General features: G+C 47.1%; 3 protein-coding genes and 1 long non-coding RNA gene across 12 annotated transcripts; 2 read left to right on the top strand and 2 right to left on the bottom strand.

The window, feature by feature from the left end:
* Window positions 1–81801: 81801 nt before the first annotated feature.
* EIF3D (eukaryotic translation initiation factor 3 subunit D) lies at window positions 81802–284274 on the bottom strand. 5 transcript variants are annotated; one of them, XM_069653084.1, is made up of 17 exons: window positions 283952–284031; window positions 260272–260350; window positions 259184–259317; window positions 258996–259041; window positions 258581–258717; window positions 258191–258276; window positions 221070–221142; window positions 192554–192666; window positions 192217–192349; window positions 185424–185571; window positions 185038–185168; window positions 184757–184842; window positions 158749–158878; window positions 158239–158381; window positions 136686–136878; window positions 82454–82544; window positions 81802–81946 (listed from the first exon to the last, which is right to left on the bottom strand). In XM_069653084.1, exons 3-17 carry the CDS (start codon window positions 259307–259309, stop codon window positions 81933–81935), a joined length of 1650 nt encoding a protein of 549 aa, XP_069509185.1. In that variant the 5' UTR covers window positions 259310–259317; window positions 260272–260350; window positions 283952–284031; the 3' UTR covers window positions 81802–81932. The 5 variants fall into 5 exon arrangements, with proteins under 5 accessions (XP_069509185.1, XP_069509187.1, XP_069509182.1 ...); XM_069653086.1 differs by lacking the exon at window positions 260272–260350 and having other exon boundaries at window positions 283952–284274; XM_069653081.1 differs by lacking the exon at window positions 260272–260350 and having other exon boundaries at window positions 192554–192669; window positions 283952–284083.
* Window positions 284275–306085: 21811 nt separating this feature from the next.
* LOC138447931 (uncharacterized) lies at window positions 306086–306601 on the top strand. Its single transcript, XM_069604459.1, has one exon. The coding sequence runs from the start codon at window positions 306086–306088 to the stop codon at window positions 306599–306601; it is 516 nt and encodes a 171-aa protein (XP_069460560.1).
* A 120048-nt stretch (window positions 306602–426649) lies between these two features.
* Window positions 426650–1099718, bottom strand: LOC138582108 (uncharacterized). Of its 5 annotated transcripts, none has more exons than XM_069653080.1 (9): window positions 1099652–1099718; window positions 894188–894339; window positions 874072–874149; window positions 872642–872720; window positions 773729–773796; window positions 627917–627987; window positions 569268–569330; window positions 448795–448860; window positions 426650–426914 (listed from the first exon to the last, which is right to left on the bottom strand). In XM_069653080.1, the coding sequence occupies exons 2-9, from the start codon at window positions 894300–894302 to the stop codon at window positions 426804–426806; spliced, it is 651 nt and encodes a 216-aa protein (XP_069509181.1). In that variant the 5' UTR covers window positions 894303–894339; window positions 1099652–1099718; the 3' UTR covers window positions 426650–426803. The 5 variants fall into 5 exon arrangements, with proteins under 5 accessions (XP_069509181.1, XP_069509178.1, XP_069509177.1 ...); XM_069653077.1 differs by lacking the exon at window positions 1099652–1099718 and adding an exon at window positions 998319–998865 and having other exon boundaries at window positions 773738–773796; XM_069653076.1 differs by lacking the exon at window positions 1099652–1099718 and adding an exon at window positions 998319–998522.
* A 36465-nt stretch (window positions 1099719–1136183) lies between these two features.
* LOC138581792 (uncharacterized) lies at window positions 1136184–1137668 on the top strand. Its single transcript, XR_011304788.1, has 4 exons — window positions 1136184–1136259; window positions 1136923–1137008; window positions 1137092–1137160; window positions 1137267–1137668. It is a non-coding gene; the product is annotated as an uncharacterized lncRNA (long non-coding RNA).
* The last annotated feature ends 15765 nt before the right edge of the window (window positions 1137669–1153433 follow it).

The raw sequence follows: 1153433 nt of genomic DNA, 5'->3' as shown, positions 1-1153433 counted from the left end.
TGAATGTATTTTTGTGTGTATGTTGAGATGCGGAGGTGGGGGGGGTGCGTCGGATGTGTATGAATGTTTGTATTTGAATGCATTTTGTGTGTATGTTGAGATGCGGGGGTGGGGGGTGTGTCGGATGTGTATGAATGTTTGTGTTTGAATGTATTTTGTGTGTATGTTGAGATGCGGGGGTGGGAGGGGGTGTCGGATGTGTATGAATGTTTGTGTTTGAATGTATTTTGTGTGTATTTTGAGATGGTGGGGTGGTGTGTCGGATGTGTATGAATGTTTGTGTTTGAATGTATTTTGTGTGTATTTTGAGATGCGGGGGTGGGGGTGTGTGTCGGATGTGTATGAATGTATTTGAATGTATTTTGTGTGTATGTTGAGATGTGGGGGGGTGTGTGAATGTTTGTATTTGAATGTATTTTGTTTGTATGTTGAAATGTGGGGGGGTGTGTGAATGTTTGTATTTTAATGTATTTTGTGTGTATGTTGAGATGTGGGGGGTGTGTGAATGTTTGTATTTGAATGTATTTTGTGTGTATGTTAAGATGCGGGGGTGGGGGGGTGTCGGATGTGTATGAATGTTTTGATTTGAATGTTTTTTGTGTGCTGAGTTGGGGGGTGGGGGGTTCAGGTCTGTATGGGTGCATGCTTGTGTGTATGCTGAGTTGGGGGGGTGGGGGTTTGGAGTTGGGGGGGTTCAGGTCTGTATGGGTGCATGTTTGTGTGTGCGCTGAGTTGGGGGGTGGGGTGTTCGGGTCTGTAGGGGTGCATGTTTGTGTGTGTGCTGAGTTGGGGGGTAGGGGTTCGGGTCTGTATTGGTGCATGTTTGTGTGTGCTGAGTTGGGGGGTTTGGTTGGGGGTGAGGGGGCCATGGGGCATAGTGTTTGGTTGGGGTGAGGGGGCCATGGGGCATAGTGTTTGGTTGGGGGTGAGGGGGCCATGGGGCATAGTGTTTGGTTGGGGGTGAGGGGGCCATGGGGCATAGTGTTTGGTTGGGGGTGAGGGGGCCATGGGGCATAGTGTTTGGTTGGGGGTGAGGGACATGGGGCATAGTGTTTGGTTGGGGGTGAGGGGGCCATGGGGCATAGTGTTTGGTTGGGGGTGAGGAGGCCATGGGGCAGTGTTTGGTTGGGGTGAGGCACATGGGGCATAGTGTTTGGTTGGGGGTGAGGGGGCCATGGGGCATACTGTTTGGTTGGGGGTGAGGGGGCCATGGGGCTTAGTGTTTGGTTGGGGGTGAGGGGGCCATGGGGAATAGTGTTTGGTTGGGGGTGAGGAGGCCATGGGGCATAGTGTTTGGTTGGGGGTGAGGAGGCCATGGGGCATAGTGTTTGGTTGGGGGTGAGGGGGCCATGGGGCATAGTGTTTGGTTGGGGGTGAGGGGGCCATGGGGCATAGTGTTTGGTTGGGGGTGAGGGGGCCATGGGGCATAGTGTTAGGTTGGGGGTGAGGGGGCCATGGGGCATAGTGTTTGATTGGGGGTGAGGAGGCCATGGGGCATAGTGTTTGGTTGGGGGTGAGGGACATGGGGCATAGTGTTTGGTTGGGGTGAGGGGGCCATGGGGCATAGTGTTTGGTTGGGGGTGAGGAGGCCATGGGGCATAGTGTTTGGTTGGGGGTGAGGGACATGGGGCATAGTGTTTGGTTGGGGTGAGGGGGCCATGGGGCATAGTGTATGGGGCATAGTGTATCTGGGGTCAATAAAATATATATAAGTTAATTAAACAGGCTCAAAAACATTCTTTTTCCATGTGTTTAGTACAAATTGGGGGTTTAAAAAGCCTCCTGCCACGCCCCGCCTACATTTACTTTTCGGCCCACTATAGCCCTCATGTAAGGTACTTTCGGCCCTCTGTCAAAATCAGTTGTGCACCCCTGATCTAAGCTAACATAACATTCTCGATAATGCATGCACTAAATAACACTTGTTCAAAGTCTTTCAGTAGGTTATGTCTCTATAAAAGTCACACATATATCTATACTAACAATTACCATTGGATTATACAGGCCCTAGGGTCTTGGCCACTATAATACACCGGTTGAAGTGTGGGTCTGTGCTCACAAGAATCTCCGGTATGTGGCATTTGTTATTGATAAGCAACGATATACTATCATTGATATAAAGGTGATATACTGTATATTGATATAAAGGCGGTTCACACCGGTGGATGCGCGCTGGCATGGGGGGCTGTCCGGGGCGCGAAAGGCCAAGGTGCCAAACTGCATGTACACTTCAAAAGGTGTCCCACGCCAAGGGGCCATCGGTCACATGGCCTCCTCAGACCCCGTGTCTCCAGGCAGGCCTCCCCTGAGGCAGGCCAACCCCCTAATACCACGACATACATACGTCATTCATTCACAAACCCCCCCCCCCCCCAGTTTCTAATACTTTAAAAACCACTCGATATGTCTCATGAGAACATCTTTGTGCTTTGCAAGTCAACTCTTGAACGTGCTACCTGGGAACCACTGAGATCTATGCTAATCTGCTTGTCGTCGTGCTATCCGTGAACTCTGTAACCGACCCTCCGAGCATACCCATCAGTGCGCTACCTGTGGCCATCCACCTATTCTCCCGCAACATACTGCTCTGCTTGCTGAACCCAACTGTTTGTAGGTCAAGGTAAGGCCATGTATCCTGGTTATATTTCGCAGATTTTTAAATTTCTATCTATTTTCCAGTACAGTACAAAATAGTGCTATGTTCATTGGTCTCATTGGTATTGACTTCAGTTTCCATTGCTATGCTATCAATAGATCTATTTATTTTTATCTGTGACTATTGTGATTGAATTGCATCCTTCGGGGGTCCAGTCAATAATGTTAGCATGTTTCCTTCTCGTGCAAGACAGAACATCCAAGGGACCAGTCACGTGTTCAGATTTCAGTCACATCAATTATACATTTCTGCAACTTATGCAAATACTAAGCAGCACATAATGAACTGGTATAGTTCCTGCGACCAAAACAAACCTTGCATTGATCATTGTATGATTCATTTACTTTTGTATCAAATCTTTACTCTTGAAGATTGTATAATAATGTCGATATTTACTTTTCAGATTCATCAACAATGCCTGCCTGTTCGATTAGCGGTTGCCCTTTGAAGACCCATGCGAAATCTGAAGGAAATACAATGCATGTATTCCCGAAAACTGTTGATCGAATAAGAGAATGGGTCAGACATTGCGGATATCCACTGGATGAGCTGGAGAGTAGAGTCCAACAAGTCTTAGAGGACAAGAGGGGTGATCGATACCGCATCTGCAGCCGGCACTTTTCCTTGGACATGTACACAACTTCTTGGGTAACAAAGAAGAATAAACAGCGAACGACACGGAAATTGCGCGAAAACGCTATTCCCACTCTATTCGTCCACATTCCGCCACTGGTGAGTCAAGTGTCCGGATTTAGCTTTAGGCCTTGCGGTAGTGTGTAGCCGAATGGATTAATAGATATTGTAGGTGTTCTATCCCTTGTAATAATTTCGATATTGATATGAGTGTATACTTTTTTGAATAATGACATTTATCAATATATTCTTTTTCGATTTCATAACCCACAAACGCAATGTATATATATATGGGGAGAGGGAACTGTGCTGTATTGAGCATTTTTCAAGTATTCTGTCGGCTTACATGGCTATTTTTAATATTGGCATTTCATTATCAATCATTAATTGACCTTAACAACTTCTTGACTATCCCTTGAATCTGAAGCAAGAACATTCTACATCCTTGACGTGGTCGCAGTTATCAACCACTTCTAGCGCGTATCAGGTAATCTTACTAGGCTAATCCGCTACAGACTTGTTTTATGCATGTCAAGTAATCGTTTTATTCTATCGTGTAATTATTTTACAGAATGTTTGGTTACTGCTTTCCAATTAATATACACCTTAGCCATCGTCCACTGGTGTTTGTTTTCAGTTATAATTAGTGTTATCCATACTAATGCAAGTACTGTCTTTCAGGGAGATGCTGAAGCGTCCGCCACATCTACAACGTTTCTAGATGTTCCTCACCAGCAGGAGGTATGGATACTGACAGCTCCATCGAGCGTCATCATCAGAGCTGGAATTCTTGTCGTTTGATTGTTCTACTCAATGTTTCATTCGTGGTTAGCTGTTGATATGTACCTGTGCTGTCGACCCCAGGTGTATTTTATGTTTTCGCAATTGTAATCCTCACTAATGCAAGTACTATGTTTCAGGCAGTTGATGGAGCGTCAACCCCTGCACTTGATGCAGAGCCTGACATTCAAGTATACGAATCGGCGCAACAGCTTTCGGAAGTGCGCACTACATTTGCAACATCCATAGATATTCTTCAGCAGCACGAGGTATGGCTACTGACAGCTCCATCGAGCGTCATCATCAGAGCTGGAATTCTTGTCGTTTGATTGTTCTACACAATGTTTCATTCGTGGTTAGCCGTTGATATGTACCTGTGCTGTCGACCCCAGGTGTATTTTATGTTTTCGCAATTGTAATCCTCACTAATGCAAGTACTATGTTTCAGGCAGTTGATGGAGCGTCAACCCCTGCACTTGATGCAGAGCCTGACATTCAAGTATACGAATCAGCGCAACAGCTTTCGGAAGTGCGCACTACATTTGCAACATCCATAGATATTCTTCAGCAGCACGAGGTATGGATAATGACAGCTCCATCATGCGTGATCATATAACGTGATTCCATTTGCTATACTTTCTTCCCTATTAACGCAAGTGCTGTGTTTCAGGGAGACGACGGAGCTTCCACCACAATCACATCATCTCATTTAGATGATGCAGATGTAAAGGAATCGTTGAAATAAGTCGATGAAATGTGATCATATTTGGATTTTCCTTCATTCTTTTGGACAATGCATCATTTGCGGTTATCTCTTTATATGTACCTGTGCCGTCGACCCCAAGTGTGTGTTGTGTTTCCAATATTGAAAAGCATACTAATGCAAGTACTGTGTTTCAGGGAGATGCGGATGCCTCCTCTCCAATACAACCATTCATGGAGGTCCATGCAGAGCCAGAGGTATGGATACTGACAGTTCCATCGAAATAGATCACTGGTCGAATACTTGTCCTTTGATTGTTGCACACAATGTTTAAATCGTATTTGGCTATTGAGATGTACCTGTGTGTTCGTCCTCACGTGTGTTTTATGCTAACAATATTTTGATACATAGTAATGAAAGTACTATGTTTCAGGGAGACGATGGAGCCTCATTCCGTGCTGTCTGTGCGGATACAGAAAATATAGTCCTTGCAGCGCAAGACGAAGGGAGGACATGCAGAAATGAATCAGAGCTACAGCGTGCAGATGTTGAAGGTCGAGTCAAAAAAGTTGCAAAGAAAAAAAAACAAAAAAAGGTTAGTTATAAACAGTTCATAACTTTAAAAAAATGTTTGTGGTGGGGACTATTTTGTTTTTTTCCAGTCAATTCTACTACACTCCATTTTGTGTTTAAACTGAACATCCCTTTTCCAATCTCTCCTCCAGTTACCCGTGGGCGTCAGAACTATACACACACAGACAGTGAAGCGAATGAGAGATGTGGCTTGCCAGACCGTGTACACTATGGAGGAACTATTAATTGAGGCGAGGCGTGTTCAGGCTCGTGATGTTCATGTCCAATGGCCAGAACATGAATTAACTGTGTTTGGAGACTACAGCAAAGTTGCATTGGACCATAGCTACAGTGCGACCGGACCACCACAAGAAGATGTTATTGAATGTATTGAAGATAGCTCTGAAGTAGTTGTAGATCAATTTACACAATCTACACCCGCCAAAAATTTGCCACCAAAAAACCTGTCCACATTGTTGTGTTCTCCCATCAATGTTGAAGTAATAGATGTCGAAATGACAGAGAATGAACCAGCTGCAGCATCCATAGACGCATCAGAACTTGATAGCAGCGATATTACTTTCCAATGTGTTCAAATCTCCACAACGTCACAGGCCGAAACAACGTTGACGCAGGATGACAGTCTAATGAAAGAGAGCAAATACATTGTATTCGACAGTTGTTTGATGGAAATTATAAGTATCCTGAAATGTGTGCATTCCATTAGAGGGAATGTATGTGGGAACCCATTGATTAATGTGACTCGTCAAATAAAAGGCAGTAACGTCAAAATAAATGCCGCCTGTAGATTAAATCATAGGTTCTCATGGTCTGCACAACCAATGCTGGGGAAAATGCCAGCAGGCAATCTCCTGTGTGCAGCTGCATCACTTTTTAGTGGCTCCAGTTTTAGAAAGTTAGAGGCTTTCTTTCAGTTTGTGGGACTCCATTTCATTTCTAAAGCGCTGTACTACACATACCAACATGATTATCTGTTTCCGGCCATTAGTGATGCTTGGAAAATTGAACAATTGTCTCTAGCAAGTACATTCGAAGGCAAACGATTCAGGCTAGCCGGCGATGGACAGTGCGATAGCCCTGGATTTTCTGCCAAGTACTGCACCTACCACTTTCAGGGCATGGATAGTAAGAAAATTGTGAGTTCGGAGGTCGTGCAGGTAACGCAATGTACATCCTCAGTGGCCATGGAGAAACTAGGATTTATAAAATCAGTGGAACATCTACAATCGAGGGGGATGCAAATCGACCTCATAGCCACGGATAGACACGTTTCAATTGCCAAGACAATGAGAGAGCAGTTCCCACATATTAAACATCAATTTGACATATGGCATCTTGCTAAATCAATCAATAAGAAAATCTCGGCTGCAGGAAAAAAAAAGGTTTTGAAAGTATTTTGCAGTGGTCACATTCTATCACCAACCATCTTTGGTGGAGCTCAAAAACTTGTGAGGGGTCAGTGGAAATACTACTTGAAAAATGGCGATCACTGATGCACCACTGTACCAACGTTCACCGCTGGACAGCAAATGAACATTTACACCAATGTGAACATGGCCCTTTGTCCCCAGAGGAGGCACGGAAGAAGAAGTGGTCGATTCCATCTTCACCGACACACAAAGCCATTGAGAAGATTGTTTTCGACAAAACTCTATCAAGAGATTTGAGAGGACTGACAGAATTCTGTCACACAGGAGATTTGGAGGTGTTCCACAATATGTGCCTAAAGTACAGGCCAAAGCGCTTGCATTTTAGCTTTCGGGACATGAAACATCGCACTCTACCAGCGGTCTTGGCCCATAACAGCAATGTCGGACGTGAACAATCTAGGACTAGGGGTAAAGTAAGGATGCCTCGCTACACTAAGGTGTTTTCAAAACGAAGTAAGCAAAGGGTGATCAAACCAGTCTATGATGAAATGCAGTTCGACTTTGTGAAAGGCCTTATTGTTGCTGTGTTAGAGAAGCACAGATATGGAATTTTGGACGTTTCTGTACAGAGCAATGATCCATTGCTACCAAACATTGCGACTGTGCCATGCCCACCCGATGCACAGCTGATTGTGAAGTACAAATCCCGGTTTAAATAATTGCAATACGATTGTCTTTTTGTAAATAAATGTTATTGTACAGTGTACCTGTAAACCTAACCCCTAACTTCACCATCATGGGTGGCGAACAAGCTGGGTGTCATCTTTGAATTCTCTCTATTCACCTCACATATGTGTATGTATATATTTTTCTCATGTCTGATCTCATGTAAATGTAAATGCTGCGCACTGTTAACGGAGGGGAGGCTTGCGTATTGCAAATAATAAAACAAACAAACAATAAATCTCACTTTTAACTCAACTCCTGTGGTAATTTATACTTTCCCTGACCTTCCGCCAATAATTAAATGTCTCAATTTGGGCTGCAAAGCTCGCAGACAACGGTGACAAAATTGGGGCACTTAGAACGCGCCAGCCAAGCGGGCCGTGGCATTTGGGAGAGAAGCCAGTTCCCATTTGCACATTGAGGCGCACTACATAGACGGATTCTAAACTTCAAGTTCTCATAGATGCCTATACTACGTGATGTTGCAAATAAAGAATGCGAAGGACAGCGCCCAGATGAGGCCCACAAGTCGCACTGGAAGTATAAGGGTCTATTGTTTTTTGACCTTGAGACAGGGACCATGCCAAAAGAACTACATTTGAAGGGAGTGCGCAATAACGTAAGAGACGATAAGGCAGAAAATTCAGAAACTAGACCGAGTTTCAGTTTTAGGTCAGTATACGAAAAATCATTGTTAAGAGCACGGTCCGTTTTACAGACTGCATTACGAAGAGACACAATGGAAATTTCAAATATAATGTAAGTAAATCTTTACACGCTTTTATACCGGAATGAAGATTTAATGAATGGATGCATGAATAAATGAATGAATGAAGAGCTAGGAAAAGCAAGTAAAACTGTTCGTAGTGGGCACATGGGCATGCAGGTCCACTGGTCTCACCGATCTCGCTCCATGGCCCAGCCACTTTTCCCTGCACTACGGGACTGTCTCTGTATCCTTCAGCCCCTTCTCCCGGCATTTACCTTGCACTTGCCACCAGCTGGCCCTATTATTTAATTTGTATTCAACTAACCTTGTACAGCCCATCCCCATGCGCGATCAGAAAGACACCTGGCCTAGTAGGATCGTTGTCTGTCTGCCCTTGTTCCCCACCTGCCTCGTCACGCCTAGTAACACTTGAGTATAGGCGCGTTACAAATGCCATATCATATCATTCCTCACGCATGTAGACTGTCCTTTATCATTGTGTGTTGGCCTCGATTTATCTCGTTACTTTTCGCATTGATTTTAGAGACGAACATACTCCATTGAACTACCCTTGCAAGCAAATAGTTTCTGATCGGCCGTAATAAATAAAATGAGTAATATTAATGAAGTTCGGCTAGCGAGACTAATTATCATTTTTTTGTTTTCATAACAGGTATTTGATCCCTTACTGCCATTGCCATCTGTTTGAGACACCTGCGGATGGATTCTTCAGCAGACACCTGCAGCTTCGTGTCAACAACTGGAGCACGATCACCATATTATGGGACGATCGCCAAGGGCCCACATGCCCTTACGCTGTACTAGTGGCTAGAAGCAACATAACCTTTAGGCTGGACTAGTGCCTATTTCATGGAACAGTCTTGCGGTTCACCGTGCTTCCAAAGTGATTCTTTTTACGAAAATGAACACCCTGTGTACCATAAAGGAATACCGCGTGACTCAAGATGAAACGGAACAGTTATTGCGGATACAGATAAAAGAAAATAAATGGCTTCCGGAGTTCATATGGCAATTGCTGAAAATTCTCTAAACATTTAATGTCAAATAAATGTACTTTACCAAATGTACCGTGTTGCTGTTTCATTGTAAAGTACAGTTTCATATTCCGAATTGTGGCGCGCTGTGTTGTGAGTTGATCTGTGTTGGTTTCCGGGTTCTGTGTGGAGTCGCGCAGAAGACGACTGGGCGCGTTTGCCTACGCAGCACAGTAACGTCACCGGGAGAGGCGGGGAATATGAATGTTTTGATAATGTCAGGCTCAGGGGCGGGGGAATTGATTTAGTGCCGCAAAAGCAGGTCCGCCAGGGCGATCGGGGAAAAGATAGGATTATCAGAAAATGGCGGCTCCATGGTGCTTGTTTTCGTGTGCGTTTAATGGACGAAAACTCGGGTAAGGTCCATAGGAAAGTTTTCTAAAATCGAGCCACTTAGGCTTAAAAAAAACATGGCCGACCCGTTGGGACAATTACATTTTTTACTAGACCATGCCTTTAAGCAAACAGGTTGCGTAGCACTGCTTGGCCGACCCTGGACTTCTCTCTGGAATCCCTGTTGATGCAGTAGAATCCCATGAAGGTGTGCATAGACCACCATATAGCAGCCCTGCAGATGTGCAGCAGGGGCACACCAGACAGGAATGCTGTCACAGCGATCACTCTCGTTGAATGGGCTCTCGGATGGCCAGGCAGCGGTCCGTTTGCCAACCCGTGACTAGTGATACTGCCGGAGAGCTACCTGGAGATGGAAGCCTTGGACAATGCCTTCCCATGGTTCACAGGACCAAAGTTCACAAAAAGCTGAGAAGTCTTCAAACTCTTTGTGCGAGCCACATAGAATTTAGAGCATGCACCACATTCAGCGAGTGAGATGGAATTCCGACGGAACCTTCAGCATGAAGGAGGGGTGTGTCCGCAGCACCACCCTCTTATCGTGGAAAGTCAGATAAGGCCACTTGCAGGACAGGACCTGGATTTCACCCACTGTCCTGGCAGTTGATAGCCACGAGGAAAGCCATCTTCCACAAAAGGTACTTACTTGTTTGTTTATTTTATTTATATCACACACCTGACCCGGAGGTAATTGGGCGCTCGAGGATAGTAATGGTTACAAGACATAGCATATACAGCTATGTATAAGAAGACAGTTTGCACATTCAGGAAAATTACAATGGTACATATATACATATTATACATAGGACATAGCAGTAGTACAGGATGGATAGCACATACTAGTTATACCGACCTCCTAACGGTCGGTGGTATCAAGAGCTGTCATTTTATGTTTTGTTGAGTATTCATGTGATAACATGGCTTCTGAATTTGTTGAAGGTTTGTATAGTCTGAATATTCTGAGGGAAAGTGTTCCAGAGCTGGGCGGCTAATACCGGGAAGCTGGAGCTTCCAGCTCTTTTTAGATTGTATCTGGGCACCGCCAGACATGGTATGTTTGATGATCTAGTGATTCTATTGGGAACCTTCCATGAAAATGTATCTGTGAGATAGGGGGGGGGGGGCTTGGTGGTTAAGCGCTTTATGAGTAAGACAGATAGTTTTTAGGTCAATTTTGTCACATATAGAGAGCCACCTGTAGTGCTTTCTGGTTTCTGATATGTGCTCTCTTTTGGGAATGTCTCCCCCCCCCCCCATATGAGCCTCGTCAGCACCAGGTTGAGTTCCCACAGCAGTGCGGTTGCCTTCACCAGCAGGAACAAGTCGAACAGTCCTTTAAGGAACTCCTTGAACAGGTGGTGTGACCAAAGCCAAGATCGTCCAGGAGACCTGGTGTAGCTGGAGATAGCCGCTAGATGCACCTTGATGGAGGAGTCAGCCAGCCCCACCCTGGCCAAAGACAATAAGTATGGAAGGACCTGCGGGCCGTAACCCTCAGAGTGTTGATCTTCTGTGTCTGGCACCATGTTGCAAAGCAATTCCACTTGTGCACATAGCACTTAAGAGTCGATGACGATCTGGCCCTGGCAAGGACCTCCCTGCAGTCTGCCAGAAGCTCGTACCCACCAAACTCTAATGCTGCAGGAGCCAAGCCTTCAGGTTCAGCGACCCTGGGTCGTGATGTAGGATTGCGCCTCCTCCTCTGGTGAGCAGATCCATGATCACTGGCAGCTTGACTGGCGGTGACATTGACAGGTTAAGAAGGTTCGGGTAACAAATCTGCCTCGGCCACGCCGGGGTGAGGAGGATCATCCTGGACCGGCACTGTTTGAGTCGATTGATGACTCGCAGGAGGGGCAACAGAAGAAACGCAACAGGAGCAGGCCTTCCCACAGGAAGGAGAACGAGTCCCCCATGCTCTTCGGCTGGTGACCTGCTGGCGAACCTCTGGCACTTGGAGTTTGTCGCTGTCGCAAACAGGTCAATCCGGGGCCTGCCCCACTTGAGGAAAAGACTTTCCACCACATCCTGCCGAAGCTCCCACTCTTGGCAAGAGCGTGGTACCCTGGTGAGGGAGTCTGCAATGGTGTTCTTGACTCCCACCAGGTGAAAAGAAGTGAGGAACATCCCCTGGGCGATGGCCCAGTCCCTCAAATCCTGCATCTCACTGGAGACTGCCGGGGACCTGGTTGTAGAACATTGTGGTGGTATTGTCCATAAAGACACTCACCAACTTGCCCTTGAGGGACAGGAAGAACGACTTGAGGTCCCAGGAACACTGCCTGCAGCTCCAGGACTTTTATGTGGAGGTCCTTCTCCTCCGGCAGCCACAGGTGTGGAGACGTCTGGTATGAGCTCCCCAGCTCTCCAGGGAAGTGTCTGTGGTGACTGTCTCCTGGTAAGGGGTTTCTGGAAATCCGTGCCCCCAACGATGTTGGAGCGTACGCCCCATCACCTTATCACTTGACGGAACTCCTCGTCGAGGACAATCTTGTCTGCAAACTTTCTGGACACAAGCGTCCAAAAACTCCTCAAGAGGTTGCAGCCGCAACCTGCAGAGTCTGATCAGGTAGATTTACAACTACATCATGCCGAGCAGCAACTGGATGGTTCTTACCGTGGCGATCTTCAGTGCTAACAGCAGTTGCACCTTGCCCAGGATGGACGCTATCCTATCTTCCGAGGGAGCCGCCAGGCAGCAGACCGTGTTGAGCCTGGACCCCAGGAACAGAGCGTCTTGCAATGAAATCGAGCAGGACTTCGGATAGTTCACAGAGAACCCCAGATCCGTCAGCAGCCAGACGGTCATCTCCGTGTGACTGACAGCGATCTTCCTTGACTTGGCACGGATGAGCCAGCCGTCAAGGTATGGGTACACATGTATTCCTTGCAGGCACAGATGGGACGCCACTGGTGCCAGGCAATTTGTAAAGACCCTGGGCGCTGACTTCAGTTCGAAGGAAGGGCCTTGGTGGTGCTTCCCTGTACAACAAAGAGCAGGAACTTACAATGTTTTTCATAAATGGGAACATGGAAGTACACTTCTTCTAGAACCAGCAATGACCAAGTCCACCTCCTTAAGCTGGCAGAGCATGTGCTGCAATGTGACCATCCTGAATTTTTGGGACTTGATCTACGACTCAACGAGTATGAGAATGGGCCTCCAGCCCCCTGTCTTCTTTGGAACCAGCTCTATCGCCCCCTTTTTTAACATGGCCCTCATCATATCAAGAATCGACTATGCAAACAGCCTCTACCTCGGAATACCAGAATACCTCCTGAAGAAACTACAACAAATCCAAAATACAGCAGCCAGAATACTCCTCAAACTATCCAGAAGAGACCACATCTCTCCTGCCTTAAAAATATTACACTGGCTCCCAGTAAAACATTGCATCACCTTCAAAACACTGTCGATAACGCACAGGGCAATCGGTGGACAAGGAGCAGAATTCCTACAAAAAAAACCCCAACAATCTAAAAGCCATAGAGATTCCTCAGGTCAAGCAACGAAATCCGCCTGCAACTAAAACCATACCTTAAGAAAAAACTTGGAGGCACCTCCTTCTACCACTTAGCCGCAAAAACCTGGAACATCCCAAAAGAAATCAGAAACACCAAAGATCCCCTAAAATTCAGGAAATTACTAAAAACCTGGCTCTTCAACACCACAGACAAACTGAAAACCAAAACAAAGGAAAAGAATGACTAAACTTAAGAGGACACTGACAACACCCACAACCGACTAAAACTCCCACCACAACTAGACAGGTAACGCCAAGTCAAATAGAACACAAGCGACACATTAAGACAGAATCAACAACCCCAGCCAACATCCTCACTCGCCCCATAAGTGCTACCATGTAACACACTGTTTTATAGTTTTCTTTATGTTAGCAATCGCCACACTCTAACTGAGCTGGGTACCTTAGCAGGTACACTGGTCGTATGAGTGGAAAAGGAAGACAGGTAAGGTTATGAAGGAAGTTGATGAAGTGGAGTACAGATGGGAAAGGGACTGAATTCCAGACAAGCACAGATCAGGACAGAGGCGAAGAAATTGCCCCACACCACTTCTGGGGAGATTACACTAACCCAGCGCCTCACTTCGAGACAGAAATGGCAACTAACCAATCCACTAACAATTTCCCCCTCTGCATAAACACCTCAAACTCCTAACCAAACACAACCACAAACCTACATCACAACAAACCGCACAAACGTGACCACAATGCAACAACAAAACAAAAACATATAGACTCACAACAGTACACAATGACTACCGGCCGCAAACACTCCAGGCCCAGCCAGCGGACCCACCAGGCTGAGGCTGCCAGCAGCACATCACTGCTTTATTGCACTTTTCCAGCTTTCTCCCACTAACCCACCCTCCCTTTCCCCTTTTTCAGAGCCGCCAGGGGACCACTTCAGTGGCGATAGTGCACGGTACAAACGTCCTTTAACATAAACATGGCTGTGTCCGTGGGCGAGAGCGTCCAGCACCCATCGATCGGTGGAGTTGTTTTTCCACACGCTGATGAAGTTCACCAGCCGGTCTGGGGGTGGGAGGTGTGCAACATCTTGGCCGGTTCAATCCTGCTTGGCGGTCTGCGCGCCGCCTTGGGAGCCTTGATGATGGCTATCTCCGAAGGCCTTGGAATGACCCCTGTAAGACTCTTGGGTCGTGGAATGGGAGGGCTCGTGTTACGAGGACGATCCTCCACCGAAACCCTTCGATGATCTGCCCAACTTTCCTCCTGAGGAACGGGACAGACATATGGTGCTGTTGCAGCGTGCCCAGTGTACGGGCCGTCTCAGTGTCAGTGTTGATGGCCTGCAGTGATTCATTGACGGTTTTTCCAAAGAGATTGTCCCCATCAAATGGCATGGCCAGGACCCTCGTTGGCAGAACCCTGTGTCCGCAATGTCCTGTGCCACGATGACGGCATGGTCCGACACCACCTCGCACTCCTGAAGGATCTCCAGCACCTCGACCAGTTTGTCCTAGGGGAGGAATTCCAGTAGCAGGGCCATCTTGTACCATAACGCCTGGTCGTACCTGGCCAGGATGGCTAAAGTATTAACCACCTTGACCGTCGTAGCCACCGAGTGGATGCCCTTTCTACCCACAGTGTCCAACTTCTTCCCCTCGCTGTCCGGGGGGAATAGAGGTTGAGGATCACAGGTTGGATGACTTCTTCCACGTATCCACTGGGTCCGGTGATGGCTGTGACTGCAGACACTTGGGGGCTGGCTCTGGAACCCTTCTCCAGCCGGTCTCTTTTTGCTGGGGCAGAGGGGGAGAGTTTCAGCAGCACCAGGCCCTCATCCCATACATCGTCCACGAGGGACACCACCAGAATGGTCATCCTTTTTCCTCCTGGCGTTGATAAAGAAAAAACTGTTTCTTCGTCTCCGGCGTAAGTTGGAAGAGTTCCGATGCACGGGCAACCATGGAGTGGAATGAACCCACTTTGTCTGGGGGAGAAGCCCTTGTCGGCGGACTGATGTCACTGTCTGTCTGCCATTACTGTATCCCTAGGGAGGGGCGGGGACATTTGTGACGGCTGGTGAAGAGACGTAAGGTGCTGCTTCCTTTTCTTCGGTGGTGGTGGGCCTTGTGTCAACAGTGCCGTCGGCATCCTCTTCAGTATCTCTATCACAAGCGTGTGGAGAGTCAAAAGAATGCCAATCTCTTGGAGGTGTCGGGGGAGCAGGCTTGCTGGGCCCAGCACCTACGTCATCGTCCCCGTCATCATCATCGCCCCACTTGGGGGCTTCCTCCTCAACGTGCCTGTCAATGTCCCAAACGTCCGCCGTGACTGTGTGGACGGAAACCAAGTTCTCTTCATAAGAATAAGAAATACCTGTGTCGTGGAGCGCTGCCTCCCTTTTTTGCATCTTGAGGGGGTCAGTCTCGGGCTTAGGGACGGCATCCTCTGCGTTTTTTTTCCCCACTGGTTTGCCCGAAGCCTCCCGCGTGGGAGTAAGCCACTCTGGCTGCTGCTTGGGCACCCTGGACTGGGTCAGCCCCGTTAGTCTTCCAAAGGGCAGCTGCCACTAACTCAATAGTGGGGGACGAGTTAGCCTGGATCACCCGGGCCTTCACAGGATTCTCACGCAGCTTCCTGGGGGTAGCTGACTTCCTCTTCGACAAAGAACTGGAGCAATGGCTGGAGACAGAGGCCGATGGAGAAGATGAACGCACCCTGCTCGTCGCAGGACCCACTTGCGTGGCGTCCCCAATGGAAACAGACTTGCAGTGCTTGGCCTGGTCTTGGGCCCCCACTGGTGGGGTGCCCTCAAAGGACTTAAAAGCCCACCCTGACTGGCTGGATCTGGGTGAGGCATGCCCCTGTGAACCACACGGGGTAGAGGCCTAAGCGTTGAGCCACACCACCAATCTGCTGTGCCGATCCTTGATGGTGCACTTGGTAAAGCCACAACAGATCTCTCAATCCTCCTCCTCGTGCGTCAGGTGAAGACAATAAATGCACTGGGAATACTTGTCCTCCACGAAAACATTCCTCAGATCGCAGCTGGTGCAGAGCTTGAAGAGGGGAAACCCCTGTGTTCCTCCTCCGACATCGCGCGGTGTATGCCCGAAGGCCTTCTGATATCTTCAAAGAGAAAACACTCAACGATTCTGCCCTTGAGGGGCGATGAAAGATGTAGACAAACGGATCTGTTAGTCAGATGAAGAAACGATTGAGCACACAGAACAAAAATTGGAATTTCCTAGCAAAAAAATCTTGAAAACGCAGAAAAGCTCCGAGAGCGAAACACAAAGACTCCCAAAACTTGGAAGTGCGGTAAAAATCTGAAGATGGCTGCCAGAGGCGGGGCTTAGGGAGAGGAAAATCATTGGCTGGGGGCAGTATGACCCAGAGCGCAGTGATCGGTTTATAGGAGAAAGACAGTTTGTAAAAGAAAAAAGTTTCACTTTCACTTACAGAGGATTCCCAGCCTGACTGGGATGAGCATGTGAATACATGCCAGACCCCATGCTGGAGAAATACTTGTTTGAACGGTCTCTGACTTTTGCTACTTCTGTGCCTATCCTGAACTGCCCGTTCGACACTAGAGACCTTGTGACCACCCTTTCTGCCACGGAGAACACTCGTGCTCCAAGAATAGGGAGAGACTTCTAAAGTTTGGGCCTTTTGCCTAGAAAACATTACAAGTGTTTAAAAGTGTACCTACTTGCGAAAGAGTTGGTTGGTAACTGTCAGAGTGAGCAGTTACAAAAGTTCTTACCTTGAATGTGTTTTGCCATTCTGAAAGAAAAAGAAAAAAAATACTCTGCACCCAGGTCCACCCGGTCCGGAGGGAGGGTAGCCCTGATCTTCCCCAAGTGGATTCCCACCTCTGTCATTCCTATGCTAACCTACTTCTCTTTCAAATGCCTTGTCTGCAGGCTCTCTCCTGGCCACTCACCGTGGCTACTATCCATTTGCCTCCTGGTCATATCACCCCCTTCCTCTGAGTGGGCGGACCTCTCCTCCTCCCTCCTGGCCTCGACCAGTCAACTCCTGGTGACCTCAACATCCATCTGGATGCTCCCTGTTCCTCCTGACGCTTGTGACCTCTGCGATTCTCTCTCCCCTTCTATTCACCCCTCAGGCCAGACTCCCTCTGCAGTGCACACGCTTGATGTTCTGATCTCCTCTGACCTCCCCCTCTCTATCCCTCTGACCACTCCCCTCCCCTGGAGCGATCACTCCATCCTTTCCTCCGATCTCTACCTCACAGGCCAAGCCAACCCAACACTGCCATCTAACTTCTCGGTCATCCAGCCCATGAAACGTGTGTCAGTGGAGGCTTTCGTCCCCCCTCCTTCTCCTCTTCTGGCTAACTCACATCCTGACACAGCCCTTTACATGCTCTACTCTTCTATTGCTGATACGCTGGATGCTCTTCCCCCGTCATGAGAATCCGCGTGAAGCCCAAAAACAAAGTGCAATTCTTGGTATGACTCTGACCTAGCTAGCCTTAAACGCAAGTGCAAGGTGGCTGAGAAGAAATGACAGGCTTCTTGTTCATCCTCCGACAAAATGGCCTGCCGCCTGCTGCAAAGGCAATACCGTCTCCTTGTCCGTACTAAGAGCCCACATCCAAGCCAGTGTCTCTGAAGCATCTAACAACTCGGCCAAACTCTAAAATCTGCAAGGAGCTGGCCAACCCTGCTGCTGTTTCTACCTCTTCTGTCACCTCCCAGGCCCTTTGGCGGCCCTTGCCTCACTTAATCACAAAAACCCAGGACATCCTGTCCACCCTCTCGTCTCATTGTCTGTCTGCTATCCAAGAGTGGTGTGCCGCCAATGATCTCTGCCTTAATGCCAGTAAGACAGATTCTCATCGGCAGACCTGCACCCTCCTTTCCTATCCCTCTCTGGCCGGCCTCCCTAGGCCCTCTTCCTACATCTTTGACTCCACACTTTCCTTTTCTGCCCACATCGCTGAAGTCTCCAAGAAGTCATACTTCCAACTGCACCTCCTCAGAGGTATTCTTCCTTTCCTCTCCTTCCCCCAGTAGCTTACTGTCTCTAGAGCCCTGGTTCTCTCTAGGCTGGATTATTGCAACAGCCTCTTTCATAATCTACCTGCCTCTACTCTCCACCCTTTGCAACTTATCTGGGACAGGACTGCAAAACTAGTCCTTGGCCTCAAGCCCTGGTATTACATCTCTCCAGCCCTGAAATCACTTTACTGGCTCCCAATGGCTGCAAGGATTAATGCAAGACCCTTTGCATTGTCCAGAAGGCTTTCTGGGGTCTGGGTCCAAAATACTGTCAACTCTCCCTCTGTAAATACATTTCCACTCAATCTCTTCGCTCCTCCATCGCCCTCGGGATTTGTCGTTTCTCCAAGCAATGAGTTGGGGCTGGAGTCTGCCACTGGAACAGCCTCCCTGCCACTCTGAAACTTGAGGAGAACCATCTCTGGTTCCGGAAGTACCTAAAGACCTTCCTCTTTGCTTCTGCCTTCTCACCTCCTCTGCCCTGCTGATCTTTTGCTTCGGCACCTTGCACCTGGTTATCCTGATTTTGGGCCCAGGTACATGCCCACCCTGCCACGCACCACCTCCTGGCAACCCTTGCACTTGGGTCTGTATCTGTAACACTACAGTCCTCTACCTGCACTTATCAGACACCCTCTGTCAGTGCCCCAAACCTAGCACTTGCCACCTTGCTGGCAGCACTACCACTTGTTTTTATCCTTTGCTCAGCACTTTCCATTTCTCCCCTCCCCCTGCAATTCCCCCGTTCCCTCTCCCCTGCACTTGAACGTTCTCAACGTCACTGGGCCTAGTAAAATCATTGTTTGTGCTCCCGTTCCCCTCCCTTGCCTCGTTGCGCTCTGAAACACTTCTGTATGAGCAAATATACAAATAAAATATATCATACATGGGTATTTTACTTACCTGTGAATTGGTTGTGTCCCTTCCCAAAGGTAATACTGTTGGCATCAATTTACTACTTCTTTCATGATATAAATGTATAGGTTTACCAACTAGATCTTGTTTACCCCCTAACATGTTGTTTAGCCTGTCTAGAATAAGTGTGCCTTCGGTTTTACATACATTGAATAGCTGTGTGCCATTCAAAAATAAGTTAAAGAGGTATTTCTTACCTTAGTCTGTGTTCGACTGATCTGGAAAGATACTGTAATAGTATATTAAACACTTAGCTATTTAGAGGCAGGTAAAACCTGAGTGCCATTCTTAAAAAGTCTCCAGTAGGTTTAGATGACCCTGGTCTGCCTGGTGCAATCCTAAATTAGTGTGGAAGGTTATTGCTTACCTTAGTCTGTTTGCCACTGACCTGAAAAGCAACTGTAATTGTATATTACACCATGAGGTCTTACTCACCTAGTATAACTGTGGGTTATTCTGAATGTAGTTTTAGGTTTATACTGTTCCTTGAATCTGTGTTCCACTATTGTGAAAAGTATCCTCATAATTGGGTTGGTTTACTAAGTGATTCCGTAACTGAGTGTCACTGCATGACTCACAGGGTCTACTACCATTGATTTAATGTAAAGTAATCTGAAAGTAATGTATGGTTTTACTCTCCATGAATAGGTGTGCCCTTTACTAAATGTGTTTGATAAGGTCTGACTTTCCCTAGCAATATTGTTAGTTTTCTGAAAAGGGTCTATGCTTTGGTCTGTGTACTTAAACACATTGGGTTGTGTTTTTATAATGTGTTTATGACTAGGACAAAATACTTAACCCAAGACTTGACCCAACTGTATTTATAATAAACCTTTATTTTTGATAATACTTCTGGTTGGAAGAGTTCCATTGAACCCTTGGTATACTACAAGTTCTCTGTACCTTCCTACAGCCCTCTCTCCCTGCTAAGATAAGCCTGGCTGTTCTGGCTATGCTACCAAATACTCAAGTGGTGCAGCCTTATACTAAGAGTGGAGTTTTGTACCGTCTCAGATGTATGGTTTCACCAAGCCCTTAGTTGAACTTCAGAGGATCTGTCCTAACACGGCTCACAAAATAACTAGAATTCACACCACAGACCCCAACTTTTTCAGATCTACAGAAACCTTGCTGCAAAGCAATGCTGCCCAGCCCTCTCCACTCGTACTAACTTGTACCCTACTCCACTATCACTATGCACCAAATAACCATGAAAACAGCAGATCTTGGGCTACAGAAAAAATAATTAAATAATATGTTGGCTAATACTATATAAACGGATTGCTCAATTCAGTAAATGGGTGGATCGACAAGGGCCTCCCCAATGCTAAACCTTCGACATAATGCCTTATGAGCCTAACTGGTGGTTAGTGGTTGCAAAGAGTGGCATGACAGTTTACTCAAAGGTCCAGCAAGCTCGGACTATGTGCATGAAATCAAGCAAAGCACTTCCATCTCCTCAGGAACTCCATTGTGCTTCAGCGGGACCATGCTGCCCAAGACAGCCACTTATTTAACTGTACTATACCGCAATACAGGTTAAATTATGGCCACTTCAAGTCAGGCTGTGTGTGAATTTGCTGCTGTTATTGCCAGATTGGCCTATGAATTAAATCACCTGCAGTTTGAAGGCGAACGAGCAGCGACCAGACTCCACTACCCCTCCCACCCCCTTCCAACCATTCATGCTACCACCTGCATTCAACCAATGTTTCAAAGTTCAAGGAGCTAGCTGCTATCCTGGTGCACAAGTGATTTTTATGTAAAACAATAGTACCTATTTAAAAGCAATGATATTTTATAACTGCCTAATTACATGGTCTTTACACCAAAGATTTTGCACACGTGAGTATCTTAAAACAGAATAGTATGAATTACAATGGTGTAGTTTGAGATATACGTTTTCGATATGTGCTCCTTTAAAAATGGTAAAGGGACTACAGTAAATGTATTTTTATCAGAATCCCCCCTCACTGACAGAGGAGACCAGTTGGAGAAGCCAACAAAATATAAGGTTATGGCAGGAAGCATAGGATAGTACAATGTTGTTTAGCCCATGCTCATCACAATGCACACACAATTAAGTAAACAGCCTTTTCCAGAGGTGCTTTTTACTGGAGGGTGCACTATGTAATGTCCAGACTCCAATCTTGAAATGCAACAGGCCAATCAGAAGTGGTGTGTGCTTTATAAGTCTGCTTAGGGATAGTGCATGTGAGATATGGACGCATTACATCTCAAACTAAGCTCTCTATGACAGACCTAAAAAATAAAAAAAAACAGTGGTGAGATCACTTAGCGATTTTAGGATTCTTTTTTTTCTTAAGTGGTTTGCTCCAACCACACTTCTGAGCTTGAATCCATTCAAGAACTAATCTGCCCATCCTCTTGCCAATAAATAAGCTTACCATTACATTGGATAATAGCAACACACTATTTACAATGCTACAAAATTGTGCAAGTGTTATATGACATGCATTACTCCTCGTAATCGTATTTCTGATGGTGCATATAGTCCGACATTTAGTGGTAATCTCTGAGTATTGCATCTTTTTTCAAAGATCGAAAAAAGGGGATGTCGGCATGGGCGTGACTAACACTATCCCTAATGTGACATGTAGTGTACCCAAGATCCCTCATGCGTCAAGGTCCCACTGGTTTTTCCTCTGCCGTGAGGGTGCCTTACAGAATGCGTGAGCAAGTATAGAAGTGAGTAGGTGAAAAATGTCCATGTTCCTTCTACTCCAAGGGGTAGGAAGGGTGGGCGCATGTGAATCTAAGCAGAAACAATCTTCAGAAATACGATAAAGGCGAGTAATGTATGTCTTCTACTGTTAGTAAATCTGCTTAGAATCACATGCTGTACATAGATTAGCAAGCAGTACCCAGAGATGATGGAAGGATGTGAGAAGGAACAGTAGCAAATCAGTGTCTTAGCGCTGCTTGCCCCACCTGAGAATCAGACAAGTGTGTGTCTAAGCAGTAACGTTGAAGTGTAAACAGAACTTCTGGCTGCTGCTTTGCAAATGGAATCTAGCGGATTATTTGCAATAAATGCTATGGTAGCCCCTATGCCTTGAATAGAGTGAGCTCTAGGCGTAAAGGGTAGATCTCTCTTGGCAAGAGTAACGGTGTGATGCAATTTACAATCCATTTAGAGACAGGGTCCCCTTCTCTACCAGCTGCCACATAGACAGAATTCATTACTCTTTCTCAGTGGCTTACGTTTTTTCAAGGTAGTATATTACTGCCCTCACGTCAAGTGTATTGAGGCTTATTTCTGCCAAATTAGTGCAGTTTTGAAAGAAAGTGGGACGTTCGATTGATTCACATGGAACTTTGAGATGAATTTAGGTGCAAAGCTTGGGTGTGTGCGCAAAACCACTGTTTTTGTGAATAGTTAGAAATGGGTCTTGAACTAAAAGACTGCAGTTCAACTCTATCGAGGTGATGGCCAGTAAGGTAGTCTTATAGGTGAGGGCCTTAAGGCTAGCTTTGTGCATGGGCTCAAAAGGTGGCCCCATTAATCTGGTAAGAACATTCAAGTCCCATCCGGTAGTTGGGTTAGAAATAGGGGGATGAAGTCTTTTCACCCATTCCATTAAGGCTTTAATGACCGGGATCTTACACCATGAAACCGTTCTTTGATGTGGTATACGCAGAGAGCGCAGCTAAATGTACCTTTAAGGAGCGAAAACCAAGTCCTGAGTCTAACAGGCGTGTTCGATAGAGGACATGATCTTTAGGGGAACAGTCAATAGGATTGACGTCATTAGTATTGCACCAAATAAAGCGCTTCCGCTTGTTGGAGTAGCAATGTCTAGTGTTGGGTTTATGTAGTATATGTCATGATCCATGCCCCTGACCCCCTCAGGTATAACAGCCCCCTGACAGCAGTGGGGCTAAAGCCCTTCACACTGCCCCCCAAGGGCCTTAAAACTCCAACAGAAACATACATGAGTCAGGCCTGGCACCTTTGGCGCCAGGATCATTATCAGGAATAAAGCAATACCAGTTTTGGGCATTAATCCAACATGGAGGCCTATTACACAGCTCAGTTCTTTAGAACCAAGCCATGCGGTCTAGTGTTTTGGGTGTGGCTGGGCCTGGAACTACTTTACCTGGGCTATTTAAACCACACCCAAACAGCAGAACAAGCTTCACGTTATTCTGCACTCCTGCAGCGTAACGCTCTCTGTGTCCAGCTCCTGCTCATCTGCTTCTCCGGCGGCCCGATCCTGAAGCCCTAGATCCCGATTCCATTAATGACCTGGAAGAACAAGAACAGCATTAGCGAGCAAGAAAACTTACCTGGTAAGTAACCGGCCTTGAATCCATCCTGCGCTTCGCTTACCTCGCCCATCTCCGGAGTTCGCCACAACCTGCAAAGGTAAAGAAACAAGGACAGCATTACTAACAATTCTTACCTTGGCAAGCAGCAAGTCCTGGCAGCACCCTGCGCTTCTCTTACCTCGCCCATCCCCGGGTTTCACTGCAACCTGCAAGGAAGAAGGAACAAGGTCAGCATTAACAAAGCACTTACCTGGGCAAGCAGCGCTTTGATCGCTTGTCGCGCCGGAGCATTACCGCAACCTGTACAAAGAGAAGAGAACCCAGGTTAGCAATTAAAACACCAACAAACAGCGCAGCGCTTCGCGCATCAATAACCGTGGTGTTCGCTATCGGCGCGGCAACTCCGAGATCGCAACCATCCCTGTGAAAACAAAGAGACATGGTTAGGGAACAACATGGTGGAGCAAGACGCTGAGAAGACAAAAAACTGAGGGAAAGAAAGACAGAATAAAGACGGAAAAGACATTCTAACTCACCTGCAAGACAGCAAGCAGAGTCATAGTCACAGCCGGTCTGGACCCGACATAAGGGCACACTGACCAGTGAAGCAACTAGGTCCACGGAACGCCCACACCAACCACGCGCCCCTGCACAGAGACGGAGGACGGAGAGTTCACTGCACAAAAACCTAAGGCGCTACCCAACGTTCTGGCACATAACTAAGCAGAGAGGGTTCCAGGATATCGCTTAGACCTCCATCCAGTATCGTGTAGTGTCCCTGTGGATACCAGGTGAGCGTTATGTCCATGCATCTCTGTCGGAGTTGAAGGTGCACAAACTAAGTCTTCAGGAGCCAGGCTGCTAAATTGAGTGTTGGGAGCAAAGGTACAGTGCCTGTCCCTGGTCTTCAGACAGCATGTTGTAAGGGAATGGCAGTTTCATCGGAGGGAAGACCGATATTTTCATGAGATGGGAGAACCAAGGTTGTCTGGCCCACATTGGTGCCACCAGAATCATTGTAGTTTGTTCCTGGTGCATTTTGTGCACTAGCCTGTTGAGCTTGGGAATTGGCAGGTGGGGGCGCTTGGGAGGGAGTGTAGACATTTCCCAGACCATGTTATCCAGAGACTGTTCCCCTTGGAGCATGTCTGGGTACCTGAAGGCGTAGTCTGGCCATTGGGCGTTTCCCAGAGTTGCGAACAGGACGATCTATGGGAAACCCCATTCTGTAAAGGCATTGAGTAGAATGTGCTCTAGCAACCGACACGCGTGCTCTATGGGTAAGGGGAAATCCCTGCTGAGCCTGTCTGCCAGAAGATGGAGTTCCCCTGGAACACGGTGAGGAGGAAGAATATGTGTTTGAGTGCCCACCTCCAGATGTAGCCCTAGAGAGTGGGTATCCCCATTTATGTAGGTAGTACATAGACATGGTGCTGTCTGAGAATCAGGACCGTCTTCCCATGTAGGTTTTTGAAGGCGTTCAGGGCTTTGAATACAGCAAGTAGTTCCAATAGATTTATGTGACTGGATGCTACCGTAGGGGACCATATGCTGTGCGCGGTTAGTTGAACACGGAGGGCACCCCCACCCTGACAGATGCATCCGTGGTAACAGTGGCTTCTACTGCTGGGGTGGTGATTGTTTTCCCCTGCAGAAGGTTTTCCATCAACCACCAGTGCAGAGATGGAACGAGGGCTGCAGAGACCACCACTAGATCGTCCCACTGGCCTGACACCATTGGCTCGAGTCACTCCATCATGGGGCGCATGCGCAAACCAGCGTGTGGAACTAGGAAGACGCAGGAAGCCATCATTCCCAACAGCCCCATGGCCTTGCGAACGGTAACCTGATGACTGGCTACAAAGTGAGGGAGCAGGAACATCATGTTTTGAACCCACTCGTTGGAGGAGAAGACGAGCCCGTCTTCTGTCTGAATCGCAGCTCCCAGAAATGGTTTGCCTTGGCTGGGGACCAGGCTTGATTTCTTCTCGTTGATCGAGAATCCTATGCTGGATAGGAGAAGAGTCATCTGGGTATTTGCTAGGCATGTTCCGAACAAGCCCCCCTTTATGAGCCAGTCGTGTAACGCTCACCTGGCTCCCACGGAGGCGCTGACCTGGTCTGGATTGCTGTGACCTCTTCAAGTGTGATGCGCAGGATTCGAAACACCGACTGAACTAGACCCTCAAATCTGGCTTGTCTGGCCTGTAGAAAAATCTTTCTGTAGGTGGAGAAAGGGGATTAACTGTCTGCAGAGTATTGTGATTGCTTCCCACCGCCCCCTTTGCTCTTCTCTGACCACCTCCGAAATCCCCAATCAAGGCTCACCTTAATGTTTGAATGGATGAGCTCTCCATCCTGCTTCTGGTGCAGGGGCGCGTATTTGACCAGTTACTTCACTGGTTTCGGAAAGCGAAATGCCGTAAGTATGCAGTTTAAAAAGTTCCAGAGTAGAGTCTTCTCTTAGTTTGCTTTTCTTAACCTGCGATCTGTCCTTATTTTCAGGTGCACAGTGGAAGTGATGCTGCGAGGGATATTGCCGGAGATAAACTCAGGTGAGTTTGTGATAAAATGATCCCTTTAAATGTCTTTGAATCCCTCTAGTAACGGCTTTCTTTTTTCCCCCTTAGGGGCTGGGGTGCGGTACCAGGCCAAGAAGTGGCGCCGACCCGAAATGAGGAGTGGTTCCGTCAAATATGGCCAGGTAAGTCTTGTGACGGAAAATCAGGCTTTCCTAATTTGTTCCTCCTGCTCACCTTTTGTCTCTTCTTCTCCCCTGCAGGTGCAGAGATGTGGCGGAATGCCCAGAAGGTCATGGTGGATAGTGAAGAGCCCATGAGGCAGGTGAGTGATGCGCGGCGCTGCAACAAGTAGCGCAATGCTTTTAAAGAATGTCTATCTTCAGGATCGCTGGCGTGATGGTTCCAGACACAGGTAGGAAGTTAGATTAAGTTCTTGGTTTTACCTTTTCTCTTCCCTTCCTTCCTTTCAGGTATCCCAAGATCAAGGCGGGCGTGGCTGGAGGCAAGATGCAGGAGCAGGCACGGTGAGCGTTCAGCTGCTAGATGCAGAGCAACGCGAAGCACGTGTGGCAGTCCAGGCGTGGTTTAAATAGCCTTAGAAGAAGTTCCAGGTAAGTATTCTTCCACGGTCCCCACCCAAGTAAAATAGTTCCTTTGATAAAATAGTCCCTCCTAAGCCTCATTTGGGTTGAGGCTTCATGCAGCATGGTCTGCGTCAGGTAAGTGCACCAAACACCCTCTTTTATGAGCCTGGCGCCAAAGGCGCCAGGACAAAGTCCAAAGAGCCCCTATTAGGGGCCGCTGGGCTTTTACCCAAGGGCATGATGCCTGCTCCCGGGGGTGCTGGGCCTGTCCTGGTGCTCCGAGGGTAGGCATCATGACAGCACTCCCCCCCCAAGGCCCCTCCCAAGGTCGTTCCCTCTGGAGGCTTCGGTTTGTTTGGGAAATCCCGATGGAACTTTTTTACCAGCCGAGGTGCATGTACGTGGTCGCTGGGTTCCCAAGACCTTTCCTGAGGCCTGTACCCTTTCCAATCAATTAGATAGAAAAGTTTTGACTTTGAAATTTTAGAATCCAAAACGTTCTTCACCTCGAATTCAGGCTCCCCATCTATCTGAATTGGTTCTGGTGGCTTTATTAATCTGGTTCCTGGTTGCACTGGTTTCAAAAGTGATACATGAAAAACGGGGTGAATCCGCAAGTTAGCTGGCAGATCGAGCTTGACTGCCACTGGATTAATGATAGCTTTGATCGAATAAGGGCCCAAATACCTTGGATTAAAAGTTCAAGGTCCCTTGAGCAATAAATGTTTGGTAGCCAACCATACTTGGTCTCCTATTTGGTATGAACGCGCCTCCTTCCGATGCAGATCTGCATTTTTCTTGTATTTCTCTTTCGCTTGTTGCAAATGGGCAGTTGCATTCTTGAATGCTTGAGTTATAGTGGAATGCAAATGGTCTACACTGCGGGCATTTCAAGGCTCAGAGGAGAGACCAAGTCTGAAGTACGAGGGTGATGTCCATATAGGGTGTAAAAGGGGCTTTGTCCAGTTCCAGAGTGCACCGAGTTATTGTATGCATATTCGACCACCCATAACAAATCCTTCCAATTACCCTCCGATTGGTGCAACATACACCATAGGTATTGTTCAAGGGTCTGGTTCATTCTCTCCGTCTGACCATCGATCTGTGGGTGATGGCTGGTTGAGAGTCTTACGTCGATTTGTGCCAGTTGACAACACCTTTTCCAAAAATGTGAAATAAACTGGCTTCCCCGGTCGGAGACTAATATGGACGGGAATCCATGCAAGCGGATGATATTTTCGAGGAATTCCTTAGCAAGGACAGAAGCTGAAGGTAATCCTTTCAACAGAATAAAATGAGCCATTTTAGAAAATAGATCCACCACAACCAGAATAGTATTGTATCCATTATAAGGGGGCAGGTTCCTGATAAAATCTAGTGACAAGGTGTGCCAAGGCGCTGGTGGAATGTCTAAAGGCTAAAGAAGACTGGCGGGTTTTGTCTTTTGGCCTTTGTTTTGGGCGCAAACTCCACAGGACATCACGAAAGATTTAATATCCTTTCGCCAGGAAGGCGACCAGAATTGTCTTTTAATCTTTTCCTCAGTTTTGGCAATGCCAGGATGTCCTTCCATCAGGGTATCATGATGACGGGAAATAACCAGTTCTTGTAATTCCTTTTCTGGCAGAAATAAGCGTCCTTGGAAGTAAGGTAGGCCATCGTTGACCGAAAAGTAAGACCCCCTTTGGATCCAATCCTGCAAGGCAGTAGAGTCCAGGAGTTGTTTTACTCGTGCTTGAATGTCTTCAAAGGTTTGTAAGGTGGTCAATCCCAAAATTCTTTGTTCGGGAATGATCGGCACAGGTTCTGAATTAGTGTCTATTTCTCCCATTCCTATTCTAGATAGTGCGTCTGCTTTGCCATTCTTACAGCCGGGACGGTAAGTGATTACAAAATCAAACTCAGCAAAGAACAAAGCCCATCGGAGCCTTGGCAGTCTTTAAATATTGTAAATTTCAGTGATCACGGTGATGGTGTGCCTGGCGCCAAGAAGATAATGCCGCCAAGTCTTGAAGGCGGACTTAATGGCTAATAATTCCTTATCGGTAATTGCATAATTTACCTCAGGCGGCGAGAACTTTCTGGACCAAAATGCTACAGGATGCAGTTGGTTGGTTTCAGGGTCTCTCTGAGACAGGACAGCTCCCATGGCTAAACTGGACTCGTCAGTTTCGACTATGTATGGGAGATCGGGACGCGGGTGCTTCAAAATAGGTGCAGACGTGAATTTAGCTTTCAATTCCTGAAAGGCCTGTTCGGCTTCCTTGGTCCATTCGAAACGTTTATTTTTCCGCAAGAGTGCAGTGATGGGTTGTACTACATGTGAAAATTCCGGAATAAATCTGCGATAAAAATTGGCAAAACCAAGCATGCTTTGGACCCCTTTTACCGAGCTAGGAGATGGCCATTTGAGGATGGCCTCCACTTTCCGTGAGTCCATTCGGACCCAATTAGGAGTCAGGATGAATCCAAGAAACTCCACCTCGGTGGTATGGAAAACACACTTTTCCAGCTTAGCGAACAGTTTGTGCTGGCGCAATTTCTCAAGGACGGCCCGGACATGCTTTCTGTGATCAGATTCCGAAGAGGAGTACACAAGAATGTCATCGATATATACAACAACACAAACATCGATAAGTTCCCGAAGGACATCGTTCATGAAGAATTGGAAGGCAGCAGGCGCGTTGCACAACCCAAAAGGCATCACCTGGTATTCGAATAAACCATATTTTGTACGGAAGGCCGTTTTCCATTCGTCGCCTTCTTTTACTCGCACCAGATGATAAGCCCCCCGGAGATATAACTTGGTGTATACGCAAGCGTCCTTCACCTGGTCAAGGAGTTCAGGGATCAAAGGCAGAGGGTAACGGTTTTTAACCGTTATCTGGTTCAATGCGCGGTAGTCGATACAAGTTCTAAGGTCGCCTTCTTTTTTGGGCACGAAGAACAAAGCTGAGGATGCTGGGGACTTTGACGGGCGAATGAAACCATTGGCTAGGTATTGATCTAAATATTGTCTCAAATGCGGGTTCTCAGGTTCAATAAGGGCATAAATCCTGCTACAAGGGGGTTGTGCACCGGGCACCAGATCGATTTGGCAATCGTACGATCTGTGGGGGGGGGGGTAACGTGTTGGCCTGTTCCTTTTGGAAGACGTCCTGAAAGTCTTGGTATTCCGGAGGTAGTTGCATGGAGACAGAGGTTACAGATGCTAGACTAATCTTCAGATTTTCTGGGTAGAAGGTTTGTGCACAATCCGGGAAGGTTATTCTCTTTGCTCGCCAATCAATTCGAGGATTATGTGTCTCTAACCAAGGAATAACCTGAAACTGTGGGGCCTTGATTACGTCAAACACAACTGCCTCCGGATGGCCGTCCGGACCAATAAGAGTCACCTGTCATGATGCCTGCCCCCGGGAAACCAGACCAGGCCCAGCAGCCCCAGAAGCAGGCATCATGCCATTTGGAGCATGCCCAAAAGCCCCAGTTAGGGGCTGTTTGGGTGCAGTCCTGGCGCCTTTGGCGCCAGGCTCATAAGAACAAGGTCAGTCCTGGCGCCATAGGTGCCAGGCTGATTTATGAGAACTTACCTAAAGCAGACCATGCTGCTTACTCACCTGATGCAGACCATGCTGCATGAAGACCTAAGCCAAATGAGGCTTAGGAGGGACTATTTTAATGCAGGGACTATTTTCTTACCTGGGTGGGGCAGTGGAAGAATACTTATCTGGGACTTCTTCCAAAGCTATTTAAGCCACGCCCGGACAGCCACACGTGCTTCGCGTTATTCTGCAGTAGCAGCGTAACGCTCACCGTGCCTGCAGCAGCTTCCAGTCTTCTGCCACACCCGTCTACACTCCGGAGCTCCTGAACCCTGCAAGGAAAACAGAAGGAAAGGTTAGAGCAAGAGTTTATTCATACTCACCTGAATCCTGCATCTTCCCGACTTGGACCTGGAAGAAAGAATCCATTAGTCGCTCTTGCCGCGCCTCCTGCAACGCCGCGCTGAACTCACCTGTTGCCATTTTCAGCATTCCATCACGCTCATCTTCAGTCCGCGGCCGCTCTTCATCACCTATGGACATGAAAACAATAAGGTGAGCAACAGAGAGTTATCTAAGGCAACAAAGGTAAATATTAAGACTTACTTGAGATCACCAGGGATACTCACCTAATCTCGGGTCGGCGTGACCTTTTCCGCATATCCGCCGCACCCCGACCCCTATGGGGAAACATTCTGCTACAGACTTACCCGGTTGCGGTAAACGCTTCAATCCACGGATCTTCCTCCGAATGGATGCCTGAAAAGGAAAAAGACCACAGATTAGAGCAAGCTTCCCTCTTTATTCCGAACAGCTTTAATAAACACTTACCTGCGCATCTCTGGTTGCCACGTGAACTCTTTCCAGATCCATAAGGGCAACCTAGGGGAATTGGACAGAGTGAATTCCAGACGTTTTGAACTCTTATAACTATTACCTCTACAGAGTCAACTCTGACTGCAACTCGCGAACTTCCCACACCAGTGAGGCAACTGGTCATCTACACGCCCCTGCACTTGAAGCAGGATGGAGAGTTCATCTTTCCAGATTATCAGGTGAGAATCTAAAGGAGTCCCAAAGTAATTCATGGGGAGAAGGTGGGGTTAAGCTTAAACCTCACAAGTGGTTAATTCCCCTTTCTGCATTACAGAAGAGTATTCATACGAGTCACACAGACCAAGCTGGGTGGCCCGGTCCACTCCGTCATCTCAGCGCTCCGAGTATCGCTGGAAGAAGTAACATCAGGCTGGTCCAGATCAACGCCCCCGTGGACACCAGGTGAGCGTAACAGAACGCAAAGCCTACCCACAACAAGCCACCTGGGCGTTATGGAGACCTCAGAGACGGATCAATTAGCCCAATTATTAGGGGAGCTAAGGGCTGAAGTGCATGCCGCCCGCCAGGAAACTAATGCCCTTAGTAGGGAGCTGATAGTTTCCAAAGAGCGAACGGATGATCTAGCCAGACAGTTATTGCAAAATCAAGCTGGGCAAACGCCACTGCCTGGCCTCGGGGCAGGTCCAGCTCCTGTGTCATCGAGCAACCCTGTTCAAATACACTTACCAGGGGCCGTTCCATTGGCTCCACCCGAACGTTTTACCGGAGACCCAAAAAGGTTTGCCGTATTCATGAATCAGTGCTGCTTACACTTCTTATGCAGACCTGCAGCCTTTCCGAATGATCAAGCCAAGGTAGCCTTTGTGCTGTCATACCTCAGCGGCAGCGCAGCAGACTGGTCCATTCCTCTAGTTAATCAAGATGACCCCATTCTTCGGGATTTCCAGGGATTTCAAACAAGCATGGAAAGACTATTTGCTCGACACTCCCAGGGTCAGGCCCCGGATAACGAGCTCTTATCCCTACGACAGGGGAATCAGGATCTTCTTTCCTACATTGCAACCTTTAACAGATTAATAGTGGAAACTGAATGGCCAGAAGTAAAAAGAATCACATTGTTCCATCGAGGGCTTCGAGGAGAACTCAAAGATGTCTTGGCCCAGATCGTGAACCCGCCTCAAGATTGTACCGAATATATAAATTTGGTGGTCCAACTTGATCATAGACTTCAAAATAGGAAGGCCGATAAAGCCAGGTTTGAAAACAGAGTCTTGGTCAGAACTCATACCAGCCCCAAAGGGGCAGAGACTTCAGAACCCATGCAAATCGGAGGGGTGAGAGGACCCTTAACTCAGAAAGAAAGAGATAGAAGGCGACAAATGCAGCTATGTCTATATTGCGAGAATTCAGGTCATTTTTTTGCTGAACTGCCCCATAAAATCGCCCAAAAAGGTGGTGGGGGCTGCGGGTAAAAACTCTGACTCGGGAAACGATCCCGCCCGACAAGCGTAGAGGTCCGCTTGCCGAGCTCGAAGAAGGACACTCAGACCTTGCATTTCACCATTCCAATGATCCTCGTAGATCCGGAACAGCCATCTCGGATGCACGCGGTAAAAGCGTACGTAGATAGCGGAGCCATAGGAAACTACGTGGACAGCGAACTGGCTTCCAGGATGAACCTGCCTCTCACCCAGAAACCCACTCTAGATGTCATTTCCACAGTTGATGGAACAGAAATTGCCTCAGGCCCCGTAACTCACTCCACCACAGAAATGATATTGCTGGTGCAGGATGGGCACCGAGAGACTTCGGTGTTTGATTTAATCAAGGCTCCGCAGTTTCAAGTAATACTGGGGATACCTTGGTTGGAAAAACAATCCTAGTATCGATTGGCGAGAGAGGAGAATTACCTTCCCAGAATGGGCGCACATCTGTTACCCAAGAAAAGCTCAGAACACGGTCCTGGCTTCAGTAACTCCAGCTACCATACAACTACCTACAGAGTATCTAGATTTTCAAGATGTCTTCCAAAAAGAACAGGCAAATACCTTGCCCCCACACAGATCATATGACTGTCAAATAGACCTCATACCAGGCGCACAACCTCCCTGCAGCAGGATTTATGCCCTTACGGAGCCCGAAAATCTTCATTTACGTCAATACCTGGACCAATACCTTGCTAACGGTTTTATTCGCCCATCTAAATCCCCAGCATCTTCTGCTTTGTTCTTCGTGCCAAAAAAGGAAGGCGACCTCAGAACGTGCATAGACTATCGCGCACTGAACCAAATAACCATTAAGAATCGGTATCCGTTGCCTTTAATTCCGGAATTACTTGACCAAGTAAAAGAAGCCCGCATATATACTAAACTAAACCTCCGGGGGGCGTATCATTTGGTACGTGTCAAAGAAGGCGACGAGTGGAAAACTGCTTTTCGCACGAAGTATGGATTATTTGAGTACCAAGTGATGCCTTTTGGATTATGCAACGCGCCGGCAGCCTTCCAGTTCTTCATGAACGATGTCCTTAGAGAACTTATTGATGTTTGTGTCGTCGTTTACATTGATGACATCTTAGTATACTCCTCATCAGAATCTGATCATATCAAGCACGTCCGAGCAGTGTTAGAAAAGCTACGCCAGTACAAACTATATGCCAAATTGGAGAAATGCGTTTTCCACACCACTGAAGTGGAATTTCTAGGATTCATTTTAACCCCGGGAGGAATCAGGATGAATACACGAAAAGTGGACGCAATTCTCAAATGGTCTTCGCCAAGCTCTGTCAAAGGGGTACAGAGCATGCTTGGTTTTGCCAACTTCTACCGCAGGTTTATTCCAGACTTTTCGCAGATTGTTTTTTCTCAAGAGTGCTGTGATGGGATGAACAAACGGTTTGTATGGACAGACGAAGCTGAAAGCACCTTTCAAGAATTAAAGGCCAAATTCACATCTGCACCGATCCTAAGACACCCACGTCCTGAACTCCCGTACATAGTGGAGACTGATGCATCCAGTTTAGCAATGGGAGCCGTCCTTTCTCAAAAAGATCCCGAAACAAACCAGATTCACCCAGTGGCCTTTTGGTCAAAAAAGTTCTCGGCTCCTGAATTAAACTATGCCATTACAGATAAGGAGCTATTAGCTATCAAGTCCGCCTTCAAAGCTTGGCGACACTATCTAGTCGGAGCCAGGCACACCATCAAGGTTATCACCGATCATCGAAATTTACAATATCTAAAAACAGCCAAAGCCCAGTCTTCATGTGAACTCCGTTGGGCATTGTTTTTTGCCGAATTTGATTTTGTAATAACTTATCGGCCCGGTTGTAAAAATGGGAAAGCGGACGCCTTATCCCGAATTGGAATGGGAGAGACTGAAGTGACCCTGGAACCTGTACCCATAATCCCTGATCAGAGAATTCTTGGTATAACCTCAGTACAGACACTGGAAGACATTCAAGGGATTGTCTGGCAGCTCTTTGATCCTCAAGCCCTACAAGATTGGGCCAAGAAAGGCCCAGATTTCAGCATCACCAATGAACTACCATATTACCGAGGACGTCTATTTCTGCCACAAAAAGAACTACAAGAACTAGTCATCTCCCATTATCACGATACGTTACTAGAGGGACACCCCGGTATTACAAAGACCGAAGCTAAAATCAAGAAACAATTCTGGTGGCCCACCTGGCGAAAAGATATTAAGTCATTTGTCCTATCTTGTGGCATCTGCGCCCAAAACAAAAGTCAAAGAAAACCAGCTGGGCTATTAGAGCCTATGGACATCCCACCGATTCCTTGGCACACCTTGTCATTAGACTTTATCATGGATCTACCCCCGTGTAATGGTTCCAATACTATCCTAGTAATAGTGGACCTTTTTTCTAAAATGGCCCACTTTATTCCCTTAAAAGGGATACCCTCAGCCTCAACCCTGGCCAAGGAATTCCTTGAAAACATCGTTCGTCTACACGGTTTTCCATCTGTGTTAATTACAGACCGAGGAAGTCAATTCATCTCGCATTTCTGGAAAAAATGCTGCCAACTGGCACAAATAGATGTCAGGCTTTCCACTAGCCACCACCCCCAGACCGACGGCCAAACAGAGAGAACTAATCAGACTCTCGAACAATATTTACGCTGTATGCTACATCAGTCTGAAGGCAATTGGAAGGACACCCTATGGATCGCTGAATATGCGTACAATAATTCAGTACACTCAGGAATTGGGCACAGTCCCTTTTTTACCATATACGGACATCATCCCCGAACCTCGGAGTTGGATTCACCCCAGCATTTAGAGATGCCCGCAGTAGATCATCTTCACACAGTCATTACTCAAACCTTTAAGGAAGCAACAGAACATTTACGAAAGGCCAAGGAAAAATACAAGAAAAACGCTGATCAGCTTAGAAGAGAAGCACCACACTACCAGATAGGGGACCAAGTATGGTTATCTACTAAGCACATTCCTCTCAAAGGAAAACGGACCTTTAATCCCAGGTACTTGGGGCCTTACTCCATCAAAGCCATTATTAACCCGGTGGCTGTCGAGTTGGAACTACCTGCTCATATGCGAATCCATCCCGTCTTCCACGTGTCTCTTTTGAAACCAGTGCAACCAGGAACTAGGCTAACGGACCCACCTGAACCTATCCTCATAGACGAAGAACCCGAATACGAAATCAAGAATATTTTGGACTCAAAAAGAGTGAGATCTAAACTCTTTTACCTAAATGACTGGAAAGGTTATGGTCCGCAGGAAAGGTCTTGGGAACCTAGTGACCACGTGCATGCACCTCGTTTGGTGAAGAGGTTCCACTGGGAATTTCCAGACAAACCACGGCCAAGAAGAGAGGGGCCTTGAGGGGGAGTGCTGTCATGATGCCTGCCCCCGGGAAACCAGACCAGGCCCAGCAGCCCCGGAAGCAGGCATCACGCCATTTGGAGCATGCCCAAAAGCCCCAGTTAGGGGCTGTTTGGGTGCAGTCCTGGCGCCTTTGGCGCCAGGCTCATAAGAACAAGGTCAGTCCTGGCGCCATAGGCGCCAGGCTCATTTATGAGAACTTACCTAAAGCAGACCATGCTGCTTACTCACCTGATGTAGACCATGCTGCATGAAGACCTAAGCAAAATGAGGCTTAGGAGGGACTATTTTAATGCAGGGACTATTTTCTTACCTGGGTGGGGCAGTGGAAGTATACTTACCTGGGACTTCCTCCAAAGCTATTTAAGCCACGCCCGGACAGTCACACGTGCTTTGCGTTTTTCTGCAGTAGCAGCGTAACGCTCACCGTGCCTGCAGCAGCTTCCAGTCTTCTGCCACACCCGTCTACACTCCGGAGCTCCTGAAGCCTGCAAGGAAAACAGAAGGAAAGGTTAGAGCAAGAGTTTATTCATACTCACCTGAATCCTGCATCTTCCCGACTTGGACCAGAATCCATTAGTCGCTCTTGCCGTGCCTCCTGCAACGCCGCGCTGAACTCACCTGTTGCCATTTTCAGCATTCCATCACGCTCATCTTCAGTACACGGCCGCTCTTCATCACCTATGGACATAAAAACAATAAAGGTGAGCAACAGAGAGTTATCTAAGGCAACAAAGGCAAATATTAAGACTTACTTGAGATCACCAGGGATACTCACCTAATCTCGGGTCGGCGCAACCATTTCCGCATATCCGCCGCACCCCGGCCCCTATGGGGAACCATTCCGCTACAGACTTACCCGGTTGCGGTAAACGCTTCAATCCACGGATCTTCCTCCGAATGGATGCCTGAAAAGGAAAAAGACCACAGATTAGAGCAAGCTTCCCTCTTTATTCCGAACAGCTTTAATAAACACTTACCTGCGCATCTCTGGTTGCCACGTGAACTCTTTCCAGATCCATAAGGGCAACCTAGGGGAATTGGACAGAGTGAATTCCAGACGTTTTGAACTCTTATAACCTATTACCTCTACGGAGTCAACTCTGTCTGCAACTCGCCAACTTCCCACACCAGTGAGGCTACTGGTCATCTACACGCCCCTGCACTTGAAGCAGGATGGAGAGTTCATCTTTCCAGATTATCAGGTGAGAATCTAAAAGGAGTCCCAAAGTAATTCATGGGGAGAAGGTGGGGTTAAGCTTAAACCTCACAGGTGGTTAATTCCCCTTTCTGCATTACAGAAGAGTATTCATACGAGTCACACAGACCAAGCTGGGTGGCCCGGTCCACTCCCGTCATCTCGGCGCTCCGAGTATCACTGGAAGAAGTAACATCAGGCCGGTCCAGTTCAACACCCCTGTGGACACCAGGTGAGCGTAACATCACCTTAGTAGTGGAATGTGTTACCGGTCCTGAGGCAATTTCAGTTCCATCGACTGTGGTGATGACATCTCTGCTGGTTTTTGGACGCAGAGGGAGGTTAATCCTAGAGACCAATTCACGATCCACATAGTTTCCTATAGCCCCACTATCGATGTATGCCTTTATTGCATGCAACCGCTTAGGCTGTGCCGGATCTACGAGAACCATTGGAACAATGAAATGCGAGGTCTGAGAGTTAGTTTTCAAGCTCGGCAAGCGGACCCCTAGGCTCGTCGGGCAGAGTCGTTTCCCGAAACAGTCTTCATGGTTTTTATCAGCGGCTCCTACCACCTTCTTGGGCGGTTTTGCCGGGCAATCTCGTAGAAAGTGTCCAGAGTTCCCACAATAAAGACATAATTTTAACTGCCGCCTCCTTTCATGTTCCTTTTGGGTTAAAGGTCCTCTAACGCCCTCCAATTTGCATAGGCTCGGAGACATCGGCACCCTTGGGAGTGACGTGGGTCTTGACCAACACCCGGGTTTCAAACTTGGACCGATCCGCTTTTCGGTTTTGGAGCCTGTGATCCAATTGGACCACTAAGTCTATATATTCTGTTCATTCTTGGGGCGGATTTAGAACTTGGGCCAAGACATCTTTAAGTTCTCCGCGTAGACCCCGATAGAATAATGTGATTCTTTTATCCTCTGGCCTCCCAGTTTCCACGATTAGTCTGTTAAAGTTTGCTATGTAGGAGAGGAGGTCTTGGTTGCCATGTCGCAGGGATAGAAGTTCATCATCCAGAGCTTATCCCTGAGAATGTCGAGCAAATAATCTCTTCATGCTTGCTTGAAATCCTTGGAAATCCCGGAGGATTGGGTCATCTTGAGTAACCAGTGGTACTGACCAATCGGCAGCACAGCCGCTAAGGTATGACAACACAAAAGCTACCTTGGTCTGGTCATTAGGGAAGGCCCCAGGTCTGCATAGGAAGTGCAAACGACATTGATTCATGAATACGGCGAACCGTTTGGGGTCCCCAGCAAAGCGTTCAGGAGGGGCCAGCGGCATATTTCCAGGTAGATTGATTTGCACAGGGTTACTTGAAGCCACAGGAACAGAATTCCCCCCGGAACCAGGTAGAGGGGTTTGCCCAGCTTGACCTTGCAATACCTGCCTAGCCAGGTCATCAGTTCGTTCCTTAGATACGATTATTTCCCTCCTGAGGGCATTAGTCTCTTGACGAGCGGCATGTACTTCGGCCCATAATTCCCCCAGTAATTGGGCCAACATATCAGTCTCAGAAGTTTCCATAGCGCCTGGGTGGGAATTTGTAGGAAGGCTTCGCGTTCTGTAACGCTCACCTGGCTCCCACGCAGGCGCTGACCTAGTCTGGATTGCTCTGACCTCTTCAAGCGTGATGCGCAGGATTCGAAACACCGACTGAACTGGACCCCCAAATCTGGCTGGTCTGGCCTGTAGAAAAATCTTTCTGTAGGTGGAGAAAGGGGATTAACTGTCTGCAGAGTATTGTGATTGCTTCCCACCTCCCCTTTGCTCTTCTCTGACCACCTCCGAAATCCCCAATCAAGGCTCACCTTAATGTTTGAATGGATGAGCTCTCCATCCTGCTTCTGGTGCAGGGGCGCGTATTTGACCAGTTACTTCACTGGTTTCAGAAGGCAAAATGCCGTAAGTATGCAGTTTAAAAAGTTCCAGAGTAGAGTCTTCTCTTTGTTTGCTTTTCTTAACCTGCGATCTGTCCTTATTTTCAGGTGCAGAGTGGAAGTGATGCTGCGAGGGATATTGCCGGAGATAAACTCAGGTGAGTTCGTGATAAAATGATCCCTTTAAATGTCTTTGAATCCCTCTAGTAATGTCTTTCTTTCTTCCCCTTAGGGGTTGGGGTGCGGTACCAGGCCAAGAAGTGGCGCCGACCTGAAACGAGGAGTGGGGCCGTCAAATATGGCCAGGTAAGTCTTGTGAGAGAAAATCAGGCTTTCATCATTTGTTCCTCCTGCTCACCTTTTGTCTTTTCTTCTCCCCTGCAGGTGATGTGGCGGAATGCCCAGAAGGTCGCGGTGGATAGTGAAGAGCCCACGAGGCAGGTGAGTGATGCGCGGCGCTGCAACAAGTAGCACAATGCTTTTAAAGAATGTCTATCTTCAGGATCGCTGGCGTGCTGGTTCCGGACACAGGTAGGAAGTTAGATTAAGTTCTTGGTTTTTACCTTTTCTCTTCCCTTCCTTCCTTTCAGGTATCCCAAGATCGAGGTGGGCATGGCTGGAGGCAAGATGCAGGAGCAGGCACGGTGAGCGTTCAGCTGCTAGATGCAGAGCAACGCGAAGCACGTGTGGCAGTCTGGGCCTGGTTTAAATAGCCTTGGAAGAAGTTCCAGGTAAGTATTCTTCCAGGGTCCCCACCCAAGTAAAATAGTTCCTTTGATAAAATAGGCCTTCCTAAGCCTCATTTGGCTTGAGGCTTCATGCAGCATGGTCTGCGTCAGATAAGTGCACGAAACACCCTCTTTTATGAGCCTGGCGCCTATGGCGCCAGGACTGATGTCCACCATGAGCCTGGCACCAAAGGCGCCAGGACAAAGTCCAAAGAGCCCTATTAGGGGCTGCTGGGCTTTTACCCGAGGGCATGATGCCTGCTCCCGGCGGTGCTGGGCCTGTCCTGGTGCTCCAGGGGTAGGCATCATGACAGTCGTCGAGGTAATCCACATGGGTGGACTGTCCGCGCAGGTGAGCTGCCACTACTGCCAGTGCCTTCGTGAAAGTATGCATCTTTCTTGTCCAGTGTTGCCATGTAATCCCCTTGCTGCAGCAGTGGGATTACTTCCTGAAGAGTTGTTATCCTGAATTTTGTGGCTTGGCATACTTGTTCACAGGACGCAGATCTAAAACCGGGCACATGGTTAGATGCTTTTTGGGTACAAGGAATAATTTCTGGGTACAATGAATTAATAACCTGGCTTACCAGGAGATGTGTGACTTTGATGGTGCCCTTTTCCAGCAGGATGTGCAGATGTTCTAATCAGTCATCTGGCTTTGAGTGGATGGTAGCGGGGTGGTAGGAGGAACGCTATGCAGTACCCTTGGGTGAGAGTCTTAAGAACCCACTGATCTGAAGTGAACCCCCTCCCATGCGTGGACAAATTATAGACAACCCCCGACCGGGGAAGATTGGGATGGGACCCGTATCACTGAGCCACTTGGAGGCAGAGGCTGGGGAGCCTCTGGATGCAGAGTTTCTACCTCTGCCCTTTCCATGATAGGGGGCAACGGAGGCCGAAGTTGGATTCATGGACTTCGGCATCAGAGCCGCGGAGTTCACCGAGTCCAGGGAGGGCTGCGATCAGAGGCACTTGGGTACCAACTCCAGCACCCAGTATTTCTTCTCCAGCCTGTCTTTCGCTGGGGAGGGATTCCTCATGAGCGCCAGGCTCTCATCCCAGATGTCGTCCAGGAGAGGCACTGCCAGGATGGTCTTCCTCTACTCCTCCCGGCGCTGGTAAAGGAAACCCTCCTTCTTGGTCTTCTCTGGCATCAGCTGGCGACCATGACGTGGAATGATCCCACTTTGTCCAGTGGAGCTCTCGGCAGCGGGGAGACGCTGCTGTCATCCGTTGTTGCTGTGTCCGTCCCAGTGTCCCTAGGGGGCCGGCATGCGAGGCAGTTGAGGCGTAGGATGCATTTTCCTCTTCTTCGCCGGGGCCGGCTGTGCAGTCAGCATCCACCTCTGAATCCCCGACACGAGCGTGTGGAGCGTTAATATGTTCAGCGACACGTCCCTAGGAGTTGGAGGGAGAGTAGGTTTGCTGGGCCCAGCGCCTACGTCGACTCCACCGTTGTCCCCGCTCAACAGTTTCTTGCATCCTGAGGTATCGGAGCAGGGCTCAGGGCTGGCATCCTTTTCTGCTGTTTTTGCCAACGGATTGGACGGAGCCTCCCGCCACTCTTGGTGTAGCAGGGGTCCCCTGGACACGGTCATCGCCTTTCGCCTTTGAAAGGGCGGCCGCCACCAGCTCAATTGTCGAGAACAACTTCTCCTGTACTACCTGGGCCTTTAGATGCAGGTCGGGCACCTTACCTGGAGCCTTGGCCTTCTCCGGGATCTGCCGCAGCTTCCCAGGATTAGCCGACTTCCTCTTCAAGGAGGAGCTGGAGCGATGGAGGCAGATGGTGACGAGGAGGGTGCCCCGATTGCCGCGGCGACCCCGACGGAAACAGACTTGCGGTGCTTGGCCTGGTCTTGGGCTCCCACGGATGGAGCACCCTCAAAGGATTTAGAACAACAAGTTACTTTCTTACCTGGTAACGTTCTTTCGATGGGATGGTCCGACGACGTATTCCATATCTATGACAGGTAATCACCACAGCTGTGCGCTTCGGAAACTTTTTTCGGCGTCTGCGTCCTGCGTCGATGACGTTGATGCACCATCGACGAGGACCACGTCCGACGTCATCCGATGTGATAAGTAGGACGCCTGTAGCCTCAGTTGTAGTTTTTTCCCCCCAGAACGTGTGACATTAGTCTACTGCCAGTCAGACACAAAGCCTTGCGGAACGTAAGCTGCAATCGCAAAAGAAATTCTGCAGCGGAGAAGGTAGGGAGGGAGCGATATGGAATACGTCGTCGGACCATCCCATCGAAAGACTGTTACCAGGTAAGAAAGTAACTTGTTATTCGAGGGGATTGGGTCCTCCGACGTATTCCATATCTATGACAGACTCCCAAAGCAGTACCAGAGCAAGGAGGAGGGAAAGAATTTAGAATCAAAATTTAGAATTGCCAATCAAATAGCAGAGTAAAGGACCGCCTTGCCAAAGGCCAGATCCTGTCCTCAGATGGAATCGAGGGAATAGTGACGTACAAATGTATGTACTGAAGCCCAGGTGGCTGCATCACAGATGTTGCGAATAGGAACACCCCTCTGCAGGGCAGTAGATACAGCCATACCCCTGGTAGAATGGGCCCGCAAGCCAGCCAGTGGGTCCTTACCCGCCAAGCGGTAACACTCGGAGATGGCCAAAATAATCCAGCGAGACAAAGTCTGTTTCGTCACAGCTTGTCCCAAACGCTTTCCAGCGTAACCAATAAAGAGTTGATCGTCCACTCTGACCCGGGACATGCGTGAAACATAAAAGCTTAAAGCTCTCCTAGGATAAAGCCTATGGAGCCTCTCCTCTTCCTTAGCAGGATGCAGAGGAGGATAGAATGCCGGAAGAACAACCTTCTGGGCCAAATGAAATTCCGTCACTACCTTCGGAAGAAAAGAAGGACGGACTCTAAGGACAACCCTGTCCTTATGGAAAACCGTGAAGGGAGGCTTAACTGAAAGTGCCTGTAACTCACTCTGCGAGCGGAAGTGACCGCAACTAAAAATACAGTTAAGAGTCAACAGTCTCAAAGGACAAGAGTGCAAAGGCTCAAAGGGAGCACCCGTTAGAAACCTGAGAACAAGGTTTAAATCCCAACCGGGCACCAGGAAAGGTGACGAAGGGAACACATTAGTGAGCCCTTTCAGAAACTGAAATTAAAGGGATTTTAAAGTAGGAACACTCTTCAGACGAGCGCTTAAAGATGGACAGCGCCGCCAGGTAATCTTTAATCGTACCCACTTGCAAGCCCCTGTGGGCCAAAGAAAGTAAAAAGGACAGAACCATGGGGATGTCACATGCAAAAGGATCCACATTCTGAACTCTGCACCAGTCGCAGAACTTACACCAACGGCAACGGTACAGAGACTTTGTTGCTGGCCGTCGGGCCGAGAGCAACACCTCCATCACGTCTTCAGGGAGGTCCCAATCCTTATACCTCAACCTTTCAGAAGCCAAGCGTGAAGGTTGAGGGATCCGACCTCTGGAGGGAGAACCTGACCCCCCCCCCTCCCGTGAGAGCAGATCATCTCGGTAGGGAAGACGACGTGGAGGACAGATGGACAAGTTGAGAAGGTCCGGGTACCACGTCCTCCGAGCCCACGCCGGAGCAATGAGGATCATCCGGGAACCGAACTTCCGTAACCTCCGCAGCACTTGCGGGATGACAGGGACTGGAGGAAACACGTACAGCAGTGGGAATGACCACTCCACCACAAACGCGTCTCCTAAGGCTCCTTTTGGAGGAAATTCCCGCGAGCAGAACCTCTCGCACTTCCGGTTGACACTGGAGGCGAAGAGATCCACTTGAGGGGTCCCCCAAAGGGCGAAGATCTCCAGGAGAATCTCCTGAGCCAACTCCCACTCATGAGAGATTGCGCTCTGCCTGCTCAGAGCATCCGCCGTCACGTTTTCGTCTCCAGCCAGATGAACTGCCGAGATCGAAACTTCCTGCTGGATGGCCCAGAACTCGAGCTGCATCGCCTCCCTGCACAGAGGAAGTGACCCTACCCCCCCCCTTTTTGTTGAGGTAGTGCATGGCCACTGTGTTGTCCGTCAGGATCAGGATATTCTTTCCTCGCACAGTCGGCAGAAAAGCCTTCAGGGCTAGCCTGACGGCCCTCAGCTCCAACAGATTGATATGGAGTCTGGACTCCGACGGAGACCAACGACTGCTGACTGTCAGCTCGTTGGCATGAGCTCCCCATCCCGTGAGGGATGCATCCGTCACGATCGTCACCTCCGGCCAGGGAAGCCACAACGGAGCCCCCTTCATCAAGTTGCCTTCAATGGCCCACCAAAGAAGGTCCTGGGTGACCGAGGGCGGCTCCTGAACCGGGTCCGACATCCTGCCGGAGGACTGCGACCATTGCATCTTGAGTGCCCATTGCAAAGATCTCAGCCGCAGGCGAGCCTCTGGCACCAGAAGAATGCAGGATGCCATGAGGCCGAGCAACCTCAAGAACTCGAACGCTGGGAGCGTCTGGGCATGCTGAATTTTGTGCACCATCTGCTGAATGTGAAGAGCCCTCACCTGGGGAGGAAAACACTGCCCCAGGGAAGTGTCGCGCACTGCTCCGATGTACTGGAGCCGCTGTGTTGGCGTCAAATGGGACTTCTTTAAATTGAGGGAGAAGCCCAGCCTGTGAAGGGAGTGGCAGGTGACTGACAATGATCCAGGACCTGCTCAGGAGAGCGCGCCCTGATCAACCAATCGTCCAGGTAGGGGTAGACGTGAATCCCCCCTGCCTGAGATGCGCTGCCACCACCACCATGAGCTTGGTGAAAACCCTCGGGGGGAGGTCAATCCGAACGGCAGGACCCGAAACTGAAAGTGCGAGTCGCCAACCACGAACCTCAGATACTTCTTGTGCTTGGGATGGATCGGCACATGGAAGTAAGCATCCTTGAGGTCGAGAGACACCAACCAGTCCTAAAGCTGAAGGGCCTGGAGGACTTGAGAGTAACCATCTTGAACTTGTCCTTCCTGAGGAGTTTGTTCAAACCGCGCAAGTCCATGATGGGTCTCAATCCCCCGTCTTTCTTCGAAATCAAAAAATAAGGGGAATACCATCCCTTGTTCCTCTCCGCTACAGGCACCAGTTCTATGGCGCCTTTCTCCAGCAGGGCTTGAATTTCCTGCGCAAGGAGCGGATCTGGACTCTTCAAAGAGCGGTTCCCTGGTGGATTGTCGTGAGGCCTCTGCCGAAAGGGAAGACAGTAGCCGTGGGTTATGATCTCCAGAACCCACACATCTGAAGTAATGGCACGCCACTCTACAAGATGCTGCGCCAGCCTTCCCCCAACCGGCGAACCATGGGACCTGGCCTCATGACTGAGTGGTAGCGGCTGCGGCGTTGCCTGAGGGCCAAGAGGCAACTGCCCGAGCGGCTGCGGCACCACGGGTACCCTGTCGTCCACCTCTGGTACCACTGCATTGGCCTCTTTGACTGCTAGCTCCTCTCGCTTTATTGAAGGACGAGTAATAGCGAAAGGAACCACCCCTCCATTGCTGTCCCCTAGGACGAAAAGGCGGAGGTTGGCGAACTGCAGCACCCAACGACTTCGCTGCAGCTTTGGAGGTCTGCAACCTCTCAAGGCTCTCGTCAGCCTTGCTGCCAAAAAGGTGTTCACCGTCAAAGGGCATGTTGAGGAGCCGGGACTGCACATCAGGGGCAAACCCCGACTTCCGCAACCACGCAAACCTGCGTATCACGGTGCTCGCCGCCATGGACCTGCTGACGCATTCAGCCATGTCCAAACCCGACTGAACAGACTCACACATGGCATCCTTACCATCCTGGACCATAGCAAGGAAACCATCCCGTTCGTCCCCTTCGGGAATATGTTCAGCCGCTAACGCAACACAGTTCCACAGAGTGTGTTTGAAACGAGACAAGGCACATATGGAGTTGGCCGCCTGAAGCGCCATACCACCCGAAGAAAACACTTTCTTCGCCCAGCCATCAAAACGTTTGTCGTCCCTATCAGGAGGGATGGTAGGGTACGACACCTGCTTTGCCGGGGCCGTGGCTGCCTGCACCACCAAATTCTCCGGAGTGGGGTGCCTGGTCAAGTAGCAGGGGTCGCTACTGGCTGGACGGTATTTTCGCGACAAGGACCTGCCCACCGCCGGGAGACTCTCCGGACCAGTCCAAGCCGCCGCCACCCTTCTCTGTAGAGCCATATGAAACGGCAGGACCGGGTCAGTTGGGGGAACAACATCAAGGATGTCCGTGAGATCATCCTGCACAAACTCCCCTGGGGGAGCAGACCATCCCAAGTACTTGGAGACCCTAGCCATAAGGGAATCGGCATGAGAGCCAGGCTCAGGCCTATAAAACTCCACCTCCGGAGAGGTGTCCAGTCCACTGGCATCATGCAGTGACTGCCCCAAATCGTCAAATTGGCTATGGCCCGAGACCATCTCATCTGGAACCTGACTAGGAACCAGGCCATCAGAATCCTCATCCACCTCCGAAATATATTCCAGGTTGTGAAAAGAAGGCACCCGAGAGTTCTTGCTCTTAACCAGAGCCTTTCTAGGGGGTTCCCCTGTGCCACGGGGTACCTCTGACACCCTGGCCTCAAAAGGCGTCGAGAACAGGAATCGGCGTTGAGCGGATCGGCGTCGAGCAAATCGGCGTCGACGTCAGATGCAGCGCCGCCAGCATCGACGGTGTCGACAGTCCTCGAAGCCGGAGCTCCGAGCGTGTCCTTCGACGACCTGAGCGTCGACAGCTTCGACGACTTCCTCTGAGCCGGAGCCTCGAGAAAGCCCGTCGACGCCCTCGACACCTCAGGCGTCGATGTCTTCCTCGAAGACATCACAGGTGCACACGGTCTCGAACGCGTCGAGGACCGGGACCTGGAACGGGTACGTCGAGAACGAGTCCTTGTCCGAACGGGACCTCTCCCGTGACTCGTGCCGACCACTCTTGCGAGCGGTGTCTCTCGACCTCTCACGGCCGACCCCACTCGGGGGCGCGGACGGCTTAGTACCCTGCGACTCGAGAATCGCCAGCATTTTCTTCCCGAAGGAAGCCCATTCCTCCGGCGTCGCACGGGTAGTGGGGTAAGCGACGTGCCGGGCAGAGTCCTCAGAAGAGGACCTGGAAGACGACCGCTGTCGGCGCTTCCGAGAATGCCTCAAAGAGGCCGGAGTGGCGAGACCGACTCCTAGAAGGAGACCCACAAGACTTCCGACGACGACACGGAGAGTCACCTCTCGAATCATCCGTCGAAAGCCCTGCAGAATTAGACTTCCGGGGCTTGGACACCCGACCTACCGACAACAACTTCTTACGTTCACGTAAGGCTTTGGACGTGAGCGACTGGCAGTCGATACAGTCATCTGTGTCGTGGGCCTCCCCGAGGCACCAGAGGCAGGCGTCGTGCGAGTCTGTCACCGACATCTTGGACCCACACTCCCCGCACTTCTTGAAGCCTGGACGCGGGGTCGAAGACGAAGTAGAAGACATCTTCTTACGAAGGATTTTCTCACAAAAACGAACAGGTTCGAAGAACCGAGAAGAACAGAACTCCAAAGAGTCGAGGCGTAACCGAGATTCACGAAGCAACACGTTCGCGGAAAAAAAGGAACTGAGGCTACAGGCGTTGTGCATCCTACTTACCACATCGGATTATGTTGGACGTCCTCGATGACGGTGCACCGATGTCATCGACGCAGGAGCTGAAAAAAGCTTCCGAAGCAGCACAGCTGTGGTGATTACCTGTCATAGATATGGAATACGTCGGAGGACCCAATCCCCTCGAAGCCTGCTCCTCCGACCGGCTGGGCCTGGGTGAGGCATGCCCCTTCTTGCTGCACGGGGTAGAGGCCTTGGCGTTGAGCCACACAGCCAATCTGCTGTTCCGATCCTTTATGGTGCATTTGGTGAATCCCAGGCAAATTCCGTAATCTGCCTCCTTGTGGTCCGAATGGAGACAGAGGCACTGGGAGTCTTTGTCCTCCACAAACACATTCCTCGATCCACAGCTGGAGCAGATCTTGACGAGAGAACCTCAGTCATTCTTCTCTCCGACATGGTCCAGTGTGCAGTCTAGGCCCGATGGCCTTCTGGAATCTTCCAAGAAAACTCAACAATTCTTGCCCTTGAGGGGTGATGAGACACTGAAACTGATTCCTGCTTGCAGGTCAAAGGAAGGTAAAAAGATGAAGATGGCTGTCAGAGGAGGGGTTTAGGGAGAGGGCAGTCATTGGCTACGGGCTGTATGACCCAGATCTCAGTGATTGGTTTATAGGAGAAAGAGTTTGTAAGTGAAAGTGAAACATTTCTTTTACCGAGGATTCCCGGCCTGACGGGGAATATTCATGAACATGTGAATCCATGCCAGACCCCATGCTGGAGAACAAGGGAATCTAGACGTGGTACCTGATGTAAAGCAAATCATAAGGGGCCAGACGGAACATCCTTTTCTACACAGGGATTAACAGCCCATGTGAGTGTAGGTGAGCGCAATGAGGGGGCCAGTTGCTTCTTGGAATTGAACAGAGGAATGGCCTAGCTGATTGGGGCCTTCTCCTTAAGAACATCCTCCACAAAGTCCCAATCAGGGGCGGCATCATGCGTAGTGGTTTTGAAGTGATCAGCTGCCTTTTTTTTCTTCTAAAGAGCGCTGAATGCCATTTGGTCATCCATAGGCGACGATTATCTAGGCTGGGAGACGGTCTGGGTATCCAAGAAAATGTTTCCGGTATCAGGGTCACGTGGTGGGGTGTGCCACATGCCCTGATCATCAACAGGGTTCCCGTCTGGGTAGTAGTTGGATGGGTAAATAACATCCTGATCAAGTTCATCAAGGTGATCCGCGAAAACATTGAATTGGGGGTCCAGATTGGATTCCTCCAAGGAGGAGACTGGGCACCCAGAGATATGATATGGCATTTGTAACGCGCCTATACACAAGTGTTTAAAGGCGCGACGAGGCAGGGAGGGGGGGGGGGAACAAGGGGAGACAGACAACGATCCTACTAGGCCAGGTGTCATTCAGATCGTGCAAGTGCATGGGTAGGGGGGACGGGAAAAGTGCAAGGGGGAAAGGGAGAGGGTAAGTGCAGTACAGGGTTAGTAATGAACAAGATAAATAATAAGGGCCAGTTGGTGGCAAGTGCAGGATAAGTGCAGACAAGTGCTGGGAAGGGGGGCTGTAGGGATACAGAGACAGTCCCGCAGTGCAGGGGTTGCCAGGAAGGCAGTGCAGGGGAGAGTGGCTGGGCCAAGGACTGAGATTGGTGAGTGGCCCAGTTGCTGATTCAGTACAGTTTCAGTGATTTAGCAAGGGAGAGGGAGAGAGAAAGCAGAAGCAAAGAGGAAGGTTTTAAGGTGCTTCCGGAATCAGAGATGGTTCTCCTCAAGTTTCAGAGAGGCAGGAAGGCTGTTCCAGAGGGAGGCCCCTGCTGCAGAGAGAGATCTCCCCCCAACTCGTTGCTTGGAGAAGCGGCTGAACCTGAGGGAGTTGGGGGCGGAAGAGCGAAGTGCTCGAGAAGGAAGATATTTAGGAAGGGAGAGTTGAAGGTAATTTGGACCCAGAAGGCCTTGTGGACAATGCAGAGGGTTTTGAACTTAATCCTCGCAGCCACAGGGGGCCAGTGTAGCGATTTCAGTCCTGGAGAGATGCGGTCCCTGGGCTTGAGGCCAAGGACAAGTCTCGCAGTCCTGTTCTGGATGAGTTGCAGAGGGCGGAGAGTAGAGGCAGGCAAATTTAGATAGAGGCTGTTACAGTAGGCACGCTTCGAGAGAACCAGGGCTCTGGAGACAGTGAGCTTCTGGGGGAAGGAGAGGAAAGGAAGGATACCTCTGAGGAGGTGCAGCTGGTAGTGTAACTTCTTAGAAACGTCAGAAATGTGAGGAGAGAAGGAGAGTGTGGAGTCGAAGATGACCCCAAGGTTTCTTGTCTTGTAGGTAGGAGCAGGAAGAGGGCCACGAGAGGCCGGCCAGAGAGCTGCAGGGAAGGAGGGAGTGGGTGTGCCGATGAGTAGAATCTCAGTCTTACTGGCATTAAGGCAGAGGTCGTTGGCGGCACACCATTCCTGGATAGCAGAAAGACAGTCAGAGATGAGGGAAGGAGAAGAGGAGGCCGAGGGTAGCCTGAAAATGAGATGGGTATCATCTGCATAGCACTGAAAGTTGGGGCAGAGAGCAGCGATGCGGTGGGCGAGAAGTGCCAGATACTGGTTGAACAGCCAGGGAGAGAGGTTAGAACCCTGGGGGACACCACAGGTAGAGAAAAAGATGTCAGACAGGAAAGACCCCAGTTGGACCTGGGAGGGTCGATTTGAGAGGAAAGAGGTCAGCCAAGCCAGAGCCTGACCAGTGATACCCAGGTTTTCACGGAGACGGTTGAGCAGGATGGTATGGTTGACGGTATCAAAGGCAGAAGAGAGATCAAGCAAAATGAGAACACATGGAATGTTAGAGTCAAGGTTCGAGAGCAGGTCCGCACGGATGTTCAGGAGAGCAGTTTCCGTGCTTCTGGCAGCTCTGAAGCCAGACTGATGGTCATGAAGGCTACCAACAGATTCAGCATGGAGATTAAGCTGGGAGATGGCAAGTTTCTCCAGGAGCTTGCCCAGGAAAGGAGTGATAGAGATAGGGCGATAGTTAGCTGGGCAGGACGGGTCGGAAGAGGGTTTCTTAAGAAGGGGTTGCACAAGGGAGTGCTTGAGAGGGGATGGGAAGACTCCAGAGGCGAAGGAGTGATTGCAGATGTCAGCAAGGGCAGGAGCCAAGGAGTCGATGTGGTCCTTAATAGTTTTGGAGGAGCAGGGGTGAACCTGTGTTGACGAGACTTTCATAGATCGGACTTGTCTCGAAACCTCATCAGCAGAAAAAATGGGAAAGGCAGAGAAGGAGAGAGGAGGGGTGGCTGCAGAAGGGCCAGAGGATGGGCAGGGAATAGAGGGGGGGAGGTGATAGGAGGAGAGTGAGGACAGGATGTCCTGAGTTTTTGAAATGAAGTGAGAGGCCAGTGCCGTACAGAGGGCCTGGGAGGGGACAGGAGAGGTAGAGACTGCAGCAGCGTTGGCCAGCTCCTTGCAGATTTTAAAGAGTTCAGCCGAATTGTTAGATGCCACAGTGGTGTGGGCTCAGGAGTTATATTTGGCTTTGGGCTTCAGACGGATTCTCATAACAGGGGCAAGGATATCAAGAGTATCAGATTTCGAGAGTGGGGAGGGCTTTGTCAGGGTGGGAGTCAGCCGAGGGGGGAAGAGGGGACAAGAAGGTGGCAGCGAAAGCCTCAACTGACACACGCTTCATGGGTCGGATGACTGAGAAGGAAGATGGCAGTGATGAGGGTGGATTTGCCTGTGGGGTAGGGAGGGTGAGGTGGGAGGAGAGGAAAAAGTGATCACTCCAGGAGAGAGGAGTGGAGAGAGGGACAGAGAGGGGAAGGTCAGAAGAGATCAGGGCATCAAGAGTGTGCCCAGCAGAATGGGTTGGCCCAGACGGGAGAATAGAGAGTGTGAGAGTCGCAGAGGTCGCGAAAGAGTCCAGAGGGGGGACAGGAGGCATCCAGGTGGATGTTGAAGTCTCCAAGAAAGAGGAGTTGAGTGGTTGAGGACAGGAGTGAGGAGGAGAGGTCCGCCCACTCGGAGATGAAGGAGGAAATTTGACCAGGTAGCCGATGGATAGTAGCCACGGTAAGGGAATGGCTAGGAGAGAGAGAGTCGGCAGACAAGACATTCAAAAGAGGAGTAGGTCTGCGTGGGAATAGCAGTGGCAGGAATCCACTCAGGGAAGATAAGGGCCACACACCCCCCAGCACAGTTGGGCCTGGGCACGGAGAGGATCTTGTACACGTCAGGTAGGAGTGTGTCAAAGCTGGTGACAGAGCTGGCCGTGAACCATGTCTCAGTGAGACCGAGTACGTCAAGGTCCAGTTCCTCAAGAAGGCGGCAGATATCAGAGGAATATTTGACAGCAGAGGGAGAGTAAAGAGTGGCAATGTGGAGAAGGTTACGAAAAAAGTGGACCAAGGCCGTGAGGCCAGCGGTGCGGGCTGCACTCCCAATAACCACAGAGTGGTATAACTGTTTTCAGTCGGTCAATCGGAGGTAATAATCATTCAAATACTCGGTTAATATTTATGAAGAAATAGAGTTTAATTTCCTTAGTGCTCTACAGTTATATATCACTGTTTTAGCAGATGCGTCACATGAGCCCAAATTGGCCTATGCATTTCGGAGTCAATATCCTTCCTCAGGGCCAGTTTATGTACTCTTCGATTTATCAGAAACCTATCATCGGTTTCAGTCTAAGTCCCACAATGTACATTATATATATATATGTCGGGCATGCATCATATAAATGGCATTCAGAATAGAAGTGCAGCATTAATTAATCATACAGAGAGTATTATGATGAACAGTAGTCACATTATGGGTAGAACAAAGGCATAAGTGGGCCGTGTGGTGCAATATCATCATGATTAACATTCCAAATAAGGCCAGTGAAAATTCACTGCGTCAGCATTTGATCATATCAGCCACCATCATCAAGTTAAAGTGTCACATGTGTAGGAATATAAAGCACATCATTTAGATTATGATTGTAATATAAAATCATGAAATATAGCCCATACATACGTGCCAAGTCGCAGAGGTATGAAAAAAAAGAAAAGAAGAATGAGAAAACATCGGATTTACTAAATTAACTGATTGTCCGCTAATGTGAAATGCTGTAAAACTACTATCAATAAACAAGAGGTACTGACCTTGGTGTGTATCCAGTGTCAGTACTTCTACTGTAGAGTAGCACGGAAAAACTGCTCAGTATGGCTGACTAGAGAGGACTGCAGTGCTAGAAAATGTATACAAATGCAAGTATCAAGTCTATGTACGTGCGGTGAGCACAGATTTGTAAGCGATTAACAGGTGCATTGAGATAGCATGTAAAATCAACGGACTGCTTACCTAGCAACCACAAGAGTGAATCCTTGAAGGACGCCTTGTAAGCGCGCGAGTCGTGTGCTCAATAACTAGATTCTCCAGCTTGTTTGGAAAGCGTAACCATGGAAACCGCCCACCGCTTCGTTACGGCGGCCATCTTGTAACATATAATTACTGTTGGGTCATGCTAAATGTAATCTTTCCCTGTGTTCCTAGGTCTAGTCTCTATTGCTTCCCCCCAGAGCCTAATGGGATGACTTCTGACTTGAAATGAAAAAATTGAGTAAATAAACGTAAAATTAAGAGAATAATAATGATTAAACTTTTTTTTTTAAATGCTGGCGGCATAGATGTGCTGGTATATTTAAATATATTTTAATTTCAATACCGTCTGGCTATACTGCTAAAGCGTGATCAATGGTAAGCAGTGATATGTGCTGGAATGTGTAGCAGGCGCTACCATCGTGAAGAAAAAGGCGGGGATGTATCCTGATGCGCACGTGTGGCATCTGTGAGTAGGCTAGCTACTGCCTGAAAACAAGTGCATCATGCTGTGCTGGACTCTAGGTCTGCCTGTTATGGTAAACGGGGGTATGCTGATCTGGTATTCTACTGCCTGATGGAAAGTTCATAATACTCGGTGAGGCTCAAAATCAACCTTGCGTGGTGCACAAAGACCTACAGTGTGTTACAAATATCTCCATATCTCCAACACATACACAGTCATAGTGTCATAGTATGAAAGAATCAAGATGATAGTAAAGGGGAGAAGGCAAGAAAAAACCTTTGCAGGCCACTGGCAAGACATATATGGACTTATGGGATGCAAATACGGTAAACCACCTTGCTACATTGCTAACCACTATATATTCAATTAAAGTGGGTATACATCAGAAGACAAAAGAAAAAGAATGCTAAAGGAAACAACTGAGGTCTAACTCTTCGTTCATCCCATTAGGTGATTGTGAGTCCAGTCTATCAATCCAATAGGCTTCCTTTTGTGCTCGCCATTTCTTAATATCACGGTTAGGACCTTTGGTGGATATCACCTCAAGTATCAAAAACCTTAATTGGGTGATTGAGTGTCCATTGTCATTGAAGTGTCTGGCAATTGCCGAAGTTCTGTTCTTGTTCCTAATGTTCGATTTGTGCTCATTCATCCTGATGCGAACTTTTTGTGATGTTTCTCCTACATAGTATTTACCACAAGGGCATTTGATCGCATAAATAGCATTTTCTGAGACACGTTGCGTGCTGTTTCAGTTTGATTTATTCTCCTGTTTGTGGGTGCGTGACTATGTTGCCTTTGATAATGTTGTTGCAATTCCCACAACTCATACATGGGTATGTTCCAGGGTGTTTGTCTGGTTTAATCGAGGATGCCCTACCTCTGGTGTTAACCAACATGTTGCGTAAATTGCTGCTTTTCTGATATACGAAAACCGGAGGAAGTGGGAATAGTTCTTTTGTTCTTTCGTCGCTGGTAAGCACATTCCATCTGTTGTGTATGATAGCTTTGATCTGCCTACTTTGTATGGAGAATTTTGTTACGAACACAAGTTCCGGACTGGCGCTTTCGTGTTTTTTGTCAAGTAATTCCTGTCGACTTTGGGTATCTGTTTTAACTCTGGCCGCAGTTAGATCTGTTTCAGGATAACCTCTCAGTTGCATTTTTTCTTGCAGTTTCTGAAGCTGAATTTGACAGGGCTTCTGGATCACTCACTACCCTTTTTATACGTAACATCTGTCCATAAGGCAGGTTGCGCAAGGTATTTGGAGGATGGAAGCTCATGCGGTGCAAAGAACTAGTTACTCTTACCTTGTAACGTTCTTTCGATGGGATGTTCCTCCGACGTATTCCTTATCTTAGATAGAAATCCTTCAGCTTTGCTGGCCTCGGAAAATTTTTTCGCCAGAGGGCGCTGCGCGTCGATGATCGCCGAGTCGATGACCCTCGACGGCCTCCGTGCCGACGTCGACGTCATCCTGCCTATAAAGGCCGCGCGCAGCGTCCGTTGCTCAGTTCCGTTTTGTAGTCCCCAGTAATGTTTTTGGATTAGACTAATCACCTTGAAGGAGCATAGGCTGCAAACCCACAGGAAGTCATACTGCGGGGATGGATGGGAGGGTCGATAAGGAATACGTCGGAGGAACATCCCATCGAAAGAACGTTACAAGGTAAGAGTAACTAGTTCTTCGAAGGGATTGTGTCCTCCGACGTATTCCTTATCTTAGATAGACTCCCATAGCAGTGGTATTGTGACTGGAGGCGGGAGTAATAAAAGTTATGTTACCCTTCCAGAATGGACAGAGTGTAACACAGCCTTGCCGAATCTAGTTTCTTGACTAGAGGAGGAATCCAGGCTATAGAATTTGGTAAATGTATGTGCGGACGACCATGTGGCAGCCGCACATATATCTCGAATTGGCACCCCTCTTTGAAGGGCTGAGGATGTTGCGATACCCCTGGTAGAATGAGCCCTTAGATTTTGAGGAGGCTCCTTTCCTGCCAATTTGTAGCACTCCAGAATGGCTAAAATAATCCATCTGGAGATGGTTTGTTTTGTTATTGGAAGGCCCAACTTATGTCCTGCATAACCTACAAAGAGTTGGTCTGCTTGTCTGATCTTAGCCAATCTGCTGATATAAAAGCTCAAGGCTCGCTTAGGGTCCAGCCTGTGCAGTCTCTCTTCCTCCTTCCCCGGATGAGGAGGAGGGTAGAAAGAAGGTAATATAATCTTCTGAGTGATGTGAAACTCCGAGACTACCTTCGGGAGGAAGTTAGGCTTCACCTGAAGAACAACTTTGTCCTTGTAAAAGATTGTATGTGGAGGTTTACACGATAAGGCTTGCAACTCGCTAACCCTTCTAGCAGATGTCAATGCTATTAGCAAAACAGTTTTGAGGGTGAGAAGCTTCAATGAACAAGAGTGTAGTGGTTCAAAAGGGGCACCCTTTAGGAAGTTTAAAATTAGGTTTAAATCCCATAAGGGAACTTGAAAAGGTTTCGGGGGATAAACATTAGTTAATCCTTTTAGGTATTGTATTACCAATGGAATTTTGAAGTATGAAGGCTCCTCTGCAGTGCGCTTAAAGATTGATAGCGCTGCGAGATAGCCCTTAATTGTGCCAACCTGTAGGCCTGAATTAGCCAGGTAAAGTAAGAATGACAACACCATAGGTGTACCACAAGAAAAGGGTTCAATATTCTTTTCTCTGCACCAGCTGCAAAATTTGTTCCAACGGCAGCGGTATAGAGTTTTAGTTGCCGGCCTTCTGGCCGAAAGCAACACCTCCATAACATCATCCGGAAGGTCCCAATCCTTGTACCTCAACCTTTCAGACACCAAGCGTGAAGGTTGAGGGTCTTGATGGCTGGATGGAGAACCTGACCTTCCTTCTGCGAGAGAAGATCCTCTCTGTATGGCAGTCGAATTGGAGGGCAGATGGACATGTCTAGAAGGTCCGGGTACCACGTTCTCCTGGCCCAATCCGGGGCAATTAGGATCATGGTCTTCCGAAACCTTCTCAACCTCCTGATCATTTGAGGAATGACAGGGACCGGAGGGAACGCGTACAGAAGTGGGAACTCCCAGTCCACTACGAACGCATCTCCTAGAGCTCCTCTCGGGGGAAATTCCCTTGAGCAAAATCTGTCGCACTTCCTGTTGATACTGGTGGCGAACAGATCCACTTGAGGGGTTCCCCAAAGGGCGAAGATCTCTTGAAGGACTTCCTGAGCTATCTCCCACTCGTGAGAGACTGTGCTCTGCCTGCTCAGAGCGTCCGCTGTCAAGTTCTTCTCTCCGGCTAGGTGAATTGCCGATAGAGAGATTCCTTCCTGAATTGCCCAAAACCAGAGCTGCATCGCCTCTCTGCACAGTGGTAGTGAGCCTACGCCTCCTCTTTTGTTGAGGTAGTGCATGGCCACTGTATTGTCCGTCATTATTAGGACGTTTCTTCCCCGTACAGACGGCAGAAAAGCCTTCAGCGCTAGTCTGATGGCTCTCAGCTCCAACAGGTTGATATGTAGTCTGGACTCCGATGGAGACCAACGACCGCTGATGGTCAAGTCGTTGGCGTGAGCTCCCCACCCCGTGAGTGAGGCATCCGTGACTACTGTTATCTCCGGCCATGGTTGCCAAAACATTTCTCCTTTCAGGATGTTCTCCCGACAGGCCCACCACTGAAGGTCTCGGGCTACTTTGACCGGGATCCGAAGGAGATCTGTCATCCTTCCTGAGAACTGTGACCACTGAGTTCTCAGTGCCCACTGGAGGGATCTCATTCTCAGGCGAGCCTCCGGCACGAGGAATATGCAGGATGCCATGAGGCCTAGCAACCTCAGAAAGTCGTAGGCTGGGAGATATTGGGCATTCTGAAATCTGATGACCATCTGCAGAATATCTCGAGCCCTCACCTCTGGTGGCAAGGCTCTTCCCAGGGAAGTGTCCAGGACTGCTCCAATGAATTGGAGTCTCTGTGATGGTATCATCTGTGACTTCTTTAAATTGAGGGAGAAGCCCAGCTTGTGAAGGAAGTGGCAAACATAATCTAGTTGTCTCTGAACCTGTTCCGAAGATACAGCTCTGATCAACCAATCGTCTAGGTAAGGGTAGACATGAATCCCTTCCCTCCTTAGACTTGCAGCCACAACCGACATTAGCTTGGTAAAGACCCTCGGGGCGGAGGTTAGCCCAAATGGCAGAACTCGAAATTGATAATGAGAGCTGCCAATTGCGAACCTCAGGTATCTCCTGTGCCTGGGATGGATCGGCACATGGAAATAAGCGTCCTGGAGGTCTAGAGATACCAACCAGTCCTGAAGCTGGAGGGCCTGAAGGATCTGAGAGAGAGTCACCATCTTGAACTTGTCCTTTCGGAGGAATTTGTTCAATTCCCGTAAGTCTAAGATGGGTCTCAGTCCTCCGTCCTTCTTCGGTATTATGAAGTAGGGGGAGTACCAACCCTTGTTCCTTTCCGCTACAGGTACCAGTTCTATGGCACCTTTCTCTAGCAGGTCTAAAACCTCCTGCAAGAGGAGCGGATCTGGAAGCTTCAAAGGGTTGTTCCCCGGTGGATGACTCTGAGGGATATGTAGGAAGGGCAGGCAGTAACCTTGGGCCACTGTCTCCAGAGCCCAAGCATCTGACGTAATAGCCTGCCATTCCGTCAGATGGTGAGTTAACCTGCCCCCTACTGGTGTTCTGTGAGGGGAGACCTCAGAGTGGTTTTGAAGCGGCTGATGCAGTTGCCGAAGGTAAAGTGGCTCCTGCTCCTGCGGGTGCGGCTTTCTTTCCCCTACCCCGTCCACCACGGGTAAATCTTCCTTGGCCTCTTTGAGCCGGTCGTCCTCTGCCCTTTCCATATGAGGAATAGTAACGAAAGGACCGTCCTCTCCACGATGATCCCGAAGGACGAAAGGTATTCTGACGGATAGCAGCTCCCAATGACTTGGCTGCTGCCTTGGACGTTTGCAGTTTCTCCAAACTGTCATCCGCCTTCTTTCCAAAGAGGGTAGAACCGTCAAAGGGCATATTCAAAAGCCTGGTCTGCACGTCAGAGGCAAAACCAGACTTCCTCAACCACGCATGCCTGCGGATTGTGGTACTTGCCGCCATGGCCCTGCTGATACTGTCAGCAGAATCTAGGCCAGTTTGTAGGGTCTCGCACATCGCATCTTTACCATCCCTGATGATGTTTAAAAATGCGTCCCTTTCCTCTCCTTCTTGGAGGCAGTCAGCCGCTGATGAAGCGCACTCCCAAAGGGTGTGGCTGAACCTAGCGAGCGTACAGGTCGCGTTAATAGACTTTAACGCCATGCTACAGGCAGAAAAAACCTTCTTAGCCATGGCATCATACTTTTTGTCATCCCTATCCTGCGGAGCAGTGGGGTATGCAGATGTGCTGCCTGATGAGGTTGCAGCCTGTACAACTAAGCTCTCAGGAGTAGGGTGTTTTGACAAATATTCAGGGTCAGAACTAGCCACCCTGTATTTTGTTGACAGTTTTTTATTTACTGCCGGGATAATTTCCGGCGTTTCCCAGTTTGTCAAAATCCTTCTCTGTAGAGCAGAGTGAAATGGAACCACAGGATCCTCCTGTGGGCCCTTGTCCAGTATGTCAGTGAGGTCATCCTGCTGAAAGGCAGGAGAAGGTGCAGACCAACCCATAAATTCTATGATTCTAGACATCAGAGCTCTATATGGAGTCTCCGCATGTTCTCCTGGGTCTGGTTTGATAAATTCTGCTTCAGGAGAAGTGTCCAAGCCACTAGCTTCCTGAAGTGCATCCTGAAGATTTTTTAATCCTCTTTCCTCAGAGGCGAAAGTCTCTGGCTCTGGTGATGTGGTCCTCTGTAAATCAATATCTTGGTCTGAATCCTCCCTTTCCTCAAAAATCGAGGTTAAAGGGGGATACTTTGGTTTTTGGAATGGTATAAACCCCATTTCCAATGCAGAAGGAGCCATCATCACAGGCCTTGAAAACGTCGATGTCGTCGACACCGACGTGAAAGTACTCGAAGGCGCCGTGAAAAGCGTCGAGAAATGTGTACTAGGCCTCGAGGAACTCGAAAGGATCGGAGTCCTGCTCGAGAACGACGTCGACGTTCTCGGCGTCGAGTCGGAGGTCTTTTGTCTAACCGTTGGCTGTGGAGTAGCCGTGGTTCTTTCCTTCACCGGCGTCGATATCGGCGTCGACGTCGGCGTCGACTCGATCGACTGATGCGCCGATGAATCCTTCGACAACGGCGTCGATGGCGCCGACCTCTGTTTCGAAGGAGTTTTCGACGATGGCGTCGATGATGCTTTATCTCCCGATGGCTCGAGGCGCTTTCGGGTTGACTTTTCCGCCGGGTACTGCGACTCGCGGCGTTTAGATTTTTTGGGTTTTTTACCCGGGGTATCACCCTCAGCTGTCTTCGAGGGGGACGAGGCCGCTTTCTCGAAGACGCTTAGCATCTTTTTCCTGAATTCCTCCCACTCAGCTTGCGAGCTGCGTTTTGTGGGGCAATGAACTCTCTCAGGAGAACTCGACGAAGATGACGAAGGGGATCTCCTACGTCTCTTCTTCGAGTGTCTCGATGTCGACGAGTGGTGGGAGCCACTTCGTGATCTAGAACGAGAGTGTTTTTTATGGTGAGGAGACGAACGTCTCGACTCTACCGAAGAAGCTTTCGAGGAAGTTAAAGTTGACCTACCTCTCTCGAGCTTCCCCCTACGCTCCTTCAAGGCTTTCGCCGTCATGGAAAGGCATTCCTCACACTCCGAACTCTGGTGCGTGATTCCCAGACACCACAAACAGACCCTGTGAGGGTCCGTCAACGACATTTTCTTCCCGCAGTCTCGGCACTTTTTGAAACCGGACCGAGGGGTCGTCGGGTCGGAGGAGGATGCCATCGATATCGAGGTTAGATATTATATCGAGAACTGAGCAACGGTGTTCCGAGGCACAACGAAGCGCGGAAAAACGGAACTGAGCAACGGACGCTGCGCGCGGCCTTTATAGGCAGGATGACGTCGACGTCGGCACGGAGGCCGTCGAGGGTCATCGACTCGGCGATCATCGACGCGCAGCGCCCTCTGGCGAAAAAATTTTCCGAGGCCAGCAAAGCTGAAGGATTTCTATCTAAGATAAGGAATACGTCGGAGGACACAATCCCTTCGAAAGGTTGTTTCGATCTGTCGGTTTGGTGTAGAGAGTAGTGTTTATCTTGTTGTCTTTGATAATGGTTTGAACATCTAGATAGTGGATATTGGGATCCCCTATCTCAAGTGTAAATTGAATACGATGGTCAATTCCATTTAAATATTCCAAAAACAGTTCATTCTGATTACCTGCCCATATGCCAAAAATATCGTCAATGTACCGAACCCATGTCTTAAGGTGACGTTTCCATCTTTGGTTATTGAGTACATGTGACGTTTCAAATTGGTACATAAAACAATTCGCATATGCCGGTGCCATTGTGGCTCCCATGGCCGTTCCTGATATTTGTGTATAGTATTTCCCATCATACGTGAAGTTTGAATTCTTAGAAATGAAATCAAGAAGAATCATTAGGAATTCCTTGTTGGCTCCAATCTCAATGTGGAGAAGGTTGCCATCTTTGAAGGACTTCAGGGGAGGGGTACAGATCAGAGGTACGCCCTGCGGAGGAGAAGGAGCGCGGGAGGGGGCAGGGAGGGAGGATAAAGGCAAGGTAGCCGAGGACAGAGGGGGGACAGCAGGAGAGGAAAGGAAGTTGATGAGGCGCGGGAAGCGTCTATCAAAGAGGTGAAGGTTGGCCTGAGGGCCTTGGACCAAGACGGTCTCATTAGCATAGACATTAATGATGGCCTTAGAGGAGTGGAAGGAGGCCAAGAGGACCTCCCAGCGGGTGCCACAATTAATGGGAGAAGAGGAGAAAGGAGAGAGCACAGAGACCATATGAAGGGTCCATAGGTCAGGTGAAGGCACGAAAAAGAGGATGTCAGTGAGAGTTTCCTTAGAGGAGGCACTGGTGCAGGTGTCAGCGATAGGGAGGCCTGGGTTGGAGACCAGGATGTCCTTTTTAAACTTTTTGCTACCAGATTTAGTGAGGAGAGCAGGATAGTCAATGGAGAAGCAGTTAGAAAAGATAGGTGAGATAGAGAGCACCATGGGATAGGAGGGAGTTTGGGGGGGGGGTAGGACAAGCATGAGCGGGCAGGAAGAGAGCAGTAAGCCCTACTTTACCACAAATTCAGAACACAGTGAACCATGTCTGGTTCACCCCAAGAGAGGACCCTTTGGGACTTAGAGAGGTAGACTCATGCCCCCCCCACATAAGTCCCTTTACAGGGTTATCAAACAGATCTACGAAGTTGATCTAATCTGCCTTTCTGTTCATACAGGTCTCAAACCTGCCCCAGGTCCATTCAGAGGAGTTTGAAGGATCTGGAGGTGGAAAGGGTGCTGGGCCCGGATGTAGGGCCTTCGGGGAAGGGCGGCAGCAGAAGAGCCTTCTGGTGAAGGGTCCTTTCTGGGGTCTTGGGCACTGCCGCGTCTTTCAGAGATTTAGAAGAGATGCCCGTTCTAGAAGTAGATTTCGCACCATGCGTAGATCGCGACTGCGGTAACTCAAGGGCGCTGAACTGTGAGGTTCTGAAGGCCAAGCCAAAAGTTGACAGGCCTGTGGGCGTAGAAACCTTCGAAAAAGCAGAGAAAAGTTTTGGGGTTGTGTGCTTTGAAATATGTGGTGTGTGTGTGTGTCCTTGTCGCTGGGATGTGATCTGCCCATGGCCCGGCCGGCGGCATGCATGATGGGGCCGGACACAAGGGAGAGCAAGGGCTTGACCGCAAGGTCTACTGCCTCCAAATCGGAGCTGCAGCTGCTGACCGATTCCTCGTTTGGGGTGGGGGATAGACTCAGCATGCAGGGCATAGGCCGCCCACCATCTCATACACCTGTCTTTCAAAGTTTTCGGTTGAAAGTTTACAGGCCTTGCACTAGCGCTCATCAATATCACGAGGAAGACACCAATTGCATCGGCGATGGGTGTCTACCCAAGGTAATGTCCTGTTGCTAGACGGGAAAAATGTAAAGAGAGTCCCCCTTCATAGCAGAGGGAAGCGGTAGCCAGACCAAAAGATAAGAGAAGGGGTAAAAGAAAGGCATTCTCAAAGGAGAAAGTATGAAAAGGGCACGACTCTCCCTACTGTGAATGCTGGGCCGAAATGCTGAGGCCATGCGGTAAACTGTCGCCGAGCAGCCCAGGATGGAACCTCGGCAGACAGGACCAGTCGTCGGTCATCGAGAATAAGCGAACCACCGAATATCAGTGAAATTATCGATATTCTCAGAACGCAATCTAAAACTCTTACGAGCTAGGTAGGTGGAAAAAAAACAATCTGGCAGGACCTTGACACGTGAGGGATCTTGGCTACACTACATGTCACAGAACGTGGAGTGGTGTACCTTGGTGCCCTGCTGGAGAACAAGTTAGTTACCAACTAGTAACGTTCTTTCGACTGGATGTTCCTCCAACGTATTCCTCATCTTAGATGTATTCGTCCAGCTTTAGCTGCTTCGGAAAAGTTTTCTCGGCAGGGGGTGCCGAAGTCCCTCAAAGGCCTCCATGGGGGCGACGTCATCGGGTATACAAGTAGCACACGTGGCGCCAGTTGGCCTCAGTTCTGTTGTTCCCCTCTTGCTCTGCTGTATAGATAGTGTAGGTATCCAGGTGTCAGCCTTGCGAGAGTTTAAGTGGTAATAATACCGGAAAATCTACAGAGGGGTAGGATGGGAGGGGGATGAGGAATATGTTGGAGGAACATCCAGTCGAAAGAACGTTACCAGTTGGTAAGTAACTTGTTCTTCGAATGGCTTGTGTCCACCAATGTATTCCTCATCTTAGATAGACTCCCAAAGCAGTGTAAAAGTTATTTGGAGGAGGGAGTAGATTTTTAATATTATATAGCTGAATACAGCACTGATTTACTAAAAGCAAGCTCTTTAGAGTGGAAAGCATTCAGATTATAGAATTTAGAAAAAGGGTGCAGCGAAGACCAAGTCGCTGCTTCACAAATAGATTTTATGAAGGGCTGTCGAAGAGGCTATGCCTCTGGTTGAATGGGGCCTCAAGCCTTCTGGTGGATCTTTGCCGGCCAATCTGTAGCCTTCTGAAATGCAAAGCACAATCCAACGTGATGGGGTTTGTTTTGACACCGATTGACCCAAATTCCTTCCGGTGTAGCCAATGATAAATTGATTATCCATTCTAAGCTTGGAGAGCCTAGAAATGTAAAAGCTTCTTCTCGGGTCCCCAGCCTGTGCAATCTTTCCTCCTCCTTGATGGGATGAGGTGGAGGATAGAATGCAGGCAGCATGATTTTATGATTTAAATGGAAATCGGACACAACTTTAGGTAAGAAAGAGTGTTTAACCCTCAATACAATGGTCGTTGTGGAACACAGTATAGGGTGGCCCAGAAGACCGTGCCTGCAACTCGCTCGCTCTTCGAGCAGATATTAAAGCAACCAAGAAAACGGTTTTCAACGTTAGTAATCTTAAAATGGCATGTGTGCAAAGGTTGAAAAGGGGCACCCATCAAAAACTTTAGAACCAGATTAAGGTCCCAAACTGGGACTTGGAAAGAAAAGGGAGGAAACACATTGGCGAGTCCCTTTAAGAATTGTACTATCAAAGGAATTTTAAAATGGGAACATTCTTCCGAAGAGCGCTTAAAGATGGAAAGCGCTGCAAGATAACCTTTAATGGTCCCAACATTGAGACCTCTATGTGCCAATGATAAGAGGAAGGATAATACTTCTGGAATAGGACACAGAAAAGGATAAACATTCTTTTCCCTTCACCAGTTGCAAAACCTCTTCCAGCGACAACGGTACAAAGATTTTGTTGCTGGCCTTCTCGCTGAAAGCAACACCTCCATGACGTCATCCGGAAGGTCCTAATCCTTGCATCGCAGCCTTTCAGATACCAAGCATGAAGGTTAGTCCTGACCTCTGGATAGAGAAACTTGCCCTCCTTTTGTGAGACGTAACAGGGGGCAGGTGGACATATCTAGAAGGTCTGGGTAACACGTTCTCCTGGCCTAATCCGGGGCAACTAGGATTATGTGGTTTTTGAACTGCCTTAATCTCCTGATGACTTGAGGAACGTCGGAGATCGGAGGGAACGCATATAGCAGTGGGAAGTTCCACTCCACCACGAACGCGTCCCCTTGGGCTCCTCTGGGGGGAAATTCCCTTGAGCAATACCTTTCGCACTTCCAGTTGAGTCGTAAACCGATCTACTTGAGGGGTTCCCCAAAGGGTGAAGATCTCCTGAAGGACTCCCTGAGCCAGTCCCCACTTGTGGGACACAGTACTCTGCCTGCTCAGAGCGTCCGCCGTCATATTCTTCTCCCCAGCTAGATGAACTGCCGATAATGAGATTCCTTCCTGAATTTCCCAATACCAGACCTGCATTGTGTCTCTGCACTTTAGGTAGTGACCCTACACCACCTCTTTTGTTTAGGTAATGCATGGCCACTGTGCTGTCCGTCATTTTGTCCCCTGACAGATGGCAGAAAACCCTCCAGCGCTAGTCTGATTGCTCTCAGCTCTAAAAGGTTGATGTGTAGTTTGGACTCCGATGGAGACCAACGACCGCTGATTGTCAGATCATTGGCATGAGCTCCTCACTCCATGAGTGAGGCATCCGTCACTACTGTAATCTCTGGCCATGGTTGCCAAAAATGTTTTTTTATGATGTTCTCTGAGCAAGTCCACCACAGAAGATCGTGCCGAACCTTGTTTGGAATTTGAAGGAGATCCGTCATTTGTCCTGAGAATTGGGACCATCGAGTCTTCAGTGTCCATTGAAGGGATCTCATCCTCAGGCGTGCTTCTGGCACTAGGAAAATTCAGGATGCCATGAGGCCAAGCAACCTAAAGAAGTCGTAGGCCTGGAGATTTTGGGCATTTTGGAATTTGGAAACCATCTGAAGAATTTCTTGAGCCTTCGACTTGGGAGGCAAGCTCTTCCCCAAGGATGTGTCTAATACAGCCCATATGTACTGGAGCTGTTGGGAAGGTGTCATTTGTGACTTCTTGAAATTGAGGGAGAAGCCCAGTCTGTGGAAGAAGTGGCAGGTTACTTTCAGATGATTCAGGGCTTGCTCGGCAGAATGCGCCCTGATCAACCAATCGTCCAGTTAGGGGTAGACGTGAACCCCCCCCCCCCTCTGCTGAGGTGCACTGCCACCACTGCCATCAACTTGGTGAAGACCCTCGGGGCAGAGGTCAACCCGAATGATAGGACTCGAAACTGAGTGGCCAACCTCATTTATTTTCTGTGCTTGAGATGGATTGGCACATGAAACTAAGCATCCTGAAGGTCAAATGACACCAACCAATCCTGAAATTGAAGGGCCTGAAGGATCTGATAAAGAATAACCATCTTGAACTTGTCCTTCCCGAGGAGCTTGTTCAAGCCTCTGAAGTCCAAGATGGATCTCGGTCCTCTGTCCTTTTTTGGGGGTGGGAGGGGATCATAAAATATGGGGAGTACCATCCCTTGTTCCTCTCCGCTACTGGTTCTATTGCACCTTTCTCCTGCAGGGTTAAAACTTTGTGCTGTAGGAGCGGGAATGGAAGCTTCAAAGAGTGTCTCCCCGGTGGATTGCTTTGAGGTTGCGTTACGAAAGGAAGGCAGTAAACTTGGGCTATTATTTCTAGAGCCCGAACATCTGAAGTAATGGTGTTCTGCTCACCTGGCTCCCACAGAGGCTTCGATCTGAACTGGACAGCTGCGGTCTCCACCAATGTGACGCATAGGGCCGAGATGACGGACTGGACTGGCCCAGCTAGTTTCGTTTGCCTGGCCCGTAGGAATATTCTTCTGCAAATGGCGAAAGGGAATTAACCACCCGTGGAGTTGAGCGTAAATTTCCTCCCCCCACCCCCCTCTTCACCCCACAGATCACCTTTGATGTCCCCTCTTATAGTCTCACCTGATGGTTTGAAAAGATGAGCTTTCCATCCTGCATTGAGCGCAGGAGTTCACATGTCTGACTTTCACTCTTGTCCGATTCCTTGCAGTTTGCAGCTTGACCCCAGCGAAGAGTTCCTCGTGGTAGCTGACGAAGTTCAGATAAGGATTTGGCTTATCCTACACAGTTCAATAAAATAAGGCCAGAATGTAACCTGTTGCTTGCTCCCTTATTCAGGTGTGGAGAGAAAATATGAAGTTCAGGGAATAATGCCTCCGGCGGTAAAATTAGGTAAGTCTATTGTGGTGAGAAGATTTCCCCTCGTTTGTCCCTTTATCTCACCTTGTTGTCCTTTTGTTCCCCTCAGGGGCCGGGGTACAGCGAGGATGCAATGGAGACTGCGCCGACCCGTGAAGAGCAATAGTACCCCCGGCAGTAGTTACTTTTGCCTCTGTTTATTCCCTTGGCTCACCTTTGCTGTTCTTGTGTTCCCCTTAGGTGCCAGAGTGTGGTAGGAACGTGCAGAAGGATGCAGTGGATCGTGAGGATGCTGCGAAGGCCGGTGAGTTCGGCGCGGCGCTGCTGCAGGCGAGGCGGTGCGCGTAAAATGCTTCTTTCTTCCAGCTCGAAGGCACGGTGGATCCGGAATTCAGGTAAGGATCGAAAGTTTTGCTCTTATTCTAACCTCTTCTCCTTCCGTTCCTCTCTTTTTCTTGGAGCTGCAGACTCGAAGCGGGCATGTCAGAAGACTGGATGCAGGCTTGCAGACCGTGAGCGTTAAGCTGCTGGATGCAAAATAACGCGAAGCGTGTGCTGCTCTTCGGGTGCGTTTTAAATAGCCTCCAAAGTAGTCCCAGGTAAGTATTCCTCCCCAGCCCCACCCGAGTAAAAAATAGTCCCTAGGTAAAATGGTCCCTTCCAAGCCTCATTTGGCTTGGAGCTCTGCAGCATGGTCTGCATCGGGTAAGCTTGCAGCATGGTCTGCATCAGGTAAGTTCTACTCTATGAGCCTGGCGCCTATGGCGCCAGGACTGACTCCATATGAGCCTGGCGCCATAGGCGCCAGGACCGCACCCAAACAGCCCCTAGCAGGGGTTTTTGGGCTTGCTCAAAGTAACCTGATGCCTGCTTCCGGGGTTGCTGGACCTGGTCTGGTTCCCCGGGGGTAGGCATCATGACAAATGGCTCGCCATTCTTGCAGATGCTGCAACAGCCTGCCTCCCACAGGTGTCTTGTAATGCAAGTCCTCAAAGTGGTTTTGTGGCAGTTGCTGCAGATGCTGATGGTAAAGAGGCTGCAGCTGGGGCTGGCTTAGCACGTTTTCCTAGTCCACCACAAGTGGTTTCTTTCTGGCCCCTTTGACTGGCCATTCCTCTTGCCTTAACATATGAGGAGTAATAACGATAGGATCATCCCCTCCAAGATTGTCCTGATGCACGAAAAGGCTGAGGTTGCCTAATAGCAGCTCCTAAAGATATGAGTGTTGCTTTCAAGGTCTGCAACTGCTCAAGGCTCTAGTCAGCCTTGTTGCCGAAAAGGTGAGACCCGTCAAAAGGCATGTTCAAAAGACAGTTTTACACGTCTGCTGTGAAACCAGACTTTTGCAAACACGCAAAGCTGCGTATCACTGTGCTAGTGGCCATGGACCTGCTCACGCTAACTGCAGTGTCCAATCCAGACTGAAGGGATTCCTGCATGGCTTCCTTTCCATCGCTAACGATTGCAATGCACTCCCACAGTGTAGGAAAATGTTGCCAAGGCACATGTGGAGTCGGTCAATTTTAATGCCATACTCCCAGCTGAAAATACCTTGCGTGCCCAACCATCCACACGCTTGTCGTCCCTATCTGGAGGGATGGAAGGGTACACCACCTTATTAGAAGCTGTGGCTGCCTGGACCACCAGACTCTCAGCAGTAGGGTGTTTAGACAGATGCCAGGGTCGCTACTGGAATCGTGGCATTATGAAGTGAGGGACTTATTCACAGGAGGAATCGAGTCCGGGGTCTCCCAATTTTTGGCCACTCTATTTTGAAAGGCTACAAGGAAGGGTAAAATCGGATCTTCGGTGGGGCCAGGAGCCAATATGTCAATCATGTCATCCTGGATGAACTGAGTTGGTGGTCTAGACCATCCAAAATAATCCACCACCTTTGTCATCAGTTGTCTGTATGAGGGACTGGCATGTTCCCCTGGTTCTGGTCTGCCAAATTCTGTCTCAGGTGATATGTCAACTCCACTTGCGTTATGTAGGGTTTCCATTAAATCCCTCATTCTGCTTTCCTCAGAAATTAGATATTCTGGGAAATTAGGGGTGCCATACTGTAGGCCAAAAGGATCATGCTCCTCAGACCTTTCTTGTTCTTCAAAAATTGAAGTCAAGGATTTAAAATATTCCTTCCTTGGTAGAGGTTTATACATTTTTTCTGGAGGAGCCGTTACAGTGGAGGCTGAAGGTTTTGTAGTCTTTGCAGCTTTCTTTTGCTGCTATTTTGTCAGTTTCTGGCTGAACTGTAGCCTTTGAAACTTTTGGCACCAAAGGCATCAACAAAATAGCAGACAATGGAGCTGGCTTTGAGGGAGTCAAGACTCTCTTTGAAGGCTCGTCCTTCGAGGTGTGTCGGGTTCCGGACGGCGATTACCTCGAACAGTCGACTCGAGCGATATTTATCACTCTGGGTCCTGAAAGGGTCCCGATCTTTCCTCCTTCGATCACCCGGGTTCGAGGGCACGCGAGTGTCGTAATGGTAACGCTCTTGGCCGGCTTCTGAGGAAGGCGCGGACCAAGGCTTAGCCTTTTCAAAAACCTCCATCATTTTAACTCTAAATGCTTCCCATTCTTCGGAGGAAGAATGTTTGGTGGAGCATTTCATTTTCTTGGGGGATTCATCAGAAGACTAGGTGGAAGGGATGTGGCGTCTCTTTTTAGACTTTTTCGTCGAAGACGAAGAGTGGTGGGAACCACTTCGGAACCTAGACCTATGTTTTCACCTTTCGCGTAGAGGAGATTTCTCCTCATGGGATCTCAACTCGACGCTTGAGGCTTTTTCGGTCAGGTTTTCAACCTACCTGTAGCTTTCCCTTGCTCTCTCGCAAGGCCTTGCCAGTCATTGCCTGACACTTCGTACAGGCATCCATGTTGTGGTTTTCGCTGAGGCACCACAGACATTCTTGGTGCGGATCAGTGATCAACATTTTGGAAGCGCAGGTTTTACATTTCTTGAACCCCAAACGCAGTGTAGTCAGGTTTGACGATGAGAACATTTCGAATATCTTCTCCACAATAACTGCATCACAGAACTATCGAGGCGCGCAGTCTCCGAAGCCATACGTACTGCGTAAAAACGGAAATGAGGCCAACGGGCGCCGCGCCTACTACTTGTATACCAGATGATGTCACCCCCGACAGAGGCCTTGGAGGGACTTCGACTCGATGACATCGACGCACGGCGCCCTCTGCCGAGAAAACATTTCCGAAGCAGCTAAAGCTGGACGAAAAACATCTAAGATGAGGAATACGTTGGAGGACACAATCCATTCGAAAGTCTGTTCTCCATTGCTGTTATTTCATAGGCGGAGTCTGTGTGCTTGCTCTGCGTTCAGCATAAAACTTTCACCGTGCGTGGCGCAGAGAATGGCCATGGAGTGTTTGACCGGGGTTGGCCACGGCCCCGCGGCACCCATAACCACAAAACCGTTTGAGTAAGACTGTGGAATGGGGGTCTACACGTTGACATGAGACCAACTTTGCCTTGCACAGTGACACGTGCAGGGAAACACGGACGTAGTACACTAATGGAAACCCCATTAATAAACACAGCAACTGGTGCTACCAAAGTAACTACAAGTTGATCAACAAAACCATAGAATATCATGGCACACCAGAGAATAGTGACGTGGTTCCAGGCACACCAGCACGGCCAAACTTACCCGGCTTGAAGACAATGGGTACCATATCCATGGAGGAAGATAAGGCTATATGCCCAAGTATTGACAATAATTTGCTTCTTAACCTATGTATGTACTTTAGAAGGAACTCATTGAGACAAGGAAGGATAATTGCCAACTCATCTACACTCCAAAATAACACTTGATTCTCATCAGTTCAATACCCTGGACTTGGATCAAATATTGTCTTGCTCATGTTCAGATGGATCTTTATTCAGGTTGGACATAGTTGAGGACACAGCTAGTGAAACCGCTACATCAGGTTTTTCCACTGCATGAAGCCCAATGAGGGAGGTAAATCCCCCCCCCACCTCCCCAGCGACCTCCCATTGAATGCTGTTTTCATCTTTAGAGGCACTCTTTGTGCTCTGCACTAACAGCAGCAGAGCAGTTGACGATCAAACATGCATTGAGCAAAGTTGAGGATGTGATTAATCACACAAGGGAAATTACAGAGGAACCCAGTACTTACATTGCCTAATACTGATATGGGTCCTGACCTCCCTACTGTGCTACCCATCATTGAACATACAACGCAACCCATGCCCATGAATCAAAAGGTAGAAAACCCTCACTATTGGAGAAGTCTTCTCAACTGCTTCACAAAATAGGTCATGCGTTATTGCCAATAATATGGAAACAACGATGACAATGGCAATACAAATCCTGGACACAAATCAATTAGAAGGCAAAAGAGTGGATGGAGGCACAGGATGGCTCGCCAAAAGTAAGATGCGACCCAAGACAAAGAAACCTCCTGAACCACAGACCAATCTGCTGACAATTACCCAAAAGAAGCTGCGCTAACTAGCGGTACAATGACATCAAGTGATTCAGTAAATAAAGCTCAGTGTGACAACTGGCCTCATAAGGATCACTTCTGCCCAAGAAGGATCACACAGAAAAGCAACCATCTGGTATACTCGACAGATTGCTGCAAGTCAATAGCCCTGCAAAAACAACTACAATGGCACCTAGCAACTCAATGAAAGTATTGAGCGCGAAAACTGGCCTCACAAGGTTTAGCTTTGCTCAAGAGGACGGCTCACCAGTGAAGTGCAATTAGACAGTTCCCTTGATAGTTGGCTGAAAGTTAATGGCCAAGCAAAAACAACTACATTGGAGTCACAAATAGTCAGGTCAAACAGGCCTGCCAAATATGCCATGCTTCCTTACCATACTGCTCAAAACATAGGAGTAGAACAATCAATAACTGAAGCAAACATTGTTGGAACAAGAGGGCGCGAGCCATATGACCCCAAGCCATCTGAATCGATCTGAGACACGCGCACCAACCCTCCCTATTGAAACAAGTAACTGTTAGCCAATGAATAGCATGCACAATATGAACATGCATGCCACTTTGCAAACCATGGCAAATCAGTGTGCTATATACCAGGCTACGTACACAAACTATCCCTATGAAAGACCAGTAACTGATTCTGATCCATATTGCCAGACGGAAGCACCAGAGGACAGGGCTATGATGAACCGCCATGCCTATGCAAATCTCCTCCTGGGTAAATGTCTACATTTAGAAGAAATAAACCCTAGTGCGCAAAGCCCTTTTATGATTCGTGGCTTCATCATGAATTTATTCCACAATATCCCAGCACTTCGAAATATCCAAAGTGAAGATATTGCGCATGTGGAAGTTCTGAAAATGTACAGCTCAACGAATTGGGTCGTAAAATAACTCATCTCTTCGGCTGCGACATCCCTATTGATCACTTGCCACTCAGCTCTTCAAAAAATTGGCTTTCAGCCAACTGTATGTAGGAAGCAGTCTATCTATGCAGGAAAAGATGAAACTATGTCGGATCTCAACACCGGTGCTCAATCAACTAAACTTAAAACGAACCAAGCAAATGAACGGTCCAGTTTTTTGGCCATCCACCTGACGAAAAAGGCCAAGGTGGACACATGTAAGGTCATCGGTAAATGGATCCCAGAGATGTAGCTGTGACCTGGCACTATTAAGAAGTTCAAATGGAACCCGTGGAACACCTGTGGATTGAACTCTTGTTTGACTAACCTGGTTTGATTATTTTTTTTGTTGCAAGGGACTTGGCTGCTGGACAGCTTTGTCATTGACTGCTATTATGTACTGTGCATGCCTGCTATAGGTGGTTTGAGGGGGCGCCCCCAAGGGAGGTCTAGCTATTGGTGCGAGATCTACATGCACACTAACCCCCTTCTTTACAGGTATCGCATCTTCCTATATACAGTCGATTAGCATACATGAGAGTGTGAGAACATAAGAATACTCATTATAAACATACATGATCCACCCGGGATAGAGATCACTCAATCACAGAGGAAGAAAATCAACACGATTTTGAACCACTTGTTGGAATTGCATGACCGTCACGCCATAGTTGCAGGGGAATTTAATGAGACCATTGAATATGATCCATATCATGAGGAACAAATTGTCCATGAGTTATATACAGTTAGTCAAAATAAAACAAAATGTGCTAAAGGCCATAAAACATCAGGCTGGGGCAATTGTCTGGAAGCCCACGATTTAATCTGTCTTACCACAAAGGGAAGGGGGGGGTGCCCCAACACAAGCAACTTGGACAAATGGGAAAGCTCACTCTTGCCTGGACTACGTGTTTATAAGTCATGGACGCTGCCACCCATGTCGTGAAATTACATCGGTCTCAGATACACGTAGTGATCATAAGCTTTTGAGCTGGACCTATAACCCGGGAACTGTTGCACAGGAAAAAGTGTATGTGCTGGGGAAACCCAGGTAAACAACCATGGTAAAAGACTTATGGTCCAATACTAATATGGATAGATTAGAGATGCATGTATTGTTGGGACATTAGTGGATGACTAACTTGCTGGCTTATTATAGCTGGGACGATGGCTTATTATAGCTGGGACATGAACAAATTAATGATGTTACTATTGGTCTCGGGAAACCCTGGTGCAGGATAATGCCTAAGAACCAGCTGCAAGACGCCCATTGATGTGGCCATTTTTGATAGAAAAAAAAAACAATTACATAGAGACCGGGCTGCAATAAACAGAAATCGAGATCTACATGAGAGAGCTGAAAGCCGCCATTTCTCTGCTCACTACTAAATATAAAAATGTTTTACGCCAGCATTTTGGGCACACTATCGAAGGGGCATGGCCGGCCATGCAACTGACTAATCAAATCCTATTGCAGAAACGACATGGCTGACTTGTATTAAATCCCTCTACAATGATAGATTGCAGAAAGAACCACTGATTAACCTGGCAGATGGCACACTGAAATCAATTTTGTACACACTGGATATAAAAGATAATCATCAAGCATATGCATTCATCTAAGAGCTCCAGGTCCAGATGGAGTCCCCAATACGGTTTATAAATCTAACCCTATTATTGGGTTAGACACCATACGCACTGGTACCCTGCCAAAATGCTGAACTAAATCCATCTTGATCCCCATCTATAAGAAAGGTCACCGTCTAGAGCCTTCAAATATCAGGTTGCTAGCGATGCTGGACTCTTGTTCAAAGATCTTCACATCTTAACTATTGAGTAAGCTTCATAGATGGGCCGAGACAAATGACCGGCTGAATAAATAGACTGGATTTATGAAATCCCATAGCACAGTACAACGCTTGTGTTTTGCCATATTTTGCTACAGCAACCGCTGTCACAAAGAGGAGTCTGCATCTGTGCTATGTAGATTTCTCTAGGGCATTTGATAATATCTCCTAGCCTTTACTTTGGAAAAACTAAGAAATTGAGGTCTTGACCCCTCTGTTATGGTTCATTATGGCATATCAGGACACTGGTGTGTCCATCTGATTAAACCAAGAGGGTGACCTCAGCTGAACTCAAAGTAAATATCGGACTCGAGCAGGGCTGTGGCCTGGCACCTTTATTGTATAATCTCTGCCTCTGATCTAGATGAAGCCCTGAGAGTGACGCGCAACTTTCCACCTAGAAGAACAAGTTACTTTCTTACCTGGTAACTTTCTTTCGATGGGATGGTCCGACGACGTATTCCATATCTATGACAGGTAATCACCACAGCTGTGCTGCTTCGGAAACTTTTCCGGCGTCTGCGTCCTGCGTCGATGACGTCGATGCGCCGACGTCCGACGTCATCCGATGTGAAAAGTAGGACGCACGACGCCTGTAGCCTCAGTTGTAGTTTTTTCCCCCAGAACGTGTGACATAAGTCAACTGCCAGTCAGACACAAAGCCTTGCGGAACGTAAGCTGCAATCGCAAAAGAAATTCTGCAGCGGGGAAGGCAGGGCGGGAGCGATATGGAATACGTCGTCGGACCATCCCATCGAAAGAACGTTACCAGGTAAGAAAGTAACTTGTTCTTCGAGGGGATTGGGTCCTCCGACGTATTCCATATCTATGACAGACTCCCAAAGCAGTACCAGAGCAAGGAGGAGGGAAAGAATTTATAAACAAAATTTATAATAGCCAATCAAACAGCAGAGCAAAGGACCGCCTTGCCAAAGGCCAGATCCTGCCCTCTGATGGAATCGAGGGAATAATGCCGTACAAATGTATGTACTGAAGCCCAGGTGGCTGCATCACAGATGTTGCGAATAGGAACACCCCTCTGCAGGGCAGTAGACGCAGCCATACCCCTGGTAGAATGGGCCCGCAAGCCAGCCGGTGGGTCCTTACCCGCCAAGCGGTAACACTCCGAGATGGCCAAAATAATCCAGCGGGACAAAGTCTGTTTCGTCACAGCTTGCCCCAAACGCTTACCAGCGTAACCAATAAAGAGTTGATCGTCCACTCTGACCCGGGACATGCGTGAAACATAAAAGCTTAAAGCTCTCCTAGGATCAAGCCTATGGAGCCTCTCCTCTTCCTTACCAGGATGCGGAGGAGGATAGAATGCCGGAAGAACAACCTTCTGGGCCAAATGAAATTCCGTCACTACCTTCGGAAGAAAAGAAGGACGAACACGAAGGACAACCCTATCCTTGTGGAAAACAGTGAAGGGTGGCTTAACTGAAAGTGCCTGTAACTCACTCACTCTGCGAGCGGAAGTAACCGCAACTAAAAACACAGTTTTCAGAGTTAACAGCCTCAAAGGGCAAGAATGTAAAGGCTCAAACGGAGCACCCATAAGAAACCTAAGAACAAGGTTTAAATCCCAACCAGGCACCAGGAAAGGTGACGGAGGGAACACATTAGTGAGCCCTTTCAGAAACTGTGAAATTAAAGGGATCTTAAAGTAAGAACACTCAGACGAGCGCTTAAAGATGGACAGCGCCGCCAGGTAACCTTTAATGGTACCCACTTGCAAGCCCCTGTGGGCCAAAGAAAGCAAAAAGGACAGAACCATGGGGATGTCACATGCAAAAGGATCCACATTCCGAACTCTGCACCAGTCGCAGAACTTACGCCAACGGCAACGGTACAGAGACTTAGTTGCTGGCCTTCGGGCCGAAAGCAACACCTCCATCACGTCTTCAGGGAGGTCCCAATCCCTATACCTCAACCTCTCAGAAGCCAAGCGTGAAGGTTGAGGGATCTGACCTCTGGATGGAGAACCAGACCCCCCTCCCGTGAGAGCAGATCGTCTCGGTAGGGAAGACGACGTGGAGGGCAGATGGACAAGTCGAGAAGGTCCGGGTACCACGTCCTCCGAGCCCACGCCGGAGCAATGAGGATCATCCGGGAACCGAACTTCCGTAACCTCCGCAGCACTTGCGGGATGACGGGGACTGGAGGAAACGCGTACAGCAGCGGGAACGACCACTCCACCACGAACGTGTCTCCTAAGGCTCCTTTTGGAGGAAATTCCCGCGAGCAAAACCTTTCGCACTTCCGGTTGACACTGGAGGCAAAGAGATCCACTTGAGGGGTCCCCCAAAGGGCGAAGATCTCCAGGAGAATCTCCTGAGCCAACTCCCACTCGTGAGAGATCGTGCTCTGCCTGCTCAGAGCGTCCGCCGTCACGTTTTCGACTCCGGCCAGATGAACTGCCGAGATCGAAACTTCCTGCTGGATGGCCCAGAACTCGAGCTGCATCGCCTCCCTGCACAGAGGAAGTGACCCTGCCCCCCCCTTTTTGTTGAGGTAGTGCATGGCCACTGTGTTGTCCGTCAGGATCAGGACATTCTTTCCTCGCACAGTCGGCAGAAAAGCCCTCAGGGCTAGCCTGACGGCCCTCAGCTCCAACAGATTGATATGGAGTCTGGACTCCGACGGAGACCAACGACCGCTGACTGTCAGCCCGTTGGCATGAGCTCCCCATCCCGTGAGGGATGCATCCGTCACGATCGTCACCTCCGGCCAGGGAAGCCAAAATGGAGCCCCCTTCATCAAGTTGCCTTCGACGGCCCACCACAGAAGGTCCCGGGCGACCGAGGGCGGCACCTGAATCGGGTCCGACATCCTGCCGGAGGACTGTGACCATTGCATCTTGAGTGCCCACTGCAAAGATCTCATTCGCAGGCGAGCCTCTGGCACCAGAAGAATGCAGGATGCCATGAGGCCGAGCAACCTCAAGAACTCGAACGCTGGGAGCGTCTGGGCATGCTGAAACTTGCGCACCATCTGCTGAATGTGAAGAGCCCTCACCTGGGGAGGAAAACACTGCCCCAGGGAAGTGTCGAGCACTGCTCCGATGTACTGGAGCCTCTGCGTTGGCGTCAAATGGGACTTCTTTAAATTGAGGGAGAAGCCCAGCCTGTGAAGGGAGTGGCAGGTGACGGACAGATGATCCAGGACTTGCTCGGGAGAGCTCCCCCTGATCAACCAATCGTCCAGGCAGGGGTAGACGTGAATCCCCCCTTGCCTGAGATGCGCTGCCACCACCACCATGAGCTTGGTGAAAACCCTCGGGGCGGAGGTCAATCCGAACGGCAGGACCCGAAACTGAAAGTGCGAGTCGCCAACCGCGAACCTCAGGTACTTCTTGTGCTTGGGATGGATCGGCACATGGAAGTAAGCATCCTTGAGGTCGAGTGACACCAACCAGTCCTGAAGCTGAAGGGCCTGGAGGACTTGAGAGAGAGTAACCATCTTGAACTTGTCCTTCCTGAGGAGTTTGTTCAAACCGCGCAAGTCCATGATGGGTCTCAATCCCCCGTCTTTCTCGGAAATCAAAAAATAAGGGGAATACCATCCCTTGTTCCTCTCCGCTACAGGCACCAGTTCTATAGCGCCTTTCTCCAGCAGGGCTTGAATTTCCTGCGCAAGGAGCGGATCCGGACACTTCAAAGAGAGGTTCCCCGGTGGATTGTCGCGAGGCCTGTGCCGAAAGGGAAGACAGTAGCCGTGGGCTATGATCTCCAGAACCCACACATCTGAAGTAATGGCTTGCCACTCTACAAGATGCAGCGTCAGCCTTCCCCCAACCGGCGAACCATGGGACATGGCCTCATGACTGAGTAGGAGTGGCTGCGGCGTTACCTGAGGGCAAAGAGGCAACTGCCCGAGCGGCCTTGGCACCACGGGTACCCTGTCGTCCACCTCTGGTACCCCTGCGCTGGCCTCTTTGACTGCCAGCCCCTCTCGCTTTACTGAAGGACGAGTAAAAGCGAAAGGAACCACCCCTCCACTGCTGTCCCCTAGGACGAAAAGGCGGAGGTTGGCGAACTGCAGCGCCCAACGACTTCGCTGCAGCTTTTGAGGTCTGCAACCTCTCAAGGCTCTCGTCAGCCTTGCTGCCAAAAAGGTGTTCACCGTCAAAGGGCATGTTGAGGAGCCGGGACTGCACATCAGGAGCAAACCCCGACTTCCGCAACCACGCAAACCTGCGTATCACGGTGCTCGCCGCCATGGACCTACTGACGCATTCAGCCAAGTCCAGACCCGACTGAACGGACTCACACATGGCATCCTTACCATCCTGGACCATAGCAAGGAAACCATCCCGTTCATCCCCTTCGGGAATATGTTCAGCCGCTAACGCAACACAGTTCCACAGAGTGTGCGTGAAACGTGACAAGGCACAAATGGAGTTGGCCGCCTGAAGCGCCATACCACCAGAAGAAAACACTTTCTTCGCCCAGCCATCAAAACGCTTGTCGTCCCTATCAGGAGGGATGGTAGGGTACGACGCCTGCTTTGCCGGGGCCGCCTGCACCACCAAACTTTCCGGAGTGGGGTGCCTGGTCAAGTAGCAGGGGTCGCTACTGGCTGGACGGTATTTACGCGACAAGGACTTGCCCACCGCCGGGAGACTCTCCGGAGCAGTCCAAGCCGCCGCCACCCTTCTCTGTAAAGCCATATGGAACGGCAGTACCGGGTCAGTTGGGGGACCAACATCCAGGATGTCCGTCAGGTCATCCTGCACAAACTCCCCTGGGGGAGCAGACCATCCCAGATACTCAGAAACCCTAGCCATAAGGCGCCGGTACGAGGAATCGGCATGGGAGCCAGGCTCAGGCCTACAAAATTCCACCTCCGGAGAGGTGTCCAGTCCACTGGCATCATGCAGAGACTGCCTCAAATCGTCAAACTGACTATGGCCCGAGACAATGTCATCTGGCACCTGACGAGGAACCAGGCCATCAGAATCCTCATCCGCCTCTGAAATATATTCCAGGTGGCGAAAAGAAGGCACCCGAGAGTGCCTGCTCTTAGCCAGAGCCTTCCTAGGGGGTACACCCGAGACACGGGGCACCTCCGACACGAAAGGCGTCGATGGCGTCGAGCGAATCGGCGCCGCCGTCGAGAAAACCGGCAACGGCGCCGAGAGGATCGGCGTTGACGTCGAGGAAATCGGCGTCGACGTCGAGGAAATCGGCGTCGACGTCAGATGCAGCGCCTCCAGTATCGGCGGCGTCGACACAGCCCTCGAACCCGGAGCCCCGAGCGTGTCCCTCGACGACCTGACCGTCGACGGCTTCGACTTCCTCGGAGCCGGAGCCTCGAGAAAACCTGTCGACGCCCTCGACGCCTCAGACGTCGATGTCTTCCTCGAAGACATCACAGGTGCACACGGTCTCGATCGCGTCGAGGACCGGGACCTGGAACGGGTACGGCGAGAACGAGCCTCCTTGTCCGAACGGGACCTCTCCCGTGACTCGTGCCGACCACTCTTGCGAGCGGTGGCTCTCGACCTCTCACGGCCGACCCCACTCGGGGGCGCGGACGGTTGAGTACCCTGCGACTCAAGAATCGCCAACATCTTCTTCCCGAAGGAAGCCCATTCCTCCGGCGTCGCACGGCTGGTGGGGTAACCGACGTGCCGGGCAGAGTCCTCTGAAGAGGACCTGGAAGGCGACCGGTGTCGGCGCTTCCGAGAATGCCTCGAAGAGGCTGAGGAGTGGCGAGACCGACTCCTAGAAGAAGACCGACGAGACTTCCAACGAAGACGCGGAGAGTCACCCCTCGAATCATCCGTCGAAAGCCCCGCCGACTTCGATATCCGGGGCTTGGACACCCGACCTACCGACAATTTCTTCTTACGCTCGCGTAAGGCCTTGGACGTGAGCGACTGGCAGTCGATAGTCATCCGTGTCGTGGGCCTCCCCGAGGCACCAGAGGCAGGCGTCGTGCGAGTCAGTCACCGACATCTTGGACCCACACTCCCCGCACTTCTTAAAGCCCGGACGCGGGGTTGAAGACGAAGTGGAAGACATCGCCGAAGGAAATTCACAAACGAACAGGTTCGAAGAACCAGAAAGAACAGAACTCCAAAGAGTCGAGGCTTAGAACCGAGAAACACGAAGCAACACGTTCGCGGAAAAAACGGAACTGAGGCTACAGGCGTCGTGCGTCCTACTTATCACATCGGATGACGTCGGAGGAGGTCCTCGACGTCGGCGCATCGACATCATCGACGCAGACGCCGGAAAAGTTTCCGAAGCAGCACAGCTGTGGTGATTACCTGTCATAGATATGGAATACGTCGGAGGACCCAATCCCCTCGAATTGGGATTACACCTGCAACGTGGTTGATGTATGCAGACGATACAGTCCTCACGGATAGTCTGAAGATTGGGCTACAAAGTTTCCTTGATGCCCTCCAAATCTAAGCAATGGCTAACAACCTTGTCAAACGCCACCAAGACCAAGGTAATGATACTGGGGCAAAGAAATAGAATGAATACGACTTGTCTGGAAGTTGGGCGACACCAGACTAGAAGTAGTTGAGAAATATACACACTTTGGCTTCCCCATATATACAGCCCCCACAAACAGCCTACAGGGATTATATTCAAGGGAAAGTCATGAGAAAATGGGCGGCAATCACAGATATTTAGCCACACATAGTGGGAACAACTACCAGCATAATCCTGGGGCTGATTTATGGCCTGGAACTCCTCGCTCAACACCATGCAGGATGGTTGGATAAACTGGAAGGGAAGATGCTAAGAATTATATTGGGAGTCCCTAGGTCCGTCCCGGTGGAGGCTCTCCGTTTAGAATTAGGTGTGCAGTAACAGAGCCAATTGGTGCGTTACTGGCCCTAGAAATGGTCTGATACTTGCAAGCCTCTTTGCAGGAAGGTTTCATGCCCCATTGAAAACAGTACATGATCACTTTGATATCAATTTAGAGATTGATACCAGCTCTAACCTGACTTCAAGCAAAATTGGTCCTGAAGTGTATAATAAACTGAAATCTAAAACACAAGTCTGAATAGGCCAGGTTCTACTGCCCAGATCAGCAGGAAAAAAAGATATGCCTAATATAGTAGACAGGGCTTTTTATATATTAAGCCCTGTAACTATATAACCAAGATCTGTAGCAAAGAACTACCCAGATTTGCAAGTTCCCTGCTTTAATATATTAACATCTGAATACACAGGGGCCTGGAGCGGAGTACCTAGCTACATGAGATTGTGAAGGCTATGTAAAACAGGCAGAATCAGCCAGACACATACTGACGCAGTGTTCCGACTGAGCAATATCATAAGGTTTACAATTAATTTGTGCAATGTATAGAGAATATACAGGGATATCAATTCTGGAACACGTTAACGAGGGCTGCCTCTCGGATGATAACTAGTGCAGCACATTGTGTGTGGAAAAAGACAACATAAGATAGTTTTATTGCTTGAATAATTATTGGCCATGATCAATTTACACAGAAATTACAAAATCATTAATTAGAGAACAGTATATTTTAACAGTGTATCCTCCATCTTAACTTTTAGATGAATGTTGGTTTTATTAAGGTTATTCTAATCGGCTGCATTTTATATTTTCCTATTCTTGATTAATAACTGTGCTTAAGGTTTTGTTTAACCAAATGCACAATAAAAAGAAATTCAAACACTACATGTCACATTAGGGATAGTATTACAGTCACACCCATGTCGACATCCCCTTTTCGATCTTCGAAAATAAGATGCAATAGTGTGCGATTACCACTAGATGTCGGACTATATGAACAGCATGTGATTCTAAGCAGATTCAAACATCAGAAAAATATGTTACCACACAAATTCCACAAAATCAAAGCCATGTATTGCATTTCTGTGTATCCCAAGAGACAGCAAAAAGAATCAGATTTTGTTTTAGATTTCAGTCGTAGCAGAAAACAAAGCAGTTCATACATCGACTAGTTTCATTGGGTGTTAACGTTTTTTATTCCCTTCTAGTGTGATGTTTAGAATGGGCTTTGTTAAGCAGTTAATTGAGGGTTAGAAAGCCCACCACCTAAGCAGAGGTTTGCTAAATCAGAGCAAAACATTGTCTAGACTGGCTTTAAAAAGTAATGGTGGAATTTTAAAAAAAAGTGTACCACAAGTTGAGGCAGGTTCGTCTGGGACATCATTTGGCTTTAACAGTTTACCACGAGTAAACAATCACCTACGCTGTATAATGCAGGACAACTATCTCTGCGCACAACGGCTAGAGAGACATTTTGCTCATCAGTACAGGAGTGTTGGAAAGGCTTCACATTTGTACTGGGCACTTCCCGAATGTAAAATCTTACCCATGTATTAAAGAGAAGTAAGTCTAGAAATCTCCAAAAGTGATGATCTGCACAGATAAACTCCAGAGCACTCAACTGCCAAGCCTGAATATCCAACCGGTCAAGAAAGAAATGCAGCACACTAGGAGTCCACTCAAATAATTTTTATTTCTGCAATAAGAAAAGTCATGATGGTTTCCTGTGGATGTTGTCAATGATGGAACTAAAGGTGGCCGTCCACATTCAGACCATCTGGAGGTTTGGGGGAGGGAGGGGGCGATCAGCTCTCCTCTTCTGAAAGAGATAAAAACAGTGTGAGAGGTTGAACAGGGAGCTCAGCTAAAATGGTCACAACGTGTGCTTGTATATTCAGTCCGGTACAAAGCAGAGAACCTCACCATTTAAATTGTTCAGTATGCTTAACCCCAAAAGGCTTTGTAGTATCAGATTCCCATCCTTGGCTCACACCCATCAGAACTGAATTTGCCCAACCACATCTAAACTAGCACTTCGTGTGTGGTTAAATTTACATCCTGTACACCGCTTTGCATGGCGGCCCCACCCAGGCATAGAACCAGCACATAACAATTCAGAGGGTGGCACAGTGTTCACTAAACAAACATTTATTACATGCGCGCACACAGTCATGGCATTTGTGGCAGGATGGGTTTGCTGGGTGTGCTCCAGACCATATTCTACTTTTACCTGTCGAAATATAATTTTTGTAAGCCTGGCCATATGTCTTATCGGACCAAGAATGTGAATGGCCAAATGTCACGGTTTACGCTTTATCATACATACCCTCTGCTTCTTCCTCCTCCTCATCATCATCATCATCATCCTCATCAGAGCTGAAAGTACCCTCAGGCAGGCTGTAGATACGGATCACTTGCTGAAAGGAAGAAAAGATCCATGAGAACCAGTGTCTTGTACCTGCATTCGAGTACACTCAGTATGCCAACAAAATAAAGAAAAGTAAATACTAATGACTTAGTAAAATTTCACCCCATAATATTTGTTACAGGATATATCAATGAAGGAACACGTTACTTACCTGGTTCGCCAGTAGGGGTCTGGCATGGATTCACATGCTCATGAATATTTCCCGTCAGGCCGCGAATCCTCGGTAAAAGAAAAAACAGTTTCACTCTTGTTTATAAACTGTCTTTCTCCTATAAACCAATCACTGAGCTCTGGGTCATACTGCCCTCAGCCAATGACTGCAGTCTCCCTAAGCCCCTCCTCTGGCAGCCATCTTCAGATTTGGTAGCACGTAAAGTGGCAGTATGACCAAGAGGGGCAGGAGGGAGGGTTCACATGTGAATCCATGTCAGACCCATGCTGGAGAACAACAGTTATAGGTAAGTAACTTGTTCCTTCGCCAGCATGGGTCTGGCATGGACTCGCATGCTCATGAATAGAAAATACACAGCAGTACATACACAACCATGGGAGGTGGCAAGGCTCAACAGAAGCAATTACTCTTACCTCCTCACCAGGCTCACCTTCAAGCGAACAGGTTGCAAAGCACTGCTTGGCAGACTCTGGACTATCTCTGGAATCCCTGTCAACGCAGTAGAATCTCGTGAAGGTGTGCGTATACCTCCACATAGCAGCCCTGCAGATGTCCAGGAGAGGCACATCAGACAGGAACGCCGTTGTTGCAGCTATCGCTCTGGCAGAATGGGCTCTCGGACGGCCAGGCAGCGGTCGGTTTGCCAACCAGTGACAATGAGTGATGCAGCCGGAGAGCCACCTGGAGATAGAAGCCTTGGACAAGGCCTTCTTATGGTTCGCAGGACCAAAGTTCACAAAAAGCGGATAAGATTTCCAGAAACTCTTTGTGCGGGCCACAACTTCAGCGCTCGAGCCACATCCAACGAGTGCAAAGTCCTTTCAGCCGGCGACAAAGGCGGCGGAAAAAGACTGGTAACACCAAGGGCTTGCTCAGATGAAATTCCGACAGAACCTTGGCCATGAAGGAATGGTGCCTCCGCAGCACCACCCTCGTCTCGTGGAAAGTCAAGTAAGGCTGCTTGCAGGACAGGGCCTGGATCTCACCCACTCTCCTGGCAGAGGTGATGGCCATGAGAAAAGCGGTCTTCCAAGACAGGAACCTGAGCAGCACTTGATGCATCGCCAACCCCCCCCCCCCCCCCATGAGCCTAGTCATCACAATGTTGAGTTCCCACGCCAGGGCAGGCGGCTTCACCGGTGGGAACTAACGTAACAGTCCTTTGATGAACTCCTTCACTAGACGGTGCAACCAAAAGAGAAGACCGCCCCGGAGACCTGGTGTAGCAGGAAATAGCCGCCAGATGCACCTTGACATGAATTCCATGTAGTCTCAGACGGCCCACCACGGGAGCCAGGCACTTCGTAAAGACTCCGGGCGCCAACTTGAGTCCAAAGGGGGAGAGCCTTGAACTGGTAGTGCTTTCCTTTTACGACGAAGCACAGGAACTGGCAATGTTTTACATGAATGGGGACATGGAAGTAAACGTCCTCTAGATCAAACGACGACCGAAGTCTCCCTGCTCCAGTTGGCCGAGCACGTGCTGCAACGTGACCATCCTGAACATCTGGGACTTGATGTACTTGAGTCGTCGTAGATAGAGAATGGGCCCCCGGTCGTCTTTCTTACCAGAAAGTATCTCGAGTAAACTCCAGAGCCCCAGAGTCGCTTCTGAACCAGCTATATTGCCCCTTTTCTTAACATGGCCCGAACCTCCAGCAGAAGCGGAGGGATGTGTTCCTGCCAGGCCACCGGTGGTATTCGCGGACACTTTTCGCTGAAATTCTGTGTCCGTGAGCAAGAGCGTCAAGCACCCATCGATCGATGGCGAGGGTTTTCCCCCACGTTGATGAATTTCGCCAGCCAGCCTCTGACCAGGGTCCAGCTGTGGGGGCCCGGCATCCCAGACAGTTCAGTCCTGCTTGGAGGCTGGCCTGCCACCCTGGGAGCCTTGACGACGGCGGCCACCGCCGAAGGTCTTGAAACGACACCAATAGGCTTCCTGGGTCGTGGAACAGGAGGGTTGGTGGTAAGAGGACGATCCACTTCCCAAACTCTTCGAAGATCAACCAGACTTCCCTCCTGAGGGACGAAAGGATGGACAGAGCTGTTGCAGCATGCCCAGGGCACGGGCTGTCTGTCTTGATGGCCTGAAGAAATTCATCAACAGCCTCACCGAAAAGATTGTCTCTGAACTGCATGTCCAGGACCCTCGTCTAAAGTTGGTGGCCTTCAGCCAGCCACGAGGACAGAGGCATACCCGGTTTCCCATCTGGCAGAACCCAGTGTCTGCAATGTCCAGGGCCACAGTGATGTCTGGTCTGACGCCACTTCACATTCCTGAAGGATCGCCATTGCCTCTACCCCGCTTGTCCTCTGGGAGGAAATACAGGATCGGAGCCATTTTGTACCATAGCTCCCAGTTGTACCTGGCCTTGATAGCCAAGGCGTTGGCCACCTTGACCGGCGTGGCCAGGTAAATGACCCTTCCTTCCTACGGCGTCCAATTTCTTCCCCTTGCCATCTGGGGGGGACAGAGGTTGATGACTGGTTGGACAACTTTTTCCTAGCCGCTGCCGAGACCACGGAGTCTGGTGATGGTTGTGACCACAGACATTTGGGTGCAGACTCGACACTTCCTTTTCCAGTCGGTCCCTCTTCACTGGGGCTGAAGCGGGGTTCTTCAGAAGCATCAGCCCCTCATTCTAGACGTCATCCAGGAGCGGTACCGAGAGAATGGTCTTCCTTTTCGCCTCCTGGTGCTGGTGCAGAAAGCCTTCCTTTTTCTTCCAGGGTGAGCTGGAAGAGTACTGATGCACTGGCGATCACCGAGTGGAAGGATCCCACTTTGTTCGGCGGAGAATCTCTTGGTGGCAGAGAAAGTCTGTCGTAGCCGTGTCTGTCCCTGTATCCCTAGCGGTGGGAGGGCAGTGACAGTTTGAGTGGAGGCATAGGGTGTCTCCACCTTTTCTTCGGTGGTGGGGGCCCTGGTGTCAACAGGGTCGTCACGGGTGGTTTCGCTGGTGGTGCTGTCAGCATCCTCTTCTGAAACTCCGACACCAGTGTATGGAGGGTCGAGATAAAATCCTGTGACAGATCTCAGGGAGGTGCCTGGGGAACAGGGTCACTGGCCCAGTGCCTATGTCGTTCCAACCTCCGGCGGGCAACTCCTCGACGTTCTCTGGGATGATGTGGACGCAAACTATGTCTTCCTCGTCAGATAAAGAAATATCCGTGCCCTGTGGCTCTTCCAGGCCCTCCGCCCCACCCCCTTCTTTGGGTCCTGAGCTGTTGGTTTCGGGCTGAGGTCCTGCATCCTCCTCTCCGGAGTCTTTTCCACTGTTTTGGCAAGACTCCCGCCTGGGAGGAAGGGCCACCCTGACCGCCACCGGGGTATCCTGAACCGGGTCAGCCCTTTTCACCTCCGAGAGGGCGGCAGCAACCAGCTAGATAGAAGAGGACATTTTGGTCTGGATCACCTGGGCCTTAACTGGCAGGATGGAGACCTTTTCCTGCTTGGCCTTCTCCGGTCTCATCGCAGCTTCCCCGGGGTAGTCGACTTTCTCTTCGACGAAGAGCTGGAGCGATGGCTGGAGATTGAGGCTGATGGAGATGAACGTGCCCTGACCGTTGCAGGGCCCACTTGCGCGGCAACCCCGACGGAAGCAGACTTGGGGTGCTTGGCCTCGTCTTGGGCCCCCACAGATGGAGCACCCTCAAAGGACTTAGAAGCCCACTCTGGCTGGATCCGGATGAGGCATGCCCCTGTGGACCACATGGGGTAGAGGCCCTGGCTTTGAGCCACACCACCAGTCGAACGTGCCGATCCTTCATTGTGCACTTGGAGAAGCTACGGCAGATCTCACAATCTTCTTCCTTGTGCATCGAGTGAAGACAATACAGGCACTGGGAATGGTCAACGTCCATGAAAACATTCTGCAAACCGCAGCTGGTGCAGAGCTTGAAGATGGAAGCCCAGTCCTCCTCTTCCGACATGATTCAGTGCGTGTAGGCCTGATCGCCTTCTGGAAATTTCCAATAAGAAAACACTCGACGATACTGCCCTTGAGGGGCCATGAAAGATGCCGAAAACAGATCCCTGTTAATCGGATGAATAAACAATGGAGCACACGGGCTGAACTGAACAAAAATAGGTTTTTCCTAGTCAATAAAAGCACGAAAAACGCAGAAAGCTCGAAGAGCGAAACACAAGGACACCCAACACTTGAACGTGTGGTAAAAATCTGAAGACTGCTGCCAGACGAGGGGCTTAGGGAGAGGGCAGTCATTGGTTTGGGGCAGTATGACCCAGAGCTCAGTGATTGGTTTATAGGAGAAGCCAGTTTATAAACTAAAGTGCAACTTTTTTATTTTACCAAGGATTCCGGGCCGGACGACGGGGAATATTCATGAGCATGTGAATCTATGCCATACACCATGCTGGAGAAGTACTGCAATGCACATTTTGTTTTATCCCTCAAGCCCAATGCACCGTGGATAAAGGGAAGGCAATATTGCACTACAGCAAGATTTTGGGAGTTTTGGGTGTGGCTGTGTAATTCAAACAGTCATTGGGGCTTTCCGAAGTAAATGCAATCCTCAGGCACAAATTTCTCGTTGGGTTGGCATGTAGAGAAAATGCAAACAACAAGGCCTGGTCTGCCGAATGTGAAAGAATTCTTTTAGCAAATTTCCCTCCATAGTTCTATGGACCCCCACATTTTTTGCTTTTGAGCCTCTGACTTTACAGGGAAGTGAGGCCTTCAGTTGCACTCCCCTGGCTTTTTGCTCATTTCGCTATGAGGCAATAGATCAATCTTTTTAACCTTTACCTTTTAAGTAACTTACCAGTGCACACAGCATCTTACAATGCAGTGCAGTCAGTGTTAGGGAGTTTTACTAAAGTCCACCTGTGGTAGTACTGTCCAAGACACTAGTGTACAGGGCTCCAATTCTTAGATTTAGGACTGAACTACCCAAAAGGTTTGGTACCTATGGCTGAGCAGCCAGGCCCATTTCTCTAAAGTCCACCCATAAGCTTTATAAAACTATACCTTAGGGGCAAGAGAGTAAACTCTTAATATAAAAGGCTGTATCATCTGATATTATGGTAGCAATGACAGAGCAGCCAGGCTTATTTTAGGCGGGAGAGTAGGCTGCAGTTTGGCACAAAGAACATGTAGCATACATATGTACCAAAAACAAAAAAAATATTACACTTTGGTATTGTAAACGGTTTATTGTAAGCCCTACATATGCCGTTTGGCGTTCGATGTTTTATGCATCGAGCCAATGCATGTTGAACACGCTGTAGCAAAAGGTTGGACCTGATATAATCTCCAACCACTAAAAAGGAAGCTTGGCCAGCTGCTGCTGATTCTATCATTTTGTTGTAGCTGCGTACAGTAGAGCATAAGATTGGAGGGCACCTGGGTTGCAGATTGAAGACGCAGTTGCCCTGGTTCTTTAGCCCCAAGGAAGACTTTTGTGGAGGTAAAACTAGGATGACTATTTAGGCCACTGTGGCCTGGTGAATCTATTATTACACTAGGTCCAGTATAAAACTGTTCTGCACTTGTAGGCACCTAGTTGGTCTCAGCATCAGTTTTTAAGATGCAATAATAGAATGTATCTATGATAGTGGTGTCTACTGTAATTTGGTTGTGGACTACGGGTTCAGGGGAATCTTACGATTACTACGATTTATGTTGACTGTGGGAATATTCACATTTTTAAACGCCTCTAAAACCAAAAAGAAGTTTTGGTATGCTGGGCCTAGTGTAGGATCGCAACTTGTAAGTGGTATATTATTTGAACCCTGCGTATAAAAACGTTTTTCATTGCTCTGTTTTTGCATTATTTTCCTGTTGCTTAGCTTATTGAGATGTTTCTTGCTCAAGATTTGTAAAGCGCATGGCAAACTAAATCGCTTCTAGACGTTTCCATTAAGAACTGACGAAGATGCAGAGCGAAGTAGGAAAAACAATACATTCGAATTTTTCAGAAGCATAGGGGACGAGCGAGGATCTGGGCTCCCAAGTAAGGGCATTCTAGATTCACAAGTTGTGATGAGAAACCTGGGTATAATTAAGATTTATGAACCCTGCCCTACGTCTGCAGAGGAGTTCTGAGCTCTGAAGACCGAGTTATAGGCTTGAGCATAGCCAGGGCATTGAACAAGCCCTAGGGGATCATACCTCCTGGTACTTTCCAAAAGCGGGCCCCGTCAAGCTATTATGGCCCTATTTAAATAAGGCAAGAATGGTGCAGTGCACTAAAGAATTGTGGCATTAGCAATGGTAGCTAAAGAGTGTGGGTATGAATTGCCTGCTAAATCCTCCACATGGAAGACTTGCTTGCATGGAGAGGAAGCATCATGGGGAGAAGCCGTGATGAGGTAGGAGGTGGATTTGGCAGAGAAGGGATTCCTTAGACTGAGAAGGCCAGACATGAGCCGGCATGGGCAAAGGACGCAGTGCAGACATAAAAGGGGGTAGACTAGCATTTTGGGGTAAATAGTGGTATGGGAGCACAGAGAGGGCTGCAGGAAAGTGGTGCAGCGCTCACTCCATTAAACAATATGCAGGTTCTATGAGATGTGTGAGCCATAATAGACCAGATAGAAATATTCCTGATGTTCCGACAGCTATAATTTGGGGTACATATAATATATTTCACTTTCCATTAGTAAAATAGTGGCAGAATAGAAAATTTGTGAAGGCTGATGAATGGTGTGTGTGTGTGTGTGTGTGTGTGTGTGTGTGTGTTTTGTTTTCTCTTCCTGCTGAAAAGCAAAGGCTAATGCATGTATAGCGCACTGGGCGTGTGGTCCCCCTCTCCCTGCCCACCCGCTTACTGGTTTCACTCTGCCCGCCTCCCAACACGCCCACTCACCCCACATCAAGGACACCCAAGGGCAGCCCTCTGCCCTGCGGTGAAGGACCCAGAGGCAAAGGATGGCCCCAAGATGTGTCTGCAGGTGTCAGCAGGGGAAGCCAGTGGCCAGCAGCCAACAACAAAAACTGAGTGTGGCATGGGTGGGGAGAAGAGCAATTACTCTACTCCAGAAAACCCCTGCCACTCTAACTTACCTCCCAATAACAGACTGCCATAGACTCACACCAGGTATACTCGGAAAGATTTGTGACCACTAGACAACCTATTCATGACAGGATTGAAGAAGTTGCCTTGCATCACATACTCATAATTGTCAAGGCCAACAAGCGCCGCACTTAGGTGAAACCTAAATGTTAGCATGTCCACACTTAGCTAGAACTGTGAATATTGGCCGGTGTTGCATCTAGATAGGACTTTGAATGTTAGCATGCCAGCACTTAGGTGAAACCTGAATGTTAGCATGCCCGCACTTAGGTGAAACCTGAATGTTAGCATGCCCGCACTTGGATGACATTGTGAATATTAGCCGGCACCGCATCTAGATAGGACTGAATTTTAGCATGCCCGCACCTAGGTGAAACCTAGAGACTGGCACACTGAGTTGTGAACATCGGCTTGTGTCACAACTAGATAGGATTTTAATTGAAGGGTAACATGCCTGCACTTAAATGAAACTTGAATGTTGGCATGTGGCACTCTTAAAATTGTGAACATTAGCCTGCGCTGCACCTAGATAGGATTGTGAAGGTCAACAAGTGCCACACTAAAACAAACTGAATGTTACCATATTAAAAGGTCAGGTAACCCACTAACCAACATAAGCACAAACTCTGCATACTTATCTCACTCAAAAAACACACAACCAGCTCTCGCACAAGCCGCACGCACTTCACAACACTGCAACACATAAACCGGAGCAACAGCACACGCGGACTGACTCCGATCCAATACCCGCACCAAAGCTCAGCACCCGGTGTATACCGAGTTGAAGCTGCCAACAGAACACCACTCCTCCCACTATCCTACTCCCTCTTCACCTTACTAACCCATCCCACCTTATAGTTTACAGATCCGCCAGAGCGCCTGGGGACCAATTCCGTTGGTGACTGTGCGCGGTACAAATACCTTTAACATTTAACATATTTGTTTGAACAGCACCCAAATATGTTCGTTTGACTTTTTATCCATGAATGTAAATGATCAGTATTAAACCCATGCAACGTCTGTTCTGGTGGTTTTAGGTTTGGTAATTTAATAAATTGTTCTGAATTCTGTTATACCACAAGTTTGTTTATCTGGGTGGGTCCAAGGGTAATTCCTCTGCCACATGTCGTTGAGGCAATACATTACTGATACACAGACAGTAATAAGTGCATGCAGAAGTGTTACAGGGTAACTTTATATACTGGCTAAGTCCAGGAGACCGTGTTTTATAGGTAATTTTTTTATATACACAGGCAATGAATTCTTTAGATAGGTAAGCCTGATTACACGTAGCACGCAACGTCCACACTCCCGAGCCCTTAAGAACCAAGGTTCGGAACCTGTGCAGCAAAGACCTCGCAGGACAAGGGCGCAGTGATGAACGTCGCAGGTATTTGGCGGCGATGGGGTAGCGGCGCAGATTGTGAGCGTGAATTACTTCACCCTCCTCCGTTCTGCAGCAGCAAGGTAAGAAGGTGCGGGTAGAGTTAGCACAGCTACACTCCATGCAACCCCCCCACGCCTCAATCCATGTGCCCCTTTAACCTCTTGCCCATGAGTTGCTGCCCCTGCAACTGGTTTTCGCTCCCTTCACAACTCAGGCCACGTGCACCCCTCACAACTCAAGCCACGCAACCTTTCGCCGACCTAGCGCACCGTTCTCAGCGCTGCTCCCCTGCATTCCCGACCTACCCCCTTCTCTCCTTCCACTCAGGATCCCGAGCTGCTTTCAATAACATTTTTCCCTACCCGTCTCTCGCATCACGCCCCTTCGTTCTCTGACCTGGTATGGTCATTCCATTGTGGTTTTTCCCCGGCCATTCCATTGTGTTGTATTCTCTACTGTATTGTCATTCCCTTGCATTGTCTGCATTTCCTTTACTTCTAGGTTTACTTGGAATACAAGTGGTTGTGCATATTGCTTTGTTGGGTTACTATTGTTGCTTGCATTGTCTCTCCACCCTCGTTAGGCCCGGTGTGCCCCCCGCCCCCTGTTGTGCCTCCCTCCTGTCTCCACCTAGCGTGTGAACTCCCTCCTGCTTGGGCTCCCCGCATCCTTCCCCCTACTTTTCCACCCTGCACCCTCTATGGTGGTCTCGGTCTCCCCCATCTTCTCTAATTGCTATTCTGTCGACTCTCTCTCACAAAGTCTGGCAGGAAGCAGCTCAAAAGGGACACCTTCACCTCCAACCTAGGCCTCCCCATCGCTAATACCTACACCAGTGCTTCTTCCAGACAGACCCTTACCGACATCCACATTGTCGTTCCCACTTCAGCCCTATGGATGGACCCCCCCCCCCCAAAATGGTATCCGTTCTCTTTCCTTCTCTCCATTAATGGTGGCAGCAGGCGGCAGGCCCTCCTGGCCCCATTCCACTCTAAGACTATCATTAAGGTCTACTTAAATGGTACCATCCTGGTCCAGGGTCCTCAGGCCAATCTCCTTTTTGATAAGACTCTTCCTGCGCCTTATCAACTTCCTTTCTTCTCCTGCTACTCCCATCTTCCCTCTCTGGCACCTCTGCCACCTTCATCCGTCACCACTCTGGCACCATCCACTGCTTCTTTGGCTGCCCTGTTGACTCCTTCCTCCACCACTTCTCTGGCTGCCCTGTTGACTCTTACTTTCGCCACCTCTCCAGCACTCTTCTTCCTCAGACTACCCTGCCATCTCTGCCTTCCTCCTCTGCCCATTCCTGGGCATCTAACACTTCTGCAGAGCGTACCTCAAACCCCTCCATGGAAGTCCTGCAAACCCCCCTGTATGCTACTAGCCCCTCTAAGGGACTAGTCCCATCTCTGCAACTCTCTCCATCTCTCTATTCTTCCCTCTGGCCCGACTCACTCTGCAGGGCACACCCTGGATGTTGTAATCTCTGCAGACCTCCCTCTCTCCAACCCCCTCACCACTCTCGTGACAACTTTCTTCTTTCCTCCCACCTTTTTCTCTCTACCCCCTCAGGTTAAGCCGACTCCAGCACTGCCACTCACCTTCTCGGTCATGCAGCCCATGAAGCGTTTGTCAGTGGAGGCTTTGCTGCTACCTTCTCTCCTCCTCCTACACTTTGGCTGACTCACACTCTGACACAACCCTCTCCAACGTTTAGCTCTTTATCTCGAACACTCTTGATGTCCTTGCCCCCGGCATGAGGATCTGTTTGAAGCCTGCATCCAAGTGCAACCCTTGGTACGATTCCGACCTCACCACCCTTAAATACATGCGTAGGGGGGCTGAGAGGAAGTAGAGGCCATGAAGCGCACCTTCTGACAAACTGGCCTGCCACCTGCTCCAAAAGGCATTACAGACTCGGTCCTCTCGACGAAGAGATCCTATATTCAAGCCCACGTCTCTGCAGCCTCCAACAACTAGGCCAAACTTTTCAACATCTGCAAGGAGTTGGCCAATCCTGCTGCAGTCTCCACCTCTCCTGTTCCCTCCCAAGCCCTTTGCACGGCACTGGCTTCTCACTTCACCACTAAAACTCAGGATATCTTGTCCACTCTCTCTTTCTCTACATTGCTCCCTCTACCACCCCATGCCCCACTTCGGCCGTTTCTCCTACTCCTTTCTCCTGTTCACCCCAGACTGTTTCTAGACAAGTCAGGTCTGTGAAAGTCTGTTCAAAGCAGGTGCTCCCCTGCTCTTCCAGAACCATCAAAGACCACATTGACACTTGCGCCAGCCTTGGCCGATTTCTGTGATCACTTCACTGGAACCTTCCCCTCCCCTTAAGCACTCCCTTCTTAAGAAGCCCTCTGTCGCTCCTTCCTCTCTGGCAAACTATCGACTGACCACCATCACTCCTTTCATGGGCAAACTCCTGGAAAAGCTGGCCATCTCCCAGCTTAATCTACACACCAAATCTGTTGGCTATCTCCACGACCACCAGTCTGACTTCAGTGCAGCCAGAAGCACGGAAACAGCTCTCCTGAACACCTGTGAAGATTTGCTCTCCAATCTTAACTCCAACCTTCCTCCGGTCCTAATTCTCCTCCGCTTTCGACACTTGTCAACCACGCCATCCTGCTCAATCATCTCCAGGACAACCTTGGTATCTCTGGTCAGGCCCTGGCCTGGTTGACGTCCTAGCTCACGGATCGGCGCTCCCTGGTCCAACTTGGGCCTTTCCTCTTCTCTCTTTCTTTCTACTTGTGGTGTTCCCCAGGAGTCTAACCGCTCTCCCTGGCTCTTCAGGCACCTCTCGCCATTGCAGATCTACATTCTGCTCTAACTTTGTTATACGGATGCCACCCAGCTCTTTCAGGCTCACCTCAGCCACTTCTGCTCCTTCTCCCATACCAGTAAACCTGTCCACAATTCAGAACGGCATGCCTCCAATCATCTTTGCCTTAATGCCAGCAACATTGAACATCATTGGACACCTGCTCCCTCCTTACCTCCCTCACTTGGCTGCCCACCCTGGGCCCTATATCGGCTCCTCCTTGGGAGGCTAAAAACCTTGGCGTCATCTTCGACTCTACCCTCCTCTCCTCATATTCCTGACATTTCTAAGAAGTCAAACTATTAGCTGCACCTTCTCAGAGGTATTCTTCCTTCCGCCAGAAGCTCACTGTCTCCAGAGCCCTGGTCCTCTCTGGGCTGGACTACTGCAACAGCCTCTTTGTAAATCCGCCTGCCTCTACTCTTAGTACTCAACAACTTATCCAGAACAAGACTCATCTTTGGCCTCAAGCTCAGGAATCGTATCTCCAGCTCTGAACTCTCTCCACTGGCTCCCTGTGCACCAATGTTCAAGTTCCTTTGCATCCCCCACAAGGCTTTCTGGGGCCAGAGGCCGCACGACCACCAACGTTCTCTTGCCAAGCCTCTTCTGGAGCCCTCCACTCATCCACCTCCAACTCTCTGAAGGTCAGCCGCTCCTCCAGGTAGAGAGTAGGTGGTCGATCTCTTTCCTCTGGTGGGGCATCCCTCTGGAACAGCCTCCCTGCCCCCCCTCAAACTTGAGCAGGACGACCTCCGGTTCCAGAAGCAACTCAAGACCTTCCTTTTCACTTTCCCTCTCCCTTGCCAATGTCCCCAACTGCTCTGCACACTGGTCACCCGGCCACGCAGGCTGCTGGATGTCCAGTTGCCCTTGTATTGCCTCTGGGCCTCCCAAGCACTTAAGGGTCTGTATCTGTAACCCTACAGGCCCGACTATGGCTGCCATTTACCAGCAGCATTTTATCGGACTCATTTATTCTCCAATAAGCCCCCCTCATACTTTTTTTTCTAATATGTGGCTTGCTTGTAAGGTCTTATCCTTTTGGCCCTTTTTCAACTGTCTTCCATGGGATTCTCCTGCGAACGCCCTGAGGCCTTCGGGTTAGTGGCGCAATAGAAAAAACTAGATAGATCGCACTATTGAGCTACATGCACTTTCCCTTCCCCTGGCACTTCTCCCCCTCCCACTGCACGTGCAATCTGAATGACATAAGGCATAGTAAGACCATAGTTTTGTCCCACCTAAAAACAGGTGCACAGGCACGTTAAAAGGAACAAGTTACTTATCTGTAACTATTGTTCTACAGCATTGGTTTGGCATGGATTCACATGTTCATGAAAATTCCCTGTTAGGCCCGGGAATCCTCAGTAAAAGAAAAAAATAGTTTCACTTACAAACTAAGTTTCATTTAAACCAATCACTGTCCTCTGGTCATACTGCCCCATCCAATGACAGTCCTCTCCCTAGGCCCATCCTCTGGCAGCCATCTTCAGATTTGGTAAGCACATAAAATGGCAGTATGACCAAGAGCAGCAGGGGTCAGAGGGAGGGTTTGCATGCAAATCATGCCAGACCCATGCAGGAGAACAATAGTTACAGGTAAGTAACAGGTAAGTAACTTGTTACTTCTCCAGCATGGTCTGGCATGGATTCACATGCTTATGAATAAATACATAGCAGTACCACACTACACAACCACAGGAGGTGGCAAGGCTCAACAGAAGCAATCAACACTTACGACGCAGCACTTTTTCTCCAGCCCATCCAGTTGGCCAGGCCGTGAAAGGGTTCTTCAAGAGGGCCAGGCCTCGTCCCACACATAGTCCAGAAGAGGTACTGCTATGGTGGTCTTCCTTTTGGGCTTGCGTCTCTGGCACAGGAAACCCTCTTTCTTGGTCTCCTCTGGCGATCCACCAGTCGCAGCGATATCGTCATTGTGTCGGTCCCCTTGTCTGTGTCCACCTGGGGGCGGGGGGTAAGGGGGGTGGTGCCACACAGATGAGGCTGAAACGGGGGTGTCAGATGGACTGGGACCTGCAGCACCCTTTTCTGGATTTCCCACACCAATGTGTGTAGGATTGAAAGGATGTCCAGGGATACATATCTCAACTGAGCTAGTGTTGGGGAGAATTTTCAGAAATTTGCCAATTCCCTTCTACCTTAGAGACCCCCACCTCTTTTTGCTGGACTTTAGGACTTTTAATTTCTAACCTGGAGAGAGCGAGACCTTTTTCCCCCACTCTCATGCATTGTTTGATTTGAGCTGCGTTTGTGGTTTTGGAGTCTGACAAACTCCATAGGCATCAATTTTTTACATTGTGACACACGGCACCTTCAGTGCAGAGGCACAGAGAAGTCTTTCAAATTTCCCAAAGGTTTAAATACCTACTCTTGGATAAACTACTGTTTCCAAGAGCAGTGAAGTGAAATGGACTTTACTTACATTTCTAACTTTCTAGACCCCAGCACATACCATCTTACAATAGGGTGCTCAAGGGGTTACTTAGTATCCCCTTGGTCTAGCTTCTCATGTAACATTTTTATGTTACCCTTTCTACAGTTAATGGCTGGTGGCAGTGGTTTACTTTTTCCTACCATTGTGTGTTTCTACCGCGGGCTGCAGTTGCAGCTGCAGTAAAGCACCCATGGGTGCCCATTTTGTCAAAAAGGAACCAGTCTTTTTTCGCCATTTCTTGCTGGAAAGGTCCTTCTTGAGATTTACTCTGTGCGCCAAACCAGGTTTGGTCCCTTTGCTCGCTTTGTCTTTGGCAGGGTTCACTGCTGATGCCCTTGACTGGCAGGGCAGGAAGTGAGGGAGGTACCTGAAACTCCCTGTGCTTAATCCCCTTGGTCACAGGAATGCACCCAAATGCGAGTGGCTGGCTGTCACAGCTAGGCTGCGAATGAATGGGAGAAACCTGCATAAAAAGGAGAGGTATTTTGCTTGGTGTTAAGCAAAGTTTGTAAGCAGTAGCCTTTGGGACCACCACACACAACTAGGACTACAGGTGCAAGCAAAACCAACCTTTGGTACAAGTCTGTACTACACAGTTTTGGTAGAGGAGCGGAGCAGCCAGGCTCATCTCAAGAAGGGAATGGGAGCAGTAATGATGTTACACAGAGGTCTACAATCACAAGTGTTCAAGTAAACTCTTACACTCAAGGTTTCTTTGATAAATACTTATTAATTTATATGTCAGTTATAAAACATTCATAAGAAGGAGGCAATATAATCACACACAAACATACTCAGACTATTTCAGAATACTTTTTAAGAGGAGTAAAAGGCAAAGATTATTAGAACATGAAAGGTTATAATTATTCTTAGACTAGGCCAAAGTCAATGGGCTAAAGTCTTGGATAAGATGAAGCGGTTCTGGTAAGTAAACGGTAAAGTCTCTGCACAAGTTCTTGGAAGTAGTTTGTAAAAAGAAGAATCTTGCGTTTGGTCACAAGCTGATTAGGCCTGCGAGTTGCGAAAGTTACAAGCACTTTCACCGTGAGAGCCAAGTACTCTCATTCTGATTTCACAGTACCTTACACATTAAGAAAAAGATGCAGCTGAAGATTTGTTCCTGCAGATCTCGCTGTTCCTGTGTTAATATGGATTTCTTTTTTTTTACAACTTTATTTATGCTTTCTCATATGAAAACAAGTCCAAAACTCAGTCAACCCAACAGTAGGACAAATAACATGCATCTTAACCTTGCCCTCCCGATTGCACCCCACCCACCCCCCACCACCACCACCACAGCTTAGTGTTCCAGCATTATATCAGACCACCCGGTAATGTTCGCCCTCAAAGCGTCACATGAATCATTTGTCCATTAGCGGCCAACCAACGGTTCAGCCTAGAGATGAGGCGGACGAAGGATCCCGTTTAGAGATCATCAGATAAGATACATAGGGACCCCTGATGTCCGGAGGACGTGCATCCAGGGGGAGCGTTTTAATAAACTCAGTCTCCACATCTTGGCAGTAAAGCACGTCTTTTTGCAATTTTGCGATAGAGGGGGAGGGTCCCCGACCCCATGCCATGGCCACCCTTCTACGCGCCAGAATCAGCAAAATATTGGCAAGTTTTCTAACTGCCGGTGATAGCCGATTTGTCAACCCCAGCAATGCGACGGCAGGACTGGGCGATATTTCCTCCCCGATTATTGCCTCAGTCTCTTAGATAACTTGCGCCCAGTATCTGGATAGTGCCAGGCTGCTCCAGGCCATGTGAAGAAAGTCTGCCGCGGGTTGCCCGCACCTTTCACATTTTGCCACAGAGTCTGGATTATATTTGCACCGCTTAGCAAGGGTATGTTAAGTTTGATGCAGGAAGTGAAAGTGAGTTTGAACCTCGAGTTTAGCGCCACCTTCTGAGTCAGATTGAGAATATAAACCCAGTCTTCGTCATGGATGGATGTCTGTAGAGCTTTTTCCCACCTTGCCTTCGAGTAAGTGGTTACCGGTGCCGTGTCAGTTAGAAGGGATCTATATATGGAGGAGACTAATCTACCTTCCCCTTGTGCTTGAATGGTGTTGTGAAGTAGTGACCACGTTGGAGGTTGCTGCGGGAAGGAAGGGAAGATGCTCTGGATGGCGTGTCGCAGCCTTAAGTACATAAATACATCAAGGGAGGAGGTGCCCCCTCTCTCCTTGGCCTGTTGGATGGATAGAAATGTTCCTTCTACAAAAAGGTTGCCTAATGATTGAGCTTGTATTTTGTCTAGCCATTGAAGGAACACCCTCTCATTTGTCAGATATCCCAGGAATGAATTTTATGGGCAACGCCGGGAGTATCCGACTATTACACCATATTTTTGAGCTATTTTTTCCAGATAGCATACGTTGTGAGCACCCCATTCAGTGTGGAGTATGGTACTGGTAGCGGACTAATTATCACTGCCCTTAACAGAATGGGTGATGCCAGAGCCCGTTCTATTTGTACGTGGGACCTAATGTACTGAGTAGCGTACCAAAAGCTGAGAAAGTGTGCCTGTGCGGACCAGTAGTATCGTTCCAGGTCGGGGAGTGCAAGACCGCCTCTAGATGTCGGCAATATGGGAGTCGAGTAAGCCACCCTTGCCGGTTTGCCGCCCCAAATCAGCTCAAGAATGAGGCTCTTCAGTCTTCCCAGGAAATGCTGAGGGAGTAGGAGTGGTATATTGGTAAAAATGTAGAGGAGTTTTGGGCAGAATCACCATCTTCACTAAAGAGACCCTACCCCAGAGCGACAGTGGGAGAGATTTCCATCTGGCCACCTTCACTTGAAGGGATTTAAACGTAGTTTCAGAATTGTCCTGAAAAATTTCCCTGCGAGTCAGTGATATGAGGATCCCGAGATAGTATATGTAGTATGCGTGGGATGTTGAGATTATGCACACATTGCACTAATTTTGAGATCTCTAGAGTTTGATGCTAATTGACAATGATGCAGTCCACGGTTTATCCTGGCGCCATCCTCTCCTCCCCACAGGATACGGGGTACTCCCATATTCGACACAAATCTGTAGCCGGACTCAGTGAAGCACTGCTATCCAGCTAACCTGTTTTTACTACCTGTTATCCGCTGCTGATGAGCCACGAGGTCGGTGGTTTTCCAAATAACATAAGTGATTTGATTGCGTTTAGTATCCTAAGACCCATGAGTGATTGAATTTTTTGTATTTTCTTGTTACTTTATAGAAATCAGAAGTGTGGGAAACCTGATAGAGTTGGAACAAATAGCAACCATAGCCCTGAGAATGGATTCTGTAGTAATCCGAAACGCGTTGGCAATTGTTTGAATTCAATGGTGCTGTTTGGAATCATTTAAATAGACGTTGCTGATTTACTCAAAACAATATTCTAGTGTGATTGTTGTGAACACTAGTCATTGCAAATTGGTTTGAAAATGTTCCTTCTTCCTATTTTCTGTTAGTAGCAACCATTACTCCAGAGCTACTCTGAGAATGTAATATAGGACTCTCTGTAACAAAGTGTGGGGTACTTGTTGGTTTACAATTGTACTCTTCTTTAATACTAGTGAATTGTTCATAAATATTTTACTTGTAAGAAACTTAACTGCTGGTAGTCGGTACTCCCCTATGGATCCCAGTGTTGGGATTACTGGGGAGACAGACCCGTGAGTAAAATTTGGGAAAACTGTTTCCATTTGGAGTGCATATGGGGCTACCGGGTGGTAACACGGTTCCGTTTTGATCCCGAGATAGCGCACATGCGCCCACTCCCATTTAAAATCAAATTCATCTGTGAATTTGCTGGTGCAGTGCGTCAGAGGGAACAAGTTACTTACCTGTAACTGCTGTTCTCCAGCATGGGTCTGGCAAGGTTTCACATGCTCATGAATATTCCCCGTCGTCAGGCTGGGAATCCTCGGTAAAGAAAAATCAGTATCAGTTTCGTTTCGGATCTGTCTCTTAGTAGTAACCAATCACTGGTCTCTGGGTCATACTGCCCCCAGCCAATGACTGCCATCTCCCTAAGCCCCGCCTCTGGCAGCCATCTTCAGATTTGGTAGCACGTAAAGTGGCAGTATGACCAAGTGAAGAGCCGCAGAGGGGTAGGAGGGAGGGTTTGCATGTGAATCCATGCCAGACCCATGCTGGAGAACAACAGTTACAGGTAAGTAACTTGCTCCTTCTCCAGCATGGGGTCTGGCATGGATTCACATGCTCATGAATATAAGAATACATAGCAGTACACACATGCACAACCACGGGAGGTGGCAAAAGGCTCAACGTTAAGCAATACAAAAACTCAACATTAAGCATCTCTTACCTCCTCACCAGGCTCACCTTAAGCGAACAGGTTGCGCTGCACTGCTTGGCCCACCCTGGACTCCTCCCTGGAATCCCGATCGACGCAGTAGAATCTCGTGAAGGTGTGCGTCGACCTCCACGTAGCAGCCCTGCAGATGTCCAGCAGGGGCACACCAGATAGGAACGCCGTAGTAGCAGCGATCGCTCTGGTCGAATGGGCTCGGACGGCCTGGCAGCGGTCGGTTAGCCAACCGGTGGCAGTGCATGATGCAGTCGGAGAGCCATCTGAAAATAGAAGACTTCGAAAGAGCCTTCCCTTGATTCACAGGTCCAAAGTTCACGAATAGCTGTGATGTCCTCCGAAAACTCTTCGTGCGGTCCACGTAGAACTTCAGCGCTCTAGCCACATCCAGCGAGTGCAAAGTCCTCTCGGCCGGCAACGAAGGAGACGGGAAGAAAACAGGTAACACCAGGGGCTCGTTAAGATGGAGGTCCGACAGCACCTTGGGCATAAAGGAGGGGTGCGTCCTAAGCACCACCCTCGAGGCATGGAAAGTCAAGTACAGTGCTTTGCAGGATAGGGCCTGGATCTCTCCCACTCGTCGTGCGGAGGTAATGGCCACTAGGAATGCAGTCTTCCACGACACAAACTTCATCGGTGCGATGGGGGCCCCATGAGCCTGGTCAGCACCACGTTAAGATCCCACGCCGGGGCCTTCACCGGCGGGAACGACCGGAACAGTCCTTTCATAAACTCTTACCAGTCGATGGGACCACAGGGACGGAAGAGTGTAACAGAGTGGTTCTGGTATATCTGGAGATCGCCGCCAGATGAATCTTAATGGAGGCATGGGCTAGCCCAGCCTTTGCCAGCGATAGCAGGTACGGCAGCACTTGAGGGGCCGTAATCCGTAGGGGGGGGGGGTCGATCTTCTGTGCTCGGCACCAGATAGAGAACCTCTTCCACTTGTGACCATAGCATTTGAGAGTCGAGGACGCCCTGGCCTTTGCAAGAACCTCTCTGCAGTCGGCCGGTATATTGTACCCTCCAAACTCTAGCGCTGCAGGAGCCAAGCCTGCAGATTCAGCGACGCCGGGTCGTGGTGGAAGATGGCGCCTCCTTCTCTGGAGAGAAGATCCGCGTCTGCCGACAGCTTGATGGGAGGGGACGTTGACAAGTCCAGAAGGTCCGGGAACCAGATCTGCCTCAGCCACGCCAGTGCGACGAGGATCATCCTGCATCGGGACCTCTTGAGCTGGTTGATGAGTCGAAGCAGCAACGGAGGGAACGCATACAGGTATAGGCCGTCCCAGGGGAACCAGAACGCATCGCCCATGCTTCTCGGCTGGGGAAACCTGCTGGCGAACCTCTGGCACTTCGAGTTCGTCGCTGTTGCGAACAGGTCGATTTGGGGTTTACCCCATCGTCGGAAGAGTTGATCCACCTGATCCTGGCGCAGTTCCCACTCATGACGCGAGCAGCTCCCTGCTGAGCGAGTCGGCGATGGTGTTTCTTTCTCCTGCCAGGCGGAAGGGAACCAGGAACATCCCCTGGGCGACCGCCCAGTGCCACAGATCCTGTGCCTCCTTGGATAGGGCTGGGGATCTGGTGCCCCCCTGCTTCCGTATGTAAAACATTGTTGTGGTGTTGTACGTGAAGATCCGCACCACCTTGCCCTTGAGCGACGGGAGGAACGATTTGAGAGCCCAGAACACGGCTTGGAGTTCCAGGATGTTGATGTGCAGGAGCTTCTCCTCCGGGAGCCAGAGGCCTCTTGCGTGGAGATCTCCGGTGTGGGCGCCCCAACCCTCCAGGGAGGCGTCTGTCGTCACCGTCTCCTGGTACGCCGGCGTCTGAAAGTCCTTGCCCACCGTGAGGTGCGCTCGAACGCCCCACCACTGAATCACCCGCCGGAACACCTCGTTGAGGGGGACCATGTCTCCGAAGGTGCCTGTCGCCTGCATCCAACAGGCGTTGAGAAATTCTTGAAGAGGGCGCATTCCTAGTCTGCAGAGGCGCACCAGGTAGATGCAAGAGGACATCATCCCCAGGAGGGACTTGATTGACCTCACCCTGGCCACATCTGTGGCTAGCAGGCGCTGCACTTTGCCTAGAATGGTCTTTGTCCGTTCTTCCGACGGTGCCGCCAGGCGCCTCACTGTATCGAGCTTTGCTCCCAGAAACAGGGCCACCTGCGACGGCACCAGGTGGGACTTTGGGTAATTTATGACGAATCCCAGGTTTGTGAGTAGCTGGACGGTCCTCGCAGTGTGTTCGACGGCGAGTTCCCTCGTCCTTGAGCGGATGAGCCAGTCGTCCAGGTAGGGGTAGACGTGAATCCCCTGCAGGCGCAGCCGCGCCGCCACAGGTGCTAGGCACTTGGTAAAGACCCTGGGGGCCGACTTCAATCCGAACGGCAGTGCTCTGAATTGGTAGTGGTGTCCCTGGACGACGAACCTGAGGAACTTTCAGTGACTTTTGAGGATGGGAACGTGGAAGTATGCATCCTCCAGGTCCAACGACAATAGAAAGTCGCCTTCCTCCAGCTGTCCCAGCACGTGCTGGAGGGTGACCATCCTGAACTTTTGTGGCCTGATGTATTTGTTCAAACGACGAAGGTCCAGGATGGGGCGCCAGCCGCCCGTCTTCTTCCCGACGAGGAAGTACCTTGAGTACACCCCGGAGCCTCTTCGGGACAAGCTCGATGGCGCCTTTCCTGAGCATCGCCCGTACTTCCAACAGCAGTTGCGGGACGTGATTTTCCTTCCTTGCCACAGGTGGAACGTGAGGGCACTTCTTCAGGAATTCGATAAGAGTGTCCTCTTGCCAGGGTATCCAGCACCCAACGGTCAGTGGAGATGGACTTCCACACGCCGACGAAATTCGTCAGCCGGCCTCCCACTGGGGTGCTTCGGTGGGGGCCCGAGGCCACGGCCGGTTCAGTCCTGCTTGGAGGTGGTGGCCTTGCCGCCCTGGCCACCTTGCCGACGGCGGCGAGGCGCTCCCTGCTTGCCGCGACCCCTGTAGGCCTCCTGAGACGAGCGTGCCGCCTGACGGTAGGACGACGAGCCACCACTGGATCCCTGGAGGCCCCCTGTCTGCCTCCGGAGCTCCGAAAGGGCCGTCGTTGCTGAAGGGCTCCTAGGGTGCGGGCCGTCTCCGTCTTTATGGCTTGGAGGGATTCGTCCACCGCCTTCCCGAACAAGTTGCTGCCGTCGAACGGCATGTCCAACACCTTGGTCTGGACGTCCTGATGGAAAGCGGTCGCCCGGAGCCAACCTCGTCGTCGTAGGCAAACTCCATTGCCCAGCTGGCGGAACCCGGTATCGGCAATATCGGTTGCCACCGTTATGGCGTGGTCTGACGCCACCTCGCCTTCTTGAAGTATTTCCAGGGCCTCGGACCTCTTGTCGTCCGGTAGGAAGTCCAATATGGGAGCCAGCTTAAACCAGAGCTCCCTGTCGTAACGGGCCACGATCGCCAGGGCGTTGGCCGCTTTGATCGTCGTCACCGCCGACGAAATGACCCGTCGCCCCATGGCGTCCAACTTCCTACTCTCGCCGTCCGGAGGGGAATTAGTCGTTGAGGCTCCTGACCCCGCCGCTTTCTTTTTCGCCGCCGCCGAGATGACCGAGTCTGGCGTTGGCTGGGCCCTGAGGAACAGGGGAGGGGTCTCTGGGACCTGGTATTTCTTCTCGTACCGGTCCCGTTTGGCTGGTGCCGTGGAGGGGTTCTTGAGTACCGACAGGCCCTCCTCCCAGATGTCATTGATTAGAGGCACCGCAATGACGGTCTTCCTCTGGGCCTCCTGGCGCTGATAGAGGAAACCTTCGTTTTTCTGCTCCTCCGGGCAGAGCTGGAACAAGTCGGACGCCCTGGTGATCATGGCGTGGAATGAGCCAATCTCGTCGGGCGGAGAGGCCCGTGCGACAGGAGACGGGAGACCAGTTCCGTCGTCGTCGCCCTCAGAACCCGTCGTCGAGCCCACCGCACCGTCATCTCCCGACTATTGGGAGAATGAGGAGGGAACTGTAGGCCTTACGGGGGCGAGTGGAGGAGAGGGTTGGGTCCTCCGTCGTTTGTTCTGAGGACTTCCCGACGGGCCAGGTTGCGGGTCCTCCGGCCTGGGCCATGGTAATCTCGTCCATCTCAGAGCATAAGGACCGGATCACAGACAAAATGGCCGCCAAGCTATCCTGAGGCCTAGGTTCCGGCTGCGCCGGAAGGGAAGGCTGCTCTTCCTCGCCATCCTCGTCTTCCTCGGTTATCTCCCGAGGATCTTCCTTACGGGATCGAACCTTCTCAAATTGGACTTCGAGATTCCTCACGGCCTCGGTCAGTTCCTCCTCCGAGGCCGACTCCGAGCTCGAGGAGGCTACCGTGCCCCCCCCTCGCTTCTTCCATCATGGTGGCCATAACGATGGGTTGAAAAGAGGATTCCCTCCTTGGCGGCAGGGAAACTCTAGTCCCGGAGGCAGTCTCCGCTGGCGGGGTCTCTGCCGGCTTGGCCAGAGTCGCCGCGATCGCCTCGATAGAGGCCTTTGCCTGCTGGGTAGGGGCCTTCACCACCTTAGGTGCGTCCCGGGCCTTCTCCTTAGGGGGAGGGGTGACGCCTCGCTCCCTTTCTCCCGAGATCGGACGGGGATTCTCCCGAAGCTTACCCGGGGTCTCGGACTTCCTCTTCTCCAAACCGGAGCGCTGGCTCGTGGTTGACGGTGCCGGGGAAGGTGCACCCTGCCTGGCGACCGAAGAGCCCGACCTTTCGGCGCTCCCGGAGCCAGCGGACTCGCAGCGCTTGGCCTGGTGTTGGGCCCCTGTTGCCGGAGCGCCCGCACAGGGCTTAGAAGCCCACTCGGACCCTTTCTTCTTCTCACCCGTTGAGCCCTTCTCCAACCAGCTGGCGAGATGGGAATCGACGGTCCCTCATGGTCCGCTCCGACAAGTTCTTGCAGAACTGGCAGTCCTTCTCTACATGAGTCTTGTCCCCATGAAGACAATAGAGGCATCGCAAATGCTCGTCCTCCTTAAACACATTCTGCAGCCCGCATCCAGGGCAGCTGCGAAACAGCTTGGGTCCGGGTGACGAACTCGCGTCCTGGGCCATCTCGAAGTAGGCTGCAAATCTTCTGGAATCCTCCAAAAGGTTGATTCGACTAAATCTTCACCCTTGAGGGGCGTAGGAAAATCCCGCAACGGGTACCCGTCAACGGGAGTAGAAACGGTGGAGGTTGAGGCTCGATTAATCGAAAAATGTGAAAAATTCACCAGAAAAAGCGCGAAAACGCAGCAAAAGCTTGAGAGCTAAGCACGAGGACTCCCAACACTTGAACGTGCTGTAAAAGTCTGAAGATGGCTGCCAGAGGCGGGGCTTCGGGGGATGGCAGTCATTGGCTGTGGTCAGTATGACGCAGAGATCAGTGATTGGTTACTACTACGAAAGACAGATCAGAAACTAAACTGATTTTTCTTTACCGAGGATTCCCAGCCTGACGACGGGGAATATTCATGAGCATGTGAATCCATGCCAGGCCCCATGCTGGAGAAGCATAGTGCTGCTGTGCGTGAGGCGCCAGTGACCCCCCCCCCCCAGGACAAGGTGCCCCTTTCCAACGGTGTATAAAATCTCAACTATTGGCGATCATCCTACTTTGTTGCAATGCCTCTGTGGGTTACGGTGGGTTTCTCGTTCCTGTCGAGGAAGTGCTCTGTCTCCACTCCAGGTTTTGCAACAGCGCTCATCGAGGAACGAGGCGGTCTCTTCAGGTGAGTTGAAAAAAAGTGTGTTTTGCCCCCAAACTGAATGCGAAGTCGCCGGGAAGAGCATTGAGTAAGAGATTTGATTCTCCCGCAACCTTTGTTTGACCACATTGAAGAATGTTCGTTGGCCTTGGACTGCTGGGGAGAAGTCGGGAAAGAGTTGAATTGCGTCTCCGTCATCTTGATGCTTCCCTTTCTCCCTTGCCAGCCTTAGGATAGTGTCTCGGTCCTTATAATTCAACAGTTTGGCTATAATCGGGCGCGGAGGTGCCACGGGGACCAGCCTGGAGCCCGGGATCTTGTGAGCCCTTTCAACCACAAATAGTTGCGAGAATGCCGCTCCGCCAAATAAGTCTCTACACATTTTCTCCACGAGGTCTTCCATCTTGCCAGGAGAAGGCTGTTCCCGCAAACCTATCACTCTAATGTTATTGCGGCATGAGCGCCCCTCTAAGTCTTTATTCTTAGCTAGGACAGTCTTCATTTGGTTTTCAAGAGAGGTTACCCTTGTGGTTAGCGAGGCACTGCTATCGTCCAGACTCGAGATCCTCTGTTCAGCATTATCCAGTCTGTCCTTGTGCTTATCCAGCTGATGCTGGAGAAGATCAACCTTGGAGGACAACGTGCCCATTTTGCTATCAAGATTCCCAATACCTGACTTGAGCTCCAGGAGGATCTCGCGGATGTCAATCTGCTGCTGCTCCTCCTCCTCCAGATCGCCATGGTTAGGCGGAGACTCCGGCCGATGTCGTGTAGGAGTTTTGGACGCAGGTTGAGCGCCAAAATTCAGTTTCCTCTGCGCTTTGTCTTGCTTGCCCATTGTGGTGTCTATTCCTCTGGACGCCAGTTGCAACTCACTCCCGAGGTGCAAGAGAACATATGGATGGTGCTGCTCGGTATGCGTAGATGCAAGGAGAACCTCTCCAAGAGCTGGACTTTGATGCGGCGCAGCCACATAGAGCTGAATAGTACTTGGTCTACTGCCGGGTCTCTCATAGGAGGGTGAGCACAGTTCCACAGCCTAACCCCCCTGGCATAAGGAGGAGCCTGTAAAGATTAGGTAATCCATTACTATGAGAAGGGAAGGGATGCCTCTGCTGAGCGTGTGAATATGCCCCATGGGAGTCCCGGTGAGTTGCACAATTTTTGGGGGCACCCTCTGATCTCGCGCTGGTCATCAGCCTTAGTGTGTCCCAGTTCAAGCCGGGCAGAGGCCCTCGGTGCCGCTGTCCTGTGCACAACTTGATCCAGGCCCAGGAGGAGTGGACCCCGTGCCCCCGACCCTCCGGGAGGGGCCGGGACCAAGAGACCTTGTGCAAGCAGGCACGTGGCGGTGTGCCGCGGGGAGGCGTCCACTCCCGGCCGGCACCCGCAAGACCACTGTGCACAGATGTCTAGCGCTGCACACCTCCCCCTCGCCTCGGGAGCCTCCAGGCCCTCTGCCGCCTTCCTCACCTGCAGCGAGCGGCTTTCGCCAGTGCTGGCAGACAACCACGCCAGCCGGCTCCTCCTCCTCAGCCACACCCCAGCAGTGCCTTCAGTCCCGGGTTGCCCTCAGGTCGCGATCCGCATTCCGCCCCGTATCCTCGGGCGTGGGTGTTCCTCATTGAGGACTGCGGGGCCGACAGCACCCGCCCGCCACGACTCGGCACAGCCCGCTCCTGCACCTCCCCGGCAGACGACCACGCCAGCCGGCCCCCCCTCCTACGCGGCCACACCGCAGCCGAGCCTCTGGTCCGGGGTTGCCTTCAGGTCTCGGGCCCGATCTGTGTCCCGCTCCGTATCCTCGGGTGTGGGTGCTCTGCTCTCAGGACTGCGGGGCCATCAATACCCTTCTGCCGCGATTCGGCACAGCCCGTTCCGCACCTTCACAGGCCCGATCAAGCACGGGTTGCGCCACCAGCCAGAACAGGGCACCTCAGGCAATGAGTCTCTGGCTCTCCTTGCCCACCGCATCGCCGCTCTCTGCCCTAATTTCCAGTGCTATGCGGACGATACCCAGCTCATTTTCAGGCTACCCTCAGCCTCCCCCTCTCCTTCCCTCATCTCCGACTGTCTGTCTGCTATCCAAGAATGGTGTGCCGCCAATGACCTCTGCCTTAATGCCAGTAAGACTGAGATTCTACTCATCGGTACTCCCACTCCCTCCTTCCCTGCAGCTCTCTGGCCTGCCTCCCTTGGCCCCCTCCCTGCTCCTACCTGCAAGGCAAAAAACCTTGGGGTCATCTTCGACTCCACACTCTCCTTCTCTCCTCATATTTCTGACGTCGCCAAGGGGTCACACTACCAGCTGCACCTCCTCAGAGGTATTCTTCCCTTCCTCTCCTTCCCCCAGAAGCTCACTGTCTCCCGAGCCCTGGTTCTCTCGAAGCTGGATTACTGTTACAGCCTCTATCTTAATCTGCCTGCCTCCACTCTCCGCCCTATGCAACTCATCCAGAACAGAACTGCGAGACTTGTCCTTGGCCTCAAGCCCAGGGACCGTATCTCTCCAGGACTGAAATCTCTACAGGATAAAGTTCAAAACCCTCTGCATTGTCCACAAGGCCTTCTGGGGCCTGGGTCCTAAATACCTTCAACTCTCTCTTCCCAAATATCTTCCTCCCCGAGCCCGTCGCTCATCCGCCTCCAACTCCCTCATGGTCAGCCGCTTCTCGAAGCAACGAGCTGGGGGTAGATCTCTCTCCGCGGCAGGCGCCTCCCTCTGGAACAGCCTTCCTGCCTCCCTGAAACTTGAGGAGAACCACCTCCGGTTCCGGAAGCACCTCAAAACCTTCCTCTTTGCTTCTGCTTTCTCTCTCCCTCTCCCTCTCCCCTGCTGAGAACAGCTAATTAATTCTTCACTAAACTGCACTGATCCTGCAACTGGACCACTCTAAACTGCCTTCGGTCCTGGTCCCAGTCACTGATCCCCTGGAACCCCTCTGCACTACGGGACTGTCTCTGTATCCCTACAGCCCCCCCCCCCCTCCCCAGCACTTGTTCTGCACTTGCCACTAGCTGGCCCTTTTTTATTTATTACTTACGCCACTTACCTTTACTGCACTTCCCCCTCCCCTTCCCCTTGCACTTTTCCCCCCTCCCCCACCCCTGCACTTGCGCGATCTGAATGACACCTGGCCTAGTAGGATCGTTTGTTTTGTCTCCCCTTGTTCCTCCCCTCCCTGCCTAGTTGCGCCTTGAAACACCTGTGTATAGGCGCGTTACAAATACCATATCATATATCATATATCATATCAAAGTACAAAACAACTCTCTGACCTTCACCGCCCATGGGGTTCCAGAAGTTGTAGGTGCTGGGTAGTCACTCCAGCGAGTCGAGATAGCTGCGGTTAGACAGGATTTATTCGGAGCCCATGAGGAGTTCACAGAGGAGCCGCCATACTGGGTGGTCCTCTAGCGCCCTTGTGTTAAGATGGATTTCTGAACTCAGACCTGGAGGGGCAGAGGTTCAGAAGGCCAGCCTAGTTTCTTGGAACAGGGTAACCTCTGGACAAGCCAGACCAATCAGGGTAGCTATGGCAGGCGGTCAAGACTAAGTCTCAGGAGGGGTGAGGGCGACTGAAGGACCCAAATGAGCACACAAAGCAAGGACACCTACAAATTACTCCAGACAGGTGTTCTATCAAAAATAGCTACATTTATTACACAGCCTTTGTAACAGACCATGGCAAAAGAATCACAGTAACACTAAGTAAACAAACACACCATTATCAATACAATGTATATACGAGACCATTGGGGTCTAAAGGGTTAAATGCACAAAATATGTCGACAACCTAGAGGGGAAGGAAACAGGCGGTGCAGATAGTCTTTAGGCCCCTTTCAACATCGACAATACACCTAACTAAGAGGCAGTACAAGCCTAAGAAGAGAGGAGCCTTGTGCTCAATAGTAAATGCACACGGTTGTTCAGATGAGCAAAATAGGGTCTCTTCAGGGGTCTCTAGCAGCTCAGGAAGGAGGATGAGGCGGTGCAGAACAAGTTCCCACTATTCAGGGAGTACCTCCACTTGAAGGCAGAGGCAGTCCCAGAGAGCAGGATGAGTCGCTAGTTTGCACTAGCAGTGGAAAGGAGAGGGGCCCCAGGGGCCACTCGTGCGTAAAAGGGGTCCTTGGCACCAGGGGCCACCAGTTAGTGTTGGAAGTACTCACCGGTCCCAGACGCACTCAGACCCAAACTTCACCCGTTCAGTCCACTCGGGTTGCAGGTTTGAACACAACAAAAAGGACATCTCTGCGGCTTTCAGTTCCTGAGATACAGCAATGATTCCCAAACAGGACAGTGGCAATTTGTCCGCTCCGGGTGGATGAATCGACCCAGTTTCACTACAGCAGGCTTCAGAGGGTCACAAATGCAGCGTACTTGCAAAAGACGTTGCCGCGGCAGGGCAACACGGTAACCGCGTTCACTGTGGTCCTGGCGCACTCGTCTCACTTCAGACCTGGGAATGCCAAGTGTACGAAATTCGGCGTGAGGGTGCCAGGGACACAGAGCTAGCAGTATGACAATGCATTACTTACCATAATAGCATTCCTGATGGTTGTATCTGCTTAGATTCACATGCTGTGCATAGTCCAACATCCAGTGGTCACTGCGGAGTATTGCATTTTGTTTTTCGTAGTCGAAAAGGGGACGTCGACAAGGCGTGTCTAACACTATCCCTATAGTGACGTGCAGTGTACCCACAACCCCTCACGCGTCGAGGTCCCTCTGTTTGTATTTTTTCTGCCCTGAGGGAGCCTTCTATACGTGAGTGAGTACAGAAAAGAGAGAGATGTAGAAAGATGTCTATGTTCATTCCATGCGTGCGGGGAGGAAGGGTGGGCGCATGTGAATCTAAGCAAATACAACCATCAGAAATGCTATTGCGGTAAGTAATGCATTGTCTTCTAATGTTTGTTAATCTGCTTAGAATCACATGCTGTGCATAGACTAGCGAGCAGTACCCGGAGTTGGAGGTGGGTTGTGAGAAGGAACAGTAGAGCAAAGATGTCTTAATACTGCTTGTCCCACCTGGGAATCAGATCTAGAGTGAGCATCTAGACAGTAGTGTTTTGTAAAGGTGTGTACAGAACTCCAGGTTGCCGCTTTGCAAATGGACTCAAGGGGAACGTTTGCAATGAATGCTATGGATGCCCCAGTGCCTCGAGTAGAGTGTGCTCTTGGCTTGAAGGGTAGTTCTCTCTTAGCAAGAGAGAAACAGAGTGATGCATTGAACAATCCATCTAGATATAGTGGACTTTGAGACTGCTTCTCCTTCTCTTCCTGCTGCCACCGAGACAAAGAACTGATTAGTCTTTCTCAGTAGCCTAGTTCTTTCCATATAAAACATGACAGCGCTGCGCAAAGAGTGTATGCAGGCTCTTTTCTCCCAAATTGGAAGGGTTTTGAAAGAACGTTGGTAGTTCTATTGACTGGTTGACATGGAATTTCGATATGAATTTCGGTGCAAACCTTGGGTGTGTGCGTAGAACCACCTTATCTTTGTGAACTGTTACGAAGGGGTCTAGAATAGAAAGTCTGTAGTTCACTTACTCTCCTAATGGAGGTGATAGCTATTAGGAAAGCAGTCTTAAGAGTGAGGCCCTTAAGAGTTGCCTTGTGCATGGGTCCATCATTCCCAGCAAGTGCATTGCTTTGCGTACCGTCACCTCTCGACCTGCCACATAATGGGGGATCTGAAACAGCATGTTTTGGACCCTCTCGTTGGAGGGGAAGACAAGGCCGTCCTTTGTTCGAATTAGAGCCCCTAGGAATTGTTTGATTTGGCTGATGGCGAAGCGCAGTTGGAAGAAAAGGTCTACAGTCTTTTGGGTATTGGAGACGCATGTTTCGTAAGAATCCCCTGTTATGAGCCAGTCGTCGAGGTAAGGGTATACCGGGATGGATAACCTGCGCAGGGGGGCCGCTGCCACTGCAGGTACTTTCGTGAATACCCTTGGTGCAGATGCTATCCCGAAGGGTAGTACTCTGAACTGGTAGTGTTTGTTCTCTATCTTGAACCTGAGGTATTTTCTGTGTGCTGGCAACATTAAAATATGAAAGTATGCATCTTTCATGTCTAGTGTTGTCATGTAATCCCCTTGTGATAACAGTGGGATTACTTCCTGCAAGGTCACCATACGAAACTTTTGGGGTTTGACAAACTTGTTCGCTGGGCGCAGATCTAATACAGGGTTAAGTCCTTTTTGGGTACAAGGAAGTACACTGAATAAATACCTTCTGTTACCTGAGATAGATGGACAGCCTCTATAGCTTCTTTTTTCAGTAGCTCTTCTACTTCTTGAAGAAGAATGGTGAGGTGTTCTGGTGTCATGCGTCGGTTCCGTGGGGGTCTGTACTTCGGGGAACCGTTGAATTTGATGCAGTATCCGTGGGCTATGGTGGATAATACCCAGCAGTCTGACGATATTCCCTCCCATGATGAAAGGAACGATGTTAACCGGCCCCCGACCGGTGATGCATGGGAGGGGACCCGAATCTTCGGGTCATTTGTTGGTATTGGGCGTGGAATCTTTGGGGCTGGAGCCGCGACCTCTTCCTCTGCCACAGCGTTGGCCTCTTTGACTGAACTGGGTGTTGTTACCCCGGTTAGAGGGCCAGTTGGTAGCAGAGTAAAATTGCTGTTGGTTTTGCTGCTGGCGTTGGCCACGAAAGGAGCGTCTATTGCCATAGCCGCGTCTGTTAGGGGGCCTAGAAATTTGGTCAAGAGTTTTGATGGTATCAAACTCTTTCTTCGCATGTTCTAGGGCCTCATCAACTGCTTTCCCAAACAGATGTGTTTGTTCTATGGGCTTATTTATCAGGGAAGCCTGGGTTTCCGGCTTAAATCCCAAATTGAGCAGCCAGACATGGCGTTTGAGAAGTATTCCCGGAACCAAGGAACGGCCAGCCGTCTCTGCGGCATCTAAGGAGTTCTTTACGATGCCCTGGTTTACAAGAGTTCCCTCTGAGATTGTAGCTAACAGGCGTGAACGCAGGGGTTGTGGTGCGTCCTCTGCTTCGCTGCGCAGCTTGCTCCACTGTGCATCTGCGTAGCTAGCTAGTAGGGAATTGTTATTTGCAATCCTAGTTGAAAAGGCGGCGGACGTCGTGATTCTCTTCCCAAGTGCATAGAGCTTTTTGCCCTCTTTGTCAGGTGGTGCCTCACTAGTGGATAGTGGTACCCCTGCTCTTTTCCTTGTATTAGTAACTACGAGGGAGTCCGGAATATAATGGCCTCTGATGTACAAAGGGTCAGAGGACGAAGGGCTGAAGAGCTTTTCTATCCGAGGGTTGACCCCTCTGACTAAGGCAGGATTGGAAAGGGAAGGAGTTATTCTTCTCTTTATAGAAGCCAGGAGCGGAATAGACTGACTAACAGGGGCTTTTTCTTTAATAACTTTATCTACAAAGTCTATGTCAGGAAGAGTCTCCCCTGTGTCTATTTCAAAATGCGCTGCTGACGTGCGCAATAGTGCATTAAGTGAAGGTTGGTCATCTATGGGAGAAGTGTTTCCAATAGGTGAATCCTTGGGAGGAGAAGGGTGAAAGACATCAGGGTCTGAGTGCACTGATGGGGATTGCCAAGGCTGCACTGATGGGGATTGCCAGGGCTGTGAGGTAGCTGTATCTTCTTCGAAAGCTCCTGCACTAGTGTAAGGATCTTCTTCAAACCCCTCTTCCTCATGTTCTTCCTCTCCACCCAAACACTCATCTTCCTGGAGGTATTGCTCCTCTTCAGTGAGGTCATATATGTCTGTAGAAGGGGGAACAGCCTAGGAATCTTGACCCTAGGGTCATCCTGGGGCCATTCTCTTGGTCATTTGGGTGTGGGTGGGTTTTGGTTTCCCAAAAACCTTTCCATTTTCTCCATACAAGAATGGAGTCTTTCAAGGGTCTCATGGGGGACCCCTGAATAGTCTAGAGGGGGGGAAATCAGTGTTTTCACCTTCAAAACGCTTAGAACGCTCCCACAACGTCGAAGAAAGGTTTTCGTCGCCCTCTGAAAAGCCCTCTGGTAGTTCAGAAGTGCCCTTAGATGAAGGGGACAGTTCCTGGCTACTCTTGTGCTTTTTCGGCATTTCCATAGCTTTTTGTCCGGTATTCGACGTTTGTTTCGTCGTCCGCTTACGTTTGTCTTCGGAAACAATTCTCGCCAGGCTCTCGACAACGAGGTTGTCAGTAGAGGACTCTGGTGTCGACGTTACCTGCGTTACGCGTTGTCCCTCGACGGCCGCTCTATGGAGCGTTACGTCGGATGATTTTTGGGGTAGCGCCCGTGTTTGATGAAAGCCCAATCGCTGGTCGTGACTGCGTTTGCGGGTGGGGCTGGAGACCCTTACGGTCCGAGGTAGACGCCGGAGTGCTCTGCGTCCCCTTCGGCGCTGATGGATCCTTCGTCTTCGACGAAGAAGAGCCGTGGGTTGTGCGCTTAGGCCTATGGGGTCTGTGTGCGTCCTTGTCGCCGGGGTGTTCATCCCCATGAGCAAGGCGTGAGCCGAGCCCGTCGGGGACGGACGTCGAGGAGCGCAAGCGCTCCTTCTGGGGGTTGATGACTTCCGTAACGGACGCCGAGTTATCACCCTCCTCGTCACTTTCTGTAAAAGCGGCGGCGGGTGAGGAAACTGACTTCGACATAGCGTAGTCCACCCACCTCTTAACTTTGCGTTCTTTAAGAGTTCTTGGTTTCAAGAGCTTACAGGCCGCGCAGCTGTCCTCCTTATGATCGAGGGGCAAGCAACGATTACAGAGCTTGTGTTTGTCCTTCCAAGTGTATTTGCCCCTACAGCGTGGGCAAAACTTAAAAGGTGTCCTCTCCATAGCCGAGGCAATAATAACTGGTGATAACAACCCCAAGGGAAAGATAGGGGAGAAAGAAAGACATTCTCAAAGAGAAGATAAAAGTTTGAACCCCCACTCTCCCTACTGTATGTTGGCCGGCGAGGCCAGGCCACGTGTTTGGCAGCGCCGAAGGATCTCCTCCATCTCTTCCCCTCCGTTGAAAACTTGCTCGGTGGAGAAACAGCTTCACAGCTAACGTCGAGGGGAGGGATCTTTAACAATATAATAAGAATAATTAAGGACCGAGGTCCGTAGTAAGTATTTGCAATGTCTCTCTAGGAGCTCCGCGTAAGGCGACCAAAAGCTGGGCGGAAAAAAACAATTTGAGGGACCTCGACACGTGAGGGGATTATGGGTACAACGCACGTCACTATAGGGATAGTGTTCCAGACACGCCTTGTCGACGTCCCCTTTTTCGACTACGAAAAACAAAATGCAATACTCCGCAGTGACCACTGGATGTCGGACCTATGCACAGCATGTGATTCTAAGCAGATTAACAAACATCAGAAGCTCATTTTTTAAATGTATCCCTACAAAAATCCTGACTAAGGTTTCATTTGTGGCCACAGGATATGTGGCCTGGCTCGGAGTTTAGAGATGTTCATATTATAAGCATATAATACAATGTCAGAAGAACTGTAAATGGAAGTGCTTGTCTTATATTTCCAAATCAAGGTATATGGTCTATGTTTGAATGCATTGTTCCTTTCACATTACTTGCTATCTTAATTCATTGAGCGCTTACTACTATCTTTTAGTGCAAAGTGTAGGTAAGCTCATTGATATTTTCCAGCTATGCACTTGTGGGTTTAAGTAGGTTGTGTGATGTACGCTTATTATTAGGGGTTACCGGCTGTTACGGGGAATTCTCAATAATTTGCTAATTCCCTTCACCTTAGAGACACCCTTAGAGAACCCCAGCAACTTTGCTGGATTTTGATGACTTGAATTTTTTTTTACCTGGAAAGAGTGAGCCTTTTTTCCCCACTCATGTGTTTTGATGTGTGCTTTACACTTGTGTTCTTTGATTATAGAGTTTGACAACTCCGTAGGCATCATCTTTTCATGTGCGTTACACAGCACCCTCAGTACAGGGATGCCTTTTTAGACTTCCCAAAGGTTTAAATACCTTCTCTGGGATAAACTACTGTTTCCCAGAGAATGTAAAGTGAAATTGAGTTTAGTCTTTCCAAATTCCTAGACCCAGCACACCCCATTTTACAATGGAGTGCTGGAGGTGTTTCATAGTATCCCCTCTGTTCGCAACTTTCCACTACACCCCCCTTCCATGCAGGAGCAGCACAACCTATACCCACTGCAGGGCCTGGGGTTCAATACCCAATAATATGCACACCAACATGTGCATGACCCGCGCTTCGAACGCTCTCCAAGGAGACCGCCATCCACCCAGCCTAGAGGCATGGAAATAACACCTTGCATGCTGCCTGAAGGCGAAAGCTGCCTCTGTGAGAAATGTGCGAGAAAAGCACAAAATCGAATCTGCCACCATTAAGAACCACAAGGGTTCTTACCATCTAAAGATGGCGGTCGCCATTCATCTGTAAATCCAGCCCCTCTACCCCTCTGCCGGCACACAACCCGCCCCACCAGCTGATTGGTCCGGCCACGGCCTCATCAGCCTATCGGGAGCCGCCGGAAGGCGAAGCCGGCCCGACAACAAAGACAAGGAAGGCATATTGCCTGTCCAAGCCTGTCCTTGCCAGTTCTTGCCTCTTGCAAGGAATGCTGCATCCCAGCGGTTTGGACCTCATTCCACAGTCGCCGCCTCTTTAAGGTTAATGTATTAATGTATTAATGTATTAATTTTGATGTTATTGCCACTCACCTTGCGACTATCTTTTATACACTTGCCCATTCTTTGGCTGCCGCTTTGTAATAAGGCTAACGGATCCATCTCCGATTACTGATTACGCCCTTCACCACCCTTGTGACCATCACCAGATAAACTATTTCCTCACCTTAATAAGGTGTCGAACTTACCATCCCATTGGCGCCGCCGAACCTCACGCCAGCATAATGTACCGTAATACTTGTCCTGCTGCCTGGCATTATGTGTGTCCTGAACTTGGCGTCCAGCCTCTGACTGCCACCACTTCTGTCTTTTTGTATCGGGGAAGTATTGTCATATTTGTACCTCTGATGCACTGCCTAGTCCAGCACCTTGTAGCCTTAAAGGCATAATTCATATGTAGATGAACCACCTTTTGGACATATGATAAGTATTCTGATCCGTGTTGCCTCATAACGCCACCTTGTCCGATGTATTTAACTTGCATTTTGGTCAGGGCTGCCTTATAGCGCCTCCTTGTCTGCACAGTCACTTTATGACCATACCTATATTAGGTATCTCAGGAACTTGCCAGTGCCTACCCAGCCACATGGTTTATAGCGCACCCCGGAAACAGTGGCCTAGCAGTCCCTTTGCTCACCTAGAACCACCCACTATCACCAGGATGCCCTGCCATAGCCTACCCAAATTCCTATCAGGTACTCTCCCTAAGATAGTTTGGTCAACGCTTTACATGGCCTCTGCCCTCCTACTAGCACTACAGTCCAATAGTCTGCCTGAAAAAACTAGTGACATGTGGCTCGCCCGTGCTGCTCCTCTCAGCACTCCCCTATGCCTTACATCTCTAGACACACAAAAGTCCAAAACAAGACAATACCAAGAAGATCCATCCACTCAGTTACCCTGTAGCACGATAGACAGAAACCTAAGATTGCGTGCCCGTCTCTCCAAATTATACGAACCACCGGTGAAAAAAATGGAACTAAACATTCTAAAAAAAACGCCTATCCCAGAAAGTAACCAATTAGCATATCTCGAGGCCCTCCAACTACCATAGACCTACTTTGAGCCATACTAAACAGAAGACTCAAGTTGGTCCTAGTACCGCCCTTACACCAGCTAGCCACCAACCTAAATTTAAAGGTGCCCTTATAAATGCCAGGTCTCTAGTTGCCCATGCAACTGAAACTTCCTGGCCATTTCAGAATCTTGGCTACATGATGCAGCAGGCCCTGCCATTTCGTTGGCAGTCCCCGAAAATGACACTATCCTTCGAGCAGATAGACACCTCCTGAGGTGGGGGAATAGCAATTATATCCAAGACCAACTTAGATTTGAGAATTGTGACAGTACCCACTATGAAATCCTGTGAATGCCCGTCGGTCAAAGTCGCCACAACCAATTCACAAAAGCTAAATATTTTCCTGATATATAGACCTCCTGGCCCCACTGGAACCTTCTCGGAAGACATCTCTACCGCCCTGTCTAACAACCAGAAAAATTCTACCCAAACACTAGTATTAGGTGATTTCAACCTAGGCTATAATGACACTAAGGACCCACACTCCACTGCCATTGCTATGACCTTGCAAGAGCCTGGCTTCGCCCAAAAAGTCTACTCACCTACGCATAACAAAGGTCAAATCCTTGATTGGATTGCAGAATATAACTGAGGTAAATATCACAGCTATCATTCCAGAAATCGGGACAGACCATCTCCTAATATTCTCACTAGATACCAACTTAGATAATGCCCAGAAATCGATTAACCCCCCCTCACGAGGAATAAAAAACTCATGACAGTCGAAAAACTACTGCCACAGATCTTACCTAAACTTAACTCTATACCGGACAATAGTGACCCTAACGTTCTAGTCACACGGTACAACGAAGTCATGAACTCAGTCCTTGATAATATCGCACTGCTGAAACTAAGGAACAGTAAACCAAAAAACACCTCAACTCGTGGTTTACCCCTAGTTTAAAAAATTTGAGACTACTCAAAAGAAAACTGGAAACTGCATGGAGACGCTCCCCAACAGTAGAAAACAAACTAAACCTCACTAAAGTCTCATCTCAATACAAGAAAGACATCCTTTCAGCCAAACGGGATACTTCCAATAATAGAATATCCCAATCCAAGTCCAGTATTAAAGAATTTTTCATTATCCTGAAACTGGAAACACCCATAGCACCACAAGAAAACTGTATTAAAGACAAAAAGTGGTGTTCCAGTATCCAACATGCCCTAACAAACAAAGTAGCCAACCGTACTACAAACTAAAATTGCCCCCAAGAAAGCTTCTCTAGTACCTCAAATGTCTCAGAGCATAGCTGCCACACCTCATCTCAAACAAGAAACTCGGTTCAGTTTCTCAAAAGTCTCGACCATTGAGGTGGCGAAGGTCATACTGGGACTTAAACCATCCAATTGCAAAGGAGACCAATGCCCGGCGCAACTGATCAAGGACGCCGCAAGAGAACTCTGTCCTTTCATAACTAAACTTATTAACTCGTCATTCACCACTGGTATTGCCCCCAACAATCTGAAAGAATCTTGGGTTCTGCCATTACTGAAAAAGCAAACCTTTGACCCTGCCATTCCTACGAACTTCAGACCCATTACGACCGTGCCATTTCTTCTAAAGATTTTAGATAAAGTGGCATATATCCAGATACAAAACTTCCTCGAAGCTAATCTACTAGGGTCTCGTCAATAGGGGTTCCGCCCTCAACATGGCACTGAAACGGCCTTAATTGACCTTAAGGCGCAAATAGATGAGTTTAGAGATAAAGGCCAAGCAGCACTACTCCTCCTTCTAGACCTCTCGGCTGCATTCAACCTAGTCGACCACAAAGTCCTTTGTAGTCACCTTGATTCCACAGCCCATTTCTCCAAGGAGGCCATAACCTGGATTGAGTCTTTTCTGAGTGACCGGACCATGAGTCTCTTCTCCCCATCGGCATGAGCAGACCCCATACCCATAACCTGCGGCGTTCCACAGGGATCCTGTGCGTCACCCACACTCTACAACGTATTCACCAAGCCCATCTTTGATGAAATGGACCATTTGGGTATCGTCTATACCAACTATGCAGACGATGCCCAAATCCTCCTTCCGCTTTCAGGAGATTACGTTGTCGACCTGGCTCTGGTGAATAGAATCTACAGTATCGTTCAGGCGTGGATGGCCACTCACGGTTTATGCCTGAACGACGACAAAACTGAGCTCATCATTCTAGGCACCCTGACTTTTAGCCAAATTTAGCCCAGATTATGCCAACTTCACTATTGATGGTAATAAAGTAGCAAAGGAAGCGAAGACCCTAGGCTTCTATCTAGCCGCCACTATGAATTTCACTAAACAAGTTAACTCCCTCGCATCGGCTACTGCATACACGTGCAAACTCAGAGCCAGTAAACAATTCCTTTCCACAGACAGTTGCCTCACGTTGGCTAGAGCCCTCATACTTTCCAAACTGGATTATTGTAATGCACTCTACATCGTAGCGAACAAACAAACGATCCACAAAATACAGGTCCTACAGAATAATGCCCTAAGAGCTGCATTGAAGATTAATAGAAGTGAACATATCTCATCCACTAGAAGAGAATACAAATGGTTATCTACTTTGGACAAAATCAAACTCAAGACTGCCTCCCTTGCCCACAAGTGCCTCAATAATAATGCACCACCTTACCTTAGAAACAGAATTTGCAAAAAAACATCCTCCAGACCAACGAGAATTGCTAACTCCAACTGCCTCCAAGTTCCTAGATTTAGACTATCCACCATTGGGGGACAGATTCCCAGTCAAGGCTGCACAACTATGGAACTCCCTTCCTTCAGACATTAGAGCCCCCCCAGTCATTTATCAAATTTAGACAGACCCTGATCAACTGGCTAAAAGATAACGACAAATAAAACTTAGTCCAACGCCTTCCCTATGTTCCGTCTTTATCCTATGTCACTTAACCTTGTAATGTACTGTATTTCATGCACCTGTAACCTCAGTGCACCCGCTTGCAACTATGTAATGTTACTTTGTACATATTGATGTGATTTTATATGCCGGCCTGTTGGCCATGTAACTAAGTTGAACATATACTTTTCTCCTGCGCCCTGCTGCACCTGGATCTGGTGCACATTACAAATATTAAACTAAACTTTTCCCCTACCCCATGCACTTGCGCTTTCTCAACGTCATTGGGCCTAGTAAGATCGTTTTGTTCTCCCCTGTTCCCCCTCCCTTGCTGTGCTCTGAAACACAAGCTCTGAAAACGGGAGCCATGTTTTTCAAGATGGCGCCTTAAGGCCAACTGGCGACCGATGAAGACGTGAGCCCGTAGAGCTCCCGAAGCCGCCAGCTACATCCTGCAATATCCTGCGAATTTGGGCTAATCCAGCCCCAAAAAAGGTTCCTACAGGGTGGCGGAACCCTAGTAGGAACGATATCTGCAACTGGAGCTGATTCCGAAGCGCCAATCCCGAGATATCGGCATTTAGAAGGAGAAGCAATCGGCGCCAAACGGAAATCAAAATGGCCGACAGAGACACAATCTAGACCCACAGGCGCTGCCTCTCGTGGAAATCGAAAGAAACTCGTCTGAAATTGGGAGGGGCCCATCCAGCAGACTCGACGCCAACCATCGCTGGGGGACTCAGCCGCCCAAGCTATCAGTGCTGACCCCCCCCACTCCCCGCGGTCCTTGCTGGGACGCCCATCTATCGGAATGACCCCCGGCTTCGCCGAGGCCTGCAACAACAACGGACTTTGCGGGACCAGCACGACAGACCAAGCAGAGCGGGCGCTCCGATCCTTCGACAGCAGCAACGGCCGCTGCGGTGCCGAACGAAGCCTGGTGAGCGGTATACGGCGGAGCCGGTAAGGAGGAAGGGGAGGAGGGGAGACGCGATCCTGAGACACCGAAACTTAGCAAACGGCACCCCGGGCTTACCGTCCGCCAGCCCGCCTACGCTTCCCCGACCTCTGCCAAGAATAACGGGGGGAAACACAAGAGCAGCACCCCCCCACACACCGGACATGGGCAAAGATAGGCTTAGAAGAACTGGAACCCAGAACACAATGGAACAATACACAACGCCTGCCCCGACATCTTCCACGGCCCAGAATAGAACCGATGAATCACCAGACCCTGAGGCCGACATATCCCTTAGGGACGTGATGAATGCTATCTCCAATTCTCGATCTGCCATGGAAGTCAAAATGGATAGCATCTGTACGGAGGTCTCTCTGCTGCGCCATGACCTGCAGAAATTATCATCTCGTACAGGGGAGGCGGAGGCGCGCATATCAGTGGCAGAAGACAATGTGAGAGGCATGGGCCAGCAAATGAATGCAGCACTAGGTCGCATTAAACTACTGGAGGAGAGGGTGGAAGAGGGAGAGGGCCGATCGAGAAGAAATAATATCCGCATCCTCGGCCTGCCAGAGAAAGAAGAAGGACCCAGCATGGAGCTGTTCCTCGAACAATGGCTCGCCGATTTATTCGCTCCTAAATCTCTCTCAAACTTCTTCTCAATTGAACGGGCACACCGGATACCAACTGGCAGACCAACTCCCGGAGCACCGCCACGAGCGATAATAGCCAAGATCCTAAATTACAGAGATCGCGACGCGATACTCCACATGGCAAGGACGAATGGAGCCATGACCTATAACGGCTCCAGGATAGCCTTCTTCCCCGACTTCACCAAAGAGGTACAAAGAGCAAGGCAATCCTTTGACACTCTCAAAAAGAGATTACAAGGGCTGAATGTGAAATATGGTCTGCTATTCCCAGCCCAGCTAAAAATCTTTCATAAGGGCACTACTGTGCATTTCACTGATCCAAGAGAGGCATGGAGCTGGGCAGAACGCAACCTAGAAGGTGAATGGGGCCCATGGAGAAGACAGGAAAACCGTAGAAATAGACCCCGACCAAACAGGCCACCAAATGAGCCGCCACAGCAACCGATGGAAGAAATAGCACAGAATGCCGACGCCTAAACACAACCGACAAACATACGGAGGCACGAGCAGGAAAGAACACTACTCAGAACGGCTGGCGGCTGCGTTAAGACACATCACGCAAGCCACCCCCCCGATTGCAATCGGTATAGAACAGACCCTGCAATCACCCGCCGTGGTACCACCAACCCACGGCGGCCTAAGCAAGTTACGGACTCTTCACTACGGCACCTCCACCGCCACAGTGACAAGAGATACCCCAAGTTCAACGGTTTGATTAAGTTTGGTTGTGTGGGCGACAGATGCTTCAGTTGGGGAAGGAGTATAGGGAGGGGGGTAAGTTGGGATTTGTTCACGTTCTATGCTGGCAACAAGGAAAGCACGGCTTAGACAAGCACGCTGAAATGGGAAGACAACAGGGCAGTCCAAACACCGATAGAGCAGGACTCCTCTCGTCTAAACTGCTACCAATGGCACAGACATACGAACAAGATAAGAAATGAGTGCGAAAGGGACAGACACCAAAAAACTTAACATCATGACATGGAATGTCAATGGCCTGGGAAGCAGTATCAAGAGAAGACTAGTAACACAATACCTGAATCGAAATAACCCGGACCTAATACTGCTTACTGAGACACATTTGGCCGGCACAAGATGCCAATTTTTCAAAAGAACCAAATACCGTACAGCAATACATGCAGGTTTCTCGATGGGCTCGAGAGGTGTGCTTATATTAATACACAAAAGAATCCCTATAGAGATATCCAACATAACCCAGGACACCGGAGGGAGATTTGTCCACATAAATGGAACGCTATGGAATCAAACCATTGCCATACTGGCGGTCTATGCTCCCCCGGCGCTCACAAATACCTTACTCGACGACATCACACCGATCATAGCCAACAACACCGCGGATATACTAGTTGTAGGTGGAGACTTCAATGATGTAATGGACATTAATCTAGATCGTACACATATCAGGGGGAGAAATCCGATGATACCGACGAAATTAGCCATCTTTGCCACAGCATTGGGACTGAAGGATGCATGGAGGGATCTGCACCAGATGGAGAAACAATACTCTTTCCATTCAGGCGCGCATGCATCGTTGTCTAGACTAGACTACTTCTTCCTCCCTGGTGTAGACATACATAAAGTAACGGAGGCAACACTCCAGCCCAGGGGGATCTCGGACCACTCACCGCTGAAGATCCTACTCGAAACAGAACGACCCAGGCCTCCACTGACTTGGCGCCTGAACTCGTATTATTTAGGGTTCAAAGAGTTAGTAGAAAAGATGCAGGAAGCCACTGTCTCATATTTCGAAACAAACCAGGACTCGATAGAGGACCTAGGAACCATATGGGAGGCGTACAAAGCAACCCTGAGAGGGGTAGTACTGAGCTGGACTGCTGCACACAAAAAAGCGCACAGGAAGGAGGTTGAAGACGCTGAAACAGAGGTCAGAAACGCTGAAGTGCGATATATAAACACAGGCGCATCAGATGACAACAGAGCCCTACAAGCGACACAAAAGAAGCTGCATGATGTCACACTTACCTGTGCGAAACAGGCACACAGGACAATGCGTACCAGGCTATACGAGACTGGAGACAAGGCCGGCAAAATGCTGGCGTGGCTGGAAAAAAGAGAGGAGGGTCAACACCAGATAAGATGTATCACTACCAGGAATGCAGAACAGACCTATACCGACTCAAGCATTGCTGAAACCTTTGCAGAGTACTATGAGGCATTGTACGCTCCCCCGACGACTGCACTGGATCCCAGCATCCTGGACACACTCACCATTCCACACCTAAGCGATACGCAAAGAGCGAGTTTGGAAACAGAGATTACAGAGGAAGAACTGTCGACAGCCCTATCCCAACTCCAAAATGGGAAAACCCCAGGGCCTAACGGCTTCCCAGTGGAAGCTTGGAAAAAGATCGGCAATGAGCACATAGTACCACAGATGCATAAAATGTTCCTATATGCCAAAGGTAAAGGAATTCTGCCCCCGGATCTGAGAAAGGCCACTATAGTGGTGATACATAAGGAAGGCAAACCAGCAAACATATGCAGCTCCTACAGGCCGATCTCACTTATAAACATAGAAGCTAAGATACTGGCCAAGACACTGGCTAACAGGCTCCAGACAGTCATACACACCCTTATCCATCCAGACCAATGTGGCTTTATGCCACGGAGATCCACACGAATGAATATCCACAGGCTACATGCCGCCATTGAGAAGTCTCCATCGCTGCGGGATGCACTAGCACTCCTCGCGATTGATTTCGAAAAAGCCTTCGATTCAGTCCACTGGGAGGCCTTGTGGAGCATTATGGGTAAAATGGGGTTGGGTGAGCAATTCATAGGCTGGGTCAAGCTGCTCTACAACACACCGACAGCTGAGATAAGGGTAAACGGGTGGACATCACGTAGTATTAACCTGGGTAAAGGGACCAGGCAGGGCTGTCCCCTTTCGGCAATGCTATTTGCACTGGCAATCGAGCCCCTGGCAATAATGCTGAGAGAATCACAGTTGTGGAAGGGGTTCCGGTGGGCCCGAGATTGGGAGGATAGGGTTTCCCTCTATGCCGACGATTTACTGATCTACATGAGTGATCCACTAGTATCATACCCCATCGTCACCCAAATACTAAATAGATACGGAGCATTTAGTGGTCTACGGGTAAACTATAACAAATCCATCCTTTTTCCGATCCAAGGAACTGATACGACAGCTCTACACAATTGCCCATATAGAGTAGAAACCGAGCATTTCAGATATCTTGGGGTACAGGTTGTGACGGACCTCACGCAATATGTTCCCCAAAATCTCCATCCAATCAGAGATAGATTCGCGAATGATGTGAAACACTGGATGACCCTACCCCTCACCCTGCTAGGAAGGGCGGCAATGTTTAAAATGCTCACTCTGCCACGATTCGTGTACATCCTCCAAAACGCCCCACTGTATGTACCCAAGATAGAATTCCTAAAAATAGATGAGACTCTCAGAAAGCTCCTCTGGGGTGGAGGGCATCCACGGATCGCGCTCAAAACCCTACAACGTTCCGCATGGGAAGGAGGTATAGGACTGCCCCACCTACAAACATATTATTGGGCAGCCCAGATGCCGGTGATAAATGATATCCTGCATAACAACCCTGAACTACCACATATTAAAGCGGATAGCCAGATGAGTGCCGGGCTCACCCCATTAGAGACCCTCTACAATAGTAGGGTACGCATGATCCCCAACACGATTAGAGCACATAGAACGCAAATATGGCTAGATGCACACAAGCACCTGGGATGGGATGGGAAACTCACGCTGGCACAGCCCCTATGGCGTAACAAACGTCTGCCGGAGCTAAGTAAAATCCCAAAATGGGCGACCTGGGAATCAGCTGGGATAACAAGGCTAGCAGACATAATACAAGATGGAGCAATAATACCATTCCAGACCCTGCAGGACAAATTCAACCTACCCCCCACAGAACACTTCCATTACAGACAAATACATCACGCACTTATCACATGTGAGATCGACCCACCGAACATTCCAGATTGCACACCAATTGAGAGAAACATCGTGGTAGATCGTATCGATAATAAAATAACCTCCACAATGTACAATGCAATAGCCTCTTTCGCCACAACGGAACTTACAGATCTGAAAGCAAAATGGGAAAGAGATGTGGGACCAATACAACCGGAAGAATGGATCAAAGCACTCATGTATCCGAGGGAAATTGCCATCTCGGCTAGAATCAGATTGATCCAACTCAAAATTCTACACAGGGTATACTATCCGAGAGAAGCTTTACATCAATGGGGGAGAGCAACTGATCCCAACTGTCTAAGGTGCCAACAGGCGAGGGGGACCTTTTTTCACATCTTGTGGGAATGCCCACGAATCCAAATTTTCTGGCAGAAATGTTGTGACAGGTTATCGGCAGTCATCGGCCGACGAATACCCATGGACCCCAAATTGCTATTACTAGGGATGGATGACGACCTAGACATCCTCCGATATGAGAAACTCATGCTGGCAACAACCACGGGACTCATAAAGAGGAATCTGGCCCAATTGTGGGGCTCACCCTTATCCCCTCAATGTGACCAATGGATAACAGACGTGGATATCTGTGTGCAAATGGAAATGAGAATATACACTACCAGAGGGTGCCCAGGGAAAGCACGCAAGATCTGGCAAAAATGGGAAGACACGTAGGGCTCTGCGAACTCATGAATAGACTTGACAGGGAAAGCACGCAAGATCTGGCAAAAATGGGAAGACACGTAGGGATCTGCGAACCCATGAATAGACTTGATAAACGTTTGGAGTCCTGCGAAGACTCATCTGCACAATGTATAATTTGGACGCCTAGTAACCCATTTCATGAAGGACCTAAAACTCTGAAACTTGCAATGTGCATGAAGAGCTATGCTTAGTGATTGCCTGTATGCCCGAGCGATGACTTGTTATTAACTTGTATGTATATGTTTACGTTTATAAAATAAATAAAATATGTTATTAAAAAAAAAAAAAGATGGCGCCTTAAGCCCCTTTGTTTAAACAGGTGCCAGTCTTTTTCGCCATTTCTTTTTGGAAAGGTCCTTCTAGTGTTTGTCTCTGCGCGCCAAACCAGGTTTGGTCCCTTTGTCCATATGCCTTTGGCAGGCTTCAGGGCTGAAGACTGACTCTGGTGTATGGGGTGGGCAGAAAGGGAGAGAGTTGCCCGAAACTCCCTGTGCTTAGTCTCCTAGGAGACGCACATGCACTCTCGTGTGATTGGCTGGCTGACTGTCCGGCAAGGACAGCCACCCAGCTGGCTGAGTGGCAGCTAGGCTGGAATGAAAGGGAGATAAATGTTTAAAAGGCAAGTCACTTGGACTGGACGCCAAGTCGACCACTGTGGGGCCCATTACCGAAAGAAATCTTTAATCCTACGCTTCACCAGCAATTAACATAATTTTGCTACTTAATTCTTAGACGATTCATACAGGATTAGCATTGGTATTTCTGTAACCCTACAGCAGCGTTGGATCTATTGCTACATAAGTGCATACTTTATGTGCAAACTTTGATTCTTACTAATGGTGCTGTGCGTGCCTTGCCGAATGCCACCATCTTGGATCAGCCATCCGCACCACTGATGGTGCCTGCAACCCTTTTTCGGCCCACCAGGTGACCGGTAGGTAGAAGCCGGCACCTTTCCCTAAGGCACCGCGTATAAGGCACCTGTCCAGAGGCCAGGGCCAAACTATGCCCAATATTCATTCCAAGGCATTGGTCCCCCCAACCAGACTTGAACTTCCTCACCCTAGCATCCAGCTCCTGCGCAGGGACCCGGTAAGAGCCTGTTTTCTCTGCCTATAAACTGGATTGTTACCTCAACCTGCCTGCAGCCGACCTCAGACGCCCAGCAAACTGTCATACCTATGAAATTACCTGTGCAGTATCTGTAGATTACTGCCTATTGTATGATTTTCACAAAGTATAATTACCTGTGCCCCTCTCTGATAAGTAAGGCAAGCGATATCTGGTCACAGTTTGCTTAGACCTCTGACCATACTTGCCATCCCCATTGTAGCTACAACTGAAATCTTTATCGCAGCATAGTCACCTCAGTCCATAACCTCTGCACCTTAGCATACTACTTATACTTAACCTACTAGTGCTTTGCTAGGGAATCCCCAAATGCGCCCCCCCTCCCACGCCACCTCCCCCGAGTCCCTTTAAGTTTGACTTGGATATATCGTCTGTCGTCATATCCATTACTACACAATCCACCTCAAGCTTATTCCCAAGCAATCCGTGTAACGGGTTCTAGAAATTCCAGACTCAGACCTAGATTAACGAAACCTTTTGAACCCCTTGCCAGATCTCTGCCCCTGGCCAACAAGAAAACCAACATCCCTATCAGCCAAAACGCTAGAAATGCTAACCCCATTCTCAATAGGCCATGTCCATATCACCACCAAGCACCATACTGCCTAAGAAAGTAGTTTCTACCACCACGTTCACCCCCGCCACAGCCCTCCTCTACCACCCTCTCAAAGGAGCATTAATAAACGCTAGGTCCCTGGTCGCTAATGCCACAAACATCGCCAACTTGGTGCTGGCAGAAAACCTTGACTTTCTCACCATTACAGAGTCATGGTTGCACAAAGAGGCAGGACCTATGCTCTCGTTAGCTGTCCCCAACGGCTACACAATAGACAGGACAGAGATACGGCACGAGGCAGAGGCATTGCCAACATCTCCAAATCCAGACTCACTCCAACCCAAGTTACTCAATCCTGTGAAGTCCTCAGAGCTAAACTTCCATTAGTCAACTCCCAGACACTTACTATTCACCTGATCTATAGAAGCCCCAACGGGACTTTTGAGGAGGACATCTATACATAATCTATAATCTTAAAACCACCTCACAATTACTACTTTTAGGAGACTTCAACTTGGGTTTCAATGGCCCACTAGATAAACATGCCACATCCGCTGCCAACATCCTGTCTGAACTTAGCCATACCCAAATAATCAGCGTACCTACTCATAACAAAGGGAGAACCCTTAACTGGGTGGCTGATTACAACTGCACTGCCAACATCACCTCCATCTCCCCCAAACTCTGGACGGACCACTTCCTCCTGTCTTTTGCACTTACGACTACAGACCACTCCACCCAGTTGCCCCCATAGCCCCACCTTGCCTAACGAGAACAAAATAAAATATTACGGTGCACAAACTTATCCCCGCTATTCTCCCTAACCTCAACTCGCCAAGACAATTTAGATCCAGAAACGCTTGTTAATGAGTACAACAAAATCATGCTAACTTCGCTTGATATTATTGCCCCAGTCAAACTTATACCAAGCAAGCCCAGATCCCACCTGAACAAGTGGTTCACCCCACAGTTAAAGAATCTGCGACAAAGGACTGCAAAATCTCCCGGAGATCACTCACTTCAGAAGCTATTAGAATCAAATTAACGGAAATCTCATCCCAGTCAAAAAAGGAAATTTGCATGGCCAAACGTAATTCCTACAACAAACGTATCTCTCACGCCAACTCTAGCATTAAGGAATTGTTCACAATCCTAAAGGAATTAGAGTCTCCTATTCCCATAACAGACATTTGTCCCAAAGACCAAATCTGGTGCTCAGACATCCACAGGAACTCTCCAATAAAGTAACTACCCTCCAAAATAAAATAGCCATAACAAGCATCCCTAAACTCTTATCACTGCCTAATACTACTCTTGACCCCCCCCCCTCCAAGGAAACAATATCTGACTCCTCCCCTGCCCGTTTCAAATTCACCAAAACCTCCATTCTTGAGGTAGTAAGTTATTTTCTCACTTAAGCCTTCTAATTGCCAGGGCGAACTCTGCCCAGCCCAGCGTATAAAGGATGCTGCAAGAGAACTTGCCCCTTTTATCTCCAACCTTATCAATGTCTCATTTGCATGCACCATCCCCACCAACCTCAAAACAATCAATCATGGGTGCTCCCACTGCTAAAAAAGCAAACCCTCGACCCACTTATACCAACCAACTACTGTCCTATTACGACAGTACCCTTTCTGTGAAAAATACTTGACATGGGTGCTTACCTTCAAATCCAAAAATATCTGCAACTTAACGGAGACTGCCCTTATCGACCTGAAGACCCAAGTCGATGAGTTGAGACAAGGGGAAAACAGCCCTCCTTCTCCTGCTTGACCTCTCGGCTGCATTTGACCTCGTGGACCACAAGGTCTTATGCAGCCACCTAGACTCAGCCACCCACTTCTCCAAAGAGGCCATAGTCTGGAACGAGCCTTTAAGTGACAAGACCATGAGGGTCTTCTCCCCCTTAGCAGCAGACGACCCCATCCACATCACCTGCGGGGTGCCCCAGGTTTCCCGTGTCTCCCCTACATTGTACAATATATTCACTAAGCCACTTTGACCCCCTGGAGCAACTTGGTATCACCTACACTAATTATGCATTGATACTCAGATTCTCCTGCCACTTTCTGGGGATTACGTTAAGGATTTGGCCTTGGTGAATAGAGTACCTCATCATCCAGGCATGGATGGCGACCCACGGTCTATGCCTGAATGATAAAACTGAGCTCATCGTCTTGGGTGCCGCCAACAACCTCAAACTAGGCCAAGATTACTCATCCTTCATAATCAATGGTAACCTCATTAAAGTGGCTAAGGGGGTAAAGACCCTTGGTTTCTACCTTGAGTCCACTCTCTCCTTTACCAAACAAGTGAACTCCATGGCCTCCACCTATTCCCCCCCCCCCCCCCCAGGCATCTCACGGATAGATTCTGCAGAAGAACATCCATCATACCCATGAGACTGGTGAACACAAACTGCCTCACCATACCCAGATTTAAGCTTTCAAAGGTTGGTCGCTATAGCTTCTCCGTCAAAGCGTCCCAACTCTGGAACTCCCTGCCACCTTCAATTAGAGAAGATCAATCCTATCTAACTTTAGACTTAACTACATCAACTGGCTCAAGTCTACCGATTATTAAGGCCTGCTTGCCCTCCTCCTGCTATACCGACGAGCCAACTTAGCCACGGCTAACACTCAGCCTGCCGGTTTTCGAATGCTCTTCAGTGCTTTCACTGATCTATACACTGTACCTGTATATGTTCTTCAGTGTATTTATTGACTTATACTTGTTTTGTGCCTGTACTATCTCTGCTCATGTGTAACTTCTTGTATTCTAAGCCTTGCATATCCTTGTAACTTTTGCGCGCCGGTGCGCAATACAAATTAATAAACACTGGAACGAAAGAACCAAAGAAGAGCTGGAAGAGGACGGCTGCTACAACTCCTGGGCCGTTGGCTTGCCCGGTGAAACCTTGTTGCAGGTCCGAATTGCCAAGTTCATCTCGACAGAGAAGCCCCTTTAAGGACTACTTCTTCCTTTGAGCTGGTGGGACTAATCAACTCGTAAGCCACCTGGATACCATTTTTAAGGCTGGTTAGGATTAACCAGGGAGAGGGACACCAGCTTGTGCGCTTGAAGCTACAGCTACTGGATCTGAGGTGAGTCCATCTTGTTTGCTTTTTTGTTCGATGATCCCATGCAGTGCAGGAGTCCCGACGTCCTCCCTCATGTCCCCACGACTGAGGTTCAGGAACAGTGAGATCTGCAGGAATTGCCAGGAACCAACATAGTCAGCTGCATTTTGTTCTTCATACTAAAGTACTGTGCCAACCCGATTGAGCGAACGCCACTCTCGCTGTGAAAGTTCGTAAAACTTTCCCAACTTGCAGGCCTAATCAGCTTGTGACCCAACATATGATTCTTTTTTGCCTAAACTACTTCTGAGAACTTTTGCAAAGACTTTACCGTTTGATACCAGAACTGTGCTTTCCTATCCAGAACACTTGACTTTGGCCTGGCCTATTGACTTGAATTGTTTATTTTATTTAGTATAGCGCTCCAGACCCAGGGGTAAATGGGCGCTTAAAGGAAAAGTTACAAGGTTACATTATACAAACAGTTAAACAATTGTGGCGGAAGTATGCCATATATGGTATGTACAGGCAGGTATTAGGAAACATTTCAGAATATGTACAATATATACAATAAGTACTAAGCTTAGTCTGAGGATTACCTTCTCCAGAAGCCAGCTAATAACTAGTTTTCTGAACAATTGGAAGGATTTGGCCAGTTTAATATTCAGTGGCAGGGTGTTCCAAAGTTGAGGGGCGAGGACAGTGAAGTTCGAGCCTCCTGCTCTTGGCAGTGAATCTGGGCACGATGAGGCTGAGGGTATTGGATGATCTGGTGACTCGTGTTGGGTTTAGGAGTGAGTTTGTTGGTCAGGTACTGGGGGGCTAGGTGGTTTAAGGCTTTGTAGGTGAGGCAAAGGGTTTTTAGGTCAATTTTTTGCTGAATGGATAACCATTTGCAAGATATTCTTGTGTCGGAGATGTGCTCTCTCTTGGGAATATTTAGTGCTGCTCTCAGCGCATTATTTTGGAGGATCTGAAGTTTAATTATAGCTTGGTTGGCACCAAGGTAAAGGCTATTACAGTAGTCAAGCTTTGATTGTATGAGGGCCCTCGCCAGAATGAGGCAACTGTTTGTAGATAGAAACGGTCTACAGGCCCTGATTAGTTTTCTCGTGTATGCGGTGGCTGAGGCAGTCATATTAACTTGTTTGGTGAGCTTAGTATTGGCGTCAAGGTAGAAGCCTAACGTTTTCACGTTTTTCACAACTGGGATGATGTTGCCATCTATGGTGAAGTTCGAATAATCGGGGCTGAGTTTCTGTAGATTATTAGGGGACCCGACTAGAAGCTCAGTCTTCTCATCATTCAGGCAGAGGTTGTGTGTGGCCATCCATGCCTGAATGATGGCGAAGATTTCGTTAATCCATGTGGCGTGAGTGTTGTAGTTGCCAGAGATGGTGAGGAGTATCTGGGTGTCATCTGCATAGTTGGTGTAGGTGACACCCAGATGGTCCAATTTATCGAAGAGGGGCTTCGTAAAGATGTTAGAGGGTAGGGGAGACGCAGGACCCTTGTGGGACACCACAGGTGATGGGGACGGAGTCAGCTGCAGCCACAGATGAAAAAACCCTCATGGTTCTGTTGGCTAGGAAGGATTGTATCCACATGACAGCAGGGGGGGGGGGGAGAAGTGGGCAGCAGAAGAAAAGTGGTTGCAGAGTATTTTGTGGTCAACCAGGTTGAAGGCTGCTGAAAGTTCTAGGAGGAGTAGGATAGCTGCTTTGTTTTTTACTTTATGTCATCAATCTGGCTTTTAAGATCAACAAGGGCAGTTTCCGTTCCATGTTGAGGGCGAAAGCCAGATTGACGCAGGCCTAGCAGTTGATTAGACTCCAAGTAATCCTGGATCTGCAGATAGGCAACTCTGTCGAGGATTTTTAGCAGGAAGGGGACCGTCGTGATAGGCCTGTAATTGTTGGGAATGGCTGGGTCGAGAGATTGTTTTATTTTAGGAGAGGAAGAACCCAAGACTGTTTTAGGTTGTTAGGTACAGAATTAGTTGAGAAGGATAGGTTTACTAGTTTGGATATTAATGGGGCGAGGTCTCACACCGCGTCTTTGATCATCTGTGCGGGGCAGCTGTCCCCTTTACAATTAGATGGTTTAAGGGATGCTATGATTTTTTTAATTTCGGGTATAGTAACCGGTTTGAATGTAAAGCCGGAGGTATTGCTAATAGGGGTGGGTGTGCTAGGTATGAAGGCGTTGCTGTTGGAGAGTTGTAATCTTTTGGATTCGATTCAAACTCTTCTGGTGAACTGACTATTTGCACTGTCTAATAAGTGTGTGTGATCTATTCTACCTACCTTATCCCTTTTACTCACTTCTAAGTAACTGAACTACCATTTGGCTCCCATTTCAGGGTAGCTCAAACGGTCTCAAAATCTTGAGTTTTGTATTGAAGTGTATTGGTATATAATATTAAGTTGCCTCCTTCTAGTGAAATGTTTTCTAAATGATACATTAATAAGTGTTTTACCAAGAAAAGTTGAGTATAAGTGTCTACTTGAACCACTGTGATTGAAAGTACTCTAATTACTTGTACTGCTCACATTCACTCTTGAGATAAGCCTGGCTGCTCCGCTCGCTACCAAAATGTGGTGGAGACGTATACCAAAGGTTGGTTTGGCCAACACCTGTAGTCCTAATTGTGTGTAGTGGCTCAAGAGGGTACTGCATGCAATTCTGCCTAACACCGGCTTTATTTATTCATCATTTATATAGCCCATATACACTTGAACAAGCGTTTCAAAGTGCTCTAAAGCAGGTAAGTGAGGTAAAAGTTGAAGGTAATTGACATTCTTAAAGGCATTGGAACATTCAGAATGAGTATCTGCTATGCATTTAGGGGTACAACATAATGCAATGGAATTGAAAATAATTTTACTTTTTTTTTTAAAAAAGATTGTACGCACCCAACCGTGGTTTCAATAATGAAGGAGCTCAACATACAGAAAGGAGAGGGGGTACGTGGGAGGGGAGGGTAAAGACAAGTAGAACAGCAAGACTAACATACATGCCTGACAGTGTTTGACAGTTGTCTGTCATACTAGGCCTGAAGGCGTTTCAGAAAGTGCAAGTGCTGCGACAAAAAGGGGAGGATGGAGGTGAGGGGGAAGGGACGGGCAGGATAGTAGGGGTAGTAAGGTGAATAAAGGCAAATAGATGCAGTGCAAGAGGAAGGTGCAGAGAAGTAAAACATCAAAATCAAATTGCACTATGATGGAATAGAGACCAGTGTAGGTCTGAGACCACCCGAGCATCAGCACAGTGAGGTACTGACGTGAACTGCAGTGAAATTAATAACTAGGATCCAGTGGGGGAGGGCAGGTCATCATGGAATGTAGGTGGGTAGAGAGGGATAACACGTGGTGCTTACCTTGTGCAGCATTGAGACAGTAAAAATGACTAGGTGTGCCTCAGAACAGTTTAAGGCTGCCAGATACGGTACAGAATCTATGTCTCAAAAATTAGTATATTTTAGCACTTTGGTATGAACTCCAACACTTGACCATTTATGGGTAATGTACTGTACTTGCACACCACCCCCATAAAATTTTAAGACTGCTCAGCTCACATTACAGTTTGGCTAGATCAGGTATCAATTACGGACTACGTAGTCTTCCCAGAACGCTCCCACAGGGTGGTTCTGAGCATCCCCCTTAAACAGCTGCAGTGAGGCGCATGACGACTAGCACATAATGGAAGGGGTTGCGCCCCCAATCCACAACTGCATTGATGCTCAGGAGGGCTCAGCTTAACACCCACAAGACTGGTCATTTATATTACCAATGCACCACAGAAGCGTCAAGAACTATCGAAGTCCCGGGCTATAAAGGTGGACCGTAAAAATAAATAAAATGGGCTCCTTGTGACCCTTTCCTCATCCCTTTCTCCCTTAAACACATGACCATAAAATCTTATGTTCCTCACAACAAAATTAAAACAAAACAATGCAACTATAAACTGCAAGATCAAAATCATTCGAGATTTGGAAATGGCACAAGTATGTCACAACATATTTGAATATAGACATAGTGAGGTGCTGGACACATTTGGAAATAAACAATCACAAACTAAACAGTTTACAAATCTTTCTCAACGCCAATATGAAAACATGTCCTACTATGTGTTTCTGGGAGAGGCCTTCTCGTTTTTCCAATTACACCTCAAGGTCATGTTCAGGCTCAGAACTGCCAGGCTTGCACATTGAAAGTTCCCAACCAAGATAAAGACTTACACCTTTGTGAAAAGGGATCCAGGTGTACTGTAAACTTGATCAAGGGGTACCCCAGAAAAACGAGGTAACTGTCTTGTCGGGATTACTGTTACACTGCAAGCATTTAGTCTTCATATTACCATGAATGAAATGAAAATCAGTAATTTCAGCAAGATGCCAATTGCCCAAACCGCCCCCTCCCCCCCCTGCAACCCTTTTCAGCTATCCAGTTAGGAAAACCTACATAACAGGCACCTGCGTCTCTGTACAATGAAGCCCACAACCACTTTGTTGAGTTACCTTATTGGGGTCCTTCAGTATCAGGTATTTGCCTTCGTCTAGCTTCATGCAGACATCAATGACGCAGCGCAGAATACCCCAGGTGTTCTCCACACACAGGTTAATCTGGCTGGCAAACTCATTCGGTTTGAATTGCTGTGTGCCCAGGACGACGTGGCGTGAGGAATCCTTTGTATGATAGCGCGATACATAGCTGTAATAACGAAAGAAGTTATAAAATGTTTTGTGAGTGCAAGTGTGGTAGAGAGGAGAGGGAATATCTACAGGACAAACAGCAGGGGAATATGAATTGCATGACAAGCGATGGTTTCAGGTCACATGACAAAATTGGGGACGTGAGGTTTTTATTCACATCTGGTGAAGGGTTTGAAACCATTCATCTTAAAAACAAACAGGGTTCCAACCAAATAACCCAGACTTTCTAAACTGGTAGCGGTTAATAGATGGTTGTAAAAATAATGCCATGAGGATCTACAACCACTGACCTTATGGGGTGCCAACCCACCTGACAGGAAAGGGAAGCTAAACCTTATGTAATGTGGACAGAGCGACAAGGCTTACCTCCCAGGTAGTTAATGTTAAAGGTATTTATATAGAGCACCGTCACCAACGGAGTTGGTCTCCAGGCGCTCAGGCGGATCTGTAAACAAAGGGGTGGGTTAGTGGGTGAAGAGGGCCTAGGAAAGTGAGAGGTGGTGTCCTGTTGGCAGCTTCAGTTCGGTTTTCACTGTGCGCTGAGCTTGGGTGCGAATACCGGATCGAAGAGAGTCCTCGTGTGCTGTTACGATTTATAGGTTGATTGCGTGTTGGTGTGGTGAAATGCATGCGGTTTGCTGAGAGAGAAGTGGTTGTGTGGATTTTTGTGTGAAGTACAGAGAAATTAGAGGTTATGGTTAGTGGGTTATCAGTCTAATCCTTGCCGTTTCATTTTATGTATCTGGTTATCATATTGGGTAGGTAGGGGTAACAGGCTGACAAAATGTACAATTAGTCAACACTTCCCTATAAAATACACCACACTGGCAAAAAAGAGTTACACATATGGAGCTCCATCAGGTCAAAAAAGTACTTGAGGAAAGATGTGATCTTTTGCACCTTTCTCTTCATGGATTTGAATGGCACACTCTTCTTTTTGCCGATTATTTAACTTGTACTGACTTTATAGACAGTTTTTCTGAAGTTCAACAATTAGTAGAACCATTCAACTGAAGCAGTGCAAGACTCCACTCTTAGTATAAGGCTGTACCACCCGAGTTCAGGGTAGCATAGACAGAGCAGCCAGGCATATCTTAGGAGGGAGAGAGGGCTGTACAATCAGTACAATGAAATTGTAATATACATATGGCAGTGTGTTGCAGTGTTTGGTGAACGCACTGTATACTGCGAGGGCTGAGACCCCTGCAATAGACCGGAGTCTGCCAGGGAGGAGGCAGATTATCATAAAGCAACCATGCCCCGCAGAGCCTCTGTGGAGTGTTGCAGAGTGATTGTGCTTCTGTGTCTTCACTCGACGTCAGACATCACGAGTGACGCTGCTACTGGCCTCATTACACAGTAAGAACCCACCCCACCCGTAAAAAAAAAAAAAAAAAAAAAAAATCTGCCACATGTTAGGGAGAATTCTCTAAATATGTTAATTTCTTCCCCCTCTGAGACCCACAGCAACTTTGCTGGATTTTGAGGACTTGATTTTTTACCTGGAGAGAGGGAGACCCTTTTTCTTCCCACTCTCTCATGTATTTTAATGTGATTTCTGAACTTTGTGTTTCTTTTGGTTATGGAGCCTGACAAACTCCATAGGCATCTTTTACATGGTTTCACACAGCACCTTCAGTGCAGTGGCACAAGGAAGTCTTTCAGATTTCCCAAAGTTTAAATACCTTCTCTGGGATAAACGGTTTCCCAGAGCAGTAAAGTGAAATTGACTTTACTTACATTTTTTTTAGCTTTCTAGACCCAGCACATACCATCTTACAATAGGGTGCTGGCGGGGTTACCTAGTATCCCCTTTGTCTAGCTTCTCATGTAACATTTTTAATGTCACCCTTTCCTCACTGAATGGCTGGGAGTTGCTTACCTTCAACTACCGTGGTGTGCATTTACCGTGGGCCGCTTTCGCAGCTGCAGTAAAGCACCCAAGGGTGCCATTTTTTGTCAAAATGGCCCTGGTCATCTTTTTTCGCCATTTCTTCGTGGAAAGGTCCTTCTTGAGATTTGCTATGCGCGCCAAACTAGGTTTGGTCCCCGTGTTCACTTTGCCTTTGGCGGAATTCATGAGTGAAGCCCGCCTCTGGCTGCAGGGTGTCTGGGAAGGGCAGGCAGTGAGGGAGGGGCCTGAAACTCCCCGTGTTTAGTCTCCCAGGAGACCCAAATACACTCTGTATTGATTGGCCAGCTGACTGTCCGGCAAGGACAGCCACCCTGCTGGGTGATTGACAGCTAGGCTGGAATGAATGGGAGAGAACTGAATAAAAGGCAAGGCTTTTGGCTTGGAAGAGAGTCGACCACTGAACAAAGGAACCGAAGAAGAAATTGAAGAGGACGCCTGCTGCAACTCCTGGAGCGTTAGTTTGCCCGGTGAAGCCCAGCTGCTGTGATGAAACTCCATTCTTATCGACAGAGAAGCCCCTGCAAGGACGACTTCTTCTCTTGAGTTGGTGGGACCAATCAACTCCAAAGTAAGCCAGATGGACATTCTCTCAGAGCTGGTTGACTTTCCATAGAGTTGCTGCTGGAAACCGAAACGCCAATGAGAGGAACACCAGATTGTGTTCATTGCTCTTAAGGTGACCAAGAGCTCCAGGAAGATCCTCCGGACTCCCAGGAAGCAGGACTGACCGAGCCTGGGCCCCCTCGACAGAGTGCGGGACCCCAGAAGCAAGGAAAGCCAATCTCGACAGCCAGGAACCGCAGTGTTGCTATTGTCGGTAGACGCGAGGAGCTGAAACGCAGCCACAAAAAGTGAAGTTTGCCAGTTGCAAGTTTTGGCCATCCCAGTACAGTAGTCAAACCCAACCCCCCCCCCCCCCACTGCTGACGTCCTCCCTCTTTTCCCCACGACTGAGGCCCAGGAATAGTGAGCTCTGCAGAACTGTACAGGAACAGGAGTCATCTGCTGCATCTTTTCTTCATTTTAAAGGTAGTGTACAAAGTCTAAGAGAACTTACCTCTTGCTGTAGAGTTGCTTGCATCTTCTACTAGTCACAAGTCTAATAGCTTGTGGCCCTTCATTGATTCATCTTTTTCTTCAACAACTTCTAAAACCTTGTGCAAAGACTTTTCTACTTACCTTAAAAAAAGAAGTGCTTCAGCCCATCTAGTCTCTTGCTTATTGACTTTTGCTTTGCCTGTTTTAACTGAATTACTCTTATTGGGGGATCTGAACGTATTTGCCTGCTTAAGAAATATTTGTGGTGTCTTGTTTGCTCTAATCATATTTTCCCTTTTTTACTTGCTCTTAACTAATTCTGAATGCCAACAGGAATACATTAATGTCAACAGCACCGTAGCAATTGAAGTCACCTGTGGGTGTAGGTCTCTGCTGTATGCCACCCCAAATGGGCATTTACTGATTCTGAACTAAGAGATTGTGTAATTTTTAAGTATTTGTGTGGTGTTTTACAATGCTCCCTTCTGAAGGCGGCTTACATTAACTGACTGGTAAATAAATTAACAATGGTTTTATCAAGAAACCCTGTGTGCAAGTGTTTGCTTTAATACTTGTCACTGTGTACCTCTAACTCCCCTACAGCTCACATTGACACTTCTCTTGAGATAAGCCTGGCTACTCGTCCACACTACCAACCTGTGTAGTACAGATTTATAGCAAAGGTTGGGTTACTACTGCCAGGAGGTCAGAGTTGTTGCAGTGCACCCTATGGGTACTGCATACAATCTTGCCTAACAGACCTCAGCTCGCAGTGGATGGCTGAACTAACAGCGCCGTGTTTGGGAACCAAATTAAATGAAAATGTAACTGTGGCACTATTAGGGACCACTGTACCCCAGCACTATTAGGGACCACTGTCCCCCAGCCGAAGCCAAATACCACACATGCCAACATCATACTGGGTGTATCTACCACTACTGACACTTGAGAAAGCTACACAGACTATGAGATAAAAGAAGTGGGCATTCATCCTTCACCACACTTGGACATCCTTACTGATATGCCACGAGAAGCGGTTACCAAATCATGTCCTTTGCTGGAAGTGGTAGTCACTGGCAACAAGTGGAGATTCACGCAGATATTCACCCTACCATGGCTATGCAGGATCTATCAACAAACATGACTGATCCTTTTCCAGCTTTATTTTACAAACCTGGGCCACATCAAGATGATTTCCTCATCGCTTCCCCTAACCTCTCATTAACGAGCCAACCACGTGGCATGCCTAGGACTAGCAGCCTTAATTCTGCTGCCATGTTGGACTGACTTATGAAGCTGCTCACTACTTTACTTACTAACACCAAACAAATCTTGACCCGCTCAACACAAGGGTTAAAATTCACTACTCTAACACAAGCAGTAAAGTCCTTGGTACTGCTACATCAGGCGCAAGTATAGTTAACAAAATAGTGGTCAATGTAAACCAACTGCAGACATTACAGCTACCCCCCCACAGAGGTTTTTCACCACCACAGGTCACCCTTGTTACTACCACAGTTGTGCCAGTTGAACCCATTAATTAAGTGTGCCTGTGGTTTATCATATACAGCAAGGAGAATCATCAGGCAAGCCAAGAAATATGGAAAGAACGGTCAAAAACAAAACCCCACTGCATGTCTGATCCAGTCACTGGAGCAGGAGTGGGGTGTTCTATGTCGTTCATGGATTAAACACAGAACAAAAGTCGGTGGATTAATGAACCAGTAATTACATGCGTGCCACCTCCTAGTGTGGTCACGGGACAAGTACACTTGGAAGACTCGGTTCCACAGAAGTGGCTGATCAAGACGTTTCCAGTTTAAACCAAGAGGTCTTTATGTCTAATGGAGAGGAGAAACAAACAAGGAAAACAATCTCCAATTGTGCATGGCAAACCTCTTACTCCTACGTCCCGTCCTCTCCATACTTGTGGGGCATTCCGTCCTTCGGGACGGGATTGTAATAAAATGTTAGTCCTCTTTTTACATGAGGTACCGCACAAGGCCGTAACCCCTCCCTCCTGAGCACCACCCTTCAGTCCTTTTCTCCACGCGGTCGGGGCTGGACGCACTTGCATCACCGGGAAGATTTTTTTCGTGTTCCCGTTGTCCTCTTCTCCGGTCGCTTAGTCCTCAGTCTATGCCGGAGCGTCTGGGAATTATGTCCTGTTCTTCATGGAAACATCGCTTCGCTAGGGTCATAATGCTCTCTGCTTGGAGTGTCTCGGGGCAGACCACCAATGGTGTCCGTGCTTCTACTGAGATTCCCTTTCCGTCCAGGCACTCAATGCTGTCTTCTTCGGTGGGAGGACGTCTTTCAGCATGTTCCTCCACCTCATCTTCAGCTTTTCATCGATGAAAAGAAGAGATGCGCAGTAAGTTCCTTACTTTTTAGGGTCCCCCGGCCAGGGAACTCCAGAAGGGGCTCGAGCAGCTCTAATAGAAGGATTTCTCCTGGAGGTGCCTCGCAAGCCTAATAGGCGTACCAGATTTTTCTCTGAGGGTTCCCACGACAGACCTGCCAAGTCCAGAACACGTTTCAAGGTTCACCCGTCAGGTGCTAAATGTCAGCCCAGTTCATATGTGGCTTTGGACACCGGGGTTCGCTCCGAGGGCTCCGTTTCTGGAGCTTTCTGTACCAAGCCACGGCTTGAGGCCCCTCACACGGGAGCTACACATACCGGGACGAAACCAGAGGCTCCTCTTTGAGGCCAAGGTCTGTACTGACAAAACCGATTGACCTGTTCCTAAGGTCTTGTCTGTAAAGTTGATTCCTCAGCTTTCCCACGCTCATGGTGATACCGGTTCTGTCGAGGGGGCAAAGAGGGCAGTCATGCACCGAAACTTCTGTTACCAGCTCTGCCGAGGTTCCTCCCCTGAAGGCTATTGTTGGGGCCACCTCCAGGATTTCAAGTAAACATCCGAGACCCCCAGTACCGGGCTCTGCCAAGGATCCTTGTGTCAAGGCAAAGATGTTATTTAAGTCCCCTGACCAGAGACGATTGCCTCATCTACGCATGTGACGGAGTTCTCTTCAGGCATCGACAAATGGTGGCCCAACCCTCATGGTCCACGGCAGTCATTTTGTACTCTTCCCCTACACCTACGTTCTCGACGGCGGGTGCTGGGAATGTTAATTTTGGGGCCGAGCAGCCTTTTTCACCTCAGGTGGAAAGTAAAAATCTGTTCCGCCCTTCTTAGAACTAGCAGGCTCTGATGCCGCTGCCACATACTGTCTCGCTTCCGCCTACTTCTGCCCTGCTGGTCTATGCAGACCCGATTGGTGGTGGACCTTCCTAGCAACCATCCTCATTGCGTTCGTGGGGGTATGCCCCATATGATGGGGGTATGCCCCATATGAGGCCTCTGCCTACTCCAGCGCCCGCCTAAACCTTCAGAGGATGAATTTTTCGGTCAAATTTTAGAGGTTCATGCATTCTGATCCGACAAAAGAGTACTTTAAGGGTGGTTTTTTTCCAAGGAAATCTACCCGGAAACTCCGGCTCCACCTTCCACCCCGGCGGCTTCAGCAGCTCCTGCACCTCTTCCTATCAATCCGCCTCCAGCGATACCTCCCCTACCCCCGCTGTTTTCCATAGAGAAGACACCAGTGGAGCGGGATAGCACTTTAAAACCTGCGACGGGCCAGCCGCCTGCTCCAGATGACCCCCAAGCAGATCACGATAGCGATGAGCAGCTCCGCTCTGTCAGAGCATTCCATGACCGTGTTCTGTATACGATGGCCCTCTGACATTCCAGTAGCCGAGGCCCCCGCTCCGCAGGAAGGGGTGCATTCGAGAGCGTTCACCTTGTCACCACAAAAGCGTACAGGCCTGTTCCTCCAGAAGGACGTTTTGGCTGAGGCCCATAAGGTCTGGGACAAGCCCCCACACCGGGCTGCATATCAATAAGAGAATTGACGCCCGTTACAAGCTTCACACCTCTGAGGAGATACCTTGGAGTCTTGTCCGCTCCCTTCACGACAGCGATAGCTGAGGCCACGCTAATCCAAGCTGGCCTCTGCGACCTCTACGGCTGCGGCCCAGATTCTCTCAAAGGAAGACAAAATTCTGGACTCCTTGGGCAAGAAAGTCTTTGCCAACGCAGCACTGCAACTTCGCCAAGCAAATACCGTGCACATCCTGGAGGCAACTAATATGAAGCTGTGGAAGGAGTTGGCCGATTACCAGGCGTGCATTCCTGCGGATAGGCTAGACAACTTCAAGGCCGGTTTGTTGGATGCCAGGGTGTTGGCACAAAGTCTCCAGGAAGCTGCGGCACACCATATGGATACCTCGGCTCGAGGCTTGGTGGTGGGAATTGACACCTCCCGCCAAGCGTGGCTCCATGTGACAAGTTTTCGAAGGAGGTGCAAGATAAAGTTCTGGACCTTCCCTTAGATGGCAAGGAAATGTTTCCATTCCTCTACGGATGACGAACTTACAAAGACTAAGGCGAGCACCCAAACCGCCAAATCTTTGTCGGTCCAGGCAAAGGTCCCAGATAAGGCTCTTTATACGCAGAGGTCAGGGTCTCAGTCTCGATCCTTCTCTGGCTACAGAGGGTTTCAGGACTGCCGGGCGCGCAGAACTGAACCTCCGGTTGGCAGCACCCATCTAAAACAACAACTTGGTCGGTTTTTCTCTCGGCCATCAGCCTCCTCTCCAGGAGCAGGTAGCCTCCCTGCCGACAAATCTGCGAAACGATATTTTTTGTCGGTCGCATGAGACTCCGGTGTGAGGATGAATCTAGTCTCATCTGGAGGCATGGCAGACCATCACCAAAAACCAGTGGGTTTTGTCCATCATTCAGGTGGGCTTTTGCTTGCCCCTACCCCACCATTCAACCCTCCCTTCCAACAGATCGGGACACCCTCCCTCAGAGGCGAGGTGCAGAAGCTTCTAGACCTCAGGGAGGTGGAACCTGATCACCCTCGAGGAGCAAGGGGAGGGCTTCTACTCTCGACTGTTCACGGTGCCCAAACCCAACCAGGCTGGCCTGCGCACCATCCTAAACCTTTCCCAGCTCAACCTCTCTCTTCCCCCAAGAGAAATTCAAGATGATCACACCCTGCCAAATAAAGTCCTCTTCGAAAAAAAGCGACTGGCTCAGTGTAGTGGACCTTCAGGACGCGTATATGCAAATCCTGATATGAAGACCTCATCGAAAGTATCTGTGGTTCTTGCTGGGAAGGGAACACTTCCAGTTCCGTGTGCTCCCTGTTTGGCCTCAGCTCAGCACGTCTTTACGAAAATGTCAGTCATTGCAGCTTTCCTTCAGCTACAGGGTGTTCATGTATATCCCTACTTGGACGATTGGCTCCTGCACAGCCCTTGTCCTCTGATGGCTTTGAGCAATCTCCAGTCTCTCCTCCAGCTCCTGTTCCATCTTGGGCTGTTGGTGAATTGGCGGACATCTTGCATGACTGTCTCCCAAGACCTGATCTTCCTGGGTTTCTGTTGGAACACAATCGACTCCAGGGTGCGTTTGACAGCGGACAGGATAACGGATCTATTCGCCACGTATCAACTCCTCATCCAGTCAGAGCACATGACGGCTTGGTGGTTCGAGACTTCTGGGCTTCATGGCCTTGTACGTGCTTGCTCTTCCGCATCTCAAAATGAGGCGTACGCATATAGTTCTTCAGAGCTCTTGGCATCAGGCTTTGGAATCTGATTCCAAGATGATTCCAGTTCCATACTGCATGATGGCGGACCTAATATGGTGGTCCTCGGCCAACAATCTTACAGTTGGGGCCTCCTTTCAGGAGCTCTGCCCACAAGTGACGATTACCAAGGAATAATTCTTTCTGGGGTGGGGAGCAACTCTGGATCATCTCCAGGTTTTCTATCTATGGACGCCACAGGACAGGCAGTTTCATATACATTTTTTGGAACTCCTGGCTGTTTTTCTGGCGCTGAAAGCTTTCCAACCATCCATCACGAACCGGGTGGTCCGTGTCCACATGGACAACTCGCTATGTTTTATAGCAACAAGCAGGGTGGTACCAAGTCACCACCCCTTGTGGACCTTGCCGTTCAGGTTTGGGAATGGGCCATCCAGCAGAGCATTTGGCTACTGACAATACACATTCCGGGGCAACTCAATGTGACTGCAGACTCACTCAGCCGACAGACAGCGGCCAGCTACGAGTGGGAACTGAATATGGAAGTCCTCTCCAATATCTTTCGCCAATGGGGCACTCCAGAAGTGGCCCTTTTTGCGACTGCCACAAACAGGAAACTTCCTCTTTATGCATCAAGGAACGATCTCAGTGACTCCTCTCTGGGGGATGCTCTCGAGATTCCGTGGCACAACATGAAGGCATATGCCTTCCCGCCTCTTCCTCCGATTCATCAGTCACTCTGCAAGCTCAGGAATGCATCAAATTGCACTCTCCTGTTCATAGCTCGTTGGTGGCCAGCCAGATTCTGGTTTTCGGAGCTTCAGCATCTGTCGATTAGTCCTCTGATCAGACTGCCATTGATTCCCAACCTGCTTTGCAAGTGAAATCAGCAGATGTGGCACCCCTGCCCACAATCATTCAGATTGGCTGCCTGAATTCAAATCCCTAGCGCAGTTTAACCTGTGAGGACAATATGGGCATTATCCAGCGGCCAGGAAGCCTTCTACGAGGTCTCAGTATAGGAGCAACTGGTTCCCGTTTTGTCACTCATGTTTAGCCAAGCAACTAGACCCCAGACATGCTAGGATTGACACTGTCCTTTTGTTAATTTCTCATCTGGCTGCTTTGGGACAAGTTACTTACGTTCTCCAGAATGCGTCTGGCATGGATTCACATGCTCATGAATATTCCCAGTCAGGCCAGGAATCCTCGGTAAAGAAAAACAGTTTCACTTTCAAACTGTCTTTCTCCTATAAACCAATCACTGAGCTCTGTCTCATACCGCCCCCAGTCAATGACTGCCCTCTCTCCAAGCCCTTCCTGTGGCAGCCATCTCCAGATTTGGTAGCATGTAATGTGGCAGTATGACCAAGAAGAGTCGCAGAGGGGCAGGAGGGAGGGTTTGCCTGCGATTCCATGCCAGACCCATAGTCAGGCATGGAATCGCAGGCAAACCCTACCTCACAGGTAAGTAACTTGTTCCTTCTCCAGCATGGGGTCTGGCATGGATTCACATGCTCATGAATAAAGAATACATAGCAGTACATGCATACACAACCACGGGAGGTGGCAAGGCTCAACAGAAGCAATTACTCTTGCCTCCGGACCAGGCTCACCTTCAAGCGAAAAGGTTACATAGGACTTCTTGGCGACCCTTGATTCCTCTCTGGAGTCCCCGTCGATGCAGTAGAATCTTGTGAAGGTGTGCGTAGACCTCCGCGTAACAGCCCTACAGATGTCCAGCAAGGGCACACCAGACCGGAACACCTGTCGCAGCGATCGCTTTAGTGGAATGTGCTCTCGGATGGCCAGGCAGCAGTCGATTTGCAAACCGGTGACAAGGTGCGATACAGCTGGAGAGCCACCTGGAAAAGGAAGCCTTGGACAAAGCTTTCCCATGGTTCACAGGACCAAAGTTCACGAACAGTTGCGACGTCTTCCTGAAACTCTGTGCGTGCCACATAGAACTGCAGAGCATGCGCCACATCCAGCAAGTGCAAAGTCCTTTCAGCTGGCAACGATGGCGCCGGAAAACCAGGCAACACCAAAGGCTCGTTGACATGGAATTCAGACTGGACCTTTGGTATAAGGGAGGGGTGCATCCGCAGCACCACCCTCTTCTCGTGGAAAGTCAGCTAAACCCACTTGCAGGACAGTGTGTAGATCTCACCTACTCTCCTGGCAGAGGTGATTGACACGAGAAAAGCTGTCTTCTACTAAAAGGAACAAGAGGAGCTTGATGCATAGGCTCAAATGGACCCCCAGAGCTCCACCCCCCTCACCCCGCCCCCCCACCCCCGAGCCTTGTCGTCAGTACCACATTGAGCTCCCATGCCGGACGCAGGCGCCTTCAACGCCAGCCAAGACAGTCCTTTGAGGGACTGCTCGACAAAAAAACTGACCAAAAGAGAAGGCCGTCCCAAAGACCTGGTGTAGCAGGAGATGGCCACCAGATACACGATGGAGGCGTGTGCCAGCCCCGCCTAAGCCAACAAGTACGTAAGGATCTGGGGGGCCGTGGCCCTCAGGGGGTTGATCTTGTGCGACCGGCACCAAGTCGCAAAACGCTTCCACTTCTGCCCGTAGCATTTAAGAGTCGACAATGCTCTGGCCCTGGCAAGGACCTCCCTGACGTCCGCCGGCCGCTCATACCCACTGAACTCTAAGGTCGCAGGAGCCAGGCCTTCAGGTTTAGTGATCCTGCGTTGTGGTGTAGAATTGCGCCACCTTCTCTGGCGAGCAAATCCGCAACCACTGGCAGCTTGATTGGAGGGGACATTGACAGGCTGAGAAGGTCCAGGTACCAAATCTGCCGCGGCCACGCTGGAACGACAAGGATCATGCGGCACCTGCATCGTTTGAGTTGACCGATGACTCTTAGCAGTAGAGATTCAACGCCAGGACCAGGCCTTCCCACAGGAAGGCGAATGCATCCCCCCCCCCATGCTCCCTGGCTGGGGGAACCTGATGGCAGATTTCTGGCATTTGCCAACAGATCGATACCGGGCCTTCTCCCACTCATAGCAAGAGCGCAGCTCCCCGCTGAGGGAGTCGGCAACAGTGTTCTGGACTCCTGTTAGGTGAAAAGGAATGAGAAACTTCCCATGGGCGACAGCCCAGTGCCACAAGTCCTATGCCTCTCAGTAGAGTGCTGGAGATCTGGTGTACCCCTGCTTCCGGATGTCAAAGATTGTGGTGGTATTGTCCGTAAAGACCATCACCACTTTGCCCTTGAGGGATGGAAGGAACGACTTGAGGCACAGAACACTGCTCGCCATTCCAAGACATTGATGTGGAGGTCCCTCTCCTCCTGCAGCCACAGGCTTCTGGCATGGAGACGTCCGGTGGGGGCTCCCGAGCCCCCCAGGAAACAGTCTGTGGTGACCATCTCCTGGCACAGGGGGACTCTGGAAATCCAGGCCCCCAGAGATGTTCCACGCCCCACCACCTTATGGCTCGAACTCCTCGTCGAGAGTAATCTTGTCTGCAAAGCTTTCAGACACCTGGATTCACAGAGCATCCAGAAATTCCTGAAGGGGACACATCCGCAACCTGCAGAGACAGGTGCACAACGGCATCGCCGCCACCTCCCACTGGCCCCTTACACCTCTGGCTGATTCACATCCTGACAGCCCTGTATGCTCTACTCCATTTCTGACACTCTTGATACGCTTGCCCCTGTCATGAGGATCTGTTTGAAGCCTAAAGCCCAAAGTCATAACCCCATCGCACTGGAACGCACTACCCATTAGTATAAAAAATGAGGACTCCCTACTAAAATTCAAAAAAGCACTGAAAACTTGGTTATTTTTTAACAAATATTGACCTCAACTAGTCCTACTCCACCTTAGTAAGAATGCCTCTGGTTTACCACCTTTCTTTGAATCCAAACAGTAAATGTAGTCCCTACGGCTTGCATGTACCTCTAGATCTGCAACTAGTGTTTTTAAACAAAATGTGACCTGCTACCGCGACCATTTGTAACTGAGTATAAGAAATATGATCACATGATTTATTTGGAATTCAGTATAAAATATGTACTATGTGATGGTAACTGTAACCATGTATAAAAATGCTACAATTTATTGAAATCTTCGCCGTGATACCCGCGGGTCTGGGTGAGTAACAAATGTAATAAATAAAATAAAGCCAAGTGCATTTTTTGGTATGACCTAGCTACACTTAAACGTAGGTGTAATGTGGCTGAGAGGAAATGGAGGGCTTCTTGTTCATCCTCTGACAAACTGGTCTGTCGCCTGCTCCAAAGACAATACAGACTTTCTGTCCACACTAAGATACGATGGGGGGGTAAGTACAGCCCTTGCCTCTCACTTCATCTCTAAAACCCAGGCTATCCTGTCCACCCTCTCGTCCCCTCCTCCTTTGGACTCTGGCCATCCTACAGACACCCCCCCCCCACCCACCCACCCTCTTACTGGTCCTTTCCCCTTTTCTCCCCTGACTAGGTCTCTAGACAAGTCCCATCTAAGTCCCGTCAAAACAGGTTCCTCCTTGTTCTTCTAAAACAAGGATCACATTGACAACCTCGCTTCTGCCCTGGCTGATTTCTGCAACTTCGACTCAGGAGCCTTCCTCTCCCCCTCTGAAGCACTCTTGTGCACCCCCTTCTCAAGAAACCCAAAGACGACCCTTCTTGCTCGGTTAACTGTCGCCCAAGCTCCATCACTCCTTTTCTGGGCAAACTCCTGGAAAAGCTGGCCATCTCACAGCTTAACCTTCACTCCGATTCTGTTGGTTGTCTCCATGCCCATCAATCTGGCTTTAGAGCGGTCAGAAGCACGGAAACTGCTCCCCTGAACATCCGTGAAGATCTGCTCTCCAACCTCAACTCTAACATCCCTTTTGTCCTCCTCCTACTTGATTTCTTTTCTGCCTTTGACACGTCAACCAGACCATCCTGCTCAACTGTCTGACAACCTGGGTATCACCAATCGGGCTATGGCCTGGCTAACCTCTTTCCTCTCTGATCGACCCTCCCAAGTCCAAGTGGAGTCCTTCCTTTCATCCATCCATCCATCTCCCTTTCTACCTGGGGTCTAACCTCTCACCCTGGCTCTTCAACCAATACCTGACAACTCTTGCTGACCGCATTGCCATTTTCTGCTTCAAGTTTCAGTGCTATGTTGACTACAACTCATTTTCAGGCTTCCCTCAGCCACCTCCTCATATCAGATTGCCCATCTGCCATTCAGGATTGGTGTGCCGCCAACAATCTCTGCTTGCTTTACATGAAGACTGAGATCCTCCTCATCAGCACACCTTCACCCACCTTTCCTCTCAATCTGGCCGGCCTCCCTTGGCCGTCCTCCTACCCCCCCCCCCCCCCACCTGCGAGGCTAAGAACCTCAGGGTCATCTTTGACTCACGCTTTCCTTCTCTGCCCACAACTCTGATGTCTCTAAAAAGTCAAACTTCCTACTTCACCTCCACAGAGGTATTCTGCCTTGCCTATCCTTCCCCCAGAAGCTCACTGTCTCGAGCCCTGGTTCTCTCTAGGTTGGACTACTGTAACAGCCCCTTTCTAAATCTACCTGCTTTTACTCTCCGCCCTTTGCAACTTATCCAGAACAGGACTGCAAACATTTGGCCTGAAGCCATTGGAGCTTATCTCTCCAGGCCTGAAATCTCTCCACGGGCTCCCAGTGGCTGCAAGGATTAAATTCAAAACCCTTTGCATTATCCACAAGGCTTTCTGGGGCCTTAGCCCAAAATACCTTCCCTCTCAAGCTCTTCGCTCCTCTACCTCCAACTCCCTCAGGGTCAGTTGTTTTTCAAAGCAACAAGCTGTGGGGGGGGGGGGGGTAGATCTGTCTTCAGCTGGGGCCTCCCTCTGGAACAGCCTCACTGCCACTCTGAAACTTGAGAACCATCTCCCCTGCTGATCTGCTCTCTCTCTGCACCGTGCACCTGGTCTACCCTCTGATTTCCGGGCCCAGGTACCTGCTCAGCCTGCCACCCACCCGCAATGCCTCCTGGCAAATCCCTTGCACTGGGGTCTGTATCTTGAACCATACAGCCCCCCACACTTTCCTGCACTTACCAGACACTTACTGCCTGTTGCCTTAAACCTAGCACTTGCTGACTGCACTACTACTGTTTCTTGCTTTTTTATTTCTTATTTATCTGTATTCCTTGCTCAGCACTTTCCACTCCTCCCCTTCCATGCACTTTTCCCCCTTTCCCTCTCCCATGCACTTCCATGTTCTCAAAGTCACTGGGCCTAGTAAGAGCGTTTTGATATCCTTGTCCCACCCACCCCTTACAAGTGTTTGAGCGCAATACAAATAAAATATCATGAAGCAGCGACTGGATGGTCCGCACCATGGTGGTCTTCAGTGCCAACACCCGTTGCACCTTGCCCAGCAGGGCTGCTATGGTTTCCTCCGAGGGAGCGGCTAGGCAGGAGATCCTGTTGAGCCGGGCCCCCAGGAACAGCGTGTTCCTGCGATGTATCAATCCGGACTTTGGATAGTTGAAGAACCCCAAATCAGTCAGCAGCGTGTTCGAAATCTACTTTTCTTGACTTGGCCCGGATGAGCCAGTCGTTGAGGTACGGGTACAGGTGTATCCCCTATAGACGCAGATGGGATGGGCCGCTACTGGTGCCAGGCACTTCATAAACACCCTGGGTGCTGAATTCAGTCAGAAGGGGAGGGCCTTGAATTGGTGGTGCCTTCCCTGTACTACAAAGCGCAGAACTTTGATGCATCTCGTGAATGGGGACGTGGAAGTGTCCGTCCTCCAGATCCAGCGACGTCAAGACATCTCCTTCCTCCACCTGGCTGAGCATGTGCTACAACATGACCATCCTGAATTTTTGGGACTAGAGGCATTTGTTGAGAAGCTGCAGGTCTTTACAAAGAATTATCTGGAGTAGACTGGTGCCCTGGAGTCACTTTGGAAGCAGATCTATCGCCCCTTTTCTTATCATGGCCCGTACTTCCTGCAGGAGCTGAGGGATGTGCTGCTCCTGCCGGCCTACTGCAGGTATCCGCTGACACTTCTGCTGGAACTTAGTGCGAGTCTGTGGGCAAGAGCGCCCAGCACTCAGTCGGTGGAGATCTTCCACTCGCTGACGAAGCCCGCCAGCCGGCCTCTGACCAGGGTACATGGGTGAGGGCCCGACATCCTGGGCGTTTCCATCTTGCTTCGTGTCCTGCGGGCCGTCTTGGGAGCAATGTCGTCAGCCACCTCCACTGAAAGCCTTGGAACAGCCTCTAGGCTCCTGGGTCGTGGACCGGGAGGCTTGACGGTATGAAGAGGACCCTCCATTGAAACTCTTAGACAATTGCCAGACTTCCCGCCATAGGCACGAAAGGATGGGCGGTGTTGAAGAGTGCCCACAGAATGGGCTGTCTCAGTGTCAGTCTTGATGGCCTGCAACAACTAGTCGACGGCCTTCCCAAAGAGGTAGTCCCCGTAAGGGCATGTCCAGGAGCATTGTCTGGACTCCGACGAAAGGTGGTGGCTTTCAGCCAGCCAGCCACGGTAACAGAGGCAGACACTGTTCGCCATCTGTCGGAAACCCAGTGTCCACGACTTCCAGGACCACCATGATGGCATGGTATAATGCCACCTGGAAAGTGCCTTGACCCGCTTGTTGTCGGGTAGGAACTCCAGCAGTTGGGCCATCTTATACCACAGCGCCCCATCGTATCTGGCCAGGATTCCAAGGGCGTTGGCAGCATCACTGTTCACGCTGTTGAGTAGATTACTTTTCTTCCCATGGCATCGAACGTCTTCCCCCTCGCTGTCCGGATGAACGGAGGATGAAGACGAGGGGTAAGACGACCACTTCCTTGTTGCTGCCGAGACCACGGAGTCCGGGGAAGGCTGTCGAAGTACGTACTTGGGTGCAGACTCGGGCACCTATTTTTTTTATCCAGCCGATCCCTCTTGGCCGGGTTTCTCATCAAAGCCAAGCCTTCATCCCAAACATCGTCCAGGAGAAGCACTGCCAAGATGGTCCTCATCTTGGCATTGCGTCATTGATATAGGAAACCTTCCTTCCTGGTCTCCTCTGGTGTCAGTTCGAAGAGTTCCGATGCTCTGGCGACCATGGCATGGAGCAACCACCACCTCGCCCGGGGGAGAAGCCCTAGGCTGCGGCGGACCGCCCGCCTGCCGTGGCCATGTCATCCGTGTCCTGCCGTGGCCATGTCATCCGTGTCCGTAGTCTTGGGAAAGGCACATGGGACGGTTGATGCAGCGGCTTAGGGTGTTGCTTACTCTTGTTGCCAGAGGTTGGTCCAGGGCCACTGGGGCTCGTCTGAGGAAGAAATATCGGTGCCCTGGAGAACGGTTGAGGGCTCCTCCGCCCCCTTTTGCATCCCAGGGATTTGGGTTCGGGCTCAGGGATGGCATCCTCTTCCCTGGTGTCCTCTCCACTGGCTTGGCCGATGCCTCCCATCTCTGGGGCAGGGATACTCTGGGCACTGCCAGGGCTACCTTGACTGGGTCAGCCCCCCTTGCCTTTGAGTGGGTCATTGGCACCAACTCGATTGTAGACTACTTCATCTGGGCCTTCTGGGACAGGTCGGTTGTCTTTTCCTGCGCCTTAGTCTGCTCAGGCTTTTCCTGCAGCTTCACTGGGTTAGCCAATTTCCTCTTCGAGAAGGAGCTGGAGCGATGGAGGCAGACAGTGAACATGAGTGCGCCCTTCCAGTCATGGGAACCGCTTGCACAGCGCCCCCAACAGAAACAGACTTGCGCCGGTTGGCCTGGTCTTGGGCCCCCATGGATGGAGCGCCTTCAAAGGACTAGAAGCCCACTCTACGGACCAGCCGGTCCTGGGTGAGGCATGCCCCCGCTTTCCACACGGGTCAGAGGACTTGGCGCCGAGCTACGCCGCCAGCCTACTGTGACGATCAGATTTCGCAATCCGCTTTTCTGTGATCCAGATTGAGGCACTGGAGAGGTTTGTCCTCTACAAACACATTCCGCAGCTGGAGCAGAGCTTGAAAAGGGATATTCCCCTTCTGACATGCTCCGGAGTGCGACGACGGGTGTTGAGAAGGTTTCTCAGAAATGTGCCAATTCCTCTCTACCTTAGAGACCCCAGCAACTTTGATGGATTTTGAGTACTTGAATTTTTAACCTGGAGAGAGTGAGACCCTTTTTCCCCACTCATGTATTTTTATATGATTTTGAACTCTGTTTCTTTTGGTTGTGGAGTGGAGACAAACTCCATAGGCATCTTTTACATTGTGGAACACAGCACCTTCAGTGCAGTGGCACAGGGTAGTCTTTCAGATTTCCCAAGGTTTAAATACCTTCTCTTGGATAAACTACTTTTTCCAATAGCATTAAAGTGAAATTGACTTTACATACATTTGTGACTTTCTAGACCCAGCACACACCATCTTACAGCAGGGTGCTGGAGGGGTTACCTAGTATCCCCTTTGTCTAGCTTCTCATGTAACATTTTTATGTTACCCTTTCCACGATGAATGGCTGGTGGCTTTTAACTACCATGGTGTGCATTTACCACGAGCTGCATTCACAGCTGCAGTAAAGCACCCAAGGGTGCCATTTTGTCAAATTGACCCAGTCTTTTTTCGCCATTTCTTTGTGGCAAGGTCCTTCTTGAGATTTACTATGCGCGCCAATCCAGGTTTGGTCCCTATGTTCGTTTTGTCTTTGGTGGGATTCACGAGTGAAGCCCGCCTCTGGCTCCAGGGTGTCTGGCAGGGGCAGGAAGTGAGGCAGGTGCATGAAACTCCCTGCTTAGTCTCCTAGGAGACAGGAATGCATTCTTAGGTGATTGGCCAGCTGGTTGTCCGGCAAGGACAGCCACTCTGCTGGGTGACTGACAGCTAGGCTGGAATGAATGGGAGAAACCTGCCTAAAAAGGCAAGGCTTTTTGGCTTGGAAGGCAGAGTCGACCACTGGGCGAAGGAATCCGAAGAAGAAATTGAAGAGGATTTCTGCTGCAACTCCTGGACCGTTGGTTTGCCCCGTGAAGCCCTGCTGCTGTGCTAAAACTCCAAATTTGTATCGACGGAAGCCCCTGCAAGGACTTCTCCCTTTGAGTTGGTGGGACCAAATCAACTCCAAGTTAAGCCACCTGGACATCCACTGAGCTGATTGAAATTCCACTGCAGTTGCTACTGGAGCCGAATAGCCAGGCAGAGGAACACCAGATTGTGTGCGTTGCTTTTAAGCTGGCCAAGAGCTCCAGGAAGATCCTTTGGACTCCCAGGAAGCAGGACCAAATGAGCCCGAGCCACCTCAGAGTGCTGGACCCCAGATGCAAGGAAAGCCCATCTCGACAGCAAGGAACCGCTGTGTTGCTATTTGCGGTAGACGCGAGGAGCTGAAACACCGAAGTGCCACTTGTTTCAAGATTGCTGGTTGCGGTTGGTGTCTGTCCCATTGCAGTGCAGGAGTCTCCAGACTTCCTCCCTCTTGTCCCCACGACTGAGGCACAGGAACAGCAGGATCTGCAGAGCTGCACAGGAACAGGGGCCATCTGCTGCACTTTTCTTCAACCTAAAGGTACTGTACGGTCTATGAATTTACCTCTCGTCGTGTAACCTCACTTGTCCTCGTTGGAGACTTGTCTTCGTTGCATCTGTAAAGTTGCTAACAGCTTCTTTACCTCACAAGCTTAATCAGCTTGTGGCCCTACTTAGATGTCTTTGTAGAATAAGAAGAAATCAAAAACATTGTGCAAGACTTTCTTACCTGCAAGAAGTGCTTCAGTCCAACTTGACTTTTGCTAACTTAACATTGGCTGGCCCGACTCCCTAAATGACTTCTCTCCTCTGCTAATTTGTTGTGTCTTCCTTCCAGGAAGGGATTAACTAACTTTGCATTGGGGGTTACCAAAAGTACTTACCTGCTTCAGAATATGTGTGTGATCTCTTGTTCTGTTCTAATAACCTTTTCCTTTGACCTACTAAGTCTGATTCTAAATGCAACAGTGATATATTAATGTTCCCAGCACCCTAACTATTGAAGTCACCTGAGGGTGTAGGTAGTGTGTGGGCCATCCCAAAGGGTACTTACTGATTTATAAGACTAAGTGTATTTTTGGAGTGCATTTGTGTGTGGCTTTATATTACTCCCTTCTGAAGAAAGCTTACTCTGACTGTTAAATTAATAATTGTTTAATCAAGAAACCTTGTGTGCAAGAGTTTATTTGAATACTTGTCATGAATCTCTGTGTAACTCCCCTACAGCTCACATTAACCCCTCTTGAGATAAGCCTGGCTGCTCAACACCCTACCAACCTGTATAGTACAGACTTATACCAAAGGTTGGGTTCATATTGCCAAGAGGTCAGGGTTGTTGTAAGACTGGAGAGTCAGGAGACCAATACCTTGGGATCGAAAAATCAGTTCTGCAGCAGTGGTTTGACGGCTTCCCGATTCTGTCACTAAGCACATTGTTTGGAAAGTTTTCCACGTCTGCTATGGTCACAGGATTCAGCTTGTTTGATGCGGTCAGGATGGAGAGAACCAGAGGAAGGATGAATATTGAAAGATTGAAGAACTCACCAGACAGCCATGGAAGAAGGGGCAGGAGGTAAGTTTGCTGGTGCGGTTGCAGGAAAGAGATAGCGCAGGCCCTTCAAGCTTTTCCAGTTCTGGGAGATGTAAGTAGGGCACTTTCCTAATGTCCTGTGATGAAGATTCTCTGGTTGATTCAGCACATACTTCAGAATGCTGGCAAGGAATAGGCACCCAATTCACGACCCAGCGATGCAGCACAGTAGCGAGCTTCAGTGAGACTAGGTTTTCGAGCAGGAGCCGTCATCCAGGGATAGTTATCCAACCCTCTTACATCTTCCAGTCAAAGACAGACAACCTCCATTTTGATGAATGAAGGTGGTGTGTAAGCGGACCCAACTACTGGAACCACTTTGCACATTTCAAAAAGCTACCATCAGCCTAGCAACATGTCTTAACAGATAGGGTACTCTCAATGAGACAGCAAGGGGTCCTTTTGGTGGACTTGTGCCTTGGGAGTCATGCAGAACGGAAAGACCGAGCCACATTAATTCAGGCTATGGATTAAGCCTGGCTCTGAGAAAGTAAAAAATACAGGGGGCTACAACAAGTGGTTACAAAGTGGCCTTTGACAGGAACCACTACTGAGGGTGGAGAGCTGTGCTCAGAGTGAGTACATGATTGCACGGCTGCCATTTTAAGCCTGCCTCAGTTCCCCGAAAGAAAGTAAAGGAACAAAATAATAAATGGCCACTTGTTACTTCAACGACTAACATTCTGGTATATTGGGATAGTCATGCGTTAACTCCTGGAGCCAACATTAAATTACAGCTGCCACACCAGCCTATTACATAACAGAGTGGGGGCTATTAACACCATAGGGCCAACATGGGATGCCTAAAAAGCACATTTGTGCCAGGAATCATACAGGCTACCATAGGACAGCACATCAAAAAGTGTTGCAGTGCCAGGGTGGACCTACCTCTACTGTTCCTCGAAACCTAAAAAATAAGCAAACCTTTGAGGGGGTTGTTCGCATAAAATGGGACAGCACAACCACTAAAAATCAAATAATTCCCCAAGAGTCAATGACACCAACAGGATTACTACAACACGGGTGGGGTGGATAATAAAACATAAGAGATGAACTGGAACCAATATATCATCCCTATGCCAAAGCTTTAAAACGTATTAAACCTACACACATGCTGACAGTGTAAGACTTCCTCCCACCCTAGAAACACTTGTGCACAGGCATGTTATAAATGACTTATTTTCAGGTAATCAAAAGCTCTTGAAACCTTACCCGAGTTTCAGATACTCCGATCCAGCCAAGAGGGCACAGCAAGTCCACCGAGCCAATTTATAGCTATTATTTTTCAGCTCAGTGGCAATCACAGCTCCCCTTTGAGAGTCCAGCTTCTGACGCCAATCCACTCCATTGCAGTGCTGTAAAGGACCCACAAGAGGCAACTCATTAAGTGAACGATAAGATAAGTAACTATCAAACTAGGTGCAAGGCAATGGGCCATCAAAACGACAAAGAATGTGCATGTGTGCAGAGAGACAGGAAAAATGTTGGCTAGCACCAACAACCAAGTCTGTTGGTGTACCCTCTGCGCTTTATCCCTAGCCCACATACACAAGAGACATTGCACGCAGGGCTTTCCAGTTAATGCCACCCCCTCAAGACTGCTTTCTCCTGTCCAGATTTCCCCCAGGCACAACTTTGGATTAAGCCCATATGTGGCGTGCTTTTGTATATTGCGTTTCAGCCCTGCGGTCTGTGCTCATCTCCCACAAGTGATCAACGTACCCTTGAATCCCACTCATTCAGGGTCTTGATGTTGATAAAAGACACTTCCCCATTTGCGCCAGTCATCACGCCATCATGCTCACATCGGACAATCAGGTCAATGTCATCACCAAGCTTCCAGCGTCGGTACCTGAGTAAAAGAAGATTAATGTAATTTGCCCATACAGCACCAATCTTCATGAGATGCACAACGCAAGTTTACAATCTTGTTAGGAACGATTTCACTTTGCTGCTTTCCCTCCGTAAAACAGACTATTATTTTATAACTGACTTTTTAGGTGAAGCCCTTTTGCTCCACTTACCTTGCTAAACTCATCTGTTTTGGGTGCACTGATCAGTCCCTATAGCTATCCGTGCAGGAGACCTCAATTCTCCATTGAGAGGTAAATGCGGTCAGGACCCTGTGTCGCTGTAGCATTGTTTTTGGATACTTGTAGGATGTGTCCAGGATGAACTGGTTGTAACAGATATGAATACAGTGGTTTCTTTGTCGTAGTCTGATAAGACAGTTTTTCCGAAGTCGAACTAAGGGCTTCACAAAACCATACATCTGAGACAATGCAAAACTCAGTACAAGGCTGTTCCTCCCGAGTATTTGGTAGCGTACACTGAGCAGCCAGGCTCATTTTAGGAGGGAGTGAGGGCTGTGGCAAAGTACAAAGAAACTGTAGCATACAAATGGTTCAATAGAAACACTTACACCCAGAGGTATTATAAAAAATAAAAGGTTTATTATAAATACAAGCAGGACAAGGTACATCTTGGGGTAAGTACTTTTGTCAGAGTCATTAACACAATATGAAACCACCACAAGGCTTAAGCTACAAAAGCATAAACCATATTTAGAATACCAAACAGTAATTCTAGGTATGTCCGACCTTCTACACATTTCTAATATATAAAACACCTGTTCAGGGGGAGCAAAATCACAAGTTACTTTTAGATAAAGTACAGTAATTCAAGGGTAGTAGCCCCAGTCAGTCATGCAGTGACGCTCAGCTAGGAAATCACTTTGTAAACCAACCCTGTTACCAGGATACCTTTCTGGATAGTGGAACACAAATTCATGGAACCGCATAAATCTATAACTACATTCAGGATAACACTCAGTTATATCAGGTGAATAAGACCTAATGTTCAAACTATTACAGTGGCTTTTCAGATCAGTGGAACACAGACTAAGGTAAGCAATCACTATTTACACTATTTTAGGATTGCTCAAAGCAGACCAAGGTCAGCTAAACCCAAAGCACGTTTATTAAGCATGGCACACAGCTATTCAAGGTAGGTAAAACCCAAGCCAGACTTATTCTAGACAGGCTATACAGCAGGTCAGGGGGGGAAGCATAACCCAGTTGGTGAACTTATACATTCATTTCCTAACAGAAACAGTAAAGCGAAGCCAACAGCATTACTTCTGGTAAGGGGAGCCTCCAATTCCCAGGCAAGTAAATAACCCTCTATACTTTTAGGAATGGCAAAACACATTCTAAGGCATGTAACTGCTCATATTTCAGAGGGAGCGTTACCTATACAACGTTCACAAGCAAGTAACTTAACACTTTTATTCAAGGCAAAAGGCCCAAACCTTATAAGTCTGCTATTCTTGAAGCATTAATGTTCAGTGGCAGGAGGGGGTCAATAGTGCTATAATGGTGAACTGACAGTCCAGGATAGGCAGAGATGTAGGAAAAGGTCCTGAGGAAGAAAGCTTTTGAGTTGCAGAAAGGTTCCAGGGACTTCAGAGAAGACACCCTGCCTAAAGGGAGTGCATCCTTGGGCCTGGGCGAACTGGATGAGGGTACTCCCAATCACATGAAACGCCACCAAAGCTTCACAGGAATCACATAAGGCTTAAAACAAGTAATACCCCAGCCATCACAGTACCTCAGGAAAGAAGGAGTTTGCAGCTGGACGTCTTCAGATTCTGCAGCCAACAACGGAGTCGTTGAATTCCATGTTGTGATGACTGAAAACAGGACACTAGAAGGGTATTTGCAGCAGCGATCAACGGGGAAGACTTCAGGAAAGAGTTACTTTGTGGCTGGTTGCCGGTGTGGTTTTGGTGCCCTTTTCAGAAGCCAGGTCAAGACTGAATATCGCTGGTTGGATTCTCATCGCTAATCTGGTCCAGCACTCTGGTGAGGGGATTTCCAAGAATTCAAATCAAGTCTCACCCATTGGACATGTATAGGTTTGTCTTGCAACAGAGGCAGTGAGAAAGGTGACTGTCGGAAGCGGCTGCTCTGTGTTGACAGCTGGGAGCTGTGCGGCTTGACGCCTCCCGACACCTCTTGCTCCTTTCCTCTAATCTGCTGTGCTGGCTGTGAGCGAGCACAAAGAGTGCGGTCTGCATTATCGGTGCTGCTGGAAGGGGTGCTGGGGGGGGGGTTTGGACGTGCGGATAGTGGCCCAAGACGTAATCAGGACACAGCCGACACAAATAACCCAGTGGTGAGACTCAGTTCCCTTGTACTGAGCGGCGGCAGTGAGTGCAATCCTCACTCCACTGCATGCCCCGCTGTGGGCTGCTCCATGGTACCCTAGCCTTCAGCAGACAAGTTTACCTGGAAGTTAAAGGTCTGTCGATCCCCTTTTCATTGTCCCCTTGTTTTTAACACTTCTCGGTGATCTGCGCCCTTTGAATCAAGTTCTGTTCATCTGCTGATGTATAGAGGCTCCTTTCTGAGCGACTCAAGCCTTTTTTGTATTTGCATTTTGAATCCTTCTCTTCAGCACAAGGTGCTGGTAGGACTGTTGCCGTCAACATGTGGAGCTCTTCATCTCTAGATTGGGTGAGTGCGGGGCTGTTACTGTCAACTCTTTGAGCCCATTTCCACACTGGGTGTCTGCAGAGCTGTCGGTCAGCTCCTTGTGCCTACCTCCTTACAGGGCGACTCTGGTACGGTTATCTATTACTTCAAACTATGAACCTGAGATATGGCCGTGGAAGTCAAACAAACGGTGCAGAGCCAACTTATCCCCCGGTCATTTCGAAAAATCCACCCACCATGGATATTTTTCCTGACCCACCGAAGCTGGGCATTGAAAAGAAATTTCATAACGAAGCAGACATTTTTGCAACCCCAAGGTAAAACCTCAGGGTTACAAAAACAAACATGGATGCTCTAACAGTGTTACACCCAACCGGAATTTTTTTTTAAAAAGTGCCAAAGTAAAATCTCATCAAGAAAATAGGCCCTCCAATTCCTATGTCTCCCAAGGCGGGTCAGTGTATAATGGATTACTTTCCCAAACTTGCAGGGACAAGCACCAAAGTTAAATACGTTCAGCCTATTGGAATGTCTGTCATTTTAGATCACATACTGTTGAATGTGGTAACGGACTTGAGCATAATTGAATATGCAGATTCAGTTCTACTCCTGACCGATTGCGAGACCACAGAAGGTGTCCTCCAACAGACTTGCAATGCCACTAGAATTGGAACACTGTTAGGCAGATGTCATGATCACTGCTTCCAAGGAGCTAGGACCAGCCCAACGTCCTTGGAAGCAGGCCCCTAACCTTCATCCTAGGCACCAGCCGGTCCCCACTGGGACCTTTTGGACCTCTTCCTGGCGCCGGTGGCACCAGGCTCATCAAAGTCACTGGTCCCGGAACTGGAAGCGCCGGGCTCATAATTTGTATGAAGATGCTTGGGTGGACTTACCTGCAGCAGACCATGCTGCTTACTTACCAGCCACATAGGAATCCTCTGTGAGCCGGGACTACTTTCTTACCTGGGTGGGGCAAGCTCCACTCCCTGGATACAACACTGGAACTCTTCTGGAACAGGAACTCTTTTCTTACCTAGGCGAGGCCGTGGAGGAAGACGCCTCATCACTCCAAGGCTATTTAAACCACACCCGATTGATGAAACGTGCTTCGCTTTATTCTGCATCTGCAGCAGAACGCTCACCGTGTCTGTTCCAGTTTTCTTCTTTCCGATCCTGAACCTGCAAGAACAAACGCTTACCATTCCTGTATCCAGCCTTCAGTAGCACCTGCAAAGACAAGAAACAACAGGTTAGCACGGCAACCTTCACGCGCTGCGCTTGACTCACCTGATCCATCGGCAGCTACCATCTCTTCACGGTGCTTCTCTGCCTGTGAAGACAAAGGCATAGTTATTCCTGTGTGGAATTACTTACCGGCACTCCGGGAATTCCGGTTTTCTTCAAAGCTGCAATCCTGCACCTGAAAAACAAAAGAAGAGACATTAGACAGGTATTTTACTTACGCGCCATCGCGCCCGCCACAATAGGGCGCCTGCAAATACTCCGGCGTTTCCAGCGTCTCTTCAACACCCGAACTCACAACTGCAAGGGAAAAGAGACAGTTCGAGAGCTTTTGAAAAGCAGGCAACCGGCATTTACTTACGCATTTCCAAGCGCGTCATTCCAAGACTCTGGCTCGAACTTCGGCTTTCTTCACACCATCTTCTACCTCAAGAGCCCTGCAAGACAAATAGAAAAAGCATTATACAGAGCACTGTTCGACATTAACATCCCCACGCACCTAAAGACTGTGGACTTAAAAGGTGTCCGGAAACTCACCGTTCGTGCAGTTAACGACGGTAGCAATCCTCTGATGTCAAGAGGCCTACGTTTCACCCAGTGAAGGAACTGGCAACGGCACCCTGCACCAGACGCAGATGGAGAGTCCAGCATTCACCTATCTAAGGTGAGCACGTTGACCTTCGGGCTCCACGGAAAAGCGAGGAAGGGAAAGGGAGAAAGATACCCGACAACCCCAGATCATTAACCCCATATTCTTTCACCTGCAGATATCTCACTCTTCGAGTTAGACACACAGTGCGAAGAGGCTCAGCCCCGGAAGCCAATCGAGTCCTGCACTTCACTTTGAGTCACAGACACCATCCTGCCAAGACCGGCGCCTCCGTGGGAATCAGGTGAGCGTTACAGCAGAATTGCAGGCGGTACCCTCTGGGACCACTACACACAATTAGGACTACAGGCGTTAGCCAACCAAGCTTTGGTATAGGTCTGTACCACAGTTTTTGGTAGCAAGCCGAGCAGCCAGGCTTATCTCAAGAGTGAACATGAGGAGTACACGTAGTTACACAGAGGACTTTCAATAGCAGTGGTTCAAGTTTCTTGGTATGTTAATGTTAAAAGACATTTGTACCGCGCACTATCACCACCAGAGTGGTCCCCTGGCGGCACTGAAAGAGGAAGGGAGGGGAGTTAGAGGGAAGAAGCTGGAAATATGCAAGAGAGCAGTGATGTGCTGTTGGCGGCCTCAGCCCGGTGGGTCCGTTGGCTGGGCCTGGGGTGTTTGCGGCCGGTAGTCATGTACTGTTGTTGGAGTCTATGTGTGTATGCTTTGTTGTTGCAATGTAGTGAAGTTTGTACGGTTTGTTGTGCTGTAGGTTTGTGGTTGGTTTGGAGTTTGAGAGGTGTATGCAGAGGGGAAAATTGTTAGTGCAATTGGTTAGTTGGCATCTTTATCCTGAATTGAGGCGATGGGCTTCTGTAATCTCCCCAGGTGGGGTTCGGGAGCACCCATGCGCCTCTGTCCTGATCTGGGTCCGTCCGGCCTTCAAGGCCCCTTCACATTTGGCCCCCTCGTGCCCCAGTCTCACTCGCAGCGCTACCCGTCTTCTCTTCCGACTCATAAGGTTCGTACACCTGCCAATGTCCACAGTTCAGATAATATGGTGAATGACAATATCCCGATAATTCCACCACACTGTGGTACCTGGTGGCAACTAAGGGGCGAGTGCGGGTGTTGGGTGGGATTAGGGTGGGTTGTTGACTGTTTCTGTGGGTGTCGCCTGTGTTCCACTCTAACTGGCGTCCTTCGTCCAGGTGCTGTGGGAGCTTCTTCACTTAGGGAGTTGTCCACAGTCGGTACTAGGAGTTGTCCGTGTCCACTCCAGTTTACTTTAGTCATCCTTTTTCATTTCTGTTTTCAGTTTGAGTCTCGTGTTGAAGAGCCAAGTGTATAGTAATTTCTTAAATTTTAGGTTATTTTTGGTGTTTCTTATTTCTTTTTGGATGTTGTTCCAGGTTTTTGCGGCTAAGTGGTAGAAGGAGGCGCCTCCAAGTTTCTTCTTGAGGTATGGTTTTGATTCCAGGCGGGTTTCGTTGCTTGACCTGAAGAGTCTTGTTGGCTTGTAGATTGTCATTTTATTTTGTAGGAATTCTGCTTCTTGTCCATTGATTGCCCTGTGCGTTATGCACATTGTTTTGAAGGTGATGCAATGTTTTACTGGGAGCCAGTGTAGTGTTTTTAGGGCAGGGTGATGTGTTCCCTTCTTGATAGTTTGAGTAGTCCGGCTGCTGCATTTTGGATCCGTTGTAGTTTCTTCAAGAGGTATTCTGAGGTAGAGGCCGTTTGCATAGTCGATTGACATGAGGGCGACGATAGTGAGTGTTTTGTGCGTGAAGGAGAGGAAAGGTAGGATTCTGCTTGCCGTGTGGAGGAGGAAAAAACATTTGACTGTTGCATTTACTTGTGGTTCTAAGGTTAGGGTGTTGTCGATCAGGATTCCCGGATTTTTTACTACCTTAGATGGTGATGGTGCGGTTCCCATTTCCGTTGGCCATGGGATGGCGGTTTCGTGCTCTTGTTCTTTGGATATGATCAGGATTTCTGTCTTTCCGGGGTTGATTTTCAGGTTGTTGGCAGTCATCCAGTTGAAGACTTCTTTTAGACACTCGATTAGGGTTGCATGATCAGCTTGGGCGTCTGATTTTGTAGATGATTTGGGCATCATCGGCGTAGTTGTAGCATGTAATGTTATACTTTCTGAAGATTCTGATAACCGGAGTCTGGTAGATGTTGAAGTACAGTGGTGATGGTGAGGATCCTTGCAGCTCTCCACAGTCGTTAACTCTTGGAGTGGATTTGAAGGGTTTAATTCATACGGTTTCTGTTCTGTCTGCTAGGAATGATTTAGTCCAGAGTAGTGCTGTGTCTGTTATGCCTATGTCTTCTAGTCTTTTGGTTAGGGTGTCATGACCAACTGTCGAAGGCTGCGGAGAGATTAAGTAGAATGAGGGCTGAGGTTGTGTTCGAGTCCGCGTTAGTTTTTAGGTCGTCCCAGATGGAGGGATAGTGCTGTTTCCGTTGCTCTTGCAGATCTCAAACCGACTTGAGCTTGGTCTAGGAGGAGGTGTTTTTCTACGTATTCTTGGAAACCTACATATATAAACTAGCCCAAGAGTTTTGCCGGGGTAGGGAATGTTTGAAATCGGCCTGTAGTTGGAGGTCTTCTACGTCACCACTTGTGTTTTTCAGAAGTGGTTTGATATATGCCGATTTGAAGGTCTTTGGTACAGTTCCTGTTGCCAGTGAAAGGTTCAGAAGGTTTCTGTAGTATTCTGCTGGCGTTCCTTGTACGAGGATTGATTTGTAGATGTCCGGGGGACAGGGATCCATGGGTGATCGATCTTTCTTGCTGTGCTTTACCAGCATTGCAAATGCCTCTGCTGATATTTCAAGAAAGTATTTGAGTTTGTGCTGATGTTCTGTGGTAAAAACACTTAGTAATTCATTACACAATCTATTAGAAAACATTTCACTAGAAGACAATTATATACCCATACACTTCAATACAAAACTAAGCTTTTGAGACAGTTTGAGCTCCCCTGAAATAGGAGCCAAATAGCAGTGAGCACAAAGGACAAAAGTAAGTAGACTAGATCACATATACTTTCTAGACAGTGCAAATAATTTCAGTTCACCAGAGGAGCAGTTCCGGTATCAAACGGTAAAGTCTTTGCAAAAGTTCTCAGAAGTAGTTTAGACGAAAAAGGATCATTTGTCGGGTCACAAGCTGATTAGGCCGGCAAGTTGGGAAAGTTTCAAACTTTCACCGCAAGAGTGGCGTTCTCTCCATCGGGTTGGCACAGTACCTTTGTATGAACAAACAAATGTTGCTGAAGTCTTGGTTCCTGGCAGGTCCTGCAGATCTCGCTGTCCCGGAGCCTCAGTCGTGGGGACAAGAGGGAGGACGTTGGGGGACTCCTGCACTGCACAGGATCGTTGAAGAAAGCAAACAAGATGGAGTCACTTCAGTTCCAGTAGCTGTTGATTCAAGAACACAAACTGGTGTCCCTCTCCCTGGTTAATCCTAACCGGTCTTGAGAATGGTATCCAGGTGTTTTATGAGTGGATTGGCCCCACCAACTCAAGGAAGAAGCTGTCCTTGAAGGGGCTTCTCGGTCAAATGGAGTTTGGCAGTTCAGACCTGCAGCAGGGCTTCACCGGGCAAACCAACGGTCCAGGAGTTGCAGCAGCTGTCCTCTTCCAGCTCTTATTCAGTTCTTTTGTTCCAGTGGTCGACTGCTTTCCAGTCCAAGAGACTCGCCTTTTAAACAGTTTTCTCCCTTTCATTACAGCCTAGCGGTCACTCACCCAGCATGGTGGCTGGCTTTACTGGGCAGTCAGCCAGCCAATCACGCCAGAGTGCATTTGGGTGTCCCAGGAGACTAAGCACAGGGAGTTTCGGCCACCTCCCTCCCTCCCTGCCCACCCCAGACACTGAGGCGGTCTTCAATCCTGAAGCCCGCCAAAAGGCACACGAACAAAGGGAACAAACAAGGTTTGGCGCACAGAGACAAACACTAGAAGGACCTTTCCAAAAAGAAACGGCGAAAAAAGACGACCAGGACCAGTTTAAACAAAGGGGTTTAAGGTGGCATCATGGCTCCCGTAATTTTTAACTACCGGTGTTCGCGGTCGGGAAAGATCATGGTAGTTTGTTGTAAAAACAAAGCCACCCGCCTTTTCAATAGAAAAGGGTAGCATTTGACTGCTACATGAGTATTTAGACACAGGGGATACTATCTAACCCCTCCAGCACTCCATTTTAAGATGGTGTGTGCTGGCTCTATGAATTTGAAAAGACTAGTAAAGTCAATTTCACTTTACATTCTCTGGGAAACAGTAGTTTATCCCAGAGAAGGTATTTAAACCTTTGGGAAGTCTAAAAAGACATCCCTGTGTCACTGCAATGAAGGTGCTGGGTAACACGTGAAAAGGTGATGCCTATGGAGTTAGCTAAAACTCCATAATCAAATAACACAAATGTAAAACACATAAAAATACATGAGAGTGGGGAAAAATGGCTCACACTCTTTCCAGGTAAAACATCAAGTCCTCAAAATCCAGCAAAGTTGCTGGGGGTCTCGAAGGTGAACGGAATTAGCACTTTATGAGAATTCTCCCCAACAATCACCAACAGAACTGACTAGCTATCTCAAGTGAATGATGAGCAGCCAATTTCCTCCCTAGATTATTCCACTCAAACTAGTGAGGGTGTAATCCATCACACTTTACGAGAGGCTGATTTTGTTAAGCTTTCTTCCCCCAGCCTCTTGGCACTCAATATGGTATTAAGCTGGTTTGTCGAACTATAAGATAACATCTGAGAAGAGGTTAAGGTACACATGACAAGTGGTATTAACACGAAGGTTGAAGATTTGCAAGTTTGTGTAGGGGACTTCGCATCAAGGACCTTGGTCCCGCCAGCTGGAAAGTTATGCCATGGTAATGTGGAATCTGCCAGTAACGAGCCAATTACAATAGATGACTGTTGTGGAGGTACACTCTTCATTTAACATTGCCTCCACATCAGTTGCATCCCTCCCAGATCCCGACATTGCCAAACAGCTCTCCAAACAGAAGCCACGGTCCATACACAGGGTGCCAATGTCCCAGACATCCCAAGAGGTCGAACCAAAAAAACTAAATCAGAAACGGCTTGTTAAAAATAGTTTTTCTGAAGGCCAACTAAGGGCTTAGTAAAACCATTCAACTGAAGCAGTACAAGACTGTACCATCCGAGTTCATGGTACCGTAGACAGAGCAGCCAGGCTTAAAGGAGGGAGAGAGGGCTGTAGCATCAGTACAAATGAAATTGTAATACCAATGATACAAAGAAACACTATGTATATAAAAATAAAGGATTTACATACAAGTGGACCCAGATAAATCTAGGGGTAATAAAGTACTATCACACATTATATGTAATCACAATCATAAAAACACAACACTATGCTTGCAGGTACACAGACCAAAGCATAAACCTTATTTGGAATACACACAACAGTAGTTCTAAGGAAGTCAAGCCTTTAAATACACATTCAGTATAGGTCACACCTATTCTTGGGGAGTAAAAAGCAATGGTTACTTTCAGATTACTAAGTAATTCCAGGGCAGTAGACCCTACCAGTTGTACAGTGACGCTCAGTAACAAATAAAATAGTCAGTCAACTGGACAGTATACGTTTTGTGAATGGTGGAACACTTATTCCAGGTAGTGTAAAAACCCAACTACGTTCGCGATAAACAGTTTTACTAGGTGAGTAAAACATAGGGATGTAAGATTCAATTACAGGTGCTTTTGAGATCAGTGAAACACAAGATTGAGATAAGCAGTAACTCTTGTAACTTATTTTTGGCTGGCACACAGCTAACCCAAGGTAAGTAAACCCCATAAACTTTTGCAATCTCCCAATGAAGTCCAGGTTATAATACAAGTTAAACTTATGTACCACTTACGAGGCACAGTTGGAACCAGAGACTGTCTACAACAGCACAGGGAAAGCAAAACCCAATGTTACACTTTACTGAATGACTCAGTTATTCTAGGTAGGTAAGATCTAATGTAGACTTCTTCTGGACAGGATAGCAGCAAGTCAGGGGAAGCAAGACCCAGTTGGGGGACACTCATACAATTATCCTAACAGGAATAATCTGGTGCCACCAACACATTACTTTTGGGAAGAGGCACAACCTAACCACAGGTGAGTAATATACCCTCATATCTACTTGGTATTAGAACGGCAAAATGGTTTCTAAGGAAAGAAAAAGGGAGTAGTTTCTTACCTGTAACTCTATTTCTCCAGCGCTAGTGTCTTTCATGGATTCACATGCAGCGACTATTTCCTGTTGTCTGGCTGGGAAAACCTTGGTAACGTTAACATACCATTTCCCTATGGAAAATGTCATCCTATCAACGTCTTTGGGTGCTTTATACCGCACCAATAGGAAGTGTAGTATAAATAGCCCCACCACTGTGGCTTCCCTTCATATTTTAACCCCCCCAAAGTAGAGCAAACGGAACAAGGTTGGCCTGCAGGGGCGGCCGGTGGGTGCGTGAGAATCCATGAAAGATACCAATGCTGGAGAAATGGAGTTCCAGGTAAGAAACTACTCCCTTCTCGAGCATGGATCTTTCATGGATTCACATGCTGTGAATAGATTACATAGCAGTATGAGACGCCGGTGGTGCACGACAGGCAACCAACACCCCATGCCCTGGGACATCGTAATCCACACACAAACCATCCAACAGGCATAATGAACAAACACCATTAGAAAAAAAAACAAAAAAAAAAAAACAGAAGCTGCGGGGCCTACCTTATTGGAACAGGCGCTGGAGGACTTCATGTCCCACCTGCACATCCTCCACATGTTGCCCCAGGCAGTAGTGTCTGTGAGCGATGCCACATACCTTCACCAATGCTGCTTAGCAATTGTCAGAGCTGTATACACACCCACAGCTCCTCCGACGACGCTGTGGATCTTGTAGCATGGGCCTTAGGAGTGGCCTGCAAAGCTTGCCAGCCTTCCTGTGGCAAAATGAAATCTTAGAGGAGACCCAATGGGAAATTCCTTGCTTAGAAATTGACTGGCCCCTGTTGGAGGGCCCAAAAGCCACAAACAGCTGCCTCGACTTCCTGAAGAAGTGAGTTTGGTCGAGAGAAAACTTCAACGCCATTTTGACGTCCAAAGAATGCAGGGCTTTTTCAGGAGTGGTAGCCTTAGCGAAAAATGTGGGCAGGGCTATTGTAGCGTTCTTGTGAAACTCTGACAGCACTTTAGGGATAAAGTGAGGATCAGTAGACAGGAGAACCTTGTCCCTCATGAATCGTAGATATGGCGGGTCAATGACCAAAGCCTGACGTTCAGAAATCCACCTGCCAGGTGTAATAGCCACTAAAAAAGCAACCTTCGACGTGAGGAACTTCGGCGTCGACATAGGTTCAAATGGCGGCTTCATGAGAGCTGTGTACCACATTGAGACTGCATACCGGAGCAAATCTCTTCTGTCCTGTAAAGGCCCTTGAGGAACTGTTTGACCAACCTGTCACTGAACCGAGAGAGGGAGACAGAGGGAGACAGAACACAAGGTTATCCCAACAGTTTGGAGACAGTCAAAAGGGAAGCCGCTGGGGCCATTTATACTACATGTCCTATTGGTGCGGTACTCTATAGAAAAAGCTATGTTAAAGATACTGAGGTTTTCCCAGCCTGATGTGAATCCATGAAAGATCAAATGCTGAAGAATGTTAACCATACTTTTAAAGTAGTGCATCACACATCCATGGGAAGTAAGAACTTTTGTAACTGTTCACTCAAAAGTCTTTCCCTTATTCTTGGAGCACGAGTGTCCTCTGTGGCAGAAGGGAGGTCACTAGGATCTTGTGTCCAACAGACAGTGTCAGAATAGGTTCTTAAGCAGCAAAAGTCAGAGTTCATCGGGAAGACTGGGCAAACAGGTGAGTATTTTACTTTAGTGTTAGAACAGGGTCCAGGGGCTTCACAGAAGACACCCTAGCAGGAGTCTACCATTGGACGAGAGGCCTCCCAATCACAGAAAACACCACACAGCTACACAGGAATCCCAAGAGATTTAAGGGAAGTACATATCCAAGTAAACACAGTACCTCAGCATTGAAGAAGATTTTGTCGCAATGACTGAAAACAAGACCTCAGAAGGAACTTTGCAGAAGGGAATCAATGGAGAAGGCTCTAGGCAAGGTTTTCCTCGTGGCTGGATGCAGTTCTGTGGATTTCACGTCTTTTCAAGGAGCACAGAAAGACAGAAAATAGTGGTTGATTTCTCGTCGTTACAAAGGTCCAGCACTCTGGTGAGGGGACTTTGGAATGGATTCATGTCTCTGGAGATACACTAGGATGCCCACGAAGTTTCAGCGAGATTCGGAAGACTGCACCGCACAATGGCTCGAGGTCCCAGGGTATTGGGGTATTGCATCCCTGCAAGGTTGCAGCAATGCGTGAGATGGCTCAACATGTAGGTCTTCTTGAGTCTAGTGGGTCTCACCAGGGTCAGGGTCATCGTTTGAGTGCCAAGGTCAATTGGAAGGAAGGGCTACAGCAGGCTCCGTTTACACAGCAGGCTCTCTGGAAATCGTTTCAGCTGCTTTTCCTTCATCCTCTTCGGTTTTGGTTCCAGTGGTCAACTTATCTTCAGCTTCCAGGTTTGCTGTATTTAACAGGAACTACAGCACAACTTCTGTATTCTCTTCCTGCTTTTTACAACAAGGGGCGGTCTGGTTGTCCAATCAGGACAGCCAATAGCCCACCCCCCTCCCCCACTGGGATTTGACCCCATTCAGGCAAGGAGGAAGACAAAGTGCTGTCGAGTTGTGGACTCCTCTCTCGCTGCCCGTCTTCACAGACGGGCTGGAGCCTGGGCAGGGAGTCCAGGGGACTCCCGCCGAAGATAAAAATCACACAAAGGAATTTCCTGCCCTGGATGTCAGGAGAAGGATGGACAAGGAACACTAAGGGGCCATTGTGGAGCACCTTTAGGTGCCTTTACTGCAGCTGTGAACACAGTCCGCGGTAAAGGTGCTCCAAATTACTAAAGGCTATCACTGCCACCAGCCAATGAAGGTAAGCTTGTCTCGGCAACATAATTGTTGGTTTTAGTGTGAGGGGATACATTGCATCTCCCCAGCACTCCACATAAGGTGGGGTGTGCTGGTTTCATAAAATAAAATGTTAGGGATCCAACATTCCTTTCTACCCTCGGACTGTAGTTGCCTCAAGGTTAGCCAGATAAAGTTAAAATGGGAGCCCTAGAGCAACCCAGCAACAGGCACTTATTGCGAAAAAGTTGATAAAGAGGATAACTTTAAAAAGACTATGGAGAGTCAAAAAAAAAAAAAATGACACCCATAAAAAGAGTAAAAGATTCTGTGGGTGCGGAAAACTGTTCCCACACATAGGTATTAAGGAAAAATAATCCACCAGTAAAGCAAAAAAGTTCTGGAGTTGGCCCAGGTCAGGAAGATTTACCATTTCTATGAAAATCTTACCCAACACCTATCAGTTGAACCGTGACGCTCAGCAAGAAATCGGTCATAACTGGTGTTAGGGAGAATTCTCCTTTCTGTGCTAATTCCCTTCAACCTTAGAGACCCCCCCCCCCCCATCTGTTTTGCTGGATTTACTTTTTAATATTAACCCTGGAGTGAGTGAGCCTTTTTCCCCACTCTCGTGTTTTGACCAGACTAGGATTATGCATTTCCCTTTTTTTTTTTAATTTATTTTTAAGTCTGACAAACTCCATAGGCATCTACTTTTTGTATGGGGACCCCCCCACAGCACCTTGAGTGCATTGACAGAGAAATCCTTTAGATTTTTCATAAGGTTCAAATACCTTTTCTTGTGTGAGCTACTGTTCCCAAGAATAATAAAGTTAAATTGACTGTTCTTACCTTTTCTCTTTGTAGGTCCAGCACAAACCATGTTATGTGGAGTGCTGGGGTGGGTGTTGTGTGGGGGGACGGGGTGGGGAGGAGATACCCATTAGACCCTTATCCTACCTACTCCGGTAAAATGGTGTACCCTCACTACTTTAAATGGCTGGTGGCAGGCAAAACCAACAGTCCAGGAGTTGTAGCAGCCGTCCTCTTCAAGCTCGTCTTCAGTTCTTTCGTTCCTTCCAGTGGTCGACTCTGCCTTCCAAGCCAAGAGACTCTTTTATTCAGTGCTCTCCCATTCATTCCAGCCTAGCTGTCACTCACCCAGCAGAGTGGCTGTCCTTACCAGACAGTCAGCCAGCCAATCACTCCACAGCTCATTTGGGTCTCCTAGGAGATGAAGCACGGAGTTTCGGGCACCTCCCTCACTTCCTGCCCACCCCAGCCACTCGGGTACCAGAGGCAGTCTTCAATCCTGAAGCCCGCCAAAGGTGTAGGAACAAAGGGACCAAGCCTAGTTTGGTGCAGAGAAACTCTAGAAGGACCTTGCCAAAAAGAACTGGAGAAAAAAGACAACCGGGCCCTGTTTAAACAAAGGGGGCTCAGACGCCATCTTGAAAAACATAGCTCATGATTTTTAACTACCAGTGATCTTGGTCGGGAAACATCATGGTAGTTCGTTGTAAAACCACTGCCACCAGCCATTTCGATAGGAAAGGCTAACATTTGACTGCTACACGAGTTTCTAGACATAGGGGATACTAGGTAACCCATCCAGCACTCTATAGGAAGATAGTGTGTGCTGGGTCTAGGAATTTAAAAAGACTAGTAAAGTCAATTTAACTTAACATTCTCTGGGAAACAGTAGTTTATCCCAGAGAAGGTATTTAAACCTTCTGACAGCCTAGAAAGGCTTTGCACCAAGGGTGCTGTGTAACATGAAAAGATGATGCCTATGGAGTGGTCTTAAAACACCATAATCAAAAGAACACGAGTAAAACACATCAACATACATGAGAGAGTGGGAAAAGAGGCTCACACTCTCCAGGAAAAAGAAAAAGTCCTCAAAATCCAGTACAGTTGCTGGGGGTCTCGAAGGTGAAGTGAAATGGCACAATTATGAGAATTCTCCCCAACACTCGTCCCACCCAGACTAAGGGACAGGAGTATTTAATCCACCCCTGGATTAATCTCCTTACTCCAGTCGGTCATACATTCTGGAGAGACCATCAGCATTTTGGTGATTACACCCCGACCTGTGTTCAAGGGTAAAATCAAACCCCTGTAGACTGATTGACCATCTTAACAATTTAGGATTGTCCCCTTTCATCTGCATTAACCATGTCAAGGGTTGGTGGTCCGTCTGAATCACAAAAGTAGATCCATACAAGTATGGTGTAAACTTCTTCAGAGACCACACAATGGCAAAACACTTGATCTATGGTTGGCCAGCTCATCTCAGGTTCCTTCAGCTTCCTGCTGATGAGGCAGATTGGGTGTTTCCTACCCTTCTCATCCAGCTGACTCGGAACTGCACCTATACCTGTATTTGAAGCATCTGTTTACACAATGAAAGTTTGGCTGTAGTGAGGAGCTCTTAAGACTGGAGCTTGACAAAGGACTTTAAGTCCTTCAAATGCCTTGGTGCACTCATTCCACCTGACCTTTTTGGGGAATTCAAGGGAGAAGCTATGGGCCCATAGTTCTCTATGAATAATAACCAGTGAGACCTAAGAAGGCCCTCACTTGGGTTTGAGTAGTAGTTTGAGTAGTAGGGGTGACCCATTCTTGTACAGCTTGTACTTTGCTAGGCAATGGCCTTAGTTCATCTCCTCCAACCTCATGTCCAAGGTAGACCACTTTGCTCTGTCCAATTTGACATTTACTTGCCGTTATGGTCAGATTGGCCTGCTCAAGAGCCTGCAAAAAATATCCTAAGTGGTCAACATGTTCTTTCCAAGTAGGGCGGAACACTGCAATGTCATCCAAGTATGCCATGCAGACGTCCTTCATCCGATTCAGAACTTGGTTGACCATCCTTTGGAATGTAGCATTTTTTAATCGAAAAGGCATTACCATTAACTGGTAGAGGCCTGCTGGGGTTGGAAATGCAGTTTTCTCTTTGGCATGGTCCGTCAGAGCTATTTGCCAATAGCCTGATGTTAGGTCAAATGTACCGAGGTACTTGGCTGAACCAAGTTTGTCCACAAGCTCATCTGTCCTAGGTAAAGCATGGGCATCAGTCTTTTTGACTGCATTCAGAGCTCTATAGTCCACACAGAATCTCAACTCCTTGGATGCTGCCTATGGGCACTAGTACAACAGGACTAGACCATGGACTGGTAGAAGGCCCCATTACCCAGAGATCAAGCATTTTGTTGACCTCCTTTATGTGGGTTCTTACATGATCTGACATCCTGTAACCGTGAGAATATCATGCTGGCCCCAAGGGGGTCAAGCCTGGTGACAGTGAAAACAGGGAGGCAAACTGATTTAACGAACTAGCACTCCTCCTGTTGTTCCAGTGTCAGATTAGAAGAGATTAACTCCTATCTTCTCATCTAAAGGTTGTCCTCTGTGGAGATCAGGTAGAGGTTCAATCTCCTCCTCCTGAGCTGAAGCTAGAAGCAAAGCTCCCAATTGTGGTCTAGAGACATAGGCTTTTAGATGGTTGGTGTGAAAGAGCCTGTGGGGTCTCCTAAGGATTGCCCAAGTCCACCAGATAATTGACCTCTCCAACTTTTCCCACAACCTCGAAGGGTCCAATCCATTTGTCCTGCAAGGCCCTCTGCTTTGTAGGTACCATAACTAGAACTTTCGGGTCTTGAGGAAACTCGACCATGTTGGCCTTCTGGTCATGCCAAAGCTTCACCAGAGCCTCACCCGCTTTCAAGTTATCAGAAGCTTATGTCATCATGTGCGTCATTCTCCTCCGGAGACCAAGCACATAGTCAGTGACTCTCCAACCCCTCCTTAATCAGGGCCAAGGGTCCTCTAACTGGATGACTGTTAGGGAGAATTCTCTGTTTAGGCTGAATTTCCTAACCTAATGAGTCCCCAGCAGCTTTGCTGGATTTTTGGGGTTTATTTTTTTCTCCTGCCAAGAGTGAGACTTTTACCCTCACTCTTGGGCATGATTTGAGTGTGTTTCTTTGAATCTAGATGTGTTTAATGGGCTATGGGGTCTTTTACTCCATAGGGCTTCATGTGTTTTTGTGATGTGTGTTACACAGCACCCTCAGTGCAGTGACACAGGGGTGTCAGTGACCCCCCAGTATAGACTCCATACCCTGGGACTGACTACCGTCTCCCAGGGCATGTAAAGTCACCATTGACTTTACTAGTCTTCAATTCTGAACAGAACCAGTACAAACCATCATATTGTGGACGTACTGGCTGGGGCAATTCAATTGCCCCAGGGTGTGTTAGTCGAGGGGGCACGTCTCCGTCCCCCCTAATCGAGTTTTGGCTGGTGGCAGTGGATACTACTTTTTATATTCAACCGCAAATATTTTCCTATGGGATTTCCGATTGTTCTAGGCTACTACCTTTATTTAATTATTTACGGTAGCCTCGAACATACCGCTGGTTTATTTAATTAATATTAATTCTCCGGTTGGTATTTTTTGCCAAAACTTGATTCTAAAATGGCGTTTGTGTTCTCTTCTGTGACTCCAACCCAAGTCGAGCCCTTTGTTCCACTTTTTGGCAGGCTTCTCCAGAGAAGCCCTCCAAAGTGGCGCCACTCTGTCTGGGGTACTTAGGAGGGGTGGAGGGGAATTGCCTAGGCAACTCAAGTCGCACTCCGTCCTGATTGGACCAAGTGGTGAGCCGGCCGGCTCACCACTTAGCATGTTTGAGTGACAGCTAGGCTGAGTGAATGGGGGTTTTCTGCATAAAAGCAGGGCTTTGGGGACTGGAACTTCAGAAGTCGCCACAGGACCTAAGAATCCGACGAGGGAGAAGCTGAGCCGACCTGCCATGACACCACCCCCGATGGAGCCCTGCTGGACCGTCTCGCCACTTTTCCCAACGACAGAGGAGATCTCCCGCCGGAGAGTCTTCTTCCTTTGACTGGTGGGGATAACCAGTTTCACTGTCTTTTCGCCTTCCCCGACGTACCTCGTGGCCGCCTTGCCTGTGCCAAGCACCCCGGCAACTGGGATACCATGTTTTACCACGACCGCGAACAAAGGTACCACCTTTAACCGGAAAACTCTGCGGCTGGTTTCTTCCCTGGTAGTGCAACGACCTTCATCTTTCCTCCAAGTTGAGATATTCTCTTCCCCTGGCCGACGACGCGACTTGCACCCACTGCCAGGAACAACTGCCACCGCTGGAGGATCCTTCCCACTTAAGGTACAGTGTCCCGCCCGGCTTCCCTTGCTACCGACTGTACGGGGTAGATTTAGCCCCCGGCTTTCGAACCTGGGTTAGCCTGGGACACCCTGGCTAAACTTTCCTAAAGCCTCTCTAAACTCTTTTTGAACCCTCTGCAAGACTTTCAAAGCCTAGTGTAACTGATCTTGGGCGCATTTGTGCTCTGCTCTCCAAGAGTGGGCCCAGCCTATGGACTTTGGCTCACCAGTGACTTTTGCTCTTCTGCCTTGCTAACAGTGTTCCTGAATCTTAGAGTGGTGTACCTTTCCATATTCTGTCTTTTTCCCTCCCTTTCTCACAAACTTATTGGAGTGCCATCTAGTTAACCGCTCACCTCTGTATGAAAATAAGTGGTGTTTTACAGTGACTTATCTGATAAGGAAAAAGGGGTGTATATATTACAATAGTAACTGTGTTTAGAATGTTTTACAATAAGAGTGCTGGAGTGTTTCAAACAGTGCGTTTTTAAATAAATAATTATATACTTTGATACCAAAGCTCTGGTCAGTGTTTGCTTGTGTTAGTGTGTCTGAGTGCCTATTGTGTATACTTTACATACTGCCTAACTCTTCTTGAGGGAAGTCTGACTGCTCAGCCACAGCTACCAGGTAAATCTGGGTGGTACAGACTGCTACCAAGTGGGTTTACTGCCAACACCTGTAGTCTTAAATCTTTTGCAGTGTTCCCTAAGGGAACTGCACAGGTGTCTGCCTAACAATGACCATAGAGAAGCTCAAAGGGACTAAAACCAATTTCATAAGCAAATAGAAGGCATGCAAGTACAAGGTCCCACTTTCTTCTAAGGGGTTCCTCTAAAGCGCCTATAGTTCTATTAAACCTCTCTACCAACCCAATTCCTCTGGGGATGGTAGGTAGTTGAGAAATTGTAAGTCACGCCACAGTTTTCCACATGGCCTGCATGTAGTGGGTTATAACATTTGATCCCCTGTGAGAGAGGACTTCCTTAGGAAAACCTACACTGGTAAAAATAACAAGTAGGGCCTTCGCAACAGCCTGAGCTGTAACAGTCCTGATAGGTATGGCTTCAGGATACCTAGTAGCATGGCCTACTGCAACCAATATAAATCGGTTGCCAAAAGAGTTGAGGGTCTAAGGGACCAACAATGTCAATTCCTACCCTCTCGAAAGGGACTCCCCACCACTGGGAGAGGCACCAAGGGTGCCACATTCTTGGCTCCACTCTTGCCAGATGACTGACAAGTGTGACAGCTCCTACAGAATGCATCTACATCAGACCCCAACTTAGGCCAGTACAAATATAAATAAAGCCTTTCCTTGGTCTTCTTGAAACTCAAGTGACCAGCCAACAGAATCTCATGGGCCAACTGTAGGAACTGTTGTCTGATCTCTAGAGGCACTACAAGTCTCCTGTAGTCCCCTGGGATAGACTAGGTTGGTTCACTGTAGAAGAGGCCATCTTCCCAGTACAACCTATGCTTCCCTGGCTCTTGCCCGTCCAGCTGGGAAGCTGCCTGTTGTCAAAGTCCTTCAAGAGTAGGACACACATTGACCTCTGCTGTAGTATGCCCTACAGGGGCCACCTTTTGCCAGTAAAGACTGCAGCTCCGGATGGTCTTTAGGATCCAGATCACCAACAGGGGGGGAGGGAGGTCTTCTTCCAGCTCTGAACCTTCAGCAGCTGATTCAACCTTTCCTGGTTGTTCCTCGCACTCAGCCTCAGCTGGTGGAGTAGTCACAGGTGTGACTTTGGACAGTTATCTCGAGGATGTCCTTGTTGAAAGCACAGGAGTGCTCTCTTGCTTTTTGTTTGCGGCTTTGGATTTCCCCTTGGTCTCCTTCATCCTAGAAATAGCAGTTAGTAGTTCCTGTGGGCTTGGTGTTATAGATTCTTCTGTAACATCCTCTGGAGTCCCAGTTAAGGTACTCTCTCTGGCCTTCCTCGTTTGCTCCGGTTTCCTTTTGCTGGGAGGGCTGGGGGCGCTTGATACAAAAGAGTTTAAGTTATTCCCCAACAGGACTCTCCCAGGCACCTCACTCTACACACAGGTATCTTGACAGTCATGTTGTTGTACTGGGTGAGAGCTGGTAATCTTTGAAGCATTTGAACAGGGCCTCCAGCAGGTTCAATGAGGCCTTTGGGTGCCTTAGAAACATCCTCTGGTTTGAAAAAAGATTCATCCACCACTGTAATGCTGTCCCCAGTGTCTCTAATGGCAGGGGTCTCCTGACCATTTACAAGTAAACTGTCCTAATATTCTTGTGTTATCTGGAATTGAATTATAAACATCTAAATTCTGCGGTTCCCACAGACCCAGGGACACTAAAGCAACACTGGCAGAGACTCCAATGGGGTCTTCAGCCAGTAACTGAAAGTTTCCACTTACTATTTGTACTTCTCCCTCTGGGGAAAAGGCTAAGGAGACAGTGTGGACCCCTGAAGGTGTGCCCTTCATCTGGTAACCCCTTTCACGTGGTCAGTAGACCCACAGGCATAACATTTTCCAAATGTTTTGACAAATGGGGGTTTCTGCGGACCTCCCTCTGGGTTAGCACCAGAGGTTTCACTAGTCTGATTTGGTTTCCCTTGTGGATTACCCTTTTTCTGTTTGGGGCCCCTCTTCTGGATTGGAGGTATTCAAATTCTCTTTGCCATCTTTCTTTTACAGCTTTCCCATCATCCTTCTTTTGAGTTGCCCAGAATCCTTGCGAGTAGCCCTGTTGGCAACCCACAAGTTAGCAGCCTTTGCTAACTTCTTTGGATCAATTTCCTTAGAGTCAGCCAAGTGCTGTCTCAGCTCAGGAGAGCAGGCATCAAAAATAGATTCCAACAAAAAAAGATTTCTCATTCCTTCAAAAGTGTTAACTCTGTAACCCTTTACCCAACCATCTAAATTCTTCAAACATTCACACACCCAGGTAGCCCAAGGTGCACCATCATGCTTTCCGAGGGCCTCAACCTCTTAAGGTACTGGGAAGGGGTTTTCCCACATCTAGCTATCAAGGCTGGCTTCACATTCTCATACTCCAATCTTCCAAGTTCCCCCGCCTCCATTACAGCATCAGTTGCAACCTAGGGAAGCCTAGACAAAAGGCAAGGAATCAACAGATTCCCTGTGAAACCTTGAATCCAATTGTTCTAGTCAAAAGGCAGCCAACCAATCCAAAATATCAAGTTTCACCTCATGCATACGAACAGCTTCCTTAGGCATGCAAGGTCTCTTAGGACTGGAAGACCTAGACGACTCTGGGAGAGAACCATTTTCAAGAGACTATTTCTTCATTTCAAGAGCATGATACATTTCCATTTCTCTGAGTTTGATTTCTTGAGGTTTACTTTCAGTTTGCATTTGGAGCCTTTTAAACTCTAACTCAGACAAATTCTGGACTCAGTACTGGACCTGGTAGGGTCCCTATGGCTAAAGGTTGAGGCACAAGAGCAGGTAGAGGGGCAGTGGGGCTCACATCGTGAGACTCCTGACTCATCTGGCTCCTCAATAACATTAGAGTTCGACTCTACATCATCATTTTCCTCATCAATATTATACACATTTGAGAGATTAGGGGTTACAGCCCAATTTCTCAGTCTTTGATGTTCCAACAATTCTTCAAGCAATTAATTCTTTCCTTTAACAGGAGGTTCCGATATTTACATATTTCCTTCTGTTGATCTACTGTTAAAATGATCAGGGTTTCCTGTTAGTAGTTATCCATAATAGGCATGATAACATTGCTCTTCTAGTGGTGCTTAGCCTTGTGAAGGTTACTATCTGAACAAAAGTAAAGCATAACGCTCAATGTAACAACTATACAATTTATCCTCACTGCCTGCCACCAGTGTTAGGCAATGTTTGTATGCAGTACCCTCTGGGACCACGACACACACACACACACACACACACACACAACTAGGACTACAGGTGTAAGCAAAACCAACCTTTGGTATAAGTCTGTACCACACAGTTTTTGGTAGCGAGCTGAGCAGCCAGGCTTATCACAAGAGGGAAAGTGAGCTTCTAAGGGTGTTACACAAAGGTCTACAATAGCAAGTATTCAGAGACACTTATACTCAAGGTTTCTTTGTAGAACAATTTATTACACAATCATTTAGAAAGCATTCACTAAAGGAGGCAACCAATCGCACATGATTTTACTACAATACCGATTACTAAGCAGTTGAGCTCCCTTGAAGTCAGAGCAAAATAGCATTGAAATAGGAGCAAAAAGGCCTACGTTTATAAAACGATTATTACAGTTACTCTAAAACAGTGCAAATAGTGGAGTTCACCAGAGGAGTTGATTCAATGCAATAGATTAGTCCATTGACTTTGGCCTAGTGTCTTGTACAAGTAAAAACGGTTCTGGTATTTCAAACGGAAAAGTCTTTACCACGGTTCTTAGAAGTAGCTCATGGAAGAAAGGTTTGTATCTTGGGTCACAAGCTGACTAGGCCTGGAAGTTGCCTAAGTTCCACAAACGTTCGCGGTGAGAGGTAAGTTCTCCGTCAGGTTTTCACAGTACCTTATATTGAAGAAAAAGATGCAGCTGAAGACTTCTGTTCCTGGCAAATCTCGCTGTTCCCGAGCCTCAGTCGTGGGGACAAGAGGGAGGACGTCGGGAGACTCCTGCACTGCACGGGGAAGGATCACAAAGCTGGCAAATCTTCGATTCCGGTTGCTGTTCTTTTCCCTGGTTAAGCCTAACCAGCTTCAAGAATGGTATCCAGGTGGCTTACGCGTGGATTGGTCCCACCAACTCAAAGGAAGAGGTTGTCCTTGAAGGGGCTTCTCTGTCGAGGTGAACTTGGCGATTCAGACCTGCAGCAGGGCTCCACCGGGCAAACCAACGGTCCAGTAGTTGCAGCAGCCGTCCTCTTTCAGCTCGTCTTCGGTTCTTTCGTTCCAGTGGTCGACTGCCTTTCAGTCCAAGAGACTCTCCTTTTAAACAGTTTTCTCCAGTTCATTTCAGCCTAGCTGCCAATCACCCATCAGGGTGGCTGTCCTTGCCAGACAGTCAGCCAGCCAATCATGCCAGAGTGCATTTGGGTCTCCTAGGAGACTAAGCACAGGGAGTTTCCGGCCCCTCCCTCACTTCCTGCCCACCCCAGACACTCGGGCGCCAGAGGCAGTTTTCAGTCCTGAAGCCGCCAAAGGCGTAGGAACAAAGGGACCAAACCTAATTTGGCGTGCAGACAAACTCTAGACAGACCTTTCCAGAAAGAAATGGCGAAAAAAGAAGACCGGGACCCGTTTAAATAAAGGGGGCTCAGACCCCATCTTGAAAAACATGGCTCCCATGATTTTTAGCTACTGGTGTTCGTGGTCGGGAAAAATCATGGTAGTTCGTTGCAAAACCACTGCCACCAGCCATTCTGAGAGGAAAGGGTAGCATTTGACTGCTACATATGAGTATCTAGACACAGGGAATACTAATGGGTCTAGGAATTTAAAAGACTATTAAAGTCAATTTCACTTTACTTACTCTGGGAAACAGTTGTTTATCTGAGAGAAGGTATTTAAACCTTGGGAAAGCCTGAACAGCTTCCCTGTGCCACTGCACTGAGGGTGCTGTGTGACCACATGAAATGATTATGCCTATGGAGTAGGTTAGACTCCATAACCAAATAAAACCGAGGTAAAACATATCTAAATACATTAGAGAGTGGGAAAAAAGGGTCAGACTCTCTCCAGGTACAAAAAAAAAAAATCAAGTCCTCAAAATCCAGCAAAGTTGCTGGGGGTCTCTAAGGTGAAGTGAATTAGCACATTTAAGAGAATTCTCCCTAACAAGCGGCACTTCGCGGTTTCAGCTTCTCGCAAATAGCACCGCTGCGGTTCTCCAATAACTTAATGACTTTCCTCGCATCTTGGGTCCAGCACTCTGGTGAGGTGGCTCAGGTTTCATCAGTCCTGCTTCATGGCAGTCCGGAGGATCTTCCTGGAGCTCAGGTCCGACTTAAAGACACACTCGATTCTGGTGTTCCTCTCCCTGGCAATCGGTTCCTGCAGCAGCAATGGAAGCACAGCCAGCTCCGAGATGATTTCCAGATGAGTGCTTCTTGGGGGTCGATTGGTCCCACTAACTCAAGAGAAGTCGTCCTTTGCAGGGCTTCTCTAGTCGAAGCGAATTCGGAGAGTCAGCAATGCAAGAGGGCTTCACCGGGCAAACCAGCAAGCGTCTCTTTCAAGTTCTTCTTCTGACTCCTTCGTCCATTGGTCGGCTCTGCCTTCCAAGCAAACAACCTTGCCTTTTATGCAGGTTTCTCCCATTCATTTGCAGCATAGCCGTCACAAAGCAGGGTGGCTGTCCTCCAAGGACAGCCAGCCAGCCAATCACCTTTGGGTGCATTCCTGTAACCAAGGAGATTAAGCACAGGGATTTTCGGGCACCTCCCTCACTTTATGCACTTGCCAGACACGCTGGAGCCAGAGGCGGGCTTCACTGGTGAATCCAGCCAACGACAAAACTAACAAATTGACTAAACCTGGTTTGGTGCGCAGAGTCCATCTCAAGAAGGACCCTACCAACAAGAAATGGTGAAGAGAGAAGACTAGGCGATTATGACAAAATGGGCACCCATGGGCGCTTAACTGCAGCTGCAATTGCAGCACGCGGTACAAACACAACGGTAGTAAAAAGTAAACCACTGCCATCAGCCATTAATTGTAGAAAGGTTAACAAACATGTTACATGAGAAACTAGACAAAGTGGATACTAAGTAACCCCCCCCCTCCAGCATCCCATCACAAGATAGTTTGTGCTGGGTCTAGAAAGTTACAATTGTAAGTAAAGTCAATTTCACTTCACTTCTCTTGGAAACAGTAGTTTAACCAAGAGAAGGCATTTAAACCTTTGGGAAATCTGGAAAACTTCCCTGTGTCACTGCACTGAAGGTGCTGTGAGACAATGTAAAAAGATGAGGCCTATTGACAGAAAAATACGAGTGTGAGAAAAAGGTCTCACTCTCTCCAGGATAAAAATGAAAAGCCCTAAAGTCCAGCAAAATAGCTGGGTGTCCCGAAGGTAGAAGGGCATTAGCACATTTATGAGAATTCTCCCCAACAGGTAGCTAGTTGAGGCCTTTTCACAACTTAAGTACCACACACCCTTCAAAAAGAAGCAGGCAACTGTGAGATACACAGAAGTTCAACATATCATACCTGTAGGCCACAGAGGCTACTTCATTCTGGTCTACATCATCCTCTATGAAGGGATTTGGGTTTGGAAACTTGTACTTGTCTTTACTCTGCCAATGAAACAAAAACAAAATGTTCAGACGGACTCATTGGCAGCTCAGTTCTCAGACAGGCAGGAGCTAATCGGCAACCCTTTCAAGAGTATTATTTGTTTGCTGCAGTGTTCGTTACACCTTTCGCCAGTCTACCCACTTTCAGTAAATGTACCTCCTCCCTTCACTAGGTAGCGTTGCTTCTGAGCTCACCATGCGCAGACACTGCTGAGAGAAGTTGTGGTTGATGTAAGTGGCCTCCATGGCCAGGTTCCTGGGTGAATTGAAGGAGTTTACCTCATCCTGGGGAGGCTCATTGGCAGTTTCACTCACAGTGAGGAGGTCTACAAGAAGCAATGAAGGGAGGGGGGTGGGGGATGACAAAGCAAAAGTATAAGTTGACAAAACTCCAGCACAGCTAATGAGTATCAATTTCCTAGATAACAGTCCCTCAGCTTCTCCTTCCACCATTAGAATCTCCACCTTTGTTGCCAACACTAGAGCCTGAGACACCAACCCACAGCACGTTCAAGCAACCACACCATGGCATCACAACCACACATTCCATCATTCATTATATGCATGCACAACATACTCACCAAAGTCAGAGTTGTCTCTCTTGTCGAAAAAGACTTTGGAACCAACTCTCTGCACGACAATATCCCAGGAGTTGACAGATCGAGTGCAGCACATGAGGGTGGCTAAAATGGCATCAGTGGCAAAAACATTGCCCTGTGTCTTCGCCAACTGAAGCAAGAGACAGTTATTATTAACATACCAGCAGAAAGAGGGAACATGGGTTGGCTCATTGGGGAGAAAACTTGAGAAATGTTATGTCCTTCACTGCCATCAACTTCCTCGTAAGAATAAAACTGTGTTCTCTTTTTAAAGAAGGAACTTCAGTGACACTTAGCACTGTGGCATAGTAATCAACAGGAAGGCGTCTACAGAACTGGAGAAGATGCTTTAAAAAATAAAAGTAGCAGCATGTACCCAATACCAGTCTCAAAATTAGTTTACAGGCAATGTATTTTCCTGGACTTGGCTTCAGAAAACTTGCTTCATGATGGAGGCAACATTGTGAAAATGATAAGACATGCATTACTTACCGTAAAAGCATTTCTGATGATTGTATCTGCTTAGATTCACATGCTGTGCATATAGGTCTGACATCCAGTGGTAACCGCAGAGTATTGCATCTTGTTTTTCGGGGACCGAAAGGGGACGTCGGCACTATCCCCCCCATCGTGACGTGTGTAGTACCCAAAATCCCTCACGCGCCAAGGTCCCTCCGATTGTATTTTTTCTGCCATGAGGGAGCCCAAGGCTATAGTGAGTGAGTACATAAAGAGAGAAAGTAGTAAGAAGTCTACGCTTCTTCCACCCCGAGGGGGAATGCAGGGAGGGCGCATGTGAATCTAAGCAGATACAATCATCAGAAATGCTTTTACGGTAAGTAATGCATGTCTTCTGATGCTTGTTAATCTGTTTAGAATCACATGCTGTGCATAGACTAGCGAGCAGTACCCGGAGTTGGAGGTGGGTTGTGAGAAGGAACAGTAGAGAAAAGATGTCTTAGTACTGCTTGTCCCACCTGAGAATCAGACCTAGAATGAGTGTCTAGGCAATATTGTTTTGTAAGGGTGTGTACAGACCTCCCGGTTGCCGCATTGCAAATGGACTCTAGGGGAACATTTGCAATGAATGCTATGGATGCCCCAGTGCCTCGAGTAGATTGTGCTCTAGGCTTGAAGGGCAGTTCTCTTTTTGCAAGAGTGTAACAGTGTGATGCATTTCACAATCCACCTTGAGATTGCTGATTTAGAGACAGGATCCCCTTCTCTACCAGCTGCCACTGAAACAAAGAATTGTTTAGTCTTCCCGAGTGGTTTAGTTCTTTCCATGTAAAACATGACTGCCCTGCGCACGTCTAGTGTGTGAAGGCTTCTTTCGGCATGTTAGGTTTCTGGAAGAACGTGGGTAGTCCGATTGGTTCACATGGAACTTTGAAATAAATTTAGGGAATTGAAGACTAACCCAGTGTCCAACAGATGGGTTAGCTACAACACAATGTGTGAGGGTGAGCAATCGATGGGATTGACGCCCTTGGAATTGCACCAGATGACAAACCGTTTCCATTTGCTGGCATAGCAATAACGTGCATTAGGCTTTCTCGCTTCCCTGAGTAAGTCCATGCATCTGAGGGAGTTGTAGGTGTCCAAACTAGGATCTCAGGGGCCAGGCTGCTAAGTTCAGAGTTTGTGGGCATGGGTGGAGGGTCTCTCCTCTGTCCTGAGACAACATGTTGTACGGGCAGGGCAGTTTGACTGGTGGGGAGAGGGACATCTCCATCAGGTGAGCGAACCAGGGTTGGCGGGCCCACATGGGGGACACCAGTATCATGGCAACTGGTTCCTGGTGCACTATCTTGTTGGGAAGGGGGGAGGGGAAGGGGGGAGGGGATGGGAAGGGGGGAGGGGATGGCAGGGGGGGAGGGGGGGGGGGTTGGGGGGGGGCGTAGACACATTTCCACAACCAAATTATCCAGAGACCGTTCTCCTTGGATCGGTTCTGGGGGTACCTGGAGGCGTAGTCTTGCCATTGGGCGTTCTGAGTAGCGAACAGGTCGATCTCTGGGAAACCCCATTCTGCGAAGACGTTGGACACAATGTCTTCGTGCAGCTGGCATTCGTATTCTTCTGGCATAGGAAAATCTCTGCCGAGTACGTCTGCCAGAAGATCGAGTCCCCCTGGAACATGTTGGGACAACAAAAACATCTTGTGTTTGAGAGCCCATATCCAAATGTTCTGGGACAGCTTGGATAGCCCAGGAGAGCGAGTGCCCCCCTGTCTGTTCAGGTAGTGCATTGCTGCAGTGCTGTCGGTTAGGATCAGCACTGTCTTCCCTTGCAGTTGCCTCTGAAATGTTTTCAATGCTTTGAACACCGCGAGTAGCTCCAGTTAGTTTATATGATTGGACGCTACCCGAGGGGACCACACTCTGTGTGCTGTCGGCTGTAGCAGGTGAGGCCACCCCCCCTCCCCCCACCCCGTGAGAGATGCGTCTGTCGTGAGAGTAGCTTCCACTGCAGGGGTGGTGAAGGTCTTCCCTTTCAAGAGGTTTTCTCTTGACCACCACTGCAGAGAGAGAACAAAGGCTGGCGAGACAACTAACAGATCTTCCCATTGTCCGCTGGCCTGACACCACTGGCTGTTGAGCCACTCTTGCATGGGACACATGCGCAGCCGCGTGTGGGGAACCAAGTGTATATACATGACGCCATCATCCCTAGCAAAGGCATCGCTTTGCGTACCGTCACCTCCGACTGGCTATATATTGAGGAACTTGAGAGCATGTTCTGAACCCTCTGGCTGGAGGGGAAGACGAGGCCGTCTTCTGTCCGAATTAGCGCTCCCAGAATTTGTTTTACTTGGCTGGGGACTAAGCTGGATTTCTTTTCGTTGATTGAAAAACCCAGGCTGAAGGAGATCTACTGTTTTTTTGGGTGTTCGAAAAACAAGCGTCGAACAAGTCTCCCGTAATGAGCCAGTCGTCGAGGTAAGGGTAAACTGGGACTGATAGTCTGCGCAGGTGTGCTGCTGCCACTGCCAGGACTTTGGTAAACACCCTTTGGCGCCGAGGCGATGCCGAAGGGAGTACTTTGAACTGGTAGTGTTTGTCCTGAATCATGAACCTTCAGTATTTTCTGTGCGCTGGCAACATTGAAATATGAAAGTATGCATCTTTCATATCCAATGTTGCCATGAAGTCCCCCCGTTTCAGCAATGGGATCACCTCCTGTAGTGTTACCATGCAAAACTTCTGGGGCTTTATGAACTTTTTCGTTGGGCGCAGGTCTAGAATAGGACGCATGGTGAGATCCTTTTTGGGTACAAGGATGTACACTGAATAGATACCCTAGTTTACCTGAAGAATCGGGACGGCTTCTATAGCGTCCTTTCCCAGCAGAACTTCCACCTCTTGGATGAGGATCTGCAGATAGTCCGGTGAAAGGTGCCGTGATCGCGGCGGTCTGAACTGTGGAGGTCGGACGAATTCCACGCAATAACCGTGGGCGACCGTCTTTAAGACCCACTGGTCTGAAGTTATCCCCTCCCATGCCTTGAGGAAAGATGTTATATCGCCCCCTGACCAGGGAGACATGGGAGGGGACCTGGACTTGGTGGTCATTTCTGACCCGAGGCTGAGACTCCTCTGGGATTGGGGCCTCTGCCTCTACCTTTGCCGCATTTCTGATCCCTTGGGGGGGGTAATAGGTAGGGCTTCCGGATGCTTGATTCGTGTTGAAGTTACCGGTGCCGTAGTTGTTCTGACCGGCATGGGCTTGTCCTCGAAAGGACCGCTGAGAATTATTACCCCTCTGGGAGGAGGGTTTCTGTGTAATTTGGTGCAAAGACCTAATAGTCTTGTGTTCCTTCTTGGCCGTCTCCAACGCTTCATCCACTGCTTTCCCGAAGAGGTTAGTCTCTTCAATGGGTTTGTTAATGAGAGAGGCCTGGGTCTCAGGTCTGAAGCCAGACGTGCGCAGCCATGCGTGTCTTTTTAGAAGAGTACCTTGTGCAAGAGACCTGCTTGCTGTTTCTGCAGTGTCCAGGGTGTTCTTTACCACATTCCGATTAACCAGTTTTCCCTCCGAAACAATTGCGAGAAGCTTTGTTCTGGCTGGTTTAGGAACCTCCTGGAGCCCTTCTTGGAGCAAGTTCCATTGGGCATCAGCATAGCTTGCTAATAGTGTAGTATTATTAGCAACCTGAGTGGTGTATGCAGCTGCTGACGTGACACGTTTGCCCAGGGCATACAACCTTTTAACACCTTGTCCGGTGGCGATTCTCCCGTGGCAAGGGGTACCCCTGTCCTCTTTCGAGTGGTAGTCATGACCAGTGAGTTCGGGATGGCGTACCCTTTGATATACGGTGAGTCGGTAGGAGAAGGCCGAAATAATTTTTCGACTCTTGGGTTCACTGCCCGTGTCTGAGCAGGTGTAACCAAAGATGGAGCTTTCCGTCTCCGAACAGAGTTAAGGAGGGGGATGGATTGACTCGCTGGAGGTTTTTCTTTAATAATATTCTCCACGAAATCCTGCTCTGTTACCGCCTCTTGAGTGGCAATTTTGAAGAATTCTGCCGCTTTTTTCAAGATGGAGTTGAAAGCCATTTGGCCATCCACAGGGGAGGCCTGGCGAGCCGGAGTGGACAGAGGAGAATCCAGGACCAAAATATCAGAGTCCTGATCTTGTTGTGTCCAAGGGTTTTCCCCTTCCTGTTGGGTCTCCTCCGAGTTGTCTATCGTGTCCTATTGATCCTCCTCAGTTTGAGAAAGGACGCATCTTCTTCCTCATTATAGATATCTCTATAGGTATCCATATGGATGAAGTCTTGTTGGGAAACCTGAGACTGATCTATTTGAACTTGGGCGTTAGGGTCTACCTGTGCTCTTCTCGGGGGCGGATGATCTGAAGAGGCAATGATCCGTTCCAGCCGATCCATACAACCTTCAAACTTTTCCGTAGTCCATTAAGATGACCCGAACAGGCCGGCACGAGGAGAAGTGACATTCTCTGCACTTTGGCATTGACGGGAACCTCTAAGGGTGTCGGAGAGAGTCTCTTGACTAGCTACGTAAATCCCATCGGAATCAGGAACATAATCCGCTGAAAACTTTTCTGGGGATTGACCCATAATCCTTGGCAGAACCGGGATAAGACCCACAGCCGCTGCGATCCTTCCGATGCTACTTTGGATAGTCACGGAATCGTCGAGAGACAAAGGCTGCAATGATTTGTCGGTAGCAGAAAGACCGTCCGTGCCACCAGGAGGTTTAGCGGACCGGTTTCCGGGTAGAGGCCTAGTCTTTTATTTTGGGCCTATAGAGGCCTTGGAACTCGAAGCGTCGTGCTCCCGACCTCCGACATGTGTAGGATTAGAAGTAGCACCCTTGTTCTTTTTTATTTGCCCAGTCGCCATGCACTGCTGCAAATGCGTGGAAGGCCGTGGATCAGAGCAATCCGACGAAGATTTTGGCGGCCCCGTTGGCGCTTTCACCTTTTTCGGCGCAACCATCGAAATTGCCATAGGGGTTGTGTGCTTAATGTTACGGTGCGATTGTACGCCCCTGTCGCCGGGTGTGGTCCCTGTAGCAAGACCAGATTCCAGCCTTGAAGGGTCAGGGACACAGGCGTGGCGGACCTAGAAGTGTCCACCTCAAGGTCTACAACATCCGCATTGGACGTTTGGTCATCCGAAGTATCCCTGTCACTTTCGGCTGGTGGGGAGGGCTCCACGCGTGACATGCCGTACGCGGCCCACCGCTTTACACGGCGCTCCTTAAGGGTCTTGGGCCCAAGGAGTTTGCATGCCGCACACTGCTTCTCGTCGTGCTCTAGGTGGAGACAGGCGTTATACGTCCTGTGCTCGTCCTTCCAAGGATATCTGACCCTACACTTAGGGCAGAATCTAAAGGGATTCCTTTCCATAGCAAAAGGGAAGGATGACCAGACCAAAAGGGAAAGAAGGAAAGACATACTAAAACAATATGGCCACCCTGACCCCACTCCCTACTGTATAGGTTGGCCAGAGGGCCCGACCATGTGGACAATCCGGCCGCCGGATCTTAGGCGCCGGAATCCACAGCCGTAGACTATTCCCCCGTAGTCTTTGTCGAAGATGTTCTTATTGGCGAAGTGACTTAACAGGGAATAAAACGACAATTCGGTAAAGGTAAACAATGTCTCTAGTAAGAGCTCTGCTATAGGGCGACCAGTTATCTGGGCGAAAAAAAAACAATCTCAGGGACCTCGGCGCGTTGGGGATTTTGGGTACAACACACGTCACAATAGGGATAGTGTTACAGACACGCCTATGCCGACGTCCCCTTTCGGTCCCCGAAAGACAAGATGCAATACTCCGCGGTTACCACTGGATGTCGGACCATATGCACAGCATGTGAATCTAAGCAGATTAACAAGCATCCGAAATCTATTTATAATGTGCTCTATTCAGGGGGGGGAGGGGGGACCATCCCAAAAACACATATTGATTAATTTAAGGACGATTACTCTAATCTGAACGCACATAGTACAAATGACAGACCTTGTGTGTTGAGAAATTAACCAATCTTGTAGATTCAGCTGCAAGAGTCAGCTTGCAAAGAATAGATAGGAGTCTAGTAGACGAGAGGGAGCAAGCAGTCAGGATGTTAGTTAGACTGACGTGGAAGGGGGTTCAGCGTGAACCAGTTCAGGTAACAGCAGTCTAGTCAATGTATGGCTGCGGGGCTGGTGAGGCGGCACACGGTCGAAGGCACATGAGACTGCAGTTGGGCAGTCACAGTCTCTATGGTGGGTTGCCAACAGATTCCGTACCAGTCCTTACCTTTCGGATAACTGGATCATCTGTGGTTGTAACTGTGTGAAAGATTCTTTTGATGCTCTTCAATGGCTTTTCATTTCTGGTGGTGATTCGGTCAAAGGCTTTATCATAGTATTCCAGGGCACCACAGCACTCACTAAGAAAAAACAGAAGTTATTCTATGGATACCTGCTGTGCACACACCTTGATAAAACGCACCCCATGATGTGATCAAAAATCTGTGCTGAACACCGCGTTTGGGATGCAATTCTTTAAAAAAAAATGCCTTCCACATCCGCATCTCATCCCTCCCCCACCCCACTAGATAAGATATCTAAAATAGGCTGCGGGTCCAACTCACATGTCTTGGGGCTCCGACACTTCAACATATCTCATCTTCATCAGTCGAGGAAAGTCCATTTCTTCCTTCACCTCCCAGTCACTACGCACCTCCACTGAGGAATCCCGGGGCTTCTGCTGGGATCAAGACAAGTTAGAGATGATACATCACATGGTTTAGAAAATTCTACCCATTCCTCAGGTTATCCAGTTATTCAAAAGAGAATGACAAATGAATACTACCCTCTGACCTGCAGCCCTTTGTCAGAAAGGCCACTGTCAGGAGGATAAAAGGGACTTTCCCAAAACAATGTTCACAGATTTTACCTTAACAGCGCCTTCATAACAAAACTGCAGTATGAATGGAGTGTTCCTATATATAAAGAGGTTAGGTTTCCTAGGTAAATAAACCTATTGAATGCCTTTACACATCAGATCATTACTGTTCAACCTTTATTCAGTCTTATATCGGTTTGCATACATGTGTGCGGTTAACTGTACTAATAGTTTTAGGGAGAATTCTCATGTCTGTGCCAATTCCCTTCTACCTTAGAGACAACCCCCCCCCCCCAGGTCTTTTGCTGGACTTTAGGACTTGTAATTTTTATCCTGGAGTGAGCAAGACCTTTTTTCCACTCCCTCAAGTAGCTCTCTGATTTGGACTCTGTTTCTTTTGTTTTCGGAGCCTGACAAACTCCATGGGCATCTTTTTGCATTGTGACACAGCACCTACAGTGCAGTGTCAATGAAGTCCTTTGTATTTCTGTTAAGGTTTAAATACCTTCTCTTCGATAAACTACTGTTTCCAAGAACAGTAAAGTGAAACGGACTTCACTTAACTTTTTCTCCCAGCACACACCATCTTATGTGGATGTTGGGGGGTTACTTAGTACCCCCTTTGTCTACCTTCTCATGTAACATGTTTTATGTTACCCGTGCTACAATTAATGGCTGGTGGCAATGGTTTAATTTTCCTACCTTTGTGCGTTTTTACCGCAGGCTGAATCCTCAGCTGCAGTATTGCACCCATGGGGGCCCATTTTGTCAAAATGGCCCTGGTCTTTTTTTGCCATTTCTTGTTTGTAAGGTCCTTCTTGAGTTTGGTCCATTTGTTAGGGTTTTCTTTGGTGGGATTCATGGGTGAAGCCCGCCTCTGGCTTCAGCGTGTCTGGCAGGGCAGGAAGCGAGGGAGGTTCCCAAAACTCCCTGTGCTTAGTCTCCTTGTTTACAGGAATGCACCAAAAATTATAGGTTACTCACCGTAGTGACTAACTTACTCTTATCCCTAGTCCCCCCCTTCCTCCAGACTGAATGGGTGTCCCTCCCAAGGGACTGGAAACAAACTTTTTCACCAGAAAAAAACCTTTGCCTTTAAATTTAGGGGTGCAGCCTAGGGAGCATGCGCTGCCCTGACTCCGCCCTCCGGCGCCACACCTCAGTCCCCATTGACACGTCGACAATAGATTTAACATTGCCTAATGACACCAGTATTATTAGGGGAGAGGATTGTGGGATGTATGGAGGAAAGGGGACTAACGAACTAAGACTAAAAGTATGTTAGTCACTACAGTGAGTAATTTATAATTACTCCAAAGTCCCGCCCCCTTTCCTCCATACTGCATGGGCAATTCAGCCCCCAGGGTGGAGAGGAGACCCTACTTATGCAAATAGGTTCCTGAGAACCGCCTGTCCAAAAGCTGCATCATATCTAGAGCCGGCATCCAAACAGTAATGCTTGCAGAAAGCCGAGGGAGTGGCCCAAGTGGCCTCCCTGCTTATGACCTGCTAGGGGACATGGCACTGGAATGCGATGGCAGTTGCCTTGGTCCTAACTGTATGGGTGTGCATGTTGGCCGGAAGCGGCTTGTGCTGGCCATCGTATGCTTCCTTGATGGCCGCGACCATCCAGCGGGATATGGAGGCCTTGAGTTGTGATAGCCTGGCCATGAGCCTCCGAAAGTGACAAACAGTGCATCTGATTTGCGGAAGCCCTTGGTCCTGTCCAAGTAAAATTTCACGGCATGCCTGACATCTAGGCAGTGCAGCACTCTGTGCTTCATCCTTGGGATCGGCAAAGAACGGAGGAAGGAAGGACTATTGCCTCATTCAAGTGGAAAGCAGACGGCACCTTGGGCAGAAATGCCAGGTGTGTACGTAGGACTACTTTGTCCCTGGGAAAGGTAATATATGCGACCAGCGCTTATATTTCCATGACTCTACGAGCCGAGGCAGACCAGCAAAGCAGTCTCGATGGTGACCAGCCTGATGTCCGGCGACGCCATTGGCTCGAACGGTTTGTGCACCAGGGCACCCAAGACTATGTTGAGGTCCCCCACAGAGTGCAGCCTCTTGACGACTAGGTAGAGCCTTGCGAGCCCTGTCAAATGTCTCTTGACGATAGGATTGAGGAGGAGAGCCCTTCCTCCGAATTCCTGTAAGCCCAGATGGCTGCGAGGTATGTACGGCAGGTGTCCACCTGGACGCCAGAGTGGGCGAGGTGCGCCAAAAAGGGGCGCATGTCAAAGTGCATGCCATGGGGTCAATTTCCTTGGGGTCTGCCCAGTGGCAGAATCTGGTCCGTTTACATTATACTGAACCCTGGTAGCCTTGCTCATTGCGCCCTGTAGGATTTCCAGATTAACCTGGGAGAGGCTGAGGTGCCGCAGCGTTACCTGCTCAGGTACCACGCTGTGAGGGCTAATTTCTGTGGCGCAGGGTGGATGACCCTGCGCCCCCTCCTCCCCCCGCTGTACCAGAGGATGAGCTGGGCCCGTCAGGAGGTGAATCAGAGGCATCTCCGAGAGGCTGAGCAGCTCCGAAAGCCATGGCCTGGCCAGCCACCATGGAGCTTTTAGGATGTTGAGCCTGCAGGACTCCTTTATCTTGCAAATCACTCTGAATCAGCGGAGTGGGCGGAAAGGCGTAAACCTTCATACCGTTCCATTGAAGCCAAAATGTGTCGCCCAGCGAGCCGGTGCGCTGTCCCTGCCAGGAAGCGAACTGAGGCCACTTCTTGTTGCGCCACGTGGCAAAGAGATCCACCTGGGTATGACCCCACTTGTAGAAGATCTCCTGAATGACAAGGTTGGTTAGCTGCCACTCGTAATTGTCCAAGGCAGATGTCGTTTTCCAGGGCCCACTCCCACATGATGATTGCCAGTCTGCACAAGGAGGGATCTGGTGCCTCCCTGCTTGTTGACGTAGTACATGCTGGTCGAGTTGTCTGTCTGGATGAGGACAACCTTGCCCCTGAGAAGTGGTAGGAAGGCTCTGAGCGTCAGCCAGATGGCATTCAGCTCTAACCAACTGATGTGGTATTCCTGCTCCTGTCGAGTCTAGGTGCAGTGGACTGAGAGATCGTCCAGGGCGGCTCCCCATTCCTCGAGCGAGGAGTCTGGTGATGGTGGCCTGTGGGATGGGCTTGCCCGTCCGTAGGTTGCAGTCCCTGAACCACCATGTTAGGTCCGGGTGGAGAAATGGAGGAACGTTGATCCTCTCGAATTTAGAGCCCCGCTCCTGGTTTCACGAGGCCGCGAAGTGCAGGTGAATCCGCCTCAGTCTCATATGACGGCTAATGGGACCGCCGCCGCCAAGAGACCCAGGAGATCCTGGTACCACCAGGCCGACGTCACCTCTCTGCTGAGAAGTGGTCGCTGGCCCTCTTGATGGCCGAGATCGTGTCCTCTGACGGAAATACCTTCTCTGAGCACGTGTCCCAGACGAGGCCCAAGAATGTCAGTCTGTGTGGGTTGCAGCCGAGACTTCTTGAGATTGAGCGAGAAGCCCAGATCGTGCAGCATGTGCATAAGGGCATGGGAGGAGTGGTGAACCGCTTTCAGAGATGTAGCACTGACGAGCCAGTCATTGACGTATGCGTAGATGTGAGGCCCTGCGCTCTGAGGAGGGCAATCACTGTATTCATGAGCCTAGTAAAGACCCTGGGGGCCGAGTTGAGGACAAAAGGAAGGACCTTTTATTGAAAATGGTAGCCCATGATCCTGAACCGAAGGAAAGAACAATATGGCTGCCAAATCAGGATGTGTAGGTACGCGTCCTTCAGATCCAGGGAGCACATCCAGTCTCCCTTGCACAATGTCTCTGCTATAAAAGCTGGTGTAACCATCTTGAATTTTTTGCAGGGGTAAGGAGAGGTTGAGGGTGGAAAGGTCCAACACAACTCTCAGGCCTGCCTGGTTCTTCTGAATGGCAAAAATCCTGGAGTAAAGCCCAAGCCTTGCTGGGAGGCTGGGACTTCCTCCACTGCCTGGCTCTCTATGAGCGACCGGATCTCCGCCAGAAGAGTTGCTGTCCCAACTAGAAGTGGTGGGGAGGAGGGATGGGAGGCGGTACCCCGTGTATACTACAGAGAGGATACAGTGGTCCGTGAAATTGTGGCGCCAGAAATGTGCATGAAGAGCAAGCCCGCCCCCCACTCGAGGCACGTGGACCCGGAGGGACGGGTCATGCTTTCTTTCCCTCAGAGGCTGTCACGGAGGGGTGGAGGGGGGGGGGGATTTGAAGGGACTGGAAAGAGCCCTTACTCCCTCTAACTCCCACCTTTTTTGTCACTTGCCCCGATTCTGAGACGACTGGGTGAACAACTTTGGCGTGGTCTTTGTCAAGATGGATAAAGACTTGGCCATTTGTAAGCTGCTTTTCTTCTCGTCCTTGGAGGAGTGGAAGTGCCCCCCCCCCCCAGATCGCCCTGATACCCCTACCCCCTTCTCCCCCCCCCAAACGGTGGGGGTAGGGGTGTGCCGGCGGAGGAGCTTGTGGTGCCGGTAGCATCGTAGGTAGGACCTCCCTGATGGCGTCCTTGAGGATAACCCCCATCCAAGGCGACTCCATGAGCCAGAGAAACCTCTCGAAGAACCCCTCTTCACAGGCCGGAGCGGTGGTAGGGGGTACCGACGGGGTAGCCGGGAGCTGCTGGATACCAGGTCCGTATGGACGCAGTGGAAACTGCCCTGCGCATAAGAAGGATAGGCTGTAGGTCAAGTACCTGGTTGAGGCCAGTCCCACCTTCACACTAGTTCTTCGTCAAACTCCCGGAATGGCGTCGGACGTGTTCCTGTGTCTGGCGCAGCGGCAAACTTGTCGAGCTTCCTGCCACGTGTTTGCTCGGCTCGCTGGGCCCAGCCTCCTACAAGACTTTTGGTTCTGGATCACAAGGCCTACCTGCTCCTCAGGCAGAGACTCGGTAAGTGTGGCACTCTTGACCCGGGGGTCGTTAGAGCTGCGCTTAGGAGCCCCCTTGGCCAGAGCCCCTCAGCCATATTGCCGGTACAAGGGCAGAGCCCCTCAGCCATATTACCGGTACAAGGGCAGAGCCCTTAAGCCATATTGCCGGTACAAGGGCAGAGCCCCTCAGATGACTATCTGGTACAAGAACCTTCCGGTCCCTCAACACTGCCACCGGGAGGATCCAAGGATCACTCAGCCCAAAGCTGCAGCAACCTCGGTCCACATGCTGGTACCGGGACCTGAACAGTCGCTCCCGCACGTGAGGGGACTTGGGAAGGAGTCTCCTTTGTGGGGTGTGATGGGGAATATCGGCCCTACCTTGGGCCTGGCTCAGTGTTTCACAAAGTTCTTGAGGTCCTCTGGAGGCAACTCCTGGAAGAGCTCCCTCCACCTGGCTAGTCTGTTCTTCAGCAATTTCGATGACAGCGAGCCACACGCTGTACAAGCTTGCCAACCGTGGTCTGGGCCAAGGCAACATAGGCAGAGGGCGTGGGGGTCTGCAGTTGGGATGAGCCCGTTGCAGGATGGACACCTGCTGAACCCTGTGCAAGTCGGTAAGCGCCAGGGAGGAACGTGACGCCCGAGTACCTGAATGATAAAGAGACAAAAAAAGACAGAAGAATTATTTGCGCGTGGACTGACATGGCTGGAGCTAAAACCAGGAGCGCTGGCGAATTCGGCCCGTTCCCGTCGAAGCGGAAAAGGGGAGTGAGGTGTGGCGCTGGAGGGCGGACCCAGAGCAGTGCATGCTCCTAAAGGGGAAGGTTTTTTCATGCAGTATGGCGGAAAGGGGACGGGACGCAAGAGTAAGGTGATTATGCAAGGTTTCTTGCATAAACAATTATTCATTTATTTATGCGTCCATTATAAAGCATTCATCAGAGGGGTACTGCATACAAACTTTGCCTAACACTGCCACCAGCCATTAATTGGAGAAAGGGTAACACAAAAATGTTAGATGAGAAACTAGAGAAAGGAGTTACTAAGTAACCCCACCAGCACTCTATTGTAAATTAGTGTGTGCTGGGTCTAGAAAGTTACAAACGTGAGTAAAGTCAATTTCACTTCACTGCTCTTGGAAACAGCAGTTAATCCAAGCGAAGGTATTTAAACCTTTTGGAAATCTGAGAGACTTCCCTGTGCCACTGCACTGAAGGTGCAGTGTTACGCCTATGGAGTTTGTCTCCAAACCAAAAGAAACAGTTCAAATTAAACAAAAATACATGCTAGTGGGAAAAGGGTCTCTCTTCAGGATCAAAATTAAAAGTCCAGCAAAAAGAGGTGGGTGTCTCTAAGGTAGAAGGGACTTGGCACATTTCTGAGAATTCACCCTAACAGTATCTCTATCCTTAGGGACTGTAGTTACTCTAGGATATAGTAAAGAATCTATATCTCAAAAGGAGGTCCCAGAGCTGTGTGCTGCAATAGAAAAATATATGCCTTAAAAAGATATGGCGGAAAGTAGACTCCATAGGACAGTAAAACACATAGTTCCAAAAGACAGAGCGCATAATGAGTGGAAAAAGGCTCCACTCATTCAGGATTAAAGAAAAAGGTCCAGAAGTCTAGCAGAAAGTGCTGGGGATCTTACTAGGAGAGGGGAAGAAGTGTAAAAATGCTAACACTCCCTAACGGGGGAAAAAAAGCAAGCAGAGGAGGAAGGAGAACCACCAATACCAGAGTGCGCGGGTGGAGAGAGACAGACCCAGGAGTGTGGTGAAATGAGATCTGCAGACCCACAGAAAGTGGTAGGGGCAGAACCTAAGAAAGGGAGCTGTAGACAAGCAGACAGTGATTGGGGGGAGGTGGGTGGGGGCAAGTGAAGCAGAGCGTGGCAGATTAGGCAAAATCACCAGTGCAAGGGTGACTTTTTGCGGTTAAAAACGAGCCTTTGACCAACAAGAGGTCCACAGAATACCTGGGTGGTTCAAATTCTGTAGAATATATTTGAGTCACCTTATATGCAATTCACGTGGTTAGCCAGTCCCATTTTGAAAAAGTAATATACTGGGCTCTAAGTAGTTGTAGGCTTTATAAAACGCACCATTGAGTTTATGCTTCCACTGCAAATATTTATAACTTCACTACAGCACTTGGATTGCATATTGAATGTATTTGGTATAGACCTATGGGTTATATGGTTTAGCCATTTTCATTGTACAGCGAAAAGCCTACAGTCTTATTATAATGCATGTATGTCAATTTTAGAAAGTCCCTTTCAGAATATTCATCTGCTCCAAGCTAAAAAAAAAACAAGATCAGATGGAAGGGAGTAGTTTGACCTGTAACTCCATTTTCTCCAGCGTTGGCATATTTCATGGATTCACATGCTGTGAATATTTCCCACCAGGCTGGGAAAACCTTGGTAACTTTAACATAGCGTTTTCCTATAGAAAACTTCAACACTGAGGGTCCCATCAATGTCTTTTTGGGTGCTTTAGACCGCACCAATAGGATGGTTAGTAGAATAGCCCACCGCCGCGGCTCCCCTTCAGATTTTAACCTTCAAAGTAGTGGAAACCCAAAACAAGGTTTGCCTGCAGGAGTGGCCAGTGGGTGCATGTGAATGCATGAACGATACCAACGCTGGAGAAATGGAGTTACAGGTCAGAAACTACTTCCTTCTCCAGCATTGGATCTTTCATGGATTCACATGCTGTGAATAGATTGCATAGCAGTATGAGAACCCGGCGGTGCACGACCCGCAAACACCCCATGACCCGGGACATAGTAATCAACATACTGAAAAACCAACAGGCATGATAAACACCAGTAGAACAAACCAAATCCCGGAAGCTGCGGGCATACCTTATTGGAACAGGCGTTTCGGGACTGCATGTCCCACCTGCACATCCTCCACATGCTGTTTCCCCAAGCAGTAGTGTCTAGTAAAGGTATGCAGCACCACCCAAAATGCTGCTTGGCAAATGTCACTGAGCAGTATACCCGCCCACTGCCCCGCTGACGCAACCGTGGATCTTGTAGAATGGGCCTTAGGAGTGGCCTGCAAAGGCTTGCCAACCTTCCTGTGGCAAAATGAAATCGTAGAGGAGACCCAACGGGAAAGTCCTTGCTTAGAAATCGACTGGATCCTGTTGGAGGGGCCAAAGCCACAAACAGCTGCCTCTTCTTCCTGAAGACTGGAGTTCGGTCGATAAAACTTAAACTCCCTCTTGACGTCAAAGGAATGCATCAGCTTTTCCACAGGAGTGGTAGCTTTAGCAAAAAACATGGGCAAGCCTATTATAGAGTTCTTGTGAAAACTCTTGACGGCACTTTAGGGATAAAGTGAGGATTAGTAGACAGGAGAACCTTATCTTCACAGATATGGCGGGTCGATGACCAGAAATTCTCCTGGCAGATGTAATAGCCACCAAAAAAGCGACCTTCCGTATGAAGAACGTCATCGTCGACATAGGTACAAATGGCAGCTTCCTGAGAGCACTACATTGAGACGCCATACCGGACCAAATCTCTTCTCCAAGGGAAATGTCCTGAAAAGGCCCTTGAAGAAGTGTTATACCAGTCGATCACTTAACAGAAGCGTAGCGTCTTCTTGTGAAACGGGAGATGGCAGCCACATGCACCTTGATCGAAGACACCAGTCCCCCCCCCCCCGCCTCCCTCACCAGCAGCAGAAGATGATGATGATGATACGGTAGAAGCTGAGCAGGCAACACCTCCAATGGCTGTACGCCTGGTTGCTCCACGCACCAAACCTAGTCCATTTTTGACAGTAAGACACGGTCGATGGCCTCCTTGGCGCAGCCAAGATCCGATGGCAATCCTGCGGGATCCCTAGATGTCCAAATTCGGAGTGGTCAGGAGCCACGCTGCAAGACTGAGTGATGCCGGGTTGTGATGCCACACCTTACAGTCATCCTGCGATCGCAGATCCGGCTCCGACCCCAGATGAAGCGGGTGGTCCACCGCGAGGTGAAGTAGATCCGAGAACCAAGTCTGCCTGGGCCAGAATGGGGTACCAAGATCACCCTGAACTTGATCATGCGCACCATCTGGATCGTTCTCCGGATCAGAGGAAACCCGGACGTGAACAGGCCCTTCCATGTGAATGAGAACGCGCCCCCTCAGCCCCACGAGTCTGGATGAGACACCCTACTGGCAAAAAGCAGGCACTGTTCGTTTTCCGGGCTACGAACAAGTCCAAAGGGGGAGAACAAGCCCCCCCCCCCCCCCATTTCCTGAAACTTCTCACCACTTGGGTGTCCTTCTGTCTGCATTCGTGCAACGGACCTGCGTCCCTGCTGAGAGCATCCACCTGAACATTCTGAACACCGGGCAAATGTTAAGCAGTGATGTAATGATGCCTCCTTGTGAGCCCTGAACTGGTTGAGGTGCGCACCCAAACCCACCTGGGACGCATCAGTCATGATGGTGTACTCAGAATCCGGCTCCACTACAGGCATGCCCCTCACAATGTTGTCTAAGCGAGTCCACCACCGCAGGGCCTCTGTCAAAGCCAGGGAGATGACCACCTTGTTGAACCAGGAACCAAGGCTCTGACCACTGAAGGCGAGAAACTCCTGCACTGGCCTCAAACAGATTTGGGATGAGAGGGATGCAGGACGCCATGGATCCGAACTTCCGGACTAGAGTCCAAGTTGTACGTCGTGGGGGTCTTGCTGAAGTATCTCCAACAGGAGCAAAGGCCCAAAGCCGGACCCAGACCCAGACGGCCACGGCACATCCAAAGTGAACGGTGCACCTGCCGCCACAGTAGACTAGGAATCCAGCCCGGTCGACAACGGAGCTGTTGTCACCACAGCCAACGAAGAAATAGAAGGCAGCACCACCGTCGACGGAGGGACGTCCGTAGACAAACCCCTTGGCAACGGAACCAAGGCCGCCACAGGCCTGGCCTTCTCCGGCAAAGCAGACTCCTTGGACGTGGAGCTGGATCAATGTTTGGAAGCCTCACGGCCTGAAGAGTAACGGGGCCGGATCATCGACGAGGGCGACGCTCGAGACTTCGACTTCTCATCAGCCACCGAGGACTTGTGTGACAGCGTCGCCAACTTCTCCGGCACTCACTTCCTTTGACTTTTCAACCCTGGGTGCCTGGTCCTGAGCGGGGACACCCGACCCTTTATTCAAATGCAGCGACCTGGTTCCAGATGACTCACACCACCTTTCCCCACCTCAGACGCCGGCCATGCCGTGCACTGCTTCTTAAAGGGGGCTGTGGGGGTTCCGCCGACCGTGCCCTCGGTGTGAAGATGACACCTTCTCTGTAGTAGAGGACTTGCCCCCACGGGCCGAACCAACCTCCGAACCCTCGTTCAGCCCGCAAATCAACTGCTGATTGCGATCCTTCAGCGTCTCACACGGCTGAAACAACGATTTCTTCGAGCCCACAGATGACATGATGGGCCTGAAAAGAGAAAATAGTGAAAGCCCGTTTAGAACACAAAGAGCAATTTTTCCTCGAGAGAACAAGGTGATCCCAACATTTTGGAGACGGTTGAAATCTGAAGGGAAGCCGCAGGGTGGGGCTATTTATACTACACATTCTATTGGTGCAGTCTAAAGCACCCAAAAAGACATCAATAGGACGAGTGTCGAAGTTTACTATAGGAACACGCTATGTTAAAGTTACTCAGGGTTTTCCCAGCCTGACAAAAAATATTCACAGCATGTGAATCCATGAAAGATCCAATGCTGGAGCACAAGCAAATTAGACAGGATGTACATAGGTCCACTTGATACAGGGTGATTTTCCATTATGCAAATTAGGTAGCGTTAAATAGGCAGCAACGCCTGTACAATACACAAAGGATGTTCTTTTTATCATCAACCTTGGTCCGTGCAACTGGCTGGGACAGATTTCCTATACTCTGGCCTAGTGGGCAGATGTATAGAAGGCCAACCTCGTTTGGTGACGGGGGCAACTCTGGTAGCTGTAGACAAACCAGTTCGTAGCTAGGCGGGTGGTCAAGGCTAAGTCTCAGGAAGGGTGAGCCTGGTAAGGGGTCCACAATGACTACACAAGTGAAAAGTCAAAGAACACACTTTAAAAACACTTTATTTATGGCCAGCTAACACCATAAAAAATGACTACTAGCATGTAATATCACACAATACTAAATAAAATATACATCTATACAATCACTGGAGTAGGACAAAATACATAAACCCCTGTAAAGTTATTAGTATGCAGCACTACAGGCCGACAAGATAGAACAACTTTAAAAATCCATCCCAAGATGTATAGGTCCTTGTGCCCAAAAGTTCAAAGTTCCACACAGTTTAGTGATACGGGAAAAGGTTAGTGGAGTGCTCCAGTTCCAAATGGTAGAGGACAAGTTCTTCTAGCTAATAAGAGTGTCCCCCACTTTCGGAATGCTTGTGCAAGCAAGCAATGGCAAAGCCAAACTGTTAGAAAACGTTTCAAAAGTTACCAAATGTTTAAAAAAGCGTTAGGGATTCAGATAAGTACTGTTACAACTCACTCTCCATACAGACTCTTAGGACTTGGCAGGTCTTCAGAAAAGGGTGCAAGGTCGCTTTCCCACCATCAGCTATGGTCCTTGAAGCCCAGGTGTTGCTGGTTTGAGCACTTCCCAGGTCAGCAACCAATGCTCGTGGTCTTCAGCATGGAGAATGCAGAAAAACTATGCCGACACCTTCTCAGCCAAAGACTGGATGCAGGAAAGTGGTTTTGGACAACGGGCACCGTTGCACGGCGACGCATGGGGACACACCTGCCATGGTCAGACTGCCTCGGATCTCGGGTCGCCTTGATGTTGAAACCAAGGAATTTGGCAGCGTCTAGTCCAGCAGCACATGCAGTCGATCCCCACAGTTACAGACCTCCACTTGAAACGGCAACGTCTGCAGCACGGTATCCCAAACTCTGAGCTGAGCAGCCACTGGGTGATCCAGGGGCACTTCCGAGCGCTCTTCGTTGAGAATGGGTGTCCCCTTCACTCCAAGGATCGAAGCTCCTTTCGCAGGACTTCTGAAGATCACCTACAAGCCAGGACTCTTCCAAGAAAGAAGGTGATCGCCATGCCTTCTTCCAAAGGGTACATAGTCACCTTACATGTCTTGCAGCTGGACAAGATACTTGGCTCCCTGCGGTTTCTTCCAGGATCTCACTGGAACTGGTGGAGCGGTCCTAGTCTTATCCAAAAAGCAGTTAAGATCCAAAACTCCCACTAGCCAATCAAAGATCTGGCCCACACACCCCTGCAGTAGTCCAATCAGGACCAGTGGGTGGCACAGCCAACGCATGCCACTCACACACACTGAAACCAGTTTGTGGATTGGGACTGGATAGTCCCAACCCACTTCCTGGCAGCAAACCCACATGGCCCTGCAGTAGCCCGTGAAAAGTCTCAGCTTTCCCATGCACTGGACATCCTTCAAGGATGTTCCCATCCTCACAGGTAGGAAAGAAGGGTTTGAGAAAAGATGGCCAAAAGACAAAACAAAAAAAACCTTGTAGCATGGCCATGTTTGGACACTAGCCACAGTAGGTAACCAAACATGGTAAGGCTAAAGTAAGATACCATAATAAAAATAGGAAAAAGTAACTGCTGCTACCAGCTCGTTCCTTAGTCACACCTAAAGTAACCAAAAATCCTCTGAGGGTTATTCTAGGGCAAAACAAAAAGTGTTTCGAATTGTAGGTTCAGAAAACACCCTAAGTGATTCGGTTATAAATTGAGTGTTGTGAACCTATGCTTATGCTACCACACAGTTTTGCTTTTTATTGCGTACATTTTCTTTTAATTATTATACTGAATTCTGTAAAAATATGTTTTGTACTGTTGTAAAGGTGCTTGCATCCAAAAAGTGTATAATTATAATTGCATTGTACAATGATAAAACGTTAAAAAAATGACTACAGGAACCAATATTTCCCACTACCTACAGCCTGAAGAACATGTCAGTTTCCCCATGACAAATGAGCAAAAACCAGTATAGTGAAGCTGAAGGCTTCACTGCACTTTAAAAAGTGCAGGTCAGATTTCAAAGTAAAAGCAAAATGTTTGGGGGGTGGGGGGGGGGGGAAGATGCTATAAAGAGAAATCTTTTCCGACACTGTTTAATCAGCAAAGTTGTTCTTTGAGGAGAAGGTCCCAATTGAAGTGTACCTTAAATGCCTGAAACAGTATTGAGGGCAGGCTCAGAAAACCAGTCACAAGCCGGTGGCCTTTTGGCAGACAAATTGTACGGAGAACAGAAGCGGGGCATTGAAAACTAGACTGCCAAAGACGAACACAGGGAGAGGAATACCAGCCAGAACGATGATGGGATGTAAGCCACAATTAAAATGGAATGAAAGCCATTACTTAGAAGCACCAAAGTGCCAAGTAATATAATTTACATTTTTGAAGGGGCATGCATTTGATTTCCCTGTAAACTGAACTGGAGCAAAGAATTAAGTTATGTTATGGCATTTATAACACGCCTATATACAAGTATTTCAAGGCTCGACAAGGGATGTGGAACAGAGGGAAGACAGACAACGATCCTACTAGGCCAGGTGTCATTCAGATCGCCAAAGGCAAGGGAAGGAGGGGCGGGGAGGGCAGGGACATGCAGGGGAGGGGAAGTGCAGTACATGAGATTATAGAACAACAATAGTAAAGTACGGCCAACATGTGGCAAGTGCAATGGTAGCGGGTAAGTGCAGGCAACAGGTGTCAAGTGCAGAAAGTGGGACTGTAGGGATACATAAAAAAGTCACCAAGTGCAGGGGTTGCCAGGAAGGCAGTGCAAAGGTGCGACTGACAGGGGAGATCACAGGGTGGCCAGGTAACCAGTGCAGACTCAGTTTCAGTCAGGAAATCAGCAGGGGAGAGGAGGAGAAAAAGCAGAAGAGAAAGGTTTTGGAGGTGCTTCTGGAACCGGAGATGGTTCTCAAGTTTCAGGGGGGGGGGGGGCAGGGAGGCTGTTCCAGAGGGAGGCCCCAGCCGAAGAAAGATCTACCACAAACTTGTTGGTTGGAGAAGCAACTGACCCGGAGGGAGTTGGAGGCATATGAGCGAAGGAAGATATTTATGAATAGAGTTGAAGATATTGAGGCCCCAAGCCCCAGAAGGCCTTGTGGGCAATGCAGAGATTTCAGTCCTGGAGAGATACGATCCCTGGGTTTGAGGCCAAGGTTTTGGATGAGTTGTAGAGGGCGCAGAGTAGAAGCAGGCAGGTTTAGAAAGAGGCTGTTGCAATAGTCCAGCCTAGAGAGAACCAGATCTCTGGAGACAGTGAGCTTCTGGGGGGAGGAGGGGAAAGGAAGCATACCTTTAAGGAGGTGCACCTGGTAGTGTGACTTCTTAGAGATGTTGGAGATGTGAGGAGAGAAGGAGAGTGTGGAGTTGGAGATAACCCCAAGGTTTTTAGCCTCACAGGTGGGAGCAGGAAGAGTGCCAAGGGAGGCCAGCCAGAGAGCAGCAGGAAAGGAAGGTGTGGCGATGAGGAGAATCTCAGTTTTACTGGCATTAAGGCAGAGATCATTAGCGGCACACCACTCATGGATGGCGGATAAACATTCAAAGATGAGAGGGGGAGAAGGTGGCCGAGGGCAGCCTGAAGATGAGCCAAGTGTCATCCGCATAGCACTGGAAGTTGGGGCAGAGCGCTGCAATGCAGTGGGCAAGAAGTGCCAAGTATTGGTTGAACAGCCAGGGAGAGAGGTTAGTCCCCTGGGGAACACCAGAGGTAGAGATAGTATAACCTGGGAGGTCAGAGAAAAGAGAAAAGAAGTCAGCCTCACCAGTGCCTGACCGGTGATCCCCAGGTTATCGCATAGACGGTTGAGCAGGATGACATGGTTGACCGTGTCAAAGCCAGAAGAGAGATAAAGTAAGAATAGGACACGGTGTGTTGGAATCAAGGTTGAAGAGCATGTCTTCACAGATGTTGAGGAGAGCAGTTTCCATGCTTCTGGCAGCTCTGAAGCCAGACTGGTGATCATGGAGACAGCCAACAGATTCAGTGTGAAGATTGAGCTGGGAGATGGCCAGCTTTTCCAAGAGTTTGCCAAGGAAAGAAGTGATGGAGATTGGGCGATAGTTAGCCGGGCAGGATGGGTCGGCAGATGGTTTAAGAAGAGGGTGCACTAAGGAGTACTTCAGGGGGGGAAGGGAAGACTCCAGTGGGGGAAAGAGTGGTTGCAGAAGTCGGCCAAGGACAGGAGCCAGGGCGTCCATGTGGTCCTCGATGGTTTTGGAGGAACAGGGATGTACCTGTTTTGACGAGACTTTTATAGCTCGGACTGGTCTAGAAACATCGTCGGGGGAGAACAGGGGAAAGGCTGAGAAGGAGGGGAGGCTGAAGAAGGGCCAGAGAAAGAGCAGGGGATAGAGGACGGAGGAGGAGAGAGAGGCAAGATGTCCTGAGTTTTAGAGATGAAATGAGAAGCCAGTGCCATGCAGAGGGCCTGGGAAGAGACGGGAGATGTAGAGAATGCGGCAGGATTGGCCAGTTCCTTCCAGATTTTAAAGAGTTCAGCCGAGTTGTTGGATGCTGCAGAAACGGGTGCTTGGATGTGGGCTCTCTTCTTAGTGCAGACAGAGACCTGGTATTGCCTTTGGAGCAGGCGGCAGGCCAGTTTGTCAGAGGATGTACAGGAAGCATGCCATTTCCTCTCAGCTACCCTGCACTTGCGTTTAAGGGTGACTAGGTCGGAGTCATACCAGGAGTTGCACTTGGCTTTGGGCTTAAGGAAGATCCTCATGACAGGGGAAAAGAACATCGATGGGGTCAGATATAGCACAGTGGAGCATGGAAAGGGCTGTGTCAGGATGTGAGTCAGGTGGTCAAGCCTCAGACACGCGCTTCATGGGTCGGATGACCGAGAAGGTGGGTGGCAGTGATGGAGTTGGCTTGGCTTAAGGGAGAGAGAGGGTGAGCTGGGAGGAAAAGAGAAAGTGATCACTCCAGGAGAGAGGAGTCGTGAGAGGGAAAGTCTGAGGAGATCAGTACATCTAGAGTATGCCCTGCAGAGTGAGTCGGGCCAGAGAGGAGAATAGAGAGTGAGAGTCGCAAAGGTCGGCAAAGAGTTCAGAGGAAGGACAGGAAGCATCCAGGTGGATGAAGTCTCCAAGGAGGAGGAGTTGAGTGGTTGAGACAAGTAGGGAAGAGGAGAGGTCTGCCCACTCAGAGAGGAAGGAGATCTGACCAGGTGGCCGATAGAGAGTAGCCACAGTAAGGGAATGGCTAGGAGAGAGAAAGCCTGCAGACGAGGCATTTGAAAGGGGAGTAGGCCTGCGTAGGAATGACAGATGTAGGAATCCACTTAGGAGGTTTTTAGCAGCTACTGCTTCTTTCAACAGCAAATAAGCAGTTTGTGTGCGAGCCCAGATATGGGGGGCTGGGACTGTCTGATCCCATTACACATCTTGGTGTCTGAATGTCTGTTGCTGGGCAGATGTTGGGGCCAGTTGCTATCCACGATATGATAGCCACTGCCAGTTTGAATGGTGGAGATAACAAAAGCACCTATCCTGCAGCTATTCGAGAGATCGTTGGAACCAAGTCCTCTATGAAGAGCAGCCATTTACAAACCCTGAGGAAAACCCCTGCAACTGAAGGGCACCAAGTCCCAGAGAAGCCCTGCTCCTCTACCTGATCTCTAGAAGACCCTCATCTATGATTCAAACCCAAGGACATGTGAGATCAACCAGCCTCGACCCCTGCTCAAGGATGCATGCCTTCAGAAGTGTCCCTGGACAAGCCAATGGACTGACCAGCTCTCTCCTGGGGTATCACGCTGCAGCCATTGCCATTCCAAGTGCATCCTTGGAACATCTTCAAGTCTGCAACGTTTGTTCGTTTTGGAGTTCAGCTGGAGGTGACAGATTCTTAAACTCTGTCAAGTGACACATGCACCATGTTAGGTAGAATTGCATGCAGTACCTTCTGGGACCACCACATACAATTAGGACTACAGGTGTAAGCAAAACCAACTTTTGGTATAAGTCTGTACCAGTTTGTGGTAGCGAACTGCGCCGCCAGGCTTATCTCAAGAGTGAAAGTGAGCAGTACAAGTAATTACACAGAGGACTTTCAATCACAGTGGTTCAAGAAGACACTTATACTCAAGGTTTCTTGGTAAAACACCTATTCAATTATTACACAAACATTTAGAAAACATTTCACTAGAAGGACACAACTTAATATTATATACCAATACACTTCAATACAAAACTCAGTTTGAGCTCCCCTGAAATAGGAGCCAAATGGCAGTTCAGTTACTTAGAAGGGAGCAAAAAGGCATAAGGTAAGTAGAATAGACCACATATACTTGTTAGACAGTGCAAATAGTTTTGGTTCGCCAGAAGAGATCAATTCAAGTCAATAGGCCTAGGCCAAAGTCAATGGGCTAGTGTTCTGGATAGGAAAGAGCAGTTCTGGTATCAAACAGTAAAGTCTTTGCAAAAGTTCTCAGAAGTAGTTTAAGCGAAAAAGAATCATGTTGGGTCACAAGCTGATTAAGCCTGCAAGTCGGGAAAGTTTCATGAACTTTCACTGCAAGAGTGGCGTTCTCTCAATCAGGTTGGCACAGTACCGTAGTATGAAGAAAGAAATGCAGCTGAAGTCGTTGGTTACCGGCAGTTCCTGCAGATCTCACGGTTCCTGAGCCTCAGTTGTGGAGACAAGAGGGAGGACGTCTTGAGATTCCTGCACTGCACAGGATCGTTGGAAAATGCAAAAAGTTCCAGTAGCTGTAGATTCAAGCACACAAGCTGGTGTCCCTCTCCCTGGTTAATCCTAACCAGCCTTGAGATTGGTATCCAGGTGGTTTACGAGTTGATTGTCTCCCACCAACTCAAAGGGAGAAGTCGTCCTTGAAGCGGCTTCTCTGTCGAGACAAACTTAGCAATTCAGACCTGCAGCAGGGCTTCACTGGGCAAACCAACGATCCAGGAGTTGCAGCAGCCGTCCTCTTCCAACTCTTCTTCGGTTCTTTCGTTCCAGTGGTCGACTGCTTTCCAGTCCAAGAGACCGCCATTTAAACAGTTCTCTCCCTTTCATTCCAGCCTAGCTGTCACTCACCCAGCAGGGTGGCTGTCCTTGCCGGATAGTCAGCCAGCCAATCACGGCAGAGTGCATTTGGGTCTCCTAGGAGACTAAGATCAGGGTCAGGTGAGACTTCAGCCGGAGGGGGATGCTTTTGTCCGGCATACCTGTGGGCTGTTGTGCTCTCGGCCTGGCTGTTATCAGGGTCTTCCAGCCGCTTCTGGCGAGATGAGAAATCCAATTACGCTCACAGTGATGTATTTTCTTTTGAATTCTTTGTTTCTTCTGTGATTTATTTCTATGTTATCACTGGTTGCTTCTAAGCTTTGAATAAATAGCTGTATAAGTGCTCATTATTTTCTAAGAGTGTGTGGTTGCAAGTTATTGTGTCTTCCTGCGTTCAAAGTATTGGCTCGGTAATTGCATTGGTGATTTAGGATTGTTCGTGCACTCTGGGAGAGCAATACATTTTGGCGCCACGAACAGGATATTTGTGATGAATTGTTCCAAATATTCAAGAATCTGTTTGAACGTAGACAGGCTTCGGTTACCTTGCAAGCGAAAGTAATTTGGCAGTGAGGGTTGAACTGTGCCAAGCTGTTTTATTTTTCCCTTTGCCGGTGTGTGCGTGCTTGTGGGAGTGATTGCAGTGTGGAAAGAAAAAAAAATAGATATAAAGAGGTTTTATTTGCAATAATGAGTAAAAGTGTTACCCCTGGCGGTGAATGTTCTGATGTTATCATTCCAGGCTGGACTAAGAGTCCATATGATAAATTGGCCCAGGCGTGGGCATGCGGCGCAGGGCTAAGTGAAACATGGGATCAGGGATTGGGAGATGCCGATCCGTCTGATGTAATGGTGTGCTTGCAACAATTTCCAGTGGAACGTGGCAGAGAATGCGCTGCATTAGGTAGGCGAGGTTGGGTTCTTTTGCATGCTTATAGGAAAATACATCAAATGAAGGTGGAAATGAAAAATGAGGTTTTGCGATTAGAAAGCGAGCTGGCTGCAGAAAGGCAGACTGCGTTAATGCAGCAGATTCAAATGAAACTTTTTAAAGATAAGGCTGACCCATATCAGGCTGTGGTCGAGAGGGCAGCAGTCAGAGTAGCCCAGTATAAGTATAGGAAAAGACGGGGAGGGGTCAACAAAAGAAAGGTGGGCAGCTGTAATCTCTACCGCCGGTGTGGACTGGGACCCGGATAAGTGGGATGGTGATATATTTTTGACTCAACCAGTCTAGAGAGTAGATCCGCAGATGAGTCCGACCCTAAAATGGAAATGAAGCAGAAAACAGTGGCGGCTAAGCCAGTTAGAAGACGGCGAGCCAGACCCCACCCGCAGAATCCTGCGGGTGGAGTTGTGGATTTAACCACGCTGGAGGATTACACCCAGCAGGAGGTTGGGGTAATCATTACCCGTTTGAGGCAAAAATCAGGGGAACCTTTATTGGCATGGATGGTGAGGTTGCTAGATGGGGGCGCTGCAGGGTTGTTGGTAGATTCCACTGACTCACCGCGTTTTCTACCCTGGTCAACTGACACCAATGTACAGGAGGTCTTAAGGGCAGGGCCGCCCCCTGATGACAATGGTCAAGATGCACAGGTGTCTTTGTTGCACCTAGCAGCCCAAGCATGTAACCGTAAATACCCCATTACCACAGATTGGCCTAGTGAAGAAACAAAATGGTATACTTTGAAAGAGGCAATTCAAAAAGTCAGAGCATGCTATGAAAGAGGCAATTCACGTAGATGCTCCAGGACACATGGGGGCCGTGCCGCTCTCAGTTTCAACTCGAAACATGGCGATTAGAACTGCGCCACCAAAGTGTCATTATGACTTTGCTCGTAGGTATGACGGGCAAACCCACTGATGAGGTAGTGGATGCCATTCGGCAACTGGCAGATTTAGAGGAGTGGGACAAGAGTGATGACAAGCCACGGGAGAGAAAGGGGCGTAGTGAGAGAAGAACTAAAGGCAGGAGGCAAGATAGTAGAAACTCCCGGGTGTCCAGAAAGGACATGTTTTTGGCTTTGTTAATGTATGAATTATACAAAAAAAAAAAAAAAGAACTTGCAGCAAAAGAACGCTATAAACAGGTTAAGAAACAGGTAGTAACCAAGCCTCAGGGGGACACCTCACCTTCCGCTCCTCCTGAGGAAGGACAAGAAGAAGTCTATGGGGACACCTTCCCCATACCAGCCAACATATGCTGATTTGAGGAAGGTGGTGAGTGCAATGCTAGAGGCGGAGTCAAGTCACTCATTCGAAATCTGACTAGGGCTACGTCCAAGCTCCGGCAGCGTCTGCTCGTATAAAAGTTGATAGGCGGCCCCATGTTGATGTGAAGATTTTTTGGGGGCCAGGAAATACGCAAGGGGTGCGAGCATTGATCGACACCGGGGCGGAGGCCTCTCCGATTCATGGCAATCCAGCACGATTTAAAGGCAAACAGGTCTCGGGGGGGGGGGGGGGGGGGGGGTGTGTGGGGGTGGAGGGGGCGGAAACCCCCGCAGTACAGACGAAAGTGGAGATGAAAATAGGCAATTTGAATAGGCAGAAATATGTGTCGATTGTCCCGATAACTGAATATATAATTGGCTTTACCATTCTGGAAGGGTTGACTTTGGGACTTGGCGGCTGAGTGTGGAGAGCGACTGAGTGTGGAGAGCGGCTGTGTGTGGAGAGCGGCTGAGCGTGTAAATGTGTAGTGCGATCTTGAACGCCTGAAATGACCAAAAACGCATAGAACGGACCTGACCACTCAGAAATGCGTGACGTACACAGTATGCCTTGGAATGCATGGAACCTTTGAAAGAGCATGCTTCATACCACACCCCACGCTTACTTTCCCCTTACACCACCCCTCAACTAGAACACAGAGATACTACGACACCATTCGGTATATCTGTTCTCATACCAACATCTGCCGCTCTCTTCCCATCACTAAGTAAACATCGCTGGTCTCACACCCCCAGCCAGGCGTTCTCCTCAGGCCTAACGCAGCCACTCTCCATCTGGATAATTCCGGCCAGAGCGAACACATACTCCTGATCTCTCAACCACCACACCTACCGCTAAGCAGCAGCTGCCACATGAACTCCGCACCAGCTGCACACATACCCGGTGCGCACACGCACCTTGGACTCTCTCCAATCTCTCTACTGACCCCAAACTTCGGTTCCCAAGGGCGTTCAACCTACCAGCACCTTCAGACCATACCAATGGTATGTAAGGTGCTATATAAATGTAAAATAACATAACATAAAACGTACCAGTTTGGGGTGAGTGCATTGATCTGTACACCCATTACCGTAGGCAAATTGAAGATGCCCCCAGTGCAAGTGCCTGTGGCAACCAAGCGGGTAGCAATGAAGCAATACCGCATTCCTGGGGGGCACAAGGAAATTTCAGACACCATCAAAGAGTATGTGGAGGTGGGTGTGTTACGCCCTATCACCACCGCATGGAACAATCCTCTCTGGCCAATTAAAAAGGGGGATGACGGTGGATTACCGTGAGTTAAATAAACACACTCCTCCCTTAGTGCCCGCGGTCCCAGATGCCATTACCTTGATTGAGAATGTCCAAAAGTTTGAGGGGACCTGGTATGCAGTGGTAGAGTTAGCCAATGCATTTTTCTCTGTGCCAATTGCTGAAGTGTGTCAGGAGCAGTTTGCATTTTCTTGGAGTGTGCGTCAGTACACCTTTACAAGGTTACCGATGGGGTACATACATAGCCCGACTATCTGTCACCGGCTGGTGGCAGAGCACTTAGCCAAGATACCGTGTAAACCTGACATACAAATCTCTCACTACATTGATGATATTTTGATTCAGGGCAAGGATGAGCACAGTGTGCAAAGCCAGTTAGATGTCATTATGGAAGGATTGAAGAAGGAAGGGTGGGAGATTAACCCAAATAAAATTCAAGGCCCAGCTGAAACAGTGATATTCCTAGGGATTCAGTGGCATCATGGGATCGAGAAATGGTGCCAAAAGCCTGACAGAAAATACTTTTATTCACCACTCCAATGAACAAAATGCAAGCTCAGCAGTTTATAGGGCTGTTTGGGTTTTGGAGACAGCACATTCCCCATTTTGGACAGATATTGACCCCCCCCCCACTACAAAGTGACACGCAAGAAATAGGAGTTTCAGTGGGGGGCGGGGGAGGAAGAGCAGCAGAAAGCATTTGATTTGGCGAAGGACACCGTGCAGCAGGTGCTTGATTTATGGCCATTGAAGGAAGGCGAAGTGGAATTGAATGTGTCTGTACAAGACAATTATGCTAACTGGAGTGTGTGGCAGAAACAGGACAGGAAACGTGTGCCATTGGGGTTTTGGAGTCGTAAATTGCCCGATGCTGGCAACTCATATACTCCGTTTGAGAAGCAGTTGCTGGCATGTTATTGGGCCCTTGTTGATACCGAGCAAATGACGGTGGGCCATGATGTATTGATGAGGCCAGAAATACCAATCATGCAATGGGTACTGAGCTCTCCTAAAACACAGAATAGGACATGCTGAAGAAGCCAGCATAATTAAATGGAAATGGTACATTCAAGACAGAGCCAAATAAGGGATGGGTGGAGTTGCGAAATTACATGAGCAAGTAGCCAACATACCGCCCTCAGATTACATACCACCGGAAGTACCTGAAAAACGCGAGTCTCCCGTGAAATGGGGAGTACCTTACAGCGATTTGACCGTGGAGCAAACAGAGCATGCCTGGTTCACAGATGGCTCAGCCCGATATGTGGGAACTGAGCGATTCTGGAAAGCAGTATCGTACAATCCCAAGACAAAAAAGATTTTGACAACGTCAGGGAAAGGGAAGAGCAGTCAGTTTGCAGAGCTTTACGCAGTTTACCAAGCATTGAAACAAGAGACCCCCTGGTCGATGTCATGTGTACACCGATTCATGGTCAGCGGCGAATGGATTGGCGGTGTGGTTGCCAACCTGGCAAAAAATGGGTGGAAGATTCATTCAACAGAGTTGTGGGGAAAAGAACTGTGGCAAGATATTGCAGAAATGTTATCACAAAGTGAAGTTACTGTGTATCATGTGGACGTGCATTGTGCCACAGACTCATTAGAACGTTGGTTTAATTCAGTTGCAGACAAACACACCAAGATTTCATCTGTAGATGCGGAGGTTCAGGAAGACGATTTGGAGGGTTTGGCCAAGTGGGCTCACCAGAAATGTGGGCACCTTGGAGAAAAAGCTACTATCAGGTGGGCACAAGCTCGAGGAATCAGTATTCCTTTAGAGGTAGTGAAAACTATCATTTTGCAATGTCCAGTGTACCAACAGCATAGACCTATCCCTCAGATTGTTCGGGGTACATTGCGAAGAGGAAAACTACCAGGTCGAATTTGGCAGATTGATTATATCGTTCCCATGCCAATCAGTAAAGGTTGTCGTCAGTATGCATGCACTATTGTGGATACATATTCAGCATATATGAAGGTTTTGCCGTGCAAGCGTGCAACACAACTGAACACCATCAGGTTGTTAGAGCAGATCAGATTACATTATGGAGTGCCTTGCAGATTCAAAGTGACAATGGGTCACATTTCAAAGGCAAACTAATACAGGAGTATTTCCAGGAAAAGAGCATTGAGTGGCTATACCAGGTGCCTTATTACCCTGCTGCTTCAGGGCCGATTGAACGAATGAATGGGTTGTTGAAAGAACAGCTGCGCAAATCTGGAGATGGCAATTTGGCAGGTTGGCGTGATCGTGTGTTTGATGCAGTGCAAGTACTAAACAATAGGCCTGTGAATGAGCATGAAACTCCTTTGATGAGGCTAATGACTCCTACTTTACAGATTCAACCCAATTCAGTCAGAAACCCTATTGTACTGGGAAATTACCCCCGGGTTCTTTAGCTCCCTATCGGGCGACTCCAGAGTCAGCAGGGGTCGACTTGCATTCCCATGAAGAAATCAGATTAGACCCAAGAGGGATTGTTGTAATTGAAACAGGGATTGGAGTACAAATTCCCCCAGAGCATATGGGATGGATTGCCCATAGATCTGGCCTAGCATTGAAGGGAGTTCAATGTTGGGAGGGGTAATTGATGCCGATTACCAAGGCGAGATCAAAGTCATCGTGATGAATAGTGGGGACCAATTGTTACCAATCCACAAGGGTGATAGGGAGGCCCAATTGATTATCATTCCCGTTAAGTTGTCCATGATTAAGAAGGGGGAGCCTCCTACAGTGTTAACTACCCGTGGGGATCGTGGTTTTGGCTCTTCAGACAGCATGGTACTGGGTGCGAAGGTGTGGGTAGAAAAGCCAAGTGGCCCACCATTGCACGCAGATGTCATTGCATCAGGCAAAGACTAAGTAGTTTTAGTAATAGAGCCCGGTAGAAAGAAAAGGCAATATGTGCCCGCAGACAAATGTTACCTGAGAGAGTGATGTACAACACTGATATCTCTTTTCTGGGTTTGCCTTTTAGATCCTGTGTCTGGCTGGTGTAATTGTGGTACTAAATGGACTCCATTTGGGAGTGTTAAACAGCATGCTGCTACCAACGAAAAATGTCACATCTGTGCCAGTGATCAAGGGGATACTGATAGTGATGAGTAAGGTTGTCCAAAAGCAGCCTTATGCCGATGCCGAAAAGCCAGCCAAACCGAAGACATGGATTCATGAAATGCAGCAAACACGTCAGGCGCAAGTGAAAACAACCTTGATGCCAGTCATGCAAGAGGCATTTACAGGACGGCGAAAACATTCTCCCATGATTACCCAAACTGAGAATATGTGGATATATCTGGCACAGCAGGTGCTCAACATAACGCACTTTTGCCTTACTGATGTGCCCAATGCTGAAGCCTTACTGCCTACGTGCTTAGTAGCAGTGCCGACGCAAGTTCCGGTTCTAAAGCATATTGTCGGCGTCGCACACAATGATTCTTTGGTTCAAGATTCTGATATTAGGCAATCTTTTTCCGTCTACAAGTACTGCAGATTTTGCCAGGAAACCAATTGCAAATGGAGAAATTTGACACGCAGTATAACCTATAATATAACCCAAGGCGCTGTGTGCTACCTTATGACATGCAATACACAAGAAATTGGCAAATGCCAACAGCTCAATTTAACCAAACCTCAAAATCACAGTGTTTTAGCAACGTTTATGTTCGCGAGTACCACGCACATGTACAAGTGTAATCATACAGTGATAGCTGCCAGTTATTTGAATCGTGTGAAACTTCCAACAAGATGGCTCTTTTCATGTGGCAACATCACATACTTCTATTCCAGCTAACATTTCCGGAGGTCCATGTGCCTTACCTCGATTAGGACTAATGAGGTTTCCTTTACACGCAGCAATGACTCGAGGCAAAAGGTCAACTTTCGAGTCTGTGGGTTTATCCCCCGATTGGGATTCACATGTGCATTTGCTATCTGAAGCTGAGGTTCTAGCATTAACCCTTTCATTAGTAGGAGTTTGGGGTTTAGCTGCTGGGAGTTACAAATTAAATTAGCAAAGGACTTCATCATACTTCTCAGGCATTAGAAGAGTTACTCCTTGATATTAAAGTTATTAGAAAAGCAACTTTGAAAAACAGAGCTGCTGTTGATTATCTATTGCTAAAGCATAATTTAGGGTGTAACGCAGTTGAAGGTATGTGTTGTTTCAATCTAAGTGACCATTCACGATCCATTGAAAGTCATAGTCGAGGTTTGAGGGAGCTCATTTCTCAAGTGTTCCAAGATCATACTGGGAATTGGTGGGATTGGTTATTTTCATGGATTCCTGATGTTGGGGGTACACTACGTTACGCTTTTGCTTGCATTTGCATTATATTAGCTATCATAATAGCTTGTTGCTGTATTCAATGCATTCCCAACTTAGTTTTAATATTTCATCTGTTTCAGAGACCGGGCTCCTCTGCCACTGGGCTATGGAAGATAAATATTCAAGGGTGGAATTGTTATGCTTGAACTGAAACATGGCGCTGATGCAGTGCATTCTGGGAAGTGCTCGGAGCCATGATGGATATTTGCTTCATGCCGCAGTGAAACACTGCACTCATTTTGCTAAGAGCTAGATTCACAATGCTGAAGAAAACCTGCTTTCCAAACCCGCTATGCAGTCAAGGACATTTCTGCTGGGAAAGCCAACTTTGTTATGTCTTGTTATGAGCTATGGGACTGTTTTCCATGGTGTTTGTTTTTAGAGGAGGGAGGCACTTTGCTCCTTGAGGTTACTGTCGGTTGACCCAGCTGGCAACCAGTGGCAGCTCATCAATGCGCAAGTGCGTTGCCAGAAGGTTCCAGAAATCGCCACCCCTTTTGAAGGGTGCATATATGCGGAACCCCTGAGCGTTGAGGTGAGACTTCAGCAGGAGGGGGGGGGACGCTTTCGTCCGGCACACCTGTGGGCTGTTGTGCTCTCGGCCTGGCTGTTATCGTGGTCTTCCAGCTGCTTCTGGCGAGATGAGGAATCCAATTACACTCACGTTGATGTATTTTCTTTTGCATTCTTTGTTTCTTCTGTGATTTATTTCTATGTTATCACTGGTTGCTTCTAAACTTTGAATAAATAGCCGTATAAGTGCTCATTATTGTCTAAGAGTGTGTGGTTGCAAGTTATTGTGTCTTCCTGCGTTCAAAGTATTGGCTCGGTAATTGCATTGGTGATTTATGATTGTCCGTGCACTCTGGGAGAGCAATACAACCTAGTAAAGTCAACTTTACTTTACATTCTCTGGGATAGAGTAGTTTATCCCAGAGAAGGTATTTAAACCTTTGGGAAGTCTAAAAGACATCCCTGTGTGACTGCACTGAGGGTGCTGTGTAACACATGAAGATGATGCCTAAGAACACCAGTGTAAAGAAACATCAAAACACGAAAGAGTGGGGGGGAAAAAAAGGCTCAACCTCTTTCCAGGTAAACAAATCAAGCCCTCAAAATCCAACAAAGTTGCTGGGGTAGCACATTTAAGACAATTATCCCCAACACACCGCGACTCCTGGGCATTCCTCGACAGACCAAGCACAGAAGATTGTGTTCCCAACGGATTCCACAACCTCAGCAGTGGTTTCTGGAGAACAGAGTAAGAGGGGTAAGTTACATGCATGTACCTTTTCCCCTCCTGTTCTCCCATGTGTTACATGGGCATAAAGTCCTATCCCTAAACTACTCTTTCCAGACTTCGGTCGGTGGGGCCTGGTGAATGATCCCTCGTAGGATTCTAAGTGATCCGGCCGCAGCTGACTTTGCCGCGGCCGGAATGTTCGCATGAGAAAGGTGCGAACTACGAAACGTTTGCACCTTTCTCATGCGAACACCCTTACATACTACGGGGGTTGCAGGGGTGTTCCCTGCAACACCCCGCTCACTATGCCACACATTATAGTGGGTGGGGTGTTGCGGGGGACACCCCTACAGTCATTATTTTTTACTTACCTGTAATGCTACCACCAAAGGTTCGAACCCTTCGTGGTAGCATTTTTTTCAGTTGTTTTGTACGGTCAGACCTTTTTCTTCAGTCCGATCGTACAAAACCCTTCCTAGGCCTATCGTTGTGACTTGGGTCTAGTTAGTTTACTTACCTTTTTAACTTTTGAATCATAACCACTGGCATCGCCCAAATCTCAAAACATACCTGAAAAGTATACCTTTTGAATGGATGTTTTTAGGGTACAACACCCAACACCATGGTAGGGCTGTACAAAGGGAACAAACCTCCCCCCCCCTCCAAGTGTCTTTACTAAATTGTATGCATCTGAATACTTGCCTCTGTTTCACTGGTTATTAAATCAGATGTTTTTTCCTTCTCTTAAGGGGGAGTGTATATATCTATTTTATACAAGTGTGTGACAATGTTGGAATAGGTTTCAATTGGTTAGTGTGCATTTTAAAAGCGCATTAAATTGTTGTACACAACTGAATTATTGGTGTTCTGCTTTGACTCAATGTAGCCCTAGACCACCCTCTCAGCCCTCCTGAGACTAAGACTTGCCACTCTGCTACCTTAACTAGATAGTGTTTGGCTAAAATCTCAGTGTCTCCCTGTTCACAATAGGCTGGCCTCCCAAAATCCTCCCACATGGTGGCTTTTGAAAACCCATTTTAAAACAAGATAACATTGCTTCAGTGATCCACTGATCAGGAATGATGTGCGTTTAGGTTCTGAAGCCAGGGAGACTGATTCCTGAATTTCACCCTATACTCAGACAGGAAGTGGAAAACGTAAGCAAATCTTAGCAGTCACCTCCAGAAAAACAAACAACCAACTTTAGCTTAAAAAGGTAAAGCATAGGATGCCATTACCTGCGACCGCTGATCCCACTTCTGGCGGACACCAAATTGCTTCTGAAATTTCTTCTGAAGACGGAGACGATCTCTGAAATAAAAAGAAAGCAGCTGTCAGGTTTAGTCTAAATTGGGGGATTAGAAGAGGTCCCAAGGACTTAACAAGAAGAAGGAAAGTGAACAATCTGTATCCTAGTTTCACACAATACTTTCTAGACTTCATATAGAGTACTTCAAATGGATGCAAAATTAGGTCCCATTAAACACGACATGCATCAACGCCATCTTAGATACTTATTTTAAGATATACCAATTCATCATATTGGTTTGGGGCCACAAGATAACCCGTCGGATAGCACTGCGAGTGGAGCGCTTGTTCCGACAGCTGTGCCTAGCCTGCTGATGCAGTTTCGAATCCCAGAAGGGCCAAATCAGTCTTTCATCCTTCCGAGGTCGATAAATGGAGTACCACAGTTGAATGATAAAATCAACTATAATTTCAGCACTTACCTGCAGGTTTGTAGCACTTTATAAAACCAGGTATTATATAAGAGATAGTACAAGCCTGCCACAGGTGGAGCGGTATATTGCACCCGCTTGAAGCGTCTTCTCTAGTCTTTTTCCATTTGAAATTTTACTTTGGTGATTCACACAGCATTATTCAAGTCTTTTTCCCTAGAGCAAATTTAAATAGCCCAAGCACCCAATTGTGTTATATACAGGATCAAGGATTACATTCCCGGAGTCCTTTCTACTTTTTCAGTCATTGTACAGCAGCTCATTGTTGGAAGCTCTAGAACGCTTTTCGGAACCAAAATATAAACTATGCTTCGATGCTCATGTAACTCAATGGGATAAAGTGGTTTTGGTGTGGTTCGAATAACCTTAATTACTGCCAAGGGCTGTTGTGTGAAGAAGTCCCGATTCATATTTATTATGCATCTTAGGGCTACTTCCTGTTGAGTCAAAATGGCAGGTCGATCCTTGGTGTGAAAAACCAGAGTGTTTCACAACCTAGTCCCCAGGGATTCCATACTCAGGTGGCCAGGGGAAGGCCTTCGCTTTTGGATTCAGACCCTGGGGGTGGACAAGCGAGGAGGATCACCTGGGTAGGAGGGTCCTCGGTTGGGCGGGTTTCAGGGGGGAGTCGGGGAGGGGGGCCGGGAAGCCGTGGGAGTCCGCAGTCCAACTGGTGAGGACGCCACAAATCTGCTTGGTATTCGGTAACCTTTTAATATAGGCATGTCCTACACAAGTTGGTAGTGTGACTGAGCAGCCAGGCTTACCTTAAGAGGGGGGTAATGTAAGCTGTAGAGCTGTAAAATTGAAATCAGTAAGTACAAGCTGTTAGGCAAAGTTTGTATGCAGTACCCTTTGGGACCACTACACACAACTAGGACTACAGGTGTAAGCAAAACCAACCTTTGGTATGAGTCTGTACTACACAGTTTTGGTAGCGTTGCTGAGCAGCAAGGCTTAAGAGGGGAATGTGAACTGTAAGGAGGTTACACAGAAGTCTACAATCACAATAGAGTCAAGGTTTCTTGGTAAAACACTTATTAATTTATTTATTTCACAGTCAGTTATAAAACATTCACTAGGAGGAGGCAATCTATATCACACAAAAATATACTTCAGTACTTTACACGGTTCGGGTCTGAGGCATTTAAACTACTTTGAAGTAGGAGCAAAAAGGCATAGGTTAATAAGATTACAGTTACTCTTAGTGCAAATCGTTTGAGTTCACCAGAGGAGCTAATTCAATGCAATAGGGTAGGCCAACAATCAATGGGCTAAAGTCTTGTATAGGATAAAGCAGTTCTGGTAGGTAAACGGAAAAGTCTTTGCCAAAGTTCTCAGAAGTAGTTCGTAACACAAAGGTTCATATGTTGGGTCACAAGCTGACTAGGCCTGCAAGTTGCCAAAGTTTCAAGCACTTCGCAGTGAGGCAAGTTCTCTTGGTCAGGTTTTCACAGTACCTTACAATGAAGAAAAAGATGCAGCTGAAGACTTCTGTTCCTGACAGCTCCTGCATATCTCGCTGTTCCTGAGCCTCAGTCGTGGGGATAAGTGGGAGGACGTCGGGGGGGGGGGGGGGGGGGGGGGAAGAGGAGGGGAGACTCATGCACTGCACTGGTCGAAAAGCTGGCAACTGGCAAATCTTGATTCCGGTAGCTGTAGTAAAGCACACAAAGGGTGTCCGTCTCCCTGATTATTCAGTTTCCTGCAGCACTCTGAGGAAAATACAACCAGCTCTGAGAACGGTATCCAGGTGGCTTACGGGTGGAGTTGATGGTCCCACCAACTCAAAGGGAGAAGTCGTCCTTGCAGGACTTCTCGGTCGAGATGAACTTGCCGATTCGCAGATGCAGCAGGGCTTCACCGGGCAAACCAACGGTCCAGGAGTTGCAGCAGCCGTCCTCTTCAGAGAAGTCCAAGTGGTCATGCAGATGTCTATGTAAATTCCTTGCTGTCTCGAAAGTCGACAGTGGAAAAGATACAAGATAAAAACGTGGGGGAAGGGAACCCCCACAAAGGAGAGACAGGCTCAATCCCATCAGTGGGAAGCCTGTGCGGAACTGTAAGAAATTGAGAATATATTAACTGATTATTGATGGCAAGGCGGACGAAGCCTAAAGAAGTGATTGGGCTGTTAGATTATAAACCAAAGTGTGCAAGACTGATGGAATTGTGCCATCCACCCATACTTTGTTTTTGAGAGTCTCTAGACACCGTGGGGTTGAACCTGGGGATGGGAGTTGGTGCTGAAGCCGCTCTGGCATTTCCTTTTGAGACACCATTTTAATTTTGTATTCCTTTAACACATTTGTTATTCTAATAAGGAGGGCAAGGTTATGTTTTCTTAGTATAGGGTTTTATATTTTGACCAGACTGACTTGAACGTATGAAAATGCCTTACTTACCGTAAAAGCATTGCTGATGGTTGAATCTGCTTAGATTCACATGCTGTGCATAGTCTAAAATCCAGTGGTCACTGCGGAGTATTGCATTTTGTTTTCTGTAGTCGAAAAGGGGACGTCGACAAGGCGTGTCTAACACTATCCCTATAGTGATGTGCAGTGTACCCACAATCCCTCACACATCGAAGTCCCTCTGTATTTTTTCTGCCCTGAGGCAGCCTTCTAGACGTGAGAGAGTACAGAAAAGAGATCTAGAAGAAAGTCTATGTTCCTTCCATCCGAGCGGGGAGGAAAGGTGGGCGCATGTGAATCTAAGCAGATACAACCATCAGAAATGCTTTTACGGTAAGTAATGCATTGTCTTCTGATATTTGTTAATCTGCTTCGAATCACATGCTGTGCATAGACTAGCGAGCAGTACCCAGAGTTGGAGGTGGGTTGTGAGAAGGAACAGTAGAGAAAAGAGGTCTTAATACTGCTTGTCCCACCTGGGAATCAGATCTAGAGTGGGCATCTAGACAGTAGTGTTTTGTAAAGGTGTGAACAGAACTCCAGGTTGCCGCTTTGCAAATGGACTCAAGAGGGGCATTGGCAATGAAAGCTATGGAAGCCCTGGTGCCTCGAGTGGAGTGTGCTCTTGGCTTGAAGGGTAGTTCTCTCTCAGCAAGATAGAAACAGAGTGATGCATTGTACAATCCATTTAGAAATAGTGGATTTTGAAACTGCATCTCCTTCTCTTCCTACTGCCACCGAGACAAAGAACTGATTAGTCTTTCTCAATGGTCTAGTTCTATCCATATAAAACATAACGGCTCTGCGAGCATCCAGTGTATGCAGGCTCTTCTCCCCTAAGTTTGAAGGGTTTTGAAAGAACGTTGGTAGTTTTAGTGACTGGTTGACATGGAATTTAGAGATAAATTTTGGTACAAACCTAGGATGTGTACGTAGAACCACCTTATCCTTGTGAACTGTTACAAAAGGGGTCTGGTACAGAGAGCACTTGTAGTTCACTTACTCTCCTAATGGAGGGGATAGCTATTAGAAAAGCAGCCTTAATAGTGAGGTCTTTAAGTGTTGCTTTGTGCATGGGTTCAAAGGGTGACCCCATGAGCCTGGTTAGTACCACATTTAGGTCCCATCCGGGAGCAGGGTTAGCTATGGGAGGGTGGATCCTCTTCACTCCTTCCATGAAGGCTTTAATAACTGGGACTTTCACCATGACACTAAGTTGGGAAGTGGTGTATGCGGAAAGTGCAGCTAAATGGACTTTAGAGTTAAAGGGATGGTCTAGTAAAAAATTTTATTTAAAAAATAGATAGGCCACATAAAAAAATACTAGCATCCTCTGTTTTAAAACTTCCTATGTAATATTTTGAGCTATTCAAGCTCAAAATTCGAAAAAGCAAGCACAGGGGCGCAGCCATTTGGTGAAATGGAGGCCCTCCTGTGCTGGCTTTTGCGGCACTAATGAAGGAAAAGCCAGCCAGCTGTAGTAAACAAAGTCTACCGCTGGGTGGCTTTCCCTTCATTAGTGCCGGGACTCGGCGGACGCGGACTGGAGACCAGAGCAGGAAAGCTGCAGCTGAATCTCGGTAAGTGCTATTTATTTTTTTTTTTACAAAAAATAAGCACTAGCTGCGTTTTCTTTTCTAAGTTTTCCGGGCTGGAGGAGCCCGGAAAACTTAGAAATAAAACCTCAGCTTCAAAAACGTATTTATGTTTGCGGTCGCTTCAAAAGCGACCAAACACATAAATACAACTTTTTTTAAAAAAAACGCAGCTGGTGCTTATTTTTTGTAAAAAAAAAAAAATAAATCTCAGGAGCCAGGCTGCTAAGTTCATGGTCTGAGGGCATGGATGTAGTGTCCTGCCCTTGTCCTGTGACAGCATGTTGTACGGGCAGGGAAGTTTCACTGGAGGAGATAGGGACATCTCCATCAAGTGAGCAAACCATGGCTGTCGGGCCCACATAGGGGCCACCAGTATCATGGTAACTTGTTCCTGGTGCATCTTGTGCACTATCTTGTTGAGAAGGGGAGTCGGGGGGGAAAAGCGTAAACAAATTTCCCTGACCATGGTATTGATAGACTGTTCCCCTTGGATTGGTTCTGGGGGTACCTTGGCATTGGGAGTTCTCCAGAGTTGCGAACAGATCTATTTCTGGGAATCCCCATTGTGTGAAGACGATGTCTTCGTGTAACCGCCATTTGTACTCCAAGGGCAGAGGGAAGTCTCTGTTGAGTTCATCTGCTAGCAGATGAAGTTCCCCTGGTACATGTTGTGACAATAGGAACATGCTCTCTCTGTGAGCCCAATTCCAGATGTTCTGGACAGCTTGGAGAGTGAGTGCCCCCTTGCTTGTTGAGGAAGTACATGGCTGTGGTGCTGTCCGTGAGGACCATCACCGTCTTCCCTTGCAGGTGTGCCTGGAAGGCTTTCAGTGCCTTGAACAGTAAGTTTATGTGCTTGGATGCTATGCTCGGAGTCCAAACTCTGTGAGCAGTCTGATGGGATAGGTGAGCCCCCCCCATCCTGTGAGGGATGCGTCTGTGGTTAGAGTAGCTTCCACTGCGGGGGTGGCGAATGGTTTCCCTATTACCAGGTTTCCCTTTGACCACCACCGTAGCGAGAGAACCAAGGCTTGCAAGACCACCACTAGATAGTCCCACTGTCCGCTGGCCTGACGCCACTGGCTGTTGAGCCACTCTTGCATTAGGCGCAGGCACACGTGAGGTACCAAATAAATACATGACGCAATCATTCCTAGTAAGATCATTGCTTTGCGCACCGTCACCTCTCGACCGGCCACATATTTAGGGATCTGAAACTGCATGTTTTGGATCCTCGGAGGGGAAGACGAGGCCTTCCTTTGTTCGAATTAGAGCCCCTAGGAATTGTTTGATCCGGCTGGGGTCTAAGCTGGGCTTCTTCTCGTTAATGGAGAAGCCCAGTTGGAACAAAAGGTCTACAGTCTTTCGGGTATTTGAGAAGCATGTTTCGTAAGAATCCCCTGTTATGAGCCAATTGTCGAGGTAAGGGTATACTGCCAGTACCTGTGTGAATACTCTCGGCGCTGATGCTATGCCGAAGGGTAGCACTCTGAACTGGTAGTGTTTGCCCTCTATCATGAACCCGAGGTATTTTCTGTGCGCTGGCAACATTAAAATATGAAAGTATGTAACTTTCATGTCCAGTGTTGTCATGTAATCTCCCTTTGAAAGCAGGGGGATCACCTCCTGTAAAGTCACCATACGAAACCTTTGAGGTTTGACAAATTTGTACGCTGGGCGCAGATCTAGTACAGGGCGCATGGTTAAGTCCTTTTTGGGGTACAGGAAGTACACTGAATAAATACCTTCCGTTACCCGAGATAGAGGCACAACGTCTATAGCTCCTTTTTCTAGTAGTTGGTCCACTTCTTGAAGAAGGATGGCGAGGTGTTCTGGTGACATGCGTCATCCCCTTGGGGGTCTGTACATAGGGGAACTGTTGAATTCTATACAGTAACCGCGGGCTATGGTGGATAGTACCCAGCGGTCTGATGTTATACCCTCCCATGCTGGAAGAAAGGATGTTAACCGGCCCCGACCAGCGATGCATGGGAGCGGACCCGAATCTGCGAGTCATTTGGTGTTGGTGGCTTGGGAACCTCTAGGGGTGGGACCAAGACCTCTTGCCTTGCCACGACGTTATCCTCTTTGGTTGCATTGTCCACTGGTGCCTTGGTTAGAGGACCAGTTACCTGCAGAGTATTGCTGCTGCGGGAGTTGGCCTCGAAAAAAGTGTCTGTTGCCATAACCACGTTTGTTTGGAGGCCTTGAAATTTGGTCTAGGGTTTTGATGGTGTCAAAATCCTTCTTTGCGGTCTCTAGTGCCTCATCCGCCGCCTTCCCAAAGAGGTTGGCATCTTCTATAGGTTTGTTAATTAGAGATGCTCGTGTTTCAGGTTTAAAACCTGAATTACGTAGCTATACATGGCGTTTGAGGAGGATTCCTTGGACTAGGGAACGGCCAGCTGTTTCTGCAGCATCCAGAGTATTTTTAGTGATGCTTTGGTTGAGTAAGGTCCCTTCAGTAACCGTGGCCAGAAGCAGAGTACTTAGGGGTTCCGGTACCTCCTCAATGTCCTTACGTAGTTTGCTCCATTGTGCATCTGCGTAACTTGCCAGCAAAGAGTTGTTGTTGGCAATTCTTGCGGAAAAGGCAGCTGAGGCTGTAATCCTCCTTCATAGGGCATACCATTTTCTTACCCTCTTTATCTGGTGGTGCCTCGCTGGTTGACAGCGGGACCCCTGCTCTTTTCCTTGTATTTGTCACCGCTAAGGAGTCTGGTACAGAGTGGCCCCTGACGTATAACGGGTCCGATGGGGAGAGACTACATTTTTCTATCCTCGGGTTGACCCCTCTGACCAACGTGGGTGTATATAGCGAAGGAATAATTCGTCTCTTTACTGGGGCGAGGAGGGGAATGGTTTGGCTGACAGGGGGGGGGGGGGGGAGGGTAGGGTTCTCCTTGATGATCTTTTCTACAAAGTCTATGTCAGGAGAAATTTCCCCAGTCTCGATTTCGAAATGCGCTGCTGCCTTATGTAGTATTGCATTAAAAAAGGTAGGTGAGTCCTTGGGAGAGGTGGAGGGGGGGGGGGGGGGGGGTAAGGTTTAGGGCGTCGGGTCTGAAAACGCTGATGGGGACTGCCAAGGCGGTGAAGCGCCTTCTTCCCATATCTGGGTTATCTTCAAAACCTTCCTCCTCTAGGTTTTGTTCCCCTTCGTTGCCTAAGAATTCGTCATCCTCCTGAAAGTGGGGGTCCTCTTCAGTGAGGTCATATAAATCTACATCCTCTTGGAGGGGATTAAATAGCCTAGGGTACTTGGCCCTGGGACCCTCCCGAGGTCCCGCTCTGGATCTCTTGGGTGTTAGAAGGTTCTGAGTCGCCATAAACCTCTCCATTTTGTCCATACAAACCTGGAGTCTCTCTAGAGTTTCTTGAGGTACCCCAGAGTGGCGGGGGGGCCTTCAGTTTGAAAACGCTTCGACCTATCCCATAACGTCAAGGCTCCCATCGCCTTCTGAAAAGCCTTCTGGTAGGCTAGAAGTCCCTCTCGACGGAGGGGGCAGATCCTGCCTTCCTTCTGACCTTTTCGGCGTCTCCCAGGCCTCGTGAGCGGTGATCGACATTTCTTTCGCCGTCCGTCTCTGGCTATCGGTGGAAACAATCCGCGCCAGGCTCTGGACAACTAATTTGTCGAGGGTACCTCTGGCGTAGACTTTACAGGTGCGCTTGCTCTATGCCGACGTTCGCGCTCTCCGACGGTGCGCATCGTCTGGCGGTTTAGTGATAGCGCCCTTATCTGGGGGTAACCTAGTCGCGTTTGTGACGGGGGCTTAAAACTCTTACGGTCTGAGGAGGCCGCTGGTAGGACCTGCGTCTCCGTTGGCGCTAATGCTCTCTTCGTCGAGGAAGAGCCGTGGGTCGTGTGTTTATGGGAGTGTTTTTTGTGTGCGTCAGTGTCGCCGGGGTGTTCATCCCCATAAGCAGGGCGTGAGCCGAGCTTGTCGGGGCTGGGGACAGACGAGGAGCGTGAACGCTCCTTAGAGAGGTCTACGACTTCCGAAACGGACATCGGGTTATCACATTCCTCGCCTCGGCGGCGGCGGCGGATGAGGAATCAGACCGACATGGCGTAGGCTGCCCACCTTTTGACCCTGCAGCCCTGTAAAGTCTTAGGTTTAAGAAGCCAACAGGCCGCACAGCCGTCTTCTGTGTGGTCGATGGGCAAGCAACGGTTACACCGTTTGTGCTCGTCTTTCCAGGTAAACTGCAACGTGGGTGTCCTTTCCATAGCTGAGGAAACAATTGCATGTGATAACAACCCCAAAGGAAAGGGAGGGGAAAGGGAAAGGCATTCTCAAAGAGAAAATACATGTCCCACGACCCCACCCTCCCTACTGTATTTGGCCGGCGAGTCCAGGACACGTGTTCGGCGAACAACCTCCTCCGTCGAAGGCACCGCCGTCCAAGATCTTGATCGGCGGTGAAACAGCTTCGCAGCTACGACGCCGAAGGAGGGATGTAAAGTATTAAGTTAATAATGACCAAAGGTCGAATAAATGTTTTTGCAATATCTCTCGAGGAGCTCCGCGTAAATGCGACCAATATCTGGGCGGAAAAAAAACAATCTGAGGGACCTCGACACGTGAGGGATTGTGGGTACACTGCACGTCACTATAGGGATAGTGATACAGACACGCCTTATCGACGTCCCCTTTTCGACTACGAAAAACAAAATGCAATACTCCGCAGTGACCACTGGATGTCGGACTATGCACAGCATGTGATTCTAAGCAGATTAACAAACATCAGAACTGTTATTATTTAATGGTCGAGATTACTCCCATTTTCGAGTTAGGGCCAGTTAGGAATTCTACCGTCCGAAACAAAAGTATAAAAGGTTTTCGAAACTTTCATTCATCCAGGAAAGAGAGAAATCATGATCATATCCAAAGACTAAGAACAAAACCACCATTCCGTGGCCCCACGGAAATGGGAAACGCACCAACACCATCGAAGGTAGTAAATCTGGGAGTCCTAATGGACAACACCCTAACCTTAGAACCACAAATAAATGCAACAGTGAAGAAATGTTTTATCCTCCTCCACACGGCAAGAAGAATTCTACCTTTCCTCTCCTTCGCGCACAAAACACTCACTATCGTCGCCCCAATCATGTCAATCGACTATGCAAACAGACTCTACCTCGGAATACCAGACCACCACCTGAAGAAACTGCAACAGATCCAAAATGCAGCAGCAAGACTACTCAAACTATCCACAAGAGACCACATCACCCCAGCCCTAAAACACTACACTGGCTCCCAGTTAAACATTGCATCACCTTTAAAACAATGTGCATAACGTATAGGTCAATCAGTGGACAAGGAGCAGAATTCCTACAAAAGAAAATAATCTACAAACCAACAAGACACCTCCGATCAAGCAACAAAGTCCGCCTGGAAATCAAACAATACCTTAAGAAAAAACTTGGAGGCACCTCCTTCCACCACTTAGCTGCAAAACTTGGAACAACATCCCAAAAGAAATAAGAAACACCGAAGATCACCTAAAATTTCAGGAAATTACTAAAAACCTGGCTCTTCAACACCACTGACTCAAACTGAAAACCAAAACAGAGAAAAGGATGACTAAACTGGAAAGGACGGGGAAGCTCCCACGGCACCTGGACGGGCGACATAAAATGATTAAGGCAATTCTCACTCTGAAGGTGAAGTCTGCTAATCAGACTCTCCTTCATAAATGCTTCAGGGGAACAACCATAGTGTACCCATTTGACCCTGCTGTGGACAGTAGGAGAATCCTCAACAACTCTAGTAGAGCTGCATGTGCATTCCTGAATGCAGGATGTCCCTGGGCAGTTTTGGAGTGGGGGGCGGGGGGAGGTTTACAGGAGACCTTTTGATGCAGGCAGACAGAGAAAGTGAGTAGTCCAGAGGAGAGGTTCTAACCACAGAGGGATCTCGTCATCTTGGATTTTGGCTGGGCTTCGACAAACTTCCTGCCTCCTTCCCACACCCGGCATACAAGGCACTCTGGGCAGGACATCAGCAGGCAAAAGACCTTTCTTACAGCAGCCAAGATTGGACCCCTAACAGGCCTAGTCAACCAATACACTATAGCATTTAACTAAGTGGGTCATGGGATGAACCCTCGACCAGAAGGATTTACATTAAACTCTGTTGGGGGTGGGGAAGATGGTCTATTCCAAAGTACTCTGCTATAGAGGTGAAGACAACACAGAAAGCCAAGAGGAAATCTCTTCTTACCCATCAGAGAGGCACATTTGGGGAAAACTGCTGTGCAACAAGGCCCCTCTGCTTACTGTGCACTGGAAGTAGAATTCTGCTCACTGGAGATGAAGGAACCCAGCGAGTCCTAGAAATTGTTCTAGAGAGTTGAAGTAATGTAAAGTAATTTGTCATTTGTATAGCTCCTTTATCCCATTGGTATGGGCTCAAAGCACTGTAGGTGAATGCCCTTGCAAAGCTTTAGGAACATTTATGGAGTTTAGAAGGCGTGTGTGCATTCCACCACCAAAGTGAAGTTGGTTAGGGATGACCAGGTCCCTACAAGCTACCCATATTGACCTGGCAAGTGGATGGGTGCTTTGAAGTTGACAAGGGTATGAGAGAGTAGTAGAACTTGTGTCCAGGTAGACCACATTTTTGTCATTGTGGGGGGGGGGGGGGGGGGTGGCTGCCAGAGGTGGTGTGCGATATGTCATTGGGAGTAGTGTATTTATTTCAAGTAGTGGATTTATTAATTTCAATTAAAGCGCCCAGATAAGACGCTAAAAAGGTTACAATATTGGTAGCAGAGTTACCTTTTTGTTACAGAAGTACAATTCCGGTGTGGTCCTTACAATACAGGTAGCATGCTAATTTGATGACGGGTAGACATTTCTGGAGGGGACCATGCAGTTTTTACTTCTTTGCAAAAAAGTAAAAGGTACGAGGGTTCATCTTGGATGCAGGATGTTAGGGAGTGCCACAGGGTGTGGGCAATGACGGTGAAGCTAGATCCACCAGCTCTCTTTTGTATCCGGGGGTAGTGAGGAGGAAGAGGGGGAGCGCAAGCTGTGCAGTTTGGGCTTTTTTTTGGTGATGCGATGGGTGAGGTACGGGGGCAGTGTTGTGAAGGCAGCGATGGGTGATGACAGGATTTTGAACTCAATACTCCCCTTGATTAGCAGCAAATGTGCTTTGTGTCTCGCTACCGAGATGTGGTCTGAAGGTCCCACACTGCTCTGAGGGTGTTGTTTCGGGCCAGTTGTAGTGTGTCAAGTTTTTTTATATATATAAGTTCCTGCAAAGATGGCACTAGTCTGTTTCGATGATGGCTCTGGCTAGGGTGAGGCAGTTGCTGGTGGCAAGGAATTTCCTGGAGAGGTTAATGAGTTTAGTAGAATAGGCCACAGACGAGGCAACCGCCTCGACATGTTTCTGCATGTTTAGCTCCGAGTCGAGATAAACTCGCTTTTGACATGGGTTTACACAGGGGTGATGTTTCCATCAACGCGGAAGGCGGCAAAGGCAGGTCGAGGTGTTTGAGGCGGAGCGGGGAGCGGATGAAGAGGCTCTCCATTTTATCATTGTTCAGGCAGGGATGTTGAATAGCCATCCAGGGCTGGATGATGCTGTAAATGTGGTTAATATTGGCTTAAGTGCGCGATTAACAGCGAGTTTAAGGAGGCCCTGCGTATCATCGGAAAAGTTTGCGTATGGAATGTTTAGGTTGTCCAAATGGTCAAAGAGAGGCTTAGTGTACATGTTATAGAGTAAGCGAGAGGCAAGATCATTCTGGAAGACAATAGGGGTCAGCTGCTTTAGCCCCAGCTAAGACCCGGAGGATCATCCAGTCAGGAAGGACTTAATCCAATAAGCCGCTTTGGTTGATAGGTTAAAAGGGTATCCGGTAATGTCCCCATTCATAAGGTCGCCAGGAAAAGCCATTGGCAACCATATATAAGGTGACATTATGTATGGGTTGCAGGGATGTCCCCTTGTAAAAAGAAAATTTAAATAAATACAATTGGGGTTGCGGGAGTGTTCCCCGCATGTTCAATGTAATGTCTCAAAACCGCAACTTTTTTTTGCAGGGACATGATTACATGTAGTGACGTGGTTGCATTGAATCCCATGGTAGACTATATCAAAAGCTGTCGAGAGGTCAAGTAGGAGGATGGCGAGATCCCCCGCGCATTGCAGACGGGATAGAGCTCGGTTTAGATCGAGGAGGGCTGACTGCTGTGCCTTGGCTTGAACCCAGATTGGCGGGTGCCCAGTAAATTGTGGGTTTCAAGGTGGGATTGAAGTTGTAAGTAGGCAGTACGGTCAAGAACTTTCAGAAAGTATGGCACCGTGGTGATAGGGCGGGTTTTTCAGTAGCGGCGTGACCCAGGCTTCATTGATTGAGTTGGGTACTACATGGGAGTTGAAGGAGTTCATGAAATTGGCAATAGTTGGTCCGCACACATCTTGGAGGTGGACAGGGCAAATGTCCCCTGTGCAATTGGATGCTGCTTTGAGGTATTGGATGGTGATGAACACCTTCAGCCGGGGTGACAGAAGTAAAGTTAAAGTTGGGGTGTATTAGGAGTGCTGGGAGCAGCGGGTGTGACCAATTCAGGGGCAGAGGGATTTTGTTTTTGAAGAAAAGTTGTGTCTCCGAGGTTATACTAAATAACCAAATTAATTTTTATCTAGCGCACACTCACCCAAAAGGCCTATGGGCGCTCACAAAGACCAACAGGAATAACAAATGGGCTCAGAGGGGAGAGAAATGTCACTTAAAACAGCGACTAGCAGAGTCCTTAAAAGAATAGCCGAGTTATGTGCCAGCGAGTGACTTTAGGCTTTATGAGTTTTGTATGGGTATTGAGAAGGTTGTATGGTTGCAGACGTGTGCGGGTGAGTGGCTTTGAACATTTGTTCTGTGGTGCCAAGGGCAAGGAGAATCCTAACTGCAGAGTTCTGGACCATTTGGAGCATTCAGAGTTGATAAGTAGGGGCACTCGGGAAAAGGGAGTTGGTGTAGTCTATGCAGGAGAGGACAACACACAAGATTGAAGTGACTGCGGGAGTAGGAGAGATAAGGAAAGATTTGTCAGAGTGCGGAGGTGTAGGTTGTAAGAGTAGTCTTCCCGCAAAGAACAGGTTACTTACCTTATCTGGTAACGTTCTTTCAATGGGATGTTCCTCTGACGTATTCCACATCTATGACAGGTAATGAGCACAGCTGTGCCGCTTCAGAAACTTTTCGGCAGAGGGCGTCCTGCGTCGTTACGTTGTTCCTCGAGGGTCGACGTCACCGGATGTTATATATAGGACGCACCGTGCCCGTGGCCTCAGTTGTAGTTTTTTCCCCAGAACGTGTGGCATCAATCTCCTGCCAGTATGACTGCAGAAAGCCTTGCGGAAACGTAAGCTGCAATCGCAGAAGAAATTATGTAGAGGGGCAGGCTGGGAGGGTGCGATGTGGAATACGTCGGAGGAACATTCCATCAAAAGAACGTTACCAGATAAGGTAAGTAACTTGTTCTTCGAGGGGATTGTGTCCTCTGACGTATTCCACATCTATGACAGACTCCCAAAGCAGTGTACCAACATTTGGAGGCGAGAAAAGAATTTACAATTTTAGAATGCTCAATTAAATGGCTGAATAGAGGACAGAGAACTGCCTTACCAAATCCTGCCCATGGATGGAGTCCAAGGAATAGTGTCTCACAAACTTATGGACAGAGGCCCATGTGGCTGCTTCACAAACGTTGCGAATAGGAACACCCCTCTGCAGAGCAGTGGAGGCAGCCACACCCCTAGTAGAGTGAGCCCGTAAGCCCACGGGAGGGTCCTTTCCCGCCAAACGGTAACACTCAGAGTCCGTCAAAATGTTCCATCTGGACAAGGTCTGCTTGGAAACAGCCTGACCCAGGCGTCTTCCAGCATAACCAGCAAAGAGCTGATCGTCCACTCTGACCTGGGACATCCGTGAGGGATAGAAACTCAAAGCTCTCCTAGGATCCAACCTATGGAGCCTCTCCTTTTCCCTACCTGGATGTGGAGGAGGATAAAACGCTGGGAGAGTTAAACTCTGGCTCAAATGGAATTCCGACAACCTTCGGAAGAAAAGAAGGCTGCACCCGCTGGACAACCCTGTCCTTATGGAAAACAGTAAAGGGTGGCTTGGCGGAAAGTGCCTGCAACTCACTCACTCTGCATGCGGAAGTAACTGCAACCAAAAACACAGTTTTAAAAGACAACAGTCTCCGGACAAGAATGTAAGGGCTCAAACGGAGCTCCCATTAGGAATGTTAACCCTAAATTCAAACACCATCCCGGCACCTGTAAAGGCAACGGTGGAAACACATTAGTTAGCCCCTTTTAGAAACGGAGAAAAAGGAATCTTAAAATAAGAACATTCCTCAGACAAGCGCTTAAATATGGACAGCACCACCAGGTAACTCTAAATGGTACTCACTTGCAGGCCCTTGTGGGCTAAAGAAGGCAAAAAGGAATGGAACATTGGCAAGGATCCACATTCCGTACCCTGCACCAGTCACAGAACTTTCTCCAACTGGAACAGTACAGGGATTTCGTTGCGGGCTTTCTGGCCGAAAGCAGCACCTCCATCACGTCTTCGGGGAGGTCCCAATCCTTATACCTGAACCCTTCAGAAACCAAGCATGAAGGCGGGGAAACTTGACCTCTGGATGGAGAACCAGACCCCTCCCCCCACACCTCCCGTGAGAGCAGATCATCTTGGTAGGGAAGACGGCATGGAGGGCAGATGGACATGTCTAGAAGGTCCAGGTACCACGGTCTCCTTGCCCATGCCGGAGCAATGAGGATCACCCGGGAACCGAACATCTGTAACCTCTGCAACACTTGCAGAATGACGGGGACTGGAGGAAACGCGCACAGCAGTGGGAAGGACCACTCCACTATGAACGCGTCCCCCAAGGCTCCTCTTGGAGGAAATTTCCACGAGCAGAATCACTTCCGGTTGACACTGGTGGCGAAGAGATCCACTTGTGGGGTTCCCCAAACGGTGAAGATCTCCAACAGAACTTCCTGAGCCAGCTCCCACTCGTGAGAGACCGTTCTCTGCCTGTAGAGTGTCGGCCGCCGCATTTTCGTCTCCGGCAAGATGAACTGCCAAGATTGAAATTTCGTGCTGGATGGCCCAGAACCAGAGTTGCATCGCCTCTCTGCACAACGGGAGAGATACTGCCCCCCTTTTTTGTTGAGGTAGTGCATGGCCACTGTATTGTCTGTCATAATCGGGACATTCTTCCCCCGCACAGACGGCAGGAAAGCCTTCAGGGCTAGCCCGACGGCCCACAGCTCCAACAGATTGATGTGGAGTCTGGACTCCGGAGACCAACGGCCGCTGGCTGTCAACTCGTTTGCATGAGCTCCCCAACCTGTGAGGGATGCGTCCATCACGATTGTCACCTCCGGCCAAAGTTGCCGAAATGGAGCTCCCTTCATCAGATTGCCTTCGACGGCCCACCACAGAAGATCCTATGCGACTGAGGGCGGAATCTGAACGGGATCCAACATCCTGCCGGAGAACTGCGACCACTGCATCTTGAAAGCCCACTGCAGAGATCTCATCCGCAGCCTGGCCTGTGGCACCAGGAAAATGCAGGATGGCATGAGGTCGAGCAACCTCAAGAACTCGAACGCCGGGAGACTCTGGGTACGCTGAAATCTGTCCATCTGCAGAATGTGATGAGCCCTCACCTGGGGAGGCAAACACTGCCCCAGTGATTTGTCGAACACTGCTCTGATGTATTGGAGCCGTTGGGTAGGTGTCAAATGGGACTTTTAAATTGAGGGAGAAGTCCAGCTTTTGAAGGGAGTGGCAGGTGACGGACAGATGATCCAGGGCTTGCTCGGGAGAGCGCACCCTGATCAACCAATCGTCCAGGTAGGGGTAGACATGAATCCCCTTTCATGAGATACGCTGCCACTACCACCATCAGCTTGGTGAAGACCCTCAGGGGGGAGGTCAATCTGAACGGCAAGACCCAAAACTGAAAATGTGAGTCGCCAACCACAAACCTCAGGTACTTCCTGTGCTTGTGATGAATCGGCACATGCAAGTAAGCATCCTTGAGGTCGAGAGACACCAACCAACCCTTAAGTTGAAGGGCCTGGCGGACTGGAGAAAGAGTGACCATCTTGAACTTATCCTTCCCGAGGAGCTGGTTGAACCAACGCAAGTCCATGATGGGTCTCAATCCCCCGTCCATTTTCGGGATCAAAAAATAAGGGGAATACCATCCCTTGTTCCTCTCTGCTAGAGGCACCAGTTCTATGGCGCCTTTCTCCAGCAGGGATAGGATTTCCTGCACAAGGAGCAGATCCGGACGCTTCAAAGAGAGCTTTCCCGGAGGATTGTCGTGAGGCCTCTGCTGGAAGGGAAGACAGTAGCCGTAGGCTATGATCTCCAGAACCCACACATCTCAAGTAATGGCTCGCCATTCTCCAAAATGCTGCGCAGTCTGCCCCCAACCGGCAAACCATGGGACATGGCCTCATGGCTGAGCGGACGCAGCTGCGGCAGTGCCTGAGGGCAAAGAGGCAACTGCCCGAGCGGCTTTGGCACCTCAAGTACCTTGCTTTCCACCTCTGGTACCCCTACGGTGGCCCCTTTGACTGGCAGCTCCTCTCGATCGACCAAAGGTAGAGTAGTACCGTAAGGAACATCCCGTCCATTGCTGTCCCCTAGGACGAAAAGGCGCAGGTTGACCTACTGCAGCGGTCAAAGACTTTGCTGCAGCTTTGGAGGTCTGCAACCTCTCAAGGCTCTCGTCAGCCTTGCTGCCAAATAGATGCACCATCAAAGGGCATGCTGAGAAGCTGGGATTGCACATCAGGAGCAAACCCAGACTTCCGCAACCACGCAAACCTGCGTATCACGGTGCTCGCAGCCATGGACCGGCTGACACAGTCTGCTGTGTCCAAACCCTACTGAACGGATTCACACATGGCATCCGTGCCGTCTTGCACGAGGGCTAGAAAACCATCCTGATATTCCCCTTCGGGAATATGCTCAGCCGGCAAAGATGCACAATTCCACAGAGTGTGAGTGAATCTTGCCAAGGCACAAACAAAGTTGGCTGCTTTTAAAGCCATAGCCTCAGATGAAAATATCTTCTTCGCCCAACCATCAAAGCACTTCTCGTCCCCATCAGGAGAGATGGTAGGGTACGCAGCCTGCTTCGCGGGGACCATAGCCGCCTAAACTACCAAACTCTCCCGAGTAGGGTGCGTCGTGAAGTAGCAGGGGTCATTTTTTCAGAAGCGACTTATTCACTGCCGGGAGACTCTCGGAGCAGTCCAAGCCGCCGCCACCCTTCTTTGCAAAGCCAGGTGAAATGGCAACACCGGGTCAGTGGGTGGACCTTGGTTTAGGATGTCCGTCAGAACATCCTGATCAAAATCAACAGATGTAGCAGACCACCCCAAGTATTCAGTCACCCTTGACATGAGACGCCTATATGAGGATTCGGCATGCGTCCCAGGCTCAGGCCTGCCAAACTCCACCTCCGGAGAGGTGGCAAGACCACTGGCGTCATGCAAAGACTGACAGAGTTCCTCCATCTGACTGTGTCCAGACAAAAGGTCAACAGGGACATCAGGAGGCACCCTTCCGCCACCTCCGAAATATAGTCCAAAGGTTGGAACAAATCCAATCTGGGAGGAGGAACAGAGTAGGGCTCAAAAACAGGCCTAACAGGCTTACTGAGAGCCTTCCTCTGAGTTTCCACAGCCCTCCGGGCACCTCCGGCAAATTCTCCACAAACGGCGTTGAGGGTGTCAAGGGAATCTGCGTCGAATGAGGTGCCGACAACTTAGAGGGCGGAGCCCCGAGAGTGTCCCTCGACGGACAAAGCGCTGATGGCGTTGACGCCTTCCTCAAAGGCTTCACAGGTTCCGACGGTCTTGGTGTCGAGGACCGGGACCTGGATCGGGCACGGCTATGGCGATCTCCCTTGTCCAAGCGGGACCTCGATGGCTCCCGATGATCGTGCCGACCGCCCGAGCTCAAAGGCGTGCGAGTGGTGGACTGAGCCCGTTCCTGCCGGCTTCTTTTGAAGGCACGGCCGGAACTGTGCCTTGCGCTTCAAAAATCACCATCATCTGCTGGTGGAATGCATCCCATTCGGCCCGCGACAAAGACTTGGTGGGACAAGTCAATCGTCTGGCGCAGTCCTCCGACGAGTAAGGCGATCGGTGACGGCGCTTCCTAGAATGCCTCGAAGAGGCAGAGGAATGGCGGGAACCTCTCTGACACCGAGACCCCCTTGATTTTCGCCGACGCAGAGAGTCGCCCCTCGAGACATCGGTCAAAAGCCCAGCGGACTTCCATTTATGGGGCTTAGACACCCTAACCTACCTTTAATTTCTTCTTACGCTCCCGCAAGGCCTTAGATGCCAGGGACTGGCAATCATTGCAGTCGCCGGTGGCGTAGCTTTCGCCGAGGCACCAGAGGCAGATGTTGTGCGGGTCCGTGATGGACATCTTTGAACCGCAGTCCCGGCATTTTTTAAATGTCAAGAAGACATCAAAGAGAAGAACCGAGCGCGCCGAGATTCCGAAGCAAACACGTTTGTGGAAAAAACAGAGCTGAGGCTACGGGCGCTGTGCGTTCTATATATAACATCCGGTGATATCGACCCTCGACGGAGGCCCTTGAGGAACAACGTATCGACGCAGGACGCCCTCTGCCCAAAGTTTTCCGAAGCAGCACAGCTGTGGTCATAACATGTCAGATGTGGAATACGTCGGAGGACAATCCCCTCGAAGCGCGATTTCTGTTTTTCCGGGATTGAGGAGGTGCTTGGCAGCAGGTGTAGGTGGTTCTGTTATGGGTAGACGGGTCGATCCAGCCATCTGTGTTGAAGGGAGTGGTTAAGTGTTTAGGAGGGATTTTAGGTGCGGGGTGAACGGTTGGGGGGGTGGGGGGAGCAGGAGGGCATTTGAGAACCATATGTCAAAGTGACTGATTGAGGGTATTCTCAATTGACTGGTAGTCTGGGGAGGGAGGAGAGCAGGGAGTCCGCCAAGTACATTGTTATTATGACCTTGTTCCATAGCGGGACGCAGTGGATGGTACAGTGTTAGCCAAGCGTGTGGGGGGGGGGGGGGGGGGGGGGGGGAGATGGGTGACGGGAGCGAGAATGTAATGGCTGCGTGGTCCGTCCATATCATATGATCGAGTGCATGTCCTGAGGTGTTGAGTCTGGTTGAGGGCTTTGTTTGCCCACGCGTAGTCGTGTCATGGGGTTGCCTGGGGCATTAAACCATATGTTGCGGTCTCCAAGCAGGGGGAGGGGTGGGATACCAATATTTATTTATTGTATGTCGCCTATACAGCAGAAAGTGTTTCCAGGTGCCACAAGACTAGGGAGGGGGAGGGGGGGGGGTGGAATTGGGGGGGAAAATGGTACAGAGGAGAAATAGCTAACGTTTCTACTAGGCCTTGACACATTCGGATCATGCAAGTGCAGGGGGGGGGAGGGGGCTGATGGGCCGAGGGAAGGGATAAGGAGGGGGGTGAGGGAGAAGTGTGGGAGGGATGGGGGCCCTGGGGGCTGGCCAGGGGAGGGGGGGCAGTTCTGTGGGGAAAAAACAAGGTGGGTCAATAGTGCGGAAAAGGGGGTGGTCCAGCCTCAAGGCTAGTCAGGTAAGGTGTCCATAGGCAAGTGCTGGTAAAAGAGTGCAGGGGAAGACTGGTCGAGGGAGGGCCCGACTACGGTGACGCTCAAAAGGACAGGCAACAAGTCGCAGTGTCAGGTGGAGAATAACAAGGGAGGGTGAGAGAAGGATGACCCCTAGGGAGTAGCTAAGGATGTTAGCAAAGTGCCTGTTGTAATCGGGGAGATACGTAGAGGAGTAAAAAGTTGTGTGAGCGAGGGGTTGCTGAGGAATTTCACTAGGATCGGTTTAGTCTGCATTGCATGCCTCAGAGTGTGAGATTTATAGGCGAGGTTTATGGAGGATGGCAAACTTGGTGGCCTCCTCCTGGATTTTCAGAGACCAGATTTAAGTCCACTCATCAGTGCTGGACCGGTTTAGAGACAAGAATTCGACAAGCGCTATTCAGTCTTCTCCTGGCTCCTGAAAAGGTGCGTCAAAACCAGAGCTGCAAAGAAACTCTTGCTTGGAGCCTTCTCCGTTAATCCCCGCTGCAAAATCCCATCTTCATGACAAAGGAATTCATCAAGTGGGTTTTTGGCTGCAGATCCTGATGACTTCCTGCTGCAACTCATCTGTGCTGAGGTACTGTGTTGGCTGGGTTATTTACTTACCTTACGCCTGTGTGATTTCTGAAAAGCTTTGGGGTGTTTTCTGTGATTGGGAGTCCGTTCATCCAATTCACCCGGGCCCACTGCTGGAATCCTCCTAGGGCATCTTTTCTGAAGGATATGTACCCTTTTCTAACTCTAAAGTGAAATACTTGTTTTGAAGAGACTTCGCCAGGACTGAACTAACTGTACAGCTGGCACCATGACCACTATGGTCCTCCTTCTGCCTCTGAGAGAACTCCAGCCATAAAATAGGAAAGTGTTGGCGCCATAGAATAGGGAAGCACTGGATAAGAAAGGATTCTGCTTTGAAAAGTATAGGTTTATATGTGAAAGAGTAAAATCGGTAACTGTAACTCAGAGTTAACAGTAAGACATGCATTACTTACCGTAATAGCATTTCTGATGATTGTATCTGCTTAGATTCACATGCTATGCATATGGCCCGACATCCAGTGGTAACCGCGGAGTATTGCATCTCGTCGTTCGGGGACCGAAAGGGGACGTTGGCTTAGGCGTGCCTGTAACACTATCCCTATCGTGACGTGTGTAGTAACCAAAATCCCCTCACGCGCCGAGGTCCCTCCGATTGTATTTTTTCTGCCATGAGGTAGCCCAAGACTATAGTAAGTACGTAAAGAGAGAAAGTAGTAAGACGTCTATGTTCCTTCCACCCCGAGCGGGGAAGTAGGGAGGGCGCATGTGAATCTAAGTGGATACAATCCTCAGAAATGCTATTACGGTAAGTAATGCATGTCTTCTGATGCTTGTTAATCTGCTTAGAATCACATGCGGTGCATAGACTAGCGAGCAGTACCCGGAGTTGGAGGTGGGTTGTGAGAAGGAATAGTAGAGAAAAGATGTCTTAGTACTGCTTGTCCCACCTGAGAATCAGACCTAGAATGAGTACCTAGGCAATAGTGTTTTGTAAAGGTGTGTACAGAACTCCAGGTTTCCGCTTTGCAAATGGACTCAAGAGGAACATTTGCAATGAATGCTATGGATGCCCCAGTGCCTCGAGTAGAGTGTGCTCTAGGCTTGAAGGGCAGTTCTCTCTTAGCAAGCTGTTAGGGAGAATTCCCTCTTTAGGCTGAATTTCCTAACCTAGTGAGTCCCCCAGCAGCTTTGCTGGATTTCTGGCGTTTGTTTTTTTCTCCTGCCAAGAGCAAGACTCTTTCTCCCACTCTTGGACCCGATTTATGGTGTTCCTTTGACTGTTCATGTGTTTTATGGGCTATGGGGTCCTTCACTCCATAGGGTCTCATGTGTTTCTACTATGTGTGTTACACAGCACCATCCGTGCAGTGACACAGGGGTGTCATAGTGACACCCCACCATAGACTCCATAACCTGGGACTGACTGTCTCCCAGGGCATGTAAAGTCACCATTGGCTTTACTAGTCTCAAATTATTAACAGAAACCAGTACAAACCATCATATTGTGGACGTACTGGTCGGGGCAATTTGATTGCCCCGGGGTCTGTTAGTCGAGGGGGCATGTCTCCGTCCCCCCTGATCGAGTTTTGGCTGGTGGATACTACTTTTTATATTCGACCGCAAATATATCCCTATGTGATTTTCCCATTGTTCGAGGCTACCAACTTTAATTATTTAATTCTCATAGCCTCGAACATACCGCCGGTTTATTTAATTAATATTAATTCGCCGGTTGGTATTTTTTGCCAGGACTGGATTCTAAAATGGCGTTTATGTTCTCTTCTGTGACTCCAACCCAAATCGAGCCCTTTGTTCCACTTTTTGGCGGGCTTCTCCACAGAAGCCTCCAAAAGAGGTGCCACTTTGTCTGGGTACCAGAGGGGGTGTGGGAGGGGGAGGGGGTTTAGGCACCCTGGACTGTCGCACTCTTGTGTGATTGGCCCAAGTGGTGAGCCGGCCGGCTCACCACTTACCATGTTTGAGTGACAGCTAGGCTGAGTGAATGGGGGTGTGCTGCATAAAAGCAGGGCTTTGGGGACTGGAACTTCAGAAGTCGCCACAGGACCTGAGAATCCGACGAGGGAGAAGCTGAGCCGACCTACCACAACACCACCGGTGGAGCCCTGCGGAACCGACTCACCACTTCCCGACGACAGAAGATCTCCCGGCTGGAGAGGCTTCTTCCCCTGACTGGTGGGCACAACCAGTTTTCCTCGCATCCCAGGACGTCTTGTGGTCGAATTGCCCGTGCCAAGCACCCCGGCAACCGGATAGCCACTTACCACTGGACTGCGAATAAAAGGACCGCTCCTTTTACCCGAGGACTCCGCGGCTGGTTTCTTCCCTGGCAGTGCAACTGACTCCTGTCTTCCTCCCCGACGAGATCCTCTCTTCCCCCAGACGAAGCACCGACTTGCATCCGCTGCCAGGAACAACTGCCCCCGCTGGAGTACTCTCACCACTTTAAGGTACTGTGTCCGCCAGGCCTCCCTTTATAAAGATTGCTGCAAGGTAATAATAATCCCTTAACCTTATGGACTGGGCTGGCCGCCTTGACCATCTAACTGGTCCCTTTCTTTGGTCCAACTCTTTTTGAACTTTTTCAAGACTTTTTGTGCACTTCAACCGTGTGACCTTGGTCACATTTCGTTCCGATCCTCTTAAAGTGGATCCGGCCTTCTAAACTCTAACTTCACGGTTTACTTTGCCTTTCTTGTGAAAGTGTTGGGATCTGTTGCAAATTATACTCTGCTTTTCTCTCCCTTTTTAAAGCAAATTATTAGAGTGTCATCTGCGTTAAGCGCTCACCGCTGTCTGAAAATAAGTGGGGCTTTAAGAATTGTCTAATACTCTTTTAAGGGAGTGTATATCTTTTAGTGACCGTGTTTTTGAACTGCTTAAAATTAGTGCCTGTGTGTTTTATTAGATGTGGTTTTAAATAAATAATTATATCTCTTTTACACCAAGCTCTGGTCAGTGTTTACTTGTTCTACTGTGTTCTTTTGAGCTATTGTGAATACTCTGTATACTGCCTAACTCTTCTTGAGGGAAGTCTGACTGCTCAGCCACAGCTACCAAGTGAATCTGTGTGGTACAGACTGCTACCAAGTGGGTTTACTGCCAAACACCAGTAGTCTTAAATCTTTTGCAGTGGTCGCAGAGGGAACTGCACAGGTTTCTGCCTAACACAAGCGTGTAACATAGTGTGACGCATTTGACAATCCACCTTGAGATAACCGATGGAGACAGGATCCCCCCTCTCTACACTGAAACAAAGAATTGTTCAGTCTTCCTTAGTGGTTTAGTTCTTTCCAGGTAAAACATGACTGCCATATGCACGTTTAGTGTGTGAAGGCTTCTTTTGGCCATGTTAGTAGGGTTCTGGAAGAAAGTGGGTAGTTAGATTGCGACTGGTTCACATGGAACTTCGAGATGAATTTAGGCACAAACATGGGATGTGTGCGCAGAACTACCCATCTTTGTGGACTGTAACAAAGGGGTCTAAAACAGAAAGAGCCTGTAGTTCGCTAACCCTTCTGATAGAAGCGATAGCCACTAGGAAGGCTTTTTTATAAGTCAGGTCTTTCAGACTTCCTCAAATTTTTCTTTAGTCCATTTAGAGGATCCAAACGGGCCTACGCGAGGAGAAATGACGTTCTCCGCACTGTGGTGTCGAAAGGAACCTCTCAGGGTGTCGGAGAGAGGCTTTTGACTATCTACGCAAGTCTCATTGGAATCGGGGACCCAATACGCCGAAATCTCAGGTGCTCAGAGCCCAGTTTACCTCCTTAAGATACTTTTGAGTCAGTTCGATTGCGCTCTCGTTTGGAGCAGTTAAACAGTGGTAATGCTTTTGGTGCTCCAAGTGCTTTTATCCACTTACCTATTCTTCGAGCCGTACCAAACCATTGAAAAGCATTGCCCGTTACAACTCTACCACTGGCCATTGAAGTATCAAATTTGTTGCATATCGACCACCAACTCATCATAGTGGAAGCATCGCCTGAACCCAATGACTATCCGCGAGACCCACCTCGAAGTTCACTCTACGTGGACTCGCCATTTCACAGCATGATGTGAACGTTGAGAAAAGCACTTACAAGCCTGGCTCGACAACTGATCCCAAAATTAAGAAACCAAAAAGATATCTGAAGAGGCCTTGTGCCCAGATTCCCCTTTAAGGATCCTGGGGATTTAAGCCCACTTTTAACAAGTCATTGACATAAATGGTGACTTTTGCTGCTGAAATCTTTGCAAGAGCACCACTGTCTTCAAACCCAGTTATTTAGCTTCTGCTTGAAGCGTAGAAGAGTCTGGTTAGCTTGACACCTACAGCCACCAAGAACTACTTTGGGCTCCCAAGGTCAACTGATGCCATCATACACATTTATGTGAATTAAACTCTGTACATTTGGAACACTCCATAAACAGTTGGACACATCTATATGACATTTAAAGCCCAAGGTCATATATAAGGGATACAAGTATATTTATCTATTTTATGTGGAAATTAGATTTGCGACAAGCTATTTACTAGCACCTTGTTCCCCGGTGGTAGCTCCTGGTCACTGGTTAATGGTGGATACCAAGAGCTTCTTGTAGCCTCTGGTTATTGTTAGGAAGAATTCACATAAATGTGCTAATTCCCTTCACCTTAGAGACCACGAGCAACTTTGCTAGATTTTGAGGACTTTTCTTACCTGAACAGTGTGAGCCTTTTTTCCCCACTCTCTCATGTATTTTGAATGTGTTTTACTTGTGTTTTCTTTAGTTACGGCGTTTTAGACCACTACATAGGCATCATCTTTTCATATGCATCACACAGCACCCTCAGTGCAGAGGCACAGGCAGCCCTCCAGATAAGGCGCGTACCAGGCCTTTTTACGCATGAAAATCTTGTAAGTACGACAGCATTATTTTCCTGTGTACATTTACACACAAGTTTAGAGCAGAGGACAGTGCAAAGGTCAGGTTACTTGAAAGAAACCAGAAGGCTACGTTTGATTTTTATCTGCATCTGTAATTGCAAGCCATGGATAAATGCCTCTGAAACGGAGTGCATTTCTCTGAAGCTAGAGAAATAATGAAAGGATGTATTTTGCTACGGTTCTAGGTCATTTGGTCGAAAATAAATGGTCGACAGGACAAATGGTCGACATCAAAAGGTTGAATTTGTTTGTTTTTTTACCCATTTTTGAAAAAAAATTTTGGGGGCCCCCCTCTGCCCCCCCCCCCCCCCCCTAAACGAAAACCTAAAAAAAAAAAAATATATATATATATATAAATATAAATAAATACATTTTTAAAAAATTCGACCATTTGACCGGTCAACCAAATTGTGTCGACCATTTGTCCTGTCGACCATTTGACTGGACACCTTCTGCTACAATGCAGAAAGCTGCCGCATCATAATGATTTCCATACAGTTTTTGCACACGTTGGCTGGATGTCACATATATTTTACTCTTGCAAAGGAGAAATGTCATTTTTACTCTTAAAATCCCATTTACTCTCAAAGTTCAAAAATAGGGAGTAAAATACTCCCACCTCAAAATCCTATCTGGAGCACTGGGCATAGGGAAACCTTTTCAGGCTTTCCCAAGGTTTAAATACCCTCTCTGGGATAAACTACTGTTTCACAGAGTAAGAAAAGTGAAATTGACTTTACTAGTCTTTTCAAATTTTAGACCCAGCACACCCTATATAGAGTGCTGGAGGGGTTACCTAGTATCTCCCGTGTCTAGAAACTCATGTAGCAGACAAATACTACCCTTTCCTCCCAAAATGGCTGGTGGCAGTGGTTTTACAACGAACTAACATTTTTTCCAACCGAACATACCGGTGGTGTTAAATCGCGAGAGCCATGTTTTTCAAGATGGCTTCTGAGCCCCCTTTGTTTAAAACAGGTCCGGTCTTTTTGCGCCATTTCTTTTTGCAAAGGTCCTTCTAGAGTTGTCTCTGCACGCCAAACCAGATTTGGTTCCCCTTCTTCCTTCGCCTTTGGCGGGCTTCATGACTGAAGACCGCCTCTGGTGCCATAGTGTCTGGGGTGGGCAGGAAGTGAGGGAGGGGCCCGAAAGCTCTGTGCTTAGTCTCCTAGGAGACCCAAATGCACTCGGCGTGATTGGCTGGCAGACTGTCCGGAAAGGACAGCCACATGCTGGGTGAGTGACAGCTAGGCTGGAATGAATGGGAGAGAACAAAAAGGCAAGGCTCTTGGCTTGGAAAGCAGAGTCAACACTGGAACGAAAAGAACTGAAGACGAGCTTGAAGAGGACGGCTGCTGCAACTCCTGGACCATTGGTTTGCCCGGTGAAGCCCTACTGCAGGCCCGAATCGCTAAGTTCATCTACACAGAAAAGCCCTGCAAGGACTACTTCTCCCTTTCAGTTGGTGGGACTAATCAACTCGACACTAAGCCACTTCAGAGCTTGCTGTATTTTCCTCCAAGTGCTGCAGGAAACCGAATAATTAGGCAGAGGGACACCAGTTTGTGTGCTTTACTGAAGCTACCGAAATCAAAGATTTGCCAGTTGCCACCTTAGCAACCAGTCCCATTGCAGGAGTCCGATGTCCTCCCTCTTGTCTACATTACAAAGGCTCAGGAACAGCGAGATCTGCAGAAACAGAAGTCTTCAGTTGCACCTTTTTCTTCATTTGTAAGGTACTGTGAAACGAGAGAGTGCTTACCTCTCGCAATGAAAGTGCTTGAAACTTTATCAACTTGCAGGCCTAATCAGCTTGTGACCCAACATATGATCCTACTACTTCTGAGAACTTGGCAATGACTTTTCCGTTTAACTACCACAACTGCTCTATCCTATACAAGACTTAAGCCCATTGACTTTGGCCTGACCCATTTTATTTATTACATTTGTTACTCGCCCAGACCCGCAGGTATCACGGCGAAGTTACAGGAATGTTATCACTTATTATACAGTGTTGCAGTTAGTCAAGAAATCAAGTAAAACATTTTTATACAGAGTTAGTTACAAATAATTACTTTCTTATACTATGTTACAATCAGTCAATAGTGCAGTCGCATTTTGTTATAGATATTGGTTACGGTTCTTAAGGTAACCTATGGGCATACCAGTGGGTCATGGGAGCAGCAGTTGGTTTTTCAGTTCAAATGCAACCGAGGTAAGCCAGGCCGTTCTGGTGCTGAAGTGGAATGGGACTAGCAGAAGTTATTTAATATTTGTTGAATAACCAGGTTTTCAACGCGTTTTTGAAACCTAATAAGGTGTCCTCATTTTTGATACTGAGAGGCAATGCATTCCAATGCAGCAGGCTAGGACTTTGAAACTGCTTCCTCCAGCTCTGCTGTATTTGTATTGTGGTACTTCCAAGAGAGCCAGTTTATTGGATCCAAGTGCCCTACAGGAGATTTTTTTTCTTGATGGTATTGTTAACGTAGATGGCCACTTTGTTTGTGATGCATTTATGGACTAAAATAAGTGTCTTGAAAATGATTCTGGCTTCAATTGGCAGCCAGTGGTTTTCTCTCCTGATGTTGGATATGTGATCGGATTTCTTTATACCTAGTGCCGCTCTAAGAGCTTTGTTCTGTAGTAATTGAATCTTATTTATGTTAGATTTGGATGTTCCTAGAAAGAGGATGTTGTAATAGTCCAATTTCGATAAAATCAGCGCTCTGGCCAAAGTAATACAGTTTGTGGGAGTAAGAAATCGGCGGCTGAGTGCATTAAGTTTAGCTGTGTAAGCTGTAGAAGAGGAGAGGGCCGGTATTGGTTTGTGCATAGTGAGGTTGGCATCAATGTATACCCCAAGAGTTTTGACTTGTTTGAGTACTGGGATCTGTGTGCCGTCAATGTTGATATGTGACTAGTCGGGATGGAGGGCGCTTATTCTTTGAGAGCCCACGATGAGAACCTCGGTTTTCTCGTCATTGAGGCAAAGGCTATTTAGGGCCGTCAGATTTTGAATTATGGCGTATACTCCATTGATGGTATAGTTGCCATGGGTGTAATCACCTGTAATGGGGATGAGGATCTGGGTGTCATCTGCGAAGTTTGTGTAAATGACACCCATATCATCAAGGGCTGAGAATAGGAGTTTAGTATATGCATTATAGAGGGTAAGGGAGAGGCAGGATCCCTGGGGAACTCCTATGGGAACTGCAATAGGGTCAGTTGCATAGTTTCCGATGGCAACTCTGGATGTACGGTCCGTTAAAAAAGGATTTGATCCAGAGTGTGGCATTATTTGAAGAATGAAAGTCTTTTTTTTAGTGCGTCGCATAGTTTGTCATGGTCTACCAGGTCGAATGCTGCTGATCGGTCCAGCAGCAATAGGGTAGCTAGTTTTCCTGAGTCTCTGATGGGGTCTAGTTGGATTTTCAGGTCCAAGAGGGCCGTCTCAGTACTGTGGTTGGGCCTAAAGCCGGATTGTCTAGCTCCTAGTAGGTTATTTTGTTCAAGGTGGGTTTGTAATTGATTGTAAGCTATTTTGTCAATGATTTTAAGTAAGAAGGGGACCGTCGATATGGGCCGGTAATTTGTAGAGGCTAGTGGATCTAATGTAGGTTTTATTAGTAGTGGGGTGACCCACGCCACTTTGATGCCAACTGGGACCAGATTGGAATTGAAAGAGGCATTCACAAAATTGGTAATTATAGGTGTAAGGGTGGGGGCGCATAGTAGGTGTGCTGGGAAGTTCGCTCCTTTACAGTTTGATGCTTTGAGTTTGGTTATGGTACTCTGTACTATCTCATGGGAGACTGGGGTGAAGTTGAAGGGAGGAGTAGCGTCTATGTAATTGGTGATTTGGTTAGACGTGGGGTGTTTGTCAGACAGGAGATTTCTTTTGGAGATAATTTTGTTTTGTAATAGTTTAATTTTAGTGGCAAGAGCATCTTGGATGGCAATACACCATTCTTTGCTTGGTTGGACCGGGTTAATAATAGGGATCGGATTCTCCAACTCCTTGAGTATGGTGACTAGCTCTTTAGTATCAGAGGAGGCATTTCTGATTCTGGTATTAAGGGCATCTCCTTTATGGGCAATGATGGCTGCTTTGTAGGTTTTATTAGCGGTGTTGAATGCTTCCATGGCTTGTAGTGTGTGGGTTTTGTTTAGCCGGTGTTCAAAGGATCGTTTGATCCATCTAAGAGAGACTAGTTCCTCATTAAACCAGAAGGATGATTTTTATTTTTGTCCTTCCGTTTGGTTTTGTTGACACAAGGTGCTAGGGTATCAATTGTGTTGGTAAGGCATTCATGGTAAATGTCAGCCAGGGCACAGGGGTTCTCATTATTGATACTTTTGTTATTGAGGGTGCTAGCTAACAATGGGTTGAGGCTTTCTGCTGAGAGTTTACGGATATTTCTAGTTACGTAAGATTCCGCTGTGACAATTTTAGGTGGGTCTGGTTCATTGCACAGGATAGAGAAGTTTATACTGTGATGGTCTGACCAGGGTGCTATATTAATGGAATCTATAGATACTATAGTATGGAGTGGTAGAATCTAATATTCTCTCTTGTGTGTGGGTAGGGGCATTCACGAGTTGTGTGAATGCCATGTCTTTGAGTGCACTGTGTAATGCTTCTGCTTCATGGTCTTGGGTATCATTAAATCCAAGATGCAGATCACCAAGGACTATAGATTTTGTGTTAGGTTTAATAAGTGGCGTTAGAAGTAATGGTATGTCTAATTCTGGCTGAGATTTAGTATTAGGTGCTCTATAGATAGTTATGTTTATAGTAGTCTTATGGTTGGTAGCTAGTTTAGCTAGCAGGACTTTGTAACCGTCTGGGTTCTCTATGGGGCAGGTTCTTATTTTCAGATGGGTTTTAACGATAGATACTCCCCCACCTACTAACTTCATTCTATCCGTCCTAAGGATGGTGTAGTCTGGAGGAATGGCAATAGAAAGTGATGGTCCGGAGGCTTGGTGGAGCCAGGTTTCAGTCACTATAAGTAGGTCAAGTTGTTGCTCATTAATGTAGTCCTGTATCTCTGTGGCATGAGCAGTTATGGAGCGTGCATTAATGAGGGCTGCTTTGAGGTGTATAGGAGGTGGTGGAGCTAGGACTAGAGGAGGGAGGCATGTATTGGTGGTCCCTGTGACAATGGTTTGTTGTTTGGTTGTGGTGATCCTCTTGGAGGATTTAGTTGGGTCGCTGGTAGAGGTTCGCTTCCTATGGCGGCAAAGGTGGCAGAGACACGTGTGCTAGGGCGGTAGGATCCGAATCTTTGGGTTCTTGTGAGACCTTGTAGTGGGATCTGTATTGTTTAACTTTAGTGAGGTCCCTGATCGGGCACCAAGGAATGGTGTGGGTCCGTGATCCAAGTCTGGTGCGTCTGAGTGCACCGAGGACTGAAGTAGTCATTTTAGGCCATTTATTGGTAATAGAGGAGTGTGGTTTGCTGGCACTATGTGGCTTTTGGGTTGATATATAATCTGTTTGAATGTTGATCAGATGGTGACACTGGGGAAGAGGGCTGGTAGATGGCAGAAAGGGCCTAGGACAGGGGGTGGGGTGGTGACGGGGGCATGCTGCTCTAGCAAGGCCATTATCATGAATAATAAAGTGTGAGCCTGTACAGGGCAAATCGTGCAGTACAACGCAGTAAGGAAACATCATGAGTAATAACCAACCTGGCATGTTTTCATTGAGTTGAGAGGGCTAGGCGCCTACTATCCGTAGGGTAACTAGAAGGCAACACCTATGGAGAGGGTCTGGGCCAATGATAATGCAAGTAGGCTATTGAGTACTTTGGAGGGTTATAGGTACAGATCTAGGCAGTGACAGCGCATTAGTACTTACAGGCGTGCATGTAGTGCTCGGCGACTAAGCTACTATGGGCTAAAATAGGTTGGCAGAGACAATGGGCTTAATACATTTTCAGGCAATGTAGATGCAACAATGCACCTATGAAATAAAATAGGTTGGCAGAGGCAATGGGCTTAATACATTATCAGGCAATCTAGATGAGACTATGCACCTATGGACTAGAGGCAATGGTCTTAACACATTTTCAGACAAACTAAAAGCAATTATGCAGTTCTGTGCTAAAATGACTTTGCAATGGCAGATTGTTAAACATAGCAATGCAGTAGTACTCTATGGTGTGAAAGGCTGTTAGGAGCAAGTTGTGGGGCTGTTGTATAATCAGGTTATAAAACAGTTCAACAATTGGCATGGAACACAAATGGGAAACCAGATGGAAGAGAATACAGTGCGAATAATGTGCAGGGCTCAACTATAATGCATTGTGCGTAACTAAGAAAATAAATGCTAATAGCGCGGTCGAGACAAAAGCTGGTGAATGAATACAAAGCTCGTAGCCAGGATATGCAAGTATGAACAATAGGCATGGCCTATAGAGAGTGCCTCGCCGTAATGGCAGGGGTCTTGGAAGAGGTGGAAAGGGCCAGGCACGACAAAGGAGCTCAGACCTGGAGCAGCCCACGGCACGCTCGGGCAGCTCAGTCCGGTGACTTTTTCCTGTGCCTTCGTTCGTGTGCCGGCGCTCGCCTGCCGGCAATATGGGATTGGCTAGTTGTGGATGCTAGCAACCATTCCTGGAGCTTCCTGGCTCAATGGCACCAGTGGGGCGGGTGCAGGAGGCAAGGGCGGCCATTGAGTGTGGAGGGTCCTCGTGGTGTTCAATGGCGGATGCCACTCGTTTTCAGCAAATCACTGAAAATCAGCGTTTCTTCTGCGAAATGCTGTGAAAGCGTTCCAGTGCAGCCAGGGATAAGAAAATACATGTAGAAAGGTTGCGGGATGCAGATTTGTCTGCGATATTAGCTTGGGCACTGTAAAATGCCCCAAGGCTTACCTTAACACCCAGCAGGGTGAAGGTGCTGATGGTGCTGCTCCTGCAGCTAGGGAGAGTAGGCAGAGCTCCAGCTCTGATAGGAGGGGACTGAAGGCAGAAGGCTCAGTCAGGTGCCTTTTTTCCTGTGAGTGCCGGCCCACGAACGCCTGCCGGCGATATGGGATTGGCTAGTTGTGCAAAATTGCATTGAATTAACTCCTCTGGGGAACTCATTTGCACTGTCTGAGTAACTAATTTTTTAAATGTTTTTATTAACCTATGCCTTTTTGCTCCTACTTCAAAGTAGTTTAAATGCCTCAGAAACGTACAGTGTAAAGAACTGAAGTATATTTGTGTGCAATATAGATTGCCTCCTTCTCGTGAATGTTTTACAACTGACTGTGAAATCATTTAATAAGTGTTTTACCAAGAAACCTTGAGTGTAAGGGTTTATTTTAATACTTGTGATTGTAGACCTCTGTGTAAAATCATTACAGCTCACATTCCCCTCTCGAGATAAGCCTGGCTGCTCAGCAACGCTACCAAAACTGTAGTATAGACGTATACCAAAGGTTGGTTAGCTTACACCTGTAGTCCTAGCTGTGTGTAGTGGTACCAAAGGGTACTGCATACAAACTCTGCCTAACAGTTATCCAATCTGAATTTCAAGCCCTGCAAGTGCCCCTCTATTATAAAGTCTGCTTCTTCAGTTTGTCCTTACAGGGGTGGGGCAGCAGTGTTTTTGCTAGGTTAAAGATCCTATATTTATAGAACCTTGGTTGGACATTTATATACCACTGTACTATTGTTTGTGTTGTACCAGTTCACACCAGCACCCCTGAAGAGTAGCCTCTCTGGACACGTTACCAAAAGTAGTATAGCCCTCAGGCTGCGCCTATTCCAACTTTATGATTGGTATCATTGCTGGTTTAGCAGTAGCGACAGGCGGAGCAATGCGCTTTAGCCACTACTAATCCCCTGTATTCCTGCCGAGCAGTATTGGTCACAGACTCCGCATTAGTATTTCCAGCAAACATAATAGAATCTGTAAGCTAAACATAAAAAAAGAAAAGTGAAGCCAATTTAATCAAAGATAAGAACACAACCCGGTGTAGTTCCTCTTGACCTCCAACAGGCACCTTTATCTAGGGCCTGAATATCTGTTGGAATTCAAGCAGACTAGTGGGGTTCTCTCGCCTGCAAGGCCACTGATATGGCTCCGATACGTCATTTCTTTTGGTTGTGATTAAGGCATCCAAGTCACATGATCACAGCAAACCTTATGTGTCGATCATCATTTTACCAGACTACAGATGGATCCACCACAGTTAGGCCAACAGTTTGATGAAGCATTATGTTTAACAATAAGCTTGGAGGATGTTCGATCAAATATGTACCAACAAAAGAAAAGACAAAAAAGAAAAAGAAATGCAAAAAGAAATGAATTACCCACCCATCCACCCCCCACCGCACCAATTTGAAACATACTAAGTTACAAAATGCATTACAGGCATGATTTTGTAGGGGTAGATCACCACTTCTACTCTAAGATATTAACTTTCACAATCATCCTTTGAACACCTCTGTTGTGTTGACCTTGTAGATTAAGTAACTATTCAATGTTTGCTAAAATAAACCAAAGAAGTACATTTTAGTCTTGAGAATAGAGACATTAAGAGTATTGGATTAATCCTATAGTCACTAGGTTTATTTTCATTAAGCCATAAGGTGACTACCCTAATGATTTAACTTTGAATGTTTCATGTGAGGTACTAGTATTCGTGTAGTCCAAAAGGAACATGTTTTCCTTGTCCATTAGGAGCTGCTGCAAGGTTGAGCAATATCAGGCCTTCTGGTTGGTTTAAAACTTCTAATCTATTGGATATCTTTAAAGTTTTGAAATAGGTCTAGGGGGTGTATTTTTTTAAAAACATTTCTTCCCAAATTACTTTCCACATCAACTTGTTCCTTAACTCACTGGCGGCCTGAACTTGAATGAACCAAAATAGAGGTTATTAGTCTATGAATTGGTGTCAAGACTTCCTTTTCTAAGATGTTGCTCAGGTAAGGGAGGTCAGTTGCAGGTTGATACTATGCCAAGTATATTGGGGTGGGGAGGAGTTTTCTCCTCAGTAGCAAGAAAATGTACTACTGCGCATAGAGCCCTGGCTAGTGAGCTTCACAGGAGCTAGACTTCACAATGTCCGATGTCTGGCTCAAGTGTGTCACAATATTTCTTGGGAAACAATGCTGAACACATTCCAACTTGAAGATTATGTGCCTTTATTTTGCTGCTAAACAGTTACCGGGTGGGAACTTTCAATGTAATATTTAAAATATTAATTTGGGTAAATTGGTTTATTGAGCTCATTTTGATCTGAGCTGTTTGACCTTAGGAGTGCATTTTACTGATATTTACAAACAGTTTAAAATCTAGGCCCATTTCAGACTTTGCTAATTACCAGTTAAAGTGTAATTACTTTTAGGCGTCCACTTCAGGTTCCTTTGTCTGAATTGGAGCTACAACATCCAATACTATTGTGATGTTACCGTATGCGTTTTCCAAAAGCAGGTTCAGCTCTTTTGAAGGTCTAAATTACAGGCGCTAGAATGAGTTTCTGAAAATTTGGTTTTCGAACTTCAAGGGGCGTGTGGGGTTGCCCAGTGGTCAAGAAGCAGGATCGTGGCTAGGACCAGGGTGCCTGTGTAATTGTAGGTGGTGAGCAAAAATTATTGAATCAGTTGCCGCAGGAAATAGCCAGTAAAAGGATGGAGCATGGATAATATCAGTGTTCTCTATAAGAAAGGAGCGTATCCAGTGGAGGTTGCAGAGCGAGATGTATAAAGAAGCTGTGGTCTACAGTTTCAAAGGACAAGAGTTTTGGGATGACTAGGTCACCCAGTCCTTGGTCCACCACCATTCGCCCATGTGGCAATTAGAACGTTGTCCGTTCCCAGCAGGTGGGGCCTGGATCGACAGTCAAAATCACCACAGCAAAGCCAAAACGAAACTACCAGGTATATCGACTAATGCGCAAACCACTGAGACAAAAAAAAGGGAAGAAATTATTTCCACCCAAAATGGCCAACACACAACGTTTGCGTTTTAAGATTGATTGGTCAACTTCACACACCATTAACGGAGCACACAATCAATTTGCGAATCCTGGTCACGTTCAGTTTACTGCGCACAACCCTGACAAAAGCAAGTTAGCAGAAAAAGGATTTGGAGATATGCACCTGCAACACCCAGCAAAAAACAGGAAAGCCAAGTGCAGCCCCATAAAGGCACATGACCATCGAATGATGCAGAACAGAGATTAATAAAAACCAAGGTTTGACTAATATTTCCAAAAAAGCAACTGGAACACAGCAAGGTCTCCATTATGGCACTACATTAAACCCCTAGAAACAGAGGAAGCTTTCTAAAAGAACTACTCAGAAGCTATACCACAGGTCCATAATAAAAACAGAAACCAAGCAAACATGCTTATGGGGAGTTGGGAATAAGTTAAGAAATGGAGGTTGCACATAAATGGCCTTTGGCACTGCCATCTGAGGCTCCACAGGATACAAAGCTATCCAACAAACAAATGGATGACTTCATAGCAGACTGCATTTACTCCACCCCAGTCCTAAAAATCGCAGATGGGCCCAATTATCAAGAACACAGGGCAACATCAATGACTGAACAGCACACAATTCACATATGACGTATTCAAACTCTTAAATTCATCTATTTAGCAGGCCCTGAAGGTTAAGCTGTGAACCATTAGAATGTCTTTCAGAATGGCACCTCATCCTCCAACTTGGTGACAAGATGCTACGGCAAATGTATGATAACACTCAAAAGCAGTCAACATAAATGCTGGTGTACCAGCCCCTTTAATGCCTTAAAAACAAGTAAATATTCCCAACCAAAAAAAGAGAAAGCTACTGAAACACAGATGTCTAGCTTTAGCCCCTCAGCCTCCACCGGCAACGTTCCACAGACATTTAAATCTGTGGTGCCAACCGAGCAGTACAAGAAGGAGCTTGATATACAACTTTGATGAGGAACTAAAAAAAATAAATAAATAAAAGAAATTACTGGTTGCATGAATTAGAAGCACAAAGTATGGATTACCAAAATATGTTCTACATTTAAAATTAATTTGTCCTGCCCCTCACCCCCCAAAATAAACACTTGAGAAATTACTTTACTAATAAATCATTCGAATATCAAAGTCACAAAAACAGTTTAAAATCTAGTCATTCTAAATCTTATTTGGAGCCTATACTCAATCCGCACAGGGCGTGGATGACATTTTTAATCCACACAGGGTAAGGAAGACAAAAACATCATGAAATGGCCCAGGGATTTACACAGTACAGAAAGTAGGGTATGCATTTTGGATGCCAAAAAGGTATTTGCTGTCGACAATGGCCAAAAGCAACATCAAAAAGAACATGCATATTAAGCAAGGTGGCCAGTAGCCACTGTCACACAGAGCCAAGTCACAGAAACAAAAAGACCACAACAGCAAGCTGCAATACACCACAATATTTCACAAGTCAGGTTTAGAATTTGCAATCCGAGGCAAATGCCACCAACCTTTCTTTTTGTTTAGCACTCTTGGGAAGAGTCTGCATGTTGAACTGTATCTGATTCCTACGGTCCTTGTCTCTCCGAAGATTTCTCTGTTGATGGGAAAAGGAAACAAAAAGACTAGAATCAAAACTGTTGCACAACCCACACAAGATTGAGCCAGGCTGTAGATGCAGCCCCAGATAACTTACAACTGGGGTACAAATCCAAAAGCAAGAAATGTCCTTAGTTGATGGTCAGCAATCACCCCAGGCAATAATGTGTGCGAAGACCAAAACCGTGCTCATCCAAAGTCCATATGTCATGAAAAAGCTCTGCACCCCCAGCCTTATTCTGTACAAAGGTCACAGAACCAAAGACATCTAGTGGTATGCCCTTTGACCTTCCAACTCTCACCTGTGCAAAGCGCATGCGGTTTCTCTGATAGGCAGTCTTCTGCATCTTGGTGGTGTCCACAAGTTGAAAGCTGCCCTCATCCTCCTCATGAAAGTAAGCATACTGACTCCCGCCACCAAATTGGGATGAGTATTTATCTGTACAGAGAATGAATAACGCAGGATGAACAGAGGCACTACTGGTAAAGGATGTGCTTACGGTTATGGAGAGTATACTAGATATCGGGGCGCACATAACCATCAGCAAAGAAAACAGGTGAGATACTTAGAAAATAATGCAGACATGGCAACAAGGTGAAGGAATAAATAGCTGCACAGTATGGAGTATGTGCAGGGTTTCATTGCTACAGAGATGCAAACGGGACCTAGAAAGCAGGCGTCACGGAAATCGCAGTGGGGAGCGCTAGAACACTTACTGGTGTATCGCTTGTCCTGGTAGGTGGCTCCTGTCCAATCGGCAACCTTAAGACAAACACAAGAACATCACAGTTATAAACCAATAACTTGAGTCTGCGGGCAATCAATCTCTTAAAGGCGTCAGACTACCCGTACACCCCTTGCACGCTAAGTTCTTAGCAGTCCTGGTTCCAACTGTAGGATGTACCTTGCCCAGCCGGTCTGCTTTGCTGAAAGGCTGGTATGGCATGTCCTTGAATTGGTCAGGCACCGCACAGGGGCCCCATCCACTTAGGTTGTCCTGGATCACCGGAGCAACAAACCTCGCCATCATGGTGAAGCCTACAAATTGAATGAGAATATAGTGAAACTAACAATCCAGCAGGCAGACCTGAACACCCTCCCAAATCAATCATAAGCAATGCGAGAACGCAGACATGCACAATGGGCAAAGTTCTCAACAGCGCATAACTCTGACCTATAGGACTTGCAAAACCTTAAGTGCACTTCAGCACGAGCAGTATGTCAGTAATTGTTAGGCAAGCTTGTATGCAATACCCATAAGGTGCACTACAACAACCCTGACCTCCTGGTCATAGTAACCCAACCTTTGGTATAAGTCTGTACTACACAGGTTGGTAGTGTGGACGAGTAGCCAAGCTCATCTCGAGAGGGGTCAATGTGAGCTGTAGGGGAGTTACACAGAGGTTCACAGTGACAAGTATCCAAGCAAACACTTGCACACAGGGTTTCTTAATAAACAATTGTTAATTTATTTACCAGTCAGTTAATGTAAGCCTTTTTCGGAAGGGAGCACTGTAAACACCACACAAATATAATTAAAAACTACACAATCTTAGTTCAGAATCAGTAACTATCCATTTGGGATGGCATACAGCAGAGACCTACACCCACAGGTGACTTCAATTGCTAGGGTGCTGTTGACATTAATGTATTACTGTTGGCATTCAGAATTAGTTAAGAGCAAGTGAAAAGGGAAAAGATGATTAGAGCAAACAAGACACCACAAATATTTCTTAAGCAGGCAAGTACTTTCAGGTGCCTCAATAGGAGTCACTCAGTGAAAACATGATAAGCTAAAGTCAATAGGCAAGAGTCTAGATGGGCTGAAGCACTTCTTTGAAATGAAGTAGAAAGGTCTTTGCACAATGTTTCAGAAGTCTTTCAAGAAAAAGATGAATCAATGTAGGGCCACAAGATATTCGACTTTTGAGTAGTAGAAGATGCAAACAACTCTACAGCAAGAGGCAAGTTCTCTTAGACTTTGTACAGCACCTTTAAAGTGAAGAAAAGATGCAGCAGATGACTCCTGTTCCTGTGCAGCTCTGCAGATCTCACTGTTCCTGGGCCTCAGCTGTGGGGACAAGAGGGAGGACGTCAGAGGACTTCTACGCTGTACTGGGACGGTCAAAACTTGCAAACTTCACTTCTCAGTGGCTGCTCAGTGTTTCACCTACTCATGTCTATGGCAAATAGCAACACTGTGGTTCCTGGCTGTAGAGATGGACTTTCTTTGCTTCTGGGGCCCCGCACTCTGTTGAGGGCTCCGGCTCAGTCAGTCATGCGTCCTGGGAGTCCAGAGGATCTTCCTGGAGCTCTTGGCCAACTTAAAAGCAACTCACACAAACTGGTGTTCCTCTCCCTGGCTCTACGGTTTAAGCAGCAACTCTGTGGAAATTCAACCAGCTCTGAGATGGATGCCCAGGTGGCTTACTTTGGAGTTGATTGGTCCCACCAACTCCAGGGGAGAAGTTGTTCTTGCAGGGGCTGCTCCGTCGATGCAAACTTGGCGTTTCGGCACTGCAGCAGGGCTTCACCGGGCAAACTAACTGTTGAGGAGTTGCAGCAGGTGTCCTCTTCAAGTTCTTATTCAGTTCGTCCGTGCAGTGGTCGACTTTGCCTTACAAGTCAAAAGGCTCGCCTTTTATACAGTTCTCTCCCTTTCATTCCAGCCTATCTGTCTCAATTTCTCCAGGTATAAAAGTCCTCAAAATCCAGCACAGTTGCTGGGGGACTAAGGTAGAGGGAATTGGCACGTTTCTGATAATTCTCCCCAATAGTAATGCATTACTTAAAAGCAGTGGGGCATAAGGCTTTTCAAAAAGCCCTTGCAACCCTGCGGCTAAGGGCCTAAGGCCAAGGGTGGCTTCAACAGAGGCGGGTCCAATGGGTATCAGCAGGAGTCTGCAGGGGAAGCAGTGGCCAGCCGTCAACCATCATCAACAAGGACCGGTAAGGTAGGAGTGGCCTGGGTCAGACGTAGAGCAACTACTCTGCCCTAGACTCTGAGCCACTTACCAAACGCAAAGTAAAGGGAGTAATTAGCCCCCTCTGCATCTCGTTTCCTCACACTAACTTAATCATTATCTAATACTGTACCAATCTAGCCAGGCACAGACGCCTTTCCTCTGTACAGACCTATACAGGTCTCCCCAGCTCACTAGGGGCTCCGCCTCCAAATTGCATTGTATGACGTTTAGATTGCAAGGTTAGGCCTCTCTCCCACTATACAGATCTCTCAAACAGGGGTTCTATCTACAAACTGCATTATATGATGTTTAGACTGCATCGATAGGCCTCTCTCCCACTATACATGTCTCTCAAATCGATTTGGGCTTTTGTGTCCAGATTGCATGGCAAGATATTTAGTAAGTCCTAACTGCGCCCTCAAACTCACTCCTCAACTAGTACATGCCCCCGAACCTACACTGTTAGCTCGCCGCGGTGAACCCAAGGGAAGACGCCCACTGTGCAGGACTCCCAGATCTAGCTGTGTCTGGTATCGCGCTCCACTGCTTCAACTGATCCTCAGATCCAGCTGTGCATGGTATCAGACAGTACTACTTGAACTGACCCTCAAAGACAGTTGCTCAGTCTGATACCCTGTTGCTCTCCCAGGCATGGGCCTCCTCCCTACGGTGCAGGACCCTAGAGTCCAGCTGTGCTTAGTATTGTGCTCCGCTGTTTCGGCTGACCCTCAAATCCACCTGTGTTAGGTCCAGAACTCTGTCACCTTCCTAAGCATAAGCCTTTCTCCCATTATACAGGGCCATAATCTAACTGCGCATAGTTCAGTACTCTATTAACCCCGGAAACCCATCACTAACTAGCTTAATCAAGTTCCATCCCAACAGACAGCCAAAAGCCTAACCCTCCCCGAAAGGTGCACCCTTAGGAAAAACCCTACCCACCGACAGAAAGAGCTAGAAAGCACCGCAGCGTATCCAGCGAAGGAAAACCCAAGATCACTGCGCCTGCACAACACAGCATAGAGGACCAACTACCCTACTACACCTTAAACTGAAAAATGACCCGACCCAAAAAAGGACGCAGAGAAAGAACAAAATCATGAAACAAGAGACGCGAGCACACAACACCGACAGAATCCAGAAGAAACAGCCCCATTGGGAGGAAACACGCCTAACACAACCATAACAAAATCTGTAAGAGAAAAAAACCTTATACCTCACACCTTACCTCGCAACAACCGTGGAACACAGATGCCTCAACACGGAAACCTCGAGACATGCAAAGATTTTCCCGAAACACCCAGAAAAAAGATGGGGAGCACTCAAGAGTGAGAGGGCTCCATTCCCACCACCCCATACATCATAAGAACAGGGGGGCACCATCGATTTCCACGACATCCCACAAAATACGGCGAGGCGCCAACAACCAACAATGCTACCTCAGATCCAACAGTCGGACTCAAAGAAGCCATCGCTGACCTTCATCCGAGCATGGTCACAGCAGAAACACCACGACTGATCAGCCCTGTTATCAACCTACTGGATCGATTCAATGAAGAAGCAGCCGTCGCTGTTTTTCATCCTACCAACACCAATACGGAAACACCACGACCAGACAACTACAAACCTGAACAACCACAAAATAAAATCACACCCAGAGAATCCACTGTAACTTAATAAATGCAAGGTCAATGTCCAAACATTCAACGGAACTATACAACCTATCAGAAGGAGGCACAATTACAAGATCACCCTCAACAACTGCCTGCCTGAAGACTTCAAATGCATCCAGGCAAACAAGAAATACAAAAGGGGGGGGGGAGGGGGGGGGGGGACTAGCGATCATCCACAAGGAACAATTGGCCATCAAACTGGAAGATCCTCTAAACATTGATAAATGTGAATCCTTCATACTACGGCCATCAGTAAACCCCAAAACTAACCTGAAATTCATACTGATCTACAGACCACCAACCTACGATGAGACTTTCATAGACGCATTCACGGAAGCAATCACCATCCCAGCCATCAAGTACAATCATCTGATCATCCTTGGAGACTTTAACATCTGGTTTGACGAAGAAACCACAACCACACAAAAGTCTTTAACCGCCCAACTAGCAGCGATGAACCTACAACAACTAGTCAAAGGAGCAACACTCAGCAGGGCACACACTCGACGCAATCTTCTTCAACAAGGATCTCATCACCACGTCACCCCCAATTCAAACACTCTGGAGCGATCACCTCATCATCCCATTTATAATCACAACAGCCGCTTCAATAACAAAAAAATCACTGATCATGATGAAAAGAAACTGGAGAGCCATAAAAAACTCCAACCTAACCGAGTTCCTAGAACTCAGCAAATCACAAGCATCAACCATGGAAAAAGCAAATCTAGACAAAAAAAGCTGCCCTGCTCCACACCTGGATCGCAACAACTCTAGACAACATCGCCAAAGAAAAGCCCTTCATCCCATCACGTACGAAAACAGCAAAAGGGTTCACCCCACTACTCAACACCATGAAAAGAAAAAAAACGAAAACTAGAAACAGAATGGAGTACCAACACCACCCAAAATTCCTGCAACAAATCCGCTCATATAAAAAGGAAATACAAAAAGCAAAGAGGAAACATTACAACAACCGAATCTTCAGAGCACCAAACGCACAAAAAGAACTCTTCAAAATCAAACAAAATAAAAAAAACCTACCGGGCTGCAACAACTCACCAATTCCATCGATGATACTTTGCAACGACCTAGGAGACCACTTCAAAAATAAAATAGCGTCCATCCTTTACACCATACAAAACAGACCAAGCAATCACAGCTCAAACCCCAGCAACACCGACTAAGAACACCCAAACAAGCCACGAAGCTTCCCAGAAATATCAGTTGAGGCTTTCGTCAAACTGGTAAACCAAAGCAACAAATCAGGCTCTCCTGAATACCCTTGCCCCCCGGACATATACAAAACCATTCTCAAATACGGAACCCCCATGGAATACCACAGGAATCTCCTCAACCTCAACAGGTAAAGTACCACAGACCTCAAATCAGCGTACATTGAGCCGCTACAAAGACACAACAGGAAACGTAGAGGACTTATCCAACTACAGACCCATCTCCAATATACCCTACATAGCCAAATTGCTACTTACGTCTACAAAATAACTCAAGAATTCATAGACGAGCACTGCCTACTAGACCAGGCACAAGTAGGTTTCAGACCAATGAGAGGAACAGAATCAGCTCTCCTCTCAATATGGGACGACCTAAAAGTGAACGCAGACTCGGACAACAGCACCGCCCTGATTCTCCTTGATCTGTCCGCAGCTTTCGACACCGTCAACCACGGCATCCTCATAAAGAGATTAGAAGGACTAGGGATAACAGACACCGCCCTACTATGGATCAAATCCTTCCTAACAAACAGAACCGGAACCGTATGGATGAAACCTTTTAAATCCAAACCTAGAGACTCCACGTGCGGAGTACCACAAGGATCATTCTTCTCGCCGCTCATATTCAACATCTACATGTACCTATTAATCAAACTCGCCAAAAAAACACGCCATCACATGCTACAACTACACCAACGATACTCAAATAATCTTCAACATACAAGACACCCGAGAAGAACAAACTACACAAGAGAATCGCCTCAGAGAGATATTCAACTGGATGAACCACAACCACCTCAAAATCAACCCAGGAAAAAACAGAGAATGATAGTTTCAAAAAAGGGAGGAGACATCGGCTACATCCCCTGGCCAAGAGAGCTCGGCACCACACCGGAACCATCATCAACTGTAAAAAATCTAGGGGTCCTGATGGATAACAACCTCACCCTAGAGCCACAAGTAAACTCTCTACTCAAGAAATGTTTCTTCCTTCGGCGAGCAGCAAAAAGGATCAGACCGTTCCTGTCGTTCGCCAGCAAAACACTTACCATCATCGCTCTGATCATGTCCAGAGTAGACTACGCCAATAGCCTATACCTGGGCATGCCCGAACGACTTCTAAAAAAAAACTACAATGCATACAAAATACAGCAGCTAAACTCCTCCTGAAGGTACCCAGAAGAGATCACACCTGCACTAAAAATACTACATTGGCTACCACTAAAAGAGCGAATAAAGTTCATGTGCATCAAGCACAGAGCAATACACAAAAAAAGGCGCAGAATTACTCAGCGATAAACTACGCCTACATCAACCGACAAGAACACAGATCAAGCACCGACATCCGCCTGGAACCAAAACCCTTTTCACAGAAGCAAACTTGGAGGATCCTCTTTCTCTCACCAGGCACCATAAACCTGGAATGACCTACCTATGAATATACACAAACCACCTAGCATTCAGGAAACTCCTCAAATCATGGTTCTTCACTGCATATCAACAGCGACGCACTGAATGGCCACCCCATTAAAACTACAATAACACCAACCTCCACCCCCTCGAATGGACAAACACTGAACCCAAAGAACAAACCACACGACAGACCATAAGATATCATGGGAAACAGCCACAAAAGGAGACCTCCAGAGACTGATTACATACTCAGACCCTGACGAAAGCCCTAAATGTCTCCCCCACCCCCCCCCACTACCCCCGGATGGACCATATCCAAACCGGCAGATGCATTTAGATAGAGTCCGCTGCCCGGGCGTCTGCAGTGAAGGGCAGACGAATAAAAGGGCAATTCCCGTTTGGACCTGTTCGGACCCACGGCCCGACCTCCTGCTCAGACAGCAGGTAAGCATACACCAACATGTGTTACCCCCTCTGTCCCCACAGGCCATCCCCACCCCCTCTGGTCCACCCGTGATGTTCACTTGTGCTCCCCCGCCCCTTCTCGCACACAGGTGTTGCCTGTTTCGCTCGATTCTTCTACCCTGCTCCCCCTCAACCGCCTCCAGCCTACTTCTGCAGGAGTCTGCCCTGAGACATTCTGTTTTCACCATCACCCTCTTGTGGCCAATGCTGTATTTGACTTTTATGGACTTCATTCACGGTGCGTCACTCTTTCTCAACTCTCATGCTGGACTTCCTTTGCATCTTGTGCTCATGGTGGCCCTGAATCACGCTGTTCCCATCTTCATCTTGTATCCTGGCTTGCAACATTATGTGTTAATACTGACATCTGCAATTGTATTCGCTCTCCACTCTTGCTGCTCCACTCTTTTTGACTGCTTACTCTGTTCTCTCCTCCTTTCCTTTCCCTTCTCCCTTTTCCCCCCATTTCCTCCCTTTACTTTCTTCTATGCACTTACTGTCAGAATTGTCCCTGGACCTATTATGATAGCAACCTCGTCTGTTTCCTCCACCCTCCCATTACTGTTTTTTTCCTCCCCTCCCCCGCCCAGCACTTGAAATGTCAGGCCTAGTATGATAGTCACTTGTTCCTCCCCTCCCTTTCTGCACCCCTCTCCATCTTTTGTTTTTCTCCGGCTCTACCAGAAATGTCGTCAGGCCTAGTAAGGTAGTCGCCTGTCTGGTTCCATTTCCTTCTCACTCTCCCCCTCCCTTCCTTATCTATGTCTTAGCTCTTGCACTATCTGAAATGTCGTCAGGCCTAGTACGATAGTTAATTTCGCATCCTTACTGTTCATGGCCTGTAAGAATGTCATTGTATTTCCCTTGTTCCCTCCCTCACATTGAAGCATTGTGTATATGCGCTATATGAATAAACTATCATATCATATCCGCTACACCAGCCCCAGCACCCAAGGAGGAGAATAGACACCCAACTCAGATTAGTCAATCCATCAGCATTAAAACGCATACAGAGCTGGCTAGAATAGAACGGTGAGGAGCAATCATAACACTTACAAAGCGTGTTAGAATAGCACAGGTAGCGGCCCACAAACCAAACCCTGCCGGGCGTAGCCCTTTTTCCCCAACCCAATGAAATTGGGAGGATTGGCGAGTGCCACACTCGGATAGAATTCTGAACTTCCGTCAACCTTCATACAAACCGACTAACAAAAAAAACTCAGAATCTCTGCAGACTTATCTCACTCAAAAATCTCACACAACCATCTTTCGCACAACAACCCGCACGCACTTCACAACACCGCAACACAAACACCAACAGCACACGAGGTCTGACATCGATCCAATACTCGCACTAAAGCTCAGCACCCGGTGTATACCGAGTTGAAGCTGCCAACAGAACACCACTCCTCTCAGTATCCTACTCCCGCTTCACCCACTAACCCATCCCACCTTCTCATTTGCAGATCCGCCAGAGCGCCTGGGGACCAACTCCGTTGGTGACGGTGCGTGGTACAAATACCTTTAACTTCTAACAAAAAAAGGAGCAAGTATGGTGACTGCTTTTACCAACATATGAGCAGATTTGGCATCTGGGGCTAGCAACATTCATTTTACTCAAGAGGAGTGGGGGAGGGGTCAATACTTTTACTCAAGGGGGCCTTAGCATAAAGAAGTTTGAATACCACTGGCTTACAAGTCTTTGCCGGAATACAAATAAGAGCAGTGAAATGCGTTAATGGTTAGAGTGATGGTTTTCATTTGAAATGTTTTGTGCCACAAATGGGAACATAAACCGAATTCCTTACCATGTTTAAACTTCGTTTTTAAGATCTGCATTATGTATATGGTCAATGTTTAAACAAAGTTAGTAGAAAAAATACCAAGCATCACAACAAACCAAAGACATTTAAAATAAATAAATATCTGGGGAAGACCACAATCAAACATCCCCATAAAAGCCAAGCTATTGCTCCATAAAGCCCTGCGCCAAGAAAATACAAGACATCATACATACCACTACTTTCAATCAGTCATGGCAGGCCCCATTTTGCAACCAACTGAACACACCCTCACTAAAATACCCCAAACAAATCTTGGTAAGAAGCTCAGAAAGGCGAACGTATCGGACTCCATAAGACAAGGTCACAGATGAAGGGATTGGGGCAGCATAGCAGCCAGTGACAGCCACCAACCCATCAAAGCTGGCCCTGGAGACTGTATCCAGCACCCCCCCCCCCCGCTCACCGCAACCCCCATCACCCTCCACCCCCCCCTGTTTTTTATTTTGCTCACGACTGCTTCAGATACCCAACAGGGTCTGAAGAATAGGAGGCACACACAGAGGGAAAATCATAGGCTTGTGATCCCACAGCCAGAGGGCTGCAGGATAACATTCCTAGCAATTAACATGAGAAACAAACCAACACGATATGCAGGAGTTTCTGCAAGTTGATCCCTCCAGGACAGGTGAAATCTTGTGGTCCTTCAAAAGATTGATCATATTGAGAAGGTGGAGCAATCTTGCACCATGTAAGGCAAGATTCTCATAGAAATGGTAAATCTTCCTGACCTGGGTCAACCCCAGGACATTTGCTTTACTAGTGGGATATTTTTCCATAATGCCTCTGTTGAGTGGGACCCTTTTCCCACACTCACAGAATATTTTACTCTTTTTATGCATGTCATTTTTTAGACACTCCATAGTGTCTTTTGTAAGTCATCATCTTTAACAGCGTTTTGGCAATAAGTGCCCGTTTCTGGGTTGCCCTAGGAGCTCCCCTTTTAAACTTTCTCTGGCTAACCTTGAGAGAACTACAGTTCCTCCCAAATGTAGAAAGGATCTTCGGACCCCCTTTACATTTTATTAAGTGAAACCAGCACACCCCACCTTATGTTGAGTGCTGGGGAGATTGTAACGTATCCCCATCTTCACATTAAAACTAACACTTCTGTTACAGGGACAAGCTAACCTTCAATGGCTGGTGGCAGTGATAACTTGTACTAATTTGGTGCACCTTTACTGTGGGCCATGTTCACAGCTTCTGTAAAGGCACCCAAGGATGCCCATTTTACCAAAAAGGCCCCTGTCTTTGCCATTTTAGCATGTGTACTTTCTTGAACCCCCCCCCCCGCCCCCCCGACATCCAGTGAGGGAAATTAGTTTGTGCAATTTAGTCCCCACCCAGGCTCCAGTCTGTGAAGGTAGGAAGCGAGGGAGGAGTCCAAAACTCATAGCCCAAGACGATTTCCAGCAACTGGAGAGCCTGCTCTGTAACCAGAGCCTGCTGTAGCCCTTCCTTTCAATCGACCTGGGGACTTTGAAAATGACGACCCTGACCCAGAGCCTTGGCTGACCCACTAGACTCAAGACGACCTGCATTTTGAGCCATCCCAACGCGTTGCTGCAATACCCTGGGACCTCTGTAAAGAGTTGTTTGGCAACTGTAACTCTAAGAGTGAACAGTTACAAAAGTTCTTACTTGCCTTGGATGTGTGATGCACTATTCTTAAAAGTATGGTTAACATCTTTATTTCCTTAGAAACCGTTTTGCCATTTTAATAGAAAGATGTGATGGATGTGATGGACCTGGGATTAGGTTGTGCTGCTTCCCAAAGTAATGTGTTGGTTTCACCAGATTATTCATGTTAGGATAATTGTATGAGTGTCCCCCAACTGGGTCTTGCTTCCCCCGACTTGCTGTTAGCCAGTATAGAATGTCTGCATCAGGTTGTTGCCTACCTAGAATAACTGAGTCATTCAGTAAAGTAACATTGGGTTTTGCTTTCCTTGTGCTGTTGTAAACAGACTCTCAGAGTCTCTTTGGTTCCAACTGTCCCTTACAAGTCATACATAAGGTACTTGAATAGCTGGGAAAGACCTAACCTGGATTTCATTCCGAGGTTAAAAAAGTATATGGGTTTTACTGACCTTGAGTTAGCTGTGTGCCATCCCAAAAATAAGTTAGAAGAGTTAATTCTTATCTCAATCTGTGTTTCACCGATCTCAAAATCACCTGCAATTGAATATTATAGCCTTAAGTTTTACTCACATAGTTTGTTATCACAAAAGTGATTAGGTGATGCGTTACTGGGAGTCACTGTACAACTGGTAGGGTCTACTGCCCTGGCATTACTGAATGTAATTGTGAAAGTAACCATTGATGTTTTACTCCCCAAGAATAGGTGTGACCTATACTGGTAGTGTATGAAAAGGTGTATGAAAAGGTTTTTCCTTGTACTAATGGTTTTACTAAGCCCTTAGTTGGACTTCAGAAAAAAACTGTCCTAACATATTGCCATCTTGGAGTCAGGTGAATAGAATGGATATGATCGAGACAAATGGGGCAAAGAACTTTGCACCCACTGCAAGGACATTATCCCTGTGGCAACTGTGTGGCTTGCAAGTTTACCACTAAGCTCAAATCCTTTCTAATAGGCCAACGGGAATGGTTCCTTAAGGATCTGACAAACTGTAAGCGTGTAAATGTGATCTATTGCATCCAGTGCCTATGTGGCCTGAGATATATTGCCCAGACTACCCGAGCAATACATCTCAGGATATCGGAAACCGGTCCAAGATACGCTGCAAAACTTTGACAGCACCTCTAGTTACACACTTTCTAGAAACCAGACATACCCCGAATGATTTGTTCTGGTGGGTCCTGGAGTGAGTAAAAGGAGGACCTGATATACAACAAAGTCGCCTTTACAGGGAATCCAAATGGATACATTTTACAACGGCCTCAATGAGATTTTCCAACAGATTACCTACTGAGGAGTTAACATTCTGTGACTTTTCATGGGGATCCCTTGCCCTATTTAAAAGGGCGCCCCAGGAATATCAGGAACATTATATACCGTGCCAGAGTGCCACATAGTGCAATCATGTGGCCTCCCAGTGGCCACACCACTACAGAATTTATCACCATGCACCAAGGCCACGGGCGCCACTGCGCCGCCCAACTTCAAGGTGCCTCCACTGCCCAGTTCACTGTTTGGGACTTCTTAATCACAGTCGGGACCGGACCAAGTCCCGCCAGACTTCCTGGAATCGCCTTAGCCACGTACCCAGGATGAGTTCATCCAGCATGTAACCTCAGAACGAACATTACATAGCCAGGGAGTCCGTACGGCAGCCTGCGCCTCCTGCCACTACTTGACACACATCAGCTAGCCACAGGCACCAGTAGTTACCATCACAGGTTTGTAAGCATCTAATCATCTCCATGACGACGGCCTAAGTTGGTAGCACATTCCGGGCCATCCACATCACCACGCAGCGTGAGAGGCATCCAATAGCACCTCCACGCACCTAACGTGGACACCATGACTAGTTCTGTTTCTAGGAAGTACAGAGCCTTAGCGATCATCCATTGCAGAAGCATGGCCATGTCGATAGGAAATGTCATCCAACAGCGCCTCAGGACACGAGGTAGGAAACTGCCGAGGCAGACAAGACCGGCAGCGGCCGCACACTGCAATTATAATTCACAAACAGGTCATGTCCCGTAAATACTGAACCGCGCGCACGTCACAGATTCGGGCAATGTCCCTCCACTACTATGTGGACAGGCTATCCGGCAGCAACCTTTACTGGGCTGCATAATCTTTTTACTATTTTTTTTTTTTTTTTTTTAACATGGACCCCGAGGCTGCAATAAGCTTCAGTCTCTGTTTCTTTCTCTTTCTCGATTAGGAGAAGGACTGACAAATGGCCGGCCTCCCTTAAACTCACTCATCTGGACACCAACACTGAGGGACACTACATCAGAAACACAGGTAAGATCCGGGCCCCACAGTGTTAGTTTGTCTTTTCAAATGAATCTAGATATTATGCAGATTGCACAATATAACCCACACAAACATACTAATAGTGGTTCACTTGGCATAGGTACGGCCATTGTCAGCCTCGAAGCCGGAGGAAGGGACGCACTAAGACGATCCATGCCAGTCCCCCTATGTTCACAACTACAAGTCTCGGATTACTAAGACTAAAGGTGAACAAATAAAAGTTTCTTCTAGTAAAGCGCACCAAGTTATACACCTCTTCATTAGGAGATCAGGTACTTCTGACAATCTTCCCTTTATATTTTCTTGAAACCAGAGAAACAAACGGCCGGAGCCAGGTTTTTCGGTTGACAGCTGAACACAGCTCAACGCATTCCTACTTTGTCGTGAGAGTCCCGAGAGCCCGTTTTAGTTTTCCACTGTGAGCAAGCCCCAGAACTTGGGATACAGTTCCCGGCAGACAGAAAGGAACAGCCGGTAACTAGAGTTTTGAATTTAGTTAGTCTACGCTCAGTAATTACAAGCAATTCTTTAGACTCCCGCTCATACTACCTTTATGTATTATGCGCAGGGTCTTCAAATAGGACGCCCTGAAGAAGGCGTTAACAATAACTACAGCATCTGCCGAAACGTGAAGACAATAGGGAAACACAATTGACAAATTTTAGTCCTATGCATGTTCCCTACAAGTGTTTTCCACTTACTATTTAACGCTGGCAAGACAAAGATATCTTGTACTTTAAAGACCCAGACACAAGACCAGGAGGACAATTTAGTAATTCCTGGAACAACCACCAAGGACTTTATACTGTGAAATGGTTACATGTATTAATTGAATATGGAGTCTAGATCATGTTGAAAGCATTGAATTTGCAGCAAGAGGGGATGCAAGTACTAATGAATGACTCTCGTTTAGTTATGAACAACCTTTGAACTCGCGTTGACTTTTTCTATCTTCCATTACACTAAATTTAACAATTAATTATAATTGATGAAAAATCAACATTTTTATTAAGGCTTTAGAGAGGTATGAGATTTGATTTACACTTGAACTGAATAGTTTTTTTCTTCCTTAGATTTTACCTATTGTGTGCTTCTTTCAATTTGTTTTCTTTTTAATCAGAAAATGATTTTTCTATTCACACGAAATATTAAAAACCTATTTGAATTTATATTGAGTATTTCTCATTTTATGAATTATGTCACACATGTAAGAGTTATGCGAGTGCTTCTCCTTAGATGATTTGTCCATAAATGGCCACAAATAAGGAGCTAGGACAAGGAAGGAACAAACCCGACATACACAAGCTAATGGTGTCGAAACCCAGTTATTTTTCACTTCGAGATACGGATAGGGGCACACATATTTTGTTGAACTAGAATGGATATGAAGCCAGATTCCAAGATGGCAGAGTATGCAAGACCACACAACAAAATTAGTTTCACACAGTGGAACTGTATTTGTCTATTTCTAATGTGCCATAACCCACAGGCGCGACATGTGCACAGAGATATCTGAAACAATACAAGAAAATTCAGGAATCAGGAGAGTTAGTTGAACAGCAAGGTTTCCAGCTTTTTCCTGAAAACCTTAAGTATTTCTTCCCTGTGGAGGCTCTCTGGAAGAGCATTCCATGCCTTAGAGGCTTTAACTTGGAATGATTTGCCATTTCCTCTCATTCTCCTCAATTCTTACACGAGACCATGGGATTTATTTGGCGCAATACTTTCAAATGACAAGAGTATTTTTTATGACATTGTTGACATGTGCATCGGAGCTCAGAGATGCCTCCAGCACTGTAAGTCTTGACTTTATTCACTACTGGAATAATGCATGTCTACCTCAAAACCCGAGTAAGCTTGGCTTAGTTTGCCCCTTGTTTGTTTTGTGCCAAAAATCAGAAGTTCGGTGTTTGACCCATTTAAGCACATCCCATTTTTAACCACCCATTCCCGAATACACTAGTAGATGGGGTTGAGATTGGCCAAGTCAGTTGTGTAGTCTCCACAGAGGTCCAATATCAATTGGAAATAGATGGCATAGTTGGTAAAATGCAGGCACTGTTTCCAGCTGCTCATATAGTGATTTTATATATGTTGAAGAGAGCTGGCGAGATACATGCCCCTTGAGGAACTCTGTATTTGATGGAGGCTGACTTGGAGCAAGCACTTCCTGAGCAAATTTTGGAAGATCTCTTGCTCAGGAAGGATTCCATCCACGTTGCTGGAGCAATTCCATGTAGTTGCTAATGTTTTGAGCAGGTGGGAGTGGTCCAGCAACTCAAAAGCAGCCAGGGGGTCCAAAAGGATCAACGGTCCAGCTTTGCTTTCATCCAACCTGTTAGGGAGAATTCACAGAAATGTGCTAATTCCGCTCTACCTTAGAGACCCCCAGCAACTTTGCTGGATTTTGAGGACTTTGAATTTTTAACCCGCAGAGAGCGAGACCCTTTTTCCCCCACTCTCTTGTGTATTTTAATGTGATTTTTTAACTCTTTCTTTTGGTTGTGGAATCTGACAAACCCCATAGGCATCCTATTTTACGATGCGTCACACAGCCCCTTCAGTGCAGTAAGGCTCAAATACCTTCTTTGAACAAACTACCGTTTCCAAGAGCAGTAACGTGAAGTTGACTAATTACATTTGTAACTTTCTAGACCCAGCACACACACCATCTTACATTAGGGAGCTGGAGGGGTTACTTAGTATCCACTTTGTCTAGCTTCTCATGTAACATTTTTATGTTACTCTTTCCTCAATTAATGGCTGGTGGCAGTGGTTTACTTTTAACTACCGTGGTGTGCATTTATCATGGGCTGCGTTCGCCACGGTGCTCATTGTCATTGGTTATTAACTTCCCCTCCTCCTCTTGCCACTGACAAATTTCGCCTTCATCACTCTCGCTTATTCTATTGGTCACTTATTATGCTTTGATGATCATGGAGAAGTGCTCACGGTAAGTGCTGAGAGGACACCGTAAGTGCAACCATCAATGAAGGAGTGGGTGAGCAAGTAAATGCATTAGAAGGAAAGACAGCGGCTGAGATGAGAGATGTAGGGGGGAGGGTCAAGGCCCCGAGGACACATACGGGGCCCTGCACATCAGTCACGCTGCTGTGGGAATTAGCAGTGGAGAGGAGAAGGAGGAGGTAAAGAGAAAGGTCTTGAGGCTTTTTCGGAACTTAAGGAGGTCTTGCTCAAGACAAAGAGGGAGAGGGAGACTGTTCTACAGGAGGGAGCCAGCAGAGGAAAGTGATCACCCACCAGATCTCCGTTTGGCAAAACACTCAACACGCAGGGAGTTGGTGCCAGAGGAACGGAGGAGCCTAGCAGGAGAGTATTTTGTTAGGAAGTGTTGATAGAGTGGTCCCAGATAGCTATGATAGAGGGATTTGAATTTAATCTGTGATGAAAACAGGAGCCAGTGAAGGCTTTGTAGGGCAGGAGAGATGCAGCCCTTGGGTGGAGGCCAAGGAGAAGTCTTGCTGCCCTATTCTGGGTAAGCTAGAGGGGTCACAGAGTGAGGGAGGAAGATTAAGGAGGAGGCTATTGCAGTAGTCTAGCCTGAAGAGAACCAGAACACAGTAACAAGAGCCTCTGGGGGGGAAGGTGAGGAAGGGTAAAGTCCCTTCGAGACTGAAGAGCTGAACGTGGGACTTCTTGACAATGTCCTGAATATGAGGGATGAAGGAAAGGGAGGAGTCGAAAAGGACTCCATTCCTAGCTACATTGGAGGGGGCCCATGGAAGAAGGCCAGAGTGCCGGTAAGAAGTATGGTGCTGGGGACCCAATAAGGAGAATCTCATTTTTGCTGGTATTGAGGCAGAGGCATTGGCCGTGCACCAGGCCTGGATGGCAGAGAGGCAAGGGGTGAAGGAAGGTTCAAGGGTGTCAGTGGGAAGTTTGAAGAAATGTTGTGTAGCGTCAGCATAGCACTGGAAGTTGGGGGAGAAGAAGGAAATGAGTCATGCCAGTAGAGAAAATGTTTATGTTAAAGAGCTAGGGCAAAAGAATGGCACCTTGGGGGACGCCACATGTAGTGGAGGAGGAAGGGGAGGAGAAAGGGCCAAGAATGGTTTTGGAGGAACTATCAGTTAGAAAGGAGGTAAGCCAGTCCAATGACCACTCTGAGATGCAATGGGTGTCATGGAGCCTTTTTAAGAGGATAGAATGATTCACTGTCAAATGCAGGAGAGATATCTAAGAGGATAAGGACAGCAGGGGAATTAAGAGTCAAGAGATGCAAGCAGTTCTTCACATGTGTTCAGAAGAGCAGTTTCCGTGCCTCTGGATGCTCAGAATCCAGAATGGTGGTCCTGTAGACTGCCAACATGTTCAGTATGGGAGGGCCAGCTTCTCAAGCAGTTTTCCCAGCATTTGGGTGATGGAAATGGGGCGGTAGTTGGCTGGGCAGGAAGGGTCTGCAGAGGGTTTTTTTTAAAGGAGGGGGGCACAAGGGAGTGCTTGAGAAAAGAACCAGTGGCAAAGGAATGGTTGCAGAGATAAGTCAGTGAAGGGGCAAGAGAGGCGATATTTTCCTTGATGGTTCTGGAAGCGCAAGGAGCAACCTGTTTGGACGAGACCTCCATGGATTTGACAACTGTGGTGAATTCTTCAGAGGAGACAGGAGTGAAGGTGAATGGCAGAGGGGGAGGGTTGGGAGAGTGCATGACAAGGCTGTTGTATGTCCTGGGTTTTGGAAGGGAAGTGAGAGGAGAGTGTATTGTAGAGGGCCTGGGAAGGAGTAGGGGTAGAGGTTGCTGCAGATGGGTTGGTAAATTCCCTGCAGATTTGAAGAGTTCAGCCGTGTTGTTGGATGCATTGTCTTCTGTCCACCCACTCAAAATGTAAACTCCCTTATTCTCATCACCTCTCAACTTTCCGCCTGTAATATCTCCACTGCTCATTCTAATCACCATTGTCTTTCCCTCAATCTCCACTCCTGCTTCTTCCTCACTCTCCCCATCTACAACTATTACTATGTTTCACTGCTCCAAACTCCCAGACTACCACTCTGACCTACACCACTTTCTCCTCCTATGCTGAACTCACCTGTCCATCCACTGAAAGCTTAACACGCTTTAGGACTTTTCTCTATGCTCCCTTCGCCTCTCACTACACTCTTATTGTAACTTTTTGCATGCATTTGTGACAATGCATTCCTTTGCCTGTGATTTTAACACTTTTGTATCAAAAGGGGGAAGGAACCACACGTGCCCCCATGGAGAAGTTTACACTTTTCAGCTCCCAGCCACACTTCCCAAATTAGGCTGGTTTAGTTACACTAAGAAAATCTGCTCAATACCATATCCGTGGTTCAGTTCCGCTTAGAAAATCTGCCTAATAGCACATCCGCCATGTAATCACATTTAGTAAGTCACCCTAGTAGCATATCTGTGGTCAGGTTGTATTCTGAAAATCTAAATAGAAACTGTGATATAGTTGCACGTAGAAGCAGTGAATAATCCCACTCTGTGGTACAATTGTACCTAGAAACTGTGAATAATATAACCCTGTGATATAGCTGAACTTAGAAACTGAGGATAACCTCACCGTGTGGCATAGTTGAATTAACCCTGTGATATAGCTGAAGTTATCGCTGTGGTACAGCGGTAGTACAGCTAATCATAGAGAGTGTGTGCAGCTAGCATCCTGTGGTATAGTAGTGGGGATGTGTGAACGAAACCATCCAACGCCAACTATAACACACCTCAAACTAAGCAAAAGCATAAGTCCTCCCAACCCACCAAAGTCCGCCGAAAATGACCCCCTTGTGCCCTCCTCCCTTCCCGCACTCCCTAGCTTCTATACCACCCATCACCATCCCATCCTGCCTTCCACCACATCCCCTATCCAAACACCAACCCAGAGGTGCACGATGGCGAGCCAACCATCCTAAAACCACTCCTCCTCCGATCCCCCCACCACCTATCATCATCATACCCGCTTCCCCCACCCCCGACCAACGGCCAGCTCCCATCCACCCCCCACATCAACTCTCACCATCATCCACCCCCGAACCCACTCCTTCCCCTCCCTAAAAATTGCACGCTTCACCCTGGCAAGAATCGTAGCTGCGTCCCTCTCCCCCTCCGACCACCCTACACTCCAACCACAACAAAAACACAGAAGAGGAAACGTACTTTGTCTCCATCAATCGCTCCGTACTCATCACCACTCCAGTCTAGACCCACCTCCTCATCCTCCCATTCTCTATCATCACCTTCCCCCCCCCCCTGCCTCACCCTACCTGAAACCCCTCTCCCTCGAATTCTCACCGACCACAACTCCTAACCCCTCACACCCCACCCTCAAGTCCTCCGACCCGTCCCCACCCAAACCCACCAACTCAACCGCCCGCCTACTCTTCCCATCAACCACCTTGCACCCCATCCAGCTCCCCATTTTCCACCCCACACCCCTCCTCTGCAACTCCCTCATCTCCCGCCTGTACCGAACTAAACTATTTCCTTTCTAATGCCCGATCTGTAGCTAAAAACAGACAGCATCTTTGACCTCTTCGTCTCTGACAAACCGGATCTGGTCTTTATCACGGAAACCTGGTTCTCTGACGACTTCGTCCCAATCGCCAACAAAGCCTTCCCCCCACACTTCTCCCTCATCCCACTAAACCGGCTCTCTAGAGGAGGAGGAATAGCAATCGCCTTCAAGTCTCACTTCAACGCCTCAATCATCGACAACCAGCCACCCATTACTTCCTGCAAATCACTCCTCATAAAAGTCCCCCTTCCTCCTTCGTTCTCCCACACCTTCCTAATAATCTACAGACCCCCTGGCTACGATAGACATTCGCAAACAACCTCTGCAACTCTATTGCCACCCTCCAACATCACCATTCTAAGAGATTTCAACATATGGCTTGACGTTCCCACCAACTCCATGACTCTCTGGTTGACGGCCTAGACGCGATTAACCTCCAACCCCACAAACGGCCCGACTCACTATAAAGGACACACACTTGATGCAATCTTCAGCTCCCACAAACGAATACATCTAAACCACCCCCACCCCTATCATCTGGTCCGATTACTTCATTGTCTCTTTCGCCATCAGCTCACCCAACTCGCCCCCCCTTACCTGAACCTGAACTTCCGAACCTAAGCAAATGCTGAAAGAAACTAATAATCCTTCCAGACCTAGCCGACGCACTCCTCCAGTCTCCACCCCCTACCTGCCGACTCAATGACCAACTAACCTCTGACGCCTTTGACTCATGGCTCAACAACTCACTAATGCGGCTCACACCCTCCTGCAAATCATCAGCCCGCCGTGGCCTTTTCCTGCGATGGTTGACACCTGAACTGAAGACCACTAAACTACATAAAGCCCTAGAACGCAAATTGTGGCAAGACAAAACCCCCCCTGAACAGATAGACCCTGGCCCGGCACCTTCGTCAACACAAAGCTGAAATCCGAAAAGCAAAAAAAGCCCATTACAACTCCCGAATCCTAAACTGTAAAAACCCCAGCAAAGAACCTCACAAAATCATCACCGAATTCACCAAACCATCATGCATCACCACTCTCCCGACCCCCTCACAATCGCTGTGCGACTCACTCCCTCTCCACTTTTACACCACAGCTCTCGAAAGAACAAATACTCTAACCAACAAACTAGCTCTCTTACACCCACCAGGCAATCCACCCTCCATACCAGCCAACCCACTGCCTGCGACCACCACCCAACCAACCAACCAACCAATCTTCGACTCCTTCAGCCCAATATCAACCGACCAATTTCTCAAACTTCTCTCTGCCCACAAACCATCCGGCGCTGCGCTGGACCCTTGCCCAGCCACAACCCTCAAAGAGATTTTCGAATCTACATGCGCAGGAGAACATGCAAGAACCATCATAAACTACGCCCTTTGCTCAGGAATTTTTCCCGACATATTCAAAACGGTTCATGTCAAACCTCTTATTAAAAAAAGCTTGCCTGACCCTCTCGAGCCCAAAAACTACCGCCTCATCTCAAACACCAGATTCCTTGCCAAACTCATTGACCGAACCGCCTACTCCCAACTAAATTCCTTTGTCGAAACCAACAATCTACTAGACCCCGCTCAATCAGGTTTCAGAGCCAGACACAGAACCAAAACCACCCTAAGCTCAATCTGGGATGACCTTAAAAACACGGCAGACTCTGCAGGATGCGCTGCATTAATCCTTCTTGACCTATCCGCCGCCTTCGACACAATCAACCACTCAATCCCCCTTGACCGCCTCCACTCCCTAGGAATTCGTGGAACCGCTCTTAAATGCATAGCATGCTTCCTCAAAAATAGGAACCAAATAACCCTACTCTCCACCTATTCCTCCCGAGCCCGACAAGTCGAAAACGGAGTTCCACAAGGAGCATGCCTATCAGCCCTCCCGTTTAACCTCTACATGGCCACTCTCCCACGAATAATTCGTTTGCACAACATCCTGTGCTACAAATACGCAGACGACACTCCACTAATTCTAAAACTCCTGAACTCAAATCCCAACCGCCGACCTGGCCTTGCTTCCCTCTTCCACGACAGATCTCTGGATGACCACAAACCACCTCTTGCTAAATCCCTCCAAAACCAAAATCATGTTATGTGGCAACACCGAACTTCTTCCACACCCACTACCATGGCCATCTACCATGGGCAACTCACCGACACCCTCTAATTCAGTAAAAAACCTTGGATGCTCCCTAGACTCTGACCTAATCCTCTCGCGCCATGTCAACAAAGTCTTGCCACTACCACTTTAAAACTCTTAGGTGCATTTTTCCCCTACCTCTCCTTTCCCAACAGACTCTCTGCGGTCCAATCGATTGTTATATCAAGATTGGACTATACTAACCCCCTCTACCTCGGAGTGCATGCATACCAACTGACTAAACTACAAAGAGCACAAAACGCTACAGCCAAACTGCTACTAGCGCTTGGCCCAAGAGACCACATCTCCCCAGTCCTCAAAACTCTACACTGGCTTCCGGTTGCCCGAAGGGTGACCTTCAAAACCATATGCATCTCTCACCGAGCACTGCATAAAACCGGACCTCAATATCTCCAAGACAAACTAAAACCCTATCACGTACCCTAAGATCAAGCTCAGCCGGATACCTAGTCATACCAAAAACAAACTCAGTCAGGTTAGGTGGATCATCATTCTCAGCCTTGGCCTCCAACCTGTGGAACGCACTCCCACCCCACATCCAACTCACTGAGGACCTCATGTCTTTCCGCAAATTACTGAAAACATGGCTCTTCCCCTGAAACCGACCCTTAACTCAAACTGGATCACAGCAACTCAATGACATTAGCCCAAAATACTAGATCATAAATAACAATCCAGCATCATGATCCGAGCATGAAATCGAAAGCCAATAACCTCTAAGGTAATCTAAAAGGACAAACAAAATAGAACAAGTAAAAAAAGATCAAACCGGTGAAGTGGATAAAAATAGTTAGTTGTACGAGAGCAGTAAAGTCGTTGAAATTAATAAAACGGACAAAATAAATGTAATCGACAAGAAGATCATAGTGGACGAGAGGAATAAAGTGAACAAATTCAATAGCCCAAACTACTAGATCATAAATAAAAGATTCCAAGCGAGAAATCTAAAACTAATGACCTCTAATGTAAACTAAAAAGGACAAACGGAATAAAATGAGCAAAGTGGACCAAAGCAGTGAAGTGGACAAAAAGAATCAATTGTATCAAAGTAGTAAAGCAGTTGAAATTAATGAAATGAATGAGAGAAACAAAATGCACAAGAGGAATAAGGTGGAGAGGATGGAAAGATAAATACATGATACGGATGAGTGCACAGAGTACACAGAACTGGTTGAGTGCATGAAACAGATATATGGCATGGAATGTAAGAGTGCATGGCATAAATGGAACAAATAGAATAGACAATTCAAGTACATGTGACAGGTGTAAGGCATGGGACGGATGGAGTGCGTACGACAAGTGACATGAGTTGAACCGATAATGCATGATGAATTGAGCGGATGAAGGTCGGTGGAGCGGATGAGAGTGTAGAACAGACGAGAGAAAGGAGCAGATGATAGCGTGAAGCGGATGTAGGGTGTTGAACAGATGTAGGAGTGTTTTGAGCAGATATTGGGTGTTGAATGGATGTAGGGTGTGGAGTGGATGTAAGATGTGGAGAAAAAATGTAGGGCTGGAGCGGGTGTGGAGCGCGGAGCAGATGAGAGCATGGAGTGGATGCAGGGTGCGGAGTGGATGATAGCGTGGAGAAGATGCAGGGTGCTGGGGTGTTCGAGCAGATATTGGGTGTTGAATGGACGTAAGATGTAGAGTTAAAAATGTCGAGTTAAAAATGTGGAGCGGGTGTAGAGCGAACAGGTGTTGTATGTGGATGGAACCGGTGATGTATGTGGATGGATGGATGGAACGGATGAAGTATGTGGAAGGAACCGAGAAAATGGGTGAAGTATGTGGAAGCAACGGAAGAAGTAGGTTGACGGAACAGAGAAAGTGGGTGTATGGAACGGGTGAAGTATATGGATGGATCGGATGACGTATGTAGATGGATGGAACGGAAAAAATTGAATGATGGATCGGGTCAAGTATGTGGACGGAACGGGTGAAGTATACGGATGGAACAGGAAAATAAGTGGAATGTTTGGAGCAGGGGGAGTAGGTGGACCGGGTGGATGAAACGAAAGTAGAGTGTGGACGAAACAGGTGAGGTGGGTATAGAACAGATTAAGTAATTCTATGAACAGATGAACTATGTGGATGGAAAGGGTAAAATGGGTGGAATCAGTGAAGTGTGAGGATGAAACTGGTGGAACGGGTAAAGTAGGTGGATGAACGGATGACGTATGTGGACGGAACGGGCGATACTGGGTGTATGAAACGGGCCAAGGATGTGGATGGATGATGCATAGATAACAGATAACGTGGAAATGAGCAGACCGGATGATGAAGGGATAACATGTATAGATCAGACAAAATGCATTGATTAGAAGGACAGCTCGAGCCGATAGTGCACATAGAAACTGAACGAGTACACACATGTGATGGAGCAATCTGGGGGTGCATAAAATAACCAAACTACATAAAGGTTCGAGTGCATAAGACGGAGTGCATGAAACAGTTTGGAGCGCATGAAACGGCTAAAGTGTGCTCGACCTCAAGCACCTAAGGTAAACCACCATATCACATCTCCACGCTTACTCTCTTCTTCACACCACCACTCAACTAGAACACAGCGATACTATGACACCATCACTAAACAAAGCTGGTTACACACACTCCAGCCTAGGCGTTCTCCTCAAGCTTAATGCGGCCAGAATCAGCCTGGATAACAACCTGCCAGAACGAACACATAGTCTTGATATCCCAACCACCACATCTACCGCTAAGAAGCGGCTATCACAGGAATACAAAATCAGCTGCACACATATCTTTTTGTTTTTTTCTTTCTCTCCCTCCTCCCCCCTCCCCGAGGGCGTTCAACCGATCAACCAGCGCCTTGAGATCATACCAATGGTACATAAGGCACTATATAAATGCAAAATGACATAACATGCACATATTGTCAATGCTGCAGGAGATGAAGCAAGGCTGGCGATTACAGCATATATCGTATATGAACTGCACTAAACAGTCCATGATAAATTGGGTGACAGTCCCCAAAGCAGAAAGTCGCAAGGCAGCGCTGCAGGTTAGGGGACTGTTAGGGAGAGAGTATATGTGGAGTTCAACCTATAAATCCTTTAGGTTTTTTCTAATTCCTTCAGGAAAACGTGATTTAAAAAGGCATAGTTTCCACCTCTAAAGGGATTGACCTCGGTTGCTTGTACATTAGTCATGGTGGAGGGAGAAGTGTTGCCCTCATTGTGAAAATTTACATTAGGCACCAACCATGTATGAACCCATCCCCACGACCTAAAACCTCTGTAGCAGCAGCGAGACAACTTTCACCCCAAGGATCCCGTTACCAGAGCTCCCAAAACTATATGTAACCATCCCCCATGACAACACATATTCTGCCTCCTCTATTACTATCACTTCCCGGCACCCCCACCGAAACATCTGGTGGCTCCAGCCAGCCCCACTACCACTCTCCTAATCGTACCCCTGACACCGTCCTCACCGGGTCCGTGTTCAAATTTCTTCTTAATCCAGGTGCCCTTAGTGATGATGGTGCCGTAAGCACCGGAGAGGGGGGAGGAAGGAGCGAGTACAGCGCGTGCGGCACTGACGTAAAAAGAAAGCGCTTCCGGGACCGGAACCCCGCCACAACTCACATGTTGGTCTGACTTTCTCTGCCGGAAACCAACCTTTATGTGGTTCCTTATCAGAAAATAATTCCAGTAATTTATGTCTAAAGCGTTCTGATGTATGTAAACATAAGCATATAGCTACAAATACCCAAGCAATCATTGATTGTAAACACATGCCATGTCAATAAAGTATGCTGTAACGGAATAAAGTAAAAAACTAGAATGGTATTATGTGAGGCACTTCTGGGCGCCATATTGGAGGAGTTCGAACTGACATGCGTTGACGGTTTGAGGCAGTCGAAACATTGGATAGCTGGCAGTAAGTAGCTCACGCAATTATGTTTTTGAAACAATCCTCCCAAAAATACTAAATGTAAATAAAAATATCAGTGCAAGTCTCAAGAACAACTTGGCATTTATTGTAATGCAACACAAATTCTATGGAAGTAAGACATGTTTTACACTGTAAAAACCTTTTTTAAACCTTTAAAGCTAACTATCGCGATTTTTTTTTTTTTTGGTTAAATAACTTTTGACCATAGTTTATACAAAAACAGATAATGAATACACAATAATCAGCATATTCATATTAAAAATAGTTAAATGTTATGTTATGGTGCCCTTGAGGACGTGCTGCGGGTCAGTGGAGAGAGTAGTGGAGCATATAGTGCTTGGGTGCACTTGGTATGTCTGCAGCAGAGTGGTTTGTGCAGGATTGACTGCATTCTAATTTTTTTTTTATTTGTTTAGCTGTTACAAACAACTTTTCAAATATTTAACAATTGTTTCAGAATCAATAAAATAAAACATTTACATACAATTATTTTTCTAAAATGCATCTCACTTCTCAACTTTTCTTAGATGTTTTATACATTTATACACAAGAAACATCTGGCACGATTGTCTCTAAAAAATGTACAATAGCTACCTTCACAGCCAATCTAGGACTTGTAAAGAGAGATTTCCAAAGTGTTCCCTCATCTGGCTCAGAAAAGAAGACAAGTACATTTTGAAACAGTTTCATGCACAGAGAATACAGACCAGGGCATGCCACAACTAAGTGTTGAAGAGTTTCATTCTGTTGTACATTTAGGCAGTAACGACAAAAATTCTCATGCAGGGCAATTTGTTTTCGCCTCTGTAAAACATCACGGGTGTGCCACAAATTAAATCTGACTCTCATATATTGTCGTCGTATATGCGGAGATGGACATTTATTTAAGTATTCCGCCAGGACCTTGTATTTTTTCAAACCAAAGACTGTGCTATCAAAGTCCTTGTAGGTCTTACAAGCTGCACAGTTTTTAATCCAGTCATATTCAAAGATCTTTTTCTTTGCTAAATCTGGATTAGTGAGTAGGATTTCAATAGTTACAGCAGCCAGGGCCATTTCGGTAAACAAAAGCGTGCACCACTTAAGAGGAAATCCAGAGGTGTTAACAAGTAGGTACTGTGCTACTATGCCCAATACATTTGACACATTAAGATTTTGCAAACATTTCCTCAGGAAAGCTGACATTTTCCACAATATTTGGGAATAGAGTGATAATAACCCCAACTCAAAACGTATCATAGGTAGAGGAGTACAGTTAGGCAATTGCAGTACCTTCCTCCAGTATTTACCCTCTAATTTGTTCCAGTACAGCTCATTTTGCAGGCTTCCTGACTCGGCACCATGCAACAATATTGGTACAGCCTTCATTTGGTAAAAAGACAATGCATGCTTGAAGCTAAATTTACCATATTTTGCAACAAGAATTCTTGTCTGGGAGATCAGAGTCTGAAGTTTGTTATTTGTTTCCCAATTTTCAATTTTCGGTGTAACAGAATTGGAAATAATAACACCCAGATATTTATAATGATCAACAACCAAAAGTTCGTTTCCCTGTATTGTCCAAGCATATGTCTTATTCTTTCGTTTAACTGTATTATGGGAAACTAATACTTGGGATTTTGATGCATTTATTTCCAGATGGTTAGAGATTGTGTACTGATTTAATCTATTTAGCATAAACTGGAGACCATATGGTGTTAATGACAATAGTACCAGATCATCAGCATATAGTAAATAGCTGACTTTACTGGTACCCACTTTCGGAGGGTCACAACAGATGGAGCTGAAAATTGCGCCCATGTCATAGATGGAAAAATTGAATAAGCTTGCAGCCAATGGACACCCTTGCTTTAGGCCTCTCAAGGTATCAATAGAGGCAGATAGTAAGCCTTCAAGCGTTAGGTGTACCTGCATTGTGGTGTTAGAATGCAATAGCATCAACATATTCACTAATGAGTTTGGGCAATTATATCTATTTAGTTTTTTGTGAAGCAATGCCCGGTCAATAGAATCGAACGCAGCCCGAAGATCTATGAACGCTAAGTACAATGACTGGCCCCTGGCAGCATAATGCATTTTGATTAAATTTAGGCACATTGGGGGTCATTCCGAGCATGGAGGTAAGGTCTAAACCATGCCGGTAATGATTTACCGGCATTGTTTTCCGCTCCATGCCATTCCGACCCCTCAGACCGTAAATTACGGCACCGTAAACTACAATGCTGTAATTTACGGTCTCGGGTCACGCGCGCGCCCCACCATGGCGAAATTAACGGCATGGCGTAAACCGGAGCTGATTCCAAGTAAGGAGCACAGGCCGTAAAGTACCTTACCGGCATGGAGTACATACAGGCATCTCAGAGAAGGAGTAAAGAACCCTGAGCAGTGGCACCCAGAGCCACAGGTGCACACATGCAACACAGACGGAGGCCAGGAGTCTGCCACAGCAGAAAAGGAACACACCCGCACACCACCTCCCTCCCACACCAAGATGACACCAATCGAACAAGCAAGGCCACAACCACAGAAACCCCTGCAACAACAACACGCCCCCCCACTGAGGAGACACAGGGAATAGAAGGAGGGGGAGCCAGGCCCTGCATGCAGCACCAGTGCAGCCTCTGTTACCACCCCAGCAGCCCCCATGCACACGCAGCATGTCCGGCCGCTCTAGGAGAAGTCCTACCAGATAGACACCCCTGACCAACTAGACCGTGACACCGTCACCACCATATTGCGCCACAGACACAAGAAAAGCGAGCACCATACAAATGTACAGTGCCAACCCATCACAAGTGATGGTGTTGCCTGTGCCCCACACCCATGCCAAAGGCACCCACCAGCACACAGTGGCATGTCACAACCGTCCATTATGCGGCCACATATACAAGTGCCGTTACACCTCCCCAAGCACACAAGGGTCCACCAATCCCCAACATGGACCACCCATGAGATACACAACAGTAAAGCTGGACCTAATGCAAATGGAGGCATGCCAAATGACAATGGTGCCCCTGACAGCACCCACAGGTCGTATGTGGACCAGCTTTGCATGCACGTTGCGGACAGCAACTGCAAACAATACCACTCCCCCTACGTGCAGATGGAATGCAACGCTACCAAGAACCGCACACATGGGTGGGCCCGACACCAAACAACTACACATGACTCAAATGGCTAGCTGATCACTACGCCACCGCGCCGCATGGCCCAACATGCAGGATGACCTGTCTGGCTGGCTGTTGAGTCGTCTGACTGTGTCATGCAAGTGCACTGGTGCCACGGGGTGGGTGCCTGCATGAACCAACTGCGTTGAAACGATGAAGCCACTGTACAGAGTTCACCCCAAAAACAAACCTGCCACAGAACCAGTGCAACGGCACATGTGAACAGATTCCCACTTTGCCAGAATAAGGCACCCACATCACACTACATCTCCACCAACTGACAAAGGGCTAAGCACACTACACCAGCACCACTCATTGGCGGACACCACAACCGCAAGCGCATATCGGAGGACACACTGCACATGCACAATGTGGCATCCCCCAGCCTTGCACCACATTGGAGACCCATCCCTGGGAGTGGAATTCACGGAGGGCAGCAGGGGTACGAAAACACGTCACCGGCATGGCACCCGCATAGGAGTGTAGGGAATCACCATAGAATGGATCAGAGCAGGATGAATACCATGCTCCACAGACTACAGCCTTCACACCCAAATAAGAATGAACACATTACACAGCACCACAATGATCCGACATCAGGACACCAGCATGCAACAAAGGAACATGTACCTCAAGATGTCCACACCATTGTTCACGGACCATCATGTATACATAACACCCCACTGCATTACATTGCATCGGACACATATTTGTGTCCCTGATCGTGCCCAATACATCCATGGACATGTCCAGATGGCCATCATTGGAACCCTGCCATGACAGCCAAGTACTGTTCTCCACCATGACAGTCCACACACCCACCTCATTTGGCGACACATGCACCTGTTGTTGGCTGTCCCTTGACAGCAAGCCACATGACCCAGACTATGGCCATACCCGTCCATGCGTATAGATGAAGCAGTCACCAGGCTTGCGTGATGCACATATGTGCCGGCGGACCAGGACTGGTGGCTGACCCCTCCAATGATATCTGGTGTCGAATGGGCCCATGCCATATGTGCAGATGGACAAAAAGTGCATCCCTACGTGAGCGGCTATCACCCCTGACATGGTACTGCTACAACCACAGGACGATGCAGTGAAGGCGGAGGGTGCAGTGCCAACAAAGGTCCTTTGAGGATGTGCACTTGAGGGCCATGTAATGCTCTGTACTTACAGTGGACAAGGTCTCCAGGACACAAGTCAGTAGAGGGTGTCATGACATGGGCACACAGGGCAACGGACTCGTGCATACTTGTACACCATGCACTGGCAGTAGTCAATAAAGAAATGTGCAATGATCAATGTCCACAACGGTTGAACTTTTTGCGACACCAATTGTGTATTGTGATAATGAAAAAAAAATAGTGCTTACATCAGCAACTGCCCATGCCCCCTCCCCCCAACTCCAGAACACACCATCACCCCCCTCCCCCTTCCCCCAACTCCAGAACACACTATCACCCCCCTCCCATCTCCCCCCAACTCCAGAGCACTCGTCCCATGTAGGGTGTGGGGCCCACATGTGGCAGGAATGGCTAATGTCTCTTGCCCCCCTTGTCGGGGGGAGGCAAATCCCGGTGACGCAAGGAACGCCGAGTGCGTCTCTCCGGGCTGCATTGCATGGCCTCGCTTGTCGCGGACGTGTCCTCCTGCTGTGGCTCCGTATTGTGTTGCCCTGCTTCAAGGGCATTCGCTATGCTATTCAGGACATGACATAGGTGGGTCGTGCTGTCCGTCAGGGAGTCGCACAATCTGGTGGTGCAGTCGGTGAAGGACTGCCGCATTTGGATTAGTTCCTCATGTAGTTCTGCCCTGGCCTGGCGATTGTCCTCAATATAGTTCTCAATGAAATCGCTCAACTGGCGCACCCGGTGCTGGTCATGAGAAGGGAGACCATCTGAGGATCCACTTGCACCAGCATGCTCTGCAGAGGGTGGTATGGGTGGACTTGGGGGAACGACGTCATACCCCTCCGGGTCAAGTGCAAGACTGTGCACGGGTGATTGTGCATCCCTGGAGTCGCTGCATGACGCCAGGGTCACGAGGCATGGCTCCGGCATGTGCATGCTGTCTTGTTCGTCCTCCGACATGGGCCCCTGGATGGGTGGCGGGCTGGGCTCCCACTCATCCGGCGCGGTAGCAGCAGCCTCACCTGAGATGCGCGACTGTGCCGAGCTAGGGGTTTGCACAATTGCTGCCGCCGAGGCTCTGTGGGTTGCTGGTTTGCCAGCTTCAAGTGGCCTTTCCGTAGGCTGGGGGATGTTTTTCTTTCCTGCTGGCTTCGGCCTGACCCTGCCAGTACCTCCAGAGGTGCTTGGGCGGCTTCCTTGGGGCTCTGTGCTGTCATGGTCTGTGTCTGTGGGGGTAGGAGAGAGGGACAACATTAGTGTATGTGCAATGTCCTATTTGCATACATGGTTGCATGGACATTTCGGTCATTTACAGTTTGTTCGGTTTGGTGGGTAGCTATAGCAGTGGTACATGTGCATGGTGATGACATATACACATATTTGGGAGTGATTCTTTGTGCCCTGGTCATGTACATTTTGGCCGGTACCATGCCTACCACGCTGGACAGTGTGCATGATGGGCTGTGCAAGTCAATGCACTATGGTTGATGTGCGCTATGTACTCGCACTTGGGCGAGCATTAGGCGGCACTTGCCTCAGCATTTGTTGGATGGGGGGATGCATTGGATAGGGGAGGGCAACACGAGAGGGTGCCTTCCATGGCCCCTGGGTCAGTTTACATCATGCAATGGACATTGCCAGTGTACACTGTCGACACTCACCTCCTTCTGCAGAAGTCGTTCCCCCGCACTCCATGGTCCCCACGCTCTCAATCGATTCAGTGCCAATGAGCTCCGCACAGGTCTCCTCCCACGGCTCGAGTTGTACTGGGGTACTTGGCCCACCTCCCGTCTGCAGGGCCTGGCTGCGGTTGCTGGAGAGGAGGCCCCGCACACGCAGGTCGTCCCACCGCTTGCGCCAGTCCCTGGAGGTGCGGGGAGTGTTGCCAACAGCGCTCACCCTCTGTGCCAGTTCCGCCCAGATGGCCTTCTTGCGGAGGGTCAATTCCTTGCGCATGTCGCTACTGAAGACTTCATCGGCATGCTCTGCCAGGTAGTCCACCATGGCTTGGAGTTCATCGGGGCAGAATCTCTGCTTGCGGATGCGATCCCCCGCCCTTTTTGGTGCTTTCGGCATGTCCTGCGGTGCCTGGTCCGGTTCCCAACTTTAGTTTCCTCACAGGGCTGCTGGCTGCTGAGGATGGCAATGGATTGTGTTTTTAAAGATGGCCGCCGCTCTCCTTACCGTTCATGTGCGATGTCGTAATTTCCGGTTCCTTTTTTTTCGGTGACCGTAATTTGCAGTCAACGTAAATTACGGTCACCGTTATGCACTGGCGCTAATGCTTACAGGGCGGTGTTGTACTTTAAGTGTCGCTGCATGCCGGTAGCGCTTTTTCGGGGGGTTTTGCGGCAGGCCGCATGGTCCTTTTCCGGCATGGCGGAAAGCGCGTGTCCGTGAGTCCGGAATGGGCCGTAATTTTCGGCCTACAACCAGCACGGTGTCGTACTTTACGCCATGCCGGAAAATACCGATACTTACCGGCATGACTCGGAATGAGGGCCACTATATTTGGGATAGTACCCAAACCTGAGACAAAGCCAGATTGAAAGCTGTCTCTTACTTGTGCCAACATGGTCCACGCATTAAATCTTTTCAATAGCAATCTACCAAAGATTTTACCTGGTACATCAAGAAGGGAGATTGGCCAATAGCTACTAGGTGCCTGCCGATCCCCCTTCTTGAATATCTGGCCAGTGATGGAATGCGTCCAAGTTTCAGGGATAGCCTGGGCTACATTGACTGCAGTAAAGATGTTATACAATATTGATGCCCATAATTCCGGGTGCAGCTTTAGAGTATAATTCGATAAACCATCAGGCCCAGCTGCTTTAGAGTTCGATGAAGTTTTAATGAAAGTACAAATATCCTCATAATCAAAATCAAGTTTAAATTGACCATTCAAAACACTGGGTTGGAAAGGGGCTGCACCTTCTGGAACTGAATATAAGTCAAGAAAATGCTGTGTCCAAGCTTGTTCTGAAACAGCATTTGATTGTGCTGCAAGTTGTGAAGACCCTGTAGCACAATTAATGAAAGCCCACATTTTAGCAGTGTTTTTAGTTGCTAATATGGACAGCATTCCTGCACCATCTTGTTGGAACAGAATTGCGCGACGACTTTTTACCCAGTTAGTATATTTTGACTTTATTTTCGCAATCAATAGAACTCTGACAGCCGGAGGATACTTAATAGCCAATCTCAACTGGGCACGTTTTTCGGTTTTCTTTGTCCTCATAACTTGGTCAAATATATGCGGATGTGTAGTTTTTGATCTGACCTTAGTTCTTGTATCATGAAAGAGCTGCATAGTATTACTATATTGAATACACGGGTTGTTAATAATACTAGAGTTTTTCTCAGTTGTTTCTGATAGATATTGGTTAAATGTATAGACCGCATCCTCAGACCATCATAGTCTATTACATCCCAGGTTCACAATTAAGACTCCTTGGGGCTGGACACTTTGTTGAATTGTGGTGATGTTTTTCTGCGACCATTTCATTGATAAAATATTATGGTCGCTTTGTTTAGTGTCAATGATTTCAGAATTCTCAATCGAGGGCAGTAGAGAGGTACTAACAAATATGTAATCAATCACTGATTCCAGATGACCATCACGCCATGTGGCCCTCGGGGGTATGTCTTCTTTGAATATGCCATTAAGCATATGTAAACCACAGGCTTTGGTCAACCCAAGCCATCTATATACCCGACCTTTAAGAGATTGGTTTTTCCCAAAGATTAAGTTAACATTTAGGTCACCAGCAAGAATCAAATGTGTAACTGAGTGCTCCAGAGCAACCATATCCAAAAGCATTATGACATCATCAAAGAAAACATTATCACTTATGGCAGCAGTGTTCCAGTATATGTTAAGGACAGCATAATATACATCGTGAACCCTAACCTTTACCAGAAGCATATGTTTATTTGGGGCTGCCCAGAATTCCGATGACACACCCTTTTGAATTTTAGTAGCTATAATAAACCCAGCCGATGGTCTGCCCATTATCGGCTTATAAACCGAATTGATGTGAATGCAAAATCCATTCCAAACTGGAGGATTAATAAGCCAGGTCTCTTGTAAAAGAATTAAATCATACAATCCTAAGTGATTCAAATCATTATTAAGGAGATGAATATACCCTCTAGTGTTCCAACTTAAGATCGATATTTGCAATTGCATATGGTCCTGTACTAGTTATGCTTGTTCTTGGGTACATTTACATGAGCAAGTGGTTCTTCTTGGGGGGTTAACCTTTCCCTTCTGGGGGACTGGATGATCCAACTGATTTTTCAAAACCGGGGTAGGTTTGTGATTTTCGGCAATAAGTTCAAATCCCAGGTTAAAGAGATGTGTTTTTACAGACCAGATGAGATTTTAGACGACCCGAGAGTTCAACCATAATCTCACAGTGTTAAGATTCTGGTCATTCACAAATTCTACATACTCAATATCAGCCGAGTTAATGTCTTCCAACTGTACAATTTCAGAAAATATGGTCATAATGGATCTTCTGTTAAGATTGTATTGCTTGCAGGGTAGTATTCTGCAAGCCAGAATCAATGAGTATGGTGCCAATCTTTTCTTCACCAATGGGTTTATCTGTTGACCTAAGTCACTGTAGGGTCGACCATGAGGAACTCTTGGTAATTCACTTTTTGTTTTTACCTGAATTTGTTTTAGGGCAGTTTCAATTAACCTCATCATTTCTGCTGTTAAGTCCATCACGTGGGTATAGGGGGTTTGAGGGAGAGATTTCTGAGACTGCCCTTCCCTCAGGTCAATAGACACTCTATCTGAGCCAGAGGTGTATATAACAGGCTTTTTTTGAGAAGACACACTCATTTGTGTTTCCTTTAGTCTGGATTGGGGATAATCCAGAGTCTGAGCGCTAGAGTTATCAAAGGCCACTCTTCTGTCTTGTTCCCCTAAAGTGTTTAGAGCAGGACATTTTGGATCCCTCCCCACTGATCTTGTCAATGTCTGGTTACAGATATATGCATCAACTGCTGTTCTGAGTTCCAGTCTGTGTGCCTGAAGGGCATCTTCATTTCTAGACTCTGTTATACTAACTTTAGTATTATCAAAAAGAGACAATGATGCTCGCTTATTTGCTTTTTTCAATATCGCAGCACTATGTAAGTCCACTTCTTTCAACAATGCATTCAGAGGGGCATAATCTGGTAGAACAGATACAGCGTCAGGATGTATTCATTTGCCATGCATCTGCTGTTTATATTTTTTCCTTATGGCTTCAGATGCTACCATAGCACTTTTTTTCCTTTTAGGAAGTGGGAGAGCCTTAAAAAACTGCTTAGAGCTTGAATCCGTTACCACTTTAGAGGCATTTTGATTTTTTGTTAACTTCTCTTTCTGTGTGTTGTTATTTTTCCTACAATTAGCAGGAGTGAAGATGGTATACACTTTTTTTTTATTGTCGTTATTGAGGTGTTTAGACTAACCATCGGAACCTCATCAGGTTCATTCTCAGAATCACAATTCTGTATAAAGTTCTAATTCGGTATATTTTCGAGAATAATCCCCTCGATCAAGGGAATGGCAAAATCAGTTTTCTCTACTAATACTGATGTCTGGACAGATACTGAGTGTGAAACTGGAGCTTTATGTTTGAGAAAAGTTAGTTGTTGTCCATTCCAAAGGTGTTTTGCCAGTGAGACATTTGATCTAGTACATCCGCCTGCTTGTTTAGTTTAGTGTCAAGGGCCTCAAATAGTTTCCCTAGCGTTTGAATAGCAAAGTTCATGGCCTGCAGGGTGGGTTCTAACATTCTCTCCCCCTGCCTGTCTGAATATGGCAGAGACCGGCTAGAAATGGGGGGGATAGGTCTTCTTGGCGTAGGGTGAATGAAAGACACACTCACAGGTGAACTCGTACTATTGGGTTCAGGCGTGACAAATAATACAGGCGAGGCTGACAGGTTATCAGGTAACATATGGCCAGACAACCCAGAGCCCTCCTTGCCAAGATCAATGTCCTGTACAACTGGCATGCTTTTCGCCTCTAAATTATCTGCCTGATTTGAGATTGCGGTAGGAGGGAGTGCTTTTAACAGCGCGCTGTCAGTAACAGAGGAGGTGTGCGAGGGCATTTTTGCAACAGTAGGAACATTAGATGGATTAAATTCACATGTATCATTCATTACAGAGATAACAGGCATTGGCAACTTACATGTCTCGGCTTGTTGCAAGGATACAGATTTTTTATCCATACAGGCCTTAGTGGCTGGAATACAGGCAGCGGGAATGTTAGTTTTATTTACCAATGATTTTGTAACCGTCGTCAATAGCGGAGGCTTGCCACTGAGAAGGGCCTTTGCCGTGATGTCTTTATAAAAAGCGTGAATATCCGCATCCTTTAGAGCCTTTTGACATCCAGCCATGGATTTCTTATTAGGCATGGATGCAAGATGAGCGCTGGCTCGCGAGGAGCTCTTTGATGGAGTCATAACTAACGCTCTCAATAAAGGGGGCGAGTTTGTACCAGGCTGAAGAGGATTCCTCTTAGACGAGCGTGCATTCCTCACTGCAATCACAGAACGCTCGTACCGCAGCACCTGTTATGCCTCTCCGCCGCAACACCGCGGCGAAGAGGCAAAGAGGTACTTCCGGTACTTCGCCTGGTGCGCGCGATCCCCAAATTTAACCTCTTCCTGAGGAAGGGGGGTGGAGCCACTGGTAGTAACGCCGTAGAACCGGTAAAAATGCACATTCAGAGAAGTAATGAATGCACAGCGTCCGGACAGTGTGGGAGGCAAAGAGGTACTTCCGGTACTTCAACTGCATTCTAATGCTAGGTGTGGTGTGGTTGATGTGAGAGATCAGTGTAATGTGCGCAGCATGGAAGGTGGTCTCTGAGTCTGCATTCTGGCTGCTAGTGGGCATGTGTAAACTAAGCTGATTTTTTTCATGGGGTATAGCTGCGTTCTACCAGGCTGTTGAGGTGTTCTAGCAGCAATGTAGCATACATGCCAACCCTCCCGATTTAGGCGGGAGACTCCAGATTTGATAGTGAAAAATATTTCTATTTTTTGCGGCCTCCCACCTAAAATAACTGTAGCCCCAATGTATTCCTATGGTGAATTGTATGTCTCCCGATTTCCCTGTGGAAATCTCCCTCCCAGGTGCGTCTGAATGTTGGCATCTATGATGTAGGTATGTGTGCAGCTAGATGGAAATTGATCAAGGGGTGTAGCTGTGTTCTATTTGTTGATCTAAAGTGAAAAGTGAGCATATTGGTAGGAATGAGTGTCCGTGGTTACCAGTAGGAGGCCCCTCTTCCTGTTTTTTTCTGAACTTAATGTGCCGGCCGTATCTGTCCTGGTGGTAGTGGATTTCTGAGGGAGATAATCTGGCCAGTGTGGGGTATATTGTGTTAGCTCGATGGGACGCTCCTTTTCCAGATGCTCTGTAGTAGGACTCAGAGGGCCCATTTTCTGGGTCCCTGGTGGTAGTTTAAGGCAAGAGGCTGGGTGCTTCCTGGGTTATTGCATGATTCTCTGGAGAGTCCAGCCAAGCATAGTTACTACTGCGCTCTGGTGCAGGGTTCTTGGCCCTTATTCCTAAGTAGGCCAGGGTAGCTTCTATTGATCAAATACCATCTGCTAGGCCTTGGTGGTTGGGCCAGGTGCGTACAGCCCGAAGCTGCATAGGCCAGATCCTGCCAGTCTATAAGGCGACTTCCATGCTGCGATAGTTCCTGCTTTCAGAGGCGATGTGATTAATTAGCTGGCCTCCGTGGCCCTACTGTTCCTGTCTTTCGAGATAAAGCCATTCTATCCGAAATGTGGTCATTGGCGGATGCATTTTTGGCCTTAGGCGGTCCCTTTCACGATTAGGGGAGAGCCATGTTTTCAACGCTTTTTGGAAGGCCATGTAGTCCTGTTTGTGTCGAATATGGGGAGGCAGTGAATTCCACAGAATTGGTGCCAAGGAAGAGTAGGCTGACCCTCCAAACCTGGCTGAGTTCGAAGTTGAGATCACCAGTAGGAGGGCCGTGCTTGACCTAAGGGTGCGTGTTGAGTGGTAGGGCATAATCTTCTCTTGGAGGTATGTCAGGCTGGCCTTGTGCACTACTCGGTGGGTGATGCATAGGATTTTGAACATGGCCTTTGTCCAATAGGTAGCCATTTGAGGGTGCGGAGAGCAAGCGATATGTGGTCCCTTCGTCCCAGTGCAAGAAGGAGTCTAGCCTCTGCGTTTGGACTCTTTGGAGTTTGTTAAGTTGGTAGGCCGGTGCACTGAGGTACATAGATTTCGCATAGTCCAGTCTGGATATGACAATGGACATAATAGAAGCCAGTCTGTTGGGGAAAGTTAGATAAGGGAAGATACGTCTCAGGAGCCTGAGGTGGTAGTGACAGGATTTGGATACATAATTGATCTGGTGGGACAAGGTAGGCCCCAGTCCATTATGCAGTCAAGGTTTTTCACTGTGTAGGAGGAAGGGGGAAGAGTGCTGAGGTGGGGGGGGGGGCATGGGAGTGGTTGCAGGAGTACAGCTGTTTGCCACACACCGTGATCTCTGTTTTCCCTGAGTTAAGAAGGAGGTGGGTTCTTGTCATCCATAGGTCTATATCACGGAGGCAAGTTGCTAGGTCGGGTCGTGGATCAGAACTCATTTTGGGGATACTCAGGATAATTTGGGTCTCATCAGCATAATTGTAGCAGGTGAGTTTGTGCGAGCCGATGATCCATGGCAGCGGGGTCATGAGGCAAGCGCCTTGGGGTACTCCGGTGTTCACAGGGCGAGCGTAGGAGGTAAAAGGGCAGAAGACAGTGATTTGATTCCTGTTGTTAAGGAACGAGGCAATACAGTTGAGTGCAAAGTATCGGATTCCTAGGTAGTGGAGTCGGTCGAGGATTGAGTGGTTAATGGTGTCAAAAGCAGCTGAGAACAAACATCTATGTGAAATTTTTCTCTATCGGCACACCTCGCCCCTTACGAGTTTGTCTGCTGGTCATGATTGAAGAAGAATTTAGATGACACCCGAAACCAGTTCAGAAAGCGCATGCAATAATGCAATTAGCTGCCTTACTAGTGATTGCTCACAATTGGAAGCAAAGAAACCCACCTCATATTTCAGTTCAGAATGGTTCTCCAAAGTGTGGAACTTTTGTCATTGGAATGGATGACATACCCCTTGCAAGGGGTCCACTTTTGGTTCACCGAAGACTGGAATGTGGTGCTGACATTTTTGCAGGAAGACTTTAATATTCAATACTGTCCTCAAAAGCTGCGCTTGTTGGGTATTGCTTGATTTGTCAAATTATAAAAATGTAAGTATGAGGTACATTCAACAGAATTGTGCTAATCTAGTTGCACAGCCGGTGGGGGTTGGGAGGGTGGGGGGGAGGTCACATGAGTTGTAGGGTGTAGGGGTGGATTAGGAACCGTTTGTTATTATAATTTTGAAATGCCAATAAAAACAATTTAATTTTAAAAAAAAAGCAGCTCAGAGATCAAGGAGAACCAGTGCGGCACATCCTTCAGAGTCTACCATGACTTTGAAGTCGTCCCAGATCGGGATCAGTATTGTTTCAGTCCCGTGGTGAGGCCGGCAGCCTGACTGAGCAGGGTCTAGTAGGTTGTTGGATTCAGCAAAAAGGTTGAGCTAAGAGTAAGCAGAGCGGTTGATGAGTTTCACCGGTAATCTGGTGTTGGAGATGGGCATGTAATTGATCGGCTGGCGGGGGTAGAGACCTGCTTTTTTCAGAAGGGGGTTGGCATGCACTACTTTAAAGTGGTCATAGGTGAAGGAGTAATTGAGCATGTACCTAGCCCATTTTCCCACACAGGTGGAGGAGAAGATTTCTTTGAGAAGAGAGGCAGGACAAGGGTCAAGGGGGGACCCAGAGGTTCTGCTGCTGGACATCAGTTTGAGGAACTACTCGCTCGAGATGGGCTTGAAGGAGTTGAAGGTCAGTGCTGCAGGGTGCATGGGGATCTTGAGGGGGGTGTTGGGCGGGGGGGTTTGAGGTTGGCGAGTTTGGCATTGAGGGTGGCCGTCCTGTTCAGTGCTGTAGTGTGGAAGTGATGGGAGAGGGAGTCGCACATCGTTCGCGTGGACGTGGTTGAGGCTTTGGTGCACGAAGGCTTCACGAATTCTGAGATGATCCTGTGGAGCTCTTTACTACTGCTGTAGCATTTGCACTCGAGAGAGAAATATTGGGGTTTGACAGTCTTCAGATGGGGCGTGAACCATTTGTGGGTAGGTCCTTTGTGGGTGGGAACAGGCGGGTGGGGGTGAGAGGGAGGAGTTAGTCGTTGAGCCATGAGTCAAAAGATTCGATAGGTGGAGGTCTATCTGTGGTAAGGAGAGAGCGTAGCAGGGCTTCAACCAAGTCAGGCAGGACCTTGACCATGTTCCAGCATTTGTGATTGTGTGGTGGGACAGGGTGGGCCTTGGGTGGTGGGGCCAGTGTGCCAACAGAGAAAGGTAAGGCTGAGTGGTCTGTCCAAATGAGGGGTTTGGGGCTGGACACCAAGATGAGGTTGGAGAAGCTGAAGATTGCATCAAGGGTGTGGCCTCTGGTGTGGGTGGGACCTGTGGTATGCCAGGAGAGGTTAAGTGCCTCTAGGCTGTCGACTTGGGGTTGGGTGATGGAGTTGTTGGTTGCATAAAACCAGATATTAAAGTCCCCCAGTAGAGTGAGTGAAGGATGGTTGACGAGAGTGGTAGCTAGTGAGTCACAGGAATTGTTGGCAAAATGTCTGTCATATCCTGGTGGCCTGTAGATGAGTAGAAAACTGTGTGAGATAGTGGGCAACAGGGAGAGTCTGACCAGCAGGGATTCGCAGTTAGCTGTGCCTGGCTGGGTTTCAGTGAGTGAGAGGGAGATGTGGAGATGTGAGGTTTGTGGAGGAGGTCTAACCCGGCCACCTCTGGAGGGTCTGTTGTGGGAGATGAGCATGTAGTCGGGAGGGAAAGCTTTGTGTGCGACTGGTTTGACATCGTCTGCGAACCATGTTTCAGTGATGAAGATGAGATCGGGATTGTCAGAGGATACTAGGTCAAAAATGCTGTGTCTGTATTTGGCTACGGAGTGGGCATCGAATAGGGGGCAGGTCACTTGGTGGGAAGTGGTGGTTCCTCTAATGCTAGTGGCTAGACAGACATGGCGGGTCTGGGTGGCCGGTGAGGAGGAGTCAGTAGCAGCGGGATGCGGTGTGGGCGGAGAGGCTGTAACAGTCGGAGTAGTCCGGGATAATGTTTGAGGAGGGGGAGAGGGAGTGACGTCGCTTGGGAGCGGGAAGAGTGAGTATGTGGTGGCCGGTTTGCATGAGGTGGTCGGCGGGGAGTGGTGCTGGTGTGGTGTGTGGGTATCGGCTGGCTGATGGATGGGGTGCAAGTCTGGAGGGAAGTGGAGGTGAAGAGGTGGTAGGTGAGAGGTTGTGTTCAAAGAATAACGTTTGGGTAGTGGCTAACAGTGAGTTCCTGACAGTAGGGTTGTTGGTGGTGGGTAAGGAGGACTGATGCAGGTGATGTGAAGCATGAAAAGTCGAGGGTGAAGACCAGTGATTTTTCCCGAGTTTTGTGCATTTGGGTGCAAAAGGTGTGTGAGAGAGCGTAGGGGGGTCAGAGGGAAAAAGGGATGAGGCAATAGTTCTGGAAAGAGCAAGGCATGCCTTGCTGAGCGAAAGGAAAGTGGTTTAAGGGGGCGGTCTGGAGATGGAGGGTAAGGGGATGCTGAGGAGGTATGTGTGGGTGGGAATAGTCTGTGGAGAGGAAAAGGTGTTTGGCTGAGTGGAGATTGGGGAGGGTGACAGTGTGAGTGAGTCGGCTTGCTAAGGGGAAGGGTGGAAGTAGTGAGGCAAGGTGGAAGGGGGGTAAGCGTGTCAGTGGGGTGACAGGGTAGTGGAGTGACATGGATCTCCCCATGTATGAGTGTTTGGTATGGTTTTAGAGGGGGGTCCAAGGGGTTCTTGGTAAGGGGGATAGGGGATGGCGGTGGAGCTGAACTATGGGATGAATTTCTGTGGGTAGGAGCAGGTGTTGTGGTAGTGGCTAGGAGGATGTGTTTGGAGTGCCAGAGTGCTCTTCTGGCTTGGGAGTTGGGTGTAGCGCATTGTGGGGTTCTGGATGATGCGACCATTGATGTGGGCAGCAGATCTGCGGGGGCAGATAATCTGGGAGGGGAAGTTTTTATGGGGAGGTGCAGATGTTTTCGTAGTGGCTCAGAGGCTGTGTTTGGAGCGTCTGCGAGCGAGGGTGGGTATGCGGAAGTGTGAGGGGGGCTGGGTAGGGGAGGGGCTGTTTATGGTGTGCCAGGTTGCTCCTCTGGTCTGAGGGACAGAGGCAGTGTGGTGAGAGGGTGGAGGATGTAGGGGGTCAGAGTGTAAGGTAGTTCCTGAGCTGTGGAAGGTGATAGAGAAGTGTGGCGGTGTGTAGCTGGAGTTCGAGAATGAAGGTGCTCGATTGGTGGTGGTGTGTCGTGCACAGTGCTTACTTGCTTGCGGTTGTAGACTGGGATGTGTGTGGTGAGTGGCTGTGTGCAGGAATGCTGTTCTGAATGAGTGTGTAGTAGCATGGTCAGAGTTGAGGGGGCGGAGAGTGGTCTTGGTTCTCGCTCAGTTTTTGTCAGATTGGAATTGCCAGTCATGGTCATGTGAGGGAGCATTGCAGCAAGTGGGAGTGTTCGGGTCCGGGTGGGTCACTGCAGGTAGGGAGCGCTTAGGTCAGGGGTACCGGGGTTGAGCAAGGCACCCAAGTCCAGTAAATACAGTAACAGCTAGATAGCTAGATGTGAGACAGTGTTATAAGCAGCAGCACGTAGATTTGAGACACAATGCACCTAAAATGGGGACACAGTAGTAAATGCAACAACACCTGGATTGAGGGAAAAGGCGCCTAAAATGGGGGCACAGTAGTAAATGCAACAACACCTAGATTGAGGGAAAAGTGCCTAAAATGGGGGCATAGAAGTAAATGCAATAACACCTAGATTTCAGACACAAAGCACCTAAAATGGGGGCGCAGTATTAAATGCAACAACACCTAGATTTGAGACACCTAAAATGAGGGAAAAGCGCCTCAAATGGGGGCACAGGAGTGTAAGGGTGTCCCTAATTATGCTCATGCTTTCCTTCATTTTGCTACCTATGAACATATTATGTCTAAAAACATTTTCCAGTCATTCTCTCCATATTCCGCTCATTCTACTCATGTTATATACCCCTGTAGGTTCCCCCACACTTAATACTTGTACTATGTTCCATTTCTGCATTTTGTCGCACTGAAAGTGTAAATCCCATTTTTAGACTGCATGGACCCTTGACAGACAGTAGACAGCTGGTGAGCCACTTTGTGTTCTGCAAACACTGCATAAGCGCCTGTAGTACATTTTTTAGCTCAGGCTGCATTCTTTCTGGGAAGGAGGGGGAGTTTTGCATCTACCGCACTAAGATTTTAGAATGCCTTGGATCTGACATTACAAATCTATCCAGTTAATAGTTAATTGCGCTTTATATTTAAACAATAACTGCCTTCTTCAGTGCCTGCCCATGTCCTTCTTCAGTGCCTGCCCATGTCTGTGCATGGGATTAAATCTGCATGAGAGAGCCTTCCCAGTGCCCCTACTCCCCCCTAGTCCATTATAGCCCCTAAAAGAGTTCTTGCCTAACCCTAAAGCGCTTGGGGTGCGGGAGGACCCTGGTTCCTTCCCAACATTAGTAAATGCAACAACACCTAGATTTGAGACAACTAGATTGAGGGAAAAGGTGTCCAAAATGGGGGCACAGTAGTAAGTGCAACAATACCTAAATTTGAGACTCCTAGAATGAGGGGAAAAAGCCTAAAATGGGGGTACAGTAGTAAATGCAACAACAAGTAGATTTGAGACACCTAGATTGAGCAGAAAGCGCCTAAAATGGGGGCACAGTATTGAATGCAACAACACCTAGATTGAGGGAAAAAGCACAGTAATAAATGCCCCTGCCCTCGACACACTTACTATGTCAGTCAATGCTGGTTGACGGCTGTAGGCCTCACAGGCTAACACAGGCCAACAGGGTCTGGAGATGCTTCTTCGGGAGCTGCCTCTTCGGGAGCTTCCCTTTGCCTTGGGGCCCTTCGTTACAGGGGGTTGCAAGGGGCAGGGGGCTGATGAAGTGATTGATGTTAAAAACACTGGGCATGGGTAATAAAGTCCAGGAGGCGGAAGTTGCTTTGGTAAGATAAATCAGTACCTGGCAGTGACACATGTGGGCGGGGGATCCACAGACGGAGAGACAGCTGGGTTTATGCTTGCTCACTTTTCTCATTCCCATACCTGTCAACCTTTAGCAATGAAAATGTGTTGAAAGTAGATTTCCATTTTTTGCGGGTGTGCTCCCTATTGACACCTATTGGCCTGCAATGTGGTTGGGGTAAGAGAACTATCACGGATGCAGTAGTGGACTGGCCTACAGCAGACATGCCAACATTCTTACGCCCCTGACAGGGAGATTTCCCCACATAAATTGGGAGAAGGTAATTTTCCCTTAGGATTACATTGGCAATATAGTTATTTTAGGCGGAGACAGTAAAAAATAGTGCTATTTGTAGTTGAAAAATCGAGAGTCTCCTGTCTAAATTGGGAGGGTTGGCAAGTATGCTACAGGGAAGTGGGGAAATTACCAATCGGACCTCTGCACCATGGGCCTCTTTTCGGACAGAATTGTTTATATTGCTGCATGCAGCACACACCATTTTGATTTTCTTAAAAGCTGTGTTGGAAAATCGTGATTTTAGTAAAGACAACAGAGGTGTAGATTTTGCAATGTAACCACTTTACTGATCTGCCAGCAGCAAAGACATACATGAGTTAACTTAAATAAAAAAGCAGAGGAAAGCACTCTGCAATGAGGCCAGAGTGGCTCGAATGAACCAGCCCATAATTAATACTCTATAAATATCGCTGTCGGTAAGGTGCATCCTCTTTTTTGCTCAACTGCAAACATCCTCCATTCCTCCATTAGAACAAGGCATGGAAAGTACCTGGCACCATTAAGCAATTCCTAAATCCATTTGCTTATAAACGTTGTTTCCTGAATTGAGAGAACCAACAGTGTTTAGCAGGAAGGACTAAGAGTGGGAAAATCTGCAACTCTGTTGTCCTTATTAAAATCACGATTTTCCTACACAGCTTATCAAGAAAATTGAAACAAGGCATGTAGGCTGCGATTTTGCACTTTCAAAGCGCATTCACCACCGATTGCGAAACATGCAAAACCATTCAAAATAGAACGCCTTGACAGTGGAATCGCTAGACCAATCTGCCAATCTTAAAATCTCCTGAAGGGAACCCCCGGCTAAGTAAGATTTTAGGCCATGGCCTACCTACAGGAACATGCACCAAACACAAAAACATCAATACCGGCCAGGCACCTGACGCATCTGGCAAGGGCAGGAGAAGACACATGTGCAAAAGGTTTCTGGAAAGAAATTGGTATCTGATTTATTTGCCACCCTGAGATTGGCTGTTGTTCTTTCATATTGTTTTAAACATTTCACTACACATAATTTCTCCTGGTCAGGGAAAGCAGGGAACAAAATAGTGGTAGAACTACATTTAGTCTGTTAGGTAACATGGAATCAGACCCCAAAAGCAATAAAAGACCTTTTGTTAACGTGTAGTGCTTTAACATCAGACACTCTTCTAAAGTATATGAGGAACGTAACATAGTTCATTTTGAAGACAATTGTTTTACTGACAACAGTTCATTATCTGGTAAGAACAATTAAAAAAACCAGATTAACACCCCACAGAGCTATGTATTTAGGTCCTGGAGGTTTTAACAACTTCACACCTTTAAAAAAACAACATACAATTTACTGACTGGATTTCAAGAGGGCCGCCATCGGGTGAAGACTGCGGCACTTGCTCTCCCTGACCCGCATAGCCCCAGACGGTACCTGCTGCAGCCCCGTTTCAGCTACCAGCCCTCCCCGGCAGAGTTGATTGCAGGGCAGCACTATCTTCGCAGCAGAGGCCCAGAGGTCGACAATCGAGGTCCCTTCAGGAGTACATCTCGCAGAGGAGTCCATCCAGACTGAGCCAGCAGCGAATGCACAGACCTCCCTCTGAGGCGGAGAGGGGAGCCCGTGGTGGGCTCAGTTCGGAAAAAGTCAGCTGGGAATGAACCTGAACACTTGCCGCAGTGCTTTTGCAGTGAAATATCTGGACACTGCCAGACCTCAGAGTCAGCGGCTTCAGAGGGGACACGGCCCTCCGGAGCTCACGGAGGACCATCAGCAGAGAGCCTGGAGCTAACTTAATCCAGCGGCAGGTATCGGTCGGCACCTGGTGCCCCCAGGGCTGGATGAGAAGGGGGGCAAGCATCCTGCCAGGTGGCAGTCACATGGGCACTGCCATCGATCGTCCGGGGTGTGGAGCCCCCCCTAAGAACTAGTGCCCGCGCTGGTCGGGTCCCCCGGTCCTCCACGTTGACTAACTAGGCAGTGTGGACCTCAGGGGGGCTGGGGAGGGGCGCCGGGGCTCCGCTTTACAGGGCACTGCCCAGCTAATGAGCACAGCTAAAGTCTTCAGCCCTCCCAGACTTTAACCCTTGGCCCATCAAGGAGTTTGGATATTTGCACCTCGCACCCGTTAAGTAGCAGCGGCTCCCCCAGCTGTGACAACATACCGGGCCACCCTCGGGCTCGCCGCTCCAGGAAACGCAGAGCGAATTGGACTGGCTTGTGGAGGAGGCGGCGGCGGGAACCCCAGGGCCATCCCAGCACCATTTTTTAAATCCACCTGACTCGGCAGAGGTGCCTGCGATCTGGCGTGGGTTACGCGGACCGCCATTGGATGCAGCGTCGGCGGCTCACGCGGCCCGGAGGTAAGAGTGCACTGGGTCCATCCAGACTAGCTCGGAGGCACGGGGGTTCCCCTCGGGCCGCACAGACACCTCGGCGCTGATCCTGCGAGTGATGCCAGGGTCAGGCATAGGCCCCTGAGAGACTAGCGAGCCAAAGGCTGGGGCAGGCCACAAAACCCAAGCACCATCGAGACAAGAGCCCCGGGGGCTCCGCTGGACCCCATGGGGAATACTTCTCATTTACACCCACCATCCGCGCACTACCGGCCCCTACAGAAACTTGTCCCTAACCTCTACAGTGGATCTGGGCAAACAGAGGCAGACGGGTAAACCCTTGTTACTAACTAAGGGAGGAGGACGCTGGGAAGATAGACGCTAAGCCCCCCGATGGCGGCCGTGGGTGCCCGCCGGCTTTGAGGACCCCATTGCCCCGGGAGCACACCACCAGTAGAGAACGGCCAGCGCCTGCTCACGACTGGCCTCTTGTCCACAATAAGAAGCCCCAAGATGTCGAGGAACAGAACAAAGGACCCCCCACCCCAATGGAGGCGAAGAATGTAAAAAAGAACCAAGACAGACTCCTCACCAAGATCTGGGCCAGGGACTCTGAGGCGGACAGTGAACAACAGACTGGGCACGGGCTGGGGGGCCAACGTCCAGAGTCCATTAAGGAGCACCAGGATACCCTGGTCATGTATGCAGCACTCACAAAAGTCCTAGGGGAGATGGTGAACAAGATCACGGAGGCGAGTCAGGGACAGATGGACACCTTGAGGGAAGACCTGGAAGAAGGTATAAAGGAAATTAAACGGGACATTAATAAAATAGAAGAGAGAGTCGACACCAATGAGCGCGCCTTACAGGAGCTGACCGAGGATGTGTGGAAAACCGAGAATCTATTGGAGACGTTAGCGGCGGCCACGCAGAATTTAGAGCTGCAGGCCGAAGAGCTAGAACATCGATCTCGCCGTGTCAACATACGCATCAAAGCCTTGCCAGAGTCCGTACAACAGCAAGACCTTAAGCAAACTCTCATATCCATATTCATGATCTTCTAGATGAGGACTCAGGCCTAGACCTACAGTTCGACACATTCCACAGAGTGGGACCGCCCCACGCAGAGCCAGGAGCCAGACCAAGAGACGTACTAGTGGCGTTCCACAGCTTCACTACCAAGGAAAAGATAATCTACAAAGCTAGAAATGCTGGTTGCATAACCTACAATGGGTCAGAGATCTTCCTATACCAAGACCTGGCACAGATAACTTTGATCAAAAGGAGGAAAATGGGCCCGGTTTTGATGCACCTGCGTGCCCAACAAATCAGGTACAGGTGGTCCCACCCATTTGGCCTGTCCTTCACCTGGCAGGGCAGACAACACAAGATCACGACCTGCGACCAAGGAATGGACTTGCTGGGAATTGGCGAGCATAGGCCATCGAGTCCCGGTGGTGCGTCTGCCCAAAGCATTGTACAAAAACTGTGGGAATGGTCTACAGTCAGGTCGAAATGTCCAAGGAAGGAGGACCTCCAATCTAAGCAGTGCAATATCCTGAAGAAACCCTTGCCAAGCAGCCAAAACGGATCACCTGAGGGTATCTCGAGATCTGGTAACTCAGAACCCTAGAGGGGACTGCGCAGTGAGCCCAGGGAGGGCACTTGCTAGTTAATGTTATAGTACCGGTACTGGATGATGCTATCATTACTAGAGGTTCATCGCGGGGAGGGGCGGGGAGGGGGAGAGACTCTTGGGATGGGATTGGGAGATCCTGCATGCTTTTTTTCTGGGTTTGGTTTAGAGCTCAGGTCTCGTCCTCGCGGATCGAGGGGGGTACATTGCCAGCTGAGCTCACTCAGGGGGAGAACGGGTTGGCGGAGAGGGGGATCTCAGGGGTGGGTGGGATGCGGAACAAAGATCCAGGAGGTAGGGCTATTCAATGAGCAGTCTGAAGCTGTCTGTATGTCCTCGTTAGAAAGGGCACCGAGAAAGCAGGGCGGGACCAGGCTTTGGCCATATTCAATCACCTACACCAATATCTAGCATGGAACGGCTGAAGGTGGTGTCCCTGAATGTAAATGGGTTAAATTCGCCCCTTAATAGGAAGAAGGTGGAGAGGTTCATACGCAGAGAAAAGCCACACATAGTCACCTTACTGGAGACCCACATTCAAACCCGAGACACACATAGACTTAGGATTTTGGGTTACAACAGGCTGATCCAAGCTACTCAGCCTGGTAAAAAAGGGGGGGAGGGTGGCGGTGGCACTGAGAGAAGGTTTAGACGTAGCAATTAAGACAACGCAAAAAGTTGACCAGGCACGGTACCTAGGAGTGGTGCTTGGGGGCAGGGTGGAGACATACACGATTGTGACGATCTACGAGCCTAATACTGGCCAGGGCGCCTTTCTTCTCCAGTCTCTTACCAGATTGGGCAATTTCGCCAGAGGCCGCATTTTACTATCTGGTGACTTTAACATGGCGTGGGATCCTTCCAGGGACAGGAGCAGGGCTGCATGGGGACCACAGGGAGGCCTTCCGGGGATCTCAAAAAGAGAATGCAGGACCTAGCTCTGGTAGATGCGTGGAGAGAAACTCAGGGGAACGAGGCGGGGTACACATTTTATTCCTGTGTCCACAAAACCCATCCCCGTATCGATTATTTTTGGGTGTCTAAGTCACTCCTGGGCAACACCCTGGACATTACAGTATGGGGCTATTGCTGTTTTGGATCATGCCCCCATCATCCTAACTATATCCAGGCCAGGCCAGGTGGGTGGTCAGGCCTATGGAGGTGGCGCTACCCGACTTCGTTGTTTAAGGACCCTATTCTCGCGAAAGAAGTGGAACAGGAATTGGAGGAATTTGCAGCTACCAATGGCTGAGGGGATACATCGCCCCAGGTATGGTGGGACGCCCTCAAAGCCACGATAAGGGGAAAAATCATTGCGACCAGGGCGAGAAGAGAAAGGGAGTTGAGTCTTGAGGAGGACGCTCTAGCAAATAGACTTAACAAGGCTATGTCACAGATGACCTCGAAACATTCAAAGGCCATTGAAAAAGAGATCTGCCTAGTTAGAGGCCAACTAAACCTCATCCAGACTAGGGCGGCGGAGTGCAATTTGTTACATTTCTACCAAAAATATTATGTCAAGGCCAATAGAGCAGACTGCTTGCTAGCTAAGATGTTGAGAAAGGAGGAAAGGGACAAAACCATACTAAAAATCAAGGGAGAGAGGGGCCAGAGGTACACCAACAACCAAGAAATAGAGAGGGAGTTTTGCCAATTCTACACAGCCTTATACGCCTTGAATCATCCTTACCCATCAGCACAGGAAGCCTATCTAGACAGAATAGAGCTCAGGGCCATATCGAAAGGGGAGAGGGATCGGTTGGAAGGAGAAATCACAACAGATGAGGTCAGGAAGGCGATAACCTCCCTACCAACAAACAAGTCCCCAGGGCCCGACGGGTACGTGGCAGAAATTTACAAATTACATAAAGAATTTTGAATTCCTCATATAACCAAATTATTCAATCACATTGGGGCGACCAAAGCCTTGCCGCGGTCAATGGAGGAGGCAAAAGCTGTCCTGTTACACAAGAAGGGAAAAGATCCAGAGGCATGCGGGTCATACCGACCGATATCATTAATAAACGTGGACGTGAAAATACATACTAAGATTCTGGCTTCCAGGTTGGATTCTATCATGCCCTCATTAATTCATCCAGACCGGGCGGGTTTCATTAAGGGTAGGCAAACAGCGGAGAATGTTAGGAGAACAGCCCACTTAATGGAGAAGGTGCAGGTAAGGGGGATCCCCGCCATCCTACTAGCGATAGATGCTGAAAACGTATTTTACCCGGTTGAGTGGGGCTACCTGTTTGCCACCATGGCGAGATTGGGCTTTGGGCCAAATACATAGATCGGGTGGCGGCCAACTATCAAGCCCTGTCTCTCCGGTTAGCTATCAATGGCCGTATATCTGAACCAGTCAAGGTGGAGAGGGGCACTAAACAAGGCTGCCCACTTTCCCCTCTGTTATACGCTCTGCATCTAGAACCTTTCCTGGCAACGATAAGGGCGGTGGAGACTATAGAAGGTATACCGTTTGGAGGTCAGGACCATAGAGTGGCTGCATTTGCGTACGATATGCTCCTTACCCTGACGCACCCTGAGACATCCATCCCTGGGGTCTGCGAAGAACTAGATCGGTTCGGGCAAGTGGCAGGTTTGAAAATAAATGCCAATAAATCAGAGATTCTCAGTTCCAGTTTGACGATCGCCACAGAGCAGTAGATTTAGGGGGCCTACGCTTTTAGATGGGCAAGGAAAAGCATCAAGTACTTGGGGGTACATCTCACCAAAACCGTAGGTGAACTGTTTCGGGCAAACTATCTACCTCTGCTGGAGAAAATCAAATCGAAGCTGGTGGATTGGGGGCCGCTTTCTATCTCGTGGTTGGGGCGCATCAACGTGTTAAATATGGTGGTTTTGCCACAGATGATATATCACTTTGCATTCCTACCAGTGGACATTCTGCGTTCCTTTTTCAAAGTCCTCCATAAAGTCACAAATCGCTTTATTTGGAACCATAAACACCCGAGATTATCCGCAACTCTCATGAGAACGCCAACAGCCAATGAGGGAGTGGGGGAACCAGACTTCAGGGCCTACTACATTGCGGCACAAATTTGAGTCCTCAGAGACTGGCAAAAGGATAACAGTGGCAAACTATGGCGGCCGATGGATAGGGCGGTGGTCGCAGGGCAGTTGGAGGGTATGCTATGGAAACCAAGGGCAGAGAGAAATCCCCAAATGTATGGCAGTAAGATCTCCTCGACTGTAGGAGAGGCTTGGGATACTGCAGTTAGATGGGACCACATCACAACCCTCCCTTCCCCCTACACGCCCCTATTTGATAACCCGCAATTCTCTCCGGGTTGCAAAACCGCAACTTTCTAAGCCTGGCTGGAAGGGGGCTGCCGAATGGTGCGAGATATGTACGGGGAGGGCAAGGTCAAAGATTTTGAGCAGTGCAACGCGGATTTCGGGTTGGAGGAGAAACATAGGTACGGATACATTCAGGTGAGGCATTGGCTATCCCATCCGGAGATGAGGAAGTCTGGGTCACGTTCCCTAAATCCATTTGTGAAATTTCTAGACACGCACACAGGAGATAGAGGTCTGATAGGTGCTACATACAAACACTTATAGGAGGGGCAAAGCCCTCCGATTAGAACCTATATGAGGAAATGGGAGACAGACACGGGCACTGAGATAGGAGACCGAGAGTGGCAATATCTGTGGGCACAGATTCCGAAATTAACCAGGTCCCTCCAGATTCAAGAGACGTGGCTAAAGCTGATGGTTCAGTGGCATCTAACCCCGGTCAGGCTGAATAAGATGTATCCACGCTCCACTCAGCTATGCTGGAGAGGTTGTGGGGGGTTTGGCACCTGGGCTCACATTTGGTGGGAATGCCCGAAACTGGTCACATTTTGGGCATACATACGCCAGGCAGTTGCACAGGTCCTGGGGAGCGTGGGAGGGGAAATTGGGGGCTTGATTTGATATGCCTGAACGGGGCACTGGTAGACATTGCCACAAAACCAAGCTGCAAGGTATATGTCATCATGATGATGGCAGCAGCAATGGTGCTGGCCCGTAATTGGAAGAAGAAAGATCCCCCTCAAGAACACGAGTGGATTGCCAAAATGAGGTCATTGGTCACCATGCAATGGCTCACATACTCAATACAGGGAGACCACATGAAGTTTCCAACGGACTGGTCAGCTCTTCTAACATACCTAAAGGAGGGAACGCACAGAGCATGGTGCCCTAAAGTCATGTCACTGCTGGGAATCATAGATCCCCAAGAAGACTCTGACCCAGGATAGAGAGGCCCAAGGCACGTGAGGTGGACTTTATACAAGGTGATAAGGACTCAGGACTCTCTAATGCTGCAGAGGATACACTGGAGAGAGGGGAAAACCACTTGGTCAACTCCTGAGCTGAGAGGGGTGGGGGGAAAGGAGGGGGAGCGGGGGTGGAGTTGTTCAATTGGTTGATTGTTTGTCAAAAAATGCTAATAAAAACCAAGTTGAAAAAAATGAAAAAATCATCCAAGTGAATGACTACCTACCGGCAAACTGTCAATCAATACAGAGGCAGCAGAAATTACTGATCTGTATAAGCTGATAGTTTGGGGTTTCCTTGCTCAAATAACCCATAACTACATTAACTACCTCTACTGGAGGTGCCACAAGGGGATCTAGGTCTCTTCCCACACAGTAGCAAACCCAAGTTCCCCAAGCCGCTCTATAAACCTTTGAAGTTTCAGACCCCAAGACTCCCTGACGATAGAAGAAGCAGTAGTCGAAAGTCCTTGGACATCCCACGAACCTCTGAAATCTTCCATACAACCAGGTGAAGATAGCCCTGTAGGACCAGATTGTGAGGATTTCCTTCGGCCTTCGAAAGGATCTCTGGGAACATGGTCAGAGATGCGGGCAATCTACAGAGAGTTCTAGCAGGGCTGGATACCAGGACTGAGACAGCCGCAGAGGGGTCACAATGATCAGAGAGGCCCTCTGTACCCTCACCTGCCGTATCAGTCTCAGAATCATTGCGACGGAATGAAAGGCATACCCTTTGATCTTAGACCAATACTGCTGCAAAGCATCCAATGCTGATGCCTCCGGTCTACAACTGAAAAAGTTTGCTAACTGACGGTTCAGGCGGGAGCTAAACAAAACGATCTCCAGTGGACCTCAGAGCTGGGAAATCTGTTGAAACACACTTGGATGAAGTATCCAGTTGCTGGAATCCTTTAGTTGTCAGGTGTTCCAATCCGCTACAGTGTTGCAAAGTCCTGGAAGATATTCTGCCTGGATCACAAAATGTCTGCCTAGGCAAAAATGATAAAATTCTTTCCCTAAGTTTGCCAATGTGCAGGATCTGGGGACCCCACCAACCCCCAGATTGTTGAGATACTGGACCGCCGAAATGTTGTCCATTCGCAAACATTGTTGTCCGTATGCAACAATTCACTCTGTCTTTTACCAGACTCTTGAGGGTGAAAGAACCCTCCATTAAATCTAGACAATTGATATGAAGTTTCCTCTCCTGGGGAGTCCATTTCGACTGGTTAGTGAACCGCATCTTGGCCCCCTCCTACGAGACTAGCATCAGATTCGATGACAAGGTCTGGAGTCATTGCAAAAATGGCTTTGTCATTCCAAGCTTACATGTGGTTCAGCCCCCACTGCAACTCCACTCTTGCTACCTGCGATAGAGCAATGAGATCTGTATATCCTAGACCCTTCCTGAGGTGAAGGGTCTTCAATCTCTGAAGTGCGTGATAATGGAGGGGGCCTGGAAATATCACCTGTATCGATGCAAAAAGTCCTACAACCCAGGCTAACATCGTCAAGGATATTGCTTGTGCTGAGAGGACAGACTTGATCTCCTTCTTGATGGCCCTGATATTGGAGAGGGGTACTTGAAGTGAGGCTTGTCAGGTGATGAGTTGGAAGCCTAGAAAATCTATTATCTGACACAGTTGAGTTTGAGATTTCTTCCAATTAATAACAAACCCCAAGCTCTGAAGCAGATATATCGTGATCTGTAGATGATCGCCTACAGTCACCTTGAACTGAGACATCAAAAGAATATCGTCCTAGTAAATGATGAGCCTGATCCCGCCAGCCCTGACAGCCAACACCACCGGCTTCATCGCTTTGGTGAAGCCCCAGGGTGCTGGCGAAAGTACGAAGAGAAGGTAATCAAAAGCCCACTTTGTGTTGTCCCAAAGAAAATGAAGGAAAATCTGGTGTGGGCCGCGAATTGGTATGGCCAGATATGCATCTTTGGGATCCAGTCTTGTCATATATTCCCCTAAAAACAGAGTGTCCCTCAAAAGATAAATACACTCCATCTTGTAATGATTGTATTAGAGGAAGCCATTGAATTCCCTGAGATTGATGACCGGTCTTAACCCTTCCAACATCTTTGTCACCAAAAATATATTGTTATGGTTAAGGACACCTGCCGAATTGCCCTTTTCTTGAGGAGATTTTGAACTTCTAAATGTACCATCTGTGCTTTGACTTTGGAGAAAAAAATTGTTTTTTGGGGAGCAGTCAGAATAGGCGCTGTGTAGCATTGAATGTGAAATCTTAGTATGGTTTGGAAAACCCATGGATAATGAGTGATTTTGCACCAACAATGGAAAAGCCCAGTCAACGTGCCCCCTATTTTTCCTTGTAATTGTAATTCGGAAGAAGATGCCCAACTTACCTCGATATGATCTTTGTTTCTGGGAACATCTGTTGAAAGACTGCCTGGTCCCCTACCTCCTTGCATGCTGGGGATAGTGTGAAGGTCTTGGGATGTAAGACACAGACAACAGATTCAATGTTAAAAATAAAACACTTTATTAACCTTAATGTCAGGATGGAAAAAGGCCTAACTTGCCCTATGCTAAAGTGAGATTTCCCTTCCCCAAGACTTTGATTTCTTCACAAAAATGTCTTTCAGTGTATATTCATGCGATTTATAGGTTTCCTCAATTCAGTATACAATCCGCCCCTTCCTTGACTCAATTTTAAAGTTCCATTCAATTTGGGATGCAACAAACATTGGTTTTGCTTAACTGTGAAATTCTGCTCACTTCGAAATTCATATTAGATTCATTCACTTTGGAATTCAACATATAATAGATTTGCTTAGTTTCAAAGTTCCATTCCCTTTGGGTTGCAACATAGTAGATTTGCTTAATTTTAAATTTCTGTTCATTTTGGAATTAAAGTTTCAGTAGTTTGCTTAATTTCAAAAGTATTTATTCAGTTCGTTATTCAATAAACGTTAATGGGGCTTGGAAGGCCTTCTCTATTCAGCCCGAGGTTAACACAGTCAACAATCATTTATTTGGCTTCAATTGAAATGGACAACTCTCACAGACTTTCAAAAACGTGCTTCCAGAATCACGCGACCACTCCGATACAAAGTATTTACACTTCACCCTTCAACAATGGAGTATTTGTTAACAATGGTAATGTTCCAACCTTCGCGCACCAGATTTCTCATTTGCTAGAAACTCACTGGTTGCTTTGATAGCTCTTCCAGCAGCGCAGGATACACAACATTCGGCTCCAGCCTCCCTGGGTCTAAATCCTGCCCCTCAGACACTCCTGTGTCACCGGCTTCACACAAGGGAACAAACACTTCTGATGCAGGGGAAAGGGATAGCCTCTCTACATGGCTCCCTTCTCGGCCCTCAGTATGCTCCACGGAGCCCCAGCTCCCACGCCTCTCTGCCTGCAGTCCCCAGCATCTCAGCGTCCTGTACACGGCAGACCGGCCCACAGCAGTTTACTTCCACGGTTCTTGCTGCCCCTCTTGCTGCCCCTTCTCTCTGTGGGGTTTTCTTCACCCCCTTTATACAAATGCAACCCTCTAACAGGTTGTTGATGTGCTTCAATTAAATTTGCATGGCCATGGTTAAGGGGACAGCCTTGACCCTCACAACATTTTACAGGCATCTTATTCATCCCAGTACTAGAGTGGTGAAAGGGTATAGGGGCCGATTCATGGAACAAACGTGCGCCGAAAATCCATGCGCAAGCAGGCGCATGGTAGCGCAAGCAGGAGAAACGCAGCACACGCGCACGTGTGCAATGCAAGGAAGACGCTGTGCGTGTTTCCCGCTGTCCGTGCGCCCAATCCAGCCATGGCGCACGCAGGCATACACGGCATGCGCTACGCGCACAGCAAAAGCGCACATAGCGCGGCGCACACAACCAAAGTGGGCGGAACAGTGGGCGTAACACGCGGAATGGGGAATAACGCGTGAAAAAGAAGGCGTAACTGGGGAAGTACTGCAGGGAACTACACGGAACGCCCACACGCACGCGAACAACCCGTATTCATGGATTCGAATACGGGAAACTCGCGCACGGCAAAAGACGCACACAGGCGTCAACGCGTCCGCCACACGAAGGCAGGCTGAAGCGTCCCCGCGCACAGTATAAAAGTGCACGCAAACAACAAACACGTATATACAGCTACGATGAATGACCCATTTGTCGCAGCATTGATCTTGGGACACCGCAGGAGGAGGAGAATAGCCAGGGCACGCATTTTCGCACCATGGACAAGCCTTTTTGGGATGCCTGATGACCAGGTCTATGGCAGGTATAGGTTTCCACCCCACATCATCCTAGACCTGGTCAGGGAGTGGGAAGGTGACCTTACATCCCCCACCCTTTGCTCCCAAGCATTGAGCCCCTTGGAGAAGCTGCTCAATGTCCTGCATTTTTTGGCCACTGGGTCATTTCAGCGGACTACTGCCATAGTGGGGGGGGTCTCACAGGCCACGCAGTCACGCTGCCTACACCAGGTACTGGCAATCATAACAGCGCGCCCCTCAGTCCGCAGGCACATATACATGCCCAGAACACCCGCAGAAAGGCAGGCCGTTGTCCTGGATTTTTTCAGGGTGGCACACTTCCCCAAAGTGCTTGGTGCCATAGATTGCACCCATGTGGCCCTACGTCCACCTAGGGCCACTGAGCACATCTACCGAAACCGCAAGCACTGGCATTCCATCAATGTACAGGTGGTATGCGATGCAAAGGGAATCATCACCTCTGTCTATGCAAACTACCCTGGCTCCACCCATGACAGTTTCATATACAGAATGTCCGCCCTGAGCCGGGCCCTGGAAGCTGGGCAGCATGGCGACACATGGCTCCTAGGTGAGTACAAATGCCCTTGCACATGCATGCATGTCACACACACACAAATAAACAAACCCCAATAATCACAACCATTTACACCTCCCCAGGGGACAGTGCCTACCCTCTGAGCAACCACATGATGACGCCAATCCGGAACCCCACCACACCACCCCAGGTAAGATACAACGCCGCCCATATTGCAACCAGGGCCATAGTGGAGCGCACATTCGGAGTGCTCAAGTCACGTTTCCGCTCCCTTGACAGCTCTGGCGGGCAGCTACTCTATGCACCACCAGTAGTGTACAGGATCATTGTGGCAGCATGTGTCCTGCACAATGTTGCAACACGGCAGGGCGTCCCGGTGGACATGTGGTGCCCCCACATCCCCAACCACAGGCACAGGCGCTGCCCATGGGAGGGGACAGGGCACGTGGCGAGGAAGCCCGGACCCAGCTTGTGGCCGCATTTTTCACCTAAACTCCCACCCCTGCGGAGTGCACACAGGCCTGGCACATACCAGGTGACAATCGATGATGACAAAGAGACAGTCAACTGTCACAACCCTACCACCCTGAGATAGTTGCCATGGAAGTGCCACATTGTCTGCATCCCTAGCTACTTAAACACAAGCTATCCTGTGTGACCAAAAGGCACACATATGACATGACATGATATGGCCTATACACAAGTATTTCAAGGTGCGATGAGGCAGGGAGGGGGGAACAAGGGAAGACAGACAACGGTACTACTAGGCCAGGTGTCATTTAGATTGTGCAAGTGCAGGGGTAGGGGGAAGGGAAAAGTGCAAGGTGAAGGGGAGGGGAGGGAGTGCAGTACAGGGTAAGTAGACCAAAAAACAAATACATAGGCCAGCTGGTGGCAACTGCAAAGGTAAGTGCAGACAAGTGCTGGGAAGGGGGGGCTGTAGGGATAGAGAGACAGTACCGCAGTGCAGGGGTTGCCAGGGAGGCAGTGCAAGTGGAGAGTGGCTGGGCCAGGGACTGAGGTCGGTGAGAGTGGCCCAGTTGCAGATCCAGTGCAGTTCCAGTGAAGAATTTTGCAAGGGGGAGGCAGAGAGAAAGCAGAAGCAAAGAGGAAGGTCTTGAGGTGCTTCCCGAACCGGAGATGGTTCTCCTCAAGTTCCAGTGAGGCAGGAAGGCTGTTCCAGAGGGAGGGCCCTGCCGCAGAGAGAGATCTACCCCCAGCTAGTTGCTTTGAGAAGCGGATGACCCTGACCTGCAAGGTGTGAATCACACACACCTGCAAAACAGGCCATGGCCATCACTGTTATGTCACTCAAACCCTCCCAAACCACAACATGACATGGCAAGCAATACCCATACACCAACACAGTAACAATAAGGTACACATTGCCATGTCCAAAATGTACAGTGGCATCAGACAATGATGCCTGACCTGGAATCAGATGAAATGACTGACCAACAACCTCCCACCCAAAATAAGTCATTTCCAAATGCATTACAAGAGTTGTAGACGTAATATAACAATGAATGCCTGTCTACATGCACATTGTGCATTGCAAAATCAACACTGCAGCTTCTGTGTGCTGTGTCCCACTCCTGCAACACACTGCTCAGCGCACAGCACAGTGAACAGCCATTGTGTGTGATGCACACCCTGAGCATCACATCTAAGCGACAGACCACATCAAAAAGCAAATTAGGCATGTACAGGATCCATAACTGGTCACAGAACATGTGCTGCAGGGACACAGTGGGCACCAGAAGGCAAACAGTGTACACGTGGATATGCAAGGGTGGTAGTACATGTAGTGCATCAGAGTGCAAGTGTGTGGGTCAGCAAGGACATGCACTCAACATATGCATGTGCAATCAAGTGACCATCAGTGTTCTCTACACATCACATGTAAACATTCACCATGTGTACACCCCAGCATGTCAAACCACAACTTTCCCCTCGCACCTGAAAGGTAAACACAACACATGAACAGGCATTGATCAGCAGAACACAACACGTACATAGGATACCACCATTACAATGTCAGGGTTCCCATCACACTGCAGGGCAAGGCAACTATCAACAACAACCCCCCCTCCCTCACAAATGACCATGATCCACTGAACAACTGCACCTGGGTCATGGAGCCTTCAACCCTCAATTCCACCTAGCCACAGGATCACCTTTACCCTTCGTCACCATCTCCCACCTTGTGTGTAAAAAGGTGCCTGCACCCTCAGAATCCACACTCATTTCCAAAATCACAAAATCCAAGGCATAAAAACGAACCAGAACACCCTCCAGTAGATGACTTGACGCAGCAGAACCTCACAAAGGCCAAGTACTACCACAATGATGCAACAACCAAGGTAGCACAGTAAAACAATGTCACAACAGGATGTGAGCCATGTGTGGTACATAACATAGAATGATGCACCATGAACGGATGCGTACTGTCACAGGTCCCGTGTACAGGTGCGGGAGTGTCACGAAACAACCACCCCCACTGTGTCCCGGGTGCCTGCAAAGTCAAACTCACACAGGCCCTGAGACCCTGGTGGGGAAGGAGGTTCAGGGATATGGAGTCGGGACAGGTGTTGGCACACTGGATAACTGGAATGAGTGGCAGGAGAGGGGAGGAGGAATGACACATGAAAGTAGGGAATGCACGAAAATGTACTACCTGCATGAACACATACACAATCCAAACAAACTTGGACATGATTGTCATGGCCTTCTGTAGTCCAGGCTTAGGAGTGGCACGAACCAACCACCCCCTCTAGGGTTTTGGCGCCTGCAAGTTTGGGGCTTACACAGGCATCCGCAACCCCAGCGGGGAAAGAGGGTTAGGGAACGTTGCTTGGATAGGTACGGGAAGCAGGAACACCGGGTAGAGGGTACAGGGTTCAAAATTGCATAGGATTCCGGGTGATTAGGGGGAAAAACATACAAAATTGAATTACACATACATCCATGCATTAGTGCACCCCCCAGCAAGCCTATGCAGAGCAGTTTGAAAGAAAAACAAAAAGACACTTAGCTCTGGTTTTGGGTGCTGGCCTCCTGCCTGCGCACTCTCAGGTCCGGTTACAGGAGCACTGCGATGCTGCAAAGAGAGCCACAGTCAACAACCTGTATGTGCCAATTACACAGAAACACACCACCAAACATGCCCCATAGCAACAAACTACTCTACAAACAGACAATCTGGTGTAGATGCTTCGTACCCATATATAACATTACCCCTGTGATGGGTCATACACAGTCAATGCAGTAAGTCAGCCGCCGGTGGCTGCGTGGCAAATGGAACACCGATGTGTCACAATTCAAACAACATGCAATGTTCCCTGGGTAAGCAGACATACCCATATAGCAAACCATGACTTCAGAGCAAGTTGTGTACCACCATGACCGAAACAAAGTTGGCAGTGCATTTATCATAATGTACATGGAAATGAAATGCACTGCACCCGAGTATGTCCCTTGCTGTATGTCCCTGTGAGCTGCCCCTTTCCATGTCTCGGAAGGCTACATGGTTGATACAAGTGCATCGATGGACCTTGGTGTACCGGAGGGTATGTGCCACTGCCCCTGCAGGTGTCCCAGACAACCTTACAATCAACAGCCATCAGTCCACCAACACATCTGAGCTGCACTGTGGGCTTCAACACCAATATTCGTCCAAGCTCACCCTCAGTGCTGTGACTATGCCTGCATGTGCAACTCGCCTGGTGCAAGCTTTGCTGTGTTGTGGCCCCCCTGTGCTGCTCACCTTGCCTGGAGTTCCTTGGAACACGTCAGCAGTTCTAGGATGTAGGTCTGCAATCCCTGTGCCTCTGCTTGTGCATACATGTGCATGTGGGCACCAACAAACGTGTCCAGAATTCCGTCGTCCAATGGGCCATGTCTGCTGGCAAAGGTGCTCTGGAGGCTCATTCCCCTGCAGAAAGGGCATGAAACACATGATTAATGCTTCAAAGTCATCTGTGTGTGTCTCTTCAGGCATCTCATTACTTGACCATGTCAGAGAGTCACATCATAAATCACACCATCAGTCCGTCTTTCACATCCAAAGTGTGGAACACTATCTACAGCATGAATTGCAACAAGCACGTGTACAGTAAAGATAAGAAACATACTACACAATGCATAGCAATGAATGTACACATTAATCATGAAACACCCCATCTAGCAAAAGCTGAACATTGGACAATAACGCCAAAATCATCCCCACTAGGGGTGTAAACACAAGTCACACAGCACCAGACATGCCACAAATATGACAGTCCAAAGCCCTTGTGTAAAAGGTTGTGACACCGAACCATCCTTGCGAGCCCATGGATAAGGGAGGCAGGAGTGGCATATGTGAGTGAAGGACCCCAAGCAGCAAACACATACACAAGACAAGCCTGAAGGGCCCAGCTGGAACAGACAGTGAATGCCTTCAAAAGCCACAAAGCACCCCACCCTCACATGAAAGCACAATAGACAAGCAATTTTAAACAATATTAACTAATTACATTAACTATGGAAAACCTACATTACCTAATTAAACTAACTATCAAACAGAAACTTAACTAACTAAACTAAAAGAAAAATCAAAAATGGCCACATACGACCCGGGGGGAGGGGAGGCACCCAGGAGGGGGAGGTACAGGGTGCTACTCAACATCCACATGCGATGATGCTGAGCCAAAAAAAAACCTCCATGGGCTCAACGTCTGCACAGCCCGACCTATGTGGGAGATAGATGGTCGTCCGAGTCTGGCTCATCCTGTAAAGGAGGACGTGGCACAGTAGCCTGGCCACGCCTAGCCGCAGCTTGCCCCTCGTCGGCAGCAAGTCTGCCGGACGGGTGAGCCTGGTTCTGTGTGGCGATGTGACGTAGGTCTGCATGCAGAACCTCACGTGATACACGTGCTTCCTCTTGCAAGGCAGCACGTGTAACACGGAGTTCCTCCTGCAAGGCCTGGCTGGACCACCGCTGCACCTCCCGGCAAGCCTGTAGCTCAGCCGAGATGGTACGCTGAAGCTGTGCAAACCTCTTCTCTGCCTGCTGCCTCTGGGACATCATAAGGACACCCAGAGTGGATCTGAGGGAAGCATACTCCTCCCTCAGGGCATCCATGTGCGCCTCTGCGTGAGCAGCAATTGCTTGACGCAGAGACGACATTTCAGCCTGGCGTGCCCTGTCTGAGGCCGCCATGCCCAGCCTGAGCGAGCGGGCCATGGACCGTGCCGCCTGCTGCTGGAGAAGCACCTGCCTAGCAGGGGGAAGCACAGATCGGGCCACACGCTCCATGCTCTCAGCAATGTTCTCCATTGCTGCCCCCTGCCATTCTGAATTGGCAGTCATGTCTTGCTCCCACTCAGTATACTGCGGTTGCGCCCGGCGACTGCGTTGCCAGGCTTGACCCCTGCGGGACCCAAGGACCGGGGGTCCTCGCTGTGTTGGCACCGCCAGCGGCAGCACGACTACATGCCCCGTCGACGTGATGTCCCAGGCACATCAGTGACTGGTGTGGAGGGTGACCCTGCGTCCCGATCCACCACGGGCGGAGGAACCAAGACTGTCTGATCCCTCAGTGCAGGTGCAGGAATCACTCACCCCTGACACATGGGCCCTCATTACGACCCTGGCGGAATTCCAAAAACGAAGGCGGAAATGAAATACCGCCATCGAATACCGCTCGTTGCGATCATGACCCGTCACCGTAAAGTACAATGCCATTAGCGACACCGTAGTGAACGCCAACGCTAACTGCACCAAGCACGCGCAAGCGCGCCTTGCAAAACTGTAATTTCCGCCATGGCGCAACGGTACGCGAATTCTGACCCTAGCGGACATGTACTCAACGCCATCAAGCATGGCGGAAAGTACCTTTCCGCCATGGTGAGAATTACGGCATCGCGAACCAACCGTACATGGCCCTACTGAGTGCCTGTACTCCACTCCCTGCCCACATTGCACAACTCCTCATAGGCAAACGCGGCCAGTTCAGTACCACACAACTCCACTCAGAAGCCGGAACCCAATGCAGATCATCTCACAATACATCGCGCCACAAATCGGAATATGCAACATCACTAGTAAAGAATAAGGCCACACGGTCAATATCTGAACATAATTTTAATGTACATCCAAATCACCAAGGCCATACAGCTATTCGCAAACTAACTCCCAAATGATTTCCATCACTGTGGGCTGCATCCGCAATGAATGACCAGCTTCTACTTGTGTGACGCCCTGTTCCTTCATGGTACACAGGGCCTACATTTACGACCAAAAAGGCAACACAGAAGCGCCTAGAACCGCAGGGCAGTCCCATGAAGTAGGCACTAGTCCAGCTGAAAGGTACATATGTTGCTCCTAGCCACTAGTACTGCGTAAGGGCATGTGGCCCATTGGCGATCGTCCCATAAGATCGTAATGGTGCTCCACTGATTAATTCGAAGCTGCAGGTGTCGAGTGTAAAACCCATCTGCAGGAGTGGCGTACAGATGGCAGCGGCAAAAGGGGAGGAGATACCTGTCACCCAAAAGAAAAAAATAATAGCATGGGCATCCGAACTTCATATGAATTACTCAGTTCATTCAACACACTAAATATACAACCATATGCATGCTAGCACACTCAAAAGGATTAATGTCACCCAAAAATCACTTGCGAATCATAACGACATAAATCGAGCTCAATACACTATTACTAACGAGTGTACGTGTGCATGCGTCTGTCAAAACAGAATCCATTAGATGTGATTAGTAACGTGCACAGACACAAGTGTTTGAAGGCGCGTCGAGACAGGGAGGGTTCAACAAGGGCAGACAGATGATGGACCCACTATGGCAGCTTTGCATCACATAGCGCAGGGGAAGGGGATAGATATCAAAAAGCCATGCACATGACAAACCCTCAATTAAATCATCTGTCCATGCATCCATTCATCATTCCCTCATCCCGGAAGAGAAACGCCTGAATATTTACTCACATTACATTTGAAATTTCCATTGAGTCTGTGCGGAATGCAGTCTGCAAAATCCACTGTGCTCCTGCCCGGTTCACTAGTGTAGTGAAGTAACATGTATTTGGGGACGTCCTGCCTCATCGTCCACTACGCTATTGCGCATCCCATTCAATTCACATCAATCATTGCATTCTCGTCATGGGCCCTGTCCCAAGGACATTCAACAATAGAACGTTACATTTCCAGTCAGACCTGTGGGCGTCTCCTCGCCGCTAGTTGAAAAGCAAAAGCTCTGTCCTTCGAATTCCTCATTTGCAACATCACGTCGAAAAGGCATCTGTGAACGCTTGGATTCACAAATACATCTATGTAGTGCGGCTGTGTGTGAAAATGGCAACTGGCTTCAATCACTAATGGGACTCCCCGCCCATCGGTGAACGTCGGTACAGTGCTGCATGAGGGTCCACCGTTGATCGAGTACTACATTCCACTGACCCTTCACAAGTTTGTCCGCGACTGCAAAAATAGTATGTGAAACAATGGGACCATAGCAGAATCAACATATTAACCAATATTTCACTGCCATCAGGATCACATACATGATTGTAATTGCAAGATGCCATGCGTCAAATAGCAGCGTTGTGTGCGGGACGTGTTCGCCCAAAAGTAATTGCAGCTGGCACAGGTGAAATGAATCACCACAGGTGGAGGCTATACAGCCTGAAAACACATAAATTGCATACCCAAACCCCTCCCACAACCACACCCACTCCCAAATGCTACCGACAGGACTAGCGATGTTGGGCCTGGGGGACCTGATAGCACTGCAAGTACTCCAACTTCAAGAAGAAGACGAACAACAACGACTGCAACAACCGGCCGCACAGAGGAGACGCAGGAGGAGGAGGAGGGCAAGGCAGGGGCAGCAAGGCCCACCAGCACAGCCACTACCACCACGCAGGCAGCCCGCAATCCCATGCCTCTGTGCCAATCCGTTCAACCTCACTGCTGAGCAGATCCACACCCTCTACCGTTTGGACCGGGACACCATAACCGCCATTGTCGACATGACACACGCTGACCTTGTCAGCATGATAGATAGCCCAACCGCCATCCCACCCCTACTGAAGGTGGTGTCTGTACTCCACTTCCTGGCCACAGGCACCTACCAGCACACAGTCGGACAGTTGCATGGCATTTCACAGCCACTATTGTCACAGACACTATTCCAAGTGCTTGATGCCCTCCTGAAGCACGCAGACGACTACATCTGTTTACCACGCTCGGAGCAGGAGCTCAGAAACGCAAAAGTGGGATTCCATGCACTTGGCGGCATACCGGGTTGCATTGGTGCCATCGACTGCACCCATGTGGAATTGGTTGTCCCACATGCCATGGAGGTCCAGTACCGCAACCGGAAACAATATCATTCTATCAATGTACAAATGGTGTGTGACTCCAACAGGATCTTTACACATTGTTGTGCCCGATTTCCAGGATCAACCCATGACTCTATGGTCTTGAGGAACTCTACAGTACCACGCTACATGGAGCGACACGCAGGGCACCGATCCTGGCTACTCGGTGAGTCTCATTTAATGCATGTGAATGTGGGGTAGGTGATGCGTCAATGACGTGGCAGGAAGGGGGGGGGTGCGTACGTAGCAATGTTATTCCACAAACATCCTTCTTTGTCCACATACAGGTGATGCTGGGTATCCACTGAAGAGATGGCTCCTTACACCAATCCGGAACCCACAGAACCAGCATGAGGAGGACTACAACCATGCCCACTCACGTACCCGTGTAGTCATAGAACAGGCATTCGGCCTACTGAAGGCTCGTTGCCGCTGCCTCAGCAGGTCTGGCGGGGCACTCCTGTACCGCCATGAGAAGGTTGCAAAGATGGTCATGGCATGTGTAATGCTACACAACATGTGCGTACGTAGAAATGTGGCCATGCCCCCTGACGCAGAACTGCAAGCACCTGAAGATGGTCATGATGAGGGTGGGGATGTGGCAGCACCTCAAGAAGTCCGCGAGGCACAGGAGGCCCGTGAGATTCGTCAGAATATCATAGATGCATGCTTCTAGTACTCACGCCTGGTGGCTGTTACATGGACACGGGACTTGTGGCACTGTCTGTGTCGGGAACATGCACAATGTGGGCTGTACGCCAAGAAAGGCCTCGTACACAAAGATCAATGTCCACACATCTCATTGGATTAATGTGTATATATGTATTGCAAATGTGAAATGGTATTACACACCCAATCGACCCGCCACCCGGAAGAACCCTACATACCCCCTCCACCCTCCTACCTCCCCCCAGAACACCAGTGTCCAGAGATGCTCATTGTCATTGGTCAGACGCTATTGCAAGCCCCCTCTCCGGGTATCAGGGGCACCCCTGCCTGTGGAGCGCAGGTTCCTCCCAGATCTGCGTTGGGGGCTGCCCTGGACGGAACTTGCAACGGATGATGTCTCTGCCTGCTCACGTCCATGCATGTCCCTAAGGGTTTGTGAGAGCTCAGTGAGCACACGGCGCACAGCGGCAAGTTCAACACATACATCTTTGGAAGTCGCATGCAGTTCCACCCTCAGGCTCTCGGTGCTTCTCTCCATTTGTCCCCTCAGGCTCTCGGTGCTTCCCTCAATTTGTGCCTTTAGTGTTTCTGTACTTCGCTCCATTTCTGCCCTAAGTGTCTCAGTAGATGTTTCAATGGCTGCCTTAGAACCCCCACATTCATCAGCATGCTCCTTGAGGAGCGTGGGCAGTTGCTGCTGTTGCACTACCATCTGCTCGAGGGACTGTTGCCTCTGCTGGGCCATGCCCATTTCCGGTGGTGTCACAGAGGGGCTGATCACCTCATGTTGCCTTGCCACAGGCCTTGTGGGGGTTGGCCAGTCGTCGTCTTGTGGGTGCCCCTGCGTGGTGTCCTCATGGTGTACGGGATGAAACATACAGAGGGATTGGGACAGGTCATGGATGGATCCTACATCTACAGCACCGTTTTCTGTGTCGGAGCATGCTGGCATGAAAGCAGTGTCACCTATGGTGCTGCTGCCACCAGAAGCAGTGCCTTCTGTGGCATCCATTGGGGGGACCTGTGGTGCTGCTGTTGTGGACATGCTGGCTGCTGGGGTGCCTGTTGATGTCCCCTCCAGTGTGCTGCCACTCGATTCGTGCTGCTGACGTGTCTTGATCCGTGCAGCTGAGGTGGAGGGTCTTTGGCCGTTGGTCTTGGCCCTCTTTGCAGGTGTGCTGGTAGGGGTGTCCTGAAGCTCGTCGTTTGATTCGGACCCTGTGGTGGAGTAAAGGAGGGCAAGCGTTATTTATGGGTCTGTTGTAATTGGAATGGCAATGTATCACATGCATTGGGGTGGTACCTGAGGGTGATTTGGGTCAGGGCCTTGGGGGAGGTCTCATTTTCGTGTGGATTGAGGGTGCAGTTATTTTGCAGCCTGCAGTTAGGGTGTGCATGCTGCACATGCAGAGGGTGTTTTTAGGATTTTTACTTATTTATTTATTTAATCTGACTTTTACAGGGCGCTATCATGGCAATGTATGTGGACGTTCTCCTGGACATGTGTTTCTATTGCACTATGGGGACACATGGTGCTTCACATGATTGGACTTTGTGGATTTAGCGTTATTTAATTTGGCCCACCTACCTGATTCTTCGGATGTCTGCACTCCTTTCTCCATCCCTCCGACTCCCTCTATGCTCTCCATTCCAATGGTGGAGGCACAGATTTCTTCCCAGGGGGTCAACTTGATGGGTGAATCAGATCCTCCCCCGGTAGCTGTGGCAATGTTGCGGTTGGCTGAAAGTATGCTCCGGACGCGTATCCGCAAGTCGTCCCATCGCTTCCTGCATTGCTGTGGGTTGCGGGGTGCGGTCCCCACCGCACTTACACGCTGTGCCACCAGGGCCCATATGTCCCTCTTGTTCGCAAGTGCCGTCCTGGTCATTTGCGTCGAGAAGACGACGGCAGCGTTCTCCTGGAGGGTCTCTGTGAGCACGGTGAGTTCCTCATGGGAGAAGTGGACCTGCCGCTTGCGATCACACGCTTTTTTAGCAACTTTTCCCATTTTTCTTTTTTATTATGAGGTGGCTAACGGGTTGGGATGTGTCTCAGGGTCGGTTTTTTATGGTTGTGTTGGGATTCTGATTTTATAGGTGTACGGCGTCCTGTTTTCCGTTCCGGCCCCATGTTTTTACTTCCGTTTCCGTATATTTGCGGTGACCGTAATTTGCGCTGACCGCTCATTACGGTGACCGCTAAGATGGGTGGCGGAATTGCACCTAGGGCGCCGTACGACGGCGGAATGGGCCGTTTTGGGGTCATTTCCGCCATCGCGGACTTTGCACTTCCGCCATGGCGTGGTGCTCGTGCCCGATGGGTCGGAATTGGCCGCACTTTGCTCCATCGTGCAATGGCGGAAACGTTATTTACGCTATGGCGGTCATGTCAGTTACTTTCCGCCAGGGTCCTAATGAGGGCCATGGACTTGATGCTCATCCAACTCAACATGGACGTCAGAGTCGTCATCAAGGCTGGACTCATATGCACCAGAGACAAGATGGACTGTAGCACTTGGGGGTTTTCGTGGCCTACCACCCCACAGCCCCCACTAGTGCCGGGTTGATGTAGTGGTAACAACCCTGTGTCTGGCATGACAACACCATCCACTGCCTCCATTGCGTCATCACCTGAAAAATATAGAGAAAAAAGGTCACTACACATGTCAGAAGCACACAACACACACACCGACAGCAAACGCATCAGGCAGACATGTGACACACAACATATAACCTGGCATGCATGCTGGGTCAACTTTGAATTGCTTCTGTGATCAGACCTGTTGAAAGGTGGCAGTTTACATGGAAGTGGGTCTATGCAGTGCAGAAAATGTGTACGCCACTCACTACCTACATGTACAAGGACTCCATGGTGTGTGCCAGGAAATGTGAAGGCAGTGCAATGTCAAATTCAGACATCACGTGCATTGTGCATTCAATGTATACCATATCTAGAGGCCAAGCAATCCTCCACCCCAGTACCAAAGCAGGGATGCCTAGCATGGTATCAAAAGGCTGACCAAACACCTGTTTATTGACAGGCAGTGTTGACTGGCATCAACAGCTTAATGTGATTTAAGTGAGAACACTGCAAATGATGCTGGGACAGTAAGCAGGACACATGATGAAAACTCTGGATTCCGCCCATGTGTGAAGAAGACACAACAACAGTTGGACAAAGTCATTGGCCATTGAACAGGCTGAGGCCTGTGAGCCACATAGATTGTCAGACCCTAAACATGTGTGCAATGCAGGACTGAGCCACAGTTGACATGGGAAGGCTGATGAGATGGCAGGCAATGTATGTAACCAAGGACTTGTATTACAGTGATCATCCAGTCAAGGACACATAGGGGCATGCGTGCAATGCACATGGAGCATGAATGGGCACTCATGTCCCTGCGGGACATCTGACCTATGCACAGTACAAGTGAGATACCCTGCATCAAGCACTAAGGCTGTACCGCACGCCATATGTTTGGCAGATTCTACGCTGGAAGTTAGCATCTGCACAGGACGCATGAACAAGAAAGTACACATTGGCAAGATTGAAGAACACCAGTGCAAAGGTGGCACTGGGGTGCAGAGTGGCGGAGGAGGGGCAAGGGAGCATGCCTACATGGAGTCCCCGCATGCAGGCAGAGGAGACATGCATGACGGAAGCATTGCATTACTTACACATCAGAACCATGTACACGTCACATGTAGTGGCAATCATGCACAACACATCCCACAAGTGAAACACACACGTCCTCAACAAACGCGCATCAACACTCACTGGACTGGGCATCAAAGTTCAGCATCTCTCCCACTCCTTCGACCTATTCAGGTGGTATGAACTCTGCAACGAGTGCCTCATGCGGAGTGAGATCTTCCTCCTCTGGTGCAGGCCCACCGCCAGTCACCAGAGTCAAGTTGTAATTAGAGGCACGCTTAGCCTTAGTGCTGCGTTTGATGTCATTCCAACGCTTTTTGCACTCTTGCGCCGTGCGCACCTCATGGCCGAATGAACTGACATGTTCCGCAACATGCTTCCAGTGGGTGTCACGTTGGGCAGCCGTAGTCTGACTATTGGCACCCACTAGCATGTCACGGCTGTGGCCCCGCACGTAGTCCACAAGGAAGTCCAGTTCCTGCTTGCAGAAAGGCTTCTTCCTCGACGTGCAGGAGGTTGTGGCTGTGTGTGGGGTCCCAGCCTGTGCTGCAGGTGCAACCTTCCTCCTCTTGGACTGTGGCGCAGACCCTGGCTGGCTAATGCCGCCCTGACCAGTATGGCCAGTGGGTTCGGTGGATTGAGCCAAGGGAGTGGCAGGTGGAGGGACGACCAAAGGCCTGACTTGTGTCAGTGGCAGCTGGGTGCCCACTAATGGACCCTGCGCAGCAACATCAGCTGTGGCAGGGTCATTCACCGCAACGGTCCTGGTTGGCAGACTCACAACCGGGGTGTTGTTGGGTGCATCTGCCCCTGCACTTGCCAACACCCGGCTGTTCGGGGCACCAGATAACATGACTGCCCCAAGGACACATGTCTTGGTCTGAGCAGCCCGGCCTGCCCCTATGGTTTCCCTCCTGGCCTGTTGGAGATCTACCAAGGGCTCCTCAAGTGCCAACGCAGCCTGCGCTGGCAGACCCTGAGCCTGGGTGGCGGTGTCCACAGCTGCACCTGCAGCTACCACTACCCTTGGGCCCGTGGCAGTCGATGGAACGGACTGCCGGGTCACACGGGCGCCAGTGCCAGATGCAGAAGCTGCATCCCCCGGAACCACAGGGGGTGGTGGCATGACTGCACCGACACATGGCACAACATTGTGCTCAAGTGGCGCACTCCTGCCTCTTCCCCTTCTATGGCTGCCCTGGACACCCTGGAGTCCCCCTACTCCCTGGTCACCACGGCCACGTACCCGACCACGCCCGCCACGAGGAGGACGCCCAGCTGAGGCGCCCCTCACCTTTGGTGGCCTCCCAACCATGGCACAGATGTAGTAGTGCCGGCACAGATGGAGTGGTGCCAATGGGAGGTGTACACCACAATTGACCTGGGCAATTGGGGTGAAGGGGGTGGGAAGCAAGATGTTAACAGCCCCCCTGCACCTGCAAGGCTTTATGTGACCCCGGTGATGTAGTGACGGGTCACGCAACGCTCGGCACCCCAAAACTGCAGTAAAACCGTGCACGCAACCCTGCAGCCTACGTGCGTGGATTCAACCTCCCGCAGTACGCGGTGGCACACAGTAACACGAATAACGCGTACGCGTGGGACACGCAGGCAACTATGACATCGAAAATGGGTGCGATACACAGGGGCACCCGCAGTGGGAAAAAGAGCGTGTGCGACTCACCGTCTGACTAGCGCGTTGCAGAAAAACACGCGTAGCCAATAACCCCACGTCCTTGATAGCTGTGAAGTTGTGATGGCGCGCGAAACAACAGGAAGCAGCAACACACGTCGGTCTCCAGGAAAGGCACGTACAGCGAACTGCTGGGCCCGCTCACCTTTAACCCGTGCTGAGGGAAACGCCCGCGCACGTCACGTCACTTACGCGCATGGGCCCTTTCCTCGGATTACACGCGGACGTGCAGTTTTTCACGCGCGCTGAAATGCCCATGCACGCCTGTGCGCGTCACGTCACAGGGGCGCTTGCGCTTGAGGGGCCTTCTGTCCAATGAAATTGCGTCTGCATGCAGACGCGCTTACGCGCTAAGGGTCTTTCCTCGAATTACACGCTGACGTGCAGAATTTTCACATGCCAAATCACTCCGTATCAAGCTGGCCACGCGTAAGCACACGGAAGACCACGCTTCTGCCCAGAAGGCCGAATGACTGCCCCCCAGAGCCCCGAGCACGCTCCCACCTGCCATCTGCTGCTGCCTGACTGCCTGCTGCCCACGTGCCCTGCCATTTGCTGCCTGCACATCAGCCAGGGGTGCTGTTGCTGTGACCACCCCTGCTGGAACCGAAGACTCCCGACTGGAATTCCATCGCTCCACAGCCCAGCCCCAGGACCCAGTTGCCCACCCACTCCTGCCTCTGGGGTTGTCATGTCGGGCACTGCAACATCTGGCACCACTGACAACCCCCGGCCAGAGAGGCAGAGGGGCACCAGCTTCAGTGCCAGGGAAGTTGGTGTCCTGGTGGAGCAAGTCCTGGGGCAGTATGATGCCCTCTTCAGAAGTTCCCGCGCCGACAAGGAAGGACGGACTCGGATCTGGACTGACATCGTGACTGCCATCAACGCGGAGGGGGTGGCAGTCCGCGACTTACAACATGTCAAGAAGCGCTGGGAGGACTTCAGGTCCAGGACCCTGAACAAGGCCCGGCGCCTCTTGAAGGCAGCGGATGCTAAGGGGCGCCGGGGCCACTTGTCGGAAGATCAGATGAGGGTCCTGGAACGCATATCCCCAGCGCTCCACGTCCAGGCCCTTGAGAGGCAGACACGTCTGGAGTCGAGCAGTAAGTGTACATGCATCATGATTGTGAGCTGTGCGTGTGGTGATGTTTCAGCAGTGTGCAGGTTGCACATCTGTTTGTATGGGGTCGAGTATGGGTGGGGGTGTACAGGGCCGTGAGGCTAACACATGCGAGGGCTGTAATGTATGAGACATGGATGTTGCTTGTGTGTGTAGGCTTGCATGCCAAATGCAGTTGTGTGGGCACACATGTTTGGATGAATGTGTATGTAAGTAGACATGTTCGTGATGTCACGCATGTATGTTGTTTTCAGCTGCATGTATCAGCACTGTGTACATGTGCATTTGTGTGTATTTGACAAGGGTGCAACAGTGATGCAACATGGATGCATGTGACAGTGGGATGTGGAAGCCTGATTGGCAGATGTGACATGGATGCCCATCTGAACACTGCGACACTTGGCAGAGGTGTACACATGCATGCAAGTGTGGTGGTGTGTGTACATGTGTAGTGCACTTCCTGTGTTGCATGTGATGTCTGGCTCAGCTTTGCCTGCTCATGCTGTTGTATGTGTATGGATGGTGCTGGCAGTTGTGATATGGCTGTGGTATGGCTCATGTGTGCGAGTTGAAATGACATGTGTGTTGGGGATTGTGATGGCATGTCTGAGGTTTGCCAATGCCACTCATGTACAACTGTCATGTGTGTATGTGTCCATTGTACAGTGCCCTGATGCCTGTGTTTTATTTCTCCCTGTCTGCAGCGTCAACTGATGAAGAGGGCGGAGAAGGTGCTGTGGAGCACAGCGGCGGGGATCCCACCGCCAGCCGGAGACGCAAGGCCCGGCTCCCCTCCCATGTTGTGATCTCGTCGGGGAGTGAGGAGTCCGGTGCCGCGTCCCAGGCCGCAGCTGCCGGGAGGAGGTCCAAGAGGCGGAGGTTGGAGTTGGACTCCTCGGCAGCAGAAGGGGCAGCTGGGACCCCACAGGGCCCAACGGGGGAAGATGGCACGGAGTCATCCAGGTTGGTGGGGGGTTTGGTGGAGGAGGAGGCCGTGCAAGCAACAGAGACGGGGTCTGGAGGTGGGGATTCCACTGGTGCTAGTGGTGCAGTGCAGGACCAGGGACAGGAGGCAGCACAGGCCGCCGCAGAGGTGCCTGTGTACAATCCTGTCCCTGATCCTGTCCCTGCATCATCTTGCACCAGCAGGGATGCCTACGTCCAGACCCGTTTTCAGGCAGGGGATGAGCTCACGACAACTGGCCTTCCTCTGCCTGCGGATGTGGCTATCCGGGTCCGGGTTGAGCCTGTCCTGACTGGTGTGGCGTTGCGTCAACGGGCCATGCGAGGTGACCTGCAGTCTTTTCATGAGGAGACTGCACGTCATCTCGAATGGCTCGTTAACCGCGTCGGCCTACTGGGACAGGTCACCCAGGCCGGATTCCTCCGTTTGATGGGGCTTGCTGCGACCCCTTCCTCAACTGAACCCCCTATGCACCAGTTGTCCTACGTGCCATCTTCCCACCCATCAGTCACCTGGGTGCCCTGTGGAGCTGCCTCTGTCGGTGCGGCCAGGCTGGTGGAGGAGGCATCCCTGCCACAGTCGGGAGTCGGACGTCCAACAGGGGTGGCCACATCAACGACTGCACCCCAGCCAGCGGAGGATGTGCAGGCAGCAGGAGGCAGTGCACGGGCAGAGGCAAAGCAGCAGCAGCAACGTGGTGGGAGCCATGAAGGCTCGGGGCCTTCAACATCGGAGGGGCAGGCATCGGCCGGAGGGCAGGAGGACCCAGGACAGAAAGTGTCTTCCGTGTGTCAGCGTTTGGGCCATGCCATAGATGCGGAGCGGCAGCGGGCAGAAGAGGCATGGCTCACGATGGTCAGGGCGGAGAACTCCATGCGGAGGGCCCTGAGGCGGGCCGAGTGCCTGGAGGCAATCCGCAGGGGTTTGGAGGTGGACACGTCGACGGCCCTGCGGACCCTCAGGGCCATGGAGGAGGACCGCCTCCGGGACATTGAGCAGGAGTTCGATGATGCCCTGGCCCGGGACATCCAAAAGTGAGCCGTCGGACTAGCCCGCTGCCCTTGTACATAGTTCTGTAGTTAGTGTTAGGTTTCCTTTGTTTTTGATTTTTTTTTTACCTTTTGGACAATGGGCCACATTTTTGTATATAGTTTTTTTTTATTAGTTAGTGTTGTTAGATAGGTTTCATTTCTTTTGTTGGGATAATGGACCCTGGCTTGTTCATCTGTACATAGTTCACTGTTGGATTTTCTTTTTATTTTAAAATTTACCCATGGAGCAATGGCTTTCAATTATAATGTTCCATTGGATTTTCTTTTGTGGACTGTGACTTTGGACACCATTCCTTTGGATTATGATTTTTGGTTTTGCTTTTTTTCACGGACATGCTTCTTTTCATTTTTTTACACTCCCATTTCTGTTTGTTTATTTTTGAATCAATTTATGTTTCCTTTAATACATATTTTTTGATCAAACTTCAATGTGTAGTATCATCTCATTGGTTTCATGCATATCATGATATGGGTTTTCAGATTCACTGACACCCATTGGGTGTATGTGAGGTACATGTGTTCGTTTCCAAACTTGCAATTGGTGTTATATCATGTTATTGCCATTTCTAAGTGGGTGGATGTAATACTCGTGTGGGTGTTTTGCATTTGGAGGCTGACCATAGGGACCAGGGATCTAGATTGTGATGACATGTTGGCTGGGGAACATGAGTTGGGGCCTGCTGGCAGGTGCCCCACAGTGCTGGCGGGTGGGGGTGCAGGGGAACATGAGTTGAACATGAGTGGGGGCCTGCTGGCAGGTGCCCCACAGTGCCGGGGGGTGGGGGTGATGGGAGACATGAGTGGGGGCCTGGTGGAGGCTGCCCCTGCACTGCTGGGGGGTGGGGGTAGTGGGAGACATGGGTGGGGGCCTGGTGGAGGCTGCCCCTTCACTGCTGGGGGGTGGGGGTGATGGGAGACATGAGTGGGGGCCTGGTGGAGGCTGCCCCTGGTGGCTGGGGGGTGGGGTGGTGGTAGACATGGGTGGGGGCCTGGTGGAGGGTGCACCACAGTGCTGGGAGGTGGGGGTGCAGGGGAACATGAGTTGGACATGAGTGGGGGCCTTCTGGCAGGAGCCCCACAGTGCTGGGGGGTGGGGGTGCAGGGGAACCTGAGTTGGACATGAGTGGGGGCCTGCTGGCAGGTGCCCCACAGTGCTGGGGGGTGGGGGTGCAGGGGAACATGAGTTGGACATGAGTGGGGGCCTGCTGGCAGGTGCCCCACAGTGCTGGGGGGTGGGGGTGATGGGAGACATGAGTGGGGGCCTGGTGGAGGGTGCACCACAGTGCTGGGGGGTGGGGGTGCAGGGGAACATGAGTTGGACATGAGTGGGGTCCTGCTGGCAGGTGCCCCACAGTGCTGGGGGTGGGAGCGATGGGAGACATGAGTGGGGGCCTGGTGGAGGCTCCCCCTGCTCTGCTGGGGGGTGGGGGTGGTGGGAGACATGGGTGGGGCCTGGTGGAGGCTGCCCCTGGTGGCTGGGGGTGGTGGTAGACATGGGTGGGGGCCTGGTGGAGGCTGCCCCTGGTGGCTGGGGGTTGTGGGTGATGGGAGACATGGGTGGGGACCTGGTGGAGGCTGCCCCTGGTGGCTGGGGGGTGGGGGTGATGGGAGACATGAGTGGGGGCCTGGTGGAGGCTGCCCCTGCACTGCTGGAGGTTGGGGTGATAGGGGACATGAGTGGGGGCCTGGTGGAGGCTGCCCCTGGTGGCTAGGGGGTGGGGGTGATGGGAGACATGGGTGGGGGCCTGGTGGAGGCTGCCCCTGGTGGCTTGGGGGTGGAGGTGATGGGAGACATGAGGGGGGGCCTGGTGGAGGCTGCCCCTGGTGGCTGGGGGGTGGGGGTGGCGGGAGACATGGGTGGTGGCCTGGTGGAGGCTGCCCCTGCACTGTTGGGGGGTGGGGGTGATGGGAGACATGAGTGGGGGCCTGGTGGAGGCTGCCCCTGCACTGCTGGGGGGTGGGGGTGCTGGGAGACATGGATGGGGGCCTGATGGAGGCGGCCCCTGGTGGCTGGGGGGTGGGGGTGGTGGTAGACATGGGTGGGGGCCTGGTGGAGGCTGCCCCTGGTGGCTGGAGGGTGGGGGAGATGGGAGACATGGGTGGGGGCCTGGTGGAGGCTGCCCCTGGTGGCTGGGGGGTGGGGGTGGTGGTAGACATGGTTGGGGGCCTGGTGGAGGGTGCACCACAGTGCTGGGGGGTGGGGGTGCAGGGGAACATGAGCTGGACATGAGTGGGGGCCTGCTGGCAGGTGCCCCACAGTGCTGGGAGGTGGGGGTGATGGGAGACATGAGTGGGGGCCTGGTGGAGGCTGCCCCAGCACTGCTGGAGGGTGGGGGGGGGTGGGAGACATGGGTGGGGGCCTGGTGGAGGCTGCCCCTGGTGGCTGGGGGGTGGTTGTAGACATGGGTGGGGGCCTGGTGGAGGCTGGCCCAGGTGGCTGGGGGGTGGGGGTGATGGGAGACATGGGTGGGGGCCTGGTGGAGGCTGCCCCTGGTGGCTGGGGGTGCAGGGGGACATGCGTTGGTGGGCAGTAGTGCAAGGTGACATGTGGGTTGGCTGGGGGGCATGGCCATGGTGGATGGGGTGCCTGCAGGACATGTGCAGGGTAGGCCCCTGTGGTGTGGGCCACCTGCAGGAGCCGTGGAGGGTGTAGAGGGAACACCTGGGAGGACCCACACGTGCAATTCACGTGTGGTGCTCCCCGCGCACCCCTGTAATACACGTACCCTGATGGAATTGCGTATGATACTTTCCGCGCACCCCTGAAATACACGTACCCTGCTGATTTTGCGTGTGATACTTCCCGTGCACCCCTGGAATACACGTACCCTGCTGTATTTGCATGTGATACTTCCCGCGCACCCCTGGAATACATGTACCCTGATGGAATTGCATGTGATACTTCCCGCGCACCCCTGGAATACACGTACCCTGCTGATGTTGCGTGTGAAACTTCCTGCGCACCCCGAAATACACGTAGCCAGGACATTCGCGTGTGGAACTTCCCGCGCACCCCTGGAATACATGTACCCTGCTGATATCGCGTGTGAAACTTCCCGCGCACCCCAAGATGCCAGTAGTCAGAACATTTGCGTGTGGAACTTCCAGCGCACCCCTGGAATACACGTACCCTGCTGATATCGTGTGTGAAACTTCCCGCGCACCCCGAAATACACGTAGCCAGGACATTCGCGTGTGGAACTTCCCGCGCACCCCTGATATACATGTACCCTGCTGATATCGCGTGTGAAACTTCCCGCGCACCCCAAGATACACGTAGCCAGGACATTCGCGTGTGGAACTTCCAGCGCACCCCTGGAATACACATACCCTGTTGATATCGCGTGTGAAACTTCCCGCGCACCCTGAAATACACGTAGCCAGGACATTCGCGTGTGAAACTTCCCGCGCACCCCTGATATACACGTACCCTGCTGAATTCACATGTGAAACTTCCTGCGCACCCCTGATGTACACGTACCCTGATGGAATCGCGTGTGGAACTTCCAGCGCACCCCTGAAATACACGTACCCAGCTGAAATGACATGAGGTACTTCCCGTGCACCCCAGTGATACACATAGCCCGCTTGCCATGCTGGTACAGGGTTAGCGCTGCCCTTTGTGCTGGATTGGGGATTTTGATGGCTTTTCCCTGCGCGAGAGGCGTTCTTGGGGGCGTAACTGGCGCTGCTGCAGGGTCGCTGCGCCACTGTGCGCCACGGCTGGTTTTGGTAGCTGGAATCCATGAATTAGCTGTGCGCGGAAATGGATTTTAGCGCACGCGGCTGGCGCAGGGATTCGCACGCGCACACTGTGCGCCAGCCGCGTGCGCCACTTGTGCGCTGAATTCTATGAATTACCCCCATAGTGTTCATCACTCTCAGCTGCCTCTTCTTCGTCACAGTACTTTCAAGTGTTACAGGAGGAAAAATGGAAGGAGCAGATTTACAATAACCCATAAAAGTTGGGGGAGGGTTAGGTTGGTTGTCAATGTCTCACCCATCTTAACCTTAATCCTTTTCACCCCTTTCTGGTGCGTCAGGACGTATACTATTTCCCATTATTCTCTTGGCAAATGGGGCACCGGTAATAATATCCCATAACTGCCTCTGGAAGGTATCAGGTAATATTATCGCCACCAAAAATATCGCGGGACATATGGTCGTCGGGAATGGCCATAGGCGATGTTTTTGGTGGGGATAATTTATGGGGTAAATGGATGGGGGGGTTGCGGGGGTGTCCCCCGCTCTCTTTTAAAATATATGGGGGTTGCGGGGGTGTCCCCTGCAGGTTCCATGGGGTAATATCGCCGCAAAAATATGGCAAAAGTTTTGTATGCCAATATTTTTGCGGCGATATTATCACATGGAACCCTCTGGAATAGAGGGTTCTTCCTGGAAGGGAAATGCTGAATACTGTGTCTCTCCTGAGAACATCTCATTCCCAATACCCAATGACCCTCCACCCATGGGATCCTCCCTCACTTCTCCACCCCCACGGTCAGGATCCAAAAGCGATGGCCTTTCTCTGACCACCTGCACAGAGGATCCAAGGGAAGTAGATGTGAGAACGCCCGAAGGTTTCTCACAATAGAAGGCATTCGACTGAAATATGTCTTGTGACTGCTGCAATGGGCGCATCTGTCTGTTGCGTCCTTGTTTAAGGCAACCGGGCAAGCAACCCTGTCCTTTTCCGGCCCGCACAAAAACACACCCCCAAAGACTCTTTTTAGGGAGGCTTAAGTCTTGTCAAGGGAAGTGAAAAGGCCAACATATTTTGAAATATCTTTGATGAATTTGTCACCAAACAAGTTGGTCCCTTTTTCAAAACCAGGCTCTCTGGGAACCAAAACAGCCAATTTCGAATCCAACGCTGATAAGATGCCCTTTCTCGGTTATGCAGCAAATTTTAAATTAGCATTGCCCAAAAAACAAATGGGCCTTTGGGGCCCACTGGCGAAGGGTTACTGGGTCCACCAAAGTACCCTGTTCCATGGCCACTTTGGTGCAATAGAACATTTTCGTAAGAGGACCTAATACATCCAATAGCTTATCCTGGCATAATTTGATGTATTTATTTATTTTACATTTGTTAAGCGCACAAAACTCTCTGGTTTTTTTAGCCCTATCAAGCTCTTTCTGCGGGTCTTTGCCTGATTTTGCCAAAAACACAACCAACTCAGGATCTAACTCAGGAGTGACAATTACTTTTTGGGGAGTAGACTGTCTGGGACACTCTGACCGCAATTTATTTTTCTCCTCCTTCTCTAGTGGCTTTCTGAGTCTGCCATCTAAATATTTGACCTACATGGGGCATAGGAGGGTTTTTCAAATTCTCTATCTGGGGTAGGACTTGGAAAAGCCAACCTAGGGTTAACAAGGTTTATTACAATCCCAGTTGAACAAAGCCACTCACTGTAGTAGCATGACCAAGCGGGAAGGCTGAACTAAGGACAGGTTGGGAAGGGGACAGCACCGTCCCACCCCCCCCCTAAGCGCTTTTGAGTGAGGCAAGATGCATTCGACACACTATGATGGGTCAGGGGGAGGGGAGACAGTGAAAAGACCACCCCCCAGTATAAAGGACCTCACCTCAATATAGTACAAGATAATCAACCTACATAGTGTAGCGCAGGGCGCAAGCAACATTGCTATTTTTGCATAGATGTTAGTAATTGTAGTTAAGAGAATATGTGTGTGAATGTCAGCGTCCCCAGAACCTCCTTTGAGCCAGCCCTAAAGTCTGTCATGTGCACAGTATTATGACAAAGTAGCAATGTGATACGAGTATAGTTAATTTGTTCCTTGACCTTTGATGTGAGAAAAAGAGGATTACTGCAGCACCCACGTGATGGAAGACGGACGGACTGGGCTGGAACCAATGACTTGGCATCCCGTATGGAGCAGGCAGATCATGTTTTGCGCACACCAACCAGCCACACAGGTTTCTACTGTATATGTTTGTTTGTTTTTTTTTTGTTTATTTGGTAATGCACACCAAACCCTCTGGTAGCTGGGCGCAGCACCTACAAGAATATTTAAGACTTAGTTACAGAATACAAGTCAATACATACATTGCATAACATTTGCAATACATACAGTTTAGGCATGGGATACACCATACCAGGTAGGTACTTTGAAGGTCAATGGCCATACAGAAATGTACCACGGTAAGAGTCACAGGTGGGTAAGAGGTTTCTTAGATGTCATTAGTTCAGAGCCAGTTCAATAGATTATGTCTAAAACTAGAGTATGGCTGTTCAGCTCTGATGGCCGCGGAGAGTGCATTCCAGGAAAGAGCAGCTTTGACTGGGAAGCTGGTTCCACCAGCTTTGGAGAGTCTAAATCTAGGGATTTCTAGGCAGAGGTGGTTAGAGGATCTAGTGTGGTGCGGTGGGTTTTTTCTGGTTAGTCTGGCCGACAGGTAGGGAGGAGCGGCATTGTTAAGGCATTTAAAAGTGAGCGATGCCACTTTGAGTCATATTCTGTCACTGATTTTTAGCCAGTGCTGGCCTCTTCTGAGATTCGAGATATGTTCTCTGCGTGGTATGTTCAAGGCTGCTCACAGAGCATTATTTTGTAAAATTTGCATTTTATTGAGGATATTCTTGTTGGGGCCTACATATAAAGCATTACAGTAGTCAAGTTTAGACATTATTAAGGCATTACCGAGCGTAATGCAGCTAGGTTTGGATAGGAAGGGTCTGCAGGCCCTGATTAGTTTACAGGTATCAGCTGTAGATGAGGCCATGGAGCTAACTTGTTTTTTTTAGAGATAATGTAGAATCAAGGTAAAAACCTAATGTTTTTACCTGGGCAATAACGTTGCCATCGATAGTGAAAGCAGCGTAGCTGGGACTTAATTTTTTTAGGTTGGGGTCAGAACCCAGAATCAAAATCTCAGTTTTATCGTCATTCAGGCAGAGACCGTGTGAGGCCCTACATGCCTGAATGAGGAGGTATATCCTGTTAACTAGAGCCGTGTCCTTGATGAAGTTGCCAAAAGGGGTATAATGATCTGAGTGTCGTCAGCATAATTGGTAAATGTGACACCCAGTCTGTCAAGTTTGTCGAAGAGTGGCTTAGTAAAGATGTTATACATTGTTAGTGAGACGCATGAACCTTGTGGAACGCCACAGGTAATTTTGTTAGGCGATCCTCTGCACACCGATCCACTGCACACCAGAACACTGCTCACATTTCCCCAACACCTCCCTCCAGGGTTCGAGGCTCATGTGATTCGGTTAACCCAAAGGACCGAAAGCTCCGTACCAGGTATGGTGTACAGGCTCGATTGTAACCCTTCCTGCACTGGCAGTTGCCATGGAGAACATACAGCAGAAGAGGCGGCCTTACATCTCCACGCCGATCACGTGATCCAGAGTGGCGTTCCTCACGTGACCTTGGTGGACGTCACATGACCCAGAAACGCACAGTATATAAGGCTTGAGACACGGAACACTCATTGCTTCTCAGCTGTCTTCAGACCCTGTTTGGCGTTACGTTTTGCTCTAGTGTTTACCTTGACCTTGGAACTCTATCTTGGACTCCTTCGGATACTCCTTTGTACCTTTGCCTGGAACTGTTTACCTGTTGCTGGATTTTGGACACGACCCTGACTTGCCTTTGGATTATCCCTTGGTACCTTGTTGAACTCCTACGTCATTTCCCTCTTGGGATTCAAGTCACGCCTTCAGTCCTACAGGTGGCTTATCCTACATCCACGCTATTCTGCGGTTCTACTGTTCTAGGGACCGCCTCATCTGAGTCTCGAACCTCCCTTCTAGGTTTCCTGGGTTTTCCTAACACCAGATAGGTAAGACTATTCAGATCTTTTGGTTAATGTGATATATTGTAATTGCCTGGTACTTAATCTCGTTCTTTTTGACAGCAGCATCGGTGTTCCAGAGGTTCCGTGGATCCGGGAAGTAACATCTCCCACCTGTGGCCCCAAAGGTCACACAGCGGGTTTCTTTTAGTTCCCCTTTGCGTCACTTGAGGACGGAGGTTTCGATGGTCTACACGACACTCAAGTCAGAACAAATTTGGATTGGGTCTGCTGAGGCTGAGGGGGAGAATACTCTCATCGTACGGTTGGCTAGGAAGGATTGAAACGAGGATATAGCATCGCTCGAGAAATTTGCAGCTGACGCTAGGTGTTCGCATAACACTGCATGATCCACCAGGTCAAAGGCTGCAGAGAGGTCAAGGGGGAGTAGCATAGCTGTTTTACCTTTATCCTTCAACTCGTCGATTTGAGTCTTTAAGTCAATTAGCGCCGCTTCAGTCCCGTGTTGTGGTCTGAAACCAGATTGGCGTGATCCTAATAGATGGTTAGCCTCCAAATAAGATTGGATTTGGAGGTAGGCTACTCTGTCAATAATTTTGAGGAGAAAAGGGACCGTAGTGATTGGTCTGTAATTAGTAGGGATGGCCGGGTCTAGTGTCTGTTTCTTGAGAAGTGGGAGTACCCACGATTCTTTGAGGCTGATCGGGACAGTATTTGATTTAAAGGAAGCATTAATAAGCTTGGAGATAAAGGGTGCTAAATCTCTAGCTGTATCCTTAATTATTTGTGCTGGGCAGCTATCGCCCTGGTAGTTAGAAGGCTTCAGGGAGAGTATAGCCCTTTCAGTTTCCAATATGGAGATATTGGTGAAGCTGAACGGTGTGTTCATGATTGGATTAGCAGTAGGTGGGGTGGGGTGCGTCTCAGTGGGGCTCAGAGAGGCTTTTTTAGTTGCTATTTTAGTCTGCAGAGTAGCAATTTTATTAGATAGCGCAATTTGGATGCTAGTGCACCATTGTTTATCTTTCGGGACATTATCTGTGGATGTGATAGGGTTTTCCATTTCGCATAGGATGGTAAAGAGCTCCTTGGTGTTAGAGTTTGCTTTGGAAATTCTTTAATTGGATGAATTCCTTTTGGTAAGAATTATTTCCCTCATGTACATGTTGGCGAAGTTAGTTAGTGTAGTTTTATTCTCGACTGTGGGTGAGTGCTTCCAGATGGCTTGGAGTTTCCTTTTTTGAGTCTTAGCTCTTTAAGCTGGGGTGTAAACCAAGTATTAAGATGAGATTTTTGCTTACTTTAACAAAGTTTGACTGGCGCAATAGTATCAAGGGCTTTCATCATGGTATTATTAAAGGTTGCTACTAGTGTGTTAGGGTCAGTTTGTTGGTAATTGAGGAGAGGGTAGGTAGGAGAAGTGGAAGTAATTTTTTCGCAGTGATGTCTTTTTTGCTTCTAGTAGGAAGCAGTGGTACTATTTCAATATTTTTCTGTTTTTTTGGGCTCTATGTCAGTCGAGAAACTGATTAAGTGGTGGTCAGTCCAGGGTTGCAGGGTTATTTTAGTGATAGTAATGGCACAATTCAGATTGGCTATCCCGTCTAAGACACGCCCTTTTATGTGCGTGGGGGCGATTACTTTTTGTGTCAGACCATGTTCCGCCAGGATGGTTTCAATGGAGTGGGCATGTTTGTCCTTAGGGTCATTGTAGCCCAGGTTGAAATCTCCTAGCAGAAGGATCTGTGAAGTGTCTTTAATTTTGTTGGTGAGGAGACTGGAGAGGTATTCTTCAAAGGTACCAATCGGTCCAGGAGGTCTGTATACTAAAAATATAGTTAGTGTACTATTGTCTGAAATCAGGAGTTTGGCTGAGAGTAACTCACAGGATTTAGTTTCAGGTGATGAGTTCAGCCTTAGTGCTAGTTTAGTATTGGCTAAGATAGCAAGGCGTCCCCCTCTGGCATTAGGTCTATCAACTCTGAGTATTTGGTAGTCCTTTGGTATAGCTAGCATAAGGGCTGGACCGGCAGCATCATGTAGCCAGGGTTCTGTGACAGCTAGGATGTCTAAGTTATCCCTATGAAGTATGTCAGCAATTTATGTGGTGTGTGCTATAAGGGATCTAGCATTGAAGATGGCTACTGTAATAGTAGTAGTTTTATTTTGCCTTTGGATGGTGGATTTCCAATGGGGTCTTGGTTTAGGGTGGTTGGTTTTCACATACGTTTTCTGCACTGTTTCAGAGGGTGGTGTCGAAATATTAAGGTCTAGATCATGTACATTATGCCTGAAGTGAGAGATTTGGGAGCTGAATCCATTAGTGTTGGGTTCGTAGCTTCGGGGTAAACCTGCTCAGAGTTTCAGGTTTCTCTCCTGCAGAGTACAGGGTATAAAGGTAATGCAGGCCATTATTATGAGGGCAAAGAAAAGTGTAGCGCATATACTTGTTAGTTGGGTATTTATAGTGGACATGATTTTGTTTGACTGTAGTGTTTATATGACCACAAGCTAGTGTGCAACGGCCTGATGTAGCTGCTGGGCGAAGGTGCCACCAGAGGCAAGCTAGGCAGTGTCAGAAGGGTCGGAACTAAGTAGCTAAGTTGGCTAGTTGGGCCAGTTCGGATCACAATCGATAGGCAGTGTATACTAACAAAAACAGGCAAGTTCAGTTTAAAGTCAAGGCAGTGTATGCTGCGCACAATGGGCAGCTTCAAATTATGTCAAAGGCAGTATATGCTGGCAAGAAAATAAGCAGGAACAATTTGAAGTTAAGGCAGTATATACTAGCTGGTATCGGCACGTTCCAGTGGTAAAGAGCAGAGTGAGCAAGCGAGCCAGAGAGGTTGAGTGAATCATATGAGAGGACTCTCTTGGTAGCAAGTGATCGATCAAGGTATGATTACTTGTGAGACGGGCTCATTTGACTGTGCATAATACATTTGGCCACATAGTATATCGGTCCTGAGGTAGTATGTTCCTAGTGAACAGCATAGGCAGAGTAGGCTGATACCAGAAATGAATGGGTACAAAATGGTAAATTCGCAGTATAATGCGCAGTAAGCTGTTATGAATCAAAACAATGGACACAATGGAATTTGCAAATAAGCACTAGGCGCTGTAGTAGGCAGGGACAATAGGAACACAGGTAGTGCAAAGTATGCAACAGGTTAGTGCCAACCAATGCAGTGGTCATGGTAGGCCGATTATAAATCCATACAGTGAGTTCATGGTATACGGTAAGCGGTGCATATTGGCCGCAGATGTGGTAATAGTAACTTCCAAGGGGGTAACACGTTGTCTAATGCAGTGGGCAGCTTGATGTAAACGCTACATCAGCTGGAATGTTTGTAATTAGGGATACTCAAATTGCTAATATAGCATTGTTCGGTTCAGGATAAATATCTCAACGGCTGCCTCACACTGCTGGAGGCATATGGCATCAGGTGCAGGACATCAATGAAATGTTAGTGCGGTCGTGCACAAAAGGGCATTAGGTTTACTGATCAGAGTGGTGAGTCGGAATACACGTTTTTTCAGCATATGGTGTAGTACTGACTAAATGTCATGAGCGTTTGGTCAAAAGGCTAGATTGTGATAGATTGTTATGTAGTGTCAGGTTGCAGCAGCACGATTCATGCTGGGCAGGCGTAAGTGAGTGTGATCTTACATTGGAATGCGATGTGCAGTAGAGAAACCACAATACCAGAATATTGGGCAAGGCGGCAACCAGCGTAACCGCAAACAAGGCCTTTTTCTCTGGCCTTCTTCCGGTTGGCCGGCGGAAGTCCAGGCATAAAATACCGTAGGTTGCTTAGCAACCTGGGCGAGCCTCGTTTTGGGGCCGCGTTGTGTCGGCCATTTTGGAGCCAGGCATGGATGAGATCACAAAGCAAACCGCTGATCTTTCAAAACACACACACCGCGTCACAGATGGGCAGCAGTGTTGGTGCAGTGGTGCTCCAGGTGCATCCAGGTACTAAAGGTATGGCAAATACCTGTGGTGCAACGATGATCCACGATGTGGTATGATGCGCCCGCGTGGGCCGTCGATTTTGCAGGTGCTGGGAGAGAAGGGCTCCTGCCCTCTCGGTCGCCAGCTGGATGTGATGCTAATGGGGCTCACAGCGGCAAACAAGACCTTTTTCCTCTGGCCTTCTTCCTGGTGGCCGGCTCCTTCCGCCTGCCGGCAGACGTCCAGGCATGAAATACTGTAGGTTGCTTAGCAACCTGGGCGAGCCTTGTTTAGGGGCCGCGCTGCGCCGACCATTTTGGGGCCAGGCGCGGCTGGGATCACAAAGCGAACCGCTGATCTTTCAAAACACACACCGCGTCACAGATGGGCAGCGGCGTCGGTGCAGTGGTGCTCCAGGTGCATCCAGGTACTCAAGGTATGGCAAATACCTGTGGTGCAACGATGATCCACAACGTGGTATGATGTGCCGGCGTGGGCAATCGATTTTGCAGGTGCTGGGAGAGAAGGGATCCTGCCCTCTTGGTCACCAGCTGAATGTTGTGTCTTAAGTGACAATGGGCCTCATTACAATAGTGGCGGTAAGGCAACAATGGCGCCGGTAGTGCTAGCGGCGCCGTTGTCACCATACCGCCACATTATGAGTTCTGCACGCAGGTGCCGCTCTGATCGCCTGGTCAGACCAGGCGTGCAGAGCGGCACCCGCGAGCAGAACTGGATGGTAGCAACGGTACCGTTATCAACGGTACCGCTGCTACCATCCTCCCCATTCCCATTGAGCCCTATGGGAGCTCAAATGGGAATGGGGACGCACCGGCTCCAGCTCCCGCGCAAGGGGAATTACCGGGCCCGCTGAGGTCGGAATGGCCCGGTAATTCCCCTTTCGCGGAACCCGGAGCCGGACCCGAGTTTGGGAGTAGCCATGCCGGTAAAAATGGCATAATGGCATGGCTACCTCCAACCTCGTAACCAGGCCCAATGTTTTTCTTTATAAGATTCTGCTTGCACTACTTTTCTGCGGAATGTTCTTGGCAGCAGAGTCCTTTGCTGTTGCGCTCATCTGTGTATGAGATTAAAACTTGTTATCCTTACAAGAACGACATGGGCCTTACTTGCCTAGCGGGTTGTATTCTCTCTGCTGTGACTGTTCAGGCGCTTGCCTTCAATTGGTGACCCCGATGTGATCCCATCACCCTCCGTACTTGCAGAGGCTTTTCTTTATAAGATTCTGCTTGCACTACTTTTCTGCGGAATGTTCTTGGCAGCAGAGTCCTTTGCTGTTGCGCTCATCTGTGTATGAGATTAAAACTTGTTATCCTTACAAGAACGACATGGGCCTTACTTGCCTAGCGGGTTGTATTCTCTCTGCTGTGACTGTTCAGGCGCTTGCCTTCAATTGGTGACCCCGATGTGATCCCATCACCCTCCGTATTTGCAGAGGCTTCCAGGCCGCTTCTCCAGAAGGAGCCGCAGCAACCTACAGCGGCGGGTCCCAAAAAAAACACAAATTCCAAGTGGTTTAGCAGGACCAATTTCAAGAGAAGTCCTCTCTGCTCTTTGAAGCGGGGTGCGGCTCAGAGGAGAGTGCCAGCTGGTGTTGGAACCCCGTTTCGGAGGAGTACAGGTGAGCATGCACATGTGAGTAGACTCTTGTAAGCGATAACAAGTAGGGGACAGATGCATGGGGAAGTGTGAGAGGTGTGAACACGTGGAGAGCGAGGTCATTGATGTGACATGGGTGAGGTTTATGTTATTTCCTGTTGGTGTTTGTACTGTGAAGAGATTATTTTGATATGGCCTTATAAGGTAAGTCAAAGGTAAGACAGCGAGCCCCTCCTCGGAAGGGGAGGGAAGGTGGTACCACGATAAAATGTACTAATTAAAGGAGGAATACAGAAATAAAAGTAGTGGTCTCATATATGAAATAGGCCTGGAATAAGTAGTGATTGTTATTTTAGTTTGTTATTTCAGTTTATTGTATTCGTGTTTCATTAGATGAAGAACAGGCCCTCGGATGGGCATTATTGAGTGTGTCGCGGCGTGATGTGTCCTTAAATGGTTGTGTGAAGTAGTGTGTGGGCATGGGGGAGGGGAACAGAAAAGAGTGGAGGCTCATTTTCCTTCTTTTGTTACAGGCAGTGTGCGCTGTGCGTTAGTCGGGCTTTGCGCGATTAATAAGACAAGGGGCAACACTAACTTGAGTGGAGGAACACCATTAGAGTGTATGTATAAGGCCCTTCAACTGTATTGTGACAGGGTGGAGAAATACCATAAGCAGTGGATCACGGAGACAAGAGGGTGGGGGTGCTGTGTCCGTGGCCAGAGCAGAGCTCCCACAATAAGAGCATCCTGGAGACTATGTCCACATTTCTAGTAGCTAAGTATAAAGGGTAACAGCTACAGAAGAGAAAAGACATGTTGGACCTCTGGCATATGTTCCAGAGTTGGAAAGTGCAGAAAGGGAGGAGAGGGCAGGGCACCAGCGCAGTGTGCAGAATATTAAGAATTCCAATCAGGCGTCACACCGGACCGGGACACTTGGTTTTAGCCTGGGATGTGGAGCTCATTAGGAAGGCTTTTTCTTTAATTTCTGCTAATTCAAATTCAGCCGATACCCAACCCATTTTACACCCCCTTTTACAAATGCCCGGGTCAAAATGGACCATGAATCAGGCCGGTTGGTGAAAATACAATGTTTATTTATTTTAAAATTCGCAAAAATCACACAAATTTTAATATTGGGCAGCAATCACCAATGGGGTGATAATGACAATGGAAAGGGAAGCAATGCACTTGGTAAACCTTCTAGTAGAACATATCCAAAGCACAATTGAATAGGAGCACTTCTTGAATTAGGATAGATAGCACCCAAGTTAAGGTTTCCCCCTGCAATGTACCCTCAAACCACAAATAATCGAATTCTGAGTGGATAGAAAGAAGCAGCAGGTAGTCAGGGATAAGACCCTTTGCAAAGGCCTAAAATGACACTCGGATTTTGACAAATAATTAAATATATATGTGTTTAAATAATGATATGCATATGTTTTATCACAGTATTAGGGATGTTATATCACTAGCAACCATCAGGCAAAGTATCACAAAAGCATACAGTTCACAAAACAGTTTGAAATTGAAAACCCAGTGCAGCCGAATTCACACGTGGAAAAGTTGAATTTACACTTTTTCCAGCTTTACATGTCAAAATGGTTTCTTCAAAAAACGGGTGCAAAACACTGAACTGGAATGCGGTTTTTGGGCAGGGTGATAGATGCACTGCAGGGGGACAATACAGAAGTGAAAGGAGGGGTATAGCTGGTGAATTGAGAGAGATTATAAGGTAGAATTAGGTTCATTTTTAGAAAAATAGAGCAGTTAAAAAGAGAAAAGTGGTTTTAAAAATGAAGGGCACATTTTACTTAAACTAAATTATTTAGACTATATTGTTAAAGAAAGTCATGGTACAGTCAAAGATTGATTCGCGACGTCAACCTTTTCATGCCGTGTTCAGATCTATGGGGGAATTAATTTGAATTATTCCAAATATTAGTAATGAGTTACAAAATGAGGTGAATGAAAGCATTTTGCTAACACTAGAAAAACAAGAACAGGATGCACAGAAAATTAGAACAGTCTATACAAGTTATCAGGGTATGGATAGCTTTGCTTAGAGAGTGGCAGAAAGACAAAAGTCAAGATGGGGTATACTATGTGTTATGGGATGGCGGATACTCACAGTCCGCTCTTAAATTTGGGATTAGGAACAGTCAACCGGGTTCTGGACTCCAGGGCTTGGGTCACCAGGTAGCGGTGGACTCTCCTAGCAGAACAACAGCTGGGCCTGTCTGTCACTGGAATCAAGGACAGCTGGATGGCAGGGTTGCAGCGGGCAAGCAGTTAGTGGGCAAAAACCGTTCTGGTCTCAGGATGCTTCCCAAAAGGATACCATAGCTTTTCCCTTTGGTTATTGGGATTTTAGTGGGATTTCTGGATTGAGGCCTTGCTGGGATGGTCAGCAATGCTTTGGCCTTGCTGGAATAGGATCAGCTATGCTTTGGCCTTGCAGTGGAATCTGGAATCAGCTATGCTTTGGCTTTGTAGTGGGATCTGGAATCTGGCAAGATGAATGCAGAAGATCAGGAACGCAGGCACAGGAAATTCAGGAAAGAGTGTGTCCAGAGTTCTGTCAGCCACCCTTTTTATAGAGCGTGGTGACATAATAGAATTATATGGTGGGGCAAGCTTAGCTAAGCACACCTCTAAACAACTGGATTGGTCAGGGATGATAGTTACCGCCTTCCTCTCAGCTGGTTGGGTTTGTAGGATATGATGTCAGATTTATGATGTGAGTTTTACAGTGTCCAGAACCTCCCTCAGTTACTTTAGCTGAAATCCAGTTTTGACATACATGGCACGTTTGTACAGTTGGGGCATCTTAACAAATTTCATAAGCAGGTTACATATTTTATGAAGAGTATGCCAAGTTCAACTCTGCAGTCTGTAAAACATTGTTTCACCCTTCTAATAATTTTTGTTCATTTTTAGTGCGAAATATTCAGCCTAAAATTCTATAATTTTATACATGTGTAAAGATTATCATTAAGCATGTCAGTCTTGAATTTTCATTAACATTATGTACACTTTCCTTGGAATTTCCAATTCTCTGCCATTTCTGCTCCCAAGGTGGCAATGAAGGCTACAACGTCTTAAATTAAAACCCACAAAATTACATTAAAATTGTAAACGTTTTACATTCCTGCGAATTTCTGTTGCAAAAATAACCGACTTCAAAGCTGCTTAATAAAATAGTCTTTTGAAACAAAATGGCTGGCCTTTCTCCTTCACTGGACCATTTTCTTCTCTTGAGCTACCACCAACTGTCACTTCAGCCCTGTGTGAGATGGGGTTTCCCAGTTTGATTGATGGTTTATGGCCCCCTCCACTTCACAGGTTGGTGTCCCGGAACTTCCATTGTAAGAGGCCTCAACCCAGACAAGAGTCTGCCAAGGTAGGAATTAGCACTTGTGTGTTCTAGCATCTACTGTGAGTGGCCTTCTCTTGCTGGCAATACCCAAGCAGAAACTTGTTTGGGGCTGTTTTCCCCCATGTAGCCAATGCAATTTAATTCTTTATTTTATATATTTTTGTTATAAATCGGAATAAAGCATGTTGAATAAGATCTCCCATATATGTTTCGCAGCACAAAACCCCTTCACATTGCTAGATAAGGGCAGGGCCTTATCCAACATACACTTTTAAACAAGTATTTTTCTTTATTTGCAAAAGTACATTTAGACATGTGGTGACTGCTGACATTGTCCTTGCAACTTTGTTTTTTCTCTTCCATTTGAATTCCCACATTGTTTTGTAGCCATAGTTAGATTATTGTATGCAGCAAAATGTTTAAACACAGATGCACTAAAATTGACATAGGCCCACTGAAATTGACATAGGCCCAGAAAGCCAGGGCCACTTTGCTGCATTGATCATTGATATTTTGTATCCCAAAAGTAAAGCGTTTGCTGTGTAGCTGAAGTAAAGCTTTGTTTGATTTCTTCAGACCTGAACAACAGCCTGTCATTCAGGGATACTGCTCTTACTTGCTGGATCACAATGTGAATGTGAATGGGCTTGACAGAGTTTCATTAATAAAAGTAGTGTGATGAGGAATCAGAGGAAAAAGCATGAGAGCGGCATCATTTTTAAATGTAAATAGTTCCCTTCTTCAATGGGAACGTTGGGTTTGCAGCAACACAGCTCTGCTTTTTCACTCCCCTTCTTTTGTATGTGTAAGAAACACACTCACAGGCTTCCTCAGTGTGCCCCCTTGTTCCATCCTGCCCAATATGTGCTTGGCAAGATGGTGGCGCCATCTTTTTGTATTTGCAAAACGCAGTTTTAGTGTGAGGCAGTGGTGCTCAAAGGAGCCAGCGCAGCCATTTTGCTGTTTATGCTGAAGTGCAGCTTGGTTATGGATGGGAGTACCGCTGAATGGGTAAATATATCCCACAAATTCCCCCGACTCTTCTGAGATTCCTTGTCGAGGGAGAGTAGGGCAAAGTGGGATTCATCAGTAGGGCAACGTTTTGCCCTATTGCCCTATTGGGTTCATCAATAGGGCAATAGGGTTAATCAGGTGGAGTCCTTCCATCAGAAGGGAGCGGTACTCCACGATCCTCCCATTGTCTCTCATTGTAGTGTGGAGCGACACCTGCAGCTTCTCCTTGGCTCTTTCCTTTCTCGGTCCCCAGGGAGGTTCTTGGTGATGAATGGGTGAAATCTATCAAATAAATAAGAACCGGTTACTACATTTTCCCACTGACTACCCTCCAGGAAGGTTGACAGCAGTGGGACACACTTACATTAAATAATGACAATCTTTAGACAATTAAGGTAATTGACCACTCACAAGACACAGATAACTATGGGTTTGGCTACGATTCTGGGGAATCCCTTTCATCCTAACAATGAAGAATAATACTCCCTGTTACATAATTATACCTCTAAACCTATATGCTCCCTTCTGAGTCTTCTTTGTCTAGTTCTCATTCTCCAGATGTCTCCTCTATTTGCTGCAAAGTGGGCCTAGGGTGACAACTTTTTTAACTGATTAATATGGACCCTTTTCTCTTCTGTCAGTTCTCCTTTGGGGGTGCAGATTCTATAGGCGAGGCCTGGGATGGTGACCTCTTCTACATTTGTGAACTTCAGTTGCCTACGGTAGCAATGGGGCTGACTGGAAGGCTTTCTTTAGGATTGCCAGGGCCCTGAGATTTACTCTCCAGTTGGGACCGGGCTTGGCAATAACTGGGATCCAAATTAATTTCGATTCAGTTGAGAATATGACTGCCCATGTAAAAGGCAGAAGGAACACCTCACATGACCCAACAATTATGTTCTATGCTTTTGTCACCTATAGAAATGTTTAGCATACAACTGCTAAGCAGAAGATGTTTGGAACAGGGAATTTCCAGGCACCATACCCACTGATAAACTGACTCAACAGCGGGCATGGTCTGGTCTTTTGGGAGTTTCCTGAATAATACTTCGCTGATGAAGCTTTCTTTGCTATTCAAGTCACCTCGGGCGAGAACAGACTCCTTCCCCTCATTTAACTGAATCAGGAAGAAGAGCTGTTCGCCCTTCTTCTGAATGCCAGCCATGCTTTGTACGGGTTCGTTATCAATTTTGGCTATAGAATTAGGATTTTCAGATTGTGAATTAGTATGAAATTTTAAAGTATTTCCTTCCAGTGTGGAAGGTTGATTTTCAGGAATGAAGAGGAGTTCCCATCACCAGTTTGTTGCCCTACAGCAATTATTGTAACGTCGGGTATTTTATTATTTTGCAGATGAAACTTAATTTGATCTGATTTTTGTTCAACCTTGTGGCATGTGCCATTTAAACTAACATGGTTTACACTAATTTTTAATTTTATTGGCCTGTTCGTCTGAGTCCAGAGGACCTTGTTCACACAGTTTATTAGGGGGGACAACCTGCGCAGGATGTCATTCCCTAGCAGACATGGTGTGCCCTCTGGAGTCACGACTATGACTGGGTGTTTCACTTTGTGTCGCCCAATTTTTATTTCCAAATCCGCTCTCCCCTCGACAGGAATTTAATTCCCATCCAAGTTCTGGAGTTGTCCAGGATGCGGGGTGAGAGGGATCTGCGATCTCTCCCCCTTCCTGAATTTAGCTGCTCAAAGGCCCTTTTTGACAGAAGAGTGGCTTGGGATCAGTGTCCACCAGTGCTGAAAATGTGCATTGCCCTTGCACTTGGACCGGGGCATAAAATCTACCCTCCTTCTGCTCAAGTGGGCCAAGGTAATATGCATTTTGGGCAAGCTGGGTGGTCATTTTCTTTATTTTGGACTCTGTTTTCCCAGAATCCTCGAGGTATTCTTCCCCTTCAAATTGGAGGACACTAACCTCCTCCCCAAAATGGGCCTTTTTGAGGTCTTTATTTCTCCTACCCACCTGTTCTCTGGGTTGCAGATTTCCAGGGGCGAGAGATTTTTGTTCCGGTTCCTTGGTGTCCAGGGGCTTTACACGGGTAAGGAAGGAAGCTTCCTCTAGGGCTTAACACGCCTTTTCCCCCGTGCCTTCTCCTCTGGTACCGGTGAGTTGTCGGGGGCTCTCCTTGTCATTGTTCTGGGGTGCCAGACCCTTGGTTTGTGGGGTTCTCGGCCGCCATGTTCATCTGAGGGTTCTGTTGAGCCTTCAACATGCGACCCAGATCCTGGGTGAGGTTCTGGACCTGGCGCTCCAGTTGAGACACCCGTTCCGGCTGGTACAGGAGTCTTTGCTCATACCTCGGTTGTTCATGGGAAGGGTAACTATCCCTTCCCCGTAGTACCCTGGATATGGTGAATTTTGGTAGCCCTCCTCCCCTTGGCCTCTCCTCTCCCGGATTGGGTTGTCTGGGCTCCTAAAACCAAGGAAAGAAAGTAGGGTTGCCCTGCATGTTGGGGTTTGAGGGAACTGGGGAAAGAGACTTAAGCAGGATTTGGGGAATTACTGCCCTCCTAAGGGAAGTTAGGGGGGAAGTTTCCTGGGGGAGTACTTACCTGGCAGACCCCCCCTTGGGCGGAAGGAGTCCATACATACCCCAAGATAGGCCGGTTGCCCTTGTATCTGGGACTTACATACTCAGAAGAATTAGTGGTCCCATTAGTGGGGTTACCTCCCTGATTGCCACCTGTTTGTGATTGGCCCGAAGACCTTCTTGGCCTCTGGTTTGGCTGGTTTGCGATTGGTGCATTTTTAGGCTCCTCCATTTCTAGATCCAAAATGGGGGCAACCTTCATCTCTGCTACCTTAGCAGCAGCAAGGGTGTTGGCTGGTTTGGGCGTTTTGGCCAGATTTTCAGCAGGTTTTTGGACTAAATACGGGTCGCCTGCTCTATTACCCAGTCCAGAGATCTTTTATCATGGAAATCCTCACCAGCTGGGTCATGATATATTTTGGGAGCACATGAAAAAAGGTAGTTATAAACTCCCTGCTATCTGTGCGTACCCTCCTAGTGGTTTGTGCAAAGGCGCGTTTTAGCTCCTGCACAAATTCTCGTGGAGCCTGATCTTCCCCGCACTGCAAATTGTATGCCACTTTGCGAGCCTCTTGGGGGTTTCTGTGGGCAGAAAAGTTATTCAAGATGGCCGCCCTGTAGGTGGACCAGCTTGAATGGATCTCGTCCTCCAGTCCAGCAAAGAAGCTGGAGTACTCTGCAGAGAACGTCCACTTCCCATACTCTATGCACAGTTCTGGTTGTCTTTAAGGTGAAAAGTGTCCATCATTTGCTCATAGAGTTCCAAATGTTTCCAGACAGAATATTTTGCGTTTTTGTGCTATGGGCTTATGAAGCGCCCAATGGCCTTAATCTACCTAATGGGGTCTTTTGCCATAACTCTCTTTAGTTTATTTGCCTTCTTTTGCCTCGTCACCCGAGTCCACTCGCCCTCAGACTCAGAGGCGCTACTGTTGGAGCACCCCTCCTGATCTTCTAGGCGCTCCTTGTTTCTTTGAGCTTGGGAGGGGCACGCAGAATGGGGGGGCCTAGTTGCTACTCCCCTGTGGCACACAGGAGAGTAGTCTTCTGACTCCTACCTGCTTCCAGGATTGGCAGAGAATCCTGCCCACTGCCCTGATTGGGTGGAGGTCTTCAAAATACTCTTTTTGGGCCTCATTTCATCTGGTTTTTCTACAAATTGAACCAAATGGTCCCTTGGAAGGTAATATTTCTGTAGAACTAATTCCCTGACTTTCCCCTCATAGGAGACTTCCTTGTCAGAGACATCAGCTTTAATGTTTTGGTATCTATACTGGGCCGCCCGTCTATCAATTTCTGGGGGGCACTGATCTGTCAGATCCACCATACTAAACCTATTTAATTCCACCGGCCTCATGGTTTCTGGTCCATATGAACCAGTAGACAGGAAGTCAGAGTGTTCAATGTATTAAATGGGTTTGAGTCCCTTAGTACAGAGGTCATCATACCATGATCTGGGGTTGCCCTGTCCCTCTCCACCTGTTCGGGGTCCCTCCAGTTTGTATTAGATCTAGAATACTCTTTCTCCAACCTTGCTAGCTTTTCCATCTCAGCCCCTGTATCTTGATAGTAGGCAAAGATCTGAGCCTTTTGCTCGGCTATCAGGGCTTTACTGGCCTTTATGACCTGCTCTTGAGCTGCCATTTGTTTGTGGGGTCCATCATTCCCCCCACAGAGGGCCTCATTATCTCTTTGTGCTGCCTGTATAGTTTGGGCACCGTGAGCCAATTTTTGTTGTAGGAGGTGAGCCTCCCTTTTCTGCACATTTAGAACCTCTATGGCCTTCTCTAACTCGAGTTCCATTTGTCTCCTATGTCCCGTTAATTTATCATATTCTTCCTTTAGGCCAGTCAGTCCCTGAAGGTCTGACTCCCTTCTCTCCAGATAGGTTTTTAAATTACACATTTCCTGTTAAAGGGCCTCTTTCTCCTGATACAGAGCGTCCCTTTGTTCAGTCAGGTCATACCTTTATTGTGTTACAGCACCTAATTTCTGGCGCTCTTCATCAAATTCTGCTTGGGACTGGAGGTCTCTCATAATTCATTTATTATTTTCCTCTTCCAATTTTTTTATCGGATCTTGTTGAGTAACTATCTGCTCTACGAAGACTCTATTTTATTTTATTTGTTGATTTAACTTCTGTTGACTCTCTTGCAGAGTCAACCTCTTCCCTACACTCCTTATTCAATGCATCTAATTGGGTCTCTCTATCTACATTGTTCTGCTGTTGGAGAACCAAGTCCTCTTTTAGCTTTTCAATATAATTTCCAGATTCTGCCTCAAAATCTTGGCTCTTTTGCAATTTTTGTTCTGCTAATTTCAGTTCAGTCTGGATTTGAGCTAAAGGTTCAGATGGATTTTGCACAAGAGGTGTATTTTCCTCATTCATTTCCCACATCACTCCAATATGAAGATACATATAGGCTGCAATTCTGACAATTTTAATCTGCTCCTCTTAAATTTTCAGAGTCATGTATAACTCGCTCAAAGCTTGGTGTAATAGGCCACCGTCCTGCCATATATCCATGTCTATGGCGATGGCCTGTTGCGTAATTTCTTCTAGCTAGACTTTTTCATCTTGTTCTGGCCATTCCCCTCTGACAAACAATTTGTGCAGCAGGTGTTGTCTAGCTATGTTGATGTCTATTGTGGCCATTTTGAAAAGTGTTCCTTCTTTATTAATTTATTTATGCAAGGGTAATCTGTATTCTATTGCTTTTTGTCTATTTTTGTGGTTGCTTTAACAAAAATTGTATACACAGGCCTGGTACTTAGGATTTTTGTTTTGGGGAAGCGCTTCTACAGCGTAACACAGTGTTCCAGCCACACAAAGTATTCCTACCTTGAAGGTTAGTCTACTGTGTTAGGCTGTCACGGGTCAATAAACAAACTCAATCCCCCAACTTGTTAAGGATTACAATCAGGCATCACACACCGGACCGGGACACTTGGTCTTAGCCTGGGATGTGGCTCTCAATAGGAATGCTTTTTCTTTAATTTCTGCAAATTCAAATTAAGCCAATACCCGATAGGTTTCACACCCCCTTTTCCAAACACCCCGGGGCACAATGGACCATGAACCAGGCCGGTTGGTAAAAATACAATGTTTATTTATTTTAAAATTCACAAAAATCACACACATTTTAATATTGGGCAGCAATCACCAATGGGGTGATAATGACAATGGAAATTGAAGCACTGCACTTGGTAAACCTTCTAGTAGAACATACCCATAGCACAATTGAATAGGAGCACTTCTTAAATTAGGATAGATAGTTAAGGTTTCCCCATGCAATGTTCCCTCAACCCAAGAATAATCGAATTCTGAGTGGACAGAAAGAAGCAGCAGGTAGTCCGGGATAATACGCAGCAAACAGAATCCGACCTTCCCTAACAAAATAAGAGGCAACATTTGTCAACAAACAAGTTGGTCCATGTTTCAAAACCAGGATGTCTGGGGACCAAATCAGCCAATTTCGAATCCAACGCCGATAAGGCACCCTTTCTCTGTTCTGCAGCAAATTTCAAATTAGCATTGCCCAAAAAACAAATGGGCCTTTGGGGCCTGCGGGCGAAGGGTTACTGGGTCCATCAAAGTATCCTGTTCCATGGCCACTTTGGTCCAATAGAACATTTTTGTAAGAGGACCTAATACATCCAATAGCTTATCCTAGCATAGTTTGATGTATTTATTTATTTTACATTTGTTAAGTGCACAAAACTCTCTGGCATTTAGAGCCCTATCAAGCTCCTTCTGAGGGTCTTTGCCTGATGTTGCCGAAAACACGACCAACTCAGGATCTAACTCTGGAGTGACTATTACTTTTTAGTAGACGGTCTGGGACACTCTGACCGCAATTTATTTTTCTCCTCCTTCTCTAGAGGCTTTCTGAGTCTGGCATCTAAAAATGTGACCTACATGGGGCAGAGGAACTGTTAGGAGGGTTTTTCAAAGTCTCTGGGCCTCATTCCGAGATTGGAGGTAGCCATGGTGCTATTTGCGCCATGACTGCCTCCAATACCGGGTCCGGCACCGGTCTTCTTCAATGGGGACTTACCGGTGCATTCCGACCCTGGAGGGACCGGTAAGTCCCCATTGAACAAACCATTCCCCATTCCGATTTGAGCTCCCATAGGGCTCAATGGGAATGGGGAAGTAGCTAATAGCTAATAGGTACCATATAGAAGTAGCTAATAGTAGCTAATAGGTACCATTATTAGCGCCCTGGCCCCTTAGCGGGACCCGTAAAGGACGTGTGGTCAGACCACACGTTCTTTGAGGCTCCCTCTAAGGGACCTTGGAATTGGGCGGTAAGGGATTACCGGCACCGGTCTCCTTGCCGGTGCACAGTATCCCTTATCGCCCAACTTGTAATGACCCATCTGGGATAGGACTTGGAAAAGCCAACCTTGGGTTAACAAGGTTTCTTACAATCCCAGTTGAGCAAAGCCACTCACTGTAGTAGGATGACCAAGCAGGAAGGCTGAACTAAGTAGGTGTTGAGAAGGGGACAGCACTGTCCCGCCCCCCTAAGCGTGTTAGAGTGAGGCAAGATGCATTCGACACACTATGATGGGCCAGGGGGAGGGGAGACAGTGAAAAGACCCCCCCAGTATAAAGGACCTCACCTCAATATAATACAAGATAATCAACTCATCAACTCACATAGTGTAGCGCAGTGCGCAAGCAACATTGCTATTTTTGCATAGATGTGAGTAATTGTAGTTAAGAGAATATAGGCCTCATTACGACCCAGGCGGTAAGTGAATAACGATGCCGGTAAAGGATTACCGGCATCGCTTACCGCTCCGGCCGATTAGGACACGATAACCCGCTATTAGTGGCACCGTAATTAACAGTGCCGTTAATAGCGCCAGAAGTGCGGGCACGCGACCAATACTGGCATGGCGCAAACAGGGGATCATCACAAGTCAGGCGGACATGCAAATAACACCCTACTGAAGGCCGAAAAGTACCTTACCGGCATGGAGCTAATTCCAGCATCGCGGACCACCCGTAAACGGCCATGTGCAGTGTTCTCAACTGCCACAGGTGCACACAATCAGTACAGGTGGAGGCAATACAGACTGGGCAAGCACAAAAGGAGCACACCCCACCCCTTCCCACACCCAGTCACACTCCACAATGATTCCAATACTACTAGCAATGCTGGGGCTGGAGGACATGATTGCAGTGGAACTGCTGCAACAACAACAACAACAACAACAGGCAGCACAGAGGAGACGCAGGAGGAGAAGGAGGGCGAGGCAGGGCCAGCATGCCCCACCAGTGCAGCCAGTGGCACAACGCAGGCAGCCCCCAATCCCTCGCATCAGAGCCAGTCCATTCAACCTAACCCCTGAGCAGATCCACACCCTGTACCGTCTGGACCGGGACACCATCACTAGCATTGTGGATATGATACATGATGACATTGTCAGCCTGATTGAATCACGCACCGCCATCCCACCCCTACTGAAGGTAGTGTCTTTGCTCCACCTCCTGGCCACAGGCACCTACCAGCATACAGTGGGGCACATGCATGGCATATCACAACCATTATTCTCACGTACGCTGAACCAAGTGCTTGATGCCCTCCTGAAGCACACAGGCGAACACATTTACTTACCACGGTCTGCCCAGGAGATCTCAAACACCAAAGTTGGTTTCCATTCACTGGCCGGCATCCCTGGTTGCATTGGCGCCATCGACTGCACCCATGTGGAATTGGTGGTCCCACATGCCATAGAGGTAGCATACCACAACCGTGAGCTATACCACTCAATCAACGTGCAAATGGTATATGACTCAAAGAAGATCATCACACATTGCTGTGCCCGATACCCCGGATCAACCCATAATTCAGTGGTCCTGCGGAACTCCACGATACCACGCTACATGGAACATGGAGCGAAATGCAGGGCAGAGATCCTGGCTACTCGGTGAGTCGCATGTTAGGCTCATGGAAATGTGATGTGGGTAGGTGATTGGGGTAGAGATGCATACTTCACCTGGCTGAGATGGCGGGGTAGAGATGCATACTTCACCTGGCTGAGATGGGGGGGGGAGATGCATACTTCACCTGGCTGAGATGGGGGGGGGGTAGAGATGCACACTTCACCTGGCTGAGATGGGGGGGTGAGATGCATACTTCACCTGGCTGATATGGGTGGGTAGAGATGCATACTTCACCTGGCTGAGATGGGGGGATGCATACTTCACCTGGCCGAGAGTGCCTAAGAGAATGGACCATGCTCATACCCCAAAGCAGCCCAGACTGGACCTGACACATGACCACATAATACAAGATGAAACCTGCCCTACCATATAAATGATGCAGTGTCACAACCATTCCATAGCCATCTACATGTGCACTGTACCTAATCAGACCGTATCCCCCTCAACACAATGCAGCTACAAGCAATTACTATGGCCGATACACAGCACCAAATACCATCAAGTGAAAGGACAGTCCCCCATTACATCGTACAAAGGAGTCACATGAGGGCCAAATACATTAATACACCACTACACTGACACAGAGGTCCAACAAAATTGCATGTCACCATTTGTTGTGCATAGTGAAATCATCATGAGGCTGACATCAACGGTTCCAGGATGAAAGCATACAAATTACTGGACATCAGCCAGATCACGGAAACAACCGGTGTGGACTAACACAGTGCATGAGCACTCACAAGGAACTGGACCATCCTGCGCCCACTAGTTGATGGCACGCACACCAGTGCAAAAAAGGAATACACACATAGCAGTCACATTGTGTGTCTCCATTCATGCATGGGAATGTGGTTGGAATCAGGAAATCAATGCATGCAATGGTGTCATTGATTGAGGTCCCATATGATGTGATGACTTACACATATACATTGTTGCCCACATGCAGGTGATGCAGGCTATCCTTTGACGACGTGGCTCCTTACCCCAGTCCGGAACCCACAGAACAGGCACAAGGAGGACTACAATCATGCACATACACGTACCCGTGTGGTGATTGAGCAGACATTTGGCCTCTTGAAGGCACGGTTTCGCTGCCTCAGTAGGTCTGGTGGGGCACTCCTGTACCGCCATGAGAAGGTGGCCAAGATCGTCATGGCATGTGTCATGCTACACAATATGTGCATCAGACGGAATGTGCCCCTGCCCCCTGACACTGAACTGCAACCACCTGACGATGAGGATGAGGAGGGTGGGGATGGGGTAGCACCTCAGGGAGGCAGCAATGCACAGGAGGGACGTGCCATGCGTCAGACTCTGATCAACCAATGTTTCTAGCACACATGGATGGGGAGTGTGACATGGAGGTGGCACTTGGGGTACTGGGTGTGTCAGGGACATGGACACTGTAGACTGTTCACCAATAAAGCACACGTACGCAATAAGTAATGTCCACACATGTGAATCATGAGTTACCAAAATGTGTATTAAAGAATTATGCAAATAACAAGGGGGTCCTGGGAGACTCACGGCCAGACATGAGTCCTGGTTACAAGAGCCTTACCCAGAGTCTTTAGCTCACTATCTTTCACAAAGGAGAAATATCCTAAACATATCATTCTTTGTCTTGCCCTGGGGCAGTCCAGCACCGAAATGCTAGACAATTCTCCTCTGAAAAAGAGTACCAACAGCAACCCCAGACACGTGTTTCGGTCTGGTTGAACCTCATCAGTAGGGTGTAGCTGTGCCTCTCTAAGAATAGTGAGTAAGGGGTCCACGTCTGGATTACCCTAGTAACTGAGGGTGAGACCCAAAGTTACTTGAAATATGCAAATAACAAGGGGGGGTCCTGGGAGACTCTCGGCCAGACATGAGTCCTGGTTACAAGAGCCTTACCCAGAGTCTTTAGCTCACTATCTTTCACAGAGGAGAAATGTCCTAAACATATCAGTCTTTGTCCTGCCCTAGGGCAGTCCAGCACCGAAATGCTAGGCAATTCTCCTCTGAAAAAGAGTACCAACAGCAACCCCAGACACATGTTCCGGTCTGGTTGAACCTCATCAGTAGGGTGTAGCTGTGCCTCTCTAAGAATAGTGAGCAAGGGGTCCACGTCTGGATTACCCTAGTAACTGAGGGTGAGACCCAAAGTTACTTGAAATATGCAAATAACAAGGGGGGTCCTGGGAGACTCTCGGCCAGACATGAGTCCTGGCTACAAGAGCCTTACCCATAGTCTTTAGCTCACTATCTTTCACAGAGGAGAAATATCATAAACATATCAGTCTTTGTCCTGCCCTGGGGCAGTCCAGCACCGAAATGCTAGGCAATTCTCCTCTAAAAAAGAGTACCAACAGCAACCCCAGACACGTGTTTTGGTCTGGTTGAAACTCATCAGTAGAGTGTAGCTGTGCCTCTCTAAGAATAGTGAGCAAGGGGTCCACGTAGTAGCTGAGGGTGAGACCCAAAGTTACTTGAAATATGCAAATAACAAGGGGGGGTCCTGGGAGACTCTCGGCCAGACATGAGTCCTAGTTACAAGAGCCTTACCTAGAGTCTTTAGCTCACTATCTTTCACAGAGGAGAAATATCCTAAACATATCATTCTTTGTCCTGTTCTGGGGCAGTCCAGCACCGAAATGCTAGCCAATTCTCCTCTGAAAAAGAGTACCAACAGCAACCCCAGACACGTGTTTCGGTCTGGTTGAACCTCATCAGTAGGGTGTAGCTGTGCCTCTCTAAGAATAGTGAGTAAGGGGTCCACGTCTGGATTACCCTAGTAACTGAGGGTGAGACCCAAAGTTACTTGAAATATGCAAATAACAAGGGGGCTCCTGGGAGACTCTCGGCCAGACATGAGTCCTGGTTACAAGAGCCTTACCCAGAGTCTTTAGCTCACTATCTTTCACAGAGGAGAAATGTCCTAAACATATCAGTCTTTGTCCTGCCCTGGGGCAGTCCAGCACCAAAATGCTAGGCAATTCTCCTCTGAAAAAGAGTACCAACAGCAACCCCAGACACGTGTTTCAGTCTGGGAGAATCTCATCAGTAGGGTGTAGCTGTGCCTCTCTAAGAATAGTGAGCAAGGGGTCCACGTCTGGATTACCCTAGTAACTGAGGGTGAGCACCAAAGTTACTTGAAATATGCAAATAACAAGGGGGGGTCCTGGGAGACTCTCGGCCAGACATAGGTCCTGGTTACAAGAGCCTTACCCAGAGTCTTTAGCTCACTATCTTTCACAGAGGAGAAATATCCTAAACATATTAGTCTTTGTCCTGCCCTGGGGCAGTCCTGCACCAAAATGCTAGGCAATTCTCCTCTGAAAAAGAGTACCAACAGCAACCCCAGACACATGTTCCGGTCTGGTTGAACCTCATCAGTAGGGTGTAGCTGTGCCTCTCTAAGAATAGTGAGCAAGGGGTCCACGTCTGGATTACCCTAGTAACTGAGGGTGAGACCCAAAGTTACTTGAAATATGCAAATAACAAGGGGGTTCCTGGGAGACTCTCGGCCAGACATGAGTCCTGGTTACAAGAGCCTTACCCAGAGTCTTTAGCTCACTATCTTTCACAGAGGAGAAATGTCCTAAACATATCAGTCTTTGTCCTGCCCTGGGGCAGTCCAGCACCGAAATGCTAGGCAATTCTCCTCTGAAAAAGAGTACCAACAGCAACCCCAGACACGTGTTTCAGTCTGGGAGAATCTCATCAGTAGGGTGTAGCTGTGCCTCTCTAAGAATAGTGAGCAAGGGGTCCACGTCTGGATTACCCTAGTAACTGAGGGTGAGCCCCAAAGTTACTTGAAATATGCAAATAACAAGGGGGGGTCCTGGGAGACTCTCGGCCAGACATAGGTCCTGGTTACAAGAGCCTTACCCAGAGTCTTTAGCTCACTATCTTTCACAGAGGAGAAATATCCTAAACATATCAGTCTTTGTCCTGCCCTGGGGCAGTCCAGCACCAAAATGCTAGGCAATTCTCCTCTGAAAAAGAGTACCAACAGCAACCCCAGACACGTGTTCCGGTCTGGTTGAACCTCATCAGTAGGGTGTAGCTGTGCCTCTCTAAGAATAGTGAGCAAGGGTCCTCCCTCCCCCCTCAACTCCCCCACACACCCTCTCCCCCTCAACTCCCCCACACACCCTCCGTCCCTCCCCCTCCAACTCCCCCCTTGACTTCCCCACACATGGTGTGCAGTAGCGTGCACCAGTAGTCCACATTGCACCAGTATGCATGGCTGTGCCTACTGCCCTCCCCCTCTTCCAGCACCAGGTGCCCCCCTGTCCACTCTGCACAGGTTCCTGCCAGACCGACGTACGGGGCTGGTCCTGGTTGAACTAGCAGTCGAAGATGTTCCCGGTTGTTCTCGCAACAGTGGTGGACGCATGGCCTGCATTGCTGCCACCATTTCAGAGAGGACGTACCATACTGCTGCCAATTCGGCACAAATGTCCTTCGAGGATGACTCAATAGCTGATTTCAAGGATGCAGCACATTCCCGAATGTCATCCCTTGCCCTCCCACATTCCGTTATATGCTGCGTCAACAGGCCTGTGAGCTCCTCCTGGCGCCTCTGAATATCCCGGATCCCCTCTTGGGTGGTTGGGGCTGCAGTGGATGTTAGAGGGGTAACCGACATGCTATGTTCCTCGGGCACAGTTGGCATGGTGCTGGGAGTTGCAGGCCATGAATGAACCGGAGACAGCCCGTGCATGCTACTGTCATGCATGCTGCATGGGGACAGTTGTGGGGAATGCAGGGGGCCTGTGGCGGGAGTTGCAACATGCAGCTGCTCTTCCTCCTCATCATCAGAAACTGCTGCTGTAGCAGCTGTCTCACCCACTGTGCTGCTGGCAGCCGATGCAGTCCCTTCTGCCGCTGCCACTTGGGTGCTGGTGGCTGTTGTGGGTGTTGTAATGGGGGCCGTAGAGCACATTGGTGCTGTGGCCTGTGGTGTTTTCTTGGCCTTCCCCTGTGGTGCCGGTTGGCCTATACCACTTGAAGTGGAGGGGCGGTATTCTCCCTCCTCGGCCATGGCCTTCTTACGTGGTGTGGCATCTTCCTCCCTGGTGTCCTCGTCACCACTGTCTGAATGCGTGCCTGTAGGGGGCCAATAGAGGGAGAGGGTTAGTGATGGGTCTACAGGCATCGGGCATGCATTGGGGTGGCTGCATTCATATGGAATGGCAGATGATTGACATTGGGGGAGTGACATACGGGTTGCTTGGCTTTTGGGTGGGTGATGCATGGAGGCGTCTGGCCTGACACATATGGGGTGCATTCTGCCTGTGGACAAGGTGATGCTCTGCACTGCCTGTAGGCAGTCTTGTACTCATGTGTCTGGTGGACCCTGCTCTACATCATTACACTGTCAGTTCAGGTGGACATCATCGTGGTGGTATTAGCATTGTATCATTTGGGACACCTACCTGCACCGGCTGATGACGGGGCTCCTCGCTCTATGTCCCCGACTCGTGAATTGCGACTGCCCCTATGGTGGTGGCGCATATCTCCTCCCATGGTTGTAATTTGATGGGGGACTCGGCACCTCCACCTGCCACCATCCCCAGGTTGCGGTTGGCAGAGAGGATGCGCCGCACGCATACACACAGATCATCCCAGCGCTTACGGCAGTCTTTGGGAGTGCGGGGTGTGGTGCCAACGGCACTGATTTTCTGGGCGGCCTCCACCCATATTAGTTTTTTCTGCTGCACTGCAGCACGGGTCATGACTGTGGAAAACACCACATCTGCATGTTCCTGCAGCGTCTCTGCCAGCATGGTTAACTCCTCTCGGGAGAAGCGCTCTATGCGCAGGCGATCAGTGGATTTCTTGGCAGCTTTCGGCGTGGTGAGATGCAGCAGGTGGTGTTGGAAGTGTGGCATAGTTCTGGGGGTCAGATGGCTCCTGGTTGTGGTGGATGGCAATGGATTGTGTTTTTAAAATGGCCGCCGTGCTCTTTCCCGTTCCTGTGCGATGACGCTACTTCCGGTTCCGCTTATTTGCAGTCACCGCTAATAGCGGTTACCGCTATTAGAGGTGACCGCTGTTAGTGGTCGCCGCTAATGCTGATGGCTTGGATGCCGGAGGAGATATTTGCACTACAGACGATGCTGGAAAAGGGGATTTTTCACCCTTTTACGGCATGGCGGTGGGGTCATTACTGGCATGGCGCAAAGCTTGTGCTCGCGTACACGTAATAGGGCGCTTTTAGCGGTCTATTGCCATCACGGACATGGTAATTCCGCCATGCCGGTAATGACCAGTACTTACCGCCCAGGTCGTAATGACGCCAATGTTTTTCTTTATAAGATTCTGCTTGTACTACTTTTCTGCAGAATGTTCTTGGCAGCAGAGTCCTTTGTTGTTGCGCTCATCTGTGTATGAGATTAAAACTTGTTATCCTTACAAGATCGACTTAGGCCTTTCTTCCCTAGCGGGTTGTTTTCTCTCTGGTGTGACCGTTCAGGCACTTGCCTTCAATTGGTGACCCCAATGTGATCCCAGCGCCTTCCGTACTTGCAGAGACTTCCAGGGCGCTTCTCCAAAGGAGCCGCGGCCACCTACAACGACCGGTCCCGAAAAAACACGAGTTCCGAGTGGTTTAGCAGGACCAATTCTAAGAGAAGTCCTCTCTGCTCTTTGAAGCGGGTGTGGCTCAGAGGAGAGCGCCAGCTGGTGTTGGAACCCTGTTACGTAGGAGTACGGGTGAGCACGCACACGTGAGTAGACTCTTGTAAGCGATAACAAGTAGGGGACAGATGAATTGGGAAGTGTGAGAGGTGTGAGCATATGGAGAGCGAGGCCGTTGATGTGATATCGGTGAGGTTTGTGTTATTTCTTGTTGGTGTTTGAACTGTGAAGAGATTATTTCGGTATGGCATTATAAGGTAAGGCAAAGGTAAGGCAGGGAGCCCCTCCTCGGAGGGGGAGGGAAGGTGGTACCACAATAAAATGTATTTTTTAAAGGAGAAAGACTGAAATAAAAGTAGTGGTCTCATATATGAAATAGGCCTGGAATAAGTAGTGGTTGTTATTTTAGTTTGTTATTTCAGTTTATTGTATTCATGTTTCATTGGATGAAGAACAGGCCCTAGGAGGGGCATTATTGAGTGTGTCGCGGTGTGGTGTGTCCTTGAATGGTTGTGTGAAGTAGTGTGTGGACATGGTGGAGGGGAACAGAAAAGGGTGGAGGTTCATTTTCCTTTTTTTGTTACAGGCAGCAGCAGTGTGCGCGGTGCGTTAGTCAGGCTTTGCAGGATTAGTAGGCCAAGAGGCAAGACTAACATGAGAGGAGGAACACCATTAGAGTGTATGTTTAACGCCCTTATGGTGGAGAAATACCATAAGCAGTGGATCACAGAGACAGGAGGAGGGGGGGTGCCGTGCCCGTGGCCAGAGCAGAGCTCCCACAATAAGAGCATCCTGGAGCAAATGTCCACATTTCTAGTAGCTAAGTATAAGGGGTAACAGCTCCAGAAGAGAAAAGACATTTTGGACCTCTGGCATATGTTTGAGAGTTGGAAAGAGCAGAAAGGAAGAAGGAGAGGGCAGGGCACCAGCGGAGCATGCAGGATGTTAAGTATTCCAATCGGGCATCACACCAGACCGGGACACTTGGTCTTAGCCTGGGATGTGGCGCTCAACAGGAATGCTTTTTCTTTAATTTCTGCAAATTCAAATTGAGCCGATACCTGACCCTTTTTACACCCCTTTTACAAATACCCCAGGCCAGAGTGGATGATGAACCAGGCCGGTTGGTGAAAATACAATGTTTATTTATTTTAAAATTCACAAAAATCACACAAATTTTAATATTGGGCAGCAATCCCCAATGGGGTGATAATGACAATGGAAATGGAAGCAATGCACTTGGTAAACCTTCTAGTAGAACATATCCAAAGCACAATTGAATAGGAGCACTTCTTGAATTAGGATAGATTGCATCCAAGTTAAGGTTTCCCCCTGCAATGTTCCCTCAACCCACAAATAATCGAATTCTGAGTGGATAGAAAGAAGCAGCAGGTAGTCAGGGATAAGACCTTTTGCAAAGGCCTAAAATGACACTTGGATTTTGACAAATAATTATATGTGGGTTTAAATAATGATATGCATAGGTTTTATCACAGTATTAGGGATGTTATATCACTAGCAACCATTAGGCAAAGTATCACAAAAGCATACAGTTCACAAAACAGGTTGAAATTGAAAACCCAGTGCAGTCGAATTCACACATGGAAAAGTTGCATTTACACTTTTTTCAGCTTTAAATGTCAAAACGGTTTCTTCAAAAAATGGGTGAAAAACCCTGAATTGGAATGCGGTTTTTAGGCAGGGTGATAGATGCACTGCACAGGGACAATACAGAAGTGAAAGGAGGGGTATAGCTGGTGAATTGAGAGAGATTTGGGAGGTAGAATGAGGTTCGTTTTTAGAAAAGTAGAACAGTTAAAAAGAGAAAATTGTTTTTTATAAATGAAAGGCAAATTTTACTTAACCTAAATTATTTAGACTATATTGTGAAAGAAAGCCACGGTACGGTCAAAGATTGATTCGCGACGTCAACCTTTTCATGCCATGTTCAGATCTATGTGGGAATTAATTTGAATTATTCCAAATATTACTAATGAGTTACAAAATGAGGTGAATGAAAGAATTTCGCTAACACTAGAAAACACAAAAACAGGATGCACATATAATTAGAACAGTCTATACAAGTTATCAGGGTATGGATAGGGTTGCTTAGAGAGTGGCACAAAGACAAAAGTCAAGATGTGGTAGACTATGTGTTATGGGATGGGGGATACTCACAGTCTTCTCTTAAATTTGGGATTAGGAACAGTCAACCGGTTCTGGACTCCAGGGCTTGGGTCACCAGGTAGCGGCATACTCTCCTAGCAGAACAACAGCTGGGCCTGTCTGGTTACTGGATACAAGGACAGCTGGATGGCAGGGTTGCAGTGGGCAAGCAGTTAGTGGGCAAAAACCGGTCTGCTCTCAGGATGCTTCCTAAAAGGATACCACAGCTTTTCCCTTTGGTTATTGGGAATTTAGTGGGATTTCTGGATTGTAGCCTTGCTGTGTTGGTAAGCAATGCCTTGGCCTTGCTGGGATAGGATCAGCTATGCTTTGGCCTTGCAGGGGAATCTGGAATCAGCTATGCTTGGCTTTGTAGTGGGATTTGGAATCTGGCAAGATGAATGTAGAAGACAGGAATGCAGGCGCAGGAAATTCAGGAAAGAGTGTGTCCAGAGTTCTGACAGCCAACCTTTTTATAGAGCGTGGTGACATCATAGAATTAAATGGTAGGGCAGGCTTAGCTAAGCACGTCTCTAAACAACTGGATTGGTCCGGGGTGATAGTTACTACCTTCCTCTCTGCTGGTTGGGTTTGAAGGGCATGATGATTTATGATGTGAGTTTTACAATGTCCAGAACCTCCCACAGTAACTTTAGCTAAAATCCAGTTTTGACATACATGCCACCTTTGTACATTTGGGGCATCTTAACAAATTACATAAGCAGGTTACATATTTTATGCAGAGTATGCCAGTCCAACTCTGCACTCTGTAAGACATTGTTTCGCCCTTCTAATAATTTAAATTCAGTTTTAGTGTGAAATATTCAGCCTAAAAATCTATAACTTTAGGCATGTCAGTATTGAATTTTACATTAAGATTATGTACACTTTCATTGGAATAACCAATTCTCTGCCATTTCTGTTCCCAAGGTGGCAGTGAAGGCTACAACGTCTTAAATTAAAACCTGCAAAATTAGATTAAAACTGTAAACTTTTTACATTCATGCAAAATTCTGTTGCAAAAATAACCGTCTTCCAAGTTTCTTAATAAAATAGTCTTTTGAAACAAATGGGCTGGGCTTTGTCCTTCACTGGACCATTTTTTTCTCTTCAGCTACCACCAACTGTCACTTCAGCCCTGTGTGGGATGGGGGTTTCCCAGTTTGTTTGACGCTTTATGGCCCCCTCCACTTCACAAGTTGGTGTCCCAGAACCTCCATTGTAAGAGGCCTCAGCCCAGACAAGAGTCTGCCAAGGTAGCAATTAGCACTTGTGTGTTCAAGCATCTATTGTGAGGGGCCTTCTGGTGCTGGCAACCCCCAAGCAGAAACCTGTTTGGGGCTGATTTCTCCCATGTAGCCAATGCAATTTAATTCCTTATTTTATTTATTTTTGTTCTAAATCAGAATAAAGCCTGTTGAATAAGATCTCCCATATATGTTTCACAGCACAAAACCCCTTCACATTGCTAGATAAGGGCAGGGCCTTATCCGACATACACTTTTAAACAAGTACTTTTCTTTATTTGCAAAAGTACATTTAAACATGTAGTGACTGCTGACATTGTCCTTGCAACTTCATTGTTTCTCTTCCATTTGAATTCCCACATTGTCTTGTAGCCATAGTTAGATTATTGTATGCAGCAAGGTGTTTAAACACAGATGCACTGAAATTGACATAGGCCCAGAAAGCCAGGGCCTCTTTGCTGCATTGATCTTTGATATTTTGTATCCCAAAAGTAAAGCGTTTGCCGTGTAGTTGAAGTAAAGTTCCTTTTGATTTCTTCAGACCTGAACAACAGCCTGTCATTCAGGGATACTGCTCTTGTCTCCTGGAGCACAATGTGAACGTGAATGGGCTTGACAGACTTTCATTAATAAACATAGTGTGATGAGGAATCAGAGGAAAAAGCATCAGAGCAGCATCATTTTAAAATGTAAATATTTCCCTTCTTCAGTGGGAACTTTGGGCTTGCAGGAAAGCAGCGCTGCTTTTTCACTCCCCTTCTTTTGTATGCGTAAGAAACACACTGGCAGGCTTCCTCAATGTGCCCCCTTGTTCCTTCTAGCCCAAAATGTGCTTGGTTAGATGGTGCCACCATCTTTTTGTAGTGGCAAAACGCAGTTTTAGTGTGAGGCAGCAGTGCTCAAAGGAACAAGCAAAGCCATTTGGCTGTTTCTGCTGAAGTGCAGCTTGGTTATGGATGGGAGTACCGCTGAGTTGGTAAATATATCCCACAAGGATTATATCCCTTGACTGCATGTCCTGCAGAAGGGTACACAGTTTCAATGTATGTACCCGCAGTGATAGGGACCCACTCAGCTGTGATAGGGACCCCTTCAACACCAGTAACACCGCAGGGTACTGCTCCCCACCCCCATATGCAAAGCCACCTGAAACGTCGGCATCCGCAGGTGTTAGGTCAAGAGTGTTCGAAGACACGTTGTCAGAGTTGTTAGCCAAACTGAACAGTATACAAGCATCCTCCAGAGAGGTGGGGGATTTAGGGGCACCAAAAAACGGATCAGGGAAATGGAGATCAGGAGATCTTTTGCGCAGAATGGATGAGGGAGGAATACGAAATGTATGTGTTGAAAAGGAAGGCGGTGGAGTTAAGTGGGCATTCTTTGGACAAGAGGATATGGTGGAGGGAAATGTTTAGAGGAGGACGAGAGTGATTTGTTCGCTGAGGAACAGGGTGAGGGAGAAGGAAGGGGTAAAGAGGAAGCAGAGAATACCCCCCAAGCTGCAGGCACATGGGGAGGGGGTAGGTTGAGGAGTAGGGCCAGCCGGATGGTGTTAGCAAGAAAAAGGGGAATTGTTAAGAAGGGTGTGGGAAATGGGGCAAAGATGCAGATGCCCCTGTTACCTAAGGGTGTTAGTTTCCAGAAAATCTACCTTTGGCCAAGCCCCACATTGGCAACCAATTTGTCAAACTGCAACTCTACCTCAGGGGGGTGTGGACACTGGCCCCCCCTGCAAATGTATCTCAGAGCGATTGTGCACTGTGTTACTGCTAAGTTACTATGCTATGGACACACACACATACCCTAATACCATAACCCTAAGAATAGACACAAAACGAAATAACAAAAGGCACAAAGAAAATACACAAATCAGTCTCAATTATAACAATGAAATCCATTTATTCATGCACAGCAAGGCAAAATAAACACTTCTAGCAAAACCCAATTTTGCGCCCCTTATACTTGGGTGTAAACTACAATGAATGTAAGCCTTACAGGCTTCTAATGCAAGCAATCTAATATCAACAAAGCCTAATAACAACAACTTCAGCCTAATAACAAATCGCAAGCGTCAGCATTCAGTATTCCTCTCCAATCCACACCACACACATCACACTCTCTATGTAAGACAATCCCTGTCTGATTTCCCCTTCTATCAAACCAAAAGCTCTGTGTGAGTGTATGTCCTAATTCCCCATTGGCACGTGCCTTATTCAGATCAATTAGGCCTCATACTCAAACAATAAGCAAAACTCCCCTCTGGATGTGCAAGCTTCCCAATCTCGAATGTATCCCATCTCTCCTCTCCAGCTCCCTTGCAACCAGTCAGTAAGGGTCTCTCTCCTTGGCCTCTCAGTGATCTGTTCTCCAGCCAAAGCTCCCTGCTAGAATGCTTCCCCAAGCTGCATGTCAGCCGATTCTCCAAAAGCCCTCTCTGCCAAAACAACTCTCAATGCCACCGCCAATGCCACACCAAACGTCTCCCTCAATGGCACCGCTTCCTTTCATTCCCAAACGCTTCTCTCTCTCATACCTCTAACCTAATGTCAATTTCAGGCTTCCAGTTATAGTGTCAAATGATGTCACTCTTTCTCAATGGTTACATCCTCTCTTAGCTAAGATTCACTCTCTTTCTGTCAGAAAAGCATTTCTCTAGCCAAGTGCCTGAAATTCTGTGTACGCATGTCTTGTTCTGTTCCCAGTTCAGTGTGTTCTGTCATCGTGTCATTGTACAGCGTATCTTGTCTGTATTCTATGGCCTTCTCCTTTCTGTGTTACTGTGTTACGAAACACCATCCTCCCATTTCTCTCCTCTTTCTCCATTCACTGAAATCCCTCTCTCTGTGTGTCTCTAAAGCAACTCACTCCCTGCATGCCCCCACATTTCTGTCTGCCAGCAAGCCAGCCGGGGCCTGATAAGCTTCTGTCTCCTTCTCCTGCTAAGGCAAGAGTCACAGCCTTCCTGCCAAGAAACTGTTTACACATTCCTCGCTCACAGTGTAACTCAAAACATTCTTCACAGACTGTGGTGCTGCTCTTCTGTGTCTCAATGGCTTCAGAATTCCAGCTACATGCTCTCTATAGTGCCTAACGCATTCACTCACAAACCATGCGCTATACCATGGCTCAATGCACATTCTAAGCGCACATTAATGTGTGTCTCTATAATGCATACATCTTTCTAAACATGTCTCTACAAGGCACTTAATATAACAGGTCTCATTCTCTAGCAAACCAAATGGCTGAATAATACATAGATAACGGAATAACAAATGTCACTACTCAGAATGAATGAATTACCAATAAATCACTAAATGAGTAATGGATTTCTAATGATAACATACCAGGCCTCTTCATATAATATCTGGTTTTACAAGGGGGCTGGGAGAACGCAGTATGTGCCCTAGCCCCAGATGGATAAGAATAATGTGATTAAGGCTCTCCCACAGCTCACAGCAGGGGCAAGCAAATGGATAAATGAGTTTGAAAAGCAAACAGCGGGGGTGGCCCTGGCAGTGGGTGATATTAAGAGCTTGATGGCTGCTATAATTGGGGACCAGGCTGGAGATGTGTGGGTCAAAGCTGGAATTCATTCTTAAATTACAAGGGATGCGGAGAGCTGAAACGGGAGGACCGTGGGATTGTTCAATATCGTTTTTCTATTTTATTGTAAAGAGAGGATTGCCAAAGGAAGTACAGAAGATGTTAGATAAGATTGTGGGTGGCCGGAGATACAGTGTATAACAGTGCATCATTGCAAAAGCATTAAGGAACGGGAGAGGGTAACAGCTCAAAGGCGTCAGAGGTAGCAGTGGTGCGGGCTCCCTTGCTATATTCCAAAAGTTCCAATGTAATTTTCCTAGGCAGTGACCTGTTCAGCAAATGAAACATGACAATATAATTTACTGATCGCGGTATAGTTTGTTTCACACCTGGAATGTGCGCGATAAGGGCAATGCTGATAATACACACAATGACAACGGAGGTGGTGGTTCGCGGGATTCCCATGGACCCGGACCTGTGGTATTACTGTGGTATTACTGTGCTTGTGGAGGCGTGCCTCAGATTGCCAAGCAGTGTTGGCGGGTACTCACAGATTTGATTTTTTTTGCCCAGTTGTGTCACCTGAGGTGACGGGGGAACACAATTGTCACTGGATTTACAGGGATTTGTGGTTTCTGACAAGAGGGTTGTCCTTCTAGGAATTGACAGGGACGGGTGTGAGTGGTGCACAGTGCTCAGTATACCTCAGACAGTACAATTAAAGGAAGTGATGGATGGTTAGCTGTTTGAGAACAATGATAAAGATGGGGAAATAATATTAAAAATGTCTATCCCGTGGTACGATACCTGAGGGTGCAATGCCCTTTGATAGCAGTACTAAACCCACCTCTATTTCTTGACGAAGACTTACAACACGTGCCTCTGCATTTGTGGACTACGAATCCATGGGATTACTGAAAGACGTGACCCCTGTGCGTATAACATTGAAGCCAGGTGCCGTGCTACAGAGGGTAAAATAATATCTGTTATCAAGGGAATCAGAGGAGGGTATTAGAAATGCACTACAGGCCCTACTGCTCCAGGGAATTATTGTGCCATCCATGTCTCCATGTAACGTAGTGATATACCCTGCCAAGAAATCAACAGGGGACAATTGGAGAATGATCCAGGACTTGCACCCTCTACATGACGTGGTGCAAAAAGAATTTGCAGTCCTTCCTAATCCTGCAACAATGTTATGCAGTATCCGTAAAGAAGCTACATACTTCACTGTAGTGGACTTGAAAGATGCATTTTTCTCGATTCCACTCCATCCTGAATCAAGGTATCTTACAGCATTTACACAGGGCCAGTGTCACACCCCTGGAGTATCATACAACTCCTTCCTATCCACCGTAGCCAAATGCAGTTGTGCCCTGCCACCTTGGTTGGCACAGGCTCCTGATTTAGATGTACACAGGCATCTCGAGGCAGCCAAAGGGGGGAACAGGGTTAGGGAGAGGTTGTGGATAGGAGGGGGGCTATTTTAGGGTAACTGGAAAGAGGGTTAACGGAACTTGAATTTGGATAGGAATGTGGAAAACAGGGAAAGAACCATGTAACCTGAACATATATCGTAGACTTGTATTATCTCCTTGTGGTTTCTTAATAGCCAATACCCTTCTTATTTCGAGTACCGTCTACTTCAGGCATTCATATTGATCCATTAAGTAAGCAACAAACACAAGCACAGGAAGCATGATGGAGCCAGGAATAGCTATGACAAACATACACATGTGGACAATGCAACCAGATAATTCCCACTTAGCAATGCTCCAAGGAATTCACTTAATGTGTCACCCAAAACATGTTTTGAATAAGAAACTGCTTCTGCACAGAAATGACTTGTTACAAACGTAACATGAACTCAGCGAGCAGCCACGAACAAACATAGTATTACGTCACATTATGCACACTGATTGCTGCCCCCAAACACTCCACTCAAAAAGTTCAATGAAATGCCTAACATAGTTTGACGGTTCTTTGTAAAGCCAATGAGTAGAATGAAAGACTGATGAGAAATCACGGTTAAGACTAGTTCAAACAGAATCCTCAAGCGGTGCGCTCCATACCCAACAACCATAGCACTCATTTTATTCATGTGAGCAGTTATTTGAGGCCTGGAGGGGCTCGCTGGCACCTCCCCAGACTAAGGGTTCTCTCACAATGAAAACTGACTCCTGCCGTGCTGTTCTCCGTTCCGACAGGGAACAAAATCCTGCTTGCAGTGCAGCATTTCACTGTCAGGCCCGTGTCTTGAAAGTTTCACCGCCTGGCCCGGGTCATGCTGCGCTCCCACACATAGGGCTTCATTACACGGATGGCGGAGAACCATGGCGCTATTAGCGCCATGGTTCATGCCGGTAAAATACCGGCACCGCCTTGGCGGAAAGGGGAATTACCGCCCCATTCCAAGGTTGGCGGGGCGGTAATTCCCCCTTCCACTATTACCCTTCCCCATTCCCATTTTTGCCCCATAGGGCATAATGGGAATGGGGAAGGCGCTAATTACGGTAGTACCGTAATTAGCTCCCTGGGTCCCTTTGCGGGTTGGTTTTTAACACCTGCAAAAAGCAGGCGTTAAATCCCCCAACCCGCAAAGGGACCTCGTAGTAAGGCGGTAAGGATTTACCGGTACCGGTATTTTACCGGTACCAGTAAATCCTTACCGCCATCCGTGTAATGAGGCCCATAGTCTGCACACCTGCTCCCTCCGGCCCGTGCCTGCCACGCCAACAATCACCAACAGGCAGCACGAGCCGAGGGATTCCTTAAATAGCCAAGTGAACACACCGTCCTCACTCCTGTCAGAAAAACAGTTGTTTGGGGCAAGAAACAGCGCGTTACAGCCAGAAAATAGGCTGTTCTGGGAACAAACTACGTTTCCCAGCATGTCTAGGGAATTCAGTAGTCCGGGGTTTTCGCGCTATGCAGCAGCTGGCAATTAGGAAGGAATAAATCTCCAACCGCCCGTGCCTCGGTGCAGATAATTAATGATTATGTGCACGGGCGGCCGTGTGGAGAGTTTGTGAGCCAGGTTATTTTCCCGGACGCCGGAGGACTGGTGGGCGTCAGCACGGATTCCAGGAACAAGATAAGCATGCATCCCGGGCCGCGGTGGTGATTTACAAGCGGCTTGGACGTGCTTTGGAAAGCAGCAGTCTTCAGGGCTCGGGTGTCCTTGTGAGGCGCCCGGGCCATCAGCTAAGTGCATTTTCCATGGTGTTCTATTTTATGGCTACGAAACTTTTGAAGTCATTAGTTATGTGTGCGTGTGAGGGAACACGGGACCACTTTGATACGAAGCAGGCTGATTTACTTTGTTCAGGAATATCAAGTGTTTCACTAAAAACCAGGAATTAATGCCTAAGCATATGAGAATAAGGACACTGTGTTTTGTTTGTTGCATGTATTTCCTGTGCAGCATTTGTTCGTTGCTTCATTGTGATCTTGGGACCATGAGTCCAATGTGCTTCATCCCAGTCTGTGCCATCATGCTTTATGTGCTAAAGTCTGTTTGGAGCATAATTGTTCCTAAATGTTTATGTTCATTATGTTTGAGTTTCTAACACCATTTACGTTGTGTTTAAAGTCAGGTTATGTGTTCTTGCTTATGAAAAGATACTATGAATATGCATATACAGTTTGAAGGGGTTCAAAAAACATTCTAGAGGTCAGGTTAGGACAGGTCAGGTGCAGGAGTTATTATATAGCTTTCAGCGTACCTATTTGGAGTTATTGTTATAAGTTGCATGTTGTGTTTCCCCCTCCTTTCCTTTGTCATTCTACCCCCTTTCCCTAACTCCTTCTTCCCCCCATTGGCTGCCACGTGGCTCCTTGTGTTACTAGTTCAGGTGCCCATGCTAACCAAGGTGGGAGGGTCGAATCTATTCGGCTTCTGTGGTTCGGGAGAGAGGGTCGAGACCCTTATCCCTTTGCTTGCATTGACAGAATTATCTGCCCCCGATTTCGGGATAATAGAACCACCCAGGCCAAATGGAGACGAATCCTCCTTCGTTAGCATATGTGCTAAAAGCACTACAAGATATTCAAGTGGAGTTAGTACAAGCCAGACAAGAATCAAACACATTAAAGATTCAGGTGCAGGGTCTGGTCGCGCAGAGTATCCCGTTGGACGGGACAGGACCATCTACAGGTGCTCCTAGAAATAGAGCCCCTGCCACGGTGATAGTGCAACCACCCAGTAGTGTGCTTAGCGGCACCCGAAAGATTCACAGGGGACCCCAGTAAATATATGACCTTTTTAACCCAGTGCCGCTTACATTTTTTATGTAAACCCACAGCCTTTGAGACCATACAGGCTAGAACAGCATTCGTCATTTCATATCTAACTGGAGATGCGGCAGCTTTGGCAATGCCTCTAGTACAGAAGGATGATCCTTTATTATACAATTGGGATGGTTTCTTGGGAGAATTTGGAAGGTTGTTTGACCGCCGAGAAGTTTCTCTGGCACAAGATAAAGAGTTGTTGGCGTTAAGACAGGGACCACGCGACTTAGTGTCATATGTTACCCAATTATATAGATTAGTTATTGAAACAGATTGGCCCGAGAATAAGCAGACGGTGTTATTTCATCAAGGGTTAAAGGAAGAATTGAAGGATGCCATTGCGCAAGTAGAACCTCAACCGACTACTTGTACGGCCATGATTGATTTAGCTTTAAGACAAGATCATCGTATCAATGAGCGCAAGGGAGACAAGAAAAAACCCGAAGTAACTCCCTTCGCCCTACTGGATCGGGGAAGAGGCAATAGGAGTATAGAAGAACCCATGCAGATTGGTGGAGTGAGAGGGCCCTTGTCAACAGCAGAAAAGGAACAACGCAAGGCGAACAATTTGTGTTTGTATTGTGGGCAACCAGGACACTATATTAGGACATGCCCGAACACTCCCTAGAAAGGAGTAAGTGGTGAACAAGGTAAAGGGGAGACGGGAAAAGGATTGGGCCGGCCTTAGGGGGAACTAAGGTGTCAGGCCCGAAGGAGACTAGGTTCCCCAATTGGATAGCTAACACGACAGGAAACATGAAGTCTCATGTGTATATTCTAGTGACTTTATTTTTTGCCTGTAACAAACAGATAGTATCAGCCATGGTTGACTCAGGAGCCACTGGTAATTTCATTGATATTGGGTTGGCCAAGAGGTTACGTTTACCCTTAAGAGAAAAATCACAGGTGGAGGGGGTGCAATCGGTGGATGGGTCACCCTTAATTTCTGGACCTATTTGTCAGCAGACTCAGCTTATTACCATGAAGTGTGGGTCGGGGCATTCTGAGACAATCGTGTTTGATTTGATAGCGGCACCTCAGTTTGGACTCATTTTGGGCATGCCTTGGTTAATGAAACACAATCCTAGGATTGATTGGGTTAAACACGAGGTGAATTTTGAAGATTCATGGTGTGCGAGTCACATGGAGGAGGAGATGGGCCCTGCATTGTTGTTGGCAGAACAAGTGGCTGAACCACACAAGGTGGGAGCTGTGATGAAAAATATTCCAGCACAGTACCAAGATTTGTCTAGGGTATTTGATAAAGGGGGAGCGGACAGGTTACCACCCCATAGATCATATGATTGTGTAATTGAATTGGAGCCAGGTGCCAAGTTACCTTGTAGCAGAATCTATGCTTTGACGGAAACAGAAAACCAATATTTACGGGAATATTTGGATGAAATGTTGAAGAAGGGGTTTATTAGACACTCTACTTCACCTGTCTCGTCTCCTTTATTCTTTGTCCCCAAGAAAGAGGGAACTCTAAGGACATGTATTGATTACCGAGCATTGAATAAGGTGACCGTAAAGAACAGATATCCTTTACCTTTGATTTCTGTGTTGTTAGATCAGGTTAAAACAGCAGTGGTGTACACTAAACTAGATTTGAGAGGTGCTTACCATTTGATTTGGGTGAAAGAGGGAGACGAGTGGAAAACGGCCTTCAGAACTAAGTTTGGTGTGTTCGAGTACCTTGGCATGCCCTTCGGCCTATGTAATACCCCTGCAGCGTTTCAATACTTTATGCAGGAGGTGTTGAGTGAGTTCCTAGATGTGTTTGTCATTGTATATATAGATGACATTCTAATTTACTCAACTACTGAAGAGTTACACATTGGTCATGTTAGAGCAGTGTTGGAACGGTTACAAGATTATCAGTTGTATGTCAAACTAGAAAAATGTGCCTTTCATACCACTCAAGTAGAATTCCTTGGTTTCATTTTGACCCCTTCTGGTATAGTGATGGACAAGAAAAAAGTTCGAGCAGTTACTGAATGGCCAGCGCCTCAATGTATCAAGGACATTCAGTCTTTTTTGGGCTTTGCTAACTTTTACAGAAGATTTATTACTAATTTTTCACAAATTGTTACACCCATCACGAAATTATTAAAGAAGGCCACCAGGTTTTGTTGGAATTCTGAGGCAGAAATAGCCTTTCAAGAACTGAAGAAGGTGTTTACCTCAGCTCCGGTACTGAGACATCCGAATCCGGAGAATCCTTTTCAAGTGGAAACAGATGCATCCAATCTTGCAGTTGGGGCAGTGTTGTCGCAACGGGATGAAGCAGGGGTGTGGCATCCAGTAGCTTTCTATTCTCGTAAGCTTACTAATTGTGAACAAAACTATTCCATTACTGATAAAGAACTATTGGCCATTCGAGCAGCCTTTTTGGAGTGGCGACATTACTTGCTAGGGGCCAAACATCAGATGGTGGTTGTCACTGACCATAAGAACCTACAGTATTTCAAGACTGCCAATACTCTGAGTCCCAGGCAATTACGGTGGTCACAATACTTTAATGAATTTGATTTCTTGGTAACTTTTAGACCAGGAACAAAGAATGGAAAAGCGGATGCTTTGTCTAGGCAGCAAAATCTAGAAAATACTATAACTGAAACTAAAACCATCATTCCAGTGGAAAGAGTGGTGGGAGCGGTTATGACACAGTTATTGAGACAAGTGAAACAGGAAATGCAGAAACCCAAAAAAGTGCAATGGGGAAAGGAGAATCCATTAGAGACTTTTCGCAATGGTCTTCCGTATTATGCTGGTAGATTGTATTTACCCACGCTTATTTTACAAAAGAAAGCGTTGCATTGGTGTCACGATTCTCCTTTGGCAGGACATTCAGGACGTAAAAAGACACAGAGTATGCTAGAAAAGTACTTTTGGTGGCCAGGATTGAGACAGGACACTATGAAATATATCCAAGAGTGTGAAACCTGTGTACGTAGTAAGGCAGACCATACAAAGAAAGCAGGGTTGCTCCAACCTTTACAAACACCTGAGAAAGTGTGGACACATATATCCATGGATTTCATTACTGATTTACCTCCAGATGATCAGTATGATACCATATGGGTGGTGGTGGACTATTTATCAAAGCAAGCTCATTTTGTGCCTTGTAAAGGTATTCCAGGAGCGGGAAGATTGGCTGAATTGTTCTTGCAGCATGTGGTTCGGTTACATGGGTTACCGCAGAAGATTGTATCGGACCGAGGTCCTCAATTCACTTCTAAATTTTGGCGTGCATTCTGTCTGATGCTAGGAATTGATTGTGCCTTGTCCACCCGCTACCACCCGCAGACGGATGGACAAACTGAGAGAGTCAATCAGACGCTGGAGCAATATCTGCGCTGTTATTTACATGATGGTCGTGATTCTTGGGTACAATCATTATGGTTGGCCGAATTCACGTATAATAATACCAAACACGCATCATTGGGTATGGCTCCGAATGAATGTTTGTATGGCCAAGTGCAAAATATGATACCTGAATATTTACCTGATGTTCAGACTATTCCCACGCTACAGGAAAGAAAACAGTTACTTCTGAACATCAGACAGACGGCAAAAGCCAATTTAGAACAGGCTAAGGAACAGTATAAAAAACATGCAGACAAGAAAAGGAGAGAGGCTCCTCAATACAAGGTGGGGGATAGAGTATGGTTGTCTACTCACAATCTGCTTTTAAGAGGACCTAGAAAATTTGCACCTAAATTTATTGGACCGTATGAGGTGATTAAATGTATATCTAAGGTGGTGGTTAAACTACAATTGCCGCAATCATTGAAGATCCATCCAGTATTCCATGTGTCTTTGCTTAAACCCGCAGCTCCCGGGACGCAAGCACAGAAACCCCCAGCAATCATCAAGGATGGGCAATCGGAATACGAGGTGCAGAAAATACTGGACTCCAGGCGCAGACAGAAGAAATTATGGTATCTTATCCAATGGGTGGGATATGGACCTGAGGATTGTTCATGGGAACCAGCTACTGCGGTTCATGCACCTCGTTTGGTGCTTCAATTTCATCTGCGTCATCCGGAGAAAGCAAGACTTGGAAAGGGCCCTGAGAGAGGGGTACTGTCAGAAAAACAGTTGTTTGGGGCAAGAAACAGCGCGTTACAGCCAGAAAATAGGCTGTTCTGGGAATAAACTACGTTTCCCAGCATGTCTAGGGAATTCAGTAGTCCGGGGTTTTCGCGCTATGCAGCAGCTGGCAATTACGAAGGAATAAATCTCCAACCGCCCGTGCCTCGGTGCAGATAATTAATGATTATGTGCACGGGCGGCATTGTGGAGAGTTTGTGAGCCAGGTTATTTTCTCGGACGCCGGAGGACTGGTGGGCGTTAGCACGGATTCCAGGAACAAGATAAGCATGCATCCCGGGCCGCGGTGGTGATTTACAAGCGGCTTTGACGTGCTCTGGAAAGCAGCAGTCTTCAGGGCTCGGGTGTCCTCGTGAGGCGCCCGGGCCATCAGCTAAGTGCATTTTCCATGGTGTTCTATTTTATGACTACGAAACTTTTGAAGTCATTAGTTATGTGTGCGTGTGAGGGAACACGGGACCACTTTGATACAACGCAGGCTGATTTACTTTGTTCAGGAATATCAAGTGTTTCACTAAAAACCAGGAATGAATGCCTAAGCATATGAGAATAAGGACACTGTGTTTTGTTTGTTGCATGTATTTCCTGTGCAGCATTTGTTCGTTGCTTCATTGTGATCATGGGACCATGAGTCCAATGTGCTTCATGCCAGTCTGTGTCATCATGCTTTATGTGCTAAAGTCTGTTTGGAGCATAATTGTTCCTAAATGTTTTTGTTCATTATGTTTGAGTTTCTAACACCATTTACGTTGTGTTTAAAGTCAGGTTATGCATTCTTGCTTATGAAAAGATACTATGAATATGCATATACGGTTTGAAGGGGTTCAAAAAACATTCTGGAGGTCAGGTTAGGACAGGTCAGGTGCAGGAGTTATTATATAACTTTCAGTGTACCTATTTGGAGTTATTGTTATAAGTTGCATGTTGTGTTTCCCCCTCCTTTCCTTTGTCATTCCACCCCCTTTCCCTAACTCCTTCTTCCCCCCATTGGCTGCCACGTGGCTCCTTGTGTTACTAGTTCAGGCGCCCGTGCTAACCAATGTGGGAGGGTCGAATCTATTCGGCTTCTGTGGTTCGGGAGAGAGGGTCGAGACCCTTATCCCTTTGCTTGCATTGACACTCCGGACCAACGGCACCCCAGAGGATCATGGGGATTGTAGTCTTTTACCTGAAGTCGCTCAAAACCTCCTCTTAAGTCTGCATTTTGGGTTCTTTTCCCTCACAGCCAGATGCGGTTTGAACATACTAGGTTAACTCAGAGGTACTATGAGAGCCTGAGCATTTTCAACAAGATATTGCATGCTGATTTAAGGAACATTCAGGTGCCCAGTACGATTATCCCGGATGTGGACAATTTGTTAGTGTGTAGCCACAGTGAGCAACACTGCTGCAAGGATTCGATTATGCTCCTACAATTGCTGGCGTTCAAGGGGTACATGGTTGATAAGGCTAAGTTACAATACTGCCAACAGGAGGTGCTCTATCTAGGGCAGTTCATATCAGTGAATGGTATAAGGATACTACCAGATAAGGCAGCTTCAGTAAGCGCGACACCCAGATCCGCCTCAGTTAAAGAAATGCAGAGGTTTTTGGGGCTGTGCAATTATTGTAGGGCATGGATTTTAGATTACGTGGCATACACAAGGCCACTTTTGCATGCCCTTAGGGAAGCACAAAAAAAGGACCATAAGTTACAGTGGATGGCAGACATGATCAAACAGTTTAAAAATGTATAGGAGGTCATTAATTCGGCACACGTACTGTCCACCCCAGGCTACACACAGAAATTGTACTTATTCTCACATTCAGATTGCCAGCTCATGACAGCAGTACTGACACAGAAGAGCACTATGGTCTATAAGCCATTGGCCTATTACAGCGGCAATCTGGATGCAGTGATGCAAGGGCAGTTAGCGTGCAAACAACCTTTAACAGCTGCTGCTTTTGCAATAGAGAAAGGTTCGACAATTGTAATGGGGTGCTCAGTTACGTTGTATGTGGAAAATTGATGTTTGTCATTCTAGAGAGGTCAATATCTACCCTGACTACTCAAAGGTCTTCTGCGTATGAGCTTATCATTTCTAAACCCCATATTCATGTGGTTAGATGCAAAACAGTGAACCCTGCTACCTTCCTAACAGACATGCATACTACAGAGGATTTAACGATGCACTACTGTGCCACATACGAGTGGGAGGAGGACGGCATCCCCACAGGAAGGAACTGCGCATTGTCATAGGGTGAGATACTTTTTGTTGATGGGCCGTCCACAATTGACCAGGAGAGTGGACAAAGAGATACAGGGGCAGTGGTGGTATGACTTGAGGAAGGGGAGCACAAGTCGGTGGTCATGAAAAGATGGCCCATGCAATATTCTGCACAAGCGGCAGTAATCATAGCACTTATTGAAGCTTTGAGAGAGTCCCAAGGGTGCCATGTCACAATATATTCAGATTCGGTGTATGTCACAACAACAGTACACACTGGTCTATGCCACTGGAAGAGGAGGGGGTTTTGGAGGGCTGATGGATCTCCGGTTCAGCATGCAGCACTGCTAGAAATACTGATAAAAGTATTATCCCAGCCATCTGTTGTGGCGGCGCACTTGACTGCCAAATGAAATGCTCGCTGAATACATTGTGACCACCCACCAGTAAGCAAACATCCAATACATTATACAGCATTGCCCATCTCCCAGATTATCGAGTTACAAGGAAAGGCACCAGGGAGGGAGAAAGAATTATGGCTACGAAGAGAATGCAAGCAATCCCCAAAAGATCTGTTATTGAGACAAGAGAGCTCTGGGAAAATAGTAATGCCCCAGGAGCTGCTAGCAGTGGCATTTGAACAGTTACACTACCCATCTCACAGTTCAAAGCAGCACATCACAGCAGATATGCAGGAGGACTGGTTTATACCAATCATCCAGGAAAGAATTAAAGAAATGGTTGTACATTGTACCACATGTCAGAGTTTCAGTACAGGGATGAAACTACAGATGTTACGGGGCACATTGCCCCGCCCCACTGGGCCGTTCAGTGAATTACACATAGACTATGCTGATATGGGTGAGGGCTGCAATGGCTCCCGGTAACTCAAAGTAGTGGTTTATCCCTTTTAAAGGTGGGTGGAGGCGGGCCGTATGCACACCCAGATGCCAAATGTGCTGCTAGATTTCTGGTACATGAGGTTTTCCCTCGGTGGAGTGTGTGCAAGGTTTTAAGGTCAGACAACCGCACACATTTTTTGAATGCACTGTTTCAGCGCGTCACAGCACTACTTGGCATTAAGCACCGGATGTGTCCAATTTACCACCCACAGGCCAACAGCATTGTGGAGAGCATCAATGGGCTTCTCAAAAGTAAACTGTCCAAACTGTGCACCATGTTGAAGAGGAACTGGGTGCACTGTTTGTCCCTGACCCACTTAAGTTTACGCACACAGCCCAGCAAAGACCACCATTTGTCACCTCATGAAGTGGTCACTGGTTGGCGTATGCACACCCCCATACACCCTGTAAGAAGAGTTTCAGATTGACATAGGGCAGCAGCGGTGTTAGGCGATGAGTTCAAAGATTATTTGACCACACTAACCAGGGCAATTAAATGTATCTCCTAACAGATTGCACCTCCTAGGATTACGATGACAGACACCGGATGTAGAAACCACAACGGCGACAGATCCCAAGCGCATGTCCACACAACCACTGCTGCATGGTGATTTCGTGTGCATCTGTAATTTTGTCCACAGGCCCTATGAAGTGGTGTTTTGCACTCCCCTCGTGGTGAAAGTAAAGGGCTTGCGCTATAAGGTCCATCTCTCCGATATCCACAGGGCACTTCAATTATCTTAAAAGGAGGGGCAGCAATACCTTCACCCCATCAACCTCACCGGCCTGTCCAGGTGTAATACATGTGCGGTGGCACACTCCATTGCAGGCCCAAGCTCAGCTTCTAGCTCCATATCTTTCATTTTTCAGGAGCTCTTTTTTCTTTCTCTCTCTCTCTCTCTCTCTCTCTTTCATTCTTTCTTTCCTTTTCTTCTTTCTTTCTTTTTTCGTTCTTCCTTTCACCCTCTTTCTCTTTCTCTCATTCTCTCTCTTCCTAGCTCTCTCTCTCTCTCTCTCTCTCTATCTCTCTCTGTGTAAAAAGTACATCTTGTACGTCTCTCCATTTCATTGTTTTGTTTATATGTGCTTTCATTTCAGGAGAGAAGATGGACGTGACTAATGTAAATAATCTTTTAAGTAGGCACCCGAGGTGTAGATGCATGAATGAGAAAATATGGACCTATGTTTATTATTGTGGTTGACCACTATCACAGGTCTCTGCGTGACACTGATTCTTTAAAAAAAAAAACATTTTTATTAGCTTTTACAACAATCAAACAACACACAAAACAAACTTAACATTTGAGTATTTTGTATCTTATTAAGCTGTACTGTTATCTATCCTTTACCCACTCCCCTTTAATTGAGCTTACTCCATTTCACCATCCTCTATTACATCCTCTCGGGGTGTTCCCTCTTCTGTACTTTGAAAGGTATTATCCCCGCTCAAGCATATCTGGGTGGACCCAAACAATGTGGCTACTAGGTGCCTCCAGGCCATCAATGCCTCCACCTCTTCCTCCCTCCCTTTGTTGGCTGCTTCAGTCCACACCCCCGTTTCTGTCTCAGCCCACCTCTTGAGGTCATTCCACCATACCTCCACCTTAGGCCTGTTACACGCTTTCCAACCCAAGGCAATCCTGCATTTGGCCAGTATGTAAGCTAAGTCTTTGAGTATGCTCACATGCTTGGACTTGCGTGGTCTAGAAACCCCCCCCAGTATACATGCCCATGCCGACTCTACATCTAGCGTGACCCCTATTCCCTCAGGCAGTGGGCCACTTCTTTCCAGAATGTCCTAATTTCCAGGCATGCCCAGAACATGTGGGTCATTTCCGCATTCACTTCTCCGCATTTGGGGCATGATTGTATGTTTGTGTTTTTAAAGCGGGCTATCCTCTGGGGGGTCATGTACGCTCTGTGAGTGTCACACTCTGCTCTTTTTCTCACCTGTTTGTCTTTGGTCGGTGTCTTCTTTGGAGCTCCTTCCTTCTTCCTGACTGATCGGGACTTGTACAGGTAAGGGCGTAAATCCTCTGGTACCAGTGTGAGGCTCGCCGTCTGCCTCAGGAGCAGAGTAGCGTTCACTATCCAGGAGGGAGATTTTGGCGGTGGAATCCAGGAAGGAATAGGAGTAGGGCATCCAATGCTCACAGCGTGCAGGAAACCCTGCGGGCAGCGAAGCACACGGCAGAAGTCCGGGATGGAAGGATGAACGAACCTGGCGGATGCGAGGGCAGTTCAGGAGTCACCAGGAAGGAAAGGATGGTAAGAACAGAAAAAGGGTACTAATGGAAAGGAGAAGAAACAATAGCACTTGCCGAACAACTCGGAACAGTAGCATTGAGACGCGCAGAGCCGCAGGGGCGTGCCTATTTTCTAGGAGGCAGCGCATCATACGTAAACGCTAGAGAGCAATGCTTCTGTGCTGTCGGCCATGTTGGGATTATCACCTACCTGTTGTTGCGGTGCAGTATGGACCACGAAGTCCAAAAGGGCCGGAATCGCCGATTCATGACAGCATGCCCCCTCTTAAACCTTGAACCGCTGGGTTTGCCAGGATGGGTTCCATGGAATTTTTGTACTAAACGGGGGGCATTCATATTTGAGACTGGTTCCCAGGTGCGTTCGCTGGGAGGGTATCCTTTCCATTCCACTAAGTATTGGAGTCGACCCCGTCTGTATCTAGAATCGCATATTCTGGAGACCTCGAATTCAATCTGGTCATTGTTGAGCACGGGGTTAGGACGATGAGTCGATCTGGTGGATTGTACGTAAGGTTTCAGTAAGGAAGTGTGGAAAACAGGATGTATTCTCTTCCATGATTCTGGTAGCTGAAGTCGAAAAGCCACTGGGTTGATGACCTCCTTAACGGAGAAAGGTCCGTAATACTTTAGAGCAATTTATTTGGCCTTAAGTGCCGAGGTAAGAGCTTCGAGGATAACCAGACCTTGTCACCGATTCCATATGGAGGACTGGGTCTTCACTTGATGTCAGCATATCTTTTGACGTCCGTCCTGGCCTTTTCCAAGTTATCTTTGGCATCCTTATGTACGTTTACCAGTCGCTCAACCCAGGAATCGACTGAAGGAACCGGGGTAGGGTGCGGTAGAACATTTGCCAGAACTGATGGATGGAACCCTTCACTGCAAAAGAAGGGGCTAGTCTTAATAGCTGAGTGATCATAGTTGTTGTAGGCAAATTCAGCTACCAGAATCAAAAGTGACCAATCATCCTGGACCTTGGCTGCAAAACAGCGTAAGTATTGTTCTAGGGTCTGGTTTACTCGTTAAGTTATTCCATTAGTCTGAGGATGATACCCCGAAGACAATGCATGCTGGATGCCCAACATTTGGCACAGATGTTTCCAGAATTGGGATATATACTGAGGTCCACGGTCGGAGATGATCTTGGATGGAAGCCCATGAAGACTGAATATGTGTTTTAGGAATATCCCTGCCAATTCAAGTGATGAAAGTAACTTGTAAAAGGGGGTGAAGTGTGCCATATGGGTGAACATATCAATGGTAATCATTATGGTAGTATACCCCCTGGACAGGGGTAGTTCCACAATGAAATCTTTGGCTATTGTCTCCCAAGGACGTGCCGGCAATGTGGGTTGGTGGAGAAGACCTGTAGGTTTTCTGTTATCACACTTATTTTGACTGCAAACAGCGCAGGCTTGGATGTAAGCCCTCACTCCGTCGATCATCCTTGGCCACCAGAATTGTCTCTGAATGAAGAATGGAAGGTATCATTACAACGACTTATGATCTTGGCTCTCAGTCTTTGTGTGGGTATCACCAACCTCTTATCTTTAAAGAGATAGCCATCCTTAGCAGCCAGGGTCCGTTGGTTGGCCTTGGAGTAATCCTCCCAGAGATCAGAAGAAGATGTTTCGGTAGGGATATCTTCCAGTAAGGAAGTGGCTTGGGCCACGAACACAGTATTAGGAAACACCTTCCGAAATGCACGTGCTTCGACAGGCTCATAATCGGGACGCCTGGATAAGGCATCCGCGATAATGTTGTTGGGTCCAGGGAAATGATGTATGTGGAACTGATACTGTGGGCACAGAAAAAGGCCCAACAGGCCTGACGACTGTTTCTGCATTCCAAGGACTGCAGGACTTGCAGGTTTCTGTAATCGGTTCAAACTTGAACAGGATATTTGGCACCCAGGAGTAAATGATGCCAGTCAGTAAAGGCTTGCTGGATGGCTAGTAGTTCCTTCTCCAGGACTAAGTAATGGGTCTCGCTGGGAGTCAATGTACGGCATAGGTAGGCAATAGGATGTTCCACCTTGTCTTCAAATTCTTGTTTTAAGACTACCCCGATGGCGTAGTCTGAGGCATCCGTTTCTACAGGAAAGGTTTATTTATGTCAGGTTGAGCCAGTATGGGACCTTGAGTGAATCTTTGTTTTAACTCCTGAAAGGCTGTCTTTTGAGCAACAGACCAATTGAACGGTGTGTCTTTCTTTGGCAGGGTGACTATGGGATGCACGATATCAGAAAAGTTAGGGATACATTTTCTGTAGAAATTTGCAAGTCCCAGGAAGGATTGGATTTGTTTTACTGTAGTAGGTGCTGGCCAAGAAAGTATGGAGTCAACCTTGGCCGGATCCATTCCGATTCCTTTGGAACTCAGCACGAACCGAAGGTAATGAACGGTCTGGACATGAAAGAGGCATTTTTCTGGTTTGGCCAGGAGTTTGTTTTCTCGTAGCCGTTTTAGGACTGAATTTAAATGTTCCTGATGGACTTGGGGGTCGTTGGAATAGATCAGTATGTCATCCAGGTAGACTATGACAAAAAGAAACAGCATATCCGAGAAGACTCTGTCCATGAAGTGCTGAAAGACCGCAGGGGCGTTGGCGAGGCTGAAGGGCATAACCAGATACTCAAAATGGCCAAAGGGTATTCAGAAGGCAGTCTTCTACTCATCACCTTCCTTAATCCGAATGAGGTGATAGGCACCCCGTAGATTGAGCTTGGTAAAGATGACAGCATCTCAAACCACCTCCAATATGTTGTAAATAAGTGGTAGAGGGTAACAATCTTTGAGAGTGCATTGGTTGTCATGACCCACAGAATGCGCCCCTTCTGGACTTCCTGGTCCTTATCGCGGCGGGGCTTGCATTCATTGTTTCTCCCAACATGGCCGTATCACGTGACACGCCTCGCACCAGCCTTCACGGCGGACGTAGTACGTCCCATAAATATGCCACGGCCCCGTGCGTCTCAACGCTATCAACAGGTAGTGACTAGACGTCTACTTCGCAGCTTGGCGAACCCTTCTGTTATCCAAGTTTCTGGACCCTTATTCCCACTCCTTCCACCCTCTCCTTTCCACCCTGTTCCTGGAATCCACGTTTCCTTGCGACCGCTTCTTCCTTCCTGGACGTCCTGAACCCGCGAGTATCCTGGAACGCTGAACGCACGCTGGAGTCAGAAAAGACTCGTGCCGGCCTGAACAAAACTTGATCTGCCCGCAAGAAGAATCTTCCCGCGGATCCCTGCAAGAAGCGATCTCAGGTGAGACGGGGGGAGATTCACGACAGTGTGAGACGCCAAACGACCGACATTGAAACCGATATGGAAAAGGCCGTCCAGGATCTCCTGCGTGGCATGCAAGAACTAACAACCGAGGTGCAGAAGCGGAGAATGCTGCATTAAAGCAACTTGTTTTGTCTCGCGATTCCGCTGCAAAAGAGAGTGTGTTACTGGGTGGTGTCGTAGACAAGTATGATGGGTCTGCAAAATCCCTTCGTGGATTCCTGGACACCTGTTTGGTGCATTTTACCTTTAAGCCCGATTATTTTTCAACTTCCAGGGCAAAGGTGGGTTTTATAATCTCGCACCTCGCAGGAAATGCATTGACTTGGGCTACTCCCTTAGTCAATTCTGGAGATGCCCTCCTAGATGATTATGACGGATTAATACAGACTCTCAAAACCATGTTCGACCTCCCAGAACAGGTTTATAGTGCCCAGGAACGCCTACTTGACTTTCGCCAAGGATCCCCGGACATGCTAACGTATGTCACAAGATTCAAACAATTAGCCAAGGAAGCAGATTGGTCCTCAGAAGCAAGTTTCACTCTCTTCCGTAGGGGCCTAAACGGGGATATAAAAGATGAATTAGCCAGAGTGGCTCGTCCTAGCTCATTCCAGGCTCTTATGGATTTAGCCATGCAGATAGACTTTCACATCCAGGAAAGAAAGGCAGAGAGAAAAAAGACCAAGATGCCCTTCCAGAAAAGTTCTCTTGAGACTTCAGTAAAAACTGATCCTGTTCCAACCCCTGACACTGACCCGGAACCCATGCAAGTAGGAGCCTTCCGTGGACCCATTTCCCCACAAGAAAGGATGAGAAGGATCCACACAGGCTTGTGCATGTATTGTGCATCGGATAAACACCTGGTTAGAGAATGTCCTCTAGCCCCTCCACGGCATTCGGGAAACGCCAGCTCCCGATCCTAGATGGAGCGAGGTGTCGGGAGAGAGATGTTTGCTCCACATCTATTCCATCCTTGAACTCTCCTGGACAGAACAACCTAGTGGTTCTACAAGCCTTCTTATCGTTATCAAAGAAGGAGACCTACCCCATCCTGGCCTTGGGGGGCTATGGGAGTATTCATTGATCCAGATGGGTCTTTAAGCACCACATCCCATATGAAGCCCGGGGTGTAATGCAACCTGTGGAGGCAATTGATGGAAGACCCCTCAGTTCAGGACCCATATCCTTGCAGACCAAGGAAATACAACTTTCAATAAACCATCACCAGGAATTGATCAAGTTTGATATCATCAAATCAGCCACTACCCCATGGTACTAGGCATGCCCTGGTTGCAGAAACACAATCCATACATCAATTGGACAGCAGGATCCTTGTTTCTTGGTTCAGAGTATTGTCTATCTCATTGTTTATCCCTGGATCCCTCCTCGCTATCGTCTGAAAGTAATCCAGCAGTTCAACAAGAGGCACTCATGGTTTCCAATATCATTCAGGTCCCAAAGGCCTATCAAAGTTATGCTGATGTGTTTTCAACTGCAATACAATAGATGGGTACCCCCTACATCGCTAGCAAGAGGGGAAACAACCAGAAACAAGGCACAGAAATCAAGCCAGCGGATATAAACAAGTCCACTATAAACAACACAATCCCACCAGTATTCGGGGCGGTCCCTCAATCAACCCCTCACCTTTATAGGCTTTGGTTATTCCTGGTGCCTTCGATACGGCTTTCAGGCGTTATTAGCCTGTTGCATTCCATTGTTAATCATTCTAGGTGTTATGTCTACCTCTATACTGGTAGAGATCTACCACTGCATGGGGTGCATTATAACGTATTTTTTCCTTTATTTTTATTTTTCCTGTATACCTTCAGGGGGCGTGGTTACATCCATTCGGCTCCCTTCCATTGCACGGTACGTGACCCGAGATTATACGTGCCTTTCTGTGTCAATAGTCACGTCCACTAGAGACGTTGTAGACGGCAGTCCTGATACGACGTATTTAACCCCGGACAAATGCCAACACAGGAAGTTTGCTTACCGACTTCCTGGTTTGGTGTCTATGGCCTTTGCCGCTGAGGTAAGTAACTTTGAACGGGTAGCTAGGCGGAATGTTTCACGCTTTTGGCTTTGTTTTATTTCTCATTTTCAAGATTAGGTCAAACATCTATATAGATTTACCTATATGTTGGGACCTTGTAGTACTGCTACTTAGACTATACAACAGACACACAGATCCTGTTTGGACTGATGTAAGTTCAGTTTTTTCATGAACTTTCAGATTATACTTCATGACTTGATTCCATACAGCGCAGTGTTGCATTCTATGTATGTGATACTTTGGGACATTACAGATGTCTTACTAGTTTGTTGTACTTTCTATTGCCCCACAGACTTCACCTATCCTTTAATGACATTTGGAGATTCACCCTTCTGGGGAACCTTCGGACATCCGATTCTGTACATGTAGTTGAGGTCGTTCTACACATTAAGAAATCATCTGTTGATGGTTCTTGATTGACAGATCTGGGCTTGATCAATGGTGAGCATAATGACAACTATGATGTTGGTTCGACCCTTCTTCTTTGGGTGCAGGATCTTCCTTTATTTATTTTTATGGATACCACTGCATCACTCATTCGTTTCTTTCACTTTAATTCTTAATTTCTTTTAATTTATCTTCAACATATGGGCAGTCCCATTTTTGGGCTCCTCTTTTCTATACATATGTATTTTTTTTGTATGTTTATTTCATTAGAGTTATATTTATCTATTTTTCTACTTCTGGTTTTCTCTTTGGCTGCTTGTATCTTGCTCGAATCTGTTAACCAGAGAAATTCATGACCAATTTGTGGCCTTCTTTTCTCTCATTTTTTACAGATCTAATTCAATTGTGATTTGTTTTGGTGTGGCCGGATCGCTATTTCCTGGACTTTTTTGTCAGGCTTCTGGGCCCACCCCCAAACGGTCTGAGATCATGGTAATCAGATTTTCTCCCCTACTAGCCACTATACACGTCCCAACCCAGTGTTGGGGACCGGGTCCTTCATCGGGATCCTCAGATCGCTTGTTTTTATGGTCATTATGTATGAATGATTGTGCGGCCTATATGAAAGGCTGCTTTGATGTTAGCATTACTATTTTCTCGTTTCTTTTTCTTTATTTCACTGTTTGGAGAACATACATTTTTAGTGTCTCTTTTTAATTTATAACATTTGTGTAGGTAATTTCAAGACACAGATGAATCTTCATGAATGTTTATACGGGAATGCTATGTCCTGACGAAGATGGACATCATCTGTAATCCAGCTAGATGTGTTTTCCATTGAAACTACCTGGTTTAAGGCGCAATGCTCACAATACTGTTTTACGTATTTGTGGTTTATTTCGCATGTCACCTTAGTAGTTGACGTATAGCATCCCATGTTAGACTTTTTAGAGTATGGGTTTATGAATATCATTTTTGTGAAGACCTTTCAGTTTGTTGTCTATTACAATGTTTAAACTGCTAGATTCGGAACTAACAACTTTTTTTGCTGCCACTATCAGGATTTAATCCATCTTCGAATTCATTTCGAAACCATCCTGACTATATTCGGTTGACTAGGATTTTTTCCACCTGAGGGATTCCCTTCTCTCGAGTGGATTTTATCCTTCCACATTGACTTGGACTTATTTTGGACGATGGTGATTATTACCCAGCTTGTAATTGGGCAGCAAGATCCCAGCAGCTCTATTGTGATATTAGCATTTTTCTTCACATTTTGCACTTTATTTATGTTGTATAACTGGATGTCCTATATTTATACTTACTCTTATATGAGCTCTGATCTATTTAATAATTATTTTAATGTTTCTAATTAAATAAAGAAAAATAAATACATTTTTCAAAAAAAACTTGTCTATGTATTACGTGTAGTGATCTGAGGGGTTGATTGTAGGGACCGCCCCGAATATTGGTGGGATTGTGTTGTTTATAGTGGACTTGTTTATATCCGCTGGCTTGATTTCTGTGCCTTGTTTCTGATGTGTTTTCAACTGCCATAGTTCAGGCCCCCTCACAGACCTGAAGACTGCGCATAGACACAGAGCCTTCAGCAGTGATTCCCTTTGGGAGGATGTTTATCCTATCCGACCCTGAAAAAAAGGCCCTCCCAGAATACTTGGATACCAACCTTGAAAATGGCACGATAAGACCATCGAAATCTCCAGCTGGAGCCTTGCTGTTCTTTGTTCCCAAGAAGGACACCAAGGAATTTAGACCTTGCCTCGATTATCGTGGATTAAATCAATGCACCTTCAAGGACCGCTATCCCTTACCCTTGATCTCAGATATCCTGGAAGCGGTGAGAGGAGCTGTAATCTTCACAAAACTGGATCTCAGGGGTGCCTGTCATCTGATTCGTATCAAGGAAGAAGACGAATGGAAAACAGCCTTTAGAACACCTTTTGGACACTTCGAATATATGGTCATGCCATTTGGACTTGCTAATGCCCCTGCAGTCTTTCAACGATTCATGGATAGGGTGTTCTCTGACATGCTGTTTCTCTTCGTCATTGTCTACCTCGACGATATCTTGATTTACTACAAGGACCTTTTAAAGCATGAAGAGCATGGAAAGGCAGTCTTACAACGACTATCTGAACACAGACTCCTAGCCAAACCTGAGAAATGCCTGTTTCACATTACTTCTGTTCATTATCTAGGATTTGTCCTTAGTCCAGAAGAAATTGGTATGGATCATTTGAAGGTAAAGGCCATACTATCTTGGCCGGCTCCCACTTCCATGAAACAAGTTCAATCCTTCCTGGGGCTTGCCAATTTCTACCGAAAGTTCATACCCACCTTTTCTGAGATTGTTCAACCAATCATCGCTCTCTTGAAGAAAGACACTCCCTTTCTCTGGTCTGCACCTCAAGACAAGGCATTCCAACACCTAAAGACAGAGTATACTCAAGCCCCCATCCTAGCCCAACCCGACATTAATCAGCCACTCATAGTGGAGACGGATGCCTCTAACTACGCCATAGGAGCAGTCTTGAAGCAAGAATTTGAGGACAAGTTGGAACACCCCATTGCTTACCTTTCATGAACCCTGACTCCCAGTGAGACACATTATTCCGTTTTGGAAAAGGAACTGTTAGCCATCCGCCAAGCCTTCACAGAATGGCGACATCTACTCCTGGGAGCTAGACATCCAGTCCAGGTTCGCACTGACCATCGAAACCTTCAAGTTCTACAATCCTTGGAGTGTAGGAACAGTCGTCAGGCCCGTTGGGCCTTCTTCTTTGCCCAGTACCAGTTCCACATCAGTCATGTTCCTGGATCACAAAACATAATTTCTGATGCCTTATCTCGACGTCCTGATTACAAAACTATTGAAGATCGGGCTTATCCCAAGATGTTTCCCCACACGATTTTTGTAGCTCAAGCAGTCAGTCTTTTGGAAGAAGTCCGGATGCAAACCCAATCCTCTGAGCTCTGGAAGGATATTTCAAGGAAGAATCCATGGAATCTGAGAATCAAGGACGGATATTTGTTCAAAGATAACGCTCTAGTCATTCCCACACAGAAACTACAACAAAGGATAATAAACCTCTGCCACAATACCCTCCACTCCGGACATCGTGGCATCACCAACACTCTCCGTCTTATACAAAGACAATTTTGGTGGCCTAGAATGAAGACTGACGTACAACTGTACATCTGAGCCTGCTCTCTCTACAGTCAAAACAAACACGATAACAAGAGACCAGCGAGTCTCCTACTACAACCTACACTACCGACAAGGCCATGGGAATTCATCGCTACAGACTTCATTGTGGAATTACCACCTTCCAGGGGATACACAACTATCATGGTCACCATTGACTTGTTCACTCATATGGCTCATTTTACAACCCTGTACAAACTACCATCCTCATCAGAACTCGCTGGAATCTTCCTGGAACACATTTTCCGCCTTCATGGACTTCCTTCCAAGATCATATCAGACCGAGGACCTCAATACGTCTCACAATTCCGGAAACATCTCTGTCTCATTCTAGGAATCCAACGTGCACTTTCATCAGGTTATCACCCACAAACTAACGGAGCTACGGAACATGTAAATCAGACCCTCAAACAATACCTTTGTTGTTTTGCCACCAGGGTACAGGATGATTGGTCGCTCCTTATACCTGTGGCTGAATTCGCCTACAACAATTCCAATCACTCAGCAGTCAAGACCAGCCCCTTCTATTGCAGTCAAGGATTCCACCCGTCAGTTTTACCTTCTGTTCTTCCACATCCTACACCAGTAGCTACCGTCGACTCCTGGATCAAAACTCTCATCAACATACACAAGGAAGCCAAAGAACATTTAGAAAAGGCCCAAACACACACTAAGCGTTATCCGGATTCCAAGAGAAGACCAGGGCCTTCTTATTCAGTCGGTCCTCGAAACTACTACCACGACATTTACAACCAAACAAATTGGCCCCCCGGTACTATGGGCCATTTTCCATAAAAGAAGTCATCAACCCAGTCTCATTCCGGCTCAAGCTACCAGACTTCTGGAAGAAAATTCACCCAGTTTTTCACACTTCTTTATTGAAACCCTACATCCGATCCTCCTGAAAATCCTGCAGACCCAGTCCCGTAGTTGTGGACGACCAACTGGAATATGAAGTATCCAGAATATGCGATTCCAGGTATAAACGGGGTCAACTTCAGGTTGAGTGGAAAGGATATCCTCCTAGTGAAATAACCTGGGAACCACTTTCTAACCTGAACACCCCTCGATTGCTCCGAAGATATTATCTCATACACCCGAGAAAACCTGGTGGAACAGGTTTTCGGAGGAGGCATGCTGTCATGACCCACAGAACGCGCCCCTTCTGGACTACCGCGGCAGTCTTTATCGCGGCGGGGCTTGCATTCATTGTTTCTACCAACATGGCCGTATCACGTGACACTCCTCGCACCAGCCTTCACAGCAGACATATTACGTCCCATAAAAATGCCATGCCCCGCGGCCCCGCACTTGTCAACGCTATCAACAGGTAGTGACTAGACGTGTACTTCGCAGCTTGGTGAACCCTTCTGTTATCCAAGTTCCTGGACCCTTATTCCCACTCCTTCCACCCTCTCCTTTCCATCCTGTTCCTGGAATCCACGTTTCCTTGCGACCGCTTCTTCCTTCCTGGAAGTCCTGAACCTGCGAGTATCCTGGAACGCTGAACGCACGGTGGAGTCGGAAGAGACTCGTGCCGGTCTGTACAAAACCCGATCCGCCCGCAAGAAGAATCTTCCGCGGATCCCTGCAAGAAGCGATCTCAGGTGAGACGGGGGGAGATTCACGACATTGGTTAGGACCTCAGTATTCCAAGCAGGGCCAGAGTTCCTTCGTATCTTTCTTTGGCACGAAGAATAAAGATGCACCGGCTGGGGATTTTGAAGGACAAATGGTTCCATTGGCGAGATTGGTGTCCAGTTATTCTCGTAGGGCTCTTTTCTCAGGTTCGGATAGTATAAACATTCTGCCGAAAGGAATTACTGCCGAATCATCCGTGTCGATGGCACAGTCCTCAGGTCGGTGGGGTGGTAGAGCTTGAACAATGGCTGTTGAGAATACGTCTGAATATGGTTGATAGATCTCAGGCACTTGGGTAATATTGGAAACACACAGGTGGTTGCTCGGGAATCTGTGAGTTCACTGGAGGGTATCTGTAGTTAGTATTGAGGCAAACAACGGGACAAGCAGAATTCAGAACCTAGAAATAGGGATCCAGTCGCCCAATTGATATACAGGTTGTGTTTCTGGAGCCAGGGCATCTCTAGAACCATGGGGTAATGTGCTGCCTTTATGATATCAAAACAAAGCTTTTCCTGGTGGTTGTTAATCGAAAGCAGTAATTCCTTGGTTTGGTGGGTAATGGAGCCGGAAGATACTGGTCTCCCGTCAATCCCTTCGACAGCTTGGATTACTTCTTTGGATTCTCGAGGGATGTTGTGCCTTACGGCCCATTCATGGTCTATAAATACTCCCATGGCACCGCAGTCCACAAGAGCCAGGATGGGAAATTAGTCTTTCTCAGTGGGTGACAAGATCGTTAGTAGAACCACCAAAGTGTTTTGGCTAGGACCATTCATGGAAGGAACAGAATTGGAGCAGGCGTCTTTCTCCGAAGCTGTGCTCCGCTCAAGATCGGGAGCTGGTGTTTCCCGAACGACGGGGTGGTGCTATTGGGCAGTTTCTTAGAAGATGTTTATCAGAAGCATAATACATGCAAAGTCCGGCATTGATCCTACGGATCCTCTCTTGCGGAGAGATCGGACCCTGCAAGGAACCCAACTGCATAGGTTCGGGTTCTGAAGAGGGTTGAGTGGGAGTTTCTTTGAGGATAGGGTACTCCACAGTTGTCTTTGGAGGTGTTGTTTTTGTCTTTCTTTTTTCTGCCTTTCTCTCCTGGATTCGAAAGTCGATTTGTAGAGATAAATCCATCAAGGCCTGAAAGGAACTTGGGCGGGCCATTCTGGCTAACTCTGCCTTGACTTCATGGTTCAACCCTCTCCGAAACAGGGTGAAACTAGCCTCCTGGGACCAAAAGGCCCCTTTAGCCAGTTGTTAACAAGTCACATAAGTAAGCATATCCTGATTTCCTTGTTGGAACTCCAGAAGTCTTTCCAGGGCGCTGTAAACGAGTTCTGGTCGATCAAACATAGTTTTAAAGGCTTCTATGAATCCATCGTAATTGTCCAGGAGTGGGTCTCCTGAATTCACTAAGTGAGTAGCCCAGGCCAAGGCATTGCCAGAGAGATGTGAAATTATAAACCCTACCTTGGCCCTGGGCGTGGAAAAATAATAGGGATTAAACGTGAAATGTACCAGACAGGAGTTGAGGAAGGGATGCAGGGATTTGGAGGAGCCATCATATTTGTCCACTATTCCCCCTACCAGGGCACTTTCCTTGAATGCCGAATCTCGGGACAACACGAGTTGTTTTAGTGCTGCATTTTCAGCCTTGAGGTTCTGAACCTCAGTAGTTAATTCTTGCATTCCTCTCATGAGGTCTTGGACTGCAGCCTCCATGTTGAATTTGATATCAGGTTCTGGGCGTCTCAAACTGTCACACTCTGCCCTTTTTCTCACCTGTTTGTCTTTGGTCGGTGTCTTCTTTGGAGCTCCTTCCTTCTTCCTGACTGATCGGGACTTGTACAGGCAAGGGCGTTAATCCTCTGGTTCCAGTGTGAGGCTCGCCGTCTGCCTCAGGAGCAGAGTAGCGTTCAGTATCCAGGAGGGAGATTGTGGCGGCGGAATCCAGGAAGGAATAGGAGTAGGGCGTCCAATGCTCACAGTGTGCAGGAAACCCCGCGGGCAGCGAAGCACAGGACAGAAGTCCAGGATGGAAGGATGAATGGACCTGGCGGATGCAAGGGCAGTTCAGGAGTCACCAGGAAGGAAAGGATGGTAAGAACAGAAAAAGGGTACTAATGGAAAGGAGAAGAAACGATAGCACTTGCTGAACAACTCGGAACAGTAGCGTTGAGATGTGCAGAGCCGCTGGGGCGTGCCTATTTTCTAGGAGGCAGCGCGTCATACGTAAACGCTATAGAGCAGTGCTTCTGTGCTGTCGGCCATGTTGGGAGGATCACCGACCCGATGTTGCGGTGCAGTATGGACCACGAAGTCCAAAAGGGCTGGAATCGGCGATTCATGACCGTGAGTTACGTATAGCTGGATTTGTTGCAAACTTGCATTTCTGGACACCTTCTTGTGGTACCTTTGGGCTCTCTCCGACAGCCCATCATTCATACTTTCCCCCACTTCCTCTTCCCATTCCTGTCTCAGCTGGGTCACCTCTTTCCCAACCCTGCTCATCAATAGTTCATAAATACGGGAAACTTCGTGCCCTCCTTCTGCAATGTCATAGATTGTTTCAATGGTTGTATCTGGTTGGTCTTCCAGCCCCATTTCAGACCATGTCTCTTTCACCCTCCATATCAGCCTGGTATATGTAATGTATTGCCCTTGATGTAGGCCCGTTTCCCCTACCAGTGCGTTAAATTCCAATATCTTCCCGTCCTGCCATTGTTGTGACACCCACCGATTCCCAGTGCATACGTATCGTTTTTCTCAATTGCACGTCCCCCTTGGTTAGTGCTACTAATGGTATTTGCGGGGAGCATGGGGTTATGTTTTCCATGGCCTGGCAGGCCTTTTGCCACATTTGCCATCCCAATTTCTGCATTCTCGGGCCTCCCTTTAGCTCCGATTTGGGCAACCATATTCATTCTTTCAGGAAGTATGGGGTACACTCTGACCTCAGCAGTCTGGACTCCGCCGTTAGGTCTTCCGATAGCCATTTGGCTACATATTGTAGTTGGCAGGGCCAACGGTACATGTCAAAGTTGGGAAGTTTTATGCCTCCTTTATCGTATGTATTTTGTAATTTTCACAGGTCTATTCTATTTTTAGTATTGTGCCAGATAAAGCCTCTGAATATACTCTGGAATTTGATAAAGAATCTTTTCGGTATCATATATGGTATGTTCGCAAAGCACTGTAGCCGTCTTGGTAGTACAACCATTTTCAACAGGGCCGCCCTTCCTACCATAGCCAGGGGGAGCTTAGACCAGAATCTCATACTATTCTCAATGTTTATTACTGCCTTCTCTGTGTTGTGTGTGTGTTCGTTCTCCACTGTGTGGTAGATATCTATCCCCAGGTATTTAAAGGTTTTGGTCTCCCAGGGTATTATTAGTACAGGTAAGTGTTCCAGCGGGATCCCTTTATATTTCCCAGGGGAAATGTGCATGATTTTTGGGGGTTGACCGCGATGCCCGAGTGCAGCACAAATTGCTCCATCACTTCTAGGATGTATTGCAGGTTTTCCTCCGGGTATCTTAAATATAACAGCATATTGTCCGCATATAACGATATTAAGTGTGGTCCTCCCTTCGTAAAGATCCCCACTTCTCCATACTGCTGCCTGAGGTATATCGCTAGGTGCTCTAGTGCTAGGGTATATAACATCGGGGACCAGGGGTACCGTTGTCTGGTGCCTCTACTGAGTTGCCATCTTTAGGAGATAACCGCTCCTGTGTTAACTCTGGCCATGGGCTGTACAGCAGTTTGACCCATTTTAGGTACTCTGGTCCTATACCGTATTCATGTAAGGCCGCTAGCAGCCACAGCCATTTAACAGAGTCAAAGACCTTCACTGCGTCTAATGAAACTATTGCTGTAACGCTCACCTGATTCCCACGGAGGCACAGGTCTGGCTTCGAGTGCTGGTGCTTCTTCAATGGTGAAGCGCAGGACCCTGAAGATGGACAGGAAGGGCCCCTCTACTCAGGCTTCTCTGGCTCGCAGGAATATTCCCCTGTGCGTGAAAAGGGAGTATTACCTACTAAATGAGTTATGCTCAAGCCTCCCACTCTCCTCCAACCCTCCACGATACCCTTCCACGATTCCCCATGAAGTCTCACCTTAGGGTCAGGAAGGATGAGCTCTCATCCTGCTTCTGGTGCAGGGGCGCGTTGAAACCCAGTTACTTCACTGGATTGAGGATTGATGGGAGTTCAGGTAAGCTTGACTATTCAGGTAAGGCGCTGTAAAAGTTCTGCTGCAAGTTCAAAAGTCCAAGCTTAATAATAATGTTCATTGTCTTGTTGCAGCAAGCGCTAATGCTTATGTCTTTTTCCCCTTAGGGGCCGGGGTTCGGAATGCCGGAGATATGGCGCCGACCCGAAGTGAAACGTGCAGTTCCAGTAAATGACAGGTAAGTTCTGGATGAGCGCTCGGGTAATGCCTTTGCATTCGCTCATTCAATGTCTTTGTCTTTTTTCCCCATAGGGGCCGGGGTCCGGAAAATGCCTGGAAGCGGCAAGACCCGAAATTAAATGGGAATGACCCAACAGGTAAGTCTTAGAAGGAAACTGAGCTTTTCCTATTCCTTTCCTTCTCTCACCTTGTTCTTGTCTTTTTCTCTCTAGGCTCAGGGAAGTGGCTGTGGATCCGGATGATCGCTGCTGAAGATGGAGGCGTCCAGGATAAGTGAGTGAAATGAAATGCAGCGCTGCAGCGATCGTAGCGAAATGCTTTTAAAAATGATGTCTTCCTTTTCAGGATCGTCGGTGTGATGTCTCTGTGGTGCTGATTTAGCAGGTAAGGTCTTTTGTCTCCCTTTGCAGGTGACCCAGGATACTGACAGGCGTGGCTGAGGTCCAGATGCAGGAGCTGACACGGTGAGCGTCCAGCTGCGAGGAGCAGAACAACGCGAAGCGTGAGTTGCTGAGCGGGTGTGGTTTAAATAGCTTTGGGTGAAGTTCCCAGTGTGTATCCTTCCACCGATCAGGTATGTATCCTTCCCCGACCACACCCGGGTGGAAAGTAGTCCCACAGGTAAAGTAGTTCCATTCAGGCCTCAAGAGGGCCTGGATGTAGCAGCATGGTCTGCATCAGGTAAGTGCACATTAAAACACTTGAACACATGTCTAGCTTTATGAGCCTAGCGCCTAAGGCGCCAGGACAGGGGTCCAACATGAGCCTGGCGCCTAAGGCGCCAGGACTGCGTCCAAAGGGCCCCAGCTTGGGCCCGCTGGCACTCCCCTGGGGGAAATGATGCCTGCCTCTGGGGTTGCTGGGTCGGACCTGGCTCCTTGGAGGTAGGCATCATGACAATTGCAACTTCTTGCACCTCCCCCTCTGTCTGCTCTATGACCCGGTGGAAACTCCTGGGATTATCTGATATGCTTCTATGTGGGACGTAGCTAGTTTGATCAGGATGTATGAGTTTACTTATGACCCGTCTTAGTCTCCCGGCCAATACGGCCGTGAGTATTTTGCTGTCCTGGTTCAGCATGGATAGCGGTCTGTACGATCCGCGGTCCATGCTCGGCTTGTTAGGTTTGAGAATCGGGATGATTATCGCCTCTCAGGGATTCTGGCAACGTTCCGATTTCGAAAGCTTCATTTAACATGGCCAACAGTGAGGGAAGCACTTCCGACTTGTATGTTTTATAGAACTCACTAGGGAGTCTGTCTGACCCAGGGGCTTTGCAAGTGGGCAATTCCTCGATCACTGCTTCTAATTCTTCCAGTGTGATAGGGGTGTCTAGGTCTTCTTCCTCTTCAGCACTCAATTTGGGTAGGCCAGTGCCTTCCAGTGTTTCTGTTATCTCGCTACCCTTTCCTTCATCTGTGTCTCCATATAATGATTTGTAAAACCTGAGAAACCGCCATTCATTCCCTCTTGGGTGTCGAGTATCTGTCCTCCCTCCCCTTGTATGGCTCTAATCGTCTGTCTTGGTGTTTCACTTTTATATAACCATGCTAACAGCCTCCCTGGTTTGTCTCCGCCGGCATGCTGCCTCTCTATATATTTCTTATAGTTCAGATTACATAGCCTCTCCCAATGTCTTCCGCATGCCTGCTGCAAGAGGTTTGTTGTATTAGCCTTGTCTAGGGAGTCACCCCCATTACGCGTGGCCACCTCGTGTTCTTCCACTGCCTTCTTCAGTTCCTGTAGTATGCTACCCTGTAGTCCCTTGGATTTAGCTATTGCTGATCACCTCACCACCACCTTGAATGCCTCCCATAGGGTGCTAGCCGATTTTACACTTCCCATATTATTTTCGAAATATTCGACAATCTCTTTCCTCGGATCCTCTCTAAACATTGCATCCTTTAATGCTTCCGCCTTTAGTCGCCATGTAGGAATTCTGGCTCTGGGGGCTTGATACTGCCATGTTAGGAACAGTGGCGAGTGGTCAGAGAAGATTCTAGCTCTATATTCGGTCTGCACTATCTCTCCTAATATTTCCGGGGAGGCTAGCATATAATCCAACCGTGTATACAAATTGTGAGGGGCCGAGTAATGTGAGTAGTGTCTATCATATGGGTGGTGTAACCTCCAGATGTCTTCCAGCTTAAAGTCTCTCATCAAGGTCTGCAAGGTTCTAGCTGCTGGGGTGGGGTTGTCCGATTTCTTATCGGACCTGTCTATTTTGGGGTTTAGCGTACAGTTGAAGTCACCTCCCCATATGACCGCCCCTCCCAGATATGGGCTTAATTTGCTGTATAGGGTCTTGAAGTAGGCCACAGTATCTTGGTTCGGGGCATACGTGTTGATAATACACACTTCTCTGTTTTCTATTAAGCCTTGTACTGTTACCATCCTCCCATCCAACTCCGCCGTGGATTGTAACAGCTGAAAGGGGACATGTGGTGCCACCCAGGTAATTACCCATCTAGCATATGCCGAGTATGTTGCCCCCACTATGGTCCCTTTCCATTTCTTTCTTATCACCTCTTGCTTTTCTTTTGTGAGGTGGGTTTCTTGTAGTAGGGCAATATCTATTTTCTGCCTTCTTAGGTACATCATGAATTTATTTCTCTTCAAAAAACTATTTAGCCCCCTGACGTTCCAGGTAATTATCTTAAGGTCCCCTGTCATTATCCATATCCAGTTCCGCTCTTACCCCCTTTCACCACCTGTATCTTGCGCAACGGCACATGGACGTAAACTCGTTCCCTAATTAAAACCACTGCACACCCTCCAACTCCCTTCCCACCCTCCTCCCCTCCCCTTCCCTTACCGAACTGTTGCCCTGCTCCATCCCTGGATCTCAGGCCTTCCCGCATTTAGTACCTATTCGGCAATGCTGATCCTAGGGACCCAGGAGGGGGTCACCGCACTAGCGGCAACCTGACTAGACTATCTACAGGGGTGTGGGTATGAGTCCATCGTGTCTCCTGTTATTATGCCTCATTATATTATGCTGATTTAGTACTGCACGCTCTGCCCCCAGCTCGTTACTTCTAATTCTGGGCTGTCCTATCTTATATTCAAGTCCCAATGCCATAAGTTATGCAGCACCTCAGCTTCTGGGATCACGCCTCACTTTTCCGTTCCGTCCACCTTCTGGCTGTCTGTCCCCAACGAACAATTCTGGCCGTCCAACCACTCTGTCGCATCCTCATGGGTCTCGAAGAACAGGGCCCTGTTTTTGTGGAACACTTTCATTTTTGCCGGGTACATCAGCATGTATCTGTAGCCTGCTTTGCGCAGTCTTTTCTTCACTGTTCCATAGTTCAGTTGCCGTCTTTGCACCAGAAGTGTATAATCCGGATATGCCGTGATAGACGCTGAAACTCTTTGTATTGTGCCTCCCTTCCAAAAGTGTTCAAGGATCTTCTCCCTGTCTCGGTAATTCAGTATATTGGCAATTATCGGCCTTGGAGAGGCCCCAGGGGGGGGTCTTCTTGTAAGGGCTCTATGTGCTCTCTCCACCGCGAACCCTTGAGTGAGTGTCCATCCTCCTATTTCTTGGAGCAGCATGCTCTCGACATAGTCCGTTGGGTTAGGTCCTTCCTCGCCCTCCAGAAGGCCCACTATACGTATATTATTCCTTCGGGCACGTCCTTCAGCTTCCTCCACTCTATTCTCCAGGTTGCTTACTTGTTGTTTCAGTGTATGGATCTCCGAGGTGTGGGATGCACGAGCAGCTGTATTGATGGTTACTTCTTTCTCCAGTTCGTCTGTGTGCTCTGCTATTGCCCGTGCATCCTGTCTGAGTACGTTGACGTCCTCCTGTACTGTGCCCACTTTAAGCTCCAGTGTCGCCTTGAGTTCGGCCATTGCTGCCTCTAGTTTCATTTCCCACGTTGCTTTTAAGTCCGCAATTGCGTCCAGGATCTGTTGATCATTGCGTGTTGGGGTTGTGTCCCTTTGGGATTCCTGTCTTTGTTCCTGGCCCCCTTCGATGGCTGTGGGGTTTTAGTGAATTCCTCTAGTGTGGGTTGCTTTCCTTTGGCCTTGGGGAGTTTGGCTGCCATTACTATATCCCGTTCGTTCCAGTTCAGGATGGCTAGGGTCTGATTTCTATTAGCTGCACTATGGAACCTTGACAGTTTCAGGGGTCAAGGGCACAGCCTGGGAGGGTGAGGGTATATTCCTCCGTATTGTGGGCGTATTGCTGGGGTGGTTACACCATGCTGTTCTCTTCCTGGACCAGTGGCATTTCCCCCCCCCCTCCCGGGGAGCCCTCCCAGGGGGCAGGGGGATCACCCTTTTCTCCTAGTTCGCTTCCGGGCAACTTCCTTATACTTTAGCGCAGGGCACCAAGGGGCCGCTTGGAATAATGTGTGGCCTGAGCAGATTTGCCCCTCCACTGTCCGGATAGCCTTTACGTTAGGTGTATTCTGTGTTGTCTCTGTGTTCCTGCTGTTGTAAGTCACCGGCCCGCAGGCTTATGTGTGCGCTCCCTTCTCAGTGTCACTTGGCTCCTGCCCCCTTCATGCTCTATACATCCTTATTGCCTTATGCAGTCAGGATGCAGGTAGCACATGAGCTCCATTCATTTCGCTCGTGCCTTACTATTCAGGCCTGTGTCGTCGTCCACAGGCAGTGTATCGTGAGTCTGTGGATTCGGCGCGGAGAGCCACTTCACTATTGGTGGGGCGCCTCCCCGCCACGTCAATGCACTGCCTGAAATCCCTGCTGGTATTGGCGTTCAATAGCGCATGTAGCCGTTGTTGCGCTCTGGTCTTTTAGTATCAGTCCGTGGCTGCCTCCTCTATAGTTCGTTCGCCTCAGCCGTAGGTCACTGAAGCTGGGCACTGCATATACTCATTTCGGCCTTCGCTCTTAGTACCCCGCCTCCGCCGTCCACAGTGTCGCCCGTGTCCTCTGTCTCATCATGTTTCGCAGTGCTCTGCACTGGACTTGCATCCAGGTCTCCACCTCAGATTTCTCCTCCCATCTGTCCTGGCGACGTATGAGAGCCTTATAATCTCTGCATCCTCTGGGCTTTCTATTGTGTGTTCTCGCTGCCGTCTTTGGCCGTAGCCCAGTCAGCTGCTCACCCACACGTTCCTGCCTGTATATGTGGCCCTCAAGCCCTCGTTCCCCGCAGTGTGTGCGGGCGGATCGCGCGTCAGGGCTGTTGGCACGCTGCAAGGACTTCTCTCTTGGCCCCACTTCGTTAATTCCAGTCAATTGCTTGCAACAATGTTTCACCACAGTTTCTTGCGACAGTGTGGCGGCCTTCACGTCTCAAGGGCTCATCAGAGTACCGACGCTCTCCGAGTGTTGTAGTCCTTCAGTGGGGCACCTTAGTTCTGCCGTGCAGCGTGCAGCGAGCACCGTTCATGTCCAGCTCCTTCCTTTGTTCTCAGGCCCCCTCCATTTTGGCTCTCCCTCCGGCGATCTAATCTTCCTTTAAAAGTCTACCAGCTTCTGTCCTGCTTCGCGGTTTTACTTCGTATGAGGCTTGTTGCAAGCCCTTCACATTCCGACGGCCGCCAGTCCGCTTAGGTGCTTCGTTCGTTGCGATTAATCATTGCATATTCCAGGATCATTGCAGGTTGATCAGGCGCTCACGGGGCACACAGCCTACTCCATGGCTGTTAGGCCAGGCCCCCCCACCCCTCTGCGTGACATTGATGGTACTATTGGGACTGTTTTGGGGGAGAGGGTCTTATAGGAAAAGGTCCTATAAAGGGGGCAATGGGATTGTATATTATCCAAATGTTAATAATGTTAGCGGAGTTACATATATTAGTAATAGTGTGAATGATAACAATAATAAAGGAAATTAATATAGGAGTTGCAATAGTGCTGGTAGAAGTGTTAGTGATGATTATAACAGGTACAACACAGCAATGGGGGAAACAGTGAAAAGGTTGTTTTCAGCAAGTGGGAGATTGTCTAACAATTTGAAACAATATGTTATTTTTGATAGCACTGTTAAAACTGGCACCCTTGAGAGGGTTTGTAGAATAATGAAAAGAGAAGTACAAAGAAAGTATGATACATATGAAGGGCTGGGTTTGGATGTGATTGAGGATATCCGTCATCCCGAGTTTATCAACTCATGCTATCAATCAATCAATTTATTTGTATAGCGCTCTATCACTCAAGGCATCATGGCGCTCAAACAACTGATAGTCAGGATAGATGTAAACAAAACCCAGGTTTCAAAGGGGGTAAGTATCTCTGAGCTTTATCTAAAGAAAAACATTTTGAGATGTTTTTTGAAGGATAAGAAATCGTCAATTTTCCTGAAATCTTCAGGCAACGAATTCCAAGGCCTGGGGCCGGCCACTTAGAAGGCCCGGCCACCCAAAGTTCTTTCCTGTACTTGGGTATCTGAAGGAGTGCTACATTTGAGGATCTCAAAGAACGCATTGGGCTATACCTAACCAGTTTCTCCTGGATGGCTAAGCATCCATTGCACCTAGTGCACGGTGCATAATGCAAAGTGCTGTAAACTGTACCCGAGCTTCTACCGGGAGCCAATGGAGAGATTGTCTAGCCTTTGTTACTCCTGCTCTGGCTGACAAGTGGGTAACCAAATGCTCTGCTGCGTTTTGTAGCACCTCCAGGCGCTGCATAAGAAAGGCAGGCTGTGCCAGGAAAACAGCATAACAATAATCCAGACTCCCATTAACACAAGCTGCCACTACTTGAGTATTCCGACATGAGTGGCGTGGGAAGAATTGCTGTGAATGGAAGCTGAACAGGGGGGTCCCTTTCCACCCCATCAAGCTTTCTGGGACCCATGAATTCTGGCAGAGACAGGAACAAAAGAAACAGGCGCCCAGGTGGTTTCCACAGCAGTCTTTCATTAGATGAGGTTACAAGACACTTCTGGAAAAGCACACACAGTCATTCTGCCTTTCCCCTGCTTATAAAGGCTTTTTTGGATGATGCAACATCCTCATGCAAATTACTACTTTGTTTGAGCATGTAACTAATAGGTCCTTTTAGCCAGAGAAAACCCTCCCTTCTCCTGCATTGGATCTTTCATGGATTCGCATGCTGTGGATTCACATGCTGTGAATATTCCCTGTCGTCAGGCTGGGAAAGCCTGGTAACTTTAACATAGTCATTTTCCTGTGGAAAAACATTGACACCTTGAGTGTCCCATCAACATTGTTGTGGGTGCTTTTGGCAGCACCAATGGGATCAAGTGTATAGCTCTGCCCCGACAGCTTCTCCTCAGAGTTCAACCACCTTCCAAGCCGTTGGTATTCCTCACGTTTCTCTCTTGATAGAATATTTAAGTTACGTCAAGAAAAGCTTTTTTTCAACATTCGGCTTTCCGGTCTTTCGGCGCTGAAAAAGCCTCAGTTTTACAACCATTATGGAAGCTTCATGACCGCAAAAGTCCTTTATCAGGCCATGTGGCACCTGCAGCCTGAAGAATGCGTATGAGGGAGACAGGCACTCTGAGTGCCTTTACTGTCTTTATACAAACCACTCGGCTGATGGATGCAACATCTGCCAAGGGTTCTCTCAGAAGACCCTTAGAGACAGAAATAGATGCCTTATCTGTTGGCTCAATGAGGGGGCCTACCCGGCGTCGGAGGTTGGCTCATCATGGAGTGGGATATCAACCACTCTCTCTGACAAGACGTCACGTCAGAGATCCAAGTTGAGGAGCTGGTGGTGAACAAAGAGAGGACAGGCGAGGCTAAATCGTCTTCGGGCCATGACAAGACCAAGCACCCTTTGCTTCTTAAGAAACCACTATCTAGTGGTGAAAAGTCCCACGTAGGCTCCAAGCACTCCTCTAAGAGTACTACGTCGAAATTGCCTTCGGATAAGCCAAAGGAGAAGGCCCATCAATCTTCAAAATCTGCAGACTCGTCTAGGAAATCTCAGTCGACGTACAAGCATAAATCAAGGCTGACTACACCATCCTCCTCAACCTTGTCAGTAAGCACCAAAAAACATCACTCGTCATCGGGATCACACAGATCAGCCTCCAGACACAAATACTCCTCAAGACATCACTCAATGTCCAAATCGTCAACTCCATTGTCGACGGCATCGACCACGACAACGATGGCGTCGACAACACCATGTGCCCAGACAACAAATGCCAGCACTTGTTCTTGCCGCGTTACCTCTTCAGCTGTGATCCTCACAGGGAAGGTTGTCACTCCCAACACATTTCGCTGCGCAACCTCTGCAATTAAGGTCTTGAACAGTAGAGACCCTCCCATGACGAGCATCCATTTGGTACACAAATGTGGTCCCATCGTCTCTGCTCTCCTCTAATTTCTGCTTTTGCTGCCACTTGGTAGTGCCACAACTACTTCACCATCTGCTACTGCTCTTCTCCATGGCCTGCACCAAAGGGGGCCTTTTATGCCTCCCTGTCTCCCTCAGGTGTGGGTCATTACCACTAATAGGCTGCCACTTGCAGTCTCGTGCCTCTGCAGCCCTCTTCCTTGTCCCAGTACCTTGGGCATTGTGCGACTTGGAGTCCACAATGTAAAAATCGGCTTTTCTAATGGAAATAGAGCCTCTTGGCTCGTCGGCTGAGGCCACTTCACGAAGAAGTACGACATCGGCAGAGGGAGGCAGGCAACTGCTGGGCCGCAGAGGTGGCACCGTGGGTAGGCGGTTGGTTGCTTCGTCGCCAATGTAACAAAGGAAGCGCGGACACAGTAGGTAGGTGAAGTTCCTTTATTTGCAACCAGCCAGAGCCCAACAGTGCTCAACCTGCACTTCACCTCTCCAGTAAAAACCCTCAACTGCTTCCCCTGGAACATGGAACCCCAAACAGATATATACAAGTCAAGCAGAGGAAGGGTGGAATCCTACGCAGTAGAGTTCCACCCAAAAGAAAACACACATTGCAACACTTCTCCCCCCTTACACACAACACGCACTATCCCACGCATTGCCTGCGGCTCTGAGGTATACCTTAAACGTGTCGACCCACAAGTCCCACGCAATTGCCGGTTCACCAGGACTGGGGACAAATGCAGGAGGGGGGCGTGCATTATTGTGCTGCATAGTGGAAGCAGAAAGTACCAGTAAAGTTGAACTCGCCCCTTATGCTTGGCAGAACCCAATACCTGAACAATGATCACAGATCAAGGTGTTTTCCTCCTCTCATGCGCAATAAGTCACAGTGCAGCTGCACCTGGTGCTTAGTTCCAGTCACAGAGCCTTGAGAGGGTGCATACGGGGTTAACTTCCCAGCCCTTCCTTGGTGCAACGCCCCCTTGATAGAGTTGTGTAGGGATTGGAGAAGGTAGTCCTGCCCACTCAACACCCTTCCTCTCAGGCTCCCGCGCTTGGATATGTGAAGCGGGAGGTGTAAGTCTTGATTGTTGCTACCCTCCCGACCCGCCCGTTCCTCCAACAGAACGGCGGTGGGTAGCGCGATGAAGAGAGCCCCCCTGCCCTCCTCTCACCTACTCTATTGCGATGATGTGGAGGCGCTGCGCGGGGGGGCAATCCGGGGCCCGATCCATAGTTCACCGAACCGGCCGTCGGGGCGAACTCCACCCTCACCACTGGCAAAGCAGGTAGCAGTGGACGGCCGATCTGTATCAATACCAAGTTCCTTTCTCTCCTCACTTACATTACTTAAAGGAGTTTTATAAGGATTAAATGAAAGATTTGGCTTTACAGAGGAATAATGGTTTCCATGGTCTACATTGGTAATATTTAAAGACTCATCTCTATTATTCCACTAGGAGTCATAGGAGCGTTCATCCCTATTGATGTCAGTGGGCCTCATTACGACCCTGGCGGAAATCGCGGTGCAAAATGCACCATGGGGCACGGCGGAAAGCTGCCGATAGCGCCATGGGGGTTGGCGGATTCACCGCCCCATTCCGACCTTGGCGGGGCGGTGAATCCCCATTCCCCATTTTACCCTTCCCCATTCCCATTTTTGCCCCATAGGGTATAATGGGAGTGGGGAAGGCGTAAATTACGCCACCGTTAAATACGGTGGCGTAATTAACAACGAGGTCCCGTAGCGCCATGGATTTCTCCGCCCGGAAAAACCAGGCGGAAAACGCTCCATGGCGCTACGGAATCTCGTAGTAGGGCGGACGGGTCCGCCGCGAATAACGCTGGCGTAAACCCACTCCGCCAGGGTCGTAATGAGGCCCAGTGACTTTAAAGGGAGCTTTCTTACTGTCAATAAATAACGGGTTATGAATGTTATCACCCACATTCAAATAGTTTGGGAAAATAACAGCTCTTTCTGACAGCAAGCCATTACATATTCTGGTATCAATGATATTTCCTTCTGTCGGGAAGACAAAAACTGCATCTCACCCAACATAGTCCTTGTGTTCCTTCTCCCAGTTGATCCTCCCGGGTAATACCACCCCCAGGGTCAGGGCCAGGAAGTGTCTGCCTTTCCCTGTCCATCTGGGAGGAGACTTTAGATAGGGTCTTTGTGAGGACTCTGCAGGAATCATCACAGTACTCGGGGCATTTCCCTCCATTGTTTCTTCCATCTCACCTTTATGTGGCAATTCCTAGCAGTGTGCTTTGATCACATGTTCCTGAAAAGTGCATAGGGTATGCCTAGTTTATGCACATAGTTATGGCCACAGCCACAGAAAGCCTTGTGCACTGTGCATAACATCTGGAGTTGTAGCCTTGATTTCAACTGGGGGTCTGCGAAGAGAGTTCAAGTCAGGTGTTATGTGATCATGTTTCTTGAGATTTAGTTCTGTACTCAGTGAAGCTTTGATCTGAGATGTCACAAAGCCAAGCAGGATCAATAGAGGTGGACACTGACATTGAAGGCTGAGCATGCTTTTTTAAATTCCTGATTCTTATATCAAGAGGCCAATCAACAGGGAGAAAACCTAACAAGAGAATCACTTCACCTGTAAGCCCAACATCTCTGCTTAGCAAAGGTCTCTGAGGCAACTAAAAGTCCATAAACTATAATGTTGCCATCAACCTAGGGCTTACTTACTGGGTTATGGTCCATGTTCTCAGACACTCACAATCCTGGACACTTAGGTGTGTTTGCAGACTGGTTCTGTGGTCTGCTCTTTCTCCATGTCTGAGGGTCCTTGTTCTTGTCTCCAATCCCGCCCTTGTCTACGTCCTTGATGAGTCCATAGAGCCTCATTCCTAAAGGGCCCCTGTCTCTTTCTCCTCTTCTCTCCATAAGACTCATCCATCAACCTTCCTTATGTTTCCATCGATGTTACACCACATAATGGTACCTCCACCCCTACTAATATCTTTCCATTTGACATTTAGGGCCTAATCACGAGTTGGCCGGTAGCCCTTAAATGCGGTGCTAATGGGGCTACCGCTGCATTTAAGGGTCCGCCCAATCAGGAGTCTGGCATGTTTACCCCCCGTTGACAGCTCGGGGTAAACACGCCAGAAAAATGCAGATTTCTGGCACAATCACCGTGTGGTAAAACCGACGGTGGTAAGTGCGCTGAAAATTCCCCATTGGGGCCAATGGACCCAATGGGGAATGGGGAATAACATTTAGTACCCAACCCATGATCTGGCGGTAATACCGACACAGGTGGGCGCTAACGCAAATAAAGTTGGCCAGTATTCCAGTCGGAATACCACCCAACTTGTGATGAGGCCCTTAGTATGCCTGCTCACCCTTATCCAGCTAGGTTCTGTCTTGGCAGTCTCTTGCCTCTTGCTAATTCTTTTCGTTCCTATCCTTCTCTTCACTATTCTCCTCAATCACCCTTCTTGTGTTTGCTACAGCCACAGCCCCTCAGGGTTTTACCTGCTCCAAAGGCTACACTTCTGTACCTCTCCTCTCTTGGTGTTGTGTCTCGCCTCTGCTGTGTTCCCCTTTATGTACATCCTTCTCCTCCTCACACACTTTTCAAGATCTCTTGTTTCTGTTTCTCATTCCTCACTTTCGACCCTTCTGATGTTCCTCTTTTCTTCTTCACACTTCTCATCTCCTCCTTTGTCCCCTCACTTCTTCTAATTGTGCTGTCTCTTTTCTTACTTCTTCCTCCCACTCCCTGTCCCTTAACACCTTCTGTTGTTAATTTGTTTCTTCTTCTCACTTCTCCCCTCCTCTTCTGACACCTTCTCTTTATTCTCCACTTCCTTCTGTATTTCCACTCACTCTGCTATTTCCCATCTCCTAAATCCTGACTTCCATCTTGCCCAGATTTTTCACCTCCTCTGAGGGTCGCCCTTCACTCCTCTCCTGGCCCCCTGCTGAATCATCTGTTCTTCCTTAAACAGGCTTCCTATCTCCTCCCTGCTTTAGAACCCCAGGGGTGGTAAATGCCCCTTCTGTGGTTGGAACTTGACTTAAGACCCTTAAGTCCCTATTTTGCATTGCTGCATTTGCCCTGTGCTAACTGAACATTAGTGCCTTGCCTACAATACTTGAGTGGGCATTCCTAGCTACTCACCTCTACCATTAGGAACCTTTTATGACACCTAAAAGACTACCAGAGACTTGGTGTGGGCTAGGGCTGGACTTCTGATGTTATAGTATTGTATTGCTCGCCCCAAAGTGCACGGAAAAACATAAACCACCAATGCAATTATAGAGCCAATATTTTGTACGCAGAAAGACGCAATAACTCGCAACCACCACTTCTTAGAAGATAATCAGCACTTATACGGCTATTTATTTTAAGTTTAGAAGCAACCAGTCATAACATAGAAATAACTCACAGAAATAACATAGACATAAATCACAGAAGAAGCAAAGAATTCAAAAGGAAATACATCACCGTGAGCGTAACTGGATTCCTCATCTCACCCAGAAGCGGCTGGAAGACCCCGGGAACAGCCAGGCCGAGAGCACCACAGCTCACAGGAATGCCGGACATAAGCGTCCTCCGGCTGAAGTCTCACCTGACCACCCCCGGTGCCCAGCATATATGCACACTCCGAAAAGGGGTGGCGATTCTCGAACCTTCTGGAAATGGCACTTGCGCATTGATGAGCAGCCATTGGTTGCCAGCTGGGTCAATCGACAGCCACCCTCAAGGAGCAGAGTGCCTCCCTCCTCTAAAAACACGCTCATAACAAACCATAACAAAGTTAGCTTTCCCAGCAGAAATGTCCTTGACCGCATACCAGGTTTGGAAAGCATGTTTTCCTGAGCACCGTGAATCTAACACTCAGCAAAATGTGTGCAGATTTTCACTGCGGCATGAAGTAAATATCCATCATGGCTACGAGTGCTCCCATAATGCACTGCGCACCAGCGCCATTTTAGTTCAAGCATAACAATTATACGGTGCTTGGTGCCTTATAATCATAAGGCCTAGGTATAATGAGTGCTTAACATCTGTATTCCCTAATTAAAATGAATGCATTTTTTGTGTGAATAACTTAACTGCTTGGGATGTTCAAGTAGTGTGTAACCCATAGTGGGTTATCTAACTATGAATTGTATATATGCACTAAAGTATTCTTACATAACTTGAAATAGTAAAGTGTGCCTTAATGTAGTATTGTAATACATGTTTGTTATTTTGATACCCTATCTGTGTGGGTCTTTTACTTATTATGTCTGCTAAGCATCAACTGTACTACACAACATTGTCCCCTTCCTCCTTTGTTCAGCCTTGCTGCTTGGTTGACGCTACCTAAGAGAGTGGCTTTGCTCAGCTGAGGTTGTGAATAACCTTGCTAACTCTATGTTGGCTTTTCCAAGTCCTACTCCAGGCAGTCACTTGGAAAACCCAACCTAATGCTGTCCCTAACATTGTGTAATACATTTGGCCAAAGGAAATACTGGCAGCCCAGGAATAAATCAACAATTGACTGCAATGTTGAGAGGAGCTACTAAGGATCTAAGGATTGCACAGTACTGGCAATGAATAGTGGGGTCTCATTCACAGGGGTGGTCAGTGTGACTCACACTTATGTCAGGCTCCACATTTTATTTCTAGCCAGTTGAAGGTTTGGTTCATTGACACAATGTCCTGCTTGCCACAGTGAGCACATTGATATTGATATAGATATTTTATTTCTATCGCGCTCGTACACAAGTGTTTCACATAACAGATTACAAGGCATAAAATAAGCAGGGTTGCATAGCAAATTGCTATGCAATTCTGTAGGCTTGCTAATCAAATGAACACTTGTGTAGCAATGTTAGCCATTTAAGTTGCCCTCAATTCAATGAAAGCACAGCTCACCCTGCAGTCCTCTCTTGCCCTCAGTGGTCTCTTGATCCTCATTTCACTGTTCACTTCAAGTGCTAATGGAGGGAAAGTGCAGCAGTAATCATCTCCTCCACTCTTAAGTGCAAAGGCATGTATGTGTAGGAGTGATAGGCAAGACACTTTTACAGATAATTTCAAACCAGAAGTAATCGGGATGATAATTTTATTAAGCTTTCTATATCCTGTCTGGCAAAGACCAGTATTTGTCACCTTTATATTGTTTAAAAAGACAGTCATGCAATTCCATTCCTAAAATATAAGTTGTTACATAATGCATAATTACAGTATTGATACTGTATAACACTGCATCATCTCCATGAGTTACAGTAAATTTTAGGTTAGTGTATTCAGTGCGCCAGATTATTTTGAAGTGAGAATACTTTACTCCCTATTTTCTTTTAAAGTTGGGAGTAAAATTATTATTTAGCGAGTAAAAATGTAAGTCTCATCCACAATGTGAGTATTTTAGAAATGAGGAAAAATAGGTTCTAACTATAAAACAGAAATGTTTTGAAATGAATATTTCTTTGCACTAAGTATTCCTGCACAGTAACTCCTAGACCAGGCTGATTAAATCTGAAATGTAAGTTTCTACATGTGGCACTAAGTTTTCTAATAGTCCAAGCATATTCATGGAGCTATGTGGATGAAAGCAGGGAACGGGCTCCTATGTGTCTTTTCCTATTAGTTTTAGTCTCCTACAGATAAGGGGAGTAACATTTTACAGACACTTGCCTATGGCTAGCAGTTTTTTCACACACTCACACAGTCAAGTAGATTTTATGAAGGGCGAGTAGGATTACAAGAGATGTTTTGAAACTTTTATTTAACATTTACTTAGCAATAAATGTCAAATAGACAAATAGAAGTTTCACTGTTTACATTTTACAGAAATACTATTTTAAATTTGTTTTCCTCCATTGTTATGCGTCGAGTGCATTTCTCTTAGGTTAAATAGGTAAACTAAGTTACTCAACCTCCGGGTTTAGTTGAAGTTTAAAGAATTTGCAAAGACCAACTCCTCTCACTAATGTCTTATTTCAGCAGTAAGCAAAACTGCTGTATTGTTGCTCACTTCATGTATTGAGTACAAATAACATCCGGTGACATTAACAATATCAGTATAAAATTGCGAATCATATGGGTCTGTTTGCTAATCAAAAACATTTTGATTAGCAAACTGTGCTAATCAATTTTTGTAAACTAATTTATGCCTTGATTTAGCTTTCCTTTTTTAGTTTTGGCTGAAAGTTGGTAATGAACTACCCTCTCATGCAACGCACATCCCCCCGCCTGTTGCAAAAAAAGGCGCAGGGGTGTAAAAGAGGGCATTTGGATGTGCACATTTGTTTTAATACGAGTCATATCTGAGTCGTTGTAAACAAAATCCCCCATGAGACTCCCTCAGTGATTCAATAGTGTGTTTTACATTAAGCATGGGATACATGCTGTGTGAGGATCTTTCAAATGTACTGTGGGTGCCTAAAGCAGACTTTTCTTCACTGGGTCAAAATAAATGGTATTCAGGTAGGTCTAAGGCATCCAAGTTAATACAGAGTTATGGTCTAGTGGCTTCATTGTATACTGCAGATGCAAGGAACCTAGAGTTTAATCCCAGTTTCTCTTGCTGACAACATATTAAAAACATACAATTAAAACATATGTACACACCTTAAATGTCATAAAATATCAGCATAATTGTACCATTATAATAAAATATATAGAAGTCATATAGTCATTAGACACGTACTGTACATATATATCAATTAATATGAAGATGCACCCTTATACTTATAACAGAAGCCAGGACATGTTCAAAAGGCCGAATTCATTGGATGCTAGCAGCTTGCAGGTACATACAAATGCCATTTTACATTGAGTTCTTAAGAACTGGGATTATATGTTTGAAGCATGATCTTCGATAGGATTTACAAAAAAACGCGCCAGATGCATGTTTCTTTCAATGTATACAGTCACATTCCCAGTATATGTCTTCAGTATCTGAGACCTCATGTGAACCTGCAATATGGAGTTGATTATATTGAAATCTTGCAATACGAGTCTAACATATTTATCTGCAACAGAAACTAAATAATGGAGTCAGAAAAGATAAAAGGACAAACATGCTTTGAGTGATGGCCTGCATCATGGCAGCATCTCCTAATGACGTACATCCCTATCTGCCCAATCCACAAGAGGCCTCATGGGGGAATGCTAGGCTTCAGGTCCAGTCTTTTGGGATTTCCGCATGCTGTTTTGTACACCCGCAAGGTGATTTTTAAGCACAGTCCACAGAGCCATCTTTGCACAGGACTTTCGACTTAGTGCTGTAACACAGTTGGAGTAGTCATCGTCATGCTTTTTTCGTTAAAAAGGAAAACAACTTTATTAAATTGCCTTATGCATGTTAAAGATTCGACGCTATTGACATATCCGGAAGTAGCGAGTGCCATACCCAGAAGGGCGCATTCAGACTTGTGAAGCAAGTCTGCTACATCATGCGAGCTGGAAGCGGTGCACTATTGCGACTCTTCAAATCCTAGCTTTTAAGGGATGTCATTTGGAAGTTATTTTGCCGATTTTCGATGCGTGTTTTCTCTTTTTCCCCCCAAGTGGAGCCCTCTCTCTTCTTCTGTGCTCTTTCCCACTCCCCCTATTCACTCTCTCCCCATGTGCACTCTCTCACTGCCTTTGAGTGGTCCACTCTATGTGCTGGCTCCCCCATTTACCTTGTTGCCTATGCTCTCTCTTACCCCTGTTTTCTGCCCTCCACCCTGTGATCCATTTTCCTCCTTCTTGTGCTCTCAACATTTCCCCATTCTCACCCAGTAGTGACTCATCCTCAAACTCATTCACTTATCCATCAACCCATCCTCACTCTACGCACAATCCCATTGCAAATTCTCATCCCATCATCCACTCATCATCATTTTTAATGTATCCCTCTAGTCCATCCCTTCACGGTTAGTCATCCATTCATTCATCCATATCTATTTATTTTTAGTTATTTATGGGGTATGTATAATGTTCCTATACAGCAAATGTTGTTTCAAGGCGTTTTTTTCCATCTATCCATGCATGCATGATCTTACGACCTTTCATTTACTTAGAATGATAAGATGTTCACGTGCATGCCAACATGTTGTTAATGTCTCACATATTTAGATGTAGGCTTCATATCCACTCGGGTGCAGGGGAGGGAAGAACAACCTTGCCACAAAGGTTATGAACACAACAGAACACGAATGGTATCCAAACAGTTGGGTACCCCTGTCCACTAACAACTTTATACTGGGGATCATAAAGCAGTCAGAGCTCAATATAGTTGAAGTCGTTAAATACAGTAAGACTCCAATGTATCTCATGCTAGTTAACTCGATATAAATGCTTCAGAAGATCTCACTATTTTATAAATGTCTTCCTTATTTCATGACGTTCATAATACTCTTATCTTAACTTACCTTGGTAACACCATACATTTCCTGAATTGCCTTGAAGGATTGATAACATATTTCCTCAAATGCCTTGAAGGATTGATAACATATTCTGTGTAGAATGGATGCACACAGTCTGTGCACCTCAATCCCTCATATTGAAGGCACTGAAGCTGTTGACTGGGCACTACTGCATGAAGATAGGCTCCCGGCTAGTAAGCAGTTAATTGCAGAATTATTACAGATCATTCTGTTCAATAATTACTTTCGTTTCTGTGGCCTCTACTTTTTACAGGCCTCTGGAACTTCGATGTGGTCTGCAATGGCCCCTACCTCTGTAAATATCTTTATTCGTCGAAATATCACATATACTTGAACACATAGTTTGGTCTACCAAGATTGTAACTTGTGAACGATTTAGCATTTGGCCGGTACTAGGACTGAACTGGATTTGCTTTTACATTATCTCAAATCAATCGACTCTCGGATGAAATTTGCAATGGAGGTAGGCCCAGACTATTGAATAAAACCTCTGAAGAGCAGTGAACAGCTATGTTTATCGAAGAGGGCCGTAATGTACTGCACTTCAATATAATAAGGTAATGCTCACGTTTACTAAATATCAAAGTGTTTGCATCACACTGTGCATTTAGCATCAAGGCTGAGCCAAGTTGGCTCACACCACATGACGCTTTAAGCATGGCTGACAATGGGCAGACATGGGAAATTACATGTTATGTCGTTCCAGAAAGTATCAGTAGACTTGTCAGCTTACACCTTCCAGCGCTCATGAAAGAAGTCTGCATGTGGACTTCCTTTTGAGCTTTCATCAGCAACTACTCGTCAGTATCTTTGTGATCTTGCAGGAATATCTTTCCATCTACCTGTTATGCCTTTTTGGCATTTCTCCACTCGGACTGGAATCTAAGGTACCTTCCCCCTCAGCTCTTGTGGGAGGTATCTCTCCAGTCCTGTGGCAAATCCTCTCAATCCATATACTGCTCCTCAGCATCGCTCCCCTCCAGTAGGTCACACCATACCTGTTCTTGCTGAGTTTTTTTTGTTATGCTCCATGAACCTGCGGTCCTGCTCACTTGTTTGTAGACATTGAGGATATGGTGTGGAAATGACTGTATTACATGTGGCGACTGGGGAACCACACCACAATTGATGCCAGCAATGGAGGATGTAAAATGACTCCAGCTCAAAGCCTGGCACCTGAGCACTACCAACCCAATGTGTACTCATTGGTCCCTCACACTCTCGATTCTTTAATCTTTCCCTGGACACACTCAGAATATTGAACACTCACAATATTGAGTGCTCCCTCTCTTCCCACCTGCATCAAGCACCCGGTTTCCATCGCCAACTCCATTCCTTTCAAACCTTCGATTTCTTTCTTCCAGTATGTAATATTTCTGATTCCTCTCTTCCTCCCCAAACCACTCATACAGCTAATTTGCCCTCTCCATAAGAAAAAGCTTTTCATACAAAGTTCTGATTTTCGTTTTGATGAGCAAATGTGCCTATCCTTATTCGAATCGCCCAACCATTTACATCACAGAGTAGCTGATTGGCATCAGGATCATTCTGTTTGCTGCTATAAGACTGCAGAGAAATGAAGCTTTCTTACCCAGATCTATTGTCCCTGATCATTGTTTCCTTTTAACCGAAAAAAAGAAGTTGCACTTAGAGGCAACATTCTATAACTCCTCCCCTTCCCAAGTTGCATGGGACAGCTGGCATCTACAAAATGGCCCATTCTTTAAGAGCCTTTGCAAGCCATCTTACTCCTTTTCAGATAGATGTAATGCTTCTCCTATGTGTTTCAGACCACCTGCTTTAATTTTAACAGCTGTGTTAGCTTGAGGTGGAGGAATGGGATTGTTGCATTGTTTTTTTGCCAATAAATATATTTGACCGTTTTTAGCCATTCATCATGGACCATTCACCTCCCTTTACTAATTAGCATTGGCAAAGTTAATAGTTGAAGCTTTTGTAGTTGCTCATTGCATTTTTACATTTAGACACTTTCTACAGATGAATAAACGCAGCTTCTACTGAAGCCGATCATCCAAGGTATAAGGGGAGATGAGAGCTGCTCATGGAAGCTAGCAGACTGCAAGAGACCAAACAATGACTAACCACAGGTCCACAGAAAAGAATGGGGAAACAGGTGTATAGCCAAGAAATACAGGAATGCTTGTTTTCATTTCATATGGTGTGGGGGGGAGGGGTGGTGCTACCAAATAAGTACATGAATGAGTAAGGAGCTTCACCCGTGGGTTATGGTGGCCTGTGAGTAAAGTAAAGGCGCTGAATGTGCAAAAGTCGCAATATAGTTTATTAAAATGCACATTTCTCTCCCCTTTCGAGTTTGGTGGTAATTCCGCCCATAATGTTCTCCTAAAAATTGGGGATTACCACTTTTTCTGGCTCCTTCCATTCGTTAAACACCTTTTTGGTTTCTGGAAGAAACAGTAACGTAAACTTTAAGGCATGTGTTGTAAAGGGCTCTGTTGCTCTTGAGCTAGGTGCATACTAAAAGCAATACAATAAAATAAAACTGTGGGCAAGGCTCCCTAGTAGATCTCTGCACTGTGCCTTGGAAGATTTTCCCCATGCTCTCTGTGCAAGCGGGATATGTCTCGAAATTACTCACTGTCTGGTGAGCCTGGGCATGTTGAAGCCATGCCAAAATAAACACATGCAGCAAAGCCCTTACACTTACTTCCTTATGCCCCCAACAACATTTGGGGGGCGGTATTTGTCAGAAATCCGAATTTGCCAAGTTTGCAAAAGCTCCCTGAAAAGCGAGTAAAAAAACATCAAATCTTTTGGTTTCCTCAATTATGTCATAGTTACCAAAACCCTAGACTTGTGCGAAAAGTGGCCAGACGTTGAGCTTTCCAAAGTCACATGATGAGCCAAGACTTGTAGAAACCCATGCCAGAGAAAACACAGCATGCACATCCCCTCTACTTACTCCCCTAGACCACGAACGGCCACAAATAGTAAATACATATTACATAAAAATACAAGGCACACAATTAGCAGTTTCACATAGCAATTTGCTATGCAATTATGTAGGTTTGCTAATTAAATTGGCACTTGTGTAGCAAACCTAGCTATTTAAGTTATACTGTTCAATGAAAGCACAGATCGCCCTGCATTCGTCTTTTGCCTTCAGGGCTCCCTCCATCCTCTTTTCTCTGTTCACTGCAAGTTCAAAAGGGCTAATGGAAAGAGGGTGCAGCAGCCTCCTCCGCCCTTATGTGCCAAAGGCCTGTGTGAGTATGCAAGAATGTGTTTTTATTTTTCAAATAATTGCAAACCAGAAGTAATCAGGATAATACCTTTATTGAGCTAATCGTATCCTGTCTGCTAAAGACAAGTATGTGAGAACTTTTTTTTTAAATGCAGTCATTCAATTCAATTTCTAAAAATGTAATTTGTTACATAATGCACTATTACAGCATTGCTACAGTAAAACACTGCATTGTCTCCATGCTTTACATTAAAGTGTAGGTTAGTGTATCTAAAAATCATAGTGCCAACTGTATTTCATTTTGTTGGGGAAGATGCATCATATTGATGAGTGGACACTTATGAAAATGTACATGATCGCACAGCACAACCATTGCTTTTGATGGTAAACCTAGTTCTGTAACCTGTTGGTTCCATGCAGCTTGCAACTGGTGCTCAACTTGTGAGCTGATCCTGTTGCTTTATACCAGCTACCCTGAAAGTGAGATGGCCGCTAGCTACAATATTCCACCTAGTTTGCCCAGTTCTCTGCCTGCTACAGCATCCACTCTGTTTAGTCTCTTACTTTCTTTCCTCTTACATAACGAATAGACAAGGTTAACTAGATGTTTATGCATATCAGTGATCAACCACAGTCCTTTCCAGTGTGTACACCTACAGATCTACTGCATTGTAGTTATCCTCCAGAGCTTGCTTTGCTCTAAGATTATGATTACATTATAAATTAGGACCTGCAGTAGAGAGAGCTGGCCAAACGGTTTACAAGCCTTTATATAATATCTATTTGTGCCCATTCATGAAGCTAACCTTTTACAGTCACTTATCCACATAGTCCGGTAGATTTTAAGAAGGGCCAGTACCATTTGCAGGGGATGTTTGAAACTTTTATAACAACTTTACTTTGTTTGCAGAAATATCAAATAAATGTTTCACTGTGCAGGGCTGGCCTCTGCATGAGAGCAGTGTGCCAAACTAAAGTGGGATTGTGGTGATATGCACCATTTTACAGAAAGCACATTTAAATGTGTTGTCATCCGTTGCCATGGGTCTAATGCATTTCTCTTCAGTCAAGTGGGTAAACTAAGTTACTTGACCTGCAGGTCTAGTAATATTTTTAAGAACGTACAAGGTCTGACCTATCTCAGTAATGTCTTACTTCAGTGGTGCACAAAACTGCTGCATTGTTGTTCATTTGTATTTGGATGGTACATGTAACTTCTGGTGGCGTTAAAAATATGAGTACAGCATTGCTAATCAAATATTAATTAGCAAACTCTTCTGATCAATTTCGGAAAACTAATTTATGACTTGACATATAATTACACATATTATACTACATGCAATACATTAAAATAGCACAGATAAGTATCCATTTCATACAAAATATATTGCACATCTAAAAAGACAGAAGGCAATTCTCAAGTCATGAAATACTGTCTTTACAATATCAAGATGATCTCGTCATGGGGCAGATACTTTTCTACCCAGTTTCATGTACACACTCTATACAAATGTAACCTGTTAAACCTAGGTCCCTTTGTCTTCTGCCGTACGCCAAGCACACCCCACATAATGGGCTACTGCAAATACAGTACAGTGATTAGCAGTTAGTTTAAGAAAGGAAGAAATTGCATTATTTCTTAAAAACGGTTTTAACCATCTCTCTCTCATGGGCAAGTAAAGTGGGAGCAACAAAAAAGTGTATCTCGTTTTTTTGAGTTATCACGTATTTTGGACACAGCGAAGAATTCAGTTCAGTTCAATAATCTTTAAAGGAGCAGAAAGTTCTCGGTCTGCTCGATTCTTTCAGGATGGGGGCGATTGAGCAGACCAAGGACTTCCTGCTTCTTTAAATATTATTAACTGAACAAGCGCACTATTACCTGGAATAATATCAGGAATCCCATCCCTTTCTCCATGAGAGATTCTTAAACAGACATTCATTAAGGCTTTATACCTATACGCACCAATTTATGGAATTTTAAGATAGCCACTGCTAACCAGCACAAGTAATAGTGACTCAGCTAGGGTGAAAATCCCAGAAGAGCGATACCAAACTGATCTCATTCTTATAGAATCTTTAAGCTTCTTCACTTATCTACAGGTTGCTCCTAATTGAATGCATTTGTGTATAGGAACAATACATGCTTAAAAAATGTAAATGAACACTTTTTTGTATGTAAGTCAAGGATGCATGACAATTGTGAAGCAACATTGAACTATATTTAAGCCAAAAATCTGTGTGTGAATCTTGTGAATAAGTAAAAGAAGCGTGTTTATGGATTACTCACATTATTGTACATATAATCAGAATTGTGCTTTGGGAAAGCCCAGGTAAGGGCAAAATTACTGCAGCGCCTTTGTTATATAATTGTTTTCATACCACTATTGGAACACAACCATTAAATAATTAAAAACACTTTAATTAGCAACCGACGTACCTAGATCACATTTGTGAAGTCAATCATACAAAAGCTGGACACAAGTAACCTAACAAAAACACTTTTTGCTTACTTCATTGTTCTTAGTTGCCTCTTCTTCGTCCAAGTACTGTCGAGTGTCAAATGGGGAGAAGCGAGGGGAACTGGCTTATAACAGCACATGAAGATGGGGGAAGGGTTGGTTGGTCACTAATAGGGAAAGGGGGATACTATGTCTCACCTGAATGCGCCCTACTTTCAGTCCCCAAGGACCCTCCACCCAGGTGATCCTCCCTTGTTTCTCCACCCCCAGGGTCAGGATCCAAGAGTGATGGCCTTTCCCTGGCCACCTGCGCAGTGTATCCAAGAGGTCTAGGAGTGAGAATACCCTCAGGTTTCTCACAGCAGGTAAAGTTCTAATGCAGGAGACACCCACCTCACTCCATATGTTTTAGGAAATGACACCAATATGCACCCAAGGATCACACTTTTAATGTGATCCTCATTCTGTGTTCCATTGATTGAAATTGTAACCTAGATAATCAGAAAATGAATAGGATGGATCACTGCATTTTCCAAGTTCATTTTTACAGTCATATGCACATTTGTTTTCTTGGTATTCATCTTTAAACCCCATTTATTGCATGCATTCTGAAAAGCAGCCAGTTGTTTGTGGAGGTCAATTGCAGTTCTAGGAATAGGTTTTGGCACATCAGCGAATAGTAGGCTGCCAATATGTTTGCCATCCAGCTCAGAACATTTCCACTGGCAATTCATTTATATATATGGGGAAAAATGTTAAGGAACAATAACACCCCGTTGAATATTAAAATGATTAAGAATAAGCAGTATACTCAACGTGGGCTAGAACGTCAATTAACCATGAAGCAGACACAATGTATCACCTTGAAGGATAAATCGTCCTTTATTATAGTTTACATTCGTTTCAACAAGGAATATCAATAAAGTTAGCATTGATGGCCACATTTTGTGGCCACGTGTCCTGGCTGTAGACACCTGGCCGTGCTTTACCAGCCCCCTTCCACAGGCCACCTTTAGGGATGGTGTTCTTTCCTCTCTTTGCAACGCCTACTGAGGGACTGTTCTGTTAGCCACTTCTGATGAGGGGCTCCAGCCTCACCATCCTCTTCGCACAGGTCCTCCCCCTAAAACAACATTAGAAAGAGAATATCAAGCCACATTCAGCCCTTCACCATATTCCTGTTATCCCAAGAAAGGAACATGTAATGCCTTCCAACAATCTCTGACACGTCTACTTCAATATGTGACAGGGTGTTCATCCTTACTACTCAGCACCTGGAATACATAATTCCTCTCATGAGCACTTCCTAAGAAGTCCAGCACTTTCTTCACAGTCCCTACTATCACAGGAACACTCCCTCCTCTCCAAAGTCTCAACTACAACTTATACTACAGGCACTCCTTTCTATGAGATGAATACTCAGCCCTTCGATCAAGCTTTGTTATTTCAAAAAACACCTATGAAAACTCAAACATTGTCCACTGCCCCCGGTATCTGCAGGTAGGTACACTCAGTAGTTCTCCACAACCCATGCTATCTAAAAAAAGGATCACCTGACCCATTCCGACCCCACCCACCAGAGTACCTCCCCATTCTTATTTACAGCCTCTACGACCGTAAGATAGAAGAACTTAGTCGGTTTCCACTGCTACTCCTCCCTTTGTTTGAAGGGGAGATATTTGGGCTCTACTTCTGTGAGGTTGAGAGACTAGGGCTCCCTGTATGTGAAGGAAAGATGGAAGGGCTATCTGTGTGTAAGAGTATGATGAAAGAGTGCCCTGTGTGTGAGGCTAAGATGGCCATACTCCTTGTTTGATGAATGGCGGTCATGCTCTCTGTTAGAGGCAGAATTGCTTAGGCATGATGTTTTATGGTGAGACTATGCTGTGCTGCAGCTCCCTCTGATTTGAAGGCAGAGGGTGAAATGAACAGAGAAAAAAAGGTAACAACATTCTATTTGCGTACTTTTTTAGTTTAAAGATCCAGGATGAAGAACGAAAGGTACTTTTGAGGCATTAATACAAAAAGCTGTCTTCACCTTGTGACATCTTAGGTAATGTACTGTCCTGAATTTATAAAAGCATTATTTCAGTATGAAGGGTCCGGAGCTAATTTTAACACAAATTCAAACCCGACTCTTTGGCTTTTTACCTAGCCGAAGTCAGGTCATCCCTCCTTGCTTGCTCTACCCACACAACAGCTCTACCAGACAACCAGTTAGTAATTTGTATAAGAAAAAAGAGAAACAAAACATATAGTAGATGTGTTCGAATTTTGTACAGCCAAAACTTTTGAAAAAATCTACCGTTCGGTACCATTGTAGCAGACAAGGGGAGAAGCGGTTGTGGGGGTGTCCCCTGCACCCTTGTGTGTTACAACCATGCAACTTCATACTGCAGTGCTGTCGCGTTCTCCTTACCTCTTTCCAGGAATCCTTTCCTGCTTGGTTTTCTAATCCAGACACAGCAAAGTCCAGCAAAGGCCGACCTCATCTCTTCCTTCTGTCACCATCGCAAAAACTATCCTCTACCCTCCAGGCCATACTTGCACCACAATGTTCCTAATCCGCTCCTCCCCTCAACAACATTGCCACTTACTTCTAAAATCTTCAAAAGAAGAGCTACCCAAAGTTCCGTCTGATCTCATCCTTCTTTCCACCACTCCTCACCACTGCTCTTTCCTCAATATTGCCGATCATCTCTTTCACTACCCTCATAAGCCACCATCCATAGCCTGGGCTGCCAACCCATCTTGTGCTCCTGTGGATTTATTTGCCGTACCAACAATGAAAGATTTAGCAGCCGTGAGAAACCTCAGGGTATTCTCACTTCTACTCCCTATGGGTCCTCTGCATAGGTGGCCAGGGAAAGGCCATCGCTTTTGGATCCTGATCCTTGGGGTGGACAAGCGAGGAAGGAGCACCTGGGTGGAGGGTCTGTGGGGACTGGTAGTGGAATGCCCTTGGGAGAGACATAGTATCCCCCCTTTCCTACTACTGACCAACCCAATCCTTCCCCCACCTTCATGGGGTATTTTGAGTCAACTCCCCTGACTTCCTCATATCTGACTACTAAAAGTACCGGGACAAGGAAGAGGCAACCAGCAGTAATGAAGGCTAGCTACTTTTACCACTCTGGCATTGGGATGAGGAAAAGGCTTGCTGAGAATAGCAATAGAGGTCAGGCATCTCCCCTTAATGATGGTCAGGCAGGGCTAATTGTAAATTTGCACCTGCAGCCTGTTAAAGGGCTGCAGGTGCATAAAAGTCTCAATCAGATAATGTCCGCAGGAGAAGCAGTCGTGAGGGAAGCTGTGGTGTTTATGAAGGAGAAGCAGCAGAGAGGCCAAGAGACGCAGTGAGAAGCTACAAATTTGCAGTACGCCAGTGGGCCAGGTTTAAAGGAGTGAAGCCCAGGATCTGGGGCGCCATTGAACCGAGGGAACTCTGAAAGGGGAGCCATGCCTGAAGGCTGCCCCTCTTTGTGGTGTTCACAGTGCTCATTCTCTTGGGGTCAGAAGCCGACCCAGGAGTGCCTGACAGGCAGAAGGTGGAGACCAGAGGTGGAGAATCAAAGGCTGAGAGATCTGCACTGCATGAACGCTAAAAGATATAACCGGTGCATTTCTGTGTATGCAAGTGTTTGAACATTCTGCAGAGGATAACTTTGTATCGGAGTGGATGAGTGCATATTAAACCATGTTTTCAAAGGTCTCTGAGTGTAATCCTCATTAACTTTTGAATAAATGAAAATACTTTGTAGCAGAGTAGTCGCGTGTAAATAAAGACACATTTTCGAAAGTCTCAGAGTGCTGGGCACGTTACAAAGACAATTTACAAAGATTTATAACAATGGAATGAAATAAAATAAACCTTTTTTCAACTGTTACAAAAGTCTCAGACTACTGGGCACATTACAAAGGCAATTTACAAAGACTTATAACACGGCAATGAAATGGATGAAACCTTTTACAATTGTTACAAAAGTCTTTCAGTGCTAGGCACATTATTACAGACATTCTACAACGATATATAACACTGAGGTGAATTGAGTGAAGATCTTTAACACTATTTAAATTTCGAACCAAGTGAGAGGCATATCAAACATATCTTCAACTGTTACCTATGAAGATAATAAATGAAAGAAGCTTTAAATTCATCATGGACCAAGCACAAAAGTTAATACAACTTTAAATACAAGTCAAATTCATTTATGTTGAACTTACAAGTAACAAAAGCTTCGAACCCAAGAAATCAATCTTTATTGAACCTTAAAGGGAACAAAACTTCAGCAATACAAGTGCGTCAAATATACCTTGGACTCCAGAGTGAATGGAACTTTGGAGGTGAACTTTAAGAAGTGAATAAACTGCAACTTTCAGTCAAGATATTCTTGTACAAAGACCTACCATATAGAGGGCACAAGTGTGGCACAGACATTTAAGAAAGCTGGAAAATATCCTTTTTCATTGAAAGTGAATCTTGGGGAAGGGAACCCTGAGGTTTAACCTGCTCATTGACTTCAGGACGAAGTCTCAAGATATTTTGTGTTTGGAACTATGTTTTGAAACTTGGGGAAGGGAACTAGATGGTGTCAGGGGTGGGATGCAGCTCGACCGATACAAGCTGGGGAACCCCACAATTTGAGAAGTTGAGTGATAGAGCATCGGACCCCTCAGTAGCCACTAAGGGCTCTATCGGGTTTGATATCTGTAGTATTAGGGATGAAACAATTCTCCCAGCAGAAAGGAGACTAATACCTACTAACCTGATATTGATTCCCCCTGATACATATATTAATTAGACTAGCACTCAAGTTAGCGTTGGCCTGTCGATTTGGGGTGGATGTCTTAGCAGGGCTAATAGATCCAAATTTCAGAGGCAACGTTGAAGTGTTGCTACAAAACCACAGGATGAAGCCCTCCCATGTTTTCCAAGGCCATCATATTGAGCCTCGAAGGGGTGATTGAGAGGGCAATGTTTCCCATAGTAGCAGACAAAGAAAGCACTGAAACGGGGACCCAGGGATTCGCGGGATGGAGGAAGCTTCAAATGATTTCCTCCCCTCTGAGTCCAAAAGAGAAGGTCATGGAGAACCAACTGCCGCTCCAGATTTAGCCATGGCCCAGAGAAAGGAACCATTCTAACAAAACAATGTTCAGAAAGGAAGGGATGTGATAGAAGGGAACCTTTCTTCCTTATGAAACAAGGATTTCTTTATAGGGGAAAGACCACCCCAGAAGGCCAGATAAAGCTACAATTGGTGACTGAAGAAAGTTATAAAAAGATGGTCTTGGGAAAAGCTCAGTCCTATTTAACAAAAGATCATTCAGAACATGGGAAACTTCAAAATCATTTAAGAGAAAGGTTTTTCTGGTTTGGGATGTGGGCCGATATTAAAACCCTGGTACAGGCCTGTATGACTTGCCAGAAGACTAATACACCCATACTAACTGCATGTTCGACTAATGAAGGGGTGGAAGCAAGCCAACATTTTTGTTATGGGTCACTCCCACAAGGCCTGAGGACGGAAGAAAAGATCAGTTTTCCCAACAAGGGGGACCATCAGGTAGGGGTGACTTTTCGGGCTTTGAACACACAGACCATCCTTCTGATCAGGAAATCTGTAGAAGGGAATGACTATCATCTTTTTTGTCCTTATGACTGCCGAATACCAGAGACAGACAAGATAATAATCTCTTTAGGCTTACAGCTTGATTTCCCCCATGGTTTAGATATTTATATATTACCACCTAAAGTAAAATGATTTCATTGAGATTAAAAGGGGTCAGCTGATAGGAGTTCTGAGGTATGACATTTCCTGTCCAGTCTCAAAAGAGAATTATCGGAAGAACATCTCTGGAAAGAAGTAACGAATTTGGTCTTAACCCTTTTGAAGCAGAGGGGCAATACTATCATAGGAACACTGTATTATTGGATTCAGCTACTACTCCAGAATGTTTAGTAATATCAGAAATCAGGGAGGAAGAGGGAGGAGACATAGCTTTGACAAATCTTTTTGAGGAGAACCCAGAACGCTCCAGTTGGTCATCAAGTAAGGCTATACGTTCCTCATCAGGGTTACTTGACATTCATCTTCCCCAGATAACAACATCTTTAAAACCGGGGATTGTAAGAGCTGAGTCCCAAGTGGAACCAACAGAAGAAGGAGGGTACCCTGAAGCAATAAATCCTTTTCTCGATCCCTATCGGAAGTGTAATTCTTGCAAAGGGTATGGACACATTATGAGAAGTTGTCCATTGAATGTAGTTCAACCTCCCAAATCTCAATCATCCAGCAAACCCGATCAGCCTCAAAGAAGGCTTGATGCCTTTTTATATACAAAAGGGAAAACCACATTTAAAACCCCTGTTATCTTAGAGGAAAAACTGGTTTGGGCAAATTTGGACAATGGGAGTAAAGAAACAGCCATAAGAACAGAGATGGTTCCACAGAGGTGGAGAGAAGGAGGGAAGGGAAAGGTAACTTGTGTACAGGGCCAGTCTCAGAGACACCCATTGACTCAAATCCCTATTTCCATTTTGTGAATGAAAATAGATCTGACTGTAGCAGTAATTTCCAACTTGCCAGCTCAGTTAGTCTTGGGGAGAGATGGTCCCTACTTTGATCAATGGGTTTCGTGAATAGCCCCAAAAACTTCCAGAAATCCTGTAGTTTGACCTCCTCCCCCTCCAAATTCAACATCTCCTCAATTCAAACAAAAACCTTGTGAGGAGAATGGGGCTACTTCATTGGAAACAAATGCAATATTCCCACAAAGAGGAACTAACCTTAGAGAAATGCAAGGTTTCTTGGACCGTCAGCTCGGTTGCTCCACAATACAACCTCAGGAGGAACAAGAGCAAGATAAGGTAACTTTCCCCTCTCGGTTTCCTTGTGAAGCATCCCGGTCCAACCCGAATTGGGGCAGGGTATGTGAGAAACCAGAGGGTATTCTCACTTCTATTCCCCATGGGTCCTCTGCGCAGGTATCCAGGGAAAGGCCATCGCTTTTGGATCCTGACCCTGGGGGGGTGGACAAGTGAGGGAGGATTACCTGGGTGGAGGGTCAGTGGGGGTCTGTGGGAACTGGGAGTGGTATGCCCTTGGGAGATACATGGTATCCTCCTTTTCCAACTACTGACAAATCCAAACATTCCCGCACTTTCATGGGGTATTTTGAGTTAACTCCCCTGACTTCCTTATAAATGGCTGCTAAAGGTACTAAGAAGAGGAAACCAGGAGTAATGAAGACTAGGTGCTTTTATTACTCTGGTACTGGGACGAGGAAGGGGCCTGCTGAGTGTAGTAGAGGTCAGGCAAGTGGTTTTAAGGAGTGCAGTCCAGAATCTGGAGCACTGTTGCATCGAGGGACCTCTGAACGGGGAGCCGTGCGTGGAGACTGCCCCTCTTCGTGGAGTTCGCAGTGCTCATTCTCCTGGGGTCAGAAACTGACCCAGGAGTGCCTTAAGGGCAGAAGGGGGAGCCCAGCAGCGAAGAATCAAAGGCTGAGAGATCTGCACTGCAGGAACACTAAAAGATGCAACCAGTGAGTTTCTGTGTGAAAGGAAACCCGGTATGTGAGTGTTTGAACATTCCACAGAGGATTACTTTGTATCAGAGTGGTTGCGTGCATATTAAACAATGTTTTCGAAGGTCTCTGAGTTTAATCCTCAAAGGCCTGGCTCCAGCAGGGAGGCCATGCCCCACCCCCCAAGGCCATCCTCTATGCCCCCCTAGAAAGGAGCCCTTACCAGTGGTGCTAAACTGGGAAGGTTGGAGGGGAGTCAGGGCAGGCAAGGGGGAGATTGTTCTAAACATGCAGCAGCAACATCTGAGGGGCTGCACTGCAGGAGGCCGAGCCAGAATTTGATTGCTTGCCCTGGACAATGATTTATGCTCCACAGCCATGACAGCACAAATTACCAGGGAAATGGAGGGCATTTCACACCTGTGGTAGCACACTTACTCACGAAGGCTGCCTACAATATATATAACAAGATCCTGTGTTTTAACTGCACTGTTCACCTTACCTACATTTCCAACATCTCAGTTACAAGGTAGCTATTTTCTCAAACCTAAAATTACAAGTTGATTTATACAACTCATAAAATGTTTTGGTTGTTGGAAATAGAACATTTGTTCCCATCATGATTAATATAATGGTTAACAGTATCATACACTACATGACTGGTAATGTTACTTGCACACAGATTTGTGCAGCAGGTGAATCTACTGACTGAGGGTCCTTACATATTACATTCAAGGTGTATATTCTGCTGAATTTAATAATTGGGCATACGTGACAAATAAGGTTGGTAATAAGAAAGATGTAATTCTGGAGGGGAGAGTGCAGTAAAACCAAAAAGTGATAGAAGCAAGGCTTTGAATTAATATTACCACTAATATTTCTCTGGGCAACCTACATGGCATAATCCTTTGGTATGCCTGTGCCATTACAGAAGAGAACAAGTCATTAGCAAATGAGGGTTGGTTCTGCCACCAAATGGTGCAGTTCACTCTCAGTTCCTAGGCCATGTCCCCTCTGCACTGAAACACAAGCAACCACAGGTATCTTTAGGGCTTTTGGACTAGCAGTTTGGGCAGGGCTGCTCACATCAGTGGCAGAGCTAAGGTTGATTTGCAAACGATGGCCTGGAAGGCTGACCAAAGTAATGCTGTTAGTTATGATTGATTCAGATACTTACATCCATACATTTATAGTTTTGGCATTTAGGTGTAAGCCAGAACTCTTGCATTATAACACATATAGGATGGAGTGTGTTTGGTCATTTACAAACGAATTGACTACCCATTGCCATGTTCACCCCTATGGCATTCCCACGAATGACCTGCCCCATGTGTGCTGTATACGACCTGCCAGTGTTATATCTATGCATCCCTTAGAGTGTTTGATGACTTAAATGCCTCTGTAAATGAGCTCCTGGTGCAATGAAATTCTCCTAACAACGTGCGTCTGTAGCCTGTTCATTTATAAGCAATATGTGTGTCATGCATTTGTTCCGTGCACTGCAGACCTCTCTAAAACAAGCTATTGCAAAGCCTACAGTTGTGACTCGTGTATAGGTATTAGACAGACATTTGCCAGGCAATTACATCATATGCCCAGGTACCAGCATCAGTTTCCAGCTGTTCCCATGGTCAGGTGGTACACTTATGGCAATGCCTGGCAAATGTCTATCCCATGCGTACTCAAAAGCCCAAGCTGTTGGCTTTGCCAATGCCTATTAGTTTCAGCAATTGAAAGTGTGCATGCCCAGATGTGGGTTCCTTGCTTGTTACACCTAGGGAATCAAGTTGCACCTCACTGTTAGCCCAACAAGGCCCTACCTGAACATGTCATGGCTAGGATTCCAAGTAGGGTCCAGTTTCAGATCGTCTTCACATGCACACTTACCAGTGGGGTTAACCATAATATAACATATCTTTGTGTGTGTGTGTAAGCCTAGCCTGCCCTGCTCTGCCACAACATTTTATGATTCAAACTGATAAGTACTGACTTGATAACCTCATACTGTTTGAGTAACTATTAGCAGAGTTTGTATGCCAACAGAATAGATCATGCTTAGTGAGGGTCATGTTTAGAAGGTAATATGTGCTGGGCTCTGGCTGTTTAGGCAGTGCCAGAAATGGAAATTATTTACAGGAATATCCGACCAGTGACATGGGTGCGGGTGAGGAGAGTTGTTATCAATCCCCAATAAACATTTTCCTCTCAGAAGATTAATCATGAATACCTGGAAAATAACACAAGAGAGGAACATTTCCTACAATATTGCTGGTAAAGTAAAAAAGGGGCACATCTTTAAACCTAAAAAGCAGTAGTTTCGTATTACCTGCAAAGTTCTATCAGAGGTAGATTCAAAAGTCGGATGAGGGACAACTCCCTATGTGGACCCAAGCTCGGCCTCTCTCCCCTGAAAGACAAACAGCCAGTGCTGCACAGGCCCTCCCAGTGAGGGGTTATCACTTAATGTGTCTCATCAGCAGATTATTTAGAAAAGGAAGTGATTTGAGATGGGAAAAGGTAACTGGCAGTGACTACTGCTGTGGTACACTCTTCTTAAAATTATGTAAGGTTTTAAAAAGCTATTTAACTGTGATTGTTGGGTAATTAGAAATTGTGGTGAACAGAACAAGATGTGTGGAACAATGACTTTGTAAGGTTTTTCATTTCACTTTGGGTATCTATGTTTTTGTAAGTTCTAGTTAATTTGCATGCTGGAACTTGGAGGTTTCCAATTAGGGTAGGGAAAATAAAGCTACAATCATAGTGGGTAATTTTATTTTTATTTTATTTATTTATTATGTTTAGTTCTATTAGAACTTTTCATAAATCACACATCAATACATAAACACTCACCCAGGTTAATAAAGGGTGCGTTTTCATGTGGGGTTTCCAGCGTGTCACCAGTAGTTCACTAACTCTGACTGTCACCCTCTGGGTAACCTAGGCACCTATGTATGTGAAGAGTAGTTGCACTAATAGTCCTAGTAGTATTGTTTGTAGTGTGGTGTGACGTCATGTTGTTTGGTCGTTATGAAAAAGGAGGAGTGGTGCATGTCACCCCTCCTGGGAGCTTGGTAGCTTCCAGGATGTGTGAAATGGTCACATGGTGGTTACCATGTGACCAAGTCAATAAAAGCAACAAGCCGCTTCCGGGGCTGTGGTGTGCTGGGTGCCCCCAGCAAGGTAACGTGGCTCCGGTGCTCCGGACACCGTAGGGTGCTCCCTGCGGTCCGCCACCAACAGAATGTCTGCTCCGGTGCTCCGGATGCTGTAGGGTGCCCCCTACGGTCCGCCCATCTGCATGAGTGCAGATCAGATGCCGGCCTGGTGATCCAGGCCCCCAATAGATTAGGGTGTGACATGAGGAATAAAGAGCCCAGGTGAAATGCGAGGGCTCCAGGTGTATGTGCGGGAACAATACGTGCACGTTTCCTGTATGTGAAAGTACGAGGTACAGGCTGTGTGTCCAAGAGGGACCCTACACTGTGCTTGTTAAGTGGGCGGTCAAGGACGGTGCTTAGGTGCCTTGTGTTGTCAGGGTGAGACTCGCAGATTCTCTGAATGGGAGTGAAACACTAGCACAACGTGCGTGATGGTGAGGCACTAGTGAGGATTGTAAGCTTCCTGTGTCATGGTGGGCTTGTGGATTGGTCAATGAGATAACCAGGCTTTTCGGAGTCTAATGGTTAGTTGCTCAGCCGCTGAATGTAAGGGTGATGCACAACAACTCCCTGCCTGTGTGTTACAATGCTCAAGGTGCCCTTGTATGCAGTGGTGTGCCACGTGTGCTCCCTGTGAGGTATGTTAGGGAGAATTCTCTTATAAGGCTAATTTCCCAAACCTAGTGAGTCCCCCAGCAGCTTTGCTGGATTTTTGGGGTTTGTTTTTTTCTCCTGCTAAAAGTGAGACTCATCTACTCCCACTCTTAGACATGATTTGAGGTATGTCTTTGACTTGTTATGTGCTTATGGGCTTTCATTTTACTCCATAGGGTATCATCTGTTTTTCTGTATGTGTGGTACACAGCGCCCTCAGTGCAGTACCACAGGGGTGTCACAGTGACCCCCAAACATAGACTCCATACCCTGGGACTGACTACTGTCTCCCAGGGCATGTAAAGTCACCATTGGCTTTACTAGTCCAAAATTGTGAACAGAACCAGTACAAACCATCATATTGTGGAAGTACTGGTAAGGGGTAATTCGAATGTCCCTGGGTCTGTTTTCGAGGGGGCACTGTCCCGTCCCCCCTCGTCGAGTTTCTGGCTGGTGGCAGTGGTTACCACGTAAAATATTCCACCGGAAAATTCTCTATGGGATTTTCCCATTGATTTTAAACAAACCACTTTTTGGTGCAATGTTAAAGATACCGCCGGTTTATTTATTTAATATTAAATCACCGGTTGGGTCAGAACTCGATTCTAAAATGGCGTTTGTGTCCGTTTCTGTAACTCTGACCAAGGTCGAGCCCTTTGTTCCACTATTTTGGCGGGCTTCTCCACAGAAGCCCTCCAAATGGTGCCACTCTGTCTGGGTTCCACAGGAAGGGTGGAGGGGGGAATTGGCACCCTGGACTGCGTAGCCTTAGCAACCCAAGTCGGACTCTACTCTCATTGGCCCAGTGGTGAGCCGCCCGGTGATTGACAGCTAGGCTGATGAATGGGGGTTTTTCTGCATAAAAGCAGGGCCTTTGGAACTGGAACTTCAGAAGTCGCCACAGGACCTAAGAATCCGAAGAGGGAAGCCGCTGAGCCATCTGCAATGATGACACCACCGATGAAGCCCTGCTGCAGCCACCTCACCACTTTCCCAACGACCAGAGAAGATCTTCTGCTGGACGAGTCTTCTTCCCCTGAGCTGGTGGGATCAACCAGTTCGCCCTTTTTGCCTTCCAAAGACGTCTCTTGTCGAATCGCCCGTGCCATGCACCCCGGCGGCCAGATAGCCAAGCTCACCGCTTTTGACTGCGAATAAAAGGACTGCACCTTTTAATCGGGAACTCCGCGGCTGGTTTCATCCCTGTGCAGTGCAATGACTCCACGTTTCTTCCTCGACGAGATCTTCTCTTACCCTGGTCGGAACCATGAACTTCAACTACTGCCAGGAACAACTGCCCCCGCTGGAGCTTCCTTTCTCTTTAAGGTACTGTGACCTGCCTGGCCTCCCTTTCTACAGATTGCTAAAGGTGACCCTTAAATCCTTGGCTTCTAAACTGGGTTGGCTCCAGGCCTTCTAACTATATCTTTTGAATCACCCCAACCTCTTTTGAACACTCTGCAAAGACTTTCAGTGCACTTTACACCGTGTGATCCTGGGCACATTTCGCTTTGCTCCATTTAAAGTGGGCCTGGCCTATGAACTTTGGTTCTACAGCTCTGAACTCTTAAAAGTGTTGGGAACTGTTTTATTTCTATGCTCTGTCTTTTTCTCTCCCTTTAACTGCATTGTCAGAGTGCCATCTTGGTTAAGCGCTCACCTCTGTTTTAACAAATAGTAGTGTTTTAACCCTGACTTGTCTGATAACTATTGAGGGAGGTGTGTATACTTTTCATGACTGTGTTTTAACTTGCTTTTGATTGAGAGTGCTAGTATGTGCCATAAAGTGTGTTTTAAATAAATAATTATATACTTTTTATACAAAGCTCTGGTCAGTGTTTGTTTGCTCTACTGTGTTTGGCCCTATTGTGTATACTCTGCATACTGCCCTACTCTTCTTGAGAGAGGTCTGACTGCTCAGCCACAGCTACCAGGTAAATCTGGGTGGTGCAGACTGCTACCAATTGGGTTTACTGCTTACTCCTGTAGTCTTAATCTTTTTGCAGTGTTCCCCAAGGGAACTGCACAGGATTCTGCCTAACAAGGTAGCAGGGTGCTCCAGCCCCTTGTGTGAAGATGCTTTGGTTCCTTCGGCGAGAGTAACATGCTCAAGCTTCCTTTGTTGGCGTAATACACCCGGGCTTTCAGTATGAGGGTGAAACGCCCACTCAAGATACTCAGGATTCCTGATTGAGGGTGAGACTTGCATGTTCCCTGCATACTAAGGGGAGACACTCAGACTCCCTGTGATCGAAGCAGGAGGTGGTTTGGCTTGCTGTGTGTGAAGATGACACAATGGGGCTTTGTAGCTGCAAGAGTTGGATGGTGTATTTGTATTTGAAGTATTTCTAGAGAGCTGTAAACAAGCATGCACCATCAAAGGTAGTGGGAGGCCTGGGGAGACAGGGAGGGGAGGAGGGCCTTGATTGTGTATCTTAACTGAGGAGTTGTGTGATGAGGTCTACTTTCTTGGGAAGGTCATTTTCATGGGTGTAATTTTAGGAGGGACAAGGATGTTTGTCCCCCTTCCCCCAACTTTCGTGGCACAGCATGTTGTCCCTCTTATTTGGCAGGGGCCCTTTTCCTTGAGATGTCATGTGACCCCCAACCTTTTCAGCAAAGTTACTCCACTGGTCATTTAATAGTTTGGCAACTTGAATTTGAAATAAAGAGCCGACCTGAAACAGGGCTAACTAGAAGATGTCTGTGCTGGGAACAAAAGGGCAGCGGTGTCACGCTTACCGGGAGACCGGGGTTCACTGTTCGCGCTCCCCCTCCCTGGCGCCTCTACCCGCGCTTTCGCGCTTGGGGAGGCGCCTGGGGGAGAGCTTCAGGGACATGGGCGGCAGCTCCTCGGCGCTTGCGTCGGGGACCGCGATTACGGTCCCGTGCATGCGCCGTGAGGCGGTCACCCAGGCTTGGAGCAGCTTGCTGCTCAAGCCTCATTCTGGGCCCGCCGGCGCCTGGCAACCATCTGGCTTGCGCTCCAGGCCTCGCAGGCGCCGGCGGCCCATAAAGGGAGAAGTGCGGTCGGGAACAGATCGCGTCTCAACGCGTTCTGTTCCGGATCGTGTTCTCGCCTTCTCCCGCTCTGCCAGTCAGTTCCTGCCCTGTTCCCTGCTCCTACTTACCTTTTCCTTTTGCCCGCTGCCGGCCATTTCCCCTTTGGCCAAGTCTCTTCCTGGGTTATCTCCCTTGGTCCAGCTTCCTACTCTCCTGGTTCCCTTCCTTGTCAGTGCTGGTCCCCCTGCCTGATTTCTCCCTCTCCACCTCTTGGCCTGGCCTATTCCCTGTGATTTTCTCCTGCGCTACCTTGGACTCTCTACTCCTCAGCACCCACTGCCAGCCACGGGTGTGGCCTCCCACACCTTTGGACTCTCTACTCCTCAGCACCCACTGCCAGCTACGGGTGTGGTCTCCCACACCTTTGGACTCTCTACTCCTCAGCACCCACTGCCAGCTACGGGTGTGGCCTCCCACACCTTTGGACTCTCTACTCCTCAGCACTCACTGCAAGCTACGGGTGTGGCCTCCCACACCTTTGGACTCTCTACTCCTCAGCACCCATTGCCAGCTACGGGTGTGGCCTCCCACACCTTTGGACTCTCAACTCCTCGGCACCATTTGCCAGCTACGGGAGTGGCCTTCCCACTACTTGGGATTCTCCACTTCTAAGGACTTCCTGTGCTCACCCATCTCAGTTCATCGGAGTCTCGCCTCTTCAAGGATTCCCTCCTACCACTTCTTCTGTCAACACTGTGCACATCTGTCATCACTGGAACCAGGTTGTGGCATTGGGAATCGGTCCATCTTTCACCCAGTTCCCACTCAGGGTGGAGGAGAGGCTGGTTGCTTGTGTCACCAAGTCTTCTTGTCAGTCTGGCTGCCCCGTCGAGACCAACCAGAAATACAGGTACGCAGCATTCCCGTGATTCTCATCTTAACAAGCGGGTGGTTGACTGTATTCAAGAGGAACTGTGAGAAACACCATATAAGGCAGTGTGAAAACCTGTGGGCTTTGAATGGGACTCATCTTGTAGGGATCCAGTGTAAGGGCCTTGATTTACAGCAGGTTTTCCAATGGGATTGCGCCATTATAAAATTCAATAAGACTTGTATTTTCTGGGAGGGGGCTCCTAGGAGTAAGGTGTTACAGTAGTCCAATTTGACTCCAATAATAGAACAAGCTATGTTAGAGCAGTTCATCTCAGATAGGTGGGTGTGGATTTGGCACAATAACATGGGGTAATCATTGGTGGGCCAGACTAGAAAGCCAGCATCTGCATTTTCTGAAACGGTTGGCTTTAAAGGGCCTCCCAGGGTTTTAGCTTGATGAGAAGTGTGAACAATGGTTTCAGTTAAATTGAGCTGACCATATTACTGTGCAATGAGAGGCAGTGTCCTGTCTGAGGCTAATATCAGTAACTCCACCTTAGAGGCCTTCACCACTGTGAAGCAATTCTGGGACGACACAAGGAGCCCTCACCACTGCACATAACACAACTAATCTAGAGAGGCCTGGACCACGGTGTAACAGAGTCCCGCACAGCACTCCATGCTCAGACCACACCAACCCAAAAGGAAATAACCTATCCACGAGGGCACCTGCCCTCGAAAATAATAATACACCACAAACCCTATGGAGGATAGGGTAAACCCTAAAAGTGAGGACGTATAACTGGGAACCAGAAAGCTGCCGACCCAAGAGGACACAGCCGGAAGAGCCAAATCAGAAACAACCCAAACTATAACACATACTAACATGACTCGATACAAGAAAGATTAAGTAGCAAGAAACGAAAACAGAAACAGGAAGGAGTCCATAGCCCAACAAGAAGGAAGCTACCAACCAGAATTCACAAATCCCAGGAACCCTATAGGGATACCACTAAAAGGACTAAGGATACAGACCAAGAAATAAGCAAACACAGAATACTTATCTCGCTGCCTCTCCACCGACGACTCCAACTCAATGGATAACAGACAACTGGCAAATAACCCACAAGCAAAACCCCAAATAAAACTGGATCCCACTGGGACGTCAAACCAAATATACCAAACGCAAAACACAGCAACTCCACCTGAATAAGAATCAGGTACAAACTCGAGTCCATAACCATTAACATGCACTAACATGCACTAAGTTACCAAAGACTGGAACCGGCATGAACCAAAACTAAGCAACACTGCCATCAACGTAATTGGACTACTCAACTAATAAACACGCAAGAACAATCTCAACAAACAACCCCACCCAGAAGAGAATCCCCAGTAAATGAAACTCAACAAATACCACACCAGCAGGGACACCCGAAAGAATAGACAACAGCCCACAAAGGAAAATAGAAAAACTGCACTAGTAGTAAAATCTATGGCTAAACAGAAATATACAACCTCCTAAGCGAGGGAGACAGAGATGCACTTTTCCTCACAGAAACATGGCTATCAGACAACCACAAGACTACAGCGCACAAAGCCATACCAGACAACTTCAACCTAATACAGGCCAACAGAGAAAACAGAAGAGGAGCTGTAATCACAATTGTGCACAAAACCCATCTGCGCCACGCCAGTGCCCTCACCTGAAAGACTACAAATCACTCCTCGTGAAGATGAAACTCAAAGACCAAGCCAACAAAGTGTTCCTTCTGATCTACAGGCCAGCATCCTACAACATGAAAAATGCAACAAAACTCGCAGGCTCTTTCACTAACCTTTTCACTTACCATGATATCATAATTGTCCTGGGATATTTCAACATCTGGTTTGAAAGCGAGAACAAAACCACAGAAAACTCACTCAGCACTCTTGTGAAAACAGGGCACTTGCCACAAGGAAAAGAATTGACTCAACCGAACATGGCCGAGCAGAATAAAATGACCCCAAACTCAGCGGAGAAAACGCTTAACACCTGGATCACTGAGACTGTAGTCCAACTAGCACCCACAACACCTTTCAAACCCACAGCTAAAAAGATAACAGCAAGATGATTTACAGAAGAGCTGAGAGAACTAAAAAAAATGAACTGCAAACTCCCAAAAATATGGAGCAACCACTACAATCAACAGAACAAAATAAAATACCAAAGACCACTCGGAATATCCAAATCGGCCGTCCTCATAGCAAAAAAAACATACTACGCCATAATAATCCAATCAGCAACATACCCACAAAAGAGATCAAAAACCTTACATCCTGAAACAAAGGTGTCATCCCATCACAAGCACTGTGTGACAACATCACCAACTACCTTAGGACAAAAAATGAAACAATCCAATAGACCATTGAAGCAACCACGCAATTATAAAAGCAACCACTGAACCACTGACAACTGTCAATCCACAAACCACAGCTAGACTAGACCGATTTGTACCAATAGACAAAGTTTTCTCCACATTAATAAATGACACCAACCTCGCAGGATCTACAAAGAAATCCTCAAACACAGCACCCCAGCATCACCCTTCCGACTTCTGATGCACCTATCCCTAAACACAGGAATAGTACCAAAATCATTCAAATCGGCCTACATCAAGCCACTGATAAAAAAACAAAAATGGAAAATGTAGAAGACCTCAGCAATTACAGACCTATATGCAACCTGCCCTACCCTGTGGAAATACTGGCGAACCATGTATAACAAAATTCTACTTGGATATGTAAAAACCAATGCAATATTAAATCAATCGCAAGTCGGCTTCAGACCCTTGAGAGGAAGGGAATCAGCACTTCTATCCATATGCAACGACTTAAAAATGAATGCAGACAACAGCACTCAATCTGCCCCCATACTACTACACATATCTGCGGCGTTCAACACAATCAGGCACTCAGCTCTAATCGAAAGACTGCAGGAGTGCGGTGTAAAAGACTCTGCTTTAAAATGGCTAAAATCCATCCTCACAAACGGAACCGAAAGGACCTACCTACCACCTTTACCTCAAACACCAAAAACATCTCCTGTGGAGTCCCACAAGGCTCTAGCCTCTCCCCTCTCCTCTTCAACATCCACATGTCCCCCTTGATGAAAATCATTCAAAACCATCGACTGACTGCCTACAACTATGCAGATGACACACAACTCATAGTCAAGATAGCCACATCCCAAGAACCAAGCAACATCCTCAACTATTACCTCACTGACATCTGTAGTTGGATGACAATAAACAACCTTAAATAAAACCCAGTCAAAACAGAAATAATGATCTAACCTTCAGATGACAACTATGCTGAACCACAATTGGGCTGACCGCCAGACATGGGAACCCAACCGGAGTCAGCAAACATGCGGAAAACATGGCAATTTTCATGGACAACAGTATCTCACTGGAACCACAAGTTAATGCTATTACAAACAAATGCTTCTACCTCATGAGACTACTTAGAGGGATACTCCCCTACCTCTCCTTCCCACACAGAACCCTTGCATATCATCTCACTAGTATTGTCAAGAATCTGCAATGCGAAAAGCCTCTACCTTGGGATGCCAGAACTGCTTACCAAAAAACTTCAACGCATCCAAAGCACTGCAGGACACTCGTGTGACTAAACAGAAAAGACCAATCTCATCAGCTCTAAGAAGCCTGCATTAGCTCCCAGTAATAAAAATGCATTAAATTCAAAGCCCTTCACATTGCCCACAAATCCTTATACGGACAAGGGGCCGAATTCCTCCAGGCCAAGATCAGCCGCTAGCAGCCAGGAAGAGGCTTAAGATCAAGTGACAACCTCCAAATCGAAAACAAAACAATACGAAAAGAGGAAATCTGGAGGAACCGCATTCTCACGTTTAATTGCTAATTTATGGAACACAATACCAAGGGAAATTAGGACAACAGAAGACTGCCTCACCTTCAGAAAAAGGCTGAAAACATGGTTTTTCAACTCCATATGACCAGCAACCCTGACAGCGATACCAATGGGGACCGAAAGAAAGCCATCAACCACTAACCCCCAGCTTCCAACTCCTCCAGCACAGTCCACACTTACCTCACACGATCCTTGGGTCAGTCTAATTCCCACTGAAATTCACAACACACCCATCCACCATGAAACTAACTGCTGCAAACACCCACCCAATCACTGGACACTGCCCATTCCGGAACAATATTCCCAGTGCATACAATCCAAACACACCTAGAAACCTAAGCCACACTAGACACCAGTTCCCCCTGGTTCTACAACCACCAACAGAAAAGCACAACCTCTATCCTACTCCCTCTTCCCTCACTAACCTACCCAACCCACTCTCTTACAGAACTACGTGTGTGCCTGGAGACTATGCGAATGGTAACGGTGTGTGGTACAAGACAACTTCACATAACATAACATGTACATTAAGATAATCAAATGGAGCAGCCGATTGATTACCCATCTTGCACGTGGACAGTGAGCCAAAGAAATTACACTGTAATTTAATGATAGATATTAGCAATGAAGGAAGCATGTTCCACACAGACGTTTGCTGTTGGGGAAGGGTTTTCCTTTTCCGATTTAAACGACAGTAATTTGCAGGTTTTATGACAGGGTCAAAGAGTAGTTCCTAAATAAGAGAGGCATTTCTGCCCAATAGCACTGTTATAAAATTCTTAGGCATAACGATGCTAAAGCAGATTCTTTTTCTAGGCAGTATCCAGAAGAGATGTTGGGTTGGTACGTTCTCTATGGGTAAGATAAAGGAGCCATTTGAGTAGGTTTGGAAGCCCCACGTTTGATTAAACTTGTTAAGTGGGATGGTTTGTTGTTTTTCATGCATGCCTGGATGTGCACTGTGGAATGTATGCAGTGATCAGTTGGGTGGCCAACCACGTCTGTGGATGTTCACTATTCTAAAGTATTTTTGTTCTATGTTTGCACAGGGAAAGTCTTTTTGCCAGGGGCCAGAAGTGGCTCTGGAGCAATGGGATGTTGTCACTACTACTTTTTATTGTTGGTAATTGTTATGGTCGATGCTTTTACTAAGATGGTGCATTTGGTCTCATCAAAAGATGTGCCGTCTGAGATATCAACTCTTTTTCTGGTGGAGTTTTTACCTCTGTGGATTTCTTTGTAAGATTATTTCTGATCAGATTACTCTATGTCGCAAGTTGTGGGGAGTTGCCAGTATGACTCTGGGCGCGGTGCAGACACTCTACTCAGACTGTCATCCTCAGGCTAAGGGTCAGACATAGGGAGACAATCAGACAGTATTTACTATGTTTTTTAAATGCGACTTTCTGCCTACTGTAGAGTTAGCGTACAACTTGTAGAGTTACCGTACAATTCTGTGCACTATACTTCTCTAGTTTCATGTTTCTTTTGTAGTTGTGGGGTTTTTCAGTTGTCACTCCACCATAGACATTGGTTCCTGAGCTCGGTTTATTTTTCACAAGTTACTCCCATGATAGAGATATGATTGCTCAGAATCTTAATATGACTAAGAAGGCGATGAAGAGATCTGCTGATTATTCTTGGACTCTGCTCCCACTTATTCTTCGAATGATTAACTATGAATAGCTGCAGGTTTTTGTCTACTCATTTTAAGCTTTCACTTAGTTTTCTGGTCCTTTTTTGGTGGATTAGATCATTAATCATTCTTCTCTTTATCTGTGCTTGTCTAAAGTTTAGAACATCCATCTATACGCATCTTGTTATTCACATTTCTCAGTTGAAACCTATTATGTGTCACAATCAGAATTACAGATGGTGGTATCAGGCACAACCTGATGTTGACGTCTCGTCGGCTGTTGTGGCCAATAGCATCAACTGTGTCTTTGCCCAGCATTTACCATGATGGATGGTGTCAGGCATGTGGTTGTTGAATAGTAGGGATTGGTAGTCACCCATTCAAAGATGATAGTTTCATTTATCTCTTCTTTCCGTTGCATGTTTTTGCCAATGGAGTATTCCTGATCTTTGAGAGCGACAATATACATTCTTCCTATCATATGGCTTGTTGGTAGTATACAATTCATCTAGTAACAAGAGGAATATGTGTTAGAACTTTCCACACTTCCATGCTTGCCAACAGATTCTTCATTTATGGATATTCTTCTTAATGGTTGTCAGGTTCACTGGCACTGAATGTTTTTCTGCTAGGTGTTTTTGCCAACCCAGTGGGACCCAGCTCCTGCAATGTGACACATATCCCTGCATTAAATATAGGGGAAGCATGTGGATTTAGGGAAGGACGACCCATATCTATGGATAAAGGAAGAATAAGGGACTGTGGGATACCGCAAGTTTTCAAGCTACACTTCCCCGGCTCGAAAACATACTGCCTGTTTTGCAAGGATGAAATACTCAGGTTTCCTTTGTGAAGGTGAGAAACCAAGGTTCTCTTAGTGAGGTTTGGACTTAGAGGCTATCTGCATGATGGAGACACACTGTTGTCAAGGGCATGATTGTCAGGTTCCCTGCCTCAGATGTTCATATACCTAGGTTCACTGTGTATAAGGGCAGGATACTTGGGCTTAATGTGTGTGGGTGAGATGTATTGGCGACCATTGATAGGGTGTGATACCCAGCCTTCCTGTGTGAGAGTAATCAAATCAGCGTCCCTGTGTATGTGGGTGAGATGTATAGATGCTTGGGATCCATGCGTGAGAAGGAGACCCTCTTACTCTCTTTGACTGCGAGATACCTCAGGTCCCAGTTTGAAGCTTTCTGTGTCAGAGCAACATGATTTGCCTTCCTGTGATGTAAGGGAAAGGCGTTTTAGATATCCATGTTCGAAACTGCAAAACTGGAGCTCCCTGTGTTAGGGTGAGAAACCTGTGCTCCCTTTACACTGAGAAACATTCTGGCTCCCTGTGGCCATGGCAGAGAATTGTGAGGGGGCTACATTTGTGTCCCTTGTGTTAGAAGGTGGGGTTTGTAGACTCATGATACAAAGGATGGAAAACAGATTGCCCTAAGGGGTGAGATGAATAGGGTACCTGTGTAGGATTGAGATGCTGCACCTTGTGTTTGGGGGAGAGACACTAAAGCATCCTGTGATTCAGGGATAGCTTTGGCCTTCATAGGTGAGGGAAGAGGTTTGGGCTCCCTGTGTGAAAGGGGGAGGCTGTACTTACTGTAGGAGAGTGACTTGGGTTTTGCATGTGTGAGGGAGGGGTGCTGGGGGGGGGGAGACTTAGGATCTCTGTGCTAAAGGGACTCCCAGCAAGATATACTCGGGCTCACTGGCTGTGAAGGTGAGACATGTGGTAATAGCGTGAGATAACCAAGCTTGGTGTTCGAGGGGTGTTACTTTGGCTCCCTTTGTGACTGTGCATGCAAACGGGTGAGATGCTTTGGGCCCTGTGTGTGGGGGCATCGCTTAAGTGTCCTGTAAGAGTGAGACATTTGGGTTTCCTGATTTTCAGGGGGAAAACACTGAAGCACTCTAAGTGAAAGTGAGATACTTTGGCCTTCTGTGTTACAGGGACATGTTTGTTATACTGTTATATAGAAAAAACTTCATGTGTGAGGGCGAGATACTGAGGCTTTGTGTTTTTAAGGTTTGGCAATTGCAATAACAAGATTTTAAGGGAGCTGTTCATGCACCCTCTGCAAACATTGAAGATCCCCTTGGTTCCTAAATACTTGGGCTATCAGTGTGAGGGTGGATTGCTTAGACTACTTGTATTTGAGGGTGAGACTCTCAGCACCAATGAGTCCAAAGGTTATGACACTCACCTCGCTCTCGAAGGTTCCTTGCTCTAGCAGTGCTGTGGCTACTTTTACCATCTCTCGGAGCTTCCTCTGCAAAGACACAAGAGGAGACACAGAGAGAAATAAGGAGGGGACTCACTCACATACATGGCAGAGGAGTGTGATATGTATTTGTCACTCCTGAGTTATACATTCAAAGGCATTCATTGGTCAGGGAAGGGAAGATGGAGAGGATGAGTTAATCAAGGTGATGTGTTTGAGGAATGGAGACGTTGGGAAAAGATGAGTTGGTCACAACTGACTTATTGAGTGTAAGCATCCCCCGACAGTGAGGATATATGGGCATCTCTATGCTTAGAGGAAGACCTATGTGAATGTGACCTGGATGCTTTCCCTCCTAAGAGGTTAGTAAGAGAAAACCCCTTACAAGTATCGGGGTAGTAGGAATGCCCAGAGGTGATCATGCAAAGCCAAGCAGGTTATGGAAAAATGTAAAACATTATTAGCATTCCAAAGAATACCCACTGACATTAGCCTAAAGTTTAAATAGGTGTAGAGGATAAAATAGGTTAACTAAAGTCAAGATATAAGCTTTAATTTCATGTGTTCTTTCCTTGATCAAAAGTTACTTTTATTTGTAAAAGCTGTTCAATATTTTGTGTTTTCCTATGAGCACTGAGCTGCAGCTCGCCCCAGGGAGGGGGGGAGCTGCAGCTATGATTACTTGTATAATACGTCTGAGCAATGAAAATTGACAATTGGTTGGCATTCATCATAATAGACCAGAAGGCTGTGGAGCTATGACAGGAATCCCTGATCGGAATATAGGCATTCCCTGAACAGGGAAATTACCATAAGCAATTCCTCGTGGAATGTACATTTCTGATTTAAGGCATTAGGTAGAGTATGAAAAAGAAAAGTGAAAATAGCTCAATGGGAAATATTTCTGAATATAAAGGGCACTTCTAAAGAGGTTGGCGAGTCACAGATGAGGACTCTTAGGGAAACAAATGACAAAATGGAAAAACAAAGTGCAAAAATAGAAACATAAACACAAGAACGGATCAGAACAGCTACTTGTACCTTAGTGGTTTCCATTACTACTCTGCATCCACAATGGGGTTCAGAAACTACTGCAGGAAATCGAGACACAGGAAGGAGGGGAGGATGTCATGGATTTCTTTAGTACTGCAAACAGCAGCACAAGCTTCAGCAGCAGTGGCATTCTCCCAAGCAGTGGCACATCAGCAAGTTCAACCCCAGATTGCATATGAACCAAGCCGACAATCCCAGCAGGAGCCTCTGCAATCATACACCTCTCTGACCAAGCAAGTGATCCTATCTTGACCATTAGCCTTTACCATTCCCATCCAGATGCTGTGTATAGTTCATCTGGTTCTTATTTACAGGAACATGAATGGAAATTACAAGTGATTGCCACCTATGGACTAGGTCATTTAGTAATGTTCAACACCTCATGGATACAGGGCGAGCTTCGAAATCTGTCGAAAGATTTTCCAAATATTAGGGAAAAATCACATACGTTTATTGAGGCAATAAGGCCGGGCGTACAATATCATAAACCAACTTGGGCAGACATGAATCAGTTTGTGATGGTGCAGATAAGACAAGTGACTCGCAAGACCACGCCCCCAGGAGTACCCAAACGAGAACGGACATACAGAATACAGAAACTGGAATAAATTGTTGTTTTTATTTATGGGGCTGCCATGTTGTTTAGCTGAATGTAACACAAACAGCATATAGTTAGTTTTGCCACATTGTACGGAACTAGTTTGTTATATTATAGGGAGGGTTAGGTTGCTGAATACACAGAGAGGGAAAATAGTGAATGGCGGCATGCATTGCTAGGTAGGGTGCATACAGGAACATTGTACATGACAAGAGGATCACATTTTATTTGAGCAAGACCCTGCACAGCTCGCAGTTAATGTTACCCAGCATTTGAATTTAAATGGCTTAATAGAGATTTCTGTTGGTCCACAGCAGTGTTCAGAAGGTTGAGGATGCCAGGGCTGAGAAAGAAGGGAGAATGTGATAGAGAGCTGAAACTGCACCAATTGACCCTTTGTCAGGATGCAAGCTTCAATAGGCAACAATTAAGTTTGTTTCTGGTGATGGCGGAGATGTACACACATAGGTTTGATCGACAGGTGCACACAGTAACATTGCCAATAATACGACAACAAGATGAACACATAATGCCCCGAATGGTAAAAGAGGTTCAGTACACACACGAAGAACACAGTAGCAGGATGAATAAACTGAAGTAATGGGCCCTGCACACTGGCCCCACACCACAATGAAGTAGCTATTCAATTTGATTATGCACCTGCAAGCAGCAGTGTGTACCGGGAGGGAGGACATGATGAACTGTCCAAGGTTAAGAAACTGTCTGGGAGATTGGGGCCCGACGTGAGAAAGTGAGATGTAAGTATGTTTGCTATTTCTGCCCAGGGCAACGTTTCAATCTCTCCCTTCACATTAAATATAATGGGGTTGTTGTGAACAAATGCAAAATCCAAGACTGTATGAGTAAGAATTGACCAATGGCTCACCATTCTTATAACAGTGTCAGCATGATGTGGTGCGAAACAATTAAAAGTTGTCCCGATCTTCATGAAATGACTTCTCACTTAGTGGGAAGACCCCAGCCGGGGTGGTTCTGGAGGTTAGGGATTGACTAATAACCCCTTTGAATTCATGGAATAATATAGGCCCTTGTATTTTAACATCAAAATATTATGTGAGAATTGTATTTTTTATGAGAATGCCGGTGTGATGTATTTGGGCTTATAACCCCCAGTGTAACGGGAATTCTTTGAGAATGTTTTGTACGTTCTTCCACCCGATTTACTTTATAAATAAAGCTGGTTTCTTTGTGCACCTTGGTTCGCTCAATAATTGTGGATAAGTGAATGTTTGGAAGCGTGAATTCAAGTTAATGGGGGTAATTATGTCCACAGAGACTAACACAACAGAGTTGGCGGCCCAGACAAGAACTAGGAATAGGAGGTGAGTTAGCGCAAGTAACAGAGTATCTGTTGGTTCAAATACCTGTGGTATGCCCCAGAAAGACAGATTGGGCAAAGATAAATATGCGCCAACAAAATAAAAATGTGTTTCCAGCAGGTTATCTTGATCTTCTGAAGGTTGTGTTAATGCAGCATTTAGGGATTAACGAACCAGTGGCAGTGGTCGAAGTGGGCGGGAGCGATCGGGAGCGGTGCTCCTCTACTTCTTTTAATTAAGTTTTACTGTTCCTATACTTTTATTTTAAAAAGAAACCGTTCCGGAACGGTTTAGTTTTAAAATAAAAGTATAGGAAGAAGTAGAAACTTGCACTTTCAGTGCACTGCACAGGACGTTTCCTTAAAGAGCAGGCACATGTGTTTTGGGGTTTTTATTGTGCATGGGAGGGAGCGCTGCAATGAAGTCTGTGGGGAGCGGCGCAGGGCAGTAGGGAATATAGTTCCACTACTTCTTTTCGTACACTTCGATCACTGACCAGCGGCAACTGCAATAGAGGTTGTGGCATCTGCATTTGTTCAAAGGCTGATGCCTAAGCTTCAGCAAGAGTTCAAAGCTATATTTGCTGGATGGCAAACCAAGCCGCTAATGGAACTAGTGATGGTTGTGAATCATTGTTTGTCTTGTCAGGGACAGAAACATTAAATTACTGAATGCAAATGAATGCTGTTACAATTACAAGGTACAAGTATAAATACAAATGTAACTACAAAGGCCATGCGTTCAGACTGTTAGTGGGGTATTGGAGCAGAACTGAGTGGTGGTACCCTTGATCCTCAGAATGTATCAGATTTTCAAAATAGGTTTGTGTCAAGTAATATTGCCTGTCACTATTGTAAACAGGAAGGGCACTGAAAATGTTTGTCTCCCACCAGGCCTCAGCCTCAGGTTCCTCTGCCCCAATTCCCAAATGTTAATGTACAGGTAATAACAAACTGAAGGCTAGGACACCAAGGGGAAAGGAAACGTTGTCATGCAAAGAGATCAAGAAGGGCCTTTTGTTGATTGGAAAAGTGGAGATAAAACAGTGCCTTGCTAAATAGATATTGGAGCAAATAGCTCTGTGAAATGGTTCAAGGATTTCTCTAATGAACCACTCTCTTCAGTAACTATAAATGCTATTGGTATCTCTAATAAGCTTTCGTTGCACCCTGTTACCTCTACTTTAACTTCCACCTTGAGTCCGATTTCAGATCAGCATTCATTTCTATTAAGCCCATCTTCTCAGGTAATTGTTAGGGCGTGACCTATTATGCAATTTGAGATGTACTATTTATTGCACACCCAAAGGTGTGTTCCCAAATATTCTCCAATGGAAATATTGTGTGGGCGACCCTAGAGGATGAACTACCAGGTGAACCCAAATAGGGTCATTTGAGTGCAGACCTTGTCACACTATTTACCAAAGTACCCAAGTGTTTGCGGTCTCAATATGCAAATGAAGTAGGCCTGATCTGAAATGCAGAGCCTGTCGTATCCATGCTAATCCCTCAAAACCTGTTCCAAGGAAGCCTCAGTGTGCTTTGGAACCCAAATTGTAAAAGGACTGTAATTTAATCTATTATTGTCCCAACTGTCAGATGTTGTAACAGACCAAACCCTAGAGATTAAAAAAAAGCCAGACAGACATTTTGTGCAGCATCTTCAAGCTGAAAATGCAGTGGTTTTATCTATGTTTCATGAGGTAAAACATCTGAAATCTATCTTTTCTAGCATTCCCCTCTGCACTGTTGCTGATTATGTTCTGCTTTCTTCTCTATGCAGATGTACCCTGAGTCAACATTTATAAACCCATTCTTCAGCCTGATAAAAATGGCAGCAATATAACTAAAGTACATTACCTAGGTCATGATATTTCGGCATGTATGCATAAACTAACTCCTAAGTAGAATTTATTTTTTTTTTAATGGAGAATCTTATTGGATTTTAATTTTCTTTACAAGGACCGCAAAATCCTGAATCCCAGCCAATCAATCAAAAAACAAACATTCCCTACCATAACTTTAATGCCCTCCAACCCTCCCTCCCCCCAGGAGAACATTCAGATATTGTTGGTGACTAACCAGGAAACTAGAAATCACATGTAATACACATAGTAAGCAGCGATATCAGGGCAATTCCACCAGGTTTAGGGCTTTCAAGCAGGTTCGACATGTTAGGAGGATGAACAGATTGGCTGCTAATATTAACTGTGTCAGTAATTTAAGCTCAGCTCTCGTACATAGTCGTCTCAAGGGGGTATTGAGACACAGAATGCAAAATAAAGGGTCATCCGGAATCTCCCTCCCCATTATCTCCTTCAGCTTAGCTCTGACCGTCAGCCAAAAATATTGTATCTCTGAGCAGCCCCAAAAAATGTGCAATAAAGTACCCTCAACCCCACACCCTCTTTAGCACATTGTAGAATTGCTAGGGTGATAGTGGTATAGTCGAGAGGGGGGTTTATACCACTTTGTCAGCGCTTCTGTTTGTGTTTCTGCTAGCCGCGGGCAGAGTGTAGTGAAGACCCCCTTGTAGATCCTGTCCCAGTCTTCCAGGCAGATTGTCGTTCCCAACTCCCTCTCCCATCCCGCACAAAAGGACCTACGTTCAGCCACGGAAAGTGAGTTAATGGCTTTATATATCTTGGAGATCAGCCCATTTGAGTCTGCTGCCTCCTGAAAAACCATCTCTAAGGGAGTAATCTCTCTGACTATGGACTCTGCGTTGGTGGGGTGGAGTACCCAATGTCTGATCTGTAAGTATCTAAAATGATCCATCTCTGCTAGCCCCAGTGTGGCCCTCCAGCTCTCAAATGGTCTAATTCTCACATTCATAAAGAGATCTACCACCTTGCTCACCCCTTTGTCAATCTACTGTGTGAAACCCTTGTCAGTCTTACCCAGCGTGAAATCCTCATTATGAATCAGATGAGTGAACGGAGATGAAAAGGAGCATGCCGCCTCCGATCTACTCAAATTATCCCACGCCTTGAGGGAGGTTTTAGTAATGGAATTGACCTACAGCCCCTGCCCTCTCATGTGACATGGTAGCCTCAGCTGATTCCACAAATGATGACCCGCCACCACCTGTTCCATTGATACCCATATCTTTCTAGAGTCCCGTTGCACCCAGTCAACCAAAGGTCTGATCCATGCTGATTGACAGCAGTTCCAAAGTCTGGGGAACGATAACCCACCTAGGCTTTTTGAGCGGTCCAGTGTGTGCCTATTGACTCTGGGTGAGTCCCCCACATCCACAGGAATTGTAACAACATTGCATCCCAACTCCCCAGAGGTTTTTTGTGGTCAGGAATGGGGACTGATTGTAAAAGATATAGAAATCTCGACAGAATATTCATTATGACTATGGCCATTTTACTGAACCAGGAGAGGTCGAGGGCATTCCACTGATACAGATCCATCCTAATATCACTCAAGAGAGCAGGTAGTTGGTCTTGTATAGCTTGCCCAAAATGCCCAGAATATTAATCCTCGGGTATCTCAGTGCTTGCCCAGGTGAATGGGAATATCTGCTCTATCTTTGCTTTCAGAGAGGTGGGATATTGAGTCCTAATATTTCTGATTTAGAATGATTGATTTTAAATCCTGAGACTACCCCATATTGATGGATTTCATTCTCGACATGAGCCAAAGAGCGAACAGGGTCAGTGAGAGACAAGATGACCTCATCTGCAAGAAGATACATTTTATGCTGTACCCTTCCGAATGTAATGCTAGTTATGTGGCCATTTGCCCTTATGCGAGCCGCCAGAGCTTCCATGACCATTGCAAAGTGCAGGGGCGAAAGGGGACAACCCTGTCTTGTGCCTCTTCCTAAACGAACCAATGGGGTTAGATCCCAATTGACCAGCAGGCGTGTTGTTGGGGAAACCTAGTTTGATTATATCATATGGCCCTTTTCTCTAGCACTGCCTTTAAAAAAACACTCCAATCTATCAAATGCTTTTTCGGCATTTAGTGCCTGCAAGAGTTAGCGTGGCTGATTTCTACCGAACTTATCTACTAAATGTAGAACTCTTCTATTATTATCCACCCTTCTCCGGTCTCCTGCCTCATGGTCTGCGCCTGCCAAATATGTTGCAGGACCTACAGCAGGACACCAGTGATACTATTGAGAAAGAATACCTCGCAAGCTAGATCTGAGAGAAACCTCGGTATTTCGACTTAAGACCACAAATAGAGGTCTACAGATGAACAGAAAGAGATTCAAATTGGTTTACAAAGGACAACTTAAAGCCCTGTAGATGAATATAGCACAATATCCGAAATGCTTTGGCTAATTTGAACAATCATTTGGGTTGACCACAGTAGAAGTGTTAAATGTGAATGATACCAGTGTGCAAATTGAATAGTTCCTTGTGGAGCTCATGATCACCACCACCGAGGATGAATCCCCTCACCACTTATTGGTGGAATATGATAAGGCTCTAATAAAATACCTGGATAGGGTTTCACCGGTCAGATGGAAGCTCATCCAAGAGAAGTCTAATAATAAAAAATGGTTCTTGCCAGCTCTATCTGCCCGTAAACAAGAAAAGAGGAAACCAGAAAGTCTGTGTCATAAGGATCAGTTGCAGAAACATAGGGACGCTTGGAAGTCCCTGGACAAATTATATCGCTGTGAGGTTCTGCAAGCAAAGAAAAGTTTCTTTGACTCACAGATCCTGGCTGCTAAGAATGACTCCAGGAAGTTGTTTGAAATACTAAGAGACTTAGAAAACCCTAAATCCTCGCCTCATCAGTTCTCTCCCAGTACTGAGGACTGTGAAGCAGTTCAGAAAGCATTTGCGCATAAATTCCTGGCAGCCCACGCTCAAATCAAGGAAAATGTATCCAACTCTTCGCCTATCTATTTGACAGAGAGTAAACATTAAATAACTCAGGAGCGAAACACAGCTTTTTCTTTCCAAATGATCTCAGAAGTTTCTCTTGCCAAATTACTAAGCAAAATGAAACCTACAACCTGCGAGAGTGAGCTTCTCCCCTCTAAAATAATTTTGGAGCATCTCAGTATCCTCCTGCCGTTTTTAGTATGATTCTTTAACACAGCCTTTAGGGAGAGTTATATTCCAGACTCCTTGAAAAATGTGGTAGTCACCCCATTATGTAAAAAACAGGGCTTGATCAGAAGGTCCATACTAACTACAAGCCCATTACAAATGTATTGTTTCTTGTGAAGGCGGTTTATAAAGTGGCTACCTTTCAGCTGCAAGAACACTTGGAAAAGTTGCAAGTCTTACATTTTAGACAATCAGGTTTCAGGTCTCATCATGGCATGGAAAGCACCCTGTTAGATCTCCATAGCAAAATGTTCAAAATCATGGATAACAGCAAGGTCGGGATGCTGATGTTGTTAGATCTGTCAGCAGCCTTCAAACTTGTCAATCACAGCAATTTATGGATCGCCTGAGGAATCTTGCTGCCTGTTCTGAGGAGGCAGCCATCTGGATCGAATCCTTTTTGCAAATTAGAATGTCTAAAATCATCTGGGGCAATGCTCGATTAAAACCAGAGAGGTTACAGTACGGTGTGCCACAGGGTGCCTGCCTCTCACCAGCTCTTTTTAATATATTCTGTCGTCCGTTATGTGATCTCCTTGACTCATTGGGAGTCAGTTTTTCGAATTATGCAGAAGGTATCCAAGTGATTATAAATATCAGTGGTAACTATGAAGAAGACTTGGGTCTCAACTCTAGGATCTACAATACTATTCAAAGATGGATGTCCAACAATAGTATGTGTCTCAACGCGGACAAAACGGAGCTTCTTATTTTCGGTTTCGCCCAGGTAGCTCGAAATTGGACGATACTTTTTCCAGCTTTGTTATCCAGAACCATCAAGTAAACACTGTTTTAAAGGTTGAGACCCTGGGGTTTGTATTTGAGGCCTCCCTAAACTCAATGCCCAAATCCAGCACACTACAAATAAGGCTCAATATTTCCTGAGATTACTTAGGTTCGTTAAATCTTTTGTTTCAGAGGCCAAATGCACCACCATAGTTCATGCAATGATTATGCCACGTATTGACTACTGTAGCGCGCTATTGGCTGGTGCCGGTAAGGGTGGTATTCAAAGGCTTCAAATTCTACAAAATGATGCTGTGCGCATTGTAAAAGGTGTTTCTAGGAGAGAACCCATTACAGAGCATTGTAAAGACTTGCACTGGCTCTTGGTAGAAGCCAGGATTCAAATCAAAGTATGCACTGTTGTGCATAAATGCCTTTACAGTCACACGCCGAGTTATCTTAAGTACTTAATAAGGGTCACTTGTCCCAAGAGAGTAACAAGATCCAGTGACTCCGCTCATTTGGCCATCCCTATGAGCAAGTGAGTGAAGGGTCTGGGAAGATCCTTCCAGGCACAGGCGGCACGTCTGTGGAATAATCTCCCAAAAGATCTTTCTGCAGACAGGAATCACATATCATTCACAAAATGACTGAAAACAGTCCTCTTTGAATAACTTTTCTCTGCCTCCCGGTTGATCTCCCCTCTGTCTTTTGAGCCCTAATGCCTGTGGGCTGCCGGCCCATTATAAATGTACAAATAAATAAATACAGTTTACTGTAAAATGCGTGAAATAATTTATTTTTCTATCTTCCGCTCCCCATTCCCTGCCCTGGGCGCCGGCCAGAGTATGTATAAAGGAGCAGTTTGTCTGTTTTCTGGTGAGGTGAGCTTGGAGCCTCCCCGGCACACATTTCTTTGCTCGAAGAATCTGTGAAGTAGGTTGAGTACAGTACTCTCTACCCTTTGGGGGTCATTAGGATCCGGGCGCAAAGGGATACCGGGCACCGGTAATGACACCGGTGCCGATAATCCCTTTGCGCCCTATTCCGAGGTCCCTTTGCGGGTCCTTCCCTTAAACGCCTGGTTTTAGTAGGCGTTAAGGACGGGACCCGCAAATGGATACCGGGGTAAATAACGGTACCACAATTTGCGGTACCGTTATTGCCGCCTTCCCATTGAGCCCTATGGGGGCTCAAATGGGAATGGGGAATGGCATTTCAAATGGGGACTTACCAGTCCCGCAAAGGGCGGAATGGACCGGTAAGTCCCCATACCGCCACGTCAGTGGCGGTACCGATATTGGTGCAAGTCATGGCGCTAATAGCGCCATGACTAGCACCAACCTCGGAATGAGGGCCTTTGTGCCTTGAGGAGTTTCAATTAGTTCATTGTTGGAAGTATTTTTAGGTTTCGTCTGGATGGAGTTTTGATATATACATTATCTGCTGATTTTATATTTAGTAGGAGCGTTGTTCTTCCTGGCCCCTTATACATTTAATTGATGCTGCATTGGACATGATATTGCCTCTTGCTACAGCTTTAAGAGCATCCCAGCGGGTTCTGTGCAATGTGCTGGCAGGATTGTTGTTAGTCAGGTATTCCTGGATCCTCTCCTTCAGCTCCTCTAAGCGCATTAGATCCCACAGAGGTCCCGGGGCATCCTTTACTGGTATTGTTTACAGTGTCCCACCCAGTCCCAAAGCCCCACTACCACTGTGCTATGGTCTGTCAGGGTCATAGGCTCTATCTCTGCAGACAGAACTAGCCCGCCCATGTTTGATGTCCTAAATATATAATCAAGTCTAGAAGCCGATGTGTGTACATGGGAAATGTAAGTGTATGAGGTGTCTGTGGGATGTCGCGTCTGCCAAATGTTGATCAGATTGAGGTCCCGAAATCGATCTCTCCGTTTCTGTGAAGCCACCCCCAGCGTGGAATAGGTGGTTTGCAAAAGCCTGTCCCCTGCTCCATACATAACAAGGTCCATGTCCCCTAATATGAATTGATCCCCCTGATCATGTTTCCCCACAGTATATAGGGCCTGCACCATAAATGCTTGTTGGGATGCGTTCAGAGCATAGAATGTGAGTACCGTCAGTAGCTTCCCTTGCAGAGTACCCATCAGCCCTCTGAGCCTTTTATACACATGCCTCACTTGAATGAGCCCTACTGATAGATCTCCCTTGTTACACCATCCAAGCATTTTATGATAGAAGCCCCTATCTTAAGCTACATCAACTGAACATTGTTTACTTTCTCGATTAAATCCTCACCAGTACACCTCTAAAATATAAACTGAAAGCTTCCACGCAACCTAAAGCTTGCTATGGAAGATGTGCCCCCCTCCTCCCACTTACCTAGCTACATTGAAAAGTATAAATGTATAACTTTGGCAGTAAGCAAACAGTTAAAACTTTCAAACCCCAATAGTAAAACTGCCTGTAACACAGCACAGTGTAATTGGAGGCTACAACGCGGCCCCCCGTTTACCCATCCATCCCTCTATTAGATCCTGCTATAAGTATATCTAAGGGAATCATAGCATCAACGCTAAGCCCTTTTCTTCCCATGTTGGACCGTGTTCCATTCCCCCCGTCTGGATCCTCCCTCCTCTGAAGGTGGCAGCTTGGACAGAACCACATCCGGAATATAAATGTTTAACAGAAACGTTCCAGCTTCATATGTAAAGATTGTGTGCACCTTGTCCATTAGTTTGAATTGGAGGCCGAAGGGGTAGGTCCATTTGTATCTCACTTCTTGGTGCCTTAGCTCCTCTGCGATCAGTTTCATCCTTCTCCTCTTCAGAAGCATGGGTTGGGAGATATTCTGAAAGACCTGGACCGTGGATTCTCAGCATTTTCTTGCTTCCCCCAAGATTCACTCTTTGATCTTGTAGTCATGAAACTTTACAACTATATCTCTAGGGGGGCGACCTTGTGCATCTCACTTAGAACTAACTTTGTGTGCTTTATCAATCTTGGTTGTGACCTGGGGATGATCAGTCAAAAGTTGCGCAAAACAGTCTTCGATGGTATCATCTGGCACTCCTTCTTTGAGAAATGTGATGCATAGGTTCTACCTCGTTGCCCTATCCTCCAAATTATCACATTTGGCTTGCAGCAAATCTGTGTCATGTATAAGGGCGGCCACTGTTCCCTGCACTTCGCTTAATTCAGCCTCAAGATCTGTCAGGGATCGCTCATTGTGGTCTCCAAGCGCTCCCACCTCGGTCCTGATTTCAATTGCAGAGTCGGCCATCTCCTTGCAGAGTTCAGCTATTTCAGAGTGAGGGGAGTCTTTAATTTCCCATCTCAGGGTATCCAGTGAGCGGGTTAAGAAATCTGGTGCGAGAAGGGGCGCACTCGAAGATGATTGTAGGGCTTGTGTTATGTCTTCCTCCATGGCGTCAGCTTGTGATAACTTCTTGGCGGTTGGTGCCAGGTATAATTGGATGTCAGATTTTTTTATTTTCTTCCCTGACTTGGGCCTCTCCCCCCTACTCGTGGAGGGATTAGGGGTGTCCCCTCTCTGCTGTGATCGCCACCCCACTTCTATAATATCCCTCTATTGCTGATTTGGGCCACTGGGAAAAATGCTGCTCTGTACTGTCTATAAGGTTTCCCAGAAAGAAGTGTGTGCTGCGGATCCTCAAAGTTACACCTGGTAGGGGGGTGGTGGCGCTCCCAGCACATCGAGGAGCCAAAGCACAGGCAAGGACATGGACTCAGCTCTGCACCCACATCCTAAGCAGAGTGTTTTTTGCCTCCAGGGTGTCGCGCGGAAGTTCCCTTAGTGCAGCGGGTGCTGTTCCCTGAGGGCACATCTGTCTCCCTGCACCATCTGCTCCCACCCCTTCCTGTTCGGCTGCGGGAGCCTCTCAATGTTACTGGTTTTGGAGAGGCCTCCTGCCCAAACAGTACCTTGTTGCCTGCTCATGGGTAAATCGCGGGGTCAATCGGGGGTGCATTCCAATGCAGCCGCCATCTTGGTGCTCCACGCCCTCTCAACCGAGCCACCGCTCTCACAGCTCCTCGCCCTTCATTACTACACCCTGTGCCACTGATCGGTGTCTGCAACTGCCTCATAGCATATCGGTCATTTTCTAGCCTTTGAACGGCTACACAAACGCCACCATCAACATTTACGGCCTGTCGGACAGTGAGGGCTGAAGGCGCACATCTTACTTCTCTGCCATCTTGGCCATGCCCCCAGTAGAGATAATTTCGAAGTTACCTAAGCCAACAACGATTACACAAATTAGGCATTTTTTTCTAAGTACAACTGGAGTTTGCCGACAATGGTTATTGGGAAACCCCATTACCAGTTATGACCCACAATAATACGCCAGACCTCCCCGGAATGGTCACTGGAGCGCAAAGCAAGCTTTAGTTGCAGTAAATCATGCTCTTACCAGCGCTCAAGCCTGGGTCCTTAAAATTACAAGAAACCTTTGATTCTGTTTTGCATGAAAAGGGTGGGTATGCCCAAGCAGTACTGACACAAATAAATAGTGCAAAATCATAAAATTGATAAACGCAAAAAAAAAAATAAAAAATAGTGGTAAGTACCCCACATAGCCCATTACAGAAAAGCTCTGGACACAGTTACAGCAGGACTAACGCTTTGTTTGCAGCGAGTTGCTGCAGCCGCATTAGCAGTTCAGTCCTCTGAAAGTTCTGGTCTAGGTTATCGTCTTGTTGTAGCAGTACCTCAAGCCTAATTATTGAAAATAAAAACACATTTGTCTCCTTCACGATTTATGAAATATGAGCTGATTTTGTTGAATTCTGTAAATGTAAATTGAACTCATTGTGAAGTTCTGAATTCGGCTTCACTCCTGCCAAGCCAGCAAAAGGAGGATCCCATGTTTCAACATTCTAATTGCTATTGTTGCAGCTCCCCAAAAAGATCTATATGATGTTCCAACAAAGATTGTAAGTCTTGTCTTTTTCATTGATGATTCTTGTTTGAGGAATGAAAAGGGGGAATTGGCAACAAGTTATGCCATTAGTTCTACATATGAGCTAATTGAAAGTTCACAAATTCCTGATGTATGTTCTTGCCAAATCGCTGGCTGCATTAGCCAGAGCATGCAGCCTATTGCAAGGTAGGAGTATCATCACTGATTCCCGCTACACCTTTGCTGTGGATGTACCATTTTATTTTTTATCTGGTATTTGTAATGCGCCTATGCAATGTGTTTCGAGGTGCAACAAGACAAGGGGGGGGAACAGGGAGGACAAAAACAAATGGTCCTACTTAGCATTGTGACATTCGGATCATTCAAGTGCAGTAACGAGAAGAGCAGGGAAGAGGGAAAGGGGGGGAAGTGCCAGACGGGAGGCGGAAGGGCCTGTTGACAAAAAAAAGAGTCTGCCAGGGGAGGCTAGGTTGGCCGAGCCAGGGGAAAGCAGGGAGTGCAGGGGAAGGAAGGTCCATGAGCTAAGTGCAAGGTAGGGGCTTGGGGCTAAAGGGGTGCAGGCCCAGCCAGGCTAGTGCTAGGGCAGGGGCCAAGGAGGGAAAGTGCAGGATGAGGGGGTGGTGTTTCAGGGGAGACCAAGTGCAGAGGTAGACTGGACTAGGAGGTCCTGGTGCCCTGTAAGAATCTGAAGGAACCAGGCAGCCAGTCAAGAGAACAGACAGAGACATTAGCAGGGGAGGGGGAGAGGGAAGGAAGAAGAGAAAGGGAAGGTCTTCAGTAGCTTCCGGAACTCAAGGTGATCCGGCTCAAGTCTGAGAGGGGCAGGCAGGCCATTCCAGAGGAAGGCACCTGCGGAGGAAAGATTTACTTCCCACTCTCTGCTTGAAAAAGCGTCTGATCAGAAGAGAGTTAGAACTAGAAGACCGAATGGCTCTAGCAGGAAGGTATTTAGGGAGAGAGAGTTGGATGTAGCGGGGTCCCAGGCCCCAGAAAGCCATGTGGATTATTCAGAACTTGATCCTTGCTGCAACCAGAAGCCAGTGGAGAGATTTTAGGTCGGGAGAAGCAGTCCCTGGGCTTGAGGCCAAAGATAAGCCTCGCAGTCCTGTCCTGGATTAGTTGAAGGGGGCAAAGGAGGAGGCAGATTGAGGCAGAGGCTGTTGCAGTAGTCCAACCTGGACAGGACCAGAGCTCTGGAGACATTGATTTTCTGGGGGAAGGAGACGAAAGGGAGAATGCCTTTGAGGAGGTACTGCTGGAAGCAGGCCTTCTTATCCATGGTGTGAGGAAAGAAGGAGAGAGGAGTCAAAGATGACACCAAGGTTTTTTGCCTCACAGGAGGGTCAGGGGATGGAGCCCATGGAGAACGGCCGGAGCGTGGGAGGGAAAGAGGAAGCAGGTGTCCCAATGAGAAGGATATCTGTCTTACTGGCATTAAGGCAGCGATTGTTAGTAGTGCACCATGCCTGCATAGCAGACAGCTAGACAGGAATGAGAGAGAAAGAGGCAAGGGAGGGAAGCTTGAAAAGGAAAGCTGTGTGTCATCAGCATAACACTGAAATTTAGGAGAGAAGGTGGAGAGCAAATGGGATACAGGGCCAGGTAGATGTTGAAAAGCCAGGGTGAGAGGATAGAGCCCTAAGGGACTCCGCAGGTCGAGAGTGAGATGGTGGAGAGAAAATGGTCCAGTTGAACCTGAGAAAGTTTGTCCGAGAGGAAGGCGGTCAACCAGTCCAGAGCCAGGTCTGTGATGCCAACCATTAAGAACACTTGTGGTGGTTAAGGGGGTTTCTCACTGCTGTAGGTACCCCCTTTAAGAAGGTTTATATCTAGATACCATTCTGAATGCCCTAATCCTACCCATTGTATTGGTGGTAAAATACACCACTCATCATAACCCACAAGATGCTGTTGCTAGAGAAAATGCTATTGCAGATAAAGTACGAGCAAGACTGCCCTTTACTTTGGCTTCCACGATATGAAAATGTTCCCCCAAACTGAGGTTGAGCCAGCTCTCTGCACTACCTTTGATGAACTTGCCAGGATACAGGACAATGCCCAGATACGGAAAAGAACGCCTTGAGTAAAGTAGGCACTCTGATAATTTGTGGCGCTCAAGTGATGGATTGTTAGTGGCACCTCAATCTCTCCTTTATTTTCCCGTGTGCACATGGATTGTACATGGTGGCAACGTGGAGATGATAGTTAGAGGCAGGTTGTTCCATGCTAGCAGAAGAGCACGGTAGATGTTTGAAAGGCCAACGATGCAACATGGGGAAGAGTGTTAATGTATGTCGGGCAGCTCATCTGACGCCCAGGGCATCATTTGTTAATGCTCAATGAGACTTCATTAAAATGTCAAATGTTTCAGGGTGGGAATATGTATTATTAATCGTGGAAATGTTTCTAAAGTGGGTGGAGGCAAACCCCCATTACCAATCTGACAGAAACACAGAGTTAAAATAGCAAATAAAAATGAGGTGCCCCACTTCAGAGTGCCAGTGAGTGAATGAAACACACTTCACTCAGAAAGTTATTAACACATTCTGCAGATCCAGCAGATGCTCCACTGTCTGTATCATGTACAATCATGGAGAGGATGGAAAGACAAAGCAGGCACCTGAAAAATAAAATCTCAAACATCTTCTCTGAAACTGGTCTGAAGTGGCCAGATGCACTGCCATTTGCCTAATGAGCATGCAGAGCACAATAAGAAAGAAAACAGGTTTGATTCCCCCATTAAATCTACCCTGGAAGGCCACTGCGCTTAACAGAATCTCTGCCAGTGCTGCTAGCCACAGCAAGTGTGTAATTGTTAGCTGATGCAGTGTTGCAGTATTGTCAGACCTTGGTGTAAGTTGTTGGGTATATGTATTCACAAGTCGAGAAGGCATTCCGAAGGAATGTAACCCCTCAACATCAGCTGGAAACCGGTGACATAGTTTGTATCAGAGGTCATCAAGGATATAATGGTGTGGCTTCCTGGTTGCATGGATCCTTTGTAATATTATTAACCACCAACACAATGGTGCACTGAAAAATGGTATCGGTGTGGGTGCATGAAAGCTACTGTAAGAGAACAGTCCCATCCCCGGGTGAAGCTGTGGCTGGTGCTTTCATTTGTGGACTGGCTCTGCTATGGTTGGGTTTGCATACAGGTGAAGGGGGAGTTTGTGCAACAGACTGCTAAAAATTGAAAAATGGTTAAAGGTCAAACAGGGACACTGAAACTGTTACTACTGAACAAGTCAGAAACTGGCCCTGGTGGAAAAGGAGGACTGTTGTGTTGTTGCAAGGGGGCTCGAGCATCTTTGTGGGAGTACAAGATAGCTTACTATTTGGGATTGTTCCCTCCGGCAAGTGAATGTACTTATGGGCAAGTGCCCTCAAGCTGCAAATGACTCCCCATTGGTTCCCCAATGAGTGGGAAAGATTGACTCTTTCTAAGGCAACGCCCACAACAGAGAAAGGCAATGAAAAGGTGGCTCCGAAAACTAGTAAATAAACCACAAAGATCAATGTTCGTCCTTTGAGGAAAATTGAGCAGCCACAACTGACACATAGAACTAACCTACCCTCTTATTATTCAACACATCTCTATTTCACAGAGCAATGAAAGCTGCAGAGGGCAATTCACTGGATGACAAATTACACAGTTAAGAGGCGATCCAGAGAAGATAGCAGTGGAGCTTGTCATAAAGGGTAAGCCGCTCCATTATGTTCAAGTATATAATGTAACAGAGACAGTCATTTCACCAGGTTGTACATATCAGATGATGAAGAAACAAAGCACAATGAGGGATGTTATGTGTTCACACACCTAATACAAAATAATATTATTGTAGAGAAAATCCAAAGGAAAGAACCACGTGCATGGACTGGTAGCTAATGTAGGTTCAATGCAGGTTTTGCCATGGTAAAGCTTTCAAGTAATGTTGTACTTTTTAAATTGCTCTGCAGGAGCAGTAATCCAACTGGCTCAGTGGGAGGACATGCTTGGGGACAAGAGCAGAATGAGAGGAGCCTTGGAAGTTCATATTTGGGAAGGTATGAACACTGTGGCATCAGCATGGTGAGTGTTTAAGAACCAAATAAAACTGGCCCATCTGGAAAGGTGTACAGGTATGATTGATTGCAGGTTCCATTGTGAAGTGTCCAAATTGGCATCACCACATCGACCTAGGTGTTATAGGCTGAAAAGATGGTATACTTGTGGAGGTTCCCACCACATAGCCTGTGAGTATTAGAAAGAGCAGTGGAAATAGACTGGTCTCTAATCCGTAAGGAGGGCTTATTGGAATGATGGGGTGGGGGGCAGTCGCAAGGTGGCCTTATCGGCTATGCCACATGGTACCTTTAGGTCCACAACAGCAGCTGCTTGCACTAAAAGCATATCCCCGGGCATAGACCAATCCCTTTGGGATAAACAAACCAGAAAAGGTACATGTCCCATAATTCCCCTCTTGAACAAAACCTGGACAGGATGCAGGGAGTGGAACTTTGGACATGGGAGGGGACTGACCATACAGAAGACCCAGTCAGGTCACCTAGAACAGGAAGAAGACCGTAAGACACGCCCTGTCGCCAGATGGCTCAAATCATGTTAACAAATCAACAAGAAAAATATGTGAGGAAGGGGACAAGGCGGGCCGGCTGCTGGCCTGGCTGATAAAGCAAGAACATCCCACGGTCCGAATAACTCAGATACAGGATCAGGAAGATGATTTGGTAATTGCCAAACAGGGGATAAATGAAGTGTTTAAAAAGTATTATAAGTAGCTCTACACAACTGAGGCAACTTACACGAATTAGAAGCCACAGATTTAGTGGAACTAGTGAAGCTGCCAAGGTTGGAGCAGGAAACTAGAGATGTGTTGGGCACAACAATAGCGTAGGGGGAATTTTCTCATGACATACAAGGCATGCAAACTAATAAAGCTCCAGGCAGTGACGGGTTCACGGTTGAATTTTATCGAGCTTTCGCAGACTTTATTGGCCCGCAATTGAACAGGGTGTAATGAGACAAGCGATAATAACAGACGTATTGAAGGACGTATTGGATTGAAAAGCCATTTTTCGTTGAACTGAATAGAACTCTGTTGAATCAAAACTTTTCCAAAAATCTTCCTCAATTGATTCAGGGAAAGGGAACCAAACCCTGGTCACAAGGAGTACTTTCAGAGAATTATACGTTTGAACTTTTGCACAGTTTTATTGAACTGAAACCAGATACATTTACCTTATACACTTTGGTTATATATGTTAGTGTGAGGGTCAGATACATTTGGACACAGGGTCATCTTTCTTTTGTAGTAATTTGCTAGGTAGGAACATCCTTGTTAGGATAAGGTCAGATAGGAGTTTATCTCACCCTTCTTTACTCTCCATAAATATGGCAAACCCTGAGAAAACTACAACTTTGTGTAGGTCTCTCAATTCTGACCCCTCACAGTGGTAAAGGAGATACAAATGTCTTGAGGGTAGTACAGGAAGTATGGAGAAAACTGTTGGCGAAATTGAAAGTTAAGGGACTATATGGGAAAGATATGCCGATTGGATTTGATACTATGATTATGACGGCACTAAGGAGTGTAGGTTTGGCAGCTTTTTGCACGGCGCTAGGGGGTATTTTTGTGGGGGGCAAGCTAATGACATTTGATGAATGGAGACGGATGTATAACATATCGAGTGGCCACTTTGTCACATATGAAAAAATAGTAAGAAGACTGGCGGAAATCTGGGACTGTATTCCAGAGGAACCGGAGATATGTCTAGTGGTAAAAATGATACTGAAAGTAGAGGACAGCAGGAAAAGGATCTAACTCTGCTATTTGCTTCCGGCTGAACCAAATTTAGATATATTTGCACTTCTGACAATTGGTAAGGTAAACACTGGACTTTTGCATCCATTTCTAAGCCACCCTGGGATGATAGACACAACAAAAGAATGTCATGTTTCTTCTGCATATTGTGCAGTATTGCCCCTATACGGTGCAGCAGAACCCCATATCAAATTATTTTCTCCTAAGCGTACTTAGGTGACGCAGCCCATGGAGTAGAGAGGATGTGGGTCAGCAGTATCATAGACAAGTGACGCATGCATCCAGGGAACAGTGTCATTCTGCAGTAAGCAGCAGGACTGTGGTGAATCTTGGAAGGCAAGCTGAGATGGTTCAAGGCAACATTTGTCAGACATGATGTAAAGCCCACTGAGAAAGTAAATACAGAGAAACGTTGCATGCTGGAACTTGAAGCTGGATTTGCTAGAGCGCATTACAAAGGGCAGTTGCAGGGAAATTGTGCATGCTGGAACTTCTTGAAGATATACTTCCTAGAGCACATTGAATGGGTGAAGAGAAAGACAAACGTTGCATGCTGGAACTTTAAGTCAGAATTCCTAAAGTATATTGAGAAAGTCAAGTTGAATGAAAGCAGTGCTTGCTGGAACTTGGAGTCCAAAATCCTAAAACATACTAAATACATGAAACTATCAAAGATGATATGGTGAAGTGCTATAATCACTGGTAAACATTATTTCCATTTAGTCTGTCAAAAATTGTCTAATAAGTAGGATCCAATGGTGTAACAAGTGGGATCTTGACGGACTTGACTCAGAAGTGTAATCTACAGAAGGGCAAGAAAGACCACAAGAAACATGGCAGTCTCAACTGGCTTAAAAATCACAAAGCTCACTTCACAAGCCTGCCAATGTTTCTGAGCCTCTGGTTCCCCTTACAGGAGGCTCAGAAACATTGGCAGGATTTGAAATATATGTTTTATAGGAGTATACCATCCTGTCACAATTCTGGTTGTGGATTCAGACTGGCATAGTTCATGATCCCATAAGGCTACTATGGGATGATAACACTCAGGTATGGACTAGCACTGAGGATCTTCCTTAATGTGGGAGCAAGCGGCATAGACATAGATTACAGAGGAAACATTGGTATACTGTTGTTAAGTTATGGGGATGTCCCCTTTGAGGTAGGAATTGATTACAGGATAGAACAACTGATTTGTTAACAGATCTGCTACTCCCAAGCTGGAATAATTATAAATGTTAGAGGCAAAGGAACAAGGACCCTGAGTAATTGGTTTCACAGTCTAGTCAACTGTAAGTGCCTACCAACATGCGCTAACTCCCACAGATAGCTCTGAAGAGCAATCATTATTTATATCTCCTGACCACAGAACATGCCCAGTGAGAATATCTCCTAAAACATGCTTTTTAACAGAGTAATACATAAAAAAGGCATTTAGAACAGCAGGCCTTTTTTCACAGCTGATCAATTTATCTGGCCCATGCCTATCTCAGAAAGGTATGCTTGGGAGTAGCCATGAAATAAGCTCATTTATTGAGTTGCTTCTACTGGCCTGTGTTGTACAGTATGATAATGACAAGTACCAACAGACCTGTGAGATCTATCATAGGAACAACGAAAAAGATGCTGCAAGGGCATCTTCACAGCCAATGTCTGTTATTGAAGTGCTGGTTAAGAGAAAAGTATCATTGGACTCTTCAAACAATCTAATAGTGAGTTTTGATATATCATGACCACATTAAACCATAAAGACGCTCACCAGAAGTGCTTCACTTATATGCTAATGTCCCTCAAAACAACCTGAAATGTTACTATCCTACTTCAGAAGGATTGATTTTCCTCTCAAAATGTTGACATATTAAAGTAAACTGTTTATGTTCTGTGTCATAGAGCAGATGAAGGAACGCTTAGAGAGATGATAGATTCAACAAAACCCTAAAAAAACATCCCATGGGTAAGCTTGTTGACCAGGGGGGATGGAATTTGGATTTTGACTATTCTGGGCTGTGTTTGCCATCTGGAAGACTTCTCAAACATCCACAGCAGCAGTACCCACAAATATATAGGAGTGGGCAAAACATTCAGTTTGGTCTTTGTCAGGCGGGAACATTGATTACTGATCACTGCCAAAAATTCAAAACCTCCAAAAACTAGTAATTACAGTGGTGATTCCAAGTCCTGAAAATTAATTAGACATTCATAAAAGCACATTGACATATATCACTGAAAGAACATGAAATGGTTTCAATTAAACGTAATGAGGCATTTGGCGATACTTCCCAAAAAACGTTGGTTGCCACATTCGCCAAATGCTGTATTTTAAAGCATACAGGCAAGTAACACTAATAATACATGATAGGATACAAATTCTAATGAAGAATAACTGCAAGAAAGTAGCAGTGGCCAAGTATAAAGCCCTCTGAGCCAGTAATGTGTATTCGTATTTATCTGAAGAACAGGGATGTCAATCTTCATCTTAAATGACTTACAATAACTCATTTACATATGGCAGAGTAATTCACAGGAAGGGTACCTGTAAAATAGCACAAAGTTCAGAACAAGTAGAGAGGCCGTTTATGCGGATTTGAACAAAGTGGGACTTAGACAAGGGACAAAAAAATGAACAAACGGTGAGAGGATTTGAAAAAAAAGAAACAATTTTGCAGAGGCTGGATAACTTCAAAATACATTTTTAGGAAATGATTGTACTAATTATTGTAATATAATGCAATGTAAGGAAAATTGAGCCAGCGTCACACATATGATGAACAAAATGCCACTGGATGGCATTACTGTGGCATTTTAGGCTCCACTTGGCATATGGTGGTAACATATACATGTGCAATGCTGCACGGGATCGATCTGAGCTTCCTGGGTAGCTAAGGAGTGCTCACAACTCAAGTGGGGTCAACCATTCCCTTGCAAGTCTAAATCCTGCACAGAGCATACATAGCCTTTAATTCTTTTGAGGTTGACATGTTTAGGGCTATAAGATGGAGTAATAGCACTTGTTATAGACTTTCATACTTTTGAGATTAATACATTGAGTACCACAAAAAGGGGTCATGATAATACCTGTGTTAACAGTGCTTAGAAGCAGGAAGAATCTGACATGTGGAGCTATAAAAAACGAATTATTATACTTTGCATATGCGGCATTAACTGGTATTGGATGATATTATTGAGGCATTGTGGGCTGAACTTGGCATATGATGACATCCATTAGACATGTGAGGCTTCACCTTACATTTGATAAATGATGCATGTGAGATATAAACTAGCAATGTATGGCAGTTGAGGTTATTCCTGCATATGATGTCAGCACTTGCACATGTAATTCTGTGTTTTTAAAAGAAATCGTGCTACCTTGGTACCAAGACAAATAAATATGCAAATCAAAAGCCAAACCATAAATCCTTATTTATTACAACATGTGATATATTTTAGTCTAGTCAAGTCAAGTCGTGATAGCTACACTAACTTAACACTTGACCCTTCTGCCATGATCCCGAAGTCAAAGTTCATGATAAGGGGAACATCAACTATATCTTGAAACCAGACGAGATGAATTCTACCAACGAATCACTGACATATCACCCTTTTGATGTTACCCCAGGAACTATACTGGCCAAAATCAAAGACCTAAAATCCTCAAGAGAACCTGCCCATAATGGATTGGCCAATGCCGTCATCAAGAATTACTCTGAATTTTGGTCCAGTCTATTAGCCTTCCTGTTCGATAAGATCTTGGAACATGGAATAAACCCCCACTCTTGGCAATCTGCAATACTCGTCCCTATTTTCAAAAAAGGAAATAGATTAGATCCTAATAACTATAGGTTGTTATCTATGTTAGATGCTACAGGAAAACTATTTGCATCCTTGCTTTCGAGTGAAATGCAGAAATGGGTGGATAATGCCAACATTCTGTGTAAATTTCAGTGTGGATTTAGGCAAGAATATTCCACGACACACAATCTCGCTGTGATGGACATCTTACGCACCAGAGTGCTCACCAAGGAGCAGCCTCCACTTTACGCATTGTATATAGACTTTAAGGCGGCATTCGATTCCATCCCCAGAGACAGGCTGTGGCTCAAATTAGAAACCATTGGATGCCCAAAGGGATTACTATACTACCTCAGACTCCTCCATCATAACACTACGGTCAGGCTCAAACTAGATCAGGAAGGGCATCTGACTAATATGGTTTACCAAAATAGGGGTGTCAAACAAGGGTGTGTCACTGCACCATTGGTATATAACTTATATGTGCATGACATACCAGTAGTAATTGAGGCTGCTAACAACTGCCCCCCTAAAATTGGAGATTCTCATTGTGCTGTGTTAGCCTATGCAGATGACTTGGTATTGCTGGACAATACCATAAGCGGCCTCAGAAGATCTGCTATAGCAGTATGGGAGTATGCCAGTAACAACGGGCTGACGATTAACCTAGATAAAACCAAGGTCATCAGATACACGCACAAAAGAGTCAGTCGGGTCAACCTTATGGTGGGCAATACGAGCATAGCATACACACCATGCTATCGATACCTGGGGATCAAATTCGAACCACATGGCAACTATAACGCATGCAGACAAACGCGTATTACCAAAGCCGCACAAGTGTCTGCCCTTATGGCTAGTTTTTCATACAAACAGGGGGGATTCACAATGTGGGCTACGTGGCACTTATACATCCAGGTGTTCTCTCCAATGATCACCTACAGCTTAGAGGCACTCTGGACTTCGGATCTCTCTTGGCTCCACATCATCGAAGGAACATTTTGGCGCCTGATCCTGGGGTTACCGCCTGGAGGTCCCAATGGCCCTTATACGGCTCGAACTCGGTCTCCTCTCTTTAAAAGCTACTGTCCTAAAAAAGAGAGCAGCCTTTTTCCTGAGGACGACTGGCGGATCCACCAACCCATTATTGACAACTATCCGACAGGAATTTGGTCAAAGCTGCACCACTAGCTCACTGTATGAGCCCATGATTAAATTCCTAAGAGAGATAGGATGGAATCACAGAGGAACTAGCTACTCAAAAGCAGTGCGAAATGCGCTCCATAAGCGGGTAGCCTTATGGGACTGGCTAGAAAACTATGCCCACTTGAGCAAGCTAAAGCGATACCAGTTTGTCTATCACAGACACTATGACTTCATGAAGCCCCAGGCATATCTAAATCTCTGCCCAGCAATTAGACTCAGACGATTCATCATCTTGCTAAGACTGGAACAACTCCCCACTAGGATGAACTTGGGAAGTAGAGCAAAAATACAGATAGAAGATCGAATTTGTCGACTCTGCAAACAAGCAGAAACCCCTGAGACTGCGAGACATTTACTAACTAAATGTCATGTCATGGCCAAATCCAACCAGGAAATGTTAGCCAAATATGTACATAATTTAGGAACCATTGGCGATCGATCTTTTTGGCAATATTGTATAAACTCTGGGAATATGAGCCTATTAGTGGCTTTATACAACATATGGACAAGGATTGAATCTAAATTGGGCCCTCTGCTATAAAGTGTGATCAAAAATAACCATACTAACTGTGACTGAAGTTAACCTGAGTTGAGTATCAGCACAATTTTTTACAGGCAATATTCATTTCTTCTTTTTAACATTTCCTGTTGGTTGATACAGGAAGGTATCGTGTTAACTGTGTAATCATGTGAAGATGTATATATATTGATATTGTGTACTCTATTTTTATTCTGTTTTACTCATTGTGTATGTTTGTTTTTTGATATGTGTAAAGTTTAATTTACTTAAACTAAATCACATTAAATAAATTAAGATATCTTGAAACTAGTTGAATGCCTGGAAACTTAGGGAAGAAGAAACATAGGCCCTTGTGGACATTGCCAACCAATAGGAAAACCAAGAAGAACATTTGCTCCAGTAGTAGTGCAAAACATTCTTAGGGATATCTAAGGCCATTATTACGAGGACTCTGCAGGTGTTAAGAACACAGTGAGGTTGGTATTTAGTGAATGTGATCCCTTTTCTTAGGAGCCTTTCAAGTGTAAACGTTTGAATATTAATTGGTACCTATTTCTCATTACTCGAGAAATGGTTGGTGGTTGTCCCTGATAAAGAAAGTCATTTCGAAAACCGTTGGACGTGAAATCCATAACCACTTCAAATTGGTGAAATTTAACTAATATCATTGCATAAAGGAAGCTTTTGTGTCAGGATTTTCTTTGAATTATCAACTACAGACAATGTGTGTTGTTTGAAGCAACATAAATGGAACTTTTATGAAGAATACACCTGCATGTATTGCGTGACTATTTTTTTCCAAATGTTATTTATTTATGGAATGTATTACTTTATCGTTACAGAAAATATAACCTATGAAGTTCAACTTCAATGTCATCTAGAATTGTATTAGTGTTTTGGTTTTATGCATTAGGTATTCGCCATACCTTCTACTTCTCAGCACCGGTTTCTATTCTTGAAGGTTCATGAAAGTAACGGTTCCTCAGTGAAAAGGTCAAGGGCACTTCCATCCTTGCGATCCACTTCTGTTTTACCGTCTTTCGCCTCGTATTAAACTGCCATTGTGGAACTGCTGCTTCCTCATGTGCTTTGCCTTGCTCCGAGTGTGCACTCGTTCTTTGCCTTTTATCCATGTGGGGAAGTGTAATGGAAGGCAGGTGTGTGTGATGGTCAGTAATTTTCTGCATTGTATTGGGACATTTCAGGTATACGGCTCGGGTGTTAGTCCGTCTTCTCTCATAGCAAGCTGTCCGTGAGAAAGTATTTGTGTTGTGAAGGGGGGGTTTGAGTTCCTAAATATCCTACCTTGTTGGATGGGGTAAAGCTGTTACAGGGAAGGGGATACTGAGTTCCGCCATCCAGTGTCCCACTCCCACTCCTAAAAGACCAGGTGATCCTCCCGCACTGCTCCACCACCAGGAACTGGATCCAAAAGCGATGGCTGTGTCCTGGCCACCTGGATTGTCATTAGACACAAATGAACGGGTCAGTAGAACAAAAAGACCAACACTTTAAGCACGTCGGGAAAGCAAATCACCCAAGATCAATGATGGTTACACCCCTCCATTGTTTCAAAATTCTTCATTATAGTTTTGAACAATCACATACAAATGTCTACTGGGAGACACAACACAGAACAGCAGTATTGCATTCATAGGGCAAAGTGAATTACAGTGAGTTTATCAACAAGATACATCGGTTGGAGTGAAGTACACAAGATCTACACAGTACATATCCTACTATCAAGGTACATCATGACAGGGGTCATAACAAATGAACAGGTATAACACAGAATGTTATGTTATGTTATGTTATAAGAATTTATTGAGCGCACGTACGCCGAAGGCATCATGGCGCTAGAGGCAGCTAGCAGAAACAGAACAGTGAGGAGAGTCATTAGAATAATAATGTTTTCAATTTATGTCGAAAGCAAAAATGATCAGCAGTGCTCCGCAGAGCATGCAGAAGTTTGTTCCAGGCATTAGCGGCTACAGTAGAAAAGGCACAACCACCTGACCGAGCTAGCCTGTGCCGGGGAACCACAAGAAGAAGGGCTGATTGAGAACATAGGGGGCAGGAAGGTATGTAGTGCACACATTTGGCTTGAACTTTGCAAGTGAACACAATTACAAGAAAAACAGAGAGTATTTTGCAGCACTGTGACTCAAAAAGTCAAGTTCTACACCACAGTGTTTCAGCCCTTCTGGTGCTCGAATATAAGCCTTTCTTATGGGGGCCTTCGTCAGGACAAGAAGACTGGGGCGTCTGGGTGTTCTGTGTGTGCTGTCAAAGAACAAATGGAGCACAGTGAGGGGTTTGTGCTGTAAGGGTCCGTGGCATAGTATCTACAGTATTTTATAACGCCCACTAAATGTGATAATTATAGCTGCCTGTCTTGGTTTGGCAAGCAGGGCTTACCGTGTCTGCTCGAGGCTGTAGCACGGGAAGCTGAAGGGGTGACACCCTGAATCAATCTGATGTTGTTACGTGGTCAACTGGGTAAAAACACAGATCCAATCTGAGGAGAACAACTCTGTGTCAATATATCAGAACCGAATGGGTGTATATAATAATGTATACAGTTACATCAGCTGCTTACCTGTCTGGTGGCAGCAGGATTAGTGTCATGATTTGGTGCAGGAACGCTACTTGGAAACCTGCAACAATGGCATAAGTCAGATACTTGCCTATCCAAGACTATCTACAATGGCTAAAACATTGGCCACCTTACAAGACAATGCGTGTGATTACCTGGGCGCTAAATGTTCTTGATACACTCAGCACAAGCAGCGCCGTCGGCTAGGTAATGCCGTCTGGTAAGCAAAGTGCATAAAATGCGGGCGTATAAGAATCCCTGTGTGCAAGGTTCCTGGATATGAGACAAAACGGGGACCTAGTTAGTGGATGCCAATCAGGGGCGTGAAGGCACATATCGAGCCGATTGAACTAGCTGTGATCTAATGACATACCTGTCTGGTCAGAGCAAATCCAAACAAATGTAACTGGCGTCTCCTGGAGATGGACACCGTTGCTATGGCCACAGCAGCTTATGTAGCGGTGGTCATTTTGAAAAAGCCATTGTGGCATTCGTGTCGAGCGTGGACTAGATGCTGTTGTTCCCAGCTCTTCGCTCTTTTGGTCAATTTAGGGGTGATCCTGATACTGTTGGCAAATAGTAGTGGTGTTAGGTGAAATGTCGATCACGAGTTTCCATGGCAACGTGACGGACGGACCCTTCAATGTTAAGTGGTCCTCTTATTGGAAATGGGAAGACTCTCGTGCGTCCTAAATGGACCTAAAACAGATTCGGCTCAGGCTGAGGCACCGATGGCTAGTTACAAAACCGCATGTTTGTTCGGCGGCATGAAGAGGCGTGCTACATGTGAACATGGGCGTTGCCAAGTGGAAGTCTGCGGTGAATAGGTTGCTAAAGTTCCATAAACGGTGTAGAGGATTGCGAGTTCACCACATACTACCCATGCTGAAACACATAAGAGCATTAAATTCTGTTGATTAATGCAGAGAACAGCGATATCACTTCATACAGCATGCTTCCATAGTCTGGTGAAATTGGGTATTGAGAGCGTAACAAGATACATATCTTGAAATCATGGTTCATGCATAAGAACACAGTTTATCATGGTGCGGAGTCTCCTTTTATGTAATGGATAGAGAAAAACCCCATGTCCCAAACGTGTGGGAACACTCAATTGCATCTAACTGCAGTACACCACATTTCAGAAAGCTGTTTCCAATTCAATGGTGCACCAAGGGTGGGTATCAAGAAAATAATGTTATTACACACAGGTTACACGTACTCTATCATGGTGCAGAGTGTTGTCTCTTTTCATGGTACATTGAGCCATAGTATCGGGGGTGGTGCTGTGAAGTTAGAGTTTGATTCCAGCACTGCGGCTTCTGGGTGAACTGGAGGAATGTGATCTGGTTAGTTTGTCATTTCTATATTGTTAGGGTGTCATAGAAAAGATTTCCATTCCACAGAGATGTTTAGTCCCTCCTTGACAGTATTTTACTTGTGTACCCATTTTTTCTGTAGCTGGGTTAGTGTTTTGTTCATGTCGCCCGCTCTCAGGGTGGGCTTGAGTTTCTGTAGTATGAACCATTGGAGGTCTGTGTCCTTATGTTGTTTCTTGACAAAATGATCCACCCGGGGTTTATCCAGGATATTGTTCCTGATACGGGACCGATGTTCTGAGATTCTCATTTTAATTGCCCTAATAGTCTTCCCAACATAGAGAAGCCCACACGGGCACTCTATGATGTAGATCACCCATTTGGTGTTGCAACTAGTGTGATCTCTTAGGGTCCATTTAATATTCTTGTATTCAAAGACATGTTTTTGTGTGGTGAAGGTGCAGGCTACACAGTGAGCACACTTGAAATGGCCCTGAACAGGCGGAAGATTTCACAGGGTGTTAGTAGACATGGTGGGTTCCATGAAGGCGTGAACCAAAGATTCCTTCAGGTTCTTATTATTTTTGAATGCAAAGCAGGGTTTTCTTTCCAGAGACCCGGAGTTCTTTACCAAATGTCAGTGTTTCTTGATAGTTTTTTGTATCAGATCACTGAGAGGACTGAATGTGGTGACACAGACCAGGCGGTCTAGATTACTTTTGGTTTTGGTTTCATTGCACACATCTCTTAGAGTGTGGCTGCTCTTTTCTTTGCATCCTTGATAGCTTTCCGTGGATATCCTCTTTGTGCCAGTCTCATCTGGAGGTCTTGGGCATGTTTTTTAAATTTATTTGATTCCGTGCAATTCCTCCTGATGCATAGAAATTGGACATGAGGGAGGTTATATTTCAGGCCGTTCCAGTGGTAACTGTTAAAGTGGAGCAGACTGTTCCGGTCAGTTGGTTTTCGGTACAGTTCCGTCTTCAGTCGGTCCCCCGTTCTGTAAATATGGAGGTCGATGCTGTGGTGGTCCCACTGTATCGTGAATTTTATGTGTGGGTTCTGCTGGTTTAGCCACTGGTGAAAGAGTAGCAAATCCCTTGGCGTGCCGTTCCAGATAAGGACGTCATCTATGTACCGCGATAGATCACTGAGAGGACTGAATGTGGTGACACAGACCAGGCGGTCTAGATTACTTTTGGTTTTGGTTTCATTGCACACATCTCTGGGAGTGTGGGCTGCTCTTTTCTTTGCATCCTTGATAGCTTTCCATGGATATCCTCTTTGTGCCAGTCTCATCTGGAGGTCTTGGGCATATTTTTTTAATGTATCTGGGTCCGTGCAATTCCTCCTGATGCATAGAAATTGGACATAAGTGAGGTTATATTTCAGGCCGTTCCGGTGGTAACTGTTAAAGTGGAGCAGACTATTCCGGTCAGTTGGTTTTCAGTACAGTTCCGTCTTCAGTCGGTCCCCCGTTCTGTAAATATGGGGGTCGATGCTGCGGTGGTCCCACTGTATCGTAAATTTTATGTGTGGGTTTTGCTGGTTTAGCCACTGGTGAAAGAGTAGCAAATCCCTTGGCGTGCCGTTCCAGATAAGGACGTCATCTATGTACCGGGATAGATCACTGAGAGGACTGGATGTGGTGACACAGACCAGGCGGTGTATATTACTTTTGGTTTTGGTTTCATTGCACACATCTCTGGGAGTGTGGGCTGCTCTTTTCTTTGCATCCTTGATAGCTTTCCGTGGATATCCTCTTTGTGCCAGTCTCATCTGGAGGTCTTGGGCATGTTTTTTTAATGTATCTGGGTCTGTGCAATTCCTCCTGATGCATAGAAATTGGACATAAGGGAGGTTATATTTCAGGCCGTTCCGGTGGTAACTGTTAAAGTGGAGCAGACTGTTCCGGTCAGTTGGTTTTCGGTACAGTTCCGTCTTCAGTCGGTCCCCCGTTCTGTAAATATGGAGGTCGATGCCTGTGGTGGTCCCACTGTATCGTGAATTTTAAGTGTGGGTTCCGCTGGTTTAGCCACTGGTGAAAGAGTAGCAAATCCCTTGGCGTGCCGTTCCAGATAAGGACGTCATCTATGTACCGCTTCCAGATCGCGATGTGCGATTGAAATGGGTTCTCATTAGAGAAAACGTTATCGGTTTCGTACTGGGCCATGAATAAATTTGCAACATCTGTGGCAAAGGTTGCCCCGATGCTGACCCCTTTTGTTTGTTTGTACGTCTGACTTCTAAACAAAAAGAAGTTCTCTGCCATGGCTAGCCTGGTTCACTCTAAGACGAAGTTGGTGGGAGTGAATTTGGTGTCGCTTCTCTGGTCAGGGACTCTTCTGATCGCCTCTAGGCCTTCTTGCTGCGGGATAGAGGTATAGAGTGCCTCAACGTCCATGGTGGCTAGAACACCGTCATCTCTCATCTCAATCTCGTTTAGTACATGGATGGTGCTGGTGGTATCTTTTAGATATGAAGGCATTTGATTAAAGAAAGGTTTAAAAAATAAATCTGTGTAGACCGACAGTGGTTCCAGTAGTGAATCACATGCTGAGACTATTGGTCTCCCTGGTGGCTTGGTCACAGAATGTAAAATGCCAGGGACCCAAAAACAATTGCTCCTCACAAATCCATCCTTCGTTGGTGGCATGTAGAGTGAGACTTCTGATCTCCTCTTGCAAATCCTTTGTGGGGTCATGATTGAAGGTCTTGTAGGCTCCCCGCTCGCTAAGCAAACGTAGGCACTCTTCATCATAGTCGGTGGTGTTCATTATGACAAGACCCCCTCCCTTTGTCTGCTGGTTTGATGGTAATTGATGTGTCATTCTGTAGTGACCTGAGGGCAGTTCTTTCTTCTGTGTCAAGATTAACCTGGTAATAGTTTTCTTTAGTGAAACCGGCCATTATTGTCTTGGTGACTACTTTCTCGAACGCTTCTATCTCGCATGGTATGGTATGAGGTGGAGGATAGAAGGAGGATTTTGTCCTCAGTCCGGTGATGTTCTCTTGGTTGGGTGACAGATCCCTGGAGACTAGCTGGTGAGACACCATCTTGTTTCTCACAAAGTGCAGACACAACAGGGTATGGCACCCACAATGGATTATGAACACAGCAGTTCAACAAGCACCCGCACCCAAATTGGGAAGTGTGACTGTGGTAGGAGGATATCCTTTCACAGGTAAAGGGTTTCATTTATACCCACAATAGGACAGCCCACAGAGCGACCTGATGTGTTCAGTACTATCTGTGACACCAGACCCCCAAGAGAAACCAAGGGTCAATAGGACGATAGAAGGCAAGACATTCTCATTTCATATAGACACTGGAGCAACTCATTCCTGTGTCCGTGAGGGAAGATATCTAATGTCAGGTATTGCCATGAATGCACAGGGATTCTCTGGGGCGCAAATTTAGTTCCTTTTACAGGCGAATTACCAATCTCTATAGCATAACATGATGTATCAATGCCATTTCTGTATTGTAGGCAGATGCCAGCTAATATATTAGGGCGTAACATGATGATATATTTTACTGAGAAAGGAATAGTGTGTTTCAGCCCAGGGATACATTATCTGACCATGAGAAAACGTTTATTAGCCTTTGTAGGCCAGAAGGCATTACGAGGAGTTCCTTTAGACACAGAAGTATTTTTATATGAAGTGACTGTTGTATTATCATGGTTGCCCAGACTGATGGACACGTTATTAAGAATACCTGACAAGTTTTTGTTTAGACCAGAAATCGCTACGGATGATGAAGATGGACAGAATTTCCCCTTAGAATTAGAAGCAGCAGTGATCCAAGAGGAAAGAGTGGTTCTTCATGGGACAGATGATGAGGAAAGAGGATGGAGAACAGTGATAGCTCTCAGTGAAGGATACAGGTTGACAAATTTGCCAAAGAGCCTTTTAAGGATGAATAATCAGATAATAAATAAGTATTTTTCATAAATCTCACTTATTGAATTAAAACAGAGAATAGAGAAATACTGCAGAGAATAGTGATGGTAAAAAAGGTACCGACATTTCTCCAAGAAAATTTAGAGAAAGTACCAAATACTTTATGGACCACAAGTCCATATGATGTGGGTTTAGGGGTAAGAGCAGTTAAAATCAAACTTCAACCAGGAGCTCTTTTGCCATGAGAAAAGCAATACCCCATGTCTAGAGAAGTTGATCAAGATATATTTGAGACCATTTCCGCGTTAATGAAGCAAGGCATATTGGTTGCAGCCGATTCTCCATCTAACACGGGTGTGTACCCAGTGAGAAAATTGACGGGGTCGGGGGTCGTAGAGATTTATACAGGACCTTCGCCCTCTGTCACGCCACGTTGGAGACCGGGGTCCGCCGCGCCCGCTCTCCCCGTCACCTCCTGGCGAGTCTACCCGCACTTCCGCGCCTGGGGGCTCGCCAGAGGGAGAGCGTTGGGTGTCCGGGCAGGAGGGCCACGGCGCATGCGCGGGAGACCTCTGTCTCGGTTCCGCGCATGCGCCGTGGACTGGACTCGAGTCCTAGGAAGGGCTTGCCTTCCAGGACTCGCTTTGAGTACGCCGGCGCCCGGAGGTGAAGCGGCTTGCGTTTCAAGCCTCACAGGCGCCGGCGACCCATAAAAGGAGCCGCAGATCAAGGCAAGCCGCGTCTCAACGCGGTTTGCTTCGTTCCGTGAGCATTCCTACCTGGGCTGCCTGCAACTTACCTGAGTCCACTCTGGGCTGCCTGCTACTCATCTGAGTTCCTCCCTGGGCCTGCCAGCATACCTTACCTGGGATCCCCCTGGGCCTGCCAGCATACCTTACCTGGGATCTCCCTGGGCCTGTCAGCATACCTTACCTGGGATCTCCCTGGGCCTGCCAGCATACCTTACCTGGGATCTCCCTGGGCCTGCCAGCATACCTTACCTGGGTTCTCCCTGGGCCTTCCAGCATACCTTACCTGGGTTCTGCCTGGGCCTGCCAGCATACCTTACCTGGGTTCTCCCTGGGCCTGTCAGCATACCTTACCCGGGTTCTCCCTGGGCCTGCCAGCATACTTTACCTGGGTTCTCCCTGGGCCTGCCAGCATACTCTACTTGGGTTCCCCTGGCTCTGCCAGCAACTTACCAGACTCAACTCAGGGCCTGCCGACATACTTTTACCTGGATCCCCCTGGGTCTGCCAGCATACACTTACCGGGGTCCCCTGTGATTGCTGCCCTAGGGTTATCTTTCGGTCCCCTTCAGTTTGGTCACTTGTTCCAGCCTGGTTCCTTCCATTCCTGTCCAGGCTTACCCTCTACATCCGTTCCTGTGGACTAAGAATATATCTGCCACGCCGGAATCATTGACCTCCGCTTCAGTTCACGTGCTTTTGGACTTGATTCCATCGGACTCCATCCTTGCCCGTGATCGGCAACAAGGCTGTAGCCTCTCCTGTCTGTGCTTGCACAGTCCCTTCGTCACGTTAATCAGGGGAATGCTTTCCGTGACATTGGAAATCGGCCCATCCTCCACCCAGTATCAGTTTTGGGTGGCGGAGAGGTTGGTCTCTCGTGCCACAAGCTCGTCTTTCGACTGGTTCCAGACTGGCGACCTCGGCAAGATCAAAGACCAAGAAACCAGGTACGCAGCCCTCTTGTGCTTCCCAACTTGACAGATTGAAACGCCTGCCTTCAGAGGTGTAGATGGAGGATTCGCAAGACCTGCGGAACGAGTTACAAGCACTCAGGGCTGAGATGGCCGCCTTGCGTCAGGAGAATCAGACGTTACGTCAAATGATAACCCAAGGAGCAATGAGTACTTCACAGGTGGAGGGATCTTTGGCTCATACAACACCAATCAAGTTTGATGGAGACCCTAGACGGGTGGCGGAGTTTTGTAACCACTGCCGAATCCATTTTCTTTTCAGATCGACTCATTTCAACAATAATAAGGCCAAGATCCACACATGTGAGGTACCGTTTTCATCGGGACACCTGTGGGAATGCGTGACGGTAGGCCATGTGTTGTTGGGGGCGTGTTTCGATGGGTGCGTCAAGCGAAATGTGCGGAAAATGCAATTTTTTCCCCAAATTTCGGACTTTGCGGGGGTGTCTGGGTAATAAATTCTGGGGCGATGTGCGCAAATCATACCTCTGCGGATTCCCACGGGTGTCCTCTTTTCGGAAATGCATGGGGTTCCCTATTTTCCTTGGTGGCTTGGACACCCGAGGCGCATATCTGTATGTTGTGCCGGTCGGCAGAATGGCTGAGATTCCCCTCTGCAAACAGACTGGGGGTTGCTTGCGTTTTCGGCTTGCCCCTTGCCAGCCAGGTGGGTGCACCCACACATGTGAGGTACCGTTTTCATCGAGACACCTGTGGGAACGCGTGACGGTAGGCCATGTGTTGTTGGGGGCGTGTTTCGGTGGGTGCGTCAAGCGAAATGTGCGGAAAATGCGTTTTTTCCCCCAAATTCCGGACTTTGCGGGGGTGTCTGGGTAATAAATTCTGGGGCGATGTGCGCAAATCATACCTCTGCGGATTCCCACGGGTGTCCTCTTTTCGGAAATGCATGGGGTTCCCTGTTTTCCTCGGTGGCTTGGACACCCGAGGCCCATATCTGTACGTTGTGCCGGTCGGCAGAATGTCTGAGATTTCGCTCTGAAAACAGACTTGGGGTTACTTGTGTTTTAGGCTTTCCCCTTGGCGGCCAGGTAGGTGCACCCACACATGTGAGATACCGTTTTCATCGGGACACCTGTGGGAACACGTGACGGTAGGCCATGTGTTGTTGGGGGCGTGTTTCGATGGGTGCGTCGAGCGAAATGTGCGAAAAAAGCATTTTTTTCCCGACATTTCGGACTTTGCAGGGATGTCTGGGTAATAAATTCTGGGGCGATGTGCGCAAATCATACCTCTGCGGATTCCCACGGGTGTCCTCTTTTCGGAAATGCATGGGATTCCCCGTTTTCCTTGGTGGCTTGGACACCCGAGGCCCATATCTGTACGTTGTGCCAGTCGGCAGAATGTCTGAGATTTCGCTCTGAAAACAGACTTGGGGTTACTTGTGTTTTAGGCTTTCCCCTTGGCGGCCAGGTAGGTGCACCCACACATGTGAGGTACCCTTTTCATCGGGACACCTGTGGGAACGCGGGACGGTAGGCCATGTGTTGTTGGGGGCGTGTTTCGATGGGTGCGTCGAGCGAAATGTGCGGAAAAAGCGTTTTTTCCCCACATTTCGGACTTTGCAGGGCTGTCTGGGTAATAAATTCTGGGGCGATGTGCGCAAATCATACCTCTGCAGATTCCCACGGGTGACCTCTTTTCGGAAATGCATAGGGTTCCCTGTTTTCCTTGGTGGCTTGGACACCCGAGGCCCAGATCTGTACGTTGTGCCGGTCTGCAGAATGTCTGAGATTTCGCTCTGAAAACAGACTTGGGGTTACTTGTGTTTTAGGCTTTCCCCTTGGTGGCCAGGTAGGTGCACCCACACATGTGAGGTACCGTTTTCATCGGGACACCTGTGGGAACGCGTGACGGTAGGCCATATGTTGTTGGGGGCATGTTTCGATGGGTGCGTCGAGCGAAATGTGCGGAAAAGGCGTTTTTTTCCCGACATTTCGGACTTTGCGGGGCTGTCTGGGTAATAAAATCTGGGGGAAGTGCGCACATCATACCTCTGCGTATTCCCACGGGTGTCCTCTTTTCGGAAATGCATGGGGTTCCCTGTTTTCCTCAGTGGCTTGGACACCCGAGGCCCATATCTGTACGTTGTGCCGGTCGGCAGAATGTCTGAGATTTCGCTCTGAAAACAGACTTGGGGTTACTTGTGTTTTAGGCTTTCCCCTTGGCGGCCAGGTAGGTGCACCCACACATGTGAGGTACCGTTTTCATCGGGACACCTGTGGGAACGCGGGACGGTAGGCCATGTGTTGTTGGGGGCGTGTTTGGATGGGTGCGTCGAGCGAAATGTGCGGAAAAAGCATTTTTTTCCCCACATTTCGGACTTTGCAGGGCTGTCTGGGTAATAAATTCTGGGGCGATGTGCGCAAATCATACCTCTGCAGATTCCCACGGGTGTCCTCTTTTCGGAAATGCATAGGGTTCCCTGTTTTCCTCGGTGGCTTGGACACCCGAGGCCCAGATCTGTATGTTGTGCCGGTCGGCAGAATGTCTGAGATTTCGCTCTGAAAACAGACTTGGGGTTACTTGTGTTTTAGGCTTTCCCCTCGGCGGCCAGGTAGGTGCACCCACACATGTGAGGTACCGTTTTCATCGGGACACCTGTGGGAACGCGTGACGGTAGGCCATGTGTTGTTGGGGGCATGTTTCGATGGGTGCGTCGAGCGAAATGTGCGGAAAAAGCATTTTTTTCCCGACATTTCGGACTTTGCAGGGCTGCCTGGGTAATAAATTCTGGGGCGATGTGCGCAAATCATACCTCTGCGTATTCCCACAGGTGTCCTCTTTTCGGAAATGCATGGGGTTCCCCGTTTTCCTCAGTGGCTTGGACACCCGAGGCCCATAGCTGTACGTTGTGCCGGTCGGCAGAATGTCTGAGATTTCCCTCTGAAAACAGACTTGGGGTTACTTGTGTTTTAGGCTTTCCCCTTGGCGGCCAGGTAGGTGCACCCACACATGTGAGGTACCGTTTTCATTGGGACACCTGTGGGAACGTGTGACGGTAGGCCATGTGTTGTTGGGGGCGTGTTTCAATGGGTGCGTCAAGCGAAATGTGCGGAAAAAGCATTTTTTCCCCCACATTTCGGACTTTGCGGGGCTGTCTGGGTAATAAAATCTGGGGCGATGTGCGCAAATCATACCTCTGCGGATTCCCACGGGTGTCTTCTTTTCGGAAATGCATGGGGTTCCCTGTTTTCCTTGGTGGCTTGGACACCCGAGGCCCATATCTGTACGTTGTGCCGGTCGGCAGAATGTCTGAGATACGCTCTGAAAACAGACTTGGGGTTAGTTGTGTTTTAGGCTTTCCCCTTGGCGGCCAGGTAGGTGCACCCACACATGTGGGGTACCGTTTTCATCGGGACACCTGTGGGAACGCGTGACGGTAGGCCATGTGTTGTGTTTGTGTGGTTTTCATAACGTTTTGACCCATTTGCTGGTGCCCTTTGTCTCACAACCCTTTATTTTCCCAAATGTGACCTACATTTAGTCGCTGCTTTAGCCACCATACACTTTTGTAACCTGCACAAGTCACTCCCCTTGAAAAGGTCTGCCTGTGCTCTTTCAAAAAATGTATCGCTGCCGTTCCTCGCCACATTGGTTTTCCCAATTTACACATGCTAAGTGCTTCTGGTCAGGCCGTGAGCGTAAAACTCCTGTGTACCATGGCTCAGTGTTTGGCTTGTGGTATTGCTTGTTTTGTAAAAACACTACAAAAATGGTATGCTCTCCTAACTGCAAGAGTCGGGGGAATGATGTAGCGGAGCATTTCTTTTCTCAAAATTCATAGAAGCCATTGCCGTACCAAGCCAACCATGTCCAACACATACCTTTTTTTTCAGTCATTTTCCCGCTTTTCCCCCATTCGATGGCAGTTTCCCCTACCTAGTTGTTGCCTGACCTATGCAAATCACCCCTTCCTAAACTTGGAATTTTGTCTACTTTTCAGAAATATATGCCTTTCTGTCCTCCAATTTAGCTTTCCTGCCCTTTTCTTCCATTCCGTCCATGCATGTCCAATTGGCAAAAATGGCAAAAATCGCCTACCTCTCACAAAACAGTTGATAACCACATCAAAATAATTGTTTTCCATTTCCACTCAACCTGTTCCTGAAAGCCACGAAATTGGGGAACTCAGCACAGCAAACCATTTGTTCCTAGCTCTTACAAGGAAAAAACCACAGGCTTCTTTGTATATATTTTTATTGGCATTTTTTGAAAAAACCTCAAATTTTCGCACTTTTTCCTTATTTTCTCTCACCCCCCTACAGCAACCTGGGATTCCTGGATGGCTTTACGACCGCCTACATGTGGGAAAAAAAGGAGCCAAATTTGGCCGAGATATCTCATGTAACAAAAAAGTTACAAGCCATTGAATGGCCACATACCGAAATCACCAAAAAAGGCCCTGGCACTGGGGAGAAATACCCATGGCACTTAAAGGGTTAAGCTTGAGTGTGCCTCCTTGTCCCCTGCTGAAAACGTGGGGAAGAGAGGCCAATGGCTTGAATATCCTGACATATCATTTCTTGAACACTTTACCTTTGCATAACATTGTTTCCCACACTATTTGTATTTAGAAGTAAGGATTGGCAATAGGTTTATTAGTATATGCCCTTTTATTTTGACAAGACATCACCAGAACTGCGTTATTATTATTTGATGGTCGTAACTTGCTCCCATCTTTAGATTTAGGATTAGATATGTGTTTTTCAAACCCAGTTGAAGTTCAATAAACACCCTTGAAGTGTGATCACTTGTGTCTGTCTTACTGTTTGATACCATGCCTTCCTTACAGTACGTACTTGGAGCACACCCCGCTTTGAAGGTCCGTACGAGGTGGAAGAAGTTACCCCAACAGCTGCAAAATTAAAAGGCGGCGAGCTTGGTTACATTTGCCAGACATCAAGACATCTAAAGGAGACACTCTGATCCCTCCTGAAGATACTTAAGGTGAAGCAAGAGAAGAGGTTCCATGCATGCAGACTTGTTCGATGGTCAGGAGTAAAGACAAGAGAAATGAAGAGCATGGCAGTATTTTGAAATAAGGGTTGATATCTTTCAGCATTTGATAAGGAGTAAAAAATTCTTGCAGTTGTCTTGGAACTTTCTTTTGGACATGCCCACGGAACATTACATTGAACTATCAAAGTTGAAAGAAAAGCACACTTAATTTTTATGTTACCTATTGCAATAACATTACACACATTCCTGTTTTTACCTACATATTACAGTCTTATCCAGCTTTAGTGAGGACATAACGTGAATATAGTAAAGTTTTTTGGAAATCCTAAGAACAATTATATCATTTTGTGAGGCTGGATCTCATGGGTCCCGAGAGGATGGCCAGGCATTGCAATCCAAAACAGGAAACCAACAAGAAAAATCACACCTAGGAGAGTGAATAGCTGCCAGGACTGGTGAGTCAGTGTTTTCAGGCTACTGTGATTCTGGGCAAAGAGGAAATGAAGCAGTAAGACCAACTGATGGCAAAGAGGTGACCGAGCAACATGAGATAACCATGTACAAACGAAAAGACAATCTCTCGATGCCAGGAATTGCAGGATGTAACCCAACAGCCGAGATAGAGCCAAGAACTACCACTCCCAGAAGGCCTCTATGTAAAACTGAGCGGACTACATTAAAACTAAAAGCCACTAAAAGACGGTTCCTTAACATAAACGGGAGTATTAACTTACCTTATGCCCGTATCAGGAATACCTACCGGGGTTGGGGAAGTACAAGGTTGGCAGGTTGAACAGAGTGACAGTGAGACCAAAGGAGTTGATAATGGGAACGCCTTGAGATGCGGAGAGGGGAACGGAGGGGTTGCCTGAGGAGAGGTGGAAAGAATTGGAACCACTTGGAGATGGGAGGGAAGGAGAGGAGAGGCCGTTAAAATCGGCAACCGTGGACTCATTGTGTCTCCCGATATTTTCGTCTAGGGATCGAGCACGAGTGCTGAGGCGTGGTCCGAGGACGTTACTGGCTTTGAGTGGGCATACTAGGTCAGCCGGCCACCGGTACCGAGGAAGTCCATACACTCGCCAACAGGAACCAGGAACACAGAATCGACATTGAAAAAAGGTGAAGACTGCAGGGGAACAGTGTTCTTTCCCTCTCCTTCTTTCGCTTCCACGGGACTGACACCGAAGCGACAACGCCAATTCCAGAGAAATAATTTATGTTACGAATCCGGCTCACAAAACCCTGAAGCCGGCAGAAAGCAGTGGGTTCCACTGTGAATGAACCTTTGTGCAGATGAGTCTCAGGCCCGACAGCCGGAGCAGTCATTTATGAAAAAGCATTGTGAGTTCATTTTTTTTTGCCTAGTATTTTCATCTCTCCACGGAGCCCACACCCGAAACGCATACGGATGAAGGAACATTTGAATTCTTTGCATTTAAGAAGCCGGCACCAAGAGGCGAGCATTTTTTTTTCTTAAGCACAGCAGTCACCGGGAAGCAGAGATGCTCGACATGAACATTTTATAAGTTATTGTCAGGCTGAGATCCTGGTGTCTGCGGAAGCTGCTGAACCCCCGACAATCCACCCAAAATGTGGCACTCTGAGCTGATAATCTATATAAACGCTCAGTTTACCTCACTTCCAGGGGGAAGGGACAAATTAACAAACACCAGGCTGGAAGCTATCAACTAGCTGGTTCTTCACCTGTAGTTAAAAACATAAAAATATAATACACCTTATTACTCAATGGGTTACTACACTAACCTTAAAACTCTATATCCTTTACCAAAATAGTCAAAAAACCATACCTGGTACTTCTCTTCAGAATGCCCAGAGAAGTGATAAGCAGACAAGACTTCCTTACTTGTTGACCAGAAACTTAAAGATCATTCAGCCTTCTCAGCAGGTCCATGAATGTAATATTTAACTTGTAGTTCGTCTTCTCAACCTCAAGATTCTTGAACAAAGTCTAAAGTTCTTTTAATAAGTTTAAGGAAGTTCTTTTAAGTTCTTGTATTTAATTTTATATTTTCTTTTTAGAGTGTCTTTTACTCTTAAACGATTTTAAAACTTGCGATGAAAACTTCACGTGGAAAAATCCAGCACACGCGCTAAAAATCCAAACCGCGGGTAAAACGCATACGCGCTGAAAATCCAAACCGCGGGATAAAACACACGCGCTTTAATCCAAGACGCGGGAAATATGCACACGCGCTGAAAATCCAAACCGCGGGATAAAACACACGCGCTTTAATCCAAGTCACGGGAAATACGCACACGCGCTGAAAATACAAACCGCGGGAAAAAACACACGCGCTTTACTCCAAGTCGCGGGAAATAGGCACACGTGCTGAAAATCCAAATAGTGGGTAAGACGCACACACGCTAAAGTCCAAGATGCGAGTTAAACACACTTCGTGCTAAAGTCCAACCCACGAAAAAAAACGCACACGCGCAAAAACCAAATCGCGGGAAAAAAGCACACACGCTTTTATTTTATCACGTGACACTTCTGAGAGCTCGCGCGGAAGCTCCACATAGATTTGTTCTTGCGCACGCGCAGATTCGAAACGCGTAATAAAATACACACACAAACTCACGTAGCAAAACCCTCGCGTATATGAACAGTAAACGCGAGTCAAAAGTTCACGCTCGCGCTTCCCTCTCACGCGCAGAGTCACACGCGCAGGCTCAAGGTAACGGAAAAATCAAGCGCTAGTTTGAAATGATACGTAGGAAAGAAAACAAACGTACGCGCTTCAGTTTTTAGGTACAGGATTGCGATTTCAATCCTTTTAAATTAATATAACCTTTTTACAAAGTTCATCAAAACATGGAAAGTCACTTATCTTGTGAATGAGTCTTGAAAACTTCTTTTCTCAGAAAATTGGAAATTTCTCACTCCTGTCCTGTGTATCCACGAAACTCCATACACGACTCCTGTTATATTTTCAAAGATGCCGCTCAACTGCTTGAAACTTGACACCCCTGAACAAGTTAAGCAGGAGCAGCATAGCACACGACCTCTCAGCTGGGCAAAGACGATGAAAGGCAGTTTAGAATGTTCACTGTCCTCCCTATAAACAATCTCCAGCCAATTAGAATTTAGACTGAGATCCTCCATCTTGGCTTGGGGCATTTTCAAGGGCAAAATTGGCTGTTTAAAAATATAACCCATAATAACTTCCCAAAACCTTTCTATACTAAATATGTGTCTCCCCTGACCCAATGTAAATGAGTATATGATACTGTATGTAAAAGAATATGTCACTCCAACCTGACAGTACCTGACAGTACCCCCCTCCTAACGCCCAGTCCCTGGGCCACCTTTCAATGGAAATGTTTTATGGAATCTTTCAACCAAACGAGGAGCATGCACATCACTTGCTTTCTCCCAAGTGCGCTCTTCAGGACCAAAACCCTTCCAATCAATGAGATACTGTAGCTTTCCTCTTACTCTTCTAGAGTCCAGAATTTTCTTAACCAGAAATTCTTCTGAAGCATCTTCCTCAATCACAACTGCTGAAGGAGTGGGTGTCAACTAGTTCCTTTAACCACAGGTTTTAATAAACTAACATGAAAAGTTGGATGAGTTTTCATATGTCTGGGCAATCTAAGACGAACAGCCACAGGATTTATCACCTTTTCGACAACAAACGGTCCTACGAAACGAGGGCAAAACTTATTTCTTCCTTTAATTCTCAAAAACTTAGTTGATAACCACACCAAATCTCCCTCACTATATTGAGGACTAATCTTTCTTTTAAGGTCGGCAAACCCTTTGTATTTTTGTTTACTCTCCACCAACACCCCTTTTGCCTTTTCCAAGTTTCTTTTCATGACTTCTAGTTTCTTTTCTACTTCTGGGTTTCCTGAATCATTATTGATCTCAATACTAAGAAAACGAGGATGAAAACCTCGTCCCAAATAAAACAGAGACATAGAGGTGGCATCCTTACTACAATTGTTATATGCGAATTCTGCAACCCACAACAAATCTACCCACTCTTCACCTGTCTGCAGATAACACCTCAAATATTTTTCCAACTCCTGATTTATCCTTTCTACCTGCCCATTGGTTTCGGGATGGTAGCCTGATGATAGCCATACCTCAACTCCCAATCTCTTACAAAAAGCTCTCCAAAACTTAGAAATAAATTGAGACCCTCTATCTGAGATGACCTGACCGGGAATTCCATGTAATCTTACCACTTCTTGCAAGAAACTGTGAGCTAAACTATCAGCGGTAACCTCTCCCTTCATTGGAATGAAATGTGCTTCTTTAGTGAGTAACCAATACCGAGGTACACCCTTTATCTTGTGGAAGATCCGTGATGAAATCTAAGGACACTGAGTACCAAGGCCGCGGTGGAACTGGTAACGGCTCCAATAACCCAGAAGGCTTTCCGATGAGATTCTTAGATCTAGCACAAACTTCACAGGTCTTAACAAAATTAAGGGTATCTTGTCAAATTTTTTCCCACCAAAAATTTCTTCTGACCAACTCAAGAGTCTTCCGATACCCTGGATGTCCTGCCAAAACTGATTTGTGACACTCCTTCAACATTTTTTCTCTAAGTTCAATTGATGGTAAATAGAGTCTGTCATCTAGATAAGGTAAACCATCTTTAACTTTGCGAGCTGGATCCAAACGAACCCAATCTTCAAGTTGTGTCTCAGAGATGGATTCCCGTACTTTCTTGAAGATTTCATTCTCCTTTTCTTTTTTTTAACAATTTGTTTTATTGACAACATACATATAAGGCTGGACGAAACAGACCGTTCCATCAGTAAGACACAGAAAATTAGAGAGACAGGTTGTCAGTTTTTCCAAAAATAACTCACTTCCCACCACCCTCCTCCCTCCCACCCTAACCCACAATTAACACACCAGGTTTTGAGAGTTCACGAACAGTAATAGCTCTGGGGAGAACGGTTACTTGCCAAGTACCAATCAGACAAATCACTTGACACAGTGGGTTCAGCTTGAGAATTAAATAGAAGGATACAATCACAGTCTCAAGGGAGAATGGAGATAGGCATCTCGTGGAGGCAACCTAAAATACAATCTACAGGCGCATAGAAATACAATCCTCGTGGAGGAGAACTGCAGTCCATTCTTGCACAAAGTCCGTCATGGTGTCATTAGTCATTGCGGTAAGCTTTTCATATATGAAGATCGACCTGAGTTTGCAGAGCCATTCCTCTTTGGACGGCGCCAGTACACTTTTCCACTTTTGGGCGAGCGCTAGCCTCCCCGCTCTCAACATGACCCCAATGACCTTAGGGAACACATTCATTTCTGTCTCGGGTGCGGGGGTGCCCAGGAGGATTTCCAATGGCAGTAAGGTCGGGTAGAACCCCTCAATTTCCTTGATCCAGCTGAGTAGTTCCGACCAATAGACCTGAATGACTGGGCATTCCCACCACAAATGAAACCATGTGCCCCGTTGGAGACACCCTCTGGGGCAAAAGGGGGACACATCCCTAAACATTTTGGACAGGGTGGCCGGGGGGCGATGCCATGAATGGAGGATTTTGAAGTTATGTTCCATAGCAGCCGTATACAGAGACCCAGTGAAAATGCATTTGAAAATCGCCTTCCACGTATGATCATCCAGAGGCATGCCCAGCCTGGTATCCCAGATCTCCTTGAAAGGTTGCCTACCCTCCAGGTCAGCTGTAATGAAAACACCATAGAACCTAGATAGGGAGCCTCTCCGCGTTGTGCTTATGGTCAGGATTGTCTCGAAAGGGGTGAGGGGGCGTTTGAGACAATCGGCCCAGCGAGGGTGGGTCAAGATCCCCTTCAAGCGTAGGTATTCGAAGACTGAGGGAGGGTCATCCGCCAATGCTTCGGTCAGTTTATCATATTCTATAAAACCCTCCTCACGGTACAATTGAGAGATTCTCTCCAGGCCCATGTCTGACCAAGATTGGGTGTCTCGGAATCCCTTGGATCCTAGATCAATAGGGGGGCCCCAAAGCGAAGTCAGGTGGGATGGCCAAGAGGATAGTTGTTTGTTAGCAGTGTTAGGCTTCCAGACCGCCCAGAGGGACGCCAGGGTGGGATGAGTCCTAAGATGTGGGGGGAGAACCCTAGGGGGGCCCACAAAAGGTCTCTAACTTTTCTCGGGTGGGCGTGAATGTCCTCAATATATGTCCAATATGTTCCCATGTCATCCCTCATATGTTCCAACATTACTCGGAGCTGGGCTGCTTTATAGTAAAGCCTGAAGTCCGGGAGACCGAATCCACCCTCTGACTTTGGTAGGGTCAAAGTGGAAGTCTTGATTCTCGTCCTTTTGCCATTCCAGATAAATTGGAGGACCCGGGATTGGAGAACCTCAAAAAAAGCCTCAGGTATCACCACAGGGAGTGCCGCGAAGAGATAGAGGAGGCGGGGCAAGATATTCATCTTTACCGTAACCATGCGCCCCAGCCAAGAGAGTGTACGGGGAACCCATCGTTGAAGGTCGCTACTAACCTGAGCCAAGATCCCCGGGAAGTTGCAATGGGATAGTTGGGAGAGGTCTCTGGGGATGGTGGTGCCCAGGTATCTGGTGGATTCCCGCTCTATTCTTACCCCCAGTATTTCGGTGCTGCCCTCAATCTCATGTTCCCCTGGTCCCATGGGCATTACGCTAGATTTGGACGTATTTATCTTCAGTCCCGAGAAGGAGCCGAAGTGGTGTATGAGATCAAATAATCGTGGTAGGGAGACCCGGAGGTTGGTTAGGTAGCCCAGGATATCATCTGCGAACAGGGATAGTTTAAAGTCGCAGTCGCCACACCGTATCCCTGTGATCTCTTGGTCTGTCCTGATTGCTATAGCCAGGGGTTCCATCGCTAGGGCATATAAAAGGGGAGAGAGGGGGCATCCCTGTCAGGTGCCCCTGGAAAGGGAAAACGGCTCTGAGGTGCCTCCGTTGACCAATACTCTCGCTAAAGGGCCGTTGTAAAGTGCTGCGATCCACCCACAGAAGTTATCTCCCAACCCCATCTTGCGGAGAACTCTGCCCATGTAGGGCCACTCGACACGGTCGAAGGCCTTTTCTGAGTCTAACGAAAGAAGGTAGCCTTCCGCCTCTTGTCTTGAAGCTTCATGCATGAGATCGAGGGTTTTCCTAATGTTGTCTGATCCCTGGCGCCCCGTAACAAAACCCACCTGATCTCCATGTACTAGGGAGGGAAAGAGTTTCGCTAATCTATTTGCTAGGAGTTTAGCTAGAATTTTAACATCGGTGTTAAGAAGGGAGATGGGGCGATATGATTGGCATCGGGCGGGATCTTTTCCTTCCTTAGGGAGCACTACAATCAAAGCCTACATCATCGTGGGTGGGAGGGAGCCCTGATTCAGCGCGGCATTGAACACCTTAGCCATGAATGGGGCAAGCGTGGACCTATATGTTTTATAAAACTTGACTGTGTAGCCATCGTCCCCTGGGGCTGTTCCGCTTTTCAGCGAGGATATGGTATCTATTATTTCTTGTGGGGTAATGGGCAGCTCCAATAACTCAGCTTTGTCGGGGTGGAGGCCCGGTATCGGGAGGGAGTCGAGAAAGCTGTCAACCTCGTTCCCGTCGCCCACGTATTCCGAGCTATACAGCCTTTCATAATATCGCCTGAATTGTTCCGCAATTTTACTATCCCGCACTGTCGAGTCCCCCTCCGGGGTGCCGATGGAATTAACCCTTCTGCTGTTTCTGAACTCACGGAGCCTCCAAGCCAGTATCCTATCTGTCTTTTCCCCCTTTTCCATATATTTCTGTTTTAAGAAAGAGAGTTTCTTCTTTGTCTGTCCCACAAGGAGGTCTGCTAATTTGGTTTGTAACCTCTGCAATTCCTCCCATTTCCCAGGGAACATCTGAGTTTTTAATTTCCCCCCTGGTTGTATTGCCTCTATCTTCTCCCTTAGTGATTTCTCCTCCTGGGCTCTTTCCCTCTTTTTCCCCGATCCTATCCCTATGAGGGTACCTCTGATAGTAGCTTTGAATGCCTCCCATACTCCCATGACCCCCACCTCACCGTTATCGTTGAGGGAAAAGTAGTCCTCGATGGCCACCAGAAGGGCTTGGCGGACCTCTTTGTCCTGCAGAAGAAGGTCATTACACCTCCACCGGGATCCTACTGCTGGGGCAGGGGGGAGGCCCAATCTAATCTTTACCATGTCGTGGTCAGTCCAAGGGACAATCTCCACTCCCGAGTCGGTGACCTCCCTCTGAAGCGAGGTCTCGACCAAAATGTAGTCAATACGAGAGAAAGCTGCGTGAGGCCTTGAGTAAAAAGTATAGTCGGGGTTCCGACCCTGCTTGCAGGTGCTTGCGTCGCTCAGGCCCAGTTCCCTGTTCACTTCGCTAAAGGCCACAGCAAGTCTCTCGTGAAGGCGCATGTTCGGGTAGGGTTTAGCAGACTTCCTATCCCTCTCGGGGCATAGAACCATATTAAAATCTCCCCCAACCAATAGGGTACCCTCCGAGAATGATATTATTATCTCTTTCATTCCAACCCAGGAGGTGTCCTGTGGTTCATTCGGGGCATAGATACCCACCAGTGTAAACAGCCGACCCCGCACCTCCCCCTTAACCATGAGAAATCGTCCCTCTGGATCTGATTTCAAGGCTTTAAGCACAAAATGGGCCCCGGGGGCTAAAACCAAGGCTATTCCTCGCTTCTTTGCCTGAGAAGATGCCGTGAATACCCGATCAATAGTTTTAGCCCTGAGCTTTGGTTCCTTGCCCCGGACCCAGTGGGTTTCCTGTACAAATAAGAAGTGAAGCCGGAGCCTCGCAAATTCCCGCACCAACAACGATCTCTTTGTGGGCGAGTTGAGCCCCCGCACATTTAGCGATCCCACTGTCAAGTATTGGAGCGAATCATCCATTAATACACTGGTAAAAGCTCATAGCTCCCCTCAACAAACAGCAACAGTTCCTGTTCCCACAGTGCTTGTCTACCCCTTTAGAGGCTCGTGAAAGCCCTGGGGGTGCGTAGTAGACCCAAAAACTTGGCATTCCATAACTGTAACCCCAACATCCCAACCCCCTTACTTTCCCCCCTCTACCCCTCTCCCCCCTGATCGCCTGGCAGGTCGTTGGTGTATTCCTATCTCCAACCAGGCCACCATTGTCTCCCCCTCCGGGCTCAATAACTCTTGATTAACAACAACTCGAGCCCCCCCCACCCCCAAGGTTGTCCTTGGGTATAAACAATTGTTTCCCCCATCCACTCACGAAGTCGATTGCAGGCTTTTTCATTAATCACCACGGTCCCTTTCATGTGTCCGGAAGCCCCGGGGATGCCGGGGCCAGTCTCCTGAATTTCCTTTGGCCTCGAACCCTGCGTCTTTCCCTTGGGGCCCTGGTCCCTTTTGGGCCTGTCGGAGCTCGCTCACCCTCCTGGTCGTCCAGCTCCATATTCGGACCGGTCAACAGTTCGCTGGACGCTCTCTGGATGTCATCCTCCGTCACAAGGGCGTATTTGTAGCCTTCAAGCTCGAAAGAGAGTGAGAAGGGGTATCCACATCTTTACCGGACCCCCTTGGACTGGAGCATTTTTGTCAACGGAGCGCATAGTCGGCGTCTTGCCAGTGTGAAAGCCGACAGATCCTAGTAGATTGAGATCCGGGCCCCTTCCCACTCTACTGGGCCTGCCTTGCGAGCCAGTTCGAGGATCTTACTTTTCTCGGCAAAATAGTGAAAGCGAACAAGAATGGACCTGGGGCCTCTGGAGGAAGCGCCCGCTCTGTGGGCCCTGTCGATAGCGGGCACATTTGTGTTGGCTCCTTCGAACAGCAGACCAACCACTGCGCTGACGGCTTTATTAATGTCCGCTTGCGTTTCACCTTCGTGCTCCGGGAAACCTAGAAAGCGCAAGTTGCACCGACGTTCCCTGTTTTCTAAGTCATCCAACTTTAAGGAGCATTTCTCTTCCCTCCTTTCGAGCTCCGCCAGGCGCATATCGAATTGGGTCTCGAAGATGTCGTTGGAGACAGTGTTATTCTCGAGCGCTAGAACTCTATCGTCTATTTTGTCAACTTTCTTATCCATGGTGTCTAGTCGCAGAGCCAAATACTCGCCCTGAAGCCTCTAATTTCCTCCAGGAGGGCCGCCATGCCCCTGGTGACAGTGCTGGTGTCCGCCGCTTCCTGGTGTGTCTGTGCTGCCATTTCAGGACTTACTTGGGGGCCCGGGGACGGGCGGAGAAATCTCTGTAGTGCCTCCTTCCAGCTCATAGGCCCCCCCCGGACATCTCTGACACGAGGGGCCTACCTCCGGGAAGCGTGTGTTCAGGGAGGCCTCCCCGCCGGCTTTCTCCAGGCACCGGGGGACCCGGCGGCACCGCTCTGGGCCCTCCCCGGACGTTGCAGGGGGCTTGCGTCTGTCCCAGGGGGAGCGGGTCCAGCTACATCCATGGTGCGCCCTGCCACCACTACCTCCCTCCAGGGGGGAAGGCGCCAGCCAGCGTCGCTCGGTCTAGTCACAGGCCGCTCTCTAGCCCGGGCTCCGCGTAGTTTCTTGTGGAGCCGCGGTGCCGAAGGGGGGAGGGGTCCCTCTCCCTCCAAACTTAAACGGGCCGCGGTTTCGCAGCGGCTCCACTGCGGAAGTTCAAATTTCGGGGTGATGTGCCCCCCAACGTTGGCAAGGTGGGGGTATGGTTTGCTCCTCACTTTGGGGGTGTTGGGGGGGGGCTCAAGACCCTCAAACGGTGCCCAACGGAGGAGACGAGCTGAGATGCGTCAGCACATCTCTGCGCCCCCTGGTGGATCCTCCTCGTTCTCCTTTTCAATCCTAGCAAGAACAAAACGTTCTGGAGTGATCAATGGAAGTGACTCACAGACCAACTTAACCTCACTTTCTGGAAACTGCCGTGACAGAGCATCTGCTTTTTTATTTTGATTACCTGGCTTAAAAGTAACTATAAAGTCATAATCCGCAAAAAATAAGGACCACCTAAGTTGTCGAGGTGTCAGAGTTTTTGCTGTCTTCAAAAAAAGTAAATTTCGGTGGTCAGTTAATACTGTCACAGTGTGACGTGCTCCTTTTAAAAAATGTCGCCATTCTTCAAATGCTGCTTTGATAGCAAGAAGCTCTCGGTCTGAAATGGTGTAATTTTCTTCCGCAGGTGAAAATCTCTTAGAAAAGTAGGCCACTGGATGCAATTGTCGTGTAACATTATGCCTCTGAGACAACACTGCTCCCATTGCCACATTGGAAGCATCAGCCTCTACAAAAAATGGTTTGGAAGTATCAGGATGAATCAAGATAGGAGAGGTAATGAATTTCTCCTTCAAAATTTGAAAAGCCTCATCAGCCTTAGCTTCCCAAACAAATGGAACTCCTTTTTTTTAAAGTCGAGTAATTGGAGCTACTAAACTGGAGAAGCCTTCAATGAATCTTCGGTAAAAATTGGCAAATCCCAAAAAGCTCTGGATCTCCTTCACCTTAGTTGAAGTAGGCCAATCACGAACCGCTTCCACCTTTTTTGGATTAATTTCCAGGCCACAAGGAGTGATCACAAATCCTAAAAATTCTACCGAATCCGTATGGAACTGACTCTTCTCCAATTTAGCGTAAAGATTATTCTCTCTCAATTTTCTTAAGACCTGTCGAACGTGAATTTTGTGTTTCTCCAAATTCTGGGAAAAAATCAAAATGTCGTCAATATAAACGATAACAAAAACATCAAGAAATTCCCAAAGAACCTCATCGATAAAAAATTGAAAAGCCGCTGGGGCATTGCAAAGACCGAAAGGCATCACTTGGTACTCGTACAGGCCAAATCTGGTCTTAAATGCCGTCTTCCACTCATCCCCCTCTTGGACCTTTACAAGATGATAAGCTCCACGTAAATCCAACTTAGAAAATATGGTAGCACCTTGGATTTGATTTGACATTTCTGAAATGAGAGGGAGAGGATACCGATTTTTCACTGTCATTCTATTTACCGCCCTGTAATCTATACAAGTTCTGAGAGAACCATCAGCTTTTGGCACAAAGAACAATGGTGAGGCTGCCGGCGATTGAGAGTGCCGAATAAATCCCTTAGCCAAATTTTCCTTTAAATATTCTTTCAAATAATCATTCTCTTTTTCTGTCAAGGCATACACCCTACTGCTAGGTAAAATAGCTCCAGGCTCCAACTCTATCTTGCAATCAAAAGGTCTATGAGGAGGCAACTCTCCAGCTTCCTTTTCATCAAATACGTCCCAAAAATCCTGATAACAAGTAGGAAGTTCACCCACAACTGCTCCAATGTCAAAACCTATTGCCCCTCTTTCTGCAAGCGAAAATGAAACGGAATTCACAACTATTTCTTTCTCTTCAAGAGATTTTCCTGAAAAACAATGTTCCAGACAATAGGTTGATTCTAAGGATACAATTCTTGCACTCCAATCAATTCTTGGATTATGAAGAGTAAGCCAGGGCATACCCAAAATAATTTTCAAGATTGGCGCACCAATTAACTCAAAAGAGGTATTTTCTTTATGACCTCCAGTCATCTCCATCTCAAGTAACTCTGTATTATGAGTGATTGGACCTGAAGAAAGAGATGTCCCATCAACTGCCCTGACCTGCTCCACTTCTTTCTTTGCAACTAAAGGAACACCTAGAGCTTTTGCCAATCCCCTATCCATGAAATTATCCGTAGCTCCTGAATCAATAATTATTGGCCCAGAAACTAAAATTACTTTTTCAAACATCAAGGATACGTTCACAGTTATGTGAGGAACCGCTGTCTGTATTGTGTTAGCCACTTGTTGTTCTCTGCCTGAAGATTTGGAGATCTTCTTGGGGGTAAAAGGACAGTTTTCAAGAAAATGGCCACTCCTACCACAGTATAAACACAAATTATTCTCCCTTCTTCTTGCCTTCTCTTCCTTGGACAACGGACCTCTCACCTTGTCTCTGCTGGTCAATTATCTTTGACTTCACTTCTCTGTTCACCACCTCAACTTTAGGCCTCTCCATTCTTCCTGGAAACCTAACCTCTCCCTGAGAACGTCTACGCTCTAAACGTCTTTCTGTTAAATGAAAATCCAACTGAACTACCAAATCAATTAAGGCATCTAAAGTATTTGGTCGCTCCAAAACTCCAGCCAGAGCATCTTTTAACTCATCCTTTAAGCCCCTATAAAATAAGGAAGCCCTTTTCTCCTCTGGCCATCTACTTTCTAAAATTAAAGTTCTAAATTGAGTGATATAAGAAATCAACTCCTTTGCTCCCTGGCGCAGTTCCAGTAATTCTCCATCAACCTCTAAAGATAACTGTCTCTTATCAAACATTTTCTTAAATTCTGTCTGGAAAAGGGAATAATTATTCAAAGCCAAACTCTTTTGACTCACCAAAAGACTTCCCCACGCAGAAGCTTCTCCAGATAAATATGATAAGGTGAATGTTACCTTTGAAGCATCTGTGGAAAACAACTCTGGACGACTTAGAAAATGCAATTCACACTGAGTCTGAAAAATTTGAAACTTTCTTGAATCTCCTAAAAAACGTTCGGGAGCCGCCAAACGAACAGGCATAACTAAAGTTCCTAAACCTCCCACTGCCCCTCTGGGAAGTCTAGGTTCTTGTTCTTCTCCTACTCTCACCAACTCAGGTGGGTTTCCTGCACCTTCCGAAACTTCAACTTCTCTTCCTTGTATTTGAGTTACCTTTAAATTTAACTCATCCATTCTTTGACAAAGACTTGAATATTCCTGATGAGCCACCCGTAACTCTTCTCTCATTTCCCTAACCATTACTCCCAATTCCTCCATGGCTGTCTCGTCGGGGTTCATAACAGCTTGGGCAAACACTTTTTTGTTATGGGCCTTTCATTCTGTCAGGCTGAGATCCTGGTGTCTGCGGAAGCTGCTGAACCCCCGACAATCCACCCAAAATGTGGCACTCTGAGCTGATAATCTATATAAACGCTCAGTTTACCTCACTTCCAGGGGAAAGGGGGAAGGGACAAATTAACAAACACCAGGCTGGAAGCTATCAACTAGCTGGTTCTTCACCTGTAGTTAAAAACATAAACATATAATACACCTTATTACTCAATGGGTTACTACACTAACCTTAAAACTCTATATCCTTTACCAAAATAGTCAAAAAACCATACCTGGTACTTCTCTTCAGAATGCCCAGAGAAGTGATAAGCAGACAAGACTTCCTTACTTGTTGACCAGAATCTTAACGATCATTCAGCCTTCTCAGCAGGTCCATGAATGTAATATTTAACTTTGTAGTTCGTCTTCTCAACCTCAAGATTCTTGAACAAAGTCTAAAGTTCTTTTAATAAGTTTAAGGAAGTTCTATTAAGTTCTTGTATTTAATTTTATATTTTCTTTTTAGAGTGTCGTTTACTCTTGAACGATTTTAAAACTTGCGATGAAATCTTCACATGGAAAAATCCAGCACATGCGCTAAAAATCCAAACCGCGGGTAAAACGCATACGCGCTGAAAATCCAAACAGCGGGTTAAAACACACGCGCTTTAATCCAAGACGCGGGAAATACGCACACGCGCTGAAAATCCAAAACGCGGGATAAAACACACGCGCTTTAATCCAAGACGCGGGAAATACGCACACGCGCTGAAAATCCAAACAGCGGGTTAAAACACACGCGCTTTAATCCAAGACGCGGGAAATACGCACACGCGCTGAAAATCCAAAACGCGGGATAAAACACACGCGCTTTAATCCAAGTCGCGGGAAATACGCACACGTGCTGAAAATCCAAACCGCGGGAAAAAACACATGCGCTTTACTCCAAGTCGCGGGAAATACGCACACGCGCTGAAAATCCAAATAGCGGGTAAGACGCACACGCACTAAAGTCCAAGATGCGAGTTAAACACACTTTGCGCTGAAGTCCAACCCACGAAAAAATACGCACACGCGCAAAAACCAAATCGCGGGAAAAAAGCACACGCGCTTTTATTTTATCACGTGACACTTCTGAGAGCTCGCGCGGAAGCTCCACATAGATTTGTTCTTGCGCACACGCAGATTCGAAACGCGTAATAAAATACACACGCAAACTCACGTAGCAAAACCCTCGCGTATATGAACAGTAAACGTGAGTCAAAAGTTCACGCTCGCGCTTCCCTCTCATGCGCAGAGTCACACGCGCAGGCTCAAGGTAACGGAAAAATCAAGCGCTAGTTTGAAATGATACGTAGGAGAGAAAACAAACGTACGCGCTTCAGTTTTTAGATACAGGTTTGCGGTTTCAATCCTTTTAAATTAATATAACCTTTTTACAAAGTTCATCAAAACATGGAAAGTCACTTATCTTGTGAATGAGTCTTGAAAACTTCTTTTCTCAGAAAATTGGAAATTTCTCACTCCTGTCCTGTGTATCCACGAAACTCCATACACGACTCCTGTTATATTTTCAAAGATGCCGCTCGACTGCTTGAAACTTGACACCCCTGAACAAGTTAAGCAGGAGCAGCATAGCACACAACCTCTCAGCTGGGCAAAGACGATGAAAGGCAGTTTAGAATGTTCACTGTCCTCCCTATAAACAATCTCCAGCCAATTAGAATTTAGACTGAGAACCTCCATCTTGGCTTGGGGCATTTTCCATATACTGCAATGAAGGTTAAGGGCAAAATTGGCTGTTTAAAAATATAACCCATAATAACTTCCCAAAACCTTTCTATACTAAATATGTGTCTCCCCTGACCCAATGTAAATGAGTATATGATACTGTATGTAAAAGAATATGTCACTCCAACCTGACAGTACCTGACAGTTATGAAAGCTGCACATAATCTTTGTTTGCCAGAATAAAACCAGTCTTTTGTTGAACCTGAATTACTGATTCCTGCCTGCTATTTAGAGAATAATTGTAGCAATCCTGTTGCAGTTCCTGATCTAAAAGTGTGCTTTATAAAGAATTACAGAGTTACATATTCAGCATTAAAAACAAAATGAGGAGGTTTCAGGATATAAGAGATTCATTGCCATCAAGAAAATCAATGGGTTTTCATGGAATACTAATTATGTTGTCATTTTGTGTTATGATTTGAGTTTTCCTCCTGATTATTATGACATTAAGACATTTTATGAAAAATAATGCAGGCATGATGGGGAACAATGAGACAGTTACTTTTCTCCCTGATGGAATCATGAACAGCATTTTTTATAATCTTACTAGACATATAGTTCGATTTTAAAGGGATGTTAGGGAAAAACATGAAGATATAAATACATATCTCGATAATTCGGCTCATTTAAAAAATAACCTATGGTATCAGCATATGAAAAAGGTGGGAAGACGAACGTCCGATGAAAGCTGCTATGCTAATACCTTATGCTTTGGGAACCTCTAAAATATTCATAGTCACAGAGGTATCAGTGAGAAAGGCACATTACCTGATGCATCTTGCACTTTGCCTAACTGGAAGACAATTTCAAGGCGGATCTGCATCCATAGTGTAGATGAATAAAGCCTCAAAGAGAAGATCATTATGTACAAGATTTAAAGACAATAGAGAAGACAAAAACAAAGCATCAAATAATCAATTACGAACAGCCTGGAATAAATGGAGCAGGAATAAAGATTGAAGAAAATAAGATGCTGCAATGCAAGGATAAGAATGGGAAGGAAATGAAAGAGGTCAACTACAAATCAAAGAAATAGTGCTTACTTCTGAAGGATGGGCTGATGGATTAGTTCTGTGCAAAGCAGCAGCATTAACCGGACAGTGGGAAGTAGTTGTGGCAAATACAGAAAAAGAATGCAAAGACCAATGGCATAAGATTGCAAGATTGTTGACATGAGTCGACAATGAGGGAGGACCATTGCAGATACTTTCCCTGAAGAATGCGTCCTTATGCGTCAAAAATAGTGGTATGCTGAAAGTTGGAAAAAACTGCCAGTGTGGTTGAGTTTCTGATGTACCCGGCATGAGGAGAGGAACAGCAGTCCTGATGGACTAATATTGGGCCTGTGGATCAAGAGCACACATAAAGTTGCCACTAAAATGGGGAGGTGTTTGTTGATTGGTGCTGATAAGCATACCAGCTTTAGTACTGTCACAAAGTGACCTACAGATTATAGACTTTCCAAAGATGGACACACACCTGAGGAAGAAAAGATCCTTTCGGCAAAGCAGACAGAGGAGAGATAATTACTTCTCAGCAAAATCAATAGAAGCCTATTATAACATTCCAGATGAGCACAAGTTGTTCAGAAGAACAGCAGTGATATTTACCGCAATATTCCTGCCAGACATCCAGACAGCAGTGAATGCTAAATGATTACATATAACCAGATGGGAGCTGCTGCAAATGATCAATGCAACAATAAAAGGAGTTAATGCGATTAGAGAAGAATTGAGGGCAAGTAGGTTAATGGCCCTCCAGAATAGGTATGTCCTGGACTTAATTACAGCAATGGAAGGAGGCCTGTGCACAAAGATCTGGCCTTCTTGCTGCAGGTTCATACTTGCCTATGATGAAGACAATGGGATTGACAGAACGATGTTGTCAACCCTGCACACGAAAATGAAGGAATAAGTGGTTGAGCCCGAGGATGATGGCTGGTTTTTGTCTCTGTTTTCATGGATTACAACATTGTTGGCGGATGCCTCAAATTACTTGGAGCAGTGCTAGTGTTTGTACTGCTAGGATTTTGTCTCATAAGGATCATCTTGGGATAATGTAAGAAGACAGCCAAGAAAGCTATTGGGATGAAGATCATGATTGACATTGATGCGTGAACTGGTGAGCAGATACAAAATGAAGAAAGTACTCATGACAATATCAAGAAAAGTACCCTTGCACCTCTAGGAAGGAAGTTCTATTATCCTAAGGATCATAAAAAATACATAGGACGCTGGATATTCTGTCCACCATCAGGAGACTTCTGCCACAGGACCTGGAGTGTGGATGAACATATGAAGAATGCAGGTCACCTGAGTGGGGTGACAAAGATATGAATCCCAAAGAAACGACAGTATGAAGAGATGATCAAAGAGATTGAAGAGGAGAATGTGGCTGAGGACTCGACAAGAGGGGGGAATATAGACGAGCATGTAGATGCATGTACCGTAACTCTGCCCCCTCACTGCTGTCATACTGGAATAGCAGGAGAAGAGCGACATGTGCGACCCCCTGTGTTGTCCCTACACTGCATCGAGTGTAAGAGATACACTATGCACTCAGACAACCATACCGAATGTGCCCGCACATTGAGCGAGTGGATGGATGTCTGCATGTACCATTAGACATCATGCAACTGAAGCGACAAGAGAGACATGTACAAAATGATAAAGTAATCATGCATGCAAAAAGAAGATAAAGTAACTTGTGGATCAATAAGTGTAAATACGCAGCAACGCAAGGTAGATGAGAAAAATAAAAGCTTGCTATAGAGGAATATATAACGTGGCTAGGACAGCCATAATTAAATGGATGTTGTGCAAAGATTCATTCTAACTACCGCAGAAACAGACCAGAGATGAAGAGTCACGAGATGCTGGAAAACAGCTTTGTGTGCAAACGAAGAGCAGTCTATGTTGGCCTGCGATCCAGGATGCTATTTCAAGAAATAGCTGTAAAGCACAAAGTGAGGCAGATGGATAAAGCCATGAGCGTGAGACATATTTCTCTTAGATTAAACAAGATCAAAACATGTGCAAGAGTAAAGTATTGGACAATCAACAGTGAATAAGGTTGTTAATTTAGTGAGCAAGTCTCTACAGGCCAAAGGAGTTATAAACCCTGCATAAGTGAATCAAATAGCAGTAAATAGGAGGTTGAAAAGACAAATGAGCGGTCTCCTTACATGTGATGCAGAATTCAAAAACAAGGGCTATTCATTAAGCTGCGATTGAAGATAAATGATGTGTCATACTCCCTTGAATGTCCTAGCAGAGAGAGCAATGGCAAGGTCAACTACAGATGGGAAACTTTGGCTTATGGTCAAGCTGATAAGAGATGATGGACTAATTGGGAAAGTGGGGAGTAATCTGATGTGACTCAAGCACCTGGGTTTCATTTCGCTTACGTGCTGCTAGCCGAGCTGAAGGTCCAAGGTTGGGTGGGATGTGCAACCAATCAGTGAGTATATGGGGTAACTTGCATACCAATAATGCACAGACCAATCCACTGCCATTTTGTCTGCTAAAATCAGCATTATGCGTATTTAGAGGTAGTTTGAGGTGTGTCTTACAGATAGACTGACATTGAAGTACTAACCTGTATACTTTCTATAAGTAGATATGTACCCCTAACCAATCCCTCCTGCCAGTAGGTTTTGCAGTTTGCGTAGGATGACATCATAGATGACGTATATTGTGGTATAAGACTTCTGTGTAATCAAATTTGTGTACGTGTGTGGATGTGCAAACATCAGCCGATGTCTGCAGGTGTACCCAGCTTTATTAAACTGAGAATAAAGTAGTACTTTGCCATATTCTTTGAGTCTGTCCGGTTATTTGGTCTGAGATCTTTATTGGTAATTCCATTTAGCACAAGAGACGCTTCGAGGTGCTAGAACACAGAGGGATTGGTTAGGGGAACATATTGTCAGGTCTGGGTTCAGGGGTTCACAAATTCATGATAAATTAGCCGAATTAAGGTTTGTTGTGGTTTAATGTTCATCCATTTTGGACTGGTTCCTTAACTATGCTTCCCAGAATGAGGGATCCCCAAACCATTATGGCGGAGAGTCTCAAGGTTGTTGATTGGTTCAGAAGATCAGATCGCTTCTGATTGGTTTAATTTGAGACATTAGATGGAAACTGACGGTTCCAACTGCCTTTCATCTTTCTTCCTCCGTGAGGAAGGTTCTGTATTTTGTTGCTGGCATTTAGAAGGCCAGTATTTACTTTCATGAGGAGTTTGACAGGTGACAGGTTAATCTATGGAAGTTCTGCGAGGGACAAGACAAGCGGTAACATTGGTGGGAGTGTTGCGTTTTGTATATGTCTTTTGGATACTGACATCTGAAAGCGTTTGCCTAGGATTCAAGAAATTAATAGAAAATGTCTGTTGTAATCTAGGTTAGGTATTTAGTTCGTTTTTAAAGAGAACTGCATGGCAAGATTCAAAGACTGTTTATCATTTTCCCGTCATTTGAAAGTTCATCAGGCAGCAAGTGTTTTTAAATTCATCCTGTGGAGTTCCGTTCGGAAAGCGGAATAGTGTTTCCCCTGCCTGCAGCTTTTCTTCTGGGTGCGCATGTTCAAACGTAAAGCTTTCCGAATCGCAGGTGCTGTCAAATAGATAGCGAGTGTGCGATCGGACTTGTGGAAATGTTTTTATTGTAAGGAGGGTTTCGAGTTATTGATGCGCTTAACAAATGAAACCATTCTAATCCTTTGATCTGTTCGTGTTGACAGTCTTTGGGATTCGCGCTGCGTGTGAAGTGATCAACAAACTGATATTCCACTTTGCGGGTGTGTGTACTTTCCCGTTCTGAGCCTGGCAGAGGGTAGCGTTCATACAGACACTTTCACACTCAACATGCGCAGTAGTAGAATGCTTTCCTCGCTCCAGAGTTAGCAATCTGTGAATGTAGTTGGACACTTATCTCCGGTGCCACTATTTTTCTCTGTGTGTATTCATGTGATAAAGATGAACTTGCATAAACTCTGAAGTCAAATCTGAATATCACAGTCACTCTGCAGTTTAGAAAAGTCTCAAGCAAATGTTTCTAGGGTTCTGTTTGATACTCTCCCCATTAAAGGATTTTGTTATGTGATTTAGGAGTCAAGGACTAGTGCTGCACTACAGATATCCTGAGAACTGCATTGCAACCAAAGACAACAATATTTAATGTTAGTTATAGTCTCTTCTAGAAAGTAGTAATCCTGGGCCAAGAGAAAGATACCCTAAGATTTAAACTTCAGAGATGTTCATAAAAAGAACAAAAGCTAAAGACAAGCAGCAGTCATACCTCTCAGCTATTAGCAGAGGCCAAACAGGTACATATCAGAGTTTGGGAAGGGTAGTGGGTCTATTGTTTAGGTATCATATAACTCCTTGTTATTTTTCTTTTCATCCTCTGCAGATTCCTGAGCTTCCAGTTCTGAAAACTGAAATCTGTTGGTTTTTTGTTTTCTCCACTTCCCCTTTCCCCCAGAAGTGTTGGGATTTCTGCTGTTTATAAATCAGTAGTTGACCAGACACTTTAGAGGGACTGTGGGGTTCAGCAGCTTCTGCAGATCAAGAATCACAGTACCTGATACATATCTACTTATAGTACCCATAAGTGTTAATAACATTATTGGCTGCCCCACATCTGGTAGGCATGCCTTGAACCTCCCTCTAACTACTTATAACACAGATTATAGCAGCATAACAATGTATGCTCACCATTGCATAGGCCCTTTGATTAGTTGGCATTCTCTCCCAACCTTGGACACTCGGCTCAGTAGCAGCACGTAAGCATAAAGAAACCCAGGTGCAGAGAACAATATCCAACTACTGCCCACCTGCCCAATTAGTCTATCATCTCTCATCAGCCAAGCCTTCAACCAAGGCTTCTCCTTTGTACTTAACCTTGCTGAATGATCTCTTCTCTGGAACTTTAAGGGGATTTAGGGACTACTGTAATGTCCTCTTCACGGGCACATCCGCCAAAAACTTGGACAAACTCCAAACCGTCCAAAAACACCCTATGTGCCATCATAGGCATTCCCAGAAGGGAACACATCACTGCTGCTAGACGGCAAGCACAGTGGCTGCCTGTCAGCGAACCTGTCCTCTTCAAGACACTTGCCCTCACCCACAAGTGGATCCATCACACTGTTCCTTCCTACCTCTCCACGAGAGTCAACATACCCCCCTCTCCAGACCCACTAGAACACCATATGCCAACCTGCTGACTGTACCAAGAGTCCAGCGTGCCAAAGGGGGTGGAATCAGTTTCCTCTTCATTGCCGCCAGGCAATGCAACGCTCTCCCACATGCCCTCACACTGGAACCCTCTCACCTGACATTCCGCAAAGCCAACAAAACTATGCTTTTCTCCTAACGCACTAACCCGACTCCACAACCACTATGTGTATACATAATATAACAACTGTTGCAACTGTATGCAATTAGCCACACACTATGTAACCTGTGTCGCTGTATCACCCTATGTAACACATAACCGTGCACCCTATCTGCCAATGTAACTAAGCTTTCATGTATTGCAACTAAGTTTCTATGTAACAGTGCCTCGATGACTAAGGCCTGCCTGCGCGCTCTATAAATGCAAATAAATAAATAAATACATCGTTATCTTCACCTGAAGCTCATGAATAGCCTTTGTTTTGTAGCCTTACACCACGAGTGAAGAGACCACGATTTATTTCATTTTGCCTTTTATTTAGTGCTATTTGATTCAATTACCCTGGGTGTCATTAAACTCTTTGGGCGCTGGAGACTTGGTTGTTCCGTTTCATATATCCTTTTCTGCATCTTTAATCGTCAATACTTGGCATTCGCAAATGTTCACTCATTTATTTAATCTAAGAGAAATATGTCCTGCGTACATTGCGTATCCTTGTTGGCTCCCCTTGTACCCTTCAGTAGCTTCTGACTGTGGCATCCTGGATCTCTGGCCAACAGCTATCCTTTGTTCATGCATGAATTTGTATTTCTAGCCTCTGTCAGCTCTGCAGGCCTGGTGTCTCTCCTTCAAGCCTTTCGCTTACTTTTATTCGGAGCCAGCATCCATCTTTTCAATATGGCCGCTTCACCTGTGGTATATTTTACATTGCAGCAAGCCTCTATGTGACTCATCTACCTTGCGTTTCTGCGTATATACATTCACTACTCATCTGGTTACTTATCTTCTTTGTATATATGGTCTCTTCTCACTTGTATGTATGCTTACTCTTGTTTCTTCAGTTATCTCTTTGTTCTTTAAGTATTCTTATATTGTTTTAGTGCATCATTGTATCTTCTCCTTATGACATTACTTTGCACCTGTCAGGTTCTCTTTACAGCTCCTCAGTATTCAGTTGTGTTTGTAAGTCTCCTGCTACCACTTCAGGGTGAGGGTACATTTGGTGCGGTTGTCTGAGAGCATTACGTCTCACATACACTTGATTGCGGTACTGGAATTATAGCAGGTGTCATGCACAGTGTTTTCTTGTTATTCATCTAATAGGTCGGAAGTGAGGAGGTGGGGTCTATCAGTGATGTGCACGTCTGCTTCTCTACAAGGAAACTCATGATGAAGGGATATCTAGGGGCGCAACATATTACTTTGGTGACTATCTATAACCCCAGTGCTGGCCAGATGACCTTTGCCAGATGATAGAGCAGTGGTTGGAGGGTCTTATGATAATGGGGTGATGACTTCAATATAATCTTCCACCCAGGACTGGATTGGAGGTCAGGTATGCCAGGCATCCATAAGGCGTGGAGTAAGGATAATGAGTAGTTTTTGAGGCTCACTGGTTTTCAAGACTATTACTGGACAGATGTATGGAGATGTAAACATGGCCAACCGGGAGTGTACACCTTTGTCTTGCAACTTCATAATATATATGCCCTCATTACGATACTGGCGCTAAACCATGGCGGTATCGTAACGAGTCTGCCAATGTTCAATGGGGAATTACCACCCCATTCCAAGATTGGTGGGGCGGTAATTCCCCATTCCCATTTTTGCCCCATAGGGCTCAATGGGACTGGGGAAGGCGCTAAGTACGGTACCGCAAATTGCGGTCCGGTACTTAGCACCAAGGTCCCTTTGCGGGTCCCTACTTTAACGGCTGGTGTAGACCAGCCGTTAAGGTCGGGTCCCCAAAGGGACTCGTAATCAGGCGCTAATGGGTTAACGGCGCCACAGCCTTTTATGGCGCCGTTAACCCATTAGTGCCAGGGTCGTAATGAGGCCCATAGACTAGAATAGACCGCCTCCTGTTATCAGGGTTCTATAGAAACAATGCAGGTGGGAACAATAGCTTGGTGGGATCATGTTGTGGTACTGGCAACATTGGGCCTTGGCGGTGAGTCGAACAAAGGTTCCAGATGGCATTGCAATTATTTCCTCCTCCGAGATGCAATGTTTAAGGACTTCCTGGGGGGGAGATCAAGTTCTTTTTTTATGTGAATGATAAGAGGGAGGCTCAGAAGAGACATGTGTGGGAAGCAGCGCAAGTCACATTTATGGGGATCCTCATTAAAGAAGGTTCTATGAAAATGAATGAGATGGGTCTGATTGCAAAGACTGAAAGAAGACATCTCTTAGCTAAGGGCTAGTTTGACAACGATAAGGGATGGAGCAGACATGATTCTTCAGTCTATCAGGGAAAAGAGGCAGGAACTGCACACACTCTTCCTGGGGAATGTGCACATGAAGATGAAATACACAAAGCTGAGGTCTTATGAGAAGGGAGACAGGGTGGGAATTATGCTGGCTTACAGCTTGTCGTGGTGAAAACGTATAGATGAGAGGAGCAGATACAGGATATTGGGGAAAATGTGTTCCACTCCCCAGAGGCTATTCTCTGAAGGTTTGCAAAACCCTGTATAGCAATGAGACAGTGTTGAGGTCCAAGGTGGAAGACTACCTAGGTGGTCTGACACTTTCAACGCTTGCTCCTGAGGATAGAGAGGGGTTGTATGCCGAAAATATTGGTTGGGGAAGTAAAGAAAACTATCATGTGCATGAAACCTGGGAAGGCACCTGGCGAGGACGGATTCACGTTGGCTTTCTATAAAATGTACATACACCTCTTTGCACCAGCTCTGGCTAAAGTCTTCAATAGTATTAGAAATGTAGGAGACATACCCCCTCTTTTCTTAGCACCCTAATCACAGTGATTCCCAAGGAAGGTAAGGATCCAACACACTGCTTGGCATATAGGGCGATATCGCTCCTGAACATAGATGCCAAGATATTTACTGGCTTCTAGACTACAGGAGGGCGTCCTAAAACTGGTTCACCCAGACCAAGCAGGATCTATAAGAAATAGGCAGAAGTCTGACAATCTTAGGAAGACACTGGATATCCTTGCTTCCAGAGAGATTAGTCATGTGGGCTCTAGTGCTTTCCCTGACCGGGTTAGTTGGTCCTTTATGGAGGTGGTCTTGCAGAAAATGAGTATGGGGAAAGTGTGGCAGAGTTGGGTTGGGGTGCTTTACTCAGTCCCCTCTGCAAGAGTATTGGTTAATGGCGTAGAATCTGGCTCCTTCCCTCTGTTTCAGGGAACTAAACAGGGATGCCCTTTGCCTCCCATGCTATATGCACTGGTGATGGAGCCTTGGGCTGCGAGTATTATGGATGAACAGGATATTAGGAGCATTTCGGTCCAGCGGAAGTCATACAAAATGAGTCTCATTGCCAAAGAATACGTGACCAACCCAAGACAGTCGATCCTGTCACTCCTTCAAAGGCTAGAAGGTTATGGAGAATTATTGGGGTTTTGGATAAACCTTAAAGGCATGGTCTAGTAAAATGTTTTATTGTCCCTACGGGTCGGCCATGTTTTTTTATGCCTAAGTGGCTCGATTTTAGAAAACTTTCCTATGGACCTTACCCAAGTTTTCGTCCATTAAACGCACGCGAAAACAGGCACCAGGGAGCCGCCATTTTGTGATAATCCTATCACTTGCTGCATCGCCCTGGCTGACCTGCTTCTGCGGCACTAAATCAATTCCCCCGACCCTGAGCCTGTCATCAGCAGACTCGTACCGCCCATTTCCCAACGCCAAAGCACGTCTTGTGTCAACATTCGCTGCGCTTCAGCTAATGACATGTCGCCATGGAAATGGCAGGACGCCTCTTTCCTCAATAAGTATAAACAGACCGTTTCACAACACACAGCAGCAGATTTTAGATTCCATTCCTCTCTCTGTGTTACTTAGAGTATTTTGTGACTCGTTTCTGTGCTCTGGTCAGCTACCTTCGCCGCTTGTAGCCCGTGTGAACACCTGTACCATCTCGGTAAATTATTTTACTTTGTTTACCACACAATGACTACAATAATGCCCTACATGTACGAGCCCGAGTATACCGAGGAGGAACTACTGGAAAGGGAAGCACGCAAAAACGATGGGGATTCAGACGGCAGTAGGCAGGACGAATCAACAGATGAAGAGCCTGGGCCTAGTCGCATGGACGGCGTCTCCACCAGGTGCACATGCAATCGGTGCGAGCTAATGCCAACCGAGGAGGAGAACTGCTGCTGCCGAGAAAACTCGGGATGCCTGGCCTACATTTCGGAAGGCGAGCCACGACCGCAATGCATCACCGAGCTGCCAGACTTCAGGGCAGCCTGCCTCACACGGGCCGTGTTGAGAATAATGATGGTGCTTATGCACGAACTTCGAGCAACTGTTCGTCCTCGTAATCCGAGTAACGAGTAAGTATACTCTGCTTGTCATGCCACTCCTATTTCATGTTCTTCTACTATATCCAAAATTACATCTACATATCATTGTAACGCATGTAAGTCGTTCAATAGTGTGCATTGTCTAGATAGCATTTGTCCGTGCAGAATGCCATTAGTTACAAGAATTGTCATTGACAACAAACATTTATTAAACTTATCTTGGTCATTTAAAAACAGTTAGTTTCATTCCTTTTCACAGGTGGTACAGGCTGGTGGCCTATCGTTCCTTTACATGGTGGCTCCACGGGAGGCTTGGACACCGCGTTCGAAGAGTGATACCCGCCTGTGCCGTTCGTGCCATAAGAGAAACGTTCCCGAGTGACAGCGGTCAGTACAGGGGATTTTCTCTCGCTGTGCTGCAACCTGACCTGTATAATCTTTAAAGTCTTGTATTTTTGTGTCATGAAAATAAGATACAGAATAAAACACCACATATATTTTAACAACGGTTGTTTCGATTTTTTTAAATGAATCAAGTGTGTCTCCATTCAAGGATGGACGTCAGACATCTGTGCTCCGAATGGGTGAAGGTCTAGTCGCTGTGAAGCAGGGTGGTCACTATCTAAGCTAACATAAAATATTCTCGATAATGCATGCACTAAATAACACTTGTTCAAAGTCTTTCAGTAGGTTATGTCTCTAAAAAAGTCACACATATATCTATACTAACAATTAACATTGGATTATACAGGCCTTAGGTTAAGGGTCTTGACCACTGAAATACACCGGTTGAAGTGTGGGTCTGTGCTCACAAGAATCTCTGGTATGTGGCATTTGTTATTGATAAGCAACAATATACTGCAGTAGGGGTCTAATGTTAATTGTTTTATTTATTTTTTTTTTTTTGAAAAGCTACAGTTTCTTCTCCTTTCTCTTTCCAACACCAAGGTGGAAATAAGAAAAGAAAAGAAGACTTTTGTTTCAAATCGTCTAAACTTCCAATACATATTATTGTTATCAACATCATCATTATGTCTTATTATGCTTTCCACAAAGTTCTTCTACGCAACATCGTAACATATAAGGCACTTAATAGTCAAGCAAACAGACAGACAAAGTCAATTAAACATTCGACTTATCAGTTAAACAGTTACACACATTGAGCATCTACCTAGCACCCCTCTTGATTACGGGGGACATCTCAAGAGAGCGTTCATAAAATTTACAACCGCACAAACATGTTTAATGTTTTGGCCTGAGGATATCAGGCACCACCAGGTGATCATATCATCATTTAGCGGGGCATATTCGCCTAGGTGGACAGAACGTAAATTAACAATTGCTGGACAGCTTATAATCAGGTGTTTCAATGATTCAACCGATTCCTCACAGAAACGGCATAGATTGTTGTTTATAGCAGGCTGCCTTCTTTGGAAAAGAATTTCTTTCGTAGTCAACGTATTTAAGCGGAAACGAAGAAATTGTTCCCGATAATGGCGATTGTAGCACTGCAGGAGGTAAGGTTGTTGACAGTTTAATTTTTTTTGAGCATTACCTAACTTATTGGAGAGATCAAGATTTGAGTATCTTTCCACATTTATGATCCATGCCCAAGATTCAAATTTTCTTTTTGCCACTTTTGGGCGTGAGAACAGGTCGAAATAATTAATGTCGGCTGCTACAATCCACTCTTGCACTCTTGAGCTTCATTGTGCCAACAGGTTACTAATTTTCGAATCGTCGGAGGCGGTAAATATTCTATATGCTGGCGCACCACCTACTTCTCTCATCTTACGCCAAAGTGAGATGGACTTCCAAACCACATTTGAGAAAAGAGAATTTAACGAAAGTTCGTGGCGTATTGCAATAATTGGAATACAATTTGGGAGATTAAAAACCCGTTTCCAAAAAAGACCCTCTACAGTATTCCAATTTTGTTCACTGATGTTCCATCCCGCCTCTGCACCAAACGTTAAAATAGGAACAACCTTTTGACGGTAGAACATTATCACCGGGGATAATGAAAATTTACCAAAGTTTTTATTAATCAGGGCTGCTTGCAGTGCCAGTCTTACTGCTTTCAGTTTCAGCGCATTTAGCCATTGGACTTCCCCGATTGAACTATTGAATTCGATGCCTAGATAGCGAATCGAATTAACGGACATTAACTGTTGACCACCTACCGCCCATTTAAATGCACGATCTCTTCTACTCGTTAATGAACCAATCGACACAATTTTAGTTTTGTCTGTGTTAATGGCCAATTCATTTGCAACTATATATTCATGCAGGCAATTTAGCAGACGTTGAAGGCCGATTTGTGTTCTGTCAATCAGAACGAGATCGTCAGCATACGCGATATACCGAACTGGAGTTCCGTTTAGACGTGGAGGGAAACAGTGTGCTTGCTCCAAGAATAATGGGAGATCTGCCAAAAATAGTTTGAACAAATCCGCGGCCAATGGGCAGCCTTGCTTAACACCCCTTGTCGTTGGAATGCTGTCAGATAATATGGCTTGTTTGTTAAGGCGTACTCTAAAAGAGGTCTCCGTATGTAGTGCCATTATTGGGTTGAGAAGGGCCATAGGACATTTCCATTTCATTAGTTTGGCCCATAGCATCTGCCGGTTGACTCCATCAAAAGCTTGCCTCATGTCTATAAAGGCTAAATGCAATTTGGTTTTACTCTGTAATGCATGATATTTCAAAGCTGTCAAAATCGAAAGGTTGACTTCCACACCTGTACCCTTTGAAAATCCAAGGATTCCCGCCTTTTTAGCCCAACTCACCAATTTACATCTCAAATTGGAACCAAAGAGTTTTCCAATAGTGTCTACTAGGGCAATAGGACGATAATTTTCAGGTGCGTCCCAACAGCCTTTCTTATGAATTGGAATTACGATTGCTGTTAGCCACGATTTAGGCAAGCACTTGGATTTTGCGATTTTGTGGAACAAACACTCAATGAAAGGTGCCCAGATCGCTGGATTTTTTTTTAGTCTGACATTACTTATCATATCCGGACCAGCAGCACGAGAATTTTTTAATGCCTTAATAGCATCAATGATGTCTGACAGCGACATCTGGACGTCCCAGGAACCCAATCTAGCCACTGATTTCCATTTAGGAACCTTCAGCTCGCTATTGAACACTGACCCAAAGTGTTTACACCAGGTATCCCCTGAAATTGTGTTCTGCGTAGAATTGGAACCGTTGAAGGGGCCCTTATTTAATATTCGCCAGATGTCGCGTGTGTTCTTAGTAACCATCAATTTCATCATAATCTCGGCGGAATCCTGTTCTACAATCGCTTTGTGGGATTTCAACCAGTTTCTATAGATAGCTCGTCTGGCCTTCACTTTCTCCAACATTGTCTTAGGTGATACATTTTTTTGCATTTTTATTTTACGGACATCTTTTCTTAGAAGTTTCTTATTATCATCCAGCAATTTACTAAAAGGGTGGGTGTGCAGCTTATATTGCTGAGCGCTGTCTTTGATCGAGGTGATATGATTCTGTAGCAGTGGAATGTATTCCACAGCGTCAGTCAAATCACTTAGATTAGCCGTTAGAGCACAGATCTCATTTGCGCTCAGTCTCAATCGATTTCCACCCATGTTTACTTCAACTGCTGCTGGGTATGGGGACAAAGTATCAGACACCGCCAGAAGACATTTCACTTTCAACAGCGAATGATCGCTCTTAGTCGTTGTCAGTGATTGCAGTGTCAGAATCTTTGACCCCAGGTTACTAGACACCCAGAAATAATCAATTATACTGTGCGTGGATTCACGATGCCAAGTGGCCTGAGCTGGAATATCGCCACGCACATTGCCGTTCAACAAAACGCAGTCAAACGTCTCCATAATATCTGACCAACGTTGTTCTTTCTCGCCTAAGTCTACATATGGAATCTGGCTATAAACTTGATTGGGGAGATCGTAATTAAACCACGAGCCATTGAGGTCACCACAGCATATAATGCTTAAATTATTGTGTTGCATGGCTGCCTCTTCCATTAAACAGCTGATTGCTGTGGTAAACTCTGTGACATTTATTTTGGCCGGATTCCAGTAACAATTTATGATCAACAGAGTTGCAATTGTATTTAGAGTATCTGAACATGCTTGCATAATTAAACCTTGGACGTAGGGATTAGGATTACGACAGATAGGAGTAGACCATACTCGTGAGATTCGAACCATTGTTAAGAGTCCTGCCGAGGGTCGGCCCTGAGTATTTTGTATTGCAGGATTGATAAAAATATTGAAACCATCTCTGATTGGCGCATCAACTAACCAGGTCTCCTGCAGACAAATTACAAACACATCGTCCAATGGAATGTCAAAGTCCCGAAACAAATGTTGAGAGCCACGAGTATTCCATGATAGGATCGAGCAGATTGATTCCTGCGAATCCAATCATGGCTATTCCTGCTTCGGCTGTCTCTGCCGCCCCAGCTGTTTCTCGGACCGACGAGAGTCTTCTTGACGTATTTCAGAAGTCATACTGTGGCGAACAGATGTCACAACTGTTTGTTTTTTCGATTTTGAACCAGAAGTTGTCTGCACCGGATTTGAGCTTCTCCTGGCCACGTCTGGTTCAACTGAGATGTCAAAGCCAAATAGCAGAAAATCTTCAGCTGCCTTGAGAAGAGTGTTACGTACCCCAACGGCATCAATATGAAGGAGCACCGAATCAGAGGCGCTTTCTGTCACATACTCGACTATTTTAATATCATCTGATTCAATCAGTCGAAGAGGTGGAATATGCTTAAATAACCGCAGAACATTTGCACGGTTGAGATTCAGATCATTGTCATCCTTAAGTATGTTTTGCAGTCTCAACTTACACCTGTTATCCTTTGTGCGGTGCAGCAGCTGGTCCTGTGACCTCGGTGGGGGGCAGCGCTGTTTGCTACGTTGATTATTTGTGAATTTTGGGTTCAGTTTTGAAGAAATAACCTTTGAAGCTTGGGAAACGGCGATCCAGACACAAAGGCTGGACTCCAGCGCAGACCTACTCCGATGGGTGGCGCTAACGGTGCCACTACTTCACCCAGTGACGCAAGACGGCGCCTCTAACAGCACTGCCAGTCCCGGCCCGGCTCGTGCCTAGGGACATCTGAGGACTTCACTGTGGTCTCGGTGGGAGGGGGGAGGGGCGGGAGGGTTGGGCACGTTAAGACATGTTGTTTTTGATCCACACATACTGCGTCATCTAACCACTGTTTATATGTGTTGAAAAACCAATAAAGAAATTTAAAAAAAAAACCTTTGAAGGCAGAACTTCCTTTTTCATAGTGGAGGCACGGCGACCTTGGACTGCTTGCCACTCTGAGGGCGGGCAGCTTAGTCTTCTATTGTCAAATTTCATAGGCAGATTTAAATCCAGTGGCTGTTCTTCAATAGAGTGTTGCAATGACTCCTCGTCGCTACGATGGGAATATATAGTAATGTCGCACAAATCATGAACGTCAGCTGCCACCATACTGGCTAACGTGCTGTCACTCGAATTTAAACATCTACGCTTGACACCGTGGTTCAAAGATAGAGATGGTGCAGTGTGCTGTGATGAGGGGGGCACCTTTGCTCCATTCGATGGGCGCTTGAACAGCCCCGGCCTTGGTGGAGTCGACAGGTTTCTTATAAAGCTCTTTGTTACAGCATGAGTTGCTAATTTTGTTTTCTTGGTTGTAGACGTCGTTTTGGTGGGATTCACTTTCTCCTTCAACTTGGCCGTACCATTCGGTGCAAAAGATTTTGCCGTACCTACAAAGATGCCAAATGTGGACGGCGCACCATCCTGAGAAAGAGCTTGTGTTGTTGCTTTGTGTGCCTGAGTAACATCAGCTGAGGGTACCATTGCGGCACCTATTGGGATGTCTATGTCAGAGGAGACATGTAAGAGGACGCAATCAGATGAATTAGCATCACAGACCACAGACGATGGTTTAGCGCTGTGACAGCTCGTCGATTTATGTATTGCACCAACCGTTTGGCCTGTAGTTGCGTCCAATTGTTCAATAGTCTGCATCGTAGTCATGGACCCTTGCTCAGAATTTTGTAATGGGGCGAAACATTGTACATCAGATTTGGGCCGGTTAGGATTATGACCTGACTTTAAAAGAGGTACTAGTTCGGACAGTACCTCTAAAAGACATTTTAGCTGTAAGTCATGTCGCTCTTGTTGCAGGGTCACTAGATCATTAAGACGAGATTGCCAGAATGAACTTGTGTCTTTACCAGCTTGAACATCAAGTTGGATAAGCTTGGTAAAAGACTCTATTTGATCCAATTTCGTCGAAAGATTCAGAATGAGAGCACCTTGGTCTCTTATAGTCTCGTTTAAAGTCTCGTAGAGCTTTACGAACGGAATCATCGCCTGAGATGATGCAGCGAGAACGTTATTGTGTAGTTGAATGGCTGCACCTGCAGACAAGTTTATTTTTGAAGTCAGTGTTTTCAAAGAGTCTTTGCCCCGAGTTTGAATAAGTAAGGACTCATTCACAGAAGTTGTGCTTTTTGCAGGAGTGACTGGCGCTATTGATGGGGCATTCTTTTTTAGCAGGATATCAATTGCGTTGTGCCTTTTTGTGATGCTGTTGTCTTCAGATAAGTTCACCATGCCTAGAGAGTGAAGAACTAACCCTTGGTCCTGCGCTCCAGAGAGTTCCAGTCGTGATTTTGGTGATGGCGGCGCGGACATGATGGAAGACAAAAGCACCTGCTTTTTCTGCAGCGGGCAAGACGGACTGGCACTGCACTTCAGACGGTCATTGATCGAAAGCTGCAGCAAAGAAGTATCTTGTGCTATCTTGTTTTGGGCGATAGCGCAAGCAAACTTATCATTAGGGGACCGTGTTGAAGTAGTGCAGGAATCGCTAGAAGACGTTAGTTTCAAGTCTACATTGGTCATTTTTAGCCCTTCAGGGGCTTTGCTCAAAGCACTACCAACCTGTGTCGTCAGAGTTGACTTTTGTGAAATTAAGGGGGCATTGAGCATGAGTCCAGAGTGACCGACACCTTCTTTGTTTATTAGGCATGACACTAAACTTTCTGGAGACACCCCAGATTGCTCCAGTGAGGCCGTTCCACTTTCCTGATGTTCACTAGGGACACTGAAAACTCCAGTGCTTACAGCACTAGGGACAGAGTCAGTCGAAGAAAGGCCTCCCATGGAGTTGGCGATCTTCTGCATTGGAAGGACAGCGCGTCCAGTAGTCTTTAGTTGCATAGTTGAAGTGTGCGCTCGAACCAGCGGGCTCTCGTTTACATTGAGCTTTTCCTGTGTAGCAGAAATCGCACTTATTATTTCTGCATCCGTCAAATCAAATGGCGAAAACATTTTGAAAGGATGAGATTGCGTGGCTGGAGCCACTTTTGATAACACGTGCTCCGTTGACGGCGACTTCAGCAGCGGGAGTGGCATCGGCACAAGGTCAGCAAGAGAAAGCATAGATAGTGGTTTTGCCAAGGGCTTATGTATAGTCGCGCTAAGCCTATTGTGGTCCAGACTAGTGCTTGCAGATGCCGCTGCATCAATGACATTGACCGCACAGCTTTCAACCAGAGAGGCAACGTCATGATGGACCTGTGCAGTTGTTTGTATCAATTGGACAGGCGCTGCCGAAGGATCCGGAAGCGCTGGGGGGGCTTCCTTCGAGCAAGTAGCAGGCTTACCTTGTGACTTCTGGCCGACCGCTGCATTGTTTGGCAGGGGAGTCCATGGATTAAGCATCCGACGCTGTAGCAAAGTCTTATGACGTGTCTGAGGCCCCCCCAACGCAGGGGCCTTCTGCATTGCAGCCATCGGCCGTTGAATATAAAGTTGGCCCCGGCCCTCGGACGCAGTCGGGCGAACTGGGCAAACTGGGACTCAGCCGGGACTCCGCGCGGCAATGCAGTCTTTATGCAAATCCACTAGTAAAAGCAGAAAAGGGACTCACAAGTCGCTGCAGCTCCTCACAGTGTTGCACACACAGAGTCTCTGGGCAAACTGGGACTCAGCCGGGACTCCGCGCCGCGCTCCGCGCGGCAATGCAGTCTTTATGCAAATCCACTAGTAAAAGCAGAAAAGGGACTCACAAGTCGCTGTAGCTCCTCACAGTGTTACACACACAGAGTCTCTGGGCAAACTGGGACTCAGCCGGGACTCCGCGCCGCGCTCCGCGCGGCAATGCAGTCTTTATGCAAATCCACTAGTAAAAGCAGAAAAGGGACTCACAAGTCGCTGCAGCTCCTCACAGTGTTACACACACAGAGTCTCTAAGCAAACTGGGACTCAGCCGGGACTTAACTAATGTTAATTCGGCATCTGCTAGGTGGGCATCATGTCGTGGTCAGTGGACTGGCACTTGAAGAGAATACCTTGCAGGTACACAGGGTCACAATGGCAGTAAGTTTCCACTGGCGAGGGTGTGTGGGCAAGGACACGTTTATGGAGATGAACGAGCGATGTGCTTAGTTCAGGCTGGTTCACATGCAGGACAGTGATCTCAGAGGAAGAGTTATGCTCAGTGGTCCCATCTGCGCGATTGTCAACCAAAGTTATCACATAAGGGCAAGGGGTGAACCCACTACTGGAGGCACTTGGTCCGAGTTTCTACTGAGAAGTAAAGCATGAGAGGGCCCATCGAGAGGGGCCTGATGGCCCCTTGTTCCCACACACTTATCTGCATGCCCACCGCTCCATCCATCCACCCCCCCCCTATCAATGGCAGTTCGCACCCGTGGATGAGCGCTGGCATGTGGGGCTGTCTGGGGCACGAAAGGCCAAGGTGCCAAACAACATGTACACTTCAAAAGGTATCTTACGCCCAGGGGCCATCGTTCACATGGTCTCCTCAGACCCCATGTCTCCAGGCAGGCCTCCCCTGAGGCAGGCCGCCCCCCTGCAATCCACATAAGTGTGTCTCCATTCAGCAGTCTTCCTGTGCCTTATCTGCACGCCCCAGGCCCATCCAGCCCACCCCCCTCTATTTAAGGCGGTTCACGCCAGTGGATGCACGCTGTCAGGGGCGCGAAAGGCCAAGGTGCCAAACTACATGTACACTTCAAAAGGTATCCCACGCCAAGGGGCCATCGGTCACATGGCCTCCTCAGACCCCGTGTCTCCAGGCAGGCCTCCCCTGAGGCAGGCCGCCCCCTGCAATCCACATAAGTGTGTCTCCATTCAGCAGTCTTTCTGTGCCTTATCTGCACACCCCAGGCCCATCCAGCCCACCCCCCTCTATCAAAGGCGATTCGCGCCAGTGGATGCACGCTGTCAGGGGCGCGAAAGGCCAAGGTGCCAAAGAACATGTACACTTCAAAAGGTATCTTATGCCCAGGGGCCATCGTTCACATGGTCTCCTCAGACCCTGTGTCTCCAGGCAGGCCTCCCTTGAGGCAGGCCGCCCCCCTGCAATCCACATAAGTGTGTCTCCATTCAGCAGTCTTCCTGTGCCTTATCTGCACGCCCCAGGCCCATCCAGCCCACCCCCCTCTATCAAAGGCGGTTCGCGCCAGTTGATGCGCGCTGTCAGGGGCGCGAAAGGCCAAGGTGCCAAACTACATGTACACTTCAAAAGGTATCCCACGCCAAGGGGCCATCGGTCACATGGCCTCCTTAGACCCTGTGTCTCCAGCCAGGCCTCCCCTTGAAGCAGGCCGCCCCCCTAATACCACAACATATATACGTCATTCATTCACAAACACACCCCTGTTTCTAATACTTTATAAACCACTTGATATGTCTCATGAAAACATATTTGTGCTTTGCAAGTCAACCCCTGAAAGTGCTACCTTGCAACCACTGAGATCTACGCTAATCTACTCGTCGTCGTGCTATCCTTGAACTTCTGTGACCGCTTAGAGCAAACCCATCAGTGTGCTACCTGTGGCCACCCACCTATTCTCCTGCAACATACTGCTCCGCTTGCTGAATCCAACTGTGTGTTGGTCAAGGTAAGGCCATGTATCCTAGTCATATTTGTCAAGACTTGATGGTCTTGTAGCCGATGAAACCTCCGTCCCCAAGTACCACTCGAGCAAACAAGAAATTACTGCCCGAGCGGTCCTTGAGGCCACAGGTGGTGGATTTTCGTCAGCAGGAACCAGGAATGCCGGAAGATGCCCCCTATGACCACTGTAAGGCAAACACAAAGTTAGGTCATAAACACAGAACCCCAGACTTGTATATGAATATGTAATAAGTCTACAATAGGGCTTACCCTTAGGAGTTGGTCTGGACTTAATAATGGTGTAAGGATGTTTGTCGGAGGCAGCCGGCAAGGGTGACGACCAGATGACAGTTCAGATTTTAGTCACATCATTTATACATTTCTGCAACTTATGCAAATACTTAGCCGCACATAATGAACCGGTATAGTTCCTGCGACCAAAACAAACCTTGCATTGATCATTGTATGATTAATTTACTTTTGTATCAAATCTTTATTCATGAAGATTGTATAATAATGTTGATATTTACTTTTCAGATTTATCAACAATGCCTGCCTGTTCGATTAGCGGTTGCCCTTCGAAGACCCATGCGAAATCTGAAGGCACTATAATGCATGTATTCCCAAAAACTGTTGATCGAATAAGAGAATGGGTCAGACATTGCGGATATCCACTGGATGAGCTGGAAAGTAGAGTCCAACAAGTCTTACAGGACAAGAGGGGTGATCGATACCGCATCTGCAGCCGGCACTTTTCCTTGGACATGTACACAACATCTTGGGTAACAAAGAAGAATAAACGGCGAACGACACGGAAATTGATCGAAAACACTATTCCCACTCTATTTGTCCACATTCCGCCACTGGTGAGTCTTAGCTCTAGGCCTTGCGGTAGTGTGTAGGTAGCCGAATGGATTAATTGATATTGTAGGTGTTCTATCCCTTGTAATAATTCCGATATTGATATGAGTGTATAGTTTTTTGAATAATGAAATTTATCATATATTCTTTTTCGATTTCATAACCCACAAACGCAATGTATATATATATGGGAACAGGCAACTGTGCTGTATTGAGCATTTTTCAAGTATTCTGTCGCCTTACATGGCTATTTTTAATATTGGCATTTCATTATCAATCATTAATTTACCTTTACAACTTCTTGACTATCCCTTGAATCTGAAGCAAGAACATTCTACATCCTTGACGTGGTCGCAGTTATCAACCACTTCTAGCGCGTATCAGGTAATCTTACTAGGCTAATCCGCTACATACTTGTTTTATGCATGTCAAGTAATAGTTTTATTCTATCGTGTAATTATTTTACCGAATGTTTGGTTAGTGCTTTCCAATTGATATACACCTTAGTTATCGTCCACTGGTGTTTGTTTTCAGTTATAATTAGTGTTATCCATACTAATGCAAGCACTGTCTTTCAGGGAGATGCTGAAGCGTCCGCCACATCTACAACATTTCTAGATGTTCTTCAGCAGCACGAGGTATGGATACTGACAGCTCCATCATGCGTGATCATATAACGTGATTCCATTTGCTATACTTTCTTCCCTATTAACGCAAGTGCTGTGTTTCAGGGAGACGACGAAGCTTCCACTACAATCACAACATCCAATTTAGATGATGCAGATGTAAATAAATCGGAGAAATAAGTCGATGAAATGTGATCATATTTAGATTTTCCTTGATTCTTTTAGACAATGCATCATTTGTGGTTATCTCTTTATATGTACCTGTGCGTTCGACCCCAAGTGTGTGTTATGTTTCCAATATTGAAAACCATACTAATGCAAGTACTGTGTTTCAGGGAGACGACGGAGCTTCCACTACAATCACAACATCCCATTTTGATGATGCAGATGTAAAGGAATCGGAGAAATAAGTCGATGAAATCTGCATACTTATATTTTCCTTGATTGTTTTAGACAATGCATCATTTGTGGTTATCTCTTTATATGTACCTGTGCCGTCGACCCCAAGTGTGTGTTATGTTTACAATATTGAAAACCATACTAATGCAAGTACTGTGTTTCAGGGAGATGCGGATGCCTCCTCTCCAATACAACCATTCATGGCAGTCCATGCAGAGCCAGAGGTATGGATACTGACAGCTCCATCGAAATAGATCATCACTGGTCGAATACTTGTCGTTTGATTGTTGCACACAATGTTTAAATCGTGTTTGGCTATTGAGATGTACCTGTGTGTTCGTCCTCACGTGTGTTTTATGCTAACAATATTTTGATACATAGTAATGAAAGTACTATGTTTCAGGGAGACGATGGAGCCTCATTCCGTGCTGTCTATGCGGATACAGAAAATATAGTCGTTGCAGCGCAAGAGGAAGGGAGGACATGCGGAAACGAATCGGAGCTACAGCGTGCAGATGTTGAAGGTCGAGTCAAAAAAGTTGCAAAGAAAAAAAACCAAAAAAAGGTTAGTTACAAACAGTTCATAATTTTAAAAAAATGTTTGTGCTGGGGACTATTTTATGTTTTTTTCCAGTCAATTGGACTACACTTTATCTTGTGTTTAAACTGTACATCCCTTTTCGAATCTCTCCTCCAGTTACCCGTGGGTGTCAGAACTATACATACACAGACAGTGAAGCGAATGAGAGATGTTGCTTGCCAGACCATCTACACTATGGAGGAACTATTAATTGAGGCGAGGCGTGTTCAGGCTCGAGATGCTCATGTCCAATGGCCAGAACATGAATTAACTGTGTTTGGAGACTACAGCAAAGTTGCATTGGACCATTGCTACAGTGCGACCGCACCACCACAAGAAGATGTTATTGAATGTATTGAAGATAGCTCTGAAGTAGTTGCAGATCAATTCACACAATCTACACCCGCCAAAAATTTGCCACTCAAAAACCTGTCGACATTGTTGTGTTCTCCCATCAATGTTGAAGTAATAGATGTCGAAATGACAGAGAATGAACCAGCCGCAGCATCCATAGACACATCAGAACTTGATATCAGCGATATTACTTTCCAATGTGTTGAAATCTCCACAACGTCACAGGCCGAAACAACGTTGAAGCAGGATGACAGTCTAATGAAAGAGAGCAAATACATTGTATTCGAAAGTTGTTTGATGGAAATTATAAGTATGCTGAAATGTGTGCATTCCATTAGAGGGAAAGTATGTGGGAAGCCATTGATTAATGTGACTCGTCAAATAAAAGGCAGTAACGTCAAAATAAATGCTGCCTGTAGATTAAATCATAGGTTCTCATGGTCTGCACAGCCGATGCTGGGGAAACTGCCAGCAGGCAATCTACTGTGTGCAGCTGCATCACTTTTTAGTGGCTCCAGTTTTAGAAAGTTAGAGGCTTTCTTTCAGTTTGTGGGACTCCATTTCATTTCTAAAGCGCTGTACTACATATACCAATGTGATTATCTGTTTCCGGCCATTAGTGATGCTTGGAAAATTGAACAATTGTCTCTAGCAAGTACATTCAAAGGCAAACGATTCAGGCTAGCCGGCGATGGACAGTGCGACAGCCCTGGATTTTCTGCCAAGTACTGCACCTACCACTTTCACGACATGGATAGTAAGAAAATTGTGAGTTCGGTGGTCGTGCAGGTAACACAATGTACATCGTCAGTGGCCATGGAGAAACTAGGATTTATAAAATCAGTGGAATATCTACAATCAAGGGGAATGCACATCGACCTCATAGCCACGGACAGACACGTTTCAATTGCCAAGACAATGAGAGAGCAGTTCCCACATATTAATCATCAATTTGACGTATGGCATCTTGCTAAATCAATCAGTAAGAAAATCTCGGCTGCAGGATAAAAAAAGGTTTTGAAAGTATTTTGCAGTGGTCCCATTCTATCACCAACCATCTTTGGTGGAGCTCAAAAACTTGTGAAGGGTCAGTGGAAATACTACTTGAAAAATGGCGGTCACTGATGCACCACTGTACCAACGTTCACCGCTGGACAGCAAATCAACATTTCCACCAATGTGAACATGGCCCTTTGTCCCCAGAGAAGGCACGGAAGAAGAAGTGGTTGATTCCATCTTCACCGACACACTAAGCCATTGAGAAGATTGTTTTCGACAAAACTCTATCAAGAGATTTGAGAGGACTGACAGAATTCTGTCACACAGGAGATTTGGAGGTGTTCCACAATATGTGCCTAAAGTACAGGCCAAAGCGCTTGCATTTTAGCTTTCGGGACATGAAACATCGCACTCTACTAGCGGTCTTGGCCCATAACAGCAATGTCGGACGTGAACAATCTAGGACTAGGGGTAAAGTAAGGATGCCTCGCTACACTAAGGTGTTTTTAAAACGAAGTAAGCAATGGGTGATCAAACCAGTCTATGATGAAATGCAGTTCGACTTTGTGAAAGGCCTTATTGTTGCTGTGTTAGAGAAGCACAGATATGGAATTTTGGACGTTTCTGTGCAGAGCAGTGATCCATTGCCATCGAACATATTAATCATCAATTTGACGTATGGCATCTTGCTAAATCAATCAGTAAGAAAATCTCGGCTACAGGAAAAAAAAAAGGTTTTGAAAGTATTTTGCAGTGGTCCCATTCTATCACCAACCATCTTTGGTGGAGCTCAAAAACTTGTGAAGGGTCAGTGGAAATACTACTTGAAAAATGGCGGTCACTGATGCACCACTGTACCAACGTTCACCGCTGGACAGCAAATCAACATTTCCACCAATGTGAACATGGCCCTTTGTCCCCAGAGGAGGCACAGAAGAAGAAGTGGTTGATTCCATCTTCACCGACACACAAAGCCATTGAGAAGATTGTTTTCGACAAAACTCTATCAAGAGATTTGAGGGGACTGACAGAATTCTGTCACACAGGAGATTTGGAGGTGTTCCACAATATGTGCCTAAAGTACAGGCCAAAGCGCTTGCATTTTAGCTTTCGGGGCATGAAACATCGCACTCTACTAGCGGTCTTGGCCCAAAACAGCAATGTCGGACGTGAACAATCTAGGACTAGGGGTAAAGTAAGGATGCCTCGCTACACTAAGGTGTTTTCAAAACGAAGTAAGCAATGGGTGATCAAACCAGTCTATGATGAAATGCAGTTCGACTTTGTGAAAGGCCTTATTGTTGCTGTGTTAGAGAAGCACAGATATGGAATTTTGGACGTTTCTGTGCAGAGCAGTGATCCATTGCCACCGAACATTGCAACTGTGCCATGCCCACCCGAAGCACAGCTGGTTGTGAAGTACAAATCCCGGTTTAAATAATTGCAATACGATTGTCTTTTTGTAAATAAATGTTATTGTACAGTGTACCTGTAACCCTAACCCCTACCTTCACCATTATGGGTGGCGAACGAGCTGGGTGTCATCTTTGAATTCTCTCTATTCACCTCATATATGTGTAGCTATATATTTTTATCATGTCTCATCTCATGTAAATGTAAATGCTGCGCACTGTTGCGCACTGTTAACGGAGGGAAGGCTTGCGTACTGCAAATAATAAAACAAACAAACAACCAATAAATCTCACTTTTAGCTCAACTCCTGTGGTACTTTATACTTTCCCTGACCTGCCGCCAAAAATTAAATGTCTCAATTTGGGCTGCAAAGCTTGCAGACAACGGGGACAAAATTGGGGCACTTAGAACGCGCCAAGCAGGCCGTGGCATTTGGGAGAGAAGCCAGTTCGCATTTGCACATTGAGGCGCACTACATAGAGGGATTCTAAACTTCAAGTTCTCACAGATGCCTATACTACGTGATGTTGCAAATAAAGAATGCGAAGGACAGCGTCTTTGATTTTCAGCTCGCGTCCAGATGAGGCCCACAAGTCGCACTGGAAGTATAAGGGTCTATTGTTTTTTGACCTTGAGACAGGGACCATGCCGAAAGAACTACATTTGAAGGGGGTGCGCAATAACATAAGAGACGACAAGGCAGAAAATTCAGAAACTAGACCGAGTTTCATTTTAGTTCAGTATACGAAAAATCGTTGTCAAGAGCACGGTCCGTTTTACAGACTGCATTACGAAGAGACACAATGGAAATTTCAAATATAATGTAAGTAAATCTTTACACGCTTTTATACCGGAATGAAGATTTAATGAATGGATGCATGAATAAATGAATGAATGAAGAGCTAGGAAAAGCAAGGAAAACGTGTTCGTAGTGGGCACATGGGCATGCAGGTCCACTGGTCTCACCGATCTCGGTCCTTGGCCCAGCCACTTTTCCCTGCACTGCCTACCTGCACTACGGGACTGTCTCTGTATCCTTCAGCCCCTTCTCCCGGCATTTACCTTGCACTTGCCACCAGCTGGCCCTATTATTTAATTTGTATTCAACTAACCATGTACAGCACTTGTTTATCCCCCCACCCCCCTTCCCCATGCGCGATCAGAAAGACACCTGGCCTAGTAGGATCGTTGTCTGTCTGCCCTTGTTCCCCACCTGCCTCGTCGCGCCTTGAAACACTTGAGTATAGGCGCGTTACAAATGCCATTTCATATATCATATCATTCCTCACGCATGTAGACTAACTGTCGTTTATCATTGTGTGTAGGCCTTGATTTATTTTGTTACTTTTCGCATTGATTTTAGAGCCGAACATACTCCATTGAACTATCCTTGCAAGCAAATAGTTTCTGATCGGCTGTAATAAATAAAATGAGTAATATTAATGAAGATCGGCTGGCGAGACTAATTATAATTGTTTTGTTTTCATAACAGGTATTTGCTCCCCTTCTGCTACTGCCATCGGTTTGAGACACCAGCAGACGGTTTCTTCGTGAGACACCTGCAGCTTCGTGTGAACAACTGGAGCACACTGACAATTTTATGGGAGGATCGCCAAGGGCCCACATGCCCTTACGCTGTACTAGTGGCTAGAAGCAACATATCAACCTTTACGATGGACTAGTGCCTAGTTGATGGAACAGCCTTGCGGTTCACCGTGCTTCCAAAGTGCTTCTTTTAACGAAAAGCAACACCCTGTGTACCATTGCAGATACAGATAAAAGAAAATAAATGGCTTTTCGGAGTTCATATGGCAATTGCTGAATATTCTCTAAACATTTAATGTCAAATAAATGTACTTTACCAAATGTACTGTGTTGCTGTTTGATTTTAAAGTACAGTTTCATATTCCGAATTGTGGCGCGCTGTGTTGTGAGATGGTCTGTGTTGGTTTCCGGGTTCTGTGTGAAGTCGCGTAGAAGACGACTGGGCGCGTTTGCCTACGCAGCACAGTAACGCCACGGAGAGAGGCGGGGAATATGAATGTTTGGATAATGTCAGGCTCAGGGGCGGGGGAATTGATTTAGTGCCGCAGAAGCAGGTCAGCCAGGGCGATGCGGCAAGTGATAGGATTATCACAAAATGGACGAAAACTCGGGTAAGGTACATAGGAAAGTTTTCTAAAATCGAGCCACTTAGGCTTAAAAAAACATGGCCGACCCGTAGGGACAATAAAAATATTTACTAGACCATGCCTTTAAGAAGTCAGTGGTCTTCCCTATGGGCCCATTACAGAAGGCCTTGAGAGCCTACTATTTGTAGTGGAAGAAAGGGGAAGTTAGATACTGGAAAGTGCAGATTTCGAGGGACCCAAGCAACCTATTTGAGGTAAATGATCTATCCATTTGGGCTAAGATGAGAAAAGACAGACAGATGGGGGAAAAATGCAGCTGTCGTGGATGGCCAGGCTGAATTGTATTAAAATGATGCTCTTGCCTAAGTTTCTATTCCTATTCCAGATGATTCCCAGGGTAGTGCCAGATACCTTTCTCCAAATCGTTCAAAGGGCCTTATTGAGATTCCTATGGAAGGGAGCTAGGTCTAGAATTGCATATGAAACGCTCATTCTTCCTAGGGATGAGGGAGGGGTAGGATTCCCCAATTTACTATGATACTATACGGTGGCCTAAGTTAGGGTTCTGGTGGGTCATCTCAATCCACAATCATTCAAACCATGGATTGAGTTGGAGAACTCGGTTCTGGCCTCAGCGTCACTGGAAGATTGGCTGTGGGTATCTCAGACGATAATTCATCAGCGGTTAATTGAGCACCCTGTGATGGCAGTTTTGTGGAATATATGGAAGGTGGGGAGAAACACATGATGGCTTACATCCTGTCCCTCACCTCTAATCTTCATAAGGGCTCCACCGTTGCAAGACATTATTGATGAGACTCTGGGTTCTCAGATGTGGTATGAGGCAGGTCTGGAAAAGGCAGGACAGTTGTAGAGTGGGGGAAATGTCTACCAGTGGTACAATTGGGGGGGTGGGGAGGGGTATAAATCCAGATTGGAAAAGTACAAATATTTTGCTATATACAGCTGAAAGAGGCACTTACGGACCCAAAATGGCGATACAACCTCTGTAGGCAACTGGCAACATTTGAAACAATTTTGATACAAAAGAGGGAGACTAGAGCCGGATTGCCAGCCTGTATATGGAACTGTTGCTGCCACAAAGGGAGATTAAGGTGAAGGTTAACTAAGAGAAGGTCTTGAGCTTTGAGATATTAGATGCAGTCTGGTCTAAGATGTGCCGCAAGTCATTACAGTCCATCATATCCTTACAGTATAGGCCACAGACAATTAAGCTTCTACATAGATGGCACTACCCCCCGAATAAGCTACTGAGAATGTACCCCAAAAGAAACCAAATGCTAGAAATGCAGTCATGGTCGAGCAAACCTTTGGCACATGTGGTTGGAATGTAGAGAGACACAGACGTTTTGGATGAATATTATATCCTGGATAACTGCTGGTTGGGAATCATATGGCTTCATCACCAATGCGGATTCTACTAGAAGTCAGTGATGAGGGAGAAGAATTAAGCATTAATCATATGTCTCACAACTTATTGATTGAGGCCAGGAGCTGTGATGCACATCAATGGAAGTGGCCCACGATATCAACGAAAAGGGAGTGGCTCCTAAAGGTATGGGATATATACTCCATGGAATACCTTATGCACTTGATCGATGAGGCTAGGAATAACAGAGGAGTGGCGGCTCCCTTTCTTCATTAAGGAGTGTAAGGAAGGCATGATATCGAAGGCAGACAGACACAAGTGACCACAGTTCAAGGGTGTTTATTGAACTCTCACAAGGGGGTGAAAACGCCTATCTAAACCTAAATCTATAAATAGGAGCAAGCTGCGGCCATCAAAATAATAATAATGCAGTTCTAGTGGAGTATTGTCAAAATAAAAGGGCCTATACTAAAATACCTATTGCCAATCCTTACTGCTACTTTACAAATAGTGTGGGGGTAATGTTCAAGAAAAAAAAAGAAGTGTTCACAAAATAATAAGTCAGGATATTTGGGCCATTGGCGTCCCTTCCCCACGTTTTCAGCACAGGGAAAGGTAGTTCCCTCAAGCAAGGCGCACACTCTGACTTCCACGACATGAGGATGCCGTTCCAATGTCAGCATTAGGGCCTTATGTGCACAAGTATCTTTTCCCATTAAAGTCTCTTGATTTGTACGGCCTGATGTACCAAACAAAATGACAGTTATTTTCTCCTTATCAATTTATGAGTTGGGTGTCTTTCTCTGGATCTCCCTCAGCCAAGCTCAGATCCCCTTATTTTATGATTCTGAAAATTCCTTTTTGGGTGACTCACGGTTCATCTCGGATCCCCCTCAGCCGAGCTCAGATCCGTTTCACAAACAAAAAGTTCCAACGTTGTTGGATCCCCCTCTTCCGGGCTCAGATCAGTTTCACAAAAAAACAGGTTCATCCGGGCTCAGACCAATTGGCTTTACTTTATACTATCGAAGACTTTTGAATGTGCACTGGGTTTAGAAAGACCCGTTGCATGACCACTTTCATACAAAGTTCTCTTTTCAGTTGGATACCTAACAGAGACCTTCGAATGAGCACCCACGTGGTGCTGGACCACTCTGTACAAGGTATCTTTATTTAGCTTTTCAAAGTACATTCACTCCTCTAGTTTCCACTTGATCGCGCCTCTCCTCACATGCGCTTCAAACATTGTTCTTTATGGATTTCTTCATACAATGTTGCCTCTTGCAACCTTGGTTAAAACACAAGCTGATTTCGTATTGGTTTTTCCGACTCACCAGCTTTGCTGCTTTTACTGGTGCAGCTTTCTTGCAGGAGCCAGGTGCAGTACCACAGCGGCAAATGGTCTTCCTGGCCTAGATTATCGACACAGGAGCTCCCTGGATACCTTTGATGCAAAATGCAGGTTTGTTCAGCTTCAGTTCCCGGTCTTAGGCTTCTCAATTAACAAGGCTAAAAATAGCGGTGTCTAGAGGTCAAGGGTACTTCCCTCCTTGCAACCCTCTCCGGTCTGGCTGCCTTTCTCCTCAAGTTAAATTGTCATCTCTTATTTGTGTGGAGAACTGTGATGGGAGTCAGGTGTGTATAATGATTAGTAATTGCCTGAACTTGCCTGACCGAGGTGTTGGGACATGTCAGGTATATGGTTCTGGTGTTATTCTGTTGTCGCTCACGATGAACTGTTGGGAAAGGGAGGTGGGATTGAGTTTCTAGGTATCCTACATGATAGGATGGGAAAAAGGTGTTACAGGAAAGGGGATGCTGCGTTTCACTCTTTGATGTCCCACTTCCACTCCCCGAAGACACCTCATCCAGGTGATCCTCCCGCACTGGCCAACATCCACGAACTGGATACAATAGCAATGGCCAGATCCCCGGGGACTAGCGGGTGAGACACCTTCAGGTTTCTCACAGGAAGGAAGATAAACCAGATCCATAGAGATGTTTGTATGTTGACTATGTGTGATGCATAATTGAACCTTACCGGTGCATGACACTTTGCCTAGAAAGGGAAGGGAAGGGAGGAATTAGGAGGGACAGGGGTGGGAAAGGGGAGATGAGACAGAGTTATATGGGAAGCATTTGTCTATAATTAAGCAATAAATCCTGATGGCGGGGGCATTACCAGACCAGGTAATGCCCCAGTCCAGTTAGAAGCCCGAGCAAAGCGAAGGCTTTAATGTAGCCCAGGACATTACCTGCCACTGTAATGTACCCACCAAGAGGGGTTATTTGCTCTTAGTATCCTGGCACGTTTTACTGGGATACTAATCTGTTTTGTTTTCCAAGTTGAGAAACAGTGGGCCTCATTACCAAGGTCGGCGGAAAGGGGTTAACGGCGCCGGTAAGGATGCCGGTGCCCTTAACCCCTTACCACCCTATTACGAGGTTCACTAGCGGGACCTGCTCAGAACATCTGGAAAGACCAGACATCCTTAGCAGGTCCCGCTAGGGAACCAGGGAGCTAGTAACGGGCCAGTTATTGGCTTCCTCCCCATTCCCATTGAGCCCTATGGGGGCTCGAATGGGAATGGGGATGGCTTCCCTGAATGGGGAAATACTGGGTCCTCCAAGGTTAGAATGACCCGGTAAGTCCCCATTCAGGGAACCCGGACCCGAGTTTGGAGGTAGCCATGGTGCTAATAGCACCATGGCTACCTCCAAACTCGGAATGAGGCCCAGTGTGTTGGCTGTTTCTCAATTTGAAAAAAAAACTACAAAACAAGGGGAGAAAAGACCTACAGGTAGTACCTCCTTCCTTTCCATGGCGGCCATTGCTGCGTCAGGGATGTGCCGTGAACTCTACTTGTACCACCAGGTAAGTGGGGTAGGGGGCTATGGGGAGCCAAATATGTGGAAAAGAGGGGTGGGAGAAGGGGATAAGGGGGAAGGGGACCCAGCGAGGAAAGATGGCGGCCTCCAGCTCTGAGGGAGGCTCGAAGCAGGGGTTTTACCATGGGAGGCCACCACACCGCCTCGCCGGCTACTAATGTTTGTTACAATGTTTGTTAATGGTGTTCGTTGTCTCTTCGTTTTTTTTCACTTAAAAAATGCAATACATTTACATGTATAAAAACGTTATGGAACATCAGCAAAGTATATATATATATATATATATATATATATATATATATATATATATTACACCCACAAACACTTCTACACAGCTAACCCAATGAGTTTGCCTCTTTGGTGCCATGCAGCTCTTAAAAAGAAGGCAAGAGCCAAGAGCCAAGGCAACTCCAGGGTCAGGGAGGGACAGCAAGAGTATAAAAGCTGATTTCCAGTGCCATATCCCACTGCCCTGAGAACATTCAATAAATATATTTTGCAGGTATCCTCATAAAAAAGACAGAGCAGCACAAAATTCGACAATGCCTCCTTCTGGCCACACAAACAATGCCCATCATCTAGAATAAAGACACCCAGCCATTTAGAAGCTATCCAGTGATAGAAGTGTAACAAAAAAGTAGTCATACTGTGACTCCAGCTGGTAGAGAGTAGGAAAGAAAGGAGCAATGTGCAACACATTTTTCAAGGGTTGTAGTCATGCTGGTTGACACCCAATTGAGTTGAAATAGATTTCAGTTTAGCTGTAACACATATACAGCGATAAAGTGGAAAAGTGTGCTTTAACTTCATAAAGAACAGTTCCAGAATGGTGAAAATGGTTGCAAAAAGTAGTGGAGCTGTTAACAGTAAAATATAGAAGTAGTGGAACAACGCTCCCGACCATTCCCGCTCACTTCGACCACTCGTTATAACTTTTAAATTAAAAGCATTTAGCGATGCCCTGGTCAAAAGAATCCAGTGATAGGTATTGGGAACCATGGTAAGATACCTGCCTAATCCCCCAAAAATGATGTAACATGATATACAACCTAACAAAAGGTTTACATCTACCCGGATATTATCCTGGACTGTCCAGAATTTCTCTTTAAGGTACTGGATAGATATGCTGGCAATATTTTATGGATTTTTAAAGCAACAATCTAGACCCATTGTCCCGAACATCCTTTTAATAGAGGACAACCAACAATGGAATATTGGCTATCATTTACAATCCTGCAAGTGTTTTTGAAGGGTACGTTTCATCACCAGGAATTACTGTAAGTTTTTGTGAATGACAGAGGTACACAATTTAATTTCAATTATAGCTAGCACTAAATAAGGAAACGAAGATGGAGTAACATCCGTTAGCTGCATTCGACCCTGTGAAGTGATCAAACAGAAAGAATAAAAACCTAGAACATTACTTTCTATGTTTTTAAATGACTAAAGCAAATTAGACAGAACTGTTGTCAGCAGAATTCTCTTACATTAATGCAACCCACATGGGCGTTTTATCGTCAGCATTCTTCACTTCAACTTCGCCATCCTAGGTGAATGTCTATGCAGATTTCTGATAGTCTTCTACCTGGATCTAAAGATGTACTAGTATGCATTCCGGAAATTCATCATGATGTGAAAGAACAATTGAAAAGTGCTAAATTTGGTAAAAAGTAGTATGGAGATTAAAAAATATGCCATCTCGTGACTGTCCCATTGGAGAATTGCTCACTACACATGTTCCCATCTGTCAGGCCCATAAAAAGGTTCTGCTTACAATTAGTGCGAAGGAAATGTGCCCAGTGGCTGTAGATTTCAGACTTGCAGAGGGTGGAAAATACATGCACATTTCACATCCCTGTACTGAACCTATCTAGTGAAGATGCATGTTTTACAAATAATCTTCCAGCTATCATGATGGGTGAAGAGGTCCTAAAATTAGACATTTGAGAAATATTAGATTGCAAAATTGACCAGGGTCAGTAACAGTACTTGACTGACTGGAAAAAGAAATATTGTCCCAAGAGTGATTACAAGCAACAGAGAGAGTACATGCCAGATGTTTAGTTCTTTTTCATTTTACTCATAAGTGTAGGGTCCACATGATTCACAGAGTGGTAGGAGAGAGGCTCAAATGGATGCACTGTCACGGTTGTGAGGGACAGACACAAAATAGGTACAGTCTCCAGTCCCTAGTATTTGGATGTGGGGGACAGTGGAGACTATGGTAATGCTAGGAGGCCTTTCTTTAATAGTGCCTGGATGACATCTGCTATGTTGCTTTCTGAACGGTGAATTGATGAGTCTGAATGAACATTGGTTTCAGCCATGAGCAATGTCCTTGCTGGGAAGCAGAAATGCGCCATAGCCATGCCTGATGCTTTCATCTACTACCGGTGGGGAGAACACACGGAGGCATGCACATAACTGTGTATGTATTTGTATAAGAACAATTAGGAAACCTTTCCCATATTGATCAACTCAAAAATATTGCACAATGCTTTGCCCAAACCACCAGTCATTGCTGATCACAGAGTTCTGAATTTCACGAAACATTTTGTAAGGGCAAGATAAACACAAAGGGCCTCATTACGACCCTGGCGGAACGGGTTAAACGGCGCCGTAAAAGGCTGCGGCGCCGTTCAACCCGTTCCGCCACATTACAAGGTCCCCTCGCGGGACACGTTAAGCACGCCTGGGAAAACCAGGCGTGCATACCGGGTCCCGCGAGGGGAAGAGGGAGCAAACAACGGGCCATCTCGTAATGGCCCGTTGTTTACTCCCTCTCCCATTCCCATTCAGCCCTATGGGGGCTGAAATGGGAATGGGGATGAACCGTGTCCGTGTCCTCGAGTGAGGAATTACCGGGCCATCCGAACACGGACACAGATGCGGTTTTGCCGGCATACCTCGTAATGAGGCCCAAACTGTCACAACCCGGGAGTGTTCTCTGCTGCAACTCCAAAAGATGTATCACACGTGAATATCTTTTACAAACCTCCACTGTTACAGGCTCTACCAGTGGAAGAACCTATGCTATCAAAGATTGTCCCAAAGGCCGATAATCCAATGTCGTTTATGTGATTCAGTACCAATGCCAGAACTGCCCAAAACAATGTATAGGCCAAACCACCAATGAACTTCGAGCTCGCTTCAGAAATCATGATCAGCTATCATTAAACAGAGCGCGGACCAGCCTTTAGCCAACCATTTTAATAATTCTGACTACTCCTTGTCAGACATGAGGAGTTTTCCTGTGGAGCATGTCTTTAGAACTGAGCTTTGGACTTTAAAGCGAACATCCAGATTTACTGCTTAACATGCATCCTGAAGGATTGAACATCAGTCACACCACCAGCTGAGCTAGCAAACCGGCGCTGTTCTCCAGACTCAATTCAATCTACATTCCAAATGCAGCCTAGGTTGATCGGGCTTTTTGTAAAATGCAGCACTGTGACTTGAGTGAACTGAGCAGTCAGTGAGTAGGACATATTACGCTCCCTGAGGAAGGCGGAAGCCGAAACGTTGTAGGGTAAATACATTTGTTGATCCCTAGTGGAACTATCTTTTTGAGTCATTACTCTTTCACTATGTATGTATTTATGCATGTATGTAGGTGCTTTATATAGCAGAAACCTAGCTAGAAAGCAACAGTGCATTGTGCAAAAAAGGGAGTGGAACATATTAATGGGGGAGGATTGCCTTGTCAGTGTATGACCCTCATTTGTCAGTGAAGCGTTCCTTGAAGAGGGGAGACTTTAGATTTTTCCTGAATCACAGGAAGGAGAGAGCCAGCCTGATGTTAACTGGGAGGTTGTTCAGGAGTTTGAGAGCATAACATGAGAATGTGTTTTTTCTGGTGTTCTCCTTGCATTTTTTGGATTCCAATCTGGTAATATCTTGGCTTAAGGTATTGTATTGACCTCCTGCGATGGTGATCGTTTAAGCTAAGTTTGATGGCATCTTGGACTTTATAGAGCTTTGAAAGGGATATAGAATTTCTTGAAGGTGGTGAAAGTTTGAAGGGTACCCAGTATAGTTTCTTGGGAGTGGGGGAAATGTGGTCAAATTTCTCCAGTCCTGCAATTAGGGGTTCTGTGGCGTGCTGGACAGCTTTCAGAGGAGCCAGAGTAGTGGTTGGGACACCTGCCAGTAGGCTGTACCACATTCAGGTGGGAAAGCAACATGGTTTGGTCGATGGATCTGAGGTTTGAGGCAAGGATAAAGGGTTTGAATCAATGCAGGAGTAAGAGTTAGTACCATGCTGTTTATCTCTTCTTGGCAGTGTGTGCTTTGAAGGAGAGGTTGAACTGAATAGTGAAGCAGAGGGACTACTGGTGAGTTGGTGAGAAGCCATCAATATCCATCTGTGTCAGCCTCTTTTGAACATCAGTGTGTTTGTTAGTGCCTTGGAGGAGAATTAACTCTGTTTTGGTAGAGTTGAATTTCAAGTAGGCACTTGACATCCAGTCTTGAATGCAGGAGAGGCAGTCTTTCAACTGGTGAATGACCTTGAGGCAGTTGATCTACAGGTATGGTTGGGTGTCATCAGCATTCTGATGCATCTTAATTAATGTTGAATTTGGCCAACAGTGCCACCACTGGCTCCATGTAGAGGTTGTAGATAACAGGGTAGAGGACAGAGCCTTATGAAACATCATTGGTTACTATGCATTGGTGGGATCTGCAAGTGCCCATCTGGACGAGCTAGTATCTGTTGGTGAGGTAGGAGTTAAACCATCTAAAACAATGGCTTTGAATTCCATACAGGAAGATAGGGTGTTGAGTAGCGCTTTCATTCGACTCTGTCAAATGTGGCTGAGGGGCTGAGTAGGACTAGGGGGCTTGGGGCAACCGTGTCAATGATGAGTCGAATCCCTTGGTCAGAAGCAGGCCTGGTATTCTTGAAGTAGGTTTTGTTAGATGATCGTTTAGTGTAGTTGGAGCATGACAGACTTAGGGCCTCATTACACGGTAGGCGGTGGACCAAGGTGCGATTAGCACTTTGGTACATGCCGGTAAAATACCGGCACCGCCTTGGAGGAAAGGGGAATTACCGCCCTATTCCAAGGTTGGCGGGGCGGTAATTCCCCCTTCCCCCATTGCCCTTCCCCATTCCCATTTTTGCCCCATACGGCATAATGGGAATGGGGAAGGTGCTAATTATGGTACCGCAAATTGCAGTACCGTAATTAGCACCCTGGTCCCTTTTCGGGTTGGTTTTTAACGCCTGCTAAAAAGCAGGCATTAAAAAACCAACCCGCAAAGGGACCTCGTAGTAAGGTGGTGAGGGTTAATGGTCACCGGTACCATTACCGGTGACCGTTAACCCTTACCGCCTTCCGTGTAATGAGGCCCTTAATGATTTTACCAATGAAGGGTAGATGGGTGTTGGGGTAGTAGTTAGCTGAGTCATCCAGGTCAAGTAAGGGCTTTATTAGAGGTAGGATCTTGTCATGATCCATCGATCACGCCCCTTCTGGTCTTCCTGGTCCCTGGCACGTGGGGGGTTACTCGCTGTAGCACACCCAACATGGCCGTATACACGGAACACGGTCTATCAACCTTTACGTCCTATTCAGCACGTTCTATAAATTAGCCACTCCCCTGCGGTTCCGTGCGTCTCAACGCTACCGATAGCTGTGGCCTGACATGCTCCGTAGTTTGTTCTTCTGAACTGTGTTGCTTCCTGGTTCCGGACCTTCCTCCTTCTCCTTTACTACTGCCTTCCTTGATCCTGTCTCTTCCGCGTTCCGCGCAGACCGCCTCCGTGTGCTGCCTCCATTCCAAGCTTCCTGGAGTTTCCTAGATCCCGGACGAAGAAGCTGAACGAATCCTGGAATCCAAAGACGGCCGAGCGGGCTTGTACAAGACATGAACTGCTCGAAAGAAAACCACGACAAAGGACTCCGCAAAACAGAGAAAACAGGTGAGAAAAGGGGAAACCTGTGACAGATTGAGACGCCACCTGACCGATCTCGATACAGACATGGAAGCGGCCATCCAGGATCTTATGCGTGGCATGCAAGAGCTGACGACCGAAGTGCAAAACTTAAAAGCGGAAAACGCTGCGTTAAAACAATTGGTGTTATCCCGTGATTCCGCCACGAAGGACAGTGTAATTCTAGGCGGTGTCGTTGATAAATTTGACGGTTCAGCAAAGAGCCTTCGTGGATTCCTAGATTCTTGTTTGGTCCACTTTACATTTAAGCCTTATTATTTTTCTACGCCCAGGGCTAAAGTGGGCTTTAGAATCTCGCACCTTTCCGGGAATGCCTTGACCTGGGTCACCCCATTGGTTAACTCTGGTAATGCTCTCCTGGATGACTACGACGGCTTCATAGAGGCCCTCAAGACCATGTTCGAATGCCCGGAACAAGTTTACAGTGCCCAGGAACGTCTACTCGACTTTCATCAGGGTACCCAGGACTTACTCACGTATGTGACACGCTTCAAAAAGCTGGCTAAGGAAGCGGATTGGTCCTCTGAAGCTTGTTTTACTTTATTTCGAAGAGGGCTAAACGAAGAGATCAAGGACGAACTAGCCAGAGTGGCACGCCCGGGTTCCTTTCAAGCCCTAATGGATCTCGCTCTACAGATTGACTTTCGCATTCAGGAGAGAAAGGCAGAAAAGAAGAAAACCAAGTTACCACTCCGGAAAAACCCAATTGGAACCCCTTCGAGCTCAGAAGGCATTTCTACTCCAAGCAATGAGCCTGAACCTATGCAATTAGGGGCCTTCCGTGGACCCATTACACCACAAGAGAGGATGCAAAGGATTCATACTGGATTATGTATGTATTGTGCATCTGACAAACATTTAGTAAGAGAATGTCCGATTGCCCCCGGAAGGTGCTCGGGAAACGCCAGCTCGCGGTCTTAAACGGAGCGCAGGTTCGGGAGAGAGATGTCTGCTCCACCTCTATTCCATCCTTGAACTCCCTTGAATTCCTTGGTAATCTTACAGGCCTTCTTGACTACATCCAAGAAAGAAATATACCCCATCCTGGCACTGGTTGACTGTGGAGCTATGGGGGTATTCATAGATCATGAATGGGTCTTAAAACACCATATTCCTTACGAATCCAGGACTATCATGCAACCTGTGGAAGCAATTGATGGAAGAGCACTTTCTTCCGGACCTATAACCCTGCAGACCAAGGACATCGAGCTTGCTATAAATCAACATCGAGAAAGGATAAGATTTGACATCATCAAGTCCGCCCATTACCCCATGGTTTTGGGAAAGCCCTGGCTTCAAAGACACAACCCCTATATCAATTGAGCAGCGGGATCCTTGTTCCTGGGGTCTGAGTTTTGCATGTCCCACTGCTTACATCCAGACCTTGATTCTACACCATCCAAGGAGTTTCCTAAAACTCATCAGAACACAATCTCAGTTTCAAACATCATCCGGGTCCCGGAGGCTTACCAGGAATATTCTGACATTTTCTCCTCCGCCATTGTTCAGGCCTTACCTCCCCACAGACCTGAAGATTGTGCTGTAGAGACGGAACCTTCCACAGTGATTCCATTTGGAAGGATGTTCATCCTATCAGACCCTGAAAAGAAAGCCCTTCGTGAATACCTGGATACTAATCTCGCAAATGGCACCATACGACCATCTAAATCTCCATCAGGGGCCTCCCTGTTCTTCGTTCCTAAAAAAGACACTAAAGAACTCAGACCGTGTCTGGATTATCGAAGTCCAAATCAATGTACTCTCAAGGACCGCTATCCGTTGCCCTTGATCTCAGACATCCTGGAGGCAGTAAGGGGCGCAGTTGTGTTCACCAAGCTGGATCTCAGGGGCGCCTATCATTTGATTCGTATCAGGGCAGGTGACGAGTGGAAGGCAGCCTTTAGAACATCCTTTGGGCATTTTGAATACTTAGTCATGTCCTTTGGACTTGCTAATGTCCCAGCGGTGTTCCAACGTTTCATGGATCAAGTGTTCTCAGACATGCTCTTCCTTTTTGTGATTGTCTATCTGGATGACATTCTAATATTTTCGAAGGACCCTCTCAAGCACGAAGAACATGTGAAAGCAGTTTTACAACGCTTACGCGAGAATAAACTCCTGGTGAAGCCAGAGAAATGCATCTTCAATACTTCTACTGTTCACTACCTAGGGTTTGTCCTTACTCCCGATGGTATCGTTATGAATCAGTCCAAGGTCAAGGCTATTTTATCCTGGCCTAGCCCCGCCTCAGTGAAACAGATATAATCCTTCCTGGGCTTGGATAATTTTTATAGGAAATTCATACCTTCCTTTTCCGAGATTGTCCAACCAATAATTGCCTTATTGAAAAAAGATGTTCCCTTTCATTGGACCATGGCCCAAGAGAAAGCCTTCCAACAGTTAAAGTCTGAATTTACACAAGCTCGACCATTCATAGTGGAGACAGATGCCTCCAATTACGCCATTGGAGCCGTTCTAAAACAGCAATTCGAGGATAGGTTGGAACATCCAATCGCCTACCTTTCTCGGACACTAACTCCTAGTGAAACCCATTACTCCGTCCTAGAGAAAGAGCTGCTAGCCATCCGTCAAGCCTTCACAGAGTGGCGTCATTTACTTCTAGGAGCCAAATATCCGGTCCATGTACGCACAGATCATCAAAACCTACAAGTATTGCAAGCCCTGGAATGTAGGAATAGTCGCCAAGCTCAGTGGGCCTTCTTTTTTGCCCAATATCAGTTTCAGATTCACCATGTCCCTGGAATCCAAAATGTGATAGCTGATGCACTTTCTCGTCATCCAGACTATGAACCTCCGGAAGATCGGACGTATCCCAAGATGTTTCCTCATACCATATTTGTAGCTCAAGCAAACAACCTCCTGGAAGAGATTTGTGTGCAAATTCAGACTTCGGAACTTTGGAAAGGACTTTCAGAGAAGAATCAATGGGACTTAAGAATCAAGGACGGATACTTGTTCAAGGATAATAACCTGGTCATCCCCACACAGAAACTACAACAAAGGATAATAAATCTCTGCCATGATACTCTTCACTCCAGTCATCGTGGTATTTCCAACACCCTCCGTCTAATACAAAGACAATTTTGGTGGCCCAAGATGAAGACAGACGTACAACTGTACATTCAATCTTGTTCCGTCTGTAATCAGAACAAACATGATACCCAGAAACCAGCAGGTCTTTTATTACAGCCAACTCCACCAACAAGACCTTGGGAAATCATAGCTACAGACTTCATTGTGGAATTGCCGCCTTCCAGAGGTTATACCACTATCATGGTCACCATTGACCTATTCACTCATATGGCTCAGTTTACTCTTCTGTATAAATTACCATCCTCATCAGAACTTGCTGGTATTTTCCTGGAACACATCTTCCGACTGGATGGACTTCCTTCCAAGATCATATCGGACAGAGGACCACAGTATATCTCTCAGTTTTGGAAACACCTCTGCAGGATATTAGGGATCCAACGAGCTCTTTCCTCGGGATATCATCCCCAAACCAATGGTATCACAGAACGAGTGAATCAAACCCTTGAACAATATCTTCGTTGCTTCTCTACCAAAGTCCAGGATGATTGGTCACTTTTAATTCCAGTGGCCGAATTCGCCTACAATAATTTGGATAATTCGGCTGTTAAGACCAGCCCCTTTTTCTGCAGCCAAGGATTCCACCCTTCGGTCTTACCTTCTGTTCTTCCACACCCAACACCTGTTCCAACTGTCGATTCCTGGATCGAAACACTCATCAATGTACAGAAAGACGACAAGGAACATCTTGAAAGTGCGCGAATCCAAACCAAGCACTATGCAGATTCAAAGAGAAGACCAGGACCTTCCTACTCTATTGGGGATAAAGAATGGCTATCCTCAAAACTTCTGCCCCGACATCTCTGACCAAATAAGTTGGCTCCCCGGTATTATGGGCCCTTCTCTATAAAAGAAATCATTAATCCTGTGGCCTTTCGACTCCAACTTCCGGACTCCTGGAAGAAGATACATCCAGTTTTTCACAAATCTCTGTTGAAGCCATTCATCCAAACCACCCGGACTACTCTTAGACCTAGTCCTGTGATTGTCGATGACCAGCTGGAATATGAAGTTTCTCGTATTTGTGACTCCCGATATAGACGAGGCCGACTTCAATACCTGGTGGAATGGAAGGGCTATCCACCCAGTGAACGTACCTGGGAACCAGTCTCGAATTTAAACTCCCCCAGATTGCTCAGAAGGTTCCAACGAATACGTCCAGGTAAATCCGGTGGAACGGGTTTTAGAAGGGGGCATGCTGTCATGATCCATCGATCACGCCCCTTCTGGTCTTCCTGGTCCCTGGCACGTCGGGGGTTACTCGCTGTAGTACACCCAACATGGCCGTATACACGGAACGCGGTCTATCGACCTTTACGTCCTATTCAGCACGATCTATAAATTAGCCACTCCCCTGCGGTTCCGCGCATCTCAACGCTACCGATAGCTGTGACCTGATGTGCTCCGTAGTTTGTTCTTCTGAACTGTGTTGCTTCCTGGTTCCCGGACCTTCCTCCTTCTCCTTTCCTACTACCTTCCTTGATCCTGTCTCTTCCGCGTTCCGCACAGACTGCCTCCGTGTGCTGCCTCCATTCCAAGCTTCCTGGAGTTTCCTAGATCCCGGACGAAGAAGCTGAACGAATCCTGTAATCCGAAGCCGGCCGAGCGGGCTTGTACAAGACCCGAACTGCTAGAAAGAAAACCCCGACAAAGGACTCCACAAAACAGAGAAAACAGGTGAGAAAAGGGGAAACCTGTGACAGGTCTGGTCAGTTTTCAATGCATCAGATCCCTTGTATGAGTGATGCATAGATAGTGTGGAGAAGCAGAGTGAGGGCCTTTCCTGTAAAGTTTTAGGAATGACGATGTCCTCGAGGAGGTGGCCTTGAATGACACACAAGTATGCTTTTGAGTTTTTCCAGTGTTAGAGCCCATCTGTGTGTAGATCAGTGAAGCATGTGGAAGCATACAGAAGGAAAAAGGAGTGCATAGCTCTCGGGTTTACTCCCCTATGGACCTCCACTTTTGACATGCTACTGATGGTCTTCCAGATCACTGAAAAAACTAAAATACCATTCAGGTACATTGCCACAAAATGATCAAAGTAGTCTCCAAATATGACATTAACGAACAGTTGGAGTGCTGCTGGTGGATTACCCGGTCCAAGGGCTATTACTTTATGCTCCATTCTAGTGTTAAGTGCTGTCTTCTACTCACTAAATTATAGATTATTTATACATTCAATTTTGAGAATACTGCTGACCGTTAGTTTTAATCCAATAGCTTTCCAACAAATGGTAAGGGGTGTTGATTCTTAATTGTAGGACATACTATACAGGGGTGAATGTTACCATTCATTTTTCCCAGTAGACAAAAAGATTGCTTGAATAATCCTCTACTTTAGGCTTTCACCAATATACTGCTTTGATAACTCTTATTCCTTTAGGTTGTTACATATACCAGTCCAAGAGGAATACATTTTTCAACTAAAGCATAATCACATGGACAATGAATCAGTAACTTTTTAGTTTCCTTAGTACTCAAAACATCATCTAAACCAGCATATTAAGTATTAGAAATAACCACTTTGGCTGCCTCTCCTCCTTCTAAAATGAATGTGTGCATTCAGTCCTTTGAATCAAATGAAACTCTTCTGTTGCCAATAAATAACTAGATCATGTTATACAAGCCACAGTACTGACTGAATGCCTCATATATGCGGAGCAATCACATCCAGTTGAATCTATTCAGTATGATTCTTGGTTTCCATTGAAAGCGGACTATGACGGGCAGCTTATACTTCACATACAGGTTTCCCTTTCTCCAATAATGCAATATTGTTATGTTGAGAACACCTTGTTCCCAAAAAATGTTCAGCTTCCCTGGAGCCGACCAGGGCAAACACTTAGATATATAGATGACATGCAGGCAGCTACCAATCTCTTTTTGTGGCCTATGTAAGCAACCACTCTTCAAGCTCCTTGGCCGGCGATCGATAATTCTGATTTGTACCAAATGCAGTTTGGAATTCTTTAAAAAAATATATAATTCTGCTTTGATAAAGGATTACAAGGTTGTAAAATGCATATTGTCCATGCACATTAATTTTCTGCAGAATCAGAGATCGCAAAACTAAGTGTTGCTTGATCTGTTGTGGACAAAAGTAGGCAGTGCCAGGTTCCATTCACCTCTTGCATAGGAGCTGCTGATCCCACAGACCCTCTGCGGGCGTTCCCAACCCAACTTGGACTTTCAGAGCTGAGTTAACAACCCCAAAAAAGGGAAAGGGGTAGTTGATAAAATAATAGAAGAGACAGTTGCTGCTTAGGCTAGTTCTGGTTTCAGCCATCTGCAGAGGACAACAAAGCACAGCTTGTTACCAACACCTTTAAACAAATATAAAACTTATCTTAAAGCCACCAACCCTTCCTTACCTGCCACACCTCCTCTATTTGCCTGAAGGTGATTGCGGATTGAATATTGCAAACTGCTGACCACTCTAATTCTTACTTGTTCTTTTTTCAAAAACTCCTACTATTACCGTCCCTAACAACACTAATCTTTATTTATGAAACTTCTTCAATGTATCTTTAAGGAAAGGTTGCTGAAACCTCTTGTGTTTTCGAAAGAGTTTACTTTGATTGTCACTTTTCCACACAAAAAACAAGTAATGCATTGAAGAAGATGATGCAGCTCTATTCATAGAGTTCAAACTGTAGTCACGTGCACACACGTACCAATGCAAGGTATGTCGGGCTCACGCACCATTTTACAAAAATGGTTCTCGGCGGGGGCCAGTTATAGTGCCGACGCCCTCATGTGCACGGCCCAAGGAACAGGGGGTATGGGTGGGGCCTAGCAAGTCACTGCCTGGGAGAGGAGGGGCAGTGGGGGCGTCATCGGGGGTGACAGGGAGTGAGCCGTAGCTGGGGAGCACCCATATAAAAAGGGTGCCGCCTCTGTTTCCTGCTTCTGGTTTGTGTTGATTCGGGTTCGAGTTGCCGCTGTGATTCCAGTCTGGAAGAGTTCCTGGTCGTGGAGTTCGTTGGAGGGGGGTCCATTTCCATCAAGGAAAAAGCGTCGCGCAGCGTCGTGGGTCAGAGGAAACGAGGTGACTATGAAAGGGAGGGTGTGCAGTACAGTACATTAGGAGGACGCACAGGTGTTTCGTAATACCATTTCGGTTTAGGGCATGTAGGAGGGTTTTCAAACTCTTCTTAAACAAATGTTTGAACGCCCCGGGGGTACCTTCTTGACGTCCACCAAGGCTTGGCAGATCTCCTTTTGTACATCACCACTTTCAAGACCTTGTCAGCTTAGGCCGGTTGGCCCGAACAGGCGCAATTTGCCATAGTCAAACGCAGTTTAAAGGAAGAGATAAAGGATGAGCTTGCTCGCTCCCCCATGCCACCCACGTTTTCTGACTTCCTGTCCTCAGCTCGTTAAATTGAATATCGCCTCCAAGAAAAAAGAATGGAAAGGAGAAGACACAGAGGCAGTTTACTCTTCAACGACTTCTCACCCTCTCCCACTGCTGCTCCTCCTTCATCGAGAGATAAACCGATGCAGATAATGCAAATAATAAACATAAACATAAACAGATAGGTGCAACTAGGGCTCCCCTCTCTTCGGAGGAAAGAAGACGCCGCAGAGAGAAGGGGCTTTGTGCCTACTGTGGCTCCAACAAGCATATCCTCAAAGACTGTACTGAAGTTCATCCTCTTCGATCAGCGAAACGGTCGCCCTCGGCCCTAGAAGGGACAGGTTACCAAGGGCTGAAGTCAGATCCCAGTCCCTAAGTTTCCCTCTCCATATCTTCACACGATGTACAAGAAGATTCCTGTTTCATGGTCATAACGGTTCAAGTCCGGATAGGCCAACAACAGATGGAGACCCTGGCACTCCTGGACTGCAGTGCGGCGGGAAACTTTGTTGATACCAGCTGGGCAGACAAGGTGGGTCTATGGAGAATCACCCGTAAAGAGGGTCAGAAGGTTGAAGGGGTGGATGGGACTCGCCTCTCGTCAGGTCCCATTACACACACCACCGAAGACTTGCAAGTCACCATTTTCCAACATATAGAACAAATCAGATTTGATATCATCCGATCCGGCCATTTTCCCATCATATTAAGAATCAACTGGCTCAGAAGACACAACCCTTGCATCGACTGGGCGGACAACCAGCTGTCTTTTGATTCCAGCTATTGTAAATACTGTCTCCCTCTTACCAACTACAGTAAGGTACACACCTTGGCAGCTTCTACCGATGGCCCCATTGGCATCCATTCTCTTCCCCCGGAATGGTCACAATACAACCACGTGTTTACTGAAAGGATTTCAGTGGAGTTGCCACCACACCGTCCTGAGGACTGTGCTACTGATCTTGTACCAATTGCATTGGTTCCGTTTGTACACATGTTTTCACTCTCTCACATGGAGAAACAGGCACTACAGAACTATCTTGATGCCAATCTTCAAAATGGCCTGATCCAGCCTTCCAAGTCTCCAGTCGGGGCATCAATGTTTTTCATCCCCAAACGTGATTCTGCCGAACACCGGCCCTGCATTGATTACAGAGGTTTAAACAAGCTTACCATTCGTGACTGTTATCCCATGCCTTTGATTAACGATATCCTCGAAGCGGTTCAATGGGCCAAGTTGTTTACCAGGCTCGACCTAAGGAATGCTTACCATCTGCTCAGGATTCACGCCGGGGATGAATGGAAGATGGCCTTCCGTACACCGTTCGGCTTATATGAATATAAGGTGATGCCATTCAGCTTTGTCAACGTCCCCGCTGTCTTCCAACGGTTTATGGACAGAATTTTCTCAGACCTTATGTTCATCTCCGTTATCATCTATCTCAATGACATACTAGTCTTCTCTGCCAACCCACAGGAGCATCACAAACACGTACAAGACGTCCTTGCAAGAAGCCAACAGTCTTCTCGCTAAGCCTGAGAAATGCATGTTTGGAGTTCTGTCTATTCCCTATTTGGGTTTCATCTTGCCCGAGCAGGGTATCACCATGGACAAACCGAAGGTCTCTGCCATACTCGACTGGCCGGCACCAGCCTCCATCAAGGAGGTCCAAAGGTTTCTCAGGTTGGCCAATTTCTATAGACGATTTGTGCCTGGTTTCTCTGAAGTTGTTCTGCCAATCACCACACTTCTTAAGAAAGACCCGGGCCTTTCCGCTGGACTACTTCAGCTAACAACAGTTTCAAGCAACTCAAGAGTCTGTTCTGTTCAGCTCCCATCTTACAGCAACCGGATCAGGCTCGGCCTTTCATCGTGGAATATGACGCCTCTGCAGCCGCTATCGGGGCAGCCTTGCTACAAGAGTTTGAGGGTAGGGAACATCCTATAGCCTTCCTTTCTGAGACTCTCACAGCGAGTCATCGCAACTACTCAGTCTTGGAGAAAGAACTCCTTGTGATGAAACTAGCTTGTAAAGAGTGGCGTCACCTTATGCAAGGCGGTCATCACCCCTTCCTAATCAGGACTGACCACAGGAACCTCCGGGTCTTACAGTCCATGGAGTGTGTCAACTCTCGACAAGCCATTTGGGTGAATTTTTTCACCCAGTACGACTTCCAGATAACTTACCTCCCAGGTACGCAAAACACGTTGGCAGACGCCCTTTCCCGGAGGGGGGCCATAGACATCAAGACCAATCATCCTACGGAACAGTTGCTTACCAAGGACATGGTTCTGGCCCACGTCAATACCTTCCTACAACAAGTCAAGGATGCAACGGTGTCTGAGCGTCCTTCGCTTTCTCAGCAATCAACAGTCTGGTATGACGAGAAGGAAGGGCTGTTATTCAGGAACAACCGTCTGTACATCCCTACAGGACCCCTTCGCAGGAAGATCATAGGATGGTGTCACAACAGTAAGGTGGCAGGCACAGGGGACAATCTGGCACCACAGATCTTGTAGGGCGCTCCTTTTTCTGGCTCGACTTTAGGCGCGACGTTGAGGATTACATACGGTCTTGTCCCGTCTGTGCCATGAGTAAGAACTCACCAGGAAAACAGGTGGGACTTTTGGAGCAAAATCCTGTTCCGTCTCGCCCGTGGGGTCACGTCTCCACCGTCTTCATAGTGGATCACATCCGACAGAGGTTGCCAGCACACCTCAAAATTCTGGAAGGCCCTGTGCAACCAACTTGGAATGGAGAGAGCATTGTCCTCAGGATTTCACCCCAGACCAATGTGCAAACTGAGTGACTCAATGCCACATTGGAGCAATACCTTAGATGTTACAGTAACCAACAACAGGATGACTGGGCACTCCTGTTGCCCACAGCAGAGTTTAAGTACAACAACTCCAAGCATACTGCCATCGGTCAGTCTCCATTCTACTGTACTTACGGTCTCCACCCACGTTCCATTTTCCCTGTTCATACGAAACCACACTGTCGAAGATCGCGGAAGCCCAAAGGATGGCCAAACTCAGCCTCAAAGCCAGTATGCAGACGTGCAAAAGCCAAGCAGACAAACACAGCAGGAAGGGGCCTGACTGGTCGGTCGGCTCACAAGTGTGGCTCTCGACCAAATTCCTACCCTGCTGCATTCATCCTTCTAAACTGTCTCCCCTATACCTGGGTCCTTTCCCCATCTTGGCTACGATAATCCCGGTGGTATACAAACTCAAACTACCCCCTAGCCTTAGTCGCATTTACCCTGTCTTTCACTCTTCTCTCTTGAAGACCTTTGTTTCTGATGCTTCTCGCAAACCTCGCTCTGACTTAAAAAATCTACAAGGGGGTTCGGAGGTTGAGTACGAGGTGTCTCGCATCCGTGACTCACGATAACACTAGGGACGAATAGAGTACCTTGTCAGCTGAAAGGGTTACTGTCAGGCTCAATCTTGCTGAGTGTCCGCGGAAGCTGCTGAACCCCCATAATCCCTAGAAATGTAATCCTTCCAACTGAATGACTTACAGCTAGACTGAATACACTTACAAGGGAAAAGGGGGATTGGGATAAAATAACAAAATGCCAGATCGCGTCCTCGAGCTAGACCTCACAACCTGTTAGGAAGACAAGAATAAGAAAACATTCCTTGTTCAACTAATCTCGTCTGTATTGATGCATCTTCTAACATCCATATATGACTATATTTAAAACCATACCTGGCTTTCCTCTACTGAATGCCTAGAGGAAACACTTTACTTTTGTTGAAGACTGGAAGAAGGTCACAGCTTTTCCATATAGGTCCTTGACGCCTAGGCAACAGCCTTTCTTACTAAATGTGCTGTTTCTTTTCTAGAGGATAACTGTCTTTTGCTGATTGCTTCTTCACCCAGAAGCTTACAGGAAGGCTTTACTGCTGTCCTTTCTACTGTAAACTTGTTCTGCTATGGTTCTGTACCTCATAGGCTTACTTGACAGTTTTACTGTTGTCCTTTCAATTGTAACTGCTTAATTAAGCCTTTGTTAATTGATTGCACTGCCTCCTACACTGGCGGAACTGTGTCCTTATTACATCAGTCTCCGCGCATGCGTACTAAACTAAATTAGTTTAGTATTTCATTTGGACACATGCGCAGATGTGCGACAGTTATTTTAAATTCAGTGCTTGTTCTGAGCTCACGCGCCCACACGCAATAAACAGATCCCACCTCGGATGTAAAAATAGTGTTAGTCAATACCGCAAAAACGACCCCAACGCGCACGCGCAAGGTGTTAGTGTCTCTGACGGGATGGACCAGCGCGACGCATTTAAACTTGCCGAAACGCTGCTACTACGAAGCAAGTAATGAAACTCTTTCTCCGCTACGAAATATTTATTTAATCAATGTTCTTCAGATCCTCTTAGCGGCACAACGCTCATTCGAATCCACCTACAGCCACTAGCACTTGCACAGCTAGTGGAAAACTCCTACGCACCGGTGTAACGCATCGAGGACCTTGCAATTCTAAACAAGGCCTCTTCATTAGTTGGTGGCCTCCTTAACACGTGCACACGAAAGCACACGACTGAACTGGAACGCCATTGCCAAATAAGCTAAACAGTTCTCTAAACTGCAGCAGTTTTACAGTTTATTATAATGAAGAAAATAACTAATTACAATGTTTAAAGTTTGTTTACCACATAACAAGCACCGTAGAACAGGTTCATAAGTTGTTCAAAAAGTAAACTACAAAATCCACTTATCTTATCACTGTCACACAAGCTCTGGTAACTGTTTCTCTTTCTCCTGACTTCTTCCTGCTACTCCAAAGATCCAAACTTGACTAAAAGGCCCAGACTTTCATTCAAAGTCACAGGAACTTGGGAATAAAAACCTCTCAGCTGGGCTGCTGACAATGAAAGGCAGTTTAGAATGTTCATTGTCTGCCTCTCATTCACTTCCAGCCAAACAGAAGGCTGGTTGGGAACCTTGCTGAGAACCTCCATCTTGGCTAGTGAAGCTCTCAACACTCTGAACAGCACAGTTAAGGCCAAACCAATTCTCTTGAGTAGCCACTCACTCCTGCTTTCAAATGCACTCTCCATACAACCAAGAAAGCGAGACCTGACAGTACCCCCCCTCTAGTGCCCTGTCCCACGGCCAACCTTAGAAGGATGCCTTCTACCACTAGCTGTGGAGCATGCACATCTGACTCATACTCCCATGTTCGCTCCTCCGGCCCAAACCCTTCCCAATCTATGAGATATTGCAATCTTCCTTTAACTCTCCTTGAATCAATAATCCTCACAATAAATTCCTCAGATGAGTCTTCCAACACCACAGGAATAGGAGATGCCAACAACCGGGCCCCCCTTATTAACAGATTCAGAAGAGTTGTGTGAAAAGTTGGGTGTACCTTTACATTTCTTGGTAACAGCAAACGCAGCGCAACTGGATGAATCACTTTCATCACCTGAAAAGGGCCTACATATCGAAGAATGAAGTTATTTTTAATTCTCAGGTGCTTGGTAGAGAGTCAAACGAAATCCCCTACCTTGTATTCCGGACTTAATCTACTTTTCCGGTCTGCAAATTCCTTATACTTCTGCTTTTAATCAAACAACACCCTTTTAGCTCTTTCTAGATTGTCTCTCATCACTCTTAATCGATCCTCCACCCCAGTGCTCTCCGAATCCTTGGACAACTCAAAACTTAACTGCCTTAACATGCGCAGTTAACATGCGCGCGCGACTGAACTGGAGCGCCGTTGCCCAATAAGCTAAACAGTTCCCTAAACTGCAGCAGTTTTACAGTTTATTATAATGAAGAAAATAACTAATTACAATGTTTAAAGTTCGTTTACCACATAACGAGCACCGTAGAACAGGTTCATAAGTTGTTCAAAAAGTAAACTACAAAATCCACTTATCTTATCACTGTCACACAAGCTCTGGTAACTGTTTCTCTTTCTCCTGACTTCTTCCTGCTACCCCAAAGATCCAAACTTGACTAAAAGGCCCAGACTTTCATTCAAAGTCACAGGAACTTGGGAATAAAAACCTCTCAGCTGGGCTGCTGACAATGAAAGGCAGTTTAGAATGTTCATTGTCTGCCTCTCATTCACTTCCAGCCAATCAGAAGGCTGGTTGGGAACCTTACTGAGAACCTCCATCTTGGCTAGTGAAGCTCTCAACACTCTGAACAGCACAGTTAAGGCCAAACCAATTCTCTTGAGTAGCCACTCACTCCTGCTTTCAAATGCACTCTCCATACAACCAAGAAAGCGAGACCTGACAGTACCCCCCCTCTAGTGCCCTGTCCCACGGCCAACCTTAGAAGGATGCCTTCTACCACTAGCTGTGGAGCATGCACATCTGACTCATACTCCCATGTTCGCTCCTCCGGCCCAAACCCTTCCCAATCTATGAGATATTGCAATCTTCCTTTAACTCTCCTTGAATCAATAATCCTCACAATAAATTCCTCAGATGAGTCTTCCAACACCACAGGAGTAGGAGATGCCAACAACCGGGCCCCCCTTATTAACAGATTCAGAAGAGTTGTGTGAAAAGTTGGGTGTACCTTTACATTTCTTGGTAACAGCAAACGCAGCGCAACTGGATGAATCACTTTCATCACCTGAAAAGGGCCTACATATCGAAGACTGAAGTTATTTTTAATTCTCAGGTGCTTGGTAGAGAGTCAAACGAAATCCCCTACCTTGTATTCCGGACTTAATCTACTTTTCCGGTCTGCAAATTCCTTATACTTCTGCTTTTAATCAAACAACACCCTTTTAGCTCTTTCTAGATTGTTTCTCATCACTCTTAATCGATCCTCCACCCTAGTGCTCTCCGAATCCTTGGACAACTCAAAACTTAACTGCCTTAACATGCGCAGTTAACATGCGCGCGCGACTGAACTGGAGCGCCGTTGCCCAATAAGCTAAACAGTTCCCTACACTGCAGCAGTTTTACAGTTTATTATAATGAAGAAAATAACTAATTACAATGTTTAAAGTTCGTTTACCACATAACGAGCACCGTAGAACAGGTTCATAAGTTGTTCAAAAAGTAAACTATAAAATCCACTTATCTTATCACTGTCACACAAGCTCTGGTAACTGTTTCTCTTTCTCCTGACTTCTTCCTGCTACTCCAAAGATCCAAACTTGACTAAAAGGCCCAGACTTTCATTCAAAGTCACAGGAACTTGGGAATAAAAACCTCTCAGCTGGGCTGCTGACAATGAAAGGCAGTTTAGAATGTTCATTGTCTGCCTCTCATTCACTTCCAGCCAATCAGAAGGCTGGTTGGGAACCTTACTGAGAACCTCCATCTTGGCTAGTGAAGCTCTCAACACTCTGAACAGCACAGTTAAGGCCAAACCAATTCTCTTGAGTAGCCACTCACTCCTGCTTTCAAATGCACTCTCCATACAACCAAGAAAGCGAGACCTGACAGTACCCCCCCTCTAGTGCCCTGTCCCACGGCCAACCTTAGAAGGATGCCTTCTACCACTAGCTGTGGAGCATGCACATCTGACTCATACTCCCATGTTCGCTCCTCCGGCCCAAACCCTTCCCAATCTATGAGATATTGCAATCTTCCTTTAACTCTCCTTGAATCAATAATCCTCACAATAAATTCCTCAGATGAGTCTTCCAACACCACAGGAGTAGGAGATGCCAACAACCGGGCCCCCCTTATTAACAGATTCAGAAGAGTTGTGTGAAAAGTTGGGTGTACCTTTACATTTCTTGGTAACAGCAAACGCAGCGCAACTGGATTAATCACTTTCATCACCTGAAAAGGGCCTACATATCGAAGACTGAAGTTATTTTTCCCTTTAATTCTCAGGTGCTTGGTAGAGAGTCAAACGAAATCCCCTACCTTGTATTCCGGACTTAATCTACTTTTCCGGTCTGCAAATTCCTTATACTTCTGCTTATAATCAAACAACACCCTTTTAGCTCTTTCTAGATTGTCTCTCATCACTCTTAATCGATCCTCCACCCTAGTGCTCTCCGAATCCTTGGACAACTCAAAACTTAAAAATCGGTGATGAAAACCTTGACCCAAAAAGAATGGGGACATGGAAGAGGCATCCTTACTACAATTATTATAGGCAAACTCAGCTAACCAGAGTAAATCTACCCATTCCTCATCTACCTGAAGATAACACCTGAGATATTTCTCCAACTCTTGATTTACCCTTTCAACCTGTCCATTGATCTCGGGATGGTAACCTGAAGTTAAACATACTTCCACTCCCAGTCTCCTACAAAAAGCTCTCCAAGATGTTTAAATAAACTGAGAACCCCTATCCGAAATCACTTTGCTGGGAAGGCCATGCAATCTGACAACACAGTGTAAGAATGTATGTGCCAGACAATCCGCGGTAACCTCTCCCTCTACACAAATGAAGTGTGCCTCCTTAGATAGAAGATCAACCACTACCAAAATTGATGGGCATCCTTTATCTTTTGGAAGGTCTGTAATAAAATCTAAGGAAATCGTGTGCCAGGGACGCTGCGGAACAGGTAATGGCTCCAACAACCCAGATGGCTTCCCCACCAGACTCTTAGCTTGTGCACACACCACACAAGGTTTTACAAAATTCAGGGTGTCCTGTCTGATCTTCTCCTACCAAAGATTTCTTCTCACCAGGTCCAGTGTCTTCCAAAATCCAGGATGACCTGTCAACACCGAATCATGACATTCACTCAGCACTCTTTGCCGTAATTCCTCCGTGGGTAAAAAGAGTCTTTCTTCATAATAAGGTAAGCCTTCTTTAACTCTATAAACTGGATCCTAGCGAGCCCACTCTTCCATCTGCAACAAGGACATGGATTTACGAACCTCCTCCTCAACCTCAATTCTCTTCTGAATCCCGGCTGAAATGAACCGATCGGGAGCAATCACTGGTATTTGTTCACATGTTGTCTTAACCTCACTGGATAAAGCATCAGCCTTGCCATTAAGTTTGCCAGGTTCAAAAGTTACCATAAAGTCGTAATCAGCAAAAAACAACAACCACCTTAGCTGCCTAGGAGTAAGGGTCTTAGCTGATTTGAGGAATAACAAATTTTGATGATCCGTCAAAACCGTAACAGCATGCCTTGCCCCTTTTAAAAAATGCCACCATTCCTCAAACGCAAACTTAATCGCCAAAAGATCCCTATCCGATATTGTATAGTTTTGCTCTGCTGAAGATTTTTTTTTGGAATAAAATGCCACTGGATGTAGCTGCCCCGACACCTCATGCCTCTGAGAAAGCACTGCTCCCATTGCCAAATTCAAAGCATTTGCCTCCACATAAAAAGGTTTAGAGGGATCCGGATGAATCAAAATGGGTTTCGAGGTAAACCTCCTCTTCAACTCTTGAAAGGCTTCCTCTGCTTCCACACTCCAAACAAAGTTTACTCCTTTTTTTAACAGTCTAGTGATAGGAGTAACTAACCTAGAAAATCCCTCTATAAACCTCAGATAGAAGTTGGCAAAACCTATGAGACTTTGAATCTCCTTAACCTTCGTCGGAGTTGGCCAATCACGCACAGCTTGCACTTTGCAGGGATTCATCTCCAAACCTTTTGGTGATATAATTTACCCCAGAAATTCCACCGACTCTGCGCGGAACCGACTTTTTTCTAACTTGGCAAAAAGATGATTTTCCCTGAGTCTTTGTAATACCTGTCTGACATGCACCTGATGTTCTTCTAAATCCTGGGAATAGATTAAGATGTCATCAATATATACAACAACAAACACATCCAGAAACTCCCGTAGCACTTCATCCATAAAAAACTGGAAGGCCGCAGGAGCATTACACAGACCAAAGGGCATCACTTGATACTCAAAGTCCAAATCTGGTCTTGAAAGCCATTTTCCACTCGTCCCCTTCCTGCACATGCACCAAATGATAAGCACCAAGTAAGTATAATTTAGAAAAGACTGTCGCTCCTTGAACCGGATTCAGAATCTCTGAAATAAGAGGGAGAGTATACCGATTCTTGACTGTCACCCTATTCACAGCCCTATAATCAATACACGTCCTAAAAGCCCATCAGGCTTTGGCACAAAAAATAATGGAGAGGCGGCCAGAGACTGGGAGTGACGAATAAATCCCTTTGCTAGATTTTCTGTTAATTTTCCTTTAAATAATCATTCTCTTTCTCTGTAAGAGCATACACCCTACTACTGGGTAACATGGCTCCAGGTTCCAACTCAATTTTGCAATCAAAACTTCTATGAAGAGGTAACTCACCCACTACTTTTTCATCGAACACATCCCTAAAATCTTGATAACACTGTGGGAGATGTCCAACAATTGCTCCAATCTCGTGACCTTCCTTCCCCATCTCTGCTAGAAATTACGAAAACGTACCCTCCTGCATCTGATTTTCCATCTCATCCTGTTCTAAAAAACAATGTTCCAGACAAAAGTTAGACTGTAGTTCCACCACTCGACCACTCCAATCTATTTTAGGATTGTGTAAAGTTAACTATGGCATCCCTAGAATGATCTTCAGAAACGGGTTATCAATTAACTCAAAAAAAATCTCTTCCCTGTGACCTCCCACCACTTCCAAAACCAAAGTGCATGTTTGGTGAGTGATGGGACCAGAGGAAAGTGAGGTACTATCTGCTGCCCTGACCTGTTCCACCACCTCTTTCAATACTTTCGGAATGCCAAGAGCTTTTGCCCCCCCCCCCCAGTCCATGAAATTCCCGGTAGCCCCTGAATCCACCACCACCGGACCTGTTCCCTTCACTTCAGCCTTCCGTCTTAAGGATACGTTCACTGTAATATGAGGAACTGCTGCTTGCATCATGTTAACAATCTGCTGCTCCTTGCCTGTAGATGAAGGAGACCTCTTCGGAGTGAACGGACAGTTTCCCAAAAAGTGTCCACTCCTGTCGCAATATAAGCACAAATTATTCTCTTGTCTTCTAGTCTTTTCTTCTTTGGTCAGAGGACCCCTCACTTTAGTCTGCTCACTTCCTTTTACCTTAGCCTCCCTATTCACAACCTCCAATCTAGGCCGGTCCCCTTTGAAAGGTACTCTTATCTCCCCCTGATTACTGCGACGACGCTCCACCCTTCTCTCACTCAGACGATAATCTAGTTGCATTACCAGGTCTATCAAAGCATCACATGAGGAAGGACGCTGGACTACATTAGACAAGGCATCCTTTAATTCCTCTCTTAGACCCCTATAAAAAAGCGAAGACCTTTTTTCCTCAGGCCAATTACTCTCCAAAACCAAAGATCTAAATTGGGTGATATACGCTGTCAACTCTTTTGTTTCCCTGACACAAGTCTAACAACTCTCCATCCACCTCTAGAGAAACCTGCCTTCTGTCAAACATCTTCCTAAATTCCTGCAAGAAGAGGGAAAATCTTGTTAATGCGGCACTCTTCAGATTCACCAACAACCCCGCCCAAGTAGAAGACTCCCCTGATAAATATAACATCATAAAAGTAACTTTGGACACTTCTGTAGGGAACAATTCAGGCCGACTAAGAAAATGTAACTCACACCGTGTCAGGAAAACATGGAACTTTTTCGAGTCCCCATGATAACGTTCCGGAGCTGCCAAAGGAAGAGGCATCACCAAAGCTCTAAAACACCCCATTGTCCCTGCCCCACTACTGGGAGATTGCCCCTCTCCTTCACTGTCCAAAAGTGGAGGGAAACCTCTATTCTCCGAAACTTCCCCCACTCCCTGAAGTAGGATAACCTTTTCACTCAACTCATTCACTCGCCTTTCTAAATTCATATTTTCCCGGTGAGCTACCCTTAACTCCTTTCTCAACTCCCTAATCAGGGATCCAATTGCCTCCATGGATGTCTCCTCTGGGACTTATATTTTCTGGCCTTTCATACTGTCAGGCTCAATCTTGCTGAGTGTCCGCGGAAGCTGCTGAACCCCATAATCCATCAGTAATGTAATCCTTCTAACTGAATGACTTACAGTTAGGCTGAATACACTTCCAAGGGAAAAGGGGAATTGGGATAAAATAACAAAATGCCAGATCTCGTTCTCGAGCTAGACCTCACAACCTGTTAGGAAGACAAGAATAAGAAAACCTTTCTTGTTTAACTAACCTTGTCTGTTTTGATGCATCTTCTAACATCCATATATAACTATATTTAAAACCATACCTGACTTTCCTCTACTGAATGCCTAGAGGAAACACGTTACTTTTGTTGAAGACTGGAAGAAGGTCACAACTTTTCCATATAGGTCCTTGACGCCTAGGCAACCACCTTTCTTACTAAATGTTCTGTTTCTTTTCTAGAGGATAACTGTCTTTTGCCGATTGCTTCTTCACCTAGAAGCTTACAGGAAGGCTTTACTGCTGTCCTTTCTGCTGTCCTTTTTCAAGTGCTACTGGCTGTAGGTGGATTCGAATGAGCGTCACGCCGCTAAGAGGATTTGAAGAAAATTGATTAAATAAACATTTCATAGCTGAGAAAGAGTTTCATTACTTGCTTCATAGTAACAGCGTTTCGGGAAGTTTAAACGCGTCACGCTGGTCCGTCCCATCAGAAACACTACCATTTCGCGCGTGCGCATCAGGGTTGTTTTTTCGGTATTGACTAACACTATTTTTACATGCGCAGTGGGATCTGTTTATTGCGGGTTGGCGCATGAGCTCAAAACAAGCGCTGAATTTAAAATAACTGTCGCACATCTGCCCATGTGTCCAAATGAAATACTAAACTAATTTAGTGTAGCACGCATGCACGGAGACTGATGTAATAAGGAAAATGTTCCGCAAGCCTAGGAGGCAGTGCAATCAATTAACAAAGGCTTAATTAAGCAGTTACAGTTGAAAGGACAACAGTAAAACTGTCAAGTAAGCCAGTGAGGTACAGAACCATAGCAGAAAAAGAAAAAGTCTGCCCTTTTTAGTCAAGTTTGGATCTTTGGAGAAGCAGGAAGAAGTCAGGAGAAAAAGAAACAGTTACCAGAGCTTGTGTGACAGTGATAAGATAAGTGGATTTTGTAGTTTCCTTTTTGAACAACTTATGAACCTGTTCTACGGCGCTTGTTATGTGGTAAACAAACTTTAAACATTGTAATTAGTTATTTTCGACCTTGCAATTCTAAACAAGGCCTCTTCATTAGTCGGCAGCTGCCTTAACATGCGCAGTTAACACGCGCGCGCGACTGAACTGGAGCGCCGTTGCCCAATAAGCTAAACAGTTCCCTAAACTGCAGCAGTTTTACAGTTTATTATAATTAAGAAAATAACTAATTACAATGTTTAAAGTTCGTTTACCACATAACAAGCGCCGTAAAACAGGTTCATAAGTTGTTCAAAAAGGAAACTACAAAATCCACTTATCTTATCACTGTCCCACGAGCTCTGGTAACTGTTTCTTTTTCTCCTGACTTCTTCCTGCTTCTCCAAAGATCCAAACGTGTTCATTTCTGCCTCTCATTCACTTCCAGCCAATTAGAAGGCTAGGGGAGCTATCAACACTCTGAACAGCACAGTTAAGGCCTAACCAATTCTCTTGAGTAGCCATTCACTCTTGCTTTCAAATGCACTCTCCATACAACCAAGAAAGCGAGACCTGACAGTTACCCGAGTTCGGAGGACTCCTGGGAACTGGCTTCCTTTGTGCATGCTCCCTTATTGCTTTCCAGATTTCATAGGGCCCATCTGGGTAAACCCGGTTTCCCCGGAACTAAGAGGGGGCATACTGTCATGCATCGCCATTGATTGCTCCTTCACGTTTCGCTACGCTGGGTAGTAGCAGTCTAGTTTCCATCTGTCATGGCCGCCGCTGGGAGGTACTTATTCTAGGTACTCCCAGCGGCCAGCGCGTTGCAACCGCTAGGTCTTTCACCTTTCTCGGTTAACACGCTTCGTGTATTTCTGCTTTTTGTTCCTTTCCGGAACACCCTCTCAAGCCCTCTTCTTTCTGGCGCTGCTGGTCTTCTGCCTTCTTAGCGGGTCTCACTTCCCGCGGCTCTCCCTTCTTTTACCTTCCTGGTTCTCCCGCTCTGGGTCCTTTGTTCTCTTTTTCTGTTTGCTGTCTCGACCGGCTCCTCTATCTACCGGGTACTCTTCTTGTTTCTCGGCCGGTGGCTGACCTCGGGCGGCTCCTCTGCCGCGTCTCCAGCCACTTGCTCTCTTTGACTGCTTCTGCCATTTCAATCTGTTTTCGTCTGCTCACACAGAACCCGACGCAGGGCACATTCTGCTAGTCTGCCTGGTTTTACATATGGACAGTTGCCTTTGGATCTTGCATGTCCTACCTGGAAACTCTTCCTGTTGAAGACTATTTGTTATTCTGCCATCCCGGATTCTACACTTCACCCACTCCAACTGGGTTTTTTCTGCCTTTCTGGCTTTTTCTCCGCCTCAAGCCTGCTCCGGGAAAGGGGCCACAGAGCTACAGCTCACAGGCGGCCACTGTGGTTTCTTTCCGAGGCAGGTCCATTCCTCTCAAAAAAGAAAAGGACACGTTACACGACGACGTCTGGTCCAGGACCGCTCTGAGTAAAGTCACTCAGGTGAGGAGGAAGAGGACAGCCGTAGGTTGGGGGAGGATAAGCAGGTTTTTGAGACAATAAAAACAAGTCGTGTTAAGAAGTTGCAAATGAGAAGGACTGAAACCTAGAGAGTTCACTTCTAGAGCTAAATTGCTGTGCTGAAATATTTATTCTCACTGCCAACCGTAGGTGAGTGGATTCCACAGTGTTGCAATTTGGGACCACTTTTGGTGTAACGACTGTTTATCAAGAGAGGTATTCATCATGGGATCAAGATGTGCCATTGTTTTCCTGCTAGGTGTGATTATCAAATGTGTTGCATTGTGAAGTCATCATGAAGAAAACACAGACAACTGAACTGAAGTTTGGGCTACAAACCTTTATTAAACAGAAAAAGGGGTTGGAAAAAGGCCAGGCTTGCCCTATGCTAAGGCGGGATTTTCCTACCTAAATAAAACTAAGGATAGTCTGCGCCAGGAAGTCCAAAGTAAAAGCCTGTCTGTGTCCAAAACCCATACTTGTCCTCACATCTATTTGTATACAATGGGCCTCATTACAAGTTTGGCGGTAGCCTTGCCATTAAAACCGGCAGGCTGCCGCCAGACTTGCGAAATATTCTGGCACCCCCGAATTGGCAATTACCGGGTCATTACTGCCATGCAAGACCCGGTAATTGCCCATTCGCGGACGCCGAAATGAAATGCTCCCCATTCCCATTTGAGCCCCATAGGGTTCAATGGGAATGGGGAGGTCAGATGCACCGGCACCATTGAGAATGGTGCCGGTGAATCTGACATGCTCTGCTTGCGGGTGCCAGTACGCCCGTCAGGTCAGACCTGGCGGACGGGAAGGCACCCGCGAGCAGAACACGAAGTTTGCCGGTCCAGTAACAACACTACCGGCAAGCTTACCGGTACCATTTTTACCAGACCGGCAAACTTCAAATAAAAGTACAGAGCTTCTTCGAGCTCTTAGTTTGCTAAGGATTTCCCTTCCCCAAAGTTCGAGATAGTTCACAATGCAATAGGGCTCCCTTCCCCAAGCTTTCAAGTCTTTCAACTTTTCCAAAACACGATTCTTTGTAATACTTTCCTGCTCTTCTGTTTTGGTTACCTTTCATCAATTTCACAAAGTACAGTTCCTTAATTTCAGTTCACACCAAATTTCCTTTATATTCAATCACTTGCTTCTTTGCTTGTATTTTAAGTGGGAAACCAGGCTGCTGTGGTCACACCGTATTACTGCGCCAGAAAAAAATTATGCTGGAGACCAAGTCCAATTGCTGTTGTTTGATAAGGAAGTTTAATTGATCTGCCCTATGGATTACACGTGTTTCGGCAAGGTGCCTTTCTCAAATCAGGGCTTATCCAACTTTATTTCTCTTGATCATTACTGGAAGTGTAATAACGGGGATCAATCCCAACTGCAAATATCATTGCCGCGTCCCGCGTTCAAGCGAAGTGTTGCATTGTATTTTAAGTGGCTTTTCTATAGGTAGGTGTCCTCAGTCTATGCGCAGTTGTCAGACCACATGTTCCACCCATTACAGGTCACGCAACCGACACACCTGATTTGCCAAATTCTTCCTCGTATGCACATTGCCACTGTTTGAGCTGCGGCTCTCTGTGGCTTTGCATGTGCCACCGATGAGTCTCTCGCAGCTCGGGCCTCACTCCGAAGCTTTGCCTGGTCACTCTAGTTCCCTTTCTATAGATCGCCACAGGCCTCCAGCTTCTTTCAGTCTAGCTACCTCCGGCATACCCTCTGCATCTAACCCGGGCTCTTGAGCACTCTGTCTGCCCCGCCGCCTTCCAGGAGAGGTCTGCGTTCCTCTAGCAGTCTGTATGTCTGATTCCACAGCTGACCCCATTTTCACTGTTCTTGCTGCTTTTAAACCTCCCGGCAGGTTGATTGGTCCGGAAAGGACTAGACCGCTCATTGCCGGCTTGGTGTCTCCTGGGGTATGTTTTACTGGAAAAATAGGGGAGGGACTGGCAATAGCCCATAAAGGCCTGGGGACGCCCTCAGATTCCTCACAGTATGCATTTAGTAAATTCTTGTTCAGATCTTTTCATGTTTGGTGCATTATGTGTTAAGTTATAAATATGTTAAATACATGTGTAATACAGTTGAAATGTTGGCCCAACTGCTTTTTTGTCTAGCTAACCGTATATGTACATATTTCCATTCAGTGAAGGGAATGTCTTGGGGGGTCTACCAAAAATAAGTAAATGCATTGAATTGTGGCTCTGCAGGAGTCAGAATTTCACTATATGTTATATAGAACCTATTGGCAAAAGGGGTAATCCATCACTCGATCGGGCATCATGATATCTGAATATGACACATGGGCAGATAAAGACTGTCAGGAGTAAGAGGAATTAAGTGCTAATGCATTGATTACTGTCAGATAACCTTCATTACATTGAGCTCTACTATTCCTCATCACAGAATCTGATTCCCTCCCAACGGCCTGGTGGGTGGCAGGGAGGAACAATAGGGGGTCTGGGGATGAAACCCCGCAAACATGTAATAATTGGGAAGAGACCTTTACAATGCCAGTTTCCAATCAAAAGAAAATTGTTCAAAGTAAATCAGACTTTTTCTCTTGAGACCTTTAAAAAACGGTCTTTTCACATAAAACCGAAGATTACTGGTAAGTAATCATCAAATTCTGCTATACTTTCCTGCACCTATGTAGGCTAAAAGTACAATGCTCTGTGCTTGTTTCATATGTTCAGAGATGGCTAGTGGTTGAGGTACCTAATACATGTGGGGAGGGTGGGTGTGTGTGTGTGTGTGTGTACACCTTTCTACTTTGAGTGAATGGCCTTTCAGACTGAAAAAAACAAACAATGCTGTACAGCCCCTATATTTTGGGTTTATGTCTATAGATGAAAATCATGTTAAAGTACATCACCAGGATTCACATAGCAAAGAGTAGAAAAGAGTAGTAGATATGAACAGAACATCGTCAAACATACCTCCTGTGGTTTCCTATCTTTGCAAGGACCTACATTCGGTCCTTGCTACTGGTGGTGTATCAACTAAATCTTCCCAAGTATACTAATTAAAGAAACCCTTTCTTTGGTCTTTAATTCCCCACTAGAAAAACAGGTCTGTACTTCAACCATGGCATATATTATAGGGTGGAAATAACAGTTTGTCATGGCCCCCCCTAGCTGGACATTTTTGGAAAAATGTGTTTAAAGATAAAAAGTTATAAGGAAAACAAAAAAACACTGTTTTCATCCTACTCCCATTCATTTTCCCATGGAGAACAAGGGCATTGCATTTTTTGAACAGCTGGAGCACGAAATCCACTGGATGGATTTGGACCAAATAAGAAACCAATGGGCCTCATTACGAGTCCGGCGGTAGCCGTGCCGGTAAAACCGGCAGGCTGCCACCGGACTCATGCATTTTTCCAGCGCCTGGCTCCACGGAAACACCGGGGTATTACGACCCCGGTGTTCTTTGAAGTCAGTCGCAGGAAAAAAGTTAATCCCCATTCCCATTTGAGTCCCATGGGAATGGGGATGATGGAAACCCTGGCACCTATGATGACGGTGCTGGTGCTTCCCGGAAAGTCTGTGGGTGGCTGCAGTCCCGCCCGCCAGGTCAGGTCTGGCAGGCAGGACGGCAGCCGCCTGCAGACTCGGATTGTGCCGGTCCGGTAACACACTCGCAATGAGGCCCCATGCATTTGAATAATTTTATTGGCTGGTTTCAGGTAAATCTGTCTAATAGTTTTTAAAGTATTTGACAGAGAAGGGGGTGCCCCCTGCTCCCAAACACTTTTATACATCTACCATGGTGCTTTACAGCAGAGAGGATGAGAAGCTTTTTAGAAATGTATTTTTTGCTCAATGCGAGCGATTCCTCCAATAATACTAATGGGAAGCCGGAAATGAAAAGTGCTGAAAATGCTATCTGTAGGAGGAAAAGGGATGTAATTGCATCAGGCTAGACGTGGGGAATTAGGGGTGGTCTGGGGAGGCAATTACAAGTAGCAAATGTGCAGCTTATTGGGGGGAATCTCACAAGATTACTGCAGCAACTCTGCAAGATGCGGGGGGACCAATAAAGGAGGTGGGGAGCATATGGTGAGTGCCTGTGAGGATGGGGAAGTTATTCATTTTTTAAAGTTTTTTCTGTCGTAGCAGGAATAGCCACACAGTTACACTACCACAGTAGCTGGCATAACCTGAATTAATTCCCGAAAATATATTATGGGAATAGGAAGTGAAATTGTTTTTTTAAATTTGCACCTGCAGTGAACACATCTACGAGGCATGGGGTAATAGGTTTTTGCGAAAATATTACTGGTTGGAACATGTACAGTGGCCACGGCCGAATGCCATTGTTAGTGGGCCCCAAAGGAACCTATTGGTGCAGCATGCACAGTTGCCGAAGGCCATGGCTAGAGGGCCCTGAATAAACCAAGGTATAAAACATCCCTTAAAATTTAGTTCAAACTACTTTAGTTGAGAGTTAAAGTGATCAAATTTAATGCAACAAAATCCTTAAAATTCAGAGGATGTGGGAAGTGATGACCATCTTAACTCACCGCCCCCTCCGTTGCAAAGCCCATGAGCACATAAATATTAGAACAGAAGGGATTCACACTGAAATGACATCATGCGGGACATCGAGGGGGGGAAGGCAGCGAGTTTAGATGGTCTTCACTTTTCACATCCGCTAAATGACAAGGATTTTGTTGCGTTTTGAATGTGGTACTTATTGCGTCTGTGCGCGTGTGCATGCGCGCGTCCGAGGACAGGGTTGCTGGAGGATCTGGGTATGCGAGGGAGGAATATGGGAAGGGGATGTGCACTAAGGTGGATGTGCATGAAAATTTCGAATGGTGAAATGACTGAATCTTTTTTTTCTTTTTTTTTAATAAATTTGGGGAGACACCCCCCCACCTTAACTATTACCCTTGACCCACACCACACATATATATTTTTTTAAATATCCCAATATTTCACAAAAAAGATGCAGTCAATTCTTCATTCGAAATTGTATTGACGAACATTTCTGCGGATACCTACTAAGATTCCTACCTCTGTCACTCGGTTTCTTTTGTCCATCCACTTCCTCTCATTCTCTGCCTTCTTGAGCTGTTTCTGAGGGGTGGAGCAAAAAGATATCTCAGCCAATCACAGAGAAGCATCCTCTGGCATATAGAGACTTGTAATATTTATTTTGAAATGATGAACTCTAGGTTTCTGCATATAAAACAGACCCAAATAAGTAAATTTCACATAGGGAGGGACAGAATCAGAAAAGTGGTAGAAACTCATAAATAGGAGCATCAGCTGGAGAGTAGCTGCACTAGCCCACTCTACCTGTTGTAGCAGCACCAACCCATTACCTGCAGGATTTGCACCAGTCCCCCTACTCATACCAGTGGCACCAGCTTGCAAGGAACAACAACATTTTAACCTGTAATTATTAGCATCTTGATATTACATATTATGAATTATACTGCCATTTACTATTTGGGCAATGAATTGTGTTTCGAAACAATTGATAACATTTTGGGACAACAATGAATATCTGTAATAGGATCTTCTCCAAAATGTGGGCAGGAAACCCACAATGCCCCACATATAAGTGCAATGTTCACATTGGCTCAGCTTCTAAAGTGCTCCCTGTTGTAAATCCTGTGGCGCAAGGTAGCACTCCTACCCGTGCACATCTAAGTTATCTGGCCCAATTACAGCATTACCACTGGTAATGGTAGTGTTTTTCCTGGAATACCACTGGTGGTATTCTAGAAAATCCACTTGGCATATCATATCGAGGGTGGAAAGTGATAGGGTACAAAAGTGGTTCAGACTATTACTGTACATGTTGTTATGCTCAAAAGGGTCAATTCGGATCCTTTTATGCATTATGTGGTAAAAGTGGTGAGAGGGGGAGGCAAGGAGGCCTTGTGGTATTCACTAATGACTAGACACAGAAGATATAGTTTGCACTCTTTATTGTTACCAACAAGAAAGTTAACATAAAAGTCAAAGTAGCAAACATAAAAGTCTCAGCACCAGCTAAAAAAAAGTCTCCCACCCTGTATGCCAAGTCCTCTTGTCCCTGGGATGTGGCCACTCCTTGAGAGCTATCTAGATGCAGGCTGTCCTGGGTCCTCTACCTGTGGTTATCTAGCACCAAGCACCCTATAGATGTCCAGACCTGAATCAGCTGACTCAGACCTGAGTCCGCGTTTGATGTGCCGCTGTGTCATCTCCAGAAGCTGTAGGTATAATTCAAGGTTCCCTGTGATTTTAACGTACTGAAAATACCCCAAAAATACTGTTCTCTTTTTTGTTTAGTTTGGGGGGCGGGTCCCCGCTAGGCCTCCCATTTCCCCTGGCTTATAACCCAACCCCAAACCCAACCCCAAACCCCTCCCCAACCGATGTAATCCTTTACCCCATACATACCGTCTTGTTCCTCCTCCCACTGCCTCGGTCTGGTCTAGGGCCAATCTGCCCCAGCAGCACCTTCCGACTCTTACTGTCTTTGTCAACTCCTCTTCCAGCAGTTAGGACAGTCAGACATTGTTTTCATGCGAGACAGGATAAGACCACATTGTAAAGCACACCCCACAAGCAGTGTCACCCTTGGCAGGGCTGGAACCGGTTATGGATGGGAACTCTAAGCCCCAGGCTTCCCCACCCATGGGTATCCACGCACAGAATGCAAGTTACGCCACCTCTGGATTCTTCACAGAAAGATGCAGATACTACATAAGAAACTCAGACTGATGGCATAGTCCTTGACAGTGAGTTTAGACTTGTGTTGCTCTAGCATTTCATTGACCTAATTTTGCTTTCCTGTTACTGACTCCTTGTTTACTTTTCAGAAATGAATTCTGGTTTTCCTCTTACTTGCACCAGTTCTTGGCTATTGGCCTGGTTATACAACCTCTTATACAACCTCCACTCTCTTCTTTGTACTGCCTTCTCTACTACCCCTTTGGTGCTCTACTCTTTGGCTCATGGCTGCATTGCCGGCATATATATTCCTGATCCTTCCCATTTGTTTATAGGGGTATTGTTATTGGCTCTGGCTGGGATACCAGTGGTATGCTAAAACTACTCCATGGTGAATATTTTCAGTGTGATTTCAAGGGTCCCAGGTTTCTGTCCCCGAAATCCTTCCAAATGTCTTTACACAGTGTGTCTCCTGTAAAACCTAATATGACTACCTGTTATCATCTGCTCCAACAATCTCCTTATTGCCATCATAGTGCAGCACTGGTTCATGTTGTACTCTTTGACTCTTTCGAACTCCACGCAGAAGGATTATCCTTGTACCCTAGAACATTTTGGGATCTGTGTGAGCCGTCTTTCCTTGGAATATTTCTTGGATGCTCCTGGAACTTGTATTCATTTTAGGGGTAACCTTGTGTCCCCACTTTTCTCTGGCCTAGAGATTCTTGAGACAAACAAACTTTTTGTTTCTCGCAGGAAAGATGTTGAGCACTGATATTGAGTCAGAGGGCTGGATAGCTTTTTGTTTAACAGACTTTAAGCTGCTGACAGATAGATATGCTAATAGTAGGCATTAACAGTGGAAGCCCAGAGAGTATAAAATGGGCTTTGTTAGTAAGGCACAGGAGATTTTGGCTGTGAGTGAACCCGAAGAGAGCTGGCAAGAAGATAGGAGGCAGACAGGAGTCTTGAACAGGGAAAAGCATTGGAGTCTAAAACGAGGGCAGGGGTCAACTCCCTCCTTTTTTCCTGGCTGGATTTTAAAGCCACTAAACTCTGATACTTGGCTGTTTTTAGGCATTTAAGTCACCAGAGGACTCTGCCTGTTGACCTTTGTGCAGAACTATTAGATTATGACTGACCTGTATGGGGAATATTATTTATTTTTCCACCAAAGGTAAAAAAGCTCACAACCTCAATTCTAATTGGCTGGCACCATGGTTAATCCCAATCCAGACAAGATCCAAATAGTTATAGGCCCATCTCTTCTGCTCGATGTCCCAGGGAAATTGTTTGGTCGGCTACTGTTGGGCAAATTACAGGAATGGGTAAAGAGCAAAAATCTAATTGATCCCCTGCAAACAGGTTTTGTAAAATGCCTGGGAACCATCCCAAATACAATAACATTGACAATGATTAAAGCCCAGCAGGTGAAATGCAAGCAACCCCTGTATATGGGGTTTATTGATTTCAGAGCCGCGTTTGACTCAGTTGACAGAGCTCGGATCTTCCAAAAACTGGTTGAGTATGGCTGCCTGCACTGTCTCCTGTCATTAATTATTATGTTCCACTTGAAAACATCAATGAGAGTGCGTATTAGCCTTGATGGGAGGCTATCACCAGAAATCGGGACCCATCGTGGGCTAAAACAAGGCTGTGCACTGGCAGCGTTTCTATTTCATTTTTTCATTTTAGATCTGGGCCTTGAATTTGCAAACTGTAACGGTGATGCTCCGAGGATTGGTGTTCAGCAAATCCCTTATCTGCTATATGCGGACGACCAGTGTTACTCTCACAAACGTCACAAGGTCTTCAACGCATGTTGAAGCGGTTAGGAGAGTATGTTAAAACAAATAACCTAATGATCAATGTCTCCAAATCCCAAATCCGAAGTTGCTCAGCTACTGTGTGCCGCAAGAACAGTGCCCTTGCCCTATCTTGGACACTACAAGACATTAAATTATTAAGAGTGTCGACATACAAATATTTGGGGACTGACATAACTAATAGGAAAAACAAACCTGCCAAGGCAGCTGCTGTTGGGAACAAATTGCAGCACTTAATTTCGCAGTCTAGAATTCTAATAACCAGATTTGGGAAATTCTCCCTGAAGCATGTGGTGTCCTTCTATAAAATGAAGGTATTGCCAATCATGCTATATGGTGTGGAGGGCAGGCTGCTTGACAAATGTCATTATTGGGAGGTGCTGGAAGGAAAGTATTGGAAACATATACTAACTCCACCCAATGCAGTACCAATTGCTTTAATCCGCCATGAATTGGGGTCATTATCCATTCGTGTTCACGCATTGTGGAGACAATGTGCTTTCTTACGCAAATGCCTGATGGGAATAAATAGCAGAACTATTCTAGAAATAACTGGCTATAACCTGTTAAAATCTAGGAATGTATTCCCGAAGGCATGGCGGAATAATGTGTTTGATCAACTGGCAAAGGCGGATGTGTCCCTCGACTTGCTGATCTCAAACCCCGACCGTGCGAAAGAAAAACACTTTCAAGCGGACTGGGCTAGAAATTTAGCAAAGTACACTCAGTATAAAGATTTTGATATCTGGTTATTTGGAATAAAGAGATATGGAACGATGGCCCCGTATTTGGTGAAATGTCCGTGACTGAAAGTGCGGGCGGATTTCCTAAGGTTCAGACTGAATCTAGGGGAGACCCGTGATGTTCTGTGTAGGCAGAAACTGATCCCTATGGAATGTAATTATTGTAGATACTGTTTATCAATAGAAAAAAGGGAAACCCTCCAACATCTGCTAGTAGAATGTGGAGCTCTGAAGAATGCAGGGTCAAGATACCTTGATAATGTGTTTACAATCCACACGGAGGCGACAGACGATCATTTATGGCAAATGTTGTTTTCTAATCCGAGGGAAAGGGTACAGTTAGCAATAGTGCAGTTCTTAAATATGGTACTACCTCGAGTCAAGGATACTCTTAAGGGCACAGGGCCAAAGATGGAGACCATTCCTAGTGGCTCAATCAGTATTTGTAATGCCATGAGCTATGTATGTCAAAGGCTTATGCGAGAATGGTAATGGTATAGTGTGGTAATTGTATATTGTATGTTGTTATAGATGCCTTTAGGCAAATATATTGACAAATGTTACCTGTGCCCTAGTGTGATTATGGATATTAATGTGATTTTATATTTTGTAATTATGTTTTACTATTGCAGTTTGTATATTGGATCGATAGACTCGTAGACTTTTTGAAGTATTTTGTCCTATTTTGTATGCTTTTTGATGAAAAGACAAGTGTGTTTTCTATTGGTGGTTTTTGATATTTTACAGCATTTCTTGGCATTTTTCTTGGATTGTGTAAACCACTTCAGGCATCCTGTCTTCTCTAAGCCCACATCTACCTACCCTCTACAGATAGTGAGTATGAAAGGGTTTTGTTGTATCCTCCATTGATATCACATTGGGAAATGTGCTGATGTATGGAAAGGGCAAGTGATTCTTTAGAATTGTTCTAACAAGATTGGTGAGATTGCCTAGTGAGTCCTGGAGAGGCAGGTAGTTGTTGTTTGAGGTGATCATGATATCTTGGAGAAGGTTGACCAGTCTTAACTCTTGAGTAGATTCATTGATGACTTTTGCATTTTAAGTGTGTTGTGCACAGTGATCATTATGGTAGCAATGTTTCTTTGCTACTTATTTCTCATTTGTCAATATCTTTGCCTCGGCTAAAGGCATCTACAACAACATACAATTAAAAGATGTACTTTATACATGAGGCCATAAGAAGCATTCATTGAGTGTTCATTACTGAGTGTTTTGCCAGAAGCATTCGAACATGAACATTAAGTGTGGGGCATCTATTTGAATATTGAGTATTGATGTGTTATATATGGTACTTGTCTTTTAATACACTTATGAAGGGTTACTCGAAGGTCTGAGCAGTGGACTATCAATAAAATATAATGGGCCTCATTATGACCCTGCCGGTCCGGTAACAACAGTGCCGGTAGGCTTACCGACACCGTTGTTACCGGACCGGCAGAGTACGAGTTTGCAGGCAGGATGCCCTCCCGCCCGCCAGGTGTGACCTGGTGGGTGGAACGGCACCCACCCGCAGACTTTGACGGATGCACCAGCGCTGTTGCACACAGTGCTGGTGCATTCGTCCTCCTCATTCCCATTAAGTCCTATGGGACTCGAATGGGAATGGGGAGGAACATTTTCCGGCTCCCGGCTTCAGGGACCACCGAGGCTGTAATGCCCCGGTGATTCCCCATTGCCAAGCGCGGAAAAAAACACGACTCAGGCAGCAGCCTGCCGTTTTTACTGGCACGGCTACCGCCGGAGTCGTAATGAGGCCCAATGTGAGATTAGTAAGCCTCTCCTGTGCTTATGAATGAGAGCAGTCACTCACTGCAGGGGGTTGTTGTTTACTCTACTTACTGATGCACGGTGCACAGTGACAGGTACGTGCTTTTCGTTACCCCTACTCCAACCACAGCCCCTGCTCTGGAGGTCGTGGGTGATAAACATCACATCATGTTTGGTGACCACAGCAGGACATTGCTCATCCACTCCTCCACCCTAATAATATTCTCCCTACTTAGCTACCCAAGAGGAACTAAGGGGGCTGTTACATACCTGGTGTTACAAAGAATAACACATTCTAGTGAAGAGCAGGGTGTCTTTTCAAGCAAATACTCTTAATAGCTATCTAGCTAAAAGATATTAGAATGGATAACCTACACCTTGATGTCCCTATACCTGTAAACTGCCACTGCGAGGTAACCAAGTGGATACAGGAAGGAAGTGTTGGAGATGTCAACACCGACATTACAGTGGCAGTGCCTGGAGGATTGCCAGGGGAAACCCTGTTTACATGAGGATGCCTTGCGTGAAGCCAGGAGACTTGTTTGAAACCCTATGCATTAGGAGGGATCTAGATCAAATAGAGTACACACACCATGGTAGACCACCGGAACTGGTTTCAAGGGTGCTTGACAAATCCCACAAGGGCTACACATGGTCCTTTACCTATGGAAAGGTTAACCTTGGAACACTTCATGGGAGCACTATGACATTCTGATAAGATGTTAGGACATTGTCCACACTCAAGCTGTAGAATATAGAGCTTTGTGAGCTGCTCCGGCAGCAACAGGACCAGTAATAGCAGGGGAGGAAGGACCACTTCCCATTTCAGACACTCAAAGCCTTATTGGGCACCTGCCCCACAAGGCAGGAGGAAACCCCTATATGGTATTCCACTAAGCTGAGTCAGCTAGAGGCAGCCTTCTGGAAGGGTACAGAAGTAGGGCACAGGCACAAAGGTGGCATTTTTTGCCACCAGTTCTTGCCAACAGAAAGGTTTCCGATGTCTCGGGTGGTCAAAACGATAAAAGAAATGTTCCAAAATGTATTACTCCAAGGATTAGGGGTAAACTCCTTTCTCCTGTATTCCTCCGGGTTCTACTTTAGGAGTTCATCGCCTCCTTATGTGGTTTATTTTCCCTTTCTTTTTTCCTTGGCTCCCACACCCTGTATCTTCTTGAATGAACTTCACTGTATTATTAGGTTTTCATAAGAGTGTGAGTCCCATACTCGCAATACTGTATCTTTTGCTTTCAGTGTCTCGGATCCTCTTATTCTCAGGTTCTCATATGGGTGCGGGTCCCAGACTCGCAATGCATGGTCGCAATAGCTTGGTTTACTCTCCTGCCAAGCATCTGCTTTCTTTGGACTGCCTCTGTTTCTCTCAGGGTTCCAGACCCTCTGTGGCTCTCACATGGGTGCAGGTACCAGATTTGCAATGCTCTGTTGCAATAGCTTGGTTTACTCTTGTGCCAAGCAAATGCTCCCTGCAGTGAACGGAGGATAGCACAGGGGCAAGGTGCTGGTCTTGGAAGCAAGACCACGCAGAGCAACAGAGGTTTGAAGCCTGGATCCACGCTTAGAAACCAAACTCAGGTACGGTATTAGGCGCGTTATAAAAAACCAATAGAATTACAAAATAAAGTACTGTCTCTGTTTCTCTCAGGGTTCTAGACCCTCTCTGGCTCTAATATGGGTGTTGGTCCCAAACTTGCAATGCGCTGTTGTAATAGCTTGGTTTATTCTCTTGCCAAGCATATGCTTCCCATTGTACTGTCTCTGTTTCTCCCAGGGTCCCAGACTCTTATCCCATGTTCTACAGTTCTTCCTTGATTCTTCTGAGACCTCCAGCACCCCTCGGCATGCCAGCGTACCTGTTTGACTACTAGCTGTACTGGGACTGGTGGGGATTTCCTTCCTGGGTGGTGATTCTTCTGGTAGGATATTTTGGTGCACATTATTTCCCTTAACTTAGTCTACAGGAACATTTCCCAAGGCAAGATGGAGGGGCTACCCTGAAGCAGTGATTGGTTGAGGCAGGCTGCTGGACTCTCTCTGAACATTCTAAACTGCCTTTCATACAAGACTTCAGACAGGAAGATTTAGGTGATCTTAGTTCTTCGAAATGTAGGCCTTTCAAAGTACTTAGTCAAAGAAGGTTTCCAGATTGAAGCGGTGAGCAGATTTGAGAACTCTACGAAGGACAGCAGAAGCTATGTGGTAGGAGCCCTGCAAAGGAAATACAGAGATACGAAGTGACTTTACTGTTCAGAAGCAACAACGCTCTCTGATGATTACAGTGTTGGACTTTGTAAATATATATTTTTTTAAAGCAAGGCTCTAAAGATTACTTCAGCATAACTGCGCTTAACTTGAAATCTGTTGATTCCGGTGAGGCAATCGATGAAACTGTTTGGTGTGCGTGCACTCCGATCTGAGGCACAGATGGATCTAGTTACGAGGCATGCTCCTGGCGGGGACATTAACTTTAGCCTACACAGTGGACAATCCCTTGGGTTTCTAAATAAACTTTAATATGTGCACTCTGAGCTGAGATACTACCTGCTCAGTCTCAGTCACGTGCAATGATGAAACTCTGTAAGGACACACAGTAGTGTCTCAGATGTGCTCTGCAGTGTCATTGAGTGCATCTCAGCAACGTGAGACTTGGAATGCAGAGTTTCACTGCCTCATTAAACGAAGAAGCAGTTTAAAAGGTTTTAAATTTCACATTGAACAAGTGAGCCAAGAGAATCTAGTTTCCTTAAGTGTAATTAAAGAGTGATACCCAACTAAGGAAGTTTTCTCTTTTTTCTGGAAGATTGCTAGTTTTTAACCTTTAGGTAATTAGTTGGGGACAGTTTAGTTATCTTATGATGTTCTCTTCTGCAAAAAATGTATTATAAAACTGAACTGACATCTTGTTAAAGTTTTCCTGAAAAAATGTTTTGAGACAACAAAAAGGAAGACATTTCTATTGAAAGTCAATCCTTGCCAACCTTTGCAGAGGGTAAACAGGTAATTTGGGTGTGGTTGAATTTGAGGGAATTAAGTGTTGTGAGTAATGAAACTGAAAACGTATGTCTACTAATGTGTTCTTTATTTTGCTGCACATTTCACATGAAGGTTAGAAGCAAGAAGTCTTTTTTTATCCACTTCCCCCTCCCCTCAGAGCATTATGAATTCAGCTGTTTTTAGCCACTTGTTCAGGGAACACCTTGGAGGGTCTGTGCGGATGCGGATAGTCAGAAGGCCAGAATCTGACCGTGAGCACCAGTGCTTCAATCTGAGGCTCCGGCAGCATTCAGGCATTCTCTCCGGTTGGTGGCGTCTCCGTCAGTCAATTCTTCTTCCTCAGGCTGGACCTTCTGTCTCCAGCCAGCTTTGGGTTACCCTTCTTGTCGGTGGATTCCCCGCCAGTCAGGAGAGTTGGCTTGGGGAAAGAGGGAGGGTCTAACAAAGTGCAGGTATAACACATTCTCTGGGAAGGGCTGTCCCTAATCCCATAAGGGGCTTCCTCTCTCATGTGATCCTGTCCCAGTGCACCACTATCAGGGGGACTATCGTACTGTGGATGCATCACCCTGGTCCCATGGGAAAGGTCTCTCCCTAGGGGAGAAGGGAGGACATCCACAGATTCATCACACTACCCTCAGGTCACTCAGCAGAGACATAGGGCTATAGCAATTATAATACCAGTAGATTGTAATCCTCCAATGGAACACTGTGATAGTTGAGATTCAGAGTACAGTCGGTTGTACCTTCATCTAATTGGGACTCCTTTGATTACAGCACTAACCTCCATTCTGGGAGAGATATTGAACTCCCAGGGAGCAGAAGCAGCAATGAGTTTAAGGCTGGCAATAGCTGCAAGCAATTATTCCAAGATAGAAGGAGAAATCATGCCCCGCATAAAAGGTCAGTCAGTGAGACTAGAAGTGTGCAGACATCTAGCAATATTGTCCAGTGACCAGGAAAGGAAACTCCAGTTTGGTCACATTGTAACAGCTTCTTACAGGTCTCTAGGCAGAGATCACATGGGTAGATCCTGGTCCCAAAGGAACAAGCCCTGAGAACCACAGAAAAAGTCTCTCCTTGAACATCAAACCAGTCTGTAAACCAAAAAAATAAACACCCTTAAAAATAAACACCCTTGGACTTGCTATCAGAGTCAGCGTGGTTCTTTGTGGCAGGCCACTCTGTCACATGTCTCAGAAGTGGGATGCTTTAGGCCATGATACAGAGGTAAACCCACATCCAAATGTTGCGAATCAAAGTTTAACCACTACAGCTCGAGTCCCCACGCGGGTAACCCTGGGCCGCTGGATGTGATCTCTATGGGGACCAAGAGGTCATCATACCCCCGAAGAGTCAAGGTTTGGTCCGTACCAGAATAGAGATGGAGTTACTGGAGGGGACCTATGGGAGATTTACCTCAAAGTCCGCCCTGGATCTGAAACATTCCCTCAAGGTAGGGGCATGAGCGATCGATTGGGACTATCGTGGGGGATCAAGGTCTTTCTACAGAACATTGGGAATACTTCCCAGGTCATCAAACAAGGACAACCCATAACACAACCGATTTGTTTGTCCCAGAAATCATGGAGGTCGGAACATTGGACAGTGCATAACATGGAGAAGCTGGATTTGGTGAAATGTCTGAGCTGCAAGAGGCCCCGGAGAGCTCCAACGATACCCCAGGACCTGCTTCCGCCCAATTAACAGAAGCACAAAGGACTGACCCCCTCTTGGAACAAGCACGATGAAACCTGGTATCCCAGGAGGAGAGTCGCTCTCTAAAGACCCCTCACTTCATAGAGAAGAATGGGCTCTTATATAGAGTCAATGCTAACCCTTGAGGGGAGAGAATTAATTAGCATAAACTCCTGGTTCCACACCAGTGTCGGAAAGCAGTTTTGGAATTGGCGCATTCAGATTTGACAGTGGGCCATTTGGGATTAGAGAAGACCTTGAAATCACTTCTCAGCCGGATCTACTGGCCCGGGATCTAGACAGAAGTTAAACAGCGCCTGTTGTGTAGTGTGTGAGATCCTGACAGAGCAAGGGACCAGCTTCATGTCAAAATTGAAGGAACTCATGAAGCTAAAAACCCTGAAAACATCTGTAAACCACCCACAAATCGACAGATTGGTCGAATGATTCAGTTAAACGCTGAAACATTCTCCGGAATCTAGTCAATGAAGATTTGGGATTTTTCCTTGTCATGATAATAACCCAATCCCCAAACGGGGTTCTCTCAGTTTGAACTACTGTATGGTTGGAATTCTCAAAAACATCCTCGAAATCCTCTGTAAAGAATGGGAAGGCCCTCACAGAGAACAGAAGAGTGATCATCCCCTCATCAGAAACACCCTAGAATATATAGGAATGGTGCGAGAATTAGTCAAAACACATCTCCAGACCGCCCAAACAAGACAAGAGCAAGCTTACAACCAAGGTGCAAGACTGCAAACATTTCAGATCGTAGACCAGGTAATGGTTTTGTTACCAACCACCCAAAACAAGCTGCTGGTGCGGTGGCATAGACCCTTTACCATCATGAATGGAATAGGTTTCCACACTAACCTCTAAGCTACAATAGGCAGATAGGCACAAACCTTCCCCATTATACCACATCAATAAGTTAAAAGCTGGGCATGAGAACGGTAATCCCCAGCTACTGCTATGTATGCAAACACCAGGACAACTCCACTACCCACATAAATACACAGAGTAACCATTGCGACTGGCCTGCGGATCAAAGAATATCAGGTGCTCTTACAATCGATTCAGAAATATTCAGATGTGTTTTCACTACGGCCGGGAAGGGTACAAGGGATTACCCATCAGATATTCACTCCACCGGGTAGAGTGATCTGCCTAAAACCCTATTGACTGCCTGAAGCTCAGAAACAGATCATATGAGCAGAACTCCAAGAAATGCTGGTGTTAGGTGTAATTGAGAGGTCCTACAGCGAGTGATCATCACTGATCGTGCTTGTTCCGAAACTGGATCAAACATGGATATTTATTATCGACTTAAACGTACTTAATGAGATCTCCTGTTTTGATGCGTACCCCATGCCAAGAATTGACAAACTCGTAGAACACCCTCAAGCCCTCCACTGTCACACCGCTTGAGAACAAGGTAAGCCATTGGTAGGGTAAGTGGCCAATCCAGAGAGGGGGAGGGATATATAAGAGGGAGCTTGGGAGTTGTTTGGTGTGGGCTGTAGTTGGGTGAGGACCGGCGGTGGAGGACGTCCAAGAAACCAGAGGAGGTGAGAGCAACTGAAGTGCAGAGAATATTGTTAAGGAGGAGGTCTGTGGAGTGTTGTAAGGGGAGAGTGTGAGTAGTAGAGGTAGAGTAGGAGTAGTGGTAGTTGGGAAGAAGTAAAGTAAGCAGTGGGAGTAGCAGGTGAAGGAGATAAGACGTAGAGTGGTAATTGGCAGTAGAGAGGTGAACAGGGCACCATATCCCTCGGTGTGCTAAAGGAGTAAGGGTAACCGGCAGTAGCAGAATAGGAACAGTAGTAAACAGGGAGTGGGTAGAGTGAGAGGGGAAGTAGGAGCTGTTATTGGTATAGAGGGAGAAGAAGCGGGAGAAGAGACAATAAGAGAGACAGATGAGTAGTTAGAGGTATGCATTTTTAGTAAGAAACAGGAATAGGTAAGGTCTTCTTGCCTCACGGCTATCAAAAACTGGATGTCATCCCATTTTCTCTCCCTCAACACTGACAAGACTGAAGTCCTTTTCCTTCCTTCTAACACGGTTCCCCCTAACCCCCTTTCATCTACTTTCCCCCTTCCAATCTCCCCATGTCTACTCATGCTCGCAACCTAGATCTCCACTTTGACTCCTCCCTCTCCTTTTCCCACCATATTTCTCTCACCTCTCACGCCACCATCTCTTCAATATCCGCTCTTTCCTCACCTTCCATGCCTCTAAACTCTTCTCTCGTCTCTTCTACTGCTCTTCTCTTCTTTTTGGATTCCCTGCCTCTCACCTAGCCCCCCTTAAATCCCTCTACCACTCCTCTATCCGTACCCTTTGTCTCCTTGCTCCTCGAAACTCCATTTCCTCCTTGCTCTCTTACCTTGGCTGGCTTCCCTTCCACTCCCAACTTAAATTCCAATTCCTCTGTCTTGTTTTCAAATCTCTCCATGACCTCACCCCCCTTATCTTTCTTCTCTCCTCTCAATTTACACTCCCTCCCGTTCTCTTCGCTCGGTTGATCTCTTCTTACTTACCGTGCCCCCGTCCCCATGCGCCTCTTCACGCTTCCGTTCCTTTCAGCTCTTGGCCCCCCTAAATTGGAACTCCTTACCTCTCTCTATCCGCTCCATCCCCACCTAACCCTCCTTCCGCACCTCCCTGAAATCTCTTCTTCTCCACTCCCCCTGATCGCCTTCCCTAGCTCCACTCCTCTCCTACTTCCCTTTTCTCCATCCTTCCCACCTTCCTACCCTTTCCCTCCTCCTATCCCCCTTCAAAATGTCTTCCTTCCTCTCACTACCTCCTCTTTTTCCTTCCTCCTTACCTTTATCTCACCTTCTTCCATCTAGGTAAATTGTTCTACATATTGTTTCATTAGTTTGTTTCATGATTGTAAATATGCTTCTTTCATTATTCTTGTATCTTGTTGTTATATTGTACAGCGCTTTGGATTAAGGTGCTATATAAACCTAATAAACAAAAACATAATAAACATAACCTGTTCACTTTCGCATGGTGTCTACACTTCACTGTGCCCTGCATTCCTGTGGTAAACTAGGGCTTTTTTCTCCCCTCGCAGGATTCTCAAACTTAGGTGGCCTCTCCACTGGGTACCTAATACATAATGCGCATTACTGTGTTTACTGTGTTCTGCAATTTGTGGTAAACTAGGGCTTTTTCTCCCCTCGCATGATTCTCAAACTAAGGTGGCATCTCCACTGGGTACCTAATACAAAATACGCATTACTGTGTTTACTGTGTTCTGCAATTTGTGGTAAACTAGGGCTTTTTCTCCCCTCGCAGGATTCTCAAACTAAGGTGGCCTCTCCACTGGGTACCTAATGCGCACTTACTATGTGTACTGTTGTTCTGAAATGTGGTAAACTAGGGCTTGCCCCTCACTCCCTGTTCGCTTACTCTCGTCTGTCTTCCCCCCCTCCCTCCTATTCCATGGTGCTCTCTATCTCGCCTAGCTTCTCCATTGACTATCCTGCTCTCCTCACTAAATCTGCTAGGAAAAAGTTTAAAAAGACATCCTGGTCTCCAACCCAGGCCTCCCTATCGCTGACACCTACACTAGTGCCTCCTCCAAGGAAACTCTCACCGACATCCTCTTTTCCGTGCCTTCTCCTGACCTATGGACCCTTCATATGGTCTCTGTGCTCTCTCCTTTCTCCTCTTCTCCCATTAATGGTGGCACCCGTTGGGATGTCCTCTTGGCCTCCTTCCATTCCTCTAAGGTCATTATTAATGTCTATGCTAATGGGACCGTCTTGGTCCAAGGCCCTCAGGCCCTCAGGCCAACCTTCACCTCTTTGATAGACGCTTCCCGCGCCTCATCAACTTCCTTTCCTCCCCTGCTGTCCCCCCTCCTCTGTCCTCGGCTACCTTGCCTCCACCCTCCCTCCCTGCCCCCTCTTGTGCTCCCTCACCTCCGCAGGGCGTACCTCTGATCTGTACCCCTCCCCGGAAGTCCTTTAAGGTTGGCAACCTTCTCCACATTGCCACACTTAACTCTCGCTCTGCCGTCAAACATTTCTCTAACATCTGTCGCCTTCTTGAGGAACTAGACCTTCACGTCCTCGGTCTCACCGAGACATGGTTCACGGCCAGCTCTGTCACCAGCTCGTGCTGGGGGGGTGTGTGTAACGCTCACCTGATTCCCACGGAGGCGCAGGTCTGGCTTCGAGTGCTGATGCTTCTTCAATGGTGAAGCGCAGGACTCTGAAGATGGACAGGAAGGGCCCTCTACTCTGGCTTCTCCGGCTCGCAGGAATATTCCCCTGTGCGTGAAAAGGGAGTATTACCTACTGACTGAGTTATGCTCAAGCCTCCCACTCTCTTCCAACCCTCCACGATACCCTTCCACGATTCTCCGTGAAGTCTCACCTTAGGGTCTGAAAGGACGAGCTCTCCATCCTGCTTCTGACGCAGGGGCGCGTTGAACCCAGTTACTTCACTGGATTGAGGTTGGATGGGAGTTCAGGTAAGCTTGATTATACTGGTAAGGCGCTGTAAAAGTTCTGTTGCAAGTTCAAAAGTTCAAGCTTTAAATAATAATGTTCATTGTCTTTTTTCAGGTGATGAATGAAGAACCCTTTGGAGACTTCTTGCAACAAAGCGCTGATGTTGATGTCTTTTCCCCATAGGGGCCGGGGTTCGGAATGCCGGAGATATGGCGCCGACCCGAAGTGAAACGTGCAGTTCCAGTAAAGATCTGGTAAGTCCTAGATGAGCGCTCAGGTAATGTTTTTGCATTCGCTCATCTAATGTCTTTGTCTTTTTCCCCCATAGGGGCCGGGGTCCTGCTTGGAAGCAGCAAGACCCGAAATGAAATGGGAATGACCCAACAGGTAAGTCTTAGAAGGAAACTGAGCTTTTCCTATTCCCTTCCTTCTCTCACCCCTTATTCTTGTCTTTTTCTCTAGGCTCTGGGAAGTGGCTGTGTATCCGGATGATCGCTGCTGAAGATGGAGAACCCAGGAAAGGTGAGTGAAATGATGTCTTCCCTTTCAGGATCGTCGGTGATGTCTCCGTGGTGCAGATTAGCTGGTAGGTCTCTTGTTCCCTTTGCAGGTGACCCAGGATGCTGACAGGCGTGGCTGAAGTCCAGATGCAGGAGCTGACACGGTGAGCGTCCAGCTGCGAGGAGCAGAACAACGCGAAGCGTGAGTTGCTGATCAGGTGTGGTTTAAATAGCTTTGGAAGAAGTTCCAAGTGTGTATCCTTCCTCCGATCAGGTATGTATCCTTCCCCGACCACACCCGGGTGGAAAGTAGTCCCACAGGTAAAGTAGTTCCTATTCAGGCCTCAAGAGGGCCTGCATGTGGCAGCATGGTCTGCATCAGGTAAGTGCACATTAAAACACTTGAACACATGTCTAGCTTTATGAGCCTGGTGCCTAAGGCGCCAGGACAGAGGTCCAACATGAGCCTGGCGCCTAGGGCGCCAGGACTGAGTCCAGAGGGCCCCAGCTTGGCCCCGCTGGCACTCCCCTGGGGGAAATGATGCCTGCCTCTGGGGTTGCTGGGTCGGACCTGGCTCCTTGGAGGTAGGCATCATGACAATGTGGCCCTTATCTTCCCTGGGTGGATTCCTGCCACTATCACGCCTACGCAGACTTATTCCTCTTTTGAATGCCTTGTCTGCTGACTCTCTCTCTCTCCTAGCCATTCCCTTACCGTGGCTACTATCTATCGACCCCCTGGTCAAATTTCCTCCTTCCTCTCCGAGTGGTCGGATCTCTCCTCCTCCTGTCCTCAACCACTGTCATGATCTCTGCTTCCAAAAGATCAGGACTTGCCCGACTCCCTTGGAAGCAGACCCATAACCCCGGTTCCGAGTGCCAGCCAGGCCCAATTGGGACCTTTTGGACCCTGTCCTGGCGCCAGTGGCACCAGGCTCATAAAAATGCCCAGTCCCAGCGCTGGAAGCGCCGGGCTCATAATGCTTGGGTGGACTTACCTGCAGCAGACCATGCTGCTTACTTACCTGCCAGTTGAGCCCCTGATCCTCTTCTGTTTGGGACTACTTTTCCTGTTGGGTGGGGCAGGAGCCACTCCCTAGGTTCAGAACACTGGAACTCTTCTGGAAAGCAGGAACTCTTTTCTCACCTAGGCGAGGCTGTGGAAGGAGACACCTAAGCACTACAGGAGGCTATTTAAACCACACCCGATGGATGAATCTTGCTTTGCGTTATTCGGCATTCTCTGCAGCAGAACGCTCATCGTGTCTTCTGCTTCTGATCCTGGGCCTAAGGGAACAAAGGCTTACCATCCTGGAATCCAGTCTTCAGCAGCACCTGTAAAGACAAAGAAAGAACAGGTTAGCAGTACGGTCTTCAGTGGCAGCGCATCTCTTACCTGGTCCATCGGCTGTCACCAACACCTCGCGCTGCATTCCGGCATCTGAAAGACAAAGGCTTACCTACTCTTCGCATGCTCCGGAGGTCTTCGCACTGCATTCCGGCATCTGAAAGACAAAAGCTTACCTACTCTTTGCATGCTCCGGAGGTCTTCGCACTGCATTCCGGCATCTGAAAGACAAAAGCTTACCAGCTCTTCGCACGCTCCGGAGGCCTTCGGCGCTGCATCCCGCATCTGAAAGACAAAAGAAGGTGCGTTTAAAGACATTGGGCAACTTTATTACTCACGTGCCATTACTCCTTCCCACGCCGAATCCAGTGGGTATTCCAGCACCCTTCAGCTTCTCTAAAGCTCCGAACTTGTACCTGCAAGATAAAAGGGACAGTTAGTGCGCATCGTGAAGCAGGCTACAAGCGCTTACTTACGTGCTTCCAGGTGCTTCTATTCCTCACGTGGGTTCGATCCTCAACTCTCATCAGCCCGCCATCCGCCATCGCTGGAACCCTGCAAAACAAGAGATATCATTACAAAAGACTTTTAAGACATTTGAAGTGCCCAGAACTTACCGTTCGTGCAGTTAACGACGGACAGCAGTCCTCTGAGGTCAAGAGGCCTGCACCCTTATCCAGTGAAGAAACTGGTTACGGCACCCTGCCCTGAGGCAGATGGAGAGCTCGGCGTTCACTTACCTAAGGTGAGGGCGTTAACCTTTGGGGGTCTACAGGAGAAGAGAAAGGGAGGAGGATAGAGGCACCCAATAACCCCAGTTCATTAATCCCATATTTTCTATCTGCAGACATCTTACTCTTCGAGTCAGACATACAGTGCACAGAGGTCCAGCCCAAAGAGCCAACCGTGTGTTGCACATCACCTTTGAAGATACGGCATTCACCCAGTTAAGACCGGCGCCTCTGCGGGAATCAGGTGAGCGTTACAAAACGCAAAGCCGACCGCAAAACTCCCACCCAGGCGCTATGGAAACCTCGGATACCGACCAGCTAGCCCAGTTACTTGGGGAACTAAGAGCAGAAGTGCATGCAGCCCGTCAGGAAACAAATGCTCTCAGAAGGGAACTGATTATTTCCAAGGAGCGAACAGACGATCTCGCTAGACAATTGCTACAGTCACAAGCCGGACAAACTCCGTTACCCGCATCAGGGGCAAATCTTCCTTCAACATCCTCTACGAACCCAGTGCAGATCAACCTACCTGGGAATGTACCTCTGGCCCTGCCCGAACGATTTTCTGGTGACCCAAAGAGGTTTACAGTATTTATTAATCAGTGCCGGTTGCACTTCTTATGCCGGCCAGCAGCCTTTCCAACTGATCAAGCTAAGGTAGCTTTCGTGCTTTCGTACCTTAGTGGCAATGCGGCAGACTGGTCGATCCCTCTAGTTAATCAAGATGATCCGGTTCTCCATGATTTTCAAGCTTTTCAGCTCAGTATGGAAAAACTGTTTGCAAGACATTCACAGGGGCAGGCCTTGGACAATGAGCTCCTTTCATTGCGACAGGGTAATCAAGACCTTTTGGCTTATATTGCGTCTTTCAACAGACTGATAGTGGAAACTCGATGGCCTGAGGACAAAAGGATTACGCTGTTTTATAGAGGTCTACGTGGAGAGCTCAAAGATGTGTTAGCCCAAGTAGTGAATCCCCCGCAAGACTGTTCGGACTATATTGACTTAGTCGTTCAAATTGACCACAGACTGCAGAACAGGAAGGCCGATCGTTCCAAGTTTGATGCTCGAGTATTTTCCAAATCACCAACTCCTACCAAAGGAGTAGACTCCGGGGAACCCATGCAAATAGGGGGCCTGAAAGGACCACTAACACAAAAGGAGCGGGAAAGGAGAAAACAGCTGCAATTATGCCTCTATTGCGGAAACTCGGGGCACTTTCTTCGAGACTGTCCGGTGAAACCAGCCAAGAAGGCAGTAGGAGCTGCAGTTACCAGGGTCACAAACTCTGAGCAGGGAAACGACCTCGCCCGACAAGAATAGAGGTCCTCTTGCCGAGCGTTAAAACCAGTTCCGTGACCTCGCATTTCATGATACCTATGGTCCTCATTAGCCCTGAACATCCGGATCGATTACATGCGATTGAAGCTTACGTCGACAGCGGTGCCATCGGCAATTATGTGGATCATGAAATGGTTTTGAGGATGAATCTGACTCTTTGTCCAAAGGCTGTAAAGGACGTCATTACTACGGTGGATGGTACGGAGATAGCCTCCGGACCAGTAACGCATACCACCCAAGAAGTGAAGCTAGTAAGTCAATATGGACACCATGAGAAGATCGTGTTCGATGTGATCAAGGCCCCTCAGTTCCAGATTATTCTAGGAATTCCTTGGTTAGAGAAGCACAATCCTCAGATCGATTGGCGGGCAAGAACGGTTCAGTTTCCAGAATGTGTCTCTACTTGTCACCCTCGACCTGGTGTTGCACTGGCAGCAATTTCCTCGGAGGCTCCCCAGTTACCTCCTGAATACCTAGAATTCCAAGATGTTTTCCGGAAGGATCAGGCTAACTCTCTACCTCCTCATAGGTCTTATGACTGCCAGATAGACCTGATACCTGGATCTACTCCTCCTTGTAGTAGAATTTATGCCCTCACCGAGCCTGAGAATCTTCACCTCCGACAATACCTGGATCAATACCTAGCGAATGGGTTTATTCGTCCTTCCAAGTCCCCTGCTTCCTCAGCTTTGTTCTTCGTTACAAAAAAAGAAGGGGACCTTAGAACTTGTATAGATTATCGCACCCTGAACCAGATCACTGTTAAGAATAGATATCCGTTACCTTTGATCCCTGAACTCCTGGACCAAGTCAGAAAAGCATGCATATATACAAAGCTGGATCTTAGATGAGCCTACCAATTGGTACGAGTAAAAGAGGGCGATGAATGGAAGACGGCCTTCCGCACCAAGTATGGGCTATTTGAATATCAGGTCATGCCCTTCGGACTTTTCAATGCCCCGGCCGCCTTTCAATATTTTATGAACGATGTCCTCAGAGAGCTCATAGATGTGTGTGTTGTTGTTTACATTGACGACATCCTCGTTTATTCTTCATCGGAAACTGAACATCGGAAACATGTGAAAATGGTCCTCGAGAGATTGCGTCAACACAAACTTTTCGCTAAGTTGGAAAAATGTGTTTTCAACGTGACTGAAGTTGAATTCTTGGGATTCATATTATCACCTAGCGGAGTGCGTATGGATTCAAAGAAGGTCGATGCAATTCTCAAATGGCCATCGCCATCCTCCGTAAAAGGTGTTCAAAGCATTTCAGGCTTTGCTAACTTTTACCGCAGGTTTATCCCCGAATTCTCTCGAATAGTCCAGCCCATCACCGCCTTGTTAAAGAAAAACAAACGTTTTGAATGGTCTACCGAGGCGGAACAAGCTTTCCAGAATTTGAAGACTAGATTTATCTCTGCACCGATCTTAAAACTTCCTCGCCCAGAACTCCCCTACATCGTTGAAACTGATGCTTCGAGCCTTGCCATGGGGGCAGTTCTATCACAAAAGGACCCAGTAACCAGTCAGTTGCATTTTGGTCCCGCAAATTCTCGCCTCCTGAAATCAATTACACTATTACTGATAAGGAACTTCTAGCTATCAAGTCCGCCTTTAAGGCTTGGCGGCATTATCTTCTGGGGGCCCGACACACCGTTACTGTGATTACAGATCACCGAAACCTGCAATATTTGAAAACCGCAAAAGCTCAATCCTCTAGGCAACTCCGTTGGGCACTATTCTTTGCCGAGTTTGACTTCATAATTACCTATCGACCTGGTACAAAAAACGGTAAAGCTGATGCCCTTTCTCGGATGGGAGTGGAAGAACATTTGATCAATCCTAAACCTGTACCTATCATTCCCGAACAAAGAATTCTAGGTGTAATCGCCACACAATCCATAGAGGAAGTTAAGGACAAAGACAGGCTACTGGTAACTCCAGCAGACATACAGAAATGGCATCTGTAGGGAAAGGACTTTACGGTGAAGGACAACCTATTATATTTCCAAGAACGGTTATACCTGCCCAGCACAGATTTACAGAAAAAGGTAATCTCTTGTTATCACGATTCTTTAATGGAAGGACATCCCGGTATGACCAAGACCTCGGAAAAGATCAAGCGCTACTTCTGGTGGCCGTCTTGGAAAAAAGATATCAGAGACTTTATAATGTCCTGTGGAGTATGCGCCCAAAACAAGAGTCAAAAGGAAAAACCAGCCGGCCTCTTACGCCCTATTGACATCCCACCTCGCCCTTGGCATACGCTTTCTATGGACTTCATCACCGATCTACCTCCATGCTCCGGATACAATACGATCCTAGTAAACGTGGACCTATTCTCCAAGATGGCGCATTTCATTCCACTCAAAGACTTACCAACAGCAGCAACTCTGGCCCGAGAATTTCTCGAAAACATCGTCCGACTTCACGGTTTTCCTTCAGTTCTCATTTCGGATCGAGGTAGTCAATTTATTTCTCATTTTTGGCGAAGTTGCTGTCGGTCGGCTCAAATTGATGTGAGACTTTCGACCAGCCACCACCCTCAAACCGACGGACAAACCGAGAGGACCAATCAAACTCTGGAACAGTATTTGCGCTGCATGCTACAACAAACTGAAAAAACTTGGAAAGATATCCTTTGGATAGCCGAATATGCCTACAATAAATCTGTCCACTCGGGAACTGGGAAGACCCCGTTTTTTCTTTTATACGGTAGTCACCCTCGAACCTCGGAGTTGGATCCACTCCAAGATCTTGGAACACCAGCAGTAGACCACCTGCATTCTACAATCACCCAAGCCTTTAAGGAAGCCGTTTCTCACCTTCAAAGGGCTAAAGAACAATACAAGAAAGGAGCAGACCAACATCGGAAGGAAGCCCCCCAATATCAAGTAGGAGATCAAGTCTGGTTATCCACCAAATATCTACCTCTAAAAGGACCACGCACATTCAATCCAAGATACCTTGGTCCCTATTCCATCACTACCATAGTAAATCCAGTAGCGGTCAAGTTGGACTTGCCCCCTCACATGAAGATACATCCGGTCTTCCACGTCTCTCTATTAAAACCCGTGCAACCTCAAACCCGACTAACTAAATCTCCAAAACCTATTCTAGTTGATGGAGAACTCGAGTTTGAAGTCAAAAGCATCCTGGATTCCCAAATCTCCAAATCTAAACTATTTTACCTGATTGACTGGAAAGGCTACGGTCCCCAAGAAAGATCCTGGGAATCTGCAGAATATGTCCACGCCCCTCGTCTAATCAAAAGATTTCATCGAACATTTCCTAACAAGCCCAAACCCCCGGAGAAGCCCGGTTTGGGAGGGGCCTTGAGGGGGGGTGCTGTCATGATCTCTGCTTCCAAAAGATCAGGACTTGCCCGACTCCCTTGGAAGCAGACCCATAACCCCGGTTCCGAGTGCCAGCCAGTCCCAATTGGGACCTTTTGGACCCTGTCCTGGCGCCAGTGGCACCAGGCTCATAAAAATGCCCAGTCCCAGCGCTGGAAGCGCCGGGCTCATAATGCTTGGGTGGACTTACCTGCAGCAGACCATGCTGCTTACTTACCTGCCAGTTGAGCCCCTGATCCTCTTCTGTTTGGGACTACTTTTCCTGTTGGGTGGGGCAGGAGCCACTCCCTAGGTTCAGAACACTGGAACTCTTCTGGAAAGCAGGAACTCTTTTCTCACCTAGGCGAGGCTGTGGAAGGAGACACCTAAGCACTACAGGAGGCTATTTAAACCACACCCGATGGATGAATCTTGCTTTGCGTTATTCTGCATTCTCTGAAGCAGAACGCTCATCGTGTTTTCTGCTTCTGATCCTGGGCCTAAGGGAACAAAGGCTTACCATCCTGGAATCCAGTCTTCAGCAGCACCTGTAAAGACAAAGAAAGAACAGGTTAGCACTAGGGTCTTCAGTGGCAGCGCATCTCTTACCTGGTCCATCGGCTGTCACCAACGCCTCGCGCTGCATTCCAGCATCTGAAAGACAAAGGCTTACCTACTCTTCGCATGCTCCGGAGGTCTTCGCACTGCATTCCGGCATCTGAAAGACAAAAGCTTACCTACTCTTTGCATGCTCCGGAGGTCTTCGCACTGCATTCCGGCATCTGAAAGACAAAAGCTTACCAGCTCTTCGCACGCTCCGGAGGCCTTCGGCGCTGCATCCCGCATCTGAAAGACAAAAGAAGGTGCGTTTAAAGACATTGGGCAACTTTATTACTCACGTGCCATTACTCCTTCCCACGCCGAATCCAGTGGGTATTCCAGCACCCTTCAGCTTCTCTAAAGCTCCGAACTTGTACCTGCAAGATAAAAGGGACAGTTAGTGCGCATCGTGAAGCAGGCTACAAGCGCTTACTTACGTGCTTCCAGGCGCTTCTATTCCTCACGCGGGTTCGATCCTCAACTCTCATCAGCCCGCCATCCGCCATCGCCGGAACCCTGCAAAACAAGAGATATCATTACAAAAGACTTTTAAGACATTTGAAGTGCCCAGAACTTACCGTTCGTGCAGTTAACGACGGACAGCAGTCCTCTGAGGTCAAGAGGCCTGCACCCTTATCCAGTGAAGAAACTGGTTACGGTACCCTGCCCCGAGGCAGATGGAGAGCTCGGCGTTCACTTACCTAGTGTGAGGGCGTTAACCTTTGGGGGTCTACAGGAGAAGAGAAAGGGAGGAGGAGAGAGGCACCCAATAACCCCAGTTCATAAATCCCATATTTTCTATCTGCAGACATCTTACTCTTCGAGTCAGACATACAGTGCACAGAGGTCCAGCCCAAAGAGCCAACCGTGTGTTACACATCACCTTTGAAGATACGGCATTCACCCAGTCAAGACCGGCGCCTCTGCGGGAATCAGGTGAGCGTTACAACCACTCAACTCCTCTTTCTTGGAGACTTCAACATCCACCTGGATGCCTCCTGTCCCCCCTCTGGACTCTTTTGCAACCTCTGTGACTCTCTCTCTCACTCTCTATTCTCCCGTCTGGGCGACTCATTCTGCAGGGCACACTCTTGATGCTCTAATCTCTTCTGACCTTCCCCTCTCTGTCCTCTCTCCACTCCTCTCTCCTGGAGTGATCACTTTCTCCTATCCTCCCACCTCACCTTCCCTACCCCACAGGCAAAGCCACCCTCTTCACTGCCACCCTCCTTCTCGGTCATTCGACCCATGAAGCGCGTGTCAGTTGAGGCTTCCCCTGCCTCCTTCACGCCCGCCTCCCCCTTCGCTGACTCCCACCCTGACACAGCCATCTCCACTCTTTACTCTGCTATATCTGATACTCTTGATATCCTTGCCCCTGTCATGAGAATCCGCCTGAAGCCCAAAGCCAAATGTAACTCCTGGTATGACTCAGATCTCGTCACCCTTAAACGCAAGTGCAGGGTGGCAGAGAGGAAATGGCGTGCTTCATGTGCATCCTCTGACAAACTGGCCTGCCGCCTGCTCCAAAGGCAATACCGGCTCTCCGTTCTCACCAAGAAGAGAGCCCTTATCCAAGCCCGCATCTCTGAGGCATCTAACAATTCGGCCGAACTCTTTAAAATCTGCAAGGAGCTGGCCAACCCTGCTGCAGTCGCTACCGCTCGTGTCCCCTCCCAAGCCCTCTGCACGACATTGGTCTCTCACTTAATTTCAAAAACTCAGGACATCCTGTCCTCACTCTCCTCCTATCACCTCCCACCCTCTATTTGCTGCTCTTCCTCTGGCCCTTCTGTAGCCACCCCTCCTCCCTCCTTCTCTGCCTTTCCCCTTTTTTCTGCTGACGAGGTTTCGAGACAAGTCCGATCTATGAAAGTCTCGTCAAAATAGGTCCACCCATGCTCCTCCAAAACCATCAAGGACCACATCCACTCCTTGGCTCCTGCCCTGGCTGACTTCTGCAATCACTCCTTCGCCTCTGGAGTCTTCCCATCCGCCCTCAAGCACTCCCTTGTGCACCCCCTTCTTAAGAAACCCTCTTCCGACCCCTATTGCCCGGCTAACTACAGCCCAATCTCTATCACTCCCTTCCTGGGCAAGCCCCTGGAGAAATTGGCCATCTCCCAGCTTAATCTCCATGCTGAATCTGTTGGTAGTCTTCACGACCATCAGTCTGGCTTCAGAGCTGCCAGAAGCACGGAAACTGCTCTCCTGAACATCCGTGAGGACCTGCTCTCGAATTTTGACTCAAACACTCCATGTGTTCTCATTTTGCTTGATCTCTCTTCTGCCTTTGATACTGTCAACCATACCATTCTGCTCAACTGTCTCCATGATAACCTGGGTATCACGGGTCAGGCTCTGGCGTGGCTGACCTCTTTCCTCTCCAATCGACCCTCCAAGGTCCAACTGGGATCCTTCCTCTCTGACATCCTTTTCCCTACCTGTGGTGTCCCCCAGGTTTTTCAACCAGTACCTGGCACTTCTTGCCCACCGTATCGCCGCTCTCTGCCCTAACTTTCAGTGCTATGCAGATGACACCCAGCTCATTTTCAGGCTACCCTCGGGCTCCTCCTCTCCTTCCCTCATCTCTGACTGTCTTTCTGCTATCCAGGAATGGTGTGCCGCCAATGACCTCTGCCTTAATGTTAGTAAGATTGAGATTCTACTCATCGGCACACCCACTCCCTCCTTCCCTGCAGCTCTCTGGCCGGCCTCTCTTGGCCCTCTTCCTGCTCCCACCTGCATGGCAAAAAACCTTGGGGTCATCTTCGACTCCACACTCTCTTTCTCTCCTCACATATCTGACGTCTCTAAGAAGTCACACTACCAGCTACACCTCCTCAGAGGTATTCTTCCTTTCCTCTCCTTCCCCCAGAAGCTCACTGTCTCTAGAGCCCTGGTTCTCTCGAAGCTGGACTACTGTAACAGCCTCTATCTAAATCTGCCTGCCTCTACTCTCCGCCCTTTGCAACTCATCCAGAACAGGACTGCGAGACTTGTCCTTGGCCTCAAGCCCAGGGATCGTATCTCTCCAGGACTGAAATTGCTACACTGGGTCCCAGTGGCTGCGAGGATTAAGTTCAAAACCCTCTGCATTGTCCACAAGGCCTTCTGGGGCCTTGGGCCAAAATACCTTCAACTCTCTCTTCCTAAATATCTTCCTGCTCGAGCTCTTCGCTCATCCGCCTCCAACTCCCTCAGGGTCAGCCGCTTCTCCAAGCAACGAGTTGGGGGTAGATCTCTCTCTGCAGCAGGGGCCTCCCTCTGGAATAGCCTTCCTGCCTCCCTGAAACTTGAGGAGAACCATCTCCGGTTCCGGAAGCACCTCAAAACGTTCCTCTTTGCCTCCGCTTTCTCTCCCCATCTCCCCTGCTAATATTACTGAAACTGCACTGAATCTGCAACTGGGCCATTCACCGATCTCGGTCCTTGGCCCTGCCACTCTCCACTGCACTGCCTCCCTGGAAACCCCTGCACTGTGGGACTGTCTCTGTATCCCTACAGCCCCACTTCCCAGCACTTGTCTGCACTTACCTTGCACTTGCTACCAGCTGGCCCTTATTATTTATCTTGTTATTCTACTAACCCTGTACTGCACTTCCCCTCTCCCTTCCCCCTTGCACTTTTCCCTTCTCCTCTACCCTTGTACTTGCGCGATCTGAATGACACCTGGCCTAGTAGGATCGTTGTCTGTCTCCCCTTGTCCCCCCCTGCCTCGCCGCACCTTGAAACACTTGTGTATAGGCGCGTTATAAATGCCATATCATATAATAATATTAAAGGGTGGAGATGGAAGGCAGAGTGACAGTGACGTGGTGGGAGGAGAATAAGGGTCAGGTTCGAGAGGGTCTGAGAGGAGTGAGCGTGAAGCTGGGTGGAAGAAGGCACCATACTTCTTCCCGAGATTACTAAGCGGTTATAGCTGATGGACAGTTAGAAGATCCCTAGAGAGTTAGTTAGTCATTGTTTTAGGGCTATCACCACCATTTTGTTTTAGAAGGAGATCAGACAGCTAGGTGTTACCGTTGGCAAGCACTTACATCCCTGATGAGGTTGCCTGGGCAAGGGAGGAGGAAAACCCAGGGAAAGTTGAGTGAGAGAGGCACAGCCCTAGTCTCAAACGTCCAAGCCCTGAGAACCATAGAAACATTCTCTCCTTGAACATCAAACTAGTCTGTAAACCAACAAAAATAAATACCCTAGGACTTGTCAACAGAGTAGGTGTGGTTCTTTGTGGCAGGCCAGCCTGTCACAAGAGATACAGATGTAATACAGTATTGGACCTGGGGAATGAACTCTTTGCATTACCTTTGGATTCAGAGAGCTATACATACACAGCTATAACCTTTAGGGGAAAACAGTTTGCTTCACTAGGCTCCCACAGGGAAACAAAGACAGTCTAGTAGAATACAATCCCTCTTAGAAGGTATACCGGCATGCTGGAGATATGTGGATGACATATACTGTACAGATGATGACTTGAATGAACACTAAGAGAAGGTAGACTTAATGATTAGGACATTAGCAGATAAAGGCTACATTGTCCATTTCAAGAAGTCTAATATAGCTCATACAGAAATCATATTTCTGAGGTTTTCATTATCTGATATGGGAAGCGGACTTGCTCAATAATTCCTGAAGAAATGTGCACACTTGCAAAGCCCACATACACGTAAACAGTTACAGGCCACACTTGGCCTTTTAAACTTTTGGTGATCATATGTGGCAAACTATGCAGCATTAGTGAAATAGCCATATGACTTGTTGAAGCCCAACATCTGTCCAACAGACTGGAAAAGAGAGCACACACGCATTTTGCAACACGTCTACCAACAGATGACTCAATATAATCCTCTTCATGTCAGAAATACAGATAAGGATTTAGAGGGGGCACTATTTTCTGGTCCAAAAACATTTACATAGGTAGTGTGCAAACATGGGGAGGCAAATCCCATAGCATACCATTCACATGTCTAAACAATTCTAGAGCTAAATTGTGCTCCAGAAGAAAAGTTTCTGGCTGCGGCACAAATGATAGTACAGAAGGAATGCACCTTAACTGCAAATGGAATTATGCACATAAACATACAGTTAGTGCAGTTGGAGGAAGCTACATGCTCTGGTAATGTAAATACCAATGCACTACACTTTAGATGGGTTCAGTGGGCCTCAACACAGACAGCACAAGACATAAAATATCACTATAAACCAGAACTGCTACAAATGTATGAGCTGGAATGGTCTCTACAACCAGAAGCAAATGAAGCAGTACCAGACATCCCACTTCGGATGTTTGCAAATGTACTATAATGTGATGGAAGTGCTGTTGCAGCAGTTGGGACTGTAAGGAAGACATGGTATCAAGAATAGATAGACAGGAGTGATCGCAGTTCAAGGGTGTTTATTGAACTGCATTGGTTGGTTGGAAAAATGCCTAATCTAAACCTAAATCTGAGATGGGAGCAAGCTACGACCATCAAATAATAATAAGGCAGTCAGAGTGGCGTCTTGTCAAATAAAAAGACCTATTCTAAGAATGAACCTATTGCCAATCCTTACGCTAAATACAAAGAGTGTGGGATAGTGTTCACAAGAAAGAAAGAAGTGTTCATAAATAAAAAGTTAGGCTGTGGTAGCCGGGGTTCCACCTTTTCCCATGCTTAAAATGTGGGGAAGGAAGGACTCTTGAGCAGAGCACACTTTTCGAGCTTTCCGAGCCTGAGACAACAGTTCCACTTCACGTATCAGGACCTTCGGTGGTTAAGTCTCTTTTCTACAAAAGTCTCTTGCCTCCAAGGACTTGATGGGTTCCAAAAATAACAAACAAAAAGAGTTTCTGTTCCAAATATACTTTGGGTGATGACTTCACCCCGGGTTCCCCTCTTCTGGCGCAGACCCCTGACAAACCTCTAACAGTATCAGGACCTTCTGGGTTTACGTATCTTGTGGTTTCGAGAGTTTGATACAACAAAACAAAACATCCTTTTTAGATTCCACTCGGGGTGGTACTTTGTCGCCCTTGGGTCCCCCTCTTCTGGGCTTAGACCCGTCTTGGATGTTAGCCTCCCTCCGCCGGGTTCACTCTGGCTTGAATTCCAAGATAGTTTTGTAACCAATCTTCTCCGTTACATTCAGGATTCTTAATGTCTTTTTAAATAGTTCAGGTGAGCCTCCCTTTCTTGGGTTCACTCTTGTCAGCACAAATGTTCATTGAGGCATCAGACTGCGCCCCTTTCTAATCGGCATCCTTCCGTCAGGTTCTCCGTTGCCAATCTTCTCTCTCACCATGCAGGATTAGTTTCCTTTAGCTTTCAATTACTTGTTGGTCAAAGACTTTCGACTGTACAGCGGATTTTGCTTAACCTCTGTAGGACCACTTTGACATTCCTCTCGCAGCCCTCGCACAGCCTTCTGGTTCTTGTAGTTTCAACGAAAAATAAAAGGTGATCAGCCAGAGTATTTCACACGAGCACCCCTTTGTGGTGGCAGACCACTCTGCAGCTGGTCTTGAAGGTTTTATTTGCATCTTTTCTTCACCACTGGGTCCCCCTCTGTCAGGCTCGGAAACCTTCTTGAAGTTCCTCAAGGTTCTCCCTCATCCAGGCTCGGACCCCTTTTAGGTTCACAAAGGCCTCCCTCTTCTGGGCTCGAACCCTGCTTGCAAAGGTCAACATTTTAACAAAAAGGTTTTGGGACTCCTAGACCCAGAATGCACTGGGCTGATTTTGCTGCCACTTCATTGCTCCCGAAATGGCACTTCGTCATTGGGAGCTCCAGGAGCCAAAATGGGATGTTTGTTGGTGGTCAGGGTCTCTCCCTCTGCCCCCTCAGAGACCTGGGTTTGCCTGCCTGGCCCAGGGGAAGAGTTTAACTGTTGGTACCGCTAGTCAACCCCAACTGCCCCATGTCTTGCCTTCTGGAGGGACAGTTTCCTCCTCCACACTGCAATCTCCTCTCTCGCAGCAGGGCCAGTGTTTGGGCGGTTTTCTCTTCCAGGTCTCCCAGGGTCTCTCCAGCTCACTAGGGCTCTCTCCTGCTCTCCAGTACCTTCCAGCAACAGAGACTTGCTCACACTGCTGTTCTTGGCTGCTTCTTTTATTCTTCCAGCTAGAGTTAATTGGTGTTAGGTGTGAATAGGTGTCCCTCCCTGCCTGACTCTGCCTGACCTCATTATTGGGACAATGTGGAGACTGCCCATAGGAATCCATTGCCCATGGATTCCTATTGGCCATCCTCATGACTCCCATCTGCCTCTTCCTTGTCCCAGTCCTTGTGGATTTCAATAGGGGAATGGGATCATGTGAGTTAAGATGGAAATATCCCTTGGATGTTAGTTTACATCCCCTTTGATATTCTAAAAGACGAAGGGGATTATGGGATCTGTAGTGCTGTGGAGATGCAAAATTTGTATTGGGTTTTAGAGGTAATTTTGAGTTCCCCTGTTGTTCTCTCCGTCCTTTCTGTAATGGAAAGTGCTGGGAGGGATGGGATTTTGGTGGCAACATCCTATAAAGGCTGCTGGGATATGGGGTAGGGGTGCATCAGAAGAAATGGGATACCGCGTATTGCCTAAGGGCACTCCTATCGCAGTCGCCAAGAACCCCCTGCCCGGGTGATCCTCTCCTGCTCATCCACCCCCAGGGTTGGGATCCAAGAGCGATGGCCCTCTCCTGGTCACCTGAAAAAACAAACCCCCGGGAATAACCTAGGAGAAACGCCTCAGGTTTCTCACAGGACACGCTCTAAGTATTCTGCTGCCTGTGCTGCTGTAAAAGCGCAATTCAACCACAACAATGCGTTTGAATACCAGGATATACACAAACAACACATTTGAGGGATACATCAGCACAGGTTGGTGAGTTACTGTCAGGTTGACACATTCTTACTTACATTGGGTCAGGTGTAACATTGGGTCAGGTGTTACATACATTGACATGTCCTTAGGTCAGGGGTTACATACATTGACTTATTTTTACATACACTGGGTCAGGTGTGGCACATATGTAGTGAGGAAGGGTTTTGGTGTGTTATGATTGGTTTTATTTGTGATACAGACAATTTAGCCTTAACCTTAATTGCAGCCTTTGGAAAAGGTCCCAAGCCAAGATGGAAGTGCTCAGCCTAAGTTTTGATTGGCTGGTGATTGTTTATAGGAAGGACAGTGAACATTCTAAACTGCCTTTCATCGTCGAAGCCCAGCTGAGAGGTCGTGTGAAAAGCTGCTCCTCCTTACCTTGATCAGGGGTTTCAAGTTTCAAGCGGTCGAGCAGCTTCTTTGAATAATAAACTGGAAAAGAGTTTGGATTTAGTTTTGGACACAGGACAGGAGTGAGAAGATTCCATTATCAGTGAGAAGAACTTTTCTAAGACTCATTCATGAGATAAGTGCTTTCTAATAATTTTTAAGTGGAAGGAAACTTAAATACAGAACTATCTTAGTCTTATGTGATTTTTTGTAAAAGGTTAATTTAATTGAAACGGTTCATCTTATCCACGCAAAACTGTAATGCGCGCGCATGCTTTCATAAGCTACGTGACTTTTCAGAGCTAGCGTGTGTTTGAGCCGTTAAATAAAGCAACCGCGCGTGCGCGATAATCCTTCTACGTGAATCAACGGCGCGTGTGCGCGTGTTAGCTATGGGAATAAATTGCGCGTGTGCGAGAAGTTTGCTACTGGAACTAAAGTGCGTGTGCGTGTTTTCTGCTACGTGGAGTTTAAGCGCATGTACGTGTTTTCTGCTACGTGGATCTATTGTGCGTGTACGTGTTTACTGCTACTGGAACTAAAGCGCATGTATGTGTTTTCTGCTACGTGGAACTAAAGCACGTGTATGTGTTTTCTGCTACGTGAAACAATCGCGCGTGTGCGTGTTTTCTACTAAGTGGACGTAAAGCGTGTGTGCATGTTTTTGCTATGTGGAATTTAGCGCGCAAGCGTGAATTTTACTACGTGAATTCCCTTCGCAAGTTTCAAGCTCTACATCTTTAAGAGACTAATCTTAGCATACAAAAAACTTTACCAGATTGGATTTCGTTGGAACTTCCTTACTTCATCTTGAACTTAAAAAGTTTGTAAAAGTTAAAAGAAGATTAAGAAGTTACAGGAAAAGACTGTTAATGCATTCAAGGACCTATCTAAGAAGGCTGAATGAGCCTTAAGTGTTCCTGGCAACTAGTAAGGAAGTCTTATCTACTAAATCACTTCTCAGGGCATTTTCAGGAGAAGTATCAGGTATGGTCTTTTTAACTATTTAGTAAAGGATATAGTTTATAGGGTCAGAGACATAATGAGTAATTGTGGTGTTATATATGCGTTTGTCTCAACTACAGGTGAGGAACCAGCTAGCCAATAGCATTCAGCCTGGTGTTTGTTATTTTTTATCCACTTTTCCCCCTTTCCCCTAGAAGTGTGGTAGACTGAGCTGAAAAACAATTTGGAGCTCTGAGTGCTACATTAGGTGGATTGTGCGGGGGTTCAGCAGCTTCCGCAGACGCAAGATCAGAATCTCAGCCTGACAGATTCAAGGCCTCCTTATACTAAAACAAGTTGATTCACATATGCCCACTTGAATTGTGTCTGATTCAAACTATGTAGTACGAAATTATAATTTTGGCCTTCAATGGTGGCAAGCCAACTCATTCAGATATACTAAAGGCAAGCCAACATTGTCTAAACAAATTTGGCAAAAAGCATAGGACATCAAACTGGCTAGACCTTACACCTGGGTTATGCACACAAAACCACACTTCTGTGCACAGTGCAGGCAATGCGCTTACTGACCAGTATGCAAGACAGCGGACTGTACAAAAAGTGGTAGAAGCATTAATATGCTCAGCCACTTACATAGATAAGGACATAAAAGCATGTCTGGATGCAAACAGTCCGAACCCACCAGGGTTCCCCACTACTTAAAACTATGCTAGAAAAGAGAAAATAGAATACAGTGATAGTTACAATACCTAGGTCAAAAGGAGGCCCTGTTCAAAGGGTACTACCGATCAAGCAAGTGCAGCCACAACCCACTTCGGGGTTTCAGCTACTACATGGCTTTTGTAGGATATATATTGGTGGCCAGGGCTTAGTAAAGAGGTACGACAGTGCATAGCAAATTGCTCCATATCTTTACAGACAATGGTGGACAATTCCCGAAAACCACCAGTAAGCACACTAACAAGGGCAACAGTGCCTTTTGAATGCATGTATATGGACCACATAGTTCATTGATACACGCCACTTGGTTAATACTTCAAAAGAAAGCGTATTGTAAAGAGGTCATGAAGGGTTTGCTGTCCTTAGTAGCTATGACAGCACCAGAATTACTCCAGGCTGACAATGAGCCAGCCTTTTCAGGCAGAGCCTTAAGAGAGGCCTTGTCAAGCTGGGGTTGTACTCTGCAGTTCTCCAACCCATTTTGCCCACAAGCTAATGGTGTTTTAGAGAGAGCCAATATCCCATTGGCTCTCTCAAATCAAGCCTTGACAAAATGCATCCTTTCTTCTGGGGGTAATTGGGTGAATCATGTACCTATACTATAGTGCAGCCTAGCATGAATAACCTGCCACACCATTCTCAATTATGAGTTGCTGTTTGGCGCTCATATGTATATGCCTGACTTACACAATCCTTATAGTTCTCTCACCAAGCCAGACCAGCTGTTTCTCATAAATCTCCTGAAAGACTCCATCCATGGTGAAGAAGCATTTCCACAGCAGCAAGACAAAGACAAGTCACATAATACCTTGATGTCTGGGGCCTACGTCCTAGAGAAAATCCATGATAAAGAAGCACTAGGACGATGCAACAGACCTCCTTTGAATGTACTGAAACTTATTAGCTCAAGAACAGCAGTCCAATGCTTAGAAGAATACCCACAGCCTCAACGCCCCCGACTCCAGACATCAAGGTTTTCTTCCCCAGAGGGTTTCCCTGGGGCTTCTCTGCCTCTCTGATCCTTGCGTCACAGGCAGAGGGAAACAGAATCTCCAGGGGAGTTTTCCATTCCACAGATGCTGCCATCTGATCCAGGTTAGTGGAAGTTACCATTGATAGAGATTCTCTGTTTGAAAACCCCTTCATGACAGGGACAGTTTCCTCTTCCAAACCGCAATCTCATCTCTGGTAGCAGGACCAGTGTTTGGGTGCTTTTCTCCTCCAGGTCTCCCAGGGTCTCTCCAGGTCATTAGGGCTCTCTCCTACTCTCCAGTACCTTCTAGCATCCCCGACTCACTCACAGTGCTGTTCTTGACTGCTGCTTTTATACTCGGAGCTAGAGTGCCTACTAAAAAAGGCACTCGTCGAGTGTCCATCGACCACCTGAAGCCATCTCCAGATGGTTAAACCCCTATTCCTGAGGGAGGAGACTCTATCTTGAACAACCTGACAAGCAGGCAAGAATAGAAGAACACGAGATGTTGACAATTTCTTCAGAAACCTCCACATCATATGAAAATATGTTAATTTCTTCGGGAACAGATGGTCCAGAAATAAAGTCAGGCGCGAGGTCCACAGTGAAAAGGAGGATTTTTTGCCGTCCAAAGTGCATGAGAACCTGCAAATTATTTGTTGGAGCAGTGATCCTACTCTACCCTTTGCTGTGGATAAATCGTCTCACCTTTTTTTGTCTTATTGACTTTGGGAATTTTTTTAATCCAAATGGAGCTCCTAATGATCAGCCGACAGTTGAACATTTCAACTATATATGCAGCACATACTCCAAACCCGATAAACAAGAGGGAGGTGCGGGTGTCTGATGTGGGAGGAGTCGCAACACAAATAAGCATATGCCCACTAGAGTTAGGGCAATTCTGGACACGACAGTATAAAACCTACAGTAGACCTAGTATTTTATTTATTTAGTTTATTTATTGTGCACTTGTAAGGTGCTTATGCATCAACAAATTGTGTTTCATAGCGCACACAGGGCAAAGGGGGTGGGGGGCAGTGACATGGCAAAAAAGGTAAATAGAATAAACTGGTGAACAGGAAAGGGACGTTCCTAGTGAGTCAGTTGTGGGCAACAGTAAGTGCCTTGCACTGCCAATAATAAGTACAGGCTTGCGAGAACACAAGCCAGTGGGTGCCCAGAGGCAAGTGCTGGGAAGGGGCCGAATGCTGAGGGCGATTGGGCAGAAGGCCGGTCCCAGGCCACCAATCTCAGTGACTGTAGGGTATTAGCACAGGAGTGAGAGGGGGAAGGAGGAGGTGAAGAGGAGAGTCTTGAGGAACTTCTGGAATTTGAGGAGATCCGGCTCAAGACGGGGAGGAAGAGGGAGACTGTTCCAGAGGATGGAGCCAGCCGAGGAGAGAGATCTGCCACCAGCTTGGTGCTTAGAAAAGTGCCTGACACGTAGAGAATTGGTGCCAGAGGAGCGTAGAGATCTAGAAGGAAGGTGTTTGGTGAGAAAAAGTTGTAGATTGATTGGTCCTCGGCCCCAGATCCTTGCAGCAACCGGGAGCCAGTATAGGGTTTTTAGGGCTGAGAGATATGATCCCTGGGCTTGAGGCCAAGGATAAGTCTTGCAGCCTTATTCTGGACAAGCTGGAGGGGGCGCAGGTAGGAAGAGTGTAGATTGAAGAAGAGGCTGTTGCAGTAGTCCAGCCTAGAGAGTACCAGAGCGCTAGAGACATTGAGCTTCTGGGGAAAAGTGAGGAAAGGAAGGATACCTCTGAGAAGGTGGAATTGAAAGTGGGCCTTCTTGGCAAGGTCCAGGATGTGAGGGAAAAAGGAGAGAGAGTAGTCGAAGATGACTCCAAGGTTTCTGGCTCCAGATGCAGGAGAAGGGGAAGAGCTCATAGAGGGTGACCCTAGTCAAGGGAGGAACGAGGGAGTGGGAATCCCAATAGGAAGGATTTCTGTCTTGATGGCATTGAGGCAGAGATTGTTGGAAGCACACCAGGACTGGATAGCAGATAGGCAGTCGTGAATGGTAGAGGAAGTAGAGAGAGCATCAGAGGGAAGTTTGAGTAAGAGTTGGGTGTCATCTGCACAACACTGGAAGTGAGGGGTAAAAGTGGAGCTAAGGTGAGCAAGCAGAGCGAGACAGACGTTAAAGAGCTAAGGTGAGAAGTTAGAACCCTGGGGGACAACAAAGGTGGAGATGGAGGTAGGCGAGGAGAAAGAGTCCATGATGACCTGGGAGGGATGGTCAGTGAGGAAGGAGGTCAGCCAGTCCAGTACCCGCTCTGAGGTACCAAGGGTGTCATGGAGCCGTTTTATGAGGATGGCATGAATGAACGTATCAAATGAAGGGGAAAGATCAATTAGGATGAGAACAGCAGGAGAATTAGTGTCAAGAGATGTGAGCAGTTCTTCACAGGTGTTCAGAAGAGCCGTTTCTTTTCCTCTGCATGCTCGGAATCCAGATTGGTGGTCGTGTAGGCAACCAACAAGCTCAGTATGCTGGGCCAGTTGGGGGGAAAACCAGCTTCTCCAGGAGTTTCCCAAGGAAGGAAGTGATAGAGATGGGGCAGTAGTTAGCCAGACATGAGGGGTTGACAGAAGGCTTTTTCAGGAGGGGGCGCACAAGAGAGTGTTTGAGGGAAGAGGGTAAGGACCCAGTTGCAAGAGAGTGATTGCAGAAATCAGCAAGTACAGGGGCAAGGGAGCCTATGTTGTCCTTAATAGTTCTGGAAGAACAGGGAGAAATCTGTTTGGAGGAGAGCTTCATAGAGCAGACAAACCTAGAGACCTTGTCCGATGTGATAGCAGAGAAAGAGGAGAGAGAGGCTCAGGGAGGTTGGGATTTCTGGGAGATGGGAGGGGGGTGAAGGGGAGGAAGCAAGAGTGCTTAGGATGTTCTGAGTCTTTGCAGTGAAGTGGGTGGCCAGTGCAGTGCAGAGGGCCTGAGAGGGAAGAGGTGAGGTGGAGACTGCAGAAGGATTAGCTAGTTCCTTGCAGATTTGAAAGAGTTCAACCGTGTTATTGGATGCTCCAGAGACACAGGCCTGGATGTGGGCCCTCTTCTTAGAACGAATGGTGAGCCGATAATGTCTTGGAAGAAGGCGACAGCCCTGTTTGTCAGAGGATGAGCCTGTGGTCTCTGTAAGGAACGCATGGTAACAGTAAGACCGACACAAGTGACCACAGTTTAAGGGTGTTTATTGAACTTCAACAAGGGTATGATAAACGCCTATCTAACCCTAAATATACAGATGGGAGCAAGCTACGACCATCAAATAATAATAATGCAGTCCTAGTGGTGTCTCGTCAAATATAAAGGGCCTATACTAAAAAAAAACTATTGCCAATCCTTACCAATAAATACAAATAGTGTGGTGGTAATGTTTATGAAAAAGAAAGAAGTGTTCCCAAAAAGGATATGTCAGGAAGTTTGGGCCATTAGCCTCCTTTCCCCACGTTTTCAGCACAGGAAAAGGCGGCTCACTCGAGCATAGCACAATCTGTGGTTTCTTCGGCACGAGGATACAGTTCAATTACTAACATCAGGGCCTTCTGTGCCGAAGTCCCTTTCACTCATCAAAGTCTCTTGATTCAGAGGGCCTGATGTACCAAAACAAATGAAACGTTATTTTGCTCTTACGAGTACTCAATTCCAGTGATTCACTCTTCACCCTGGATCCCCCTCATCCAGGCTCAGATCCCTTTTACACAAGGGTTGTTACTTTGGATGCTGCTCTTTCGGACTCAGATCCCCTTTTACAATTTTCAGAAAGTATTCTTTCCGGGGTGACTCGCAGTTGTCCCCAGATCCCCTTCAGCTGGACTCAGATCCTTCCTCTTACACAATTAGTCTCCCTCCGCCGGGTTCGGACCAATTTCAGTTAGTTTTAACTATCGAAGACTTTCGAATGTGCACTGGGTTTAGCTTGACCCATTGCAGGACCACTTTGATTTCACAATTGCTTTTATATTTGCCACCTCTCAGTTGGATACCTAACAGAGACCTTCAAATGAGCACCCACGTGGCAGCAGACCACTCTGTTTACGGTATCTGTCTTGGCTTCAAAAATTCAGTCACTCATCTGCTGTTTGATTATATTGTCGTCGCTCGTCACGTACGCTTCACACACTGTTCTCTTCAGATTTCTCCATTCAATGTTGCTGCTTGCAACCTTGGCTCTAACACAGACCGGTCTTGTATAAGTCTCCCCCACCGGCTGTACTGGCTTTACTGATGCTGCTTTTCTTTAGGAGTCAAGGACAGTACCACAGTGGCAAACGCTCCTCCCCGCCTTGGCTATCGTTGCAGGAGAGCCCCGGGTACCTCCGATACACTATGCAGGTTTCTTCAGCTTTAATTCCCGGTCTTATGTTTCTTATTCTCGAGGGCTCAGGAACATAACTGTCTTTCTCAGAAAATGTCAAGGGCATTTCTCTCCTTGTAACCCTCTCCGGTCTTTCAGTCTTTCTCCTCATATTAAACTGCCATCTTGGAACTGCTGCTTCCTTATGTGCTTTATCTTGCTCAAAGTGTGCTTTCGTGCTCGCCTTTTATCCGTGTGGGGAAGTGAGATGGAAGTCAGGTGTGTGCAATGATCATTAATTGCCTGAATCTGCCTGACCATTGTGTTGGGACATGTCGGGTATACGGCTCAGGTGTTAGTCTGTTTTCTCTCACATTGAGCTGTCCATGAAAAAGTGTTGTGTCTGGAAAGGGGGCGGGGGGTTCAGTTCCTAAGTATCCTACTTGGTAGGATGGGGAAAAGGTGTTACAGGGAAGGGGATATCATGTCTCGCCGTCCGGGTCCCACTTCCACTCCCCAGAAAACCCTCATCCAGGTGATCCTCCCAAACAAATCCACCCCCAGGAACTGGATCCAAAAGCGATGGCCATGTCCTGGCCAACTGGATGACTAATCTCCCGGGGACTAGCAGGTGAGACACCTTCAGGTTTCTCACATACCCTTTCCCTATGTGATGTAGCCGCATCTGTTTCACAAGGGAACCGACAGAGGAAATCCGTGTTCCCTTGGTATTTGCCTTTTCGGTGCTCCACAGTGAAACAGCAGGGTTGCAGTTCTAAGAACCATTGCATGACTCAAGAGTTAGGGCCTCATTACACGGATGGCGGAGAACCATGGCGCTATTAGCGCCATGGTTCATGCCAGTAAAATACCGGCACTGCCTTGGCAGAAAGGGGAATTACCGCCCCATTCCAAGGTTGGCGGGGCGGTAATTCCCCCTTCCACCATTGCCCTTCCCCATTCCCATTTTTGGCCCATAGGGCTCAATGGGAATGGGAAAGGCGCTAATTACGGTACCGCAAATTGCGGTACCGTAATTAGCTCCCTGGGTCCCTTTGCAGGTTGGTTTTTAACGCCTGCAAAAAGCAGGCGTTAAATCCCCCAACCCGCAAAGGGACCTCGTAGTAAGGCGGTATGGATTTACCGGTACCGGTATTTTACCGGTACCGGTAAATCCTTACCACCATCCGTGTAATGAGTCCCTTAGAATCTTAGTGGAGAATGATCTGTGACAAGTCTGAACTTTCTTCCTAGGAGGTAGTATCTAAGGTCGGTAATGGCCCACTTGATAGCAAGGGCCTCTAATTTCAGCACAGAGTAATTATTTTCACGTGGGAAAGGTTTGCGACTTGTAAATAAGATGGGATGTTCCAATTCGTCGCAACTTTGTGACAAGAATGCTCCTAGCCCTGTAAGGGAGGCGTCTGTTTGTAATACAAATTCCTTTGAGAAATCTACTACTTTTAGTATTTTCTGTGGTTCGGCGTTCTTTAATTTGTCTGTCAGCCTAGCTTTCCTGTCCGAGAAGTTTGGGATAAACATACGGTAATAACCGATTAACCCTAAGAATGCTCTGAGATCCCTTTTAGTTTTAGGTGTAGGGGTATCTAGGACGGCCTTCACTTTCTCGCGTTGTGGTTGGACACTATCATTACCTACAGAGAAGCCGAGGTATTTCACGGCTAATTGGGCCAGTCTGCATTTGGATGGATTGGCAGTTAGGCCAGCTTCTCTGGGGGCTCTCATAATAGTAAAGAGATGGAAAAGATGGTCTTCCCTAGTTAAACTATAAATGACGAAATCGTCAATATAAGCTCCACAGATAGTAGAGTAAGGCTGTAATATTTTGTCCATAAGTCGTTGGAAGGTGGCTGGAGCCCTTTGTAAGCCAAAAGGGAGAGTCCCAGCGGCGTCGAGAAAGCTGTCTTTTCCTTACCAGGTCCATACACTGGGAGATGCCAGTACCCTTTAGTTAAATCTAGGGTTGATAGAAAGGTGGCGGTTCTGAGTATATCAATCAGGTTGTCGATGCGTGGCATGGGAAAGGCATCAAAATCAGAAATGGCATTAACGTGGCGGACGTCTATGCAAAACCTTCAGGAATGGTCAGGTTTAGTAACCAATACTATAAGGGAGGACCATGGGCTGGAAGAGGGTTCGATAATATTCGCTCTTAACATTTTATTCACTTCCTTAACCACTTCTGTTTAAAGATTTCCAGGGGTCTATATGGTTTCAGATGGACCACTTTTCCCTTGGGTGTTCTAATGTAGTGTTAAGTGCCTTTCACTCTTCCTGGTTTCTCCGAGAATAAATCGGGAAATGACATAATTAATTCCTTTAAATCTTCTTGTTGTTCATTAGACAGCTCTTGAGGAATTAATTCAAAGTTATCTATTTCTTCTGGTACCAAACAGGATAGTATTGTGACATTGGTGGCAGACGAATTTGTCTTCCAATCTTTTTTTTTGACTTTGGTTTTATTAACATTTTCTTAATAATACAAACAGGGTCAGTACCGATTCAAAAAGCGTACAAACAGCTGACCCAATAATCCCTCCGGGGGGAGGCCCAGCAGCATCGTCAGTGGGATCACAGGGAGAGGTTCGTCCGATACCTCTGCAATCCAGGCCCGCACCCTCCCCCAGAAGTCCTGGACCTTTGGGCACTGCCACCACATATGTCTCCGGGTGCCCTCCTGACCGCATCCTCTCGGACATCCCGGCGACACCCCTGGGAACATTTTTGACAATTTCACTGGGTCCCTATGCCACCCCTGCAGAATCTTAAAATTGTGTTCCATGTCCGATGTGAATAAGTTTCCGTGGAAGGCGATTTAAAAAATTCTAGACCAGGCATCCTCTGAAATAACCTCCCGTGCCAGGTCGTTCCAGAATGAGCGAAAGCTCCTCCTCCCCGGAAGGTTGATAGTGTTCAAAATTGTGTACATTTTGGATACAGCCCCTTTTCTTGGAATTGCCGTGTCCAAGAGCTTCTCAAAGGGGGTCAGCTGCCTCCTCAAATTTTGTCCCCATGACTGGTCGCAGAGTATGCCCTTGAGACGAAGGTATTCAAAGATGGAAAGGGTCCCCACTCCGAGAGCGTCTCTCAATTCCTCATACTCTAAAAACTCGCCCTCTCTAAACAACTGTCCGGCCCATTCCAAACCCATGTCAGACCAGTTCTGGGAGTTCCGGAATCCCTTTTTCCCAGGTCTAGAGGGCGGCCCCAGAGAGAGGACAGCGGGGACGGCCATGATAGGCTGTCTGTGGGCCCTCTTTCCAGATTTCTCAAAGAACTCCAAGTGTCAGATGGGTTCTCAACTTTGTCGGGATTGACTTGCGCGGGGCCCACATGAGGTCCCGAACCTTTAGGGGGTGTGTGTCCATATCTTCTAGGTAAGACCAATAGGTCCTCAACCCTTCTTTCATGTGTTCCAAGAGGACCCGCAACTGGGCGGCACGGAAATAAAGATGAAAATCCGGTAACCCAAACCCCCCCTCCTCCCTCGGTAGAGTCATGATCGCCCTGCCAGTTCTCGGGGTTTTTCCCTGCCATATGAAGTCTCGTACTGCGGTCTGTAGATCCCTAAATGACCGATCGGGGACGCTGGTTGGCAGTGCTGTAAAGAGGTACAAGAGCCTTGGCAGGACATTCATCTTGACTGCGTCATCCGGCCGTACCAAGACAGAATCATCTTGCCCCATCTCCTCAAATCTGATGTAATCTCTGTCAGTATGGGGTCATAATTGGTGGTGGCGAGTTTGGACAAGTCTCTAGTGAGCAGGACACCCAGGTATCGTATGGAGACCCTCCCCACCTCTATCCCCTGGAACCTATCCAGGGAGTCCAGCCCTGGGTCTCGAGCTCTCATAGGGAGTAGAACCAATTTTGTTGTGTTAATTTTCAGCCCCGAGAAGGACCCGAACGCGGCCACCAAGGACAAGAAGGGGGGAAGCGAGAAGCCAGGCTCGACCATGTAGGCCAGAATGTCATCTGCAAACAGGGAAAGCTTGAATTCTATCTCACTTATTCTAATCCCCCTGATATCCGGGTGCACTCTGACCGCTATGGCTAGGGGTTCCATCGTTAGAACGTATATCAATGGGGAGAGTGGGCAGCCCTGCCTTGTTCCTCGTGAGAGGGGAAAGGACTCCGACAACCTCCCGTTCACTTGGACACTGTCATGCTGAGAACCTGGTGTCTGCAGAAGCTGCTGAACCCCCGACAATCCACCCAAAATGTGGCACTCTGAGCTGACATATATATAACTGCTCAGTTTACCTCACTTTCAGGGGAAAGGGGGAAGGGACAAAGAAACAAACATCAGGCTGGAAGCTATCAACTCGCTGGTTCTTCACCTGTAGTTAAAACATACACATGCAATACACCTCATTACTCATGGGTTACTATACTAACCTTAAACTCTATATCCTTTACCAAAATAGTCAAAAAAACCATACCTGGTACTTCTCTTCAGTATGCCCAGAGAAGTGATAAGCAGACAAGACTTCCTTACTTGTGGACCAGAATCTTATAGATCATTCAGCCTTCTCAGTAGGTCCATGCATGTAATTTTTAACTTTGTAGTTCGTCTGCTCAACCCTAAGATTCTTGAACAAGGTCTAAAGTTCTTCAAATAAGTTTAAGGAAGTTCTTTTAAGTTCTTGTATTTGTTTTTATATTTTCTTTGTAGAGTGTCTTTTACTCAGGAACGAATTTTAAACTTGCAATGAAATCTTCACGTGGAAAGCCAGCACACGTGCTAAAATCCAAACCGCGGGTAAAAACGCAAACGCGCTGAAAATCCAAACCGCGGGAATAAACACACGCGCTTTACTCCAAGTCGCGGGAAATACGCACACGCGCTGAAAATCCAAACCGCGGGAAAAAACACCCCCGCTTTACTCCAAGTCGCGGGAAATTCGCACACGCGCTGACAATCCAAATCGCGGGAAAAAACACACGCGCTTTTCTCCAAGTCGCGGGAAATACGCACACGCGCTGACAATCCAATTCGCGGGTAAACGCACATGCGCTAAAGTCCAAGACGCGATAAAAAATTACACGCGCTAAAGTCCAACCCACGAATAAATACGCATACGCGCAAAAAAACAAATCGCGGGAAAAAGCACACGTGCCTTTATTTTATCACGTAGAAAAAACCCTTGCGTATATGAACAGTAAACGCGAGTCCAAAGTTCACGCTCGCGCTTCACTCTAACGCGCAGAGACACACGCGCGGGCTCAAAGTAACGGGAAAAAACTCACGCGCTAGTTTGAATTGACACGTAGAGATAAAAAACAAACGTACGCGCTTCAATTTTTTAGATACAGATTTGCGTTTTCAATCCCTTAAAATAAATATAACCTTTTTACAAAGTTCAACAAAAATGGAAAGTCACTTATCTTGTGATTGAGACTTGAAAACTTCTTTTCTCAGAAAATTGGAAGTTTCTAACTCCTGTCCTGTGTCTCCACCAAACTCCATACACGACTCCTGTTATACTTTCAGATTTTCCGCTCAACTGCTCGAAACTTGTCACCCTTGACCAAGTTAAGCAGGAGCTGCAAGACACACGACCTCTCAGCTGGGCAAGGACGATGAAAGGCAGTTTAGAATGTTCATTGTCCTCCCTATAAACAATCTCCAGCCAATTAGAATTTAGACTGAGAACCTCCATCTTGGCTTGGGGCATTTTCCATAGACTGCATTGAAGGTTAAGGGCAAAATTGGCTGTTTAAAAATATAACCCATAATAACTTCCCAAAACCTTTCTATACTAAATATGTGTCTCCCCTGACCCAATGTAAATGAGTAGATGATACTGTATGTAAAGAATATGTCACTCCAACCTGACAGTACCTGACAGACCCTCGCTGTAGGGGCTCTATAAAGTGCAGAAATCCAGTTCCTAATGTGTGACCCAAAGCCCATTTTTTGGAGGAGGAGTTCCATATATCTCCATTCGACCCTGTCAAAGGCCTTTTCTGAGTCTACAGAGAGAACACATGCTTCCAGGTCCGATTCTTGGACGTAATGAATTAGATCTATCGTTTTGCGGATGTTGTCTGACCCCTGCCTTCCTCTTATGAAACCCACCTGGTCCCCATGTACCAACTTTGGCATAATCCCTTCCATCCGCCTCCCCACTACCTTGGCCAGGATCTTCACGTCTATGTTTAATAATGATATTGGGCGGTATCAGGAACATTCTGTGGGGTCCTTACCCTCCTTGGGCAGCACAGCTATTATGGCCCCCATCATGGATTTGGGGAGAATCCCCCCTCCAACACAGAGTTGAAAACCCGTGCCAGGTACGGGGCCAGAGTGGAGCGGAACCTTTTGTAGAAATACACTGTGTAGCCGTCTTCCCCGGGGGAAGATCCCACCTTCATCCCACCAATCACCTTCTCTATCTCATCCTCAGTAACTGGCCCCTCTAACCCCTCCGACATATCTCTCGTTAAGGCTGGGACCTGGATGGAGCTCATGAAGTCCTCTATTTGGGCATCGCCCCCGTTACATTCTGATGTGTACAATTTTGCATAATATTGGCGGAAGGCCTCTCCTATGTGGGGAGTATCATAACCCAATGACCCCTGAGCATCCCTCACCGCCATGACCATTCTACTTCTCTGGACCTCCCTCAGCTTCCAGGCCAGGATCCTATCCGCTTTGTCCCCCTTTTCGTAATATCTTTGCTTGACCATCTGGAGGCTCCTCTCTGTTCTGAATAGGAGGAGGTCCTTCAGCTGGAGCCTGTAGTCCTCCAGGGCGGCCACTTGGTCACGCCCGAGAGGCTGATCCGGGGGGTCTCCAGGTTGGAGGAGGGCTATTTTGTCTCTCAGGGTCTTCTCACGGACTTCCCTTTCTCTTTTTCTGTGGGCGCCTATTTTAATGAGAACTCCTCGTAGGGTTGCCTTGAAGGCGTCCCACAGTGTGTCTTCCACTCTTTTAAGAGATTTACATGATATAGATGGATCTTTTGTTTCCTGTCAGGTTGTGCTACCTTATAAGTTATGTTCCTGTTCGTTCCAATATTTCATATGCCTCATGCCACTTAGAGACAAGTTTGTTTTCCGATGTAGGCAGGAGGACCAATACTTTTTGTCCTATTGAAAACGATCTTAAGTTTACCTTTTTGTCATAGGTGGACATTTGGTAGATTTGGGCCTTTTTCATACGAGTATAGACTAGATTTTAAACAAGTCTCAAATGCTCTCGCAACCTAGTAGCAGTTTGCGAAAGGGGGAGGGGTGTCATGGAACTGCATGCACAGTCAGAGGTACACTATAAGCAATTCATTTATACTATCCTGGTCAGGCACAGCAAATTACGACAATGAGAAATCCCCCCAATCACCCTGCTCCTCCTTTGTCCAGCGAGGGTGCCAGGAAGGAGCAGTGCACTCAGGGAAACCCTCTTGGGCAGAAAACATTGATGGTTGGAGGACAGGAACCAGGATGGGGTCCATGTCTTGTCAGCGTAGCTGGTGTGGCAGAAGTGACCCGTGGTTGGAGAATGCCGGGTCTGGAAAAAGAGCAGAGAAAGGTTAGCACCAAGTAGTCTAACAGGAAGGCCCTAATGGCAATGCTTCGTACCCTCGTGGTGACTTGAAGTTAATCAGAGAGATGCGGGCGAGTGTCCTCGGCTGGTTGATCGGAGATAGGGAGAAGTCAGCACATTCCCGGTTACACCCAAGGAAAGAGAAAGGAAGTGAGAGAGAGCTCTCGCCTGATCTGGGCACTGTGTGAAGTCTGGATTGGCGTGTGGATCTGTGGACTGCAAGGAAATGCTTCAGCGCTGAAATGACCAATGTAAGAAAGCAGCTGTAAATAGTGTATGACCTGGAGTCGGGGCGTTATGTAACCTGAAATATCCCTACCGTGATGGATGCAAGGGCTCGGAATGAAGTCCAGCTGCGCAGAGGTGCAGCGGGGAGGAGTCGCCGCTATTCTGGATGCGTGGGGACTCGGTGAACAGAAGCAATACAGCGCAAGGTTCGAGGGACAAGCCGCAGGTAGGGAAACTGGAAGGCACAGGGAACAGGGTTAAAGAGAGGTTCAGGAGTCTAGGGGTAGCAAGTAACACACTAGTGAATAACTCACAGAGCATATCTAAAGGGAGTAGCGACACAGTGTCTCCATGTTGCAGGCTGTAGATATCAGGTGTCCGGAGTTTGAAGGGGTGGAGATAGAGAGCTGACTCTAGCAGTGCCAGACACTGCAATGATGCGCTCTGTTCCGGGCAAAATCTTAGGAAGGCCAAAAGACACCATGTACCGCTGCCGTTTACTGCGCCACAAGGACCAGCGCAGCAAGGGGATATGACAATGGGTGCCTCTTCTCTTTCTTCCCAGGTTTCCCAGAGCATGTCCAGGACATCTCTAGGTTCTCTACCATAAAGTAGTCAAAAAAGAGAGAATTCAGCGGATGCCTGAGGGATTGTCCTTACTGCAAATAGTGCCCAGGGTATCATATGGTCCCAGTCTTTCCCATCCTTATCTACCAACTTTCTTAGGATAGTTTTGAGTGCTTTGTTGAATCTTTCTACCAATCTGTCTTTTTGGGGATGGTAAACTGAAGTTCGCAAGGTGGTAATATGCAGCACCTCCTTGACTTCATTCATGAGCTTGCTAATGCAATTGGATCCTTCATCCATCAGGATTTCCTTAGGAAAGCCAATTCTGGAAAAATATGGTAGGAGATGCTTTAGAATCTGCTGGGTGGTGTTGTTCCGCATAGGGAATGCCTCTGGGTATCTGGTTGCATAGTCGACAATCACGAGGACACATTTGTTAGATGTTTCCAAAGCTCCAATGATGTCCATCCCAGTTCTTGAGAAAGGGACTTCTATTATTGGTAAAAGATTCAGAGGGGCAGGAAATGGGATTTGACTATTGGTTTTCTGACATTTTTCACATTTCTGAATAAAGGTAATTATATCAGTATGGATACCTGGCCAGTGAAACTTCACACTGATGTGTGCCTGGGTCTTCGATTGTCCTAAGTGTCCCCCTGTCAGATGGGAATGCACAATCTCTAGTACGATTTTCTGGTGGGTTTTGGGGATTACTAACTGAGTTTTACTTAGGCCTTCTGTGGATGTTTCTTTTCTATATGGCAATCCTTGGTTTATGAAGAAAAAAAGGACTTCCCTTCTCTACTCCCTCTCCTTTTGCAATTGATTGTAAGAAAGCCTCAGCGAGGGCTGGGTCATTTTGCTGGGCGAAGGCCAGGTCAGCAAAGATGGTAAGCTCTTCTTCCCTTTTCTCTTCAGTGGTAGATGGTTCATCAGCTTCCCCAAAGCCTAAGGTACCTCTCTCTGTTTCTTCTGGTTCACTTTCTTTAAAACGAGGAAATAGAGCTTTTTCAAGAATTCCTTGTGCAATTTTGTCCACACAATGCACTTCAAATGGAATTTCACCATGGTTCTGTAAAATAACCTTTAGGTTTGCCCGGAAGTTGGGATTGATGACGCCTGCTAGAATGTCTACACCGAACTTCCAGGCCAGATTTTGGGTCCAATCTTATATAACACCCAGGAGGGGGTATAAAAACTAAGTCTGTTGGAATCATTCCCCTTTTCCCAGGAGGGATAGTAGCCTCTCTGCTGCTACAGATATAAAATCCTATTGATTTCGTGGAAACATGGGGGTCTGAGGCTCTGAGGCTCTATGACTAAGCTTCTGGAATTGTAGGGTTCCCAATTTGCTTCAATTGAGTCACATCCCACTCCTGACAGCACATCTAAGGAAGGCATGGTATCAACAGTAAGACAGACACAAGTGACCACAGTTCAAGGGCGTTTATTGAACTTCAACAAGGCTATGATAAACACCTATCTAACCCTAAATCTACAGATGGGAGCAAGCTACGACCATCAAATAATAATAATGCAGTCCTAGTGGTGTCTCGTCAAATAAAAAGGGCATATCATTCCCCTTTTCCCAGGAGGGATAGTAGCCTCTCTGCTGCTACAGATATCAAATCCTATTGATTTTGTGGAAACATGGGGGTCTGAGGCTCTGAGGCTCTATGACTAAGCTTCTGGAATTGTAGGGTTCCCAATTTGTTTCAATTGAGTCACATCCCACCCCTGACAGCACATCTAAGGAAGGCATGGTATCAACAGTAAGACAGACACAAGTGACCACAGTTCAAGGGCGTTTATTGAACTTCAACAAGGCTATGATAAACACCTATCTAACCCTTAATCTACAGATGGGAGCAAGCTACGACCATCAAATAATAATAATGCAGTCCTAGTGGTGTCGTCAAATAAAAAGGGCATATAATAAAAAAAACTATTACCAATCTTTACCTCAATACAAATAGTGTGAGAGACTTTGTGAGAGACGGAGGATAGGTGATAGTAAAGGGTGTCCAGTTAAAGTATCGAATACAAAAGGATCGAATGCAAAAGGTGAGAGTGAATTTTTTCGAAATTCAATAGGGTCGAATAGTCAATTGTTAGAAATATTTTCGAAACTTTTTCGAATTTTTTTTACATTAAAATAATGAGATACACACTTTATTGTTTGCATGTTATGCATTTATTTTGATATATATATATATAGTTTTAATGTTTCTCAAATGTAATATAATATAGTTTGGTTAATTCAAAACATTCTTTTTCATATACATGTAGTAATTATAACTTTTTTATTCACTTTTAAATGTATATATATTTGATGCATTTGAACATTTTTTAAATAATTAAATATATTTAACATTTTGTAACATTCAAAGAAACGTGCTGTTGGTTTACTATGTGTACATTAAAGTTATGCATCTGTTTTCATTTGTGTCCAACGTGTAACATCTTACGTTGCATAAGGTAACGTAGTCGCCATTTTTGGAGTTCTTCGTTATTGGTCCGGTTGCTTTTTGTACGCGCTCCCTGTTTTTAAAGGATTATTATTATTTTTTCAATGGAATGCTTTTTTGGGGGGGGGAGGGTTCTGCTTGGATGATTTTTTCCAGCGTGTTCAAGCTTTTTTGCATGGATTTTATGGTCGTATGCTTTTTTTCATCTGGATTCATGGATTTTTTTACTACGGAGTTCGGAACTGGATAATTTTTTTCTTATGGTTTTTTTCCATGGATTATTGGTTTTATCTGTACTTTTTTATGGATTCTTCACTTCGATTATGTTTTGTGCCTTCTTTGGATGTGTTTTTTCACTGTTTCCTGCATTTGGTGACTTCATCCGGTGTACAGAACTGGCGGTTTTTGGGGAGTTTATTTTAAGTTTTACTAGCATTTTAAGTTATATACAATTGCTTCTAGGTATTGCATTCGTTCAATCGTTTCAAAACTGTTCACAATGCTGTTTATGCGTTCCTCGTAGTTTCTGTATTTCTTTTTGCTTTTAGGGTTGTGTTCCATTGAGATTGTTTGCGCTAGTTTTATTTCCTGTGTAGTTTGTTCTGATTTTAAGTTGTTGATAAAGTGCCACACGTTTGAATTTTTGGTATTGAATTCTTTATGGATTTTACTATGCCATCCCTCTTGTATGTTATTGGTTCTTGGCCAGCTTTCTTTAACGGATTTGTGGCAATTCCATATTTTTATTTCGTATTTCTCCTAGTGCCTTATCGCGTTAGTTGGCCAACCCATGTACCTTCTAAATAGTCCATTAAATTACATAATTCCTCTTCATGATCAGTAAAGTATTGTGATGAAATCAATGTGTCATAATATGTTACTCCCACGTCCTCTCTCACAAATGCCAATGCATATAATTTCTTGATTTGGTGTTGGAATTCACTGTCCTCTACGTATTTTGTTCTCAGTCCTATTTTCTGTATTTTTTTCCACAATGATTGTCCGAAATGAAAAAAACAGCCTTGAATGTGAGTGTCCGGGTATATTTGTTCAAAAGCTCTCATTTGTCCTTGTTCAAAATCCATGATTATTGTCTTTGGTGTTTTTTATTGGCAATGATTCTCTGATTAATGTATATATATATATCTGTACAGTTCCTCTGATTTTCCCGGCATTAATACATAAATTAACGGTATAACTGTCCCATTGATTGTTCCGTGAATACTATAAAATTGATGGAATGGTGCTGGACATGATTTAAAAGTTGCGTCCCCGTGCCATATAGTTGAATCCCCTAGGTGCGATAAATTAGATAAAGTAGCAAAAATTTACATTTTTTCATTTTTAACATCCAATGTTTTCCACAAAAACTGTTCACCCTTGTCCGTTTTCTGTAAAATTTCTGGTACATTTATATTTAAATATATCTGAGGTGCCATCGGAAAATTTTCCTTGTGCTGTTTCTGTCTGTTTACACTTCTTTTCATTAATTTGGTGTTTGGCATCTGTGCGGCAATATGTAGTGGCAATTTTCCGTAGGCTCTGTTTACTTGCGAGCTGATCGCTTCATTTTTATTTTCGTCCACATTTTTTTTAAGCTCACTTATCGATTTTTTTATTAAAATAGTTGTAGTGTCTGGCATATGATTATGCTCCCGTTAATCGTATATATTTTCATTCTCAGTTATAGCTCTTCCCGTACACTGCAATCTTTTATACTCTGTGCATTTCCAGTAACTTTCTGTGTAGATTGTCTACTGTAGATGTATCCTTCATATACCAACTGCGAACTTCCCATTTGTGATTTAGTGTATTCCATATCCGTATTAAAAGGTATCTGAAACAGTCAATTTTATAGATTAATATTAGTGTTTGACTGTAACGTGCTAACGATTTAATAATTTTGCATTGTCTATTTGTTTTACTTACCACTTTATTTTAGTCAGAAATACGCTATTCTCTTGGTCGTTTGTGCCAGCTGCTCTCTCCTTTTCACCTTCCCTCACGCACTGACAGTTTGTTTCCAACCGTCACCTGTGCATATGCTTTCTATACAAGGTTCTTTACTCTTCGTTTAGATGTCGTCTTTTAACCCTTTCTCGAGTTTATTTTCATTCATTATGGTTTTCAATGTTCAATCCTTTTGTTTCGAGCAAATGACCTTTTTACATTATTTGTACATGATGTCGATCCTTTTACTTTCGATCCTTTTGATTTGACCCTTTTGTTTTTCGGTCCTTTGTTTTCGGTACTTTAACCTATAACCATAGTAAAGCAGTTAGAATAGATAGGCGCGATAATGAGTGCCATAGGGGTGACAGTAGAAAGGATGGAGGAAAGAAGGAGAGACTGCACGGCCAGAGCACAAACTCACCAGGCAATCTAGTAGTCTAAAAGGAGAGCAAACAGATGCAGTAGAGACACTTGGGTCCACATTTAGGGGAGCACAGCCGTTAAAACACACCTAGATTCAAAATTGCCCAAACAGCACACAAATGCAATGCAAAAATGGGTGGGGGTACAAGTTGTAAAACACACCTAAATTTGAGATTCCCTAAACAGCACACATATGCAATGCAGAAATGGGTGGGGATGCAAGCTTTAAAACACACCTAGAATCAAAATTGCCCAAACAGCACACAAATGCAGTAAAAGGGAGGTACAGGAGAACAGCAGAAAGTTAGTGAGTAGACATCAGATAGTCAGAGCATAACTCACAGGTGCTGTGCAATGGGAGACAATGCTCCAGAGTCACACGTTCTTAGAGTAGCCGGCTGCATGCTGGGGGACTGTTCGAAGAGGTGAAAGGTGGTGAAGTGAGGGTTGCTGCAGGGAGGAGATGGGGGCCCTCCAAGCCCTCCATGGGCCGAACAGGCTCAGACAGGGGCGTTTGTGTGGGCCCTGGTGCTGGCTCCCGGTAGGCCAATGTAGATGAAGAACTGGCCAATCAGAAGTAACGCAATGCTGTTACTGTGGAAACCCTCTGAGGCACTCTGCTGCCAAGGAAGATGGTCGCTATGTTGAAGAAGAGACAGCAATGTGGGGGCAGTGCATCACACATGTGCAGGGACAACAAATACAAGTCCAGGTACATACACTATCAGTGATAGATGAATCTAGTCTAGTGACCCCCTAAGATGCACATAATAGATAAATAGGGACCTATTTAGATCCAAGATAGATCCAAGATAGAAGCTTTTGCTCAAGGAGCACTGCTAGATCCTGAAGATGATGTAGAAAAGTTAGATGACATGGCAAACCATGTCTGTTTTGTGAAATATTTTGACACCTTTATTTTCTATAAGCGAAAACAAGTGCAGTGGTTAGACAAAACCCGTTGAGAGCATTGTCCTGTTACTTTTCTCTACTAACCACCAGAGTTTGAGGCACACTTCCCTTACGTACCAAAGCCTCAGGCGAAGGGAGAGTGTATAGCACAAAATGAATATATATTCTCCCTGCCCCCTACAGATGGCTAGTTTATGTGGTTGTAGGATACACAGAGGAGGCAGACTCGGAATGTAGTTTAAACCTCCCCTATTATTCAATGGAATAAATCAATTGAAGCAAAACTGCAATGCTGGGTTACTTTACCTCTTCAATTTCGCATGTCTTCTCCCAGTAAAACAGTCTAGGTAAAGGTTCTTCTCCTTTCTCCTATTGCTCTTCTTAGGCCCAACGCTCCTCTGGGTCTTCCTCGGCAGAAGGATGCCCTGGGATGCAAGACATGTAACAATGTAGAGAGATTTCCTCCCTTTTATAGCCCCACCTGCATACTGCAGGCAATCCTCTTCTTCCTTCCTCGGAACAACCAATTCCTTCTCTTAATAGTAAGCCCCACCGCCTGTAATGGCTGCCATTCTTCCCTCGTGTCCTCCTGTTCTGCTCCAGGCTCACAAAGCATCTTTCCCCCTGTTGCTGGCCGGTTGTTGTTCTTGTTTAAGGAACAGGTAACGTTTCCCTGTCCCACTGTATTGGGTCCCTTTCACCGGCCCCAGTGTGGTCCCCTACTGTGGCAGCAATATTATTGCTTGTATTTGCTGTGTCCCTGTTCCCTGCTCTGTATTTCTTTCCAGGTGGCAAGTGCCACTTCCCTGAATGCCGTGCTCTCTGCGTTCCTTGCTGCTACAGCCAGCGTCTCTCCAGCGAGTGCCGCACTGGCCGCTGTCTCTTCAGCAGCTGATGTGCCCGAGAATGTGGAGTTCACCATGCTGCATGTGGTGTTTCTAGAAGCGGTGGCGGTTGCCTCTTCCCGAAATGCTGAAGAAACCGGTCTCACTCCGAGTGCCATGCTGTTCACTGTGACCGTCGAGACCGTTGGGGTTGCAGCTGTTGCATCACTGTGGTATTCCCGGTAGCCACCGTGGTCTACACATTCTGTGTTGTATGATTAAGCATTCTATGCCATTAATGACAGAGGATACATGGCAATATACAGTCCCTCTTAAGATGTCATGGGGGTGAATCTTGGCAAGTACATGGAACAGACACTGTAGTTGTAGCATGTAGAAATCCATATTTGATGTATTTCCTCAATCACAGTCAATATGCTGTAATGTGTAGTTCACCCTATTTACCTACATATCCAGATTGGAAACCCAAAGAGGCTGGATTTTGGTGGACAACTAAACAGCTTAACAAAGCAATAAAGAAAGGTAAATGTGAACACATTACAAATGCCTAAGGCATTCCAGTAGATTGGAATCTTGGTGGCAATGAATGTCATAAAAGGCACAAAGGTTTAAGCGTAGGGCCACACATAGCTTGGACTTCACAAAACATTTCACAAATCTGTGCCATTTCCATAGGCAAGGCATGTCAGTTAATGGCAAAGCAAGCACCTTTAATTGAGGTCGTTAGCAAAATAGACACATGGGGAAGGTCAGGTAATTGGTTAGCAATCCTAGACAGGATAGGTCACCTAGAAAGGGCTAATAACAAAAGGGAGGTGAAAGAAGCTGAACCTACCTGGAAGAAAGCTGTCCTGGAAGTCCAAGGACTGGTTGAACTGCCCATCGAGATGACCCATTGTGCAGTTGATGAGAACTTCATTGCATTGCAGTAGGGAATCTGCAAGCTGAGGGATGTGGTAGTAGATATGGTGCAGATCATCAAAGAAGACTTGGACACTTTACAAGATGAATAACATCAGACTTCCTGGATACACTGTTTACAGGTGTTCAAGACTGGGCTATCATCACACAGCGAGACCACGTGACAGAACGGAACCAACAGAGACAAGCTCAGAGACAGGCCATTTCAGAGTCCACCTACACTCTGCTGAGTGTAATAAAAAAATTAAAAAATTATGGAATATCAGCGTGGGATAAAGACTTTGTCATGGACACTGCATGGGATCCTGAACATTCCCGTGCCAGCAGAACACCTATGTTGTGTGAAGAACTGCAGTCCTTTGGCACCATGCACCAAGTAGACAAGCAATGTCTATGAGGTGCCATATACCCATGCCAGTGTGACTCATGAGGACTCTACAGTACAACTGTATTCCCCCAAGGACTTTGTGGGAACACCCCATGCATGATGCCAGGGCCTTTCTAAGATCAGCCCATGTGAACAGAAGTCAAACTCTCCCAAATGCATGCTGAGTGCAATTCGAATGAAAACCTTCAGTAGCAACATTCTAGTACTACCTAATGGATCCTACATTGTACAGTTTAACGCTTCATGCTGTGGTGTGCCTTTGGGGATTGAAAAAGAAGTTTGAAGCACGAAAATATTCTGATTATTAATTGTTAACAAGCTCATTACATAAGGTACAACAGATGGAGAGAAAGGAATTATTGATAGAGAAAAGGAAAAACAGGGTATTTAAGGTATATAAGTGTTATGAAAATTGAATAAGAAATTGTCTGAAGGGGGAGCATACCCATAATGAGTGCATTTAGAATCCTCTTCTAAAAGTAAAAGGGGAATTGAGTGTTGTTTTGCAATAGATGTCGGTTAAGCCTCACTGAAATATCCCACACGCACAAGAAGATAGTTTAAATATATTCCTTGATTTCTCTTTTTGTGTTTGTGGGGATTGCCAGCTTGATCACTGTGTCAAAGGTGGTAACGTGTTGCAACACCATTCTTCATCCACCGGTACAGACTGAGCTAGTGCTATTGAATTGGTCTGAGGTGAAGCAAACGCCTCTGAAGTTGCCGCTCTTACCACTGAGACTGGCATACCTCCTGCATAGGAAAATACACACTAGCACCACAGAGACATTCGTGGAAGCATCAAACAGAGCACTGAAATTGGCCAAAGGCCGGCTGGAGAGAACACCAGACTGGTCAAAGGTGATCCAAACCCTGTTGGAAAGCACCACCCCAACAAATGGGAGCTCCAGCCAGGATACATTATGAACTAGCTGACAAATACAGTCTTTTCTTTCAAACCATTGAAAAGTATTCTGGACTTCTTCGGAAACATAGACTGGGGGATCACACCTGTGTTCTACATCGTCACAGCTGGATTTATCCTGATCATCTTTTTATTTCGTCATGACAAGTAACAAAGAACTTGTTGAATGCACCAAAGCTGTATCCCGACTAACAGAGGAGAACTGTTTGGAACTTTTCATGTGAAGAACATCCACTCATCTCTGATTCATCAGCGACCATCCGCGACTGAAGATTGTCTGCTGAGCAGTACCTGCTGCTCTTCTAAAGAAGATAAAATGTTTATGTTTCAGTATTTAGTGACCAGTGAAGATCCTGAGTGAACACATTTTAGCTAATAAGAATTATGTAATGTTTTAAATGCTTTTCTGTCTCTTCACTCTTATTTCCATGATCCCTATGATCCCTCCATGGCTTGTTCTACGGCTTATGGGGGTGGAGGGGTGACATGTATTTTCATGTCTAAACATGTTCAAAGCGGTATATTTGAGTAATAGGCCCAAGCCGTTGATGCAAATGCAGATTCATATTTAGTAAATGTGAGCACTGCCTTAGAAATGCACTCTGAATTACATTACATCAGTGTCTTCATTTGAGAGTCTGGGATGGGAGCCAAGTGACCTTGTTATTAGAACTCTATGGCTGTTTTAGTAAACAATCCCTCTGACTGCTCGCCAGGCTTTCTGGGATGAGCGCCAAGTGTTCTGGTAAATGGTAAACAAAATTGAGATAGCAATATAAAAGAACTACAAAATGATGGAAGTACAAAGATTCCTGCTGAGCTTTTTGCTGTGAAGCAGCTAATGGAAGTGGGTGGGTGAAAGGTGCATTAGGTTTGTTCTTGAGACATACCAACGTTTTACTTCGTAGGAAAGATGATGAGCACTGATACTAAGCCAGGGGGCTTGATAGCTCGTTGTTTAACCAACTTTAAGCTGCTGACGGATAGATATGCTAATATTAGGTGTAAACAGTGGGAGCCCAGAGAGTACACAAAAGGGCTGCGTTTGGAAGCCGGAGAGATTTTGGCTGTGCGCTGCTCCAATGGGAGCTGGCAAGAAGACCGGAGGCAGGAAGAGGAAGAAGCACTGCACTCTATGCATGGGGGAGGGGGGTCAAGTCCCCCCTTTTTTCCTGGCTGGATTTTAAAGCCACTAAACCTGAAATGTGAGCATTACTTTTTGACTGAGTTTTCTATTTTTGTGTGTTCGTCTGTCCCTGTTTTATTTTGTACCCTGAGGCTTACGGGCGTGCGGCGCTATAGATGCAATAAATAGTCATAAATAATAATATTTTTTTCCTATTTTTTATGCTTTTTGATTACAAGACCATGGTGTTTTTATTGGTGTTTTTTGTTATTTATTGATTTGTTATTTTTGTTTCACCCACCATTGATAGCATAGTGACCATTATGGTAGCAAATTTTCTTTGTTACTTATTTTTTATAGATTTACTTTACACCTGATAGCGTAAGAAGGATTCATTGAGTAATCATTATTGAGTGTTTTGTCGGAAGCATTTGAAAATTAACATTTTGTGGGACGTCTAGTTGAATGTATTGTGCACTGGTGTATTATATATGGTTTAATAGACTTATGGAGGGTTACTGGAACGTGTGAGCGGAGGACTATCAATAAAATATAATTTGACATTAATAAGCCTCTCCTGTGCTAATGAGTGAGAGTAGTTGCTTGCTGCAGGGGGTTGTTGTTCACTCTTTTTACTGATGCACAGTGACATGTATGTGCTTTACCCTACCCTCTACTCTTACCACAGTCCCTGCTGGGGGTCTTGGACACTCCCGTAGGGGTGGAGGGAAGGCTCTGGAGGTAGGGGTGATACAGATCACATCAGGCACATGGGGTAGAACTTCTGAGAATTGCTAATTTTCTGCCCCCAGCACTCAGGATAAAATTGACCAATGGACAAATATGAATCCTTATCCTTATCATTTTCTGTATTTCCTTCAACACTGCAGCTTCAGACTGAATGAAATATTGCAACAGTGTAAAATTCCATCTGAAAATGGTTCAAAGTGGTGGGTCTTCGTAAGTTTCAGGATGGAATCATTACAGCATTCTCATTAGGCACAGTTGATCAATGGTCAAATATGTTTCACATTTCTTTAAAACATACCAGCAAATCCTAGCTCCAGCCACATGATTCTTGAATTGTGATGGAATGGGAAAAAACAGGGAACGGCTTCCCCTCTCATTTCTCCACGTCCACCCTATCTGATGGCAACCAGCTTGGTTCCTGCCGCATGCAGAAAATCCTCATACTGTAGTCCATTTGAATCAATGGGGCAATGGCAGGTGCCATTAAATCAATGTTAGCCGTGTGCGGAAGCAACTGGAATCCCAGGAAAGAGCCCAGAATCATAATTGGTCAAGCTCTTTCCTTCTCAATGTTGGATGTGACTATTGGAATGAGGCCCATAGTAAGATACCACACAGCACGTGAATCTGTAAGAAATGTATGTTGCACTACACACCAGCCCCTCTCCCCTCCCATGTGCAGGATCTGGTCAATCTACCACTCCTTCCTGATAGTAAACTACAGAACCGGTGAACAGTGCCATATCTAGATGCATGCTCTCCTCCATTAGGGCCTCACATTCAGAAATTGTGCTGGGCCACCCACCAGTAGGAGCTTCTCTCACCCTTCAGCCTGTAGGTGACACCACCCTACTTTCCTACAGGAGCTACAGGGCATGAAGGGCAATGGCCACCTAAAATCCAGGAGCTACAGCACCATCCCCTATGTGCAGGAGGACAAACAGCCCTTGTATCCTTTGGAATTGCACTGCCATTCACTCATCTGCAGAAGCAGCATCCATTGTCGTGCCCAACCGCCGACGTGAGAAACCTCGAATATCCTACCGGCCATCGAGAGCTGCAATCACCCTTGCATGATCTACACCAACTTTCCTAGCTGCAGGAACTGCACAGGTCTCAATCTCGCTGGACCTATACCCCTATTTCCTTCACCACTGCTAGCCTGCAGAAATTACTCTAGGTTATGCCTTCTTGCTGCCTCCACCTAAAAGACTTAGCAAAGATATGTTAGCAGCAAGGTGCTGCACCAGCCCCCTTTACATTTATTAGTTTACACGACCTCCTTATCTCAAACGTTGCACTGGCCGACCAACTGTACCTGCAGTAGCAGCACCAGTCTTCCATCTGTCTTGCAAGAGTAAATCTCAGACCCAATGAGGTATAGGAGCCCTAGAATCATGAGAAAAAGAAAGGCAATCAATGCTAAGAAAGGGAGAGTGGAGAAATGACAGAGCACAAGAGGAGTACAGGAACAGAAGGTGGGTTGGGGAACGAAGGGTATATGAATGGAGAGGGGGAGCAAGGTGTGTAATGAGGAAGAAGGGGTGTAAAAGGAACAGGGTCACAAAAGAATGTAGGACAGAGTCGCTGGTGGGTGGGCTCTGGCTCTCTAAAGTATATGATAGGTATACGTGTCCTCGGCCACAGCGTCAGCAATACATAGAGGCTCTACCCAAAGCTTCAGAAAGATATAGGTTAATTAGTATTGGATTGGTGGGTCGTGCAGGTGGAGGAAGGTGACTATAGTTCAATACAGGTTTTAATATTGTCATCTGCTAGTGATGGTTATCTCTTGAATTCAAACTAAACAGCCTATTGTTGCCAATAGGTCACCCACATGCACTCTCTCAGGACAAAAGACTCAGTACAATTTCTTAAGATTCAACAACAATAAATAATTTTTAGGTAAAAATGTAAGATATATTCAAAGAAATAATTTAATTAGCGTGTGATGCTACACCTTGATTCACATGTCCACATCACAAAAGCAAATTTACTTCACTGTATCTAACTACTTATTTCATAAATCCAAAACAAAGCGAAATATATCACTTCTCATGACTGTCAAACAAAACACATTTCTTTCATGGTTATAATGTTTTACACAGGCAACTTTATATACATATTGTTGCCGACACGTTTTGGACCCATAGGATCCATCTTCAGGGCATTAAAATTAAGTCTTTCACAAAAAGATAGATTATTGTATTCATGCTTTCATCTGCAAGCATATGATAAATCATAAATCATATTGTTACTATTTTACGGTTCGTGCTGTGTGAGTGTTTTTAAGAGCTGTTAAGTAGAACAAGATACCATACATTTTGTTCACTAACCTCAATGGTAGAGAGTTGAACTAGAGGATATAAAATCTGTTAAGAAGAACATAAAATATGTAAAGAAGAACACAAACCGTGTGTGTTAGCCATTGTTTTGCACTTGCTCTCAAAAAATGTGAAATCAAGTGGGTACAGTGACACTCACTCTACTGTCGCAGAGGGAAGGCCACCTGTCAAATCATAGGCGTTCTGTGCTGTCTCCTGCTGGTCTTTTGACCTTCTGAAATACTAGTAGACAGGGCCGTGTTAGCGCCCGTTGTGCACAAAACATCTCAGTCATAGCTCCTACTCATCAATAGGACCGCAAGGCGCAGTCGGTGTTTGCATTAATGGTAACACGGTCGCAGTGGCGGCCGTATTGAATAACCCAGTGTTTTACAGCGATTTACTAACAACCGCCATACTCTAATACCCAGCGGGTCATCATTCTTTTAAGTGGTGTTTCCAATGAAACTCAAACTAAATTGCACTTGCGGCCGTATTAAAACCACAGTGGCGGCCGTATTGAAAAACCCAGGGATTTACCTGAGATTTACTGGCAACCGCCATACTTTAAGACCCTGCGGGTCATCATTCGCTTAAATAGGGTTTCCAATGAAACTCAAATTAATTGAAGGATCATGTTGGTAGCCATATCGTACTGCAGTATAGTCTACAACATATACTTTGAGGAACTGCTAACGAAATAGAGGAGATTCAAGCTCATCATCTTTGCGTTGAGGACGACCTATGGTCGTAACACGTGTCGGCTGCAAGCAGTTATTCACCACCAGAATCTGAATAAATCATGTTTATGATAAAACAGAGCTCTCTATGGATGAATTCAAGAGATAACGGAACTGTAACACTAGCAGATGACAATATTCAAACCTGTATTGAATTATAGTTACCTTGCTGGCCCTGCGTGACTCGCCAATCCAATACTAATTAACCAGGGTCACAAAGGATGTTGCCCGAAAAGTTTATAAAAGATGGTTTCTGAGGATGCTGAGAACTCATTCTCTAAAGGGAAGCAAATGATGCACAGTGGAAGTTGACTGCAAAAGGGAGGAAGGAAAGGGGTGAATACTTCACTAGCTGGGACGAGAAAGAAGTGGTAAACTGGGGAAGGAGTGGTGCACGCATTTTGCAGAGGAACAACGTATGCATATGAGAATGAGGAGTGCAGGGTGGAGTAGAGGAATAACTGGTGCACATTAGGGAACAAGGGGTCCGAAAGGGGAATATGGGTATGAGGAGTGGACAAAGAAGCCTGGAAGCTAAGGATGCATATGCATTTGAAAAAGAGCTGCTGGGACGGTAAGAAAGGATAGATGATGGGTGAGGAGGAATAAGAAGGACTGAGATAGAATAGGGGAATGGGGCACACATGTGAAGAGAAGGAAAGAGATATGGAATTTGTAAGGACTAAAATCTAAATTAAGTTATGCACTTGTAGATCATACCTTTTTCCTATCCCAGTGGACAATCAGTGTGTAGCCACAGTAGCCCCTGTCCAGGGATGAGTCAGCTCAAGGCTCCATAACTGTCCCTGAATATCAAGCATTCTCCCTTCTGTAGATGGCATTTGATCTGCAAATTGCATCGAAGAGGGCTAGGGTTTATGTGAGCACAGCTATTCCAGAGGCCCTTGCAGGGCATATGGTGTAGAATAAATATACATGTTCAGGGAGCGGCTCCAGATGCCTGATCTGTTAAGCAGAGGGCCTTGTTACCCAATGCATCCCCATTTTCTGGAAGCATTTGAGTAATGATGGGATCCCTTGGATGCTGAAGGGATGATATAATGTCCATGACACACCATTAGATGGGGTAGAAGATAATACCATGGGAACAGCACCTCAAGCCTAAATGTATGTAATCTGGGATTGGACGAAATGGATTGAAGAAACTAAGCAAAGTCAAATATGCTATTGACAGTGCATATACAACAGCGGTTACTCATGTGAACTTGATCTTATAGTTTAACTAAGATAACTTTATAATAGCTGTCTGTGCGGTTTGAGGGCAACTCTAAATGGGAAGGATGACCCTTTCCATGAACTTTAGGGAGAGTTACACTGGCCCTCCAGAGCCTGATGGAGCAATGGGAACATCAGTTCATCAGGATCTGAAGGGCTTCCATGTTACTTTCTCTTCCCGGTCACTACAAATTCTGGTCTTGATTTGTTATGCAGCTGCTTCAGGGTCTCCCCAAACCTTCCTTAGTCCTGGTAGATCCCTGATGCAATTCATGCCATCAGCCACCGACATTGGTTGAAATCACAGAAGGGCTAGCCCTGAAGCTTTGACCTAGTCCTGTTGTAACCAAAAAAGGACAAACCTGTTGACAGTGAGTGAGTTCTGGCCCATAACAGACAGATCAGTCTGGACTGCTCTGCATATCCCAGTGCTGCATGTCTCTACAGGTACTGCCCAATATCACTGTGGGTCATTTTCCTCCCCAGTTTATTGCATTGAAGGGGCCCAACTCTGTTTGCACTTTTAAGCAAACCATTTATTTTGTTCAACTTCCCTCCTTTCCACAACGTGGTGGAAATGTGAGAAGTAAAATATAGTAAAAATCGCCTTTACTCTTTAATTTTCCACCACATTAGTGGAAAAGTGGAAATGCCACCTGCAAAATACCCTTTGCAAGCAGCATTTACAATGGATACCCATGGAAATCCGGCTGCTTTCACGAGGTGGTAATTTCAGGCAGATTCTATGGTCATACATTGCATTACCGCCAGCATGAATTCATGGAGGAGGAAACGTGTTGTCTGTCCTGCTGGTCAACTTTGACTTACAGATGGGAAAAAATAAAGCTGATCGAAAGTGGTGGAAACAGTGTTTTCTGCCACTTTAATCCACGTCATCTAGAAAATGACCGTCCCCTCCAAGTACTGTACACGAAGTTATGCACAGGATGTGCAGTGGACATTTCTCCTCACGGCGCAGGTTAAATTAGAATTAACTAAATCATCCTAGGCGGGAAAGTTATCCATGAGATAACACAAGGGACACTTTTGTAACCACTCTTACAATTTAAAGATGAAGAACATTTTAAAAAGATTTACAAGATTATGGTACGAAAAAGGGGAAAACCTCAAAAGAACTGAAAATCGATTGAGTTTATAGTAGGAATTGTGTAAAGCGTCAGTCTCTTCAAAAATGACATAAGTAATGCTTTTCAAAATATTAATTAAAAACAAAAATATTCACAATGATAACCATTAGTAGCCAACATATATAAAGAGAATTAAACATGTGATTACACTGTGTGGGCAGTGTATGCATGTTAGGGAGTGTTTGTGTGCATGTGTGTGGGGGCAGTATGATTGAGGGAAGTTTAAGTTTATGGTGGGGTAGTGTGCGTGGGGGCAGTGCATATGAGGAGGGAAATGTGTTGGGGAACACTGTGTGTGGGGGCAATAGGTGTGTGTGTGTGTGTGTGTGTGTGTGTAAAGGGCATTGTCTGGGGGACAGTGTGTGCGTGGATCATGGAGGTCAGATGTGCGGACAATGTGCATGTGTGTGTGGGTGCAGTGTGTGTGGGGGCAGTGTGTGTGTCTAAGGGGGCATTATATGGTATGTGGGGGGAGCAGTGTATCTGTGTGGGAGACAGTGTCTGTGTATCAGGGAGTGCAGTGTGTGGGGGCAGTGTCTGTGTACAGAGCAGTGTGTTTGTGTATGTGCTTGCATGTGGGGTGCAGCATGCATGGGTGTCAGGACTGTCAGGTCTGTAGTGAACAAGGTGGGGAGGTGTTTCACTTATAGGCACTGCTGAGTTTTAAGGTGATGTAGTGGTGAAAGAAAGAGAATAATAATGGCCTGGTATTGCGTGCTCTGCGACATCCTGCATTTTTCTTAACCAGTGCCTCCTTCGGAAAGAAATCAGATTGCGAGTCCTTTCCAAGATAGGGAAAGAGATCTGCAACCGTGATTGGTCCATTATTCTCTAATGAGCTATTATGGAATGTTGATGAAGGTTCCTAACTGCCTTTCATCCAGATACTTGAAGCAAGAAGATACCTAGTTCTGAGTTGGGGGCTCCTTTCTGGGCACAATTGGTGAGGATTATCAGGAAGACTGGTGAATTGCTATGTGGGACAAGCTAGAGAAAAAACTGAAGGGAGATAAATAGAGTTTGAGATTTTCTTGGCAAGACCATGTGCAAATCTTTGGTGGAGAGTGGCCGTTTGTTTGATGTAGCTAAGGAAGCCAAAGAAGGCATGAAGCTATTTCAAAGTGTGATTTAGTAAAAGTTTAATTTCTTGGCAAAATAATGATTTACCAGTAATCATGGTAAGCAGCATGAAGTAGCGCAAGCTCAGCTAACTCGAACCGGTGTGTGAGGAGTGCAATGTAGTGTGTCGAGGTAGTGTGAGCATCCAGTGATGTGTGAAGTGTCAGCATTTCTTGAGTCGCGTGTGCACGGACTGTTATCTTTGCGCAAGATTTGCAAGCTTCGTGAGAGGAAGAGGAAACGACTGAGTGGATTTGTGCACATTCATCGGCGTGCAACAAGGAAAGAACCTGAGGGCGTCCTGACACGTGGACAGAACATGAGGCTTTGTGGAGTTGTAAAAGCCTACCTTTCTTACATTGTTTACGGTCCGTATCTCAATAAAGATATTTTTTAATAGTAACATACAGAGCGCTTACTGAACTTTAGGAAAAGTCAAAGAAAGTAATTCAGAACAATTGTATATATATATTTAGGACACTTTCAAGGAAGAAGAAAAGAAAACAAGCATTCAAAAAAGTCAAGTTTCATATAGACAGCATGTACAGAATTTAGGTATTTAATAAGGATTTACACTAACTAGTTCAGTTTGAAATATAAGAGATTTTAAATATTAGGACACAGGCAAGCTTGTACATTTTTTATTTTTATTTTAATTGAAACATTCAGTTTACAATAAACTTTTGGTTCTTCACATTTCATACAAATCATTTTCATTGCTCGAAGGAATAAAACAAAAACAAAAAAACACTCAATCTGATACGTTTTCAAGACTTAAGGAAGTGAGAAAACATCTGACTTCATTTCCACATCAGGTTTCTAATGTTTATCATACCATAAAACTTAATTGCAATTTGCTATCAAAGTCTCTGATCCTCCTTTCCCAAGATCATGTCCATATAGTTGACAATTGCGCATAACAACTATATGTTGTTTCCTGATATGGCCTTGGTCCACCAAGCTTCCATATCCTGATTGAGCGGAGCAAATTTTCCAAGATGTAAAGTTCGCTGATTGGCAGTTTCACTGCAATCGATGAACAGATGTTTTATTGATTCAATTACAGAACTACAGAAACAACATGAGTTGTCAATTACGTCTTTGTCACGTCGAATCCACATCATCTCTTTTGTTTTTAATGCATTTAGTCTCAGTCTTAAAAATTGAGCGCAGTGATGACGTGATGGACAATGTTGAAGATATCTCGATTGGACATGTAACTTATTTTCGCCAACACCTAATGATATTGCAGAGTAGAGCTTTGCTCGTTTTTCTAAGTTTGTCATCCAGGAGCAGGTTTCAAATTTCTTTTTTGCTATTTGTGGTGTGTTAAACAGGTCAATTTTTTTATATCAGCTACTATAAGAATTTCATCTTGGCGGTTAAACCACATTCCTAATAGCCCTGTTAGAACACCCTTTTTATATCCACAAATATCTGATAAGCAGGAGTAGAAGAACTCATGAGCATTTTTCGCATGGCGGCAATCGATTTCCACACTACTATGCTGCGCAGAGAATTAATAGCCAATTCATGCCGCAATGCTGTCATTGAGATCTACGCCAAAAACATCCTTCCAGTATTTGCCTGTTATTCTGTTGGATGTTCCACCCTGCTTCCGAGCCAAATGAAATTGCAGGTACCACCTTTTGTAGATAGGACTTCACAGGAGCTATCATAAACTGTCCGTATTCGTTGTAAATTTTGGCAGCTTGAAGGCCAAACATCGTCATCCGGTTTATAAGATCTTGATACCAAGGAAGTTCTCGTAGAGCGGTGGTATACAGAATCCCTAGATACCTTATTGAAGAAGCAGTACTCAATGATTCGCCTGCTATCTTCCATCGAAAAGACTTGTCCTTCTTTCCCCCTGGTGGTCCGATTGACATGATTTTGGTTTTTGCTGTGTTTTTCAAGCACATTTTCAGACAGATAATCGTGTAATTTATTTAACAAGCGCTGCAGCCCTATCTGTGTACAGTCAAGAAGATTTACTTCTATACCGACACCCTTGGTAAATCCAGTCTGGCGATGATCTACAATTTTTGCTTAAATCGCCCATTTAGCCAATTTTTGTTGTAAAAATGAGCCGAAAATGTGTCCAATAGTGTCCAAAAGGGCAATCGGGCGATAATTACTAGGATCGTCCCGATTGCCCTTCTTATATATTGGAACTACAATAGCCTTTAACCATGACGTTAGAATCTGCTTTGTCAACGAAATCCTGGCAAACAGAACTTCAATAAACTTTGCCCATTGGGTTTTTTGTTTTTTTAATATCACATTAGAAATTAGGTCGGGGCCAGCTGCACGTAGGTTTTTCAGATTTTGAATTGCCAGTTCGATGTCTCCAAGAGCGATTTTCATCGGCCAGGGAAACCTGCTGTCAAGTTCTGTCACTGGAGTTTCATTTTCCGATTTTGTATATACTTTAGTAAAGTGCTTCTTCCATGTCGCTCCAGCAATTTCATTTGAAATGGCTGGAATACATTTTGTGTGGCCTTCATTCAGTATTGCCCAGATTCCACATGTGTTTTTTGTCACTAAGAGCTCCATCATGGTTTCAGCACGCTCTTGTTATCTTATTATTGCAAATGACTTAGCCCAATTACGATAGTGTTGTCATCTGGTCTTTGAGGATACCTTGGCTTCTTCATTTGGTAATTTCTTTAGCTGTCTCAGATCTCTATGAAGAGCTTTTTTTTGCGCTCTGAATTGCATGCTTATGAGCGAAGCCGAAGACCTTCGCCGATACAAAGGTCACCATAAAGTCTGTCAGCAAGGGTGCATTGTTCGAATCTCGATGTTTAGATGAATTGACTAATGTTTCATTTAGATGTCCTATTTGAAACTTGTTTATCCGTAGCCTATTTACGCCTCCATTTATGGTTACTGGTTCGGCATATTTTGAAGCAAATGGCACCCATTTCATAAACTAACAGAGCCGCAAAAGGTCGTGATCACTGTTCTTCATGGGAATCACTTGTAGATCGACAACTTTTTCAAGTACATTTCTTGAGGCCTATACATAATCCAGAATCTTGTGGCTCTGCTCTCTGTGGCAAGTAAAATTTGGTGGTTGGTCGCCCTTTACATTTCCATTTAGCATTGAGCAGTTTCTACTTTTCAGAGAGGAGAGCCAATTTTGGCCTCTTGTGCTTACTAGATTATCTGGAATATAGGTATTTGTTGTTTTGTATCTCGTGTAAGCCATGAACAATTCAAGTCACCACAAATGAGTATTGACAGATTGTTATAGGCTAGTATGGCGTCATCAATTAATTGGGTGACTGACTGTACAAAGGATTTTGTGCTGATCTTTGCAGGATTCCAATAACCATTTATTATTAACATGTGTTTGCGGTTTTAAATCTCAAGTTCTTTTGACTGAACAATTGTTCCTTGTACAAACAGAGTTGGATTGATAGACTTCAAACCACCAGTTGTTTATTTGAATCATGCTTAATAGTCCAGAGAAGGGTCGGCCAGACGCATCTTTTAAAAAGATGTTGAAGTCATCCCTCGTTTGGGGCCACTCACAACCATGTTTCTTGCAAACATATTGCAAATGTGTTTTCCAGGGACTGTCCAAACACATTAAATAGGTGCACAAAGCCTTGTGTGTTCCATGATAAAAGAACAAACGCAGACTCAGGCTCATCACGTCATAGCTATTGTTGATGATGTCGTTTTGTATGACTTGTACAATCTCGACTTCGCCGTTTATCCTGTGACACTCCTTTTATTATCGTTTCTTTTGAAGTCATCATTGATTTTCTCAAAATTACACTTTTTTCTTCCAGTGTTATTTCTTCTGTTGGGGATCGCCCTGTTGGCATAAAGCCTACTGTCTCTGGTTCAAGGGACAGATCAAAACCAAAGGAAAGCAATTAGTCTGAAGCTTTTAATATCGTGTTGCGAATTACAGACAATGTAATGTGTAGTAACACTTGGTCAGAAGTTTTTTCTGTCGGATATTCAACAATCTTGATGTTGTCTGATTGAATAGTCCGCAATAAAGGAACACAGTTAAATAGCTTCATCACATTAGTGCGATTTAAGTTTACTTCATTGTCATCTGCTTGTACATTTTGCAATCTCAGTGGCCACGTTTGTCTTTTCCGTTCCTGGGCTCTTTTTTGAATGAACCGTCGATATGTAGTGAGTCTGATGTTTCCGTTGATTTGCAGTCAGCTTCGGATTTAGTTTTGAACCCACTACAGGGGAGCTGGAGCCTTCTTCATTAATTGAGTATGTAGACAGGTCACAAAGGTTGATTGAGGCAGTAGAGAGAGAAACACTTTCTTCATCTGATGCAACGTGCCTCCTTTTATTATCTGGTTTATTTGCAGCATTTTGCCGAACAAATGCATTTTCTTTATTTGAAGTTTTTGATAGTGTACACGACTTTGCGGTCTCAGGGTGTTCAAACAAACCCATTTTAGTAGGCATAGACAAATTCTTAATGAATGTCCTTTTATTCGGCTTGGTTTGTTCATTTGGCTTTGTTTTCAGCTTTTTCCTGTTTTGCAGGACTTTATTCACTATTTTGTCCACAGATTTTGATGCATTAGTCGCTGTGTTTATTGCCATCGATTTTGCAGCTCCTGTATAAATACCAAAAGAGGCTTGAGGGGCTCCAGCTTTCACCATGTCGGTTTCTCCGCAGGGATGCCTTTCAATGGGAGTTTGACCAACAATTACCCCAGATTCAGTACTTTTTGTTGTCTTTGATACTTTTTGCAGATTCGCAATTGCGTTCCTTTCTTCAAGTGCTGGCACCTCATTATTTGGAGCCTTTATTTGTGCTGGTCTCGCATTTGTCGATGTCGCCAATCCAAGACGCATCCGCCAATGGTGTTTGCGACAGACCGATGTTATCACTTTGCAATTTTTCCAGCGCCATTGCCGTTTTGTTACAAGCTTTTGTTTTATGTGTTTTCATATAGGTGCAATTTTCTAGGGGGCAGTCGGTCTTGAGTAATGCTGCATCCATTTAACTGCTTCAAGGAGCCCCTCAGAGAAGCTGTCATTCTCACAATGCTGTCTCGATGCCAGTTCACTGAGTCGGTGTTGCCAGCGAGTAGTCAAATCTGCTTCTCTTTCCATCTGTTTTTGTAAAAAGCCAGTAAATGAGTCCATATTCTCCAATTTGTTGGTTAAGTTTGTCAACAAAGCAGCTTGGTCACTAATCGCCTTATGGAGCAATTCATATAATTTAATGAACCGAATCAGGGCAAGCGAAGAAGCCGCCAATACATTGTTGTGTATCTGTATTGAAGCGGCTGCAGAGAGACTGGCCTTTGATCCGACTTCCGTTGGTTGGTCTGCCGTAACCGGTATGTCATTTATCTTTTCAATGGGAGGTATAGGTCCAATCTGCTTTAAGTATTTATTTGCTTCGATTTGTTTCGATTTTTGGCACTAAGTGTTATCGTTTTCCGTCGAAACTCCCAACTCTTTAGACATGCCGATGTCATGACTTAAGCACGTCCTCTTCTTTGGTGGCCTTTCCTCCAAGGCGCCTTGCTCAATATTTACAGGCATTCTTGTCACTAAGGACGCTTTTTCCTGCCAGAATTCATGAGGCGTTGCACTTGCACCGAACGAGCCCCCCAGTTTTGCGTGTGAGTTATTAGTAAACCGTTCTGGATTTTGATGCGACATTGAAAAGCTTGCACTTAGCTTTTCTCTCACTTATAAGAAATCTGCCTTAAGCTGCTCGGTCTATCGGGCTTCTCGTTTGGCAAAATCACGGCATTGTCTTTGGGGAGTTCTCGAAGGCGTTTCTAAGCAGATGACTGCCTTTTATGATTTATCCAATAAAAGACCACTTGGTCTTGATTTTTTGTGTCTTTCTCTATCGGATGGTTTAGAGGCATTTTTCAAAATGTTGAGACTTGATGTTTCACTAAAGTGCTGTGACTGTGTTTCATCAGCATTAGCCATCATTTCAAGATTAACTGGGCGCAGATCTTCAAGTCGATCACAATTGCTTTTTGTGGACAAATCATGGCAAGTTAACTGATCAAGTGGAACTTGTAGATGTGCTAGTCTTTTGCTCTTAACTTTAACAGTTAACACCTGTGCACTTATGTTTGACCCGTCATTTATACTTTCATTTGCCAGCATGATGACCACGTCCTTGTGTAGATCCGTTGTCGGGATGCCAGTGAGCTCTGCGTCGGTTACATCACGAGGGGAGAAGAACACATCAGATATTTCGGCACTCTCTTGAATGTCAAATTCTTCAATCAGTTCACATTCACCGAGTGGTTCGAGGTCGTGTAATGTCAACAAATTGCTTCCTATTATCAAAACGTCTTCACCAACCGTGTCAGCTATGTCACTAGCCGGAGCGTTCTCGTGATCACTTGTCAGTGAGGAAGAGGAAATGTTTACGGGTGTCGATAAACCAGTGGGCTCTGACTCCATAGACACATCGACAACTGCTTTGGGGTTACTGGCATTTGGTACAGAATCCATTTTGTTCAGGAAAGGAGCAACCAGTGGTTTGCGTACCTTTGCCTTGGGTCCTTTAGCCATGGTCAATGCTTTTACGGCCATCCAGGGGTTCAGCATATGCTAGTGTTGCAGTGTCTTTCGTCGGGTTAATGGGCCGGCGTTAGCGGCCATCTTCCCTCTGTGGCCCGTGGCAGACTGCGGCAGACTGCAACTTGTCTTGCAACTCAGCGCGTGCCCAAAGATTTTATAGATGGAGTCGCTGTTAAGGGGCCAGAAGCAAACAATTCTCGATGTAGAAACAATGTAGCAGCAGGTGCACTGGAAAAGACTGTAGCCGACCGGCAGACTGCAACTCGTTTTGCAACTCCACGCGGCCCTCCGCGCTTGCCCAAAATTTTTATAGATGGAGTCGCTGTTAAGGGGCCAGAAGCAAATAATTCTCGATGTAGAAACAATGTAGCAGCAGCTCCTCTGCAAAAGACAGTAGCAGACCGGCAGACTGCAACTCGTCTTGCAACATTAACACTTATGGAAAAGCAGAATAAGAAAATTCAAGTCTCTAAGCATTAGCGTAGGCTAGACAGGTATGATGACGTTTGGTATGCTAGCTACAGACAATTATTTGGAGTAATGTGAGTAGGAAGGTAAAAGGATATAATCACATATCTTGTTTCAGATTACAATCCTGAGAAGAAGGCACAGTGGGGAGAATACCGATTTACCAGTGGAATCTGTCTTTTTTTGTTATTTTATCCCCTTCCCCTCTCAGGAGCTTGGCGCACAACTGAGATTTTTAGCCATTTGTGGGCCGGTATCCTGGAAGGGTCTGCGGGGTCAGCAACTTCTTGGGGCTTCAGCGACTGGGACCTTACAGAATGAAAGACCCACATTGACCGCCTGTCAGAGTTGGTATGGATCTCGGGGAGGCTAGGTTGGTGTCTTTGGGAAGTTAATAGGGGAACTGCTGGAAGAGTTAAGAGCCTCCTGGAAAGAGACCCAAGAGCTTAGCGAGAAAGCTGAGGGTTTGAGTCTTAAGGTTAAAGAGAAACCTGGTGTATCAAAGGAATTTTAAGGCAGAACTAGATATGGGTGCAGGAAGGAGTGATCCTCCTGAACTGTTTACAGAAAACGCAGTTAGGAATAGTTGGGAGAAAGAAAAGAGACACGTCCTCGGTATGCTAGGGGTTTCCTTGTTGCCAGTTCATTTAGCTTCTCCAGAGTGCTTTGGAGGGGAAATTAAGAAGGTTAAGATTTTAGTGACACAATGCAATTTGCATTTACTTTGTAGACCGGAAGCTTTCAAAAGTGCAGCTGCTAAGGTAGCTTTTATCTTGTCAAATTTAACTGGAGAAGCAGCAACTTTGTCCATTCCATTGGTTTATTGGGGAGGACCGATTCTTGAGGATCTTGCATTGTTCAAGCTGAATTTAGTAAAATGTTCAATCGTAGACTACTCCCTCAGAGTGTGGATGGTGAACTTTTGGAACTGAAACATGGGAGTAGAGATCTGGTTACTTATATCACTCATTTTAGAGCCTTGGTATTGGAGAGTGGGTGGCTGGAAGAGAAGAGAGCGTCTTTATTTTACCGGGGCCTGAAGGATGATTTGTAGGACTCTTTAGTGGTAATCACTGATAGGCCAACTTCTTGTGAGGAGCTGATTGGCTTGGTTATGCAGATGGATTGTAAGTTAAGTGAAAGAAGAACAGAAACAAGAAGGGTAATTGCTGAGGGAAGAACATGGGTTAGAACAGAGAGGTCAACAGGAGAGACTGTGGAAAGGGAAAATAGGCCTGCGGAAGGGGTGCATCAGGCAGGAACGCCATTAACTAAGAAAGAAAAGTAAAACAGGAGAGGAAATAATGTATGCTTACATTGTGGAGCTAGTGGACATTACTTGGGCAATTGCTCCCAGTACTCCTCGAAAATGTCAAGCACCGACATCACGCTGAATGTATCTTTGTATTGGGGGTGGGCGTGATTGCAGTGTAGAGGTCCGTGTGTGATTGATTCTGGAGTAAAGGACATTTTTTGGATTGGGAGTTTTCTAGGGTCTTGGGAATTCCTTTAGAACAAAAGGGGAATCCGGAACAGGTGAGGGCAGTAGATGGAACACAATTGTCTTCCAGTCCGGTGGGAATGGAGATTCAGGGGGCATGCTGGGAGGAAATAGTATTTGAATTAATTGACGCCCCACAGTTCAAGATTATTCTGGGAATGCCATAGTTGACTTATCTCAACCCAAGTACAGACTGGGGAAGACGTGCGGTGGTGTTTCAATCAGAGCTTTGTCATGAAGACTGCTTGAAGCGGAAAACAAAGGAATCGGTTTGTACTTCCCCACAGAAAGTGAGTATCTGTGTAGCCGAAAGAGCATTAAAGATGCAGATTGTAGGCGTTGCAGTGGGACAATTACTAGACTGTTATGGGAGTTATTTGATGAAGGAGAGAATGGAGAATTGCCCCCTCATTGGCCGTATGACTACAAGATAGAGCTAGAAGTTGGAACTTCCATCTCTTGTAGCAGAATCTATGCTTTGACAGAAAAGGAAAATGAACAGTTGAAGGAATACCTGGAAGAGAATCTAAGAAGGGATTCATTAGACACTCAGTCTCCAGCTGCATCACCATTGTTGTTTATGCCCGAAAAGGACAGATCTTTGCACACCTTTATCGATTATAAAGCCCTAGATAGGCTCACTGTTAAGAATCGATATACTTTACAACTGATCTCAGTTATTCTTGATAGGATTCAAGGAGCAACAATCTTCACAAAATTGAATTTGCATGGGGGCCTATCATTTGGTATGGATGCAAGAAGGAGATTAATGGATGACAGGCTTTAGAACAAAGTTTGGGTTGTGTGAGTATTTGGTAATAGACAAAAATGGGGGTCTGGGTGGGCACCACAACTTTGTGAGTCCTGTACAAATGGTACTGATCACATATAGGCGTCCTCCAGAAACTTGAATAGCACTTTATCAGGAGGTATAGCGGCAAGAACGTTTCTGATGTTTACATCACCAGAACTGGAGACGCCACAGTGTAGTAAAAACTACTGCATGGTACACATAATCAGCACAGCCAATACAAAATATCACAAATTAAGCAAATCTTATTCACAAGCATCCTTTATTGGTATAATGTTGTATTCTCATAGTTGAGGCAGTAGAAACCATAGCTGATGCATTTCAGACCACAGGTCCATCATCGGGGCTAGTTTTACAAAGATGCCAAAGACATACAATGATCAAAAAGCGTTTACTTAAAATCTCAAATGTAATCTCAATGTTCCATCACCATCTCAAAGATGATGTAAAGCTTACCAATACAAAAAGAGAGAAGTAATAATCATGACCAAATTCTAAACTAGCTGTATCAGCATCCAACAGAAAAGCAATAGATACATGTCTCACAACTTAGAGTACATTGTAACAACAGTATTCATAGTAATCATACCTGGAAATCAAAAGGGGAAAGAAACCTTTCAATTCTGTATGCCTGCTCATTCTTCTCTGGATGCTAGAAAAATAAACCTGAAAAAATGATAATATGAACATAGTCGAGTGAATGAACCGAAACCTCTTGTGCTTAAAAGTTGTCTAAATCACAGTGACGGATATAAATAAATCTTACCTAAAAATGTCACTTCTAGTCACAAAGTTGTGACTGACCTCTAGCAAAAAGGAAAATTCTCTTATGGCGCACGGCTGGGAGGATTCATTAAAAACTATGAACCCTCAAAATACTGGCTGACATTTTAAAAGAAACGGGAAGGCAGAGTGCAGAGTTTGCCGAGGTACATGAAGTTTAAACATTGCTCATGCAAACAAGCATTTGCCACCAGATGTCGCATCAATTGTAGATTCAGAGTTTGTGTTTAAAAATCAATAGCGGGGGTATAAATGGGCCATCGGTTAAATTGCATCCTTTATAGCAATACATTGATAATTTGGTGAAGGACAGGTGCATGGTCAATATTGTGAAGGTAAAGGTGCATTCCAAACATGGAATTCGGGAGCATGGCAACGATATAGCAGCTGTAGTAGCGAAAAGGGCATTGCTAACATGACAACATGATGGTACTTCACACAGATGATAGTTGTCTTTGTGGCCCCACGGAAGTATAAATATCACCCCCAAATTCAATGAGGAGAATAATCTTCAAAAATGACATTTGGGATGAGGCAGGTATTTCGGTCTAACAGACTCGACAATTAAAACGAGTTAAGAAAACAGCGATTGTCCAGTTGAGGTGTTGGCTGAGGGAGGCAGAGGGCATTTCAAGTACAATGGCAAGGGCAAGAATATTTAGAAAAATAAAGAGTAGATAAAGGTTGTTTGTTTGCATTTCTGTATGGCCTGTTTATTGATCCTTTCAATGTTCATGAGACGGCAGACGCGTGGCAGAGAGAGAATGAGGGCCGTTGAGTCACTTGGAGCACAGCCGAGTCTCATGGATGTGACCAAGCTCCTCACTCAATTGGCAGCCGAAGTGGCACATCAAGAACAATATAACAACTGCAACTTTAGTTCAGGTTCAATCATTGTGGCAAAATGTATGATGTCAAACCAAGCATTTGCAAATGTGATAGTAACGATAATGTGGAGGAACTGATTATGGGGACCATCACATGGACAGAGATGGGGATGTGTTAAGCAAAATGTTGTCCTTTAGAAGAACACATAATGAGCGTCTTTGGACAAGAGAGCCAGAAGTGGAGGGATGGCCATGGAAAATCTGTGGCTTTTGAGTTGGAGTAGATATGCAACGCTAGATGTAAGGCTGTGCAGTGATGAAGACTATGTAGCAACATGAACACATAGAGATGTACCAACCGAACATGAGAAAACATGGAAAGATTCAGAACGCACTTATGTGCATATGTTGGGATATATGCTGATCGACTACTTCAAGGTAGTTTTGAAGCAGTTATGTTACATTCCCAGAGCTTAGCACCTGCCGGTTTTTCAGTGTTTATTAAACCACTAGCAATTCAATGCATGTATTATTTTGCTTTACAAAGAGAGGATCGTTTTGCTGCTTCTAGGACAAAGTGCAATAATATCAGCTGTTCTGCGAAAGACAACCTGGAGATGGGCCCGAGATTGCAGTACAGTTTCCAAGTGGAGAGCATTATTAGAAATTAACCGAGCAATGTGACAACACTGTTAACACCTATGGCACTAACAAGGTTGGAAGATGCCAGGTTCAATTCAATGGACACTCATTCAAAAGTAAGGTAACGTTTTATATTAAACCCCACCAGAGATAGGAAACAGTGATCACTAGAGCCCGCTGAAAATTGTTTTCCTAAATGAGTAACAGATGGGTGTACCTGATTCATGGCCACGTGGCCCTTTTAGTCCCTGTTGCAAAAACAAAACAGTTCTGTAGTTGTTCTGGGCTTTAAGCCAGCTAATCAAAGCATACATGAGGAGCGTCACAATCAGAGGGCAATAAGATTAGAAAATATGGCGAGGTGGGGAAGACGCAAGCACAATAAAGAGAATAGGATGCAAAATGGTGCAGAAAAACGGTGTTATAGAACGAGCACACTGAAAGCAGGGGAACAGGTGTGGTGGCCACTGGCACTAGAAATCAGGAGATTCGATACTGGATGATGAAATACATTTTTTGCCATTGGTGGTGGGTTAATTTTGTAAAATGAAAGCACACGTTATTTTCTATTGTTGAATTTTGCATACTGAAAGCTCATTAGCAAATACACACGCATTAGTAAATAAGCACTGATTAGACAATCAGAACTTATTAGATACTGCAGGTTCATTAGAAAGTGAACGCTCATTAGTAATGTGCACGCATTTGAGGGGTTACGTTTAACTGTGTAGGGACTGACCTTTTACAATGATCCGACAGAAAATAAGAGGGCTTTTTAAAGCATAAGAGAATAGTAAAGGGTGAATGTAAAAAGGGTGGATATATGAATGCCTATGTTTTTGTAAATAATAATAGTGTTTAAAGATATTCATGAAGAAATGCATATACATTACTTGCGCATATAAAGGAGGAGACAGGCCTATTTTACATTCTAAACTAAAGTGCGTTTCTTGCGACGTACAGGCACTATAAACTGTTCTGATAGGATAAAAAAAAATACTTTAGAAGGAAAACTTGCAAAACATGTGAGTTTCCGGTAGATACAGACTTCCTCTGTCACCTGTTGTGAATTTTCACTGCTGGCAGAGTACCAGCAACATGAACACGTTGACTTTTACCACATTCCTGCTCCTCGTGGCCATGGCTAAGGTAAGCAACAAAGAATCTTCAAAAAGGAAAGAAATCGCTTTTCAAGGAGTGCGCAGGGTGTGGAAAGAAAAACGTTTTCCTCAGAGACCTCCATAAGGAATGTCTTTATTTACTGCACCCACACGACACAGAGGCATGTGCCATCTGCCCGACTCTTACTCTGAAAACTCTTCAGGGGAGGCACTGTTGTGCAGCCGACCGAGATGGCCGCCTGAAAGAGGAGCTCTGTGCTCATTATTAATCCTGCATTATAAAAGGCATTGCTGAATATAAATAATCAGCTCTACAGAGCCAGCAAGGTGCGGGGGTCGGTTCTACACTTGCCCCCTCGAGCATAGTGCAATACCGTAAGCTACAGCGGCGCGCAAGACGGCTACCGGAGGGACCGGTGCCAACGCTGGGCAGCGCCAGAAGCGGATGCGGAGGAGGAGCCTGCTCCTGCCAGGCCGAGCAAAGGAATACAAGTACAACAATTGAAGCAGCGACAACGGACGAACACCTAAGCAACCTCCTGCCATATCTGTGTGCCTCCTCCCAGTTCCGTTCCTTCCAACTCCTGGCCCCCCTCCACTGGAACTCCTTACCTCTCGCAATCCGCTCTATCCCCACCTTTTCCTCTTTCCGCACGTCTCTTAAGTCTCTCCTTCTCCATTCCCCGCCATGATCCTCCTCCCCCTTCTCTTCCTCCCCTTCTTCCACCCTTCCCTCTCCCCTCCTCATGCCTCTCCCTCCATTCCCCCTTCCCATCCCCTCCCCTTCCTTTCCTCCTCCTCACCTCCCTCCTCCACTTCTCTCCCCTTCCCTTCATCTAATTGCTCTACATACTGTTTTGTTTACTGATTCATGTTAGTAATGCTTCTATTGTTACTGTTATTTTACATTAATTGTATCCTGTTGTTGTTATATGTGCAGCACTTTGGTCTAAAGCGCTATATAAGCCTAATAAAATACAAATACAAAAATCTGAGGAGAGAAGAGCCTAGCTGTGCGATGGCCCCCCCCGAAAGAGGAAGTGGGGGAGCCGGGCTAAACTTTACACATCGCCGAGCGCGGCTGGGCCTTGTTCCCGCCCTGACCCGCGGTCTGTGAATACTGCTGGGTCCGTCACTGGGAGGAGCGTGGAGCGCCCTGGACATGGCCGCCTCGCTGAGCCGCAGTTGAGCGGGGGCGGCCTCAGCCAAATAACGGGCACTTCAAAACATGGAGCAAAGCCTCACACCGGGTGCCGGCTGAGAAAACAAAGACCTCATAGGTGCGTTGACTGAGCAGACCGCCCGGGCGGGGACCGGAATGGCTGCACCGCACAGGGTGGTCCACACACCGTGATCGTAAGATCACTGCGACTGGGCTGGCGAAAATCAACGGAAGAGACACAGCAAATCCTACTTGGAACACTGCAGTAAGGACATGCGCGCTGCTACCGCCTGATGCATAATTAGATCACCTGACAAGAGCTTGTGTGCCGGGGGCTCGGAACCCCGCGGCTCCCAGAGCGTTCCCCCGATTGACAATTCGAAACAGTGACTGCACATCCGAGCTAGAGCAACCACTCGTCCTAGAATTGGGTAGCTGACAGTGAAAGCAGAGAGCCGGAGCCCAAAAGCGCAAAGGATAACGGTCCACTACCCTGGACTGAAGGCATGGTGCAGTAACACGTGCAGAATAGAAGCGCACACTCTGGGAGACCGCCGCCCAGCCGCAGACCATTGCTCATTAACGCCTGTGGCCTACACCCTAAACCTAATACGGGTAGCGGCTGAATAATAAACTTTAGCCAACCACACAGATCGCTTAAAAACTGAGCTATCTGCAAAAAAAAAACAACAAGGCAGGATTTGCACCGTGAACGAGTATCTCACAGTGCACCTGCACACATGCGAGCAGTTACCCATACGATCCAGCTAAAATGCGCACAGGCACAAGACTAAGCAAAATTAGGCTCCTACGCTAGAGAATTGACGGAACTGCCGTAAACAATTCACCTAGGCCTGTGACCGGTGAAAGCTGACCTACAGCAAATACAGAGTAGCTCCAAACCCACATCACAGCAGTGCCAGGGCGGACATACTGGTAATCATAAACAAGCGAACAGTACCAGTCTCCGTCATAATACATGGATATCCTGATGCTACCCACGAACTGCAGCAACCCAACAGACACCTCACACTACTGGCAACCAGGACCGGCCTACACAGTACCACGTTCGCCACCACTGAGATAGGCACCCCAAAAGGGGCAACAAGGGGGGAGCCAGGTCAAGATACTACTGAAATGCACCCAATCCACAACGATACAGAGCTGCCACAAGATCTCCCACATCCTAGTGCTCATCCGGCATAGCCAATATAAACTAGTGCCGGCCTCTGCCTCTACTAGACAGAACACTAGACGTCGGTGTGAATAACTAAGTTATTAAAACGGCACAAGCAATAACTGACTCCAGCACTAGCCACAGAAACGAAGCTGTGTTTGATCTCGGCCAAGACAACACCATGACAAAATGAGCCAACAAGAAGGAGGGCCCAATGGACTCCTACACAGGCCCAAGACCATCAACAACTACCACCCCCTCATCCCTAAGCACCTCAACGACTGAATGTCTGGACGATAACTCTAGAGATGACCATTTACTACAAACAATGCAAAATGGCTTTCTAGCCATCAACGTCAAGCTGGACAACATTGTGGACCCAAAAGTTAATCTGTCTGACCGTGACCATACCCAAATGTACATGTGCCTCAATGTGTTGTGACTTGCACATGCAACCCTTCTAAATTCCACCCTTCTAAATTCGGTTGGCACTGCTAACCAAAGGGGGCCAGGGAAGTGCATACAACATGAAGGCTAACAACAATGGAGATAGTCAAGGCAATACATGACGATGGAACATGAACAAAGGATGCATCTCAATGTACAAACAAAAAGGGATGCCAACCATGCACTGGACAAACAATCATGAATCCCACTAGGGGTGTATACACAGGTCGGACTTGAGACTGCCCACAGATAGAATGCAAGCCCAATGCCACTGTGTAAGTTACTTTCACATGCTGCACTCTTAGCAAGCCCATGGAAAGGTGAAGCAGGAGTGGCATATGTGTCTGGACCCAAGGCACAAACATCAACACGAGACACGCTTCTATGGGTCCAGCTGGAACCTACATTGGATGCCCTCGCTGCCACACAAAGCAACACACTGTCACATAAATGCACAATAGACAAAAAACGAATAAATAAACTCAATAATGGCCATAGGGAACCGGGGGGGGGTGAAGAGGGGCACACCCACCCAGGAGGGAGGAGGTGCAGGGTGCACGTCAACACCCACATGTGTGGATGTTAAAAAATAACCCTCCATGGGTTAATCGGCTGCACGGCTATGATGGAGTGGGAGACCTGTCGCTGCTGTCGCCACCCTCTGGTGCTGCATCAGAATGTGGTAGTGGAAAGGGAGGATAACCACATATAGCCCTGACCTGGTCCTCCATGGCAGTGGCCATGCAGGACTGAGATGCTTGCATCTGCAACATGATGGCACTTGGAGGTCTCCATGCATCACCTAACGGTATGCACGCAGTTCCTCCATGATGGTTCGAGTCATCATTTGCATCTGCTGTTCAGACCATCTACTGCTGGATGCCTCGAATGTAGTCAGTGTAATCCTGAGGGACCTATAATGTGACCTCAAGGCTTCCCTGTTGCCCTGACCCTCTGCAGCCAAGGATGCACACAGAGCCCTCAGTACTGCCCGTCAGCTCCGGTTGCTGGCCACCATGTTCAGCCTGCGTGAGCGGCATGTAGACCGCAATGCATGCTGCTGGTGCTCCACCTGTCTTGCTGGGGGTCTCATGGAATTGGCCACCTTATCTATGCCCTGAGCCAACATCTCATGTGAAGCAGCCTGTTGTTTTGCAACAGCATACATGGACTGCTCCCACACAGTATCGCCAGCTAACACACAGCCACCGTGTTGGTGGACCTTACGCCTGCCTAGGCCAAGGGTACCTGGCTCTTGATGTGATGACGCCATCTGTGCATCCCAGGACTGCATCCCTTCCTTGATCTACTGCCCCAGGAGTCAATACTGTGGAGCGTGGCCCTGCAACAGTAATCACCACAGACGGACATACCGTCACTGACTGGCCCTGTGAGGGGTCTCCCCCCCTCCAGACATTTGGGATGCAACAGCACCCACAGTCGATGCACTCACCCACAACAGCACAGAGGTATCTATATCTGATTCACCAACAGATCCTAAGGCTTCTTCGGAGGCATACTCAGACTGAGTCAGGGCCAGGATGGCCTGTAGCACCAGTGGATCTTCATGGGCTACCACACCATGTCCTCCACTGGTGGTTGGTCGTGGCTCACTCTCCTGTTCCTCCTCCACCGCCTCCTCTGCATCCAGTGCCTCATCACCTGCACATGAACAGAAAAATACATGAAGAGCCATGTAAATACCATAGCCCACACACATAGGCATCACAATGTCGTCATGCAACACATCAACCTGCCATGTCACAAACTCCTGCACCTACGCAGTGTCAATGCTAGTGAAGGGTAGCATGAAAGCAGCCATGGACCTGTGTGAAAGGGCTAAATGCAAAATGTAGTGCATGGTGCATAGCACCTGCTAAACACATGAGCACCTGATTGGCAAAGTTCATCCACCAACATCACAGATGCTAAAACACATGCCACGTACCATAGCTATGCCTGATCTGTAATACTGCATGAGATGGGACTTGTTGACTTCTGTCCCAGAGCCATTTACAATGGATGTGACATGACATGTAAATCACAAACTCAATACACACAAGTTTCACACGGTGCTACGATGCAAGGGTGGTTGAATAGAGTGAAGCCAGAAACACCCATCTCATGAGGCCAGGTCACATTGACATCACGCGAATGAATAGGCATGGTAAAGGTGAGACCTGGGGTTGGAAGTAGGAGTGGGCAGTGCAGTACTTGGCAATGGGATACCAATTAAATACAACTACATTATCATCAATGAAAATGCGGCGGGCTGGTGGAAGTGTATGTGCAGACATCAAGTGTCAATAGCTGCTAAAGGGTTGTAGGAGTACAGTACACAGCCACCGCGTGTGGAGTATGGCAGGGAGGCAGTGCATGGGTACAACTAGTGGCTCAGAGGCCCGTGTTGGAGAACAGAGTGTGGGCAGGTGACTAGTGTATTCTCTCAGTCATTCAGGACTCCAGCAGGGGAGAGGAGGTAGAGAAAGCAGAACACATGACGAAGGATCATAAGTGCCCCCAGAGAAGATTCACCTCCAGTTCCATTGAGGCAGGGAGGCTGTAGCAGAGGGAGGCCCCAGCCGAAGATAGATATTGACCACCAACTAATTGCTCTGAGAAGTAACTGACCCTGAGGGAGTAGGAAAGGGATGGTCACATACCATGAGAAGGAAGCAAATTGGGAAGATGCAGTTGAAGGAACTGCAGCACCAGGACCCATAAAGCCCTGTGGACAATGCAGAGCAATTGGAAATGAACAGTCGTAGCCACAGGGAGCTAGTGCCATCATCACAGTCCTAGGGAGACACAATACCTGGCACCAAGATAAATGGACACGTCCCACTGTCCAGGTCAGGATGAGTTGCAGAGGGAAGAGAGTAGAGGCACAGAAAGCGGAGTATAAGCCATTGTAGTACCCCACCATAGGTATGGCCAGTCCTCTGGAGACAGTGAGCTACTGGGGGAATGAGAGGAAAGGAGGAATCTCCCTGAGGAGGTGCAGCTGACAGGGTGACCTCTCAGAGACGTCAGAGGTGTGCAGAGAGAAGGCGAGTGCTGAGAACAAGATTGCCACAGGCTATCCGCCATCACAGGTTGGAGCAAGAAGAGGGCCAAGAGAGGCTGGACAGAGTGACATTGAAGGAGTGAGCAGGTGTGGTGATGGGGTTTGTCACGGTGTTTAGCACATTGTGTGTATGCAGTCTGCAGGTCAACAAGCACGCGTCAGTCCACCATGACATGGTTCACCCATTGCAGTCATGCAAATGCAGCCAGAACTGCAAGACAACCAACACACTTCATCCAAGCAACATACACATGGTCCTGGACTGACACGCATCACCACTCACCAGGCATTCCCTCATAAATTGGCAGGTCTCCCTTGTACGTGACCCCTCGGCAGCCCACGTGTAAAGAAAAAACCTAGCGCAGTATGCTGTGGCACCCAGCAACACAAAAAATACATATGCGAAGGACACGTAATGTCAGATTCCGTGATACCTCCCCGTTCCACCTCCTCACCTGAGTCTTCTTTTAAGATGTCCAATACCTTTTTCTTTCGGTTTCCTTTAGTTTCCTTCTTCTTTCTTTCCTTTTTCTCGTGCAAATAAGGGAAAGCTCCCTCGGAGGCCATCCTGACCTGTAAAAAAACAGGCTCAGGAGGAACCCCAAGGAGCAAGCCCCCAAAAATTGTCCAGGGAAAAAGCTGATGTGGCAGAAAAAACCCTGATGTGATGACAGTTCAGTGTGGACCATAGAGGTGATGTCCTTGGTGGTAGAAATACTCAAGAACCAAGAGAAAAGGGAAAGTCTCTCTCTTCCTGCTGTGTAGTTTTTCCAAGGGTCACCCTTGATACCCAGTGGCAAGAAAAAAGGTCTCCAGTCCTTGTCAGGATTGAACACAGTCATCCAAAAAAACTTCTGATAGAACTTGTAAAAGCAGGAAGAGCGTCCAAATTGAACACAGAAAGAAAAAGCGGAAATAACAAATGTAGACTGAGGTAAGGGAGGTAAGTATGAAGACAAAATCCAAATAGAAAAATGAAGAGCGGAAGAACAGAACAAGCAAGTTTCCACTTGCTTGAGCGTGGTACAGTCCCCAGAAGAGGAAGCCGAACCTGAAGAAACTTGAGTAAGTAGAAACCAGGTAAGAATACTAACAGATAGATAGAAATGGTGAAAACACCTATGTGATAACCGAAGAAAAATAGACAAAGTTTGTACCTGAACTGGAATATAATCCAGAGAGAGGATAGAAACGGAAAGAAAAAAATGAACTCGTAGAGCCATTACTTCACAGGGAAACTAAAGCTAGAAAGCACAACAGAAAGCGAAGGAAAGGATAGATGAAGAACAGAGCGAACCGATAACAAGAAGCCAAGAAATACAGCGAACAGAGAGAGCAGAGGAAAAATGTTAAGTTAAGGAAAAATTGAGAGCACAAAAACGCTAGTACGAACAAGACGCACAAGCAGCGTGGGTCCTTAGACGGATACAACGCGAAGCGTAACTGGAAGTAACCGCCCATAATTACGCGGCGGCCATTTTAGGCGTAAAATAGACCGCTGCAGCCGGTTAGTGCACACAATTCCTCCCAGTCTCCACTGAAGCCAGCGCCTCCAGGGTCGAAGCGTCACACGTAAGCTACAGTGATGTTAAATAAGGGGGTACACGACACACAGAGGCACCCACAGATTGCAAAATGCGTACGCAACAACTCACCGTCCTCCTCAAAAGTACACGCGCGTGTGTGCAGAGGCAATCTCCCACCAAAAGAAGAGGCTCACACACAGTGAAGAGATCACGTGGAAAGGAAGTCCACACGTCCATTTGCTATAACTCGGCAAGCGTGTGATGCTCTCCTATGCTCTACTTCATCCTGATGCTGAACGCCTAGCCCAACGTTCAGCAAGTGTCACGTAAGTTACGCGCTTAGGGCCTTTCCTCTGATTTCACGCTAACGCGCTGTTTCCGCATGTGCAGAGTCACTCTGTTTCCTGCTGGCCATGCAAGTGACACGGAAGACCCACGCAGCCAATTTACCTGCCTCCATGTGCCCTGAGCTGCCTCCTATGAGCCATCTGCTGCTGCCTGCCCACTGTGTGTGCCTGCTGCCCACGTGCCCTGCAATTTTGGTGCCTGCTGTACAAGCCATTGCCAGAGCTCCTGTCGTTGGACCTGTGACCACATCTGCTGATCCAGAAGACTCCTGATGTGCCAGACCACCGCTCCACAGCCCAGCACCAGGACCACCTTGCCCACCCACACCTGCGTCGGGGGTTGCCATGTCTGAAGCAACATCATCGGAGACAAGTGGCAACCCCACGGCAGCGACGCAGAGGGCTGTCAGCTTCTCAGCCAGGGAAGTTGACATCCTGGTGGAGCAAGTCCTGGTGCATTATGATGCCCTCTTCCCGGGACCATTGCAAGTTGGCAAGGAAGGATGAAGATCTGGGCAGACATTGTGGGTGCCATCAACGCGGAGGGGATGGCACCCTGCGACTATATCCATGTCCACAAGCGCTGGGAGGACTTCAAAGCCAGGACCCGCAACAAGGCCCAGTGCCTCGTCAAGGCTGACATGGACCAAGAGGGGCGCTGGGGCCGGTTGACCACCGACAACATGCGGGTCATGGAGCGGTTCTACCCGGCGCTGTACGCCCAGGTCAGGGACCTCCATCTGGAGTCGACTGGTAAGTGTTCATGTGTACTTGTCCACCATGGTGCATGTGCATATTGATGTATGATGTGTGGTTGGCGTGTGCAGCTTGGCCTTATGTCTGGTATGTCTCTTGTACAGATGGCTGTGTGCATGTCCCATACAGTGCTGCATGTGTGTCCATTCCAGCATGTGTGACATCAACTGCGTTTCTGTTGCAATGTGTGATGCACGGCAGCATGTTACAACGCGGGCATGGTTGCATACATGTGTCTGGACGTGGCCATGTGAGAGATGTGACACGTGTGCTTTTGGCAACATCATGGACATGCATGGTGTACATGTGCATGTGTCTGAGAAGTGAGTGTGTGACTGGCCAATACTCCAGGATGTATGTAGCTTGAGCTTTTGATTGTGTGATTTCCCCATGCTGCCAATTTGACCTCGAGTGCTCTCTGACGTGATGGCTCCATGGCCTGCTTCATGACTGTCAGGTGATGTGCGTGAATGAGACATGTATGTTACATGATGCCTGTGTGCTGAATGCACAATTCTGTCATGCTGGCGGTGCCTTGTCCAAGGATGTGAATGTCTGTTGTGAATGACAGACATGATTGTGCATGTGTGTGAATAGCACTTCCATGTGTGTAGTGGATGGTGATGATGGTTGTGACCTTTGACATTTGCATTGTGACAAACACACATATGTTCAGTACCCTGATGTTTGTTTTCTATGTTTCCCTATCCACAGCGACGATGGAAGAAAAGGGCGGAGAAGGCGCTGTGCAGCACGGCAGCAGGGATGCCTCCACCAGGCACATACGCAAGGCCCAGTCATCCTCCCAGGTACTGTCATCTTCTAGGATCAGGAGACTGGTGCCACGTCCAAGTCAACAGCCGCAGCTGCTGATGGTAGGTCCAAGAGGGCAATGGTGGTGGAGGACTCCTCAGCAAGGGAGGGACAGGTGAGCCCGCACAGGGAAAGACACTGCGTAAAAGACAATGGAGAGGCATCCAGGTTGGCAGGGGAGGGAGGAGGAGGCCACATCAGCCCAGTCCATGGGGCCTGGCGGGGATGATGACGTAGGTGTGAGTGGTGCAGGCCAGACTCAGGGGCCGGAGTCAGTGTAGGTCGCCGTGGAGGTGCTGTGCTAATTCGTACCCCTGCGACTGCATCAGTATGCACCTGCGGGCCTGCCTCAGGCCGGACCCATCCGCAGGTGGCGGATGTTTCCACGCAAACGGAAACACCAATACCTGCGGATGTCGCCATTCGGGACAGGGTGGAACCTGTGCTAGCCGGTGTCGTGAGGCGTACAGGCAACATCGTGATGAGGTGCAGGCTTCCGATCAGGGGCTTGGACGTCATCACAAGGAGATCTGTTGTCTCTTGAACTGGCTAGCACATTTCCTGGTCTCGCAATCGGTCAGTGGGCTGGCCACTTATGTGACCCGCTCATTGTCTACCTCCTCTGTGCGCCAGTCTTCCTCCCTGCTGGCTTCTGGCCCAGATACCACCAGGGCCCCCTGTGTACCTGTCCTTACCCCGGCGCCCAGTCTGGTGGAGATCACATCCCTGCCAGAGTCGGGAGTCGAAGGAGGATCAGCAGAGGTGGTCACCACGGAGATCCATCCGGCGACAGGACATGTGGCAATGGAGGAAGAGCAGGCACCAAGTAGCAGGGCACATGTTAGACAGCCCCGGGGGTTGTCATCATCCCGGAGGCTGTCCTTGAGGCGCAGGCACCGGGCTAATCGGCAGCAGCAGGTTCAGAGTAGGAGGTGACAGGACTCGGGGCTTCCAATGGAAGAGAGGCAGGTATCGGCCACCAGGCAGGAGGCAAACGTGGACCTTACAACAAGGATGTCTTCTGTATTGGAGCGTTTTGGCCAGCAGAGCAGAGCGGCAGCGGGCACAGGGGACTAGACTCACCATGGCCAGGGCGGAGAATGCACTGCGTCGGTCAGAGAGGCGGGCCCAGGTCCTCGAGGAGACTTGCAGGGAGTTTCAGAGTATCATGTTGGACACCCTGCAAGCCCTCAAGGTGAGAGCTGAGGCCCACCTAGGGGAAGTGGATGCAGTGTTCGATGATGTCCTGGCCGAGACTTTGAGGGGACATGGTGAGTCGAAGGACTAGCCGGCTGCCATTGTATATAGTTCTTTAGGTGTAGGTTTCATTTATTTTGTATCTTTTATTTGGAGTTATTGGACGTTGCTCCACTTTTTGTACATAGTTCTTTGTTAATTTTATTCTTCAGAATTTTTGGACATGGTTTGGGACAATGGACCCTGGTTGTTTGTACATAGTTATCTTTTTCACAGATCATTTTTGTTCACCATGAAGGAATGGTTTTCTTTTCATTTGTGTTTTCATTTGGACCTACATTTATTGACATGGACCACATCTTTGATTTCAGTTTCATTTTGTTAACATGCAATGTTTTTTCTTTTTGACAATCTTTTATTTATTGATTCATTTCATGCTAATTGAATTTTTTTATTTCACCGAGTATGACTTTGATACTGTTTTTAATGTATTTTTTCTATTGAAAATCAAAGTGGTGTCTGGGCTTAATGGTTTTGCACAGGTTTCACTCTTGCTTACTCTGTTCTATGTCCATGATGATTGCCTATGTTGTTCATGTGTGTGCACACATGCATGCATGTGTCATGTTTGACTTCCAATGGCATGTGGCATGTTGTGGTGTGCCTGACCAATGAATGGGTGTTTACATGCACTTGGAGTGTGCAGCGTGTGGTGGCATTTCATTTCAAATCTGTTGCATTTATGTCTATCGGTCCACGGTGTGTTGGGGGTGAGGGGGACATGAGGTGCGGCCTGCCTGCAGTTTGCCATGATGGGGGTGTCCCATGAGACGGGGCCTGCCTGCAGGTTGCCGTGACGGGGGTTGGGGTGTCCCATGAGTCGGGGCCTGCCTGCGGGTGTGGTCACATGTAATGGTAGGGTCCCATGTGGTGTGGGCTGCCTGCGAGGTGTGGTCATGGGTAATGGGGGTCCCATGTGGCCTGAGCTGCCTGCAGGTGTGGTCACAGGTGATGGGGGTCCCATGTGGTGTGGGCTGCCTGTGGGGTGTGGTCACGTGTGAAGGGGGGTCACATGTGGTGTGGGCTGCATGCAGGGTGTGGTCATGGGTGAAGGGGGATCCCATGTGGTGTTGGCTGCCTGCGGGGTGTGGTCGAGGATGATGGGGGTCCCATGTGGTGTGGGCTGCCTGCGGGGTGTGGTCATGGGTGATGGGGGGTCCCATGTGGTCTGGGCTGTCTGCGGGGTCTGGTCACGGGTGAACGTGGTCGCCTTGGAAGCAAGACGACACAGAGCAACACAGGTTCGATACCCGGGTCAGCGCTGAGAAACCTCCGGGTATTAAGCTCGTTATAAATAACCTATCATATAGGCGACCGGGGTATGCGATTAGGCTGGGGTGTGGATGGGGTTGTCACGAGCCGCGCAACACCGCCCACCTCCCAACACATAACACCGCCTCCCAGCGACACCCTACCTGCGGCGGTGGTCCTTCCCGGGCGCGCCCCTTCAGAGGCCGTGGCGCCGGGCTCCCCGTATGGGGGAGGCGGCTCACAGCATCATGGAAACTGTGGCCGCGGTGGCGCTGGGGTGGATCGGTCCTCAACACCCCGGCTTCCTGGTCACGTGGTCAACGCCCACGTGTTGCTGAAGGAGCGGCCCGCCCAGCCAATCCTGTTGCCGCTTCCCGGTTGCAAGGGTCACGTGATACGCGACGCCACTCACGTGACCCAGTGAGGAAGCGATCACGTGACCCAAGCACCGGCTCAAAAGTACACTGAAGCCGAGCTTCCGCGCTTCTCAGCTGTTTTCAGCATTGCGAGTGGCGTTGTGTTTATCCTGGATCTTCACCTTCCAGCTTTTCAACCCTGGCTTCTGGTGATTTTGGACTTTCTTGCCTGCTCCTTGGATTTGGTTGCCCGGATTTTGCCTTGTGGATTTTGGACTTTCTGGCTTGCATCATTGGACCTGCTTCTTACGGATTTCGGACTTGGCTTTTGGAACTTTCGAGTTTTGCCTTCCTCGGATCTTGGACACTTTGGCTTTGGACATTTTGGAACTGCTTCTGGAACTCCCCTTTGGCTCAAGGTTGTTTTGGACTTCGGCTCAACACCACGTCAAGCCCCAAGTGAGGGGGTTCTGACCCCCAGCACCCCCGGCTGTCTCCCCATCCTGGTTCTTCTCCCATGCTAGGTAGGTCCCACTCCATTTTCTTGATTATTGGCCATTCCCAGGTTACTGCCTTATACTCACACTCACCTGCTTTTTCCTTGCAGCACCTGGTACCCGTGTTCCTGACCCTTTACACTTGTGGCCTCAATAACTGGTGAGGGAGTATATTATTCTCTCCTTCACTGGTGCTTGGGGATGGAGGTACCCATAAACATTGCAGAGGTTTCGTTGTGACAGACTGAGAAGCCTTCTCTGCCTTGGCTATTGATGCCGCCGCCGGGGACCAGGTGGCTGCTCTAGTACAGGCCATTACGGTTCTCAGAGCTGATATGTCTGCTGCCACGGCCGCTATCCATCAGCGACTTGACACTATACAAAGCGAACGCCATGCACTCCCTCCTGATCCTGAATTCGGGGATAGCACTTCTCAGATGAGCCCACCAGCCCCTGTTCCGACTCCTGCCCCGGTCTACGTTCCCACGCTGTTCCCCTTGGCCCCTCCCGAAAAGTTTCAGGGAGATCCCAGCAAATTCCGTACTTTCATTAATCAGTGCAAACTTCGTTTTTTATGCCGCCCCCTAGCAATTCCCGATTCCACAACGAAGGCGGCATTCACACTCTCACACCTGGGAGGCATAGCAGCCGCCTGAGCCAACCCATTGCTAGAAACAAACAGTCCCGTACTATACGATTTCGATTTGCTAATCTCGGAAATGATGAGAGTGCTGATACCAGACACAAAGCACAGACACGGGATCTAGAATTGTTAGAATTGGCTCAAGGTAAGAGTCCACTAGTGGATTACATTACTCGCTTCAACCAATTGTCAGTGGAGACAGCATGGCCGGAGAATACATAGGCCGTGGTTTTTTATCCGGTCTAAATGAGGCTATGAAAGATGCACTGGCAGTTGTACCTTCGCTGCCGGCACAATATCCCGAACTCGTGGATCTGGCACTACAGGTCGATGCCCGAAGGGCTGAGAGAAGAGTTGAGGCTAAAAAATCTGTTCCCTTTTCGAACTCCATCATCAGCGATTCCACTACTGAGCCTATGCAAATCGGCGGGGTCCGTAGCCCTATCACGGCTACCGAAAGGGAACGCCGTAGAACCTCCAACGCATGTTTTTACTGCGGGTTGAACGGCCATTACGTCCGGGAATATCCTCGACGTCCTAAACCTAAAGCGGAGGTTTTTTGGAAAGCCCATCCCTAAGTGAGGGGGTTCGGACGGGTCCTCCCTTTTCTTCCTCCTCACCTGCAACATTAGTGGGACCCATGCATATTCAGGCCCTTCTATTTTCCCCTGGCAACACTCCACATCAGGTTCACTTGGCGATCGATTCAGGGGCCACGGGGAACTACTTCGACATAGCACTAGCCGCCTCATTTAACTTACCCATTATGAACAAACGACGACCGGAACCTGTGCAAGCTGTTGACGGTTCATCACTCGTCTCATGCCCAATCAAGCAACAGACAGCACCATTGACCCTTGTCATCCACGAAAAACACAAAGAAACCCTGTCATTTGCTCTTATCACGACACCACAATTCGGTCTCATCTTGGGTCTTCCGTGGTTGCGAACCCACAATCCAATCGTTGATTGGGCCCAGAGTAAGGTGTTATTCGAATCCCCCTATTGTCAAAATCATTGCCTGGTATACCCTGAGCCGGTGACCTCCCCTTTTCAAGTGTTGGGCGCTTTGGCCCAGTTGCAGCTCACGGATGAGCAGGATATGGAGTCTGATCCTCCTAACCATGTCGTGGGAGTCACTGCTTCTGGCATACCTGCAGAATACAGGGATTACCTGGATGTTTTTGACAAAAGAAAGGCTGAAGATCTCCCGCCACACAGACCTTATGACTGCCCCATCAACCTCGTCCCTGATGCCATAATTCCTTGTGGTTGGATCTATTCCTTGTCTCCCACGGAAGATCAGGCCCTCAAGGACTACCTACAGACCGCATTAAGAATAGGCCACATTCGCCCATCACAGTGCCCTGCTGCCAGTCCCATCTTTTACGTCCCCAAAAGGGAAGGAAACTTACGTCCCTGTGTAGACTACCGCCGTCTCAACCAAATCACCATAAAGAACCGATACCCGATTCCCTTAATAAACCCCCTTCTAGACAATCTTACTCATGCTGTACTTTTTACTAAACTTGACCTCAGGGGAGCCTACAATCTTATTCGAATAAGACAAGGGGATGAGTAGAAAACCACCTTCTGTACCCAACATGGACTCTTTGAATATACCGTCATGCCTTTCGGACTCTGCAATGCCCCTGCGACATTTCAGAGATTCATGAATGACATCTTCCATGATATCCTAGATATATTCGTCATAGTCTATCTAGACGACATTCTGATATACTCCTCTTCTTTCTCATCACACGTAATTCATGTTAGAGAGGTACTCCACAGGCTTAGGACCAACGCCCTGTTTGCCAAGCCTGAAAAATGCCTCTTTCATGTTACAGAGGTGGATTTCTTGGGGTTTCACATCACTCCTAAAGGTCTGTCCATGAATGCGACCAAGGTTGATGTTGTTCTGAAGTGGCCAGTACCCACGACAATTAAGGCTTTGCAATCATTTCTCGGGTTCGCAACTTTCTATAGAAGGTTTATTGCGGGGTTTTCCTCCATAGCTGCACCGCTTACTCGCCTGACCAGTCCCCGAGAACCATATGTTTGGACGAAAGCACAGGATCTGGCTTTCGAGTCATTAAAGGCAGCCTTCACTTCCGCTCCTATTCTGCAACACCCAAACCCTGATTTACCTTTTATAGTGGAAGCAGAAGCCTCATCATTTGCATTAGGGGCGGTGTTGTCGCAACATTGTCCTGCCTCAGGGTTGCTGCACCCTGTCGCCTATCATTCCCGCAACTTCACCGCTGCAGAACTACATTACACTGTAACCGAAAAGGAGTTGCTCGCTGTTAAAGACGCATTTCAGGTTTGGGGACACCACTTGTTGGGAGCAAAAAATCAAATCGTCGTTTATTCTGACCACCACCACCTGCAAGACCTGGCGAACCTGAAATGCGTAAACAGTCGACAAGTCCGTTGGTACCTGTTCTTCTCCACCTATGACTTTGTCATACGACATTGTCCTTGCACCGGTCATGGTAAAGCAGATGCTCTTTCACGTTTACAGGGTGAAGAGTCTCTTCCTGTGTTCCCTGAACACCTCCTGGGCAAAAATCATGTTATCTGTCTATGCACTCCTTCAACCGACCTGGTCAGTTCTGTCCGCAGTTGGGCTTCTACACATTCCAATGAAATGAGTGAATGGGATTTAGTGTATCACGAGGGATTACCCTTTATGCAAGGCCTACTGTTCCTCCCCAGTACAGACACGCGTATTCAGGCTCTCGAGTGGTCTCATGACGCTCCAGTTAACGGGCATCCGGGGCAACAAAAAACCCTCCCATTATTAAAGAGATGGTGTTGGTGGCCGTCCATGCGCAGAGATGTAACTAACTATATTTCAAACTGCCCAATCTGTGCTCAATGTAAAAATACTAAAGGACGTCCGTTGGGTCTGCTTCAACCATTGCCCATTCCTCCACGCCCCTGGCACACGGTAACCATGGATTTTATAACTGATCTGCCGAAGGTCCAGGGTCATGATACCATATGGGTCGTGGTGGATGCATTCACCAAGATGGCACGCTTCGTCCCATGCACCGGCATTCCTTCAGCACCGACACTAGCCAGATTGTTTTTTCAGTCGATATTCTGTCTCTTCGGATTACCTTCGGTAATCATTTCCGATAGGGGTTCCCAGTTCACCTCTAAGTTTTGGCGCTCCCTCACTAGTCTCTTGGGCATAGATGCTCGTTTCTCGTCTTCATATCACCCCGAGACTGACGGCCAGACCGAACGTTGCAATCAAACACTAGAACAGTATCTTCGCTGTCTCTCTCTTCAACATCAATATACCTGGTTCCAAGTTCTGCACCTTGCAGAATTCGCATATAACAACGCACCTCATTCTGCCACCGGTTTCTCTCCGTTTTATTCCATGTATGGACAACATCCCAGAGTCTTTCCCATTCCTGACTTCTCCACTACATTGACTCCTGCGGCAGCCGACTGCATTAGGGATCTGAAAGGCGTACATGCTCAGACCCTGGTGCATTTGAAGGATGCCCAGACCGCCATGTACCGTGCGGCCAATAGACATCGTGCCCCGGCCCCTTGCTACTCGGTTGGGGATAAGGTGTGGTTGTCCACCCGCCACCTACGAATACCAGGTTGCCGTAAGCTCCTTCCCCGTTTTGTTGGCCCGTACCGAAATTCGAGGGTCATTAACCAAGTGGCCTTCCGTCTTACCATACCCTCCTCATGGCGCATACACCCAGTGTTTCACACTTCCCTGTTAAAGCCTTGTTGTCCCCTCACAAGGCCACTGCTGCTGCCGGCTCCTCTTGTGCAAGGGTCCTCAGATGAGTATGAGGTGAGGGACATATTGTGATCGCATCTTCGTAATGGGGTCTTGTACTACCTGACTGATTGGGCCGGCCTCGGCCCGGAAGAGAGGTCATGGGAGCCTGCATCTAATGTTCATGCCCCCCATTTTAGTGTCACGATTCCATCGGGAGCATCCGTCCTGCCCACGTGGACGTGGGCCTTTGGGGTGGTGGTTCTGTCACGAGCCGCGCAACACCGCCCACCTCCCAACGCATAACACCGCCCGCCTCCCAGCGACACCCTACCTGCGGCGGTGGTCCTTTCTGGGCGCGCCCCTTCAGAGGCCGTGGCGCCAGGCTCCCCGTATGGGGGAGGCGGCGCACGGCGTCATGGAAACTGTGGCCGCGGTTGCGCTGGGGTGGATCGGTCCTCACCACCCCGGCTTCCTGGTCACGTGGTCAACGCCCACGTGTTGCTGAAGGAGCGGCCCGCCCAGCCAAACCTGTTGCCGCTTCCCGGTTGCAAGGGTCACGCGATACGCGACGCCACTCACGTGACCCAGTGAGGAAGCGATCACGTGACTCAAGCACCGGCTCAAAAGTACACTGAAGCCGAACTTCCGCGCTTCTCAGCTGTTTTCAGCATTGCGAATGGCGTTGTGTTTATCCTGGATCTTGACCTTCCGGCTTTTGAACCCTGGCTTCTGGTGATTTTGGACTGTCTTGCCTGCTCCTTGGATTTGGTTGCCCGGACTTTGCCTTGTGGATTTTGGACTTTCTGGCTTGCATCATTGGACCTGCTTCTTACGGATTTCGGACTTGGCTTTTGGAACTTTCGAGTTTTGCCTTCCTCGGATCTTGGACACTTTGGCTTTGGACATTTTGGAACTGCTTCTGGAACTCCCCTTTGGCTCAAGGTTATTTTGGACTTCGGCTCAACACCATGTCACGCCCCAAGTGAGGGGGTTCTGACCCCCAGCGCCCCCGGCAGTCTCCCCATCCTGGTTCTTCTCCCATGCTAGGTAGGTCCCACTCCATTTTCTTGATTATTGGTCATTTCCAGGTTACTGCCTTATACTCACACTCACCTGCTTTTCCCTTGCAGCACCTGGTACCCGTGTTCCTGACCCTTTACACCTGTGGCCTCAATAACTGGTGAGGGAGTATATTATTCTCTCCTTCACTGGTGCTTGGGGACGGAGGTACCCATAGACATCGCAGAGGTTTCGTTGTCACAGGGGTACACGCATGCCTTTCCACTCGATTTGTCTGGTGCGACCGGGGTACGCGATTACGCTGGGTTGCATAAGGGGTACGCGCAGGATTTTCCACGCGATTTGGCTGGCGCGACCGGGGTACGTGATTATGCTGGGGTGCAGACGGGGTATGCAGGCCTTACCACGTAATTTGGCTGGTGCAACCGGGGTACGCGATTACGCTGGGGTGCGAAAGGGGTACTCGCGGGACTTTCCACGCAATGTGGCTAGTACGACCGGGGTACGCGATTACGCTGGGGTGCGGAAGGGGTACGCGCGGACCTTTCCATGCAAAGTGAATGGTGCAACTAGGGTACATGATTACGCTGGAGTGCGGCCGAGGTACCCGCAGGCCTTTTCATGCGATTTGGCTGGTGCGGCCCGGTTACACGATTGCGCTGGGCTGCAGACGAGGTACGTGCGGGCCTTTCCACGTGATATGGCTGGTACACTCACGCTTTTCATTATCACTCTGATGGCTTCTCCCTAGAATGAGAACAGGGTGAAACCACTGTCCCGCGATCCCAGCAGAACACTGAAAAACACTCCTGCCACTCAGCCAGTTATAACTAATGTGATTGGGCGGTTCTGGCCACCACCCCTGTGGTGACCCGCTCCCGGAGCACCGGAGCAGGCCGCAGCGGATGTCGGGGACCTTTGGGCTGCGTTCACGCAGCAGACAATGAGCAGGGGTCTCCCTGTAGTCTCCGGATCACTGGAGGCAGACGCGTGGGCTGGGGGCACCTAAGCCGGGGTTGCACAGCCAGCAATGGTCACACGGCCAGTACCTTCAGGGGGGATGGTGTTGCCCAGCAGGGGCACCGTCCTCATGCAAGGCCCCGCCATTGGGCCTCCTGCACGCGGTGTGGTACCAGCATGGTGCCTGAAATAGTCAGCTTCGGATCGACTGACGAGCCGGAATCGACTCATCCTTTTTATTAAATTGGTCACATGGTAACCACCATGTAACCATGACACAAATCCTGGGAGCTACCATGTTCCCCAGGAGGGGAGACATGCAACAACCCCTATTCCACAAGTTTTCACGTTGCCTAAAATGATTCTCTTTTAACATTAGCTAACATCACATAGCATTTTCATCACATGCCCATATGCCAGCTTCATTTGGCTGAATACAGGCTTACTCTGGAGGTACGTCTTGCCACGCCTCCTCTGCCTATTTATCAGCTAATGTTGTCTGCTTTCATCGTCCCTTCCTCAAAACTCATGTAAGCCAACACCTGACCAACTTTCTTATCCATAGGGGTATCTTTGTTTCTCAACACTTTTACCTTAGTTTTGGACCCTCCCACTTGGCACATCACGACACTGATGTCTAGAGCCCTTTGCCTTCTATTCTACCTCCCACTTGTCAGTCCAGTCCAGCTACTCCTTGGGCGTTTAAAAAAAAAAAAACAGGTGTGACCATTATCTTTAGCTTGGATGGATATTTAAACATGTATTTTATACACTGATTGCGTATTCTCCTTTTTATGGACCCCTGGTCTCCTGCAGAGACTGAGTATATTCCTAGAAAAGAAAATTGTACTACTCCAGCACTCGAAGTATCCTACGTTTCTGACCTCCTTAAGGATGGTGTCTCTGTACTTCAGTACTCTCATAATTATATTTCTGGGTACAGCACCCACAGAGGTCTCTTAGTGAATGCCCTAGAGACCCTTTTAGATTTCTGGGCCAGTTCCCTATAAAGAGATCTGCAACCCTCCCATTTTTTTATTTTATTTATTTATTGCATTAAAATTGTACAACCATTTTTTAGCAATATGTTACAAAATTAGCACTCAACAATAAAATAAAACCATTTAGGCCAATCAGCTAAGCAAGCAGTGCCCAAACAAAGAGGAAGCTCAAGATTTAGACAAACAACAATCAAGTTAATCTGACAGGGCCTGTCTCAAAAGGAATTTCGTTAAGAAATTGAACAAGTGCAATTACGTGTTTAGTTCTATTTCCCTGTATTAACAAGTTCCACTAAACTGAAGAGTCCGAAGTGATCAAATCAGAAAAAAGAGATCTAAAGTACTTGGTGCGTAACTCGCTTAAACCCAGACACTCCGTAACAATGTGAACTAGAGTTTCAATCTCGGTCATGTCATTACAAAACTGGCAATGATTTTCTTTAGACAAGCCTCGAATTGCCTGGATCTCATTTGTTGAATGTAGGTTCAAGCGAGCTCGCAAATATTGGTCTCTGATTCTTTTGTCCAGGAATTGTTTTAGGTAAGTACAAACAATGTTCGTTTTCTAACCTTCTGATGCAAATGGGCTACCGAACGATAGCCATTAACAAGGTCCAAAGTTTGGATCGAATCATGAGTCTTCAGTTTTAATTTGACTCGTGGTGGGTTTGTCACCAGTTGATCCAGACAACTATCAATGTCGTCCAAGCATGTCGTCCTGTTCAAACACCAGCCCCGCAAACATGGGTTGTCATCCTGCATCATTTCGTTATGAATCATTTCCAAGATTGGTGGTCTCGGAATAAAGCAACATTTTCCAAAAAGGGCCAGTCTGTTCCAGTTGGCGATACACCTCAAAGATGAAAGTCCCAACTCTCTGCAGAGAATGGCAATCGGGGTAGATTGTGGAACACCCAACACCCTTTTCCAAAAGACCCCCTCGAGGTGGGTCCACAGGGGATCTGAGATGTTAATCATGGCATCGGCTCCATAAGTTACAACTGTGTCATACTGCCGAGTTCCTGGCATCTACGGAGCCGCTGGCGACGTGGAACTTAGCTCCGTTCGCTTCGGCCACGCCCCCTGTTTCCTGGTTTCCCTTCCTCTGATTCTGATTGGTTGGGCGCTCCGCGGCCCGGTGTTTTAATCGGCCACTTCCGGGTCACGGATGCGTTGCAACGCTTCCGGTTTCGTCCGTTAGTTGAGTTGCTTGCTGCCTGTGGCTTTCTTCCGAGTCTCTCGCTTGTCTGCTGGTCGGGTCCTCGTACCCTGTCTGGCCCCCTCTGTTCTTCCTTCCTCCTTCCGCTAGTCCTATCTGCCTTTCTCTCACTCCCTTGGTTTTGCTTTCATTCACCCGTCTCCCTTGCACTCCTTCCAACTTGCTTACCCTCCCTTCTTCCCATCTTCACTTACCGCTTTTTCTCCTCTTGTCATTTCAACTCTTTCCGCTCTTCCCACGCCTACCTTCAGTATTGCTTGCTGTGACCTCCCGTGTACCAGACTCCGGCCTGTTCCCCTGGACTGCCTTTGCTTGCTGTATTAGTTACTTCCACTCCTTGCCTGTGTACCAGATCCTCGGACCGCTTACTGGACTGCCTGAGTTCTGAGTATTCACTCCACGTGTTGCCTCCAGACACTTTCCACCAGCTCTTACCTTTCAAGTATTCCTGGTTCCACGCCTACAAGACACCCAACTATAATACAGGGTTTTTTTGTGCCTAAGGGCTTTTTCCCCTCTTGGTCGATCCCGGGGGTGGGGCCCTCTCGTCTCCCCTCTTGGGGGGGCACGGTGGCTTCCTTCCGGGGTCATCCCTATCTTCATAAAAAAAAGGTGTCAGCTCGAAGAAAAGAAAAGAAGGGTTCTTGGAAGGAAGAAGAAGGTGAGGAGTCGGGGGAGGGGGAGATTTCAGAAACTACACTTTCGGACAAAGATATCACCGACCCCGGTGACAGTTTGCGACGCCTAAAAGAGATGGCCACCCCACAGCAGGTACAAGAACTCGTAGCCGCTGTACAAAGTCTAAGTCTGGAGATGCAGAACCTTAAGACAGCTAACGCCACAGCGTCTGACAGACAGAGAAAGACCTTTAACCGATTTACCTCCACTTCCCCTAGTATCGGGGAAGTTCGATGGATCCCCAAAGAAGGTTAAGGAGTTTCTGGACGCATGCAATCTTCATTTTTCCTTTCGCCCTCAGACCTTTGCCTCAGACCACGCCAAGGTGGGGTTTATGATCACCCACATGACCGGGAATGCCCTGGCTTGGGCTACCCCTCTGGTAAACCAGCCAGACCCGGTTTTACAGGACTACAATGCATTTAAGGCCCTGATTCAACAAACCTTTTTGCGAACAGAGAGTACATACTTGGCCTCGGAGGACCTCCTTGACATCCGTCAGGGGAATTCTGATCTACTGACATACATCACCACTTTCAAACAGGTGGCAGCTGAGGCAGGTTGGCAGGAACAGGCTCAGTATGCCATATTCCGGCGAGGTTTAAGGGAGGAATTGAAGGACGAACTAGCCCGAATAGAAAGACCGGTGTCTTTCGCCGAACTCCTGACAGCTACCCTCCGAATTGACTTCCGAATGACGGAAAGACGTCAAGAAAAGAAGAAGACCAGGCTAAGTGTACCCCCTCTCGTGGAGGCTCACTCACCTGCATCTGTACCCTTCCAACGGACAACTAAAGAAGAACCCATACAGATTGGAACCACCAGAGCCCCGTTCACACCAGAAGAAAGGAAATGGCGCAGGGAGGTTTCCTTGTGTATGTACTGCGGATCTTCATTACATTTATTAAGAGATTGTCCGGAAGTACCACCCAGAAGATCGGGAAACGCTCACCCTCGGTAAACATTGGGACGCATTACCGAGGGGCTGCTCTTAGTCCCTACGCGCCTCTTTCTGTATCCTCTACAGAAACATCTGAGGACTCCCGGTTGATGGTGCTCACAGTTTCTCTCAGAGTAGGCCCCAAGGAAGTAACCGCTTTAGCCCTACTCGACTGTGGAGCAGCAGGGAACTTCATGGATACCCATTGGGCCGAACGACATGGAGTCAAGAGGATAGCCAAACGAGAAGATCAAAAAGTGGAAGGAGTTGATGGCGAACCTTTGAGCTCGGGTTTGATCACTCACACCACTGAAGCACTTACTTTGTCCATCCAACAACACACCGAAAGTATCACATTCGATATCATCAGGGCTGCTCACTTCCCTCTTATCCTGGGTATCTGTTGGCTACGCAGACACAACCGCAGTATTGACTGGTCTAGAAACTTACTTAGTTTTCAGTCCTCACTATGCAAATCGGAATGCTTGCCAGAACCAAGTTTCGAGACCGTCAAGACCACAAATAGCTGCGAAGTCAGAACGGTGCACTGTCTCCCACAGTACCTGAAGGAGTTCAACGAAGTGACAACTGAAAAGATACCCGTCGAGCTCCCTCCACACCGGCCTGAAGACTGTTGCATTGATCTCACCCCAGGTGCATTGGTACCCTTCGGTAGGATGCTTCCACTGTCATTAGAAGACAAACAATACCTCCGAACGTACCTGGACAGCAACCTGGAGAACAGGCTCATAAGGCCTTCAAAGTCCCCTGCAGGGGCATCCCTGTTCTTCATCTCAAAAAAGGATTCAAAGGAGTTGAGGCCGTGTATAGATTATCGCGGTCTAAACAAGGTTACCATAAAAGACCGGTATCCTATGCCATTGATAACCGATATCCTACAAGTTGTACAGGGTGCTACCATCTTTACCAAACTCGACCTGAGGAATGCTTATCACTTACTCCGGGTGCAGAAAGGAGACGAATGGAAGACAGCATTCTGGACTCCTTTCTGACTTTTTGAATACCAGGTAATGCCGTTCGGGTTGGTAAACGCCCCGTCAGTATTCCAACGATTTATGGACAGACTATTCTCCGATCCCCTGTGCCAAACCACATTGGTTTATTTAGATGACATTCTGATATACTCTCGTACACCTGAAGACCATGTGGAACATGTCAGGGAAGTATTCAGAAGGTTACAGAGAAATCAGTTGTCTGTTAAGCTCGCCAAATGTGTGTTTTCAGCCTCCTCCATTCCTTATTTAGGATACATTCTGTCAGACCACGGTATCTCCATGGATCCTAACAAGGTGTCTTCCATCATTGAATGGCCCTCACCCACCTCAGTCAAAGAGATACAGAAATTCCTGGGGTTAGTAAACTTCTACCGGAGATTCATCCCTAATTTCTCTCAAAAGATACTACCCATCACCTCGCTCTTAAAGAAGTCTGCAACTCCATTCAAATGGACAGCGGAGGCGGAAGACAGCTTTGGAAATCTTAAGGAAGCCTTCTGTTCAGCACCCATTTTACAACAACCAAACCAACATCTACCCTTCGTTCTAGAGACAGACGCTTCTTCAGCCGCAATAGGGGCGGTGCTTCTTCAAGAGATCCAGGGTACAGAACATCCGGTGGCTTATTTCTCGAAGACCCTAAACTCCAGTCAAAGGAACTACTCGGTCATTGAGCGAGAGCTTCTAGCCATGAAAGCGGCCTGTGTAGAATGGCGCCATCTGCTTCAAGGAGGAAGGTTCCCGTTCACCATAAGGACCGATCATAAGAACTTACAGGTTCTCAAACAGTTCGAGTGCTACAATACTCGACAGGCCCGATGTGCTCACTTCTTCGCCCAATTCGAATTCCACATAACCTACATCCCTGGCAAAACGAATGTTGTAGCCGACTCTCTTTCCCGCCGGAGTGATTACCTGCCAGAGTCAGAGACGCATCTTGAACGGATGTTTCCCCAGTCCAGGACTATTGGAATTATTTCTAAATTCCTTCAGCAGGTACAGGAGGATTCTGGAGGTCGTTTTGAAGTTGAAAGACACTCTAAAGATCTGGCCTATGAAATCAGGAACGGCCTTTACCTTGTAGGGGGAAAACTTTATCTACCCACTCCGGCTTTTCGTAAGACCGCACTTGTCTGGTGTCATGATTCCAAACTAGGAGGACACAGGGGAGTGGCTGGCACTCACGACTATCTTCAAAGACATTTCTACTGGCCTACAATGAGAAGGGATGTAGAGCAGTACGTTCAGTCATGTATCGTCTGTCTGAGGAGTAAGTCATCCCGTAAACGACCAATTGGTCTACTGGAACTAAATGCTGTACCCATGGGTCCCTGGAGCACGATTTCTACTGATTTCATAGTAGATTTACCTCCGTCAGAAGGATGCACCTGTGTCATGGTAGTAGTGGATTCATTTACCAAATTGGCTCACTTCTCCCCATTGCCTGGCGTCCCTACTGCAGCCAAGATGGCGGAAGTGTTTCTCCAAGACATATTCCGGTTACACGGTCTACCTAACAAGATAATTTCAGACCGGAGTAGTCAGTACACCTCCCGGTTCTGGAAGGCCCTGTGTATCAGACTAGGTATCGAAAGAGCTCTCACCTCTGGATTCCATCCACAATCCAATGGGCAAACTGAACGCTTGAACGGAACCCTGGAACAGTACTTAAGGTGCTTTATCAACTCCCAACAAGACAACTGGTGCACACTACTCCCTCTAGCTGAATTCTCTTACAATAACTCCACACATGCCACTCTGGGGTTCAGTCCTTTTTTTGGTACTTATGGTTTTCACCATCGCTCCATTCTTCCTGTCTCGGGCCTCTCTACTAACGTACCATCAGTAGATTCTTCCCTCTCCCTCCGTAGAGAGACACACAAGAAGGTAGAGGAAGGCCTTAAGTCAGCCCGGTGGCCGGTATTGCATTCAAGCCAACAAACATCGTAGACCTGTACCAGGATGGGATGTGGGTACCCAAGTCATGCTCTCCACTAGATATTTACCTCGTTGGGTACATCCCTCCAAGTTATCTCCCAAGTATCTAGGGCCATATGAGATCATACAGAAAATCAATCCTGTGGCTTTTCGCTTAAAGCTACCCAACAACCTAAAAAGGGTCCACCCTGTTTTCCATGCTTCCCAACTCAAGTCATTTCATGCTGACACATGGGTACGACAGGTTAGGCAGGCCCCGATTCCTCAGGGTTCCACTCGAGCTGAATATGAGGTCGCCCAACTCTGTGACTCCAGGTATCATAAGGGCAGGCTGGAATATTTGGTTAAGTGGAAGGGCTACCCTTCCTCGGAAAACTCTTGGGAACCCATCACACACATTAATGCTCCTGTCCTACTTCGCAAGTACCACTTCTTTCATCCAGGGAAACCAGGGGGAAGAGCTTATAGGAGGGGGCATACTGTCATACCGCCGAGTTCCTGGCGTCTATGGAGCCGCTGGCGACGCGGAACTTAGCTCCGTTCGCTTCGGCCATGCCCCCTGTTTCCTGGTTTCCCTTCCTCTGATTCTGATTGGTTGGGCGCTCCGCGGCCCGGTGTTTTAACCGGCCACTTCCGGGTCACGGATGCGTCACAACGCTTCCGGTTTCGTCCGTTAGTTGAGTTGCTTGCTGCCTGTGGCTTTCTTCCGAGTCTCTCGCTTGTCTGCTGGTCGGGTCCTCGTACCCTGTCCGGCCCCCTCTGTTCTTCCTTCCTCCTTCCGCTAGTCCTATCTGCCTTTCTCTCACTCCCTTGGTTTTGCTTTCATTCACCTGTCTCCCTTGCACTCCTTCCAACTTGCTTACCCTCCCTCCTTCCCATCTTCACTTACCGCTTTTTCTCCTCTTGTCTGTTCAACTCTTTCCGCTCTTCCCTCGCCTACCTTCAGTATTGCTTGCTGTGACCTCCCGTGTACCAGACTCCGGCCTGTTCCCCTGGACTGCCTTTGCTTGCTGTATTAGTTACTTCCACTCCTTGCCTGTGTACCAGATCCTCGGACCGCTTACTGGACTGCCTGAGTTCTGAGTATTCACTCCACGTGTTGCCTCCAGACACTTTCCACCAGCTCTTACCTTTCAAGTATTCCTGGTTCCACGCCTACAAGACACCCAACTATATATAATACAGGCCCTAAGGGCTTTTTCCCCTCTTGGTCGATCCTGGGCGTGGGGCCCCCTGGTCTCCCCTCTTGGGGGGGCATGGTGGCTTCCTTCCGGGGTCGTCCCTATCTTCATAAAAAAAAGGTGTCAGCTCGAAGAAAAGAAAAGAAGGGTTCTTGGAAGGAAGAAGAAGGTGAGGAGTCGGGGGAGGGGGAGATTTCAGAAACTACACTTTCGGACGAAGATATCACCGACCCCGGTGACAGACGGTATAACTTTAGCTTTGTAGAATCGTACAACTGGGAGAATAGAGAAACGCCAACATTTCATATTTACTGCCCATGCCTGGCTAGTTAATGTTTTCATTTTTTCAAAGAGATGGGATAGCATAGGTGCTTCTGATATTAGATTACTTAGCCAGACACCCAGATATTTAAAAGATTCTACATGTTCAATCTTCTCACCGCCGATATGCCATGTAGGGTGTTTCTTAGTCCTCACAGACAGGCCAAAACTCATGGTTTTAGTTTTTTCCTTGTTAATCTCAAGCCCGTTGTTTATGATGTAATTTTGAAGGGCGTTGAGTTGCCTCTGTAGGCACATTGGGATCTGGTCAATGAGCACTACGTCATCAGCGTATAACAGTCCCACCTTGGGAGGAAATTATCTTATTGACTGAAAGGCTTCAGGCATATCTTCCAAGGTGAAATTAAAGAGGGCCTGGGCCATTGAGCACCCCTGTTTCACGCCTCTAAAGTTCTTAATTTCTTTAGACAAAAGCCCTGCTTGGCTTAATCTAACTCTCAGTGAGGTTTCGAATGCATGGCCTTAATGGGATCTAAAATTGTCACAGTGCAGTTCTTCTTCTTCATTTTTGACCAGAGCCGACCTCTGTCTACCTCGTTAAAAGCCTGGACCAAATCCACGAAGACCATATCAATCTTGATTTTCTGTCTCTGCGAGATTTCCTTCAGGATTTGCAGCAAGAGAATGTTAACAGCAGTAGCCAGTCCCTTCACAAAACCGGTTTGAAAGGGATCGTAACTGTCAATGGACCGACACCAGCCGTGAAAGTGATCCAAGAGAATCGTGTCATACAGTTTGCCGATGACATTGAGGAGAGCGTTAGGACGGTAGTTCTTCGGATAGTTACGATCACCTTTTTTATGTATCGGAACCACTATTGCTCTCCTCCATGAACTGGCATATAGAAATTTGCTTAAACAAGATAACTATAAAAATAGCCCAGTCTTCTGGATACTCCCTCAGCATAGAATTCGTAAGCCCATCAGGGCCCAGTGCTCGACAGATCTTTAGCTTCTTGAATCGATCAACAATCTTGTTGGTATTGATGTTCGTGGCCCATAGACCGGTATTCATAGGGTGGACCTCAACTGCCCCTGTAGCCATGTCGAGGTGTAAAGTCTGCCCTAATGAGCGGTCCAGGTCTCCTCACTTATGAGATTAGATTGATCCACCTTCGAGGATTCATCTATTTTGATCAAAGACCAAAATTCCTGTGGATCTTTTCCAGCTAAGGCTTTCAGCATGGTCTTAGCATCCTTCTGATATCTCTGATATTTTGGCGTCCAAAGCCAGTTTTTATAGCTGAGTTGGCCTGACCTGGCTTCGCTAAGATCCTTAGGTAGTCTACAGTTCTTGGCTACTCGCATCGGTTTTCGGACCAGTCTCCTCATGGCCACCAGGACTGAGTCGAAAGCATGTTTACAATTCTTGGCCAAAAAACAGTTGGTTTTAGGATGGTAACTAAACTCTTCAACAATGGGGAGTATTCAACCATAGATTCAAATTTCCTCGAAATTGGAGGTTAGAACTCTGATTTAATTAGACGACAGTCTGAGGCGTAATCCCTTATTACATGAATCAACCATAATAGGCGTGTAATCCTGGGTAGCAGAGCCAGATGCTCTCCATTCCAGCTGGAGGACGTGATGGTCACTCTGGAGTGTTTTAATCACACGAAAGCGGTTCACTAAGGGGAGAAAGTTGGCAGGCACATAAAAATAGTCCAATATAGAAGTAGAGCCCATGTTCTCCCATGTTGACTGCACAGGCAAATCACCCATGGTATTGCCATTAAGAAGATGCATAAGTGAATTCCACATATCCCATCTCACATGCTATGGATCATCATAGTTCCATGTTTGATCCTGTATTGATTGCACTAGATCAGGAATATTGAAATATTGAGGTCCCCACAGATGATAATGTAGGTTGACTGCTGGATGATGGATCAGTGATGGGACAGTTGAGAACCAAATGTCTGAGGGTTTCCACCTTCTCCGTAATTTTGCATAATCGACAGGTCTGATTTTCCACCACACCACGAATTGTGAGGATTTCTTTAGTCAGAAGTACATTTAATCTCGCTTTCATAAACAAGAATCTTTTTTTTTCTCTGTAAATTTGCTGACATAATTCATTGGGACTTTTGGTTTGTTAAACGTGGGAGGAAGGTGGCGTAAAAGTTTGTTATCTGCTGCTGTCTGTATTGTTTTAATCCAATCAATTTCTTCGAGTTTACGTTTGATTTTATCAGGGTTTTCTTTTATATCTGTTTCTGTGCACAGTATATCTGACAACCTGTCTTTTCTGATTTTGGCCCACTTTTTAAATGCAATGCAGTTACCGCTTTCCAATTCTTCTTTGATTAATGAATAGATGGGAAGGGAATCAGCCAAAATAATTTTTCTGAATAGTCTCATTGCGCTGAAGTTAATAATCAAGGCTAGCGAGACTAGTCCTAGTTCCCTTCGGATAGCCGCCATTGAGGTCGATTTTGGGAGCCCCAGGACGGCTTTTCAGACCAAACCTTCTATTTTGACCCATATCGTCTGGGGAATACAGAGTGAGACCTCCATTCCAAAAGCCAGCGTCGGCACAAGTTTCATTTTGTAGAAGTTAATAGCCGGGCTTAGCGAAAATTTGCCGAACTTCCTATCCAGGGTTCTCATTTGCGCTGTCAATCTTTTTGCTTTTTCCCAGAGTACTGCTTGCATTGCCTGGTCCGTTGATGAGTTGTCTAATTCAAACCCCAAGTATCTGATGTTTTTGACTTTTTCAATTTTGATGTCGTCTAAGTGCCACGACTCCATGTTTGCGAATTTGTTCTTTTTTTTCAAATGTCATCATTTTTGGGTTTTTTTGTTTATCTCCAGGTGATTTTCTTCGATGTATTTTGCCAGATTTGTTAATTTACACTGAAGCCCCACTTTGGTTTGGTCGATCAGGATTACATCATCCACATATAAGAGACGAGGGATGATGGATTTTCCTATTTTTGGTGGAAACGTCCTGATCTTTTCTTCCGAGTACTGCAAGTCTCCCAGGAATGCGATAAAGAGAGCGGGCGCAAGAGGGCAACCCTGTTTAACTCCCCTTTTTACCTGGATCTCGTCCGATAGATTTCCCTGTTGATGTAGCTTCACTCTTTTGGTTGTGTGTGAGTGAAGTGCTCTGAGAGGGTCAAGCACAGGTTGGGGACACTGCCAGGATTCGAGTTTTTTCCATAGCAAATTCCTGTCTATTTTGTCAAACGCTTTTGACAAATCTACAAAAGCCAGATAGATCTTCGGTGCCCCTTCTTTTACTTTTGCTTTAAAGATGTGACTGTTTATGCTTCTGAACCCACTTGTCCTCCAGTCCCTCCACACTCTCCTCACCTGAACTTCCTGAGTTGTCTGTATCTAGTAGATTCCGCCGACTTAGGTAGTCTCTTCCCTTTTTTGGTAGCACTTGCCTGTCTCGGAGTGAAGCCACAGTGACTGCTGACTGGACAGCCGTCCCGGGGCTCCTCTTCCGGGAGCAGGCCGGAAAATAAGGGGAAAAACCCACACGGGGGAAAAAAACCCTTAGCTGGGAGATCGTAGGCAGGCGAATGTCCAAGGCAGAACTTGCCGGTATGAAGTGCCGAAATCTGCCGGAAGGATGACAAGGAACACACTCCGGTAGTTGAGGAGATAACTGCAGTCGAGTAGAGGAATCCCTAAGAGGTAGGGATCCGGCAGCCGTGGAGGAAATGAGACTGCCGAACCGGAGAGAGTAGCAGTAAAGGAGAAAAACAGGACCCGCCGCCGAAGCAGCAACCGAGAGAGGCAAGTGAAAACACCGGGATCGCCGTAAGATCAGCTAGAGAAAAAGGAAGAGGGAAGAACCACTGCCAGAGGAGAAGGCAGAGAGACAGAGAGACAGAAGAAAGGTAGGTAAAGCGATTCGCTAGGAGAGCGAAAAAACAAGCTGGCACCAAGATCCGCAGCAGAGCCGAAGCGGGCAGCGGATAACAGGAGTCACAAAAACAGAGCGAAGGAACCAGGGGAGCTGGAGCGAGAACCAGCGAGGTTGAAACGCAGCGACTGCCGGGAGGAAGGAGAATTTAACTCCCGGCAGCCCTGCGCCCGGCCAATGGGCCTATACCAGAAACAAAGAAGGGACTGCAATCCCTATCTGCCGGTTTGCAGTCTCCAACGTGGAAGGCGCTGCCAACCGCGGTGGTGATTGCGGATGACAAAAGATGTTAATTATCAGGATGTTAATTGCTGTGGTGCCATTTTTTTGAAAGCCAGTTTGTAGGATGTCTTTGCACTTGGCCGTTTTTTCCCATGTTCTCAGGTGGTCCAGAATGAGAGAGGAAAAAATCTTACCTATAATGTCCAACAATGCAATTGGCCTGTAATTTACAGGGTCTTCCTGACTGCCCTTCTTGTAAATCGGGACAATGACAGCTTTCTGCCAAGACTCTGGGATTAGATGAGTTCTTTCGCATTCCTCAAAGATCATTCCAATCAATTCTGACCATTCTTTCGGGAATTGCTTAAGAATTATGTTAGTTAAGCCGTCAGGTCCCGGGGCTCTAGATGTTTTAAGATTTCTGATTTTTACTTCAATATCTTCAGGGTTCGATATTGTCACCCAAACCGGGTTGGTGGTTCTTTCAGACGCCCCTACAGATTTCTTAGGTTCTTCAAACTCCCTCGAAAAGTACTCAATCCATTTCGCTTCTGAGACTGCGAGATTGCTGTTTTTAATTAGTGACCAAAAGTCACTAGATTTGTTGGTTACCAATCTTCTCATCATTTCTTCCGCATCCAGTTGGTATTGCCATGCTCTTCTTCGCTTACGCCAGCCAGAATATCTTTTCACTTCATATTGCCATGCCGACCAGTCTTGTTCCATATTGGATTTATTTGCCCTTCTTTTTAGTTGTCGCCCTAGTTTCCTTTGTTCTACCAGCTCTTTGTTATATGCATGGATGGGGTGCGTTTGAACAGTCCGTCTGCCTCCTGTTGGTTTCTGGTAGGGCAAAAGAAGCGGAGGTAGTTTGGTCTCTCGTTAGCCTTACTTAGGAGATTAGCAGTTGTTGTTTCCTCCCAAGATGATTTTTAGGAGATTAGCAGTTGTTGTTTCCTCCCAAGATGATTTAATTTTCAGGAGGTTTGCTTCAGTTAGGCGTAACCGAGTTTGTTGGGCATTTGTTTCAATGGTGGCCATGTAGACTGCTTTTTTTGTTCTCCATCCTTGCCACGTACATGTGAGTAAGTTGTGGTCGCTGTTATCCGTTTTTAACACTTTGAAACTCACTATGTTTGCTGCAAGGGTGGATGAGATGAAAATATAGTCTAAGGTCGCTTTCGAGGCCCCCCGTTCCCAGGTTGGGATATTCAGTTGGTTAGGCAAAAGGGAAGCTATATTTTGCAGATTTCTTGAACTGGCTACTTTCATCCATGCTCTTCCGCGTTCCAGATTAGAATCCGTCCACGATCCCTGGTTTTCTTTATTACAATTGGCATTAAAGTCTCCGCATACCATGATATCAATTTCATCAAACTCTTCATAGAGCTGATCAATGGTTGCACTCATTGTTGAACAAAAAGCTTTGGAGGTCGTTCGGTGAGGGTTCCAATAGAAATTTATAATTGCCAAACAGTTCTGTCGAGCACCCTTGCTCTTCTGGATTGGTGGGGACCATGTAGTCAGGATCACCAACATTTCGTATGATTCCTTCCATTTCTTCGGAGCTTCGAGTCCCAGGCCATTTTCAATGGCTGTTAACAGTCCCGACGATGGTCTTCCTAAGGTTCCCCTGGTTGCTGCTGAGATTTCCAAACAGAATCCATCCAACATGGGTTTCTCCAACAGCCACGTCTCTTGAAGACATAATATGTCAAAAGCACCTAGGTTCACGTCTCCCAGCGTTGTTAAATGATTATGACCTCCGGTGTTCCAGGATCCTACGATATAATGGTCCTTGTCGGGCCGTTCCTCGGTGGTCGATGCCGTTCCAACATTCTCGAAGCCCAGCCCTGTTCGCTGCCATTTACTTTTCTTCGACCAGGTGGAGGTGAACCAGTCCCACGGGCCTCTCAGATGTCCGACGTCCGCTGTCTTTGCTGAATTCTTCAAGTCGGAAGCTTTTGAGATGGAAATGCTCCCTAATTTAGGCTTGTCATCATCTTTTCCTCTTGATCTTTTCAATCTAATTTCATGGGGACGATAGTTGTAATCCAAGTCACGTCTTAGATGTAATTTTTTGCTTGCGTGGTTCCTGGCCTCAACGCGGTAGCGTATTCCATCTCTTCGGCAGTGCTGGATCACTTCTCGAGCCGCTTCTTCATCCCTCGGCCTGTTCCATCGGTTATGCAAATACAATTTTTCTGTTTTTGAGAGGTAATGTGATTCGTGGTTTCTAGATTTTTTTTTTTTGAGTCTTGCTCCTCTCGGTGTGGCTTTTTAATTTCGGTCAGGCAAAATCCCATTGATGCCAATTCCTCAAAGGCTGATTTATCCATGTGGGTAATACCTGCTGCTTTTACATGTATATACGCGTTGGCTATTTTGTCCTTGTGGTATAGTTCAACCAACTTGAGATCCTCCGTCTTTACACACTTAAGCGCTTTAGATCTTATCATAATCTGAAGGATGGTCGGCCGGTTTAGAATTATATGTTCTTTTTTTAGGTCCTTTTGCTCGAGCTTAAAGAGGCGGGTCCGGCCATTTCTATTCATTTCCATTTTCCTCTTTCCACTTGAGGGGGACTGGACACCCGGGCTACTTCTGCCTCTTGGGCTCGCTCTTGGGAATGATGGTTTGTTTTCTTTCTGAGGTCCCCCGTTTGTCCCGCCGACATCCCCTTTTTTTGAGGGATTCGCCCTTCGTTTCACGGTTTCCCATTTGTCACTATCCTCGCTTAAGAGCCTTGTTTCTCCTGTGTTGTTTTTTACTTCTGTGATTGTTTTGGCGGTGGTAGCAGACATTGGGTCATATTCACTGCTGTCCGGTTGGTTTGTTTCCAAGTGTTGTGATAAATTCATAAGTGGCGAGTCTGTCAGGAAATCTTCCACCATTCTTGGAGATCTTTGGGCGATCCTATGTGAGGGAATGTGGTCGTCAATATTTTGGAGCTCATCCATCTCCCCCTTTGATTTCTTTAAAGTTAACACTGGTTGCCCTGTTGTTATTGTGGTGTCCAATGATAGTTTGCGAGTTGGAGTCGCTGCTGAATCTTTTTTATTATTTTGAGGCGAATTTGCCTGACTCTTCTCCACAGTGCCCTCCAGGGCTTTGGTCACACTAGTCCGCTTTTGTGATTGCACATCAAGGGGCTTAACGACTTTCGCGGCATGTGGTGGTAAAGTGTTTCTGGTTTGTTGCTCCATACATTCGATTTTTCTTTCAAGGGCCTCGATTTTGCTTTCCCAGTTTTTTTGCTGAATACTTTTCTGATCTTCTACAGCCGTTCTATAACTTTCTACATGGGACATTTTTGCGATCATATTTGAGAGGATTGCTGTATTGTCCTGGATTTCTTCTTTTATTGCTTCATACAATATACAGAAGGGCGCTAAAATAATAGACATTGCGGACAATAGCTATCATGTCTGGCTTCTTGTTAGAGGAGTCTTTATGGATGGCAGTTGCTATGTCACTTAGCTGGCGATTTTTTGGGGAGGATTGAATTTTCTCAGCTCTTTTAGGGGTATCCGAGATTAATAAGGCCTGGCAATCCATTGAGGAGCTTAGGTCCTGTTCCATTTGTGGTCGGCCTACTGAAACTCTTCGGGGTGTGCGTTGGAATTCCCCTTTTCTTACGGATGGTAGAGGCATAGTTTGCATCCCCGTGATCAAATGAGGCTTCATCCATGCGATACGCTGTTCTTTGTCGTCTCTTGCTTCGGACGACCTTTGAATTTCCTCCAACGGCTGACTTGGAGTAAGCTGGTCTCTACAAGCCTCTGTCCCACCATCGTTTTTGGTTTCTGGAATTTTTTGCACCCTGCTGTTCGGCGCCGCACTGTCATCATCTGGTGCTGAAAGGATCAGTTTACAGGAGTGTTCTGTTTGTCGGCTCGGGGGCTGGTCGTCGCCCCTATCCTTAGTCTGGGTTCTATTTTCACTCGCATCAGTTTTTTTTGCAATTCCTGGATCATCGGAATCTTTCTCTGCTATTATGGCTTTTAGGGTTGGGGTTTCGTCTGTTTTCCTTAATTTCAACCCTGGCAGAATTTCTTTTGCAACTTCGAGCATCTCTGCATCTGACACCTCAGAGTCCACTGTTAATTTCCGTTTGTATTGTTGGGTAAAAAAAGCTTTTAAGGGACAGGATAGTAAAAGCAAAGGTAACTGGATAGCCGTGGGTCTTTTTCTTTTGATCACCTTTACTTCCTCTCTGCTCCTTTGCTTCGGCTCTTTTATGCACCTTTTTGGTGGTTGAATTGAATTTGCCTTCCGGGGATTTTGTCCCTTCTTCGTTTTGACTTTTTTCTTTCTTTCTTGATTTGGTACCGGCTTTAATAGCTCACCCTCTGTTTCCTTGTTTGAGTCCTCCTGGTCGCTCACTATGTTCACTTCCCCTACTATTGGACTCTCTGTGAAGACATCATCAAGCTCTCTTTCTGAGTCACTAGAGCTAATCTCGACGGACACCATTTTGTCCTTTACCAGGTTTTTATCAGCGAGTGTAGTTTTTAACCTGTTGGTCTTGCTTTTCAAATCTGAGACTTGACTTTTATACGAGGAATGTATCATCGCCTTAATGTTCAAGGATTTCTGGACGAGGTCCGTATTATTTACGGTTCCCAAAGGCAAACATGGTGCGTTTTCTTTCATTTCTTCAGATCCTGCCCTCAGTGACTCAGTGTCCACAAACAAAGGATCTGGCTGAGGCGTCACGTTGAGGGGACTATCCTCAACCCTCTGATCTTTTCGGCCAACTTCCTCGGCATTCCGGTTCCCCCGCTTACCCGACAGCCAAGTCCCTGCGAAGGTCCCGACGCCAGCCGTCCTCCGACAGCCCTAGCGTCACTACCACTCGTCTCCAGGATGGTATGCGGAGCCCCCGCTGCGGCGCTGCAAGGCGAGACAGGAACACGGACGTCCGTGATGATGGGCTCCTTTGGAATGGTTGCGTCCGTAGAAACCTCGCGCCAGCCAGTCCCCGCCTCCTCCTCCGCCTCTGACACTCGGTGTATTCGCCCTCCATTCACCGAAGGCGATGCAGAGTCGGAGTTGGGCAGCGAGCTTCCAGGAACACTCGCCGAAGCCCATAATGCCGGTAAGCCAGTTAATGTCGATCTTGGTTGGGTCTCTACTATCGTTTTCTCTCTGGGAGCTCTCGATTTTTCGATTCGAGTGTCCACAAATTCCTGGAGATCTTCATCCACCAACATAGGGTCGGCACCCTCTTTATTAAGTGCTGCTTTCAATTTCGGCCGGGCCACGTCATGTTCATCTGTCAGTTCAGGCTTCAAGCTAGAACTCCTAGCGTTTCCTGTTAGCGCTAATGGAGGTCGTACTTCTGGCTCCAATCGCGCTCTTACTTCGCGTCTGCAGCGGACTGCAGCAGACTGGCTCTCACCTCGGCTCTTAGCTCCGCTCACCGCTCCGCAGGGTTCTTGGATCAAATAACGAACTTCCTGCCAAAATGATGTGGATAGGCTGCAGGACTGCAGCAGACTGGCTCTCACCTCGGCTCTCACCTCCGCTCACCGCTCCGCGGTGTTCTTGGATCAAATAACGAACTTCCTGCCAAAATGATGTGGATAGGTTGCAGGACTGCAGCAGACTTGGTCTCACCTCGATTCTCAGCTCTGCTGACCGCTCCGCGGTGTTCTTGGATCAAATAACGAACTTCCTGCCAAAATGATGTGGATAGGCTGCAGGACTGCAGCAGACTGGCTCTCACCTCGGCTCTCAGATTGACTTGTTGTATAATAGGAAAAGGGCCTAGGTAGCGTGAAGAGAATTTTCTGGTATGGACCCATTTGGGTAAAAATCTGGTGGATAACCAGACTAACTGACCGGTCTTCCACTCCGGGTTGGAGCATCTGTTCCTATCGGCCCATCCTTTCTGTGACTGTTGACTAGCCAAATGTGACTTCTTAGCTAGTTCATGCACTTCATGCAGGTCCTTTAATGTCTCATCCAAGGCCAGAACTTTGGTAGAAGGAGTACTAAACCAGGGCAGATGTTGGGGATGGTAACCATACGTGCAAAAAGAAAGGACTCATCTGGATAGTTGTGTGTACAGAATTATTATAGGCAAACTCAGCTTGAGGGAGAAACCGAAACCACTCCTCCTGCTGGGGACTGCAGAAACACCTCAGATACTGCTCCAGACTGGCATTAAGTCTCTCGGTTTGTCCATTACTTTGCGGTTGATAACCCGAAGAAAGGGCTCTGTGGATACCCAGGTTTTGACAGAGAGTTGCCCAGAATCTAGAGGTGAATTGAGGGCCTCGATCAGATACTATGGTCCTGGGCAAACCATGCAGGCGAACTATGTCTCGAAGAAAGACTGTTGCGGTCTCAGAGGCAGAGGGGACCTGCTTGAAGGCAGAGAAGTGAGCCAATTTGCTGTACGAGTCTACAGTCACCATGATTACTGTCATGCCATAGGACTGAGGAAGATCAACTATAAAATCTGTGGAAATGTGTTCCCATGGATATTCTGGTAACTGGGGTTGCTATAGTAGTCCCAGAGTAGTCCCGTCTGATGTTTGTTGGAAGCACAAACAGAAAAGACCGACACGTACTGGTATACGTCCTTTCTGAGGGTTGGCCACCAAAATCCCCATGTGCAGTAAATCATAGGTCTTCCTAATACTAGGATGCCCAGTTAATGGAGTATTGTAACACCAGGAAAGGACTTGATTCTGGAGTCTTTCAGTGGGGATGTAAAGGGCACTTTCATGTTAGTATAACCCATCCTTTCTTTGAGTGATCGTGGAAGGTAGAATGGTACATGTTTGGTATTGGGGAACCAACTCTTGTAGAAAGGAGAAGGTGGACACCAGAATCTTCACTTCAGGGAAAACCAGTTCATGACCCTGGTAGAACCCGGAATCCTCCGCAAGACTCTGTGACAAAGAATCGGCCTTCTTGTTCTCCGTGCCAGGAATGTAAGTTATAACAAAGTCAAACTGTAAAAAAAATAAGCCCATCTGGCGTGACGTGCATTGGTGCATTCCATTTGTTGTAACACTCTAAGGTTTCGGTGATCAGTTGGAGTAGATGACGCCACTCTTGGCAAGCCAATTTAATGGCCAATAATTCTCTTTTAAGAACAGAATAGTTACGTTCACTGCAGGTCAGTGTTTTAGAGTAATATGGCACTGGGTGTAGACTCCTGGATGAGCCCATTTTGAAGATTGGCGTCTAGGTAGTCTCGGAGAGCACTCCTTTCTGTGAGAGACAAAGGGTACATACGCCCAAAGGGCACTACTGCGTCCAGAATAAGGTCTAAGCAACAGTCTACTGCCCAGTGTGGAGGTAATCGTCGGGGTATAGTATCCAGAAACACCTCGGAATATTCCTGATACTGGAAGGGGACTGAAGCTACGATCATAGGACCAATGGTATTGTTACCTTCTTTAATTACTTCTTTGTCTTTGTTGGGAGGAGTCATACAGTTAGATCCACAAAACTGCGAGTTAAATCTTACCCTATTGGCAGTCCAATTGATGCAAGGGTTGTGCTTTCTCAACCATGGTATTCCGATCACCAAGGGGAAGTGCGCTGCTCTGATCAGGTCAAATACCAGAAATTCTTGATGATCCCCCAACCTCATTTTCAGGGGAATGGTCTCCATCATTATGGGACCCGAGGACAAAGGCTTCCCATCCACACCTTCTACCGGAATGGGTCTTGACTTGGGTCTTGAAGGAACCATGTTCTCTTTGGCCCAGTTTAAGTCAATGAAATTGCCAGCTGTCCCACAATCTAACATAGCCAACACTTCAGTAGGTTCTGAATCGGACAGCCACAGTAGGACACTGAAGACCATCAGACTGTTCTCTTCTGTATTCCTTATTGGTCTTGAGTTGTTGCAAGGGTAGTAGGTAGTTCCCCCGATACTTCCCTTGCAGCATATCAGGGGTTGGAGTTTTACTTCCTCCTAGGAGGAACCTCCAGACAGTTTCTTAAAAGATGTTTAGAGGAACCGCAGTACATGCACAATCCGGCTTCCCGGCGACGTCTTCTCTCTTCAGGAGGTAGGGGTCCTCGGGTAGCTCCTATTTGCATAGGTTCATCCGTAGGAGGAGTAGATCTTGGAGTCGGAGACTGGGAGGGTATACTGATAGCCTGAGGAGTGCCACGGATTCGTCTTCTTTCCTGTCGACGTTCCTGCAACCTGAACTCGATCTGGAGGGACAAGGTCATCAAATCCTGGAAGGATGTTGGTCGTGCTACCCGTGCAAGCTCATCCTTAATATCGTCATGAAGACCACGCCTAAATATCATCTGCTTGGCGGAGCCTGGCCAATCTGCCTTAGCTGCTAGTGTCAGAAAGCATTTGTCTGAACATCAGTGGTTCCCTGACGAACATCCAATATAGCTTCCAATGAGGAGTACAGCACCTCTGGTCTATCAAATCTTTCCTTAAAGGCATCCACAAAACGGTCGTAATCATTCAAAGAAGGATCATTACTCGTGAACAACGGTGTAGCCCGGGATAGCGCATTTCCGATAAGGTTTGCAATAATGAAACCTACTCTGGCCCGAGCTGTTTCATATGCATGGGGTCGGAAAGTAAAGTACAACTTACAGGCGTCTAGGAAGTCCTTGAGCCCTCCCGGATGTCCATCATACTTGCCAAAAGAGAGTGTCATAGGAAGCAAATCGCCATGGTCGTCCCGATGTAATACCACTTGTTGACGAACAGCGACATTTTCTGTTCTCACGGCTTGTCCTTCGGCGGTAAGGTTCTGCATAGCAGCAACCAGTTCTTGATACTGTTCCAAGGATGCCATGGGTTTAGATGGGTGTTGTATACTGTCAGGCTTCAGAACTACCTCCCCCTTCCCCTCACCTGAGTCCTCGGAAGTTAGGTCCTTGGAGGCAGTCTTTGCCCTTGGGTGGTTCTTCTTCTTCTTGGATGTCTTGTCCTTAGTTATTCGAACCTTCCGCTCGTGTAGATAAGGTCTGGCCCCTCCGGAGGCCACCTTGACAGAGATGGGAATCTGCCCTCGGGGGCACCTGGGGTGCCAGCCCCAAAGTCCCAGGGAAAAAGCCGAAAGGCAGAAAAAACCCTGGAGATCACGTAAGTTGGCTGTGGTTTGAATCAGAACGTCTAGAGAGTGAGATGTAGAAGGTATCAGTATCCCGTCAAAGCTGGTTTGCCCAAACACTCACAGTAGCCGAGGTAAGTATCTCTGAGGTACGATTCACACAAGGGTACAAGTATACGCCTATGCAATACAAGGCAGATAGATAGAAAGGATCACGACCACAGAATGCGTGGAAGGAAGAAAAGATATGGAAAACGAAATACTGGGAAGGCACAGAAAGGACAAATAAGGAGGATTTAGAAAAACAGTAAAAAGGACAGAAACAGGGGTGGAAGTATACAGGACAGAATAAGAGTAAGTACCGAACAGATGGGAGCTAGAAGGTAAACCGAAATGGCAATAGAAACAGCGTAGGCAAGCAAAATGAAATAACAGAGTTAAACAAGCGTTAGAGGGAATGGCCAGATGCCGCAGCATAAAAAGTATGAATATGTAGGAGGGGCGCGGAGAGTCGCGAATTCTACCGATCCAAGGAACGGACCAGCGGAGTAGGGAATAGCGGTAGAAAAACCAAAGCCGGAAGTAAACAAATAAACACTGGGAATAGGTAAGAAACAAACGAAAAAGTAACACAGAGCACGGACGTGCAGAGTGAAACGAGAAGTACCGATACAAAGGGAAGACACAAGCAACAAGTAGGCTTAAGAGGAAAACAAGGGAGAAAAATGAATTCTACAGGAGAGCGTTGTAGCATAGAAACACAGATACAACGCAATGACAGAGGGAGCGGAGTCAGGTTTTATAGGAGACTCTGCCATGTTAGGTGAGGACTAGAGCGGAAAAGCACAGAATGTTAGTGCCTCCAATAGTTCCATACCTTCCACCCACGGTTCCTGACACACGTCTCCTGTAGACTAATCAGGTCGTAGTCTCCCAGGTTGATGTCACTGGGTCTTGACAAGTGAGAAAACCCTCTGGTATTCCAGGAGGCTAATTTCAAACAAGTTGGTTGAGATAGGGAGTAGAGTGTATGGAGTTCCCGTTACTGATTTGTGATTTCACAGCTGGGTTGCTAAAATGAGGATTGAGGCACCAACGCATTTGCCAGCCAAGACCCATCTGATGCAGGAAAGTTAGGCCTTTTCGCAGGTTCTTTAGAGATGATGTTACCCACTTGACGAGTGGAAGTATTTGCCTGAAAGGTGACATTTATTTTCCGTTCGGCACCCAAAAGAACCCTCCCCACATTCAGAGGGTCCTGGTATAGAGGTAGAGTCTCAAAAACAGATAAGCCTTTATCCCCCCGAGGTTGAATTGGGGCGTTGCGAAGAGGAACATTAGAAGCTGGTATTCAATGTGGTTGTTCTAACAAGGTCTCATCTGCCCCATTAGGGTGTAACACGTTAAACCCCAGTAGTAGCAAACTTTCTAGAGATTCCAGCAGCATATTTTTAACTACTGGTGACTGGATGTGGAGGAACACTGAGTTCAAACGTTTGTCGTCATAAAATTGAATACGTTTGAAATCGCAGGTTCGGTATAGAGTGGAATAGTTCAAGAACCACTTGCCGGTTTAATACAAGGCTATTGCTGTGATGCAATACCCTCACCAATTTCAGAGAACGGGTCAGAGGGTTAAACTGCTTTGGTCGTACTCATGTATAATCCGGGTGATTCCCTTTGGTGTCTTCACATCTCTCATAAACCGGCCTGCTTTGACGTTCAAGATGTTGGTCTGGACGTTTATAGTAAATTGCTGCATAGTTTGCAATTGCATGGTCTTTTGAAGCAACTGGATCCCGATTTCTCAACCGTTTTCTTTTTTTCGTCCATAGACACAAACAAAGGGGAAGCCAGCTGCTCCAAACAGACTACTGATGGAGCCACACTAGCTCCAGTATTGGTGGATTGAGACTCAGGAAACCCTTCGTCGACTTGGTTGGGAGATGTTTCCTCAAACGAATACTTTGAAAGGTCCAACAGTACCTGCGATGTAGGCATGAACAAGTTCGTACAAGGGAGGGCAGTTGCAGCATGCCCCTGCTTATCCACCATCTTGTCCGGGACATCCACTGTCTTCCTGCCTCTTTGAATTGAGGGGGCCTTTCTTGGGACAGGTTTTGAAGCCCCCCCTCATTCTGCGACCGGGGTAAGACCTTTTGCTGGACCAATAAGGTTTCTTTGGAGTTACTTTTGATGTTCTTCTTTGGTACCCCCTGTCTTTGATGAGAAAAAATAGGGACGGCCTGGTTCTCATCAGCCCTTTCCTCATCAACTGTAGTACTTTGTAGTGCCACATCGGCGGAGGTACATAGCCCGTTTGCTGAGTTATGAGGAACCATTGGTCCGTCTTGGATATTTTTTGCTAAACCTGAGGGGTCTTGATTGTCCTTCGTCAAATCGACTGGGAGGGATAGATTTATGGTCTGAGTAGACTTTAAACAGCTAGGGCCATTAGCGTGAGCAGTTTGAGAGGCCGTGCTGGTAGAGACCCCCTAAACTACTCAAGCTTGAGCCTCAAGTCTCCTTACTCGTAACAAAGCCCTCCAAAAAAATCAACTTGGAATGAGTCATAGCTAGAAGGGTCATATGGTCCTTTAAGGTGACAGTCACTTGTTTGTATAGTTTAGTAAACAGAGCTAGGGCTATGGTAGTCGACATGATGGAAAAAAGGTCCAGTTTGTCTTTTCGATTGAACTTATTAGCTTGAGGTGGCTCAGGGGGCTGAGCAACATGAGATGCACATAAGTTATTTTGCTCGGATGTAGGTAAAGGCAAATCAGGCGCTTCAACCACCCGGTTGCCCTAAAGGATCTCCTCTTCACCAGGCCGCAACTCATCCTGATTTGTTGGGTCATCAAGCCGGGCCAATCCGGCCCCTTTGTCTCTAGAGTGGAAGCGCCCTTTAGTGGTTCCTCCAAAAGGGCACAAGCCGGGTCTGACACACCAGACCCAATAACCTTTGCAGAGAGTTGCAGGGTAACCGGCTCTTTCGACGTGCTCATTAATCGTTTGTCTGCCGTTGAGACGGAATCCAAGATGAAACAGTCATTTCCTGGGGCAACCATCGGTGTGGGATCCAGACACTTGGAGGATCCATTTCCACTACTGGACGAAGGGCCAACACTAAGGTCTCTTTGAGAGAGTGATGGTAATGCTCGCTTGGGCTTAGAGCTCACATTCATGGCCTTAAAGTTGAAAGGAATAATCACAGTTGAAACCAAGGTGTTATCCCTGTCTAAACTCTGCAAGTCTTTTGAAGGCCAGCCCCAAGATTCAACTCCTTCTAGAATGTCCGCGTCTGATACATCACCCGCATTGAGAGCAGGTGCGGGAAAGGCAGGTTTTTTTGAAAACATAGATAGGACAGTTGGTCCCACTTATGCAATCTATGGTAAATGCGGGGCTTGTGTGCCAGTTTTAGAAATCTTGACGAAGAAGTCGAGCAGTTCATCACTAGGCCTCTAGGCCCCTTATGGGGGTTAACCCCCTCATTCATAGGCAAGGGGAACAAGGGGTCCTTTGTTAAGGCAGAAAGGTCCTCAAGTTTGCCTCTCACAGGCAAACGCTGTTTTGCCCATAAAGCAGCGGGATCTTCCACAAAACTATCCAGCTCCATCAAGGACGTAAGTAAATTAACGTCAGACACTGCCAAGGTTGGTGCCAAATCAGAGTTCGCCACCATACAACTGAACTCTCTGTCGATGATTGAGTACACAAAGAGCACTTGCTGGTAACATCCGGTGGCATGTGGACTTGTGCCTCGATCGTAAGAGGCCCTCTAGCCGCAACTGTTAATGCAGCACTTGCCACACATTCTAATGATGTGCCAGCTTCCTGTGGCAATGTTGTTTCCGTTATTTCCCATCTGTGAAAGGCACAGTGAGTAAAAGCAGTGGCTGCGAACTCTCAAGTGGTTAATAACCACTGAACAGGTTATCATGTCTGTTCTTGCGAGAGAGGGGCGCCCGCTACCTTTGTAAAACTATTTTTTAAGGAACCTGGGATTGGTAACCCTAGGTCTCCTGGGGGCAACCAGACGTGGTCTCCCTCTCACTGTGCTTAGAGAGGCATCAGCTTCACCTCACTGATGATCCCCAACAAGGGTGAAACACGTGTATGGGGTTGCTGGTGGTACTCTCATTCAGATTGGAATTGCCATTGTATTTCGGTGCTGGACTGCCCCTGGGCAGGACAAAGACTGATATGCAAATGGATATTTCCCATCTGTGAAAGGCACAGTGAGTAAAAGCAGTGGCTGCGAACTCTCAAGTGGTTAATAACCACTGAACAGGTTATCATGTCTGTTCTTGCGAGAGAGGGGCGCCCGCTACCTTTGTAAAACTATTTTTTAAGGAACCTGGGATTGGTAACCCTAGGTCTCCTGGGGGCAACCAGACGTGGTCTCCCTCTCACTGTGCTTAGAGAGGCATCAGCTTTACCTCACTGATGATCCCCAACAAGGGTGAAACACGTGTATGGGGTTGCTGGTGGTACTCTCGTTCAGATTGGAATTGCCATTGTATTTCGGTGCTGGACTGCCCCTGGGCAGGACAAAGACTGATATGCAAATGGATATTTCCCATCTGTGAAAGGCACAGTGAGTAAAAGCAGTGGCTGCGAACTCTCAAGTGGTTAATAACCACTGAACATGTTATCATGTCTGTTCTTGCGAGAGAGGGGCGCCCGCTACCTTTGTAAAACTATTTTTTAAGGAACCTGGGATTGGTAACCCTAGGTCTCCTGGGGGCAACCAGACGTGGTTTCCCTCTCACTGTGCTTAGAGAGGCATCAGCTTCACCTCACTGATGATCCCCAACAAGGGTGAAACACGTGTATGGGGTTGCTGGTGGTACTCTCGTTCAGATTGGAATTGCCATTGTATTTCGGTGCTGGACTGCCCCTGGGCAGGACAAAGACTGATATGCAAATGGATATTTCCCATCTGTGAAAGGCACAGTGAGTAAAAGCAGTGGCTGCGAACTCTCAAGTGGTTAATAACCACTGAACAGGTTATCATGTCTGTTCTTGCGAGAGAGGGGCGCCCGCTACCTTTGTAAAACTATTTTTAAGGAACCTGGGATTGGTAACCCTAGGTCTCCTGGGGGCAACCAGACGTGGTCTCCCTCTCACTGTGCTTAGAGAGGCATCAGCTTCACCTCACTGATGATCCCCAACAAGGGTGAAACACGTGTATGGGGTTGCTGGTGGTACTCTCGTTCAGATTGGAATTGCCATTGTATTTCGGTGCTGGACTGCCCCTGGGCAGGACAAAGACTGATATGCAAATGGATATTTCCCATCTGTGAAAGGCACAGTGAGTAAAAGCAGTGGCTGCGAACTCTCAAGTGGTTAATAACCACTGAACAGGTTATCATGTCTGTTCTTGCGAGAGAGGGGCGCCCGCTACCTTTGTAAAACTATTTTTTAAGGAACCTGGGATTGGTAACCCTAGGTCTCCTGGGGGCAACCAGACGTGGTCTCCCTCTCACTGTGCTTAGAGAGGCATCAGCTTCACCTCACTGATGATCCCCAACAAGGGTGAAACACGTGTATGGGGTTGCTGGTGGTACTCTCGTTCAGATTGGAATTGCCAGTGTATTTCGGTGCTGGACTGCCCCTGGGCAGGACAAAGACTGATATGCAAATGGATATTTCCCATCTGTGAAAGGCACAGTGAGTAAAAGCAGTGGCTGCGAACTCTCAAGTGGTTAATAACCACTGAACAGGTTATCATGTCTGTTCTTGCGAGAGAGGGGCGCCTGCTACCTTTGTAAAACTATTTTTTAAGGAACCTGGGATTGGTAACCCTAGGTCTCCTGGGGGCAACCAGACGTGGTCTCCCTCTCACTGTGCTTAGAGAGGCATCAGCTTCACCTCGCTGATGATCCCCAACAAGGGTGAAACACGTGTATGGGGTTGCTGGTGGTACTCTCGTTCAGATTGGAATTGCCATTGTATTTCGGTGCTGGACTGCCCCTGGGCAGGACAAAGACTGATATGCAAATGGATATTTCCCATCTGTGAAAGGCACAGTGAGTAAAAGCAGTGGCTGCGAACTCTCAAGTGGTTAATAACCACTGAACAGGTTATCATGTCTGTTCTTGCGAGAGAGGGGCGCCCGGTACCTTTGTAAAACTATTGTTTCCGTTACAGTCTCCTCTTGCCCGTAAATGGGCATACATAAAGCACCTCTCATCGAGTTTACAGTCGAGTTAGCAAGTAGGCGATGAGCCATCAGGCTATGTAACAATACGGCAGCAACTGCCGAATTAGCAACTGTTGTATGCAGGGTGTTATAGCATCCAAATCAGAAAGAAGCATGGGTGATCGAGACGGGGACCCCGTTCCCCAAAGGGCGTCTCGTGACATATGTGCTTGTGATGTGTCTAATTCTTTTGCTGCCTGAACACGCCACTGGCCGAGGTGGACTGGACAGAGAGAGTAAAATAGAACCCGTTTTTATAGAAACAATGTTTTTACTCACCACCATTTTTTCGGGGTCCCATTCCAGGAACTCTGGGGAGAACCTAGACAATGGTGGCTGCGTATGTAGACAGATCTTTTGGTCACTCAAAGACTGATGTTTTGAACTCCTAAGGAGCATGGCCTCATCCATCTGCCACCGGCCACCAGACACTCTGTACCACTCTGCTACGCTTCGCTAGCCGGGGTGTTTTTAAAGGCAAGCGAGCGTTAGCGGAGGCGGGGTCTGTAGGCAGAAAGAAAGAGCAGACTCACTGTGTCCGTGATGTCTGTGTTGGAGAGGGTTTCCAAAGAACAGACTCAGCGAGTCTGACAACGTAATGGTAACAGGATACCGCAATTGCAGGCAACGAATCCAAAAGTCGAGAAGCAGAGTCCACAGCACACAGACACTTTGCAACAGTCCTCCCATTGATTCACAGCTTCTTCGGACTTGATCATACAACTGCGCTGCGACCTTTGCTTCCAGGTGTTATACTAACTTAGAATTTCCTTTATTTCGTTTTGAAGCATTATAATAGGTGTTTCGTTCTTTAAGCATTTACGCCTATATGTTGTTTCCTCACTGTCACCTTCTGCAGGTCTTTCCATCCTTGTGTTGGCTGCAGCTTTTAAGATATCTGCTAATGTCTGTTGAAGACACCACTAGGTCGCCTTGCTGAGAGCGAGGGCTGTGATTGTGCTGTCGGGTGTGTTCCTGTTTGTGTTTAAGCATTTGCTCATTTGTATATTTAGCCATCTTAGACAGACGTCCTTGTTGCTTAGCTGTGTCTCTGCTCATTTTGTGTCTCATGTTTGTTTTTGACCTCCCCTTTTGGCAATTGCAGAGCTCTGATCTCATGTTTGGTCACTGAAACAGTTTGTGGGTCTTGTCCCTGCCTCAGAAAGAGGTATAGGGACAGTTTGGTAGCCAATGTTGTGGAATGCAGTGCAATTCCCCATAGCAGTGATTTGTTCACTTTTAGGTAATAACATGAACATCACTAGCCACCCTGTTATGCTTTGTTTGGAAAGCAATTGTCCTATGAAGCAAAGTCAACAGCAACGAATAATTTGCCAGAAGAGAAAACATCTCTTGTTCCATCCATATAATATGGGACTATTTGCACCTAATTGCACTTCCCTGCTGTCAACCCAGAATTCTGTCTCTAAGTTTGCCAGCGCACTGTATTTTTGACATGTATTGCCTATTGCATGCTGTCTCTGTTTGTTTGTTAGTTTATTTATTGATATAGCTCACTGAACCCTCAGGTATCTGGGCGCATTACAACGTTACATAAGAAGTACATAGGCATAGATAATATATACAGCAGCTAAATTACAAAACATTACATAAGAAGTACATAGGCATAGATAAGCATATACAGAAGCTAAATTCCAAGCATTACAGATGTATACAGGCAAGGCAAGTAAATGCATTAATTATGCTTCTTGCAAGAAGAGCCAGATTTTAGCATTTTTTCTGAAGCCAGGGTAAGATGGTTCAGATCTTGGGTCAACAGGCAGGGAGTTCCAAAGTTTGGCTGCAAGCACGGGAAAGCTACTTCCACCTGCTCTCTGAAGCTTATATCTTGGAACTTCGAGGCAATGTGAGTGTAAGGTTCTAGTAGGTCGGTCCGATGTGTTTCTGCCAAATTTGCAAGCCAAGTATTTAGGAGCCGAGGTGGAAAGGCATTTGTGGGTGAGGGTTAGGGTTTTGAACGTGATTCTGACCTCAACTGAGAGCCATTGGGTGCTGCATCTAGCAGCTGAAATGTGCTGGGTTCTGGGGATATTGAGCGTGGTTCTAAACACGTTATTTTGCAATATTTGTATTTTTTTTGTGCTTACCTGTCCCTAGGTATAATGGCGTTGCAATAGTCTAATTTCGATAGGATTAGTGCTCTTGCCAGTGTCGAGAGAAAAGTTCTGCAGGTATTGATTACTTTGCAAGTGTATGATGTGGCAGAGGCTGTGGCATTGACTTGTCTACTCAAGGTTAAGGCTGAGTTGAGACAAATGTCCAGAGTTTTTACCTCTTTGGATATTTTTATATTGATGCCGTCTATGTTGAAGGATTTAAATTGGTTACTTAGTTTATTTACTCTTACCGTAGAGCCAATGAGAAGTAGCTCCGTCTTTTCATCATTAAGACAAAGACCGTGAGTGGCCATCCACGCTTGGAGAATGAGGTAGATTTTGTTGAGCAGGCTTGAGTCGATGTCATAGCCACCTGTGATGGGAATGAGAATCTGAGTGTCATCCGCATAGTTAGTGTAGGTGACACCCAGATTGTCAAGATCATCAAAGAGTGGCTTGGAAAAAATATTGTACATCGTTGGAGAGACACGTGACCCCTGAGGTACTACGCAGGTGACCGGTGCAGGCTCAGCTGATGCGTTTGGTGCAAATACCCTCATGATTCTATTTTCCAAGAAGGATTGTATCCAGGCAGTGGCTTCGGCGGAGAAGTAGGCCGCTGTTGTCAGGTGGTGGAAAAGTAGCGATGAAAGGTGCTAGTTCCCTGACGGCCTCTTTGATAATTGGAGCTGGGCAAGTGTCCCCTTGGCATTTAGACGGTTCGAGGCTGGCTATTATATCCACTGCTTCACGGATGGATACCGGGGCGAATTTAAAGCGGTTGCATGGTTTTACAGAAGTCACCTGCGACTCCTGGAAGAGCAGGTCCCCTGAGAGACTTAGTTTTTTTATTTCGATTTTCTCTTGTAAAAGAGAAGATTCTTTAAGGAGTGCGGTTTGAATATTCGTGCTCCAGGTTGTGTCTTTAGTACAGGTTTCCACTGGTGGTAGAGGGGATTCTAGCTCTCTCAGGATGATAAATAGTTCTCTATTGCTTGAGTTGGCTTTGTTGATTCTATCGTTGTAAGTGTCCTTTTTAGTTTGAAGGATCTCAGATTTGTATCTAGTAGAGATTTTGGAAAGGTTTTCCTTGTTCAGAGCTGTGGGGTTATTTTTCCATAAAGATTCAGCACTTCTTTTTTCATTGCGTAGGGCTTTGAGATTAGGGGTGAACCAGGAGTTTAGGTGTGCTTGAGGTTTTGTTATGCACATTTTTAGCGGCGCTATTTTATCAATAGCTTGCTGTAGAGTATAGCTGCATAATTCTATTAATGCTGAGGAGTCTGTACTGGTGTGGGTAGAATTGGTAATAGGTTGGAGTAAAGGTAATAGATTCTCCACCGTTATGTTACGATTGTTTCTGGTGAGTGCCGGGTAAGTCGGTGAGTTCATCAGATTAGGTTGTATGCTGTCTTGTAGGCTGAAGGAAATGATGTGATGGTCGGTCCAGGCACAGGGTTCATTAGATAGGACCTTGATATCACAGTTGAGATCAGCTAACCAGTCTAAGGTTCTCCCTTAGTTATGCGTGGGCATGTGTATACAATGGGAGAAACCTAATTCTGTGATAGTATTGGCAAGTGCTGAGGAACTGTCATCATTCGTGTCATGTAGGCCCCGATTGAGGTCTCCTAGTAATATGATTTGTGACCCTGGTTTAGTGTTTGCGGTGAGTAGTGAGGTGATATCTTCCTCGAAGGTTGATATTGGGCCTGGCAGTCTATATATGAGGTGCACAGTTATTGTGCGTGACGCCGTGAGTGGTATTTTGACTGTCAGGAGTTCTCCTGAAGGGAAAGGTAGATGGGTTGGACCCTTAGTCCCGGTTTAGTGTTGACGATAAAGGCGATGCTACCATCTCTAGAGGTTTCCCTATCCTGCCTGAGTAAGATGTACTCTTCGGGTATGGCCAGTGACAGAGTTGGTCCTGCTGCGGCATGAAGCCAAGTCTCGGTTATGGCTAGGAAATCCAGTTGATTTGCGACTATAAGGTCTGCAATGTCTAGGGCGTGCGCTGACATCGATCTAGCATTTACCAGCGCAGCCTTGATAGGAGATGTGTTGTTGTCAGACGTATTTGGAAGAAGGATCGCAGTTGTCTGTCGGGTTAGGTTATTGGTGGATGTGCTATTGTCTAGTTTGCGCTTGATTCGCCTCCTTGGCGGGGTTGCGATGCTTGATTTGGCTCTATCGTTAGATAGGGGTTGATGGGCATTGTTGAATCTGGATCCAAGCCTGTGGTTTCTAAGGTTGGTAGGGCAGGGTTGGTTATGTGTGGGTCGGGTGGCATATAATTGGATCCTTTCAGATGGGGAGAGTGGGCAGTTGGGGTTAGTGATTGTCCTGATGGTCGAGGTGGTATAGGCATAGTCTGGTTGGCAAGGTGGCAGGAATTTGTTTGGTGCTATATGAGTCGACGGTGGTAGCGCGGTGGCCATGGTGAGGGAGATCCAAGGTTTACAAGGCATGGCGGGAATAGTCTTGGCTGTCACCAAGGTACTGTGTGACTGGGGGTTAAGCATGGCAGCCGTGGTGTATGGAAGTAATGTAATTGTGAGGAGCCAACTAAACACAGGCAGTATGCATAAGATAGTGGTGGCGAGCAGGTACATGACTTAAGGTACCGAGCTGAAGAGCGTATATCGTAAGATAATCAGTTAGTAGGCTAAGGATAGTCTGAGCATAGGTTCCATATAGGCAGACTAGATGGCTCAGGTGTGTTATGTCTGGGCAAAAGATAGTTTAGCCTGATAGTAATGCGGTCATAAATGGAGGCAGGCAGCGAGTTAATGCGCAGCAAGACTCGGCCAGTAAAGCAATTGAGAATGCAAGCCCACAGTGAATTAGGCGGTCTGGCACGTTAGGGTCTTATTGGTCAATGTTGCAGCCATTATTACAGGCATAAAGGGAGGCAAGTAGTGCATAGTGCTTAATTAGCACTCAGGTATTATGCAATCGAGCGAGGAGACAAGCAGCGGGTAATGCAGCCTAGTGCTGCGGGAGCTCAAAGGCGCTGTTATCAACAAACGTAAGACATGAACAGCAGTATTAGGCGAACAGTAGGTGATATGGATAAGTAAGGTGATATTGAAAGCAATCGAACAACAATCAATGGAGTACATTTGCTGCACTCATATGGACAGTAAAGCGTTAGCATGAGGGAGGAAGTAATACATTGATTGGATTGGATAGATTGGTGAAGGTGCAGTAAATGGCACAGCGTTACAGGTTTAGCCAGAGACAGCTAAGAGATAGGCTATGGTCTGCTAGGCAGTGGTGAAGAATAGACAAAGTGTTGCTAGCCAATAGACACATTAAAGTGAGATCTCGCATTTATGGGAATGCATACAGTAGCAGCAAACAAACAAAATGGCTTTTGCTAAAACGCAGATAGTCCTGGTGCAATAAGGGTCTGACGGTATGCTTACCACAGCAGTGCGATCGGGTGCGAATATAGCAGCTTGATGATCAGCGAAGGCAAAGTCCATAGAGAGGGCTATTAGTTCTGGCATACCGTGAATAGGCGGAGGTGGAGGGTGGCCATGAGGAAGAAGGGGGAGGACAGCGTGTTTGGGCCTCGGCCAGCAGCGGCCTGCTACTTTTTATTCAATAAAAAGAAGTTTAAAAACAAACTACATATGGGATAAAGTACCCCCTACCATATGTTATAATGATATTGCAAGTCACTAAGGCATTTCCTGACCTAATAGTCGAAGAAGGCTGAAGGCAGAGTTCCTTTATGAGGTGATAGAACTCCAAGGTGACTTGCAATATCATTTTTACCTTGGGTAGAGGGCAGTTGATTCCTTATAATATATGGCCACAAACGGTCATCCCATTTAATACTTGGCCTCCTGCTTAATCTAACGTAGGAGACCTTCCACTTTCTGATCCATATAATCAACGTAGAACCTGTTTGCATTTTACAAAGCTAATATGCACTCCTAATGCGTTTCAGAAAAATAGTTCAGGCAGTTTAATAAAAGGCACCAAAAAACATTTAATGTTATGCTTTAAATTGAGTAATAACATGCAGATTCTTGGTCATTTGGTAAACTCCAGCAGTGCACAAATTAAGCACTTTGCCATAAACAGTTGCTTGTCTCTTAATGGTTGCAAAGTGTCCCAGAAAACTAGTTTACAAACAGAAATTTGAAAAGCCCATCACTGCTTCAATTAATTGCTGCAGTGGCAGCTGGAATTCTGATGTGTGCTGGCTCAAGCAGCAGGCATTGTGACATTACAACTGAATAGTGAAGTGTAAAAACTAATTAGAGAGCAGTTGCGATGTCATTTTATTATTACAGGCCCTGTGAAAATGATTTCCATGCTTTTGTACGGAAATTGCAGGATGCCATGTATTGTATAGCATTCGCAGCTGAAAGATGCACATAGTATAGGACGGGAGTATGGAAAGCACCTGATTACTATTGAAATCTCTGATATTATTGGATTATGAGTACCAACCTAACACTGTAGAATGTAATATCTTGCAGAACACAGGGCTTTAATGAAAGAAGCGTTCTGGTAAAAAGATACTTTACCTTGCAGCCATGCAAACGTTTACATATGAAGGGGAAGTCAGGCTCTGTACTGGTGGGCAACCCATCAGATCGGTATTAAGAAATGTTTTATCAATCGATTAGGGAATGATGACAGACTGACTGGCTTCTTCTTTTATCGTGTGATGGGCAATAAGTGAACCCTTTTAAAAAAACGGTTGCAAACTTGTTTCTGCCAGGTGTAAAAGGTATGGTACAGCGTGGTGTGTGGTGTGACTGAGCACTCCAAAATAGAATCTCACATTTCAGCGTATGGGTACCCCTCATAAAAATAACTCAGGACTCCATGAAAATCTTCACTCACAAGAGATGAATGTTAATATGCCCAAACACTAGGACCTCATGAGCCTGGCAGTCACACAGATTGTGATGAGGAATTGCATTACCATTCCTAGTTAAAAAAAACAACAAACAGGGGTGGGCTTTAAAGTTTGATGCGAGATTCAAGAGGAATCTACATGAAATTTGAGAACCAGAGTTGTCTGGCCCCAGTGTCTGCCCCTTAGAGCAACGGTTATGGGGGTAAAATAGAATTTTGTCAGATTAAGTCAAATATATTCACTTTATTCAATGTGCTTCAGTTAAATTACAAACTTCACACAATAATACTACAATAAAATAAAATTTGATATTACAGTGTTGGTATGATGAAAGGCACCTTCTTTTACTATCACAATTATATTGCATAAAAATGTTGTATTCATGAATACATTGTATATCTCATCTGTATAATCGTATATCTCATCCATATAAAAACATCTTTAAATCAATTTCCCACTTAAATACCTAATCACTTTAAAAAAAAAATTGTACTTTACAGTCATGTAATATATGTATACACAGTAAATTAATTTTAAAATTAACCATCAACAGCATGGGAATAAAGAATTCCCTTGGAGCCATTACCATCCTCTGATCTCAATAGCGTTATAATTCAAATGCAGCACCATTTTAGTAAACTATTTTGTTATTTACAGTTAGTAGGTTCTGTGTTTTGTAACATCCATCAATCTTATACCAGAGCAACACAATAGCAAATGTCAGCAACATGTTAGAACCCGACAGACACCAATGCCAAAAGGTACCACCTGATATATACCCTAAATTATGAACGTATTTATCCAGGTATACCATATGTACATTCACCATTGATCAACAGGAGGTTAACACATGCCAGTTAGTTTCTAAACAGTCCTGGCAATGGCAAAGCCTACAATTAGCATTTGTTGTGCTCTGTGTGAGGAGCCAGGAATGAGACATGGACACAGGGGAGCCATAGTTTTGGCCATACACTTTTATTGAAACAAAAAAGGGGTTGGAAAATGTCTATCTGTCCCTACTGTAGGAGGTCTTTCCCTGTCTAAAACAAAACTAAGGGTCTGACCAAATGTCAAGATGTCCAAAGCTAAATGTTGTGTGTCCAGCGTACTATTCTGGACCTCACATTCAAAAAATCAACTCTAAGGTGAAAAAGGAAAAGTGTCAGGTCCTGCCCATGAAGTTCCTCAGAAACCGCTGAACCCCACAGACCCTCAAAAACGTTTTTCTCTCAACTAATTGTGTTCACAGCTACGCTCAAAACACCCTTGGGGGAAAGGGGAATGGGATAAAATAAAAAACTCAGATCCTCCTCACTTGGACCGATATATGCATGAACGAGAAAAGACAAAAGATTAATGTATCTACCTTTTCTTAACACCTTCCTCACTCAAACCAATGACTAGCAGCATTACATGAGATTATTTTGCAGAATGGCAAGAGGAAATTATTCTGATTTTGAAAATTCCAGTATGGAAACTTGAAAGCTCTCCTCTCTTTGATATAAAAGAGACTGTAGTGGATATCAGAAATGCCTCTCCTTGAGTGTTGTATTTCTTGAAGAACTCTTGTAGTTCCCAGAACACCAGATTCTTGCAATTTCTTACAGATGCTTCCCTGAGAGAACGTCCAAAGGTTGTTCCAGACTCCAACACAATCCTTTTCAAGGGATTAGCTATGATACGCTTGTTACAACTCTTTTCACCAAGGTTTTCCTTAGAAAGTCTTGTTTCTGTTTAAGGCTGCAGAGATTGGTGCATACTGTGATGAATACTTACAACCTAACTGTGAATTAAAAGGAAGAATCTATTTATGAAGAATTAGGTCTACTAGTTATATCCTATTTAACTCCACCTGATGTGCGAAGGTTTAGTCAGAGTTTTATTTAATGTCAGCCCCTGGACTAACTAGAATGCGAACTGTCGGGCTCTGTGCACCGCGCTTGTCAGAAAAAGTAATTCAAAAGACCTCCTGGCAGTCAACGCGTCTCACCTTCCCTGCAATCCCGAATGAATTGCCGCAGACGAGCCTTCCTCTCCTCCTTCACACGACTCAGAAATGCGACACAGGGGAGTCTTCTCACTCTCTTCTCCAATTGTCCCTATAGAGTGAGCAAGCCTTCCTCTCTTTCTTCACTCGATTTCGAAATGCAGAGAAGCCTTCTTTCATCAATACCCCAACAGAACGTGATGAAACGAAAGCGCACTAACTTTCCTGACGAGCCTCCATATAGTTTTCATATTGATTGAAGTGGACTGCTCACTATGCTAACTGCGTACTGGATAGTACTAGGCATCTGGCGCCATGCGCATTAACATTTAACAGATTCCTGTCCCTATTTTCACTCGCAAATCGACTAATCCAACTTCTACAGTAAAACAAGTAACATCAAATATATCTATTAAACTCTGTATGGGAGTACACTGTATGTCAGAAAAACAATTTACACACTATTTAATGCTGAAATTAAGGTGTCTTACTGCAGCGCATTCCTTAGCTTTGGTTGAAGAGATTATTTCTGTGTTTCCTGTCTTCCTGATAATGTCTTGTCCATCTTCTTCTTTTCACTGTTTAAGGAGTTCCTTTCTGGATAAACTTTAGGCCAAAAGATGGAAACACAAACAAACCAAGACCTACTCAAAGGACTGTACTCAATGAAAGGCAGTTTAGAATGTTCATCTTAGTCCTTTGTTTTAACAACATCCAATGAAGAGTCCAGTTTCTTTTCTCCATCTTGGCCAGGGAATACCCCATCCCTCTGTATTATTCTAGTCAAGGCCCAACCAAATCTTAGTAAATCTAAATAACAGTATGAATCCCAGGAATGGTAAGAGGAAATCTATCATACATAGCAAACTATGGTACATGTGGTTGCTCTCCAGAGATGCCTGGGGTGTCAGAAAACTATAATACTGGGTGCATATCAGGGAACCTGATAAAATGTCTTTGGCCTTGAGTAGTGTAAACATTTTCAAAAAAATAAATGCATAATTCCAACTCAAATGTTACAGAACACTACAGTTCCCAGTTACAGAGGATGGTTCCCTTCTCCTGGATTTCTCTTCACTCTGCTTTATACTTTTAAGAATATGAGTTCCTTGAGTTTCTTTTGATCAACAACACAATTGGTATGCAAAATAACTTAGCTGTTAGTCTGAGCTTGATAGGATACCTGGTGCACTTTCCTGCCAGGTTTTTTCTCCTCTTTAATATATTTCAACACAGTCTTTACCTATTCCTGATGTATCCTTATCAGGACTTCCTTATGTGATGTACTTTACAAACCTTCCGACTTGACCTTGCCTGTCATGCTCTCTTGACAGGGCTTTCTTATATGAACACACTTGCAACTTAAATCTGCCTGGTATACTCTCCTAAAGAAGAAGAAAGGGAACCAAGCCCAGGCTACCCCTGCCTGATATACTCTCCTGAGAGGACTTTTCTCATACGAATACACTGCGCATTATTACATTCTGTCTGTTTAAGAAATATTCGCTCTCTCATTCTTTCTCATATGCTTCGTTTACTTTTAGGTTGCTGAAATGCCCGGTGTTGCAGCTTACCTTGGACTCCGGCTCTCTGTGGTGTGCGCTGGTTCTCCCGCTTCAAGCCTGCAGGGGTTCTTTGGCATCCCGCTGTGTCAGGAAACGCACTTTCACCTCATGGTGTCTGTGGAAGAAGCATCATATTCCCCCTATTATTCCCTCTCCAAAATGGCGCTCTGCAACTCCACAATTCCGTTCTGTGTGCAGCAGTCTAGTCCTCCATCAAGATGGCGCTCTGGACTCAGCGTTTTGGAAGGCAGTAGCAGCTTATTAGGAGCAGTTTCACAGTAAGCGGATGCGTCACTTCTATCTTGTAAGCAGGGACGCTGTTTAACCTTCTCTCTCTCTTTCGCCTTTTTTATTGCTTCTGAGTTTCTCTCTAGTTCTGTGCCTCTTCGTTCCTTTGGTGAAGTCGATTCAAGCACCCTAGCGAACCTTTGTTTCCGAGGCTTCTGTCTCTGTCTAGCCTGCCGTAGCAGCACTTGTCCTCGCGCTCCATTCTGCACAGCGAAGCCCGTGGCTGGGAGAAGGGCACAGTGTTGTCAGGTGGAGCAGGAGGTTTTTATCTATCCCCATTGATTCCTGGTGGAGGCCACGCCACCTTGAATTCACGAGCCCCGACCCGGCCCGCAGTGGTGAAGCCCGCGCTGGGAGAAGGCGCAGTGTTGGCGCCGCTTGGCGTTTGCGCATCTGGGGATTTGCAGCTGCAGCAGAGAGTGCAATCCGAGACAAGGGGATTTAAGCTCCAGACACAACACCGCTCAACAAGTGGCCAGAGATCGCCCCCCCCCGGATTACAAGTATAGTTGCTTTAAGTGGGAAACATGGGGCTTGTTAAAGATATGGCCCAAACCTACCGGGAAAAGCCCCGTTAACCCATTAACCCTGAGTAAAGAGTGTCGGATGGGCTAACTATGCAAGTGTGTCAAAGGCCGTCCAAAGCTTGATCAAAGACTGTCAAAGGTAGACTTGACTTCATCCATCCATTTCATCCACTCAACAGCAAGGAACGAAGGGGGGGAAGTCAGACTTTGGTTGAACCCTGAGCCATTCGGGCGTGCCTTGATCCTGTCAATCATAGCAGAACTGTTTTGTCAAATCACTTGAAAATGGGCAACGACTGGGGCGTATGATCCCACTTCTTTTCCTACTGACCGCTGACTATTGTTCATTCAACCGATTATTAAAAGGCCGGCACCCCGTTTGACAGAAAGTAGGGATCGAGGGGAGGGGAGTCGGACTCTGGTTGCCCTTCGAGCCGTCCGGGCATGCCTCGCTCCTACACAAGCCGATAGAGGGCTTTATATCTTGGTCAGATCTTAGAATATTGTGTTAATTTATCTGTATTAATCTATCTGTGTCATCATACTGTATGCTGTTTTTTTAAACAAAGTTACATTTTTAAAATCAAGTCTATTTTAAAGTAATTGTAATGATCTATGACTTATAATATTTCAAGTGTAGAAATTGTTTTAAAGGCAGGAGTTGTAGGAGTGCTATGCTAAGCTCATTGCATTTTTGCACAGTGCACATAGCACTTTATAACATCCTATTGCACTAACCGGTTTCATCCTAGCACTTTTGCACTAAGCACCTTATCGCCCGAAACAGTAGGCCAAATCCGAGACTTGGGGGTGGAGGCAGATACACCTAGCATTCTGTATATCTTTGCACATGCACCTATTGCAAACAGTGCAAAGGCATTTCTACCAGCCTTTGCACTTTATTCCTTATACCATATAGTCCATAGACTCTCTTTTGCTTTCTTGTCTTTTGTACATCGCATGTGCACTTTAAAGGCCCTTGGCCTCAGGCTTACCCTCTGGCCTAAGGGCGAGGAGTTCTAGCTGGGAGAACTTCATTAGAACTGTGACATATTGCATCCAGCCCCTGACCGTATGGGCTGTCGAACTACATAGAGCTCTCAAAGTGCAACTGGAGGGTTCTCCGGAAAACCCGATTGAGGTTGTCAGGGCTGTACTGTTCTGGTGCAAGTGCCGTCGGGGATACCGGGCACGGGCACCTCAATAGTTCACCTCCTTGCCAATCTCAGAGGTTGTTGCCCCGGGAAGGCAGAGTTAGTGGAGGTTGCAAACCGAAATTATCACCACATGGGAAAATGGTAAAGAGGAAAGCGGAGACGACAGACCACTCGGGGGCCACTAGAAATAAAATCTTTAAAATGCTCCAGCCAATAAAGGATGTTAATTTGCTTATCTCAGAAATTAAGGTATTTCTGAATGACCTCAATGGGATTGAGTGTGCAAAAGGGAAAAAGGGGGGAAATAAGAGTGAAGGTAGGTCAGGGAGGGATATAAGGGTAGAAGCTCCGGCCAGGGCAACAACTTTTAACTGTGTAACAATAAATAATGATCTACATCTGATCGACTTGTGCGACTACGAGCCAGTGGCAAAGGCAAATGTCCAGGGAAAGGCTAGTAAACTGGTGGGGAAACGAGATTGGTTGGCCCCCTTCGAAGGTGTGCAATCACCTGGACAAGTAGAAGGGACCAATTATCAGTTTCCAGTAAACGATAAGGCCAGGGGCCAGGAAGCTCAAATGCCTAACATCATTGAAATCTACCAGGAACCAATATCGCCTGAGAGCGTGTCTAAAGAACAAACAGCCGCAGTTAATGTTGAACAACCCAAGTCCCCTGTTAATGCCTCAGTAAATGATAGAAACCCTAAAACCCGTACCATTCGCTGATCAGGCAAAGGCCTAAATATGAATGGTTGTGCTAGATATAACTACAATTGCTCCCTCGATAGTGCTATCAGGCCGTTATGATGTTCTCTCTTCCCTAAATCCGGCTGAGTTCGTGATAGACTCCCAGGTCAACTCTAAAACAACACAGAGAAGGAAAGAAGACAGAGTGAGAAGTAAAGTCGGAGCCGGGAGTAAGAGGAAGGTTAAAATTAATGGAAATGTAAAAGGTGGGGTTTTAGGAACCCCTCAGATTTTAAAGTTTAATAAGTCACAAACAGTGAGCACACAGTCTGATAATTCTGATGGTCAAGAAGGGGAGACAATTGTTTTAGTTAAAGTTATAAAAGAACTGATTGCTAAAGAGCTAAAAAAAAAAGAGCTGGAAGAGGTTTATCTACTTAAATTAGGGAGTTGTTAAAGGGTGTTCTGGTAGAGAGAAAGGAGATTAAATGTAAGGTCATCAAGCTTGGCCTAGTACAAAGACATAGATCAGGATGTAGCTCTGAATTGGTAAACACACAAGAGACTGTAAGGGTACAAAGCCTCGTCCAACATGAGATGGTCCCGAGTAGTTTGTCCAATATAGGAAAAGGCGATTGGAATCCATGGAGGGGGCAGAGTGATAATCTGATAACCTTTCCTAGGAACAATAACTGGGCTTTGGAAGGCTCGTCCACGGCTAGGGCATCAAGATGGCGCTCCTGGACTCAGCGTTTTGGAAGACAGTAGCAGCTTATTAGGAGCAGTTTCACAGTAAGTGGATGCGTCACTTCTATCTTGTAAGCAGGGACGCTGTTTAACCTTCTCTCTCTCTTTCGCCTTTTTTCTTGCTTCCGAGTTTCTCTCTAGTTCTGTGCCTCTTCGTTCCTTTGGTGAAGTTGATTCAAGCACCCTAGCGAACCTTTGTTTCCGAAGCTTCCGCCTCTGTCTAGCCTGCCGTAGCAGCACTTGTCCTCGCGCTCCATTCTGCACAGCGAAGCCCGTGGCTGGGAGAAGGGCACAGTGTTGTCGTGTGGAGCAGGAGGTTTTTATCTATCCCCATTGATACCTGGTGGAGGCCACGCCACCTTGAACTCATAAGCCCCGACCCGGCCCGCAGTGGTGAAGCCCGCGGCTGGGAGAAGGGCGCAGTGTTGGCGCTGCTTGGTGTTTGCGCATCTGTTTTTTTTTAGCTGCAGCAGAGAGTGCAATCCGAGACAGGGGGATTTAAGCTCCAGACACAACACCGCTCAACAAGTGGCCAGAGATCACCCCCCCCCCCCCCACCCCCCGGATTACAAGTACAGTTGAGTTAAGTGGGAAACATGGGGCTTGTTAAAAATATGGCCCAAACTTACGAGGCAAAGCCCCATTAACCCATTAACCCTGAGTAAAGAGTGTTGGATGGGCTAACTGCGCAAGTGTGTCAAAGGCCGTCCAAAGCTTGATCAAAGACTGTCAAAGGTAGACTTGACTTCATCCATCCATTTCATCCACTCAACCGCAAGGAACGAAGGGGGGGGGGAGTCAGACTTTGCTTGAACCCTGAGCCATTCGGGCGTGCCTTGATCCTGTCAATCATAGCAGAACTGTTTTGTCAAATCACTTGAAAATGGGCAACGACTGGGGCCTATGATCCCACTTCTGTTCCTACTGACCGCTGACTATTGTTCATTCAACCGATTATTAAAAGGCCGGCACCTCGTTTGACAGAAAGTAGGGATCGAGAGGAGGGGAGTCGGACTCTGGTTGCCCTTCGAGCCGTCCGGGCATGCCTCGCTCCTACACAAGCCGATAGAGGGCTTTATATCTTGGCCAGATCTTAGAATATTGTGTTAATTTATCTGTATTAATCTATCTGTGTCATCATACTGTATGCTGTGTTTTAAACAAAGTAACATTTTTAAAATCAAGTCTATTTTAAAGTAATTGTAATGATCTATGACTTATAATATTTAAAGTGTAGAAATTGTTTTAAGGCAGGAGTTGTAGGAGTGCTATGCTAAGCTCATTGCATTTTTGCACAGTGCACATAGCACTTTTTAGCATCCTATTGCACTAACCTGTTTCATCCTAGCACTTTTGCACTAAGCACCTTATCGCCCGAAACAGTAGGCCAACTCCGAGACTTGGGGGTGGAGGCAGATACACCTAGCATTCTGTATATCTTTGCACATGCACCTAGCGATATGATGCATTTTGCAAACAGTGCAAAGGCATTTCCACCAGCCTTTGCACTTTATTCCTTATACCATATAGTCCATAGACTCTCGTTTGCTTTCTTGTCTTTTGTACATCGCATGTGCACTTTAAAGGCCCTTGGCCTCAGGCTTACCCTCTGGCCTAAGGGCGAGGAGTTCTAGCTGGGAGAACTTCATTAGAACTGTGACATATTGCATCCAGCCCCTGACCGTATGGGCTGTCGAACTACATAGAGCTCTCAAAGTGCAACTGGAGGGTTCTCCGGAAAACCCGATTGAGGTTGTCAGGGCTGTACTGTTCTGGTGCAAGTGCCGTCGGGGATACCGGGCACGGGCACCTCAATAGTTCACCTCCTTGCCAATCTCAGAGGTTGTTGCCCCGGGAAGGCAGAGTTAGTGGAGGTTGCAAACCGAAATTATCACCACCTGGGAAAATGGTAAAGAGGAAAGCGGAGGCGACAGACCACTCGGGGGCCACTCGAAATAAAATCTTTAAAATGCTCCAGCCAATAAAGGATGTTAATTTGCTTATCTCAGAGATTAAGGTATTTCTGAATGACCTCAATGGGATTGAGTGTGCAAAAGGGAAAAAGGGGGGAAGAGTGAAGGTATGTCAGGGAGGGATATAAGGGTAGAAGCTCTGGCCAGGGCAACAACTTTTAACTGTGTAACAATAAATAAAGATCTAGATCTGATCGATTTATGCGACTACGAGCCAGTGGCAAAGGCAAATGTCCAGGGAAAGGCTAGTAAACTGGTGGGGAAACGAGATTAGTTGGCCCCCTTCGAAGTTGCACAATCACCTGGACAAGTAGAACGGACCAATTATCAGTTTCCAGTAAACGATAAGGCCAGGGGCCAGGAAGCTCAAATGCCTAACATCATTGAAATCTACCAGGAACTAATATCGCCTGAGAGCGGGTCTAAAGAACAAACAGCCCCAGTTAATGTTCAACAACCCAAGTCCCCTGTTAATGCCTCAGTAAATGATAGAAAGCCTAAAACCCCTACCATTCGCTGATCAGGCAAAGGCCTAAATATGAATGGTTGTGCTAGATATAACTACAATTGCTTCCTCGATAGTGCTATCAGGCCGTTATGATGTTCTCTCTTCCCTAAATCCGGCTGAGTTGGTAATAGACTCCCAGGTCAACTCTAAAACAACAAAGAGAAGGAAAGAAGACAGAGTGAGAAGTGAAGTCGGGGCCGGGAGTAAGAGGAAGGTTAAAATTAATGGAAATGTAAAAGGTGGGGTTTTAGGAACCCCTCAGATTTTAAAGTTTAATAAGTCACAAACAGTGAGCACACAGTCTGATAATACTGATGGTCAAGAAGGGGAGACAATTGTTTTAGTTAAAGTTATAAAAGAACTGATTGCTAAAGAGCTGGAAGAGGTTTATCTACTTAAAATTAGGGAGTTGTTAAAGGATGTTCTGGTAGAGAGAAAGGAGATTAAATGTAAGGTCATCAAGATTGGACTAGTAGAAAGACATAGATCAGGATGTAACTCTGAATTGGTAAACACACAAGAGACTATAAGGGTGCAAAGCCTCGTCCAACATGAGATGGTCCCAAGTAGTATGTCCAATATAGGAAAAGGCGATTGGAATCCATGGAGGGGGCAGAGTGATAATCTGATAACCTTTCCCAGGAACAATAACTGGGCTTTGGAAGGCTCGTCCATGGCTAGGGCACCCCCACTGATAGGCCCGAACTCTATAGCCCTGGTAAACCCTCTGCTTAATAAGTGTAAAAGGAAAGGTACAAACACATTACCAAGAAGAGATTCTTGCCCCTCAATACTAATGATGAATGTCCCACACAAAAGGGCTAGGGCCTGTATGAGGACCAAGCGAGCCCTAAGAATAAATGCATACACTGATTGCGACATGTAAAAGGCTGTCGCTCAGTCATCAGAGATGATCTGGTCTATTGCCAAAGAGCTAGATGGCCAAATTCCAATCTAGATTATATAATATTCTTGTGCATAACAATGATTCCTCCCACCTGAGAGATAATGGGAAAACTGCTTTACTGCTTCTTCTAGACCTCTCTGCAGCATTTGATCTAGTAGATCACAAAATTCTTTGCAACCACTTGGACTCGGCTGCCCACTTCTCTCAAGAAGCCATCAGTTGGAATGAGTCGTTCCTAAGCAACATATCTATGCGCGTATTCTCCACCTCAGCATCCACTGACCCCATCCCCATCACTTGCGGAGTCCCTCAGGGATCATGCGTCTCCCCTAAACTGTACAACATTTTCACAAAGCCCCTGTTTGATGATCTTGACGGTCTGGGTATCGCCTACACTAATTACGCCGATGATACCCACATCCTCATCCCGTTGACGGGAGATTACAACAAGGATTTGGCCTTGGTGAACAGGGTGTACCTCATCATCCAGGCATGGATGGCCTCCCACAGTCTATGCCTGAATGATGACAAGACGGAACTCATCATCCTCAGATTCACAACAAACCTAAACAAACGGATCACAACTACTCCAGCTTCATCATAGATGACAACTCTATCAAAGTAGCCAAGGAAGTGAAAACCCTACAAATCTGCCTAGACTCTTCCCTCTCCTTCAACAAACAGGTTAGCTCCATGGCCTCCTCTACAGCCTACACCTGTAAGCTTATAAGAGCAACCAAACCCTTCCTATCTATACAGAGCTGCATTACCCTTGCCAGAGCCCTTGTACTCTCAAAACTAGACTTTTGTAACGCCCTTTACGTAGGAGCCAACAAATATGTTACAAATAAAATCCAGACTCTGCAAAACAATGCTTTAAGCGCAGCGCTTTGCATCCCCAAGAGAGAACACATCTCCAACTTCAGGAGAGCCCATAATTGGCTCACCACCACCGACAAAATCCTGCTCAAAGTAGCCTCCTTAACTCACAAATGCCTCAACAATGCAGCCCCCCGATACTTAGCCGACAGAATAAAAAGATACACCCCCTACATGCCCTCCAGAACTGCCAATGCAAACTTGCTCACAGTTCTCAGGTTCAAACGAACCAAAACGGGCGGCAACAGCTTCCAGGTGAAAGCAGCCCAACACTGGAACTCCTTGCCACCCTCCCTAAGGACACTTCAAACCTACCCCCATTTTAGACGCAACTACATTCAATGGATAAAGAATAATGACCGATAACTTACCCTGCCTTTGTGAAGTATGTAAATATGTATACTTGTAAATTGTTTATCATTGCATACATCGCAACTGCTTTTACCCATTTACACACTGTAAATTACTGTACAGCAATGTAACCAATAGGAACTACTGGGCTATCACAGCGGCTGACTTGTCTGAATGCCAGGACGCTCTTATGACTAGAACCAGGGTTTTCGGACCATCCCGACATACTCATGGAGCAATACAGTAGGGATATGGTAAGACTGTTGAATAGAGTTGCACCCATGAAATCCAGAAGTACTAGAAAAGCGTCTGATCATCAAAAATGGTTTACGCCTGAACTAGCTAAATGAAAAGCCAGTACGAGACATGAGGAGCACATTTGGCTCAAAGATAAAAACACGGAAAATAAAGAGGGTTGGAAACTTTTAGAAAAATATACAAAGATAAAATTACTGAAACCAAGCTCAGCTACTATAATGACCAAATAGAATGGGCGAGGATAAAACCAAGGAACCTTTTTGTCTCTTTAGATCTTGAGAAAAACCCAGAGTGTTAAACCAGATTATTAATCCCACACAAGATGACTGTAAGAGAATTCAGAAGGCCTTCTCGGATAAACTACAAAGTGCCCAAAACAAAATCAGAGATGAGTTGAAGGGTCTGAAATCCGACATGGGCACCGCTACTACGGGGAATGCATGTGCCAGTAACGTGGCAAACTGCTCGTCCATTAATAGAGCAGACCCAAACCAGGGGATATCCTCTCCTGGTTTCCACTTTTCTGAGATATCAGTCGCAGAAACCATAAATATTAAGAAAGCGATTAATCCAATCAGTTGTCCAGGGGATCTCCTCACTTCTAAGATAATCTTGAACCACCAGGACATTTTTGCACCCTACCTATGTAGATTCATCAACGCGTCATTTAGTCATTGCATAATTCTGCAAGCTATTAAAGCTGTGGCAGTGACTCCTTTACTGAAGAAAGTAGGTTTGGATCCAAAAGATATAGCAAACTTTAGACCCATCACAAATACCTTGTTCTTCCTGAAATTGATCGATAAGGTGGCCACGACCCAGCTACAGTCCCATATGGAAAACCCTGGCTTACTGCATGGAAAACAATCAGGTTTCCGTTGTTTTCATGGCATGGAGAGCACCCTGATTGATCTCAAGACCCAGATGCTGACCATAATAGAAAAAAGTAGATCAGGGCTGCTGATACTATTGGACTTGTCAGCAACCTTTGATCTGCTAGACCACAAGATCATATTAGAATAGTTGGCAGATACAGGGGGTCTCGCTAATGAGGCGGTAAACTGGGTGAAGTCATTCCTGGAAGACAGAAGATCGAGGGTGTATTGGGGAGACTTTTTCTCTGAGGTGGAGACCAAATTTTGTGGTGTCCCCCACGGGGCTTGTTTATCCCCTTTACTTTTTGACATCTATATAGTACCCCTTTGTAGAGAGTTGCAAAGATTGGGACTCTTTTTTACAAATTATGCGGATGACTTCCAGTTGTCGCTGGAGATCACTGGAAACTATAAGAAGGATCATGACAAGCTTGGTAAGGTCTATCAGACCATACAAAACTGGATGACCACTAATTGCTTATGTCTGAATGCTGGGAAGACCGAACTAATGATACATGGGTCAAAAAAGTCAAGGGAGAGTCGAGATCCGGCATTTGCCAGTTTTTTGGTCAAGGGCAGCCAGATTGCGGTAGCTACCAAAGTGAAAACTTTAGGCACATATATGGAAGACACTTTGAATGCAGGCGCACAAGTAGATGCCATCGTAAAAAGCACAAACTACTATTTGAGACTATTAAGACAGGTGGCTCCCATGATTGCCAAAGACAATCGGACCAAGTTGGTTAATGCTATTATACTCCCTCACCTAGATTATTGTAATGCTCATCTGGGTGGTGCCAGTAAGGAAGACATCTTTAGGCTGCAGAAAATTCTGAATGCTGCTGTTCGTATTGTCTACGATATGACGCGAAACAAACCTACTACTACAGCTAGGAAGGAACTGCACTGGTTACTACCTATGTCAGCCAGGATCTCATTCAAATTGTTGACCCTCTGTCAAAAGTGTATCTACGGATCTGCCCCCAGCTACCTCAAGAAAAAGGTTCTTATATATCAGCCAACCAGAGATCTTCAATCCACATCCGCCTACCTCCTCAGAGTGGGTTGTGTTAAGAGAGTGCGTGGAAATGGACGTTCTTTTCCAGTCCTGGTGGCATGTGCATGGAACGAGCTGTCCCAAGCACTAAGAAAAGAGGAAAATCACCTGGCTTCTAGAAAATAAAAGACCAAACTGTTCATGTAAAGTGTCTGAGTGCAGGTCTGTGCCTTTTTTGCTCCTGTAGTTAGCACCTGGATGCCCTAGGGCTTTGGCGCTATATAAATCCAATAACATAAAATAACATAACATACAGATTTTTCCTTGCTCATGGTCCTTTCTAGAGGGCCTACTAAGTATTGATCGCAGGGTTCTATCAGTAGGAAAATCCGTACTTGCATTAAGAGCCCCAGAATATCTAGAAACATTAGGGAACGGTGCTCCTTCTAACAGCAGGAGTAGTAATGATGTGAGGAGTAACTGGGAAACATTGCATGTTCCAACCGGTCCCTTGAGGAGGCAGCAACAAAAAGGGAAAAAGGGAAGACCAAGTGGTGGATTGCCAATTTGGATAGACGTGGGTCTGGGCTGGAGGCCTGAGGCAAAACAAATTGTGCAGACTTGCAATGGCTATCTATCTGTACTGGGAATAAGGAACCACTAGATCTATGTAATATCCACAACAGGCCTTCCCTTAAAACTGCCTTGGAGATGCTCTATTCCCTAAGGGAGTGCTTCGAGTCAGCCTCAAGACTGATCAATAGTGGGGGGTCTGACTGTAGTAGCTGGAGAATTTAACCTCCAGATTGAACCAGTGGGGTTGCTGAACAATCTCTGGGAAGACCTGGATCGTGCCTGGGACATCCCGGATGCAATAGTCCCGGCGCCAGCAAAGCTACATCGCGCTGCTATGGAAACACCCTGCCCTCCTGTATAGCCTAAACTTGAGAGCCTGCAATGGGCACTTTTCCAAAGATCAGCCAGCAAAAACAACATAAGGGCATATCGGTTCATCGCTCATTGACTACATTTTAGTAGCAGGGGGTGCCTGGGCTAAGGTAATGGACTTTGAAATCCATCAAAGAACAGAGAGTGATCATCTTCCCCTGTTTGTTCAATTTGGCAGTAGGGTACAAAAGGCAGTAAAAACCGAAGTACCAAGACATGCGCACTTACTACGGGTGGAAGGCCACGCTCGTAAATCAGTGGAGTGGCCAAAGTTGATGTCACAAAATGGGAAACAAGATATCTATAAATCAATTATGACCAACATAGAATCCATCTGTAAAATTGAAATAGATGATTGCTTGGTACTGAAGGAATTAAAGACCTACTACCTCATATTTCTGAGCAGAAGAGACCTGCCAGGAAGAAAACACTGCAAAAAAATGAGTGGTATGACAAAGAGTGCCGGTTGGCAAAAAAAGCAATTCTAGGTTGAATTAACACAAAGGGGGCAGTTGATGAAAATAAATCACGACAGGTCCGATTGGAGTATAAACAGATGATTGCTACCAAAAAGAATGACTCTGTACAGGAAAAGTGGAGGGTAATGTCTGAGGCACTGCAAGACAAAAATAATGTGCTATTCTGGCATCTAGTAACAGACAAAAACCTGGGAGGAGAACAAACACTCAATTGTTCTATAGGCGCAGAGGAATGGCAATCTCATTTTGAGACCCTATATGGTGGTAACGTGCAGATTGACCCTGCAGAGGTACTGTGCAAGGAAGCTGTCATCCCGAGTGATGGTGCAGAGAGTGTGTCATTAGAGGATATGCTCCAGGCAATCTCCGCCCAAAAAGGGGGTAAGGCAGCAGACCCAGATTTATCCCAACGGACCTATTTAAGAAAGAAGTAACCATTTGGGCCCCGGTGTTGTGCAGGATATTCAACGCAATCATTAGGGAAGGTGTGATCCCAGAGTCCTGGCGCAGGGCCACTATAATCCCCATCTATAAAAAAGGTGGGAGGGAGAGTCTGGCCAATTACTGCCCAATATCCCTCTTGGACAGTACGGGTAAATTGTTTGGGAAAATTATCCCAACAAAACTGCAACTCTGGGCCGACAATAAGGTAATAAGTGACCTCCAGGCAGGAGTTCAGAAAAATAGGGGAACAATAGAGCATTGTTTCCTATTGTATATGCTTATTCAGAAATACACAGTGCTGAAACACATGAAATTGTATGCTGTGTTCCTCGATCTGAGGATAGCTTTTCACTCCATCTCCAGAGCAAAACTCTGGAAGATACTTTCGCTATGTAAAGCCCGGCCCAACTGTTCTGACTCATTAGGCTCCTTTATACAGATAATAAAGCCTCAGTGCACTACTGGTAAGGAGGGGAATTGACTGAGGATTTTAATGTTACAAGGGTGGTCCGTCAGGTTTGCCCAATGGCTCCCATCCTATTCAATCTATATATCCAAGAAATTCTAGACACTCTCCTCTCAGAATGCCAGGACTGCCCCAAACTGGATAAGGATAAAATACAAGCCCTATTCTATGCCGATGATGCGGTAATCCTTGCAACAACACTGCAAGGGTTGGCTAAATCATTAGCATTGTTTGTGCCAACGTGTGATGAATTGGAGCTGCATCTGAACACTTATAAGACAAAATCAATGGTGTTTAGGCCCAGGTTTGCAAAAAAGATATCTATAAGTCTGGGGGTGAAGGGGAACCAAATAGAGCAGGTAAAAGATTTTGACTATTTGGGGATCCGATTCCAAGAGACCTAGGGGGTGGTTGCCCAACTGAACCGTTCAGCAGTCACCCTCGATAAGTTTGGGGGGTCTATAGTCGCATTCCATGCAAGGCAGGGTCATGGTGCTATCTCCCCATCGCTAGACCTGAATGGGAAACAGGCAGTTGCTGCCACCGTATACTGGGCTGAACTATGGGGGCATGGTAACTTGGAAAAGCTGTCTATAATTGAGGCCAAATTCCTGAAAAAACGTGTCCTTTTAGCCAAAAGTACCCCAAATTCAATGTTGCTTCTAGAGCTAGAGGTAATTCCAGTGGCTTCACTAGGCCCGAATCTTTTTTGGCTGAGACTCTGGAATCAAGAGGGTCTGGTGAAATATAAAGAAGCATTGTCCCATGTAATGTCCCTGGAGGCAGGGAAATCCCTAGAGTGGGTTTGCCATGTAAAGAAGACGCTTCAGGAATTGGATGGTGTTAACATATGGGAGAACCCTCAAAACCAGTGGCTTGGCATTAGAAAGGAGCTAAGGTCACATGCTGCTGAAAAAGCTAGGGAAGGATTGCTGGTTAGTGCGAGGAGGTTAAAACTGGGCCTGGCATACCTCGATCTTTGGTCCCCGGATAGGAATTTCTACCAAGATTATATCTCTCTGCCCTATGAGAAATCTCTCTATGTGCAAGTAAGATTGGTGGTACGGGGGAAGTAGAAACTATGACACATTTTATGTTGCTATGCGAGAAAACAATATATTTGAGGATGGCGTACCTGAAGCCTGTACTGAGAGAAGCTGGAATGAGAGATACCATAACAGCAATGAGAGTAGCTGTACTTTTTGCAGTGGCTAGATACACCTACAGATCCTGGCTGTTAAAGAGGAAGCTAATCGATTTGCCCTTGCAACATAATTGAATTGATTGAAAGCATAGAGGCTGCGAGCAGGGCTCTCCTCCCTGGGATGCACTTTAAAGTTGTGCAGTATACATGTTCTATTTCACCACCAAAATTGAATTGCCTGAAATACTTCTGCGGACCATGTGTTTTATATTAATGTATATTATAGTGCTTGGATCATGTTTTTATGTAATGACTTGAAGATTCTTTTTATGTTGAATAAAAGTATGTTGACTGACTGGCTTCAAGCTCTCGTTTATCCGACCGCATTGCTCATTGCAGTGCCTTTCTCTAGTGCTAGTCATTCCTGTCTGAGCACCCATTGCCTCCGCTCTGCTCCTGCAGTGTGCCTCGCCTTATTCGTTCCTGGCTCGATACCAGGCTTCATTCCTGTATACTTCCAGCATAGCGCTTGCTCATATCTTTCCTCTACCTAAGTTCTCCCTCTTCCTGAACCTGCTGTTGTCGAACCGCTGAAAGTAGGTTTTGCAGCTGTAAATTAACTTGTTGGTGTAGGTTGTGGAGGCTGCTACTGAGCTAACCTGTTTCTTGAGGGATAGTGTTGAATCGAGATAGACTCCAAAGGTTTTTATTTCCTTTGAGACCTTGATCGGGTTACCATCAATGTTGAAAGATGTGTATCTCTGATCAAGCTTGTTTAGACATGCCTGCGTGCTGACAATCAGGAGCTCGGTCTTATCATCGTTAAGGCATAGACTATTGTTGGCCATCCAGTCCTGGATTTCTAGGTAGATATCATTCAGGAGTTTGGAGTCTTGCTTATAGCAACCGGTGAGGGGGTGAGCGTTTGGGTGTCATCTGCGTAATTGGTGTAGATGACACCCAAGTTGTCCAAATGATCAAGAAGGAGTTTTGTGAATATATTATATAACGTGGGTGACAGGCACAAGCCTTAAGGGACTCCACAAAGTGTAGGGCTCGGGTCTGCTGAAGCTGAGGGAGAAAAGACTCTGGTAGTCCTATTGGAGAGAAAGGAATTGATCCAGTCTGAAGCATTGGTGGAGAATGCTGCAGCTGTGGTGAGGTGCCCAGATAGAATTTGGTGGTCGATGAGGTCGAAGGCCGCTGACAAGTCTAGGAGCAGGAGGATTGCTAACTTGCCTTTGTCCTTAGCCTCGTCCATTTGGATCTTCAAGTCTAGTAGGGCTGTCTCAGTTCCATGTCTTGGCCTAAAGCCAGATTGTCAGAGTCCTAAGAGGTTGTTGTCCTCTAAGTGCCTCTGAATTTGCAGATATGCCACTCGGTCTGGGTTTTTTCAAAAGAGGCTTGACCCAGGCTTCCTTGAGATTGTTAGGGACTTGGTTGGATATGAAGGAGGAGTTTATCAGTGAGGCGATGAAAGGGGCCAAGTCTTTCAGTCCTTCCTTGATGATGGAGGCTGGGCAGATGTCCCCTCGGCAGTGCAAAGGTTTTAGACTTCTAATAATGTCTTCCACTTCCTTAGGTGTTACTTGGGAGAATGTGAAGAGAGTGCATTGTGGGTGGCTTTTCTCTATCGTGGGTTTAGTGTGGGGGCAGCTTGAGAGACTAGTCTTTTTAGATTCAATCTTACTTTGTAATAGGGTGATTTTGTCAGCTAGAGCTTTCTGGAGTTTTGTGCACCAAACAGCATCTTTAGTGCAGTCCTGAGAGGGGGTGCTGGGGATTCATGCTCTTTTAGGATACTAAAGAGTTCCTTGGAACTTGATTTGGCATTGTAGATTCTTCTGTTGTAATCATCGTTTTTGGCGGATACAATAGCTGATTTGTAATTGGCTGCTGCTAAGGTAAACAGTCTTTTATTCTGACTGGTAGGTGATTTACGCCATAAGGTTTCTGCTGACTTTTTAGAGTTCCTAAGGATTTTTAGTTCCGGTGTGAACCATTTATTGAAATGGGCGGTTGGTTTGGCTTTTCTTAATTTGAGAGGCGTAGAGATGTCTAGAGCTGTTTTAAGTGTGGTATTGTAAAGGTCAACCATCTTAGAAGTGTCAAGATTTTTGAATTTGGACACTTCCAGGATATTGTTGATAAGAGGCCAGAGACTGTCAATTGAGATGTTACGGCAATTTCTTGCTAGGGTGGGGGGGGGGCTATGGCAGGGCTGGGGGGGGGGTTGTTTCCTGGATGGAGAATGAAATGAAGTAGTGGTCGGACCATGCCACTGGATCATTTTGTAGGATTGAGATGGAGCACTTGAGGTCGGACACCCAGTCCAGGATTCTCCCTTTGGTATGAGTGGGTTCTGTGATCCTGTGATTGAAGCCCAATTGGGTGATGGAGTTTTCCAAAGCTAGGGCGTGTGGATCATTAGGGTCATGCAGGCCTAGGTTAAGGTCTCCAAAGAGGATGGTTTGGGATCCTAGTTTAGTGTTGTAGAAAGGAGGTTGGTGATGAATATTGAGGGAGATTTCTTTTGGCATATGAAGTAGGGCCGATAACAAATTTTGAAGAAACAGGATAACGTCATTGCCCTCACTTCCCTCCGGGAGGCCCGTAATGCATATGTTATTGCACCTACTTCTGTTTTCCAATTCTTCATTATATTTGTTGGAGGTCTCTCACCACTTTTTATAGCTGGGTTACTTTAGATGCAACATCCTACACATAACCAATTCTGTTTTCCATTTCAGACATTCGGTTTTCGTAACTTTTCCATCTTTCATCTAATTGCTGTAGTTTTTGGTTGGTGGTTTCAATAAAAGGTTTGAGAGACCTAATTTCTTGTAAAATTGCCTGTATGGCAGGGTCTGTGCAGGATAGCGGTGCAGGAGACTCACATTTGAGTCTTGTATGAGTGGCAGACATAGATTGAACATCTTTGGAGGTGGTAGACCATTTCTGGTTATTTTTACCAGAGACCATGTTGAAGAATTAATGGCAGATGAAAAGCATATAAAAGAATGAGAAGCACAATATCACACAAGCACAATAATAGTTATTTCCAAGAAGAGGTGTTAAAGGGTAACTGTTAGAAAGAGTTAATAGTTTAATTCCAATATGTAGTCCAATGTTATGAGTTTAATGAGTAAATCTTCTTGTTATTTGTTTTAAAAACAAACAAAAAAAGTCTTCTCCTCCTCAGCACTACAAGGTGACCATGAGGTGGCGCTGTATGCCGACCGAGAAAGCCCGAAACAGCACATTGCGTCACCGCCGCTGCCGGGAGCCTCCACAGGGGAGGCAGATGCTTTCAGAGCTGGTTCTCGCAGAGCTCCAGGGCACGTGGAGGTGCCAGCGCCAGAGCGCACAGCTGTGAAGAGACACACAGCCTGCAACTATTGCAGCAAGCAGGTAAGGAGTGGGGAGGCTTATTTTTATGAAATATTGGGTGTTATGTAAAAGAAATCTATGAGGTGGGCCGGAGCAGCGTGCCTATGCGGCCATCTTCTTTGGTGCCAAGCCACGCCCCCTCAAATTTCCATTTTTCTTTTTTAACAGCTGCAGCTGCTCTCCATGCTCCTGAGCTCCTCCAGGCTGGTTGTGTTCGTGGATAAGCAATAGATTTTTTGTCATGTGCTGACTTTCCGCCTCTGCCAAGTTTCTCTTCTGAAACCGCCCCCTCACAACATTGGCTTGGGTCTATAGATGCTTGCGTTAGCAGGCTCGCTGCCCACCAGTGTCATTAAATGACTCTACTGCCCCCTCTGGACATCCTGGTCTGTGCGACAATGCACCAGAATGATCTCTCATACCCCCCAATATGGCGGACACCAGCTCTGCGGTCTAGTTCCTGGGTAGTACTAATCTGCTAGCTAAGCGCCCAGCCCCTGCGGTACAGCGCATGTCAACGCTTGCAGTTCCGTGTTCTGTTGCTGTTCCTAGTGCTCGCCTACCTGGAATCTCTACCTATCAATTCCTTCTTCTGCTTCCTTCCTGGATTGTTCGACCGCGGCTGCACCTGCAGCCTTCTGCGGTCCCTCCATCCTGGACTTCTTGTTTCGCGGTCTTCCCCAGATGACATCACTTATTCATTCCTGGGCTTTCTACTTCCGCGGTGCCTCCGGACCGCTGCTGCTCCTCCTGGGCTCTTTCATCACAAACCTACGCGCTGACTGTGACCGTCTCCTCTCCTTCCTGGGAAACCGTCTACACTGTGGACATCTGAAACACCAAGGAGAAGGTCGCCCTTACCTTCACGAGTCCCGCACTTCCAAGAAACGCAGGCAGACGGAGTCGACAAGGAAGAAACAACCCAAGACTTCACAGGTGAGCCCACAAGCAGGTCGTGATAGTTGTGACAGTTTGACACGCCAGCCACTTAACAAAAGGTCAGAGATGGATCCTACGGTACAGGATCTTTTGCGAGGAATGCAAGAACTCTCTACAGAGGTACAAAACCTGAAAGCGGAAAATGCTGCCCTGAAACAATTGGTTTTATCCCGGGATTCTGCATATCAGGTCAGCGCCTCAACGGGTGGTGTATTGGATAAATACAATGGTCTGGTACACTTCACCTTTAAGCCCTATTACTTCTCCACCCCCAGAGCCAAGGTGGGATTTGTCATAGCCCATCTTTCTGGCAATGACCTAGCTTGGGCTACACCACTGGTTTCCTCAGGAGATACCTTACTGGACAATTATGATGGGTTCATTAAGGCCTTTAAGGAAATTTTTGACTGCCCAGACCAGGTTTACACTGCTCAAGAAAGACTGCTGGAGTTTCCACAAGGTTCCTGGGATATGTTATCTTACGTTTCCCAATTCAAGCAGCTAGCAAAAGAAGCTGACTGGTCTACAGAGGCATGCTTTACTTTGTTCCATCGTGGTCTGAACGAGGAAGTAAAGGACGAGCTGGCCAGGATAGCACGTCCCGGATCATTCCAGGCTGTTATGGATTTATCCTTGCAAATTGATTTCCGAATACAAGAGACAAAGGCAGAAAAGAAAAAGACCTAAAGCTCTCCTCCCAAGATGTCTCCATTCGCTCCCATTTCAGGGAAAACCCTCCTGCTGAACCAGAACCTATGCAATTGGGAGCTATGAGAGGCTCTTTGTCTGTCCAAGAAAGAAACCGCAGATTTGACAGTGGCCTATGCATGTATTGTGCTTCGGACAAACACTTCGTCAGGAATTGCCCCATAGCTCCTCCAAGACGTTCGGGAAACGCCAGCTCCCGATCCTGAATGGAGCCTAGCTTCGGGAGACCAAAGACCGCTCCACCCCTCAAATCCTTGATCCAGCATCGAAATGTAACTTGGTGGTCCTTCAAGTAACCCTGACTTCTTCTATCGGAGCGACACATTCAGTTTTGGCCCTGGTGGACTGTGGAGCCATGGGCATCTTTATGGATGGCGAGTGGGCAGCAAAACATAACCTTCCAAGAGAATCCAAGGAGTTTATACAGACAGTCGAAGGAATCGATGGCTCCCCCTTGTCTTCTGGACCCATCACCCAACAAACCTTGGACGCTGTACTTTCCATCCACAACCATCAAGAAACCATACTATTCGACATCATAAAGGCCGCTCACTATCCAGTGGTCCTGGGCATGCCATGGTTAAGAAAACACAATCCATACATCAATTGGACCGCCAGTTCCTTGTTTCTGGGCTCAGAGTTTTGTTTATCACACTGCCTTACAAAAGACACCAGACCCATTATATCCATGGAAAGCAAAGAAGTTAATCAATCCTTACTGTTTCCAATGTCAATCAAGTACCAGACATCTATCAGCAGTTCTCGGATGTCTTCTCCTCAGCTATCGTGCAATCTCTGCCTCCACATAGACCCGAAGACTGTGCCACTGATACCGAGGAAAAACGCTATAATACCCTTTGGCAGAATGTTTATCCTGTCTGAACCCGAGAAGAGGGCCCTACGAGACTACTTGGACACCAACTTGGCTAACGGTACCATCCGCCCATCCAGGTCCCCCGCAGGGGCTTCTCTGTTTTTGTACCGAAGAAAGACACCAAGGAATTATGTCCCTGTTTGGATTATAGGGGCCTAAATCAATGTACTCGGAAAGACAAATACCCCTTGCCTTTGATATCGGACATCCTGGAAGCACTTCAGGGTGCCGTAATATTCACCAAGTTAGACCTAAGAGGAGCGTACCATTTGGTCCGAATAAAAGAAGGCGATGAATGGTAGACTGCGAGTTTCTAGTTATGCCCTTTGGTCTTGCCAATGCCCCAGCTGTTTTTCAACGTTTTATGGATCGGGTTTTCTCAGACATGCTGTTCCTCTATGTAATTGCATATCTAGATGACATCCTGGTATATTCCAGCGACCCGATGTTACATCAAGAACACATCTCGTTACCTGGGATTTGTCTTAAGTCCTCAAGGGGTGGCTATGGATCCAATCAAGGTTGAAGCTATCACTTCCTGGCCCGTTCCAGGTTCCGTTAAACAAATACAATCCTTCCTGGACCTTGCGAATTTCTATAGAAAATTCATACCATCCTTTTCAGCTATAGTTCAACCGATTGTGTCATTGCTCAAAAAGAATGTTCCCTTCGTTTGGACCTCGTCTCAAGAAATTACCTTTCAAAGACTGAAAGAGATGTTCACTCAAGGACCCATTCTGATGATACAACCTGACATATCAAGGCCCTTTTTGGTGGAAACAGACGTGTCAGAATATGCCATTGGTGCGGTCTTAAAACAAGAAGCTGAAGATGGTCTTGAACATCCTGTAGCTTATCTGGCCCGAACCTTGCTTCCTTGTGAGACACACTATTCAGTCCTGGAAAAGGAACTACTAGCCATTCGCCAAGCCTTCAAGGAGTGGCGTCATCTCCTCCTGGGTGCCACTCACCCTGTGCAGGTACGGACGGATCACAGAAACCTACAAGTCCTCCAGTCCATGGAGTGCAGAAATAGTCGACAAGCACGATGGGCCTTCTTTTTTGCCCAATACCAGTTCCACATCTTACATATTCCAGGGAACTCAAATGTCATTGCAGATGCTTTATCCAGACGTCCTGACTATCCAACACAAGAATTTCACGACCTGCCCAAGATGTTCCCCAACACTGTGTTCATCGCCCAGGCTAGTGACACCCTGGATACTATCAAGAGAGAAACCACAAATTCAGACATCTGGACGGATTTCCAGGAACGTAATTCGTAGGCCCTGAATATAAAGACGGCTTCCTTTTCCGAGGCTCCCAACTAGTGATTCTGTTCTGACTTGAGAGTCGTGTAGACCGATGAGACCTCCGTCCCCAAGTGACGCACAGGGGAACTAATAGAAACCCGCTGTGCGACCTTTGAGGCCACAGGTGAGAGATGTCTTCCCAGATCCACGGAACCTCTGGAACACCGATGCTGCTATCAAAAAGGGAACGAGGTTAAGTACCAGGCAATTACAATACAATCAGGTAAACAATAGGATCTAAAGAGTCTTACCTATCTGGTGTTGGGGAAACCCAGGTAACCTAGTAGAGAGGTTCGAGACTCAGATGATGCGGCGGTCCCAGGAATAGTAGAACCGCAGGTGAGCGTGGATGTAGGGTTAACCACCTGTAGGAGAGAGGGCTTGACTTGAATCCCAAGAAGGGAAATGGCGTAGAAGCTCAGCAAGGTATCAAGGGATGATCCAAAGACAAGTCGAGGTGAAGTCCAAAAATCCGGCAACAGGTAAACAGTTCCAAGCAAAGGTACAAAGGGGTGTCCGAAGGAGTCCGAGGTAGAGTTCCGTGATCAAAGTAACAAGGAGCAATCCGTAACGCCAAACAGGGTCTGAAGACAGCTGAGAAGCAATGAGCATTTTGTCTCTCAGACCTTTATACTGTGTGTCTCTGGGTCATGTGACGTCTCTGGGTCATGTGACGTCCACCAAGGACACGTGAGGAACGCCACACTGGATCACGTGACCGACGTGAAGACGTAACGCCGCCCCTTCTGCTATACGTTCTCCAAGGCAATTGCCAATGCAGAAAGGGTTGGAATCGAGTCCGTACACCAAAGCTGGTACGGTATTTTCGGTCCTTTGGATTCACCGAATCACTTGAGCCTCGAACCGTGGGAGGAGATGTTGGGGGAATGTGCGCAGTGTTCTGATGTGGAGTGGACTGGTGTGCAGAGGATCGCCTAACATAGCCCCCCCCAACGGCCCACGACCCCGTGGGCAGGACGGATGATCCTTATGGAATCGGGCCACCAACCGAGGGGCGTTCAGATCCAAGGCGGAAACCCATGAACGTTCCTCCGGGCCGTAACCCTTCCAATCCACCAGATACTGGAGCCTACCCCTAAACCATCTGGACCCTAAAATGGCTGACACCTCAAAGACATCAGGAGAGGTCAGGGACACCGGCGCAACAGGGGCTCGAAGACGGACGGAATCAGGACAAGGTTTGAGGAGGGAGACATGGAACACAGGATGGATACGCCAAGAACTAGGAAGCACTAGACGAAAAGCCACCGGATTCACAACCTGAGAGATCACATACGGGCCGACAAAACGAGGTAGCAATTTCCGGCAACCCACTAGGCGAAGATGACGTGAAGACAACCAGACCCTAGAACCCACCACCAGAGGGGGAGCAGCTCGACGTTTGCCATCCACAAGGGCCTTCATAGAAGCCTTTGCTTCAGTGAGATGAACCACAGTACTAGCATGTACAGCAAACAGATCCCTAAGACATGTCCCGGCCGCAGGATTCGAAGAACTAGAAGCATCAGGGACCGGCAAGACCTTGGGATGTTGGCCGTAGAGGGCGTAAAAGGGAGAATAACCAGTAGCTGAATGAGCCGCATTATTGTACGCGAACTCAGCAAGCCGTAATATAAGGCAGCGAAGGTACTGCTCCATAGATTGATTCGTCCTTTCGGTCTGCCCATCGGTCTCAGGATGATAGGCCGAAGAATACCTGGTATCAATGCCCAGTAATTTCGTCAACGACCTCCAGAACCGAGAGGTGAACTGTGATCCTCGATCGGATATAATGACCGAAGGAAGGCCGAATAACATGAACACATGTTCAAAAAACAAGTCCGCCAAGACCGGGGCTGAAGGAATGCCTTTACAAGGAACAAAACGAGCCATTTTTGTGAACGTGTCCACCACTACCCAGATGGAATCGAAGCCTTTCGACTTGGGGAGATCGGTAACGAAATCCATAGTCAACGTATGCCAGGGCCTGGGAGGTACCGGAAGCGGAAGTAACAACCCAACCGGTCGACCCCTTCGATGTTTAGCCTGAGCACATACTGCGCACGAATTGACATAACATTCTACATCGCGCTTCATAGAGGGCCACCAACACCAACGCTTGAGAAGATCTAAAGTGCGCTCTTGACCGGGATGGGCATTAAAGGGAGCATCATGAGACCACTCAAGGGCCAGATTACGAGTGTCAGGTGTGGGAAGGAACAGACATTCATGTACGAAAGGTAATCCATCAGAATACACTGGGTCCCATTCTCGCAACTGACCGGAATGTTTGCTAGTCCAGGATCGGACCGAGTCTAATAATGACAATGAGGGTGTACAAAGACAAATCACATGACTCTTTCCGAGGACAGTGTCAGGGAAGGTTGGCAACTCGACCCCCCCCCGGGGAACGTGACAAGGCATCTGCTTTTCCATGGGAAGTGCCAGGACGATGCATAATATGAAAATCAAAAGAGGAAAAGAAAAGATGCCATCGGACCTGTCTGCTATTAATGCACTTCAATGAAGCCAGATCCTGTAAATTCCGATGATCTGAGTATACAGTGATGGGATGTTTGGCCCCCAGAAGATGATGTCGCCAAACCTGAAAGGCATCCATGACAGCCAAGAGTTCCTTCTCCGTAACGGTGTAATGAGTCTCAGTACTGGAAAACTTACGGGAATGGTATGCCACTGGGTGTAACTTGCCTGTTGTAGGACATGTTTGAGACAGTACCGCACCGAGAGCAAAAGAAGAGGCATCCGCCTCAACTATGAACGGAAGATCAGGATTGGGGTGCTGGAGTACCGGTGCGGTAGTAAAGGTGGTTTTCAAAGTCTCAAAAGCCTCCTGATGTTCTCTCTGCCACCGATAGGGTACCTGAGGACTGGTCAGAGCCGTGAGCGGGGCAACAATTGTGGAAAAGGAAGAAATGAAACGTCTATAAAAGTTGGCGAATCCCAAAAAGGCCTGCAAGGACTTGAGTGTTTGAGGTACAGGCCAATCTAATACTGCTTTGACCTTAGATTCGTTCATGGATAACGCCCCAGGGGTAATGTGGAAACCCAGAAACTCAACAGATGTTTTATGGAACTGACATTTCTCAGGTTTGGCGAATAAGGAATGTACTCTAAGACAGGATAGTACTTCTCGGACATGCATTACATGGTCATCAAGACTACGAGAAAAGATTAAGATGTCGTCCAAGTACACAACCATGTATACATCCAGAATATCCCTGAATATGTCATTCATGAATCGTTGGAATGTGGCCGGGGCATTACATAGGCCGAAGGGCATGACTAGATATTCATACAAGCCGTAACGAGTACAGAAAGCGGTTTTCCACTCGTCTCCCTCGCGAACGCGCACTAAATTGTATGCGCCGCATAGGTCAAGCTTGGTAAAAATAGAAGCATGTGATAAGTGATCTAGAAGTGGTGTGATTAACGGGATTGGATATCTGTCCTTTTTTGTGATAGCGTTAAGACGCCGATAATCCACACAAGGACGTAAATCCCCCTCCTTTTTGGGTACAAAGAATATAGGGCTTGCCGCTGGTGAAGTAGAGGGGCGGATATGTCCTAAACGAAGGGCGTTCTGTACATACTCTTTCAAAGCTTGTTCCTCCGAAGGGGACAAGGAATAGATCCTGCCCGAAGGAATAGTGGAATCAGGGAGTAATTCGATTGGGCAGTCATATGGTCTATGTGGAGGAAGTACCTCGGAAGAGCCACGATCGAAAACTGATTCGAATGCTTTGTACTTGTCAGGCTTTCTCAAATCTGATGTTGTCCCCGGAAGCTGCTGAACCCCCGCAGTCCCCTTTGGATGCTAACCTCTTAACTGGTATCAAACAGTTCAGTTGAGAGCACCCCCAAGGGAAAGGGGGAAAATGGGACAAAATAATAAACTTCAGGTTTTGCTCAGCTTCTTTATCTGTCAACCTGTTGGTGAAAATAACAACAAATTCACTTTAGTCACTAACCTTTGAATTCCTTGGCTCTGACTTCTCGTTATAATATTAAGTAAATAAACACGCCACCATACCTGATTATCCTCTGTGAATAACTTAGAGGACGTGTGAATTCAAATGAAGAAAACAGAAAAATAGAGTCTCAGATGCTCTTACTAATTTCTTCAATTCGGTTGTGAAAAAGCTGCTAATCTCTCTCAGTTTAATGAGTTAATCTTCAAGCAGTTCCAATGTCATTTACCCAAACAACCCACTGGAAATATTATACATGTAGTTTGTATTGATGATTTCTAGCTGCTTCAATACCAATTCCAAAAATGACACTCTGGCTATTCAAGTTAAAATGGTTTGTTTCCTGAATATATAAAAGTGTTCATTAATTGGATCTTTTGCTGGCAAAGATGATTGCTCATAAAAGAAGCGTTCTTTTAACCAGAATATGCACATGCGTGAAGATATTGTTTACTCCTTCTAAAATGGAAGCGCACAAAAACAAGGAAAAGAGTTCAAAAATGAAACTGGCATGGGCGCATGCGTAAATGAATAGTATTCCACTCTTCTAATATGAAGTGTTCAAACAGGAAGGAGAAAGTCCTCAGTTCCGGACACTAATCCTTGAAGAGGCAGCCCAGTGATGATCACGCGCCAGGTTAGAATGTTAGTAAATTAAACATAACGCTTCAGAGTCGCATGGCTACCACACTGTCACTTGCGCAGACAGTGTAAGATTTCTAACGCTAGTCCGACGCTAATAAAAGCACTGTTACCGAAAAAGGGTACAATACTCAATATTTTATACGGCCGAAAAAACACACGACGCTAAAATGATAAACAGACCTCCACACTCCAACTAGCCAATTGCAAAAAATGTGACGCAGTTCAGTAAATTTAAATACAGTTCTAGAAGTTCAAAAATAGATTCATGAAAGAACGAAATGAACTACTATTTTAACAAAAACTAATAAAAACAGGAACAAGTTAATTAATGGAATTAATATTTAACTCCTGCTTGAAAATCACAAAGATCCATAAAAGATAATGAATTCACTTAGCTTGCTTCTTTCTTTCACCGGAACGTTTTCTAAGTTTCTTCTTAAATCTCCAACACTTTCCAGAACCAAAATAACTAATTTTAGGCACAAGGGCCTAACTAAAGTTTTCTAAATCTTAAGAGCTTCAAACATAGGACCTTCCAGCTGGGCTTCTGACAATGAAAGGCGGTTTAGAATGTTCCAACAATGCCTTTCTGTTACTTCTGACCAATCACTGATCCTTTTGGAAGTCTCCATTTTGACTTGGGAAGCTCTCCACACTCTGCACAGAAAGTTAAGGCCCAAACCATACTTTATGTTAATCATATCCTCATTCTACCACATTCAACCAAATCCCACGAAACCTGACAGTACTCAGGTGGAATCCCAGACACCAAGCCCCCAACAGTTTGAGAATGCACAATCCCTGGATCGTCAACAGTCAGCGTGAGTTGAGCTAAGGCTCCCAAGGCCCGAGAAGGTGTGTCAGTGGTTTGATGGACCGGGAGACAATAATTCTGACAGACCTCGGACTCGAAGAGCACAGTGCCTGACTGCCAATCGATCAGCGGATTGTGTTCACGTAACCATGGAATCCCTAATATGATACCGAATTGAGGTGTGGTAATCAAATCAAAACTTAAGGTCTCTGTGTGAATTTCTTGTATGTTCAACAAGAGAGGTGCAGTTTGGTGTCTAACAGGACCAGAAACTAACGCAGAGCCGTCTACGGCTTGGACATGTTCAGGTCGTGTTTTTACCACTAGAGGTAGGTTGAGGGAATGGGCCAAATCAATGTCTATGTAATTACCAGTAGCACCTGAATCAATGATGATATTGACTGCATGAAGAAGGCCTGTAGAGGGACATAAAGTAGCCTTTACAGAGATGGGTTGAACACGAGCAAAGGCAAGAGGGGTACCCGGAGATGATGACGGAACACTCGACCTGTTCTCCGGATCTAAGGTCGAGCTGTCCGAAAAACCTGGCTCTTCTTGGGACGTCGAGGACACTCTTTCACAAAATGTCCAGTGGTGCCACAATAAAAGCAGGCATTATCCACCCTCCTACGTTCCCTCTCATATGTTGCAATAGGACTACGTAAACCTCCCACTTGCATAGGTTCTTCTGTACTGGGAGCCGGAGTACTAGCAAGAGTAGGATGGGAAGAGACCCCCAATTCGGCTCTACGCTCCGATCGCCGTGCATCTATCTGCAGGGCGAGATCAACCAATTCCTGATACTGAGTGGGCACAGAAGGGATTACTGCTAAGGCATCTTTCATGGTGTTACTCAACCCCCTATAAAAGACCACCGCCCGCTTGTTTTCTGGCCATGATGTTTCAGCAACTAGTTGATTGAACCGGGTGATGTAGTCTATCAAAGTCTTTCTACCCTGAGTTAATTCTAACAACTCCAAATCCCGAGACTGTGCCTTGTGTCGGGTATCGAATACTCGAGACATTTCCAGAACCAACAGATCAAAGTCATAAAGGACTGGGCTATTATTCTCCAGCAGGGGATTAGCCCAAGCGGCAGCTGTCCCGGCTAAATGGGAAAGGACGAAAGCGGCTTTAGCAGTGGAAGTAGGAAAGGCCAAAGGTCTGCATAAGAAATGTAACTTGCACTGATTAACAAAGGTTCTGAATTTCATGGGGTCACCTTGATAGCGTTCAGGAGCAGCCAGGGGGGAAGGGGCTGGGAGGACCACCGGAGTTGGGACTGTAGTAGTAGCCAAGGGAGGGGGTGTAGTTGAGGGGTTAGCATCCCCAAACTCAGGGTCTGCGGGAAGAGAATGCTGAACACTATGTATGGAATCTAACCTTTGGTGGATCACCGTGTTCGCGGCGGCCATATCTGCCCTTAATATTGTAATTGCCTGGACTAAGGCAGCTATGGGTTCTTCCGTGGATCCCTGCATCGTCAAACACGACTAAACGGCTTCTCAGTCTGTTCTGACTTGAGAGTCGTGTAGACCGATGAGACCTCCGTCCCCAAGTGACGCACAGGGGAACTAATAGAAACCCGCTGTGCGACCTTTGAGGCCACAGGTGAGAGATGTCTTCCCAGATCCACGGAACCTCTGGAACACCGATGCTGCTATCAAAAAGGGAACGAGGTTAAGTACCAGGCAATTACAATACAATCAGGTAAACAATAGGATCTAAAGAGTCTTACCTATCTGGTGTTGGGGAAACCCAGGTAACCTAGTAGAGAGGTTCGAGACTCAGATGATGCGGCGGTCCCAGGAATAGTAGAACCGCAGGTGAGCGTATATGTAGGGTTAACCACCTGTAGGAGAGAGGGCTTGACTTGAATCCCAAGAAGGGAAATGGCGTAGAAGCTCAGCAAGGTATCAAGGGATGATCCAAAGACAAGTCGAGGTGAAGTCCAAAAATCCGGCAACAGGTAAACAGTTCCAAGCAAAGGTACAAAGGGGTGTCCGAAGGAGTCCGAGGTAGAGTTCCGTGATCAAAGTAACAAGGAGCAATCCGTAACGCCAAACAGGGTCTGAAGACAGCTGAGAAGCAATGAGCATTCTGTCTCTCAGACCTTTATACTGTGTGTCTCTGGGTCATGTGACGTCCACCAAGGACACGTGAGGAACGCCACACTGGATCACGTGACCGACGTGAAGACGTAACGCCGCCCCTTCTGCTATACGTTCTCCAAGGCAATTGCCAATGCAGAAAGGGTTGCAATCGAGCCCGTACACCAAAGCTGGTACGGTGTTTTCGGTCCTTTGGATTCACCGAATCACTTGAGCCTCGAACCGTGGGAGGAGATGTTGGGGGAATGTGCGCAGTGTTCTGATGTGGAGTGGACTGGTGTGCAGAGGATCGCCTAACAGATTCCTACCGAGACCTTGAAGGAACAGATAATACATCTATGTCATGACACTTTCCACTCCGGACATCGTGGAGTCAGTTGTACCCTTCTTTCCATTCAAAGAAACTTCTGGTGGCCTAAGATGGCTAAGGACGTTCAAGCATATATCCGGACATGTGCTATATGTAACCAGAACAAGACAGACAGCAGAAAACCAGCAGGACTACTCCTCCAACCAGATCCTCCTTCTCGACCCTGGGAAGCCATAGCAACTGATTTCATAGTAGATTTACCTCTCTCCAGGGGAGATTCAGTCATAATGGTAACCATTGATCTGTCTCACACATGGCCCATTTTATACCGTTAGAGAAATTACCTTCTGCCCCTGAGATGGCTGGAATTTTTGTGAAACACATTTTTCGTCTACATGGGCTCCCATCTAAGATCAACTCTGACCGTGGACTCCAGTACATCTAGAGGTTTTGGAAACACCTCTGCAAGGCATTAGTTATTTAAAGCACTCTCTCATCAGGATATCATCCCCAGACCAATGGCATTACCGAAAGAGTCAATCAAACCCTTGAACAGTAGCTGCGATGTTTCGCCAGCAATGTACAGGACAACTGGTCTGGTTGCTGAATTTGCCTACAATAATTCTGAGCATTCAGCAATAAGGACTAGTCCCTTTTTCTGTAACCAAGGTTTTCATCCCTCAGTGCTCCCTTCTGTGTTGCCTTCACCAAGTCCTGTTCCCTCTGCTGATTCCTGGACTGCACAATTAGTTTCAACCCATCAGGAAGCAAAGAACCATCTATCCAAGGCCAGGGATGACGTGAAGAGGTATGCAGATGCCAAAAGACGTTCTGCCCCGTCTTATACTGTTTGGGACAAGGTTTGGTTGTCCTCCCGTTATTTACCAAGACATCTGAGGCCAAACAAATTGGCACCCCGATACTACAGACCCTTCCCTGTATCCAAGATTATTAATCCAGTAGCCTATCAACTACGTATACCTACAACGTGGAAAAGGATTCATCCTGTCTTCCATACCTCCTTGTTAAAACCCTATCATCCATCCACCAAAGATACACCTTGCCCTCCTCCTCTGTTGGTCCAGGGACAAGTCGAATATGAAGTCTCCTGGATCTGTGATTCCAGATACAAAAGAGGACGCTTACAATATTTGGTGGAATGGAAGGGGTATCCGCCAAGTGATCGTACCTGGGAACTAGTCTCTAACCTGAATGCCCCAACATTGATCCAGAAATTCCATCGGTTACATCCTGGCAAGCCAGGAGATTTGAGGCTTTGAAGGAGGTATACTGTCATGTAATGACACTACTGCCCCCTCTGGACATCCTGGTCTGTGCGACAACGCACCAGAATGATCTCTCATACCCCCCAATATGGCGGACACCAGATCCGCGGTCTAGTTCCTGGGTAGTACTACTCTGCTAGATAAGCGCCCCACCCCTGCGGTACAGCACGTGTCAACGCTCGCAGTTCTGAGTTCCGGTTGCTGTTCCTAGTGCTTGCCTACCTGGAATCTCTACCTAGCGATTCCTTCTTGTGCTTCCTTCCTGGATTGTTCGACCGTGGCCGGACCTGCAGCCTTCCGCGGTCCCCTCCTCCCTGGACTTCTTGTTTCGCGGTCTTCCCCGGAAACCATCACTTATTCATTCCTGGGCTTTCTACTTCCACGGTGCCTCCGGACCGCTGCTGTTGCTGCCTGGGCTCTTTCATCACAAACTTACGTGCTGACTGTGACCGTCTCCTCTCCTTCCTGTGAAACCGTCTACACTGTGGACATCTGAAACACCACTGACGAAGTGGCGTCGGAAGAAGGTCACCCTTACCTTCACGAGTCCCGCACTTCCAAGAAACGCGGGCAGACGGAGCCGACAAGGAAGAAACAACCCAAGACTTCACAGGTGAGCCCACAAGCAGGTTTTGATAGTTGTGACAACCATGGGCCTAGGTGTCAACTCTCTGCTGTCTGTCAATCATACCTTTCTATTCAATTTTAACAGTAAATCCTCTCTGAACTGAAACAGTGGCACTTCTCACCAGGGAAATCAGCATGTTCTCTTTGACCATTTTAATTGAGTTCTTTATTAATCAGAGTATTAAGAAAGGGAGAGGGGAGCACCAAGAGTGGGGGTTAGTCAGGAGCTGATCCCATGGAGAGACTCCTGGTGCAGGAACAAACTGGATTGAGGTCGTTGACAGCCTAACAAGGGGTTAAGCCTGACAACCCCATGGCCCATGATGATGAAATGTGGGCCACGAGTTGACCAGGAGTGGCGATTACCTATTTTTCCCAAGAAGAAGTGGACATCCTAACAACTTTCATGATCACCAAGTAAGCCACACCAATGGGCAAGAAAGTAGTGTGAAGCACTAAAACCCCAAAGACTGCAGTGATATTTTGTTCGGTTGAGTCTAAGGGAGAGGAATGACTGAAGACCAGAGGCCTCTAGATAAGCCTGACTTGTTTTATGTTCTGTAGATTTTCTAAGAAGTGACCTCAGTTAATCCTAACCCCATAGTGTTCTATTTGTTGTTATAAAGCCCCTTGAATCATCCTAGAATCCCCAGCTGTGGCAATGGGCACCAAAGAATCTAAGTTCACCCAGGTCAGTTGAACTTGCCCTTTTAACCCATTATCTCTCGTTAGAAGGGATTGCTTAGGTTTACATTTCCAATGTTGAGCTTTCGTCATGTAACAACCCCTGTGGGAGGAAATGGAAGAATACATGCCCATTTAGTCATCTGTATTATACCCAGGTTACTGCATTAGATGAAATATTGATGAGTGTCTCTGTGGAAAACATGCCACTGAATGGATTTCCCAGTTCTTGGATAAACTCCTTTATAATTAATTTTATGTCATTGTGAAAACCTATAAACTCAGTCCAGGTTCCTACCAGACCAACATTCCTTAATTTAGAAAGCTTGGGAACATACACTCATATGGAAAAAAAACATTACTCTCTGCAAGCGGGTGGCTGTAAATGACAAAGCAACACACACAGGTGGATAGAAAATGTTTCCTGTGAGAGAAACTCCTAAAAAATGTAAATTTGAGAGAAAAGAATTTTATAATGAGCACAAAGTCCGCGGAGGAATTTGTCATTTAACGTGCAATGAAAGAATCAAAAGTGGGCCTTAGGACCATCAGTAGATAAGTAAAAGGATTTGACTAACTTTTGTTTAAATGTAATTTTTGTTAAAGACTGCTATATAAGACTGAGTGCCGAATGCCAGATGCCTAAGCCACGGTGACGGGTTAAACGCTGCTTGGGAGGCTTGGTTCTGGGGTGATGAAATAGGAAGCCTCCACTAGAGTCACCTGCAGCCCAGCAAGTGGAACAGGAACCGCCTATAACCCCAAAAGTGACAACCTACGGGAAACTCTCCAGGGGAACAAAAATGTTAGTTGCAAGCATCGGTCTAGAAGCAGGATAAGGCAGCAGAAGGAAAGCAGAACCCCAGATGGCAAGGACCAGAGAAAAAGGAGTAGAGGATAACTTGGGCAAGCGAAGCGTCAGCACAGGACACAAATCTGAGCGTTACGTTGCAAGGAACACTGTGCCATGAAGTGTCTTTAAGGCTTTAAGGATCCCTTGAAGCCTCGGTCACATCAGACTCAGGCTCAGAAAGTGGTGCATAAGAAAGTGAATATGGTGACTGGCTTTTTGGTTGTGGCTATGCTGAACAGAGAATGCTCCTTGCCTGCCAGTGACGGACTGCTGGTCACCAGAATGTCACCAGATTGACCATGTAGTATTACCAGCCCCATGGGGCAGCTGCCCTGGTTTTAAGGATGAAGGTGATGAAAACAACATAGAAGGTCTAGGGCATGCATGTTAGAGGCCGGTTGTCAAGACCTGTCACAAATCCCATAGCCCTTCCAGTCCACCAGGTATTGGAGCCGATGCTGGCAGTAACGGGAACCACAAATCTGGGAAACCTCATGCTCTGCCCTTTATGGGTCCAGGAGGGAGGAGGGCGTCTCTTGGAATACCGTTGAAAGTGGTCCAGAATGTGTGGCACATTTGGGACACATGGAAAATTAGATTGATCTAGGACCACGAAGAAGGCATTTGTAGAACGAAGGTCACCATTGACAAGCACTTGGCTATCTTGAAAATACTGAGGGGAAAGCTTCAAAGATACTAGATGAGTGGGAAGGAAACAGGCGGACAACCAGACAAGGTCCCTGCAGTTCGGAAGGGAGGTATGTAGGTCAATGCTATATCATATTTAGCAAAAAATAAACACATTTAGCTTGTCGACTGTTAGTACATTCCACTCAGAGTACACAGAAGTAATTGGTCCATACATATCTCAACTGGATATGCAGGTATGAGTAGCAAATGCCTCTATTCCATAAGGATTGCTTCATGGCTACCAGTTCCTTCTCTAAGACACTATTGCTTAGCTCAGGCTCTGTTAGAGTTCTGGAGAGAATGGTGATATGAAGTTCCAAACCGTCGTCCTGGATTTGTTTTAGTACAGCTCCCAAAGCGGTATTCAGGGCATATGACTCCAAGGTAAAGGTCCTGTTAGTGTTTGGCTAACATAAGATTGGGGCAGAAGTGAAAGCTTGCTTTAATGAGGAAAAGGCCTCAACATCATGAGATTTCTAAACTAACCGTGCTCCCGTTTTTTAGCAGTCGATTAATGGGCTGCATTGTCAGAGAGTAGTTGGGGACAATATTCCTGTAGAAATTGGCATGGCCTAGAAACTGTTGTACTTCACAGATGTCACAGGGAATAGGACAGTTCTAGTATGGCAGTAGTCTTTCTTGCATCCATGGTTATACCCAGGGCTGGTAGTATATAACTCAGGTATGGAACCTCCGATTGATGAAGATGCATTTACCATGTTCAGCCAAAGGTTGATGTTGACGTAGGTGATTTAGGACCTCTTAAACATGTTTTATATCATCAGGAAGATTTTGAGAGAGAATCAAAATGTCGTCCATGTAGGCTATAACAGAAATGAGGAGGCAGGCTGAAAAAATCCAAATAAGAAAACGCTGGAAAATCGAGGGATCACGGGCTAACGCAAAGGGCATAACAAGATATTCAAAATGCCCGAAGGGAATTGTGAGCACAGAGTCCACCATTGCTAAGCTTTCATTTTCATTCACCTTGTGGTGACTTGTTAAAAACCCTATGGAGACAACAGCTCACGCAGTATCCAGAATATAAAAAGAAGGTGCCAGCCATCCAGTTGACATAACAGATATGGGTCCTTAGCCAAGGCAGGGCAAATATAACCAGTAAATGAGCTGCATTTATTAGATCAAATGCAAGGTTTTTTATAATGAGTTGTTGCCGGTGACACGGCAATCCACCAGGGCTGGGACATTGAACACTGTGTACCCGTTGAAAGACATTGTAGTGTTCAAAACCACAATCTGCATATTACATCTTTGTGTATTCATCAGGGCCTGAATGCAGCCTGGTACTTTTTCGGGCTTCCGGCACATTCTCTCTTCTATGGCCAGGAGGTGGAGTTACCTGACCGTCGGAGGGGCAGCTGCAGGACACTCGTGAACTAAATGGTCCCTTGAGGTGCAGCACATGCAAAACCCCTGATTCCGTCTACTGGTACGCTCTTTGGTATATAGGAGCCCTCAGGTGGAACCCACCTGAATCAGTTCTAATTCATCTGCAGCTACATGCAAGGGTCTACGCAAATTCAGTGGCGGTCGAGCTTCCTGGATTTCGTTTTATTTTCTTTCAACTTGTCGTTCTTGCAATCAATCCAATTGAATCACAAGGGCGATTATCTCTGCAAGGCTAGTAGGCAAGGCATCTGGGATAACTCCTCCTTGAGGTCTTCATTTGGGCCTCTTCAAAACAGGCTTCTTCAGGCATGGTGGGTTCAGCAGTCAGTTGCTTAAATTGAATAATAAAGCAAGGGCGTCCATGGTGCCCTGCATAAATCTAGAAAGGTTTCTTGGACCGAGTTGGTAAATTCAGAACATCCAAACATAGCTGGCAGATTTGCTATAAATACTGGAAAGTTGTCCAACACCTAGTTGTTAGTAGTCACCAGTGGCGTGACCCATGCTAGGTTCAATATCATGTATCCACGCTTAGAGCGGTCAGACGGGAAAAAAAAGGTTTTGGATTTGAATTGTTCCATGCAGCCATCCTTGAATTCCTTGAGATTTGTATGCTTCTGTTAGGAACGATTTTTCTTTTGGCAACTTTCCCTCCATATTTTGTTTTTGAACCTGTCCTGACTTTTTACAGGGATGTGATACTTTCAGTTTCATTCCCCTGACCTTTTTGCTCATTTTGTTATGGGGAAACTGATCAGTGCTTCAGACTATCAGTACTGGGAAACTATGTTTCACTTTTGCCTTTTTACTTTTTACCTTTTTTGGTAACTTTTTAACAGTGAACACAGCATCTTACAATGCTGTGCAGTGGGGATATTTTTGTATCACCCTACTCTTTTATACTTGGGATTTTTGGTTACTTTTATATGTGCCTGAAGACAAGCTGGTGGCCGCAATTATACTCTTACCATTTTTGTGTTATTTCTAGTGTGCACATTCACCGCGTATGGCTACTAAACGTGGCTAGTGCCCTAAAATGGCCACGCCACGAGATTTTTGCTTGGACTTTGGCCATATTGTTTTTGGTCTTCTACCTGTCTTGCCAGGTCAGGAGATCCCATATAGGGTCACACACTTGCCTGGGAAAGCCCCAGCTTTCGAGGGCTAGGGATGCCTATGTGTGTGCGTGGCCCAGGGAGGGATGGGACTGTCTGATTCCACTCCACACCCATGGGGCTTCAACGTCTAAGGGTGGGTGGGAATGAGTGAAACCTACAGTGGTCTCTGACTGGACCACTTATGGCTGTTTTAATGGTGCAAATCCTAACCACTGGTGGGCTTGGACTTGCTTCCAGCCATGATTTTGGATAAGAAGTGGACTCCTGCAGCCATTTCTTCAGATCAGCATTGGAGCCAAGTGTCCTGTGAAGAAGAGCAGCTGACTGAAGATCCGTGGATGACTCCCGAAGAGGCGAAGCACTCCTTCCTGCGTTTGGCCCTGTGAAACCCTCCTGGACTACCGGATCTGAGAAGGCTCTAAGCAGTGCTTCAACCCCTGAGCTGGTGCAACCAACCAGTCTCGACGTGTTCTCGAGGACCCAGCCATCCTGAGCCTTAGGAAGTGTCCCTGGACTACTCAGTGGAATGACCAGCTCTCCAATGTGCTACCGCACTAGAACCATCGCTGATCAGCGTTTTCCACAAGAACTTTGGTAGTTTCCAGCTTGTAGTGTAAGTTGCCTTCCTCCCTTCCAGCTTCAAGGAATCCTGCTCTGGAAGGTCTTCTTCAACCACGACTGGAAGGGCGTCTGCTGTCGCCCGTGTGCAGTAGTCCTCGCTGGAACTCTTCCTCAGTGCTTCCTGCAGTTCCCCATCGCAAAGAGCTACCCTCAGCTTCTGGACCCAACTGGAAAAATACATGCCCCAGCAGCTCCTGAGCACCTATCACTGGAACCAATGCCAGGAACACCTACCTCAAGTGACCCCCAGTCACCCCACCTAGTCATCTGGGAAAATCAGAGTTAGGGGGGTGGGTAAACACCAAGCATTTGTCCCCCATGTTCTCCTAAGAATAAACTTCAGAATAAATCTGAGGTATTACATTCAACTGCTTTTTGGTCATCGTGTCTTAAGCAGTGTGTACCTGATAGAAACACATTTTTACCTACCAGTAACTTTGTTGAATATCTTCTCTGGAACATTTCACCAACACAAGAACTCTACCTGCACCAGACACTTTCTGGGAAGAAGCATTGTGATCTTTGGGCAATAGTCCTCACTCTTCATGGGATTGGACTTCTGAAGCTAGGGCATATTTCTTGTGACTTGGTTCCATCTTACTACATCACTTACTTACCTTCTTTTGTTGATTAAGTCTTTGAATGCATTTATACGAACCTATGGTGACTGTATATATGTTATAATGGAGTGCTGTCCAATATTATTACCTACTTGTTTAATTTTGTAGTGTGTGTTTTAGGCCTAGAAAAAATATGTTCTTTTTGTACTTACCTGTCTAATTTGAATTATTGTGTGCTTCACTGTGTGTACTCATTGTGGACCCCAACCCCACTCACGCTCTCCTTGAAATAGCTTTGGCTGCTCTACATTGTTACCTTGATTGGGTTTTGGCTAACCACTCAGAGAGCCCTGTTCACTATAACTAGGGTGGCCTCCTAAAATCTGTCCACCGGGCCAGATTCTAGAAATCCATCTTAACATGTTCCCATCAAACTTCCCACATGGGAGCAGTCCAGTAGGGGTGTCTTGGGGCTAAGGATTCCTATTGGTCACCATTTGTCTCAAGGTGGCTTTTTCTGCCTTTGCAGCTTGGACCTCAGTTATGAGGGTCTGAACAGCAGCAACAAGTTGTTGCATTTGATCCATCCCAAATTAAGATGCTTGGTGTCACAAACTGTGATCTACCTGCCACCTTGGAGCCATGGTGACTGGTTGAAGACTGCTAGGATGGCATGGTTGAGGGGTGATGAGAAAGGAAGCCTCCACTAGATCTAATCCAACTTGTGTCTGGGCCCACACATAAAGCCGGCTATACCTTAGATTGTATCTTTGATCATTCTAATTCTGCATTAGTAGCTCCCTCAATCCTCTTTCCTTGGACAGACCATGCAAGCATCCCCTTCTCTATTACAACGGAAATCGATCAAGCTACCCCCACAGATTGGCAGTTGAGTGTACAAGGATCATAAGTGGGATAATATGATCTTGGAGAGTCTAATTATCATGAACTACAGAACACGCCCCTTTTGGACTTCATGGTCCTTGTCTCAACAGGGCTTACACTCCCTTGTACTTCCAACATGGCCGTCCACTGTGAAACACCTTCCTCGCTCTACACCTTGGATGTAGCGTGTTCTATTTATAGACCACACCTCCCGCGGCTCTGCGCGTCTCAATGCTATTGCGAAGTAGCGACCAGATGTGTGCTCCGTAGCTCGCGATATTGTTTCCCTTGCTTCATCCAGCCTACCCCATTCCTAGTCCCTTTGCTTCCTTTCTCGATTCCTGGACTCGTGTGCTAGTAGCGCACTCTGTTAATTTCCCGGATTCCTGGATCCTTGCATCCCGGAACTTTGAACGCACGCTGGAGTCGGAAGAGACTCGTGCAGCCTTATTCAAGACTCGATCAGTCCGCAAGAAGGCATCGATCAAGGAATCCAGCAAGCATCGAACTCAGGTGAGAAGGGGGGAACTCCTTGACAGTTTGAGACGCCAACCGACCGAACTCGATATGGACATGGAAGCGGCTGTCCAGGACCTGATGCATGGCATGCAAAAGCTATCAACCGAGGTGCAGAATCTAAAGGCGGAAAACGCCGCTCTCAAACAATTAGTTCTATCCTGTGATTCTGCCACAAAAGAAAGTGTGTTGTTGGGCGGCATAGTGGACAAATACGATGGGTTGGCAAAAACCCTTCGTGGATTCCTGGATTCATGTTTGGTCCACTTTACTTTTAAGCCCTACTGTCATGATGCCTACCTCCAAGGAGCCAGGTCCGACCCAGCAACCCCAGAGGCAGGCATCATTTCCCCCAGGGGAGTGCCAGCGGGCCCAAGCTGGGGCCCTTTGGACTCAGTCCTGGCGCCTTAGGCGCCAGGCTCATGTTGGACCTCTGTCCTGGCGCCTTAGGCGCCAGGCTCATAAAGCTAGACATGTGTTCAAGTGTTTTAATGTGCACTTACCTGATGCAGACCATGCTGCCACATCCAGGCCCTCTTGAGGCCTGAATAGGAACTACTTTACCTGTGGGACTACTTTCCACCCGGGTGTGGTCGGGGAAGGATACATACCTGATCGGAGGAAGGATATACACTTGGAACTTCTTCCAAAGCTATTTAAACCACACCCGATCAGCAACTCACGGTTCGCGTTGTTCTGCTCCTCGCAGCTGGACGCTCACCGTGTCAGCTCCTGCATCTGGACTTCAGCCACGCCTGTCAGCATCCTGGGTCACCTGCAAAGGGAGACAAGAGACCTACCAGCTAATCTGCACCACGGAGAAATCACTGACGATCCTGAAAGGGAAGACATCATTTTTAAAAGCATTTCATTACGATCGCTGCAGCGCTGCATTTCACTCACCTTTCCTGGGTTCCTCCATCTTCAGCAGCGATCATCCGGATACACAGCCACTTCCCAGAGCCTAGAGAAAAAGACAAGAATAAGAGGTGAGAGAAGGAAGGGAATAGGAAAAGCTCAGTTACCTTCTAAGACTTACCTGTTGGGTCATTCCCATTTCATTTCGGGTCTTGCTGCTTCCAAGCAGGACCCCGGCCCCTATGGGGAAAAAAGACAAAGACATTAGATGAACGAATGCAAAAACATTACCTGAGCGCTCATCTAGGACTTACCAGATCTTTACTGGAACTGCATGTTTCACTTCGGGTCGGCGCCATATCTCCGGCATTCCGAAACCCCGGCCCCTATGGGGAAAAGACATCAACATCAGGGCTTTGTTGCAAGAAGTCTCCAAAGGAATCTTCATTCATCACCTGAAAAAAGACAATGAACATTATTATTTAAAGCTTGAACTTTTGAACTTGCAACAGAACTTTTACAGCGCCTTACCAGTATAATCAAGCTTACCTGAACTCCCATCCAACCTCAATCCAGTGAAGTAACTGGGTTCAAAGCGCCCCTGCGTCAGAAGCAGGATGGAGAGCTCGTCCTTTCAGACCCTAAGGTGAGACTTCACGGGGAATCGTGGAAGGGTATCGTGGAGGGTTGGAAGAGAGTGGGAGGCTTGAGCATAACTCAGTCAGTAGGTAATACTCCCTTTTCACGCACAGGGGAATATTCCTGCGAGCCGGAGAAGCCAGAGTAGAGGGGCCTTCCTGTCCATCTTCAGAGTCCTGCGCTTCACCATTGAAGAAGCATCAGCACTCGAAGCCAGACCTGCGCCTCTGTGGGAATCAGGTGAGCGTTACAGAACGCGAAGCCTACCCACAATTTCCCACCCGGGCGCTCTGGAGACTTCCGAGACTGACCAGCCGGCCCAGCTTTTGGAGGAATTACGGGCAGAGGTGCACTCAGCCCGCCAGGAGACTAACGCTCTCAAAAGAGAACTGATCTTATCTAAGGAAAGAACTGGTGACCTAGCCAAAAGGTTATTACAGGCCCAGGCAGGGCACACTCCTTTACCTAATTCCGGAGACATTTCCACATCAATGGGTTTGAGTAACCCGGTACAAATTAATCTACCTGGACACATGCCTTTGGCCCCGCCTGAACGTTTTGCGGGGGATCCCAAGAAATATGCCGTCTTTATGAACCAATGTCGTTTACACTTTCTATGCAGACCCGGAGCCTTCCCTAACGACCAGACCAAGGTAGCCTTTATACTATCTTACCTCAGTGGCAGTGCTGCCGATTGGTCTATTCCATTGGTAAATCAGGATGATCCCATTCTCCAGAATTTTCAGGGCCTCCAGGCCAGCATGGAAAGATTGTTCGCTCGACACTCTCAAGGACAGGCCCTTGATAACAAACTGCTATCCTTACGACAAGGTAATCAGGATCTTCTGTCCTACATAGCCACCTTTAACAGACTGGTTGTGGAAACTGGATGGCCAGAAAGCAAAAGGATCACATTGTTTCATCGAGGCCTGCGCGGAGAGCTTAAGGATGTTCTAGCTCAGATAGTAAACCCACCCCAGGTCTGCGCAGACTACATTGACTTGGTGGTTCAACTTGATCACAGACTTCAAAATAGAAAAGCAGATCGGTTCAAGTATGAAAACCGAGCACCGATCAAAACCCACGCTACCTCCAAGAGTACCGACGTATCTGAACCTATGCAAATCGGTGGTGTTAAAGGACCTTTAACGCAGAAAGAACGAGAGAGAAGGCGGCAAATGCAACTTTGTCTGTATTGCGGGACTTCCGGTCACTTTCTTCGAAATTGTCCAGTTAAACCACTTAAGAAGGTGGTTGGAGCTACTGATAATGAATTAGAGACACCTGATTCGGGAAACGACCTAGCCCGGCAAGCGTAGGGGTCCGCTTGCCGAGCTTGAAAACTAACTCTTTGACCTCGCATTTCGTCATACCAATGGTGCTCGTGGACCCAAAACAGCCTCAGCAGTTGCATGCTATAAAAGCATACATCGACAGTGGAGCTATTGGAAATTACATAGACCGTGAATTGGCTTCCAGGATTAAGCTTCCTCTCCGCCCGAAAGTAACCCAAGATGTCATTACTACAGTAGATGGAACCGAAATAGCCTCAGGGCCTGTAACGCATTCCACTGTTGAAATGACACTGGTGGGTCAGGATGGACATCGGGAAGCAATCGTATTTGATGTGATCAAGGCCCCACAATTTCAAGTAATTCTTGGAATTCCTTGGTTAGAAACACATAATCTCAGAATTGACTGGCGAGCAAAGAAGATAAGTTTTCCTGATTGTGAACCAACTTGTTATCCAAGAAATCCAGCTATGGGTCTAGCCACAGCAACTTCCACCCCTGTACAGCTACCGTCAGAATACCAAGAATTACAAGACGTTTTTCAGAAAGAACAGGCTAACACGTTACCTTCCCATCGGTTTTATGATTGCCAGATCGATCTGGTACCCAATGCTCAACTACCTTGTAGTAGGATTTATGCTCTTACGGAACCTGAGAACCTGCATTTGCGTCAGTATTTAGATCAGTACCTAGCCAATGGTTTTATTTGCCCGTCCAAGTCTCCTGTCTCTTCAGCTCTGTTCTTCGTGCCAAAAAAAGAAGGCGACCTTAGAACGTGTATAGACTATCGCGCCCTAAATCAAATAACGATTAAGAATCGTTATCCTCTGCCCTTGATCTCTGAGCTTATCGACCAGTTGAAAGACACTTGTGTGTACACCAAGTTAGATCTCCGAGGAGCTTATCACCTGGTGCGCATAAAAGAAGGCGACGAATGGAAGACTGCATTCCGCACCAAATTTGGGCTCTTCGAATATCAGGTGATGCCCTTCGGTTTGTGCAATGCACCTGCCGCCTTTCAGTACTTTATGAATGATGTTCTTCGGGAACTTATCGATGTCTGCGTCATTGTTTACATTGACGACATCCTGGTGTACTCTTCTTCAGAATCTGATCACAGAAAACATGTTAGGGCAGTTCTTGAGAAACTGCGCCAGCACAGACTATTTGCAAAACTCGAAAAATGCGTTTTTCATACCACAGAAGTTGAGTTTCTCGGATTCATCCTGACACCTCAAGGAGTCCGAATGAACTCGCGAAAGGTGGACGCCATCCTCAAATGGCCATCTCCAAGCTCGGTGAAGGGAGTTCAGAGCATGCTCGGCTTTGCCAATTTCTATCGAAGATTCATCCCGGAATTTTCCCGAACAGTCCAACCCATCACCGCTCTCCTAAAGAAAAACAAACGCTTCAAATGGACTCTTGTGGCCGAACAAGCCTTCCAGGACCTGAACACCAAATTCACCTTTGCACCTGTATTGAAGCACCTGCACCCAGATCTCCCGTACATAGTGGAAACAGATGCTTCCAGTTCGGCCATGAGAGCTGTCCTGTCGCAAAGAGACCCAAAAACTAACCAACTACACCCAGTGGCCTTTTGGTCCAGAAAATGTTCTCCTCCTGAAATCAACTACGCAATTACCGATAAAGAGTTACTGGCCATCAAATCTGCTTTCAAGGCTTGGCGTCACTACCTTCTCGGGGCAAGACAAACCATCACCGTAATTACGGACCACAGAAACTTACAGTATTTAAAGACGGCCAAAGCTCAATCTTCACGACAACTCCAATGGGCTCTATTCTTTGCAGAATTTGATTTTGTAATTACCTATCGCCCTGGCTGCAAGAATGGAAAAGCAGACGCCTTATCCCGGATTGGCATGGAAGAACCTAATTCGAGCTTAGAACCTGTGCCCATCATACCTGAGCAAAGAATCTTAGGCTTAACTTCATTGCAATCTATTGAGGATATCCAAACGCAAGTAAAACAACTTCTAGACTCTTCAACCTTACTGGAATGGAGTCAAAAGGGTCCTCATTACACCGTTAAGGATGACTTACCCTACTTCCAGGAGCGGTTGTTTCTGCCAAGTAAAGAATTGCAAGAACTTGTTATTGCCCATCATCATGAATCTTTAATGGAAGGACACCCGGGGCGTGGCCAGCACGCATGGAGTGAGGACTGCTCTCCACGAAGCTCCTGCCCAAGATCCTGAAGCGCGAACAATCGCGGCCGAAATAATGCACTTCTGACGCTGAAACTCAGCTGAGCCATAGGTGAACCACCTCTGGGGGACCGGCGAAAATACCGGAGAAAATCGGAGCGGATAACGCCGAGAACGAAGCGTCCTGAAACTCCCCCCCAAGACGTCCAAGATGGCGGCCGGACCATGGGACCCACAACGCTACGGCCTGCCGAGAGCGTAGGATCGTAGAGCGGACTGCGGCCACAACCACACTCCTCCACCAAGCACAGGAAGCTGACGACTGTCGGGCCCCTGCTGCATCGCCCCGCGGAGGGAGAAAGCGGAGAACCTTGCGACAGCCAGAAAGCGGGGGGACCCTGCGCCGCCGATAGCTGTCCCTACCGGCCCGCCGGCGCGAGCACACGCGGAAGCCACACACCCGAGCATCGGTGTGGGCCCCAGCTGGAAACCCACGGATCACCCAGCCCGGGACAAGGCCCGGATCAGGAGAGGCAACCGTATCCCCGACCAGCACACCAGAAGTAAGTCCCTGCCATTGCGAGCGGACGCACGGCCCCACGCCGCCACCCACCGGCGGGGGCCGCCGTCCGTCTCATCGATTGCAGGGTGCGGCGGCGACCAACGCTCAGAACTGCTCCACACCACCAAACCCCGGGGGGAGCCATCACTCACCCAGCTACCCGAACTGCAAGACCACGGACAATCCGCTGTGGGTCGTGCCGGGGGGGCGCCACAGACGGACGATGACGCGGTTACAGCGGGACTGTGGAACCATCTAACCACCCCCCACGGCCAACGGGGGAGAACACGAGCACCAAGCCAGGGTGTGACTCAGCACTGAAACGATCCCCAGAGGAGAGACCCTCACAACTCAACGGGGCCACTATCCATAAACTGGCACCGGCAAAACCAGAACCATCAGGCGGTGTAATGTCTCCTCCCAAAGGCAGATCGAAAAACATAATGATGGACGCATTCACTACTCCCAAACCGAAACAACAGATACCACACGCGGAGAACAACATGGCCGAGGCACCAACACCGGCGGCAGACCCTCGTGACTCACAGATCCTTCAGGCAATCGCAGCACTGAGAACAACGGTAGAGGACATGAGGGGGGAGATAATATCAGACCTCCAACTAATAAGGCAAGATGCCCGAAACCTGGCTGAAAGAGTCACCGCCACAAAAGCCACCACACGTGAGACCTCAGAGGCGACGCAGGGACTACAAGCGAAGGTAAAAGCGCTAGAAACAACGGTGGCAAGACTGGAAGCAAGGTCCGAGGAAGCAGAAGGCCGGGCCCGACGGAACAACGTTCGAATCTTGGGAATCCCGGAGGGCATGGAGGGCTCAGACCCCACAGAATTCATAGAAACATTGCTACTACAGGAAATTGGGGCAGGCAACCTCACCCAGGGGTTCTCCGTGGAACGTGCCCACAGATCTCTCCAGAAACGCCCACCCCCAGGGTCTTACCCGAGACCTATGATTGCAAAAATTTTGAATTTCAAGGACCGAGAAACCATACTGAGGTTCTCCAGAGAAGGGGGAGAGATCAAAAGAAATGATGCATTAGTAGTCATGTACCCCGACTACACGCCGGTGGTGCAGCGGGCAAGAAATTCCTTTGTACCTATAAAGGCCAGACTACGCAAACTGAATCTTAAATATATGCTGCTGTACCCAGCAAGACTTAAAATAATACACAAAGGGAAGGCGATCTTCTTGGAAACCCCGGACGCGGCAAACTTATGGCTCGAACATAATAACCTGGCGGAAGACACAGAGGAACTGGCGAAAAGCAGCAAAAGCTGACTCCGCAAGAGTCCAACGCAAGCGAAATCGAACGTAACGATAGAACCCAGATCTGCATCAAGGAAACAGAAAGATTGGGCAGGAAACAGGAGCCCTAATCACAAGACAGCTGCTGAACCCCCCCAACAGACAAGGTGTAGTCAACGCAGCTACACACTGCCCGAACCCGAAGACCTGGAGAGGTATGGAAGGCTTGGGAGCCCCCGAGCGTTGTGAGTTTGAAACAACTGCTGGGGGCAGTTTCTTCTTGTTGTTTTGTAGTGTTAATCCATTCCCCGGAATGGTAGTTGAAGTAGTTAGTCAGTCTCCAAATGAAAAAGCACAACTGGAGGGCCAGGGGGCCGGAACGGTGGCTGGGAGGGGCGGGAGTCCACGAGCAAGGGATGATCTTGAGGCCCCAGATGAAAACGCAGACATACCAGGGAGAAGCAAGACCCTCTCGTACCTCCAACGTAACCTAGATGGCAACGCACATTAAAATACTGACCTGGAACGTAAGGGGCCTGGGCACCTACCTTCGTAGAAATAGAATCAAATCCTACCTAAGCAGGAAGAAAGTGGACATAGCCCTGATACAAGAGACACACTGTGACAAGGAAGCAAACGCAAAGCTTGATGAGCACTGGGGGGGACAGGGCTTCGGAGCACCCTACTCTAAATACGCCAGAGGGGTTTACACTTGGATCAACCCACGAACACCAATCCACCTGCATAAAACGGAAATAGACCCAGAGGGCAGATACCTCATAATATGGGGCACCCTTGAGCACAAAGAGATTTGCATAGTTAACTCATACTTCCCCAATAACAACATCCCCAACCACCTGAAAACACTGGGTTCCAAGATGGTGCAGTACAGGGAGGGCCTCTTTCTGTGGGGAGGCGACTTTAACTGTGTTCATGACCCAGAACTGGACAGATCCTGGTCCCCACAGAGGGGTCCCTCCGCAGCCACTATATCCCTAGTCACCTTACTAAAGGAACTAGATCTGACCGACACGTGGAGGGAATTACACCCAGTCGAAAGGGCCTACTCATACTACTCATCACCCCACAAACTCCACACCAGGCTTGATTACTTCTTCATAAGCAGAGAACACCTACCCCAAGTAAGAGATACGCAATACCTAGGGAGGACTATCTCCGATCACTCCCCCCTACTGCTAGACTGGCGACACAATAGCCCCAGACCACCCATCCCCATGTGGAGAATGCCCACCGAGGCCTTAATAGATCCAGCTTTCAGGGAGGAACTACATGAAGTTATAGAGAACTACATAACCGAAAACTCAGGTAGCGTCGAACACGCCAGAACATTATGGGACGCCCTAAAAGTAGTTACGAGAGGGGAAGTTATAGCGAAAGCCGGAGGAATCAGGAGAACCCTAAAAACCGCCCTTGAACAGAAAGAATGTGAGATATTAACACTTGAATCCACTTCAGTGGATACCCCCGGGAGGGAAAATGACCTCAGAACTCTTAGGGAGGACTGCTCAGGGGCATGGGACAGATTAGCCAAATTTGATTTCATAACCAGAACAAACAGAACACACTCAGAAGCGGACAAACCTGGCCGGTTACTAGCCTGGCTTTGTAAAAGAGAGCACCCTAAACACATAACCACGACACTACAGGATGAACATGGTGTAGTGCATGGTACCCAACAGGGCATCAATGATGCCTTTAAAGCTTACTATGCCAGACTATATTCCCACACAGAAAAAGTCCCGCAAGAACAAATCTTGGACACCTTAGAAGAAATAGGGCTACCCAGACTATCGCCAACACGATCCGAGACCCTAGATTCAGACATCACACAAGAGGACATATCAGAAGCCATTCGCTCCCTATCCACATGTAAAACCCCGGGGACAGATGGGCTCCCCCCCGAGTTCTATAAAGCATTTGAACCCTCCCTGACCCCCCTACTACACCAGGTCTTCTTAGAAGCCTACGAAGAAGGCATCCTACCAGACAGCATGAGAGAAACCCTGGTGATACCAATGCTCAAGCCCGATAAACCTCCCGATAAATGTGACTCCTACCGACCGCTCGCTATGCTAAATTATGACGTCAAAATATTGACGACGGTCCTAGCAAACCGACTCTCTAAAGTGATTGGAGACGTCATACACATAGACCAGAATGGTTTTATACCCGGCCGAAACACGTCCCTGAACTTGCGAAGGCTTCAACATATCATAGCCCAAACCAACGCATGTGACGAACAACTAGCACTACTATCTCTAGATGCCATTAAGGCGTTTGACTCCATATACTGGGAGTGGCTTATAGCGGTTATGGAGGGATTTGGAATTGGCCAAAGGTTCATCAAATGGGTTAAGATCCTATACAATAATCCGAGGGCTAGGCTCAAATCTGGGAAATACGTGTCGGAAGCCTGGGACATCCAAAGGGGCACTAGGCAGGGCTGCCCACTCTCTCCCATGCTTTACGTTCTGGGATTAGAACCCATAGCAATTTACCTTAGAAACCAGTTCTTTGATGCAGGGATCAGGCTGGCAGGAATAGACCACATCATCTCATTATATGCCGACGACGTCCTGATATACGTAAATAACCCCCATAAAAATGTCCAGACAATATTGGACGTCCTTGACAACTATGCCAAATACTCTGGCATTAAATTTAGCAGAACTAAATCCTGCTTGTTCCCACTAGCAGGTTTAAAAAATAGAAGCACCGATGAACTCCCCAAGGTGGGCGTCGAGTGGCGGACGACGGCTTTCCGTTACCTTGGGATCCAAGTAATGCATACCCCGGAGCTGATGCATGAGCATAACACGAAGGCAGCGGTTCCCATACTTCGGAAATCCATAAAATTCTGGGCAAAGCTCCCATTGTCTATGCTAGGCAGGGCCTCAATAGCTAAAATGATCATCCTCCCCAGATTCCTATACGGATTTCAAAATGTGCACTTCTACATTACAAAACCCTTTTTCCAACTCCTTGACGCAATAATCAAGGAATTCCTGTGGGGAAACGGCAGACACCGGGTGGCCTTACCTACGCTGGTCCTGCCGTATGAGCAGGGCGGAATTCAACTACCGAACTTAGAAAAATACTACCTGGCGGCCCAACTGAGCCATGTATCCAAATGCCTGGCGGACGATGTCACCTCCGAGTCCCCCCTGCTGCAAGGGCTGATAAAGCCGCTTCGGCTGAAAGAATTGACCTGGGCCCCTAAAAACCTTGTGTGCAAATCACCATTCCTGGCAGACCTGGGCAAGAGAATATGGCACAGAGCTATGACGATCCAGCATCTGAAACAACCATACTACCAAGAAGTGCCGATATTGGCTGGCCTGGGCGAAACACACGTCAGCCTGTACAACATCAGATCGTGGGAAAGGAAAGGGCTATATACTTGGGGCGACCTCTACACGGACGGCATATTTAGAGAATTTGCCGAAATACGGGAGAAGGAGGATATCCACGCCGGACAATTCCTGTGGTACCAAAAGCTCCGGAACATAGCCCGATCGAGATGGGCCACCTGGCCTGAGGAACCGGAGGCAGATCCCTTCCTGACATTGATATACAACCTGAACGATGGTGGGAAGGTAGTATCACAGATATACAGCATTTTGCGCAACATCCCCAACCCTCGAAGCGAAGCAATGAGGGCCCGCTGGCAAATGGACATGAGGCAAGAAATGTCTGACAACGAATGGCTCAGGGCACTGTCGTTCCCGAAGGAGGTGTCAAGGAACCAGAGATTCCGATTAATACAAATCAATGTGCTCTACCGCACCTACCTGACTCCAAGAAAACTAGCAAAGTTTAATAAGAACAATCAAGCACAGTGTAACTGGTGCGGGACGGAAGGAGCAGATCTGATCCATATGCTATGGAACTGCGTTAAGACACAAACTCTCTGGGCAAAAGTGAAGCAGACTTGCGAAGTAGCTGAAGTCACGAGATACAAATGGACCCCAGCGGAATGCCTCCTGGGTAGCTACCCCAGGCTAGCCAAACTTAAACACGCCGTGAAATTGATGGACCTGTTGTGTATAACAGCCAAGAGGACCATCGCCATGGCATGGAAAAAACCGGCGGGTCCGAGCTGTAAAGCCTGGCGCACCGAACTGGAAAGGTGGGCAAATGCTGAAACCAAAGCCTGAGAAGACAGCATAGCCAGATCCACCGAAGAATCAAGCATGGCACTGGAGGCATGGAAAGACACTATGGCTAAAATATTTCGATCCTCCGATGATAAACCCCCTTGAACAAAGAACTCAAATACCCTATCGACCCACTAGAACGAATAAACATTGGAATACGGCCCCCCGCCAACCAGGCCATCCCAGGAAGATTCCCGATGGCCCCCCCAAAGCCGTGCCAACCGCCCACCCCCCCCTCCGAGGACGGACTAACCTCCAGCTACCCCCCATAAGGAGACAGTTAATGTTTTTATGTTGTATTAATGTTGTTAACCTTTGTGAATGTAATGGCATGTTACCTGCAAGTAAGTCAGTCAGCCTGAGCTAAGGACCTGACCAACGAAAATGTGTAATGTATATAACCACAAATGCCAATAAACAAATCTTAAAATAAATTAATGGAAGGACACCCTGGTATCGCTAAAACGGAGGAAAAAATCAAACGCCACTTCTGGTGGCCTTCTTGGAGAAAAGACATAAAGTCTTTTGTACTGTCTTGTGGAATTTGCGCCCAAAACAAGGCTCAAAAGAAAAGGCCAGCCGGCCTACTTCCACCCTTGGATATTCCACCGGCACCATGGCACACCCTGTCAATGGACTTTATAACAGATCTGCCTCCTTGTGCTGGTTACAACACAATCCTTGTAATTGTGGACCTATTCTCCAAAATGGCCCACTTTATCCCTTTAAAGGGTTTGCCTTCAGCTTCCACCTTGGCCAAGGAATTCCTGGAGAATATAGTTTGCATACATGGTTTCCCTTCCATTTTAGTCTTGGATCGTGGAAGTCAATTTATCTCACATTTTTGGAAGAAGTGTTGCCAACTAGCACAAATAGATGTGCGGTTATCCACCAGCCACCACCCCCAGACCGACGGATAAACCGAAAGAACCAATCAGACTCTCAAGCAATATCTTCGGTGCATGTTACACCAATCCGAGTTAAATTGGAAAGACATCCTTTGGATCGCAGAATATGCATACAACAATTCAGTGCATTCTGGAACCGGACAAACCCCCTTTTATACTTTGTATGGTCACCATCCTCGGACCTCTGATCTAGATCCACCTCTGACCCTGGAAATGCCCGCAGTAAATCATCTGCATTCCACAATAACCCGAGCCTTCAAAGAAGCTGCAACTCATTTACAGCAAGCCAAGAAAAAGTATAAAGAAAACGCTGATTTGCACCGAAGTAAAACTCCTCCTTACCAAGTAGGAGACCAGGTATGGCTAGCAACTAAACATTTACCCCTCAAGGGCCCGCGAACCTTCAATCCCAGATTCATAGGACCTTATCCCATCAAAGCTATAATCAACCCAGTGGCCTTTAAACTGGATCTACCGTCCAACATGCGTATTCATCCAGTTTTTCATGCATCACTTTTGAAGCCAGTACAACCAGGAACCCGATTGTCCAAGCTTCCAGATCCAGTTCAAATTGAAGGGGAATTAGAATTCGAAGTTAAAGACATTTTAGACTCCAAGGTGGTAAAGTCGAAACTCTTCTATCTTGTTGACTGGAAGGGATATGGACCTCAGGAGAGATCGTGGGAGCCTAGTAACCATGTCCACGCACCTCGATTAGTACAAAGGTTTCACTGGAGATTTCCGAACAAGCCCAAACCCCTGGAGGGAAGAACCTTGGGAGGGGCCTTGAGGGGCGGTACTGTCATGATGCCTACCTCCAAGGAGCCAGGTCCGACCCAACAACCCCAGAGCCATGCATCATTTCCCCCAGGGGAGTGCCAGCGGGCCCAAGCTGGGGCCCTTTGGACTCAGTCCTGGTGCCTTAGGCACCAGGCTCATGTTGGACCTCTGTCCTGGCGCCTTAGGCGCCAGGCTCATAAAGCTAGACATGTGTTCAAGTGTTTTAATGTGCACTTACCTGATGCAGACCATGCTGCCACATCCAGGCCCTCTTGAGGCCTGAATAGGAACTACTTTACCTGTAGGACTACTTTCCACCCGGGTGTGGTCGGGGAAGGATACATACCTGATCGGAGGAAGGATACACACTTGGAACTTCTCTCCAAAGCTATTTAAACCACACCCGATCAGCAACTCACGCTTCGCGATGTTCTGCTCCTCGCAGCTGCACGCTTACCGTGTCAGCTCCTGCAGCTGGACTTCAGCCACGCCTGTCAGCATCCTGGGTCACCTGCAAAGGGAGACAAGAGACCTACCAGCTAATCTGCACCACAGAGACATCACCGACGATCCTGAAAGGGAAGACATCATTTTTAAAAGCATTTCGTTACGATCGCTGCAGCGCTGCATTTCACTCACCTTTCCTGGGTTCCTCCATCTTCAGCAGCTATCATCCGGATACACAGCCACTTCCCAGAGCCTAGAGAAAAAGACAAGAATAAGAGGTGAGAGAAGGAAGGGAATAGGAAAAGCTCAGTTTCCTTCTAAGACTTACCTGTTGGGTCATTCCCATTTCATTTCGGGTCTTGCTGCTTCCAAGCAGGACCCCGGCCCCTATGGGGAAAAAAGACAAAGACATTAGATGAGCGAATGCAAAAACATTACCTGAGCGCTCATCTAGGACTTACCAGATCTTTACTGGAACTGCACGTTTCACTTCGGGTCGGCGCCATATCTCCGGCATTCCGAACCCCGGCCCCTATGGGGAAAAGACATCAACATCAGCGCTTTGTTGCAAGAAGTCTCCAAAGGAATCTTCATTCATCACCTGAAAAAAGACAATGAACATTATTATTTAAAGCTTGAACTTTTGAACTTGCAACAGAACTTTTACAGCGCCTTACCAGTATAATCAAGCTTACCTGAACTCCCATCCAACCTCAATCCAGTGAAGTAACTGGGTTCAACGCGCCCCTGCGTCAGAAGCAGGATGGAGAGCTTGTCCTTTCAGACCCTAAGGTGAGACTTCACGGGGAATCGTGGAAGGGTATTGTGGAGGGTTGGAAGAGAGTCGGAGGCTTGAGCATAACTCAGTCAGTAGGTAATACTCCCTTTTCACGCACAGGGGAATATTCCTGCGAGCCGGAGAAGCCAGAGTAGAGGGCCCTTCCTGTCCATCTTCAGAGTCCTGCGCTTCATCATTGAAGAAGCATCAGCACTCGAAGCCAGACCTGCGCCTCCGTGGGAATCAGGTGAGCGTTACACCTACTACTTTTCAACTCCCTGGGCTAAGGTGGGGTTCATAATTTCCTACCTTTCAGTAAACGCCTTAACCTGGGCTACGCCCCTCGTTAATTCCGGCGATGCTCTCCTAGATGACCATGATGGCTTCATACAAGCCCTTAAGACCATGTTTGACCGTCCAGTGCAGGTCTATAGTGCCCAGGAATGCCTGTTAGACTTCCAGCAAGGATCCCAGGATATGCTCACCTATGTTACTCGATTCAAGCAATTAGTCAAGGAAGCCGATTGGTCCTCTGAGGTGAGTTTTACCGTTTTCAGGAGAGGACTGAATGAGGATATTAAGGATAAGTTGGCCAGAGTGGCTCGCCCATACTCATTCCAGGCACTAATTGACCTTGCCATGCGAATAGATTTCCGTATCCAGGAAAGGAAGGCAGAGAAGAAGAAATCCAGAGGTAATCCTCCGAAGCTGTCCTTTGAGAGTACCACCAAGACGGACAGAAACCTGGGCTCAGTCTCTGAACCAGAACCCATGCAGATAGAAGCCTTCCGTGGACCTATATCCCTGCAAGAAAGAATGAGAAGGATTCATACAGGGTTGTGCATGTATTGTGCCTCAGACAAACACTTGGTTAGAGAGTGTCCTCTAGCCCCTCCTCGGCGTTCGGGAAACGCCAGCTCCCGATCCTAGATGGAGCAGAGCTTCGGGAGAGAGATGTTTGCTCCACATCAATTCCATCCTTGAACTCTCCTGGACAAAACAATTTGGTGATACTACAGGCCTTCCTGTCGCCCTCCAAGAATAAGACCTATCCCATTCTGGCCTTGGTAGACTGCAGAGCTATGGGAATTTTCATTGATCAAGACTGGGTTGTTAGTCATCATATTCCGTACGAGACATGAAGCACCATGCAGCCGGTGGAAGCAATCAACGGAAGACCCCTCACTTCAGGAACCATAAGCCTGCAGACAAAAGAGATCCAGCTTTCCATAAACCATCACCAAGAGCGGATTACATTCGACATCATTAAGTCAGATCATTATCCCATGGTATTGGGTATGCCCTGGTTACAGAAGCACAATCCGTATATCAACTGGACAGCAGGATCACTATTCCTAGACTCAGAGTTTTGTATGTCCCACTGTCTATTCCTGGATCCCTCCTCGACACCCCCTAAGGAACCACTAAGAGACCCGCAAACACCACTCATGGTTTCCAATATCATACATGTCCCAGAGGCCTATCATGGATATGCTGATGTATTTTCAACTGCCATAGTCCAGGCCTTACCCCCTCACAGACCTGAAGATTGTGCCATAGATACAGATCCCTCAGCAGTGATTCCCTTCAGCAGAATGTTCATCCTTTCCGAACCAGAGAAAAAGGCCCTCCGAGAATACCTGGATACCAACCTTGAAAACGGCACCATAAGACCCTCAAAATCTCCAGCGGGTGCTTCGTTGTTCTTTGTTCCCAAGAAGGACACCAAGGAACTCAGACCTTGCCTCGACTATCGTGGCTTAAATCAATGCACCCTCAAAGATCGGTACCCACTGCCCCTGATCTCGGATATCCTGGAAGCTGTGAGAGGCGCCGTAATATTCACGAAGTTGGATCTCTGCGGTGCCTATGATTTGATCCATGTCCGGGAAGGAGACGAATGGAAAACAGCCTTTAGAACACCCTTTAGTCACTATGAATATCTAGTCATGCCCTTTGGACTAGCTAATGCCCCTGCAGTTTTTCAACGTTTTATGAATAGGGTGTTTTCTGACATGTTAGTCCTCTTCGTCATTGTCTATCTGGATGACATATTGATCTTTTCCAAGGATCCTCTAAAGCATGAAGAACATGTAAAGGCGGTATTACAATGACTCCGTGAACACAAACTCTTAGCCAAACCCGAAAAATGCTTGTTTCACGTTACTTCTGTTCACTACCTGGGATTCATCCTTAGCCCAGAAGGGATTGGTATGGACCCTTCAAAGGTAAAGGCTATACTGGCATGGCCTGCTCCCACATCATCTGTGAAACAAGTTCAATCCTTACTGGGGCTTGCCAATTTCTACCGGAAGTTCATTTCTACCTTTTCCGTGATCGTTCAGCCGATCGTTTCCCTCTTGAAGAAAGACACCCCCTTTGTCTGGTTTACACCGCAAGATAAGGCATTCCAACGTTTAAAGGCAGAGTTCACACAAGCCCCCATCTTGGCCCAACCCGACATAAATCATCCAATCCTAGTGGAAACGGATGCCTCTAACTAGGCCATAGGAGCGGTCTTCAAGCAGGAACTTGAGGATAAACTGGAACACCCCATTGCTTACCTCTCACGAACCCTGACTCCCAGTGAGACACACTATTCCGTCCTGGAAAAGGAACTGTTAGCCATCCGCCAAGCCTTCACTGAATGGCGACATCTACTTCTGGGTGCTAGATATCCAGTTCAGGTCCGCACAGACCATCGGAATCTTAAAATTCTACAGTCGTTGGAGTGCAGGAACAGTCGTCAGGCGCGTTGGCCCTACTTCTTTGCCCAGTACCAATTCCAAATCACTCATGTTCCCGGATCTCAAAACATGATTGCTGACGCCTTATCTCGACGTCCTGACTATGGGCCTCATTACGACCCTTGCGGAAATCAACAGACCGGACCGCCATAGCGTAAATAGCATTTCCGCCATTGCACGATGGAGCAAAGTGCGGCTAATTACGACCCATCGGGCACGAGCATTACGCCATGGCGGAATCCGAAAGGCTGCGATGGCGGAAATGACCCCAAAACGGCCCTTACCGCCGCCGTACGCTGCACCAGGTGCAATACCGCCACCCATCTTAGCGGTCACCGTAATGAGCGGTCACCGTAATGAGCGGGCACCGCAAATTACGGGCACCGTAAATATACGGAAACGGAAGTAAAAGCATGTGGCCGGAACGGGAAACAGCACGCCGCACAACTATAAAATCCGAATCCCAACACAACCATTAAAAATCCGACCCTGACACACATCCCAACCCGTTAGCAACCCCAGTTAAAAAAATAAATATGGGAAAGGTAGCCAAGAAAGCGTGTGATCGCAAGCGGCAGGTCCACTTCTCCCGAGAGGAACTGACCGTGCTCACCGAGACCCTCCAGGAAAATGCCGCCGTCGTCTTCTCCAGTCAAATGACCAGGACGGCCCTTGCCAACAAGAAGGCCATATGGGCCCTGGTGGCACAGCGCGTAAGTGCGGTGGGGACAACACCCCGCACGCCACAGCAATGTCGCAAGCGGTGGGACGACCTGCGGATCCGCGTACGCAGCATACTTTCTGCGAACAGGAACATCGCCACAGCTACCGGGGGGGGATCAGAGTCGCCCATCAAGTTGACCCCCTGGGAGGATATCTGCGCCTCCACCATAGGAATGGAGAGCATAGAGGGAGTCGGAGGGATGGAGAAAGGAGTGCCGACATCCGGAGAATCAGGTAGGTTGGCCAAGAGAAACAATGCGAAATCCACAAAGCACGAACATGTGCAGTACCATGTGACCCCATAGTGCAATACATACTTTGCCCTGACAGCGCCCTCTAAAAGTCAGAATGAATAAACAAATTAATCAAGATGCCATAAACAACCCCTACATGTGCAGCATGCACCCCCTAACTGCAGGCAGCCAAATGAATGCATCCTCAATCCACACGAAAATGAGACCACCTCCAAGGCCCAGTCCCAAATCACCCTCATGTACCACCCCAATGCATTTGATACGTTGCCATTCCAAATCCCACAGACCCATAACTAACGCTCGCCCCTCTTTACTCCACCACAGGGTCCGATACCAACGACGAGCTGCAGGACACCCCTACCAGCACGCCTGCAAAGAGGGCCAGGACCAACGTCCCAAGAGCCTCCACCTCAGGTGCAAGGATCAAGACACGGCAGCAGCAGGAATCAAGTGGCAGCACACTGGAGGGGACTGCAACAGGCACCCCAGCAGCCAGCAAGTCCACAACCCCAGCACCACAGGTCCCCCCAAAGAACGTATCTGATGGCACTGCCTCTGGTGGTAGCAGCACCATAGGTGACACAGCTGTCATGCCAGCATGCTCCGACACGGAAAACAGTGCTGGCGACGTAGGTACCATCCATGACCTTTCCCAATCCCCCTGCATGTTCCATCCCCTACACCATGACGAAACCACGCAGGGGCACCCTGAAGACGACGACTGGCCAACCCCCACAAGTCCTGTGCCAAGGCAACATGTGTTGAGCAGCCCCCCTGTCACACCACCGCAAATGTCCATGGCTCAGCAGAGGCAACAGTCCCTCGACCTGCTGATCGAGCAACAGCAGGAAGTGTCCACGCTACTCAAGGACCATGCAAATGAATGCGGGGGTTCCAGGGCAGCCATGGAAACATCCACCGAGACACTCAGGGCACAAATAGAGAAAAGTAGTGAGAGCCTCAGGGGAGAAATGGAGAGAAGCACTGAGAGCCTGAGAGCACAAATGGAGAAAAGCACCGAGAGCCTGAGGGGGGAACTGCATGCGACGTCCAAAGACGTTTGTGCTGAACTTGCTGCTGTGCGCCGTGTGCTCTCGGAGCTCTCACAAACCCTCAGAGACATGCATGGACGCGAGCAGGCAGAGACATCATCCGTGGCAAGTTCCGTCCAGGGCAGCCCCCAACGCAGATCTGGCAGGAACCTGCGCTCCACGGGCAGGGGTGCCCCTGATACCCGTAGAGGGGGCTTGCAATAGCGTCTACCCACGGACAGCATGCATATTTGGACACTGGTGTTGGGGGGGGAGGTAGTAGGGTGGAGGGGGTGTGTTGGGCTTCACTGGGTGGCGGGTCCATAGGGTGTATAAATCAAATCACATTAACAATACAGTACTTCATTATCATCCAATGACATGTGTGGACATTGATATTTGCGTACGAGGCCTTCATAGGCGTACAGTCCACAATGTGCCTGTACTACACACACACAGTGCCACAGGTCCCCTTTCCATGTAATAGGCACCATGCGTGGTTGCTAGAAGCATGCATCTATGATGCTCTGTCGGATTGCACGTGCATCCTGTGCCTCATGGACTCCTTGAGGTGCCTCCACATCCCCACCCTCATCATTATCATCTTCAGGTGCATGCAGTACAGCGTCAGGGGGCATGGGCACATTCCTACGTATGCACATGTTGTGCAGCATGACACATGCCATGACCATCTTAGAAACCTTCTCATGGCTGTACATGAGTGCCCCGCCAGACCTGCTGAGGCTGCGGAAACGAGCCTTCAGTAGGCCGAATGCCTGTTCAATGACCACACGGGTACGTGAGTGGGCATGGTTGTAGTCCTCCTCATGCTGGTTCTGTGGGTTCCGGATTGGTGTAAGGAGCCATCTCTTCAGTGGATACCCGGCATCACCTGTATGAGACGAATAAAGGGTGTCAGTGGAATGATAGTGCTAAGTAGCCCCCCCCCCCTTCCTGCAAGGTCATTGACGCATCAAATGGGCCACGATGTCATGCATGGAATGAGACTCACCGAGTAGCCAGGATCTGTGCCCTGCGTGTCGCTCCATGTAGCGTGGTATTCTTGTGTTCCTCAGGACCATAGAATCATGGGTAGATCCTGGAAATCTGGCACAACAATGCGTAAAGATCTTGTTGGAGTCACACACCATTTGCACATTGATTGAATGAAATTGTTTCCGGTTGCGGTACTGGACCTCCATGGCATGTGGGACAACCAATTCAACATGGGTGCAGTCGATGGCACCAATGCAACCCGGGATGCCGCCAAGTGCATGGAATCCCACTTTTGCGTTGGTAATCTCCTGGTACGTGCGTGGTAGTGTGATGTGGTCGTCGGCGTGCTTCAGGAGGGCATCGTGCACTTGGAAGAGTGTCCGTGAGAACAGTGGCTGTGAAATGCCATGCAACTGTCCGACTGTGTGCTGGTAGGTGCCTGTGGCCAGGAAGTGGAGTACAGACACCACCTTCAGTAGGGGTGGGATGGCGGTTGGGCTATCTATCATGCTCACGAGGTCAGCATGTGTCATGTCCACAATGGCGATTATGGTGTCCCGGTCCAAACGGTAGAGGGTGTGGATCTGCTCAGCAGTGAGGTTGAACGGATCAGCTCGGAGGCGTGGGATTGCGGGCCGCCTGCGTGGTGGTAGTGGCAGTGCTTGTGGGCCTTGCTGACCCTGCCTTGCCCTCCTCCTCCTCCTTCTCCTCCGTCTCCCCTGTGCGCCCGGTTGTTGTACCTGTTGTTGTTCGTCGTCTTCTTGTAGTTGTAGCACTTGCAGTGCTATCTGGTCCCCCAGGCCCAACATCGCTAGTCCTGCCGGTAGCATTTTGGAGTGGGAGTGGTTGTGGGAGGGGTTTGGGTCTGCTATATATGTGCTGTCGGCCTGTATGGCCTCCACCTGTGCTGATTGAATGAATCTGTGGCAGATGCAATCCCTTCTGGCCGAGCACGTCCCGCACGTAAGGCTGCATTTGGCCGCATGGCATCTTGGGATTGGAATCATGTATCAAATCCCGATGGCAGTGTGATGTACTTTGACTGATTTTCATGCTATGCTCCCATTGTTACACATGCTATAATTGCAGCCGCTTACATACCTGTGAAGAGTCAGTGGTATGTAGGGCTCGATCGATGGCCGACCCTCATGCAGCACAGTAACGTACTTCACCGACGGGCGTGGCGTCCCATTTGTGATTGCAGCCAGTTAGCATTATGACACACAGCCGCACTACATTGATGTAATTGTGAATGCAAGCGTTCACAGAAGCCTTTTCGACGTAATGTTGCAAGTGAGGAATTCGAAGGCCAGCATTTTTGGTTTCGAAGTAGCGGTGAGGAGACGCCCACAGGTCTGCCTGGAAATGTAACGTTCTATTGTTGAATGTCCTTGGGACAGGGCCCATAACGAGCAAGCAATGAATGACATGAATTGAATGGGATGCGCAATAGCGTAGTGGACGATAAGGCAGGACGTTCCCAAATCCATCTTGCTTCACAACACTACAGATCCGGCCAGGAGCACAGTGGTTTTTGCAGACTGCATTACGCACAGACGCGATGGAAGTTTCAAATATTATGTGAGTGAATATTCATGCGTTTTCATTGCGGGATGAGGGAATGATGAATGGATGCATGGACAGATGATTCCATTTAGGGTCTGCCATGTACATGGGTTTTTTGAATCAATCCCCTTCCCCTGCGCTATGTGATGCAAGGCTGCCATAGTGGGACTTACGTCTATCTGCCCTTGTCGGATCCTCCCTGTCTCGACGCGCCTTCATACACTTGTGTCTAGGCACGTTACTAATCCCATGTCATGGGTTCTGTCTTGACGGACGCATGCACAGTAACCGACGTTGCCAATGGTGTATTTACCTCGATTGATTTCGTTATGAATCGATACTGATTTAGGGGTGTGTATATTCCTTTGGAGTGGGCTAGCATGCATATGGGTGTGGATTTGGTGTGTTGAATGAAGATTGTAATGCATCATGAGTCCCGTAATGCAATCGGTTAATTTGTGTTTCATTTGGGTGACAGGTATCTCCTGCCCTATTGCAGATGCCATCTGTACGCCACTCCTCCAGATGGGTTTTACTCTCGACACCTGCAGCTTCGGGTGAATCAGTGGAGCACCATTACGATCTTATGGGACGATCGCCAATGGGCCACATGCCCTTACGCTGTACTGGTGGCTAGGTGCAACATTTCGGCCTTTCAGCTGGACTAGTGCCTGCCTCATGGGACGGACCTGCGGTTCTTGCCGCTTCCATGTTGCCTTTTGGAACGTTGATGTAGGCCCTGTGTGCCATGATGGTACAGGGCGTCACACAAGTGGAAGCTGGTCAATTATTGCAGATGCAGCCCTCGGTGATGATGGATGTTTTGGTGTTATTTTGCAAATTGCTGTGAGGCCTTTGTCATTTGGATGTGCATTTAAATTGTATTCCGATATTTGGCGTGTTGCGTTATTCTTTGCAGGTGATGTAGCGATTTTCGATTTGTGGCGGTATGTATTGCGAGATGATCTGCATTGTGTTCCGCCTTCTGAGTTGAGTTGTGTGGTACTGTACTGGCCGCGTTTGCCTACGTAGCACAGTATGGTCACGGATAGGGGCTGCCATTGTGACTGTTTACATGATGTGCTGTTCAGGGGCGGGGGATTGGCTTTTGGCCGACTGGTGCCTGTCAGCCAGGTCGATTGGTGGAATGATGGGATGTTCAGAATGTGGCTGGTCACAGGTGCCTGTGTTTGCGTGCGTTTGTTGGAGGGGGACTGGGGTCATGTCCATTGGAATAGCTTCTGTATTCATGCCATCTGTGCCCTGCAGCTCCCATCGGCCCCTCTTGGGATGAGCCTGGCTGCTCAGTCACTCTGCCAACTTGTGTGGTACATGCTTCTGCTGATGGTTGGTTTGTTTACTGGCAAGAGTACAGGGCTGGTGCAATCCCCCTCAGGATGCTGTTTTGGATGTTGCCTTGCGCTGGTGGCAAGCGATGGGGGACTACTGTTGTTTTGTGTCATGTGTTCTTGATTTTCATTTTGATGTATTGTACCTTCACATGCCTGTGCTGCATCAGTACGGCTATGGTGACATGCCGTACATGGATGCCCACTCACGGGGCGCTTTGAGCCCCTGCATGCATTTCTACGTTGGCATGCATGGGTGAATTGTAGATTTCACTGGTTGCATAGTGTGAGTACATTGCGCCTGCCAGGAGTTGTGCAATGTGGCCAGGGAGTGGAGTACAGGCACTCAGTGGGCCATTTACGGTTGGTTCACGATGCCGTATTTCTCGCCATGGCGGAATGGTACTTTCCGACGTGCTTGATGGCGTTCAGTACATGTCCGCTAGGGTCAGAATTCGCGTACCGTTGCGCCATGGCGGTGATTCCGGTTTTGCAAGGCGCGCGTGCGCGTACTTGGTGCAGTTAGCGTTGCCGTTCACTGCGGTGTCGCTAATGGCATCGTACTTTACGGTGACGGGTCATAATCGCAACGAGCGGTGTTCGATGGCGGTATTGCATTTCCGCCATCATTTTTCCATTTCCGCCAGGGTCGTAATGAGGCCCTATGTAACTACTGAAGACAAGGCCTATCCTAAGATGTTTCCCCACACGATCTTCGTAGCTCAAGCAGTCAACCTCCTGGAAGAAATTCGAGTGCAAACCCAATCCTCTGACCTCTGGAAGGATATTTCAAGGAAGAATCCATGGAACCTAAGAGTTAAGGAAGGATATTTATTCAAGGACAATGCACTGGTCATTCCTACACAGAAATTACAACAAAGAATAATAAACCTCTGTCATGATACCCTTCACTCCGGACATCGTGGCATAACCAACACCCTCCGTCTTATACAAAGACAGTTTTGGTGGCCTGGAATGAAGACCAACGTACAGCAGTACACCAAAACTTGTACTGTCTGCAGTCAAAATAAACATGATAACAAGAGACCGGCGGGTCTTCTACTGCAACCTACACTGCCAACAAGGCCATGGGAATTCATTGCTACAGACTTCATTGTGAAATTACCACCTTCCCGAGGATACACGACCATCATGGTTACCATAGACTTGTTCACTCACATGGCTCATTTTACACCCCTGTGTAAGCTGACATCCTCGTCCAAGCTTGCTGGAATCTTCCTGGAACACACATTCCGTTTACATGGACTTCCTTCCAAGATCATATCTGATCGAGGACCTCAATACATCTCTCAATTCTGGAAACATCTCTGTCGCATTTTGGGAATCCAACGCGCCCTCTCGTCTGGTTATCATCCCCAAACCAACGGGGCCACAGAACGTGCTAATCAGATCCTGGAGCAGTATCTTCGATGTTTCGCCACCAAGGTTCAGGGTGACTGGTCGCTCCTGATACCATTGGCTGAATTCGCCTACAACAATTCCAATCATTCAGCACTTAAGACCAGTCCCTTTTAAATTAGCCAAGGTTTCCATCCATCGGTTCTACCCTCTGTTCTCCCTCATCCTACACCAGTACCTACTGTCGACTACTGGATAGAAACCCTCATCAACGTACACCAGGAGGCCAAAGAAAACTTAGAGAGGGCCCGAACACAGACTAAGAGGTTTGCAGATTTCAAAAGAAGACCAGTTCCTTCTTATGCAATCAGTGATCAAGTCTGGTTGTCCTCGAAATTACTACCCCGACATCTACGGCCAAACAAGTTGGCCCCTCGGTACTATGGTCCATTTCCCATCAAGGAAATTATCAATCCAGTTTCATACCGGATCAGACTACCAGACTCCTGGAAGAAAATTCACCCAGTATTTCACACATCCTTATTAAAACCCTACACCCAATCCTCCCGGAAATCCTGCCGACCTCCTCCTCTGCTGGTCGACAACCAATTGGAATATGAAGTATCCCGAATATGTGACTCCAGGTATAAATGGGGTCAGCTTCAATACCTGGTTGAATGGAAAGGATATCCTCCTAGTGAAAGAACCTGGGAACCACTTTCTAATCTCAAGGCCCCTCGACTACTCAGAAGATTTCACCTTATACACCCGGGCAAACCCAGAGCAACGGGTCTTCGGAGGAGGCATGCTGCCATGAACTAGAGAACACACCCCTTTTGGACTTCCTGGTCCTTGTCTCAACGGGGCTTACACTCTCTTGTACTTCCAACATGGCCATCCACTGTGAAACACCTTCCTCGCTCTACACCTTGGACGTAGCGTGCTCTATTTATAGACCACACCTCCCGCGGCTCCGTGCGTCTCAATGCTATTGCGAAGTAACGACCAGACGTGTGCTCCGTAGCTCACGAGATTGTTTCCCTTGCTTCATCCAGCCTACCCCATTCCTAGTCCCTTTCCTTCCTTTCTTGATTCCTGGACTCGTGTGCTAGTAGCGCACTCTGTTAATTTCCCGGATTCCTGGATTCTCGCATCCCGGAACTTTGAATGCACGCTGGAGTCGGAAGAGACTCGTGCAGCCTTATTCAAGACTCGATCAGTCCGCAAGAAGGCATCGATCAAGGAATCCAGCAAAGATCGAACTCAGGTGAGAAGGGGGGAACTCCTTGACACTAATATATATTTTAACCAAAGGAAGGAACACAAACAACCCTATATGCCAAACAATTGATGTACCCTCAGATAGCGGCATCTACAAACAGCCACTTAGCAAATATAGGCTGTATTCTGTGTTCTGTGTATTCAATAACAAGCAGTGTTACCAAAAATATCATTTTGAATTCACTTTTCTTTTTCCAGCACAAGTAATATAAAAACATATACACATCACATAGTAATATACATAATAAAATTATTCCACCTCACAAAATCAAAGTCACCAGATACTTGATCACAAAAACGACAATGGCAACTTAATTATTGTTATTCCCCACTGTGTTGAACAAGGCTTGTTCAACACAGTGGGGAATAAGAATAATTAAGTTGCCATTGTCGTTTTTGTGATCAAGTATCTGGTGACTTTGATTTTGTGAGGTGGAATAATTTTATTATGTATATTACTATGTGATGTGTATATGTTTTTTAATGTTTGTATTACTTGCGCTGGAAAGAGAAAAATGAATTAAAAATGATATTTTTGGTAACACTGCTTGTTATTGAGTACACAGAACACAGAATACAGCCTATATTTGCTAAGTGGCTGTTTGTAGATGCCGCTATCTGAGGATACATCAATTGTTTGACATATAGGGTTGTTTGTGTTCCTTCCTTTGGTTAAAATATATATACTATATCCTCACTTGGTAGGAGGGAGTATCACCTGAGTGTGGGGTAACCCCTGAATGTTATTATTTTGGAGAGTCTAATGCCATTTTTTAGGATCCTGATCGGGGATCCACACCCTATGACCCTTTGCCGATTTTGGAAAATCTGTATGCCAAACTCATTGCTGCGACTAATACTCTATCACCTCGGGATTTGAGAAGACCAAGGGTAGTAGGCAGTTCGTGGAAAGAGTGGTTCTCCAGCACATTAAAAAGCAAATTAAGAACGTTAAAAAGAGCCTGGAGGAGAAATGATGATGACCAGGCAAAATGTGTTTAAAAACGTCCATTGCACGCACATAAAAAAAAGATAATTCAAACAAAACTGAGTTACTTCTCCACCCGTATTTTTACCAGTCTAAATATCACACAAGAACATTTTAAAGTACTGTCGGAACTTCCTTGCCCACTGGCTCTAAGGAACCATATTCCACCATCACAACATTTGTATGATGAGATGGCCCAATTCTTCATGGATAACATCACTTAAATACAAGAGGAGTTAAATATGGCTGAAACTGGGACATCCTATGCCTGTTTGATAGAAACCCCCATTAAAATTGTGTGCTACCTTTGATTCAGTCTCTGAACCTTCTGTGCTTGAGTTGATGGAGAATTGCTCACCATCTGGCTCAATTCACGACCCATGTCCGGCAAGGATCTTAAAGAATGTCCAGTGGGTGATCGCCCAAGATCTCTGTTTGCTGATAAACAGTTCCTTTTGGGCCTGGTTCCATTACAGCTTAAGAGGGCTGTAGTGATTCTATTGATTAAAATTCCCTCTTTAGGCCCTGTGCAATATTCCAATTACCAACACATCTATTTGCTTCCTGTGATGAATCACAGGGATGCGTCCCTTCTCCCCAAGGGGAAAACTCCCCCTGTGAGGCAAGGGAGATGTGCCCGCCTGCAAGACTCTTCCTTGGGGTTGAGGCAAGTGGGACCTCACGGTAGAGACTCCCCCCTTTGGGGACAAGGACTCCCGTTCCTCTGAGGAACTCCCTAAGTCAACTACCATAGCCATGCATATGGGACTATCTTCTATGAAGAATAATGTGGTAACTTTATGTCTGTCTGAAAGAAAGGAAGATGTCTCTTTACCCACAGATGTGTATTTAACTGGACGTGTCAGAGGAGAACGAGAGTGCTATGTGCAGGGGAAGCCCCCTGACATCATTACACTGTGTTAAGGTGGAGTCAAGGCAGGTCACAGAGCCTGCAAATTTCGCAGAGCCAGAGAAACACAGTGGGAGATGCTGGTGCCCCGGTGTATGCAACCGCAAAGAAAGCGGTACAAGAAGGAACAGAGAGGAGAAATACCTGGCAGTTGCGTGACCATGCTTGCAGAGTGGTGGGCGGGGCACCCGAGGAAAAGCGCACAGACTACCGTGACGCGAAGCCTGATCAACATCTGATCGCCAGTCAGAGTAGTGGTTGCAGCAATGGATGACTTGAGATGGTTAGTCGACCACGGAGGCTTGGAGGTTCTAATTTTGATGGACTTCTCGGTTACCTTCTCGCCTTAGCGAATACGAAGTTAGAGATAAGGCCTTAGCCTGGTTTTCCTCCTTCCTGTCGGACAGAACGCAGTCTGTGGTTCTTCCACCGTTTTAATTGGTCATAAAGCCAGTGACCTGCAGTTTTCCCCGTTGCTCTTCCTTGAGTCCGTTGTTGTTCAATCTGTATATAAGACCTTTAGCAGACCTCATTAGCTCATTTGGTGACCGATTTTACATCTACACCGATGACACATAATTGATCTTTCATATGGCTGAGGCAGCAGGTTCTCAAGGGGATAGGATCAGAAAATGCCTGGAACAGATTTGTTTGTGGATGTGTTAAAATTGACTTAAATTCAAAGTTCAAAAAACTAAATGCTGCTATGGTCTTCTGTTAAGCTTAATCTGGGGTCTTCTGATCAGGCGGATCCTTCAACAGCGAAATGACTCTGTCATTGCTGGCCCCCTTCCCTAGGCACTTATCCTTTCGCTTCCTTGTAGGCCAGGAATTCGGGCGGTTTGGGGGTGTTGGCTGGATGTGTTGCTGTCTCTTGATATCCAAATTTCATGAGTGTCTAGCTCCTGGCTTTTCTACCTACGTTCTTTAAAGTTATTTTTGGGCTTTTTTACTTTCCCACACAGGATCCAATTGGTAAACACATTCATATCTAACAGATTGCATTTCTGCAATGCAATGTATTTGTTTCTGCCTTAAGCATCTATTTGCAGATTTCAGAAGGGTCCAAAATGCAGCCGCAAGGGTACTGCTAAAATTGTGTCGTAGTGATCCCATTTTTCCAGCCCTACGTGCTTTGCATTGGCTCCAAATGGAGGAACACACAACATTCAAGGGGCTCTGTATCATTCACAGGATCTTCTATAATGCGGGCACCGGTTTGATGGTAGCTAGTTGCAACAGCATACATCCCCCAGGGTGCTTCGTTCGGACTCAGCAAAAACCTTTGGTCACCTCCAAAATCAGGTTAGAAAGATGAGGGGGAGCGCTCGTTCTGTGTCCAGGCAGCAAAATATTCTGGAAATCCCTTCCGGTGACCCTGTAGGGCACCCTCAATCATCTTGATTCTAGATACAATTTGAAGTCCTTTTTTGTTCCTCCATGATGCTGGATTTCTGGATCCTGAAGGTTCAGCTAGGTCTGTTACCTTGATCAGAACTGTGATGCCTTGTCAAGGTGGATGCTGTGCTTTATGAGTGTTTGACCACCGGGAGCACTACAAGTGGAAAAGGAACAGCCCATAACCCCTGAGGTGACAACCTAAATGAAACCCTCCAAGGGGATAAAACCCTTAGTTATAGGCAGTGGTCCTAGCAGCTCAAAGGTAGGAAAGCATAGGCTGACATGGAAAAGAAGCTGGACTGCAAGAGCTGAACAGGAGCAGGAATCAGGATAAAGGAGCAGAAGGAAGGCAGGGCCCCAGAAGACAAAGACCAGAGAAACATGAGTAGGGGATAACTTTGGCAAGAAGAGCGTCAGCACAGCTTAGTTTCAGACACAAAGAAAGCTGTGCCATGCAATGTTTTCAACGACCCTGAAGCATTCATTCTCCAATCTCATTAGGAAGGTGCGTGCCAGGAGGCGAACATGGCAGCCGCCACCTTGATTGTGGCTGCGCGTCCTGCCCCAACCGCCATGTTGATTAGGGCTATGTCTGAAGGAGAATGCTGCTTGGCTGCTGGTGATCGAACGCCAGAGGAGATGTGTGCATCACCAGAGGGGCTTTACCGGTAAATTCCTGACAAGGAGTCCCACTTCTAATGATGGAAATATTCAAAGCATGTGACCCTATAAAAAGATCCAATGCTGGAGACTTGCTGTTTTTCTTTGTGTTATACACGACTACTATTGTTTACACATAAAAAAGCTTGCAAGTATTGTTTAATGCAACTGTTGATTCTGCAACTTTAGGATTATGTTAAATAACGATATGTATGAGATGTGGAAATGTCTGCTTTTGTTTGTTTGTTTTATTCACTTATAATGCGCATCAGACCCGAAGGTAGCCGGGCGCAGCAGTACATAAAATGCAAAGCTTAGGTTACAGGGTAGGGTCATAGGTTACATACAGAGTACAAAATACAAGATACAGTATATTACAGGTAGACGGCAATTACAGTTTGCAAACAAGCATAATGAGTACAAAGTACAATGAGGACAGTGTATGTACAGGCACTAAAAGGACATTAGCGCATCGGCCAGGTGGGCAGAGTGAGGAGGTCCATAAGAGCAAAAGGAAGCAGGATAGTAATGTGTCTATCCTAGGGTCTCGTGGGGATGAGTAGGCGCTAATTGGCTAATCATTGGCAGACCTCAGCAGATTAATGTAGTTGGATTTGAATTTCAGAAAGGGCTGCTCCTCACGTAGAGGGTGGGGCAGTGAGTTCCATAATTGGGCCGCTCGAACCTGGAAGCTGCTGCCCCCCGCCTTGGTTAGCCTAAATCTTGGTATGATGAGGCTATTGGCATTTGAGGTTCGAGCTGGGCGCGTATGGTTTCTTTTTGTGAGTTTGTTAGTGAGATAGCTCGGTGTGGCATTGTTCAAGGCTTTGTGGACAAGGGATGCTACTTTTAAGTGGATTTTATTTTGTGTGGACAGCCAATTGTTATGGCGCCTGATCTTTGAAATATGCAATATTTTGGACACACCGAGGGCAGCTCGCAGGGCGTTATTTTGTAAGATTTAAATTCGATGGGTGATGGATTTATTGGCTCCAATGTAGAGGGCATTACAATAGTCGAGCCTAGAGAGGATTAATGCTCTCGCTAAGATAAGGCAGTTGTTGTCAGAGAGAAAGTGTTTGCCTGCTCTATAAGCTTACAAGTGTAAGCGGTGGCCGATGCCAAAGACTTCACCTGTTTGTCGAAAGAGAGGGTGGCATCCAGATAGAAGCCAAGTGTCTTCACCTCTTTAGACACCTTGATGATATTACCATCAATTTCAAATGAGGTGTAGTCCTGGCTTAGTTTTTTGAGGTTGGAATGAGTCCCTAAGATGATAAGCTCTGTTTTATCATCGTTCAGGCATAGACCGTGGATTGCCATCCATGCCTTGACGATGATATACACCCAATTTACCATGGCCAAATCCTTATTACAATCCCCGGAAAGTGGCAGGAGAATCTGGGTATCATCTGCACAGTTAGTGTAGGTGATACCGAGAAGGTCCAGATTATCAAAAAGGGGCTTAGTAAATATGTTGTATAGAGTCGGGAAGCCACAAGAGCCCTGAGGAACTCCACACAGGATGGGGATTGGGTCAGCCGCTGCCGATGGGGAGAACACCCTCATCGTCCTATCGCTAAGAAAGGATTCAATCCAAGTTATGGCCTCTCTGGAGAAATGTGCGGCAGAGTCTAAATGGCTGCAAAGTACCCTATGGTCCACGAGGTCAAATGCCGCTGAGAGGTCCAACAGCAAGAGTAGAGCAATTTTTTCTTCATCTCTGAGTTCATCTATTTGTGCCTTCAGATCAATGAGGGCAGTCTCTGTGCCGTGTTGGGGACGGAATCCTTATTGGCACTCTCCTAAGAGTTTGTGTAGTTCCAGAAAACTTTAGATTTGATTATAAGCAATCTTATCCAGGATTTTAAGCAGAAAGGGGACTGTCGCGTGGGTATAAGTGGGTCTAGTGTTTGCTTTTTGAACAGTGGTAGTACCCAAGATTGTTTTAGATTGGTGGGCACAGTGCCGGACGTCAATGAGGAGTTGACAAGTTTTGCAATAAACGGGGAAAGATCCCTAGCAGCATCTTTTATGAGCTGGGCAGGGCAGGTATCGCCCTGACAATTTGACGGCTTGAGAGAGAGGATGACTTTCTCCACCTCAAGGATAGAAGTTTTGGAGAAAATAAATCGTGCAGCTGGGTCCTGATCCTTTCGAGCACAGGCTATAATTGGATTGTGAGTCATGGATGGTTGTTGAGGGAGGCTTTCTTTTTGGCTATTTTCGTTTGGAGCAAGGAGATTTTATTTGATAGGGCTTGTTGAATATCAGAGCACCAGGTTTTATCTTTGGAGCATATATCCGGAATGGGGGTGGGTGACTTTAGTTCCTTGAGGATGGTGAACAGTTCCCTCATGCTTGAATTGCCATTGGATATACGCTTACTGAATGAGTTCTGTTTGGCCAAATGGATTTCTTTTTTATATTGGGAGGAGATTTCTGTTAATTTCATTTTATGATCTTCTGAGAGGATAAGCCTCCACGCTGTTTCGCAACTCCTCTTAAGTAGTTGCAGATCCTTTAGTTCAGGGGTAAACCATTTATTTAGGTGAGATTTCGGTTTTCTTGGTCTAAGTTTCAAAGATGCGATGTTATCAAGGGTGGTTAACATAATTTTGTTATACTTGTTGACTAATGTTTCTGAGTCTAAGTGATCCTCTAAGCGGTTTAGGATGGGTAGAATCGCCGGGATCACTTTATCTCTGGTGATGCTCTTTTTATTTCTTGTTAGGCATGGCGGGGCAATGATAGATACTGGTGGAGGTGGTCTGGAGGTAGATAATTCAAATGACAAGAAGAAATGGTCTGTCCAGGGTTGAGGGACAATGGCTTTGATATTGGCAGTGCAGTTGTAGTCTGCTATCCAATCAAGGATTCTCCCTTTGTTGTGAGTGGGTTCTAGAGTTTTTTGCGTTATACCCAGGTTGGAAAGAGAATTGGCAATGGTGGTGGCATTATTATCTAGAGGGTCATTGAAACCCAAGTTGAAGTCCCCTAGGCCAAGTAGTTGGGAGGAGTTTTTAAGGTTGTTAGAGAGTAGGTTGTTGAAGCCCCTTTAGAGTGATAGTTTTAGTTAGTCCAATAAGAAGGCTAAAGAATCTTTCAAAATAATGTAACATTTTTAAATAGTCCATCATGTTCAACTGCTTCCGCTTCTCAGTATTGTAATAGCAAAAATAGTTATTAATGTCACCAGGTAGAGTGGTATTTAATATATCGACCTTGCAAGGATGAAATGCTGAGCTATCTTCCCAACATAACAGATTTATCTCCCAGCAAGAGTGTCTCTGGAAAAAAAAACTTTGCAAGCCCAGTAAATCATACTGAGGTTGGTATGGATGAAAGTGGAGTGGCTAGGCCGTGGGGCATTTTACTGGGAATCATTAAAAAAAAAGCTAAGAAGCCATAGCCGTGCTTTCGGGTCTGGGGAGATGTAGTACAACATACAGAATATTCTTAAGACTCACTGAACATACCAGTCCCCACGATCACACACAGGGAGACCAACAGCAACTTCCGGTTCTCTGATAGTTTTCTAGGTTGGAGACAAAAAGATAAAATAAGTGGGAAAAATATGCTTGATGACATTAGAAACAAACAATATTATGGCAACGAGCAAATTTGTCACCTCTAAAAATTAATGTAACTTTTGCTATTGGAATATAGTCACAGGGATACTGAGTATACCACATTTTAAAAACATTTTTATTAAAGACATGAGAAGAGAAAAAAATAACATTTGTTGATACTAAATCTATATTGTTTTTGTCATTACGTGTAAGTGCATGCATATTCTAAAATCCACAAAAGTTAGGAGACTATTCAGAGAAGTTACAATGAATAACTGACTAATCCCAGATTTACCCCTCACACCTGGAAAAAGCTATTGGATTCACAAAGGAATTTAATGTGAGGAAGGCAGAGTTACTAGCAGTGTGCCAAGAGTACGCCAGAATAACTCAGAGAACCTTGTTTTATTAATAGAATCAGATTTGTACTGTACACTTCTTGCCTCGCAAACACTTAAATTGCTTTCCTTCAATTAACACTTAACACGGGAGACAAAAGACATGATATTAGGGGAAAGGCTCCTGTTGCAGAAAACACATAAAACACAACGCAGTCCCACACTATTTCACAAGCCCCAATAATGAGCATAACTCACCAAACCTGGTCTCTATACATGCACCCCTAAATACAAGTTTCACATTTCCCTTGGTTTCTTTTCCAAATTCAAAGCAGGTCAGCAAGTCAGGTTTGCATCAATTATCTTTCTAACTATTTGAGTGTGTCATGAGCCATACCTCTAAACTCCTTTTCAGAACATCTGGCTGCATGGAACCCCTGGTTCAGCTGATGCCCTGGAAGGGATATCCGTACCCAAGACTCAGTCTGTAAAGGAGGAGTCACTTTCTCAATTCCCCTTTAGACCATCGTGTTATTCAAAATAACACTGAAGCATATAGCTGCTGGGTCTTCTTCCACCTCGACTGGCTCTGTATCTGGATCCAGGAAAGGGGGAGACTGCAAGAGAGGAGGAAGGGGCTGGCTCGGTCTGGAGAGGCATAAGGGAGAAGGGTAAGCCAATGATAATGAAATCGGCACTGCCCTAGTGTGTCCATCAACAGAGGATGCAGTACACTGAGAAGGCGTAAGCCATGTGACACCGCTGTGAGACCCTCTGTCAAAGGAGGCAAATTGGAAGTGGGCAAAGTGCCAGATTGGTGCCAGAGAGGGACCCCCAAATCGGTGCCGCCCTGAGCAGAATGTATACCTATAGAAGCGATACAACCTTCCTTCTTCTTTTCATCTAAACCAAGACCTAACAGGGAAGATAGGACTGTGATGAGGTGTCTGTATTGAATGCCTTGGCAGTTTTCCTAGGGCCTTTATAGTCTCTCCTCTCTGTAGTTGCAACGTTCTTCATGGAGCTGGAAAAGTCTCCTTGTGTTGTATTAAAAACCACCCTCACAAAAATAGGGGAGTATGACCTGAAAATCAGTATTGATAAGTCTTAGTGATGGCAAATAGGTGCTTCCAAGTCCTTGGATTTGGGCTTGTGTTCATGGCTGAGTCTTTGGGGAAAAGTTAGGCTTGGAATTGGTGTATAACTGTATGCTGAAGGACAAAAAAGGGTTGGTAGCATGACAGACCAGTTTCAAGTCTGAACTTGCTATGTCCATGGGATCCTTTGGGTGGTCTTGATGGACCAAAGATCCCTAAATGTACCAGCTATCGAAGGTAGGCTTTGTAAGCGCCTAAAATAAGGGAAATGTGAATAGCAGTATTTTGTTGTGCCTTGGGAGGTCTTTCAGTAAATTAGGTCCAAGAAGGCACTGTGGTAGTAAGTCAGGAACAAGAGGTCATGTTATACATCAAACTTTATTCAATTAAGAAAGCAAGCCTTATTCTGCCCCTTTCTCTAAGGAGGTTTTAACTCTAGTCTATAAAGAAAATAACAAAGGATGCTTGTCAGGATGTGTGAGCAACACAAAACGATACTCTGTCCAAAGCCTAATCTATGCTGATTCCTGTCCCTACCACTAACAAAAAGGATAACACAAACTCAAACAAACCAGTTCTGGGGAGGATGCTCTATTGAATGTAGGAAGTGGTGGCTGGCTTCAGTCACCCACCGAAATGTCCCTGTAGTTTCTCCCAGGTCACTTGTCCAGTGAGATGTTTCAAAGTTCAGGTTCGTCCAATGTCTCTTTATTCTTCCTCTCCTGCTGGGGTAACCGTCTCATTTTTTTTGGGTCAGCTTGTGATAACTCAGTCCTGAAATATAGAGTTTCTTACCCCACCTTGCAGTATTCCCCCCCCGCCCCGCCTGAGAGGCCTGTTGCTCACACCTTGCATTGGGGTCCAGCTTCTCGCACCCTGTCTTGATGTTTGGCTTCTCACTCCCTTTCTTGGGATCTGCTGTCTTTCACCCCACCTTGGGCTCTCCTGGGTTATCAGGTTTCTCAACCCTTCTTGAGTTATTTGGTTTCTCACCCCTTCTTGGGGTATGGCCGGGCCTCTCCGCCCTTCTCATGGTGCCTTGGACGCATAGTATACCTTGTTCTCTGTGGCAGTGTGCCTAGAGCGAGGCAGTGTCTTCGGCTGGTGCAGAACTGCCACTCTGGTTCGCTTGCGTTGGTGCCTTCAGGAGTGGCTCCACGGGACTTCTGCAATGATCAACCACTTCTTGGGCAGTCCAGGGTGCATCTCTGTGTATCTCTCTCTGTTTCTATCCCTTATCTGTTTTATGATTTATTAGTGTAAATTGTGGGTGGTCTCAGTTGAGATCAGCAAGTGTGTACATATATAGATTTATACGATTGTTTTAGGGATAGTTACTTTGGTGTTAACTGTCAAGAGTACTTTAAAGGGCTAAAATACACGTTTGTACTTCTGTCTAATCTGATTTGAGTGCTCTGTGTGTGGCTCACAGTACCTTTACACCACCACCATACCTCTGAAGTCTTGCCTTACTGCTCTGCTAAACTACCTTGATAGAATTTGCTAGTGTCAATTAGCCATCAATTGTTCATCAACTACGGTGGCCACTCAGACAGAACACTCCCACAGGGCTGGTTATGGAAATCCATCTTACACCTTAAGAAGGCTCACATTAGGAATTGGTAGTTCAATTGCATTTTTTTGGCAACCTATAAATATATTATTGGTTCATACATGAATAGTTGAACTGACAATGGATTAATTCACTGATGAGTGAATCTAATGTTGTTTTCTTATTGGTCTTTCCCTATTTTTTGTCTCCTCTCTTATGTACAGTATACAAACGAAAAACAACACATTTTTCTTATTTTGCTGATATGCATCTTTCACTGTCCATTTTGTATTTTTTTAATTTTATTAAAAAATCTGATTTCCATATTGGTTAAGGTTGCTGAATCAAGTTTTGCCTTGAAAAGGACCATGGTGGTCGAAACACGTGTTGGCAAAGTATAGCAACTGACACTATGATTTGTTCATAACAATTGATGTATTGTTTCTTGCAAAACATGTATTAATTTTGCCAATTAAAATAGACAATACACAAGTAACTGGGCTATTGACTGTGACAATAACTTTGAATACCAGTTTAGGATATTTTGCAAAAAGCGCATTAGATGATGGCACACTATGTTTGTATCAAAAATATGGTGCTAAAGGAAATGGAGATTCAAATAAAAGCCAGATCGGTTGTTATTTTGATCCAAGCCCAGTCACTGTTTTTTATTAGTACTAGCTGTTTTAGTTTCCAACCGGATCCTCCTACCCCACATCTTTCCTCTCCTAATTATACTGCCACAATAACAGTAAAAGAATCAATAGAATCCAGAATGGTTTTCAATTTCTCCGTGGGTCCTTCAGCCATTGTATATCCCAATGCCTACCGCAAGGCAAGATATGCATAATGAGCTCTTTAGGCAACTCCTTTTCCTTAGACCACTGTCTCTCATTCGAGGAGATGTGCAAAGAAAAGTGTTCAACGCTGTGTTAGTGCAGATTTAGGATCACGCGTGATGCAGGTTTTGATACTTTTTATTGGACTAACTGAAAATACTATACAGACATGGAACAAAGCATTAGCTTACACAGTCACACAGACTTCTTCATCAGATGGTGCAGTGTGAAATTATTTATAAAGAAAAGCCACAGTTCAGTTTGTTCAAATAATGAAGAATTTGCTTTATTGGCTGAAGGTGCACTATGTCTGGAATCTGCTGCCTTGTCTAAAAAGGCGATAAAAAAAACCCTGGACAGTTTGGAAGCAATACACATTTCTATCTGAAAGTTACAATTAGTAAAAAAAGGAAAAGCAAATCTTTTAGGCCCAGGCAGTGTAAAATTCAGCACCTGTGGTTTCCTAAAATTACTGATGCTATTTTTGAAAGGCATATTGTAATGAGAAGTTTAAAAGCACATAATTAGGAAACAGCGTGGGTATTGTACGTTCCTCACACAGTCTCTAAATATGTGTTGTGTAGCCTCTAAGAAGTGTCAGAACATTGTAATGATTTCAATGCAGCTGCTACGGTTTCATGGCTGGCATACAATGTGACACTACAAGATATGTTCTCTGGGTTTAACTGGTTCTGTCTTTAAAGTTACCTCAGTATGCCTCACGCTGCACAAAGGTTTCCTCCCTTGCATACAGTGTGGAAAATGCTAAATATGTTACCCATTTTTTAATGGTGCAGTGTCCTCAGTTATCTCAGTGTGTCCCATGCTCGGTAATGGGTGCCACCCATTTGGGTTTAGATGTCCAAGATTTCCAAGTTTCCTGTGCCCCTCATCCATTAGGGGTCCTGGGCAGTAGTTTCCAACAGTTGATGGTGAGAAATGGTAGTGTAGGGTTGTCTTCTGACTTTGTTGTTGTGATGACATTGCTGAACCTGGGGTCAAAGTTGGCCATAGTGTGTCATAAAACCAGTATCTATGTTCAGACCTCTGTGTTTTAGGTCAAGCATCTTCACGTACTTGAGCTTGCATGGCCAATCGCGCGTGCAATATTCAAGAGCCACCTTTTAAAACCATCACTGATAGATCCTGCAGTGAGTGCCCATCCTGTGTGAAGTGTCGATCCACTGGTGTTTCTTTTGTTGTTTGGGATGGTGTATAGTTGTAGGATCATCTTTTCCCGCAGCTCCTTGCCGGTCTGACCTACATAACTCTCTTGCGTTCATTTTTTGCAATGGCTGAGGTACCCAACATTGGATGATCTGCAGTTGTATGTCTCTTATATCTGTATTGTTTGGTTCTGCAGGTTGATATGGTAGATCCGGTGCAGGCGTGTTAGGACGTTTCAGATTTCCTGATATTGCAAAGTTACGTTCCAGGTCTTCTTGGTTCTTCATCTAGTGGAAATGTACTCCTGGTCAGAGACTGTGCTAGGTATCTTGGTTGTTTGTATGCAATTAGGGGAGGTTCTTTGAAGATGTCTCTCAGCTCATCATCCCTGCTGAATGGGTTGAAGATCTTAACAATCCTATTCAGTTGTGTTTTTCCTGAATGATAGGTGACAACCAAAGGAATTCATTCTGTGTCTTTGTGGTCTCTGTATTGTAGCAAGTTGTCTCTATTTTCAATGCAAGGTCGAAGTTCCTGTCAAGTTGTCTGGCTGAGTGACCCTTCTGCAAGAAGGATGTTCACAGTCTGGCAAGTCTATTGTCCGATGTCTTACTGTTGGAGCATATGCATTGGTCTCGGATGACCTGGCTGTAGATGACAGACCGTTTTGTGTGGCTTGGGTAGAATTGTGCACTGTGCATGTATTTGTTCCTGTCAGCGGGTTTCTTGTATACAGTTGTTTCTACATGGCCGTTCCTTTCAACCAACATGGTTGTATCCAGGAAATGTATGCTCTTCTTGGAGTATACAATGGTGAACCTGATGCATTGGTGGAAGCCATTTAGTGAGTCATGGAATTGTTTAAGAGGATCTGCACCTTCTGTCTAAATCAAGAAGATCTCATAAATATAATGCAGATATGTTAGTGGTTTCATGAATTGGTGTTGTAAGAACTCTTGTTTGAGGTCCGCAATGAAAAGGTTAGCATTCTCAGGTGCCATTGTTGAGCCCATGGCCATTCCAGTCTTTTGCAGGAAGTGTCTTCCACTGAAGCAGAAATAGTTGTGCTTGAGTATGAACCACATGAGGTTTGTAATAACTGTGGTTGGGATGTCTATGTTGGTGTTATTTTTGCAGGAATTCTTCATATGGAAGGTTGGAGTAAAGGTTGGTGTAAAGTTCAGTGATCTCCAACATGGCCATGAGAGCATCTGGTAGTATACATAGGGCCTCATTACGACCCAGGCGGTAAGGGGTTAACAGCGCCGTAAAAGGTGCTGGCACCGTTAACCCCTTATCGCCTAATTACGAGGTCCTTTGCGGGTCCCCACCTTAACGGCTGGTCTTTACCAGCCGTTAAGGATTGGACCCGCAAAGGGACCTTGGAGATATTTACAGTACCGCAATTTGCAGAACTGTAACTACCGCCTTCCCCATTTCCATTCAGCCCTATGGGGGCAAAAATGTGGAAGGGCAAATGGTGAATTACCGCCCCGCCAACCTTGGAATGGGGCGGTAATTCCGCCATTCACCATGGCGCAATCGGTAAAATACAGGCGGCAACCATGGCGCTAATAGCGCCATGGTTACCGCCTGGGTCGTAATGAGGCCCAGTAGTGTGTTGTGTCATGTACAAAACCTTTGGTGTCCATCACCAGTGGTTTTAGGATTGATTTAAAATATGCAGACATGGCTTCTTTTAATGTATTTACTCCAGAGATAATTGGGTGGCACAGATTTCGAGGCTTGTGGATTTTTGGGAGGAAATAAAAGGTCACAAGAGTTGTATTGTTTAGCATCAGATGTTGCAAGTGTTCCTCTGTGCTGCTTAGCATGGATTTGATTATTTGTTCCAGAGTACTATGTTCTCAATGGTGGGGACATCACTAAGCTCCTGGTAGTAGTTTGTGTCAAGAAGTTGTCTGTATGTTTCCATTTTGTATTTATGTGTGTCCATGACCACAGCCCTACTATCTTTGTCAGCTGATTTTATTATGATTTCCTTGTTTATTTGGTGTGCTCTTATTGCCATTCTCTCCTGGGGGGTGAGGCTCTGTTTAGTCACCTGTTTGTTGAGTATGCCACATCTTACACATTTTCTGAGACTGTAGCCACACGGCAGTGTCCAGTTTGAGCACTTTACCGTACCGCATAATCTGGGGAGCCTGTACTTCCTTTGTTTGTACATGAAAGTATTCTTTGAGATGCAAGCGTCATATGTAGTATTCAATTTCCACACAGAGTTGAATTGTGTCTAGTTTCTGGCTGGGGCAGAAGGTCAGTGCCTTAGAGAGCAAGTTGTTCCTCCTAACCACACTCTGGTTTTTCCTATTTATGTGACTAACATGATTTACTCTGTAATCGTCTTTCGGTGGTTTGTATGTACTTAGAAACACATGCTTTGCGTAAGCCACCATCTAGTGGTTGGTGTGGACTATTACATTTTGTTTTTCTTTTCAAAATTTAAAAGGGGGTGTTGGCATGGGTGTTCCTGTCACACTACCTCTATCCTATGTGTATGGGGACTCGTGATTCTTCAGGCCTCGACTCCCCAGATTGTTTTTTTTTACATGAGGTGGGTGTGTACTGCATGAGAATTAAAATTTTAACTCAGCCTTTGCACCTATTTGGCAAAGGATAGGTGGACGTATATGATTCTAAGCAGATACATGCCAGAGAAAGGCGATTACTATGTAAGTAATGTTTGTCTTCTGAGGTTTGTGAGTCTGCTTAGATTCATATGCTTTGCATAGACTAGAAAGGTGGTGGGTGAGCCGATGAAACAATTGTTTAGATGCTTTGAAAATGCTTGTCCTATCTGGGAATCTGCCCTTGCCTGTGTGTGCACACAATAATGTTGTGTAAAACAGTGTGCAGAACTCCATGTAGCTGCCTTGCAAATTGCCTTCAAATAAGCATTTGAAATGTGGGCTAATGTTGCCCTCGTACCACAGGCAGAGTGCTTTAGGGGTGAATGGAACAGGATTATTTGTTTGGGTATAACAGAGCTGTATACACTTAACAATCCAGCTTGCAATGGATGCTTTCATAACTGGATCCCCATCCCTTCCTATTGCCACTGAAATGAAGAGCGGGTGTTAGACGATCCTCTGCACACCAGAACACTGCTCACATCTCCCCAACACCTTCCTCGGGTTCCCACACGACTCCCTCCAGGGTTCGAGGCTCATGTGATTCGGTTTACCCAAAGGACCGAAAGTTCCATACCAGGTACAATTTACGGGCTCGGTTGCAGCCCTTCCTGCATTGGCAGTTGCCATGGAGAACATACAGCAGAAGGGGCGGCGGAACACCTCCACGCCGATCGTTCACTTGCTCACGTGATTCAGAGCGGCGTTTCCCACGTGACCTTGGTGGACGTCACATGACCCCGAAACGCACAGTATATAAAGCCTGATGCACAGAGCACTCATCGCTTCTCAGCTGTCTTCAGACCCTGTATGGCGCTACGTTTGATAAACACTATTGGTTGACCTTGATCTTGGAACTCTCACTTGGACTCCTTCATATTATCCTATTGTACCTTTGCTTGGAACTGCTTACCTATTGCTGGATTTCGACTCGACCCTCACTTGTCTTCGGATCATCCCTTGGTACTTTGTTGAACTTCTACGCTATTTCCCTTTTGGGATTCAAGTTACGCCTTCAGCTATACAGGTGGCTTATCCTGTATCCACGCTTGCCTGCGTTCCTCTTGTTCTAGGGACCGCCTCATCTGAGTCTCGAACCTCCCTCCTAGGTTTCCTGGGTTTTCCAAACACCGGATAGGTAAGACTATTCAGAACCTTTGATTCTTGTGATATATTGTAATTGCCTGATACTTAACCTCGTTCTTTTGCAGCAGCATCGGTGTTCCAGAGGTTCCGTGGATCCGGGAAGTAACATCTCCCACCTGTGGCCCCAAAGGTCGCACAGCGGGTTTCTTTTGGTTTCCCTGTGCGTCACTTGGAGACAGAGGTCTCAACGGTCTACACGACACTCAAGTCAGAACAGACTGAGAAGCCATATAGTCGTGTTAGATAATGCAGGGGTCCACGGAAGAACCCATAGCTGCTTTAGTTCAGGCAATTACAGTGTTAAGGGCAGATATGGCCGCCGCTAATACGGTGATTCCCCAAAGGCTAGATTCCATACAGAGTGTTCAGCATTCCCTCCCTGCAGACTCTGAATTCGGGGATGCTGCCACTTCAACCACACCTCCTCCTTTGGCAAGTACCCCAGCTCCAACTCCGGTGGTCCTCCCAACCCCTTCCCCTTTGGCCGCTCCTGAACGTTATCAAGGTGACCCCAAGAAGTTCAGGACTTTCTCAATCAGTGCAAGTTACACTTCCTGTGTAGACCTCTGGCCTTTCCTAATTCCACTGCTAAAGTGGCCTTTGCCCTTTCTCACCTGGCCGGGACAGCTGCCGCTTGGGCTAACCCTTTTCTGGAGAACAATAGCCTGGTTCTCTATGATTTTGAATTGTTAGTTCTAGAGATGTCTCGAGTCTTCGATACCCGACACAAGGCACAGTCTAGGGATTTGGAGTTGTTAGAGCTAACCCAGGGTAGAGGGACCTTGATAGATTACATCACCCATTTCAACCAATTGGTCGCCGAGACTTCATGGCCAGAAAGCAAGCGGGCGGTCATATTCTATCTATAGGGGGTTGAATAACGTAATGAAAGATGCCTTTGCAGTGATTCCTTCCGTGACTACTCAGTATCAGGAACTAGTGGATCTTGCCCTGCAGGTAGATGCACGTCGATCAGAGCGCAGAGCTGAGTTGGGTCTTTCTTCTCATCCTACAGTTGTTAGTACCCCTGCTTCTAGCACTGAGGAACCTATGCAAGTGGGAGGTTTACGTAGCCCTATCACGATATCCGAGAGAGAACGTAGGAGGGTGGATAATGCGTGCTTTTATTGTGGCACCACGGGACATTATGTGAAAGAATGCCCTCGACATCCCAAGAAGTCTCAGGTTTTTCAGACAGCTCGACCTTAGATCCGGAGACCAGGTCGAGTTCCTAATCTTCATCTCCGGGTACCACTCTTGCTTTTGCTCGTGTCCAGCCCATCTTTGTACAGGCCACTCTTTGTCCCTCTACGGGTATCTCTCATGCAGTCACGATCATCATTGACTCTGGTGCCACTGGGAACTACATAGATATTGCTTTAGCCCATTCTCTCAATCTTCTTTTAGTGGTAAAGACCTGACCTGAACCGGTTCAGGCTGTAGATGGCACTGCACTAGTCTCTGGTCCCTTCAGACATCAAACTGCTCCTCTATTATTGACCATACAAAATATTCACACAGAGACGCTAGGTTTTGACTTGATCACCACACCTCAATTCGGTATCATATTAGGAATACCATGGTTGCGTGAACACAATCCTCTGATTAATTGGCAAACAGGCACGGTACTCTTTGAGTCTGATATCTGTCAGAACTATTGTCTCCCAACCCATCAAGTAACAGATACTCCTTCACAGGCCTTGGGAGCTCTTGCTCAACTCACGTTGAATGATTTTGGATCAGAGGTTGTGAATTCCCACACCGTCGGAGGGGTAGTTACCGGGATTCCATCTGAGTACAAAGCATTCGAATCAGTTTTCGATCGCGGTTCTTCCGAGGTGCTTCCTCCACACAGACCATATGACTGCCCGATTGAACTAATCCCGGATTCTACCATTCCTTCGGGCAGGATTTATTCTCTGTCCCCCTCAGAAGAACAAGCATTGAAACAGTATGTACAGAACGCCCTACGACTAGGACATATCCGCCCCTCTACTTCACCAGCTGCAAGTCCCATTTTCTTTGTACCTAAGAAAGAGAGGGACTTACATCCCTGTGTGGATTACCGGCGTCTTAACGCCATCACGAAAAAAGATAGGTATCCGATTCCTTTGATCACACCTCTTCTGGACCACTTATCCCATGCCTCCGTTTTCACCAAGCTGGATCTTCGCGGCGCATATAATCTAGTGCGCGTTCGCGAGGGCGATGAGTGGAAAACTGCCTTTTGCACCCGTTACGGCTTGTATGAATATCTAGTCATGCCTTTCGGTCTATGCAACGCCCCGGCAACATTCCAGCGTTTTATGAATGACATATTCAGGGACATTCTGGACGTATACATGGTTGTTTATTTGGACAACATCTTGATCTTTTCACGGAATCTTGATGACCATGTAAAGCATGTTCGGGAGGTCTTATCCCGTCTTAGGGAACATTCCCTATTTGCCAAACCCGAGAAATGTCAGTTTCATAAAACGTCTGTTGAGTTTCTGGGCTTCCACATTACCCCTGGGGCACTATCCATGAACAAATCCAAGGTTAAGGCAGTCTAGATTGGCCAGTTCCTCAGACACTCAAGGCCTTGCAGGCCTTTCTGGGCTTTGCCAATTTTTACAGGCGCTTTATTTCGTCCTTTTCCACAATTGTGGCCCCACTTACGCCCTGACCAGCCCTCAGGTACCCTATCGGTGGCAAAAGGAACATCAGGAATATTTTGAGGCTTTGAAAACCGCTTTCACCACCGCACCGATTCTCCAGCACCCCAATCCCGATCTTCCATTCATAGTTGAGGCGGATGCCTCTTCTTTTGCCCTCGGTGCGGTGTTGTCTCAGACATGTCCTACGACAGGCAAGTTGCACCCGGTGGCATACCACTCCCGCAAGTTTTCCAATACTGAGACCCATTATACTGTAACGGAGAAGGAACTTCTGGCTGTAATGGACGCCTTTTGTGTCTGGCGCCATCACCTCCTGGGGGCTAAGCATCCAATCACTGTATACTCAGATCATCGGAATCTAAAGGATCTGGCCTCCTTAAAGTGCATCAATAGTAGACAGGTCCGGTGGCATCTTTTCTTTTCCGCCTTTGATTTTCACATTACTCATCGTCCTGGAAGCACTCATGGAAAAGCGGACTCCTTGTCACGCTCTCCGGGTGGAGTCGAGTTGCCAACCTTCCCCGATACTGTTCTTGGTAAGAGTCATGTGATTTGTCTCTGCACTCCCTCTCTGTCACTGTTGGATTCTGTGCGAGCATGGACGAGCAATCATTCTGACCAACTGCGGGATTGGGATCCCGTATATTGTGATGGTTTGCCTTTCGTGCATGAACGTCTCTTCCTTCCCACGCCTGACACCCGTAACCTGGCCCTTGAATGGTCTCATGATGCTCCCTTTAATGCCCATCCCGGCCAGGAGCGCACTATGGATCTCCTAAAGCGCTGGTGCTGGTGGCCCTCTATGAAGCACGACGTGGAATGCTATGTCAACTCTTGCGCTGTTTGCGCTCAGGCCAAACATCGAGGAGGTCGTCCAGTTGGACTGCTGCTTCCGCTTCCGGTACCTCCAAGACCTTGGCATACACTGACGATGGATTTCGTGACCGATCCCCCAAGGTACGGGGTTTTGACACCAGCTGGGTGGTGGTAGACACATTCACAAAAATGGCTCGCTTTGTTCCTTGTAAGGGGATCCCTTCAGCCCCAGTCTTGGCGGAGTTGTTTTTTGAATCTGTGTTCATGTTGTTTGGGCTTCCTTCTGTCATTATTTCCGATCGTGGGTCACAGTTCACCTTTTGTTTTTGGAGATCTTTGACTAAACTACTTGGCATCGATACCAGGTATTCTTCGGCCTATCACCCTGAGACTGATGGGCAGACTGAAAGGACGAATCAATCTATGGAGCAGTATCTTCGGTGTCTTATCTTGCAGCAGCAGGCCTCCTGGTTGAGTGCTTTACGGCTTGCCGAGTTCGCATACAATAACGCGGCTCACTCTGCTACAGGTTTTTCTCCTTTCTACGCCCTCTATGGCCAACACCCCAAGGTCTTGCCTGTCCAAGACGCCTCTGTCTCTTTGAATCCTGCGGCCACGGCCTGTTTTAGGGATCTGTCTGCTGTTCATGCTAGTACTTTGGTCCATCTTACTGAAGAAAGGCATCTATGAAGTCCCGTGTTGACGGCAAGCGCTTGGCTGCTCCTCTCCTTGCGGTGGGTTCCAGGGTATGGTTGTCTTCCCGTCACCTTCGCCTGGTGGGTTGTCGGAAACTTCTGCCTCGCTTCGTTGGCCCGTATGTGATCTCTCAGGTTGTGAATCCAGTGGCTTTTCGTCTGGTTCTCCCGAGTTCTTGGCGAATCCATCCTGTTTTTCATGTCTCTCTCCTCAAGCCATGTCCTGATTCTTCCCGCCTTCGGGCCCCAGCAGCCCCGGTGTCCCTGGCCTCCCCTGATGTTTTTGAAGTGTCAGCTATTTTGGGTTCCCGTTGGTTTAGGGGTAGGCTCCAGTATTTAGTGGATTGGAAGGGTTATGGACCGGAGGAGCGTTCTTGGGTTTCCGCCTTGGATCTTGACGCTCCTCGGTTGGTAGCCCGGTTCCATAAGGATCACTCGTCCTGCCCACGGGGTCGTGGGCCGTTGGGGGGGGGATATGTTAGACGATCCTCTGCACACCAGAACACTGCTCACATCTCCCCAACACCTTCCTCGGGTTCCCACACGACTCCCTCCAGGGTTCGAGGCTCATGTGATTCGGTTTACCCAAAGGACCGAAAGTTCCGTACCAGGTACAATTTACGGGCTCGGTTGCAGCCCTTCCTGCATTGGCAGTTGCCATGGAGAACATACAGCAGAAGGGGCGGCGGAACACCTCCACGCCGATCGTTCACTTGCTCACGTGATTCAGAGCGGTGTTTCCCACTTGACCTTGGTGGACGTCACATGACCCCGAAACGCACAGTATATAAAGCCTGATGCACGGAGCACTCATCGCTTCTCAGCTGTCTTCAGACCCTGTTTGGCGCTACGTTTGATAAATATTATTGGTTGACCTTGATCTTGGAACTCTCACTTGGACTCCTTCGGATTATCCTATTGTACCTTTGCTTGGAACTGCTTACCTATTGCTGGATTTCGACTCGACCCTCACTTGTCTTCGGATCATCCCTTGGTACTTTGTTGAACTTCTACGCTATTTCCCTTTTGGGATTCAAGTTACGCCTTCAGCTATACAGGTGGCTTATCCTGTATCCACGCTTGCCTGCGTTCCTCTTGTTCTAGGGACCGCCTCATCTGAGTCTTGAACCTCCCTCCTAGGTTTCCTGGGTTTTCCAAACACCGGATAGGTAAGACTATTCAGAACCTTTGATTCTTGTGATATATTGTAATTGCCTGATACTTAACCTCGTTCTTTTGCAGCAGCATCGGTGTTCCAGAGGTTCCGTGGATCCGGGAAGTAACATCTCCCACCTGTGGCCCCAAAGGTCGCACAGCGGGTTTCTTTTGGTTTCCCTGTGCGTCACTTGGGGACGGAGGCCTCAACGGTCTACACAACACTCAAGTCAGAACAGCGGGTCTGTTTTACTTTATCTTTGATTCATATTTAGTAGTACATGACTGTCCTTCAAAATCCAAGTGTATGAAGTGCCCTTTTTACGCTAATGTGTGGGTTTTAGAAGAAAGCTGCCAATTCAATTGATTGATTGACATAGAAAAGTATTTTGGTGAAAATTGTGTATGTGTTCAAAACCAATTTATGCTTGTTTTTATTGAGAGGAAAGATTCTGATATTGACAGGTCCTGCAATTCACTTATTCTCCCGATTGAGGTAACTACGATGAGGAAGGAAACTTTGCACCAAAGTTCCTTTAAAGCTGCTTAATGCATTGGCTCAAATGGAGGATCCATTAGTGTATGAAGGACCCTATTCAGATCCTATGCAGGCGGACGGTGTACAGCTCTGTGATAACACCTTCCATAAAAGCCTTTACCACAGGCACTTTGAGGGAGCTGTAAACTAAAGCAAAGTCTAATGAATAAAGTAGGTAAGTAACAACCTCTTCAGGGGAGCAGTTAATGGGGCTGAAATGCTTTTTGGCACACCAAACGATAAGCGCTTCTATTTATTGAAGTAACAGTTTCTGGCTTTGGGTCTTCTTGCCTCCTGTAAAATATCAATGCATCATGCGGGCAATTTTAAATAGCCAAACTCTATGACTTCACAAGCCAAGCTGCCAAAGTAGTTGCCACGGTAGTTGTGTTTAGACTCTGATGTGTTATTTGTTGCCACTGATGTGTGAGCAGGCAGCATGATGGGATGAGGTGGGCATACAGACGTGCTCAATAGAAGTATACCTCATGGCTATCTCACCCACATTGGTGCAATGAGTAACATTGGTAGGTGTTTGTGGAGCAGTGTTTGTGCTACTTTTTGAATCAATAGTGTCAGGTGAAAGATTTATGCAACTATCCCAGACTCATCCACAGAGTGTTGCCTAGTGACTCCCGCTATGGATACCTGCATTTGAAACTTGAGCCTTTGGCATTGTTCACCATTACAAATAGTGTGTTTGTGCTGAGTTCCTTCTTGTGATCTTTTACAAGGACTGTGTTCAGCTGTCTGTAAGACTATTGTGTACCCCTGGTATGTATTGTGCCTGAACTAATTTATTTCTTTTGAGGCAACACTGCCAGATGTATTGTGCAAGGAGAGAGGGCGTTTCAGTGTACTCCACCTTTTTTGTTGATATAAAACACGGCAGTAGTATTGTCTGTGTTGATGAGCACACTTTTGTTTTCCAGGAATGCTTAAAAAGAGTGCAGTGCCAACCTGACAGCTTGAAGTTCGTTTCAGTACGTTTATGTGCTCCATTGTTTAGCAACCTGTCCCTTTGCCTTCTGTGATGAGGTCTCAACAATGCGCTCACCATCCTGTAAGTGAAGTGTCTAATATTATGGTTACTTGCACTGGCAGATTAGTGAAAGGTTTTCCTTTTAGCATATTTTCTGTTGTTCACCATTTTAGTGTGTTCACAACCACTTGATACCACCACTAGGATGTTCAACTTGCCAGTCTCCTGAGACCATTGTCCTATGAGCCATCACTGTACTGCGTGCATGTTGAGACAGCATGGGGAAGGATGAAAATGCATGATGCCGTTTGATTACTTTGCTGACATATCTGGTGACCAAATTGGTAACATGTAATTTGAGCTATTATTGCTTGAATCCATTCTTGAGAGGGATAAGCCATGACGTTTTGTGCAGAGTTTGGTAATTACACTTTTCGTGATTATCAAACCCATTTGATTAGCAATGCTGCAGTAAATTTTGTAGTCTCACCAGAAGTTATTTTCACCGAAGACATACAATGAGCAACAATAGAGCAGTTGTGTGTACCGCTGAAGTAAGAAAGTTAGTGAGAGGAGTCGTGCCTTGCAAATTCTTTAAAATTCCGGTAGACCTGCAGGTCGAGTAACTTAGTTTGCCTACCCGACCTAAGAGACATGCAGTTGACCCATTACAACAAATGACAAATTGAAATGCGCCTTTGGCAAAATAGTGCATGTCACCACAAATGCACTTTATGTTTGGCACACTGCAGCCATCCAGAGGCCGGCCATGAACAGTGAAACCTTTATTTGAAATTTACTGCAAAGACAATGTTAAATAAAAGTTTCAAACATCTCCTGCAAATGGTACTCGCCCATCATAAAATCTATGCAAGTGAGAAAAAGACTTTGTGAGCCCTGAATGAGTGTCTGTAAAAAGTAAAAGTTAAGCTGGATGAATGGACATAAATAAATAGATATGATCAAAAGGCTCCAAAAACAGTTTGGCCAGCTCTCTCCTGCAGGTGTTAATTATAATGTAATCATAATCACAGAGCAAAGCGAGCTTGGGAGGCTAACTACAATGTATTGTAGTGCAGTCTATCTGTCGATGTACCGACGGGATGGAACTATTGATCACTAGTTTGCAAAATCATCAAGTTAGCTTTGTGTATTCATTATGTAAGAGGAAAGAAAGTAAGACATTTGAAAGAGTGGGTGATGGAACAGGCTGAGGACTGGGCAAACTAGGGGGAATATTGTAGTTTACGGACATGTCGCTTTCAGGGTAGCTGGTATAAAGCAACAGGGGGCTAGAATAGAATGTCAAGTAAAAGGGGATCAGCTCAAGGGTTGAGCACCAGTTAGTTTAGTTTAGTTTAGTTTATTATTTGTATAGCGCCGCCTGGCCCTAGGGCATCCAGGCGCTTGCGATGAATACAACAAGAATAATACAACAGAAATGTACAAACCGATTACATATTTACAAATTTACAGTCTTGGTGCATGCTAGTAAGGGAGGGCTAGGCAGTTTACGTTTCTTTGGATAGAAGCCAAGTTTTGGTGTTGTGTCTAAATCTGTGAAAGGAAGGTTCTGATCTCAGCTCGAGTGGAAGTGAATTCCAAAGTTTGGAGGCAAGCACGGGGAAGCTGGAGCCACCTGCTTTTTGGAGCTTAAATCTTGGGATATTTAAGCAATGTGTTTGAGCTGATCTGGTAGGGCGCGCTGGGGTGTGGTGATTGAGATTGTCGGATAGGTATCTGGGTGCTTGGTTAGCTAGGCATTTGTGTGTGAGTGAGATGGTTTTATATTCAATTCTTTGTGGTATGGATAGCCAATGGCAGGTGCGTCTGGCGTCCGAAATGTGTTCATGATTGGGTATGTTCAGGGCTGCTCGCAAGGCGTTGTTTTGTATGACTTGTAATTTGTTGATGTTTTTCTGACTGGTTCCCAAGTATAACGCATTGCAGTAGTCAACTTTGGAGAGGACTAGCGCTCTGGCTAAGGTGATGCAGTTGGATGGTGAGAGGTAAGGTCTGCTGGCATTGATGAGTTTACAGGTGTAAGCAGTGGCTGATGAGATGGAATTGATCTGTCTTGTCAGTGTGAGGGAGGAGTCGAGGTAGATTCCTAGGGTTTTGACGCTGTTAGAGACAATGATGTTATTGCCGTCTATAGTGAATGCTTGATAGAGTTTGTCGAGTTTATTAAGTCTGGGTTGGGAACCTAGGAGAAGAAGCTCGGTCTTGTCGTCATTGAGGCATAGGCCATGCTTGGCCATCCATTCTTGGATAATGGAATAAATGTTGTTGAGAGCAGTGAGGTCGGTGGAGTAGTCGCCTGTTAAAGGGATCAGTATTTGGGTGTCATCTGCGTAGTTGGTGTAGATGACACCCAAGCGGTCCAATATGTCAAAGAGGGGTTTCGTGAACACATTATATAGAGTGGGGGAGACGCAGGAGCCCTGGGGGACACCGCAAGTGACTGGGGCTGGGATGGCAGAGGCTGTGGGTGCGAAGACTCTCATGGATCTGTTGTTAAGGAAGGAATGGATCCATGCGTTGGCGTTATCTGAAAATTTGGCTGCTGAGGATAGATGTTTGCAGAGGATGTCGTGGTTGACCAGGTCGAAGGCGGCCGATAAGTCAAGAAGGAGAAGGATGGCTAGTTTACCATTGTCTTTAATGTTGTCCATCTGTATCTTAAGGTCAATCAGGTGGTCTCAGTGCCGTGTTTGGGGCGGAATCCTGATTGTCTGAGTCCTAGTAAGTTATTTTTCTCAAGGTGGTTCTGTATCTGAAGATAGGCAAAGATAGTTACAAAGATGTGTGCAACCAGCAAGATAGAGAATTAGGTTTGCCATCAAAAGCATGTGTGTTCATGTACATTTTCAAAAGTGTTAACTAGTTAATATGATGCATCTTCCCCAACAAAATGAAATACTGTTTAACACTGAGATTTAGTTTAGTTTAGTTTGTTTATTTATATAGCGCAGCCAACCCCTGGGGTAACTGGGCGCTTAATCGTTAAGGGACAACATGGTTACAGAGAGTTGCACATACAGGAAATAGCAGTGGATGATACACTACAATAAATAGTATGAGGACCAGGTTACAGAATGGTCCGTAATGAGAGAGCATGGTGAAAATGTAACAGGTTACAGGTTAGTCCGTTGCAGTCGCAGCATATATTTGCTGCAAGAAAACTAGGGTGCAGGATTTAGCTAAGTGCAGGCTAACAATCTATTGCTGAGTTATGAGCAGTTCCTTCACCTTAGCTCTGAACGACCAGAATGAAGTGTCAGCTCTGATTGTCATTGGTAATGCATTCCAGCATTTCGCTGCTAACACAGGGAAGCTTGCTCCCCCTGCCGTTTTCAGATTGAACTTCGGGATGTCAAGTTGGTGTAAGTATGGGGATCTAGTTGGTCTGGTAGAGTTATGTCTAGTGAATTTGTCTGATAAGTAGCGTGGGGATGTAAGATAGAGACATTTGTGTGTGATGACAAGTGCTCGTAGTTTGATTCTCTCGTGGATAGGGAGCCAGTGAGACTCTTTTCTGAATGTAGAGATGTGGGCCTTCCGGGGGAGATTGAGGGCACATCTGAGGGCGTTGTTATGGAGTATCTGGAGTCTGTTCAGGTTGTGGTTGGTGGTGGCGAGGAAGAGTGTGTTGCAGTAGTCTAATTTGGACAATATGAGGGGCATGGCCAGTGTGAGACAACTTTTGGTGGATAGGAATGGTTTGCAGGCATTTATAAGTTTGTTGGTATAGGCCGTGGAAGAGATGGTAACGTTGATTTGTTTTTTAAGTGAAAGAGTGGCATCAAGATAGACACCCAGAGTTTTGACTTCTTTTGACACTTTTATGATGTTGCCATCAATGGTGAAGGATTGGTATTTGGTGTCGAGTTTGTTAAGACGAGCTTGGGAGCAGACGATAAGTAGCTCTGTCTTGTCATTGTTTAAGAAGAGGCTGTGGGTGACCATCCATGTTTGGATTTCAAGGTAAATCTCGTTTAGCTTTGCAACATCGTCCTCATAGCTCCCCGTGAGTGCGATGAGGACCTGGATGTCGTCAGCGTATTTAGTATATGTGACACCCAGGTCATCAAGGCGGTCAAAGAGAAGCTTCGTGAAAATGTTGTAGAGCGTGGGGGAGATACATGATCCTTGGGGGACTCCACATTGGATTGGGACATGGTCCGCCGTGGCGCCGCCTGAGGGGGCGAAGACCCTGGTTGTTCTGTCCGATAGGAAGGACTGAATCCAATTGGTGGCATTCTGGAAGAATGCAGCAGCCGCAGAGAGGTGTTTGGTAAGTATTTGGTGGTCGACTAGGTCTAAGGCTGCAGACTGATCTAACAAGAGCAGTATGGCCAGATTGCCCTTGTCTTTGGCTTCGTCCATTTGGATTTTTAGGTCCAGGAGGGCCGTTTCGATCCCATGCCTAGGTCGAAAGCCAGATTGTCGCAGGCCTAGAAGGTTATTGTCTTCCAAATGCTGTTGTATTTGGAGGCATGCTACTCTGTCTAGTATTTTTAAAAGAAGGGGCACGGTCGTGATGGGCCTATAGTTTGTTGGTGTGTTAGGGTCTAGGTTAGGTTTTTTGAGAAGAGGTAGGACCCATGCCTCTTTGAGGTTATTCGGGACTCCAGAATTCATGAAGGAGGAGTTAATCAGGGCGGTGATTAAGGGTGCTAGATCTCCAGCCCCATCCTTGATAACTGAGGTAGGACATAAGTCGCCTAAACAGTTAGAAGGTTTTAGGCTGGCAATTCTGTTGATTACTTCATCCTCTGTGACTGGTGAAAAGTGGAAGAGGGCACAGACAGGATGGGGAGAGCTATGTGAGTATGTGGTATGATCTTTGGCGGCGAGGTTGGCTTTTTTAGACTCCATTTTTGCTTGCAGGAGAGCTATTTTATTGGAGAGGGCTTGTTGGATGTTGCTGCACCAGACTTTGTGCTTAATGCAGTCATCTGAAGGGGGCACAGGTGATTGCAATTCTCTTAGGATGGAGAATAGCTATTTTTGTTCCAGATTTGGCATTGGGGATTCTAGTGTTGAAAGTCTCTTTTTTGGCGTTCACAATAGCAGCTTTGCATGTGGCAGCTGGCGAAGAGAACCTTTCTTTAGTGGAGATGGAGGGGGCTTTTCTCCAGCTAGTTTCAGCTGTTCTTTTGAGATTACGAAGAGCTTTTAATTCTGCCCAGAACCATTTGTTCACATGGGCAGTTCGTTTGACTTTTCTTAGTTTGAGTGGTGCAATTTGGTTGAGGGCTTGTTCTAGTGTGGCGTTGTAAAGTTCGACTAGGGGCGTGGGGTTGGTATTAGTTGTAGTGTGATCCGCAATAGTGATAGGATGTAGTAGGGGTCTGAGATTCTCAATGGTGCTATTGCGTTTGTTCCTTGCTAGGGATAGCAATGCAGCCGTTGAAGGATCACTTTCTTGTGTAACTTTGGGTATGGTGAAGGTGATAAGCTAGTGGTCCGGTGCATGGTGTGATGGCAGTCAGTGAGTAGTCACAAATAACATCGGCTGGCCAATCCAGAGTTCTACCTTTGGCATGAGTAGGTTTGTTGATGCGTTTTGTCAGGCCTAGTTGAGTGATAGTGTCCTTAATCAGGGAAGCGTTGGCATCATTAGGGTCTTTGAAGGGTTAAAGTCACCCATTAGGATGATTTGGGAGCGTGGTTTTGTGTTAAGGGTCAATAGGTGGGAGATGACCTCCTCAAAGGAGGTGATTGTGCATGGAGGTCTATATATGAGGTGGAGGGTGTTAGATAAGGGGAGTTCTGCAGATGATATGTCTGTCTTGGTGACTTCTCTAATGTTTAGTAGAGAGAAAGAAGCAGGGTTCTAGATAGTGAACACTCCTGTGAATGGTTCATTTTGATTGTAATGTTTCTGCAAGGTCACAGGTTTGAAGAGGCAAACCCAATACCTCTTGAAGGGGAGGTGTCAATAAAAACATCCTGGTTACCTTGCAAGTTTCTGTTACTGCAAGGAAGTCCAGGTTATTAGATGTGATCACGTCTGCAATATCAATAGTTTGAGCTACTTATGAACGTGCATTGATGAGGGCACCCTTGATTGAGGTAACGTTAGATTCACTAACCTCAAATTGACTATATAACATGGAGATGATGCAATGTTTTACAGTATCAATACTGTAATTATGCATTATATAACAACTTATATTTTTAGGAATGGAATTGCATGACCGTCTCATTAAAAACCAAAATAAAGATAACACATACTAGTCTTTGTCAGAAAGGATAGTTAGCTCAATAAAAGTATCATCCCAATTACTTCTGGATTGCAATTATTTGAAAATGAATTTCTTGCCTAGCACTCCCACACAGGCCTTTGGTACTTAAGAGCGGCCGAGAGTATAACTGCTTCACTCTCTCTCTATTAGCCCCATTGAACTTGCAGTGGACAAAGCAAAGGGGTTGAAGAGGGGTGAAGAGACCTGGGGGCAAGAGAGGATTGCAGGGCAAGCTGTGCTTTCATTGAACAGGGTAACCAATAGCTAGCTTTGCTACACAAGTGTCAATTTGATTAGTAAACCTACAGAATTGCATAGAAAATTGCTATGCGACACTGATTATTTTATGCCTTGTTGTGTGTAGGAAAAGGCCCCAGAAATGTTTTGTTTTGACTTGGAACAAGACTTTACTTTTTCTCGTTGATGCAAAAAACCAGGAAGCTTATTGTATTTGTGTGTGCTTGTTAGAAATGTTGGCACTCTCCTCTATCCAGATAAGATTATAATGGTATGTTTTTGTGGAATAAGTGCACTGTGATGGTGGTGCACTTAATCCACGAAAACATACTAGTATGCAAGCCTTTGTTAAGCTATTGTGGTCTGCCACCTCTTTAAAAGGTATGTGTACAGGAACTGATCTTTATTAGAAGAAGACGTAACAAGAAGCTTGCCCTCATCTGGAGTAGACTGTGACTAATCCTTGGATGTAGTCTTTTCTCCCCGATGGGGAGCCCCTTCCCATGAGGCCAGGGAGGTGCGGCTGCTACCCAAAAGTCCCTCTGGGGGTGGTAATCAGCAGGAGGATCTCATGGGGAGGGATTCCCCCTCTGAGATAAAGGGAGGACATCAGGGAGGGGTGCAGTATATAAAAACAAAAAAACACTCCACTTTTCCATCCACTACTTTACCTTGCTTTACTGTTATGTCCTCACCTATGTGTTTTCTTAAGACTAGTAAAAACACTGGTACTGAGACGAGGAAAAACAGGGATGACCTACAGACAGTCTTAACTACATACACTGAGATGAAGAAGACGCGTGGAGCATTGCAGAGTGCCCCGTGGAACGAACATGAGCAGTCTAGACAACTTGAAAAAGATTTGTATTTGTATTGTATAGCACAAACCAGGCACGGAGGCTACCAGGCACGTATCTTAAGTCAGTGGTTACATAACAATATAGCATTACAGAGAACAAATAAATAGAACATAAGAATAGGCATAGGGCTAAGATCACATTGCAGATTGGAGAGCTGATACATTGGGACGAGAAGGAAATGCGGAAGCATGAAGAGCCCTCGTCGAACCACTAGTGACCTTTCTAGTGGTTCCCAAAATAGTATTGGTCTAAAGACATTCAAAATAGAAGAGGGAAACCTGGAAGAAGAAAATAGTCCTGAATGCAGGGCAGCCTAAAAGCAGAGCAGCACGATAACCGGAGTAGCTTGTGAGAAAGAAGGGAGAGACAGAGAACAAGGTCGGTCTGTGGCCTCGCAAGAGAGGCGGGCAACGGAAATCGCTTGATCATTGGTGGGGAGATTCGCTCCACAGCAGTTGGAGACGGGTAGATCCTCCCAGGAGGAGCCGTGAGCCTGGAAGCCGTCTGGCTTGGGGGCGGAGAGGAGGATGCCAAACAGGATGCAGAGGTGGCATCCCTTTTCGGTCTGAAGTCGGCAGACCAAAGTGAGAGCTGGAGGAACAGGAGCAGAGCGGAGGCCAGCCCCTGAACCACGCAGTTGTGTAGAGACTCCAGCCACCCACTTTCCATCTCTGTGGAGCTGCCGCAGAAAGAGAAGAGTCAAAAAGAGAGAAGGAACGAGGGAAACAGAACAGAGCAATGAGAACCTTTGCGAGAAACCCAGTAATCAGGGTCTGGGACCCATCACTGCAGAGCCAATGCAGAAAGAGCAGAGCCTGTGAGGAAAAGATGCAGAAAACCAAACTGAGTTGCAGGATCAATCCACACCTGCAATGAAGACCCAACAACAAACTCAAAGGTAACATGGTTATTTGGGGGAGCTTAAAAGATGCGAGTAGCCCGAGAACCAGGGTCTAGGACCCATACAGAGGGGCAGAGATGGTTGTTAGGAGAGTGAGGCAATAGAATACCTGGTGGAGTAGTGAGCCACATACAGAAGATAACGTGGGGGACTGGGACCCTCGTTCAAGTAGGGAGGGAAGTACAATCCCTCTTCCTTGGCACAATACCTGGCAGGGGAGTGAATCAGATCTGTCAACAGGGGTCTGGGACCCACACACAAGATAAGCCTGAGAAAGTCCAGGGGAAAGGAGACATTCCCCCATCAGCTGTTGAACTGCCATAGAAGGCCTGAGAAAGGCATGTGGACGAGAGACATTCCCCCATCAGTTGTCAAACTGCCACAGATGCCTGTGAAAGGTCAGGAGAAGGGAGACATTCCCCCATCAGTTGTTGAACTGCCACAGAAGCCCAATTTCACTTCTGCCTTTTCTCTCTAAAATCCTCGAGCAGGCTGCATATGCACAAGTTGCTAGTTTCCTAAATCTTAATTCTCTCCTACCATCCATTCAATCTGGATTCCGTCCTTCTCATTCAACTGAGACTGCTCTTTTGCATGTCTCTAACCCTCTTCTTTCTGCTTGTCATTCAAATCTCTCCTATTTACTTATTCTTCTCGCTCTAGCTGCGGCACTCGTTACCGTCGATCACACTCTTCTTATTTCCTCACTTTCTTCTTTGGGTATTACTGGGTTTGTCCTTGAATGGTTCTGCTCCTATCTTTCTCAGTGGTCTCATTCTGGAACTTTGGCAGGACACACCTCTTCCTCACTTCCTTTTCCCCGGTATTACCCAAATTGGTTGTTTCAAATTGACCGAATGGTACAACTGGCCGAATTCGACCAGTACCATTTGGTCTTTTGGAACAACCCTGCAGCCCCCGCTCCCCATGTTTGGTAGTGATTACCTTTGGGGGAAGCAGGGGTATCCCCTGCTTCTGGAGGTCTTGAGGCGGGGGACAAAAAAAAAAGAAAAGCAGACCTTGCAGTGTTGGATCCGACCCGTGTAGGAGGGACGGATCCAACGCTGCAGGGTCAGCTCATACCTCGATGGCAAAAAGGTAAGTAGGGGGTTATTGAGGGGGCGGGGTGGTCGTGGGTTTTTAATTGGTGCAGTTTTGGCCACGGCAAAATTGGATTTATGCCAAATTTAGCACAGTCAATTCGGCCGCGAACAATTGTGCCACGCTCAAAACGTACACATCCCTTTTCTCTATAGTGTCCCTCAAGGTTCTGTGCTTGGTCCTCTCCTTTTCTCTCTTTACACTGCCCCACTTTCTGCTCTCATTTCTTTTTTAATCTTTCCTTTAATCTGTATTCAGACCATACACAAATCTCTCTACTTTTCTTCCTTTGACTCTATTCTGCACTGCACTGTATCAACTTGCCTTTCTGCTGTCCAAAACTGGATGTCTTCTCATTTTATGCACCTCAATCTTTCTAAGACTGAGGTTCTGTTTTTTATGGCTTCAACTATTCCGTCTACTCTTCCTGCTCTGTCTCTCTTTTCCTCCTTCCTCTCTTCCCTTTTCCTCTTCTGCATGCAGTTTGGGGGTTATCTTTGATCCCTCGCTTTCCTTTAAACTGCATATCTCTTCTATTGCTCGCTCCTGGCGATATGCCCTTTTTAACATCCGTCGTGCTCACCCTTTCATTTCATGCTACTTAACTTCTTCTGTTCTGCCTGGTCTTTTCTCGTATTGACAAGTGCTATTCTCTTCTTTTTGGCTTTCCTGCCTCACATCTTCTTCCTCTCTGATCTGTTTTTTTTTAATGCTTTATTCAGCTTAAACCATTAGCAAACATATAAGACAAAAACAAATCAATTTGCAAGGGGATTAGGCATGCACAGGTATGGTATACAATATCGCAGGTAGCGAGGACAAAGCAAATTGGATAAAACATTAAAAGCACATAAAGTTCCTAAGAGGTAGTGCCCCCGCACAAGAGAACTCCTGAAGGGAGGGCATGCTTGCAGCCCCGCAAGATGCTCCACATGTTCATTCAGATGCTAGACAGTAGTATATTTCTTAAAATCCAAGTGCGATTAACATATCTCGCTATCGAGGAGAGAACCCTCCAAATCAAGGAACAAGAAAAGCGCGTCATAGCTTCGAAGGTACTTCTTATATTCAATAACGACAAGATGGGTCTCAGGTGCATATGTCTCAAGGACAATAAAACTGGACATATTAATGTAAAATGCAGGAGGGATTCATCAACTGCGTCACAATGGGGGAAAATACCAATGTTAAGAACAGACCAAGATCGAGTGTAACATGCTGTAGGTAAAACTCCTAGTCTGAAGCGCACATAAAGGGAGCGCTCGTACGGGGGTGCATCTCATCCAGGATGTTTTTACAATTCCCCAGCATATCAATGTGCAAGAATTATGGTTTCTTCTTCAGCTCATAGGCTAACGACTCCAATTTAGCCGTAGAAATAGCTTTAGCCTTGGCTTTCAATACAGCTTTGGGACAGAACAACATTCAAGTGGGGTGAGCCAGATAGAGCCAGCATTCATACTCTTTAACAGTTACTTCACATGATATGATAGGTTATTAATAACGTGCTTAATACCCAGAGGTTTCTAAGCGTGGACCCGGGGATCGAACCTGTGGTTCTCCGTGTCGTCTTGCTTCCAAGGCAAGCACGTTTCCCCTGAGCTAGCTATGTCACACCCACCCACATTTATCAGCTCCACCCAATTTAAGAAAATCGCTAAGTGTGTCTGTAATGTGGCCTATTACAAGTCTCCAAGAATGGGTTAATGTAGTACAGTGATGAAAGGGTTAAGCTGTCTTTGATGTTGCTTAAGCTTGGCCCTCCATTTTTTTGTTGTTACTAGGAAACGGCAGATGGAGAGTTTGAAAAAGACGTCCGTTACTCTTGGGCGTATTGAGTGAAAAGGAGAGTTGTGAAGAAGCTGGAGTTAAACGCGCCGTTGCGCTTGTTATGTTAGTTATTGATGCTACTTATATCGCAGGAGTTATTAAGGCAAGAAAGCAGTCTACGAGAGCTTATGTGTTTGAGAGCCAGAACGAAGAACACTGAGGGTGAGAGAAGCATCAGTGAGACGGTATCGAGTATTCGCGACCAGCTGGCGTAGGCGAAGGGGCTGGGTCCAGAGGCTGGACCGATCCGCCGTTTTCCACGATCAGCTGACGAAGACCGAAGGGGCTGGGTCCAGGAGCCAGACTGATCTGCCCCCTTTCACAATCAGCTGGTGTTTGCCATGCAAATGGAGCGAAGAGGCGGTTACTTCAGCCATACGATCCTCCCCTTCATTCACCCGGCTGGCTCGTAGCTGATCCCCAGGAAGAAAACAAAAGGGTGGCGACAACAGCTGACCAGTACCGCCTTCTTCAATCTTCAATCTACGCTTGGCAGATAAAGACCGGCCCAGGAAGCGTACAGAAAATACGCTGCAAGGGGACCAAACACAAAACGGTGAGAGGGTAGAGCAGAGGGGGAGGCGGAGCTACATCGAGGTTGAAACGAAGGAGCAGATGTTAAGTTCTTAAAGTCAGTTATTCTACGCACCTGTGGAGAGTGACGCTTGATTATAAGAAATAACTGTTGTTTTTATTCTAAGTGGATAAAACAGGTCGGATGGAACGTTAAAGGGAGAGAATGCAACTGAAGGTTCAAGTCAAAGGAGAGGTGGACAACTAAGCTCTTTCACAGATATAAATATTTATGCAACCAAATAGTTTCAGTCAGGAAATATAAGCTGAAAGTTGCGGAACTGTATAATCTTTTGAGAGACTTTGAATGAAAGCAAGACCATAAAAAACCATAAAAGACTAATTCCATAGCATCCAATTTTCAGTTATATGGTCTCAAAAGACAGTCTTTTGACATACTGCAGTGAATAGGAGATCTGGTGTAATGTTTTGGCCAATGAAGACCACGATCCTGATTACCGTATCCTTTTTTCTGTTTCATATTCCGTTACATATCATTATTCCTTACCTACCTTATTGGTTGAATAAAGTGTTTGACCCTCCAACTTGTGGTCTGCGTGTCTCTTATCCCGCACAAAACATTTATAACGTGCTTAATACCCAGAGGTTTCTAAGCGTGGACCCGGGGATCGAACCTGTGTGCTCTGTGTCATCTTGCTTCCAAGGCAAGCACGTTTCCCCTGAGCTATCCTCCCGAGACATAGCTCAGGAGCTATGTCACACCCACCCACATTTATCAGCTCCACCCAATTTAAGAAAATCCCTAAGTTCGTCCCTGTAAGGTGAAAGACCAGGGGATGACCATATGCATGGCCAAAACAGGACAGGTCTTAGGGCAATCTGGTCAGCTATAGGCCATGTTTGTAGGTCCAAATGGAGTAAGGAAGTGGGGGAATGTTTCGGGTTACAGTAGTTTTTTTAGGAATGCATTCTCAATAAAGGATAAACCTTTGATTGCCCCACTGCCATGGCTGTGGAAAAACAACAAAATACCCCCCACTGTATTTAGAAAGATTGATCTTGGCTTTCATCATTTGGTCGGCCCAGCCTCCTACTTCATTGAACCTAATACCCAGATAATCGAAATGCCCAACTTGCTCCAATTCACTGTCCTCTATCGTTACCCTCAGCTTGTGGGACTTGGAGAAAGGGGGCTTAAACACCATAAAGTTGGTTTTGCTGATGTTTACTTCCAACCCGAGGCCCTTGCATCATCGAGGTGCTGCCAGGTGGGGACACTTGAGAGCCGACCCTCCTGGGCCTCTCTTGTTTTTTTTGGGCCTGCTTAGGGCCCCCTGGCCTTGCCTGCACCCCTCTCCCTTTCCGTGTTTGTGTTTCCCCTTCCCTCCCTCCTCCCGCCTCCCAGCCCGCCTGCCAGGCCATGATTGGCCAGTTGCACCATCACCCTGCAAGCCTAGTCGCAGCTGCAGCCCCGGAGCACCTTTTCCATCGAGGTGCTGCCAGATTTCTCCTCTGCAACCCAGTTAAGTGCCACACTGCTTGTGGCCCCCACTTGGCAATTTAAACTTTAAAAGCATTTTTCTAGCATCCAGGCCCCTCGTATTTCCCTTCCACCTCCGCCTTCCTGTCCGCCCACCACCCGTGATTGGCTGTTCATCAAGGTCATAAGGGACCTATCCAGGGCAGCCCTCTGTCCGGCAGCCTCTGCAGCCAAGGGCCCCAAGGCCAAGGTCGGCTCCTACATTGGCGGCTCCAGTGTGTGTCTGCAGGTGTCCGCAGGGGAAGCCAGTGAAGCCAGCAGTTAACAGACACCAACATAAACTGTAAGTGTGGCATGGGTGGGGTGTAGAACAATTACTCTACTCCAAAAAGCCCCTGCCACTCTACCTTACCTTTCCATAACATATACTGCCATAGACTTACACCATGCACACTTAGAAAGATGTGACCATCAGCCTGAATCTATTAATGACAGGATTGTAAATGTTGCCTCGTATTGCATACTAACATACTTGTCAATGTTAACAATTGCCACATCTAGAGAGAACTGTGAACATTAACCTGCGTAGCATCTAGATAGGATTATGAATGTTAGCATGTGCCACACTTAGATGGAATTCTGAACTTTAGCCTGCGTCGCATCTAGATAGGATTATGAATGTTAGCATGTGCCACACTTAGATGGAATTCTGAACTTTAGCCTGCGCCGCACCTAGATAGGATTATGAATGTTAGCATGTGCCACACTTTGATGGAATCATGAACTTTAGCCTGCGTTGCATCTAGATAGAAATGCGAATGTTAGCATGGGCCACACTTAGATGAAACTGTGAATGTTAGCAAGTGCCACACTCAGATGGAATAGTGAATGATAGCAAGCATTACACCTAGACATAATTGTGAATATTAGAATGTGCAACACTCACACAAGATTGTGAACAATAACCTGCTTCACTAATAGATAGGATTGTGAATGTCGGCCAGTACCACAGTTAGACAGAATAGCAATTGTTAGCCTGTGCCAAATCTAGACTGCATCAGCAATTGTGATTATTAGCACATGCCAGACTTAGATGGAATTGTGAATATTAGCATGCGCCACACTGAGAAGGAATTGTGATTATTAGCATGTGCCACACTCGGACGGAATTGTGAATGTCAGCATGTGCCACACCTAGACGTAATCGTTAACATTATCCTGCGTTGCATCTACATAGGATCGTGAATGTCAGCATGTGCCACACCTAGATGAAAATGTGAATATTACATGTACCACACTGAGAAAGAATTGTGATTATTAGCACATGCCACACTTAGATGTAATCATGAACATTAGCCGGCGTCGCATCTAGACGTAATTGTGAACATTAGCCAGCATCGGAACTAGAAGTGACCGTGAAGGTCAGCATGTGGCACACTTGGATAGAATTCTGATTGTTACCATATGCCACACTTAGATGGAATTATGATTATTGACATATGCCACACCTAGACGTAATCGTGAACATTAGCCGGCGTCGCATCTGGACGTAATCATGAACATTAGCTGGCGTTGGAACTAGATAGGATCGTGAAGGTCAGCATATGCCACACTTAGATAGAATTGTGATTGTTAGCATTTGCCCAATTAACCAATACAATAACAATTTCACCCCTCTGCATACACCTCTCAAACACTAACCAAACACAACCACAAACCTATAACACGACAAAATGCACAAACTTCACTACACTGCAACAACAAAACAAACCTCACATAGACTCTCACAACAGCACACAACGACTACTGACCGAAAACACCCCAAGCCCAGGCAACAGAGTTACCGGGTTGATTCTGCTAACATCATTATCTTGCTCTCTTGCACTTTTCCAGCTTATTCCCACAAACTCATCCCCCCCTCTCTTTTTCAGAACTGCCAGAGCGCCAGGGGACCACTCCGGTGGTGATAGTGCGTGGTACAAATATCCTTTAACATTAACAAGAAATATCTCAAGCACTACTAGAAGACACTTCGGGGTTGTTGCAAGGATTGCCGCATCATCAGCAAAAAAGAGAGCGGGCCACCTCTTGGATGCAATCCTGGGCGCATCCAAGGCACCTAACTCCAGTTCATCCACTATTTCCTAGATAAAAAAGAATAGAAGAGGAGCCAATACACATCCTTGCTGGACCCCCTATTGACCTTAAACAGTTTAGTTTGATCTCCACCTGACCCATAACGGACTGACGCTGAGGTGTTGGCATGGCATAGCCATTTGATGGCTTCTATAAGTGGCTGTGGAACCTTTTTCTCTTCCAACACCTGTCAGAGCATTTTTCTAGGGACAGAATCAAACGCCATTTTCAAATCCACAAAGATGACATATAGCTTCATTTTGAGGAGTTTGGTATATTTTTCAATTAGTAGGAACAAAAGAAAACAATGATCAATGGTTCCTCTACCCACTCTAATCCCTGCCTGTGCAATACTAATAATGCTTGAGTCGTCCACCCACACCTGCAGTTTGGTTTGCAGAATGTTCCCAAATACTTTCCCTACACAATCCAGTAAGGATATGGGGCGGTAATTGTCTGGTTGCTCTTTACGCCCCTTCTTATATATAGGGACAACAGAGGCCCTTTTCCAGGTGCTAGGGACTTCTTTCGAATGGATGGCCACATTAAAGACTCTAGACAATAGCAGGAACCAGAATGACGGGTCGTGACAGTAAAATTCCACCAGGATTAAGTCCGGCCCTGGGGCCTTAAACAATTTCTCGGATCGTAATACCTGTTCAACCTTGATATCCGAAATGGACAAAACCCCCTCATTGTGGGCGGTTGGCAGGGCAATGCTACCCGCCTGCATCACCGTCCCCTGTCCCCATCAGAGTATAGGTTGGATTAGTGGGTCTGCCACCCCACCCCCGTTATGAGGCATTATAACTCTTGCTCTGCCCTTTGGCATGATGAAGCCAGTTTCCAAAATATAACCGTGTCTCCAGACATCATTGCCGTTGTCAAGTCTTCCCAAGACCTCAAGGCATATGCTCTGCTCTTAGCAGAGAATAACTGCTTGTATTTTGTTCCGAGGGCCTGCAGCACACCTTTATCAGATGCATTTGGGGGCCTGGCATAAAGCACAATCTACCTTTTCACCTGGGAGCATTCCTCATAGTACCAAAGTTCAATTTTCTCAGACCACAATTTTGGACTGCCCCGTCGGGTAGGCAAAAAAGGCAATAAAGTCTTACCCAGCTTTTCAAATTAGGCGATAACCACCCCATTTGGAGGTGCAGCAGTTGGAAATAACAATCACATAGCCCTCCACGGCTACATAAACCTCCTGCTTTCCCCCCTGCACTCCCTCCAGGACATGCCACCCATTTCCGGGGTTTCCTGGCATACCCCTCTGCTCTGACATTTAGAGAAGGCCACCCAAGAGGCTCTCCTTGAGGCCCTCCACTGTCCAAGTCACAGCTAAAGGATAAAGGTCTACTTTCACTTCTATCAATTACAGCCAATTTCCTGGCCCTAGTCCAGTAATTGGCCGAAATGAAGAAGTAATCTATATAAGACTGGAGACGCCCCTCATCCAAACAAGGTACTGAGGGCCAAGGGGCTGGGGGCAGTGCTGACAGCCATAACTAGTGAAGCATGAGGGTGTGGCGCAATCTAAAGTAGCTGAGCACAGGGGAACAAGGAGCACCAACAGCTGAGGGAAAGAGCGTTCACCGTTACGTGACACGATATAACAGCCATTTTGGGGTCAGGTGACCTCGTGACATTGCAAGAAAAAAAGGTGCAAGACAGACATTGTAAGGTCAGGCGACCTCGGAAAAAGCAGCGACGGTCACTTTAAGGTCAGGTGACATCCAGACATAGCAAGCAAAAAAGTGCAGGGCGGCCATTATAAGGTGAGGCAACCTTAAAAAAGTGATTCTTCAAGCAAGGAAAGCACCAAAAAAAGGGCCATACAGCCATTTTAAGGTCAGGTGAACTTGGAGTGAAAGACATAAAACACAAAAATGAACATCCCAGGACCAATATTGTTTCAACCACAGCAAGGGGAACCAAACATGAAATGGGATGATTGGAAGGAAGGATTCATCCGTTATATACATGGGGTGTATGGTAGAAATTTTGCTAGTGATAGAAAAGACTGCTTGCTATATCATTGCTTGGGACAAGAAGGACAAGCAGTGTTCAAGAAACTACCAGAACTGCCTGCAAATGAAGCTGACGGTTTAACAAGCTCTGAACTGAGTCTAGCCAGACGGGACAGACACTTTGTTGTCAAAGAGAATATGTTCTTGGCAAGATATTATTTTGCCATGCAAGAACAAAAAAGGGGCAAATCCATTGAGGAGTTTGTAACAGTGCTTCGCGTTTTGGCTATAAAATACAAACATGATCACTGTAGGGATGAACTTATCAGGGATCAACTAATGATAAGTTGCAGCGACCAAAAGGTCAGAGAAGCTCTGTGGCGGGAAGGAGGATGCACCACAGACATAACGCTGGAAAGAACAATTGAAATAGCGAAAATGGTAGAACACGCGGAAAGATCCATAAAAGCATTGGATGCTGAGACTGGTAAGATTGATGTACCAGCGGCCAAAGTGGTAGAGAAGATGGCACCAAGAAAACAGTCAGTGAATAAGGAGGAGGGGAGAGCAGCACATAGGAAGAAGATGGAAGTAAAACAAAAGTACGACACAGGATTCCCCACCAAAAGGTGCTACAGGTGCATCAATCCAGAACACATAGCAGGTGACAAACAATGCTTTGCACATCGTATAGTATGCAGAGAGTGTGGTAGGAAGGGTCACAGTGCTTGCTGTTGCAAGCATTGGAGCAAACCAGGAGGAATCAAGGCATTTGGGGAATGTACAAGCTACTGGCAGCATGGTGGTATAAGCACCACACAAAACATGTGTTGTAAATACAATTGATGCGAGACCGAGAAGAATAAAGCCACATTGATTGGGTGATTGTAACGCTCACCTGGTTACCACGGAGGCGCGGCGTCGAAGGCGCAGAACTCTGAAGATGGACAGGAAGGGCCCCTCTATTCTGGCTTCCCTGGCTCGTTGGATACCCTCCTTAGGGTTTGGAAGGATGAGCTCTCCATCCTGCTTCTGATGCAGGGGCGCGTTGAAACCCAGTTACTTCACTGGATTGAGGATTGATGGGAGTTCAGGTAAGCTTGACTGTTCAGGTAAGGCGCTGTAAAAGTTCTGTTCAAAAGTTCAAGCTTAATAATAATGTTCGTTGTCTAATTGCAGCAAGCGCTAATGCTTATGTCTTTTTCCCCTTAGGGGCTGGGGTTCGGAGTGCCGGAGATATGGCGCCGACCCGAAGTGAAACAGTTCTGGATGAGCGCTCAGGTAATGTCTTTGCATTCGCTCATTCAATGTCTTTGTCTTTTTTCCCCATAGGGGCCGGGGTCCGGAGATGCCAGGAAGCGGCAGGACCCGAAATGCAGTGGGAATAATCCAACAGGTAAGACTTAAAAGGAAACTGAGCTTTCCTTATTCCTTTTCTCCCTCTCACCTTTGTTCTTGTCTTTTTTCCTCTAGGCGCCGGGGCGTAGCTGAATCCGGAAGATCGGTGCTGAAGATGGAAGCGCCTTGCAAAGGTGAGTAAAATGCAGCGCTGCAGCGATCGAAACGAAATGCCTTTAAAATGATGTCTTCCTTTTCAGGGCCGTTGGAGAAATGACTCTGGGATGCAGATTTAGCAGGTAAGGGCTTTTCTTCTCCTATTCTCTTCCTTTCTCCCCTTGCAGGTGTTCCAGGGTGCTGGCAGGCGTGGCTGAAGTCAGGATGCAGGAGCTGACACAGTGAGCGTCCAGCTGCTAGGTGCAGAACAACGCGAAGCATGTGTGGCTGTTCGGGTGGGGTTTAAATAGCCTTGGAAGAAGTTCCTGGTATGTATCCTTCCACCAATCAGGTATGTATCCTTCCCCGACCACACCCTGGTGGTGAAGTAGTCCTACAGGTTAAGTAGTCCCATTCAGGCCTCAAGAGGGCCTGGATGAAGCAGCAAGGTCTGCATCAGGTAAGTTTGCACCCAAGCACTTAAACACATATCCTCTTCTATGAGCCTGGCGCCTAAGGCGCCAGGACTGGGGTCCGCTATGAGCCTGGCGCCTAAGGCGCCAGGACTGAATCCAAAGGGTCCCGACTTGGGCCCGCTGAGACTTCCCTGGGGAAAATTATGTCTGCCTCTGGGGTTACTGATGGGGGGTACTGGGGTTGCTGGGCCTGGCTTGGCTCCTTAGAGGTAGGCATCATGACAGTACCCCCCCTCAAGGCCCCTCCCAAGGTCTTTTCCTCCGGGGTTTTGGTTTGTGCGGGAATCTTCGATGGAATCTTTGAATTAATCGTGGTGCGTGAACATAGTTACTGGGTTCCCAAGATCTTTCCTGAGGTCCATATCCTTTCCAATCAACAAGATAGAAGAGTTTCGACTTAACTATCTTGGAATCTAAAATGTCTTTCACTTCGAATTCTAATTCTCCATCAATTTGGACAGGGCCTGGGGGCTCAGACAGTCTGGTTCCAGGTTGTACTGGTTTTAGAAGAGATGCGTGAAAAACGGGATGAATCCGCATGTTGGATGGTAAATCGAGTTTAAAGGCCACTGGGTTGATAATAGCTTTGATGGGGTAAGGCCCAATGAATCTGGGATTAAAAGTTCGCTGACCCTTGAGGGGTAGATGTTTAGTTGCTAGCCATACCTGATCTCCTACTTGGTAAGGAGGAGTTTTACTTCGGTGCAAATCAGCGTTTTCTTCATACTTTTTCTTGGCTTGCTGTAAGTGGGTTGTAGCTTCTTTGAAGGCTTGGGTTATTGTGGAATGTAGGTGATTTACTGCAGGCATCTCCAGGGTCAGAGGTGGATCTAGGTCAGAGGTCCGAGGATGGTGACCATACAGGGTATAAAAAGGAGTCTGTCCGGTTCCAGAATGCACTGAATTGTTGTATGCATATTCTGCAATCCAAAGGATGTCCTTCCAATTCAACTCGGATTGGTGTAACATGCACCGCAGATATTGCTCGAGAGTCTGATTGGTTCTCTCAGTTTGTCCGTCGGTCTGGGGGTGGTGGCTGGTGGATAACCGCACGTCTATTTGTGCTAGTTGGCAACATTTCTTCCAAAAGTGGGAGATAAATTGACTTCCACGGTCTGAGACTAATATGGAAGGGAAACCATGTAACCGCACTATATTTTCCATAAATTCCTTGGCCAAGGTGGAAGCTGACGGCAATCCTTTTAAAGGGATAAAATGGGCCATTTTGGAGAATAGATCCACTATTACGAGAATCGTGTTGTAACCACCACAAGGAGGCAGGTCAGTTATAAAGTCCATTGACAAGGTGTGCCAAGGTGCTGGTGGAATGTCCAAAGGTTGAAGTAGGCCGGCTGGCCTTTTCTTTTGACTCTTATTTTGGGCACAGATTCCGCAAGACAACACAAATGACTTTTATGTCTTTTCTCCAAGAAGGCCACCAGAAGTGGCGTTTGATCTTTTCTTCTGTTTTCGCAATACCGGGGTGTCCTTCCATTAATGATTCATGATGACGGGTAATGACAAGTTCCTGCAATTCTTTACTTGGCAGAAATAACCGCTCTTGGAAGTAGGGTAAATCATCCTTAACGGTGTAGCGAGGACCCTTTTGACTCCATTCCAGTAAGGCAGAAGAGTCAAAAAGCTGTTTTACTTGAGCTTGGATGTCCTCAATGGTTTGCAATGAAGTCAAGCCCAGAATTATTTGTTCCGGTATGATTGGCACAGGTTCTAAACTCGAATTGGGTTCTTCCATGCCTATCCGGGATAAGGCATCTGCCTTACCATTCTTGCAGCCAGGGCGATAGGTAATTACAAAATCAAATTCCGCAAAGAATAAAGCCCATCGGAGTTGTCGCGAAGATTGAGCTTTGGCCGTCTTTAAATACTGCAAATTTCTGTGGTCCGTAATTACGGTGATGGTGTGTCTTGCACCGAGAAGATAGTGACGCCAAGCCTTGAAAGCTGATTTAATAGCCAGTATTTCTTTGTCGTTAATTGCGTAATTGAGTTCAGGTGGAGAGAAATTTCTGGACCAAAAGGCTACAGGGTGTAGTTGGTTAGTTTCTGGGTCTCTTTGCGACAGGACAGCTCCCATGGCCGAACTGGATGCATCGGTTTCCACGATGTAAGGGAGATCTGGGCGCGGGTGCTTCAATACAGGTGCAGAGGTGAATTTGGTTTTCAGGTCCTGAAAGGCTTGTTCAGCCTCAAGAGTCCATTCAAAGCGTTTGTTTTTCTTTAGGAGAGCTGTGATGGGTTGAACAGTTCGAGAAAATTCCGGGATGAACCTTCGATAGAAATTGGCAAAGCCAAGCATGCTTTGCACTCCCTTCACAGAGCTAGGAGATGGCCATTTGAGAATGGCGTCCACTTTCCGCGAGTCCATTCGGATTCCTTGAGGTGTCAGGATGAATCAGAGAAACTCCACTTCTGTGGTATGAAAAACGCATTTTTCGAGCTTGGCAAATAATTTGTGCTGGCGCAATTTCTCAAGAACTGCCCTAACATGGTTTCTGTGATCAGATTCTGAGGAGGAATACACCAGGATGTCGTCAATATAAACGATGACACAAACATCGATAAGTTCCCGAAGAACATCATTCATGAAGTACTGAAAGGCGGCAGGTGCGTTGCACAAACCGAAGGGCATTACTTGATATTCGAAGAGCCCAAATTTGGTGCGGAATGCAGTCTTCCACTCGTCGCCCTCTTTTATACGTACCAGGTGGTAAGCTCCTCGGAGATCTAGCTTGGTGTACACACAAGCATCTTTTACTTGGTCGATAAGCTCAGGTATCAGGGGCAAAGGGTAACGATTCTTAATCGTTATCTGATTTAGGGCGCGGTAGTCAATACAGGCCCTAAGGTCTCCTTCCTTTTTAGGTACGAAGAACAAAGCGGAAGAGACTGGTAACTTTGATGGGCGAATGAAACCATTGGCCAGGTATTGATCCAAATACTGGCGCAAATGCAGGTTCTCAGGTTCAGTAAGAGCATAAATCCTACTACAAGGTAGTTGTGCATTGGGTACCAAGTCGATTTGGCAATCGTAAGATCGATGGGGAGGTAAGGTGTTAGCCTGCTCTTTCTGAAAAACGTCTTGGAATTCTTGGTATTCAGATGGTAGCTGTACAGGGGTGGAAGTTACAAAGGCTAGACCCATAGCTGGATTCCTTGGGTAACAGGTTGGTTCACAATCAGGAAAAGTTATCTTCTTTGCTCGCCAGTCTATTCTCGGATTATGTGTTTCTAACCAAGGGATTCCAAGAAGTACTTGAAATTGTGGGGCCTTGATCACATCAAACACGATTGCTTCCCGATGTCCGTCCTGATCCACCAGAGTGATTTCAACTGTGGAATGCGTTAAAGGCCCTGAGGCTATTTCGGTTCCATCAACTGTAGTAATTACATCTTGGGTTACTTTCGGGCGGAGAGGAAGCTTAATCCAGGAAGCCAATTCACGGTCTATGTAATTTCCAATAGCTCCACTGTCTATGTATGCTTTTATAGCATGCAACTGCTGAGGCTGTTTTGGGTTCACAAGCACCATTGGCATGACAAAATGCGAGGTCAAAGAGTTTGTTTTCAAGCCAGGCAAGCGGACCCCTACGCTTGTCGGGCTAGGTCGTTTCCCGAACCAGGTGTCAATAACTCGTTATCAGTGGCTCCAACCACCTTCTTGGGTGGTTTAACTGGACAACTTTGAAGAAAGTGACCGGAAGTTCCGCAATACAGACAAAGTTGCATTTGTCGCCTTCTCTCTCGTTCCTTCTGCGTTAATGGTCCTTTAACACTGCCAATTTGCATAGGTTCGGAAACGTCCGTACTCTTGGAGTTAACGTGGGTCTTGATAGGTACTCTGGTTTCATACTTGAGCCGATCTGCTTTTCTATTTTGAAGTCTGTGATGAAGTTAAACCACTAAGTCTATGTAGTCTGCGCAGGCCTGGGGTGGATCTACTATCTGAGCTATAACATCTTTAAGCTCTCCGCGCAGGCCTCGATGAAACAATGTGATCCTTTTATCCGGTTTCCACAACTAGTCTATTAAAGGTGGCGATATAGGACAAAAGATCCTGATTACCTTGTCGTAAGGATAGCAGTTCGTTGTCAAGGGCCTGTCCCTGCGAGTGTCGAGCGAACAATCTTTCCATGCTGGCCTGGTAGCCCTGGAAATCCCGGAGAATGGGATCATCCTGATTTACCAATGGAATAGACCAATCGGCAGCACAGCCACTGAGGTAAGATAGTACAAAGGCTACTTTGGTCTGGTCGTTGGGGAAGGCCCCGGGCCTGCATAAAAAGTGTAAACGGCATTGGTTCATAAAAACGGCATATTTCTTGGGATCCCCCGCAAAACGTTCCGGCGGGGCCAAAGGCATGTGTCCAGGTAGATTGATTTGTACTGGGTTATTCGAACCCATTGTTGTAGAAATATCTCCGGAAACAGGTAAAGGAGTGTGCTCTGCCTGGCCCTGCAATAACCTTTTGGCCAGATCATCAGTTCTTTCCTTGGATAGGATTAGTTCCCTTCTGAGAGCATTAGTCTCCTGGCGGGCTGAGTGCACTTCTGCCCGTAATTCCCCTAAAAGATGGGCCAGCTGATCTGTCTCGGAAGTCTCCATAGCGCCCAGGTGGGAAATTGTGGTAAGGCTTCGCGTTCTGTAACGCTCACCTGGTTCCCACGGAGGCGCGGCGTCGAAGGCGCAGAACTCTGAAGATGGACAGGAAGGGCCCCTCTATTCTGGCTTCCCTGGCTCGTTGGATACCCTCCTTAGGGTTTGGAAGGATGAGCTCTCCATCCTGCTTCTGATGCAGGGGCGCGTTGAAACCCAGTTACTTCACTGGATTGAGGATTGATGGGAGTTCAGGTAAGCTTGACTGTTCAGGTAAGGCGCTGTAAAAGTTCTGTTCAAAAGTTCAAGCTTAATAATAATGTTCGTTGTCTAATTGCAGCAAGCGCTAATGCTTATGTCTTTTTCCCCTTAGGGGCCGGGGTTCGGAGTGCCGGAGATATGGCGCCGACCCGAAGTGAAACAGTTCTGGATGAGCGCTCAGGTAATGTCTTTGCATTCGCTCATTCAATGTCTTTGTCTTTTTTCCCCATAGGGGCCGGGGTCCGGAGATGCCAGGAAGCGGCAGGACCCGAAATGCAGTGGGAATAATCCAACAGGTAAGACTTAAAAGGAAACTGAGCTTTCCTTATTCCTTTTCTCCCTCTCACCTTTGTTCTTGTCTTTTTTCCTCTAGGCGCCGGGGCGTAGCTGAATCCGGAAGATCGGTGCTGAAGATGGAAGCGCCTTGCAAAGGTGAGTAAAATGCAGCGCTGCAGCGATCGAAACGAAATGCCTTTAAAATGATGTCTTCCTTTTCAGGGCCGTTGGAGAAATGACTCCGGGATGCAGATTTAGCAGGTAAGGGCTTTTCTTCCCCTATTCTCTTCCTTTCTCCCCTTGCAGGTGTTCCAGGGTGCTGGCAGGCGTGGCTGAAGTCAGGATGCAGGAGCTGACACGGTGAGCGTCCAGCTGCTAGGTGCAGAACAACGCGAAGCATGTGTGGCTGTTCGGGTGGGGTTTAAATAGCCTTGGAAGAAGTTCCTGGTATGTATCCTTCCCCGACCACACCCGGGTGGTGAAGTAGTCCTACAGGTTAAGTAGTCCCATTCAGGCCTCAAGAGGGCCTGGATGAAGCAGCAAGGTCTGCATCAGGTAAGTTTGCACCCAAGCACTTAAACACATATCCTCTTCTATGAGCCTGGCGCCTAAGGCGCCAGGACTGGGGTCCGCTATGAGCCTGGCGCCTAAGGCGCCAGGACTGAGTCCAAAGGGCCCCGACTTGGGCCCGCTGAGACTTCCCTGGGGAAAATGATGTCTGCCTCTGGGGTTGCTGGGCCCGGCTTGGCTCCTTAGAGGTAGGCATCATGACAGTGATTTAAATGATGTTCCGGTGAATTTACTAATTGATAGCGAAGCAGACTACACACTTGTGAATGTGGACATATGGAGGGAAAAGTTTACCTTTGTGAACTAGATTAACCCACTGTGAAAGCACATGCTTATGAAGGCATACTGATACACATAGTAGGGAAGTTCTGGGCGCACTTTGTAACGCTTACCTTAGACTCCTCGGGGACACCACTTGATATTCGGAAACTTCTCAGGGTGCGCTGTTATCTTATCCCAATTGGACTCTCTATCTATACATGAAAACAATTACCACACTCAATAACTAAGTGATTCCTAAAATAGGGAAAAAAGAATCACCTTCAAAATAAACTGTATTCTTCGGTTACCTTAGTTGGTGATTTGGTTAGCTCTCCATCCTGCTTCTGCGCAGGGGTGCGTGTTCTGAAGAAGGGACGTGAGGAGAATGGAATTATCCTTAAACTTCCAGAAATGTCTAAAGGGGTACACTTCCTAACAGTGTCAGACAGGAATGGTGTCACTAACCCTCTAAATGCAGAAACACCCTAATGTGTCTAAAAACTGAAGTGCACAACCCGCAACATTTTTGGTTCCAAAATGCGTAAACTTAGTGTACCTGATGACGACAGAAAAAACGAACACTAATGTTCCTAGAAACAATTCTCCACACAACCCTCTTAACTTCTGTGAGGTGAATATGGTTTGAACATTCACTTGCGCGAAAGAACTAATGTGTGAAAAGCAGTTGCTACTATAGGAACCATTAATCTATAGCGAGAACTAAAAGGGAAAGATACTTGCTGTGAAAACAACAGGGGCGACAGAACTGGGAGGTGCGCCTCGAAAACTCTCCTCACAATAAACGCCAACTGGAAAAGCGTAACCGCCAACACCGCACTGAAGAAAGCCAACTTTACACAGAATTCACAACTTGGGACAGCGGACTGGACGGGAAAAGCTATTCCAGGGCACTACAGAAAAGGGTTTCCATGGAATACTAGGGAAGCTGAGGAATTCCTGTCAGAGGGCTGAACCGCGGTAAGCGTTCGCTGAGACAGCTGAAGACGCGAAGCGCCGTTGAGCAAAGGGGCGGGGCTTAAATACTCCCGAGTGACAGAAAACTAGACTGCTGGCCCACCTAGAGGTTGTAACTACAGGCAGCCATGTTGAGTGATGAGGAAGAGTCAACCTGCCTATTCTTAGACCAGCAACTGTAAGCGGCCAACCAGGAACTCTTGGAAATTCTTTTGCGAGGGAACCCCGTAATCATGACAGTATTCCCCCCCAAGGCCCCTCCAAAACTGAAATTCCCTCTCCCTGGTTTGGATGGGTGGTTGCGGTGAAACATTCTGAGTAGCCTAGGGGCATGAACATTCTCGCAGGGTTCCCAAGTTCTGTCTTGAGGGCCATAACCTTTCCAATCCACTAAGTAGAATAGCCTATTACGCACAATTTTGGAATCTAAAATGGCCTTGACCTCGTATTCTAGTTGGTCATCATCAATGACCACAGGGGCTGGTGCTTCGGAGATTCGTGTGTTTGGATTAACAGGCTTTAAAAGAGAGACGTGAAATACTGGATGGATTTTCATGTTCTTTGGAAGGGTTAACTTGATGGCCACGGGATTGATGATTTTTTCAATTGCAAAAGGTCCCAGGAAGCGGGGAAGGAACTTTCTAGCTCCCTTCAAGGTCAGGTTTCGGGTGGCCAACCAAACCAAATTCCCCACCTCATACTCTGGTGCAACACTTCTTTTGTCATCTGCAAATTTTTTCTGGGATTTTTTGGCCATGGATAATTGTTCTCGAGCTTGAGCGATGGCTGAGGTGATTTTCTCATGCAGGGATTTTACTGCTGGCATTTCTAACGGTTCAGGTGGATCGTAAGCTGAGGTGCGTGGATGTCGGCCATGTAAGGTGTAAAAAGGACTCAAACCAGTGGAGGAATGAACAGAATTGTTATATGCATATTCGGTTATCCACAAAACATTTAGCCAGGTGTTCTCCAATTGATGCAACATACATCTGAGGTACTGCTCTAGAGTTTGATTGGTTCGCTCAGTTTGACCGTCAGTTTGGGGATGATGACTGGTGGACAAACGTACATCAACTTTGGCCAATTCACAACATCTTCTCCAAAACTTGGCGACGAATTGGCTACCTCGATCAGAGATTATCACCGCAGGAAAGCCATGCAGCTTCACAATATTCTCCAAAAAGGTTTTTGCCAGAACTGAGGCTGACGGCAATCCTTTCAATGCGATAAAATGTGCCATTTTGGAGAACAAGTCCACCACCACCATGATCGTGTCAAACCCTTCACAAGGAGGTAAATCGGTGATGAAGTCCATGGAGATGGTGTGCCAGGGGGTTGGTGGCACACTCAATGGAAGAAGCAAGCCTGCAGGTTTTCTCTTTTGATTCTTATTTTGAGCGCAGTTACCACAAGTTTTCAAATGCTGAATGACATCTTTTCTCCAGGTAGGCCACCAATAAGATCTTTTAACTTTCTCCATGGTCTTTTTGATTCCGGGGTGACCTTCCAAAAGAGCGTCATGATAGTTGGTAACCACTCTTTCTTGTAGTTGAGGCGTGGGCAAGTATAACCGTTCTTGATAAAAGGGAAGACCCTCCTGCACTGTAAAGCCTACTCCTCTGGACTCCCAGTTCAACAATTCATCCTGCGTAAGATGGTTTTGAATTTCCCTTTTTAACTCTTCAAAGGCAGAGTCCGTTGTGTTCATTACTCCCAGGATCTTTTCTCCAGAAATGATCTCCACTGGATTCACTGGCACATAGGCTTCTTCTCCATTACCCATTCGAGACAAGGCATCAGCCTTACCATTTCGCACTCCTGGTCTGAAAGTAATAACAAAGTCATATTCCGCTAGAAAGAGGGCCCATCGTAGCTGTCTTGAAGATTGTGCCTTTGCAGAGCGTAAGTATTGCAAGTTCCGATGATCGGTGAAGATGGTCACCGTGTGTCGTGCGCCCAGCAAGTGATGCCTCCATTCCTTCAAGGCACAAATTATAGCCAAAAACTCCTTATCGGTAATGGTGTAATTTAATTCTGCAGCAGCGAACTTCCTTGACCAGAAAGCTACGGGGTGCAATTCTTGGGTGTCAGGATCACGCTGAGACAATACGGCTCCCATAGCCACGTTAGAGGCATCAGTCTCGACTACAAACGGAAGATCAGGTCTTGGATGTTGTAGAACAGGTGCAGCAGTAAATTGCTCTTTTAATTTCTTAAATGCCTCATCAGCTTCATTAGTCCATTCAAATTTCCTGTTTTTTCGAAGTAGTGAGGTGATAGGATGAACTAGGCCAGAGAAATCAGAAACAAAACGCCGATAGAAATTCGCGAATCCCAGAAAACTCTGAACTCCTTTGACAGAAGTTGGAGCAGGCCAAGACAGGATGGCATCAACCTTTCTGTTATCCATTTTGACTCCACTAGAAGATAGAATGAACCCCAAGAATTCAATCTCAGGGACGTGAAAATGACACTTTTCCAATTTCACATACAGAGAATTGTCTTGGAGCCTTTGAAGCACCGATGTCACGTGCCTTACATGATCCGCCAGGTTTGCAGAGAAAATTAAAATGTCGTCCACATAGACCACCACACAGATGTCCAGTAGATCTCTGAAGATATCATTCATAAAGGCCTGGAAGGCAGCAGGAGCATTGCAAAGCCCGAAGGGCATGACTTGATATTCGAAGAGCCCGAATCGTGTCCGAAAGGCGGTTTTCCACTCCTCACCTTTCTTAATTCGAATGAGATGATAGGCACCTCTTAGATCAAGCTTGGTGAATATTTGTGCCTGCTTCACCTGATCCAGCAAGGTCGAAATAAGGGGAAGAGGATAGCGGTTCTTCACCGTGATTTGATTCAGTGCTCTGTAATCTATGCAGGTTCGCAAATCCCCTTCCTTTTTGGGCACAAAAAAGAGAGGAGATGCCACCGGTGACTTGGACGGTCTAATAAACCCATTGGCCAGGTATTGATCCAGATAAGCCTTTAGATGAGCATTTTCTTTTTCAGTGAGGGCATAAATTCTGCTACAAGGAAGCTGAGCCCCTGGAATGAGATCAATTTGACAGTCATAGGGTCTGTGAGGGGGCAAAATTTCTGCCTGTTTTTCTTTTTGGAAAATATCCTGGAATTTTTTGTATTCTACTGGTAATGAACCTATGAGACCCAAGGTGGTGTAGATAGTCATCTCAGACTGCCTGGCGTCCTTTGGACCTTCTGCAGAAAAACACATACTTTGGCACTTGGAGTCAAACTTCAATGTCCGGGAACACCAATCGATCACAGGGTTATGCTTCTCCAACCAAGGTATTCCCAAGATGATCTGGAATTGAGGAGCTTGAATCAGGTCAAAAGAGATCCTCTCCCTGTGTCCTTCCTGGCAAAGCATTAAGAGGGGGTCAGTGCACTGGGTCACGGGACCTGACACCAAAGGTGTACCATCCACTCCGGAGACGTTTTCAGCTTCCAACTTATTCCTCAAGGGGAATCCCAATTTACTAGCCAGATGTTGATCCATGTAGTTGCCAATGGCCCCACAGTCTATGTACGCAACCAATGCATGCCTCTGTGTGGGGTTATTGTGGCAAGAAAGGACAATAGGACACACGAAGTGTGAGGTCGCTGCAACCTTTTCCATGCTCGACAAGCGGACCTCTAAACTTGTCGGGCACTGGAGTTTTCCGCCGTCTGTTCTTTTTTATCCGGATTGATTCCTCCTAAAGGCCTCCGTGAAGGTTTTACTGGACAATCCTTTAAAAAATGACCGGCCTTGCCACAATACAAACACAACTGCAACTGTCGTCTCTTCTCTCTCTCTGCTTGGGAAATTGGGCCTCGAATTCCGCCCAACTGCATGGGTTCATTGGGAACATCTAATCCTGACTTCGACGTTGGTTCTCGGGAGCGGACTACAAAGGGTCGACTGTCCTGACGAGCTCGATCCGTTCTCCTATCCTGAAGACGATGATCCAACTGGATTGTCAGGTCTATGAATTCTGTGAGACATTCGGGCGGATTGACAACTTGAGCGAGAACATCCTTCAGCTCACTGCGCAGACCACGATAAAACAGTGTCACTCTCTTTTCTGTAGGCCAATTAGTTTCTGCCACTAATCGATTGAAAGTAGCCACGTAAGCAAGCAGCTCCTGATTGCCCTGCTTGAGTGACAGTAACTCATTGTCCAATGCCTGACCTTGTGAATGGCGAGCAAACAATTTCTCTAACTCTCTCTGGAATTCTGAAAAGTTCTGCAACACGGGATCATCCCGATTAACCAAAGGAATGGACCAATCTGCTGCATGACCACCCAAATAAGACAACACGAAAGCAACCTTTGATTGGTCAGTGGAGAAAACCCCAGGTCTGCACAAAAAATGTAGTCTACACTGATTTAAAAACACGGCAAACCTTTTCGGGTCCCCCGTGAATCTCTCAGGAGGGGCTAAGGGAATATTTCCTGGAATTACCACTTGGAACGGAACTGAGGGCGATGTAGAAGAGGAAGCTTGGGCATTACCTTGGGGAAGGGGAACCTGTCCCGCCTGATTCTGTAATAACTGGCGAGCCAACTCTTCAGTTCGTTCCCTATTGATTCCCAGTTCCCTTCTAAGAGCGCCGGTTTCGGACCGGGCTGCATGGACTTCAGCTCTAAGTTCTCCCAGTAGTTGAGCTAACTGATCTACCTCAGAAGTTCCCATGATGCCCAGGCGGAGTATTTTTTATGACTGGCTTCGCGTTCTGTAACGCTTACCTTAGACTCCTCGGGGACACCACTTGATATTCGGAAACTTCTCAGGGTGCGCTGTTATCTTATCCCAATTGGACTCTCTATCTATACATGAAAACAATTACCACACTCAATAACTAAGTGATTCCTAAAATAGGGAAAAAAGAATCACCTTCAAAATAAACTGTATTCTTCGGTTACCTTAGTTGGTGATTTGGTTAGCTCTCCATCCTGCTTCTGCGCAGGGGTGCGTGTTCTGAAGAAGGGACGTGAGGAGAATGGAATTATCCTTAAACTTCCAGAAATGTCTAAAGGGGTACACTTCCTAACAGTGTCAGACAGGAATGGTGTCACTAACCCTCTAAATGCAGAAACACCCTAATGTGTCTAAAAACTGAAGTGCACAACCCGCAACATTTTTGGTTCCAAAATGCGTAAACTTAGTGTACCTGATGACGACAGAAAAAACGAACACTAATGTTCCTAGAAACAATTCTCCACACAACCCTCTTAACTTCTGTGAGGTGAATATGGTTTGAACATTCACTTGCGCGAAAGAACTAATGTGTGAAAAGCAGTTGCTACTATAGGAACCATTAATCTATAGCGAGAACTAAAAGGGAAAGATACTTGCTGTGAAAACAACAGGGGCGACAGAACTGGGAGGTGCGCCTCGAAAACTCTCCTCACAATAAACGCCAACTGGAAAAGCGTAACCGCCAACACCGCACTGAAGAAAGCCAACTTTACACAGAATTCACAACTTGGGACAGCGGACTGGACGGGAAAAGCTATTCCAGGGCACTACAGAAAAGGGTTTCCATGGAATACTAGGGAAGCTGAGGAATTCCTGTCAGAGGGCTGAACCGCGGTAAGCGTTCGCTGAGACAGCTGAAGACGCGAAGCGCCGTTGAGCAAAGGGGCGGGGCTTAAATACTCCCGAGTGACAGAAAACTAGACTGCTGGCCCACCTAGAGGTTGTAACTACAGGCAGCCATGTTGAGTGATGAGGAAGAGTCAACCTGCCTATTCTTAGACCAGCAACTGTAAGCGGCCAACCAGGAACTCTTGGAAATTCTTTTGCGAGGGAACCCCGTAATCATGACACACTTCAAGTATGGTAAAGGTAAAGCTAAAGGGATGGTGACAGTCACGGAAAAAGGAGGGAACCTACTGTCGTGGGACGCACAGGCAGATTTGGGTCTAAGACTAGACCCCGACCACCCAACACAAGTGATGGTCATATGAAAAAGTCCAGGAAAGGCGGAGATAGAGAAAGAGGAAAAAAATGACATAACAAGATAGTTTCCAAAAGTATTTGAGAAGAAAACTGGTTGTTTGAAAGGATTTATACATTTAATAACGATGAAACCAGGTGCCATGCTGGTGAGGTCCAAGGCACACACTATACCTCTGGCTTTACGTGTGGATGTCGAAAAAGAGTTGGAACGTATGTTAAGTGAAGGGATCATCAAAGAAGCAGAAGCAGTAGAGTGGATAAGCCCCATAGTAGCAGTACGCAAGCCTAATGGAAGTGTGAGATTATGTATTAACCTGAGGGGGTTAAATAGGAGTGTGCTACCAGATAGGTTTCCATTGACAAAGACTGAGTGTCTGTTATCAGAAATTGAAGGGGAAAGGGTATTCTCTAGATATGAAAGCGGCTTACCATCAGGTCAAGCTGCACCCTTCTTCTATGGATCGTACAGCATTTATAACGCCTTTTAGTTTGTATAGGAGGATGCCATTTGGTCTGATTTCTGCATCCAGCATATTTCACTGATACAGCACCTTCTGAGATGCAAGGTAGACGCCTGCTCTGTAAAATCAAAGAAGTCATGTAAACAGGTGATTTCACCTGCTTGTGTCTCAGGCGGTGGGAGCACAAGAACTTTGCCTCCTCCAACATTAAAAGATGCTAAGACGTGGCTTAATGATTTAAGAGGCGATGGCCAAGAATGTGGGGGTTTCGCAAAGGTGCAAAAAGGAAGAAAAACTGAGCTGGTTACCGTATCACCATTGTTCGAAATGGTTACTGATAAGGATGCTCATCAAGCCTGTGATTACACCTGTGTTAAGGAAAGGGGCTGAGGTACATCATGTGTTTTCCTTGCCAACTGATCCATCCATAAGGATGGAAAACAAATGCCTGGACCTGACTGATGCTGAGATTTTAGAAAAAGTATGTCCTCACCGGCCCAACTCATGCAGGAAAGGGGTGTAGCCCCTGATTAGGTTCGGCTGGCTGGTATCCCGATATCGCATATCACGAGTGGGGACAAGCTGGACTACAACTTTGATCCAGGGGTATTCCCTGCGCTCCCGGAAAATGACTGAGTCAGGTGGCCAGAAGCTCCTTCTACAGGATTCAGTCCAGTCTGTCCCCACTCATGGCCAACTAACCTAGAAATGGATATCTCCCAGCTAGCTTTAATGCATTCTTATAAGCAGGGAAGCTTCCCAGTTCCGCCATCTTTCCAGAAAAAGCAAAATACAGTCAGTGTGTGCTCTATTGAAGGGGACTCCGTTGAATGATGCGATTCTGAGTAAAGATCCACCCGAAGTAAACCTGACAACTCTAGCAAGGCCTAACAAGGAGAATTTCAACAACGAGGCCAGTAATCAAGGGCCCAATTCTGAATTCTATTCTATCCTTGCTAAGGATGCCCAATACAAGTGGGGAGAAATGGGTCGAGTATTGGTGCCTGAGGTTAGAATCAGTCAGCCAAACTATCATAAACGACTAATTTCTTTTTCAACGGATCCCCGCTTGCCCTTGGAGGTCGCTCTGAGTGAACATTCTCTAACATCAGGTTCATCTGTGCAAGAATCAATGTTTTCTCCCAAAATACTTCGGGGCACACCTCCCTCATTGAATTCTACGGCCTTTTAATTATCATTGCAACGATATAGCGGCATTAACAATCTCATAGGCCCCATTCCTGAAACTGTATGAAACTCATGAACAAGAACACTAAAGATCAGGCCACCCTTCTAACTATGATCCATTCGAAAATAATATATATTGACTCATTCATCACATCTCTGCAAACCAGAGTCGATCATGAGATGGAATGTTCTAATCAAATTCAGAGGAAGCTTCAGGAGGCCTTGGACCTGGAAGGAGCCGATAGGAAGTGCCTATTAGGTTCATTGGTAGATTTGTTGCAGATCAAGTCCTTCGTATAGAGCTGCAAAGCCAATGTGTCTGCCCCATCGGTAACGCGAAAACCTACAAACTCGAGCATCGAAGATAAGGCGACACTGGTGGTAAAGTCTGGGCTGAAATCGCATGTAAACAGTCCTTTAACTCCAAGAAAGGAAGCAGTTCCGGTCTTAAAACCTGCCCATCTATCTAGTAAAACAGCTGAGAACTTCAAGGAAAGTATTCTGTGCAAGGAGAAGGCTCTTGCCACGGGCATTATGGAGGGGCCAATCTTGACGCTTCTCTGTCCCTATCCTACAACCTCAGTGACAGTCCCCAGCCCAGTGGTGGCACAAAGGGTCCCTTTCTCCATATTCCAATGTAATAAGTCCGGGAAACTTAATAAAGAAACTGCAAAGGAGTTGCCTCAAGGGAACAAATCAAAGAATTGTCCTGCTGTAAACTGATTACTTCAGTTTGACGCATAGTGCTCATTTTATATTCCTAGGAGGTGACCTGAATAGTCCCTGTATCGTGAGCCAGGAGAACAGCTTGCAAGTGAAACAAGGTCATTCAAAGGCATGACAAACCAGAGTGGCAGAATGGCTAGAGCTGATGAACGACAGGGCCCTCTTTATGTTGAATGCACAATCCAAGGGTGATCAGCAGGCCAGGTTTACCTGGTCTAGCGGTCCTCACCATAGTATTTTCAATGATGTGTTTGTTTCCAGCTCGATCATCAATATAATCTCGATGGAGGTTATGCCTAAAAACGAGAGACCATGCTCTTCTATTAATCAACGGGAGGGGCCCCCGTATGGCCAACAAAGAAAGTTCGGACACCAAGTTGGAAGCCACACAGGGCGATAATCGGCTACGCATGTCTAAGCAAGATATTGGTACCCTATGCTAGGAAATTGGAACACCAGAGGGACCCAGACTATACAACATTGTTGTTAGAGTTCAACACTAGTCTAAAAGGGAGAGAATGATTTTCAATTGCATACCTATAGGTTTGACAGGAAAATTATGGAGGAAAAGAAACAGCCGCGCAGAGATCTAATAACAATATGCCCTTCGGATGAAGGACGTGAAGTTGTGCTAAAGAAAAAGAAAAATATAAAAATTGGTTCGCACTTTACAAAGCACATATCACTTATGTTATCCGCCTTAATAAAGAAAGAAGCCAGGTCAATGTGGCAACTACTTCATGAGGATGGTGGTTGGCGCGTGGCTTCCCTGATTAATGAGATGTCTGAGGAGGAATGTTGTGAATTTTACAAGAAACTATTCTCTATTGAGGCGGGGTCTGACAGCTCAGTACCACCCATGACTAATGGGGAGTGTGTTTTTCCAATGGACATAGACATTGAATTGCTAATCAAAAAAACAAATGTTGCAAGAGCCCTGGGGCCGATGGTATTGCTAACTGTATGAGAAAGGAAGACTATTTTTTTATTTTATTTATTGTGTAAAATTTAGTTGACATTCAAACTTTTATCACACCTTCTACTCCATTTCATGACCATCTCGATGTTCTTAGACCAGCTTGAGAGTTGTCCATTTTTTTCCCTTCTTTTCTCTCCCGTGTCTTTTTACGTGTTTTCTCCTTCTGACTCTTTGTCTTTATCTTTCAATAATTTTTCCAAGAAATGTATTCCCGCACAGGAGAATCTATGATTGTTTCCTTGGATGAAGTAATCCGATCTTTCCACGTCGCTTCTGTATGTCATTGATGACATATGACTTGTCAACATTTGGTTTCTCTCTTTCGATACTGCTCTACAGTTCATGAGGAGATGGAAAGGTATCTCCTGCTGGTCGTTTTCCAGGCAAAATCTACAATGTCCTTCGTTCGTTCCTCTGCCCCCTGTTCTGTTTTTATAGTTGTTGGTCGGATAGACTCCTAACCGGATTTTCATCAGCATACCTCTATGAACGTTTGAGGGGAATCCTGACAAGTAATCAGGGAGCATGTTTCTTTTCCGATGCTCCCCAGCCATGTTCTTTATGTTCTTTAACTTCATTTTGGAATATCTAGTTGAGATCCAGTCTTGCCTGAAAAGTTTTTCTTTTACTTTGTTAGGGTTTGTCACCAGTTCTTCTTCTGAAGATTCCAAGTCTAATAGAATCCGACTCCATTCCCTTTTCCAGTGGTTAAGGTACGTTGAACTGTTGCCCTGACCTTTCGTTATCAGTATTTTGTACCTCTCTGCCGGGCTCTCTTCGCTGATTTTTCTCAACAGGCCTAATGATTCCCATTTCATGGTGGCTTCCAGGGACTTTAGCCCAAGCTCTGCTCTTATTGCTACTATTGGTGTGTTTCTTGGTAGCTTCAATAGTGGTTTCCAAAAACCACTTTCCAGCTTGGGCCAGATTTTGTGGGAAAGGTTCACTCCGGCTACGATCCCGTATGTTAGCGAGGGTAGTAGGTAGAACATTCTAACTGGTAACAGGGAGAATTTTCCGAATTTGCCATTCACGACTCTTCCTTGCGCACTGAGGTTCTTTACTTTTGCGATCAAGACGTCTTCCCAGTTTTTGTTCCACTCTCGAGATATTGATTCCAACTCCCAAGTATCTTATCTTGGGTACTCGTTCTAAGTTCTCTCCTCCTATCTCCCATGTGAATTTTTTCATTGCGGCATTGTTCTTACCATTCACAGTCATGATCTTCGATTTTTCCACAATGATCGTCAAGTCGTTCTTTAACGTATGTTTTTTTGCAAGTTGGTTAGAAGTCGCTGTAGACCAATTCTTGTTTCGTCCATTAGAACTATGTCGTCAGCATAGCATATTATCGCCACTTCCTGGTAATTTATTTTCGGACTGAAGTGTCTTGTGTTTGCTGTTATATCTGGTAGATCTGCAATATACAATTTAAATAGCGTAGCCGCAAGCGGACATCCTTGTTTTACGCCCTTCTTTATTTCATTGTTTGCTGTCAGGTCTCCATCTTCGTTCAGCCGAATTTGTGTTGTCGTGTTTTGGTGTAGCGCCCTTATAGGGTTCAGTAGCTCTGTAGGACATTTCCACTTTTTTAGTTTTTGCCATAGCTTCCTTCTATTAACCGTGTCAAACGCTTGACTTAAGTCGATGGATGCCAGATGCAATTCCCTTTTGAATTCCACTGTGTTTGTTTTTAGCATTGTCAAAATGAAAAGATTTAGGTCTGTGCTGGTTCTGTTCGTCAACCCTGTTTGTCTGGGATCTATGATGTTATTTGTTTCTGCCCACCATGTCAAGTTCTTCTGTAGATCGGCCGCAAATAGCTTTTCTGTTGTTGCTAGTAGCGATATCGGCTGATAGTTGGTCGGCATATCGCGTTGACCTTTTTTATAGATTGGGACAGTTATACTTTTGTTCCAGATATCCAGTATCTTTCTTCCCGTCTCAATTGTTTTGAACAGCTTGTGTATTATCACCGCCCATGATTTAGGATCTTTTTTCAGGTGGATATTTGATACCCTGTCTAGCCCGGCAGCAGAGGAGTCTTTCAGTTTCCGAATGGCAATCTCTATTTCCTCCTCGTCCATCATTGTCATCCAGGCGTGTTCGGTTATCACGTCTGGTATGTCCACGTCTTCTATCCATGCTGTGAACACTTTGGTGTAGTGTTTTATCCACTCCTGTTCTGAGACACCACCAATTAACCTGCTTTGTTGGTTCAGTGTACAGTTGTTAATTAGATCCCATTTTTCTCTTGTGTTTGTCTTCTGTAGCGTCTTTAGCATTGCCTCCCCTTGTTCTTGTTGTCCTCTGTATCTGAACTCGGTTAGCCAGTTCTTATATTGGCTTTTACTTTTCTTGATGTTCCTTTTTCTTTCTTCGACCGAGTCATTTTTTCTTTTCTTGAATTCTCTTATTTCCTTTCTTAGTTGTTTTCTTCTTTCCACTCGTTGACAACTGTATGTGTGTTTAGGCATAAGGGCATCGTGTTTTAGCCCCAACCTCTTTACAATATATGCCTCCAGCAGTGTTTTGTAATTTAGATGTCCCGTCTGGATATTGTCTGTCTCATTAAGTAGACCTTTCAATGTTAAAATGTCTTTCTTTGTTAACCTTACTCGGTTGACAGACGGATTCAGGTCCATTTTGTGGGTTTTCGCTTTGGTTTCTTGTGGGGTTTTTGACTTTACCTCACTCTACCAAGTTGCTTTCAAGATATTGTGGTCACTGTCATTCTGTTCTACAATTTCAAAGCTTTTTATTTCTCTTAATATGGATGCGGATACCGATATGTAATCAATTGTAGATGACACCTGGCCATTGGACCAAGTATGCGCTCTGGGAATGTCCCCCATTATTTGACCGTTTAGCATGTGCAGGTTACATCCTTTTGCCATTTGTGTCCATCTAGCAGCGTTTGATGTTCCCAAACTTAGTGCTTCCACTCGCAAGGTGCCGTTAGTTTTTAGGCATTTTATGTTGAGGTCACCACATATAATTATTTGAGTTTTGCGGATTCTTTTCCAACCTGGCAACTATTGTTTCTGTTATTACTTCCAGAAAGTGATCGGTTGTTATTCCTACTGGATTCCAGTATACGTTTAGCACCAGTGTGGACATTGTTGCCTCTTTGTTGTTGTCACTGTTATTTTCTAGTAGTGTCCATTGTACAAAGTTGGTTGAGTTGCCTTTGTCTGTTATCCGCCATCCGCTACCCTTTCTTGTAAGGGTAATTAACCCTGCTGATGACCTTCCCTCGCATCCTTTTTTCGCTGGATTGATACAGATCTCAAATTTCCTGCATGCTGGAAGTTCGCTTATCCAGGTCTCTTGTAGGCATATTATTGTAGCAGGGGTTTTTCTTTGTTCATGAGGTGTTTGAAACCCCTTATGTTCCATGAAATCACTGTCTCCACGTCCGTTGGTGGGTCCTTTTTTTGCTATTGACGATTTCCTTCTGTCGATAAAGAACTTGCCAGCCATTGCCAGTCTTCTTGGAGCTCTGCGTCTCTTTTCAGGCTGTCTTTTTTTGTTTCCGATTTTGTCCTCTCTTTTTCTTAAATCTTCTCTTTCCTCCTCTCTCGACTTCAAGTTGGAATTTGCCACTGTTATTTTTGAAGTTTTCCATCGCTTTTTTTGTTACCTGTGGAACCTTTGTCGTCTTCCTCTGTTCTTGAGTAATTAGTTCTTTGTTCACATCCTCCAGGGTTGTATAACTGTGTATTTCTCATACTTCATAACCTCTTTTCAACAGCTCTTTGTCTGAAGTCGACTTCAAGTGTAAAATCACTTTATCGACTCGATCTTCGTCGATGTATTCAACCAATGCTATATCTTCGTTTCTCAGTTTTCTCGGTCTTGCCACACAGTGAAGTAAAGACAACACATTTTTTTCGGTTTTTGTCCTTGTTTTCTGCGAGCAGGTTTTCAATCAAGACCTTCTTCACCGAGTGACCCCGTTCATTTTTTTGTTTTTGTGTGTGTCGCCTTTCATGATCGTAGCTCTGTTCCGTGCGAGGTTGCTTTGGATTCCATGGCTTGTTGTTCTTTCTGGAGGTTGATCTTCATCTCTAACTCCTCTTTCCGTATCTTTTCTGTTTATTAATTTTCTTTTCTCGTGCCACGCACTCTTTCTCTTCGGAGTCTATGTGTGAGTTCTCACAATCATTTGTCCCTATAAGTTCCGACCTTGGTTCTTTCTGACTTGTTTGAAGTTTCTCCTCGTCTTCCATTGGGTTTAGCATAGAGCTGTTAGCGGCCTCTTCAATGTAATAAGAAGCATCTTCAATCAAGTCTCTTGAGCCGCTGGTCGACTCCGATTCACTTTCTTTCTCATTATTTACAATCTTGACCTGTCTTTCACTTTGTTTTGGGATCACACGTGATGGTCGACCATTTCCTTTGCTCCCTGGCTGTTGTACGTTGTCTGTTGCTGGTTTTATGTTCTGGAAGAATGCGCTTGCTCCTTTCTTTTGATTACCCTGGACCGTTTTTGTGTGTTTCGGCTTACTCGATTCTTTTCCCTCATCTTCTTTTTTTGTGTACCTTTTGAGCTTTGTCCCTTGTTTTTTGGGTTCACGGCCCTTGTGCCGGTCCAAATACAGTGTATAGCTCATCCTTGTTCGTGTTATTCTCCTTGCCTCCACTTTCTCCCATTTCAATCAAGGAGTCGCCTTTGTTTGAGTTCACGTTATTCTTTGTGACTTCCTTGATGGTTAAGTCCTCAACCTGTTCCTGGAGATTGTGGTTTTCAACTCTGTTTCTGGAGCTTTGTTCTTTTACTTGTCCGTTGTTCCCCAGGGCTTTCCTCTTGCTAACCACATCTTTGTTTGCCTTTTTGTCGTCTGTGATTTCTATGCGATGCTGTTGATTTTCTCTGTTTTTTGGATGCGTTCCTTGCGAGTCTCGCACGTCATCACCATCATCTATGTGTCTACTCTTATTCTCTAGACTACGTGTTTTTTCATTCCACTCTGCGTTTTCTACTGTTTTGTGCATCCATTTTAGTGACTCTAGCATTGCATTAGTCAATTGGTCTTTCTCGTTTCTATCTCCACTGGCTAGGTCGAATAATCTTCGTTGCCATGCTGCAGAGGTTTCTGCTTCGTGATTTAACCTTGCTTCGATTTTTAGAGCAGTAATTTCTTGTGCTGATAGCTTTGTTAGCATCAGCGCTAAGAGTGCATTATTGTCCTTTACGTTTTCGCTGATGGATTTGTACAGACGGGGCCAATGACATGGTTAGCGCTGCCATTACCTTGTTCTATAGTTGTATTCCAATATCCGTGGAGAAGTCTGCATATGTCGTTGATGTATCTTTGTTCTGCCGACTCTGTTTATCTTTTTCTGGTGATTTTTTGTTATTACTTCTGTTGTTTTCACTGTTTTCTCCCATTCTCTGTGGCGAGGTTTCACGTTTTTCCGTTTGTGTTGAGGTTGCAATCTGCTTGCCCTTGGTGTTAGACTTTTCTCCATCTTGGGTGGGTTTATTTGGGTTCTGTCTCTTCAAGGCAAACGTTGATTGCAAGCATCTTTTGTCTTGAGGTGATAACATCGATAGATCAGCTTCTTCAGCGTTGAAGACCAGCCGAAGTCCTGTTCCCAGGTTATGGTTTTTCCCTATTCGATGTGTTTGTGGGACGTCGTACACTTTTGGTCTAGCTCCAGGATCTTTTGTTCGGCCTCTTATTTGCATTGGACTACTTTTGTGGCCGTTTACAGGTCCTTTCTCATTTAATGTACCCTTTGTTGTTTTTCCTTCCATTGTTTTAATAAATTGTTCTCTCCATTCATGTTCGCCTATCTGTTCTGCAATTGAGATTTTGTGACTGTGGCTCCTTTCTGTTATCCTTTTCCCTATTAGGGGCCACTGTTGTTTGTTCTTTGCTAGTTGAAGTAGACGGTTGACCTGTCTGTGTGATTCATTCCCCTCTTTCTGTCTGATTTCTCTGTTCTGACTCCTCTGTTTTATTAAGGATTCCAACTTTCTGTATTCTTTCTCATTTGGCCCTGCATCTGTTGATGACTTGTTTTTGGTTTTTTCGTCCCGTTTGTTCTTCCCTTCTAATGTCTTTGGTTGCTCTTGGTCGTCAATAGTTGTGTCATGCATGTTTCCTTCTATTTCTCTTGAGTACTTCTGCTGTTTCCTACATCGTGAATTTCACCTTTGTCACTTGTTATCATTATTTCCGATGCATCTGAGTAGATGGTTTCGTCCAAATCTTCACTGCAAGACTGCCTGTTTTTTTCCACGATATTCCCACTCTTTTCACTCTTTTCGTCGGCAGACGTTTTTACTTTCTTATTCTGACTGTGCATGTTATTTATTTCTCTTGTTTGCTCTCTTTCGTTCACTCCTTTTGGTATGTCGATGCTGCCTTCATTGCTTTCTAAGTTGATACTCCTTCCCCTAGTCTCTTCTGATTCTGCTCTTATGGCGCTTCTGTTTTCATGTTGGGCATCCATAATCAATCCTAGGTCTGTGAGTTCGGCATCTGTCACGTTTAAATGGGCCGATGGCGTTTTTGCCGTCTGATTTATTTATTACTTGCCAATTTCTGTCCTTTCCGTTGACTAGCTGCCTGTCCCCAGCTTCTGCATTTGACAGCGAAGCCAGGTCAGTGTCCTGTTTCATCTTTTCGCTTTCACCGTTTTCGTCGTTTTGTGTACACACATTATTTTCCTGTCTTTGTTTGCTGAGACCTGTTTGTACATCACATTGTCTCAGCTGTTGTCACCATGCCTGCCGTTGTGCCAGGTGCTCTCATCTCCAACACACTATTTCCTTGTTCGTTGTAAGCGACAGGCATGCTACCTTCACTCCCTCCAACCCTCCCGCCGGCCTTGTGTCTCACAGTACTTTCATTGAGCGAGGTCGCGGAATTTCTGGGACTGTGTGAGTTCAAGTGGGAAGGAGTCTTACCTCTTTCTTTGGGTTCTACATACGCCTTTACAGGTCTCTCGCGCTGATGTTGCAGAAGTCTGGAAGTCGCTCTCGTATGGGGGCGGGCTACTGAACCTCCGACAGTAGCGTGGACAACCACCTCTGTAGTTGATGGTAGAGAGGCCATACCGCTTCGCGGCTCCTCGGCGATGACTGGCGAAGACTGGACTCACCTCAGACTCATGCACGGGCGCTACGCGCCTCCAGTCACGTTATGAAGGGTATGTGTGTTTGAAATCTTAAAGCGCCAGTACTCCACTCCACTCCACTCCTATAGTCAATTGCCACTGCAGCCTCTCCAAAGTTCGCCAAGCTGTACAACAAAAGTTAGAAAAAAAAAGAAACTGGATTCACACACTGCAAAAATCCGTGAGCTGACTGGCGAAGACTGGACTCACCTCGGACTCACAAAGGAAGACCATCAGGCCTCGTTGCCATTCATTTTTATCCTTTTTAAACAGATCCTGAAGACAAGAATAATTCCTGACTCATGGCGTTCTGCCATGATAGCGCTGATCCAAAGGAGAGGTAACAGAGCTGATCCCTCAAATGACCATCCCATCGCTCTCTTGGACGCATTGGGAAAATTGTTTGCAGCATTCCTCTTAAAACAACTACAGGAATGGATTTCGAGAAACAACCGGGATGACCCCCGACAGACTGGATTTATTAAGGACGTGGGCACAAACTTAAATCTTTTCCTCCTAAATATCTTGAAAGGAAACACCCTTAAAAAGGAACAAAAGTATATATGGTCTTTGGCTCTCATTACGACCCAGGCGGTAAGTTACCGCCTGGGTCGTACCCTTACCACCATGGCGTAAACTACGTTTACGCCATGTTGGTTGGCGGATTTACCGCCCCATTCCAAGGTGAGTGGGGTGGTAAATCCCCATTTCCCATTTTACCCTTCCCCATTCCCATTTTTGCCCCATAGGGCATAATGGGAATGGGGAAAGGCGCTAATTACGCCACCGTAAATTACGGTGGCGTAATTAGCACCAAGGTCCCTTTGCGGCATGGGTTTTAACGCCTGCAAAAAGCAGGCGTTAAAATCACCATCCCGCAAAGGGACTTTGGAATCAGGCGTTAAGGGTCGGCGCCGTTTACGGCGCCGTAAACCCCTTAACGCCTGGGTCCTAATGAGGGCCTTTGTGGATATGAAAATGGCATTTCATAGTGTGGATAGACAACGACTATGGGCAAAAATGGAAGTCTGGAACTGTCCCGATGATCTGCCGGCAGCGGTCAAGTCTTTATACACTGTGACTAGTGTCAGAATTAGATTGAATTCCCAAGGGCTATTGACTGATTCAAATCAGACCCAGAGATGTTCTTAAACAGGGTTGTCAGTTAGCTCTGACTCTTTTTTAATCTATTCTTGTCAGACGTAGGTACGAACCTCGACAAGATAAGAGCATTTCCACCAAAGATCGGGGTTCAAATTCTGGGAAGAACACTCTATGCAAACAATCTGGTGCTGATTGATTTAACACTGATCAGTTTGCAGTGAAGCTTGGAGGGTCTCCAAGATTACATTACTAAGAACGAGCTGGCAATCAATTCCCTGAAAACAAACATTATGATCTTGGGATCGAAAACTGGAAGCCAGAGATTGACATCTACATGGCACCTGGAATGGAATCCTTTTAATTAGACGTCCTCAGTGACTTACCTGGGGTCTTTAATAAACAACAGTGCGGTAGATCAACCCCGACAGACGAGCTTGAAATCAAAACGGAAAACTCGAAAACAGCTCAAGCTAAGTTGATACATAGAAAATACAGCACGTTTTCAATCCAACTTGTGCTGATTTTCCACAAATGAAAGGTTCTTCCTTTGTTAACTTACGGTGCAGAGGGGTTTCTGGCCACGCCGTGGGAACTATGGGTTTTGTTGGTAGGGTGCTTCTGGAGAAAAATACTAAGGCTCCCCAATTTAGTGCCTACAATCGTGATTGGATATGAGCTTGGTCTAATCTCGATATACGCAAGAACAGTTTGGAAGACGCTGGTTCTATTTCGCAAATGTATTATGCCTAATCTGGCCCCCATACCAAATTTTGGAGAAAGCACTGAAGATAGGGGAGGGGCGTTCTCTTGGTACAATGGAAGAGGGCCTGTCTGCTGATTATGGAAGATATGGAAATTAATCCAGAGGTTCTGTTTAACAACCCAGAGAAGGTGAACAAAAGGTTATGGCAACACAACTGGATCCAGACTGTAGAGGGCAAAAACTTCCATCGGCTACAGATGGCCTTGAAAGACGAGAACAAGTCCTTTGACTGTCTACCCAAATACCTGGACAAATTCTCCTGTCCATGGTATAGATCTCAATTTATGCGATTTCGGATGAATGGGTTTCCTACCATGCACATTCTGCGGATCTATAACATGTCTACCACCAAGGGGTGCCATTTTTGTGACGACACTGGGGTGAATGAAACATTAAAACACATTACTCTGTTTTGCCCGGTTTTGACATCATTAAGAACCAGGCACATGGGCAAAATGGTATCCGATAGACTAGATTTGGAGGTGGACGGAATTTTGACTTTCCTCATGCTGGCAGAACCTTTTCCAGCAATCTTTTACTTGATCACATTTCTAAAAGAAGTATTCATGAAGGTTGCAGAAGCTATCTGGGTTATTGGGATGTTGGAAGACTGGTCCTTCTGAAATGGTTTCATGGTTTTAATTTCTTATTTTAATTTCTTAGTTAAACTACATACATTTATTAATGTAGGACTGTCAATAGTGTTTTTCCAAATTGTGGAGCTGACCTGCGAGGTGGGCAAAGATAAAGGTTTGTAAGAAACCAAAAACCTTAATAAAAATAAAATAAAAAATAAGATTTTTGATCCCCTGTCCAAAAGAAAATGATTGTTCTGCTGGATCAAATAAACCTATTACGTCTTCAGTTTAGTTTATAGTGTAAGGGAAAGAGTTAGGATTCTGACTTCGGACAGCGGACATTTTACTTTGGACATTCTGACAGACCCATTAGCATTTTAGTAGAGGCAGGGAAACCCCTCTTAGAAATAGGGCAAGATATGGTTTTCTTTTCATTTATCCTTTGAATCAAAGTTGTTGCCAAACACCATGCCACCACTGTGTCAGAGTCCTACTTCTATGATATGATATGATATGATATGATGATCGGTTATTTCTAACGCCCTAAATCCAGAGGTTTCTAAGCGCTGACCTGGAGATCGAACCCGGGTTGCTCCGTGTCGTTTTGCTTCCAAGGCAAGCACGCTGATGCTGAGCTATCCTCCCGAGAGCTTACAGGATATTGAATTTTCCTCTGGGTCAATATCCTCTTCATCATACACATTAATGTCTTCCTCAAATGAATTTTCCTCTGGGTCAAAATCGTCTTCTTCATACACATTAATGTCATCCTCAAAAATATTATCATCTTTCTCTTTGTAGTCATCATGTTCCATGTTAGTTTGTTTGTCCCTTGGCCTTTTTATGGTGCTGACCCTCATCTGTAGTACTGTCAGGTCTGTGGTGAACAGAGTGGGAGACTGCTTTACTAGCAGATGCTACTGAGCAGAGGTTATGGTGAGTGGAACGAGAGGGAGAATGAATGAGGATGGGTGATGTTAAAAGGTTATGTTTCCTTCTTTCTCTTTCCTTAACTACGTATACATAGCAGGACCCGGTCCATGGGGAATACTAACAAGAAAATAATGGGATAATAGCCTGCCGATAAAAGCAGTACGTAACGGCAGCCCACATCCAGGCAGGAACGAACCAAGAAAGCATAAGCGGAGTGTTAAAACAATGGACGCTAGCTGAAGAATAGGTTGATGACCGCTGGAAGCACTCCAACGGAGCCCATTCGAAAAAATAATGTGAAGAAGAAGCCGTGGACCTGAGGCAGACCACCACGCAAACCAACAGTGGGGGGACAGACAACCCTGCACGCTGTTTGTGATCTAGGGTGCATGGTGAAAAGCAGATGGTTGCCTGGGAGTGTCCCCAGCCAACCATCCCCCGCCGCCAGACCCGGTACACCAAGTACGAATGTTACGGGCAGATGCCAACTACAGCTGGGGAATACTAAGAGACAGGGGCAGGAGTACACCAACTTAGTCGTAATTGTGGGACAAGCTGGTAGAAGTGGGGCAATCCACATCCCTGCAGGCAAAACCCAGGAGTGAGGTTTAGGAGTTGTGCACGCTGGACTGCAAAGCACAGCCCAACAACAACCAAGGGCATACTGAATGGTGCCACGAACGGTGGGGTGATACACGGGAACACATCCATACAGTAAGTGCTGCAGGGAAAGGTGGCCAGATGGAAGATGTGTGGGCTCAACAAGGTGCAAAATGCCACAAGCCAGGAGGGCCGGCGAATACACACGACAATGGTGAGACAAAGGGGAAAGTTCAAGCTGAGGCACAGGCAAAGAGCAATTACAACTGTGACACGCCCCAAGAGCGTAAAGCACAAATAGGGTGTGCCGGCAGCGCCTACGCACCTGTGTCATACTGGAACAGACATTGTCCGTGGGTCACATACAACTGGGCAACAACCCACCTCTCTGAAGAGGAACACCAAACCAGTCACTGGTCGAAAGAGTGAGCACTGACCAGGGGCGAACTATATGGTAACCTCAGTGATGACGTTACTACGGCGCGTAATATTCAAGGCGGCCTACATTCATTAACAAGGAGTGATCAGAGGAACGGCCTCCGACAAGGACAGAACCAAACAGAAGAACTGGTGCTGGGTTAACTAACTATGGTGTTCAAGTTGCAGAAGAGCAAGCCAAAGCAACCTACACTTGACAATTTTACTAAATCTACAAACTCGATGGCGAACGCCACTTTGGTGACCCTGTCTTCACAAGAAGGCCAGACCCAAATGAATGGAGACCAGCAAGTGCTGGATGCCATAGCAGCCTTAAAAGTAGCACTAGAGTATAAAATGAATGCCATCAGTCTGGACGTTAACCTCTTGAGGCAAAATGTTCGGGCATTGGCAGAGCACACTGGAGCTCTCGAAAAGGAGGTCGCAGTGAACACTGATAGCCTTATGGACACCTCGAGAGATGTGTCGATATTGCTGCAGCAAGTGTGGAATTTCGAGGGCACAGAGTGGAAGATGCAGAAGGAAGGGCCAGACGTAATAATGTCCGAATTATCGGACTCACGGAAGGGGAGGAAGGTGCAAACCCCACCAACTTTGTGGAGAATATGTTGTTACAGGAAATTGGCCCAGGAAACCTCACCCAAGGCTTTACAGTGGAAAGGGCACATAGGTCCCTAATAAGGAAACCACCACCAGGAGCCCCGCTGTGGCCAATTATAGACTGAAATCTAAACTACAAAGATAGAGAAAGGATCCTTGAACACTTCCGTAAAGGCGGCACGATACAGCGCGCTTCAGCCACTATTACTGCAGACCCGGACTATACCCTGCAGGTGCAAAAACAAAGGATGCATTTTACATCGATGAAAAGGAGCATGAGGGAAGCAAACCTTAAGTATATGCTGTTATACCCAGCACGGCTGAAAGTAATACACAGAAGAAGGGTTATCGTCTTTGATACTCCAGAAGATGCCCACAAGTGGATGGACAAGGCGAACATGCCAACAGTAGGGGCTGATGAAATGGCTGGCGAAGGAGACATAACAGTGAGGATATTGCTGGACCTAGTAGGCTGTCTGCAGCTGGAAGCAACTTTTTAGTAACAATCTCAGGCACTAACAGGAGCCAGCAGAGTAGTTCCCATCCAGGAACGAACTGCGGGGAAGTGTTCTTCACCGAAGAGTGGATTTGTTTATGGATACTAGTGGTTAATTATCGCCTGCTGCACCCCAACACCAGTACAAGCAACTGGAGGGAGGATGAGAAGCAAGGATGCCTGAGCACAAGGTTTTGACCTGGGCCATTGTTGGAAGGTGGGAGGGTATGGTACTTGGGGTAGTTGGTTGGGGGTTAGCCTATGGATCCACACAAGGAATGCATAATATGTATAACAAACTACTGAGACATTCAGGAATGCTAGTTTACGATGGGGGAAACTTAGAATTGCCTCTTGGAATGTTAGAGGGCTGAATAGTTACATTAAACGGAATAGGATAATGACTTATCTGCGGCGCCAAAAGCTAGACATAGCACTCCTTCAGGAGACACACCTCACAAAGGAAAAATTTACTGTACTGGATTGTAAATGGGGTGGTACGACAGTGGGCTCAATGTAGTCCGTGTATGCAATAGGGGTCCTGATATGGGTAGCACCGGCTGTGCTATTCAAAGTCCTTAAGATCTTTAAAGATGATGGAGGGAGGATGGTCATAGTAAAGGGACTAATGGAACAGAGAGAACTCTGCATTATCAATACCTATGCACCAAAACATGACACGGCAGCCTACTTCCGTTCGCTGTATCCGCAAATAGGGACATATAGAGATGGCACCCTAATATGGGGAGGGGATTTTAATTGCATGTTGAATCCGGCTCTTGACAGGTCAGATGAACCCGGGCCCTTCAGCTAAAGCCTTGAACACACTACTGTAGGCATCTAAGTTGTCAGACATATGGAGGGACCTGCATCCGCAAGCCGGAGGATATTCCCATTACACGGCCCACAATGTTCCATACACTAGACTAGATTATGTTTTTACTGGGGATGAGACGCTAGGCGAATTTAAAATGGCCGAATATAAAGCACGAGTACTATAACATCATGCTCCCCTAGTGGTCACGTGGCAGAATTCCCCCCGTCCACCCGCAGGGCGTGTATCCCGACCGGGGAACTTAGCAACGAATCACTAAGAGATCCGATGTTCCGGGAACATATGAGGGAGGGGGTGAAGGATTACTTCAAAAACAACACAGGGAGTGTGGAATCGGCTGGCACGTTATGGGAAGCCTTTAAAGTTGTGATCAGGGGGACGGCGGTAGCCAAAGCAAAGGAAATGCAAGCTAGTATAGAAAGGGATTTACGGAAGGCAGAAATCAAATTTGCAGGCATGGACTGCGCATGAGACAAGTTCAAAGACAGGGCCCAGGAGGTCACTCGCCTACAGCAAGAATGTTTAGAACACTGGGATAGAGTGGGAAAGCTGAGCTCCAAGAAATATCTAGAAAGGCAACGTGCCGAAGGGGAGAAGCCGGGACACTTGCTGGCATGGCCATACAAAAGTGAGGTTAAAAGGGACATGATATGGGAGATTGCGACAGAAAAGGGGGAAGTGGTTACGACACAAGGAGGCATAAACACGCGGTTTCAAGAGTGTTACATAGTGTTTTATGCGGAGACATCGGACACACTGTCGGAAAACACAGAAGAAACCCTTGTGCAGATAGACCTTCCTAAGCTAGTTGCTGAAGCAGCAAGTCAGCTGGAGGCCCATATATCCATAGAGGAGATTGACGCTACCATTAGAGAGTTGCCAACCGGCAAGGCCCCGGGGCCAGATTGGTTACCTAGTGAAGTTTATAAAGAGTTCATGACAGATGTGCTACCACTGATACTCGCGATGCTCAACAAGACACTAGAGACAGGCACGCTACCTAAGTCGTTACGAGAGTCCATTATTGTACCGCTATTCAAGTGAAACAAGCCAGACACTGATTGTGGATCTTACAAACCCCTGTTATTACTTAAGCAAGACGTCAAAATATTGACAGCGTTGCTAGCTAACAGGCTTAAGCCAACAATATCTAAGCTTATACACTCAAATCAATCGGGGTACATCCCAGACAGGAATATCACATGCAACTTAAAGAGACTACACCACATCATTGATCATACTCATAATAGTCCACACCCGTATGTGGTGGCCACGCTTGACGCTGTCAACGCATTTGACTCGGTTAGATGGCCGTGGCTCCTGGCGGTCCTGAAGTGCTTTGGCATGGGGTCCACATACATAAAATGGTTACATCTGCTATACAGCCGCCGACTGGCGAGGGTCAAGACAGGCTACCACATTTCTGACCAATGGCTACTAGGGAAAGGCACTAGGCAAGGCTGCCCATGATGCCCTATGTTATTTATTTTAGCATTGGAGCCATTGGCGGTGTATCTAAGGAAGGAACATCACAAAGCTGGATAATGGTATGAGGTGTGAATAATTTGATTTCCTTATAGGCTGATGATATGCTATTATATTTGCAGCACCCAGAAACCAACGTACAATATATTTTAGATTGTGATTGTTCCCCCTAGCGGGGTACACAGAGATACTTCCGAACACATTGCCAGCGCTACCTATTAAGTGGGAAGCTAATTCATACAGGTACCTGGGGGTAGATATAGATCATGACCCGAAGACAGAACATTCGCAAAATACGCTAAAAGCGGCAGATAAAATAGAGAAGTCTATGACTTTCTGGGCTAGATTGCTGATGGGGAGGACAGCGTTGTTAAAAATGGTGGTGCTCCAGAGGCTGCTGCACTACTTCCCTAATGTTCATATATTACCAAAAGTTTTTTCAAGAGACTCAACACGATATGACATGGCTTCCTATGGCACAATACATGATGCCGGATGGCACTGGAGAAATTGCAACTGCCATACAATCAAGGAGGTATAAAAGTGCCCCACTTTAAGGCATATTTTGTGTCAAGCCAGCTGCACTTTGTCACAAAGTGGCTGTCGGACGAGCAAACCCAGGACACCCGGTTGTTGCAATCACTGTGCACCCCGTTTTATTTGAAGGAGGAGATATGGACGGAAACACCACGTGTCCCAAAACCCCCATTGCTGTTGAGGCAGGGTAGGATGATGTGGCAAAGGGCGTGTTGCTTCCTAGAGATGAAATTGCCTTATTCCCCCTAAATCCCATTGGTGACACTGAAAATGGAAGATCAGCAATTTAGGCTAAGGGTCAGGAAGTATTGGGAGACCATGGGAGTAGCGACGGTGGGAGACTTACTGAAGGAAGGTAGCCCAATGGATTTTGATGCACTCACCGTAGAAACAGACATACATGAGGGACAATATATAATATGCACCTCACTCCTAGCTAAGCTGAGGCAGAGATGGACGGGGATAGACGGGGCATTACAAGAAGACGAAAGGATAGAAACGTGCAGTGTCGAGAATATATGAGGTGTTAATGACGAGGTAGGGATAGGCTCGAACAGACAAGGCATAGCTGGGAATCAGATTTGCAAGAGCAAAAAAAATTCCAGAAACACGAGGTTACAGCTGATTCAGTTGTACGTAACACATCGAGCATATCTGTCACGGCTCGCTCCCTTCGCTCCTGTTCCCGTCACTTGGGGGCATGTTTTGGGGTTTTTTCCCTACTGGACATTTCCTCTGAACCTTATGCTACAGTGCTGTGATGAATTGGGAGCGCTAAAACCTTATTTTCCAAGTTACTTCCCTTCCGGATCCATTCCAGGTTTTTGGCAGCCAGCATGCTACTTTAATATAATGACTATGCTTCCCAGAATGCCTAGCTCACTGCCTCACCTCCTCCCTTGCAGGACAAGGTTGGGTGGAGGATAGGCAACACCTGTGGCTGCAGGTGCAGCAGGCGGTACACCTGAGGGGTGTGCTCGTTAAGCAGCTTTAAAAGCCTCAGTTTACTTCAGTCCAGCGCTGGTCATTGTTGCATTGTTCCTGTTGTGACTGGTCCCTTGTTCCTGGTTCCTAGTTTTTTTTGCCTGGTTCCTAGTTCCTGTTTCTTGTTCCTCTGCCCTGGATTTCGAATTTATGTGCTTAATTGATTTCTGCTTTCTGGATTTCCCTTTCTGTCTTCCTCTGTCTGCAGGCAGCCTTTCTCTGTGCTTTACCCTTTGATGCTGCCTGTGTTCTCTGTTTCTTTGAAGCTGTCCTTTGCTACTGAAAAACTTGATGCATTAGTCTTTCCCTTTATAGATTTAGCTTCCTGCCTTTTCTCCTTGGATGGGTGGGAAAGGTTTCCTTTTGTGATATCATTTTCCCTGCTCCTGATCCTTACTTTCTATTTGGATCCATTCCATGTTTTCCATTGCACTTCTGCATTTATTTCCCATTGATTATTAGGTGTGGGGTGCTGTTGTAACTAGTCCCAGTGTGAATGCCTTTTGTTTTCCTCACTATTCTATAATCACTATTCCTACTTGCCCCTTGACTAGGCTCTTATGTATTTAGTTTCCTCCACCCATTGCTGTTATAGCCTTCAGGGTCCCTGTTTGATCAACTGGGTTCGAGGGTTTACTGACATTCAAGTGGTCTTTCCGGTCCTCGTGAGTACTGTTTCTAAGTTCCTTAATCATTATCATCCAGAGTGTCAGCTCACATCCTTATTCAGAGTGTCAGATCCTGTCCTTGCTTGTCCTCTACGTGGGCTTAGCGCTGTCAGTATCTGTAATAGCATAGTGGGTAAGGAGTTTGCCGACTTTCCTTTCAGTCATAAGGAGGTTCTAAGTGCTTACCCCACATCCCTTTTCATATATTGGTATTATTGTTTCACTCTATTTGCACTCCTGGGTTTTAGTATACACGAGTCTTGGGTATTGTATGCACGTTGTTAGATTCAAAGTTGTTCACTGTGTGATTCCGTGCACATTTCCCTTGCCATATTCATTGCCTTCTTCCTTTCTTAACAATATCTAACCCCAAAAAAGATAGCTAAATTTAGCACTGCAACAGAACAAACTGCCCAAAATATGGATTGCCTGACGCAGACCTGCTGCATATGTTCTGGGCTTGTAGTAAGATCCAACAATATTGGGAGATTGCCCAGACTTTAGCCAAGGCTGGTATAACGTTAGACGTGAGATCTCCTACAGCCTGTATGCTAGGCATTTTTCTGTGACCAAAGCAGGCAAGGGTCTTAAAGAGTTTCTTTAAAACTGCTTCATAGATGAAAAAACCTTTTTTATTTTATTTCTCTATCCACACGATATTTAAAAAAAGGAGATACATGTATAGATATTTCTGTTGTATCTGTAAACAACGACAGCCGTTGTTTCTTTAAGGTAAGTCTGAATACTATGTTTGCATGTCTTGAGACACAGTGTCGGATGATACCAAAGTCTTTTTATTCTGCTCTCTCATGTCTTCGATGAACTGGTCTTTTTCGTTATCTTTTCAGAATCCAGTTCAAGGTTTGAGTGGTTCTCATGTTGTTTCGGAGAATCATAGACCAAAAAACTTCCACCGAGTTTTAAACAAATATTTACTCAGCTGGGTTGTTTGGTAAAGAAAAAAGCCAAAAACGTCTACTGGCGTAACGCTGCAATTTGTATCTACTCTGTCCCCTTCCCCCTCCCCCTCCATCTACAGGTGGGATCTCCTGTCTTAATCCACCTTATACCAGCTACCTCTTTTTAAACATCATATTTTGAGTGTCTGCCCAGCCCTGATGAAAGTGGCTTTAACTTAATAGTGCCACTGAAACCGGTAGGCTTTTTTGGCTTTTTCCTTTACCAAACAACCCAGACGAGTAAAAATGTGTTTAAAACTTTTACACAAATACCCCCGATATAATAGACCAGCCTGAGTCTTCGAATGCGTGAACATAAAGGGTAAACTCAGGTGTGAGACCTCCCCTCGGTCCTTTTGGTGCAAAGTGACCAAAACAGGCAAGGCATGTTAGTAAGTTGAAGGATTTGGCATATATTTTGGCAAAATGTAGGATAGCTATGGGCTGGAAAACACGCAGAGCACCGGAGATACATATGTGGGGGAGGGATCTACAAAAATGAATGATGGGATTAACCTCAGTATGGCAAGAGGCGGCACGTTGAGGCCAGGAAGAATACTTAGAATCATGGAAATCTATGGTGCAGGAATTGATGGCAGTGGAGCACACTGAGTCAAGTAGAGGAACAAATACCATGTCACAATCAGTAGATTAGTTATAATATTTGGGTGATATAGTTTACGGTGGTAGGATAGAATAAGGATGGTGGAATAGGCTAGGGTGAGGGGAGTTGGGGGGTAGGGAATACATAGACACAATTGTTTTCATATTGTCTTCACATGTATAAAAGTCTGTGGTTGTGTTGTTGTTGGAAAAATAAAATCAATACAAAATTGTTTAAAAAAAATCATTTGATAACAGACTTTTCCGTTTCCATACATTTTCTCCTTTTTACACTTTTTGTACAAGACATAGGGCAGGACTTAGGTTTGTGTCAATATAGGCCATGATTTGTCAGACTTCACTAGGACTGTTTTGTATATCGTTGGTTGGTCGAGACTACTTGAATCTGAGTTATAGGGCAGAATAGGAGTTTCTCCAACCCCAACATTTTCAATAAAGATTTTACAAATTGTATCTATTGGGTCAGTGTCAATACTTGTGATACTATGCCTTCCCTACATACTGGATGTTTAGTTTTATGCGAGGCAATGCTTGTGCATATCCTTTAAAGCGCGGGACCTCAGCATACAGAAAAGGACCTTTTTACGCATCGGATGAAGAGGAAGAGACACACCTTGCCAGGGAAGCTTTAGTGGATCACGGGTGATAGTATGTGCATGCTCCTGTATATGGCAATACCGTGTGCATTGTATATTTCTGTCTTAGACTATAGAACACACGTTCAAATAGACTTTTCTCTGCAGAAGCACTTTGTAAAAACTTATCAAGGCAGTTGAAAATTGTATTGATAAAAATAAATGACTCCACAGTTTGTGTTGAAACAATAGACAGCAACAAAGTACAGTATCATTCAAAGGAGCACATGTACATAGTTCGGAATAGCTATTAAAGTAACAGAGGGAAAGAATTCCAGACAAGTGAACTCTATAGAGAAACAGGCTAATTGATGTACATTGTTTTGACGAAGAAACCTGGGACAGGAAGAGGGCCCTTAGACTCAAAATCAGAAGCCTAAAAACGTCACACCTCAGCGTGTGTCAATACAAGTTGGAAGTTAAAAAGGCACAGCAAACCTACAAAAGCTGGTCCAAAAAGCAAAGAATGCTTCGGATGCACCAAGACAGAGAACACATGCTGTGGTTGCTAAGTGAAAGTAATACCAGGAACTTCTGGTCTGTGATTGGACAACTGGAGAAAAATCGAAGTAGTACCCTTTGCAATCTCGTTCCCAAATCTAAATGGGTGGACCATTTAACCAAAATATTTAAATACCAGGCCAATTGCTGGATATTGTCCACCCAAACGTTGCATGGCACCTGTCGTTTGAGGAAGATTACATTTTGGACATTCTTCAGTCTTCAGTTTCCAGAGCGGCTTGCTCGAATGGCCTGACCTACCAGGTACTTAAAAATGAACCAGAACTATGGGCCAGACTTTTGTACCACCTCTTTAAGGAAATACTTAGCCAGCGTCAACTCCCACCCTCATGGAAGACCGCAATAATCATACCTTTCTTCAAGGGGGGGCGATAGATTACACTCTGCGAATTATCGCTCCATCGCCCTCCTTGATATAGAAAGCAAATTGTTTATGAAACTGCTACCGAGGGAACTTACCAAATGGGTAGATACTGCACAAATTCTTTCTTGCCACTAGACAGGCTTCAGACAAGGCATCTCTACCACCTTGAACGGCCTTATTCTGAACCTGGTAAGTGAATGAACAATGGCCAAGGGAGAATTCCCACTCTATGGTGCCTGGATAGATTTGTCGAAAGCCTTCGACCAGGTTGATAGAGCGCATCTGTGGAGAAAACTGAAGAAATGGGGGATCTCGGAGTCGCTCCTGGCAATGTTAATTGAATTTCACGGGGACACCTCATTAAGAGTGCGCCTGGATGAACAAGGTCATCTTTCAGCCCTAATCAAAGTGGAGAGAGGAGTAGGGCAAGAGTGCCTGGGCGCACTCACCTTCTTTAATCTGTTCCTGGCGGACATGCGTTACTCCCTGGAACCGTCTGTGTTGGCCAGTCCTGTGATCAATGGAAGAAAGATCCATTGGCTGGCCTACGCAGACGATATAGTGCTGCTGGATAGGACGGCAATAGGCTTGCAGCGGCTGTTGATAGGCTTGGGAGAATATGCCAGGAAAAAACGGCCTGTCCATTAGCTCATTGAAATCAAAAATCATGATTTTCAAACACACTCCAAAAAAGACCCTATTCTCTAACTGGGTCCTGGTAAGGGAGTAGTTTCTTACCTGTAACTCCATTTCTCCAGCGTTGGTATCTTTCATGGATTCACATGCTTAGAATATTCCCCGTCGTCAGACTGGGAACCCTCGGTACACATATATAGTCGTTTCCTATAGGAAAAACTTCTGACACTTGTGTGTCCTATCCACATCTACGTCCTCTCTGGGGCCGTTCACGCATGCCCCGTAGGACGTAGCGGTATAAAAGCCCCGCCCCCGCGGGTCCCGTCAGATTTCGGCCCCTCCAAAGTAGACAGGGGAACCTGCTTATGCACATATCTTGCACATTACATTCCGGGGAGGCTGGTGGGCGCATGTGAATCCATGAAAGATACCAACGCTGGAGAAATGGAGTTACAGGTAAGAAACTACTCCCTTCTCCAGCACTGGATCTTTCATGGATTCACATGCTTAGAATAGATTGTATAGCAGTATCCTAAAAGAAGGAGGTGAGAATGCAATGTAACATACACTACAAAAAACACCCCAAAACCTAATATAAATAGGCACGTAGGCAGCAACATATTTTCCGATATATACATATTCATAATACATACATATATATACCTATATTGCTCAAAAGAGACACACTAACGAACCAGAATAGGCAAGGCAAAAGACAAAAGCTTAACCGTTTTTGGCTTACCTCATTGAAACAGATGGCGCAGAACTGCCCTTCCCATCTGTACCTCATCCGCGTGCTGCCCTTCCAGGCAGTAATGGCGTGTAAACGTGTGTGGAACAGACCATGCCGCCGCCTGGGAGATGTCTGTCAGAGGAATTCCTGCCCATAGAGCCGCGGAGGAGGCTGTCGATCTCGTGGAATGGGCTCTAGGGCGTCCTTGTAGGGGTCTCCCAGCCTTGGAGTGACTGAAAGAAATTGCCGAAGAGACCCAACGAGCCAGGCCTTGCTTGGAGATTGCCCTTCCTCTCGCCGACGGACCGTAGGCAATGAACAACTGTCTGGTGGTTCGTATATCTTGCGTCCTTTGCAGGTAAAATTTTAACGCCCTTTTGACGTCCAGAGTATGAAGGGCTTTTTCCGCCGGCGACGACGGGGACGCAAAGAAAGTAGGAAGGACCAGGGTCGAGTGCTTGTGATAGACTGTCGGTACTTTCGGTATGAAAGTAGGGTTAGTTGATAAAATTACTTTGTCCTTAAAGAATCTCATATATGGAGGAACTATGACCAATGCCTGTAATTCCGACATTCTCCTAGCCGATGTAATGGCAATTAAGAAAGCCAGTTTCCAAGATAGGAACTGCATGGATGAAGAGGGCATTGGCTCAAATGGAGGCTTCATTAAGGCAGCCAACACCACATTTAAACTCCACGACGGTGGGAACCGCTTCGTAGGGGGGAAAGTTCTAAAGAGACCCCTCATGAAATGTTTCACTAGTCTGTCACTGAATAATGGTGAAGACTGTTTCCTCCTCGTAAACCTTGAAATGGCCGCCAAGTGCACTTTGATGGACGACGATGACAGCCCACTCTCAGCTAGGTGAAGAAGATACGGAAGAATTTGCTCAGGGGTTACTTCTAAGGGCTGAATTTCGTGCTGTGTTTGACACCACGTACAGAACCTTCGCCATTTGCATATGTATGATTTGTTAGTCGAAGGGGCCCTAGCCGCCTGCACAATTCTCCGGCAATCCGACGAGACCTTCAAGCTGCCGAACTCTGAAAAGTCTGGAGCCATGCTGTTAAGTTGAGGCTGTCCGGATTGTGGTGCCACACCAATCCCTTGTCCCTGGACAGTAGGTTCGGCACTTTCTGGAGAGTTATAGGCTGTTCCAACGACAGATGTAGGAGGTCGGAAAACCATGGTTGTCTCGGCCAATACGGTGCCACTAGGATGACCCGGCATTTGTACCTGCGAATCCCCTGGATTGTCCTCCGTATAAGGGGCAGCGGGGGGAAAGCGTACAGGAATTTGTCCGTCCAAGGAAACGAGAACCCTTCCCCCAGGGATCCTTTTTGAGGCCATCTGCTCGCAAACTGTTCGCATTTCCTGTTTTCTTTCGTTGCGAAGAGGTCGATTGATGGGGTCCCCCACCTTTCGAAGATTACTTGTAGCTGACCGGTGTCCAGTTCCCATTCGTGTATTTGAGCCATTGTCCTGCTCAGGGAATCCGCTTGCACATTCTTCACACCCGGAAGATGGTAAGCCACTAAGGATATGTTTTGTTTCAACGCCCAGTGCCAGATCTTTTGAGCTTCCGCTGAAAGGGTCCTGGATCTGGTGCCGCCTTGCGTTATCAAGTAGAACATGGCTGTCGTGTTGTCTGTCAGCACTCTTACTTTTGATCCTTTGATATGTGGAAGGAATGATTTCAAGGCCCATCTCACTGCCCTCAGTTCCAGCACGTTGATGTGTAGGTGCGATTCGGTCGAAGACCATCTGCCCTGGGTTTGATGATCGTTCATGTGTGCTCCCCAGCCTGTCAGGGAGGCGTCCGTGATGATGGTGTTCTGAAATTCCGGCTCTTGTAAAGGAACCCCTCTGTCCAGGTTGTGAAAGATTTTCCACCATTGGAGGGATCTGATGACACCCTCGTCGTCGACGGTTGTCCTGTCTGACCACCGGCCCGTGGCCTGCTTCCATCTGTCCGACAGGAACTCCTGTAGAGGTCTCATGAACAATCGGCAGTTTGCTACTAGGTGGATGCACGAAGCCATGCAACCCAGTATTGCCACATATTTTCTCACGGAAAATGTGCTCTGTAGGCGAAGTCGACTCATCAGTTGTTCGATCTTCAATATTCTGTCTAGGGACGGTTTCACTATTCCCGAGTGGGTTTCGAATTGAGCTCCCAAGAACTTCAAGCTCCTTGAGGGCTTTAGAGAAGACTTTTCGAAGTTCACTGCGATCCCCAGTCGTTGCCAAAGCTGTACGGTGGCTTGTACGCTGTCGTTGGTCGACGCTGGGGAGGATCCCCTCACAAGCCAGTCGTCGAGGTACGGGTATACATGATGCCCTCCCTTTCGCAGCCAGGCTGCCACAGGTGCCAAACATTTTGTAAACGTTCTTGGGGAGGACTTTAGACCAAATGGGAGCACTGCAAATTGATAGTGTGTCTGACCTACCATGAACCTCAGAAACCTCCTGTGTTTTTGACACACCGGAATGTGGAAGTACGCATCCTGTAGATCTAGTGATGCCAAAAAATCGTCCCTTTTGACGGATCTGATCACCTCCTGCAGTGTAAGCATTTTGAATTTTTGACTCTGTAGGGTCTTGTTGAGGTCTCGCAGGTCGAGAATAGGGCGCCATTTTCCGTTTGGTTTCTTTACCACAAAACACCGTGAGTATACCCCTAGGCCTTTCTGCGATGCAGGACTAATTCGATGGCGCCTTTCTGTAACATGAGTGTTACTTCCTGCCGCAAGATGTTTAGATGTGGCTGGGATAGGTGTATTGGTGGACATTTTGGAGGTTTGCATTTGAACAGTAGGGAATGTCCGTACCTCACAGTGTCCAAAACCCACTGATCTGTTGTGATGGTCTCCCATTCCTCGAAGCAGCTTGACACTCTTCCTCCCAGAACGGTACGCTTCCCGTCATTGTTGGTCTTTCTGTTTGCTCGTCGACGACGAATAAGTTGGTCGTCTCTTGGAAGACTGGAAGTTTCTGCGCCGGCTTGAGGTCTGAGAGGCGCGTCTATATCCTTGGGAAGGATACGCTGCTCTACCAAAACATCTATCCCTGGTTGCTGAGAATCTTGAGTTTCCAGATGCTCCTCTAAAGGGACGAAAAGAACGAAAGGGTTTACCGCTCTGGAGAGAACCCAGCGAGCGTGCTGTATCTGAGTCCTCCTTCATGTCCTTCAAGGCCTCGTCCACCTTTTCTCCGAAAAGAAGATCACCCTCGAAGGGCATGTCCAAAACTTTATACTGTACTTCGGGTCTGGAGTTGGTGCACTTAAGCCAAGCCTGGCGTCTTAAAACAACTCCGTTATTTATTTGTTTAAAACCCGAATCTGCCAGGTCCACCGCTATGTTAATAGCATGATTAGATGCTTCTTCGCCTTCTCGAACCAGGGACATAGCCGTTCTTCTATGTTCTTCTGGAAGGTGGTCCAGAATAGGTGCCAGTCTGTGCCACATCTCCCTGTCATATCTGGCCACAATCGCCAGGGAGTTAGCTGCTTTCACCGTTGAGGCCCCCACAGAAAGAACCTTCTTACCAAACACGTCTTGGCGCCTCGCCTCATTGTCTGGAGGGGTAGAGCATTTATGTTGGGCCTTTGCTTTTCTCGTCGCCGCTGACGACACCACCGAGTCCGGTGTAGGCTGAGCTGAAAGACACTTCGGTGTAGAGTCTGGTACTTTAAATTTCTTTTCAATGCGGCCTTTAACAGCAGGCTCAGAAAATGGGTGACGCATGGTTTGAACACCTTCTTTCCAGACATGGTCTAAAATGGGTATTGAGAATATTGAGCGTCTACTCTTGCCCATATGGTCAAAAAGAAAACAGTCCTTTTTCTCCTCCTGTTGGACCAGGCCAAACTCCTTGCACGCTTTTTCCATCATGGAATGAAAAGCACCGATATCGTCCGGTGGTGACGGGTGAGTGGGACTCTTTGGTGTTTCCATTTCCACATCCGACACCCAGGATGGATCCCTAGATGGTGAGAGGGATATATCTGACGCTGACCCGTGGTCAGATAGGGAGTCCGAAAGCTCACCTTCCTCCTGGGCTGCTCGAACAGTTGGAACCCCGATCGATCTGGTTGGGCGGTGTGAAGGGCCGGGCTCGTCGACGGGGTGTGTCGACGGTACAGGTGGAAGCCTTTCGTCCAGCGATTTCAGCAGCGAGTGTAAGGAGGACAGTACCTCCATGGACAGGGTCGCCTGAGAGCTTGGAGGTTGAGTAAACACCTGAGAGCAGGTTGCTCCTGATGGAAACCTGGCTCGTAGACCGAGGTCCTCCGGGCTCACAATTCTGAAGCCGTCGTCTTCTTTCGAGGCAATTGACGCTGCCTGTTCCTGTAGCAATGTGTCAGGCAACCCCATATCGAATACTTCTGGTCTCCAGGCCAGAACTTCCGTCGACGAGGACATCGTCGCCGAGGTCGTCGCTGGGTTGATGACCGGTGAAATTGACTGCGTCAGAGGCAGTGAGGACACCGACTGGTTCGTCGTCGTCGACGTTTGGCCTGCAGGTGGTTTAGGCGGTCCCGCCTTCACAGTGCTCTCCCTGCGTTTATCCGAATCTCTACTCGTGGCTGATCTGTGTTGATCGCCCGAGGAGGATTTAGGCCTTTCCTTTCCTTTCTTCGACGAAGTTGACGACGATGTCTTTCTTGCAGAGTCTTTAGAAGAGTCCTTAGAAGAGTGACTTCGTGGAACGTCCTTTTCCACAGGTCGTGACTTCTTAGCCGGAGGTTCCGACGAAGTTGGGCGCCGAGGGGCTCCTGATGTTTTCGCAGAGGCCACGCTGCGCACAGAGCCCACTTCTGACTGAGGGTACGCTCCCGCACCATCATTTAACCAGGATACCAGCCGTCGATTTCGATCCTTCAGGGTTTTCTGGGAAAAACCTTTACATATTTCACATTGGTCTGCCGAGTGGTGAGGGTGGAGGCAATAAATACAGTCTAAATGGCCGCCCCCCTCGTAAACCTTCTTCAATCCGCACGTGGCACACGGGCGAAATAGAGGTTTTCCCGACATTCCGAAAAATTTAACAAACTCACGGGAGTTCGACAATTCGAAAAATCTAGCAGTAGAGACTACGCGAGGAGATCCCACTATCTTTGGAGACGGTTGAAATCTGACGGGACCCGCGGGGGCGGGGCTTTTATACCGCTACGTCCTACGGGGCATGCGTGAACGGCCCCAGAGAGGACGTAGATGTGGATAGGACACACAAGTGTCGGAAGTTTTTCCTATAGGAAACGACTATATATGTGTACCGAGGGTTCCCAGTCTGACGACGGGGAATATTCTAAGCATGTGAATCCATGAAAGATCCAATGCTGGAGAACTGATATAATCCCAAAAGTAGAAGATCTGATGTACTTGGGTTACAGAATATATGCCGCCCCGGCAATCCACAAGGTGGAGACAGATATGGAGATGAAGATTCTTCAACTCATTCCCTAGATGAAGAATATCTATTCTAAATACTGTAGGTTCTCAATTCTCCCCCTAATTAGATACTTTAGGGCAAAGGTGACTCCAATTATTTTTTATTGCCTAGAGGCCAAGCCGTTAATTTGGAACACAAACTGGAATAGATGGGAGTCACTTGTCTGGAAAACAGTTTTGTGCCTGCCATCTAGTACACCATCCTGGAATTTGAGGTGTGAACTAGGCCTGAACTCCCTTGATTTCTTGACAAGCTGGAAGTTAGCATCACTTTATCGCCCGATAATCACAGCAGATCGTAACTCATTGTATGGGGATGTCAAAGCTCATCTGGAATGCTCGAGATCTGAACATCTAGTCCATCTGGAAAAAAAAGTCAAATACTTTCTGTCAGAATATTACTCAAAACTCGAGATCTTGATTAACATACCCCGGAAAGTGAAAGCTGTTGGAGAAAGAGGTGATTTTATCAAAACAATTGCAAAGGTCAGAAACGTGAAAAGACCAAATGTCTTCCAATCTGTGGACAAAAAGTTGGGGTTCCTAGCAAAATACCTGATAAAATTTCCAGATAGGCAGGCGAGAAATAACTTTCTTAGGGTAAGTTGGGGAAGCGCTGGGAAAAGAGGAAACTCACAGAAACTATGTGAAGTGTGTGAGAATCCCTCAAATCAGTCTCTGAGGTACTTGTTAATGGAATGTGAAGGCACCTGGAATCTGAGATACTTGCTATTCAGGACATATGTAGGAAATGATGAAGGGTTGATCTCCGATCTCTTCTGGAACAGAATCATCTCCGGACATGAAACTCTCCTGACATTTTCTGTAGTTGATTTCTAAAACATCTTGGATTTTTAGATTAGGTTTTCCCATCTCCATGTTAAAGGACCTTGAAATCAAGACCGTGAGCAGATACTGGAAAGACAGGACACTTAACGACCAAAAATAGCACAAGGTATGATCAAGGTCTCTAAAAATGGTTATGGAAAAATTGACTGCAGTTTGTTTTGTTTTGTTGCTGGTGCATAGGTCAGCAGAATTGTTTGTACTGCAATGAATTGTTTTACTTATGATTTGATTTTTTATGTTTAATCTCTTGTGTTCATTTTGTAAAGGTTTTGTAAAACCATCACAAATAAAATAATAAAAAAAAATTCATGTTCTAAAAATTGCTAAGAATAAAAGGTTATATGGCCTCTAGGCTGAGAGCAGTTATGAAGTAACAAGGTTAATGGGGGAAGTAGGAATTTTAGGAAAACAGTAACTGTGAGTAGTAAAATAATGTAGTTGTTGTGTTGTCATTGTACCAATTCCGACGGTGAACACAAAGGAGCAGTAGCAGGGTCGCCAGACTTCAGGCAGAATCTGTCTTTTATCATTTTATTCACTTACCCTTTCCCTTTCACAGAGCTGGTGCGTAACTGAAAAATTAAGCCAGTTGAGGACAGGAACCTTGGGAGGGTATGCAGGATCATCAACTCCTGTGGGATTACCACTGGGACCTTACTTGTATCTTGCTTTCTTTTTTGAGACTTGTTTTTGCTGTGCTAAAAAAATAAACATCTTCGCCATAGTGGCATTAAACTCATCCTTTGACCACTTTTCTTTTAGAATGTGACCCCTGAGGTAAAGTAGGATGGGTGATGTAGATTTACTGTGCTCCTTTTCCTCTTCCCATTCTTCCTCTGACTCTGAAAAATGAAGGAGTCCCTTCTTTACAAATATGTGCTTTGCAATTTATGCGTGCTGGTGTATTCTATTTGCTCCTCTTCTCGGGACACTCTTTTTGGTGATGGACAGTTTTTTGAATTTGGATTAAACAATACCATCTGTGTTTTGTGGATTACATATAGCCTTAAAGAAGACCCGTTTGGGTCGATGCACATGTTGGCTGTGGCTCTATGCAAGTCTGTTATGTAAACATTTTGTTATATATATTTCACTTACAATTATAAGTCTAAACTTAATTATCCCATTGAGTTTTGGCATTTTCGATTTGTATCATATATTACATTTACCAGCGCGTTGACGACATAGGTATTTTGGTTTATTTCTGGTTTGCACCTAATTGGAGACAATAGAGAACCGCCTCCCCCACGTCTAGGCAAATCCCCGACAACCCCTCCCTACTCTTGGAAGGACAGCCTTTTAAATTAAGATGAATAGAGCATGGCTGTTTTTGTCCTGGTACCATCATTTAACTGTGGGCCAAGTAAAGAAATTCCCATGTGACCCTTAGCTAGCAAGGGGCCAGGGAGATTGCCAAACTGAAATTTCAGCCTTAATGGAAAGTCCAGCATATCATCCATTCTCAAAACCCCAGCCTGTCACTGCCAACACACTGCTCTTCACCATCCTGCATCCTCACCTCCCCGTGCCCTTTTCTTAGGCCAGGTTGCTGACCTTTTTCATTTGAGGACTCCACAGCCACCTTCCATCTTTCAAGAATCCCCTGCAGGAGTGCAGCGTCACTGATACAGAAAGCCTTGCGCTGCATCAAAACCTGGTGAGTTGTGGCTGTTGGTAGAGGGGCAAGGGGTTTAATTATGGTGCCTCATTAATACCTCTGAGCTACAGATTATGGAGAACACATTTCTCAAATGATAATTGGGTCTCCCTGGGTCGGCCCCACATTTGGCAGGACATGTAGAGCTGGGTGTTGGTTTTTTGGATGATGATTGGCATATGGCCTTGTTGCTTCATTGGCTCAGAGTTTGGTCTAACCCCAGGATGGCTCTTACCCAATTCAGTATTAAGAATCTAGAGAAAAGTGGCACACAATGATGTGTCTATCTAAGATTTGATCTAATCTCTCTCAGCTGAATGCTTTAGCTCTTTTAACCCCTCACCCCCACTAATCTTCTGAGCCATGAACATAAGAATATTTATAAGATGTTTGTTTTAGCATTAAGGGAACAGCGGGAGTCAAATGAATTCCTGATCAATGCTAATAGGCAGCACGCAATAGAAAGTAATGTAAATTCCATAAAGAAGTCTATCTTGAGTCACAAGAAATCAGATTGCTGGTTGATTACACAAGCACGTTTCAATAGTTTACTATTGAAAGCCAATACAGCTCAATGGTGAAGCTTTACGGGCGACTTTGGTTGCCCTCTGTGTGGGGCATCGCTGGAAGACCTTTTACATTTCTTGCTGTTTTGCCAAGCCTTTTTGCATATTAGGCAACAAACTATTTTTCGACCGCTCAGGCGCCAGAACTTTACACAGTGTCGTCCAGCTTTATATTTTCTTCTTATGGCTGACTCGCCTTATGTGGCCTGGGTCTTACTAACTTATCAAAAGCAGGCAATGAAACTAAGGACATTTTTTATTGATGCTACACGCTGAGCTGGAGGTGATGTAATGCATTTGGAATATTTGTGCAAGTTGCTATATTATATTTTTTTGCTTGTGACGAATTGCGATTTTTAACCATACTTTGTATGTGCTGAAGTGCAATTTTTAACTTTGTATGTATTATTTTTTTTTTATAACTCTGTTTATTGAGTTTTACAGCATAACAACATAACAAGCAACATGAATCATCGACATTCAATAAATGAGAAAGGCATAGCATAGCAGCAGCAAAAACAATATCTAAGGCAAGAGGGGCAACACCAGGCCAGGGGCCGAGGGCAGTTGCATGTCAAGGCAGGCAGGTGAAGTTAAGCAAGATGTTGAGCTGTATCGACCGGCGGGGCTTACTGCGCATCTAGCCATTTGCCCCATATTTTCTCAAATTTGCGGGGGCAACCCCGCGCATTGTAGATCCGGCGTTCCGAGGCCGCACACCTGTCTAGGTCATTCCTCCATCGGTTCAGGCACAGTGGGTCAGCAGAGCCCCATTTAGCCGCGATAAGTCTCTTACCGGCCCCAAGCGCTATTGACAGGAACATTTTCTCATGTTTTGTCAGGTCTACTTCTCCCCAGATGCCCAGGAGTACCATTTTGGGGTCCCTAGGGATTGGTGTTCCCATGGCAGCCGAGATCCTACTAATACAGTCCCCCCAGAAGAGCTGTAACACTGGGCATTCCCATATCATATGGTAGAAGGTGGCGGGTTCGATTTGGCATCTGATACATGTCCCATCATCTAGTCCCCCCCACCTGGCCATCGCAGCCCGTGAGTGATACGAGCGGTGGAGAATTCTCAATTGTATTAGTCTGAGTTTGTTATCTATCCCAATTTCCCTGGGGGACATCAATGCATCTACCCAGTCTTCCGGCTCCAGTTGACCCACATCCCTTTCCCATTTCGCCCTGAGCTCATCAAGTTGCGTAGTCCCGAAAGAGTTGAGAGCCTGGTAGAGAGTGGAGGTGACCTTTGAAGGAATGCCTTGGGGGAGGATGTTGGTCTCAATGGGAGAGCACGGGGGTATGTCCGTCGTGTCTGGGAATTGGGCGTGGATGGCGTGGGCCAACTGTGCGTGTCGAAACCGGTCCATGGGCGTCAGACCAAACTGCACTTGCATAGTCTCGAAGTCTAGGAGGCGCCCCCCCTGTATTACATGTGCCAGTGTATGTATCCCTTTTGCGTGCCAGTGAGCGAAAGCACCCATTTTCACTACTTCTGGGAGGAGTGCGTTGTGCCATATAGGTTGGGACAGTGTTGGGATTCCCTTCCAGCCGACCAGTTTGTGTGCCTCTCGCCAAGCTCGGCGGACGTGGTGAATCGTCTTGGGAAGCCTCGGGAGTTGGTCGTGGGTGGCATACAATGTCTGGAGTGGGGATAGCGGGGTTATAGTCTCCAGCTCGATACGGATGTGCGGTAATGTGGGGTCTGCATGCAGCCAATCGTTTACCACGCCAATCTGTGTTGCAAGGTAGTATGTACGTATGCAGGGCAAGCCGATCCCTCCCTCCCAGACCGATCTTTGGAGAGTATCAAGGGCGATTCTGGATTGCTTCCCTCCCCATAATAGTGTGCGGAGATTCCTATCGATAAGTGCAAAGGTTTCCTTGGAGATGGAGAATGGGGCGTTCTGGAGGACGTGGAGGAGTCTGGGGAGGGTCATCATCTTAAATAGTGCGGCTCTACCCAACAGCGATAGGGGGAGTGATTGCCAGTGGGAAGTGTCTCTGTTGAACCGCTCAAGCACAGGTTGTAGGTTCAGTTGGGGGAACCTTTCAAGTGTCGGATCGAGTCGTATGCCTAAGTATGTAAATTCCCTGATAGAGATGTGGTATGGGCAGGGCTCAGGGATCGCGGAATGACCACCCTGGACTGGGAAATAAATAGTTTTGGTTTCATTCACTTTCAGACCCGCGAAGTTCTGATATTCCCTAAGGATATGGGAAACAATAGGGCATGAGATGCAAGGGTTACTAAGGTAGACGAGGAGATCGTCCGTGTATAGCGAAAGGCGGTCTTCACCCCCCCCCGGCCAGGCGAACCCAGTCCAGTTGGTGTTAGCTCTGAGCTCAATAGCAAGTGGTTCGATCGCCAGGAGAAAGAGAAGCGGAGACAGCGGGCACCCCTGTCTCGTACCCCTACCCAGTGGGAATGATTTGGAGGATCTACCATTTACCCTTACCGTGGCCTCTGGGAATGCATTTGTATGTATTATTGAGTGTTTTTATTTATGTGTTTGTTTAAAGTATTTTATCCAAATAAACGTATTTATGGTGGGTTTAATTTTGGACTGTGTGAGACGAGTTTTGGGCTTGTGGGAAACAGCAGGTACACCTTTGGGTGAAATGAGAAGGGATTCTTGACCCTGCCCCGACCAACCTCCCGGCGAACACCTGACAAATGCCTTTCCCTGCCTCAAAGGGCTCTGCCTTTGATGGGTAAATGTCCCAGCAGGCCACTGAGCACAGCACCTGAGCACGTTAGAGTAAGGTCTGAGACATCTCTCACCCTGCTAAGGAAGGTGAAATGGGTGACTGTGATCTTCACATTTTAAGCTGCCATTGCACTAAACCTTAAGTTCTTGCCTCGCATAAGCCTTAGCAGTTTATGGCATTGTCTGAGATTCCACAACACCCCTGTCCCTTATCTGTCAACTCGCAGATACTTATTTTGTTCCTCATGGGGGTACAATGCATCTATTTGAGACAGAGTGAGAGAGAGAGAGAGAGACAGAGAGAGAGACAGAGACAGAGACAGAGACAGAGAGAGAGAGAGAGAGAGAGAGAGAAGGGTGGCATTGGATGCTAGATAAATGGGACTCGTCTGTAAAGGGCCTTGGGTTGCAAGTTATTTTGCCTTGTTGGGGCCAATTCCTGCCTTCCCCACACTAACCAGCTCCCCTCTAAGATCTCCTGCCACCTAACACTACACACACAACCACCCGCCCCCCACAAAAGTCACCTCAAGCTTAGTGGTTAGCACATATCAACCGAGTCACAACTAAGTTCTCCTTTTTAGCCATGTCGCACTCTCCAACATCAGCGGCTAATCGGACCCAAAGAGCTGTAGTCTATCAGATCTTGGACTTTTCCCTAAAGATAACATATTCCCAAGGTTCTCCTGCCAAATCCATAGAAAGGCACTTGGCACTCTGGAACCGGATACTTCCAACCTGATCCTCTTCCACTCTCCCACTAATGAACCCACCCCTCTTTTCTTTTCCAGATCCAAGCATAGTGAGGGCATCAACAGTGGCAGAAAGGCGCTATACAAGACCACTTAATTACATATAGGAAACCAACTGAGTCACTCAACAGCTTATATGTCATGTACCAGCATCTATTAAAATCATGTGAATCACCCAATGCAGAATATGACATTTGTGCCTTAGCAATCCAACAGTAAGAATCAAACCGACTCTGGAAACACAGCCTTTGTAAGCTTCAGAGCTTCCTCCTGAAGATTTTAGCAATGGAGCTCAAACACAAACTAGCAGACACCAGCGACTATGGTAAGGAGACCAAACTAGACAGGCTGTAGACAGAGGATTCCCACTCAATAATATGAATGGCTCGTAATTACAGACATCTGCCTCAGATTTTGTTCAGTAGTTATTTGCTTACCTGGGTCTGCATTACCTTTCTTATGCTGATATTCAGATTTTGGTTAGGAGAAGTTTTCAGAACTATTAGCTGGGCTACAACCTGCCTATAATGGATGCATAAAAGTAGCTTAAAGCTCAACTTGTAAAATGAAAGATAGGCCCCCACATTTGTTGGATAATGCTGCCACCGGTGCACAGCCCCCCATTCTGTTAGCTCATTAGGTGTCATTCTAGTAAAATCAGAAACCTGCAGATTTATGGGAAGCTGGTTGACATTTTTGCACCATTTGCCATAATGTTTTGATGATCAAATAGGGGCATTTGTTATCGCTTCATACTTCACACTGCGCCAATTGAAAAGGGTCCTCCTATTTGTACAAAAGGGTATGCAAAGGACTGTTGCTGGTGCCCTTGGTTACTCGCGTGTTGACACTGCCAATTCTGTTTCTGTTGGTTTAACATCAGGATCCATTTCCCATCTTCAGACTGTCCAAAATGGTGCAGTCCATCTCATCTTTCACCTGAAGAGTTTCAATATTCAGTATTTCTTTTTCAACAAGGACTGCACTGTCTTCCGGGCTATAAGTGCATTCTGATTAACGGTTGGAGTCTAGTATTGAAGTGTCTCAGTGGTCTTTCTCCGGGCTATTCAGCCAACAACGTCTGATCTTATGCCTGCACCATATATACCTCTTTTCTACTCTTCACCTTCTGACCATTCCAGTTTTGACATGATCAATTAGAGGATCTGGTTGAACTGTACAAGGACTATGGGCCTCATTACAAGTTTGGCAGCTTGCCGCCAAACCTGCGAATTGTTCCGGCGCCCAGGAATGGGCAATTACCGGGTCATCACGGCCTTGCTGGACCTGGTAAGTGCCCATTCCCGGGCGCCGGAAAATATTCTTCCCCATTCCCATTAATGGGAATGGGAAGCCGGATGCACCGGCACCATTCGTGAATGGTGCCGGTGCATCCGACATGCTCTGCTCGCAGGTGCCAGTACGGCCGCCAGGACAGACCTGCCAGCCGTAATGGCACCTGCGAGCAGAACTGGTAGTTTGCCGGTCTGGGAACTACGGTACCGGCAAGCTTACCAGTACTGTAGTTCCCAGACTGGCAAACTTGTAATGACCCCCAATGTCTTTGGAATTCCCTACCTGTTCAGCTTTGAGTACTGCTCAGTTTGATCATCTTTAGGAAACTCAAGACGTATATTTTGCTTAAGACCATGACACTCACCCTGTGCCTGCTGTACGCCCAGCATATAATGGCAATTATGCCTGCTTGATCATCATCAGCACTTCACAAATATCCCAATTAATAAATCAGTCATTGGAAGGCGGCTGACATTGGTGATTGGCAGCACAGTTAGAACTCTGAAGTATGTAGCAATTGCTGCAGCACGTCATACTTAATAGTTGCATGTCCCACTAGGGGTCATGTGTGCCGAACCTCTGGCAACCTCAACCATTTTGTGTGTAGCTACAGAGCCACAGACACGCCCCAGAGAGACTGTTGAGTATGGCCATTAGCCCAGCCAAACAACCCAAGTTGATGACAATGCCACCGCCCACCCAGAAGGATCTAGAGGCTAGTCTGGCAAAGAAGAAGTAATCTAAGTTCATGTAGTCAACAGTAATCTTACCAGGCTGGCATGCATCTCCTTAGTGCCAAATTAACTTTGATGATATCAAGACAGCAACTCTCTGACACAGGCGCATCAATCAACGTAGTGCCTGAAAACAAAATCCAGTTTTGGAATTACAGTTACTGACTCCTGTCCCAACACTACAACGAAGCCTCACACCAATCTCATTACTGAGCATATTCACCCCAGCACTAAAGCTCAAAGACTGCCAGACCCAGGAGTGGGTGTTCAATGCTAAGACTGTCTCAGACGTGCTGCTCAGCCACAGAGCTGCAGAGTGCCTAGACTTCATCAGGTTTCCATTCAGTATCCAAGCCTCCACTATGGATAACTTACTTGAGGAATTCCGCAATATGTTCAGAGCCATCAGCTGCATGAAAAACACATTGTCACACATCACATTGACAAGCCACTACAACCTAGGGTCATGATATAACAGAGATAAACATTCCACACGAGGAACCAAAAGGGAGAACTTTTAGGGTTAGAAAAAGCCGGCATTATAGAACAGGTACAAGGCCCCATGCCCTGGGTATTGCCAATCTTAGGCGTGCAGACGTCTAAGCAACTACTCCAGGTTCTCATATATGCACACATGTGCAGCCCCAACAAGGCACTCTGAAGAAAAAGACACATCACTCCCAGGTTCAATGACCTGATTGCAGACCTGAGGCACTACAGTTCTTTTCAAGGTAGATCTTAATGCTGGATACCACCAGAAGAAGCAGAGAAAAAGAGTAATGTCCTATAAAAACATTTTATAGGCATGTAAGCCTGCATAGCACACAAACCTCAGTATATACATGGATGCCGAAGTCCACAAGAAGCCAAATGCAGACCACTACATAGCATCAAAGGTGCTATTAACATGAGTGACAATATAATAGGGCACTCCTGCACCAGAAAAGATTACATGCCAATGCTCAGAGCCGTTCTGTAGTGGCTAAAAACAGGCTTACCCTTACACCCAGATAAATGGCAATTCTTCAAAGACCAACTATATTTTGCCAAACATGTATTTAGCTGCAACCACATAACAGCTGATGCCCGGAAAGTGAAATACATCAAAGAAGCCCCACTACAATCAGAGTCAGACGTGCAGAGTTTCCTCAGCAATGCCAACTGCTGTGGAGATTCACCATGACGATAGAAAAGCCCACAGAACTGCTACAAGATCTCACATAAACCACCAATGAAGAAGATGGACAGAGAAACACCAAAATGCCTTTGAAAAGGTGGTGAAGGAAGCCCTCATCACAGATAATGCAATGACATGCAATATCATTAGCAAGGTGTGACAAGTTCAGTTCTGTGTAGAGCCAGGAATGAGATGCGGACACAGAGTGCTCATGTTTGTGGCTATAGACTTTTATTCAAAATAAAAAATGCAAATGCCTCGCTGTCCCTACTCTAAGAGGTATTTCCCTACTTCAACCATAACTAAGGGTCTGTCAGATGCAGATTTCAAGATGTTCAAAGCAAAATTTCCTGTTCCAAATACTATTCTGGCCCTCATATTCTAAAATTAACTCTAACATGTAAAGGGTAATGTCTTTGGGCTTGAAAGTGCACAAATGTCCAAGTTCAAAAGGAAAGGCGTAACTCCAGCACAAAAGTTCACAATGGAAAAAGTTCACAATTCCAGGGGATTGCTCCCTTCCCCAGGTTCTCTTCAAGATACTTTAAACTCCTAAGGGTATGAGTCTTCCTTGGAATTCTATGATCAACAAAAAACAATTTGTGTAAGAAACAACTTGACTGTTCGCCCCAACTTCGTGGGACACCTGGTGTACTCCCCTGCCAGGTTTCTTCTCCACTTTTAATGTAACTCTTCACTCACAGTCTTGGCTTTGTCTGATCCATCCTCCTACCAGGACCTCCTCATGTGATTCACTTGACACACTTGCCAACTTGACTTTGCTTGGTATACTCTCCTTCCAGGGCTTTCTCGTGTGCTTTACTTAACACACTTGCAAACTTGACTTTGCCTGGTATACTGTCCTGCCAGGGTTTTCTCATGTGCTTTACTTAACACACTTGCAAGCTTGTATGTATCCTGCATTCATTCTGTTATTCCCCCTTTGGAAATATTGGGTTTCCCATTCCCTTTCATGTGCTTCATTTACTCTTATTTGTCCTACGTAAGGATGCTGAAGCGCCCTGGTGTCTCATCTTCCCTCCTGATGACTCACCAGCTTTTTGTGGCATTCTTTGATTCTCCGGCGGTCAATGCGAAGCAGCGCTTCAGCGTCCGGTCCCCACTTCACGGACTCACCATCTTCGTTTGGCGGTTTCCACATCCTTCGCACCTCCTGCTTGCGTGCTGGTGCTTCTCCATGTTCTGAAGGCGTTCTTCTTCCTCTGGCCTTCTCCCTGAGCCAGCCGGCTTCTCTGCAGCACAGTAGTGTCTCGGTCGGTACCGAGAGGACAAGACTTTCTCAGGCAGCGTCTCTCCCCTGCCAGCTGGTTAGAGTTTTTAAATGTCCTGACACCTATCATGCACTCGCAACCACTAGAGCGTGTTTTGTGCTTCTTGCCTTTACTGATCCTCATTGCTCCATTCAGGTTTCTCATCACAGCACCTTCACATAGATCTGTGTGATTTGTTCGAGTTAATTTGATCAAGGTGGCATTGATCTAATTATTTTTTCTTTTTTGGTAGTTTTTGCCATAAATATATGCCGGGGGAGCCCCCGCAACTCTCTCCCAAGCCCCATATTAATTATTACCCTGACCCCTTCCCCCCCACTTATAGTTGCGGCAAAAACAGTCACCCAGAAATTCGATCAAATCCACCATGATCAAATCAGCCACGGTCAAATTGGGTAATACCCCTTCGCATGCATGGAAATGGTAGTCAGTTCTTGATAATTTATGTATAGAACATTGGAAGGTATTATCGGTAGGTCCCATGGATGGTTGAAGGGAGCAATTGCAATAGGCTATTAAGGCATGGGGAATGGAAAGGGTATTCCTAAAAGTAAAAGGGGGATACCATGCTGCATTCGATGATGTTGTGCCAACCCTCTGAGGGTCACCTCCCCTCATGTGGTCCTCCCTCATATAGCCGCCCCCGGGATCAGGTAGCCTCTGCCATCCCCAGGCCACATGGGGAGAGGTCACCGCTGGGAAAGGAGTGATGGCATCATCAGATTCATCACAGTACCTTGAGCTTGTCAAGAAGGTATGGGAACCCCTCTTATCCATAAGTAGAAAGCCAGAAATCCAGTGCCAGGCCTACCGCAGACTAGGACCACAGCACTTCAGATGGCCCCAATTCCTTCACTCCCCCCCACAAGTGCCAGCTTGCTCATTTGCAGTACATATTTGGATCACCCCAGATCTATGACATCAAGTGATGGCCTAGTGTTTTCTTCTCTTTTCAGAAATACCCCAATGATGGGAGAAGTGTACCAGCGAGAAGAGAAAATAGCAGTGCCCCACAGTACAACACTTAGAAGTTAAGCCAGAAAAAGACTTCACGCAGCAAGACCCTGAGACCAGCAAACCAGCAGAAAGCCCAGAGTAGGCAGCAGGGTAAAAGTGACCAGTGAAAGACAAACAGTAGAACAAGGAGCTGCATCACATGCAAGCCGATTCTCGGCAAGGATGTAAACCAGTGCAGGCCCCCTAGACCACCAGGAACATAACCCCACCAAAATGAACATACCTTCTGGGCAGCTAGATGAGAACCCGTTACCTACCATGATCAGATGCCATTACTGATCTGCAGTGACCCCGCATAGTAAAAGGGGGCAGGGCTTAAGAGACTTTATAAAGTTTTTCCTGTTTATAACACCTCCGGGATGGGGAAGACAGGGCCAGGTTGGCATGGGCCAGAAGGGAAGGCCAATCAGGAAGCAGGTAGGGGTAAAAGAAGTTGCAGGTAACAGGAAGTTATGGATTGTTTTGCTATCGTCAGAGGAGGTACATGTGGCAGAACAAGCAACCAGCTGGAGGAAGGGTGGAGAAGTAGCGGTGGGGTGGATTGTAAAGGTGATTTTTGGAGCAGGTGAGCCATTGGTTAGTGAGTGCAAATGGTACTGGATTGTGAGTGTATTTGGAAGGGTAACAAATGTGGTTAGGAGAGGACATATAGGGAGTGAATGTGAAGTACTTGTGAAAGGAGAGTGTCTAAGTAAGAATGGATGGAGTTGCAGAATAAGTGTAAACGAGGAGTAGTAGTGTGGAGTAATCAGTAATAATGAAGAAGAGGGAGTAATAAAGTAGAGAAGGAAGAAGTAGAGAGGATTCCCAGCCTGACAACAGGGAATATTTGCAGCATGTGTACCTATGAAATCCATCCAATACTGGTGAATAGTGTGGAGTAGCGGGTAGCAGTGGAGAAAAATAGTACTGTATACAAAGTATTAGTACCCGGCGAGGGTCAATCAGAATGTAACATACAATCTGATTGGCCCTTGCCGGGGCTTTACTCGACGCAGAGTCCCTCAAATCCTGAATTTCCTTCATAACCCCGGCAGACACGGGGGGTGGCAGCCCTTCAGCCAATGAGGAGGCTCGGAACAGGGTAATCCCCGCTCTGAGCTACCACACGGTTGAAGGGTGCCAATCACCCCCGGCAGGGATTCAGGTAAGTGTTTTCTCCCTCTTCGCCCCCCCCTTCCAAACAATCCCCTACCCACCTTCCCAACCCCACTTACCTTCTTTTTGGTCCTTTTTCGAGAACAAACACGCTGGGATCAGTTCTGTCCCCAGTGCCTCTGCTCCCGATGGCCACCATGGAAAGGGAAAACTGACTCCGTTTTCCCTTCCCGGCAGCCATTTTTAAAAACATTTTGGGGGGGGGGGGAATGCTGAACCAGTACATTACAGTTCAGATCATTGAATCATGTTTGTTTGAGGGGGTGGGGGACTTAATACCAGCAAACCCATCCTGAAAGATCCCTCACACCTGCATTGGATAAGCACCTAAAAATGACACTTTTTCAGGGACATCTCTAAAAGTGCTCAAGAACTTCAGCAAGAGTGCTGTGGATAGTAGGCCCTTCCAGCAACAATGAGGCTAGATATCAAGTCCCCATGCAAATTGGGCACACAGCCTGAACATGCTCAGACTGGCTTGAAGGGCAACGTTCAAAAGATTGGCTCGACAGGCCACTGTGGGCTGGTTTTGTGTATCAATTTGGGTCAACTTAGTGCAATGTGCAGCTGGTAATTATGATCAGTGCTAATGGCCCTAGGACTTTTAAAATGTGCCATAATATTCCCAATAGTATGCCCCAGCATTTCATTCTGAATCACATTTAGTGCATGTAAGCCTCTGATAAAAAACAAAATGTTTTGGTGCTTCGTTCTCTCTTATGTTCCAGTCTGAGGCTGAAACCAGCAATAACTTCACAGGGAAACCAGTCCTCTCCACCAGGATTTGCATTCAACCCACCAATGCGACCACTCTGACTAATATTTTACTTCAAAACTTGGGATGGGCACCCTTTCTGAATTGTTCATCACGGTTTACCCAACCCTTTGTTCTGATGGTCAGGAGCTACACTACTGTGTTTGGTTCCCGGGAAGCCATAAAGACTACAGGGACCTTCAAGAAGGTCAAGAGAGCCAAAGCTCCCCTAGAAGATGCCGCTTAGTGTTAGGGAGAATTCTCTGTAAAGGCTAATTTCCCAAACCTAGTGAGTCCCCCAGCAGCTTTGCTGGATTTTTGGGGTTTAATTTTTTCTCCTGCTAAGAGTGAGACTCTTTTCTCCCACTCTTAGGCATGATTTGAGAATGTCCTTTGACTTTGTAATGTGTTTTATGGGCTATGGGGTCTTTTACTCCATAGGGCTTCATGTGTTTTTGGTATATGTGTTACACAGCACCCTCAGTGCAGTAACACAGGGGTGTCATAGTGACCCCCAAACATAGACTCCATACCCTGGGACTGACTACTGTCTCCCAGGGCATGTAAAGTCACCATTGACTTTACTAGTCTTAAATTGTGAACAGAACCAGTACAAACCATCATATTGTGGAAGTACTGGTAGGGGTAATTCGATTGCCCCTGGGTCTGCTTTTCAAGGGGGCACTGTCCAGTACCCCCTTGTCGAGTTTCTGGCTGGTGGCAGTGGTTACCAGGCAAAATATTCCACAGGAATATTTCCTATGGGATTTTCCCATTCATTTTAAACGCACTATTTTTTTGGTGCAATGTTAAAGATACTGCCGGGTTATTTATTTAATATTTATTCCCCGGTTGGGTCTTTTTGCCAGAACTCGGTTTTAAAATGGCGTTTGTGTTTGCCTCTGTAACTCCAACCCAAGTCGAGCCCTTTGTTCCACTTTTGGCGGGCTTCTACACAGAAGCCTCCAAAAGTGGTGCCACTCTGTCTGGGTCTACAGGATGTGTGGGAGGGGGAAATAGGCACCCTGGACTGAGTTGCCTTGGCAACTCAAGTCACACTCTTGTGTGATTGGCCCAGTGGTGAGCCGCCCGGCTCACCACTTAGCATGTTTGATTGACAGCTAGGTTGATTAATGGGGGTTTTGCTGCATAAAAGCAGGGCTTTGGGGACTGGAACTTCAGAAGTCGCCACAGGACCTAAGGAATACGAAGAGGGGAGAAGCTGAGCCATCTACAATGACGACACCACCGGTGGAGCCCTGCTGTAGGAAACTCACCACTTTCCCGACGGCAGAGAAGATCTTCTTCCAGGAGTCTTCTTCCCTTTGAGCTGGTGGGACCAACCAGTTCGCCTTTTTCGTCTTCCTGGATCATCTCATGGTCGAATCGCCCGTGCCAAGCACCCCGGCGGCCAGATAGCCACGCTTAACCACTACCGCGAATAAAAGGGTAGTACCTTTTAACCGGGAAACTCTGCGGCTGGTTTCTTCCCTGGCAGTGCAACGATCTCCAGCTTTCCTCCACGTCGAGATCTTCTCTTCCCCTGGAGGAAGCACCAACTTGCACCCGCTGCCAGGAACAATTGCCCCCGCTGGAGCTTTCTCACCATTTCAGGTACTGCGTCCCGCCTGGTCTCCCTTGCAACAGACTGTCCAAGGTGTCCCGTAAATCCTTGACCTCGGACCTGTTAACATTACCTTTCTAACTTGATCCAACCTCTTTTTGACTTTCCTGCAAAGACGTTTAGTGCATTTCCACTGTGTGATCTTGGGCACATTCCGCCTTGCTCTCTCCAAGAGAGGGCCTGGCCTATTAACTTTTTGCTCTACAGTAGACCATGCCTTTCTTGACTTGCTGTGGTTCTTTAAAAGTGTTCGTATTGTGTGTTTTTCCTATTTCTGCCTTTTCTCTCCCTTTTTAAATAATTATTGGAGTGCCATCTATGGTTACGCGCTCACCTCTGTTTTGCTAAATAAGTGGTGTATTAACCTAGACTTGTCAAATAATTAATTGGGGAGGTGTATATATTTCTAGTGACTGTGTTTGACCTTGCTTGACATATTAGCGCCCGTGTATTTTTACAAGTGTGTTTTTAAATAAATAATGATATACTTTTATACCAAAGCTCTGGTCAGTGTTTGCTTGTACTACTGTATTTTTAGCCCTATTGTGTATACTCTATATACTGCCTAACTCTTCTTGAGAGAAGTCTGACTGCTCAGCCACAGCTACCAGGTAAATCCGGGTGGTGCAGACTGCTACCAATTGGGTTTACTGCTAACACCTGTAGTCTTAAATCTTTTGCAGTGGTCCCTAAGGGAACTGCACAGGTTTCTGCCTAACATTTAGTCCTCAAACCCTGGGGGTCTTTGCCTGCCGCTGCCAAACGTGCTGTATTGTTCAGAGGTTTACAGCTTGGATATAGATTCCGTCATCAAGAGGGCTGTAGGGCTCAGGGAGCTGACCCATTGATACAGAGTGCCACATACTGATAATGATAGACACTGGGTATTGGGCGCAGTGATACAAAGTAGGTTGATGATAGGGCTGTTATCACTAGACACAGTTCAAATCTGTGGAGAAATCTCCAAAACTATGTAGAAAAATATCCCAAAATGGCCAGAAAATGCTGGAAAAAGTCAAAATGTGATGGTAAAATCTGAAAAACTGTGCAAACCACAGTAATCCTTCTTATAGGAAACATACTGCATTACATTGCAGTCTGTATTGTTCCTTCTTTCTTCTACATCTGATTATTTAGAAAAGGTGGGAACTTTCAGTATATTTTTATTTATTTTATTATTATTTTAAAAAGCTCCCCCTAGTCTGCCTATCAGGGTGTATTGAAAGATATGGGGCCAAAACACCAGCGGCCCTATGATCCAAAGATAAATGACTAGGCAAATTGTATCCATGCATATTTTAATGTGGTTATGCAGTCTAATTCAAAGAGCTGACATTTCACTCTTCCTAGATTAGTCCTAAAATCATGACTTGTTAGACGAATTTTCGTAAAGCAGGTTTACGCAGAACTATTTTATTTATAGAGCGCTTTAGCCAAAGCACTTTAACAATTAAAAATAACACAGCAGTACATTTCAAAATGAGGGATATGGAAAATATGAGCAACAGAGATTAAGCATGAGCAAGGGATTGAAGCAAATGAGTCTTAAACTGAGTCCGGATTTGGAAAGTAGAGGAAAAGCGAATATGTAAAGCAAGGGTGTTGCAGTATTTGCGTGCAAGAATTGTAAAAGAACAAAGAATTTGAAGAGGCGCAGGGTGGCTTAGGGAAAGAAAGAAGAAAGCAGCACTTAAAACCTAGAAAACGAGCTGAGGTATACAAAGATACCAGAGGACACAGGTAGGGAGGGGCAAGGCCATAAAGAGATTTATGAACGAAACAAAGAAAGTGAAGGAGAAGATAAAGATTAAAGGAGAGAAGAGAACCAAAATGAGAGGAGTAATGGGGGAATGAGGAGTGAGCAGAAATAATAAACGAACAGCAGAGTTAAAGATAGAACGCAAAGGAGCAAGATTAGAAGAAGGAAGGACAAGAAGGAGGATAGAGCAGTAATTGAGTCAAGTGAATACCAGTGAGTATACCAAGAGCTTAGTTGCCCTAAAAGAGAGAAAGGGACGGGCATGGCAGAAATTATAGAGGTAGCGGGCAGAGCAGGCTGTTGTAGAGATATGAAGAGAAAAAGAAAGAGAAGGGTCAAAGGTAACCCCAAGATTGCGAGCATGGGAGGCAAAAGGTATTATAAGTATTGATGGCGTAAACAAAATTCCGGATGGAGAGAGGGAGGGGAAAAGTAGGCCGAGGGAAAGTAGAGGACCTCTGTCCTGGAGGGGTTGAGGTGAAGGAAGTGAGCAGCCATACAGGTATTGGCAGGAAACAGAGGTGAGAAACAAGAAAAGGAAAAGAAAATGTGAGTGTCATCAATGCAAAAAATGAAATGAGAGATTAAAAGAGTTGACCAGTGCAGAGAGGTAATAGAATACAGGGAAAACAGAAGGGGCTGAAGACGGAAACCTGGGGGACTCCAAATAGAAGGTGGAGGGGGATCTTCCCTGACACCAACATTTTTTAAATTTTGCTAAACCAAATCTCAGCTATAAAACAATGTTCATGCCAACAAAATGTTTTACAAGATAATTGCCCTCTCTTGATAACACATACATGATAAATAGACTATCCCCATTTACTAAAAAAAAATGCATTTAAAAGTCTGTGAGGTTTGGAGACTCCACTTTTTAGAAAGTTCAAAATTCTTTAAGTCAAGTTTCTAAGCAAGTAAATCACCCTCATTTTAAATCGGGCAGCCTGTTAAAAGTGGTGGGAAAGTGAGGCATAATACAGTTCTACCTCCATTTAATGTCTCGTCCTATTTTGGAGCAGTGAGAATGCGGAAGAGGGACAGAGAGCTGAGATAACGGAGCTCATGTTGAGCTATGTGTAACGTAAACAAAATGGAGCTCACGTTACAAAAATGTGTAATTTGGCGCTGGGGAGCCGTTCGTAAATGGCTCCCCGACACCAAATGTTCATAATTTGCACACAGGAGTGCAAAAGGTTTGCATGCCACCCTGCGTTAACTTTTAATTGTGAGTGCCGCAATTACAAAGAATCTTCCCCAGACATGCAAGCATGTATGGGAGGGTATAATTTCAATTGTACACGCTGCCTACCATGACAGCAAGGCAGGCAGTGTGTACAATGGATCCCTTTCAGGTCCATCTGCTTCATGCTGGTGCATAAAGCTGTGGGCTCAGTATTTGCGCCAGCATGAAAATCCATGCAGACGCAAATTGGAGCATTTTTATGGTGGAGAGGAAGGGAGGTGGCGAAAAAGCTATTTGCATTCTGCCCCTCGTCTCTGCCATACAAATGATTGAAAATGAGCCGTGGCGTGACTGGAAGGCGTTAAAGCTGTGCTCCATTTAACGTGTTGTCACATTTTGGAGCAGTGACAATCCTGAGGATGGGCACAGAGCTAAGATAACGGAGCTCATGTTGAGCTATGTGTAGAGTAAACAAAATGGCGGTGGGGTGCACTGCATCATAAACAGCTCGTCGCCACCAAACTTTCATCATTTGCACAGAGGAGTGCAAAAGTGCAGGGCAAAAGGCTTGCAAGCCAGGCAGCGCTAACTTTTAATTGTGAGTGCCGCAATTACAATGAAACCCTCCCAGACATGCTTGCATGTCTGGGAGGTTTTAATTTCAATTGTACAAGCTGCCTACCATGTCAGCATGGCAGGCAGTGTGTACAATGGATCCCTTTCAGTTCCGTCTGCTTCATGCCGGTGCATAAAGCTGTGGGCTCAGAATTTGCGCCAGCATGAAAATTGGAGCATTTGTATGGTGGAGAGGAAGGGCGGTGGCGGAAAAGCAAGTTGTGTTCCGCCCCTCGTCTCCGCCATACAAATGATTGAAAATGAGCCGTGGCGTGAATGGAAGGCATTAAAGCTATACTCAAGGCTTTTATGCCTTCCATTAACGTTATGGTTCAGTGGAACATGAGCTCCAATGTGTTAAAGCCTGTCTAAGACTTTTATGCATTTTGTTTGCGCTATGCAATATTTTCATTCATTTGTATGGTCAAGAGGAGGGGCGATACATAACTTGTGTTTCCACCACTCCTTTCCTCTCAGCCATACAAATACTCCTGCATTTGCGCCGGCATAGATTTCCATGCCAACGCAAATGATGGGGATTCCAATGGAGTCCGCCCGCTTTTGCGGGCGGAGCCATAGGAATCAATTGTCAACATCAACTGCAATGCAAACTGCTTTTACTGTTTGTACGTGGAGTGCAAAAGGGTGGCGTACAAGTGTGTGCACTGCCTTTTCCCACTCACCTTTTGCACTCCGCTGTCTACGCTACAGTGCAGATGTAACAGGTCTCTGAAGGCACATTACGGGGAACTCCCATATGAGTCCCATAATCTCTGCTCTGCCGACCTCCTCCTTCATCTCATCGGTGCGTCTCATTGAATGCTTGCATGAGATTTTCATGCAGGAGTACAATGCATAGAATTCTCTAGAACACGCTTCGTTTTGCACCTGGTCAAAACTAGGTGGATTCCATAGAAGTCCCTTTGTAAACGCTGCCTGGAAAGTGTATTTGAGGCAGCGTTCACTTTTTCATGAGACCAAGAGGAAAACTGTGGATAAAAGCAAAATGGCCTCGCTTTTACTGTTGCCTTCTCCACTCCGCCTCGTGAATGTGTCAAATGTGTAAAATCGTATGCAGGGGATCAAAAATGCATGACTATTTCTTGGAAAATTACTGACATGCGGTCATTAAATCACCTTTATTAATCTGCAAGTGACCCTCTGCTTATTGTGCTGTAAGCAATCCCATGCCACATTACTTTGTCTGCCTCAGCTGCATTCCTGAAAGCAGATACAGGAATAAATCACCAAAAATGCCATCAATGGCCTAAATCCCCTGGAGTGATAAAAATATGGACACATCAGGGCTGTAGCTGGTTTTCGCTAGGGCTGGCATGGGGTACAGGATATGCCATAGCCAGGGCTAACGGCCAGTTTGCGCTTCTTACCTCTTCACGAGTAGAGCTGCCACCAGCAGCAGGGTGAGTGACAGGCTGGGCAGCCCGGTGCCCTGAGCATAGGTGAGACCTGTGAAACAAACGAGACCAGAGAACCTGTAGTACAGAGTCTGGGCACCTTATTCACACGTCACAAAGAAGGGCCACACATCACAGACGAACCCGGGCCATCCCACTTTCCCATGCAGGGCGCGAGAAACTCACGCTTGCATACACACGGTCTGGGTTTCTCACGTGCACTCCTAAAGGACCCAAATATCTCGTCCAAACACACCTATGGCCTGTGCATCTTGCCTCACACAGAAAAACATCATCTCGTTATCGCACAAGAAAAGAAAGGGGCTCATTTCGCAATAGGCGTAGCATTAAATGGTGGCGCGTAAGCAAGATGTATTGCTTGTATGGCTCCATTTAATGCTGCAGCCCGTTTTCGTTCTCAGGCAAGGTGGAGGAGGGGCATGGAGCAGAGTTAACATCTCAGCTCTGCTTTCCTCCTCATCGGTCTTATGTGAGGACTTCGTTTTGCGCCTGCATGAGATGTTCCGGCATGAGTAAATTGAACGGATTCCAATGCAATCTGCCCCACATTAGCAGCTGCTAATGAACAGGCGAATTCCCCTGGAATCCATTAAAAAAACGCTGCATGCAAAGCATCATTTGCAGGCGGTGTTCACTTTTTTTTATAAAACTGAAGCATATAGGCAATTTCGCCTGGTTTTACTCTTCAAATTGTACAGTACACTTTGTAATTGTTTAAAATTGCATGCAGGGGACTAAATAGCACGTAATAGCGAACAACGGTCGTCACCTGCTTGCAATTAAAATGTTCTTAAAATAACCTCTCAAGTGCCTTACACTCGATCTCACCCAGAGAACTCCAGCACGCCAAACTCAAACACAGAGGAACTCATTTTAATGGAGCAAATTATTTGACGGCGGGCGGAGAGCAGCTACGTTAGCACTGCAACGTAAACAGCTCCCCGCTGCCAAATTTACGTCATTTGCATAGCACTGTACAAGCATCTACGCTGTGCTTTTGCACCTGCACTTTTGCACTCCTCTGTGCAAATGAAGTAAACACTGCTTGCCATGTACTCATGGCAAGCAGCGTTTATGGATCCCTATGGAGTCAGCCAGCTTTATGCTTGCGCATAAAACCGGCGGGCTCCATGGCAATCCCCAGCATATGCATCGGCATGAAACTGCATGCCGGCACAAATGCTGCAGCATGGTGGCGAGGGAGGAAGGCAGCGGAAACGCAAGTTACAATGAAATGAATACAAATGTGAGTTAGCATGAAAGAAAGGCGTTATGCCCAGAGCAAAATGAGCTCCAGAGAAATTCACATGCTTCTCAGACGCACAAACAGCATTCCCAAAGCTTCCAGCCCTCAAACACAGAAAATGTCCTGCCAACAGTACCTGTGGGTTCTGCCACTGTAGAGATATCAGAGTCTGAGTTGCTGGAGCTGCATGGAGGGGTTCCGGTGAATTTGGCTTCTGTGGAGGAATTAAATAAGCCCCCTTCAATCGTCATCTGTCATATCAATGCATTACAGACAATTGACAAAGTCCCCTTACCTTACCATGTTACCCAAATCAATTCACCCTAACCCTGAGCTACCCAACCCAGCAAAAATGTGATTTAATACTGCCCTGCAGACGCACAGTCAATTTTGACCTAAACAACTCCAAGTGCGTAACACCCTTCTCCATGGTTCCTCCAGTCAATAAAGCTTAATACTGACATTCCAAGTCAGCCTCTAATGGCCAACCTTGACCTGTACCATGCCCAGCTTTCACAGTATTGAACCCACACACTGTTCTGTGATTCCACCTCCATTCTTACCTGACCGCCGTTTGTGAGAGTCTTCCCTCAGGCACTCTCTCTTTCGGTATCGTCTGAAAAAGCTGCAGCTCTGGGATTATGAAGAGTTTTATGGCGTGACAACAGGCCTAGGCCATCCATAATTTGCTGTTAGGAAAGGCTTTCCCTCCTATGACATCAATGGATCCCACAGCTATTTGCTATTGCTTGAACCACGTCCTGACTTTTGGAGGTAAGTAAAGCCCTTTTGCTTTACTTTGCTTGCTTCACTTGACTGTTTTGAGGGTACTGGTTAGCACCTATGGTTACCAGTGCAGTGGGAAACCTATCCCCTTTGCGAAATTCCTGTATTGGTTTACTGTACCAAACATTGCTAAGATGGATTTCCCAAATTAACTCTGGGGGTGGATTTTGGGAAGCCATTATATTATGATGGACAGAGAGTCAATGAGGACTAGCTAAAACCAATCAAGATAAGGTAGCAGAGTGGCAAGGCATAGCCTCAGGAGGGCTGTGGGAGTGGTCTAGGGCTACAATGTACAGGTAGGTACTCCCATGGAGGAAATTCAATATATCTATCTGTGGGAGAATGGTTACCTCTCCCTTGGTTTTTTAACACACTAATGGGCTTTCACCGTTTAAAAATGCTGCTGTTTGCCGCTACTTACGCACACAGCTAAGGAGATAAGGAATACCAAATGTCACTTATTTATTTAGAAATTGGTTGTTCAGCGTACAAAATATAATAATAAAAAGCCACTGAAATTAAATAATTTGGTATTCATTATCTCTTTAGCTGTGTGCGTAAGTGGCGGCAAACAGCAGCATTTTTAAATGGTGAAAGCCCATTAGTGTGTTCAAAAACCAAGGGACAGGTAACCATTCTACCACAGATAGATAGATGTTTAGTCTCTTCCACATTTGAGTTTGGTCCCCCGTCAACAAAAAAAAATCAGTGGAAGTACCCAACAGATTGACCGAAATTCATTATAGACAGAATAGCTCCCCTTACACTTAAGAGATTTGGGTGATTCCAGTGATTGTGATCACAAAGGGAAAAAATGTAAGGAAAGTCCAAATAAGTAAACTAATTCAATCCCAGTTACTAGGATAGGTCTAGGAGGGGATGCTTGACCAGGACTTCACCAACCAAAGTCAGGAAAGAATAGTTTAGGGACAGGACTTTTTGCCCATGTGTCAGGCAGAAATCTGTGCAGTTCCCTTAGGGACCACTGCAAAAGATTTGAGACTACAGGTGTTTGGCAGTAAACCCACTTGGTAGCAGTCTGTACCACACAGATTCACTTGGTAGCTGTGGCTGAGCAGTCAGACTTCCCTCAAGAAGCGTTAGGCAGTATACAGAGCATACAAAATAGGTACAGAAATACAGTAGCACAAGCAAACACTGACCAGAGCTTGGATGTAAAAGTATATAATTATTTATTTAACACACACTTATAAAACACACTAGCACTAAATTGGTAAGATAAGTTCAAAACACAATCACTATTATCATATGTACATCCCTGATTACTTGTTGGACAAGTCTTAGTTAACACAACTTATTTCCAGACAGAGGTGAGCGCTTAACGTTCGATGGCACTCCAACAAGTTAATTAAAAAGGGAGGGAAAAGCAGAATTATGGAAGCATACACACTAAACACTTTTTTAAAGAACCACAGCAAGTTAGGAAGGCACAGTCTACTGATGAGCAAGGAAGTTTAGGTGCCAGGCCCACTTTCAAGGGAGCCAGGCGGACGATGCCCAAGATCAGACAGTTACACAGAGTCTTCGAAGTTTGTGGAGGTAGTTCGAAAAAGGTTTAGTTCAGTGCAGAAAAGTTAGCTAAGGTGTCCCAGGATAACCCAGGTTAGAGAGACGAGGAGGAAAGATGAAGGTCGTTGCACTGCCAGGGAAGAAATCAGCCGCGGAGTTCTCCGGTACAAAGGTACTACCCTTTCGGTTCGTGGTATTGGTGAAAACGTGGTATCCTGGTTGCCGGGGTGCTTGGCACAGGCAAGGCGGCCACAAGATGCTCCAGGAAGGCGAAAAGAAGGTAGACTGGTTATCCCCACCAGTCGAAGGAAGAAGACTCTCCGGGCTGAAGATCTACTCTGTCGTTGGGAAAAGTGGTGAGACGGTTCAGCAGGGCTCCACCGGTGGTGTCGTCGTTGCAGGCCGGCTCAGCTTCTCCCTCCTCGGATTCTTAGGTCCTGTGGCGACTTCTGAAGTTCAAGTCCCCAAAGCCCTGCTGTTATGCAGCACACCCCCATTCACTCAGCCTAGCTGTCACTCAAACATGCTAAGTGGTGAGCCGGTTGGCTCACCACTTGGGCCAATCACACAAGAGTGCGACTTGAGTTACCAAGGTAACTCAGTCCAGGGTGCCTAAACCCCCTCCCACACCCACTGTGGTACCTAGACAGAGTGGCACCACTTTTGGAGGCTTCTGTGGTAGTATCCTCTGCCACCAGCCAAAACTCGATCAGGGGGGACAGAGACGTGCCCCCTCGAACAACAGACCCCGGGGCAATCGAATTGCCCCGACCAGTACATCCACAATATGATGGTTTGTACTGCTTTCTGTTCATAATTTGGGACTAGCAAAGCCAATGGTCACTTTACATGCCCTGGGAGACAGTAGTCAGTCCCAGGGTATGGAGTCTATGTTGGGGGGTCGCTACGACACCCCTGGGTTACGGCACGGAGGGTGCTGTGTAACCCACATCAAAAAACACATGAGACCCTATGGAGTAAAAGAACCCATAGCCCATAAAACACATGGAAAGTTAAAGGAACACCTCAAATCATGTCTAAGAGTGGGAGCAAAAGAATCTCACTCTTAGCAGGAGAGAAAAAATAAACCTCAAAAATCCAGCAAAGCTGCTGGGGGACTCACTAGGTTTGGGAAATTAGCCTTACACAGAATTCTCCCTAACACCATGTAATTCTATGGAGAACAGGGAGGAAAAGGAAGAGGTATGGTAACTTATCCCCCTGACTCAGATTTCTCCAGAGACTACTGCTGAGGTTCCCGTATTCGTTGAAGGACACAGACGTCTGTGTCTGGTCCGGTTGAGGAATACCCGGGGGTCGTGGGTGCAGAGGTCACTTTAGGACTGGGAATTTAGCTTCAGTCGGTCGCGGTGCTTAGGAATTGGTTTCAGACACCTTATCTTTTCTTAATTTAGGTGTTCAGCTGGAAGAATTTGGTGGTTCTCAGGACACCTTAGGATGCAAAGAAGACAGTTTGCAAAAGGAGTCACCACGGTCAGGCGGCGACAGGGATGAACAAAGGAGCAGGTCTTGCACAGCTTCCATTTATGCAAGAAGGCTAAAAATGGAGGAGCAGGCATCCTGTTGTACAAGTTGAAGATCCTCCAACTTCCGAGAATGCACTGGGAACAGTGATGGCTGCAACAAGGTAGCCCAGGAGAGAGCTGTTCAGTTCACCAGTTGGTCCAGGGACACATCTATGAGTCAAGACTGGTTGGTCCCACCAGTTCAAGAGCCGAAGCACCAGTGAGGGTGTTCTTGAGATCACAGAGAGGAGCAGGGCTTTACTGGGACTTTACTGTGGTTGCTGCTGGCCAACTTTAGGGGTTGTCCTTAGGTCGTAAAATGGGTTGCTCTTCTTTGTTGAGTACTTGGATCCAATGGTGATCTGAAGATGGCTGCAGGAGTCCCCCTTGTATCCAAGATCTGGGCTGGAAGCTCGCCAAGGTCCACCAATGGTATGGATGTTCACCATTCAAACTGGCAGTGGCTAACCAGTACCTTGCCACCCCATCTGCCCAGCAACAGACATTCAGGCACCTGGATGTGTACTGGGACCAGGCAGTCCCAGTCTCCATATCTGGGCTCATACACAAACCGCCCCTTTATCACCAAAAGTAACAGCTTTCCCCATAAAGGGGCATTCCTTAGATGACATTTCCTGACTGCAGAAGGAAGAAAGAAGGCCAAACAACAATATGGCCAGTGGACAAGCAATAAACTCTTGGCACATCCTTTAGTAGCCCACTGCGGCAAATGCAAAAGTGCATGAGTAATAAGTATAAAACATGGTAGAAAAATATCCACTGCCTCCTGCTCATCCTAGGCACATTGTAAATGTAAAAAAAAAGCAGTTATAAGGATCCAAAGTACCCTAATTGCACTTCACTTTAAGGTGATGTCTGCAATTATAACAATACAAGAAATTCACAAACCTCATTAAATGTTTGGCAGTATTTTGGTGATAGATCTGCTGAAATACCACCACACTGAATTACTGCTACCACCACTTGGTCCCTCAGATTGACTGCGAGATTACAAGTGGTGGCATGCGCTATAAGTCCCCATTTATTGGAGTCTAATGGACTCCATGAGGATTTCGGCGTAAGGACCACTGGCAGAATTACACTGATTTCGATATTTTCTGGCAGTAATGTGGAGGATTTAGCTAAAGCATTTTGCTAGAGGAAAGTCCTCCATCCTACTACTAAAGTTGTAGTACAGTGGTGCAGTAATGAGGCAGGTAATGCAGTGATAACAGAGTTACCACTACATTACAACTATTTTTCCCACACTTCTGTACTCGTAATGCGGCCCCTAGTGTTAGTACTGATAGTTTTATGACCTAATGAGTGTCCCCATAAGAATGAGAAAAAGAATGAGCAAGAAGATAAGAGAAGTAAAGCAGAAGGCTTTACTTGCAGTCCAAACAAAGCAAACTAAATTGTGTGCTGTTCCATAGAAGCCTATGAAAGGAAATCAGCAAAAAGAAAATCCTTCCTAACACTCGCCCCCAGACTAGGGAGGGGGATATAATCCACTGATGGATGGGATTCCTGTTCCAATCAGTTACACATCCTGGGAAGCCCATCGCCATTGCTATGTTGCAAACCTGGCCTATGCTCAATAGTGAAGTCAAAACCTTGAAGGGTTATGTCTCACATGAGCACCTTTGGCTTCTCCTCCTTCATGTTCATCAGCCATTTTAAGGGCTTATAGTCAATTTGTATATTGCACTGAGCCCCAAAGAGGTAGGGTCTCAGCTTCCCAAGGGCGCACACAATGGCAAGACACTCTTTTTCTACTGTGGCCCACCTTAACTCCCTGTCCTTAAACTGACGGCTGATAAAACGTATAGGGTTTTCCCTGCCTTTGTCCTCGAACAGAGAGAGTTCCTCTCCTATTCCAGTGTCGGAGGCATCACTCTGTATAATAAAGGGTCTGATAGCCAGGTGCCCTCAGAACAGGAGCCTTGCAAAGGGAATCCTTTACGCTCTGAAAGGCCTTCTCACATGCCACCAGCCACGTAACCTTCTTGGGTTTCTTTGGAGTGGGGAGTGCAGTCAAAGGGTCAACTATGGTTCCATATTCTGCCATAAAGGTCTTGCTGTACCCAGTGAGGCCTAGAAAAGCTCTCACCTGGGTTTGGGTTGTGGGAGTTGCCCTGTCCTGTACAGCTTGTAACTCACGCCTAAGGTAGGTCACTGAAACTTGACCAATCTGGCATTTGGATGCCTTTATGGCCAAGTGGGCCTGCTGAAGTGGTTGCAACACAATCCCCAGGTGGTTGACATGTTATTCCCAAGTAGGACTGAACACTGGAAAATCATCCAGATATGCCATGCAGAAATCATCTAACCCATTCAGGATTTGGTTAACCAACCTTTGGCAAGTGGCATGTGCATTCTTCAATCCAAAGGGCATTACCCTGAACTGGTAAAGGCCCCCCTGAACTGGTAAAGGCCCTCGGATGTTGAGAATGCTCTCTTCTGCTTGGCATTTTCTGTCAGGAATACTTGCCAATACCCTGGTGTAAGTGCAAAGGCACTGAGATACTTGGAAGCACCCAGTTTGTCCACTAACCCATCAGTTCATGGAAGAGAATGAACATCTGTCTTGGTGACAGCATTAAGGGCTCTATGGTCCATGCAGAACCTCAACTCTGTGGTGCCTGCCTTTCATACCAGAACCTCTGGACTGGACCATGGACTGTTGGAGGGCTCTATAACCCATAGATCTAACATGTTAATGATGATCTAAGACTTGATGTGTGATCTGACCTTGTCTGACATTCTGTAACCCCTACTTTTGGTAGACAAACTGTCCCCAGTGTCTATGTCATGCTGATACCAGGGTATCATGCCTGGAGTAAGTGACAACGAGGTGGCAAATTGTCTAAGCAAAGTTGTTTGCACCTCAACTGGGTGTAGCAGAGTCAGTTGAAGAACCACCTGATACCCTCAATGAAGCAATCTGAACGGCTTCCGTGGAACACATTACAGAGGTTCAGATTCCTCTTCCTTCCTATTTGAAGCCAGAAGTAGGGCTCCAATATCTACTCCTACGCCTTCCAAGGTCCACTAAATTGTTCACCTCACCTAGTATTTCAACTATACCGTAAGGGCCTGACCATTTGTCCTGAAAAGCTCCAGATCTTATATGATTCATGATTAGGATATAATGGTCTGGGGTAAAATAAACAAGAGACGCGTTATGGTTGTACTAATGTTTCACCAACTGCTTGTCCAGCTTTTAACTAACTTGTCATTGGCTTAAGCCTTTAGAAGGGCCACCAACTTCCTTAATCCTAGCACTTAGGCTACCACATTGAAGGATAGGGGAGGATTTGGGGCTTCCCACCCTTACTTGACTCTGGCTAAGGGTCTCCTGACAGGCTGACCAAAAGCAAAAAGAAGCTCAATGGGGCTAAAGCCAATCCTTCTTGAGGCACCTCACCGAAGGCAAAACGTAAGCCTGTTAGCAGAAGGTGTCACTTCCATCTCGAGGGCTCGTCATGAGCTTCAAGCATGCTTTTGAGAATTCTACTGAATCTCTACTAGACCATTGGTTCGTGGCTGGTAGATGGATGAACATGTTTTTGAGACTCCACACTGCTCCACATGGCCTTCATATGGTTAGTGCTAAAGTTGCAATCTGTTTAGGGAAGTTGCCCCTAGTCAAAATTCCTAACAATGCTCTAGCAACTGACATGGCAATGTTTTGAGTGGGATGGCTTCAGGATATCAGGTAGCATTACCAACAACCACCCAGATAAACCTGCTGCCAGAAGATATAGGGGCATCAAGAAGACCCAAAATGTCAATCCCTACTGTGGCGACAAGGAATGAAGAGACTGACCAAGTGGTGCAATAGTGGTTGCTATAGACTTGTTAAATGAAAACCAAACCTATCTATCCCTAACTCTAAGGGGGTTTCTGTTAGGGAGAATTCTAATTTCTGTGCTAATTCCCTTCAACATTAGAGACCCCCAGCTCCTTTGCTGGACTTTAGGACTTTTTTAAAATTTTGCTGGACTTTACAACTTTTTAAATTTTGATCCTGGAGTGAGTGAGACCTTTTTCTCACTCTCTCTCATGTATTTTGATCTGATTTGGACTCTGTTTTCTTTGTTTTTGGAGTCTGACAAACTCCATAGGCATCTACCCTTTGTATTGTGACACAGAGCACCCTAAGTGAAGTGTCACAGAGAAGTCCTTTGGATTTCTCATAAGGTTTAAATACCTTCTCTTGGGTGAACTACTGTTCCCAAGAGTAGTAAAGTGAAATTGACTTTTATTACCTGTTTTTTCTATGTAGGTCCAGCACACCCGCTCTTATGTGGAGTGCTGGGGCGTTACTTAGTATCCCCTTTTCCTACTTTCTCTTGGAACATATTCTTTATGTTACCCTCACTACATTTAATAGCTGGTGGCAGTGATTTCATGTTCCTACCATTGTGCATTTTTACAGCAGGCTGAATCCTCAGCTGCAGTATAGCACCCGTTGGTGACCATTTTGTCAAAATGGCCCCGGTCTTCTTTTTTCGCCATTTCTTGCTTGTGAGGTCTTTCTTGGGTTTTACTCTGCGCACCAAACCAGGTTTAACCCTTTTGTTCATTTTGCCTAAGGCGGGCTTCAATGCTGAAACCCGCCTCCGGCTCCAGTGTGTCTGGCAGGGCAGGAAGTGAGGGTGGTGCCCGAAACTCCCTGTCCTTAGTCTCCTTGGTCACCTGAATGCACCCAGTGCTGATTGGCTGGCTGACTGTCCTAGCAGGACAGAATACCTGCTGTGTGAATGACAGCTAGGCTGTGCATGAATGGGAGAAACCTGCATAAAAGGCCAGGTCTCTAGAACAGAAGGCAGAGTCGACAACTGGACAAAACATCTTATGAAGGAAACTGGAAGAGAAGCTTGCTGCACCCTGCTGGAAGTTGAACTGCCCAGTGAAGCCCTGCTGCAGTGCTGAAGCTCCATCTCTGAATCGACCAGAGAAGCCCGGAACGGACGATTTCTTTCCTTGGGTTGTTGGGAACAACTGACCCCAAGACAAACTTTGCTGAAAGACCTTTCTCTGCTGGCTGTACTTTATTTGCTGTTGCTGGAACCGAGTGCCAGGGTTCAGGAAACCAAGAATCGAGTGCATCATCTTTAAGCCGGACCAGAGCTCCAGGAAGATCCTGAAGACCCTCCTGAAGCAGGACTACCCAACCCGAGTCACCTCACCAGAGTGCTGGACTCCAGAAGCGAGGGAAGCCCATCAAGTGTCCAAGATTCGTGGTGGTGCTTTTTGCCGGTAGCATCTATATTCAGATGAGCAGCAAAGTGCTGCTCATCTGAATATAGCCCGTAGCCGCCGCCGACCTTTGACTGCAGTGCAGGAGTCTTCCAGACATCCTTTCTCTTGTCCCCACGATTGAGGCCCAGGAACCCAGGACCTGCAGGACTGCAACCTGAATAGAAGCCAGCTGGATCCTCTTCTTCAAACCTAAGGTACTGTGCCGACTAAAAGGGTACTTACCTCTAGTCAGCACAGTAACACAACAAGCAAGCTGCAGACAACAAGTGGTACTTACCTCTTGTTGTCTGTAGCTTGATTATTCTCACTGGAGACTTGCAGTAGCTATTTCTTGCAGAGTTGATCTCAGCTCTGACTTTCACAAGCCTCCCAGCTTGTGGCCCAACAGTGATTATTTTCCTACAAACTCTCTAAAACCATTGTGCAAGACTTTTGTGCTATCTAAAGAAGTGCCTCAGCTCCATAGACATTGTTCAAATTGACTTTGGCTCTCCTGGCTCACTGCAGACTCTTCTAACCCATTGACTTTGGTCCTAACTGTCCCTAATAGGTGGTGCATAGGTTTAACTTGTATTGCTGGGAAAGATTTAATCTAGACTTCATTGACTTCATTGGGGGGATTGGAACGTGCTCACATGCTTTGAGAACCAATTAACCTTTTTCCTTCCCTAACCTTTTCCTTTTCCATAACCTCAGAAGTACAAAAAGTGATATATGAATGCCAACATTGTCCTAGTAATTGAAGTCACCTCAGGGTGTAGGAAGTGTATGTGAAGCATGCCAAAATGTTATCTACTTGGTTATCTTCAGTCTGAGGAAGTGTTATGAAGTGTATTTGTATTGTTGCATATTGCCCATTTTAAAGAAGGCTTATTTAAAACTGGCAGTTAAATAAATAAATAATTATTTTATAGAAAACCTTGAGAGTAAGTGTTATTTGTATACTTGTATTTGTGGATTTCATTGCAACAGCTCTACAGCTCACATTTACCCCTCTTGAAATAAGAAGTCTGGCTGCTCAGTCACTCTACCAACTTGTGTAGTGTAGACAGATACCAAAAGGTGGGTTACCAATACCAGGACGACAAGGCTGGTGTAGTCTCCTACACGGTTACTACACCCAATGTTGCCTAACAGTTTCCCTACCTAAACTAAAGAAACTCAGGTGCTCGTCAGGAAGTCTGTGAGTCAAAACAAAAATGCACCGTCCCGGTCACAAAGGCTCCTTTTCTATCACTGTCACTATTACAAAACACCATAAAGTCCAGCTACTGTTTGTAATCCAGGAGAATGACTCCCTTCTACTGGATGTAAAGCGTTCAAATGCCTCTCAGGTTGTTCAAAGCAAATGTTCCACAAAAGTTCTGGGTTCACTGTAACCTAACAGAAAATAAACTGTCTCATAAAGTTCTCATAGCCTAGGAGAATGACTCCCTTCTACTCGCTGGTTCCCCCAATGTCTTTCTCAATTCTTAATAAGGCTTGTAGCTCCCTTAGGGAGTTTTTCAGTCTCTAGGTTTTGATCCGCCCCACTGGGACGATGTAGTTGTTCCTGGAGTTCCTCTCAACTCCCCAGTACTCACCTTCCTGTGGGACTGGCCAAGGAACTGTATCACAGACATGGTTTACTGTCTTCTCTGTTTCCGTATGGCTTATACTAGATGGGTTCTTGATTTTTTCAAGCATGAAGAAAATAACTATAAGGGGTTTTTTCATATCTTGAGGAAAGCAAGGTTAAAGCATGCGCTGCAAAGACAGGACTCTTGCCAGGATCTGGTGTTGACCAATCATCAATTTGTAACAGACTGATGACAGAAGATGATTAGTTTGGCTCACTGGTCCAGCTCTAGATAATTCTGGGGTGTGTACAGTGATTCTCTGTCATGCATCATGCCACCACACCCACTAGAGTCCCCGCAGCACGCCCAATCCCGTCATCTAGTCCACATGTAGGACAGGGGCCACGTGAGCAGTTTGGAGCCCGTAGTCCTCGATTATGGTATGGTACCTTACATCACAGCGCAGGTCACATTCGGTCCCATTTGTATCCGTTTCTGTATTGGCAACTGCCGTGGCGCATTGGGTCAGGCAGAGTCAGGAGGACACGCTCACTTCCGGATCACGTGACAAGAAGATTCTGATCACGTGATCTTGTTTTGGGTCACGTGACAAGGCAACAAACGGGATAAAAACAGAATTCCCGCGATCACACATTGCTTCACAGCTGTTCTTCACGACTCTGTTTGGCGTTTGCAATTTCAACCTTGATTCCTGGATAAATCGAACTTGGACCTCGCAGTACGGACTTCTTTTGGATTACCCTTCGGATTTGGCGCTTTTGTTTTCTTGTGATTATCTGGCTGTTTGGATCTCAGGACTACCTACCGGACTGTTTTTGGCTCTTCCCTGGATTGATCTACACCTCTCACGTACTTACTTGAATCCACGTCTTTGTTGTTTTTTTTGTCAAGGATCACATCAACAACTGCAGGTGTGCCCAGTAACTGGTGACCACGCCAGCTACCCCTCCTAAGTCACTATTACCATCAACTGAGGCTGCTGCCCAGGCGCCCCCAAGTAGCTACATCTCAGGACCCTGTGTAGTTAGCAGCGACCTTACTACTACACTTATGTAAGCTTCTTCTCTGACTGTACTAATCCGTTCTGTACACTGTAACTGTGATTGCCTGTGCTAATCATTGTTTGCCTTACAGGGCCTTGGGGTGTCCAGTGTTACGTGGTTCCGGCGTTCCAGCATCTCTCACCTGTGGCCTCAAGCATCGCACAGAGAGTGCTTTTATCTCTCCCTGTGTGGTACTTGGGGACGGAGGCCCTTCTAATCTTCACGACAATCAAGTCTTGACATTCTCTCCTTTGGAAGGGGTTCCCCAGCTATTCAATATCTGGATAGAGAAGGACAGCATAAACTATCTCTGGCCCTCCAAGCCTTTTAGGCCCTTCTTTTGTACTTTCCAGGGTCGATAAGATTACCCCCTTTTATGACGTTTCAGGAAAATGTGGTCTTGGGTTCTGGGACAAAGTGTCTTCTCAATCGCTGAGGTAGGTGCTCTCAGTTCATACTATTTACTGTTCTCCCTTGTTGCCTTAAGTTTGATGTAATGTCTAAAGAGTTTCTAAAACAGCTTGTCCGCTCTCTCCCAGAAGTTCATTAACTCCAGTTACCTGTATTGGGGTTGGGATGCTTCAACGGGTAAGTAGGATTTCGGATGACGCTGTCAGGCATCTCTGTTGCAGGGGAGCCAATTCTTGGAGCCTCCGCTTCTTGTTTCTCTGATATCAATAGTGGCTTCAACCATCCTTCTCGTATAGGCCCGGGTGCCCCCACCACTCTGCAGTTTTCCCCGGCTTGTTCTTCTCTGTAGCAAGTCTGGGGTAGCAGTCTCTGCGTAGTTGTTGGACCTGAATGGTCCACCCACTACAGGTCACGCCACCGCCATACACTATGTCTTTCTGTCAGGCCCTGTGCCGGCCCTCTGAGGAGACGCTTTCCGCTCAACATGGAAATTCATCTTGCTTGGGAAAAAGGCCACTTGTTCTAGGTTGTAGTTCTGATAACGTTTGGTGTTCTGTCTTCGTACAGAACGAGTGCTCCAGTCTCTGCTTCTAATCCTCCTCCAAACACTGGAGCAGCCTACTGGGCATCTTCATGCGTTCTCCTGAACCACACCCTCCACACGCCCCTATCACGGGCCGTCCTGTTCTCCCTTCTGCAATATACTTTGCATTGACTGCCAAGCCCTGCTTGTTCTTTCTCACTCTCTCGACCTCTGCCTCCTCCTCGGTCTCCATTCTCAACCACGAGTCAGTCTCTCCAGCCTCAACTCACTCTTCTTCTTTGTCCTCTTAGTTCTTTCTCTCCCTCTCGCTCCTCAGTACTCTCTAGTACACTCCTTGGTATCCGTCCTGGTACTCTTCCACCCTCGTTTGTTTCTGATGCCCTGATATAGTAGGGCCCGCCCTGACGTACATTCATTTCATTGACTACAGCTGTGCTGGTATTTTTTCCCCGTTGCATGTAGCATTCTCGAGGGCGTCTTCATCTCAGTACCTAAATCGCAAGGGTGGTTTGATGTTTCACAGAAACACATGGTTTTAGTTGTGAATTTAGAACCATAAGGTTTAGGTCCTATTGTCAGCCTAATAGGTTGGGGATTAAAGGGGTTGTGCCTCTCAATCGCGTCCTTATCCCCTGGAGAGGAGTCTCTCTTCATGAGATACTCCTGCATGTTACCACGCCTAGGGGAACTATTGGTTAGCAACCTCACCTCCCTAGGCTCATGGAGAGGGCTTCTCCCCTAGGGGGAAGTGACGCCATCTGAAGGATCTTCACACTACCCTCCCAAATGTTATACCCACTACAGGGAAAGGTACCAATGGAGCCTGAATCTTTGTTGCACTTTTGTCAGTCAACTGACAGGTATTGCAACTCCTGCAGTGACCTTCTATCTGGACCCCCACCTTAGGCCAATAGAAAAACATGGATTATGTGAGAAACCTAGGGGTATTCTCCCATCTAGAACCCAAGAACTCTCTATTCAGGTGACTTGTGGAGGGCCATCGCTTTTGGATCTGGGGGTGGACAAGTGAGGGAGAATCACCAGAGTAGGGGCTGTCGGGGTTGCCCTCAGGAAAATACCCTTGGGAGATGAAGTATTCTTGCCAGACAATGGTAGAATGCGAAGTCCCAGATGCCTTCGTGGGATATCTTGACTCCCATAACCCAAACTCAGGTGGCAAGATCATCAGATCTTGCACTATCCATCATGGGCCCAGAGCAAGGAGGGAAGGAACGAATTACCCGAGAGGGAGAAGGAGGAAGGCGCAAAGGCCAAAGAATCAGAGCACTGAATGTAAGATGTATTCCTTCTCTCCAACTCATAGGGAAAGCCACCTAAAACCCTATACACATAGATCATTAGCAGACCAAAAAAAGGGAACAATTCCCTCCATGGGGACGAACAAACCAGGAGAAATGTATATATCCCGTGGCAATATTCAGATAAGGTGACCAGAACTCAACTTAAACCTAGTTATCCCTTTAAACACTCTCCCCTTATCTCAAGGGAAGGTGTACAATCTCACCTCATCTCCCCCTCCCAATTTCCAAGGAATACTGAGATAAGGGGGAGGCCACAAAGATCAATGAGGATTACCCAAAGGAATAACATGGGGAAAGTAAGGGCAATCGACTTCAGAGAAAACCACTGAGCCACTAATAAGAGTCAGGCAGAGTCAGGCATGGGTAGGTAACCCTTCACTCCTGACTCCACCTGACTGTGTGTTCAGCTATAAAAAGGTGTGGTCAGTCACTGAGACTAGAACGAGCTGGGGATGCAGTCTGGACCAGTGAAGCCCAGAAGCGGAGAGAAGCAGGAGCTGCAGGCAGAAGGAAGATGGCGTGCAGAGACGCTGGCCCGGTGTGTTTGTGCAGCAGAGTGGCGACAGAGCCGTCCCTCCAGGGAGCCGGAGAAGGGCTGCCTGCATTCCGCAGGCTAGGACTAGCAGAGTGCTAGTTTCCTTGGGGCTAGTGCCGACCAAAAGGTTACCTGAGGGGGAAGTGATGAGACCCTGACCTCAATCCTGCATTGCCTTAAGGAGCGCCTCTCTATGCGACTGCGACCATCACCAGCATTACTCTGCGTCAAAGAAGGGACGCTGAAAGGTACACTGCGTCAGGTTCGCCATCAACAACTATGAAGACAGCAACCCAATGCTGCCGGCACCAGCATCGATGGAGAAATCACAGACAGTGACCCAGTTGCCATTGTTGGCCTCAAGTCAACAGTTTATGGCTCGACATCAGGGCATATTCCCTTGATATTGATGCACATTTCAATGTTTACAAGTGTAAAGACTGGAGGGGGGGTCTGTACTTCTGCTCTCTATATGGTAGAGGAGAGGCACAGAGGACCCCAGCCAAGATTCTCTATTCTTGGTAGCAATGGACGAGCAATAAGGGCCTAGCTTCTCAGGAGGTAATGCAGGCTGGTTCTTAAGTACAGTGTAGTCCCCAAACCCCCACAAAGGAATGTCCACACACAGTATTAGTTAAAAAACAGTCTTTATATAATTAATATTCAAGGTTACGTACACTATCAAAACCACCCACATTGTGCTCAGAAAATCAACAATGGTAAATATATACAGTTCTAAAGTGGTACCACAATTATTATCGGTGACGATAGTTCAGGACCGCAAAGAGATTGTGAAGAACTGTGGCCCAGCAAGGCCGTTGAGCCGTCAGCATCTCTGTGGTCTTTAGGTGGCAGGAAACCCACCAGCGGATGCTCCTCGGCGCGTCAGCGGCCTCAACTTTCTCCGGCGGGACAAAGCGGTCGATGGTGCAGGCGAGAGCGTCCTTGGATCAAATGTTACTTAGGCAAAGGGAGCATGGCGGCTCCGGTCGGCGATGTCAGTCGGCGACGGTGATGGACAACTGTCTACCAGGGAGCTTTGGCAAAGATCAGCTGGTAAACAATGGTCCCTCATAGCTCGGGAAGAGGGCGCCTAACCAGGTCCTCTCTGGGTTAGTCTTTGGAGGCACAGCAGCTTTCAGATCGAAGAGCAGCAGCAAGACTTCTCTTCCAGCAGGGCTTCAAGGTTAAGCTTCAGTTTCAGTTCCAGTTTCTCTTCAGCTTCTAAACACGAATTCTAGCAGAGAGGCCCCCAGATATACTAGTTGATCTCACATTCATTCTGCTGGGTCACACTCAGGCAACCAATCGGTCAGAAGGGCATTCATGCAGGCAGGCAGCCAATCAGGTGCATAGTGCATTCTGGCCATTCACTTCTCTTCAGACACTCACAACAAGTTATGTGTATTGGGACAAGTACCTAGCCATTCAACACTCCACACTGCATTCATACCAGTTTCGAGCAGGGCTCTCTCAGTCATTGTGTCAAACACCAGAAACTAGACATCCACAACAAGAAGTGCATATTCGTCACACATGCCATTCACCCAGGCCCCACCCACAAGGCGTACCCACAACATACAGTCACTGGGAAGGCTCCAGCCAATCTGGCCTGGACTTCACAACAACACCATTTATGGAACGTCCACCCAACAGCCAATCAGGGGGAAGGGTCAGAGTCAGGGCTTCCCAGGACTTTGGGAAAAACAAGGTAACAGGCAATAGAAAGCAAGAGACCACAGGGGCCATCTTGTTTCCTATCAGGAATCAACTGATTCCAATGTCAGGGCCTGGGTATCCCAAAATGGAGGATACTCAGAGCACATGTCAAATTCAGCATGGAGCTGCCACCAGCCCATACCCTGCTCTGTGGGCCACACACAGGTGCCCAAAAACATACACTAGGGGCACAGGGTTGCACCCCCACCCATGGGTGCCGTAAGGGTATCCCATGGGTCTGTACACCAAACCAAAAGAGAGCTGCACCGCCAGGAGTCGCACATGAACTCCTGCGTGGAAAACACGACCAAACACATGTTAAAAAACAGTAAAGGACAAGGATACGGAGGCCCTGTCCCTCCGATGCATTTCCAGCATCACAACAAGTACTTCTATTTCATCAAAGCATTATGAGTCATCTAAAGCGTCCAAGAAACATTAGGTGAAGGCCAGGAAGATGAAGGTTTCTTCAGAGAGGGCATATTCAAAATATCTGTCTCCCCCTAGAGCCGTGTCACCACCTGAGCCTGGCAAACCCCAAAACTCTCCAAGAACTGCAACTGCTAACAAATGTTTGGTCGGATTATTCATCTCGGGACACCCCACTCCCATCCAAAAGGTCAGGTAGCCTGGACTTCGTAATGCTATTTAATTTGTTTGTGATTATTTGTTTCACAAAAGAGTTCTTGCTATAATTAAAATGTGTTCAGAGATCTCGCCCCTGTGCGCAGATATTCGAGGTTTACAAATATCAATGGCGATCTCATGATGTAGAAGTACTTGTAATAAAGGACCAACTTGAAATACGATTCAATGTGTGCTATTTTCAATAGCAATCATAAAGTCCATTTCGTTCACTGCAACCTGTTTGCATTTGGAAAGCCTGCCACTTGGAGTAGCACTGAATTTCTATACACATCATTTGGTACATAATGTCAGTTTTTTAATGAATGTTTTCGGTCCTGTATCCTTGAAATGGGGAGGACATAATTGTGGTATTCCGTCATATGGTCCTAGTCATGTGAGCGAGGGGAGACCCGCGACACGTGACAGGAGGTAGAATAAAGAAGTATTTGCCCTTGGAGGGATGAAGCAGAGTGCCATTTCAAACATCTCGGACGTGTTTCTTTTGGCGCTCTGAGAAAGTGTGAATGCTGCAAACGAATGCCTGATTGCAATCCGACCTTCAATCCTGCACCAGGGGTCGGATTAAACACATCACACTAGCGACTAAGGTCTGATTAGAGACCACGTGTGCCCCGCCCAACATGTTAGGCAGCTGAACACCAGGCTCAATGACCAGGAACAACTGGAACAACTGGAGCACTGCTGCTGCCCCAGAGACCAAGCGGGCAGGCTGAAGATTGAGGAGAGAGTGTGGAAAAAGTGCGCACACCATATAACAAACACACGCACGCAAGAGAGGCCAGCTGGCCCACGCACTCATGACCCATGTCAAGCCCACAAGTCAGGCCAACCAGAGCAGGCAGCAGCTGTGAACACGCAAGGGACAACCCAGCGAGACTGGAAGGCCATGACACTACACAGACAACCTTCATGAGACCTATCGATCCATACATCACTGCGGCAGCCCTCAGGTGGGGGATATGGCTCCAACTATTTGAACTACACTTACAGGCCAGAGATATCACTGAGGGGAAAAGACAACCCACCCTACTACGGCTGAACATTTGCGTTCCCGTGCTACGTCTATTCAACACTTCCAAATAGAGGGACGGCAGATGAGTATAACACAGCAAAGGCAGCGCTAAACAAGTTCAAGCCTGAGCTGAACCCGGACTACGAGCGATTCCAATTCTGCATGACCCATCAGAGGGCGAAGTAACCCATAGATGATTTCCACGCATGGCTCAGAGAATTGGTACTAGGATGCAAATTCCCAGACAAAGACTTAACTGTCCGCTTACAGATCATCAATGGATTATCGTCAGACAAACTGTGCAGGGCTGTGTTATCTGAGAGAACTATCCTGCTAGACCGAATCCTAGCCATGGGGAGACTCAGAGAATGCACGGACGACCAGGTAGCAGTCATGGAAACAGCAATGCAGCGATTACCCCTCAACAACGCACAGAGGGAAGAAGAAGTAGCAGCAGTCAGAGGTAGACAGGAAGAGAGGCGACCCACTAACACGGGGTCAGGGCGGCCGCCAAAACGAGGAGACGCATGCAAATGGTGTGGAGGACCCTGGCACATAGGAGAACCGTGCCCAGCACTAGGAGTCACCTGTCAAAAGTGCAAGAGGCCAAACCACTTTGCAGCTGTATGTCTAAACCCCACACCTCCAAGGGATCCCGGACAACAAGACACCTCGAGCCGACAACAAAGAGGAAGACGAAATGCAAGAGCTGTGGCCACCACGCGAAGATTGCCCAGCAGCAGGGACACAGAGGACTCCTCAGATGAAGAAGCATCCCCAGACAGACGTGACAAGCAACAAAAAAGGAACATGGGGCGTGTCCACCAAGCCCACATGATACCCCCCATAAAACCTACAAGGAACAATCGGAAAGAGAAGAAATCTAGGTGACCATCCTGTTCGATGCAACACCCACCAATGTAGTCATAGATACAGGAGCGACAGTGAACGCCATGCCCATCCATACTTTCAAGAAACTAGACCCAAAACCGAAACTCAAGAACAAACAAGTACAACTATTTGCATACAGGTGCAGAAAACCATTACCCGTAGCAGTGTCATTTCAATCTGATGTGGCACACAACAGAACCACATGCCGGGCCAGGATATACATGCTAGACGCAGTACCGGAAACACTGCTAAGCTGTCACACCGCAGAGAAGCTACACCTAGTGCACTTCGCATTCAGCGTCAAACCACCAGAGATAGACAATCTCCTAACAAAGCACCACAAAGTATTCCAAGGCATAGGATACCTCCATGGAAGAGCAATCAAACTACAAATCGACCCAACAATTGAGCCCAAGACAGTGCGACACCGCAGAGTTCCCTTCCACATGAGGGAAGCTGTCGAGAGAGTTGGAAAAGCTGCAGAAACAAGAGATAATAGAGAAAACGTCTGGCCCAACACCATGGGTATCTCCCATGGTCATTGCACAGAAACCACGGCAACCCAACGCAGTGAGGATATTTATTGATATGTGGCTACCGAACGTAGCCATCGGTCAGGAGCGTCATGTAACTCCTACAATCGATGAGCTAATTGTGGATCTAACAAGAGCGAACATTTATAGCAAACTCGACTTACGCTCCGGCTATCACCAGCTACGCATTGCCCGAGAATCAAGGTATATAACGACATTTTCATCTCATCTCGGCCTCAGAAGGTACAAAAGACTACATTTCGGAATATCCTCTGCTGCGGAAGTATTTCAAAACAAGATCAGGAGAGTACTCAATGGCCTAGCCGGGACCACCAACATCAGCTATGATATCCTGGTGTACGGGACCATGACAGAAGAACACCATGCGCGGCAAGCTGTTTTAATATGAATTTAGCAAACGCAAACTGAACTGTTTCAGGCACGTGTTCAACTCAGACGGTGTATCACACAACCCGGCCAAGGTTTCCGACATCAAGGAAGCAAAAGTCCCCACGTCGGCATCAGAAGTAAGGAGCTTTATGGACATGGCCACATACTGCGCCAGAAATAAAAGAAACATGGGTATACTTATTTCGACTAGTGCTTTTTTGAAGTAATTTTTCAAATTTGAAACTTGGTTTAGTTTTTTAAAACAACTATTCAGCTAAATATGCTATTTGGTACATCTATAACACACACAGTCCCTTGATGCACTTCAATCCCTCCCTGCAGCAACCCCGGCTATCCCAGCATTGGGACCAAACCGACAGTCCTCCAACCTGCATCCCCGGTATTTCAGTGCTGTCAGACTTAAACACAACCCTGGCAAAACACAAGATCAGATCGGTGAGTGATTAGAGAGGCATATTGTTCATCCTTAAATTAATTACATACTTACCCCAGTAACTGCGAGGGCCGCCCCCTGCCGGGGGAGCAGCAATTGCCCTCATTGTGGACTGGTTGGCAGGATTTTCTCTACAGGTCCGGGTTGTATAATTCTCTGCGGCATCCATGTTGGTCAGTCCAGCAGGTCTCCTTTTTGAGGTCCTTCTAAAAATAAAAGAAGACAAGACAGACTGACAAGTGAAGAGGATGGATACCGGGAACTGCTTAGCGGCCAGAGTGGAAAGATACAACACAGCAATAGGAAAGTAAAAGGCATACAGTTATGTATCAAAAGACCAGCTGAGGGAACAGAAGAGGTAATAACAGAGACCTCATTTGAGGGGTCGCCAGGGGTCTCCTTGTGACTCTCTTGCTACCCCCGTAATCTACCTTGCTACCCCCCTTTTATTTTTAAACTTAAGATCCTGTACTAGCGGGTGAAGGCTGGTCTGCTGCTTGCAACGTGAGAAGGAAGTGCTCAGTAGAGGTTGCAGCTGACTGGGACATGTGGCACGTGTCACATGCCACGTTCAGCTCCAACCCCTTCTCGTCCGGCTTCCTCACAGCTCATAAACAGGAACCAGGAAGCTCTGCGAGCTTCCTGGTTCCTGTTTGTGAGCAGCACAGAGGAACCGAGGGTGGCCTGGACTGACGGACCAAAGCAGAAAAACAGGTAAGAAGGCTTTTAAAAAAAATGTGACGTGTATTTTGCATGTCTGAAGTGCGTGTCAGATGTATGCATGTGCTATGGGTCAGTGAGTGGTGGGTGAATGAGATGAAATGTGATAGTGTGTGTGTTTGAATGTTCTGGGTGGGTGGGTGTGTGCCTGTGTAGATAATGCGGTGAGAGTGGATGTAAAAGAAGGTGTATAAGCGAATGACTGGTGGGTGAATAAGAATTAATGTGGTAGTGTAGTTGAATGTTCTGGGTGGTTGGGTGCGTTCCTGTGTGGAGAATGCAGTGCAAGTGGACTTGAGAAGTTCACGGTTGAGTGAATGGTGGGTGAGTGAGTAGGAATGTGAGTGTGTGTGTGAGTGTACATGTTCTGTGTGCCGGTGTAAGTTTATGTGAGAGAGAAGGTATATGGGTGAGTGACTGGTGGTTGAATGGATATGAATGTGATTGCGTGTGAGAATGTTCTCAGTGGGTAAGTTCATGCGTGCCATTACCTGGCTACATTGGCATTTTGGTACAGCCATTCTAGCTATTGCTTACTGTGGCATTGCATTTATTACTCAGCATCTTTGATAAAGCAAGCATGATAAGTGGTATTACCTTGCTAGACTGACGTTTTGGTGTAGCGCTTGTTTATTTCTTACTGTAGCATGACTTTTCATTAACTGAGCATCGATGATGAAACAAGGATAAAAAGTGTTCTTATGGGTCTGAACTGGCTTACATTGGAACCGGTTGGGACATGTTTTCTTGTTGTCACATGTCAATTTTTTTTCCCCACTTAGTTTTTATTGAACTTTTCAGCAAACAATAAATCCGCCAACCAACATCTGGCAACAACCAAAAATTAAACACATCAAAAGTGAAAGCAAATCGTACCCGCTCCCTCCCTCCCCCCACCCAGATCCTCCCCCGCCACAAGCTACCCAGGTTACAGAGAACGAAAAATACACGAGGATTAGAGTAAGGACACAATACATAGTGAGACTTTTCAGCACAACATCGATGTCATAGGGTCCCAGAGGATCGTGCGAGATCTGGTGAACTGCCAGACTACTAACCACCCTCCCCGAGCTTCGAACTACCCCCTATGTCCGAACTGTTTACAGCTTCATGGCGTTGCATTCTGCACTTAACAAAACAACAGTCCATTCCGACAAGTCAATTTTAATGGGCAAAACAACTTGAGTATTTTCTTACATAGGAGTACTGGCATATATTGGTAGAGCCAGCTTTGTGCCTAGTTCCAGTAATGATGCTATAAAAAAGCAAACATGAGTATGTTCTTATATGGGAATAATAGCATATGTTGGTGGAGCCAGCATGGAAATGGATGGGCACAGCCAGCATGAAAATGTTTTTTATGCTGGCACATATTGAAGGGACCGCCATGACAATTCTTTGGGAAATGCGCTTGTGCACTTTTGGTGACTTGCATCTATTGTACTTTTTTTTCCATGAGTTACCCTACACCCTACAAAACCGATTGCAAACTGTATGGCCTTCTACCCAAATTTTCACAGAAAGTGTTCTGTGTAATGCACCATTTTAACCCATTATTCAAAATATTTTCTCATCGGAGGGGAAGACTCCACCTGACCCCCCCAAAAAACCTGTTTTTTGTTAGTTCGGGCCCCCTTGCTATGCTCGGTTGCAATCGCATATTTGTGGCAAATATTTACACCCTTCAATAAAACAACTCACCAGCCACTGCTGGTTGCTGGCATATTTTGGGACCAGGCACTGCTTCTTTCTGCGCTAGGTGAAACATTTCAGCTTTCATTAAATAACTTTTACTTCTTTCACTTGGAGTATGCCCCTGCAGCGGCAACATCATCATGGACATTGTGCACACATGGGTGTCCAGGCTGGACCAGGGTGTGGTGTGCCGTGTGTTTTGTTAAGGAGCTTGGGGGGTGGTACTCAGCATGGCTTGCAGGGGGTGCCCCAAATTTTTTGCGACCAAGATTTGACTCTGCTCACCTTAAACGCATTCATGTGTGATGTGAATGATTGAAAGGGGCTGCAAACTCGACCAGGACCCTGCTCTTGGTGCAACACTGCTTAAGAAAATAAGCATTGGACACAGAGTCTCGGAAGTGAGAGAGCCATGGAGTGACTCCCCCCTCCCCATTCAAACTCCTTCTTGGAAAGGGCTTTGTGGAAGCTTCATTCACCGGCCGGTCCTGGGGGGTGTCATGGAATAACGCACCTTGCACATAGAGCTCTAAAAATCGTAGATGCTTCGAGACCCAATCTTGAGGTAAGTGAAGCCCCTCCCCCTTACCCACACCTCAACCCGTTAAAAAAAGATTGAAGATGAGTCATGTATTGTCAGGCTGAGATTCTGGTCTTGCGTCTGCGGAAGCTGCTGAACCCCTGACAATCCACCTAAAATGTAGCACTCGGAGCTCTGGACAAATTACTGCTCAGTTTGCCACACTTCAAGGGGAAAGGGGGAAAGGGACAAATTAACAAACTTCAGGCTGGAAGCTATCGACTAGCTGGTTCATCACCTGTAGTTGAAACATAAGCATATAAAAACACCTCAATTTCTCATTGAGTCACTGACCTTAAAATACTATATCCTTTACTAAAAAGTTGTAAAGACCATACCTGGTACTTCTCTTCAAAATGCCCACAGAAGTGATTTAGTAGAATAGACTTCCTTACTAGTTGCCATGAACTCAATGATCATTCTGCCTTCTTTGTTAGGTCCTTGAATGCATTAGAAGTCTTTTCCTGTAACTTCTTATTCTTCTATTTACTTAAACAAAGTCTAAAAGTTTTCTATGAAGTAAAGGAAGTTCCAATGAAAACCAATTTTGTAGTTTCTTCTTTTTTTTAATGTAAAAAAAGTCTTTTAAAAATGAAGAGCTTGAAACTTGCGATGAAAAATTCACGTGGCGAAATTCACGCACAAGCGCTAAAATCCAAGTCGCAAAGAAACACGCACATGCGCTACTAATCCAAGATGCGGAAAACACGCACTCACGCTAAAGTCCCACGTAGAAAAAACACGCACACGTGCTTTAGTTTCACGTAGCAATGTTCTCGCACACGCGCAGTAGAATCCACGTAGCAATATACTTGCGCACACGCGGTTAGTTCACGTAGCAATGTTCTCGCACACGCGCAGTAGAATCCACGTAGCAATATACTTGCGCACGCGCAGTTAATTCACGTAGCAATGTTCTCGCACACGCGCAGTAGAATCCACGTAACAATATTCTCGCGCACACGCGGTTAGTTCCATGTAGCTCTAAGTTCACGCTAACACACACACGCGCTGAAGCTTATTAACGACTCGAACACGCGCTAGCTTTGAAAAGTCACGTAGCTTATGAAAACATTCGCTCGCGCTTCAGTTTATGCATTCGTAAGAAGATCGTGTTCGCGCTCTTGAACCTTTAAACACAATTTAACCCTTTTACAAAAAATTAGTAGAAAGCGAGTTCAGAACTAAAGTAATCTTCCACTTTGAAATAATTTAAAGGCACTTATCTCTTGAAAGAGTCTTGAATAAATTCTTCTCTCAGGAAAATGGAATTTTCCAAACTCAATTCCTGTTATTTTCTCAAAGAAGCCGCTCGACCGCTTGAAACTTGAAGCCCCTGATCAAGTTAAGCAGGAGCAGCTTAGCACACGTCCTCTCAGCTGGGCTACGATGATGAAAGGCAGTGTAGAATGTTCACTGTTCTCTCTATAAACAATCACCAGCCAATCAGAACTTAGGCTGAGAACTTCCATCTTGGCTTGGGGCATTTTCCATAGTCTGCAATTAAGGTTAAGGCCAAATTGTCTGTTTCAAAATAAAAACCCATCATAATTCACCCAAACCCTTCCATACTATATATGTGTCACACCTGACCCAATGTATGTGAAAATATGTCTATGTAATGTCAATGTATGCAACACCTGACCAATGTATGTATGTAACACCTGACCCAGAGTATATAAGGATATGTCAACCTGACATGTTTCAAAGCCTAGGACATTAAGGTGTTATGTTCATCTCTGGGTTGTGGGGGACAACATGTGGTTGCTTGTTACATAACTAAAGATAAATGGACACAGAGACAGATGGCCTCAGCTTATACCCGCACAACAGGTTTCTTCTATCGTAGTGGTAGCTGAAACATAGATACAATTATAACCAGGTAATTTTTTTGATACTAAATCCTGGTCAATGATTTAATTTTCAGGCCTTGCTCGTTCAGCATTTTGCTCCTGGGTAAACAGACCGGGCACGCCTCCCCAGGTCACTGCTTTTTTGGCTTGTTTAACACGATGCCACAGATAACAAGTACTTCTTTTTTATTATTATTTATTTATTTATTTACAAGTATATACAAAAAAATAATACCAAAGTACAGAGGAACAACAAGGAATATAAAAACGGATCAAATAAAATCATTGAACATGTTCCAAATCTTTTCATATGTGGACAACTTACATTTCAATCTGTAGATCATCTTTTCTGTACTAGACAGGCTATGCATTTCTTGAATCCACTCCTCAAATGACGGGCGGATCTGACCTTTCCATCCTCGAAGGATCAACCTTTTAGCAACAATGGTTGCTCTGAAAAGCCATTTCTTAAGGGAAGAGCTGACTTCAGCCAGCTCAGAATCTTCCCCTAGGATCATTGTCTTAAAGTCCAGAACACACCCTTCACCCAAAATTCTGACACACACATCACAAATGTCTATCCAGAAAGCCCTGACCCTCTCGCAGGCCCACAGCATGTGTTCTAATGTACCCACTTCCTGAGCACAACCCCAACAATCAGCATTGTCAGTCATGCCCCTCTTATGTAAAGTTTCCGGACACCAATACACACGGTTCAGGATCTTAATTTGTCTAGACCTTTCGCCCAGATTCAGTGAACATAATGAGACATTTCCGCAAATATTCTGCCAGGCCTCAAGATCAATAACAGACCCAATTCTCTCACTCCAGACCTCCCGTAAATTGTCATTGTTCCGAAAATACGACATGAAAAGTTTGTATAACCTACTGGCCAAACCACCTCCCCGTCCATTAGGATCCGTCAGAAAAATAGTCAAGTCAAAGGAGTCAGACCAGTCCACCTCACCGATAGACCTCTTGAGTCGTCTATAAGCCGAGTCCGACAAGTCCTCAAAACTCCATCTCTCTCTCAGCTCGGCTGCAGTCAGCCACCGTTCATCGTTCCCCAAGTCGGAGACCTTTTTAACATTCATTAGGAACCAATCGGGCCAAAAAATTGTCCTGGAGTTATCTCTAATCCTAGGATTCAGCCATATAGAGGCATTCTTACACTTAAAAGCGTCCCTCCCCATCAAAGTCAAGACCTCAATCCAAGACTTGCGCAAAAAGGACGTGGTTAACAGACTCCCCCCCGTGATCTTTGTGTTAGTGGTCAACAGTGCTTCCGGGCCCAATGGCCCATATGCATTCGACTCCGCCACCGCCCATCTATCCAGTTTACCATCTAAAAACGGAACAAAAGAATGAGCAGAAAACGCTAAATGGTAGGCCTTAAAGTTTGGAACTCCTAGACCACCCAAATAAATTGGACGCTGCAATTTCCATAGACTAAGTCTGGGCGGCTTCTTGTCCCATAAAAATTCCTGCATAAGGCGGTCTAGATCTTTCCAATAACTACACTTTATTCTCAGTGGAAGCATGCTGGTTATAAAGTTAATCCTGGGAGCCAAATTCATTTTCAGGGCATTGACTTTACCCCATAGTGAAAGTTTAAGTAAAGACCACCTTTCCAAAATCAATTTGCAATCTCGTACTACCACACTCATGTTTTCATCAACCATACGGGAGACTGGAGCTGTCAACCACACCCCTAGGTAGCGCAAGCGCCTATCACACCAAGTAAACCCCAGTCCCTCAACCAGGGATTTATCACATCTATTGGACAGAGGCAACACTTCTGACTTCTGGTGGTTAACCTTGTATCCAGAACAATCATGAAAATTCGACAAAATCCTCATCAGACATGGCAGGGATATGTCCAAACTCTGCAACACCAACAAGAGGTCATCAGCATAAAGCCAAGCCTTTTGCACCATACCCCAACATTCAATGCCCTGTAAATTCGGTTCATTCCTTATGTAAATAGCAAGGGGTTCAATCGCCAAAATAAATAACAGAGGAGAAAACGGGCAACCCTGTCTCGTGCCCCGCTTCAAACAAAACGATTCCGACACCACTCCATTAGTCTTGACGTCAGCCGTCGGACTGGCATATAAAAGAGCTACCCAGGAAATAAAATCCTCCCCCAGATTCATTGCCCTCAATACCGAGTATAAATAATTCCAATTAACTCTGTCAAATGCTTTTTCAGCATCTAAGGACAGGGTGGCTGCATCACCTACCAATCTGTCCGCCATTTCCATGGTTAATAACAATTTCCTGATATTGCTGGACGTACTTCGACTCTTCATGAAACCAGATTGTTCTTCCCCTATCAAGATCGGCATGAACTGTCCCAAGCGTAAAGCAAGAACCTTGGCCAAGATCTTGTTATCTGTATTGATAAGGCTGATTGGACGATAACTAGCTGGCTGATTGCAATCCTTATCCTTTTTCAAAAAGACCGAAATCGACGCATGATTGGTACTCTTAGGTAACAACCCAACAATTCTACTTGACACAAACATATCTCTCAGGAGTTCCAATGCCGAGTCCGGAAGGACCCTGTAAAATTCACATGGAAGGCCATCCGGCCCCGGGGATTTACCTACATTCAGCCCGGAAATTGCGCCTTTAATCTCCTCAATAGTTATCATTTCACCAAGACCATCACGTTCAGCATTCTGGAACCTGGGCACATTCAAATTACCAAAAAAGCACTCTCCTCTACCTGTAATACCAGCTTCATCACCATACAGATTCTCATAAAAATCGCGGAAGATTGAGTTAATTCTAATTGGATCAAAAGTGATCCTACCCTCCTTGTCAATCATAGAAGCAATAGCCGATTCTGAGATCCTTTTCCGCAGCCGGTATGCCAACCATCTATCACAACGCTCTCCTTTCTCAAAATATGTACACCGAGAGTAGAACAAACTACGCTCGGACCTCATTGTCAAAAAATCTTCCATTTCTTTTTTGAGCTTTTTCAATTCAGAAAGTTTCAATGAATCTGTTGGATCGAACATCAGATCCCGAGAAATTTCACCAATACGTAAGTCAAGCTCACGCCTCTTACCTTCTTCTCTCTTCCGTTTACCACTAGACAGCCCTAAACACACACCACGCATACAGCATTTAAAGGCCTCCCATGTATTTGCCACACTGACCTCTTCAGATCGATTCTCCTTAACAAAATAATCAGCTTCAGTAACTATCTTATTCAAAATATCATCATCTAATAGAATAGAGGTGTTCATTTTCCATGAGAAGCTTCTTTTACACTGAAATTTAAGTCTCAATTGCAACATAACAGGGGCATGATCACTCAGTACAATGTTACCAATATCGGAAGAAACCCAACTGTCTGAAACTGTCCCACCAGTGAAAAACATGTCCAGTCTAGAAAACACTGTATGTGCACTGGAATAAAAACTGTATTGCCTCTTGTCCAGATGCTCAAGACGCCATATGTCCTTCAAACCATGTTCCTCTAAAAGCAGTCTAAGTGCCCGGTGATGATAATCACAACGAAGAACACGGCCGTTCTGACTTCTATCCAATTTTGGATCAATCACAGTATTAAAATCACCACCAAGCAGAACATTAGTATTATTCAACTCTAAAATAGTCTGTGCCACCATTCTGAAAAAGGACCCATCATCCACAGTAGGAGCATACACATTGCAGAGAGTTAATAATTCCCCTTGAATCTCGATCAACAACGCAACCATTCGACCTTCTTGATCAGCAATTTTGCGTATAACTTTTATAGGCAATTTTTTTCGAAACAAAATGACCACCCCCCTTGATCTGGAAGTAAAAGAAGAGCCAACAGCTACACCAACCCATTCCCTCTCCAAACCAGATATTTCATCCTCCAATATATGAGTCTCCTGTAAAAAACAGATGTCTGCATGCATGTCCTGCATCATTTGAAACACTTTCTTTTTCTTGAGCAGGTTATTGATCCCATTCACATTCCAGGATATAATACGTAGGTCATCCGAAGTCCCACCTGAGTGGGAAGTCATTATTACACTACAAATATCAAAAAAGTCAAAATGAAAAGGAACACAAAAAAAAAAATGACAAACAATAAGCAGAAAATAAAAAGAACGGACCAGGCAATGAAGTCTATTCAGCCCAAAAAGAAAATTGAAAAACATTGAGAACCATCCCCAGGACCCCTCCCTATGATGTGATAAAAGACAACTATGTGGTCAGAAAACCCTGCCAATAAAGAGAACAACATTTGGTAATGAATGAACAACCCGAACCCCCGTCATCCCCCCAAGAAGAAACCCCACCATCAAGAGTCACATTAAAAAACACAAAAAATTATAGTAAACAAACACTACTTAAAAACCGACCCCACCCCACACCAAATTGCACCTATCCACTAACATCGAAAGAACCGTGCAAAAACCAGTAAAGTTAGAAAAGGTAACTTCAAATGTATAAATATATATACTATGTAAGAGCACTGATATCATACCATTCATGAATATCTAAACAATGACATGGAACATCAATAGCAGAACATCAGGCTACGCCATCACTATGATGCAAAACATCGTTCAAATTGCAACATCCCAATAGAATTTAAAAGGAGAAGGGTAAGGGAACATATGTATATCACATTCACTACATGAAGGATAGCACAGAAAGAGAGTGCCTTCAGGTGATTAATCTAGCCAAAGAAATTGAGCACCTATACTGAAATCAGCTAATCTTGACCATAAATCTGTTCCATAGTTCCCTTGGGAGACCAGATCCTTTGTGGTCACAAGGCCAGCGATGGAATGAAGATTGCTAAAATTAAAATAAGACTAACGTTTTAACTCCCCAACTTCGTAATCTGTGAAGGCGTGCCAATGTGACCGCAGCGGAGTAAAAGGAGAACAGCATCCTGGGCGCTGCCGCAGTCTCTGCCATGAAACAAAATATCTCAACACAAACCACGGGAGGAGCAGATGTCTGTATGCTTGTAGGATGGCTGCACTGAAGGGAGGCCGGTCGGCAATGTAGCAAAGGGCCAGTTTGCCATTGAAGGCTTGTGTATACCATGACCCCCCGTGGTATTGAGCTGCAAGGGGAACCTGCACAGCCCAGAGTGCTCCCAGGACATCCGCAGCTTCCAACACAAGGGAGACGGTCCCGACGGCTCTGAACCCCACCTGGACAGCACATACCTTGAGCCGAAGGCAAAGATGCCGCTCTCTGTGTTCCCAGCCACGCCCGGGTGCGAGCGCCACTGGATAGTCCGGGCACGGCCATCCAAGGGGAATCGGGAGAATCTATCCGGCCCCTTCTACGAGAAACCAAGGCAAGAAGGGCACTGTCGGAGCCCGACCGCGCACGCATCCACTCTTGACGTCCGTGGCTGGTTCCGCATTTCCGCATTCAATGGCCGTGATGACGTATACACACACACGTCTCACGCCAAGTTGAATGGTCCTTTCCTCACATCCAAAAACACTGTGAGCCGGGATTGAAGACGTACAATTCCATCGAATGGTACAGTGGGGGGTTCCACACTAATTTCAAATAATACGAACTGCCAAAATCCGGCGGCGCCATTTTAAAAGGCGAATATTAATAATAACATTGTTAAAAATAAAAAAATAAAAATATACAAAACATGGTGGGGCGGGGGGACACCAACAATGTCACTCACTGTTCATGGGAGGTGCTAGAAGACCCCTCTTGTATGTTTCCAACCAATCTAAAGCCAATGCAGGATCAGATGTGTTTCGGTCCCCATCAGGAAACACAACAGTAAGAACATTATTTCTGCTAAGAAAGGCTTTTAAAGTTAGTTGACTAGCCAATTCTTTAGCACTCCGGAAAGATCTTCTTCTAAGCAGGATCTCTTTAGTATAATCAGGATAGACATAAACAGATCTACCTTTGTATAAGGCTTTCCCAGCCTGTCTGGCAGCTTTCATTAAACATTCCCTAGATCTCATATGTAAAAAGGTGACCATAATATGTCGAGCTCTGTTCCCCTGATGTTTACCAATCCGAAAGGTATTATCTATGTCTTCAATCCTGATTGCAGAGCACTGGAAACTGTTTTTAAAAATCTGTAAGACTAGGGATGACAGGCCCACTTCATCTCCTTCAGATTCCTCTACACCAACCAGTCTGATGTTTCTTGCTCTGATTCTCATCTCCAAATCCAAGCGTTGTTCCCTTTCAGACTTCAAGTCAGATTGTAGGGTCTTGTATGCCTGGAAGCTGCCAGCAATCTCAGTGCTCATAGTTGAAGAGGATTTTTCTAGTTCAGTGACTCTGCCATCCAGCTGACCGGTTTTCAGATTGAGTTCAGCCATTGTCAGTTTAATATCACTGACTTCCTGGGCCACCTTCAGAATGGTTTTGTAGACATCTCCAAGGCTAGGGGTTTCTTCCATCTCAGGGATTTGTTTAGATTTCTTGGAGGCTGGGTTTTCTGCTTCCCCAATCTTTTTCTTGGAGCTCATTATAATTTCAATATAAATAGCTTCAGGGAGAGGTCCAGAGCAGTTGAGTTAAGCTGCTACTCCACTGCCAGCCATTCTCGATAACAAGTACTTCTGTGTCTATTAATCTATAGATGTTTTATACACTAGCTGTAGCTTGCGTTAGAGATTTCGGTTACCCTGTTACAAGTACTGCATCATGTATGTTTTACATATAGGCTCCATGTCGAATCTGGAAAATGACATTCCTCAAATATTTGATTGTGGGCAAATCTCGTCTCCCTCTGTGCCTCGGTTCTTATATCTGGCTAAAATGAGAGTACCTGGATCCACAGGAATTAGATAGTATTTGCAATATTATATACAGCAAATTGAAAGATCCAGAGAAAGCGACGATCCCCAGACATTGGCCTAGGATGTACCCACATCAGGGTTTCCAGGTCGAGCTCCCTGATCATCTAAAAATGTACTTTCTTCTGCTCTATGTGACAGTCAAGACACCTGTATTTGCAGAAGAAGCCTTGCTTTCAGACCAGGGTGATATACAAATAAAGAGTTCTCTCAAAAAGGCCTATGCCGCTTCCACCTTTGTTCTTTGTGTGGGTATTTATGCTGCACATCTCTTGCAGTCTACACTTACGGATTTACAGGTACTTCTGACAGCCAGAGATGAGGGATCCGATGTGTCCTGCTTGGTGGAACTAATGGAAAAGGCGATAATGGCTTCCCCCAACATCTCCTGTGATATGTTGCGTGCCTTAGAACAGGTTTCTGTGGTAGCCCCAGGAGGACATTTTGGTTGTAGAAAATGTGGGCACTTGTCAAGGAAGCCTGCAAGAACTCTGGCCTTGCTCTTCCCTTTAAATCAAGAGCTGGTTAGTCTCAAAGGCCCTACAGATACCAGCCCTCCCATCCCACCTGTGTCACTCAACGGGGGGTCTTCAGATGCAGGGAAAGAGGTATTCCCGCTTCAGCCAAACCTCGTCAGACCATAAAACAGTCATTCTGGCCATTCCTTCTGCATGACTATCCAGGGATTCTTCAGTTCTGCCTCCAGATGGAGCTTCCAGTGGGAGGACGGCCGTGTGCTTTCTGTCAGGTGTGCGACCAGGAGGTTTGAGATGGCTGGATGTGCATCTCCTGTCCCAAAGATTCTGAAACTAGGGTAACTCTTTGGCCCAGGGACCCCATGAGGAAGACTGTGCTCCAGCAGGGCATTTCATACCTTCTGGCAAAGAAAGCCATCCAGTCAGTCCGCATGTTGAAGCAGGATAAGTTTACTCCATCCTATTCCAGGTCTAAAATCCGTCCGGGACTTCTGCCCCATCACCAATCTGCAGGGGTAAATCATTTTACCCCTGCAGATTGATTGAGCACCACACACTGTGGGTAATAATAAGCAGCGGTCGGATACCTGAGGGTTTGTAGCGCTATATAAATGCCAAATTATTATTATTATTATTATTATTATTATTATTATTATTATTATTATTATTATTATTATTATTTTGTCACCACAGGAAAGTTCAGAATGGGAAAATCATTCCATTATTCCTGTAATGTCTCCAGCGTATTTTCGATCTGCAGTGGACTTGGAGAACTCCTACTTTCATGTACCCATAAAGAGGCCAGACCAGCATTTCCTGAGGTTTGCTACCGCTGTGGATGCTTTCTGTTTCCGCTTACTCCCTGCGGATTAACTTCAGCCCGAGGATCTTTACCAAGATTCTGGCCCTGCTGGTGGGGATACTTCATGCTAAGGGAATCTGAGTGAACCTGTACCTGAATGATTGGTTAATCCTTGCACCATCCAGGGAGGAGACCTTGCGCAGCACAGCTATTGTTTGCCAGACCAAACTGAGGTTTGGTTGGAAATTTAACTAGGCCAAGAGTCATCTTGAACCCTGCTCCAGTCTGGAATTCATAAGGGCAGATCAGGACACTCTCCAGGGTCGGGTTTCCCTTCCACTTCAAAGGGCGATCAAACTCCAGGAGTGTTTGACATGCCTCTTTGCCAGATCATCAGCTCCAGCTCGCACTTGGCTACAGATTCAGGGGGACATGGAGGCTACCATCTTGGCCATGCACAGGGCCAGAGATCCTCTACAGCCGCTGGTGGCTCAAAGCCTAAGGTCTTGGAATCCGACCTCTTAGGAATATTCTCATTTGATTCACCTGAACAGCTCCATCAGAGAGGATTTCCAACCTCCTGAGGGGGTTCCCACTGAACCCTCCCCTCAGGTTCTGATGATGGGCACCAGCAGACCTGTTTGGGGAGCAACTCTAGAGACAGTGACAGAACAGGGAAGGTGGCCACCGTCAGAAGGTTGGGCTTCATCCAATTGTAGAGAACTGACAGTGGTCCACAGGGCCTTACTTCACTTCAGCCATTACATGGAGGTGGAATCAGTCTAAATAGGAACAGACAATATGGTCACCAAATGGTATCTCACCGGACAGGGCGGGAACAAATGTGCCTCTCTCGCCCTCCTTGCAGCCAAGATTATGTCTTGGTCAGAAGCACATCTCCGATCCTTGGAATCTGCCTAGCTCCCGGGAGAACAGAATCTGGAAACTGATACCCTGAGCAGAGTTTTTCCCCCATCTGGAGGATTGGGATTCCAGTCATCGATCTCTGCCTCTCGCCGCTCTCATCTCCTTCCCACATACTGCTCATGGGAATGGGATCCGCTAGCCTGGGGTAAGGATGCTCTGTCCACTCTCTTCCTCTCCCGGCTAGCATTGGAGCCCTTTGAGCCCCATGGGTCTGTAGGATTAAAGTTTCTTATCTTTAAAACTGTTTTTGGTGGCCATTACCTTGGCTAAACACCTAGTGGAATTGAGTACCCTGCTGTGTGTTCCTCCTTACTTATGTTTTCTTCCAGGGGGTCTAGTTCTTTGTCTCTCTCCTGACTTTCACCCTAAGGTTCGCTCCTCCTTCCATCTTAACAAAGATCTGGTGCTTCCTTCTCTTCACAAGGAGAGTTTGCTAGAATCAAATCCTTCCCTTAGCCTGCTGGATGTGGGCAGTTTGGGTGTACCTAGACAGGAAAGTCAACCTTAGGTCATGTGACTCCCTCTTGGTGACCTTTGGGGCAGGTCAGGTGAAACATAAGCTTATTACAGCCTCCATCAGCCGCTGGGTCAAACTAACGATTCAGACTGGTCTCCAACCGGGGAGTGGCTGGTCTTGGGCGGCCTTCCAGGGTGTCTCCAACAGTGACATTTGTCAGGCGGCCACTTGGGCTACTCCCTCAATTTGTGTTCAGTACAGCCTAGCAGTACCCAGGGAGGGCTCTGCCTTTGCTTCTGAAGTGTTGAATGTACATTATACTGTGTGATGTGGTTTTTCTGGACATACATTCACTAGTGTGTAGTTAGTTCCCTGCCTTGGGTGGTTGGTTTTCCTTGTGGTCGACAGGGCCTGTTTGCCATGTCCTCATAGTTATTGGACTGGGAAAAGGAAGAAGGACGAGGGGGTAATGGCCTAATTACGTACCGATAATATTAATTAACCCAAACCCTACCTTTCCTTGTCCCGGTCCAGCTTCCAATCCCACCCTCGCTCCCTGACATGGGTGGGCCTGGTCATGGTCTTGGGTAAATAAATGGACATGATGTGAGAGGGGGCTCCTCTTATCCTGCTAAGGAGGCAGGACAAGGAGCCAACTCCTCATTGGATAGTGTTAACTAAGACTTTCATATCAATGATAAATCTTCCTGACTTGTGTCGACCCCAGAACTTTTTGCTTTGGCTAGGTAACTATTTTACCTTGTTCCTAGGTGAAGGGGAATCTTTTTCCCCTCTCACCTAGTCGTTTACTCTTTTTATGGGTGACCTTGTTATGTCTCTCCACAGTGTATGGTTGAAGGTATAATTTCCTACAACTCTCTGATTTAGGCTGTTAATTTCTCTTTCATGTACTTGGGTGAATTACAGTTCCCAAGTAGTAAAGAGGGATTTTCATCCCCCTTTACATTTTATATAGTGAGCCAGCACACCCAACCTTATGTGGGGTGCTGGGGGGATACAATATATCCCCTTTCTTACCTGGTAACATTTTGTTACAATTGCAAGTTTTACAAGAATGGCTGGTGGCAGTGGTTTTACCTTTATGACTTAGTCTTTATTACTCGCAGGCTGTTGATTCAACCTCAGTCATTCACAGAAAGGCCACCATTTGCCTAACATACTGGGCTACTTCTTTTTTTCACCATGTATTGTATGCTGTGCTGTTTTTGAGCTCTTCCCCTGCCATTCTAGGCAGGAATGACCTCAGTGGCTGTTTTGTCTTCGGGGGGAATCCTCTGGATTCCCCGCCCAGGCTCCAGAGCGCCTGGAAAGGCAGGAAGCGAGGGAGGAGTCCAAAACTCTGCAACCCTTTGTCTTTCACCTTGCCTGAAAGGAAACAACTCCCATTGGGTAGCCGGCTGTCCTGATTGGACAGCCAGACCACCCCTTGCTGTAAAATGCAGGGAGAGAATGCAGAAGTTTTGCTGTAATTCCTGATAAATACTCCGAACCTGGAAGCTGCTGACAAGTCGACCACTGGAATCGAATTGGAAGAGGAAGATGAAGAAAACACACCCGAGATGATTTTGAGCGACCTGAGAGCCTGCTGTGTAAACGGAGCCTGCTGTTACCCTTCCTTCCAAGTGACCTATGGCCTCTGAAAACGAAGACCCCGACCTAGTGCCCGGCAAGATCCACTAGACTGAAGAAGACCTGCATTTTGAGCTATCCCTCATCATGCTGCAACCTTGCCGGGCTGCAATAACCCAATACCCTAGGACCTCAAGCCATTGTACGGTGCATGGTCTTCTGAATTCTGAATCTAGCAGAAACTTTGTGGGCATCCTGCTGGAGCCCCAGAGACGTGAATCAAACCAGAAAATACGCTCACCAAAGAGCTGGACCTTCCAATCTACAACAATCTGACCAGCGATATTCAGTCTTCTTCTGGCTCCTGAAAAGGGGGTCAAAACCACAGAACCGCATCCAGATGTGAAGAAACTTGCCTGGAGCCTTCACCATTGATCCTTGCTTCAAAAGTCCTTCTAGAGCCCTGTCTTCCGTCTTCGTGACAAAGGAATCCATTGACTGGGTTTTGGCTGCAGATCCTGAAGTCTCCCCCCCTGCAACTCTTCTTCTGTGCTAAGGTACTGTGTTGGCTGGGTTATTTAGGTACCTGAAGCCTTGTGATTTCTGACAAGCTTTGGGGTGTTTCTTGTGATTAGGAGTCCTCTCATCCAGTTCACCCAGATCCACTGCTGTAATCTTCCAAAGGTGTCTTCTCAGAAGTCCCTGGACCTCGACTTACTTTAAATGAAATACTTACTTAACAGTCTTCCTCAGAAACTCTGATCTTCTCCTGCAAATGAGCCCTATCTCACCCTGCCTACAGCTGGCTCCTAGACCAGTAGGGTCCCTCTTCTGCCTCTGAGAACTCATGCGATAGAAAAGGGAAGGGCCCGATAATTAAAGGGGTCTGCCTTGAAAATTATAACAAGTGTTGAAAAGTGTACTTACTTGTAGAAGAGTTAGTTGGTAACTGTAACTCTGAGTGGATAGTTACAAAAGTTCTTACTTACCTTAAATGTGTTTTGTGCCATTCTGAAAAGTATATATGAGGTTAATTTACTCACCTGTGAATTGGTTGTGCCTCTTTCCCAAAAGTAATGCTGTTGGCTTCACTAACTATTTATTTCAGAGAATAGGTGTATAGGTCCCCCAACTGGGTCTTGCCTACCCTAACCTGCTTTATAGCCTGTTTAGAATAAGTCTACCTTAGGTTTTACCAACCTAGAATGACATTGAGTTATTCATGAAGTGTAACATTGGGGTTTTCTTTCCCTGGTCTGTTTTATAGATGCTAAACCAGTCTTGGGTCTATACAAACCTTTAAGTTGCTGATAGCTCCTTTAAAAAGTATATAGGCTTTACTTACCTTGAGTTGGCTGTGCACCATCCTAAAATAAGTTAAAGAGTTATTGCTTACCTCAATTTGTGCTCCACTGACCTGAAAAGCAGCTGTAATGGTATATTACAACATTAGATTTTACCTGGCCAGAATAGCTGTGTGCCATTCTTAAAAAGTGTTCTGTAGGTTTAGCTGACCTTGCTCTGCCTGGTGCATCCTAAATTAGTGTAAAGAGTTCATGCTTATCGTAGGCTATGTTCCACTGAGCTGAAAAGCAACTGTAATTGAATATTAGACCAAAAGGTCTTACTCATCTGGTATAACTGTGTTATTCTGAATGTAGATACAGGTATATACTGTTCCTTGAATCTGTGTTCCACTATTCAGAAACGTATCCTGGTAACAGGGTTGGTTGATTATGTGATTTCTTTGCCGAGTGTCACTGCATAACTGGCAGGGTCTACTACCCTTGTATTACAGAAAGTAATCGAAATGCAACTAATGAACTAATGGTTTTTATTCCACATGAATATGTGTGGCCTATACTAAATGTGTATGATAAGGTCTGACTTCCCTAGAATTACTGTTAGGTATTCTGAAGAAGTATTTATGCTTTGGTCTGTGTACCTTCAAGCATTGTAGTGTGTTTTCATAAATGTGTTTATGACTCTATGACCAGTACTTACCCCCAAGACTTAACTTGGCCTGCTTGTATTTATAATAAACCTTTATTTTTTATAATACTTCTGTTTATAAGTGTTTCTATTGCATCCTTGGGGTACTGCAGGTTCAGTGTACAGCCTTATACTAAGATCGGAGTCTTGCACTGTCTCAGTAGGACATCAGACAAACTGTTCCAACAGATAGGGTGAATATTACGCTCTTCGAGCCTAATTCACAGAGCTTTTTCCAATGGGGTTTTTCCATTATAAAGCGCTTCTGTGAATTAGGCCCTTTGTTTTAATTTGTAACCTGTCTGGGAAGTGGGATTGCCTCCTAGGTATTGGACTGGAACAGGGAACAGTAGGACTCGGAGTAGGAACAAGTTACTTACCTGTAACTGTTGTTCTCCAGCATGGGTCTGGCATGGATTCCCCATGCTCATGAATATTCCCCATCGTCAGGCTGGGAATCCTTGGTAAAGAAAGAAATCAGTATCAGTTTCGTTTCTGATCTGTCCTTCCTTAGTTGTAAACAATCATTTGTCTCTGGGTCATACTGCCCCCAGCCAATGACTGCCCTCTCCCTAAGCCCCGCCCCTGGCAGCCATCCTCAGATTCGGTAGCACATAAAGTGGCAGTATGATCAAGTGAAGAGCCGCAGAGGGGTAGCAGGGAGGGTTCACATGTGAATCCATGCCAGACCCATGCTGGAGAACAGCAGTTACAGGTATGTAACTTGTTCCTTCTCCAGCATGGGGTCTGGCATGGATTCACATGCTCATGAATATAAGAATACATAGCAGTACACACATGTACAACCACAGGAGGTGGCAAGGCTCAACATTAAGCATTACATAAACTCAACATTAAGCAACTCTTACCTCCTCACTAGACCTACCTTCAGGCGAACAGGTTGCTCAGCACTGCTTGGCCGACTCTGGACTCCTCCCTGGAATCCCGGTCGACGCAGTAGAACTTTGTGAAGGTGTGAGTCGACCTCCACGTAGCAGCCCTGCAGATGTCCAGCAGGTGCACACCAGACAAGAACGCTGTAGTAGCAGCGATCGCTCTGGTCGAATGGGCTCTCGGATGGCCGGGCAACGGTCGGTTTGCCAACCGATGACAGTGCCTGATGCAGCCGGAGAGCCATCTGGAAATGGAAGCCTTCGAGAGGGCCTTCCCTTGATTCACAGATCCAAAGTTCACAAAAAGCTGTGATGTCTTCCAAAAACTCTTTGTGCGGTCCACGTAGAACTTCAGCGCTCTAGCTACATGCAGCCTGTGCAAAGTCCTCTCGGCCGGCGACGAAGGCGGCGGGAGGAAAACTGGCAACACCAAGGGCTCGTTGTGGTGGAAGTCCGATGGCACCTTGGGCATGAAGGAGGGGTACGTCCTCAGCACCACCCTCGTCTCGTGGAAAGTCAAGTATGGAAGCTTGCAGGATAGGGCCTGGATCTCTCCCACTCATCGTGCAGAGGTGATGGCCACAAGGAACGCTGTTTTCCACGACAGAAATTTCAACGGTGCCAAATGCAGAGGCTCGAATGGCGGCCCCATGATCCTGGTAAGCACCACGTTGAGCTCCCATGCCGGTGCCGGAGCCTTCACCGGTGGGAACAATCAGAACAGTCCCTTCATAAATTCCTTCACCAGGCGATGAGACCACAGGGATGACCGTCCCGTAGTTCTGGTGTAAAGAGAAATCGCTGCATGATGGATCTTGATAGAAGCATGAGCTAGCCCCGCCTTGGCCAGCGACAGCAGGTACGGCAGCACTTGAGGGGCCGTAATTCGCAGAGGGTTAATCTTCTGTGCACGGCACCAGACAGAGAACTCCTCCCACTTGTGTCCGTAGCACTTTAGAGTTGAGGACGCCCTGGCCTGTGCAAGCACCTCCTTGCAGTCCGCCGGGATATCGTACCCTCCAAACTCTAGTGCTGCAGGAGCCAGGCCTGCAAGTTCAGCGACTCCGGGTCGTGATGGAGGATGGCGCCTCCTTCTCTGGAGAGAAGATCTGCGTCCGTCGACAGTCTGACTGGGGGGGACGCTGACAAGTCCAGAAGGTCCAGGAACCAGATCTGTCTCTGCCACGCCGGTGCGACGAGGATCATCCTGCACCGGGACGTCTTGAGTTGGTTGATGAGTCGGAGCAGCAACGGCAACAGAGGGAACGCATACAAGAAAAGACCGTCCCATGGGAACAAGAAAGCATCGGCCATGCTCCTTGGCTGGGGAAACCTGCTGGCGAACCTCTGGCACTTGGAGTTCATCGCCGTCGCAAACAGGTAAATCTGGGATTTGCCCCATTGTTGGAAAAGTCGATCCACTTGATCCTGACGCAACTCCCACTCGTGGCACGAGCGCTTCTCTCTGCTGAGCGAGTCAGCGATAATGTTCTTTATTCCTGCTAGATGGAAGGGCACCAGAAACATCCCCTGGCCGACGGCCCAGTGCCACAGATCCTGGGCCTCCTTGGACAGGGCAGGGGATCTGGTGCCTCCCTGCTTCCGGATGTAGAACATCGTGGTGGTGTTGTCGGTGAAAATCCTCACCACCTTGACCTTGAGGAACGGGATAAACGACCTGAGATCCCAGAACACTGCTCAGAGCTCCAGGATGTTGATGTGGAGTGACCTCTCCTCCAGGAGCCAAAGGCCTCTAGCATGCAGATCTCCGATGTGCGCTCCCCATCCCTCCAGGGAGGCGTCCGTCATCACTGTCTCCTGGTGTACCGGGGTCTGAAAGCCCTTGCCCGCTGCGAGAGTAGCGGCCCCCAAACATAGACTCCATTTCCTGGGACTGACTACTGTCTCCCAGGGCATATAAAGTCACCATTGGCTTTACTAGTCCCAAATTATGAACAGAAACCAGTACAAACCATCATATTGTGGACGTACTGGTCGGAGCAATTCGATTGCCCCGGGGTCTGTTGTTCGAGGGGGCACGTCTCTGTCCCCCCTGATCGAGTTTTGGCTGGTGGCAGTGGATACTACTTTTTATATTCAACCGCGAAGCTACCAACTTTAATTATTTAATTCTTATAGCCTCGAATATACCGCCGGTTTATTTATTTAATATTTATTCACCGGTTGGTATTTTTTGCCAGAACTCAATTCTAAAATGGCGTTTGTGTTCTCTTCTGTGACTCCAACCCAAGTCGAGCCCTTTGTTCCACTTTTTGGCGGGCTTCTCCAAAGAAGCCTCCAAAAGTGGTGCCACTCTGTCTGGGTACCACAAGGGGTGTGGGAGGTGGTTTAGGCACCCTGGACTGAGTTACCTTGGTAACTGAAGTCGCACTCTTGTGTGATTGGCCCAAGTGGTGAGCCGGCCGGCTCACCACTTAGCATGTTAGATTGACAGCTAGGCTGAGTGAATGGGGGTGTGCTGAATAAAAGCAGGGCTTTGGGGACTGGAACTTCAGAAGTCGCCACAGGACCTAAGAATCCGAGGAGGGAGAAGCTGAGCCGACCTACAACGACGACACCACCGGTGGAGCCCTGCTGAACCGTCTCACCACTTTTCCCGACGACAGAGGAGATCTCCAGTCCGGAGAGTCTTCTTCCTTTGACTGGTGGGGATGACCAGTCTTGCCTTCTTTTCACCTTCCTGGAGCATCTCGTGGCCGCCTTGCCCGTGCCAAGCACCCTGGCAACCGGAATACCACGGCTTACCACTACCACGAAGAGAAGGGTAGTACCTTTTAAACTAAAGAACTCTGCGGCTGGTTTCTTCCCTGGCAGTGCAACGACCTTCATCTTTCCTCCACGACGAGACCTCCTCTTCTTCTGGACGAAACACCGACTTGCACCCGCTGCCAGGAACAACTGCCCCCGCTGGAGCTTCCTTCACACTTAAGCTACTGTGCCCCGCCTGGCTTCCCTTGCGACTGATCGTTCGGGGTGACAGTAAAGCCTCGACTTTCTAACCTGGGCTGGCCTGGGACAACCTAGCTAACTTTTCCTGACTTCAATTTCATCCTTTTTGTGCGAACTATCTACAAGACTCTTGTATAACCCCACTGTGTGAACCTGCACCCCTTCTGCTTGCTCTCTCCAAGAGCTGGGCCTTGCAATTGACTTCCTTGCTCTCCAGTAGAACTCATTGCCTATCCTCCCTTACTGTGGTTCTTTTAAAAGTATTGAAACTTGTGTGCTTCCATAACTCTGCCTTTTTCCCTCCCTTTTTTTTATAACTTATTAGAGTGCCATCTTATGTTAAGCGCTCTCTGTCTGAAAATAAGTGGTGCTTCTCACTAAGTGTTGTCTAATAAGTAATTAAGGTTGTATATATATAATAGTGACTGTGTGCTTAATTTACTTACCTCTTTTGTGCTAGTGTAATTTACAAGTGTGTCTTTAAATAAATAATTATATACTTTTACACCAAAGCTCTGGTCAGTGTTTGCTTGTGCTACTGTATCTCTGTACCTATTGTGTATACTCTACATACTGCCTAACTCTTCTTGAGGGAAGCCTGACTGCTCAGCCACAGCTACCAAGTGAATCTGTGTGGTACAGACTGCTACCAAGTGGGTTTACTGCCAAACACCTGTAGTCTTAAATCTTTTGCAGTGGGCCCTAAGGGAACTGCACAGGTTTCTGCCTAACAGTGGGATTTCGAGTAGTTGATGGAGAATCCCAGGTCCGTAAGAAGTTGGACGGTCTCCGCAGTGTGTTTGACGGCGAGTTCTGTTGTCCTTGCCCAGATGAGCCAATCATCCAGGTAGGGGTAGACGTGGATCCCCTGCAGGCGCAGACGCACCATCACTGGTGCGAGGCACTTGGAAAACAACCTGGGAGCCGACTTCACCCCGAATGGCAGGGCCTTGAATTGGTAGTGCCGCCCCTGTACTACAAATCTGAGAAACATTTGGTGTCCTTTTAGAATGGGGATGTGGAAGTAAGCATCCTCCAAGTCCAGCGGCGATAGGAAGTCGCCCTCCTCCAGATGACCCAGCACGTGCTGGAGGGTGACCATCCTGAACTTTTGCACCTTGATGTACTTGTTTAACTGGATGGGTCCAGGATGGGGCGCCAACTGCCTGTCTTCTTTCTGACGAGGAAGTACCTTGAGTATACTCCGGAGCCCCGGAGCCTCTTCGGGCGAGCTCGATGGCACCTTTCTTGAGCATCGCCCTTACTTCTAACAGCAATTGAGGGACATGGTTTTCCTTCCTGGCCACGGGAGGAATGTGGGGGACTTCTTTAGAAATTCGAGAGTGTGCCCACGGGCTAGGGCATCCAGCACCCAACGGTCAGTGGAGATGGACTCCCACACGCTGACGAACTTCACCAGCTGGCCTCCCACCGGGGTGCTCAGGTGGGGGCCCAACGCTACGGCCGGTTCAGTCCTGCTTGGAGGTGGCCTTGTCGACGACAACAAGATCCTCCTGACTTGCCGCGTCCTCTGTAGGCCTCCTGCAAAGAGGAGCAGGCCGCCTGGCGGTACGTCGAGGAGCTGCCGCCGGATCCCTTGGTGGCACCCTGCCTGGCTCCGGCGTTCTGAAAGGGCGGCCGTCGTTGCTGCAACATCCAAGGCTCGAGTCGTCTGTGTCGGTCTTGATGGCCTGATGTGACTCATCCACTGTTTTCCCAAACAAGTTGTTCCCGTCAAAGGGCATGTCCAAAACTCTGGTTTGCATGTCCTGGCGGAAATCAGTTGCCTTGAGCCATCCCCGCCATCGAAGGCAAACACTGTTGCCCAACTGGCGGAATGTCAGCGATATCCGTGGCCACCGTTATGGCGTGGTCTGACGCCACCTCACCTTCCTGTAGGATCTCCAGGGCCTCCGTCCTCTTGTCGTCCGTTAGGAAGTCCAGCAGGGGAGTGATCTTGTACCACAGCTCCCTGTCGTAGCGGGCCACAATCGCTAGGGCGTTGGCTGCCTTAATTGTCATCGCCGCAGACGAGATGACTCGTCGTCCCAGGGCGTCTAGCTTCTTTCCCTCACCATCAGGTGGGGCAGTCGAAGTTGAGGATGACGCCCCAGCCGCCTTCTTCTTGGCCGCCGCTGAGACGACCGAATCCGGGGTCGGCTGTGCCCCAAGGCACAAAGGGACGGAATCGGGGACCTAGTACTTCTTCTCGTACCGGTCGCTCTTGGCAGGCATCGTGGACGGGTTCTTCAGGAGAGCAAGTCTCTCCTCCCAGATGTCGTCAATCAATGGTACCGCGAGGACCGTCTTCCTCTTGGCCTTGCACCGCTGATAGAGGAAACCTTCCTTCTTCTGTTCCTCAGGGCAGAGCTGAAAAAGCTTGGATGCCCTGGCAATCATGGCGTGGAAGGAACCAATTTCGTCGGGCGGGGAGGCCCGAGGGAGTGGTGATGGAAGGCCCATCCTGTCATCACCACCGTCGTCATCTGTCCCCGTCGTGGCCGTATCCGTTCCTGTGTCATCCCTAGGCTCAGGGGAAGGAGGTGAAGGCTGAGCGGGCCGCGAGGGCTGGAAAGGCGGGGGGGTGAACTCTCCTCCGCTTGTTCAGAGGGCTTCCCGACTGGCCCGGTTCTGTTGGGTCGTCCGTTGGGGTGAGGGGCAATCTTGTCCTTATTTCTGTGCATAAGGTTTGGATTGCCATCAAAATGGCCACCGAGTTGTCCTGAGGCTCGGGCACTGGCCGTGACGGGCACGACGGTTGCTCCTCCTCCACGGGAGTCTCGTTGCCGCCACCGTCGCTCTCTTCGTCCGCCTCCTTGGGGTTCCCCCCGAGGGACCGGACCTCCTCAAACCTCTTGTTGAGGCCCTTCACGACTTCAACCAGCTCCTCCTCAGAGACTGTATCCATGTCCGTGACTGCCACTGCCCCCCCCCCTCTTTTTCCACCGGGGTCTTAACGGGGTCTTATCAATGGGCTGAAAAGAGGATTCCCTCTGTGGCGGTAGGGAAACTCTGGGCCCCGAGGTTGCCTCCACTGGGTTAGCCTCCACAGGCTTCGCCAGGGCCACCGCGACTCCCTCAATAGAGGCCTTCACTGGGTGAATCAAGGCCTTCACCACCTTGTGCGCACTTGAGGCATCACCTTGGGGGAGGGGTCACCGCCCCGCTCCCACTCGGCTGATCCCTTCGTGATCGACTGGGGCCTCTCCAGAAGCTTAGCCGGGTTCTCAGATTTTCTCTGCCCCGAGCCAGAGCTTTGGCTCGTGGTTGATGGATTCGGTGAGAGTGCGCCCTGCCTGGCCGCCGAGGAGCCCGACCCTTCGGCGCTCCCGGTGCCCGCAGACTCGCGGTGCTTTGCCTTCTGTTAGGCCCCCGCCGCCGGGGCACCCTCACATGACTTAGAAGACTGCTCGGACTTCTTCTCACCTGCTGGGCCCTTCTCCAGCCAGCTGGCGAGGCAGGTCCGACGATTCCTCATAGTCCGTTCCAACAGGTTTTTGCGAAACGCACAGTCCTTTTCCACGTGCGTCTTGTCTTCGTGAAGGCAGTAGAGACATCTCGAATGCTCATCCTCCTTGAAAACATTCTGTAATCCGCATCCAGGGCAGTTCCTAAACAGCTTGGATCCGGGTGTCGAGCTTCCCTTGTCCTGGGCCAAATTCCGAAACGGGTCCTCGTTGATCGGAATTAGAAACGGTGGAGCTTGAGGCTCGATTGACCAAAGAAATGAGATAAAACTCTTTGAAAAAAAGCAAAACGCCGTAAAAGCTCGAGAGCTATAGCACGAGGACTCCCAACACTTGAACGTGCGGTATAAATCTAAGGATGGCTGCTAGGGGCGGGGCTTAGGGAGAGGGCAGTCATTGGCTGGGGGCAGTATGACCCAGAGACCAGTGATTGATTACTACTAAGACAGACAGATCAGAAACGAAACTGATACTGATTTTTTTCTTTACCGAGGATTCCCAGCCTGACGACGGGGAATATTCATGAGCATGTGAATCCATGCCAGACCCCATGCTGGAGAAATGTAGATACCCAGCAGAGGCATTGCTAGCAGAGGGCTGGAGGGGCTATAGCCCCGGTCTTTTGGTTGTAGCCCCTGATAGAAGGCAAGGGGCTACAACCAAAAGGCTATCTAGCCCTGAGTCCAGACAGTCCTGAGCCCCAAATCTTTTCCAGACCTAGCAACACCCCCGATTACCAGTAAGTAGTTAGGGCAATACAAACCGCAGAACATACTCTCTCACCCCCTGTTGCTCCTCTTTCAATGCCACACTTCACTCACCAAATTCTGTGCTCCTGGAACACTCTCCTTGCTGACACATGAGGGGGTCCTTATTCACCCCGTATCGTAGCCACACTCTGTCCTCACACACCTTGTGGACACCGCTTTTATTCACTGTGTGGCTGCCCTCTCCTCACTCGACTACAAACTACCCTTCACATCCTCACCTGCTATTTATTCAACCTTTCCCCTGCCCCTACACATACACAATTCTATAGACTCTGTATATCCCCTGCCATGTACCTGGCTCAACACATGCTGCAGAGATCTCTCATGTTCCATCAGGCTCCTCAAATTCCGCCGAGGCTGTACTCCCTAACCAGGTGGTCCTCATTCCTTGCACACTCTGCTCATCAGCGAGCGCTGTTGTACCCATCACATCATGCTTGCAACTGACTCACTAATCTTGTGTCCAAGGGCAAGCTTCTCATTCATTCCATGACCTATGTGCAGCACTATTAATGACAGATCCAGGATTTTACAAAGTGTTTTGCAAAATTTCAAAATCAGAGCTTGAGATGGGTTGGAGGGGCGAAACAAACCGTTAGATTAGGGAGAAGGGTCCGAGGGAGTCTTTTTTTTTTTTTTTTTTTTTTACAACTGGTGCATTTTACTGTGTTTTAACAACGCCTTGTTCATGAGAATCACATAATCATCACAGCAAAGATCATTTCCACTCCACCATCTTTTCCCCCTCTGTCTGCCAATCAGAGCACCAGCAAATCGATTCCAAACACTGGATAGCACATTGGTGCCTAAGAAAAGCAAGTAGGTACAGGGATGCGTCAGTCACATGCCGTGACCTTGGTATGCGACTCTAGCCCAGAACATCAGGCCTTTCAGAGGCCCCAGTAGTGCTGTGAAAGCCAGGTCAGGTTCCGGTCAAGTACCTGGCTAGCATCTGACTCTGTTTTCGAGCAAAATGTCATGCCTAGCAGGAAGGTGAGGGTGGTGTTTGGCTGACTGATTGTTCCATCCCACAGCCTTGCTCCTCGCCTGGAATCTCCCTTCACTGCATTTTGGGGCCATGCTGGTAGGAGTCAGAGAGCTGCATCCAGTAGTAATGTTACCAGAAATCTTGCAACGGGCAGCATGCAAATTATCTGTTTTTGTGTTAATAGCAGCAGATTTCAAAGAAAATGCGTGTGCTTACCAGGAGTTTATTTCCATGTTGTCTGCTGGTTTCACGCAAACCTTATTGTGTAAACTCATGTGTTATGTACACCATGAACAATACAGAGCTGCAAGTGTTTGCCACACATTTTGTGCTTGTTTTTGCGTCTCAAAATCCCGAAAGTACAGTTGCAAAACCCACATAAGATTTGTTTTGGATAGTATTACTTTGGAATGTTATACTCGTAGTGTTGTATTCGGGAGGGTAACAATAAACCTTCAGTTGTACTCTTTTTGCCTAACATAAGCATTTATATATCATCCAGTTTGGTTAATTGATTTGTGTACTTTTCATTGCATCAGCTAGACGGGTGAAGATGTGTGGTCAAATGTCTAAACACTGGGCTCTTCCATTAAGTGTATGATACTGGGCAAATCATTTTTTCACTGTGCCTTGTGGAACAAAACTGGGATAGGACCGCACAGTACTTGCATAGTGTTATGGAGGCAGCGAGCAAGGACATTTAGAAAGCTGTTGAAAATCCACCTTCTCAGACTAGACGATCCCTCAGATTGCCTCTGTCTTTAACAGGCCTTCTGGGCTACTGTAACTTCCCCCATAAGGCTTGCAGCATATACCATTAGACCTCTGAACCTTTAATAACCTTGGGGAGTTTTCCCCCCTGACTTGTCAGATGTTGGGTTTGTCGTATCAAGCTCCTCATGAAGCTGTTTATTGTTGTATCTCTTGCACTTGGATGCCAGCCTGCCAGTTTCTTGTGTACTTCCACTTACATTGCTCTGAATGCCATAGAAACGTTACATAATATTTATTTTAATTATTGTGTTTTTGATTTAAAACAAACCTAAAACAAATAATAATTTGATATTTACAGACTATATTAGGAGATGGTATCAAATTGGACACCTTGGCTGGGTTATGCAGATGACCTGCTACTCTTAGATTACTCTCCCAAAGGCCTTAAAAAAAATTGATGGCCCTGGAAAAGTTTGCAAAACTGAATGGTCTTAGTATTAATATTAGTAAAACTAAAATGATACCATTTGTAGATAAAGTTAAATGTTCCAGTTTTAAGAATTACAGGTGGACGATTATGGGCCAAACTATAGAGGTGAGAAAATGCTACAAATATTTAGGTGTAATAATCGACCAAAAGCTTAATTGGAAGCAACACTGGTTAGACACAAAAATTAAATGTTTAATAATAGCGATGTCTCTAAGTCATTTCATTGGTAAACAAGGTGGTTTCTCTGTTAACATCATTATGTTGTTATATTCTTCAAAAGTGTTATCGTGTCTTCTGTATGCTGCAGAAATATGGGGAATAAGATATACCAACGAAATAAATCAGTTTGAAGCGAAACTATTAAAGATTTTATTCAGAATGGCCAAATCATTTTTTTACCACCCTGATTTACTGGATGCCAAGGGTGTAATTTACACCATTATACTGATGATACTCAGTGTCTCATTCCTCTTTCAGGTGATTACATCAGGGACACAGAAACTTATCAATGCATTTTACACTCTTATTCAGACCTGGATGGCGGACAATGGACTAGCTCTGAAAGATTCTAAAACAGAGCTTATGATAGTTGGTACGGCTGCTCAGCTGAAAAAGTGAAGTCCCGATTTTCAGGTATTTCAGATAGCGGGTGAGGGCGCACGTGAGAAGCCTTGTGTCCTCCACCTCCTACTACCTGAAACTGCTTGTCCAGCTAAGACCTTTTCTGACCCATGATAACTGCGACACCGTCGCACGGCCATAATTGTGGCCAAACTGTATTATTGCTCTAGCCTTTTGCAAAGGAGAAATCGTCCGGTTACAGATTGCACAGAACAAAGCAGTCATGTCTGCAGAAGGTCTATGTAGAAAAAATCATGTTCCTGAGGCTAGGAGGGCTCTGCATTGGCTTACTATTGCCAGTAGAATTACCTTTCGCCTCTTGTGCATTACACATAAGTTCCTCTATGGCAGCAGTCATGGATATTTATCCAGCAGACTCTCCTGGCTGCCTGCACGAAGGGTGCTGAGGTTGAACAATCTGGGCTTCATACAGGTGCCCAGAGCCAATCTTAACTTGGTCATTGTTATAATGTTAATGCATCACTTCGTTCCACCCGGAACGGAGAATGCTTTTCCCCAGGTTCCACTGCGGAACGCCCTACGACATTTCCCAGCTGGCAGCCCTTGTCCCCGGGGGCCGTATAATAAAGCTCGTCCTCCACTTACCTACGCCTCGGTCATTATTTCATTTGGCGACGAGGATCTTCTCAGTGAGCTATAACCGGCCCCCGGAGCTCCCCTGCCCGTGTTCCTGCCATTCCCCGGCAACAGCGTCAGCCCCGGCGATTCCCCGGCGGCTCCCTGGCAGCTCCCCGATGGCCCTCCACCACCGCCGCCCCGCCTGCTTCCCCGATTCTGCTGACCCAGAGGGAAAGGAGCCGCCGGCAACAACACGAGCGCAGCGACGGTGATCGAGGTAACATTTCCTCATTTTTGGGCCACAGTTCATAACACCCCCGCGAGCACACTGCGCGAGCGCGCATCTTATGAGTCGCCGGCCAATGGCGATTAGAGGAAAGGACCCTTCTGCGTGCCGTGCGTGCAGCCATTTTGGCACGTCCAACCTTGTTTCCACGGCGACGACGCCGTTGATCTTCATCAGCTGTGCTCGGCCGCCCCAACAGTAAATAAACTTGTACGTTGAACTACACGCTACAACGTGCTGCACTGCCTCCTGCCAGCTGCCTATCCTGGATGGGAGAGAAATGTATCACGAGACAATTCTGTCAAACAGTGTCACGAGACAATTCCATTAAACTGTGACCATATAACAGTGCATAGCAACCAAGGCACACTAGACTGACGGTGCACAAAACATTTGTGCACTCCACTCTACATATTGTCAGTCATCCACAGTCCCAGGGCACTTACTGTGAACACTGCTATAAGTAAGTGACCAGCTGCCCAGTGATCCCATAACACAGATCCATCACAGCGCCACACTCATATCGCATCGCTGCCCCCCAACCTTCTTTAGCAGCAGCGCAGCCCAGCCCGCAGAGCCTCCACCGCCCACACCGGCCAATCATGCAGAACGTGCCACACCCCACCAAGTTTCTTCCCTGCCCTGGAACACCAACATGCCCTTGGGAGCAATGGCTTGATAGCTTTCAGATATATCTCAGGGCCATTGGCGTGAGTAAATTCAGCGATGACCTCAAGGAAGCAACCCTCCTGAACTGCATAGGAACCGAGGGCCTGAGGTTATTCAGGGCGCTTCCAGAGCCAGACCGTGCAGGGGGAGACGGCAATCGAAAGTTTGACACTGCCTTGGCCAAACTCACCAAACACTTCGGCAGCAAGACAAACATGGTGCTAGAAAGATACAAGTTCTTTTCTCGGAAGCAGGCTAAAGGCGAGTCTGTCGATACATACCTAGCTTCCCTCAGAGTACTGATGTCTACGTGTGAATTCACAGGTGTTAGTGACGAATATTTGAGAGACCAGCTGGTGCTTAATGTGGCTGATCCCCGCATACAGCAAAAACTATGGCAGACAAAAAATCCCTCGCTAGAGCATGCTACTGAAATAGTGAGGAGTATGGAATTCGGGGACCGTTGCATGAAGGAGAGACTGATCCTGAAAGAGGGTGTTGAAGTGAAGTCTGTGGAAGGCAGTTCTTGCTATGATCAAGAAGACACATTAGTGGCAGCTGTGAGAAGCGCGCCTCAACATACCAGAGGAAACTCCAGTATAGGGAGAGTATCACCCTATGGCAACCAAAACACCACGCGCTGCCAGAAGTGTGGGTGGTATAAACGCCACAACGCTGGAAAATTGTGCCCGGCTAATAATGTCGAATGCTACAAATGTGGCCATGTAAGCGATATTCAATCAACACTACAGCTAAGTCAATGCCTAGTCTGGGATGCTGAGGAAAACCCTTATTGGTGTATTTTTATATTCGGTTCAGTACTCTGGATGACAACCCTTGTATAACACCCCCCTCTTAGAATCCCCCTGACCCCACTGAGCCAAGAAGTAGGTTTGTTTTGCAAATTAAAAGGTTTATTTGAGAATTTAAACAATATATATATATATATATATATATATATATATATATATATATATCACACTTTATAATAAATTAATGTCTGATAGTACACTTAGACATATGATGTTGATCAACAATGGGTAATCTGGCACTAGCACACTTCTTTACAATCAATGAGGAGTTAGTATAGGATGGATAAAGTAGCAAAAATACTTTTATGATTTCAAGGGAAAAGCAATGAGGAATAAAATGCAGTACAGAAATACTTGATATGATTTTAGCAAAAGATAAGATAATCACTTTTTCTCTGGCAATTCACCCCCCTACCCTATGCAATGTAAGAAATGGAAGGAGATGGAAAGAGGAGCACACAGTTCTCAGGAATGCAATCAAATACAATACGAAATTCAGTTCCCCCCCCAGCAAGCTTAGACGAAACAGGTAGGAGTTTGAAACACAGGCCCAAAATGCTTTTTTAAATGTGATGGCAATGGATGGGAAAATGTGGGAGATGCGTGTTGGTATTAGTTCAGACTCACTTTAGCGATGCTCTATGAGTTATTACCAAGTTGCAAACGGATTTTAACAAAAGAAAGAATGGAGCTGCTATTTTGACAAGTGGAGAAATTGAGCCAAAATCGCAAATCGCGGTAAATTTCGCGAGTGCGTAAATCGTGATTGCGGAAAAAGTAAAAGGAGTAGGAAGGAGAAGGAAGTCGGTTCTAGGTTAGATTCTAAGCTTTCAGAGGATAATTAAATAAAGGTAGTTTTTCGGATTTAAAGTAAACTCAAAATGACAGGTGACAGCTTGCAGCTGCAGAATTGACAGGTGACAGTTGCGCAGCTTTAAAAATGACAGATGACACGATTTCTAGGAGGCAGTTCTACTTAGGTTAAAATAGTTTGGATTAGATTATTTTAACTAAGAGATTGGTTCTGCACAGTTCTGATAGGTACTCGCAATATACATTTGAAATTGGCCTCGCCACGGATCTGGTCAGGTTTTGGACTGGACTCCGGTTCTGGTCTCGGCACTTCACAGTGATCTGGGTCAGCTCTCTGGTTCTGCTCACAGCGGTCTGGGTCACTCTGGATCTCTGGTCTCTGGCAATTGTTCTTGGCAAAAGAATTCAAACAGCTCGCCCGGCTGTGGAATAGTTTGCAAATGATTTTAAGGATGATGATGGCCGGCTGAGAAGAGTTCTCAGTTTGTGGGTTTAGGCCCTTGCTTTAAGTTCTGAAGTAAAGTTCTGGTCTTTGGAGATTGATGGATTTGAAGTCTGGATCTCTGGATGCGAAGTCGTCGGTCAGCATGCTCCGCAGCAAATGGAATTGAATGTCTCTACCTCTCCCAGCAGTCTCTTTTTATGTGTTTTGGAAATGGGTGTGTGCCTGGACCTAGCTAAGCCTGCCCCTCTCTACTTGTCATTGGCCCAATTCTCCCCTCTCCCATGATTGGGGGAAGGAAATGGATTGTCATCATGATGAGGTCTATTTATTGGTCAGAGGATCCTCCCCTGGTCAGTTTGCCCACAAATCTATATTTGATTCAAATACATCTTTCCCAGATAAACAATTTGTTGAAATTACATGCGCACATTATATATTCCTTATGGTCCGTGCTTGTCCGCCTTTGATCTTCCTGGGGGGTTGCATTAAAAAATGACAACATTTTGCGCTTTTTAACTGGTTTTGCAATATCGGACATTTACCCAAAATTACACACATGTGCGCAAGGAGTATGGACATTAATTGATGAAGTGTCAGATTTTTACCATGCAGACATTTGGAGTGAGACCCTATTTTCCGCTAGCAACCCCCAGGATACACCACAGGCTCCTAACGCCTCTCAAAATGTTCACAGAAAAATCACAAAAATAATGATATTACTTATATAATTCTAACAAGTCCGCACTATGAGTTATCTATCTTTTTAAAATTATGCCCTGGTCAAAAAGGGGTGTAGCTTCCCACATCACAGGGTGGAATAACGGGTTTATCCACTTCCCCCAAGCCAGCTTGTTCACAGAGGCACAGCTGCCCCCCAGTTTCTCCCAAGAGGAAGCTATTTTACGACGCCCCCAATATAACATTTGCCTGAGTCCAGGACAGGCCTTTGTTCAACTCCCTGTAGTCCCCAGGTGCTCCACCCCTAATCTAATCAGAGAGGTGACAACTCCTTTAGGCAAGGGGCAGCAGGATGCAGGTAGGCCTGGGAAGAGTGGCTGAACAGGTTTCTCCTGTCGGGGGTAGTTGTCAGGCAGAATCCAGTTTCACTAAGCCAGATTTCAGCTAAATGTCACTTTTTGTTCCCAGTTTTCTACATTCAAATCAAACTGACAATTTGTACCTATACATTAAATAATTACTTCCTTCAAGTTATTTCAGAATATGGTTTTACATTCTTCCACCTCTTAGCAAGTCTTTCCTTGGTCTGGTTTTGTTTCATTTGTGCAGTTTTACACAAAAGTCTGGTGGTTTTAAAACGCCGGCTTTCTGATAGTGGTGAGTACTGGTAATGCAACCATTTTTGGGATTAAGAAAATGAATTCCCCACAGTTCTGAGTTGCTTTTTTGGCAATCAGCATTGCCATTCCCAATGGTTTCAGGCTACTGTGTGTGTAGCCCAATGGTGGTTTTAGGCAGTGCCCTCCTGTGCTCACAACATAGGCAAAAATGGGTGGCAGCCTATTCTTCATGTTTTCCCTGTGCACTCTCTGGGGAGCTCTGGCCATCATGATGTTTTCCATGCCAGTACTGCACAGTTTTATGGTAGGGCTTGTATGCCTGGGTAAAAACATCCCACAAGCCCCCCCTCTTGCGATGGCCATTCTGTCCTTTCGCTGATGGAACTCGCAAGATCTGGGATGTTCGCCTCCTCTTCTTCCAATTCCATGGATGGCACAGTTCAGCATCTTTTCCTCCCTCCAGTCGATCAATCAGTTCTCCTTGCTGGTCCTGATGGGAGGATTGGGCGGTACCCTGGGCCCCTCGGGTCTCTGCTCCCAGTCCCCGGTCGTCCTCCTTGGTCAGTCTCCATGGTTTCATCTCTCCTAGGATGATAAAGCAAAGCGGCAATACACATTCCTAGACCTTTTTCCACCACTATTAATGGTGTGGCGAAGATGTACATTTTATACATCCAAATGCATTTTGCAGTCTGATTTTAAAAACAATATATAACAGGGCACATTTGCATTACGTTACTATATTTTTGATATGTGGAATATTTTAGAGTTTGAACTGACTTACTCTGGAGCGGCCCCCTCTGGTATTGCAGATGACTCCTCCAGTTGTTGCAGAGTGTGCCTGGGATGGCAACACTTTAGCTGATTTATATGGACCCATTTGTCTTCCCCCTCTGCCAAACCGCCTTTGGGGATGCAGATCTTGTAGGTCACAGGGGAGATTTTGTCTATATTTTCAAACGGTCCCGTCCATGTAGGCAAGAATTTTCGCTGTTTGGCCTGGTTCCTTTGGAAATTGTATAGATAGACCCAGTCCCCCACAGCATATTCCTTCCTGGTGGTCCTCAGGTCGTAGTGGGTTTTCATGCTATCAGCTGATCTTTCTAGATTCCGCTGAGCATAGGCAAAAGCATGTTGAAGGTGTTTCTTTAAATTCTCCACATACTCATGAGTTGTGGAGGCATTTATCAGTGTCTGCTCTTGGGTCCTGTAGAGCAAATGCTGGGGAAGCACCATCTTGCGCCCCGTCATCATCTCAAATGGTGACATTTTAGTTGCAGATGAAGGGGTAGATCTGATGGCCATTAGGACCAGAGGTAATCGGATATCCCAACTTGGCCCAGAATCTGCCACAAACTTTTTTAATATGCTCACAATGGTTCGGTTGTATCTCTCCACTGCTCCAGAAGAAGCTGGCCTGTAAGCAATGTGTAGCTTCCTTTTAACCCCCAGTATCTCTGTCATGATCACTGCTTCCAAGGAGTTAGGAACAACCCAACATCCTTGGAAGCAGACCCCTAACCATTATCTTAGGCACCAGCCGGTCCCCACTGGGACCTTTTGGACCTTGTCCTGGCGCCGGTGGCACCAGGCTCATCAAAGTCATCGGTCCCGGCACTGGAAGCGCCGGGCTCATATTATGTATGAAGATGCTTGGGTGGACTTACCTGCAGCAGACCATGCTGCTTACTTACCAGCCACTTAGAAGTCCTCTGTGAACAGGAACTACTTTCTTACCTGGGTGGGGCAAGCTCCACTCCCTGGATACAGCACTGGAACTCTTCTGGAACTAGAACTCTTTTCTTACCTAGGCGGGGCCGTGGAGGAAGAAGCCTCACCACTCCAAGGCTATTTAAACCACACCCGATAGATGAAACGTGCTTCGCGTTATTCTGCATCTGCAGCAGAAAGCTCACCGAGTCTGTTCCAGCCTTTCTTCTTTCGATCCTGAACCTGCAAGAATTATACTTACCATTCCTGTATCCAGTCAACAACAGCACCTGCAAAGACAAGAAACAACAGGTTAGCAAGGCAACCTTTACACGCAGTGCTTACTCACCTGATCCATCGGCTGCGGCCATTTCTTCACGCTGCACCTCCGCCTGTGAAGACAAAAGCATTGTTATTACTTACCGGCACTCTGCGAATTCCGGATTTCTTCACGCTGCATCGCCGCCTGTGAAAACAAAAGAAGAGACATTAGACAGGTATTTACTTACGCCCATCGTGCTCGTCACAATAGAACGCCTCCAAATACACCGGCGTCTCTTCAGCACGAACTAAGCAGCAAGGGAAAAAGACAGTTTGAGCGCTTGCATTTACTTACTCATTTCCAGGCGCTTCACTCCATCTTCCATCTCCAGAGTCCTGCAAGACAAAAAGGGAAAAGCATTATACAGAGTCCTGTTCAATATTAACGTGCCACCCACCTAAAGACTATAAAGACTAAAAAGGAGTCCGGAAACTCACCGCTCGTGCAGTTAACGACGGTAACGATCCTCTGAGTTCAAGAGGCCTATGTTTCACCAGTGAAGGAACTGGCAACGCCACCCTGCACCAGACGCAGATGGAGAGTCCAGCATTCACCTATCTACGGTGAGCACTTTGACCTGGGGGCTCTACGGAGAAGCTAGGAAGAGAGGGAGAGGGAGAGGGACATTCAACAACCCAGACCCTTAACCCCCATATTCTTTCACCTGCAGAAACCTCACCCTTCGAGTTCGACGCACAGTGAGAAGAGGTTCGACCCCAGAAGCCAATCGAGTCCTGCACATCACTTTTCGAGTCGCAGACACCTTCCTGCCAAGACCAGCGCCTCCGTGGGAATCAGGTGAGCGTTACAGAACGCGAAGCCCACCGCAAAACTCCTACCCAGGCGCAATGGAAACCTCAGACACTGATCAATTAGCCCAGTTGCTCGGGGAATTAAGAGCAGAAGTACATGCAGCTCGCCAGGAAACAAACTCTCTAAGAAGAGAGCTGATAATTTCCAAGGAGCGAACAGAGGACCTCGCTAGGCAATTGCTACAAACGCAGGCAGGACAGACACCTTTACCCGCTCCAGGAGGAAGTTATCCTTCTGCATCATCTTTAAATCCAGTGCAAATCAATCTACCCGGTAATGTGCCATTGGCTCCGCCCGAGCGCTTTTCTGGTGACCCAAAGAAATTTGCAGTGTTCATCAACCAGTGCCGCCTACACTTCTTATGTCGACCAGCTGCATTCCCAACAGATCAGACCAAGGTGGCTTTCGTGCTTTCTTATCTCAGTGGCAGCGCCACAGATTGGTCGATCCCTTTAGTCACCCAGGATGATCCGGTTTTACATGATTTCCAGGCCTTCCAGTCCAGCATGGAGAAACTGTTCGCAAGACATGCACAAGGGCAGGCCTTGGACAATGAACTTCTTTCATTACGACAGGGTAATCAAGACCTCTTGACTTATATAGCCTCATTCAACAGACTTATAGTGGAAACTCAATGGCCCGAGGATAAGAGAATAACGCTTTTCTACCGAGGCTTGCGTGGAGAGCTCAAGTATGTGTTAGCTCAAGTTGTGAATCCTCCACAAGAATGCTCAGAATATATTGACTTAGTTGTCCAATTGGACCACAGATTACAGAACAGGAAGGCTGATCGTTCCAAATTTGATACCCGAGTGTTTTCTAAACCACAGACCTCTACTAGGGGAGCTGACACTGTGGAACCCATGCAAATAGGGGGCATGAAAGGACCTTTAACCCAAAAGGAGCGGGAAAGAAGAAGACAGCTGCAATTATGCCTCTATTGCGGAAACTCAGGGCACTTTCTTCGAGACTGTCCAGTGAAACCAACTAAGAAGGCTGTAGGAGCCGCAGATACCTGTACCACAAATTCTGAGCAGGGAAACGACCTAGCCCGACAAGTGTAAAGGTCCTCTTGCCGAGCGTTAAGATCTGTCCGGTGACCTCGCATTTCGTGGTGCCCATGGTCCTCATTAGTCCTGATCGTCCGGATCGTTTGCATGCAATTGAAGCTTACATCGACAGCGGAGCAATCGGTAATTATGTGGACCGTGAAATGGTATCAAGGATGAACCTACCCCTTGTCCCTAAGGCAGTAAAAGACGTCATTACTACAGTGGATGGCTCGGAGATAGCCTCCGGACCAGTAACGCACGCCACCCAAGAAGTGACACTAGTGAGCCAAGATGGACACCGGGAAAAAATCGTGTTCGATGTGATCAAGGCCCCTCAGTTCCAGATCATTCTGGGAATACCTTGGTTAGAGAAGCACAATCCTCAGATCGATTGGCGAGCAAAGACGGTTCAGTTTCCAGAATGTTTTACCACTTGTTATCCTCGGCCTGATGTTTCACTGGCGGCAATCTCTTCTGAGGTTCCCAAATTACCTCCCGAATACCAGGAATTCCAAGACGTCTTTCGGAAGGATCAAGTTAACACCCTGCCTCCTCATAGGTGGTACGACTGTCAAATAGATCTGATACCCGGAACAACTCCTCCTTGCAGTAGGATTTATGCCCTCACCGAGCCAGAGAATCTTCACCTCAGACAATATCTGGACCAATACCTAGCCAACGGGTTTATCCGTCCTTCAAAATCTCCAGCTTCCTCGGCTTTGTTCTTCGTTCCGAAAAAGGAAGGAGACCTTAGGACTTGTATAGATTACCGCGCCCTGAATCAAATCACCGTTAAAAACAGATACCCGTTACCTTTGATCCCTGAACTCCTGGACCAAGTCAAAGACGCATGTATATATACAAAGTTGGATCTCAGAGGAGCCTACCACTTGGTACGAATAAAAGAGGGCGATGAATGGAAGACGGCCTTCCGCACCAAGTATGGGCTGTTTGAATATCAAGTTATGCCCTTTGGACTTTGCAACGCTCCTGCCGCCTTCCAGTATTTTATGAATGATGTCCTTAGAGAACTCATAGATGTGTGTGTTGTTGTCTACATTGATGACATCCTCGTCTATTCATCATCTAAAGAAGAACATCGGAAACATGTTAGAGAGGTCCTCAAGAGACTACGTCAACATAACCTTTTTGCTAAACTCGAAAAATGCGTTTTTAATGTAACTGAAGTTGAGTTCCTGGGATTCATATTGTCACCCAATGGAGTCCATATGGATTCAAAGAAAGTCGATGCAATTATCAAGTGGCCTTCACCAACCTCTATAAAGGGAGTCCAAAGCATGTTAGGCTTTGCTAATTTTTACCGCAGATTCATTCCTGAATTCTCTCGAATAGTCCAGCCCCTCACTGCTCTGTTAAAGAAAAACAAACGTTTTGAGTGGTCTACTGAGGCGGAACAAGCTTTTCAGGACTTAAAAACTAAATTAATTTCTGCACCTGTTCTAAAACATCCTCGTCCAGAACTCCCCTACATCGTAGAAACAGATGCTTCAAGTCTTGCTATGGGGGCAGTTTTATCACAAAGAGATCCGGTCACACATCAATTACATCCTGTAGCCTTTTGGTCCCGCAAATTCTCGGCTCCCGAGATCAACTATTCAATTACAGACAAGGAACTTTTAGCTATCAGATCGGCCTTTAAAGCCTGGCGGCATTATCTTTTGGGAGCCAGACACACAGTCACCGTAATGACTGATCACCGCAACTTACAGTATCTGAAGACGGCCAAAGCTCAGTCTTCCAGGCAGCTTCGCTGGGCTCTGTTTTTGGCGGAATTTGATTTTATAATTACTTTTCGACCTGGCAGTTAAAATGGAAAAGCAGATGCCCTTTCCCGGATGGGAATAGATGAACATTTGACCAATCCAGAACCAATACCCATAATCCCTGAACAAAGGATTTTGGGTTTGGTCAGCGCTCAATCCTTTGAAGACATCAAGACCACAGTCAAATCACTTTTAACTCCGGCCGACTTACAGAGCTGGCAATTAAGGGGAAAAGAATTTTCAGTGGATCAAGACCTACCTTTTTTCCGAGGACGATTGTGCTTGCCCAGTGAGAAGATACAAAGACAGGTAATCTCCTGTTATCACGATTCACTAATGGAGGGTCACCCTGGCATAACCAAAACCATGGAAAAGGTCAAAAGACATTTCTGGTGGCCATCATGGAAAAAGGATATTAGAGACTTTGTAATCTCTTGCGGTGTATGCGCCCAAAATAAAAGTCTGAAGGAGAAACCAGCCGGCCTCTTACACCCACAAGACATCCCTCCCTGTCCATGGCATACCCTGTCCATGGATTTCATCACAGACTTACCTGCATGCTCAGGGTATAATACCATTTTAGTAGTCGTGGATCTATTCTCCAAAATGGCTCACTTCATTCCCCTGAAGGGCCTACCTTCAGCTTCAGTATTGGCCCGAGAATTCTTAGAAAACATCGTTCGGTTACACGGTTTTCCCTCGGTTTTGGTTTCCGATAGGGGAAGTCATTTCATCTCCCACTTTTGGCGAAGTTGCTGTTGTTTAGCCCAAATAGATGTGAGACTTTCTACCAGTCACCATCCCCAGACTGACGGACAAACCGAGAGGACAAATCAAACTCTAGAGCAATATCTACGTTGCATGCTCCAACAAACTGAAAACCCTTGGAAGGACATTCTTTGGATTGCTGAATACGCTTATAACAATTCGACTCATTCTGGAACCGGAAAGACTCCCTTCTTCTTATTATACGGACACCATCCTAGAACCTCTAACCTGGATCCTCCCCAAGAATTCGAGGCACCTGCTGTGGATCACTTGCACTCGGAGATCACTCGTGCTTTTAAGGAAGCCACTGACCATCTGCAAAGAGCTAAAGCTCAATTCAAGAAAGGAGCAGATCAGCACCGTAAAGAGGCCCCTCACTACGCAGTGGGAGATCAGGTCTGGTTATCCACTAAGCACCTACCTCTAAAAGGACCCCGCACTTTTATCCCGAGATACCTTGGACCCTATCTTATCTCTGCCATAATTAATCCAGTGGCTGTTAAATTGGAATTGCCTTCGCATATGAAAATACATCCAGTATTCCATGTCTCCTTACTAAAACCAGTACAACCAGGAACCCGATTGACCGAACTCCCAGAACCTGTTTTAGTAGATGGAGAAATTGAGTTCGAAGTAAAGAACATCTTAGACTCCAAAATCTCCAAATCTAAATTATATTACCTGGTTGATTGGAAAGGATACGGCCCCCAGGAAAGGTCTTGGGAACCCTCAGAACATGTCCACGCACCTCGTCTGGTCAAGAAATTCCATTTGAATCACCCCGACAAGCCAAAACCCCCAGAGAAGACACACTTGGGAGGGGCCTTGAGGGGGTTACTGTCATGATCACTGCTTCCAAGGAGTCAGGAACAACCCAACATCCTTGGAAGCAGACCCCTAACCATTATCTTAGGCACCAGCCGGTCCCCACTGGGACCTTTTGGACCTTGTCCTGGCGCCGGTGGCACCAGGCTCATCAAAGTCATCGGTCCCGGCACTGGAAGCGCCGGGCTCATATTATGTATGAAGATGCTTGGGTGGACTTACCTGCAGCAGACCATGCTGCTTACTTACCAGCCACTTAGAAGTCCTCTGTGAACATGAACTACTTTCTTACCTGGGTGGGGCAAGCTCCACTCCCTGGATACAGCACTGGAACTCTTCTGGAACTGGAACTCTTTTCTTACCTAGGCGGGGCCGTGGAGGAAGACGCCTCATCACTCCAAGGCTATTTAAACCACACCCGATAGATGAAACGTGCTTCGCGTTATTCTGCATCTGCAGCAGAATGCTCACCGAGTCTGTTCCAGCCTTTCTTCTTTCGATCCTGAACCTGCAAGAATTATACTTACCATTCCTGTATCCAGTCAACAACAGCACCTGCAAAGACAAGAAACAACAGGTTAGCAAGGCAACCTTTACACGCAGTGCTTACTCACCTGATCCATCGGCTGCGGCCATTTCTTCACGCTGCACCTCCGCCTGTGAAGACAAAAGCATTGTTATTACTTACCGGCACTCCGCGAATTCCGGATTTCTTCACGCTGCTTCGCCGCCTGTGAAAACAAAAGAAGAGACATTAGACAGGTATTTACTTACGCCCATCGCGCTCGTCACAATAGAACGCCTGCAAATACACCGGCGTCTCTTCAGCACGAACTAAGCAGCAAGGGAAAAAGACAGTTTGAGCGCTTGCATTTACTTACTCATTTCCAGGCGCTTCACTCCATCTTCCATCTCCAGAGTCCTGCAAGACAAAAAGGGAAAAGCATTATACAGAGTCCTGTTCAATATTAACGTGCCACGCACCTAAAGACTATAAAGACTAAAAAGGTGTCCGGAAACTCACTGCTCGTGCAGTTAACGACGGTAACGATCCTCTGAGTTCAAGAGGCCTATGTTTCACCAGTGAAGGAACTGGCAACGGCACCCTGCACCAGACGCAGATGGAGAGTCCAGCATTCACCTATCTAAGGTGAGCACGTTGACCTGGTGGCTCTACGGAGACGCTAGGAAGAGAGGGAGAGGGACATTCAACAACCCAGACCCTTAACCCCCATATTCTTTCACCTGCAGAAACCTCACCCTTCGAGTTCGACACACAGTGAGAAGAGGTTCGACCCCAGAAGCCAATCGAGTCCTGCACATCACTTTTCGAGTCGCAGACACCTTCCTGCCAAGACCAGCGCCTCCGTAGGAATCAGGTGAGCGTTACAATCTCCCACATCTTTGTCATTACTTCACTGGTGAAGTGGCTACCCCTGTCTGACTCAATCCTTTGAGGTAGACCAAAACGAGAAAAGATGTGGTTAATCATCAGGGCAGCTGCTGTTTCTGCCTTGCAGTTTGGGGCTGGGAGACATTCCACCCACTTGGTAAACAAGCATGTAACGGTCAACATGTACTTGTTTCCTCTAGACGAGCGAATTACAGGGCCTATAAAGTCGATTTGCAAATCTGACCATGGCAGTGTCATCCCCCTCTTTTGGAGAGGCGCACGGTGTGTGAGGGATGATGGCTGAAATTGTGCACACACAAGACACCCCTTCAAGTATTGGTCGAGGTCCTGCCCCATGTGTGGCCAGTATGCAACCTCTCTTAAGATTTCCAGTGTTGTGTGAAACCCCCTATGACCGGCGGTGGCCGCATCATGGGCCTGACTTAACATCAGGCTTCGGAATGAGGTAGGAACCACCCACTGATCATGGCCAGCTTGGGATTTCCTTACCAACAAACCGTCTTGGATTCGGAACATTTTTGGACATTTCATCAACACTCTTAGGTCCTCTTTCCCAATGTAATCGGTATCCGTCAGGGGAAAGTTCTGAGGGTCCTCAAGGTGTTGGTAAAACTTACCAATGATTGGATCCCCCTTCTGAGCTGTAATCAAATCAGCATCAGGGGTCTCCTTGCTCCATTGGGCAGTTGAAAGATCATTGTGAGCATTTGTCTGGGACCTAGTGATAGCAGTGACCTGGATTTCCCTCAACAGGGACTCTATTTCGATTAGATCCCCTTGGATGGCCCCGGTTTTGGCCAGCTGATCAGCTAAGTCATTTCCAGTTTTGTCTGGTCCCTCTACTTTGGAATGACCCTTGATCTTTTTCCAGTAGATGGTCATCCCATTCGATGTGACCAGATCATCTATGTTTTGGATTAACTTCCCATGTTTCAGGGGTTTGTTATTAGCACATAACATGCCTCTGGTTTTCCAATTAACCAGGTGCTCCATGAACCCGTTCCGTACATAATCCGAATCTGTGATTATGACCAGTTCGTGGAGTTGATGTTGGACAGCAGTGAGGATGGCCTGATGCACAGCCATCAATTCTGCCACCTGACTACTTCGGGGACCAATTTTGTATCCAGCGGAGGGTTCTGGAAACTCCTTCACCCATGCATTCCCTATGCCGGCCACCAGTTCTTTCACCCCGTTGTTGTCAACATGGTAAGAGCATCCATCCACATAGACAGTGGGCATTCCCTCACACTTGTCTTCTTCAAAGACTTTGTGTGGGGAATTAAGGTATGCCTCCATGTTGTTCTTGGTTTTTAGACTTTCGTCCTCGAGACAGTTTTCTCTGGCACAATCATGCAAGTCAGCCAGACCTTGCGGGAGGGGACTCTTCTTGTTTTGGCCATATCTGACCTCCACCGGAAAGCCTTGCATTGACAGAATCCAGGAAGTAATTCGGGAATTACTCACATTTCCCGGCCCGCATTCTGTCACTTTGGAGATATTGCAGAGGCTGGTGTGGAGTCTCCACTATGATGTGTTCCCCCTGGATAAACGGGCGGTAATTCTTCAATGCCCACACCGTTGCCAGGAGTGCCTTCTCACAATTGTTGAATTTTTCCTCCACAGAGGATAAAGTTTTGCTCGCATAGGAGATTACTTTATTGACCTTGTCATGCTTTTGGTATAATACTGCCGTCAAACACGTATTAGAGAACCCCGTCTCCAGGAAGAACTCCTTGTTTCTGACAGGGTAAGCTAGGCAAGGCACTTGTGAGAGGCTTCTTTTGAGTTGTCTTACTGCCTCGGCTTGTTCTGGACCCCATTCCCACTTGACCCCCCCCTTCAAGAGATGAATCAGGGGTCTAGTGATCTCTGCTTAGCCTTCAATGAACTTTCTGCTGTAATTAGTCAGTCCAAGGAGGCTCCTTTGTTCCCGCAGAGTTGTGGGGTCTTTCAGCTTCTGAAGTGCTTCCACTTTCTTTTCTTGGGGACAGAGGCCCTGAGGAGTAATCTCATGCCCCAAGAAATTAACACGGGTTCTACACCACTGTGCTTTCTGGAAGGAAAGTTTTGCTCCGGCGGCCCTCAACTGTGTCAGAACATAACGGATCTCCGCTATATGTTCCTCCACAGATGAACTTTTGATGAGGACATCATCTACATAAGCCAGGTTACCCCTCGCACCCAGGTTGGGCATGGCCTTATGTAGGAAAATGTTGAATTCATTGCCGGAGTTGAGGTATCCGAAGGGAGTACGGGTCCAGGTGTACTGCTGGCTCCCAAAGGTAAAAGCCAGTTTGTATTGGTCCTCCCTACTGACAGGCACGGTCCAGTATCCATTGGTCAGTTCTATTGCTGTGAATACCTATGACCCCTGAATCTGGGCCAGCCCTTGGTCAATGTAGGGCAGAGGCCATCGGGAAGTATGGACCCGTTTGTTGAGCTCCCTAAGGTCGGCGCAGAGTCTCCACTGGCCGTTTGGCTTCAATATTCCCAGCACCTGATTATTGAAAGTGCTGTGGACTGGACGGATTATTCCCCGGGAATCAAGGTTCTTAATTATTTCAGTAAGGGACTCCATGGATGCGAGAGGCAAGCGATATTGCTTCACAAACACTGGAGTAATTCCAGGGTCCGTGGGAATTGTTGTGGTGTGGATGTCGGTGCGACCACAGTCATATGAGTCTACCGCAAAGAGATCTTGGAAATCCAAGAAAACTTGTTTCAACTTTTGCTTCTGTTCCAGAGTCACACAGGCATCAGCTAGGTTGACTCTCTCTTCCACCATCTGCCTGAAGCCTGGAAAGACTTCTCGTTTGGCTATCTCAGCGGCCTCCTCCAGCTGGGTGGAGAAGTCCCTGGTCAGAGTGCTGATTTGGACTGGAGGCTTCAGGTGGGAAAGGCAGCCCTCATGGACCTGGAAAATCACCTCATCCCTCCTGAAGTCACAAGTCACATCTTCCTTACCATAAGGGCAAGAAGTGTACACCAGGAAGTTCCCCCCATGCCGGGTGAAAATCCTGTCTGGTGTTGTATTGTCCTCACTGTCACTGTCAAAACAGTCCTTGGGGATTGGTCCTAACAGTTCATTTCCTAAATCAATGGAGAAATGTCGGTCATCAATCGCCATTCCAATAATGGTGCCTGTGGCTAGAGTAATACTCTTTAAGTCGCTGTTATCCACCTCTATTGGAATGGTGTCATGTTCTATGTTGACTAATGGTGTTGGGTTTACCCCTAACCCTTGCTGTTGGAGAGAAGCATTTAGATGGATAGAAGCATCAGGGTTTTTCAATTTTTGTCCTCTTTTAACTTTCACTCCCAGGGAGAATTGTCGGGTCCTTTCTGGGATGGTGACTTCCTCTTTAATCTGAATTTCAACTGCACAAGGTAGCAATTGAGCTGACCTAAATGCTTTTTCTGAATCATCAAAGCCCATGGGATTGTCCGCTAATCGGGACCAAGCTTTGAAGTTTATTAGGTCCAAACTAATGGCAAAGCGATTGAGAATGTCACTGCCTAAGTAAAAGGCGGCAGTGATGTCTCGCACGACCCAACAATTATGGACTATGCTCTTGTTGCCAATGGAGATTTTGAGCATACACCTGCTTGGCAGGAGATGTTTGGAATTAGGTGCTTCCAGGTCCATTTCCCATTTGTCTATCAGTTTAAATGTGGGAATGGCTGGATCTTTTGGGAGTTGGCGGAACATGGCTTCGCTGATGAAGCTCTTACCGTTGTTCACACACACTCGAGCGAGAACAGAGTCCTTCCCATCATTTAACTGAACAGGAATGAACAACTGCTCTCCAATTTGCTGAATATCAGCCAGGCTCTGAGCTGATTTCACATCTTTCTGGACTATAGGAGTGGGTGTTTCTGATTGTGGATTAGTAAAGAATTTCAGGGTGTTTCCTTCCAGTGTGGAATACCACCTTAAACTGGAAGGAAGGTTGATTTTCAGAAATAGAGAGGACCCCCCACCATCAGTCTGTTGTCCTACTGCTATTACTGTCATGTCTGGAGTTTGGTTGTTCTGGAAGTGAAAGTCTACTTGGTCAGATTTTTGTTCAACCATGTGGCAGGTGCCGTTTAAACTAACATGGTTGACACTCTGTTTTAATTTTATTGGTCGGCTAGTCTGGGTCCAGAGGACCTTGTTTACACAATCTATTAGGGGTGACAACCTTCTCAGGAGGTCATTTCCTAGTAAACAAGGGGTGCCCTCTGGAGTCACTACTATGACCGGGTGTTTCACCTTGTGTCGCCCAATTTTGATGTCCAAATCTGCAGTCCCCTCAACGGGAATTTCCTTCCCGTCAAAGTTCTGCAGTTGTCCAGGAAGAGAGGTGATAGGAATTCGGTAATTCTCCCGCCTTCCTGCATTTAGTTCCTCAAAGGCCCTTTTGGACAGAAGGGTAGCTTGGGATCCAGTGTCCACCAGTGCCAAAATTGTACCCTGCCCCTGTACTTGTACCGGGGCATAATATCTTCCCTCCTTCTCCTCAAGGGGGCACAGATAATGCACATTTTTGGACAACTGGTGGGCTAACTTTCTGGTTTTGGACATTGCTAGCGAAGAGATTTGGGCAGAATTCTGTGGAGAGCCTTGGGAATCTGAAAGAAAAAGTTGGCAACTGGAGATCAGAGCCATTGTGGGTTCCCCTGGTTCCGGTTCTGGGCCGCCCTGCCCTTTTTGGAGGCAGTCATCAGGATGGGTTTGACCCTTGGGATTTTGGTATTGTCGGTTCTGGGATGAGATGATGGGCGGCGGTAGCTCAGTCTCCACATCTCCCCAGTCTGGATTGGAATCCCTTGGGACCCATTTTTCCTTGGGAGGAGTTCCCCCATCTCTGAAGGAGAAGATCCTTTTCCCAGGAGCTTCTGAGGATCCCCCTCCCTCAAATTGGAAGACCTGTACCTCCTCCACAAAGTGGGTCTGTTTGGGTCCTTTGTTTCTCCTACCTCCTCTCTGCTCCTTGGGTGGCAGACTTTCAGGGGTAGGAGATTTTGTTTCCCGTTCCTGGTTTTCCAGGGGCTGTTTACAAGTTGGGAAGGAAGCTTCCTCCAAGGCTTTACACCCCCCTTCCCCTTGTGCCTCCTCCCTGGGAACAGGTGGGTTATCGGGGTGCTGCCCCCGTCATTGTTCTGGAGCACCAGGTCCAGAGTTTGGGGCATTCTGCGGTGGCATGCTCATCTGAGGGTTCTGTTGAGCCCTCAGTATGTGACCCAGATCTCGTGCCATATTTTGGACCTGGCGCTCAAGTTGTGAAACCCGCTCAGGCTGATACGGGGCTCTATTTTCTCCCCTGGGCTGATCCCGGAAAGGGTAGCTATCCCTTCTCTGGTAGTACCCCTGGTTGGGAAGATTTTGGTACCCCTCCACCCTTGGCCTCCCCTCTCCCGGATTAGGTTGTCTGGGCTCAGGGAATTGGGGAAAGAAGGATGGATGATTTTGGGGCTGGAAATTGGGCGGATACCTGGGGAAAAAGTTCTGCCCAGGATTTGGAGAATTTCTGCCCTCCTGGGGGAAGTTAGGAGGGAAGTTCCCCGGGTCAGGTGCTTGGCTGGATCCCCCCCTTGGGCTGGAGGAGTCCACACATAACCCAGGATTGGTCGGTTTCCCTTGTAGCGGGGACTTACATAGTCAGGGGAGCGGGGGACCCCATTTGTGGGACTACCTCCTCCACTCCCTATCTGTGACTGGCCCGAGGGCCTTCTGGGCTGTGAATTATTTGGTGCAGGCAGGTTTTTAGGCCCCCCCCATCTCCAAATCTAAAACGGGGGCAACCTTTACCTCTGCCACCTTGGCAGCAGCAGGGGTGCTGTTGGTTTTGGGGTTTTTCGGCGCGTTATTTTTATTTTCGATAGGCTTCTGCACCTCATAGGTCCGGGTAGCCTGTTCAATGACCCAGTCTAAAGATCTTGTCTCATGAAAATCTCTCACGAGCTGGGTCATTATGTATTTGGGTAAGGCATGGAAAAACGTATTGATAAATTCTCTGCTATCCGTGCGCACCCTTCTGGTGGTCTGCGCAAAAGCACGCTTTAATTCTTGCACAAACTCTTGTGGGGCCTGATCCTCCCCACATTGCAAATTGTAGGCTGCCTTGCGAGCCTCTTGAGGATTTCTGTGCACAGAAAAATGTTTCAAGATGGCCGCCCTGTATGTGGACCACCTTGAATGGTTTTGATCCTCCAGCGCCGCAAAGAAACTGGAGTATTCTGGTAAGAAGGTCCACCTTACATATTGAATACAGCTTTGGCTGTCCTTCAAATGGAAAGTCTCCATCATTTGCTCATAGAGCTCCAAGTGTTCCCAAACAGAATACTTGGCGTTCTTATGATAAGGCGTGATGACACTCCTTATTGCCTTTATTTGTTTCAATGGGTCCTTAAGCATGGCCCTTTTTTGCCCTATTGGCCTTTTTGGTTCGGGTAACCCTGGTCCATTCATCCTCTGACTCAGAAGCGCTACTCCCAGAGGTGCCCGTCTGATCTTCCAGGTTTTCCCGGATTCTGCGAGCCTGGGAATGGCTGGCAGAATGTGGGGACCTGGTCTCCTGTGTCCTGTGACGCTCAGAGGAGTCTTCAGATCCCTCCTTGTTACCAGGATTTTCTGGGTATCCCCCCCACTGACCTAACTGGGCAGAGGTTTTCAGGATGCCCTTAGAGGGCCTACTCTCCTGGGGTTCCCCACTAAATTGTACTGCGCTTGGGTGCCCATACCCGGATGTCCGCCCATCCATTCCTGGGAGGTACTGGCCTATGAGCCCCATACTTCTAGCTGGATAGTAATCTGCCATCCCCGTGGCCCTGGGCTCATGTGCGCGAGGGGACATGTGGGTGGCAGGGTCCAGGGACTGGGAGAGATGAAGGCCTCTGGTACTAGGGCTCCTGAGGTTATGCTCAGGAGTTTCTCTTTCCCAGCGAACCTCATCTCTATCCGCCCCTGCTTCCTGTTGCAATGTAAGAGCCTGCGCTTTCAGTTCCTCAGTTAAGGCCTTACTAGACTATCAGTCTCTCTCCTGCGTGGCTACCTGTTGCTGGAGCCTATTATTGTGCTGACAGAGAGCCTCATTTTCTCTCTGTGCCTCCTGATTGGTCCTGGGGTACTGGGCCAGTCTCTGCTGCAGGAGGGTTACCTCCTCAGTCTCATCCCTACTGGCCTGCTCCTTTCTTGCCAGAGCATCCTCCACCCTCCTGGTGTGCTCTATAACAAGTTCTTTTTGGAGGTCACCCAGTCCCTGGTGGGCCAGGTGATTTTCTTCCATTTTCCTTTTTAAGTGGCCTAAGGTATCCCTTTCCTGACTAAGAGCCTGCATTTGTGCCGCCAGGTCGTCCCTTTGCCTTTGGAAGGCACCAGCTTTCTGGCGCTCCTGGTCAAACTCTGCCTGGGTATCCAGGTCTTTCAAAATCAGTTTATTGCTCTCTGCCTTCTCCCTATCTAGGTGGCTTTGCAGGGTGACTACCTGCTCAGCACATGCCCTATTGAAATCTAATTGTTGCTCCAGCTTTTTCTGGCTCTGCAGTAGGGAGTCCAAACCTTCTTGGTATTCCTTCTGCAAGGCCAGAAATCTGGTATCCTGGTCCGCCTTTTCCTGTTGCAGCACATCCATATCCTCCTTTATTTTAGTGATGTACTGTCTGCTGTCCTTTTCTGACTCCTGGCTCCTGAGCAGCCTCTGCTCAGAAGAGTCCAGATCAGATTGGGCCTTTTCTAACGCCATCTGTTGCCCATTTGCCAGATCTTGGCCTTCAGCACATTTGTCCTGCATGGCTCCCATATATAGATACAAATATGCCGCTATCCTGGCAATCATATTATGTTCATTTTTGGCTTTTTTTTTTTTTTTTTATTTGTAATTTACAGTTTTTTTTACAAACTTTTATTACAAAATCCTCAGAAAATCATATCTCCTTGTTAAGTTCATCCTTGTCATCAATAGTCCAACAACATCAAAAAGAGATAACAAAGGAGTTTACATGATTAAACAAACAAGAAGAGCAAAAAAGCATAACAGAGCAGCCTCCATTCTATTCACTAATCGGCTTCTCTGATGTGGATAGAACACTGTCCAACAGGTTTATAGCTGCACAAAGTAGATGGACTGAGTTCCCACTTAGGATTCGCATCCATAAGTCTTCTGGGTTTCCAGTTGAAGGTGCAAACTGGCCCTTGAGTAGGTATCTAATTTCCTTTAGTGATTGACATTTCGTTAATAAGTGCTTTACTGTTTCAGTATCAAGCCCACAGAGCCTACATGCGTCGTCTGTGATATTTTCCATATGTCTCACAAGCAGCATGTTCAGTGACTTGTAGATATTAGTTTGTAGACGGAAAAATCGGTCTCTATGGAGTCGAGATGGAAATTGACAGAGATATTTTGGTGGATTATCTAATTTGTTAATTGTCGGCCCCAAGTCCATTGCAGTTGCCAGCTCGTAGTATTTATCTAAGTTTTGTATCCATAGCCACTGCCTCAGTTTTTTCCTTGCAATTTGTGGCCACTTCAATAGCATCTCCATTGTAATGTTTGCAGACTGCATATAGATTTTTATTCTTTGAGACCATTCTTTCAATAAGTTTACTTGATTTGTTTTCCCATGCGGAGCAAAGATTTTGTATGCAGGTTCCACATTGTTAAGTTCCATCTTTCTTAGCAACGCCATGGATTTCCAAATAACTATGCCGTACAGAGGCTCCACTGCAAGTTCATGCCGAATTATTGTCATTGATAGGTATTTTGGTAGTTGTAACACACGTCGCCAAAAAATACCTTCAAGTTTTGTCCAGATTTTTAGGTCAATGTTCCAGCCTGCCTCTGCGCCAAATGTGATGGCTGGGATAACTTTTTGGAGATAGAATGTGCGGACTGGAACAAGCGTAAATTTTCCATATAGCATGTGGATTCTTGCTCCTTGTAGTGCCAGGGTTCGCGTTCACTTGTCAAGTTCATTAACCCAGCTTCGTTCTCTGATTGAAGTGCTTATTGAGATTCCCAGATAACGGATCACATTGACTTCGTCTATTGGAACCTTATTAATATACCACTTAAAGTTCTTGTTTCTTGCTCCCTCTATGTGACCAAATTTCATGATCTTCGTCTTTCCCACGTTGATCCTAAGGTCATTTGCTTCCATGTACCCTTCCAAGGCACTTAGGAGACGCTGTAGGCCGATTAGTGTTCTGTCGGCTAGCACCAAGTCATCGGCATAGATCAAGCAACGTATTTGATGTCCATTTATTTTATGGGGAAATGAATGTGTGCTAGCTAAGGCTTCCGAGACATCAGCAATGTATAACTTAAATAGGACCGCAGCCAAGGGGCAGCCTTGCTTCACTCTTTTATTTGTTGCGATCGATTCTGAAAGATCACCATTTTCATTAAGCCTTATTCTTATTGTGGTGGATTCATGTAAGGCTTGTATTGGATTTAACAGAGAGCGGGCATTTCCATTTCTTTAATTTTGCCCAGAGCATCTCTCGGTTTATGGTATCGAACGCTTGTTGCATATCAATAAAGGCGAAGTACAGGTTTTCCCTCTTCCGAATGGCTTCAAGCTTCAAGATGTTCACTATAACGAGGTTGTTTTCTGTGCCCACTCCTTTCGTGAAGCCGGTTTGTCTGTTGTCATCGATTTTGGATCTCCGAGCCCATGCTGTTATTTTTTGTTGTAAGAACATTGCAAATACCTTCCCAATGGTATCTAGTAGAGCGATTGGGCGATAATTGACAGGATCTTCTCTGTCGCCCTTCTTATATATTGGGACAATTATTGCTTCCGACCATGAAGCTGGAATTTTCCTTGTTTTGGCAATCTCCTTAAACAGCTCCGAGATGAAAGCTGACCATTCGTGTTTATGTTGTTTTAGCATCACGTTGGTGATGCAATCAGGGCCGGCTGCTCTTGAGTTTTTTAATTTTGATATTGCACTTGCTATGTCCTCTTCAGATTCGATTATATCCGAGGCAGTTAAACATGGCTCCTTTTTTACTTCCAGCTCAATTGGTTGTGACGTGAGTAGTTGTTCAAAATGCCTCACCCAGTTGGCTTCCGATACACCATTGGCCATATTACTTGCGTGTTTTATACTGCCTTGGTTCAAGATGTTCCAGATGTCTCTGGTATTATTAGTTTTAATCAGAGCTAGCATTGCCTCACCTTGTTCTTGATCGCGCTGCAGGTTCAAGGCCTTTGACCAATTGCGATAAACTTGTTTCCTATGTTTTTTCATAGTAACTGTATTTGTGTTGCTTCCAGACCTCAGCTCTCGTAAGTCTTTTCTTAATTTCAACTTTTCCTTTCTCACGGTACTACTCCAGATATGTAAGTGATCATGTTCTTGATGGTGTTGCCTTTTATTTGTCAAGTTAGTATACGGCAATAAAGCAGTGTAATTTGGTGTTTCCTGGCTGTCTTTGGTTTGTGATTGAAAAATAGCAGTAAGGTTCAGGATTTGATTTGCTTTTATCCTAAGTCTGTTACGTCCGGAATTTACTTCCAGCTCTGTACATGCCGAACCTATTAGTGTCTTACAGCTTGGATGCCAAGACATGATCAGGAGAGAGTGATCACTACTGTTTGAGGGAATTATCGCCAGGTTGTGAATTAGTTTTGTCACATTATTAGACGTCCAAATATAGTCTAAAGTTTTTTCATAACCCATATTTCGCCAGGTGACTTGTGGCGGTATGTCTCCCTTCACGTTTCCATTGATCATTGTACAGTCTCGTGCCTCCATTGCGTCGTTCCATCTTGTTTGCCTGGAGCTGGCTTTACGATCTTCAACTCGGGATACTTCGATTAATTCTTTTTTTCCATTAAACCATGCTAGGTTTAAATCTCCACATACAATGATCCATACATTTTGATGGGACGACTGGTTCTGGTCTATTAATGTTGTTATGGAGCTAATGAATTTGCTACTAGTGATCTTATTTGGGTTCCAATAGACATTCAGTAGCAATAGCTTTTGAGCTTTGTCTTTTTCTCCACTCTTTCTTTCAAGTAGGGTTGCTTGTACATGCTGATTTGGATTAGTTGATTCAGTGACTTCCCAATTTGTTCCTATTTTTATCAGCGTTAAAAGACCAGAAAAAGGACGACCTGTTATGTTTTTATCGGCAGGGTTGATCAATATATGATAACCGTCCTTTACCGGTGATTGCCGCATCCAAGTTTCCTGCAGGAAGATGGCAAAGGTGTTGGTTAGGTCCACTGGGAAGCCGTTGTATAAGTTACTGAATCCCCTGGTATTCCAGGAAATAAGGGTGGCCTCGGCATCCTGTCCGGTTGTGACTAGTTAAAGTCTCCTTTTAGCCTGCAATCGCAGCTCTTCATTTGTCGCAGTTGATGAGTAAGTACTCAAGTGGGATCGTATTTGAGCTCGACGTTGGGTCAGGGATCTTTTTTTTGATTCATTTCTTTCCTCGCAAGCTTCAGCCAACGGTGTTGACATCTCGAGTTGTTCAGAAATCTCGAACCCCAGACGTAGCAGTTCCTCTTTCGCGGTCAATATAGTCTTTCTGACCGCTTGAGAGTTAATGTGTAAGAGAACACTATCAGCTCGTTCTTCTGACGTGTATTCGACAATTCGTATGTCATCAGACTTAAGGATCCTTAGTGTCGGAACTGAGTGAAATAATCGCATTACATTGCCTCGGTTCAAATTTACCTCTGAATCATCATCCAATACGTTGATTATTTTTATTTTTCCTGAGGCACCTGTGCTTTGCCCTGGCCGGGATTTTGACATTTCTTTTCTTGTTTGATTTTGAGCTGACGTATGTTTTGGATTTAGTGCCGTTTACAGTTTCTCTTTTATGAAACGGTTATCGTTCGGGTGTCTGACAGCCATTTTTGTAGCTGCTGCCTGAGGCAATAACTTTTTGTTGTCTCCCATTTGTTTTGCGACAGCCCTCAAGTATTGCGTGTTGCCTTTCTGCCTACCCTGATGTTTTTGGGTGGAAGCTTCCAGAATGCTCGAACTTTCATATAAAGAAATGTTGGTTTCGTCTTGAGTTTCATCTTCTCCAGAAACATTGGAATATGTGGAGAGGTTGCACAGTTCCTGAATGTCATTGGATAATGAATCACTACTTGTGTCTGAATCGATTCTTATCCGTTGTTTTGGGTTTAATTTAACAGTTTTACGTACCCTTCGGACAGGATGATCTTTAGGACCTGTTTCGGTGTCTTTTTCCTTTTCCTTTTCCAGTGTGTCCACATTTACTTCTTTTGAACCATTTACGATCGAAGATTTGTTGGTCATTATTCCCACTGCGTTTTCTCGAACAAATAGCTTTGGTTTCGGGGGTGTGATTAGGTTTCTGATAAATTTCCTTGAGTTTGAAGTTTGGTTGTTGACTGTCATGTGTTTTTTCTTTTCCTTTTGTTTTTTTGGGATAACTGGTGCAGAAGTGCCAGGGACCGCAGACTGTTTAGGATCAGGCATTTTTCCTGATAGGATGTTTTTTGCTAGTCCATGGAAGATCCCAAACGAGGCCTTGATGGTTGTACAGCTCGGCATACCTGACGGAGGCTCCGAAACTTATATCTTCAAGGTCTCTTCATTTTTCTCTTGGACGTTGATAGAGCGCTTTTCTATTGCCGTTGCAGAAGGGGCTGTGACACTTGCCTCTTGGCAGCTGGGTACAATTTGAGTACTTAGATTTGCGTCTACCGGATGGAGGATTACGACATTGGAAGCTTTTTGTGACAATATTTCCTCTCCTTTTGGTTCTGAGCCAATAGGAATAGCAATAGTATTGGGCCCATCGTCCATTTTAACTGCACATGAGTTTGCTGAATTTAGATCCGAAAAGGACTTTTTCATAAAGTCTAACAGATCATCCATTTGTTTTCTTCCTTCATTTGTCTGTTTTTTCGATTAACTCATCAATCTTTCTAAGGCCATCATCTATCTCCGTGTATTGATTATCTTTTTGTTGTTGTTGTATTTGTACTAGGGTTTCCATTTTTGAAACTTTTTCCACCAAATTGCCCAAGCAAGCTTCATTGTTTTGTGTGGCTTCATTCAAGTTATCGTATAATTTTATGAAAGGAATTAGGGCCAAGGAGGTTGCAGCAAGTACATTGTTATGAATCTGGATTGCTGCTGCTACAGATAGATTTGATTTTGCTTCATATTCCTTATCAACGGCATTTGATGATTTTTCTTTGGCTGGTATTTTTGAATCCATGCAATCGCAGACCAGATGTGAGTCTTGAGGCTTTAGCAAATGCACAGCGGTTACACTTGCACCATGGTTAGTTGGAGTGGAACAGTTTGGTGCATTTATGTCCCTTTTATTTTGCCATTTCTTCCCGTGTCCGAGTGATTCACTAAGAGAGTTCCCAGGTTTTTCACCAAATGCAAGGATCTGTGGGAGATCATGTACCGGCCTCTCGGTACTCAACTCAGAATCCACTGTGTATTCTTTGTTCAGCTGACAATGTTCTTTACCTTGTAAGTTTGCGCGGCTTGAGTCTGTGTCAGTTACCGACTCTTCAAGTACCGGATTTCTACAGCTATTTTTGTTGTCCTTCATTTTACTCACATAGCGGTCTGATAGTTTCGTTTTAATATTTTCAAAATCGGCTTGTAGTCTCAGGGTAAGTCTTGCCTCTCGACCTGCTAAATCAATGACACTATAATTTAGACTCTCCGTTGCATTTACTTGTGGAGCCACTTTTCTCTCGCCTTCCATTTTTTTTTCTTTCAAGCTCGCTTGTTGTTTCAGAGTCGTGTTTGAATGGCAACTGTATTCAATAGGCAGCGTGAGTCGCAGCGGTTGTATTGAGCTAGTTAAACGTGCGATATCTTCTCGATTACTGCAACATGGTTCCTGTTGGTGGGTGTCGAAGTTAAATATTTTGGGATTTGATGGAGTTTGTGATGTTTCCATGTTTAGTAATTCTGCATCCGTCACGTCGAACGGAGAATAAAACAGGTCTTCGCCTGCTTCAGTTCTTCCTTCTTCTGATTGTAATTGTTGCGCTGCTGGTATTTTCGTATTACCAACTGTTTCGCATGCCATGAGCTCATTTTTCTCATCTTGATTCGCTTGTGTTGCAGTCAGCGCCATTGAGTTTGTTTTGCCAAGAAAGTCCATCTGACTGGACGAGACCAACAAGCCTGGTGCCCGTGCAAAACTTGTTTCACTGACATTCTTTGACGATTCAGTTCTTTTGTTTTTACTACACTTGTTTTCTTTATTTTTCATTTCATATAGCCCCTGATTAGATGTTATTATGGACTCTGTGCTGATGGCTATTGTGGGCGCGGGATTGATTTCCATGGCGGCCAGCTGTAGTTCACTCATCCGAGACCAAGGCCTTTCTTCCATTGACCTTGCTCCTGTTTGTATAAACAAGGGTTCAGGGAGACAACGGGCAGCCAAGTAAGCGAGCGCTGCAGGACCGTTAATACTTTCAGAGGACGTGTGTGGTCGGGGAGGCATGTGGATGGTAGGAGGAGGCGGCGTGGAATGTTCAAATATGCGCACGGTAGTGACGTGAGCTGGGGAAACCACAAACTCACCGCACGGTCGTTCACTCCCCTCCCCACTTCCTGCTCACACGTTTTGTTTGCTAACAAAGAAATGTCATATAAAGAACTTTCATGCACTCCAAAGACTTTCTGGCGTTTCATTTTTGCACTGGTGCATGCGGTTGAAGCCTGTTTTGCTTTTAAACGTGTTTGAGGACCCGTATCCATGAGTTTAATGGAGTTGTAAAGTCTTACCTTCCTCCCGACGTCCTGCCGCGGACGGCAGCAGACTGAAACTCTGCACGAAACTCTGCACGCGCTCCGCGCTAGATCGGAGTTTTTAAAGGAAAGTTGGGCTTACTTTCCTTAAAGCCACAGTTCCAGTTCCACAAAAAAAACGGGACAGAACGAGCAAAGCAATAAGTAGCAGCAGCTCCTCTCTCCTCGAGCACTGCAGCAGACTGAAACTCTGCACGAAACTCTGCGCGCGCTCCGCGCTAGACCGGAGTTTTTATAGGAAAGTTGGGCTTACTTTCCTTAAAGCCACAGTTCCAGTTCCACAAAAAAAACGGGACAGAACGAGCAAAGCAATAAGTAGCAGCAGCTCCTCTCTCCTCGAGCACTGCAGCAGACTGAAACTCTGCACGAAACTCCGCGCGCTCCGCGCTAGATCGGAGTTTTTAAAGGAAAGTTGGGCTTACTTTCCTTAAAGCCACAGTTCCAGTTCCACAAAAAAAACGGGACAGAACGAGCAAAGCAATAAGTAGCAGCAGCTCCTCTCTCCTCGAGCACTGCAGCAGACTGAAACTCTGCACGAAACTCTGCGCGCGCTCCGTGCTAGATCGGAGTTTTTAAAGGAAAGTTGGGCTTACTTTCCTTAAAGCCACAGTTCCAGTTCCACAAAAAAAACGGGACAGAACGAGCAAAGCAATAAGTAGCAGCAGCTCCTCTCTCCTCGAGCACTGCAGCAGACTGAAACTCTGCACGAAACTCCACGCGCGCTCCGCGCTAGATCGGAGTTTTTAAAGGAAAGTTGGGCTTACTTTCCTTAAAGCCACAGTTCCAGTTCCACAAAAAAAACGGGACAGAACGAGCAAAGCAATAAGTAGCAGCAGCTCCTCTCTCCTCGAGCACTGCAGCAGACTGAAACTCTGCACGAAACTCCGCTTTGGCTTTAGGGGCCATATATAGTTCACTCAGGGCCACATGTAGGGGACCCTGATATCCCAATATATCTGACCCTGTTTCAGTGACCTGTTGCGCGATTGCCTGCAACCAGACCGTTTGGTCCTGATGAGTCCACTCACCTCTCACAAATAGCTTATGTAAGAAGTGCTCTCTGGCTATTTTCATATCTAGCAAGGTCGTCATTCTGGAATTTGAGTTCCTTCCTGACTTACAGAAGTTTGTATTTTATTTTGCAAAACAGACAGTTTCCTTAGAGCATTCCTTTGATGAGTGCTTTACAGCGTAACACAGCGTGGTGATCCGACCGGATGTATGTCTCCCGTCAGTTAGCACGCTGTATTAATCTGCACAAGTGATAGATCTAACCCAGAATATCCCGGCTCGAGCCCCCACTTTTGTAAGCGATATTCAATCAACACTACAGCTAAGTCAATGCCTAGTCTGGGATGCTGAGGAAAACCCTTATTGATGTATTTTTATATTCGGTTCAGTACTCTGGATGACAACCCTTGTATAACACCCTCCTCTTAGAATCCCACTGACCCCACTGAGCCAAGAAGTAGGTTTGTTTTGCAAATTAAAAGGTTTATTTGAGAATTTAAACAATATATATATATCACACTTTATAATAAATTAATATCTGATAGTACATTTAGACATATGATGTTGATCAACAATGGGTAATCTGGCACTAGCACACTTCTTAACAATCAATGAGGAGTTAGTATAGGATGGATAAAGTAGCAAAAATACTTTTATGATTTCAAGGGAAAAGCAATGAGGAATAAAATGCAGTACAGAAATACTTGATATGATTTTAGCAAAAGATAAGATAATCACTTTTTCTCTGGCAATTCACCCCCTCTCCTATGCAATGTAAGAAATGGAAGGAGATGGAAAGAGGAACACACAGTTCTCAGGAATGCAATCAAATACAATACGAAATTCAGTTCCCCCCCAGCAAGCTTAGAGGAAACAGGTAGGAGTTTGAAACACAGGCCCAAAATGCTTTTTAAATGTGATGGCAATGGATGGGAAAATGTGCCAACTGATTTTAATTCCCTTTAGAGATTCAGCGTGAGTGGGAGATGCGTGTTGGTATTAGTTCAGGCTCACTTTAGCGATGCTCTATGAGTTATTACCAAGTTGCAAACGGATTTTAACAAAAGAAAGAATGGAGCTGCTATTTTGACAAGTGGAGAAATTGAGCCAAAATCGCAAATCGCGGTAAATTTCGCGAGTGCATAAATCGTGATTGCGGAAAAAAGTAAAAGGAGTAGGAAGGAGTAGGAAGTCGGTTCTAGGTTAGATTCTAAGCTTTCAGAGGAAAGTTAAATCTCGTTCCTAGCCCAAACGGTTCCAGAGATACGGACGATTAAATAAAGGTAGTTTTTCGGATTTAAAGTAAACTCAAAATGACAGGTGACAGCTTGCAGCTGCAGAATTGACAGGTGACAGTTGTGCAGCTTTAAAAATGACAGATGACACGATTTCTAGGAGGCAGTTCTACTTAGGTTAAAATAGTTTGGATTAGATTATTTTTAACTAAGAGATTGGTTCTGCACAGTTCTGCTAGGTACTCACAATATAAATTTGAAATAGGCCTCGCCACGGATCTGGTCAGGTTTTGGACTGGACTCCGGTTCTGGTCTCGGCACTTCACAGTGATCTGGGTCAGCTCTCTGGTTCTGCTCACAGCGGTCTGGGTCACTCTGGATCTCTGGTCTGGTCTCTGGCAATTGTTCTTGGCAAAAGAATTCAAACAGCTCGGCCGGCTGTGGAATAGTTTGCAAATGATTTTAAGGATGCTGAGGCCTGCTGAGAAGAGTTCTCAGTTTGTGGGTTTAGGCCCTTGCTTTAAATTCTGAAGTAAAGTTCTGGTCTTTGGAGATTGATGGATTTGAAGTCTGGATCTCTGGATGCGAAGACGTCGGTCAGCATGCTCTGCAGCAAATGGAATTGAATGTCTCTACCTATCCCAGCAGTCTCTTTTTATGTGTTTTGGAAATGGGTGTGTCCTGGGCCTAGCTAGGCCTGCCCCTCTCTACTTGTCATTGACCCAATTCTCCCCTCTCCCATGATTGGGGGAAGGAAATGGATTGTCATCATGATGAGGTCTGTTTATGGGTCAGAGGATCCTCCCCTGGTCAGTTTGCCCACAAATCTATATTTGATTCAAATACATCTTTCCCAGATAAACAATTTGTTGAAATTACATGTGCACATTATATATTCGTTATGGTCCGTGCTTGTCCGCCTCTGATCTTCCTGGGCGCTTGCATTAAAAAATGACAACATTTTGCGCTTTTTAACTGGTTTTGCAATATCGGACATTTACCCAAATTTACACACATGTGCGCAAGGAGTATGGACATTAATTGATGAAGTGTCAGATTTTTACCATGCAGACATTTGGAGTGAGACCCTATTTTCCGCTAGCAACCCCCCAGGATACACCACAGGGTCCTAACGCCTCTCAAAATGTTCACAGAAAAATCACAAAAATAATGATATTACTTATATAATTCTAACAAGTCCGCACTATGAGTTATCTATCTTTTTAAAATTATGCCCTGGTCAAAAAGGGGTGTAGCTTTCCACATCACAGGGTGGAATAACTGGTTTATCCACTTCCCCCAAGCCAGCTTGTTCACAGAGGCACAGCTGCCCCCCAGTTCCTCCCAAGAGGAAGCTATTTTACGACACCCCCAATATAACATTTGCCTGAGTCCAGGACAGGCCTTTGTTCAACTCCCTGTAGTCCCAGGTGCTCCACCCCTAATCTAATCAGAGAGGTGACAACTCCTTTTGGCAAGGGGCAGCAGAATGCAGCTAGGCCTGGGAAGAGTGGCTGAACAGGTTTCTCCTGTCGGGGGTAGTTGTCAGGCAGAACCCAGTTTCACTAAGCCAGGTTTCAGCTAAATGTCACTTTTTGTTCCCAGTTTTCTACATTCAAATCAAACTGACAATTTGTACCTATACATTAAATAATTACTTCCTTCAAGTCATTTCAGAATATGGTTTTACATTCTTCCACCTCTTAGCAAGTCTTTCCTTGGTCTGGTTTTGTTTCATTTGTGCAGTTTTACACAAAAGTCTGGTGGTTTTAAAACGCCGGCTTTCTGATAGTGGTGAGTACTGGTAATGCAACCATTTTTGGGATTAAGAAAATGAATTCCCCACAGTTCTGAGTTGCTTTTTTGGCAATCAGCATTGCCATTCCCAATGGTTTCAGGCTACTGTGTGTGTAGCCCAATGGTGGTTTTAGGCAGTGCCCTCCTGTGCTCACAACATAGACAAAAATGGGTGGCAGCCTATTCTTCATGTTTTCCCTGTGCACCCTCTGGGGAGTTCTGGCCATCATGATGTTTTCCATGCCAGTACTGCACAGTTTTATGGTAGGGCTTGTATGCATGGGTAAAAACATCCCACAGCCAGTTGGGCCATTTTGCCAAAGTCTGCCGAAACAACCGAGAAAGACCAGGTAGATCTGACAACAGCAGCAGACAACCTGCCAACAGATATGGGTCCGTGAAGGCAGTGGACTACGACCAAATGTCACACAGCATGTTATCTGTCAACCAGACACACCCGCAAGTGCAAATTCTCACGGTCACTTCTTTCCAAGAATCAAGCGGTCCATGGGTTAACATGTATGTCAACGACATACCTTTGAAAGTAATGGTGGACACAGGATCCCCCTATACCATGGTAGATTCAAAACCTTTGCGAAAGTACTTTCTGCCAAGGTACATGACCTACGGAGCTCTTCGGTGAGGGCCACAGGGTATGGAAAGACACCTATCGATATCATTGGGTATTCATGGATCAAGCTCAGGTTCCATGACAGACAAACATACTGCAAGTTGTACGTGGCCAAGAATGGATCCTCGGTAGTAGGATGGGAAGAGCAAGCAGCCCTCCAAGTGAGAATTCACCCCGGGGAAGATATCCCTGTACTAAGCGTGTTCGAAAACAACACCAACATCAAATCCACTTTGGCGGAGCAATTCCCCAAGGTGTTCTGCAATAAAATAGGACTGCTTAGAGGCTTCCAACACAGAATCATACTGAAAAGAGGTGCTGTTCCCGTGGTCCATCGAGTACGTGGAATCCCCTTTGGGACCAAAGCAGCACTTAAGGATGAACTCACACGTCTATGCAATGAGAACATTATACAACTGATAGAAAGTTCCGAATGGCTTGCCCCCATCGTCCTAGTAAAGAAACCTGACAATTCCATACGGATGTGTGTTGATCTAAGGGACCTAAACAAAAACATATGGGTCGTCAGGCACCCAATTCCTAACATATCTGAACTTCTCACGACCATGGAATCTGCAAGTTTTTTTAGCACCTTGGACCTTTCATCCGCATACCACCAGATTGCTTTAGGCGACAGCTCAAAAGCCCTCACCTCCTTCGTCACACCTTTAGGAGCATACATGTTCAACAGAATGCCATTCGGGCTCGCTTCCGCCGCAGCAGTCTTCCAGAGACGCATGTTGCATCTCTTCGGAGGCCTCGATGGAGTACAATGCTTCCAAGACGATATTCTCATATCAGCCAAAACGGAGAAAGAACACGATGCCATGCTAATGGGCGTGTTACGGATAATGCAAAAAAGTGGACTCACCCTCAAGTTAGAGAAATGCAACATCAAGTGCAGTCAAGTCTCTTACCTTGGCCATTCCATCGATGCCAAAGGCATCCGCCCCAAAAAAAAACCTCATGGACACAATACTGAGTTTAGCTGAACCCACCAATAAAGCCCAGTTGAAAAGTTTTTTTAGGGATGACTGAGTACTACTCCAAATTCGTGAGCAACTATGCCAACAAGACGGCAAACATGAGGAAACTCATGAAGAAATCCAACAGATTTGAATGGTCCACAGAATCCAAAAACGAATTTGAGAACCTCAAGTCCGACATCAACCGAGCTCCAGCCCTGAGCATGTTCGATCATAAAGCCAAAACAATTCTGTCAGTAGATGCCAGCAAGATCTGCCTTGGTGGAGTGCTAGAGCAACAACAGAAGGGCAACATTGTGACCATCGCTTTTGCATCCAGAGTATTAAGAGGTGCCAAATTGAATTATTCCACCATCGAAAGAGAGGCCTTGGCTGTCAAGTGGGCTCTACAACATTTCAGAAATCTTATTTGGGGCCTACCCATCCTCCTAAAGACTGACCACAAACCTCTAGTCAACATCCTACAACCCAAATTGCCACACCTTATCTCACCGAGAATAAGACGCTGGTTTCTAGACATCATGCAATACAACCTTCAAGTTCACTACAATCCAGGTCCACAGAATCAAGTAGCAGACTGTCTATCGAGAATACCCACCATTCAAGATGAACAAGTCGTCGAAAATGAAGATCAAGAGGAGGACATAGTAACCACCATAAATCCTGCCATCCCCTCTGAAGAATGGACACGCATCACCAAAGCCGACACAGAACAACAGGAAATAAGAAGAGCCGTAATGAACGACTGGATTGGTACTGGACAAGTGTTGGCGAACTTCGCACCATTTAAAGATGAGATATCCATAAGTGAAAATCACATCTTTAGGGGAAATAGAGTAATCCCAGCCGTGACACTCAGAAACAAGCTACTTGACTTAGCCACGAAGGACATATGGGAAGGAGTTTGACAAAGAACAGAATGAGGAACAACTACTGGTGGCCCAACATGTGGAAAGAGGTGGAAGAGACAGTAAAAAACTGCAGTGCTTGCGCTTCCAGTGACAAGTCGAAAACAAACCTTAAGGAAAACTCCACTCCAGCCGGTGGAAACACCCAAACACGTATGGTCAAAACTGGCCATAGATATAATGGGCCCCTTCGAAAATCTAGAGGCAGTAAAAATATTCATCATTGTAATTGTTGATTACACCTCCAAATGGACCGAATGGGGTGTAGTAGAAACCAGCGCAACTACGAAGAAGGTCATTGACTTCCTAACTGAAATATTTAACAGGGAAGGTGACCCCAGAGACATAGTCTCAGACAACGGGCCCCAGTTCACTTCGTCGGAATTCCAAGAATTCCTTGATAAAAAAATCCATCAACCACATCACTACATCACTCTACCACCCAATGTCCAACGGGCTGGTGGAAAGAATGAACAGGCTGATAAAAAGTGTCATCCAGTTAGCCACAGCCAATGCCATGCCATGGAGAGAAACCCTCAAGGAGGCCTTGCACGCATATAAAACAACGCCGCATTCCACCACTAACTCAGAGCCTTTCACCTTGATGCGAGGCAGAACCGCAACTAACAAATTGAGACCAGCATGGATCTTCTTAGAAACCGGTGAGGCAAGGAGGAGCATGGAACCAAAAGTGGATATGGAACAAATCCATAAAACTATAAAGGAAAAACAAAAGAAGTACAAAACTTACTACGACCAGAAGAACGGAGTAAAACAGATGCTCCTTCAGGAAGGCGACTGGGTCTGTGTCCCAAGAAAACACTCAAGGGCGAATCCAAATTCCGATCTCCACAAAATGTCATACAGTGCCACGACAAATCCGCCACATTGGACGATGAAAAGAGATGGTCCCACGATGATCTTGTGAAAATAACCAATGACACCTGCAGACCGAGCACTTCCAAAAACAATTACAATGACACTTTGTCAAGGGAGAATGTGAAGGGAACAAACAACGACACATGCAGACCCAGTACATCCACAGACTCATTTGATGATGCATGGTCAAGAAATGTACCCTTTCCTGAGGAGACACACCACCTCAAGCATACAAAAAACCACGAACACTGTCACCACGATGAAGAAAGATCTTTCATATGCCAGAAGAGGCCAGAGAGTACCTGGATCGCGCCGGATGCACACCCACCTCAAACCACCCCATACCGCGACGCAAAGACCAAAGGCGCAGAGACCCACCATAACAGCCGACCCCAGCAACCGATGGAGATGGAACCATGCCTCCGGCACCACCACATCCGCTTCCTACCACAGAGTTAAACTCCTAGTTCGTAGGAGAGACACCTTCCCTCTCGGGAGGCGCCTGGTGCCCCAAGCACAGCAACATTAACAGTTTTGTTTATAAAAAGGGAACTTCGCGGGCCAGTTGGGGGTTGCCCGCGCAAGGGAGGGAAGTTACATACACCAAACCACCTCCAGTTGAGGTGCTTATTCCCACCATGATTTCACCAAAAGGAACCACCAAGGGAAAGGGGAAAAATTTGCGCCACCCATTTCATGCCACCCGCCGACCCGACCTCCGCATCTCACCACCCATGTTACTGCACAATCCAGCAAATAACCCCCAAACAACAACCTGATAGCGGGGTCAAAGATGACCACATCATCACCGATCGGTGAGGACAAAACGAATACCAACAGACGCTGCTTCTCACTCCATTCAAAGTCATAATTCTCCTCATACTCATCTTACTCCAGAGGAGTCGCAATCCTAATCCACAAGCGGACCAACTTCCGACTGGTCCACACAATGAAAGACTCCGAAGGCAGAGCAATCCTAGTAAATGGCATCATAGAGGGCTAAGAAATAACCTTTGTCAACTCCTACACGCCTAACGTGGACGGCCCGACAACTTTAGCTGGGTTCTAACCCATCTCTCTACACAAGACCCGAAAACCATAATCTGGGGAGGAGATATGAACACAGTGCTTGACCCAACGAGAGACAGATCGAGGAACGCAATACAGCACATATCCAAAGCCAGCCTTCAAATAAGAGAAATCTGCAGGGCATTCGATCTGAAAGACGCATGGAGAGCATCCAACGGAGAGCTACAAGACTATATCTTTCACTCGGCAGTACATTACACAAGCTCCAGGATTGACTACTTATTCACCTCAGCAAAAGGCCCACTGATGAGTGGCCCATGTCACATTGTTCCAAGGACTCTCTCCGATCACTCCCCAATAATCCTCAGCCTCAACCCATCCAACCCCAGGTCCTCGCTGCAGCTTTGGCGCTTCAAACCCGGCTCCATGCAGGATGAGGTATTCGCATCCGAACTGAGGGAAGAGATCACCACGTTCCTGGAATCCAACATGGGTTTGGTTCGCTCCGCCAGCGCGATCTGGGAAGCACTAAAGGGTTTTACAAGAGGAGTTTGCCTCGTGAAGGAAAGCAGCATTCTCAAACTCATCAGGCGGGAGCTGGCAGCCAGCGAAAAGCAATTGAAGAACCTCGAGCTTCAAGACACAAGCACAGACGACCCAAGAATAAAGGCCGCCCTGAAAGAGGAACTACAGAAGTTTAATGCCACGGCAGGCCGCAAAATAAAATTTCTACACCGCAACAGCCAAATCAGACAATACGGTGAGGGCCAAAAGCCCGGTGCCCTTCTAGCAAACTTGATCAGAGCCGATAACAAGATGTCACCAATAGAAGGAATTTGCACCAAGCAGGGTGTTCTAATTCACACTGACGAAGGAATAGCTGAGGAATTTAGACTCTTCTATCAGGACCTATACAGTACTAAACATAACAGAGACTCAAACGCCCCACTGGAATACCTTGAAGACACGGAGCTATACTGGGTCGAAAGTCAACTGTGAGAACCACTTAATGAAATGGTCACACAAGAAGAGATTATCAACGCCCTCCCGCACTCCAAAGCTCCCGGCCCGGACGGCCTAACGGGAGAATTCTACAAAGCATTTGTTACGCTCTCCTGGTTCCCACGGGGGCGTCGACCGGAACTGGGCCGCTGTTTCCACCAGCGTGACGTGTAGCGCCGAGATGACTGACTGGACTGGCCCGCTCAGCCTAGTTTGTCTGGCTCGCAGGAATATTCCTCTGCAAAGGAGAAGAGGAATAAACCACCCGTGGAATTGAGTGTCAACCCACTTTCCCCACTCCCGTTGTCTTCCCACAGATAACTCTTGATGTCCCCTCCTTAGTCTCACCTGATGGTTTGGAAGGATGAGCTCTCCATCCTGCGTCGACCGCAGGGGTGCGTTGAGGACCAGTTACTTCACTGGCGTAGAGGAATTGGTGAGTTCCAATATTGACTCTAAAGTCCAATTGTTCATAAGAGTTCAAATGTCTGATCTTCACTCTGTCCGATTCCTTGCAGGTTGCTGATTAATCCACTCGAAGATTTCCAAATGGCAATTGGTAAGATTCAGGTAAGTCTATTGTGGTTTTCCCCTTAGGGGCCGGGGTACGGCGATGAAGCAGAGTTGACTGCGCCGACCCGAGATGAGGTGAGTACCCCCCGTGGTAAATCAGGTAAGTCCTTGGGGGTAGCTTGTATAGCCTTAGAGAGTCCCCTTGCTCACCTTGCTGTCTTGGTCTCCTTAGGTGTCGGAGGGCGGCCACGAGATGGAGAGAGCGTGATGGAATGCTGAAGTACCGCCAAGCAGGTGAGTTCAGCACGGCGCCGTAGGAATGCGAAGCGATGCTTCAAAGACTTCTGTCTTTCAGTTCCGTGGCGAAATGGATCAGGATTCAGTTAAGGATTAAAGTTAAACCTCCTGTTCTAACATTTATCCTTCTTGTCTTCTTGTTTCAGGAGTCCCAGGACTGAAGCAGGCGTGGCTGAAGACTGGAACTGCTGAAAACATGGTGAGCGTTACGCTGCAGCAAGCAGAATAACGCGAAGCACGTGTGGCTGTCCAGGCGTGGTTTAAATAGCCTTGGAAGAAGATCCAGGTAAGTATTCTTCCACAGCCCCACCCAAGTAACAAAATAGTCCCTTCAATAAAATAGTCCCTCCTAAGCCTCATTTGGCTTGAGTCTTCATGCAGCATGGTCTGCCTCAGGTGAGTATGCAGCATGGTCTGCTTCAGGTAAGTTATCAATAATGAGCCTGGCGCCCATGGCGCCAGGACTGACTTTATCTTTATGAGCCTGGCGCCATAGGCGCCAGGACTGTACCCAAACAGCCCCTAACTGGGGCTTTTGGGCATGCTCCAAGTGGCATGATGCCTGCTTCCGGGGCTGCTGGGCCTGGTCTGGTCTTCCGGGGGCAGCCATCATGACAGCATTTGCAAACACCCTTGCTCCCCTCCTAGCTGCGGTGTACGAGGAGGCACTGGAGAAGGGAGCTCTCCCCCAGTCCACACGCGAAGCCAATGTCGTCCTCTTACATAAACCCGGCAGACCACCAGAGGAGTGCGCGTCCTACCATCCCATCTCCCTGCTCAATCTCGATAACAAAATACTAGCGAAGGTACTGACGAACAGGCTGATGCCATTGATGCTTGCCCTGGTGCTTGTGGACCAAGCAGGGTTCATAGCCGGCCGCAACACAACCTTCGGTATAAGAAGACTATTTGGCTTCATCGAAGCACTAGATCCCGCCCAGCAGGTAGTCGCGGTCCTACTCTATGCCGGGAAGGCATTCGACTCGGTTGAATGGCCATTCCTGTTTGCGGTACTTACCAGGATGGGACTGGGAGCGCGTTTCATCAAGTTGGTGTGCCTATTGTACACCAAGCCACAAGCCAATATCATCGTAGGATCAGCAAAATCGGCCCCCGTAGATCTGCAACGTGGGACCAGACAGGGCTGCCCTCTATCGGCGCTGATATTTGCCCATGTAATGAAACCACTAGCCTCCAACTTGCGAGAACAACGTCAACGTAGGGGTCTCATCATAGTCCCGCACAAGCTCATCATATCCCTATACGCAGATGATGTGGCGTTGTTCATACGTGACCCCATGGAAAACCTAAACCCAGTCATGAGGGAAGCCATTACATTCGGAGCAGCCTCCGGGCTAAAAATCAACCTGTCAAAATCCATCATATTCCCGCTAACCCCGGCAACTAAGCCGTTCACGGACAACTTTCAGCTTACATGGAAAACAACCAAAGTCCGGTACCTGGGGATACAGATGTCACTAAGCTATCAAGAGGTGTTTCGAGACAACTATGAAGAGGTTGCCAAATCCTTACAAGAAAAAGTGACACGATGGAAGACCCTGCCACTGACTCTCTGGGGAAGAGCCTCCCTAGTTAAGATGGTGATCCTCCCAAAACTCCTATACTTATTCACCACCATTCCCATATTACTACCTCAATCCTTTTTGAACAGACTGAAAAGTATGGTCCTCGAGCTACTATGGGCAGGTAAACCAGCCAGGGTGGCACACGCAACACTGACTCGTCCAGTAACAAGCGGAGGGCTGGCCCTCCCAGACCTAGAGAAATACTTTTGGGCGGCGCAAGCACAATTCCTCAGCCATTGGTACTCTTCGCAGGCAGTCAGACCTCATGTGCAAGTGGAATGGGCCCTGGCGACACCCAATCTGTTGAGTGCAGTAGTCTTTAGCCAGACCCCGGTCCCCAACATCACCATGAACGTGGTGCTCTCAACGTACAAGATTTGGAAGAAACTTGCCCAAAAATATGGGGTGCAAACAAGATACTCACCACTTCTCCCTGTCAAGTTCATACCGGGAATTCCGCTGATGTCGGAGAGGGTCTTCCACCAGTGGGTCGAAAAACTGCATATAAATACCCTAGGAGACCTCTTCACAGAAGACGGCTTCATAACTCCACAACAAGCAAAACTGAAAGGCGGCAACACCGTACTTGACACGTTCATCTACTTCAGAACCTGATACACCCTACAAGCGCTCCTGCCTGACTTCCACGTCAGCCACCGACCTGGCAACTGCTACACTACGTAATACAAGCACAAGGAGAGGGAAGGTTGGTTTCACAAATCTACAGATCCATTATCACCGATGCAACCCCCAATAACACCCGCGCAAAAGTCAGATGGGAAAAGTCCCTACGCATAACCATCCCAGATGAGGACTGGACCTACATCCTGAAACAAACGCAAAAAATAGCTCTTAATTCACGTTATAAACTAATCCATTTCAACTTCCTGCACCAAACCTACTTCACACCAGCAAAAGCAAACAAACACCATCCTGAGGTAGCATCGAACTGTCAACTTTGTGGGGCACCCTCAGCCGACTTCGTCCATCTAGCATGGGACTGCCCCAAATTGACCGAGTTCTGGAGCCAAGTCCCGAGGACGACAGGCTCAATTGTGGGAGAAGAGATACATCCCGCCCAGACGGCAGCACTGCTAGGAATGACAAAACTGCTGTCAGCGCCAATACGGAAACTGGCTGGACTACTGTTGACGCTTGCCCGCAGGAGAGTCGCCATGGCCTGGAGCCGAGGGTCCCTCCCCACAGTTTCTGCCTGGCGCAAGGATATCCTCTACTGTCAGGATGTAGAAACTGACTTTATTAAGCTGCTGCCCCTCCATGCTCATCCACCAGACAACTGGGTCCCACTGATACTATTCCTGATGCAGGAGGCGGAGGAAGCCCCCTCCTCCCCAGCAAGCACACAACAATCAGAGAATACACTCCAACAGACAATATAGCCTGGCACCTTTATTTCCAGGAAACAGAGCACTGGAACATTGCAGTACTAACCTGTGAAGACTTTGAACTATACGGAGAGGAGCGGGGGGGAGGGGAGAATGGGACATGGGGCAAAGTTAAGTCCACCCTAATTTGGGTGTGAGTTGTATTACGTTACAAAAACCAAAAATAAAGGTTTTAAAAAAAACTGCATTAAAGTGAGCATAGTGCCAAGAATAAATGACATTCTCTATATGCTACCTATTAAGATGCCCAGGTGCATTTTAAAGATCTGGATAGAGCTTTACAAAAGTTCCTCTGGGATGGCAAACTGCCGAGGCTGGCTCTAAGGAAAATGCAGCTGCCACTGAGACAAGTTGGTATGAATTTGCCTAACTTCTTCGATTATCATCTTGCCTTTTACGTTAGGCATCTATGTTGGACTGTAGGTTCTGAACAAGATCTACCGGATGAGATTGTAGCGGAGTGGAATAGTGTCTCGCATCGGGTGCCTAAAGCCTTGTTGACAACAGTGACTAGACCATCTCGACTTGAGAACCCGTTGACAGCTTTTCTGCATGCATGCTGGCCCCACATGTCATGCCACATTGGAAGTGATTCGTACCTGTTCCTGGATGCATCGATCTGGCTAAATCCAGAATTGACCAGCCATGGGAAAGTACATTTCAGGCTATCCTAGTTCCTGGGAGGTATCAAATATATAAAAGTTCTGATTGTAGATGGAAATTGGGTCCCCTTTGCACAGCTCTGCCATGATTATGACTTGAGAGACTGCACATACGCAGAGCACAGACAACTAAAGGGAATCATTGCTGCCAAAATAGATCCTGCGCAAATTTGGTCTCCAAATACAGCATGGACGGCGCTGGAGCTCTGCAAGGGTGCACTACATCCGACTGCCACAATGTATGGCATACTGTTATCCAGTCGCAGAGCAAACCCTGAACTGGCCACTATTCGGGCTAATGAAGTAGGTGAAAGAATTGATCAGGCAAAGATGTTGCAATAATGTCCGTCTGGTCAGCATGGATTGGGGCCTGCGAGTGTCAGAGGCTAAACTCCTCTTCAGGACCTACTGGACTCCAGAATGTATGTACAAAAGACACCTTATTGACAATGAACTATGTTGGAAATGCAAATCGGCGAGAGGCTGGTTAAGTCATTTACTCTGGGCCTGCCCAAAAACGATAGACTTTTGGAAAGGTGTTTGTGAAAGAACGTGCCTGGTTATAAGCTGCACTATTGCAATGAAGGCATCTATTATGATTCTTGGAGACGTATCTCCATTGGAGGACGTACCATGTTGCAAAAAAGTGTGGCTACTCCGGGCTTGTATGGTGGCAAAAAAATTATCCGGAGGGCATGGAAGTCAATGGCCTCCCCTTTTGTATCGATGACTGGGTGGATGAGCTGTTAACCATATCCACATACGAGAGGGCCATTTTCAAGCAGTCTGGAAACTCTAGATAGGTTTACAGATATTTGAGGATCGTTTCTTGAAGCATATGGATGAAATGTCATGTAGTGTAAGCAATGTTATTAACTGTGTGCTTACCCCCATTTTTTTTTTTTTTCTCTCTTTCTCTCTCCTCCTTATCTTTCTCCTCCTGCTTCTTCCTTTATTTTTGTACCATATTTTGGCAAATCCTTATTCGCATGTTAACTCTGATTGTTTTTTATAAACCTACATTGACTGTTCAGAATTTGATTTTGTAATGTACAATTTGATGAGTTTCTTGTGACTTGATTTTGATGTGTAAAAATACATTTTTTTAAATTAGGACATCTATAGAGGGTAAGGTGCAAACTGTGTCTGTGGTACTATCCTTGGTGAGAATGGACCTCAAGAAGATGGGAGAACAGGTGACCGAGGCAGAGAAGAGTGAGGGATGTGGAAGACACTGTCTGTGCTGCAGACTTGCGAGTGCTGGAGGTCAGAGCTGATGACACAGAGGGCTGATCTCGGCAAAGCAACATCAAAATTGAATTGAACATCAGCTATTGAACTTTAGGGGCCCGGGACGCGATCCTCCATGATGCACTGATAACCTCGGTCTACAAGGTGGGTGGCATGTGGATTATGGTTTCCCCGACTTTACGCAGGAGCTGCAGAGAAGAGACAGCACAAGTCCCATGACATGTTCAGGAGACGGCTCAGGAAAATTATATATAAAAATATGATGTTGCTCCTTCTTTCAACGACAAAGCAATGTGTGGGATTGGTTGGATGCTGAGCACGTGGGTGTCACAGTATCTCAACGGGTATAGGTTGTGTATCAAGACCAATTTATTTATTCATATTTGTAGAGTGCGCAGCAGCCCAGGGGCATTGTGGCGCTTGTTACAGAGAGTGATCATCACTTAGTTACATAAAGAAACATACAATCATAATTATTGTACGATTTGCATAGAACAGTTTGTAAAATCATGTAGATAGGGTGGAGGAGGGGAGGAGTGAGAAAGTAGCGAACTGTTAGTTAAGGGGAGAAAACACCCTTGGGAAGACTGGGAATCCACAAATGGAGGTGACTTCGGAAAGAATCTATGTGAGCAAGAATGGTACACTTGATAGGAGAGAGGAACCACTGCGCCGGGGTCGGGGATGCGATAACAGGATGAACATTGCTGATAATGTGGACCCAGTCCCAGGGGTTTGGAGGATAATGCCAACGGCTTCAGTCAGTGGAGGCTGGTTTTATCCAACTTTAGTGTCTGCCGCTTTGCCCTGAGAAGGACCGGCAAAAGGACGGCAACATTTGGTATTAAGGGAATCTCATTATTGTGTGGGGTTCCATCCTAGGGATTTGGATCAATGACAGGTAGTTAGCAGTTTCAGAAGCACTATGGGAATCCCTGCTGATAGCTTGGGGGTTAATGGCTCTGAAAGACTGGATATTGGTGGCAGGGAGCACGGGGATATCCTTGGTGTGGGCTGGAGTGGCTTACCCTTAGTGTTCTACCTTGTGTTCTACCTTTTCCCGTATATATCTGGCCATAAGGGTTGAGTAGGGGATTAGAGGTGGAAAGTGATTGGCACTGCCTTTTCCTCCTATTATGGAGGGGTACTCATTTGGACCAGGGATACCGAGGCTGAGAATCATACAATACATGGTGGATAAGGAGGGGAGATATGTGGCTGTGGTGGGAGAATTACTGGGATGCCCTATATGTCTTCTCAGGACATATGCCCCCAATGTGCCCTCAATGTGGGCCAGGTGGAGTTTTTTTCAGGGGATGCAGGATCTCATTGTGCGGCACAGGCCATCTTGGGGTCTCTGGCTTAGAGATTTTAAAGGATAGTTCCGGGACTTTTTTTTTATTGTCCCTACGGTTCGGCCATGTGTTTTTAAGCATAAATCGGTAGATCGTAGAAAACTTTCCTATGGACCTTACCCGACTTTTCGTCCATTAACGCTCTCGAAATCAGCCGCCATTTTCTGATAATCCTATCATTTCCCCCCATCGCCCTCGCTCACCTGCTTTTGCGGCACTAAATCAAATCCCCCGCCCCTGAGCCTGACATCAGCAGACGCGTACCGCCCATTTCCCAACGCCAAAGCACGTTTCGTGTCAACAATCGCTGCGCCTCAGCTAATGAAGTGTCGCCATGGAAATGGCAGGACGCCTCTTTCCTCTATAAGTATAAACACACCGTTTCACAACACACAGCAGCAGATTTTCGATTCCATTACTCTCTCTGTGTTACTTTGAGTATTCTGTGACTCGTTTCTGTGCTCTGGTCAGCTACCTTCGCCGCTTCTAGGCCTTGTGAACACCTGTACCATCTCTGTAAATTATTTTACTTTCTTTACCACACAATGGCTACAATAATGCCGTATATGTACGAGCCCGAGTACACCGAGCAAGAACTACTGGAAAGGTAAGCATGCGAAAACGATGGGGATTCGGACGGCAGTTGGGAGGACCAGTCAACAGATGAAGAGCCTGGACCTAGTCGCATGGACGGCGTCTCCACCTGGTGCACGTGCAATCGGTGCGAGCTAATGCCAACTGAGGAGGAGAACTGCTGCTGCCGTGAAAATTCCGGGTGCTTGGCCTACATTTCGGAAGGCGAGCCAAGTCCGCAATGCATCACCGAGCTGCCAGAGTTCAGGGAAGCCTGCCTCTCACGGACCGTGTTGAGGATGATGATGGTGCTTATGCACGAACTTTGCGGCACTGTTCGTCCGCGTAATCCGAGTAACGAGTAAGTATACTCTGGTTGTGATGTCAGTGATGCCACTACTATTTCATGGTCATCTCCCACATATAAAATTACATCTACATATCATTCGAATGCATGTAAATTGGTTCCATATTGTGCATTTTCTAGATAGAATTTTTTTCAAAGCAGAATGACATTTTTTACCTGAATTGACAGTGATAAGAAAGTTTTGTCATTTTAATACAGTTTGCATCTTTCATTTTCACAGGTGGTACAGGCTGGTGGCCTATCGTTGCTTCACTTGGTGGCTTCACGGGAGGCTCGGACACCGCGTTCGGAGAGTAATACCTGCCTGTGCGGTACTTGCCATTAGACAACATTTCCCCAGCGACAGTGGACAATACCGCGGATTTTCCCTGGATGTGCTGCAACCGGAACTTTACAATGTGTAATGTTTATTATTTATGTTCAATTGAAATTAAGATCTAAAATAAAACCCAACATATATTTTAACAATGGTTGTTTTGATTTTTTAAATGAATCTAGTGTGTCTCCATTGAATAGTCTTCCTGTGCCTTGTCTTGTCACACCACATGTCTCCGGCCAGCATCCTCCCTCACGCTGGCCGCCCACCTTCAATCCACATAACCGTTGAACCCATATGCAGCAGACATACATATGTTATTTTGCGGGTTGGCATCAAGCCTCCCGGCCTTGCCTCCTCCCCCAAAAATACTTACCACACCACTTTGTTCAAGCGTTGGCAATAAAAGGAAGGCCGTTGGATTTTATTGATACAAAACATGGTTATAGGTAAATAATCCATATGGTTGATCATAATAAATCATCCTTTTGGGCACCGGGTACAGAGATGACCCCCTCTGGCCCATGCCGCCTTGCCACCACAGGCCAGCCTGCTGCTGACTAACTGCCTAGGCATCCAGGGTCTCCAGGGTGAACTGCACCCATATATTCTCCCGGGAGGGTGAGGTATTTATAAACTCACACCCCTGCCTTCCATGTACTAGATCCTGCAGCCTGCCCCTTACATGCAGTTAGATGGCCTCTCCTTGGTGAGGCCCTGCGGCAAACGAGTCTTGTCTGCACGACCATCGCCCCAATCCACCCCCCCCCCGCCCTATCAAAGGCAGTTCGCACCGGGGTACTTGTGCTGGCAAGTGGAGCTGTCAGGGAGCGATAAAGGCCAAGAGGTGCCAAAGACCATGTACACTTCAAAGTGGTCTATAGAGCATGGGTTGTTGTTCCCATGTCTACCTCCAGACCCCGTGTCTCCTGCCAAGCATCCCCCCTCACGCTGGACGGCCCCCTGCAATCCACATAAGTGTGTCTCCATTCACGAGTCTTCCTGTGTCTTGTCTGCACGACCACCGCCCCAATCCACACACCCCCCCCGCCCTATCAAAGGCAGTTCGCACCGGGGTACTTGTGCTGGCAAGTGGAGCTGTCAGGGAGCGATAAAGGCCAAGAGGTGCCAAAGACCATGTACACTTCAAAGTGGTCTATAGAGCATGGGTTGTTGTTCCCATGTCTACCTCCAGACCCCGTGTCTCCTGCCAAGCATCCCCCCTCACGCTGGACGGCCCCCTGCAATCCACATAAGTGTGTCTCCATTCACGAGTCTTCCTGTGTCTTGTCTGCACGACCACCGCCCCAATCCACCCCCCCCCCGCCCTATCAAAGGCAGTTCGCACCGGGGTACTTGTGCTGGCAAGTGGAGCTGTCAGGGAGCGATAAAGGCCAAGAGGTGCCAAAGACCATGTACACTTCAAAGTGGTCTATAGAGCATGGGTTGTTGTTCCCATGTCTACCTCCAGACCCCGTGTCTCCTGCCAAGCATCCCCCCTCACGCTGGACGGCCCCCTGCAATCCACATAAGTGTGTCTCCATTCACGAGTCTTCCTGTGTCTTGTCTGCACGACCACTGCCCCAATCCACCCCTCCCCCGCCCTATCAAAGGCAGTTTGCACCGGGGTACTTGTGCTGGCAAGTGGAGCTGTCAGGGAGCGATAAAGGCCAAGAGGTGCCAAAGACCATGTACACTTCAAAGTGGTCTATAGAGCATGGGTTGTTGTTCCCATGTCTACCTCCAGATCCCGTGTCTCCTGCCAAGCATCCCCCCTCACGCTGGACGGCCCCCTGCAAACCGCATAATGCCACAACATATACACGTCATTCATTCACAAACACACCCCTGTTTCGAATTCTTTATAACCCACTTCATATTCTAATGAGAACTTCTTTGCGCTTTGCTAGTCAACCCGCGAAGGTGCTGGTTATCTGCTCTTCGTCTCTGTGAACTTCCGTGACCACTTCGAGGAAACTCGTCAGTTTGCAACCTGTGAACTGCTCCCTGTTCTACGACAAGAAACTACTCTGATCCCTGCATCTAACTGTTTGTTCGTCAAGGTAAGGCCATGTACCATAATCATTTTGCGTCCAATTTCTTTTCGTTCAAGACAGTACATGCAAGGAACTAGTCACATGTTCTGAGTTTAGTCAAATTATCTTTCTATTTTTTTAAAGTTATTCAAATACTTATCCGCATGTGAATAACGTGTATAGTTCCAAGAACCAAAACGAACCTTGCATTGAACCTTTTATGTGTCATTTAATTTTTTAACACATTGGTATTCATAGAGAATTGTTGATCTTTACTTTTCAGAACTTTCCACAATGCCTGCCTGTTCCATTGGCGGTTGCCCTTCGAAGACCCATAATAAATCTGAAGGTACTATAATGCATGTTTTCCCTAAGACAATAGATCAGATAAGAGAATGGGTCTGATATTGCGGATATCCACCGTCTGAGCTTGAAAGTAGAGTCCTAGAAGTCTTTGCGGACAAGAGGGGTGATCGATACCGCATCTGCAGCAGGCACTTTAGCTCAGACATGTACTCCACATCATTGCTAATAAAGAAGAACACACCGCGAGCGAGGCGAAAATTGCTCTCAACCGCTATTCCCACTCTATTCGTCCACATCCCTCCACTGGTGAGTCAAGTTTACGTATTTATCTCTCGGCCTTGCGGTAGTGTGTAGCATTAGCTAACAATAATTTCCCCATTTATGTATCCACTCAATATGAAGGCGGAAGATTCTCCATCCGTGTCGTTATTGCAGTCATCAGCCACTTCAAGCGCCTATCGGGTAATCTTACTTAGCTATTCTGCCACTGACTTGTTTTAGGCATGTAAATCAATAGTTTTAATTTATCGTGTGATTATTTTACCTAATGGTACACCCTTGTACTCGTCCTCTAGTCTTTGTTTTCAGTTATAATTATTGTTATCCAAAATAATGCAAGTACTGTCTTTCAGGGAGATGCTGAGGAGTCCAACGTATTGACGACAACCGTTGATGTCACTCAGATGCTCGAGGTACGTTTCCGGACATTTCCATCGATGGAGATCATCAGATCTTGCATTCTTGTAGCGTGATTGTTACACACAATGTTTCTTTCGTTTTTAGCCATTGATATGTCCTTCTGTCGTCGCCCTCCTATGTGTCTTCTTTTTTCAATATTGTGTTCATTACTAATGAAAGTCCTATGTTTCAGGGAGTCGATGGAGCATTAGTCCAAGAAGAAGGGGGAGCATGCAGTTACGGGTCGGCGCAACAGCTTGCAGAAGTGTGCACCGCAGTTACATCGTCCCTTGATGTTCTTATGCATTTCGAGGTATGGATACTGACAGTTCGATCAAGCGAAATCATATGACGTGATTACATCCGCTATACTTCCTTCTTTATTAACGCAAGTACTATGTTTCAGGGAGATGACGGAGCTTCTTCTACAAGAACATCACCCCTAGTAGTTGATGCAGATATCTGGGTGGTGACACTTCCAACGATCGAGCAAATCGAATCATATTTAGATATCCATTATTTATTTTAGACAACTGATCATTTGTGCAGGTCTATTTAGATGAGCCGTTGACGCCTGCACAAAGTGTATGTTCTTTTTAACAAAATAGAAAACCATACTAATGCAATTACTGTGTTTCAGGGAGTTACTGAAGCATCATCTTCAATAATATCATCAATGGAAGTCTATGAGGAGCCCGAGGTATGGATCTTGACAGTTCCATCTAACTAGATCAACAATGCGTGAATAATTGTCGTTTGAATGTTCTACACAAAGTGTTCATTCGTGTTTTGCTATTGAGATGTACGTGGGTATTGGTCCCCAAGTACATTTTGTGTTTTCAATATTATTATACATACTAATGAAAGTTCTATGTTTCAGGGAGTCGATGGAGCGTCAGTGCGTGATGGATGTGCTTATCATGAAAATATAGTCGTTGCAGCGCAAGAGGAAGTGGAGACGTGCACACACGAGTCGGAGCAACAGCGTCCCGATGTTGAAGTTCGAGGCAAGAAAGTTTCAAAGAAAAGAAAGCCAAAGAAGTTTAGTGTCCTGGTCACTATATTATGTTGTTTTTCACTGTTAATAGTTCAATACTGTAAGTTGTGTTTAAACTGAACATCCCTTTTCCAATCTGTCCTCTAGTTGCGAGTGGGTGTACGAACTAGATCTACACAGACAGTGAAGCGAACGAGAGATGTTGCTTGTCAAACCTTTTGGCAGGGACTTGAGACTGGAGATGCATCGTGCCAATGGGAAGAATATGAAGTGATTGACAACGGAGCTATACCACATCCAGCCATTGATAGTGAATGCCCTCCTGGTAGTTCGGATGCAGTCGGAGATCAATTCACAGAATCCACACCCGCAAAAACTAAGACCGCGAGAAAGTTGAAGAAATTGTTTTATTCACCCATCGCCGGAGAAGGAACAGATGTTGCAATGGAAGAGAATGAAGTGGACGACAATGAAACACCATCAATATCACTGAACATAGCGGAAGACGATATCAGAGATTCTACCTTTCATGTGAGTGACATGTCCTCAACGTTACAGGTCGAACCAGCTGGGATGCAGAGTGACAGTATAAGGAAAGAGGCCAAATTCATTGTATTCGATAGTTGTTTGATTGATATTATTATTCGGATGAAATGTGGGCATTCGGTTGGTGGGGAAGTATGTGGGGAGCCATTGATTAATGTGACTCGTGCAATTCGAGGCACTAACCTTAAAATACATGCTACCTGTACAAAATATCATCCTTTCTCATGGTCTGCACAACCCATGCTGGGGCAACTGCCAGCAGGCAATCTACTTTGTGCAGCGGCTGCACTTTTTAGTGGTTCAAGTTTTAAAAAGTTAGAGTCTTTCTTTCAGTTTGTGGGAATCCATTTCATTGCGAAAACTCAGTTCTACAAATACCAAACCGATTATCTATTTCCAGCCATTAGCGAAGCTTGGAGAATGGAAAAAATGTCTATTGATAGTACATTCGCGGGCAAACGGTTCAGGCTAGCCGGTGATGGACAGTGCGACAGCCCAGGATTTTCAGCCAAGTACTGCACCTACCACTTTCAGGACATGGAAAGTAAGAAAATTGTGAGTTCGGTGGTCGTGCAGGTGTCACAAAGTACATCCTCAGTGGCCATGGAGAAAGTTGGCTTTGTAGCATCATTGCAAGAACTACAATCGCGGGGAATGGTGATCGACCTGATAGCCACGGACAGACACGTTTCAATTGCCAAGACAATGAGAGAAGAGTACAAAAATATAAATCACCAATTTGACGTTTGGCATCTTGCAAAAACAATCAATAAAAAAATGTCGGCTGCAGGTAAAAAAAAAGATATGCAAGGTATTTCACAGTGGTCCAAGTCAATCAGCAACCATCTTTGGTGGAGCTCAAAAACATGTGGAGGGTTGTTGGAAATTCTACTGGAAAAATGGCGGTCAGTAATGTTACACTGTAGCAACGTTCACCGCTGGACCACAAACCAACATTTCCACAATTGTGAACATGGCCATTTGTCCACAGAGGAGGCACGGAAGAAGAAGTGGTTGATTCCTTCATCACCCACTCACAAAGCCATTGAAAAGATTGTATTTGATAAAACTATAACAAGAGATTTGAGGGGACTCACGGAATTCTGCCACACAGGAGATTTGGAGGTGTTCCACAATATGTGCCTAAAGTACAGGCCAAAACGATTGCATTTTGGCATGGAGGGCATGATAAATCAGACTCTTCTAGCGGTCTTGGCACATAACCATAATGTTGGCCGTCAACAAAGTAGGACGACCGGAACTTTAGGGACGCTTCGCTACAATAAGGCCTTCACAAAAAGAAGTAAACAATGGGTTATCAAACCAGTGTTTGAGGATATGCAATATGACTTTATTGAGAGACTTATTGTTGATGTCCTAGATAGGCACATACATGGAGTTGTGAACGAACCTGTGCAGGGGACAACTGCATTGCCACCCAACATTGCCTCTGTTCCATGTCCACCTAAAGAAGAGCTCATTGAGAAATACACATCACGGTTTAAATTATTGTAATTTGATTGTCTGTTCTCTCGAGTCTCCTCATGTCGCTGGCCCATTGAATATGTGTAGCTATGTATTGTGTAAATAAAAGTGATTGCTCTGTGAGTCCTGTGAGATGGCCTTGCACTGAATGTAGCTAACTAGGAATGTGTGCTCGTTCAAAGTGAAGGTCAGCTGCTTTGATTATTTTCTTGGGTGCCGGAATGGCCCACGACTCAGTATAAGGTTCTATTGTTATTTGTCCTTGACAGGCCGGGACCATCCGAAGACTTCTTTTTGGGGGTGTGGCGCAATAACGTAAGAAACGATAATGAATATAATTTCAGAAACGAAAGCCATTTAATGTTCGTTCATTAGAAGAAATAACGTTGGCATAGAAGGAGTGGTATTTCGGGGCTGCCCTACGCACAGACACAATGGAAAATGCAAATATAATGTAAGTAACTCTTTAGATGAGTTTATACCGCAATTTAATTACTATACAGTAGCATTAAAGACGGGTTAAGTTGTACTTGTTCGTTCTATGTGGCATATTGTTTTGTACCGCGCACTATCTTGAGGAGAACCATCTCCTTTTACGGAAGCACCTCAAAACCTTCCTCTTTGCTTCTGCTTTCTCTCTCCCTCTCCCCTGCTACAACTGGTCCACTGTCTGCGACCTCGGTCCTGGGCCCTTCCACTCTCCACCTGCACTGCCTCCCTGTAAACCCCTGCACTGGGGGACTGTCTCAGTATCCTACAGCCCCCCTTGACGTATAATACCCAGTTGCACTGTCCTAGCTATGAAATCATTTCCCGACCTAATATATAAAATGAATAATTTTAATAAAGATCTGATGGTGAGACTAATTTCATTTTTTATGTTTTTAAAACAGGTACATCCTTCATTATTGTATGTGTCACGAGTACCAGACACCGGCGGATGGCTTTTTCAACCGCCAGTTGCTTCTCCGCGTGAACAACGTTACCACCCTGACCATTTTATGGGACGATCGCCAAGTACAAGTATGCCCTTACGCGGTACTAACGGCTAGATGCAACATACAGACCGTTGTGGTGGCCTAGTGCCTCGTTGTTGGAACAGCCATGCGATTATCAGTGCGACCGAAGAGCTTATTTTATCGTAAACCAACACCCTGTGTACTGCACACGAACATCGCTTGCCTCAAGACGAACTATTTTGGATCGAGAGCAAAGAAAAATGCAAATCGCAGAATATTCTCTAAACATTTGATGTCCAATAAATGTACTTTGCCAAATGGACAATCTTGCCGTTTGCTTTTAAACCACAGTTTCATATTCCGAATTGTGGCGCTGTATTGTGAGATGATCTAAGACCCTGTGTACAGCAAAGGAACATCGCGTGCCTCAAAACGAACTTTTTGGAACGTGAGCAAATAAAAATGCAAATCGCTGAATATTCTCTAAACATTTGATGTCAAATAAATGTACTTTACCAAATTTACAATCTTGCGGTTTGATTTAAAAGTACAGTTTCATATTCCGAATTGTGGCGCGCTGTGTTGTGAGCTAATCTGTGTTGGTTTCCGGGTTCTGTGTGTAGTCGCGTAGAAGACGCCTGGGCGCGTTTGCCTACGCAGCACAGTCACGTCACGGATAGAGGCGGGGAATATGAATGTTTTGATAAAGTCTGTTTCAGGGGCGGGGGATTTGATTTAGTGCCGCAAAAGCAGGTGAGCCAGGGCGATGGGGGGAAATGATAGGATTATCAGAAAATGGCGGCTGATTTCGAGTGTGTTAATGGACGAAAAGTCGGGTAAGGTCCATAGGAAAGTTTTCTACGATCTACCGATTTATGCTTAAAAACACATGGCCGAACCGTAGGGACAATAAAAAAAAAGTCCCGGAACTATCCTTTAATTGTGTGCTGGATTGTATGTTGAGAGTGCCAAGGTAAGGCCCTGGGCTACGACGATGAAGGTCTCATCACAGGTTATTGTTGATTTATTTCTACGGGATGCATGGCAGGTATTGCATGACGGAAAACGCAGTTATTCCTGTTTTTCTGAGTTACATGGGTCTTATTCGCGCATCAACTATATATTTGTGGGGGTGGAGAGTTCAATTTGGACTCATCTACAGAACTTTTAGATAGGACTGTCAGATCATGCACCACTGTTAGTGTGGTTGATAAGGAAGACTATCTGATTGCCTATGCCCAAATGGAAGTTTGACAATTGGATGCTATTGGACTGCACCTTTAGAACCTTGCTGGGAATCAGAAACAGCAGTTCTTGTAGGATAATTGGGGCTCAACGGCATATAGGTCTACTGAGTGGGAGGCAATGACATTTTTTATTAGAGGTGTCTGCATCTCGGATAATGTGGAAGTGCGTAGAGTTTTCACCCCGGAAGTGAGGGGTCTTAAACTAAAGGTAGCCATGTTGGAACAGGAACTGCCCAGGGGTGCGGTGTCGACCGAGGCGGTGGCTGATGCTCAAGGTGACTTGCACGGGGAGAAAGAATGGGCTGGGTATGTTGCTAGATAACATCAGAAGATAAGGCCGGTAAACTTTTGGCCTGGTTGGCTAAAAAAGAGGGTGGTCAGCATATGTGCGCAGGCATCAAGGATCGGGAGGGTGTGTTGGTCACTGAAAAGGAGGGACACAGTGTTTAAGGACTTTTACACTTCTCTGTGTGCTGAGAGAGGAGGATTTGACGAGCGGCTGGCGAAGAAGTGGCTCGAGGAGGCAGCTCTTAGTTGAAGAGCAGAGGGAGAGCCTGGGAAGTGCTGTGGACAAGTATGAGGTGGAAAGGGCAGTTGAAGGCTTATATTTGGGTAAGACGCCAAGGATAGATGGGCTTACTGGGGAGGTGTACAGAGTGTACAAGGGTGGAATGGCGCCTCAGCTCCTAGAGGTTGTTCTAGAGGCCATGGAGTGCAGCACGTTTCCGAATGTGATGCTGGAAGAACTGGGGATAATCCTGTTGTGCCTCGTATCGTCCCCTATCTATGATTAATGTACAGGTCAAGGTTATGTGCAAATTGCTGGCAGGACGCATGATACCAGTAATGCAAATTCTGGTACCCCGGGAACAAAAAGAGTTCATACCAGGTAGGTCCGCCTCGAAAAAGTTAAGGCGGCTGCTCTTAATCCTGGATAGGCATAGAAGGACGGTAGAAATGAATGCAGTGGTTAGCTTGGACTCGTACAAAGCATTCAACTCAGTTACGTGGGACTTTCAATGGTTGGTGCTGGATAAAATGGGACTGGGGGTCCAGTTTACAGACTGGCTAAGGCTACTATATGGGGGTTCGACTTCCAGAGTGCAGGTTAATGGGGAAATCTCTAGCCCCTGGCAGGTGCAGCGGGGTGCAGGGCAGAGGTACCCGCTATCTCCTTTGATCTTTGTGCTGGTTATCAAGCCACTGTCAAGAGGTTTTCGTAAAGGGCATGAGGCTATTGGCCTTCAGATGAGTGGGACTAGGCATTACATATCCCTATATGCTGATGACGTGCCTTTATATATGCATGATCCCATGGTGAATTTGGAGCATGTCATGGCGACAGTAGGCAAGTTTGGGAGGCTGTCGGGGTTGGTTGTTAATAACTCTGTCGGCCATTTATGCGCTGCCTACAGAGAGGGATGAGCAGGCATGGTTCGGAATGGATATCCCAGCAGGAGGTTTCCATTATTTGGGCATAAAGATAAGTGCAGACCGGGACTGGGTGTATCATCGAAATGTGGAAAGGTTGGTGGCTGCCTTGGATAAGCTAGCCAAATTTTGGTTCAGATCCCCTATTTCTCTGATGGGGTGGGTGTCATTTGTGAAGATAATTATGCTACCCAGATTACTATATCTTTTCAAGTAATGCCTGAAGACAGCCTGTTTCCGTGCACTTCACGGGACAGTCTCTAGGTTGTTGTGGAAAGGGGGGGTCTGAGATAGCACTGGGCACTTTGCAATTACTGACAGGTAAAAGGGGCATAGGGGTACCAGACTTCAGGTCTTACTACTGGGAATTGGTATTGCAGCATATGGTGGACTGGTTTGTTCAACCACACGCGGCCGTGTCACAGAGTGGATCATGACTGAATCTTCCCCTGAACGGTACTGGAAGTGCTTGGGGCAAGGGGAGAGGGAGCTTGGGTGGCTTTTGACCCCACTGAATTGTAGTAGATTGGGGTATGAACTCCAACAGAAGGGGGAAAGTAACACTGGATGTCTGGTACAAGGAGGTCTAGTTGGTGATCTTTACAAGGAGGACAAAGCCATCACCTATATGGAATTTAGGACTGCTCATCCAGGGGTTTGCCTTAACTTTCTGGAGTTTGCCACCCTGATGGCGGGTGTGAGAGCGGTCTGGGAGGGTTTCCTAGAGAGGCCACGTGCTCACAAGGGTGAATGTAAAGTGGCTACAGTTGGCAGAGGGGGGAAGAATGTTTCTGAACTATACAAAGCAGATAGAGCTGAGCTAGATGCGTAGGCAGGAGAACTGAGAATTAAACAGGAAGGGGTACTGGGGAGACAATTCTCGGATGGGGAATGAGGCCAGGTTTTTATGCACGTGGAGCTAGTATCCCAAAACGTTCTATTGCAATGGATAGAGTATAAGATCATACAGCAGGCATGTATCTGTGACTGCATAAGCTGTCGAACCCCTTTGTCTTCCCGTCCCTCCACACTCTCCTCACCTGAGTCTTCAGAGTGACCTGAGTTCCGTAGATTCCGCCGGCTCAGGTAGTCCCGTTCTTTTTTAGGTAGCACTTGCCTGTCTCGGTGAGAAGCCACAGTGACTGCTGAATAGACAGCCGTCCTGGGGCCCCTTTTCCGGGAACAGGCCGGACAAAAGGGAAAAAACCCACAGGATACTTCTGGCAATGAGGTAGGTGAAGATCCAATCTTGTAAACAGTAGGACTGGAAGCAGATACGAGATCCACAGGGTTGAACACAGGAGGGAAGTCCAATGCGACACCATTAGAGGTGAAGGAAGCCAATGCAACTACCGGCCCAAGGGAAGTAAAGGCGCGGTAAGAAAGAGAGAAATTACAGGAGAGAATGTAACAGAAAGAAGAAAAGGGAAAACTGGAGAACCGCGAGTGAAAAGAGCGGCAAAGAGGAGAAAAAACGCCTACCGCCGGAGCGGCGAGACTAGGAGGAGGAAGCGAAGAAGTGCTGAGGGAACGGCAAGGAAGAGACTGGAAGAGGAAAGGCCGCCCGCCGCTGACAAAACGAACCGGCCGACAGAGAAGGAGAAGAAACTCTATCCCAAGGATAAGGGACGAGCAAGCTGAGATAACCCGCCGCACGCCGAGGCGAGCAGAGGGCAACGCTGGGGGAGCGCTAGAACCAGAGCCGCTGGAGCGAGAACCAGCAAAGGGTTGAAACGCAGCGACTGCTGGGCTTGAAGGGCAGATAAACTTCCGGCAGTGCTGCGATTGGCCAATGAATCGATACCAGACACAAAGAAGGGACTAAACCGCCCTACCTGCCGGTTTGCAGCCTCCAACGTGGAAGGAGCCGCCACCCGCGGTAGCGATTGCGGATGACAGTATGACCCCCTCCCCACCTAACCGCACCAGGCTTCCCTGGATAGCGGCGGTGAAAAGTAGCCAACAACCTTGGTGCATGAACCTGAGAAGCCGGTTCCCATGAGTCCTCCGACTCAGGGTATCCCTTCCAGGACAGGAGGTACTCAAGACGTCCGCGATAATACCTGGAATCACGGACCTGAGATACCTCATACTCATCAGGCTCTGAGGAACGTGCCAGGATAGACCTGGGAATGGGTCTATGGTGAAGGTCGGGACAGTAAGGTTTGAGAAGAGAGGAATGAAAAAACGGGTGAATGCGGCGAAGAGAGGAAGGAAGCCAAAGGCGATAGGTGACAGGATTGACTTTAGAGAGAATAGTGAAAGGTCCCAGAAAACGAGGAGACAGTTTAGAAGACCTTGTCCATCTGGGCAGAAACCGGGTGGACAACCACACCTGATCACCTGGCTTCCATGCTGGACATTCTTTCCGATGTTGATCGGCACAGGATTTTGTCCGTCTTCTGCTGACCTCTGGACTCCGCATAGCTGAAGTCTGGGCTTCCTTAATATTCCCTAATACCTCTTCCACCGTCGGGGAGTTGGTGTAACTGGGAACCTCCGGAAACACGGCACGAGGGTGAACCCCATAAGTGCAGAAGAAAGGAGAGAGTCCTGTGGCGGAATGCCTATTATTGTTGTACGAGAACTCTGCCGTGGGAAGCAGCGAGACCCAGTTGTCTTGATGTTGAGATATATAACACCTTAGGTATTGTTCCAGGGTCGCATTCAGGCGTTCCGTCTGACCATTGGTCTCCGGGTGAAACCCTGAAGACAGAGCTCTTTCTATGCCCAAACGGTTGCAGAAGGCAGTCCAAAACTTCGAGATATACTGACTTCCCCGATCCGATATTATCTTATCGGGGAGACCGTGTAGCTTGAATATGTCTCGAGAGAAAACCTCAGCCATCTTAGCCGCAGTGGGCAGACCTGGAAGGGGAGAACAATGTGCCAACTTAGAAAAAGCGTCTACCGTGACCCTAATGCAGTTACAGGATTCCGAGACCGGCAGATCGACTATGAAATCGGTAGATATAAGACCCCATGGGCGAGTTGGAAGTTCGACCTGAGTGAGCAGACCAAAAGGTTTTCCCAGGCGATATTTGGCTCTGGCACAAATCGGACAAGCCTTGACATACTCGTATGTCTCCTTTCTAGCGTTTGGCCAAAGAAACGTTCTAGAGAGGAGTTCAAGGGTATTCTCGGCCCCTCTATGGCCAGCCGAGCGAGAGTCATGACTCCACTTCAGGATTCTAGGACGAAGAGGACCTTCGGGAATGTACAATTTCTGTTTATAGAAAAACCAGTCTCCTCTTTGTTGAAAAGGAGAGTTAATACGTAGGGGTAGTTGGGGCTTTTCCTGAATGAGGGCAGTCTTCACCTCCTTAAGGAAAGAACCAACAAAGGCCAGGATTTGGTTGCGTTTGAACATGGACTCCCTCTTGATTGCCAGGTGTTCCTTGGTGGAGTCTTTGCGCGATAAGGCATCCGCCAGACTATTCTGTGATCCCGGGATATACAAGACTTGGAATTCAAACTGTGCAAAATGATGGGCCCACCTGGCCTGCCTGGAATTTGAACACTCCAATTCTTGTAGTACCTTGAGGTTCTTATGGTCTGTCCTAATCAGAAATGGATGTCTGGCTCCTAGTAGAAGATGGCGCCACTCTTCACAGGCAAGTTTCATGGCCAGTAGTTCTTTCTCCAGTACCGAATAGTTGAGCTGGCTAGGAGAAAGAGTTTTTGACATGTATGCCACGGGGTGTTCCACTCCTTGGATGGTCTGGAGCAATACCGCTCCTACAGCTACCGCAGAAGCGTTGGTCTCCAAAATAAATGGCTGTGATTGATCAGGATGCTGGAGAATGGGGGCAGTACAGAACAATCTCTTGAGAAAAGCGAAACTCTTCTCGGCCTCATCCGACCAAAAAAACTGAACAGCCTCCTTCTTGAGTAGGTGCGTAATCGGGTATACTACCTCTGAAAAATTTGAGATGAATCTACGGTAGTAATTTGCTAATCCCAAGAATCTCTGGACTTCTCGGACTGAAGTAGGAGCTGGCCAATCAAGAATAGCATCAACCTTGGTTTGGTCCATGGCCACCCCTTCTTCGGAAAGAATGAATCCGAGATAGTGAACCGAGGATACCGCAAATTTGCACTTCTCGCTCTTGACCAGCAACTGGTTTTCCTGAAGGCGAGACAGAACCTGGGTGACGTGTTGAATATGTTCCTTCATGTTAGGGAAGAAAATCAGAATGTCGTCGAGGTATATTATAACCGAGACCGACAGAAGATCTGAAAATAGCCTATCCATGAATCTCTGGAATGCAGCCGGTGCGTTCACCAAGCCGAACGGCATCACTCTATACTCAAAAAGACCGTATGGGGTTCGAAAAGCCGTCTTCCATTCGTCCCCCTCGGTGATGCGAAGCAGATGATATGCGTTCCTGGGATCCAATTTGGTGAAGATTCGAGCCCCTTGTACCGCCTCAATAATGTCGGTTATGAGTGGCATGGGATACCGATCACGAATTGTAACCTTATTGAGGCCCCGGTAATCGATACAGGGTCTGAGATCAGTCGTGTCCTTTTTCTTGATGAAGAACAGGGAGGCGCCAGCTGGTGACTTCGAAAGTCGAATAAGTCCATTCTCCAAGTTGGTATCCAGATAGACCCTTAATACCTTCTTTTCGGCCTGAGAGAGAGAGAACATGCGCCCAAATGGAACCAGTGCATTAGGTTCGAGATCGATTGAGCAGTCTTCTGGCCGATGAGGAGGTAGCCGAGCGTGGAGATTCTCTTGGAATACCCCGGAGAATTTCGCACAAAAATTAGGAAGTGCGTGAATACCCACATGATCCTTGGAGAGAACCCTAACCGACTATTGATCTTCCCTGGTATCGGGAGGAAGACAGTTGACCGAACAGTACTTGGAACAAAAACTTAGTCAATTTTCCGTCCAGTTGATATACGGGTTATGCCTGCGCAGCCAAGGAATGCCTAGGATTATGGGGAAATGTGCGGCTCTAATAATGTCGAACTGCAGGACCTCTGTGTGTTGGTTGATGACCAAGGAGAGTTGTTCGGTGGTATGAGTGATTAGTCCGGATGTCAAAGGTGTACCGTCTACTCCTTCCACTTTCTGACCCACCTTACGGACTATCCGAGTGAGCCCCATCTTGTCGGCCCACAGAGTGTCCACAAAGTTCCCTGCCGCACCACAATCCAATAAGGCTAATGTTTCCACCGGTCTTCCCTTGAGGTTCAAGGAAACGGATAGTACCATCAGTCTGGAATCCTCTTGGGATTCTGAAGCCGACACCGAAAGTGTGACGTAGGGACGCTGAAGAAGATCTGAGTACCTCCGGCTGCCCGTCCCTATTGACGCCGAGGGTAGTCGTTTCCCGCCTTCCTCTCCGGTACCTCAGAGCAGTCCTTCAGTACATGTTGATCGGAACCACAATAGGCGCACAAACCTTTTTCTCTTCTTCGCCGCCTCTCAGCAGATGACAGAGGTGCCCTTGTGGCTCCGATTTGCATCGGTTCTTCGCTCTGAGTAGAGGAGAAACGTCCAGAGGGAGAGTGTGAAGGAGGGTTCATGGGATTACCTGATCCTCTTTGCTTCTGGCGTTCTGCCCTTCTCTCTTGGAGACGGTACTCGATGTGGAGAGCGGCAGCAAGTAAATCTGGAAATGTGGGGGAGTGTGGAGTTCTGGCTAACTCATCCTTGATCTCATCTCTCAACCCTCTCCGGAATACAGCATATTGTGCTTGTTCGGACCATCCAGCTCCTGCTGCCAGTGTCTTAAAGGAGGAGATGTATGACAGCACGTCTAGAGCACCCTGTCGTGCATCCAGCAGGTCCTCACCTGCAGTAAAAGATAGTTCGGGTCACTCGAAGGTCTGTTTCAGTAGGTTCTGGAACCCCGAGAAGTCCTGTAGGATGGCATTACTGTTCGTCACTAGCGGAGTAGCCCAGGTCAAAGCATTGCCCGTCATATTCGAGATCATAAACCCAACTCTGGCTTGGTCCGTGGAGAAGGTGTGTGGTCTGAAGGTGAAGTACACATTACAGGCCTCCAGGAATTCCTTTACCTTCTTAGGTGAGCCATCAAATCTTCCTGAAGAAAGAGCCATAGGAGGCAATTCCGGGGGATGTGAGGGTTCCCGGACCGCTACCATCTGTTTTAGAAGGGCATTCTCAGTCTTGACCCCCTGTAATTCCAGTGACATGGCCTGGAAAGCCTTCCATAACTCCTGAACTTGTTCTTCGGCTGACATCTTGGTCTTTCTGGGCGTTTCAATCTGTGACTGCATAAGCTGTCGAACCCCTTCGTCTTCCCGTCCCTCCCCACTCTCCTCACCTGAGTCTTCAGAGTGACCTGAGTTCCGTAGATTCCGCCGGCTCAGGTAGTCCCGTTCTTTTTTAGGTAGCACTTGCCTGTCTCGGTGAGAAGCCACAGTGACTGCTGAATAGACAGCCGTCCTGGGGCCCCCTTTTCCGGGAACAGGCCGGACAAAAGGGAAAAAACCCACACGTGGGAAAAACCCTTAGGATACTTCTGGCAATGAGGTAGGTGAAGATCCAATCTTGTAAACAGTAGGACTGGAAGCAGATACGAGATCCACAGGGTTGAACACAGGAGGGAAGTCCAATGCGACACCATTAGAGGTGAAGGAAGCCAATGCAACTACCGGCCCAAGGGAAGTAAAGGCGCAGTAAGAAAGAGAGAAATTACAGGAGAGAATGTAACAGAAAGAAGAAAAGGGAAAACTGGAGAACCGCGAGTGAAAAGAGCGGCAAAGAGGAGAAAAAACGCCCGCCGCCGCAGCGGCGAGACTAGGAGGAGGAAGCGAAGAAGTGCCGAGGGAACGGCAAGGAAGAAACTGGAAGAGGAAAGGCCGCCGCTGACAAAACGAAACGGCCGACAGAGAAGGAGAAGAAACTCTATCCCAAGGATAAGGGACGAGCAAGCTGAGATAACCTGCCGCACGCCGAGGCGAGCAGAGGGCAACGCTCGGGGAGCGCTAGAACCAGAGCCGCTGGAGCGAGAACCAGCAAAGGGTTGAAACGCAGCGACTGCCGGGCTTGAAGGGCAGATAAACTTCCGGCAGTGCTGCGATTGGCCAATGAATCGATACCAGACACAAAGAAGGGACTAAACCGCCCTACCTGCCGGTTTGCAGCCTCCAACGTGGAAGGAGCCGCCACCCGCGGTAGCGATTGCGGATGACAGTATCACACTGGTCAGGGTGGTCAAAATGGTTTTGGGTGTAGAGCCGAACTGTTGGAAGCGTATGAGGAAGATAGGAACGTATTTACATATGTGGTGGAGATGTGACAGCGTGAAAGGGTTTTGGTAAATGGTCTGAAGAGTTGTTTGGGATGGTTGCAGTGAGGATCCAGCTCACGGTGCAGCAATGCTTATTAGGGCTAGGGCCCTGTAGGAATGATAGACAGGGTAAGGCCATTTCCAGAGTTATAGCATTGCAGCTCCTACTTGGCAAAAGAGCGAATGCCATGGTGTGGAAGGCACAGAGTGGGCACAAAATGGGAGATTGGCGCAGGACAATGCTCAAGTGGGTAGGGGCTGAAATTAATGTGCCAGCCTTGGTAGTTCCATCCGGGAAGGGAATCTCATGGTACATGGTGTGGCATGAGGTGTGGGACAAGCTTGAGGCACGGTCGGATGTACGACCGCCTTAGACTACGGAATGGCCAGATGGGAGGGTTGGGGAAGGAAGCCATATATGGGGTTGAGGCGGGTCAGACGCATTGGAAGTTGGTGTACACTAGTAGGGAGGATGATGTTGGGCTCAGTAAAAAGGGGCATGTGTGTACGGTTCAGATTCTTGCCTGATTGTCTTATATCTAAGATGTTAAAGGAGAGAGTGCATTCATAAAAAGGAGTATGGTGGCCTAAATGTACCCACGTGATATGATGTATATAACAAATAAGGTGTTTAAAAACGAATTACATGTTCGGATTCTACCCACCTGCTAGCCAGCTGATGCATTCTAGTAGATGTATGCGGTCCAAGACGCAGAGGGTTGGGGGAGGCATACAAAAAATGTATTCCATTGTAATAAGCAGCTACGAGCTGGAGAGACCCCGATATGTAATCGGGGTCTCTCCAGCTCGTAGCTGCTTATTCACCTGTTGCAAGGTACTGAAGGCTAGGCTGTCAAGAGCTTGAGAAGCCTTAATTACAATCCACTGTCATATTTCCTTGCCTTTATTCTTGGACACACCATGCATTGCTTAACACCATGTGTTTATGGAGCACTCTTGATACCTTCCTAGGAAACACTTAGGACACATCTTGTACTCCAGAGATACTGCCAGACTCCTGATGAGGCCCAATGAGTTGGTTTGGGCCTTGACCTTTGCCTTCAGAGGATGAGTGTTTCCCCGGCGAAGATGGTGAAAAAGGACAGAACTCTTGATTGGCTGAAGTGAAGGACAAAGGTCTGGCCTGAGGATTCTAAACTGCCTTTCATTCAGTTTAGTCCAGTGAGCAGGTCCTGTGTTTCTGTGCTACAGTATTTTCTGTAGGCCTTAATGTTTGGAAAACACAGTAATCCACTGGGAAAAAAGAAACAAGAATTGTCAAGGGGAAAACTGTGAAGAGCAGAGTCATCAAACTTTGAGCTAAGTTTTAACATCTTTGATATTTAAAAATTCATTCATATTTAGTTTTAAAAAGGTTTAGAAATTGAAATCATATTTTTCTTACTTACTTTAGGACCTAGGTATATTAAGTTAAGTGATAGGCAGGGAAACTGACTATGACACCTGTTTTCGTTCTGTTCAGGGAATTTTAGGCTACCGAGACGTTTAAACTAGCTATGCGCATGCGCCGCATAGTTTACTTTACAAAATTCGTGTTCCAGTACATTATACGCATAGCGTTTTATTATATATTTTCATGTTTCTATTCAGGCTATGTAATTGGATTCCAATGGTACGTGAGAGTTATCTTCGTATCCCGGTGTCTCCGGGGTGAAGAACAGGAGGAGGTCGGCTCCTCCGCCATGTCATGAGGCAAGAACGCGATTTGTAGCAGCAGGAGTTTCTTAAACGTTTCAGAGTATTTAAGGTGAGGCGCGCTGTTGTTCGCCCAGTAACTGTAATTTTTTCTTTTGGTTAGAAAATGTTTGGACTGACTCGCACGTGCGTGGTTCAAGACACATTGCATTACTTATCTGAGTGGCAACGAGAACGAGTCATCCAGTATTATCAGCCTGTTTTTTGGCAAATCAGTTCTTTTTGGGGGCAATATGTTTATTATAGCATATATCTTAATTAAAAGAGAATATAACTACAGTAGTCATTTTAGGTTAGATTTGTTAGCAGTCAGGAACAAGCAGAAGCTCGCTACAAAAACTCAATGCCTGCAAATACTAGAGAAGCAGAAGAGTAAGGAAACTCTGGAAAGAGGTGACTTGCAATAAAAGGAATCCAGTAACTTTTTGAAAGGAAGGAAAGAAAAAGAAAAGGCTAATTGAAGTTTATCACAATGACATTTGATTCCTCAAAAACAGTCCAGTAGTTACTTCTCCTAATTGCTCTCAGGCACCAAGAGAGAGTCAACTTATTTGCCCTTCTTCATTAGAAATCAACTCTCAAGGGAGAATCAGGAGCTACAGGTATTCAGCAGTTTCTCCTCTTCTCCTCTTGGCTTTCAGCATTGGAGTCTCAGGTACAGTGACTTTCCTTGGGGTTTTGTGGGAGGAAAGTGAGTAGTACAGGAAACATTCATTTCTGTTGCTTTCTCACCCCTGCAGATCTCTGTCCACGTTCTCTGTCCAAGAGAGGAAGATCCAGAGTCAGAGATTTTATTATTTTGTCCCATTCCCCTTTCCCCAAGGGTGTAGCAAACTCAGCTGTTTTAAAAAAATTAGTTGAGATCAAAACACGTTTGAGGGTCTGTGGGTTTCGGTAGCTCCCAACGAACTTCTGAAGGCAAGACCTGACATCCATTGCTGAAAGCTACTGAAGCCTGGACTGGGCTTAATTGGACACAGCTGCCTCAGACTGCAGTCAGCTACTTCCTGTTGGGCTGTGGGCTGGCAGACTTTCATAAGCTCACTCATATTTATTTGATGAAGGTACAGGAAAGCAAACACATTTTGTCCCAAAAACGCTAAGAGATCTAAGCATAGTTAACAGAGCGGAGGACATGTGTCATTTACAATCGGGAAGAGAGAATGTTTCAAAGTCCAGAAGATGTAGGGGAAGGTGCAAACAGGCACCAGGGATGAAGACAGGACGAAATAACAAAGGAAAGCAATGGTGGAGGAAGGCTAGGTTAAGGAAGGAGGGATGGGGGAGAAGTGCTTTCGGATAGACCAAGGAGGAGAGGAAAGATGGAAGGTGGGTGCGAGAGAGAACAGAAAAGTATAGGATTCTAGGCTGTCAGTTCTTTGGCAAGGAGGAGGGCTTTGATGTTGGTTTTGAATGGAGGTAGAGCAGTCGTGGAGCGGAGAGTGAAGGGTAGAGCATTCCATAGAATGAGAGTGAGAGAGCAGAAATAAGAGGGAGCCACAGGGGCACAAAAAGTGGCTAAGAGGTGAGCCAATGATGATCTAAGGGAACAGGAGGGTGAGTAGGGAGTGGGAAAAGCAGAAAGGTAGGAGGAGGGCATGTTCATGAATTGAAATTGAAGTTTGTATTTAGCCCTTTGTTTCATAGAGAGCCAGCCGATCTGGAAAGGGGCAGAGCAGGTAGAAGAAACAGTGAGGAATGTCAAAGAGTGTGCAGAGAGCTAGGTTTATGACTTTATCTAGAGGTGTGAAAGCACAGTTGGGAAGGCCATGGAGGAGACGGGCACATTAGTCAGAACGTGAAATGACAAAGGAGGAGGTGAGCTGTTTAGCAGTTTTAAAGAGAAGATGGCATATTTTCGGATGTTAAGGAGGTTGAGTTGGGCAGCTGTGGAAAATTAGAAGATGAACAGACAAACGTTGTGAGTTGTGTTCAATCAACTGCCTTTACTGGGAATTCCTACTTTGTGCAATTTTTGAACCTTCCATGCTATCTTGCCTTCGTCTACTCAATCATGGCTGCTTTAGCTGATTTCCAGCTTGTGTGCGCTTTGATGTTAAAGCAAATCATTTCACACACTGTATGTGTGCTCACTTTCTTCTTGTTTCTGGCAGAGCTGCTCCCCTTTCACTCTGAAATCCAAGTTCCATGCTTTATTTCTGTTCATAGTTTAATTACCTGCTCTTTAGGGTACTTAGTTTTCTGAACCACGTGTTAGCCAAGTCTGCAGCAACTGCTGTCTTGTCTGTGACTAGTGCACTGAGTTTCATGAACCATGTATTCACTGAGTTGGCCGTGACCTCTTGCTTTCTATGACTAATGCTTTATCTTTCATAATCATTCTGAGAACACTAGGTTTCCAAGTTTTGGTATGGCAACTTTGCTTGCCTACTTCCCAGATACCTATTCTGATTTTTGGCCCATGATTTGCTCTGTGCCAGCATTCACGTGCTCCTTCTAATTAGCGCTTCTATAGCTGCCGCATAAGACTTTGTCTACAGTTTCTGCTTTTTGCTTATTTTCTCTGCCTATCCTGTACTTCGATACACTCTGCTTTCCGCCTTGATTACAAAATGGTCAACTGTTGTGTCTCAGCTCTGTATCCGAATACATTGTGACCCCTGGATTAGCCTCTGTTAAGGTCAGGTAAGAGAAACACTTCTGTTGCCTTAGTCTGCTCTGCTGGAGTCTTACCTGTCTCAGTATATGTTCTTTTGCTTTACCCTTACACTGAGTTCAACCATCTCATCAACATGTTCTATCCACGACGTTGCTGCATGAATGTTGAAAGAGGAATCTGCTGTACTGATCCCAGGGGCTTTCCCTACTCTTGGACACCCTAGATCATATTCCAGTACATCCATTATTCTGATCAATCTGTGTTAACCAGTATATTTTATAATTATTAAATTATTATTATGGTATTTATTGAGCGCAGGCCTAGCTACAAGAAGCAATGGAGTGCTTTACAGCGGTATACAACAATACAGATAAATAATGGAGCACTTTACAGAGGTATACAGCAGTAGCGATGCATAACTGAGCGCTTTTCCGAGGTAAGAACAGATATACAGAAGGGATGGGATACAGATGGGCACAGAGGAGGGGTACCGGGTGGCAGGAGGAGAGGGGTGGGCAGCGTCTAGCGGGTCAGGTGGCATCAAGGGGGATGTGATGGCCTAGGTGTTGAGGTATTGTGAGGTATTTGCCTGCCTTCTCTTTCTTGCTCTGTGTCACTTTGCTTTCAGCTAGCTCCTGACCCTACAGTTCCTGTGACTACTCGTCTCCACCAAGATCAGCCTGGTATGTACCCCCTGTTTCTGTTACATGCTAAGTGTTACCCACTGAATCGCCCCAAAATGACAGTGTGTACTCAGGCCCATATCTATTGCCCTGTGCGCTCCTGACAGTATATACTGTTAAAGTCTTCGATATGCATGTTCCAGACATCATCCCATTCCAAAATTAATTTATTAGCATTTCATTATTGTAAACAAAATGACTAAAATGTAAACCCTCAATTCCTTTAAAAATTCAAACTGTATATATAGATGCTTAAGAGACTCAACACCTAATTTTTCTTGAGTTGGCATCAAATTCAAGAGAGAGAGCATGTATTTTTGTACATAACATCCGCTTGGAAATCTGTTCAAGTACAGTTGAGACCCATTATAATTCAGAAAACTAATGATGTATTCCGCCAAGTATCAAATGTTGATAATTATTCATCCACTCTAGTAGAGAAACCTTTAGATCAATATTCGAGTATTGCTATCCATCTTCATGTTTAATATCCAATTTTTTTATAAATACTTTACACACTTTCATATAATCTGTCAGAAATTTAAAATGTCCAGTCTAGTATAAAATGCGAAAATCAACCCAATCGGGAATGTTCTTCTCCATTCCAAATTCTACAATAAAATGTAATCCTCCTCAGTATAGCTTTCATATATGACATTAAGTCCAGTTCATTACAAATTGCTTGTATAGGTGAACTGGGAATATTTAAAAATAACCTCCATATCAAACCTTCCCAATGGTTTAATTTTCAAAATGGCAAACTCAACAAGATTTCAATGCCATAAAGGAGAGCAGGAACCACTATTTGTGTGCATGTGACAGTGCTAAAGGAAATGTATAAAAAAAACACCATTTAAAGTATACACTCTTTTTAGGTTTAATGTTAACAGAATTAAGTTGGCCTTCTTACATTTATAAAAAGTGGATTGCGACAAAGACTTACTAATAATAAACCTCAAGTACGTGGCATGATGTGTCATCACAAGGTGAACACCATTAAACTTCCAAACCAACGTTTTAACAGATGGGTGTCTCATAAATTGTATATTGCATGATTTACTTGGATTCAATTGCAGCCCGTTAGATGCAGCATATTTCCATACTTGGTTAAAGATAAATTTCAAATTGATTGGAGTACTATACATCAAGATCAAATCACTGGCATAAGCTAACCACATACATTAAAATGCACCTAATTTCACTGGAATTGTAGTCTTTTTCTCATCTTTGTGTCAGCCAAATAAAGGTTAAATAAACAGGGAACAGTACACAATACAATTTGAAACACTTTGTAGTAATAATTGGGCTTGCCAAAGTCCCTTTCAAGTTTAATCATACTTGATCCTTTGAATTCGAGTACATTGGGGGTCATTACGACCATGGCGGTAGCCGTGCCGGTAAATACCAGCACGGCTGCCGCCAGAGTCATGAATTTTCCAGTGCCCGGGAATGGGCAATTACCAGGGTATTACAGCCCCGGCGGACCCGGCAATTGCACATTCCCGGGCACTGGAAATGATTACTCGCCATTCCCATTTGAGTCCCATTGGACTAAATGGGAATGGGGAGGATGGATGCACCGGCACCATTCACGAATGGTGCCGGTGCATCAGTCGAGTTCTGCGAGCGGGTGCCGTTCCGCCTGCCAGGTCAGATCTGGCAGGCTGAAAGGATCCCGCTCGCAGAACTCGTAGTTTGCCGGTCCGGAAACAACGGTAACGGCTATCTTACCGGTACTGTTGTTTCCGGACCGGCAAACTTGTAATGAGGCCCATTAAGATTAATAAATGTAATAAACAATCTGGTGCACCCCATTTCGAAAGCTTGGACTCCAAATGATTGTGGTGAACCTTATCAAATGCAGCAGTAAAGTCCAGCAAACATTACATGAATTTAGTTCAATTTTTTTAATCAAGGCTTTATGTTTTATCACATATATACATGAAGCCATTGATAGTGTAGATCATACCTGAACAGAAAAACAACTTGAAATGTACACAAAATATATTTCTCACGTATCCACCACTCTAACACTGATAATAAAAGAGCTGAAAACTTTACCAGCATTCTATTTATGCAATAGGTTTATAATTAGCAGGATTGCCATTATTTTCTTTCTTAAATATAGGAATGATATACGCAATAGACCACTTATTCGGAAAAACAAAGGAATTAACTATATCACGAAATAGCAGAAATCAAATTTGAGCCCAAAGGTCGGTGGCAACTTTAAGCACATTTGAAGGACCATCAGATTGTGGTGAGTTTTTCATTTTTTTTTTAAAGCAAGTGGGACCTCTAGAAGTGAGAAATAACATTTCCAACTAAAATAGCTAGTTTTAGGAATAATACCTACATTTTGCAGATGCTTGCAAAGAATATCAGGATTATCTAAACGCTTATGAGCAATCCACCCAGATTCCATTATTTAATTAATTTGAGAAATACTTCACTCCAAAGCTTCAATCAAAGCCCAACATTTAGAAATATATTTGTCATGTATAATTGTAAGCATTGTTTGGCGTTTCTGAGTAATGGCAATTATTTAATGAGCTATTGGCTAATTTGTATATCTTGGTTTTACACCCAATTAAGATTTCTATTGAGCAATAACAATCTGAGTTCTTGGTTTAAGATATGCTTCGGAATATAGATTCGATGAGCAGGAGCTAAAACCTGTTCCTGGGTGGCAGGCATCACCCTATATGCAGGAGCTACCGCAAGGGAAAAAGGAGCTACCAGCTACCAGAGATGCACCTTTAACATTTTGTCCTTTTTGTATGAGCTATTGTGTTTAAATGTGTACTAGATGTTTTCTAATGAATCTTTATTAACATTCTCAAATACTCATAGTTAATGCCACATTTACATGTTTGAAAGGCGCCAGTTGTCCCTAGGAGCCAAAAGTAGCTCCTGGTAGCTGTGGGTTTCAAGCTAACCAGGCTCTACTATGCCACTATGCTAGAAGCCGGAACTAGATAGCTCTCAGCTCCCCTCAATTTTGAGCCTTGGCTTCTACTCAGATGAAAGTTCCAATGAATAAAGATCAAGTCAATAGTCAGAGACTACTTCAAAAAGTAATATAAAAAGGTTTCTCCTGATAACCAAGTTCTGTTTCCAACACAAAGTTCCTTCACTTCGGGAGGACTTCACTTGTCACTGTGATAGTATTATAATCAAACAAAGTTCATAATTCTTCCAATGAGTACTTCAATAGGTTTTATCTTCTCTTGAGAAAGACAACTACCACACACTTCTTTATGCACAGCAATGTTTTTATCAGGATGGTTTTACCACAGTTCATCAAACACATTAGTGGTGTTGTTACTTTCTTTTCACCACAACCTTTCACCACAATAGAGTATTTTAATTAGGGGTGCACCGAATAGTACATTTACTATTCGGTCGAATACCGAAAAGTTAGCCAAAGTATTCGGCCGGAACCGAAGTGAGCCGGATAGTAGTTTACTACTAGAAATGTGTCAATATATGCATAACAAGCCAAAACGGTTGGCTTTGCCAATGTTTGTTTTAACAGGACTTCAGTGAAGGACATGCATAGTGCGTTTTAATAGATCATAGCTCTAACTAAGCTTTACAAGGGGAGTTTTATTATTGCTTGCTTTCATTGCCTAATATGAAATTTGGTAGAGAGCTGGAGCTGTGTGCGAGTTTTCAGTCGAAAGCTGCAGGCTTTATTATATTCAACAAAAATTGCCAAACAAAATAAATAGGTGCGTTTAGGCACCACATGGTCCGTTGTGGAGGGAACAACCAATTGCAGATTTCTAAAGAGGGACTGGGAGATGTTTGGAGGGAGTGCTGTATATTTTAAACTGAAGAACGACAAGCAAAAGTTGAGAACTATTAACGTTTCCCACAGAAAGGGCAGGTTTGCATGTTTGTGCTGTGAGAAAGGTGTGCAGCATGAAAGCCTGACAGCATGTTTGGCAGTGTGGTATACATACATCCGGCTACTGTGCTGACACTCATTTCCATGGAAAATGCACATGTCGCAGTGTGTGGAAATTGATTATATATGGACGTATTTGCAATGGAAAGAAGTTTCTAGCAAATGAAGCTGGGTTTTTCTTTTGGGCAATGGAGTAGTTTTGGTCTTTAACAAGCACTTGTTTGCCTCATCGAGGGGTCTTATTTTATCACATGTTGTCAAGGAAGAGGGCACAATATACAATGTGTCTTCGGGGCACTGTGTCCGTCAATGGTTCCTCCCTGCTGCCCTGGCTGCCTGGAATCGATTTCTACAATTATATTCTTTGAGTGTATGTATGCATCCAGGGTGTTTCTGAGGAATGTGCGACCTGCTATCAGAACTACCAGTCTCCAGGGCTAAAGACCCTTTCCCTGCCAGCCCCCACCAGCCTCAATCTCCATATGAAACTGGCCAGTGGCAGGGTGGAGGGCCCAACAATGCCTATGCCTAGGCCCAGGCACGGCTGCCTTGTCTAGCAATAGGTGGTGGGTTGTGGCCATTTACATGCAAATCCTGAGCCTGGAAGGCGAGGCGGCATCTTTGAAACCTAAATTTATTTGAGACTGCCTGTGAAGTTTGACGCTTTTCAGCCTGGAGATTTATGGTGCTGTGTTTTACGGCTGTTAGCAGTAAATTAGGTTCAGACTCAACACTTATTCCATTAACTAAAGGTGGCATGCGGAGGCTGAAGAAGCCTCCTTGGAATTTACAGAAGTTTTACCCATTCTTCAGCACTGAAAACAATGGCAACCCTGCCAGGAGGGAGTTAGAATTACAGCCTCTACTTAAAACTGGGGTCCCGCTGCGCTTTTTACCTATACGATGCTATGATTATCACCGGAGACGTTTTTATGGGAGGGCAAAAGGGGCACTTGCCCAGGGCCCCCACCTTGGAGGGGGCCCCACAAGGCTGCCTGATCTAAAGAAGTGAGATTCCTTTTTTCACCAGACTTAAATAGCGCACTTCAGGATATTTGATGGCATGGTACTGAGGCTCTAAACCTATTGCCTGTCTGTTTTGGCAAGTACATTCTGCCTCAAACAATTAATCATGTATATGCTTTCTGTGTTCCCAGTGGTATATATAGTTTGTGTGTTTGTTCCTTGCAGCACACTCCTGTAGCATTCTTTCCGTCTTGCGGGAATTATGTTGATCATGCGCAATAGCCAAATTTGAAATACATATTGGTAAATTTAGTGCCACAATGGTTCAAAGGTTGGCTCAGTGTGTTAAGCACTCATTGCAGAGATATGTGTTCCTATACAAGATTAGAAGAGCACATTCCTGTAAGGCTGGCCGAGCCTTTCCTATGTCTGAAGTGTATACCTGCCTGCATAAGTACATGGTTTTGTAGCACAACAGGTGCTATTATCAGCAAGGTACCTGCACCAGATCGGGGTTGCTATAAAAACAAACATGTCATCCTTATGGTGAAGGTCTAGAAATTGGTTTGTTCAGATGGGGTGTTGTAAAACCTAGGCAATCAACTGCAATGATGAGCATACACTGTTAGTCCAACAGATGAATAAGTATCCAAATTTGGAACCAAAGCATTCATGGTTGTATCCTGGCTTTGCCAGCAGACAATACAGTGATCCTGGTCAAATCATCACTCTCGTACATTATTGTACTGTCTTCTGTGAAGTTTGCCCCCTCGCATGCTGGTGGCATCGTTTAGCCCATTACTTGGTCTTTCTTTGAGTGGAAGGGGTGGTAGACAGAAGGGAGTGGACCAGATGGTGCAGGACTCGGGCAAGCATATTTTAAAGTCATTTGACACAAAAACCGCTTGGCGTTTTTGTAAAAGTCAAAGGTTTTTCTGCACGTTTATGAATGACAGTTTCACAAGCCAGTGTTTTGGAACTATGTAAAGCTTTAAAATACAAAAGACTACCCAGATTAAATCTGATAAATCACACTGATTGGCATGCTGGTACTTTTATACTTCTCTTGATGGTGGAGAGAAGAATCATTCTGTGTTACACGCTTCTATAATATTTTGTTTTTAAAAATGGTCATGTTTGGTAATGTGATTGGTGTACTTTACACGTCAGTTTTATAAAATTATATTATTTTAGTTCATAGTAAGAACTGGTAATGAAAGAGTTCAAATGCAGTAATTGCAGAGTTGGCAAGCATCCCAGATGCACCCCATAACCAGTGTGTGTAATGTTGTGCATCTAATTTAATATTGTATTGTCTAGCTTCTCAAAATGGCCAGTCCCTAAACCTTTCAAAATTGTCAGCCCTTCAGAGAGATTTCCTTATCGCTAATGGCAACATTATTTGAAAACCATGTCCCATTTATAATCTCAGTCTGTCTAGATACAGACACCTTCCTTCTAATCTGCATCCACTATCCATGCTATGGTACGTGTAGCATTCTCCTTCCTACCAATTGGTCTCCTCTATCCATGCTTAAGCACAGTTGCATTCTTTAATGTGAGTTCTCTGTCTGTTCTGGGTTTAATGTACTTTTACATACAGTCCTGCATTAATACTACAGGATGGATACCTTCCTGGATTCTATTGATAACAAGTCTCCTGAATCTATGCTAGAACGGAAGTAACCTCTTCGTAGACTGATAATGTTGGCCTTCAAATGGTATTTGTTTATCATTCTGATTTGAGTTAGAATGAAGAGGGCAAGGGGATTTAAAGGGAGTAAGCATCCTTATTTTGAATGCTGTGAGGCAGCATATCAACCTATGGGTTGTGATTGCGGCAGAGGGGGTGGGGGCAGATATTCTTGATCACTTAATTCCTTTGGTTTGGTGGAGGGGGCCCCCAAAGATGTCCGTGCCCAGGGCCCCAAAAGTGCTTAAGACGGCCCTGGCGCCACTGCCATGGAAGGGACTTAAAGTGGAATTGATGTACAGTGTCGAGTTTGGAAAAAAGAAGCATGAAAGAAAGTGCACCATTTTTAAACTATTATTTTGAACATTTCGTTTTAGCGGAGTTCAACTGCAGCTCCGCCCCTCCTCCAAACTCTGCCCCAACCCATACCTTGTGGGATCCCTCTTTCAATGTTTTCTATTTCAACTGTTAGGAGCCTAATCACACAACCCCAATGACAGCACCTCACGTATTTCATGCTTCGCACTGCACTCTTTCCGACAGCGCCCCTCGCCCACCCAAAGCTCCGTTCACTCATGCGTGCCACTTTATTCGCTCCCATTGTTTTGCCACTTTTCTCGCTTTGCTGTGCGCCGCACTCACCTCTGGCATGCAGCAGTGTTGGTCTCTTCTGTCCCGTCCTGCCGAGAGCTCTCGTCACTGCTGACCTCCCCCAATCCTAGGAGCCTTTGACTTTTACGCGGCATGGCTTCGACACCCACGCCACTTCAGCCCGGGTGTCTACTTCCAACCATGCTATGCATCTGGGGGGGCAAGGGCCTAACTTGGCTCCCGGGGCCCACAATGCATCTGTTGGGACACTCAGCAACCCTTCCACAGTGGTGCCGCGTGTCTGGCCGCGAGCAGTACCTCTGCCTAAAGAGGTTTTGTCACCAGAGAGGTCACTTCACCGAAGCAGTGTCCGGAGGAGAGATGTTGTGTTTTCCAAGTGGGGGATCCCTTCACTAGAGAGGTCCTTTTCTGGGCGAAGTCGTCATCGAAAAGGTGTCAGGATGGACACCAGAGAAGGGCTATCCCCCATCACAGAATATATATTCTATCACGGTCACCATGTAATACAGGTACCACCACAGCAACACATTTCTGGGCGCACTCTGCACCCCAGCACCCTGAGAGTAAGGACCATGATGGGCAACCTCACAATGCAGGGCCCAGGTCTCCTCTTCCCGTGAGGTCAGAGGCAACATCATAATGCACTAGGGGTCCCAGTACAAGAAGACAGGCCTAGACAGCCGGGGGGTGGGAGGCAGGGCTGGGGTGCGTTGTACCCTGCTTTGGTCACCTCTGCCTGCATACTGTGAGCATCCATTGAGTGATGTCACAGATGGAATCCTAGCTTCAGAGATGAGAGAATGTTCTGAGAGTGAAGAGCTAGACCAGAGAGGGGATGGATGACCAATGGGTGCTACTTCAATATCATGTTCAGATACAGCTAATGTAACTTAGTACTGATGACCTGACCATCTAAGACGAAGAAATCAACCTACATTGCGATCTGGCTACAGAGGTATCAAGTGCATCATACAATATAAGTATGGGGGGAGCAGAAATGTCAGCTTTAGGTTGCTTGCTTCCAATGTACAGTCTATGGACTGCGTTTTCGCTAGACGCAGGCTCTGAAGAGGTGGCATTGATATTAAAATGGATAATGGAGAAATAAAAGAGGGGGAACCGCCTAGCCTGACAGGACTAGGACCAAGAGACCAAGGCCTTAATACCGGAGCTGCTATTCAAAATCAGGGCAATTGTGTTGTTCTTGATTCCACCTTACAGGCATTTGCTACTGCTACCTCTCCCCAAAATATTCATTTGTGAGCAAACCAGGGACCTGAAAATATTATGTTAAGCAGTTTTTGCTAAGCACAATATTCACCGTTTCCATGGTTTCTTGGCGCTGACAGCTGTTACGGAGACACCATGTTATCTGGCCATTGTTGGGTTTCCCTTAGGAAAGATTTTTATTCTTGGTCTATTTAAACCATTCTCAAACAACAAAAACAAATGACATCAAAATTACATTTAAATAAAGGGTTATCTTGTATAACAAGCAATATAAGATGGAGTCATACGCATGTTAAAAGACATACTTATCACAAAGGAATTACATGTGACCTGTTCCGTCCTTAATTAGCTTAAAATATTACAGGAAATGGAGTGCAGCCAATGGGAGCAGCACCCCAATTATATAAGAAACCACAGATATCGGTATGCACAAATGCATGATTAAAAACATACTTCCCAACAAACGCAATCCGAAAACCCACACGGGTAGGACAGACTGTAAAAAGATGCAAAAAAACCCTTTCCCTGTTGCAAGTACCCCTCCCTTCAATGCCACAATGGAGAGGAAGAGTGGACAAGATGCCCCTGACTCACAGGTCTCACCCGATTCCATGGCATCCAGCACAAAGTTCCCTGAAACAAGATTCCACCTTACCGCTGCGACCCGCATGGCCAAGATGGTGCCCTACAGCGGGTCCCGTCGCTGCTCCTGAGCAGTGACGCGGTCACTGAAGTGCTTCCCCTGGCTTCATCGGAGCAGACAAACCAAGCGTCTATACTGCATCAAAAGCTGTGGGGACCCCCAGAGCAGTGCCAACTTAAGCACGTTTGGGGCCCTGGGCATGGACATCTTTGGGGCCCCCCTACACCAAACCAAAGGAATTAAGTGATCAAGAATATCTGCCTGTTGCCCCAGCCCCCACAACGCGATCACAACCCATAGGTTGATATGCTGCCTCACAGCATTAAAAATAAGCATGTTTACACCCTTTAAGTCCACTTACCCTCTTCATTCCTGCTCTAATCAGAATGATACAGGTGGCCTTCAAATGGTACTTGTGTACCAGTCTACGAAGAGGTTACTTCTGTTCTAGCATAGTTTCAGGAGACTTTTTATCAGTAGCATCCAGGAAGGTATGCAGGCTGTAGTATTAATGCAGGACTGTATGTAAAAGGTACATGCAACCCAGAATAGACAGAGAACTCACATGTGCTGGCGCACAGAACACAAATGTGCTCAAGCATGGGTAGAGGAGACCAATTGGGAGGAAGGAGAAAGCAACACATAGCATAGCATGGATAGTGAATGCAGATTAGAAGCTACCAGGAAGGTGTCAGTATGTAGACAGACTGAGAATAGAAGTGGGTCATGGTTTTCAAATAGTGTTGCCATTAGAGATCAAAGGAGCAAGTGCCTGTGGTGTGCAGTCTATCAATGCTCACTATTATAGTGGAAGCAACACTGTAGCCAGTGAAACCATGAGTGAGGAAGATCATACCCTGAGAAGGAAATCACTCTGAAGGGCGGACAATTTTGAAAGGTTTTAGGTCTGGCAATTTCGAGAGGCTAGTAGGCAATACAAGATTAAATTAGATGCCCAGCATTACACACACTAGTTAAGGGTTGAATCTCGGATATGTGCCAACTCTGCAATTTCTGCATCTGAACACTTTCATTACCAGTTCTTACCATGAACTAAAATAATCTCATTTTATAAAACTGACTTGGAAAGTACACCAATCACATTACCAAACATGAACATTTTTAAAATCGTAATATTATAGAAGGGTGTAACACAGAATGATGCTAGCTTCATTCTCTCCATCATCAAGGGAAGTACATAAGTAGCAGCATACCAATCAGTGCGATTTAACAGATTTGATCTGGGTTTGTCTTTTGTATTTTAAAGCTTTACATATTTCCAAAACACTTGCTATTTCACTGGCTTGTGAAATAGTCATTATAAACATGCAGAAAAAACATTTGACTTTTACAAAAAGCCAAAGCGTTTTTTGTGTCAAACGAGCAGACTTTAAAATATGCTTGCCTGAGTCCTGCAACATCTGGTCCGCTCCCTTCCGTCTCCCACCCCTTCCACTCAAATGGCCTACATAAGAAGAAAGATCAAGTAATGGGCTAAACGATGCCACCAGCGTGCAAGAAGGCAAACTTCACAGAAGACAGTAAAGTAATGTACGAGATATTAGATGAGTTGACCAGGATCACTGTAGTGTCTGCTGGGAAACGCCAGGATACAAGCGCCTTGGTTCCACATTTGGATACTTATTCATCTCTTGGACTAACAGTATATGCTCATCGTTGGAGGCAATTGCCTAGGGTTTACAACACCCCATTTTAACAAACCAATTTCTAGACCTTCTCAATAAGGATGACATGTTAGTTTTTATTGCAACCCCTATTTGGTGCAGGTACATTGCTGATAATAGCACCTGATGTGCTGCAAGACCAATTACATATGCAGGCAGGTTTATAAACTTCAGACATAGGAAAGGCTCAGCCAGCCTTACAGGAATGTGCTATTCTAATCTTGCATATGAACACATATCTCTGCAATGAGTGCTTAACAAACTGAGCTAACTTCTGAACCAATCGTGGCACTCAATTTACCAATATGCATTTCAAATTTAGCTATTGCACATGATCAACATAATTCCCACAGGAAGGAAAGAATGCTACAGGAGTTGTGCCGCAAGGAACACACAAACTATATATACCACAGTGAACACAGAAAGCATTACATGGTGAATTGATCAAGGCAGAATGTACTTGCCAAAACAGGCAGGCAATAGGTTTAGAGCATCAGCACCATGCCATAAAATATCATGTGTGCTATTTAAGTCTGGTGAACAATGGAGTCTTACTTCTTTAGATCAGCCTTGTGGGGCCCCCTCCAACATGGTTGCCCTGGACAAGTGCCCCTTTTGCCCTCCCATAAAAACGTCTCTGGCCCAGAGGGGCTAATGCCTCGGTAGGTGACGTTGCTACTTTCCCGCAAGAGGAACGAGCTGAGCAGCGCACCCGGGAGGAGATAGCCGGTGTGCAGGGAATGGGCGCGCAAGTCGGGAAGGAGGAAGCAGCCCATCCCAGTCCATTCTGGAGGCCCCCCGGCGAGCCTGGGGGGTAGAGGATTTGCCCAGTCCATCCCCATCAGCGAGTGGTTTTTAGCACGGTCCGGGAGAGCTGAAAAAACAATATCTGGCTCTTCCCCCACCTCCGTCACGCATAGAGCAATGAGTGCCCAATAGAGACGGGCCGAAGACCACAAAGAGGCGTAGAGAAGGGAACTGTTGTGCGAGAGGTGTTGTCCCCCTGGACCTGTGGGGGGACAAGAAGAGTAACTGAATCTCTTCACCCGGAGACCCAGGTGGTGAAATTTAAGTGAGCTCCATATTACATTGTTTTGGGCTCTTTATCTTCCCCACCAGGTGGCAATTTATGCAGGCAGCGCCACCCTCAGACTGGTAGCCCTGGCAATGGGCAACTGAGCTGAGGACTTCAATTGCAACGGTCTGCAAGCAGGCTGCCATCGATATAAGTTCATAGCTGGATTCGGGAGCAAGAGCCATTGGGTCACGTTGACTGAAAGCTTCAGGGAACATCACGGGACGAACAAGGGGTGCAGTGCTAACATCTGTAAGACTGGAAGAGGACTTTGCAGTACCGCCAGAAACAGTCCAGGAGACGACAGGGTCAATCAGAACCTTTTGTGATCCTCAGCCTCACCTACATAGAGAGCCCCTGGAGGGGGTCTTAACTAGTGGCAAGTTTAACATACTGAGGGTGCTAAGGGGGTCCCAGTGCAGTGTGGCCTTGTCACTTTGCCCAGGAAGAGATGGCATCTGGTAGAGGCAAATCAAATTCGGGAAACATTAAGCAAATGCCGTAAACTCAAGAAGGGGCCGTCAAAAATCCCAACAGGTCAATGCTCAGGTTCCTGCACCAGCCTGACTGATGCCGCTGGGGGCAAAGGTGGAACCCCTGTTACGCCAGCCACGAAAAATGACATTAAAGCAATGTATGTATGTATGTATGTATTTTATTTTATATAGCGCCGGTAGCCCGTGGGCATCAGGGCGCTTGCACTTACAATACAGCAACAACAAGACAGACATAAAGTAACAAACACTGCGGCCTATTAAGGACCCCGAAACATTGCTTTCCCCAGGCTCTTCATCTGAAGAGGTATGTCTTCAGGTGCTTCCTGAAAGTAAGGTGGTTTACCTCTGACCTCAGCACTTCGGGCAGGCTGTTCCATAATTTGGGGGCCATCACCACGAATGATCTGCCCAAGCCAGATTTCAGCTTGAAGTTAGGGACTGACAGCAGACATTTACCCTCCGAGCGTAGACTTCTCCTTGGTATGTAGGGCACTAGGCTCTTTTTCAAATATACCGGCGCTGAGCCGTAGAAGCACTTGTGCACCAAGCAGAGGGCCTTGAACTTGATACGCTCTTCAACCCTGAGCCAGTGTAATGATAGTCTATCTGCTGTGGTGTGATCTTTCTTCTTTAAGTTCTTGACAAGCCTGACCGCATTATTCTGGATCACTTGGCAGCTAGATAAGTCCTTAGAAGAGGCCCCCAACAACAGAGCGTTACCATAATCAAGCCGTGATAGAATAATGGCTCTCGCTATCGTGGCCATATTACCTTCATTAAGAAACGGCTTGATAGCTTTCATTAATCTCAGGTAATACGCTGTGTTCTTTTGCAGGTAGCTGGTCTGGGCATGGGAGTCGACCGCAGAGTTGACCATCATACCCAGTGTTTTCACTGTAGGAGCCACCTGAATGGTGGCATTTTTGATTAGAAAAGAATTGTACTCAGGCCCCAAATTTGCCAGCTGGCGGCTGGAACCGAACATCATCAATTCGGTTTTTGAGTCATTTAGGCACATCCAGTTTGCCTGCATCCAGTCGTCTATTGTCATGTAAATCCTGGCGATCAGTTCACTGTCCATAGCGTGGTGTCTGCCCCCCAATTCCAATATGAGTTGGGTATCGTCCGCGTAATTCGTGAACGACACACCTGCTTCCCCCAATAAGCTACACAAAGTGAGCATGTATATATTAAATAGCAATGTTGGCAGAGCTGAAATACGACCTCACACAAGAAATAGAGGGGCAAATTGATAAGCTTGCGGGAACGGTCGAGGACCTACAAACACTTACCACCAGGGCTGAATCGTGACTGGTGAAGCTGGAAGATCTGGTGGCGGAGCAGGCTCTTGAGCTAGCAGTGAAGTTTACAGCGGATGAAACCCCTAAAACAGCGATTTGAGGCGGTTGCAGTCAGGCAGGAAGATGCAGAGAATCGCTGAATGTAAAACAACATCAGGATACGAGGCATCCCTTAGCAGGTCCAAGATCCAGATCTACCTGCCTATGTTGAAGCCCTGCTCCGCACCATAATAAATCTCCCAGATTTTGGCCTTGTGTCCAGATGTGCTCACAAGAGTTCACTTCTTCAGTCAGAAGGAGTGGGTGATGATACAGAAGCAAAACTCAATCCACTTTAGAGGCTCGGATCTGAAACTGTTCCACGTTTCTTCTTCGCAGGCCACATTGTTTAGAAGCAAAAAATTGAATATGGCGATGGCCTGGTTGTGCGAGAGAGACATCCCCTATAAGAGGGCATTCCTATGTAAGCTACTCTTCAAGGTAAAAGGAGCGAAATATGTGTAATTGTTAGGGAGAATTCTCTTTTAAGGCTAATTTCCCAAACCTAGTGAGTCCCCCAGCAGCTTTGCTGGATTTTGGGGGTTTGTTTTTTTCTCCTGCTAAGAGTGAGACTCTTTTCCTCCCACTCTTAGGCATGATTTGAGGTGCTCTCTGACTTTGTATGTGTTCATGGGCTATGGGGTAACCTCTTTTTACTCCATAGGGCATCATCTGTTTTCCTATGTGTGTTACACAGCACCCTCAGTACAGTAACACAGGGGCGTCATAGTGACCCCCAAACATAGACTCCATACCCTGGGACTGACTACTGTCTCCCAGGGCATGTAAAGTCACCATTGGCTTTACTAGTCCAAAATTGTGAACAGAACCAGTACACACCATCATATTGTGGAAGTACTGGAAGGGGTTAATATAATTGCCCCTGGGTCTGTTCTCAAGGGCGAACTGTCCAGTCCCCCCTTGTCGAGTTTCTGGTTGGTGGCAGTGGTTTCCACGCGAAATATTCCACAGGAATATTCTCTATGGGATTTTCCCATTGATTTTAAAAGCACCACTTTTTGGTGCAATGTTAAAGATACCGCTGCTTTATTTATTTAATATTAAATCTACGGTTGGGTCTTTTTGCCAGAACTTGGTTCCAAAATGGAGTTTGTGTCTGTCTCTGTAACTCTGACCAAGGTCGAGCCCTTTGTTCCACTATTTTGGCGGGGTTCTCCACAGAAGCCCTGCAAGTGGTGCCACTCTGTCTGGGTCCCATAGGAGGGGCGGAGGGGGAATAGGCACCCTGGACTGCGTTGCCTCGGCAACCCAAGTCGCACTCTACTCTGAATGGCCCAGTGGTGAGCCGCCCGGCTCACCACTTAGCATGTGTGATTGACAGCTAGGCTGATGAATGGTGTTTTTTCTGCATAAAAGCAGGGCCTTTGGGACTGGAACTTCAGAAGTCGCCACAGGACCTAAGAATCCGAAGAGGGAAGAAGCTGAGCCACATGCAACCCGACGACACCACCGGTGAAGCCCTGCTGCAACAAACTCACCACTTTTCCAACGACAGAGAAGATCTTCTGCTGGAGAGTCTTCTCCCTTTGAACTGGTAGGACCAACCAGTCGCCCCTTTTTCACTTCCAAAGATGTTACTTGGTCGAATCGCCCGTGCCAAGCACCCCGGCGGCCGGATAGCCAAGCTCACCACTTTTGACCGCGAATAAAAGGACTGCACCTTTTAATCGGGAATTCCGCGGCTGGTTTCATCCCTGTGCAGTGCAACGACTCCAAACTTCCACCTCGACGAGATCCTCTCTTCCTCTGCTTGGAACAACAAACTGCAACCACTGCCAGGAACAATTGCCACCGCTGGAGCTTCCTTCCCATTTAAGGTACTGTGTCCTGCCTGGCCTCCCTTTCTAAAGATTGCTCAAGGTGACCCTTAAATCCTTGGCTTCTATACTGGGTTGGCCTCCGACCTGCTAAACTTTGTTTCTTGAACTATACCAACCTTTTGACACTCTGCAAAGACTTTTAGTGCACTTTAAACCGTGTGATCCTGGGCACATTTTGCTTGCTCCACTTAAGTGGGCCTGGCCTATGAACTTTGGCTCTACAGTATAACCTGCCTTTCTTCCCTTGCTCTGAACTCTTAAAAAGTGCTGGGAACTCTTTATTTTATGCTCTGCCTTTTCTCTCCCTTTTTTACCTAAACTATTGGAGTGCCATCTAGGTTAAGCGCTCACTTCTGTCTTAACAAATAGTGTGCTTTAACCCTGACTTGTCTGATAGTTATTAAGGGAGGTGTGTATACTTTACCGGACTGTGTTTTAACTTGCTTTTGATTGAGAGTGCTAGTATATTGCTCAAGTGTGTTTTAAATAAATAACTCTATACTTTTTATACAAAGCTCTGGTCAGTGTTTGTTTGCTCTACTGTACTTTTAGCCCTATTGTGTATACTCTGCACACTGCCTAACTCTTCTTGAGGGAAGTCTGACTGCTCAGCCACAGCTACCAGGTAAATCTGGGTGGTGCAGACCGCTACCAATTGGGTTTGCTGCTTACTCCTGCAGTCTTAATCTTTTTGCAGTGCCCCCTAAGGGAACTGCACAGGATTCTGCCTAACAGTAACGAAGGAAGAAGAGGCAGCAGCTCTGATGGAGGGAGACGACGGCAAGAAGGGAGAGTCACAAAGAGCACAGACTAATCCCAGACTCAAGGGAGGAAGAGACCAGGGCTTCGTGGGCCCCCTCACAACGGCAAAAATAGACCGGACAGGTGTGACGAGCGCCCGGACAATAGGCCCTGATCTGGATATCTGATCCACTGGATCGGTGTTCAATACAGTCTGCCTTAGGATGGGGAGAGAGGTGTCGGGTGCAGGACGAAAATTAATTATGTGCAGTTTGGGGGGGAAGATCTAAAATTAAGTTTCATGAGTTTAGTTCTCGTGTACCATGATGTGCGCTGTGGGAGAAAACTATTGAGGTTGTGGGCTCCTGTTCGGGGGGACAGGGGACTGAGAAAGGGAGGAGGGTTTTGGTAGAGGGAGAGGGGCGGGAGGTCCCCGGGAGAGTGGAAATGCCTCCACGTGGAACATCCTATAATCTGGTTGCGAAAGACCCTTAGAGGGCTGTTAAATTTTGGTTTGGAAGTTGTTACTTTGATAAATTCAAGTTTGATATCCACCGGTGCTCAAGTGGAAACGGAATGGAAGGGGCAGGCTGACTGGCTCGGCTCGCCACCAGTCCCAGGGGTCTCAGTGGGTGAACTAACTTGTGCGAACTCGATAAGGTGATACCGACATGGCGGATGGGTACATGAATGTTCGGGGCCTTGGGGCGTGGCTTGGGTGCATGGGCTGAAGACGTGCCTCACCATCGCTCCTGCCCCGATACTACTAACGATCCTTAAATAATGCGGTTCGATTCATGTTTTAGCACATACAGATATTTGCTGGTCAACAGCAACCGATCCTGCACCCCTGTGTGGCACCTCTGAGAAAAAACGGACCTTGCGGGTCGAGAACGCGGCGCCTGAATCCCAGCCCCCAGGGACCAAAGATGGCGGCCGCTACTCCGCGTTGAGCTCCAGGAGAAGGAGGGGCCAAGCGTGAGGTGCTGCAGCACCTGCTGGCCCGAGACACAGACAGTGCCCGCATCTCTGCCCTGACACCAGCACCTCCCCACCCGCTCCGAACCTCTTAGTGCGCCGGCAATTCAGTGCCTTCATCCGGCATACGCAACACCGGGGACGGAGCGGCCGGAGATACCGACCGTCACAGACCCCCTGTGAGGTCCAACACTTCAAGAGAATGGGCACCCCAACCTCTTCGGAGGACCCGTGCAGACCGCCTGGGACTTGGCGGCCGGGGTCCTCTGTAGCCAGCAGCAAAGTGACACACGGCCCCGGCAGCTGGCTCAATCCGCGGCGTCCTCCCCCCCGCTGAAGTAAGGTCACAGCAGCTTTCGGGCAACCCGGGCCACCGACAAGCAGCCCCAACAGCCGCAACAACACAGTGAGTGAGGCGGCGACTTTGAACACCCCTCAGCAAAAAAAAAATAAAGTTCAACAAAACAGAAGGAACACTATATACATAACAAACAGCCGTGGCGGGCTGGCGGACCTGGCCTGGGCTCCGATTCCTCCCCTCCCCTGCAGTCAGACTCTCCCCCTTGAAGGCAACAACAGGGGGCTAAGCCTAACCACGGCCCCAATCCGGTAAACAAACTCACCTGCCCGCCCAAAGGCCATCCATCCACATAAAGGCAGTTGCGGGGGTCCGGGCCGCAGGCCCCCGACGGAGCCCTCTGAGTGTCCCAGGCGGAAACACACAGAGAGAAGGTCCCAGTGGGGAAAAGTGACTACATTCTGTGACGAACAGGGCCCAGTCCCTGCAAATAATCTGTGCTGGAACTCCTGGGGGGGTCCGATACTTACCACCAGTCCAGGCCACGGGAGAGCCTGACCGCCTAGCCTCCACCAACAAGTAAGGAGACTGATATCGGGGGTTGGCCAGGTCCACCCCTCGCAGCCTGGCGACCAACTTAGTGGCGTACACTACTCACAACCCCCAGGAGGGTGGCACTCTGCCGATCGGGGCTGACCCCGAAACGCTCGAATCACTGGCCCTCAACATACCCCTGGAGGAACGCCCGGATCAACTTCACCAGTGCCCACAGCTGCGCACTACCACACTGGGCCTGTAACGCTCACCTGACTCCCACAGAGGCGCTGGTCTAGTCTGGGTTGCTGTGGCCTCTTCGAGCGTGATGCGCAGAACTCGGAGCACCAACTGAACAGGACCCTCAAATCTTGCTTGTCTGGCCCGTAGGAATATCCTTCTTATGGTTTGAAAGGATGAACTCTCCATCCTGCTTCTGGTGCAGGGGCGCGTGTTTGTCCAGTTACTTCACTGGTTTTCAGAATAGCGCTGGCAAAATCCACTTGACTTTTCCGAGCGGAATGCCGTAAGTATGAAGATTACAAAAGTTCAAGTGTTGAGCCTCCTTTTCTGTTGCCTTCCTAACCTGTGATCTGTCCTTTATTTCAGGTGCAGAATGAAGGCGATGCGTTGAGGGATTGAATTGCCGATGGTAAACTCAGGTGAGTTAGCGATGGGGGCGATCCCTTTGAATGTCTTTATATTCCTCCAGTAATGTCTTTTGTCCTTTCCCCATAGGGGCCGGGGTGCGGTACCTGCCAACGAAGCGGCGCCGACCCGAAATGAGGAATGGTCCACCAACAGAAGACCGGTAAGTGTTATGGCGGAAAATTAGGTTTCCTCATATGTTCCTTCTGCTCACCTTTTGTCTCTTCTTCTCTCCCCTAGGCGCAGAGATGTGGCGACCGGTGCAGACAGTCGCGGTGGAGCCAGAAGAACTCCCGAGGACAGGTGAGTGAAGCGCGGCGCTGCAGCGAGCAACGCGGTGCTTTTAAATGAAAGTCTTTACTCAGGAACGCTGGCGTGAAGGTTCCGGATGCAGGTAAGAAGTTTGATAAAATTCTTGGTTTTCACCTTTCACTTCTCTTCTTTCCTTACAGGTGTTCCAGGATCGAGGCGGGCGTGGCTGGAGACCAGATGCAGGAGCAGACATGGTGAGCGTTCAGCTCCTTGGATGCAGAACAACGCGAAGCGTGAGCTACTGTCTGGGCGTGGCTTAAATAGCCCCCAAAGTAGTTCCAGGTAAGTATCCTTCCCTGGCCACGCCCGAGTGGCAAAATAGTCCCAATGAAAAAATAGTCCCTTTCAGGTCTCAGGGAGGCCTGAATCTTGCAGCATGGTCTGCATCAGGTAAGTGCACAAAACACCTTCCTTTATGAGCCTGGCGCCAACGGTGCCAGGACAGAGTCCAAAGAGCCCCTATAAGGGGCCGCTGGGCTTTTACCCAGGGGCATGATGCCTGCTCCCGGGGGTGCTGGGCCTGGCCTGGTGCTCCGGGGGTAGGCATCATGACATGGCCCCCGAGGGAGTGGGATTGGTTGTAGGACTAGTGCTGAGGGGACCTTGCACAAGGGGATAAGCACTACGCCCTGAAGAGGAACATTGGCGGGCAACGGCTCCGATTCTCCAGCTGCCCCTCACCCTGACCTCTGCAGCCACCCAGCGTTGGCCCTCTGGCACACACAAGCACTCTCCCAGGTGTTGCCTCATACGTCTCACGCCCAGAACCTGGATCCCTGTGTGACCCTAGGTGATACGTAATACTGCTTCACCCTGCAGACGAACCGGCGTACCTTGTGCGACCATGCCGAACACCAAAGGCAAGGCTAAAAACACGATCATGGAGTCGTTCTCAGCAGGCAAACCCAGGGATCCGGACCAACAGGCGAAGGAGTAAAGCCCAGAAACCACAACACCAGAAGTGAAAGATAAGGACAATCAAATACTGGAAGCCATCAGTGGTCTACGCTCCTTCATAGATACCAAAATTGGGGAAGTAAAAGCAGACGTGATGTTAATGCGACAGGACCTACGGAATCTTACGGATCGCGTGACCACCACAGAGGCAATACAGAAGGAATCCACCGAGACCTTCAAGAACATACAGAGTAGAGTCCAAGAAATCGAGAAGCGCAACAAATTCCTGGAAGAGAGGTCGGAGGATGCCAAAGGACGCTCCAGACGCAACAATGTGCGCCTACTCGGTATTCCTGAAGGAATGGAGGGCTCCAACCCTACCAACTTTATAGAAGCTCTTCTACAACAAGAAATAGCCGCTGCCCACCTTTTGCAAGGCTTTACGGTCGAACGCGCACATCAATCCCTCCAGAAGAAACCGCCACCAGGTTCCTACACACGCCCAATAATAGCCAGAATTCAAAATGTTCAAGACAGGGAGATTGTCTTGCGCTTCTCCCAGGAGGGAGGGGAAATCAGAAGAGGCAACGCCAAGATTGCCATTTATCCAGATTATACGCCCTCAGTACAAAGCGCAAGGAACTCGTTCATCCAAATCAAAGCCAGATTGCGTCAACTAAACATCAAATACATGCTAATGTATTCCTCGAGGCTCAAGGTAATCCATAAAGGTAGAGTAATTTTCCTGGAGTCGCCGGCGGCTGCCATCATGTACCTAGAACACAACAACTTGGCGGACGGGGAGGAGAGGGCACCGTGATCTGCATGATGGCCCCACAAGACAAGTCCACCCATCAACAAACAGTTGGCGCGAATTGAACCAAAGATTGCGTACCGTAAGGCAGGAGGGAGTTAACCTATCAGACTGGCCTACAACACCTCCCCAGTGAACGGACACACGACAGCACACCACTGAAGCATCAAACCCGCCTAAGAAGACCCGGATGGGCCTTGGCAGGGCGGGAGCACCCGAGCAACGCAGACGCTGCACAACTGCTGGGTGCAGTTGGTCCAGTTGGGCAAGTTTGGTTTGTTTCATTTGTTGTTTTAGGTCAAAAAGTCCTGTAGTCCAAAAGACACATTACAACGGACCGGGGGACAACCTTACAAGCATGGCAGCTGACATTAAGATACTGACCTGGAACGTCAGAGGGATGGGGACCTACCTGCGCAGAAACACGATAAAATCCTTTCTGAGAAGAAAACATGTCTCCATTGCAAGGCTTCAAGAAACACATCTTACCGCTGAAATCGACTCTGGCATCCCCGACTGGTGGGGTAGCCAGGGCTTTGGTGCAATGTACTCTAAATACGCCAGAGGAGTCCACACATGGATTAGCGGTCGTGTCCCTTTTAAACTCTGGTCCAAAGAGGCAGATCGGGAGGGGAGGTACCTCATACTCCATGGAAGCATTGAGCAGACGGAGGTGTACTTGGTCAACACGTACCTCCCCAACTGTGGAACCGCAGCATATCTCACCAAGCTCCAATCAAAATTAGCTCCCTACAAAGATTGCTTCTTCATATGGGGAGGCGACTTCAATTGTGTCTGTGATCCCGCTCTTGATAGATCTGCTCCTCCGACGCAATCTACCAGCCAATTCTCTTGTGCCCGACAGAGAACCATACATGTATTGGACCTATCGGAGGTGTGGCGGGACCTGCATCCTGAAGGTAGGGAATTCTCATACTACTCGTTCCTACACGGGGTATACACCCGTATACACTACATACTGATAGACAAAGCACACCTCCCGCAAGTAGAATCCGCCTCATACCTAGGTAGAACTATATCCAACCACTCCCTGCTCCTCCTGGTATGGAAACCAAAGGGCCCTAGGCCGCCCATACCGATGTGGCGGATGCCAGTGGACGCTCTAACGGACGAGGCATTTAAAGAGGAACTCTTTAATAAAATAGTGGAATATACAGACAATAACGTGGGAAGTGTGGACAGATGGAGCACCATCTGGGAGGCCCTGAAGGTAGTAGTAAGAGGGGAGATCATAGCCAGTGCCGGAGGGATCCGGAGGACACTCAAGGAGGAACTGGAGGGGGGTGAGGAGATTAGACGACTAGAGGCCGCACCGAGCAAGTCACTGGAACTTGAGAAAGAATTTTCTGCAACAAGAAGGAACTGCCAGGAAGCCTGGTCCAGACTGGCTAAATTAAACTATGCGGCGAAAACCACCAGTGCCCACTCGGAGCGAAACAAGCCAAGCAGGCTAGTTTCGTGGCTGTGCAAAAAAGAGAATCTGAAAAACCCGATCCTTGAGATCCAAGACCATTCAAGTTCCACACACACAATGCAAACAGTGATTAACGGGGAAATTCAAACGCTTCTACTCACAACTATATAGCCACAACTCTGTCGTCCCCCAGTGCGAGATCCAAGACACGCTAGGCGAAATAGGCCTTCCCACACTAGAGGAGGCCCAAAGGGAAAGGAAATACTGAACCAAGAGCTCACCATTGAAGACATACAGTAGGCTATTAGAGCACTATCCACATGTAAGACCCCGGGAGCGATGGGTTACCCCCGGAGTTCTATGAAACATTTGCAGCTGAACTAACTCCAATTCTACACAAGGTCTATACAGAAGCCTTCGAAACCAGGATGTTGCCTGATAGCATGAACAAAACCCTAGTGATCCCTATACCCAAACCCGGGAAGCCAACTGCCGAGTGTGGCTCTTATAGACCTGTAGCCATCCTTAATTATGATATAAAATTCCTCACCACCATTCTTGCCAATAGGTTATCTAAAGTTATGGGGACCCTAGTACATGAAGACCAGAATGGGTTTGTCCCCGGCCGCAGTACAACAGCAAACCTACGCAGATTGCAACACATTATAGCGCAAACAATAGACTAGCAGGAACCCTATGCAGTGGTTTCCCTAGCATAGGGTTCCTGACACCATCAAAGCATTCTACTCCATATACTGGGAGTGGCTCTAAGTTACCCTGCAACAATTTGGCTTGGACGGCCACTTCATTTATTGGGTCGAGATCCTATACAATACACTGAGAGTAAGGGTGAAAACCGGCAGAACGGTGTCTGCACCTTGGGATATACGGAGGGGCACCAGGCAGGGATGCCCTCTTTCTCCTATGTTGTACATACTTGGGCTAGAAACACTGGCGATATTCATCAGGAAACAATTCTTTGACGCTGGCATAAACATCGGGGGCCGATTCCACGTGATCTTGCTATATGCAGATGACGTCTTCCTTTATTTAAGGGACCCACAACTTAACCTACCTACAATCCCGGAAGTACTGGGGAATTTCGCAAGAGTATCAGGAATATCATTTAACCCAGAGAAATCTTGCATATTCCCACTGGCGGGAATGGCAGGGACCCAAACATCTGCCCTCCCGGAGGTCGGGATAGGTTGGGAACCACACACATTTCGATACCTGGGTGTCAATATTTGGCATACCCCTGATCAAAAACACGGGGGCAATACCCTGATGGCAATGCAAAGACTCAAAAAATCAACGAGGTTCTGGACCAGGCTTCCGCTCTCAATGATGGGCGGAGTGGCCATCGCTAAAATGATAGTGTTACCACACTTCCTGTACTTCTTTCAAAACGTCCACTACTATATACCCGCTGCCTTTTTCCGAATGCTGGGTACACTATTAAAGGACTTGGTGTGGGGGAGCTCCAGACACAAGCTTGCCCTAAGTACATTAATGCTTCCATATAAAACAGGCAGAGTCCAACTCGCCGATCTAGAGCCCTATTTATTGGCTGCCCAAGTCACCTTTGTGGCCAAATAGCTTGCGGATGACCCCACCTGTGAGACGGATCTCCTAAGCCACTTAATTGCTCCGGTGCGGCTTAAAGAAATTATCTGGGTCCGAAGGAAACAGTCTGCGAGGGATCCACTGCTCATCCAACTTGGCCGTAGAGTCTGGGACAGAGCACTGAAGCTAGGGGATCCATACTCCCCAGAGACACCACTCATTGCTGACACCTGCTCCAGCAGAGACTAATTGGCGCTAACAAGACTATGGGAAAGACACAGCGTCTACACCTGGGGAGATATGTATGTGGGAAATTGTTTCCGTGAACTCCCTAGTAACTGACAACGGACTTCGCAAAGGCCAGCACCTCCGTTACCGGAAAATAAGGGAGCTAGCAAAACACAAATGGAGTGAATGGCCAGCGGAACCAGAACCAGATCCGACTCTGAACCTACTGCACAACCTGGGAGACAGCTGGAAACCAACCTCCCGGATATATGTGAAGCTCACAGACAGACCTAATCCCAAGAGTGAAGCGCTGAAGAGTGTGTGGGAAACAGACTTGGGAACCAGTATCACGGAACAGGAATGGGGAAGAATTCAACAATACCCCAGAGAAGTGTCGAGAAACGCCAGATTTAGATTGATTCAACTGAACGTCCTTCACAAAACTTACATGACCCCCAGTTGGATTGCAAAATTCAGCAGACCTCCGGCCCCGCTATGCCCCTGATGCAACTCAGAGGATGCAGGAATGGCGCATATGTTTTGGAGCTGCTTAAAGATACGAGACTTCTGGTCCAAAATTCAACATGCATGTAGTGGAGCTGGCCTGACTGACTACGAATGGACATTTAAGGAATGCCTGTTGGGTTCCTAGTCTCGGATAAGTAAGATTAGGCACATAGTTAAACTCATGGACATGGCCTGCATGTTGGCCAAAAGAGCAATTGCTATGACATGGAAAACCTAAACTGGTCCTCGCTACGCCAAATGGCTCAAAGAACTGGAACACTGGTCAGAGGCGGAAACCAGGATGTGGGGAGAAGGAATAGCCAGGACTGGAGAAGCCCCGATCATGACGTACGACGCCTGGAAATCATTGCTACAAGACATGTTCCACCCATCTGACGACAAGCCCCCATGAATAACATCACCCTGCCCAAAACATTGAGTATACAATTGGGACCACATCCCACTACAATCTGATTCCCGCTAATCAGTAAACACAGCTTCTCCGAAAGGCGGATCTTGCACCTGTTTTGTTTTGCCCCCAGATCAGGCTCCAGAAGAAGATGCAGGACATTTACGACCTTCGTTTGTTTGTTTAAAGTTGTGTTTTAATTAGGCATCCCCTCTCTCCACCCTCTTCCCCCTTTTCCCTACCATCCCCTTCCCTCCAACCCTAATAAAGCACTTTTAATCCATTAATGCCTGTTTGTTTGAAATGCCAATAAAAAAACTTTAAAATTAATGAATGTTCGGGCCTTAATTTCCCCATGAAACGCAAAACAGTCTTGGGAAATCTGGGAACTCTGGGGTGGGACGTGGTGATTTTCCAAGACACCCACTTGCTTCCCCAAGACGAGAAGAGACTTAAATGCAGGGGGTTCCCATAAGGCTATTTCAGTAGCGCAGGGGTTAAAAGTGGTCATTCTGTTGAGAAAAGGTTTTCCATTTAAAGTGGGATCAGTTAAAGCAGACTCTGATGGGAGATAGCTAGCAATATGAAGCTGTTAAGAGGGTTTCCCTTTGACAGTGGTGCGGTTGTATGGCGAATGATAACCAGGATCAATTTATCCGGGATCTGGTCCCGATTATTCTGGGGTTTAAGGAGGACGTGCTGATTATAGGGTGGGACATCAAATGTGTGATCACCCCGCTATTGGATAAGACTTCCCCAGCTTCCCAGGCAGATCACTGACAGGTTAGGGCAATTACAAGCATGTTACGGGAATTAGATCGGATTGAAACCTGGCTTATTCACCATCAGGAAGAGCAGAACTTCACGTTATTCTCGTCAGTACACAAATCTTTCTCTAGAATAGATCCGATTATGACCTCTATGTCCCTCGTTGTTAAGCTGTGCGTCTCTGGAGCGCTGCGTACCTGGGATTTCAGTTGCTGGTCTCACTGGTGACGCCAGACTGGTAGTTTCCAAACCGAATGTAGATATCGCAACGCTAGGAAGCGACCCCGACCCAACCCTAATGGAACAGGGATGGATGGGAATCACCTCCCAACGCCGCTGGCTCACCTCCCTGTGGATTACAGTGACGTCGGGACAGTGCAAGCACTGACAGGGAGGTGACTTGGTTGAGCTGGTGCGGTCCGGTAGAAAGCCACAACTGGAGGACGAGAGGTCTTCAGCACTATCCACCAAGGCAGTTGATAATCCGGAGGGCTGGCACCCAGAGCCAAAGCGACAAGAGGTTCAAGGCAAACGAGGAGGTCAGGAAGAGAGAATGGACCCAGGAACAGGGAGACCCAAAGAGAGGGAGAAGGCCATGAAGGGAATCCTCCCCCCCCCCACCTCCTAAGAGCCACGGAGCCAAGGGAGCTAATCCCAAAGGAATTGGACCCAGGGAAGGAAGAGGAACTGGCGGGTAGCAGGAGAAAGGCAGCCCGTAGTCGGGACAAGGAAACAGGAACCAAGGAGCAGGGACCTGATGCGAGGCACCAAGCAACGGTAAGTGGGGACAAACCGCGTTAAGACGCGAACAGAAGAGGGCTGGACGCTATTTACAGCGTCCAGCACGAAAGCGAGGCATGGACCGCTAGCGGGACAGCGCATGCGCGATGGCCGAGCGGGCACCGGAACGAGGCTTGGAACACAAGCTTGCCTGCCCGTTCCTGGTTACCCGCGGGGCTCGCGCACGCAAGCGAGCGCCGACCCGCTGCCCACAGCCACGCTTCCCAAGCTGGTAACAGGGGTAGAACCGCCACGTCTGGGAACGGATGCGGGGAGAAGGCCGGGTAAGTGTCCTAACACCATACCCCCCTCCGGAAAGGCCGGAAGAACCTGGCTTCCAAGGAAAACGGGCATAGAACTCCCTAACCAAACGAGGGGCGTGAACGTTCCCAACAGATTCCCAAGTGCGATCACTGGCAGGATAGCCCTTCCAGTCAATCAAATACTGCAATTTACCCCTGAAGAGACGGGAATCGCAAATCTCCTGCACCTCAAATTCAGGGAGACCACCCACATCAATAGCAGCGGGCCGGGGGCAGGCACGATGGAAGGGATCAGAAAGATAAGCTTTCAAAAGAGACACATGAAAAACAGGATGGACCCTCCAGGAGTCAGGCAACTTGAGTTCAAAAGCCACCGAAGAAATCTTCCTGACAATCGGAAAGGGACCCAAATACCTGGGGGCTAGTTTCAAGGGTATGTTACGTGCGGGCAAATGCCTGGAGGACAACCACACAAGATCACCCACCCGGAACGGTGGCTCAGGGCTCCGGCGTTTATCGGCCTGTCTCTTCATGGCCTCACGTGCCTTGGCCAGGGTACCAGCCGCTCGACGTTGTAGATCCTGGATCTCGGTAACAAGGTGATCCGCTGAAGGAACATTACTTGGTAGCACTGGAGTGAAAGGCAGCAGTCTGGGATGAAGGCCAAAAGTACAAAAAAAAGGACTTAGTCCAGTCGCAGAATGAACCGCATTGTTATACGCAATTTCGGCCATGTCGAGATGCGACATCCAATTAGTCTGGGAGGCATTGGCAAAACAACGGAGGTACTGCTCCAACGTTTGGTTCGTCCTTTCTGTCAGTCCGTTGGTCTGGGGATGGTATCCAGAACTGAGAGTCCTCTGGATGCCCAGATGCTGGCACAATCGACCCCAAAAGGAAGAGACGAACTGGGAACCACGGTCGGAGATAATCTTAACAGGCAATCCGTGCAGGCGATATACACCGTGTAAAAAGGCACGCGCCACTAGGGCAGCCGTGGGAAGTCCAGGGAAGGGTATGAAGTGGGCCATCTTGGTGAAACAGTCAATGACGACCATGATGCAGGTATGTCCTTCGGAGGGCGGAAGGTCGACAATGAAATCAGTGGCAATTGTATGCCAAGGAAAAGGTGGAGTCTCCACAGGATGTAAAAGACCCACAGCCTTCAGGCGCGGAACCTTGACCTGGGCACAGATGGGACAGCATTCCACATATCGCCTGACTTGCAAGGCCCATTTAGGCCACCAAAAATGCCGGGAAATGAGCTCCTGCGTAGACCGTATACCACGGTGACCCCCAATCTTGGAATCGTGAAAACTCTGTAGGATTGTCTTGCGAAGCTCATCCGTGGGTAGGTACAACTTGTTCTGGAAAAAGAGCAATCCGTCCTTCTCCCTAAGCTGGCGACGTCTTACCAACGCATCCCGAGAAGAGTCCGACGAAGTAGCTTGTACCACCCTCTGCAGGAACGACGGCACGGCCAATAGGAAATGCTTGGGAGGGATTACAGGCAGGTCCCGTCCCTCATGTTGCACATCAGCAGCCAAAGAACGGGAAAGGGCATCCGCCTTCACGTTACGGTTACTGGGTACATAGGTGATACGGAAATCATATTGTGAGAAGAAAAAGGCCCATCGTGCTTGGCGGGAGGTCCGACACTGTAAGGAACGTAGAAATTGCAGGTTTCGATGGTCAGTGCGTACCTCAACTGGAAAACGTCCTCCAAGAAGGTGATGGCGCCATTCCTCAAAGGCGGTTTTGATGGCCAGTAGTTCCTTTTCGATAATGGGGTAGTTCCGTTCACTAGCCGTGAGTTTTCTGGAATAGTAGGCCACAGGGAACTCCATTCCAACGCTCGGATCCATCTGAAGCAGAACGGCTCCCACAGCAAAATCCGAAGAGTCGGCTTCCACGATGAACGGCTGGTCTTCTTGGGGATGGTGTAAGATAGGCGCGGAGCTAAAGGCCTTCCTTAGTTGCTCAAAAGAGGCGGTAGCATCGTGCCCCCAAACAAAGGATCTCCTACTGCTGGTCAAACAGGTTAAAGGTGCAGACAGCAGCGAGAAAGACGGAATGAATCTCCGATAGAAATTAATGAAACCAAGAAATCGTTGAAGGGAATTCCTGTCGCTGGGAACCTTCCATCCTAGGATAGCACGAACCTTGGCCGGATCCATGTGTATACCCGACGCACTGATCACATACCCAAGAAATTCTATATGGTCCTGATGAAAATGACATTTCTCAAGCTTACCGTAAAGGTTATTCACATGTAGCCGCCGGAGTACCTCCTTTACTTGGACAATGTGCTCTTCGAGATTTCTTGAAAACACTAATATGTCATCCAAGTAAACCCAGACTGAGGTCCCGATTAAGTCAGAGAATATGTGATCCATTAAACGCTGGAAGACAGCAGGGGCATTACATAGCCCGAAAGGCATAACTCTGTATTCGTAGTGCCCGCTTGGGGTCTTGAAGGCCGTCTTCCACTCGTCCCCGGCCTTTATTCGTACCAAATGGTAGGCTCCACGGAGGTCAAACTTGGAAAACATCCTTGACTCACGTAAAGATTCCAGGATGGATCGAATCAAGGGAAGCGGGTATCTGTCCTTTCGTGTAATGTCGTTTAGTTGGCGATAATCAACACATGGGCGCAGGGTGCCCTCCTTTTTCTTTACGAAGAACAGCGGGAATCCTGCCGGGGAATTAGAAGGGGCAATATACCCTTTCTGAAGACATTCATCGAGATATTCCTGCAAGACCTCCCTTTCTTGAGCGGTCAAGGAGTACACCTTGCCGTGTGGTATCACAGCATCTGGCAACAGGTCGATGGCACAATCGAAAGGTCGATGCGGTGGTAAGGGTATGTCCTTAGGATCAGAGAAAACCTCATGAAAGCCAGCATATACAGAAGGAACAGAAGAAACAGAGAGTAAGCGTGGCACACCAACCCCTTCAGTCTGGGTGGCGACTGATGATTGTGTTGGAGAAGAACCGTCATGGCAACAGTCCTGCACACAACGCTCAGAGCTGAAATCCAAGGTCCGAGTCTGCCAGTTGATGTTGGGGTTATGATGTAACAACCACGGCAGCCCTGGGATGATCGGATAAGAGGGAGTCTTGATGATATCCAAAGAGATCTGTTCATGATGTTCTTCAATCCATAATCCTAGTGACTCGGAATGTTGATGGACTGGACCCGAAGACAACGGGGTACCGTCAATAACTTCCACCACTGAAGCGCAGTTCTTTTTGATCAAAGTGATACCATTCCTGATGGCAAAATCTGCATCCATATAATTTCCAGAGGCACCGCAATCCAATAATCCAAGCACCCCTATGGGTTCTCTTCCTGACCAAGAGACCCGGAGCGTTAAGACCATAAGCACGACTGATTGCATGGGTTGCAGAACCAGTACCGTATCGGGAAGGACTGTAGAAGGAGAGGGGCCCATCGTCGCCTTACCCCTGGACGACAGGCCATTCAGTTTTCCGACCTTCGGAGCGGCCTTGATGGGCAAGCACTGAGATAATGACCAGAGGCCCCACAGTACAGGCACAACCGTAAGTCACGCCTACGTTTCTTCTCGGCATCAGATAGGGGGCCTCTAACCGCTCCTAGTTGCATAGGTTCGGGGTTTGGTTCAGACGAGGTAGATGCTTTGGTTGGTACTGGGACGAATCTTGAAACTGTCCTTTCTAAATGGCGCCTCTCACCCCTTCTCTCCGATAACCTGTGATCAATCCGCATCACTTGTTCTTGTAATGCTTGTAGAGTTTCGGGTTCTGGTATATGGAGGAGTTCATCCTTATATTCATCTCTCAACCCCCTACGAAAAAGGGTCTTTTGGGTAATCTCAGGCCATAGTGAATCGGTGGCCAGCTGACGAAAACGGCTGATGTAGGCGATTATATCACTGGATCCTTGCTTCAAGTCCATGAGCTGATTTTGCGCAGCAGCGGCAAGGTTGGGAGACCGGAATACTTCCAGAAAAGCCTTCTCAAAGGCCACAAAGTCTTCCAGGACTGGACTCTCGGCAGCCACCAAAGGAGTGGCCCAGGCCAATGCGTTTCCGGTGAGATTCCCCAAAACATACCCAATCTTAGCCTTATCTTGGTTGAAATGTGTGGGACGGCACAAAAAATGTATCCTACAATGATTGCAGAATTCAGCTACCCGTCTGGGGTCTCCGTCGAACTTTATCGGGGTGGTCTGAGCCATCACAGACTCTGCGGAGGTACCGGGGTGAGTCCCTTGAGCTACCAGCTGACGTAAGGCCACATTTTCCTGATGCAGTACGGTCATCTCGGCGCGTAGGGCCCTGATCTCATTCCTCAATTCTTCGGAGTCTTCCATTACAGAACCAGAGCTGGTTGTTAGGCGTCTTAATCTGTTAAGCTGTGCGTCTCTGGAGCGCTGCGTACCTGGGATTTCAGTTCCTGGTCTCACTGGTGACGCCAGACTGGTAGTTTCCAAACCGAATGTAGATATCGCAACGCTAGGAAGCGACCCCGACCCAACCCTAATGGAACAGGGATGGATGGGAATCACCTCCCAACGCCACTGGCTCACCTCCCTGTGGATTACAGTGACGTCGGGACAGTGCAAGCACTGACAGGGAGGTGACTTGGTTGAGCTGGTGCGGTCCGGTAGAAAGCCACAACTGGAGGACGAGAGGTCTTCAGCACGATCCACCAAGGCAGTTGATAATCCGGAGGGCTGGCACCCAGAGCCAAAGCGACAAGAGGTTCAAGGCAAACGAGGAGGTCAGGAAGAGAGAATGGACCCAGGAACAGGGAGACCCAAAGAGAGGGAGAAGGCCATGAAGGGAATCCTCCCCCCCCCCCACCTCCTAAGAGCCACGGAGCCAAGGGAGCTAATCCCAAAGGAATTGGACCCAGGGAAGGAAGAGGAACTGGCGGGTAGCAGGAGAAAGGTAGCCCGTAGTCGGGACAAGGAAACAGGAACCAAGGAGCAGGGACCTGATGCGAGGCACCAAGCAACGGTAAGTGGGGACAAACCGCGTTAAGACGCGAACAGAAGAGGGCTGGACGCTATTTACAGCGTCCAGCACGAAAGCGAGGCGTGGACCGCTAGCGGGACAGCTCATGCGCGATGGCCGAGCGGGCACCGGAACGAGGCTTGGAACACAAGCTTGCCTGCCCGTTCCTGGTTACCCGCGGGGCTCGCGCACGCAAGCGAGCGCCGACCCGCTGCCCACAGCCACGCTTCCCAAGCTGGTAACAGGGGTAGAACCGCCACGTCCGGGAACGGATGCGGGGAGAAGGCCGGGTAAGTGTCCTAACACTCGTAAGTTATACAGAGGCTGTGGAAACAGAGTCCACGCAAAATACTGACCACGCTCCAGTAACACTTAGCCTGCGGGTACTTGTATCCCCCCCAGAGCAAGCCCCATGGCAGTCAAAGAATGTAGTCCTGAGAGATCCGGTGATAAAGCGGGAAATGGGTTGCGACGATTGAAAATGAAGTCAGGGAAAACGACACTGGGGAGCAGGAAATGGGCCTTGTGTTGGATACAGGAAAAGCGGTGCTTCAGGGGGAATTTATAGGGAAAATGGCAGACCTGACCTGAGCTAAGGCCTTTGTTAGAGAAATGCTGGACACTGAGCTTAGGGACAGGGAAAAAAGAACATAAACGGAAGAACACAATTCGCTCTCTTAGAGATCGCAACAGGATAGAAGCCCTGCGGAACTGGGAGGGGACTCTTTGTTGGAAGGAAAGGGAGAAAATCCAGATCATTGAGTCATATTTCTCTGAGTTCCTGGGAAGGGTGGGTCTAGGCTAGAGGCGGTTGGTTCTCATTTGAGTAAGCTCTGACTTTCCAAATTGTCGGAAGCAGACAAAACTGAACTCGAGAGCCAGATTACTGCCCTGGAAGTCGATGTAGTTATCAAAACGGTCCCTAGTAATACAGACCAGGCCCGACGGGTTCCCCAACACTTTCTACAAATGCTTTCAAGTTCAATTAGTGCCCCAGATGGTGAAGCTATTTAACTTCTTTGGGACAACTGGGTGGGTGTCGGCCACAATGGGGGAATCCTGGACCTCATTTACTCTGAAACCAGGGAAAGGCCTGCGAGTGCACGTTCTAGAGTGCACATTCTCTAGGCCTATCGCATTACTTAACTGTGATGTGAAGATCTATACAAAAACCTTGGCCAATAGACCAACAGAGATTCTGCCAAAGATAATTAATGAGGACCAGAGAACGCTGTGGTGCTATCCCTAGACGCGAATAAGGCCGTTGACAGTTTGGCCTGGCCTTAGCTGAGAGAGGTCCTTGGTCCACAATTTTGCAAATGGGTGTTTGCCAGCTATGTGACCCCATCCACATGTGTGAGGGTAAATAAGTCCTACACAGGTCCCATTACCATTAACAGGGTTACCAGACGGGTGCCCTCTGTCCCCACTGCTTTTTGCTCTAACCATGGAGCCTCTTGCTCAATCAGTGTGGGAGGACCGGGGCATCTCCGTAATTATATCATGGAAAGATCAACACAAGATCAGGCTATATGCTGATGATGTTATTATATATTTAACTGAACCAGCGCGATCGGTCCCCAGAGTGCTAGAGGTTAGTAAACAGTTTGGGTCCTGCTCAGGATTCACAATTAACTATGGGAAATCAGTGGGAATTAATATTGGGGAGCCGGATGAAGCGCCAGAGGACACACTCCCCTCTTAGTCCCTTAGCTGGGTCTCAGACAAGATAAAATCCTTGGGAGTTTATTTAACTGCGCGGCCTGACACGGTATATAAGGCAAATATCCTGAGTATATTTAGAGAATACAAGGAGGATCTGGGAAGGTGGGAACACCATCAAACCTCTTGGCTGGGAAGGGTGACAGCTGCCAAGATGTCTCCCATCCCTAAACTACTATTAAGTGTTTCATGCCTTCCCGGTTGGGGTTCCAGCAAAGCACATCACCCAATTACAGTGAAAGCTGTTCAAGTTTATTTGGGGAGGAAAGAGGCCCCCGTTGGGAAGGAGGGTGTTATGATCACCATGGCAAGGGGATTGGGGATTCCCTCATTCAAGATATATCTCACAGTGGTCCAAATCGGTCCCATATATGACTAGGGATCGGGAACTGGAAAGAACTGGGTGGGCTTGAAACAAGGGGTCACAACGTTACCTCTGTCTGACACTCTGTTTTTCACCCCAAGGGTCCGTGAGGATGGAGGCAAATTGCTAAACGCAACCAAGATCTCCTTGGGGTATTGGGACAAGGGGCTTCGGACTCTGGGATTTCCGGTGGGTCTTGGTCCACAAACCACGATTCTGAGGAACCCGAAATTTCACCCAGGGACAGCGAGCCAGCCTTTCGCAAATTGGGAGGCCAAGGGGAAACTGCGCTTGAACCACATGTATGAGGACTCATCACCGCTGATCTTCGAAGTGTGCAAGACTTTATTTGCAGTTGATGAAAGAGAAAGGTTTCGATATAGCCAAATCTGCCACTGGGTCACGAATAGGGATTTTAGAGGTAGAGGGACAAAAGAACCTAAAGGGGTTGAGCTGACACTTGTAGATGGCCTTAACCTAAACCAAACAACCCCTTTTTATAGGCTTATTGACCAGCCTGAAGACTCTGATAACCTGCCCTGTATGTTGAAATGGCAGACTGAACTGGGAGTTGATATTCAGCCGGAATCAGCGTCATCTATGTGGGAAAGAGCCCACAAAGAGTAACAATTCATGGCAATGAAAGAATGTGGGTACAAGATTTTATGCAGGTTGTATATGCCACCTAGGCATGAAATTAACTCTGGGATCTCAAATAGATGTTGGAGGGGCTGTTGGGAGTGAGTAACATTGAGACACCTATGATGGACTTGCCCCGCTCTCAACTGTACTGGAAGGAGATCCTCAGGTCAGACCTGGCGGGCGAAAAGGCACCTGCGAGCAGAACACGTAGTTTGCCGGTATTAACGGACCGGCAAACTTATAATGAGACCCCTTCTCTTGGATTTAAAGTAATATAGCTCTGCACCTTCGGAAATGTCAAGATGCCCTTCCCCAAGTTCAATGCAGTTCCATGACACCAAGTCTAAAGTTCAATATCCAAAGATGTCACAAAAGGAAGTATCTTGAAGCTTTGTCTTTAAGCTAAGTTCCAACAATTCTTCACAACTTGGGGTTCCCTTCCCCAAGCCTTATATGCATCAATAGATGTTTTCCTTTTGGTACAGAAGTAGGTTTCCTTATCAGCACATATAGGGGTTCTCTGGTCTTGGCGCAGTTGTCGGACCACACAATCCACCCATTACAGTTTGTGCAACCAATAACCTTTCATTCTCCTTTTAGCAGTTTGATATTCAGCAAACAAGTAGTTTCTCAAAAGCAGCTTCAAAACAAAACAGTTTCTCAGACTTGACTTCAACTCTGCCATCAGAGTCTTTCATTCAGTCTTTCCTATTTTCTTTCAGTACATGATTAAACATTAGCAGTGCCTCTATTTGCATTCAGTTCATTATTCAATAATACCAGGTTTGTTGTTTTCATTCAGTTGGATATTCTAAATAAGCAGATTTGCTGCTTTCATTCAGTTTGTTACTCAATATTAGCAGGTTTGCGGTTTTCATTTAGTTTGGTATTCAATATTAGCTGATTTACTGCTTTGTGCGCCATTTGCCTTTCGTTCATTCATTTAATTTCATAGTTCCATTTGTAATTGAAGTATTTGCTCCCTCAGCGCGGCCTGCCCAGAGCACCCAAGTCTCTGGTTAACTTCCCCAGCACTCACTGGTTGAAGGAGTCTTCCTCCTGCGGCCCTTGCTGCTTTCCTTCTTCATTCTGGCTGATGCTTTGGATTCCGCTAGCCCAGCTCCCGGGGGGACAGGAGCTCGGTCAGCGTAGGCGGCTTCAATGCCTCTGCAAGGCCGGACACAGCGTCCTTGGTGTTCGTGCCGCGCTACAGCTCCTTTTGCTCCCACTTTACATGGGAGACTTGGCTCTGCACACGTGAGGCATCCCTTGGTTTGGGGATGTCGGCCGGCATCCCGTCCTCGGGTGCCACCATGGCTGCCTCCAGATTCCAGGGATTTTACAATGATCGCTCTCCAAGTTCCCCACGTCTCTCTCTCACTCATTCATGGCTTAGCCTTTTATGCACCTGTGGTCCTTAAATGGGCTCAGGTGTATTTCAGTCAGTCAAACAAGTTTATTCGGATGTATAAAAACAACCATTAAACGACAAAGATACACATTATTGCACAAATCCAGGTTACAATTTCATAAAATTACAGTTCCATAAAATATAAAATCAATAGACATTTCCAAAGGCATCATGCGATAAAACAGTGGCTACATTAAAAATATTTAATAAAAAGGTCGTACAGAAAACAGTACTCAGACATTTGTCCCATTACGGACGATATTATACTTTATAACTCTAACTTTCACCACCTTGTAGTTGCAATAGCCTATTTCTGAAGTACATCGCTCTTTTCAGAAACGTCAAAAGAGCCCAAGCTGTAAAAACTGTTTCGGCACTTAAAAGAAACACAAGTGTGTGAGCGAATCTCTGTCTTCTTGAGGACGGGAATCAAGGTCGTTTTACGTATGCCAACATACCCCATGCAGAAGAACAGCAAATGGGGGAGATCCTCTCGAGAGTGACCACAGACCGGGCAGCCCGCTAAGTCGGGAAAGCCTTTCCACTTATATGTGTTTCCTTGCAGCCGAAGGCAGTCGAACCGTGCCCTCGTAATCACCCACCTATCCTTTTTAAACGGGCTCCTTAACAAATAAGGTTGTATTCCAGCAAGGCTGCTAATGCTTGTATGAAATTGGCCAAATTTGTGGCCGTACTCTAACAGAATTCTTTTTCTTACTGTAATTTCACCCAACGTTGCTTTGTAAGCTGTCCCCTCGTTCTTTGTTATGAGTGAGTCAGGCGGAAAGAGGACACCAAAATTGACTTCACCCAAAGTCGAAGAGACATACGCAAGGCAGGGGATTTTTTTCCAGCCAGCTTTACCCAGCACAGTGCGTATAATAAAATGACAAAGAGAGGCCTGCTCGTTGGCCTACAACCGAACCCACAATAGAAGAGGGGCCAACGCCCACATGTCCTCCCAAAACTCCATACCCAGCTCTCTGTGGACGGCTATTCCAGAAACACTGGTCGGGAGCCCTAGCAAGTTTTTAAAGAATTTGCTCTCCTTAATCTGGATTTCCGCCACATTCTGGAAACCTCAAATGGCTGTGTCATACAAAGTGGATGCCAGAGTTTGTGTGCCATAGATCTTAATAATCACATCCAGGGGCTGGCCCCTACACTTTGACATAAATCTAAAGATTTCGCCTATCTGTTGGCTCAACTTGGCAGATTGATTGGCCACGTGATCCTTGCCATTTAAGGCCTCTGAAAAGCTTATTCCAAGATGATCAAAGTTCTTAACTCTGGGAATAATTTCCCCTACACAAAACATAGGTTTCATGGGCACAGGATGTTTTCTACCAACACACGCCATTACTGCTGATTTCTTGGTATTCATTTTTAGGCCCAAATTATCCATAAATGTTGCATAGGCATTGATCAAGACCTGTAAGGCCCTAGGTGTTCTTGCTAGAAGAACTGTATCGTCCGCATAGGCCAATACTGGGAACCCCCTTCCCTCAAAACTAGAAAATCAGCCAATATATCAATCAAATCCTGTGAAAGGCCATTAATGTAGAGGCAGAAACAAATGGGGGCCAACACACAGCCCTTTCATTATTCAATTCTGCCTGACTCATTAAGAGGACATGCCTGACCTTCATACCTTGCATGCATCTTCTTCTGCCCAGTACCTAAGTGGGGAAAGAGAATGGTGTTCATCATTCTCAGTTGCTTCTTCCTCGTCTAAGTTCTAGAGTGATGAGAGGGAGTGGTGTTCATTACTTTCAGCTGTCTCTTCCTTATCTCAGTACTGTCAGGTGTCCCAAGAGAGGAAAGAAGGAGCCTTGACCTACAATAACCGATAAAGATTGAGGGAGGTTTACGTTGGTTGGCATGTTTCGCCTAAAAGCACTCCACTCTCAACCCTTTTCCGCCTCTTTCTAGTATGTCTGGGTTGATAATATCTTTTGTCATTCTTAGGGTCAATGGGAAATGGGGAACAATATCCGATAACTGTCTCTGGGGAAGATGATCCTTCCTGAAAAGAAATGTGGAATACCGCGACTCATTGGAGGGCATCCCATTTCCAATCCCCATTGACTCTGCACCCATACGATCTTCCCTCGTTTCTCCACCTTTAGGGTGGGGAACCAAGAGCAATGGCATTTCCTTAGCTAACTTAGCAGAGGACCCAAGGGGAAGAAATGTGAGGATGCCCTCAGATTTCTCGCATACCCGACCCTATAAGAACGTCTTCCCGCACAAGGTATTGATGTTGTTGGGCTTTTAGTGGATGGTTCGTGCTGTAATTTTTACTGAATCTTTTCCCAATTCCATACATCATATTTGTTTCAACTGTATTTTCTTGCCAAGTATTAGGGGGACTAAATTCATGTAATAATGATTGAAAATTGGGGGAGTCGGTTCCAATAATGGTTTCTTCTGGTAATTCGGGACTAATGGCTGAAGGGAAGTTGGTAGTTATCCTTTTTACTTGAATGGAGATGACTACTTTATGGTACATTTTCTGATCCCCATGGACGCATATGATTTTTACCTCAGTAGCACCTTTACATTTTTCAGGTGTATTAGGTCAGCCCTGACTGCGGTTTGTTTGCTACCATAATCTACTACGGCCTGTGTAGGAATGTCGAGAAGCAGGCATGTATGTCATTGATAGAACCCGCCCCCTCATCTCTGACATACTGGATGAAGGACAAGAAGACACTGTGCATGACACCAGGTATCATTCCAATACTGCATTGGGTGTATGAGAGACGGTATTCACAACCGTACCTAATGTATCCTTGAAGTGAAGTGGTAACAGGAGATTTCCATACACCACTGAACATTGAAGAGCTGTAAAGGAAATCTGACGGGTGCTAAGTGATGTCATAAGGCGAAGACACAATAACACAATGAAACCATATAAGATTACTTAAAGAATGAAGATGTAACTAAAGAAACAAGGGAAAGCCTACATGCGAGTGAGAAGAAATCATATATACACAAAAGATAAGTAACCAGATGAGTAGTATGACCTGATATGATTATTTATTTAGCGCCTATACACATTGTGTTTCAAAGCGTTTCAAGGCAAGGTAGGGAGCATGGGAAAAATACAATGGCATTCTTAGAGGCCATGAACAATAAGAATGTGAAATTAACTATCATATTTGGCCTGGCGACATTTCAGATAGTACAAGAGCTAAGACACAAATCAGGGAGGGGGGGTGAATGGGAAGGAAATGGGAACAGACAGGTGACTAATGTACTAGGCCTGACGACATTTCTGGTAGAGCCGTAGAATGACAAGAGGTAGGGGCGAGGGGAGTAGAAAGGAGGGAGAGGAACAAAACCGGTAAATATAAATATGCAGAAACACAAGCTAGATGGGTCAATAGCAGCCATGTTGAAAAGATGGATGTTGGCTCTGAATAATAGTAAGCGAAACGCTTGAGGGAGAGAGACCAGGGTTGCAGAGCTGACAGACGCTGAAAAATTGATTCACACACCAACAAAGGATAGCTGTTGGCCAGAGACCAAGGATGCCACAGCAAGAAGTAATTGCAGAGTACAAAGGGAGTCAACGAGGATAAGCAATATACACAGGACATATTTCTTTTATATTAAGTAAATGAGCAAACATTTGTGAATGTCAAGTATTGAACAATTAAAGATGCAGAAAGCATGTGTGAGACAGAGCAATCAAGTCTGCAGAGGATGAAGATGGTAATCACACCTCACATAATTGAATCAAATAGCACTAAATAGAAAGGCGAGTTTGACAAAATCATGGTCTCTTCACACGTGGTGCAAGACCAGAAAACAAGGCCTATTCATATGCCCCAGGCGAAGAGTACGATGTACCTTAACTCCCCTTAACGTTCCAGGGAAAAGAACATTCCGCAAGGTCAAGTACAAAGAAGAAGGCTTGGCTGATGAGAGATGGTAGACTAATTGCGCACGTGGGCAGCAGTCTGATGTTCTCTGCACCTGGGTTTCATTTTGCTTACGCGCTGCTAACAAGCCGAATATCCAAGGTTGGAAGAGAATGCCAACCAATTATGAGGGCCTATGCAATGGGGAGCATACCTTGTTGCAGGGGCCAATCCGCTGTAGTTATTCTGCTATAATCTGTATTATACGTAATTAGACGGAGGTTCAAGGTATGCCTGCCAGATGAGGGGCAGCCAATTATGTTACTAACATCTAAAAGATATATAAGTAGCTTGTTCCCCTAACCAATACCTCCGTCTGATAGGTTTTATTATTTGCCACGCAGGATATCATAGCTGACAAAAATCGAGGTATAAAGTCTTTGTGTAACTGAAATGTAACAGACTATGTCGGCTACGTTTTGTTCACCAGGTTTCCCTACTATATTAAGCTGTTAAAAAAGTAGTAGCTTGCCATATTCTTTGAGTCTGTTCGGTTATTTGGATCCGAGATCATTTATTATGGTAATCCCATTCTGCGCCCAAAGGTGATACTGCACATTTTGGTAGCAGAGGATGGTTTAGATCTAGACCCTCGGACGCTTGACGTCTTCCACCATTAGCCGGAAGACCGCAGAGTTTCCTGTGGAGAGCGGTAGTACAACATGTGTGATCTGAGACGATTGGAAGGTGCCCCTTTGAAGAAATTCCTGTCCGGTCCATGGGGCACCTGCGGAAACTGAAGGCGAAGTGGTTGAAGAGTCGATACCGAAGGGCTCAAACTGAATAACGGATGGAAGTAGAAGCATTGACAAGTGGCAAATAAAAGTGGACGGGACGTTATTGTTAAGTTGTACTAATAAAAAAAAATCAAATTTAGTGGAAAAACTTTGTTAAAGGAATATTATGGTTACAAGTAAAACCGAAAACCCCCAGAAATTCACCAGTTAGGGTAAGCTAAGCAACCATGACTCATGCACTGCTAAGACTAACACCCAGGACATCAGATATTAGTGCAATTTAACCATAACGTCCTTTTAACAAAGTTTTTTCCACTGAATTTCATGGGTTTTTACCAGGATAATTTTACTACATGTCGCTTACATCATATTGTCCCCCCCTACCCTCATTGTGATAGCCGCAGGGTCTGTGGACAGTGGCACGGTACGCGGACTTCGGACAGCATTCACACTGCCCAAAAGCATAGGGGTTACCTTACATTATTATATCCTGCAACGTACAAAGACATGCACTTTAAACTAAAACTAAAACAGATACATGTAGCACATTCAAAAATTAAATATGTTTACAAATTACGCACTTATAAAGCTAGAAGTACAATATCATAGGTTGCGCAAAATAATGGAATGCACCTAGCACAAAAGTGAACTGTACATCTAACAGTATTACCTCAGTGCAACCTTGCATACACACTCAGAAGCAACTTCAAGCTACTCATAAGAAACCCTTCCAAAAAGTAATAAATACACTATATTTCTTCCTGTAACAGAGTTTGTTGTATGTACATGACTTTTGTAAGAAATTGAAGTATTGTTTTCTTTATACAGAGATGGCAAGTAACCTGGAGCGGTTAGAAGAAAATGTGCCCTCTGATGAAATGGGTGAAGGAAATAATTCTAATGGTACAGAATACAATTAATTTTGAAAGTGGAAAAATGTATGTAAATTGTTTCACATATCACTAAAAGATGGTTTTCTGTTTAACAGTATATAGTGCAAATGTAGAAAGTGGCCCCGAATTACCACTAAGTGAGGAAGAAGATGGCCACAGACAGCCCCAAAGTTAAAATGCTACAAATGAACTATTTCATCTGTCTGCAAAAATGGATGAACTGAACTCTAATTTTGCACAGTTAATGACATTTGTCAAAAGTCATATTACAGACAATATTCAATACCACTGCCCCACTTGTACCTGTGCCCCTTCCCCCTGTACCAGCCAGTCAACCCCACCGAATTCCTTCAATCAATGAGGCTACAATGAAACCTCAATCCCGTCCTCCCCTCATGAACAATCTGTATAAAACCCCAATTCTCCCATACATGTTTCCCATTCTTCTACCCCTTCCCTTTCCTTATTGAGTGTAGTTCTGTGTGTTAATAAATATGTACGTATGTACTGCTGGTGTGTGTGTTTTTTTTTTTTTAAAAGCACCGTTTGGAGTCCGCATACAGCGTGACTGTCCAGGCTGTCCATAACCAAAATGGAGATGCCTCCGAACAGCGTGCCTGTCCGGACATGTCCGCAAAGTCATGGCGCACCTTTATACTATCACCTTAGCTGTAACTGATGATATCTGAGCTCCATTAAATAGTGAACATTAAAAAATTAAAAAGTGAACATTAAAACTGCAGAAGATACTGTATAAATATTCTATATGGGAAAACTATAAAATTCAGATATTGTGAGTATTTGGCAATAGAGGTGGGGCAATGCTGTTAAAACAAATGGTTTTGTTCCAAATCAATGTCGGATTTACAGAAAAGGCACTATGGCTATTTGCAAAACCGACATGGACCATGATGCATTGTAGCCGTAGCGTAATATACTCTTGAGAAGTTGGCACAGCATCAAAGAAACAACTAGTTGGGATCCAAGCTAAAGGTAAAAAAAACTGATATAATGGCACAGACTACATCGACCATCATGCACTGCATTTAAAACAAATTGTTTCCAAGTCAAAGTCGGAGTTCTAGAAAAAGCACTATGGCTATTTGTAAAAACTACATGGACTATCATACATTGTAGCCGTAGTGTGATATATACTCTTTTTAAAAGTTGGCACAGCATAAAAGAAACAATTAGTTGGTGTGGCGTTGCCCCGTAAGGGTATGCGCACGCGGCGGCGGCGTGACGTTGCACGTCGCCGCGTGCGGCTTAAATAAACGCGGCAGAGCGACCGGGGAGCCCGAACTACACAGACGTGTCACGAGTGAGGTCTGTGGGTTGAGGGGCTCACGGGCACGCATGGGGTGCTGACCGACCCCCAACAGTGGCGACGAGTGGTACTGGACGCCCGGGCCCGGCGGTGAGAGCCATCCCGGAATTTTTCTCCATACGTCGGAACATCCGCGGATGTTTCGTCTCATGCCGTGGCCGCGGACCATACATGCGGCTGGCGGCCATTTTGCACACGTGGTTGCGGAACTTCCAAGAGCTCCGGTTTGGAGTCGGAAGGTGATCCGAGCCAAATTTTTGGACATGCTGACTGCGGGCAGCCTAACCTGCAGGCCCATGCCTGGGTTTTGATGTTTTGACCAATTTTGAGTCTCTGACGTCGTGTAACAGCTGGGAGAAGGACTGAGGTGGCTGGGCCTTCTCAGTCCACTCCAATTTTCAAGCTTAATTTTTGGGACATCCATTTCAAGGTGGTCTGCGACAGTGTCTCTCTGTCGCATTTTTCTTTAACCCCTTCATCATCACGAGGGTGGTGGCAGTGTGGGGAGAGGACTGAGTTGCGGCCCTCAGGTCTGGAACGAGGGTGCCTGTGCGCTTGGTCCTATGAGTGACATCGGCGCCCTGGAGGGTGCAGCTGCCACGACCTCGGAGGATTCACAGGACGAAGGTTTGGCAGATCTATTTCGGCAGGATCCCCCGCAGCCACCACCACCTGCAACATCTGGACTGCTGAGACACGCGGTAGGTGCCACCGCTCCCCCGAACCAGCCAGGACCTGGGGTCTTGCAGGGCGCTCAACCACCTCCTCTGGCCATGGCCCAGGCCAGGGCGCAAGCAGCCCTGCAGCCCATTCCAGAATTTGATACCACGGGTCCCCCGTCCAGCCTGGGCCCCCGGTGGAGAAGATGGATCGGACGCCTGGACATGTACTTCAGGGCCGCCCAGGTGACGGACAATGACAGTATGGTAGCCACTATGTTATATTCAGCGGGAGCCTCTGTCCAGGAGATATTTGAATCGCTGACTCCGGTGGACAACTCCTATGACCAAGCCAAAGCCGCTCTCCTCGCACACTTTGTTCCCCTTGCCAACGTGGACTACGAGAGATTTGTCATGCTGTCGGCCAGGCAAAAGGAGGATGAGACTCTGGACACCTTCTATGGTCGCCTGCGCCGCCTCTCCCAAGGGTGTGCGTGGGGGGATGCGGAGGACATGATGCGGACCATGTTAATCCAGGCTTGTTCATCTGGCAAACTGAGGCGGCAGGTCCTGAGAGAGCCCGGCCTCACTCTACCCCGCATTCTTGAGCTGGGGCGTTGTCATGAGGTAGCCGAGGCCCATGCCAACAAAATGGAAGCCGGATCCCGCGCCGCGCGGCCTGAAGAGGTGTGCGCCGTCTGGCGGGGCGGCAGAGGGGTGCGAAGACCCGGAGGAGCTGCCAGAGACAGAGCAGGAAAGCCTGTGGAGTCATGCCAAAAGTGCGGCTATGGCCTCCCCCACTCATCGGAATGCATGGCAATAGGGAAGATCTGTGGCCGCTGTGGGATACCCGACCACTTCTCGAGGGTGTGTAGGGCGGCCCTACCGGTACTGACTCCGAGAGGACAACCCCGACCTTGGACTCCTCGCCAGAATCGCCCGCCCAATGTGGCTCAAGTAGAGCAGATGGAAGAGGATGCGGCGGCGGAGGTCGCTGAGGAGGAGGACGAGGAGAACATTTTCTTTGTCTCCAGCATGGAAGTCCTCAAAGGGAGGAGCAGGAGACAGCCGAGATGCGTCGTGGAAGTGAACTCCTCGCCTGTCCCGGTGCTGGTCGACACTGGGGCATCAGTCAACGTAATGGCGAGAGGACACTATGCCGCGATGAAACCACCACCGAGTCTGGCGACGCCGAGGGCCCGCATCTTCGCATTTGGGGGACGGGAGCCCTTACCACTGGACGATGCATTCGTTGCAAAGGTGGAGCATGATGGGTCCATGATCAAGGCCCGGTTCTACGTGACTCCAGTGAGCCGCAACACTCTGCTGAGTTGTGCTGCGGCGGAGGCTCTTGGCATCGTGAGTTTCGCATACTCAGTCTACCTAGAAGACATAAACGACCTGTTGGACAAGTATGCTGCCATCTTTAAGGGTATTGGGAGAATGAATGGTGACCCGGTGAGGCTCCACATTGATGAGTCGGTGCAGCCGGTGGCTCTGAAGCACAGGAGGATCCCCTTCCACCTGAGGGACCAGGTTGACAAGGAACTAGGCAACCTGGTGAATCTGGACATAATCGAGAAGGTGGAGGGTCCAACACCCTGGGTGTCCCCCATCGTAGTTGCAAGGAAACCGAAACAGCCAGATTCTGTCCGTATCTGTGTGGACATGAGGTTGCCCAACAAGGCCATCCGGAGGGAACGGCACCTGACCCCGACCATCGATGACATAATTGCAGAAGTGCAGGGGGCAAGGTTCTTCTCCAAATTGGACCTACGAGCCGGATACCATCAAGTCGTCCTCCACCCAGAGTCCCGCTACATCACGACCTTCACCACCCAGAGGGGGCTCTATCGATACAAGCGGCTGAGCTTCAGAGTATTGTCAGCAGCAGAAGTGTTTCAGAACATAATTCGAGGCGCCCTTGCAGATCTGGAGGGCGTCCTCAACATTAGTGACGATATTCTAGTCTTCGCCAAGACTGAGCTGGACCATCTGAAACGCCTTGCCAAGACCCTCGAGAGGCTGCAGTCGCTGGGGCTCACCCTCCACAAGGACAAATGCGAATTCCTCCGCCCAACCATTGAGTTCTTTGGGTTCATATTTAAGGAGGGCGGTGTGTCGCCGGACCCGAGGAAAGTCCGTGACATCAAGACGGCACGACCGCCTGAGTCCGCATCGAACGTGCGAAGCTTCCTGGGTATGGTGACATACTGCGGGCGCTTCATCCAGAACCTGGCATCGAGATCGGAGCCACTCAGGGCCCTGACAAAGAAGGAAACAGCTTGGCAGTGGGGTCCGTTGGAGAAGTCGGCGTTTGAGGACATTAAGGGCGCCCTGACGGCAGATGATACCATGGCCTTCTTCGACCCGGCCCTTGAGTCGGAAATTGTTGTGGACAGAAGCCCATTCGGTCTGGGAGCTGTGCTCACTCAGGTGGGCCGAGATGGAAGGATCAGGCCCGTGGCCTACGCCAGCAAAGCCCTCTCAGAAACCGAACAGAGGTATTCCCAGATAGAACGCGAAGCTCTGGCCGTCCTGTGGGGCTGTAGGCATTTTCGTCTGTATGTGCTGGGAAGACCTGTAACGGTGGTGACTGACCATAAGCCACTGCTCCCGATCATGGCTGGATCATCATCGAAGCCGCCGGCCAGGATCAAGAGGTGGATGCTGGCCCTCTTGGAGTATGGCGTCACCCTGATCTACCGGCCGGGTGCCAACAATGCGGCTGACTACCTGTCCCGACACCCGGGAGGTAGTGGAGGACCAGTGCAAGACTCCTGCGCCGAGGAGGCCGACGACCACATCAGGATGGTGGTAGAGGGTGCCACCCCCAACGCAATGCCGCTACCAGAACTGGAGGCCGCCGCGGCCAACGACGAGTGCTTCCGGATATTGAGGAACTCGATGCGGTCGGGATCCTGGAAGTCCGTGCTGGAGTTGGTGGCGGGGCGCACTCAAGAGGCCAAAGTGACCCTAGAGCAACTTTGGAAAGTGAAGGACGAGCTGTCCTTCTCGGAGTCAGGCCTTCTGCTGCGGGGTGATCGCCTGGTGGTGCCGGGTTCCAAAGTCAATGAGGTCATCAATCTGGCACACCAGGGACACCAAGGAGCCGCCAAAACAAAGGCGAGACTGAGGCTGAAGGTGTGGTTCCCCGAGCTAGAGAGGAAGGTGGACGACTTTGTGGCGGCCTGCGTGTGGTGCCAGGCGGCCTCCCCGGTGCAGCGTGAACCGGAGATCGAGGTGATGCCACGAGGGACCCGGCCGTGGGAGATCGTACATGCGGATTTTGGAGTGGGCACCCACTTCCTGGCCATAGTGGACGAATACTCCCGGTACCCCGAAGTAGAGTTCGTTGAGTCAGTGGCGTTTGAGCACGTGGTGGGAGCAGTGGAGAAGATCTTTGCCACACATGGTTTCCCAATGACTCTATGCTCGGACAATGGGTCCCCGTTCCAGAGTGCACGGTTCTCGGAGTTCCTGGAGAGCTGTGGAGTGATACACAGGAAGGTATCCCCGCTGTGGCCCCGTGCGAACGGGGACGCGGAGCGGCTGATGAGAACACTGAATAAAACATTCCGGATAGCCCAAGGGCAGGGCCAGCCCCTCCAGCGGGCACTATACCAGTTCCTGAGGGTATATCGCACCACCCCACACGCCTCGACTGGGGTTGCCCCAGCGGAAGTCTTATTCCGACGATGCCCCCGAGGCCTCCTGCTGGAGGTACAAGAGAAGGAGCTAGGCGTGATAGACGATCAACGGGTGGACGCTGAGCGACAGATACGGACACACCAGGAAAATCTCCGGCGGGGTCTCCGTCCGCAGCGGCTGGAGCCGGGTGACGAGGTACTGATCCGGAATCGACATCCTCATGGCAAGCTCTCGCTCCCGTATGAACCGGATCCACTGGATGTGGTTGCCATAAAAGGTTCAATGGTGACGGCCTCGGATGGGAAATCGGCCGTCACTCGGAATGTGAGTTTCTTTAAGAAGCTGGGTGACTCTCGAGCTGAGCTCCCGCCAGACCTGGATGAGGTGGACCTCCCGGATGAAGGCACACCCCGGGGGGAAATCCCGGTGTCGCCAGATCGAGGGACTGGAACCATGGGAAGTCCTGTTGTGGAGGTAGGCGGGAGGTACCCCCAGAGGGCTGGGCGAGGGAAACCTGCCTACCTCGGTGACTATACACTAGCACCGATTGAGTGCGTTCCGGAGTGAGGGGACCTGGGTGGCTGATATTAAAGGGGCATGGGCTCTGAGTTTTCAATTGTTGTTTTTGTGTGCAGTGCAATAGTTAGAAGTGTGTTATTGTTGTTCCTCCCGAAAAAGGAGGAGTGTGGCGTTGCCCCGTAAGGGCATGCGCACGCGGCGGCGTGACGTTGCACGTCGCCGCGTGCGGCTTAAATAAACGGGGCGTTCCCGGCCCGTTCCCGGCCGCGGCAGAGCGACCGGGGAGCCCTAACTACACAGACATGTCATCAAAGAAACAACTAGTTGGGATCCAAGCTAAAGGTAAAAAAAAAACTGATATAATGGCACAGACTACATCGACCATCATGCACTGCATTTAAAACAAATTGTTTCCAAGTCAAAGTCGGAGTTCTAGAAAAAGCACTATGGCTATTTGTAAAAACTACATGGACTATAATACATTGTAGCCGTAGTGTGATATATACTCTTTTTAAAAGTTGGCACAGCATAAAAGAAACAATTAGTTGGTGTGGCGTTGCCCCGTAAGAGGGTATGCGCACGCGGCTGCGTGACGTTGCACGTCGCCGCGTGCGGCTTAAGTAAACGGGTTGTTCCCGGCCGTGGCAGAGCGACCGGGGAGCCCGAACTACACAGACGTGTCACGAGTGAGGTCTGTGGGTTGAGGGGCTCACGGGCACGCATGGGGCTGCTGACCGACCCCCAACAGTTGGTATCTAAAATTAAGGTCAAAATACCTGATACAATTGCATAGACCACATGGATGTTGAGTTCCGACTGAGTTCGGATCTCGGACCGTTGCAATATATTCAAACAAATCAGACGTATGCAATAAGACACGGGAGCCAACGTAGTGTAGTCTACTCTCCTTTAATGTCGGCGCCAAAAGTGCCGTCCGAGGCGGTAACCCCGCCTCTTCCCTTTTCGTGGCTCAACCCACAACACTTGAACAAACAAAGAGAAAGGACACAAATAACAACAATGACATGTCCATAGAAAGAGGACGCAACATCTCCCCCTCACTTAAATGAGAAGTGCATATTAATTCATTTCTTCTATCCAACGAGTGGGTCGACAAATGTTCCGTTTGGACGGGCTCCTCCGTGGTGTCTTTTCCCAGTTCACTGGTGTGTCGCTGTGGTCAGCATCTCGTTCTTCCATCCGGTATTCGGACTCTACATCTGAAGATTCGTAGTCAATCCTTGAGCGATCAGTGATCTGTTCAGTGTTTCCCTCAAAGGTTTTGAAGAATGACGAGTTTCTTGTAATGGTTCCACGGGGGCTGGCTGCTGTTATCATGGAGCCGTTGACGTGTGTCACCTCTAAGGGTTCAGGTCTGAACGCCGGTGTGTCCTTGGTACTTTGTTCTCGTCTTACTAGCACCACATCGCCCACTTGAATGTGACAAGGCTTGGCTTGCCTCTTTTGATCAGTGTATGCTTTGGCCTTTTCTTTGCTTTGCTTGTCTCGATTGAGGGCGTCACCAACAACGGTTGGCGATGGTTGGACATGTGGATTATGGGGAAGTTGTGTTCGTATGATGCGCCCAAACATTAGAGTGGATGGACACACCCCTGTGGTGCTATGTGGAGTATTCCTGTATTCTCGTAAGAGAGTGCAGATGGCTTGCATGAATGACTGATTTGTGATGGAACATACTTGGAGAGTCCTCTTGAGACAGCTCATGAACTTCTCGGCCATTCCATTGGCTTGTGGCCACAGTGGTGTGCTAGTTCTATGTTGAAAACCTAGGTGTTCCGCGAACATTGCAAAATCATGACCACTGAATGGCGGACCATTGTCTGACTTTACTATTGATGGTATGCCATAGTCAGAAAGTCTGGTTGAGTGAATGAGATGTACCTCAGGGAACCGTGACATTTCGTCCACAATTACCAGCACATATTTCCCATTCGCCAGGGGTCCGAACATATCTACGGCCACTCTGTCCCACACTTGCAGAGGCATCTCTGACGACTGGAGGGGTGCTGGGAATGTTCTGGGGCCCACCGCCTGACATGTGAGGCAGTTACCAAGGATCTGTTCCACTTGTTCATCCAATTTCGGGAACCAGACCTTAGTTCTCAGTTGTCTCTTTGTGGACACTATACCGCGATGGCCAGTGTGAGCTATGTCCAGTATTTGTTTCTGCAGGCTAGTGGGGATTACAATTCGGTTCTCTTTAAGAAGCAAACCTTCCGGGGACACAGACAAAGTGTGTTGTACCAATTTGAAGACACGAAGTTGAGATTTCTCTGCTTCTGTCAGTTCTTTGATGTACCACCTGCCCGTTCGCAGACACTCCTTTACGATTGGTAGGAGCTTGTCTGCAGATGTGGCTTCCACAAGTTGAGCAATGGAGACATGCTTTGGAAGTGCATTGTTAACCAAGAAGTTGACGTATTGGTTTGCTTTTATGGACTGTCGTTCTACTTGAGCTGGTAAAGGGTATCTTGAGAGAAAATCTGCAGGATTATTCTCTTTCCCTGGTCGATGAACGATCTTGAAAGAATATTCTTGTAGACGCAGACCCCATCTGGCAATTCGGGGTGGCATTTTGGCAGTGGGTTTGCCATATATCATGGTCAGCGCCTGGTGATCTGTAACAACAGTGAATGGGCGGCCATATAAGAAGAGATGGTAGTGCTCGCACGCCCATACGACTGCGAGGCTTTCCTTTTCAGGTTGAGAATACGCACATTCTGCCTGTGACAAACTCCGACTGGCATAAGCTACTATGCGCTTGGGTGAATTGGGGGATGCTCCCGGTCTGGATTGAGCTAGAATGGCACCCAGGCCTACTGGACTGGCATCCACTGTGAGTTCTGTGTCGTAATCGGGATCATAATAAGCCATACACGAAGCTGATGATATGCGTCGTTTGATTTCCTGGAAGGCTTTTTCGCATTCTGTTGTCCATTCAAACTCCCGGTCTTTTCCTGTGAGGACCTTTAACGGGGTACTCACTGACGCAAAGTCTTGAATATATCTCGTGCAATAACTCGCCATGCCCAGAAATGATCGTATGGCCGATGATGAAGTGGGAGTGGGAGCATCCACCAGTGCTTGCACCTTCTCTGGATCTGGACGCATGCCCTTGTTCGAAAATATGTGCCCGAAAAATTTGAGTGTGGTTTTGCTAATCTCACATTTTTCCGGGTTGAGAGTGAGGTGGGCGTTTTCTAATGCCATACAAACTCTTCGTAGAGTTTCGTCATGACTTTCTTGTGAGGTGCCGAAGATAAGAATGTCGTCACTGTAATTCAAGCAGTGTGGAATGTGTTTAATTATTTGATGTATTTCATTTTGAAAGATCGCAGCAGCAGACGACACTCCAAAACTTAGTCTCTTATATCTGAAAAGTCCCAGATGAGTTGAGAAAGTGGTGATATATCGTGATGAAGGATGAAGTTCAAGTTGATGATAACCTTTGTTCAGGTCAAGCTTCGAGAAAATGGTGGCTCCATGAAGAAGGTGTATCATGTCAGTCATGCGTGGAGCCAAATGTCGTTCTCTTTCAATGGCTACATTTGGGGCACGCATGTCTACACAGATGCGTATTTTGGAAGTGCTAACTTTCTTGGGTACCGGGACTATTGGTGAAACCCATGCAGTCGGGCCCGACGCCGGTTCAATTATGCCCTGTTGTAGTAGGGAGTGTATCTCGTCTTCTACTTGCCGTTGTATATTAAGGGGAATGCCCCGGTAATGTTGAGCAATGGGTTTTGTCTGTTGGTTGATGTGTAGTTTGATTTGCCTATCCTTTAAGCACCCTAGTCCTTTGAAAAGTGAAGGAAACATCTTTTGAATCATGTCTTTGGCGCTGGAGGTGTATGCGGACATGATCTGATACATGATACTGATTAGACCCATTTGTATGGCTGTGCGGAAGCTTAGGATGCTTCCTCCCGGGACTTCTCCTTTAATTACATATATTTTCACTTTCTGGCGTTGCTCTTTGTATTGACAATGTGCATTGAACATTCCTATACAGTCTAGCGGTTTGTTGGACCCGTAGGGATATATTAGCGTGTCAGCTTTCTTTAAATCTTTCTTGATTTCCAAAGATTTGTATATCATGTCATTAATAACATTGACAGTGGCAACTGTGTCAATCAGAAATTCTAGGTTTTGCCCATTCAGCTGGAGTAGCAGGGTCGGACTGTATTCAGCCGCAGTGGCATTTCCGATGGCGTGTACATATGCTCGTTTTCTCTCCCCACTGGATGAAGATGACCTGGTTGTTTGTCTTTCCTGAGGCGAATCATCCACATATCTGATCCTTTGTCGTGTTCTGCGGTGCGGGGAGTGGTGTCGGCTCTCTCGGTGATTAGACGTGTCTCTCCTTTCTTCTCGCCTCCTCGAGGATGGCGGGTGTTCCTTGGTTAAACTGTGAGAGCGCCTCCTGCCGTACGTGGAGCCTCGATTTGAGTATTTGCGCGGGCTTTTCCGCCTGGAGCGTCCACCTTCTTGTCTCCTGGCTTCTCTCGTGCTTTTTGTGCCTTGGAAGAATTTAATGTTCTTGCAGACGGATTGAAAGTGGTTTTCCCCCCCGCATTTATCACACTGATGTCCAATCGCAGGACATGGGCCTACATGTGGAAAACGGAAACCACATCGGTAGCATTTCTTTTGCTCTGACGAGCTAGCAGGCGTGCGGATGGGGCAGAGAGATGCTGACTTGGCATTTTGTGTGATGGAGATGTTACCCAGAGATTCAGTTTGCAGGGTTAGTGCACCGTCCGCTCTTGCAATTTGAAGGATCTCTTCCAGCGTCCTGCTCTTTTGTAGTAGTTTTTTACGAAAGTCAGGGTAACCGCATCCTGCTATAGCTTGTGATTTTAGAGCCTCTTCAGTGGAATATTTGTCAAAGTCACAGTACTTGGCTCTCTTCCTTAGCCTCATGATGAAATTATCCATGCTTTCTTCTTTGTCTTGCGTGGTTGTATGGAAGATGTGCCTCTCATAGTCGACATTCCGTAGGGGTGCGAAGTATGCATTTAATGAGTCAATTATACCTTGAAATGAGTTAGTGTTGGCATCAGGCATTTTGAACACAATGTCCCGTACCATGGGACCCAACGAATGAAGCAGGATGGCTCTCAAGCGGCGTTCTTCTCTCACACCAGATGCATCGATGTAAATGTGAAGTTCTTTCAGCCAGCGAGCCCATCTGGGTGCCAGGCTATTGGTATCAGTCATATCAAAGTGAGGGACTGCTTGTAACTGCAAAGATTCAGAGGAATTTTCCTCTCTGTTGCTGGCTGCTCTCGGAGTGGAGCTGGCTTGAGGGCTCTGTAGGCCGCTGTCAGCATTGTCTGCCGACATGTTGATGGATGTGGCTGAACTGTGCTGCTGTGGCACTCTACTCACTGGAGTGGCGTGCGCTGATAGTCCGCCTCCAGTTCCTTCTTCAGCACGGCCTCGCCGGTTGAAATGTGGGGTCTAGCGGTGATCTGGCCTGCGTGTGGCGTCACGGACAGCAGGCGGCTCTTATTTGGTGTGCTGCGTAGGTTCCGGCAGCTCACCTCCTGCAGAGTGCATGAGCCGGCGGGAGCCTTTCCTCCACCGCCTCTTTGACTTGATGCGACGCTAGGAGGCGTGTCGCTGTATGTCGGGGCTTTCTTTGTCCCCGCGGCCCGCTCTGCACCGGAGCCGCGGTGAGGCACTGCAAATGCCTGGGGCTGCGGCGTTCCTCCGCGGCCCGCGCGCGTCGCTGGAGCTGCCCGCAGGTGGGCGTGATTGAGTCGGCAGCTCAGGTAGGTTGTCCTCGTCGCCAATGTTGAGTTCCGACTGAGTTCGGAACTCGGACCGTTGCAATATATTCAAACAAATCAGACGTATGCAATAAGACACGGGAGCCAACGTAGTGTAGTCTACTCTCCTTTAATGTCGGCGCCAAAAGTGCCGTCCGAGGCGGTAACCCCGCCTCTTCCCTTTTCGTGGCTCAACCCACAACACTTGAACAAACAAAGAGAAAGGACACAAATAACAACAATGACATGTCCATAGAAAGAGGACGCAACAATGGACCATCATGCACTGGAGCTACAATGTATAATAAAAAATATCTGAGCATGCTAAAAAATCCGGAACAGGATGCCCCCTCTTAGCAAAAACAGGCATTACTAATAGAACTGAAAAAGACAGGACGGTACCCCTGGACGTGTCAGGATCAAGAACCGGACAAAAGAAATAGCGCGATCGGAATATAGACAACAAAAGAGGACGAAAAATATCCACCCATCACATGACTAGTTCACGTGGATATCAGCAATACGCTCCCCGTAACCAGTGTAGTAGAAGACTGGAGCGAGATAAGTAAGAAGAGCGCTAGCTGCGAGTTACGAAAAAACCCTGCTATTGTAACACACTAGGTGAGCAATAAGAATGTTTTACAAAGGTAGCGGGCGCCCCTCTCTCGCAAGAACAGACATGATAACCTGTTCAGTGGTTATTAACCACTTGAGAGTTCGCAGCCACTGCTTTTACTCACTGTGCCTTTCACAGATGGGAAATATCCATTTGCATATCAGTCTTTGTCCTGCCCAGGGGCAGTCCAGCACCGAAATACAATGGCAATTCCAATCTGAACGAGAGTACCACCAGCAACCCCATACACGTGTTACACCCTTGTTGGGGATCATCAGTGAGGTGAAGCTGATGCCTCTCTAAGCACAGTGAGAGGGAGACCACGTCTGGTTGCCCCCAGGAGACCTAGGGTTACCAATCCCAGGTTCCTTAAAAAATCGTTTTACAAAGGTAGCGGGCGCCCCTCTCTCGCAAGAACAGACATGATAACCTGTTCAGTGGTTATTAACCACTTGAGAGTTCGCAGCCACTGCTTTTACTCACTGTGCCTTTCACAGATGGGAAATATCCATTTGCATATCAGTCTTTGTCCTGCCCAGGGGCAGTCCAGCACCGAAATACAATGGCAATTCCAATCTGAACGAGAGTACCACCAGCAACCCCATACACGTGTTTCACCCTTGTTGGGGATCATCAGTGAGGTGAAGCTGATGCCTCTCTAAGCACAGTGAGAGGGAGACCACGTCTGGTTGCCCCCAGGAGACCTAGGGTTACCAATCCCAGGTTCCTTAAAAAATCGTTTTACAAAGGTAGCGGGCGCCCCTCTCTCGCAAGAACAGACATGATAACCTGTTCAGTGGTTATTAACCACTTGAGAGTTCGCAGCCACTGCTTTTACTCACTGTGCCTTTCACAGATGGGAAATATCCATTTGCATATCAGTCTTTGTCCTGCCCAGGGGCAGTCCAGCACCGAAATACAATGGCAATTCCAATCTGAACGAGAGTACCACCAGCAACCCCATACACGTGTTTCACCCTTGTTGGGGATCATCAGTGAGGTGAAGCTGATGCCTCTCTAAGCACAGTGAGAGGGAGACCACGTCTGGTTGCCCCCAGGAGACCTAGGGTTACCAATCCCAGGTTCCTTAAAAAATCGTTTTACAAAGGTAGCGGGCGCCCCTCTCTCGCAAGAACAGACATGATAACCTGTTCAGTGGTTATTAACCACTTGAGAGTTCGCAGCCACTGCTTTTACTCACTGTGCCTTTCACAGATGGGAAATATCCATTTGCATATCAGTCTTTGTCCTGCCCAGGGGCAGTCCAGCACCGAAATACAATGGCAATTCCAATCTGAACGAGAGTACCACCAGCAACCCCATACACGTGTTTCACCCTTGTTGGGGATCATCAGTGAGGAGAAGCTGATGCCTCTCTAAGCACAGTGAGAGGGAGACCACGTCTGGTTGCCCCCAGGAGACCTAGGGTTACCAATCCCAGGTTCCTTAAAAAATCGTTTTACAAAGGTAGCGGGCGCCCCTCTCTCGCAAGAACAGACATGATAACCTGTTCAGTGGTTATTAACCACTTGAGAGTTCGCAGCCACTGCTTTTACTCACTGTGCCTTTCACAGATGGGAAATATCCATTTGCATATCAGTCTTTGTCCTGCCCAGGGGCAGTCCAGCACCGAAATACAATGGCAATTCCAATCTGAACGAGAGTACCACCAGCAACCCCATACACGTGTTTCACCCTTGTTGGGGATCATCAGTGAGGTGAAGCTGATGCCTCTCTAAGCACAGTGAGAGGGAGACCACGTCTGGTTGCCCCCAGGAGACCTAGGGTTACCAATCCCAGGTTCCTTAAAAAATCGTTTTACAAAGGTAGCGGGCGCCCCTCTCTCGCAAGAACAGACATGATAACCTGTTCAGTGGTTATTAACCACTTGAGAGTTCGCAGCCACTGCTTTTACTCACTGTGCCTTTCACAGATGGGAAATATCCATTTGCATATCAGTCTTTGTCCTGCCCAGGGGCAGTCCAGCACCGAAATACAATGGCAATTCCAATCTGAACGAGAGTACCACCAGCAACCCCATACACGTGTTTCACCCTTGTTGGGGATCATCAGTGAGGTGAAGCTGATGCCTCTCTAAGCACAGTGAGAGGGAGACCACGTCTGGTTGCCCCCAGGAGACCTAGGGTTACCAATCCCAGGTTCCTTAAAAAATCGTTTTACAAAGGTAGCGGGCGCCCCTCTCTCGCAAGAACAGACATGATAACCTGTTCAGTGGTTATTAACCACTTGAGAGTTCGCAGCCACTGCTTTTACTCACTGTGCCTTTCACAGATGGGAAATATCCATTTGCATATCAGTCTTTGTCCTGCCCAGGGGCAGTCCAGCACCGAAATACAATGGCAATTCCAATCTGAACGAGAGTACCACCAGCAACCCCATACACGTGTTTCACCCTTGTTGGGGATCATCAGTGAGGTGAAGCTGATGCCTCTCTAAGCACAGTGAGAGGGAGACCACGTCTGGTTGCCCCCAGGAGACCTAGGGTTACCAATCCCAGGTTCCTTAAAAAATCGTTTTACAAAGGTAGCGGGCGCCCCTCTCTCGCAAGAACAGACATGATAACCTGTTCAGTGGTTATTAACCACTTGAGAGTTCGCAGCCACTGCTTTTACTCACTGTGCCTTTCACAGATGGGAAATATCCATTTGCATATCAGTCTTTGTCCTGCCCAGGGGCAGTCCAGCACCGAAATACAATGGCAATTCCAATCTGAACGAGAGTACCACCAGCAACCCCATACACGTGTTTCACCCTTGTTGGGGATCATCAGTGAGGTGAAGCTGATGCCTCTCTAAGCACAGTGAGAGGGAGACCACGTCTGGTTGCCCCCAGGAGACCTAGGGTTACCAATCCCAGGTTCCTTAAAAAATCGTTTTACAAAGGTAGCGGGCGCCCCTCTCTCGCAAGAACAGACATGGTAACCTGTTCAGTGGTTATTAACCACTTGAGAGTTCGCAGCCACTGCTTTTACTCACTGTGCCTTTCACAGATGGGAAATATCCATTTGCATATCAGTCTTTGTCCTGCCCAGGGGCAGTCCAGCACCGAAATACAATGGCAATTCCAATCTGAACGAGAGTACCACCAGCAACCCCATACACGTGTTTCACCCTTGTTGGGGATCATCAGTGAGGTGAAGCTGATGCCTCTCTAAGCACAGTGAGAGGGAGACCACGTCTGGTTGCCCCCAGGAGACCTAGGGTTACCAATCCCAGGTTCCTTAAAAAATCGTTTTACAAAGGTAGCGGGCGCCCCTCTCTCGCAAGAACAGACATGATAACCTGTTCAGTGGTTATTAACCACTTGAGAGTTCACAGCCACTGCTTTTACTCACTGTGCCTTTCACAGATGGGAAATATCCATTTGCATATCAGTCTTTGTCCTGCCCAGGGGCAGTCCAGCACCGAAATACAATGGCAATTCCAATCTGAACGAGAGTACCACCAGCAACCCCATACACGTGTTTCACCCTTGTTGGGGATCATCAGTGAGGTGAAGCTGATGCCTCTCTAAGCACAGTGAGAGGGAGACCACGTCTGGTTGCCCCCAGGAGACCTAGGGTTACCAATCCCAGGTTCCTTAAAAAATCGTTTTACAAAGGTAGCGGGCGCCCCTCTCTCGCAAGAACAGACATGATAACCTGTTCAGTGGTTATTAACCACTTGAGAGTTCGCAGCCACTGCTTTTACTCACTGTGCCTTTCACAGATGGGAAATATCCATTTGCATATCAGTCTTTGTCCTGCCCAGGGGCAGTCCAGCACCGAAATACAATGGCAATTCCAATCTGAACGAGAGTACCACCAGCAACCCCATACACGTGTTTCACCCTTGTTGGGGATCATCAGTGAGGTGAAGCTGATGCCTCTCTAAGCACAGTGAGAGGGAGACCACGTCTGGTTGCCCCCAGGAGACCTAGGGTTACCAATCCCAGGTTCCTTAAAAAATCGTTTTACAAAGGTAGCGGGCGCCCCTCTCTCGCAAGAACAGACATGATAACCTGTTCAGTGGTTATTAACCACTTGAGAGTTCGCAGCCACTGCTTTTACTCACTGTGCCTTTCACAGATGGGAAATATCCATTTGCATATCAGTCTTTGTCCTGCCCAGGGGCAGTCCAGCACCGAAATACAATGGCAATTCCAATCTGAACGAGAGTACCACCAGCAACCCCATACACGTGTTTCACCCTTGTTGGGGATCATCAGTGAGGTGAAGCTGATGCCTCTCTAAGCACAGTGAGAGGGAGACCACGTCTGGTTGCCCCCAGGAGACCTAGGGTTACCAATCCCAGGTTCCTTAAAAAATCGTTTTACAAAGGTAGCGGGCGCCCCTCTCTCGCAAGAACAGACATGATAACCTGTTCAGTGGTTATTAACCACTTGAGAGTTCGCAGCCACTGCTTTTACTCACTGTGCCTTTCACAGATGGGAAATATCCATTTGCATATCAGTCTTTGTCCTGCCCAGGGGCAGTCCAGCACCGAAATACAATGGCAATTCCAATCTGAACGAGAGTACCACCAGCAACCCCATACACGTGTTTCACCCTTGTTGGGGATCATCAGTGAGGTGAAGCTGATGCCTCTCTAAGCACAGTGAGAGGGAGACCACGTCTGGTTGCCCCCAGGAGACCTAGGGTTACCAATCCCAGGTTCCGTAAAAAAATCGTTTTACAAAGGTAGCGGGCGCCCCTCTCTCGCAAGAACAGACATGATAACCTGTTCAGTGGTTATTAACCACTTGAGAGTTCGCAGCCACTGCTTTTACTCACTGTGCCTTTCACAGATGGGAAATATCCATTTGCATATCAGTCTTTGTCCTGCCCAGGGGCAGTCCAGCACCGAAATACAATGGCAATTCCAATCTGAACGAGAGTACCACCAGCAACCCCATACACGTGTTTCACCCTTGTTGGGGATCATCAGTGAGGTGAAGCTGATGCCTCTCTAAGCACAGTGAGAGGGAGACCACGTCTGGTTGCCCCCAGGAGACCTAGGGTTACCAATCCCAGGTTCCTTAAAACATCGTTTTACAAAGGTAGCGGGCGCCCCTCTCTCGCAAGAACAGACATGATAACCTGTTCAGTGGTTATTAACCACTTGAGAGTTCGCAGCCACTGCTTTTACTCACTGTGCCTTTCACAGATGGGAAATATCCATTTGCATATCAGTCTTTGTCCTGCCCAGGGGCAGTCCAGCACCGAAATACAATGGCAATTCCAATCTGAACGAGAGTACCACCAGCAACCCCATACACGTGTTTCACCCTTGTTGGGGATCATCAGTGAGGTGAAGCTGATGCCTCTCTAAGCACAGTGAGAGGGAGACCACGTCTGGTTGCCCCCAGGAGACCTAGGGTTACCAATCCCAGGTTCCTTAAAAAATCGTTTTACAAAGGTAGCGGGCGCCCCTCTCTCGCAAGAACAGACATGATAACCTGTTCAGTGGTTATTAACCACTTGAGAGTTCGCAGCCACTGCTTTTACTCACTGTGCCTTTCACAGATGGGAAATATCCATTTGCATATCAGTCTTTGTCCTGCCCAGGGGCAGTCCAGCACCGAAATACAATGGCAATTCCAATCTGAACGAGAGTACCACCAGCAACCCCATACACGTGTTTCACCCTTGTTGGGGATCATCAGTGAGGTGAAGCTGATGCCTCTCTAAGCACAGTGAGAGGGAGACCACGTCTGGTTGCCCCCAGGAGACCTAGGGTTACCAATCCCAGGTTCCTTAAAAAATCGTTTTACAAAGGTAGCGGGCGCCCCTCTCTCGCAAGAACAGACATGATAACCTGTTCAGTGGTTATTAACCACTTGAGAGTTCGCAGCCACTGCTTTTACTCACTGTGCCTTTCACAGATGGGAAATATCCATTTGCATATCAGTCTTTGTCCTGCCCAGGGGCAGTCCAGCACCGAAATACAATGGCAATTCCAATCTGAACGAGAGTACCACCAGCAACCCCATACACGTGTTTCACCCTTGTTGGGGATCATCAGTGAGGTGAAGCTGATGCCTCTCTAAGCACAGTGAGAGGGAGACCACGTCTGGTTGCCCCCAGGAGACCTAGGGTTACCAATCCCAGGTTCCTTAAAAAATCGTTTTACAAAGGTAGCGGGCGCCCCTCTCTCGCAAGAACAGACATGATAACCTGTTCAGTGGTTATTAACCACTTGAGAGTTCGCAGCCACTGCTTTTACTCACTGTGCCTTTCACAGATGGGAAATATCCATTTGCATATCAGTCTTTGTCCTGCCCAGGGGCAGTCCAGCACCGAAATACAATGGCAATTCCAATCTGAACGAGAGTACCACCAGCAACCCCATACACGTGTTTCACCCTTGTTGGGGATCATCAGTGAGGTGAAGCTGATGCCTCTCTAAGCACAGTGAGAGGGAGACCACGTCTGGTTGCCCCCAGGAGACCTAGGGTTACCAATCCCAGGTTCCTTAAAAAATCGTTTTACAAAGGTAGCGGGCGCCCCTCTCTCGCAAGAACAGACATGATAACCTGTTCAGTGGTTATTAACCACTTGAGAGTTCGCAGCCACTGCTTTTACTCACTGTGCCTTTCACAGATGGGAAATATCCATTTGCATATCAGTCTTTGTCCTGCCCAGGGGCAGTCCAGCACCGAAATACAATGGCAATTCCAATCTGAACGAGAGTACCACCAGCAACCCCATACACGTGTTTCACCCTTGTTGGGGATCATCAGTGAGGTGAAGCTGATGCCTCTCTAAGCACAGTGAGAGGGAGACCACGTCTGGTTGCCCCCAGGAGACCGAGGGTTACCAATCCCAGGTTCCTTAAAAAATCGTTTTACAAAGGTAGCGGGCGCCCCTCTCTCGCAAGAACAGACATGATAACCTGTTCAGTGGTTATTAACCACTTGAGAGTTCGCAGCCACTGCTTTTACTCACTGTGCCTTTCACAGATGGGAAATATCCATTTGCATATCAGTCTTTGTCCTGCCCAGGGGCAGTCCAGCACCGAAATACAATGGCAATTCCAATCTGAACGAGAGTACCACCAGCAACCCCATACACGTGTTTCACCCTTGTTGGGGATCATCAGTGAGGTGAAGCTGATGCCTCTCTAAGCACAGTGAGAGGGAGACCACGTCTGGTTGCCCCCAGGAGACCTAGGGTTACCAATCCCAGGTTCCTTAAAAAATCGTTTTACAAAGGTAGCGGGCGCCCCTCTCTCGCAAGAACAGACATGATAACCTGTTCAGTGGTTATTAACCACTTGAGAGTTCGCAGCCACTGCTTTTACTCACTGTGCCTTTCACAGATGGGAAATATCCATTTGCATATCAGTCTTTGTCCTGCCCAGGGGCAGTCCAGCACCGAAATACAATGGCAATTCCAATCTGAACGAGAGTACCACCAGCAACCCCATACACGTGTTTCACCCTTGTTGGGGATCATCAGTGAGGTGAAGCTGATGCCTCTCTAAGCACAGTGAGAGGGAGACCACGTCTGGTTGCCCCCAGGAGACCTAGGGTTACCAATCCCAGGTTCCTTAAAAAATCGTTTTACAAAGGTAGCGGGCGCCCCTCTCTCGCAAGAACAGACATGATAACCTGTTCAGTGGTTATTAACCACTTGAGAGTTCGCAGCCACTGCTTTTACTCACTGTGCCTTTCACAGATGGGAAATATCCATTTGCATATCAGTCTTTGTCCTGCCCAGGGGCAGTCCAGCACCGAAATACAATGGCAATTCCAATCTGAACGAGAGTACCACCAGCAACCCCATACACGTGTTTCACCCTTGTTGGGGATCATCAGTGAGGTGAAGCTGATGCCTCTCTAAGCACAGTGAGAGGGAGACCACGTCTGGTTGCCCCCAGGAGACCTAGGGTTACCAATCCCAGGTTCCTTAAAAAATCGTTTTACAAAGGTAGCGGGCGCCCCTCTCTCGCAAGAACAGACATGATAACCTGTTCAGTGGTTATTAACCACTTGAGAGTTCGCAGCCACTGCTTTTACTCACTGTGCCTTTCACAGATGGGAAATATCCATTTGCATATCAGTCTTTGTCCTGCCCAGGGGCAGTCCAGCACCGAAATACAATGGCAATTCCAATCTGAACGAGAGTACCACCAGCAACCCCATACACGTGTTTCACCCTTGTTGGGGATCATCAGTGAGGTGAAGCTGATGCCTCTCTAAGCACAGTGAGAGGGAGACCACGTCTGGTTGCCCCCAGGAGACCTAGGGTTACCAATGCAAATGCAAATTGATATTTCCCATCTGTGAAAGGCACAGTGAGTAAAAGCAGTGGCTGCGAACTCTCAAGTGGTTAATAACCACTGAACAGGTTATCAAGTCTGTTCTTTCGAGAGAGGGGCGCCCGCTACCTTTGCAAAACTATTTTTCAAGGAACCTGGGATTGGTAACCCTAGGTCTCCTGGGGGCAACCAGACGTGGTCTCCCTCTCACTGTGCTTAGAGAGGCATCAGCTTCACCTCACTGATGATCCCCAACAAGGGTGAAACACGTGTATGGGGTTGCTGGTGGTACTCTCGTTCAGGTTGGAATTGCCATTGCATTTCGGTGCTGGACTGCCCCTGGGCAGGACAAAGACTGATATGCAAATGGATATTTCCCATCTGTGAAAGGCACAGTGAGTAAAAGCAGTGGCTGCGAACTCTCAAGTGGTTAATAACCACTGAACAGGTTATCAAGTCTGTTCTTTCGAGAGAGGGGCGCCCGCTACCTTTGCAGAGCAATAAGAATGATTGCTGAAACTCTGATTGTGGCAGATTCCGTCTTACATACCCAGCCACGAGATACGCGCAGACTGGCATTTGTAATGAAAAGTAACAACCACTATCGCGAGTCGCGAATCCGTGCGTGTGCAGACATCACGCCGAGCATTCTGATTTTGAGTCTGAAGTATAACGGCTAAGAAAGACACCAAACAAAGCCTTCTACTGTGAGATGCATGTATCTGTTGATATGTTCACTAAACTGAACAGATTTCAGGCAAACATTAGAGAAATAGGAGGCGCGAGTGCAAGGCAAGGGAATTTGGAATGCTTTGTAATCTGAAATATGCGTCTGTCTGCCAATGTGTAAAAACAGGCCGAGTAATGTAATTGATTTTGACAACTGTGGCCTCACAAGTGAGGCAGGCAACAATGCAAATACACAATTATGACAATGAAACAAAATAGAATGAGATCCTGAGTGCACATGGCTGTAAGTGACAGCCAATTGATGCATATTAGCAAAATAGCTTTTCGAGCGACTAGAGGATTAGATAGATAGGAAAAAGATACCGTCTGGAGTATGTGTTGCATTATGTATAAGAAAACATAACAAAAGCGAATAAATGACATAATTAACCACCCACTTACCCAGATTACGCTTTCCAACAGGCTTAAACATAAGAAGATCACACAAGCTGTGGAAAAATAAGTTCTAAGAAAGAAGAGGATCCATAACAGTCCAAGGCAACACGCTGGTAAGTTTAGAAATAAACACCCATCTGAGGTCATGCAACATGATGACATGTACTAAGATCTAAAGACCCCCATTTATTTGTACGGAAAACATGGAAGCTGGGTGACAAGACCCAAGGAGAGGGAGCGTGAGAGAGAGAGAAGAAAAGCATTGGTAAGAACACCAGTATGCCAAACATTGTACATCTATGTTCTTACTCAATGGATAGAAGAAGAAAAAACAGAGTGATGGTTCTCCATTTTTATATCTTCCCTTGTAGGGAACCTGAAGAATATAAAACAAAAAGAAAAACAGAAAATAGAGGCAATCTCTCCCAGCAACAAGAAGGAGACCTAGACACAAATAACTGTTGTCTGTACTAAACAAAAAACCTTGACTAGTCATGTTGGGGTTGAGGTCCTGAAGAGAGCAGATATATTGATAGAGATCCCGCTTAAACCGGTCGACCAAACTAGTGGTTCAGGGTGATAACCCGAACCGCCAAGACTCACAGATAGTTTGTGAGCTCGGTGAAACCACATAATTTCATTTTATCAGATCAACTATGTACATATCCTTTGTGGAAGAAAGAAAACACAAGGAAATGTTTTAACTTTGTTTTTGTTTAGCTGTATTTTTATAAGACACAAGAGAAGGAAGGAATAAAAAATTCATTCGACTTCCTATAGTGTGCAACTGTTTTTAGTTGCTAGGAAAGTAGTGAGAGAGGGAAGGCTCAGTTTCTTTTCTTTCCCCTAACCTAGATAGGTGGTACATCAGCGCTGACTAGGGAGATCGCATCTCACTTAGGGATAGCTATTCTCTTTTATATTGGGATACCTAGTAAGCAACAAGCTACTATAGACATAGAAGTTATTAACAAATAACTCAAAGAATTTCTGTCTGTGTTGTGTGAAAAAATAGTGGGCTTCAGGCAGAGATGGCTGCCCTTAAACTTTTGTAGTATTGAAAACGCATGGGAATCTAAGCAGATACAAGCACCAGAACTAAGATTACGGTGAGTCTTCTGAGTCTTGTGGATCTGCTTAGGTCACATGCTATGCATAGGCTAACAAGCAGTATCTGGACAAGGAGGTGGGTTGTGAGAAGGTATGGCAGCAAATAGATGTTTTGCACCGATTGTCCCACCTGTGAATCTGCTTTAGAATGTGTGTCAATGTAGTAATGGTGAGTAAAGGCATGTATGGAACTCCATGTAGCTGCTTTGCAAATGGCATCAAGAGGGACGTTTGCAAAAAATGCCAAAGTAGAGCGATTGGTGTGAAAGGCAGGATTCTCTTTGATAGGGAATAGCAGAGCTGTATGCATTTTTACTAACCATCTGAGATGGTGTTTTAAACGTGATCACCCTCCCTGCAGGTGCTATGGAGACAAACAGTTTATCTGTTTTTCTTAGCGGTTTTGTCTTTTTTCCATAGTACAAAACGGCCCTCCTTACATCCAGTGTATGGATGTTTTTCTCAGCTGAGTTGGATGGATTTTGAAAGAAAGCGGGTAGTTCATTAGGTTGGTTAACATGGAACTTGGATATGAATTTAGGTGAAAACCCAGGATGTGGTCTAAGTAGCACTTTGTCTTTGTGGATAACAAATAAAGGGTCTTGCACCGAAAAAGCTTGTTGCTCACTAACCCGTCTTATTGAGGTTATGCCTACTAGGAAATCTGTTTTGTATTTTAGGTGTTTGAGGCTGGATTTGTGCATAGGCTTGAAGGGTTGAGCCATGAGCTTTGAGAGTACACCATCAAGATCCCAACCTGAAGGCGGGTTGGAAATGGGGGGTAAAGTATCTTTACTCCCTCCATGAAAGCCTTAACAGGGACTTTCCACCAGGACACCTTGCTTTGTGAAATAGAGTATGCGGACAGAGCCGCTAGGTGAACCTTGATGGAGTGAAATACTAGGAACGTGATTAAAGTTAGAGGACGGTTGGGAGTGTTATCCTCAAAATTGGCATGCATTAAACGCGTCTCTGTACAAAAGGTTTGTTAGCAGGGCTTTAAGTGGGCTGGGGCCTGCCGGGGCTGGGCCCAGGCAGGCTCCGAAATTTCGTTTTGAGGCGGGCCCTGCCGGGGCCCACTAATCTCCCCGGGCAGCCCCAGCCACTACACGGAAAGGCATTTTTTTCTACAGCCGGAAGCTCTCGCTCGTGTGCGAGAGCTTCAGGCTTCAGAAAAAAATGCCTTTCAGCTATAATGGTGGCGCCGCACCTGCGAGGCATCCATTTAATCAAGGGATGCACGTGGGCCGGCGCCACCATTATGGAGAAACGTGAGGCCGCTGGAAGCAGAGGCCTTACTTTCTAAATACTGAAGCGCCCGCGGATTCGCGAGAGTTTCAGTCTTTAGGAAAAAGGCCTCTGCTTCCAGTGGCCTCACCCTTTCAGCCTTAATGGTGACGCTGCCCCCCCCAGCTGGCGAGGGGCAGCACCACCATTAAGGCTGAATAGGCGAGGCGCTGTCCCCTGCCAGGCAAGCCTATACAAAATCAATGCAGAGATCAGCACCCTCTCCCCTATAGGGGAGCGGGTGCTAATCTCTACAAAAGGCTGCCTGGCAGGGGTGCCAGTAGCCCATTGAGCCGGGGCTCGTCAAGGGGGCGTGGCCTAACGGCCCATCAAGACCCCGTCGTTAGGCCACGCCCCCTCGATGGGCCCCGGCTCGATTTGTAGTGCCACTTAAGGGACTGTTTGTTAGTAAGCTGTCCCAGGGACGTAAGGGTGTCATACTCTTCTTAAGCACTTTTCAGTGCGCCCTCAACTGCTTTCCCAAATAAGGCATTTAGGTCGATTGACAGGGTAAGGTAGGGTAGCCGGATGGTCTTAACCATGCATGGCGCTTAATAAGAGTAGCCTCTGATACTATACAGCCTGCATTAACTGCTGCCCTCAGTTTTTAAAAGCTGTGTTTTAAGGGGTTCTGGGACAGAGTCGATTTGTTGTATGATTCGTAACATTTATGGCAGTTGTAACTTGCCAAGAGTGTGCTATTATTAGCCATTCTTACTTTGTATACAGCCGAGGAAGCTACATTCCTAACTAGTGTATATATCTTTTTGCTCTCCTCATCAGGAGGCACTTCAGCAGAGGCTATTGGCATACCAGCCCTCTTTCTTGTGGTAGTTACGACGAGAGAGTCAGGCTTTAATTGACCCCCAATGTATAATGGTTCGGGGGGGATGGCCTGAACATATTTTCAATTTCGGGGGCTAACTTCCCTCGAAAGGTTGGGGATGAGTAGAGAAGGGTCTACTTGTGCCTCTTAAGTATCGATCTTGAAAGCTTTGGCAGCCTTTAGAAGGAGCTCATTATACTGCAGCTGATTATCCACAGGGGAGTCCACCACAGGTTGGTCATGATGGTCTGGAGAGTGTATGATTTAGATGTCATCATAATACTGGTCTGCGTCATATAGCTCGATCGATGCTGCAGGAGCAGCCAACCCACTCCCAGACCACAAGGTAAACTTACTGGGCAGTACTGAAGGGATACTACCTTTGCAAACGAAGTGCAGACAAATCACGAAACGCTCTGCAGTGCAACAATGACCATTCCAGCCTAATATTGAGGCATAGCTTTGCTGGGCTCAGCCTGCAGCTGCTTCAAAATGTTATTTTGCATCATGATTTCGGTGGCAAAACGCGTATTACGAAATGGCCAATGGCTTCTAGTGCCACTAAGCAGCTGACCCTCCCAGCAGGCCATCCTCGCCTTCAGCTACTGTGATTGGCCTCAGTGGCTTTAAAGAGCCTATCAACAACGCCGCCAGGCAGAAGCTGGCTCTGTGTCTTTAAGGCCCGGTATCCAAGGCCCCTGTCTGGGCCTTTCCGGAGCTCTGAGCCACAGACATGCCTCATTGACGACCCAAAGCTGGCATCGCTTCATACCCCAGACCTTATCAAGCCCGGTAAGACGTGTCCAATTTACGACTAGCATCCACCTATTAACTCTCAAGACTCCCAGTGTCTTGATCCGCGGCTTTGACCTCACATGAGTCCACTATCGCGGTGTTAAGGCCCACCGGCTATGAGATCGGAGCCTTACAGTTCCTTGTACCCTCTCCCGTACCTAAACTAGAAAGCATATGTGCATTACCGTGTGCAACAGAATGAACTAGATGTGCCTCCATATTCTCACCTTCCTATATCTGTAAACCGCCAGTCTGTTGCACAACTATTACTACCTGTAATCATAACCTACTATCTGCCTGACATGATTTGTTTACCAGAGTAAGCATGGCCTTGCCGCAACCTGCCTCAGAGTGCAATTGTAATGCAGCTCACCTTTTACTGCCTGTTAACCTGACCTTCTCACTGCACGGCGCGCATAAGCCTTTGTGACCTAACACCAAACTGAGTGTGGCACATACACACGTGCCTTTTCGTAACTGCCAAGTAGGTCTTGCGCATCCATCCTACCTTGCTAAAATGCTTTAATATCATGCAATTATTGTAATTTGCCCCCCATTGCTTATTATGGAGATTTTTTTCTTTCTTTGTGTTACATACACTGTATTAACTGCACTGCCTTGACTGCACTACCCAACTTTGCACTAATTGCATGACCTCCTTTCATGCGCCGCATAACTTCCCTTCCCTGATCCCTTCCAACCTCACATCTCAGGACTGACTGCTCTTGCCACAATGACCCATCTTCTTTTGACCCCATATGCATTCAGAGCTGAACGTGCGTACTGAGCCTTATATGCATACGTCCCCACCCAACTATACCTCATTCCGTTTGTTCCACGTAATCCTTGCCACCTAGTACCTGCGAACTAGGGACAAGTAATACGCACCCATTGCCTCACTAACTACAGTAACCAACCACAACCGAATATCCACTAATGATCCAATTTATGTTCTGCCAATCATTACACACACATACTGGCCAACTTTGACCCAATACATGCGCACGCACCATACTCCCGGCACATACAATCCTTACCCATGCCAACTGCAAACCCCTACTATTCACATACGTACCGTCACCCTAACTATGCAGCCTAACCTATCTGCCTACCTGATCCTCCGACCACCCCCCACACACTTCCTATTACCTGCTAACATACTCGAACACAGCCTGCTTCCCAGGCACAGCCAACAAACCGGGCTTACCGACAAAACTGCAGGAACCAAACAGCTACTAACGTCACAGCTCAAACTGAGCCTTGGCCTACCATGCCCAACGCCCTTCAGAAACAATAGACTTGCAACCCGAACAGGGAGGTGCAGAAGGCTCCCAGCATCAACTACTACCCCCCGCCCCCACCTCCTGGAGGAATACACACCTCCGCTCTAGAACCACTAACTAAATCAACAAGACTTCGGCAACCACGATCGGATATTCCATGCGGCTTGGGATTTCAAGAAAAGTTTGCATTCCAGACCCTAAAAGATATGGTAAACCAATACCAAGAGAATATATTGAGCAAGACTGCATGAGATATATATGATTAAAATACAGCATCTGAACAACAACAATAACATCCAAACAAGTGGTTATACTAGAATACCTCCAGAAAATGGAATCACCATGTGAAGATTAAAAATTAAAGACACCAACCACCAACAAAAGATAAATAAACCCTCCTGATGAACCGTCTGAAAGGATGGAGAAACACGTGTAGAGGGAGATAAGAGGAAAAACATACAAAGACAATACTGTATACACTGGCAAATCCAGTTTGACAACTAAATTGTACTATGGAAAAATTTTGTTTGTATTAATCAAGAGGATTACAGACACGAGAGACAATTGAAAAACTGTGTGAATACTCTGTATGAATGTAATACACAGTAAAGGCAACTACATGATTGTAATGTAAGGACGGTATGATTCTGAATATACAATCGAAAGATAAATTAACATTTTTGGAGCGCACCATTCAGTCCTTGTGGTTAATTTTCAATATATCAATTCAAGCACTGGTCAGTCGCAGTCACTCAGAGGCAGGGTGCTGCAAGCTAAAACTCGCAATCATGATCAAACATATAAGGAAACTCGCCATAGTTGTTACAGGCTGGACCAAATCTACATTCTGTACATCAACAAGACTTGAAATCTCCTCACCACAAGCCTGAACAACCAAAACACACTGACCGATGACCAACCAACCACCCGTATTAACACCCCCACCATGAAATCAAGCAAATCTGAATCTCTAACAAGTGTGCATCTACAATATGCAGACTCTAACCATACCCAAACTCATAACCACAACTCGGGAAGCAGCTGCGCTCCAGGGTGCTTTAGTCAATGCAAGATCTCTCACAGCACATGCCTTAGACATCGCAGACCTTATCACATCCAACAAACGTGACTTTATAGCGATTACTGAATCTTGGCTTCATGCAGCGGCAGGCCCGGCACTCTCACTTGCTGTCCCAGAAAACAATACCATCTATAGGACGGACAGACCCACAGCCAAAGGTGGCGGTGTAGCAATTATTGCTAAGACCTCTCTCAACATTAGGGAAATTCCCAACACCACCCTCCACTCAGGCAAGCAACTCTCCATTAAAATTGCAGTCTAACCTACGGCTACTCTGAACATGCATCTGATCTATAGACCACTCAGCCCAACTTCCTCCTTTGAGAAGGATGTAGCACCACTCCTGTCTACAAACACTAAGCCTAGTTCACAAACTCTGCTATTGAGAGACCTTAATTTGGGCTTCAACGAGAACAATGAAACTCAGGTCTTAGCTCTATCCAACACGATTATGGCCCTTGACTTCACACACCATATCGAGGACCCCACACGTATCAAAGGTCGCACTGTCGACTGGCTAGCGGACCTCAACTGTAGCACCAACATCACATCCAACTCCCAATGCCGTGGACGGATCATCACGTTTAACATCCCCAAGAACTCGAGTGAAAAATCGGTATCCTCTCCCTCTCATTTCAGAAATGTTAAATCAAATCCAAGGTGCTACCATATTTTCTAAGTTGGATTTATGTGGAGCTTATCATCTTGTAAGGGTCCAAGAGGGAGTCTAACATCCCCCTTTGTATGGCACCAGCTGCCTTGTCCAGAAACTCACGCAACATGTCAGTAAACAATATCCTACCTTTGCTACACCCTATCACGACACCCCAAGATCTTCGGACCAATGACCCTGTAGTCTTGTTCGACTTATACAACCACATTTTCTGAGTAGCCATTGACAAAATAGCACTTTTAGCCCCGCGCAAAGCTAAACCACTAACCCACCTCAATTCCTGGTACACTCCTAACCTAAAAACTATGCGCAGCAAGAAAAGAGCAGCTGAACTCAACTGGAAAAAAACTGACTGAAATAAACAAAGCAACCTTTGTCGAGGACTCCAAAAATGATAAGCAGGCTATCATTCACACTAAAGCGCCACCTATAAATGAAACAATCAGCAATGCCAAATCAGGTACAAAGGAACTCTTTGCCATCCTGACAGATTTTGAGTCACCAGTGCCACCACCAGAAGTTTGCCTGGTGCACAGGCATTCAAAAAGCCCTTTGTGATCAAATAGACCTCTTACAAGCTAACATCAATACAAAAAGAAATAACCTTAAACCCTCCCAGCCTCAACCGTCTGGTAGTCATACTAATGAGATTAATACTGAGCTATTCGAATTTTCACCTGTCTCAAATGCCGAAGTCCTGAAAATTATATCTAGTCTCAAACCGTCTGGATGCCAAGGCGAAACCTGCCCAGCCTCACTCATTAAGGACTGTTCACATGAAGTATCACACTTCATCACAAAGCTAATCAATGCCTCCTTTGAAAGTAGCTCAGTCCCAACCAACCTCAAAGACACTTGGGTCCTTCCCCTGCAAAAAAAACCTACTCTGGACCCTAACATACCAACAAACTATCAACCCATAACTGCAGTGCCATTCCTTCTTAAAATACTGGACAGGGAGATGCTCACCTCCAGATCCAAAACTTTTTAGAAACCAACCTCCTCGGCCAACACCAACCTGGTTTCCGCCCTAGGCATGGGACGGAAACAGCATTATTAGAGCTAAAAATACAAATGGACGAGCTGAGAGACAACAGCAAACTAGCTCTCTTACTCTTGTTGGACCTTTCTGCAGCGTTTCACCTAGTCAATCACAATATACTCTGTAATCATCTAGCTCCAGCGGCCCACTTCTCATCAAAAGCCATACAGTGGATACAATCTCTCCTGATGGACAGAACCACAAGAGTCTTATCACCAGTCTATGCAGCCTTGCCAGCCCTGGTCACTACGGTGTACCCAAAGGCTCCTGTGTTTCACATACACTACACAATATATTTACAAAACTACTGTTTGATCATCTTGATGACTTGGGTGCCACGTACACCAATTACGCCGACAACACCCAAATCCTCATCCCCATTTCCGGATCCTACGACAGACTCCAAATCACTCAACACAATATATCAAACTATTCAAGTCTGAATGGCGCAAAATGGATTATGCCTTAATGATGATAAAACGGACTCCTCTTAGGCTCACAACACCGTTTCAACAAACTGTACGACTCCTTTAAATCCTCCAATATAGACGCCATCTCCATCGAGGTCTCAAAGGAAGTAAAAACACTGGGTTTTTAACTAGACTCAACTCTTGATCCTACGAGACAAGTCAATGCTACGGCTACGTCTTCGGCAGCAGCATACACCTCTAAGCTCATCAATGCCTCTAGACCTTTTCTTACACTGGATAGCTGCATCATGCTAGCCAGAGCCCTCATAGTGTCCAGGCTGGACTATTGTAATGCACTGTAAGCTGGTACTAAGTTCAATAACATCAAAATACATAAGTCATCCCCCAAATACCCGGATGACAAAATCAACACCCACCAAATTAACAGGCCTACACGTTGAGCATACGCTCACCTGATCTTCACCCGCCGATTTAAGCTTCATAAAGCTGGAGGTAGCAGCTTTCCAGAAGTAGCTTCCAAATACTGGAACTCATTACCAGCCGCTTTAAGGGCAGAAGCCTCCTTCTGGACCTCCCGCAAACACCTGAAAACATGGCTTTTCACTCAGGAACTACTAAAATAAATCAAATTGCTATCAGCAACAATTAGGCCCTAATATCCACAAGAACACTGTAACCTAAGATTGCGAATGTAAGTTACTCTATGTGAATCCAAGTTACTTCTATCTGTACTGGTGCAACCTGCAACTAATGTAGCATACTGTCAAGAAGAGATGTAACGAACTTGGAGGATGCTCTTCTACTCCCCTCTGTACTTGCGTAGCCATGTAACTATTGTATTTCACTGTCAAGATAAGCGCGGAGATGGTTGGTGTGCTATACAAATTACAAAATAAATAAATAATAAATATAGGCCCCCTTGGACTGCTAGTGAACCAGGATCTTGAGAGCCCGAAGAGTGAATGTAATATAGAACTTCGCACATGTCCTGCAAAGTGCTTGGCTGGGCAGTGTCTAATCGTGTTCTTTCGGCAGCAGGTTGGTCTTTAGCTGCCTCTCCTTGTGAGGGCCCTTGGAGGTTGGACAGTTGATCAGGGTGACGATCAAAGAAGTCTACAAAGCATGACATTCTTCGCATTAATGTGTCTACTTTTTCAGCAGTCCATTGGGTGGAGCTTGGAAAACCTGTGGGAACACGGGTAGAAATGCTCTCTGTAGAGGGTTGTTTATGCTGCATGGCCCCTGAAAGGGTGTCACTAGAGAGAGAGGGGGCGGGGGGTTCTTTAGCATTTAAAATAGGGGATTTAGAGAGTAGGGGCGTAAAAGATTTTGAGTTTTTTGGCCTCTTGCACTTAAAGGAGAGTATCTGGGACATGTTTCTTAATAAGCTCTCTCATTTTAGAGCGCACACTCACAGGTATCCGAGGGATTGTCTGGTTTATTCACAGTGTTTGGAACAGACTTTGGCGTCTGTTTTAGGGCCCTTTCATGCAGCAAATGCGATGGCCCAGAGGACAGGAATTTTTCAGACCTTCCCTTCGTGTGGCTTAACGGTCAACAAATTGGTCGACTGTCGGCCATGGGGTGGGGTGTGCTCCGTGTGGCATGCAGTGTGGGTGCCTGAGCCGCTGGGTGTGTCCATAGCAGAACTGCCGGCCTGCCTGATGGAGTCGGGGGCTCGCACGCAGGAAACTGTCTCGTCCCGATCGCCCTCAGCATCACTTGGGATGCAAACGCTGTCATCGCTGATGGCTCCCTCAACGTCCATAGTGGCTTTGGCCTGCATTGCGTGATGGGCCTAGCACTAAGTCTAACAGTCCTTCTTTCTCTTGGGCAGAAAAGGGTTGCAAAACTGCAATGTTTTTCGGGGTGGTCCCTGGGGAGACAGAGGTTACACACCTTGTGTGAGTCCTTCAAGCGAAACGGCACCATTTAAATGGTGTGTTTTCCATAGTACGGGAAGATGGCAGCCCGGTGATGGAAAAGGAAGAAAAGGAAATAGGCATTCTTTAAAGAAAAGAAGTTATGACCACCCCCCACTCTCCCTACTGTGAAGGCGCGAGGCCCGCTGAGGACTAGGTAGTGTAGGGGAGGCATGGTATCACAAGCATGACACTGAAACAAAAGATACAATTTGTAAAAACGTTATATAACTCAGTGGGTTTGGAAAAACTCCTACTTTGACCTATAACTAGGATGCGAGTCGTCTCAACCCTTAAATAATAAAGAAAACAGTCTAGTCATGTCTGTCAAATCAAAATGACCTATGCTAACAAAATCGAATGCCTGCCCCATCTCTTGTACAAAAAATGTATAAAGGAAGTATATATATATAAAAGCAAAATCAGTGTTCGACAAAGAATAAATGTGGCCAAATCAGCTTTCCTCCCCATGTTTAGACAGCACAGAATAAGGCAGTCTCTGTAGGCAGGACGACACGCTCTGGATCAGGCTTTAACACGGAACAGTTCGGAATGTGGCTCGAGGCTCACCTGGTCTTTCGCATTAAAGGTTCTTGTTCCAGTATTCCCCAGATAAAGAAACAACAGGTTCACACTGGTCCGCCTCTGTTGGGCTCATACCTCTTCAAACAAAATACAAAAGTTCAACGTTGGTTGCCCTCTGCCGGGTTCAGACCTTTCACAGTTAAACAACACTTGCCGGGGCTCCCTTCGTCCAAGCCTTTTACACTTCGGGTCTCCCTGTGCCGGGCTCAGGCCACTTTTCGGATGTCGAAGACTTTCGAATGTGCAGGGCTTGCTTTACGGAGCTCTGCAGGACCACTTCAACTCAGATTTCAATGTTCAGCTTTTAAAAAAAAATTTTGTTCACTTTCGCTTTACAGTTAATTCACTTTTATCGCCTCAAACAATGCACCTTTCACAGAGACCTTTGAGTGGGCTTCTTCTTTTTGCCAGACCACACCATTCCTCAGTATCGCTGATTCCACAGCTCTCTTTACCTTCAAGTTCATTGACAGATCTGCCTTTCCTCGTGTCTCATCCACACACATGCAGCCTTCACTTGCGATATATTGTTGCAAACGTCATTCTTTCTTAGTGGCTGTGTGCGGTTCTTTTCAATTCACAAGTCAATGTTAGCACCACAGGCTGGGCCTCACCTCCCCCCCCCCCCCAACTGTGTCGTTCATCTGGGAGAGTTAATGGCATCCTTGAAACACACTGCAGTCTTCGATATTGGGACCTGGCCTTCTCCACGTGTCTTTCGCGGCTTTGTGGAGGCAACAGTCTCCAGTAAGGAACTCTTGGGGTTTTCAACCCCCTGCCTCGTCCCTTGGTCTGTCGCTCTGCTCCAGTAGGTTCGCCTTCGCCCTGGAATTTCTGCTCGTACTCGTGTTCCACCTTGCTCAGAGTGTCTCTAGGCTCCACTTATTTTCCGTGTGAGGAGAGCTAATTGGAATCTGGTGTATGGCACTTGAAGTCAAGTGCCTGGCCAGATTAGCAGGACATGTCCTGTACGATGTATAAGAGTTAGTCTTGTTACTCTCAGTCGCCCTCTTCCTCGGCCTAGTGTATGTTCAGAAAGGGGGGTAGGGAGTTGGGACATCGGATTCTAAAAAATAGGAGTAGTTGGATGTACAAAAAAGGGGGGAATAGCGCGACTCACAATCGGTTGCCTCAACCCCACTACCCGAAGACCCCTGACCCAGGTGATCCTCCCCCACTGGTCAACCCCCAGGGTTTGGACCCAAAGGCGATGGCCTTGCCACCTGAGAGATCCCTGCGGACTGGTTTACTTGTGTGTGTCCTTCCAGGTGTACTTCCTATTGCAGGAAGAATACAATTTAAAGGGTTTATTTTCCATAGTACGTAGAGATGACAGCCCGGCGATGGAAAAGGAAGAATAGGGAAGGAACAGGCATTCTCTAAGAAGAAAGTTGTGACCTCCCCCCACTTTGAAGGCCTGAAGCCCGTCAAAGCCCAAGTAGGCTGCAGTCAAAATTCATTGAGATAGTACAAGTAGTCGTCGCCGACAATGAATCCGTCCTCGAAAGCCGGTGTTATGCTCACCTGGCTCCCAAAGGGGTGTCGAGTGGAACTGGACAGCCACGGTCTCCACCAACGTGATGCGTAGTGCAGAGATGACTGACTGGACTGGCCCACCTAGCTTCGTCTGCTTGACCCGTAGAAGTAGTCTCCTAAAGATGGGGAAAGGGAATTAGCCACCCGTGGATTTGAGTATTAACACCTCACTGCGTCCCCACTTATCACTTCAGACATTCCCTTTCACAAAGCTCACCTTATAGTTTTGTATGATGAGCTCTCCATCCTGCGAAGAATGCAGGGGCGCGTTGATGGCCAGTTACTTCACTGGCTTGAGGATATTGGAAGAGTTCTGGACAAATCTTGGCTCCAAACCTCCGGGCGAAAGGCCGTAAGTATATAGTTCTAATGAGTTCAAAATGTCTGATTAATCACTCTTGTCCAATTCCTTGTTTCTTTCGCAGCTTAGACCCAAAAGTTGATCGTCTTGTGGCAGCTGAAAGCGTTCAGGTAAGTCTGTGTTTTGTAACACTGTCCGGTAAATGATGCCAGGGTTTAACTCGCTGCTTTCCCTTTTCTTGCAGGTGCAGCGTAGGAAGATTTGGCAGGCTGGTGGATAATACCTCTTGCGGTAAATCAGGTAAGCATATGGTGGCAAGAGATTGTCCTCGTTTGTTCCCTTGGCTCAACTTGTTGTTTTCTTGTCCACCTTAGGCGCTGGAATGCGGCAACCAGGTGATGGAGACAGCACCGATTCGTAGAGATGCTGCGAGGAACGGTGAGTATGGCGCGGCGCTGCTGCTGGCGATGCGACGCGTTTAAAATGAAGTCTGTTTCTGGTTCGAAGATGCGCTGAATCCGAAATCAGGTAAGAAATCCAGTAAAGTTCTTGTTCTAACCTTTCTTCTTCTTTCCCTTCTTTCTAGGTGCTCTGGACTCGAGGCGGGCGTGGCAGAATGCTGGATGCTGACTGTAGACACGGTGAGCGTTACGCTGCTGGATGCAGAATAACGCGAAGCATGTGCTGCTCTTCGGGCGTGGTTTAAATAGCCTTCAAAGTAGTCCCAGGTAAGTATTCCTCCAGAGCCACACCCGAGTAACAAAATAGTCCCTAAGATAAAATAGTCCCTTCAAGCCTCACATGGGCTTGGATGCTTGGATTCCTTGCAGCATGGTCTGCATCAGGTGAGTTTTAACATATGAGGCTGGAGCCTATGGCACCAGGCTGTACCCAGATATCCCCTAACAGGGGTTGCTGGGTTTGCTCCAGGTAACATGATGCCTGCTTCTGGGGTTGATGAACTTGGTCTGGATGCCCAGGGGTAAGCATCATGACAGCCGGTGCTGAAGACCTTGCGGTGGTCCGGCTGTTGAAAAGAAATAATTAAATATTATAAGTTACTCACCGTAGTGACTAACGTACTCCTAGTCCATAGTCCCCTTTCCTCCATTACTGCATGGGCATCCATCGCTAGGGACGGGAGACAGAACCTTTTTCACCAGAAAAAACCTTCTTCCCATTTAAATCTAGAGGCGCAGAGGGGCGTGGCCCTGGGAGCATGTGCTCCACTGACTCTGCCCACCGGCGCCACTCCTCAGTCCCCATTAACGCATCAACAATATTACCATTGCCTAATGACACCAGTTTTAATAGGGGGGAGGATGGTGGGACGTATGGAGTAAAGGGGACTATGGACTAGGAGTATGTTAGTCAGTACAGTGAGTAACTTATAATTACTCCTACATCCCATCCCCTTTCCTTCATACTGCATGGGCGAATACAACTGAATGTAGCCCCAGGGTGGAGAGGTGATCCTCCTTAAGAAAACAAGTTCCTTACTACTGCGTGTACCAAAGACGCATCTGACCTAGAGCTGGCATCCAAACAGTACTGCTTGCAGAAGGCCGAAGGAGTGGCCCACGTGGCTACCCTGCTGATGACCTGCCACAGCACATGTCTCTGGAATGTGACCACTGTGGCCTTGGCTCCGATAGCGTGAGCATGCATGTTCGCTGGAAGTGGCTTGTGCTGCCCCTCATTGGCCTTCTTGATGGCCGAAACCATCCACCTTGCTATAGAGGCCTCAGAAGCCTGATAACCCGGCCTTGACCCCCCCAAAGGTGACAAAGAGAGCATCCGACTTGCAGAGGCACTTGGTCCTGTCGAGGTAGAATTTCAGAGCGCGCCTGACATCTAGACAATGCAAAACCCTTTGAGCATGGTCCATAGGGTCTGCAACAAAAGTAGGTAACAATATCTCCTCATTTAAGTGGAACACAGAGACTACTTTAGCTTAGAATGCAGGATGCGTTCTCAGGACCACCAGATCTCTGTGAAAAGTAGTGTAAGTTTCTGAAGCCACCAGTGCCTGGGTTTCGCCAACCCTACGTGCAGACGTAAGGCCCACCAAGAGAGCTGTTAATGGTGACTAGTCTGATGTCCGCAGACGCCAACGGTTCAAAAGGTTTGTGCGTAAGGGCGCACAACACTATGCTGTGGTTCCACATTGGGTGTGGTTTCTTGATAGGCGGGTAGAGCCTGGTGAGGCCTGCCAGATGTCGCTTAACCACCGGGTTGGAGGAAGAGAAAAAGTTCTCCTCCGTGTTCCGGTAGGATCCTATGGCCGCCAGATAGGTACGGCATGTCTATTTGCACTCCTGAGTGTGCAAGGTGTGCAGAGAAGGATAGCACATCCTCCAACATGCAAGTAAGCGGATCAACCTCCTTTGATTCCGCCTAGTGGCAAAACCTAGTCCATTTGCTTTTGTACTGGCTCCTAGTAGCACCTCTGGTAGCGCCCTCTATGATGTCTTGGTTAGCATGCGACAGTCGAAGATTCTTTAGTGTGACATGCTCAGGAACAACGCTGCAAGGGCGCAGCATAGTGGATGACCCTGCCTCCCTTCTTTGATGAAAGATGGGCCAGGCCCCATTGGAAGGTAAATGGGAGGGTTGTTCGAGAGGCTGAGCAGCTCCGAGAACCATGGTCTCGCCTTCCACCAAGGAGCTATCAGAATGATGATGAGGTGACGGGATTCTCTTATCTTGCAGATCACCCTGTGAACCAGGGGAGTGGGATAAAATGCATATGCGTTATTTTTGAATGTTTTTATTGGCATTTCCTTAGTTACAGTTGTGCATTTTAGTTCTCTTATGGCATGCCTGTGTTTGTTAATTACAACTGTTAAAGATTCCCATTATTCAAAAATTTCTACAACAACAAATAACCTTTAATAACAACTTCCTACACGTGCTTGTGGTCTGCGTATGCGTATGCGTTCATGCTGTTCCACTGTAACTGAAATGCGTCGCACAGGGAGCCGGAGCCCTGTCCCTGCCAAGACGCGAACTGAGGGCTCTTCTTGTTGTACCAGGTGGCAAAAACATACACTTGAGGATGCCCCCATCTGCTGAATATCCCTTGAAGGACTTGATCGTTCAATTGCCATTCTTAATTGTCTGCCTCCAGGTTGGACTCCCCCTGGAGGTGGATTGCGCTCAAGTAAATGTTGTTCTCCAGGGACCACTCCCAAATTCTGACCGCTAGGCTGCACAGAGGAGGGGACCTGGTGCCACCCTGCTTGTTGATCTAATGCATGCTGGTGGAATTGTCAGTTTGAATGAGGATCATCTTGCCACTGATAAGCTGCAGAAAAGCTTTGAGAGCGAACCAGATCACTTTCAGCTCTAGCCACTTTATATGGGCCTCCTGCTCCTGGAAGGACCTGACTCCGTGGACGCTGTGGTTGTCCAGGGCAGCCCCCAAGCCTTCCAAGAAGGAATCCGTGGTGAGGGTCACTTGCGGTGCTGCTTGTCAGAAGGGCATGGCTGTCTGCAAAGTTGCAGTCTGTGGACCACCAGACAAGATCCTGGTTGAGAGAGGGAGGAATGCTGACAAGCTCCGCTTGGGAGACCCACTCCTGATTCCATGAGGGTGCGAAGTGCAGCTGCAACCTCCTCATTTTGAGCCTCGTATGAGGTACTGCCAGTAGGATCGCCGCCATGATACTCAAGAGATGCTGGTACCACCAAGCTGGGGTCATCTCTCTGCTGAGAAAATGACATGTGGCCCTCTTGATGGCTGTGAACTTGTCCTCCGAAGGGAAAACTCTCTCGGAGCTTGTGTCCCAAATGAGGCCCAGGAAAGTCAGACTCTGCGTAGGCTGCAGCTGTAACTTCTTGAGATTGATGGGAAAATCCCAGTTCGTAGAGTGTGTTCATTAGTGCAGAGAATGCGTGCTGGACCGCCTCTGGGGATATCGCCCTGACGGGCCTGTCGTCCAAGTGCGGGTAGACATGGTGACCTTGGGCCCTGAGAAGGGCTGCCTCTGCATTCATCAATCTGGTAAAGACCTTGGGGACTGAGTTGAGGCCAAAAGGTAGAAACTTGTATTGGAAATGGAAGCCCATGAACCTGAACCGTAGAAAGGACTGGTGAGGCTGCCAAGGACATGTAGATACGCGTCCTTCAAATCCAGGGAGTACATCCAGTCTCCCTTGCACAGTATCTCTGCAATCAGTGCTGGTGTAACCATCTTGAATTTTTGAAGATGGATGAAGAGGTATTTTTAGGGTGCAAAGGTCCAACCCAACTCTCAATCCCGCCTGGTTCTTCTTTTGTATGGCAAAAATCCTGCAGTAGAAGCCCATGCCCTGCTGGGAGGTTGGAATTTCTTCCACTGCCTGGATCTCTACAAGCAAATGAATTTCTGCCAACAGAGTTGTTGTCCCAATCTGTGGGCGTGAAGGAGAGAGGGGAACTGGTAGGCGGTAACCCGTGGACACTACGGATAGGATCCAGGGGTCTTCGAACCTCTGATGCAAAGACTGTGCGTGAAGGGCAAGCCTACCGCCCACCAGAGACACGTGGATCCGAAGAGGCGCGTCATACCTTCTTTCTATCTTAGGCTGGGGCTGAGGAGGGGGACTGAAAGAAGCTCTTGCTACCGCCTTCTGCTGCTTGTGCCGGTGCTGACTAGGAGCCCTGCCTTGAAACGTGCCTAGCTCTGCACCAGAAGTTCTGTAAGGAAGTCAGCTATTTCCTGCCAAAGCCTCTTATTAATGGCTGCCAGCATGACTTCTGCGTTGGATTGACAAAGGTGCAGTGAGGCATTGGAATAGGCCTTCTTTCCACAAGCCTCCAAGATCTTCTCCTCCTTGCCTAGAAGCGCCGAATACGAGGACGACTGAGGCTTGGAGTAGAGTAATGCCATGGTGCTCACCGAAGAGTGTGGTTGAGGATGCGCCGACAGCAAGAGTGGATCCCCTCCAACTGCCTGTACTTGGTGTCGAGGCACAATTTATAGGCTGGGCCGAATGGGGTTTCAGCCAATCAATTTTTGGCAAGGGCAACAACGTCTTCTGCATCGGGATCCCCGTTCTAGCCGCTCAGGGTAGAGTGAGGATCTCGGCCAGGACCCCCGCCTCTGATTGTTCCACCTCGGGTTGTGGAAACCCCAAGTATTCGGCCAAACCTGAGAGCGGTTCGTGAAAGGGCTCCTCATCCGTGTCCACTAGGGTGTCCGGATGGTCCGGCGTGGGTGGAGGAGTGCTGGGCGCCGAAGACTGCGGTGTGAGAACTAAAGCCGGTGGCTTCTGTGGAGGCTGGTGTGGAACACCCTGATCTGTGGGTGGTAGAGGAGCCGGAATCAAAGGGCCCGGCATGGGCAGAAGGGGCTCCGCGGGGGCCTGAGGTGTTGGAACCATAGGAGGAATGACTATAGGCGCCAGCGGTGGGACTGGTGGGAGTATGTCCCTGATCACATCCCAAAGAATGGCCCCCATCCGAAGAGACCTCATGAGCGTAAGGAACATTTTAAAAAAAACCTGTCCTCACAGGCTGGTGAGGTGGTTGGTGGTATTGACGGAGTAGCGGGTGGCTGTTGGGGCATGTGCGCTCTCTGCCTTGCTGGTTGAGTGGTCAATCTGCCCTGTGACGCTGAAGGATAAGCTGTGGGCCACGTACCTGGTGAAGACAAGTCCCACCTCGAAACTCTTTCTCCCACCTCCACCGCACCAGGGGGTGGTATCGGATGAGCAGCCATTTTGTCCAGCACAGCGGCCATTTTGTCGGGCTTCATGCCACATGCTTGCGTCGTGGTGCTTGCCTCGCTGGGCCCTGCCTCCTCCAGGACTCTTGGCGTTGGAGCTTGAGGCATACCCTGCACCTCAGGATGAGGCCTGTTGGGCGTATTGCCCTCAGCTGTGTCGCCGGTAGTGCTGCATATAGGCGTCCCCTCAGACATATGTCAGGTACTAGGCCGTAGCCCCTCGAGTGAACATCCGGTAAAAGAACCTTGTGGTCCCTCAGAATTGTCTCTGGAATGATCTAGCGACCCCTGGTAGCTGAATCAGCCTTGGGACCTCTGCTGGTACGATAACCTGAGCGGTCCCTACCGCTCGAGCGTTTCCTTGGGAAGGAATCGCCTTTGCGGGGTGCGATGTAACAAAGCAGCCCTACTTTTGGCCTTGACTTGTGTCTGACGAAGTTCTTCAAGTCTCCTGGAGGCGACTTCTCAATGAGCTCCCTCCACCGAGCTAACCTGTTCTTTAGAGAGTGGTGTAAGCCCGTCACATGCTGTACAACCCGCCCAGTCATGATCGGAGCCAAGGCAGTGGAGGCAAAGAGCGCGGGGGTCAGTTGTAGGGAAGAGCCATTGGCAGGCTGGACACCTACTGAAGCCCACTGACGTCGACGTGTGCCAGGGAGGTGTGTGGAGCCAGAGGACCGAGCACCTGATTAAGACCAAAAAACAGAAGACAAAAGACAGAAGACATTATCCAGGGAAAAGTGCGTGGAATTACAAGGCCGAAGCCAAACCCAGGAGCGCTGGTGAAAGCGGTCCGTTCCCGTCGATGCAGGAAAGGGGACTGGGGAGTGGCGCTGGTGGGCGGAGTTAGAGGAGCACATGCTCCCAGAGCCGTAAAGGGGAATAAGGTTTTTCTGGTGAAAAAGGTTCTGTCTCCTGTCCCTAGCGACGGACGCCCATCACTAATGCGTCTGCTCTCTTGTCATCGGGAAGAAGTCCAGGAGAGGAGCGATCTTAAACCAGAGCTCCCTGTCGTAGCGCGTCACGATGGAGAGGGCGTTGGCCGCCTTGATGGTCGTCACTGACGACGAGATGACCTGACGTCCCATGGCGTCCAACTTCTTCCCCCCGTTGTCTGGGGGAGAGGATGTTGTTGATGTGGAAGAGCCCGAAGAGTTCTTCCTCGTCGCCGCCGAGACCACCGAATCCGGCGAAGGCTGGGATCTCAAACACTTGGGTGCAGAGTCTGGCAGCCTGTACTTTTTCTCGTATCTGATCCTCTTCGCCGGAGCCGAGGACAGAGTCTTCATCAGGGAGAGTCCCTCGTCCCAGATGTCATCCAAGAGCATAATTGAAAGCACGGTCTTCCTCTTAGCCTCATGGCCTTGGTACAGGAAACCTTCTTTCTTCTTCTCCTCAGGGACTAGTTGAAACAGTTCCAAGGCTCTGGAGATCATGGCATTGAACCAGCCGATCTTGTCAGGCGGTGAGGCCCTGGGTGTCCTAACCCGCTGTTGTCTTCCGAGCCCGTCGTCGCCGTCTCATCCCTCGGCAGAGGGGAGGGCGGCGAAGGGTGACAAGGTAGTGGAAGGTGAACTCTCCTCCTCTTGACTGGGGGTTAATCCATTGGCCTAGGTGCTGCGGGGTCTCCCGGTGGCGGAAGGGGTATCCTCAACCATATCTAAAAGCAGAGGGTGTGTAGCGCCTGGAGAATGTCCACCGAAACGTCCGCTGGGGGTTGAGGTGATTGCTGCTGAGGAGGCGGAAGCGGGAGCGATGGTGGCAGCGGTGGAGGGTCCTGCAGATCCCGAGCCCTGCTCTTCCTCGTCGGTCTCGTCGTCGCTCTCGACGTCTCCCTCTCCCGTATGACTTGGCCTCAACAAACTTTTGTTGCAACACCGTCTGGAGAGTAGAAAGCTCCTCCTCCTCAGAGATGTCCGTGCCCTGTAGGACTACTGTGCCGTGGTTTCGGGCAGATGATGGGCATTGCCTTCTCCAGTGTCTTCTCTATGGGCTGAAAAGACAATTACCTCCTGGCAGGCATGGAAACTCTCATCTTGGGGGTCGCACCCTGTGAATCTGCATATCTTCATCCGTGGCCTTTGCTAGGGACACCACCACTGCTTCGATGGAAGGCTTTGCCGTGTGAACCTGGGCCTTCACGACCTTGGTCGAGCTGGAGGCCTTCTCCTTGTGGGTGGGGGGGGTCAGTGCTCTGCTCCCCCTTGGCTTTCTCCATCTGGTGCGACCGGGGCTTCTCCTGAAGCTTACCCGGGTGGACAGACTTCCTCTTCTTCACTGAAACAGAGCGTTGGCTCATGGTCGAAGGTGCCGTAGACATTGTGCCCGCCGGGGCTCCCGTGCTTGGCCTTATGTTGGGCCCCCATCGCCGGGGCACCCTCAAAGGTCTTAGACTGCTCAGACTTCTTCTTGTGGCTGAGGGTGGCATGCTGCCGGGATTCACCCGCAGTAGGGGCCTTGACCTGGAGCCATTCGGTGAGGCGCCTGCGGCGATCCTTCACAGTACAGTGGACCGTCTCCTTGCAGAACGCACAGTCATCCTCCACATGCATTTGGTCTGTATGCAGGCAGTAGAGGCACACGGAATGTCCATCGTCCAAGTAGATGTTGCGTAGGCCACATCCTGGGCAAATCCTGTACAGAGGTGTCGAGTCTTCGTTCTCATCTGCCATCTCCACGCGGGGTAGGTCTTGAAGAAGCTTTTGAAATCCTCCAAGAAGAAACTCGATGAAAGAATCACCCTTGAGGGGCGTTGAAGAATCCGAAAATAGGTCCCCGTTAATCGGAGGATGGATCGATGGAGCTTGAGGCGCGATTGACCGGAAAAATAGAGAACTCTTCGAAAAATCGCAAAACGCAGTAAAAGCTTGAACTCCCAACACTTGAACGTGCGGTAAAAATCTGAAGATGGCTGCCATAGGAGGGGCTTAGGTAGAGGGCAGTCATTGGCTGGAGGCAGTAGGACCCAGAGACCAGTGATTGGTTGTTAGGAGAAAGACAGTTCAAAAATGAAATTGATTTTTTCTTTACCAAGGATTCCCAGCCTGACGACAGGGAATATTCATGAGCATGTGAATCCATGCCAGACCCCATGCTGGAGAATCTGAGGTACCTCGACGTGTGAACCAATGTAAAGACTGGTAGGGGGTGGTCTGTACTTCTGATCTCTATATGGTAGAGGGGAGGCACAGAGGACCCCAGCCTAGATTCTCTAATCGGTAGCTATGGTCGAGCAATCAAGGCCTAGCTTCTCAGGAGGTGATGCAGGCTGGTTCTTAAGTACAGTGTAGTCCCCAAGCCCCCACAAAGGAATGTCCACACACTGTATTGGTTAGAACACAGTCTTTATATAATCAATATTCAAGGTTATGTACACTTATCATAATAACTCACTTTGTACTTAGGAAAATCAACAATGGCAAATATATACAATTCTAAAGTGGTACCACCCTTTGTATTAGATCTCATTAAAGTGCATCAACAATACTGTAACAATGTCACACAGATCAATAGAGTGAAACCAGCAATAGAGAGAGGAGAGAAAATAAGATGGTTGGACAATAGGCAGAATACTGGCCCCTACTACTAGACACAGTTCTGTGTGGAGATCCCCCCACCTGGGCAACCTATAAAATAAAGATATAGCACAAGCCCAGTCCATATATTGTTCTGCAAGTCTTATTCCCTCCTATAATGTTTTTACCCCCCCCCAATGTACCTGGTGGAGTCGAGTTCTTCGAAGAGGCGTCGACAGATCCTTCTTGAGCGACCCCCTTTCAAGCGGGAGTCACGGATCGTCGAGAGGCGTCGAGAAGCGTTGAGGAACTCGCCGTTCGGCGGCGGGGAATCGACGGCCCTTCTTAAATGCCTTCCCTTTCAAGCGGGAGACACGGGGCGTCGAACATCCGTCGAGGAACTCAGCGTTCGGCGTCGGGGAATCGACGGCCCTTCTTGAATGCCTTCCCTTTCAAGCGGGAGACACGGGGCGTCGAACGTCCGAAAACAAACAGGGTAGAACGGCGTCCGTGGATGAGGCGGCAGCTTCGATCCAAGCGGTGCTCATCGATGACGGAGCGTTGGCGTCCTGCAAGGCAGAGGCGTGCGGGGCACCTCAATGACAATTGTTCTGGACCGCAAAGATTGTGGAGACGGGGGCCCAGAAAGGGCGTCGAGTCGTTCGAGTCTTTGTGGTCTTCGGGTGGCGGGAAACCCACCGGTGGATTCTCCTCGGCGCATTGGTCGTCCTCGACTTTCTCCGGCAGGACAAAGCAGTCGACGTTGCGGGCGAGGGAGTCCTTCGATTCGAATATTCTTAGGCAAAGGAGCGGGCGGCTCCGGTCGTCGGCACGGCGTCAAGTGGTTCCCATGGCTGGGCAACACAACTTCGACGGGCCTGCAGCAGTTACACAAACCTGCGAATCCTGGTCGACGGCAATGGACTTCGACAGCGGCGATGTCCGGGTGCTTCACTTCGATCTCCTCGGTGGTCCCGTCTCGGGTCGGCAGCCTTTCGAGGGTCTGACTTCCAGGGCGCTTCAGCGAAGATGGAGCGGTGCTCAATGGTCCCTCGGAGCACGGGAAGAGGGCGCCTTACCAGGTCCTCTCTCGGGTCAGTCTTCGACGATTTCGGCAGCCTTCGGATCGGTCGAAGCAAATGCAGCAGCAAGTCTTCTTCTTCCAGCTGGACGTCGAGGATCAGCAGTTCCAGTTTCTCTTAGAGTGGAGACTCAGCTCCAGAACGCCTCTGAACAATTACCAGTGGTGAGAGGTCCCCAGATATACTATTCTGACTCTCATCCACACTGCTGGCACACACTCAGCTGCCAATCATACAGAAGGGCATTCATGCAGTCAGTCAGCCAATCAGGCACACAGTGCATTCAGGCCACACTCCTCCCTTTCAGACACTCACAACAAGGAATGTGGATTGGGACAAGTACCCAGCCATTCAACACTACACACTGCATTCAGGCCAGTTTCGGGCAGGGCTGTCTCAGTTTTTGTCTCTCATGCCAGAAACCAGACAACCACAACAAGGAGTGTATATTGGTCACACACTCCATTCACCCAGGTCCCACCCACAGGAGGTACCCACAACATACAGTCACTGGGAAGGCTCCAGTCAGTCTAGCTGGGCCTTCACAACAACACCATATATGGAACTTCCACCCAACAGCCAGTCAGGGGGAAGGGACAGAGTCAGGGCTTCCCAGGACTTTGGGAAAACAAGGTAACAGGCAATAGAAAGCAAGAGGCCACAGGGCCATCTTCTTTCCTATCAGGAATCAACTGATCCCAATGGCAGGGCCTGGGTATCCCAAAATGGAGGACACCCAGAGCACCTGTCAAATTCAGAATGGAGCTGCCACCAGCCCATACCCTGCTCTGTGGGCCACCCACAGGTGCCCAAAAACATACACTAGGGGCACAGGGTTGTACCCCTACCCTACCATGGGTGCCATAAGGGTATCCCATGGGTCTGTTCACCAAACCAAAGGAGAGAGCTGCACTGCCAGGAGTCCCACATGGACTCCTGGGCAGAAAACACGACAGAACACACGATAAAAAACAGTAAAGGACAAGGATTCAGAGGCCCTGTCCCTCTGATGCATTTCCAGCATCACAGTCGCCCCCCCCAGACTGAGGTGGAGGGTGTCTAATCTCCCACGGGATAGACACCCTCATCCAGACGGTCAACATACCTTCTGGAAAGGCCATCTGCATTATCGTGACTCTTCCCTGGTCTGTGCTCTATGGTGAAGTCTAGCCCTTGCAGGCTAATGGACCACCTGAGCAATTTCGGATTCTCACCCTTCATTTGCATAAGCCACTTCAGGGGCTTATGATCTGTTTGGACCTTGAAGGTAGACCCCGTAAGGTAGGGCCTAAAACGCCTAAGGCTCCAAACTATGCTAAAACACTCCTTTTCAACAGTAGCCCACCTAAATTCTCTACCCTTGAGTTGTCTACTGATGATTATGATAGGATGTTCTCTCCCTTTGTCATCTAACTGGGACAAGACAGCTCCAATTCCGGTGTCGCAGGCATCCGTCTGGACGATAAAGGGTCGGCTGTAGTCAGGCGCACACAACACAGGTGCCCTACACAGACTTTCTTTCAAGCCATCAAAGTCCCTCTGACAGTCTTCGGTCCAATTAACCTTCCTAGGCTGTTTGGGTGAAGTTAGAGCTGTCAGGGGTGCAGCTATGGTTCCATAGTCTGCCATGAAATTGCGATAGTACCCAGTGAGGCCCAAAAAGGCTCTCACCTGGGTTTGAGTAGTGGGAGTCTCCCAGTTCTGTACATCCTGTACTTTACTGGAGAGAGGTTGGATTTGACCCTCTCCTACCTCATGACCAAGATAGGTAACTGTCCCCTGAGCTATCTGGCACTTGGTGGCCTTGATAGTGAGGTTAGCCCTTTTCAAGGCCTGCAACACCTTATCCAGATTTGTCAAATGCTCTTCCCAGGTGGAACTGTAGACGGCAATGTCGTCTAAGTAAGCCACACAAAAGGCTTCCAGCCCACTGAGCGCATGGTTGACCAATCTCTGGAAGGTGGCAGGGGCATTCTTCAACCCAAAAGGCATGACCCTAAACTGGTAGAGTCCCTCAGGTGTTGAGAAGGCCATCTTTTCCTTGGCATGGTCCGTCAGAGCTATTTACCAATAGCCTGAGGTAAGGTCAAAGGTGCTCACAAATTTGGCAGCACCTATAGTGTCCACGAGCTCATCAGCCCTGGGCAATGGGTGCGCGTCAGTTTTGGTGACGGCATTGACTCCTCGGTAGTCCACACAGAACCTCCAATCCTTGGTACCCGCCTGGGAACTTGCCTTGGGGACAAGGACCACTGGACTGGACCAGGGACTGGTTGAGGGTTCAATAACACCCAGATCCAACATCTTGGCGACCTCAGCCTGGATGTGGTTCTTGACGGTATCTGACATACGGTAGCACCTGTTTTTGACAGGCACACTGTCACCAGTGTCAATTTCATGCCTACACCACGGTGTAAGGCCTGGCGTCAGTGAAAACAGAGAGGCATACTGTTGGAGCAAAGCCCTGCAGGCCCTCTGTTGCTCTGTTGTCAAATCCAGAGAGAGATGTACTCCCTCCACTGAGCCATCCTGAGGGTTGCTATGCAGCAAATCAGGAAGGGGCTCACTCTCATCCTCTTCTTGCCCTGAAGCTAGCAAGAGACATGAGACTTCTGCTCGCCGGTGGAAAGGCTTGAGCCTGTTGACATGGAATACCTGAGGGGCTACCCCAGAGGCTCCCATGTCAACCAGATAATTGACTTCACCCATCTTGGAGATGATCCTGAAGGGTCCAGTCCACTTGTCTGCCAAAGCTCTAGGCTTGGTAGGCTCCATCACAAGGATTTTCTGTCCCAGAGTCCAATCCACTTGCGAGGCTTTAAGGTCATGCCAGTACTTATTCAATTCCTGGCTGGCCTTGAGATTTGCTGTTGCCTGACCCATCATCTGTGTCATCCTCCGTCTGAGGCCTAACACATAGTCCCCACTTGCTTGGCGGGACCTGGAGGGGTGGCTTCCAAGCCTTCTCTGATCAAGGCGAGGGGCCCCCTCACGGGATGTCCAAAGATTAACTCAAAAGGGCTGAAACCAACACCCTCTTGAGGTACCTCTCTGTAAGCAAACAGCAGGCATGGCAGGAGGAGATCCCATTTCCTCCTTAGGGGTTCTTCCAAAGCCACTAGCATGCCCTTGAGAGTTTTATTAAATCTCTCAACCAGACCATTGGTCTGGGGGTGGTAAGAGGTGCAGAACTTGTAGGTTACCCCGCACTCTTTCCACATGGTTTTCATGTAACTAGACATGAAGTTGGATCCTCTGTCAGAGACAACCTCCTTGGGGAATCCAACATGGGTGAAAATGCCCAGGAGAGCCCTGGCAACCACCTTGGCAGTAACAGTCCGAAGGGGTATTGCCTCAGGGTACCTGGTGGCATGATCTACCAAGACCAGGATGAACCGATGTCCACCTGAAGTGGGAGGGTCAAGGGGATCGACTATGTTGATGCCCACCCTCTCAAATGGTGTGCCAACCACTGGCAATGGCTGCAGTGGGGCAATGACACTGCCTCCAGTCTTGCCAGACAACTGACAAGTTGGGCAGGTCCTGCAGTGGGACTCCACCGCTACTCCCATCCGTGGCCAGTAGAAATGGGCAGAGAGTCTCTGCTTAGTCTTCTTGGTCCCAAGATGACCAGCCAAGGGCACCTCATGCGCCAACTGCAGTAGGAAGGGCCTGTAAACCTGGGGTACCACCAACCTCTTGAGGGCACCAGGTTCAGGCTTGGTGGGCTCACTAACAAGGAGCTCACCCTCCCAATAAATCCGGAATGTCCTAGGCACTTCTCCTTGTGCCTGGGACAGGGCCTGTTTCCTCAGTCCCTCGAGAGAGTGGCACTCTCTCTGTCCCTTACAGAAGTCTGCCCGGGAGGGTCCCCCTTCAGCTAACAAGCATTGAAGGTCGGGGTGATCCTCCGGGTTGAGAACCTCTCCCACAGGAGAGTCTTCTGTCTCTTCTCCCACAGGAGTTGAGTTTGGGTTTTCCACTGGACCCAGCCCGTCCGGAGCATGGATCCCAATGGGTGCTGTCGGAACAGCAGGAAGAGGGGGTGTTCCCTCCACAGAGGTGGCCTTCTTGGTCTTCCTTCTTCTTGCTTTAGGCCTCGCCTTTGGCTCGGGTACCTGACTCACAGCCAGACCCGGTGTAACCTGTGACCTAGTGACTGCAGCAGCAGTCATGGGAAGACCATCCGAGATCAACCCCAACTCTACTAGATCATTTCCTAACATAATGTTAGCAGGGACATTGTCCTGAACCAGGACAGGAAGCTTTGCTGTCTTGTCTCCAATCATGAGTGTGACTAAGGCTACAGGCGTTAATTTGGGAGGCCCACCAGCTAACCTGGTGGTTCTCAGAGGAGCACCTACATAGTCCTCTGGCTTGAGCAGGGTCCTGTCCACCACTGTCATGCTTGCCCCAGTGTCTCTCAAACCAGTAGAAGGCTGGCCATTCAAGAGGTCACTTCTCAAAAACCTAAGGGTGTTCTGTGGGATAGTCGCCAGTACTTCTGCATACTGGTCCCAGGCCCCAAGGGACACTAAGGAAATCTCTACCGGAGCACCAAATGTGATCCCGGTAGAGGAGGGGAGGACAGTGGCCTCCACCTCAGACACGGGGTAAGGGTAGGTCAGGCTGACAGTCTGTACTCCAAGTGCCTTACCTTTACACTTGGAGTCACCCCTTCTGTGATCCAGAGCCCCACAGTCCCAACAAGTGCCAGGAGTGCGGGGTACGGTACTGGAACCACTGGGAGCCTGCTTTGCAGCAGGTGGACCACTACTCTTATTCCCACCCACAGATGACTTATCCCCACTAGATATTTGGGTCTTGGGAGAGGAAGGTTTAGGTTTACCCGACTGTGACTGCTTGTGGGACTCCTCAGCTTTCTGAGAGGCCCCCTTTTCTTTGTCCTTGTCCTTCCCACTGGAGTCCTTAGGGGACACCCAGTGGGAGACCCACTTGTCAGCCAACCTAGCCAGCTTAAAGGGGTCCAAAATGTTCTGGTCAGCCACATACTGACGCAGCTCTGGTGAACAGGCTTCAGAAAAATGCTCAAAAAACAAGAGGTGAGACAATTCAACAAAAGTCTTAACCTTGTATCCATCAATCCACCCCATCATGTTCATGTGCGCAGCACTCACCCAATCAACCCAAGACACATTCTCTCTTTTCTTAAAATCCCTGAACCTTTTAAGGTATTGGGTAGGTGTCTTGCCAAACTTGGCAATCAAAGCAGACTTCATACACTCCTACTGACCCCTTTCTTCCACACTCAGCTTCAGAATACAGTCATATCCAGTTTGAGGCACTCTGCTTAACAAACACTTAGCCCAATCTCTTTTATCAACATCATGAATCGCACAAGCCATTTCAAACGCTTCAATCCATTGGAGGATACCTGAACCCTCCACAAATACACCAACCAAATCTTTCATAAACTTGGTGGCCGGGGACCTGACACTCTCACTGGTTTTAGCTGAAGTCTCCACTCTAGCTTTCTCTAGCTGGATTCTCTGACATTCAGTGTCCTGGCTCTTGAGTTCAAGGTCCTTATTTCTGAGTTCAAGATTCCTATTCTTGAGCTCCACTTGTTGAGCCAACTCCTCTTTCTTAAGTTCAGCATCTATTTCCAACTTGCGGTATTCAAAGGCCAATTTCATCCTTAATAACTCAAGCTCCAAGGAATTGCTGGGATTTGGAACAGAGGCAGCAGGAATGGCGGCATTCCCAGAAACAGATTCAGCAGAAACCCCAGGGGCAGAGTCCTCATTGGTTGCATTACCCCCCTCATCAAGAGTTTCACCATCAGTCTGGTAGTCCACCAGGGCAGCTATCAGCTCAGCCCTAGACTTATCCACAAAGTCTAACTCCCTGGCTTCACAAGCACTCTGGAGAGCCTCCAAGCTCATCCGAGTCAATTTGCCATTTGCAATAGACTCCATTGTTTCTAATGCAGTTATCTTGTACACAACTAAACCTTAATTTAATAAAGTGCAGATATTTTGTAAGTGGCACGGTTATACACTGATTCTTAAAACCATAAGCATCCCACCAGTGTAAAGAGTGGTAGGGGGTGGTCTGTACTTCTGCTCTCTATATGGTATAGGGGAGGCACAGAGGACCCCAGCCTAGATTCTCTATTCGGTAGCTATGGTCGAGCAATCAAGGCCTAGCTTCTCAGGAGGTGATGCAGGCTGGTTCTTAAGTACAGTGTAGCCCCCAAGCCCCCACAAAGGAATGTCCACACACTGTATTGGTTAGAACACAGTCTTTATATAATCAATATTCAAGGTTATGTACACTTATCATAATAACTCACTTTGTACTTAGGAAAATCAACAATGGTAAATATATACAATTCTAAAGTGGTACCACCCTTTGTATTAGATCTCATTAAAGTGCATCAACAATACTGTAATAATGTCACACAGATCAATAGAGTGAAACCAGCAATAGAGAGAGGAGAGAAAATAAGATGGTTGAGCAATAGGCAGAATACTGGCCCCTACTACTAGACACAGTTCTGTGTGGAGATCCCCCCACCTGGGCAACCTATAAAATAAAGATATAGCACAAGCCCAGTCCATATATTGTTCTGCAAGTCTTATTCCCTCCTATAATGTTTTTACCCCCCCCAATGTACCTGGTGGAGTCGAGTTCTTCGAAGAGGCGTCGACAGATCCTTCTTGAGCGACCCCCTTTCAAGCGGGAGTCACGGATCGTCGAGAGGTGTCGAGAAGCGTCGAGGAACTCGGCGTTCGGCGGCGGGGAATCGACGGCCCTTCTTGAATGCCTTCCCTTTCAAGCGGGAGACACGGGGCGTCGAACGTCCGTCGAGGAACTCGGCGTTCGGCGTCGGGGAATCGACGGCCCTTCTTGAATGCCTTCCCTTTCAAGCGGGAGACACGGGGCGTCGAACGTCCGACAACAAACAGGGTAGAACGGCGTCGATGAGGCGGCAGCTTCGATCCAAGCGGTGCTCGTCGACGACGGAGCGTTGGCGTCCTGCAAGGCAGAGGCGTGCGGGGCACCTCGATGACAATTGTTCTGGACTGCAAAGATTGTGGAGACGGGGGCCCAGCAAGGGCGTCAAGTCGTTCGAGTCTTTGTGGTCTTCGGGTGGCGGGAAACCCACCGGTGGATTCTCCTCGGCGCGTTGGTCGTCCTCGACTTTCTCCGGCAGGACAAAGCGGTCGACGATGCGGGCGAGGGAGTCCTTTGATTCGAATGTTCTTAGGCAAAGGAGCGGGCGGCTCCGGTCGTCGGCGGCACGGCGTCAAGTGGTCCCCACGGCTGGTCAACACAACTTCAATGGGCCTCCAGCGATTACACAAACCTGCGAACCCTGGTCGACGGCAATGGACTTCGACAGCGGCGATGTCCGGGTGCTTCACTTCGATCTCCTCGGTGGTCCCGTCTCGGGTCGGCAGCCTTTCGAGGGTCTGACTTCCAGGGCGCTTCGGCGAAGATGGAGCGGTGCTCGATGGTCCCTCGGAGCATGGGAAGAGGGCGCCTTACCAGGTCCTCTCTCGGGTCAGTCTTCGATTTCGGCAGCCTTCGGATCGGTCGAAGCAAATGCAGCAGCAAGTCTTCTTCTTCCAGCTGGACGTCGAGGATCAGCAGTTCCAGTTACTCTTAGAGTGGAGACTCAGCTCCAGAACGCCTCTGAACAATTACCAGTGGTGAGAGGTCCCCAGATATACTATTCTGTCTCTCATCCACACTGCGGGCACACACTCAGCAGCCAATCATACAGAAGGGCATTCATGCAGTCAGTCAGCCAATCAGGCACACAGTGCATTCAGGCCACACTCCTCCCTTTCAGACACTCACAACAAGGAATGTGGATTGGGACAAGTACCCAGCCATTCAACACTACACACTGCATTCAGGCCAGTTTCGGGCAGGGCTGTCTCAGTCTTTGTCTCTCATGCCAGAAACCAGACAACCACAACAAGGAGTGTATATTGGTCACACACTCCATTCACCCAGGTCCCACCCACAGGAGGTACCCACAACATACAGTCACTGGGAAGGCTCCAGACAGTCCAGCTGGGCCTTCACAACAACACCATATATGGAACTTCCACCCAACAGCCAGTCAGGGGGAAGGGACAGATTCAGGGCTTCCCAGGACTTTGGGAAAACAAGGTAACAGGCAATAGAAAGCAAGAGGGCACAGGGGCCATCTTGTTTCCTATCGGGAATCAACTGATCCCAATGGCAGGGCCTGGGTATCCCAAAATGGAGGACACCCAGAGCACCAGTCAAATTCAGCATGGAGCTGCCACCAGCCCATACCCTGCTCTGTGGGCCACCCACAGGTGCCAAAAAACATACACTAGGGGCACAGGATTGTACCCCTACCCATGGGTGCCATAAGGGTATCCCATGGGTCTGTTCACCAAACCAAAGGAGAGAGCTGCACTGCCAGGAGTCCCACATGGACTCCTGGGCAGAAAACACGACAGAACACACGATAAAAAACAGTAAAGGACAAGGATTCAGAGGCCCTGTCCCTCTGATGCATTTCCAGCATCACAACCAAGGGTACAGTGGACGTCACACTAGGGATACTATTACTGACATGCCCATTCGACATCCCTTTTCGAGTTTCGAAAACAAATAATGTAATACTCACCAACTACCACTAGATGTCGGCCTATGCATAGCATGGGATCTAAGCATATCCACAAGTCTCAGAAATATATTTCTAAAAAGGTAGCAGGCGCCTCTCCAGAAAGAACATGGCATGATAACCTGTTCTGTGATGAGAGTTTGCAGCACACATTATTTAGCGTACATCACTCACAGTAATCGTATTTCTGATGCTTGTATCTGCTTAGATTCACATGCTATACATAGAACAACATCTAGCGGTAGTCGCAGAATATTAAATGATTTGTTTTCGAAATTCGAAAAGGGACTTTGACTGGTCGTTTCTCTAGTGTGACGTCTACTGTACCTACACGCATCGAGGTCCCACAGATTCTTTTGTTTCTGACATGAGGTTGCATGAAGTGTAGCGTAAATACAGGTGTAATAAAGCAGAAAACAGAGATAGAGCAAGAAACATCTATGCACCTTCGGCTCCAGGAGGGGAGGAAGGATGGGTGCATATGAATCTAAACAAATATAAGCATCAGAAATACGATGTAATGTATGCCTTCTGAGGCTTGTGGATCTGCTTAGATTAGATGCTATGCATAGGTTAGCAAGCAGTACCCGGAGAAGAAGGTGAGTTGTGGGAAGGTACAGCGGCAAATAGATGTTCTAGTACCGCTTGTCCCATCTGTGAATCTGCTTTAGAGTGTGTGTGAATGCATTAATGCTGCTTAAAGGTAGGAATAGAACTCCAAGGAGCTGCTTTGCAAATAGCGTCAAGGGGGACATTTTCAATAAATGCTAAAGTAGCTCCTGCACCTCTGGTAGAGTGAGCACTTGGTGTAAATAGCATTTTTTGAAATGTGATCACCTTCTCTACCAAGTGCTATGGAAACAAACAGCTTATGTAGTACACGTATTTATGTAGTACAAGACCGTCCTCCTTAAATCTAAAATATGGGCGTTTCTCTGAGCCGAGTTAGATGGAGTTTGAAAAAAAGGTAGCTAGTTCTATGGGCTGGTTGACATGGAATTTTGATATGAATTTTGTTCAGAACCTAGGATGTGTTCTAAGGACCACCTTGTCCTTGTGGATTACAATGAAAGGGTCTTGTACAGATAATACCTGTAGCTCACTGACTTGTCTTGTCGAGGTGATGGCTACCAGAAAGGCAGTTTTGTATGTTAAGTATTTTAGGCTGGCCTTGTGCAAAGGCTCAAAGGGCGAACCCATGGGCTTCGAGAGTAATGGGAGGATATAATCTCTTTACTCCCTCCATGAAAGCTTTGATTACAGGATCTTTCCCCCAAGACACCTTGTTTTGTGAAGTGGTCTACGCGGACAGGGCAGCTAGGTGTACCTTGATGAAGTTAAATACTAGGCCAGAGTATAGTAGATAAAAAGCATGTAGTGTAGAATGTTGGTGAACATTCAATTGGATTTAAGGATTGTGATCTGCACAATACCACAAACCTTTTCAACCTGTTGAAGTAACAGTGTCTGATGTTGGGTTTATGTGCCTCCTTGAAGATATCCGTACACCTCTGAGGAAGGTTTAAGTGCCCAAATTCTATGACTTCAGGAGTAGGCTGCCATGTTCATAGACTGAGGATGTGAGTGGACTGCTGTCCCTTCGTGTTTGGACAGCATCTTGGAGGGGAACAGAAGTTTGATTGGTTTGCGCATCACCACTTTGAGCAGGTGTGGAAACAATGGTTGTCTTGCCCCCATTGTAGCAATCAGGATTAGAGTGACTTGTTCCTGGTGTATCTTGTGCACTATCCTGCTTAGGAGTGGTGTCAGTGGACAACCGTAAGCAAATTTCACTATCCAGCACATCCACGGGGCGTTCCGCATTGATCTTGGCTGGGGAAACCTTGATGCGAAGTCTGGGCATTGTGCATTTTGGCTTGTGGCGAACATGTCTAAAGGAGCATAACCCCAAAGGGAGAAGACTTAGTCTGGAATATCTCCGTTGATTTGCCACTCATGCTCCTCGGGAAGAGGATTTCTGCTCAGAGTGTCTGCTAGGGCATTGAGTTCCCCTGGAACGTGTGGAGAGACTATGAACATGTTCTGCTTGAGTGCTCACTTCCAGATTTTTTGCCATAGCCTGAACAGACCTGGAGAGTGTGCACTCTCTGCTTGTTTAGATAAAACATCACAGTTGTGCTGTCTGTGAGGACTTGCACTGTTTGACCTACTAGATGCTGCTGAAAAGCCTGCAGAGCCTTGAGATCCGCTAGGAGTTCTAGAAGGTTTTTGGGGTTCTGGGCTGTAATGTGCGTCCAGTGGCCGTGAGCTGTGTGGTGAAGGTAATGGGCTCCCCATCCGGAGAGTGAGACATCTGTAGTTAGTATTGTTTGCACTGGTCGATTGCAAAAGGGTTTTCCTTTTAGCAGATTGTCTTTGAACCACCAGCGAAGAGCCTGTACTAGGGTTAGCAAAACAACCACTAGATCGTCCCACTGACCGCTTGCCGGAGACCATTGTTTTGCAAATCACTCTTGCAACGGGCGCAGCCGCACGTGTGGTACTAGATAAATGCATGAGGCCATAATCCCAAGCAGGCGCATTGCCTTGCGTACGGTTATCTGGCGACTGGCTAGACTTGTTTTACAGTACCTTGGTAAAGAAGAAAAGATGCAGTTGATTACTTCTGTTCCTGTGCAGCTCTGCAGATATCGCTGTACCTGGGCCTCGGTCATGAGGACCAGAGGGATGACATCGGGGGACTCCTGCACTGCACTGGCATTGTCAAAACTGGCAACCGGCAAACTTTACTTTCAGTGGCTGTTTTGCGTTTCAGCTCCTTGCGGTAAAGCAAATAGCAATAAGCGCGGTTCCTGGCTGTCAAGGTCGACTGTCCTTGCTTCTGGAGTCCCGCACTCTGCTGAGGGGGCTCAGGCTTGGTCAGTCCTGCTTTGTGGGAGTCCGGAAGGAACTTCCAAAAGCTTTGGGCCAGCTTAAAAGTAACGCACACAATCTGGTGTCCCTCTACCTGGCCATACGGTTTCCTGCAGCACTCTGAGGAAATTCAACCAGCTCCGAGATGGGTGTCCAGGTGGCTTACTTTGGAGTTGATTGGTCCCACCAACTCAAAGGGAGAAGTCGTCCTTGCAGGGGCTTCTCTGTCGATGCGATCTTGGCAAGTAGTCACTGCAGCAGGGCTTCACTGGCAAACCAACGGTCCAGGAGTTGAAGCAGGCGTCCTCTTCAAGCTCTTCTTCGGTTCCTTTGTCAAGTGGTCGACTCTGCCTTTCAAGCCAAAAGACTCGCCTTTTATTCAGTTCTCTCCCATTCATTCCAGCCTAGCTGTCACTCACCCAGCAGGGTGGCTGCCCTTGCCGGACAGTCAGCTAGCCAATCACCACAGAGTGCATTTGGGTCTCCAGCACAGGAAGTTTCTGGCACCTACCTCACTTCCTGCCTACCCCAGACACTTTAGAGCCAGAGGTGGGTTTCTGTCAGAAAACCCGCCAAAGGCGAAATGAATAAAGAGAGCAAAACTGGTTTGGCGCGCAGAGAACTTTCTAGAAGGACCTTTCTACAAAGACCTGTCAAAAAAAAAAAGACAGGGCACCATTTTAGCAAAGATGGCTCCCGCGGTTACTTTACCGGAGCCACGAACGGTCGCAATAAATGTAAACCAAGGTAGTTCAAAACGAAACCACTGCCACCAGCCAGTCAATTGCAGAAAGGGTAACATAAAAAATGTTACATGAGCATTTAGACACAGGGGATACTAAGTAACCCCTCCAGCGCTCTTTTGGAAGAAAGGGTGTGCTGGGTCTAGCAAGTACAATGCTAAGTAAATGCTAATTAAAGTCAATTTCACTTTACTGCTCTGGGAAACAGTAGTTGATCCCAGAGAAGGTATTTAAACCTTGGGAAATCTGGAGGACTTCCCTGTGGCACTGCTCTGAAGGTGCTTTGTGACACAATTGCAAAAGCGGATGCCTATGCAGGTGGTTAAACTCCATAACCAAAAAAGAAACAGTATATAAAATCACATTAAAATACATGAGAGAGTGGGAATAAAGGGTCACACTCTCTCCGGGTAAAAAGGCAAGTCCTCAAAATCCAGCAAAGTTGCTGGGGGTCTCTAAGGTGGAGGGAATTAGCACATTTTTGAGAATTCTCCCAAACAGTGGCCTCGACGTCACAAAACGCACAGTCAAATAGTTTCCAACCATCAGTAATGTGGACAGTGCCCTAACGCAAAACATACCTCGGACATCAGCCATGGCAAGTAGGATCACACATACCCTTTGGGGGGGTTATACCACTCAGGCCGTTCCACACCACCCATACTTCGCCACCAGGGCAGGGCACAAAACCCTTCCAGGTGAAGCGGATGAGTCCTTGAAGACAAGATTTAAACATTTCCTCCAAGGGCCAGATATGCAGAGCTCCTTTAAGGAGCTCATGATGGAATTAATGCCTGTGCAGGCAGTTTCTACAGTGTCAACAATGAGCATGGACAAGCCTGTAAAAACTGCTCGTTGACAAACCACAGTAATACATATGCTGTCAGCGTCCACAGTGACTCATGCTACTAGAATAACACACGAGATGACAGTGCACACAGTGACTCAGGCTACACCTGCATGTAAACCTGACCATGATACAGAGGCCGTGGAGGATCAAGAGGAACCGTCTTCATCCATTAGGATGTTCCAGGACAGGGTCTTTTGCAGGTCCCTATACCTGAAACCCCACTGGTGGAATCCGGATTGCTCTCGGAGATACAATGTAAACAATCAGAGAGAGTGGGAATTCCCATTTAAGATGATGCAGAAGCAAGAAAGGTGTGGGGAAAAATGCCACATAATGTCATATACAAACAAAAAAGTGTACTCCCGCTACAAACAGGAGCCAACAAAACTACTGTGTTTATCGAGCAACCCACGTTCAGAAGGTTTCCGCAGCCCTCGCCAAGGGAAGTGTGAAGAGTCAGACAAGTGAGATGGACACTTAGGTATCAGTTTGTCACAAGTCGCATTTTATTAAATAAGGGGTGAGACAAAAGCCTATCTTTCCCTAGCCTAACAAAGGTTAAAATAAATCGACATAATGTCCAAAATATCTGTCCCTACACTAATACATATACCAAATTCATACAGGAATTATTTCGCGATTTAACTTCACAAAATTAAATATAAGTACGAACACAAAAGTTATAACCAAGAATCCTTGTGACCAAGTACAGTTTCAGCAAAGTTCTTTTCACTAGCCAAGTTCCACTCGAGGTAGGAAGAAAAGTTCTTTTCATCTATAAATATATTTGTGAAAGTGTGTTTGTATGTTCGGGGTTGGCACCAGCCCCATAACATTTGGAGGGCTGACATTTTGGCCAAAGGTCGATATACCAGTCTGGGGTGTACTGGTGATAGTAAAATTTGACCAACCTGTTAGGGAGAAATTCTCTGAAATGTGCTAATTCCCTCCACCTTAGAGAACCCCACCAACTTTGCTGGATTTTGAGGACTTGATTTTTTTGACCTGGAGAGAGTGCGACCCTTTTCTCACTCTCTCGTGTATTTTAATGTGATTTTGTACAGTGTTTCTTTTGGTTGTGGAGTCTGACAAACTCCATAGGCATCATATTTTACATTGGGTCACACAGCACCTTCAGTGCAGTGGCCCAGAGAAGCCTTTCAGATTTCCCAAAGGTTTAAATACCTTCTCTTGGATTAACTACTGTTTCCAAGAGCAGTAAAGTGGAATTGACTTTACTTACATTTGTAACTTTCCAGACCCAGCACACACTATCTTACAATAGGGTGCTGGAGGGGTTACCTAGTATCCCCTTTGTCTAGCTTCTCATGTAACATTTTTTATGTTACCCTTTCCTCACTCAATGGCTGGTGGTAGTGGTTTCGTTTTAACTACTGTGGTGTGCATTTACCGCGGGCTGCGTTCGCAACTGCAGTAAAGCACCCAAGGGTGCCATTTTTGTCAAAATGGCCCGGTCCTCTTTTTTCACCATTTCTTTGTGGAAAGATCCTTCTTGAGATTTACTCTGCGCGCCAAACTAGGTTTCTTCCCATTATTTGCTTTGCCTTTGGAGAGATTCACAAGTGTGTCTGGGGTAGGTAGGAAGTGAGGGAGGTGCCCGAAACTCCCTGTGCTTAGTCTCCTAGGAGATCCAAATGCAGTCTGTGGTGATTGGCCGGCTGACTGTCCGGCAAGGACAGCCACCCTGCTGGGTGACTGACAGCTAGGCTGAAATGAATGAGAGAGAACTAAATAAAAGGTGAGGCTTTTGGCTTGGAAGGCAGAGTCATCCACTGGACGAAGGAAACGAAGAAGAACTTGAAGAGGACGCCTGCTGCAACTCCTGGACCGTTGGTTTGCCTGATAAAGCCCTGATGCAGTGCCGAAATGCCAAGTTTGCATCGACAGAGAAGGCCCCGCAAAGACGATTTCTCCCCTTGAGTTGGTAGGACTAATCGACTCCAAAGTAAGCCACCTGGACGTCCATCTCGGAGCTGGTTGAATTTCCACAGTTGCTGCTGGAAACCGTATAGCCAGGGAGAGGAACACCAGATTGTGTGCATTGCTTTTAAGCTGGCAAAGAGCTCCAGGAAGATCCTCCCGACTCCCAGGAAGCAGGACTGACTGAGCCTGTGTCCCCCTCAACAGAGTGCGGGACCCCAGAAGCAAGGAAAGTCCATCTCGATAGACAGGAACTGCAGTGTTGCTATTTGCAGTAGACGCGAGGAGCAGAAACACTGAACTGCCACTGAAAGTGAAGCTTGCCGGTTTGCGAGTTGTGACCGTCCCAGTGCGATGCAGGAGTCTCCCGACATCCTCCCTCTTGTCCCCACGACTGAGGCACAGGAACAGGAGCCATCTGCTGCATCTTTTCTTCATTTTAAACGTACTGGACAATGTCTGAGAGAACTTACCTCTTGCTGTTGAGTTGCTTGCATATTCTACCACTCACAAGTCTAATCAGCTTGTGGTCCTACATTTGATTCTTCTTTTCTTCAAAGACTTCAAAAATATTGTGCAAAGACTTTTCCATCTACCTACCGGAGGTGCTTCAAACTATAAAAGACTTTTGCCCATTGACTTTGGCTTAGCCTATTGTACTGAATGACTCCTGGGGGATCCAAAAGTATTTGCCTGCTTAAGAATATTTATGGTGTCTTCTATGTTCTAACTAATCTTTTCCTTTTGACTTATTACCATATGATTAAAATGCAACAATGATATATTAATGTCCCCATCACCCTAGCAATCGAAGTCACCTGAGGGTGTAGGCAGTGTCTGCGTGTTATCCCAAAAGGGTATCTACTGATTTAGAGATATTAAGAGGCTTATTCTAACTGACTGATTAATAAATTAATAATTTTAATTTCAAGAAACCTTGAGTGTAAGAGTTTATTTGAATACTTGTAACTGTAAATCTCTGTGTAACTCCATGACAGCTCACATTGACCCCTCTTGAGATAAGCCTGGCTGCTCAACACACTACCAAAACTGTGTAGTACAAGCTTATACCAAAGGTTGGGTTTCCTTTACCTGTAGTCAGAGTTGTTTGTAGTGTTCCCAGAGCGTACTGCATACAAACTTTGCCTAACACAACCCCGCCCATTCGCCCCGCACAGGGCGGGGTCCGGTCCTGTGACATCAGTGTTGGTGATTTCTGGACATTGCTGATTCTGCGATTTTTGGCTCCAGCCCCACAACAGTTTGTGGGCTGAAATGTTGGCCCGAGGTTGGCATACCAGTCTGGGGCATACTGGTGATAGTGAAATCTGACCAACCCCACCCATTCACCGTACACAGAGCGGATCCGGCCCAGTGCCATTAATATAGGCAATTTCGCGAGATTGCCTATTTTGTGACTTTTCCAATAATAGGAAGTTAGGATACAAGGTCGGCATACCAGTCTGGGGTGTACTGGCGATAGTGACATTTGACCAATCCCATCCATTCAACCTGAACAGGGGTGAAGCTGGGTCCAGCTCAGTGCTATCAGTGTAGGCGATTTCGGGAGATTGTCAATTTTGTGAATTTTCAAAAATAGGAAGTTTTGACACAAACAATAAAACATACACCCCGACGTGCGTGTCAGCTACAGACTAGTGCAAGCGACACTTCAGCAGATTGATGAAATTATATCCACCCATAAGAAAACCTTGTAGACTGTGGGATGTCAATGTTGTACTGACAGCTCCCATACATAAACCCTTTGAACCAATTGGGTTGGACAGAGTTGAAATAGGTGAAAACCTCTTTTCATGTGGCCATAACGTTAGCACGGATGATCTTGGAACTACAAGCCTTATATGTGGAAGATCCTTACATCATCTTTCACGAGCATAAGGTAGAGGTGATTTTTGGAGGAGGAAAAAACGCTACATACTCTTGAATTGGCAAGCACACTGACATTTTACTTGGATAGGACAAAGGACTTTCGTAAAGTAACCCAGCTTTTGGTTACATTTGGAGGTAGCTCGCCGGGGCAGTAGCTGCAAAAGCCTATGTAGCACGGTGGGTGATTACTACCATAATGGAGGAATATGATTTGCAGAAGAAAACGCTGCTTAAAGATCTTCATGAATACTAAATACGGTGCAGAGCAGCATCTGTGACATTTCAGAGATATGTATGTAAAGCGGCAACTTGGGCAAGCACGCATTCAATCTATGGCATTACTCACTAGATTACAGTTCGAGGAGCAATGCAGTGTGCAGATAAGCAAATTTGGGCAATCATTTTGCAAGTTAAATCCAACCGCCCACATGGTGCAGGGTGCTTAAGAACCTCCCAATAGAATGGAAGAAAGGGGACAGAACGCAAGCGTATGGAAAAGTTAGTCACTGTAGTGACACTGGTACCGAGTCCATAATCCCCTTTCCTCCATACTCCCTCCATCCCCGCTATTAATAAACTACCAAGTCTGACTTGAAAAAAGGAATTGACGGTTGGGTGGGGCCTGTTCCGTGCGACATCCCAAGGGTATGGAGGAAAAGGGAACTATGGAGTAAGAGTACCAATGTCACTACGATGAATAACCTTTCCGTTTTAGAGGGTGGGAAGTGTGAGAAACAAAAGGGTGTCTCACCTACTAGTCCCTGGGGATCTCTCTCTGAGGTGGCCAGGGCACAGCCATCACCTTTGGATCCAGACCCCTGGGGGTGGACCAGTGCGGGAGGATCACCTGGGTGATGGGTCTTCGGGGAGTGGTGTTGAGAAAACTGATGGTGAGATGTGGTATTCCCCCCCTTTCCCGTACCCATGACCGATCCTATTTTACAGGATCCTCCTATGTCCCAACTCACCTTCCCTTTTTCCACACAAACACTGGGTAAGAGGGCAACAGAGTAAAGAGGCTAACGCTTACATATCTCACCGACATGTCCCACTAATCGGGTCAGGCAAAGTCAGGTTTGACTTTAATTACATACATCTGATACCCATTAGCTCTCCCCACACGGATAAAAGGCAGAACATAGAGACACACCATGAGCAAGGTGGAACACGAGAAGGAGCAGAACTTCTGGGGCAAAGGCAAAACTACTGGAGCAGAGCAACTGACAGAGGGGCGAGAGCAAAGGGCACAGAAACCCAGGAGATCCTTGCAGGAGGTTGTTGCCTCCAAAGAGCTGTGAAAGATATGCAGAGAAGGCCAGATCCCAGACAAGAAGACTGCATTGTGTTTCAAGGATGCCAGCGACCCTCCCAGATAAATGGCAGAGTTGGGGAGGCGAGGCCAAGCCTGTGCTATTAACCCTGACTCGTGAATTCAAACCGCAAAGACAAGAAAGGAATGCACACAGCCGGTGAGTTGGCGAGCGACATGAAAGGCCGGTGTGTGTTAAGGAAAGATTGAAGGTGCAACAGTATATCTCAAAATTGAAGGCTGCTTGCGTGTGGATGAGACGCGAAGAAAGGCAGACCTGTGGGGAACTTTAAATTACTGATAACTGTGAAGCCAGTGATGCAGAGTTGCAGAGTGGTCCGGCAAAAGGAAGTAGCCCACTCAAAAGTATCGGCGAAAGGTGAAATGTTTTGTTATAAAGCGACAAACTGAATGAACTCTAATGATCAAGATTAACTCAGACAAAAGGGGACAAGTGAAAAGATGAATGTTGAACTTTTGTGCTTGTGATACTGAACTACCTAGACCAAGAAATACTGGGGAAAATACCACAAGAGTCTGAGCTGAAGGGAAAGTCGAAGTGGTCCTGCGGAGGTCCATAGTAAAAGCCTTGCACATATGAAAGTCTTCGACATCAGGAAAAGGTCAGAGCCCGACTGAGGGAGACCGGAAGTTTGATAAATTAGGGGAAAGGAACCCCTAAAGAATGTGAATTAAGCTGCGGGAGGGAGCCCCTGCAAGTGCTGTGATTGAAAGGCCCGAGCCTGACCGATGGAGACCTGTATGAACTTTTGCTGAACTGTGAAAGAACTTTTGAAAGCAGGAATAAGTGACTTTAATGTGGAAGGCCAAGCGGGCCTCGATCCACATTTTGAACTGCCTTTGTTTTGAGAACCTGTGCCAGAGTGTGTCATCCTGTTTACCGAGACTGCCTTACTCAGTGCTGTTCAATGTGGGAAGGAGAGCTGGTTCAGCCACATTGATTCTTTATGCTATGACATTGATTTTCCTTTGCATACATATTCCCCTTTACACATTTTTGTATAAGAGATAGGACAGGCATTAGGTTTTGTTAGTATAGACCATCTTTGATTTGACAGAGACTGACTAGGGCTGTGTTTTCTTTATGATTTGATGGTAGAGACTACTCCCATCATAGATATAGGGCAAAGCAGGAGTTTTTCCAAACCCGGAAAATTGAATAAATGTTTTGAAATGGTATCTCTTATGTAAGTGTCATACTTGTGATACCATGCCACCCTTACAGAAGGCAGGAAGCTAGAACAGGCCTCTGACTGAGTCAGCATCCCTTGAATAATCTTGCCCCCCACCAACCAGCATGTTGCTAATCCTCCCTTCTGCGTTCCTTGATTACTTTTCACCCTATCACCCAGGATACTTTAACAACATGGGAGTCAAAATAGCCTTTCCATAAGTATATACTTAGTTTAATTGAAAACCATTACATTGCAACAGAAATGTTTTTGGGACTTGGAGATTATCATTACTGAAAAGTTAAACCAGTCAATGGAGCGAGAGGACTACCTTGCTTAAGGAAATGTGAAATCCCAGTAAAGATAGTATCACTGACAGACCACTGCCCACTTTCCTTACTGACTCACTTCTAACACATTTGTAGGTGAAGGACCAGTCTGATAAAGCTACCCCCTCTTTGTATTCATCATAGATTCCTGCATGTACCGAAATATTCCACAATCATTTTTGTGTCTGCCCCTGGGCTTCACTAATTATTAAGTAATCAAAACAAAGACACATCTAGTGGCAGGCCAGCCCAACTCCTGACGGGCACATGCCCCAATGGCGGCTTTGGCGCTGTCCTGCTTTATTTGCACTGTGGCCTCTCCCAATGTCGGGCTGAGAGAGACTGAACCATCCACCCACATGATTGATGGCATTGCATTTCAGTGGAGGGTCCTTCAGTCATAGGACCAGCTGGAATCCAGGCTGGATGCTTGAATCCGTCACTGAGTGTTGCCCAGAACAAGATGGCTGCGCTCCTCACTCCTAGTTGCAACTTTTCCCTTGTACCCCTGCCAGGCTCCTCAATCGCTGTGTGTCTGCACTTTTGTCTACGTGGGGATCGTTCAGTAACCCCCGTATATCTCTAACTTATCATGCCCCCGTCCATCCTTGTGTGGCAGCCTTTCTCGTTTATTTTCGCTCTCATAAAAAAAGTTATGAGCCAGCGCTTGTCGATGAACAGGCCCTTGCCGGGTCCGAGATCCGGCATCAGATGTCTGCCCAGATCTCGGACCCGGCCTGCCTCAGCCCTGATAAGGCTTCACCAAGCCACCAGATACACTGTGGGAAGCTTGGGGCTCCTGATATAACTTGCTCTGTGCTCCTTTCTCCAGCCATCAGTCGGCGTTTGCAGGTGCGATTTGCTCAGCCTGTTTCCTTTCTTCTGTCATGAAAGGGAGACCACGGGAATCAATGGGCCATGGCTATCACTGGCGTGGGAGCCATCACTGTTAAAAGCCGGCCTTCTAAATGCTGGGCACACTATTGTTTTCCAAATGTACATCTTACACTTTCATAGAAAGAAAGAAAAAATCATTTCCAAACTCAAAAATGCTTAAACTTGCATTCACTAGTTTTCTTTTTTTGTTGGACTACCCCACACATACCTTGCAATGTGTGTGCCCCTTCCTTTGTGTTTTATCACATGTTATATTTCTAAAGGTGTTATATGCTTGTCAAACGGCTTAACCACAAATAAATGCTTCTGTTGTACTGACAGCAGTTATGAGGAAATTAAACTGTTGGTTCATGGGCGCCAACTTTTGATTTTCACTGCAGGGGCAGAAATAACCCCACCTCTGCCTTGAAAATAAGCAAGCCACCAACCCATCCCCTGGCCAAAAACAATTTATAGCACTGGTTTTTATAAGGAATTGTAAAAAGTCATATGGTTAACAGTATTTGATATATAAAATCTTAGCAACGGTCTCTCAACCTGCTGAGCTACAATGGTAGTCTTCGACTGTAAAGCGTGTTTATGGATCCATTAAAAGTACTAAAAACCACTGCATTACCAACAGTATTTTGGGTGCGCCACTGCGATGGAGGGATTTAAAGTGGAATTGATGTACAGTGTCGAGTTTGGAAAAAAGAAGCATGAAAGAGAGTGCACCATTTTAAAACTATTATTTTGAGCGCAGTTCAACTGCCAGCTCCGCCCCTCCTCCAAACTCTGCCCCAACCCCAGACCTTGTGGGATCCCTCTTTCAATGTTTTCCATTTCAACTGGTAGGAGCCTAATCACACAACCCCAATGACAGCACCTCACGTATTTCATGCTTCGCACTGTACTCTTTCCGACAGCACCCCTCGCCCACCCAAAGCTCCGTTCACTCATGCGTGCCACTTTATTCACTCCCATTGTTTTGCCACTTTTCTCGCTTTGCTGTGCGCCGCACTCACCTCTGGCATGCAGCAGTGTTGATCTCTTCTGTCCCGTCCTGCCGAGAGCTCTCGTCACTGCTGACCTCCCCCAATCCTAGGAGCCTTTGACTTTTACGCGGCATGGTGTTATATATAGTCCTGTACATTGTCACTGGCCTGGAGTGATTGCAAATAGAATGTGATGTATGATGCAGCCAGGAGAATGTTGAGTGCATCAGTGTATGAATGTTCTGAGTGAGTCAGTTGGGGGCCTGAGCTGGAGTGAGTGGATGGCCGGTGGGTCCTCTCCTTCATGTATACTGTATCTACCCATCCCTGTCCATGTCCCGTCATCCATACTACTGTATATACCTAAGAGTAACAAACTGTATATACTGTACCAATAAAGCATACCTGGATCAACATCAGTCTCCACAGCTGGTCTGTGTGTCCCGTGTGACTAATAAGAGACTTTATTACATTGGCGATGAGGAAAACTAGAAATATAAAAGGACATGGAGAAAGGGACTGGTCAGCGTGCACTGAGGAGCTGCAGCAACATAAGACTGTACAGTAAGGAGTGCTCTGGGGGGGAAGCAGCAGTTGAAATGAGTGACCCACCGTTCCCCCAAGGCTTTAGTATAACCATCCTGCTCAGAAAAACAGAATTAGAAATGACATTGGACTGGACTCTGGGAGGGATGTCCCCAAAAATTATAATGCCCCAGAGATCCCCGCAAGGTTGTAAAGGACCTGCTTGTAGTGTGACCTCATCACATGACAGCAGAAATCCACCTGCTCTGCTGGAAATACAAATAAACTTTTAATGAAAAGTCCAGCAGATGGCGCCTGCGCTCCATTCAACTACCTAGGAATATGAGAAGCCAAGCGAATATTGCAGTGACAGAAAAGTGCCGTGTGTTTGAGCCTTTTTGCACAATGCTGTGTGGGAGTGACAGTTGCAGTGAGGAGGCCCAGCGAGGTCTTGATCCTTCAATTGTGAAGAGCAAATGATGACGTTGTGGAACGTACATCTCGCACGCATTGTTTGTATTGGAATTCAGTGACCTCTATGTGTCCCAAGCAGGAAGGATCTTTCTCCTGATGTGGAGACCGAACATTTGAAGAAAAGTTTTAGATCGTTTCATTTCTAGTTGCTAGGCTGTACCTCCTCATGGAAATGTGCTTATTTCATTGGCTTGGCTACCACTGTGGAATTTTAAGGATTTGTTCAGCACTGTGACTAAAGCTATTTTCGTCCGTTAAAGGAAGCTGCATTTTTGTGTCAGTGTGCAGCGTTTGAATTGGCAGCAATATGCCACAGCAGTGTATGGAGCGTAAGGAAAGATAACACAGCAATGGATTACTGGACAACATGGTGGCCTTTATACTATACTAAACTAAACGGAACTATGCATCTTGCAGATAATATACATACGGTCATATGATGCAATGTTGATCAAGGTTGTGACAATTTTTGAGCATTCCACGGGAGCATCGGAAAATAACTATACACAATGGAATATAATTTTATTTTTTTTGCAATACTATTATGCTGACAATAACAAAACATTTTTTTTTAAAAAGACATGGTTTCAAAAATGCACAACTATTGACTGATGAATATTAATTGTGTGATATTACATTTTAATGCTGCTCAAGGGTTTTGAATACATACTTAAGCTACACACTTTAAGGGAAATGTAGAAACGTGTGGCTTGGCCAGCCAGCATGTTTTCTCTTAGTTTAAAGTTTCAAATTATTTTTCACAATCTTGCAAATGTATCTGGAAAAGCCACCACCGCATCTTGAGCTCACAATGGTGGACATAATGCAAAACATGAGTATTTTAAATGGAAATAACAATTTAGATTGCTAAAGTGCAAATTAATTAAGTACAAAGTCAATAATGAATGTTACATTTTTTTTTTTCAATGCCAATTTATCACCATCACTAAGAAATGTTTACGTGATTGAAAAACCTATGCTATAGTTATGGGGTTTAGGGTCATGTTTACCCTTTGAAGAGATGTTGAACTACACATTAGATACCCTGCAATTGACGTTGGGCCATTGTCTTGCTCAGTTAGTGTAATGTTGTGGCCCACTGTTATGTGTCTCATCCCGACCATGACGCACGTGTTGCAGTCCATGGTCGCGGTGCAGGGTATTCCTGTTAATGTGCATTGATTAACTAGTCTTGGAGACTAGAGCCATAAAGGAAAAATGTGGTGGTATGTATACTCTTGTTTGGGGTACAAATGTGTACGCTCTGATGTGAGGTACTGTGTTTGGGAAACTGACTGAATAAGGGTTGCGCCAGAAAAGAGTTTGGGCAACTGACTGAATAAGGGTTGTGCCAAAAAAAAAAGTTTGAAATTGCCAGCGGATGTACATAACCTGTATATAGTGCGCACTTTAGCAATAGTTAATGTTAAGCATTTTAACCTCTGTTTCTTATAGTAATAGTTTTAAGTTTAAGACACCCCATCTGTTACATGTAGTTTATCTGTGTGAGATTCTGGTTGTGGTTAGATTTATGAGTGGGCGAGTGATATGTGTTTGGCTGGCTTCCTCTGCATCCTGTATGTAAGGGTGATGTTTGTGTGTATGATGTGTGTATGAACCTGATATGAAAGGGAGATGTCACACGTGGGTACTTCCGGTATGAAAGGGAGATGTTATGTTGTGGTTGAATCTGGTATGAAAGGGAGATGTTATATATAGTCCTGTACATTGTCACTGGCCTGGAGTGATTGCAAATAGAATGTGATGTATGATGCAGCCAGGAGAATGTTGAGTGCATCAGTGTATGAATGTTCTGAGTGAGTCAGTTGGGGGCCTGAGCTGGAGTGAGTGGATGGCCGGTGGGCCCTCTCCTTCATGTATACTGTATCTACCCATCCCTGTCCATGTCCTGTCATCCATACTACTGTATATACCTAAGAGTAACTGGAACTGTATATACTGTACCAATAAAGCATACCTGGATCAACATCAGTCTCCACAGCTGGTCTGTGTGTCCCGTGTGACTAATAAGAGACTTTATTACACATGGCTTCGACTCCCACGCCACTTCAGCCCGGGTGTCTACTGCCAACCATGCTATGCGTCCGGGGGGGGCAAGGCCCCAACCTGGCTTCCGGGGCCCACAATGCATATGTTGGGACACTCTGCAAGCCTTCCACAGTGGTGCCGCGTGCCGGACCACGAGCAGTGCCTCCACCCAAAGAGGTTTTGTCACCAGAGAGGTCACTTCACCGAAGCAGTGTCCGGAGGAGAGATGTTGTGTTTTCCAAGTGGGGGATCCCTTCACTAGAGAGGTCCTTTTCTGGGCGAAGTCGTCATCGAAAAGGTGTCAGGATGGACACCAGAGAAGGGCTATCCCCCATCACAGAATATATATTCTATCACGGTCACCATGTAATACAGGTACCACCACAGCAACACATTTCTGGGCGCACTCTGCACCCCAGCACCCTGAGAGTAAGGACCATGATGGGCAACCTCACAATGCAGGGCCCAGGTCTCCTCTTCCCGTGAGGTCAGAGGCAACATCATAATGCACTAGGGGTCCCAGTACAAGAAGACAGGCCTAGACAGCCGGGGGGTGGGAGGCAGGGCTGGGGTGCGTTGTACCCTGCTTTGGTCACCTCTGCCTGCATACTGTGAGCATCCATTGAGTGATGTCACAGATGGAATCCTAGCTTCAGAGATGAGAGAATGTTCTGAGAGTGAAGAGCTAGACCAGAGAGGGGATGGATGACCAATGGGTGCTACTTCAATATCATGTTCAGATACAGCTAATGTAACTTAGTACTGATGACCTGACCATCTAAGACGAAGAAATCAACCTACATTGCGATCTGGCTACAGAGGTATCAAGTGCATCATACAATATAAGTATGGGGGGAGCAGAAATGTCAGCTTTAGGTTGCTTGCTTCCAATGTACAGTCTATGGACTGCGTTTTCGCTAGACGCAGGCTCTGAAGAGGTGGCATTGATATTAAAATGGATAATGGAGAAATAAAAGAGGGGGAACCGCCTAGCCTGACAGGACTAGGACCAAGAGACCAAGGCCTTAATACCGGAGCTGCTATTCAAAATCAGGGCAATTGTGTTGTTCTTGATTCCACCTTACAGGCATTTGCTACTGCTACCTCTCCCCAAAATATTCATTTGTGAGCAAACCAGGGACCTGAAAATATTATGTTAAGCAGTTTTTGCTAAGCACAATATTCACCGTTTCCATGGTTTCTTGGCGCTGACAGCTGTTACGGAGACACCATGTTATCTGGCCATTGTTGGGTTTCCCTTAGGAAAGATTTTTATTCTTGGTCTATTTAAACCATTCTCAAACAACAAAAACAAATGACATCAAAATTACATTTAAATAAAGGGTTATCTTGTATAACAAGCAATATAAGATGGAGTCATACGCATGTTAAAAGACATACTTATCACAAAGGAATTACATGTGACCTGTTCCGTCCTTAATTAGCTTAAAATATTACAGGAAATGGAGTGCAGCCAATGGGAGCAGCACCCCAATTATATAAGAAACCACAGATATCGGTATGCACAAATGCATGATTAAAAACATACTTCCCAAAAACAAAAAACGCAATCCTAAAACCCACAACGGTAGGACAGACTGTAAAAAGTTGCGAAAACCCACTTTCCCTGTTGCAAGTACCCCTCCCCTCAATGCCACAATGGAGGGGAAGAGTGGATAAGATGCCCCTGACTCACGGGTCTCACCCGATTCCATGGCATCCAGCACAAAGTTCCCTGAAACAAGATTCCACCTCACCTCTGCGACCCGCATGGCCAAGATGGTGCCCTACAGCGGGTCAAAACCTATGGGGACCCCCAGAGCAGTGCCATTTTAAGCACGTTTGGGGCCCTGGGCACAGACATCTTTGGGGCCCCCCTACACCAAACCAAAGGAATTAAGTGATCAAGAATATCTGCCCGTTCCCCCAGCCCCCACAACACGATCACAACCCATAGGTTGATATGCTGCCTCACAGCATTAAAAATAAGCATGTTTACTCCCTTTAAGTCCACTTACCCTCTTCATTCTTGCTCTAATCAGAATTATACTGTTGGCCTTCAAATGGTACTTGTGTACCAGTCTACGAAGAGGTTACTTGTGTTCTAGCATAGTTTCAGGAGACTTTTTATCAGTAGCATCCAGGAAGGTATGCAGGCTGTAGTATCAATGCAGGACTGTATGTAAAAGGTACATGTAACCCAGAATAGACCGAGAACTCACATGTGCTGCCGCACAGAACACAAACGTGTTCACGCATGGATAGAGGAGACCAATTGGGAGGAAGGAGAAAGCTACACATAGCATAGATTTGATAGTGAATACAGATTAGAAGCTACCAGGAAGGTGTCAGTATGCAGACAGACTGAGATTAGAAGTGGGTCATGGTTTTCAAATAGTGTTGCCATTAGAGATCAAAGGAGCAAGTGCCTGTGGTGTGCAGTCCATCAATGCTCACTATTATAGTGGAAGCAACACTGTAGCCAGTGAAACCATGAGTGAGGAAGATCATACCCTGAGAAGGAAATCACTCTGAAGGGCGGACAATTTTGAAAGGTTTTAGGTCTGGCAATTTCGAGAGGCTAGGCAATACAAGATTAAATTAGATGCCCAGCATTACACACACTGGTTAAGGGTGGAATCTGGGATATGTGCCAACTCTGCAATTTCTGCATCTGAACACTTTCATTACCAGTTCTTACCATGAACTAAAATAATCTCATTTTATAAAACTGACTTGGAAAGTACACCAATCACATTACCAAACATGAACATTTTTAAAATCGTAATATTATAGAAGGGTGTAACACAGAATGATGCTAGCTTCATTCTCTCCATCATCAAGGGAAGTACATAAGTAGCAGCATACCAATCAGTGTGATTTAACAGATTTAATCTGGGTTTGTCTTTAGTATTTTAAAGCTTTACATATTTCCAAAACACTGGCATGTGAAATAGTCATTATAAACATGCAGAAAAACCTTTTGACTTTTGCAAAAAGCCAAAGCGTTTTTTGTGTCAAACAAGCAGACTTTAAAATATGCTTGCCTGAGTTCTGCAACATCTGGTCCGCTCCCTTCCGTCTACCACCCCTTCCACTCAAATGGCCTACATAAGAAGAAAGATCAAGTAATGGGCTAAACGATGCCACCAGCGTGCGAGAAGGCAAACTTCACAGAAGACAGTAAAGTAATGTACGAGATATTAGATGATCTGACCAGGATCACTGTATTTTCTGCTGGCAAAGCCAGGATACAAGCGCTTTGGTTCCAAATTTGGATACTTATTCATCTCTTGGACTAACAGTTTATGCTCATCGTTGGAGGCGATTGCCTAGGGTTGACAACACCCCATCTGAACAAACCAATTTCTAGACCTTCACAATAAGGATGACATGTTCGTTTTTATTGCAACCCCTATTTAGTGCAGGTACATTGCTGATAATAGCACCTGTTGTGCTGCAAGACCAACTACATATGCAGGCAGGTTTATAAACTTCAGACACAGGAAAGGCTCAGCCAGCCTTACAGGAATGTGCTATTCTAATCTTGCATATGAGCACATCTCTGCAATGAGTGCTTAACAAACTGAGCTAACTTCTGAACCATCGTGGCACTCAATTTACCAATATGCATTTCGAATTTAGCTATTGCACATGATCAACATAATTCCCACAGGAAGGAAAGAATGCTACAGGAGTTGTGCCGCAAGGAACACACAAACTATATATACCACAGTGAACACAGAAAGCATTACACGGTGAATTGATCAAGGCAGAATGTACTTGCCAAAACAGGCAGGCAATAGGTTTAGAGCATCAGCATCAGCCATAAAATATCATGAGGTGTGCTATTTAAGTCTGGTGAACAATGGAGTCTTACTTCTTTAGATCAGCCTTGTGGGGCCCCCTCCAACATGGTGGCCCTGGGCAAGTGCCCCTTTTGCCCTCCCATAAAAACGTCTCTGCCCCAGAGGGGCTAATGCCTCGGTAGGTGACGTTGCTACTTTCCCGCAAGAGGAACGAACTGAGCAGCGCACCCGGGAGGAGATAGCCGGTGTGCAGGGAATGGGCGCCCAAGTCAAGAAGGAGGAAGCAGCCCACCCCAGTCCATTGTGGAGGCCCCCCGGCGAGCCTGGGGGGTAGAGGATTTGCCCAGTCCATCCCCATCAGCAGTGGTTTTTAGCACGGTCCGGGAGAGCTGAAAAGACAATATCTGGCTCTTCCCCCACCTCCGTCACGCATAGAGCAATGAGTGCCCAATAGAGACGGACTGGAGACCACAAAGAGGCGTAGAGAAGGGAACTGTTGTGCGAGTGGTGTTGTCCCCCTGGACCCGTGGGGGGACAAGAAGAGTAACTGAATCTCTTCACCCGGAGACCCAGGTGGTGAAATTTAAGTGAGCTCCATATTACATTGTTTTGGGCTCTTTATCTTCCCCACCAGGTGGCAATTTATGCAGGCAGCGCCACCCTCAGACTGGTAGCCCTGGCAATGGGCAACTGAGCTGAGGACTTCAATTGCAACGGTCTGCAAGCAGGCTGCCATCGATATAAGTTCATAGCTGGATTCGGGAGCAAGAGCCATTGGGTCACTTTGACTGAAAGCTTCAGGGAACATCACGGGACGAACAAGGGGTGCAGTGCTAACATCTGTAAGACTGGAAGAGGACTTTGCAGTACCACCAGAAACAGTCCAGGAGACGACAGGGTCAATCAGAAGCCTTTTGTGATCCTCAGCCTCACCTACATAGAGAGCCCCTGGAGGGGGTCTTAACTAGTGGCAAGTTTAACATACTGAGGGTGCTAAGGGGGTCCCAGTGCAGTGTGGCCTTGTCACTTTGCCCAGGAAGAGATGGCATCTGGTAGAGGCAAATCAAATTCGGGAAACATTAAGCAAATGCCGTAAACTCAAGAAGGGGCCGTCAAAAATCCCAACAGGTCAATGCTCGGGTTCAAGCACCAGCCGGACTGATGCCGCTGGGGGCAAAGCCACGAAAAATGACATTAAGGCCATGTTGGCAGAGCTGAAATACGACCTCACACAAGAAATAGAGGGTCAAATTGATAAGCTTGCAGGAACGGTCGAGGACCTACAAGCACTTACCACCAGGGCTGAATCGTGACTGGTGAAGCTGGAAGATCTGGTGGCGGAGCAGGCTCTTGAGCAAGCAGTGAAGTTTACAGCGGATGAAACCCCTAGAACAGCGATTTGAGGCGGTTGCAGTCAGGCAGGAAGATGCAGAGAATAGCTGAATGTAAAATAACATCAGGATACGAGGCATCCCTTAGCAGGTCCAAGATCCAGATCTACCTGCCTATGCTGAAGCCCTGCTCCGCACCATAATAAATCTCCCAGATGGCGAGGAGTTGGTCCTGGACCGGACACACAGGGTATAGACTGCATTTCAGATCAAAAACGCCTTGTGTCCATATGTGCTCACAAGAGTTCACTTCTTCAGTCAGAAGGAGCGGGTGATGATACCAGAAGCAAAAGTCAATCCACTGTAGAGGCTTGGATCTGAAGCTATTCCATGTTTCTTCTTCGCAGGCCACATTGTTTAGAAGCAAAAAATTGAATATGGCGATGGCCTGGTTGCGCGAGAGAGACATCCCCTATAAGAGGGCATTCCTATGTAAGCTACTCTTCAAGGTAAAAGGAGCAAAATATGTGGTACGAAGGAAGAAGAGGCAGCAGCTCTGATGGAGGGAGACGACGGCAAGAAGGGAGAGTCACAAAGAGCACAGACCCATCCTAGACTAAAGGGAGGAAGAGACCAGGGCTTGGTGGGGCCCCTCGCAAAGGCAAAAGTAGAACGGACAGGCGTGACGAGCGCCCGCACTATAGTCCCTGATCTGGATATCTGATCCACTAGATCGGAGTTCCATTACAGTCTGCCTTAGGATGGGGAGAGAGGTGTGGGGTGCAGGACGAAAATTAATTATGTGCAGTTTGGGGGGAAGATCCAAAATTAAGTTTCATGAGTTTAGTTCTTGTGTACGATGATGTGTGCTGTGGGGGAAAACTATTGAGGTTGTGGGCTCCTGTTGGGGGGACAGAGGACTGAGAAAGGGAGGAGGGTTTTGGTAGGGGGAGAGGGGCAGTAGGTCCTCGGGAGAGTGGAAATTCCTCCACGTGGGAGCATCCTATAATCTGGTTGCGAAAGACCCTTAGAGGGCTGTTCAATTTTGGTTTGGAAGTTGTTACTTTGATAAATTCAAGTTTGATATGCACCGGTGCTCAAGTGGAAACGGAAAGGAAGGGGCAGGCTGACTGGCTCGGCTCGCCACCAGTCCCAGGGGTCTCAGTGGGTGAACTAACTTGATAAGAACTGAACTCGATAAGGTGATACCGGCATGGCGGATGGGTACATGAATGTTTGGGGCCTTGGGGCGTGGCCTGGGTGCATGGGCTGAAGACTTGCCTCACCATCGCTCCTGCCCCGATCCTACTAACGATCCTTAAATAATACGGTTCAATTCATGTTTTAGCACATAGAGATATATGCTGGTCAACCGCAACCGATCCTGCACCCCTGTGTGGCACCCCCGAGAAAAAACAGACCTGGCGGGTTGAGAACATGGCACCTGAATCCCGGCCCCTAGGGACCAAAGATGGCAGCTGGTACTCCGTGTTGAGCTCCAGGAGAAGGAGGGGCCGAGCGTGAGGTGCCGCAGCACCGCTGGCCCGAGATGCAGACGGTGCCAGCCTCTCTGCCACGACACCAGCACCTCCCCACCCGCTCCGAACCTCTTAGTGCGCCGGCAATTCAGTGACTGCATTCGCGCTACGCAACACCGGGGACGGAGCAGCCGGAGATACCGACCGTCGCGGACCCCCTGCGAGGTCCAACACTTCAAGAGAGTGGGCGCCCCAACCTCTTTGGAGGATCCGCACAGACCGCCTGGGACTTAGCGGCTGGGGTCCAGTGTAGCCTGCAGCAACGTGACACACGCCCCCGGCGGCTGGCTCAATCCACGGCGTCCTAACCCCCCTGCTGAAGTAAGGACACAGCAGCTTTCGGGCAACCCGGGCCTCCGACACGCGGCCCCAACAGTCGCAACCACACAGTGAGTGAGGCAGCGACTTTGAACGCCCCTCAGCAAAAAAAAAAAAAAAGTGCAACAAAACAGAAGGAACACTATATACATAAACAGCCGTGGCGAGCTGGCGGACCTGGCCTCCAAGTGCCGCCAATTGAGAAAGCTCTGATTCCCCACTCCCCTGCAGTCAGACTCTCCCCCTTGAAGGCAACAACAGGGGGCTAAGCCTAACCACGGCCCCAATCCGGCAGGCTGCCTGCAAACAAACTCACCTGCCCGCCCGAAGGCCATCCATCCACATAAAGGCGGTTGCAGGGGTATGGGCCGCTGGCCCCCGACTGAGCCCTTGGAGTGTCCCAGGCAGAAACACACAAATAGAGCGAAGGTCCCAGTGGGGAGAAGTGACTATATTCTGTGACGAACGGGGCCCGGTCCCTGCAAATAATCCCTGCTGGAACTCCTGGGGGATCCAATACTTACCGCCAGTCCAGGCCACGGGAGAGCCCGACCGCCTAGCCTCCGCCAACAAGTAAGGAGACTGGATATTGGGGGTTGGCCAGGTCCACCCCTCGCAGCCTGGCGACCAACTTAGTGGCGTACACTACTACCAATCCCCAGGAGGGCGGCACTCTGCCGATCGGGGCTGACCCCGAACGCTCGAACCACTGGCCCTCAACATACCCCTGGAGGAACGCCTGGATCAACTTCACCAGTGCCCACAGCTGCGCACTACCACACCGGGCCCCCGGGGGAGTGGGATTGGTTGTAGGACTAGTGCTGAGGGGACCTTGCACAAGGGGATAAGCACTACGCCCTGAAGAGGAACATTGGCGGGCAACGGCTCCCATTCTTCAGCTGCCCCTCACCCCGACCTCTGCAGCCACCCAGCGTTGGCCCTCTGGCACACACAAGCACTCTCCCAGGTGTTGCCTCCTACGTCCCACGCCCAGAACCTGGATCCCTGTGTGACCCTAGGTGATACGTAATACTGCTTCACCCTGTGGACGAACCGGGGTACCTTGTGCGACCATGCCGAACAGCAAAAGCAAGGCTAAAAACACGATCATGGAGTCGTTCTCAGCAGGCAAACCCAGGGATCCGGACCAAAAGGCGAAGGAGTCAAGCCCAGAAACCACAACACCAGAAGTGAAAGATAAGGACAATCAAATACTGGAAGCCATCAGCGGTCCACGCTCCTTTATAGATACCAAAATTGGGGAAGTAAAAGCAGACGTGATGTTAATGCGACAGGACCTACGGAATCTTATGGATCGCGTGACCACCATGGAGGCAACGCAGAAGAAATCCACTGAGACCTTCAAGGACATACAGAGTAGAGTCCAAGAAATCGAGAAGCGCACCAAATTCCTGGAAGAGAGGTCAGAGGATGCCAAAGGACGCTCCAGACGCAACAATGTGCGCCTACTCGGAATTCCCGAAGGAATGGAGGGTTCCAACCCTACCAACATTATAGAAACTTTTCTACAACAAGATATAGCCGCTGCCCACCTTTCGCAAGGCTTTGCGGTCAAAGGCGCACATCGATCCCTCCAGAAGAAACCGCCACCAGGTTCCTACACACGCCCAATAATAGCCAGAATTCTAAATTTTCAAGACAGGGAGATTGTCTTGCGCTTCTCCCGGGAGGGATGGGAAATCAGAAGAGGCAACGCCAAGATTGCCATTTATCCGGATTATACGCCCTCAGTACAAAGGGCAAGGAACTCGTTCATCCCAATCAAAGCCAGATTGCGTCAACTAAACATCAAATACATGCTAATGTATCCCTCGAGGCTCAAGTTAAAACATAAAGGTAGAGCAATTTTCTTGTAGTCACCGGTGGCTGCCACCATGTGCCTAGAACACAACAACTTGGCGGACGGGGAGGAGAGGGCACTGTGATCTGCATGATGGCCCCACAAGACGAGTCCACCCATCAACAAACAGTTGGCGCGAATTGAACCAAAGATTGCGTACCGTAAGGCAGGAGGGAGTTAACCTATCAGACCAGCCTACAACACCTCCCCAGTGAACGGACACGCGACAGCACACCACTGACGCATCAAACCGCCCAAGAAGACCCGGATGGGCCTTGGCAGGGCAGGAGCACCCGAGCAACGCAGACGCTGCACAACTGCTGGGTGCAGTTGGTCCAGTTGGGCAAGTTTGGTTTGTTTCATTTGTTGTTTTAGGTCAAAAAGTCCTGTAGTCCTCAACACGTTCATCTTTCGGAGCCAAAAGACACATTACAATGGGCCGGGGGGCCAACCTTACAAGCATGGCAGCTGACATTAAGATACTGACCTGGAACGTCAGAGGGATGGGGACCTACATGCGCAGAAACAGGATAAAATCCTTTCTGAGAAGAAAACATGTCTCCATTGCAATGCTTCAAGAAACGCATTTTACAGCTGAAATCGACTCTCGCATCCCCGACTAGTCGGGTGGCCAGGGCTTTGGTGCAACGTACTCTAAATACGCCAGAGGAGTCCACACATGGATTAGCGGTCATGTCCCTTTTAAACTCTGGTCCAAAGAGGCAGATCCGGAGGGCAGGTACCTCATACTCCATGGAAGCATTGAGCAGACAGAGGTGTGCTTGGTCAACACGTACCTCCCCAACTGTGGAACAGCAGTGTACCTCACCAAGCTCCAATCGAAATTAGCTCCCTACAGAGATTGCTTCTTCATATGGGGAGGCGACTTCAATTGTGTCTGTGATCCCACGCTTGACAGATCTGCTCCTCCGACGCAATCTACCAGCCAATTCTCCTCTGCCCTACAGAGAACCATACATGTTTTGGACCTATCGGAGGTGTGGCGGGACCTGCATCCTGAAGGTAGGGAATTCTCATACTACTCGTTCCTACACGGGGTATACACCCGTATACACTACATACTGATAGACAAAGCACACCTCCTGCAAGTAGAATCCGCCTCATACCTAGGTAGAACTATATCCAACCACTCCCTGCTCCTCCTGGTATGGAAACCAAAGGGCACTAGGCCGCCCATACCGATGTGGCGGATGCCAGCGTACGCTCTAACGGACGAGGCATTTAAAGAGGAACTCTTCAATAAAATAGTGGAATATACAGACAATAACGTGGGAAGTGTGGACAGATGGAGCACCATCTGGGAGGCCCGGAAGGTAGTAGTAAGAGGGGAGATCATAGCCAGTGCCGGAGGGATCCGGAGGACACTCAAGGAGGAACTGGAGGGGGGTGAGGAGAAGATTAGACGACTAGAGGCCGCGCTCAGGAAGTCACTGGAACTTGAGAAAGAATTGTCTGCAACAAGAAGGAACTGCCAGGAAGCCTGGTCCACACTAGCTAAATTCGACTATGTGGCGAAAACCACCAGGGCCCGCTCGGAGGGAGACAAGCCAAGCAGGCTACTTTTGTGGCTGTGCAAAAAAGAGAATCTGAAAAATCTGAGCCTTGCGATTCAAGACCAGTCAGGTTCCACACACACAATGCAAACAGCGATTAACGGGGCATTCAAACGCTTCTACTCACAACTATATAGCTATGACTCTGTCATCCCCCAGTGTGAGATCCAAGACAAGGTAGACGAAATAGGCCTTCCCACACTAGAGGAGGCCCAGAGGGAAATACTGAACCAAGAGCTCACCATTGAAGACATACAGGAGGCTATTAGAGCACTACCCACATGTAAGACCCCCGGGAGCGATGGGTTACCCCCGGAGTTCTATAAAACATTTGCAGCTGAACTAACTCCAATTCTACACAAGGTCGATACAGAAGCCTTCGGAACCGGGTTGTTGCCTGATAGCATGAAAGAAACCCTAGGGATCCCTATACCCAAACCCGGGAAGCCAACTGCCGAGTGTGGCTCTTATAGACCATAGCCATCCTTAATTATGATATAAAATTCCTCACCACCATTCTTGCCAATAGGTTATCTAAAGTTATTGGGACCCTAATACATGAAGACCATAATGGGTTTGTCCCCGGCCGCAGTACAACAGCAAACCTACGCAGACTGCAACACATTATAGCGCAAACAATAGACTTGCAGGAACCCTATGCAGTGGTCCTCCTAGACACTATCAAAGCATTCTACTCCATATACTGGGAGTGGCTCTTAGCTACCCTGCAACAATTTGGCTTGGGCGGCCACTTCATTTGTTGGGTCGAGATCCTATACAATGCACAGAGTAAGGGTGAAAACCGGCAGAACGGTGTCTGCACCTTGGGATATACGGAGGGGCAACAGACAGGAATGCCCCAGACAGGGATGCCCCCTTTCTCCTATGTTGTACATACTTCGACTAGAACCGCTGGCAATATTCATCAGGAAACAATTCTTTGACGCTGGCATAAACATCGGGGGCCAATTCCACGTGATCTCGCTATATGCAGATGACGTCTTCCTTTATTTAAGGGACCCACAACTTAACCTACCTGGCAGTACTGGGGAATTTCGCAAGAGTATCAGGAATATCATTTAACCCAGAGAAATCTTGCATATTCCCACTGGCGGGATGGCAAGGACCCAAACATCTGCCCACCCGGAGGTCGGGATAGGTTGGGAACCACACACATTTCGATATCTGGGTGTCAATATTTGGCATACCCCCGATCAAAAACATGGGGGCAATAACCTGATGGCAATGCAAAGACTCAAAATATCTACGAGGTTCTGGACCAGGCTTCCGCTCTCAATGATGGGCGGAGTCGCCATCGCTAAAATGAGAGTGTTACCACGCTTCCTGTACTTCTTTCAAAACGTCCACTACTATATACCCGCTACCTTTTTCTGACTGCTGGGTACACTATTAAAGGACTTGGTGTGGGGAGCTCCAGACACAAGCTTGCCCTAAGTACATTAATGCTTCCATATAAAACAGGCAGAGTCCAACTCCCCGATCTAGAGTGCTATTTCCTGGCTGCCCAACTCACCTTTGTGGCCAAATAGCTTGCGGAGACCCCACCTCTGAGACGGACCACCTAAGCCACTTAATTGCTCCGGTGCGGCTTAAAGAAATTATCTGGGTCTGATGGAAACAGTCTGCAAGGGATCCATTGCTCATCCAACTGGGCCGTAAAGTCTGGGACAGAGCACTGAAGCTAGGGGATCCATACTCCCTAGAGACACCACTCATTGCTGACACCTGCTCCAGCAGAGACAAATTGGCGCTAACAAGACTATGGCAAAGACACAGCGTCTACACCTGGGGGGATATGTATGTGGGAAATTGTTTCCGTGAACTAGACTCCCTAGTAACTGATGACGGACTTCCCAAAGGCCAGCACCTCCGTTACCGGAAAATCAGGGAGGTAGCAAAACACAAATGGAGTGAATGGCCTGAGGAACCAGAACCGGATCCGACTCTGACCCTACTGCACAACCTGGGAGACAGCTGGAAACCAACCTCCCGGATATATGCGAAGCTCACAGACACGCCTAACCCCAAGAGTGAAGCGCTGAAGAGTGCGTGGGAAACAGACTTGGGAACCAGTATTACGGAACAGGAATGGGGAAGAATTCAACAATAACCCAGGGAAGTGTCGGGAAACGCCAGATTTAGATTGATTCAACTGAACGTCCTTCACAGAACTTACATGACCCCTTGTAGGATTGCGAAATTCAGCAGACCTCCGGCCCCGCTATGCCCCTGATGCAACTCAGAGGATGCAGGAATGGCGCATATGTTTTGGAGCTGCTTAAAGATACAAGACTTCTGGTCCAAAATTCAACATGCATGTAGTGGAGCCGGTCTGACTCGCTACGAATGGACACCTAAGGAATGCCTGTTGGGTTCCTACCCTTGGATAAGTAAGATTAGGCACATAGTCAAACTCATGGACATGGCCTGCATATTGGCCAAAAGAGCAATTGCTATGACATGGAAAACCTCAACTGGTCATCGCTACGCCAAATGGCTCAAAGAACTGGAACACTGGTCAGAGGTGGAAACCAGGCTGTGGGGAGAAGGAATAGCCAGGACTGGAGAAGGCCCGATCATGACGTACGACGCCTGGAAATCATTGCTACAAGACATGTTCCACCCATCTGACGACAAGCCCCCATGAATAACATCACCCTGCCCAAAACATTGAGTATACAATTGGGACCACATCCCATTACAATCTGATTCCCACTAATCAGTAAACACAGCTTCTCCGAAAGGAGGGTCTTGCACCTGTTTTGTTTTGCCCCCAGATCAGGCTCCAGAAGAAGATGCAGGACAGTTACGACCTTCGTTTGTTTGTTTAAAGTTGTGTTTTAATTAGGAATCCCCTCTCTCCACCCTCTTCCCCCTTTTCCCTACGTTCCCCTTCCCTCCAACCCTAATAAAGCACTTCTAATCCATTAATGCCTGTTTGTTTGAAATGCCAATAAAAACACTTTAAAATTAATGAATGTTTGGGGCCTTAATTTCCCCATGAAATGCAAAACAGTCTTGGGAAGTCTGGGAACTCTGGGGTGGGACGTGGCGATTTTCCAAGACACCCACTTGCTTCCCCAAGACGAGAGGAGACTTAAATGCAAGGGGTTTCCATGAGGCTATTTCAGTAGCGCAGGGGTTAAAAGGAGTGGTCATTCTGTTGAGAAAAGGTTTTCCATTTGAAGTGGGATTAGTTAAAGAAGACTGAGGGGAGATAGCTAGCAATACAAAGCTGTTAAGAGGGTTTCCCTTTGACAGTGGTGGGGTTGTATGGGCCGAATGATAACCAGGATCAATTTATCCGGGATCTGGTCCCGATTATTCTGGGATTTAAGGAGGATGTGCTGATTGTAGGGTGGGACATCAATTGTGTGATCACCCCGCTATTGGATAAGACTTCCCCAGCTTCCCAGGCAGATCACTGACATTTTAGGGCAATTACAAGCATGTTACGGGAATTAGATCGGATTGAAACCTGGCGTATTCACCATCAGGAAGAGCGGGACTTCACATTATTCTCGTCAGTACACAAATCTTTCTCTAGAATAGATCCGATTATGACCTCTAGGTCCCTCGTAAGTTATGCAGAGGCTGTGGAAACAGTGTCCACGCAACATACTGACCACGCTCCAGGAACACTTAGCCTACGGGTACTTCTTTCCACCACAGAGCAATCCCCATGGCAGTCAAACAATGTAGTCCTGAGAGATCCGGTGATAAAGCGGGAAATGGGTCGCAACGATTGAAAATGAAGTCAGGGAAAACGACACTGGGGAGCAGGAAATTGGCCTTGTGTTAGATGCAGAAAAGGCATTGCTTCAGGTGGAACTTATAGGGAAAATGGCAGACCTGACCCGAGCTAAGGCCTTTGTTAGAGAAACGCTGGAGACTGAGCTTAGGGACAGGGAAAAAAGAACTTAAACGGAGGAACACAATTTGCTCTCTTAGAGATCGCAACAGGATAGAAGCCCTGCGGAACTGGGAGGGGACTCTTTGTTGGAAGGAAAGGGAGAAAATCCAGATCATTGAGTCATATTTCTCTGAGTTCCTGGGAGGGGTGGGTCTAAGATAGAGGCGGTTGGTTCTCATTTGAGTAAGCTCTGACTTTCCAAATTGTCGGAAGCAGACAAAACTGAACTCGAGCCAGATTACTGCCCTGGAAGTCGATGTAGTTATCAAAACTGTCCCTGGTAATACAGCCCGGGCCCGACGGGTTCCCCAATGCTTTCTACAAATGCTTTCAAGTTCAATTAGCGCCCCAGGTGGTGAAGCTATTTAACTTCTTGGGGACAACTGGGTGGGAGTCGGGCACAATGGGGGAATTCTGGACCTCACTTACTCTGAAACCAGGGAAAGACCTGGCTGAGTGCACGTTCTCTAGCCCTATCACATTTCTTAACTGTGATGTGAAGATCTATACAAAAACCTTGGCCAATAGACCAACAGAGATTCTGCCAAAGATAATTAACGAGGACCAGAGAACGCTGTGGTGCAATCCTTAGACGCGAATAAGGCCGTTGACAGTTTGGCTTGGTCTTAGTTTAGAGAGGTCCTTGGTCCACAATTTTGCAAATGGGTGTTTGCCAGCTATGTGACCCCATCCACATGTGTGAGGGTAAATAAGTCCTACAGGGGACCCATTACCATTAACAGGGGTACCAAACAGGGGTGCCCTCTGTCCCCACTGCTTTTTGCTCTAGCCATGGAGCCTCTTGCTCAATCAGTGTGGGAGGACCGGGGCATCTCCGTAATTATATCATGGAAAGATCAACACATTGGCTATATGCCAATGATGTTATTTTATATTTACCTGAACCAGCGTGATCGGTCCCCAGAGTGCTAGAGGTTAGTAAACTGTTTGGGTCCTGCTCAGGATTCACAATTAACTATGGGAAATTGGTGGGAATTAATATTGGGGAGCTGGATAAAGTGCCAGAGTACACACTCCCCTCTTAGTCCCTTAGCTGGGTCTCAGACAAGATAAAATCCTTGGGAGTTTATTTAACTGCGTGGCCTGACACAGTATATAAGGCAAATATCCAGAGTATATTTAGAGAATACAAGGAGGATCTGGGAAGGTGGGAACACCATCAATCCTCTTGGCTGGGAAGGGTGACAGCTGCCAAGATGTCTCCCATCCCTAAACTACTATTAAGTGTTTCATGCCTTCCCGGTTAGGGTTCCAGCAAAGCACATCACCCAATTACAGTGAAAGCTGTTCAAGTTTATTTGGGGAGGAAAGAGGCCCCGGGTGAAAAGGAGGGTGTTACGATCACCATGGCAAGGGGATTGGGGATTCCCTCATTCAAGATATATCTCACAGTGGCCCAAATCGGTCCCATATATGACTAGGGATAGGGAACTGGAAAGAAGTGGGTGGGCTTGGAACAAGGGGTCACAACGTTACCTCTGTCTGACACTCTGTTTTTCACCCCAAGGGTCTGTGAGGATGGAGGCAAACTGCTAAACGCAACCAAGACCTCCTTGGGGTATTGGGACAAGGGCCTTCGGATTCTGGGGTTTCCGCTGGGTCTGGGTCCACAAACCATGATTCTGAGGAACCCGGAATTTCACCCAGGGACAGCGAGCCAGCCTTTCGCAAATTGGGAGGCCATGGGGAAACTGCGCTTGAGCCACATGTATGAGGGCTCATCACCGCTGACCTTTGAAGTGTGCAAGACTATATTTGCAGTTGATGAAAGAGAAAGGTTTCGATATAGCCAAATCCGCCACTGGATCACAAATAGGGATTTTAGAGATAGAGGGACAAGAGAACCTAAAGGGGTTGAGCTGACACTTGTAGATGGCCGTAACTTAAACCAAACAACCCCTTTTTATAGGCTTATTGACCAGCCTGAAGACTCTGATAACCTGCCCTGTATGTTGAAATGGCAGACTGAACTGGGAGTTGATATTCAGCCGGAATCAGCATCATCTATATGGGAAAGAGCCCACAAAGAGTAACAATTCAAGGCAATGAAGGAATGTGGGTAAAATATTTTATGCAGGTGGTATATGCCACCTAGGCATGAAATTAACTCTGGGATCTCAAATAGATGTTGGAGGGGCTGTTGGGAGTGAGTAACATTGAGACACATATGATGGACTTGCCCCACTCTCAACTGTACTGGAAGGAGATCCTCAGGTCAGACCCGGCGGGCAAAAAGGCACCTGCGAGCAGAACTCGTAGTTTGCCGGTCCGGTAGTAACGGACCAGCAAACTTATAATGAGGCCCCTTCTCTTGGATTTAAAGTAATATAGTTCCACACCTTCGTAAATGTCAAGATGCCCTTCCCCAAGTTCAATGCAGTTACATGGCACCAAGTCTCAAGTTCAATATCCAAAGATGTTACAAAAGGAAGTATCTTGAAGCTTTGCCTTTAAGCTAAGTTCCAACAATTCTTCACAACTTGGGGTTCCCTTCCACAAGCCTTAGATCCATCAATAGTAGTTTTCCTTTTGGTACAGAAGTAGGTTTCCCTGTCAGCATTTATAGGGGTTCTCTGCTCTTGGTGCACTTGTCGGACCACACAATCCACCCATTACAGGTTGTGCAACCAAGAACCTTTCATTCTCCTTTTAGCAGTTTGATATTCAGCAAACAAATGGTTTCTCAAAAGCAGCTTCAAAACAAAACAGTTTCTCAGACTTGACTTCAACTCTGCCGTCAGAGTTTTTCATTCAGTCTTTCCTATTTTCTTTCAGTACATGATTAAACATTAGCAGGGCCGCTATTTGCATTCAGTTCATTATTCAATAATACCAGGTTTGTTGTTTTCTTTCAGTTGGTTATTCTAGATTAGCAGATTTGCTGCTTTCATTCAGTTTGTTACTCAATATTAGCAGGTTTGCGGTTTTCATTTAGTTTGGTATTCAATATTAGCTGATTTACTGCTTTGCGCGCCATTTGCCTTTCGTTCATTCATTTAATATCATAGTTCCATTTGTAACTGAAGTATTTGCTCCCTCAGCGCGGGCTGCCCGGAGCACCCAAGTCTCTGGTTAACTTCCCCAGCACTCACTGGTTGAAGGAGTCTTCCTCCTGCGGTCCTTGCTGCTTTCCTTCTTCATTCTGGCTGATGCTTTGGATTCCGCTAGCCCAGCTCGTGTGAGGACAGGAGCTCGGTCAGCGTAGGCGGCTTCGATGCCTCTGCAAGGCCGTACACAGCACACTTGGTGTTCGTGCCGCGCTGCAGCTCCTTTTGCTCCAACTTCACATGGGAGACTTGGCTCTGCACACGTGAGGCATCCCTTGGTTTGGGGATGTCGGCTGGCGTCCCGTCCTCGGGTGCCACCACGACTACCTCCAGATTCTTCTGGGGATTTTACAGTGATCGCTCTCCAAGTTCCCCATATCTCTCTCTCTCACTCACTCCTTCATGGCTTTGCCTTTTATGCACCTGTGGTCCTTAAATGGGCTCAGGTGTATTTCATTATTCAATTCTGCCTGACTCTCATTAAGAAGACATGCCTGACCTTCATACCTTGCATGCATCTTCTTCTGCCCAGTACCTAAGTGGGGAAAGAGAATGGTGTTCATCATTCTCAGTTGCTTCTTCCTCGTCTAAGTACTAGAGTGGTGAGACGGAGTGGTGTTTATTACTTTCAGCTGTCTCTTCCTTATCTCAGTACTGTGAGGTGTCCCAAAAGAGGAAAGAAGGAGCCTTGACCTACAATAACCGATAAAGATTGAGATAGGTTGGGGGGGCGTGGCTTGATGGCTCCGTGAAGGGACGTGCTCTCGAGGAGCTCCCATCAATCCGCCACAGATCCTGGGGTTAAAGTGGACATCCCGGAATGGAAGGCATGCTGGCAACACATCCCTAGACAGGGGAAGGTCCGGTGCGTGTGCAGTGTGACCTTTGAAGCTGATCCGTGGAAAACGTGGTGAATAGAGGTCACCGAAGAGCAGCCGGGCTCTCAAGACCGAGAAGGAGAAAACATGGCAGCGAAGAACAAAGGGTCATAAAATGACCGAAGTGCCCTGGCCGAAAGCACAGGCCAGTACTGCCGGACTGAGCCTGCCGTGGCTCATTGAGGGATAAAGCGCTCAGCCTGTGGTGGCGTGAGGACCCAGCTGCAGGGAGCTTGCTGGTGCGTGAAACAGACCCTGGGGCCAGGTCGAGAGGAGGAGCGGCAGGAGCGCCCGGCGTACCCTGGCTCCCGGACACAGGAGGGGGCCGTCTCAGATCGCCCCAGACGGTGCAGTGAGTGCGGGGCGCGGCAAGCCTGAGAGTGGGTACGGCGCTCGCCGAGCATCAGACCCGGAACACACAGCGCCTGGCAGAGCGGGCGCTCGTGTGGTGTTGGAGCCTGGGGGGGCTGGGGAGTGCGGGCCCCAGCGGAGACCCAGATAACGTTGCGACGATGCCGGAATCGGGCCGGGACACCCCCGGTGGGGGCCCTGACTCGCTGTGGCAAGGCCAGACAAGCTTGAAAAAGGGCACAGAAGCGGAGATGAGTGTTAGGGAGAATTCTCTATTTAGGCTGAATTTCCTAACCTAGTGAGTCCCCCAGCAGCTTTGCTGGATTTTTGGGGTTTATTTTTTTCTCCTGCCAAGAGTGAGACTCTTTTACCCTCACTCTTGGACATGATTTGAGTGTGATTCTTTGGATCTAGAAGTGTTTAATGGGCTATGGGGTCTTTTACTCCATAGGGTTTCATGTGTTTTTGTGATATGTGTTACACAGCACCCTCAGTGCAGTGACACAGGGGTGTCTTAGTGACCCCTCAGTATAGACACCATACCCCGGGACTGACTACTGTCTCCCAGGGCATGTAAAGTCACCATTGACTTTGCTAGTCTTAAATTCTGAACAGAAGCAGTACAAACCATCATATTGTGGACGTACTGGCTGGGGCAATTCGATTGCCCCAGGGTCTGTTAGTCGAGGGGGCACTTCTCCGTCCCCCCTGATCGAGTTTTGGCTGGTGGCAGTGTATACTACTTTTTATATTCAACCGCAAATATTTTCCTATGGGATTTCCCATTGTTTTAGGCTACTATCTTTATTTAATTATTTACGGTAGCCTCGAACATACTGCCGGTTTATTTAATTAATATTAATTCTCCGGTTGGTATTTTTTGCCAAAACTTGATTCTAAGATGGCGTTTGTGTTCTCTTATGTGACTCCAACCCAAGTCGAGCCCTTTGTTCCACTTTTTGGCGGGCTTCTCCACAGAAGCCCTCCAAAGTGGTGCCACTCTGTCTGGGGTACTTAGGCGGGGTGGAGGGAAATTTAGGCACCCTGGACTGAGTTGCCTAGGCAACTCAAGTCACACTCCATCCTGATTGGCCCAAGTGGTGAGCCGCCAGCTCACCACTTAGCATGTTTGAGTGACAGCTAGGCTGAGTGAATGGGGTTTTGCTGCATAAAAGCAGGGCTTTGGGCACTGGAACTTCAGAAGTCGCCACAGGACCTAAGAATCCGATGAGGGAGAAGCTGAGCCGACCTGCCATGACACCACCACCGGTGGAGCCCTGCTGGACTGCCTCACCACTTTTCCCAACGACAGAGGAGATCTCCCGCCGGAGAGTCTTCTTCCTTTGACTGGTGGGGATAACCAGTTTCACCGTCTTTTCGCTTTCCCGAAGTACCTCGTGGCCGCCTTGCCCGTGCCAAGCACCCCGGCAACCAGGATACCATGTTTTACCACGACCGCGAAACCAAGGTACCACCTTTAACCGGAAAACTCTGCGGCTGGTTTCTTCCCTGGTAGTGCAACGACCTTCATCTTTCCTCAAAGTCGAGATCTTCTCTTCCCCTGGACGACGACGCAACTTGCACCCACTACCAGGAACAACTGCCACCGCTGGAGGATCCTTCCCACTTAAGGTACCGTGTCCCGCCTGGCTTCCCTTGCTACCGACTGTACGGGGTAGATATAGCCCCCGGCTTTCGAACCTGGGTTAGCCTGGGACACCTTGGCTAAACTTTTCTAAGCCTCTCTAAACTCTTCTTGAACCCTCTGCAAGACTTTCTAAGCCTAGTGTAACTGTGTGATCTTGGGCGCATTTGTGCTCTGCTCTCTCTAAGAGTGGGCCCAGCCTTTGGACTTTGGCTCAACGGTGACTTTTTGCTCTCTGCCTTGCTAACAGTGTTCCCCCCCTTTCTCGCAAACTTATTAGAGTGCAATCTAGTTAAGCGCTCACCTCTGTATGAAAATAAGTAGTGTTTTACTGTGATTTATCTAATAGGGAAAAAGGGGTGTATATATCATAATAGTAACTGTGTTTAGGATAGTTTACAATAAGAGTGCTGGAGTGTTTCAACTGTTTGTTTTTAAATAAATAATTATATACTTTGGTACCAAAGCTCTGGTCAGTGTTTGCTTGTATTATTGTATCTGAGTGGCTATTGAGTATACTTTGCATACTGCCTAACTCTTCTTGAGGGAAGTCTGACTGCTCAGCCACAGCTACCAGGTAAATCTGGGTGGTACAGACTGCTACCAAGTGGGTTTACTGCCAACACCTGTAGTCTTAAATCTTTTGCAGCGTTCCCTAAGGGAACTGCACAGGTTTCTGCCTAACAATGAACAGCCTCCCCGAAGATTGAGGCTTTAATGAAAGGCAGACGTGCCACGAGGGTGGTGCTCAGCTGACCCCCTCGGTGGCGCACTACGGTACCGAGAAGGGACAAACGCGGCCCTGGAGTGGGCCGAGGAGCACAGTGAGCCACCTGCTGCGCACGGGCTGGTGGTGGGAAATAGAGAGCCCGGCAAAGAGTTCGGAAAGTGCACCCTGGCCTGCGAACGGTGCGGGGCTGCACCTAAGTTGGTGCCATCCAATGGTGCCGTGGCTCCCTCATCACCGCCAAAACAGAGCGCACAATACACCAAGCTGCCCGAGCAGGATCCGTGCACTGTTGAACCCTATCACGAGCTGCGGGAGGAAGAAAAGGTGGTTCACCCCAGAGCAAATGCGGAACCACAAGAAAACACAAAGGGCAACTTGTGTAAGCAGTGGGCTAGATAAAAGCTCCTAAGACAAGACTGTGGGCCGGATGACCGGTGAGCCCAACAGGGCACCAGAGTAGAAGGGCGCTGAACCAGTGTGAACACCTGATCACCAGTTACTGGAGAAAACACAGCAGGGGCCAGCGGAACAATACTGCGTAAGCGCAAGTACGTGGGAGGACACAGCCCATTCTGGGAGTGCGGCGGGCAGTACGGGTATATCCCTAAAACGACTGAAGCGGCCCCTAAACATCAAGAGTGGGGCGACGCCATGAGGATTTTCATGTGTACGGCAGCACAGCTGGCTCGCACAGGGTCGGCACCGCACAATGTCCAATAAAATTGTCAGACCTAAGAACAAACAGCCCACGCTGGATGCTTATGCCAAGACGCCTCCAGGGGCAGAAGGGGGCAGGAGTAAAGACAAAACTACCACGGCGGTAGAGGAGACTCCGGGTACGATCCAGGAGGTGCTGGCAGCGATTGCGGACCTGAAAGTTGCCTGGGAGACTAAACTGGGCCTGGCAATGAATGAACTAAAAGTGGCACTGAACCTTAAGGTCGGAGCGGTCCAGGAAGATGTGAACCTGCTGAGACAAGACGTGAGAATGCTCGCAGAGCGCACTGGAAACCTGGAAAAGGAGATGGCCCCAAACAGGGCGGCATGTGCCGGCCACAGATCGGAACTCCATGCCCTTGTGCAGCGGGTGGACAACCTGGAGAACAGAGCAGAGGAAGCAGAAGGACACGCTAGACGCAATAACATCCGTATCCTTGGATTGCCAGAAGGGATGGAAGTGCCTAACCCAACGGAATACATGGAATCCATGCTTCTGCAGGAAATAACTGGTGGAGCACTGACCCAGGGGTTCGCAGTTGAAAGGGCGCACAGGGCGCTGACGAGGAAGCCGCCCCCTGGAACTCCTCCACGGCCACTGATTGCAAAGATTCTAAACTATCGAGATCGGGTAAAAATACTGGAATTCTTCTGGAAGGGTGGAATGATTGAAAGGGGGCCTGCGAAAATTACAGCATACCCGGACTACACCCTGCAGGTACAACGCAGCAGGATGAACTTTGGGGCGGTGAAAAGAAGGTTGAGGGAAACTGATCACAAATAAATGTTGCTTTATCCGGCAAAACTGAAAGTGTTCCACAAGAACGAAACCTTGTTTTTTGAAACGCCGGAGAATGCTATGGAATGGCTGGATATGCAGAGTCTGTCATGACCCACAGAATGCGCCCCTTTTGTTCTTCATGGTCCTTATCACAACAGGGCTTGCACTCCTTGATACTTCCAACATGGCCGTCTAACGTAGAACTCCTTCCTCTGTCTTTACGTCAGACGTAGCGTATTTTACAAATAGGCCGCGGCCCCGCGCGTCTCAATGCTATTGCAAGCGGCGACTAGACGTGTGCTCCGTAGTTCGCTACTCTGTTATCCTTGTTCCTGGACCTCCTAATTCCATTCCCATACCCCTCTTCCTTCTTCCTCGTTTCCTGGACTCGTGCGCCGTGTGCGCACCTTCTTCGTTCCTGGATCCCGGAGTATCTGAATCCCGGAACTCTGAACGCACGCTGGAGTCAGAATAGGCTTGCACGGGCGTATACAAGATCAGGTCCGTGCGTAAGAAGACACCGTCCAAGAATTCCTGCAAGGATCGCTCCCAGGTGAGAAAGGGGGAATTCCGTGACAGAGTCGCCCCCAAGAATCGGGTATCCAGACAGGAGCCGGAGTAGATAAGTAATATGAAGCTGGGCATCTCTGGTGATATAGCACAAGACACTGGGACTAGAATATAGTATTAAATAAAGCTCCATTAGTCTGGTGACTCCCCGCGGGATCCTAACTCTCGGTTTTGTGAGAAAGGCCAGAGGGCCTGAGATCCAGGGATGGAGCTGGGCACTTGTTGGGGATGGGGGGGGGTGAGTTGTGTGCAGTGGGGAAAAGTTGGGGAAGGGGGAGGGGAAAATTGTTGAGGGTGGGAAGAAAAAGTGCCAGAAAACGAGCCATCGAGAACGACATGGGAAATGGAGAGGGGTGGGAGGCCATCAAGTCAATTGAATCGGGGAACCTTAGGGTAGTGACCTGGAATGTGCGGTGTCTTAATAATTATCTAAAACGTAACAAAGTAATGATGTATCTAAAGAGGATGAGGATTGACATAGCCCTAATACAGGAGACCCACCTTACCAAAGAGAAACTGGAGGTGGTTAGGAGAAAATGGAAGGGCAGTGTCACAGGAGCCACATACTCGGCTTATGCAAGAGGGGTGGTTACATGGGTGGCACCACATGTGCTATTTCAGCTGCTCCGGGCAACAATAGACCCAGAGGGCAGAATGGTGATGGTGGCAGGACGCCTAGGAAACAGAGAAGTGAACATCATAAATGTATATGCCCCTAATCATGATACCGCAGCCTATTTTAGGTCCTTATCTGGTAAAATTAGCCCCCTGTTAGGTGGCGTGATACTATGGGGAGGTGATTTTAATTGCACCCTGAAACCCGAGATGGACAGGTCAGATAGCAAGCTAGCAAAACCCGCACCTGCAGGTAAGGCGTTGAGGACATTGTTGACGGACCTCAGACTCGAGGATGTGTGGGGGCGGTTGCACCCAACGGACAAGCAATACTCGCACTACGCGGCGCCACATGACTTGCATACTAGGCTGGACTACGTATTCACCGCCGCTAAGATAGCGGGAGAAATGGTGAGCGCAGAATACAGAGCCAGGGTGCTGTCGGATCATTCGCCTTTGGTCTTGGAGTGGCGATACCACCCCCCAAGGGTGCTTATCCCGACGTGGAGGCTCAGAGGGAGGCTATCGAGGAATACTTTGTATTTAACACAGGCAGCGTACGTTCCATGGGAATGGTATGGGAGGCTTTTAAAGTGGTGGTGCGGGGGGTAGCCATTTCAAAATCCAAAGGGCTCCAAGGGGGTGTGGAACGAGAATTGCAGGCAACTGAAAGGGAGTTAGAGGACCTTCTGCGTAGGGGGGGGAACCACCCGGGAAGACAGTGCGAAGATACAAGACTTACAGAAGGCTAGTAGTGAACTCTGGGACAGACTATGTAAGCTAAAGAACAAGAAATACACAGAGAGGCAACATGCGGGGGGAGACAAGCTAGGCAGGCTACTGGCCTGGTTATACAAAAATGAGACACCAAGGACAGTGATTAGAGAAGTCAGAGATGCGGAAGGCCAGATCCGTAATACCCAGGAAGGAGTAAACGAGGAGTTCCTCTCATACTATAAACGTTTATATGAGGATGCAGGCATAGACATGAGCCAGGAAATTCTGGAAACAGTAGAAGACATAGGGCTGCCCACTTTAGACGATTTAGAACGAGCGGATCTGGAGGCCCCAATCACTTCAGACGAACTGGAGGTGGTGATCCAACACCTGCCCACTTGTAAAGCGCCTGGGTCAGATGGGTTAGCCAGCGAATTCTATAAAGCGTATAAGCATGAACTACTCCAGCCGCTACTGGCCATGTTCAATGAGGCCTACGAACAAGGGGAGCTGCCGGAATCCCACTGAGAGGCGGTGATTATCCCGCTCCTGAAACCGGGCAAGCCGAGTGTGGACTGTGGGTCCTATAGGCCCTTATCGATGCTTAACCAGGATAGTAAAATACTCACAGCAGTGCTCGCTAATAGGCTTAAGCGAGTAATTGGAAAACTGATACACCCGGAACAAACAGGCAATGTCCCTGGTAGAAACATCACGGACAACCACAGGAGGCTACACCACATTATTGAGCAAACTAAGGAAGACCCGAGCGAGCTGGCCATTGTGTCGCTGGACGCGGTCAAAGCCTTTGACTCAGTGAGGTGGCCATAGCTGATGGGGACCCTGAAAGGATACGGGATGGAGCCGGGATATATCAGGTGGGTCAAGATGTTATATAGCTCCCCGATTGCAAGGGTTTAGACGGGTGTTATAATCTCAGATAAGTGGCAGCTCAGTAGAGGGACTAGACAGGGCTGCCCCTGGTCGCCCATGTTATATATTCTTGCGTTAGAGCCATTGGCAGTATGCCTCAGGCAACAATACAGAGAGGTGGGGATTCGTACGACAGGGAGCACAAACTTGATATCATTGTACGCAGATGATATGCTCCTCTATCTGCGCTTCCCGGAAGAGAACCTGCGGTACGTTCTGGAAGTGATGGATAACTATGCTGCCCTTTTGGGCATATCGGTAAACCCCGGGAAGTCCAGCGTGTTCCCCCTGGGTAGGTACAAGGGTGTCCCACCGGGAAGACTGCCCATTCTGCAGATTCCCTGACAGACTGTAACGTTCAGATATCTAGGCATAAACATATATCACAAGATTGAGGCAGAGCACAAGCACAATACGGAGAAAGCAGTGGAAGGCATTAAAAACAGAATGATGTTTTGGTCCAGATTGCCCCTTGCCATGATGGGAAGAGCAGCGCTGCTCAAAATGGTGGTCCTGCCCAGACTATTACACTTTTTCGTAAATGTCCCGTACTTGATCCCTAGACGTTTCTTTGCCAGACTTCATGGCCTATTCAGGGGCTTTTTATGGAACAATTCTAGGAACAGGGTGGCCCTGTGGAAACTACAAAACTCATGTGATAAGGGGGCATAAACCTGCCTAACTTTGAATTATATTACCTGGCGGGACAACTATTGAATGTAGCTAGGTGGCTGTCAGCAGAGGAGTCAGTGGAAGCTAGGCTTTTGCAGGAGGACTCCGCCCCATATTTCCTGAGAGAGACCGTGTGGTTGCTCAAAACGAAGGTGTCGGGATGGGGAGACTGCTGGTGCTGGGTTCGGAGGTCTGGCACAGGGCATGGAAAACTGTGGGTGATCCAGACCCGCTCTCTCAGCAGGTCCCGTTGGTGGCGTTATGTGGAGAGGACTCCCAACTGATAAAAGGGGTCCGCAAATACTGGGAACCGGTGGGCCTGGCCCCCCTCGGAGACATATGGCAGGAGGGGGAGGCATTGGAATTCCAGCAGTTGCAAGAAGAGACGGGGGTGCATGAAGGCCAATATATCACTTATACTAGGATTATGAAACGGGTAAGGAAAAGGTGGCCTGAAACAGTATTGGCAGAAGCACCAGATGCTACTGTAGAAATGATGTATGATGTTTCGGAGGGTGGGCATGAAATAGCTCGGATATATGAGCTCCTGAGTGCGAAGGCCGGGACGGAGCTGCTCCAGCTGAGGCTTGACTGGGAGGGGGAGGTGGGCGAACCCATGACAGAGGGGCAATGGGATAGAGCCCAGAGGTACCATAAGAAAGTGTCCCAGAATGCGAGACTCCAGCAGATTAAGCTATATGTCACTCACAGGGCTTACCTGACCCCTGGCAGAATAGCCAGGTTTGGAGGCTCAGCTGTACAGAAATGCCCTAGATGTGGGGAGGAGGAGGCTGGGCTGTTGCATATGTTCTGGGCTTGCCCAGAGGTGAACCGATTCTGGGTGCAATTGAAGTCTAAATTAGCCAGTGGCGGGGTGGCGCTTGATGTGCGGTCTGCTTCGGTGTGTATGCTCGGGGGTTTTCCCAGGCCAAGTAATCTAAAGCATATTAGCAAGATGAAAGATTTGGCTTATATCTTGGCCAAGCGTAGAATTGCTATGTGCTGGAAGGCGGCCCAGAGTCGAGATGTGGTGGGCAGACCTCCTTAAATGGGCTGAAGCAGAAACTGCGGTCTGGTATGAAGCAGTCACCAAAGGGGGGGGGGGAAGAGGTAGGCTCTCTAATACCCTGGAGACAACTGGTGGCTTCAATGGCAAACCCCCACCAGGGCAATCACGAAACGGAGGACTGTGATGATCTGACGATGAATGAGACACCTGAGGAGATCCAGGTGGATGGCACGGACACGACGGCTCGAGTTGTTGGGGACCGGGGGGGAGAACACAGAAGGGCATTAATAAACGTAATGTCTTAATATCGATCCTGAAAAATGATTGTAATGTTTGAAGTGTTGATTGGAATAAAAATAATAAAAATTGTTTTAAAAAAAAAACAAAAAGATTGAGGGAGGTTTGCGTTGGTTGTCGTGTTTCGCCTAAAGGCACTCCACTCTCAACCCTTTTCCGCCTCTTTCTATTATGTCTGGGTTGATCATATCTTTTGTCATTCTTAGGGTCAATGGGAAATGGAGAACAATATCCGATAACTGTCTCTGGGGAAGAGGATCCTTCCTGAAAATCTTTTTGGAATACCGCGACTCATTGGAGGGAATCCCATTTCCAATCCCCATGGACCCTGCACCCATATGATCTTCCCTCGTTTCTCCACCTTTAGGGTGGGGACCCAAGAGCGATGGCATTTCCTTAGCCAATTTAGCAGAGTGTTACTCACCAAGCTGGAAGGTGTGCGTGCCCCCAACCTGGATCGAGATGTAGGATGAGCCGTAGACGTCTCCGAAAACCCAGTTCCCCTGATTTCAAGAATCGGGCTTCCTCTTCGAGAGGGGCTCTTTTTCACGATGTACCACTCTGCTATTTATGTAAGAACAGACAGAGTAATCAATAATGCAAAAGAGCGGGATTGAGCGCACCGCCAGACCAATGCTGCAAGAGATACAGAAAGGTTTTGAGTATTATGCCTAACTTGTTTCTTTTTAATTAATTATATTAAACACAATAGAACTGCCGGTACCTGAGATAGTGTACATGAGTAGACCTGAGAGGAAATCCTGGACCAGTTTCAATAAGGAATACAAAATCCAAATGGTTGATGAAAACGACAGGAAAAAATAATAAAATGGGAAAGTTAGTATAGGGAGGACAACCCGCAAGGGCACTGGTTGGTGCATGTCCTGGAAAGCGTTCGTAAATGCACTTCAGTAGAAAAAACAAACAGTCTCTCAGTATGCAAACACAGTTAATCAGATAGTTGGAGCAAAGGCAGTCCTTGATAAGCAGCACTGGTAGGAATGGTCTTATATTCCAAATAGATGATTCAGATAGAACAGGAAGAAAAGGACCAAGCAGCGTCGCGCTGAAGCGGATCGCAGCAAGTCTTGATCGTAGAGCCGGAACTCAGATGGAACGCAAAAGCGTTCGTGCATGCGTAAGATGAATGAGAACTGGGGTTTAGTTTTGAGCGGAAGTGAAGAGCCGCAGAGCCCGTAGAACTGAAGGATGAGCGGGGAGGCTCCTGCGGTTTAACGCAGTAAAAAAACTACTGTGGCAACAAGTCCTTAGGGTAATCCAGAGAAGCGGAAACAGAGTACAAAGCCGAAGTCTGGTAACGAGAGTTCAGAGTCAAAGGTTCACGGAGGGTAATCCGAGGAAAACAAACAGTGCCGTATGCGGGCTATGAAAAGGCACATAGTAACGTACAATTAGCAGCAACGAAGTTCCCGCGGCTGAAGGCTTTAAGGAACAAGGGGGCGTGGCTTCCGTGTAAGTGAAGCATGTTCGATCAGCTGACTAGCACGTTTACGTGACCTGAACAGTTTCCAAGGCAACTTGTAATGATGACAAAGCGGATTCCATGATCGGGAAGTTCTTCGTAAGAAAGCTCTTTGCTGCCGTAGTGTAACACAGAGGACCCAAGAGGAAGAAATGTGAGGATGCCCTCAGATTTCTCGCATACCCGACCCTATAAGAACGGCTTCCCGCACAAGGTATTGATGTTGTTGGGCTTTTAGTGGATGGTTTGTGCTGTAATTTTTACTGAATCTTTTCCCAATTCCATACAGCATTATTTGTTTCAACTGTATTTTCTTGCCAAGTATTAGGGGGACTAACTTCATGTAATAATGATTGAAAATTGGGGGAGTCGGTTCCAATAATGGTTTATTCCGGTAATTCGGGAATAATGGCTCAAGGGAAGATGGTGGTTATCCCTTTTACTTGAATGGAGATGACTACTTTAGGGTACATTTCCTGATCCCCATGGATGCATATGATTTTTACCTCAGTAGCACCTTTACATTTTTCGGGTGTATTAGGTCAGCCCTGACTGCGGTTTGTTGCTACCATAATCCACTACGGCCTGTGCAGGAATGTAGAGAAGAAGACGTGGATGTCATTGATAGAACCCGCCCCCTCATCTCTGACATACTGGATGAAGGACAAGAAGACAATGTGCATGACACCAGGTATCATTCCAATACTGCATTGGGTGTATAAGAGACGATATTCACAAACGTACCTAATGTATCCTTGAAGTGAAGTGGTAACAGGAGATTTCCAGACACCACTGAACATTGAAGAGCTGTAAAGGAAATCTGACGGGTGCTACGTGATGTCATAAGGAGAAGACACAATGACACAGTGAAACCATATAAGAATACTTAAAGAATGAAGATGTAACTAAAGAAACAAGGGAAAGCCTACATGCGAGTGAGAAGAAATCATATATACACAAAAGATAAGTAACCAGATGAGTAGTATGACCTGATATGATCGTTTATTTATATAGCGCCTATACACATTGTGTTTCAAAGCGTTTCAAGGCAAGGGAGGGAGCGTGGAAATAATACAATGACATTCTTAGTGGCCATGAACAATAAGAATGTGAAATTAACTATCATATTTGGCCTGGTGACATTTCAGATAGTGCAACAAGAGGAGCTAAGACACAAATCGGAGAGGGGGGGGGTGAAGGGGAAGGAAATGGGAACAGACAGGTGACTAATGTACTAGGCCTGACGACATTTCTGGTAGAGCCGCAGAATGACAAAAGGTAGGGGCGAGGGGAGCAGAAAGGAGGGAGAGGAACACAACCGGTAAATATAAATACGCAGAAACACAAGCTAGATGAGTCAATAGCAACCATGTAGAAAAGATGGACGTTGGCTCTGAATAATAGTAAGCGAAAAGCTTGAGGGAGAGAGACCAGGGTTGCAGAGCTGACAGACACTGAAAAATTGATTCGCACACCAACAAAGGATAGCTGTTGGCCAAGGATGCCACAGCAAGAAGTAATTGCAGAGTACAAAGGGAGTCAACGAGGATAAGCAATATACACAGCACATATTCCTTTTATATTAAGTAAATGAGCAAACATTTGTGAATGTCAAGTATTGAACAATTAAAGATGCAGAAAGCATGTGTGAGACAGAGCAATCAAGTCTGCAGAGGATGAAGAGGGTAATCACACCTCACATAATTGAATCAAATAGCACTAAATAGAAAGGTGAGTTTGACAAAATCATGGTCTCTTCACACGTGGTGCAAGACCAGAAAACAAGGCCTATTCATATGCCCCAGATGAAGAGTATGATGTACCTTAACTCCCCTTAACGTTCCAGGGAAAAGAACATTCTGCAAGGTCAAGTACAAAGAAGAAAGCTTGGCTGATGAGAGATGGTAGACTAATTGCGCACGTGGGCAGTAGTCTGGTGTTCTCTGCACCTGGGTTTCATTTTGCTTACGCGCTGCTACCGAGCTGAATATCCAAGGTTGGAAGAGAATGCCAACCAATTATGAGGGCCTATGCAATGGTGAGCATACATTGTTGCAGGGGCCAATCCGCTGTAGTTATTCTGCCATACCTGTATTATACGCAATTAGACGGAGGTTCAAGGTATGCCTGCCAGATAAGGGGCAGCCGATTATGTTACTAACATCTAAAAGATATATAAATAGCTTGTTCCCCTAACCAATCCCTCCGTCCGATAGGTTTTATTATTTGCCACGCAGGATATCATAGCTGACACACATCGAGGTATAAAGTATTTGTGTAACTGAAATGTAACAGACTGTGTGGGCTACGTTTTGTTCACCAGGTTTCCCTACTATATTGAGCTGTTAAAAAAGTACTAGCTTGCCATATTCTTTGAGTCTGTTCGGGTATTTGGATCCGAGATAATTTATTATGGTAATCCCATTCTGCGCATAAGGACGCCCAAAGGTGATACTGCACATTTTGGTAGCAGAGGATGGTTTAGATCCAGACCCTCGAACGCTTGACGTCTTTGACCATTAGCCGGAAGACCGCAGAGTTTCCTGCGGAGAGCGGTAGTACAACACGTGTGATCTGAGACGATTGGAAGGTGCCCCTTTGAAGAAATTCCTGTCCGGTCCATGGGGCACCTGCGGAGACTGAAGGCGAAGTGGTTGAAGAGTCGATATCGAAGGGCTCAAACTGAATAACGGATGGAAGTAGAAGCATTGACAAGTGGCAAATAAAAGTGGACCGGCCGTATTGCATGTAAATATATAATGTTATGGTTAAGTTGTACTAATAAAAAAAATCAAATTTAGTGGAAAAACTTTGTTAAAGGAATATTATGGTTACAAGAAAAACTGAAAACCCCCAGAAATTCACCAGTTAGGGTAAGCTAAGCAACCATAACTCGTGCACTGCTAAGACTAACACCCAGGACATCAAATATTAGTGCAACTTAACCATAACGTCCCTTTAACAAAGTTTTTTACACTGAATTTCATGGTTTTTTACCAGGATAATTTTACTACATGTCGCTTACATCATACTGTCCCCCCTAACCTCATTGTGATAGCCGCAGGGTCTGTGGACAGTCGCACGGTACGCAGACTTCGGACAGCATTCACACTGCCCAAAAGCATAGGGGTTACCATACATTATTATATCCTGCAACGTACAAAGACATGCACTTTAAACTAAAACTAAAACAGATACATGTAGCACATTCAAAAATTAAATATGTTTACAAATTTCACACTTATAAAGCTAGAAGTACAATATCATAGGTTGCACAAAATAATGGAATGCACCTAGCACAAAAGTGAACTGTACATCTAATAGTATTACCTCAGTGCAACCTTGTATACACACTCAGAAGCAACTTCAAGCTACTCATAAGAAACCCTTACAAAAAGTAATAAATACACTATATTTCTTCCTGTAACAGAGTTTGTTGTATGTACATGACTTTTGTAAGAAATAGCAGTATTGTTTTTTTACAGAAATGGCAAGCAACCTGGATTGGTTAGAAGAAAATGTCCCCCCTGATGAAATGGGTGAAGGAAATAACTCTAATGGTACAGAATACAATTTTGAAAGTGGAAAAATGTATGTAAATTGTTTCACATATCGCTAAAACATGGTTTTCTGTTTAACAGTATATAGTGCAAATGAAGAAAGTGGCCACGAATTACCACTAAGTGTGGAAGAAGATGGCCACAGACAGCCCCAAAGTTAAAATGCTACAAACAATTTTGTCTGTCTGCAAAACTGGATGAACTGAACTCTAATTTTGCACAGTTAATGACATTTGTCAAAACTCATATTACAGACAATATTCGTTACCACTGCCCCACTTGTACCTGTGCCCCTTCCCCCTCTACCAGCCAGTCAACCCCACCAAATTCCTTCAATCAATGACGCTACAATGAAACCTCAATCCCGTCCTCCCCTCATGAACAATCTGTAGAAAACCCCAATTCTCCCATACATGTTTCCCATACTACTACCCCTTCCCTTTCCTTATTGAGTGTAGTTCTGTGTGTTAATAAATATCTATGTATGTACTGTTGGTGTGTGTGTGTGTTTTTTTTTAAAAAGCACTGTTTGGTGTCCGCGTACAGCGTGCTTGTCTGGGAAGTCTGTGACCAAAATGAAGGTGCCTCCGAACAGCGTGCCTGTCCGGACATGTCCGCAAAGTCATGACGCACCTTTATACTATCACCTTAGCTGTAACTGATGATACCTGAGCCCCATTAAAAAGTGACCATTAAAAAATTCAAAAGTGAACATTAAAACAGCAGAAGGGGCTGTTTAAATGTTCTATATGGGCAAACGATCAATTCAGATATTGTGAATATTTGGCAATAGAGGTGGGGCAATGCTGTTAAAACAAATGGTTTTGTACCAAATCAATGTCGGATTTCCAGAAAAGGCACTATGGCTATTTGCAAAACCGACATGGACCATGATGCATTGTAGCCGTAGCGTAATATACTCTTGAGAAGTTGGCACAGCATCAAAGAAACAACTAGTTGGGATCCAAGCTAAAGGTAAAAAAAACCTGATACAATGGCATAGACTACATTTACCATCAAGCACTGCATTTAAAACAAATTGTTTCCAAGTCAAAGTCAGAGTTCTAGAAAAAGCACTATGGCTACTTGTAAAAACTACATGGACTATCATGCATTGTAGCCATAGTGTAATATACTCTTTAGAAGTTGGCACAGCATAAAAGAAACAATTAGTTGGTATCTAAAATTGAGGTAAAATACCCGATACAATTGCATAGACCAGATGGACCATCATGCACTGGAGCTACAATGTATAATAAAAAATATCTGAGCATGTTAAAAAAATCCAGAACAGGAGGCCCCCTCTTAGCAAAAACAGGCATTACGAACATAACCGAAAAAGACAGGACTGTACCCCTGGACGTGTCTGGATCAAGAACCGGACAAAAAAAAATAGCGCGATCAGAATATAGACAACAAAAGAGGACGAAAAATATCCACCCATCACATGACTAGTTCACGTGGATATCAGCAATACGCTCCCCGTAACCAGTGTAGTAGAAGACTGGAGCGAGATAAGTAAGAAGAGTGCTAGCTGCGAGTTACGAAAAAACCCTGCTATTGTAACACACTAGGTGAGCAATAAGAATGATTGCTGAAACTCTGATTGTGGCAGATTCCGTCTTACATACCCAGCCACGAGATACGCGCAGACTGGCATTTGTAATGAAAAGTAACAACCACTATCGCGAGTCGCGAATCCGTGCGTGTGCAGACATCACGCCGAGCATTCTTATTTTGAGTCTGAAGTATAACGGCTAAGAAAGACATCAAACAAAGCCTTCTACTGTGAGATGCATGTATCTGTTGATATGTTCACTAAACTGAACAGATTTCAGGCAAACATTAGAGAAATAGGAGACGAGAGTGCGTACAAGGCAAGGGAATTTGGAATGCTTTGTAATCTGAAATATGCGTCTGTCTGCCAAGGTGTAAAAACAGGCCGAGTAATGTAATTGATTTTGACAACTGTGGCCTCACAAGTGAGGCAGGCAACAATGCAAATACACAATTATGACAATGAAACAAAATAGAATGAGATCCTGAGTGCACATGGCTGTAAGTGACAGCCAATTGATGCATATTAGCAAAATAGCTTTTCGAGCGACTAGAGGATTAGATAGATAGGAAAAAGATACCGTCTGGAGTATGTGTTGCATTATGTATAAGAAAACATAACAAAAGCGAATAAATGACATAATTAACCACCCACTTACCCAGATTACGCTTTCCAACAGGCTTAAACATAAGAAGATCACACAAGCTGTGGAAAAATAAGTTCTAAGAAAGAAGAGGATCCATAACAGTCCAAGGCAACACGCTGGTAAGTTTAGAAATAAACACCCATCTGAGGTCATGCAACATGATGACATGTACTAAGATCTAAAGACCCCCATTTATTTGTAGAGAAAACATGGAAGCTGGGTGACAAGACCCAAGGAGAGGGAGCGTGAGAGAGAGAGAAGAAAAGCATTGGTAAGAACACCAGTATGCCAAACATTGTACATCTATGTTCTTACTCAATGGATAGAAGAAGAAAAAACAGAGTGATGGTTCTCCATTTTTATATCTTCCCTTGTAGGGAACCTGAAGAATATAAAACGAAAAGAAAAACAGAAAATAGAGGCAATCTCTCCCAGCAACAAGAAGGAGACCTAGACACAAATAACTGTTGTCTGTACTAAACAAAAAACCTTGACTAGTCATGTTGGGGGTGAGGTCCTGAAGAGAGCAGATATATTGATAGAGATCCCGCTTAAACCGGTCGACCAAACTAGTGGTTCAGGGTGATAACCAGAACCGCCAAGACTCACAGATAGTTTGTGAGCTCGGTGAAACCACATCATTTAATTTAGCAGATCAACTCTGTACATATCCTTTGTGGAAGAAAGAAAACACAAGGAAATGTTTTAACTTTGTTTTTGTTTAGCTGTATTTTTATAAGACACAAGAGAAGGAAGGAATAAAAAATTCATTCGATTTCCTATAGTGTGCAACTGTTTTTAGTTGCTAGGAAAGTAGTGAGAGAGGGAAGGCTCAGTTTCTTTTCTTTCCCCTAACCTAGATAGGTGGTACATCAGCGCTGACTAGGGAGATCGCATCTCACTTAGGGATAGCTATTCTCTTTTATATTGGGATACCTAGTAAGCAACAAGCTACTATAGACATAGAAGTTATTAACAAATAACTCAAAGAATTTCTGTCTGTGTTGTGTGAAAAAATAGTGGGCTTCAGGCAGAGATGGCTGCCCTTAGACTTTTGTAGTATTGAAAACGCATGGGAATCTAAGCAGATACAAGCACCAGAACTAAGATTACGGTGAGTAATCTAGCCCTTCTGAGTCTTGTTGATCTACTTAGGTCACATGCTATTCATAGGCTAGCAAGCAGTATTTGGCGAAGGAGGTGGGTTGTGAGAAGGTACGGCAGCAAATAGATGTTTTTGCACCGATTGTCCCACCTGCGAATCTGCTTTAGAATGTGTGTCAATGCAGTAATGGTGTGTAAAGGCATGTATGGAACTCCATGTAGCTGCTTTGCAAATGGCATCTAGAGGGACGTTTGTAAAAAATGCCAAAGTAGAGCGATTGGTGTGAAAGGCAGGTTTCTCTTTGATAGGGAATAGCAGAGCTGTATGCATTTTTACTAACCATCTGAGATGGTGTTTTAAACGTGATCACCCTGCCTGACAGTGCTATGGAGACAAACAGTTTAACTGTTTTTCTTAGCGGTTTTGTCTTTTTTACATAGTACAAAACAGCCCTCCTTACATCCAGTGTATGGATGTTTTTCTCAGCTGAGTTGGATGAATTTTGAAAGAAAGCGGGTAGTTCAATGGGTTGGTTAACATGGAACTTGGATATGAATTTAGGTGAAAACCCAGGATGTGGTCTAAGTAGCACTTTGTCTTTGTGGATAACAAATAAAGGGTCTTCCACCGACAAAGCTTGTAGCTAACTAACCCGTCTTATTGAGGTTATGCGGGAAACACGCACACGCGCTGACGACTCAATTCGCGGGTAAAACGCACTCGTGCTAATGTCCAACTTACGAATAAATACGTACACGCGCAACATACACACGCGCTTATATTATCACGCGGAAAAACCCCTTGCGTAAACGAACAGTAAACGCGAGTCCAAAGTACACGCTCGCGCTTCACTCTCACGCGCAGAGACACACGCGCGGGCGAAAAGTAACGGACCAAAAACTCTCGCACTAGTTTGATTTGACATGTAGCGATAAAAACAAACGTACGCGCTTCAATCTTTTTAGATACAGATTTGATTTCAGTCCCTTAGATAAATATAACCTTTTTACAAGTTCAACAAATCTGGAAAGTCACTTATCTTGAATAAGACTTGAAAACTTCTTTTCTCAGAATAAATGGAAGTTTCTGACTCCTGTCCTGTGTCTCCACCAAACTCCAAACATGACTCCTGTTATACTTTCAGATCTTCCGCTCAACCGCTAGAAACTTGTCACCCTTGTCAAAGTTAAGCAGGAGCAACAAGGCACACGACCTCTCAACTGGGCAAGGACGATGAAAGGCAGTTTAGAATGTTCATTGTCCTCCCTATACACAATCTCCAGCCAATCAGAATTTAGACTGAGAACCTCCATCTTGGCTTGGGGCAATCTCCATAGACTGCAATGAAGGTTAAGGGGAAAATTGGCTGTATAAAAAATATAACCCATAATAACTTCCTAAAACCTTTCTATACTAAATATGTGTCTCCCCTGACCCAATGTAAGTGAGTATATGATACTGTATGTAAAGAATATGTCACTCCAACCTGACAGTACCTGACAGTATACAGCCGAGGAAGCTACGTTCCTGACTAGTGTATATATCATTTTGCTCTCCTCAACAGGAGGGGCTTCAGCAGAGCCTAATGGCATGCCAGCCCTCTTTCTTGTGGTAGTTACGACGAGAGAGTCAGGCTTTAATTGACCCCGACTGTATAATGGTTCGGGGGGATGGCCTGAACATGTTTTCAATTTCCGGGGTTAACTTCCCTCGAAAGGTTGGGGATGAGTAGAGAAGGGTCCACTTGTGCCTCTTAAGTATCAATCTTGAAAGCTTTGGCAGCCTATAGAAGGAGCTCATTATACTGCAGCTGATTATCCACAGTGGAGTCCACCACAGGTTGGTCATGATGGTCTGGAGAGTGTATGATTTAGATGTCATCATAATACTGGTTTGCGTCATATAGTTCGATCGATGCTGCAGGAGCAGCCAACCCACTCCCAGACCACAAGGTAAACTTACTGAGCATTACTGAAGGCATACTACCTTTGCACACGAAGTGCAGACAAATCACGAAACACTCCGCAGTGCAACAATGACCGTTCCAGCCTAATATTGAGGCATAGCTTTGCTGGGCTCAGCCTGCAGCTGCTTCAAAAATGTATTTTGCATCATGATTTCGACGCGAAACGCGCATTACGAAATGGCCAATGGCTTCTAGTGCCGCTAAGCAGCCGACCCTCCCAGCAGGCCATCCTCGCCTTCAGCTACTGTGATTGGCCTCAGTGGCTTCAAAGAGCCTATCAACAACGCCGGCAGGCGGAAGCCGGCACTGTGTCTTTAAGGCCCGGCATCCAAGGCCCCTGTCTGTGCCTTTCCGGAGCTCTAGGCCACAGACCGGCCTCATTGACGACCCAAAGCTGGCATCGCTTCATACCCCAATTTACGACCAGCATCCACCTATTAACTCTCAAGACTCCCAGTGTCTTGATCCGCGGCTTTGACCTCACATGAGTCCGCTATCGCCGTGTTAAGGCCCACCGGCTATTAGATCGGAGCCTTACAGTTCCTTGTACCCTCTCCCGTACCTAAGCTAGAAAGCATATATGTGCATTACCGTGTGCAACAGAATGAACTAGATGTGCCTCCATATTCTCACCTTCCTATATCTGTAAACCGCCATTCTGTTGCACAACTATTACTACCTGTAATCATAACCTACTATCTGATTTGTTTACCAGAGTAAGCATGGCCTTGCCGTAACCTGCCTCAGAGTGCAATTGTAATGCAGCTCACCTTGTACTGCCTGTTAACCTTACCCTCTGATTGCGTGGCGCGCATAAGCCTTTGTGACCTAACACCAAACTGAGTGTGGCACATACACACGTGCCTTTTCGTAACTGCCAAGTAGGTCTTGCACATCCATCCTACCTTGCTAAAATGCTTTAATATCATGCAATTATTGTAATTTGCCCCATTGCTTAATATGCAGATTTTTTCTTTCTTTGTGTTACATACACTGTATTAACTAAACTGCTTTGACTGCACTACCCAATGTTGCACTAATTGCATGACCTCCTTTCATGCACCGGATAACCTCCCTTCCCTGATCCCTTCTAACCTCACATCTCAGGACTGACTGCTCTTGCCACCATGGCCCATCTTCTATTGACCCCATATGCATTCAGAGCTGAACGTGCCTACTGAGCCTTATATGCACACGTCCCCACCCAACTATACCTCATTCCGTTTGTACCACGTTATCCTTGCCACCTAGTACCTGCGACCTAGGGACTAGTAATACACACCCATTGCCTCACTAAATACAGTAACCAACCTCAATCGAATCTCCACTAACGTTCCAATTTATGTTCTACTAATCGTTACACACACATACTGCCCAACTTTGACCCAATACATGCGCACGCACCATACTCCCGGCACATACAAATCTTGCCCATGCCAACTGCAAACCCCTACTATTCACATACGTACCATCACCCTAACTATGCAGCCTAACCTACCTGCCTACCTGATCCTTTGAGCACCCCCCACACACTTCCTATTACCCGCTAACATACTCGAACACAGCCCGCTTCCCAGGCACAGCCGACAAACCGGGCTTACCGACAGAACTGCAGGAACCAAACAGCGACTAACGTCACAGCTCAAACTGAGCCTTGGCCTACCATGCCCAGCGCCCTTCAGAAACAATAGACTTGCAACCCGAACAGGGAGGTGCAGAAGGCTCCCAGCATCAACTACTACCCCCCTACCTCCTGGAGGAATACACACCTCCGCTCTAGAACCACTAACGACATCAGCAAGACTTCAGCAACCACGATCGGATATTCCATGCGGCTTGGGATTTCAAGAAAAGTTTGCATTCCAGACCCTAAAAGAGATGGTAAACCAATACCAAGAGAATATATTGAGCAAGACTGCATGAGATATATATGATTAAAATACAGCATCTGAACAACATCCAAACAAGTGGTTATACTAGAATACCTCCAGAAAATGGAATCACCATGTGAAGATTAAAAATTAAAGACACCAACCACCAATAAAAGATAGATGAGAGCGATTGACAGGAAGTTTGGCAAATTTTCGCTAGCCCCGGCTATTAACTTCTACAAGGGAAAAATGGTCCCGGCCAAAACTAATGGCATGGATGCAATGTTCACCATCCCAACACAACTCTGGCGGAAATTAGAGGAGTACATCTGGAAAACCCTCCTTGGCCTACCTAACGCTATTCCCATCGAAGCGGTTAGAAGAGAGCTAGGCCTGCTCTCGTTAAGCGCTACTGTCAGTGTGGCCTCTTTCGCCCTGTTCAGGAAGACCCTAATCAAAGACGGCCTCCCGATTTTTAACATCATTGGGCAGGAGCTGGCCACCACGAACTCTAAGGCCGTCCTAGTCTGGATACGCTGCCAAGAAAGCAAACTGGAAGAACTGCAATGCTCAAAAATCGACCTGATCACGAATCCTCAAAGAGTCAGTGAAAAACTGAAGATCCAAGAATGGATCAATGCCATCGACAAAGTTGCTGCAATCAAGTTCTTAAAGCATCTCCCTCCCACGTACAACAAGTTGAAATCTCCCATGGCGTACTGTCTAAAATTTCCGGACAAACAATTGCGATCGACATTTGTAAGAGCCCGATTCAACCTGCTCCATACTAGAGAAATTCTAGGGATAAGAAGCGTATCCACTAATACCATCTGCAGACTATGCAATACCCCAGATTCCATCGAGACAATTCGCCACCTCCTGCTAAATTGCCCCTCTTTGAATCAAGCACGCTCAGCTTTTTTAACCCCATTATGGCACGACTCGTTCCTGATTGAAGAAAACACATGGTGGTGCCGTTTGATTTCTGGAGAAAAATCTTGCTGGGCGGTTGCCACGGCTAAAATAATCGAAGCAGCCTTTGCCAAAATCAACGCCGTGGGGCTTAAACCCTCACCTGAACCTCACGACCCTTGATAGGCTCAAGTTACTCTAGACTCTCTTCTTCCAGCTCATGAGTTTCCACCGAAACTCAGTCTAGCAAAGCTGTTCTTCCTACTGGCTGATCACGAGCCACTCTTCGCGCCATACAGGATTCGACTCTACCTTTGGAATGAAAATGATCCTGCCTTGGAAAGAAAATGGGTGAAACAAACTTTGATTTATTTTAAGCGACATCTTCTTGTAAAAATCATTCCTCTTTTTTTTTTGATTATGTACAAGTATAATAAAAAAAAAAAAGATAAATAAACCCTCCTGATGAACCGTCTGAAAGGATGGAGAAACACGTGCAGAGGGAGATAAGAGGAAAAACCTACAAAGACAATATACACTGGCAAATCCAATTTGACAACTAAATTGTACTATGGAAAAATTGAGTTTGTATTAATCAAGAGGATTACAGACACGAGAGACAATTGAAAAACTGTGCGAATACTCTGTATGAATGTAATACAGAGTAAAGGCAACTACATGATTGTAATGTAAGGACTGTATGATTCTGAATATATAATCGAAAGATAAATTAACATTTTTGGAGCGCACCAAAGAGTCCTTGTGGTTAATTTTCAATTTGTCAATTCAAGCACTGGTCAGTCGCAGTGACTCGGAGGCAGGGTGCTGCAAACTAAAACTCGCAATCTTGATCAAACATATAAGGAAACTCGCCATAGTTGTTACAGGCTGGATCAAATCTACATTCTGTACATCAACAAGACTTAAAATCTCCTCACCAGAAGCCTTAACAACCAAAACACACTGACCCATGACCAAACAACCACCCGTATTAACACCCCCCACCATAAAATCTAGCAAATCTGAATCTCTAACAAGTGTGCATCTACAATATGCAGACTCTAACCATACCCAAACTCATAACCACAACTCGGGAAGCAGCTGCGCTCCAGGGTGCTTTAGTCAATGCAAGATCTCTCACAGCACATGCCTTAGACATCGCAGACCTGATCACATCCAACAAACTTGACTTTATAGCGATAACTGAATCTTGGCTCCATGCAGCGGCAGGCCCAGCACTCTCACTTGCTGACCCAGAAAACAATACCATCTATAGGACGGACAGACCCACAGCCAAAGGTGGCGGTGTAGCAATTATTGCTAAGACCTCTCTCCACATTAGGGAAATTCCCAACTCCACTTTCCACTCAGGCAAGCAACTCTCCATTAAAATTGCAGTCTCACCTATGGCTACTCTGAACATGCATCTGATCTATAGACCACTCAGCCCAGCTTCCTCCTTTGAGAAGGATGTAGCACCACTCCTGTCTACAAACACTAAGCCTAGTTCACAAACTCTGCTATTGAGAGACCTTAATTTGGGCTTCAACGACAACAATGACACTCAGGTCTTAGCTCTATCCAACACGATCACGGCCCTTGGCTTCACACACCATATCAAGGACCCCACACATATCAAAGGTCGCACTGTCGACTGGCTAGCAGACCTCAACTGTAGCACCAACATCACATCCAACTCCCAATGCCGTGGACGGATCATCATGTTTAACATCCCCAAGAACTCGGAGTCTAACATCCCCCTTTGTATGGCACCAGCTGCCTTGTCCAGAAACTCACGCAACATGTCAGTAAACAATATCCTACCTTTGCTACACCCTATCACGACACCCCAAGATCTTCGGACCAATGACCCTGTAGTCTTGTTCGATTTATACAACCACATTTTCTGAGTAGCCATTGACAAAATAGCACTTTTAGCCCCGCGCAAAGCTAAACCACTAGCCCACCTCAATTCCTGGTACAATCCTAACCTAAAAACTATGCGCAGCAAGAAGAGAGCATCTGAACTCAACTGGAAAAAAACTGACAAATAAACAAAGCAACCTTTGTCAAGGCCTCCAAAAATGATAAGCAGGCTTTCATTCACACTAAAGCGCCACCTATAAATGAAACAATCAGCAATGCCAAATCAGGTACAAAGGAACTCTTTGCCATCCTGACAGATTTTGAGTCACCAGTGCCACCACCAGAAGTTTGCCTCAAAGATATGAGCTGGTGCACAGGCATTCAAAAAGCCCTTTGTGATCAAATAGACCTCTTACAAGCTCACATCAATACAAAAAGAAATAACCTTAAACCCTCCCAGCCTCAACCGTCTGGTAGTCATACTAATGAGATTAACACTGAGCTATTCGAATTTTCACCTGTCTCAAATGCCGAAGTCCTGAAAATGATATCTAGTCTCAAACCGTCTGGATGCCAAGGCGAAACCTGCCCAGCCTCACTCATTAAGGACTGTTCACATGAACTATCACTATTCATCACAAAGCTAATCGATGCCTCCTTTTGAAAGTAGCTCAGTCCCAACTAACCTCAAAGACGCTTGGGTCCTTCCCCTGCAAGAAAAACCTACTCTGGACCCTAACATACCAACAAACTATCGACCCATAACTACAGTGCCATTCCTTCGTAAAATACTGGACAGGGAGCTGCTCACCTCCAGATCCAAACCTTTTTAGAAACCAACAACCTCCTCGGCCAACACCAACCTGGTTTCCGCCCTAGACATGGGACGGAAACAGCGTTATTAGACCTAAAAATAAAAATGGACGAGCTGAGAGACAACGGCAAACTAGCTCTTACTCTTGTTGGACCTTTCTGCAGCGTTTCACCTAGTCAATCACAATAAAAAAGGTGCCGGTGCTAAAGACTTGCAAATATGTCAAGTCATTCAAAATGACGCTGTAAGACTAATCAAACATCTCTCCAGAAGAGGCCGTGTTAATAAGGGCAGGAAATCACTCCACTGGCTTGGAGTTGAAGAAAGGATCAAGTTTAAATCCCTCACCCTAGTGCATAAATGTATTTTTGGAAACGCACCTGCCTACCCAAAAAAGAATTTAGTTATCCATACACCAAAGAGACTACTGCGCTCAGCAGGAAAAAACCTTCTGGTAATACAAGAACACAAATCGAAATTAGCCATGGGCTGGTCATTTGTAGTGCAGGCAGCTCAGCTATGGAATTCCATGCCTCTGAAACTGAGAACACAGGAGAATCACGCACAATTTCGTAAAAACTCCGGAAAACTCACCTTTTTAAGTAAACCTTTCACCGTCACAGCACAGCGACTTTAACAGCCTAGGGAGCCTTTCAGATAGTCTATGTTTGTCTCTGTAAACGCGCCCTGATGCCTGCGGGCTACCGGCGCTATAGAAATACACATTGCATTACATTACATTACAATATACAAGGTAATCATGTAGCTTCAGCGTCCCACTTCTCATCAAAAGCCATACAGTGGATACAATCTTTCCTGATGGACAGAACCACAAGAGTCTTATCACCAGTCTCTACAGCCTTGCCAGCCCTGGTCACTTATGGTGTACCCCAAGGCTCCTGTGTTTCACCTACACTATAGAATATAATTACGAAACTACTGTTTGATCATCTTGATGACTTGGGTGCCACGCACACCAATTATGCCGACAACACCCAAATCCTCATTCCCATTTCCGGATCCTACGACAGACTCCAAATCACTCAACACAATATATCAAACTATTCAAGTCTGAATGGCGCAAAATGGATTATGCCTTAATGATGATAAAACGGATTCCTCCTCTTAGGCTCACAACACCGTTTCAACAAACTGTACGACACCTTTAAATCCTCCAATATAGACGCCATCTCCATCGAGGTCTCAAAGGAAGTAAAAACATTGGGTGTTTACCTAGACTCAACTCTTGATCTTACGAGACAAGTCAATGCTACGGCTACGTCTTCGACAGCAGCATACACCTCTAAGCTCATCAATGCCTCTAGACCTTTTCTTACACTGGATAGCTGCATCATGCTAGCCAGAGCCCTCATACTGTCCAGGCTGGACTATTGTAATGCACTGTACGCTGGTACTAAGATCAATAACATCAAAATACATAAGTCAGCCCCCAAATACCGAATGACAAAATCACCACCCACCAAATTAACAGGCCCACACGTTCAGCATACGCTCACCTGATCTCCATCCGCCGATTTAAGCTTCAGAAAGCTGGAGGTGGCAGCTTTCCAGAAGTAGCTTCCAAATACTGGAACTCATTACCAGCCACTTTAAGGGCAGAAGCCTCCTTCTGGACCTCCCGCAAAAACCTGAAAACATGGCTTTTCACTCAGGAACTACTAAAATAAATCAAATTGATATAAGCAACAATTAGGCCCTAATATCCACAAGAACACTGTAACCTAAGATTGTGAATGTAAGTTACTGTATGTGAATGCAAGTTACTTCTCTGTACTGGTGCAACCTGCAACTAATGTAGAATACTGTCAAGAAGAGATGTAATGAACTTGGAGGATGCTCTTCTACTCCCCTCTGTACTTGCGTAGCCATGTAGCTATTGTATTTCACTGTCAAGATAAGTGCCGAGATGCCTCTGGGTTGGTGTGCTATACAAATTACAAAATAAATAAATAATAAATATAGTCCCCCTTGGACTGCTAGTGAACCAGCATCTTGAGAGCCCGAAGAGTGAATGTAATAGAGAACTTGGCACATGTCCTGAGAAGTGCTTGGCTGGGCAGTGTCTAATCGTGGTCTTTTGGCAGCAGGTTGGTCTTTAGCTGCCTCTCCTTGTGTGGGCCCTTGGAGGTTGGGCAGTTGATCAGAGTGATGATCAAAGAAGTCTACAAAGTATGACATTCTTCGCATTAATTTGTCTACTTTTTCAGCAGTCCATTGGGTGGAGCCTGGAAAACCTGTGGGAACACGGGTAGAAATGCTCTCTGTAGAGGGTTGTTTATGCTGCATGGCCCCTAAAGGGATGTCACTAGAGAGGGGGAGGGGGGGGCTCTTTAGCATTTAAAATAGGGGATTTAGAGAGTAGCGGCATAAAAGGTTGAGTTTTTTGGCCTCTTGCACATGTTTCTTAATAAGCTCCCTCATTTTAGAGCGCACACTCACAGGTATCCGAGGGATTGTCAGGTTTATTCACAGTGTTTGGAACAGACTTTGACGTCTGTTTTAGGGCCCTTTCATGCAGCGAATGCGATGGCCCAGAAGACAGGAATTTTTTGGACCTTCCCTTCGTGTAGCTTAACGGTCGACAAATTGGTCGACTGTTGGCCATGGAGGGTGGGGTGTGCTCTGTGTGGCATGCAGCGTGGGTGCCTGAGCCGTCAGGTGTCGTCTCCATAGCAGAACTGCCGGCCTGCCTGATGGAGTCGGGGGCTTGCACGCAGGAAATCATCTCGTCCCAATCGCTCTCAGCATCACTTAGGATGCAGACGCTGTCATCGCTGATGGCTCCCTCAACGTCCATAGCGGCTTTGGCCTGCATGGCGTGATGGTCCCAGCACTAAGTCTAACGGTCCTTCAGTCTCTTGGGCAGAAAAAGGTTGTAAAACTGCAATGTTTTTCGGGGTGGTCCCTGGGGAGATAGAGGTTACACACCTTGTGTGAGTCCTTCAAGCGAAGCATCCTGTTACAGGAAGGGCACCATTTAAATGGTGTGTTTTCCGTAGTACGGGAAGATGGCAGCCCGGCGATGGAAAAGGAAGAAAAGGAAATAGGCATTCTTTAAAGGAAAGAAGTTATGACCACCCCCCACTCTCCCCACTGTAAAGTCACGAGGCCCGCTGAGGCCTAGGTAGTGTAGGGGAGGCATGGTATCACAAGCATGACACTGACACAAAAGATACAATTTGTAAAAACATTATATAACTTGGTGGGTTTGGAAAAACTCCTACTTTGACCTATAACTAGGATGCAAGTCGCCTCGACCCTCAAATAATAAAGAAAACAGTCTAGTCATGTCTGTCAAATCAAAATGACCTATGCTAACAAAATTGAATGCCTGCCCTATCTCTTGTACAAAAAATGTATAAAGGAAGTATATATATATAAAAGCAAAATCAGTGATCGACAAAGAATAAATGTGGCTGAATCAGCTCTCCTCCCCATGTCTAGACAGCACGGAATAAGGCAGTCTCTGTAGGCAGGATGACACGCTCTGGATCGGGCTTTAACACTGGAACAGTTCGGAATGTGGATCGAAGCCCACCTGGCCTTCCTCATTAAAGGTTCTTGTTCCAGTCTTCCCCCAGATAAAGAAACAAGAGGTTCACACCGGTCCGCCTCTGTTGGGCAAAAGTTCAATGTTGGGTTCAGACCTTTCACAGTTAAACAACACTTGCCGGGGCTCCCTTCGCCCAAGCCTTTTACACTTCGGGTCTCCCTGTGCCGGGCTCAGGCCGCTTTTCGGATGTCGAAGACTTTCGAATGTGCAGGGCTTGCTTTACGGACCTCTGCAGGACCACTTCAACTCAGAATTCAATGTTCAGCTTTTTTTTAAAAAAACTTTGTTCACTTTCGCTTTACAGTTAATTCACTTTTATCGCCTCAAACAATGCATCTTTCATAGAGATTTTTCTCGCGTCTTATCCACACACATCTTTCACTTGCGATATATTGTTGCAAACGTCAATCTTTCTTAGCACACACCAGTCTCTCAGGTCGCATGCCAACTCACTGGCTGTGTGCGGTTCTTTTCAATTCAGAAGTCCAGGTTAGCACCACAGGCTGGGCCTCACCTCCCCCCCAACTCTGTCGTTCATCAGGGAGGGTTGCTGGCATCCTTGAAACACACTGCAGTCTTCGATATTGGGATCTGGCCTTCTCCACGTGTCTTTCGCGGCTTTGTGGAGGCAACAATCTCCTGTAAGGAACTCTTGGGGTTTTCGACCCCCTGTCTCGTCCCTGGTCTGTCGCTCTGCTCCAGTAGGTTCGCCTTCGCCCTGAAAGTTCTGCTCGCACTCGTATTCCACCTTGCTCAGAGTGTGTCTCTAGGCTCCGCTTATTTTCCGTGTGAGGAGAGCTAATTGGAATCTAGTGTCTGCACTTGAAGTCAAGTGCCTGGCCAGATTAGCGGGACATGTCCTGTACGACGCATAAGAGTTAGTCTTGTTACTCTCAGTCGCTCTCTTCCTTGGCCTAGTGTATGTTCAGAAAGGGGGGTGGCGAGTTGGGACATCGGATCCTAAAAAATAGGAGTAGTTGGATGTACAAAAAAGGGGGGAATAGCGCGTCCCACAATCGGTTGCCTCAACCCCACTACCCCAAGACCCTTGACCCAGGTGATCCTCCCCCACTGGTCCACCCCCAGGGCTTCGACACAAAGGCGATGGCCGTGCCCTGTCCACCTGAGAGATCCCTGCAGACTAGCGGGTGAGACACCCTCTGGTTTCCTTGTGTGTCCTTCCAGGTGTACCTCCTATTGCAGGAAGAATACAATTTAAAGGGTGTATTTTCCATAGTACTAGGAGATGACAGCCCGGCGATGGAAAAGGAAGAATAGGGAAGGAACAGGCATTCTCTAAGAAGAAAGTTGTGACCTCCCCCCACTTTGAAGGCCTGAAGCCCGTCGAAGCCCAAGTAGGCTGCAGTCAAAATTCATTGAGATAGTACAAGTAGTTGTCGCTGACCATGAATCCGTCCTCGAAAGCAGCTGCCGAAGACCTTGCGGTGGTACGGCCGTCGAAAAGAAAGAATTAAATATTATGATTTACTCACCGTAGTGACTAACGTACTCCTAGTCCATAGTCCCCTTTCCTCCATACTGCATGGGAGTCCATCGCTAGGGACGGGAGACGGAACCTTTTTCACCAGAAAAAACCTTCTTCCCATTTAAATTTAGAGGCGTGCGGGGGCGTGGCCCTGGGAGCATGCGCTCCACTGACTCTGCCCACTGGCGCCACTCCTCAGTCTCCATTGACGCATCAACAATATTACCATTGCCTAATGACACCAGTTTTAATAGGGGGGAGGATGGTGGGACGTATGGAGTAAAGGGGACTATGGACTAGGAGTATGTTAGTCAGTACAGTGAGTAACTTATAATTACTCCTACGTCCCATCCCCTTTCCTCCACACTGCATGGGCGAATACAACTGAATGTAGCCCCAGGGTGGAGAGGTGATCCTCCTTAAGAAAACAAGTTCCTTACTACTGCCTGTACGAAAGCCACGCCTGACCTAGAGCTGGCATCCAAACAGTAGTGCTTGCAGAAGGCCGAAGGAGTGGCCCACGTGGCCGCCCTGCTGATGACCTGCCACAGCACATGTCTCTGGAATGCGACTACCGTGGCCTTGGCTCCGATAGCGTGGGCATGCATGTTCACTGGAAGTGGCTTGTGCTGCCCCTCATAGGCCTCATAGGCCTCCTTGATGGCCGAAACAATCCACCTTGCTATAGAGGCCTCGGAAGCCTGATAACCCGGCCTTGACCCCCCCCCAAAGGTGACAAAGAGAGCATCCGACTTGCGGAAGCACTTGGTCCTGTCCAGGTGGAATTTCAGAGCATGCCTGACATCTAGACAGTGCAAGACCCTTTGAGCATGGTCCATAGGGTCTGCAACGAAAGTAGGTAAGGAACAAGTTACTTACCTGTAACTGTTGTTCTCCAGCATGAGTCTGGCATGGATTCACATGCTCATTCCCCGTCGTCAGGCCGGGAATCCTCGGTAAAGAAAAAATCAGTATCAGTTTCGTTTCTGATCTGTCTTTCTTAGTAATAACCAATCACTGGCCTCTGGGTCATACTGCCCCCAGCCAATGACTGCCCTCTCCCTAAGCCCCGCCTCTGGCAGCCATCTTCAGATTTGGTAGCACGCAAAGTGGCAGTATGACCAAGTGAAGAGCTGCAGAGGGGTAGGAGGGAGGGTTTGCATGTGAATCCATGACAGACCCATGGTGGAGAACAACAGTTACAGGTAAGTAACTTGTTCCTTCACCAGCATGGGGTCTGGCATGGATTCACATGCTCATGAATATAAGAATACATAGCAGTACACACATGCACAACCAGCGCGAGGTGGAAAAGGCTCAATATTAAGCATTACATCAAAAACTCAACATTAGGCAATTCTTACCTCCTCACCAGGATCACCTTAGGCTAACAGGTTGCGCAGTACTGCTTGGCCGACCCTGGACTCCTCCCTGGAATCCCGGTCGACGCAGTAGAATCTCGTGAAGGTGTGCGTCGACCTCCACGTAGCAGCCCTGCAGATGTCCAGCAGGGGCACACCAGACAAGAATGCCGTGGTAGCAGGGATAGCTCTGGTCGAATGGGATCTCGGACGGCCAGGCAACGGTCGGTTTGCCAACCGATGACAGTGCGTGATGCAGCCAGAGAGCAATCTGGAAATGGAAGCCTTCGAGAGAGCCTTCCCTTGGTTCACAGGTCCAAAGTTCACAAATAGCTGTGATGTCTTCCGAAAACTCTTCGTGCAGTCCACGTAGAATTTCAGCGCTCTAGCCACATCCAGCGAGTGCAAAGTCCTCTCGGCCGGCGACAAAGGCGACAGGAAGAAAACAGGTAACACCAAGGGCTCATTAAGGTGGAAGTCCGACGGCACCTTGGGAATAAAAGAGGGGTGCGTCCTCAGCACCACCCTCGTGTCGTAAAAAGTCAAGTATGGAGGCTTTCAGGATAGGGCCTGGATCTTTCCCACTCGCCGTGCGGAGGTGATGGCCACAAGAAACACAGTCTTCCATGACAGGAACTTCAACAGTGCCGAATGCAGGGGCTCGAATGGCACCCCCATGAGCCTGGTCAGCACCACGTTGAGTTCCCATGCCGGGGCAGGGGCCTTCACCGGCGGGAACGATCGGAACAGTCCCTTAATAAATTCCTTCACCAGGCGATGGGACCACAAGGACGCCCGTCCTGTGGTTCTGGTGTATCGGGAAATTGCAGCCAGATGTATCTTCATGGAGGTGTGAGCCAGTCCAGCCTTGGCCAACGACAGTAGGTACAGCAGCACTTGAGGGGCCGTAATCCGTAGAGGGTTAATCTTCTGTGCACGGCACCAGACAGAGAACCTCTTCCACTTATGTCCGTAGCACTTGAGAGTTGAGGACGCCCTGGCCTTTGCAAGGACCTCTGTGCAGTCAGCTGGGATATCGTACCCTCCAAGCTCTAGTGCTGCAGGAGCCAGGCCTGCAAGTTCAGCGACTCCGGGTCGTGATGAAGTATGGCGCCTCCTTCTCTGGAGAGAAGCTCCGCGTCCGTCGGCAGATCGACTGGTGGGGACGCTGACAAGTCCAGAAGGTCCGGGAACCAGATCTGCCTCGGCCACGCCGGTGCGACGAGGATCATCCTGCACCGGGACCTCTTGAGCTGGTTGACGAGTCGGAGCAGCAACGGCAATGGAGGGAACACATAGGAATAGGCCGTCCCAGGGGAACGAGAAAGCATCGCCCATGCTCCTCGGCTGGGGAAACCTGCTGGCGAACCTCTGGCACTTGGAGTTCGTCGCCGTCGCGAACAGGTCGATCTGTGGTTTTCCCCATCGTCGGAAGAGTCGATCCACTTGATCCTGATGTAGTTCCCACTCGTGGCACGAGCGCAGCTCCCTGCTGAGTGAGTCGGCGATGGTGTTCTTTATCCCTGCCAGATGAAAGGGCACCAGAAACATCCCTTGGGCGACTGTCACAATCACACTAACTTGAAGGA

The sequence above is a fragment of the Ambystoma mexicanum genome, chromosome 3q (assembly GCF_040938575.1).
Source record: "Ambystoma mexicanum isolate Mex_15411 chromosome 3q, UKY_AmexF1_1, whole genome shotgun sequence".
In the NCBI taxonomy this organism is placed as follows: Eukaryota; Metazoa; Chordata; class Amphibia; order Caudata; family Ambystomatidae; genus Ambystoma; species Ambystoma mexicanum.
The sequence above is the reverse complement of the archived record's forward strand: the minus strand, read 5'-3'. Positions and strand labels throughout refer to the sequence as shown.

Bases quoted from the DNA above. Each gene is read 5' to 3' on its own strand.
- EIF3D (XM_069653081.1), bottom strand. From the start codon at position 259,309: ATGATGGCGAGGTTTGTTGCTCCGGTGATCCAGGACAACCTAAGTGGA. The intron at 192,350-192,553 runs GTGAGTTGGACC...GTTTTTTCTTAG, and splicing joins GTGTCGGAGCCCCAAGACAT to TGAGTGCTGTGGTGCCCTGG. The intron at 185,572-192,216 runs GTAAGGACTGGT...CTCTTGCTTCAG, and splicing joins ATGATCCAGTTATCCGAAAG to TTGGCGAAGACACAGGGCAA.
- LOC138447931 (XM_069604459.1), top strand. From the start codon at position 306,086: ATGGAGGCGAAGAATGTAAAAAAGAACCAAGACAGACTCCTCACCAAG.
- LOC138582108 (XM_069653076.1), bottom strand. From the start codon at position 998,422: ATGCCGCGTAAAAGTCAAAGGCTCCTAGGATTGGGGGAGGTCAGCAGT. The intron at 874,150-894,187 runs GTAAGTATGTAA...ATTCCTCCACAG, and splicing joins CGGCCCTCGCAGTTACTGGG to AAGCCAAATTCACCGGAACC. The intron at 627,988-773,728 runs GTGAGTCTTAAG...TCATGATTCTAG, and splicing joins CGTGGGGACTGGTATGTTCA to GGCTCCTATACCTCATTGGG.